Source organism: Microcaecilia unicolor, chromosome 2 (assembly GCF_901765095.1).
Source record: "Microcaecilia unicolor chromosome 2, aMicUni1.1, whole genome shotgun sequence".
Classification (NCBI taxonomy): Eukaryota; Metazoa; Chordata; class Amphibia; order Gymnophiona; family Siphonopidae; genus Microcaecilia; species Microcaecilia unicolor.
This window is the reverse complement of record NC_044032.1, coordinates 225,574,709-226,581,338: the sequence shown is the minus strand read 5'-3', so window position 1 is coordinate 226,581,338 and position 1,006,630 is coordinate 225,574,709. Positions and strand designations below refer to the sequence as shown.

At 44.7% G+C, this 1,006,630-nt stretch overlaps 3 protein-coding genes and 1 long non-coding RNA gene across 6 annotated transcripts; 3 read left to right on the top strand and 1 right to left on the bottom strand.

Moving 5' to 3' along the window:
* The first annotated feature begins 165,836 nt into the window (after window positions 1-165,836).
* Window positions 165,837-704,067, top strand: SVEP1 (sushi, von Willebrand factor type A, EGF and pentraxin domain containing 1). 3 transcript variants are annotated; one of them, XM_030193744.1, is made up of 50 exons: window positions 165,837-167,326; window positions 226,669-226,924; window positions 240,041-240,217; window positions 282,363-282,521; window positions 284,561-284,740; window positions 291,594-291,773; window positions 295,670-295,867; window positions 302,004-302,122; window positions 310,565-310,694; window positions 313,437-313,544; window positions 314,957-315,088; window positions 336,498-336,692; window positions 344,845-344,966; window positions 353,999-354,107; window positions 354,962-355,153; window positions 361,159-361,392; window positions 367,888-368,049; window positions 369,579-369,740; window positions 370,920-371,081; window positions 399,460-399,551; window positions 411,641-411,737; window positions 418,430-418,543; window positions 424,510-424,623; window positions 432,610-432,811; window positions 443,196-443,353; window positions 460,810-461,011; window positions 462,127-462,302; window positions 465,409-465,533; window positions 467,845-467,968; window positions 484,918-485,088; window positions 494,982-495,155; window positions 496,348-496,467; window positions 509,028-509,204; window positions 535,452-535,536; window positions 547,163-547,354; window positions 557,510-557,677; window positions 572,666-573,338; window positions 575,388-578,182; window positions 591,424-591,649; window positions 604,916-605,071; window positions 621,466-621,529; window positions 622,998-623,171; window positions 631,594-631,767; window positions 636,347-636,520; window positions 641,734-641,910; window positions 657,830-658,000; window positions 683,466-683,561; window positions 684,743-684,838; window positions 691,246-691,339; window positions 703,657-704,066. In XM_030193744.1, exons 1-50 carry the CDS (start codon window positions 166,784-166,786, stop codon window positions 703,685-703,687), a joined length of 11,112 nt encoding a protein of 3,703 aa, XP_030049604.1. In that variant the 5' UTR covers window positions 165,837-166,783; the 3' UTR covers window positions 703,688-704,066. The 3 variants fall into 3 exon arrangements, with proteins under 3 accessions (XP_030049604.1, XP_030049605.1, XP_030049606.1); XM_030193745.1 differs by lacking the exon at window positions 631,594-631,767 and having other exon boundaries at window positions 703,657-704,067; XM_030193746.1 differs by lacking the exon at window positions 509,028-509,204.
* LOC115463338 lies at window positions 657,910-676,954 on the bottom strand. Its single transcript, XR_003941026.1, has 3 exons — window positions 676,901-676,954; window positions 676,600-676,781; window positions 657,910-657,992 (listed from the first exon to the last, which is right to left on the bottom strand). It is a non-coding gene; the product is annotated as an uncharacterized LOC115463338 (long non-coding RNA).
* Window positions 704,068-776,735: 72,668 nt separating the features above from the next.
* On the top strand, window positions 776,736-824,462 carry LOC115463335 (thioredoxin-like). The gene is made up of 5 exons (XM_030193743.1): window positions 776,736-776,904; window positions 787,025-787,129; window positions 797,044-797,103; window positions 821,103-821,168; window positions 824,260-824,462. Exons 1-5 carry the CDS (start codon window positions 776,884-776,886, stop codon window positions 824,323-824,325), a joined length of 318 nt encoding a protein of 105 aa, XP_030049603.1. The 5' UTR covers window positions 776,736-776,883; the 3' UTR covers window positions 824,326-824,462.
* A 69,237-nt stretch (window positions 824,463-893,699) lies between these two features.
* LOC115462357 (leucine-rich repeat extensin-like protein 5) lies at window positions 893,700-1,006,049 on the top strand. The gene is made up of 8 exons (XM_030192366.1): window positions 893,700-893,728; window positions 894,214-894,531; window positions 919,234-919,551; window positions 938,584-938,907; window positions 961,836-961,940; window positions 984,617-984,679; window positions 993,393-993,458; window positions 1,005,907-1,006,049. Exons 2-8 carry the CDS (start codon window positions 894,229-894,231, stop codon window positions 1,005,967-1,005,969), a joined length of 1,242 nt encoding a protein of 413 aa, XP_030048226.1. The 5' UTR covers window positions 893,700-893,728; window positions 894,214-894,228; the 3' UTR covers window positions 1,005,970-1,006,049.
* The last annotated feature ends 581 nt before the right edge of the window (window positions 1,006,050-1,006,630 follow it).

Here is a 1,006,630-nt window from a genome sequence, read left to right as displayed (position 1 = left end):
TGACTGAGCATTAATTCTATAAGGGTGCATGTAAGTGGCATAGGACTCAATTCTATACATGGTGCCCAAATCTGGATGTCAAAAAGAAATGCATACTAAGCGCTAGTCTATAAACAGCACTCGAAGTTGGGTACTGTTTATCAAATGGCTCTTAGCGCCAGGATCCATACCCAATTGTGGATATGAGGAGTTATACCAACTGAACCCTGGTGTAAATCCCTGCGTCTAAGTTAGGCACGGATCCCCTGAATTCTGTAACACTGCACGTAAATCCTAGAAATGCTCCTGACTCGTCCATGCCCCTCCCAAGGCCATGCCCACTTTTCAGATCCACATGGAAAAATGTATAGGCACATCTTTATAGAATAGCAACTGTAAAGATGTGCATGCAAATTCCAACCATTGACAATTAGCACCAATATTGCTAGTGCCCAATTAGCGCTAATTGGCTCGTTAAACAATTAAATTGCATGCACAATTTGGGTATGTGTCCACATTGGAGCATACAATTTTGAGCACTATATATGAAATTAGGGGGGTAGATCATAACTGCAAGGGGAAATTCACATGGGTACAGCATGGAAGGGGCATGGGCGGGCTGCCACTTACACACGCAATTTACAGACTACAGTATGTGTAGTTAACACATTTTGGTGACTGCAGTTGTGCTAGGTCTATGGCTGGTGTAACTGCAAGTGTCTAAATGTTGAGCATGCCAATACCAGGGTCATAGGGGTCATTTCTATAATATGGCACCAATAGACAGTTGGCACAATGGGATGTGCTTAGCACCAGTTCTAAAATGGCACTTAGATACGCTTAAGCTATTATAAAATACTAGCAGAAAATCATGTTGATGTGCCAAAAGGTAGGCATGCCCACTTGTTGAGGCTCAAGACGTACGAGGAAAGACTTACTGACCTGATCATGTATACCCGGGAGGAAAGGAGAAACGGCTGATACGATACAGACATTCAAATATTTGAAAGGTATTAATCCGCAAACAAACCTTTTCCAGAGACGGGAAGGCACTAGAACTAGAGGAGATGAATTGAGGTTGAAAGGGGACTGGCTCAGGAATAATGTCAGGAAGTATTTTTTCTCTGAGAGGGTGGTAGATACCTGGAATGCCCTCCTGCGGAAGGTGGTGATAACAGAATTCAAAAATGCATGGGATAAACACAAAGAATCCTGTTTAGAAAGAATAGATCCAAAGAAGCTTAGCAGAGATTAGGAAGCAACATTGATAACTGGGAAGCAAAGTCTGTGCTCTGAACTTGGCTGGACAGCTTCAGCATCAGAAGTGGGAGAACAAGGACAGTGCTGGACAGACTTCTATGGTCTATGTCCTGGAAATGGCAAGCACAAATGAAGCTCTCAATGAAAATATACTGCTACTAAACTGAATCAAAAAGTCATTCACATAAGAAGGTATCTTCAGACCATCAGAGGCGGTACTTTGCTACCATACAATGGTGCAGTAGTAATTTCCACCTTATTTCATCATTGGTCCATTTTTTAAAGAAACATATTTTACAGCACTTCAGAAACTCTTGAAATTGCAAGATATATGTACTTATCTTAAACAATGGTTTCAGGGGACTTGAAATCCACATACATTTCTCATGGGGCAATACACCAACACATGTTTCACTTCTGCTTTTTCAAGGCAAGCCCCTTTCAGTCTTTGGTGTAAGGGGTGAAGAACTAAGTACTCAGTTTCTGATGGTCCGAACATGATACCTTCTTATGTGAATGACTTTTTGATTCAGTTTAGCAGCAGTATATTTCTATTTTGAGATTTAAGTATTGTATTACTAATTGCTGTTTAACAAATATATACTAAATTGTGGGTGTTTTTGACTACTTATTTAAGCACAAATGAAGACCAGGTATACATATGAATTATCACATACCGTATGTAATGAGTTTATACTTTTGGGCAGCCAGGATGGACCATGCAGGTTTTTATGTGTCATCATCTACTATATCAATGGTTGGAGCAAGCTGGATTCATGCAATATGTGCAACCGGTAGTGTTCTAAAAGTTGCACGCATTCCGTGGTGACACACCTATGGCCTGCCCATGCTACACCAAAGTGAAGGCCCTTATGTGCCTTTGTAAAAGGGCTCTGCGTTGCTTAGCAATCACTCCTTTGTTTTTTTTCGCTATTTATTTTCTAATCAGCCATGATATGTTGAGCTTATGCACAAAGCTTACATACAGAGCTCATGTTTTTGTTTTGGGAAGCTGTCCAAAACTTTTTAAAGACATCTTTAATTGCCATTTATGTGTTTTTGGTTTGCTTAGAACCTTTTAAAGAAAATATAAGCAGGTATGGTAATGTGATGATTTTCTCCACACAGCAATATCATTAGTTTTTATACTGCTCAGGCCCCAGGTTAAAAAAACAATAATAACAACAAAAAAAAACCTGTCTTATAGATCTAAATTTAAAACAACATGCTGTACAAAGTTGTGATCCAACAAAACTAAAATGGAACCTTTTGCCCTAAATCAGGAGTAGTATTTGTTTAATACACCTGATTCAGGCCAAAACATTCTATTTTAGTTCTGTGGACCACATCATTTTACTTCATGGACCCCCAAAACCTGTTTTATAAATTTTATATATATACTAGTAAAAAAGGCCCGTTTCTGTAGGCAAGGAAACAGGCCTTAGGCAGGCAATTCCCCCCCCCCCCCCCCCGTACTACGGCCCCCTCGAACCCCCCTTCCGCAAACCTTTCGTTCCCCCCCCCCACGTGCGAGCGAAAACTGCCGCCACCACCGCCGTGTTGTTCTTCCCTTCCCATAGGTTCTTCAATCATCTTGTCTGGAAGTTCCTCTGCGTGCGTCTGACGTCAGACGCACGCATGTGTCTGACATCAGATGCACGCATGCGTCTGAAGTCAGACGCACGGAGTTAAACTTTCTGAGAAGATGATTGAGGAACCCACCCGAAGGTAGTGCACAACAGCGGCGGGAGGGGGGTGCGGTTTTCGGCGTTCCGGGGGGGGAGGATCGACAGGTTCGCGGAAGGGGGTGGGTTTCGAGGGGGCCGTAGCGCGGAGGGGTGACTGCTGATTCCGAGGCAGTAGGAGGAGTAGGGAAACACGCTGCGCCTTGCCTTGGAATCAGCTGTGTTGATGTCAGTGACGTCCGTGCGTGTCTGCCTCGCAGACCACTTGCAGCCAGGGAGCCACGGTCCCAAGCATAGAACGTTGGAGGTGAGAATTATTATATAGGATACTGTAAGCCCACAGGTCTTACCCCAGGATTTTCAGCCTGCTTCTCAGTACTTGGGACACACAGTCCTGGGACACACAATCCACCCTCCTCAGTACTTGGGACACACAGTCCAGGCTTCAGGTCTCCAGGTCTTCTCCTTCGGGCAAAACTCCCTCCTCTACTGAGAGGAAGCTATTTATGAGGTGTCCCATAAACCTCCCCACCTCTTGAGACCTCGCCCCTCTGGTTCCAGAAAGATCTGGGTCTAGAAGTCTCTTCTCACTCCCCCAGCTATCTCCCTGGAGCTCCCTCTACTGGCCCATGCAAGTCAACACTCAGCTAGATCCCTGGAGCTCCCCCTAGGGACCAGAATGGGCATTTTCCCAGTTTTCAGTGGGAGAGCGCCCTCTGGCGGCCTCCTCAAGTAAGGGCCGACACTGTGTTTATCACAATACACATTAAAAACAACATTGCTTGGTAGTACCAAGTTTATTTATTTATTTATTACATTTGTACCCCGCGCTTTCCCACTCAAAGCAGGTTCATTGCGGCTTACATAGTAATTGGGATTACAAAGTATTGGTGGAGAGAAATAAGTTGAGTATTATCGGAGTAATAAAAGAAATAGGAATGTAGAAATGCAGGGATGAGGGGAGTAGGAGAAGTATGAGCAAGTGTAAGTGAGCAATTGGAGGGTAGATGAGGCGGAGGGGAATGGGCAAGAGTGAAGGGAGTAGAAGAGGTGTGAGTAAGGGTAGGTGAGCATGTTGGAATTTATTGTATTTTTACATGCATTGCCTGTCACCTATTATTTCTCTGTGATTACTCTGTGACCTCTGATGTGAATTACTTAGAGAGGTCACACAGCTATGCAACTTCCTGTGGGGGTTCAGACACAGTAGATGCAGAACATGCAGCACATGGAGCACATGGAGCTCATGATCTCTCCTAACCTGAGAGGATCTATGGTGGTGTGAGCATCCATTACCATCTAAGCACATGGAAGGAGCTGATAATACAAATGTATAGTAATATGTATATATAAGCCTGTCTGATTATAATCAAACTACAAACTGTGAGTAAACAGATGTTTTGTTACTTCAACTTTAAAGTGACTCAGCAGTGAATTATTCAGGGGTGAATGAGAGAGAGATGAAGAAAGAAATTAACATTTCTAAAGCTGAAGCTGTGTGTACTAAAATCTGCTAATTATTTACTACAAATAATCCAACAAAAGGGTTATGGGCCCAGGGTCCAGGAATTGAAAAAGAAGAGAAATATTACCAGGCAGAAAAAAAGGCCACATTTTTCTCTTAAGTTTTAAAGGAAAGATTCAGTCTGTCCCTCTCTCCCCCCCACACAGCAGACAGAAGGCTAAGAAAATGGCTGAGGGAAGAAATTCACCATTGTTCTACTCTCTCAAGGTGCCTAGATTAACTGAGTTTAATTATCAGCAGTGGGAACTAAGATTCATATGTCTCCTTCGAGCAAAAAGATTAGATATATGCTTAGACCAAGACAGAACAGCTGAAAATATGGCTGAATGGGACAATGCAAACTATTATGTGAAGTGCATGCTTTTGGAAGCTCTCTCAGAGAAACAAGCCATATTAGTGGAGGGAAAAGATACACCAAAGGACATTTTATATAAACTGAGAACTATGTATGCAACTACATATGCAAAGCAGCAACCAATTTGGTTGGCAGAGTTGAATGAAACCAAATTAAGGGATAAAAGTAAATGTAATGATCACATTATGCATCTTATGTCTTCATTTCAAAAGCTGGAACTTTCTGGAATTCCCATGTGTGATGCATTGAAAAGAGCATTTCTTTTTACCTCACTATCAAAGAAGTTTGATGTTTTTAGGTCTGTAAATGAGGCCATTGAAGGGCAATCTTTTGAACAGACAACATCAAAACTAAGGCAGGAATGCATAATAAATGATTCTGAGGAGATGTGTTCTCAAAGCAAGTCAGAGAGAAATGAAACAAATTTCTTGGCAAAGAACAGAGGAAGGCGGAGCTATGGGAAAACTCCACCCAAGGGCAAGCTGATTTGCTACTCATGTGGAAAGGAGGGACATGTATCTAAATGGTGTAAGGAAACACAAAACACTCCCTCTAGCTCACCTAAGCCAATGGAACTAAAGAATTTTCAAACCAGGAAATGTATGAAGGACAAAGATAAACACAAGGGCTTTCTAATGGCAGAAAAATCTTTGACTATGGTAAATAATAATTCAAATGAAAGTACTTGGATTTTGGATTCGGGGAGCACATGCCATTTAACCAATTGTAAAGATTTCTTTCAGGAAATGTGTCCAGAGGAAGGTATTCTTAAAACTGCAAACGCAGGGACTGCTAAGATCCAAGCAAAAGGTATTGGATTCTTAAAATGCAAAGTGTCTAATGAAGTTAAAGAAATTCCTGTAAGTGATGTCTTGTATATTCCCCAAGCAGTTTGCAATATGCTTAGTGTATCTACATTAGATAAGAAGGGATTTGTGATTCATTTTGAAAACAGTAAGTGCACAATCTCTAAAAATGATGAAGTGTATGCTGAAGCTTTTATGCATAATGATGTTTATAAGCTGAACATTTCAGGTGAAGCCTCACATATGGCGCAAGTAAGGAAGAATGATGGTAAATGTAGTCTGGAAATCTGGCATCGCCGCCTGGGACATCGTGATTCTAAGGTGATCCAGGATCTTTACAGTAAGCAACTAGCCACCGGCATTCAGATAAGTGCAGATGCTGGTAAAATGGAGAAATGCATAGACTGTGTTACTCAAAAAGGTGTGAGACCCTCATTTCCTGCATACACAGGAAATAGGAGTAATAAAGTACTGGACTTAATACACAGTGACTTATGTGGACCGTTTAATATCCCATCATTGGGAAATAACAGATTTGTGCTAATATTCTTGGATGATTTCTCTAGATACTGTGTGGCCTATTTGCTGAAAGAAAAAAGTCAAGTCACAGACATGCTGAAGAAATACGTAGCCATGGTGAGCAATAAATTTAAAAGAAAACCAAAGGTTCTTCAGACCGACAATGGTGGTGAGTTCACTTCACAAAGCATGCGCACATTTCTAGAACAAGAAGGCATTCAGCATATCACAACAGTAGCTTATACACCAGAGCAAAATTCTGTTGCAGAGAGAAAATTTAGGTCACTTGTGGAAATGACCAGATGTATGCTGTCAGATAGCAATCTCCCTAAAAGACTATGGGGGGAAGCCATTCTCACAGCAGTGTACCTACAAAACAGAATGCCAACTAAAGGCGCTGAGCGCACACCACATGAGACATGGCATGGTAGGAAGCCAAACCTGTCACACATAAGAACATTTGGAAGTACAGCATATGCTCATATACCAAAGCAAAGAAGGCATAAGCTGGATTCCACAACAGAAAGGGGCATTTTAGTTGGCTATACTCCAGGACACAAAGGATATAGAATTTTGAATCTGAAAACTGGCATTGTTGGCATAAGACATGTTACATATTTTGATGAAAACAAAAGGGTTGATAAAGGCTGGATTATCCCAGATGAGCCTTATCATCCAGAATATGAAACTAGAACCATAATAGACATGCCAGTGTATATAAATGCCATACCAAGGCAGATGTCTGAAAGCAACTCACCTGTATCTAACGAGGAACAGGCAGAGGAAGCAGACACAGAAAGGATCATTGAAGAAGACAGTACAGTTGGAGAAGGGGAATCAATTGGAGAAGGACTCTCAGATTTAGAGGATGCGGAAAGGTCAGACCAACCTGTTGTCAGACGCTCATCCAGGGAAAACAAAGGTGTTCCACCCCCAAGACTGTCTTACCTAACAAAGTCAGCAGAAGCTCAAGAGCCCTTAACATGGGATGAGATTGAGAAAATGCCAGCAGAAGAAGCTGCTGAATGGCATAAAGCTGCACAAGAAGAAATTGATGCATTGGATAAAAATAATACTTGGATTCTTACAAAATTACCTCCTGGCAAGAAAGCTATAGGATGCAAATGGGTATTCAAGTTAAAAAGGAATGCACAAGGAAAAGTGGAAAGGTATAAAGCCAGATTAGTCGCAAAGGGATATCTTCAAAAATATGGAGAAGATTTTGATGAAGTGTTTGCACCTGTAGTGAAACACACGACAATAAGAACACTTCTGAGCATTGCAGTCTCAAAAGGCATGCAAGTCAACCACGTTGATGTGAAAACAGCGTTTCTTCATGGAGATATAACTGAAGACTTGTACATGGAACAGCCAACAGGTTTCATAAATACAAAACAAAGACAGCTAGTGTGTAAATTAAACAAAGGTCTTTATGGATTAAAGCAAAGTGCAAAATGTTGGAATGAAAAATTGCATGAAATATTGACAAATTTAGGATTTAAGCAAGGTGAAGCAGATAAATGTTTGTACACTAGGTGCACAAATGGACAATATGCATACATTTTAGCTTTTGTTGATGATCTGCTCATTGCAAGCAAAAGTGAGCAAGAGTACAAGGACATTGTAAAGTGTTTAAACCTGAATGTTGAGATAAAAGAACTTGGTAATGTGTCATACTATCTTGGTATAGAAATTGAGAAACAAAATGATGGTTCTTATCTTCTAAGCCAGAAGCAGAAAATAAATGAGCTTATTGAAAGTTTAGGTATGCAAGATGCCCAAGTTGTAAGCACTCCCATGATCACTGATTTTCTGAAGGATGAAACAGTAAGAGAACCTTTACCAGATAACATCCAATATAGATCAGCCATAGGTAAGCTTTTATATCTAGCTACCACATACAGGGCTGATATAGCAAATGCAGTAGGAATTTTGAGCAGAAGGGTCAGCTCACCTACCAAATCAGATTGGACTGCAGTTAAAAGGATGGTAAGGTATTTAAAGGGTACCATTGATTGTAAATTAAAGATTTCAGCCAATAGTAATCCAAAACTAATATGTTACTGTGATTCAGATTGGGCAGGGGATCATTCTGATTATAAATCCACAAGTGGATATGTGTTTATGTATGGAAATGTACAAATTTCATGGGCCAGTCATAAACAAAGTATTGTGAGTTTGTCTTCTACAGAAGCTGAATATGTGGCAGCATCGGAAGCGTGCAGAGAACTGATGTGGATTGAAAAACTTTTGCTGGATTTTGGTATAGCTGAACAGAGACCAATCCAGATAATGGAAGATAATCAGAGCTGCATCCGACTGTCACAGAATGACAAGGTTCAGTCACGTACCAAGCACATCGCAACGAAATACCACAACGTGCGAGAGTTGGCGAAAGAAGGGGTCATCAGTCTACACTATTGTCACACCAGTGAGATGACAGCTGACATCATGACCAAACCGTTACCCAGAGAACATTTTGTGAATCTGCGTATAAAGCTTGGACTTTGTATGAATAAATAATTGCATGACAGTTATGCATGAGAAGGGGTTTGTTGGAATTTATTGTATTTTTACATGCATTGCCTGTCACCTATTATTTCTCTGTGATTACTCTGTGACCTCTGATGTGAATTACTTAGAGAGGTCACACAGCTATGCAACTTCCTGTGGGGGTTCAGACACAGTAGATGCAGAACATGCAGCACATGGAGCACATGGAGCTCATGATCTCTCCTAACCTGAGAGGATCTATGGTGGTGTGAGCATCCATTACCATCTAAGCACATGGAAGGAGCTGATAATACAAATGTATAGTAATATGTATATATAAGCCTGTCTGATTATAATCAAACTACAAACTGTGAGTAAACAGATGTTTTGTTACTTCAACTTTAAAGTGACTCAGCAGTGAATTATTCAGGGGTGAATGAGAGAGAGATGAAGAAAGACATTTCTAAAGCTGAAGCTGTGTGTACTAAAATCTGCTAATTATTTACTACAAATAATCCAACAGAGCATTGGGGTACAATGGTGTGGGAGAGGGTAAATATTCTACTGTTAACCAGAAATTTGCCCTGTTACTCCATATTGAGGGGCATAATCGAACGAAAACGTCTATCTCCATGGGCGTTTATCTCCGAGAACAGGTCCGTGAAGGGGCGGACCGAACCGTATTTTCGCAAAAAATAGACGTCCATGTTTTATTCGACAATTTGTGAGCTGGGCGTTTTTGTTTTTCAGCGATAATGGAAAATGAAAGCACCCAGCTCAAAAACGAATAAATCCAAGGCATTTGTTCGTGGGAGGGGCCAGGATTCATACTGCACTGGTCCCCCTCACATGCCAGGACACCAACCGGGCACCCTAGGGGGCACTTTTACAAAAACAAAAAAAAAGGTAAAAGAGCTCCCAGGTGCATAGCACCCTTCCCTTGTGTGTTGAGCCCCCCAAAATCCCCCTCAAAACCCACTGCCCACAAGTCTACACCATTATTATAGCCCTAAGGGGTGAAGGGGGGCACCTACATGTGGGTACAGTGGGTTTGGGGGGGTTGGACGACTAATAAGCATTAAGCAGCACAATTGTAACAGGTAGGGGGGGATGGGCCTGGGTCCACCTGCCTGAAGTCCACTGCACCCCCTAACAACTGCTCCAGGGACCTGCATACTGCTGCCAGGGAGGTGGGTATGACATTTGATGGTGAAAATAAAAAGCTGTGAAACATCATTTTTTTTGTGGTGGGAGGGGGTTAGTGACCACTGGGGGAGTCAGGGGAGGTCATCCCCGATTCCCTCCGATGGTCATCTGGTCATTTAGAGCACTTTTTTGGGACCTGTTCATGTGAAAAAAGGGTCCAACAAAAGTGTCCTAAATGTTCGCTAAAAACGCCTTTATTTTCTCGATTATCGCCCTAACGCGTACATCTCTCCTCGGCCGATAACCACGCCCCAGTTCCACCATTGCCACACCTCTGACACGCCCCCATCAACTTTGTCCGCATCCGCGACGGAGTGCAGTTGAAAACGTCCAAAATCGGCTTTCGATTATACCGATTTATTCGTTTTTGTGAGATAAACGTCTATCTCCCGATTTGGGTCGAAATCTAGGCGTTTTTCTCTTTCGCTTATAAGGTGGATTGTGTGTTCCACAGATCAATTTTCAAATTTGTTTAGCCACTTACGTATGGGACTTAGGGCTGCTCTAGTGTAGGCGCGTGTTTTGGGCACGTGTAGATCCATTTTTCAGCGCACCTGTAAAAAAGGCCTTTTTAAAATTTTTGCCGAAAATGGATGTACAGCAAAATAAAAATTGGCGCGTGTTTTTTTGGGGTCTGAGACCGTACCGCCAGCCATTGACTTAGCGGTAAGGTTTCTTGTGTTAACCATGCAGTTATCGTCTACATGTGTAGAATGACAATTACCACACTGGTTTCTGCTTGTCAAAAATGAAATTACCGCAAGGGCCATGTGGTAGCGGGTGGTAACTCCAATTTGACACACATTGGGCAAGCGTGGAGGGGCATTTTCGAATGGGGATGCCCATCTCTAAGGGCGCCCATCTCTGAGGACGTCCCCGTGAAGGGGGCGGGGCATCCCGTATTATCGAAACAAGATGGGCGTCCATCTTTCGTTTCGATACTACGGTCGGGGACGCCCAAATCTCGACATCTAGGACGACCTAAGAGATGGTCGACCTAAATGTTGAGATGGTTGACCTTAGAGATGGACGACCTCGGTTTTCGCTGATAATGGAAACCATGGACGCCCATCTCAAAAATGACCAAATGCAAGCCCTTTGGTCATGGGAGGAGCCAGCATTCGTAGTGCACTGGTCCCCCTTACATGCCAGGACACCAACCGGGCACCCTAGGGGGCACTGCAGTGGACTTCAGAAATTGCTCCCAGGTGCATAACTCCCTTACGTTTGGTCCTGAGCCCCCCAACCCCCCCCCCAAAAGAAAATCCACTCCCCACAACTGTACACCACTACCATAGCCCTAAGGAGTGAAGGGGGGCACCTACATGTGGGTACAGTGGGTTTCAGGTGGGTTTTGGAGGGCTCACATTTACCACCACAAGTGTAACAGGTGGGGGGGATGGGTCTGGGTCCACCTGCCTGAAGTGCACTGCACCCACTAAAAACCGCTCTAGAGACCTGCATACTGCTGTGATGGAGCTGGGTATGCCATTTGAGGCTGGCATAGAGGCTGGAAAAAATGTTTTTAATTTTTTTTTTAAGGGTGGGAGGGGGTTCGTGACCTCTGGGGGAGTAAGGGGAGGTCACTTGCTGCACAGCCATTTCCTGAAAAAAAGAAAGACCTACCATTTACCCGCTGCAGTAAAAGGGGGCCTCAGTGAGCGTCAAAAACATACACCAACACCAGCGCAGGCCACAATTTGCTGCAGTTTGGTAAAAGGGGGCCTAAGCTTGGACCTGTGTATGCAGGCGGTGTGACAAGCTGCTAATGTGGGCTACTCTTTTCTACTTTGTTTATTGAATTTTTTTGTGCCTCATGTCTCCAAAGACGAAGAAGAAGGGCAAGGTGGTAACTCCAAGTTCTTCCCAAACTGGTGTTTCTGTGGCAGAGTAAAATCACCACATATGCAGCATGGCTAAGTGAGGATAGAGGGGGTAAATCTCCTGCTGTTAACTTATCTGAGGGAATTTTATACCTGTATCAGGAACGTTGCAAATTGTTTCTTGCTATCAGGGAAGAGATGCGCAATTTGGAAGCCACTTTTCTTCACTACCCCTGAAAGTGTCTAGTAAAGTACTTGGGGAGTCGCTATCCCCTGGATTCTGTATAGCGTGCCTAGAAATCCGTGCCGCAATCCAAGCTGATTCTATAATACCGTGCTTAACTTAATTGGCTTAACAAGCTAATTAGCATTGATAGCAGCACTAAACAAGCAATAATGAGCTCTAATCGTCAATAATTAGAATTTATGCGTACATCTCGCTAAGCATATTCTGTAACGCAGAGCGCCTAACTTCTAACGTGCTGAGACAAAAAGGGGCATGGTTATGGGCAAGGAAATGGGCTTTTCATGGGCATTCAAAAAATTACATGCATAGTTATAGAATATGGCCCAGTGCGTGTAAATCTACTTGCAGAGATTTATGCCACATTTTCATTGGTGTAAATAGAGGCACATAGTTTTAGGCATTGATTTCTACACCGATTGTTTAGACGCCATACATAGAATCGCCCCCTATATTTTTTATGCTCCAGAGCAATTGAGATTTTTTTCTGGATTCTGAGAAATTCATTAATCTGGTAGTTTCAACTCCAAATCGAAGTGAGGAGGATGGATAAATTGTATAAAAGGACTCAGCTGCAGTCACACCTGCTACTTTTGATTAATTTTTTTTTCTTCTTTATTCCATCTTTTCTTTCCTCTCTCTCCCCCCCACCCCCCTTTTATTTAATTTTATAGTCTAATGGAGCATTGCAATCTTTTCTTCTTTGTTTAAGATTAGTTTTTCTTTTAATATATTATCTAAGCAAGTGTAAACTACTTGTGAATTTATTTGAAATATCAATAAAAATAAAATGAAATAATATGCATGCATGCCTTTAAAATAAATTGGCAAATTTGTGTGTACTAAATAAGAGGTGTAAACAGATGCATGCTCTTTCAATGAGTTAACTTTGTAAGGCAGAGGGTTCTCAACCCAGTCCGGTTTTCAGGATGCCCACAATCAATATGAATGAAATAGACTTACATAGTGCAATTTTTCTAGCAGAAAAGGTGCCGGTACTCAAATGTCAGGCCACCCTTCAGGGGTGGGGTGATCACTGAGGGACTCACCCCACAATAACCAGGCTCCCTGCAACCAGTCACAGAATTGGCAGAATTGGTGTGTTGAGCTTGAGCTCTTTCATTAAAACTTGGGGGACCATGGATTAATTTTAGCAGACAATGGAAAAGGTGCCGGTACTCAGTACCCCCAAGTACCCCCTCAAAAAAAGCCCTGGATTTACATACAATGGAGGCAGTGCGCTCATTATGGATATCAGGAAAACTAGGCTGGCTTGTTGTGTGTCCCGAGGACTGGATTGAGAACCCCTAATGATGCACATTTTCACTTAGAAAACCAATGTATCTTATACTGCCACACCAGTTAGGTGACCTATTGTAAAATGACCTTCCCTGTGATTATAAGATGTCACTTAAAGGAATCTATCTTCTGAAGACATTGACTTTGATGGATTGTCTCTAAAACTACTACTACTACTAGTCATTTCTATAGTGCTACTGCTACTAGACATATACAGCACTTTACACATTATATGCAGGTACTATCTCCGTCCCTAGTAGGCTCACAATCTAAGGTGTTTTTTGTACCTGAGGATTAAGTGACTTGCCAAGGTCACAAGGAGCTGCAGTGGGAATTGAACCCAGAGAGCCAGGATCAGAGGCTGCTGCACTAACCATTAGGCCTCTTCTAAAAAGTGCTCCTTTTAAACTTTTGGCTTTGTCTAAAGGGATATATAGCTTTAAAGAGAGGTGCCATTTTTAATTAGTGATCTATTTAAAAATGCCTTGCTTTTAATTGAGGGACTCTCCCAACAAGCAAGCAAAGAACTTTTTAATTTTTAGCCTGCCAATCCCTTCTTATTTGGTCCAAAACCTTAGGAGTTACAATTAAACCCTTAAACCACATCAAATCATGTTAAGCTTGTCTTCTCCAGAGAAATGCTAAGACCAAAGCAAAACTTGTGTTAAATCGGAGTAATACTTGCTGGAGAGGCTGAAGGGACTCATCCTGTGGGCTTGATTTGCCTACGCTCATGATTGATGCTCTTAATGAATATCATAAGGGTTGGAGAAGAGGTTCACACACTCCTTCATTCAAATCCCACATACAAGTTATAACGCCAGAAAACACACCAGAAAAGTACAACTTTTCCCACAGGCCAAAAATAGAAGAAACCCCATCACTACACTTTCATCTGTGAAACAGGGAGCTGCCCCAGAAAGAAGGGAGCGAAGATCATACGTAAGTATTGCCATACTGGGAAAGACCAAAGATCCATCAAGCCCAGCATCCTGTTTCCAACAGTGGCCAATTCAGGTCACAAATACCTGGCAAGATCCCAAAAAAGTACAAAACATTTTATACTGCTTATCCCAGAAACAGTGTTTTTTCCCCCAAGTCCATTTAATAATGGTCTATGGACTTTTCCTTTAGGAAGCTGTCCAAAACTTTTTAAAACTCCGCTAAACTAACTGCCTTTACCACATTCTCTGGCAATGAATTCCAGAGTTTAATTACACGTTGAGTGAAGAAACATTTTCTCTGATTCGTTTTAAATTTACTACATTGTAGCTTCATCGCATACCTACTAGTCCTAGTATTTTTGGAAAGCGTAAACAGACACTTCACATCTACCTGTTCAACTCCACTCATTATTTTATAGACCTCTATCATATCTCCCCTCAGCTGCCTTTTCTCCAAGCTGAAGAGCCCTAGCCACTTTAGCCTTTCCTCATAGGGAAGTCGTCCCATCCCCTTTATCATTTTTGTCGCTCTTCTCTGCACCTTTTCTAATTCCACTATATCTTTTTTGAGATGTGGCGACCAGAATTGAACACAATATTCGAGATGCGGTCGCACCATGGAGCGATACAAAGGCATTATAACATCCTCATTTTTGTTTTCCATTCCTTTCCTAATAATACCTAACATTCTATTTGCTTTCTTAGCCGCAGCAGCACACTGAGCACAAGGTTTCAACGTATCATCAACGATGACACCTAGATCCCTTTCTTGGTCCGTGACTCCTAACGTGGAACCTTGCATGACATAGCTATAATTCGGGTTCCTCTTTCCCACATGCATCACTTTGCACTTGCTCACATTAAACGTCATCTGCCATTTAGACGCCCAGTCTCCCAGTCTCGTAAGGTCCTCTTGTAATTTTTCACAATCCTCCCGCGATTTAACAACTTTGAATAACTTTGTGTCATCAGCAAATTTAATTACCTCACTAGTTACTCCCATCTCTAGGTCATTTATAAATATGTTAAAAAGCAGCGGTCCCAGCACAGACCCCTGGAGAACCAAACTAACTACCCTTCTCCATTGAGAACACTGACCATTTAACCCTACTCTCTGTTTTCTATCTTTGAACCAGTTTTTAATCCACAGTAGAACACTACCTCCTATCCCAATACTCTCCAATTTCCTCTGGAGTCTTTCATGAGGTACTTTGTCAAACACCTTCTGAAAATCCAGATACACAATATCAACCGGCTCACCTTTATCCACATGTATGTTCACCCCTTCAAAGAAATGTAGTAGATTGGTGAGGCAAGATTTCCCTTCACTAAATCCATGTTGACTTTGTCTCATTAATCCATGCTTTTGAATATGCTCTGTAATTTTGTTCTTAATAATAGTTTCTACCATTTTGCCCGGCACCAACATCAGACTCACCGGTCTATAATTTCCCGGATCTCCTCTGGAACCTTTTTAAAAAATCGGCGTTACATTGGCCACCCTCCAATCTTCTGGTACCACACTTGATTTTAAGGATAAATTACATATTACTAACAATAGCTCCGCAAGCTCATTTTTCAGTTCTATCAGTACTCTGGGATGAATACCATCCGGTCCAGGAGATTTGCTACTCTTCAGTTTGTAGAACTGCCACATTACATCCTCGAGGTTTACAGAGAATTCATTAAATTTCTCCGACTCGTCAGCTTTGAATACCATTTCTGGCACCGGTATCTCTCCCAAATCTTCCTCGGTGAAGACGGAAGCTAAGAATTCATTTAATCTCTCCACTATGGCTTTGTCTTCCCTGATCACCTCTTTTACTCCTCAGTCATCTAGCGGTCCAACCGATTCTTTTGCCGGCTTCCTGCTTTTAATATACCTAAAAAAAAAAATTACTATGTGTTTTTGCCTCCGACGCAATCTTTTTTTCAAAGTCCCTCTTAGCCTTCCTTATCAGCGCTTTGCATTTGACTTGACATTCTTTATGCTGTTACTTATTATTTTCAGTCGGTTCCTTCTTCCATTTTCTGAAAGATTTTCTTTTAGCTCTAATAGCTTCTTTCGCCTCACTTTTTAACCACGCCGGCTGTCATTTGGTCTTCCGTCCTCCTTTTTTAATACGCGGAATATATTTGGCCTGGGCTTCCAGGATGGTATCAAAGTTTTGTTCCAGTGCAAACTCCAGTGGAAAAGTGAAGACAATTGTGCTCAGATCAAACTTTTTTTTTTAAACTGACCCTCTTCCCACACATCCATCTTTCTGATAGTCACCAAGAATCCAATTCTAAATTACAGAAATATCACAGAAGCCCATCTCAAAACAAAGATGACAGTTTTCAAAGCAGTTTGCTATATTAATTGGAAGTGTACAAATTGCAAGCCCTTAATGTGGCTAAAAGTCTGTGGATTAGGGGTGTGCTCATAAAAAATGTTTGGTCTATTTTCTTTGCAAACTTTCAGACATTATTCAGTTTGCTTGGTACATTTATACACATAAAATTTGGTTAATGCATTTAAAACAATTTTAACACATGTAAATAAATCATTATACATGCATAATGGGCAAGGTCACGTGATGGTTTGAGGGAGGAAGTCGTGTCTTCTTTCTCTCCGGGGCTCCCACCTCACCTTTTGCGGCAAACCGAGCGATAAAACGCATGAACTGTGTCCTTACCGGCGCCTCCTGACGGGGACAGTATATGGAGCCTTTTGTGACCCGCGAGATGCACCCAACACCCGGCAGGGCGGGGAAAAAAAGCGCGGAGAAGCAGCATGGCTCGGAGGAGTCCAAGATGGTGCCCGCTCGGATGTCGGACCCTCCTCCACAGTTCCACCCGACCCAACTGCAGCAGATAGTTGAAGCGGCAAAGACAGTGATCGACCCCCAGTTTGCCAAACTATCCAAACAGCTAGCAGGGGTCGAGACCCGGTTGGGAGAGACAACGCGTTGGACGGGGGAGCTGGAGATCCGGATGTCTGCACTGGAGGACTCCACGACCGAAAAGGACAAAGTAATAGAAAGCTTGCAACAAGCCTTGAAAGCACAGGCGAAAAACTTGGATGATATGGAGAATAGATCTCGAAAATCTAATTTGAGACTGATCGGCATACCAGAAACGATCCCCGATCGCTCACTTTCCACAAAGTTGGAGCGCTGGTTAAAAACTGAACTTGCACTATCGGATAGCATAGGCCCGCTATGCTTGGAAAGGGCTCATCTGCTGGGCAGGAAGGCCAACGCAGGGAACAGGCCCAGAGCAGTGATAGTAAAAGTCCACAACTTCCTTCACAAGGAGGAAATCCTGCGAGGTGCAAGAGCTAAATGGGACACTCTGACCTATAATGGCGCACATTTAAAGATATTCCAGGATTACTTGGCGACTTTGCAAGAGTGTCGGAAGGCCTTTGACCACTGTGCAGACATTTAGCCAGGAAAAACCAACGGTTTATGCTTTTGTATCCTGCACAGCTGAAAGTCCTAACATCAGAAGGTTGGAAAACCTTTATGTCCCCCGGGGAGGCTCAAGAACTGTTGCGGACAGAGCCCCCTGCGAGCACGGGACAGAATGGATGAGAGGAACCCCGATCATGAGAAAGAGACTGGAAGGTCTTAGAGAAGGTGGCCGATAGGACCCTTGGAGGTGAATTACGTGGCATTGGGTTCTGGAGTGCATGGTATGAACGTTGAAAGTTATGAATGTTTATAGGTGTTGAAGTTAAGTGCCATGGTCTCCAGCAATCACTTTACCTCCCTCCCCCAGAGCAGTAATACTCCAACCAGCACAACACCAAAAGCATCAAGGCCAGCAGGCTTGGAATCTTGAGCATCTGTACATGCTTAAGGCCTGCTTTCTCTCTCCTCCGACGAAACAAGAAACTCAGAGGGGGAGGCAGTTGGCAGGCCTTGAGCATGAGCAGAAGCTCAAGACCCATGCCCATCAGCCTCAATGTATGTGGTGTTATGCCCTTTACAGGAGGAGTTAGGGAAGAAGAAGAGTACTGGAGACCATGGGGGGGGGGGGGGGAGGAAATGTGGCTAAGGAAGAAGAGAAGTGCTGGACAGTGGCATACCAAGGTGGGGGCGGTCTGCCCCGGGTGCATGCCGCTGGGGGGTGCCGCGGCACGCGCCTGTCGGCTGCGACTTCGAATCGCTACGCTAAATTCTCTCGTTCGCTGCAGCTCCCTCCCTCTGCCCCGGAACAGGTTACTTCCTGTTCTGGGGCAGAGGGAGGGAGCTGCAGCGAACGAGAGAATTTAGCGTAGCGATTCGAAGTTGCAGCCGACAGGCGCGCGCGCGGCACCCCCCCCCCCTAGCGGCGTGCACCCGGGGGGTGTCATTTCGCCGGGGGGGGGTGCATCGGCGATCCGCTCCGGGTGTTGTCGACGCTAGGAACGCCACTGGTACTGGAGAAAAACATTTTTATTACAATATGCCCATCATGGCCCAAAACATAACCAAGCAGAGCAGAGTGTTTGGATCCACACACACACACACACACACACAACAGGTCAGTGTAAATAATGCAATTTCTAAGAGTTTGTCCTTTTCTGAAAATGTGCTGGATTTGTAGTGGCACATGCAGAGTAATGAACATGGGACATTTTTATAGGATGAACATATAATCTGAGCAGCTGCTATCTGTTAAATCCAGTTGTAATAAATCTCTGTATGCCTTGATGGGTTCGCTTACATACAGCAAGATTTATGGTGAAATGCCAGCAATGGAAATATCACCACCAACTTGGCAGTGAGCACAGAGAAGAATATAGTGCTCCCTAGGGAGCTAACTACAGCGCTGGGCATAGCAGCAAACTACCTGCACCCTTTCAGTTCTGTGGCATTTTGAGTGACGGCTCTTTGCAGTAGGTCAGAAACATAAACAGAGAAACAAAAAAATGACAGAAGATAAAGACCACATGGTCTATCCAGTCTGCCCATTCATACCAAGTACTGAGCTCAAAAATTCTTTCCTTTCCCTCAAGATCCTCTGTGCTTATCCCATGCCTTTTCTGATTATTAATAAATATTATTAAAATGGACTTGGGGAAAATCCACTGCTTATTTCTAGGATATTATCATCTATACCCTGTCCCAAACATCAAATTGTCTCATATGTATATTGTTCATTATTTCTCATTCGCTTCAATCGCATAACTCTCTGTAGTAAACAATTCTCTGTCAATGTAACAACCACTTTAAACAGAGTTTTTGCTTCGGGGATCATCAGATAGTCCTGCTGCTCTCACCATATGAACGCAGTGTTCAATTTTTAGTATCCACGAAGGGAAATGGTTGAGGTGCAAATCGTCATAGATCAACCCACATCTCTTTTTTTATATATTTGTACTATTTTTTTAAAAAAATCTTTAACAGTTTGCTGAATTAAGTTGAAACAATCATAGCAGCACTTATCTTTTACACCGGCAGTATTTTAAACAACAGGAGAACCTCCGCCAACATGGCAAAGTTTCTATGTCTTCCTCAGGGAAGAGGTCCTCTAAGAGACAGAAATCAGTTAAACAATTCATAGAATCCAACTTGCCGCTCTTATAAATATAATAGAAATTGCCCATTGTATATACTTCATTACTTACAGCTACAGAGTAGTCACGGTCCTGCAACAGTTTGAAAAAAATGGCCGCGGTTTACCGGCACAAGCGTCTGATTTAAATAGTACACAGCTGATCACAAACCCAATGTTCTGATTGGATTAGGAAAAATATCTCCTATCCAATCAAACCAAAGACCACCAGTCAAGTTCAGAGTTTAGCCCTGCGGGATATAAAGTTTGTAATTGAAAAATCCAACGTTGTTCTTTAAAATTTAAAAATTGACTCATATCACCACCCTCCCATCCCAACTGTCGCTGTCTGTCTGAGAACTTCTACTTGAGAGGACATGGGACCAGAGTATACCTTTTTACACACAAGATGAGTTACATGGATTTTTCACTTCTGCTGGGCTGCAGAAGGTGCAGAACATAGTTGATCGCCGTCTACAAGTGAACCGTGGAAAACAGCTCACCATGTACCGTGTATGGATCCAGTGCAAATATCGCAAACCTTGCCTGTTGGACAAGAACTGAACTAGGCCACCTCCATAATGTGGGGTACAAATGTAACAAATAAATAAATAAATAAATATTTGGGTACAGTGGGTTTCTGGTGAGGTTTGGAGGGCTCACAGTTTCCTCCACAAGTGTAACAGGTAGGGGGAGGTAGAAGCCTGGGTCCACCTGTCTGCAGTGCACTGCACCACTACTAGACTACTCCAGGGACCTGAATGCTGTTCTAATGGACCTGAATATAACATCTAAGGCTGGCATAGAGGTTGTAAGTAATGTTTTTCATCACATTTTTGGGGAGTGGGAGGGGGTTAGTGACCACTGGGGGAATAAGGAGAGGTCATTCCTGATTTCCTTCAGTGGTCATCTGGTTATTTAAGGCACCTTTTGTGTCTTATTCGTTATAAAAGCATATCTAGCTCAAAATGTCTAAGTTTTAGTCCCGGATGGTTTGATTTTGTTCCATTATGGCTGAAAAACGTATAAATCTTAGGAACGCCCGTCCTGCCTTGAACACATACCCCTGGCACACCTCCTTGAGATTTAGATGCACTTCTGACGGACTTCAGAGAAAAACGTCTAAAAAGAGGTTTTGAAAATACTGATTTGGACGTTTATGTGAGAAAAACGTCCAAATGCAGACGTGTCATTTTTTGGACATTTTTCTCTTTTGAAAATGAGCCTGATAATAGATTAACACCTGAATACAAAGTACTATAATCCAGCAAATCACAATAAAATATAATAAAAATATTTTTAAAAAATATAAAAACATAATAGAAGCAAGTTAAAAACATAGAGGCCCTTTTACTAAACTGCAGTAAAACTAATGTGTGCTTACTGCAGGTTAAAATCCACTACTGTGGGGTGCGCTCAGGAGTCCCGCGGTAGTTTTTGTATCGGTGCACACTTCCCGTACACTAAAAAATACTTTTTATTTTTTAGCACTGGGGCGTGTTTGGGGGCAGAGAGTAGGGGTGTTCTGCTCTACTCAGCACAGCTGCATCAACGCGCACTAACCAAGTAGCACAAGATTAGCACGTGAGCCCTTACTACCTAGAAAATAGATGTCAGTAAATGTTCACGCGCTAATGGGGGAAATTAGCGCATTGCCATTAATAGAGGAAATGGAAAATGCGGCCATTTTACAGCTGCGCTAAAAGTGGCCTCAGTGCGTAGGAAAGCCTTGCACTAGTAATAGTGCAAGTCACTTTTTAACGAAGCTTAGTAAAAGGGCTCCAGAATAACACAAAATTATGCATACATACATACATATTGAGACTGCACAAAGAGCAGGTTTTTCTACCATCTAAATAGAAACTGTGGGAAAATTTTACAGAAAGAAAAACGAAAATCAATCTGCTGGTTTAAATCGAAGGTTAGCACAGTACCCATTGTAAAAATGTATCTAAGGTCTGGACAAACAAATTAATACCATCAAAGTTTAAATCAAATGTTTCAAATATGTAATACTTGGTAGCAATAATGAAACAATGATGGAATATTCACATAGCAGGCAGCCAACAGATTTATTTTCCAATGGCAATAATTAAGGGGTCCTTTTACAAAGGCGAACTAGCATTTTTAGTGCGTGCTAATGATTAGCACGCACTAAACGCTAGAGTCACCCATAGAAATATAAGGGTTCGCTAACATTTAGCGCGTGCTTATTTTTAATGCACACTAAAAACACTAGCAAGCCTTTGTTAAAAAAAAAACCCAACTTTTTATGAACTTGGAAGCTAATAGTGTGCTGCTTGCATTTACATCCAAACTGACTTTAAGAAGAAATAAATATATACAACAGAACTAACACTGGCACATTTAGGCTGACTCTAGACTTCTGCATGAAGGTAGTTCTTCCCTCATTATTCAATACCTGTCTTTTAAATAGTAGTAACAAAAAATATCAAGTGCATTTTTATAATATACCACTGCATTCCACAAAACAGAAAGAACAAGTTCCCACATACTATCTTTCTCTTTTGATCTATGCACAGGAAAAAAAAAGATTTTAAATGCTCCCAGGTTTCAGCCTAATTAACCCCCTATTTACAAAGCCATGCTAGCGGCTTCCAGTGTAGTAATATTGACGCAGCCCATTCACTTTGAATGGGCTGTGTCAACATTGCCACTCGGCTTTGTAAACAGGGAGGTAAGGTAAGGTTTAAAAAAAACCTTTGTAGTTAAAAGTATATCAATAGAAATCAAACAAAATAAAACATGGAAAAAAAAATAAGATAATACCTTTTTTATTGGACATAACTTAATACATTTCTTGATTAGCTTTCGAAGGTTGCCCTTCTTCGTGACGAAGAAGGGCAACCTTCGAAAGCTAATCAAGAAATTTATTAAGTTATGTCCAATAAAAAAGGTATCATCTTATTTTCTTTTCCATGTTTTATTTTGTTTGATTTCTATTGATAACCTTAAGAGTGGACTAACACGGCTACCACACTCCTCTAGTTAAAAATAAAAACTCTGAATGTTGAGCACCTGATTCTCATAACATGATGTCTGTTTTGGGCCCTTTCCTAGGTGAAAAAATATCAGCAGCAAATGCAACGCGTACTAGGGTGTCCCTATAACTAGCTCCTCGAAATGACATACTAATTACGATTTAGAATGAATTACTACTCTAACCGATGAAAGGTTATTCTGTTCTGTCGGTTCCTCTGTGAACATCCATATGCTGCACAAGCCGGCATGTTTCTATAACTGAGATTAAATGAAAATGTTACCAACAAGGATGCAGCAGCTGATAGTTTGTTTTGGGTACACCAGTATTGCGGTTGCTCTGGGGATGGCTTCACCCTTGTGATGTCAGGCCATCTCATGTCTTATTAAACCTCCTTGGAGACACTGACCTTTCTCCTGCTTTCCCCTGCAGCCCATTGGTCACATATTTCTTAACCAGCCAATAGGCTGCAGTGGGAGGCAGGAGCCAGTAGCTGAGGAGACGCAGCATTCCTTCTGGACTTTCCTGCAGCTTTATATCTTCAAGATCTCAGCTCTAATATCTGGGCAGTGCTGGAAAGAATATTGGGAGTGCCCTAGCACCCAAAGAGCTGGCACCTATGAGCACAGGACCCCCCTACAAATGTGGACACAAAGTATGAGCAAAGTTTGTCACTGGCTTTATCTGGCCCTGCCCACAGCATGTAGGGGTAGTTTCAGGGGACTAGTTTTGGTGGGGCAATTTGTGGGGTGGTTAGGCAGTTCCAGGGGGGGGGGGGGGGGGTTAAGAACAGTTTGTTGGTTGTCATATAAGTTCCAGGTAGGGTAATGTTTGGGCGTGGGAAAGTTTGTGGGATGATGAGGCAGTTGCAAAGGGATAGCTTTTGAGGGCTTGGGCAGAATGGGGTGGTGGGTATCTGTGGGGATAGATTTTGGGGGTAGGGCAGCTGGGGCAATAGTTTTGAACTGGGGCAGTTTGCAGGGGCTAGTTGCAGGGAGTAGGGGCAGTTTGGTGGGGATATGGCAGTTTCAGGGAATATATTTTTTGGTATGGGGCAGTATGTCCAGTGATGTGGCAGTTGCAGGGGATAGTATTTGGTTGGAGGAGTTGCAAGGGGTAATTTTGGGAACAAAAGAGTTTGTGGGGTGGTAGAGCATTTGCAGGGGGTAGTTTTTATGGATGGAGAAGTTTGCAGGCTGGTGTGGCAGTTGTGGAGAGGAAGTTTTGGGGCTGTGATTACAGTTTGGGAAGGTAGGGCAGTTGTGAGGGGGTATTTTCCAGTTAGAGCAGTTTGTGAAGTAATGTTGCAATTGATGGTGTAGATATTTTGGATGGAGCAGTTACAAGGGGCAGTTTTTAGGGATGAATGAAAATTATGTTTATGGTTCTATATTAACTAGGAATATGGCATTTCCTATATTGTTTCATGTACTTTTTAACTTGAAACAGGGGAGAAAACCCTGAGATTTCATGGGGGGGGGGGGGGGGGGGTTCTGTCATCAGTATTGCACACTAATGCACAATATTGCTCAAATAATGCCCACAATTGTGCCCACAATTGCTTAGCAGTGGACCCTATTGCTCAATTGTATGTGTGTTATTTGAGGAATAAGTTGCACTATTTGAACAATGTTGTGCCCGAGAAAAAAACAATTCAAAAGCCCTGAAAAAAATGAAGACCCCCCCCCCCCCCACACACACACACACACAAACATGGGAAACTAAACAAAATGAAAATGTGTGCCCTGCATGCCCTTTTGTTACCATGAGCACTGTTCGCTTATGGCCACAGCTCTCTGTGCTGCTGAGACTCTCACTGGGTGCACTGCAGTGCGTTCATTATGGTCAGATAAAACTATCCGAATTCACTACTTGTCCACTGGAAAACCAGCATTTCATGTCTTACTCCTGAAAGAATGCGCAGCAGTAGTATAGAAATCACATCTGAGAAATTAGTGGAAAGTTTGTGCTGTTAACGAATTTATGAACATTCAGAATGGTGACATCATATGAGATACGTAGGGAGCGCTAGCGTCTTGTAGTTACATGGCCACTTTTTGTTCCAGGGCTTTTCATTTTTATGCTATGGCTAAGTAGGTCTATACTGTATATAAATAACAGATGCTGCTTCTGAGTAGTGTTGATTATTGCACCACTTGTGAGCTTGTGACGGGTCATGAAAAAGTCATGCTATAAGGACTCTACCACAGTATGTCAGTTCAAGGACAGTCAGCTCTTTGCCTGCTTCCATTTTTCCTGCATGTTTTTAACCAAAATTAATTTGATCTTGGTATTTCTGCATGTTGAATAATTCTTTCTTAGCTCAATGTGAGTCATCAAAAGGTTCTGTAGAATTTCAGCTTCCAGTGACATGAAAACATTTGTATTCATAAAGCCATAAACACGTCTCTTTATATTTATACTAGAAAAACATACATTATGACAGGCAACATTTTTCCTCACACTGTTATAGTTTTCAGTGCCTGGCATTATATTATACATCATTAAAATACTTCCTAATGAAATGAAAGGGTTTTTTTTTTCATTTTTAATTTTTAGCCCTGCAGTTTTCTCCTGCTTTTTGAGCTGCTTTGGATATTTCCCCTGGTTTGTACATATAGCACATGCCGCTTGGTATATGCCCAGACAGTAATGGGAAGCTCTTCATAAACAATATTTATTTGGTTGGGATCAGGGCCGGGAACAGAATTCATCAGGAGGCCATAAACAACTTTCCACACTGTCTCTCCTCTATTCCTCTCTACTACTACTCTCAATAAATCAGGCAATGCCAAGGCTGTTATTCTGAGCCAACTGTTTAATGAAATCAGTTCCATTGGAGAGCAAAAAAAAAAAACCCAAATAAACTGTGGCCGAAGCAAGCACAAGGCAAGGCCAATGAGTAGCCACTGAATAATTTTCAATGTGTCTGGTACAGTAGTACACTCCTTACTCCAAATCCCAGAGAAAATCCAACTCCCCCCCTCCCCCCACTTAAGCCTACAGCTGGTTGTAGCAGCAGATCAGTGCAAGTTAACAGAAGTTCCACTGACACTTTTGGTTGCTGCTGTGATGACACTCAGGGACTCTGAGGCTCTAATACAGCCTCTTTCAAATCAGGTTCAGCTGAGATGTTGTTGGTTCCTCAGGAGCAAACCAGAGGGTAAAAGAGCAGGCACTTCCAAAAACCACAGGGAAGACAAAAAGGTTCTTGTATGTGTAGCAAATTCAAAATACACCAAAAAGACGGGTGCATTAGCACCTGTTTCTGGAGTCTACGAAATACATATGGATAAAGAGTAGGAGAAAACTGCTGGGCTAAAATTTAAAAATAATTTTAAAAAATCTTTCATTGCATTAGGAAGTATTTTAATGATCTATAATGTCATAATGCCAGGCACTGGTAAATATAACAGGGTGAGGAAAGATGTTGCCTGTCATACTGTATGTTTTTCTAGTATAAATATAAAGAGACATGTTTATGGCTTCGTGAATACAAATGTTGTCATGTCACTGGAAGCTGAAATTCTACAGAAGCTCTTGATGACTCACATTGAACTAAGAAAGAATTACTCAACATGAAGAAATATCAAGATCAAGCTTATTTTGGTTAAAAACATGCAGGAAAAATGGAAGCAGGCAAAGAGCTGACTGTCCTTGAACTGACATACTGTGGTAGAGTCCTTATGGTATGACTTTTTCAGGACCCTTCACAAGCTCACAAGTGGTGCAATAATCAACACTATTCCAGAAGCAGCATCTGGTATTTATTTATAGACTTAGCCATAGCATAAAAACTAAGGGGGTCTTTTACTAAAGGTTAGCTCAAGTTATCTGCAGCAGGTCCCATTTTATTCCTATGGGCCCTGCTGCAGATAACTCAAGCTAATCTTTAGTAAAAGACCCCCAAAAGCCCTGAAACCAAAAGTAACTATGTAACTACAGGACGCTAGCGCCCCCTACGTATCTCATATGATGTCACCATTCTGGATGTTCATACATTTGTTAACAACATAAATACTTCCCACTGATTTCTCAGAAGTGATTTCAATACTACTGCTGCGCATTCTTTCAGGAATAAGACATGAAATGCTGGTTTTCCAGTGGACAAGCGGTGAATTTGGAGAGCTTTATCTGACCATAATAAAAGCACTGCAGTGCACCCAGTGAGAGTCTCGGCAGCACAGAGTGCTGTGGTCACAAGAGAACAGTGCTCGTGGTAACATGCTATGCTCCAGTCACTTTAATCACCCGCACCACGAGTTTGACTTGTTTACCGTCAACAGATAAGTCCTCACTGTACTGTGCCACACATATTTTCCACACCATGTTACTTTTATAACATCATTGCATGTTGTACATTTAGAAATCGGGTTTACATTTAGACACTTTCAGCTAGTTCTTTTGTTTGCCTTTTTCTCTTTTATATTCTTTCACAGTACTCATGGCTGTTTGTCTTATCTTTCTCTGTCACTCAGCATTTTTTTATGTTACCTCGCCTTGAATTCTGCAATTGAAGATTTGGCGGGTTATAAATCTCGTATAACATAACATTTAAACTGCGAATCTGAAACACTGTCAGTCCACTTGTATCTGACTTCCGCTGTGCAGAACTTCTGCATATCAAACCACACTGCATCTTAAGGTTAGTTTTATATTACCCTGGTACTCTTGATTTAAAGGTGTATTTAAGAGACTTTTGTATGCATTTATATCACAGGATTTAGTATATAGGACACTGTGTCGCCCCCTTTTTTTCAGAACAAAATTAAAATATGATGTTTTGCAAAAGTGTTTTGATCATCTATATATACTTGTAATTTTTGTTTATACTGTGAACTTTATGTACAGCTAGTCCAAATTTGGAAACCCCTTTGATCCTATGTTAATACATTGTAGAGCTTTCACAATCTATACCATTCTTCCAACATTAATCGATATCTCTTTTCTGTATATCTTTCTCCATTTTTTATATGCTGTTTTCATATGCATTTGTAATTTCTGCTTACATTTTCTGCACAACTGGTCCTCTATTGAATGATTTTATGTCCCTATGCTAATACACTGTAAATTTATATTAGTTTATTTACATTGATTTGTGCTTAATTATTCATTTTTAAATATGTTTTTTAGATACGCTCCTCAAATGAGCATTTGACTATTAATAGGTCCTTAATGTTTTTAACATTGTTATGGTTTTGTTATATTTTTTAACAAATTATTATTTGATCCTTTGATATAATATGTATGTTTTGATAATTATATATTCATATTGTTCTTATATGTTTTGATAATTATTTATTCATATTGTTCTTATATTAATTTATCCATATGTATTTCGTAGACTCCTGAAGCAGGCGCTGATGCACCAAAACACAGCCACTGTGTTGAGTCTTTTTGGTGTATTTTGAATAAACTATATATACATGAGTCTTTTCGTCTTCCCTGTGGTTTTTGTAAGTGCCTACTCCTTCACCCTACGTTTGTGGCTTGCTTACAATGGAGGAGTGGCCTAGTGGTTAGGGTGGTGGACTTTGGTCCTGAGGAACTGAGTTCAATTCTCACTTCAGGCACAGGCAGCTCCTTGTGACTCTGGGCAAGTCACTTAACCCTCCATTGCCCCTTGTAAGCCGCATTGAGCCTGCCATGAGTGGGAAAGTGCGGGGTACAAATGTAAGAAAAATAAAATGTTCTTCCACTTTCTGTGGCTCTTTCTTTCACTGTTGGCTCCTCAGGAATGGTAATGTTTCCTTCAGCCCAGTAGATGTTCCTGGACCACCAGTAGATGGAAAAAGCCCAAGTCACCCTGCTGGAAAATGCACACATAGCCCAGTGTCTCCATTCTCCTTAGTCTTTCAGAAAGGATGTAGAAGGTTTCCCATTCCCTCAGACACTAGGGAAGAAGCTTTAGTGGCTTCTAGAACCTGTTTACTCCTGGATTACTTCTTTTGTTTGACATCACTAGTTGCTAGACAAAGAACACAACACTTGTGCAAGGATAGCACAGTATAAAGTCTGTAGAACTTCTGGGCTAGGCTTTAGGCTAGAAGGGCTCTTCCCTCATACAAAAAGTCAGAGGCAGAAGAGCCAGAAAAGTTGTGCAAATGTAGAACAGGATTTTATTTTCCCTTTATTTGTAATATTGAAATATTAGATTCTCTCTTCTATGTAGTGCTCTGCCTAGATAATATCAGACACAAGGTAAAAGTACACTGCTTATAGTAGAGACTCTGGAAATCTCTGCAGGAAACCATATTGCCAAATTCCAGCAACCCTACATATACCTTTCCTAGCCCAACCATTTTAATAACAGTCTGCAATTCACTCTGGGTTCCAGCATATGCTCACCCTAGTTCCAACCTGTAGATGCTACCATTGCACAATGGCTGGGACTCCCTGTCCAAGGAAGACTTTAAAACACGTTCTTAACAGCATTCCTAGCCCTAGCTGACTGAGGAAGTGAAAGTCAGGCCTGAAAATTGAACCATGGCTTTCTACACAGCAGCTGTCCTAAATTGAATCCAGCTAGCAATCTGATGTAATGGTAGCTGCACTTACAAGTACCCTCTCCAAATTTGAGGGAACTATAAAAGGGCCTTGCATGCAAGAGCCTGTGACTAGAGGTTTTAGACATATTGATCAAGAAACTTTGTTAGTAGATCCGCCACAGTTGCCTCAGATGTTTTAGCCAGTGGAGATATGTTAGCAGTTGATCTAAAACTGGATGGTTGAGTCAAATCTAGAGTTGCTTGTTTAGGAATAGGAGTTAACACTATTCCACCCAAATGATTTTGGGTAGCAGCCAATTTTCAATAAGCAATTTTTAAAAATGGCGAGCCAATTTAAAATTTGTTGCAGAAGATCTGACATTAGGAAATAAAGGTAACTGTCTAAAAGACAAGAGGAAAGAGATATCCTATTGATTAATGATTTAATCTTACCTGAATCAATCAAGGGAAAAGAATCCCAAGATCTAACAGCTGGTATCGGTTTACTTTACTTTACTTTATTTCTTATTAGTCGCCAATATTCCCATATAGACTTCAATGCAACTTACATCAAGAAAACAAGTACATTCTTTAGAGTTACATTGTGAAATTTACAACAGGGGGAGAGGGGGCTCTAATATCATATAAAAAAACTAAGTACAGATAATCATTGATTATTGTACATTTTGTAAAACGTCTTTTGAATAGGTAGGCTTTCAGCTGTTTGCAGAAAAATCCAAAATGAGTTATGGTTCTTATTTGAATTGGTAACTCGTTTACAATATTTTGCGGATAGGTAAGGCAAAATCAGTACATGTAATGATATGAATCTGATGCCTTTTGTGGAAGGGAGCGACAGATTCAAGAAATTGCTAGCCAGAACGTGTAGCACTTTGCAATAGTCAATCTGTGCTAGGATGAGGGATTGTACCATCAGCCTGAAATTATCCACACTAAAGCAATGACGTACTCATCTGAGCTTTCTAATGACATTAAATGCTTTTTTGATTACCGTTTGACAGTAATTTTCTAGGTTCGGATGTCTGTCTACTAGGATCCCTAATACTCTTAGTTCTGGTTCGGTTTTCAGGGAGGTGCCATTGAGACTCAGCTGTATATCTGACAAATCAGTGTTGGGTGCTGAGACAATTAAGCACTTGGTTTTCTCACTGTTTAATTTGAAGCACAAACTCGTCACCCATTTCTCCACTAAGGTGAGACCACGACATATCAGATTGTTAACATCATCCTTATCCTTAAAAAAAGGAAAGTATAATGTAATGTCATCTGCATAGGAGAAACAGTTTATTCCCTCTCTTTCCATTAAAAAAAAAATCTAATGGGGCCATCAGAGCATTAAATAATATCGGGGGGGGGGGGGGATCCCTGTGGCACTCCAGCGTGAGTCAACCATTCATCTGACAAAATCCCATTCATCTTCACATTGTAAGATAAAACTTAGGAATCATCTTATCCAATCTAGAACATGGCTCCCTATTCCAAAGGAGTCCAAGATGTCCAGTAGCGCTTGATGATTAACAACATCAAACACGCTGGAAAGGTCAAATTGCATAATCACAACTTGTTAACCAGAGCTCGTGAACTTTCTAAGATCACTAAACAATGTACCTAACAATGTCTCAGTGCTGTAGCTTTTCCTAAACCCTGATTGATTTTGGTATAAAAAGTTAAACTTCTCTAAATATTTGGTGAGTTGCGAAGCTACTACACTTTCTAGGACCTTGTCATGCAGAGGTATAGAGGCCACTGGCCTGTATTTGGTAACATTTCCCAAGTCTCCCATCAGGTTTAGTAGAACAGCAGGCAGGAATGAAATCAGTTAATACATCTAAATTAAGAACAATAATTTATAGTTATATGATGCAAGGTTCCACAATTGGACTCACTGCCCAGAAAAAGGATCTAGGTGTCTGGTTGATGACAAGTTGAAACCCTCTGCTTAGTGTGTAGCGATGACTAAGAAAGTAAATAGAATGGTGGGAATTATTATGAAAGGAATGGAGAATAAAACAGAGAACATTATAATGCTCTATGGAGTGACTGCACCTCAAATATTCTGTGCAATTCTGGTCACCACATTTCAAAAAAGATATAGTGGAATTAGAAAAGGTACAGAAAAGGGTAATGAAAATGTTAAAGGGCATGGGATGACTTCCCTATAAGGAGAGGCTAAAGAGTCTAGGGCTCTTCAGTTTGGAGAAGATACGACTGAGGGGAGATATGAGGTCTATAAAATACTGATTGGAGTAGAATGGGTAGATGTGAATCGCTTGTTTACTCTTTGCAAAAATACAGGGACTCAGGGGCATGCAATGAAGCTACTAAGTAGTAAATTTAAAACAAATCATAGAAAATATTTCTTCATGCAATGTGTAGTTAAACTCTAGAATTCGTTGCCAGAGAATGTGATAAAAGCAGTTAGCTAAGCAGGGTTTAAAAAAGGTTAGGACATGTTCCTACAAGAAAAGTCCATAAGCCATTATTAAGATGGACTTGGGGAAATACACTGCTTATCCCTGGGATAAGAAGCATAAAATCTGTTTTTATTCTTTTGGGATCTTGCCAGGTACTTGTGAAATGGATTGGCCACTGTTGGAAACACATCTTTTTGATAAAATTTACGGAAAGAACCAAAACACATGAAGTCCACACTCACTGTTCAGTAATACATCAATACATCCACTTATGAATTCTCAACCCCCTAATCTCACCACACTCATACCTCTACTCACAGAAAAATGTATAACATATGTCTTTTTTGTTATCATATAGTGCCCTTTAATTTCCCGTTGTTTCCTTCCAATGTTTCAATGTCCTTTTCCATTGATATATTCCTTAACGATACTTTGATTTTGTCTCGTTTAACTTTTCACAAAGGAGGAGGAGGGCAGTGTCCAGGAGGAGGATACTGATCTGGGAGGATCAGAAGGGAGATGTGCGGGAGTATCAAAAGAGGGGAAAAGTTAGGAGGGATCAAAAGGGTGTTGCAGTGGGAGCCATGTTCCATGCCTAGGTAGGTGGTACAGGTGCACCCATGCTATCTGCTGAGAGATAGAACACAGGTCTGTGCTATAGGTGTCTGCCCTGTGGTTTAAATGCAGGGCAGATGCTGAGCACACTTCCTGCATTTACACACAGGTTTTACACTTACCGCATGTTGAGTTTTGCACTTAAGGTGTGATGACATCCACTTCTGGGTCCTTATAAGGCAGCTGTGCTCATCTATCACTGCCTTCAGAACAGGCCGCCTAGAGTGAGAGTTGCAGCCTGCCTTGACTCTTGCCCTGACTTCTACCTTGCCTCCAGTTCCTGCCTTGCCTGACCTCCTGCCTGTCTGGCTTCCGGTTCCTACCTTGTCTGACTCCCTGCCAGCCTCACTTTGTCTTTAGTTCCAGCCTTGCCTCGCCTTCAGTTCCAGTCAAGCCTTGCCTCCAGTTCCAACCTTGCCTAACCTCCAGTTCCAACCTTGCCTAACCTCCAGTTCCAGCCAAGCCTCACCTCCGGTTCCAGCCTTGCCTTGCATTCAGTTCAAGTCTAGCTTCGCCCTCTGTTCCAGCAACCCTTGCCCTCAGTCGCTGCCAAGCCTTACCTTCTTCTTCAGCCGGACCTATTCCTAAGTTACTGCACTTCCTAGCTCCATCTAGCTACAGGGGCCTTGTATGGGTGGTTCACCTGCCACCATTCGGGGCCTATTTAGCCTTCGGGTTGACGTTAATCTTGCTGCGGCCCAAGGGCTTATCCTCCTGAGCATGATAAAAATGTAGGTAAAAACTAGGTAAAGTACCTAGTAAAAACTAGGTAAAACAGTTTAATTAGGTGCAAGAATGCAGTAAATTGGGATTAACATAATATTGGTTATATTGGAAACTCTTAGGTTGTTTTGTTGACAGTTCAATAATATTTTGTTTTTTGATTCAGTTGGCTAGTGAATTGTTTGCTCTGCTCTGATCTATAGCTCTAGGCCTATGTGGAAGTTGATTTTGGGAGGGCCCAGGGATGGACTGGGGGCAAGCATTTCCTCTGAGTTCCTCCTTCCTGCCGCCGCTGCTGTTGCCCCCACGGACCATGGGAACTGAATGGACATCCTCTCATTTGCCACACCGGGAATCAGTAGCACGTCTTTGTAAAAGAGGCCCTAAAAGAGTTCAAGTGGAATTTGAACCTGGGGCCCTTGGTTTAAGGTTCACTGCTCTAACCGCTAGGCTTCTCCTTTGCTCTGCAGGGATGTCTGTGTGGCCATTCTTCCATTCATCCTTGTCCCTGCTATTTTGATGTTCATATTTTGAATGTTCCAGTTTGTAAAATGGCTGTTCATGCTGGAGATCCTCAGCACAAGCATGTCCATCTCACATATTTTCGAACAGGAAAACCTGACATATTTCCTGTTCGAAAATACATGTGAGATGGATGTCTATTTTGGACATTATGAGCTGGATGTCTCTATTCTGACTTGGACATCCTTTTGAAAATGCTCCTCCACAATATTACAAATGATAAATGCTCCATGATTCTCCTTTTCTCGAATTGTGGTAGGTTTCTTTTCTTATGAGTTTTGAGTGCGCATGCAATCTTCTTGGAGATTAATTTTCTGCAGGGGAACAAGTTAAGGATTCAGTTAGAAGAGTAACAATATTTCTAATCTTTCATAGAACCAGCATAAATGTTCATGTTCTTGTGATCTATACAGTATTTATGGGAAAGTTGCTCATGTGGACTTCTTTTCTATATACAATTACATTGGCTTAATTGCAGGAATGTTATCAATCTGATCTTATACCCAAATGGCTGGTCCCACTGTAGGCCCGGAGACTGTATGGGGGGGATTGCTCATATATACTGAAACGCTGTAGGCAATGACCACACACGCTGCACTCCTCACTCAGCCAATGAGCCAGTCTACTCCAGTATTTGTGTTGTGAATCAATTTTACTTGCAGTTTTATTTAGTACATGAACGCGACTAACTATTGCAAAGGCAGTCACTGTTCCACAGGCAATAAGCAGAGGCTCACTTGACAAAAAGAGACACCTGTGAATTGAATTTGGTGACACATATTTCAGTAGTAATTATTTCTGACTGCATCAGGAAAAATTTTATAGATGTTGCAATTAAATTTGCTTTTTAAAAAAAAAAAAGAAAAACCAGCAACGCTGCTATAGAGTAAGAACTTAAAGTTATCTATCACAAAAAGAAAGCCTGCTCATTGAAGCACAGCAGCTGTCAGTGACAGTCAGTACTTACAAACTTAAGGAAAATCTCCTGTCAAACTTAAGGGACTGCAACGCTGTGGCTGTGAGAGTTGCTCTCACTGAAAGAAGATTGCTTTCCCAAGTCTGAAAAGTGACAGGGAAAAAAAAAAAAAGAAGAAGCTGCAATAGTTAAAAACAAACAAACAATACAGGACCTGGGATAAGAATTAAAGGTTACAGGTCTGGGGAGGAATAGATCCTCCAGGTTATAGAATTAAGATAATTATGTTAAAGAAATTCTCCTGTCATAATTTAAAAGAGGGAGAAAATGTATTTTCTAAGGGCTCCTTTTACCAAGTGGAGGTAAAAAGGGCCCTGCAGTGGCATCAGAATGTGGGTTTGTAGTGCGGCGAGACCCCCTTTTATTACTGCCGACAAAAAGGCTTTTTTTTAAACAAAGGAAATGGCCATGTGGTAAGTTAAACACTTGCTGTGTGGCCATTTCCTGGGGGGGGGGAATCCCTTACCACCTCCTATTTAGGAGGCGATAAGGGCTCCTGCTGCAGTAACCGGGCATCATGTGACATTGCCCAATTACCACTGGGCACGCCCCCAGCTCTAGAAAATACAAAAATATGGTGGGGGTCAAAACTATCACTTGGCTCCCCTGGGTGTCATGTTCAGCGAGTCCTTGTGCCATTCCTTAGGCAGTGATGCCCAGGACAGAAGATGGGGTTCTATTCCAGGAACAGCAGTTGGCAAGCCTGGTGCTTCACCTGTGATGGTCGCCGTTGCCAAGGGGTTGAGCCCCTAGGTGCAGGTGGCCAACAGGACTTGGATGGTTGCGGTTGCCAGAATGAAGAACGGGTACTGGAAAAGGAGCGGACAGGGAGACCCAAGGGGTCACAAGCAGAAGAGGCTAAGGAGGATCTAGGTTCCAGTAGGCGGCAGGCAGAGGACAGTGTCAAGGTCCAGCCAGAGGGTTCAGGCAGAAGACAGCATCAGCGAAGGAAGACCGAGGAGCCAAGAGAGCAACCCAAGTAGTAGCTGAGGCACTGAGAGAAGAACTGAGTTGGTTTAAATGCCAACGGCGTCTGACGTCAGAGAAGGCAGGACAGAAAATATTCACTCAGGATGGGAGAAAGAGTTCTGGCGGCTAGCCACATGTGCCATGCCCGCTGTGGCGGCACCCACCCCGGCACGAAGAGATGCTTGCCCTGCCCCCAAGTTGATCCTTCAAAGTTCTGCTGGCCCGGTGCACTGCACCCGACACTCCCAATCCGGACCCAGTCCCAGGTAAGGATTGTCACACCAGGAGTCCAGCCGTAGAGCCAAATTGCCACACAGCAAGCCTATAGTAGGCTTGCCGTGCTTTTGTAAATGGGTCCCTAAGTGAGGAAGCACCTTGCTACTGCTCAGAAAAATTTATTTTATTGCTCGACTGTCACTGTGCCTAAAACAAAGTGACCAAAGTGTGAATGTCTTAATGTTGAGGGGAACAGTTTTTGTGTAAGGGCTCCAAAAAGGACTCCAATTATCTTTTATTTTCTTAAAACAGTGAAAGGGTCCAAAATGAGGGCTATTTACTTGAAGCAAGCTCTGAGGTTAGTTCTAGGATTTTGCCTACATTGAGTTGTTTAAAACTAGGGAGTAGGTATTTGTAAAGGAGAGAAGAACACAGAAGAAGAGTGCTCCAATGCCAAGAAAGGAGAAGGCAGAAGCAATAAAGAAAGACTAATGAGACCCAACTGACTCAGAGACAGTGACTATGACAGACAAAACACATAAAAGGAAAGAGAGAGAGAGAAAGAAACATAAAAGGGAAAATTATACTTACCAGTTGTTCTGTCTTCTTTGGGGGCTTTTTTCTGCAGAAAAAGAATAACAAAGAATCAGTCCTCGTAGAGAAGGTTGACTACAATTTTTAAGGTATAGTAATAAGAGAAATAAACTTGTATAATATTTCTCTGTAAATTTAGTTTGTAAGCTGGATCCAGTTAGGGTGTTCTATGACAGAAACAAAATATTAAAAGTTTATATTTAAAGTTTAGTTGTTCATTCTTTAATAATGTAACTGTTTAATGATAAGTTAATATTATTCCCTTGTTTATTTTGCCAGACCTAGTTCCTCTAAAGATTACCCTTTTCCCCATTATTTTATGTGCTCTGGCTTTTTGAGAATGAAACTCACCTGAGAGGTATTGGCCAGTTAGACTATGGGTAAGGTAGGGTGTGGTTAGCTCTTGAAGGGTGGAGTTACACTATACATAGGGGATGCTTCTCCTGAAAGTATTTTATTTTTCTTTGTTACATTTGTAACCCACGCTTTCCCACTCATGGCAGGCTCAATGTGGCAGGCGATGGAGGGTTAAGTGACTTACCCAGAGTCACAAGGAGCTGCCTGTGCCAGGAATCGAACTCAGTTCCCCAAGACCAAAGTCCACCACCCTAACCACTAGTGTATCAGTTAAGTCCTTCCAGCAACCAATGATATCACAATCATACAGCTTTTAGTAGAGCCTCTGGAAGTCTTTGCAGGCACCCATACTTCAAAGTTCCAGGGTGTCTACACCTACAATATATAAATTAAGATATTGAATAGACAAGTATCCTCAATGTCCAAGGAGAAAAAAGAAGTCCAAAACAACATGTAAACCATGTAAGTACCTTCATAATTTGCCAAAGTGCTGCTCATAGCACAAGCACAGAAAGAGAGATAGCAGCAAGAACTGTTGTAACTTTAATAGCCAATGTTCCAGCACGTGGATGGAGAACACCTTCACTCCTTCCTACTAAACCAGCATCCAGCTGAAGAATTTCAGTAGGGCCAGAAGGATTATCAATAGGAGAAGCAGGATTTGAACTGGCTTCTTAGTCTGCTGCTCTAATCACTAGGCTATACCTCCAATAGGATCATGCAGCATCCAAGGACTGTATTTGGACTAGTCATATAAAATAATACGTCTAGTGCCACACAGGATAGTTCTAAAGTATGCATCTGGTAGGGTATTTTGAGGCAGGAGAGCAGCCTGAAGAGAGAAGGATATTAGAATCAAGAGTTTTTCACACCTACTTGCTGAATGACTTGTTAGCTATTAAAAATGGAAGGGTCAATACTCAGCTGACGGCAGTATTCCCAGATGTTCAATGTTAGACCATGTCTGGGCTTCGGCATTGAATATCTGGTTTATGTGATGCCGGTTAACACATGGCCAGTTAAGTTAATATTCAGAACTTAACCGGCCATGGGTTGCCACATAAAGATAGGACTGTGTTTTATGCGGTCCCATTTATGCAGTTACCCTGGCAGGTTAAATGCCGAATATCAGTATTGAACTGGCCAGGTGCCGATCCCTACCCCAGAACGCCCCGCAAATATCCGACTTTCATTTAGACTCTAACCTCTAATTTTCAATGGCGATAACTGGATAGCCCTGAACAAACAATTTAACAAGTCAGCGGCTGTTTCTGGCCAGTTACATCATTTTGGTTATCGACCATGGAATCTTTACCATGACAAGAGATAGAGTAGCACATCCTGACTCAGGAATCATATGCTGATATAGAAGAAGTACACTTTGAGAATGGTCTCATATCAACCTATCCTGAAAGAAGCAGTTGATCAACTTGACAGTAAACTTTAAGACAGTGAGTTTCCATAATATTTATCTCTTTCACTACTAGTTTTGCAAAAGCCTATTTCCAGAACAAACACAGACTAAACTTTAATATGTAACAGCTGCTTTTGCTGGTGGTGATTCATGTGTGTGTGTGTGTGTCTATCCTCTAGGAACTTCTTAGTAGCATGTGTTAACTCATTTCTCTGTGTGGCACAGGCCAGTTCTGTCAAAATCAGAGCCCAAATGTTTCTCACTGAGTGGCATCTTCTGCTTTTAAATCAGATGGGCTAGACTGCAAAAAGAAGGAGCTTCACAGTTTGTGGGTTCATACATTGCTGAGGGCATGGAAACCATGACAACTAAGATCACTGTATTCACTGTGCAAAAAGGAATTCCATTTTTGATCAATATGAATCAATGACATCAGTGCCCATTGGACTTAGAGGCATGAATTCTTTACAGCACGCATTAAAATCAAGCAAGATGAAATAGCAAGAAAATGCTTATAAGGGAGCTCTAAAAGTGTCCTTCTCCAGTAATGTGCATTTCACTAACATACAGTACTGATACCAGAGAGGAGGCATGTTAATTGTCTGACACTCCTAGGTGGGAGGTATCTGCAGCGAAGGAACCCAGAATGATTTTTGTTCTTTCCTCCTGGTTCTCTCCTAGGAAGGAGCCCAGGACTCAACGTGTAATTAAACTCTGGAATTCGTTGCCAGAGAATGTGGTAAAGATGGTTAGCTTAGCTGGGTTTAAAAAAGGTTTGGACAGCTTCCTAAAGGAAAAGTCCATAGACAATTATTAAAATGGACTTGGGGAAAATCCACTGCTTACTTCTGGGATAAGCAGTATAAAATGTTTTGTACTTTTTGGGGATCTTGCCAGGTATTTGTGACCTGGATTGGCCATTGTTGGAAACAGGATGGTGGGCTTGATGGACCCTTGGTTTGTCCCAGTGTGGCAATACTTATGTACTTACAGTGGGGGAAATAAGTATTTGATCCCTTGCTGATTTTGTAAGTTTGCCCACTGACAAAGACATGAGCAGCCCATAATTGAAGGGTAGGTTATTGGTAACAGTGAGAGATAGCACATCACAAATTAAATCCGGAAAATCACATTGTGGAAAGTATATGAATTTATTTGCATTCTGCAGAGGGAAATAAGTATTTGATCCCCCACCAACCAGTAAGAGATCTGGCCCCTACAGACCAGGTAGATGCTCCAAATCAACTCGTTACCTGCATGACAGACAGCTGTCGGCAATGGTCACCTGTATGAAAGACACCTGTCCACAGACTCAGTGAATCAGTCAGACTCTAACCTCTACAAAATGGCCAAGAGCAAGGAGCTGTCTAAGGATGTCAGGGACAAGATCATACACCTGCACAAGGCTGGAATGGGCTACAAAACCATCAGTAAGACGCTGGGCGAGAAGGAGACAACTGTTGGTGCCATAGTAAGAAAATGGAAGAAGTACAAAATGACTGTCAATCGACAAAGATCTGGGGCTCCACGCAAAATCTCACCTCGTGGGTATCCTTGATCATGAGGAAGGTTAGAAATCAGCCTACAACTACAAGGGGGGAACTTGTCAATGATCTCAAGGCAGCTGGGACCACTGTCACCACGAAAACCATTGGTAACACATTACGACATAACGGATTGCAATCCTGCAGTGCCCGCAAGGTCCCCCTGCTCCGGAAGGCACATGTGACGGCCCGTCTGAAGTTTGCCAGTGAACACCTGGATGATGCCGAGAGTGATTGGGAGAAGGTGCTGTGGTCAGATGAGACAAAAATTGAGCTCTTTGGCATGAACTCAACTCGCCGTGTTTGGAGGAAGAGAAATGCTGCCTATGACCCAAAGAACACCGTCCCCACTGTCAAGCATGGAGGTGGAAATGTTATGTTTTGGGGGGTGTTTCTCTGCTAAGGGCACAGGACTACTTCACCGCATCAATGGGAGAATGGATGGGGCCATGTACCGTACAATTCTGAGTGACAACCTCCTTCCCTCCGCCAGGGCCTTAAAAATGGGTCGTGGCTGGGTCTTCCAGCACGACAATGACCCAAAACATACAGCCAAGGCAACAAAGGAGTGGCTCAGGAAGAAGCACATTAGGGTCATGGAGTGGCCTAGCCAGTCACCAGACCTTAATCCCATTGAAAACTTATGGAGGGAGCTGAAGCTGCGAGTTGCCAAGCGACAGCCCAGAACTCTTAATGATTTAGAGATGATCTGCAAAGAGGAGTGGACCAAAATTCCTCCTGACATGTGTGCAAACCTCATCATCAACTACAGAAGACGTCTGACCGCTGTGCTTGCCAACAAGGGTTTTGCCACCAAGTATTAGGTCTTGTTTGCCAGAGGGATTAAATACTTATTTCCCTCTGCAGAATGCAAATAAATTCATATACTTTCCACAATGTGATTTTCCGGATTTAATTTGTGATGTGCTATCTCTCACTGTTACCAATAACCTACCCTTCAATTATGGGCTGCTCATGTCTTTGTCAGTGGGCAAACTTACAAAATCAGCAAGGGATCAAATACTTATTTCCCCCACTGTATGTAGGACTCAAGATCAGAATGTCAGACTCTGAGGAGACAGAGGATTTGGAGCAGCTGTGGGAAACTATGAGCTGGAATCTGGTACAGACTGTTAGTGATAGGGAATATTTCTCATACTCTGTTTCAGTGAAGATCACAAAATGTTTGTTGAAGAGAAGTGGGAGTTCAATCAGGAGTAGTCCAAGGACCAGGGAGAGTGTATGCTATTTTGGGGAAAGGTCCTATATTCATGTTACACCCCCTTAGCAGAGTATGCACTAATCGTCTGATGCTCAGAACTCCGGCACTATAGAGAACGGCGCCAGAAAATACCACAGAACCAATGCACAAAAATAACTTTCTAATGCTCAACATTAACAGCATGCAAATTAGATGTGCGCTGTGCAAGGGGGAGGAACATGCTAGGCGCATGCACGTAAGAGTTTTGTGACAAGCGTATCTCTTTTGCACATGCCCATTCAAACCCAGAAGTGCAGACACACATCAACGCCATTCTTCTGCTGCTTAAATATAAGCTTTTAACATTCTTTTTTTTTTCACTTAAAAAGCTTATATGTAAGTCCTGAAAACAGGTGCCAATGTGTGCTTCCACTTTTGGTTTTGCTCGGACTCACACATATCTGTTTCTCACCACTGGCACTCAGAAACTTGCATGGGCTTCCTTTCTCTTTCAAATAAAATCATAACCATTATATTTTAAAAGGAAAATCTTGAGAAATCCTCTCTTCTAACGCCTCAATGCGACCTCAGAGATGGCGGCAGGTTTCCAGCATTTGGGCAGGGTTTTTTGTGTGCTATTTCTCTGAGCATTTACATCTAGTTGCCTACATTTAAATGCAATTTGCGCTAATCTTTGGAATGCACATTGTTTCCTGCGCTAGAGCCTTCTGTGCATTCTGCGCACATTAACACCGCTGCTAGGTTTTAAGCATCAGCCAATAAGAAAAGGTTGCAGATAGAGGCCAGCCAAATTTCAGTTTCGGTTTCAGTGATGAAATCCATTTTCAGCCTCTCTTCAGTTTCGTCTACAAAGTCCCTTGTATATTTGGCAGAAACCAAAATTTTGTGCTTCGCCCCTTATCTTCCTCAACCTCCCCCCCCCCCCCCCCCCCCCCCCCAGATAGAAGCTTCCCTCCACTCGACCTACCTGAAAAGGAATAGCCTCCCCAAGTGCATCCTCCCACCCACAGATCCTCCTCTGATCCTACCTTACAAGCTATGGTAGTCTAGTGGTGTAGTCGCCACAGAAGCAATCCCCAGTAGCTCTTGCCCCTGCTGTCTCCAGTCATTTTGAGAACAGAGTTGTGTAGTCGGCTCCTGCCCCAACTACACCACTAGACCACCATGGCTTGTAAACTAGGTTTGTTGGGTGGTAGGGGACAGAGCCTCGATTAGGGACAGTCACACCCATTTTCAGATTTGGTTTCAGTTTCAACTAAAACCAGGCAACAAGTTTCAGTCGCAGATTCAGTTTCAGCTGAAACTGAAAAAAGTAATTTCAGTCTGCCTCTACTTGCAGACTGTAAATACCCAATGAAGTCTCTGAAACGTAGATTTTGGGATAGCTTTGCTGTAAGATCCAATGCGATCTTTTACTCTGGTTCTGAAAGAAAACTGCAAGCACTGAATGTTGCTCCAAACCAGAGAGGCAGGGCCTGATATTCAAAAAAGGTTTAACCAGGCAAAAGGTTCCTGGCAGTTAACCGGAAAGTACGGCTGAATATCTTCTCCGACCACTTCAGGACTGTCCGGGCAGTGCCAGGGCAGTTTGATGACAGAGTTAGGATGGGCCCAAAAAGTTAAGCAGGCATCAGCAATATTCAGTACTGGTGCCCACATAGTTAATTTGGCAAGTAGAACCACTTAAATTGCAGTCTAACTTTGCCCAGTTTAGCTATGTGTGTGGCACAGAATATCAGCCGCACATGCATAACTATCAGGCACTGCCACCGGCCCAAATATTCTATTCTAGTGCCCAAACATGACCCAGCATTGAATATGAGGGTCTAATTTAGCCAATGGCAGAGTTTTAAAAAGTGAAGATGACTTAATATTGACCCAGAAAACTTTACTGTGCAATAATAATACAAAACTTTACCAGCACAGATGAAACAGTCTGCTTCTTTACACAGTCCAATATTCACAAAAATATAATGTTCAAGCATAGAGAAAATGAGAATTCAACTTAATATCCCCATTCAAATCTCTTTGAGTACACTATAGGCATGCTAGGACACCACAGGTCTTCCTTTGGGCTCCATCTCTTGACCCCTATATGGAAACTTCTGAGTCATCTTCTCCCACAGAGAAAATCAGACTCTACTTGGCCCCTCATCTCCAGACAGACTAATGACCCTGAGTCTTGGGATGTTTGAGTTCATACTGGAACTCAAGTATTTCCCTTCTTCAGACTCATAACCTGGTACCCCAGCCAGTCAGGTTTTCAGGATATCCACAATGAATATTCATGAATCAATTGCATACCAAGGAGGCATTCAATCCAACAAATCTCCAACAATGGGAACTCATAGCTTGAGAAAATTCTACCTAGTGGGGTTTGGGAGTCAAAGGAGCTCCTGCTGCTGTCTGTTTAGCTGGTGAACTGTATTACTGTGATTGTATTTTGTGTTTCTACTATGGATACTGCAAGACCAGAGTAAATGTGTTGCCAGAATTTGGCAGTGAAGACTCCAGCACTGTATTCCTCCTCTCTCTATCTCTTCCATATGGTCAGCAGCATACTTTCCACCTCCCCCTCCCATCCATCCCAGCATCTCAGTTTTTCATGTTAGGGATGGGCTGACATAGGGAATGTCAACAACATATCCCATGTCGTTGCATGTCATTAACAAAAGAAATTGAGCAGAAAAAAAGCACATTTTGTGTATATCTTTCACCGAAAATAGTGTGAATGATTTGCAAAGAGCATGCACTCTTAATGACTGCTACTGAAATAAAATGAAGTCTAATCAAAACAAAGCACAATGAACAACGCCACACACAACATGGGAAATAAAACAAAAATTTTGGGCTCTCATCCATAATGCATGTAGCTTTTCCAAATGAGTAGAAAAAGATGTCCCTCCTAGCCTCCTTTTTTATTCTTAGCCCTTACCACCTCTCCATTTCTCCCTTCTCCAGTATCTGCCCTCCTGTGTCCTTTTTCTCCTTCCTCAGCATCCATTCCTCTTGCCTCTTCCTTCCTTTCCATCATCTACCCCCAAGCATCTACTCAACTTCTTCCCTTCTCCGTCTCCACTTAGGATCTGCCCTTGCCTCCCCCAGATCCTTAACTTCTTTGTCTGGTGGGGCCAAGTAGAGCAGGGTGGCTGGTAGAAATCCCTAAGCTGTATCAAACAGGATAGAGAGATGCAATGCTGTGCAGCAAAATGGTTGGCAGAGATCCCCTAGTCCCACCAGCCAAAGAAGTGAAGGAACTCTGTGGAATGGAGGGACCCTGTTCCATGGGTTCCTAATCTTCTACTTTATTCTCAATGCTGGCACCACACGCATATTGAAACTCCTAGGCCAGCACTTCCTGATGCTGATACATATTTTAATTATAAGAGGATGGCATTTCCAGTACACTATGCTAATGGTGCTAAGCTTCCTCTGGGAGTCAGTCTTAAGAATGTTTTATCATAGAAAGGATCTTCAGAACAGTCTTTGTAAACATAAACCTGACATTTCCCTTTCCTGAAGTTTTCAGCTGCTGGGGAGGTCAAACAGGGTCTCTCAAAATGTGCACTTTATTTTGTACTTTTTATTGAGGAATCCCAGTGCTCCTGGAGAGCAAAACCATGTATAGGAGGGACCTATCTGCAATTGAGCTGATAAATAAACTGAGCCAAATCCAAATAACCAGACTACAGTGTCTCCTTAAGAAAAGATAGTGGTGGTCACCACGGCTTCTCAAACCTGCTCTGGTGGACCCTATAGCTAGTCAGGTTTTCAGGACATCTGCAATGAATATGCATATGATAAATTTGCATATGTTAGAAACCTAGTATATTAAGGTACTAATTTTCGAAACAGAAAAACATCTAAAAAGCGGCACAAAGCGGCAGATGGAAGTTTGTCCAAATCGCTATTTTCGAAACATTTTTAAGATGTTTTTCTATGCAGTTCATCTGCAGTGCAACCAAATCACAAGGAGGCATGTTGAGAGTGGGACTTGGGTGTTCCCAAAATTTGGACGTTTTTCTGCCATAATGGAACAAAGCAAAAACGTCCAGAGCTAAAAGTTAGTCATTTTGGTGTAGACCTGTTTCAATCATGACTCAGTCACAAAAAGGTGTTCTAAATGATCACATGACCACTGAAGGGATTAAAGCATGATCTCCCCTTACTTCCCCAGTGGTCTGTGACCCTCCATCACCCCCACCCACCAACCAAAGATGGGAATAAAACAGTACATACCAGCCTCTAGGACAGCGTCAGATGTTATAGCCCGTCCTGTTAGAGTAGCAAGCAGGTCCCTGGAGTAGCCTAGTGGCCAGTGCAGTGCACTCTACAGAAGCAAACCCAGGCCCATATCTCACCCTAACTGTTACATTTGTGGTGAAAAGTGTGAGTTCTCCAAAACCCACCAAAAACCTACTGTACCCACATATAGATGACACCAGCCGACATAAGAGCTACATAAGAACTGTAGTGGTGTACAGTTGAGTACAGTATGTTTTATTAGGTTTTGGAGGGCTCCCCATACAATATAAGGGGGTAACAGTGAGATGTGTACCTGGGACCTTTTATGTGAAGTCCACTGCACTGCCCCCTAAGGTGCCCCACTACTCTGCTGGGATGTCTGTGTGGTCAGACTACTAAGAATGCTGGCCCCCCCATACGTGAGAACATATGTCCCAATGACTTGTTTTTGTGCGTTTTTCCCTTGGACTTTTTTTTTTTTGAAAATGGTCACAAAACAAAAATGCACTGAGCACAAAACATCTAGGAAATGGCCATTTTCGAAACAAAAAGGCATTTTTCAGGTTCGAAAATAGCTATGTTCACCCACGAGGGAAGGAGCGACGCTGGATCTGGTGCTCACAAATGGAGATAGTGTGTCAAATGTCCGAGTGGGTGCACACCTGGGAAGCAGTGACCATCAAACGGTTTGGTTTGATATGACAGCTGAAGTGGAGGGCGGTCACTCTAAACTCAAAGTCCTGGATTTCAAGCGTGCTGACTTTAGTAAAATGGGGGAATACCTGAGGAAGGAGCTGATGGGCTGGGAGGACGTACAAGAAGTGGAAGGACAGTGGTCCAGGCTGAAGGAAGTAATAAATAGGGCCACAGACCTTTATGTAAGGAGAGTAAATAAAAGCAAGAAAAAATGGAAACCGATATGGTTTTCAAAGCAAGTGGCTGAGAAAATAAAGGCTAAAGAGTTAGCGTTCCAGAAATATAGAAAATCTCAAGAAGAGGAACACGGGGAGGAATACCGGGTGAAACTGAAAGAAGCCAAGAGAGAGATACGTCTGGCGAAGGCGCAAGCGGAAGAACAAATGGCTACAAATGTAAGGAGAGGAGACAAAAATTTCTTCAGGTATATTAGTGAAAGGAGAATGACTAAAAAGGGAATTGTGAGACTAAAAGATACAGCGAGACGCTATGTAGATAATGATGAAGAAAAAGCCAATTTGCTAAATAGATACTTTTGTTCTGTTTTCACTGAAGAAAATCCTGGAGAAGGACCAAGAGGGACTGGCAAAAGTACACCTGAGAATGGAGTGGATAGAGCACCGTTCACGGAAGAGAGTGTGTATCAACAACTTGGAAAGCTAAAGGTGGACAAAGCCATGGGACCGGACGGGATCCACCCCAGAATATTGAGGGAGCTCAGAGAGGTTCTGGCGGGTCCTCTTAAAGATTTGTTTAATAAATCCTTGGAGACGGGAGAGGTTCCGAGGGATTGAAGAACGGTGGATGTGGTCCCTCTTCACAAAAGTGGTGATAGGGAAGAAGCTGGAAACTACAGGCCGGTAAGCCTCACTTCGGTTATTGGAAAAGTAATGGAAGCCATGCTGAAGGAAAGGATAGTGAATTTCCTGGAAGCCAATAAGTTGCAAGATCCGAGACAGCATGGTTTTACCAGAGGGAAATCGTGCCAAACGAATCTCATTGAATTCTTTGATTGGGTAACTGGAGAATTAAATCATCAATGTGCTATAGACGTAATCTACTTAAATTTTAGCAAAGCTTTTGACACGGTTCCCCAAAGGAGGCTCTTAAATAAACTCGATGGGCTGAATATAGGTCCCAAAGTGGTGAACTGGATTAGGAACTGGTTGACGGACAGACGACAGAGGGTGGTGGTGAATGGAGTTCGCTCGGAGGAGGGAAAGGTGAGTAGTGGAGTGCCTCAGGGATCGGTGCTGGGGCCGATTCTGTTCAATATATTTGTGAGTGACATTGCCGTAGGGTTAGAAGGTAAAGTTTGCCTATTTGCGGATGATACTAAGATTTGTAACAGAGTGGACACCCGGGAGGGAGTGGAAAGCATGAAAAAGGATCTGAGGAAGCTAGAAGAATGATCTAAGGTTTGGCAATTAAAATTCAATGTGAAGAAATGCAAAGTGATGCACTTAGGGAGTAGAAACCCAAGAGAGACTTATGTGTTAGGTGGTGAGAGTCTGATAGGTACTGAGGGGGAGAGGGATCTTGGGGTGATAGTATCCGAGGATCTGAAGGCGACGAAACAGTGTGACAAGGCGGTGGCTGTAGCGAGAAGGTTGCTAGGCTGTATAGAGAGAGATGTGATCAGCAGAAGAAAGGAAGTGTTGATGCCCCTGTACAAGTCGTTGGTCAGGCCCCACCTGGAGTATTGTGTTCAGTTTTGGAGGCCGTACCTTGCAAAGGATGTTAAAAAAATGGAAGTGGTGCAAAGAAAAGCTATGAGAATGGTACGGGATTTGCGTACCAAGACGTATGAGGAGAGACTTGCTGACCTGAACATGTATACTCTGGAGGAAAGGAGGAACAGGGGTGATATGATACAGACGTTCAAATATTTGAACGGTATTAATCCGCAAACGAATCTTTTCCGGAGATGGGAAGGCAGTAGAACGAGAGGACATGAAATGAGGTTGAAGGGGGACAGCCTCAGAAAAGATGTCAGGAAGTATTTTTTCACGGAGAGGGTGGTGGATGCTTGGAATGCCCTCCCGCAGGAGGTGGTGGAGATGAAAACGGTAACGGAATTCAAACATGCGTGGGATATGCATAAAGGAATCCTGTGCAGAAGGAATGGATCCTCAGAAGCTTAGCCGAATTGGGTGGCGGAGCAGGTGGGGGGAAGAGGGGTTGGTGGTTGGGAGGCGAGGATAGTGGAGAGCAGACTTATACGGTCTGTGCCAAAGCCGGTGATGGGAGGTGGGACTGGTGGTTGGGAGGCGGGAAGTACTGCTGCGCAGACTTGTACGGTCTGTGCCCTGAATAAGGCAGGTACAAATCAAGGTAAGGTTTACACATATGTTGTCTTGTTGGGCAGACTGGATGGACCGTGCAGGTCTTTTCTGCCGTCATCTACTATGTAATATACTATGTAATTGATTTTTGTACATTTTCAGCAAATTCAGATCCTGAGACCCTTGCCAGGAATGGTGTCAGGCACAAGGGCTTGGAAGTAATTTGTGAAACATTTGTAGGATAAAAATCCAGATATAACAAAGATTTTTTTTTAAACTTCACTAACACAGTTTCTGTTAAATGCTGTAGAAAAGTAGTGATTCACACTGCCGTCAGAGGGCTCGCTGAGAATAAAGTCTGCCACTGCCACGTCTAGCTTCTAGTCAAGGTTTGCAGAATATGGACTAGGGAGAATGCTGGAACCAGGCAGTAACTGAACAGGAGGAATCCCATGGAAAAGCCAACGGGAAATGCAAAGTGGGGAAAAGAAGGACAGCTAGGCAAACCTCTGGTTCAACCAATCCACTTTATTATTCAAACATATATAAAGATTCTATATGGACTCGACACGGCAACCGTGTTTCGGTACACAAGATGCCTACTTCACGAGTCTGTTGTTGTAGCATTTAGACAATTGAGTGTTGATGTTAGTAAAATGCTGAAAGCTCTATAGGGGTCTTTAAAAAGACCATGCGCATACAAGTAATACTCTATCAAGAGAGTAGACTGATTTTGAAAGAAACGGTGAAATCTTTATATATGTTTGAAAAATAAAGTGGATTGGCTGAACCAGGGCCGCTGAGAGACTGAGCCGGGCCCGGAGCAAAGCCGCCCCCGCCCCCCCCCCCCCCCCAGGCCGCTGCTGCCGCCACCCCCTCAATTGCTACTCAGACCGCTGCCGCAGTCCCCAGTCTCCACCCGCCCACCCCCAGCCCTGTCAACAGCCCCCCTCCATTCGCCACCGGGCCCCCTGCATTCAAATCGATTCGGCAATGCCTCACCTCCGTATGAAAGCGCAGCGGCAGATCGCCTCCCTTCGGGCCTTCCCTCTCTGTGTCCCGTCCTTGCGGAAACAGGAAGTTACAGCAGATGAGGGCGGGACACAGGGAGAGAAGGCCCGAAGGGAGGTGATCTGCCGCTGCGCTTTCACACGGAGGTGAGGCACTGCCGAATCGATTTGAATGCAGGGGGCCCTGGGTTGAACCAGAGGTTTGCCTAGCTGTCCTAGGGAGAATGCTGTTCATGAAAAATCTACAATGATCTGGAACACTGAGCCTCATTAAACAAGCTGTTTCCCCATGATGAACGTATGTACAAAGTACTTAATAATACCCACAGAATTTCAGCACAGACAGAACCAGGTCAGCGGTTCTAATATCTAATATCCATTATTACTATTGAACTTATGTAAGCACATAATAAATAAGTTGTTAATTTAGCAGACCTTTTACTAAGCTGCATAAGCGCTAACGCATGCTTACCGCAGGATAAAAAGCATTACTGTGAGATGTGCTCACATGTCCCGCAGTTGTTATGGGATCAGCGTGCGTCACCCACGCATTTCTGGGGGCAGAGTGTAGGCGTCTTCTGAGCTAATCGGTTAGCGCAGCTACATCGCCCTGCGCTAACCGATTATCACAAGATTAGTGCATGAGCCCTTACTGCCTAGTAAGTAGGTGTTGGTAAGTGCTCATACGCTAATGGCCACATGCTAATGGGGAAATTAGCATGTGGCTATTAATGAGAATAATAAAAAATGGGTTTGTTTTACCACTGTGCTAAAAGTGGTCTCAGCGTGCCAGAAAGACTTGTGCTGGAGATAGCACAGGTCACTTTTTAACATAGCTTAGTTAAAAGGGCCCCCTAATTATTTTTTTATTTATTTGAATATATTTATTACCTGCTAATCCACAGGACTGCTCACAGAATTGTATATTATAAAAACACAGCACAGTCAACACGTAACAAAACATAAACGACACAGGACAGAATATAGATAAAATCCTGACCAAACAATCAGACCTAGCAGGCATAGAAACTAAAATTAATATAGCACAGCATAATTCAAAAGCCTGATTGAAATATAGTGCTTTTACCTCCTTTCAGAAAAATAAAATAGGTTTCCACTGGAAGCTCCAGTGGAAGAGCATTCCACAACAGAGACTCAAATATGAAAAGAATCTGCAATACATCTGATCCAGATGCAACTTTTCAGAGATGGAAAGAGAAGTCTCACACAAAAAAAGGGGTAGGAATTGGGCGAAGCCAGACCTCGAGGTGGGAGGGGGCCAGAGCCGAAGGTGGGGGGATACATTTTGGTCTGACACCCCGCCACCACCCCCCTCCGCGAACCTGCCACTCCCCACCCACTGCCACCACTTTAAATCTTGGCTGGCAGGGGTCCACAATCCCTGCCAGCTAAAGCACTGCCACCGCAAATATCTTGGCTGGCGGAGGTCCCCAAACCCCGCCAGCTGTAGCCTTTGTCCAGCATCTCTGGTGCTGCTGCATTGCCAGCCCTGCTCTCTCTTCCCCTCATGTCCGACGTGTTCCTTTTAGTGAACCTGAGCATGCTCAATTTCACTAAAAGGAGCATGCCAGACGTGAGGGGACGAGAGAGCAGGGCAAGCAATGTGGCGGTGCCAGAAACTAGAGCTGGATGAAGACTTCAGTTGGTGGGGGGTGGGGACCCCCGCCAGCCAAACCAGGGGCGCAGAGCAAATTTGGGGGGCCCAGGCCCCGTGGCCCCATGTAGCTACGCCACTGGTAGGAATGGCCACAAAAACCCCCCCACAAATGCTGCAGATAGAAACCAGAGCCTTTATGCCAAATGCGCATAAATTGATGGAAAAAGCAATGCTGGAACCAATACAGGCCATGTTTCAACAATTGAGCCTTCCTCAGGGATCTTTTAGCAATATCACAAACAGCACTAAGGCTGTCCAGTACCACAAGCAACAGCTCTGGAGAAAACCACAAGCAAGAGCATTAGACAAAAATGAAGCTCAGCAGTGAGTACAATGATGTGTCATCAGCAAGTCTCACCTCATCGGAAAACCTGAGTACACAAAGAGGCTCATATGTTGAAAGAATAGATTTCAAATAGCCAGCTCTGCACCCTCCATCCCAAATGGCCTTGTAAACCAGGCACATTCAGTTCAATATTCAGCCGGTGACACTCAGTATTTCTTTAAATGTTGACTGCTACCAGCTAATTTAGACGGGCCCTGTTTCGGCGCAGAACTTTTCTCGGGGGTCACCTGGGCTAAAATAAGCTTCACGACTTCTGGAGTGGGTAAATAAGAGTATCTGAAAACAGTTTCTCTGGTGTCACAGAAAAGTCATATTTATTCTGCAGATGATATATCAAAGATCCTCTCCTCAGTACCACCAGTGCTTTCAGGAAAAAAGCAGCATGGGGCTTGGTGGGATTGGAGAGGGTAGGCGGCTACATGGCGATGGAAGCTGAAAGGGTGTCCAAACTTTTGCATCTCTTTTTATGCAGGTTTCCTACCGATTTCTCTCTTTGAAGGTCGGGAAACTGAAGAAAGCAACCAAACAGGTAAGAAACAGGAGAAAGTCTCCTGGCTTGTAATCCGTGGTCGCAAAACACTATACCAACATCAAAGCACCTTAAAAACATACATAGGGGCCCTTTTACTAAAACTTAGCACATGCTAACAGACATTAATGTATACTAAATACTGCACATCCCATTTTATACTTACAGGCCATGTGGCACTTAGCATGTACTAATATCCGTTAGAATGTGCTAAACTTTAGTAAAACGGCCCCATAGCCACTTATGTTGCTGATATGAAAGAAGCTTAAAATAGACACCCTTGTTGGACTACTCACATAGGTGCCTTGCTATAAATTTATCCCCATAATAAGTGTGAAAGGCAAGATGGGCAGTCTGAGCAGGTTTTGACTTTTGTACAGGTCAGATCATCAATGGCGATGCAGGGCTTGGAGCAGAAGATCAAGTAGCAGTATGGCACTTGTTCATACACCATTATTCCCAGATCCTTCACTACATGCACTGGGGGTTATTCAATATAGGGAGCCCTAAGTTATGTACCAATTAGGCACCCAACTGTGGGTATGCAAATGAGAGATAATCTTAGTTGAGCGCCAAAATGGGGGTAAAACAGCAGGAACCAGAGTAGAGGAGGGCCAAAGAACCTCCTGCAGTCAGATCTAGAAAACACTCTTTTATTGACAAAGCACCAACAGTTAAAAGGTCCCGACACGGGGCCATATTTCAGCAGAGAGCTGTCTGCTTCAGGGGTCACAAATGCTCTGTCAGATGTTTGACTGGGGAAGAAAATGTTATTGAATAAAATCCAAATCCAGCATCGACAGTAAGCCACAACTGGGAAGGGAAAAGCGACTGCTAATGTCAGGATGCTGGAGGTTCTTTGGCCCACCCCTACTCCGGTTCCTGATATTCTCAACACAGGGGGTGTCTTCTTTCCTTATTGGTTGGTATTTGATAAAACGGCAGGTATACACATAAGTGCACTTAGGCAATATTCTATAACTAGACACTTAAGTGTTCTTATGTGCAACTGCAAAGGAGGTGTCCCATGGGAGTTGCATGGGTGGGTCGTGGATGTTCCCACTATTTTAGCACATGCTTTATAGAATATTCCCATCTGCGCTCTCAACTGCAGCATTTAGGCACATCCATTTATACCAGCCATAGACATTACATATGTGGTTGCGCATAAAGATGGGCACCTATATGTTGACTTATACAAGTATTGTATTTATTTAGATTTGCTCACACCTTTTTCAATAGTAGCTCAAGGTGAGTTACATTCAGGTACTCTGGATATTGCTCTGTCCCAGGAGGGCTCACAATCTAAGTTTGTACCCTAGGCAATAGAGGGTTAAGTCACTTGCCCAAGATCACAGGGAGCAGCATTGGGATTTGAACTGGCCACCTCTGGATTGCAAGACTGGTGCTCTAACCACTAGGCCACTCTTCCACTCCACGAGGCAACTCCTCCACTCCACTGTATTAGATTAGGCATTCAAATGTGCCATTATAGAATACTAGCTGGGCACTAATTTTAGACGCCTCAGTTTGAGCGCCCTTTACTGAACTGACCCCATTGTTTTTATAAGTCCCAAAACAGATACCAACAACAACACACCATTTGCATTGATCCTTCCATTCTTGTACTAGTTTCCTTATCACTTTGCTGACTATAGGATGTCTTCAATGATGTTGTTCCCCTTTAGGTAGTATATTAACCTCTTCCTCTGTGTAAAACTTATGGTGGTCATTTTAGAAACCCTATTTGTGCTTTAGATGTGCAGACACTTGCATGTAGAAATACATGCTGCATACATGACTACATCCCAATTTTAAAAAGCCGAGATATGTATGTCCAAAATGAGAATATGTGCATACAGCAAGGGGGCATGGTCTGCGTGTTTTTGGCTGTTTCAGAAGGGGAATGCACATCTATGGTTACTGACATGAACATCAGGAATTACACTTGCTCCCGGGAATGTGTAGGTCACAGTAAATTGCTCACTTTGTACAGCGCTCCACTGGAGTTGTAGCCCCTTAATCCCCCCAGGGTTTTTGGTTCCTCTGGAAAGTGATACTGGCAAAAGATAGTGAGTGCTTTGACAGCTTCACAAAACATTGACATGTCTTCAACATGTCTGTTACTAAAATGGCTGATATGTACACATATATGCTCCAGCACATGTACATGAATGTTCTGAAATACATATATAGAAGTGTATGTGCCAGACCACACATGTCTATGTTGTTGTATTGATCCCATTGATAGTTTAAATGTTCTTGCTTGTAAAACAGATGTTCCTATCACACATAACTGGTGCATACATATCCATTCCTGTTTGTATTTTACAACAAGCCCTAAAATACTAATAAAACTTGACATGTTCCAATCTGGACGTCTCAGTTCCAATATGGACATTCTATCTAAAATGGGGCTCTAGATGTGATTGGAGTAAAATAGCTATCGGTTATTCCAAGGGTGTCCAACTTCGTCCCTCACCAGGTCGGATTTTCAGAATTTCCACAATGAATATGTATGAGATTTATTTGCATACAATGGAAGCTGTGAATGCAATGAATAGATCTCATGCATATTCATTGGGGAAATCCTAAAAACCTGACTGGATTGTGGCCCTTGAGGACTGAGGTTGGACACCTTGAGTTATTCCATCTTTTTTTCCACCCTGCATATAAGTAATTCTTCAGTACTGCAGCTTTCACGGACCCGACTGCTTTGCTTGCTTGCCATCTTTGCAAATCAATCAGGGCATTCACTTTTCCAATGTTACACTTATCCTCGGTTTATGATTCTCTCCACATGTTGCACATTGCTATGTGCTCTCATTTTCATCTGATTTTTCTGTTTTCATTTCTCTTGGGATTTTGTTTTCTTTTGAAATGCAATCTGGAGTCCTGATCTTTCATCCTTCTGCTTGGCCTTTTCCTGTGCCTGCAATACTTCAACTGCCCAACAAATCTCCAACATGTTTTTAAGTTCTGTTTTTCTTAACAGTTGTTTTCTCATTTGCAACTCACTGGGGTTTGTTTGTTTTTTAACTTCTGATTCCAACATTTATTCCATCTTTGATCAGAAACTCAACTAATACTTCAAAAGTTTTTTAATTTTGAGGTTTTTATAAAGTCTTCCATTCACTTCCTCTCAGATTGTACTGAAGACTGGATCAAATACAGAGGATTCATTTTTTTTCTAGCTATAAAATAGCCTTCCCGTTTCTGAAGCATATCCTTATAACTATTTTCTTTTCTTCAGTTAATTAGAAGGTATTATCAACATTCACACCTACAATTGTAAAAAATAATGTTGCTGCACATTCACCACTTTTTGTCTCGCACCTCATCTGTTCTCTGTGGTCCCCAGCAGCATTTCGTGCCAAGAAGGATCTATTTACTTCCTGGAAACCAAGCACTTCCTTTATAGCTCTGCAAGAGGGTGCTAGCTGATGCCATCACTTCCTGTTTGGTAGTATTTAAGGAAGTTCCTGTCTCCCAGCCAGTGCCTTTGCACCAGGTCTTCTAGAGTTGTTTAGTGTGTATTACAGCCTTGTTCCAGTTTGTCTCCTGTTCCTTTCTGTGTCTTTTTGTAGCCCTGCTCCTGCCCTGTGTTCCAGCCTTGCTCCTGCCCTGCTTCCTGCCTTGCTCAAGCCCTGTCTTCCAGTTCCAGCCCTGACTCTAAGCTCCAGCCCTGTCTTCCAGTCCATTCCTGTCTTTAAACTCCAATCTTGTCTTCAGATCAGCCTTTCTCAGGTGTCTCGCCCACCGCCTGTCAGGGCCTAGTCAGCCCTCAGGTTGGCTAAGTAGCGTCAACTCGGCTGTGGTCCAAGGGCTCACCCCGTGTCATGACATATTGCAAAAGCCATGAGCTTGGATGAGTTACTCATCTTGCAGCTGCTCCAGCAGCTGGCCCTCCAGTTCCAGCAACTTTCTGATTCTGTTCAGGACCTGACCAGTCACATGGACCAGCTCCAACGTCTCCAGGACCTCAGCAGCAACAGATTCAACTTCGGAAGATTGTGGAAACTGTTCAGGGGGTCTGTGCTCAGCTCTGTGCTCAAACTGCAAGCCTGCCGGGTCCAAATCCACCTCCAGATCAGGAGTGGTGGTCTGGAAGCACCAGTACTGGATCCAAGAAGTCTGTTAGCAGGCAGTAACAAAAGATGGCTGAGATACAAGACCTGGGGGCAGGGCCGCCGAGAGGGGGGGCCCGGTGCTGCAGTCCCCTCTACCCGCTACCCTCCGTCTACCACCAGGCCGGGCCCCCCTGAATTCAAATCATAGCGTCTCACCTCGACCTCACTCTGTGTGAAAGAAGCGCAGCAGTGGCAGTCATGCTGATCGCCTCCCTTTGGGCCTTCCCTCCCTGTGTCCCGCCCTCGTCTGACGTAACTTGCATGAGGGCAGGCCACAGGGAGGGAAGGCCCAAAGGGAGGCGATCTGCAGACTGCCGCTGCTGCACTTCTTTCACATGGAGCGAGGTCGAGGTGAGGCGCTATGATTTGAATTCAGGGAGGCCCGGTGGTGGACGGAGGGGGGTGGCGAGGACGACAACCTCGGGGGGGGGGGGGGGAGTGGCAGCGGGGCCCCGGGGGCGGCCTCACCCCGGGCCCGGCCCAGTCTCTCGGCAGCCCTGCCTAGGAGTTATCAAAGAATCCACCAATAACTGGTTGTCACCCATTGTGCTGGTGCCTAAACCAGACAGCAGTCTCTAGGTCTGTATCAACTTCCAAAAACTGAATGCCATCTCCAAACTGGAGGCCTAGCTAATGCCAAAGGTTGAAAAACTGATTGAAAAGCTGGGAGGAGCCCGGTACATCTTGACACTAGACCTGACCAAGGGATACTGTCAGATGCTCCTCACTCCAGCTGCAAAAGAAAAAACAGCCTTTGTGACTCCTCAAGATAGTCACCAGACTCTTCAGTTCTGCATCAAGAAACAATGCTTAAACAGAGAGGAGATTACAAACAGGTTATTGCAAGCCAAATTCTTTATTAAAATCAATCAAACACATGACCTGGTCCACATTTCGCCCAATAGGGGCTGCTTCAGGGATATTGCTAAAAATCAAATATAAAAACCCATTACATAAAAATAATAATAACAATAGTAATATTGAAGAACATATGCAGACATTTAAAATGTGTGGGAGTTCAGGAATAGATATGTACACATTACATTTACATCAAAATAGAAGATGCATTTTTACAACATGCAAAGATAATATTGAAGGACTCTACAATGCCAAGTGTCGTTAAGCAAGTCATTGCATAATGTGTAGATGTGTATACCAGGTGTACAGTTAGTGTCTCAAAATGAATCGAAGTGTAGCATGCATACAATCTATTAAAGAAGTTTGGGTGCCAATCAATCACCTTACTTTCTAACTCTTCCTACTTTCTTACCTTCTATGTTACATCTTTGCTTCACTATCACCTATAATGTTCTATTACGTATTGTGTTGACATCATAAATAGTATACCATGCCATACTTTGTATTGTTTTTGAATATTTTTACTGCTGTAATTGTCTATTGCTTATGTTTGATCTATTCTTACTGTACACCGCCTTGAGTGAATTCCTTCAAAAAGGCAGTAAATGAATCCTAATTTAAAAAAATACAGGAAGCAGCAAATATAACAACCATATCAGTACTGATTTAAAAATTAAAACGCCAAAAAGGATAACATCATTGGTTAAAAATATTTATAAAAATGAACTCACCATAACAATGGGAAATTCTAACACACACATGATATGCTTCCAGTGATGCAAGCAAAATGCAGCTAAGCATTATGGGATATATTTATACTGCTTCCTGAGCAGTAAGCTAACAATCGAGCAAATCTTTCAACTAGCGCTCAAATCCTGGGTTGTTAGAAACGCAAGTAAGCAAAGTCTGACGGTTGAGCCAGTATTGCTGTGTAAAGCAGAACTATTTTTTTCCTAATTGTTTTCTGTTTTTTATTCTGTTTTTAATCTTTTATCCAGCACTGATGTGTACACAAGGTGGGAATATATGTTTTTTGTGATTTTTTTGAGCTTGGTATGTAAAAAAAATTTTTAAGATACTTTTCTGCTTCCAGTCTGCTTGGTACACTGCAATCCATTTTGAGACACTAACTGTACAGCTGGTGCAAAATATCTACACATTGTGCAATGACTTGCTGAAAGACACTTGGGACTGTAGAGTCCTTCAATATTATCTTTGAATTTTGTAAATTTGCATCTTCTATTTTAATGTAAATGTAATGTGCACATATTTGTTCCTGGACTCAGTGGCGTACCTAGGGTAGTTGACACCCAGGGCCGGTCATTTTTTAACACCCCCCTCCCCCCCAAATCCAGTACTAGGCATGCCGAGAATACAAAACACTCAGGACCTATAGAGCAATTCTACCATACCATAAGCAGTCATTTCTACGAGTCACACAAGGAAAAGGAAAGCATCTTAAACACTACAGTGAGCACTAGAACATCAATTCACCTATTGTAAAACGAAACCAGACAGAATAGTACAGATCGTAGATCCTGCACAGTCAATGCCAACTGAAAGCCATGTCTTTTTCACAAACACAGATACACCCTAATCCACTATAGAATAAGTAATCATAAACTTTCTATTTAGACAAAAATTAAACTGAACCCCCAATGCCAGACTCTGCATACAATGCAACACCACAGAAACAGAAACTGTCCCCTAGTACTGAGCAAAATATAAAGACAGCAGATGTAAATTTGAAAAAAAAAAACTAACAAGTACCAATCACCACTTTACAAATTATCAAATAGAAATAAAACAAATATAGAAAGTAAAATAATACCATTTTATTGGACTAATACATTTAGCTTTCAGAGGCCAAAACCTCCGTCCTCGGGTCAGTACAGTATAGTGCTGTTACAGTATCCTATCCTGACCTGAGGAAGGGGGTTTTGTTCTCCGAAAGTTAGTCAAAATGTATTAAAATTAGTCCAATAAAAAGATTACCTTATTTACATGTTCTATTATAAACATTTAACACATCTACAATACTTTATCCTAAAGCAAAAAAAATAAAAATATATATTTTATTTACAGTTTGTTGTCTCTGGTTTCTGCTTTCCTCATCTTCTTTTCACCGTCTTCCTTCCATCCAGCATCTGTCTTCACTCTCTCTCTCTCTCTCTGCCATCCAGTGTCTGCCCTCTCTGCCATCCCTTCCATCCACTGCCTGCCCTTTCTCTCTGCCCCTTCAATCCACCATTTGCCCTCCCTCTCCCATCCATCCAGGGTCTGCCCTCCCTCTCGCTCCCCCTTCCATCTAGGATCTGTCCCCTCTCTCTCTCTGCCCCTTTTTTCAGCCCCCAGTTCCAGCCCCCTTCTCCCCTCTGAACACCCCCACCCCAGTCCCCTTCTCCCCTCCCCTTCTCCTGTCTGAGACCCCCACCACAGTCCCCTTCTCCCTCCCCTGTCTGAGACCCCCACCCCAGTCCCCTTCTCTCCTCTGAACACCCCACCCCAGTCCCCTTCTCCCCTCCCCTTCTCCCCTCTGAGATCCCCACCCCAGTCCCCTTCTCCCCTCCCCTTTTCCCTCTGAACACCCCCACCCCAGTCCCCTTCTCCCCTCTGAGATCCCCACCCCAGTCCCCTTCTCCCCTCCCCTGTCTGAGACCCCCATCCCAGTCCCCTTCTCCCCTCCCCTTCTCCCCTCTGAGATCCCACCCCAGTCCCCTTCTCCCCTCCCCTGTCTGAGACCCCCACCCCAGTCCCCTTCTCCCCTCTGAACACCCCCCCCCCCAGTCCCCTTCTCCCCTCCCCTTCCCTTCTCCCCTCTGAGATCCCCACCCCAGTCCCTTTCTCCCCCTCCCCTTTTCCCCTCTGAACACCCCCACCCCAGTCCCCTTCTCCCCTCTGAGATCCCCACCCCAGTCCCCCTCCCCTCCCCCTCCCCTCCCCCTCCCCTGTCTGAGATCCCCACCCCAGTCCCCTTCTCCCCTCTGAACACCCCCACCCCAGTCCCCTTCTCCCCTCCCCTGTCTGAGACCCCCCACCCCAGTCCCCTTCTCCCCTCTGAACACCCCCACCCCAGTCCCCTTCTCCCCTCCCCTTCCCTTCTCCCCTCTGAGATCCCCACCCCAGTCCCCTTCTCCCCTCCCCTTTTCCCCTCTGAACACCCCCACCCCAGTCCCCTTCTCCCCTCTGAGATCCCCACCCCAGTCCCCTTCTCCCCTCCCCCTCCCCTGTCTGAGATCCCCACCCCAGTCCCCTTCTCCCCTCTGAACACCCCCACCCCAGTCCCCTTCTCCCCTCTGAGATCCCCACCCCAGTCCCCTTCTCCCCTCCCTTTTTCCCCTCTGAACACCCCCACCCCAGTCCCCTTCTCTCCTCCCCTGAGACCCCCACCCCAGTCCCCTTCTCCCCTCTGAACACCCCCACCCCAGTCCCCTTCTCCCCTCCCCTTCTCCCCTCTGAGATCCCCACCCCAGTCCCCTTCTCCCCTCTGAACACCCCCACCCGAGTCCCTTTCGCCCCTCTCCTTCCCCAACTCAGTCCCGTTAAAACCGGCGAAGCAGCGTCGCAGGCAGTGCCTCGTGCCCTGCTTGTAAAAAAAAAATCAAATCTCCTTCCTTCTTCTCGTCTTGACGTCTTGACGTCGACTCGGGCCTTCCAATCAAATTGATTGGAAGGCCCGAGTCGACGTCAAGACGTCAAGACGAGGAGGAGAAGGAAGGAGATTTGATTTTTTTTTTCAAGCAGGGCACGAGGCGCTGCCTGCGACCTGCTTCACCGGTTTTTTTAATGTGCGGCGCCGCGGGAACGGCCACAGGAGGCGGCGGAAGCGGAGCACCCCCCACCCACTGGCACCCGGGGCGTACCGCCCCCACCGCCCCCCCCCCCCCTTGGTACGCCACTGCCTGGACTCCCACACATTTTAAATGTCTGTATATGTTGTTCAATATTAATATTGTTATTATTTTTTTTATGTTAACCACAAAAATACCTAAATAGGGACCAGTGGTGAACTATTCTAATTCTAATGTTGTATTACCACGTGGTGCTCAAAAAATTCTGCTTCAAACAACTGCAGCTGGTTATAAATCACACTTATTTATTCTTACTTTTATTAAGAGGACCTCAAATCTTCTCAGCTTGGCTGTTCTATTCAGAACTCATTTGCATGATATTTTCTTACATGCGCTCAAGCTGTTTTCTGAAAGTATTTATTATCACTGGTCCTGTATTTACTATCAAAATCTTTCAGAGGTCAGGTTTCTTAAGTCACTGAAAAAAACTCCCAATGGGAGAAAAACCAGTGACTCCTGGCAGTGGCGTAGCCAAGGGTGGGCCCGGGTGGGCCCAGGCCCACCCACTTTGGGCTCAGGCCCACCCAGTAGCAGCACACCTATGAAGTGTCTGGCAGGGATCCCCAAGCCCCAAGAGCCGAAAATACCCAACAACTGGCCTTCCTGCATACCAACCTTCCCTCTGCTGTATTCCCGCCTATGCAGAAACAGGAAGTTGCATCAGAGGGAAGGCTGTGGGGCCAACATGAGCACTGTGTATTAGTCACTGCTCGCTGCCAGTGAAAATCTGCTATTTAAAAGGTATGGGGGGAGGGGGATGTTTGAGAGACCATATGGCATGCAGGCGAGAGAGGGAGAGACCACATCACTTGTGGGACACGACGGAGGTCTTCTACCCACCCATCTTGGGCCCACGCCCACCCAAAATTTGGTGTCTGGCTACGCCCCTGACTCCTAGCCTCTGAAAAACAGCTTCCCCTTGTACCAAGCAGAATATTTTCTGCAACTGATTCTGTCATTCATTTACATTTGAATAGGGTTAAATGCAGTGCTCAATCTTCACATTATCCAACCCAGCTTTCTCTATCCACCCCAAACAAAAACAGTCTGTACTTAGCTTCAGGGTTGTCCATGAGCTGCAAGCTACAAGCTGCACTATCACTGCTTATTTCCTCTTTCCCATTGTGATGTTCTCTAATTCCTTCTTTATATTTGATCTTAGCAATACCCCTGAAGCAGCCCCTGTTGAATGAAACGTGGACCACATCAGGTGTTTCATTGTAATAAAGAATTTGGTTTGGAATGACCTGTTTGCAATCTGATCTCTGTTTTAGCATTCCTTAACATCTGTTCCACTTTACTGTACTGCCTTTTGGCCTTCATGGGGCTCCTGCAGCATTTTAATACCTGTTGAAGCCACATGATGCTTACACAGCAACCTACTTAGACGACATTTTCATTTACAGCAAACCTGGAGGATCCACCTGGATAGGTTAAGGATTGTTTGATTGATAGAGAATCTGAAGAAGTGCTTCCTGGGAGGACAGGAGGTCCAGTGCCTAGAATACTTTGTCGGTAAAGGACAGTGAAACCCCAGGTCCAGAAGGTGGAAACGATCACATAAGTGCCGATATCCCAGACCAAGAAGCAGATGCAAGCCTTCCTGGGGCTCATTGGGTACTACCAATGATTCATTCCAGGGTCTGCTGAGATGGCAGATCTGCTGACCCACCTCCTGCAGAAGAAAGCCCCTGAGAAGGTGCATTGGATATCGTGACTGGACACTGCTTTCCAGGCCCCATAAGGACCATCTCCTGGGAGCCAGTGCTGGTCAGCCCAGACTTCAGCTGACCCTTTGTGGTACAGATGGATGCATCAGGTGTCAGGCTTGGGGCAGTCTTGGCCCAAGAAATGGAAGGCAAAAAACACCCTGTAGCCTGCATCAGCTATAAACTGTTTCCTAGGGAGCAAAATTATGCAATGCTAGGTCGACACTTCTTGCTCATCATGGACCACGAACCCCTCAAGTGGATGGCTTGCCACAAGCAATCGAATGTGCACTTCATGCAGTAGTTCCTTAGCCTCCAGCCCTTCAGCTTTAAGATGTGACATTGGGCAGGCTGAGAACATGCAAATGCTATTCGTTCTATGCAAATGCTATTGGTTCTATCCAGAGAGGTGGACCCTGACATAGCAAGTGTTCAACCAGACATGGTTGAGCTGAGAAGGGTACATGAGAGAGTGTATAGGATGCTTCCACTTCCCCTTAAGGATACTCCTTCACAGTGTCAAAACCACATTAAAACCCATAGTCCCACCCAAGGGGGAAGTGACATGGGAGAGGTGGGAGGGTTGAAGCCAGGAGGAAATGGTCCAGGAAGTAATAAAGCCTGGTGTAAAGTTAGGTTGAGAAGGCCCAGAGGGAAGCAGCAACGGCCCACAGCATATGCCTCCACCATCTACATATGAACTGCAACCACTACAGTCAGGTAGGCCAAGTTCAACTTGGAGCTCTTGCTTATGCCAGAGCCAATTTCAATATGGCTGCAAGGACCTCCTGCGGCAGTCTCGGCAGTAATTTTAAAGCAATGGTGGCAGCAATGGACAGAGCAGTGGGCAGGAAAGAGTGGGGGTCTTTCCTGTCCCCAAAGAGGCCACTAGAGCATGAGGGCTTATTAAGGTAGACCTTGGGAGGGCCTACTGATGATTGGGGGGGGGAGCAGGGGTGGCAGTGGAAGCCCACAGGGATCCATTCTCCATTGGAAAGTGCAGGGGGCTGCATCTTCTGCCAGGCGGTGCGAAGGAAGGCAGGCATGACTTTTCAGTTTTGGCTTCAGTTTGTCCAAAACCGAGCCACGGATTTGGTTTCAGTCAGAACCAAAACCACTGGTTTCGGTCAGCCTCTACAAGAGAGATAAAAGAAGGCAGAAGAAAGCAAAAACCAGATTAGATTAGAGAAATAAAATGACCAGACAACAAAGATAGAAAAAGTAATTTTATTTTCTATTTAGTGATTAGAATATCAGACCTGCCAAGTCTTCCACATTCAGCGGGAGACTCCCACTTTGGCGGGCCATCTCCCGCCCTCCCAAACAAAGCAGAAAAGTCTCCCATTGAGATGGAATCGATTTTCCTTACCACCGCCACTGCTGCTGCTGTTCCATTTCCCAATGCAGCAGCAGCAGAAAGACAACAACAAAAAAAGCAAGCACGGAGCCGCAGCACTGCCCTCAAGCATGCGCTGTCAATTCTGCCAGTCCTCGGCCCACACTGGAATTCGAAGTTGACGTCAGCAGGGGGCCGAGGACCAGCAGAGCCGACAGCGCATGCCTGAAGGTTGCTGCAGCCCCGCGTTTGCTTTTTTTTTTTTTGTCGCAGTTGCTGCAGAAGCCGCATCATGGAGGGAGACGGGATTAAAAGTTGAAGCCAATGGTTAGTCTCTGTTTCTCCTTCAACACAAAGTAAGCAAACGGTAACCTCTGAGCTTCTGCATCCACGTTGTCATTCTTATATTGTTGGTATTATATTTTTTTTATTTATTTCACTTATATTTTCAAACATTGCTGGCTTGTGCAGTATGCAGATGTATACAGAGGAAGTATAATAAGGGAATAACTTTTCATAGGTAGAGTAGTCATTTGTTAGAAAGTGTAACCAGTGTATGATTTGGAGGGACTGGTTATAGGGACACCCTAGCACTGTTATATTTGTGCAGAGATGTTTTTTTCTCAAGGTAGCCTCTAAAACAGACATCATGTTATGAGAATCAGGTGCTCAACATTCAAAGTTTCTATTTATTTATTTATTTATATAATTTATATGCCACATTAAACATGAATTGGGTTGAAAACTGGGATAAAACATCAGAAAGGGGGTGTGAGCTGAATTTTAAACAGGGGATAAAATGAAGGGCCAACCTAAGCAATGTGGAAACTTTTACTTCCTAAAAGAGAAAATAAAATTGTCTCTATATATGTGAAATGAAATATAAACTCACAACTGTAGACAATTCAATGATATGCCTATAATGCCAGACGACTCACATAATGTGCTTTTAGATGAGGTTTATATTTATTCAACATTCTGCTAGGAAAGCTGTGGAAATCCTTTTCTTGTGAGGGCACTGCCACCTACTGGCAGATCTCTGAACTTCATAATACTTAAATCTCAAAATAAATTAAGGAGCCAAGAAAGGCAGAGCCAGAGCAATGGTAGAGCCCTAGACGGACCTTCAGCCTTACATCCCCTCCCCCTTCAATTAACTCTTAGGCCCCTAGCTCCCACCTGAGAATTTTCAAAAGCTGAACATTAATGATCATTTCGATACCACCACTCCCATAACAATCCTTTAAAAATGCATAATTGGACATAAACTGCCGAATTCTATATCACGTTGAGTGTTCCGTGCTAAAATCTAAGCATATTCCATAACAATGCACGTAATGTGATTGGCTTAACAAGACAATCAGAGTTTTTAACAGACTTAACAAGCAATAATGAGCAGCAATTGGCAATAATTAGAATATACAGGTATAACATGCTAAGCGTATTCACTAACGAACTGCGCCTAAATTCTAAAGTGTGCAGTTCAAAAGGGGCATGACTATGGGCGGGGAAATGGGCATTTCATGTGCGTTCCCAAATTTACGTGCATTGTTATAGCATATGGCCCAGTCCATGTAAATCTATGCGCAGGGATTTACACCACGTTTTCATTGGTGTAAATGGAAGCACATAGTTTTAGGCACTGGGACATCAACTAAGCATATTCTATATACCATTCCTAAATCTTATGGAATACGCTTAGGCGAAAATGATTTCTCTGATTTTCTAGGCGCCATATATAGAATCTGGCCCAAAGGGGGCAAAATTCCATCCAAGCGCTATTCTGTAAATGCATGCCTATCTTTCATAGTGTGTTCCATGGGTGTGGTGGAACTTTGGCAGAGTATTGGTGGGGCACGTACTTAAAACGAAGCAGGACTTTTGACTGTTGCCATTTTGCTACTAGCATCTCAGCACCGCTGTCAGGGCATAGATCTTTTGGCTGCAATAATTTTGGCCATGCTGGAATCTTGGAAGCCTGGATCAAAAAGTCCTCACCCACCCCGCCCCCAACACACTGGCCTCGGTACTCGAGAATATGCTTAGTCAGCACTGATTTCAATGCCGATTTTTTTTAAGGCACCATATATAGAATCTCCTCCATAGTGGCTAACTCTGCTAGCATGTAACTCTAAAGGGGGCGTGGCCATGGACATGCAAGGGGCATTCTGAAAAATTGCACACAGAATTATAGAATACTGCCTTAGCACACCTAGCTTTGGTGCAAGCATTTACACCAGGTTTCAGCAGGCGTAAGTCTGATGCTTAATGTTAACTGTGGGAATCAGGGCTAAACTTGATTCTATAAAAGGTGTGCGCCCTTTATAGAATCGCAGTTAGTGTCAATTTTTTCTGGTGACGGCTTTTGAGTGTCATTTACTGAATTCAGCCCATAATTCCATACTCTCATATTGGTAAGCAGACGTACAGCTGCATTTTGGGCTAACTGTGAGGCCTTTATCAAGGTGGATGGAAGCCTGAGGTCTGTCAGCACAATAATTTCAGCAGCATAAGCACAAGCAATGGCAGAACATTAGCAATACACTAGGATCAATAAGGCCGTTCAGGGCTCCCTTGAGCAGGAATTATAAACATCAGTAGGGAAAGGGCATCTGCAGAGGTGGCCTTGGAAGGAGCCAAAAGTAAAGCTTCCTTCCTGAAAATATGTATAAGACAGAAATCCCAGCACACTTCACCTTGTTGGCAGAACATACCCTGAGGTTCTATGAGGTCATTTAGACTTAGGTTCCAAGTACCTTTTTCTGATCATAAATGAAAAGGCTACTCTGTTGGGTAAAGGACATTCTGGACAGTATCGTTTAGGAGGGAAGTTAGCAACATGGGCTACCATTAAGACATGTAAATGTATGTTAACCCCAGTTATTAGTATAAAATAGGACCTGTGCTAAAATGGCATGAGTCAGTGGTAATATAATGGAAAGGGGACTTGATATATTGCCTTTATGTGGTATTTTGCAACTACACTCAAAGCGGTTTACATATATACAGGTACTTATTTTGTAACTGGGGCAATAGAGGGTTGAATGACTTGCCCACAGTCACAAGGAGCTACAAAGGGAATTGAACTCAGTTCCCCAGGATCAAAGTCTGCTGCACTAACCACTAGGCTACTCCTCCACTCTAACATGGCTTAACGGTAGCCCACGTTGATAACTACACCTCTTAATGTTGATACCTTTTTAATAAATTCTGCACACAAGGACCTTCTCGTCTTGTGGCCACCCTATACCCCGCTCTTTGGTTCTGCCTTACACATGAATATAGTGTCAGATTCTGCATAGCATGCTTTCTACATGTACAAGCATATTATCTTCTCACTCAGGCAAATTAACATGTTAGAGTGACTAAAAGAATGTTAAGTGTACCTGACCTGTGCCTTGGATCTTCTATAAAATCCCCAAATCTCATATCCCCAAATTAGGTACATTTGTAAAAAAAACATTTAGGGAAAAACATCACATCCCCAAATTAAAAAAGAAAAAAACAGCAGAAAATTTTCTGTTCTCCTTTTTTAGGTGCTGAGGATGCACTAGACTTTAACCCCCCACGAAACAGTCTGGACTTCTCTAGACACCACCAGCTTTCAAGGCATATTAAACCTCTACCTCTGCAGTCTGAAATGCTTCTGCTGCTTTCAATAGGAGACTCAGAATTGGATCATTACAGTGTCAGACCCTCTCTGGCCTGAATATCTGTCACAACTGTCAGGAATAGTGAGCCCTTGGACCAAAGCCGGAGCTTTGGCAGACAAATCACCGGGGCTGGCACAGGCAGGAATCAGAACCGACTGGACTAGGATAAACTAACAAACTCAACAAGGCAGGACAGAGGTAACTAAACACAATAGAGAACACAAGAACCGGATCCAGACAAGGCAAGGAAAAGAAGGCAAGGGCCAGAACAAGGCAAGACTCGGAACTGGATTAAAACTGGGTCCAGAAAAGGGCAAGACAAGGACAAGGCAAGGACTGGATCTGGACAGGGCTAGACTGAAAAAGACAAGACAAAGCACAACTAGAAAGGCAAGACAGGATAGGAGCTAGGCAACAAGAATAACAGAAGCAAGACAATAAACAAGGCAGGGACAGGATTCAGGATTCTCGAACAGGCTTGGCTGGAACAAGATTGAGGATTCTCAAGCAGGCTTAGATGGAACAGGATTCTGGAACAGACTCGGCTGGAACCGGATTCTGGAATGGGCTTGGCTTGACTGGAACAGGATACTGAAAGGGACTTGGCTTAGCAAGGAACTGGGACAGAACTAGCTCAAACATAGAGCAGGAGCAGAACCTGGCTCAAACACACAACAGGAACAGAACTTAGCAGAAACAGAGCTCAAGAGCCAGGAAGCAAACATAGCAGGCAAAGGATTAAGCAGACTAAGGGAGGACAAACAAACAAAGAAGCAATGTGCTTACCAGCATCCACAGCTGGAAGGGAAAGGCCAGGCAGATTGAGAGACAGCAGACACACCTGCATAGCAGTGAGATAATTAGGGAAAATGCTGGCTTCTACAGACTCTCAGAATTAACAGACAAGAACTACACACACAGGAAACAGAACAGGGAAACAGAAAGCAGGAACAGAGCTTGGCTAAACACAGAGATTGGCTTAAACACGGAGCTTAACTATAGCAAGAGTCAAAAGCAGGACTAGACTAAAAACAGAAGCCAAGGGAAGTCAAACAGATACAGACACCAAGGGCAGGGTGTGGCTCTAGAGCCAGGCCTTCAGGATCAAGGTTCAAAAGCAAACTCACAGAAACAAAACAAAGCATTAAAATACAAGACTCAGGGAAACACAGAACAGACCTTCAGGAGTAAAACACTCAAGAACAAAGCCAAGCATGGATATGATCTAAACAGGTAACACAAGATTAAGAGACCTCTTGCAAAGGCAATGTTGGAAAGCTCCCTGGGTCCTATAAAGGAGTAGACTGATGATGTCACAAGTAGGAAATCAGAGGCAGGGAAACCAAAGCGAGGCTTGGCTTCAGGGACACCAAAGCTAACAGGAAGAACAACAACAGGAAATGAAGCAGAAGCAGGGAGACCAAAGTGAGGCTTGACTTACAGGAAGAACAACAGGGAAAAAGGCAGACTGGAGAGATCACAGAGCTAGATACAGAGAAACAGTAGGTTTGAACATAAGGGCACGGCCACAACCGTGACAATATTCAAACTCCCTATCCTCTTTTCCCTGGTTAAAGCCAACCTGGCCTAGGAGACTCCCATTTCAGGGCCTAGTTAACTATGCAGTAAGTCATCTCCCATTTTGGCTGAGGGGGCTTGGACTCCCTATCAGTTGTTCTGGACTCCCTTGTTCTGACATACCATTGTACTCTTCCTCTGGCACATGGCCACTTTTGTTTTTCTTGTAGCCCCCTTATTTCAGGTTACACTGTCTCATATGTGCTTTCCAGTTTAACACTCCAGTATACAGACAGACAGACTGAAAGACCCTCGCCAAAGGCCCTCTTGTTGGAGCAAAATGGTCCTAAAGAATGCCTGTTTGGAAAACCCACCCTTCCCCCTTCTGTCCAAAAAGAATAAAATGCCATTTGGGGTTCCCTCCTTCTTCCATGCTTTGCAAGAATGGATAAAGTGCAGACTCAGGAACCTGCCTCTGTCTATCCCTCCCCTTCTGGACAAGACAAAGGAGTTGGTTCCCCATCTGTAAAGATCATTATCCTCCCATTTGCAGTTTGACCACGATATTACTCAAAAGTATTTGTAAGCTGGCAGTACTCTACTCCTCATTTACCTTGCCTTTCTAGACAAAGGTTTTCCGTCTGCAAGCCCTCATGTCCCCTTGCACTAATCACCACTGGAGAGCAGCAGAGTCACTCTTTTCACCAAGAACAAGTATTTTTTTCAGTTGTCCACTGATGGGACTGCTCAGATTGAAATAGCAGGTTTTCTGGCAGTTTTGCCATCTAATATAATAAAACGCACCGTGAACGTTCTAATGAGGACAACGTTCTGAAGCCATCTGACGTCACTCCCTGGCTCTGGCTGTAGGGTTCGTGGCGTTCGTGGTGTGAAGCCACCCAGCCGTCTCTGCCCCGCCCTCGCGTCAAACGTCATGACGTCGAGGGCGGAAACAAAAACAAACAAATCCGGCAGCGCAGCGTCAGGGAAGGAGGCGGCGCTCCCGACGTCTCCAGCCTTCCCTTCGCTGTGTTCCGCCTTCTTCTGACGTCACCTTGATGTCAGAAGAAGGCGGAACACAGCGAAGGAAAGGCTGGAGACGTCGGGAGCGCCGCCTCCTTCCCTGACGCTGCGCTGCCGGAACCGCCACGGAGGTAAATTTAAAAAGAAGAAGAAAAAAAAATAGAAATAGGGGAGAGAGAAGAGAATGGGCAATAAAGTTGAACAATGGGAGCGGGAGGGCAGGGGAGAAACGACAGCATGTATGCGAAGGGGGGAGCATGGATGCGAAGGGGGGGGCATGGATGCGAAGGGGGGGGAGAAGAGGGCGGGCCAGGCTGGGATATGGGAGAGAGAGGAGCATGGATGCGAGGGGGGGTCATGGAAGGGAGAGAGGGGACTTGCTGGAAAAGGATGAATGGAGGCGGCAGGGGACAGAGGAGAATGGATGGGCATGGATTGGGAGGGCAGGGCTCAGGGAGAGAGGGGAATTGCTGGAAAGGGATGAATGGAGGGGGCAGGGGACAGAGGAGCATGGATGGCCATGGATTGGGAGGGCAGGGCTCAGGGAGAGAGGGGAATTGCTGGATAGGGATGAATGGAGGGGATGGATGGATATGGATTGCAGGGCAGGGCTCAGGGAGAGAGGGGAATTGCTGGATAGGGATGAATGGAGGGGCCAGGTGACAGATGGACATGGATTGGGAGGGCAGGGCTCACACTCTCTCATATACAATGTCTTTCTGACTCTCACTCTCACACACTCTGTCTCACACTGTATCACATTCACACTGTATGTGCCACACAGTCACTCACACACTCGCTTGGTCTCATACACTCACTCTCACAGAGAATCTGTGTCTCACACACACTCTCTCTCTCGCCCACACACACACACTCTCTCTCACACTGTGTCTAACATACACACTTGCACACACTCACATTATCACCATGTGATATTATGGCCATGTGTACAGTGGTGATCTGCAGAACTGTAACAGAAATCCTGTGGTTACTGGCAACAAGGGAAGCCAAGATTCAAATCCCACTGCCGTTCCTTGAGATCTTGGACAAGACCGAGGCTGCCATGCGCTATTGCCGACACAGCCCATTTACTTTGAATGGGCTGTGTTGGTACTGCCATGAGGCAGCCGCTAATGTGACTTAGTAAACAGGGGGGGGGTGTGGTTACAGGGACAGGAAAATACCTACTGTACTTGAATATAACATGCTTTGAGCTACCACTCAGAAAGGTGTGACATAAATCCAAATTCAAAATCCAGTACCAAGCATATTATAGTTTATTAGAACTTGCTAGACTGCTCTAGCTGCCAAGGCAGAGTAGAGCAGTGTACAATAAATGAAGTAATACAAAATGCTACAAATGTCACTCGGGGCTTATATAGCAATTCTACCATACCATAATAATGGTAACTTCTACAACTCACAGAAGGCTATACCTTGGAAAGCAGAACTATAAACACTACAGTGGGTACTAAAATATCAGTACACCAACTGGAAAACTGAACAAACCTGATTACTACAGTTTAAGCTTACATAAGCATTCAGTGCTAATAGACTACCTGATCTCTTTCACACACATAGAACACAGAACAGAACCGCGCCAAATCTAAGTAATCACAACTAAAATAGAAATATGTAGATAGAAACTGAAATGAACTCCCAAAAAGCCAAACACTGTGTACAATGCAACAGCCAAATGAAGAGAAGCAGTGATGAATGTCCCCCTGTACTGTACAAAATATGAAGATAGCAGGTGTAAATTTCAAAAACTGACATATATAATCACTACATTACAAAATAAGAAACAGAAATAAAGGAAAATAAGGTATTACCTTTTTATTGGACTAATTTAATAGTATAGCTTAGTATACTGTCCTTTCTTGAGGAAAGAGTTTTTTTGACTTCTGAACGTTAGTCAAAACTTAGTTCAATAAAAAGATATTGCTTTATTTTCCATTTTTAAATTTTATTTGTATTTATTATCCTATAGAATAGATTAACAAAGCTACCATATACTACTTTATCCTAACTTAAAAATACAATTTTTTTTCTACCTTTGCTGTCTGGCCATTTAATTTTTCTAATTGTGTTGGTCCCAGTCCTTGATTTCTGCTTTCCTGTCTTCTCTTAATTCTCTTGACAGGGATTCCTATCCTTTTGTCATTTTTCAGTTTCTTCCTGTCTTCTTCACCTTCTTCACTATATCTATCTCCATTGATCTTTTACTTTCAGCTTTCTTCCATTTATTGTTCTGCCTCTCTGTCCAGATTTCATTTATTTTTACTATCCAGTCTTCAATTTCCCTCTTTTTACTATGTTTATCTACAGCTTTCCAACTCTTTCCCTTACACCAGCTTTCTCATTCCCTTTTCTCTTATTCCCCAATCTTTCACTACCCTCTCGCCCTTCCATTCAACATCTCTTCTCCTCCCTCCCCATCCACCCTTGGCATCTTCTGTCCCCTTTCCATCTAGCATTTCTCCTCTCTCTCTTCCCTCTGCCATCCAGCATCCATCTCCACCTTCCACCAGCATCAACGCTCCCCCTTCCAATTCAGACTGCCTCTTTCCCTTTCATCCAGCATATCTCCTCTCTATCTTCCCTCTTCCATCCAGCATCTGCCTTCTCTTTCTCCCCCTTCAATCCAGCATTTCTCCTCTCATCCCTCTTCCATCCAGCATCTACCTTCTCTCTCCCTTTTCCATGTAGTATTCCCCCTCTCTACTACTATCCTTTCAATCTAGTATCTCTCTCCTCTCTCTCTCTCTCTACCCTTTCCAGCTAGTGTCTCCCCATTCTCTCTCCCCCTTCCAGCCAACATTTATACTTTCTTCCCTCCTACATGCATTTCCCCTCCCTCCCCCTTTCCTTACAGGATCTCCCCCTCTCCAGCCAGTGTCTCCCTCCTATTCTCCCCCTTCCAGCCAGTGTTTTTTTCTCTCTTCCCTCTTCCATCCTCCATCCAACATCTCCTGCACCTCCCTCCTTCCCTCCTTCATTTTCATACAGTATCTCCATCTTTCCAGGCACTGATATCCTCTGTTTTTCCTCTCCTTCCAGCCAGCATACCTCTCTCATCTCTCTTGCTCTCTTTCCTTTCTCTTCTCTCTCCAACCCCCCCCCCCCCCCCTCCCCACCACCACCACCACCACCACACACCCTGACCGGACCAGCAGAGGCAATTTAAAAGCAGAAAAACCCTCTCAAGCATGACTACATGGAAACCTCTCTGCCAGCTCTGACCCCCTTGGCACAGGAAGTATACAGAGGGGGCGGGACCAGAAGATCCGGCAAACATAGAGATTGTGGTCCCACACCTGTTTTTTGTTCTTGTGCTTTAACGCTACTGCCGCTGATTTTGAAAAGCAGCAGCAGCAGTGGTGGAGAAGCAGTGGGAGGGAGGTGGGGAAACATGACCTTTAGGGCACCTTCATGGAAGTGCCCAGATGTAGAATTGCCTCCATAGTGGCTAGTTTTATCAGAGGGAGCTTATGTAAAATTTGGGAAAAGGCATCTTTTTTAAACCTACTGTATAAGGTGCCCACGTGTCTTTATAAAATAGGACCCCAGAACCAGCCCCAGTCACACGCAAATGCTGATGGAAAAATTATGTCTTACCTGATAATTTTGTTTCCTTTAGTCACAGCAGATGAATCCAGAGACTTGTGGGTTATGACTATCTACTAGCAAGTGAAGATAGAGAGTACCAAACTAAACTCTGCCACTTAGGACAGTATGCTCCTTGGTCAGTCAGTATTTCTCCTAACAAAGCAGAAGAAATAATAAGGCAAACATTTCTCCCTCCTCACAGAAATGAGGCATAAACCTGTCAACTAGCAGAACTATGCACAGACAACTACAGCAAGCAGAGAAACAGACTGAACTGATCAGGGCCGCAAAGAGATTGAGCCAGGCCTGGGGCAAGGCCGCTGTCGCCCCCACCCCCCACCCCACTTGTGATACCACCACCCCCTGCCCATTTACCTTCCTGCGTCTGCTCCTCCCTCAGTCTGTCACTCTCCTGCTCCTGTGCACCGGGACCTGGGTTATCGCATTAACACAATCCACCAGGTTCCGACGCCCAGGAGCAGAAGAGAGAAAGACTGAAGGAGCAGAACTTTCTGCCTGCCTTGAGAATCCTTGCCAGCACCGGCACCCCTTGGAAACCAGGCCCGGAGAATTTTGCCCTCCCCCACCCCCACCCTCCCTCTTGGCTGCCCTAGAACTGATAGTGTCAACTTCATGAAAAGGTGGGATTCTAGATTCATCTGCTGTGACTAAAGAAAAGAAAATTATCAGGGAAAAAATCGTTTTTTCTTGCTTTTCATTGGCAGCAAATGAATCCAAAGACTTGTGGGATGTAACAAATCAGTCTATAAGTAGGGTGGAAATCAGACTCAGCCACAGAAAGAACTGATGCCCCAAAGGATGCCTTAGACCTACCCGAAATCATCAACCAGACAAGGTCTGGAAAATATGTGTCACAAGGACCACGTAGGAGAACTTCATAGAACAGAATGAAGAGGATATGCACTCAGAGGGCATACACCCAAGCAATAGGTACCTGACTCCAGTGAGCTATGGCTGCATATATAGCTGCATTGCCCTGACTGAGGCCCACCAGTAGCATGAAGAGAGATCACACCCAGACATCCATTGGCAGCCTGAAGGTACCAGAAAGGCCCACAGCAGCCGTGATATAAAGCAGCAGATGGAAACTCCCAAGATGATTTTCCTCCCGAAGAATTGAGGAAACAGCTGCTGATTAATGGAAATGTGGATACCACTACAGACAACAATGTTGGGACTGTGCTAAGATATGAATAAGGGGTCTGCACAGAACACTGTCAGGATTTCAAATTAGAGATGGAACCAAGCAAAAACTTCTGAGATGGAGTCATGCTGTTCATGCAGAAATGGAGTCAGTTCAAGCATGAAGGCACACAGGAGAACTCTGACATAACATGGGGAAGATCCTGTCACACGATAGGACTGAGGCCTAGGACAGGGTGAGACTGCACCTCAGGCTTGGAGCTAAGCAGAATCCTATAAACATAGTAAGAGCTGAAATATGACGCCAGCTAGCAACATTCTGCAAAGAAAGGGCTGAGCTGTGCACTACAGGTGCACTGCCCAGCTAGAACAGATTCCCCAACAGTCACAGATGACAAGGATGAGACCAGTCCAAGAGTCAGATATGGAACAACATCAAAACTGTTGTGCATGTTCAGAGATGGGTGCATTTCCACCTCCATGAATGGCGTAGCACTCCTCATCCAGAGATGCAGCTGCTCCCAGATCCAGAGCTGCAGCCCAAAGCCAGACAAAGAGCAGTGCTCCATAATCAGAGATGGAACTGAACTACACCCTGGTGGTTTAATGGCCTCTTTGGGAAGGAGGAATCTCTACTCACTTCTTCCCTGCCAGCTTCTTAATTAAACTGGCTGCCACAACTTCCTGTGGCAGCTCGCAGCAGCCATCTTGAGACGGGAACTGGCATAGGCAGCAGCGATCCCCAATGGCTCCTGCCTATGTTGGTTCCAATCTCAAATTGACTGTTGCAACCTCCTATGGCAGACATATATATATATATATATATATATATATATATATATATATATATATATATAATATATATATTTTTTTTTAAATACTTTTCTTTATCCTGCATCATTGTCATATGCATTTTGAAAGAGATATGTCTTTAACCTTTTGCGAAAACTGGTATATGTATCCTCTAATCTTAATAATTTCGGGAGACCGTTCCAAAGTGATGGCCCTAAAAAAAAGAAAGCCGACTTTCGTGTAGATTCCCATCGAGCCCTTATTAATGATGGAATTACTAATGCAAACTCTACAAGAGCTTCGATTAGTGAAAGACTTGATTTCTGAAAATGTAGAATATCTGATTTAAAAGAAGATACTTTAAATATTAGACAACTAAATACTCTGACTACAATAAAGGATATCGTGGAAAATAGAATTTCAGCTCACGATCAGCTTCTACAATCATTGCCACATCATAAGAAATTGACTCAACTGTTAATAATCACACTAGGAGATGTAACTTGAAAATATTAGGACTGCCTGAAAAAACAGAAGGATCCGATATAATTCAGTTCTGAGAAAAATGGATCCCAAGCTTCCTAGATCTGAAAATGGCTCACCTGCTCAAACTCGAGAGGGCCCATCGGGCTCCCTCTTTCATTCCACAGAATTCTAACCCTTCCCCCCCCCCCCCCCCCCCCCCTCCTTTTACAAAGCTGTGTTAGCAGCTGCCGGTGGGGATATGCCGACACAGCCCATTCAAAGTGAATGGGCTGTGTCGGCATTACCACATGGCAGCTGCTATCACAGCTTTGTAAATGGGGGATAAATTTTCTTGAGCCGTAGTAATGAAACCATTCACTTTTCAACATACTCTACAAATATGGACTCTTTTTTCCTCATCACCATGAAGATCACCATCAATAATTCAACAAAATCTTTTGAGGATCCAAATGATTTCCAGCAACATCTAGAACAATTGGGATTTTTCGACCTGGGTATTTCTTCACAGTCACCTACTTGACTTTTAACTTGGCATTGTTTTTGGGATCTCAGTCTCTCTGGTTTTTGACTGTTAGCTGCGATTCCTACATCTGACCTGTTTGTTTGTTACTCTGGATTTATAGAAGTTCTGCAATCTAATTCCCTAACCATAGTCGTAGTCTTCCTAGGTTTGGTTTAGACTGAGTGTTTCATGATTTAATAATCCATTCATTTAACCTATTCTTTTTAACAAGAATTTGCTTACTCGCTGTTTATTCATATTGTTCTTTTACTGTTAATTTCATGTTATCCTTATATTTGACTTTATGATAACTGTTGATCTAAAGCTAATTATACTTTACTTTATTTTATTCTTATTCTATTTTCTTTTTCATATGTGTTCCTCCATACGCCACCTCTTAAATTATTCCTATTTTGTTTTTTTAGGGTATCCCATATCTCCTTTCCTTTACTCCTGCCCTCCCTTTATCCTTAGCAAACATTCCTCCTGATTTCATTACTAATACTTTATTCCTGGTCTATTTCTCTCTATATATTACTACTTATTCTTCAAATCTTTCTTTCTATCTGGGCTCGGTTCTCCTCCTCATTTTATTTATTTATTTAGATTTTGCTCACACCTTTTTCAGTAGGAGCTCAAGGTGAGTTACATTCAGGTACACTGGATATTTCTCTGTCCAAGGAGGGCTCACAATCTAAGTTTGTACCTGAGGCAATGGAGGGTTAAGTGATTTGCCCAAGATCACAAGGAGCACAATCTACTGCTATGTATATTATGTCTAAATTTCTTTATTAAATAAGCAACAAAACACTAAACAGAAAATTGATCCCTTTGTAAATCCTGCTACTGTAACAATCATACTCAGCTGTGTTTATTTATCCCCTTTACCCTTCCTCTGTTATTTAAATGACTTTGAGTATTTTTCTGTCATCCGTAGATTTGATCACTTAATTCTTTAATCCCTTTTCCAGCTCATTTATAAAAAACCACAGGTTGCAGTACAGATCCTTGAGGCTTTCCACTATAAACTTTTTCCAATTAAAAAAATTGACCATTCAGTCATATTCTGTTTTACTTTAGCCAGTTATCAATCCATGATAAGACCTGCCTCCTATGCTATAACTCTTTAATCTCTTGAGGAGTCTCTCATGAAGGATTTTGCCAAAAACCTTCTGAAAATTTATTTATTTATTTGTTACATTTGTACCCTGCATTTTCCCACCTATTTGCAGGCTCAATGTGGCTTACATGATACCGGAAAGGTGTTAATAGACTCCGGAGTAAAGCAAATACAGATAATGGTTAAGTTGGGGTAGGAAGGGTAGGGACCACATGAAGTGGTGGGGCCGTATAGAGGACAGCAAGAACAGATGAGATTGTTTGGCGATCAATACGAACTGTGGTGGTGTAGTGTCGCTGATTTCAGGCATTTAGTACCAAATGGCTCACCTTTACCCACATTATAGCTTTAAAAAAATCTAATAAACTATTTAATTGATATTTCCCTTTGCCAAACCCATGCTGACTCATTCCCATTAAACCACGTCTATCTATATTGCCAGTAATTTTGTTTTAATTCTTTCCAACTCAACAGATGCTGGAAAGAATTATACATAAGGGATTGAGAATGTCTGTCTGCCTGCCTAGGGGCAAAATAACTCTCTGAAAATAGAACTGGGCCAAATTTGACATGGAGAAAAAAAAATTAATGAAAAGATACAAGTTTTAAAATGGGCTAGATTAGATGATGGGCTGCAGAGAAATAACTCCCCCACACACACACACAAAATGGCATTTCTATGGGAGAAGCAGCAGAAAACTGTGATCCATTGAAACATAGCAGTCAGCGAATTTCTCCTTTCAGACTGCGTCCTCCTTCTTCTCTACTCTTCCAATCACAGACAGATACCAAGTCAACGCATATAGATGCACACAATACACATATAGTACACATCATATACATGGCAGATATACACATAGATACATACACATACAAAGCACATATACACATACAAGCACAGATACACATACAACATGCAACACACATAAAATACAACACATACAAAACATATTGATACATACATACATGCTCCGCCTGCTTTCCCCAATTTGCATCCTATCAGTGCTGCCACACCCCTTTCCCTAATATACACAGTCATACACACATATACACGCACAGCTCCTACATGCACATAGATACACAGACACAGGTAGATATATGCAAACATACATAAAAACACACAGATAAATGGATATAAACTAAATACCCATAATATACACACATACAGACACACATATAGAGATACATATACATATAACAGACGTGCACAGATATATAGATATAGATATATAGAGAAAGAGATATACACACACACCATCACACATTCACAGAAGAATTTTAAATAATTCCATGAGGCATGTTCTGCATGTTTTGTCACCATCAGGCTTATTTTCAAAAGAGAAGGGTGCCCATCTTTCGACACAAAAGCCGATTTTGAGCGTCTTCAACTGCTTTCTGTCGCGGGGACGACCAAAGTTCACGGGGGCGTGTCAGAAGTGTAGCAAAGGTGGGACTGGGGCATGCCTAACACATGGGCGTCCTCTACCGATAATGGAAAAAAGAAGAGCATCCCTGATGAACACTTTGGTAACTTTACTTGGTCCATTTTTTCTTACGACCAAGCCTCAAAAAGGTGCCCGAACTGACCAGATGACCACCGGAGGGAATCGGGGATGACCTCCCCTTACTCCCCCAGTGGTCACCAACCCCCCTCCCACCCTAAAAAAAACCTTTTTAAATATTTTTTGCCAGCCTCTATGCTAGCCTCAAATGTCATACCCAGCTCCATGACAGCAGTATGCAGGTCCCTGGAGCAGTTGTTAGTGGGTGCAGTGCACTTCAGGCAGGCGGGCCCAGGCCCCCCCCCCCCCCCCCACCTGTTACACTTGTGGTGGTAAATGTGAGCCCTCCAAAACCCACCCGAAACCCACTGTACCCACATGTAGGTGCCCCCCTTCACCCCTTAGGGCTATGGTAGTGGTGTACAGTTGTGGGGCGTCTCCCTGATGCAGCTGGAGCAAAACATGGTTCATGTCAGGGACCAGGGATTGATGTTTAAGTATAGTCCTATATGGTGGTCATATTGCAAATTTTTATGCAGACTGAGAATTGAAGATACACCATAGCCTGGAGCTACTCCGAAACACTTTCCAGATAAGTCTTGTTCCTTGAAAAGAACTTCAGGTCGCTAATTTATTGTAATGTTTATAATGTTACACATACTTACAAAAAAAACGTTTTTGAACAATATTAGAAAATGTATGCATCCAATGATTGAATTATGAGAGATGGTTGTTTGGGACACTATTGGGCTCATTTTCAAAACAGAAAAACGTCTAAAAAGTGGCAAAAAAAAGCAGCATTTGGACGTTTTTCTCACAAAAACATCCAAATCAGAATTTTCAAAAACTATTTTTAGACATTTTTCTTTAAAGTCTGTCAGAAGTGCATCCAAATCTCAAGGGGTTGTATCAGGGCCATTCCGGAGACTTAGTTTTTCAGACATAATGGAAGAAAACAATACCATCCAAGACTAAAACTAAGACGTTTTGAGCTAGACCTGTTTTTATAACAAATAAGGCACAAAAAGGTGTCCTAAATAACCAGATGACCACTGGAGTGAATCAGGGATGACCTCCCCTTACTCCCCCAGTGGTCACTATCCTCCTCTCACCCCCCCCCCCCCAAAAAAAAATTTGATGAAAAACATTACAAGTCAGCCTCAGATGTTATACTCAGGTCCATTAGAACAGCATGCAGGTCCCTGGTGTAGTCTAGTGGAGGGTGCAGTGCACTGCAAACATGTGGAACCAGGCTTCTACCTCCCCCTGTTACACTTGTGGAGGAAACTGTGAGCCCTCAAAAATCACCAGAAACCCACTGTACCCACATATAGGTGCCCCCAACTGGTGTACAGTTGGGGGTAGTGGATTTGGGGTGGGTTTTGGGGGGCTCAGCAGACAAGGTAAGGGAGCAATGGTCAGATGTGTACCTGGGAGCATTTTATGAAGTTCACTGCAGTGCCCCCTAGGGTGCCCTATTGTTTTCTTGGAACGTCAAGGGGACCAGTGTACTAAAAATACTGGCTCCTCCTATATCCCAATGGCTTGATTTTGTGCGTTTTGGACTTGGGACATTTTTTATTCGAAAATGGACCAAAAAATAAAATGGCCAAATCACAAAACCTTCTATTTCCGAAAACAAAAAATAAACGTTTTTCTTTTTTGAAAATGACCTTCTTTGCTATTCAGATTTTTGATGTTTTTTGCAAAACGTCCAAAGTTGGACTTAGACATCATATCGAAAATGCCCCTCCACATAGTGCTAATTTCATATCCTATTTCTGAACACAAAAATATACTCTTAGAGTTTTTGGGAGAAATTTACTCTTACATATATTTTCTTGGTGAATTAACTCTTTTGTATGGTGCTTTTTATTTTCTTCCTGATTTGAAAGTATCTGTCCCTTTTATATTGTAGTTTTGCTGATAAAAGAGCGACACCGCTATCTATAAAAAAAAAAAAGCAGCAACACTGCTGATAGAAGAGCGGTACTATGGCTGAGTGGCACCACTGCTGAGAAAAAAAGAGTGGTACTGCTGTTGATAAAAGAGTTAAAGCTTCCAATTGTCTCTGATCAACAGAGGGAGAGAACCAGAACTCACCCTGACTCACTCCCTTGGGGGGGGGGGGGGGGAGTCATGGGGCTACATTAAAAGGAGAAAACAGATAGTGACGTCCAACTTTCCACGTTTCCTTTTCTTGCCTTTTGCCCCCTTTTTTCTTAATTAATGAGGTTAGTTTATAATGCATTCTGTCATATGTAAATTTTCTATTTGCATTTGAATATGTGATATGTTTTTTTCATATATTTAAATATTTCTACTGATGAAATGTATTTTCTGTTTTCAAGTTTTATACTTGTGGTAACATTGTGAATTCAAAAAAAATGTTTATTTTATCTCCCACCTCCCTCCCTGTTTTGAATGCATGCCATTAAAGTTTTACTTCACTGTGCTCAAATAATGGAAAAATGAGCTAAACAGGTTTCTTTTGGCCCTGAGGGGAAAAAGCCACTGCCCATGATTTAAAGTAATAACCTTCATCCATCTCTATGTTTCAAGAGTATTTTTCATGTAAGCAATTTGGACATTGCTTTGCTTTTATATTCTTTTAATTAATAGATCTTTGGAATTACTCAGGAAGTTGAAAAAGGTCAAAGCTTTTAAAAAAAAGTGATATAACTTCAAACTCCATTTAAATGTCCAGTGCAATAATTGTACTGATTAAAATTAATGTTGCAAAAAGCACACTTACTCAAAGAACTTGAGTTACCTAAGAGGCCCTTTTACTAAACTGCATTAGGAGCTAACAAGCATCTTACACATCTTAAAATGGGGTACTGGAGAATGCACTCAGGCGTCCTGCGGTAAGTGCCAAATGTGGATGTTCTTGGGAGACAAGCAGACTAATCCCATGTGTCGATGCTCTCCCTTAGCTAGAGTAAGCTTTTGACTTACTGGGCATGTGCAGTGGTTCCCGCATCTGGAGTGTTCCTCCTCCCCTTATGTTCAGTTTTTTTCTTCAGCTGCTCCTATACAGTCGCAGCTCTCCCACTCTCTCCATACACTCATAGGAACCAAAAATCAACAAAATAAAACCCAGCAGAACTCTACCTGAAAAAAAGAAACAGAGATACAACTAAACAAGGGAACAACAGCGACTCACTACCTCCGCTCTACTGGGGAACTCCCTCTGGCTGCTTTACTGGCCTTATGATCTCTCCATTGTCAGCCACTGCTGTCTTTCCCCAGGGCCCTGTTTCGGCACCTCTAGGGGAGGTGACGTGAGGACTGCCGTAATTGCCACTCTCTGGACCAGCGGCTCAAGACAAATCATCAGAGGCGCCAGTCAGCCATTAAGGATCACTGCTCCACCTCCACTCCTTCAGCATCCACCATGGAGACACACAAGGACATCTCATGCCAGGAGAAAACTCTGGTGTCTTCTTCCCGCCGTGCTGCAGACCCTTGCATGTCTCCTGCGGGCCCTGTCTCTGCCTCGCAGCCATCTTCTAAGACCACACCAGCTAAACCAGCAGAGTAAGGTAAGGGCACCAGGCCATCAAAGGATGCTGCCCTGCCCCCTGCATCCCATGAGTCTCCTTCAGCCCACTCAAAATGTAAACGGGCCGCTCCCGCTGATAATACCGCAGGGGCTGCCCCTCTCCCACCAAAGTAGCAGCTTCATTGCCCATGCCAGTACTATTGATAGCGTCCCAAACACACACTCAGGCTGCCCTGCTACTTCCAACCACAGCTTTTCTGCAGCTGCTCCAATGCATCATGCAAGCCAGTGGATCCCTCTTCAGGCGGTGCCTACACAGACCCCACCACCACTTTCTGCACCACCAGCCCCAGCCTGGCCTACCGAACCCTCTCTGCCTTCCACTTCAGGGGCTCTGTATGTTCCACCATCAGATCATCTCTCTGACGCAGACTGGGAGCCCTGTCCCTCCATCTGTTCCTCACTGCAGCATCCAGCTGCCTCTCTAGAGGTCTGCTGTGATGAGGGCGCTGACCTCCCATCCAGACCAGATCCACTGCCTCCTCCTCCTATGCAGCCTCAGATCACTACAGAGCTCACAGAGTATTCCCCAAATTTCTTTAGAAAGTCTCTACCTTCCTTAGTCTCAACCAGGCTAATCTACTGAAAGACATGAAGGACTTCCATGCTATCCTGCAATCCTGTCAGGCACCTCCCAGGGAGATCGTCGCGCTCCTGGTCCATCAAGTTCATCAGGACCTTCAGCTCTTCAATTGGCAGAAGCCTCACTCCTTCTCCACTGCCTCAAAGTGACTTGAACTCAAATGTAAGGTCCAGAAGTATCCTGGTCATGATCTCCGGCAATTGCCTCATCATTCTATGGTCTCTGAATTTGCTATCATCAGGCCAAGTCCACTCAAACAGAAATCAATGTTCCTCCAGGGAAAGAACCCCATCTTTTGGATTCTTTTCTTACTGAACGTTCATTTAAAGTAGTTCAGCAGCAATCGTCCTCTACAGTATACAATCTACCATGTGGGGTTCCACAGGGATCGGTCCTGTCCCCATTACTGTTTAATCTATATGTCAGTCCCTTGGCACTTCTCATTCAAACAATGGGTATTAGTTTTTATTCTTATGCGGACGATTTTCTTCTTATTCATTATGTTAAACCATCTAATATGGATCTTACACCACTACAAATTTGTCTGGATAAAGTGGCAGATTGGCTCACAACATATCAATTAGTATTAAATCCAGATAAGACTATAACATCTTGGATAGTAGGACAGGGCACATGTCCAGCAGTGGTACCTATGCTATTTGGCAAGAACATCCCTACAGTTAAATATTTTAGATACCTTGAGGTTATAATCGATTCTGCTCTGACTTTCGAGGAACAAATATCTGACGTAGTGAAAAAATCTTTTTTCCATCTTAGGAGACTTCGGTCAGTTAGGAATTCAATTAGTAAGGATTCCCTTAAAACGTTGACATCTACTTATATTACCTCTCGCTTAGACTATTGTAATATCATATATTCAGGGATCACTCAAGCTAGCTTGAAGCGACTACAAAGAATACAGAATACTGCAGCACATATGATTTGTAGGGCCCGGAAGGATGACAGAGTAGCACCTTTACTGCATCAACTGCATTGGCTTCCGGTTGAAGCAAGAGTTAAGTTTAAAGCCTTAGTTTTGACCCATAAGGCATTTTATACACTAAATCCTGACTATCTGTCAAATCTAACTATTCCTTACACTGCCACACGAACCCTTAGATCCCTGACAGACAACAGGTTAGTGATTCCTCCTCTCGCTAGGGCTAGATGGGAATCTACACGGAATTCGGCTTTTTTCTATTTGTCTCCCTCTCTTTGGAATGGCCTTCCAAAAGAGATCAGACTTGAGAAATCTTACTTTCATTTTCGGAAACTTTTGAAAACCTTCTACTTTATCGAGTATGTAGAACAGAATTTAGAATAATGGAAGAAAGGTTATAAATGGGCATCTGTAATATATATTAAATCAAAACTGTATTATTTGTCTGTGTAGATTATATTATGTATTTAATTTTGTATTTGCGGTGTTCTCCTGTATACTAATCATGAGTTATACTGTTTTCATCTTATGTAGCTAGTTTGTGGGTTTGCTGTGCTTTCCTGTAATGATTGGAGTTCTAATGTTTGTCCAATTTGTACTTATTGTATTGCTTCTTTTTATAAATTGTAAACCGTTCTGTCTTGCAGTAGCAATAAGATACGGTATATAAATTGACGTAAATAAATAAAATAAAAAATAAATAATCAGGGTGCCATGTTGGCCTCTAAGATCATTGCTCACCAGCTCCAGCTCCTTCACTTCCAGCACTCCATCCTCTAACAACTAGAGGGTGCTTCCCCAGGTACCTTTGCCCAGCTTCAAGTTGCTCTTCAAGAATCGACTTACCATCTTATCAAGACCAATTATGATGCTTATGACATTGTTTCTAGGACAGTGGCCAGCGGTATTGCCACCTGTCACATGGCCTGGCTAAAACTTTTGATCTCCAAGACAATCTTCATGACTGTCTTGCTGATGCCCCTTGCCTCATTGACAGCCTGTTTGGTGAAAAGGTGAAAGACATGGTCAACCAGCTCAAGGAAGATTCCACCACCATCCGTGAGCTGTCTGACAACATCAGTACCAAGCACAACAATATAGGAAGCCTTCGACCACTAACTATCGCAGATCTTATCACCAACAATATTTCCAACAGTACTACCTGTGACAACGCTACAGTAGGAACAAGCTGCATCTCAAACCCATCTTGTATGCTCCTAAGCAACGACCAAAGGACCGCAAGCAATCCTCTGCTGCGCAGGTGCCCTCTCTCAAACTCACCCCTAGTTTATGACATGCTGCCAGTGGGTGGGTGGCTCAGCTATTTCCTTACTATTACTTCCTTCCCACTTGGCAGGCCATCACTTCGGAGGCATGGGTCCTGGATATTGTCTTGACAAGCTCAACATTAGCCCCAGACCACTGGTCTTCAATCCCCCACAACCTTCCCTAACTCCTCACCATCACATCCCAGTCCTAGCTACAGAGCTGTCCCTCCTCCTCAAGAATAATGCGGTGGAGGGAGTTCTGGCCGCACAATGCAGAACAGGATTTTACTCCTGTTTATTCCTTATTCCCAAGAAGACCGGGGCCTTCGGCCTATCCTGGAACTCCACCTCCTCAACATACACCTCAAGCAAGAGAAGTACCGGATGCTTTTCCTTCCATCCATCGTGCTGCTTTTCAACCATGGCGATGCCTACACCCACATCCCTATTCACTCCAACCACTGGCAGTTCCTCCGCTTCCAGTTTCTTGACCACCACTACCAGTACAAGGTGCTACTCTTTGGCCTCTCATCCCCCTGAAGGTCTTCACCAAGTGCCTTACAATGGTGGCAGTCTACCTACACCAGCAGGGCTACTTCATCTTTCCATATCTCAACGATTGGCTCCTGTCTGCCCACTCCAGAGAGCATTTGCTTCTCACCATTCAGGACATGGTCAGCACCCTTCAGTCCCTGGGTTTCATCATCAACTACAACAAGTCATCTCTTCTTCCAGCTCAATCCTTCACCTTCATCAGAGCTCTTCTAGACACCTCCTCTGCACAGGCTGTTCTTCTACTCAAGAGGCAGCAGGCTATCATGATCCTATGTGACCACTTCATCTCATCCACTCGCTTACCCGCATGCCACTCTGCGGCTCCTGGTTCACGTGGAGGGGCATAATCGAATGGGATGCCCAAGTTTTCCTGAGGGCGTCCTCGTAGGACGTCCCCGCAAAGGGGCGGGGAAACCCGTATTATCAAAACAAGATGGGTGTCCATCTTTCGTTTCGATAATACGGTCGGGGACATCCAAATCTCAACATTTAGGTCAACCTTAGAGATGGTGGTCCCTAGAGATGGTCGTCCCCGATTTTCGCTGATAATGGAAACCACGGAAGCCCATCTCAGAAACGACCAAATCCAATCCGTTTGGTCGTGGGAGGATCCAGCATCGTAGTGCACTGGTCCCCCTGACATGCCAGGACACCAACCGGGCACCCTAGGGGGCACTGCAGTGGATTAACTGATGCACTAACTGAACGAAAAAAGGTATGCAGTGGTCACTAATCACCTCCCACCCCGAAAAAAAACAACTTTAAAAACTTTTGTCTTTTTTTTTAGAGTATGAGTGAAGGACGTCCTTTGCTATGCCTCCGTCCGTGCGATGGCAGTTGAGGACGTCCAAAATGTGGATGTTTGTGAGAAGGACATCCATGCCTGGATGTTTCTGTGAGAAGGATATCCATGCCTGCTATGCTTCTGATATACCTTTTATTTATTTGGATTACAAGTAACAGCAGCAGGATTTGAATTGGCCACCTCTGTATTACAAGACTAGTGCTCTAACCACTAGGTCACTCCTCCACTCCATTCCATTCCATTCCCTTGAAATGTGGCCATCCCTGTGGGGGGGGGGGGGGCAGTTGAGGATGTCCAAAATCTTTGAAAGAAGGACATCCAAAATCTTTGAAAAAAGGACGTCCACGCCTTCGTTATGCCTCCGCTGACACACACTTACCTCCCCCCCCCCCAGGGACTTGCACACTGCCCCCCCCCCCCCCACAGGGATGGCCAAATTTCAAGGGCACAGCATGGGCTGCAGGAGTGGCCTAGTGGTTAGAGCAGTGGTCTTGCAATCCAGAGGTGGCCAGTTCAAACCCCACTGCTGCTACTTGTGATCCAAAATCCAAATAAATAAAGGGGGTGTCAAAGGCATGAATGTCCTTCTCACAGGGACATCCTCAACTGCCACAAGGACAGAGGCATAGCAAAGGACATCCTTCACCCATACTCTAAAAAAAAGACAAAAAATTTTAAAGTTGTTTTTTGGGGGGTGGAAGGTGGTTAGTGACCACTGGGGGAGTCAGGGGAGATCATCCCTGATTCCCTCCGGTGGTCATCTGATCATTTAGGGCACATTTTTGTGGCTTGGTCGTAAAAAAAAAAAAAGGACCAAGTAAAGTCGGCCAAGTGTTCATCAGGGACACCCTTCTTTTTTCTATTATCGCTTGAGGACGCCCATCTGTTAGGCACGCCCCAGTCCACCTTCGCTACGCCTACGCCCCCAGGAACTTTGGTCATCCCTGCGATGGTAAGCAGTTGGGGACGCCCAAAATAGGCTTTCGATTATGCCGATTTGGGCGACCCTGAGAGAAGGACGCCCATCTCCCAATTTGTGCCGAAAGATGGGCGCCCTTCTCTTTCAAAAATAAGCCTGATAGAGGCCACTGTCTCCCTAGTTCTTCATAACCACCTCCACATGCAACTGCAGTGGCACCTCAAACTCCATTGGAATCAGCACACTCAACCGCTGTCCTGCCTCATTCCCCTTTCACCACAAATCAAGCACTATGGTGGCACCATTCTTCTGCTCTTCAGGCAAGCTATCCATTCAAAACTCCACCGCCTCACCTCACTCTCACTACTGACACCATGAAGGACTGGGGAGCCCACCTTGGCCACCTGCAGATTCAGGGCCATTGATCCTTCAGTGGGACTCAGATACACATCAATCATCTTGAACTCTGGACAGTATTTTATGCCTTATGAACCTTCTGACCCTGGCTTTGTGGTAAACGTCTCTTTATCCAGATCGACAACCAGGTGATCATGTTCTACATAAACAAGCAAGGTGGATCCAGATCCCTCCATCTCTGCTGGGATGCGTCTTGGTTGTGGCAGTTCATCCTCACTGTTCAGGCCGACCTCCAAGCTGTCTACATCCAAGGTCACTCCAATCTGATCACTCCAATCTTCTGGCGGGCTCCCTCAGTCGCAAGTTGAACCACATGATAGTCAACCAGCTGTTTTGTATGTGGGACACTCCTGAAGTCAACCTCCTTGCCTCACCTTACCAGGAAATATAGATGGAAAGTGATGGCCACAAATGCTCGTAGTCTAAGCAATAAAGTTCATGACCTTCAAGCCCTGATGTTGGAGGCAGACTTAGATGTTGTTGCAATCACGGAGAAGTGGCTCAATGGTTCCCATGAATTGGATGCAAACATACCAGGCTATAATCTATTTAGGAAGGATAGAGAGAGTCGAAAAGGTGGAGGAGTAGCTCTGTATGTAAAGAATGATATCATGGCGACTGAAATGGCAGGGACCTGGGGAAAGGAAGAAGCGATATGGATCACCTTAAAAAGAGATAATAGAACCTCTGTCCACTTGGGTGTTGTCTACAGACCCCCAACACAATTAGAGGAACTAGATAAAGATCTGATTGCAGATATTCAAAAATAAGGAAAGAAAAAAGAGGTTCTGTTGATGGGAGATTTCAATCTGCCGGATGTAGATTGGAAGGTTCCGTCTGCGAAATCGGAAAGAAGTAGAGAGATCGTGGATGCTTTCCAAAGTGCTCTGCTCAGACAAATTGTGACGGAACCCACGAGGGAGGGAGCAATGCTGGATCTGGTGCTCACAAATGGGGATAGTGTGTCAAATGTCCGAGTGGGTGCACACCTGGGAAGCAGCGACCATCAAACGGTTTGGTTTGATATGACGGCTGAAGTGGAGGGCGGCCACTCTAAACTCAAAGTCCTGGATTTCAAGTGTGATGACTTTAGTAAAATGGGGGAATACCTGAGGAAGGAGCTGATGGGCTGGGAGGATGTACAAGAAGTGGAACGACAGTGGTCCAGGCTGAAAGAAGTAATAAATAGGGCCACAAACCTTTATGTAAGGAGAGTAAATAAAAGCAAGAGAAAAGGGAAACTGATATGGTTCTCCAAGCAAGTGGCTGAGAAAATAAAGGCTAAAGAGTTAGCGTTCCAGAAATATAGAAAATCTCAAGAAGAGGAACACGGGGAGGAATACCGGATGAAACTGAAAGAAGCCAAGAGAGAGGTACGTCTGGCGAAGGCACAAGCAGAAGAACAAATGGCTAGAAATGTAAGGAGGGGAGACAAAAATTTCTTCAGGTATATTAGTGAAAGGAGAATGACTAAAAAGGGAATTGTGAGACTAAAAGATACAGCAAAACGCTATGTAGATAATGATGAAGAAAAAGCCAATTGCTAAATAGATACTTTTGTTCTGTTTTCACTGAAGAAAATCCTGGAGAAGGACCACGAGGGACTGGCAAAAGTACACCTGAAAATGGAGTGGATAGAGCACCGTTCACGGAAGAGAGTGTGTATCAACAACTTGGAAAGCTAAAGGTGGACAAAGCAATGGGACTGGACAGGATCCACCCCAGGATATTGAGGGAGCTCAGAGAGGTTCTGGTGGGTCCTCTTAAAGATTTGTTTAATAAATCCTTGGAGATGGGAGAGGTTCCGAGGGATTGGAGAACAGTGGATGTGGTCCCTCTTCACAAAAATGGTGATAGGGAAGAAGCTGGAAACTACAGGCCAGTAAGCCTCACTTCGGTTATTGGAAAAGTAATGGAAGCGATGCTGAAGGAAAGGATAGTGAATTTCCTGGAAGCCGCATAGCCGAGAGCAGATGGTTCCAAGATGGCGCTTTGACCGGACGCACCTGAGTTAGCTGCTGAGGTGACTCCGTTGTTTTTTTGCTGGTTTCGCTGCCTCTGTAACCTCCTCGATGGGGAAACGGAGGGGGAAAGTTAAGGAGCATTCCTCGGCTCCTGAGGCGTCCTCGGCGTTACGGCAGACGACTCTGCAGTTTCCAAAGCAGCAGCCGGGACCTCGGGGAACTTCGACCCCCTCTGCCGCTCTCGACGCATCGGCGTCGATTGAGAGCACCAACGGGGCTTCCTTGAGCCCTGTAGAGCGCATTGCTCCGCCTCAACCCGGAAGGGAATTGCCGGCAGCCCAGGCAAGGAAAGAGAATGAAGGTGTTCAATCAAACCTGCCCGAGGGAAGGTCTGCGGCGATAGAATATGAACTCCAACCGAAAGAAGCACTTTTTCAATCAGCTTTACAGGTTCTTCCCTTAGAAATTGTTTCTAAACTATCTCAGGTTGGTGCTCAAGTTCAGTCCCTTCCTGGAATTTCTGGCGTGGTTAAACCAGCAATTGTGACATTAGAGTCACTATGGGACATGGTACACAATATTCAAATCTCTATGCAACCTACATTAAAAGAGAACACTGAGAATATAAGAACTATTTCAGAAGCTGCGCTACTCCAAGCACAGGTATCTGCGCAGCAGGCCTCGAAACTGGAAAATTTAAATACGAAATTGCAAGAGATGGGAAATCTAGAGACTGCTTTGGTTAAGGACAATATTTTTCTTCATAAACGAACAGAATACCTGGAGAACCAGATTCGGAGACTTAATCTTAGGTTTCTAAATTTCCCTAAGTCACCTTTAATTTCACCTGTTGAAATGGTCAAGAAATATATGGTGGACATTCTTGGAATGGACAAGGATTCACTGCCCCCCATAACAAGGGCCTATTACATCTGGAACCCACAGGGGGGTGATGGAAACCTCCCAGCGGTGGGGGATGGAATGAATTTAACTTCATTCCTTGAGAGCTCACTGGAGATTATTACCCAGAGGTCTACTATGCTTGTTACTTTTGTATTGGAGCCTGACCGCAATGCAATATTAAGACTTTCTTTAAGACACTTAGAAAACTTGTTTATGGGTTCAAAGGTCCGTGTTTTTCCTGACCTCTCAAGGCCTACCCAAGCTAGACGCAGGGCCTTTTTGGAACTGCGTCCTAGAGTGTTGGCATTGGGAATAAATTTTGTACTACGATTTCCTTGTATATGCAATTTAATGCTTGAGGGTAAACAGTTTCAATTTGTTGACCCTAAACAGTTAAAAGAATTTCTCGACGCTAGAGTAGATATGAATGTTGTGTGCCCTCCATAAAATAGCAGGCTGGGATCAGTAACCCCGAGGTAGCAACTGGTGTTTTTTGTTTGTTTGTTTGTTTTGTTTTTTTCTCTTTTATTGCCTTTTGTTATTTATATTTCTTGATTCTTGGAACCAATTTCTTAATTTGTGGACGAATAGGCCTTAAATGTTATTCCTTTTATATTTCCTTGTTAATGCCTATTACATATTCATAATTTGTTGTGAAATAATGATATATATTAATAAATTTCCTGGAAGCCAATAAGTTGCAAGATCCGAGACAATATGGTTTTACCAGAGGGAAATCATGCCAAATGAATCTCATTGAATTCTTTGATTGGGTAACTGGAGAATTGAATCATCAACGTGCTATATACGTAATCTACTTAGATTTTAGCAAAGCTTTTGACACGGTTCCCCACAGGAGGCTCTTAAATAAACTCGATGGGCTGATGATAGGTCCCGAAGTGGTGAACTAGATTAGGAACTGGTTGACGGACAGACGACAGAGGGTGGTGGTAAATGGAGTTTGCTCGGAGGAGGGAAAGGTGAGTAGTGGAGTGCCTCAGGGATCGGTGCTGGGGCCGATTCTGTTCAATATATTTGTGTGTGACATTGCCGAAGGGTTAGAAGGTAAAGTTTGCCTATTTGCGGATGATACTAAGATTTGCAACAGAGTGGACACCAGGGAGGAAGTGGAAAGCATGAAAAAGGATCTGAGGAAGCTAGAAGAATGGTCTAAGGTTTGGCAATTAAAATTCAATGTGAAGAAATGCAAAGTGATGCACTTAGGGAGTAGAAACCCACGAGAGATGTATGTGTTAGGCGGTGAGAGTCTGATAGGTACTGAGGGGGAGAGGGATCTTGGGGTGATAGTATCCGAGGATCTGAAGGCGACGAAACAGTGTGACAAGGCGGTGGCCATAGCCAGAAGGTTGCTAGGCTGTATAGAGAGAGGTGTGATCAGCAGAAGAAAGGAAGTGTTGATGCCCCTGTACAACTTGTTGGTGAGGCCCCACCTGGAGTATTGTGTTCAGTTTTGGAGGCCGTACCTTGCGAAGGATGTTAAAAAAAATGGAAGCGGTGCAAAGAAAAGCTACGAGAATGGTACGGGATTTGCATTCCAAGACGTATGAAGAGATACTTGCTGACCTGAACATGTATACCCTGGAGGAAAGGAGGAACGGGGTGATATGATACAGACGTTCAAATATTTGAAAGGAAAAGGGATAATCCCGTAAAAATATAGTAGAGCTGGCGCTGAAAGAGACTATAGGTAAGAAAAATATTAAATTGATGTATTTATAAATTGCCCTAGTTTGAGAACCTATGAGGGAAGGTTTTTATAACTGCTGGGAAAGTCAAATTAATATATTGGGTTTTCTATTTTTAGGGGAGGGTCCTTGACACAGCTCATGGCAGAGCGAAACATGCATGTCGGGCAGCTGAATCCCCTAGTCTGAAAAAGAAAAGATAAGTGATTTAATTGATAAGAGAATAAATAGAAAGAGTAGAAAATTATAGAAATCGGGTGGACCGATGAAGAAGTGGGTGCTGGTTACATTGCCATGTTTTCAATTCTGGCAATGAGTACCGCTGAGGTCACCTTATAAAATAATTGTATGTAATTGAACAACTGCTAAGTGTGATTTGAGTGTTGAAAACCTAATAATAGTTTTTTTTGTGAAGAATTGGAGTTGCAAGGATTGTTGCCAGATCCGATGTGATTGAAAAGTCTATGTGTGGAGAGTGGGCATGGAGATGCTAACCAGCTAACATGTTCACATTGCTACATGCTAACTGATTAACATAGGGTTAAGGGAGAAACATGAGAAGAGCCTCTGCAGAAACACACAAACAGCAAAGGTGATGCAGGGAATGAAGAACAGAGGACAGCTCACCAAGACAGATTTTATTGAGGAGGGACTTGGCCAAGGTGACGCCAAGACACTCTGCTGAAGATGTATTTTTTACTGAATCTTTCAGCATTTGTTTTGAAGGAATCTGGAGACCCCCCCCAAGTTGGGTCCTCCTCAATAAAATTGTTTTGGTGAACTCTGGTCTGTTCTTCATTCCCTGGATCACGTTTGCTGTGCTGCCTAACATGGGGTTAACACAGGAGTACTTACTACTACTACTATTTAGCATTTCTATAGCGCTACAAGGCGTACGCACACCTATATAGAAGGCAGTAAATGCTCCTGAGTTAATTTTTTTGCAAGTCCTGGCTCTAATGGAGAAAGCAGGACTTGCAAAAATAAAAAAAAATAAAAGGTGCTAAACCCATTTTACTGCAGCTTAGTAAAAGGACCACTACATTTCTACCTAAAGCAATGCAGATTTAAGTGACTTGCCCAAGGTCACAAGGAACTGCAGTGGGATCTGAACCAGGCTTCCCTGGTTTTCAGCCTGCTGCTTTAACCATTAGGCTACATATAACACTTAGGGCCCTGTTTACTAAGGTGCGCTAGCATTTTTAGCACGTGCTAAACATGAGCTTGTGCTAACCGTGCACAAACCCATATTATTGGCGTCTCTACGGTTAGCACGCGATAATGCTTAGTGCATGCAAAAAATGCTGACGTGCCTCTAGCGCGGCTTAGTAAACAGGGCCCTTATTTTTTATTTTCATGTCTACTGTATTACGTCATTTATTCTAACTGGTGATTTGCTTTGGATCTGTGAAATTATGTTTTGAGATTTTGAGTACTGAAATAATATACTAGCATGTTTTGGACATATGGTAGCTGGGGGAGGGGGGGAGTTAGGGCAAGTTTGAAACGTGTGAGTTGAAGTGCCAATATGGGGCTGCCAGTTACTGATATACCATTTACCTCCTGTATAAGATGTAAAACACCCACCCCCAAAATAATCTACATATTTGATGTTAAACATCAAACTGATCTTTATTTAAATATACCATTAAATGTTGCTTGCATCTTCGCTTTCACTTACTATAAGGAGAACAACGACTATACATTAGAGGCATGTTACCTTCAGATTTATTGTTCCTTTATGATCATACATTGATTGCACTACACTCTCAATTACTATAGCCATAAAGTTCCCAGGCCCATTTCTAATAGTACTTCAACTCTAGCATCACTGGACAGTTCATTTCTAATGTCTGTTTTTTTAGCAGGTTAACAGCCAAAAACAATACACTGGACATCTGCAGCTGCATGTGAGGCTGCTAAAAAGGATTGTGCAGACTGCAGAATGTGTACGCCTCATCCTCTCCAGATATCTTTCCAGTTGGATGCCGGGAGTAGTGAGAGGGTCCTGTAACTACAGCAATGCTTAAATCTGCAACTTGATCCTCCATGAACGGTCTGCAAATTCTCGAAATCTTCTGCAGATGCAATCTATGGAAAATGCCCAGCTAATTCCAGAGTATCAAATGCTTCCGCTGTGGTTCTGTTGGCCTGCTTTGAAATCTCTGTAAGCTTCGGAACTCTGTTACTGACATTCTTGTTTTTGTTTTCACTTAGTGCAGTTGTATAACATTTCTTTGTATCATCCGTGTGTGAAAAATAGGTAGACAAGCCAAACAATATCAAAAGTAATAACTTTGTATTAGATTAAGTCAGTGCTTCTTAACTCAGTCCTTGAGGCACACCCAGCCAGTCAGGTTTTCAGGATATCTACAATGCATGAAATAGATATGTAAGAGTCCAAGAAAACAAAGGGGCAGACGATCTGCAAACTCCAAAGTGGAAACTGTACAAAGCAGATCGTTGATAAACCAAGATATGTTTTATTAATATAGCAAAATTAAAATATGCATACAGAAACTCATATGCATATACATATAATAGCCCAATATGCATATGAGTTTCTGTATGCATATTTTAATTTTGCTATATTAATAAAACATATCTTGGTTCATCAACGATCTGAAATAGATATGTATGCATGCCTCCTTGGTATGCAAATTTATTTCATGCATATTCATTGTGGATGTCCTGAAAACTCAACTTGCTGAGTGTGCCCTGAGGACTGGGTTGATAAGTACTAGACTAAATGCATCTCTTCACTAGCTTAATTAGGTCTAAACAAAATGAACTTTATACTGCACTGAGTAGAGGTGTAGCCTAATGGTTAGTGCAGCCTGAGTACCAGGGGAATCAGGTTTGATTCCCACTGCAACTCCTTGTGAGTCTGGGCCAATCACTTAACCTTCTATTGACCCAGGTACAAAATAAGTACCTGTATATAATAAGTAAACCACTTTGACTGTATCTACAGAAAGGCAGTATATAAAAATCCCATCCCTATTACATAGGCAGGAGAAAAAAGGAGGAACAGTGATGTGCATGTTATGTAGGGTGTGGAATTGGGTGGGTTCATTTACTCACTTGTGAACATTTTTCTTCAGTTGCAGGTTGTGACTTTTCCGGCGGGCTTTTGTTTTATGGGAGGCTCACACCCTATGGTCAAATTTGGAGCTGGAATGAGGCTTGGTTCATCTCAAGTCTCATTCTGGCTCCAAATTTGACCAATAGGAGGGCAAGGTGGGTGAAGAGGGTGGGTGATGATGACTCATCAAGCTGTGGAGGAGGAGCCAGGCAGTATCAGCAGCACATTGCATCATGAGGAGGAGAGTGCAGCAGCACATGGAAAGAGGAGAGGAGGCAGAGCAAGCGCACTTGTAGGGGTGGGATACCCCACCCCCGCTCCTCAGCCCATTGGGCAGCTTGGACTGCTTTTGGGTGCAGGTTGGGAGATTTTCTTTCCCCATCTGGCAACCCTGATGTTATGTCCTGACAGCTAAAGAGGTGTTCTGGCGGCCAGAACGGGTCACTCCCCTATTCACTGCAGTAGTGACCTGTTCTGGTTGCCAAAGACCTCTTTAGCTGGTGGCAGGGCCGGTCAAACCCAGTACGCACCGCAGGGGGGCGCCTGCCTTCAAGGGCACCACTGCGGCGCTGCGCCACCATACCGCGCCGCCCTTGATGCTTTAAATCTTTAATTTACCACAGTTCCAGCAGCTGCATCATTTGAAAGCCCTGCCCCGTCTCTAGCCTTCCCTCCGTGAGTTCGTTCCGTAGTCCCGCCTTCTGATGTCATTTCCTCAAGGGCGGGACTGCAGAATGAACTAACAAAGGGAGGGAAGGCTAGAGATGGGGCAAGGCTTTCAAATGATGCAGCTGTTGGAATGGAGGTAAATTAAAGATTTAAAGCACCAAGGGCGGCGGGGGATGGGGGCGAAGGAGAATCGCTGGACAGGGGCAGGGTGGGAGAAGAGAGAAAGGAGATGCTGGGGGGGGGGGCGTGCGGATGCCGTGGGTGGCGCGCAGGTGCCAACTCATAGTCTGCAGGGGGCGCCAGAGACCCTAGGACCGGCCCTGGCTGGCGGTGCTTGGGGATCCCTGCTAGCTTGGGCATTTATTATTTGTTGGGGGTCTCTGGTGCAAGGGCAGGGGTGGAGGGCAGAAGATGGGAAGGGGGGGAATTGTGTGCCCACCCAATTTGGACTCCAGCCCACCCAAAATAGCATGTGTGGCCATGCCACGGTTGCATAATGATAAGAAGGTGACAGAAAGGCCTTAGTATAAAAGTTAAAAATCTAGGTAGACAAAGAAGCCATACTGAGTTGCAGGCTTTGTTTAAAACACAAGACAAAATAGCACAATTCAGATCTTTTTCATCATACTAAAAGCAAGCAATATCTTGAAAAATAATGGTGAAGCACCAAACAACTCATGATTATCAAAAATATGGAGGAAAAGACCTCATCATATCTGGTACAGTTAATGCTACAATGAAGTAGATCTCAAGTGCAACCACTTTTAACTGTAACCAGTGAAAAAAATAATCATGGGTCTGAAAAACCTCCAAAAAACAGGTTCTCTCTTTAATTGCATCAAAAAACCTCTATGTGTGAATACATCAAATAAATCAAAAGCACACTTAGCTTTGCTGCTTTGTAGTAATTCTTTCATGGCATTAGAATTTCACAGCATTAAAGCAATGCTGCTCCTCACTCTGCATCACAGTAGATCCAATCTTCAAGCGTTGAAGCAACACCGAAGCTCACAACATGGTGTGTTGGATCCAATAAAGTCAGCTTAGGTCCCGACAGGGATCCGTTTTGTAATGGCTTCTTCTGGAGACCTGGCCATGATAACGCTGTTGCAATGTAATCACTTGGTTAGTTGGTCTTGAAAAAGGCCTTGGTAGGGAAGCTATTGCTTTGAGACGCATGAACTTCGTTCTTTTGGAGCTTCCCCACCCGGGTCTTTTTCAAGACCAACTAACTGCACTATTATTCATGGTGCATTTTACTATTGGATATTTTCACATGTCAAATTGCTTGTGAAACAGGCTTGTGGCCGAAACACAGTACTGTGTCAAGTCTCCTATCAATAAACTTTTTTTGAGATTTCAAGATTGTCTCATTTGTACCTGGAGTGCGTAGTCTATTTCCCACTGTTTGTTTGTTCTTACAGAACCAGCTCTACCATTGAGTGATTGTACTTTTTGCACATGGCCTTGATTTTTGAGCCAGCATTACAGCCCCTACATTATATATGCAAATGAGGCCCCCTAATGAGTCTCTACACATGCTCCCACATCCCTCCACATCTCCCACAGGCCATCTCTGATCTAGGATGAATCTCAATGGATCCTACATTGACTAGATGTTTGACAAAAAGCTTGACTGCTATCAGCAAGGCCAGTGGCTTACCAAGGGGGGGCGGTGGGGGCGGTCTGCCCCGGGTGCACGCTGCTGGGGGGGGTGCCGCGCGCTGGTCAGCATCGTTCGTTTCCATGCTCCCTTTGCCCCGGAAAAGGTTACTTCCTGTTCCGGGGCAGAGGGAGCATGGAAACGAACGACGCTGACCGGCGCGGCACCCCCCCAGCAGCGTGCACCCGGAGGGGGTTCTTTCGCCAGGGTGGGGGGGTGTCCTTTCACTGGGGGGGTCACGCTGCACAGGGGGGGTGGGGCGCATCGGCGATCCACCCCGGGTGTCAGCGCCCCTAGGAACGCCACTGAGCAAGGCTAAAAGAATGATGAGAAAGCATGTAAACACAGTGTGGATATAAGATATGCTTATGTTCCCACATGGTTAATGTAAACCGTGGAGAAGAACCACAATGACTGGGTAAGAGACAAAGGAATAATAATTTGCACAGGAATCTCAGGTTTTAACATGTAGCTACCACTTGATTACAATTTCAAGGATGCAACTATTGGCAGGAATGTCAGAATGTGTTTTGTTGACTGCCAGCATCTTCAGAAGGAAAAATCATTCAATAACAAACCTACTTAACAATGGAAAATTTTTGCAAAAGCCAGATCCATAAACAACGTATGAACATATTCCAGAATAACTTTTTCACTAGTTAACTCTGTTATTTATGGTAACAGAATATCCAACTGGCAGAAAAATTTACCTAAGAACAAAAGAATATAAGAACCACCATACCAAGTCAGACCAAAGTTCCATCTAGCCCAGTATCCTGATTCCAACAGAGGCCAAGCCAAGTCACAAGTACCTGGCTGAATCCCAAAAAGTAGCAAGATTCCATGCCACGAACCCCCAGGGATAAGTAGTAGCTTTCCCAGACTTATCTTAATAACAGTTTGTGAACTTTAACTCCAGGAAGTTATCCAAACCTTTTTAAACCCAGCTATGCTAACTGCTTTTACCACATTCTCTGGTAATGAGTTCCAGAGCTTAATTATACATTGATTGAAAACATATTTTCTCCCATTTGTTTTAAATGTGCTGCTGTGTAGCTTCATTGTGTATTCTCTAGTTTTTGAAATTTAAAGTATTTATTAAATGAGAAGAGAGAGAATCAAAACAGAAATACAAAGAAATACAACTTCATATACAAATAATACAAAACATCCCCAAAAAGAAAGTAAACATCAGAAACCAGTGTTACAGAACATCTGTTAGAAAGTGAACAAAACGAAAATCTCTCATAAGTTTTCAAGTACACCGAAAAAAATCACTTCTTTATTTCATTTTAGTTTTCAGTTCACTGCGCAAGACTTGACTCCACTCAGCTTAGTGTATACTGTACCACACCTTCTCTCTGGAATGCTCTGTGACTGGAATCTTGTTTTCAAAAATGTTAGATCACGTTGAATACCATACCTATTTCTTGAGGCCTTTGCAGATTGGGGCCAGCATATTTTCCTAGAGCACAATGATCCATGCTGTTCTTCTTCGAATGACTGACTGTCCATAGATGAATGATAGTTCTGTTTGTGTGGTATTGCTAGTTTCTGGGCTCAGGACTGGCACAACTCGGTAAATGCAGTAAGTGTGTCAGGGGGTGCTGACCTTTGGAGGGCACCAGAGCCAAGCAGCATCTTACCTGTTACACAAGTTATGTCATATCAGGACCTAGGCTGATCTCCCTTCCTGCTTTGTAGGGGTATTTACCTGAGATCTCACCTTTGCTGGTCTTGGCCTATACAAGCCTGAACCATTCTTGTAACAATATGGATTCTACAGACTGTGACCTGAATACATCTGTAACCATCAGAATCCAGCTTTCTTGCAAAGGAAAATTACTGCTGAGCCTTGCAAGATTACTTCATCCAAGGACATATTCTTTGTTTCAAACTAGCCCAGTTATCTCCTGGGAAGAATGGAGGAGAGAGAGACACGGCTCCAGGAGTATGGCCTCAGACAGGGAGTTTGCATGCCATCTATAACAAAGGCTCTCTTCATGACCATGAAACTGGCTGGACATTAAGTCACCGTCTGTGATTGGTCCACAGGTATCATCTGACCCTTGGATATCAAAAGTTTGGACTGAAGAAAGAGTCGGGGAGAACACCAGAGGAGAAAAAACCACCAAAAGGACTTGCAAGTGGACAGAAGGCTCTGAATGAGCTAGAGACTGTTTTTCCTAAACACCAGTGAACTGCATACCTTGTAACAAACTCACAGGGTTTGCTCAGCTACAACAAGGCCTTATCTACTGACTGTGCCATCTACATTCAGAATACAGACCTTGGACATATTTCTGGACTGAGAGACTCGCTGAGGCTTCAGCTTGAGTCAGAGGAGAAATCCGCTTCTTTACCATTGGAAGCCTGCTACAGACAGGCAAGGTGAGATAACAGGATATACTTCCTAGGTCACGGGGATAATTAGTCCTTGGCTTTTTGTCTGAGGCAGATAGGCTATGTCAGGACTTCTGGTCTGGGTATTCAGCTGCTAACTGTATTTTGCATAAGACGTGTGGTGTAACCTCTAATGCTAATCATTAGGATATCAGTTGTGATTGGTTGTATAATCATTCACTTAGTTAGTCCATTAGGATAATCATATTGTATTATCTATATTTGGTGAGAATCTATTTTTATAGCAAGTTATTTTTTACTTTGCTTGGCATTTTGCTTCACTACTATTTATATATATATTTTTTCTTTACCTAATAAATATAATATATTCCATCTGTGGTTTTGGTCCTTTCTCCAACAGCTAGCTTGTCACTGGGATAAAGAGGTATGCCACTAGACACGAGTCCAGAATGATTGCTATTTTGTAATGTTCTGTTAGCTAAGTACCTCTTGTAAATAAGCTACCCTACAGCTTGCAGTTGCTGCCGCTGCTGCCCGTATCTCTATTCAGCCTCCAGATCCACCAGCCGCGGCAACAATCAAAACATTATTACAAGCAGAGGAACCATAGCATCCATAAGCTTTCAGTTCCTGAAAGCTTCATGGTCCTGCCCCTCTGACGCTTACTTCCCATCATGAGGCAGAACCAAGAGGCCTTTGCGAGCTGAGAGCACAATGGATGCAATGGTTTCTCTGCTCAGAATAGTTTTGATTATTGCTGTGGCTGGCAAGTGGCAACCAGAAGCAGGAAGGGAGATCAGCTGAGTCCTGGCTACTGCAGAGGTAGAGCAGTGGGAGGAAGATAAGGAGATATGAGGGAAATGATGGGCTAGGAGGGACCAAGAAAGAGAGAGATTCCAGACCACAAGGGGGAGAGGAGAGAGAGAGATTGATGCTGGCCCCAGGCTGGAGGATGCAGGAGGAAGGGAAAAGGGACAAGATGGACAGGGAGAAGATCAGAAACACAGCAAAGAGATTCTAGACAAGGAGAGAACATAGGGACAGGGACACAGAGGGGCAATGCAGGATGGAAGGAAAGAAAGAGAGAGAAATGCTGCACATGAATGGAAGGAAAGGAAAGAGAGAAGGGGAATATGCAGTACATAGATTGAGGGGAGGGGGAGAGGGAGAAGATGCTGCATATGAAAGAAAGGGAAGGGAAGAGAGATGGAGGAGTTGTGCCTGGATGAAGGGAAGGGACGATATGGAAAACCAAACAGATCTGAAAAAAAAATGGAAGAAAACTGAACATGAAAGATCAGTGCCAAAGTTGGATGTGGGGCAGGGACTGAAGAAGAAAGGTAGAGAGGAAAGAAAAAGGAAATGGACGAGGCCCTGGAAACAAAGCTAAAAGCACATAGTCAGATACAGAACCAGGGACTGTGAACAAAATGATTAGAAAAAAAATAAAATCATCAGACAATAAAGATAGGGAAATGATTTTATTTTCTGTTTATTGATTGTAATATGTCAGTTTTGAGAATTTTCATCTGCTGGCATTATATTTTGTACTGTACAAGGGAAATGCATTTCTTTCTATTTCTCTGGTGTTGCACTAGGGATTCAGTTTAATTTTTGACTACATTAGTACTTTCAGTTTGTGGTCACTTTTTATGTATTTGAAGGTGGTTATCTATGTTCTGTACGCGTGACCAAGGCCAAGTGACCTAGTGGAGATGGTTGTTGGTACACATTGGCCAGTGCCTTAGCCCCATGTAAGAAGATATTTACTCTCCTTCAGCCTTTTTGGACCCAAAACAGCCCTGACTTGAAAATTATCAAAGACCACTGGTATTAGTGGATGTAGAGTTAGCCAGTGTGTGTTTCAGGGGTGTGTGAGAGATGTGGGTGTATAAAAAAGTTTAAAAAGTTCCAGACAGTCCAGAACACTGCTGCGTGACTGATCTTGGGAAAGCAACGATTTGCACATGCTGAGCCTCTATGTTACAACCTATATTGGCTGCCTGTAAAGGAACGTCTTCTTTTTAAAATCTGCTCCTTAACCCACAAAATCATCTATGGTCTGGCCCTGGACTATATGCTCAACCTGATTGATCTTCTGCCACGGACTGCCACGCCTGCAGCACGGTCATATCTCCAACTACACTTCCCGAACTGCAAGGGCGTCAAATATAAGTTGATTTTCACCTCTTCTTTCCGCTACTGGAGTCCTAAATACTGTAATGCTCTTCCGCAGCACCTCAAAATGCAAATGGACCACATCCTCTTCAAGAAATTGCTAAAAACCTACTTCTTTGCTAAAACATACTCCCCTAATTACTCAGCTGATTGATATTCCCAACGCATCCCCCAACCTGCTTAGTTTCTACTGTTAGCAACTGCTCCCCTTGTTTATTCTTTGTCAACTTTACACTGCTTTCTATATTGTAAATTTTCCTAATTTTTCTGTAAGCCACATTGTGCCAAGATTGCCAAGACCTGTCGTTTCTTTCTTTACAACATCCATAAAATCCGCCCCTTTCTTTCCGAGCACTCTACCAAAACCCTCATCCACACCCTTGTCACCTCTCGTTTAGACTACTGCAATCTGCTTCTTGCTGGCCTCCCACTTAGTCACCTCTCCCCTCTCCAGTCGGTTCAAAACTCTGCTGCCCGTCTCATCTTCCGCCAGGGTCGCTTTACTCATACTACCCCTCTCCTCAAGACCCTTCACTGGCTCCCTATCCGTTTTCGCATCCTGTTCAAACTTCTTCTACTAACCTATAAATGTATTCACTCTGCTGCTCCCCAGTATCTCTCCACACTCGTCCTTCCCTACACCCCTTCCCGTGCACTCCGCTTCATGGATAAATCCTTCTTATCTGTTCCCTTCTCCACTACTGCCAACTCCAGACTTCGTGCCTTCTGTCTCGCTGCACCCTACGCCTGGAATAAACTTCCTGAGCCCCTACGTCTTGCCCCATCCTTGGCCACCTTTAAATCTAGACTGAAAGCCCACCTCTTTAACATTGCTTTTGACTCGTAACCACTTGTAACCACTCTCCTCCACCTACCCTCCTCTCTTCCTTCCCGTTCACATTAATTGATTTGATTTGCTTACTTTATTTATTTTTTGTCTATTAGATTGTAAGCTCTTTGAGCAGGGACTGTCTTTCTTCTATGTTTGTGCAGCGCTGCGTATGCCTTGTAGCGCTATAGAAATGCTAAATAGTAGTAGTAGTGCCTGCATGTGTGGGAAAATGTGGGATACAAATGAACCACAAATAAATAAATAAATAAAAATCAGGATGTATGGAACTAGGAACGGTATTAGTGGGGATGTGGTATGCGTGCATCTGGTTTTGGTAAATGTGTTAGAGAGGTGCGTAAGGTTTGTGGGTGTTTATGTAGATGTGTGGGGAGGGAGTATGTCTGTGGGACAAAGTGTGTACAATGTGAGTGAAGGAAGCATGTAGATGGAGAAGCTTTTGTGTGAGGTGCATGAAATGATGCATCATTCTAAGACTATTGCTGACAATTGAGAACAGTATGTGCCCAGTTAGACATCAATGAATTCATCGCTAACTTGAAAGTGCAAAAAGTTAAATGGCTGTAACCTTTTGTAAAAACCTCTTTTTTAATTAAATAGTAGCATCATGTGAACAAACAGAGTTGATAAAGGAGTTTTGGGGAAAGAGATGTGTGTGACCTACCATTAAAATGAGAGAACAGGTGCTCATATATAGGTTGCAGGGGGGTACCTGAAGCCCTTGCACCAGACCTGTGTGACTGGTTGGTCTCTGCTGTTGTTTTGATCCTCTCTCTTTCCTATCTAATCCTAGGTGTTTCTATTTATCATAATTTAGTCTGTACCCCACTTTGCTAAGCCGTTAGGAAAGACAGTATATTAGGCCTTTGCCATCATTTACTATGTTACCACAGATCATGCCCACTACCACATCATAGCCCCTCCTCCACCTTTAAATTAGCTGTAAAAGACAGTACAAGAAAAAGTACCATGTGCTTAAAGAAACCCCTCAGCCAGTGTCGGCCATCCAGTAGAACTACCATTATAATTGACAACATCATTCAACTAATTCTTCTCTAAGGGAGTGAAGTCTGGATTCTATACAAGAATCTCAAAGTAAAACTTGCACTTCAAGTTCTGTAACACAGACTGCAACAGTGGAACATGGATGTTTCTCCTAACAAATACAAAATATATCCAAAGTGTGGTATCATCTCAAGAACTATAATACTCTTCTCCACTGCCAAGTAGGGCTGTACTGAACATTCGTATTTGATTTGATTCAGCCCCAAATAGTGCTCTGAATACATCACGATCATACCTAAACTTACATTACCCAAATTGCAAAGGTCTTAAATACAAAACAACTTATGCATCCAGCTTCTCCTACGTAAGCACACAACTATGGAATGGATTCCCAAAAGCTGTAAAAACAATCCATGACCATCTAAACTTCAGAAAATCACTAAAAACCAACCTCTTCAAAAAGGCTTACCCCACCGATCCAACGTAAATCCCCACACCCAGCAACACAGCACAACCAATGATCGTACTGGGCAATATACAATCTTCATTCCCTTCGATTTTCATGGTTCCTGACACACACCTACCTCATTCGAGCACAATACAACCTTGTATTTGTTATCAACCGACTGGCGAATGCCTTTACGGTACTATGTAAGCCACATTGAGCCTGCAAATAGGTGGGAAAATGTGGGGTACAAATGTAACAAATAAATAAATAAATAAAATTAATTCATATTTGGCTGAATATTGATTTAAATTCAAATATGAATAATCTGGGGATCTACTGTGCTATCCTACTGAAATAAACACTTGATCTCTGATTTCACGTTGCTTCTTTTATTATTTGTTATGTTAAAGCTCAATGGCCATTATTTGTATTCAGCCAAATAATATTTTCCATTATTTGTATTTGGCCAACTAGTAAAATATGCTATTTGGTATAGGTCTATTGCCAAGACACTATGCAAGATAACACAAAATCCCATAAAAAGACACTTAGAATCTATATCGCAAACTTACTATAACAGCCCTAACGCCAAGGATTCAAAGTGCATCAACCCTACTTATTAAAGACTACATCTCTTTACACAGTATATACCATACATTCATCCCTTTTGTCCTTTTTTCCTCATCACAGACAGCATGTGTTTCAAAACCTATAAGCCCTTATACATTGACATATAATATTAAGGTATGTTTCTTTTTTAACATACATTTTATTTAACATATATGATTATTTGATCTGTGAATTTTAATTCTATTGTTTTCTTGTTTGTGCTTTTTCCTCTTTTAGTTGTATACTCACATTTTATATTTTATATATATGTATACGTATATGTTTTACATTAGCATAATATAGAAATCATTTTCTGTTATATGTTGTTATTTTTGCACGTATACATATATGTGCTTTATATTTACATGCTTGCATTATTTATTGTAGACCCCTGAGGCAGGCATAAAACAGTTTTATTTGAATTTCTGTCTTTCTGTTGCTTTTGGAAGAGCCCTGCTGGTCTCACTACTCTTTTGGCGATGACTTTTACATGTAGTGGACCATAGTCGTCCGCTTTTGCGCCGTTTGTCTTTGGTTCTTTTGACTGTAAATATTACACCAGGTCTTGAAGCACCAATACACCTATTCCTGAGGAAACAGAACACGCAGGACTGCTGCAGATCCCTACACAGATACTACACACTAGCAGAATCCTTCATCTCTGTCACATACAGAACACTGACAGACTCTCAGCTAATACCAGAAATGGGTTTGTTACATTTTAAAAGTACTTAAGTACAAGTATTGGCTTCAAAAGTAGTGAAGTAAAAGTAGAAAGTCTTACCCCCCAAAAAAATTCTTAAGTAAAAGTAATAAAGTACTGCACTTAAAAGTACTTTTTTACTACAAAGTAAGTATTCTTAAAATCAAACAATTTACGCCTTCGTTACAATATCAATTTGCTACATGTTGGAACAGCTTATCTTTATTTCTAAGGTCATGTCAGCATTATGTAAAATTCAGGAAACTCTTGAAATCTTTTCTATTTCAAAAGTCTGGTTTCACATCTAATTAGTTACTGTAATGTTAAGTTTCTCTTTTTCATTTAGTAGTATTATAACTCCCAGATTGTCTGATCTGGTTTTCTTTAATTGTAATCTGCCCTGAACTGTCCAGGTAGTGGCAGAATAGAAGACCCGAAATAACATAATGTAGCATAGCATAATATAACAAGTCGGACCACAGAATCTAGTATGTATACAAGCAGTGGTACTATATTGTGAATATGTACATATCAAGTTGTGATCTGTCTAGATCTCTGAGGGTACAATGGAACAGAAACATAATAAGTGAAATTACAAGTTTAATAGCTTTTTAACAAGCTGGCCAAAAATCTGTCATTCCTCCCCTCCCCTGCTCCCACAAAGTATGATATCTGTTGAGGTTATTAAACAAGTCGGACACATCATTATTTTAATTTGATTTTTTTTTTATCAAATGCTGAGTTAAGGCCCAGTAGAAGCTGGTCACTGAGACACTCCATCAGCTTTTAAAAAACCAGATAAGAATCAAACTGAGAAAAAGCAGATGATTGCATCAACATAGACATCAACACAGAGAAAAAAAAAAGAAGCGAAAAGAGAGGGTTAAAAGAGGGGCAAAAGGGGGAGAAAAAAGGTGGAAAACCAGAAAAGGAGAAGTGGAAGGGGGAAAAAAGGAAAAGGGGGAGAGAGAAGGAAAAGAGAGAGAGAAGGGATGGGGTTAAACAGAAGGGAAAAAAGGAAAAACAAGCTAAAGAAAAAAGTATAAACAAATCATGTACTACAGCAGTATCCTATATAATAAAAAGCACCCTCAATGTTCTGAAGCTGACTCCGTGGCTTCAGTGAAGGGTTTGAAGCTTACGAAGCTCAGGCTCCATCTCTGTCTGATCCGCCCTCGCGTCAAAACGTCATGACGTCGAGGGCGGGTAACAAAAACACACCAAGCCACTCCCGTGCCCACAACAAATGACCATCTGTCTGCTCCGCCTTCACATCAAAACGTCACAACGTCGAGGGCAGGTATTGAGTTATACCGGCATTAAAGAATCGCGCTCCCTAACTCGCATGAACACAGGCGCGCGCCTTTAACTCCACTCGCATAACAACACAAAGCGCGCCTGTGTCTCGCTACAAAAAAAACCCACCAATCGAATCCCGAGCCCACAACAAGCGCGCCTGTGCACCAGCTATGATCACTAGCGCCCGTTTCATTTGTTTCAGAAATGGTCCTTTTGTACTAGTATATTCATAAATGCAAATCCAGAGTGGTGAAAAAGGTGAAAAGCTTCACATACATAACCCCCTGTTTACAAAGCCATGCTAGTGGCTGTCATGCGACAATGCCGACACAGCCCATTCAAAGCCACCGGCAGCCGCTAGCATGGCTTTATAAAGAGGATAATGAGTAATTATGCATAGCAGAAAATCATTAAAGCGCCACTACGATATGTATTGGACTCAGCTTATAGGAAAACATATTGAATGACAATATTGTGCTTTACAAAGAAATAGAAAAGTGTGTGTGGCATGTGTTGCGCTTAAACAATTGTGTGACATTTCGCATTTCAAATTGCTCTGCCAAAAGGCTGCAGGCATTAAAGCATTCCAATTAAGAATGGATACTCACAATGCCAGTGGCACCAAAATGGAGAACAGTCTCTGAACTGCCCAGCATTTAAAAGAGAAAAAGGCATGTAGATGAATGATAGCACACGTTAGCATGAATAGCATATGAGAACTGTACTTGCTCATAAAATGGACCATCAAAAAAAATAAAGCGAATGTCATATTAAACAGAATTTCAGCTTCAGCTTCAGAAACTAAGTTGTTGCTCCCCACAGGCCTAAAGGTATGATGATCGTCACCATGCTGCCTGTCCTGCTTCCCTCCACTCCCCACACACTAAAATCGAGCATGAGAGGGGGAAGCAGGGCAGGCAGTATGGCGGCAAACATCGCTGGAGGAAGGCCCCTGCCCCATCACACATCAGACCTTAAAATTAGCAACCCCAACCATGCCTACCTGCTGCACTGAATCACCTACTGCGGTGTCAAGGCTCTGCAGCACCTACGTGGCTGGTTCCTCTACCTTGGTAGGATGACTTGCATCAGCCACATGCAGCAGCAGCTCCTGGCGAGGTGATGTCAGACACTGGCTTGCCTCTGATTGGACCCAAACTTCCGGTCCAAGCTCAGCTGTTTGGGGACTGGAAGTTTGGGCCCAACCAGCTGCAAGGCACATCTGAGGGGGAGAAGCAGAGGTAAGGAAAAATACTTTAAAAAAGAAGTACTTTCTTAACTTGTACTTCTTTAATAAGTACAAAAGTACAGCTATTGGAAAAAAATGTAACTCGTTACAAGTAAAAGTACTACCAAGTGTACTTAAATACTGCAGTGAAGTACGAGTACTTCGTTGCTACCCGTCTCTGGCTAATACACAATAAGGAACCCCAAACTAGCAACAGAAACATACAGACAAAAACTGAATGTGAGTTCCTGAAAAAAACAAGACTTTATGAATAGGGCAGTATTAGGAAAAATAGAAACAAGTATGCATTTCCTCCTGTGCTTTGTGGAAATAAGGGTCAACAACCAAGTTGTAGGTGATGCTTTTTATTGGACTTAATGAATGTTTGACATGCTTTTAAAAGTTATTCTCTCTTCATCAGCACAGCTTCACTGGGTTTAAATAGTATGACTTCATTTATTTATTTATTACACACTTTCTATATTGCGCTATCAAATTTTCTAGGTGGTTTACAATCTCCACATACAATAAAAACAGATCAATAACAACACTAGCTCTTCCAGCAAAACAAACAGAAATCACAGATAGCAAACATCCCTCAGCTTCCAAAACAATATCAAAGGTCTCCCAAAAATGGAATACCATCACACATTTCTAAATTAACCATAGTTTTCAATAGGTGAATTTGGGTTTTAGGTTGTCTGCATGTTAGTGTTAGCACAGTGAAAGGGGGTAGAGGGATGAGACAGTAACACTTTACAGTTCAAAGGTCCTAAATCTGACAATGGGTGAGAAAGCCAATGCCGCCACTTAGTCTATTTTTGTCAGCCTCACAGTGTTTGATCATTCTAATTTCCAGCATTTTCCAGTCCTGTATGCTTTGAAGTTTCTTTTGAGCACCTTTACTGCAAAGTCTTTAAGGGAGTGATCTTCCTTTGAGAAATGTTCACCTACTGAGTTGTCATGCTGTTTTTTCTATAATAGCTTAAGCAATGTCTATGAAGATTGTTGGCTTCTCTCTCCGATGTAGCATCCCTTTCCACATTTTTTTGCATTGGATTGCATACTCACTACATTCATAGAGAAGCATTAATATGAGCCTTTTGTTTTGAATGTTGGCTCCTGTGTGGTAGCTAAGGAGGGGCATTTTTGATATAACGTCTAAGTCAGACTTTGGACAATTTACATTAAACGTCCAAAATCCGAATAGGAAATATGACCATTTTTGAAAATGCAAAACTTCTTTTTTTTTTTTTACTACCATTTGTAGCAAGGTTTTGTGCTCTGTGCATTTATTTTTACAGACCATTAAAAAAAAATGTACAAGTGAAAAACATAGAAAATCAAGTCATTGGGATATAGGAGGGGCCAGCATTTTTAGCAGACTGGTCCCCCAGACATACTACTACTACTACTTAACATTTCTAGACATCCCAGGAGAGCAATGGGGCACCCTAATGGGCACTGCTGGGGAATTCATATAAATGCTCCCAGGTACAGTGGGGGAAATAAGTATTTGATCCCTTGCTGATTTTGTAAGTTTGCCCACTGACAAAGACATGAGCAGCCCATAATTGAAGGGTAGGTTATTGGTAACAGTGAGAGATAGCACATCACAAATTAAATCCGGAAAATCACATTGTGGAAAGTATATGAATTTATTTGCATTCTGCAGAGGGAAATAAGTATTTAATCCCTCTGGCAAACAAGACCTAATACTTGGTGGCAAAACCCTTGTTGGCAAGCACAGCGGTCAGACGTCTTCTGTAGTTGATGATGAGGTTTGCACACATGTCAGGAGGAATTTTGGTCCACTCCTCTTTGCAGATCATCTCTAAATCATTAAGAGTTCTGGGCTGTCGCTTGGCAACTCGCAGCTTCAGCTCCCTCCATAAGTTTTCAATGGGATTAAGGTCTGGTGACTGGCTAGGCCACTCCATGACCCTAATGTGCTTCTTCCTGAGCCACTCCTTTGTTGCCTTGGCTGTATGTTTTGGGTCATTGTCGTGCTGGAAGACCCAGCCACGACCCATTTTTAAGGCCCTGGCGGAGGGAAGGAGGTTGTCACTCAGAATTGTACGGTACATGGCCCCATCCATTCTCCCATTGATGCGGTGAAGTAGTCCTGTGCCCTTAGCAGAGAAACACCCCCAAAACATAACATTTCCACCTCCATGCTTGACAGTGGGGACGGTGTTCTTTGGGTCATAGGCAGCATTTCTCTTCCTCCAAACACGGCGAGTTGAGTTCATGCCAAAGAGCTCAATTTTTGTCTCATCTGACCACAGCACCTTCTCCCAATCACTCTCGGCATCATCCAGGTGTTCACTGGCAAACTTCAGACGGGCCGTCACATGTGCCTTCCGGAGCAGGGGGACCTTGCGGGCACTGCAGGATTGCAATCCGTTATGTCGTAATGTGTTACCAATGGTTTTCGTGGTGACAGTGGTCCCAGCTGCCTTGAGATCATTGACAAGTTCCCCCCTTGTAGTTGTAGGCTGATTTCTAACCTTCCTCATGATCAAGGATACCCCACGAGGTGAGATTTTGCTTGGAGCCCCAGATCTTTGTCGATTGACAGTCATTTTGTACTTCTTCCATTTTCTTACTATGGCACCAACAGTTGTCTCCTTCTCGCCCAGCGTCTTACTGATGGTTTTGTAGCCCATTCCAGCCTTGTGCAGGTGTATGATCTTGTCCCTGACATCCTTAGACAGCTCCTTGCTCTTGGCCATTTTGTAGAGGTTAGAGTCTGACTGATTCACTGAGTCTGTGGACAGGTGTCTTTCATACAGGTGACCATTGCCGACAGCTGTCTGTCATGCAGGTAACGAGTTGATTTGGAGCATCTACCTGGTCTGTAGGGGCCAGATCTCTTACTGGTTGGTGGGGGATCAAATACTTATTTCCCTCTGCAGAATGCAAATAAATTCATATACTTTCCACAATGTGATTTTCCGGATTTAATTTGTGATGTGCTATCTCTCACTGTTACCAATAACCTACCCTTCAATTATGGGCTGCTCATGTCTTTGTCAGTGGGCAAACTTACAAAATCAGCAAGGGATCAAATACTTATTTCCCCCACTGTATATATCTCACCATTGCTCCCTTATCTTGTCTGCTGAGCCCTCCAAAACCCGCCCAAAACCCACTACCCCCAACTGTACACCACTACAATAGCCCTTATAGGTGAAGGGGGCACATGTCTTAGGAAACCTGCTCCATGGTATAATAATGATTTATTAGTTCTGAATAGAGAATGTAGACATTTGGAGCAGGCTTGGCTTAAATCTAGCGATCCAGAATTAAAGTGCTCTTGGAATTTATTCATTTCTAAACTATAAGACTGAAATTGTTCATGCATAGAGAGCATATTATGCTGCTCATATTTTGAATTCACCGCTGTTTTCTCTTTTTCAATTGGTATGCAAATTGTCGACTCCCCTATCTAATGGAAAAGAGATGTTATCCAAACAACCTACTACTTAGGAATTGGCTGATTTCTTTTATTCTAAAATTGTGACAATTAGATCTGATCTCATATTGAATAATGTGAATATGTATGTTACCAATATGAGGCAGATTGTTCCTCATAACCATATTCCTGTAGATAAGTTATTACTTAAGGCTGATGGTGATATCTCTTTCCAACAGGTTCAATCTCAGCTGTTTAAGTTAACAAAATCTTCATCTCTACTCGATAGTTGTCCTGCTGCTTTTTAAAAGATGCCCCTTTTTTTGATTGTTTACTGAATTACTCGCTTAATTAATTTCATTCTTGGCTCAGGTTGTTATCTAGAAAGTATGGGCCATATTCTATTGACTCCTATTCCTAAAATGGATTAGATCTTGCACTACCTTCAAACCTTAGACGTATAGCTACTATCCCTTTGCTGTCTAAGCTAATGGAATCTCTGGTAGGGTTGCAACTTTCTCAGTATATTGAACGATATCAGTGTTTGTAGAACATTTAATTTGGCTTTAGGAGTCAGCACACCACTGAATCTCTTATTCTGGTTTTGTTAACTAAAATTCAAAGAGCCTTGAGTCTTGGAAAACAGCTAGTGCTTCTACAATTTGACACATCTGGGGCATTTGAGTCTGTGGATCATTTTAAATTTCTTGAGAAGCTCAGTGAGATTGGTTTGAGTGGTTCAGTGTTTAGTTGGTTTCAGGGGTTCCTGGAGAGCCGTATCTATTGTGTGTTGAAAACTGGTGAGCATTCTAAGAATTGCAAACCTTTATACGGCGTTCCTCAGGGCTCCCAACTTTTGCCCAAGGATGCCTTTTTATTTTCATATAAGAATGATATTTTTGATTTGGCACCAGTATTTTCAGATTTACAGTTGAGTTTTTAAATTTTTGAACAATGTATTTCAATGATAAGTTCGTGGGCTTATGAATATCTGTTAAAACTGAATGCGGAAAAGACTAATATCTTTGGTTCAGCAATTCTTTATCTAGTATTCCTGTTTCAGTTCCCTTATGAAATGAAAAATCTCTACCAGTAACACATCAAACTCAGGTATTGGGTGTTACCTTAGACTCAACTTTGTCTTTTGAGGTTCATGTTAAAAATACGATTAAGAAGGTGTTCTTTACACTTAAACAACTAAGGTTTATACACCCATATTTTCATCAGGAACATTTTGCTTTAGTAGTCCAGCTTAGACTATTGCAATGTTGTATATTTTGCTTTTCTGCAAAAATTAGTCTCTAGATTACAATTGCTTCAAAACACAGCTGCTAATTTGATTTATCATTGTTCTAAATATGATAGGGCCACTCCATTATTGCGGATTTTACATTGGCTTCAAATATCAGCCAAATTACGCTTTAAGATTTGGGGTCCTTTTACCAAATGGTTGGAAAAGGTGACCCACGGTGGCGTCAGCATGTGTAATTGCCATGCACCAAGGCCACCTTTTACTTTTTCCACAAGAGGCAGTAAATGGTTGAGCAGTAATTCAAAGATTGCCGTGCAGCCGTTTAATGCTGGTGAGGGCTCTGGCGGCTGCCCAATGATAATTGGGCAGCATGGAGCACTGCCCAATTACCGGTGAGCATAACCCCTGGTGCTAGAAAATGAAAGTGTATTTTCTAGTGCTGGAAATGGCACATGGAAAAGCCAGAACTACTACTGGGCTCCTGGGCGAGCCCAGCGGTAGGACTTAGTCACCACGTGTCAAGCCAGCACAACCCCTACTGCCCTTTGATAAAAGGGCCCCGTTAAGTTTTATTCACAAGGCAATCTATGGTTTTGTTCCTGGTTCTCTGATCAATTAAATTTTACTGTCTTTTCTAAGACTAACCAATGTTGTTCTAGGAATCAATGTGATTAGGTTAGAATCTTATCTTGCTTTAAGGAAAAGTATGAAGACCTACCTATTTGATAAATTTCTTTTATAATTTAACTTTGTTTAGATTATTGTTATATGTTAACTATGGTATATATTGTTTTTTTTTAACATTGCTTTTTTAATTTTGTAAACCACTTAGAATCTGTCCAGATTCTGTGGTACATAAATACCCTGGATTAGATTTGATCTAATCCAGGGTATTTATGTACCACAGAATCTGGACAGATCCTACGTGGTTTACAAAATTAAAAAAGCAATGTTTAAAAAAACAATATATACCACAATTAACATATAACTATAATCCTAGATTAGGAGTAATACAATGACTAACTCAGGTTGAAAGAATGTCCCAAACACTGAAAAAACTAGTATTACATCTTTACAATGACTTATAAGTATGTTTTGATGTTTAAAATGCAGTGCATTCTACCTATGTGTTCCAATGACGTCATGGGGGTCAGCATGGCTGCTGTTTTTTAAAAAAGTGGATAAATTCTGTAAAAACTTTATTTTGGCAAAATAAATATATGAACATGAAGGGCATGAGTTCCTTGATCAATCTCCATCGAGATGTTGGGCCCTTTTCTTCTATGTGGGATTCTGTTTGGAGTTTAATTCTTATAAGAAGTAAACTCCAAACAGAATCTCAAATAGAAGATACCTTTTATTGGACTAATTTAATGTATCACCTACAACTTGGTTGTTGAGTCTTCTTTCCACATACCTGGACAGACTAACACAGCATTCACAAGTCTCTGTACCTGTATTTTCATTTATTTAAGATTTGCTTACTGCCTTTTTGAAGAAATCCACCCAAGGCGGTGTACAACAAATATAATCCAGACATAGGAAACAAACAATAAAATGTCTGAGTAAATGTTTCTCCTGCTGCTGACTCATAGAGGAGGGTGGAGGAGTGATCGGATCAAGCACTGTTCTGTGAAGCCAAGTAGACTTATGTCCCTTTCTGTTTGATGCTCACTTTGTCCCCCTTAGTCCCTAAAATCCAGATTACTTTTTTTTAAGTCCTGTGGTAAACTCTTTTTTCATACATAGGTATCCGAAGTTTTACAAATTCCAATCTATTAATAGATCATCCAGTGGAATATTTTTAATCACAGGAAAATTAAACGTGCACTGGTTCTTAGAGTTAATGGAATTCTCCGTATTTTCCAACCCATATTGATTTTCCTTAATTAGGGAGATATCCATTGCCTGCAATGCCACTGTTTCATTTTCTAGTGTGTACTCTCACTGAATAGAGGAAACTTTTATAGTTTGTGGAAAAGTTAATATTACTATCCAAAAATAGGCCAGCAGAAATGATATTATTAACTTTAGTAACAACCCTCTCAAAGTAACGTGTAACATAGTAAATGACAGCAGATAAAGATCTGAACGATCCATCCAGTCTGCCAACAGTCACACTCATTATCAAGTCGTGATTAAACCAGCAATGAATGTGATATAAAGTACTTGTTCACATTTCTGTTTGGCATTTCTGGGACATAGACTGTAGAAGTCTGCCCGGCCCTGTCCTCAGGTTTCAACTACTAAAGTTGCCATCGAAGCCCTCTACAGCCTATTCAAATCTGTCTTGTCATTTGCGGGACACATACTGTAAAAGTCTTCCCAGCACTGTCCTCATGTTCCAAATTACTGGAGTTTCAGTCGAAGCTCTCTCCAGTCCATCCTAAATCAGATTCTCATATACGGGACCCAGACCATACAAGCCTGCCCAACACCAGCCTTAGTTCTTCATAGCCAGAGTCGACACTTAAGCGCCACTCGACATGTAAACACACATGCAGCCATTTAAGTTTTGTTTCTTTACCATTCATTTTCTAATTAGAGATCCACTGTGTTCATCCCATGCCTTTTTGAATAACATCACCATAATTTTCTCCACCATCTCCCTCGGGAGGAAAAGTATTTCCTGACATTACTCCTAAGTCTAGCACCCTGCAACCTCAATTCATCTCCTCTAGTTTTACCATTTTCTCTTCTCTGGAAAAAAAAGTGTTTCTATATTGATACCTTTCAAGTATTTAAACATCTGTACCATATCTCCCCTGTCCTTCCTGAACCCTCTTCTGTTTGTAGGAACAGGAGAAGAGGGTTCAGCCACATAAAAATGGTGTGAGTGGCAGAGGATGGAGGCTGTGGTTCAGTGCAAGAGAAAGTGAGAGGATTTGTATTTATGTATAAGAAAGAGAAGGGTTGTGTATGTGTGTGTTTGCAAGAGTGAGAGGAGAGAGATAGTAAAAAATGGGAGTCTATCAGGGCAATTCTGTAAATCGGCACCTCAGTTTAGGCACAGGAAAAAGGCAATTTTTTGTATTGGAGTTGTTAATGGCCGTGTGCTAATATCAAAATCAATGTGTGGCCATTTACTGCCTGAACCCTTACCACCACCTATTTAGCAGGCGGTAAGGGTTCACGCTAACCCGGCAGTAATTGGGCAGCAGTGGCGTAGCCACAGGTGGGCCTGGGTGGGCCAGGGCCCACCCACTTAGGGCTCAGGCCCACCCAACAGTAGCACACATTTAGTGGTAGTTATGGGATCCCAAGCTCGGCCAGCTGAAGACTTCCTCCAGAAGGTAACGAAAATGCTACTCTCTATGATACCAGCACCTGCGTATGATCAGTTTTCAGCGCATGCCTGCTGCAGACTGCCAAGGTGGAAAGAAGCGTTTTCCCACCAGCTGAGATATTTTTTGGATGGTGGTTGGGGGGGGGGGGAAGAGAACAATTGGTGCCCACCCACTTCTTCCCTAGGCCCACCCAAAATCTGTTGTCTGGCTACGCCCCTGTTGGGCAGCACGCGGCAATGTGCCCATGCTGCCCAATTACTGCTGTTAACAACTACTACCCATATCCCATGCTAGAAAATACAAATTATTTTCTAGTGCAGGAAACACCCCTAAGATTCCAACAAATATAGTACTTCCACAATAAAAAAAAAAAAAGAAGCCTAGAAAAGGAGAGCGTCACTTAATCCCATAACAAAACTGTTCACTTAAAAGAAACAGAATAACTGACCTCATGTACCCATAGGTTAACCTTTTCCCAATTCAATTTTTATGGTATATTCCCATTTTTGCACTTTAATACATGTTAAAAAAGAAATTGGACCAGACTGGTGATTAAAGTTAGAAAAAAGTTCATTCTTTGGGTGTATGAGGCCCTGATACTGTCGTGAGCTGCAATTTTAACATTAAGAATGTTAATGTCAATTTTAACATTAAGGATGTGGAGGGCAGCACTGCAGGTAGTGTCAGGAAACAGGAAGAAACTGAAAGGGGATGTTAGCTCTACAGTTGCATTGTGGTAGACTGGACATGTGTATTTTCCTGAAGATAGCTATCATTTTTTTAATGAGTTATCTTTAGGCCGGAGGTTGGGGGGGGGGGGGGGGTGACACTAGCATGATATCAGGCCATCAAGCCAGCTGGGATGGCTACCCTATCTTATTTTTTTTCTCTGTACAAAGGTATGTCTGTGACCCAATCATTTTTTAAAATTGGTGATGAGAACCCCTTAGAGTTTATGATGAATGGCATTTTTTATGCACAGAACCCACAATGCAATGGGGATTTCATAATGAGCTAAGTGGTGAGTTAAATAAAGTTTTAATCTGACAAACATTACAGAACTTTCCAAACATTTGGTTGTAATTCGAAAAGACAATTTATAATGTCCCAGAGGAATTTTACAAGCTTCCTCTAGCTTGACCCGCAATCTAGAGAGGAAAGATCCATCTTAGAAACATTTTCCCCCAAGAACTGTGTTGACATGTGGTATTCTTTATGTCAGATATATGCCCCTTCCTCTGTTTTTGATAGCTTCAGCTTCTTCAAAACCCCACGTCCTTGACACTCTGATGGAGCCTGCTATCACACAGAGAAGCAGATATGCGTAAACCATGTTTACATTTTCAGTTTGGAAGAGAGCAAAGACCAAACTTCAGACTAACCTTTGACCCAGGTTTGCAAACAATAAGCAGCTGACTCCCATCCACAGATCTACTCGGAAATCAAATCAAAGAAAGCATTCCACTTAAGCTGTAAATGTTTACTTGTTCAGATGATACTACTCAAAGTCGGTTCCTATCATTTAATTATGTTTTATGCAATATAAACTATAGAATTATGAAATCTTGGAAGAACAATCAGGGAATTCCAGGACCAAGACATTTATTACAGCATACTTCTGCATGCATTCCATATTTGTAATTCTTTCCAGGTCTTTGGTTCACTGGAATTATTTTGATAAAAGCTTGACTATTATGATTAACTGAGGGGAAAACAAAAGGGGATAAATGATCAAAGTGGTTTCTGCCCAGGAGGGAAGGGTTAGGATGGCTGTTGTAGTTGGAGATTCAATCATTAGGCATGTAGATAGCTGGGTGGCTAGTGGACATGAGGATTGCTTGGTCACTTGCCTGCCTGGTTCGAAGGTGGCAGATCTCATGTGGCACCTAGATATGATTTTAGACATTGCTGGGAAGGAGCCTACTGTCTTGGTATATGCGAGTACCAATGATATAGGAAAATGTGGGAGGGAGATTGTGGAAGCCTAATTTAGGCTTTTAGATAAAAAGCTCAAACCCAGAACCTTCAGGGTAGCATTTTCAGAAGTGCTCTCCATTCCACACGCAGGACCCAAGAGACGGGCAGAGCTCCAGAGTCTCAATGCGTGAATGAGGCGATGATGCAGGGAGAAGGGTTTTAGATTTGTTAGGAACTGGGCAACATTCTGGGAAAGGGGGAGCCTTAACCAGGGTGGACCCAGGCTGCTAGCATCAACATATAAAAAGGAAATAGAGCAGTTTTTAAACTAGGAACTGGGGAAGGCTGACAGTTACTCAAAAGTGTATGGTTTGGAACAAGGTATCTTTAAATATCTTTAAAAGATATCACCAAAACAGGGAAAATAGGTCATCCTGATAGCAAGGTTGCAATAGAGAGCATTGTAGATCAGGTGTCTTCAAATAAAGAGCAGATAGATTTTCAAGATTACAGATTATCACTGTCAATTGCTGAGCAAGTTGTAAATAGGAAATGTCTGTATGCAAATGCCAGAAGCCTAAGAAAGAAGATGGGAGAGTTAGATATAATAGGCATCTCTGAGACCTAGAGGAAGGAAGATAACTGATGGGACACAGTCATACCAGGGTACAAATTATATCACAGTGATAGGGTGAATTGAATTGGTGGAGGGGTAGCATTATATGTTAAGGAGGGCCATGAATTGAATAGACTAAAAATTCTGCAGGACACAATACACATCTTGGAATTCCTATAGATAGAAATTCCATATGTAAAGGGGTAAAGGATAGTGATAGGAGTGTACTACCGTCCACCTGGCCAGGATGAACAGACAGATACAGAAACGTTATGAGAAATTATGGAGGCTAACATACTGGGGAACACAATAAAAATGGGTGATTTCTGGAACCAACAAGAGGAGAACAATTCTGGATCTAGTCCTTAGTGGAAAACATGATCTGATGCAGGTGGTAATGGTGCTGAGGCCACTTGATAATAGTAATCATAACATTATCAGATTTGATATAATCTTTGGAGTAAGTACACACAGGAAATCCAATACATTAGCATTTCAGTTTCAAAAAGGAGACTATGATAAAATGAGGTGAATGGTAAGCAAAAAAACTTAGAGGGGCAGCTGCAAATGTAATGCCACTTTTTAAAAAGGGTTCCAGAAGTGACCTGGGAAATTATAGACCAGTGAGCCTGACACTGGTGCTGGGCAAAATGGTAGAGACTATTATAAAGACCAAAGTTACAGATGATATAGATAAGCATGGGCTAATGACACAAAGCCAACATGGATTTAGTCAAGGGATCTTGTCTCAGCAATCCACTACATTGCTTTGAAGGGGTGAATAAACATGTGGATAACGGTGAGCCATTCGGTATTGTGTATCTTATTAGCTGGATCCTCAATGATTTGGCATTAAGTTAAGTAACTGACGTTGTTAAGTGCCTGAAGTTAAGTGCCTTATGAGCGTTTGGATATTTTAATTGCAAAATTGAAAATTATATATAAAAAATGCAAGCATGAAAAGTGGAGTGGAGTGGAGGAGTGGCCTAGTGGTTAGAGTGCTGGACTTTGGTCCTGGGGAACTGAGCTCAATTCCCACTGCAGGCACAGGCAGCTCCTTGTGACTCTGGGCAAGTCACTTAACCCTCCATTGCCCCTGGTACAAAATAAGTACCTGAATATATGTAAACCGCTTTGAATGTAGTTGCAAAAACCTCAGAAAGGCAGTATATCAAGTCCCATTTCCCTTTCCCTATTTGAGATTCTAAATGGAATGTTAGGATTCTGTTGCTACTATTGGAGATTCTATCTACATGGAATGTTGCTACTATTTGAGATTCTACATGGAATGTTGCTATTCCACTAGCAACATTCCATGTAGAAGCCTGCCCTTGCAGATCAGCAACGCGGCTGCGCAGGCTTCTGTTTCTGTGAGTCTGACGTCCTGCACGTCAGACTAACAGAAACAGAAGCCTGCGTGGCCACATTGCTGATCTGCAAGGGCAGGTTTCTACATGGAATGTTGCTAGTGGAGGAGTAGCCTAGTGGTTAGTGCAGTGGACTTTGATCCTGGTGAACTGAGTTCAATTCCCACTGCAGCTCCTTGTGACTCTGGGCAAGTCAGTTAACCCTCCATTGCCCCAGGTACAAATAAGTACCTGTATATAATATGTAAGCCGCATTGAGCCTGCCATGAGTGGGAAAGCGCAGGGTACAAATGCAATAAAAAATATATAAGGAATAAGGAGGTTTTTCTGACCTATGATTAAGCAGCTGCCCAGATTAGCACAGGCTTTTGTTAGAAGTATTCATCTAATAAGGATTGGGTCATTTCAGTACAACAGCTAAAACTGGAAACCAACATAGGTGCAGCTTTGCCAAATTACAAGTAAACTAGATGATTTCACTGAACTGTAATACCTCATCTCCCATATGTTTCCAATTTCAAACACATACTTCAGGTATTTCTTCTGGTAAACTCTCTAATGGAAAAAAAATGTTGTTTTTAATTAAACATTTTTTGAGGGAGGGGGTTTAACAGTTCAACTTTTTTTTTCTGTAGTTGGCTTATGTGACTTCAGTGTTTTCTATAAAAGTTCCACTTAAGTAGGAGGAAATGAAAACAGATTAGTGAGGAGCCATGTAGGGCCCTGAAGTATGTTTTAGATGTTCTCATATCTCTAAATATAGAAGAAAATGAATCAGATTATATATATTGACACCAATATCTACCTTGCTCTGTACAGAAAAGCAGAAAAAGATAGATATGCACTAGATTTATAAATAGATAAATGGATTCACAGTTTTGCATCACAGTGACAAACTATTAGCAATCCACTTCGAAGAATGATTGGATTGATATTATTATTATCTACCTATATTACTCTCTCTGTGTTGTTTCTTCTCTGTATATGATACTTTCAATAAACGATTTTTAAAAAACTTTGGAGAACAATTTAGCCATAATCTCCGTGGAATCTTAGCGGAGATTAGGTGGTCACGCCGGTAATTGGGAAACAAAATCGGTGCTAGGCAGACTTCTACGGTCTACGCCCTGATTGTGACTGAATAGATAGGGATGGGCTGGTGTGTAAATTTTAAGGGACTTCAACGTTAGCTTCAGAACTTAGTACAAGAAGAATGCTGGGCACACTTCTACAGTCTGTGCCCTGAGAATGGCAAGGACAAATGAAACTCGGGTATACATAAAAAGTATCACATACTATGTAAAATGAGTTTATCTTGTTGGGCAGACTGGATGGACCGTAAAGGTCTTTATCTACCATCTTTTACTATGTTACTATCCTGCTTATTTTCGAAGGAGATGGCCAGCCATCTTCCGACACAAATCGGGAGATGGCCAGCCATCTCCTAAACCCGGCCAAATCGGTATAATCAAAAGTCGATTTTGGCCGGCTCCAACTGCTTTCCGTCGCAGGGCCAGCCAAAGTTAATGGGGGCGTTTCAGCAGGGTACGGAAGGCGGGACAGGGGCGTGGTTACGAGATGGCCGGCTTCGGCCGATAATGGAAAAAAGAAGGCCGGCTCTGACGAGCACTTGGCCGGCTTCACTTTGTCCATTTATTTTTAGGACCAAGCCTCCAAAAAGTGCCCCAACTCACCAGATGACCACCAGAGGGAATCGGGGATCACCTCCCCTTAGTCCCCCAGTGGTCACCAACCCCCTCCCACCCAAAAAAATAAATTAAAAATCATTTTTTGCCAGCCTCTATGCCAGCCTCAAATGTCATACCCAACTCCATGACAGCAGTATGAAGGTCCCTGGAGCAGTTTTTAGTGGGTGCAGTGCACTTCAGGCAGATGGACCCACGCCCATCCCCCTATCTGTTACACTTGTGATGGTAAATGGGAGCCCTCCAAACCCCCCCACAAAACCCACTGTACCCACATGTAGGTGCCCCCCTTCATCCCTAAGGGCTATGGTAGTGGTGTACAGTTGTGGGGAGTGGGTTTTGGGGGGGATTTGGGGGGCTCAGCACACAAGGTAAGGGAGGAATGCACCTGGGAGCAATTTTGAAGTCCAATGTAGTGCCCCCTAGGGTGCCCGGTTGGTGTCCTGGCACGTGAGGGGGACCAGTGCACTACAAATGCTGGCTCCTCCCACGACCAAATGCCTTGGATTTGGCCAGGTTTGAGATCGCCGCCATTAGTTTCCATTATCGCCGAAAACCAATGCCGGCCATCTCTAAAGCCGGCCCAAATGTTGAGATTTGGCCGGCTCCGACCGTATTATCGAAACGAAAGATGGCCGGCCATCTTGCTTCGATAATATGGTCGGGTCACCGCTTTCCAGGGCCGGCCATATAGATGGCCAGCCATATAGATGGCTGGCCCCGTTTGATTATGCCCTTCCATGTTATTTATCTTCATGATATATATGTGATATACTGCAAGAAAGATTTACTATTGATTGCTACTGAATACCATCCTAAAATATTTTCTCTATTATTTGTTGTCCTATTTTATTACTTCATTTTCCATAAGGCTTACTATGCTGAGTCAGACCAACGTTCCATCAGGTCCAACAGCTTATTTATGACAGTGGCCAGTCTAGGTCAGTTGGAAATACCTGGAAGATCTTTACGGGCCCTTTTACTAAGCTGTGGTAAAAAGTGACTCACTCTAGTTTTGATGCGTGAAATTGGCGTACGCTGGGCCACTTTGTACAACACACAGCTATTTACTGCCTGAGCACTTACTGACGCTTATTTAGAAAGCGGTAAGGGCTCATGCGCTAACCCTACGGTAATCGGGCAGTGTGTGGCAATGTGGCCGCACTGCCGATTACTGCTGGGAACCCCCCCTCCCCCATAGTAGAAAACAGAAAATTATTTTCTACCGCGGGAAACTGCGTGTGCCAACTTTGGAACTACGGCTGGGATCCCGCACTGCCCGGTGGTAGGCCAAATTGGCGTATGCTACCTGCATGGTAGCCCTACCGTGCCTTTGTAAAAGGGCCCCTAAATGTGGAGATCCATTCCCTATTGCTTTATTCTAGAAGAATGAGGTGGTAGTTGCAGTCTACTTGACTAGTAATTGTTAACAGGTTTGTCCTCCAGAAACTTGCTCAAACTTTGTTTTTAATCCAGTTATACTGGTAGCCTTAACCATATCTTCCAGCAAATTTATACCTTGAATGGAAAAAAATTCTTTCTTAAATTTATTTTAAATCTGGTACCTGTTATTGCTTTGAAAATATCTATAGAAGCTTCTAGGTAGTCCAAATTCTGATAATTTTCCATTGTTAAATTTATATTACATTTCTGGTTGAAAGTATTAGCTGAATGGTCAGAAGAGGGAAGGGCTTAATCAAATGATTTCTTCTATTATTGATCTTACCTGGTTTACTACTACTACTACTACTACTACTATTTAACATTTCTAAAGCGCTACTAGGGTTACGCAGCGTTGTACAGTTTAACAGAGAAGGACAGTCCCTGCTCAAAGAGCTTACAATCTGAAGGACAAGTGTACAGTCAATCAAGAAGGGGCAGTCAAATTGGGGCAGTCAAGATTTCCTGAAAGGTATAAAGGTTAGGTGCCGAAGGCAACACTGAAGAGGTGGGCTTTGAGCAAGGTTTTGAAGATGGGTAGGGAGGGGGCTTGGCGTAAGGGCTCAGGAAGTTTATTCCAGGCATAGGGTGAGGCGCGGCAGAATGGGCAGAGCCTGGAGTTGGCGGTGGTGGAGAAGGGTACTGAGAGGAGGGATTTGGCCTGTGAGCGGAGGTTTTGGGCGGGAATGTAAGGGGAGATGAGGGTAGAGAGGTAGTGAGGGGCTGCAGACTGAGTGCATTTGTAGGTGAGAAGGAGAAGCTTGAACTGTATGCGGTATCTGATCAGAAGCCAGTGAAGTGACCTGAGGAGAGGGGTGATATGAGTATATCGGTTCAGGCAGAATATAAGATGTGCAGCAGAGTTCTGAACTGATTGAAGGGGGGATAAATGGTTAAGTGGGAGGCCAGTGAGGAGTAGGTTGCAGTAGTCAAGGCGAGAGGTAATGAGAGCATGGATGAGAGTACGGGTGGTGTGCTCAGAGAGGAAAGGGCGAATTTTGCTGATGTTAAAGAGGAAGAAGCGACAGGTCTTAGCTGTCTGTTGGATGTGCGCAGAGAAGGAGAGGGAGGAGTTGAAGATGACTCCGAGGTTGCGGGCGGATGAGACGGGGAGGATGAGGGTGTTATCAACTGAAATCGAGAGCGGTGGAAGAGGAGAAGTGGGTTTTGTTGGAAAGACAATAAGCTCGGTCTTGGCCATGTTCAGTTTCAGGTGGCGGTTGGACATCCATACAGCAATGTCAGATAAACAGGCCGATACTTTGGCCTGGGTCTCCGCGGTGATGTCTGGTGTGGAGAGATACAGCTGGGTGTCATCAGCATAAAGATGATACTGGAGACCATGAGATGAGATCAGAGAGATCTGGAGGATTCCCAAGGTAATATTTTTAGTAGACCCCAGGACTCTTCCACAAAATACTAGGGGGATGAGAGATGTAATAAGCAAAATCTTTATTCTTCAAAATCTGACACAGTACTGTGTTTCGGCGTAAAGCCTACTTCAGGGGTCTATACATAGAATCACTAATGAGAATTGAGTATCAGGATAACTGTCTTTTTCAAACTTTTTCAAACCATTTATAAATTCAGCTATGCTCTTAGTACAGTGTTTGGCAAACATTGCTATTTTTTTCATAATTAGTAGTATTCATATATCAAAATCTTTTCATATTAAATGCTCAACTAACAAATATGACTGTTTTACTTTGTTGGTTTGTAGAAAAAGGCGTTTCCTGCCTCTTTTCCAATAGACCACCCATCCCTCTCTCATGAATTATATTATTGCTAGCAAAGCATCATAGACCATACTGAGCTTTTTCTAGGATATGTGGGTAGTTTGCTTATGGAGTCTCAGTGACTACAGACAAAAAATGTCTGCAAGAGATGGAAGATACTGCTGGAGTCATCTAAGACATGCAGACATAATCCATATTAAATAACCAAACCAAACCAAACACACTGCAGATTTGTCACCTATTACAGGCTTGTCCACAAACCACCAAGCTTACATAATGACTGAGAAAATGAAAGGATGGTTTAGTACACTCACACAATCCACACTACTGTCCCTGTCTTTAAATAACATAAGTGTTTGAATATAATAGAATTTACTAGAATTCAATATAGCACAGTTTTCATTTGTCAGAAGTGTATGACATGCTGGTTTTATAAAATTAAATAAACCCACTTAAAAATTAGCCTTCCAAGAAGCATGGGAAAAAAAAAGAATTCAGTGGGAAATTATCAGACATTATTTTCCAGCAGCTAGAACATGCTTTTTACTCTTGTGTATCTAGGCAAACCAATTCTTTTCAGAATAGGGGCTTTACATTACTGAAGACTTATATAGTATCTGGTCACCTTTAACACAAAACCCTCTGCAACTGTAGCAAATGATGGGAATTACTAAGCGGTCCTTTTACTAAGCTGAGGGAAAAAGGGCCCTGCGGTAGCAGCAGGCTCTGTTTTCCCCGCACACCAGGGCCCTTTTTACGCAGTGGGTAAAATGCCCCCCCAAAAATGGCCATACGGTAAGATAGCCCTTACTGTGTAGCCACTCCTCCACTCCACTGCATTGCCTGCTGCAGGGGCAGGGCAGGCAATGCAGCGGAGTGAAGAACAGCACTGGAGAAAGGCTTCTGCTGGCAGGGCCTGGGGATCCCTGCCAGCCAAGGTATGTGGAATTGTGGCAGGGGGCAGCTCGGCACCAGCATGCTATTCACAGTGCCCCCCCCCCCCCCCCCCGCCACTCACACACCACTTCCGCACCTTTTTGTCTTTGCCTCCAAGGGGGACCCCGCACCGGCAAGCTACTTCCTGCATGCCTGTTCCCACAGTCTGTTCCTGTCTGTGCTGGGAATCAGGACCCAGATGATTGCATTAACGTGATATCGAGCTAATGCAATCATCCGGGTCCTTTGCGGCATGCAGGAACAGGGGAGGACAGACCTGGAAGCAGGTACAAGAAGGTTGCCGGCACCAGGTCTGGGTCACCCTTGGAGGCCGGGCATGGGGAATTTCCCCCACCCTCCCCGCTTCCCTCTCGGCTGCCCTGGGTGGTGGCAGTGGCAGCCCTGCCCCAGGCCTGGCTCAGTGTCTCTGCGGCCCTGCACCAGTCTATAATTTCCTGGATCATCCTCCAATCTTCCGGTACCATGCTTGATGAATTTCTAAGATAAGTGCACGCTTGATTATTTAAAACATAGATTGTGGTTAAATGAAAATAATAAGAAAATTAATAAAATTTTGTAAGGGTTTTTGGACCAATGAATGAAATTGAACCACGTTATCGCTAAGTAGACAAATACATGTGAAAGTCATTAGCAGTGGTTTCTAAGGTCCTTTCCCTAAATTAAAGAAAAAATGGAAAAAGAATAAATAAGGAAACTGTCATATATATTTTTGTCTATTGTTTTTTTGGATAGACCTTCTTGCATTTTGTCCAGAAGGGACCCCTCATTCTGCATGATAAGGGTCATAAAACACTCCAATCTCCATGGTTCTTCTGAGAACGACTCCAGAAGAAGGGGGAACTAGATTTGTCTCAGCCAGAATGGTACAATTAGGATCATTGTTCCCCAACCTTGCTTGAGTTTCAGCAAAGTCGGTTTGAATGAGAACAGTTTGGTTCAGCAGCCAATCTCTAAAAGCCTTTAGAGCATTCCAAATAGCCTATAGCTCCAGGGGGTTGAATGTGAAGAGCTGTCTCCTCTACAGTCCCAGTCTTTGCTCAGATGTCACTTGGCTTGGCTTTTAGGCTCTCATGTAACTTTTCTTTTGTCTTCCCCAGTGGCGTACCAAGGGGGGGGGGGGGGGGGGCGGTCCGCCCCGGGTGCACACCACTGGGGGATGCCGTGGCGCGCACCTGCTGTGAGAGTTCGCTAACTTCTCTCGTTTGCTGCAGCTCCCTCTGCCCCGGAACAATTAATTCTTTGCTTCGGTCTTCACCAAGGAAGATTTGGGTGGGATACTGGTGCCGGAAATGGTATTCGAAGCTGACGAGTCGGAGAAACTTAATGAATTCTCTGTAAACCTGGAGGATATAATGGGGCAATTCTACAAACTGAAGAGTAGCAAATCTCCTGGACCGGATGGTATTCATCCCAGAATACTGATAGAACTGAAAAATGAGCTTGCAGAGCTATTGTTAGAAATATGTAATTTATCCTTAAAATCAAGCGTGGTACTGGAAGATTGGAGGGTGGCCAATGTAACGCCGATTTTTTAAAAACGTTCCAGAGGAGATCTGGGAAATTATAGAATGGTGAGTCTGACGTCGGTGCCGGGCAAAATGGTAGAGAATATTATTAAGAACAAAATTACAGAGCATATTCAAAAGTATGGATTAATGAGACAAAGTCAACATGGATTTAGTGAAGGGAAATCTTGCCTCACCAATCTACTACATTTCTTTGAAGGGGTGAACAAACATGTGGATAAAGGGGAGCCGGTTTATATTGTGTATCTGGATTTTCAGAAGGCGTTTGACAAAGTACCTCATGAAAGACTCCAGAGGAAATTGGAGAGTCATGGGATAGGAGGTAGTGTTCTATTGTGGATTAAAAACTGGTTCAAAGATAAAAAACAGAGAATAGGGTTAAATGGTCAGTATTCTCAATGGAAAAGGGTAGTTAGTGGGGCTCTGCAGGGCTCTGTGCTGGGACCGCTGCTTTTTAACATATTTATAAATGACCTAGAGATGGGAGTAACTAGTGAGGTAATTAAATTTGCTGATGACACAAAGTTATTCAAAGTCGTTAAATCGCGGGAGGATTGTGAAAAATTACAAGCGGACCTTACAAGACTGGGAGACTGGGCATCTAAATGGCAGATGACGTTTAATGTGAGCAAGTGCAAAGTGATGCATGTGGGAAAGAGGAACCCGAATTTTAGCTACGTCATGCAAGGTTCCACGTTAGGAGTCACGGAGCAAGAAAGGGATCTAGGTGTCGTCGTTGATGATACGTTGAAACCTTCTGCTCAGTGTGCTGCTGCAGCTAAGAAAGCAAATAGAATGTTAGGTTTTATTAGGAAAGGAATGGAAAACAAAAATGAGGATGTTATAATGCCTTTGTATTGCTCCATGGTGCGACCGCACCTCGAATATTGTGTTCAATTCTGGTCACCGCATCTCAAAAAAGATATAGCGGAATTAGAAAAGGTGCAGAGAAGGGCGATGAAAATGATAAAGGGGATGGGACGACTTCCGTATGAGGAAAGGCTAAAGCGGCTAGGGCTCTTCAGCTTGGAGAAAAGGCGGATGAGGGGAGATATGATAGAGGTCTATAAAATAATGAGTGGAGTTGAACGGGTAGGTGTGAAGCGTCTGTTCACGCTTTCCAAAAATACTAGGGCTAGGGGGCATGCGATGAAGCTACAATGTAGTAAATTTAAAACGAATCGGAGAAATTTTTTCTTCACTCAACGTGTAACTAAACTCTGGAATTCGTTGCCAGAGAATGTGGTAAAGGCGGTTAGCTTAGCGGAGTTTAAAAAAGGTTTGGACGGCTTCCTAAAGGAAAAGTTCATAGACCGTTATTAAATGGACTTGGGGAAAATCCACTATTTCTGGGATAAGCAGTATGGAATGTTTTGTACATTTTTGGGATCTTGCCAGGTATTTGTGAACTGGATTGGCCACTGTTGGAAACAGGATGCTGGGCTCGATGGACCTTTGGTCTTTCCCAGTATGGCAATACTTATGTACTTATGTACTATACCTACTGACCTACCTTTACATAAGTTAACAAAATAAATTAGGGAAGGGAAATAGGACTTGATATACTGCCTTTCTGAGGTTTTTGCAACTACATTCAAAGCGGTTTACATATATTCAGGTACTTATTTTGTACCAGGGGCAATGGAGGATTAAGTGACTTGCCCAGAGTCACAAGGAGCTGCAGTGGGAATCGAACTCAGTTCCCCAGCATCAAGGTCCACTGCACTAAACACTAGGCTACTCAAGTGGAGGAGTGGCCTAATGGTTAGTGCAGCAGGCTTTGATCCTGGCTACCCGGTTCGATTCCCACTGCAGCTCCTTGTGATCTTGGGCAAGTCACTTAACCCTCCCCAGGTACAAAAAGTTAGATTGTGAGCCCTTTAGGGACAGAGAAAGTACCTACATGTAATGTGTACAGCACTGTATTCATCTAGTAGCGCTATAGAAATGATTAGGAGTAGCAAGTTATAGGGAAATTAACTTTAAATTATTTTTACTCCCTGACTAGCTACCACATAATAAAAGTTCATTTGACTCTCTAAACTAGCCTTCTCACAAAGAGCTTTTCTCATTCAGTGCACTCACACACTTTCAACTATTAAGCTCTTCACCTAACTGTTCTGGTGACAGCCAGACATTAAAACATTTTTTTCTCCTTAGACTGGGACTGACCAAGGTATAAGTTTCTGAGCTATGTTATCTTGTACTCTGCTCCAAACAGATGATGCCCTCCTTTATTAAGTCTGACAGAATGGTTTCCTCAAACACTTGTAAATACAACTCCGTTACATTTAAAGGAACTGTTTCTTCAAACCTGGATTATCAGTTTTAACAATTAAACTTTAGCCAAGGTCCTTCACTGTCTACAACCCACTGTAGTTTTTTTTATGTTATTCTCAGCAGTTCTTCCTTTTATGAGATAGTCCTCCTAATATTCAAAACTATTTAACCAGCCAGGAACACCGGATATTCAGCTGGAAAGAACTGGTTATCTCTCTCTGAATATTCCGGTTCGTGGCTAGCTGCTAACTGGTTATATTGTGCAACATAGCCGGTTGGGCATGGATATTCAGCGCCTAACTGGCTATGTTGAGCGATCAAAATAGGTCACTTAAATTACAAGTCTATCTTTGACCGCTAAAAAGTTAACTAGTTAGCACAGTATATCGGCATAGCCAGTTAACTTTTTAGCAGCCAAAATAAACCCAGATATTCAATGCCGGTTTCTGGATATGGCCTGGCACTGAATATCTGGGTTTAACGCTGGTGACAGACAGCAAATGTGCTGCCCACCACCAGCTAAATATCAGGCCCAGTGACTTTTATTAAATTTTCTCTTAGCCAGAGGATTACTGTCAATGATAACAATTTATGTACCACAAATACTAGCTTCTCAGCACTGCCAAAACCAATTACTTCCAGACAGGTTTTAGTGCTGAACACTGTAAATTCACTATTTCAACCCTCTCTTGGTTCCTAAATATGTTTTTCTTATTAAATAAATGTTTCTCAGTTTAAGTAAAATAATTTTCAATGCCTTTCTTCACTACAATGCTACATGGAACAATCTCACAGCTCCCTGAAGCCAAAAATACCCATGGGCTTCAAAAATTAACTAACTCAGTCAGACTTCAATCACCAGGGTCACAACTTCTTCAAAATTAGCTTAAAATCTGCCTCAAGCACACAGCACACAGTCTTGCACCCTTCTCATACAGTGTTACCTGCCCAACTCCCAGAATTGGCAGTTGAGAACCCAAATGTTTTCATACAGCTGTTGGCTCATGCTGCAGATGACAGTCTCGTGGGGCTCACAAGCCAGCAGCCGCCTCTGCCAAACTGCATTTTAAACCCTCCAAATAAAAACATCTTTAGAATTTTTTTAAATTTCCTGCTCCCATATACCTTCAAAATCTTCAGTTCATTTCCCCTCCTTCTCTTCCTTTCACAAGCTCCTACATGCAACCACTGCATGGCTCTGCTCAAGAGTCAGCATTCACACTTGTCTCACATTCTCAGTGCATGCACCTCTCTTGTGCACGCACCCGTGCCCAAAACCTTGGGTCCATGAAGCTCCTTTACTTTCCTCGGGGGAGGGCTCACTGGACCTCTGCTGACTAGCAACACCTTTGCACCCCTCCTCCTGGTTTCCTCTCTCTTTCTCCCAGCCCCTCTCATCCCCGGCCTGGCACCATGGAGTCACGCAGTCTGCAGCTCACCCAAACACTACATCATGCGTGCCTGGGCTTTCACGCATGCACAGGAACTCCAGGAAGGTCCAAAACAGCTGCATACTTTCCTGAAGGCTACTGGTGCTCCCACAACGCACACACATGCAGGCCCTGCTTTCTGACACCCAGATGCACTCTGTACTGGGAACCGCCGCACCACTCTCACCAACACCACTTGCAGGATCCGGGACCTGCCATAAGACTACTCCCCTCCTGGGCCCAGGTATTACTTTTTTTTAAAGCTTTATTTATGCAAACAGCAAACTGGCCAACGGCCACGACAGAAGCACTGCACAAAACACAATAAAGTACACAAATACAGTACAATACATAAGCAGTAATTGACTAATAGAAGTCCCACGCTCTCTGGTTGTGTCTGATCCACAGGAGTGCATAACTGTTAGCCAGTCACTATGAGATTTTTAAGTAAAATACCAGAGACTCCCAACCATACAACCATTCAAACCCCAGACATACAACATGCATACCTATCCACCCCCACACAAAAAAATTGCACTTCCCACAACATATACAGTCTAACACAATAAGAGGCCAGACGGTCCAGAAGTAGTAGACAGAACCGGATCATCCTTGGACAAAAAGGTTCAGCAAGTAAGTCCAAAGTCTTTTTTGGGACAGGGCGTCACATCCTCCATGTCAGGTCAAATGTCAAAGTTCAAACTGAGCCACCTGACACATTTGACGGAGCTAGCTGAGGAAAGGTGATGGTGGTTATTCTTTGATTCAATATTGTAAAAGAAGCTTGTGGACAGTAAAGACCTCCACATAATTATCACTTTTTTCTTTGTGGCTACCCATTCCAGCTCCTCCCAACTGCCCAATAACAATAAATTATATGTCCACTCAATTCCCCCTCCCACCACCTGGCCCAAGAGAACCATAACCCACCACCATAACTCATGCAGACAGGGACAATCCAAAAAAGTATGCACTGAGGTACCCATATTTAACTTGCATCACAAACAGGAGTCATCAGTCCAAAGCCCTGCTTGGCGGCCACATTCCCTAGTAAAATATACCCTATGTAAAATCTTAAATAAGGTTTCTTGCAGTATTGTACCAGCCAGCAGTTTATACACAGTGACCCACAATTCAGACAGTTCTAGCCCATTAAGGGAGATTGTCAGTTCAGATGACCAAACCTTAGCCAGCGAGTCCATCCTGCCCATCCCTATACCAAATGGTTAATTTATTGAAATGGCAAGGCAGTGATTCAAAATTCTCATCCACTTCCTCCATCCGTAAGGCCTCAACACCCCCCTGCTTAAGCGCTAAAGTCTGATAATAATGACGAATTTGTAGATTTTTAAAAAATGCTGCTTAGGGGCATCCTATTTCCGCCGCACCTGCCAAAAAGAAGGGAAAGCTACAGACGGTGACAAACTCCCCTAGAAAGTCCAGGTTAAAAATCTGGGCTCCCAATCAAGGCCAAAAATGGAGAGATTGTGGATGATCGTTTCCAAAACTTCCACCACCAAGACCATGCTTTCCTCAGAGGCACAACAAAAGAAGCAAGGCCCTTGCTCCAGCCTTTGCTCCGGCCACTGTGAAGCAAGGACATAGGATCCAGATCCCCAGCCAAAACCACCAGCATATTATCTGGGAAAAACTTAGATGCCCAGTTATAAAGCTCATGAACCCAACGAATTAGCACAGCCACATTGTAATGACGGGGATCTGGGACCCCCAAACTGCCCTGCTCCTGGGTTAGAGAAAGCTTACTAATATGGGCTGAACAACTCCTCCAGAGAAACTGCCAGAGAATACCCCAGAACTAGCACTCATCTTTAGATGTAATCCAAAAGGGAATCATCTACAGAGGGTACAAAAGCTTGGGCAAAGCCACCGTTTTAAAGAGCGCAGTCCTACTCAATAGATAAAGGGGCAAAACTTTCCACTTTTCACATAGCTTCCTAATAAGATCAATTTTATCCCATACATTAAGCTTGTAGAGGCACTGAAAATCTGCACTAACATAAATCCCCAAATATTTGATAACCCCCTGGCTTGCTTAAGAAGAGGAGAGCAACAGACAGAGAAAATAGTAAAACAGTTGACAGGATGAGAGCCCCAGCCACAGCCCATACCTCATACCCCCCCTCCCCCCAGACCTGCAAGACCAAACAAACATTCACTGCCTCAACACACTTCCTCCAGACCCCAAGGGACCACAAAAACCCATCAAGGAGAATTGCACACCCAAAAAGAACCCCAAAAAGAACCCCCTAAAAAAACAACCAAGAAGCACGCATGCCCACATGCAAACGCCACCCATACAATCTCACCACACACACACACCCTCCCCTCCCCAACTCCTGTCCACACACCATCCTCAACATTATTCCCAATCCAAAACCCCACATCACCTCCAACCAAGATAGCCAGAGCCCTATCCTCCACCCCAAACTAATACAGTGGCAGTAAAGAAAACAAAGTGCAGAAGAACCTAAAAGTCTTATTTTTTTTAACTAGGCAACATATGGGCCACCTATAACACACAACATGAGTCATATAAACATCACCCAGCCCATGGCAGTTGAAAAGCCAAAATGAGAGCGACCAGAGAGGCCAAGTGGACCACTGAAACTAGGAACACAAAAAGACACGGACTTTTACCAGATCCAGCTGCCACCGAGGAATAGCAGAGAGAGACAGCTGCATATCCAAAAGTGGCAGCACTACAACCATGGCTGAAGTAAAACTCACCACAGAGTCTTACAGTCTTGAACTCCTCCAGAGTATTACAGAGCGTGACAAAGTTGCCACGGGGATCCGCACTTTGGCAGGAAATTGCACTACAAAGTGTACTCCCTGATTCCTGAGATCAGTATAATATGGCGCCAAAGCTTGTTGGTTGGCTGCCACTTGACTCGAGTAATCATTGAAAAGCAGCAACTTAATACCTTCATATTCCAGAGACATGGTCTTACCAGCCTGTAGTTTCCCACTTCTTCCCTGTCTCCGCTTTTGTGAAGAGCGACCACATCAGCTCATCTCCAATCCCTCAGAACCCCTCTCATCTCTAAAGAACTACTAAATAAATCCTTAGGTCCCGCCAGGACTTCTCTGAGCTCCCTCAGTATCCTCGGATGTATCCCATGCGGTCCATAGTTTTGTCTAAGTTCAGATTTTCAAGTTGTTTATAAACACTTTATTCCTTGAATGGCACAATATCCACTCCATTCCGAGATATTCCCTCAGCAACCAACTGCGGTCCTTCTCCAGGATATTCTGTGAACACCGAAAAGTATTAGTTTAGTGCGTTCACTTTATCCTCATCACTCTCCACAAGCTATTCTCAGTATCTTTCAGTCTTGCAATTCCATTCCTATTTTTTTCCTTTCTCCAATATATCTAAAAAAGTCTTATCACCTCTCTTTATATCTTTAGTCATTTTTTTCTTCTGCTCATTCTTTTTCTAGTCGTAATTCCCTCTTTGCTTCTTTGAGCTTAATCTTTTCCATAATCCTCTCATTGCATTATTCTATATTTCTTGAACGAAGCCTATTTTGCCCTTATCTTTTCAGCCACTTGTTTGGAGAACCATATAGGCTTCCTGTTTCTCTTGTTTTTGTTTACTTTTCTTGTTTAAAGATCGGTTGCCATATTTATAGCAGTCTTCAGCTTGGACCACTGCACTTCCATGTCTCCAATTCTGACCCCTGCCATCAGCTCCTTCTTCAAGTATTCCCCCATTTTACCAAAATCAATACATTTGAAATCCAGTACTTTGAGTTTTGTGCATCCACACTCTGCTTTTGCTCTCATATTAAATCATATCGTGTGATGATCACTATTACCTAAGTGGGCACCCACACAGACATCGGAAACACTTCCTCTATTTGTTAGCACTAGATCCAACATCGACCCTTCCTTCATGGGTTCCATCACCAGTTGTCTGAGCAAGGCACTTTGATAGGCATCCATGATCTCTGTACTTCTTTCCGATTCTGCCGATGGAACGTTGCAATCCACATCAGGCAAATTGAAATCTCCTAACAATGGCATCTCCCCTTTCATACCAAACTTATGAATATCTTCTATCAGGTCCTTGTCCAACTTCTCCATTTGTGCCGAAGGTCTGTAGAAAACACCTGTGTGGATACAGGTTCCATCTTCTCTTTCTAGGATAATCCATATAGCCCATATAGCTTCTTCCTTTCCCTAGGTACCCGCATTTCATCCACTCTGATATTCTCCCTATCTTTTCTAAAAAGATTATAGCCCGGTATGGTTGTGAATGGGAATCATTGAACCATGTCTCTGTAATAGCAACACTATCCAACATAGGCGGTCGGTAGCTCAACTGTTTGGGGAGGCTAAAGGGGCGGGGTTAGGGGTGGAGCCAGGGGTGGAGCTTAAATCCATAATTGTCTGATAACACACAGAAAAAATAAATAAATAAAAATAAGTCACAATTAATACCTTTTATTAAATATAGATATTAGATATGTGTCATATGTCAAAGAATAAAGTGGTTGCTCAAAACATATACTAACCACAATCGCTCAACTGCAAAACACTATGCACAACTTTGTGTAAAAACACACTCAGAACCTTACTGTACCATAAATATTACACTGGGCAGAACCTAATACACCAATATGCCACCTATACGGAAAATGCAGACCGTCAACAATATGAAACAAGGGATCATAATATCACAATTCTAATGTAGAGCCACAAAACACCCTAATTCATGTTTAATGTGGGATAAAATGCCGTAAATAAGTAAATAAATATAAACTTTTAATGTTGAGCACCTGATTCTCAAAGTGGACATATTCCAAACACTATAATGAAAATAAAATGATTTTTTCTACCTTTGTTGTCTGGTGACTGTTTTTCTGATCATGCTGGCCCAGTATCCGATTCTGCTGCTATATGTTCTCTTAACTCCGTTTGCAGGGCTTCCTTTCCATTTCTTTCTTTCCTTTCCTCCTTTCTTCTTCATTTCTGGTCCTCAGCTTCTGCCTATTTTCTTCATCCATGTGCAGTTTTTCTCCTCTCATCTCCTTCCTCACTCTTCCCTCCCCTCTATCCATGTCCAGCATTTCTTCTCTCTCCCCTCCTCTCCCCTGCCCTTCATCCACCCATGTCCAGTGACCCTTCTCTCCCCCTGCAAGCACCCATACACAGCAACCCTCCTCTCCCCTGCCCTCCATGCACCCATGTCCAGTAGTGATCCTCCTCTCCCCTGCCCTGCACGCACCCATACCCGGTGACCCTCCTTCCCCTGCCCTGCATCCACCCATGTCCAGCAGTGACCCTCCTCTCCCCTGCCCTGCATGAACTCATTATACCCAGCGACCCTTCTCTCCCCTCCATCCACAAATGCCCTGCGACTCCCTTCTCTCCCCTGCCACCCCCTCCCAAGTTCTACGGTGAATTCTCCCTCCCTCTGGATCTGGTCCCTCACACCGACCTGACTCTTCGGAGCTCAGCTGTCAGCACTAACTCTCCCCCGCTGGCGCTGCCGGCGTTCGCACTTCAAAATGGCCGCCGAGACTTACAGGGCAGCTTCCAAGACTTCAGCAGAAGTCTCGCGAGGCCGCCTCTGGAAGTCTCGGCTGCCATTTTTAAAGTGCGAACGCCGGCAGCACCAGCGGGGGAGAGTTAGCGCTGACAGCTGAGCTCCGAAGAGTCAGCTCGGTAACGTGAGGGATGGGACCAGATCCAGAGGGAGGGGGAGGAGCCGGCTCGCTGCGGCTAAGCCTCCCCAAGCCTTCGATATCGGGCGCCTATGCTATCCAAGTTTTCCTCAAACATCAGGGCTTGCAGATCTTGAACTTTGCTACTTAGATAAGAGCATTTGAACTCATTGCTTTCTATGTGCTAATTGAGTTAGGATGGTTATCTTTATTTACACGACCTTTCTCTCTGCCATCACGTTTTTTCTGGGGGTGACTTTCTGAATTCCCTTGTTTCCTTTTGTCACCCCCACTCTCTAGTTTAAATGTCTAGAAACATACTGTCTGGACATTTAAACAAGAGGTTTGGGGTGAAGATGACTAAGGAGAGGGGGACAGATCAGAAGATGGATATGACTAAGGAGTAAGGTGGAAGAAAAGGGGAACAGAGCAGAAGATGACAGGGACTTAGTGATTGAATGGGTGTTGGGGAGCAGAGCAGGGAGTTGTGGATAGGAGAAATAGAGTGAGCATTTTGAAAGATAGTGAATACTTGACAGTTTTAGGTATGAGTGGGGTTATTGTGATGGGTTGGAAGAATGAGTGAGGGTGTAAAATGAGGAATAAAAGAAGAGAGGCAAGTAAAGGGGATGATGTAGGGATAGACTGAGACAATGTAAATGACCTGGAAAATTGGAGAGAGGATGAGAGACATTGAAAAGGGATGGGGTACAGGAGAGGGGTATGGGAAGAAAGGGATGAGTCTCTGAAGGGGTTGAGTGAGGGTGGAAATGGTATCAAAAAGATGGTGAAATAGACAATAGGATATGGGTTATAGGGTAAGAGATAAGAATGGCCTTGGAGGCAAAGTAAGGAAGGAGAGACAGGGATGGAGCTGGGACTGATAGGGTGATGAGATTCTGTGGAGAGTAGATGAGGGCTAAAAGGGAGAGTACAGAGGATGGGAATGGAGGACTAAGGAAGTGGGTGAAAGATGGCAGGAGGGGTTTAGGAGACCGGGAAGGAGAGAGACAGAGGTGGCAATGGGAGATCTGGAGAGGAAATGAGAGGGAAATAGTAAAAGCCAGTAGGTAGATGAGAGATGAAATGGAGACTAAGGACTAGAGGGTGAGAGAAAGGGAGATAAATGCAGAGAAGAGAAAGGGAGATAAATGCAGAGAAGAGAAACGTGGTGGGAGTGGGGGGGGGGGGGGGGGGGGGGACATAAAATGAAAGATCAGTGCCAGACAGATGAAGAGAAAGAAAGGAAGAAGATGAGGCAAGAGATGAAATGGAAAAGCCAACCTACAAAAGAATTTAGGAGAAGCTTGAAAAGTGGAAGAGATTGGGACCAGCCCAATACAAAATTCTCAAAGGTAGAAAAGAAAATGTATTTTTATTTAATACTTTAAGAACTGAGATGTGCCTGCTTTGTGAAATGTACATTTTTTGTCTGTTTTTTGTATTTTGCAGAGTACAGGAGAAAATTCATGTTTGTTTCTCTTTTACCAATACTTGCATTGCTTATAATGTCAGTTTTTATCTGCATGTTTGTTTGTTTTTTATTCCCTATTTTGTATCACATGAGGGTCTGCCCATCTTCTGCATGTGTGACTGAGGTGAAAGACTGCTACCATGTACTCTTTGTGTAGGAATGTGTTCCCACCCACCAATTCCTCCCCAGAACAATTCCCACCTAGGACTATTCCCTCCCAGCTGTTTCCCACCCTGCAAAGTTTGTTCTTACCAGGATGTAGTGTTTGGTCTTCTTTTTCCTGCGTCTATTGAGTTTTCTTTCTATACATCAGAATTTGCATAAACAGCACTGTTGCGTGGAGGGGTGGGAGTGAAGTTGTGTGTCACTGACAGTCATCCAGGATTGTGGAAAAAAAACAGATTTTTCATAGTGGAATCGGGTGGGAGTGGGTGGGAATTGTCCTTTTTATGCATTGGAATTCGTATAAACAGTGCTGTTGCATGGAAGTGAAGCTGTGTGTTGCTGATAGTCATCCAGGTTTGGGGGAAAATGGATTTTTCATAGGGGAATTGGGTAGGAGTGGGTGGGAATTGTCATGTTTTCAGCCTCTGAAGGTTTGTAGGAAAGGTAATTTTCTGGGTTTGAGAAAATTAGTGAATCTTTTTGGAATTGGGTTGTAATGATTTTTTTAGTTGTGTGTGTGTGTATGTGTGTGTGTCGAGTTATTGAGGGTTATAGTTTATGTTATTCATTTATTTGGATTTTTTTTGTGCTGTGGTGTGGTGTTCAGAAGGTTATATCTGGGAGGGGAAGTGGCATGGGTGTAGTTTGGGAGGGGTGAGGGGGACATCTCCCCCTCCAAATAAGCTGTATGTCTAGAAGGGGAAGGTGAAGGAGATAGATGCCAGACCTTGTTCCATTATGCTTGTAAAGGGTGGGAATTGGTTGGGTGGGAATTGACCTAGGTGATAATTTTCCAGATGGGAATTGTTGGGTGGGAACTGTCTGGTGTGACCAGGCCTAGAACTGACTGGGTATCCAGCGAGTTCCCACTGGGAAATAGCCAGGAGGGAATAGTCCTAGGAGGGAATTGTCCTCCTTGAGTGGGAATTGGTCAGAGGGGAATAGTCCTAAGTGGGAATTGTCCCGGGGAGAATTGGTGGTGGGAACTGGCCCACTGGGAACCCACCAGATACCCTGTCCAGCTTGCTCCAGTTTTCCAGTAGCAGGTTATATTGGTGCTCTAGTGCCCAGTATAATATTTATAGCACTGTCTTTCATAGGTTTTAGGGCTGTTATGGTGTGTTAATTTTTTTTGTAAAGTTTTGTTATTTTATAAAGTGTCTGGCCCTATTTGAAAGCAGGCTTTGGGGCAAGGTGGCCCTAATTATCACCCAAAATAAAGATGTTCAACACCAGTGGTCTTCACATCTTGTATGTAGAGTCATGATACAAACAAAAACCTGTCTGCTTTAAACAAGTGTCTGGCAATGGAAGGAATGTATGCTGTTCCTGAGGTTATGATCACAGTTTGAATATTTTTGTGTGGTAAATTGTAAAGGGGATAAAACATTTAACCGGCTAGGATAACTGCATAAATAGGACTGAATAAAGCATAGTACTATTTTAATGCGGTTCATCCTAGCCACTTAAGCGCTGAATATCACACAAGCTATGCTTTATCCAGGTGTGTATGCCTGAATATTCAATGAGCATGGCTTGGTATGGAATATCCAGGAATAAAGCTGGCAGAGGTCAACAAAACACTGACTGCTGCCAGCTGAATATCGGGTCCAATATGTCTGCTATTGGAGAGGGGTTATGTTGCTGGTATTGAGATGAAACCAGTATCAGATTTATTTTGTATGGTAAATTCTGTGAGGAAATGCTCTAGTTCAGCTCTGCACTCGTTGTTGCATGAAAAAGGCTCCTGTGGATTCAGAACATATGCTCATTTAACACTGTGACAATGCAGAGTCAGAGGTCAGCATTTTTTTTTATAATAGAGTTCCAGGAAACATAATTTAACTCAAATAATTCTGTTGAGTATAACCAGTGTTGGCAGCTTTTTGTTTTGTTTTATATAGCTTGGGAATATAAATTGCATTCTTTTTTTCTTGGGCAACTGACTAGTGTTTAGAACAAGGGGACCTCCTCACCCTCCTTCCTGATCAGAATTTTCAGGGGCCCCTCTCTTTTGGGTACCAGGGGAGTTGCCACCTCATCCCCCTCCTCAGGCAGAAAATTGCTGTGAGCTACCCCTTAGGGTAAATGCTGTCTGTGGAGGAAGCCAATAGGAAAAAAGTTATACCTGAAGGGTAAGTCTTGCCCCTAAGGGAGGAGAGTAGAAAAATAGTGCTGCCTGTAAGGTGGGGGGGGGGGGGGGAGGTAGGAAATGCTGCCTGTAGATGGCCCCAGGAAAAAAGTGCTGCCTGCCGGGGGTGGGGGGGGATAGAGGGGGGGATATTTTTTCTATCTATGTGGCATGGTATGGTAATAGCTGGTGAGGAGGAGAGAGGGAAGGAGTGAGCTGGGATTTGGAGAAGGAGAAAAAGGGAGGGTGCTGGTATCGGACCGAGGGAGAGGAAAAGTGCACTCTCCCCTTACTAATTTGTGTGAATGTGAGAGGGGGCATAATGAGAGAAATTTCCCATGGTGCTGACTCATTTCAGTTAAAAAGATATATCTTCACTGTTTTGGTATGCTGGCTTCATATTCAGTGTTTTTTTCTGGTGTGTGTGTATGTGTGTGTGTTTTGAATAACCATAATGAATATGTATATGTATTATGTGAATTAATATACTAAATGTGCCAAGCCCCGCCTTTTGCCTCCCTCCCCCAAATGAATCAAACTACACCCATGCTCTTCACCCTGATATTGCGGTCTAGTATAAAAATGAACTGATCAGCCCCTTCCAGCATGACCCTGTAAAAATGTGTAACTGGACATTATTGAGTCAATTTTGAAAAGGATTTATGCAGTTAATCTTCAACAGGGTACCACCCTAGCGAACTAAATGGTTAAGTTGGCCTTGTCAGTTTTGAAGCCTTACTGTAAAATTTTTTAAAAAGGAGTGTCCAGATTTTAATGAATTAGTCCAATGAAGCAGATCTGTTAGCAGAGTTGCGGTTTCCAGCTGCCTGTTTCAGGACCAGATTTGAAGCCTGTTGTTCAATATCCAGCTACAATAATATAGGAAACAGGCAAGAAAACAAAAAACGAAAATTCTCACCCTGCCACTTAGAATTTTTGAGCTTAGAGAAGCGTCACCTGAGAGGGGATATGATTACAAAGGGTCCTTTTACCAAGCACTAACGCATGCTTACCGCAGCTTAAAAGGGCTTACCGTAGGGTGTACTGAGGCCTCCCACAGTAAGTTTCAAATGTGCACACGCTACCCACGGGTTAAAACAATATATTTTAGATTTTGGCTGAGGAGGCGTATCTGGATGCAGAGAGTGAGCTTTTCTGCGCTAATCAATGCATCAGCATTGCTTTGCACTGATTAGCACAGGATTAGCGCATGAGCCCTAATCACCCCATCCTTGGCCACCTTTAAATCTAGACTGAAAGCCCACCTCTTTAATATTGCTTTTGACTCGTAACCACTTGTAACCACTCGCCTCCACCTACCCTCCTCTCTTCCTTCCCGTTCACATTAATTGATTTGATTTGCTTACTTTATTTATTTTTTGTCTATTAGATTGTATGCTCTTTGAGCAGGGACTGTCTTTCTTCTATGTTTGTGCAGCGCTGCGTATGCCTTGTAGTGCTATAGAAATGCTAAATAGTAGTAGTAGTAGTAGTCATATGCTAATTTTTGTTAATAGCAACAGTGCATGGCCTTTAATTCAGAAAATCAGCTATTTTCCAGCTGTGGTAGAAATTGCCTTAGAACGCAGGAAAGACCCATGTAAGGGTGCATTATGGCCACTTTCTACTGCAGCTTTGTAAAAGGACCTCAAAGCTATGAATGGGTTGGAACAGATAAACAGAGATAGTTATCAGGCTTATTTTCAAAAGAGAAGGGCATCCATCTTTCAACAGAAATCGGGAGATGGGCGTCCTTCTCCCAGGGTCGCCCAAATCGGCATAATCGAAAGCCAATTTTGGGCGTCCTCAACTGCTTTCCATCGTGGGGATGACCAAAGTTCACTGGGGCGTGTCGGAAGCGTAGCGAAGGCGGGACTGGGGCATGCCTAACACATGGGCGTCCTCAACCGATAATGGAAAAAAGAAGGGCGTCCCTGACAAGCACTTGGGCGACTTTACTTGGTCCATTTTTGTTATGACCAAGCCTCAAAAAGGTGCCAAAACTGACCAGATGATCACCGGAGGGAATCGGGCATGACCTCCCCTTACTCCCCCAGTGGTCACCAACCCCCCCCACCCTAAAAAAAACTTTTTTAAAATATTTTTTGCCAGCCTCAAATGTCATACCCAGCTCCATGACACCAGTATGCAGGACCCTGGAGCAGTTTTTGTGGGTGCAGTGCACTTCAGGCAGGTGGACCCAGGCCCATCCCCCCCTGTCTGTCACAATTGTGGTGGTAAATGTGAGCCCTTCAAAACCCACCAGAAGCCCACTGTACCCACATGTAGGTGCCCCCCCTTCACCCCTTAGAGCTATGGTAGTGGTGTACAGTTGTGGGGAGTGGGTTTTGGGGGGGGTTGTGGGGCTCAGCACACAAGGTAAGGGAGCTATGCACTTGGGAGCAATTTATGAAGTCCACTGCAGTGCCCCCTAGGGTGCCTGGTTGGTGTCCTGGCATATGAGGGGGACCAGTGCACTACAAATGCTGGCTCCTCCCATGACCAAATGGCTTGCATTTGGTTGTTTCTGAGATGGGCGTCCTCGGTTTCCATTATTGCTGAACATCAGGGATGTCTATCTCTAAGGTTGACCTAAATTTCGCGATTTGAGCGTCCCCGACCGTATTATCGAAACGAAAGATGGACGCCCATCTTGTTTTGATAATACGGGTTTCCCCGCCCCTTCACCGGGACGCTCAGGAAAACTTGGGCGCCCCTTTCGATTATGCCTCTCCATATCATCCTTCAAATAATAGTAGAGTTAGGGGAAACGAACAAGTAGCAAATTGGAGAAAATATGATTTCACTCTCCTGTCAATCTAGGGAATTTGTTGCCAGATGATGTAGTCTGCACCTCAGAAGAGAAACAGGAGAAAATATGCTTCTGCTAGAAGGTGCACCTATCATAACTGGGTTTAAAAAGGGAGTTGGCCGACTTCCTAAAGGAAAAGTCCACAGACAATTGTTAAATTTGAGAAATCCATTTCTTTTACATGGGGATGAGAAGCAAAGAATGTAATCACTGGATCTACTAAGTACTTCCTAGAGACTCAGACTGGCTGCTGTCAACAGACAGGATGTTGAGCTTGAAGGACTTTTGGTCTGACCCAGCACAGCAAATTTTATGTTTTTTTAAATCTCATCCAGGGGCGTAGCTATGGGTGGGCCTGGATGGGCCCAGGCCCACCCAATCTCGGCTCAGGCCCACCCAAACGACTGGAATGGCGACTTTTACCCGAAGTCGCAGTGACGAACGGGCGGGCAGCACTGTGGTAGTAAAAGCAACAAGGAGGCAGGTTCGACTTTGTCCTTCGCTTCCCTGCCCTCTGCGTCCTGCCTTCCTCTAACGTCATTTCCTTTCAGGCAGGTGGGACGCAGGGAAGTGAAGGACGGAGTCGAACCTGCCTCCTTGTTGCTTTTACTACCGCAGCACTGCCTGCCCGTTCATCGCTGCAACTTCGGGAGTGGAATGGAAGTGAGCCAGCCTATCTCGTCCACTGTAAGTAAGAAAGACATTTGAAATCACTGTTTCCACTCCCCTGCACAGCCGTTGCCGTTCACTTAAAACACAGCAAGCAAACCTGTGAGCTGCTGCATCCACGTTGTCGTTCTTTACAGATGGCTGGGAGATGCTGTGAAGGGGGAGGGGGGGGAGACGCTGGATAGAAGGGGGAAGGATGGGCAGGGGAGAGAGGAGAATTGCTGGACAACAGGGATGGATGGAGGGGAAAGGGGAGAGAGGAAATTTGCTGGAGATGGATGGAGGAGAGGGCAGGGGAGAATGGAGAGTTGCTGGATGGAGCGGAGGGCAGGGGAAGGAGGAGAATTGCTGGACATGGATGGATGGAGGGGAAAGGGGAGAGAGGAAATTTTCTGGAGATGGATGGATGGAAGAGAGGGCAGGGGAGAATGGAGAGTTGCTGGACATGGAGCGGAGGGCAGGGGAAGGAGGAGAATTGCTGGACATGGATGGATGGAGCGGAAAGGGGAGAGAGGAAATTTGCTGGAGATGGATGGATGGAGGAGAGGGCAGGGGAGAATGGAGAGTTGCTGGACATGGATGGATGGAGGTCAGGGGAGAGAGGAGAATTGCTGAACATGGATGGATGAATGGAGGGGGCAGGGGACAGAGGACATTTGCTGGATATGGGTGGATGGAGGAGAGGGCAGGGGAGAATGGAGAGTTGCTGGACGAATGGATGGAGGGAGGGGAGAGAAGTCAGGAAGGAAGTGCACCTGGATGGAGGGGAGGGAAGAGAGGAGAAATGCTGGACATGGACGGAGTGGAGGGCAGGGAAGAGAGGAGAAACGTTGTACAAGAATGGAGGGAAGGAAAGACAAAGGAAGGAGATGCACATGGATGGAGGGGAAGGGAGAGAGGAGAAATGCTGGACATGGATGGAGGGGAGGGAAGACAGAGTGTTATGGTTTAGTAAGGATATGAGTGTGTTTTTGCACAAGTTTGGGTATAGCATTTTGCAGTGGAGAGATTGTGGGATAATGTCATTATATTTAAAAATATCAATTTTTCCATTAGGTATGTACAGTGGGGGAAATAAGTATTTGATCCCTTGCTGATTTTGTAAGTTTGCCCACTGACAAAGACATGAGCAGCCCATAATTGAAGGGTAGGTTATTGGTAACAGTGAGAGATAGCACATCACAAATTAAATCCGGAAAATCACATTGTGGAAAGTATATGAATTTATTTGCATTCTGCAGAGGGAAATAAGTATTTAATCCCTCTGGCAAACAAGACCTAATACTTGGTGGCAAAACCCTTGTTGGCAAGCACAGCGGTCAGACGTCTTCTGTAGTTGATGATGAGGTTTGCACACATGTCAGGAGGAATTTTGGTCCACTCCTCTTTGCAGATCATCTCTAAATCATTAAGAGTTCTGGGCTGTCGCTTGGCAACTCGCATCTTCAGCTCCCTCCATAAGTTTTCAATGGGATTAAGGTCTGGTGACTGGCTAGGCCACTCCATGACCCTAATGTGCTTCTTCCTGAGCCACTCCTTTGTTGCCTTGGCTGTATGTTTTGGGTCATTGTCGTGCTGGAAGACCCAGCCACGACCCATTTTTAAGGCCCTGGCGGAGGGAAGGAGGTTGTCACTCAGAATTGTACGGTACATGGCCCCATCCATTCTCCCATTGATGCGGTGAAGTAGTCCTGTGCCCTTAGCAGAGAAACACCCCCAAAACATAACATTTCCACCTCCATGCTTGACAGTGGGGACGGTGTTCTTTGGGTCATAGGCAGCATTTCTCTTCCTCCAAACACGGCGAGTTGAGTTCATGCCAAAGAGCTCAATTTTTGTCTCATCTGACCACAGCACCTTCTCCCAATCACTCTCGGCATCATCCAGGTGTTCACTGGCAAACTTCAGACGGGCCGTCACATGTGCCTTCCGGAGCAGGGGGACCTTGCGGGCACTGCAGGATTGCAATCCGTTATGTCGTAATGTGTTACCAATGGTTTTCGTGGTGACAGTGGTCCCAGCTGCCTTGAGATCATTGACAAGTTCCCCCCTTGTAGTTGTAGGCTGATTTCTAACCTTCCTCATGATCAAGGATACCCCACGAGGTGAGATTTTGCGTGGAGCCCCAGATCTTTGTCGATTGACAGTCATTTTGTACTTCTTCCATTTTCTTACTATGGCACCAACAGTTGTCTCCTTCTCGCCCAGCGTCTTACTGATGGTTTTGTAGCCCATTCCAGCCTTGTGCAGGTGTATGATCTTGTCCCTGACATCCTTAGACAGCTCCTTGCTCTTGGCCATTTTGTAGAGGTTAGAGTCTGACTGATTCACTGAGTCTGTGGACAGGTGTCTTTCATACAGGTGACCATTGCCGACAGCTGTCTGTCATGCAGGTAACGAGTTGATTTGGAGCATCTACCTGGTCTGTAGGGGCCAGATCTCTTACTGGTTGGTGGGGGATCAAATACTTATTTCCCTCTGCAGAATGCAAATAAATTCATATACTTTCCACAATGTGATTTTCCGGATTTAATTTGTGATGTGCTATCTCTCACTGTTACCAATAACCTACCCTTCAATTATGGGCTGCTCATGTCTTTGTCAGTGGGCAAACTTACAAAATCAGCAAGGGATCAAATACTTATTTCCCCCACTGTATGTGGTTATACTGATGCAGGGCAGCTGTTGGGCAGACTACTTAGAAATCCATCATCAAGTGAATTCTAAGGCATTATTTTGTAGGATCCCAAGAGACACTACTCATACTTATATAGACAGTGCGTGCCCACCCATATTAGCTCTGGGCCCACCCAAAATCTCAGGTCTGGCTACGCCACTGAATTCAGCAAACAAGTATTTCTTTGGACCACTCTTTGCTCAGAAATATATTTTAGGTGCTATTATGAAAGGATAATTACCGGATACCCAAGTCATAAGCAACTTCACTAGCAGTTAAAGATTGAATATTTGTAAGAAAACGAGCTGGAGATGGAACAAGAACTATTTGTTTTTACACACCTCTTCCTTAATTCTGACACTGTCTCTTTTAAAGGTCTCAGTTTCTTCTAAACTTCAACAGAACTGGAAATAAAACAGTACATTGTTTTGCAAATTTTTCATGGCTACAGATATAAACTTAAGGGTAATGAACATATGTTCAATGTTGAGAATATCTATGACAGTTCCATCTATTTCTTCACTATTTTGTTCATAAACTGCCATCAGATTAAGCCAATTCTTGACACAACAGTGGAAACATTGAATTTATAAATTCCATTTGATGTCTTGTGATCTAATGCATTCCTCTTGCTTCTGAGAAGCTGTTGCAAAATGGTTATTGCGGAACTGGAAGTCTTTTGCAAATTACATTAGTCTTCATATCTGAGGTTTTATGCTAAGAGATGTATCAAAATAGCATGGCAATCATATTATTTTGATGCTTTTCATCTTCTTTCTTCTAATTTTCAACAAACTGCTGTGTTATCTGTAACAAATTTGTGTACTATACATGGGATTTAACAGACATAAAGAAAAGACAATTCCTGCTCAGTGGACCTTACAGTCTAATCAAAGATAGATACTGAAGAGAGATGGACAGTAAGAAAGAAATTTTGATTCCAAAGTATCACATAAGTACATAAGTACATAAGTACATAAGTAGTGCCATACTGGGAAAGACCAAAGGTCCATCTAGCCCAGCATCCTGTCACCGACAGTGGCCAATCCAGGTCAAGGGCACCTGGCACGCTCCCCAAACGTAAAAACATTCCAGACAAGTTATACCTAAAAATGAGGAATTTTTCTAGTCCATTTAATAGCGGTCTATGGACTTGTCCTTTAGGAATCTATCTAACCCCTTTTTAAACTCCGTCAAGCTAACCGCCCGTACCACCAATCACCTTGAGTGAATTCCTTCAAAAAGGTGATACACAAATCCTAATAAATAAATAAATAAATAAAATATTAGGCTAGCATTTCTTCTATCCATTCTTATTTCCCTAATACAGATGGTTAGGTCACTGTGGAACATAATCTGTTTAGAAGTAACAGTAAAAATTATAACAAACAGTGAAAAGAATTTCAAATGCAAAGGTCAGACTACAGATATTTAGATGTTAGATTGGGGTTCTTTGTGACCTTGTGGATAATTTTCTAGTTTGCTCTTGCACTGATTTTGGCAGGGCAACGGCTTCTGAATGAGTCACTATAGTAGTCTACAAATGGTAAAAGCTGAATATCTGTCTGCCAATGGATAGAGCCCCAATATTAAGAAATGGTCTTGTAATAACCCTCTCCAGACAGATACCCATCAACTACTCTTTTACATAGGTCATCTGAAATTTCTTTCGATTATGGCATTGGTTTCCATTAACTTTATGAAGACCAAATTCAAACCCTTTTGGACCTTTATATAGGATAGGATGCCCATAACTTAGTCATGCAGATTTACCCAATATTTAAGCACTTGATTCTAATTAACCAATTTATATGCCAAGAAAGCTAGGGTGTAACTATCTCACACACTGATTCACACTTAGTCTTATTATTCCTACTTTGTCAATTAAGAGGCATATTTTCAAAGCACTTAGCCTTCCAAAGTTCGTATGTTTCTACAACAAGATGAAGAGTGTGTTGCATGAAAAAAGCTAATTCTTATTTATCCGTTATTCTTTGCAGTAATCTGTGGGTTTTGATTTTGACCTAATTGACGCCTATTTCTGGATGATTTTGTTGCTACTGGTAAAATAGTAAGTCTTTGACATACACGATCTAGCTGGAATACTACTATCAGATAGCTCTGCAATAGCAAACTGCAATAGTGACATTGAAGTGGTGTAGATGGACAGCCATCAGAATGATGTATTTTAAGGATGGATCTGTCGTGGCTGTGGCTGTGGCCGTGGCCATGCCCCTGCATCCAGATTCAACTTCCCTTCCAGTGGTCAGGCTCCGCAGCTTCTCTGGGCTGCCTTCTTCCTGTACAGTTGCCTCTGCTATCACTTCCTCTGTGTTCGAAGCCTCATTCTGGTATTCCGTGTGTTCCAAGCCGCACTCTAGTATTCAGTGTGTTTCAATCCTCTTCCCTAAAGCTATGACATCATCAGTTAGGGCTCTCATAAGGAATGTTGGGACGTTCAAACTTTACCTTTGTAACAAAAGGTCTCCTTGTGATTTCTTGCTGGTGTAGGCTGTTCTTACTTTGTTTCCTGCCGTGTATCTAGCCTTGCTTCCAGTCTGTTCTTGCTTTGTCTCTTGCCTTGTTTCTAGTTGTGTTTTCAGTTTGTTCCTGTTTTGCCTTCAGCCTTGCCTCAGTTTGTTCCTGCTGTGCCTCTAACCTTGCATTAGTTTGTTCCTGCCTTGCATTTAGCTCCAGTTCCGCCAGTGGTGTTCTTTGGTCGGCTGCATTGTCCCCCCCCCCACCCCATGTGCAGTATCCACCCCCCCCCCCGTGTGCAGCATCGTGCCCCCTGGTGCATCACTTCCAACCCCCCCCCCCCCCAAGTGCATTGCTCTTAACTTCTGGGGTGCTGGGAGCAGCCGCTCAGCTGTCGGCTCCGCCAGTTCCCTGCTCCCTCTGCCCCAGAACAGGAAATAAAATCAGAGGGAGCAGGGAACCGGCGGAGCCGACAGCCATGCGGCTGCTCCCTGCACCCCTCCTGCAGCAGGCACCTAGGGCGGACCGCCCCCACTCCACCCTCTGTACGCCACTGAGGTCTGCTTTCTAGTTCCTTCCTTGCTTTTGGCTCTAGTTCTGCTTTCTAGTTCCTGCCTTGCTTTCAAGCGCCAGTTCTGCTTTCCACTCCCTGCCTTACTTTTAGCTCCATTTCTGCTTTCTAGTTCCTGCTTTGCTTTCAAGCTCCAGTTATGCTTTCCAGTTCCTGCCTTGCTTTCAAGCTCCAGTTCTGCTATCTGGTTCCTGCCTTGCTTTCAAGCTCCAGTCCAATTTTCCAGCCAAGCCTTCTCCATTCTTGGTTCCTGCTCAAGCCAAGCTTGCTCTGTTCCTGGTTCCTGCTACAGCCAAACTCTGTTCCTGTTCCAGCCAAGCCAGCTCTGCTCCTGGTTCCTGTTCCAGCAAACCAGCTCTGCTCCTGTTCCAGCCAAGCCAACTTTGTTTCTGGTTCTTGTTCCAGCCATGTCCTGCCTTCAAGTTCCAGAATTCCAGCCTTGCTTCCCAGCTCCAGTCCGGCTTCCCAGCTTCAGTACAGTTTTCAAGCTCCAGTCTTGTCTATCTCCAGTCTAAGCCTGTATTGTCTAGTATCAGTCCTAGCCTGGGTGATTCATCTGCTGCTAGCTGTGCTCCTGCAGCAGTCCAAGGGCTAACTTTCTCCTTGAATTCGTGACAGGATCCTAAACAAATATGTCAATGCAGTTTGTAACATACTGCTTATATAATATATATATTGTGTGCACTCATAAAAATGAAACAGTATTAATAATATTTTCCAGTTGTATTTATGCTACATTAAAAAGGAACTATGGGGTAGATATTCAACCAGCGGCAGTCAGTATTTTAACCACTGCCGCTATCCCTGGATATTCAATGTCAGGCCATGTCTAGATACCAGCATTGTATATCCGGGTCTGCAAAATACAAGGAGCTTCTATTCTGCAACTTGCCTGAAGGCTTAGTGTGAATTACAAAAATCAAAAGAGACTGATAATCTCTGTTGAATACATTATATAAGACCAGTTAACAAAAAATACATAATCAGACCTTCAAAAAATTCATAATAATTTACGAAATTTTAAGTAAGATGGTTCACGTCTAATCTCTGCAGTAAGAGAATTCCAGTGTTTGACTGCTTGATAATGGAAAGATGTATCAAAAAATCATCTATAATGGATCCGTTTTACAGAAGGAAAGAGCAGAGAAAGATTATTCCTAATCTGTGAACATTTAAGTAAAAGCAACTCTGGGAGGTAACTAGGAGCATTACTATGGTCAGTTCTAAAAACAATAGTGAGAAGTTTGAACTTGCAACGTGCATGGTTAAGAAGCCAATGATGTCTTAACAAATAGGGAATAATGCGATCGTAACATTGCATACCAAAAATTAGGCTGACAGCAGCATTCTGCAATATTTGAAGCCGACTAAATGTAGCCTCAGTACAACCAATATATAAGAGGTTGCAAAAATCGAACAAAGAGATGATAGACTTTAGTTAACAAAATAAATGTCCCTGGAAGAAACAGTGTTTATTGTGATTCAATATTTTCAGTTTATAGAAAACCGAGCAAGTTAATTTGTTTAACTGGCTCCTCAAACAAGATTCTAGTATCATACACAGGATTCTCACGGATGGCTCTAGCTAACAAACTTTGTCATTCAATACAGGCAATTTTAAAGGAGAAGGAATGCATGGAGGACCAAAGCAAATGAAATTAGGTGTTTTTCAGTATTCAGTTTCAAACAAACTAAAGTTGCCCCATTCTTCTACCTGAGAAAGACAAGTTTGCATTTGGGAACTAACAGTCTGGAGGGAGGAGTCAAAAGGAAGTAATAAAGTGATGTTTTCAGCATAGGTGTAATAAAAGACCCCTGCCTTATCCCTCCACAAGTTCCTGAAGGTAGCCATAACTAGGTTAAACAAGATAGAAGAAAGGGGAAACCCTGAAGGATCCCATATGACACCGTCCAATTCTTAGGTCCAACACCATCCTGCTTAACTGAGTATGATCTGTCACAGAGAAAACCACAAAACCAGGTAAGAACTCTTCCAGAAATACAAATAGAATCTAATAAATATAACATTAAGTCATGGTCTATCAAGTTAAAAGCAGCCGGCTATTTCTTATGTGGTTAATTGCAATATTCAGCACTTAACTGCCTAAGCAACACTGCATAAAATAGGACTGACTTTTTATGCGGGGTCTGGTTTGGCATCTTAATGGCAGTTAAGTGCTGGATACCAGCACTTAACCACATAAGTGCCAACTCTGCTCCTGGACCGCTCACAAAATAGCCAGCTTTCAGTTTAGTGGTCTGTGGTGATATTAAGTACTGCTGAATATCAGCAGATTACCTCACACAGAGTTACATGGCTATGAACCTTTCCTTCCCACTTAAATCGCTTTGACTATCAGCCCCTACATTTTTGTTTAAACATAAAAATGCAAGTAGTAACTTCAGAAGCCTGTCCAAAAGCTAAGACCAGGGAAATGTTGCTTTTATTTTGCTTTCTATTCCCCTCTCATTTATACTGCATTTATATCCAGTCTTCTCCTCCTTCCTTGATCTATTCCAACCCCCCCCCCAAAAAAAAATTCTCTATTTGTTGATGTTCTTTGTCTTTACACTTTTTTTTTAAAATCTTTATTTATCATTTTAATATGAAATACACAAAGAATAACTCTTTGATAAGATAAACCAATCTAGGAAAAAATATTCTAACTTAATAGATAAATTTTTACAAACAGAAATATATATTCAGTTGGTTATTATAGTCCACAAATTGAGGGATTCAAGATATAATAATACCAAAGGAAGTTGGTGCTAAAAGACTATCAAATTAAAAGAAAACAAGCAGTGGTTATCCATAATTATATAGGACACATTTATCTGGATTTAGACCTAGTCTCGCTTCATATCAAGGAATGACCTCAATTGGTCTGGTTCGAAAAACACATATTTCTTCTCTTTAAGTATCAATACACATTTACATGGAAAACGTAATTGGAAGACTGCTCCAATATTTAATGATTCTTGTTTCATAAGCAGGAATTTTTTCCGTCTTTGTTGGGTCCATTGAGCAATGTCTGGGAATACAGAAACCTTGCTTCCTTTAAATTCAGGACACAAGTTTTTAAAATAAAGTCTCAATAAAGATTCTTTATCTTGTAGAAAAACAAAAGATACTATCAGGGTTGCTCTAGTCTCTGTATTATCCTTCGACTGTTCTAGAAAGTTTGTCAAGTCTAGCGTTTCAGATGGTATATCCTGTGCAGAATTTTCCTGTAATGGAGGAGTCTTCACATCCAAGTAGTAGATTTTTTGAATTGGGGGAATTGTTTGTTCAGAATATTTATATATTTCCTTCAAGAATTTAGCAAACATGTCTTTAGGAGACACAAATTGAGATCTTGGAAAGTTTAATATTCGCAAGTTCAGATTTCTTGAGTAATTTTCCATATTTTCAATTTTTCTATAGATTAATAGACGATCCCCGGAGATCTGAGCTTGTTGCCGATTCAATTTTTCAACTTGTGTTTCTAGACTAGTCTGCTTTAGTGATATTCCCTCCATTTGAACTTTTAAAGAGTTTATCTGAGAGGAATTATTCAGTGACAACGTAATAAATGAGGTACAGACCTTGTGAAGCGATTCCAGGGCTGCCCAGATAGAATCCAGCGACACCACTTGAGGCTTAATCAGCGGTTCAATCGCTAAGGCGCAAGCCGTAGCCTGCGCAGTTGTTTCAGGCGAGTTCCCACCGATTGCCCCAACTAGATCTTCTGGTGTTCGTTGGTCTCCCTGCGCCATCCCAAACGTCTCCACGGACAGCACAGGCGTCTCCGGAGAGCGCCACTCCTTTGAGCTCTCGTTTCCTTTAGAGCTCGGCACAACACCTCCGGGCGTCCGCGGCGGCGTAGGGGTCAAAGGTCCCAGCGGACTGAGCGATACGTCGCTCTCCTGAGCGGGGCTCTTCCCTGCCCCGCTATCGGATACGTCCGCTATAGGAGTTGAAACCAGATATGCAGACATGGACTGCTGCCCAGGTAGGGAAGGAATTTGCTTCGGGAGAGGTGGTCCCCTCGGCTTTCCTTTCCTTTTCGGCATAATTGTTATAAGAAATAGCACTTTTAGAAAGTTTTTCTAGGAGCGTCCTCATCGCACATCCTGCTTGGTCGCCATCTTGAATGCTGGTGTCTGTCTTTACACTTTTAAGGGTCCTTTTACAAAAGCGCACTAGCGTTTTTAGCATGCGTAAATGCTAGAGATGCCCATAGGAATATATGGGCATTTCTAGCGTTTAGCGCATGCATATTTAATGCACTCGCTAAAAACACTTTGCAAAAGAACCCCTTAGAGAGGGGTATAAAAATTTGACTCTGTGTGTGCATGTATACCACCGATCAGCTCTGGTACTTCTTCTCTCCACACACTGCAGTTAACAAACAGTTCTGATTACTATGTCTGAGCTACATTCAATTTGTTTTGTTTTTTTTTTAACCAAGGATTACATTAAGAGCCAAAGACAAAATCTCAGCAGTAACAATTGGGGTTCCCAGCATTTTAGGGAAGGCAGTCATGCTGCTTAATGCCCAGCAATGTTCATTACTGTGCACTAGGAATGGGCAGTCATTAACAATGAGAAAGGAAATGTCAACAACTTTTCCTCTGTCATTTCCTGTCGTTGGCAAATGAAAAACGGGAAGGGTTTGGCAAATGACAGCCCCCTCACCCTTTCTGATCCCCACCTGCAGGGCCTCTGGGTATGCCTAGATTTCTGGTGGTCCAGCGGAGGTCTGTCAGGGCAGGAGTGATGCTTGTTCGCTCCTGACCTGGCTGTGGCCACTAAAAAACCTCCACTGCTTACCATTTTAAAATTCACAGCAAGTTTGACTTTTCATCCAGGCCATTGTTTTAGCATTAGAACATATCACAGACAAGAAAAAAGTAAGCAACCTCACAGTTCTGTTCCTGCAACAATAGCTGCTTTTCCCACAGACTTTGAGGTTATCACCATAATAGCATGACCAAGTGTCTGAATGTTCAAATTTATCTTAACCTGCATGCATTTCTAAACATCCTTCCGTGAAAGTACATTATTATCACATTGGAAACACTTCTTTGATTTAGGAGCAGAGAAGCTGAATTCCCAACATGTACCTCTGAAATTTACATTATTGATGGTGAGGCCAACTTTGGGGTGGAGATGGAGTGAACTGGAGTGAACTTTGAAGTGAAATCAATGCCTGAGTGTTTAGAAAAAGATTAAGATTGGCATCTTGAGCAGACTAAGGATACCAATACAGCTCATTAACTGATTAGCTTGTGCAGCCTTGAGAAATCTGGTAGGCAAAACACTTTGGCCATATTTCTCCCTTGCCATTTGGAATTTGAAATAAGATAGGTTAAACTTTCCTTTTAAAGTTAAAACTAAAAGCAATAAAATATGTGTAATTTGCACCAACATCAGACCGATTAAGGAGAAGGGATGTAAATCTTAGGGCTATGAGACGTTTGGGCCTTGAATGGTACTGCTAAGGTCTGTAAAAGAGGTGTTAAGTTGGTATAAAATACCATATAATGAAGTTTGATTGAGTCTCAAGGCGATGAGAGATGTGGTGAATTGGACATCTTGAAAGTGAGATTATTGCCATATTAGAAGAACTTTCAGAGTTGTCGCACAACGAGCAAATATATGGAATTGATAAGCCGGTGTGCAAGAGGTTTTTATGACTAATGAGGATTCTTGCCAGCGTGAACTGATTATCAGACACGCAGAGCCGAGCGGTCAGCTATTTTAGTTTTAAGTGCTAACAGCTGTGACCGAGAGTCTGAAGTCTTTTCCTCTATAACATTGCAGTTATCAAAATAGTAGAGTAACAACTTGCTCCTACTAGCGTTTATGTGGTAGTATATTGTAAGAGCAAGTACCAAAGAGATTGTCCATATTAGAAGAATGAATAATTGATTAATAGCTCATTAAATAGTTTGTGCAGTCAAATGTGGGTGACCTTTATAGAACCCAGGGGATAGGTGGTAGTTCTCCACAGGTCACCTGAAGTTAGGTGACCTGTTAGGATGATGCGTGCTAAGTACAAATTCTATTTAAGCAACCATGCACATAATTGCCGTTGTAGAATACTACGATAAGTCTGCAGTTACATGCCTAACTTTAGGCATGAGCACTTATGCTAGCTCAATGGCTGATGTAAATGCTTAGGCCTAACTGCTATCAGTTAGAGGCATAATGATAGCATTCTATAATCTGCGTGCTTACGTGCTGGGCATGTCCCTGATCTGCCCATGCCCCTCCTAGGTCCATGCCTCCCTTGCAGCTGCACACTGTTGATTTTGTGCGCTCAATTTGTAGAATACCAAGGGCTATTGTGTGTGTAAATGCAAATTAGTGCCAATTAACACCAATTTTAGCCAATTATTGGTTGTTAGCATCAGTTAGCAGCTAATCTAGCAATTACGTTTCATGAGGCCTTGGCAACAAAACAGCTGACGCTTCACTTGGATAAGTTTAATTTATTACACACATCACAATCAGGTTTTCGTGCTGATTACAGACCTGAGACCCTCACATTATTAGATCACATGAGGAAATAACTATGAAAGGGTCACGATGTCCTTATTATGCAACTGGATCTATCCAGTGCTTTTGTTCTGGTGGATCACAAGATATTATTGGAAATTCTTGACACATATGAAGGGGCATAATCGAAGGGACGCCCAAGTTTTTCTGAGGATGTCCTCGCAGGACGTCCCTGTGAAGGGGCGGGGAAACACGTATTATCGAAACAAGATGGACGTCCATCTTTCGTTTCAATAATACGGTCGGGGACGCACAAATCGCGAAATTTAGGTCGACCTTAGAGATGGTCGCCCTTAGATTTGGTCGTTTCTGGTTTTCGGTGATAATGGAAACTAAGGACGCCCATCCAAGCCCTTTGGTCATGGGAGGAGCCAGCATTCCTACTGCACTGGTCCCCCTCACATGCCAGGACACCAACCGGGCACCCTAGGGGGCACTGTAGTGGACTTCAGAAATTGCTCCCAGGTGCATAGCTCCCTTACCATGTGTGCTGAGCCCCCCCCCCCAAACCCACTACCCACAACTGTACACCACTACCATAGCCCTTATGGGTGAAGGGGCACCTACATGTGGGTACAGTGGGTTTCTGGTGGGTTTTGGAGGGCTCACATTTACTACCACAAGTGTAACAGGTAGGGGGGATGGGCCTGGGTCCGCCTGTCTGAAGTGCACTGCACCCACTAAAACTGCTCCAGGGACCTGCATACTGCTGCGATGGACCTGAGTATGACATTTGAGGCTGGCATAGAGGCTGTCAAAAAATATTTTTAAATAATTTTTTTGAGAGTGGGAGTGAGTTAGTGACCACTGGGGGAGTAAGGGGAGGTCATCCCCGATTCCCTCCGGTGGCCATCTGGTCAGTTCAGGCACCTTTTCGTGGCTTGGTCGCAACAAAAAAAGGGCCAGGTAAAGTCGTCCAAGTGCACGCCAGGGATGCCCTTCTTTTTTCAATTATGGGTCGAGGACGCCCATGTGTTAGGCACACCCAAGTCCCGCCTTCGCTACGCCTCCAATATGCCCCCGGGAATTTTGGTCGTCCCCACGACAGAAAGCAGTTGGGGATGCCCAAAATCGGCTTTTGATTATGCCGATTTGGGTGACCCTGGGAGAAGAACGCCCATCTTCCGATTTGTGTCAAAAGATGGGCATCCTTCTCTTTCAAAAATAAGCCTGATGGTGTATCATGTAGTGTCTTATCTTGGTTTAAGGGATTTCTAACCCATCGGTCTTATTGTGTACGATTTCAGGGAGAAAGCTGGTCTCTGCCCTTGGGAGTGCCCCAGGGTTCACCACTGTCACCAATCTTGCTCAATGTTCTCATGTCCTCTTTAGGCCATACTCTGGAGAAAAAGGGTTATAAAACTTAATTTACACAGATGATATTACTTTAATCTTCCCTGTTACCACCACGTTTCAGACCCCAACTGATACTGTCTCTCATTGCTTTTTTACTATTATGATTTGGATGCTATCTCGCCATTTGCAAATGAATGAGGAAAGAACTAAATTTGTATTATTAGGGGCACAACAGAACAAAGAACTAAGATCAAATCTATTGATTGATTGATGAGAATCATTTCATGCTTGATAAACCCATAACAATTTTGGGTGTTATACTGGATAACAACGCAACAATGATTTTGCTACTGGGAGAAAAACATGTGATTTATACTAAATTGAACCCGCCGATTCCAAATATGAAATCCAAATTTGCCTGACACATCTAGATTTTAAGTTATACGTGCAAAGCCTATTCACTTATAATATTAATGCATTATATATTGGAAACATGGAGAGAGGTTCCATAAAGACATTTCTACAATGGAGAACAGATATCAAGGCTGCTGGAATCCCAACATGATGGGGGACTACTGTTGGTTTTTGCAACGGGAAAATATGACCAGTCACAAACACAAAAGCAGATGCCTGAAGAACTTTTAACAGTACTGGGCCTTGCTGAAGTAAGACTTGTAAACTGTAATATGAGACTTTTTTGAAATTTTGTTATTCCATTACATTTTCATATACTGTTTACTACAAAAACTTTGATGTAGATCAGGTAATTGTTGGAGTAAAACTCGTTCTGTAAAAAATTATTCAGTGCTTTCCAAGGGCTTAATTCATTTGAAAAAACTTATGCATAACAAAATTTCCTGATGTGTTACAACAATTCTGACTTCGGATTTGGAATACGCACACTGAATTTAGTATAGGACAAATGTTTTTTGCCCAGTAGCACACGAAAACATTTTTTTGTTGTGCTGTGCCCATGGGATACAAAATAAATTCCATAGTAAGGAGTGTGTTCTATACAATGTGAAAATTAAGAGCAATTCGTAAATACCTAACAGTAGGTTTGTTTCAATTAGTGGTGCAGGCCTTGATTTTTAGTAAACTCAATTATTGTAATATTATCTACTTGGGTTTACCAAAACATCTAATAAGAAAAATTCAAACAGTTCAAAATGTTGCTTTATGCCTAATATTCTCTGTTCATAAAACAGATAAAATTACTCCCTTACTTTTACTAAGGTGCACTGAAAAATGGCTTCGCTAGTGTAAGCGCGTGTTTTGGACGCGCGCAGAACCATTTTTCAAATTTTGGCCAAAAATGGACATGTGGCAAAATGAAAATTGGTGCGCGTCCATTTTGGGTCTGAGACCTTACCACCACATGTTAACCGGGCGGTAATGGTCTATGCATGTAGAATGCCTTTTACCACCTAGTTAACGCTGCAAGCCAGAAAATAAAAATTATTTTCTGGCGTGTGTAGTGGGTGCACAGGGCCGTGCCAAGGGTCTCTGGTGCCCCCCTGCAGACTATCAGTTGGTGCCCCCGCCCCCCCCCCTCCCGTCTCGCTTCTTCATTAGATGTTTCTCCATTGCTACCTGTCTTTCCTTTAGACTGAAAACTACAGGCCCAGCCAGACCTGACAAAAGGGTCTACCACACCCTTCAATGTCAAGCATATACTAGAAAACTGTAAATTAGCTTACACAGGAAAGCAGTTTAAAAAAATAAACACAATTCCTGCTGTTTCTTAACACTGCTCTCCAGAGAAAGCACTGCCTTTATAAAGAGGCTTTTCAGTGGGACTTAGCCTATTAAAAACTATTAGCATAATTAGGAATGGCCAGCCCTTGTAACTGCAGAGACCTAAGCTTTGATTATGCATGTTCCTGTCTTTGTTACAGTGGGGGGGGGGGGGGGGGGGGGGTCTCTTCATCTCATTTACACAGTCTGACCTCCCTGGCTTACTGGGAGCCCAGTCTCTTGGAGACTGCTATACATTGCAAAATAAGATAGCAGATGTAAATTCTCAAAGTGGACATATTCCAAACACTAAAATGAAAATAAAACGATTTTTTTCTACCTTTGTTGGCTGGTGACTTTCTTTTTCTGATCATGCTGGCCCAGTATCTGATTCTGTTGCTGGTATCTGTCCTCTTAACTCTGTTTCCAGGGCTTCCTTTCCACTGTATGTATCCCTCATGTCATTGATAAGTCTCTGACTCTAAAGTTTAGCAATTTTATTAAAGCAAAATGTATTTTCAAATATCACAAAGAGGCATATTTTCAAAGCACTTTGGGAGGCTAAGTTCCATAGGTTTCTATGGAACTTTGGGAGGCTAAGTGCTTTGAAAATGAGCTTGAAACTCTCCCTATCCAAGCAGAATGTTTTATATAAAAACAAACACACAAAAAAGCAATCAGATTTTTACTTACCAGCTATTCTACACTATACGTCAGCTAAACTTCCTCTTTGAACCTCAGCCAATTAATTGGATTTTAGCTGTAGATATAATAATTATGTACACATCATTGCAGTCATGCCCTCCTCTCAGTGTGAATGCTCAAAAAAACAAAAACTTTGAACCACTTACAGATAACAATTACACTATTTATTTTTTATTTCTCCCCAGTCTCACTTGCACACCTGCCTCCAAACCTGTTCTCTTTAATTTGAATGTTGTTCCAGCTCACCCTGAATGAAAGTTGTTCACACACCAAAGCCATAAATAGCTGCTGGTTGTACTCTTTGAAGCAGCTTTAGCAGAGCAGCCTGTCTGTATCAGCACTGCTGGGCTACCTTCACTTCCTGATGTGGGGAGAGAGGAGAATCATAACTTCAGGTAAAGAGTTTTGCAAGTGAGTGGCGCCCGCTAGAGGGCTGCCCTGTGGACGCACATAAAAAATGAAATTACCGCTCAGGCCACACGGTAGCTGGGCAGTAATTCCAAATTGACGCAGTAATTCCAAATTGACGCACGTGGGCATGCGTAGGCGCCTACGCAGCTTAGTAAAAGGGCCCCTTTATTAGGATTCATTGGTTGACTGTTGCGGCGAGGATATTTTTTTAAACTGGGCTGTTTGTTATGGAAAATTAAATTTGGACAAGTTCCACTATACATGATCAATCTTATATATTATACATTAATGAATTATCTATATAATTTCCAGAAATTGTCATTATTTGATCTCCTGAGTCCTAAAGGAATTACCTCAAAGAAGCTTTTTGTTTGTTTGTTTTTCAAGCTGCAAAATTCTGGAACTTTTTACCAGATAATCTTAGAAATATTACCAACTATACCATATTTCAGAAAGGTCTAAGACACTATTGTTTCAGATCTATGTGATAAAGAAATAATTTGAATCATGGTTGCTTTCTGTTTTTCTTCATTATTATTGTTATACTGTTTCAAGGTTTAAGTATTATTTTGCACAATTGTGCTCTACAACTTTGCTGTAATCCGCTGTAAACTATATTTGTGGGGAAATGGCGGGCTATAAGTGAATTAACTGTAACTGTGTAACTGTCACTAGTTTACTTGCTAAGGCCCCGATACTGAAAACTCTAGCTCTGTACTAAATAGCGCAGGAATAGCACTTCAGAACATCTCCCTAATGCTCAACGCTAATGAGATGCAAATATAGGCACGTTCTTAGCAGTGAGCATCAGTGCCGTAGCGAGGGCAGCTGACACCCGGGGCGGGTCGCCGCTGTGCACCCCCCCGGAGCACGTACTTACATCAGAAACTGGCGAGCGGGAGGGCCGATCCGCCCCGACTGCACGTTGCCGGGAGCTGCGTCGGTTCCGCTGGTTCCCTGCTCTCTCTGCCCCGGAACAGGAAGTAACCTGTTCCGGGGCAGAGAGAGCAGGGAACCAGCAGAGCCAACACCCCCCCTGCGGCGTGCACCCGGGGCAGACCGCCCCACCTTCCTACGCCACTGGTGAGCATTAAGAAGTTGTTTGGAAGTTAGGAGGAGGATGGTGCCTGGGGCATGTGCTCAAGAGTTGTGTTTTAAACACAGCTATTGAGCGCATGTCCAGAACGTCAGAGGGGGAGGAGGGAAGAAGGAGGAAGAAATGTTGGTTGCTCAGCTCCAGACTTGTAAGGCAGCGCTGAGGTGAGGAGACGAAATGAACGGGAGCAAACTCTGAAGTGAAATCAACGCTGGAGTGTTTAAAAAGAAATTAAGATTGACATCTTTTAAGGATGCCAATGCTGACAATCGGAACAAACAATTGCACTGGATCAAAGGTGAGGCCCTGATGGATCTCTTCACAATTATCAGATTTTCACTTGGGTTATGACATTGATACCTGATTTATCTATTTGATTTTATCGATCCCTGATTTATCTATTTGTTTTTATGTCTATCTGAAACAATGTTGGCAATGTATACTGTCAACCAACGCCAGCTCTGAGATGGAGTAAGGTTTCGAGCAGTAAGGGCGCCCTTGTTTCCCGCGCTGTTCTCTGAGCATTGTGGGGAATAGGAAATTACCTCATTTTGACATTTGCATGCTCATTGCGCTTTCCTTTGGCGTGCTCGTTGTTCCCCGCACTAGAGCCCTCTGAGCTAGCAAAATTATGTGCTAGTCCAGCACTAATGGCCTCTAGCATCCACATTTGCTTCTGAGCATCAGGGCCTAAGTGTCAAATTGGGTACACAAGTGTATAGAATTAAGGGGATATTAATGTTTATTAAAGTGTGATGGGCAGTCAGTGCACGAATTAACACACTGTAACATAGTGCATGAGCGCGGTAATTGTTACTGCACTGCCCTGACTGTATGCATTAATTCATATGCTAACTGCAAAATGTGTTAAATTTGTTGTGAAGCAGAACTGGGTTGGTTATGGGTGGAAAATAAGCATGGATAGCACAATGAGTAAGTGCACAGTACTTTAGCACACAGACTGTCGTCTGTATAGTTACTGCAGCTGTTGTCATCTGCTGTAGTTAGTACTAGTGTTCATGATTGTAGCCCTGTTTCTTTCTTTCTCTGAAACAGGGTTTTTAAAAAGCTTGCTAGCTTTCATTGACTTTTGGGTTTTTTTCCACAAGATCGAATTGTTATTGAGGTACATATAAATATGCACATATGTTTGTGTTATGTTTATTTTGGAATGTTATTCTAACCCTTTTTCTTTGTTTTTATCTTTAGTAGGCATGGAGGGGAGCTGCCAGCAGGAATCCATGTTAAAAAAACGTGGTCTGCACACTTCACAGACACAGAAAACAAACTGCTCCTAAAGCGTGGCACAAACACACCCCACCCATCTTTCAATGACATCTTTGAAAGGCAGGTGGAATGGAACACTGGAACTCATGAATTGCTCAAAAAGATATGCCAGGAGATACGCCTTGCCTGCCATTCTTCGGACAAGCTAGGGGCAGATGTCATAGAAATGCACAAGGGCCTGTACGATGGGATGAAGGACATATACATTGAGAATGAGAGGATGGTGGACATCCTGTGGGAAACTTCCCACTGAACAGTTCACACTTTCACACGCCACTGAGGAAGCAGTGAAAAGGGATCTCGAGATGTCAACGAGTGTTATATTTCTGGCTAGAATACAAGGGCCACTTTTCATTGGCGGACAACCTTTGCATCATCCATGTGCTGCAAGCCTGCCACTGTAAACACACTTCCCTTTTTTCAGAACCATCATCACCAGAGGGTGAGGGACCAGCTTCACCCCCCCCCCAAAAAAAAAAAAAACTACCTCCAGGACCAGCAGCAACCCCTGAACCTCAGGAAGCCACTACACCCCCAAACTCTGATGAAGGATGAGCTCCAGTAGCAGACCAGCATCCTGCGTGGCCCCCCTTTCCCCCCTCTCCCTTTCATATGTCCCAGAGTTGTTGTCTGCACCCCACCCACCCCAAGCTGTTCCTTCCCCCACGCCCCCTTTTCCACCTGAACCAGAGAGACAGGCAGACAAAGATTGTGAGGCAGACATCACAGAAGAGGAGGAGGAGAAAGAGAACGAGATGGTCTTTAACTCTGAAACTGTTCCACAGGATGCCAGCGAATGTATCTCTGAGGTGCACCCTGTTGCTGCAGTTCCAGCCAGAACTGCACCTGGGGGGGGGAGGGGGGGGAGAACAGCAACATTTTAGCTGACATCCTGAGGTAGATAACGGAGATTAGGGGGTTGGTGGGCAATATGTTCACCCACATTTATGACACTCTGGAGCGCCTCACAGGGGTGGTAGAGCGTATTGCCTAGTACAGCTCTGCAGTCATGCCAGCTCCCTAATGTTTAGGACCAACAACTTCTTCCTCCCCTTCTTCTCCTGCCCCAAACCACCCCATCCCACCTCATGGCAATGTTCATAAATTTTCCTTTATTCTTTGGACTTGTTGGGATGCTTTAAGACTAAAAGGTGGGACAGGGTGGAGGGATGGTAGGGGATCAAGGCAGGGAAGGCTTAGAGGGGTTTGCTATGCAATTTTTTTGTGTGTGTGCATTTGTTTTTTACATAGTTGATATAGCATTAAAAAAAAAAAAGGAAACTACTTTTTTGGGGCCCCCAGGCTAAAATCCATAAAATAGGTTTCCATAAAAAGAAATATTTTATTCCAATTGTTACTTGAAAACAGGGACAATGATGAGTGTCAAAACTGCAACTGAACATAACAACACAATATACTATAAATCATATATATGATGCTAATATCAGTGAGAAAACCTGTTTGCAGACATACTACTTATTTCTACAGCACTACTAGACTACTTGAACATGAAGAGACAGTACCTGCTTGATAGAGCTTACAATCTAATCAGGACAAGGGATAAGGGAATTACTGAGGTGGGAATGATAAAATAGACATTGGTACTGAACAAGTGAATAGGGGTTAGGAGTTAAAAACAGCATCAAAAAGGTCGGCTTTTAGCCTAGATTTGAAGACGGCCAGCTATGGAGCTTGACGTATTGGCTCAGCAAGTCTATTCTAGTCATAAAATGCGCTCAACAAATTTTTGAAAACACGCTGAGAAGACGCGATCAATATAAAAAGAGGCACTTCTCTTCCAGGAGTTTTCTTTCTAGTATGGTAGATAATATGCGCATGACTATTGAGCATGGAGGGTGGGGTAACTTATATGTCCACATGCCCTTTTCACAGTAAGATGTTTTATCCTGCATTTTAAAAAATTATTATTATTTAAAGCAATACAAGCAGCACTCATGACGTGCCTTTCAAATTGTATGCTGACATGAATTGTGGCAAGGACAATATAAGCTGAGCAAAAGGATCAAATACGCTTCTACTTTTGGTTTCGCTCTGGAACATATACCTTATTTTCTTTATTTGTAAAAGAAGACAAATTTGCATTTTTAATTGGTAAAAGTTTAGCAACAGTCTTCTCCTGAACCCTAACTGCGGCCCAGACCTGGTGTAAATTTTAGGCATCAGAAGCCATGAAATCCCTCCGTGCATTGCAGCACTGTTTTCTGAGCACTGGGAAGGAATACCAAAACACTACTACTACTTATCAATTCTATAGCGCTACTAGCCGTATGCAGCGCTGTACACTTGAACATGAAGAGACAGTCCCTGTTCGACAGAGCTTACAATCTAATTAGGACAAACAGGACAAACAAGAGAAAAGGGAATATTAAAGTGAGGATGATAAAATAAGGGTTCTGAACAAGTGAATATAGGTTAGGAGTTAAAAGCAGCATCAAAAAGGTGGGCTTTTAGCTTAGATTTGAAGACGGCCACAGATGGAGCTTGACCTAGCAGCTCAGGACGTCTATTCCAGGCATATGGTGCAGCAAGATAAAAGGTACAGAGTCTGGAGTTAGCAATGGAGGAGAAGGATGCAGATAAGACAGATTTACCCAAAGGAAGGAATGTAGGGAGAGAGGAGAACTTCATTAACATCCGTTTGACTACGTTTAAATACAATTTGCACTGTTCTTTGGTGTGCACATTGTTTCCTGCCCTACAGCCTTTGAACGTTCTGTGCACATTAACGCCCTGTATCTGTTAGCACAATCGCCTCTAGCGCCGGCATTAGGTTTTCAGCATTGGCACACATGTCTTTTAGTTTGAGATACCCAATTGCAAACACAATATCCTCAGTTAAAGATTAGTTCATTCTTTGTGCATCTGCCATTGGAATGAAAACAGACACACACATCTTTCTCGTGATACTCTATGGAAAAGTTATACAAAACTTCTGAAATCAAAAGGTGACTGTGTTAAAGGTTGAATGGAACGTCCTCTTACCACCCCCGGTGTATGTTATTCTAATACAAAGTGTTTCCAATTACAATGGCACTCCTGGTATCTGGCTTCATCTCCCAAGAAAGCCTCTGCAGCTCCTGCCAGACATATGGGATCAATCAGAGCTTTTGGTGCTGATGGATTTTTTTTTAGGCGGGGGGGAGGGGGATTGTTGACAGTTTGACAGACACGGAGCTCTGGTGACATGGAATCTCAGCAACTCAGCCAGATTGAAGAAAAGGAGAAGGAGGAGGGATACGAGAGAGCAAGGAAGGAGAAACTCACCGTGACTGTTCCCTTCCCCTCAGAGTTTTTACGGTTTAAAAGAGGGCAGAAGAGAGGGGAAAGTATCGTTTAATTTGCAGCCCGGCTGGAAGGAGTCTCCCACTAAGGCGTGCAGCTGTCTTGCCTGAAAGGATCACAAAAAAAGGAAAAAGGGGGGACAAACTGCAGGTTGGACACAAGACCGTTCCAACAAACTTAACTCACTGATCAGACTTCGTTAAAGATCAAAAAGAGAGAGATTCCCCCCAAACCCTGCAAAATCACCGCATTCCCTTCACGGCAGCACTGCAGGTGAGACGATAGTGGGGGGCAATGTGGCTCCCACTGTGCCTGTGCTGCGCCGCCTGCGTCTCCCTGGTTTCTTGCTGGAGCTCTGCAGCAGGCTTCCAGCAGATCCCTCTGTCCAGCAGGAAGGGGAGTCCGAGCTCCTCCTCGCAGTCGCACGCTCTCCGGTCCGCGGAGCCCAGGAGGCAGCAGCAGCCGCTCGACAGCACCGACAGCAAAGTGGAGAAGCTGGGCCAGTACTTCAAGCGCAACGTGCGCAAGCTGCGCGAGAGGAGCGCCAGCCTGGACCTGGTCTTCCTGGTGGACGAGTCGTCGAGCGTGGGGCCCGCCAATTTCCTCAGCGAGCTCCGCTTCGTCAAGAAGCTGCTCTCCGACTTCCCCGTCGTGCCCTCGGCCACGCGCGTCGCCATCGTCACCTTCTCCTCCAAGAGCCACGTGCTGGCCCGCGTGGACTACATCTCGAGCAGCAAGCCCCAGCAGCACAAGTGCTCGCTGCTTAACCGCGAGATCCCCGCCATCACCTACAAGGGGGGCGGAACCTACACCAAGGGCGCTTTCCAGCAGGCGGCGGTAAGTCTCACCCCCCCCCTTTTTTTTTTGTGCTCAGGTGGTGCATTCCATTCTTTCAGGGCTCCTTAGACAGGAGGACGTTGGGGATGAAATTAAGATGAAAAAGAAGAGGGGTGGTGTAGTATAGTATCTGTCGTTATTATCTTATCTTATCCCTCCCCTTGCCCCTTCCTTCCTTCCTTCTCATCTCACCCATTACTTCCCTCACCCGTAACTGTCTTGTCTGTCTGTATTATTTTTAGATTGTAAGCTCTTTTGAGCAGGGACTGTCTCTTTGTATCAGGGCTGGGTGCGTCTGGTAGCGCTATACAAATGCTAATAATAATAATAATCTACTATGATCTTTTTGAGGGGTACCGTATGTCTGTTTAGTTTGGTTCAAAAGTTTTAGCATTGGGAGGTGTTTTGGTTTCAAGGTGGGATTTTTGGAATACTTTGTGAGATCCAGCTGTTTAAAGTGTGATTATGAGACTTATTTGTGGGATTGTCATGGTGGCATATTCCTTTTTTTTAAACATTTTATTTGAATTTAAGCAACAGATAACAGAAATCACAAACTTAACATTACATGAGGTGCAATCTGATAGGATTGAATGTGGTTGAGAGGCTCGCTTCAGCAGCTACAGCTTCACATTTAGTAGTATGACAAAACTGTATTCCACCATACATTATGATCAATAGCTAAAATGTCTTCTATATTGAGCAAAATAAAGTTGAAGAGCTAAGGTGATGTAGCAAAAATCAAAAGGTCTTCGATAAGGTTTTACAAAACTCTGTGACAAGCCAGCAGATTTTCCAAATGAAATGTTTAAAAATATATTGGTTCGGTAAGTTGAAAAATAGCACTTGGTGACATATTCTAATGTGGGGGGTTTTTTTTTCTATGATTAGGATGCTTATTCATGCTTTTGTACACTGCCTTGGACAGTGAAAGTAAAATGTTTTAGATTTTGAAATTAAATTTAATTCAGTTCATTCCCTTGAAGATGTATCAGAATTGGGAACCTTTCTGGAGAGAGAAGTAGGGAAAATAGTCTTATATTAGAATAAATTACAAATTTCCCTCCTAAAGAGGAGAACAGAGGAACTTTGAAAGATTAAAAAAGATAACGGACAGGGAGAAGCACTTCTTATTTACCTTGAGAACTGATGAGGAAAATGGGTGGTTCTAGTATGGTCAGCATTTAACATGGCCTTGTTTGTACCTTTGATTCTTACTCTCCCTGCCCACATTACAAAATCCATCCAGAACAAACACAGCCTGCTCTCTTATTACATGGTCGTTTGTGGTAGAAACTGGAGTTCAATGGAACACTACAGCCAACACTCCTATTTTGATTTTAGTTTTGCTCAGTTTTAAGATACCAGACATAGGGGCTCTTTTACTAAAGCTTAGCATGCTAAATGTTGTGCCTCCTAGTTTATATTTATGGACCATGTACACCTAGGGCTAGATTCTATATATGGCATCTGAAAAATCCATATGGAAAAAAATACACCTAGGCATATTCTGTAAAATATGCCAAAATTTAATAGGCTTACATTTCTGCGTGGTATATAGAATATGCCGAGCACCTCTCTGTGTGACCAAATTTGGTCGTGTCCATTTAGGCCATGTTTTACTTGGCGTAAATCCCGACGCCTGTATTAGGCGCAGAGTGGGTATATTCTTAAATAACGTGCATAGATTTTAGAAACGCCCATTCCACGCCCATAATCATGTCACCTTTTCAGCTATGCAACTTGGAATTTACGTGCATCATCATATTACAGAATACGCTTAGCGAGTTGTGCACGTAAATCGTAATTAATGCCAATTAGTGCTGATACTTGTTAACATCCAATTGACAGCGCTGATTAACTAGTTAACCAATTATGTTACGCGCATTGTTATAGAATACACTTCAATTTCCACGCGGAAATTAAGGCACAATATATAGAATTTGGGGGTTAGTGTATGCCAATATCTATTAGCGTGTGCTAAACTTTAGTAAAAAGATCCCTTAATGAGGTGTTAACTACATTTTAACCAATTGACTGATTATACTTTTTAAAAAATGGTATATATTTCCATCATTTAAATTGCTAGCAGATTGAGGGACGTGATTAAAAAACAAACAAGGTAAAGGAAAGGAGAGAGAGTAGTGACAACATTAAAAAATGGTGAAGGGTAAGCAGACATTTTCAGTTTACCTATACCACTCTACTCATGATTTTATAACAGCTTATCATAACTTCTTTCATCTGTCTTCTCTGTGCTAAAGAGCCCTAACCTGGTTATCCTTCATAGGGAAGCTGTTCCATCCCCTTTAGCATTTTGGTTGCCCTTTTCTGTATCTTTTGTAGTTCCGTAGGTTTTTCTGTAATAGAGGACCCAGAACTTCACACTGAATGTGCTCAAACTGTGATTGCACTAGGGGAAAGGTGGGCAGGGAGTACATCTTGTTAGGAAGGCTGTTTCAGAAAGCCATATTTTCAGTAGTTCTTTGAAAAATGATAGGCTTGCTTCTGATCTTCTGTTAAGTAGTAATGAGCTCCACAAAGATGGTACTAAACCAACCCACAAATCACCAGTGAAAAATTATACTTATCCTCACCTGTTTATGTAAGGAAATCTCACCACATCACACAAACTGTTCCAAGTGTACCTGTCATATTGTATGTACAAGCAGTGGCATAGCCACAGGGGGTCCCCAGAGAATTGAGGCAATGTCTTCTGCTTTGGCTGGCGGGGGTCCCCCAGGTCCACCTGTGGAAGCAGGCCTCCAGCTGAAGCCTGCCACATTTCCTGGGCTACTTCTGCAGTGTTGCTTCCAGCACATTCTTGTTTTTTGTGACACAGCATGCGCGAGGGAGGCCCCCCCCCCCCCCCCCGAGCTTGTGCAGAAAGCAAGCCTGTCTCATGTATGCTCAGTTTTGTGAAAAGCGAGCACATGCAGGGGTGGGGACCTTGCATGGTAGTGGCCCAAGAAAAGCACCAGGCTTCGGCTGAAGAAGGGCTTCCGCTGGCAGGGTTTGGGATTGCTGCCAGCTCAGGTTTGTGGGGTTGTTTGGGGGTGAGGGGAGGCATAATTTTGTGCCTTCACCCCCCAAACCTGAGGTTTGGATATACTTCTGTGTACAAGTATGTTCGTGTGAAGGGTATTTTATAAGGGGGCAGCTAGTCTGAGGGCAAGTAAGTACCTACGTAGGCGCTATTTTGTAAAGACTCCTAGATGCTTATTTGTCTTAAATATTAATGTAAGTGGTAGAAATCACACCTACACTGCAGGCACAGACAATTCTTATGCCTAGATTAAATTTGTGTAAGCTATCATATTCTAAAAACATGTACTTATGAACTTTGCACATGCTGCACCCAAACTCTGCTTCTGTACGCACCTACTGGCAAAGTACATACCATCACATCAAAGTGATGGTTGAAATTTTATAACAGGCCGTTTATTTGCTATTCTGGCTGCATATGCATGAAAATGGCTTAGTGTTGCTTCACCCTCAAAACATCCGTTTACTGCACACACTAGTTTGTTTAGCAAGGGAAAGCATGTGCATTATTTTGGCTGTCTGGTTATGAACCCTGGATCGCAGACAATTAGAAACACAAATTCAACCCCTCTCTCCCCCTGATATTTAAACACTGTGATCATCATTGAGTTCAAACACTGGCCATGGTGTTTAAATTTATTTCCAGATATTCAGTGCTGGATACCAGTGAGTATAAGGCAGCTGCTGGAAGTTATCCGGGTAGTGCTAATATTCAGCACTGGTACTTTTGTTGTCTTAACTTGCCTAGATAGTTATATGGGTACTGGCGCTGAATATTGATGGTACCTGGATAATTTCTGGCTCTGCCTTGGTTCCACCCCTGGACCACCCCAGCATTTCATGAATAGTCCTGAGGTGGTTAGACACGATTTCCAGCATCATTATCTGGATAAAGTCACTGAAAATCCCTGACTGAAGCCCAAGTGCTAGTTATCCAGGTAGCATATGGTGCTAACTGGATAACGAGCTTTGAATACCATGCCTTTTGTTTTAACATGCACTAAATCTGACTAAGGCCCTTTTAGTAACTCTAGTAGCGCTTTAGAAATGTTAAGTAGTAGTAGTAGTATTAAACTGAATGAAGTAGATATCACGGGAATTAGCACACAAGCATGGAAATTGTTAACACGGTGGCATGATACTGTGCTCTAATTTGCTCCTTAACTGTATGTGTTAGGTGACAGGTTATGGGCATGGATTGGACACTGTAGTTAGCACATGATACTTACCATGCACTGTCACTTTTGCAGATAGTGTGAGTGCACTTCCTGCTTCCTCAAGAGGAGACATTTAGTGCACCTGCAGTAATTGCAAACGGCCTGTCAGGTTTTCAAGGCAGAAACTAGGTTCGTGAGCCCTTGGGCCACTGCCGTGGAGCAGCAGTGGCAGGCAAAACCACCCCACACCAGAGACAAGGCAGAACTCTGACAGAAACAGCTAGACTTCACCTGCACTTGACCGCCGTTCCTCAGGAGTTGAGTCCCTTGGGTGCAGGCGGCCGGCAGGACTTACCAGACAGGGCAGGAACTGAACACCAACTAGGCTGAACAGAGACTGAGGGTCAGAGGGGAAAGGAATATACATGGGCAGCAAGGCAGGAAACTGGGCTAGGACTCACAGACAGACAATACTACACAAAGCAGGAAAATGGACAAGCTAAAGGACAGGAACTGAAAGCTGCCAAGCAGCCACTGAAACAGGGGGGTACAAATACTGACAGACAAGAGACAGGACTGAAAGCTGCAGAGCAGCCACTAAACAAGAGACACAGACAAACAGAAACTAGACCAGGAATACAAACCAGAGACAAGACTAAGAAATAAGCAATAAACCTAAGCTAAACTACACACAGACTAACTAGAACTGGACAAGAAACTCAAACAAAAAAAAAACAGACTAGGCAGAAGTGCAACAAAGCACCCACAAACCAGGGACTTTAGACAATGCAAAGGCAAACACAGAAGTTTCCAGGTGACTAATAAAGCCCATCAGCTGCTGAAGTTGAGCTGCAGGAATCACAAGGCAGCTACTGCTGCTGTTCAGGCACAAACGAGAAGCAAGTCTGGCAGCCCGGAAGATCCGGACCGGACTGGGCTGAAGTCTGGAACGGGTGACAGTCCATAGCAGCCACCGGTTCTGGCCACCAGAGAGCAAGGTGAGCACAGACAAGGAAACATTCACACACGTGACACAGCCCTAATGCATGGTAAAGCGTATTTTAGTATGGTAGCTGCAGAGGAACAAGCCCCCAACAATTACAGCACAGCCTTTGCAATTAAAACGCCCTTATTTTTGCTATTAAAGTGCAGTAAGTGCAAAAACGTACTGCACTTTAGTAAAAGGGCTCCTAAGCTTTGGATAGCTGCCCCCAAAATGACCAGACATAGTGCATCATGCAGTCTTTGAACTTGAAGCAAAATATTTTTAAAAATAATAGTAAGGACAGAACAAATTAGCCATGGCCAACCAGCAATGGTTTGCTGTCAGGGTTGTAAAAATGTAAACGGAGCCCCGGTGTGGATGTTGAATCGCTAGAACTGAAGAAAGTTCTACCAGTGTTCCACCACCCATGCGTTGGTGCCTTCCCGCCTGACACTTGAGCGTGGGTTCCTCAGTCTCTTTTTTTTTTTCCTGTGGAGTTGAGAGAGGATGCGTTTTGTAGTCTTCTCACGCTGCATTTCTTAAGAATTGTTTTGCTTTTGCGAGTGCCTTCCCTAGCAGGTAATTTTCTCCCTTTAATTAATTTCTCCTGTTTTTCCCCTTCCTCGTATTTTTCAACAGTTTTTTGGGCATTTTTTTTAGTTTCCTTTATTTCTCGTGAGTGGCTGCACAATTAGGCTGCAGCCCTGACCTCAATCTGAATGATCTCCTTTTTTACGTTCAAGATTGAGGAGTTTGGTGTCTAGGGCGCTTATGCTCTCAGCGGAGCAGCCCCAGCCCCTCAATGAGGCTCTACTGATGCTGGTGCTCAGATCATTAACATTGGTACCTTGCAGGGTGCCAGTGCTGAGGCCTGAGCAGGCAGTACCCCTTTTTCAAATGAAGGAAAACTCTGAGCATAGGATGAGGTTAAGACAGTATAGGCTCAGGAATAATCTAAGGAAATCCGCCCCTTTCTTTCTGAGCACTCCACCAATACCCTCATCCACACCCTTGTCACCTCTCGTTTGGACTACTGCAATCTGCTTCTTGCTGGCCTCCCACTTAGTCACCTCTCCCCTCTCCAGTCGGTTCAAAACTCTGCTGCCCATCTCGTCTTCCACCAGGGTCGCTTTACTCATACTGCCCCTCTCCTCAAGTCGCTTCACTGGCTCCCTATCCGTTTTCGCATCCTGTTCAAACTTCTTCTACTAAACTATAAATGTACTCACTCTGCTGCTCCCCAGTATCTCTCCACACTCGTCCTTCCCTACACCCCTTCCCGTGCACTCCGCTCCATGGATAAATCCTTCTTATCTGTTCCCTTCTCCACTACTGCCAACTCCAGACTTCACGCCTTCTGTCTTGCTGCGCCCTACGCCTGGAATAGACTTCCTGAGCCCCTACGTCTTGCCCCATCCTTGACCATCTTTAAATCTAGATTGAAAGCCCACCTCTTTAACATTGCTTTTGACTCGTAACCACTTGTATCCACTCGCCTCCACCTACCCTCCTCTCCTCTTTCCTCTACACATTAATTGATTTTTTTGCTTTATTTTTTGTCTACTAGATTGTAAGCTCTTTGAGCAGGGACTGTCTTCTATGTTTGTGCAGCGCTGCGTACGCTTTGTAGCGTTATAGAAATACTAAATAGTAGTAGTAGTTTAATTTGGCCAAAATTATTTTTTTGATGTCCCAGAAGACTCCCAGTGGCTTCAAATGGTGTGCTCAGTGCCACCACATTATTTCTCTCACAGACCTGCACAACTTGTGCATTGGGTGACTTGGGCCAAACCATGACCTCTCTGTTTGTGATCTTTGTCTTCAAAATGCAGGCAAGGACAAAGAGATTGCAGTTGGCTTAACAGGAGAAGCTTTTTGACTTTTCAAAGGCCGGACCATCGTCTTTGGCACCGGTAACATCAACCTCCATGGCTGCTCCGACACCGGTAACCACTAGGAGTGCACTGGCATCGAGTGGGTTTCCACCTGCCTCGACACTGGGCACTGTTAGCAGGCCCCCGGACTGGTCAGCATCGGACCTGATACTGGGAAGATGCTTGGATTCGGCGGCGTCCTCAACACTGGGGGATCAAAGCTTTATGCATTGGGGGGGAAGTCTAGGAAGCATAAGCATTGGTCCTCCTTGATGCACGGTGTTGGGAGCACCGGGGCATCGCACTTTCCGATACCTGAGAAGTGCCGGCATTGAGACGAGCGCTCCCCCTCTTTGGATGAGGTGCTGGTGTGCTAGTCATTGAGTGGCCAGGTCCATGTCACCGGTTCAGTACCAATGACTTTGCAGGCTGCCTCCACACTGGCTCCCACCCTTGATGAGCGATTCTGGTGCATGCTCCAAGAAGAACTGGTGCAGTTGCTGTGGGCACTCCTGCTTTGATGTCTAGGGCGCGTATGCCTTCAGCAGAGCAGCCCCAGCCCCTCAATGAGGCTCTACTGATGCTGGTGCTCAGATCATTAACATTGGTACCTTGCAGGGTGCCAGTGCTGAGGCCTGAGCAGGCAGTACCCCTTTTTCAAATGAAGGAAAACTCTGAGCATAGGATGACGTTAAGACAGTATAGGCTCAGGAGTAATCTAAGGAAATACTTTTATATGGAAAGGATGGATGGTGGACTCGTGGAATAGCCTTCTGGTGGAGGTGGTGGAGATAAGGGTGGTGTCTGAATTTAAGAAAGTGTGGGACAGGCATTTGGGATCTCTTAAGGAAAGAGAGAGATAGTGGTTAATGAGGATGGGCAGACTGGATGGGCCATTTGTTCCTTGTCTGCTGTCATGTTTCTATGTTTCTATTTAAAGGTCACTAATGATTTTAGGTGCTCAGTTCATCTTTTCATTCTTCTTTTGGGATCAAAAAAGGGTTTATGCGCTTCTAAAGCGACTATAACTCGTTGGTTAAAGCACACTATCTCTTCAGCCTGTTTGTTAGCAGGGAAAAGAACTCCCATCCATCTTAAGGCTCATTCTACAAGGGTGCTATGTGCTTCCCTTGCAGAAGCCTGTACTGTTTTTGTAGTTGAAATTTGTAGGGCTGCCACGTTGTTTGGTAAAAAGACTCCCAAGGAAGGAAAAATGAGTTCTTACCCGATAATTTTCTTTCCTCTAGTCTCGAACGATTAGTCCAGATCTCACCCTTCGCCTTCTGTTTTGTTGGGTTATTTGTTGATTTTCTTGTTTCTTTGGCACACGGTTAGTGTTTGTTTTTCAAAGTTTATAAAAATTTGTTAAAGAGGTAGGAGTTCTATTTCTTTCAATTAATGTCTTACTGCTTGGCTATCTGAATACTGAATGGAACCTAGTGTACAGCAGCCTTATGTGGCAAAGTTTTAATTTGCTATCTCCACCTGCTGGTAGATGGGCACAACCCACAAGTATGGATTAATCCTTTGGGACTAAAGGAAAGAAAATTATCAGGTAAGAACTAATTTTTTTTTGGACTCTCATTCCATCCAGTCCTAAGGTTGGAAGACCACTTTGTTGACTAATTTAAAGCTGCTTGTCAGTAGTGAAAGTTAGATTGCTTGCACGTACTGACAGGTCTCTGTAGACCAGTGTTTCCCGAATCTGGTCCTGGAGTACCCCTTGCCAGTCAGGTTTTCAGGATATCCACAATGAATATGCATGAAAGAGATTTGCATATAATGGAAGCAGTGTATACACATCAAGTTCAGAGCTGGCTCCTATGCTTCCATTAGTATCTCCCTTCTCTCTATGTCTCAAACTCCCCCCCACCCATCCACCACCGGACACCCCCATCACAGCTACTGCTTCTCCAGACCAGCAGCGGCAAAACAGCACAAGTTGACCACAGGGCCAACACATGATTGTTGGCTCTATCCTGGAACAGGAAGTAATGTCGGAGAGGGCAGGACTGGCAGCCGCCTGTACAGAGACTGCGGCCTTGCGACCAACTTGTGGTGTTTTGCCACTGCTGCTGCTGCTGGTTTGGAGAAGCAGCAGAAGCAGTGGAGAAGATCCAGGACTTGACTTGGGAAACACTGCTGTAGACAGTGGGATAAATCATCCATACATTCCCGCCTGTCTCCTATTTTCAAATTAGATTTCCAAGCGTTTCCACTATACTACTGAGACTTACCTGGAGGCAATAATGTGGGAATCCCAGTGCATGCTTGAAAAACCTGACCTCTGAGAGAACTTGACAGTCAGCCCATCGGATGAGCTCAGTTATTTGTGTCACTGATACCCGGCTCTCTACAGAGAGCTTCCATTATGAATAAACAACTTAGCTTTTCTGAATGAATTTTCATAAGTCAGAACATCAAAGTGAATGCTTTGGTTTGATTACATAGAGCAGACACAGAGAGCCACTGTTCGTCTCACCAAAATTTGGTCAATATTTTATCCTGTAGTTAACACCTCTAGCTGCCATCATTATAGCATTGTCCCAGCAGCGGTCTTTGCAGGAATACTATAAAAAGAAGCACTAGGACGAGGAGAGGGCAGCGGTAATTTTCTAAGAAACAGCACAAGGATCGGATAACTAGAAAGTTCCCCTTCCACTCCAGTTACAGGAGAGAAAACGAAGCAAGTTTTAGAAGATTATTGTGCAGGTCCTCACAGAAAAAACGTGTCTGGAAGATAGACATGACAACAATTACATTTTGAACTAACATTGGGTTGAACATTACTGTTTGCAGTTTGTATGGTTGAAATGCTGCACAGTATAAGGAGGATGTCATTTTCTTTCAGAATTTCTGTTTTTAAATTTCTCAGTGGCTGAGTATCATTATGATACATGTGTTTGAACTTATCATGTTTCCAGAGCAAAGGTCAGCAATTAAGCCAAGCTGCAATGTTTCCCTTTTATTTTCTTGTTTTAGCAAAACTTATCTATTCCAGTCGCCTTTTGTTCAATTCCACATAGCTCCAAGTTGCAAGTTCAAGTATTTGATTGCTTAAGTAAATCTGACAGCCTAGTGCTTGAGATGAACAGCTGTTTGTAGTGTATTGTTTTTTTATGGCCAACAAAAAAAGCCAAGAGACCCTTCAATTAATTTTATTTTTCTTGAAAGGAAAAATGTACCTGTTTACACTAGCATTGATTTGAAATCACAGTAAAAAAAAAAAAGTACTGTACATAGTACTGATAAATTCTCATCAATAAGAATACAAATGCTAAGCCACTTCAGCACCAATCTGCCATACTTTATGAAATATATATTAAGGTAGTCGATGGCATTAATGATTTTGAGTGGTATCTTAACTTGTTCAAGCAAAAATGTGTAGAAAAAAGCATGCTGTGATTTTTTTTTTTTGGGGGGGGGGGGGGGTGCTGAACGTGGTACATTTTAATGATTTGGTAATATCTGTAAGAGATGTAAGATGTCCCCCAGAGGCCAGATGTCAGCATGTGGCTTTGTCTGGTTCTGAGTTCCTTTCCTTGGTCTTGGATTCACTTCTTAGGGGCAGGAGGGTTTGTAGCACAATAATACAACACACGTGTGACTTGGCAAAAGGTATTTTGTCTAGAAGTCAGCTTGCAGCGAGCGCTTAGGGCAGAAAGATAATACAGCAGGTCTGCTTTAATGCTCGGAAGCACAGGTGTTTAGAGACATCCTGTCTTTCACTGACATTCTCAGGGGATCAGACTATGAGGGGATGAGGGAATGTCAGAACTGCTCTCCCAGAGGTCTTAGGCTAATGCCAAGTAGGCCCTGAAGCCTTAGTTAGACTTAGGGCCTTGTACAGCATGAGGTAATGCTGACAACATCCACAGTACTTGCTACCAATGTTCCTTCTAAGGACTGAGTTGATATGAGCAAAACTTTTTCTTCATGAGTAAAACATTTCCATCACAATTATCCTGTGAGCACTTCTTCCAGATACAAACACAAACATCCTCACATGTATCAGTGAGCACTAGAACATCAATATACCTATTGGAAAACTAAACAAGTCAGATTAGTACAGATCGATCCTGCACAGACAATCAGTGCTAACAGAAAACCATGTCTCTTTCAAACACGCAGAACACAGATAGACCCTCACCCAGTAAAGTGTAAATACCAACTAAAAATAGGAATATGTAGATGGAAATTAAACTGAACCCCTAAAAAGCCAGACTCTCATATAGTGCAACACCAGAGAAAGAGAAACAGCTATGCATGTCCTCCCTATATCATGGGAGGGCAACCTTGGTCCTCACGGGCCGCAACCCAGTCAGGTTTTCAAGATTTCCCCAATGAATATGCATGAAATCTATTTCCATACAATGGAAACAGTGCATGCTAGGGAAACCCTAAAATCCTGACTGGGTTGTAGCCTTGAAGACCAAAGTTGCTCACCCTCATCCTATACTGTGCAAAATATAAAAATAGCAGGTATAAATTTCAAAAACTGACACATTCCAAACACATTACAACTTACCAAATAACAAAACAAAAAAAAAATGGAAAATAAGATGATACTATTTTATTGGACTAACTTAATAGATTTTCAATTAGCTTTCAGAAGCCAGAACCTCCTTCCTTAGGTCAGGACAGTATACTGTTGTTATGGCTTCCCATCCTGATCCAAGGAAGGAGGTTTTGGTCTCCAAAGTTTAGTCAAAATGTAACCTTACTCCCATTTTCTATTTATGTCCTTTAGTAACACGGCTATCACACTACTTTATCCTAAACTTAAAAAAATATATTTTTCCTACCTTTCTTATCTAGCCATTTACATTTTCTAATTGTGTTAATCCCAGTCTCTGGTTTTTACCTTTCCTCTATCTTTTCTTAACTTTCTTGCCAAGATTTCCTGTCCATTTGTCATTTTTCTCTCTCCTTTTTCTTTTAGCTTTCTTCAACTTATTTTTCTTCCACTCTATCCAGATGCAATTCATTCTTACTAGCCAGTTTTAAATTTTCCTCTTTTACTGTATCTGCCTACAGTTTTCATATCTGTCCCTCACCCCAGCTGTTTTCCTCTTATTTCCCAGTATTTAACTCTGTCCTCTTCACCCTTCCATCCAGCATCTGCCCTCTTGCTGCTCCCCCCTTCTATTCACTGTCTGCCCTCTCGCTGGCTCTCCCCTTCCATTCACCATCTGCTCTCTCGCTGGACTCCCTCTTTTCATCCACCATCTGCCCTTTTGCTGGCTCCCCTTCTTCCAGCATCTCCCCTCTTTTTCTCTCTGCTTCCTTCCATTCATAGGAACAAACTTTTTAAAATTATTAGGGGGTGCCAAACCCAATAGAAATTACCTTTCCCTGGACACTGTCAATGAGCTTGTTCAATATTGGGAGTGCTCAGGTATCCACAGAGCTGGCTCCTATGCTTCCATTAGTATCTCCCTCCTCGCTCTGTCTCAAGCTCCCCCCCCCCCTGGACGCCCGCATCACAGCTACTGCTCCAGACCAGCAGCAGCGGTAAAACAGTACAAGTTGACCACAGGGCCAACACATGGTTGTTGGCCCTGTCCTGGAACAGGAAGTAATGTCGGAGGGGGCAGGACTGGCAGCCACCTGTACAGAGACTTCAGCCCTGCGACCAACTTGTGGTGTTTTGCCACTGCTTCTGCTGGTTTGGAGAAGCAGCAGAAGCAGTGGGGAAGATCCTGGTGACTGCTTTGTGGCATATTCGAAAAAGGTGCGCATGCAGCTTAGAGGGAACAATGCTTGCTCTACAAGTTTTTTGCCTCCATATTTTCTCCTGTAGATTTTTTTTTTTCTGTTCAAAAATTTCAGGACGTGAAATATTTGGTCAAAATAGTGCTATTTAAAAAAAGTGGGTAAAACATCTGCTTGTGCATTTGTGTGTGTGTGCGTCCGTGTGTATCCCTGCTGTCTCTGAGTGTTTCTGACCTAGGCTGGAGAGGGGTAAGGTGGTTTGGATGGAGTGGTTTTCAAATATTCTGGTCTTGGTGCAGTACACACAATTTCTGTTAGAACTCTGTGTGCCCTTAGCATACTTTTCTAATGCATGTTTTACTTTTCTTTCATGTTTATGTGATATTGGAAATCCTGGCATCTTTGCTCATGATTGCTAAACCGCTGGATGGAATACGATTGCCTTTTGGAAACTGAGAATGATGTAAATAAAACCCACTTTTGGGTTTCTGAGCATCCTTACAAGTTTTGAAACTTGGACATAGTTTGCTCATATGGGCACTCTCTCTCTAATAATATTTGAAAAATGTTGCTAACAAGTAAGACTGATGAAGAACAAGTGGTCATTTGTGCTCGTGGTATAGTGGCTTAGCTCTTCTTTCTGCCAGATTTATTGCTGTGTGAAAACTATGCACAGTGTGAAAAGGGTCCACTGCTTCCCAGCAAGGTGGAGCCGCCCACCAACCCAGTGGCGTTCCTGGGGGGGCTGGCACCTGGGGTGGATCGCCGATGCACCCCGCCCCACGGGTGCAGCACCCCCCCAATGCAGCACGGACCCCCCCCGGCGAAAGGACCCCCCCACGAAGGACCCCCCCCGCCGGGTGCACGCCGCTGGGGGGGTGCCGTGCCCGCCTGTCCTCCGTTGTTCCATGCTTCTTCTCTGCCCCGGAACTGGAAGTAACCTGTTCTGGGGCAGAGAAAAAGCATGGAACAATGGAGGACAGGCGCGCGCGGCACCCCCCCCAGCAGCGTGCACCCGGGGCGGACCGCACCCACCGCCCCCCCTAGGAACGCCACTGCACCAACCGAACTTCCAGAGCTCACCACAATTGCAGACAGTGGCTAGGTCAAAAGCTTTTATTATCAGGCCAATAACAGCTGTCTCCAACTTCAGTACATAGGTTATCTCCAAACAAACAAGTTCCAACAAAAACAGGTTTCCAACCAATCAGGGTTTTCAAAGTCAGGCTTTCTATAAATCAGGCTTCCAGTAAAGCAGGTAAATAAAGCAGGCTTCCAAATAAATCAGACTTCCAGTGCAGCAGGTTACTCTCACCTCTTAACACCACTTCCAAACCCTCAGGAGCTGGCCAACCCTGCCTTGGAACTCTCCCACTCCATAGAGGCTTCTCCCCCTCCCTGGGATTCCTCCCCCATCTGATCTACCCCCCCCCCCTTCCATATAATCCATCCAATCATCTTCTTCCCTCTCCACGGGCCCCTCTCTATTCCAGCTGGACCTCATGGTATATTGATTGCGTATCCAGGAGAACTGAGCTTCTTCCCTCCGCCTCCCCCTAGTGGGTGACGAAATTATAGGCTCAGCCTGGCTATCCATCTGGCTCCCTCTGCTGGAGCTGGGAGTCCATTTCCTTGTCTCCAGACTACTCTCTGCTTCCCTCCTTGCAGTGGCTTCTGGTACTTGTATTTCAGGGTCTAACTGCTTCATCCTAGCCGCCCTGTCGGTAGCCTTGTCACAACAGGGAAATTTGGAGGTGCAAATGAAGAAAAAAAAAAAGTATATTCTGAACTCAAAAATAAGTGTGAGGGAGGTTGTTGTTGATATCAGGAAAATCATGTAGCAAGGTCTGTTACTGTAAGGCTGGACTGTGCCCTTAGCCTGGGATTATATTGTGAACCAGAGTTTACTCTCAGTTCCCTTCATTATTCCTTTTTGGATACCCATTCACTGGATAAGATGAGGCACATCTGGAACGGTGTAGAGGAATGCTACTGATCATGCCTTAACTACTGATGTCAGTTTAGAAAGGCATTAAACCATCAATGGATCGGCATGCTGGATAGAAAGTCAGGTATTGTGGTCTGCCTTCCTGTCATGCAGACAAGTCACAGAAAAAGGGATAAATGCAAGATTTTTCAGCTTTTCGTACAGCTATGCATATATTATAGACTACTGTCATTTGCGTGCTAAAGTACTACATTTAGGTGCATGCATTTACACCTGCTATTGACATGGCATAAGTGGGGGTGCCTAAATGTAGGCACATAAATGTCAACACACTAGTATCCTATATCGGAACCTGGGTTCCCAGATGCCATTATAGAATTTGCACTCTGCGCACTGCATTTTGGCATCCTTTTTAGAATTGCTCCTCATATATTTACATATCTGTACTCCAAGGCCTTCTATGTGCAATCTAAAAAAATATGTGATTTTTTTTGTATTAAAATCTTATTAAGGGCTGGCCCTGTGATAGTGTTGTGCATTTTAATGCTGCAGGTGGTCCCAATTTGATTCCCAACCCACTTAGCAAGCACATATTTAGTACTCAAGAAACATCTTTAAAATTCATCAGAATTTCTTTGAGTGAGGAAAATATGGGATAGAGTGTTTGTGGCAACCATGCCTGTCATACTAAGTGCCTTGTGTGGTGCTTGCTGAATATATACTGTGTGTGTGTGTGTGTGTGTGTGTGTGTGTGCGTGCGTGCGTGCACACGCATATATATAAACTCAAAACCTCAAATATGTCCAACTACTTGTGTACTCATGGCTCTCAAATGGGCAGAATCAAACCCTTAAGTCTTGTTTTATCAAAGCAATTTCTTATAGGTGTAGGTTAGGGAGAAATAGCTTAGGGCAGTAGTTCCCAAACCTGTCCTGGGGGTTCCCCAGCCAGTCAGGTTTTTAGGATGTCCACAATGAAATTAATGAGAGAGATTTGGATGCAGTGGAAAGGAAGGGAGAGAAGAGAAATGCAGAGATATTGGATGGGGGGCAAAAGGGAGGGAGGGAAGAAAGAGAGAGATTTTGAACCAAAATGTGGAGGGAAGGGAGAGATGTTGGACATAGGGGTGAAGGGAAGGGGAGGGAGAAAGAGATTTTGAACATGGGGGGCAGAGTGGAGGTAAGGAGGAATGTTGGACTTAGGTTGAGGGGAAAGAGGGAGAAATGCTGGACAACAGGAGAAAGGGGAGAGGAAAGGAGAGATGCAGGACTACAGTGAGAGGGAGGGAAGAGAGAGGAAGATGGCAAGCAAGAATAATGAGAGAGAAATTCTGGAACTTGGGAAGGTGAAGAGAGATTCTGGACTACAGGTGATGGAAGGAGGGAAGAAAGATGGGCAAAGAGATGCTGGGGTTGTAGGGGGAAGGCTGCAATTGGGGGAGAGAAAGAGAGGGAGGAGATGCTGGACTATAAGGATGGAGAGAGAGGGAGGGGACATTCTAGAAATGGTGGAACCATGTGGGAGTGGCCATGGTAGTCCTGCAAGGCTGCCCCAAAAGGTTGTGGCAGCTATTTTGCTGCAGCATATGCTAGGGGCAGGAGCGAGTGGGGGGTTTTCCTGCCTTCGCCATCCCCAGTAGACCAGCAGGGATCCTAGGTAGGCCCAAGGGGGACTAACTATTAACTATTGGGGCCAGAGGTGGGAGGGGGGATCGGAAGGAGAGGGCTGTTTTGGGTGGGAGGATGTTCCTGGGGGGAGGAGTATTGGAAGGGATGAACAATATTGAGCTGGGACCTGCATAGCTAATTGGGTGAATGTAGGACAGCTGTCCTACATTCATCCGGTTAGCTGTGTGGATGCCAGCACTGAATACTGCTGGCACCTGCTGAACTGCCAGCTCCTTCCCAACTCCTCCTGTACCACCCCTGACCTGCCCACTGTAAATGTGAATGATCAGAGCCAATATTCAGTGACACTGCCCAGTTAAGTACCACTGAATGTCAGCGGCTCAGCATCCCCAAGCGATTTAGACAGGCAGAACAACTCCTGCCCACTTAAATCACGTTGAATATTGGCTCACTAATCTTTTCTTCTGTTTATGCTTTGTTTTGCACTTCTTTTGTAAATCCTTTTATATTTTCTCTGTGTGATCCTTGTGCCTTATCAGTGAATAATAAGAGGGATCTTGTTAATAGATGTGTTACCCCTAGATTTAGTGCCATTATTCACACATCTGTGTCGTACTCTGTACAGCTGTGGTCAGTGTCAACTGTTACCCTCACAATTGACTACTGTAATTATATGTATGTTGGACTTTCAGCTAAGGCCATTAGGAAACTCCAGTTCTCTGAGGACAAGCTGGCTTGCATACTCTGACATGTGGGTAGACGCCGATCCGCATCGCCCAGTCCGCATTTATGCTAAAGTAAAAAGAGCTTTGTGAAGCGTGAGCTGCGCTTCACTGCTCGTGCTCGAATGTCTTCCTGCCTGCTGCGAGAACTCGGTCATCTCAGTTTAGTTTTTTCTGTGTGAAGAGCAGCTGCGCTTTTCATTTTCTCTTCACACGCACGGTATTAGAGCTTTTTTGACTGCCTTTGGCCTCTCTTATTTGAGATTTCCCTGCGTTTAAGTTTCCTTCATTTTCGACATGGGCTGTTTTAGGCCCTGATTCTGGTCGGTTTTGTGCCTTCGCCCCTTTTTCAGGCACCATTGAGTCGTTTGATTTGGCTGGCGAGTTCTTCCCTTCCATGCCCACGAAGACTCCTAGTGGCTTCAAGCATTGTACCTGGTGCAATTGGACCATCTGGGAAAAGGACGCCCATTCTTGGTGTCTGCAGTGTCTTGGGCCCGACCATAGCCTTGCTAACTGTATTCTCTGTCTTCAAATGAAGAAGAGGACCCAGGTTTCCTGGGAGGTTCAACGTGAACAGATTTTTGGAGCCAGGCCCAATTCCTTGACATTGGTATCAGCATCGATGTTGGAGGCGTCAGCATCGACGTCGAGTGTCACATTGGCATTGGGAACATCGGTAAGCATGGCTGCTTCGAGACCTCTAGACACTGGGAGCAGAGAGGCATCAAGTGTGTCTCCACCTGTCTCGAGGTCTCTCTCCTGCTGTGCAGGTGAGGATTCAACGTCGTCCTCATCGGCACTGAGGAGCATGGGTGACATGCTTTGGCCAAAGGCCAAGAAGCACTGTCGTCGGTCACCCTCAATACATGGTGCCGGGAGTTCCGGAGCACCGAGGGATTCGGCACCCGAGAAGCATCGGCGTCAGGAGGACTGCTCTCCCTCCACACAGGAGGTGCCGATGCGCTTGTCTCCAAGCAGCCGAGATCCTGCTCCCGTATTGGCCCCAGCGGTTTTGCAACCTGTGCCTTAGCCAACGCCCCAGCTTTTGCCGATGTCAGCCCTCAATGAGTGCATCCGGCCTTGCTTCCTGAGCTGCTGGATGGCCTCATGTAGCACTGTGCTTGGTTATGGGGGGTGCTTGCACCTGCCATACCTCCCGCTGTGGCCCCACCTGGCCCTTAGCCTGCAGTTCAACCTCCGACACTGGTGCCTCTTGTGGCCCCGGTGTTGATTGCCACCCAGGCCAGTACCCCCTCAACATCGGTGGAGGAAGCTTCACTGAAGTCGAGACGGGAGCTGCTCTCGAAGGCATGGCTCCTTGGCACCGAGGCAAGCTCGGTCTCGGACATCCCATAGGGAGATCTTATATGACACCGAGGAGGTGCACTCATGGGAATCGGAGGAGGATCCCAGATACCTTTCCTCGGACGAGTCTTATGGGATTCCTTCTGAGCCCTTCCCACCATCTGAAAGGAGACAGTCTCTGCAGGAGAGCCTTTCTTTCCCATCTTTTGTAAAGGAAATGACTGATGTCATTCCATTTCATTTGGAAGATGAGCTCAGGGCCAAGATGCTCAAGGTCCGGGACTATACATCTCATCCTAAGGAGGCTGTGACGGCTCCTCTCCACGAGGTACTCAAGGCAGTCCTCGTTAGGAACTGGGCATCCCCTCTGTCGGTCCCTGTTGTCGCCGAGAAGATTGACACCCAGTATCCGATCCAAAGTGAGCCTGGGTTTGTAAGGCCTCAGTTGCCTTACAATTCCATGGTGGTGGAATCTGCTCTCAAAAGAGCCAGGAGTATAGGGGCCTCGGCTCCCCCAGGCAGAGAAGCTAGAACTCTGGATTCTTTTGGGAGGAAGATGTACAAGGCCTCAATGCTGATCTCCCGTATTCAGTCATACCAGCTTTTCATAAGTGTTTACTTTCGAAATTGGTGAGTCAGCTGTCAGACTTGGTTGATACTCTCTCAACAGAGCAGGTCGAGCCTTTTCCCCAGTTGGTCAAGCAGCAGAAGGCGTTTCGCAAGTTCTTGACCAGAGCACTTATGACACTTTTGATGTGGCATCCAGGATCTCTGATAAGAGTGTAGCAATATGAGACTCTCATGGCTACGTGTTTCTAACGTGGGACATTCTGTTCAGCAGAGGTTGGTAGATGCCCCTTACCGGGGTGATAATCTTTTCAGAGAGAAGGCTGAGGAGGTTGCAGACCAAATCAAGAAACACACTGATACTATCTCTTCTCTCTCCTGCTGGGTGCCTTCTGCATCCACCTCCTCATCTAGGAGGGTTTTTGGCAAGTCAAGGGGTGCTCCCTACTACTACTCTAGGTGTAGCCTGCTCATACCAGGACCCAGTATTCTCGTTCTCATCAATAGTGTGCACCTAAGGCCTTCTGCTCCCCAGTCAAAGTGAGGGACAAGTTTTTGACTGGTTCCAGTAGAGCATAGCAGCAGTAAAAGTGTCCGTTCTGGACATCTTGCCGGTCGGGGGAAGGTTAAAATGTTTCACTAAAAGTGGCCTCTCATAACCTCTGACCGGTGGGTTCTTCAAATATTCCATCTCGGATACACCCTCAATTGGCATTCCAAACTCCCAAATTGCCTACCGAGAGCTCATTCATTCAGGTCTCAGCACAGGCAGGTACTTGCAGAAGAACTCTCCACCCTTCTGAAGGCCCATGAGGTCGAACTCATTCCACCAGGGGAAGAAGGGCAGGGATTCTAGTCTAGGTGCTTCCTTGTGCAGAAAAAGCCAGGGGGGGGGGGGATGTGTCTCATCCTAGACCTACATGTCAGACCTGATTGACTTACTACCAAGGAATGCTAAAAAATCATCCCGCACATTCCTCAACCTTCATTTCCCCAACTGCAAAGGTCTAAAATACAGACTAACGCACGCATCAGCCTTTTCCTATATGAGCACACAATTTTGGAACGCGCTGCCGCGCAACCTGAGAACGATCTATGAACTAACCAACTTCCGCAGACTACTGAAGACCCATCTCTTTAACAAGACATACCACAAAGATCAACACATATGAACTCCCTCACATGTATCCAGAATTGTTTCATAATGCTTTCTTGTCCTATTACAATCGTGTTCTAACTTTACCATGTAATCCAAAATCCTTCTGTAATAGCAAATGTTTATTCTCTTCTTATTTCCATTACTCATGATGTATTGTAAGCCACATTGAGCCTGCAAAGAGGTGGGAAAATGTGGGATACAAATGCAACAAATAAATAAATAAATACATTTTGGAATCCCCTAAATTCTTAACTAGTTTCTCCAGATCCTCCCCAATCAGCACATCCTTAAGCGCTATCCCACTCTTAACAGGGAGGGTCGTCTTCTTAGTTATAGAAAAACCCTGACCAGGACAAACTTGAAAGTTACTGGCCAGTATCTAACATCCCATTTCTAGGGAAACTCGTAGAACAAACAGTCTGTGTTCAACTTAATGACTGGCTAGAAGAAACTGGCTAGATCCATGTCAATCTGGATTCAGACCAGGTTATGGAACAGAAACAGTCCTCGTATTCCTACTAGATGATCTTCACAGAAACCGAGACAAGGGATTTGCCTCAATGTTAGTACTGCTAGATTTCTCAACAGCTTTTGACACTGTGGATCATTATCCTGCTTATAATCAAACGAGAAAAACGCTCAAGTTCCGACCTAAATCGGGAGATGGACGTTTATCTCACAAAAACGAATAACGCGGTATAATCGAAAGCCGAACTTGGACGTTTTCAAAAGGACTCCATCGCAGAAGCGTACATAGTTGACGGGGGCGTGTTGGAGGCGTGGTGAAGGCGGGACTGGGGCATGGTTATCACCCGAACAGAGATGGGTGCCTTTCGCCGATAATGGAAAAAAAGTATGCGTTTGTAGCTAGAATTTAGGGCACTTTTCCTGGACCCTGTTTTTTCACGAATAAGGCCCCAAAAAGTGCCCTAAATGACCAGATTACCACCAGAGGGAATCGGGGATGACCTCCCCTGACTCCCCCAGTGGTCACTAACCCCCTCCCACACACAAAAAAATGATGTTTCACAACTTTTTATTTTCACCCTCAAATGTCATACCCACCTCCCTGGCAGCAGTATGCAGGTCCCTGGAGCAGTTGTTAGGGGGTGCAGTGGACTTCAGGCAGGTGGACCCAGGCCCATCCCCCCTACCTGTTACAATTGTGCTGCTTAATGCTTATTAGTCGTCCAACCCCCCAAACCCACTGTACCCACATGTAGGTGCCCCCCTTCACCCCTTAGGGATATAATAATGGTGTAGACTTGTGGGCAGTGGGTTTTGAGGGGGATTTGGGGGGCTCAACACACAAGGGAAGGGTGCTATGCACCTGGGAGCTCTTTTACCTTTTTTTTTGTTTTTGTAAAAGTGCCCCCTAGGGTGCCCGGTTGGTGTCCTGGCATGTGAGGGGGGACAGTGCACTACGAATCCTGGCCCCTCCCACGAACAAATGCCTTGAATTTATTCGTTTTTGAGCTGGGTGCTTTCATTTTCCATTATTGCTGAAAAACAAAAACGCCCAGCTCACAAATTGTCGAATAAAACATGGACGTCTATTTTTTTCGAAAATACAGTTTGGTCCGCCCCTTCACGGACCCGTTCTAGGAGATAAACGCCCATGGAGATAGACTTTTTCGTTCGATTATGCCCCTCTATATCATGCTAGCATGACTGACAGAAACAGGTATCAATGGAACAGTACTTGCCTGGTTCAGATCCTGGTTCAGACTCATAGAAGGTTGCTAGCAACGTGAGCACATCACACCATTTTTGCAAAAACTTCATTGGCTACCAGTACAATACAGGGCTAAATTTAAAACTCTATGTCTGATCTTCAAGGCCCTCAAAGGAAATGGCCCTGAGTATTTGAATAGTATGATCCTCTACACAATGCCAAGGACACTAAGGTCCTCTCAAGGACCATCACTAACCACACTGTCTCCAAGACATTACACAATGTAATACCCGCAAGCGAGTTTTCTCCAGAGTAGCCCCCACACTCTGGAATGCACTGCCTGAAAGACTCCGCTTAATACAAGACTATCTCTACTTGAGGAAGACTCACTCTGTTTCAGTTTCAGCCAAAAATGGACTTGCATTTTCCTTCAAAACCCGAACTCGAATTTCAGGCCAGTTTTGGTGCTGAAATCAAACCCGAACTTGAAATTCGGTCAGCCTCTACAGTCTACTTTGGAGCTCGCTTTCAAAGCACTTAGACTTATAAAGTTCCATAGGTTACTTTGGAAAGTCTAAATGCAGCATCTTCCAGAGGAGAAGTCTAAGGGCTCCTTTGTTCCTCTCAGTCTCGCCCCAGCCTCAAGGACCCTAGGAAATATAGGCCTAGGAGGGCCCTTTCTTTTCAGAAACCTAGATATCAACAAAAGCAGTCCTCTCATTTGGACAAGTGTTCTTCCTTCCAAACTTCTAGTGACTCACAATGATGGGGTACCAGTCCACTCTTCATGTCTGGTCATAGACATTGTCTCTCATGTGTTTATGAGGAATAGACCAAGATTATGTCAGACCAATGGGTCTTAGACGTTATTAGAGAAGGCTACAGATTAGAATTCTCCTTTCCCATTGCAGATTTTTTTTCTTGGAGTCCCCATGCAAAGCCTTGCAAAATCAGAGAGCAATGTTATGCACTCCGCAATCCTTGCAAAATTTAGGAGCGGTCATTCCAGTCCCTTTGCACGAACAACGACAGGAATCTTATTCCATTTATTTTGTTGTCCCACAAAAGGGAGGCTTCTTTCAGCCAGTCCTCATCCTCAAGGGCATGAACAAGTCTCTGTGGGTCAGGCATTTCTGCATAGAGACTTTGTGCTCTGTGATTGCAGCTGTCCGGGCAGGGGAGTTTCTCACATCACTAGATCTCAAAGAAGCTTACTTCTATATATTCATCTGGCTGCCGCCTCAGCTCTTTTTAAGGTTTTAAAGGTTTCCAGTACTTGGAAAGCATTTTCAGTATTGAGCAGTGCCATTCAGTCTTTCAGCAGCCTCCAGGATGTTTTCCAAAGTCATGGTGGTTGTACACCTTTCTCAAGAAGGAAGTTCATTCCTATCTGAACAACTTGCTAATCAGGGCCTCATCCATCCAAGACAGCCTACAGGTCATGTCTCCTCAGTCTTCTGGAGTCCCTGGGATGGGTAATTAACTTTTTCAAGAGCCAGGTGGAACCCTAGCACTGTCTGGAATACTTAGGGGTTCACTTCGACATGTGGCAGGGCAAAGTTTTTTTTTTTTTGCCAGATCACTAGAGAATCAGACTCTAGGACTAGATCCATCACTTGCTGCTGCTTCCTAATTCCCTCATGTGGGATTATGTTCAACTACTAGGGGGGGGGGGTGTATAGTGGCAGCGGTGGGGGCCAGGGTCTAGAGGACTCACTCTGTTTCAGTTTCAGCTAAAAATGGACTTGCATTTTCCTTCAAAACCCGAACTCGAATTTTGGGCCAGTTTTGGTGCTGAAACCAAGCCCGAACTTGAAATTCGGTCAGCCTCTAACTTCAGCTGTGGCCAGATATGGGTCTGTATTACACTTTTTATCTTTGGCTGATGATAGGGAGAGTACTCCACAAAATCCTTGTGCATCCGGTTAAAATCGTTCTTGTAGTTTCAGACTGGCCCAGTTGGCCTTGGTATGTGGATCTGCTGCAGCTCCTCATAGCCAAACTGTTTTGTCTCCCTTTTCGTCAGGATGTTTTCTCTCAGGGACCCAGTCAAATGGAGGATCCATTTCAGTTTGGTCTTACAGCTTGGCTCTTGACTGGTCAAAGTTGAGGAAGAAGGGTTATTCTGAAGACGTGATCACTACTCTTCTTCAGGCATGAAATCGCCTGAAGAAGGGTAGTGATCAACAGTGTACATGTGGATTTGACAGTTTTTTTGAAGCTTGGTGTACCAGAGGGCCATCTCTCCTCTACAGTCTACTTTGGAGCTCATTTTCAAAGCACTTAGACTTATAAAGTTCCATAGGTTACTTTGGAAAGTCTAAATGCTTTGAAAATAAGCCTCTTTGTTTCATATTTTGGCCTTTTTACAGGAGGGGTTCAAAAAAGGCCTTGCATATAACTCTCTTAGATTCAGGTGGCAGTGTTAGCATGTTTTTGGGGTGTTTTTTGAATTCCTCTTTAGCTGCTCATCCAGATAGTTTGATTTCTAAAAGGGGTCAACCGTGTTAAGCCTCTGCTTTGTTCTCCTTGTCTGGAATGGGATCTCAATCTTGTCCTTCAAAATCCCCCTTTGTACCTCTTAGGAAAGCTTCTTTAAAGGTTCTCATCTAGAAGTCCATTTTTCTTTTTGCCATTTCGTCTGCCAAGTACATTTCTGAACTTCAAATCTTATCCTGCAGGGATCCATTCCTCCACTTCTCCAAGACTATAGAGTCACTATTAGTACAGTTCCATCTTTCCTGCCTAAGATCATTTCTGCTTTTCATTTCAATCAGCTGAGCTATTCCTTCCCTCCTTCAGAATGGAAGAGTATGCAAAGGATTTTAATTTGCTACGTTTCCTTGATGTGCATAGGGTTTTCCTTCAGTATCTGGTGATTACTAATGAGTTTGAGAGGTTGGATCAACTTTTTGTCCTTTTCGTAGGCCCTCATAAAGGGCTTCCAGCATCCAAAGCAACGATCGCCTGCTGGATTAAGGAGTCCATTTCTTCTACATATATCCTGTCCAGTAAACAACCTCCCATTTTGTTAAGAGTTCACTCTACTAGATAGTTATCTACTTTGTGGGCGGAATCATTTTCTTTTTCCCTTGAGGAAATCTGTAGATAAGCTACGTGGTCATCTTTGCACACTTTTTCCAAGCATTATCGTTTGGACATCGCAGCCCAGTCAGAGACATCCTTTGAAGCATCGGTAATCTTCACAGGTGTGTCTTGCCATTTTTGATGACTGCTTTGGTGGATTCATCTGCTTCGATGCTAAGGAAGGAAAGATTATGTCTTACCTGATAATTTTCTTTCCTTTAGTCATAGCAGATAAATCCAGAACCTTTTTCTCAGTGAAAATCTCAGCCGTTTGTTTAATCGGTTGGTTTCTCTGTTTAGGACTGTTACTTCAAATTCCTCTTTAGATTGCTCAATGTTCAAGTTATCATTTGATATATTTAAGTTATTGCTTGTTGTGTCCTGTGGGGAAGGATACGTTTTTCTGCCTTATTATTCCTTCTGCTTTGTTACGAGAAATACTGAGTCACCAGGAGCATTACCATCCTATATGATCAAGTTCAGTTCTGTACTCTATCTCCACCTGCTGGTAGATGGTCATAACCCACTAGTTTCTGGATTCAACTGCTATAACTAAAGGAAAGAAAATTATCAGGTAACATATAATTTTTCCTTATTCCTCCTATAGTGGGTAGAATATTGACAGGCACTAGGCGGCAAGCTAGTGCCTGTCCTGCATTGAATAAGCATCATTGGTTACTTATTAAGAAACATGTCTTGTTTGAAATAAATTTGACAATCAAGGCTTTATGTAATGGCACTCCTAAGTATTTGGCAAATAAATTATGTTGGTACATACCAAGCAGGAAACTCTGTTCTGAGCCATTTGTTAGTGGTTCCTCCAGTGCTGGTAGTGCGACCCTTTTTTGTGGCATAATCTCTTTCTGGATTTGTGTACTGAATTGAATTGATTTTCTTTGATTGAACATTTCTCTTTTTCCTGTTTAACCTCATTTGCTATAGCTGCTTGAGGTGGATAAAGTACTGTATAATTAAGGAGAGTGTGAAGAAATCTTAACTATATTTGTATGTTTTATTATATTTTTTGTAATTTTATTGTAAAACGCTGTGAAAGACTTTGTGATACTAAGAGAGCATGTACATTTTATAAATAAATGGCTCCTAGAATTCCTATAATGCATTCCAAGGGTTTTACAGTGTGAATGAATGAGTCACAGCAAATAACAAGCCCATCAAAGATTTCATTCACTTAAGCTTTCTCTGCTTTTCTTAATCCCCCCCCCCCCCCCCCCCCCCCCCCGCCCGGTATCATATCATCCCTGTGGAGTATATCTAATGAATGCAGCAGCTTCCCATGACTTGTGAAGGGTTTGCACGAAAGGTGCTAGAGAAAGCCAAATTCTTTCTGATTATGTATGAAATAAAGACCATCTCTGTCTTCCAAAGCCCAAATTATGAGCAATAGCATTTCTATGCACTCTGAATGCATGTAATTAAATATTAATCTCTTTGCTGTCTTCTGAGTGTTTTGCTTCAGTTGTTTGGCATGCTCTGTTAGTACTTATCTCTGGGGTACTGTCATCAGATGGTTTAGTTTTTATGACATGAATGAATCTTATTCCTAAATCAGGATATATTTAGTATAATCTTAAACTCTCAAATTTACTGCTAGTGCTTCCCTTAATAATTATATTGTGGCTTAGCACTGGCTTAGCACTGGAAGCATCGACCTCGATGACTGCCCAGACATGAGCTACCACACGGAGTGCACCAGCATCGAGGAGGTCTGCACCTTCCTCGACATTGGGCGCTGATAGCTTCATTGGTGTCAGAAACAATCAAATTGCTCACCAAATGCATTGGACCCGACACCGAGGACACATGGGTTTGATGTCGTACTCATCGGCACAGAAGAACTGTAAAGCTCAGTATCAGGGAAAGCCCAAGAAGCACAAACATCAGTCTTCTTTAATGCACTGTGCCAGGAGCGCCGTGGCATCAGCATTGTCAGTATCCAAGAAGCACTGACACTGGGAGGAGTGCTCCCCCTCTTTGGGGGAGGTGGTGGTGCGCTAGTCTCCAGACAGCGAGGCTTCTGCTTTCAGTCCCTGTCCCAGCTCCCCAGCCTTTTCAGATGCCTACTTTCGTTGATCAGTACCGAGTCATGCTTAGGGAGTAGCTGGCACAGATGCTACAGATGCACACCGTTCAGGCATCGAGGATGTGTGTACCAACTGTGGCTCAGTCCCAGCTTTTTCATGAAGCTCTTGCTGTGCCTGTGGAGTGGTCTTCAATGCCGATGCCCCAGTGGGTGTTGACATCAACCCATGCAGTACCGCTCTCGAAATCGGGGGAAGGAGCTTCCCCGGAGTCCAAGGGTCGGGCAGTATCCCTCCTCACCTCAAGAGAGATATAAATCTCCATCTGAGGGTCTCTTTGTCACAGTTGGAGATGGAGGAAGAACCCATGGCAGATATGTCTGTCCTGGATTATGAGTCGTCTCCTAAGCAAGGGTTCACGGTTCTATTACATCTTATCTTTAAAGATGCACTAATGAAGAATTGGGAATCTCCCCTCTCCAATGCAAGTTGCACCTAAGAAAGTGGCTATGTAGTACCGTATCCAGAAGGCTTCCTGCTTCGAGAGGGCTCCACTCCCTCACCACTCTTTCATGGTTGAATGTGCCTTCAAACATGCTAGGAGTTCCAGGACTCGTGCCTCAGCTCCTCCAGGTAGAGAGGCTCAGACATTGGACTCATTTGAGAGGAAAGCTTTTTCAGGCCTTGATGTTTATTGCCCACATCCAGTCCTATCAGCTGTACATAAGCTTCTACTTGAAGTCTTCGCTATGCAGTACGCTTAGTCTCATGGACTCTTTCCCTCAGGAGCAGGCCACTGAGCTTTGTCAGTTGACCGGTAAGCAGCTGGAGTGCAGAAAGTGTCTGGCCAGTGGCACTTATTTCACTTTTGACATTGCGTCCAGACTTTCCGCTATGGCTGCATGTCTGTGATCTAGAACCAGCAGTTCAGGACAGATTTACAGACGTACCTTGCCGAGGATACAGTCTTTTTGGGGACAGGATGGAGGAGGTCACCGACCTCATAAAGAAGCACACTGACACCATCCAGTCTCTCTATCGGCAGCCTCCAGCTGCATCCTCCTCAACCAGTAGATTTTCAAGTGTGCCTAGGCAATGGACCTAATACTCTCAAAGGTGTAGGTTTCCGCTGCCTTCTCTCTGTACCTAGTAGCCCCAGTCCCTGCACTCTCACCCTCTTTATTCCCACCCTCAGAAGCCTCTGCCTGCTCCCCAGTTAAAGCAGAGGTTGGGCTTTTGATTGGCTCCAGGAGAGCATAGTCGCAGTCCAAGAAACTGTCCAGGATGGCTTTCTGGTAGGGGGGAGGCTCAATTTTTCCTATCAAAGTTGGCCCCTTGTAACCTCCGACCAAAATAGTCCATCTCGGTTACACACTTAATTGGCATCAGAAACAATCAAATTTCTCACCAAGTGCATCATTCTTCAGCTCTCAGCACAAGCAGGTACTTGTAGAGGAAATCTCTGCCCTTCTATAGACCAGTGTGGTCAAACCCATGCCACCAGTGGAAGAAGGGAAGGGATTCTATTCCGAGTACTTCCTTGTACCAAAGAAAACATGGGGATCCTGCCCATCCTAGACGTATGGGCCCTGAACAAACTTCTGGTCAAAAAAAGGTTCAGGATGCTTCCCATGCTTCCCATGATTCAGGAAAAGGATTGTCTATGTTCTCTGGCCTTGAAGGATGCCTATACCCACACATCTGTGTTTCCCAGTCACAGGAAGTCTCTCAGATTCCGAGTAGGGAAACACCACTACCAGTATTCACCAAATGTCTTGCAGTAGTTGCACTGTTCCTAGGCAGACTGGGAGTTTGTGTTTCCCTACCTGGATGATTGTCTGGTCAAGAGCACATCGCAGGATGGGGTGCAAGAGTCAGTGCAGAGAACTAATCAGGTTCTGGATCCACTAGGGTTCTCTATAATTGCTTGATTAGATCGACTTGTTATTCTTGCTATCCTTAATTTCTCTGTAACACCAATTGTATTTTTTGTATCCTGAAATGGTGATGCCATAACAGGTCTTTGTTAGCCACATTGAGCCTGCAAATAGGTGGGAAAATGTGGGATACAAGTGTAATAAATAAATTATAAAGTACCCCAAGTTCCACCTTCTTCCAGTGCAGCAATTAGGAACTCTGCTAAATACAGTGACAGCAGATGCCTTAGTAGCAGTTGCCTCGCAAGTCCGAAGCAGCAAGCAGAAGGTACTGACAATGGATGCATCCAACCTGGGATAGGGAACTCACGTCAATAGACTTCACATTCAAGGGACATGGTCTGCTTGGGAAACAGATCTCCATATCAACCTCCTTGAGCTGAGGGCCTTTTGGAATGCTCTAAAGGCTTTCAATGATCGGTTACAGAACCAAATTATCTTTATTCAAGGTTGCAGTGTACTATGTGAACAAGGCGAGGTGGTACCCTCCATAAGTATTCAACATTCCAGGTTAAAAAAAAAACCTTTTAGCAAAAGAAAACATACAAGTAAGCAGTTTGTGCTCATAATTAAACTGACCTCTGTGCAATTGCAGTAATCTAGTGATATTTCATTATGCTGTGTGTAATTTATTAAACTAAGTTGTCAGCAAGGCCAGACAAAATAAGAAATATAATCTTTTCCCTTGAAAAAAAATGAGTTAACTGTCCTCTAGCACTTTTCAATACGTGGTGAAAAAATGCCTATATGCCGATTACTCCATTCTTCTGTCCCCAAGAGCAGGTACTCTGATAATTTGTTGGTATCTCTGGCCAAAATATTAAAATCTCCTCCACCATTCTCCTCCCATGTACACAAAACAAAGATAAAGAGTTTCTGTTGGCTGGCTGTATATTTTCTAGGTAGACTCTGGACAGGCACACATAAAACACACTGGTAAAATAACTAAGCGAAGCAGGTAGGAAATTGTGTAAAAATACCAATTTATAGGGCCCTTCTCAAAGAAAACAATAAGGCATAAGTCCATAAAAATAAAGCAAAACATATCAAACATGCTCACAGTATTTACAGGCCTTGATCTCCTTTATGGTTCAGGTAAGGGGTCTGTTGACTCAAAATTTTAATTTAATTATTTTAAAATTGTGACAATGCGTTTTTAAATCAGGGATTTGTTTAATTTAAATTCTGTTTTCAGATTCGGGTTCGGGGAATTTTTGTTGATTTTTTGGTCGGGTTGATTTTTGAATTTTGATATTTTTAAGGGGTCTTTTGGAGAAGGTTTGGTTTAGGGTGGTTATGAAAGGGTTAAATTTTTAATTTCGACGGGGTAGGTTTGGAGGGAAGCGTGTAAATTTTCGGGATACTTTTTAAATAATTTTAGGATTTTTAAGGGGGTGTTTTGGGGGAAAAATGAGGGCGGACGTGGAAAAAATGTTAAATTTAAATGTTAAAAATAGAGTTCAATAGAGGAGGTAATGTTTAATATGTGAGTGTGATTTTGGTGAAATTTGGGTGGATTGGGATTTTTTAATTTGGATTAGAATATTTTTCCCATTATTTTCTATGGAAAAAAATAAAAATAAAATGGAGAATCAGTTGTGCTGCTCAGGGTTCCGTGGGTCAGCAGAGGGAAGCGGAACCTTGGGAAGCGCAACTGATTGGCTGAGGGGCTCCCGGAACTCTGGCCGCAGTTCCGTTGCTTAGGCAACGGAGCTGTGGGCAGTTGGTCAGAGGAGCTGAAGACACCGAAGTGAGTGGATGTGTCTGGCTGTGTGTCAGGGATTGAGAGAGGGAAAAAGGATTAAAGGTGACTGAAGGGTGTGATTGAGGAAGGAAATTAAAACTAATTGTATGCTAGTAGTGGAAGAGAGGGATTGTGTGGCGGATGAGTGAATTAAACATTAGAGTTAAATTTTAAAGGGGTTTGATTGGGGTTAATAGGGAACAAGGTGAATTGGCTGTAGTGGGTGAATTGGCTTTAGTGGGGAGACGGTGTATGAGTGGATGACGCGAGTGCTCCTCTAGTACAGGGGACAAATAAATAATAGAATAGGTCTAGTAGAATAGGGATATTTAATTTATTTTATTTTTTTGGAGATTAACCTGGCCAAAGTGTAACCCTTTTTAATCGACACTTAGAGATTCAATTTAAAAGTTTTATTAAGGAGAAAGGGTTTTCTTCCCCTTTAAGTTGATTAAAGTTAGGTTTAGGGTAAAGAGCCAAGTGTCTGGATGCTGAATGGAGTGAAAAGCTGGGCCCCAACGCAAGAAAGATCCTGCGCTTCAGAGAACAGCGGTGATAAAGAACAGATAAGTGACTTGGACATAAACCAAATAGAACATAAATACTTACCTGAGATCCTGAGTTCCATGGACGAAGGTGAATCCTAAAAAAACACAAAAGCAACGCAAAAAGAATCAAATTCTTGTGTAAAGAAATAACAGGAATAATAGATTGAATAGAATATATTAGTTAGAACAATAGGGTTAAGGAAGAAAGAAATATACTTATCTGATATTGTTGTTTTATAGTCGTTAATGTATTGATCTGCAAAAGGAAGAAAATAGAATTTGTAGTGTTAAAGGTTTTTGGGCAGTTTTCCAAGTAAATCTTTGTTTTAAATGCATTGATTAAATGTTTAGTCTATTTTAAAGTGATTGATTATAGAAAAATAAAATATCTGAGAATTATTTAATAAATAGTGTCCAGTGCCATTAAATTCTGGGAAGACCAACATCTATAATCCTAATTTAGTTTCATTTTCCTCTTCCGCCCTTTGAGGACGGAGGATGAGGATAGTGAATCTACGACATTTCCAGTGCTCACAGTGTGATTCAAGAGTCTGGCACGGCTACAACCAACGGGTTTTGGGAATTCACACAGTAACAGCTGGTGCACTAGAGGTGTTCGTTAGAATTTGGCGTAGTCGGCAGGATAACTTCCCTGAATTCGAGGGCCCCTAAAGGTAAATTCTGAGGAGAAGGGGGAATTTAGTTGAAGAAATTCCTTGAGAGAATTGGGTTGTAATAAAGTAAAAAAAAATTGTGGTGAATCATTTTTGGGATGATAAGGTATCCTGGGTTTTGGGTTTGCCTGAGATCTCTGCTTTGCAGCAACACTTGATTCCTGAAAGGTACGAGGATGGACGGAGGAGCATCTGGAAGTTCCATTGCCCCTGTGCCTCAAGTGATCGCGCACACGGTGTTCATTCCTCAGGGGCGTTCTATGCTGGAATTCAGCGGATTTCCCAAAGGTCCAGAAGATTTGAAAATAGGAGAATGGGTAGAGAAAATGAAATTAAGGATGAAGATCATGCGTATACCTAGCTGAAGACCAATGTGATGTAGTGAGGGATCATCTGAAAGGGATTGCTGCGGACACTGTGAAGTACACGCTTCCGAGGGATTGTACAGTAGAAGAAATTTTCGAGTTGTTGAAACAAGTTTATGGTGATCGAGTGGCTTTGGGACTTCGGTTTCAAGAATTTTACAATCTATGCCAAGGGGAGAAGGATTCCATCCGTGTGTATGCATATTGTCTACAGGAGAAGTTGGAAAGCATCATGGCTAGAGACCGAAGGAGAGTTGGGATCCCGACGAAACCCTGAAGGAGCAGTTCATCATTGGTCTTAGGGATGAGACATTAAAGAGAGAGGTGTTGAAAAGCAACGAAGACAACCCCAGACAGAGTTTTGCGGAACTGATGCAAGCAGCCATCAGGTGGGCCGGTGAGGAAAGAGGCTTGTCCACATGGGAGACAGCGCCAAAGAAAATTTTTCCGAGGCAGAGGGAAGACGCTGGTGATTATGGTCGTCCGGAGGAGACAGCGACAGTGGCTATGATGCGTCAGATGACCAATATGTTGGCCAAGATGTGCGAGAGGCAGGTGGAGGAATGGAGGCGACAACGAATAGAGAGAGACCAGTTAAGATACTCGGATGTCAAGAAGGAGTATCCTCGATATAATTGTAATGCAAGGCCTTCCAGGACAGTGACGGGTGAACCAATCTGTTACCGCTGTCAGGAGCCAGGACACATCGCCAGATACTGTCAGAGTGAGAGGGGTGGTTATCCAGGAAGTGATGGAAGAGGCCCTCAAGTTAGTAAGAGTCAAAACAGCAATGAAGAAAAACCCACTACCAGCGGTAATGCACGAGGAAGCGCCACAACCCCGGTGACGGGAAGAGAGGTAAAACCAGTGGTACAGATGCAGAAGTCAGTGATTGTGGATGAAGCATCAGAAACAAGTTACCTGGGAGAGAGGGCTGTGGGAACTAGTCCGGTATTGAAGGTTATGATAAATGGAGTTGAAACCCTGTGTACCATTGACACTGGCTCTAGTGTATCCACCATACTGGCAAGTTATTTCTATAAAAACTTCCCTAACACCGCTCATCTTAAGGACGCTAGTGAACTGGTGCTGGTGGCTGTAAATGGGACGGATCTACCTGTGCTAGGGTATATTGACGCAGATGTTCAGTGCCTGGGTCAAGTGATACCAAGAAGATGCATTTTTATTGTCAAAGACAATTTTTACAATGGACAGGTTGAGAGCCAGCCAGTACCAGGTATAGTGGGAATGAATGTGCTCAGGTATCTGGAAGGATTGTTCAAGGATCTGACTGTTTTGATGAGTGCTCCTGGGAAGATCGCGAAAGTGAGAGCCGAAATATTCCAGAACAAGAACAAGGCAGAAGGATATGTTAAAGTGTGCGGTAGTGTGAAGCAAATTTTGCCAGCTATGACGGAACGCGTGCTGATGGGAAAATGTCAGCAGGTGCGGAAAGTTTCTGGTGTTTTATTGGTGACTGCTTCACGGAAGGTTACACTACCTAGCAAGGTGAGAGTGGTAAACACCTTGGTTAAGCCGGAAAGAGGAAATATCTTGGTCCGGATGATCAATGCGGGGGTTCAAGATATTGCCATACCAGGAAGAGCACAGATAGCAGAGGTCCATACTTCAGCAAGTGAAATGTCGGAAGAGAGTTCTGTGAGATGTGAGCTAAAAATGAATGGTTGGGAAGAACAGCTTCCTAAAGTGAAGGTGGAGTGAGATAAATTGTCCGCGGAGCAGGCCCAACAATTAAGAGAATTATTATGGAAACATCGTTCAGTGTTCTCTACCAACGACGCGGACATAGGGTTTTCTGACCTGGTGTCTCATAGAATTGATACGGGTGAAGCAAAACCAGTGAAGCAACCGTTCAGAAGGGTCTCCCCTCACATTTTTGACCAATTTAAGGCACATGTTTACAAGCTAGTGAAACAAGGAGTGTTAAGAAAGAGTTACAGTCCTTGGGCATCTCCAGCTGTTGTGATAAAAAAGAAGGATGGCAGCTTAAGATTCTGCTGCGATTATAGAAAGTTGAACTCACTTACAATCAGAGATGCATATCCACTTCCGAGAATAGATGAGTCACTGGACGCCCTGGGATCTTCAAGGTGGTTCTCGTCTTTAGACATGACATCCGGGTACTTTCAGATGGGCATGGCCCCGCAGGATATCGAAAAAACAGCAGTAACAACACCTTTCGGGCTATTTGAGTGGACGCGCATGCCTTTTGGGTTGTGCAATGCTCCTGCTAGCTTTCAGAGGTTGATGGAATCTGTCATGGCTGAGTACGTCTTTGAAATCCTTCTCTTATACCTTGATGACATTCTGGTATATGCACGCACCTTTGAACAGCACCTGGAAAGACTCGATCTGGTCTATGAAAGGATGAAAACAAGTGGTCTGAAGCTCAAGCCGGCGAAATGCAAGATTCTGTGCTGTGAAGTAAGGTTCCTGGGCTACATGGAGGGGCATAATTGAACGAAAACGCCTATCTCCATGGGCGTTTATCTCCGAGAACGGGTCCGTGAAGGGGCGGACCGAACCGTATTTTGGGAAAAAATAGACGCCCATGTTTTATTCAACAATGTGTGAGGTGGGCGTTTTTGTTTTTCAGCGATAATGGAAAATGAAAGCGCCCAGCTCAAAAACGAATAAATCCAAGACATTTATTCGTGGGAGGGGCCAGGATTCGTAGTGCACTGGTCCCCCTCACATGCCAGGACATCAACCGGGCACCCTAGGGGGCACTTTTACAAAACCAAAAAAACAGGTAAAAGAGCTCCCAGGTGCATAGCACCCTTCCCTTGTGTGTTGAGCCCCCCAAATCCCCCTCAAAACCCACTGCCCACAAGTCTACACCATTATATAGCCCTAAGGGGTGAAGGGGGGCACCTACATGTGGGTACAGTGGGTTTGGGGGGGTTGGACGACTAATAAGCATTAAGCAGCACAATTGTAACAGGTAGGGGGGATGGGCCTGGGTCCACCTGCCTGAAGTCCACTGCACCCCCTAACAACTCGTCCAGTGACCTGCATACTGCTGCCAGGGAGCTGGGTATGACATTTGAGGGTGAAAATAAAAATTTGTGAAACATCATTTTTTTGTGGTGGGAGGGGGTTAGTGACCACTGGGGGAGTCAGGGGAGGTCATCCCCGATTCCCTCCAGTGGTCATCTGGTCATTTAGGGCACTTTTTGGGGCCTTATTCGTGAAAAAACAGGGTCCAGGAAAAGTGTCCTAAATTCTAGCTAAAAACGCATACTTTTTTCCCATTATCAGTGAAATGCGCCCATCTTTGTTCGGCAGATAACCACGCCCCAGTTCCGCCTTCGCCACACCTCTGACACGCTCCCATCAACTTTGTCCGCATCCGCGACGGAGTGCAGTTGAAAACGTCCAAAAATCGGCTTTCGATTATACCGCTTTATTCGTTTTTGTGAGATAAACGTCCATCTCCCGATTTAGGTCGGAACTTGGGCGTTTTTCTCGTTCGATTATAAGCAGGATAGTGTCCCAGAATGGTGTCTCAGCAGATTTGGAGAAAATCAAAACTGTGCAGGAGTGGAAGGTTCTGAAGACTAAAACGGAGATGAGAAGTTTCCTGGGACTGGCCAGTTTTTACAGGCGCTTCGTGAAGGATTTCGCCAAAATAGCGTCACCATTACATGCTCTGACGGGGAAGACTGTTCCTGAAAGTTCGACCATAACGTGGAATGAGGAGTGTCAGAGAGCTTTTGACACTCTAAAGGAGAGACTCATTTCTGCTCCTATCTTGGGATATCCTGTCTTCACAGAGTCATTTATTCTTACAACGGATGCAAGTTACCGAGGCCTCGGAGCCGTCTTGAGTCAAATACAAGATGGTGAGGAGAAAGTCATCGCTTTCGTGAGCCGAGGGCTGAGGAAGTCTGAGCGGAATGCTAACAACTACTTCGCCTTCAAATTAGAACTGCTGGCTCTGAAATGGGCAGCGACAGAGAAATTTATGGAATACTTGATATACCGGAAATTTATACTGAGGACAGATCACAATCCCCTCAAGTATCTTGACTCTGCACGAATCCAGGCAGTAGAGCAAAGGTGGCTGGCTCAACTTGCAGATCTTGACTTTGAGGTCGAATATAAGCCAGGCCGTAGCAATCAGGTGGCTGATGCATTGTCTAGATTACCCGAGGAAGAAGAGCCAGAGTTGGAGGAAGGTGATGTGGAAAAAGATTTCTTCGGTTTTGCCTGTAACATGATTTCGGTGAGAGAGAAAGGAAGGAAGTTTCATGCACCGAAGAACTGTCTGGGAATGTTATTGGAAGGCCCAAATGAGAGAATAAGGAAAGCTCAGAGAGAAGATGAAACAGTTAGTGTAGTAATGGGATGGAAAGAGCATCAATACTCTCCTTCTCAGGAAGACTTGACTTCGCCTGGGGTGAAGCAGCTTTGGAAACATCGAGATCGTCTGCTGATAAAAGATGGAAAGCTATTTAGAGGGTACGAAGACTGTAGATCAGGAGAGGATATTCTGCAGATCGTGGTACCAGACTTGTTGAAGAAGGAAATGTTGGAAAACTTCCATAACAATATGGGGCACTACGCATTGGAGACCACGTTTAAGAACTTAAGAAAGAGACACTTCTGGATGAACATGCGTGCAGACGTGGCTGTGTGGATTAAAGATTGCAGAAGATGTTGTTTAGCGAGAGAATTATTTCCCAAGGAGAGATGTGAAATGGGATGTTTCAATGTGATAAGACCCCAGGAGGTGCTAGCTGTAGACTATACCATGTTGGAAAGGGACAGACGAGGATTTGAAAGCGTAGTTGTCATGACAGATCTATTTTCCCGGTTTGCGGTAACAGTGGCCACGCACAATCAGACAGCCAGAACCACAGCGGAAGCGTTAATATCTAGATGGTTCGCTTTATATGGAGTACCCGAGAAGCTGCACTCGGATCAGGGGCCTGCATTTGAATCCGGAGTCATAAAGGAAATTTGCAAATAGTATGGGATCAAGAAGACGAGGACCACCCCATACCATCCCCAGGGCAAAGGACGGTGCAAGAGGTTTAACAGGACCCTGCATCAGATTTTGAGTACCTTCCCGGAAGATAAGAAGAAGAATTGGTCCAAGTTTTTGCCAGAAGTAGTCCAGATTTATAATAGTTCTTTGCATTGCTCCACTGGGTATACACCAGCTGAATTGTTTCTGGGAAGAGATTTGTTGCTTCCTCTTGAGCCTCTGGTACAGGAAGAGGAGGATCATGAAGATTGGGAAAATATTGAAAATCTGGAAGATTGGGTACAGCAACATAAAGAGAAGTTGAAGTTTGCACAGGAACAGGCTCGGAAGTATGCGGAGCATCAGAATTTGAGAATGAAGGAACAATATGATAAAAAGGCGGGAGCTGAGCTGTTGGAGGAGGGAAGTTGGGTCTTGCTGAAGAGGCAGAGATTTCCGGGCAGACACAAAATCCAGGATTTGTGGGAGGCCTACCCATATAAGGTGATAGGAGTTTTTGGGAAATATGGTAATGTAATTAAGATCCAAAATGAAACTTATGGAGAGAAAATAGTTCATAGAGATTCTCTTAAGAAATATATATTTGAGGTAAAAGGATCTGAGGTCGAACAAATCCAGGAGAAATTGGTTGTGACTAGAGAGAAGAGTAATGTTGAGAAAGATTCTAAGAAAGAAAAACAAAAAGGTTATGTAATAATTACAGAATTTGTGGTTAACCCAAGTACTAATCCCTCTGTACCAGAGAATGAGAGAGTGGAGAAATTAAGAAGTTCCACAGGAAATAATAAGGGTGTGTGTTCCCAATATCTGCAGGAAAATTTTATTCTGGGGTAACGTCACTAGGGTTAGATGTGTGTGTGTGCTTGAATGAAGTAATCGGGGAATGGTCCGTGGTGAAGGAAAAGTTTTTTTATGGAGTATGTTTGGGGTATAAGGTGGTATAAGGTTGAGAGTGAAGGGGAATGAGATTAATATTGGGGACAATATTTGGTTTTTGCCCGGATGAATGTAACCAAGGGGTTAAGGGTTAGAAAAAAAAACGAATAATAAAAAGGATTATACTTACCTGGTTGGGGCTCCTGGCTGGATCCTGGGGGCTGAAGAGAAGAGAGGTGCGGCAGGAGGCAGCAGCGATTTTTTTGGGGGGGCTCCAGGACCGTTTTGGGAGCGCTGGAGGAGGCCTGCGCTGCAAGAAGCAGCGTTAACAGGTTTTTTGTTGGCGCCGGTATTTTGGGCCGTTTCGGAAGGCCTGGGGGTGATTAGGTACATCCCCAGGCATGAGCAAGGTGTCCCGAGCTCTCCGGTGGTTCCGGGGCTTGGTGGTGACGCTGCCAGAGGCAGCTCTGCGATTTTTCTGGCTCCCGGGGACGATTGGTCCCCGGGAGTGAAGACGCATTCGGGGCTGGTGAGGGCGCTGAGGACGCTGCATAAAGCAGCGTTGAAGGTTTTTTTTTTTCACTCCCGGGGCAAAGGATCGCGTCCCCGGGAGTGAAGAGCTGCAGCGAGGCCCGGCGAGGGAGGGAAGGAGGAGAGGACGACGTGGGAGATGTTGCTGGAGACGGGTGAGCGTGCATGAGGCAGCGAGCCTCATGCACGAATCGGCGGCGCTCGTTTCCCGTTTAGGCCGAAGCCGGGGCCTAAATTTTGGGCCCGGCTTCGGAACGTTTTTATTTTTGTCTCCGTTTTCGCGTGAGGACGTCGGAGACCGGAACCGAAGGCAGGGATCGAGTGAGCAGAAAATCCCGGTTCAGGTAAGGGGTCTGTTGACTCAAAATTTTAATTTAATTATTTTAAAATTGTGAAAATGCATTTTTTTTTTTAAAATCAGGGATTTGTTTAATTTAAATTCTGTTTTCAGATTCGGGTTCGGGGAATTTTTGTTGATTTTTCGGTCGGGCTGATTTTTGAATTTTGATATTTTTAAGGGGTCTTTTGGAGAGGGTTTGGTTTAGGGTGGTTATGAAAGGGTTAAATTTTAATTTCGACGGGGTAGGTTTGGAGGGAAGCGTGTAAATTTTTGGGATACTTTTTAAATAATTTTAGGATTTTTAAGGGGGTGTTTTGGGGGAAAAATGAGGGCGGACGTGGAAAAAATGTTAAATTTAAATGTTAAAAATAGGGTTCAATAGAGGAGGTAATGTTTAATATGTGGGTGTGATTTTGGTGAAATTTGGGTGGATTGGGATTTTTTAATTTGGATTAGAATATTTTTCCCATTATTTTCTATGGAAAATAATAAAAATAAAATGGAGAATCAGTTGTGCTGCTCAGGGTTCCGTGGGTCAGCAGAGGGAAGCGGAACCTTGGGAAGCGCAACTGATTGGCTGAGGGGCTCCCGGAACTCTGGCCGCAGTTCCGTTGCTTAGGCAACGGAGCTGTGGGCAGTTGGTCAGAGGAGCTGAAGACACCGAAGTGAGTGGATGTGTCTGGCTGTGTGTCAGGGATTGAGAGAGGGAAAAAGGATTAAAGGTGACTGAAGGGTGTGATTGAGGAAGGAAATTAAAACTAATTGAATGCTAGTAGTGGAAGAGAGGGATTGTGTGGCGGATGAGTGAATTAAACATTAGAGTTAAATTTTAAAGGGGTTTGATTGGGGTTAATAGGGAACAAGGTGAATTGGCTGTAGTGGGTGAATTGGCTTTAGTGGGGAGACGGTGTATGAGTGGATGACGCGAGTGCTCCTCTAGTACAGGGGACAAATAAATAATAGAATAGGTCTAGTAGAATAGGGATATTTAATTTATTTTATTTTTTTGGAGATTAACCTGGCCAAAGTGTAACCCTTTTTAATCGACACTTAGAGATTCTATTTAAAAGTTTTATTAAGGAGAAAGGGTTTTCTTCCCCTTTAAGTTGATTAAGGTTAGGTTTAGGGTAAAGAGCCAAGTGTCTGGACGCCGAATGTAGTGAAAAGCTGGGCCCCAATGCAAGAAAGATCCTGCGCTTCAGAGAACAGCGGTGATAAAGAACAGATAAGTGACTTGGACATAAACCAAATAGAACATAAATACTTACCTGAGTTCCTGAGTTCCATGGACGAAGGTGAATCCTAAAAAAACACAAAAGCAACGCAGAAAGAATCAAATTCTTGTGTAAAGAAATAACAGATTTGAATAGAATATATTAGTTAGAACAATAGGGTTAAGGAAGAAAGAAATATACTTATCTGATATTGTTGTTTTATAGTCGTTAATGTATTGATCTGCAAAAGGAAGAAAATAGAATTTGTAGTGTTAAAGGTTTTTGGGCAGTTTTCCAAGTAAATCTTTGTTTTAAATGCATTGATTAAATGTTTAGTCTATTTTAAAGTGATTGATTATAGAAAAATAAAATATCTGAGAATTATTTAATAAATAGTGTCCAGTGCCATTAAATTCTGGGAAGACCAACATCTATAATCCTAATTTAGTTTCATTTTCCTCTTCCGCCTTTGAGGACGGAGGGCGAGGATAGTGAATCTACGACATTTCCAGTGCTCACAGTGTGAGTCAAGAGTCTGGCATGGCTACAACCAACGGGTTTTGGGAATTCACACAGAAACAGCTGGCGCACTGGAGGTATTCGTTAGACTAGTTCTTCTCCCCATGTTGGATGTGGAACTAGCAGCAGTTTTATTCTGCTTACTTGGAGATGGGATGATCTCCTGATGATATATACTTTCTCCTTCCTTAGGCACCCTGTGCCTCGGGATTTAGCTGTGGCTCAGACTTAAACCCCTTGTCGTCACCATTTCTCTCATGGGAAACAGGCCTCACACCAGGTCTTTCTTTTCTTCTTCTTCTCCGGGTACCCTGAGTGGGAAACTTACCACTTGGTTACTGGACTCCCTCTGTGGGGAGGAAGGAAAGCCCTGGGCACATCCCTAGACCTAGGTTTTATACTTCTCCATGACTTGCTCAACCCCTCATTAATTTGAGTGGCACTACTCTAGAGCAGGGGCCTGGAATGTCCCTTTTGTTACTGCAAGGGAGGCACTTAATGGCATCCTGCCACATTTACATGGTCACCTTCCCTGTCTCCTGCCAGGAGGAAGGCAGCAACCTGTTTTCCCTTTTATCTTCTTGCTAGTCTGTTGACTTCAGTCTGAAGCTTGAACATGTGGGGCCCTGTCATCTTGAAACACCCACTGATACTGCATGTTCTGACTTCTGAGTACAGGCAGTAAAGGAAGAAGTAGATACAGGTAAAAAAAACCACTATTCTATTTCTGATGGCAGGAGAGTATTGCAGCAGTGTGGAGGAATTAAAGGGGAGGGTTGTGTCCACGGAGAAAAGAGGATCATGCCTGAAAGAATCAAGAGTGCAGGGCCCCTAAAATTCGGCGCTTGAATCAGTTGTCCCAAGTAATGCTAATCTTTCCTTCAAACAGCCCTACTTCTGCATTGTATCTCCTCTCATTTCTGTATACTTTTCCCCATTTTTTTTCCTTTTTCCCCACCTCTGCAGTTTTCCTGTCGGCCATCTGTCAAGCCCGCCCATGCAGTTGCATTCTAACATCCACAGTGGCCCAACTTTCCCCAAGATTATGCTAACCTTGTTCTTTCCACTTGCTATAATTCTTAGGATTTGTACTCGCCAACTAGGCTAGTTTGCTGTTTCAGGTCTGTACCGGCCCTGTTCTTTTTGGGGCTTTACCGTTGTGCTGTTTTCTCTAGCCATCTTCTTTTTCTTTGGGGTCATATTGCCTTGCTGTTCTGGCCTGCTGCATTTTTCCCAAGACCTCACTTTTCCTGAACAAATCCCAGGTTCCAGAATGTGATTCCCTAGGTATTATGGCAATCTGAAAAGTAGGATATATCCAGCCTACATTGCCGTATTTGCCACTAATTGGTCTCTCAAAACCAGTATTTTGAAATTCTGAATTGTATTGCCACAACAACTTAACTTTTTAACCTTTCTGACCATAGACACATGAGAATACTGCTGTGAAACAGAGAAAGAAATGGTTATAGACTGGAAAATCTGTGTTTCTTGCAATTCCTCACATTCATGTTTGAAACTTGTCATGCAAAATGTGCCTGGAAGGTGGCCAGAGTGAATTCAGAGAAGGGTTTACTTTCAATGCCATTGTGAAGAAGAAGAAAAACGTGAAAGTTCTGCTATAGAAAGAAAAGTGACAAGACACAAATAATATTTTTAAATTTAAATTTCTTTAAACATTTTATTTATTTATTGGGATTTATTTACTACCTTTTTGAAAGAATTCACTCATTGTCTATGAGGACTGGACAAATGATAATATAAATCCAGAATGAATTATGGTATTGGCCAGCTAGAGTGGGTAGATTTGAATGCATCAAGAAGCATGTAGAAACGTAGAATGCTCCTGAGGAAAACACAGACACTAAAATAAGGGAGAATAAATTGGACTTTAAAATAGCATGTTGGTGACTCTTCACATGCTCCTTTTTTCTCTTTTCTTTTGCCTTTTACAGCTAGGAATCCACTTTGAACTGAGTGCAGCTGCAGGACTTGAAGGCCATGTGTAGAAATATATTTGTTAGCCAGCATCTGGGATGTCTGGCTGGATCTCTGTTGGTCTCCTGGGCTCTTCCCCTAGCAGTCTAAGAGGTCACTTCCACACCTGTTAGCTCTGGAACAGTTTAAAACTGTCATGGATTAAAGATGCTTACAGTTTGGCATATCCTTCTTTTCTACCTTCATGTCATTTTCCATTGGCTCAGCTAATTTGTTGTTCATTTACTTTGATGAGGAAATCAATTTTATTAAAAATTGACCCAGATGAAATACTTACAAAGCTTTTCTCTCATTTTGTGTCTTGGGGGGGGGGGGGGGGGGGGGAAGCTTAATGAATCAGGCCCTGGAACTGTTTATATAAAGAGAAAACCTGCTGCTTGCTGAAATGGCTTTGTTTTTTCTATAAATAACGTAGCTCCTTTAGATACATGTATTATAACAGCATGTGGTAGCTTGACTTAGCTTATGTCTTTCACCCTGTGCTTCTACATTAGGAATTATCTGTGAACTAGAGACTTCGGGCTCCTTTTACTAAGCCATGGTAGTGATTCCCAGCATTGCAAATGTAATGAAACCCATTCATTTCCTATGGGCTTCATTGCATTTACCACGCAGGAATCGTGGCTTAGTAAAAGGAGCACTTAATTTGATTAGGAACCAATACCAGATATGGTACTGGGACAAACTGATATGAGTTAGTATGGGTGGTACAGGAAGGAGAGCTTTGTTAAGATAATCAGTTTATGGGGAAGTTATGAACATGGGCTACCGTTAAGATGAGTTAGTTTACTCAGTTTACTGTTAACGCAGTTATTAGTAAAATGGCACAAGTTATTAGAAAAATAACACATCTTAGTGGTGGCCCATGTTGATAACTTCCCTCCTTAATCTGTTGCATATGAATGTTGAGGTATAAGTGATATTCTACTGATGCAACATTTTATTTTCATTCGGACTCTGGTCATTGAATAAAATCATGTAATTATAGTTACAGCCTAACTTCACTTGAGGTCTTCATTTCATCATACATTTTTGGAAACAACTTAAAATATAAAATGTGGTATTAAGTGATTCTCCGAGGACAAGCAGGCTGCTTGTTCTCACTGATGGGGTGACGTCCACGGCAGCCCCTCCAATCGGAATCTTCACTAGCAAAGTCCTTTGCTAGCCCTCGCGCGCCGATGCGCACCGCGCATGCGCAGCCGTCTTCCCGCCCGAAACCGGCTTGAGCCGGCCAGTCTTCTTTTCTCCGCGCTCGGGACGGTTGTGTTTCCGTTTCGTGCCCTGAAAAAGTCGACCTCGCGCGTCGTTTTCGACTCGTTTTGCTTCAAAAGTGTTGGAAAAAACCTCTTTTGGCTTTTTCCCTTCCTCTAGTTCGAGTTTTTCACCCCGGTAAGTTTTCTTTCATCGTCGGGGTAGGCCTTAGTTAGGCCCCGGTCGAAATTTCCTTCCCACTTTTTTCTGCTGGTGCCGAATTTCGCCATTTCGTCTTTTGATCTCGCCGGCGTGATTTTTCCGCCCATGACATCGAAGCCTTCCAGCAGCTTCAAGAAGTGCACCCAGTGCGCCCGGGTAATCTCGCTCACTGACAGGCACGCTTCGTGTCTTCGGTGTCTGGGGGCCGGGCACCGCCCTCAGGCCTGTAGTCTGTGTTCCCTTTTACAGAAGCGGACTCAGGTAGCGAGGTTGGCCCAGTGGAACTTTTTGTTCTCGGGCTCTTCGTCGGCATCGGCACCGGGGGTATCGAGTGCATCAACGTCTGCAGCGTCCAGACCTTCATCCTCGGCGGCCAGTGCATCGAGTGCATCGAGGCATCGACCCTCTGCATCGGCGCCGAGACATCGGGTGACTGCATCGACGTCGGTGGTACCGGGACCTCGTCTGCTGATGTCGTCGGACGGTGGTGCTTCGTCTGGAGTGCAGGTGAGGGCTGTCCACTCCCCTGCTGGTGGCGGTGAGCCTTCGGGTGGGTACAGCCCCCCCGAGATCGACCCTCTTCGGTCTCGGCCCCGAGGAAGAGACGGCTGGATTCTACGTCCTCCTCGTCGGTGCCGGGAAGCGCCGGTGACGTGCTTCGCAAAAAATCTAAGAAGCATCGACACCGGTCCCCTTCCCGTGTCGGCACCGAGAGCTCTGGGTCGCCGAGGGAGTCGGCACCCAGCAGGCATCGGCACCGAGAGGACCGCTCACCCTCTGTTCAAGAGGTGTCGATGCGCTCCACTCTGGACAGCCCGGAATAGCCTCCACGCCCGGAACAGGTTCTGACGTCGACGCCTGCATCGACTTCCATGCCTTTTTCTGCAGCCGCTCTGAACGAGAGCCTCCGGGCCGTTCTTCCAGAGATTCTGGGAGAGCTGTTGCGCCCTACCCCTCCGGTACCGGCGGTGCTTGCGCCTCCGGTACCATCGAGCGTGGCGCCGGCTGGTCCATCGCCCGAGGTGAGGTCACCGGCGTCGGTGCCGCGTGCGGTACCGACTGCCGTCGCCTCCCAGGAGGGCTCCCCGACTACGTCGGCGGAGGGAGTTTCGCCGATGCGGGCGAGGGAGTCTACCTCTCGACGCCCCCATCGTGGACGTGGCTCCACGGAGTCGAGTCGGGCGCGGTTGCAGACACAGGTTCGTGAACTTGTGTCTGACACCGAGGGTGAGGCCTCGTGGGAGGAAGAGGAAGACATCAGGTATTTCTCTGACGTGGAGTCTGAAGGTCTTCCCTCTGATCCCACTCCCTCTCCTGAAAGGCAGCTTTCTCCTCCTGAGAGTCTGTCTTTCGCTTCCTTTGTCCGGGAGATGTCTACGGCCATCCCCTTCCCGGTGGTTGTGGAGGACGAGCCCAGGGCTGAAATGTTTGAGCTCCTGGACTATCCTTCTCCACCTAAGGAAGCGTCCACAGTACCCATGCACCATGTCCTTAAGAAGACATTGCTGGCGAACTGGACAAAACCTCTAACTAATCCCCACATTCCCAAGAAGATCGAGTCCCAGTACCGGATCCATGGGGACCCAGAGCTGATGCGCACCCAGTTGCCTCATGACTCTGGAGTTGTGGATTTGGCCCTAAAGAAGGCTAAGAGTTCTAGGGAACATGCTTCGGCGCCCCCGGGCAAAGACTCTAGAACCTTAGACTCCTTTGGGAGGAAGGCCTACCATTCTTCTATGCTCGTGGCCAAGATTCAGTCCTACCAGCTCTACACGAGCATACATATGCGGAACAATGTGCGGCAGTTGGCGGGCTTGGTGGATGCGCTCCCCCCTGAGCAAGCCAAGCCTTTTCAGGAGGTGGTCAGGCAGCTGAAGGCGTGCAGAAAATTCCTGGCCAGAGGGGTGTATGACACCTTTGATGTTGCGTCCAGGGCCGCTGCTCAAGGTGTGGTGATGCGCAGGCTCTCATGGCTGCGTGCCTCCGACCTGGAGAACAGACTCCAGCAGCGGATTGCGGACTCGCCTTGCCGTGCGGACAATATTTTTGGAGAGAAGGTCGAACAGGTGGTAGAGCATCTCCACCAGCGGGATACCGCATTCGACAAGTTCTTCCGCCGGCAGCCTTCAGCATCTACCTCTACAGGTAGAAGATTTTTCGGGGGAAGGAAGACTGGTCCCTACTCTTCTGGCAAGCGTAGGTACAATCCTCCTTCTCGACAGCCTGTGGCCCAGGCTAAGCCCCAGCGCGCTCGCTCTCGTCAGCAGCGTGCGACTCAGCAAGGCCCCTTGGCTCCCCAGCAAAAGCAAGGGACGGGCTTTTGACTGGCTCCAGCAGAGCATAGCCGACATCCAAGTGTCAGTGCCGGGCGACCTGCCAGTCGGGGGGAGGTTGAAAGCTTTTCACCAAAGGTGGCCTCTCATAACCTCCGATCAGTGGGTTCTGCAAATAGTCCGGCAAGGATACACCCTCAATTTGGCCTCCAAACCTCCAAATTGTCCACCGGGAGCTCAGTCTTACAGCTTCCGGCACAAGCAGGTACTTGCAGAGGAACTCTCCGCCCTTCTCAGCGCCAATGCGGTCGAGCCCGTGCCATCCGGGCAGGAAGGGCTGGGATTCTATTCCAGGTACTTCCTTGTGGAAAAGAAAACAGGGGGGATGCGTCCCATCCTAGACCTAAGGGCCCTGAACAAATATCTCGTAAAAGAAAAGTTCAGGATGCTTTCCCTGGGCACCGTTCTTCCCATGATTCAGGAAAACGATTGGCTATGCTCTCTGGACTTGAAGGACGCCTATACGCACATCCCGATACTGCCAGCTCACAGACAGTATCTGCGATTTCAGCTGGGCACACGTCACTTCCAGTACTGTGTGCTACCCTTTGGGCTCGCCTCTGCGCCCAGGGTGTTCACAAAGTGCCTGGCTGTAGTAGCAGCGGCACTTCGCAGACTGGGGGTACACGTGTTCCCATATCTCGACGATTGGCTGGTGAAGAACACATCCGAGGCAGGAGCCCTGCAGTCCATGCAGATGACTATTCGCCTCCTGGAGCTACTGGGGTTTGTGATAAATTACCCAAAGTCCCATCTTCTCCCAGTGCAGAAACTCGAGTTCATAGGAGCTCTGCTGGATTCTCAGACAGCTCGCGCCTACCTCCCAGAGGCCAGGGCCAGCAACTTGTTGTCCCTCGTCTCGCGGGTACGAGCGTCACAGCAGATCACAGCTCGGCTGATGTTGAGATTGCTGGGCCACATGGCCTCCACAGTTCATGTGACTCCCATGGCCCTCCTTCACATGAGATCTGCTCAATGGACCCTAGCTTCCCAGTGGTTTCAGGCTGCTGGGGATCTAGAAGACGTGATCCACCTGTCCACGAGTTTTCTCAAATCCCTGTATTGGTGGACGATTTGGTCCAATTTGACTCTGGGACGTCCTTTCCAAATTCCTCAGCCACAAAAAGTGCTGACCACGGATGCGTCTCTCCTGGGCTGGGGAGCTCATGTCGATGGGCTTCACACCCAGGGAGGTTGGTCCCTCCAGGAACGCGATCTGCAGATCAATCTTCTGGAGCTGCGAGCGATCTGGAACGCTCTGAAGGCTTTCAGAGATCGGCTGTCCCACCAAATTATCCAAATTCAGACAGCCAACCAGGTTGCCATGTATTACATCAACAAGCAGGGGGGCACCGGATCTCGCCCCCTGTGTCAGGAAGCCGTCAGCATGTGGCTCTGGGCTCGCCGTCACGGCATGGTGCTCCAAGCCACATATCTGGCAGGCGTAAACAACAGTCTGGCCGACAGGTTGAGCAGGATTATGCAACCTCACGAGTGGTCGCTCAATTCCCGTGTAGTGCGAGAGATCTTCCAGGTGTGGGGCACCCCCTTGGTAGATCTCTTCGCATCTCGAGCCAACCACAAAGTCCCTCAGTTCTGTTTCAGGCTTCAGGCCCACGGCAGACTGGCATCGGATGCCTTCCTCCTGGACTGGGGGGAGGGCCTGCTGTATGCTTATCCTCCCATACCTCTGGTGGGGAAGACTTTGTTGAAACTCAAGCAAGACCGAGGCACCATGATTCTGATTGCTCCTTTTTGGCCGCGTCAGATCTGGTTCCCTCTTCTTCTGGAGTTGTCCTCCGAAGAACCATGGAAATTGGAGTGTTTTCCGACCCTCATCACACAGGACGAAGGGGCGCTTCTGCATCCCAGCCTCCGGTCCCTGGCTCTCACGGCCTGGATGTTGAGAGCGTAGATTTTGCCTCTTTGGGTCTGTCAGAGGGTGTCTCCCGCATCTTGTTTGCTTCCAGGAAAGATTCCACTAAGAGGAGTTACTTCTTTCTATGGAGGAGGTTTGCCGTCTGGTGTGACAGCAAGGCCCTAGATCCTCGCTCTTGTCCTACACAGACCCTGCTTGAATACCTTCTGCACTTGTCTGAGTCTGGTCTCAAGACCAACTCTGTAAGGGTTCACCTTAGCGCAATCAGTGCATACCATTACCGTGTGGAAGGTAAGCCGATCTCAGGACAGCCTTTAGTTGTTCGCTTCATGAGAGGTTTGCTTTTGTCAAAGCCCCCTGTCAAGCCTCCTACAGTGTCATGGGATCTCAATGTCGTTCTCACCCAGCTGATGAAACCTCCTTTTGAGCCACTGAACTCCTGCCATCTGAAGTACTTGACCCGGAAGGTCATTTTCTTGGTGGCAGTTACTTCAGCTCGTAGAGTCAGTGAGCTTCAGGCCCTGGTAGCCCAGGCCCCTTACACCAAATTTCATCATAACAGAGTAGTCCTCCGCATTCACCCTAAGTTTCTGCCAAAGGTCGTGTCGGAGTTCCATCTGAACCAGTCAATTGTCTTGCCAACATTCTTTCCCCGTCCTCATTCCTGCCCTGCTGAACGTCAGCTGCACACATTGGACTGCAAGAGAGCATTGGCCTTCTACTTGGAGCGGACACAGCCCAACAGACAGTCCGCCCAATTGTTTGTTTCTTTTGATCCCAATAGGAGGGGAGTGGCTGTAGGAAAACGCACCATATCCAATTGGCTAGCAGATTGCATTTCCTTCACTTACGCCCAGGCTGGGCTGGCTCTTGAGGGTCATGTCACGGCTCATAATGTTAGAGCCATGGCAGCGTCGGTAGCCCACTTGAAGTCAGCCACTATTGAGGAGATTTGCAAAGCTGCGACGTGGTCTTCTGTCCACACATTCACATCCCATTACTGCCTGCAGCAGGATACCCGACGCGACAGTCGGTTCGGGCAGTCAGTTTTTCAGAACCTGTTTGGGCTTTAGGATCCAACTCCACCCCCCGAGGGCCCTGTTTGTTCTGTTCCAGGCTGCACTCTCAGTTAGTTGGTAAATTTTTCAGGTCAATCTCAGTTATGTCCTCGCCGTTGCGAGGCCCAATTGACCATGTTTGTTGTTTTGAGTGAGCCTGGGGGCTAGGGATACCCCATCAGTGAGAACAAGCAGCCTGCTTGTCCTCGGAGAAAGCGAATGCTACATACCTGTAGAAGGTATTCTCCGAGGACAGCAGGCTGATTGTTCTCACAAACCCGCCCGCCTCCCCTTTGGAGTTGTGTCTTCCCTGGTCTTTGTCTTGCTACATATGAGACTGGCCGGCTCAAGCCGGTTTCGGGCGGGAAGACGGCCGCGCATGCGCGGTGCGCATCGGCGCGCGAGGGCTAGCAAAGGACTTTGCTAGTGAAGATTCCGATTGGAGGGGCTGCCGTGGACGTCACCCCATCAGTGAGAACAATCAGCCTGCTGTCCTCGGAGAATACCTTCTACAGGTATGTAGCATTCGCTTTATGAGATCCATTTACTAACCTATGCACTGTTTTACTGCAGGAAAATTGCCACAGGATTCAGTAGTCCACCTTACCTCAGTACCAAACATTCCCCACTGCCCCCATCCCAGTCAATGAAAGCCCTGGTGGTCTAGTGATGAGGGGAGTGCCTCTTCTGCACTCTGACCCATTTTCTAAATGTGTAAAGTAAAACGGGAGGCCCCGTTTTACTTTTTTCTGGAGATGGTTTTTATTGAATAACAAAGCCTGCAAAGTTTAATGCACGCCGTCATAGGCATCAACATTTCAAAATGATTAGGGGTGCCAAACAGGGTTTATGTCTTTTAGGCGCCTCTATACGGACCCCACCATTTGGGCACCTGTGACTTTTGGGCACTGCTGTATGGGCGCCTTAAAACATGAGGCCATCTGGGCTGGCAGAGGCAAGTGCTGCGATTGTTGGTCCTCAGAACAGAAGTGCTTGGTCCTTGAAGCAGAAGGGAAATCAGCACTACCCCGAGGACACAGGACCCCTCTTCGCTGGGGTCTTTTTGGGGGGGAGGGGGGAGAGGAGCCCTATGTCCTTGGCTGCACTGCCTATTCTATCCTCCCTCTCAGACACAGCCTGGGGAATTGCAGATCTCTCTTCTGCTCCGAAGTCCCAACTCTTTAGCAAAGAAATTGCTTCGCCTTAGCACTGGAGAAATTGCTTTGCCTGAGCACCAAAGGTCAGAGAGAAAAAGTAAAGAGACGACCTTTAGATGCCACAGTTTGGGCAGTCAAATGTCCAGTGCCAGTGTATATAGGTGCCCAAATGCCAGTGCCCTAAAGTTCTGCTTTGTACCAAACACAATTTAAATTACCCTTCCCTAGTTATAAATGAAGGAGTTTGCTTAGCACCCATAGTGCTGGCTTCTACGCAAGCTGCATTATTTCATTTGAATAACAATTAACTGCTTTGCATGTGGTTCTATATTTTACAGTTCATTATTTCTTAACATATGTTGGCCCTGATTATTTTGGTGCTGAGTTGCATTATTGTTAAATAATGCATGCCATCATAAATTAACGTGTAATTGCTGTAATACAGCTTAGTAAATAAACCCTTATACTTTGAAATTGTGCTACTCTAGTCCCTCTTTATAGCAAAAGAGGATCAATTGCATTTGGCTTTGCGTAATTGGACTCCTGTGAAAAAAAAAGTACCAAAAATGCCACATTTTTGGGGACAAGACTTCTGTCTCTTACAAAAGGGTTTTTTATAAAGAGGGGGCAACCTTCGAAGTCCTAATGAGTGTAAGTGAAAAAACTCCAAATTATGGTAAACTGAAGCCTAGCCTACAGCACTAAAAATCTTTCTCATGTCAGCAGTGTGTAGTGTCTTCTGGTAACTCCCAGTTTCATTTGTATCTGCTGGACATATCACCTTTTCAGACCTGTAGGTACACAATTAAGTATCTTCAGATTTTACAGTAGCATAAAAATTTGGGCTTTTTGTATGGGCTTATGGGGGGGAAGGGGGTGATCCTACATATAGGGATTCACCTAGTTTAAGTGGCAAGAAGGTGTATAAATGCTGCTATTGTATTTATTTATGTGCGTAAGTGGCCACTTACACACTTAAATGACCTCTTATAGAATATCAACTAATGGAAAATTATGTGCCATGTTTGGTGGTGAGTACTTTGTCAATGGGCATTCACATAAATGGAGTTTGAGCAGATCATGGGTGTAACATGCAAATGTAAATTATTGAATACTATAATTAGGAGTTCTGATTTTTGGCTGTAAGCCCTGATAAAGCAGTGTTGAAGGGGAATTTAGGTTTTTATAAATAACCTCAAAAATTGCCAGTTCCTTGGCTCCAATGACATCACCCAACAGCTACCATTACAGCTGGGTAATATCATCAGAGCCACCACTATTGCTGATGCAGGGGGTTTAGAGAAAGGGGGGCATTGCTGATGCGAGGGGATTTAAAGGGGAGAGGGATTAGGCTGTTGTTGCAGGGAGGTTGGGGAGAGGAGGCAATGGCTGATGCAGAGGGGCAGGGAGGGATGTTACTGATAAAGGGGAGTGGGAGGCTGTTGCTGATGTAGGGTGTTTGGGATTGAGCCGTTAGTGATGCAAGGGCTGAGAGGGGGATGTTGCTGATGCTGAAGGCTGGGAAAAGGGGGGAGGGGCTGATGCTGTTGATGGGTCTAGGAGAAGGGGGACTAGAAATGGAAAATTGTGTTTTGGGTCATTGAATGGAAACCACCTAAATTCTACTAAAAACTTTTTTTTTTTGCTGATAAACCCCTATTTTTTTGACCTTGGCAAACAGGGCTGTGGAGTGGGTATACCAAACCTTCAACTCTGACTCCTCTGTTTTTCTACTGTCCGACTTCGACTCCTACTATGTATAGTAAATCTGAGAGAAATTTGATTAATTACAGAAACATAGGATTTTTTTTTTTTAGTGTACAAAATTAAGACAAATAGACCGCAAAGTGTATTTGAATTTTACACAAAGAAAACCTCAGTACAATTAGTTCTTATCACCGTGTAGAGGGTAAGCCCATCTCTGGACAGCCTCTAGTTGTTCGCTTCAAGAGTGGTTTGCTTTTGTCAAAACCTCCTCCGCCTATGTTATGGGACCTCAACGTCATTCTCACCCAGCTGATGAAAGTTCCTTTTGAGCCACTGAATTCCTGCCATCTGAAGTACTTGACCTGGAAGGTAATTTTCTTAATGGCTATTACTTCAGCTCATAGAGTCATTGAGCTTCAGGCCTTAGTAGTATACTAAGTTTCACCACAATAGAGTAGTCCTCCGCACTCACCCTAAGTTCCTACCGGTGGTGTTGGAGTTCCATCTGAACCAGTCAATTGTCTTACCAACATTCTTTCCTCAACCTTATGCCCATCCCAGCGAGGACACCTTGCACACCTTGGACTGCAAGTGAGCATTGGCCTATTACATGGAATGGACAAGGCCCCACAGATAGATAGTCCGCCCAGCTTTTTGTTTCTTTTGATCCCAACAGGATGAGGGGTTACCATCAGCAAACACACAATTTCTAATTGGCTGCCAGATTGCATTTCTTTCACTTATGCCCAGGCTGGGCTGACCCTAGAGGGTTATGTCACGGCTCATAATGTCAGAGCCATGGTTGTGTCAGTAGCCCACTTTCGGTCAGCCTTCATTGAAGAAATATGCCAGGCTGCGATGTAGTCTTCAGTCCACTTTCATATCTCATTACTGCCTTGAGCAGGATACCTGACGTGATAGTCGGTTCGGGCAGACAGTGTTGCAGAATCTGTTTGGAGTCTAGAATCCAACTCCTCCCCTTAGGCCCATTTTATTCTCTTCTAGGCAGGAAGGCAGTCACGCATGCATGGTGGAGCATGTCTCACACTCCACAAAGCTCTGTTTTGAGCTTGTTAAAAGCTCCAGACCAGGTACCACTTTACCCACCTGTGAGAATATAAGGTGTCCTCAGAGGACACCAGCTACAGGTAAGTACCTTCTGTAGCCATTCCTGCTTAATTTTATTCCTTAAGTATTTGCATTACTCTTTGCCATCCCTCTCCCCCACCCTTTCTCTACCTATAGCTGTCGGCAGGATTGTAGAATAGCAGAAGTTGAGGAGGTGTTGTATTAGAACATTGGAGATTGCTATCACAGTTAGAGCACTGTCCACAGCTCTATACGCCCTCTCACCCTGTCCCTCAGCCCTCCCAACCCTAGGTTGACACTTCCTATATAATAGCCTTCCAAATCCACTGTACCCTTTAAACAATTCTATCTCATTTACAGCCAGTTTTGAGACCATTTCTGATTGCATTTACTTTGAACTGCCCACTTCTATCAAGTGTAGTTACTGATTTGATATTAACAGAATTTTTCTTTCTTTTGTAGTACAAATTTACATACTATATACTATATATAAAACCAAGTTTACCGTTTCTTCCTCCAGGCTTCTATTTTACCCTCACTTTATTAAGGTGACAAGTAATATCCTAAATCACATTATATTCCATTAATAGGCAAAGAATACCATTGAACTACATCCACAGAGCAAATTTGAACAGGTTCTCAGATTTCATAATAAAACTACCAGCTTCCTGCAACTTACAGAACAGATGAATCAGAAAATAAGGTTGGGACTTTGGTAGGCCTTTCACTTCTTTTTATCCACAGGTATAATCAGGAGGCAGAAGAGCTGAAAACATCTCAAGAACAGGAGGAAACAACAATCAAAAATCCCAAAGCTGCTAGAGTAATGGCCATTAAGAAGTGAAAGGTGGTGGTGGTTGGTGATTCTCTTCTGCATGGTACTGAGGTACCCATCTGCTGACCAGATATGATGTCCAGGGGGGTGTTCTATCTGCCTGGTGCCAAGATTTGAGATGTAGCGGAAAGATTGCCTATGCTCATCAAGCCTACTGACCACTATCCTATCCTATGCTGCTCATCCATATTGGCACAAATGATACTGCTAGGTATCCTACTCAACATATCAAACGTAACGTCAGGGCTCTGGGCCAGAAGGTAAAGCACCTAGCTGCTGAGGTGGTGTTTTCATCGATCCTTCCTGTTGAAGGTAAAGGCCAAATGGTTTATGGTTTATTACAAATTTGCTATACCGCTATAGCTAACTACCAGGTCACAATGGCTTACAAAGTACATAAAAATATAGAAGATGAAAGATGGAAAAGAACTACATTTTGGTTAGGAAAGATCACATGTACTGGCAAAACCAACACAGTATTAAAGCTAAGATTAGAAAATAAAGTAGACAGAAAAAATAATAAGATAAATGGTATAACACAGTGGTTCTCAAACCTGGTCCTGGAGGCACCCCAGCCAGTCAGGTTTTCAGGATGACTGGGATATAGTTATACCTGGCTATAATCTATTCAGGAAGGACAGGGTAGGAAAAAAGGATGAAGGAGTGGCATTATATGAAAAGAATAATAAAGTGACAACTGCAGGACATATGGGGTAAGGTAGAAGTGCTTTGGGTTAAACTGATGAGAGGAAAAGGAAAATATATTTACATTTGTGCAATATACAGTTCACCTTCACAGTCAGAAGAATTGGATGGAGACTTAATTGAAAACATCCACAAGATAGCTAGGAAAGGGGAAGTACTACTGATGGGTGATTTTAATATGCCGGACGTTGATTGAAGCGTCCCTACTTGCAGGGTCATCTAGAAACAAAGGGATATTTGATTCTCTACAGGAAGAATTGTTTCAGCAGTGGGTATCAGAACTGACGCGGGATGGAACTATTCTAGACTGCTTACAGACAGGGACAATGTTTCTGATGTTACGGTGGGAGATCAATTGGCATTTAGTGATCACTGAATGGTGTGGTTAAAGTATTGAAACAAATGAGGAGAGGGCTTACTTGAGATTGAGGTCCTAGATTTCAAAAGAACCAACTTTGCCGAGATGGGGGAATTTCTTAAGAAAGAGTTAGTTGAATGGGAACAGCTGAAGGAAGTAGATCAGCAGTGGGCAAAACTGAAAGGAGCCATTTTAAAGGCAACAAACCTTTATGTTAGAAACTTACATAAAAGTAAGAGAAAAAGAAGACTGCTCTGGTTCTCAAATAAAGTTGCTGAAAAGATGAGGGAAAAAAAGGTTAGCCTTCGTACAAGACAACTCATAAAGAGGAAGACAGGCAAAAATACCCGATAAAGCTAAGAGAAGCTGGAAAAGCTGTCAAGGAAGCAAAGAGGCAAATGGAGGAAAAGATAGCCGATAACAGTAAAATTGGGGGACAAGATGTTTTTCAGATATGTAAGTGACAGAAGGAAGTGCTAAAATAGCATTGTGAGGCTTAAAGCCGAGGGAGCGGAATATGTAGAATCTGAAAAGGACAAAGCTGAACTGCTTATCAATTACTTTTGTGTTCACGGACGAAAGGCCGGGGGTAGGACCGCAGAAAACAAACGCTAATGGGGATGGATGTATGGTAGACCTCGACTGATTCTCAGAAGACTGTGTTCATGAGGAGCTAGCTAAACTAAAAATAGACAAAGCAATGGGGCCCCATGGAATACATCTGAGGGTACTCAAGGAACTAGGAGATGTTCTGGTGGCACCGCTGTCTGACCTCTTTAATGCTTCCTTAGAGTCTGGAGTGGTCCTGGAGGACTGGAGAAGGGCTGATGTGGTCCCTCTGCACAAGAGCGGAAGTAAAGGAGAAGGTTGGGAATTACAGACCTCTCAGTCTGACCTCAGTGGTGAGTAAACTAATGGAAATGTTTTTAAAGCAGAGGATTGTGAGGTTTCTCGAATCGAATGGCCTGCAGGACTCGAGGCAGCATGACTTCACTAGAGGTAGGTCGTGTCAGACAAACCTGATTGATTTCTTTGACTGAGTGACCAAAACAATTGGATGTGGGAGGGGCTTTTGGCATGGTTCTGGACAGGTGATTAATAATTTGAGTTCTCTCGATATGGGACCTAAAGTAACTGACTGGGTTAAAAGCTGTTTAAATGAGAGGAGACAGAGAGTAGTGGTAAATGGAGCTTGCTCTGAGGAAAGGGATGTTATAAGTGGTATAACGCAGGGGTTGGTCCTTGGGCCGTCTCTTTTTAACATCTTTTTGAGTGATAATTGTGGAAGGGCTGTCTGGTAAGGTTTGTCTCTTTGCGGGTGATACCAAACTCTGTAATAGAGTGGACATCCAGGAGGGTATGGATGACATGAGGAAGGATCTAGCGAAGCTTGAAGAATGGTCCGATAATTGGCAACTAAGATTTAATGCTAAGAAATGCAGGGCCATGCACCTGGGTCACAAGAATCCAAGGTCATGGTACAATATCGGGGGTGAAGTGCTTCTGGGTATGAAAGAAGAGCGGGATTTGGGGGTGATTGTGTCTGATGACCTTAAGGTGGTCAAACAGGTAGAAAAGACCATGGTCAAAGCCAGAAGGATGCTTCGGTGCATAAGGAGAGGGATGACCATAAGGAAAAAAAGAGGTGATAGTTAATGAGTCTCTGGTGAGGCCCCATTTAGCATACTGTGTACAATTCTGGAGACCGCATGTATGGAAAGATATAAACAGGATGGAGTCGGTCCAGAGTGTGGTTACTATCTTGGTAGGCAGTTTCAGTCATAAAACATATAGAGGCAGACTCATGAACCTCAACATGTATACGCTGGAAAAGAGGCAGAGAGAGGGAATATGATAGAGACATTTAAATACTTCAGTGGCATCAATGTACAGGAGGTTAGCCTTTTTCAAATGAAGGAAAACTCTGGAATGAGAGGGCATAGGAAGAAGTTAAGAGGAAATACTCTTAGGAGGAAACTTAAGAAAATACTCCTTCATGGAAAGGGTGGAAGATGCATGGAATAGCTTTCTGGTGGAGGTTGTAGAGATGAAGACTGTGTCAGAATTTAAGAAAGTGTGAGGCAGGCACGTGAGATCCCTTAGGAAAAGTAGGAGTTAGGGTTAATGAGGAAGGGCAAACTGGATGGGCCATTTTGCCCTTATCTGCTGTCATGTTTCTATGATACTAAATCTGATCCATTATTAACACCATTGGACTGCTGGCAATAAACTGCTGCTATTTCGTAGAAGACCATTTGGGAATGTTGGCTCCATGTAACATTTTTTTTCATTGAAAAGGCATGATATCAGTGTAGTGTACTTCACTTACTACAAACATACTGTGACTGATATTCAGCTGGCGGCAAAGAGCATTTTTTTTGTCTACTGCCAACACTAAAACCAGAAAATCAGTGCTGGGATTCAGCATTGAATTTCCATTTTTTTAAAAACTGGCTATTGCATGACTAGTTAATATTCAGACGTAACCAGCCATGGGTTAGCGCAGTGGTTCCCAAACCTGGTCCTAGATGCACCCTAGCCAGTCAGGTTTTCAGGAGATCCACAATGAATATTCATGAGCTGGATTTGCATGCAATGGATGCAGTGCATGCAAATATCTCTCATGAATATTCATTGTGGATATCCTGAAAATCTGACTGGCTGGGGTGCCTGTAGGACCAGGTTTGGGAATCACTGGGTTAGTGCATGAAAGATAGGACAGCTATTTATGTGGTCCTACTTATGCGCTAAACCTGATTAGTTAGGTCTGAATATCAGGACCCCCAGAATATTCCAGAACACCTCTGGCATAGCTGGTGTTAAATTCGGTGCTAACCAGTCACTTTCAGTGAGGATGACTGGTTAAGTGCCGCTGAAAATGACTGGATAGCCATGACCAAACAAGTTAACTGGTTGGCTGCCATTTCTGGCCAGTTAACTTGTTTTGAATATCAGCTGGATTATATTTATTAGAACTGTCAAACTTTTCTTTCTAGATTCCAGTTCTGTTTAGTAGATTTAGGAAATAGCCAGACTTCTGTTGAGGCTGGAGATATGTGGGTCTCCTGAACAATTGTTTGGTGTCTTATTGGTGCTATCATACTGGGTCTTCCACTAATCACCAGCATATAACAACTGATCCCATTGCAATCTGTCCAGAAGCACATAAACTAACATAACATAGTTGCCTAGCTTTAAATCTACAACTAGAAGTCAAATCCAGTGGTGTTTACTTTTCAAATAAAGACTTTGGTGCTTATTTTAGAAGCCTAGTGTGTGTTTTAGATGTGCATTAATTGGCAGACATGTATGTTCTATACATGTCTTAATCCTGATTTTACAAAGCTGGGATATGTATGTGTACAGTTCCAAAACATGCATATGGCAAGAGAGCATGGTCACTGTGTGTTTTTGGTGGGACTAGAATGGGCTCAAAACATAGATATGTATTCCCCATTTCAGAAGAGGAATGCATGTCTATGTCCAAAAACGTCGAGATTTACACCTGGATTTGTAGGTTTTAGCAAAGTGCTCCTTTAGTGCTTCACTGAAGGGGATTAGAGGAGGTCACCCCCTTACTCCCACAGTGTTTCTTGTCTGTCTTTCTTCCTCCCAGCCTTCCCAAAAGAATTGGCAAAATATATCAGGGTCTGTGACAGCTTCAGCAACATAGACATGTATGTTTGTAAAATGGCTAGCATATACGTGTATGTGCCAGCATATAAACATGTATGTTATGAAATACCATCACATACATGTTTGTTGCTGTGTTGTGTCTGTTGACATTTTAGATGTTGATGCTTGTGAAATGGATTCTCCTTTCACATGTTACCGGTGCATAAATGTCTATTCATGGATGTATCCTGTTCTAAAGTACTAGCGAAACATGAGACATCCTGACTTGGATGCCTCAGTTCCTCTTCTGCCTATCCTTTCTAAAATTCTGCTACACATTCAATCAAATCCCTGACCCATGGTCCATGGCCATTATAGTTCTTTTATACTTTTCTCGTCTTTGCCGCATCTTCTTACCCTGGAAATATAAAAAGTCTGACTCATTGAGATTTAAATTCTAATCATCCAGGTTTGCTTAATATTGTATTTATCTGAGACATACTATTTATTTTTCATTACAGCAAATATTGCAGCACTCTCGTGGGAACTCAACAAAGGTAATATTTCTCATTACGGATGGCTATTCTAATGGAGGTGATCCTAGACCCATTGCAACCAGCCTGCGTGATCTAGGAGTGGAGATCTTCACCTTTGGAATATGGCAGGGCAATATACGAGAACTGCATGATATGGCCTCTCATCCAAAGGAGGAACATTGTTACCTACTTCATAGCTTTACAGAATTTGAGGCTTTGGCACGGAGAGCTCTTCATGAAGGTATTGCACCCTGCACCTGACATGGCTTCTGGCTAGTTAATATCATTCTTAGGAATGCAGTACAAAATAATTTGATACATGTATCAACATCTTTTCAGTTCTGCATGTAAACCATTGCTGGACTTCTCTGAAATTGACAAATGTTAAGGTGCATTTCACACAGAATGTTGAGATTAGAATTCAGAAGTTGAGGTCTAGACATGCTCAGTTCCAGCGGCATTTTACAAAAGGCTCTGTTGAAGGCAGAACCTTTTATAAAATACGTGAAAGGGCATGTACTCACTCTGCTGCTCCCCAGTATCTCTCCACACTTGTCCTTCCCTACACCCTTTCCCGTGCACTCCGCTCCATGGATAAATCCTTCTTATCTGTTCCCGTCTCCACTACTGCCAACTCCAGACTTCGCGCCTTCTGTTTTGTTGCACCCTACGCCTGGAATAAACTTCTTGAGCCCCTACGTCTTGCCCCATCCTTGGCCACTTTTAAATCTAGACTGAAAGCCCACCTCTTTAACATTGCTTTTGACTCGTAACCACTTGTAACCACCCACCTCCATCTACCCTCCTCTCCTCCTTCCTGTACACATTAATTGATTTGATTTGCTTACTTTATTTTTTGTCTATTAGATTGTAAGCTCTTTGAGCAGGGACTGTCTTTCTTCTATGTTTGTGCAGCGCTGCGTACGCCTTGTAGGGTTATAGAAATGCTAAATAGTAGTAGTAGTAGTAAAGGGCATGCAGGAGTACATGTGGATTTTCTAGCACACGCAGTGGGAGCAGCCATTTCTTGTCACTTGCAGCAGATGAATCCAGGAACTAGTAGGTTAAGTCCGCCTACCAGCAGGTGGAGATAGAGATAAACAAACTAAAGGCAGTGATGTCAGATGGCCAGCTGCTTCCTTAGTTAGTATGTCTCTATCTCAGCAGATGGTGGACAGCTTTTTCTCCAGCTCCTGGGCACAAGGCCTCCGAGGGTGCTCCTGGGCCGGTGGCCAGTTTGAGCCAGGGGTGGTGGACTGGTGGTGTCCCCTTTGGCAGCATACGCAGTTGCTGGGTCCCTGCTGCACCTCAAATTCCCTCTGAACAGGCCTTTGCTGTTCCTTTCCTTCCCTGTTTGTTTATGCCTCCTCACTAAAAAAAAAAAAAAAGAGAGAACCATAGAATTTATTTAAAAGAGAAACACAGAAGCACAGGGAAGTGAGTGGAGGAGTGGCCTAGTGGTTAGTGTGGTGGACTTTGGTCCTGGGGAACTGGGTTCGATTCCCACTACAGGCACAGGCAGCTCCTTGTGACTCTGGGCAAGTCACTTAACCATCCATTGCCCCAGGTACAAATAAGTACCTGTATATAATATGTAAGCTGCATTGAACCTGCTAAGAGTGGGAAAGCGCGGGGTACAAATGTAACAAAAAAAAAGTGTGTTTTTGCTGAGAGCAGGTTTGTGTTACTGCTGTCCGAGTCCTGTTTTCTGTTGCCTGCTTGTCTGAGCCTGCCTCGAAGTGGAGTCGGAGAGTTTTTTTCTTCGGCTCAGCTGTCAGTTCCCGTGCTTTCCTGGTCCGGGGTAAGTCCTTCTGGGTTCCTGTACGGGGGCGGGCGATGGCAGCAGAGGCGGTGAAACGCTGTTCCTGATGTGGGAAATGGCGTTTGGCGGCAGGCCTTTGCAGCATGGGGTGCACTGATTTGGCAGGACTCGACGGAGCGGTGCCCCCCCCCGAGAGCGTGCTTTCCTGCCTGGAGCCTGGTGATTCTCGCGCCATTTTGCAATCGGTCGTGGAGCCGGCTCCGATAGCGGTTTTGGGCAAAGCTTTTCTCCGCTGGTAGGGGAGTCGGGGGGGGGGGCTTCTTGCCTAATCCTTCTATTGGTTAATAACTCCCCCAACTTCTTACCCCTGCTGTAAGCAAATCTAGGTGGTTCCCGTAATGGAGCATGCACCCTCAGAATATGCCAATATTTATAAATAAGGGTGCGTATATTGCTCGCCGTAGATGAAAAAGGTAACACACATACTAACGGTGTGGTTACTTCTCTAGATTTGGGTAGTAATAACCATTGTCTGTCCGCATTTGCAGCTCTTTTATACGTTTTTTTTAACCACAGTCTGTGGATATCCTCATTGCAGAAATCGGGAGGCAATCCTCATTCTTGATCTTTAAACTGATTCCTCGTGGAACACAGCTGCTTCAACTGCAAAAACTGGGTAGTGGGTATATTGTCCCGCAGATGTTTGGGATGAAAGCTCGAATAATGCAGTACCATACTGCGATCAGTTTCTTTCCTATAAATAGTTGTATTTATATGTCCCTGGGTTAATGTAATGATAACATCCAAAAAGCTAATCTGGTCCTTATTCCATTGTGCTGTGAATTTGAGGTGTCTATCCACCTGATTAATATAGTCCACAAATGCCACAAATTCACTAGTTGACCTCTGCCAAATTACCAATATGTCGTCTATGAACTGTTTCCACAATAATAGTCTCTTCCTATATTGACTAGTATAAACATGTTTGTCCTCAAAGTCTGTCATGTAGAGGCAAGCCACAGAGGGGGGCCACTGTAGCCCCCATGGCTACCCCTTGTATCTGCAAGTAATACTGCCCCTCACATACAAAATAATTATTTTTGATAACCAATGTGCTCAAATCATTCAATAACTTCAACTTTTCCCTTGAAATACATGTCTGAGATAAAAAAATAATCAATAGTATCCAAGGCCCCTTCTTTGGTGTTGGTGTATAAAGCAGTAATATCCAGAGTGACCAGAATTACCGGTTTTGATTCTGGGATTGCACTGTTAGACAATAATTGAATTAAATGCATTGAATCCCTAACAAACAATACGGCTGTTTCAACCATAGGTTTCAAATAATGATCCACATACTGCGACAGGGGTTCCAAAAGAGACTTGCGTCCTGCACGGAGTGCCCTGGAGGTTTTTGAATCGACTTATGTATTTTGGGAACAAAGTAAATATGTGGCGTAATCGGATGAGATCTATATAAATATTTGTATTCTTTATAGGTGAGAATGCCATCCGATTAGCCTCCACTAAAAGGACAGCAACTCTGTCCTGAATCTTGGGAGTTGGATCACAAGAGAGATGTTCATAATAAGCTCCATTTGTGAATTGAGCATAAGCTTCGTCTAAATATTGTTTTTTATCTTGAACTACTATTGCCCCTTCCATTGTCGACTCTTTTAATGCCAAGAAGTAGAGTGATGCATTTGGGGTGCAAAAATACAAAAGAGACGTACCGGATAGGAGGGGAGAGATTGGTAAGCTCGGCTCAGGAGAGGGACCTAGGGGTGATGGTGTCTGAAGATCTCAAGGTGACAAAACAGTGTGAGAAGGCAGTGGCCACGGCCAGAAGGATGGTAGGCTGCATATAGAGGGGTATAACCAGCAGAAGAAAAGAGGTGTTGATGCCCCTGTACAAGTCATTGGTGAGGCCCTACTTGGAGTATTGTGTTCAGTTTTGGACGCCTTACTAAGGATGTTAAAAGACTTGAAGTGGTTCAGAGAAAAGCAACAAAAATGGTAGGGGGTTTACGTAGCAAGACGTACATAGAGAGACACTGCTGACGTAAACATGTATACCCTGGCAGAAAGGAGAAACGGGTGATATACGTAAGTACATAAGTAATGCTATACTGGGAAAATACCAAAGGTCCATCGAGCCCAGCATCCTGTCCCCGACAGCGGCCAATCCAGGTCAGGGGCACCTGGCAAGCTACCCAAACGTACAAACATTTTATACAAGTTATTCCCGAAATTGTGGATTTTTCCCAAGTCCATTTAGTAGCGGTCCATGGACTTTTCCTTTAGGAAACCGTCCAACCCCTTTTTAAACTCTGCCAAGCTAACCGCCTTCACTACGTTCTCCGGCAATGAATTCCAGAGTTTAATTATGCGTTGGGTGAAGAAAGATTTTCTCTTATTTGTTTTAAATTTACTACACTGTAGTTTCATCGCATGCCTCCTAGTCCTAGTATTTTTGGAAGGCGTGAACAGATGCTTCACATCCACCTGTTCCACTCCACTCATTATTTTATATACCTCTATCATGTCTCCCCTCAGCCGTCTCTTCTCCAAGCTGAAAAGCCCTAGCCTTCTTAGTCTTTCTTCATAGGGGAAGTCGTCCCATCCCCGCTATCATTTTAGTCGCCCTTCGTTGCACCTTTTCCAATTCTACTAAATCTTTCTTGAGATGCGGCGACTAGAATTGAATACAATACTCAAGGTGCGGTTGCACCATGGAGCGATATAACAGCATTATAACATCCTCACACCTGTTTTACATACCTTTCCTAATAATACCCAACATTCTATTTGCTTTCCTAGCCACAGCAGCACACTGAGCAGAAGGTTTCAGTGTATTATCGACGACAACACCCAGATCCCTTTCTTGGTCCGTAACTCCTAACGTGGAACCTTGCATGACATAGCTATAATTCGGGTTCTTTTTTCCCACATGCATCACCTTGCACTTGCTCACATTAAACGTCATCTGCCATCTAGCCGCCCAGTCTCCCAGTCTCGTAAGGTCCTTCTTTATGTGCAGGTTGCAGCTCTCGCCTGTTATCGGGGGATCGAGTTGGGTGCCTCTCTGGTGGTGCATCCGGATGTGGTGCGCTTTTTGCGAGGAGTTAATCACCTCCGGCCACCATTGGCTATTTCCGGATTGGAACCTTAGTTTGATCCCCAAGGCTATGCAGCGGGCGCTATTCGAGCCCTGGTGAGGGGCCTTGGAGAAAGACCTCACGTTTAAGTCTGTTGTTCTTGGTGGTGATGGCATCGGCGAGGTGGGTATTGGAGATTCAAGCCTTGTCGTAGAGAGATCCATTTCTTCGGTTCTCCGAGTCAGGTGTAACGATCCGTACAGTCCCTTCATTTTTGCCTAACGTCATCTTGGCTTTTCATCTCAACCAGCCACTCTTCCTTCTTTTCAATGGGAGGATTATCCGGCGGATTTTGTGGGGCTGCAGTCCTTGGATGTGTGGAGGGTGCTGCTCTGATATCTGTAAATGTCTAATGGTGTTCGTCTTGTGTACCCACAATCTTCAACCTAATGATGATACCACTAGCCAAACTCTTGGCCAATCAAAACCCCTACATATATGCCGATGACGTCACAATCTACATCCCGTTTAAGAGTGACTTAAACGAAATAACCAACGAGATCAACCAGAGCTTCCAGATCATGCACTCATGGGCGGACTCATTCCGGTTAAAGCTCAACACAGAAAAAGCCCAATGCCTAGTTCTCACCTCCCAATACAACACAAACAGTTACTCCACTATAACCACACCTCACTGCACACTTCCTATCTCAGAAAACCTGAAAATTCTTGGAGTCACCATTGATCGAAACCTCACACTCGATACCCACGTGAAGAACACAACGAAAAAAATGTTCCAATCGATGTGGAAACTCAAAAGAATTAAACCTTTTTTCCCAAGAAACGTCTTTCGCACCCTGGTACAGTCACTAGTAATAAGCCACTTGGACTACTGCAACGCTCTGTACGCAGGCTATAAGGAACAGACCATTAAAAAACTCCAAACAACCCAAAACATGGCAGCCAGACTCATCTTTGGAAAACCTAAATATGAAAGTGCGAAGCCCCTAAGAGAGAAACTACATTGGCTACCGCTCAAGGAACGTATTGAGTTCAAGATATGCACAACCGTGCACAAAATCATTCACGCAGACGCCCCACTCTATATGCTAAACCTAGTGGACCTACCGCCCAGAAACGCCAAAAGATCGGCCCGCAAATTCCTCAATCTGAATTTCCCCAGCTGCAAAGGAGTGAAATACAAACAGGCTTATGCTACGACCTTTGCATACAAAAGCATACAATTTTGGAATGCGTTACCCAAGGCCCTGAAAACCATGAACAATCTAACCAGCTTCCGCAAAGTTCTGAAAACACACCTCTTTAACAAAACTTACAAAAGTCACCCTCAATGACACAAATCATCCCCAAACCACCTAAGCACACCTAAAACACTTCTCACACAATCCACCCAACATCTGCCCATCTAAATCCTCTTTTACCTCAACTTATGATCTACTGAATTTAAATCATGTACTGACTTTATCATAACCTTACTCTGTAAGCCACATTGAGCCTGCAAAAAGGTGGGATAATGTGGGGTACAAATGTAATGTAATAATAATAATAATAATATCATCTTTTTGTGCTCCTTTTGGTTCCACATGGGAGCAATGTGGCGTCAAAGGTGACCATAGCTTGTTGGCTTAAAGAGGGGTTTCTTTGGCCTGTCTGTTGGCTGCTCGATCTCTGCCGGCGGCTCAGGCAACCTCTTGGGCAGAAATGAGTGTGTTTTCTCTGGAGGAGATCTCTAGAGCAGCTACTTGGGCCTTACTGTATACTTGTTTGAAGCATTACAGATGGGATGTGGCCTTGTGTGCAGATGCAGCATTTGGCGCTGCAGTGTTGTCTAGGGGTGTGGTGACTTCCCACTGTACTTAGGGATTGCTTTTTTACATCCCACCAGTTAATGGTTTTATCTGCTGCAGAGGATAATGAAGAAAAAATTATGTCTTACCTGATAGTTTTCTTTCCTTTAGTCGCAGCAGACGAATCCAGAACCCCACCCTTGCACCGCACTTTCTGGTGTGGTTGTGGAAAGGTGTCTCTGTTGTAGGTAGTCAGGACTGTTTTGTTTCTTTAAAAAAAAAAAAGAAAGGGAAAATGGAGTCCACGAAGAAGACTCTCGTCAGATTAAGACACTGTCCTTGACTTGATTCGGAGGATCACTATTGTCTGCTTTGATTCTGCATTTGTGAGGAAGGCTCTCAGAGGGTTTCCTTTCCTTTTCTTCTGCTTTGTAATGAGATATATATACTGCCTAATTAGGGTGCTGGCCTTCCTATGTCACCACTCTATCTCTGCTTGCTGGTAGATGGACACAACCCACCAGTTTCTGGATCCATCTGTTTCGACTCAAGGAAAGAAAATTATCAAGTAAGACATAATTTTTCCATTCACTCTGCCACTGTTTAGCTCAAATGACCTTGTCATTTGTACATTTGTTTTGGTCCCAGTTTCTCTTTTCTGCTTTTCTCTTGTCAGGGTCAACTGTCCATTTCAAATTTTATCTCCATGTCCACCATCCATATTCTGTTTCCCTTATCTGTCCTATCCAGCATTTCCCCCCATGTCCCTGTCTCTTTCCTCCCCCATTGTTAACTGTCTGCCCTCTGTATCCCTATTCCTCCCAATATGTTCAGCATTGTCCCTCTGTATTCCTGTCCCTATGCTCTTTTCATGCCTAGCATTTTTTTCTCTGTCTCTGTCCTATCTCTTGTCCAGTTTATCCCCCCTCTTTTCCCCTTCTCCTGTAGTCCCCAACCAGGGGTTAGTGTCTCTCCCTCTCTCTTCTTGCCTCCCCCCCTCCAGTGTGGCATTTTTCCTTTATTCCCTGGCCCCAGTCTCTCTTTCTTTTTCCTCTGCTCCCCTTCTCCCACTCTGTGGGACCAGCATTCCTCTCCTCTCCCCAGTCCTGTCTATCTCTCTCTCTCTTCCCTCCACTTCCCACCCCGGTCCGGTATCTCTCCCCCCTTTGCTCTCCCCCCCCCCCCATTAGTATGGCATCTTTTCTTTTCCCCCTCCCCTTCCGCATATCTGGAATTTTTCCCTCTGCCCTCCCCATGAGTCTTGACTCTTATTCCTCCCACATGTCTGGCATCTTCCTCTTTCTCCCCCACCACGTGTGTCTTATCTATCTCTCCCTGCTGCCCCCACATCTGTCTTCTCCCTCTCTCTCTGTCTCCTTTCTTTTCATGTCTGGCATATCCCCCTCTTCCCCCATATGTCTGGCACGTTCTCTCTCCTGCTGCTGCCCACAGTCCTTCAAATGTGTAAGCTGCTGAAAGTGAGGAAGACACACTGCTTCTCCTGGCTTCAGAGCCATCTCTCTGCAGCTGCCCCATTCAAAGGAAGTTGCTTCAGAGCAGATGGGACAACAGCAGAGGAAAGTCGGGACAGTTGGAAGAAGCGTGCTTTCCTTGCTGCCAGCGACCTATTGTGTTTGAAGGATCAAGGGGAAGAAGAGAGGAGGGAGAAATGCTGCTGAACCCGCAGGAGTCTGGGAATGAGGGGAGAGGTACATGGAGAACTGCTGACCTGAGTGCGGGGTGGAGAGGGGGAGGGAGAGATAACTGCCAGACCACAGGGAAAGGGAGACTGAAGGCATCCAAAAAACAGCGTTTCTGTTGCCGGTTTTAATGCTCTGCTGGCAGCTAGCCTGACCATTTGAAAACCGGTCAGGCCAGCTGAAAACAGGCCAGTTGGCAAGCCTGTTGGCAGCACAGTGTGTTACTCCTGCCGGACCATCATGCTGATCTCAGTCTTGCTTGTTAGCTCCCTTTATAAAGTGAATTGTTCTTTATAATGCCATGCTTCTTTTTGAAATACTTTTAATAAATCCAGATTCCTTAGCATCTGGGCTCTACTATCCTTGACAGTGAGTATTATCCCTTCCTGCCAACAGAGAAACTTAGTGACAACATCAGTACAAAGAGGCTATGCGTAGTAGAAAGCTGCAATTTTTCTCTGTCTCCAGCAGATGATAGGTTGTTCAGGCTGTCGCCCCTGGACTCTGGCCTTTGCTTCTAACCATGCAGGACTTTATTTCACAGCTTGCTTGAGCCTAATGGCCAGCTTCCACGTTCCTGGATCCATGTACTGAACCTGATTGAGCGATTAGTGCAGAGCACTGCTTCGCTGCCCCCAGTCATTGTTTGATGGTGACCACTGAGCCCCGCAGGGCCCTGCCATAGCGGGTGCAGGTCCCCATCCCTCCTCATAAGAACAGCCATACTGGGTCAGACCAATAGTCCATCTAGCCCAGTATCCTGCTTCTAGCAGGGGCCAATCCAGCTCGTAAGTACTTGGCAGAAACCCAATTAGTAGCACCATTCCATGCTACCAATCCCTGGGCAAGCAGTGGCATCCCCCATGGCCTTTTCCTCCAGGAACTTGTCTAAATCTTTTTTAAACCTAGATACGCTAACTGCTGTTATCACATCCTCCGCCAGTGAGTTCCAGAGCTTAACTATTCTTTGAGTGAAAAAATATTTCCTCCTATTTGTTTTAAAAGTATTTCCATGCAATTTCGTTGAGTGTCCCCTGGCCTTTGTACTTTTGAAAGAGTGAAAAATCGATTCACTTCTACTCATTCTACACCACTCAGGATTTTATAGACCTAAACCATATCGTCCCTCAGCTGTCTCTTTTTCCAAGCTGAAGAGTTCTAACCACGTTAGCCTTTCCTCATATGGGAGGCGTTCCATCCCCTTTATCATTTTGTTGCGCTTCTTTGAATCTTTTCTAATTCCGCTATATCTTTTTTGAGATACGATGACCAGAATTGAACATAATATTCAAGATGAGGTCGCACTATGGAGCGATACAGAGGCATTGTAATATTCTTGGTCTTATTTTGCATCCCTTTCCTAATAATTCCTAGCATCCCGTTTGCTTTTTTGGCCGCTGCCGCATACTGGGCAGAAGATTTCAGCGCATTGTCTACAATGACACCTAGACCTTTTTCTTGAGTGCTGACTCCTAAGGTGGACCCTAGCATCAAGTAACTATGATTCAGATTATTCTTCCCAATGTGCATCAATTTGCATTTGTCCACATTAAATTTCATCTGCCATTTGGATACCCAGTCTTCCATTTTCCTAAGGTCTTCCTGCAATTTTTCACAATCCGCATGTTTTTCACAACTTTGAATAGTTTTGCGCCATCTGCAAATTTAATCACCTCACTCATTGTTCTGATTTCCAGATCATTTATAAATATATTAAATAGCATTGGTCCCAGTACAGATCCCTGAGGCACTCCACTATTCACCCGCCTCCATTGAGAAAAATGGCCATTTAACCTAACCCTCTGTTTTCTGTCCAATAACTAATTCCTCATACACAAAAGGACATTGCAATCTATCCCATGACTTTAAAATTTCTTCAGGAGTCTTTCATGAGGAACTTTATCAAAAACATTCTGAAAATCCAGATACACTACATCAACCGGCTCATCTTTATCCACATGTTTATTTATACCTTCAAAGAAATGAAGCAAATTGGTGAGGCAAGACTTCCCTTGGCTGAACTCATGCAGACTCTGTCCCATTAAACCATGTTTGTCTACGTGTTCCGTAATTTTATTTTTTTATAATAGTTTCTACTATTTTGCCCATCACTGAAGTCAGGCTTACTGGTCTGTAATTTCCTGGAACAACCCAGGAACTCTATTTAAACATTGGCGTGATATTACATAGTTACATAGTAGGTGACGGCAGAAAAAGACCTGTATGGCCCATCCAGTCTGCCCACCAAGATAAACTCATACGCGCTACTTTATATGTATGTCTGACCTTGATTTGTATCTACCATTTTCAGGGCACAGACCATAGAAGTCTGCCCAGAACTAGCCCCGCCTCCCACCACTGGCTCTGCCACCAATCTCGGCTAAGCTTCTGAGGATCCGTTCCTTCTGAACAGGATTCCTTTATGTTTATCCCACGCATTTTTGAATTCCGTTACCGTTTTCATCTCCACCACCTCCCGCGGGAGGGCATTCCAAGTATCCATCACTCTGTCTGTGAAAAAATATTTCCTGACATTTTTCTTGGGTCTGCCCCCCTTCAATCTCATTTCATGTCCTCTAGTTCTGCCGCCTTCCTGTCTCCGGAACAGGTTCGTTTGCGGATTAATACCTTTCAAATATTTGAACGTCTGTATCATATCACCTCTGTTTCTCCTTTCCTCCAGGGTATACATGTTCACGTCAGCAAGTCTCTCTTCATATGTTTTGTAACGCAAATCCCACATCATTTTTGTAGATTTTCTTTGCACCGCTTCAATGTTTTTTACATCCTTAGCAAGATATGGCCTCCAAAACTGAACACAATACTCCAGGTGGGGCCTCACCAACGACTTGTACAGGGGCATCAACACCTCCTGCTGGTCACACCTTTGTCTATACAGCCTAGCAAACTTCTGGCTACGGCCACAACCTTGTCACACATTATCTGAGGACCTGAAGGCGACGAAACAATCACCCCATAGCAAACTTCTGGCTACGGCCACCGCCTTGCCACACTGTTTCGTCGCCTTCAGATCCTCAGATACTATCACCCCCAAGATCCCTCTCCCCATCTGTATATATCAGACTCTCACCGCCTAACACATACGTCTCCCGTGGATTTCTACTCCCTAAGTGCATCACTTTGCATTTCTTTGCATTGAGATTTAATTGCCAAACATTAGACCATTCTTCTAGCTTCTGCAGATCTTTTTTCATGTTTTCCATTCCCTCCGGGGTGTCCACTCTGTTACAAATCTTGGTGTCATCCGCAAAAAGGCAAGCTTTACCTTCTAACCCTTCAGCAATGTCACTCACAAATATATTGAACAGAATTGGCCCCAGCACCGATCCCTGAGGCACTCCACTACTCCATTCTCCAATCTTCAGTTACTACAGATTATGTTAACAACAGGTTACAAATCATTAAGAACAAGATCAGCAATTTCGTGTTTGAGTTCTTTCAGTACCCTGGGGTGTATGCCATCTGGTCCAGGTGAGATATCACTCTTTAACTTGTCAATTTGGCTCAGTACGTCTTCCAGGTTCACCGAGATTTCTTTCAGTTCCTCCGTATTGCCGGTCTTAAAAACCATTTCCGGTACAGGTAGATCTCTTCCATTTTCTTCCATAAAGACCACAGCAAAGAATTCATTCAATCTTTCCGCTATGGCCTTGTCCTCCCTGAGTGCCCCTTTTGCTCCTTTATGATCTAACGGTCCCACAGATTTCCTCACAGGTTTTCTGCTTCTAATGTATGTGAAAAAGGTGTTACTATGAAGTTTTTCTTCATATTTTCATTTATCCTTCTTTATCATTGCTTTACATCTAGGGATCAGGCGGCATCCAAGGCCTCCATTGCATGTTGGATTGAGGCAGCCAGGGCATCCTCGACTTGAGTGCAAATGACCTGGACAGAGGCCTGAGCGGTCTCCCCAGGGTACATCTCTTGGGCAGCAATGTGGTCGATACTCCACTCCGTTGTAAGCATTACAGACTGGATGTGTTAGCTAGAGCCCGTTTGGACTATAGCAGAGCTGTCAATCAAGCAGCCTTGTCTTTCCCCACCCTGTGAGTTCTGCTTGTGTACCTCCCACTTGTTAAGGATAGTACAACCCAGATGCTAAGGAAGATGAAATTTAATCATACTTATTAATTTCCTTTCCTTTAGTCTGATTGTACTATCCTGAGACCCACACTCAAAAGATTGTGGCTGTGGGACTCTTGTAGTTCTCTTTCTCGCCAGTGTTATTCCAAACAAACAAAAAAACAACCCAAGGTAATTTGATTCTTTATAGCTGTAGTAGTTCATGGGGCATGGGTGTGCTTTCTGGGATGTTCCACTACTTTGATAGAGGCATACTGGAGCTTTCTACTATGCACAGCTCCTTTGTACCAATGATGTCATTGGGAAAGATCAGTTTATCTATCTCCTTCTGCTGGCATGAAGGGATAACACCCAGCTGTTAAGGATAGTACAGCCAAACTAAAGGGAATTAACAGGTATGATTAATTTTCACCTTAATGCTTTGTGAGTATTGGAAAATTTGAATCATGTGTTTGTTTTTTGTGATCTTCATCTCAAAATCTTCTTCTTACTTGACTTTTTCTGTGGTTATCACCTATTGAGCTAGCATGGAGTGGGAATATAACCTTGTGCAAAATAAAGGGTTGAATTTCATTTTCTATTTATACTAGGAGAGAATGCAAAAGAATGTACCTGATATTTAAATTTCTTTTTTTTTTAAGTAATTTGTAGTTTTAAAAATTCTGTTGTGTTCATGACAAATCTACAGAAACTACATTTAACATTTGTATAAGCTTTCATGGTCCTAATTTTACTAGAGGCAACATATAGGAAGATACCTTTTCTTCATATTTTTCTAAGAGCAAAAACAGATGTATAACGTGCAGCACATGTGCTGATGATTCCAGCCTTTCTCTAACTTCTTACGGGTGTGTTTCTTTTTCTTTGTGGTGATTACGTTGCTAGATTTACCCTCTGGTGGTTATATCCAAGAAGACATTTCACACTGTTCCTATCTGTGTGAGGCAGGGGAAGACTGCTGTGATGTGATGGCCAGCTGTAAATGTGGTACTCATACTGGCCAATTTGAATGCATCTGTGAGAAGGGATACTATGGAAAGGGACTGCAGCATGAATGCACAGGTCAGTATCTACATCAATGATTTCAAATATATTGAATGCATGAGCTCAAATCTGAAGGTCCTATGTACAGAACACTTTTGTCATAGATTGAAAATGGTAAGACCCCCCCCCCCCCCACCCTTGGCAAAGCAGCACCTATATGTATCTCCATATTATGTACACAACATAATTGAGAAGGTAGAAAACATGTGCAAACCAGTGTATTTAAAGCCACATGTTAATGCTGTGTTGCTGTTTGCATGCATGGAAACCTGGAGGCATGTGACTTTAAAACTGAATAAGATGGTCCCACTTTAATTTAATTAATTAAATTAAAATATCTGTTACCTGCAGCTACCCACAGTTTTAGGTGATGTACAATAATACATATATAAAGTAAAAATTAGAACAGGCAAACAATAAAAAACAGATGAACCAGCTATTCCAACTTGAATTATTTCAAGATAGAATATTAACAGTGCTTCCAAATGAGCAAATGTTGACAAATATCAGAATGTATAAGTGAAACACAAAAGCATTCCAGTGATAGTCTCACAGGAAGAAGCTGGAGTAGGGCGGTATAGCAGGAAGTAATTCTTTAGTTGGAATCTGCTATCTAGGTGATGCAGTATCCCTTTGCTTCAAAGGATGTAGTTCTTGGGAGAGAAGGGTTAATGTTTTAGTGAGTCTGATGGTATGGATAACAAGGTATTAGAGGGTATTACAATGGCTTACTAGCTTTGCATGGTGTAAAAGTAGGTGGACATATAAAGATTTGAATGCAAAGAAGGAGCTGGGTTGGGTACCAACAAAGACACATTTGGAGGTCAAACCTAATACACTAGAGGCAGGTAGGGAATCTGGATGAGACAATGGTGCAAGGGCAGGGCTTTAGATCTGGTATGAAACTAGGCAGTATTTGGGGAAGAGCTTGGTCCAAAAAGATGGGCTATGTGTTAAGATGGAATGTGGCTGCTGGTGTTGGGAGGAGCTTTTAAACTGCCTCTTGGGGGGGGGGGGGGGGGTGAAAGCTCACATTATTTTGACCATTCACTCTTGAGAATCTTAAAACTACATCCCTTCCTTTTACTAAAGGGGTAAACTGTTCTGACAGGCAGAGCTAGTGTAGTCACAGAAGATCACAGAATATTCACTGTCTGTGATCAATCTACTTGCTGCCTTTCAGACTCCACATTCATTCATTGGTCTGAAAAACCTCCTGTTTACTATCATTTTATACTGTAACAACACCCTTGTGCGTTAAGAAAATCAGTGTCAAAAATCAACTTTACTTAAATGTTTACTTCTAAAAATGAGCATTCTTGCACTTACCTTAACCTGAGCCTTCCCTTCTCAATGGAGGCCACCCGTTTCACCCTCCAGCTGCTTCAGGTGATGAAATAACTTTGCAAATAAATAGCTGTGCTTTACATTTTACATTTCAAAAACTGCTCTTCCTGGCTGCCCCCCACTTCTAACATGACAAAAAGAAAAATACCACATCAATTAGCATACAATCTGTAGTCTACCTCAAGTTCCTTGAGTAACTTACAAATTGGCAGCATATATATGTTAAACAATATAGCTGATAGGCTGGATTCCTGACGTGTCTTAGTATTAATGGGAAGAAAATCTATAGAGTCATTACGAATCACATTTGGTCTAGCGGTTAGGATTCCTGGTTTTATTTAGAATATTGTGTACTAAAATGGTCAGTGGTCTTCTCATAAAACATATGAGGTCAGACTTAAAGATCTCAATGTGTCCTTTGGAAGAAAGGCGAGAGAGAGGGGAGGTATGATAGATCTATTTAAATACCTATGCTGTATAAATGCACAGGAGGCGAGTCTCTTTCAGTTGAAAGGAAGCTCTGGAATGAGGGAGCATAAGATGAAGGTTGAAAGGGGGTAGACTTGGAAGTAATTGAGGAAATATTTCTTCACAGAAATGGTGGTGAATTCGTAGAATGGTCTCCTGGTGGAAGTGGTGGAGATGAAAGCAGTATCTGAATCTGAGAGACCTTGGGACAAGTACATAGCATCTATAAAGGAGTAATAGGGAGAGTAGATGGCATGGATGGGCAGACTGGATAGGCCATATGGTCTTTATCTGCCTACATGTTTCTATGTTTCTTTGTAATCTTAGTCAAATATGTATATGTCACAGGGGCATAGCCAGACACCCAATTTTGGGTGGGCCTGAGCCCAAGATGGGTGGGCAGAAGAACTCCGTTTTCTATTTCTGTTGATGGCTCTCTCATTCTCCCTGTCTCCTCAGCTCGAAACCTTGGGGTCATCTTTGACTCTTCTCTCTCCTTCTCTGCTCATATCCAGCAGACCGCCAAGACCTGTCGTTTCTTTCTTTACAACATCCGTAAAATCCGCCCCTTTCTTTCCGAGCACTCTACCAAAACCCTCATCCACACCCTTGTCACCTCTCGTTTAGACTACTGCAATCTGCTTCTTGCTGGCCTCCCACTTAGTCACCTCTCCCCTCTCCAGTCGGTTCAAAACTCTGCTGCCCGTCTCATCTTCTGCCAGGGTCGCTTTACTCATACTACCCCTCTCCTCAAGACCCTTCACTGGCTCCCTATCCGTTTTCGCATCCTGTTCAAACTTCTTCTACTAACCTATAAATGTATTCACTCTGCTGCTCCCCAGTATCTCTCCACACTCGTCCTTCCCTACACCCCTTCCCGTGCACTCCGCTCCATGGATAAATCCTTCTTATCTGTTCCCTTCTCCACTACTGCCAACTCCAGACTTCGCGCCTTCTTTCTCGCTGCACCCTACGCCTGGAATAAACTTCCTGAGCCCCTACGTCTTGCCCCATCCTTGGCCACCTTTAAATCTAGAGTGAAAGCCCACCTCTTTAACATTGCTTTTGACTCGTAACCACTTGTAACCACTCGCCTCCACCTACCCTCCTCTCTTCCTTCCCGTTCACATTAATTGATTTGATTTGCCTAATTTATTTATTTTTTGTCTATTAGATTGTAAGCTCTTTGAGCAGGGACTGTCTCTCTTCTATGTTTGTGCAGCGCTGCGTATGCCTTGTAGCGCTATAGAAATGCTAAATAATAGTAGTAGTAGTAGTAGTAGTAGTCCCACAAGTGATTTGGTCTCTCCCTCACTTGCCTGCATGCCATATGGTCTCTCAAACATCCCCTCATCCCCTGCATACCTTTTAAATAGCAGCTTTTCACCAGCAGCAACTAATACACACTGCTCACGTTGACCCCACAGCCTTCTCTCTGATGCAACTTCCTGTTTCCGCATAGGTGGAAGTATATCAGAGGGAAGGCTGTGGGGCTGGTTTGAGAAGTATGTATCAGTCGCTGCTCACTACAGGCGAAGATCTGCTATTTACAAGGTATGCAGGAGGAACAGTTGTTGAAAGTTTTCAGCTGCTGGGACTTGGGGATCCTTGCCATCATAGGTGTGCTGCTACTAGGTGGGCCTGAGCCCAAAATGAATGGGCCTGGGCCCACCCTGGCCCACCCTTGGCTACGCCACTGATATGTCACAAAGAAGGATTAATGGAGAGTGTAAATACTATATGAACTCAAAAATATCTCTCACATGCTGGCACAGAGTATTTTTATGTAGATGACTATCATTCTGTGAAGAGCATTTAAATAATTTGTTAAGGTACATACTTTCTTTTAAGAAAAGGGGAAAAAAGCCTCAGCAATAAGCCCAACCATCCACCCCAGAAAATGTTAGGAGTAATGTGGGAGAAGGAAAATCCACGGGCTGTTGTGTCTTCACGGGCTCCAAAAAACCCCCTTATATTTCAAATTGTATAATACAAAAATGCTGACTTCACAGAACTGACTTAAAGTGGATCCCTACAATAAGTGAAGAAAAAAATGTTTTTGTAACTTAGCTCATTTTACAAATCAAGCAGACAATGTGTTAGTAGAGAAACAAAAATTATAGTAAGAGAGCTGCACATAAAGGGTTAACCCATAAACAAGTATGAACATCTGTTCACTGTACATGCCAGTTTTTAGTTATACGGTGTCCTGGTTGGGGTAGAGGGTTTTTATGTTAGAAGAGATACCATCTCTGGTTCCCTGGCAGTTGATGTATTAACACAGTTTTTCCTCTCTAAAATTCAGTTATTTCAGATACAATTACAACCCCCTTCTCTCTCCTCTCATCTGACTAATGATCACATTACAGTGTCCAACTGTTCTCCCACTCATGGTTGTTCTACCTCTAACTGACCTCTTTCCATTTATTTATTTTTATGTATTTATTGAGACTTACTATACCCCTGTAAACTAACTGGCAGATCACAGCAGTTCACAGAGCTAAAATTGACACAAACTGAGAATAAAGAAAGGAACTACAATTCTGGATAGGAAAGTAACCATTAAGACTGAAGAATAAACAAAGGTTTCAAGATACAAGGGGGGAGGGGGATGAAAAATGGACAAGGTGATAGGAACTAGAGGAAAGTCCAAAATCTAGGTGAAGTCAAATGCTTGATGGAAAAGTGAGGTCTTCAGGGCAAATTTAAATTTCTTAAAAGAGAGTTCAGCCCGGATTTAAAGGGGCAGTGAAGAAAAAAAGCACGATGCCTAGGGAATTTCAACTGGGTGCATCTAAGACTGGGGAGACAGAGATGGTTAACATTTAAAGAGCGAAGGAGCTGTGTCGGGGTGTACTGGATGATGAGTCTAGAAAAATAGGAGAGAAGGCCAATTCCAAGAGCTTTAAAAGTAAGGGTAAGAATTTTAAAGATTTTCCGTTTAATGACAGGGAGCCAATGGTGTTTAAGAAATGAAGGGGGAGACATGGTCAAATTTGCAGGCATGGCAGAGTAATCTGATTGCTGTATTCTGAAGGGACTATAGTTTCTTAAGCTGAAATTGAGGGCAACCCAGATATATTATATTACAATAGCCCAATCTAGTAACAAGCAACAAAAAGAGTAGCACGTGGAAGGAGTTACGATCAAAATGTCTTTTGACTGAACGAAGTTGACATAGGATGTAAAAGCCAGTTTAGCATAGATGGGAAATCTGTGGGACAAAGGAAAGTTGGGAGTTGAGAATGACCCTCAAATAGCAAAAGGAATCCACAGGTTGAATAGTACTGCCAAAGAGGATGAGAGGGATATTGGGGGTGGGAAGAACACCGGTAAACCAGCATGCTGCGATTTTATCTTTACTAAGAACTAAACTTTGATCAAGCAGCCACTGTCAGACAATCCTGAAGAGGGGTAAAAGATGGTAAATAAGGATTTGTGGGATAGATTAAAAGAATATCATGAGCATAAAAATGGAAAGAGATACCAGTGGATTGAATGACAGTGGCTAAAGGATTAAGAAAGAGATTGAAAAGGAGAGGGGATAAAATGGAGCCCTGGGGGACCCCACAGTCTAAAGGGCGAGAGAGCGATGTTGAGGAGAGAGTAGTAATCTTATGTGAATGATTTGTTAGGAAAGAGGAAAACCAGGAGAGGACAGAACCAGTGAGTCCCAAAGAGACGAGGTGAGCTAAAAGTAGGGAGTGGTTGATAAGGTCAAACGCTGCAGAAGGGTCGAGCGAGATAGTGAGCACAGCATTATGTTTCATGAGAGAGAGAGAATTTTAGGTAATAAATTAAGCTTGGTGGTTTTCAGCCACGAGGATGGAAAAGGGTATGTGTTCTTCATACCTTCATACCTGAAAGGGTTTTAGAAAGAGAGAACAAGGACTGAGGTTCAAATGAAGACCAGGAGGGTGAACTGGCAGGCAAAGATGAGTTTTTGTTGTGGACAAGAGATGACGGTGAGTCATGGAACCTGCTGCCTAAAGAAAAAGGAGGGCCACTTGGAGTGGGGGATGGCAAAGAATTACGAAGATCTGAAATTTTTGATGCAAAAAAATTGGGATAGCATCTCTGCAGGAAGGATTAAATTGTTTCTGGAGTTGGGATTGGGTGATGTTAAGGAGTGTTAAGCTTTTTAGATATATTGGGGGCTGTTTTAAGGAAGGAGGAAAAGTATTGGGATTATAAAAATCTACTATATCTATGTGAAGCTAGAAAACTGAATCCCCGACAGGCGAGATGGTCCTTATTCTTTACTCGCTTTGATTTTCATTTATTTATTTATTTTATAGCATTTATACCCCGCTTTTTCCCGCTCAATAGCAAGTTCAATGCGGCTTACAAGTTGTGTTACAAAGTATCACAGAGGTTACACAAGTATGGTACAAAGATTCACATAGATGACACAAAGTATGGTACAAAGTATAAAGAGATGTTCAAGTTATAAAGAGTAGAAAAATATGAAGAGATGTGAGGGAGAGGATTGGCGTGTAGGTAGTGCTGATGGTGAGGAATTAAGTTCAAGGATAAAGTTGGGTTGTTTGGGTAAGCTTGTTTGAAGAGGTAAGTTTTCAGCCGCTCTACATCTCACCTTTCGTCCTGCAGAGAAAAATGTCCATGCTGATGCCTTGTCTAGATCCTTTGACCAGACTAAAGACCTGGAAGAGCCTCAATTCATCCTAGATCCCACCAAGATTGTAGCTATCGCAACCTCAACCAGGATTTAAGAGGGTACTGCTCCTTTGAGCTCATTTCTCACAATTGGCAGGATACCCTGGAATCCGAAGACCTTAGACTTTCTGTCACGCACATACTGGTGGCCACGTATGGCACAAGGTGTTCACCACTTTGCACTCACTTGTCCTAGATGTGTACATAAGTACATAAGTACATAAGTAGTGCCATACTGGGAAAGACCAAAGGTCCATCTAGCCCAGCATCCTGTCACCGACAGTGGCCAATCCAGGTCAAGGGCACCTGGCACGCTCCCCAAACGTAAAAACATTCCAGACAAGTTATACCTAAAAATGCGGAATTTTTCCAAGTCCATTTAATAGCGGTCTATGGACTTGTCCTTTAGGAATCTATCTAACCCCTTTTTAAACTCCGTCAAGCTAACCGCCCGTACCACGTTCTCCGGCAACGAATTCCAGAGTCTAATTACACGTTGGGTGAAGAAAAATTTTCTCCGATTCGTTTTAAATTTACCACACTGTAGCTTCAACTCATGCCCTCTAGTCCTAGTATTTTTGGATAGCGTGAACAGTCGCTTCACATCCACCCGATCCATTCCACTCATTATTTTATACACTTCTATCATATCTCCCCTCAGCCGTCTCTTCTCCAAGCTGAAAAGCCCTAGCTCAAAACAAGACTCCCCGCACGCAACCCTCCTCCAACCGCTACCTCCACCCACAGAACCCTGGCAAGAAATAGCCAAGGATTTCATCACCGATCTGCCACCCTTGGAGGGGCATATTGTCATCTGGGTGGTAACTGACCATTTTTCCACAATGGCCCGCTTTATTCCTATGACCAAACTTCCATCTGCAGCAACCTTAGCACAAGCTTTCATTCAACGTATTTTCTGTTTACATGGCTTACCATCTCAAATACAAAGCGACTGGGGGCACATAATTCACCTCCCAGTTCTGCGACGTCTGTGTTCCTTGCTAGGAGTCAAGCTTCACTTCTCCCAATCACCCTCACACTAATGGGCAAACTGAGCGCATTAATCAGGCTCTTAATACCTTCCTTCAAATATATGTCAATGCATAGCAGGACAACTGGTCTGCACTACTACCTTGGGCAGCGTTTGCCTACAGCAACAATACACATGACTGCTCCCTATGGTCTCCTTTTTACATCCTGTATGGACGTCATCCTTATCAACACCTGCCTATTCCCAACTACTGGTTGCACACCAGGTCATTTGTGACAACCAAGAACTCTGGAGAGAGGTACATCTACAGCTTCAACGTGCATCTAATATATTTAAACAGGCATACCGGAAAAGAAGAAAGGCACCCCTCCTTTATCCTGGGCAGAAAGTATGGCTTAGTACCAAGTTCTTACTCCTTCGACTACTGTCTACAAGTTCATCCCTCGCTTCATTGGGCCATTTACGGTAAAAGACCAAATTGTCATTTATAGTCTCATCTATCCCCTACCATGAAAATCTACAATGCCTTTCACATCTCACTCTTGAAGCCCTTCCTTTCTTCCAAGTGGCATTCTGAACCATCTGACACTCCGACTCCTGTCTCTACCCTGGATCTATCTAAGGGCTCAGGAAGTTTATGCTTGGAATAAACTTCCTGAGCCCTTACGCCAAGCCCCCTCCCTACCCATCTTCAAATCCTTGCTCAAAGCCCACCCTTCAATGTCGCCTTTGAGCAGGGACTGTCCTTCTATGTTAAATTGTACAGTGCTGCGTAACCCTAGTAGCGCTTTAGAAATGTTAAGTAGTAGTAGTAGATCCAGAGTTTGAAGTTCAAGAGATTTTGGATGTTAAGAGAGGTTTCGGACATCTCTACTATTTGCTTTCTTGGAAAGGCTTTGGCCCGGAGGATAGCACTTTGGAGCCTGCTGAAAATGTCCATGCTCTCGTCTTAACCCAGTCTTTTCATGCCTGCCACCCTTATAAGCCTGGACTGGGGAGGAGGAGGAGCGGCTTTTTGGTTGGGGGGGGGGGGATACTTTCACGGAGATGCCTTACTGCTCTTGTGTGATGCTCTGGGCCTGTCTTCTGCCAGGCTGGGGCTCTGACATCCGTCTGCCAGTGCCGCTTCCGCTGCCTTTTGTGCTCTGTGCGCCTCCCCTGCTGGCTCGCTCGTCCCGTGCGGTCCGGGCCACCCAATGCAAATCGGCATTGTGGCTGCCCTTCTGGATCCTCTGCTTTTTCTTCTGGGAGCGGGTGACGTCATGCCTGACCATCAGACACCGGCTTCTAGTTCTGGGCTGAGTTCCCTTCTGTCTGATGCCTCAGCTACTGCTTGGTGGTTCCTGGTGCTGCGCTTGTTCTTTCACCTTGCCTGAACCTCGGACACCTCTGTTTTCTGCCTGCCTAGACCTCTGTGGAGACCGGACCTTCCTTCTCCTGTTGTGGTCAGCTCTACTTGGAGTTCCTGCTGCTTCCTCCTCACCCACTCTTATCTCCTTTGGAAGTCCTGGGCTGGATGCAGAGTTGTGCGTCGTCCTGGAGGCATTCATTTGGGCCTGATGCATCGGGGGATTCGCAACTCATGGTTGGGGGAGCTCGGAATGTGATGGTGTCAACTCCTGCCTCTTCTGTATCAAGTGCGCGGCAAGCCTCGGCATCCATATGTATTAATCATTCATTTAGGTGGAAATGAGATGAACAGCTGGATGGGCAAAAGGCTGATCAACACCATCAAGGATGATTTGTGCTTTGTGCTCTTCTGGTTTCCTACTACCAAGATTGGCTTTGTTGGATCTTATTCCCAGGCCTGCTTGCTTACAATCACACAAGTGGAGATGGGGCTTGCACAAAATTAACCACCAGATTGGGGTCTGGTTGATGGTGAGAAGGGGCTATCAGATTAGGCATGAATGGGTTGACACACAGTGTGCCAGCATTTTTGCTTGGAACAGGGTTCGCCTGTGGACATTGGCCTGGATCTTTTCCTAAATGATATTCAGGAGTTGCTTGAGTGGTTTAGTTTGGAGGGGGGGGGGGCTTTGATAGGCTGCAGCTTTCCTTTTGATGTGTGGTCTTTGAGGGGTGTCAAAGGCCTCTGTGGTGGAAAACTCGAGCTATAAGAACGATGGCTCATGGGGGATGAGCCAGGTATTCAAAAGGCAGGTCGGGAGACCCTGATTAAAGGTGTGGAGGTTCACACCAGCTGGGGCTTTTGTTGACGTGGCGGAGCCAAAAGCAGAAGATTGGTGGTGGAACACTGGAAGCGGATGTGCTGCTTTGCTGACAAGGCGAGAAGCGGCAGGGGGTTTTGAATGTTATTTTGTACTTTAGTAGCTGTAGCTCAGGGGTGATGTTGTTTAAAGATGTTGCTATGTTTTTAAAGATGTTAATAAATTAAGCTGTGGTCTACTGTTATCCAAGTTATTTTCTGTGAGAGTGTTTTTGGCATAGGTGGGTTATATTAATAGGGAAATTATGGGCAGAGGATAAAGAGCCTAAGATGGTTATAATGTTAATGAGAAAAGGAGGGGGGAATAAAAATAGTGAGGGGTTCGGCAGTTAGTGTTTGAGCTGCCCTAGCGAACAGGTCCCATATCCAAGAGTTAAAACACTGATTTCTTTTGAACGTTTACATTTACTGGAAATTGCAAAAGTGTGCAAAGGCCAAACATTTACGGAAACCAAATGGAAGAATGTAATGTGTTTTGTCTATGGAGGTCAATTGCAGTTTAAGAAAGCAAAACTCTTAATAGTAGATGTTATCGTCAACTCCCCTTAAACTGTCAGCTTCTCATCCTTGATTGGCAGTGTGCCATTGGAGAGGAAGCACGCCTGGATTATTCCCATGAGGGTGCTGACAAAAAGTCTGTTCCACACTGTGAACTTATCTTTTTGTCTAGGCACCTATTTTTTTAAGACTAGGAGCAGATGCAGATGTTAATACAACTTTTCTTGTTATGTAGATGAATACTTTTCTGTATTCTTTAGTCTGTAGTGATTCTCTGATCAGCTGTGATTTAGGCAAATTTGTGCTTCTGATAGAGTGCACAGGAACAGGAAACAATAATGAACAGTCTAAGAAGTAACATAGCAAACAGGTGTCAGAGTAACAATCACTTTGTAGTTGTGGTTTTGTTTACATATTTTGAACTATGTATCTTTCTGTGCATTTAAGCATGTATGGTATGGGTGCATTGATGAGCTGGAAAAAATCTAGTGAGCCATTTCTGCATGATTTAATATTCACACTGTCCAAATTCCTATTTTTTTTTAACCATATATGTAGAATGGAACACCATATCTGAATATTGCTGTTTTGAGATATGTTAAAAGCAGTGTTATTCAAAATAGTAGGTCAAAGTACCTAAGTAAAAATCAATGTGTATTTTAATAGTTAAATAAAAGTACAATGAAGAACACATTAAAAATGTACTTAAGTGAAAGTAAAAAAGTTACTGCCTAATACAATACTTTTTGAGTAAAAAGTAAAAGTACCATAACTACAGCCTTCCGATGCTAAAAAAGAAGGTTGCTGATTCAAAATATCAGTACTATAGCAGCCAAATAGGTGAAGATGATCTTGACAACAACAAACTTTTCTCCTTAGTTAAAATACTAGCTTCCAGTAATGATGATGAATATTCATAGAAAGCATGCCCCTCCACCCAAGACCTAGCTAATCATTTCGCCAATTTTTATTCTCCAAATTAGGACTGAACTATCTAAAGCTACTCCAACAGAGGAAAATAGTCCAACCCGTAGTTCAGCCTCAATTGCCAAAGTTCCTACAATCCAAGGACTAAAAACTGACCAAAACTGGGAATCTTTTCAACCATTAACAGTTGAGGATGTAAGATCATTGCTGTTGAAATACTCTCGAGCCAACTGATCCCTGGATCAATGTCCAAAATATCTACTCAAATCCCTCCCTATGGAAGCAATAAACTGGTTACTTGATGGTCTCAATGAGCTGTTAAAAAACTGGCTTTCTTCCTCCTGCTATTAGCAAAATTGTTCTCACGCTGCTGTTAAATGAATTCTTTGCTTTGGTCTTCACTGAGGAAGATTTGGGTGGGATACCGGTGCCGGAAATGGTATTCGAAGCTGACAAGTCAGAGAAACTTAATGAATTCTCTGTAAACCTGGAGGATTTAATGGGGCAGTTTTACAAACTGAAGAGTAGCAAATATCCTGGACCGGATGGTATTCATCGCAGAGTACTGATATAACTGAAAAATGAGCTTGCGGAGCTATTGTTAGAAATATGTAATTTATCCTTAAAATCGAGCATGGTACCGGAAGATTGGAGGGTGGCCAATGTAACGTTGATTTTTAAAAAAGGTTCCAGAGGAGATCCGGGAAATTATAGACTGGTGAGTCTGACGTTGGTGCCGGGCAAAATGGTAGAGACTATTATTAAGAACAAAATTACAGAGCATATTCAAAAGCATGGATTAATGAGACAAAGTCAACATGGATTTAGTGAAGGGAAGTCTTGCCTCACCAATCTACTACATTTCTTTGAAGGGGTGAACAAACGTGGATAAAGGTAAGCTGGTTGATATTGTGTATCTGGATTTTCAGAAGGCGTTTGACAAAGTACCTCATGAAGGACTCCAGAGGAAATTGGAGAGTCATGGGATAGGAGGTAGTGTTCTACTGTGGATTAAAAACTGGTTAAAAGATAGAAAACAGAGAGTAGGGTTAAATGGTCAGTATTCTCAATGGAGAAGGGTAGTTAGTGGGGTTCCCCAGGGCTCTTTGCTGGAACTGCTGCTTTTTAACATATTTATAAATGACCTAGAGATGGGAGTAACTAGTGAGGTAATTAAATTTGCTGATGACACAAAGTTATTCAAAGTTGTTAAATTGCGGGAGGATTGTGAAAAATTACAAACGGACCTTACGAGACTGGGAGTCTAAATGGCAGATGATGTTTAATGTGAGCAAGTGCAAAGTGATGCATGTGGGAAAGAGGAACCTGAATTATAGCCATGTCATACAAGGTTCCACATTAGGAGTCACGGACCAAGAAAGGGATCTAGGTGTCGTCGTTGATGATACGTTGAAACCTTCTGCTCAGTGTGCTGCTGCGGCTAAGAAAGCAAATAGAATGTTAGGTATTATTAGGAAAGGAATGGAAAACAAAAATGAGGATGTTATAATGCCTTTGTATCGCGCCATGGTGCAACCGCACCTCAAATATTGTGTTCAATTCTGGTCGCCGCATCTCAAAAAAGATATAGTGGAATTAGAAAAGGTGCAGAGAAGGGCGACAAAAATGATAAAGGGGATGGGACGACTTCCCTATGAGGAAAGGCTAAAGCGACTAGGGCTCTTCAGCTTGGAGAAAAGGCGGCTGAGGGGCGATATGATAGAGGTCTATAAAATAATGAGTGGAGTTGAATGGGTAGATGTGAAGCGTCTGTTCACGCTTTCCAAAAATACTAGGACAAGGGGGCATGCAATGAAGCTATAAAGTAGTAAATTTAAAATGAATCAGAGAAAAGGTTTCTTCACTCAACGTGTAATTAAACTCTGGAATTCGTTGCCAGAGAATGTGGTAAAGGCGGTTAGCTTAGTGGAGTTTAAAAAAGGTTTGGACGCTTCCTAAAGGAAAAGTCCATAGACCGTTATTAAATGGACTTGGGGAAAATCCACTATTTCTGGGATAAGCAGTATAAAATGTTTTGTACATTTTTGGGATCTTGTCGGGTATTTGTGACCTGGATTGGCCACTGTTGGAAACAGGATGCTGGGTTTGATGGACCTTTGGTCTTTCCTAGTATGGCAATACTTATGTACTTATGGCTAGATGTAACATCGCCTGCAAACTTCCATCCAGTTGCAAGCATACCTGTTTTTACTAAAGTATTAGAAACCTATATCAGTAAACAACTCTATTTATATGTGGAAACATTTTCTGTATTATACTGGTCACAATTTGGCTTCAGATCGCCACATAGTATGGAATCATTGCTGCTATTGCTAACTACATCTGTCAAACAACACCAATGCGAAGGTGACCAAGTAATTCTTCTCCAACTTGATATATTGGTGGCGTTCAATGTGGTTGACCACACATTGCTACTCGAACTCCTGGAGCAGATAGGAATAACAGGGACTATGATCAATTGGTTCAGTGAATTCCTTTCAAATCGAAGCTATTCTGTCAAGCAGAACAACCAACTTTTCAACTACTGGTCTCCTAACTTCAGGGTCCCCCAGGGATCTCCACTCTCCTGTTCAATCTCTTTATGTCATCCCTTGCCTCAATACACCTGGGTCTTAATGAACTACTGTTATCCTACTACTACTACTACTACTATAAATCACTTCTATAGTGCTACCAGTCGTACGCAGCGCTTTACAATTGAACATGAAGAAGACAGTCCCTGCTCAAAAGAGCTTACAATCTAAATCAGGACAAACAGACAGGACCAAAAAGGATAAGGGAAGGACAGACAGAAGGACACATAAGGTTAAGATAAAAGTTACAAGTCAGGAGTCGAAAGCAGCATCAAACAGGTAGGCCTTTAGCCCGGATTTGAAGGCAGCCAGGGATGGAGCTAGACGTAATGGCTCAGGAAGCCTATTCCAGGCATAAGGTGCAGCGAGATAGAAGGAGCGGAGTCTGGAGTTAGCGATGGAGGAGAAGGGTGCAATTAGGAGAGATTTGCCTAGTGAACGGAGTTCTAGGGAAGGAGTGTAGGGAGAGATGAGGGTGGAGAGGTAGTGAGGGGCTGCAGAGTGAATGCACTTATAGGTCAACACGCAGATGACATCCTGCTTCTTTAACCAGTGACAGGATAAAAAAAAGATACAACTCAGTCTGTAGCGAATGGCATGACTGCTGCTAGCACCTGGGCTCTAACCAATAAACTGAAATTGAATGCACAAAAAACCAAGGTGCTGTGGTTCCTAATCAGGGAGTTGAGGTCCCATCATCAATATCTTTGTCCAGTGGTCAAAGCTTTACAGTTGAGTCTGAAACCAGATTACTAGGGGTCTTGCTTGATTCTTCACACACCTTCTCTTCCCATATTAACCAGCTATGGAAGAAAACAGTATTCAAAATGAAACAGCTACGTCTAGTCAGATCATTCTTCTACCAAAAAGTCTTTGCACTACTAGTTCAAATGTTAGTCCTACCTCACTTGGATTATTGTAATGTTCTATTTCTTGCTATTAAATGTCAATATCAGAAAAACTGCAAATCATACAGAATACAGCTGCAAGACTAATATACAGATTGAATAGATATACTAGTGTTTCAGCTCATCTTAACAAACTGCACTGGCTTCCCATAGCAGAAAGACTTAGGTTCAAAGCTGCTTGTTTAGTTTTTCAAATCTTACAGGGTTCCATCTCTGAACTGCTAAGACCGCTTCGCTATGTTTGTCCAGTCTACATAGTAACATAGTAAATGACAGCAGATAAAGACCTGTACGCTCCATCCAGTCTGCCCAACAAGATAAACTCATTTAAAGACAATTCGAAATCAGAAGCTTTTCAGCTCTCTGTTCCCTGTACTTGGAGTTAAAATATGGAACTCTCTACCTATTGCCATCAGAACAGAAAACAGCTACCTTAGCTTCAGGAAGAGGCCTAAAGTTCTTTCTCTTCCCAAAGACTGCTTCATAACAATCCATTGACTTCTACCTCCTAGTATCATCCATTATCCCTTCCTATAATGTTTTTGGTCTCATGCATTACACCAATGGTCTCTAATTGTTCTCATACCAACATTATCGGCTTTTGTCTTACCTAGCATGTAAACCGCATTGAACCTCGGAAAGGGGATATTAGCGGTATACAAGAATTGATTTGATTTGAATGCAGCTATTGTTAACATTTTTATCCCAACAATTTATTGCTCTATAAATCAATCTACTTCGCATTTAGTAAAACTAATTTTTGAAAATGACTGTCACTCAAGTGAGTGTGCTTGTGAGTCATTAATCCATCACATCTAAAAAGGTGTTCAACAACTGCACTATCAGGAAGTGGATTGTTCAGTCTGATAAAAAGTTCCTTCAAATCGGGCCAGGCTGCAATATTACTGATTCCTTTTAACTGGGTCTGCAGGTATTGATCAAAGGAATCTGTCTGAAGCATTTGACTTCCTTATAGCAAAAAATGCTTTATCATCATCGTTGTCATTATCACCTGCATTAGTAGTAGTGTTAATTCTTCACTTGCATCTTCATCTTTGTTATCATTGTCATACTGTCCAATTACAGAGAAGATTTTAACAAAGTTGAAATCATTGTCTATTGTTGTCCTATTTTTCAACTGGTGGCAAGCTCTGAATATCTTCAAGAACTGATGCAAGAATGTCAAATGTATGGAAACTCTTCAGTCTTAAGGCCAGACAAGCAGACTATCAATCCAGTGGACTGTCACACCAATATAAAAATTTCCATGGGATGTCCAGTAGTCTGTTGTGATAGAGACATGTATGTATGTTCACCAAGAATTGTAACTAGCTTCAGCTTCATCTCCGCTTCAAAGTGACCAAATGCATCACTGTTCTATTTGGCTGGAGACTAGTAACCAGTTCAACAAAACAGGCAACTCTACTGTTCTCATAGGCTGTACTCTCTGAACACCAAAAATTTAAGATGAGATGATCCACTGTTTGTGTGACGAGGTTTGCAATAGCAAAATCCTGTTCCAGGTTTTGCTGTTTCATTTGGTCTACTGAGGAATTATCATTTAGGTGTCTCTGCCAGTTTTACTTTTTACTTTTAACTGCAAGCATCAGAAGTAACTAGGTAAAAGTAATAAAAATTGGTAAAATTTTATTATTCTCTGAGGACAAACAGGCTGCTTGTTCTCACATGTGGGTCGGTGTCCACGGCTGCCCAGGAAATGGCAAATTTTTCTACAGCAAAATTTAAAAAGTTTTGTCAGAGCCTTTTAGCGCACGCCCCCGCACATGCATGGACAACTTCCCACCCGTCACGTGAATGTTCCCACTCAGTTTTTTTTCTTGTCCGCGGTGAGGTGAAGAGGTTTTTCCCTGTTCGTTTCGCTGGCGCAGGAAAGAGAGTCTTGACGATTCTTTTAATATTTTTTTTCTTATATCGTTATTTGTTCTTTTAAAAAAACAACAATAAACTGTATTTTTTTTCTTAGTTTTTTGGCACTTTTTAAGTTTTCTTTCTTTTCGACGCGGCCTTAGGCTGCGCAGTTGGGATTTTCCCCTTTTGTGCCTTTTACTTTTTTGGCACGATTGCGTTGTTAATTTCGCCGAAGCCGTTTTTCCTTCCATGTCATTGAACACACCCAGCGGCTTCAAACGTTGTACTCGGTGCAACTGGACCATCTCGGGTACCGATACCCACGCTTGGTGTATCCAGTACCTTGGGCCCGACTATAGCCCAGCCGCTTGCAGTCTGTGTTTTCGCATGAAGAAATGGACCCAAGCATCTCGAGAAGCCCAACGAGAGCTTTTTGGGGCTCGGTCTGGTTCTTTGACGTCGACATCGGTACCGAGGTCGGCAGCATCGATATCGAGGGACTCATCAACGTCGGGAGCGAAGGTAATGGCTGCGGAACGACCAACTCGTGCTGTGAGCAGTGAGGCATCGAGTTGGTCTCCACCTGTCTCGAGGCCTCCTGTTATGCAGGCCGCCCGGGACCGACCTTCGTTGGACCCAACCCCGAGGAGACGGGAAGATTCCACATCTTTCTCAACGGTACTGAGGAGTCTCGATGACTGGCGTCAAGCGAAGGCGAAGAAGCACCGTCATCGTTCTCCTTCGACACACGGTGCCAGGAGCTCTGGGGCATCGAGGGATTTGGCACCCGAGAAGCGTTGGCACCGAGAGGATCGCTCTCCCTCTCTTCAGGAGGTGCCGATGCGTCGGTCTAACAGCCCGGTACCTGCTCCCAAGCCTCGACAGATTCTGCCACCGGCTCCTTTACCGACCCCGCAGCTTGTCCGACAGCGGCTCTCAACAAGCGCATCAGGGCCTTGCTTCCAGAGCATCTGGAAGGGTTACTGCGCCAGTCTGCTTCGGTGTCAGGGGTGCTTGCGCCTTCCGTACCATCTGCTGCAGCGGCATCTGGCCCTTTGCCTGTGGTGAGGACCCCGACCTCGGTGCCGACTGCGGCATCGGTGTCGGCTGCCACTCAGGTCGACACCCCTTCGACGTCGGTGGAGGAAGCTTCACCAGAGTCCAGACAGGCGTTGACTTCTTGGTACTGCCATTGAGGACGTCGTTCCTTGGCATCGAGGCAGGCTCAGTTTCAGACTGCTCTGAGGGATGTCTTGTCCGAAACTGAAGATGAGCATTCGTGGCAGGAAGAGGAGAATCCCAGGTACTTTTCTTCTGACGAGTCCTATGGGATTCCTTCTGAACCTTCCCCTCCACTAGAAGGGAGACTTTCTCCACCAGAGAGTCTATCCTTCACCTCCTTTGTCCGGGAAATGGCTGTGGCTATTCCCTTCCCTATGGAAGTTGAGGATGAGCCCAGGGCTGAGATGCTCAAGGTCCTGGGTTATCCTTCTCCGCCTAGAGAGGCTGCAATGGCTCCTTTGCATAATGTACTGAAGGAAGTCCTTATGCGAAACTCGTTGTTCCCTCTGTCTTATCCCGTGATCCTGAAAAAGACTGAATCCCAATATCGGATTCATGGGGAGCCTGGATTGATGAGGTCTCAGCTACCTCACAATTCCATGGTGGTGGACTCCACTCTCAAAAGAGCCAAGAGTACTAGGGGCTATGCCTCGGCGCCCCCAGGCAGAGAATCTAGGACTCTTTTGGGAGGAAGGCGTATCAGGCCGCTATGCTCACTGCCAAAATCCAAACATACCAGCTCTTCATGAGCATCCACTTGTGGAACTCGGTGAGGCAGCTGTCTAGCTTGGTTGATGCACTCCCTCCAAGCTTGGTTGATGCACTCCCTCCAAGCTTGGTTGATGCACTCCCTCCAGAGCAGGCCGAACCTTTTCGCCAGGTGGTCAGGCAGCAGAAGGCGTGTCGAAAATTCCTGGCCAAGGGTACGTTCTACACTTTTGATGTAGCATCCAGGATCACTGCCCAAGGTATAGTGATGCGCAGACTCTCATGGCTGCGTGTCTCTGACTTGGATCATTCGGTCCAGCAGCGGATGGCGGATGTTCCTTACCGGGGGTGGGGGGTAACCTTTTTGGTGAGCAAGTAGAGGATTTTGTTAATCAGATTAAAAAGCATTATGATGCTATGGATTCTTTCTCCCACCGGGCCCCTTCTGCTTCAGCCTCCTCATCTAGGAGGTTTTTTGGAGGGAACAGAAGTGCTCCCGATTCCTACTCTAGGCGTAGGTACACTCCTGCTTCTCGGCGGCCTGCCCAGGCTCAGCCCCAGTGAGCTCGTTCTCGTCAACAGCGTGCATATAAGGCCCATTCTGCTCCCCAGCAAAAGCAAGGGACCGGCTTTTGGCTCCAGTTCAGCATAGCCTCTGTCAAAGTGTCCGTGCCGGACAACTTGCCGGTAGGAGGGAGGTTGATGTTTTTTCACCAAAGGTGGCCTCTCGTAACCTCCGACCGGTGGGTTCTTCAATAGTCCGGTTAGGATACACCCTCAATCTGATATCCAAACCTCCAAATTGCCCACCGGGAGCTCATTCTTATAGCTCCCAGCACAGGCAGGTACTTGCAGAGGAACTCTCCGCCCTTCTAAAGGCCAATGCAGTCAAACCCATTCCACCAGGGGAAGAAGGGCTGGGATTCTATTCCAGGTACTTCCTTGTGCAAAAGAAAACAGGGGGGATGCGTCCCATCCTAGACCTAAGGGGCCTGAACAATTATCTAGTCCGAGAAAAGTTCAGGATGGTTTCCCTGGGCACCCTTCTTTCCATGATTCAGGAAAATGATTGGCTATGCTTTCTGGACTTAAAGGATGCTTATACCCATATCTCAATACTTCCAGCTCACAGGAAGTATCTTCGGTTTTGGCTAGGAACGCAGCACTTTCAGTACTGTGTACTGCCCTTTGGTCTAGTGTCTGCGCCCAGAGTGTTTACCAAGTGCCTGGCTGTAGTTGCAGCATCGCTACGCAGACTGGGAGTGCATGTCTTTCCTTATCTCGACGATTGGCTGTTGAAGTGCACATCGGAGGTGGGCGCTCTGCAGTCCATGCGAATGACTATTCAGGTGCTAGAGCTACTGGGGTTCGTGATCAATTATACCAAGTCCTATCTCACCCCAGTTCAAAAATTGGAGTTCATTGGAGCACTGTTGAAAATGAAGACAGTTTGAGCTTTTGTCCACGAGGCGAGGGCAGACAATCTCCTGATCCTAGTGTCTATGGTTCGAGCATCTCAACAGATCACGGCTTGGCAGATGTTGAGACTTCTGGGGCATATGGCCTCCTCAGTTCACGTAACTCCCATGGCGCGTTTACACATGAGATCAGCTCAGTGGACCCTAGCTTCCCAGTGGTATCAAGCTGTGGGCAGTCTAGAGGATGTGATCCAACTGTCCACCGACTTTCGGAATTCGTTGCAGTGGTGGATGATTCGGCCCAATTTGACCTTGGGACGTCCATTCCAAATTCCTCAGCCTCAAAAAGTGCTGACGATGGATGCATCCCTCCTGGGGTGGGGAGCTCATGTAGATGGAAAAGCGCGGGGTACAAATGTAATAAATAAATAGATGGGCTTCACACTCAAGGAGCTTAGTCCTTTCAGGAAAAAGGTCTGCACATCAACCTTCTGGAATGAAGAGCGATCTGGAATGGTCTAAAGGCTTTCAGAGATTGGCTGTCCAACCAAGTAATCTTAATTCAGACAGAGAACCAGGTTGCCGTGTACTACACCAACAAGCAGGGGGGCACCGGTTCTCACTTTCTGTGTCAGGAAGCTGTCCAGATGTGGCTTTGGGCACGCCATCACGGCATGTTTCTCCAAGCCACTTATCTGGCAGGCGTAAACAACAGTCTGACCGACAGGCTGAGCAGGATAATGCAACTGCATGAGTGGTCACTGAACATGGGTGTAGTCCGCAAGATCTTCTGAGCATGGGGCACCCCCTCGGTGGATCTTTTTGCCACTCAGATCAATCATAAAGTCCCCCAGTTCTGTTTCAGGCTCCAGGCCCATGACAGACTAGCGTCAGATACCTTTCTCCTACATTGGGGAACAGGCCTTCTGTATGCGTATCCTCCCATACCTCTAGTAGGGAAGACTTTGCTGAAACTCAAGCAAGACTGCGGAACCATGATTCTGATAGCTCCTTTCTGGCTGCGCCAGATTTGGTTCCCTCTTGTTCTGGAGTTGTCCTCCGAGGAACCGTGGAGATTGGAATGTTTTCCAACTCTCACCACCCACAACGAGGGGTTGCTTCTACATCCCAACCTCCAGTCTCTTTCTCTTATGGCCTGGATGTTGAGAGCTTATAATTCACCTCGTTGGGTCTTTCAGAGGGTGTCTCTCGAGTCTTGCTTGCTTCCAGGAAAGATTTCACCAAGAGGTGTTACTTTTTCAAACGGAGGAGGTTTGCCATCTGGTGTGACAGCAAGGCCCTAGATCCTCTTTCTTGTCCTACACAGACCCTGCTTGAATACCTTCTACACTTGTCAGAGTCTGGTCTCAAGACTCCACCTTAGTGCGATTAATGCTTATCATCGGCGTGTAGAAGGTAAGCCGATCTCTGGACAGCCTTTAGTTGTTCGCTTCATGAGAGGTTTGCTTTTGTCAAAGCCCCCTGTCAGACCTCCACCGGTGTTAAGGGATCTCAACGTCGTTCTCACCAAGCTGATGAAAGCTCCTTTTGAGCCATTGAATTCCTGCCATCTGAAGTACTTGACCTGGAAGGTCATTTTCTTGGTGGCTGTTACTTCAGCTCATAGAGTCAGTGAGCTTCAGGCCTTGGTAGTTCATGTACCTTAAATCAAATTTCATCACAACAGAGTAGTCCTCCGCTCGCAACCTAAGTTCCTGCCAAAGGTGGTGTCGGAGTTCCATCTGAACCAGTCAATTGTTTTGCCAACATTTTATCCCGTCCTTATACCCACCCTGGCAAAAGCAGCTTACATACCTTAGACTGCAAGAGAGCATTGGCCTTTTACGTGGAGCGGATGAAGCCCTTCAGACAGTCTGCCCAGTTGTTTGTTTCTTTCAATCCCAACAGGAGGGGAGTTGCCATCGGAAAACGCACAATCTCCAATTGGGTAGCAGATTGCATTTCTTTCACTTATGCCCAAGTTGGGCTGACTTTACAGGGTCACTTCACGGCTCATAATGTTAGAGCCATGGCTGCGTCAGTGGCCTACTTAAAGTTGGCCTCCATTGAAGAGATTTGCAAAGCTGCGACATGGTCATCAGTCCACACATTTACATCTCACTACTGCCTTCAGCAAGATACCTTACGCGATAGTCAGTTTGGGCAGGCAGTGCTGCAGAATCTGTTTGGGGTTTAGAATCCAACTCCACCCCCCTAGGCCCATTTTGATTCTGTTCCAAGCTGCACTCTGTTAGTTGATTTTGGTTTCAGGTCAATTTTTGTTATGTCCTCTCAGTTGCGAGGCCTAATTGACCAATATTAATTGTTTTTGGTGAGCCTGGATGCTATGGATACCCGAATTGTGAGAACAAGCAGCCTGCTTGTCCTCGGAGAAAGTGAAGATACTTACCTGTAGCAGGTATTCTCCGAAGACAGCAGGCTGATTGTTCTCATAAACCCACCCTCCTCCCCTTTGAAGTTGTTGTTGTTCTTGTGTTTATGCTTTTTGATTAAACTAGAGAGGCATGTTCGCACATGCGCAAATCGCGTTGCTCGCACAACGAAATGTTCCACAAAGTTTTCTTTATTTTGCTTGCAAAATGTTTACCAGTTCCTGGGCCGCCGTGGACGTTGACCAAATTGTGAGAACAATCAGCCTGCTGTCCTCGGAGAATACCTGCTACAGGTAAGTACCTTCGCTATATTGTGAGCCTGGCAGCTAGTGAGTCCCACACGTGAGAATATGATGCCTCCGTGTCCTCGGAGAAAGCCAAGTTGCTTACCTATAGCAGGTGTTCTCCGAGGACAGCAGGCATATATTCTCACTTCCCTCCTGTCTCCTTTTGGAGTTGTCTTCTTAACTTTAGTACTGTACTGCTGGTCCTGTGCATGAGCGCTGGGCAGGAAGGAACCTGTGCAGGTACGGTGGGTGCACTGCTTCAAAGTTTTAAAGTGACAGTGCACTATGGCAGTGTCCACAATGGGCTTCTTGGATGATGTCTCCCACATGTGAGACTACATGCTTATTGTCCTTAGAGAACACCTGCTACAGGTAAGTAACTTAGCTTTCCTGCCTCTGTGCAGTCCTAGGCCTTACACAGGGATTCTAGTCTCATCTAAGCTTAACTCCGGATTGAGTTTTCTCAACTCCTGTTTAACCTTCTGCTAAGGCTGAATTTGCAATCAGTGTAATAGAAGCCTATGTACTGTGGACCCAGCTCTGCTGCTGCTGCTCATTCTAGGTCAGCTTTTTAGCACTTCTGTCCTAACACTGTTGCAGGAATGGATGCATGAATTACCCCTATTGTTAGCAGAATCTGTGGTACTTCAGGAGTCAAGCAGCACACACCAGAATGAGGGAGAAATCTTCTTTATTTGCCAGCAAACAGAGTAGGACATCAGTTCTAGCTCTCTTCTCTCTCTCTCAGCTCTCTGGATGTTATGGCTTCTGTCTCAGCTGCTTCTCTTCTGCTGCTGTCTGTCTTCCTTCAGCTCTCCTTCTTCTGTCTGTTCCTTCTGACGTAAGCTGCTTCTGCTCCCTCTTATATACAGTTCTAACCTCTAGCCCCCCTTACTTTCCAGATGGTAAAGAATAGATTGGTTACCTTGCCTCAGCCAATCATTACTTTAAAAATATCAGTTACATAGGTTTGATATTTCTCAAACTGACCTATGACCTGGGGCCCCTCAAACCAGACAATATGGCACCAGTCTCTTACATTTTCATTATGATTAATTTCTCATATTCCTAGTCAACTTCATACTAACTACTAACTGAACTCTGGCATTCATTAAGGGGTCAAGGGCCAGTCTTACTTAATGGCATACAGCTATAGTTTGTTATTACTTTCAGGACCATCCCTACATTTACCTATAATTAATCAAGACTTTTTCTTGACCCTTTTCACCTATCAGCTCCATACATTAAACCAGCCAGGACTGCAGAAAACTCAAACCATATGCTGACCTTTTCACTGCAGCCCTACTCAGAACGTAAGGCAAAGAGTTGAACAAACATTAGATTAAAAAAGGTATTCTACATATTAACTACACAGAATAAACATATTCTAAAATAAGACATATTCTAAAATACACAGAATCAGTATTCCTTATAACAAAATCTACATATCAAGAACTTCTAAAATTATTTAACCAACTTTAAACTACAGTATGTCTGGCTCATGCTTTGTTCATTCATAATAGTATACAGATGTGCTAGCTAGCATTAGCAATCCATCACTCACAAGGGGTCAAAGAAAGTTTCTGTCTCTGACCTTTCTAAGTAATTAAATCCAGCTGGCATTCCTTCACTTGCAGGATGAAAAAGTTGAATTCAACCACCAAGCTTTTAACCCCAGATTTTTAAACAGAATTAACACTTAATATAATTTCTTATATATGTATAATTATGCCCATGCTGTCTCATTCCCCCCTTTGAGACTAAAATCAGCTTATGCAGAGATAAGTCTCACAACTCAAACTCTGGAGATTATAGTGATCCTAACTAGGAATAGGCTTGTGAATCACCATTACCCTACTTGTTAAGGTCCGACGGCATACTGCCGAAGCACATGAGGCCAGGAAACAAAACAACAACCCTGCTAAAACTAAGACTATTAGGGAAATGAACAAGGGACGTATCCATGAGGTCAATGACCACCACCAGGAGGTAAGGTCTAATCCTCCTCGGTAATCCTCCACATTAAGGCTGGCCAACTGTAGGACTTTATCCATAGCATGCCTAACTACATGCGTCCTATTTATGACAATGGTACAGCACTCTGAAGAATTTAGCACTGTGCAGAGGCCACCCTGGGATGCAAAGAGATAGTCAAGACCCATACGGTTATACCGAGAAACTATACTTAATTCATTAATTTGATCCTGCAATGCATTGACTACCACGTTCAGCTCATGAACTAAAACATGGAGTAGAGACTGAAGTCTCCGGGTAGCCATGCCCAGTTCAGTAATACCCGCTACCGGACCCCCAATTGGAATCCAGGCCGTAGCAGAAAGGGCTACAAGTCTCTTTTTAGTCAGAGGATAAGTAGAGTTAATATACTGGAGGGCTAATTCAATCGCCTCATCCTCTGTGGCAACGGAGGAAGGTAAGGACAAGGCCTCTCGCTTAGAGCGGTGCGGGGATGGTGGCCTGAGGAGAGGAATAACTTTAGGAAAATAATTCAAGGTTACCAATACACAAAAATCATATGTGGAGGGAAGAATCATGTGGAGGACATTATCACAAAGCCAGTAATGACCAAGGAGAGGGCGAGGAAAGTTCCCAATAAATGTTGGCACAGGATGGACATTAGGATGCCCATAATGCGAGCCCCTATCCCAGGGGGAACTAAGAAGAAATGGAGACTTTGTACACCATAGGTGCCAATCCCCAATTGTGACAGACTGCTCATATGTTGCAACCCTTTCATACCCCGGGGACTTATGAAAGTAGAAAATAGGCCGGGACACTATAGTCTTCTCAGTAGTAAGGTTAGGAGCCAGATAATCACCTTGGTCATAATCTGCAGGTATGGTAGTAGGGCACATAGGAGTACCTGGAGAGACTACCCACACAGATTCCCCTTTTTCTGGGAGAACATTAGTATAGTTACAGGGAATGGGAAGAACAGTTGAGATGCTTCTTGTTAAACAAAACACTCCAGAAGCTGGATAGGGAGACGTAAAGACTGGCCTTAGAGAAGATTCAGAGGGGGAGGTAGCATTATAAAAGGACCACCAAGTATAATCCTGGCTCCAAGGGCCTGAACTCGAAAAGTAGGGAGGTATAAGAGCTGGGAGCTGCACAGGGACAGGTACAGCTGGGACATCTGTAGTATAAGGAGAAAATCGGGAACACACAATACAAGGGGAAGTAATCTTTGCCTGGCTAATTAGTTCCTGGACAGAGTGTAACCAAAGGTTGGAGCGAGTTGGGGTATTAGGAAAAAGGAGGCAAGGAGTAGAAAACAACAAAAGCATCCAAACTACTAACATTTTCTTTCTTCCTAATCTAAAACAAATACAGCAAACTAATTAAGCAATAATATTTCAACAGTCTGTGCGAATCACAGATTATTCTAATATAAAGTTCTCAGTCTTTGAGTTCTTATACCAGTTGGGATAGACCCTCAACTGACAAGGATCAAGCTCTCAAATTCCAAGAAAGCCAGAATCAGGGCAAGAAAGAGTCTCAGTGTGAAGCCGAAGTTCAGCAGCTCCTGCAGTATGCAGTTGACCCTTCTTTTCAGCTAGTAGATTCTTTGGTTCAGGTCAAGCGCAACTTCAATGGCTCCGCTGGATCACTTTCTGTTCTCCACTCTTTAGGCTCCGTCTGATCCGTGCAGGGCTCAGTCTGGTCAGCAGACTTAATTCGAGACCAATGGACCCATGGAGTTATCCCTGCGACCTTCACAGCTGTAGGGGTAGAAAGCAAAACAGTAAAAGGTCCTTTCCATCGGGGCCCCAAAGGCTGGAGCCTCCAGTCTTTCACCCAAACTCTATCCCCTGGCAGGAAGGAATGTACCTGAGCCTGGAAGGGGACAGGGTTTATTTCTCTCACATAAGACTGAAGCTCAGAAATTATCTTGCCCAAGAGGGCTACCTGCTCCTGTACCTGGGCAGACCCTAAAATCCCTATGTCTCCCTTAATTCCCTGCAAAATGGCTGGGGGCTTCCCATACACAATTTCAAAGGGAGAGAGGGCTGTTCCTTTAGTTGGGGTGCATCGGAGGCGGAAGAGGGCTAGTGGCAGTGCCTGTGGCCATTTCAGTTGGGTTTCCTGACAAATCTTTGCTAGACTATTTTTCAAGGTTCTGTTTGCCCGCTCAACCTGCCCTGAACTCTGGGGACGGTAGGCACAATGCAATTTCCAAGTAATGTGCAATGCGCGGGACAGGGCCTGAAGTGTAGCTTCAACAAAAGCGGGACCATTATCTGAACCTATGGCAAGGGGCAGTCCGTACCTGGGGATGACATCCCTAAGGAGGGCTCGAGCTACTTCTGTGGCTTTCTCAGTGACTGTAGGATATGCTTCCACCCACCCAGAAAAGGTACAGAGCATGATCAAGAGGTATCGGAGCCTACCGCTCCTGGGCATTTCTGTGAAATCTATAACTAGGGACTCAAAGGGTGTTAGTCCCCTGGACTGAACTCCTGGTGGAATACGGGGTCCCTGACGAGCATTATTCTGGGCACAGAGAGTACATCGGGCAGAGGCAGTGGCAACCAGACTATCCAATCCTTCCAGCACCACTACTCGACTGAGTAGGCGGGCTAGTGCTGTTTTCCCTAAGTGTGACAGATCATGAGCTTGAGACACTACAGGCCAAGCTAGGTGGCGTGGCACCAGAACTCTGGTATCAGGGAGATGTAACCAGCCATCAGGTCTCCTTACTGCACCTTCCTCTTGAGCCCATTTCTCTTCCATTTGGGTGTACATAGGCGTCCATTCTTGCAGTCGAATTTGGAACAGGGGAGTCACAGTACTTGCTGGGGGTCCTCGAGCAGCTTCCTTGGCCACCCGATCAGCATGGCGATTCCCTCGGGCCACTGGAGTATCTATCCTTTGGTGTCCCCTGCAGTGAATGACAGCTACCTTCTTAGGGGCCCAAACAGCCTCTAGCAGCTGAAGTATTTCAGGTCCATACTTAACAGGTTGGCCTGCGGCATTTATGAGTCCCTTTTCCTTATACAAAGCTCCATGAGCATGTAGAGTTGTGAAGGCATACTTGGAATCAGTATAAATATTGGTCACCAGTCCTGCTGCTAGCTCCAGAGCTCGTATGAGGGCCACAAGTTCTGCTTTCTGGGCTGAAGTTCCTTGGGGCAGGGCCCTTGCTTCTATCACCTTGTCCTCTGTCACCACAGCATAGCCTGCCAATCGCTTGGAGTTCTCCACATAACTGCTTCCATCTGTGAAATAAATTACATCTGGGTCCCTCCAAGGAACATCTTTAAGATCTGGTCGACTGGAGTACACTTCATCCATGGTTTGGATACAGTCATGATCCGGTGGTCCCTCAGATGCTGGCAAAAGAGTGGCAGGATTGAATGTAGCCACTGTTTCCAGGTGTATCCGTGGATTCTCACACAAGCTAGCTTGGTACTTAACCATGCGGTTATTTGTAAACCAATGATTGCCCTTATACTCCATAAGGGTGAGAACTGCGTGGGGGACTTTAACAACCAGTTCTTGCCCCAAGGTCAACTTATCAGCTTCCTGGACCAGTAAGGCTGTTGCTGCAATAGCCCTCATGCAGGCTGGCCATCCTTTAGCCACTCCATCCAGCTGTTTAGACAGGTATGCAACAGGCCTCTGCCAGGATCCCATCATCTGGGTCAGCACACCCAGAGCAACCCCCTGTCGCTCGTGGACATACAGTGAGAAAGGTTTCTCCACATCAGGAAGGCCTAACGCAGGGGCTTGGAGTAAGGCTTTCTTTATAGCAATGAAGGATTGTTGAGCAGTAGGTCCCCATTCAAATGGTTCCTTTTCACCCCCCTTTGTGGCCTGGTAAAGGGGTTTCGCCATCAGTGCAAAATTTGGAATCCAAATTCTGCAGAATCCGGCTGCTCCCAGAAATTCCCTAACTTCCCTTCTGGACTTGGGTTGGGGAATTGCAGCAACTGCTTGCTTCCTACTGACATCCAGTCTCCGACTTCCCTGGGAAATGCAAAAGCCCAGATACTTCACTTCTGACTGACAAAGTTGGGCCTTTGAGCGTGAGACCTTATAGCCTGCATCCAAGAGTAGCTCCAGCAATTCTCTGGTAGCCTCAAAACACTCTTCCTGAGTCACTGCTGCAATCAGGAGGTCATCTACATACTGGAGTAAAACTCGCCTGGAAGGCTCAGATTTAAAAGTCTTAAGGTCTTGCCCTAGGGCTGTCCCAAAAATGGTGGGGGAATTCTTGAACCCCTGTGGCAGGCGGGTCCATGTATACTGAAGCTTCCTTCCTGTTACTGGGTTTTCCCATTGAAAGGCGAAAAGCAGCTGACTGGCGGGGGCCACCCGATTACAAAAGAAGGCATCTTTTAGATCTAGTGTCGTGAAATGGGTAGCTCCAGAAGGTATCAATCCCAGCAAGACATATGGATTAGGCACTACAGGGTGTAATGAAATAGTGGATTTGTTGACCACTCGTAAGTCTTGGACTGGCCGGTAGTCCTCAGTCCCTGGCTTCTGAACTGGCAACAGTGGCGTATTCCATGGAGACTGACAAGGTCGAATAATTCCATGGGATAACAAACGATTCAGATGTGCTTGAATCCCTTCCAGAGCCTTTCGGGGAATTGGGTATTGGCGAAGATGGATTGGCCGGGCACTTGGAAGTAAATCTACATGGACAGGAGGAATATTTCGGGCCAACCCTGGGGGATTATCTTCTGCCCATACCCCACTGACCTGAAAGCTGTCTACCAGGGGTAGGTCAACTTGGCCATGCGACTGATGCAGCCGCCATTCTTCTTCAAGAGGGCAGCAGAAACTCAATATACCCTTAGGGCTGGATGTCGGGGGCCGAAAGGAGACTGAAGTCTGGCCATCAGAGTCAAAGGAAATTTGGGCCCTAAGCTTGGACAGCAGGTCTCGACCTAACAAAGGGATTGGACAGTCTGGCATATAGAGGAATTCATGAGTGACTGTGTGTGAGCCTAATTGGCATCTACGGGTCGTCAGAAAGGGCCTCCGGTTCTGCACCCCCGTGGCTCCCACCACTCGGACAGTTTTTCCAGACACAGGCGCTAATCGCTCCATCACAACAGAATGTTCAGCTCCTGTATCAATCATGAATGGAATTGAGCGGCTCCCTATAGTTAACTTGACCATAGGTTCCTGGGAGCCCAGTTTGTAGGAACCCGGTCTGTCCTATTCGTCCCATTCTGCCATCTCGGCTATCCCAATGATGTCAGATTCAGGAGGCTCATACCTTCCCTCTCGAACTTGGCCTCGGCTTCCTCGATCTCCTGGTCCCCTTCTCAGTCCCTGGCGCCTCTGAGGGCATTCATCTTTCCAGTGCCCTCTTTCCTTACAATAGGCACACTGGTCCCTCTCCAATCTTGGTCTGGGATTCTCCCCCCTTGGCCGGGATTGATTGAAGGAATCTCGGGGCCTGACTGGTGGTCCGGGGTCCCACTTGGGCTTCCCATTAGCTAGAGGTCGACCTCGGTTAAGGGTGGAGTTAGTAATGGCTGCCGCTAAAAGGTCGGCCTTCTTCTGCATCTTCCGGTCTGCCTCTCGGCGCACCTCCTGATCCCTATTAATGAAAACCTTGGTTGCGATCTCAATTAGCTGGGTGGTATTCATCCCTGCGAATCCCTCCTGACGCTGCAACTTCTTCCGGATATCTGGCATACTCTGGGCCACCAATGCACTATTCACCATTCTCTGGTTTTCTAGTGCCTCAGGGTCAAATGGGGTGTATGTTCTGTAGGCTTCAATTAGTCGCTCTAAAAAGGCCCCAGGGGATTCAGTTGCCCCTTGGAGAATTTCAGAGACCTTTTCCAGATTAATGGGCCTCTTTATGACTTTCCTCATACCTTCCAGCAAGTCCCGGCAATAGCCAGACAACAGTTCATAGTGCTGCTCATTATTTGGATCCCAAGCTGGAGCTGCACGAGGGAACCGAGTTCTAACCCATTCCTCTAGGTCCGGTGTCCTCTCGGGGGCACGCGCTCGCGTGATGGCCTCAGCATTTTGCAAAATCTTCCGCCTCTCCTCAGTTGTGAAGAGGGTCAGGAGAAGTTGTTGACAATCAGTCCAGGTTGGGTTATGGATGGCCATAATGCTAGCCACTAGGTCCACCACTGCCTGAGGCTTTTCAGTATAAGAGGGGTAATGCGTCTTCCAATTCAGGAGATCGGTGGTTGTGAAGGGTACATACTGGTAGGCCTGTGCCTGTATAACCTGACCCTCATTATTAGGATCCGGTCGAGTGGTGGTTACCTGGCGGAGGGGCAGAACTCTCGAGGAGGTGGGAATGGAACCTGAGGTAGAGCTAGGAGCTACCCTCCTATCATGCTCAAAGGTGATTGCAATAGGTCTAACCCATTCAGTGGAGGTGTGTTGAAACCCTGAGGGATGGGAAGGGGTACTCATAGACTGAGAGGTGGTCACAGGTGATTCAGTCCATTGAAAGGGATGCCGGGCCCCTGATGAGTGGATAGGGGTACTAGAAGGAGAGGCTGGGCTGTCGGGAGTTGAGGAGTCAGGGAGTGGAGCCCAAAGCGGGTCTTCGGAGGTTAACAGGGGAGAATGTGGCACAGAAGGGTAGAGGCCGGATGAAAAGTCCAACCTAGGATGTGGCGGGTTTTGCACAGAGGGGGAGGAACTATCCGGAGAAGCCTGTGCTGGAGAAGCTTGGGCTGGGCGGCGTGGATCTCTGGGGGCAGCACGGAACCCCAACAATGGGCCATAAGGTGGTGGCTCAAGATCTGAGGGGTCATCAGAGAGTATGGGTTTCTCGGGCAGGGTAGGGGCGGAAGCCACCGATTGGGTGGTAGGCTTCCTAGGGCTCTTTCCCTCTTCCAATTTAGATTTTCTAATCTTTCTTTGAACGCGGCCCAACATGAACTTTACTGGGGATCCCATATAAGTTTTCAACCAAGAGGGAGGGTCAGTCACAAGGCTGTCCCAGGAATCTATATAGGGGAGTTGTTCAGAATATTCTGGTTCTCCTACAATTATGCTGTAGACCTTCCGGATTACTTCAATATCTAAGCTGCCACTAGAGGGCCACCCCACTCCCATAGATGGCCACTCAACTTCACACAAGGTTCTTAGAGTACTTGAGCTTAAAGTCTGTCCATAATCATTAATTAAAAATCCTTTCTTGAAATTCTTAAGCATACAATCTAGGGGAGTATCAATTTGTCTAGACGATTTCCCTCCCATAATGCTTACAGTTACAACACACAGAAGGGAGGGAGTTTTTGAGAGTGCAGTAAGGGGTCCACACTCTCGAGACACTAGGTAGACAGACAACAATCGCTTCCTTCTGTCACTGGCCAATTGAACTCGCGTTAATTGGAAACGCAGCTATAAGAAGTCCGCACTCATTTAACATTCAAGCATCACACATTCCATACAGAAAATCCCACCCAACAATTTCAAATTTCTCAGATACAGATAAGCTCAAGCGGTTTCGCTTCTAATCTCCACTAGACTAAAAGCTACTAAGGCCTTCGCTGAGAGTTGATCAGACTCCCCTTCCCTCAATTTGTGAGGGGCTGGTTTACAGTTTCCTAGCTAGGATTACAATACAGAATACAGAATACATACCCGGCGAATGTTCCTCAGTCAGTTGGGTGCCGGTTCAGCATCCCACTTCTGACACCAAGAATTGTTGCAGGAATGGATGCATGAATTACCCCTATTGTTAGCAGAATCTGTGGTACTTCAGGAGTCAAGCAGCACACACCAGAATGAGGGAGAAATCTTCTTTATTTGCCAGCAAACAGAGTAGGACATCAGTTCTAGCTCTCTTCTCTCTCTCTCAGCTCTCTGGATGTTATGGCTTCTGTCTCAGCTGCTTCTCTTCTGCTGCTGTCTGTCTTCCTTCAGCTCTCCTTCTTCTGTCTGTTCCTTCTGACGTAAGCTGCTTCTGCTCCCTCTTATATACAGTTCTAACCTCTAGCCCCCCTTACTTTCCAGATGGTAAAGAATAGATTGGTTACCTTGCCTCAGCCAATCATTACTTTAAAAATATCAGTTACATAGGTTTGATATTTCTCAAACTGACCTATGACCTGGGGCCCCTCAAACCAGACAATATGGCACCAGTCTCTTACATTTTCATTATGATTAATTTCTCATATTCCTAGTCAACTTCATACTAACTACTAACTGAACTCTGGCATTCATTAAGGGGTCAAGGGCCAGTCTTACTTAATGGCATACAGCTATAGTTTGTTATTACTTTCAGGACCATCCCTACATTTACCTATAATTAATCAAGACTTTTTCTTGACCCTTTTCACCTATCAGCTCCATACATTAAACCAGCCAGGACTGCAGAAAACTCAAACCATATGCTGACCTTTTCACTGCAGCCCTACTCAGAACGTAAGGCAAAGAGTTGAACAAACATTAGATTAAAAAAGGTATTCTACATATTAACTACACAGAATAAACATATTCTAAAATAAGACATATTCTAAAATACACAGAATCAGTATTCCTTATAACAAAATCTACATATCAAGAACTTCTAAAATTATTTAACCAACTTTAAACTACAGTATGTCTGGCTCATGCTTTGTTCATTCATAATAGTATACAGATGTGCTAGCTAGCATTAGCAATCCATCACTCACAAGGGGTCAAAGAAAGTTTCTGTCTCTGACCTTTCTAAGTAATTAAATCCAGCTGGCATTCCTTCACTTGCAGGATGAAAAAGTTGAATTCAACCACCAAGCTTTTAACCCCAGATTTTTAAACAGAATTAACACTTAATATAATTTCTTATATATGTATAATTATGCCCATGCTGTCTCAACACAATGCAGTCTTCTTCCCTGCCCCCCCCCCAAAAGAACAACCCCCCCCCCCCCCCCCCCTTTCTGTTGCACTTTGTCCTGTTTAGAATGCTGGCAGGTTTTTCCACTGAGCAATGCTCAGCTTAAATTTAAACTACCCTTAACACAGATCTCCACCTGTTAGGAGTAATGACACTCCACAGTGATTACTTCTCTTACACACTTAACATATCAGAGTGATTCATATTACTCACCCTATGGGCATACCATTTTTTCTGCAGGGTAGAGGGTGTTTGACTCTTTGAATTTCCTCCCACCCTGTAGTAGCCTGCTTTAGAGATGGATTCTTTTTCCTTCCTGGCTAACTGGACTGCCTGCCATGAAGCATGGGAAGGGAACTATATTTCCAACCCTCCTTCTAGGAAAAACGTCCCATTCAGGACTTTTGGCTTTCAGTTGCTCTTCTCTCTTTTCCCCTCTGAGATGGTCTTCCCTCATGAGTTCCATTTATCTTAAAAAAAAAACCCCCCAAAAAGGCTTCTTTTAAAGTTTCTCTCTGGCAGTCAGCATCATATTTGATAATTGGTGCAGGTATGAGGAGTGCTAACAGCAAACAGCAGCCCCCTTAATTAGTGCAAGTGCTGCTGTTGGATTAGCATGTTTTACTAGGTTTCCTCCCAGACTGTCTCTGCTACTGACCTCACAGCTCCACTGCCTCCTTGGACTTACCGGTATAGTTCTCCCTCTTTGTAAAGAAGTATTTGCATTTTCTGATTTCCACTGGTTTAAAATGAGAAGTAATGTGGTTAGGCGTACTGTTTCTTCTTTTTCCTGATAAGACACTTCAGTGTTTTATCACATCTTAAATCAGGAGAAAGCTGGAGCAGGGAATCAGATGTCCACCACTATCCTACAGAGAGAAAGAGTAATAAGATCAAGCCTTAAAGAACAGCAGGATACTAGAGGATAGTCCCAGGAAACTACAACAAAGAAATCCAGCACCACAAGTCCCACCTGGTGAAATACCTCAGAGATAAGAACATTGTGGCCAAAGTGTCAGGGAGCCCATCAGCCAAACTGACAGGGGGATGATCAAAAGTCAACGCGAGCGCGCAAGCCCATTAGCGCTGTTTTTGCGCACGCTTTTAACAACGTGGGATGATCAACATGGTTACCGCCATAAACTGCAAGCGCGCCAGGCACTTGCGCACATGACATTTAAATGTAGTCAATCTCATGTAAATAAGGTAATTTCGCGTTCCTCCTTGATGATCGAAAGCTAGCGCTTCATGAACAGAGGTGTTGAACGCCACTATGCCGAAAAACAGCACCACAGAATAACGCCAGGTCCTAGCTGGCATTCTTGTGGTGCAGGTCCCACCCCCCCAAAAAAAACTTCAAAAACTTTTGTCTTTTTTTAGAGTATACTCTTCACTATGCTTCCGTCCCTGCGATGGCAGTTGAGGACGTCCAAAATGTGGATGTTCCTGTGAGAAGGACATCCATGCCTTTGCTATGCTTCCGACAACCTTTTTATTTATTTATTTGGATTTTGGATCACAAGCAGCAGCAGTGGGATTTGAACCGCCACCTCTGGATTGCAAGACCAGTGCTCTAACCACTAGGTAACTCTGCCACTCCTCCACTCCCTTGAAATTTGGCCATCCCTGTGTGTGTGTGGGGGGGGGGGCAGTATGCAGGCCCCTGGGGGGGGGAAGTATGTGTGTGTCAGTGGAGGCATAACGAAGGCATGGACGTCCTTCTTTCAAACATTTTGGACGTCCTCAACTGCCCCCCACAGGGATGGCCACATTTCAAGGGAGTGGAATACAGTGGAGGAGGGCAGAGTGGCCTAGTGGTTAGAGCACTGGTCTTGCAATCCAGAGGTGGTCAGTTCAAATCCCACTGCTGCTACTTGTGATCCAAAATCCAAATAAATAAAGCAGGTGCTGGAGGCATAGCAAGCATGGATGTCCTTCTCACAAACATCCACATTTTGGACATCCTCAACTGCTGTCACAGCGAAGGACGTCCTCAACTGCCATTGCAGATGGCTGGCACTGTTCGATTATTCCCCGCTTTATGACAGGACGCAGCGACAAAACGACAAGCAGCCCTACGCACATGCGTGCTGTTCGTAGCCTAGCGCGTCTGATTAGTGTGCATGTGTCCCAGCTACTTAGCTTCATTTAACTACGCTGAAGTGCCGCTACACCGCTGCATATATCTGTATACATTAACTTCTGATCATGCCATAGCGCAACACCGTGCTATTACGGCATTGGAAGAGCAGTATTTCCAGAGCGCTATCTAAAATAGCGTCAGGGTTTGATCATCTGCCTGCAGTGGCGTACCAAGGGGGGGGGGCGGTGGGGGCGGTCTGCCCTGGGTGTATGCCGCTGGGGGGTGCCGCGGCACGCGCCTGCTCCTCCGAGTTCGCTAAACTTCGCTCTTCGCTGCAGCTCCCTCTGCCCCGGAACAGCTCAGGGGTGATACAGCCTTTGACACAGTCCCTCATAGAAGTCTCTTGAATAAACTTGAAAGGCTGGAGTTAGGACCAAAAGTGGTGAATTGGATTAGAAACTGGTTGACAGTTGGAGGCCGTATCTTGCTAAGGATGTAAAAAGACTAGAAGCGGTCCAGAGGAAGGCGACAAAAATGATATGGGGCTTGCGCCATAAGACATATGAGAAGAGACCGGAAGACCTAAATATGTATAGCCTAGAGGAAATAAGGGACATGGGAAATATGATGCAGATGTTTAAATACTTGAAAGGTATTAATATAGAAACAAATCTCTTCCAGAGAAGGGGAAATGATGCATCTAGAGGACATGAGCATAGAGACGGAATTCAAAAAGGCATGGGATGAACACAGAGGAACTCTATTTAGAAAACAGATGGTAGAAAACAAAAAACAAAAAAACCTAAATGGTTGCAGGGGGTGGATGTGTGAGTGACAATTGGATGGCTACTTTGGCTGTAAAGAACTAAGACTTGTGCCAGGCAGACTTTTTAGGTCTGTGTCTATATATGGCAGTCTGGTTTAGGATAAGCTGGAAAGGGCTTCAATGACAACTTCAGTAGCTGGAACCGAGGACAGTACTGGGCAGACTTTTATGGTCTGGGTCCCGCAAATGACAAGATGGATTTGGATAGGCTGGAGTGGGCTTTGATGGCAACTCCAGTAGGTGGAACATAAGGACCTCTACGGTCTATGTCCCAGAAATGCCAAAGAAAGACTTGTGATAAAAGATAAAGAGGGGCATAATCGAACACGAATGCCCATCTCCATGGGCGCCTATATCCGTGGGTGCCTAATTCCATGAACGGGACAAACCGCCCATCTTTTTTCCGATAATACAGGTTGTGCGGGGCAAATGCCAAGGAGTTGGCTGTTTTTCAGCTGGGCGCTATTGGTTTTCAGTGATAATGGAAACTGAAGGCGCCCATCTCAAAAACGAACAAATCATTGGGTCGTGGGAGGGGCCAGGATTCATAGTGCACTGGTCCCCCTCACATGCCAGGACACCAACTGGGCACCCTAGGGGGCACTTTTACAAATAAAAAAAAATAGTAAAAGAGCTCCCAGGTGCATAGCACCCTTCCCTTGTGTGCTGAGCCCCCCCAAATCCCCCCAAACCCACTGCCCACAAGTCTGCACCATTACCATAACCCTATGTGTTGAAGGGGGGCACCTACATGTGGATACAGTGGATTTTGGGGTTTTTTGGAGGGCTCAGCATTAACCAGCACAAGTGTAACAGGTAGTGGGGGGGATGGGCCTGGGTCTGCCTGCCTGAAGTCCACTGCACCCACTAACAACTGCTCCAGGGACCTGCATACTGCTGTCAGGGAACTGGGTATGACATTTGAGGCTGGCATACAGGCTGGAAATAAAAAGTTTTAAAAGTTGTTTTGTTTGGTGGGAGGGGGTTAGTAACCACTGGGGGAGCCAGGGGAGGTCATCCCCGATTCCCTCCGGTGGTCATCTGGTCATTTGGGGCACTTTTTTGTGACTTGTTCGTGAAAAAAAAAGGGTCCAAAAAAGTGCCCTAAATTCTCGCTAAAAATGGCTATTTTTTTTCCATTATCGGTGAAAGCCGCCCATTTCTGTTTGGCCGATAACCATGCCCCAGTCCCGCCTTCACCAAGCCTCCGACACGCCCCCGTCAACTTTGGCTGTTCCCGCGACGGAGTGCAGTTGAAGACGCTCAAAATCGGCTTTTGATTATACTGATTTGGCCGCCCACGGGAGAAAGACGCCCATCTCCCAATTTGGGACGAAATATGGGCGTCTTTCTCATTCGAAAATAAGGCGGATAATATCACATTCATTGTTGATTTAATCATAGTTGATAATGAGTGTGACTGTTGGGCAGACTGGATGGACCGCTGTCACTTACTATATTACAGCCGGGCGTTATGTGGATGCTAGCAATATTCAGTGACAGGACCCTCATAACTAAGCGGGTGAATTTAGAACTGCTGAAAATGTTTCAGCTCTCCTCCAGGCATTCTTTGCTTGTGGTTATGACATGATTTTGAAGATGTTTCTATTGAAGTGACATATCCTTATGTGAAGATTTTGAATAAATATATATAAATCACATAATTTTAAAAAGTTGGAAGGTTTTTGCCGATGATGAATGAGTGTATGAGATCGTTTTGATCTTTACAGCTCTGTGAAGCAGTTTTGATCTTGAGCTCGTTGAGGCTTTTTCCTTCCTTTTTTCTTACATGTTTGTTATTTTTCAGTAGTGGATTTTTTTTGAGTGATTTGAGACTTTTAGACATAGATACTCTACTTTTCTTTCTTTTAATGTGACAGTCTTCAGGGATGTAGCAAAATCTGCTCAAAATAGGCGTAAGCAATTTCTTGTAATGCGGCCAAGCATAGGCGCCCCGTATAAGAGGCTTGGGGAGGCTAAGCCTTCCCAGCCCATCTTGACCTTCCCCTGGCTGCTGCCCTCACAAACGCAGGGCTTGCGCAGCAGCCAGGGAGCTCTCCCACCGTCCCTCCTTCCTTCCTGCTTTCCCCGACTGGCAGCCTTCCTTGCCCCCCCCCCCCCCCCGCACGTAACCCCCCCCCCCCCCCCGGGTATAACCGTTTTACTCTCCCTGGCAGCGTCTGTGAAGAAAAAGGCACTGCAGGCTCGCCTCCGGCTTCAGCTCTTCCCTTTGCTCTTCACACAGTGTCCCGCCTTCGCGATGATGCATTTCCTGTTTCCGCGAAGGCGGGACACTGTGTGAAGAGCGAAGGGAAAAGCTGAAGCTGGAGGCGAGCCTGCAGTGCCTTTTTCTTCACAGACGCTGCCAGGGAGAGTAAAACGGTTAAGGTGAGGGCAGGGAGAATCGCTGGACATGGAGGGGAGGAGAACAGATCGCTGGACAAGACATGGAGAGAAGGGGAGGGCAGGGGGAGAGAACAGATCGCTGGAGGGGAGGGCAGGGGAGAGGCAAATTTCTGGCCATGGGTGGATGGATGGAGGGGAGGGGAGAGATCGCTGGAGAGAAGGGAAGGCAGGGGGAGAGAACAGATTGCTGGAGGGGAGGGCAGGGGAGAAGAGAATTGCTGCACACAACAGAAGAAGCTGGGACCAAAGCTAACAGAAAAACTAAATACTCAGACAGCAAAGGTAGAAAACATTTTTTATTCAGAATTTATTAATTGGAATATGTCAGCTTTTGGAAATGTGCATCTGTGTTATTTTGCATGCAAGTTTAAATTTTTCTAGTATTGCTGCATGCTGAGTCTGACTTCTTGAGGTAACTTTCCAGTTCAGTATTTTGCCTTCATATCTGTTGTGTCATGTGTTTTTCATGTGTGATCAAGGTGCAGTATTCAGCTAGCATGTAGTATTTGTAGTAGTTCCAGCCCTTTTTATTTTTTTCACTAGCTTGTGTACTGGTGTTTTAGAGCCCAGTGTAATTACAGTGCTGCCTTTCCACGCATTCGTCCTGTCCTTGTAATTAGTGCTGTTATGGTTTGGTAAGGTTGTGAGTGTGTTTTTGTACAAGTTTGTGTATAGTGTTTTGCAGTGGAGAGATTGTGTGTTGGCCTTACTGAGGTGGCACCAAAACATCAGAAAGGGTGTAGAGCCTAAATCATGACACACTACCTCTTGAAGGATCTACATATGGTTTTTAATAAAAGGAGCTCATTGTGAACACTATCCACCCTAAAAGGGTGTTTTGTGGCTCTACATGAGAATTGTGATATTATGATCCTTTGTTTCATACTGTTAACGGTCTGCATTTTCCGTACGGGTGGTATATTGGTGTATTAGGTTCTGTCCAGTGTAATATTTATGATACAGTAAGGTTCTGAGTGTGTTTTTGCACAAAGCTGTGCATAGTGTTTTGCAGTTGAGCGATTGTGGTTAGCTTATGCTTTGAGCAACCACTTTATTCTTTGACATATGATACATATCTAATATTATTATTATTAACATTTGTATAGCGCTACCAGACGCACGCAGCGCTGAACACCTGACACAAAGAGACAGTCCCTGCTCAATACAGCTTACAATCTAATATCTAAATTTAATAAAAGGTATTAATTGTGACTATTTTATTTTTACTTATTTTTTTTTCTGTGTTGTCAGACAATTATGGAGGTAAGCACCGCCCCTGGCCCCGCCGCCAACCCGCCCCTCACCCCACCCCCTTTAGCCTCCTCAAACAGTTGGGCCACCGACCGCCTATGCGGCCAAGATTATTGGCTTTGGGAGCTTTATTCTTGCTTGAATTACCTTGCATATGCATTATTAAATATCAGAATCTTACTTACGTCTTTTTTGAACCTTCCCATTTAGTATTGTTTCTTAGTAATAAAGTAGAAGCTGAGGACCAAGTCAATCAAGTCGGAGCAGCTGAGGGTCCTTCAGTCTAACCTGACTTGTTTAATAAACCCGTAATATATTGTAATTGTTGTGTCCTCATTTTGGTATTTTCCTTAATGTAGAAACTTATGCTGGGGTTTACTAAGCCAGTAGCGCAGGTGGCTGTGCGCTAGTGTTGACACAGCCCTTCTCTTTGAATGGGCTGTGTCGGCAATGCCGCTTGGAAGCTGCTAGCACGGCTTAGTAAACAGACCACTAAAATTGTTTCCCTTATTCAGTGGTGTGCTGGAGCAGGCTCTCGAGAGCCGTTTGTTAAGTTTTTAAGAATTTTGGGAGCCAGTTCTCCATGGCTACTTTAACAAATGGATCCCAAAATGTGGGCTTGGGCCCCTCCTGAATTCTCTTTTACTTTGCTGGTGAGAGAGAGCCCCCTGTTAACAATTTACCAGCACACCCCTGCGCCTTATTACTATATGGTTTGTTCTCTTGACTTCCCCTCTTACTGAGGACTTGGATTAGTTGTCTTTGAATAATTTTCTCCTTTTTTTCTTTTTGTACTTGTATTTAATTTCTTTCATTGACAAATTGATTTATGTTTCAAGTGTTTATCTTGAATTATATATATTAAAATGTTTGATAGAGACATTGTAAAAAATGTATTTATCATTTCTCCTCTCTCCCACCTTTCTACCCAGAAATACATATTGAGATCTTAAGTCTGTTCCCATATGCTTTATCATGAAGACCACTAAGCATTTTAGTAGCCACCCTCTGGAACTGTACACAGTACTTAAATAGGAACTCACCAGAGATTTTACAGAGACACTGTGACCTCCTTTTTCTTGTAGGCCATTCCTCTCCCTTTGCATTCAAGCATCCTTCTGGCTTTTGCTATTGGCTTTTTTTTTACCTGTTTGGCCAACTTAAGATCATCAGATACAATCACTCCTATGTCCTGCTTTTCTTTAATGCACAGAAGTACTTCACCCTCTATACTGTACCGCTCACTTGGGTTTTTACAGCCCAAATGCTGGATCCTGTATTTTTAGCATTAAATTTTAGCTGCCAAATTCTAGATCATTCTTCAAGCTTTGCTATATCCGTCCTCATGTTATCCACACCATTAGGCTTGTCTACCCTATTGCAGATTTTGGTATCATCCTCACATGTCCTACCAAAATAGGCATCTTCCTGCCCAATGAACCTAGGAACACTGTTATAAAGTTACCTCCTTAGGGCCAGATTCTATATATGGGGCCTGAAAAATCCGCATGGAAAACATTTCCATCTAACGTATTCTATAAGCTGTGCCTTAGTTGATGTCCTGGTGCCTAAAAGTATGTCTCCATTTACAGCAACAAAAACGTGGCATAAATCCCAGCGCAGAGGGCCATATTCTATAACAGTGTGTGTAAGTTTTGGAACGCCCATGAAATGCTCATTTCCCTGCCCATAACCATGCCCCTTTTTATCTGTGCGCATTAAAATTTAGGCGCAGTGGGTTACAGAATACATTTAAGGGGATGTGCGTGTGAATTCTAATTATTGCCAATTAGTGCTCATTATTATTTTTTTTAGTTACATTTGTACCCCGTGCTTTTCCACTCATGGCAGGCTCAATGCGGCTTACATATATAGGTACTTATTTGTATTGCTTGATAAGTGCTGTTAACAGCACTAGCTTGTTAAACCAATTAATTTACGCACGCTGTTATAGAATACGCCTGGATTTCGATTTGAAACGCTAGATGTGCTATACAGAATCCGAGGGTTAATGTGCTTTACTAGCTTTTAATTAGATTCAGTTAAACACCGGTCACGTTTTCCTACCTCACAATTTGGATCACAATGTGATAAAAAGAAAAAAAACACTGAGAGGTGTTTGCTGTGGAATGCTGTTATTAGTGGGGAAAAATGAAATTAAAAGTGTTTTCACTATTTTGCAATTGTGCATTTATTTGCATTATTTGTTCTCAATAAAGTCAAATAACAGTTATTGAATCTCCTGTTCTTTACTTAAAACTATATTTTTAAAAGTTGCATAAAAGGTGAGTGAGGATGACCATTAGCAAAAATAATTTACTATATTTTGATTATTGTGGTTTATTTATTTATTTATTTTTTTTATTTGGGTATTCCACAGCTTGCCCTTCAGGCACATACAAACCTGAAGGCTCCCCTGGTGGCATCAGCACCTGCATCCCTTGCCCTAATGAAAATCACTCCTCTCCCCCGGGGAGTGACTCCATAGAAGACTGTGTCTGCAAGGAGGGCTATCGAGCTATGGGTTCAGTCTGTCAAGGTGAGCTCAAAGAAATTAAATGATAGCTTACTTTAGCAAATAAGAAGGGATTATAAACAGTATGTATAGCTGATTAAGCTTTTATGGTTAAATATTTTTATTCAATCGTCAACAACCAATTCAATATACAAAGTAGCGAATACTCATTTAGTACAATAGAACAAATTCAGACAAATGATGACCAAAAGATCAGTTTTCTGTTTCATACCCCCCCACCCACACACACACACACACCACACATTGGGAGCACATGGGTTTGCTAGTTCTGTTTTTAAAGTGCAGCAAGAAAAGGTCATTTTTACCGCTGGAGTAAATGGCCAATTTTTCTGTTTTCCATTTTAATGGCCATGTGCTAATTTTTCCATTAGCACCTGGCCATTAGCATATCAGCCCCTACCACCACCTGTTTTATCAGGCAGTAGGGACTCACGTGCTAGACCTGCACTAATCAGTTAGTGCACGGGAGTGTCCATGCTATATCCTATTAGTGCAGAACACACCCACTCTCTGCCCCCAGAGCTAAAAGCTGTTAAAAACGTTTTAGCACATGGGTAGTGCACACATCCAAAAACTGCCATGGGATGCCTTAGTGCGCCCCACGGTAAGCCATTTTTTGCTGTGGCAAGCACACATTAGTGCTTACCTCAGCTGGGCCCTAAGTGCACTGAGGGGCTGCAGTATCTGCTATTCATTCAGTAGTCTTGAGTCCTGGATGAAAAGCAACACAGAACTCAGTACGATGTTACCATCAAATTATTTCACTTTCAGACTGGTCTTTGTGTTTTACTTTTTACTTCCATTCCTTAAGGTTATATTGAAATTATTCATGATACATAGACTTCAGCTTAATTCTAAGATTGATTTATTTACTTTGGAAGTGATTTTAAGAGAGTTTTCTATGATTTATATATGTTAATAACAAATTTACATGGGCAAATCAGCATATACTTATAAACAGAGGTATAGATATTTTTGATTTACGAAAAAAAATAATTAATAAAATTAAATAAATAAATAAATAAATAAAATATTTAAAGTGACTAGATCCCCCTAGTGGAACAATTAGTTTGATTACATACATTAATAATTCCAAACATCAAGAGGTTTAAGAAACTTGAATCTGTTTTGAATTTCAGCTAAATTTTGGCTTCTGTTGTGGGAAAGTAACTTGAGGACTTAACTTTGCAAGCAGCCCATCCTGTGGCACTGCACTATCTAAAGTGAATAGAATACACGGAAGTGAATAGAATACACGGAACCCTAAAACATTCTTGTTTAAAACATTTGGCCGGTACTGCTTGGCTCCACCTTTAATCTGGCAGGAATAAAATCTAGTGTACCGAATATGAGCTAGTGCACTGAGGGACCTCATCATTTTTCATGCATTTCAGTTGCCACAGAAACAGTGGACCAGGAACCTGCCTTTTCACCATTTTTTGTTCTAAAGACAAAATAGAATCCCCGGTCTCTATTTTTGTTACCTTGTCCAACTTTTAATATAGTCTTGTGCCATAGAATTTGCAGGTTCCAATTAAACTGTGTCTACAGAGTCTGATTTTAAAAGAACGCGGAAGGGGAATTCAGATGTCTAGGTTGGGATGTGGAGAATTCTCACATTATTTTACAAGAGGATTAATCAAACACAGAGCCTCTTGTAAAACAGGTGCAGGTCTGCAGGTGCATATCCTTCGGTATCGAGCAAGAGCAGTAATTTGAAAAAGGTGCACATGGGGAGAGTACCCATGCAGTACCCCTCTCCTCCCCCACACACATATTCACATGTGCATGGGTGCAGCCTTTTGACATCACTGCTTCCAGGCTCAACATTGTTCCAGTCCTCCACCCAGGCATAGTTACCCTGGATCACAGCTGCTGGCCAACAGTATCCCCTCCATCCCCCACCTATGATCACATCCGATCCCTCTCAACCAGCATTTATTCAGTTGCTCTAGTTTTGCATTATTTTTCTTCTTCATAAGTGAAAAAACAAATTCATTCAGCATATAATAACTATTTTTCTTTGTGTTTATATCTGCTAGTTGTGCACTGTCCAGAACTGAAGGCCCCTGAAGATGGTTACTTCATCCAGAACATCTGCAACAACCACTTTGATGCAGCTTGCGGAATCCGATGCAAACCGGGATTTGATCTAGTTGGAAGCAGTATCCGACTCTGTCAGCCAAATGGCCTGTGGTCAGGTTCCGAGGCTATATGCAAAGGTCTGATGGATGCAACACAGGCATACCGGGCCCAATATTCAGTGCTAATTAACTGGCCAAGAATGGCTCCTGGCCAGTTAAATAGTGCTTAGTCGGCTAAGCACTAATATTCAGCATGAGATAGCCCACTATTCACGAATATTTAAGTGCTGGCCAGCTAAGTTTAGCGGGCAGATCGGCCTGCATAAATAACAGTTGTATCTTTGTCTCTTTGTCCGCTTTTAACTAAACCAGGTAGCGGTGACTATTCACATAGCCGGTTAAGTTAGAGCCAGCCCAAAAAAACCCAGATATTCAATGCCGGTCACAGGAAACGGCCTGGCATTGAATATCCGGAATCAGCACCAGTGGTGGCAGCTAACCATGGTGTCCACCACCGGCTGAATTTTGGGGGGACAGTGTCTTGTTGGCTAGGAAGAAAAATATTTTCAATTTACTACTGTAAAAAAAAAAAAAAAGCATCCCTTATCTGATCTCTGAGGACAAGCAGGACATTGTTTCTCACATATGGGTGATGTCATCTGACAGAGCCCAGTGCAGATGCTGCCCAGTATAATATCTCTTAAGAGGCCTTTGGCAGCATCCCACCGTGCATGCGTGGGTGCCTTCCTGCCCAATGGGCGAACGCGGGACAAGCTGTCTTTTGTTTTCCGTGGAGCAGAGAGTTCGCGTCTGTGATCTCTCCTCATTACGTCAGACGTTTTCTTTTTGTGGTCCCTCGCAGGTTTTTGTGCTTCTTCACATCTTTTTTTTTTTTTGGCCCTAAGGCCTTCTAAGGCCCAGGTTGAGCCAGTTTACATCTACATTTTTCGGGTGTAGTTTAACTTTTCTCCCCTCACCCCTCACATGCCATCAATTCAACTCTATCCAACATATGAAGTCACGGTAACATATTTTAACTTTTTCCCCTTCCCCTCCTTCCCCCCCCTTTCCTAGATTAGAGGCAAAAAGGGGGAAAGGCATGACACATTTCAACAAGATTGTCTAGAGGCATTTAACTATTGAGGAGACTGCTCCTAGCTGCTGGCTGTAACGTGTTCCAAAAGTGACTTCACACCGCTTGCAAATGTCTGCCTGCTGTTGTTTGAAGATCCTTGACCCCCCGTCTCTCCAATTTTAATCTCTCAATCATTTGTATCCTCCATTGCGCCAGAGTTGGGCCAGTTGACTCTCTCCAATTCAGGAGCAGCACTCTCTTTCCCTGTAGCATAGATCTCCGCAGGAAGTCCTTCAGGCCCGGTACTCGAAGATCTCCTTGTTTAAACTCCTCAAATAAGAGTAGAGGCTGCAAGGGCACTGTGCTGTTCCAATATTTCCGAACAGCAGCTAGAATCTCTGTCCAGAAGTTTGTCACTAGTGGGCAAGTCCAAAATATATGGCCCAAAGTAGATGCCCCTGAAGCTCCAAAACGCGCCTTAAATGCTCTATTAGGCGCAACATACAGTCTTAGTGCAAACTTGTATTGCAATTCCCAGTCACGCGAGAAAGTGGCTCTCTTCAGTATGCTTCTGAGGAAGTCTGTGAACAAACTCTCTGAGACTTCCACTGCTAAGTCCGCCGCCTACTTCCTCGCATAGCTTGCATAGTCCAAGTCTTCTGTCGTGTCCAACAGATTGCGATGAAAAAATCTCAACGGCACTGTATTTTGAGATCCCAAAGTAAGGGCCGAGTTCAATGTGTCTTGAACATCCTCGCACAGGTTCTCCCAGTCAAGTGAGGCAGCATAATGCCGCACTTGGTAGTATGCAAAAGAGTCAATAGCTGGCAATTTAAACTCCTGTTGCAGTTCTGTAAACTCCTTTATTTTCCCTTCCTCATCCAACAGCTAATACATGTAGTGGATCCCACATGCCTGTCAGGCAAGAAGGGTCTTTGAAAATGTGCCCGCTGGAAAGTCTGGATTATTTTTCAATGGCCGCTGGGGAGAAGTTATGACGCTTGCACAGCCACCTCCAGGCAGCTCTTGCTGAGCTAATGAACGGGTTTTTCCGACTCTCCAGTTGTGCCTTTCTGCTCGTTGTGTGCACCAGCCATCCCAGATGCTCCTTGGGGGCTAGCAAAGTTTCTATCACAGTTGGTGTGAAGTCTTGGGTACCTGCCAACCAGTCTCGAATATGCCTCAGTACACATGATACTACCAAGTACCTGATGTTCAATAATCCCATTCCCCCATGAGCCTTGGGTTTTTGTAACACTGTCATTGGAAGTCTAGGGCGCCGGTCCCTCCACAGAAAGCCTTGCACCATACGATGCAACAGCCGCTCCTCCCTATGCCGCAGGTATTGCGGCAGCATTTGGAATAAATAGAACCACTTTGGAGCTATCATCATGTTAAAGAGTGCTATACGGCCGGCAAGTGAGATGGGATGGGCGCCCCAGAGTTGTAGCAATCGATGAGTCTCCGCCAGCAGCGGAAACACATTCAATTTATATAACATAGACAAGTCTGTCGAGACCATGACCCCCAGGTACTTAATCTTGTCTGTTGCCCAGTCTAGTGGGAACTGGTCTCCCCAGCTACTCCGCACCTCCCCTCCTAGAGGCAATCCTTGTGACGTTGTAAGATTTAGCTTCAATCCTGACATCATCCCATAGCCCCTCAACACTTCCAACAGGCACTGCAGTGTCGAATGAGCCGGGTCTAACAGCAGTAAAAGATCATCTGCATAAGCAAGTATTTTGGTAACTACCCCCTGGATTCCGAGGCCCCGTATCCTCTCCGCCGCCCGTATCTCACACAAAAGAGGCTCCAAAGAGAGCATGAACAGCAGAGGGGACAGGGGACATCCTTGCCAGGTCCCACATCTTATCGCCATCTCCACCGTCCGGATCCCATTGACCACCAGCATAGCTGTCGGTGATGAGTAAAGTGCCCAAATAGCCTGCAGGTGCCAACCCGTGATCCCTACCCACTGTAGCACATAAAGGGCCAAAATACCCTGTCGAAGGCGCGTTCTGCGTCTAGGCTGACTATTAACCCAGATTTGCCTTCTACCGCACTATGTATTACTGCTGCTAGTAGCTTGCGTACATTTAGTACTGACTGGCGGCCTCTCACAAAGCCTACCTGACTCTCCTGGATTATCTGGTGGCATTGCAAAACAAAAACATATCAGTGTTGTAGAGCACAGTTTTCTCTTTCAGATGATACTGTTCACAAGCTGATTCAGGCAGACTCTTTTTTTAAATAATTGGCTTTGAACTTTGGTATATTTTACCATTTGCGCTGACAGTGCCAACTTTGAAGAGATCCTGCAGGGCGGTTATAGATTCTGGTTAGTTGCAAATCTGGCAGTATTATGTCCAGCACAAGCATAATGCTTGTTCAAAATTTCAAGTCCGTATCTTTGTTTACATGGAAGTTGTTGCGGTCTGAATATTGGTCCAAATATGTTCTGATGAGTCGCGACCAATTTTGATGCACACTTTGAGTCAACTTGTTTGACTGGATTTTGCATCCATAATGTTAAAATGTATTTCATCGGAATTAGCATCAAAAACTGTACAGGATTTGAATTTTTTAGCCATTCTTATAAATGTGTTTGGATTTTATTAGACCCCCAAAATAGCATTTTGGTAAACGTCATGCGCTCATGGACTGACAACCTTTCAGAAAATGGGGTCTAGATCTGCAACTATTGCAGTTAGAGACCTCAAATTTTGGGAAACTTTGTTTAACACCTGACTCGTGCAACAGATAAAACTTGAACAAAATTGGGGAACATGATGGTGGGAACTTTTTTAAATTTTAGACCACTTGGCATGGAATGACCCAATAGTATGAGTGTCCTGAAATTACAGAAAGTAAATCATGAAGTACATAAGTACATAAGTAATGCCACACTGAGAAAAGACCAAGGGTCCAACTAGCCCAGCATCCTGTCCACAACAGCGGCCAATTCAGGCCAAGGGCACCTGGCGAGCTTCACAAACGTACAAACATTCTATACATGTTATTCCTGGAATTGTGGATTTTTCCCAAGTCCATTTAGTGGTGGTTTATGGACTTGTCCTTTAGGAAACCGTCTAGCCCCGTTTTAAACTCTGCTAAGCTAACCGCCTTCACCACGTTCTCCGGCAACGAATTCCAGAGTTTAATTACGTGTTGGGTGAAGAAACATTTTCTCCGATTTGTTTTAAATTTACTACACTGTAGTTTCATCGCATGCCCCCTAGTCCTAGTATTTTTGGAAAGCGTGAACAGATGTTTAACATCCACCTGTTCCACTCCACTCAATATTTTATATACCTCTATCATGTCTGCCCTCAACCGTCTCTTCTCCAAGCTGAAAAGCCCTAGCCTCCTTAGTCTTTCTTCATAGGGAAGTCGTCCCATCCCCGCTATCATTTTAGTCGCCCTTCGTTGCACCTTTTCCAATTCTACTAAATCTTTCTTGAGATGTGGCGACCAGAATTGAACACAATACTCAAGGTGCGGTCGCACCATGGAGCGATACAACGGCATTATAACATCCTCACACCTGTTTTCCATACCTTTCCTAATGATACCCAACATTCTATTCGCTTTCCTAACCGCAGCAGCACACTGAGCAGAAGGTTTCAGTGTATTATCGACGACGACACCCAGATCCCTTTCTTGGTCCGTAACTCCTAACATTGAACCTTGCATGGCGTAGCTATAATTCGAGTTCTTTTTTCCCACATGCATCACCTTGCACTTGCTCACATTAAACGTCATCTGCCATTTAGCCGCCCAGTCTCCCAGTCTTGTAAGGTCCTTCTGTAATTTTTCACAATCCTGTCGCGAGTTAACGACTTTGAATAACTTTGTGTCATCAGCAAATTTAATTACCTCGCTAGTTACTCCCATCTCTAAATCATTTATAAATATGTTAAAAAGCAGCGGTCCTAGCACAGACCCCTGAGGAACCCCACTAACTACCCTTCTCCATTGTGAATACTGCACATTTAACCCCACTCTCTGTTTCCTATCCTTCAACCAGTTTTTAATCCACAGTAGGACATTTCCTCCTATCCCATGACCCTCCAATTTCCTCTGTAGCCTTTCATGAAGTACCTTGTCAAACGCCTTTTGAAAATCCAGATACACAATATCAACTGGCTCCCCTTTGTCCACATATTTGTTTACTCCTTCAAAGAATTGAAGTAAATTGGTCAGGCAAGATTTCCCCACACAAAAGCCGTGCTGACTTGGTCTCAGTAATCCATGTCCTTGGATGTGCTCTGTAATTTTGTTTTTGATAATAGTCTCTACCATTTCCCCCGGCACCGACGTCAGACTCACCGGTCTATAATTTCCCAGATCTTTGATAACTTTCAATTTATAGAAGAACTGGATTATGCTGCATAAACGGGCCACAGTGGCAAAGAGGAATCTAAAAGGACTCCTAAGTAGCATATTTCCTTAAAGATAGGGATCTTCACATCATCAATACTAACTTTAGATGGAAATGAATTAGAATCCAAACCTGAGAAAAACATATTTAATTTAAATCTGTTGGCTGCCACCCAGGTTTTTATGCAGTGCAGACGAAGAATCACTCAAGGGCTTCTGATGGAGTCCCAGAAATTGGGACGAAAAGGTTTAGGGTATCTGCATAGAGTCTATACTGTACACCCAAACATGATAAGAGTTTGCAAAGAGGAGACATGTAAATATTAAATAAAACAGGGGAAAGTTGAAACCTTGTGGCACTCCTGAGCAAAGTTCTTTCCAGGTAGATCTATGAATACCTTGTTGTACTCATAAAAACTAATGGGACAGAAGCGAGGAAAACCAGTCTAGAACTTTGCCTGTGATTTTCATTGATTTCATCCAGCCACGTAGTAAAATGTGAAGGATCATGTAAAGATACTGTACTGTCCAAAATCAAAAACAGGATATCACGGACAAATCCTATTTGAATTGTATCACACACTGAAATCAAGTTTCAATTGAGTATTTGGGATGAAAATCAAACTGATGATCATCTAGAATGCTATTCTTATCAAGAAGATATTGCAATCATTGCAGCACCAGTTTCTAAAATACCTACTGTTCCCATGGGTAGTTTGACTGTTTCATTTGGGGGGGGGGGGGGGGGGCAAATGATGGGGCGGGGCATATTAGCATATTCATTTGCGCATATATATATATATATATATGAATGAATATGCTAATATGGAAGAAGGAACTCCCTCTTCCTCTCCAGTAGTATTTCCCCACCCCCTTTCACATACCATGCCAGTGTAGACCTTAGAAATGCATAAGCTCTATATGTATATCCTTCAAGAGGTAGTGTGTCATGATTTAGGCTCTACACCCTTTCTTATGTTTTGGTGCCACTGAGAGCTGCCCGCTGCTTTGCGCCGCGCTGGCCCTGCATTTGGGGGGGGGGGCAATGCCCCCCCCAAACTATGCCCATGACTGTTCCTGAATGTAATTCACCTTGAGCTACTACTGAAAAGGTGTGAGATACATTCAAATAAATAAATTCAATGAGAAGGTACTGTTCAGCCTGCACAAGATTTTTAGGAATTTCAATGAGCAAGAGGATGAAGTTTACATCCCAGAATCATCATAATAGCTTGTGAACCCCATTGTATTCTAATCTTTATCAGGTTGAGTGGATATCCTGTATTCCTCCTTGGACATTATTAACAAAACCTATTTGCTGGGCAAGTCACTAAACCCTCCATTGTTCCAGGTACAAAATGAGTACCTGTATATAATATGTAAACCACTTTGATTGTAACCACAGAAAGGCGGTATATCAAATCACATCCCCCTAATGAAAAAAATATTCTTATGTACTGGGTGTATGTTTTAACAATAAGCTGAAAGCAAACATTTAATACAGAATAATATTTCTCTGTTTTCAATACACTTTAGCAAGAACATGTCCAAGGCTTCACTCACCAAAACATGGATATATTAACTGCTCTGCAAGCAATACTTCCTATAAAACAGAGTGTTATGTGACGTGTGATAAAGGATATCAGCTAGAAGGAAATGCCAAACTCACCTGTCAAGGAAACTCCCAGTGGGATGGGAAGGAGCCACACTGTGAAGGTAGGCTTTTTGTTGTCTGTTGCATTATACTGGAGGTAGGAGTGTTCTCTCTGTGTACCATTTTATTAAATGGTTTTTGGTGTGTTTATACTACTTTTGTAGCCTCTTTGAGATGGGCAATATATAAAATGGAAAACAAAATAAAATAAAAGGAGAGGTTTTAGAAGCGTTACAATTCACAGGTGCTTTTTGTCAACAAGCAGGATTGAGACAGGCACACAAGTGGAAGATGTCATCCAGTGGTTCCTGGACAGAAGAGCTCCATCAGAACTTAGAACAGCCCTTCCCATGTGCAGCAGTCTCCTTGGCGCCCCAGTTTTGTTTTTCCTACTTTGCTGAACAAACATGAAAACAAAGCTCTGCTGAATTGAAGAAATTTTTTTCACCTTCATCTGTGTTTGACATTGATTTTACTTTGCGATTGTTGAGCTGCACTTTTAAGGAACTATTGTTTTTTTAAAATCTGATACAGCTCTTTAGTTTCTTATAAGATTTGAGCATTGCATTGCGCTCTGTTGACTCCCGAGGAAGGCATTTGTGCCAAAACATGGCCCGTGTCGAGTCCTATGTGTGAACTTTTTTAATAAAGAGCTGCTTTGTTTGGATTATTTGCTCGTCTGCATTGTGGTTCCCACTGTATTTTGTTGCTTCTTCAGTTTGTGGGTATGACGAAATGCTAGTCACCTGCCTGGGGCTAACCCTGAGTCCACCAGGAGGATCTGTTCCCAGCACAGCTCTGGTCCATTTGCACCTGCCACTCGTGCTCTACTCTAGCACCCTCCTCCCACCGACTGGGTCCCACTCCCAACCGCCTCTGGGCGAGTTTCCCGCTCTCAAATTATTCCCCAATGATTTCTAGTACACTGGGGCCACACTCTCAGGGGTCCCAGAGTTCTTAGACAGCACTCACAGACCCAACACACAAAACACCAGGATTCTTAGTCAGTCCAGACAAGCAGAGGTAGTAAACTAAAGAAGTTTTATTGTCATGAAAAATACTGAACAGTGAACCATAAAACAAATGGAACAAAAACAGCACATAATAACAGGTAACTGAATATGGATCAATTATAAAACTAAACATTTTATCACTACTTGAATAGTGCCTGGGAAATACAGGAAATATAGTTGCTCACAAGTTACAGAATATAACTGATCACAGGTAATAGAGAGGTCTTTCTTCTTGTACTAACAGAATGAGACTAACAAATTACCTCACAGGTGGGAAAAAAAACCCTGTCACTTCCGGTATAGATTTTTAAAAAAGGACAATCACCATCTGCTGGCCAACCAGGAGAAACACATACCATCAGCAAAACAATACAGTTCATAGGCTCAGAAAACCCACTGTTTCGTCACAGTGGGATATTTTTTGTTTTTCTCTCTTCTGTGCTGTGACATTATTTTCCATCATATTTCATTTTTCTTAAAACAAAAAGTTATTTTATTTCTTTTATCTTGTTAGCTGCCAGTTTTTCTGAAGATATCTCAGATGATTTTGGTGTTCCAGTCCTGCTCACAGTATGGGAGAAGAATCCAGAATTTTGACATACATTTCAGATATCTGGATATTGATCATAGTCAAGCAGACTTCAAGGATTGTGGCAGAATAGGGAACCCAAAAAGACTACCTGAAACATCTTCAAAATCATTGTTTTCACTATGAGGCAAACAGGAGGCTGCTGCTTGCCAAGGACAGAAGACTGTCATTTACACCGAGATTGGTTGACTCTGTGCATTCCAGTTGATTCTGCGTCCCTGTGCAATCACATGGAGGGGCATTTTCGAAAGAATGTCAAAATCAGAATTCAGATAGCCTGCTCATAATGTCCAAAAAATCCGTCCATATTAAAAACATGATACATTAAAAGCACAAAACTGGATACATGTTCATATGTATAAGAATAAGATAGTAGACTCAATAAACAAATATAGGACATAGTAGATGTCAAGAATAACACATTTAAAAGGGATAATGTGACAGAATAGTGTGTTTTAAGATTTTAAATCTGCCTAAATTAATTCTGAAGTGTATTTCCCTAGTTTGGCCAGCAGGTGGTGCATGCTTATGCTTAAAGCTGTTACAGATAAGTGAATGATTCCTTCTTTAGTTAACACTGATAATAGGAAGTGGTTGCGGGGATGTAACCAGCTTTTTTCAAATGCTGTTGTTCTGGGTTCTGATTTATTACTATAATCAAATAATACTGCACATGATACCCAATTACACTAATCAAACATATAAACGGCAAGTGACCGTACTCACTCGCAAATGCGCAGTAGAGACTTCCCTCTCTGCCCCGCCCCCGCGTCAATACGTGATGACGGGGGCGGGACAGAGAGGGAAGTCTCTACTGGCATGCTGCAGATGTCGGAACCACTCCCCCTCCCCCCACTCCCCCGGAGTCGCTGCCGCCCCTCCATCTGGCCCGAGCACTGTGAACTTACATCAGCACGCAGCAGCAGGCACATCAGCAAAGCTGCCGTCGGGCTTCCTTCTCTGCCTTTGTCCCGCCCTTGCCGACGTTACGTCACACGAGGGCGGGACACAGGCAGAGAAGGAAGCCCGCCCTGACGGCAGCTTTGCTGATGTGCCTGCTGCTGCTGCGTGCTGATGTAAGTTTACAGTGCTGCTCGGGCCGGGTGGAGGGGCGGCGGCGGCGACAACTCCGGGGGAGGCGGGGCGGGGCCGACCTCAGGGGGGGGACTCGGAAACCCCCCCATTCCAAAAGTAGCCCGTTTTCATGGGCTCAATGGCTAGTATTCTATAAAGGAAAGTAGGCACCTACTTTCTTTATGGAATGTGTACCTATGTATTGGCGTTCTGTTGTAGAATTACCACTATAGGTTGGACAGTTTTGAAAAGCCTATTCTGCATGTAATACGCTGTTTTATCAGTGGAAGTGTCTATGAAAATTGTTCTCAGCTCCATGATTCTGACAGTCCTACTAAACTGTATTCTCCTGCTCCAAGGCATGATGCTGGCATTTCACAGAGAGAAAGTGTAGCTACTCCTTTGGCAATATCTATTTCTTACACTGCACAATTTGACTAACCTGAATGATTGTGTGCCTCTTCAGATGCAAATGTTATTTCCATAATAATATGACAGGATAGTTATACAGCAATACTTGTTTGTGGCATAGTGGAGGAAAAGACTTGGATTTAGCTTACACCCTTTCGGTAGTAGTTCAAGACAAGTTATGTTCAGATATATTCCTGTCCTTGATGGCCTTACAATCTAAAGGGCCCTTTTACTAACCGGCAGTAAGCCCAGCACGGGCTTACTGCATGCCACTCTGGAGCTACCACCGGCCCAACGTGGGTGCAGGTGGTAGTTCCACCCCATTGCATGGCATTTCCAGCACTAGCAGAAATATTTTAAAAGTTTTCTGCAGGAGGTTACCTGGTGGTAATGTGGCAGCACTGCGTGCTACCCAGTTACTACCGGGTTAGTGTGCGAGCCCTTACCGCCACCACAATGAGTGGTAGTAAGTGCTCCTGTCCGCATGGCCACGCAGTAAGAGCAATCTTGCCGCATGGCCATGTCTTTTTTTTTGTTTAGCCTTTTTACCTGCTGCTGTAAAAAGGGCCTTAGTGTGCAGCAAAAACGGCCACTGCCGCTAACGCAGGGCCCTTTTTACTGCAGAATAGTAAAAGGACTTCTAAGTTTGAATCTGAGGCAATGGAGGACTGAATGATTTGTTCAAGATCACAAGGAGCAGCAGTAGGGTTTGAATCGGGCTTCTCTGATTTTTAGCTCACTGTTCTAACCTTTGGGCCACTATTGGTTTATATCATCAAGGTGTTCTGTCTTGTGTATATGAGTATAAACATTTCATGTAAACCAGGTCCGTTTTAGTTTGTGTTCATTGATGTTCTTCTGACTGCCCTAGAAATCCACTGTCCTGTCATTCAGAAACCGAAGAACTTGCTGATATCCCCATCAGGCTGTGGACAGGAACCAACCAAATCAGGAACATTGTGCCAGCTGAGCTGTGATCCTGGCTTCATCTTGTCTGGAACTGCAAATGAACTTAGGTGCCTCATTTCTGGAAAATGGAGTGAAAATGTCCAAATAGCAGTTTGTGAAGGTATAGAAATAATGTATATTTTCTAGAAAGGAGAAAAAAGAATGACATGAAAAATTGCTCCAGAGAGGGTTGTTTTTGTGCCGCATAACTCCTGGAACATGTAGAGAGGGAGCAAGAGAGGAAAACCAAAACCACAGTAGCCAGCCAAAAATAAATGCATTCCTGTGCTCTGCTATTCTGTATTCTGAAATAGAAAAGAAATTCAGATTTTTCTTTTTGAGCAGTGGTTCCAAGCAGGGGCGTAGCCAGCCTTCCGTGGGGGAGGGGTCCAGAGCCCGGGGGAGGGGGCACATTTTAGCCCTCCCCCCGGCGCCGCCCCCCCACCACCGACATTGCCGCCCCCCCTCCCGCCGCGAACCTGCCGCCGCTGCAGCCTACCTTTACTTTTGCTGGCGGGGGATCCCACTCCCCGCCAACCGACGTCTTCTTCTCAGTCGCTTCCTGCTCTTCAATTACTTTGCTGACGTCCTGCACGTTGTACGTGCAGGACGTCAGACTCAGAGAACAGAACTGTTCTCTGAGTCTGACGTCCTGCACGTACAATTACGTGCAGGACGTCAGCAAACAAATTGAAGAGCAGGAAGGACTGAGAAGACGTCGGCTGGCGGGGAGTGGGATCCCCCGCCAGCAAAAGTAAAGGTAGGCGGCGGCGGGGGCGGGTTCGCCGGGAGGGGGTCCTGGGTGAATCTGCGGGGGCCCCGGCCCCCTCAGGCCCCACGTAGCTACGCCACTGGTTCCAAGATGACAACAACTCATTTGGATACCTAGAGACATTAGTGTGAGAGCATTTCTAACTGTTGCTAATTCAGTTTCTTTTATACATGTCTCCATGGTCCCTATTGAGGGAATATTTATTGCCTGACATTCTATAGCTATAAAAACCTTCTTCTTCACTTAATTGAGATTTCCAGTCTCAGTAAGAGCACCAAGAGGAGACCATCCTTAGCTTATGGCTACTTGGATCATAGCTAAAAAAAAGACTGAGAAGTGTTTTGGGAAGCTAAATGCACTGACTGGATTGTCACTGCATTAGTATGACTTCAAGGATTAGCAAAACAAAACAATGGTAGCAACATCAGAGTGCTGGAAGAACGCATTTTACAGTTATAGAGGAAGTACTTCTACACCACCCACATTACAGGATAATTTTATAAAGGAGTTTTCACACATATATGCCAGTATACACACATAAAAGGCTTTTCATAAAATTACCTCACAAGTTTAAGTATGCACAGTGCAATTAGGTGCACACTTGTACAAGACTTTAGAGTAGACGTATTCAGGGGAGCAGGTTGGTTGGAGCATGGGTGGAGTTGCGATTTACACACATTTTATAGCAGATATATGTAGCTTATGCATTGACATTTATGACTGCTCTTGGGTGCAGCTTTAGTCTATCTAATCACTATTTCTGCAGGATCTGTACTAGTATTTTACAAAGACACACAAGTGAGTGAGTAGGTGGCCTTCTCAAAGTTAACCCCGTTGTAAACTCCAGGATGTCTAATTGCTAAGACAACAAGACTAACTGCTATCACAAGGACATGCTCAGAATCTGGCAATACAAGTGAATTAGTAATCTAAGGACTTAGCCTTCAGAGTTTCAACATTTGCATATTTTTTTATCATATGCTTTAATTATCAAATATTCACAATACTGTCTCAAAAAATTTGTATCTGCAAGAATTCATGGATCCTTATCAGTACACTAAGATGTCCATTCTCAAAACAATGATCTATTTGCCTGTCTTTATGCCTGATATTCAGCAGCTCTGTTTGTTAAGTACGGCTTCTGAATATGCAGTCCAAAGCTTAAACAAATGACTTATCTGTTTAAAGTTAGGATTGCTATCTGCATAAATTTGGACTCCAACCCTGGAACATCCCTACCTCCTATTTTTACTAAACAAATAACACTTTGGATAGGCATCGACTTGTCTGTTCAAAATTTATGTGGCGTGGTTATCTTCAGGTGCCAACCTTTAACTATAGGAAGATAAGAATAGCAAATTGCATAAATATTTATTTATTTATTTGTTGCATTTGTATCCCACATTTTCCCACCTCTTTGCAGGTTCAATGTGGCTTACATTATTCCGCATTGCAATACCAGCGTTTAATGTGTGAAAGTACTATTTATTGCACAGCATGAAGTTAAAACAACCAAAAGCCTAACTTGGCCACGTTTCGCCCTGTTATTAGGCTGCATCAGGGGCATGAACTGTAAATAAATAATGATTCTTCAAAGACAATGTAATACAAAATAAAAACAGAATTCATAAATAGCTTCACAAAACATATACAATTAAATGATATAAAACCTGGAACTCATGGTGGGTAATGCATAACGTTTTTGGAGGTTTTTAGCTCCATTACATGTTTAAAAATTGCAATTTCTTACCGTAGGTCAGCAGATGATAGCACACTATACTGAAATTTCAAATGATTTTGACAAACAAATTGTTTTTGCCAAAACGGAGTCAGTTGCCAATATGGATATATCTGATTACAGAGATGGCATTTAACCCCTGAGAGGGGCATAATTATCTTTTACAACAGATGTTGATTATGCATTGCTGTGTTTGAAGACACCTGCTCAGTTTGTTTGTAAGTACGGTGAATATACCACTATTACTCTAATACTTTTAAATATTATGTGGAATTTTTATGTTAGTAACACAAACTGAAACATATCCTCTGACAATTTCTTTAGACGTGTGAGGACTGAGTTTCTACTAGAAGGAACATGCTGCTTATTTAGCTCCTTCTAGGTAGGTGTGAATGAGCTCCTTTTTATTCTTCTATTTCTATGTTCTTATATTTTAATCTCATGTTATAGGATATTATTTCATTCTATTTAATTTATAATTTTGCTTGTTGTGAATTTTGGGTAAAAAGAGGCACACCCTTTTGTGGGTCTTTCCCGCACACTAAGGCCATTTTTACCCCCTGGATAAGATGGGCAGGTTTTCTATTTTTTTTTTTTAATTAATGGCCATGCGCTAATTTGGCCATTAACTCATGAACCCCTACTGCCACCCATTATGTAGGCTATAAGCGCTCATGCTCTATGCACACACTAATCTGTTAGCGGCAATATAGCTAAGCTAACGATTAGCACAGAATATGCCCACTGTTCACCCCCAGACACATCCTTGCACCAAAATGTAAATTTTATTTTTATAGCATGTGGGTAATGTGCACACATCCCAAAAGTACTGCCGTTCTCTGTGGTAAGCCATTTTTTGCTGTGATAAGCCCACATTACAGCTTACCGCAACTTTGTGAAAGGGACCCTTAATTATATATGTTTTGTGAAGCAATTTATGAATTCTGTTTTTTTTTTTGTATTACACTGTCTTTGAAGAATTATTTCATTTACAGTTCAAGCTCCTGATGCAGCCCAATGCTAGGGCAAAACGTGGCCATGTTGGGCTTTTGGTTGTTTTAAGTCCACGCTGTGCAACAATAAATAGTACTTTCACATATTAACCCTGGAACTCTATATATCGCGCCGAGATTTCCATGTGAAAATTGACGTGTATTCCATAACAACACGCACAACTTATACCCCTGTTTACAAAGCCATGCTAGCGGCTGCCATGCGCTATTGCAGTACAGTAGCCACTAGCTCAGCTTAGTAAACAGGGGGGTTAATTAATTAACAGGCTAATCAGCGCAGATAATTGGATGTTAACAAGCAATTATTACTAGATGGCATTAATTAGAATTTACTCGCACTACTTGCTAAGCGTATTCTATAATGTGGTGCGCATAAATTCTTAGTCGCATAGTTGAAAAGTGGGTGTAGTTATGGGCGTGGAATTGGTGGATCGTGGGTGTTTCTAAAATCTATGTGCATTGTTATAGAATATACCCACTCCACGCCTAATTTAGGCGTCGGGATTTACACCAGGTTTTAGTTGACGTAATTGACCGTAACTAAATTTAGTCATGTGGACCCTCGCTCAGCATATTCTATAAAGTACCCCTAAATTAAAATGTACTTTATAGAATGTGCTTCGATTTCCACGTGGAAATCTTGGCGCAATATGTAGAATCTAGCCCTAGACACTGAGGTTTGTGTGATCTTATCTTCCTAAGGAATACTGCAGATCATTGCCTCTTTATTGCTGAACCTATAACTGTATATGCTATTTTAATGCAACACTGCAAATCTTCTGACAATTGTATTAACCATTATCTCTGTTATAGATATTTCAAGTATTGACTATAGGTGCTTACAGATGATATGAAAATTTGCAAATGTGTAGACATTTCCCAGGAGCACAGCTAAAATAAAAGAGTTAGCAAAATAGACAAATGGTCAAACGTTGGGAAATGGTGCTTTAATTTAAAATAAAATGCTAAATGAAGCACTTGGGGTATAGAAACAAAAGAACGAAATACCACTTTGGAGGGAGAAAACTTCTAGTTTGCTAGTTGCCAAACGGGAAAAAGGTCTGATGACTTTAAAGTGCCACTCAGTAGAACAAAGCTAGTACAATATTTGCTTACATGGAGAGAAGTATCAGTAGTGGAAACAGGGAAGTAATATTATCTTACTGCTGCTCCACACTAGACTCAAGGGAAAACTGGTGCCAAAGAGGGAAAACTGGTGCCAAAGAGGGAGTACAAGTGACACCAATATCTTTCTAAAAGGGGTCAGAGGCAAAGGAGGATGTTACTTATTACAAGCACGTTTCTAAAAGGGATTGACAAGTAAGATGAGAGTGGAGGGATGCAGCTGCTATCAACTTGTTTCTAAAAGGGATGTGGGTGGGGAATGCAAGTGTTTTAAAAAGGTATTAGGGAGTGGTGGGGGGGGGGGGGGACATAATGACATCACACTCTGGTCCTTAAAAATATTAGACCAGACTTGGGACTCTCACAACATTTCCCCCCTTGTTTACAAAGCCACACGGCATTTCTGACATTCCATTCAAAGTGAATGGGCTGTGTTGGCAGTACCGCACAACCAGCCGCTAGTTCGGCTTTGTAAACAGGGGCGTTTTTTTCATGCTTCAACACAAGTATTCAGACAGCTGTAGACATATTCCACTTTTTTCCAAGGTGACTGCTCTTGTGGCATAATGTTTTGTGTACCCCAGAATTTTGCAGAATAGAGGCCGCTGTAATTTAGTGCTTTAACAGAAAAAAATTGTTAAGCAGCTACATTTCAATATGATTTTTAGATAGCAGAGCTGTTTGAAGCCTTGCTAAAATGACCATGTTATGGTGTGCAGCCTAAAAATGTAAGCTTTACCGGGAGCATCTTTGTATGAAACCGTTTATTGAGTCCTCCCATATGTTTTGGAATTGAAAAAGATACAGTAAAAAAAAAAAGTGCCCTGAAGTGTACGAAAGCATATTTATTAACATTTTTATACGTCAGATCTGATTCGCTTCCTGTGGTTCACAATATAATAAAAAAATTTCCAAAACAAAATTAACATCACAGACTAGCCCAATACACCCACATTTAACCATAAACATGTTCAAGCAAAAATGTTTTCAATTATCTCTTAAACCTAGCTAAATTAGTTTCATAACAAAGATCCTTAGGGAGGGCATTCCAGCACTGAGGCGCCCTTACTGAGAAAGCCCTATCCCATTATCTCATCTACTTCTTTTATAGTAGGAACATATAAAAGGTGTACCCTTGAGAATGTAAACTGTGGCCCACTGTGGAGTGAAGGAGTAGCCTAGTGGTTAGGGTGGTGGACTTTGGTCCTGGGGAACTGAGAAACTGAGTTCGATTCCCACTGCAGGCACAGGCAGCTCCTTGTGACTCTGGGCAAGTCACTTAACCCTCCATTGCCCCATGTAAGCCACATTGAGCCTGCCATGAGTGGGAAAGCACGGGGTACAAATGTAACAAAGAAAATATTTATAGTCCAGGACTTTTGCCTGTAAATAGGCTGGAGCCTCCTGAACCTAGCCTTAAACATCAGCATCATACTATAAACTGAATACGGTTTTGCACTTGATAGCTGTCATGTATCTAAAAGTTTCTCTGGCTGCTAGCAACTTAGGGTGACAGACACTACAATGAGGACTTTTGTTCTAAGAAATGACTAACTTTATACCAATGGAACTGTAGTGATGTTGCTGACTGATATCTTTTGTGATTCAGACATTGAGCCTCCTGTTATCAGCTGTCCAGATGATATTCGAGTATGGACTTTGGAGCATCAAAACTCTGCAAACATTTATTGGGACTTGCCAGTACCAAAGGATAACTCTGGTGATGAGGTAACTTTAAAAAAATCAAATATGGTCATAACAGAAACCATGCAAAAATGCTTTTACAGAAAAGTAACATGGCTCATACATATACAATTACAGGTACTAATCTCAATGAAAAAAGAAAATCGGGGGGGGGGGGGGGTTATAATCCACAGAGGCATAGTTAAGTGGGGTGCCAGAGGAGTGACTGCTCCCTCAAACGGACTTCTGACAATGCTGGTGCCTATTTTTCAGGCAGCCTGGTACACCTATGTAGTGCGTGCGTACGCCTACATAGTAAACAGTCTACTACGTGCTCTATGAGGAAATGCTTCCCAAATCAGAAACCATCTAATTTCTCTATTTTTAATAAGTAATACATTTCATTTTTCATTGAGTTAAGTTGGGAGGGTTAGGTGATCTCCAGTTTCTCAAAATAGTATTTAAGCATGCTTTCACTATCAATCTGTGAGTTACCTTTTTTTAAAAAGGCTGCTCAACCACATTGACAAATAACAATAATTCTGTTTTAGGTATGAGGCATCAACCTGTGATCTGTACTAAATAGTGAACGATTGTATCCCAGGAATCACATCTTCTCCGAGGACAAGCAAGCATAATATTCTCACATGTGGGTTTCATCCACGGAGCCCGGTGCAGACACCGCCATAGTGCACTGTCAGTTTAAAATTTTGAGGCAGTACCCCCAGAGCATAAGCTCGGGTGCCTTCCTGCCAGACGCTCAAGCATGGGACCAGCAGTCTAACATGGGACCATAAAAGCATTCTAATGACAGTCTCATGGGGAAGGTAGGGGTGGGTGAGAAACAAGGAGAGATGGATAGGTGATCAGAGGTTGACAAAGCAGTATAATTTTATGTTTTATAATGTGATAGAAAACCCAGATCTTTGTTAGGTCCTGTCTGGTAGGTGCCAAAATATTTTATCATTTTAACTTCAAAGATTTTACATTCCTGGACGTTTTTTGAAATTTCCTTTAGTTTTCTCATCATAAAGTCATTAGTGCAGTGCTCTGACTGGCAAAATACTGTCCTACAGAGGTGTAACCCTTGTTAGCACTACAGTTTCTGATGTGGTGTCTGTGTAGACTCAGTCTCGTCTTAATCATTTGGCCTGTCTCTCCAACTTAGCACCCTTTCTTACGTTTTTTACATTCAATAATATACATTACATTTGAAGATGAGCATGTGTAAGATCCCTGTATCTTGAATGTTTTTCCCATATGAGTGACTGTGGGGTCCTGTGATATGTGTTGGCACAGTTTGCAGCTTTATATTTTTCAGGGATCTGTACCATTCTCCATTTTAATCCAATTGGAATCAAAGCGGGTTACCAATAATAGACCCACATGTTCAGAAATATTTTTCAAACAGTAATGTTTTCAAAAACTGTCTAAATTTATAATACAAATTAATGCTCTGAATTTGTACAGGAATACTGTTCCATAATTTAACTGCAAAGTAACTAAAAGAGCTATCATGGAAATGTTCCGATTAACAGGTGGAAAGCCCAAATTTAATGTTTAAATTATCTTTATTAATGCACTCAAAGGTAAACAATGCTTATAAGCCATAAACAAGTGGCAGTAGTACATAGATAGAATGTTAACAACCCTACCCTCCACCCACCTTCCCTTAACCTTCCTCCCTCTTAGCCCCCCCCTTTGTATTACAAATTCTAAGCACAAAATGAATCATCACGAGGAGTAGTTGAACCATAACAAAAAAAATCTTGTACATTTTAAGGCTGATTAAGAATTCTGCTACATGCCATTGGTTGTATTGTGGCCCCAAAACACTCCCATGTCTGTTGAAATCGTATACCCCCCTTTGAAGAGTTGTCTTTGACCTTGCAGTGCTCCAATTTTTACAGTGGGGGAAATAAGTATTTGATCCCTTGCTGATTTTGTAAGTGTGCCCACTGACAAAGACATGAGCAGCCCATAATTGAAGGGTAGGTTATTGGTAACAGTGAGAGATAGCACATCACAAATTAAATCCGGAAAATCACATTGTGGAAAGTATATGAATTTATTTGCATTCTGCAGAGGGAAATAAGTATTTGATCCCTCTGGCAAACAAGACCTAATACTTGGTGGCAAAACCCTTGTTGGCAAGCACAGCGGTCAGACGTCTTCTGTAGTTGATGATGAGGTTTGCACACATGTCAGGAGGAATTTTGGTCCACTCCTCTTTGCAGATCATCTCTAGATCATTAAGAGTTCTGGGCTGTCGCTTGGCAACTCGCAGCTTCAGCTCCCTCCATAAGTTTTCAATGGGATTAAGGTCTGGTGACTGGCTAGGCCACTCCATGACCCTAATGTGCTTCTTCCTGAGCCACTCCTTTGTTGCCTTGGCTGTATGTTTTGGGTCATTGTCGTGCTGGAAGACCCAGCCACGACCCATTTTTAAGGCCCTGGCGGAGGGAAGGAGGTTGTCACTCAGAATTGTACGGTACATGGCCCCATCCATTCTCCCATTGATGCGGTGAAGTAGTCCTGTGCCCTTAGCAGAGAAACACCCCCAAAACATAACATTTCCACCTCCATGCTTGACAGTGGGGACGGTGTTCTTTGGGTCATAGGCAGCATTTCTCTTCCTCCAAACACGGCGAGTTGAGTTCATGCCAAAGAGCTCAATTTTTGTCTCATCTGACCACAGCACCTTCTCCCAATCACTCTCGGCATCATCCAGGTGTTCACTGGCAAACTTCAGACGGGCCGTCACATGTGCCTTCCGGAGCAGGGGGACCTTGCGGGCACTGCAGGATTGCAATCCGTTATGTCGTAATGTGTTACCAATGGTTTTCGTGGTGACAGTGGTCCCAGCTGCCTTGAGATCATTGACAAGTTCCCCCCTTGTAGTTGTAGGCTGATTTCTAACCTTCCTCATGATCAAGGATACCCCACGAGGTGAGATTTTGCGTGGAGCCCCAGATCTTTGTCGATTGACAGTCATTTTGTACTTCTTCCATTTTCTTACTATGGCACCAACAGTTGTCTCCTTCTCGCCCAGCGTCTTACTGATGGTTTTGTAGCCCATTCCAGCCTTGTGCAGGTGTATGATCTTGTCCCTGACATCCTTAGACAGCTCCTTGCTCTTGGCCATTTTGTAGAGGTTAGAGTCTGACTGATTCACTGAGTCTGTGGACAGGTGTCTTTCATACAGGTGACCATTGCCGACAGCTGTCTGTCATGCAGGTAACGAGTTGATTTGGAGCATCTACCTGGTCTGTAGGGGCCAGATCTCTTACTGGTTGGTGGGGGATCAAATACTTATTTCCCTCTGCAGAATGCAAATAAATTCATATACTTTCCACAATGTGATTTTCCGGATTTAATTTGTGATGTGCTATCTCTCACTGTTACCAATAACCTACCCTTCAATTATGGGCTGCTCATGTCTTTGTCAGTGGGCACACTTACAAAATCAGCAAGGGATCAAATACTTATTTCCCCCACTGTAAGTAAGTCTATCATATGGGTGCACCACATTCCAACAGAAGGCACAAGGGACTCTCGCCAGCACAACTAAATAACTTTTTTCCCCAATTAAGATGGCTCGCTGAAGGAAATGTCTAAATTCTGGGTTTTGAATATTGATATACATCAAACAGTATCAAAGGGTGCAACGCTACCTGACGTCCCCAATATGCATATATCATAGTTAATATCTGTGACCAGAATTTGGTAATCTGGAGGCAAGTCCAAAACATATGACTTAAAATAGCAGAGTCCTGATTACATTTTGGGCACACCCTGTGAGACCAAATGCAGCTCGATATGCTCAGATAGGCAATACATACAGTCTTAGAGCAAACCTGTATTGCAGTTCCCAGAAGCACACAAAAGGAAAACAATGTTGAATGCCCAGGACATAAGCCTTAAACTGCTCTTTAGTCAACTCCACAGCTAACTCTGTAGTCCAAGTTTTTGCGATCCTCTTGTATTCAAGATCCTCTATAGAGTCTAACAAATATCTTTGGTGATATCGCAAAGGTACCACATTATGTGATCCCAATGAATATAATACTCACATTAGAGTGTTCTGTATGTCTTCACAAAGATTAGTCCATCCTAGTGCGGTGACATAATGATACAGTTGCATGTATGCAAAAAATTCCGAGGATATCAGTTTATACTCAAGCTGCAGTTCTGTAAACGATTTTAGCTTACCTTCCTCGTTCAAAAGTTGAAACAAATAATGTATTCCCAATCTTCTCCAGTGGGCAAAGACAGGAAAGGTCATGCCCACCAGGAAGTCAGGATTACGAAAAATATAGCCAAATATAGTGTAGCTGCAGCCGAAAAGTAGTGATGCTTGCACAACCACCTCCAGGCTGCTCTCGCTGAAAGAAAAAGTGGGTTATGATGCAACACAGGATAGTGTGCAAAAATGAACTGATATGTGTTATGGGAAAGAGTGAAGATTCTAGGGGAATAGCTGAAAATGTGCATCTCTGTAAGCCAGTCACGTTACATGTCTCGTGGAACAGGATATAGTTAAGGAGTCCCAAACCCCCATGGGCCTTAGGTTTCTCCCCTCCAGAGAAAGCTTTGAAGTGCACTATTCAACAGACATTCCTCCCGCTTTTTCAGAGATAAAGGTAACATCTGAAACACATGAAGCCAGTGGGAAGCTAACATCATGTTGAACATTGAAATACGTCCCATCAAGGAAAGAGGATAAGTACCTCAGAGTTGCAGTAATCGCTTGGTGTCAGCCAATAAGGGGAGTACATTACTGTCATAAAGCCTCGACAAGTCAGCTGGAATGTAAACTCCCAAATATTAATCTATTGAGAAGCTCACTGCAAGGGGAAGTGTCCTTCCCATTAATTTTGAATAGATAGGGATAGTGGAAGTTCCAAAGATTTGGTTAAGTTCAGCTGCAATCCGGAAAGTGCCCCATAACATGCAATCACCTGAAGTAGATGTGAAAGGGAGTGTTGTGGATCATCTAAAATGCAAAGTAGATCGTCATCGTAAGATAACACCTTAAAGGAATGGCACTGGAATTGCACACCACATATTTCGTTATTTGCTCTTACCATACACAAAAGGGCTCTAACGATAGAAGGAATAACAACGGGCACCCTTGCCGGGTTTCCTAACCAATTGTGAAATTGTCCGTTTTGATGCCATTTACTAGCAATGCTGCTCGGGAAGAAGAATATAATATTAAGATCACCTGTAGATACAATCCTGGAGGCCAACCCAGCACAGGGTAGCAAACAAAAAGAGCCATAGGTCGAAGGCCCGCTCCACATCAAGGCTCACCACCATATAGGAGGCCCCTGTCACACGACTCTGCAGCATTGCCAGTATTAACTTGCAGACATTAATCACCGATTGGCGTCCCTGCACGAAACCAACCTGATCCTCTGCTATCAATTGGGGTAGTAGGGTTGCCAAATGGTCTGCCAGAATCCGCGATAGCATTTTCACGTCAACATTTATTAGGAAGATTCGTCGCTAAGACCCTGGCTGGGTGAGCTCTCGTCCAGATTTGGGTATGAGACTAATGAGGGTGCTGTTAGCATAAAGAGGAAATCTGCCATCTTCAACCACCATGCCATAAAAATCTAATAGTGGGCCCAGAAACTGATGCTGCAAAATTTTGTATATCTCACCTGTAAACCCATCTGAGCCAGGTGCAGAGAAAAGTTTTAAATCACGAATAACCCGCTATAATTCTTTCACCGACAGTGTTTGATTAAGGGATTCCACCACCTTTGGGGAGAGACCAGGCATACCAGAGGTCTGCAAGTAGTTCTGTATATCTGTTTCATCATTTAGGTCTACTGCTTCTGAGGTATATAGAGTAGCAAAATGTTGATGAAAAAGCTCTGCTATTTCCTCCATCTTAGTTGAAATGAACCCCTTCTGATTACGCAGTGCCAGTACAAAACGGAACTTTCAACTCCGTTTCATGATATGCCCCAGTAACCCCCCCACTCTTTCCCCATATTTGTAAAATTTATACTTGCGATATAGGAGTGTTCTCACTGTCTGCTCATGCAACAGTCTATTAAGGGCCACCCTAGTAGCTGTAAGAGTCTTATACAAGGAAGGGGTTGGGCATCAGGCATAACGTCATTTAATTGCCCGCAATTTGTGTTCCAGATCTACAATCCCTTGAGCAATATGTCGGTTTCGCACACTAACATACGCAATTATGTCTTATTGAAGCACTGCCTTGGCAGTGGACCAAAAGAGCACTGGGTTATTTAAATGCTGTTGATTCGAGGTGACGTGGAGGTGCATTTTCGAAAGGGACTTCCAAGTTGCGATTTGGACGTCCTTGCAAAACGGCGAAATCCAGGGGTGGGGAAACCCGTATTTTTGAAACAAGATGGACGTCCATCTTTTGTTTTGAAAATACCATCAGGGACGTCCAAATCCTTACGTGTATCAACCAAACGACAAGAGGAGACACACAGTTGCTTAGCAGATTTTGATCGTAATGCTTGCGGTGATTGGTATACAGATACAGCATTCAGAAAATATTTTGGAACTATAGAATAAACCGGTTGATGAATCAGAATCAAGACTTTGAACAACACTCGAAATTTAATAGGTAATCAATGATGCATCTTTAAAATAGGTGTCATATGATCTGATCTTTGTGTACCAGTAATTAAATGGGCTGCTGCGTTTTGCATAACCTACAGTGCCTGGACTCTGGCAGCTGACATCCCCAAATATAGAGAGTTACAATAATTTAACCTTGTTATAACTAAGCTCTACACAATTCTTCACAAATCATAATTAGATATCACCCCCTTTAACTTACTGAGAACACATAACTGAAAAAAAGGAATCAAGATCGTATGATCAACTTGATTCTGTATAGATAAGCTTGCATCTAACAGTACTAAATTATGAAGAAAAGGTTTTTCACCTTGAAATCCACTCCTTGATACTTCAAAGCAGAAGGCAAACAAGGATTCAATTGCCTGCCAACATACATATTTCAGTCTTTGAGAGATTTAATGACAATTTATACTGATGCATCCAAATATTTCGTCAATGATCCAACCAGATCTTGTACATTCTCCGTAATAGGGAAGAAAAACTGAATATCTATCGGCGTAAAATTCTAAAAGATACCCCTAAATTATGAAACTCTACACTGAAAGAGGACATATATAGCTTAAACAGCAAAGCTGATAATGCTGACCCCTGATGAACACCACGATTTATGGGATGTTTGTGAGAGATAGAGTCGCAAATTTTAACTGCAAAAGATCTTTCCTGTAGATAAGACTCAAACCATTGCCAAACCTTTCCTTGAATAGTACAGTTCTTTTAACAGAGTGGCATAGTTAACCATGATTCTGTCTGAAATCATATTGGAAATTATTCAACAAATGATTTCTTTCAACAAAATCTTTCAATTGTTTCAACACTTCTTTCTCCGGGTACTTGGGTTACTGCTCATACCTTCACCAAGCATTACTGTTTAGACCAGTCTTCTGCTCAGAATGCAGCGTTTGGTCAAGCAGTTCACCGCAATCTTTTCGCTTAATAGCTATTTGGCATTCTGTTCATCCTCTATCTTTTCTGGGCCACCTGGGTATGAAACTGATTGTGGTCCTTAGCTAAGGACTCACTTGTAGTGTGCTTGTAATACCCTGTGCTGTCTGTGGAGAAAGCAAAGTTGCTTACCTGTAGCAGGGGTTCTCCGTAGACAGCATGGGAATGCAGCAACACTCACCCTCCCACCATCCTCTCCAAAAAAAAAAAATCACTCAAGCACATTTTTCTTAGCGCAGATATGGACCAAGTGTGTCTGTCACAGTGATATGGTGCAAGAACTCCTTCACATGCTCAGAGAGGTAGTTTAAAACTTCTCTGAGCTAAAAGAGGAATCCGGAATGCTGGCGCTGTCAGATGATGTTCTCTGGAGTGTGACTGCATTCTCCTGCTGACTACGGAGAACCCCTGTTATAGGTAAGTAACTTTGTATTCAGTTCATTTTTATTTTGGGGGTTAGGAGGAAGTCTTTCTTTAAGTATAAACTAGTAAAAAAAGGCCCGTTTCTGGAGCCAATGAAACGGGCGCTAGCAAGGATTTCCTGTGGCTCCCCCCCCCACCCCACCCGTCGTCGATGTTGGTGAATTGCTCCGCCTCCGCCCTCAACGTCATAACATTTGACGCGAGGGCGGGGCCCAGAGACTGTGATTTTCGAGGCTTCAGAGCTTCGAACATACAAACCTTGGCTTCAGTGACGTCAGCAGCATATATATAGATATGATGACATCTCTTGTGCAATTAAGCAAGTTTATTACAGGGCTGTAATGAAGGTAGAACCACTAAAGCTCTTTCATTTTAGGAATAGCTATAATGAATCACACAAACTGGATAAAGGAGACTTGCAGCATAATAAGCAGTTGGAATGTTCATAAGAATATATTGTATTAACCTTAATTTATCTCCCTCCCCCAGGTGTCACTTCAGGTCTCTCCAGCTTTCATACCTCCTCATCTTTTCCCAATTGGAGAAGTTGCTATCAAATACACAGCGATGGACAAATCAGGGAACCAAGCCAGCTGCAATTTCAATATCAAGGTCATCGGTAGGCCCCCATTCAGACAAGGTCATAGGAAAGCATTTGAAAGTCATAAAATTAACCCAGAATGAGGTTGCAGTGATATTCTTCCTTCCCATTTAACTTTGTATTTAATATCAGGTAGGCACTGAGGGGTCCTTGTACAGAGGTGCGCTAGCATTTTTAGTGTGCATTAAAAATAAGCACGTGCTAAATGGGCGTCTATAGAGTTTAGCATGCGCTAATCATTAGCATGCACTAAAACCACTAGTTTGCCTTTGTAAATGACCCCCTGAATATTTGAATAGGTCCTTTTCTTAAAACTTAAGCCTGCTATTTATATAGTGTGATTTCACATTTCATCTTCATTTTATATACTCTAATCATAGCAGATATAAGTGGTTTATAATAAAAAGATAAATTTTGGGACGAAGGAATAAACAAAGGAGAGCCGCATAACAAGGCCTAGGTTACAAGCAGCAAACAAATTAATGACAAGGGTAAAGCATTATTCAGTAAGGAGGAGAGATGATAGTAGAAGCATGAAACAGGACATGTCGCTGGGTGCCACAGTCAGAGCCAAGGTATTAGAGCCTATAATATGGACGAGCAGATTTTAATCAGGAAAGGCCCGATCAAAATAATAGGTTTTCAATGCCAACTTAGATTTGAGTTAACAGGATGTCTTTAACTGGATAGTGCTGAATGACACTATCTTTTTAATGGTTTAAGGGCTCATTTTCTAAACAAAAAAACATCCAGAAAACATCATAATATGACAGTTGCGATTTTCGAAACCCTGTTTTTCGCTTTTTTGCTCCACAGTTTGTCCAGATTTCAAGGGGGTGTGATGAGGGTGTGTTTTGGGCAGGACCTTGGTGGAACATGGGCAGCCCCAAAAGATAGACGTCTTTTTGGCTAGACCTGTTTCAGTCACGATTAAGTGACCAAAAGGTGCCCTAAATGACCACTGGAGGGATTAAGGCATAACCTCCCCTTACTCTCCCAGTGGTCACTGACCCCCTCCCAGCCTCCTAAGATGTGACAGTACATAGCAGACTATCACAGCTTCAGATATGATGGTCATTCCTATTAGATCAGCTAGCAGGTCCCAGGAGTAGCCTAGTGTTCAGTGCACTGGACTGTAGGGAAGGGGACCCACTCTGACTGGTACACTTGTAGTGGAACATGTGAGCCCTTCAAAAATAACTAAATACCTACTGTACCTACATATAGGTGACACCTGCAAGCCTGAGAGCTATTGTAGTGGCGTACAGTAGGTATTTTTCTGCTCCTGGAGGATTCACCATACAATATAAGGGGGTTATGGTGAGATGCGTACCTGGACCCTTTTATGTGAAGTCCACTGCTGTGCTCCCTAGGCGGCCCCACTATTCTGCTATATATCTCTGTGGCCAGACTACTAAGAATGATGGCCCCCCCAGGCATCCCAATGGCTATTTTTTGAGTGTTTTTCTCTTGGATATTTTATTTTCCAAAATGGTCCCCAAAAGAAAAATGCACTGAGCACAAAACTTCTAGGAAAAAAGGTTATTTTCGAACCAAAAAGATAGAAGTTTTTCAGGTTCCAAAATTGCTATGTTCACCACTTGATTTTTGGACATGCTAGCAAATGTCCAAAATCTGACTTAGATATTTTGTCAAAAATGCTTCTCTTCGTCTAGCCTGAACACATTCAATTCCTTCTTTGCAGTAGATGTTAGTATTTTCAAGTTTGTCTTTAGCATAATAGGCTAACTTAAGAGGAGCTTTTTCTAATGGGATCTGAATACAAGTTTAAAAAATGGCTAAATTAAAGATATTAAAATCATTATCCTTTCTTTTTGGTGAAAAAGCATATATAGAGAGTGAAAACATTATTGTTTTCTTTATGGAGCTGTTATATTGTACCATCTTTTCAAAACTGCAAAATCAAATAAGGTCCACGTTTTCCCTGTAGTTCACCTCAAGCTTAAAACTCTCTTATATTTTCTGTCAACAAAACTGAGCAATTCTTTTCAAATTAAATTTATATGCCACTGAAGATAGATTCTCCTTAAACATGAAATGCAAAAAATAATGTAAATATGCAGCAAGTTGACAATTTTATCTGATATGCAATATGAGACTTCTGCCCTTGAGCTTTTATATTGCTATTTATTTTAAACATTAAAATATCATGAAAGTAGGGTACAGTGATGTATTATCTTCATTTTCCCCAAAGATGAGTGTTCACTCAGTTTTCCTAGCACATCTTACTACTTTTACTTTATGTGAGATCTCACCAATGAAACTAAAGTGCTTCAGCTTTCTCGTAGAACATAGATGCCTTATGGTTAGGTAAAATTAACATTTGTGGGGAAGGAGCAAAAGGAAGAGATAGTGGGGGGCTAAATGCATACAAACAGTATAATCATAAAGGAATGTGTGAGAACAGGTGGTATGAAGAAGTACAATAACTGAAAAAGACCATCAGGCCAATCTAATCTACTCATTCTCTTAGCTAATTGCGGAGGACTTTTACAAAGGCGCACCAGTGTTTTTAACATGCACTAAACGCTAGAGATGCCCATGGGAATATATGGGCATCTCTACTGTTTAGCGCATGCTTATTTTTAGTGTGCGCTAAAAACGCTAGCATGCCTTTGTAAAGAGCCCGCTACTTGATTTCTGGCTTTACCTTTGCTTTCTATATAGTAAAAATCCACTTTGTTTTGTGCTCATTTCAGCTAATATTAATCAAATATTCTTTTTTGCTTATTTCTTCAGATGTGGAGCCTCCAGTAATTGACAGGTGCCGATCACCCCCTCCAATCCAGACCACAGAGAATGAATACAATGTAACATGGGAGGAACCTCAGTTCTCAGACAACTCAGGTGAGATGTACCTTAAACTATATACACAGAACCAGTAAACGGTGGATAGAACCAAAAAGGAATTTTATCAAATATAGTATCACTGGGATGGAAGGGCTCTCATAAGAGAAAAGGCTAAAGAGGTTAGAGCTGTTCAGCTTGGAGAAGTGGGGGGATATGACCAAAGTCTACAAAATCTTGAGTGAAGTGGAATAAACATGAATCGTTTTTTACTCTTTCAAAAAGTACAAAGACTAGGAGATATGCCATGAAGTTACATAATAATAATTTTTAAACAAATAAGAGAATATATTTTTTCACTCAACAAATAGTTATAAACTCTGGAACTCATTGCCAACTTTAAAAAAAAGGTTGGACAAGTTCCTGGAGGAAATGTTTATAAACTCCTATTAAGGTAGACCAGGGGAAAACCACTGCTTACCCCTGGGGGTAGGTAACATGGAATCTTGCAAATTTTTGGAATACTGCCAGATACTTAGAAGCAAGTTACTGGGCTAGATGGACCTAGCATGCTAGTTTTTTATGTCTTACGCCCTACAAGGTAATTGTTTCATAGTGGTATTCTTATAACATTATCAGCCATAAGGTTGAGGAATGTTTGGTTTTCCAATCCCATCCATGCAGAACCCCAAGAGGATATTGTAGCTTTGTATATTCTTTCAGTTTTCTACAATGGCATGCATCTTTACTGTCCTCCTGTGATCTATAACTCTGTGTCCTCATCAAATACTGAGTATTCCCTACAGGGATCAATATGGCTTTATGACTATAGGCAAGCAATATAAATAAATAGCACTGTACAGCGGTTCCCAAATTGTGTGCTGCAGTGCCCCAAGGTGCCGCAGCAAACTTGTAGGGGTTAGCCGTGCATATTTTAAGACCCGCTTCAAAATTGTGGCACTCCTGGAATGGCTCACGGGGATGCCAAATCCCTAACCAGCTGAAGCGGACCTCAGCCCAAGCCCTAAACTTCATGCTACTTGAGGAAATCTGTGGCATGCTTCAGATGCTGATACCAGCACTCCTGTGTATGTTCAGTTCATGTTGATCTGAACATGTGTAGGAGTACTAGCATTTAATTGAGGTGGTGGTAAGGGCTCCTGCGCTAACCGGGTAGTGGGCGGTGCTGCCTGATTACCGCCTGGTAACCCCGTGCAGAAATTATTTTTTAATATTTTTGCTAGTGGTGGAAATGCCGTGTGCTGGAGGTGGAACTACTGCTGGTGCCCACGTTGGACCGGTGGTAGTTCTGGAATGGCAAGCGGTAAGCCTGCATTGGGCTTACCGCCGCTTAGTAAAAGGTCCCCTTAGGATGTAAAGTGCTCTCCTGCACAGCATTTTAGGTTTTTTCTGGTATAGTTCACTAGACTCAGTGCAGATAAAGAAGATAAAATTTGTTTTACTATTTCCAGGAGACTCGATGATCATAAGGAAGACTCATTCACCTGGAGATTTCTTTCCTCAAGGAGAGACAAGAGTTCAGTATACTGCCACTGACCCATCAGGCAACAACAGGACCTGCGAACTCCACATCATCATTAAAGGTGCCACTTCTCTTCATGATCCTTTCCTTTACAAATTATGTATGTTTTTATGTGCTCTGCTTAGATATAGGTGGATTATAAGTAAATAAAGTAAACTATACTTTCCTTCCAATGAGAAAAGTGAGTTTATTTGGGTGTTTATTTTTTATGGATAGCTTTAATTTCAGAAGGGCTTCTGTTATTCTGGTGTTTGCAGTACAATTATTTTGAAAATAGAACTTGACACGTGTGACTTCTCTTGTAAATTTTACAAAAGAACTGAGGACAATTTTATGTTGACAAGTAGGAGAGAGTCAAACACACAAGTGAGGTGACATCATCCAATGGCACCAGGACAAACCGGCTCTCCAACAGCTCGGAATAAAGGGTAAATTTCATGTGTGGTCCTTTCTGCACAATGTGGTGTGCTCAGCTCCTCAGTTTTATTTTTTCTGCTCTGTTGAATGCATGTGTCTCCCAACAAATGTAATTCTTTTTATTTTTTTAAATTATTTTTCTAGCACATACCATAAAAGTTCTTTGGTGCTTGTTTATCCCCTTTCGATACATAGTAACATAGTAGATTACGGCAGAAAAAGACCTGCACGGTTCATCCAGTCTGCCCAACAAGACAACTCATGTATGCTACTTTTTGTGTATACCCTACTTTGATTTGTACCTATGCTCTTCAGGGCACAGACCGTATAAGTCTGCCCAGCACTGTCCCCGCCTCCCAACCACTGGCTCTGGCACAGACCGTATAAGTCTGCCCAGCACTAACCCTGCCTCCCAACCTCCAGTCCCACCTCCCACCACTGGCTCTGGCACAGACCGTATAAGTCTGCCCCGCACTATCCCCGCCTCCCAACCTCCAGCCCCGCCTCCCACTACCGGCTCTGCTATCCAATCTCGGTTAAGCTCCTGAGGATCCATTCCTTCTGAACAGGATTCCTTTATGTTTATCCCACGCATGTTTGAATTCCGTTACCGTTTTCATCACCACCTCCTGCGGGAGGGCATTCCAAGCATCCACCACTCTCTCCATGAAGAAATACTTCCTGACTTTTTTCTTGAGTCTGCCCCCTTCAATCTCATTTCATGTCCTCTCGTTCTACCGCCTTCGTATCTCCGGAAAAGGTTCGTTTGCGGATTAATACCTTTCAAATATTTGAACGTCTGTATCATATCACCCCTGTTTCTCCTTTCCTCCAGGGTATACATGTTCAGGTCAGCAAGTCTCTCCTCATACGTCTTGTTACGCAAATCCCATACCATTCTCGTAGCTTTTCTTTGCACCGCTTCGATTCTTTTTACATCCTTAGCAAGATACAGCCTCCAAAACTGAACACAATACTCCAGATGGGGCCTCACCAACGACTTATACAGGGGCATCAACATTCCCTTTCTTCTGCTGGTCACACCTCTCTCTATACAGCCCAACAACCTTCTAGATACAGCCACCGCCTTGTCACACTGTTTCGTCGCCTTCAAATCCTCAGATACTATCACCCCTAGATCCCTCTCCCCGTCCGTACTTATCAGACTCTCGCCACATACTACAAACTTTTAAAACATGATTCTTCACTTGTGCCCTTTCTGTGTTGGAAACTTCCACATAGAAGACTTTCATCTGTTCTGCCTCTGCTGTGGGAGCCGAGTCTTAATGCATTATTTTACATGTTCTGTATGATCAGGTTTATAGCCTATTGAAATAACAGAATTTCAGAGCTTTGCCATTATTGTGACCAAATTCAGGGGCTTCTTTCTGCAGTGGTGGTTCACTAGTAGATCACCCAAGCTGTGTGAGGATCATCTCAATCTACCCATGGCTGGATAAGCAGCTAGAGATGAATACCTTCTACCTGCACGATGGCCCAAGAGGTCCAGACACAGAGGAGCAACTGATGGCATTTTCTACTTCTTGTTCTTCTCTAACAGTTCCCAAACCATACATGCTTCCATAACTCAGGGTCACTCTGGACCTGTGGGTATGGTTTGTTCTGCGCTATCAGCTCTGTCAGGCTCTGCACAGTCTCTGTGCAGTGGCATTGTACAGAGGCAATAGGTTCAAGCATCTCTTCAACATGACAGCACTGACAGACCAAGGGCTTTCTCTCGCCAGAACTGTTATTTCATCTGTCCCTTGTACTCATATACAGCACTGTGCTGTGTTAGAAGTCTTTGCTTCTCCCTCTGTGCTACACTGGGGCTTAAGATGTTACTATTATGCGGAGTTATACCAGCATATATATTTTTACAAGACAAGTTTGAATGTTACTGGAAAATGCTTTTAGATGAAGAACTCTCCTGTTGTGAGCTTTATGGGTACTGGAACAGCTGCAAGGCCTATTGTTTCACTTTGAAGTCCTCTCTTTATTTCCTAAGAATACTTGATTAATAATTTCTATAGTACACCTGTTTTTCTCCGAGGACAAACAGGTGTGCTTATACTCACAAGTGGGTAGACGCCATCCCGTATCGCCTGGCTTGACAAATATGCCAGAGAAAAATCCAGAGCTTTTTGGAGCGTGAGCCAAGCACTAACGCGCATGCGCTAGTGCCTTCCCGCCTGCTGCGCCGACTTAGTTTGTTTTTTCCGCGTGAGAAGTAGCTGTGTTTCTGTTTGGTCCTCACACACCCGGTTAGAGCGAATTTTGAGTACCTTTCGGCGGTTTTCCTACCCGCTCAAAAAAGCCTTTATTTTCTTAGTTTTGCCCCACGTCTAAATTTCCTTTTTTCGACGCGGGTCGTTTTCAGGTCTTCCCTGTCAGGTCTCTTCTTTTGTGCTGTTCTCTTTTTTTCAGGCACCATCGCGTTTAATTTGGCCAAAGCGATTTTTCCTTCTATGTCCACGAAGACTCCCAGTGACTTCAAGCATTGTACCCGGTGCAACTGGACCATCTCGGGAAAGGACACCCATTCTTGGTGTCTTCAGTGTCTTGGTCCTGACCATAGCCCTGCCAATTGTGTCCTTTGTTTTCGTATGAAGAAAAGGAACCAGGTTTCCCGGGAGGCTCAACGCGAGAAACTTTTTGGAGCCCAGTCCGGTTCTTCGATGTTGGCATCGGCATCAACTTCGACTGTTGCACCGGTATCGGGAGTCACGGTAGGACTGGCTGCTTCAAGCCCCCAAGACAGGAGCAGTGAGGCATCAAGTGGGTCTTCACCTGTCTCGAGGCCTCCTGGGACCGTCCATTGTCAGTTCTGACCCCGAGGCGACAAGAGGATTCGACGTCACCTTCATCGGCACCGGAGCATGGGGTGACGTACATCGGGCGAAGGCCAAGAAGCACCATCACTGATCTCCATCGACACTTGGTGCTGGGAGCTCCGGGGCGCCAAGGGACTCGGCACCCAGGAAGCATCGATGGCAGGAGGACCGCTTCCCCTCCATTCAGGAAGTGCTGATGCATGTGTCTCCAAGCCACCGAGATCTTGCTCCCGCACTGGCCGTAGAAGTGGAGGATGAGCCAAGGGCTAAGATGCTCGAGGTCCTGTACTATACCTCCCCTCCTAAGGAGGAAGTGACGGCTCCTCTCCACGAGGAACTTAAGGCAGTCCTCGTATGGACCTGAGCATCCCCTCTTTCTGTCCCTGTGGTCCCCAAGAAAATTGACACCCAGTATCGGATCCACAGGGAACCTGAATTTGTGAGGTCTCAGTTACCTCATGTCTCCATGGTGGTGGACTCCACTCTCAAGACAGCCAAGAGTACTAGGGACTATGCCTCGGCTCCCCCAGGCATAGAAGCTAGAATCCTGGACTCTTTTGGGAGAAAAATATATCAGGCCTCTATGCTCATCACCCGTATCCAGTCATACCAGCTCTTCATGAGCGTGTACTTGTGGAAGTCGGTGCAGCAGCTGTCAGACTTGGTCGATGCACTCGCTCCAGAGCAGACCAAGCCGTTTCGCCAGTTGCAGCTGAAGGTGTGTCGCAAGTTCTTGGCCAGGGGCACTTACGACACTTTTGACGTGCCATCCAGGATCTCTGCCCAAGGTATAGCAATGCGCAGACTCTCATGGCTGCGTGTTTCTGATCTGGAACATTCTGTTCAGCAGAGGTGGGCGGATGCCCCTTGCTTGGAGGGGGGGGGGGGAATAACATTTTTGGAGAGAAGGTTGAGGAGGTCGCTGACAAAGAAGCATACCGATACTATATCTTCTCTCTTCCACCGGGCGTCTTCTGCAACTGGCTCCTTATCCAGTAGGTATTTTGGCAAGCCGCGGAGTTCCCTTTATTACTACTCTAGATGTAGGTACACTCCTGCAGCCCACCAGCCTGCTCATGCTCAGCCCCAGTGCGATCGTTCTTGTCAACAGCGTGCGCCCAAGGCCCCTGCCGCTCCCCAGCAAAAGCAAGGGACAAGCTTTTGACTCACTCCAGCAGAGCATAGCCACACTCAAAGTGTCTGTCCTGGACAACTTGCCGGTTGGCAAGAGGTTAAAGATTTTTCACCAAAGGTGGCCTCTCATAACTTCAGACCAGTGGGTTCTTCAAATAGTCCGACTCGGATACACCCTCAATTTGCTTTCCAAACCTGCAAATTGTCCACCGAGAGCCCATTCTTTCAGCTCTCAGCACAAGCGGGTACTTGCAGAGGAACTCTCTGCCCTTCTCAAGGCCCATGTGTTCAAACCCATTCCACCAGGGGAAGAAGGGCAGGGATTCTATTCCAGGTACTTTCTTGTGAAGAAAAAGACAGGGGGGATGTGTCCCATCCTACACTGAAGGGCCCTGAACAAATTCCTAGTCTCCAAAAAGTTCAAGATGGTTTCCCTAGGCACCCTTCTTCTCATGATTCAGAAAATGATTGGCTATGATCTCTGGACTTGAAGGATGCGTGGAAACACATCCCGATACTTCCAGCCCACCGGAAGTATCTTTGGTTTCGGCTAGTAACACATCACTTTCAGTACTGCATATTGCCTTTTGGCCTCACGTCAGCTCCCAGTGTCTTTACCAAGTATCTACTGGTAGTTGCAGCGTCGCTATGTAGATTAGGAGTTCATGTGTTCCCTTATCTCGGCGATTGGCTGGTGAGCACCTTGGAGGACGGTACTCGGGAGTCCATGCGGATGATTATTCGGGTGCTAGAACTACTAGGGTTCATTATAAACTACCCCAAGTCACACCTCCAACCTGTTCAACAATTGGAGTTCATAGGAGCCCTGCTCAACACGAGGGCTGTTTGAATCTACCTACTGGAGGTGTGTGTGGACAATAATCTTTCCCTAGTGTCCAAGATTCGGACATCGCAGCAGATCACATGACTTTCACAGTGTTCGTTACACCCATGGCACACCAGCACATGAGATCTGCTCAATGGACCCTGGCTTCTCAGTGGTACCAAGCCATGGGGAATGCAGAGGATGTCATCCATGTATTCCCGGAGCTTGTACGCTCTCTTCAATGGTGGACAATTCGGACCAGTTTGACCTTGGGACTTCCATTCCAAATTCCTTGGCCGCAAAAAGTCCTGATGACGGATGTATCTCTCCTGGGATTGTGAACTCATGTAGATGGGTTTCACACTCAAGGAGCTTGGTCCCTCCAGGAAATGAATCTTCAGATCAATTTCCTGGAGCTTCGAGCGATATGGAACACTCTAAAGGCTTTCAGAGATCGGCTGCCCCATCAAATTATTCTAATTAAAACAGACAATCACGTTGCAATGTATTACACCAACAAGCAGGGGGGCACAGGATCTCGCCCTCTATGTCAGGAAGCTGTCCATATGTGCCACTGGGCTCACCAACACAACATGTGTCTCCATGCCACTTATCTAGCGGGCATAAACAATGACCTGGCAAACAGTATGAGCAGAATAATGCAACCACACAAGTGGTCTCTAAATATGGGCTTAGTCCGTAAGATCTTCCGAGCATGGGGCACCCCCTTGATGGATCTTTTTGCCACTCACATCAAACACAAGGTCCCTCAATTCTATTCCAGGCTTCAGGCCCACCACAGACTAGTGTCAGATGCCTTCAGTGGCGTTCCGAGGGGCACTGACACCCGTGGCGGATCGCCGATGCGCCCCGCCCCCCCGGGTGCAGCGCCCTCCCCCCCATGCAGTGCGAACCCCCCGGGTGCACGCCACTGGGGGGGTGCCGCGCGCCGGTCAGCGTCGTTGGTTTCCATGCTCCCTCTGCCCCAGAACAGGAAGTAACCTGTTCCAGGGCAGAGGGAGCATGGAAACCAACGACGCTGACCGGCGCGCGGCACCCCCCCCCAGCGGCGTGCACTCGGGGCGGACCGCCCCCACCGCCTCCCCCTTGGTACGCCACTGGATGCCTTCCTTCTACATTGGGGGACAGGCCTTCTGTATGCGTATCCTCCGATACCTCTAGTGGGAAAGACTTTGTTGAAACCCGAGGAAGACCACGAACCATGATTCTGATCGCACTGTACTGGCCACGACAGATATGGTTCCCTCTTCTTCTGGAATTGTCCTCCAAAGAACTGTGGAGATTGGAGTGTTTTCCGACCCTAATCACACAGAACGAGGGGTCGCTTCTACATTCCAACCTCCAGTCTCTGGCTCTCATGGCCTGGATGTTGAGAGCCTAGAATTTGCTTCCTTGGGTCTTTCGGAGGGTGTCTCCCGCGTCTTGCTGACTTCCTCTGCTTTTCCTGGGATTGGTAGCATGGAATGTTGCTACTATTTGGGTTTCTGGGCTAGATGGACCATTGGTCTGACCCAGTTTGGCTATTCTTATGTTCTTACTTGGTATCAACCTGAGTTATGTCTCATTTATATCATATGTTATGAGTGTAAAATATGCATAGTTCTTCTTGACCTATCCTTGCCATTTTCGTTACACAGACTGTAGAAGTTTGCCACTCATTGGCCTTACTTCCCAATTGCTGGTGTTGCTGATGAAGCCCTCTCCAGGATATCCAGATCTGTCTTTGCCATACTTGGGATATAATAGGGCAGGTTTTTACAGTCTGTTCCCAATTATGTTTGGGCTAGAGTGGGCTTTGTTGGCAACTCCAGCAGTTGGGAAGTAAGGCCAGGGCATAGCAGACTTTCATAAGTAGAAGAAGATTTTATTACAAGAACAACCATAATAAAATCGGTGACCTGTACCCTAAAGCCAACAGGAGGAAAAAGTGTTCCACCTAGCAAATGCTTCTGCTTAGTCTAACAAACAACTTTCTTTTTCACTATATTCTAATCCTGTGGTCCCTCTCTCTGGGAGGTCAGGTTCAATTTTTCTTCTGGCCTGGAAGGGGGATTGTGACATACACATGGGTCCTCTCCATAATCTTGAATGCCTACTGTCTTATTTTCTCCAGATTGACCTTTACCATAGTCCTGACCTCCTTCTAACATCTCAGCTTCTCGTCCAGGCCAAGAACCTGTTCTTCTACAGAACAGAAACTGAGGTTTCTATTCCTGTTACTTTCTTGTTCAGAAAAAGACAGGTGGTATATTCCTACACTAAATCTCAGAGATCTCAATCATTTCCTTATTAAGGAAAAGTTTAGAATGATCACTATCCCTCCCATTCTTCCTATGTTCAGTGAAGGAGATTGGATATGTACTCTGGATCTCAAGGAGATAAGTAGAAATATTCCATTATACCCTTATTAAAAAAAGAGTACCAAAGTCCAATCATTTCTGCAAGGACAAGCAGGCATAATATTCTCACATGTGAGTGACGTCATCCATGGAGCCCTGTGCAGACACTGCCATAGTGCACTGTCACTTTAAAACTTTAAGGCAGTGCCCCCACCGCACGTGTGCGGGTACCTTGCCGCCCAACGCTCAAGCACGGGACCAGCAGTCTATCATTTTCCACAGAGCAGAGAGCTTGGTTTTCTAATCTCTCCTCAACATGTCAAACTTTGCCTTTTTGGTCCCTTTCCTTTTTTGGGATATTTTTCTCAGTTCTTTTCTTTATCAATTTTGTTCAATTTATCGATAATTCAAAATTTTTCATTGTTCTTTTTTCGGCATTTGGAGCTTCTGAGCCCTTTTTTTGGCTGAGAAGCATCGACCATGTTTGGATACAAAACCACTCGATCTTCCTGGTCCATTGATTTTGTGTCAGCCATTTTTCCCTCCATGTCATCGAGGGTGCCAAGTGGCTTCAAGAAGTGTACTCAGTGCAATAGGACCATTTCAGGCACAGACCCCCATAAGTGCTGTATCCAGCGCTTAGGTCCAGAGCACCATGACATACAGTGTGGCCTCTGTTTTGTGCATGCAAGCAAGGACACTTAAAGCCCACAGAGTCCAGCGTGAAAAACATTTTGGTTTGGCATTGGCGTCAAACTTGGCAGGTGATTGGGCACTTGATGCAGAACCTGCATCAGCGTCTTCATCGACATCAGATGCAGCGAGACAACATCAAGAGGGTCTGGCATTGTACTCGGTACTGCAACCACTTAAGGAATCTACATCCTCTTTGTCGCTGCTATGTGCACCGAGGGACCTGCAGTGTAAAAAGTGTAAGAATCATTGCCATTGTTCTCCCTTCAGGCACTCTGCTAACACCTCCCCTGCATTGACATCCTCGATGCATGGGAAGCGTCCATGCCGCAGTGACTACTCTCCTCTTCAACCAATTTCTCGAGAGCCTTTGAGATGTTCTATGTCTCCTATGCCTGCACAGGCTATAACTCAGGCTGTGTCCACAGCACTTTCTGATGCCTACTCTACGGGAGGAAATTCAGACTATGCTCAAAAAGGAGCTCTCAGGCCCACTGCGTGCACAGTTTATTTAGGTTTACAGGGTGCGTTCATCAGCCTCAGCCCGACTTGTAGATACATCAGGGAGAGAGAGCCACTAGAGAGATCCTGCACTCAGGCACAGCGTTGAATGTCGGGGGCACCACAAACTTCTGAAAAAGCTTATAAGTTCCTCAATCTTCACAGAAAACTTCTGGATTGTTGTAAATATCTGACAAGGCAAGCCTTTGATGCCTTTGATATTTCTTCTTGCATTTCTGCCTTAGGAGTAGCAATGTGATGCCTTTTCTGACTCAGGGTTTCCAACCTCAAATCTGCAGTCCAAGAGCGTCTAGCAGATGTCCCTTTTCATGGAAATGGCTTGTTTGGTGACATAGAGGGGCATAATCGAAAGGGGCGCCCAAGTTTTCCTGACATCCCGGCGAAGGGGCGAGGAAACCCGTATTATCGAAACAAGATGGGCGTCCATCTTTTGTTTCGATAATACGGTCGGGGATGCCCAAATCTTGACATTTAGGTTATCCCTAGAGATGGTCGTCCTTAGACTTGGTCGTTTCTGATTTTCGGCGATAATGGAAACTAAGGACGCTCATCTCAGAAACGACCAAATGCAAGCCCTTTGGTCGTGGGAGGAGCCAGCATTCGTAGTGCACTGGTCCCCCTGACATGCCAGGACACCAACCAGGCACCCTAGGGGGCACTACAGTGGACTTTAGAAAAAGCTTCCAGGTACATAGCTCCCTTACCTTGTGTGCTGAGCCCCCCAAATCCCCACAAAACCCACTACCCACAACTGTACACCACTACCATAGCCCTTACGGGTGAAGGGGGCACCTACATGTGGGTACAGTGGGTTTCGGGTGGGTTTTGCAGAGCTCACACCACCACAAGTGTAACAGGTAGGGAGGGATGGGCCTGGGTCCGCCTGCCTGAAGTGCACTGCACCCACTAAAACTGCTCCAGGGACCTGCATACTGCTGCCATGTACCTGAGTATGACATTTGAGGCTGGCATAGAGGCTGGCACAAAATATTTTTAAAGTTCTTTTTTGATGGTGAGAGAGGGGGTTAGTGACCACTGGGGGAGTAAGGGGAGGTGATCCCCAAATCCCTCCGGTGGTCATCTGGTCAGTTCGGGCACCTTTTTGAGCCTTGGTCGTAAGAAAAACTGGACCAGGTAAAGTCGTCCAAGTGCTCATCAGGGACGCCCTTTTTTCCCATTATGGGTCATGGATGCACATGTGTTAGGCATGCCCAAGTCCTGCCTTCGCTACGCCTCTGACACGCCCCTGGGAACTTTGGTCGTCCCCGCAATGGAAAGCAGTTGGGGACGCCCAAAATCGGCTTTCGATTATGCCGATTTGGGTGACCCTGTGAGAAGGACGCCCATCTTCCGATGTGTGTCAGAAAGATGGGCGTCCTTTTCTTTCGAAAATAAGCCTGATAGTCAAGGAAGTGGCCAACCTAATTAAAACTCAACAATATTCAACGAGGTGCTTATGCAATACCACTTTTTATTTTTTCGAAGACCACAGTCAGAGTAGTGGAGCTGTGTAATTTTTTGGCTACCACTTCCCTATTGTCACTGGTCTTCAGTTTTTTAATTTTTACTTTAGCTTTTCTGTTGTGTCAAAACTACTCTAAATTTCTTCTGTGCTCATAAATCAGATATGCCATTTAGCTTATTGAAAGCAGTTTTCAAAAAGGAAGTTTTACACAGTTATATCTCAAATATTGTCACTTACCTTATTGAAGAATATTTTCAAAGGGGATTTTTATTCGACATGGCATCATGTTTCGCCCAACGGCTTTATCAACCATCGTCCCCAAAGAGCATTTCTGCCATCCGTGCCGGCAATATTTTCTCTCGTCTGGCCAAGATCCTAGTTAAAAAGCATACAGATACTATTAAAACTCTATCCAGGCTACAGACGTCTGCCACCTCTTCTTCTTCTAGAAGATTTGCAGGAGCATTTTGATGCTCCAGTTACTATACATCTAAGCGTTGTTACATTCTCACTCCTCCACCTCAAACTATGCCCCAAAGCTCATGTCTGTGGCAGCATCAGGGACAGAAATCACAAATTCTTCCTCAGTCTTAACAACAACTCAGTTTTTGATTCCTTCCTAGAGAGCATTTTAAGAGTTTAGTTGTCCATACCAAGTGACCTACCGGTGGGAGACAGGCTTATCATCTTTCAGCAGAAGTGGATGCTCATAACCTCCGACTGTTGGGTGCTATGTACCATACAGCATGGTTACGCTCTACATTGGGAAAAATACCTCCTGACCACCCACCAAGAGAATCTCATTCCATATCATCAAGCTGATCAATCCATAGACTGGTGGGTTGTGTCCATCTACCAGCAGGTGGAGATAGAGAGCAAACTTTTGCCTCCCTATATGTGGTCATGTGCTGCCGGAAACTCCTCAGTATGTTCTCTATCTCAGCAGGTGGTGGTCACACACAGCAGCAGCAGCTCTGGCTAGGCCTCCAAGCCTAATTTTTAGGTTTTGTTGAGTGCCTGGGGTTGAGGGCTCTTTTGAGCAAGTGCAAACCTGGTGGTGCCAGGTCCCTCCTTTTCTCCCCCCTCCCGCTGGCTCCGTTAAAAAAAAAAAAAAAAAATTTTGAACGTCCTTAAAGGCGTTTATTTCGACGTTTATTTAAGCGTCTATTGCAGCTACTCACTGAGACACCAGGTCGTTACAACTCGGAGCGGACAGCAGGTAATTTTACCTTTTTATAGTGGGCGGGGATTCCCCGATTCTTCTCCTCGTGGCACATGGCGTCGGAGGGCGAGGGCGCAAAGGGTCGCTCCCCGGGTCGCTTGAGCGCTTCTAGAGGGGATGCGGGGGTCTTAAAGCCTGATTCGCCCTTGTTGGGTGACAGTTTCGTGACCGATGAATGTCCCGGTCCTTCCTCCGGCGTGGCGGTTTTTCCCGCCATAAACGCCCATCCCCCGCTCCTCGCCTCCGCCATCTTGGCCGGCCACGCGGCTCGGCCGGCTTCTTCTTGGGCCGCCCTTGAGGTTGGAGACATTAATGCCATGAACGCCCTTAATTTGGGCGACGGCACAGAAGCGGCTAAAATTAAGAGCCGTTCTTCCCGCGCGGCTCCCTCGCGGACTTTCGCGCCGGACGCCATTTTGGATGCGCAGCATGTCTCTCCCCCGCTGTTGCGAGCGCCGGTTGAGAGCGCGCCTAGGGCTGTTGCCCAGGCTGCGGAAGTGCACAGTCTGGGGGGTTTCTCCCCCGAGTTCGTTTTGCTGTTGCATCAGGCCTTCCTCATGCACAACGCTGCCCCCGCTCCCTCGTCTGGTAAAGAGGTTGAGGTTCCCAGAGGTAAACGCCCTCGGGTTGATTCTCAGGCCTTGGAGGAATTTGTCTCCTCCGATGTAGATGAGGGCAGCGTGTCTGAGGTCTCCCAACGGTCCTTTGCGGATTCCTTGGAGGAGACGGATCCCTGCTCGGATGGAGCGGATGACCCCTCTGCAGCGCGGCTTTTTCGCCCAGAGGATTTGCCCAACCTGTTGTTACAGGCCATGGACACTTTGAAGATATCCTCTCCGGAGGACGTCTCTCCCTCAGCCCCTGTTGGCTCTGCCATTATGCTGGGGACGAAGCGCCCGCCTAGAACCTTCCACGTGCATGATGCCATGCACACCTTAATTTCGGCTCAATGGGATGTCCCAGAAGCGAGCCTTAAAGTGGCTAGGGCTATGTCCCGCCTCTATCCTTTGGCTGTGAGTGAACGTGAGGCCTATCTGTGGCCTACCGTGGATTCTTTAATCACTGCGGTGACTAAGAAAACGGCTTTGCCGGTGGAAGGTGGCACGGCCTTGAAGGACGCCCAAGACAGGAGATTGGAGGCGGCCTTAAGGTCGTCCTTTGAGGCGGCTGCTTTAAGTTTGCAGGCCTCAGTTTGCGGCTCCTACGTGGCCAGGGCGTGCCTGACTATGGTGCAGCGGGCTTCCCCCTCGGACCATTCCTTGAGGGCTGATTGGCCAGCCCTGGAATCGGGCTTAGCCTATTTGGCAGACTTGCTGTATGATGTCTTGAGAGCCTCAGCTAAAGGCATGGCTCAGACAGTCTCTGCGCGGCGGTGGCTTTGGCTGAAACATTGGTCTGCTGACCACGCCTCTAAATCCCGCCTGGCTAAATTGCCTTTTAAAGGCAAGCTGCTCTTTGGGGTCGAGCTGGACAAAATCGTGACCGATCTCGGCACGTCTAAGGGCAAGAAGTTACCGGAGGTCAGGGCTCGGGCTAGTGCTCGTCCCGGTACCTCCAGAGGACGGTTTCAGGAAGCCCGTCGGTACCGCCCGGGCAGGTCGGGTTCTTCTGCCCCCTCTTCCTTTAAGAAGAATTTCTCCCCCAAGCAGCATTCCTTTCGCAGAGACCGCCGTCCCGGAGGTGCTCCCTCCGGTCCTCCCTCAGGGTCTCGTACCCAATGACGGGGTATTGGTCCACGCCCCAGTGCAGATTGGAGGACGGCTGTCCTCGTTTCTGGGCGAGTGGACCACAATAACTTCAGACGCTTGGGTGCTGGAAGTCATCAGAGACGGCTACAAGCTAGAGTTCTGCCGACCATTAAGAGACGGGTTTGTACTCTCTCCCTGCAAGTCTCCGGTCAAAGCTGTGGCAGTGCAACAGACTTTGGACAATCTGATCCGCCTGGGTGCGGTCGTTCCGGTGCCAGAAAGTCAGCTTGGCATGGGGCGTTACTCCATTTACTTTGTGGTACCAAAGAAAGGAGGTTCTGTCCGGCCTATCCTCGACCTCAAAGGGGTCAATCGGGCCTTGAAAGTGCGGCACTTTCGCATGGAGACTCTCCGCTCTGTTATAGCGGCAGTGAAGGCAGGGGAGTACCTGGCATTCTTGGACATCAAGGAAGCGTACCTGCATATTCCCATCTGGCCTCCTCATCAACGCTTTCTGCGTTTTGCAGTCCTGGGACGACACTTCCAGTTCAGAGCCCTCCCGTTCGGGTTGGCTACTGCTCCGCGGACCTTTTCCAAAGTAATGGTGGTCATAGCGGCCTTCCTGCGAAAGGAAGGAGTACAAGTCCATCCTTATCTGGACGACTGGTTGATCCGAGCCCCCTCTTATGCAGAGTGCGGCAAAGCTGTGGACCGGGTAGTTGCTCTTTTGAGCTCCCTGGGATGGATCATCAACTGGGAGAAGAGCCAGCTGCGCCCGACTCAGTCCCTGGAGTATCTGGGAGTTCGATTCGACACCCAAGTGGGCAGAGTGTTCCTGCCAGACAATCGGATTGTCAAGCTTCAGGCTCAGGTGGACCAGTTCCTGGTAGCCTCTCCTCTTCGGGCTTGGGACTATGTGCAGCTGTTGGGCTCTATGACGGCCACGATGGAAGTAGTGCCCTGGGCCAGGGCTCATATGAGACCACTACAACACTCTCTGCTGCAGCGCTGGACTCCGATGTCGGAGGATTATGCGGTGCGTCTTCCCTTGGATCCAGCAGTGCGCAAGGCGCTGAGCTGGTGGATGCAGACAGTCAAGTTGTCTGCGGGAATGCCTCTGGTGACCCCAGAGTGGATTGTCGTCACGACGGACGCCTCATTGTCGGGCTGGGGAGCCCACTGCTTGGGAAGGACAGCGCAGGGGCTCTGGTCTCCTGCAGAGGCGAAGTGGTCTATCAACCTCCTGGAACTCAGAGCCATTCGGTTGGCGCTTTTGGAGTTCATCCCGTTACTGGTGCTGAAGCCTGTACGGGTCCTGTCGGACAATGCCACGGCTGTGGCCTATGTCAACCGCCAGGGAGGTACCAAGAGCGCCCCTCTAGCCAAGGAGGCTATGAGTCTATGCCAGTGGGCGGAAGCGAACCTGGAACAGCTGTCAGCGGCCCACATTGCCGGAGTCATGAATGTCAAGGCGGACTTTCTCAGTCGCCATACCTTGGAGCCCGGAGAGTGGCAGCTATCTGCTCAGGCGTTCTTGGACATCACGAAGCGCTGGGGCCAGCCGAGCCTGGATCTGATGGCGTCATCGGCCAATTGCCAAGTGCCGCGCTTCTTCAGCAGAGGACGGGACCCTCGATCCCTGGGAGTAGATGCTCTTCTCCAACAATGGCCGACACAAGAGCTTCTCTATGTGTTCCCACCCTGGCCTATGGTGGGCAGGGTTCTAGACCGGGTGGCAAGACACCCCGGCAGGATAATCCTGGTGGGTCCGGATTGGCCCAGACGTCCCTGGTATGCGGACTTGATCAGGCTCTCAGTCGACGATCCTCTGCGGCTGCCAGTGGAGCAGGGCCTGTTACATCAGGGTCCCGTGGTGATGGAGGATCCCTCCCCCTTTGGTCTTACGGCCTGGCTATTGAGCGGCAGCGTCTGAGGAAGAAGGGCTTCTCAGACAAGGTCATCGCCACTATGCTGAGAGCGAGGAAACGCTCTACTTCTACTGCTTACGCCAGGGTTTGGCGTATCTTTGCAGCGTGGTGTGAAGCAGGCTCACTTTCTCCCTTCACTGCTCCAATTTCTTCAGTGTTGGCGTTCCTGCAAGAAGGTCTGGACAAAGGCCTGTCGCTCAGTTCCCTTAAGGTCCAGGTAGCGGCTCTGGCTTGCTTCAGGGGCCGCCTGAAGGGTGCTTCCCTGGCTTCCCAGCCAGATGTGGTGCGCTTTCTCAAGGGAGTTAATCACCTGCGCCCTCCTCTGCACTCAGTGGTGCCTGCGTGGAATCTCAACCTGGTGCTAAGAGCATTGCAGAAGCCGCCGTTTGAACCCTTGTCGAGGGCATCTCTGAAAGACCTGACGTTGAAAGCAGTCTTTTTGGTGGCTATCACTTCAGCCAGAAGAGTTTCCGAGCTCCAGGCGCTCTCTTGTCGAGAGCCTTTTCTGCAGTTCACTGAGGCAGGAGTGACTATTCGCACAGTGCCTTCCTTCCTGCCCAAGATTGTTTCTCGCTTCCATGTGAATCAGCAGCTCTGTCTCCCTTCCTTTCGTAGGGAAGACTACCCAGAGGAGTACTCTGCTCTTAAATATCTGGATGTGAGACGAGTCATCATCAGATACTTGGAAGTGACCAATGATTTCCGGAAATCGGATCATCTGTTTGTCCTGTTTGCAGGTCCTCGTAGGGGTCTGCAGGCTGCTAAGCCTACAGTGGCAAGATGGGTCAAGGAAGCCATTGCAGCGGCTTATGTGGCCGCAGGGAAGGGGCCGCCTATCCAGCTGAAGGCTCACTCCACAAGAGCTCAAGCGGCCTCGATGGCAGAGGCCGGTTCCGTCTCCTTGGAAGAGATATGCAAGGCGGCAACTTGGGCTTCGGCCCATACATTCTCCAAGCATTACCGCTTGACTGTGGCTGCTCGGGCGGAGGCCCGGTTTGGAGCTTCAGTGTTGCGGTCAGGGATTTCTATGTCCCGCCCTGGGTGAGTACTGCTTCGGTACATCCCACCAGTCTATGGATTGATCAGCTTGATGATATGGAAGGTAAAATTATGTATAATCATACCTGATAATTTTCTTTCCATTAATCATAGCTGATCAATCCATAGCCCCTCCCAGATATCTGTACTGTTTTTATTCTGGTTGCATTTCAGGTTCAAGTTTAGTCTTCAGTTCCTTCAGAAAGACTTCGTGTTCAAGTTTTTTCACTTGGATTCTTCAAGAGTTAAGACGAGTTTGTGTTACAGTGAGCTGCTGCATTCCTCTCCCCTCCGTTTTACGGGGCTGGATTGAGACTTAAAATTCTGCCGGCACTCCCTCCCGCTTCGTGCGGCTGTAGGGCAGTTTTGTACCCCTCCCGCTTCGGCGGTGTTCGGGTCAGTCAGCTCCTCCCGCGGTTGCGGTTGCAGGATAAGCCAGATCCCCCCGCATCGGCGGGTGTGGTGTCCCTCCCCCGCTCCGCGGGGATGAGCTGGACGGATTCCCCTCCCCCACTTGTGTGGGGATGAGCTGGGTTAATTCCCCTCCCCCGTTTCGGCGGTGGTGAGCTGGGCAGAGTGTCCCTTCGTGGGTGTAATTCTCTAAGTGCTGAGTCCTGCGGATGGAGCTTTGATATCGACATACTGAGGAGTTTCCGGCAGCACATGACCACATATAGGGAGGCAAAAGTTTGCTCTCTATCTCCACCTGCTGGTAGATGGACACAACCCACCAGTCTATGGATTGATCAGCTATGATTAATGGAAAGAAAATTATCAGGTATGATTATACATAATTTTACCTTTTAACTCTTTCCAAATGATAGTACTTCAGGAGGAGCTCTCTGCTGTCCTCCAGCAGAATGCAATAGTTCCTCCACTGGAGAGGGGTCGAGGGTTTTTACTCTAGGTACTTTCTCATACCAAAACAGATGGGGGGGAGTACAACCAATTCTTGTCCTGTGAAATCTAATCAAATTCCTACTCGCAAGTGGGGCATACATATCTTCCCCTACCACAACTACTGGTTAGGCAAGGCAGCCTCCCGAGAGGTGGCACAGACTTTAATTCTGTCCACCATAAGGCTCCTAGAACTGGTTAGGCAAAGCAGCCTCCTGAGAGGCAGCACAGACTTCAATTCTGTCCACCATAAGGCTCCTAGAACTCCTCGGTTTTGTGATAAATTACCCTAAATCACATCTTCCACCTGTTCAGACTACAGTTCATTGGGGCTCTCCTAGACACTTCTTAGGGTCGAGCTTTCCTCCCTCAACCAAGAGCAAACAGCATAATGCATCTCTCCACCCAGGTTAATAAATCCACCAAGGTTTCTGCTCATCAGATGCTCTGCCTACTCAGTCACATGGCTGTAATGGTGTTACAGTCCATGTGTAACACCATTAGCTCGATTCCACTTCCCTATTCCTCAGTGGACACTCTCCTCTCAGTAGTCCCAAGCCAAGGGTTTGCTCTTGACCTATATTTGAGTTACTCCACAGCTATGTCACTCTCCACAGTGATGGATGGTGTCCCAAAATCTCTTCAGCCCGTCACATCAAAATGCCCTCACCATGGATGCCTCCATGGTAGGTTGGGGTGCTCATCTCGATGGTCTCCACACATATGGTTCTTGGCTCCCATGGGAGAAACAACATCATATCAATCTCCTGGAATTGCAAGCAGTCTGGAATGCCTTCAGAACTTTCCAGGACCACATACTCAATTAGATAACACTCGTTCGCATAGACAACCAGGTTGTGATGTATTACCTGAACAAACAGGGAGGAACAGGTTCTTAACATCTTTGTCGACAAGCAATCCAGATATGGACTTGGTCAGCTTCTTGAAACATCTGTATAATAACTTTACCTAGTGGACAAACAGAATGTTGTGACATACAAATTGCATAGAGTCCTTCAGCCACATGAATGGCTTCTCAGCATGCCTGTTGCGCTTTGAATATTCCAGCAGTAGGGAACCCCAGCGATAGGGCTTCTCCTTAGAACAACAAGCTTTCCCGCTTTTCTTCCAGAGTCTATGCTCCCAACCATGTAGCCTCAGATGCCTTCTTGCTCCATTGGGGATTGGATCTTTTATATGCCTTTCCCCCACTGCCTCTCTTAGGGAAACTCTTCTCAAAGTGCGTCAAGACCAAGGGACCATGATCCTAATTGCTCCCTACTGGCCACGTCAAATTTTGTTCCCTCTTTCGTAGAGATATCGTCCAAGGTACCATTAAGATTAGATCCTTTTCCAACCTTAATAACACAGAATGAGGGGTTCCTCCTTCATCTAGACTACCGCTCTCTAGCCCTGATGGCTTGGTTTTTTATGACATGGACTTACATTCCTTAAACCTATCAGAAGGAGTCTCCAGAATACTTTTAACCGCTAGGAAACCTTCTACACAGATGTGTGACCTTTTCAAGTAGAAAAGAGTTTCCCTCTGTTGTACAGCCTGAGCATTTGACCCTCCTAGATGCTGTTTTCTTACCCTTATGGAGTATCTCCTCCATCTTTCTGATACTGGACTTATCACTAACTCAGAGTACACATGAGTGCCATTAGCGCTTTTCACTCAAGAGTGCATAACAAGCCAATTTCCATTTATCACTCAATAGTTAGATTTCATGCCAAACCTCCCATCAAACCACCTCTGGTAGCGTGGGATCTCAATGTCATCCTCACAACTGTCATGAAACCTCCATTTGAACCACTAAATTTCTGTTCCCTAACGTTCTTCATGTATAAAGTAGTATTCTTTGTAGCACTTACTTCTCCCAGAAGAGTGAGTGAACTTTAACCCTTGTGGCAGACCCATCTTATATCAGGTTCTACCACGACAGGGTTGTTCTTCACACCCATGCAAGTTTCTTCCCTAAAGTGGTATCAGAATTCCATCTCAGTCAGTCCTTTGCACTACCTATCTTCTTCCCTAAGCCACACTCTCATTCTGGAGAAGCAGCACTGCATACCTTAGACTGTAAACATGCTCTAGCTTATTATCTGGAGCATACAAAGTCTCATAGGAAGTCTTCCCAGCTTTTTATATTCTTTGACCCTAGCAGATTAGGTATTCCCATCACCAAACATACTATCTCTACTTGGATGGCTGACTGTATCTCCTACATGTATGCTCAGGTGGGGCTGACCCTTCATGGCTGTGTCACTGCTCACAATCTAAGAGCCAAGATGGCTTCAGTATCCTGTTTCCACTCTGCCTCCATTGAGGAAATTTGCAAGGCAGCAATGTGGTCTTCTATCCTCACCTTCACCTCTAACTACTGTCTGGAGCAGCATTCTGGGCGGGATAGTCAGTTTGGACAAGCAGTGCTGCAGAATTTTTTTACTACTTAAAATTCTTGCCAGGTACTTGTGACCTGGATTGGCCACTGTTGGAAACAGGATACTGGGTTTGATGGACCTTCGGTCTGTCCCAGCATGGCAACGCTTATGTTCTTATGTTTGATAAGGAATGTTTCTCTAGACCTCCAATCCAGGAAGAATTTTCATTCGGACTTGAGCATATGAATATGCTTGCCATCAAATACTGTGTACTGTTGAATAAAGATTATAATTTCCTTCAAAAAGATCTTTATAACCGCTATCCAAAGATCAAGTTAAGGAAAAATTAGAAACTGGAACTGTAAAGACATTTAATGTGTGCTGCTGAAAAGGGGGCATGGTTACAGGTGGGTCATGGGTGTTCCAGAAAACCACATGCAGGGTTATAGACTACACCTGCTGTTCGCCTAACCTAGGCGCCAGTATTTACACCAAGTTTTATTTGGCGAAAATGACTGCACCTAGAGTTAGGTGCTCTCATGGCCGCTCACCGTATTCTGTATACCATGTTGAAATTTAGACTTATTCTATAAAGTAAGCCTAGGTTAAAGTGCACTTTATAGAATACACTTAGGCGAATTTCATTTTGGCACTGAAGTTTTAGGCATGATATGTAGAATCTAGTCCTTTATGGCTAAAATTATCCACCTGAAAAAGGGGACATGATTTGGGACATTCCGGAGGGCAGGTGCACACAGATGTCTAACTTACAGGTCTAAATGTTGATATTTGGCCACTGAACATAAAATAAATGGCCATGCTTGAAAGCTCTTGGAAGGTGGGAAAAGTTGTGGGGCCCCCTTGCGTCCTTGGGCACTTGATATGTTTGTATTGTTCATAGTCTACTGTTTGTATCCTTCCATTTTGTGTTCATTTTGTGTGCTATTTGGGAAAGGGAAGGGGAAAGTTGAGGGGGCGGGAAGGGGGTTTATGTTACCTGTTTGAAAATTGTGAAAAGTGAAGTTGTGTTTTGTTCTGTAATGAATTGGCAGAGTGTATTATTTGACTTCGTCACTTGGGCATTATTCCTGTAGTTGTGATTGTTGATTTATAATTTATTATTTTGTAGAATTTTGTATATTTTTGTATTGCTCTGATTTTTAACAATAAAAGACCTTATTAATCAAGACCTTGTTGAATTAAAAAAAAACCAAAACCAAAATAAATGGCTAAATGGGCTGCACAAATAGTTATAACTTTAAACCTCTAATTTGAACAGAACTGCTGAATATAGGTATAATTTGAAAATGTCTAGGTTAGACTTTTCGAATTATACATTTACCACATTGCTGAATAGTAACTTGAATGTGTTATTCTGTTACAGCTGAACACTTTAATTCTCTTACGGGGTCTTTTACTAAAGTTTAGCTCGAGTTATCTGCAGCAAGGCCCATAGGAATAAAATGGGCCCTGCTGCAGAGAACTCGAGCTAAATTTTAGTAAAAGACCCCCTTAGTGCATGTAGTGAAGCATCAGGCATTGCTAAAGCTGCAAATAGGCTTGTTGTCATCAAATACAGTAAAACCACAATTGGATTTACCTATGATTTATGACATGGAGACACAAGGGCTACTGCAAGGATATTGGGTGTCCTGGGCAAACCTTCAGCCTTACACCACTCTCTCACACTCAAATAAGAAGGGCGTTTTCCAAAAATTATTTACCCAGGTAAATGTGCTATTTAAGAATTTCCCACCCTTCATGCAGGTTAATGGTATGCATTAATGGTTCTTTGAGCTTGTGTGGCTGTCAGGATCTATTATTTTGCTGACACTGCAGCAGTTTTTTACTACTCCTGCTTCCCAGAAGCTATTGCCCTAGTTGACCACCTAGTCTTGCCTAATATTTGAGCTAGACCTGGTAAAGCCTTAGCTGCTTGTCTGGATAATGTAGTCTGTTTATGAAAGAACTGTAATGCCTGGCAACATAGAGTTATCTGACCACTACCAGTGGTTTATTATTCATAGCCATTTGCTAATTTAAGTTCTTCTTTTTTTTTAGGTTCTCCATGTGAGATTCCCTTCAAGCCAGTGAATGGGGATTTTTTATGCTCAAAAGATAAAGTGGCTATTAACTGCACACTGCAGTGTAAGGAAGGCTATTCATATCCAGAAGGATCTACTGAAAGTTACTATTGTGTTTATGAGGAAGGTGTCTGGAAACCACCCCACTCCACCGACTGGCCAGACTGCTCCTGTGAGTTTTAGTTTTAATCCTGGTGTGTGAGACCTCTCCTTATATCTCTGTTTGTATGGGGGTCCTGAGGGACATGGAGAAGTTTGCTCTTCAAGGCATTAATTTGCTGGATTCGCATGTCACTCTCCTAAGTTAATCAGCCACTTCTGAAAAGGTTCAAAGAAGAGTGACCAAAATGATAAAGGGGATGGAACTCATCTTATATGAGGAAAAGTTAAAGAGGTTAGGGCTCTTCAGCTTGGAAAAGAGACGAATGAGGGGAGATATGATTGAGGTCTATAAAATCCTGAGTGGTGTAGAACGAGTTGAAGTAAATCGATTTTTTACTCATTCTAAAAGTACAAAGACTAGGGGACACTCGAGGAAGTTACATGGAAATACTTTTAAAACAAATAGGAGGACATAATTTTTCACTCCATGAATAGTTAAGCTCTGGAACTCTTTGCCAGAGGATGTAGTAATGGCAGTTAGTGTATCTGGGTTTAAAAAAGGTTTAGACAAGTTTCTGGAGGAAAAGTCCATAGTCTGCTATTGAGACAGACATGGGGAAGCAACTGCTTGCCCTGGGATTGGTGGCATGGAATGTTGCCACGATTTGGGTTTCTGCCAGGTACTTGTGACCTGACTTGACCACTGTTGGAAACAGGATACTGGGCTAGATGGACCATTGGTTGGTCTGACCCAGCATGGCTACTCTTATATTCTTATGTTATGTTGCCTTGTGTGCAGGCTTCATTTCTTATATATATATATACACACACACACACACAAACCTTAGTGTGAACAGTGCACCTGGGTCCCAGCATTTACACCAGCTGTAGGGCTGGAGTAATTGATTGAACCTTACATTTAAAAGTGTTTTTGTCCACTTATACTAGTATTCTACTTTCTATTTTAAGGGGCTAGTGACCTATAAGAGCTAGCCCCAGTAACAGGGTCATGTAATTCTCCGAGGACAAGCAGGCTGCTTGTTCTCAAATGTGGGTTGACGTCCACGTCGGCCCAGAAACTGGCATTTTGCAAGCAAAATATAAGCAAAGTTTTGCCAGAGTCTTCTGGCATGCGTGCAGCACGCACAGTGAATGCGCGGATTGACTTCCCGCCCGCCACACGAGCGTGCCACCTCAGTTTTCTTTTCTCCGCATTGAGGTGTGGTAGTTTTTTTCTGTGCTCTTCTCAGGCCTAGGAAACAGTCTTTGAGTTTTCGATTTTCTTTCTTCTAATTTTTTTCTTGATTTTATTATTATTGTCAATTAAAAAAAAAGTTTCCTTAGTGTACTTTTAGTTTTGTCCCCTTTCAAGTTTCCGTTGTTTTTCGTCGCTCCTGGGTTATTCCCTTATTTTTGTGCCCTTTTTCTTTTATCAGGCACAATCGCGTCTTTTGATTTCGCCAAAGCCGTTTTTCATTCCATGTCATCGAAGACACCCAGTGGCTTCAAACGTTGTACTCGGTGCAACTGGACCATCTCAGGTACCGATACCCACGCCTGGTGTATCCGGTGCCTTGGGCCTGACCATAGCCCAGCCGCTTGCGTCTGTGTCTTCGTATGAAGAAACCGACCCAAGCGTCTTGAGAAGCCCAACGGGAAAAGCTTTTTGGGGCTTGGTCTGGTCCTTCAACATCTACATCGGTACCGAGGTTGGCGTCGTCGATATCAACATCGAGGGAAGCATTGACGTCAGGAACGGAGGTAATGGCTTCTGAAAGACCAATTCGCGCTGGGATCAGTGAGGCATCGAGTGGGTCTCCACCTGCCTCGAGGCCTCCTGTTATGCAGGCCCCCCGGGACCCACCTTCGTCGGACCCGGCCCCGAGGAGGCGTGAGAATTCCATGTCCTTATCGGTACCAAGGAGTCTCGATGACGGGCGTTAAGCGAAGGCAAAGAAGCACCGTCATCGTTCTCCTTCGACACACAGTGCCAGGAGCTCTGGGGCGTTGAGGGAATCGGCACCCGAGAAGCATCCGCGCAGAGAGAATCGCTCCCCCTCTATTCAGGAGGTGCCAATGCGTCTGTCTTCCGGCAGCCCGGTACCTGCTCCCGAACCTTGACAGATTCTACCACCGGCTCCTTTACTGACCCCGCAGCCTTATCTGACGGCGGCTCTCGACGAGCACATCAGGGCCCTGCTTCCAGAGCTTCTGGAAGGATTGCTGCGCCAGTCTGCTTCAGTGTCAGGGGTGTTTGCGCCTTCCATACCGTCTGCTGCAGCGGCATCTGGCCCTTCGCCTGTGGTGAGGTCCCTGATCTCGGTGCCACCTGCGGCATCGGTGTCGGCTGCCACCCAGGTGGACTCCCCTTTGACATCGGTGGAGGAAGCTTTACTGCAGTCCAGGTGGGCGTCGACTTCTCGGAATCTGCCATTGAGGACGTCGCTCCTCGGTGTCGAGGCAGGCTCAGTTTTGGACTTCTCTGAGGGATGTCTTGTCCGATACTGATGATGAGTGTTCGTGGGAGGAAGAGGAAGATGGGATTCCCTCTGGGCCTTCCACTCCACCAGAAAGGAGACTTTCTCCACCGGAGAGTCTATCCTTTACCTCCTTTGTCTGGGAAATGGCTGCGGCTATTCCCTTCCCTATGGAGGTTGAGGGCAAGCCCTGAGCTGAGATGCTCGAGGTCCTGGATTATTCTTCTCTGCCTAGAGATGCTGCCACGGCTCCTTTGCATTATGTACTGAAGGAAGTCCTTATGCGAAACTGGTCATTCTCTCTGTCTAATCCTGTGATCCCTAAAAAAGCTGAATCCCAATATCGGATTCACGGTGAACCTGGTTTGATGAGGTCTCAGCTGCCTCACAATTCCATGGTGGTGGACTGCGCTCTCAAAAGAGCCAAGAGCACTAGGGACTATGCCTTTTGCGCCCCCAGGCAGAGAATCTAGAACCTTGGACTCTTTTGGGAGGAAGACATATCAGGCCGCTATGCTCGCTGCCAAGATCCAGACTTACCAGCTCTTCACGAGTGTCCACTTGCAGAACTTGGTGAGACAACTGTCCAGCTTGGTTGATGCACTCCCTCCGGAGCAGGCCGAGCCTTTTCGCCAGGTGGCCAGACAGCAGAAGGCGTGTTGAAAATTCCTGGCCAGGGGTACATTCGACACTTTTGATGTAGCATCCAGGATTGCTGCCCAAAGTATAGTGATGCCAGACTCTCATGGCTGCGTGTCTCTGACCTGAATCATTCAGTCTAGCAGCGGATGGTGGATGTTCCTTGCCAGGGGGATAACCTTTTTGGTGAGAAAGTAGAGGATCTAGTTGACCAGATCAAGAAGCATAATGATGCTATGGTTTCTCTCTCCTGCCAGGCATCTTCTGCTACTACCTCCTCATCCAGGAGGTTTTTTGGAGAGAAGAGGAGTGCTCCCTATTCCTATGCTAGGCGTAGGTACACTCCTGCTTCTCGGCAACCTGTACAGGCTCAGTCCCTGCGCGCTCGTTCTCATCAACAGCGTACGCCTAAGACCACTGTGGCTCCCCAGCAAAAGCAAGGGATGGGCTTTTGACTGGTTCCAGTTCAGCATAGCCTCAGTAAACATGTCCATACCGGACGACTTGCCGGTTGGGGGGAGGTTAATGTTTTTTCACCACAGGTGGCCTCTTATTACCTCCGACCGATGAGTTCTTCAAATTGTCCGGTTAGGATACACCCTCAATCTGGAATCCAAGCCTCCAAATTGCCTACTGGGAGCTCAGTCCTACAGCTTCCAGCACAAGCAGGTACTTGCAGAGGAACTCTCCGCCCTTCTACAGGCCCAAGCAGTCGAACCCGTTCCACCAGGGGAAGAAGGGCTGGGATTCTATTCCAGGCACTTCCTTGTGCAAAAGAAAACAGGGTCCCATTCTATACCTAAGGGCCCTGAACAAATTTCTTATCCAAGAAAAGTTCAGGAAGATTTCCCTAGGCACCCTTCTTCCCATGAGTCAGGAAAACGTTTGGCTATGCTCTCTGGACTTAAAGGATGCTTACACACTCATCTCGATACTTCCAGCTCACAGGAAATATCTTTGATTTCAGCTGGGAAAACAACACTTTCAGTACCGTGTACTGCATTTTGGCCTGGCATCTGTGCCCAGAGTGTTTACAAAATGCCTAGCTGTAGTCGCAGCGTCTCTACTCAGACTAGGAATGCATGTGTTTCCTTATCGCGACGATTGGCTGGTGAAGAGCACCTCGAAGGAAGGTGCTCTGGAGTCCATGAGAATGACTATTCAGGTACTGGAGCTACTGAGGTTCCTTATAAATTATGCCAAGTCCCATCTCACCCCAGTCCAAAAATTGGAATTCATTGGAACTCTGCTGAACACTCAGACAGCTCGAGCTTATCTCCCCGAGGCAAGGGCGGACAACCTTCTGTCCCTGGTGTCCATGGTTTGAGCGTCTCAGCAGGTCACGGCTCGGCAGATGTTGAGACTTCTGGGGCACATGGCCTCCACAGTTCATGTAACACCCATGGCACGTCTACATATGAGATCAGCTCAATGGATCCTTGCTTCCCAGTGGTTTTAAGCTGCGGGGGATCTAGAGGATGTAATCCAACTGTCCACCGACTTTCGGAATTCTCTTCAGTGGTGGACGATTCGATCCAATTTGACTTTGGGGCGACCATTCCAAGTTCCTCAGCCACAAAAAAGTGCTGACGACGGATGCATCTCTCCTGGGGTGGGGAGCTCATGTAGATGGGCTCCTGTCGCGCCTTTCTCTCAAACTTTGCTTTGTCTTCTACTTTTGTAGACCTGCCTGTTCAACTTATCTGTTTCTACTTGCTGCTTGACCTAATCTGACCTTTGCCTGGACCTGACTATTGCTTTGCTTGCCGCCTGCCTAGAGACTTTGCCCGGACCTGACTACTGCTTTGATTGCCGCCTGCCTAGAGACTTTGCCTGGACCTGACTACTGCTTTGCTTGCCGCTTGCCTAGAGACTTTGCCCGGACCTGACTACTGCTTTGATTGCCGCCTGCATAGAGACTTTGCCTGGACCTGACTACTGCTTTGCTTGCTTCCTGCCTAGAGTCTTTGCCTGGACCTGACTATTGCTTTGCTTGCCGCCTGCCTAGAGAATTTGCCTGGACCTGACTATTGCTTTGCTTGCTGCCTGCCTAGATACTTTGCCTGGACCTGACTTCTGCTTTGCTGGCCGCCGGCCTAGAGACCTTGCCTGGATCTGACTACTGCTTGGCTTCCTTTTGCTCGGTGGTGGTTCCAGTGTCCTGCTCAACATCTCCCATTGCAGGTAAGGCCAGGGTTGTCCGGCCGCCAAACATTGTTTGGCACAGGGACTCACTATTCTACAGCACGCCTGACAGCTCCACTCTCAGGGAGCCTGATCCTTTTCAGGAAAAAGGCCTGCAGATCAACCTCCTAGAATTAAGAGCAATCTGGAACGCTCTAAAGGCTTTCAGAGATCGACTGTCCAACCAATTCATTTTGATTCAGACAGACAATCAGCTTGCCATGTATTACACCAACAAGCAGGGTGGCACCGGATCTCGCCTTCTGTGTCAGGAAGCCATCCAAAACTGGCTTTGAGCACGCTGTCACGGTATGTTTCTCCAAGCCACAGCCGACAGGTTGATCAGGATTATGCAACCTCACGAGTGGTCACTGAACATGGGCATAATCCGCAAGATCTTCTGAGCATGGGGCACCCCCTTGGTGGATCTTTTTGCCACTCAGATCAATCACAAGGTCCCTCAGTTCTGTTCCAGGCTTCAGGTCCATGACAGACTAGCGTCAGGTGCCTTTCTCCTACATTGGGGGACAGGCCTTCTGTATGCATATCCTCCCATACCTCTAGTGGGGAAGACTTTGTTGAAACTCAAGCAAGACTGCGGAACCATGATCCTGATTGCACTCTTCTGGCCGCATCAGATTTGGTTCCCTCTTCTTCTGGAGTTGTCCTCCGAGGAACTGTGGAGATTGGAATGTTTTCCAACCCTCATCACCCAGAACGAGGGGTCGCTTCTACATCCAAACATCCAGCCTGGATGTTGAGAGCTTAGAATTCACCTCCTTGGGTCTTTTAGAGGGTGTCTCCCGAGTCTTGCTTGCTTCCAGAAAAGGTTCCACAAAGAGGTGTTACTCTTTCAAATGGAGGAGGTTTGCCGTCTGGTGTGACAGCAAGGCCATAGATCCTCTTTCTTGTCCTACACGGACCCTGCTTCAATACCTTCTACACTTGTCAGAGTCTGTTCTCAAGACCAACTCTGTAAGAGTTCACCTTAGTGCTATTAGTGCTTTTCATCGTCGTGTAGAGGGTAAGCCTATCTCTGGACAGCCTTTAGTTGTTCGCTTTATGAGAGGTTTGCTTTTGTCAAAGCCCCCTTTCAAACCTCCACCAGTGTCATGGGATCTCAATGTCATTTTTACTCGGCTGATGAAAGCTCCTTTTGAGCCACTGAATACCTGCCATCTGAAGTACTTGACCTGGAAGGTCATTTTCTTGGTGGCTGTTACTTCAGCTTGTAGGGTCAGTGAGCTTCAGGCCTTAGTAGTACATGCACCTTATATCACATTTCATCACAACAGAGTAGTAGTAGTCCCCTAAGTTCCTGCCAAAGGTGGTGTCAGAGTTCCATCTGAACCAGTCAGTTGTCTTGCCAACATTCTTTCCCTGACCTCATACCCGCCCTGGCGAAAGCAGTTTGCATACCTTGGACTGCAAGAGAGCATTGGCCTTTTACGTGGAGCGGACAAAGTCCTTTAGACAGTCCGCCTAGTTGTTTGTTTCTTTCGATCCCAACAGGAGGGGAGTCGCCATCGGAAAACGCACGATCTCAAATTGGCTAGCAGGTTGCATTTCCTTCACTTACGCCCAAGCTGGGCTGACTCTAAAGGGCCATGTCACGGCTCATAATGTTAGAGCCATGGCTGTGTCAGTGGCCCACTTAAAGTCAGCCTCTATTGATGAGATTTGCAAGACTGCAACGTGGTCTTCAGTCCACACATTCACATCTCACTACTGCCTTCAGCAGGATACCCAACACGACAGTCGGTTTTGGCAGTCAGTGCTGCAGAATCTGTTCGGGGTTTAGAATCCAACTCTACCCCCCTAGACCCATTTTTGTTCTGTTCCAGGCTGCACTCTCAGTTAGTTGTTTATGGTTTCCAGGTCAATCTATGTTATGCCCTTGCCGTTGCGAGGCCCAATTGACCAATGTTCATTGTTTTGAGTGAGCCTGGTTGCTAGGGATACCCCACATGTGAGAACAAGCAGCCTGCTTGTCCTCGAAGAAAGTGAAGTTACTTACCTATAGCAGTTATTCTCCGAGGACAGCAGGCTGATTGTTCTCACAAACCCGCCCACCTCCCATTTGGAGTTGTTATTTATTTCTTTATTTGCTTTTTGATTAAACTGAGGATGCACGCTCTCTATTGACTGGCGGGAAGTGAGTCCGTGAATGCGCGGTTCGCGCTGCACGTGCTCCAGAAGAATCTGGCAAAACTTTGTTTATATTTTGCTTGCAAAATGCCGGTTCCTGGGCTGACGCGGACGTCGACCCACATGCGACCCACATGTGAGAACAATCAGCCTGCTGTCCTCGGAGAATACCTTCTACAGGTAAGTATCTTCGCTTTATCACATTTCTACTTAGCTCAGCTTTTATAGAAAGGAACAGCATCTGCTTGTCTCCAGACCTTTTACCCAAGTGGGATTGTAGAAAACTAGAGCAAAGCGTTTTTCTCTTTAGGTTTTTGAGCCATTCTTATATTTTGTTTTTTCAATATTTTACCACATCGTATTCTATAAGAAAGAAATTTAGGTTCGCTGTAGCAATGTAAAGCTCAGTATAGTTTTATGCAGACCTTCAGATTGTGATAGTGTGATGTGATTTATTAAAGTTCATATTAAATTAGATAGCTGAATATGCCACTATTTGGCCACCTTTGCAACCTCTGCTCTAGCTTTGAACATTATTTTGTTTGATTATTTGCCTTCCAAATAACTGTTCACCATGACTTTCTTCCAGTCCTCAAATTGGGAATTTGAGCCCTTTATTGTTTAAATGATGATGGTTACTTACTTCCATTAGATGGTTTGAAAGTCCAATATTAACAGATTAAAAGTGCCCAGACTGAAAGTAATTATTTTAGAAGTAGAAGGATTTGCACTGATATCACTCAGAAAAGCTATTTTTGTTTTCATGGTTTTCAGTAAATCGTTTTGCAAATCACGGATACAAGTCCTTTGAAATGCTTTATAAGGCAACTCGCTGTGATGACACCAACCTTCTAAAAACCTTTGCTGATTCTTTCCAGAGTACTCTTGGTAAAATGGTAGGTTAGTAGTATTAATTTATACTCTAGATGCTGTTTTAATTTTTACATAGATTTCATTGAAAGGATAGTGACTGCACATCAAGGATTACTTTATGACTTGTAGTGCTATTTGAGCATGTTTTTATTTTTTGTTATTATAAAAAATAATGTATTTAGTGATATTGGATGTTATGATTAGCACAAGTCTCCATCCTCTTTTTTATAGATTGAGGAAGTAGCTACAAGTAATGCATAGTTGCAGGGGCGTAGCCACAGGTGGGCCTGGATGGGCCAAGGCCCAGCCATTTTCCCTCCAGGCCCGCCCACCCACCCAACATCCCCTCGGGGTTTAAATCTTTTTTACCTGTGTCGAAGCGGCAGCGTCATTGAAAGCCCTGCCCATCAAGCCTTCCCTTTGTGAGTTCATTCCCTCAGAGTCCCGCCTTCTGACATCATTTGCTCTTTCCGCAAGGGCGAGACTCTGAGGGAATGAACTCATGAAGGGAAGGTTTGATGGGCAGGGCTTTCAATGACGTTGCCGCTTCAATGGAGGTAAAAAAAGATTTAAACCAAGCAGGGTGGAACTGTGGCAGAAAGAGAAAGGGGGATGTTGGGGGGAGAAGAGGGCGGGCAGGTGGATATGAGTGGGGAGGGGAGGATGGGGGCAAAGCAGAATTGCTGGACGTGGATGGGAGCAGGAGGGGAGGGCAGGGGAGAGAGGAGAATCGCTGGGTATGGAGTGATGGAGGGGGGCAGGGGAGAGAAGAGAATTGCTGGGTGTAGATGGATGGAGGAGGGCAGGGGAGAGAAGAGAATTGCTTGGTATGGATGGATAGAGGGGAGCAAGGGAGAGAAGAGAATTGCTGGATATGGATGGATGGAGAGGGGCAGGGGAGAGAAGAGAATTGCTGGATATGGATGGATGGAGGGCAGGGGAGAGGAGAGGAGAGTTGCTGAACATGGGTGGATGGAGGGCAGGGGAGTGGAGAGTTGCTGGACATAGGTTGATGGAGGGGAGAGGAGAGTTGCTGGACATGGGTGGATGGAGGGGAGGGCAGGGAGAGAGGAGAATTGTTGGACATGGATGGAGGGGAGGGAAGGTTATGACAGGAAGGAGATGCATATGGATGGAGGGGAGAGAGAAGAAATTCTGGACATTTCATGGATGGAGGGGATGGAAGAGAAGAGGAAGTGAGATGAACATGAATGGAGGGAAGAGAGGAAAAATGCTGGACATGGATGGAGGGAGAGAGAGGAAAAATGCTGGACATGGATAGAGGAGCGGGAAGAGAGAGAAGAAATGCTGGACATGGATGGAGGGGGAGGGAAGAGAGAGGAAGGAGATGAGATGAGGGAAAAGGAAGAGAGGAGAAAAACTGCTCATGGATGGAGAAAATAGGCAGAAGCTGGATCCACTGGACAGTCAAGTCTGTGGAGGACCCAGCTTTTACTTATAGATGTAGGGCAAGAAATGAAGAAGAAAGGAGGAAAGTAAAGAAGTAAATGGAAAGGAAGCCCTGGTAATGGAATTAAGAGGACAGATAACAGCAGAATCAGATACTGGGCCAGCATGATCAGAAAAACAAAGTCACCAGACAACAAAGGTAGAAAAAAATCATTTTATTTTCATTATAGTGTTTGGAATATGTCCACTTTGAGAATCAGGTGCTCAACATTAAAAGTTTATATTTATTTACTTATTTATGGCATTTTATTCCACATTAAACATGAATTAGATTGGAACCTGGGATCATTTAATTTTTTTTCCTGGAGAGAGTAAAGCATTGCCCCCCCCCAGGCTCTCTCCCAGGCTATAGCCAGCTCTGCAATTTTGAAGGGATGCGCAAAGGTGGACAAGGGTCACAGAGGTGGACAGGGGAGGGGGGCGCAGAGGTGGACCGGGGAGAGAGCCTGCTGTTAAACATTTACCAGCACACCACTGTCTAGTGCCCACCCATCCAACCTGTTGGCCCACCCAAAAATTGCCTTCTGGCTATGCCACTGCATAGTTGCCTTACATTAACTTGGAATTTTAATATAATACAAGGTATTTGGTTTGAATTAACAAAAAATTCTCCATGTTAGCATAATTAGCTGACTGATTTGCTAATATGTTATCAGGATCGGATGCCCTGTTGGCGAGTTACATGAGAAAGTGATCCCGTCTTCAGAGCTAGTTGAGAGTAATTACATGGAACTGTATGAGTACCTCCTAAGAGCAGTATGTGCGCACATTTGAGATGAATATGTGCAAATTTGTTAAGTAGCAATGAGGTCAAACAGAGAAAATCTGGGGAAGGCTCTGTGAGCAGTGTGACTGACAGGGTTTATAGAATACTGCCCCTCACCCTTAAGAAAAGTCCCTCTAACTAGCCTGGGCCACCTTAAGGGCACTGATCCTGCCCTTAGAAGTTTAAAAGACAGGGCCAGGCTGAGGGTAAGGAGGCCCAGGGAAGGAAGAACTGAAGCCCAAGCCTAAGACTTTATAGAATATGTTTAGCTGCTATGATCTGGATGAGGTAACTCAGCTTTGCTTCTTGTTAAGGCTTACAAGCCATGCTGAGGTCTGGCTGGAGCTAGACCCGAGTTCTCAGAAGACCTGAGAAATAGCTATACGTCCCCCAGCTCTTGTTAGGGGGGGATGTATAGCTACTGCCAGACAGGTAGGCTTTTATTTTGTTGCTGTACTGCTTTGGGCTGGGTCCTAACTGCAAAAATATGAAGGAGCTGTTCTAGGCCTTGGTGGAGGGCCAGCAACGACAGCAGGAGATCCTGCAGCAGCAACAATAGTAGTTTATGCCGGCGCATCTTCAGCAGTGGCAGCAGCAAAAACAGCAACAACAGATAACAGCAACAAGTGTTGCAGAAGCTCTTAGAGCTACAAAAGAGTCTACAAGCCCAAGCCTGTACAGCTTTCCAGGCACCTAGCCTGTCAGTGACTCTATTGGTTTCTGTATTAAAGAAAATGGCGCCAGAAGATGACCTGGACTATTTCTTGACCAGTTTCGAGAGGACTGCCCAGTTTACTGTTGGCCAGAGGTGTCATGGACATCATATCTGACCAGTAGCAACCAGACGGCATTCCAAGATGTTTATTCCGCTGGGATGGCCACTTATGCTGAGGTAAAAGCAGCCATCCCGGAGAGGGCGGGCTGCACCCCAGAGATTTATTAGCAGTAGTTCCAGAAGGGTTCCTAGCAAGCTAAAGAAAATCCCTGGAGTTTCTTCTACTGACTCAAGGAGGTTGCCTGCAGATGGCTACAACTGGAAGGAAAGACAAGTCCAGAGATCGCAAGAATCATCCTCCTGGAGCAGTTCATGGAAGGATTACATAAGAACATAAGAATAGCCATACTAGGTCAGACCAGTGGTCCATCTAGCCCAGTATCCTGTTTTCCAAACAGTTGCCAAGCCAGGTCACAAGTACCTTTCAGAAACCCAAATTCTGGCAACACTGCATACTACAAATCCCAGGGCAGGCAGTTGCTTCCCATATCTGCCTCAAAAGCAGACTATGGACTTTTCCTCCAGGAGTTTGTCCAAACCTTTTTTAAACCCAGATACGCTAACCGCCGTTACCACATCCTCCTGCAAAGAGTTCCAGAGCTTATTTGTTGAGTGAAAAAATATTTCCTCCTATTTGTTTTCAAATTATTTCCATGTAACTTCCTTGAGTGTCCCCTAGTCTTTGTACTTTTGGAACAAGTAAATAATCAATTTACGTCTACTTGTTGTACACTACTCAGGATTTTGTAGACCTCAATCATATCTCCCCTCATTCGTCTCTTTTCCAAGCTGAAGAGCCCTAACCTCTTTAGACTTTCCTCATACGAGAGGAGTTCCATCCCCTTTATCATGTTGGTTGCTCTTCTTTGAACCTTTTCTAATTCCGCTATATCTTTTTTGAGATATGGTGACCAGAACTGAATGCAATACTCAAGGTGCGGATGCACAATGGAGCAATACAAAGGCATTAATAGTTTTTTCAGTCTTATTCACCATCCCTTTCCTAATAATTCCTAGCATCCTATTTGCTTTTCTGGCCGCCGCGCTCACTGAGCAGAAGATTTCAGTGTATTATCTACAGCGACACCCCCAAGGTGGACCCTAGCATCAGGTAACTATGATTCGGATTTTTTTTTTATTTGTTACATTTGCAGGCTCAATGTGACATTTAAGTTGGATCTGCGGGGTATGCCTTTTTAAACAGGTTGGTCTTATGTTGTATGTTGTTTTTAAGGCTGTTGGTAGTGCGTTCCACAGTTGTGTGCTTATATACGAAAAACTGGATGCGTAAGTTGATTTGTATTTGAGTCCTTTACAGCTTGGGTAGTGCAGATTTAGATATGTGCGTGCTGATTTGGATGTGTTTCTGGTTGGTATGTCGAAATGGGGCTTACATAGTACTGGGGGGGTGTTCGCAGACTCCAGTGTGAACAAATACAGAGTGATGGTGTGGTAAGATAAAGTTCGTGTGGAACAGTCAGCGGAAGAGTTGTGTTATGTCCATTATGTACTTTATTATTTTTGTGTAGCAGAGGTCAGGCATTTATGTCGATAAGATCTGTCATGTATCCCGGGGCTTCACCGTAAATGATTTTGTGAACCAAGGTACAGACTTTGAAGGCAATGCGTTCCTTTATTGGGAGCCAGTGTAGTTTTTCTCGAAGGGGTTTGTGTAGGATCATTGTGTAGCCCCTGAAGCAACCCTGCTGGGCGAAAAACGGCCTGTGTCGGGCTGTACTGTATATAATTTTTAATATCTATTAATAAATTACATTTTTTCATCATGATCTGCTTTGTTGATTTTCCGTCTTGGAGTTTGCAGACCGTCTGCCCCTTTGCTTTCTTGGACCCAGTCTACTATGAATACTGGCCCCCCATATATCCCAATTGCTTATTTTTGTGCATTATCCCATTGAGCTTTTTTTTTTTAACTTGTCCCAAAAGATAGATGCACTGAGCACAATAACATCTAGCAAATGGCCATTTTCGAAACAAATAGATAAGACATTTTTCGGGCTTGAAAATCCCTATGTTCATCCCTTGATTTTTGGACATTTTTAGCAAAATGTGCAAAATCAGATTTAGACTTCATATTGAAAATGCCCCTCATAGTGTATCAAGATTTTCAGAAAACGTTTGACAAAATCCTCTCATGAGATACTCCTGAGCAAATTAAAAAGCCATGGGGTAGAAAGCAATATCTTCTTGTGGTTTGGGAATATTTTAAAAGATAGAAATATACAGTATTCTCTTATTGGAGGAAGGTGAATAATGGAGTATCACAAGGATTTCCACTGGGGTTAATGCTTTTTAACATATTCATAAATGATCTGAAAATAGGAAAGATGAATGAGATGATCGAATTTGCAAATGACAAAAGTATTCAAAGTTGTTATATTGTATACTGATTATGAGAAATCGCAGAAGAACCTTTGGAGACCAGAAGATTGGATATCCGCAGACAAAATTTAATGTGTGTGCATACAATGTGATGCACATAGGAAAGATTAACTCAAATTATAGCTAAACAATGCTAAGTTCAACATTAGAAGTCACCAACCAGGAAAAGGATTTAGGTGTTATTGTGGTCAACACATTGAAAATGTCTGTTTAGCATGTGATGGCAGCAAAAAACAAAACAAAACAAATAGAATGTTAGAAATTATTAGGAGAGTAACAAAGAATAAAACAAAAAAATAGTATAATGCCTCTGTATCACTCCATGATACATCTGCACCTTGAGTATTCTATGCAGTTCTAGTCATCACATTTCAAAAATGATATAGCAGAATTAGAAAAAGTATAGAAATGGGGACTGAAATGATAAAGGGGTGGAACTTCACTCTTATGAGGAGAGGCTAAAGAAGTTAATACTCTCCAGCTTGGAGAAGAGACTGCTGAAGGGAAGTATGATAGAGATCTGTAGAATCCTGAGTGGAGTGTAACGGGTAAATGTAAATTGATTGTTTACTTTTTCAGAAAGTACAAAGACTAGGGGAAACTCCATGAAGTTACTAAGTAGTAGATATAAAACAAATAAAGAGACAATGGCCCCTGTTTACTAAGCCGTGCTGTAGGTGCGCAAACTTTTTAGCACATGCTAACGATAGAGACACCCATTATATGTCTGTAGTGTTAACGTACGCTAAAAAGTTTGTGCACCTACAGCACGGCTTAGTAAACAGGGCCCAATATGTTTTTCACTCAATGCATGGTTAAGTTCTGGAACTGATTGCCAGATGATATGGTGAAAGCTATTAGTATAGTTGGGTTTAGAAAAGGTTTGGGCACATTCCTAGAAGGAAAGTCCCATGTGACCTGTATTGGTTACTTTTAGAAACAGCATGTTGGGCTAGATGGACCTTTGGCCTGACCCAGTATGGCAGTTCTTATGTGGGTGAACGCCTATCATGGGGGCCCTTTTACAAAGGAGTGGAAGGGCTACCACATGGGTAGCACGTTTGCCCAGTGGTAATTCCGATTTTGGCGCACACTGAATCCCGCGGTAGAAAATATTTTCTACCGCAGGGGGCGTTCCTGGCGGTAACCGGCCACGCACCCATGTTGACGCACGCTGTATGGCTACCATGTGGGTAGCACTAGAGCCCTTAGCACTAGGTCAATGGGTGGCAGCAAGGGCTAGTTTTAATATTAGCATAGGCTTATTTCCTGGCCCATTAAAAAATAGCCCTTTTCCCAGCCACGGTAAAAAATGGCCCACTGCGAGTCTCAAAGACACACACACACTACCGCAGGCCACTTTTTACCGCGGCTTTGTAAAAGGACCTCTTGGTTAGCTGTGGATACTGTTCCAAACTTCTCCCTGTGCCAGTTGTAGGTGTTTCTTAATAAATTAGGTTTGGGGGTTTTTTTACTATTAGAAAGCACTTTGGGGTAAATCCTCTTTGCACCAACAATAGAAAAGGCTAGTTTCCATTCCACTGTGTGTCCTTTAATCAGTCATTGTGACTAGGAAGGGTAATTGCTAATTTGCATTACGGGAATAATGTACAATATTTGCTTCTTAATGTGCATTATTGTGTGTTATATTACCATAATGCATGCTAGTGTAAATTGCTGCGGGATACATAATAATGAGATACGATGCATTCATGCAGAGCACATCTTTATTATGTTAATCAAATAGCACAGCATTAGTGAACTCCTAGTGCTCCGGAGAACAGTCTTAAAGGGGCTGGTGTTAAGTTCTTGTGTATGCATCCCCCTTTCCTCTACCTGAAAGCATATGCAACTGTCCCTCTTGTCAAACCACCACCCACTCAAGCTGAAGTCATTTGCAACTGCAAATCAAATCAAGCCCCCCCACTTCCAGACTCTCATAGGCATTACTGGTGATCACTCCTGCCCTATTACCCTAGATACTAGGGAACCCTCTGGGACCTTTATGGGGTAAGCATTATCTTTATGTGGAAGGGTTGGGAGACTTGACTGGAGGGAGAGCTACATATGATGTCAGGTGGGAGGGAGGTGCTGGCGTTCATACACACATACAAGAACTGAACACCAGCCCCTTTAAGACTGTTCTCCGCATCAGGCCATGTTTGCCCCAGGAATTAAAAATAATATCAGCTTTGAGGGGTCAGCTAGCCCATTTTAAGCCCTGCACTATTAGGAGCAGGAGAACCCTTGCCCCATTTTACTCTAGAGCTCACCAGGGGTCTTGAGAGGATATGTCATGCCTTTGAAGTGTGGGTGTGTGTGTGTGTGTGTGTGTGTGTGTGTGTGGGGGGGGGGGGGGGGGGGGGGTTGACTGGAGGGTGTTACATATGCCTCCAGGTATGTTTGTGTGTGAGTGGAGGAGTGGCCTAGTGGTTAGAGTGGTGGACTTTGGTCCTGGGGAACTGGGTTCAATTCCCACTGCAGGCACAGGCAGCTCCTTGTGACTCTAGGCAAGTCACTTAACCCTTCATTGCCCCAGGTACAAATAAGTACCTGTATATAATATGTAAGCCGCATTCAGCCTGCTATGAGTGGGAAAGCACGGGGTACAAATGTAATTAAATAAACATGAACTCTTTTAAAAATGCTCCAGAAGAATAATGCTGCTTTTGAAGTTGATTGCAAGTTATGTTATTCAGGTTAATGGGGAGTCATTAACCGGTATTGAGTTACCTCAGATTAGTGACTCCTGAGGTAAACTATGGTGCAGTAAAATGGCCACTTTTACCACAGCTTAGTAACTTCCCCCTTTATTGCCTTTCCCCCCTTCTCTCAGTATTTTATCATTGGCCTGAATGTTTAAGAATCAAGAATTTTGGGAAAAAAAACTATATGCTGTGATTGGACTAAGGGCTAGGCTTACAAAAAGGCACTACCATGTTAGCACACACTAACATTGAATTAACATAGGTTTGCTGCTGGTATCATGCAAATATATTTAGGGGGGTGGTTATTAAAATGTGTTATAGCCCTAATGCTCCCAGCTACTTCCTAAAGGCTGCTTTCCCCCAATTCCCCCCCCCCCCCCATTCACAACCTCCCCAACCCTGAAGTCCACCCAAATTAAATTCCTCTTCAGCCCAAAGACTCCCTTCCCCAAAAGCTCCCACCCCTCACCCTCCCATAGGCTTCCCCCTGAGCCTACTTGCAAAATCCATGGGGTCTAGTGGAGTTGGGGCAGGAGCAATCCCTAGTCCATTTTGCACCTTGCCACCATTAAGTATTACCATTAGCAGTCAAAGTGCCATATAAGGGCCTTTTGGGGAAAGGGGTGTATGCTATTCATAGTGCCCAGGATATTGGGAGCATCGGTCTGTGGCTTAGCAGCCCAATATCCTGGGCACTATGAATAGCATGGATTGGAAGGTTGATTGCAAGCTTTGTTATTCATGTACCATGGGAAGAACTAACCTGCAGTAATGAGCTACCACAGGTTAGTCACTCCTGTAGGAAATTAAGATGCAGTAAAAGTCCAAATTTTACCACACCTTAATAAATTACCGCCACCCCCATAATGTGCATTAATGGGGTTAGTAAATCTAACCTTAGATGATTCAAAAGAGTCTTTTATTTCCTCTTTACAGGTGCCATCATTTTGCAGTGATGTTGATGATATTGACTGTCGACTAGAGGATCTACCTCAAAAACAATGCCTGGAATATAATTATGATTATGAGAATGGCTTTGCAATTGGTAATGTTAATAGTTTAAAACAACACAATGGATAAACATAATAAGACTATATATTGTTTGTGCATTTATTTCTAGTTGTGGAACCATCAGTAAAATATAATCAAGACAGAATGAGGATAAAATTGAAGTTTACCTCAACAACCGTAGGATTGTAAATGTGATATAAATTGTATTAAAAAAAACAAACAAAAGCTTTTAATAAATGTAAATTATTTTACTGTTTTATTTTTCTTTCAATGAGGTTATTTCATGTATAGCTCAACTTCCTCAAAGATTTGCCAGTTTTATCTCCTATAACACTTATCCCTGTTATTCTAGTCCCAGGTCTGAGGATTAGAGATAGCCTAATCATGCCGATAGTAATTGGTACATAATGAGGACAAATGCTCATTAGGGAAAAGAGCAAGAGGCTTCTAACTTATCTCACATGGGTATGGTTAAACACGGTTGTTTCGATCTGCAGAGAGTAGGTTCAACATTAATGTGTGCTTCCTTTTGGAAATACCTACTGCAGGTATTTTTTATGTGATTTATTAAGATTTATTTACCACCATTTTAAATGAGATTACTCAAGATGGTTACAGTTGGTGTTCAATTTAAATATATTACTATATAAATCAAAAAGAGTAGCATTCTATGCCACTAATGTTTACGTGATGTAACAAAAGGATATATTTGTTTTTGATTTACTCCCCAAAACAAGCAAAGCTATTATAAATCTATGCATATGTTTGCATGTTTGGCCAAAAATTAATATTAACAAAACTGCTTTCATATGAAAATATAACATAAATTCAGTTTTTTCAGTCATATTTTTCATTTCTCTCTGCTTTCTTGTGTTTAATGATTTCTAGGCCCTGGTGGTTGGGGTGTGGCAAACAGGTTGGATTATTCATACGATGATTTCCTAGATGTAATACAGGAAGAGCAAAGACAGAAACGCCTCTCTGGCCGTCCTAAATCTGCACCTCTGCGAGTGAAGAGGCACAAAAGGTTTAACATGCCAATGACAGACCAGAAAATAAAATTAATTTTTAATATCACTGGTAAGGAGAGACTTGTTTCTCATTCATCTTTAGGCCAGAATCAAGCAAAATAAGGGGCTCCTTTACTGAGCTACATTAGGCAGCTAGTGTGGATTTTACTGTATGGTAGATGTTAGTAGAGACCCACACTGACATCTACTGTGATTTAAAACTAGCAGCATGCTATAAAAAAAAATGTGCTAGCTGCTTAGTGCTGGTAGGGGGCAGGATCCGGTCTTGACATGGGCAGGTTGGAGGTGTGGCTGGCTGTGAAGGAAAGAATAGAACAAGTGATCCATAAAATCCAAAACGGCGATGCAAAGGAGCAGATCACAAAAGGAGAATTTGTTTCAAAAGCACTTTATTCATGTGAGGTCTAGAACTAAAATGAGTCTAACACTGGCAATGTTTTGCCCACACAAGGGCTGCATCAGGGGCTGAGAATAACCAAGCAGTGTGCAACAGCCATTTCACCACCTTGGTAAAAAAACAGTTCTTTCCAAGAGATGGCAGCATCACATAGCAATTTTGGTGATCTGCTCCTTTGCATCGCCAGTGTGGTTGTCTGTGACAGCTAGAGTGTTGGTCTCTACTGTGCATTAGCTGTCATGACTGCTGATTGTATGGCTGCATTTACTGCCTTCTGAAGAGGAGGCGCTAAGGGCAACCACACTACTGGCACTCAAGTAGTGCACTGCTATCACAAGTTTGTGGCTACGCTGTCACCACCCCCCCCCCCACCCCCCGTTGTCCCACTCCCTGACACCCCCTGCATGTTTGGTCCCCTGAAACCCCCCGATCTGATTCCCCCCAAGTTATAACTTCATCCCACCCCACTCCCTGAATGCATAACCCCCCACCCCCTCTCCTCCCTGATACATTTATTTATTTATTACATTTAGCAGTAGGCTCAATGTGGTTTACAGGTTCCGGAGAGGAGAGTACCAACTCCGGGAATATATACAGAGTGGAAAATAGAGTAACAGTAGGTGCAATGAAGCTGATAAGGTTTCGGAAAAGAGAATACAACTCTGGGACAAATATATAGTAGCATATAGAGAGAAGTAATCCCAACGAGGCTGATAAATCTCCGGGGATGGGACTACAGCTTCTAGTGAGCAATACAGAGTAGGATAAGGGTAGAAGTACACTTAATTATAACTGGAGTGGTAAAATTTGTACAGTTTGAAGTAATAGGATTATGTGAAAGGGGTATTGTTCATTTCTTAGATCGAAAGATATGATGCATTTTTCATGAATTAGTTCGGATCTGCTGAGTAGGCTTTCCGGAAGAGGTGAATCTTGAGGTCTTTTCGAAATTTTAGATGGGTGTTCACAGTTCTAATGTTTCTAGGTAAAGCATTCCAGAGCTGGGTGCAAATGTAGGAAAAGCTGGATGCATATGTTGATTTGTATTTTAGTCCTTTACAGTTTGGGTAATGCAGGTTTAGAAATGTTCTTGATGATTCGATGATGTTTCTAGTTGGTAAGTCGATAAGTTCGGTCATGTAGGTTGGGGCCAGACCATGGATTATTTTGTGGATCAGAGTACAAATTTTGAAGGCTATTCATTCTTTGATTGGTAGCCAGTGCAGCATTTCGTGTAGGGGTTTAGCACTTTTGAATCTTGTCTTTTCCGAAAATGAGTCTAGCTGCTGTGTTCTGCACGGTCTGGAGTTTTCTTAAGATTTGTTCTTTCCATCTTGCATATATGGCGTTACAGTAGTCAACATGTGATAGTGCCATTGTTTGAATTATGTTACGGAAAGTTTCCCTTGGGAAGAATTGTTTGATCCATTTGAGTTTCCACATTGCATGGAACATTTTCTTTATGGTGGCAGAGGCTTGACTCTCCAGGGTTAGGCTAGTGTCAATAGTAATTCCAAGTATCTTCAGTTTGTCCAATATTGGGAGAGTATGTTCCAGGGTTTTTATGGATGAAGGGAGGTTTGTTTTGTGTTGAGAAGAGAGAATAAGGCAGTGATTTTTTTCCTTGTTGAGTTTGAGTTTGAATGCCGATGCCCAGGCATCCATTAAGCTTAAACTAGTCTTTATTGTAACAGTGATTTCTGTTGGATTAGAGTTGAACGGTATGTAAATGGTGACATCATCAGCATACAGAAAAGGATTAAGATTATGCTTGTATAGGGCATGAGCAAGGGGGATCATCATCAGATTAAATAATATGAGTGACAGAGGTGAACCCTGGGGTACTCCGCAATCGGTACTCCATGATGGTGATATGTTTGAGTTTGCTTTTACTTGATAAGATCTCTTGGTTAGGAAACCCTTGATCCATTTGATTATATTCCCTCCTATGCCTATCTTGTCGAGTATTCTTAATAGTATATAGTGGTCAACCGATATATCGAATGCACTTGACAAGTCGAATTGCAAGAGAAGTATGTTTTTACCTAGTGCGATTTCCTTTTTGAACTTGGCTAGGAGAGCTACCAGGACAGTTTCTGTACTGTGGAGAGATCTGAAGCCCGACTGTGATTCTTGAAAGATTGAGAAATTGTCAATGTATTCAGTAAGTTGTTTAGCTACAATGCTTTCCATCAGTTTGGTTGTAAGTGGGATGGATGCGACAGGTCGGTAGTTGGTGATATTGTTAGTTTTCTTTTTGGTGTCTTTTGTTAATGGTGTGAGTAATATATTACCTTTGTCTTTGGGGAATATGCCATGCTGGAACAAGAAGTTGAAGTGGGAGGTAAGTTCAGTGATGAATCGAGCGGGGGGGGGGGGGGGGGGGTTCATTAGATAATTGGGGCAGGTGTCCAGTTGACAGTAGGCTGTAGAGATCTTATTGGTTGCTAGTGCTATTGTTTCTTGTTTGATCTGGGCGAAATTTGTCCAAGTTTGGTCGGTTGGGTATTCTTCTGAGCATGGGTCTAGCTCATTAAGGAAGGTTTCAAGGTTGGTATAGTCCTGTGACATATTTTTGCGTAGATCGACAATTTTGCCTTTGAAGTAATTAGCAAGATTGTCTGCTGTTGGGATTCCCGATTTTGTTGAGGACACTGGTTTTGTGTCTAGTAATTTACCCAGTAGCTTGTATAACTCTTTCATGTCTTTGTAATCAGAACCTAGTTGTTCATTATAGTAGTTCCGTTTGGATTTTTTTATTTCATATTTGTATTTTCTATGTGATTCTTTCCAAGCGTTTAGATTTTGATCATTTTTATTTTTTCTCCAGGCTCGTTCGAGTTGTCTGGTTCTAGATTTTAATTGTTTCACATTTTCGTTGAACCATGGGGTCCTGTTTGGTTTGTGAATGTTTTTTGTTTGTAAAGGAGCTAATTCATTTAGAATGGTGATACATCTCAATTCCCAATCTGCAAGATAGTTGATGGTATCAGATGGAATAGACCAATTGTTGTCGTAAATTGATTGCCAAAATGCAGTTGTGTCCACTTTACCTCGGGTTTGGTAAGATTTTTTTTCATCAGCTTTGAGATGCCCATTCTTCAGCCAATGTAGGGTCAGATTTAATTTTCAACAATTTTTATTGAGGATTTAACAAAACAAGCAGTCATCACATTTAACATATCAAAACATAGTTATCATCCATCTGAGTACGAATGAGATATTGAGTGCATCAACCATTATTTTTGATCTTTTCCGTCCAACCCTCCCTCTCATTACTTTAATGTTTTTGTTGAGATCCCCCATTGATTACACAATCTCATTCATTCCAGTGCTAACAACTATTATGATCCCAACAGTATAAGGTGATTAAACAACCTTTCTCCAACTTTACTATTTTAACCTTCAGTGTCGTAGGGTCAGATTTAATTTGAAGTGATCTGACCATGGAATTTCCATCCATTTGTGGCCAATGACTTTAATGATTTGGTCTGATGTGAATTTATGGGTTAGCAGGTCAAGTGTGTGGCCTTTTCTGTGGATGGCATTCGGCTGTGGCCATTCGAAATCCCATAGTTGGAAGAATTCCTTACAATCTTGGACACCAGTTGAGTTTTGCTCTTCTAAAAGAAGGTTTATGTCCCCAATGACTAGTATGTTTGAGTTAGATGTACAAGTGGCCGATATGAAATCCATTAGGGTTATATATGCTTTGCTCTAAATGCCTGGCGGTCTGTAGAATAGGAACGCAATTTAGATTGCCGGCTACACTTTTATGTTGCAATCTGATTGAGGCAATTTCTAGTTGAGGTGTGATTGATTCAGCAGTGGTTTCTAAAGTGAGATGGGATCTGTAGATTATGGCAATGCCTCCACCTCTTTTACCTATTCTGGTCCAGTGTGTAATGTATTCCGGAGTGCAAAGGTCCAGTACTATGGGATCTTTTTGGTCATGGATCCAGGTTTCGCTGATGAAAAGTAAATCTAAGGTTTCCGATGTGATCCAATCTTTTATCATTTCTGTTTTGTTTACTGTTGATCTGGCATTGATGTAACCTATTTGAATTGTAAGGAATGGATCTTCCGTAATGGTGAAAATGGGAACCTTTATTAGTTGTTGTTTGTATGTCGATTTGGATATATTAGAGCTTTTTTTTGTGTTGGTTGTGCAGTTTGTTTGTGGGATAATGTTTTGTTATTGTAAGTTCTGTTGCTGGTTTGGTTGAGGTTGGTGTGTCTGGTAATCCTGAATGGGCTGTGTAGTATTGGTGTGGTGTTATAATCATCGAGAGGTGTGGCTAACAGTATTTGGACCAATGTTAAGGAGTAGATTCCTAGGAGTAAGTTCATTACATTCATTCTGGCTCCTTTGTGTAATAGGGAGTGCTTTTGGTTTTGCACTTTCTCAGGGGATCCTATATGATCTGTTGCGTGTTAATAACTTCTAAGAATGAACTGGTGGGGGAGAGTGGAATGTTGTTAGGGGGTAATGTTTTTTATGAAGTGAGGTTTATCTGGACTAAGTTTGTGAAGTAAAGAAGGATTGTGCGTGTAAAAGTATGAGAATGATGAAGGACGAGGGTATATGAATTCGTGGGTGTTTATGATATGGTACCCAGTTATGCTCTGCTTCTTTTTCTCAAGGGTGTATCCAGTCGACTGGTAATTGTGCCGTTTAGTGTGTGAATGTATGAAGGGGATATGTTGGAGTGTTGATGTGGTTCGAGGACAGTCAGTCGTGGACTTTGCTCGTGGGTCCAAGGTCGTAGGCTCCAATTGCAACTTGGACAATCCTGAAAGTGTCAGACCTTCTATTTTCAGGTCTTTGCTTTCATTTCCTCTATGACCTTGGTAGAGACCTGTCCCGTAAGGAGTAAGGATCCTATCCTCTATTTGGCACTTTTTCCAAAATATAGTGGTTTCTTTGTCTGGCCTGCTTTCCGATTTGGTTGGGGAGATGTGCTACATTTGATTAGCGGCTAGGATTCTTGTATCTTTTTCTGCACCACTTCTGAGGCCTGTCCCACTATGATTTCACTTTCCTACCTTCGTTAGTATGATGGGGGCTCCTCTCCTCTTTCTATATGAAATGCAGACTCAACTTTACTGGAACATTGAAACCTAAGTAAATAAATGTATAATAAATACAATGCTACAACACTTAAACAGTAAGACCCAGAATAATCAACATTATACAGAGATCAAGCCTAATAGCAGTTACTTTCTACCTCACAAGCACAAGAAGCCATGAATGTATCTTCAAAAAAAAAAACTTAGATGGTTCTTTAGAGACCTTTTCACTGCTTCAGCCCAGAGAGTAAATGGGTAAGTGTTCACAAGTACCTAAGCAAAGTGATATCCAGTAAGGGTATCTTTAACCTGTGTGTTCAAAATCACATGCAAGGCTTGTAAATTTATATGCACAATAGTAGAATGAGAGGCAAAATGTCTAGTATCGTCCATGACTCAAAGTTTAATGCAGTGGAGTTTGCAGGGCTATTAGAATCTATTCAACTATTTGAGTTGGCTGGGTTAAAAGGTTTCATTTGATAAGTGAATTTCTCAATTATTTAGGGACAGAAACAAGTTTGTGGATCTCCATTTGTAACTTTATGGGATTTCTTTGCTGATTTTGTTTTTCTTTTGTTTTCCCTCAGCAAGTGTGCCATTACCAGATGAAAGGAATGACACACTGGAAATGGAAAATCAGCGCCGGCTTATTAAAACATTAGAGACAATTACGAACAGACTCAAAAGGACCCTTAACAAGGAGCCCATGTATTCCTTCCAGTTCGCATCTGAGCTGGTTGTCGCTGACAGTAACTCACTGGAAACTGAAAAGGCCTTCCTCTTCTGCAGACCGGGTTCAGTGCTGAAAGGTCGTATGTGTGGTAAGAGAAATATCTTGCAGCTACATTCTGCTGTTAGTACTTATTATTTATATATTGCTGTGCACCATGCTGTACAGATTCAGTAGAGCTTACAGTGTACTCAAGGCACACATACAGAAAAAATAGACTGGGAATTTTACTTCATAAGAAAATGATTAAAACTATCAAGGCTGTGATCAGGAGTGATGAAGGTTAAGATTTAAAATCAGGAACTGGATATGAATAATCCAGAGTGACAGCATGAAATCCTTCCCAACTGTATGGCACAGCAAGATGGAAAGCATGGAGTTGAGAATTAATGATAGAACAGGAGGTTACAAGTAAAACCAGCTTGTCCAGTGAATGGAGATCATGGGTTGGTGTGTAGGTGAAGATAAGAGAGAGTAAGTAATGAGCTGAAGAGTGAATATATGGTATATGTGAGTAAGAGAAGCTTGAACTTATGTGGAAGGAAACCAGTGTTGACTTTAGAAAAGGAGTTATGGGGATATGCATTTGATTCGTTAACATGCCTTAAATATTTTAGGTCATGTAAAATCAATTTAATGCATATTAACCTACAAATTAATGTGCATTCAATTGACTTTTATTAAAATGTTCTAATGTGTTAACAGTGTTTAACAATTCGTTAAATAAATGTGTGAAATAAATATATGAATATTGGCAAAAAAGTTAAATAAACCAAATATTTTTGGCCTTTTATATGGGTGTGGAAACATTGTTGAAGCCACAGATCTGAATTTTAATTAGGTTATAGTAGAGAGAGCTAGTGCACTGGACACCTTTGAGGATCAAGTTTTTAAGTGGAAGTTGAGAGTGTAGGAAAGAGTTTTGGCAGGGCTGCCAAGAGGTGGGGACAGGGGGGACAAAATTCCCGGGGCCTGGGCCTCCAGGGGGGCCCGGCGCCGCAGTCCCACCCGCCACCGGGCCCCTTCCACCCGAACCCCCGCCAGCAGAAGTGCTGTCTTCTGTTCTGACTCTGGCGTGCGCGGCGCACACAGACACTCCTCTCAGCTGATCTTCACTGTACTCTGCAGGGCTTCTGTGCGCCTGACATGCAGGATGTCAGACGCACAGAAGCCCTGCAGAGTACAGCGAAGATCAGCTGAGAGGAGCGTCTGTGTGGGCCGCGCATGCCAGAGTCAGGTCAGAAGACTGCACTTCTGCTGGCGGGGGTTCGGGTGGAAGGGGCCCGGCCCGGTGGCGGAGGCGGGTGGGACTATGGCGCCGGGCCCCCCTCGGGGGGGGGGGGGGGCGACGTCAATGACAACCTGGGGGGGGTTGGTGGCAGTGGGGGCGGCCTTGTCCCTGGCCTGGCCCAGTCTCTCAGCGGTCCTGAGTTTTGGTAATGTGTTCAGAAAGAAATAGATTTTAGTGATGCTATTAAGAATAATAATGGAGAATTCACAGTTTTTCTCATTTATTATCAGCATTAGAGTGCATTAATAATCAGTGCAATGATTCTGTGGTATGCAACAACACATAAAACTCTGCCAAAAAATTGTAAAGTGTAATACATGCACATTGAATGAAATTAAAACACAACCAATGCTTACATTTATTTCTACATAGGGTTACCATATGTCCGGATTTACCTGGACATATCCTCTTTTTGAGGACATGTCCGGGCAACCGGGCGGGTTTTGCCAATCTACCCGTTTGTCCGGATTTCTGGACAAATGGGCAAGCTGGCAGCCTGCCAGCCTGCCCATTTGTCCAGAAATCCGGACAAACAGGCAGATTGCTAGGCTCCCCTCCCCTCCCCTTACTTACTACTGCCCTGGTAGTCTAGTGACCTCTTCCGCCTTCGGGGCAGGAAAGAGCCCCCTCTTTCCTGCTCGGAGCGCTGCCCTGCATGCATCCTTCCTGTTCGTGATCTCAGCGCCAATTCAAAATGGCTGCCGAGAGTTGACGTGACCTCGCGAGACTTTAACTCTTGGTGGCCATTTTGAATCAACGCCGAGATCATGAACAGGAAGGATGCATGCAGGGCAGCGCTCCGGGCAGGAAAGAGGGGCCTCTTTCCTGCCCCGAAGAGGTCACTAGACCACCAGGGCAGTAGTAAGGTAAGGGGAGGGGGAGTGACGGGGTGTGTGACAGGGGGGAGGGGAAAATGTGACGGGGCGGAGCCAGAGTGTCAAAGGGGGTGGGACGTGAAAGGGGCGGGGCATGTGTCTTTATTTTGGGGGGACAAAATATGGTAACCCTATTTCTACATATCAGAGGAGCCCTCAGAGTTATGATTACTCTTATCTCAACCGTGGCCCTTAGATGCTCAAACATAAACAGTACTGCTTAAAGGCAGTCATTTTCTGCTTCACATAGCCATCTTCAGGTCCCCTAGTAATGACAGTGATCTGGTGCTTAACCAAAACTTTCATATGGTAAATATCTCTTAAATATTAAATTTAGTATTACACTGGATTTAGCATGCACTGAAGTGCACTGGTTGCACATAGTCAACTGTTTATTGTTGCCTGTGGAATTATGATTTAGTCAAATACAGTCATGTATTTCATGCAGCAGCGTGATAGGGGTGTGAAAGCGGCAAAAGCTCTGATGCCTCTGGTTCAACAAAGACCCTGTGTCATTTTCTTCTTTAGGAACCAGCATCTGTTTGCTTTTTTCCTTCACAGCATGTGCTGATTCAAACTACTGGTAGCGCACCCCTCTCTACCACAGTGTATTGCTAGAAATAAAAACAGCTCAAAAAGTAGGGTATAACAAATCACTCCCACAGTATCCAAAATTCCGAAATAAAGAAGTGAGCAGTGCTATACCACACTGGCCAAAAACAACTCCTAAAAATTACATGGGAAACAACCCCACAGATGAACACAAGAGAAGTATCAGAACATTGTCAGTGGAGACTCACAAACAGGTTATGGGGCCTCTTATGGGACATCCCATTGCAAGCCCAAACCTTAACTCTAATGTTCCTCAGGGGTCCTTTTACTAAGGTGCGCTGAAAAGTGGGTTTTGGGCGCGTGCCGGTCCATTTTTCAGCGCGCTTGTAAAAAAGGCTTTTTTAAAAAAAATTTCCGAAAATGGACGTGCGGCAAAATAAAAATTGGCGCACGTCCATTTTGGGTCTAAGACCTTACCGCCAGGCATTGACCTACACATCTCAAATGCCACTTGGTGTGCGTCCGATACACGCATCCGAAAATAAAAATGATTTTTTGGACGCACGAATCGGATATTCACCAAAAATGAAACTGCCACAAGAGCCATGTGGTAGCCGAGTGGTAACTCCATTTTGGTGCACGTTGGGCGCGCATAGACGCTTACGCGGCTTAGTAAAAGGGCCCCTTAATCTTTTACTCCTCAAGGTGTTCCGACACTTTCTTGCAATACTTAAAAATCTCAATGAACTGAATCTTTCTTTATTCTGCAAATAAATATTGCTCATATTAAAGCGATCTTTAAAAACAGGGAGCACTTAGCTTCAGACGAGTCTTGAAAAAAATATTCACTCCATATGCCACATTCAAATTGAAGATACACGGCTTCCCTTGGCATTTTGGTACCCTTCTGTGCTGGCTTCTGGAGTCTTCAAGCCATTATAAACATGATCACATATGTACAGTATTAGCAAAAAACGCTAAACTAATTCCAGCACAAGCCAACAAACGGTGTCTCCTGGTTCTCTCCTTTATATGGAAGGCTGCCCCTGCAATAGTACTGCAAGATTACAGCTAGGCGGTCAGAGCCACCATTTTGAGACCCAGCACCATCAGGGCAGGAGAAGAAAGGGGACCACTCCTGCCCCATCCCACTGGATACCATGGTCTGGGGAGGGAGGTGCGGAGAGAGGTGGTTTTTTTAAAACATTGTAGGCAGGGCTTCCATTTGGGGAATGGATTGAGGGGTTTTGGCCCCAGGGGGGATCTGGGATTGAGGGAAGGCATGTTACTGGTATCAGGGGGAATTGGGCAGAGGGGCTTGCTATAAAGGAAGGATGGGTGAATGTGAGGGGGAAATTGGGGAAATCAGAAAGGGGGACAGATCAGAAGTCGGGAGGGGGGGTATTCTCTGAGGATCAGAGGGGGCTGATCAGGAGGTTGACAGATTAGGCACATCAGACTGACACTTACTGCGGGTCCCTGGCTGAATATCAGTTGGGACCCACACAAGTAACAATGGCCAGCACATATCTTGTCAGACCTGGATACTCAGTATTGGTTCCTGGTTATGGCCTGGTATTGAATATCTGGGTCTAATTTAGCCAGCGACGGTTAGCATTTTAAAAAACACTGACAGCCACCAGCTGAAGATTGACCAGTATATGTTTACTTCTAGAGATCCTTTTACAATGGAGCGCTGAAAAATGGCTTGCGGTAGTGTAGATGTGGGTTTTGGGGGCGTGCTGATCCATTTTTCAGTGTGCCTGTAAAAAAGGGATTTTAAAATATTTTTGCCAAAAATGGACATGCGGCAAAATCAAAATTTACATAGCAGTAAAGACTCGCGTGGTAACCGGGCGGTAATGACCTGCGTGCGCCAAATGCCACTTGGCGCACGTCTGATATGCGTGTCCAAAAATAAAAATTATTTTTCGGCCGCACGTAACAGACGCACGCCAAAAATGAAATTACAGCAAGAGCCACACAGTAGCCGGGCGGTAACTCCAATTTGGCAAGCATTGGGTGCGCGTAGACACTTATGTGGCTTAGTAAAAGGACCCCTTAATAACTCTAGTGACTCAGGCTTGACTTTGATTCAGATATTTTTATGGCAGCTAGGCCAGTGAGGAAATATAATTTACTGATCTGTAGAAGAAAGTGATAAACCTATACAAAATTCACGTGAAACTTAGCATTTTGTTTGAGAAAGAGTGTCTTGCTAGTTACCATGTTCTTTGATGGCCAGTGAAACTTGCTTTATTCCCTTGTGATTTCATCCTTCAGGATCCTTTGTCTCCATTCAGCCTTTCCTTATAATTGTCAGTTGTGGCCTGTTCAGCAGAGCATTTTACCATGGTACCGGCCCATTGATCCTTTCCCCACCACACATGATTCAAATGATGCAGTTGTTGCCTGAACCCCCATGGTGTGTGTTTAGACCCACCCACTTATGCTATGTAAAATGCAGGTCTATAAATGTCAGTGCATAAATGTTACACTTCAGTGTGTAACTTATAGTATTCCATAAATTACGTACCTAAGTGTGGGACCCATGTATACTCTTTCCTTGCAGTTGCATGCTAAGCTTGTAGAATACCACTTAGTGCCCCAGCTGGCACTTATACGCATGAATGTTACATTCACACACACAAGTGCCAGTATTCTATAATCTTTACTTGTAAATAACACATTCAGGGACTAAGGGGCCCTTTACTAAGCCACGGCAAAACGTGGCCTGCGGCAGTGCGAGTGCATCTTTTGGGCGTGCGCTGGGCCATTTTTTGCCGCATCCTGGAAAAGGGCCTTTTTTTTAAGGGGCTGGAAAATGGACATGCGACAAAATAAAAACCAGTGTGTGTCCATTTTCAGCCTGAGACCTTACTGCCACCCATTGACTTAGCAGTAAGGTCTCACGCGCTACCCGGATGGTAGGCATGTAGCACGCACACACTGCCATTTACTTCCGGGTAAGCACCACACAGTAGAAAATAGAAAATATGTTCTACTTCGTGTTTTTGGCGTTAACAAAATTCAGAATCACTGCCCGGGACACACGGTAACTGGGCAGTAATTCCAATTTGGTGCGCGCTGGATGCGTTTTGGCTCTTAACACACCTTTGTAAAAGGGCCCCTGAGATTATAGAATTATGGGGTATGTGCATATACCTGGTCTAAGAATCTGGTACATATTCATGAATTTGGATACCCTGAAACCACATTAATTTGTGCCTTTTGCAGGCCAGATTTGCAGACCCCTAGTCCTAGTCTTAGCCTTTCTTAATTCAATGACCTAACCACTAGCAGTCCATAGCCTGTTTTCCCCTTGAAGGAAGTGATATAGGAACCTACAGGGGGCTACCACTTCATGGTAGATGAACTGTAATACTGAAAAGGAGATTAAGTCACAACACACAGATCTTTTTCAAAATCAGACCATCATAAGAAAACTGTGACAGACCTGGAAATGATATAGCCACATGCAATGTATTTTTACCTTTATAATCTTAAAAAAAAAGCCAACGTGTTCTTTATTCCTGTTTTATCTCTCTATATATTATTGTGTCCATTTTAATAATACTAACATAGTAACATAGTAAATGACAGCAGATAAAGACTAGTATGGCCCATCCAATCTGTCCAGAAAGGTGGCCAGGGTTGAACTTGCTGCACTCTATACTTTTAGTCGATCCTCTTCCCATATAGGGATCCTCTGTGCATAACCCTTTTGATTTCTGTCACAGTTTTCATTTGCCTTGAACTCATCTTGTTTGGGATGTGAACTATAAATTCCTTTTCATGTTAAAATAAAATTATTTTATAGTTATCTTCATGTTTTTCTTTTGTTTGTTTTGTTTTTGTGCTATTGCAGTGAACTGTCCCCTGGGTACCTATTATTCCTTGGAACATTTCACCTGTGAGAGCTGCTGGATTGGATCTTATCAGGATAAGGAAGGGCAGGTGGAGTGCAAGAGCTGCCCTGTGGGTGCCTACACTGAGTACCTGCATTCGAGAAGTATCTCTGAATGTAAAGGTGAGAGAGAGAGAGCTCCAGCAGAATACAGTCTCTATGCCTCAGAAAGACTAAGTTTAATTTGCAGTATTGTTTACAATATAGGTTAAGAAATTAAAAAGCATTGTGCATATTACTCTTTGGTGCCCTTTTACCAAGCTGCAGCAAACACTAAAGCATGCTTACTGTAGCAAATAAATGCCTTATTGTTGGGCATACTCTGGTATTTCATGGCAATTTTGGGATCGGCGCATGCTACCCACGTTCTAAAAAATGAAATGTATTTTTCAATGCTGGGGGGCAGAGAGTGTACGTGTTATGAGATAATCAGCGCAGCTACGTTGGCATGCACTAACCGATTGGTGTGTGCTTAGCGTGTGAGCCCTTACTGTCTACATAATGGGTGGCGGTAGGGGCTCATACGCTAATGGGAAAAGTAGCGCATGGCCATTAATAGAGAAAATAGAATAATCTGCCATTTTACCCCAGTGGTAAAAATGACCTTAGTGCGTGGGAATGACCCACGTAAGGCCACGCTAAGGCCTTTTTTTACCGCTATTTGGTAAAAGGGCCCTTTTATGAGTTAAACAACATATGATAGTGTTTTCCACAGTGAAAATGGTTATATACATTAATGTTTGCATAAATAACACCCTTGTACCCAATTACTTTATGGCAGCATTCCTGGAGCAGACTCTGTTAGACCTTGTATACTTGGGGGTGGGGGGAGGGAGTCAGTTCTATACAGGATGCCAAAAGTTATCTGCAAGTTGTTTTTTTAGACATTTTACTTACTGATTTTGATTCTGAGTGTTCCTTCTACTTTATTGTATTCTATTTGAGTTTTGTATACCAACCTTTGTTTCACAAAGGATTCACAGCGGTTAACAGACAAAGAGGCTATCAAACACTAGAGCAGTGGTTTCCAAACCTGGTCCTGGAGGCACCCAAACCAGTCAGGCTTCCAGGATATCCACAATGAATATTTATGAGATAGATTTGCATGCAGTGAAGACAGTGCATGCAAATCTCTCACATTAAATTTATTGTGGATATCCTGAAACCCTGACTGGCTGGGGTGCCTCCAGGACAAGTTTGTGAACCACTTCACTAGAGGAATTACAATGTAAATAATACATAATCCATTAAAAAAAAATAACCAAATAAGTTTTAAACCCTTCCCTTCCTAAAAGATAAGTAAGATGGGAGACCTTTCAACGACATAAATCCACACTCCTTGTATGGAGATCCTTCATTGAACAATAGTTCTAATTCAAGAACTACATACATTATTATTCTCATTCTGCTTGAATGTTATTTAATCCCTTCCTTCTGAAAGCTGTATAAAGTCTTTCATTCCTTTTTATTTTTCTGGCATACATCCCTGTGAAGTAAGGACTAAAGTGGAAAAAGCTCCCATTGACCGGTGTTTTAACCTTTCCTCATTCCCACACCAGTGCATCTTTGTTACGCTGTCTGCTAACCAGTGTTCTTGTGGATAAGTTATTCAATAAAGCTGGCTATATTGCTTCATTCTATTTGCCTTTTAGCCCAGTGTAAGCCGGGAACTTACTCCTCTAATGGCCTGGAAACCTGTGAGTCATGTGCATTTGCTAAATATCAGCCCGCCTTTGGTGCCAAGAGCTGTGTTGCCTGCCCGAAAAGCATGACAACTGTGAGAAGAGGAGCTGTGAACATAACCGATTGTGGAGGTTTGTTGAGAATAAATAGAGTGAATCTCTTCACAGAGGAAACTATTGAAATTATATGACATCCAGGGCCGTGCCGACACGGTAAGCGAGGTAAGCATGGCAGGAGGGCGCCATCCTCTGGGGGGGCGCCCCGCCGCACCATGCTTACCTCGCCCTCTTCTCCCCAGATCCTTGTCCTTTTTTTTTTTGTTTAAATTTACCTCTCCGGCGCGTGGCAGCGTAGCGTTAGTGAGGAGGTGGCGTTCCCCCGCCCCGACGTGTCAGTCTCTTCCCTTCGCTCGGTTCCGCCTTCTTCTGACGTCAGAAATGACGTCAGAAGAAGGCGGGACACTGAGCGAAGGGAAGAAGACACGTCGGGGCGGGGGAGCACCGCCTCCTTCTCACTAACGCTACGCTGCTGCGCGCCGGAGAGGTAAATTTAAACAAAAAGGAAAAGGATCTGGGGAGAAGAGGGCGGGTAGTGTAGCGATCATTTTCGGGGGGGGGGGGGTGGCGCGCCGGCGGGGCCAACTGCAGGGGGGCGCCGGCGGGGCCAACTGCAGGGGGGCGCCGGAGACCCTAGGCACGGCCCTGATGACATCACCTGTAAATCAGCATAAAGCTCAATGCTCAGCCAAGCACTGAAAACATAAAGTTATAGTAATACATATTTTCAGCATCCTATCCATTTAATTTGAAATGCATCAAAGTTTATACAGATAAATAACTTATTCATGTATTTTTGCAGTCAGACTTAAAACAGCTATCCATAGAGAAACACATTTTTGGCACAGCCCCTGGAATACACTGGCTTCTCCAACTAAACAGATAACTTTTGGCTGTATGGTGACTTATATGGTCAAAACTTATCTGCCTAGAGGGATGGAATTTCATATGGTTGGCAACCCTTTACGGACTGCAAGGCTGCTTTGAATATTGCCCTGACAGTTTTTGTTTTTTTTTTTGCTTTTTTATGACTCCAGTATTTTACTCCTATTTCTTTAAACTTCCACCCAGTCAGACCAGGGTCTGGGATCCAGCACTTTGAGCCTTCATTAACAATCATCCATATTATTTTAACCCTATTTATATGTTGTCTGTTGCCTTTAGGACAGCCACTGCAACCAGAGACAATGCTTATGACTTGATTATCTTCAGGTTCTTGCTGTTTTAAGAGTTTTTTTTTTTTTTCAATTTCAGTGCCTTGCCCAAATGGTGAATTCTCCCGCTCAGGTTTAATGCCTTGTTACCCATGTCCCAGAGACTACTACCAGCCAGACCGTGGGAAATCCTATTGCTTGTCTTGTCCATTTTATGGGACAACTACCATCGTTGGTGCCAGGTCTATTGCAGACTGTTCAAGTAAGATTGCCCATTTTTATTGCCCTTATGAAGAACTTCTTGTTTTAGTTGGGTCAGTATTCAGCCAGTGGTGGTGAGTGTTTTTTTTTCTTCTTTTTTTAAAGCTGACTGCTGCCAGCTAATTTAGACCTGGGTTTTCAGTACTAGGCCATATCTGGGCACAGGCATTGAATATCCAGGTCGGCAGTGGTATGTAGAAGTTATACGGGTATGACTGATATTCAGTGCCGTTCACGCATAGCTAACTGATTAAAGATAGGAGTGCTATTTTACTCCCTGTTTTACCCTGCCCCCCCTTCCAGATTGCCCTGGCACTGCCTAGACAGTGCTTTGCCAATCAAAGGGGTTATTCAATAGTATTGCCCAGTTAAGTGCCATTGAGTATTCCCTCCTAAGCCGTTCAGTGCAATTTAATCGGGTAGGAGCCTTTTCTGCCCAGTTTTTGGGCCCAGTGTTTTTATCCCTGCAGTATTCTACAGTACAAAGAGAAAGGAAAACAACATTCCTTCGAAAACCTAGAAAAATAGCATGACTTCATGATTGAGATTAGTAGATGCAGATATCTTTTGATAGTCTTTAGTGTAATGGTTACAGAAAAAATGCATATATGCGTACATTGGGCACATGCTAACAGACACAAAAAGGTTCTGAATTAGCACCAATTACCAAGGCTTCAACTTTGGCTGTAATGGTTGTTGCGACCTGGCCAATAATTTATTCTGATAGTACAGTACTGTAATCTTGGCACAGGAAAGCGCAAACTTTAATGGCATAATCTTGATGAGCATTCTGTATACTGATGACACAGTACTACTATAATTTAATAAAAAGGCTTAGAAGAAGTGATAGATTAAGCTTAATTAGAAATGTCTATAAAATGGGCTTTGAAACCAAGATAATGAAAAGTATGGTAACCAGCAAAATAAATACTCATGTTATAGAAATATTTGAAAGAATGAAACTAAAATAAATTTAAGAATATAAATTTCTAGGTAGTTGAATCACAAAAGCTCAAAAATGTATAGCAGTTGGGGATGCCCAAAAATCAGCTTTCGATTATGCCGATTTGGGCGACCCTGAGAAAAGGACGCCCATCTCCCAATTTGTTTCGAAAGATGGGCGCCCTTCTCTTTCGATAATAAGCTTGATAGTGGAATTAGAAAAGGTGCAGACAAAGGCGACGAAAATGAGAAAGGGGATGGGACGACTTCCCTATGAGGAAAGGCTAAAGCGGCTAGGGCTCTTCAACTTGGAGAAAAGGCGGCTGAGGGGAGATATGATAGAGGTCTATAAAATAATGAGTGGAGTGGAATGGGTAGATGTGAAGCGTCTGTTTACGCTTTCCAAAAATACTAGGACTAGGGGGCATGCGATGAAGCTACAATGTGGTAAATTTAAAACGAATCGGAGAAAATGTTTCTTCACTCAACGTGTAATTAAACTCTGGAATTCGTTGCCAGAGAATGTGGTAAAGGCGGTTAGCTTAGCGAAGTTTTAAAAAAGTTTGGACGGCTTCCTAAAGGAAAAGTCCATAGACCATTATTAAATGGACTTGGGAAAAATCCACTATTTCTGGGATAAGCAGTATAAAATGTTTTGTACTTTTTTTGGATCTTGCCAGGTATTTGTGACCTGGATTGGCTACTGTTGGAAACAGGATGCTGGGCTTGATGGACCTTTGGGCTTTCCCAGTATGACAATACTTATGTACTTATGTAGATGAATTCCAAAGACCAACTGACTTGGCAAATAGCGACCTAGTGCAGATTTTTCCAAATTTCTCCTGTCAACCCTCCCCCCCCCCCCCCCCCCCCCCCCCCCCCCGAAAAAACCCAAGACATATTTGGCTACTAGTTGGTACATTTTGAAAAATCTAAAGTTATGGCTCATACAGGAGTAGAGCCAGTCTCTGCTCTCCATTTTAAGGCCCTAAGAGGCTTTTTTACTAAAGTGCATTAGGCAGTTAAAGCATAAATTAGCACGCACTGTGACAGCATGAGCTGGTAGCATTGCCTACATGCTATTTATGGGGCTGGAACTGGGTAGGTTATTGATGGAGAATGGATGTGGTTAGCTCATAGTACTTATCACATGCTGTCACTTGTGCAGTTACTGTGGATGCATTTAATGTCCTGTGGAGGAGAAGTGTTCAGTGCATCCACATTGCAAATAATCACAATACTTGGAAAAGAACATTTTAGTGCAGTCACTGCAGAGACCATGCTGGATATGGCCCCTAAACTTTCCACACAGCCTTTGCACTTACCATGCATTATGCAGCCCTTTTACAAAGCTGTGGTAAAAAGTGGCCTGCAGTAGTGTGGGCGCATTGTTTTGGCGCACAATGGGCTACTTTTTGCTGCAGCTTGGGAAAAAGGCCATTATTAATGGGCCGGGAAACGGGCATGCACAAAAATTAAAACTAGCGCGTGCTATATTTACAGCCTGAGCCCTTACTGCCAGCTATTGTCCTAGCGGTAAGGGCTCACTTGCTGGTAACCATGCAGTACGTGCCAATGTATCTGTGCTGCTGATTACTGCCAGGAATGCCCCCTGTGGTAGAAAATAGAAAAAATATTTTCTACCATGGAATTCGGCAAGCGCCAAACTTGGAATTACCGCCGGGCACACGTGCTACCCTGGTAGTAGTGCCGATTTGGCACATGCTACCTCATGGCTTTGTAAATGGGCCCCTAAGTTTTGCTGTTAAAGAGCTGTGAGTGCAAAAACTTACCACACTTTAGTTTTTCCTGTTGACACCCATAAATGGTCAGTCACTCCTTTTCCCCATACACACACATTGAGGGGCATAATCGAACGGAAACGCCTATCTCCATGGGCGTTTATCTCCGAGAACGTGTCCATGAAGGGGCGGGCCAAACCGAATTTTTGAAAAAATGGACATTTTTGAGCTGGGCATTTGTTTTTTTTAGCGATAATGGAAACTAAAAACGCCCAGCTCAAAAACGTCCTAATCTGAGCCATTTGGTCGTGGGAGAGGCCAGGATTGGTAGTACACTGGCCCCCCTGATATGCCAGGACACCAACTGGGCACCCTAGAGGTCAGTGCGGTGGACTTCAGATAACGCTCCCACATGCATAGCTCCCTTACCACGGGTGCTGAGCACCTAACCCCCTCCCCCAAAACCCACTACCCACAAATGTACAACACTACCATAGCTCTTAGGGGTGAAGGGGGCACCTACATGTGGCTACAGTGGGTTTTGGAGGCCTCCCATTTACCAGCACAAGTGTTACAGGTGGGGGGGGGATGGGCCTGGGTCCACCTGGCTGAAGTGCACTGCGGTACCCACTAAAAGTGCTCCAGGGACCTGCATACACGCAGGCCTCTAGGACTGGTTGCTGCTATATAACATTGGCACACCAGTTGACACCTGAAGACTAATCTCTCCGAAAACGTCCTTTATTGGAATAATCGCCTTTACTCACAGTTAACTGCAGATCAGAGGTTGTGCCCCACTGGCAACGAGTCTCCCTGGTACTGAGATGAGCAGTAGGTCAGAGCTGGCAGAATGCTGTACAATGCCCTCTTTCAGCCACATTCAAGGGAAGAACTAAGTTGTCTAACGTGGCTAACACAAGAAAGAGAACTAAAACTGGCTTACAAAAATGGCCACTACCGCATGGACTACAACAGGAAACACAACAGGGCACACTCTGACCCAGTAGGCAGGGGGAAAAGCACCATGGGAGAAGAGCCTACCAACTACCAACATCGTGAGACTGTAGCACAAGCTAACACAATACCCTACACCCACCACAATGCAATGTTGATGTGACCCTGTACTGCACCCGAGAGCCACATCTGACCCAGGGAAAGGCTGTGACAGGATTGAACACATTCTGCTGTCATGGAGGTGGGTACGGCATTTGAGTCTGGCATACAGGCTGGAAAAAAGTTTTTAAAGTGGGGTTTTTTTTGGTGGGAGGGGGTTAGTGACCACTGGGGGAGTCTGGGGAGGTCATCCCCGATTCCCTCCAGTGGTCATCTGCGCAGTTGGAGCACTTTTTTGGGACTTGTTTGTGAAAAAAAAGGGTCCAAAAAAAGTGACCCAAAATCGCGGTCAAAACGCCTTTTTTTTTCGATTATCAGCTAAAGACGCCCATCTCTCCTCGGCTGATAACCATGCCCCAGTTCCGCCTTCACCACGCCTCCAACACGCCCCTGCCAACTTTATTCATTTCCGCGACGGAGTGCAGTTGGAAACGCCCAAAATCGGTTTTCGATTATACCGATTTGGGCGCCTTTGCGAGACAAACGTCTATCTCCCGATTTAGGTCGCACTATAGGCGTTTTTCTCTTTCGAAAATAAGCTGGATACCTTTCATTCACTTCCTCAAGCCCTCAATAGCATATGGCCTCCCTTATCACTGAATAGCTGCTATTCTGTTGGAGCAGAAACTATTTTTTTTTCCTCCCATGGTACACCCTTTGATATGTTATATGTGTACTTGCTTATAGCTTTTTTTTTTTTTAAATCTGTCTATGATGCCAGTATGAAAGTTAAAGAGCAGCTACTGAAAAATTGATTAAAAATCTTGGAAATAACTTGATAATTCTTTACGTACTGTGGAAAAGAAACAGCAGAAAAAACAGAAATGTATCTCGTAAGGCTTGCATACTCAAAATCTTATGTAATAAACAAGTTATTATAAATATTCTGCCTCGAGGCCATCTTTCACTGTTTTAACAGTGAGCATCATGATTACCATAGCACATTACTGCAGTTGTCTCTTTCAGTGTGACTCCTCAATAAATTAGCCTCACATCTGCCTCCTGCTTCATCTTATTCCCCCCCCCCCCCCCCCCCCCCCCCATTCATAGATGTGGCTTAGTAGTAGCACTAGGTTCAGTCCTGGAAACTAGTGCTGTCCGATTCATGATTCAAATTGATTCACCGATTTATTTTGGGCAAATCAATTTGAATCGATTTGTAAAGAGAAAAATCTGGACTTTCCCCACCTCCCTTCCGCTGACACCCAAGCCACCACTGCTGCTTCTCTAGAGCAGCAGCAGCGGTAAAAGAAGCTGCTCACTGCGGGGCTGAACTTGGCATTTGTGCAGGCTGCCAGCTCTGCCCCAGAACAGGAAGTGGTGTCCAAGGAGGCAGGACCGGCAGCCACACCAGTGGAGAGTCTGGCCCTGTAGTCATTAGCTTTGTTTGCCATCGCTGCTGCTGAAAAAGCAGCAGCAAGGATATAAAGTGGAAGGGGGAACAGAGGAGGCAGACTCCGGATTAGGGTGGAACAGAGAAGGGACAGAGGCTAGATGGAAGCGGTGGGAACTGGAGAGAAAGAGGGCAGAGGTTAGATGGAAAGGGGGCAGAGAATGAGACAGATGCTGGATTGAATGGGAGAGAAGGGGAATGCATGCTGGATGGAAGGGTGAGAGAAAGAAGGCAGACACTGGATGGAAGAGATGGAGACTGGAGAGGGCAGAGGTTGGATGGAAAGGGGGCAGAGAAGGAGAGCAGATGCTGGATGGGAGAGAAGGAGAGCAGACCCTGGATGGAAGGGGAGAGAAAGAGGGTAGACGCTGAATGGAAGGGGGAAAACACTGGATGGAAGGGGGAGGGGAGGACAAGAGAGTAGGAAGGGAGATGCTGGTCCTGGGGGATGGGGGGCAGGAGAGAAGGAGGAATAAGGGAAGAAACAACATTAGGAGGGATAGGGATGGAAAAATTAGTTAATTACCTGATAATTTTCTTTTCTTTAGTTCCAAAGGATCAGTCCAGACAAATGGGTTAGGACCACCCACCAGCAACTGGAGATAGAGAACTCTAATGAGTTGTGCCTCATAAGCTCCTGTGCTTAGCAACCAAGCCAGTATTCGATAACAAAGCAATGAAAGAGAGTGACTTCCAGAGAAAAAACTTCAGCCTCTAAATTGAAAAAGAACTTGTGCCTTAGAAATAACAGAACCAGAATAATACAAACACCCAAAATTACATAGAACCTGGCAAAAACGAAACCATCACAGAAGGGTGGGCTCTGGACTGATCCTTTGGACTGAAGGAAAGAAAATTATCAGGTAATAAACTAATTTTTCCTTCCATTACATCACAAGGATCAGTCCAGACAAATGGGATGTACAAAAGCAATCCTTAAGAGGGGAGGAACTGTGATATCCCTGCAGCAAAAACCATTGCCCTAAAGGAAACATCTGCTCGAGCAGACATATCCAAATGGTAATGCTTAACGAAGGAATGAAAAAGATGACCATATCGCTGACCAACAGATCTCTGCCAACGAAATTACCCTAGATTCTGCCAAAGAAGTTGCCAAAGACCTTGTAGAGTGAGTGTTTACGTGCATGGGAACAGATCTACCCCTCAGAATTTAAGCTGAATAAATAACATCCTTAAGCCATTGAGCCACTGTCACTTTAGAGGCCGGCAAACCCTTCTGGGATCCCGCAAATAGGACAAAAAGATGATCCAACCGCCTGATATAGTTGCAGGGAAGTGTATTCTGCAGAATAGACCTCCCTGAAAAAAGAAGGAGGAAGCACAGTCTGACTGACATGAAAAGGAGATACAGTCTTCGGCAAAAAGGACAGAACTGTCCGTATAGAAACTCCTGAGTCAGAAAAGCGGAGAAATGGATCCCTGAAAGAGAGAGCTTGAAGCTCTGAAACTTTCCTTGCCAACAAAATGGCAACTAAAAATACTGCCTTTAAAGTAAAATCTTTGATAGTTGCTGAACGAAGGGGCTCAAAGGAGGCCGACTGAAGAGCCTTAAGAACCACTTCAAGAATCCACTGCGGATAAATATTGTGCATGGGGAACGCAGATGAGTGACTCCCTTGAGGAATCGCACTATAAGAGGGTGAGCAGCCAATGAGGCATTCTGTATCTTGCATCTATGACATGCCAACGCTGCCACCTGAACCTTGAGCAAATTGAGAGCCAAGCCTTTCTCCGAGGACAAGCAGGCTGCTTGTTCTCACGATTGGGTCGTCGTCTGCGACGGCCCAGGAGACTGGCAAAATTTTGTACAGCAAAAACAAAGAACTCTCCGCCGCGCGAGCCGAACATACCACGCAGGCACGAATGGCTTGGTGGCTGTTACTTCAGTTCGTAGACTCAGTGAGCTCCAAGCCCTGGTAGTGCATGCACCTTATATCAAGTTTCATCATAACAAGAGTAGTCCTCCGCACTCACCCTAGGTTCTTGCCGAAGGTGGTGTCGGAGTTCCATCTGAACCAGTCAATTGTCTTGCTAACATTCTTTCTCCATCCTCATACCCGCCCTGCTGAAGACAAGTTGCACACCTTGGACTGTGAGAGAGCATTGGCCTTTTATGTGGAGCGGACAAAGCCCTACAGACAGTCCGCCCAGTTGTTTATTTCTTTTGATCCCAACAGGAGGGGAGTCACCATCAGAAAACGCACAATCTCTAATTGGCTAGCGGATTGCATATCCTTTACTTATGCCCAAGCTGGGTTGACTCTAGAGGGCCATGTCATGGCTCATAATGTCAGAGCCATGGCTGCGTCAGTGGCTCACTTGATGTCCGCTTCTATTGAAGAGATTTGCAAGGCTGCAATGTGATCATCAGTCCACACATTCACATCTCACTACTGCCTTCAGCAGGATACCCGACGCGACAGTCAGTTTGGGCAGTCGGTGCTGCAGAATCTGTTCAGGGTTTAGAATCCAACTCCACCCTCCTAGGCCCTTTTCTGTTCTGTTCCAGGTTGCACTCTCATTTAGTTGTGTTTCTTTTCAGGTCAATCTCTGCTATGTCCTCGCTGTTGCGAGGCCCAATTGACCAATGTTCTTTGTTTTGAGTGAGCCTGGGGGCTAGGGATACCCCAATTGTGAGAACAAGCAGCCTGCTTGTCCTCGGAGAAAGTGAAGATACATACCTGTAGCAGGTATTCTCCGAGGACAGCAGGCTGATTGTTCTCACAAACCCACCCTCCTCCCCTATGGAGTTGTTCCAGTTCTCTATTTTGCTTTTTATTAAACTGAGTAGGGCACGCTTGTGTCACGGGCGGGAAGCCGTTCGCGCATGCACGGTGTGTGTAAGGCCCGCGCGGCGGAGCGTTCTGGAGAGTGCTTTGTTTTTGCTGTACAAAATTTTGCTGGTCTCCTGGGCCATCACGGACGACGACCCAATCATGAGAACAATCAGCCTGCTGTCCTCTGAGAATACCTGCTACAGGTATGTATCTTCAGTTTTTTGAATGCCTCCGGGCAAAAGGATAAAACTTGAGATAAGGAAGCACAAACTGGAGAAACACCATTCTGTGCAGACGAGCTCTCAAACGTTCTCCACACTCTTGCATAAGAAAAAGAAGAAGTGGATCACTTTTGGGTTTGCAGCAAGATATTAATAACATAATCTGTATAACCCTTCTTCCTCAATTGCACCATTTCAAGAGCCAGGCTGTAAGACCAAAGTGGGAGAGATCCTTCATAAATACTGGACATTGGTGCAATAAGTCCTTCTGTGAAGAAGAGTCAGCCAAGGAGCGATTTGAAGACAGATGAGGTCCGCATATCAAGGACATCTGGACCAGTCTGGAGCTACAAGAACGATCTTCCCGGGATGATGCGCAATCCTGCGAAACATCCTTCCCATTAGAGGCCATGAAGGAAACATTAAAGGAGTCGTCCAACGGCCAAGGCTGTACCAGTTCATCCATTCCTATTCAGTCTTTTTCCCAGAAGCGGCTGTAGAATCTGGATGCCATGAGGTCCAGAACCGGAAGACTCCAGGAAAGAGTAGCTATCTGAGTTGAGAAACAACTAGAAAAATATGTTGAACATGCACATACCTTTCTGCGCATTGTTCTCCTTAAGAGGTACCTCACTTAGGGCCCCTTTTACAAAGCGGCGGTAAGCCCAGTGCGGGCTTACCGCTCACTGAAAGGGAAGTACCGTTGGGCTACCGTAAGGCCATTTCCTGAAAAAAAAGAAAGACCTGCCTTTTACCCGCTGCAGTAAAAGAGGGCTTTAGCATGCGTCAAAAATACGCACCAATGCCAGCGCATGCCCCCTTTTACCGCAGCTTGGTACGAGGGGCCCCGAGGACCCTATTTGCTAAGGTGTGTTAGCATTTGTATCGCACGCTAATAGGAATATTATGGACATTTACGCAGTTACCGTGCGTTAAAAATGCTAATACGCCTCTAGCACAGCTTAGTAAACAGGGAGGTATATTTTCAAAGCACTTAGCCTTCCAAAGTTCCATAGAAACCTATGGAACTTTGGAAGGCTAAGTGCTTTGAAAATGAGCCCGAGGGTCTTTATCTTTTTTCTATTCTGCCAAACAGATGTGTTCAGTAGCGCTTTCAATCCTGTGATTTAATGGCAAAAAACATTTTTTCTTGATCTTTCTTTTTTCCTTTTCCTCTTCTTACCTTAAAAGTGAAAAAAAATGGCTTTAAAAAAACAAAACAAAAAAAGTCCCTTTGCTTCTCACCCCCCCCCCTTTTTTTTGTCTCTGAGAGAGCCATTGAATTTAACATGGTTAACCTTTTCTTTTATATGCCCAGTGGCAACTGGGATTTAAGATATGTTCTTCCTGTAAGAGGATACTGGGCATAAAGAACTGCAATCATCAAGCATATCTGCCTGCTCTGCCTATGGCCCACACATAATGAGAAAAACTGTTATAGTTGCAGCAGGATATCACTGCTGTCGGTCTCCAGGAGATCTGAGGTTTAGCTGAGACTCAAGAAAATTCTTTTCTGCAGAGCCAAAAGACTGATGCTACACATTGGTGCTTAAAATCAGAAGAAAAGGAGTCAAACTATGGGAAACCATTTATAATTGAACTAGTACAACACAGGCACCAAGTCTTTGATGCAGGTCAAACATTTTGGCGCAGACCCTTCATACTGATCTCTAGACACAAAATCCTCCCACTGATACCTCAGTGCCAAAATTTTGATGCAAGGTTCAGCGCTGAACTCTTAATAGAGAACAGTTACACTAAAGAACTGAGAATGTAGATGGTGGTAGCTTCTGGTTTTATTACCCAGATAGGAGCCGGCTCTGTGGGTGCTGTGGGTGCTTGAGCACCCCCAATATTGAGAAAATTCCTTGCATGTGTTCAGGGAGGAGTTATTTCCATCGGGCTTAGCACCCTCAATAATTTTGAAAAGTTGGCTCCTATGCCCAGATCATTATTTCAAGGAATTTTTGTCTTTCTCAAAACAAAAAATAATTTAATGATGCTTCATAGAAACCTCTTCTTACTTTACCTCAGGTCACTTGAGCTCAAAATGTTCTATCTCTTAGTCACTCAGACTGAGAAGATGAGTCTTCAGAGTGCTTTTCTAGGTAACCTTCAGAGGCATTTTACTGATCAGAGGATTTAGCAGATTCTCCTTATTTTTGGGGAATTGTCAATCGGACTACCATCTGATCCTTCTTCACCCTTAAGAAATCCATCTTTGTATGCAGATAATGTATATCTTAAATTTGTTTTGAAATTAGCTGAAAAAAACAGAACTGAACCTCCTTACCCTGCTTCAGGAAACAGATTAAGGCTTATTTATTTTATCAAGCCTTTCATCAACAAGAGCAGCATGGCAGGGTGAAAAGAGAGAATTTTGTGATTAGCACAGAGATGAGATTAATAAGTAGGCTTGCTTTTCTGAAGTAGGCTATGAAAACTTTAAGGCTGTTTATAGCTATTCTGCATGCTGTTTTATATTCTTGAATTTGTAATTTTTCAATTTGTATTTTTTATCTTTTTATATTTCATTTTTTACGGCAGCGTTTTGATTAAAATGTGTAATTGTGATTAATTGCACGATTAAAGGTATGTTATTTTTTTTTCCCTCTGCAGCTACTTGTGACTCTGGGCAGTGGAGGGTTAAGTGACTTGCCCAGAATCACAAGGAGCTGCAGTGTGGAAAAGAAAAATAAATAACATTCATGCAATTAATCACGATTAAAAATTTAATGTGAAATTATCTTTATTTTCATTCAAGTATCGTTTAAGTATCAGTCTGCGATACTGTGAGCAAGGGCAGGGTCAGGGCCTGGATAAAGTGACACCATGCATCAGGTTAGGATGGTCAAAATTAATAGAAACAGAGAAACATGATGGCAGATAAAGGCCATATGACCCATCCAGTCTGCCCATCCTCTGTAACCCCTAATTCTTCCTGTTCCTAAGCAATCCCACATGCTTATCCCATGCCTTTTTAAATTCTGGAACAGTCCTCGACCCCACCACCTCCACCGGGAGGCCATTCCATGCCTCTACCACCCTTTCTGTGAAATAATACTTCCTTAGGTTACTCCTAAGCCTATTCCCTCTTATCTTTGTCATATGCCCCCTCATTCCAGAGCTCTCCTTCATTTGAAAAAGGCTCTCTTCCTGTACATAAATGCCCTTGAGATATTTAAATGTCTCTATCATGTCTCTCTCTCCATCTTCTCTTCCAGCGTATACATGTTGAGGTTCATAAGCCTGTCCTTATAATTTTTGCATTCAAGACTGCTTACTAATTTCGTAGCCACCCTCTGGACCGACTCCATCCTGTTTATATCTTTCCGTAGGTGCGGTCTCCAGAACTGCACGCAGTACTCCAAATGAGGCCTCACCAGAGACTTATACAACAGCACTATCACCCCCTTTTTCCTGCTGGTCATGCCTCTCTTTATGCACCCAAGCATCCTTCTGGCTTTGGCCGTCACTTTTTCTACCTGTTTGAAAGCTTTAAGGTTGTCAGACACAATCACCTCTAAGTCCCGCTCTTCCTTCACACATTGAAGCACTACACCCCCTATACTGTACCGTTCCCTCGGATTCTTGTGACCCAAGTGCATGACCCTGCATTATTTGGGATTAAACCTTAGTTGCCAGTTATCGGTCCATTCCTCCAGCTTCGCTAGGTCCTTCCTCATGACATTCACACCATCCAGGGTGTCCACCCTGTTGCAGAGTTTAGTATCATCTGCAGAGACCAGCCTTACCAGACAACCCTTCCACAATATCACTCACAAAGACGTTAAAAAGAGCCGGCCCCAGGACCGATCCCTGCGGTACTCCACTGACGACATCCTTTTCTTCAGTGCAAGCTCCATTTACCACCACCCTCTGTCTCCTACCATCCAACCAATTTTTTATCCAATCAGTTACTCTAGGTCCCACACCGAGGGCACTCAATTTATTTATCAGTCGCCTGTGCGGAACCGTGTCAAAGGCTTTGCTGAAATCCAAGTATACCACATCAAGCGCCCCTCCCACATCCAACTGTTTGGTCACCCAGTCGAAGAAGACAGTCAGATTCATCTGACACGACCTGCCACTAGTGAAGCCATGCTGCCTCGGGTCCCGCATTCCATGTAGTTCAAGAAATGTCACAATCCTCTTTTTTAGAAGTGTTTCCATTAGCTTACTCACCACCGAGGTCAGACTGACAGCTCTGTAATTCCCTACTTCCTCCTTACTTCCACTCTTGTGCAAAGGAACCACATCCGCCCTTCTCCAGTCCACCGGGACCACTCCAGTTTCTAAGGAAGCATTGAAGAGGTCTGTCAGCGGAGCTGACAGAACGTCTCTGAGTTCCTTAAGCACCCTCGGGTGTATCCCATCAGGCCCCATTGCTCCGTCTACTTTTAGTTTGACAAGCCCCTCATGAACACAGTCCTCCGTAAACGGGTCTTGGTCTACCATACATCCATCCCCTTTAGCCTTTGCTTTCTGCAGCCCTACCCCCGGTTTTTCATTCGTGAACACAGAGCTAAAATACTCGTTAAGCAGTTCAGCTTTATCCTTATCATCTCCCACATATTTCTCTCCCTCAGCTTTGAGCCTCACAATGCTAGTATGGCACTTCCTCTTGCCACTTACATATCTGAAAAAGGTCTTGTCCCCCAATTTTACCGTATTAGCTAACTTTTCCTCCATTTGCCGCTTCACTTTCCTGATAGTTTTTCCAGCTTCTCTTCGCTTATTTAGGTATTCTCTCCTGTCTTCATCTTTCTGAGTCTTCTTATAACGAGCAAAGGCTAGCCTCCTTTCCCTTATCTTTTCAGCTACTACATTCGAGTACCAGAGAGGCCTTCTTTTCCTCTTACTTTTATGTACTTTTCTAACATAAAGGTTAGTCACCTTTAATATAGCTCCCTTCAGTCTCGTCCATTGCTGTTCTACATCCTTCAGCTGTTCCCATCCCGCTAACTGTTCCTTGAGAAATTCCCCCATCTCGGCAAAGTTAGTTCCTTTGAAATCCAGGACCTTCAATCTCGAGTGAGCCCTTTCTTCTGTTTTAGTATTGAACCATACCATACGATGATCACTAGATGCCAAATGGTCCACCACCTTGACGTCAGAAACGTACTCTCTGTTCGTAAGCATCAGGTCCAGAACAGCTCCATCCTGCATCGGTTCCGTCACCCACTGCGGGAACAATTCTTCCTGTAGGGAATCTAAGATCTCTTTGCTTCTAGATGACCCCGCAGCCGGGACGCCCCAATCAACATCCAGCATATTGAAGTCACTTATCAGTAGTACTTCCCCTTTCCTAGCTATCTTTCAGATATCTTCAATTAAGTCGCTGTCCAGTTCCTCCGACTGTGAGGAAGGTCTGTATATCACTCCTTTCCCTCTTTCCAGTTTAGCCCACAGCGCTTCTTCCCTACCCCACATGTCCTGCAGTTCTGTCACCTGGATATCATTCTTAGCATTTAATGCCACACCTCCACCCTTTTTCCTACTCTGTCCTTTCTGAATAGATTATAGCCAGGTATATCAACATCCCAGTCATGGTTCTCCGTGAACCACGTCTCCGTGACCGCCACTAAATCCAAGTCCGCTTCCATCATTGTAGCCTCAAGTTCTAGACGTTTGTTTCCCATACTACGGGCATTGGTATACAAGGCTCTCCAGATTTTACTCTTTTTATTCCCTTCTATAGAGGCATTAGATGTCCTACCTTCCTTGGGGTTAATTATGGCTTCACGGCCTTTTATACCCATCCCCATCAATTTTAGTTTAAAGCCCTCTTTAGTACTTTAGCCAGCCTGTTGCTGAAGAAACTCCTTCCCTTCCTTGACAGATGGACACCATCACCGCTCAGTGCCTCTTGGAAAATCATCCCATGGTCTATGAAACCAAAGCACTCTCGTTGGCACCAACCACGAAGCCACGCATTTATCTCCAAGATGCGAGCTTCTCTCATTCGACCTTTACCTTCGATAGGGAGGATCAATGAGAACACCGCCTGCACACCTAGATGCTTCACCATCTGACCCAAAGCCACGAAGTCTCATACGATACGTTCAGTAGGATACTTTAATGTATATTAAAGGTGTTGGGAAAGGGGGGTGTCCTGTTCAGTTCACAGGGGAAGGAGAAATCAAATGCAAAACCAGTCTTTGAACAGAAGAATGTCCTTCATGGCCTTAGTACTTCACCATCGTTGGCCTGCCTGACTGTTGCGGTTCCTTTCTACAGGTACCTGATGGGGTGTATGCAGCAGGTCTTCACTCCATCCCTCTGAGCCCTCTTAACCCCACTTTGGCCCTGCCTTTTACAGTTCCTGGTTTCGGCTCCAACCTTCACGTCTCACTTTCTCCCTGGGCGAAGCTAAGGGTTTTAAATTGGCTCGCAGTACCTGAGGGATCCTTCTTAAAGGTGAGGGGCAGTGTTCTGTATACTCCCTCACATACCCTCCTACTCAGCTCAGCCATGCCCAGTTGAGCACCTTCCATATCGGGGTCCACCTCACAAGACAAAAAATCAGCATTAACATGTTCTTGGCCTGCCCAGTTTCTCACCCGAAAGCTAAAGGGCTGGAGACTGAGGAACCACTGCATAATGCATGTGTTTGAGTCTCAATGGCGAGCCATCCACTGAAGGGGTTGATGTTTGGTTGCCCCAATAAATAATATTAGAACTTCTCCAGGGCCCATTTAACAGCCAGGACTTCCATTTCAATTACTGCATAATTCTTCTCTCTTGGGAATAGCTTCTGGTTAATATAGGCCAGTGGGTGGTCTTCCCCATCTACTTTCTAGGACAGAATGGCCTCGAGTCCAACGTCTGATGCATCGGTCGGTATGATAAAGGGCTCGTTGAATTCCAAGCTGACTAGCACTGGCTCTGAGCAAATGTCCCCCTCAGGGTCTGGAAGGCAGCATCCAGCTCTTCAATCCAGTATATCTTTTCCTGAGCCGCCTTCTGCAGGAGGCAGGTTAATGGTTCTGCTTTTTTTAGCAAACCCCAAAATAAACCAATGGAAATAACCAGCGAGCCCAAGGAAGGCTTGCATCTGTTTCTTCATCCGGAGTACCGGTATATGGGTGATTGACTCTACCTTCTAGATCTGGGGTCTCACTTTTCCTTTCCTGACCGAGTACATCAGGTATTTGACTTCTTGTCCTCCCAAGAAGCACTTTTTAGGATTCATGGTTAGCCCAGAGGTCCATAGACTATCCAGTACTGCTTCTACCTGGATAAGATGGGTCCTCCAAGCCTTGCTGTAGATGACAATGTTGTCTAAGTAAGCAGCCACAAAGTCACCATGCAGTTTAAGAAGGCAGTCCATGAGACATTGAAAGGTAGCTGGAGCTCCATGAAGGTCAAACAGCAACACTGTGAACTGGAACAAACCCTTAGCAGCCAAAGTGAGGGGTACCTACCAATATTCCTTGGTCAGGTCCAGGGTTGATATGAATTGGGCTCCTCCCAGTTGCTCGATAAGTTCATCTATTATTGGCATTGTATAGGCCTCTAGTTTAGAGGCAACATTCACCTTCTGAAAATCAACACAAAACTGGATGCTCCCACCTTTTTTGGTATCAGCACAATGGGAGATGAACAATTACTGGTTGACTTCTCGATGGCACCCAGTTCCAACATCTCAACAACCTCTTTTGCCACGGCTTACTGCCGGGCCTCAGGGATCTGATAGGGTTGTTGCTGGACTACCACTTCCGGCTTGGTGATAATATCATGAGTTGCAAGGTGGGTTCGGCCTGGCACACTGCTCTAGGTTGGCCTTCTGTGAGACTGAAAGCTGGTTGCTAAGCAGAACTTGCAGGGGCCCAGATTGTATTGGAACCTCTGCTCCAAAGTCATCTTTTTGGACCAGTGCTGCAGTCATTTTTGGAAAGAGTAAACAAGTGATTCATGTCTACCCGTTCCACTCCACGCTTTATTTTATATATGTCTATCATATCTCCTCTAAGCCATCTTTTCTCCAAGCTGAAGAGGCCTAGCCGCTTCAGCCTTTCCTCATAGGGAAGTCATCCCATTCCGTTTACATTTTCGTAGCCCTTCCCTGTACCTTTTCCAATTCCACTATATTTTTTTTGAGATGCGGTGACCAGAATCGCACACAGTATTCAAGGTGCGGTTGCACCATGGAGTGATACAAAGGCATTATAACATCCTGATTATTGTTGTCCATTCCTTTCCTAATAATACCTAACATTCTATTTGCTTTCTTCGCCACCGCTGCACACTGCTCAGACGGTTTTAACGTATCGTCAACAATGACACCTAGATCCTTTTCCTGGTCGGTGACTCCTAATGTGGAACCTTGCATCACATAGCTATATTTCGGGTTCCTCTTTCCCACATGCATCACTTTGCACTTGCTCACATTAAACATCTTCTGCCATTTGGATGCCCAGTCTCCCAGTCTCTTGAGGTTTGCAATTTTTCACAATCCTCTTGTGATTTAACAACTTTGAATAACTTTGTGTCGTCATCAAATTTAATTACCTCACTAGTTATTCCCATATCTAGATCATTTATAAATATGTTAAAAAGCATCGGTCCTCAGCACAGACCCCTGCAGAATCCCACTATGTACCCTTCTCCATTGAGAATACTGACCATTTAACCCTACTCTCTGTTCTTTATCCTTTAACCAGTTTTAATCCACAATAGAACACTACCTCCTATCCCATGACTCTCCAGTTTCCTCTGGAGTCTTTCATGAGGTACTTTGTCAAATGCCTTTTGAAAATCCAGATACACAATATCGACCGGCTCACCTTTATCCACATGTTTGTTCACCCCTTCAAAGAAAGGTAGTAGATTGGTGAGGCAAAATTTCTCTTCACTAAACCCATGTTGGCTTTGTCTCATTAATCCATGCTTATGTATATGCTCTGAAATTTTGTTCTTTATAACAGTCTCTACTATTTTGCCCGGCACCAACGTCAGGCTCACCGGTCTGTAATTTCCCGGATCACCTCTGGAACCCTTAAAAAAAAAATTGGTGTTACGTTAGCCACCCTCCATTCTTACTTTACCATGCTTGATTTTAATGAGAAATTACATATTACTAACAATAGCTCTACAAGTTCATTTTTCAGTTCTATGAATACTCTGGGATGTATACCATCTGGTCCAGGCAATTTGCTACTCTTCAATTTGTCAAATTGCCCCGTTTCATCTTCCGGGTTTACAGAGATTTGATTCAGTTTCTCTGACTTGTCAGCATTGAATACTATTTCTGGCATTGGTATCTCTCCTATATCTTCCTCATTGAAGACTGAAGCAAAGAATTAATTTAATCTCTCTGCTATGGCCTTGTCTTCCCTGAGGGCACCTTTTACCACCCCCCCCCCCCCCCCCCCCCCCCCCCCCAGTCATCTAGCGGCCCAACTGTTTCTTTCGCCAGCTTATTGCTTTTAATATACCAAAAAAAGTTTTTGTAATTGGGCTCATTTTCGAAAGAGAAGGACGCCCATCTTTTGACATAGATCAGAAGATGGACACCCTTCTCACAGGGTCATCCAAATCGGCATAATCGAAAGCTGATTTTGGACGTCCCCAACTGCTGTCCGTCACAGGGACGGCCAAAGTTCAAGGGGGCTTATCGGAGGCGTAGCGAAGGCGGGACATGGGCGTGCCTAACACTAGGACGTCCTTGACCCATAATCGAAAGAATCAAGGATGTCCCTGACGAACACTTGGATGACTACCTGGTCATGTTTTTCTTATGACCAAAGCACAAAAAGGTGCCTGAAATGACCAGATGACCACCGGAGAGAATCGGGGATGGCCTCCCCTTACTTCCCAAGTGGTCACTACCCCTCCCACCCTCAAAAAAACATCTTTAAAAATATTGATTGCCAGCCTCAGATGTCATACTCAGGTCCATTACAGCAGTATGCAGGTCCCTGGAGCAATTTTAGTGGGTACTGCAGTGCACTTCAGGCAGGCAGACCCAGGCCCATCCCCCCTACCTGTTATGTTTGTGGAGGAAACAGCGAGCCCTCCAAAACCCACCACAAACCCACTGTACCCACATCTAGGTGCCCCCTTCACCCAAAAGCGCTAAGGTAATGGTGTACAGTTATGGGTAGTGGGTTTTGGGGGGCTCAGCACACAAGGTAAGGGAGCTATGTACCTGGGAGCAATTTATGAAGTCCACTGTAGTGCCCCCTGGCATGTGAGGGGAACCAGTGCACTACAAATGCTGGCTCCTCCCACGACCAAATGGCTTGCATTTGGTCGTTTCTGAAATGGACGTCCTTGGTTTCCATTATCGCCGAAAATCAGAAACAACCAAGTCTAGGGACGACCATCTCTAAGGACGACCAAGTTTCAGGATTTGGGCGTCCCTGACCATATTATCGAAATGAAAGATGGTCGTCCATCTTGTTTCGAAAATACGGGTTTCCCTGTCCCTGGATGGGGGACGTTTTGCAAGGACGTCCTCATCAAAACTTGGATGTCCCTTTTGATTATGCCCATCCACATGTTTTACCTCCAACGCAATCTTCTTTTCAAAGTCTCTCTTTGCCTTCCTTATCAGTGCTTTGCATTTGACTTGCCATTCCTTATGCTGTTTCCTATTATTTTTAGTCAGATCCTTTTTCCGTATTTTAAAGGATTTTCTTTTAGCTCAAATAGCGTCCTTTACCTCACTTTTTAACTATACTACCTGTCGTTTGGTGTTCCTTTCTCCTTTTTTCATAAATGGAATATATTTGGCATGGGCTTCCAGGATGTTATTTTTGAACAGCATCCACACCTGATGTAAATTAGCTTTGCAGCTGCTCCTCTGAGTTTTGTTTTCACCGTTCTTCTCATTTTATCATATTCTTCTTTTTTAAAGTTAAATTCTAACGTATTGGATTTCCTGTGTGTAGTTACTCCAGAGCTTATATCAAATCTGATCATGTTATGATCACTGTTATGAAAAGGCCCCAGCATCTTTACCTCCTGTACCAGATCATGCGCTCCATTATGGACTAGGTCTGGAATTGTTCCTCCTCTTGTGGGCTCCTGAACCAGCTGCTCCATAAAGCAGTCCTTGATTTCAAAGTAGTAAATTTAAAACGAATAGGAGAAAAGTTTTCTTCACTCAATGTGTAATTAAACTCTGGAATTCGTTGCAAGAGCATGTGGTAAAGGCGGTTAGCTTAGCGGAGTTTAAAAAAGGTTTGGACGGCTTCCTAAAGGACAAGTCCATAGACCATTATTAAAATGGACTAGGGAAAAATCCTCTTCTTATGTCTGGGATAAGCAGCATAAAATGTTTTGTACTTTTTTGGGATCTTTGCAGGTATTTGTAACCTGGATTTGCCACTGATGGAAACAGGATGCTGGGCTTGGTGGACCTTTGGTCTGTCCCAGTATGGCAATACTTACGTACTTAAGAGAAGAATTATTGGGCTTCAAGGACTTATGTGACACCCACCTTACATGCAGTTCTTCTTCAACATGCTTACACTAAAAACCTATCTTAAATTTCTTCCAAAGGTAGTATTGCCCTTTCATCTCAATCAATCAGTAAATTTTCTGTCTTCTAGCCTATACCCCATTCTTATCAAGGAGAGAAAGTCCTTGTATTTTATCTAAAATGTCAAAAACTTATAGAAAATCTATACAATGTATTATATTGCATGATCCAAAGTGGCTGAGACTGTTTGCCTCCTGAATATAATTGGGTCTGTCAGAACGGTTTGGGCAGTGGAAGCAATGGGATTTCTACTACCCTGAAAAGGATTGGATATTCCCTTAAAATACTTAATTACTCTGTCCTTGTATTTGCTCATGACTGCTTTACACAATCTGAGAACTAACAAGCTACATGATCAGTAAGACACCCAGGATTTAGTGGATATAATAATGTAGTCTTTATTCTCCGAGGACAAGCAGGCTGCTTGTTCTCACTGATGGGTGACGTCCACGGCAGCCCCTCCAATCGGAAACTTCACTAGCAAAGTCCTTTGCTAGCCCTCGCGCGCCCGCGCGCACCGCGCATGCGCGGCCGTCTTCCCGCCCGAAACCGGCTCGAGCCGGCCAGTCTTCTTTTGTCCGCACTCGGTACGGTCGTGTTTTCGCCGTGTCGAGCCCCGGAAAGTCGACCTCGCGCGTCCAATTTGTTTGAACGTGTTTTTTTCCTTCGGGAAAGCTTTGTCCTAGTCGGGAAGTGCTCCGGAAACCCCCCGCCGGGTTTCGTGTAAATCCTCCCCGTACTTCCAGCTTTTTCGCCCCGGTAAGTTTTCTTTCGTCGTCGGGGTAGGCCTCTTTTCGGCCTCGGTCGAGATTTTTCTCCCTCTAAATTTGGTGCTTCAAATTTCGCCATTTCGGCTTTTGATTTCGCCGGCGTGATTTTTCCGCCCATGACATCGAAGCCTTCCAGCGGCTTCAAGAAGTGCACCCAGTGCGCCCGGGTTATCTCGCTCACTGATCGACACTCGTCGTGTCTTCAGTGTCTGGGGGCCGAGCACCGCCCTCAGAACTGCAGTCTGTGTTCCCTGCTTCAAAGGCGGACTCAGGTAGCGAGACTAGCCCAGTGGAACGTGTTGTTCTCGGGCTCTTCGTCGGCATCGGCACCGGGATCTTCGAGTGCATCGACGTCGTCAGCGTCCAGACCATCTTCCTCGGCCGCCCCTGCATCGAGTGCATCGAGGCATCGGGCCTCTGCATCGGCGCCGAGACATCGGATAGCTGCATCGACGTCGGTGGTACCAGGACCTCGTCTGCTGATGTCGTCGGACGGTGGTGCATCGGGTGGAGTGCAGGTGAGGGCTGTCCATTCCCCTGCTGGTGGCGGTGAGCCCTCGGGTGGGTCTCCGCCTACCCTGAGGGCTCCTGCGGTACAGCCCCCCCGAGATCGACCTTCTTCAGTCTCGGCCCCGAGGAAGCGACGGGTGGATTCGACGTCCTCCTCGTCGGTGCCGGGGAGCTCCGGTGACATGCTTCGGAAGAAATCGAAGAAGCATCGACACCGGTCTCCTCCCCGTGTCGGCACCGAGAGCTCTGGGTCGCCGAGGGATTCGGCACCCAGCAGGCATCGGCACCGAGAGGACCGCTCACCCTCTGTGCAGGAGGTGTCGATGCGCTCCGCTCTGGACAGCCCGGAACAGCCTCCACGCCCGGAACAGGTACTGACGTCGACGCCTGCATCGACCTCTCAGCCTTTCTCTGCAGCCGCTCTAAACGAGAGCCTCCGGGCCGTTCTCCCAGAGATTCTGGGAGAGCTGTTGCGCCCTACCCCTCCGGTACCGGCGGTGCTTGCGCCACCGGTACCGTCGAGCGTGGCGCCGGCTGGCCCATCGCCCAGGTTGAGGTCCCCGACGTCGGTACCGCGTGCGGTACCGACCGCGGCCACCTCCCAGGAAGGCTCCCCGACTACGTCGGCGGAGGGAGCTTCGCCGATGCGGGCGAGGGAGTCTACCTCTCGACGCCCCCATCGTGGACGGGGTTCCACGGAGTCGAGCAGGGCGAGGTTGCAGACACAGGTCCGTGAACTTGTGTCTGACACCGAGGGTGAGGCCTCGTGGGAGGAAGAGGAAGATCCCAGATATTTCTCTGACGAGGAGTCTGGGGGTCTTCCGTCTGATCCCACTCCCTCTCCTGAGAGACAGCTTTCTCCTCCCGAGAGTCTGTCTTTTGCCTCCTTTGTCCGGGAGATGTCTACGGCCATCCCCTTCCCGGTGGTTGTGGAGGACGAGCCCAGGGCTGAAATGTTTGAGCTCCTGGACTATCCTTCTCCACCTAAGGAAGCGTCCACTGTTCCCTTGCACCATGTCCTGAAGAAGACATTGCTTGCGAACTGGACCAAACCATTAACTAATCCCCACATTCCCAAGAAGATCGAGTCCCAGTACCGGATCCATGGGGACCCAGAGCTGATGCGCACTCAGTTGCCTCATGACTCTGGAGTTGTGGATTTGGCCCTAAAGAAGGCTAAGAGTTCTAGGGAACATGCTTCGGCGCCCCCGGGCAAGGACGCTAGAACCTTAGACTCCTTTGGGAGGAAGGCCTACCATTCCTCTATGCTCGTGTCCAAGATCCAGTCTTACCAGCTCTACACGAGCATACACATGCGGAATAATGTGCGGCAGTTGGCGGGCTTGGTTGATGCTCTTCCCCCTGAGCAAGCCAAGCCTTTTCAGGAGGTGGTCAGGCAGCTGAAGGCGTGCAGAAAATTCCTGGCCAGAGGAGTTTATGACACTTTTGATGTTGCGTCCAGGGCCGCTGCTCAAGGTGTGGTGATGCGCAGGCTCTCATGGCTGCGTGCCGCCGACCTGGAGAATAGAATCCAGCAGCGGATTACGGACTTGCCTTGCCGTGCGGATAACATTTTTGGCGAAAAAGTCGAGCAGGTGGTAGAGTCTCTCCACCAGCGGGACACCGCATTCGACAAGTTCGCCCGCCGGCAGCCTTCAGCTTCTACCTCTACAGGTAGACGATTTTTCGGGGGAAGGAAGACTGTTCCCTATACTTCTGGCAAGCGTAGGTACAATCCTCCTTCCCGACAGCCTGCGGCCCAGGCTAAGCCCCAGCGCGCTCGCTCTCGTCAGCAGCGTGCGAATCAGCAAGGCCCCGCGGCTCCCCAGCAAAAGCAAGGGGCGAGCTTTTGACTGGCTCCAGCAGAGCATAGCCGACATCCAAGTGTCAGTGCCGGGCGACCTGCCTGTCGGAGGGAGGTTGAAAGCTTTTCACCAAAGGTGGCCTCTTATAACCTCCGATCAGTGGGTTCTCCAAATAGTCCGGCAAGGATACACCCTCAATTTGGCCTCTCAACCTCCAAATTGTCCACCGGGAGCTCAGTCCTACAGCTTCCAGCACAAGCAGGTACTTGCAGAGGAACTCTCCGCCCTTCTCAGCGCCAATGCGGTCGAGCCCGTGCCATCCGGGCAAGAAGGGCTGGGGTTCTATTCCAGGTACTTCCTTGTGGAAAAGAAAACAGGGGGGATGCGTCCCATCCTAGACCTAAGGGCCCTGAACAAATATCTCGTAAAAGAAAAGTTCAGGATGCTTTCCCTGGGCACCCTTCTCCCCATGATTCAGCAAAACGATTGGCTATGCTCTCTGGACTTGAAGGAGGCCTACACACACATCCCGATACTGCCAGCTCACAGACAGTATCTGCGATTTCAGCTGGGCGCACGCCACTTCCAGTACTGTGTGCTACCCTTTGGGCTCGCCTCTGCGCCCAGGGTGTTCACAAAGTGCCTAGCTGTGGTAGCAGCGGCGCTTCGCAGGCTGGGGGTGCACGTGTTCCCATATCTCGACGATTGGCTGGTGAAGAACACATCCGAGGCAGGAGCCCTGCAGTCCATGCAGATGACTATTCGCCTCCTGGAGCTACTGGGGTTTGTGATAAATTACCCAAAGTCCCATCTTCTCCCAGTGCAGAAACTCGAATTCATCGGAGCCCTGCTGGATTCTCGGACGGCTCGCGCCTATCTCCCAGAGGCGAGGGCCAACAACTTGTTGTCCCTCGTCTCGCGGGTGCGAGCGTCCCAGCAGATCACAGCTCGGCAGATGTTGAGATTGCTGGGCCACATGGCTTCCACAGTTCATGTGACTCCCATGGCCCGCCTTCACATGAGATCTGCTCAATGGACCCTAGCCTCCCAGTGGTATCAGGCCGCCGGGGGTCTAGAGGACGTGATCCACCTGTCCACGAGTTTTCTCGAATCCCTGTATTGGTGGACGATTTGCTCCAATTTGACTCTGGGACGCCCCTTCCAAATTCCTCAGCCTCAAAAAGTGCTGACCACGGATGCGTCTCTCCTGGGATGGGGAGCCCATGTCGATGGGCTTCACACCCAAGGAAGGTGGTCCCTCCAAGAAAGCGATCTACAGATCAATCTTCTGGAGTTGCGAGCGATCTGGAACGCTCTGAAGGCTTTCAGAGATCGGCTGTCCCACCAAATTATCCAAATTCAGACAGACAATCAGGTTGCCATGTACTATGTCAACAAGCAGGGGGGCACCGGATCTCGCCCCCTGTGTCAGGAAGCCGTCAGCATGTGGCTCTGGGCTCGCCGTCAAGGCATGGTGCTCCAAGCCACATACCTGGCAGGCGTAAACAACAGTCTGGCCGACAGGTTGAGCAGGATTATGCAACCTCACGAGTGGTCGCTCAATTCCCGTGTGGTGCGACAGATCTTCCAGGCGTGGGGCACCCCCCTGGTGGATCTCTTCGCATCTCAAGTGAACCACAAGGTCCCTCAGTTCTGTTCCAGGCTTCAGGCCCACGGCAGACTGGCGTCGGATGCCTTCCTCCTGGATTGGGGGGAAGGTCTGCTGTATGCTTATCCTCCCATTCCTCTGGTGGGGAAGACTTTGTTGAAACTCAAGCAAGACCGAGGCACCATGATTCTGATTGCTCCCTTTTGGCCGCGTCAGATCTGGTTCCCTCTTCTTCTGGAGTTATCCTCCGAAGAACCGTGGAGATTGGAGTGTTTTCCGACCCTCATCACGCAGGACGAAGGGGCTCTTCTGCATCCCAACCTCCAGTCCCTGGCTCTCACGGCCTGGATGTTGAGGGCGTAGACTTTGCCTCTTTGGGTCTGCCAGAGGGTGTCTCCCGCATCTTGCTTGCTTCCAGGAAAGACTCCACTAAGAGAAGTTACTTCTTTCATTGGAGGAGGTTTGCCGTCTGGTGTGACAGCAAGGCCCTAGATCCTCGCTCTTGTCCTACACAGACCCTGCTTGAATACCTTCTCCACTTGTCTGAGTCTGGTCTGAAGACCAACTCCGTAAGGGTTCACCTTAGTGCAATCAGTGCATACCATTACCAAGTGGAAGGTAAGCCGATCTCAGGACAGCCTTTAGTTGTTCGCTTCATGAGAGGTTTGCTTTTGTCAAAGCCCCCTGTCAAGCCTCCTACAGTGTCATGGGATCTCAATGTCGTTCTCACCCAGCTGATGAAACCTCCTTTCGAGCCACTGAATTCCTGCCATCCGAAGTACTTGACCTGGAAGGTCATTTTCTTGGTGGCAGTTACCTCGGCTCGTAGAGTCAGTGAGCTTCAGGCCCTGGTAGCCCAGGCCCCTTACACCAAATTTCATCACAACAGAGTAGTCCTCCGCACTCACCCTAAGTTTCTGCCAAAGGTTGTGTCGGAGTTCCATCTGAACCAGTCAATTGTCTTGCCAACATTCTTTCCCCGTCCTCATTCCTGCCCTGCTGAACGTCAGCTGCACACATTGGACTGCAAGAGAGCATTGGCCTTCTATCTGGAGCGGACACAGCCCCACAGACAGTCCGCCCAATTGTTTGTTTCTTTTGATCCCAACAAGAGGGGAGTGGCTGTAGGGAAACGCACCATATCCAATTGGCTAGCAGATTGCATTTCCTTCACTTACGCCCAGGCTGGGCTGGCTCTTGAGGGTCATGTCACGGCTCATAATGTTAGAGCCATGGCAGCGTCGGTAGCCCACTTGAAGTCAGCCACCATGGAGGAAATTTGCAAAGCTGCGACGTGGTCATCTGTCCACACATTCACATCTCATTACTGCCTGCAGCAGGATACCCGACGTGACAGTCGGTTCGGGCAGTCAGTTCTTCAGAACCTGTTTGGGCTTTAGGATCCAACTCCACCCCCCGAGGGCCCTGTTTGTTCTGTTCCAGGCTACACTCTCAGTTAGTTGGTAAATTTTTTAGGTCAATCTCAGTTATGTCCTCGCCGTTGCGAGGCCCAATTGACCAATGTTGTTGTTTTGAGTGAGCCTGGGGGCTAGGGATACCCCATCAGTGAGAACAAGCAGCCTGCTTGTCCTCGGAGAAAGCGAATGCTACATACCTGTAGAAGGTATTCTCCGAGGACAGCAGGCTGATTGTTCTCACAAACCCGCCCGCCTCCCCTTTGGAGTTGTGTCTTCCCTTGAAGTGTATTGTCTTGCTACATACTGGACTGGCCGGCTCGAGCCGGTTTCGGGCGGGAAGACGGCCGCGCATGCGCGGTGCGCGCGGGCGCGCGAGGGCTAGCAAAGGACTTTGCTAGTGAAGTTTCCGATTGGAGGGGCTGCCGTGGACGTCACCCATCAGTGAGAACAATCAGCCTGCTGTCCTCGGAGAATACCTTCTACAGGTATGTAGCATTCGCTTTAAACCATCTCACCCAAAGTAGTACAGGCAATTAGGCGTTCATCTCTGGAACATGATGGGACAACACTTCACACAGCAGGTGCAGTCTGTCCTTTCTCTTCAGCCTTCTGCCCTGATACCCTTCAGACTGCCCTTTTTATACCCTTCTGGCTCTATTCATTCCAATGGACCCTAGCTTTCTCACCAGAACTCTTTGGCCCTTATCAGTTGATAAGAATGACTTCACATGTTCCCAAGCCTTCCTCTAGCCCCCCTTTTGGATTTTCTCATCCTACTTGCACCTGACCTATTGCTATCTTCCATTAGCCAAAACATCTTCGCTCATGACTTCTTGCAGGTGCCGGTCCCCTTATTGTTTACAGAGCAGATTCCCTCCTCCCTCTATCTGCTCCCAATTACCTCATTTTAGCATTTGCTGCAGTGAAATGTATCTGCATCAGAGATGATCTTTGATTTTTACAGGCCTAGTTCTTAGCCTGAGCCCATTGGCCTATATTTCACTGAGAGCAAGGGACAGCATATTTCTACACTCCCAAAGAACTATATCCAATTGTTAAGTGGATTGTATATCATTTTGTTACCAGAAAGCTGGACTTTCCAAATAAGACAAGAGAAAAGTGCATCAGCTCAGACCTATGTCTGTATCTGTAGTCCATTTAAGTCTATAAAAGACATTTGTAGAGTCCCCATGTGGTCCTTCACACCTTTACATTACATTATTGCATGGATCATATTTCAAGATCAGTGTTTCAGGACAAGTAGTATTAAAAGGTCTTTTTGCTTAGATAGCGTCAGCTCTCTCAGATGAGCTGAGATTTCAGGTTGCTTCTAATCTACCTAATCTGCCTCCATTAGCCTCTTTTTCAAAAGTTTGTTTTTGTTCTTCATGGATGAACAATACTAAGGCATGCCTAAGCTAGAGAGAAATTACTTGTGTATCTTATTCATCCTGCTTTATCTGTAACAGGCATTATCTGTAAAGAGTAAGTTTATCAGACAAACAGTCCCTTGCACTTCCCAGGCAGTTGATGTTAAGCTATGGACAAATTGAGGTATCTCAGCAAAGACATGATGCATTGGAAGGTACATGCATGCTCAAAACGTTTTTCTAGTTCTCTCAGAGTTCTGAGAGAATTTTTTCATCCTGGTACCAGTGAGATGTCACCTCACCTGCATGTCTGATTTATCCTTCTATCTACACAGAATCCAGTTACGATAAATAACTTTGCTAATTTGTGATATTTTATGCAAGCTTGTGTGTTACTGGAAAGTACATTTAAAAAAAATTGCTAGGGCAATTTGAAAAAAGCCCATATACTTGAAATGTCTGTAGTTACTTTTACTTATGGACTTTGCACCAGTTCTTAAAGGGAAAATACAATAAGCATAGTTATCCTTTGAAAATTGCCTAGCAAAAATGTACCTGAGCAAATTTGCACATTCTTTTTGGGCAGGTACTTTTTCAATGGAAAACAACAAATGTTCTAAAAATGCAAAATTGCATACGTTGTTGCCTCCCCTGACCTAACTTTGAAAATTAAATGGGCATGTATAGATCAACTATTCGCATACTTTTTCTGAAGCGGTCAGCCAGTTTACCCAAGTTAAATGGCTTGTGAAGATTGCTCCATTCAGGTTTCTAGGATAGGCTGATCCAGTCCTGGTTTTAACCTCCTGCATTCTGCGTCTTTCAGTCTTGCTTTTATTAGGGAGTGCAATAAGGAAATTAGAACAATAAGCCCTGCATGCAGTGGAGGTAAAAGTGGATCCACTTGCCCTGAAAAAAATGAAACCAGTTGGAAATCCTAAATAGTACCAAAAGTGCAAGTTTCCTTTTTTTTTTTTTCTTGGCAAGTGGTTGTTTTTCTCTCACACTTGAGTGCTGGATAATGAGCACAGGCACATAGGAACTGTTTGCTCCAGCTGAATGGCATATCCTAGTTTTCTCTCACACTGTACAGAACACTTCCCTCCATGATACCATCTTGTTTCCTGAATGGATATATCAGTTGTTATCAGAACATAATGATTTAACCTAATTTTTTTTCCTCTTAATTGTTTCAAGGTTTTGGCTCTAGTTTTTCAGCAGCAGAGGAAGGTGTAAGGATTCCTGTTGCCCCTGAAAATATCAGACAGCAGTACGAAGTCAGCAGCCAGGCAAGAGCAAAATGTCTTTTTATTAATGTTGTCTTTAATGGTCTAGAAGTGAATTCAGATGTGATGACGATACATTATGTCAATATTAAGTGCCCAGCAAATTACCTTAATCTGATCGCAGTAATTTGGCCTTTCCTGAAGCCAGAGCAAGTAAGACCTGCCAGTTCTTATTCGTTTGATTAAAGTTATGTCTGCAGATCCAATAAAATGGGAATTTGTATCACTATATTGGGAACAGAAGCAGCTAGTAAATCAAGGCCTTCTTTCATAATGAAATAAAATTCTGAAATGTATGGCCTACATGATGCTGTAGCATCTTAAGTGATGCAGAATTTGAATGGACGGTTGAAAGCACTAAGGGAATAATTCTATAACAGGATAGCTACTGTAGGTAAGCCTATTCTATAAAGAAAAGTTGACACTAGAGGCAGAGAACATGCATATATCTATGAGTGACCACTTACACCAGTATGTAGATGTATGCATGAATGCACATAAATTTTACATACTATTCTATAATGTATGCACATACATGTATGCTCTGCTCCAAAGTTCACCCATGCACAAGCCCACTGGTAAAGTATGTGCCATCAAAGCATGGCATGTACTTTTCCACTAGTCACTATTCTATAAGAGGTCATTTACATGTGCAAATGACCAGAATACTGTCATTTACATACCTTCCTGCCACCTAAAGCTAGGCTGCTCCCTATAGCATTATTTATTTTTTTCAAATTATCTTTATTATACATTTTCATTTGCATATTTACAGTAACCAAGTACAACCAAAAATTCAGACTGTATGAAACAAATTACAGTGATGGACTGTTAATAAACGGAGTCATTGGTGTCCGTTTCTTTCTGTTGGGAAGAGATGATTAACATGTTGGACATCAATCCTGTTATGCTGATGTTAGGTTCCACCTACAATTAAAAATTAACACAAAGTTATCTTTTATAAAGATCTCTTTAATAGCTAGTATAAGGAGGAAAGTCAAAGTATAAGCTTAGTCCTTAGCTAGTTTAGTTTGAATTCCAATAGATTTCCAGATAAGCATTTTATAAGATTTTGAATGTTAGCATTGTTTACAGATACATATCCAAACTTCTTTCCAATATGGAGTTATATTAGAATAATAAAACAACATATGTGGTAACATACCTGTCTCAGATTTACACAACCAACAGAGTATAGTAGCCTCAGTAGACAATTTAGCCATTTTAACCAGATTCCAAGTCGCTTTATGTGTCATAAAAACATGGATTGAGAAATAGAAACTGAAAGATAAATACTTGTTATGTAGGTTCAAGAAAGAAACCACTTTGTAATATCCAGGGCTGTCACCTAAATTTGTTTCCCGTACTTTCACTACCCCTCTGAGTATCTAGTTTGTAAGGACGATATTACCCATTAAAACGAAGAAGCTTGCTTGCTAGAAGCCACCATTTTTCTTGGAAAAATCTTCAATGTTTTATTGAAAATTTCATCCGTTAATTGAAAGAGATCAATTTTGCTTGTCTTCAATATGGAGCCCTTTTACTAATCTGCTGTAGTAAATTGGCTTAGCACACCTTGCGTGGGTCTTTCCCATATGCTAATTCTATTTCCAGTGTGACTGTAAATGTGTGGTCATTAAAAAAAAATTGATGCATGAGATCTTACTGCCTCCTGTTGAGGAGGCATTAAGGGCTCCTGCGTGAAGTCAGCATTATTCAGTTAGCACGCTCGGCCAGCATGCTAGCTGAATAGCGCTTTCACACTCATTCTCCACCCTTGACAATGCCCCCTCTCCCAAAACGTTTTAAAAATAAATACCACTCACTTAGTGCACCCAGATGGTAAAACTAATGCGGATCACTTTAGCGTGTCCCACATTAGGCCATTTTTCTGAATTAAACATATGTAAGCACCTAACGCAGCTTATTAAAAAGGGCCCCTGTGCACCTTAATTGTACCCATTCGATATAACTGGAAGAAAGTACATAAGTAATGCCACACTGGGAAAAGACCAAGGGTCCATCGATCCCAGCATCCTGTCCACGACAACGGCCAATCCAGGCCAAGGGCACCTGGCAGCTTCCCAAATGTACAAACATTCTATACATGTTATTCCTGGAATTGTGGATTTTTCCCAAGTCCATTTAGTAGTGGTTTATGGACTTGTCCTTTAGGAAACCGTCTAACCCCTTTTTAAATTCTGCCAAGCTAACCGCCTTCACCACGTTCTCTGGCAGCAAATTCCAGAGTTTAATTATGCGTTGGGTGAAGAACATTTTTCTCCGATTTGTTTTAAATTTACTACACTGTAGTTTCATCGCATGCTTCCTAGTCCTAGTATTTTGGAAAGCGTGAACAGACACTTCACATCCACCTGTTCCACTCCACTCATTATTTTATATACTTCTATCATGTCTCCCCTCAACCATCTCTTCTCTAAGCTGAAAAGCCCTAGCCTCCTTAGTCTTTCTTCATAGGGAAGTCGTCCCATCCCCACTATCATTTTAGTCGCCCTTCGCTGCAACTTTTCCAACTCTGCTATATCTTTCTTGAGATGCAGCGACCAGAATTGAACACAATACTCAAGGTGCGGTCGCACCATGGAGCGATATAACAGAATTATAACATCCTCACACCTGTTTTCCATACCTTTCCTAATAATACCCAACATTCTATTCGCTTTCCTAGCCGCAGCAGCACACTGAGCAGAAGGTTTCAGTGTACTATCGACGACAACATCCAGATTCCTTTCTTGGTCCGTAACTCCTAACGTGGAACCTTGCATGACGTAGCTATAATTCGGGTTCTTTTTTCCCACATGCATCACCTTGCACTTGCTCACATTAAACATCATCTGCCATTTAGCCGCCCAGTCTCCCAGTCTCGTAAGGTCCTTCTGTAATTTTTCACAATCGTGTCGCGAGTTAACGACTTTGAATAACTGTGTCATCAGCAAATTTAATTACCTCACTATACTCCCATCTCTAAATCATTTATAAATATATTGAAAAGCGGCGGTCCTAGCACAGACCCCTGAGGAACCCCACTAACTACCCTTCTCCATTATGAATACTGCCCATTTAACCCCACTCTCTGTTTCCTATCCTTCAACCAGTTTTTAATCCACAATAGGACATTTCCTCCTATCCCATGACCCTCCAATTTCCTCTGTAGCCTTTCATGAGGTACCTTGTCAAACGCCTTTTGAAAATCCAGATACACAATATCAACTGGCTCCCCTTTGTCTACATGTTTGTTTACTCCTTCAAAGAATTGAAGTAAATTGGTCAGGCAAGATTTCCCCACACAAAAGCCGGCTAAACTCCTGCTGAAGTTGTTGACAAGATTGAAATTGAGTACCATTTATAATATTTTGGAGAGTTCATACCAGTGCAATACCTTATTTTGAATTTTAAAAATACCTTTATACCAAATAGAAATTTTTAGGGAATAATAATACTTTTTAGGGAATAATAATAATATTTAGGGAATAATAAAATAGTATTCGGAGCTGATTCAAAGAGGGGGATGAAACAACTGTTCTCCATTGTCAACTCACTTACTACACCTTCAAAATATGAAGACTTTGCGAAAGAGGAACTTCCCTTAGAATTGGTCTGTCATCTACCACTGACAAAGATTTTGATTCTCTAGCGACCCTGTCTCCTAAAGAAGGCATCCCTACAAACAAAACCTAGAAGAAATTTGATAACACACAATAGTTTGCCTTTACCAAACTATTCTCAAAATGTGCTCCCTCCTGGTGTATACTAGATATCTGCCCTCCCCACTTAATGAATACAGCCCCATCAACATTCCGTGCTAATGTTCTCCCATGGATTGAACAGCAACTGTCACAATCTTTCCTCAAAGCTTGGCTGAAATCATCATTACACCAATACCAAAAGACCCCAACCAACCCAGACAAATGGTTTCTAACTATAGACCAATGGCCTCCATTCCATTGTTTACTAAATTAATGGAGGGAATGGTGACTCTACAGCTCACTCACTACTTGGATTTGCATGACACTCTTCTACCATCTTGATCTGGATTCCGTGTGTTTTTAGCACAGAAACAGTTTTGTGCTCCATGTTAGACTATGTCCAACTACTGTTAAGTGACGGTAAAAGCGCATTGCTACTTCAATTTGATCTGTCCTCAGTGTTTGACCTAGTGGACCATACTCTCCTACTATGGAACCTTGAGGAAATGGGAATCACAGGAAAAGTTTTAAAGTGGTTCAGAGGCTTCTTGTAAAGTAGATCATACAAGGTCAAAGTGAACACAGTCTTATCCCTAAACTGGAGTAACAGATGCGGGGTCCCACAAGGCTCCCCTCTTTCTCTGGTACTGTTCAATGTTTTTCTCCAATCCTTAAGTTCACTGCAAGACAGAAATCGCTTTCTCCACTACATCTACGCTGATGACATCTCAGCATTAATCCCCATCAAATCATTTTTCAGAATAGATATGTCTAGGGTCCAACAATGTATCAACCTATTAGAAAAATGGATGTACGCTCATAAGTTAAAACTCAGTACTGAAAAAAGCAAATATTTATGTTTTAACTCAAAACCAGAACAAATCCCTAAGATGATTACCATCAATCAAGTAGACTTTACTCTTTCTCCTACCATTAAACTCCTAGGCATTCAAATCGAATGCGCTCTTTGAAAAACATTCTCACCTCAATGCGCAACCAATGTAGTTTGATGTAAAAAGGGGAGAAACTGTCGAATTTTGATAGCCTGAAGATTAGTTTGATTGCTGTATTTTAAGTGGTTTGAAGTTTCTTAAGTAAGGTCTTTGTGCAGCCCAGGTATATTAAGTTACAGTAATCAAGAGATGAAACTAGCAGCGCATATACCAACTGTTCATATTCACTGATTTCAAAGTACTTTCGAATGGTATGGAGCTTTCTCATTAGGAAGAAAGTTTTTGGCCAAGACGTTCACTTGTACCTCAAGGGAAAGAGCGCAGGCCTGCTTCAGGAGACTAAACGTATATACAATGACATATGAGACAATGTGTATAATAAATTAATAAGACATAAATAATACACAATAAATTTTAATAAATTTCAACATTCATAGAAATGTGACGTTAGTTTTTACATCATTTCATTAATATTCCAGTGAGCTTACTTCCATTCCTTTTTTGGTGCCCTTTTCTCTCTTAAATATCAGCGTTTTCCCCCCAGTTCCTTCTTTATATTTTGGCTCAGTTGGCTATGCGTTGTTGAGATTTCAAGCCCCCAGGTCTTTTTCAAGGTAAGACCCTTTTCTGCACTAGTGTTCTCCCGCATTTTTTCTGCTGTGATTTTATTAGTTGGTTCGTTTAAATGGTTTCTATTCCTTATTTTGTACCAGCGCTCCTTACCATTTTCCCTACTTCTTTTCGCATTAGCGCTCTTGACTATTTTCTCTGCACTAGCGCTCTTTGACATTTTTTCTGTCACGATCTTATCCAATGGATTCCCTTTCTTTCTGCACCAGCGGTCTTCACCTTTTCTTTCTGCACCAGCGTTTGACACATTCTTTCTGGTATGATTCCATTAGTTGGTTCACATAAATGTTTGCCCACACTTCCCCTTTCTTTTAAATGTCAACCACTGTTTGACACCATTATTTACTTCATTTTCTTTCCTTTCAGACCTTTTTATTTCTCAGCAGCATTTCGTTTGACCACACATTACAGAGGTTAGTTATCCTTCCGTTTGTCTTTCACATACACTGTTGACCAAGTTAGGTCCAATGTGTCCACGCATTTCTCATACACACTGTAGATGTAGTCAGGTCCGATATACTATTCAGAATGCAGGTTTATATCTATTCATACATCACTTCTTTTTTGCAATTAATTGTTTTTTTTCCTTATGGGCACGCACCGCCTGTTAGATGTTACTGTGCACACACAGTATATTTTGCCGTTCCAGATATATACCCTCTTGTTACCTTATCCATGTGTTATTTAGATTTATTTTCATCAATAACTGAGTATATCATTTTTCATCATGTTTCCTAATGTTTACACTTATCTCTGAACGCGAGATGTTATGATGTTTTCTACAGTCTGATATATTATCCCAGTTAAAAAAAAAAACACCATTGTATGTCATTTTTACTGAGTCATTATTGAATAGTATATTCGAATATAGGTATTGTTTACTTTGACCAAACTATAGCACGGTCTCATGTCATATTTTAGATAAAGTTTTATTTATATTTGATTACATTCTTTTGTCTGAATTGTTGCTGTTTCTTTTATGTGATATATTACTTTTGTTTTGCATTTTTATTATTTATATTTAAAATTTATTATGTGCATTTATGTCTTATTAATTTATTATGCACATTGTCTCATATGTCATTTTATGTACTTTTAGACTCCTGAAGCAGGCCTGTGGCCGAAACACAGATCTGTGTTGAGTCTGTAATAAAGTTTCTTTGTTTGACCCTTCTGTCCCATTCTCTGGAGTCATTGGTCCACTTCCCACTCCTTTTTCTCGTCTTCTGGCTTCGCGGGATTTTGTTGTTCATCCAGCCAGGTGGATTACCTGTCTCTGTTCTACAATAAAAGGGGTAGCATACTTAGAAAATAATCTTAGAAGTGAGAACCATTTTATAGTGCAGAGGCGTCCACTGATTTTTATGTTTTTTTTCCCTATACAATTCTCCCATACCAAACTCTTAGGTATTTTATTGATGAATCTGACCACTTTATTGAATACTTTGCAACATCCTCTCAGGGGGAGTAATATAGAGTTAGACTGGTTTATTTTATAACGTGATATGTTGGAATATTGCTCAATTAAATCATAGAGTGGGAATGAACATTGGAGTAAGAAAAATAAAAGCATCGTCCATATGCATAGATAATTTGCTTTCTGTTCCTCAAAAATGGAGACCCCCACTATTTTTGTCTCCTGTCTAATGTCCATTCTCTGAGGACAAGCAGGCTTCTATATTCTCACAAGTGGATGGCGCCGATCTGCGTCATCCGGTCCAGCATTCGTCAAAGCTAAAAAAGATAGCTTTGTGGAGCGCAAGCCGTGCTCTACCGCACATGCACGAGTGCTTTCCCACCTGTCGCATGAATACGTTCTCCTCAGTTCTTTTCTGCGTGAGGAAAAGGTGTTTTTCTTGCTCTCTCCTCATTCGCTTGGTCTTAGAGAGTTATTTTTTCGTGACTTCCAACTATTTTTTTGTTTTTATAATTGAGCTTCTCTTGAAGGAACCTTTTTTCCTTTCCTTTATTTTATTTAGAGTTGTTTTGCCCGGTTTTAAGTTGTCTTGTTTTTCTGTCGTCATCAGGCCGCTTTTAGGCCCTGACTTTGGCCGGGACTTTCCCTTTTTACCGTGCCTTGCCCCTTTTTCAGGCACCATTGCGTCGTTTAATTTAGCCAACGAATATTTTCCGTCCATGACCACGAAAATTCCCAGTGGCCTCAAGCGCTGTACTCGGTGCAATCGGACAATCTCGGGGAAGGCCACCCATTCTTGGTGTCTGCAGTGTCTTGGGCCCAACCATAGCCCTGCTAACTGTGTTCTCTGTCTTCGCATGAAGAAGAGGACCCAGCTTTCCTGAGAGGCTCAATGAGAGAGGATTTTTGGAGCCAAGTCCATTTCCTTGATGTCTGCATCAGCATCGAGGTTGGAGCGTCGGCATTGACGTCGAGCATTGCACCGGCATTCGGAGCATCAGTAAACATGGCTGCTACTAAGCCTTTAGACACTGGGAGCAATGAAGCATCGAGTGGGTCTCCACCTGCCTTGAGGCCTCCTGCTGTGCAGGGCCCCGGGACTGTCCATCATTGGACCTGACCCCGAGGCGATGTGAGGATTTGACGTCGTCCTCATCGGCACTGAGGAGCCTTGGTGACATGCTTTGGGCAAAGACCAAGAAGCATCGTCATTGGTCACCCTCGAAACATGGTTCCGGGAGCTCAGGGGCGATGAAAGATTTGGCACCTGAGAAACGTCGGCGCCGGGAGGACTGCTCCCCTACATACAAGAGGTACTGACGCGCCTATCTCCTAGCAGCTGAGAACCAGCTCCTACATCGACCCCAGTGATTCTGCAACCTGCACCTCAGCTGGCACTGAAGCTTTTCCTGGTGTCAGCCCTCGATGAGCCCATCCGGGCCTTGCTCCCTGAGCTGCTGGATGTCCTTATGCAATAGTGTGCTTGGCATTGGGGTGCTTGCGCCTACCCTGCCTCCCGTTGTGGCCCCGCCTGGTCTTCAGCCTGCGGTGCGGCCGCTGGCACCGCTTGCAGCTCTGGTGTCAACTACCACCCAAGCCATCACTCCCTCAAAGTTGGTGGAAGAAGCTTCACTGGAGTCAAGACGAGAGTCAACTTCTCGACACCACTCTTGAGGACATGGGTCCTCAGCACCGAGGCAGGTTTGGTCTCGATATTCCCATTGGGAGATATTGTCTGACAATGAAGAGGAGCGCTCATGGGAGTCAGAGGAGGATCAAAAGTAATTTTCTATGTACGAGTTCTGTGGGATTCCATCTGGACCCTCCCCTCCACCTGAAAGGAAAAATTCTCAACCCAACCTCCAGTCTGGCTCTCACAGATTTGATGTTGAGAAACTAGAATTTGCTTCCTTGGGTCTTTCAGAGTGTGTCTCCCGAGTCTTGCTGGCTTCCAGGAAAGATTCCACTAAGAGGTGTTACTCTTTTAAAGGGAAGAGGTTTTCTGTCTGGTGTGAGAGCAAGGCCATAGATCTCCTTACTTGCCCTACACAGACCCTGTTGAATATCTTCTACACTTGTCAGAGTCTGGTCTCAAGACCAACTCAGTAAGGGTTCACCTTAGTGCAATTAGTGTTTGTCATCAACGTGTAGAATGTAAGCCCATCTCTGGACAGCCTCTAGTTCGCTTCATGAGAGGTTTGCTTTTATCAAAACCTCCTGTCAGACCTCCACCAGTGTCATGGGATCTCAACATCATTCTCATCCAGCTGATGAAAGCTCCTTTTAAGCCACCGAATTCCTGCCATCTGAAGTACTTGACCTGGAAGGTCATTTTCATGGTAGCTGTTACTTCAGCTCATAGAGTCAGTAAGCTTCAGGCCTTAGTTTTCTATGCGCCTTATACTAAATTTCATCACAATAGAGTAGTCCTCCGCATGCATCCTGCTGAAGATGGTGTCGGAGTTCCATCTGAACCAGTCGATTGTCTTGCCAACATTCTTTCCTCAACTTCATGCCCATCCTGGAGAAAGCAGCTTGCACACCTTGGATTGCGAGAGAGCATTGGCCTACTACATGGAGCGAACAAGGCCCCACCAACAGTCCTCCCAGTTTTTTTTTTCTTTTGATCCCAACAAGATGAGGTTCGCCATCAGGAAACGCGCTATTTCAATTTGGCTGGCAGATTGCATTTCCTTCACTTATGCCACTCCCTGGTCAAGTGCCGCTGAATATTGGCTTATATCACACTGAATATTGATCCCTTCATTTTATTTATTTGGATTTAGCTCACACTATTTTTTCAGTAGTAGCTCAAGGGATTACAGTGTAAGTTTGTTGCCATTGGGGTGCACTTAGGCTAAGCGGTACAGGACTTCTCATTGCAGCTTGGTTTAACTTCAGGTGTTGAAGTCATTCCTTCATCATTCTCCTTGCTGTGACTCAATACCCAACGCGATAGTCAGTTCAGGCAGACATTGCAGAATCTGTTTGGGGTCTAGAATCCAACGCCACCCTCTTAGGCCCGTTTTATTGTGTTCCAGGCTCCACTCTCATTCAAATTGTATATAGTTTCAGATTAATCTCTGTTATGTCCTCGCTGTTGCGAGGCCCAATTGACCAATGTTTGTTGTTTTTGGTGAGCCTGGATGCTAGGGATTTCCCACTTGTGAGAATCTATAAGCCTGCTTGTCCTCGGAGAAAGCAAAGTTACTTACCTGTAACAGGTATTCTCCGAGGACAGCAGGCTTTATATTCTCACAGTCCCTCCCACCTCCTCTTGGAGTTGTCTTCTTTGTGATTTTTACTTTATTTTTTGATATATTATTAAACTGAGGAGATCGTGTTTGTGCAACAGGCGGGAAGGCACTTGCGCATGTGTGGTGGAGCATGGCTCGCACTCCTCAAAGCTCTCTTTTTTTATCTTTGACAAATGCCAGACTGGGATACGTGGATCGGCGTCACCCACTTGTGAGAATATAAAGCTTCTGTCCTGGGAGAATACCTGCTACAGGTAAGTATCTTCGCTTAGCCAAAAGTTATAAACACCCTGTTAAATAATAAACAGAATAAGGGACAACTCTACCTAGTACTTCTATATAAATTGAATTTCTCAGAATTATTACCTCTAACAAAGATTATCAAAGTAGATGTAGACCCAAAGCCAAACCATTTCCTTAATGGAATAGGATCTAGTTATGCATGGTCTTATGTTTAAATGGATGCAGTGTTATAGAATGATCCCTTTACTTTTTAATAGTGATTTCTGACTCTTGTATTAGAGTCAAAACAGTTCATCAATCCTTATACTACCCACTGCATGGGAGTGAGATGTGCTACAGGGGATGCACTGGTGTAATGAGAGCCAGTTATTTCTTTCCCAGTCAATATTATACTGGCGATGGTCATCATTTCTTAAAACACTGACTGCCATCGGCTAAATTAGACTCGAATATTCAGTGCCGGGTCATATCTCTGGGCACCTGCATTGAATATTCGGGCATGACCAGGCATCTGCTTGCCACCAGTACTTATGCAGATCCTGGCCAATATTCAGCCAGGACCCTCATAAGACACTTATGCGGATCCCATCTGAATATCGTCTGCACTTTAGGAGGTTCTGTCAGACCTCCTCCCCACCCCCCATATTGTATTTTCTCATCTCTCTGATCCTCCTTTTCCAATTCCCCTTGATTCCTTTTCTGATGTCCCCATTCCATATCCCCTCTCCCCCAGTTCTGATCCCTGCTAGGGATCAGTACCACATTTTGAAACCTAGAGTCACAGGGAAGGAGCAAAAGGGAACACTCCAGCCCCATCCCACTAGCCACCGGGGAATCACCTCTGGGTAAGGGCCTTGAGAAAGGATTGGGGTATTGAGGAACAGAGTAGAGCGATAGGGGGATCAGGAAGTGGGGATTGGAACACAAGGGAGAGTTTGGTAATAAGAGGGGGGGGATTAGAAAGGGGGGGGTCAGATTGGGGAGCCGAGAGTTCAAAACTGGAGAGGGAGTTAGGAAACAGAATTGGGAGATAGTAAAAGGAATCATGGGGAAGGGGTCAGATTGGCAATCCAGATGTTATGCTGGTGCCAGCCGATATTCAGTACAGGGACCCACATAACTAAATGGTGAAAGATAAATTTGTACAAAAAGCTGTCCTATCTAACCATTTAGCTATGCAGATTACCTGCACTGAATATGGCTCATGCCTGCATAAATTCCAGCTGCGCCCCAACTCTGCCCCCTGATCACCCTGGTTCGAGCTGGATTTTGATTGTGCTGTCTGAGCTGATGTTCAGTGCCACTCCCTGGTTAAGTGCTGCTGAATTTTGGCTTATACCAAACTGAATATTGATCCCTTCATTTTATTTATTTGGATCTAGCTCACACTATTTTTTCAGTAGTAGCTCAAGGGATTATAGTGTGTTTGTTGCCCATTGGGGTGCACTTTGGCTAAGCGGTGCAGGACTTCCCATTGCAGCTTGGTTTAACTTCAGGTGTTGAAGTCATTCCTTCATCATTCTCCTTGCTGTGACTCAATTCTGGAGTTTTTAGTTTCATACCATCTGGGTATAAGGTGTTGATATGTTGGTCACACGATGTGCACTTGATCGTTATTTTATAGTCTTTAGCAAGGTGGTTAGATGAAGTACAACAGCATTTGTTGCAGATTTAGAACTTTTTGAGCAATTATTAGCATTCTGTCAAGGATTTCTCTCTAAATCCATTCCATTTTCTCAAAGGATGAAGTTTCTTGTGCAATGGGCATGGCAGTTTGGATCCTCTGCTTTGTAACGGGAAAAATGTCCCTTCTGCTGGGGTGTATACAATTTGTTTTTAGTGATATATAAATGCCACTAAGTGTAGCTTTCCCCTTTTCTGGCAGGTTTTCCATGAATGTTTTCTAAATCCATGTCATAATAGCGGGACTTGCAAACAAATTGGAAGTGGATACATATGCATCTGCACCCCAGGCTATAAAGGTACATATATTATTATGTTCTCAGAACAAACAAATAACATAATATGTGTGCTGCATGTCATATAGGCAGGAAAAACCACTCATATTCCTGGGTATACTTACTAATGAAAGTATTTCAGGACAATGTGATTGTTTAAGCACTGTTTTGATGGGATTTCTGGTGTACTGGTATGTGATTTAAGTAGTAATAAGGAAAGTGAAAGGGAAAAATAAGAAGGTAAAATCTGTTTTAACCAAGAGGCTGTTATTATTTTTCTCCAAGGACAAGCAGGCTTATAGAGTCTCACAAGTGGGTGACACCGACCTGTGTCATCCGGTCCAGGGTTTATGAAAATCATAAGTAGAGCTTTGTGGAGTGCGAGACACGCTCCACCACGCATGTGCAAGTGACTTCCTGCCACCTTGAGAATGCAGTCTTCTTGGTTCTTTTTCTACTGTGGTGAGGAGAGAGTATGTTTTTTTTTACCATCTCCTCAGTTTCGCTTGGTCTAAAGAGCTTTTTTTGAGCCTTTCGGCGATTGTTTATTTTGTTCGTTTAAAAAATAAAAAAATATATATTTTCCTTTAGTTGCTGCTGTGTTTTGCCCGGTTTTAAATTTCCTTTCTTTTTCGTCGTCATTCGGATGCTTTTAGGCCTTGACTTCGGCCAAGATCTTTCCCTTCATTTTTGCCGAGCCTTTTTCAGGCACCATCGCTTTGTTTAATTTAGCCAAAGAAGTTTTTCCTTCCATGTCCACGAAGGTTCCCAGTGACTTTAAGTGCTGTACCTGGTGCAATCTTACGATCTCTGGGAAAGACACCCACTCTTTGTGTCTTCAGTGCCTCGGACCTGACCATAGCCCTACTAACTGTGTTCTCTGCCTTCGTATAAAGAAGAGGACCCAGGTTTCCAGAAAGGCTCAACAAGAGAGGATTTTTGGAGCCAAGTCCAGTTCCTCAACGTCGGCATCATCAATGTCGAGCTTCACACCAGCATCGGGAGTGTCTGTAAGCATGGCTGCTGCTAGACCCTTAGACAATGGGAGCAGTGAAGCATTGAGTGGGTATCCACCTGCCTTGAGGCCTCCTGCTGTGCAGGGCCCCAGGGACCATCCATTGTCGGACCTGACTCCCAAGGCAACGTGCCGACTGCCACCCAAGCCGGCACTCCCACGATGTCGGTGGAGGAAGCTATGCTGGAGACGAGGCAGGAACTGACTTCTCAACGCCATTCTCAAGGACATGGCTTCTCCATGTTGAGGCAGGTTCGGTCTGGACACTCTCACCAGGAGGTATTGTCTGACACTGAAGAGGAGTGCTCATGGGATTCAGAGGAGGATCCAGGATACTTTTCCTCAGATGAGTCCTATGGAATTCCCTCTCAACCTTCCCCCCTCCACCTGAAAGGTCTCCTCCGGGGAGCCTTTTATTCCCTTCTTTTGTCAAGGAAATGGCTGATGCCATTCCATTTCCTTTGGAAGTGGAGGATGAGCCCAGGGCCAAGATACTCAAGGTCCTGGACTACATGTCTCTTAAGGAAGCTGTTACTGTCCCTCTCCACGAGGTACTCCATGAAGTCCTCGTTAGGAATTGGAAGTCCCCTCTGTCAGACCTGGTCATGCCCAAGAAGATAGATACCATATACCAGATCCACAGCACACCCGGTTTTGATAGGCCTCAGTTGCCTCCCAATTCCATGGTGGTGGAATCTGCTCTCAAAAGAGCCACAAGTTCAGGGACTATGCCTCGGCGCCTCCAGCAGGCTTCTTTGCTGCCTTCAAAAGCCAGAGTTGGCCACCTATGATATTGGGCTTTCCTTTCTGCTAGTTCAGTTCCCCTCAGTGCCATTTCTTAACACTGGATTCTTTTGGGAGAAAGATGTTCCAGGCTTCAACGGTCATTTCCTAAATACAATCCTACCAGCTCTTTACCAGCATGTACTTGCGAAACTTGGCTGAGACGCTCCGTCAGGAGCAGGCTGAGTCATTTCGCTAGTTGGTCAAGCAGCAGAAGGTGTGTCGAAAGTTTTTGACCAGGGACACTTACGACACTTTTAATGTGTCATCCAGGATCTCTACCTAGAGTATAGCAATTTGTAGACTCTCATTGCTGCATTCTGTTCAGCAGAGGTTGACAGATGCCATGTGTCAGGGGGATAAACCTTTTGGAGAGAAGAATGAGGAGGTCGTAGACCAAATCAAAGACATACTGATACCATCTCTTCTCTTTCCCGCCGAGCGTTTTCTGCATCTACCTCCTCTGCTAGGAGGACTGTTGATAAACCAAGGAGGAATACCTATTACTATCAGAGGCGTAGGTGCAACCCCTCAGCTTGCCAGCCTGCTCAGGCTCAACCCCAGCACACTCGTTCATGTCAACAGCGTATGCCAAAGTCCCCTGCTGCTCCCCAGGCAATGCAAGGGACGAGCTTTTGACTGGCTCCAGCAGAGTGTAGCTGCAGTAAAAGTGTCCATCTCGGACGACTTGCCGGTTGGGGGGCGGCTGAAGTTTTTCAATGAAAGGTGGCCCCCTATAACCTCTAACCGGTGGGTTCTTCAAATAGTCCGTCTCAGATGTGAACTCAATTGGTATCTAAAACCTCCAGATTGCCCACCAAGAGCTCATTCGTTCAGCTCTCAGCACAGGCAGATATGTGCAGAGGAACTCTCAGCCCTTCTGAAGGCCCATGTAGTTGAGCCTGTTCCACCAGGGGAAGAAGGGCAGGGATTCTATTCCAGGTACCCCCTAGTGCAAAAGAAAATGGGAGGATGCATCCCATCCTAGACCTAAGGGCCCTGAACAAATTCCTAGTCTAAGAAAAGTTCAGATGATTTTCCAGGGCATCCTTCTCCCACTGATTTGGAAAATGATTGGCTATGCTCTCTGGACTTAAAGGATACATATATTCATATCTTGATACTACAAACCCACCAGAAGTATCTTCGATTTCAGCTGGGAACACATCACTTTCAGTACTGTGTGTTGTATTTGACCTCGTGTCAGCTCCCAGGGTCTTCACCAAATGTCTAGCGTAGTTGCGGCATCACTACGCAGACTGGGAGTCCATGTGTTCCCGTATCTCGATGATTGGCTGGTGCTGAAGAGTCCATGCGGATGACTATTCGGGTGATCAAACTACTAGGGTTCATTTTAAACTACTCCAAGTCTCATCTTCACTCTGTCCACCAAGTGGAGTTCATAGGACTCCTGCTTGATACTCAGCAGGTTTGTGCCTTCCTTCCAGAGACGAGAGCAGACACTCTTGTCACACTCACTTTCACGGTTTAAGCCTCTCAGCAGTTTTAGCTTGGCAGATGTTGAGATTGTTGGGCCATATGGCTTCCACAGTGTATGTTACACCCATGACACGTGCTCACATGAGATCAGCTCAGTGGACCCTAGCTTCTCAGTGATATCCAAACCATGGGGAGCCTGGAAGATGTCATCCAAGTGTTCCCAGAGCTTGTACAATCTCTTCAGTGGTGGACCATTTGATCCAACTTGAATCTGGGACTTCCATTCCAAATTCCTCAGCCACAAAAGGTGCGGATGATGGATGCATCTCTCCTGGGATGGGGAGCTCATATATATGGGCTTCACACCCAAGGTGTTAGGTCCACCCAGGAAACAAATCTTCAGATCAATCTCCTGGAGCTCCAGTTGATCTGGAATGCTCTTAACGCTTTCAAAGATCAGTTATGTCTTCAAATTTTGCTTATCCAAACAGACAATCAGATTGCAATGTATTACACCAATAAGCAGGGGGGCACAGGATCACACCCTCTGTGTCAGGAGGCCATCCTAATGTGGCATTGGGCTCACCACCATGGCATGTTCCTTTGAGCCACTTATCTGGTGGGCAGAAACAATACTCTGGCTGACAGACTGAGTAGGATAATGCAACTGCACGAGTGGTCTCTCAATATGGGCATATCCCGCAATATCTTCTGAGCGTGGAATACCCCCTCAGTAGATCTTTTTTCCACTTACATCAGGCTTCAGGCCCATGACAGATTAGCATCAGATGCCTTCAACTGGGGGACAGGTTTTCTGTATGCGTATACTCACATACCTCTAGTGAGGAAGACTTTGTTTAAACTCAAGCAAGAATGCAGAACCATAATTCTGATCGTGCCGTACTGGCGGCAACATATATGGTTCCCTCTGCTTTGGGAATTATCATCCGAAGAACCTTGGAAATTGGAGTGTTTTCCAATCCTCTTCACGCAAAACAAGGGGTCTCTTCTACATCCCAACCTCCAATCCCTGACTCTCACAGCTTCCTGGGGTCTTTTGAAGTGTGACTCCCAAGTCTTGCTGGCTTCCAGGAAAGATTCCACTAAGAGGTGCTATTTTTTCAAATAGGTTTGAAAGTCTGGTGTGAGAGCAAGGCCCTAGATCCCCTTGCTTGCCCTACACATACCCTGCTTGATTGCCTACTACACTTATCTGAATCTGGTCTCAAGATCAACTCTGTAAGGGTTCACCTTAGTGCATATAGCCCTTATCATCAACATGTAGAGGGTAAGCTCATCTCTGGACAGCCTCTAGTTGTTTGCTTCATGAGAGGTTTGCTTTTGTCAAAGCCCTATGTCAAACCTCCTGCTGTGTCATGGGATCTCAATGTTGTTCCCACCCAGCTGATGAAAGCTCCTTTTGAGCTACTGAATTCCTGCCATCTGAAGTACTTGATCTGGAAGGTAATTTTCTTGGTGGCTGTTACTTCAGTTTGTAGAGTCAGTGAGCTTCAGGCCTTAGTAGTGGATTCACTTTATACTAAGTTTCATCACAATAGAGTAGTCCTCCACACACACCCTAACTTCCTGCCGAAGGTGGTGTTGGAGTTCCATCTGAACCAGTCGATTGTCTTGCCAACATTCTTTCCTTGACCTCATGCCCATCCTGGAGAAAGCAGATTGCACACCTTGGATTGCAAGAAAGCATTGGCCTATTACATGGAGCGTACAAGGCCTGACAGACAGTCCACTCAGCTTTTTGTTTCTTTTGGTCCCTAAAGGATGGAGGTCGCCTTCAGGAAACGCACTATTTCAATTTGGTGTATCTGACATTGAGAGCCATGGCCATGTCGGTAGCCCGTTTGAGGTCAGCCTCCATTGATGAAAATTGCAAGGCTGCCACATGGTCTTTAGTCCACACATTCACATCTCATTACTGCCTTAAGCAGTATACCCAATGCAATAGTTGGTTCGGGCAAACAGTGTTGCAGAATCTGTTTGGGGTCTAGAATCCAACTCCATCCTCATAGGCTCATTTTAGTCTGTTGCAGTCTGCACTCTCATTCAGATTGTATATAGTTTCAAGTTAATCTATGTTATGTCCTCGCCGTTGCGAGGCCCAATTGACCAATGTTTGTTGTTTTTGGTGAGCCTGGATGCTAGGGATTCCTCACTTGTGAGAATCTATAAGCCTGCTTGTCTTCAGAGAAAGCGAAGATTCTTACGTATAGCAGGTGTTCTCTGAGGACAGCAGGCTTTATATTCTTATCCCTCCTACCTCCCCTTGGAGTAGTCTCCTTTTTTATTTTTACTTTTTTTGCTGTAGTATAAAACTGAGGAGACCGTGTTCTCGCAGTGAGCGGGAAGGCACTTGCGCATGTACACTGGAGCGTGTCTCAAGCTCCACAAAGCTCTACTTAAGCTTTTAATAAGTCCCGGACTGGGCTATTCGGGTCAGCGTCACCCACTTCTGAGATTATAAAGCCTGCTATCGTCAGAGAGTACCTGATACAGATAAGTATCTTTGTTTTATCCCCTGCTATCATTTGTCATCTCAGTAATTTTTTTAAAGGAGTATATGATGATAAAATCAACTAATGGGCTAATACTAGCACAACTCCTTTTCACTGCCTGTTCTTTATGCTTTGTGACTTCTACAAAGAAGAGGACACCCAGCCCAGTCCACTCATCTTAAAACTGTAAAATTGTCTGCTCCTTTATTCCTATTCAGCTCCAGTGCAGCACATTATAGACATGGTCAAGTTTTATCAACATGTATTGCTTTGGAGCTGAAGCTAATTTGGTTTCACTGTTTAGTGTAGACTCGCACAGATGATTTGAAGAATAAGAAATGGACACCTCTTCATGGATTCTGTTCCACAGTCTCACTGCTCTATCTCTCTCTGACCTTGATTCTTTTTCAGAAGGTTAGAAACATTATTCATTATTGACTAATGGGAAAATGAGTTTAAAATGGCAGCCCTCCAGTTGTATGTCTATGTCAAGGTCTTCTGAATTTCAGAATTAGGATGTTTCAGAATCCTTTAAGAAAAATATTCATTTAAGAATAAAGAAAAAAAAATCTATAGAGACTTGTGTTTTGTATAGTCTACATGTTGTGAAGTTATTCTATGGCTAGAATATCTGCTCTAGTTTTAAGCAGGTGTGATTTTCAAACTGCATAAATTTACATTAAGACCATCCACGCATGTAATTACATATTCCAAATATTTACTGTGAATCTCTTGAAAAGCAGGCTTCTTTGCTGCCTTCAAAAGCCAGAGTTGACCATCTATGATATTGGGCTTTTGTTTCTGCCAGTTCAGTTCCCCTCAGTGCCATTTCTTCATTCACAACCTTTACCATTCATTTCTATGACCTGATTTGAACAGGCAGGTGTATTTTATTTCATTAGAGCAGACACCATCAATTTACTTAACATTCATCAAGAGTGATAATCCTCTGTAATGTATTTCAGGTTCAAAATGTGAAGTTGACATTAATGAATGTAAATCAATCATTTGTCAGAACAATGGAGTCTGTAAAGATGGAATTGGGAAGTTCTCATGCCAATGCCAACCAGGCTACACAGGTAAAAGACTATGGCCCTTATTTTAGAAACTCTGTTCGTGTTTTAGACATCTGAAAACCAGCATTTAGACATCTATATTGCATAGACTTCAAAATCTCAGTTTTATAAAACCAGGGTACAGACATCTGAAACTGCAGTATGTCTTTATGGCAAGGGAAATTGTCTGGATGTGTTTTGGATGGGACTAGGGAGGGGCCAAAATATGCCAACTCCAATTTTAGAAGGGAAACGGACATCTGTGTCCAAAAAGAGGGACATGGATATTTAGAGCTGGTACTTGGCACATCCAGGTTTCAGAAAGGTGCTCTGAGCAGCTGTCCATTGGCGTGATTAAGGCAAGCCACCTCTTTAATTCTCCAGTGGTTGCTGTACAGCTCCCATCCCTAAATAAGAAACTAGCAAGGGATAAGGGAATCTATGACAGCTTCAGGAACTATAGATGTTCATGATACTAAAATGTTTTTAAAATTAACTTCTTAATAGAGCTCCATGCAGAGTTGAGGAGTAGCCTAATCGTTCGTGCAGTGGGCTGAGAACCAAGGCACCCCGGTTCAAATCCTACTTCAGCATTTTGTGATTTAAAAACAAATTGTGAGTCTAGTCAAGTACCTAGTGTACTTTAATATATAAGAAATCTGTAAACCTGAAGACTATTGAAGGGATGTAATTCAGGTACAGTAGGTATTTTTCTGTCCTTTGAGGGCTCACAGTTTAAAAGAAAAAAAATCACAACCTGCTGAAGTAGTATTTGAACCTGGGACCGCTGGTTCTCAACCCACTGCAGTTACCATTAGGCTACCCCTCTGCTCTACATGAATGTCTCTGTGGCCATTTTATAACGTAGGCATTCCTATGCTGCCACAAAGACGGCCATGTTCCTTGTTTCGTCTCATTCAAAATTGGAACTTTTCAGTTTGTAAAATGGATGTTCTTACTGGACGTTACCAGCACATGGGCATCCATTTCTCATGTGTTTTAGAACAGGATGTATGCTGGCACATGCTGTTCAAAAATGCATGAGAAATGGATGTCCATTTTCACGTACAGACTTGGCTATCCGTTCTGAGTTGGAAATCCTTTCTAAAATGCCGCTTCAGACCATTGTGCACCCTATCACATTTGTCAAGTCAAGTTGAAGTCTATTTATGAAGGCTTGCTAATGATAATGAAGATGTTCCCTTAAATATAATGTTCCTTTCATTCAGACTGAATTTGCTTTCACTGCATTCATTTGGCAGAGTAAATTTTCTCCCCCAGACATTGTCTCTAATTCCTAGTGTGTCTGTCTTATTCACACCCATTTGGTGGTTTGAACTCTGCTTCGAATAGTTGAGGTTGGTATAGCTCACTTTTTTGTCATTTGTGATATAAATAAATATCCAAAGTTTTAACAAGTTTTATTTTCCAACAGTTCTGTGGTCAGAATTTTCTGAGACAGTCTCCCCAATACAAAGAAAACCACAAGAGACATCTGTTTAACATGAAGCTGCACCCCAGAGAATTAATATGTATGACTAAGGATCTGGTGCCCTGAATTTCCTTTCACTGCATCGTTTGTCTGGTCTTAATCATGTTGCTCTCATGTGAATGAGAGCTTTTTATAGCACAAATGCTGTAAATTCAGATATTTTCATTTTCCAAATTCATGTAAGCTAAATATGCTGCCTGTGTCTTAGAAAGTTTATTTAACCATTGCCTTCAGTTGTTACTTTATCATGACTGATACCCATATTATACTCAAAAAGGTGATGGATCAAGCAGGATCTCATGAGCCGATGATCAGAAGCAAATATGGGCGCTAGAGGCCAATAGCGCCATATTAGCGCCTGTGTTTGCTCCAACCCGATGGTCAGAACCGGTGAGCATGTGTAATAATGCGTTTGCCGGGTCTGAACGCTAATTTCATGCAAATGCATGCAACTAAGGGTTTAATGCATTCACCCCTCATGATCAGCGGGCAGCGTGCCAAACAAGGGTGCTGCTACCGCTGCAAACCTTACGCCATATATGGAAGTTAAGCCCCACCCAGCGCATCCCAGGATGCAACAGGCAGGGCGGGACACCACCATTTTGGGAAGGCACCCGAAGAGGAGGGAGGGAATGCTAGTCCCTCCTTCCTCCCACTACTACGACTACGGAGAGGTAGGCTGCCGGGGGGGAGGGGCAGATAGTGTTTCCACTGGACCACCAGGGCGTTTTTGTTTAATGTGGGGGGTGAGAGTGCAGGAACTAGTTGTTCCACTGGATCACCAGAGGTTTTGTGCTTTGGGGGTGGGGGGAGGGGGGAAGCTATTAGTCCTGCTGGACCACCAGGGTTTTTTTGCTTTGGGGGTGGGGGGAGGGGAGAACCTATTAGTCCTGCTGGACCACCAGGGTTTTTTTGCTTTGGGGGTGGGAGATCTGGAGGTCCACCAGGCCTCCAGATCTTGTGGGGTTTTTTTTTTTTTTTGGGGGGGGGGGGGGGGGGCGGGACCTCTTCTGCTGTTTAACAGATCCCGGCTTTTGACAGCCAGGACCTATCAAACAACTTCTGTGGGAGGATTGTGCCTTGGGCGCATGCCCAAGCAAAGTCCTCCCGCAGAAGTCCCCCTATGATCAGAGAACCCCTATGATCAGAGCTAATAGTGCACATAAATTTGCATGCCATTAGCTTTGATCATAGGGGCGTTATAGCCCTGCACTGTTCTGTAAAAATAGCGCCAGAACAATGTGGGGCTATAACGCCCCTATGATCTAAAAATAGAGCTCTGTTTAGAACAGCGCGGGGCTTCTAATCATCAGCCCATCAGAGAGCAATTTCTAACTTCATGGTCAGGAAAGTAACCATGCTACTAGTAGTAAATAACCAGATTACCAATAAATAAATAGATTTAAAAAATACATTTTGTTACAAATCCATACACAATGCACACAAACACTTAAAATCCTGATAATGACCATGTTTTGGTATCTAGCACTTCTACAGCACAGACACCTCCTCCCTCTCTATGACTTGAGCTGCCTTGCAGTCCTCTGCTCTCAGGGCTTTCCCACGGACTGGATCAGTGTTGCCAGGTAGTCTTGGAAAAACAAGCGCATTTTGCTTAAAAAACAAGCCCAAAACAAGCGATGTCAGTTCAAAACCAAGCACAAAAATAAGCTCAATTTTTTTTACATGCTGTGAAGATTAATCAAACACTAAAACACTCTTTTCAACTTATGTAGGAACATAAAATAACTCCAGTACATCAACTGCATGTTCTCAGCCGAGCCTATGACAGTCAGTAAACACATCCAAGACACTGTTATCAGTATTGTCTGCATTGTTGCAATACTACTACTACTACTACTAATAGCATTTATATAGTGCTACCAGACGCACGCAGTGCTGTACATTTGACATAGAGAGACAGTCCCTGCTCAAAGAGCTTACAATCTAGGTAACACAAACAGACCAGACATTACGGGTAAGGAAATTACAGGGGAGGAGGGCAAATGAGTGGCGGTTAGGAGCCAAAGGCAGTAGTGAAAAGGTGAGCTTTCAGCATAAATTTGAAGACAGGTAGAGATGGAGCTTGACATATGGGTTTGGGAAGACGGTTCCAGGCATAAGGTGCCGCAAGATAAAAGGAATGAAGTCTGGAGTTAGCGGTGGAGGAGAAAGGGCAATACATGTTTTCATTAAAATGCATTGAGCCTATTCTAGAAGAACACTTACAATAAATAAATAAACTTACAATATTCTGTAAGCTCCTCACATAAATGTTGGCCATGCCCATGCTCTTCTTCTGTGAACACCCTCTTGCAATTACGCACTAAGCCGTTTTAGCTTGTAATTATAGAATAGTGGTTAAGTGTGCTGCTGCCATTTACTGTGTGAATGGCAGTATTCTATAACTTAAATTATGCGAATGATACTTAAGTTTTGGTAAACTATTATAGAATGAGGGAGATAGCGTTCAGAGCCAAAGTTAGACATACTGGGGCCCAGAGCATAAATTTGGGAGGGGACTCCAAAGCCTACTAGTAATCTATGCGTTTTTAAGCTTCAAGAGGGCTTCGGTATGCTTTAGCATAAGAGCCCTGTGCAGTTTCCCTGATTGGATCACCTAATGCTAGCCCTGACAGTGCTCAGCCTAATAGTAAGCATGCCTACTGTGCCTCCATGCAAGCAGATTTTCACATCTCCAAATGCTCTGCTGACAGAATCTCTACTCCTTCAACCAGTGGCTTACCAAAGGTGGGGTGGTGGGGGTGGACTGCCCTGGATGCAGATCAAAGGGGGGTGTTCCGCTCCTGCTGCTCCGTTGGTCCATGCCTTCCCCAAGTTGAGTTCCCTTTAAAACAACTTTAAACGTGTTCCGTGGTCTTCGTGCACCTTCCTGCAACCTCCACCCCCACCGGGTCGCTGCGTCTCCTCTCTCTCCGTCCCTTGACTTCCTGAAGTCTGCGCCTTCCTGACAAGAAGAAGCAAGGAGGAAGAAATTAGGGGCAAAGTGAAAAAACAGGGGAAAAGAGTAATAATAAGTAGTAGAAGTAGTACATGGGCTGAGGGACGAGAGGGACTGTTTGGAGAAAGGTGCTGTAGATGGCCTGGAGAGAGAGAGAGAGAATGATGCTGACAAACTGTGAGGGAGAGGAGAGAATGGCAGGACCCTAGCTTTTGATTTGGCCTCATGAATCTTTCCCATGTCCACATTACCTGCTCTTGACATTTAGATATAGGCTGGGTCATTCATTACTAGATGTATATTGGTTTTCCTTTTTTTTTTCTTTGCTGAGTGAGGGGAAATTTGTAGTGCGTTATGAGTTCAGCACCCCCAATCATTTTCAAAAGTTAGCTCCTGTGTCCTGCATTAATTTTTTGCAGGTCTCACACACTAATTGGGCCATTAACACAGAACCTACAAATTTTTTAAAAAAGCCTTATTAAGTACCATATTAAATCTGTGCTTAGCATGCTGGAAAATTCTGTTTTAAACTGTACTAAATCAAAATTTCAGTGCACTCTAGTAAAAGAGCTCCAAAAAGTCTTAAGAACAATTAAAAACAAAACAAAATCCAGGTCTCATTGACCTTGCTAAATAATTCCTAAGGGAATAACATAAAAAGGCCCTCCCTAAAGTCTCCACATACATTAAGACTGAATGGGAGGAAGCTGTCAATACAGGCTAATGTGGGTTATTTTAGCACAAAGTCTCATTGCACAAAATGGGACCCTATGGTAAAATAACCCATCAGTAGCCCACATTGATAATTCCCCCCCTTTAAGAACAGGACATATCCATCCATTTTTTCTTGTAATGAATATAATCATTCACCTGTAATATACCGTAACAATTTTTCCAATAGATAAGGAGAAGAAGCCAACAGGATCTTGAAAAATAATGTACCTATCTTAAAATTGGTCTGAGTATGCTTTCAGGAGAAGTTGGTGTTTTCTGGCTGTGTTAGTGCTTAGTAGAGCTATAGAAATGATTAATAGTAGTAAATTTCCTTACTTAACAGCAAATCATATTTGCCGAAGGTATAGTAAGTTTAACAAAACTTGGCTGGTGCTCTTATCATTCCTTGTTAGTTGAAGGAAATTTATTACAAAATCATTGGTATTTCTGAGAAATCCATATGGTGTTTAATTGTTATAAACTGTATGCAGTGAGCCCTTCTTTTCCAAAATGAGCAGATCAAATGCTTTTAATATTTCTAACTGCATAGTTTTTGACTAGTGCAGTTGCCTGTCTGCATTGAAAATATGTATCAAAATTAATTATTCAAGTGCCTGAGAGAGAAATTCACATCAGCACTGCCTTTCTTGCAAATATTTGGTTAAATAATATTGACTTTCATGCTTTAGTGCACAGATATTTCTACTACATCAGCTAAGTTTGAATTGATTGTGGCAGAAGTTGTATTCATGAATAACTTTGGTGATTAAGAAAAAATTAATCGGGATATATGAATCATATTTCACTAATTGCATTTTCTAGGCCAGCTGTGTGAAGAAGATTTAAATGAATGTAGTTCCAACCCATGCCTGAATAAGGGGACTTGTGTTGATGGTGTCAATGCTTATAACTGTATCTGTTCAAATGGATTCATAGGTGAGAAGGTTTTATAATGTAGTATTTTTAAAAAATGTATTATGAAAGGTGCCAGATTTATAACACTGGAAACTAGGGATGTGCATGGAGGGGAAAATCTTTGGTTTGTTTTAGAGTTTTGGCCTTTTCTGTTTTTGGATGTTTATTTTTTTTTTTTTTTTGTACACATTTTTTAATTTGTTTTACGCATTCATGTTAGTAAAAATGTTTTAACATATGTAGAACTTTATACATGCAAATCTTTCCATGTTAATTTGTAGATTGACACATGCTAAATTGGATTTTGTGCACACTAAGGGGGTCTTTTATTAAGTGCGGTAGTGTTAGCGCGTGCTAATCCTTTGCTTTTGCTACAAACGCTACCACAGCTTATTAAAAGACCCCCTCAATTTTTTAAGGCATGCTAATGGACACAGAGAATTTCAAAGGGTAGGCCTGGGAGTGGGGGCTAAAGACTTGGGGGGGTGCTTCAGGTAGGGGAAGGTAGAGGTTCAGTTCTTGCAGGGCCCTTCAAGTTGGGGTTCTGGTTAGGGGTATACTATTGGGGTCTTGATTTGGGGGGGCACAAGAGGCAGCTAGAACTTGGGGACACCCTGGCCACATCTGTTTAGCACAGTTGCCAGCCCCTTTAAGATGCAGCCTGAGAGCATCGGGCTGCAGTTTGGTAGCTTAGTGTTCCCAGGTGGTAAAATAACTCCAACATTTTGTTGTGTTATTTTACAGGCTACAATGCAGCTTGCATTGTGCACCCGGTGTCCACCACAATCTGTGTTATAGTATTTCTCTGACGGCAAGCATGCTGTAGTATTCTCACAAGTGGGTCAACGATCCGCGTTGGTCCAGGAACTGGCATATTGAATAGCAAAATGAAAAAAAGTTTACTAGAGCCTTGCATGCATGCAGCGCTGCACCGCGCATGTGCGGAGTGCCTTCCCGCCTGTCACGCAACCGCATTCCCCTTTTTTATTTGTTTTCCCTTTCAGTTTGTTTAAAAAAAAAAAGAATTTCCCCTTATTTTTCTTAGATTTTTTACCGGCGTCTAAGTTTCCTTTCTTTTAGCCGCGGCCATCCTTAGGCTTGTTCGGTCAGGTCTCCCTTCTTTTTGTGCTCTTTTTTTCAAGCTCAGCTCGTTATGCTCTTTGTATGAAGAAGAGGACTCAACTTGCCTGAGAAGCCCAACGTGAGAAACTTTTTGGGGCTCAGTCCGGTCCTTCGACATCGGCATCAACATCGAGGGAAGCATCGACGGGAGTGTAGGTAGGGATGGTTGCTGAGAGACTGAGACACACTGGGAGCAGTGAGGCATCGAGTGGGTGTCCACCTGCCTTGAGGCCTCCTGCTGTACAGGCCCCCCCGGAACTGTCCATCGTCAGACCCGACCTCGAGGCGATGTGGGGATTCGATGTCGTCCTCGTTGGCATCGAGGAGTCTCAGTGAGGTGCATCGAGCGAAGGCTAAGAAGCACAGACACCGTTCTCCTTCAGTTCATGGTGCCAGGAGCTCTGGGTCGCCGAGGGATTCAGCACCTAAGAAGCGTGGACGCCAAAAGGACCGCTCCCCCTCCGTTCAGGAGGTGCTAACGCATTTGTCTCCCAGCAGTCAAGTTCCTGCTCCTGAGCCCCTGTCGATTCTGCAACCTGCTGTCCCAACAGCCCTGCAGCCTTTACCGATGGCGGCTCTTGATGAGCGGATCCGGGCCTTGCTTTCATAGCTGCTGGAAGGACTGCTGCTTAGCACTGTATCAGAGTTGGAGGTGCTTGCACCTACCATGCCATCTGCTGCAGCTACATCTGGCCCTCCACCCACGGTGAGGTCTCTGACTTCGGCACTGCTTGCAGTTCCGGTGTCGGCTCCCACCCAGGCCAGTTCCCCATCGACGTAGATGGAGGAAGCTTCGCCGCAGTCCATGCAGGAGTCGGCCCCTCAACATCTCCATCGAGACCATGGGTCTTCAACATTGAGGTGGGTTCAGTCTCGGAAGTCACTGAGGGAAGTGCTCTCCAATACCGAGGAGGAGCGCTCGTGGGAGTCAGAGGAGGATCCCAGGTACTTCTCCTCAGATGAGTCCTTTGGGATTCCCTCGGAACCTTTCCCTCCACCTGAAAGGAGACTGTCCCCACCTGAGAGCCTCTCCTTTTCATCTTTTGTACGGAAAATTGCTCAGGCCATTCCATTCCCCGTAGAAGCGGAGGATGAGCCCAGGGCTGAGATACTCGAGGTCCTGGACTACACCTCTCCACCTAGAGAGGCAGTGACAGCTCCTTTGCATAAGCTACTGAAGAAAGTCCTTATGCAAAACTGGGTGTCCCCTTTGTCTGTCCCCATAATCCCCCAAAAGACAGATTCTCAATATTAAATCCACGGAGAGCCTGGGTTGATGAGGTCTCAGTTACCCCACAGCTTCATGGTGGTGACTTCCGCCCTCAAGAGAGCCAAGAGTTCTAGGGTCTATGCTTTGGCACCCCCAAGCAGGGAAGCTATAACCTTGGATTCTTTTGGGAGGAAAATATATCAGACTGCCATGCTCATTTACCGTATGCAGTCATACCAGCTCTTCACAAGCATCCAGTTTCGGAACTCTGTACGACAGCTGTCTACGTAGTTTGGTCGATGCCCTCCCTCTGCAGCAAGCTGAACCTTTTTGCCAGCTGGACAAGCAGCAGAAGGCATGTTGTAAATTCTTGGCCAGGGGCACATACGACACTTTTGATGTAGCATCCAGGATCTCTGCTCAAGGTATATCAATGTGCAGACTCTCATGGCTGTGTGCTTCTGACATGCCTTCTGCTTCCACCTCCTCAACTAGGAGGTATTTTGGTGGGTCACAGAGTGCTCCCTATTTCTATTCTAGGCATAGGTACACTGCAGCGTCTCGCCAACCTACTCAGGCCCAGACCCAGCATGCTCGTTCCTGTCAACAGCATGCGCCCAAGGCCCCTGCTGCTTCCCAGCAAAAGCAAGGGATGAGCTTTTGACTGGCTCCTGCAGAGCATAGCCACAGTAAAAGTGTCTGTGCCGGACGACTTGCTGGTTGGGGGGAGGTTAATGTTTTTTCACCAAAGGTGGCCTCTCATAACCTCCGACCTGTGGGTTCTTCAAATAGTCCGGTTGGGATACACCTTCAATATGGTCTCCAAACCTCCAATTTGCCCACAGAGAGCTCACTCATTCAGCTTTCAGCACAAGCAGGTACTTGCAGAGGAAATCTCCGTCCTTCTGTAGACCCATGCGGTTGAACCCGCTCCACCAGAGGAAGAAGGGCTGGGATTCTAGGTACTTTCTTGTGCAGAAGAAAACAGGGGGGATGTGTCCCATCCTAGACCTAAGGGCTCTGAACAAATTCCTGGTCCGAGAAAAGTTCAGGATGATTTCCCTATGCACCCTTCTCCCCATGATTCAGGAAAACGATTGGCTATGCCCTCTGGATTTGAAGGACGCATATACTCATATCCCGATACTTCCAGCACACAGGAAGTATGTTCAATTTCGGCTGGGAACGCTTCACTTTCAGTACCACGTACTATCCTTTGGCCTAGCGTCAGCTCCCACAGTTTTTACAAAATGCCTAGCGGTAGTTGCAGCGTCGCTACATAGGCTGGGAGTACACAAAAATTGTGAACTCCTCTCTTTCTAATGGGCAGCTACCAACAGCATTAAATAGGGCAGTGGTCCACTCTCTACTGAAGAAAAACAACCTTGATCAGGACAAACTTGAAAATTACAGGCCAGTATCCAACATCCCGTTTCTAGGGAAACTCATAGAACAAACAGTCTGTGTTCAACTTAATGACTGGCTAGAAGAGAGAAACTGGCTAGAACCATGTCAATCTGGATTCAGACCTGGTTATAGTACAGAAACAGTCCTTGTGTCCCTACTAGATGATCTTCACAGAAACCGAGACAAGGGATTCGCCTCGATGTTAGTATTGCTTGATTTCTCTGCAGCTTTTGACACCGTGGATCATGATATCATGCTAGCACAACTGACAGAAACAGGTATCAATGGAATAGTACTGTCACGGTCGTGCCCTGGTTTCAGGCTTTCAGTCATCTCGCCCCCTGGTGGCCCGGCCTGGTGGCTGCATTGGATTGTCTGTGTGCTGTTTCCTGTTCCAGACTTCAGCCCAGTCCAGTCCGGATCTTCTGGCCTGCCAGACTTGCTTGTCTTGATTGAGCCTGCACAGCACCCTTAGGTGCCTGGTGATTGCTGCAGCTGAATCTCAGCTGCTGCTGGGCTTATTAGCCATTTGGAAACTCTCTGCTTTGCCTTTGCATCGCCTAAGGCCCTGGTATGTGGGTGTACGCTGTGCACTTCTGCCTAGTCCAATTCTAGTCTGAGTTCCTTGTCTGTTTCTAGTTTGTTTGTGTGTTGTTAGCTTTGATTTTATTGCTTAGGTCCTAGTCTTGTTTCTGGTCTGCCTTTCCTTGTCTTGTGTTTGTGTTTCTTGCTTAGTGGCTGCTTGCAGCTTTCAGTCCTGACTCTCTCCTGTCTGTGGTTCCCTTAGTGGTTGCCTGGCAGCTTTTAGTCCCTTCTCTGTTGTGTATTGCCTGTTAGGATCCAGCTCCTGCCCTGTCTTGAAAGTCCTGCCAGCCACCTGCACCCAGGGGCTCAACTCCTGGGGAAGGGCGGCTAAGTGCAGGTGAAGTCTAGCCGTCCCTGTCAGAGTTCTGTCTTAGTCCTGTGTGGGGTAGTTTTGCCTGCCGCTGCCGCTCCTCAGCAGTGGTCCAAGGGCTCACAAACCTAGTTCCAGCTTTGAAAACGTGACAAGTACTTGCTTGGTTCAGATCTTACCTATCAGACAGGCAACAATCCATAATGTTTGGCAGCAACTCATCACCACCATGGACACTGACCTGCGGGGTACCACAAGGATCGATACTGTCACTTATTCTGTTCATTATCTACCTCAAACCACAAGCTGAGCTGATTCGGTCAATGGACACTCAGTTCTACATCTATGCGGATGATGTGCAGCTACTCATACCCATTGAACCTGACTTACCTACAGCCTTGAATAAACTGATTACCTGTCTAACCTCAATTCATGAATGGGCTAAACACAACAAACTTTGCCTGAACCTAAGTAAAACCGAGCTTCTCTGGGTCCCTAACACAAGTGGATACGTACCTGACATCAAAATCCCTTTTGGGAAGTATGAACTCCCCCTCAAATCAAAAGTCAGAAACCTTGGAATACAGTTAGATTCAACACTTACTCTGATTCCCCAAATCCAAGCAACCTTCAAGAGCTGCTTCTACTATTTGCGACAGCTACGCTGCCTCTCTCCTTACATCGAGAAGATAAATCTTATCCCAGTTGTACATGCCATGATAAAATCAAGACTGGATTATTGCAATGCACTATACAATGGTCTGACTACAAAGGGCCGCACCAGCTTCAGTTGATTCAGAATGCAGCAGCAAGACTCATAGAAGGTTGCAAGCGACGTGACCATATCACACCATTTTTGCAAAAACTTCATTGGCTACCAGTACAATAGAGGGCTAAATTTAAAACTCTATGACTGATCTTCAACGATCTGAAAGGAAATGGCCCTGAGTACCTGAAAAATAGGATGATCCTCCACAGATCATCAAGGACACTAAGGTCCTCCCAAGGACTTTCACTAACCACACCCTCTCCAAAAGACATTACACAATGTGATACCCGCAAGCGAGCCTTCTCCGGAGTAGCCCCCACACTCTGGAATGCACTGCCTGAAAGGCTGCGCTTAACACAAGACTATCTCTACTTCAGGAAGCAGGTGAAAGCTTGGCTCTTCAACCAGGCCTTTACTGGAAGAAGTAACTAACTCGTTAGTCTCACTCACACACACAAGGAGTACTCAGGCTGCATATACTGCAGCAGGACATGTTTATCCACTCCTACTCTAGCTGAGATAACATTTAAACATTTCTCTGACCTCATATGCAACTTTCTTTAAATCAATCACCTTACTTTCTAACTCTTCCTACTTTCTTACCCTTCTATATGTTACATCTTTGCTTTACCCTTCGCTATCACCTATAATGTTCTATTACGTATTGTGTTGACATGTATACCAAGTGAGAGAAGGTAAAAGATACTGCTATTTGCAGGCATTGAGTTCAGATCTTTGGTTTTTGTAGTTCATTTGGTTGTTTTTACCAAAGAGCATTTTTTTTAGGAGATTTTGTTTTGTTTCAGACATGTATACCATGCCATACTTTGTATTGTTTTTGAATATTTTTACTGCTGAAAATGTCTATTGCTCATGCTTGATCTATTCCTATTGTACACCGCCTTGAGTGAATTCCTTCAAAAAGGCGGTAAATAAATCTTAATTAATAATTAATAATAATATGTTCCCTTATCTCGACGACTGGCTGGTGAAGAGCACCTCAGAAGATGGTGCTCAGGAGTGCATGCGGAGGACTATTCAGGTGCTAGAACTGCTAGGGTTCGTAAAATATTACCCCAAGTCCCATCTCACTCCTGTACAAAAATTGGAGTTCATTGGAGCATTGCTCAACACAAGAACAGTTCGAGCCTATCTTCCTGGTGCATGGGCAGACAACCTTCTGTCCCTGGTGTCCACTGTTCGTGCATCTCAGCAAGTCACAGCTTGGCAGATGTTGAGACTCTTGGAGCATATGCCTCCATAGTTCATGTTACACCCATGGTATATCTGCATATGAGATCTGCTCAATGGACCCTGGCTTCTCAGTGATGTCAAGCCACGGGGAATCTAGAAGATGTCTTCCATGTGTCCACCGACCTTGTACATTCTCTTTAGTGGTGGACAATTCGATCCAATCTGACCTTGGGACGTCCATTCCAAATTCCTCAGCCGCGAAAAGTGCTGACGACGGATGCATCTCTCCTGGGGTGGGGGAGCTCATGTAAATGGGCTTCACACTCAGGGAGCCTGGTTCCCCCAGGAAACATCTTCAGATCAACCTCCTGGAGCTCCAAGCGATCTGGAATGCTCTAAAGGCTTTCAGAGATAGGCTGTCCATCCAAATTATCTGAATTGAAACAGAAAATCAGGTTGCAATGTACTACACCAACAAGCAGGGGGGCACCGCATCTCGCTCTCTGTGTCAGCAAGCCCTCCAGATGTGGTTCTGGGCACACTGTCATGGCATGTTTCTACAAGCCACTTATCTGGCAAGCGTAAACAACAGTCTGGCCGACAGGCTGAGCTCGACAGTACAACCTCACGAGTGGTCTCTGAATATGGGCGTAGCCCGCAAGATCTTCTGAGCGTGGGGCACCCCCTCGGTGGATCTTTTTGCTACTCAACTCAATCACAAAGTCCCTCAGTTCTGTTCCAGACTTCAGGCCCATGGCAGGCTAGCATTGGATGTCTTTCTCCTTCATTGGAAGACAGGCCTCTTTTATGCATATCCCCCAATACCTCTAGTGCATCTCCAAAACCAGGAAAATCAATGAGTTAGGAAAAAAGCATTAGATAACTTGTCTGCCTAACACACCATCTTGGACATGCCCCATGAAAGCTCTTTTCTATTTGACCAATATACAATACACATGGCATGGACCACTGTGTTCAGACTTCTGTTTGCAAATGTAGAGAGATTTCATAGTTGTTGCAGGTGATAGAAACAGTTTTTAAAGGTTGTCTGAATTTTTAGGATCCAAGTAAGTGATGAGTCCAGCAGAATTGGTAGTGATGTGTCAGTGTCACTCTATAGTGTCTGGAGGCAGAGAGGAAGAGGATGGGGTCTCAGTACAAAGATGAGAGATGCTTGAGGTAACAGTTAAGTGGTGGTCCTCCAATTTCAGGTTTTGTTCGTTTGTTGTTTTTTTTTTTAACTGAGTCAAGAAAGTGATTTGGATAAAAAGAAATAAGCAGAGTGCTTTTTCCTTGAACATGTTCCATTGTCTCCTAGATGTTTAATCAAAAAGATCTTGAATGTTTACAGATTAAATTTTATGGCCTCCATTTTCACAGGATTTTTCTTTTCACTTTCCCTATTCTTAGGCACCCACTGTGAAACAGAAGCCAATGAGTGCTTGTCAAACCCCTGTTTAAACCATGGCATTTGTGAGGATCAGAAAGGTGGTTTCCAGTGCTTGTGTCCAGCTGGTTTTACTGGTTCCTTTTGTGACAAGAACATTGATGAGTGTGATAGTACACCCTGCAAAAATGGAGCCAAATGCATCGATGGTGTTGATAGCTACAGGTGAACTATACTGCTATGACTCGAGACAGTGAATTTAGGATGTGTGCACTGAAATAGAAATGACAGATTCTGGGGAAGACTTCAACCAATCATATGCCTTCAGTATCTTGCACATGAAATCTTTGAATTTCTTCTCATGATTTTCTGTGCAGACTGGCAGGAGAAAATAAAATGGCCTTAAGCTAACCACACTTAAGTATCTGCAAACCATTCAAAATACAGTGGTTAAACGTATACTTTTTCCCATAAGTTTGATCATATCATTCATTTATTAAAAGAAAACTTACAGAATTTAAACTTAGGACTCCTTTTACAAAGCAACGCTACTGATTTACGGCATGCTGAATGCAAAGAAGCCCATTCAGTTCCCATGGGCATTGCATTCAGCGCACTCTGATCAGTATGACAGCTTTGTAAAAGGAGTCCTAAGTTTAAAATTGTAATAATTACATAGAGAACAGTTTACTCCAGGCAAGCTGCTTACTTATCAAATGTTCTTATTCCCTACATTCCTGTCCTCAAAACAAAAATCTGGAAAATTCCAGTCGATATTCAAAATTATTTAACCAGTTAGAAATGGCCTTTGGCCGGTTAAATCGCTTGTTCACAGTTATCCGGTCATTTTCAGTGAAGATAACTGTCATGAAATGCCTAGCCACCCACCTTGGGTTAACCCTGGAGCCACCTGGAGGGTCTGTGCCCAGCACTGCTCAGGCCCGCCTGCGCCTGGTCATGTGCTCTGTGCTAGCACTCTCTTCTCATCTTGCCTCTGGGTGAGTCTCCCACTCTCAAGTTATTCCCTAGTGATTTCTAAGGACACTGAGGTCCCACAGTTCCTAGATAGCACCCAAAGACCCAAAACACAAACCACCAGGATTCGTGGAGGGGCATAATTGAACGAAAACGTCTATCTCCATGGGCGTTTATCTCCGAGAACGGGTCCGTGAAGGGGCGGACCGAACCGTATTTTTGAAAAAAATAGACGTCCATGTTTTATTCGACAATTTGTGAGCTGGGCGTTTTTGTTTTTCGGTGATAATGGAAAATGAAAGCGCCCAGCTCAAAAACGAATAAATCCAAGGCATTTGTTTGTGGGCGGGGCCAGGATTCGTAGTGCACTGCTCCCCCTCACATGCCAGGACACCAACCGGGCACCCTAGGGGGCACTTTTACAAAAACAAAAAAAAAGGTAAAAGAGCTCCCAGGTGCATAGCACCCTTCCCTTGTGTGTTGAGCCCCCCAAATCCCCCTCAAAACCCACTGCCCACAAGTCTACACCATTACTATAGCCCTAAGGGGTGAAGGTGGGCACCTACATGTGGGTACAGTGGGTTTGGGGGGGGTTGGACGACTAAGCATTAAGCAGCACAATTGTAACAGGTAGGGGGGGATGGGCCTGGGTCCACCTGCCTGAAGTCCACTGCACCCCCTAACAACTGCTCCAGGGACCTGCATACTGCTGCCAGGGAGGTGGGTATGACATTTGAGGGTGAAAATAAAAAGTAGTGAAACATCATGTTTTGTGGTGGGAGGGGGTTAGTGACCACTGGGGGAGTCAGGGGAGGTCATCCCCGATTCCCTCTGGTGGTAATCTGGTCATTTAGGGCACTTTTGGGGGCCTTATTTGTGAAAAAACAGGGTCCAGGAAAAGTGCCCTAAATTCTAGCTACAAACGCATACTTTTTTTCCATTATCGGCGAAAGGCGTCCATCTCTCCTCGGCCGATAACCACACCCCAGTTCCACCTTCGCCACGCCTCCGACATGCCCCCGTCAACTTTGTCCGCTTCCGCGATGGAGTGCAGTTGAAAACGTCCAAAATCGGCTTTCCATTATACCGATTTATTCGTTTTTGTGAGATAAACGTCTATCTCCCGATTTGGGTCGAAATCTAGGCGTTTTTCTCTTTCAATTATAAGGTGGTTAGTCAGTCCAGACACAACAGCACTAAAAAACTAATGGGTTTGTTATCAGAAAAAGTAGAACAATGAACAATACAAAACAGGTGGAAAAACAACAAGCATTAACAGGTAACTGAATAAAGATCAATAATAAAGCAATCTAAACACTTTGTTACTACCTGGGTAGCACCTGGGAAGTTTCAGGAAAATAACTTCTCACAGGTCTTGAACAGGGTCTCAGGGCAGGGATGTTTACCATCTGCACTCCCTTTCTGAGACTTTTGAACTCCAGGGCCAATCAGAGCCCAGAGCAGCAACTTTGAAACAGGGCATAGCTATGGGGAGGGCCACGCAAATTGGTTGTGGGGCCCCTGATTTGGCTGGCTGGGGGTCCCTGACCCCAACCCCCGCCAGCTAAAGCGTTTATCTGTGTTGCGCTGGTCTCGCACTTGTCTCCTCTCTCCTGTTTCCAGTCGTGCCGTGCATGCTCTTGTTTTAATGAAACTGAGCATGCTCGCGTATACTTGGTTTCATTAAAACGAGCATACAGTGCACGGCGTGTTGAAAACAGGAGAGTAAGCAAGTGCAAGACCAGCGCGGCACAGATAAACGCTTCAGCTGGCGGGGGTTGGGGACCCCCACCAGCAAAGGTACCTTGTGGTGGCGGGGGCGGGCTAAGTTTTCCCCCACCCCCACTTTGGGCTCTGGCCCCCCCCCTCCCGCCAAGATCTGGCTATGCCCCTGCTTTGAAAGTGTCTGGCCAATGGCACTGCAGGTTACCTTCCCATAGGGCTAAAACTGAAAAAGAAACAGTCTTTCTCTGCAACAACTTTAAAACAGAAAACAAACACCACCTGCTGGCCAGAAATACACAACATGAAAACATTTATACAATTCACAGGCTTGAAAACCCCCTGTTTTGCCACAATACATAGTAACATAGTAGATGACGGCAGAAAAAGACCTGTACGGTCCATCCAGTCTGCCCAACAAGATAAACTCATATGTGCTACTTTTTGTGTATACCTGACCTTGATTTGTTTCTGCCATTTTCAGGGCACAGACCGTAGAAGTCTGCCCAGCACTAGCCCCGCCTCCCAACCACCAGCTCCGCCTCCCACCACCGGTTCTGCCACCCATTCTCGGCTAAGCTTCTGAGGATCCATTCCTCTGAACAGGATTCCTTTATGTTTATCCCACGCATTTTTTAATTCCGCTACCGATTTCATCTCCACCACCTCCCGCGGGAGGGCATTCCAAGTATCCACCACTCTTTCTGTGAAAAAATACTTCCTGACATTTTTCTTGAGTCTGCCTCCCTTCAATCTCATTTCATGTCCTCTAGTTCTACCACCTTCCCATCTATGGAAAAGGTTCATTTGCGGATTAATACAATAACGTGGTAAATGCTGTTGGAAATGACCGTTTAGCACCGAATTCAAAAGCTGCTTATGTGTGGGCATTCCAGAGGCAGAGTCAGGTTAAGTGCCTATCTTCAGCCCCTCACGGCATAAGTAAACTGCTTGAACCAGACCACATAAATAGCAGTCCAGTCTGTAAGCATTTTGTATTATGCGGTCAAGGGCTGAATATTGACTTAACCAGTTATGTGTTAGCTAGCTCAAAAAAAAAAAAGGATATTCAATGCTAAGGCCCAGACAGGGCCCGGCATTGAATATCCAGGAATGATGCTGGCAGCAAAACAAAACGTTCACCATCGCTGGTTGAATATTGGTGGAATTTATTTTAGTCAGCCTTTTTATTTTCAGTTCTATCATTGTGCAGTTCTGTTTCTCAGGATTGATACTTAATTTGCTAAATATAAATCTGGGTTAAAAACTTGTTTCTTCTTTTTGGCTTTTCCGTACTGATAAGCTGTGGTTGGTCAGCGTGTGGATCCTAGGGAGCAGTACTGTGTTTTCCTAGCTGCGTTTTCTGTACTCCTTTTTCCTGATTATATTCCTGTTACTGTTTTCTCTCTTTCCATTTGTCTTTATTGCTTTTGCTTACTTTTGAGAAAAGTGGTATTGAAATATTAAATAGATATAAACATAAGAGCATGAATATATTGATTCTCATTTCTGTATTCTTTGTCAAGAAAAAATTTCAGATCAAGTTCAAATTCTATCATTTGTACAGCAGTGATGCCCTCTTGTGTTTGCTTTGTATATTCCAGGGCTATTTTTCTAAAGGATTTCATTCAGTTTTACAAATATATCTGTATTATTAAGTGTTCATATGGTGCATATCAGATAAATGCAGTACTGCAGACATATGGAGGTCATATTATAAAGCTTTTGATTCACGTAAAACTTGTTTTACATGCAGAAAAGAGTTTTTATAAAAATGCATAAAAGTATATGATCATAAATGGATTTTCTGAAAATTGTCCATAAAATCACCTCCACTCTGCTCAAACTTTATCTGCGTGTAGGTGTTCCCAAGATATAGTTTGAGCAGAGTAGAGGTTTGTAGGAATGCTTGTGAAGCCATATGCACTAAGGAAGGGGTACAATAGTCAGAAAATCCCTTTATGATCACTAATGATTTTCAAAATAAAAGTAAGCACCTAATTCTGCTTTAAATATTACCCCAGGGAGTTTACTGTGCCTGGTTACAGAGCTTAGAGGGGACATCCTGGTTGGCATTGTGATATTTAATATTGTCACGCCCCTCACCTTGCTGATAATGGCACTCCCTCTGTCAGTGTAGGGCTGGGGTTCCCTTCACAGCATCTCTGCCCTGCATCCTTGCTCCACGGGGATTGGATCCCCGTGACTGGTGTCCTGGTTGTCCATCTCTCAGCCCTTAACCTATGGGCTTTCTGCCCCACCTCCGTGCTCCATGGGGATTGGATCCCCGTGACTGGTGTCCTGGCTATCTATCTCTCAGCCCTTAACCTATGGGCTCTCCCTTGCCTCATCTGCTCTTTCCCTATTGGATGCCTGGCTGCTTCCTTTACTCTTCTTCTCAGCTGTTTCCAGTGAATGCATGATACCAGCACTATTTCTGTGGAACCCTTCCCTGCCTCAATGCTTTGGCTTCTACTTTGGTAGGTGTTACTTGCTCTACAGTTTGCTTCTTCTCTACTTTGTCCCTCGTTGCTGACTTTGCCTGTACCTGGTTTACTCTCTTCCCTGCTGCCTGTCTATTGATATTGCCTGCACTTGGATTACTCTCTTGCCTGCTGCCTGTCTATTGACTTTACCTGTGCCTGGATTATTCTGTTGCCTGCCGCCTGCCTACTGACTTTGCTTGTACCTGGATTACTCTCTTGACCTGCTGCCTGCCTATTGAGTTTACTTGTGCCTGGATTACTCTCTTGCCTGTTGTTTGCCTATTGACATTGCTTGTACCTGGATTACTCCCCTGCCTGCTGCCTGCCTATTGACATTGCCTGTTCCTAGTACATAAATACATAAGTATTGCCAAACTGGGAAAGACCAAAGGTCCATCTAGCCCAGCATCCTGTTTCCAACAGTGGCCAATCCAGGTCACAAATACCCGGTAGGATCCCAAAAATGTACAAAACATTTTATACTGCTTATCCCAGAAATTGTGGATTTTCCCCAAGTCCATTTAATAACGGTCTATGGACTTTTCCTTTAGGAAGCCGTCCAAACCTTTTTTTAAACTCCACTAAGCTAACCGCCTTTACCACATTCTCTGGCAATGAATTCCAGAGTTTAATTACACGTTGAGTGAAGAAACATTTTCTCCGATTCGTTTTAAATTTACTACATTGTAGCTTCATCGCATGCCCCCTAGTCCTAGTATTTTTGGAAAGCGTGAACAGACGCTTCACATTTACCCGTTCAACTCCACTCATTATTTTATAGACCTCTATCATATCTCCCCTCAGCCGCCTTTTCTCCAAACTGAAGAGCCCTAGCCGCTTTAGCCTTTCCTCATAGGGAATCCGTCCCATCCCCTTTATCATTTTCGTCGCCCTTCTCTGCACCTTTTCTAAAATACAAGCTGATGCATGCAACTACCTTCTCTTACATGAGCACGCAGTTGTGGAATGCATTACCTACTATCTTGAAAACTATTGACGAAATAACCAACTTTCGTAAATCTCTGAAGACTCATCTCTTCAACAAGGCCTACAAAGAGAACCCCTAACCTTACTAAATCACCTCGCCAACCCACCCAGTTAGGAAAGTCTACTTTCTATACCTATCCGCCTAAATCTTTTCTTCTTTCCCTTATTTAATGTTTTTACATCACTAATTGTATTTGACGTCCTGGAATGACAATAACAGGACTCTGTAAGCCACATTGAGCCTGCAAATAGGTGGGGAAAATGTGGGATAGAAATGCAATAAATAAATAAATAAATTCCACTATATCTTTTTTGAGATGTGGCGACCAGAATTGAACACAATATTCAAGGTGCGGTCGCACCATGGAGTGATACAAAGGCATTATAACATCCTCATTTTTGTTTTCCATTCCTTTCCTAATAATACCTAGCATTCTATTTGCTTTCTTAACCGCAGCAGCACACTGAGCAGAAGGTTTCAACGTATCATCAACAGATTACTCCCCTGCTTGCTGTCTGCCTATTGACTTTGCCTGTACCTGGATTACTGTCTTGCCTGCTGCCTGCCTGGCCGATACGTTCACCACCCTGCTTCCAGCTCCGTCTCGTAAGTCCTGCAGGCCGCCCGCACCTAGGGGCTCAACCTCTGGGGAACGGCGGTCAGCACAGGTGAAACCCGGGGTTGTCCAGTCGCCAATCAGAACCTGGTCCAAGTACCAGACTCAGCAGTGCTCTACTTGGTAGAAGAACTCACAAGTCTGACAAATATTATGTCTATTGTAACCAGGTAGCTCTAGGTGCAGCCAAGGATAGAACAATCTCCTCCAGCCACAGGCTCCTGGTACAGTCAAGAAATAAATGTCCACCCTCAACTTCAATCTTAAAGACTTTATTCCATGCAGGGTTCTAGTAGACCTGATACACAGTTCCAACAGCAGCATTCACCTTCAATCTTAAGCACATGTAAGCCACCTGAAAGTGTGTGGCAAATAGTCCCCTTTAAGCAGTAGGCTATCAGCACATATCAGGATTCAATACAGGCTCACAGTCAGCTCCAGTCTGGGCTCTTTATCTAGTGCACACAACCCCCCCCCCCCCCCCCAATTCACCCCAACATCAAACAGCAAGACTCCTACACCTCCCCAAATCCAGCTCTTTTATTTTATTTATTTTGTTGCATTTGTATCCCACATTTTCCCACCTTTTTGCAGGCTCAATGTGGCTTACATAGTGTCGTAAATGGTGTTAGCCGATTCCGATATGAACAGATACAAGGTATGAACAGTTACAATATATTATGGTAGAATGAATTACATGTATGGTAAATACAACTGGGGCTTAATGAGGGAGAGAGAGAGTTAGGATATGTCCATTACGGTCTTTGGTTACGTTGTATCGCTGGTGCCAGGTTTTTTATGTTGGGTCGGTGGGGTATGCCCCTTTGAACAGATATGTTTTTAGTGCTTTCCGAAAATTCAGGTAGTCGAGCGTAGTTTTTACTACTTTAGGTAGTGAGTTCCACAGTTGTGTGCTCAAGTAGGAGAAGCTGGATGCATATGTGGATATGTGGATTTGTATTTGAGTCCCCTGTTGTTTGGGTAGTGGAGGTTTAGGTATGATCGTACTGAATTTATAGTATTTCTGATTGGCAGGTCGATGAGGTCTGTCATATATCCCGGTGCCTCGCCATAAATAATTTTGTGAACTGTCGTGCAGATTTTGAAAGTGATACGTTCTTTAATTGGAAGCCAGTGCAGTTTTTCTCGGAGTGGTTTGGGGCTGTCAAAGCATGTTTTGTCTGCCCCCTTCCTTCCTTGTGGCCTATCAGGGTTCCCCTGGTGTTTATTTATTTGTTACATTTGTATCCCACATTTTCCCACCTATTTGCAGGGTTAATGTGGCTTATATAGTACCGTAGCGGCATTCGCCGGTTACGGTCTGAACAAATACATAGTGTGCACAAGTACAAGGTACGATTCTGGTAGAGTATGCTTCATATATGGTGGATACATTGGGAAACATTAGGTAGGAAGATAGAGGTGAGTCCATTACGTTCTTGGTGTTGTTGTGTAGCAGGCTCTCTTATGTTGGGTTGGTGGGGTATGCCTTTTGGAACAGGTTCGTTTTTTAGTTTTTTCCGGAACTTTAGGTAGTCATATGTTGTTTTTACTGTTTTTGGTAGTGTGTTCCATAGTTGTGCACTTAAATAGGAGAAGCTGGATGCATATGTTGTTTTGTATTTGAGTCCTTTGTTGTTTGGGTAGTGTAGATTAAGATATGTTCGAGCTGATCTTGTTATGTTTCTGGTTGGGAGGTCTATGAGGTCTTTCATGTATTCTGTGGCTTTGCTGTAGATGATTTTATGGACCATGGAGCAGATTTTGAAAGCAATATGTTTTTTGATTGGGAGCCAGTAGAGTTTTTCGCGGAGGGGTTTGGCACTTTCAAAGCGCGATTTTCCAAATACAAGCCTGGCTGCTGTGTTTTGAGCGGTCTGGAGTTTCTTTATAATTTGTTCTTTACAGCCCGCGTAGATTCCGTTGCAGTAGTCTGCATGGCTCAGTACCATTGATTGTATCAAGTTGCAAAATATTTCCCTCGGGAAGAATGGTTTCACACACTTGAGTTTCCACATTGAGTGGAACATTTTCTTTATGGTGGATTTTGCTTGATTCTCTAGTGAGAGATTCCAGTCGATTGTTACTCCGAGGATTTTCAGACTGTCTACAATAGGAAGGGTGTGGCCTGGGATGTTGATATTTGTGGGTTTGTATGTGTTATATTGTGATGAGATTGTGAGACAATGTGTTTTTTCTGTGTTGAGTTTTAGTTGGAATGCGTTTGCCCATGAGTCCATGATGTTCAAACTGAGCTTGATTTCATTGGAGATTTCTGCCAGGTCGTGTTTGTAGGGGATATATATTGTGACGTCATCTGCATATGTAAATGGGTTGAGGCCTTGGTTGGCTAAGGACTTGGCTAGTGGGGTCATCATGAAGTTGAAAAGGATCAGTGATAGTGGTGATCCTTGTGGTACTCTGCAGTCTGGTTGCCAGGGTGATGATATGTTTGTACTATCTTTCACTTGATAGGTTCTAGTGGTTAGGAAGCCCTTGATCCATTTGAGTATGTTTCCTCTGAATCTGAAGTAGTCAAGGAGTCTTAGTAGTATGTTATGATTGACCATGTCGAATGCACTGGACATGTCAAATTGTAGTAGAAGTATGCTATTACCTATTGCTATTTCCTGTTTGAATTTAGTTAAGAGGGTAAGTAGTACTGTTTTGGTGCTGTGTAAGGGATGGAATCCTGATTGTGATTCGTGTAGTATAGTGAATTTGTCTAAGTAGTCATTAATTTGTTTGGTTACCAAGCCTTCCATTAGTTTGACTACCAATGGGATGGATGCTACTGGACGATAGTTGGTGATGTCATTTGATTTTTTTCTTGGTGTCTTTTGGTATTGGTGTGAGTAGGATATTGCCATTTTCTTTAGGGAAGGTTCCTTGTTGAAGCATGAAGTTAAATGGGATGTGAGGTCTGTTATGAAATGATGGGAGATTTTAGTAGGTAGCTGGGACAGGTATCCAGTTGACAATGGCTGTTGGAGTATCTCTTGATCGCCTGGGTAACCATGTTGGTGGTGAGGAGAGTGAATTTTGTCCAAATACAGTCCGCTGGGTATTCACCGGGGGGTGGGTCCAGTTCATTGATGAAGGTTTCAATGTTTTAGTAGGGAGGGAGTAAATAATTCCCAGTCATTCCTGCCCTATTGGGCACCTAGGTTCAAAATAGCACTTGTTGACCCCTAGCAGTAATCTTGCGATACCTCACTAGAATTCAAGCTGTCAAATAAGAGGAGTGAGCCATGAGACTGCAGCTAGGGGTTGACCAGCACTATTTTAAGCTCTGACACCCAATGGAGAGTGAATGGAGATCAGTCCTGTCCATACTCTAATCACCATGGAAACCCTCCAGTAATAGAGGTATGTATTGTGGGGTTGAAGATTGGTCTTTAGTGTTTGGGGAGGGAATAGGGGGGTGAAAGGTTGATACCTGCCCTGGCTCCAGCAACACAAACTGAAAGTGTATTGTTGGAGCAGGTTAATGACTCTAGTGATACAGTTTCTGACAACAGGAAAACATTTCATACTAGAACATAGCTGCTGCTTGCATGATTGCAATTAACATAAGAGTAGCCATACTGGGTCAGACCATGGTCCATCTAGCCCAGTATCCTGTTTTCCAAACAGTGACCAAGCCAGGTCACAAGTACCTGGCAGAAACCCAAATCATGGCAAAACTTCATACTACATTTAAGCAAAATGGTAATGTTTACTTTTTGTTTTCCCATAGTTTCATTATTCATATATTGGATCAATGATGGTCTTCCTTTATTAGTAAGCATGACAATGATCATCTTATGTGCTTTTCCTTAGGTGTCACTGCACAACAGGATACACTGGGGTGAACTGTGAAATAAACATTAATGAATGTGAGTCCAATCCATGCATAAATCAAGCAACCTGTGTGGATGCCTTGGATTCCTACATCTGCAAGTGTACACCTGGCTTTACAGGCAGAAGGTGTGAAACAGGTATACATAGTATTAACGTGTCAGAGAAAGGTGACATAAGATGCATATTTTACCTTGATTAAGAAGACAGTAAGATACAGTGTGGAGGTAATTTTCAAAAAGATTCTGCAGAGAAACCCCCTTTGAAAATTGCCTTCCTTCCAGGGTTGGGAGGAGGTGGGATCCTGGGGGCAAGGCCAGGGCTGCACTGAGGTAACACTGGTAAAGTGTATTCATGGAGAGTGTATCTTAAACTCCCTATACATAATTTCTAGTGGGAAGATTGCACCTGCAAAATTGCGGATACCTTCATATTCTGAACTCCCACTGGGCCACAGATTTTCATAGGGAAACTCCATAAGGAGTTTACTTTTGAAAATAAGCTTGTAGGCCTACAAGTGCAAAGCACCTTCTTCATGGAGAATCTGAAAATTGGCTTCTTTGTGCTCAAATTATTTAAATCTTTTTCACATACATGAAAATTTACTGGCCCCATATCTTTCTTTATTTCCCATAAACTAAGCATGGGTCTACTTTGATGCTTCCTATTTGTGTTTCATAAAAGTAAGATGAGCCCCCAAATTTAGCAGGATGAGCATGGTATAATGTACATGTCTCGTACATATGTTTTAAATTTTCCATATAGTCAGTGACACTTTACATTTAGGCAATTATACTGAATATATGGGTATAAGTGGAGCAACAAAGTAGATATTCCAGTTGTTCCTGAAATATTTACTCTGTTCTTCATTAAAAGCTCATGGGTTTCTTTTGACTTTATTGGAGCCTCTCTGTTGGGATGCCCTAATGTCCCTGTTTCTTCAAAGATGCCTCACTCCGATCCATATGCTCCTGAGCAACTGTCTGCTTCCCCTATTCTAGTTTAAGAGCTGCTCTAAATGTTAGTTCCAGCAACCTGGTTCCATCCTGGTTAAGGTGGAGCCTATGTTTTTGGAATAGGCTCCACTTTTCCTCAGAATGTTGTCTAGTTCCTAACTGGAGGAGTGGCCTAGTGGTTAGGGTGGTGGACTTTGGTCCTGGGGAACTGAGGAACTGAGTTTGATTCCCGGCACAGGCAGCTCCTTGTGACTCTGGGCAAGTCACTTAACCCTCAATTGCCTGCGCATTGAGCCTGCTATGAGTGGGAAAGCGCAGGGTACAAATGTAACAAAAATAAATAAAAAATACAAATCTGAATCCTTCATCCCTGCACCATTGTCTCAACCTCATATTGAGGCTCTGGAGCTCTGCCTGCATCTTGGTTCCAATGTTTGATACGGGTTGCATTTTTAAAACTGCTACCCTGCAGGATCTAGATTTCAATGTTCTACCTAAAAGCTTAAATTTAGCTTCCAGAACCCCTGTCCCACATTTTCTTATGTTGTTGGTACCCAAATGTACCAAGGCAGCCAACTTCTCCCCAGCACTGTCTAAAATCATATCTAGGTGATGCTTGAGGTCTACCGCCTTGGTACCAGGCAGACAGTAACCATGTGATCCTCACATCCACCAGCCACACAGCTTATCTACATGCCAACATCACTAACTAAAACAGCCATCCTAACCCTTTCCTCCTGGGCTGAAGCCCTTGGAGACACATCCTTGCTGCAAGAGGATTTAGCATTCCCCTGAGGGGAGCAGATCCTGGCTACAGGATTGGTTCCTTCTTCACCAGAATAATGCTCTCCTTTTAGGCAATACAGGGGTTGCTAGGCTGGCGTAGGGACTTTTCTACTATATCTCTATGGGTCCCTTCTATATATCTCTTTTTTTCTGCCTCTGCTTCCTCAAGTCTGCTACTCAAGAGATCGGACTCATTCTAGGAGCTCCTTGCACTGAGCATACACATATAACCTCTTATAAACTGGAAGATAATCATATATGAGAACTCAGTGCAAAAGAATATGTAACACTCAGTGCAAAAGACCAGATAGCACATCTCTCACTGCTGGACTGCTGTCTACTTCTTAGTATTGGTGAGTGGTTTATTTAAAACTTGGGGACCAGTCTGCTAAAAACGCTGGACCCTCCTACATCCCAGTGGCTTGATTTTCTCTGTTTTTCACTTTTTGTTTCCCGAAAATGGCTTGAAAAGATAAATGCACAGAGCACAAAACCTTGTTACAAACAGTATTTTTGAAAAAAAAAAGACAATTTGCTTTTTTGAAAATGGTTACATTTGCTATTTGGATTGGGGACCTTTAGTGCAAAACGTCCAGAGTCCGACTTAGATGTCATATCAAAAATACCCCTTCATATCTCTTTATAAAATAACCTCATAAAAACTTACAAAAGTTGTGGGAGTTGGTGCAAATGTACATGAGATTTTGTGACCCCTGCCCATGTTCCACACTAGCTTTTCCTCATATCACACTTACCCTCGAGTCATATAAGTAGGAGCATTCTTCGTGCCTGCTTTATACAAGTTGCCTTGCAGTTATTTTAAGCACATGCCCTTATTTGACAGGCTGACCCCTAGCCATAGTTCCGCAAAGCTATCATTAGGGGTCAACTGGTGTCATTTTGAGCTCAGTATCCACCAAGGCAGACCAGCTGGGAATTGTTCTTCATCCAGTAGACATCAGAGAAATCCCAAGTAGGTCCTGAGGGATAGCTGGAGGGGGGAGGTCTTCAGATGAGGTGTCTTTTTGCTAGAGGGGAGTCAACATGCCATTTGTTATCTCGCGTATCTTTTAAAATGCTCCCAGAGAAGAGAATGACTCAACTTGTGAGGTTGATTGCAAGTTGTGTTGTTCGTTTACCATGCTGTACCTAGTTAACTGCAGGTTAGTGAGTCCTGTAGCTAAATTAAACTTAATAATCACCCCTTATTTTCTATTGTTAATTAAATTATATATATATCTCAGTATATATTTATATGGAACACACATAAAACCCAGTGGCTGAGAAAGCAACTCAACAAATGTAGCTTCCTTAGATTGACTGCATACCTGTAACAAAAGACATACTTATTAAATTTTATTTGCTTTATATCATAGATTAAATATCAAAGTTGAGAAATATCTTCAAAAGAGGATGACATCATATTTCAAAAAAATTTTCCCAAACCCTAATTGAGAGAATAAAATATATATACTGTAATCAATTTGATGTCAAATGCCGGCTTTAATTAGAGAGCCTTAAGATACAAGTGAGAATGTGTCTATGTCAGAAACATTATTCTCCAGACAGTTCATGTATTAGAAAAATAATTTTTACATAGAAAATTTATATTGTAAAAGCCATTCTAACTAATCAGAAAATACCACAGAAGTAGCACACAGCAAAAAGAAATATGGGTGACATGAGGAAGATTGTATGCCTATTACCAAAATATTTAGGGCTTTTATATTAAAGTGCAGTTAATTTTTTATAGCTACCATGTGTTACTTGCAAAAATTAACACAAGTAAACTGCAAAGCCTGTGTGGTTGGTATTTTCTGTTTATGCTATGCAGATATAATTTGGATGTGGTCCTCTTGAAAATCTTCTCAACTTTGATCCCAGGCTAATTACAAGACACCTCCAGTAATCACCCCTGCCCCACCACTGATCCATCAGAGACACCCCTAGAAAGTGGGAGTGGTAATGGGGGGATGAGAGAGATTTAGGGTGTATGGTGTACAGATTAGGTGGAGATGCTGATTTGGGGTTGAGAAGGTCTGGATGTTGATGAGATTAATAGGATGTTGGCAATGCTGATCAAGGTTTTTCTTTGTTTTGTTTTAAATTGTATTTTATATTAATTTATTTCACAATTACTAATGCAGAAATCATGGTATATCTGTAACTATACTGAGACCCGGGTTTTTTTTTTTTAAGTAGTGGGCCGTAGTAAAATACATACTGAAAATGCATTACATTATAGTCTTATATCCAGCAATAACCAACAAGTTCAAATCAGGTAACAGCAAAGAGTCTGAAGAACCGTCCAGAGATTTACAGTTCAACAAGTAACCTGAAACCACATCCACCCAAAAAAATCAATAACAAACAGAGAGTCTTCAGCACACTCCAGGGCCTTTTTTACTGCAGTGAGTAAAAAGACCCCAGGCACACATAACCATGCAGTAAGAGAACACTTACCGTATGGCCATGCGACAGGGAGCCTTTACCACCACCCATTGAGGTGATAAGGGCTCCTGAGCTAACCCGGTGGTAACCGGGCAGCACGAGGCGATGCCCGATTACCACTGGGTTACCACCCCGCAAGCCATTTCTTGGGGTTTCCTTTTTCCTCTGGAAATGGTGCGCGCTTGGGGCGGGACTGTTGCCAGCGGCTGCTTCGGGCCCACGGTAGTCCCAGAAAAGCGAGTGGTAAGCCCGCGTTGGGCTTACTGCCACTCTGTAAAGGCCTCTCAGTGTCATAGTCATGTGGTAACTGTTACTGTACACTAATTTATACAATAAGAGCTAGATTCTATATATGATGCCTTAAAAAAATTGGCGCCAAAGCAAAATATGCCTAGGCGTTTACTAGGGGCACATTAGCGTTTTTAGCATGCTCTCAGCATTAGTGCGCACTAACTGTGTAGACACCCATAATATTCCTATGGGCGTCTACAGGGTTAGCGTGTGCTAATTTTTAGCATACGCTAAAAACGCTAGCGCACCTTAGTAAGCAGGGTCTCTATTTTGTATTGTGAGCCCTCCAGGAACACCTAAAACTTACTGTACCTAACTGTACACCACTACAGAAGCCCTCAGGTCTGCAGGTATCTCCTTATCTGTAGGTACAGTTGGTATTTTGTGGTTATGGAAGCTCACAATTTCTACCACAAGTGTACTAGTTAGAGTGGGATATGGACCTGGGTCCCTTTCTCTGCAGTACGCTGTACTGACCACTAGTCTAATCCTGCTGTAATAGGAATTTCCATAATATCTGAAACTGCCACATAGCCTTATGTACTGTCAGTGTCCATAGGTGCCGAATCTGTGGGTGCTCGAGTACCCTAAATATTTTGAGGCCTGACATAGGTGGCAAGTGCAACGCCCCTCCAGAGGACTCTCGATAAGTCAGTTCATGCACTGTCCCACTGCTGGCAGCTGTCCCGCTCCCCACGGCCCACTAGTGCTCCTAACTACCTTGATCGCTGCCAGTAGAGGCACCTCAGCGACTAAAAGGAGCTGCCTTGGGATCCTGGTCTGCCCTATGACACGTTCTGCCTCCTCTGATGCAACTTCCTGTTTTGCATTAGCAGGATGTGTCACAGGGAAGATTGAGGCCCTGAGGCAGCACCTTTCAATCACTGTGGTACCTCTGCAGGCAGCAGCGATCAAGGTAGTTAGCAGCACCAGTGAGCCGGTGGGGGGGGGGGGGGGGAGACAACAAAGAGGAGAAATGATGGATCTGTGGGTGCCAGAGGAAGGGAGAGAGAGAGGTGCTTCTCTGCTGGATCAGGAAAGGGGAGAGGGGAAAGAGGGATGGACAGACAGGAAGAGGTGCTGGACGGAAGAGGGAGAGGGATCGATGCTGGACCAACTTGGGGGGAGGAAGAGAGAAACAGACTGAGGAGAGAAGAATGGGGAAAGAAGATGCTGGATGGAAAAGAGGGAGAGAGACACTGGAGACCCAGGAGGGAGCAATACTGAACTGTGAGGGGGGTGTGGTTGGAAAGAGACAGGGAGAAATACTGGACCCAGGGTGAAGAGTATGGGTGGGAAGCTATAGGGCGAGATTCTGGTCCCAGGGGAAAGAAGGGAAGAGAGAGAAGAGGAACAGAAAGACAGAAGAGATGCTGGGTATGGAGGGAGAAAGGATAATAACACAGGGGTAGTGCTGGATGGGGGGGGGGGGGGTGCAGGGACACAGAGGAGTAATGCTGATCACAGGGGGAGGGGAGGGATAGGGACAAGGATAGGGCAAGACACACACAAAGGGGAAATTTTGAATATAAGGGCTGGATTGGGACTCTGCGACGGCATATGCTGAAAATGGAGGAAGGTAAAGGACAGGGACACAGAGAGAAGACGTTAGACAGGATGGATAGGGATGCAGGAGGAGGATGGTAGACATGGAATGAGAAGAAATGTCAAATGGACTGACCACAGCAAAGACAAGAAAACAAACATGCACAAAAAGGGACACTAGTCTGGGACCAAAGGGAACAGAAAAATAAAATGCTCAGACAACAAAGGCAGAACAAAGTATTTTATTCTGAATTTGTTAATCGGAATATATAAGCTTTTAGAAATGCAAATTTCTGAAATTTTGCATTTTAGTTTCAATTTTGCTAGTATTGTTGTATGCCAAGTCTGACGACTTGAGGTTTTCAGTTAAATTTGTTTGCCTTTATATTGATCTCTGGTCCCTTGTGATATATTTGTTGTGTTGTGTTTTTCATGTGTGACCACGGTGCGGTATTCTGCTAGCATGTGTTATCTTCGTAGAGATCTTGGGGTTTTTTTTCACTAGGTACTGTATTGGTGTTTTAAGGCCCAGTGTAGTATCTACAGTGCTGCTTTTTCACACATGAGGTTGTAGCTCTTCATTTCCTATTATGATATGGTAAGGTTCTGAGTGTCTTTGTGTTCAAGTTTGTGTTTAGTGTAAAGATGTCTTTAAAAGGTGTGGTTTGGATTTTAAAATATGCAGGAAGTGCTTTGGTGGTATGGTAATACCTTGAGAATGGTATGCAAGCTAAAGTTCGGGAAATGGAGCCTCATGCTATCTCTGAATGCAATCTAAGAATTCCTTTTTTGTGGTGCAGGCTGAGGGAGAATATTGGGTTGTGTTCAGCACCCCCAATCATTTTGAAATGTTGGCAGCTATGTCACTGTCACATCTTTGGGGGTTGGGAAGGGGTGAGTGACCACCAGAGGATTAAGAGGGGAGTCATGCCTTAGGGCACCTTTTTGTGACTTAGTTGTGATTGAAACAGGTGCAGATAAAAAGTCCCAATTTTTGCTCTAGACATTTTTATCTTGTTCCATTATCCCTGAAAAAATCTAAATGCTGGGCCAGCCCAAAACATGTCCCCTTACAATTTAGACAAATTGCAGAGAAAACCATCTCAAATCTGAGTTTTGAAAATCACAACTTTAATATCGTTTTTCCATGAAAAATGTCCATCTGCCACTTTGTGCTGCTTTTGAGACGTTTTTCTCTTTTGAAAATGACTGCCATTGTCAATGATTTACAAATCTTTTTGCCCAGTTGTCCCTAAATTGATGAAAGGAATTTTACATATAGAATTTGCCATTTAAAAATGCTGGTATCATCTTTACTATAGGACTTAGAGGGTTTATTATTGAAGCATCTCTGCATGAGAACAGTGGCATTTACACATGCATATTAAGGCTGTAAACTGTTTAGATATATTTACATCTGTTTGCAGTATATCAATTAAAATTGAAACATGAATGTGAAAAACTAAATAGCAATTTTAGAAAGCCACTGTTCACACATGGAGATCTATACTACATATAGATTTCAAAGGGAAAGAGTTTGAGCATGGATGGGGTGTGGCTTGTGTGGGCCAACAATAAATACTTTTATTCCCCTTTTTACAAGGGGAATACACATGAGTTCGGGTTGAAGCACGGAGACATCGGGCGGCTCCCTGGCCCGGCCGTCCTTGCAGCATCCCCGAGTTGATCGCGGTCACCTACAGGCCACATCCCCGACCGGGCTGAGACGACCCGAGCCAGGATCGACTGACCTCGTCGACCGCCAGCCTCGTGGCGCCCTAGGGGCGAGTGGCGCTGCACGGCTCAACAGAGCAAAGACCGATGCGGGTCGGGCAGCATCCCCCTCCAGATCCAGATTGGACTCGAGTCGGACCCACCGATTGGGCCTGCCACCAGTGTCCTCCGGCGACGGAGGGATCGGCATCGCATGGTCAATTGCCGATCAGTAAACCAGGAGGCCCATCGACTTCGGAAGTCCTACCTGACAGAACCGAGCCCCGACTAACAACACCAACAGGCATCACAGAGAGGAACAAGCTCTGTTCCGTGAGGAGCCGGCCTATGCTCCAGCTCTCTGGTCTCAACCTGGTCCACCCCAGCCATCTGAGACCAGCCCAGCAGCTCCAGCACTGTTGCTCCGAAAGCAGCCCACCCGCTCCAGCTCTCCCTGGTCCACCTGAGCCATCTTCTCTTCTCTCTGCTTGCTTACTCCAGTCCAGCAGTTCCAGCCTGTTCCAGTCCGCCGATCCTTGCTTGTTCCAGCCCAGCTTGTGCCATTCCGCCGATCCAGCTTCCCCCTGCCTATTCCAGTTCATCTGCTGCGGCCCGCTTGTTCCAGCCCTGCTTATTCAGTATGGCAGTTCCAGCTTGTCCCAGTCCGCCGATCCAGCTTTCCCTGCCTGCTCTGATCCATCGGCCTGTTCCAGCCTGCTTGCTACCTGCTCCAGCAGTCCGTCGGAGCCAGCTTCTCCCTCCTTGTCCCAATCCGCCGATCCAGCTCTCCCTGCCTGCTCTGATCCATCGGCCTGTTCCAGCCCGCCTGCTACCTGCTCCAGCTTGCCGCAGTCCGTCGGATCCAGCTTCTCCCTGCTTGTTCCAGCCGCAGTCCGTCGGATCCAGCTGCTCCCTGTTTGTTACAGCTACCAGCTCTTGCCTCTCCCTGCTTGTTCTAGCTACCTGCTCCAGCTTGTCGCTGTCCGTCGGATCCAGCTTCTCCCTGCTTGTTCCAGCCGCAGTCCGTCAGATCCAGCTTCCCCTGCTTGTTCTAGCTGCAGTCCGTCGGATCCAGCTTCTGTTTGCTTCTGTTTGCTCCAGCGTTCCAGTCCGACTGTTCCAGCTTATCCCTGCTTGTTCCAGCCCATCTGCTTCAGCCTACTTGCTCCGGTACACCTGCTCCAGCCTACCTACTCCAATACATCTACTCCAGCGTGTTCCAGTCCGCCTGAACCAGCTTCTCCCTGCTCGTTCCAACCCATCTGCTCCAGCCTACTTGCCCAGAGACACCTGCTCCAGCCTACCTGCTCCAGTTCATCTGCTCCAGCGTATTCCAATCCGCCTGATCCAGCTTCTCCCTGATTATTCCAGTACACCTGCTCCAGTCTGCCTGAACCTGCTTCTCCCTGCTTATTCCAGTACCTGCTCCAGCCTGCCTACTCCAACTCATCTGCTCCAGCGTGTTCCAGCGTGAACCAGCTTCTCCCTGCCTATCTCAGTCCATCTGCTCCAGACTGCCTGCTCCAGCTTCTCCCTGCTCGTTCCTATTCATCGGCACCAGCTTGTTCCAGCCCACCTGCTGGCTTGTCAGCCAGTACCTGCTCCAGCCTGCCTGCTCCAGCTTACTTGCCTGCTAGCCTACTAGCCCGCTAACTCACCAGCCATTGACAGTTTCTCCCTGCTCGCTCCTGTCCCCCTGCATCAGTATGCTCCAGCCCACCTGCTAAATTGTCAGCCCTTGACTTACCTGCTCTCCAGCGTCTCCCTGCTCATTCCTGTCCATCGGCTCCAGCATGCCCCAACCCGCCTGCTAGCTGACTTACCCACTCTCCAGTCCATCAATCCCTCCGATTCCAAGCCTCCGGCTCCTCGCTCTGTCACTACACTTACACTTGTCACACTGCAATCACTACTTATGGCCCCTGTCCACATCCTCTTCCTGGCCCTGTCCCTTCCTAATCTTTTTCCCCTCCCCTTACCGCTGTCTACCGCTGGAATCCATTGCCCACCTGTGTTCCCTCCCATCCTGCCCGCTACGGCAATACCCTATTCACCCTCATCCCTCTCCACCTCACCATCTCTCTTGTCCCCCTCCTCCTTCCTAACCCTTAATCTCCAACACCTCCTTCCTACCATTAACCCTTCACCATTCCTCCTAAGTGCACCCCGTCTTCGTCGCCTTCGTCGCCCGACCTCCCCCACCCTCCTCCGCACTATCTTGCTCCTCCTCCTGCTATCCGCGGGAGACATTAATCCTAATCCAGGCCCCCCCCCCCACCTGTCCTCCTCCTTCCCATGCAAACGATTCCGTGATGTCTCCAACCTCGTCTCTATTCCCCTCCTCCCCCCCTCTTCCCTCCCCTTCTCATGTGCCTTGTGGAATGCCCACTCGATCTGCAACAAACTGCCCTTCACCCACGATCTCTTCATCTCTCGTTCCCTCCCACTGCTCGCCCTAACTGAAACCTGGCTCTCCCCTGACGACTCTGCCTCCGTCGCGGCCCTCTGTCATGGAGGCTATCTCTTCTCCCACACTCCCCGCCCAGAGGGCCGCGGTAGAGGCGTCGGGCTACTTCTCTCACCCTTCTGTAGTTTCCAAGCCCTACTCCTACCGCAGTCTCACGGCTTCTCGTCCTTCGAAGCTCACTCCATCCGGCTATTCTACCCATTACCACTCAGAGTTGCAGTCATCTACCGCCCCCCTGACAAGCCCCTCTCTTCATTCCTTACTGACTTCGACGCTTGGCTCACCGTCTTTCTTGATCCCGCATCTCCATCCCTCATTCTTGGCGATTTTAACATTCACGTTGACAACCCATCCAATTCCTACGCTTCTAAATTCCTCACTCTGATATCCTCCTTTAACCTCCGACTATGCTCTACCACCCCTACCCACCGTGATGGCCATTGTCTCGACCTCGTTCTCTTCTCTTCCTGCTCACCTTCCAATTTCTGCACCTCAGTCCTTCCTATCTCAGATCATCACCTAATCACCCTCACACTTCATCACCCTCCCCCTCAACCTCGCCCAAACTATAACCACGGCCTTCAGGAATCTCCAAGCTGTCGACCCCCCTACCCTATCCTCCCACATCTCCAATCTCTTCCCTTCCATCTCGTCTTCTGAATCTGTCGACACGGCTGTCTCTACCTACAATGAAACTCTCTCCACTGCTCTGGATACCCTAGCACCATCTGTCTCTCGCCCCACTAAGCGCACTAATCCTCAGCCCTGGTTAACCCCTTGCATCCGTTACCTTCGCTCCTGCACCCGATCTGCTGAACGACTCTGGAGGAAATCTCGCACCCTATCAGACTTCACCCATTACAAATTCATGCTATCCTCCTTCCAGTCCTCCCTATTCCTTGCCAAACAGGAATATTACTCTCAATTAACCAATTCTCTTGGCTCCAACCCTCATCGCCTCTTCGCCACCCTCAACTCCCTACTTAAAGTACCCTCCGCTCCCACCCCCCCCTCACTCTCTCCTCAAACACTAGCTGACCACTTCCGCGATAAAGTGCAGAAGATTAACCTTGAATTCACTTCCAAGCCTTCTCCTCCCTGTGACTTCTTAACCCACTCCCTCTACCAACCTAACCCTGCTTCCTTTTCCTCCTTCCCTGAGATCACCGAAGAGGAAACTGCTCGCCTTCTTTCTTCCTCTAAGTGCACCACCTGTTCCTCGGATCCCATTCCCACCAATCTGCTTACCAACATCTCTCCTACAGTTAACCCCTCAATCTGTCACATCCTCAACCTCTCTCTCTCCACCGCTACTGTCCCTGACTCCTTCAAGCACGCAGTAGTCACACTACTTCTCAAAAAACCATCACTTGACCCCACCTGTCCCTCCAACTACTGCCCCATCTCTCTTCTACCCTTCCTCTCCAAATTACTTGAACGTGCTGTCCACAGCCGTTGCCTCGACTTCCTCTCCTCTCAGGCTGTCCTCGACCCGCTTCAATCTGGCTTTCGCCCACTACACTCGACAGAAACAGCACTCTCTAAAGTCTGCAATGACCTGTTCCTCGCCAAATCCAAAGGCCATTATTCCATCCTCATCCTCCTCGACTTATCCGCCGCCTTTGATACCGTCAATCATAATTTACTTCTTGACACACTGTCTTCATTTGGGTTCCAGGGCTCCGTCCTCTCCTGGTTCTCATCGTATGTTTCCCAACGCACCTTCAGAGTATCTTCTAATGGCTCCTCTTCCACCCCCGTCCCGCTCTCTGTTGGGGTTCCTCAAGGATCTGTCCTTGGACCACTTCTCTTCTCGATATACACCTCTTCCCTAGGCTCGTTGATCTCATCACATGGTTTCCAGTACCATCTCTATGCCGATGACACACAGCTTTACCTCTCCACTCCCGACATCACAGTCGAAACCCAGGCCAAAGTTTCAGCCTGCCTTTCCGACATCGCTGCCTGGATGTCCAGCCGGCATCTGAAATTGAACATGGCAAAGACTGAGCTCCTTATCTTTCCACCCAAACCCTCTTCTCCTCTTCCCCCACTTTCCGTCTCTGTTGACAACACCCTCATCCTCCCCGTCTCTTCAGCACGCAATCTCGGAGTCATCTTCGATTCCTCCCTCTCCTTCTCTGCCCATATCCAGCAGACAGCTAAGACCTGTCGCTTCTTCCTCTATAATATTAGCAAAATTCGCCCATTCCTCTCTGAACAGACCACCCGAACCCTCGTCCACTCGCTCGTTACCTCTCGTCTTGACTATTGCAACCTTCTCCTCGCTGGCCTCCCGCTTAGCCACCTATCCCCCCTCCAATCTGTCCAAAATTCCGCCGCACGTCTTATCTACCGCGTGAACCGATACTCTCATATCACCCCTCTCCTCAAGTCGCTTCACTGGCTCCCAATCCACTACCGTATACAGTTCAAGCTTCTCCTATTGACCTTCAAGTGCACTCAATCTGCTGCCCCCCATTACCTCTACCCTCCTCTCCCCGTATGTTCCGACCCGTAACCTCCGCTCTCAGGACAAATCACTCCTATCTGTACCCTTCTCCACCACCGCTAACTCCAGACTCCACCCCTTCTGCCTCGCAGCACCTTATGCCTGGAACAGACTTCCTGAGCCCATACGCCATGCGCCCTCCCTGCCCATCTTCAAGTCCTTACTCAAGACCCATCTCTTCTCCCTTGCTTTTGGCGCCTAACCACCTTCCCCATTCCTGTTACCTACACTGACTACGTAGTATGTTACCGTTAGATTGTAAGCTCTCTTGAGCAGGGACTGTCCCTCCCCGTGTTTAAACTTGTACAGCGCTGCGTAACCCTGGCAGCGCTATAGAAATGCTAAGTAGTAGTAGTAGTGCATGGACATTTCTGACTTTCGGCGATTTTCAAAACCAAAAACGTCCAAATGCAAGCCATTTGGGTGTGGGAGGAGCCAGCATTTGTAGAGAACTTGTCCCACTGACATGCCAAGACACCAACCGGGCACCCTAGGGGAAACTGCAGTGGAGTTCATAAAATGCTTCCAGGAACATAACTCCCTTACCTTGTGTGCTGAGCCCCCCAAAGCCCCCCAAAACCTACTACCCCCAACTGTACACCACTACCATAGCCCTTACTGGTGAAGGGGAGCACCTGTATATGGGAACAGTGGGTTTATGGTGGGTTTTGGAGAGCTCGCTGTTTCCTCCACAAATGTAACAGGTGGGGGGGGGGGGGGGTATGGGCCTGGGTCCACCTGTCTGAAGTGCACTGCAGTACCCACTAAAACTGCTCCAGGTACCTGCATGCGCTGTCATGGACCTGAGTATGACATCTGAGGCTAGCATAGAGGCTGGCACGACATATTTTTAAAGATGTTTTTGAGGGTGGGAGGGGGTTAGTGACCACTGGGGGAGTAACAGGAGGTCATCCCCGATTCTCTCCGGTGGTCATCTGGTCATTTCCGGCACCTTTTTGTGCCTTTTTCGTTAAAAAAACACGCCCGGGTGAAAATGTCTAAGTGTTCGTCAGGGACATCCTTGTTTTTTTCGATTATGGGTCAAAGACACCCATGTCCCACCTTTGCTATGCCTCCAACATGCCCCCTTGAATGTTGGACGTCCTTGCGACGGACTGCAGTTGGAGACGTCCAAAATCGGGTTTCGATTATACCGATTTTGACGTCTCTGGGAGAAGGACATCCATCTTGCGATTTATGTCGAAAGATGGGCATCCTCTTTTGAAATTGAGCCCAATAGCCACTCCCAGGTCCCAAATCCAGCTGTCAGGAGATCAAAGTCTGCAAAATCCAATTTCTTTCTTCCTCCTGGAAAGGAGCAACGATTTCCCAACTCCATAGGCAGGAGATCTTACCAAAGTTCCATACCTCACCAATTTTAGAGGATCTTCAGGAGTCAGTTTACCATCTCATTCATTCTACTTATGATGTATATGATACTTTCATCAGATCAGCTGTGGCAGCTATCTCTTCAAGACAGATGGCCTGACCTGAGGCATCTGGACTTCCGGAGGAGCTCTATGTGGATAAGGTCAAAGATACTGTCTCTCAGCTCAAAGACAATTCTTTCACAGTCCGTGAACTCTCTGCCCCATTGGAGCAGTCCTCCCAATATTGGTTAAAGTCTGGACAGTCTACTTAAAGATAGCTTTACCCACAGCAATTTTTTCAGCAATGTTATCCCAGACAAAGGTACCAAAAACTATACCAGACCAAACCAAACCTTCTGTTCCAGAATACACAACAGTATGTGCAGAAACAAAGACCATGAGAATACAAGGAGCCTGTATAATCAGTTGTAGCTCTTGTCAAGGCTAATTCATTGTTCTGATGACCAACCTGTGGAGGCAGGCTCCTTTTTTTGAGGAGGCTTAGAGACAGATAACGTCAGATCAGTAGGTTCTCAGTATCGATACCACACTGAGAACCCCACTGAGAACCCACACTTCCTCACACTGCCATCCTCTTGAGGTCCACCACCTTCAAAGAAATTTCCAATAAAAAATATTCCTATCCTTTCCTCAGAACTTGATTTCCTCATTCAAAACAGAGCATTTGAAGAAGTTCCTCTTTTCCAAATGAGGAGTGCCCATGTCTGTTTTATAATTCCCACCTTAAGAAATTCTCTTATCCCTTATTTGTCCTGTTTGTCTGTCTTGATTAGTTTGTAAGCTCTATCAAGCAGGGACCATCTCTTACATGTTCAGTGTACAGTGCTGCATACATCTAGTAGCGCTATAGAAATGATAAGTAGTAGTAGTTTTACTCAAATTTTTTCTCATCCCCAAGGGGTTTGAGGGTCCACAACCCATCCTAGACCTTAAATCTTCACATCAAAAGTGAACTCCCTAGCCATGATACTGACCCTGCTAGAAAAAAGACAGTTGGCCACCGTGGATTTAAACAGTGCCTATACCCACATTCCCATTCACCCTCAACATTGGCAGTTGTTGCACTTTGTTTCTCCATCATCCTTATCAGAATAAAATCCTTCCCTTTGGCTTTTATTCCGTGCGCAGGGTATTTACCTGCAGAGGAATTCTATAAATGTTACTCGAGCTGGTTAGCAGCAATAATTGAGTGCTAACAGTTATTGGCGTTAATTGGCAGTAATTTGGATTTATGCACACCTCTGGCTAAGGGCTATTTTATAAAGATGCGTGCACAGATTATTTAGCTCATATCTGAAAAGGGGCATGGCCATGGGAGGAGCATGGGTTGGTCATGGGTGTTCATTAAAAATGCACATAATATTATAGAATTCTGGGGATCTGTGCCTAATTTAGGAACAGGGATTTACATCAGGGTTCAGTTGCTGTAAATCCTTGCACCTAAAAGTTGAACCTGGATCCTGCAATGCACTATTCTATAAATGGCGCTCAACTTGGGGGGGGGGGGGGACTTCATGTTCCCATATCTCAATGATTGGCTACTCGCCGCACCTTTGAAAGAGCAAGTTCAAATCACAATAAAAAAAACCCTACAATTTCTTTTCTTAAATACTGGGTCTCTTCATAAACAGAGAGAAGTCCAGATGGCAAACAACACAATTGGTAGTCTTTATAGGAGCATTTTTAGACCCTGAAAGAGCCAAGTCTTACTTACCAAACAACAGAATTCAGGTTATAGTTCAACTTGTGCAGCAGTTTCAGCTTATTCAAATCACGTCATCCAGAAACATTCTCAAGCTCTTGGGCCATTCCATTTGCCATACTCCACATGTGTGCACTCTAGTGACACCTGAAACTCTATTGGGATCAGAAGTCACTATCTCTTTCTACATGAATCCTATTGTCAATGACACATGAAATCGACTCTTCTGTAATGGTCTCATCAGAACAATCTATCCAGCAGTTATCCATTTTACCCTCCACATCCAAATATTATCTTAATGATTGACGCTTCTCCAGTTGAATAGGGAGCTCACATTATAGCTCACATTACACAGTTTAGAACTCAGGGCTTCTGATTCCAAATGGAGAGATCTCTTCACATCAAGCAGCCAGAAATTTGAGCAATTTTTATGCAGCTTTTTAAAATTGTTGCTCCCATAAGTTGTGTTGACAGCTACACACGGGCTCTTGCACATCATTATAGTATTTCACAATAGGCTTCACATTTGGCAGAACCTTTAGTATAATACTGGGAACTGTGAGCATCCAGACCAAGACATCTCATTTCCCATCTCAACATTTTATGTAAAATGAGCTTTTACATGTGGTTCTGGCAGGACTAAGTCATTAAATCACCTCTTCTGGAACACTGCATTTTTTATAGCCATCACTTCAGCAAGAAGAGTCAGTGAATTGCAGGCACCGGTATCATATACAGCATATACACAATTTTTCCCAAACAAAGTAAGATCCATCCCAAGTTTCTTCTCCATGTAGTGTCTGTTTCATATCAACAAGTCTATAGTTCTGTCCAAAGCCACAAGCTCATCCAGTATATCATGAGGCACTGATCAGTGACAAAACGGTCTTAATTACACTTATAATCACAGTATGCTGTTTATCTGTTCAGATTTCAGCTGTGATGATTATTTAAAAAGATGAAATTTGGATAGTCACAAGAAAATTCTCACTGCATATTTTGTAACTGCAACAAGAGGCTAGTTACTGTCCATTGCACAATTTCAATGCTGAATAACATGGGCATGTTGGCAGATGGTACACACTGATGACTGTTAGCGTGTGCTAACATTTAGTAAACAGACTCGTTAATCTTTGTACTTTGGCTCAAATACATGTTTCAGCTGTACTACAACAACCCAGGAGTTCACACTCTGCCACTGACTTTGCAACAGTAAAAAAAAAATCTCTTTTATCATGATAACATTATAATCGACCTTTCTGAAAGATCAATGAAACTGGGTAGAATAAAGGCACTGATTTACGTGGATCTCATATGAATGCAACAGAGAAAGTTTTTTGTTCCTCACAAATCAGATTTCCATATTTTCCCCACATACTGAGTTTCTCTTTGTGAAAGGAATCCTGCCCTGTATCTTAACTCACATGCTGGTTTTCCTATTTTAAATCTCTGTGCCTCTTGTGTAATAATGAAGCTATTTGTCTGATTAGAACCTGCTAGGAGCATTAAAAATTCCAGTTTGGTAATCAAGATATTATGTAATAAACTTGACTGAAATGAAGGCATTTACATGGTGTTATTTAGTGTACGTGTGATGATATACATATGAACAGCTGAGCAATGCTTGATACTAAGAATGAGTTGCAATTCCTAACCAGATTCTAGTTCACAAACAGATGTACTTTATGGCTTTGATGTTGGATTCTAGCTATTTTTGTTTAACAAAATAATTTGAATGAATGAAAGACTGTAAAGCTGAAAATTCTTCCCTTGTGGTTGCAGAACAGTCCTCTGGTTTTAACCTGGATTTTGAAGTCTCAGGGATCTATGGCTATGTCTTGCTTGAAAATGTTCTCCCATCACTGAGTGCCATCTCCTGTACATTCTGGATGAGGTCCTCTGACACCACCAACTATGGAACGCCAGTTTCTTATGCGGTAGAGAATGGAAATGACAATGCATTTCTCCTTACAGACTACAATGGGTAAGCCAGACAGCAGTATTAGCCTCTCACAGACTACTGATGAGTTTGGTTATTGGTGATTATTTGAGACCCAGTTTGAAATATTTTGCTAGTGGATGAAAGGGTCCTGTAGTTATCTATGTAGTACAGAGATTAGGGATTAAAATTGTAAAAATGAATGATCACATTTGAGCTATGGCATGCATTTATTTAGAATATAATATATGATGAGCCAGAACGTGATTAGCACATGGTGAAAAAAATTAGTACCTGCAGGTAACTCCAGTTTTTGCTACTGTACCACTATTGTACCATGATATGTTCTTAAAATGTTTATCTACCTTTTTGCCAGCATAAAGTGCACTTCCTCCCAGAGGCTAGTGCACTGCTACATAAAAGCAACTCTTTCAGCCTGGGCTTCAAACAGCTTTCATTTCAAAATATCTCTTTCCCAAAAATATGCAGGAAAGAACCACCAAAAATAAAGTGTAGACGTACTAACTTAGAATAATTTATTTTCTTTTAATGTTTGTGGACTTAGGTTTTTCATTTTTTCTCTTTGAAAAATCCATGAATATTTCCTTGTTCAGATGCATGGGAAATTCCGCAGATGGGCACCTCCATTTAGGCGCCCCAAGGACTCATGGTGGACGCCAATTCTATTACAGAATACCAGCATAACCCGGTACCAACATGCCTAACATTTACGCCCCTGCAGTTACACCAGTCAAAGACTTGGCACAACTGCAAGCATGTATATGTGCCAGGAATACATGTAACTTACAGTAAGTTGTGTGTAAGTGGGAGCCCTGCCCATACTGTACCCATGCTATGCCACTTAAACTGTATTCTGTAACTGTACAGGTGCCTTGCTGTCATTTTTGTGCATAAGTGCTAGTCTCCCAATCATTTACACATGCAAGAGATATGTAAATGCAGACGTTTAGAATTGCCCTTTTGGAGACTTTTTTTTTTAATTTAAAGAAGTATGGCATGCAACTGAAGTCTAGTCAGGAGTGGACCTTTGGCTCTTCAGTCTTTCTATGTTCAAAAAAAAAGATTTTGAAAAAAGCCATGTTTTTATAAAGGATAAGGTTAATGTGATTGCCTTCTTGCGCTGCTGTCTCCTTGTGCAGCTGGGTCCTTTATGTGAATGGGAAGGAGAGGATAACGGATTGTCCCTCTGTGAATGACGGAAAGTGGCATCACATTGCAGTCACGTGGACAAGCGCTGATGGTGCTTGGAGAGTGTACATTGATGGGAAACTATCTGATGGTGGCACAGGCCTCTCTGTAGGATCAAGTATTCCTGGTAATGTAGAGCTGTTTTCCAATTATACATTTTACTTTTTTTGCCATTCCTCTTATCCACTTCAAAGCGGTTTACAATAAAAATAACAGCAGTACTAAAATAGATGTGGCACAACAGAGAGAGAGATTATAACACACACAAAAGGTAGTAAGCGTTAAAATTGTTTGTGAAGATGTAATAGAAAGAAATAGAAACAGATAGGAGAAAGATATAACGTGTAGCTCATTTATCAAAGAGAGACTTGGGTGTACCATGGCTAAATTACAGATGGTTCAATTCAGGCTGAAATGTCTGCGCAAACAGCCATGATTTCAGACCAAATTTAAATTTGCCCAGATTGACCTTGGACCTTGCAAGCCAAAAGAATGGGATGCATTTACCAGGAGAGAGATCTCAGGGTGATTGTGTCTGATGATCTCAACAGATTGGACCCATGTACTAAAGTGTGTTAGATTTTTGCAGCTACTGTGACTTAACACAGAAAATTGATGCACGGTAACTGCAGATCTAACAGAACAGTTATTGGAGGTGTGCCTATCATTTTCCATTGCAGGTCATGCGTTAACATTTGCATTAGCGTTCGGTACTCAGGTTACAGTTATTACAGAAGCAATTAGCATCTGTAGAAGTAACAGTATGCAATATGCGCCATGTATTAACTGTAAATTGCCTTCTATGCCCATGCCCAATCCTTGCCTTGCCTAGTTACTGCCCCCAACACCATATACCCTTAATGCATGGTTTAGAGTGCGGTAACTATCAAAATACCACAAAACCTGTTACTGTGCTTGTGAGGTAGTGGTTACTAAGTGGTGTAGCTACGGGGGCCTGCCCCCCCCCCCCAAAATAGATCAAGTGCCCCTGGTTTGACTGGCGGGGGTCCCCAACTCCTGCCAGCTGAAGTGTTTCTCCAGCGCTGCTCTCCTTACATTGCCTGCTTCTTCCTTCTTCTCATGTGCATGTTCGGTTTTAGTGAAACAGAAAGGGTGATGGATGCCTGAAAGTTTGGTGCCATCAGATTCAATTTAAACATTCTCCCCAACACTTCTCACCACTCTTAAATAAGCAGTACATATGCACAGGTTAGGCCAATTTTAAAATGGAAAGTATGCATCTTGTTCCCATCATATATCTGCTCTTCGTCCCTCAGCTACATAGTAAGCCGTATTCTAGAAAATCTTTAGCATCATATCTATGTTAGTTGAATGTTCTAATGCATGATTATTAGGTGTATCATTAGTATTATGCTAACATTGTATTATATCTCTGGAATTTCAACTCCAGTGCTGTTGTGTATATTTTTGGTATTGTTTCACGGTAGTTCTATTATTAGGTTTCAATTTACTGTTTTCTTTTATTGTATTTATATTTATTCTTGGTTATTTTACTATTGTTATGCTGTTAACAAAATTGTAAATTTTATGTTAAACTGTACCTGCCGCACACTGCCTTGGATGAATCTCTTCATAAAGGTGGTTAATAAATACCACTAAATAAATAAATAATTAAAATATGCTTTCCCTATTAAAATTACTCTATGGGAAGTAGATGCACGCAAATTTGTGGTTCTATTTTAAATGCTGTGGGAGTAATTTTTCAAGGGACTTGTGCATGTAGAACAGAGTTTTACACACTCAAATGGCATCTTAGAAAATTTCCCCAGTTTCCCATCGTATATAACAAAATAGGTGTAGAGAAGTTATAGCACCTACTTTTACTTACTTATATTGCATGCGTTCCTTAGGGGACAGAATAGATGGCGCAAAGATAGGATTGACACTTGTGAATATTACACCTGTCGCATACTTTAGCCTGTGCTAATTTTAAAAGCACATAAGTGTATTTTATTTTTATGTAATAGGTGCAATATATGCTCCTATGTGCTTTTCCTGCCTAGGTGACAGGTTATAAAATAATCCTCCATGTGTATAATTTACAAAATAAGTGCATAATTCTAAACCTTGTCCCTGGCAGTGCCTCCAGTCAGATCAGATACACTAATGTGCATACAGGGTTTTTGCTCATAATTTAAAGAATTTATACCCTAGCTTTAAAAGAAACCATTTATTTGCATAAACACTTTTACTTGCAGAGATGCCTTGTAAAATTACTCCATTAGTAAACATTTTATTATTATTAACATTTGTATAGCACTACCAGACGCAAGCAGCGCTGAACACCTGACACACAGAGAGACAGTCCCTGCTCAATAGAGCTTACAATCTAAAAGTAATACAGACAGACAAGACAATTAGGGGTGAGAGAAGTACTGGGTGAGAAGGAACAAGGAGGAGGGCAATTGAGTAGTGGCTAGGAGAATATTTACTAAGGGGTCCTTTTACTGAGGCGCAGGTTTTGGGCGTGCGCCGATCCATTTTTCAACACGCCTGTAAAAAAGGCCTTTTTGGGTTTTTTGCTGAAAATGGACGTGTGGCAAAATCAAAATTGCCGAGCTTCCATTTTGGGTCTGAGACCTTACCGCCAGCCATTGCCCTAGTGGTAAAGAATCTGGGCGGTAATGACCTACGTGTGTGAAATGCCACTTGGTGTGCGTCCGTTACATGCGCCCGAAAATAAAAAATATTTTTCATACGCACGTATTGAATGCGCGCCAAAAATGAAATTACCGCAAGAGCCATGCGGTAACTCCATTTTGGTGCACGTTGGGCGCATGTTGATGCTTACGCAGCTTAGTGAAAGGGCCCCTAAAAGTTCTATTATAATTGATGAGAGGCCACCTAAACATGGGTTTGATGAAGCTCAGCTGTTATGACTTCCATGTGGTGAACTTCTTTTGTAGTCATGCAAATTATTAAGAGGAAATATAAAATAAAGCCTCATTATACTGTAATTATCTATCAAAGAGACTTGCACTCTCAACTTCATAAAGACTTCATTAAGGGGGTCTTTTACTAAGCCACGGTAGCATTTTAGCTCATGATACAAATCAGCTGGTGGTAAAAGCCGAGACACCTATTAACTCCCAAGGGCGTTTACCGCCAGCTGATTTCTTTCGTGAGCTAAAAACGCTACTGCTGCTTAGTAAAAGACCTCCTAAGCTACAGAAGGTATATTATAGTATACTGCTTCTTTCTTTTGTGTGCAGGTGGTGGTGTATTAGTACTTGCACAGGACCAAGACCAAAGGGGAGAAGGATTTAACCCAGCCGAATCTTTTGTGGGCTCAATTAGCCAGCTCAACATTTGGAATCATACCCTTTCTGATTTAGAGGTAAATATTTTGTTAAAGGTTCAAAGAAGAGCAACCAAAACGATAAAGGGGATGGAACTCCTTTTGTATGACGAAAGGCTAAAGACGTTAGGGCTCTTCAGCTTGGAAACAAGATGGATGAGGGGAGATATGATTGAGGTCTACAAAATCCTGAGTGGTGTAGAACTAGTAGACATAAATCGATTTTTTACTCGTTCCAAAAGTACAAAAACTAGGGGACACTCAATGAAGTTACATAGAAATACTTTTAAAACAAGTAAGAGGAAATATTTTTTTCACTCAATCAACTCTTTTCCAGAGGATGTGGGTTTGAAAAAGGTTTGAACAAGTTCCTGGAGGAAAAGTCCATAGTCTGCTTTGAGACAAACATGGGGAAGCTACTGCTTGCCCGGGGATTATTGCCTTGATTTGGGTTTCTGTTGTGACCTGGCTTGGCCACTGTTGGAAACAGGATACTGGGCTAAGTGGACCATTGGTCTAACCCAGTATGACTACTCTTATTCTTATGTAAGTGCAGTAGAACACACTGCAGATGCTTAAGAAGGTGGCAAAAACACTATTGGAGTGGCCTAGTGGTTAGGGTGGTGGACTTTGGTCCTGAGGAGCTGAGTTCCATTCCCACTTCAGGCACAGGCAGCTCCTTGTGACTCTGGGCAAGTGACGTAACCCTCCATTGCCCCATGTAAGCCGCATTGAGCCTGCCATGAGTGGGAAAGCGCGGGGTACAAATGTAACAAAAAATAAAAAAATTGCAGTGCCTTTAACAGGCCCTATCATATCGCTACATATTTTCCTATTTCCTTAATTTTCTTTCCTGTCTTTCAGAAAAATGAACATAAAATACTCCAATAGAGGTAAATGCATAAGAGGGTATTGATGGTAAAAGAACAAAAAGGCGCCTCTTTTATAAAAGTAACATAGACACCTATGTGCCTTTACAAATATAGGCTCCAAGAACCAGACCCAATAGTATGCCAATTTTCACACAACAGTACTGTAGCTAAAAAGGAATTGTTTTGAGGGAGCAATGGGTAACATGGATGGGCATGCGTTTTCTCTTACCTCCCTCCCTGTCTCGCTCCCCTATCAAACATAACAAAATAACTTAGTTGACAAGGAACCCCCAAGCCTCACCAGCTTGAAGACACCCATGCTTGAAGATATACAAGTATTACTAAAGGAATTTTGTATGTGAGAACTATATTCTGGGATCTGCTCTTTTTTACTCCATCTGTACTACCTGTTGATCTACAGAACCTCTGTTATTTTTTTTTTGTTACATTTGTACCCCGTACTTTCCCACTCATGGCAGGCTCAATGCGGCTTACATGGGGCAATGGAGGGTTAATGGAGACTTGCTCAGAGTCACAAGGAGCTGCCTGAAGTAGGAATCAAACTCAGTTCCTGAGTTCCCCAGGACCAAAGTCCACCACCCTAACTGTCTGATATTTTATATGTGCGTGCGTTTAGCATGGACATATATTTCACCTGCCCCAGAACAGGTGTAGATTTGTATGTGATTGGAGTGTAGCCACACGTGGGCCTGGGCCAACCCCTCTACTTGCCTGAGGTCCCCCTAGAGCTAGCACACCATTTATGTTGATGGCAGGGATCCCTAAACCCCACCAGTTGAAGACATCTGATGTCCACCACCTCCAGTAAGCAAAGCATGGCAGTCAGCAGCAGCATTTTGAGCTGCCAAAAGTGGGATAGCGTGCATGCTCAGTTCTTGCATGATAATGCAGCATGCTTGCAGTGCCAGTTTCGTGACGGAAAGTACTGCTGCACTTTTATGAGTGGGAGATTCTGGGTTTCTTCAAGCTGGCGAGGCTTGAGGGTCCCAGCCAACTAAGGTTTTTTAATTGTTATGTTTGGTTGGGGGCAAGGCATGGAGGGAGGTAAGAGGAAATGCATGCCCACCCAAGTAACAATAAAGGAATTTTGTATGTGAGAACTTTGCTCTGGGATCTGCTCTTTTTTACTCCATTTTTATAAAATATCTACATATCCCATGCCTGTTCCGCCCGCATAGCATCCTTAGGATTTAGCAGGCCTAAACTAAATGGATAATGGTTGCAGCAGTTAGCATCCAATACATATATCCAATGCCACTGACTACACATATGGCAGTGCTGAATATAAGCATTAATTTTAAATGCTATAACCTGTGTTTTGATTAACATTCCTCATATTTTTATATTTGTTTTTATATTTTTTTCTGAATATTTGCTCTTGTTTAAATTTTTGTGTATTTGTGTGTGTGCGCTGTGTCTATATCTTAATTAAACCAGTATCTGTTTTTAATTTTCAGGTGAAATCTCTTGCTACCTCATGCCCAGAAGAACTCAAGAAAGGAAATGTTTTGGCCTGGCCAGATTTCCTGGCTGGGGTTGTTGGAAGAGTGAAGATAGATTCCAAGAGCATATTCTGTTCTGGTTAGACCTTACATTTTTTGCTCTTTATCTCCTTTATTCCTTAAGTACAGAAGTATCGTAAACATGTCCTGTGTTAACCCTCCCTTTTCAAAGCCTTCACCCCCTGCATCACCACTCAGCCCTTCCCTACACATGCAGGTTTACCACCATCACATTCATTTTAAATGTATTTTTGTACAACTTCAGAGCTGGAACTCCGAGTCTCCATTCCTGAAATTCCAGTGTTTTGTAGTAAGAGTTCATCACAACCTCACACTGATTGATGATTTCCTGTTCTGTCATGACAGATGGATGATGAATTCTTATTTTGTTTACTTGTCCTTTGTGATAGCTAGAATTTCTTTTTCCTTATTTTTTTAACCTTCATTTTGGAGGCTCATTTTGCAGCTCTGACTACTGTGATCCACAGAAGCAGTGCTGTTTAAATGTAAAGGTGACACCAACCCCCCCCCCCCCCCCAAACATATGACCCTTTGGCTACATTCTGTAGTAGATGTTTGGAGTTTGTGCTGTGCCTGCTGTAAGATCATAATCGGCTGCAGTGAGTCTGTAGAATAAGAGAACATGTTGGGCATGCTGGAAATCAAAAAAGCTTTCAGATTTGTACAAGAAATTGTACAAGAACGTAACAGCCAAAGAGTCATTGTAGAAGGAAGGTCAGTAAGCTGAGAATAAGACCATTTGCACTGCACAATGTATTTACAATTTGGTTTAGTCAGTCAACAATGTCAAATAATATAGACCCAATTTTCTTGATAAGAGGTAGGAAAGAGGTCTCAAATGTGTTTAACTGGTTCTAAGCATCTCTGCAGCCTCAGATGATGATTCTACTATTATTTTGGTCTTTATCTCTGAGTACCTTACATACATATAGTAACATAGTAGATGGCGGCAGATAAAGACCTGTAGGGTCCATCCAGTCTGTCCAACAAGATAAACTCATTATATGTGATACTTTATATGTATACCTGACCTTGAATTGTTCTTGCCATTTTCAGGGCACAGACCGTAGAAGTCTGCCCAGCACTGGCTTTGCTTCCCAATTCCTGGTATTGCCACCCAATCTCAGCTAAGCTTCTGTGGATCCATTCCTTCTAAATAGGATTCCTTTGTGTTTATCCCAAGCATTTTAAAATTCCTTTAACGTTTTCATCTCCACCACCTCCCGCTGAAGGCTTACCAATCTCTCCCCTCCTATTTTATATCTCTATTTTGGGTTTCTGCACCCTAAGTGCATCACTCTGCACTTCTTGGCATTACATTTTAATTTAGGAACTGTGCACAGCACATTTGAAGAAATGCCATTATGAACCTTTTGCCATAGATTTGTGGTGTCTTTTGAGCCATGGTGGATCTTTTGAGGAAATGCGTACAACATACTTGAGGACAAGTTACATGAACTTTGTGTTACAGCTATTTGGTAGCGTACTTTAGGACGTTTTGGATTTTCACACAGAACTACCTTTGGATTAACGTTTTTATGATCTTCTGAGTTCATTCATGCCCCGGATTTATGGTGTGGTACACAGTGATGTTTGCCTGAATACAGGGACATTTATACAATATTACTAGTGATTGAACTTTGAAAAGGGACATGAAAGGGCTTTTTGTAGTAAAGAAAAATCCGGCTACAGGTAAGTATTATAGGGGTATTTTTGGAATATGATATTCAGTAAAGGTAGTTGCATGAACATGCTTGTTCTGGTGTGGGGGCACCTACTTTGATTTTTACTTTGATTTTGAAAAAATATTTTATGTTTTTGTAAAGATATTTTTATTTTATCATAATTTTTGAAGAACACGTGGAGGGGCATAATTGAACGGGGCGCCCAAGTTTTCATGAGGGCGTCTTCGCAGGACGGCCCCGCAAAGGGGCGTGGAAACCCGTATTATCGAAACAAGATGGGCGTCCATCTTTCATTTCGATAATTCAGTTAGGGACGCCCGAATCTCAACATTAGGTCGACCTTATTGATGGTCGACCTAAATATTGAGATGGTCAACCTTAGAAATGGTCGTCCTTGGTTTTCGGCCATAATGGAAACCAAGGACGCCAATCTCAAAAACGACCAAATCCAAGCCCTTTGGTCGTGGGAGGAGCCAGCATTCGTAGTGCACTGGTCCCCTGACATGCCAGGACACCAACTGGGCACCCTAGGGGGCACTGCAGTGGACTTCAGAAATTGCTCCCAGGTGCATAGCTCCCTTACCTTGGGTGCTGAGCCCTCCAGACTCCCCCCCAAAACCCACTCCCCAGAACTGTACACCACTACCATAGCCCTAAGGGTTGAAGGAGGGCACCTACATGTGGGTACAGTAGGTTTCGGGTGGGTTTTGGAGTGCTCACATTTACCACCACAAGTGTAACAGGTAGGGGGGCATGGACCTGGGTCTGCCTGCCTGAAGTGCACTGCACCCACTAAAACTGCTCCAGGGACCTGCATACTGCTGTCATGGAGCTGGGTATGACATTTGAGACTGGCAAAGAGGCTGGCAAAAAGATTTTTTTTTAGGGTGGGAGGGGGTTGGTGACCACTGGGGGAGTAAGGGGAGGTGATCCCCGATTCCCTTCGGTGGTCATCTGGTCAGTTTGGGCATCTTTTTGAAGCTTGGTCACAAGAAAAAAATGGACCAAGTAAAGTCGGCCAAGTGCTCGTCAGGGACGCCCTTCTTTTTTCCATTATCGGCTGAGGACACCCATCTCTTAATCACGCCCCAGTCCCGCCTTCGCTATGGTGCCGACATGCCCCCGTGAATTTTGGTCGTCCCTGCGACAGAAAGCAGTTGAGGACGGCCAAAATTGGCTTTCGATTATGCCGATTTGGACGACCTTGAGAGAAGGACGCCCATCTCCCAATTTGTGTCAGAAGATGGGCGCCCTTCTCTTTTGAAAATAAGCCTGATGGTGATGTGCTCATCTAAGCTGGTGGATAGTTCCCGTCCTGCCAATTCGTCCTTTATCTTCCAGCTAGACCTTGCCAAAAAACCGTGACTAAGGCCTCCTGGTTCTATCTCAACTCTGCAGCCAGAGTGCGAAAATGGATCGCATAATGGCCCACAGAGAGAGAACCTTGTTGAAGATGCAAAATATCAGTAGCAGCAGAGAACGGACATCCAGGTTCATCAAAGACCAGCCTGAACCTTTGCAGAAGGGCAGGTAAATCCGAAAGAATAGGGTCTTGTTGTTCCCAAAGGGGGGAAACCCACGCCAAAGCTCTTCCAGAAAAAAGGGAAACTATATAGGTGATCTTAATATGACCTGAAGAAACACTCCCAAGCTGCAGTTCAAAGTGCATCTGACATTGATCTTCTACAGGCTTAAGGATTCCCATCAAAGTGTGGGCGATCTGGGATACTGTGAACTGGTCACCCTTCCAGGACCTGGCCAGGGCTGACCTTGCTTTGCTTCCTTCACAAGTGTTCACCAATATCAGGCTTCTTATAAGCAAAGGTTTTATTAGTTGCTATTTAACATCATCTTCATGGCTTATTTCTGCTTTCACTCAAACATTTCTTCTTCAACTTAAACATAGCAAAAAGGCAGTTACTCAGGGTCTTCTAATTAAACCCTTTCCATACTTAAAGCAGTGCCTCAAGCTTTCACAGTTCAAACAGCCAAACCAAAAGCATTTTACTTTTCATTTAAAGACTTTCTCAGCTGGTAGTGCAGCTGTCACCTTTTCAGTAGATAGTTTCAAAAATCCACAGAGTTCAGCCAGCACCTTCAAGGGGATCTTCTTCCTCAAGCTGCCAGGTCCCAACTTCTCCCTTCTCTTTCACTACCCAGGCAGGTATAAGGTGGTTAATTAGCCTCTCCACCCAATCAGACTCTTCCCCCTAATTCCAGACAGGCTCCAGCCCATAACTACCTACACGTGTTTCTAGCTCAGGACTCTCCTTGGTCCTAGCAACCTCCACCTGGACATTCCCCTACTGGCTCACTCTAGTGACTCATCCTGGGCATTTTTCCCATTTCTATGGGAACAGCGCCATCTAGTGGCCTACCCAGGACAGGACAGCCCCTTATTCTTCACAATACGCATCAGTGTGGCAGTCGCTGAGGCAGGAGGTAGAGCTCTAGGTGGTGATGTGCATAAAGCAGATAGCTGAGCACAAACGTCTTGTAAAACACTTGAAAAATGTTGTAACTGAGTTTGTTGGTGCTGTAAGACCTAGACAAGATCTGGAAGTGTGTGTTTGTCAGCAGAACTCATGGCTTTGGCAATCTGTTGCGGTCCAACCAAGTGACAGAGGGGTACAATTTACATCTCAGTTCTGGTGCCAGTTATGTTTGCAAATGGGGGTGACCTTGGACTTCAGCTTATCATTTGCAAGCCAATGGTCAAACTGAAAGAGTTAAATGTTAAAAACCTTCCTTCACTTATTTGTTAACAAGAAACAGAAGGACTGGTCCACCTTGCTGCCTTGGGCAGAGTTTGCGTATATCAACCATATTCACAAATCCTCAGGGACCTCTCCATTCTTTGCCATGTATGGACGTCACCCTCGTATTCCTCTACCACTTCCTGAAAACAAAAAGACTGAGGTACCAGCCTTGTCTCACTCTGTCACCCAGATTCAATCACTATGGAAACAGTTACACCAGCAGCTGCTATCTGCCTCCTTTGCTTACAAGAGAAGGGCAGATTGCATTCAGAGACCAGTTCTGCTATTCCTTCCCAGGCAAGAGGTCTTACTGAGCACCAAGAATCTCCATCTTCGACTCCCTTCACAACGTTTCACTCCTAAATTTATAGGAGCATTCACTATTCAAGAACGCCACGGGCTAGTCACCTATCGCCTTCATCTGTCCTCACTATGAAAATTCCTAATGCATTCCACGTTTCACTGTTGATACCTTTTCTCACTTCTACGTGGCATCCTGCTCAGTCTGTACCTTCTAATCCAGATCTAGAACTGGATCCTGAATATGAAGTTGAAGAAATTCTAGATTCCAAATAGAAGGGGGACCGTCTCTATTACCTGATTGTTTGGAAAGACTATGGGCCTGAAGATAATTCCTGGGTACCCACTAATCAGGTTCATACACCAATGTTACTTAGTGAATTTCTCCAGAGAAGAGGCATTAGGAGGGGGTTACTGTCACACTCCTCACCTGGCAGTGCTTCATGGGGCGCATTGGCAGGTGGATCGGCTAAGGCTGGGTCTTGTTGTCTTCATGGTGGGCCGGGTGGCTTGGAAGGGTTGGTGGCTCAGTGTCCCCACACCCAGTGGGGCGACATTGTGCGGCGCGTGCTGGCGTGTCTTCGGGTTGGGTGAGCACTCTTCTGGGTGTCCTAGAATGGCGGCGTTCCGCTCAGCGTGTTTTGGCTGCAGCTGTACGTCTATCACTCCGCCCCCGATGTCCTTCTTAGCACTTTAAATCTTGGGGTCTCCGGGCTCTCAACGTTTCGGCAACACTTCTCTTGGGAGTGGCATTTCCCAGAGTCTGCTGTGTGTCCTGCCCAAGACCTGAGCCAATGTGTGATCAGTATCTTCTGCTATGTGTCCTGCCTGAGACCCGAGCCAGTGTGTGCCCAAAATCTTCTACTGTGTGCCCTGCCTGAGATCTGAGCCAGTGTGTGACCAGTATCTTCTACTGTGAGTCCTGCCTGAGTCCTGAGCCAGTGTGTGACCAGTATCTTCTACTGTGCTAAGTGTGGGCACATGATTTCTGCAGTGGACCCACACAATTGGTGTATCATGTGCCTTGGGTCAGATCATGACTCATGGACCTGTACAATTGATGTATCATGTGCCTTGGACCAGATCATGACTCCTCTGTTTGTGATCTATTGTTTACAAATGCAGGTGTGACTGGCTCAAATGTAGCATCTTTATGGCTCTTCGAAGGCCGGACCATTGACTTCGGCACTGGTGGCATCGACCTCCATGGCTACTCCACTGGGAGTGCAACGACATCGAGTTAGTCTCCACCTGCCTCAACACCGAGCATTGCTAGCAGGCCCCAGGACTGGTCAGCTTTGGACCCAGCACTGACGAGAACCCATACAGGTTCAGCAGCTTCATCAGCATCAGGGGATTGAGGCTGTACGCTTCAGGGTATGTCCAAGAAGCATAAGCATCGATCTTCCTCGACTTGCAATGCCAGGAGCACTGGGACATTGGTACCTCCATTACCTGAGAAGCGCAGGTGCCAGGAGGAGCGCTGCCTTTCCTTAGAAGAAGTTCCAGTGTGCAAGTTACCAGTTTGGCACCAATTGCTTCTGCCCTGGCTCCCATGCCTTTGCTGATGCCCATTTTCGATGAGCAGTTCTGCAGCATGCTCTTGGAAGAGCTTGTTCAATTGCTGCAGGGGTCTTTCGCTTTGGCATTGAGGGTGTTTGTGCCACTGTCATAACAGCCCCAGACCCTCTCCGAGGCTCCATGGATGCTGATGCCCAAATCTTCAACGCCAGTACCCTGCAGGGCGTCGATGTCCAGGCAGGTAGTACCGCATTTGATATCAAGGGAGGAAGCTTCCATGGATTTTGAGAGTAAGGCTGCCCCTCAAAGCTCCTCATGGTGTGGACATCACTACACCAGAGCAAGGTCAGGACAGACTCATTCACCTGCTCCTGAGTATAGTTAAAAGTCTGATTCGGACCACTCATGTGAGTCAGATAAGGATCCACATTACTTCCCAGAGGAGGAGTCATATGGAATTCTACAGTGGTGGAAATAAGTATTTGATCCCTTGCTGATTTTGTAAGTTTGCCCACTGACAAAGACATGAGCAGCCCATAATTGAAGGGTAGGTTATTGGTAACAGTGAGAGATAGCACATCACAAATTAAATCCGGAAAATCACATTGTGGAAAGTATATGAATTTATTTGCATTCTGCAGAGGGAAATAAGTATTTAATCCCTCTGGCAAACAAGACCTAATACTTGGTGGCAAAACCCTTGTTGGCAAGCACAGCGGTCAGACGTCTTCTGTAGTTGATGATGAGGTTTGCACACATGTCAGGAGGAATTTTGGTCCACTCCTCTTTGCAGATCATCTCTAAATCATTAAGAGTTCTGGGCTGTCGCTTGGCAACTCGCAGCTTCAGCTCCCTCCATAAGTTTTCAATGGGATTAAGGTCTGGTGACTGGCTAGGCCACTCCATGACCCTAATGTGCTTCTTCCTGAGCCACTCCTTTGTTGCCTTGGCTGTATGTTTTGGGTCATTGTCGTGCTGGAAGACCCAGCCACGACCCATTTTTAAGGCCCTGGCGGAGGGAAGGAGGTTGTCACTCAGAATTGTACGGTACATGGCCCCATCCATTCTCCCATTGATGCGGTGAAGTAGTCCTGTGCCCTTAGCAGAGAAACACCCCCAAAACATAACATTTCCACCTCCATGCTTGACAGTGGGGACGGTGTTCTTTGGGTCATAGGCAGCATTTCTCTTCCTCCAAACACGGCGAGTTGAGTTCATGCCAAAGAGCTCAATTTTTGTCTCATCTGACCACAGCACCTTCTCCCAATCACTCTCGGCATCATCCAGGTGTTCACTGGCAAACTTCAGACGGGCCGTCACATGTGCCTTCCGGAGCAGGGGGACCTTGCGGGCACTGCAGGATTGCAATCCGTTATGTCGTAATGTGTTACCAATGGTTTTCGTGGTGACAGTGGTCCCAGCTGCCTTGAGATCATTGACAAGTTCCCCCCTTGTAGTTGTAGGCTGATTTCTAACCTTCCTCATGATCAAGGATACCCCACGAGGTGAGATTTTGCGTGGAGCCCCAGATCTTTGTCGATTGACAGTCATTTTGTACTTCTTCCATTTTCTTACTATGGCACCAACAGTTGTCTCCTTCTCGCCCAGCGTCTTACTGATGGTTTTGTAGCCCATTCCAGCCTTGTGCAGGTGTATGATCTTGTCCCTGACATCCTTAGACAGCTCCTTGCTCTTGGCCATTTTGTAGAGGTTAGAGTCTGACTGATTCACTGAGTCTGTGGACAGGTGTCTTTCATACAGGTGACCATTGCCGACAGCTGTCTGTCATGCAGGTAACGAGTTGATTTGGAGCATCTACCTGGTCTGTAGGGGCCAGATCTCTTACTGGTTGGTGGGGGATCAAATACTTATTTCCCTCTGCAGAATGCAAATAAATTCATATACTTTCCACAATGTGATTTTCCGGATTTAATTTGTGATGTGCTATCTCTCACTGTTACCAATAACCTACCCTTCAATTATGGGCTGCTCATGTCTTTGTCAGTGGGCAAACTTACAAAATCAGCAAGGGATCAAATACTTATTTCCACCACTGTATCTGGTCCCTCTCCTCAAAAGAGACGGAAATCTCCACTAGAGGTGATTTCTTTCACTAGTTTTGTTAGGGAGTTTGTCGGATGTTCCGTGCAAAGAGGACAACTTGTTTGGAGAGAAAGTGGAAGAGGTTGCTGACCTCATTAGAAAGCATACAGATTCTATCCACACTCCCTCTCAGCGTACTCCATCTGCATCTTCTTCAGCAAGATGATTTTCGATCTAGGCAGCGTACCTACTACTCTCAAAGTAGGTCCCCATGTTCCACTCAGGCTCAGTGTCCCAGACCTCGTCAGCCCTGTCCTCAGAAGTCCTAGCTGGCTCCCCAGTCAAAGCAGGGCATGGGTTTTTGATTGGCTCCAGCAGAGCATAGCCATTCGAAAAGTATCTTTTCTGAGTAACTTTCTGGTCGGAGAGAGGCTCATTTTTTGCCAACACAAGTGGCCCTTTGTAACCTCTGACCGATACCGTCTCAGGTAAGCACTAAATTGACTTTGGAGACCTCCAAATTGCCCACAGGCTCAGCACAAGCAGGTACTTACAGAGGAAATCTCCCTTCTACAGGACTGAGCGGTCGAATCTGTACCACCAGGAGAAGAAGGGAAGGGATTTTATTCCAGGTACTTCCTTGTGACTAAAAAATACAGGGGGATATCGGCCCATCCTAGACATAAGGAACCTGAACAAATTCCTAGTCAAAAGTTCAGGATGCTTTCCCTGGGCAGCCTTTTTTCCTCTAATTCAGGAAAATGACTGGCTATGCTGTCTGGACTGATGCCTGTAACCACATTTCGATACTTTCAAGTCACAGGAAGTATCTCAGATTTCGAGTGGAGAAATGTTACTACCAGAATCGCATTCTGCCTTTTGGCCAGCATTTTCACCAAGTATCCGGCAGTAGTCGCATCATATCTTCACAGACCAGGAGTGTTTGTATTTCCCTATCTAGACGACTGGTTGAGCACATTTCAGGAAGGAGCCAAGGAATCAATGAGGATGACTATTCAGGTATTGGAGCTACTGGGATTTGTCATCAATTACCCCAAGCTCCAGCTACAACCAGTTTGTCATTTGGAGTACATAGGTACCCTGCTAGTTACAGCATGGGCTCAGGCCTTTCCTCAAGCGACAGCAGATACCTTAGTAACGCTTGCCTCACAGGTAGTCAAAAGCCAGCAGGTTTCAGCTCGGCAAATGTTGAGACTGATGGGCCACCTGGCCTGCACCGTTCATCTCACTCTCATGGCATGGAGTGTGGCCCAGTGGGCCTTAGCTTCCTAGTGATCTCAGGTGACAGGGAACCTAGCGGAGGTCATCTGCATACCACCAGAACTGGCATATGACCTTCTCTGGTGGACAATTCGGTCCAATTTAACTCTGGGACTTCCATTCCAAATTCCACCACCTCGGAAGGTATTAACAACAGATGCATCCAACCTGGATTGGGGAGCTCATGTAGAAGGGCTTCACACATCAATCTCCTCGAGCTCAGAGCTATTTGGAACACTCTAAAGGCTTTCAGAGATCGACTGCAGAACCACATTGTTCTTATTCAAACATACAACCAGGTTGCGATGTTCTATGTCAACAAGCAGGGGAGTACGGGATCTTACCTCTTGGGTCAGGAAGTGGTGGGCGTGTGTCATTGGGCCTTACTTCACAGGGTGGACCTCCATGCCAATTATTTATCTGGCAAGAACAACTGCCTTGCAGACAGTTTGAGCACGATACTGCAACTGCACGAGTGGTCTCTAAATATGGGTATTTCCCAGAAGATCTTCCGAGAGTGGGGCACCCCCTCAGTGGATCTTTTAACCATTCATCTCAACAACAAAGTCCCTCAGCTGTGCTCCAGGCTTGGATTATGCAGCAGACTAGCATCAGATGCCTTTCTCCTACATTAGGAGAGAAGCTTCTGTATACATATCCTCCCATACCTCTCATAGAGAAGACTTTGCTGAAATTCGGACATTGGGGCATTGTGATTGGGAGTTGTCCTCTGAAGATTCATGACGATTGGACTGTTTTGTGACCCTTATCACGCAGAATGAGGGTTCCCTTCTGCAACCCACCCTCCAACCCCTGGCCCTCATGGCTTGGATGTTGAGAATGTAGAACTAGATCCTCTGGGATTGCCTGAGGGTGTCTCCCATATCTTGCTGACTTTCAGGAAAGATTCCACTATCTTGCTGACTTTCAGGAAAGATTCCACTAAGAGGTATTGCTCTTTTAAGTAGTAAATGTTTGCCGTCTGGTGTGAGGGCAAAAACTTAGATCCCTTCTTTTGCCCTACACAAAAACTGCTTGAGTACCTCCTGCACCTCTTTGAGTCTGGTTTGAAAACCAACTCTGTAAGGGTTCATCTCTTTGCATTTGTTGCTTATCATCACTGTGTAGGAAGCGAGTCCATCTGAGTACAGCCTTTAGTTGTTGCTTCATGAGTGGTTTGATGCTGATAACCCTCCCCCCCCCCCCCCCCCCCCGTCAAACTTCCCACTGTGTCATGGGCTCTCAACATAGTCCTCACCCAGCTGATGAAGACTCCTTTTGAGTCTCTGAATTACTGTCATCTGAAGGTTTTGACCTGGAAAGTTGTGTTACTAAATTTTATCACAACAGAGTAGTTCTCTGCATGCACCCTAAGTTCCTTCCAAAGGTAGTGTCAGAGTTCCATCTTAACCAGTCAATTGTTCTGCCAACATTTTTCCCAAAACCTCATGCTCATCCTTGTGAAAGTGCACTGCATACTTTAGACTGCAAGTGAACCTTATCTTTGTATCTGGAGCAGACTACAGCGCATAGACAGTCAACCCAGCTTTTTGTTTCTTTTGATCCCAACAGATTGGGGATGGCCATCGGCAAATGCACACTTTAAAATTGGATAGCAGATTGCATCTCCTTATGCCCAAGCTGAACTGATTCTTGAGGGACATGTCACAGCTCACAATGTCAGAGCCATGGCTGCGTTTAGCCCACTTGAAATCAGCCTCCATAGAGCATATTTATTTATTTAATAAATTTATAACCCGCCTATCCAACCATTTAGGCGAGGTACAATAAAAAACACATAAGAAATACGGAAACAGCACAAAATCATACAAACAATAACCCCCCCCTCAAAAAAAAATCTTAAGATCCAACCATTAACCAAATTCTCTGGAAAATAACCAGGTTTTAACTGCTTCTTAAACTGAGCGAGAGATGCAAATTGGTGTGTGGACAAGGGCAAAGAATTCCACAAACAAGTGCCTGCAACCGCAAAAATCCGGCAACGAATTTCTTCTAAACGTACCTGATGAAAACACGGATCAACCACAAATTCTGGTCCCGAGATTGTAACACCCGTGAAGGACAGTAAGACTTCAAACAACACACCAAAGTCAGAGGAACAACACCTTGGCACGCCTGAAACACCAGCAACAAGTGTTTAAATTGAATACGCTGCTCCATAGGCAACCAATGTAAAATCTTCAGCTGAGGCGTAATATGCTCTTCCCGACTCAGACCTAAAAGAACCCGTGCTGCAGAGTTCTACACAATCTGCAATGCCTGCAGTGTTGTACGCGGAAGTCTGCACAACAGAACGCTACAATAATCAAAAGAAGGCAGTACATAACTCTGCAGGACAGTACGAAAATTCTCCATAGAAAGAAACCTCTGAAGCCAAGATACCATCCGCAATTTGAAAAATACAACCTTGAACATAGCAGCCACCTGCTGTTTAAAAGACAACCTCATGTCTAAAATCACATCCAAACTACGATTTGCAAGGCTGCAACATGGTCTTCAGTCCACACATTCACTTCTCACTATGTTTTAGATTAGGATACCTGATGCGACAGTCGGTTCGGTCAGGTAGTTCTGCAGAATTTATTCTGTATCTAGAATTCAACTCCACCCTCTAGGCCCTGTTTTGTTCTGTTCCAGGCTGCACCTACACAGCTAGTAAGTATATAGTTTAAGGTTGATTGAACTTTTAGTCTCAACATTTTGAGACTCAATTATTTTAGCTTTCTTGTTTTCGGTGAGCCTGGTAGTTAGGGATTCCTAAACTTTAGAATATGATGGCCTACTTGTACTCGGAGAAAGCAATGATACTTAACTGAAGACAGCAGGCCGATTATTCTCACATGCCTTCCCACCTCCCCTAGGAGTTGTCTTTAATTATAGGCTTTTTGCTTTTTCACCTGACTGGGGGACCTGCGCTCGCGCTTCAGGTTAGAAGGCACCAACATATGTGCAGTGGGACGCTGCTAGAACTTTCTACCTTACTAGCTAGTAAGCTTCTGCAATGGGCTCCATCAGATAAAGTCACCCAGATGTGAGAATAATCGGCTTGCTGTCCTCGGAGAACATCAGTTACAGGTAAGTATCTTTGCATTATATGTTTTCCACCAGTATGGCTTTTATTTCAAACCTTTTTTTTTCTTTGTAATCCATTGGTATTATAAGTCTAATTTATTTATTTTTAAGAAATATACCCCTGCTGTAGGCATCTACTGAAACATGGCCATGTTGGGTTTCTGTTCCTTAGTAAACTTTTATATACCATACTGGTGTCTCATTGTCATCGCTTATCCACTGCCTTGTTGACCATTAAGAAAACTCTGCAACAGATAACAAAAGTGCAGCTATAAACAATTTGCTCTAGATGTACAATTAAAGCAGAATACGTACTCTGTCCCCAAAATATACACCCCACTGCCAAAAGTAAAAATAACCTGCAATTCAGCAGAGAAGGGTGGGTTCTGGTCTGGTTTGGTGAGACTCAACAAAAGAAAATTTATCCTTCCTTATTGTTCCCCTAGACCAGTCCAGACTCTTGAGACATGCCAAAACAGTGAAAAAACTAAAAACACAATCCAGGATACTCGAATGAGCATGGAAAAAACTAAAAGACGCACAAACACTCAACGCATGGAAACAAACTCAAAGAAGCTACAAATACATTACAAGACAAGACAAGCCAAAAGGCTATACTACAAAACCAAAATAGGGCCAGACTACAAAGGCACGAAGAAATTATACTACCTCGTGAACAAACTACTAGACACCTCCTTGGTCACCACAGCCAATACAGACATCCCATCTGCAGACAAACTTGCCAAATACTTCAACAAAAAAATTGTAAACTTACGCAATACGTTACCTCAGAACATCACTGACATCGAAAACTTCATTGAGTGTATGGATCCAGTCTACGGCGAATACCCAGCGGACAGAATCTGGACAAGCTTTGCCCCCCTCACTGTTGAAACTGTCACCCAAGCAATTAAAAGGTTCTCCAAGACTCACTGCAAATTGGATACCTGCCCCAGTTACCTACTAAAATCCGCTCCCCACCGCTTCATAGCAGACCTCATATCCCACTTAAACTACATGCTCCAACATGGGCTCTTCCCTAAGGATAACGGCAACATCCTACTCACCCCAATACCAAAAGATACCAAGAAAAAAACAACTGATATCACCAACTACCGCCCAGTAGCATCTATCCCACTGGCAGTCAAACTGATGGAAAGCTTGGTAACCAAGCAAATTACCGACTACATAAAATTCTCAATATTACACGAATCACAATCAGGATTTCATTAGCACTGAAACAGTACTAATCACTCTATTAGCCAAATTCAAACATGAAATTGCAACAGGCAAAAACGTACTTCTCCTACAATTCGACATGTCTAGTGCGTTCAACATGATAAATCACAAAATACTACTAAATATCCTAGAATACTTCGGGATAGGTGGTAGTGTACTTAACTGGATCAAGGGCTTCCTAACTACTAGAACATATCAAGTGAAGTGAAATTCGAACATATCTTCACCATTGAAAGCAGCCTGCGGAGTACCTCAAGGATCACCACTATCCTTTTCAATCTAATGATGACCCCACTAGCCAAGGCCCTATCCAACCAAGGCATTAACCCATTCATTTACGCAGATGATGTCACATTATACATCCCTTACAAACCTGATCTAACGGAAATCACCAATGAAATCAAACTCAGCTTGAACATCATGAACTCATGGGTGAATGCATTTCAACTCAAACTTAACACAGAAAAAACACACTGTCTCATCCTCTCATCCCAATACAACACGAACAAACCCACCAATATAAACACCCCATACTACACCCTACCTATCTCAGACAATCTGAAAATTCTCGGAGTTACAATCGACTGAAACCTCACGCTAGAGAGTCAAGTGAAATCAACAACTAAGAAAATGTTCCACTCAATGTGGAAACTCAAACGAGTGAAACCTTTTTTCCCGAGGGAAATATTTCGCAAATTGGTACAATCTATGGTACTAAGCCATCTAGACTATTGCAACGGAATCTATGCGGGATGCAAAGAACAAATCATAAAGAAACTCCAAACTGCTCAAAACACAGCAGCCAGGCTTATATTCGGAAAAATGAGATTTGAAAGTGCCAAACTCCTACGGGAAAATCTGCATTGGCTTACAATCAAAGAATGTATTGCATTCAACATCTGCACCCTGGTTCATAAAATTATATACGGCGAAGCTCCGAGTTACATGACAGACCTTATAGACCTACCAGTCAGAAACTCAACAAGATCAACACGAACATACCTAAATCTCCACCACCCAAGCTGCAAAAGCCTCAAATACAAATCAACCTATGCACCCAGCTTCTCTTATATAAGCACACATAGGCACCCGGTATAAGAGGCTTGGGGAGGCTAAGCCTCCCCAGCCGAAGCAGGAAAGGATTAGGCATCTGGGGGGGTTTTGGGCGAGCGGCGCCATGAGTCTCCCCTTCCCTCCCCTTCCTTACTATCTGCCCCACGCCGCCCTTAATCTTTAATGTACCTCCGTCCCAGCACTGGCCGGGCCGCATCATTTCGAAGCCCGCCCTGCCCATCTCTATTCTTCTCTCCCTTCGTTCCGCAGAGTCCCGCCTTCTGACATCATTTCCTCCAGGGCGGGACTCTGAGGGAACGAACTAAAGTGGAAAAAAGTTCTAATACTTGCTAGCAGTTTTGAAATCTGAAATCTCCTTTTCAGATTTACAGATATCAATAAAACAGTTAGAAACAATCAAATCACAACAGTCAGAGCACACTATATGCAGAGCAGATTAAACAGAGCACACTATTTACAGAGCCAAGAGGGTTGTTTTTTTTTTTTTTTTTAGGAAAGATATAGATGCAGTGCCAATGATAGATTAGGGTGTTTTGTGGCTCTACATGAGAATTGTGATATTATGATCCCTTGTTTCATATTGTTGATGGTCTGCATTTTCCGTATGGGTGGTATATCGGTGTATTAGGTTCTGCCCAGTGTAATATTTATGGTACAGTAAGGTTCTGAGTGTGTTTTTGCACAAAGTTGTGCATAGTGTTTTGTAGTTGAGTGATTGTGGTTAGTATATGCTTTGAGCAACCACTTTATTCTTTGACATATGATACATATCTAATATCTAAATTTAATAAAAGGTATTAATTGTGACTTTTATTTTTATTTTATTTTCTGTGTGTTATCAGACAATTATGGATTTAAGCTCCACCCCTGGCCCCACCCCTAACCCCGCCCCCTTTAGCCTCCCCAAACAGTTGGGCCACCGACCGCCTATGTAAGCACACAACTATGGAATGCATTACCGACTGCCGTGAAAACAATGTATGACCACCTAAACTTCCGGAAATTACTAAAAACTAACCTGTTCAAAAAGGCATACCCTAAAGATCCAATTTAAACACTTGAACCCTGCAACATAACGAAACCAAAGCTCATACTGGACATAACTTAAGCTCCTCCCTATGATTCCCCAATGTGTCTGTCACACATGAACTTTTACTCTACTACTAGAAACTCCATTCACGTTGTTATTTTCAGTGAGCCTGGTAGCTAGGGATTCCCAGTTGTGAGATGATATGGCCTACTTGTCCTCAGTGAAAGCAAAGTTACCTGTAGTAGGTGTTCTCTGAGGACTGCAGCCAGGCATTTTCACAAAACCTCCATCATCCCCTTGGAGTTGTCTTTTTCAGCTATGTCATTAGACTGCTGGTCCTGCACTCGTACTTCGGGTGGGAAGTCACTCGTTCATGCACAGTCGGGTGCTGCCAAAGTCCTCTTAAAGAGAGAGAACATTGGGCAGCATTCGCATTGGGCTTCATCAGATGACATCACCCAGTTGTGAGAATGATTGGCTTACTGTCCTCGGAGAACACCTGCTACAAGTAAGTTACTTCGCTTTCCCTATGGATATAGTGCAAAATTATATGGTGAGTGTTATGAATAGTTCAGAACTGACCCACAGTGTAAAGTGGTGCTTAAGATTTAGTATAAGCCAATTAGAACAGAAAAGTTTTTTTGTTTAGATCTTAGACAGAGAGAAAGGTATTTTTTGTAATATGTCTGCAGGAAACTTATTCCACAGGGTGGGATCAAAGGGAACGTAAAACTAGAAAAGACAAGTAGCTTGCTCGGAAGAGGAGGCATAGAGGAGGTTGTACAATTGGAGACAAAAAGAATTAAAGCAGACATTAGCAGAGAAGAGGATGGGTGGTTATGAACACATTTGTTGGTGGAAGTTACCTGTCCTTTTTAAGAGGTCAGCTTAACAACTAAGTATCACGGTTTTTCTGGATTAAAACACGTTGTAAAGTGAAACCTTTTACATTTGGATGTATTTGCATGTTATTTGTACACAGATTGCCCTAATTTGGAAGATTCTATACCTCATCTGCACGCTTCCGCTACAGATCTAAAATCAGGTTCAAAGATCAGTCTTTTCTGTGACCCAGGCTTCCAGATTGTAGGGAGTTCCATTCAGCAGTGTCTCAACCTCGGACAATGGAGTCAGCCTCTTCCACGCTGTGAAAGTAAGTGAATGCTCATCAAGTGCTGCACCATGTAGGAAAGGGTCTTGTACAAATCAGCACATCCGTGTGTGACAAAACATTATCAGGATTTTGCCATTCCTATTGCCCATCTTTTTTACAAATCAGACAACTTCATTCAACATCATTAGTATGATTTTTACGTTTTTTGTTTTATTTTTCTAGAGTATTGTCAGTATACAAAGTATTGCACAAAATAAAAACAGGCTAGACCTCTATGCAAACCAATACATTGCCTGTATTGTTAAAAATTAATAGAATTATGTGTACAGGGTAGGTACATTGCAGAACCAACTGTGTATCTACCATGCATTTATTTGATCTTGTATTTGTTTGAACTTTAATAAAGGTTAGTTTAAAAATAATATAATTAAAAATATTAGCTGATAGAAACTTCATTGAACAATTTTTCTTATTGTAAATATTTAGATATGTAAAGACATAGATATATAAATAATTTGTGACTGGGCAGGTTCCTTCTGTTTCATTATACCTTACAGCTGAGTCAGAACTTGGATTACTGTACTGTGAGCTTTGGTGTGAATTGACCTGAGATTTTTGTCACTACTTTTTCCTTAGTGTCCTTATACCAGTTCAATCTAGAACCTATGGGTTGTGTCTGTCAGCTAGCAGATTTAGAGACAGAGGTTGTAAAATTCTGAGCTGTACCCTATAAGGGCCTCAGTTTTTCAGTACTTCTCTGTGTTCAGCAGATTTTGGTGACAGGCTGACCCTGTCAATGTCAGTGTCAAACAAAATTTGTATTCCGGATCCCCTTTTGGGTTTGTCATGGATCACAAAAGAAAAAACGATTTAAAAAAACAAAACAAAACAGAATAACAATAAATCTAATGTGTAACAATCTAAACTTCAAATAAAAATGCCCCAAAAGTAAAAAAAAACAAAAAAACTGAAGTAAATCAAAAACCTAACAAATGATCATTTATCAAATAAAAATGTTTGCAGCTTCTTTCGAAACATTAAATAAGTAGTTTGTAATCAAATTTGTGATAGCAGAATATTCCATAATGCTATTACCGAAGAGGAAAACAAAGTATTAAAAATCTGCAGATATCAAATACCTCTAGCAGAAGAAGGTTTGAAAACCAAAATGGTGGGAGGAAAAGCCACAAAAAACTCCAGGCAAAAGCACCCTCTAAGTTAATAAACTCTTCATCATCAGCAGAAAAACCTCTCCACCTCTTAAGAATCGGTGGAAAGCTGACTCTTTGCTACTAGGCTATATTCAGCACTGTCAGTGGAACACCCTGACCTTGAAACAGCGCATGCGAAACGCTGACCGTCATCAGTGTGGGGATGATCCTGATGGCAAGAGAGGCTAGATAATTGCACTGTAATTCATTTATAGATCTGTTGCACATTAATTGCTTTATAAAATTGATCAAGAAGTGAGAGGTTTTTCTGCCGATGATGAAGAGTTTGTTAGCTCCAAGGGTGTTTTTGCCTGGAGCTCTTTGAGGCTTTTCTTCCCACCATTTATTGTGTATTGAAGAGTGCCTACTATTAAGATTTTTCTATCAGAGTCATAAATAATATTGTTTGAAGATAGTAGTTTGTACATATTTAGAAATTTGGAACCCCAGGTATAAAACAATGCAATAATCATGAAACTTCTGACGTGATTTATTATGGATTCTCCTGGGTTAGATGAAGAGCTTTATCCCAATTGAGCAGGGGGTGACTCTAATTAGTCTTTAACTCTGGAAAAATAATATTATTGGCAGTTGACAATTTCAAAGTAGAGCTGAGGGGTTAACTCAGAGGAGTCTGAATTCCCTTCCCCGCTTTCTTCCCGCACCCCTCATAGTTCTCTTAGAGATAAATTTGAAATGCCAGTGCTCTAAGTAAGATTTTATTTCCACTTTGTTGGAAGGAAAATCTTTTGGATGGCTACTTCTGAGGGAGCTTGTATTCTGAGCCTCCAAGCTTGGTAGAGAGACTAAAATCCTAAGAGGCATTTAAGCTTCACCTCAGAGCTGCATAGGACTATTCCTGAGGGGGTGTCTCCCATTCAGCCACTTAAACACTGGGAATTGTTGGTCTAGCCCTGGTGCATCAGACAATAGAGCCACACTATTTTCCAAATGGCAGTGGGCTCATGATGCCTACTTCCCAGGAGTCTCCAGATGCCTAGTTCCCAGAAGCTGCTCAGGCCACAGCAGTGGGCTCAATTTCTGATACAGCCCATTTGTGTAAGGTGAACTCCGGATAAATATCAGTGTCCCTGGTATGAGAACGTGGGCATGAGTGATATCCTGTAACTCTGGTTGCCCCTCTATATGTGTCTATCATGAGAGAAGCCTAGATCTGGTCAGACCTTTAACGTCAAATGATAAGAGGGTTTTCAGTAATCCACCTATATCCACTTGCGATTCTTGAGTTGGAGTACAGGAAGGACCACTGCCATAATTGAGATGGAAGAATATCTTAACAGTTGTTAGCTAGAGGGGGAACATCTAGGAAAACTAGACAAATAGTGGGCAAAGCTGAAAGGAGCTATTTTAAGGGCAAAAAAAACTTTTTGTGAGGGAAGTAAATAAAAGTAAGAGAAAGAGAAGGCTGATATTTACTTATTTATTTATTTATTTATTTATTTAGGACATTTATATCCCACAGATTCCCACCATGGCAGGCTCTATGTGGCTAACAACATTTATGAAAAGAACATCATACAAATTCAGGGTCGGAATAGAGAATAAGGAACATCTTGGGAGGGGAGCAAACAACAGGAGGTATAAACAAGGGCCGGTAGGAAGTTAAATAACAGAAGAGTATGATTTATCACATAGATAAGTCTTAAGGGACTTCTTGAACAGATGGTAGTCGGTAGTCTTCTTTAATGTGGTTCTCAAAAGTAGTATCTGAAAAGTTAAGGAAAAAGAGGTTATTATTTATAAACTACAAGAGATCGCAGAAAGAGGAAGGCAGGCAACAGTATCTGAAAAAGCTAAGAAAAGCTGGTAAAGCAGTCAGGAAAGCAAAGATGCAAATGGAATTAACAATAACCAACATGGTAAAATGGGGGTGGGAGGGGAAGACATTTTTTAGATATGTTTGTGATAGGAGGAACCTCAAAAGTGGCGAGGTCAGCGGCGTCGATATCGGCACTGAAGATGGCATCGACTTCAGGAGCGCAGGTAATGGCTGTCCGGAGACCACCACACGCTGGGAGCAGTGAGCCGTCGAGTGGGTCTCCACCTGCCTCGAAGTCTCCACCTGCCTCGAAGTCTCCTGCTTTGCAGGCCCCCCCGGGACCGACCTCTTTCGGACCCGACCCCGAGGAGGCATGTGGATTCCACGTGCTCCTCCTCGGTACCGAGGAGTATCGATGACCTCCATCGAGCGAAGGCGAAGAAGCATCGTCATCGGTCTCCCGTGAAGAGCCGACGCTGGGAGGACCGCTCACCATTCAAGAGGTGTCGGTCTTCGGGCAGCCCGGTACCGCCTCCTCGACCTCCACAGATTCTGACGCCGATTCTTGCACCGACAACGCGGCCTTGCTCGACAGCGACTCTAGATGAGCGCATCCAAGCCATTCTTCCAGGTCATCTGGAGGGGTTGCTGGAGTGCAGGATATATCTGGCTTGGGAGCTTACAGTTCTTTTAATATTACATCCAGACTCTGCCATGGGTGTAGGGATGTGTGCAGACTCTCATGGCTACATGTCTCTGACATAGAACCAGTGGTTCAGGAGAGATTGGCGGATGTACCTTGCCAAGGAGACAGTCTTTTGGGGGACAAGGTGGAGGAGGTCACTGACCTAATCAAGAAACATACTGATATTATGCAGTCCCTGTTTTGGCAGCCTCCAGATGCAGCCTCTTCTTCTATGAGGTTTCTGCCACTTTCCTACTTGGCCCAGAACCCCCAGGCCAAGCATTCTCAGCCTCGTCAGTTCCAACCACTGAAGCCCCAGCAGGATCTCCGGTCAAAGCAGGGGACGAGCTTTTGACTGGCTCCAGGAGAGCATAGTTGCAGTACAAGTAACCATCCTGAACAGCCTACTGGTAAGGAAGAGGCTAAGTTTTTTTCCATCAAAGTCAGTCCTTATAACTTCCTGCAAGTGGGTTCTTCAAATAATCTATCTCTATTACTCACTACATGGCATCAGAGACCACCAAATTGTCCACCGAGAGAATCTTACAGTTCTGTGCATAAGTATGGATTTGTAGAGTAAATCTCCTCTCTTCTACAGTCCAATGCAGTTGTCCCATCCTAGACGTAATGGCCCTGAACAAATCCTGGTCAAAGAACAGTTTAGGATGATTTCCCTGGGCACCCTTCTCCTCATGATTCAGGAACAAGATTGGCTATTCTCTCTGAACTTAAAAGATGCCTGTGCCCATATTTTGATACTTCCTAGACACAGGAAGTACAGTATCAGATTTTGAATAGGGAAACACCACTACCAGTACTGTGTTCTGCCATTTGGCCTTGTGTCAGCTCCCAGGGTGTTTATCATGTGTCTAGTGGTGGTAGCAGCACTTGGAATGTATGTGTTTCCTTATCTGGAAATTTGGCTGGTCAAAAGCACATCGCAGGAGGGAGCAATGGAGTCAATGCACCTAACTATTCAGGTGTTAGAGCTGCTAGGGTGCCTGTTAAACTACCCCAAGTCTCACCTATTCCTGGTTCAGTGATCGGAGTACATAGGAGCCCTGCTAGATACTTTGCAGGCTTGGGCTTTTCTTCCTCAACAGAAGGCATAGACCTTCATATCTCTCGCCTCGCAGTGTTCTATGTGAATAAGCAGGGGGTTACGGGATCCTACCCCTTGTGTCAAGAGGCAGTGGGTATGTGGCAGTGGACCCTCCTTCACAGAATGGTCCTTTCAGCCACGTACCTAGCATGCAAGGAGAACAGCGTGGCGGACAGACTAAGCAGAGTTATGCAAACACACGAGTGGTCTCTCAACATGAGCATAGCCCACAAGATCTTCCAAGAGTGGGGAACTCCTGTGGATCTTTTTGCCACTTATCTCAACAACAAAGTCTCTCAGTTCTATTGCAGTCATAGATCACATGGCAGACTAGTGTCAGATGCTTTTCTCCTACATTGGGGGAAGAGTCTTCTGTATGTGTATCCTCTGATATCTCTCAGAGAAGACTTTGCTGAAATTCAGATAAGACCAAGGAACTATGAACCTAATTGCCCTGTATTGGCCAAGACAGATCTGGTTCCCTCTTCTTCGGAGTTATCCTCCGAAGATCCGTGGAGATTGGACTTTGTTCAATCCCTTCTGCATCCCAGCCTCCAATCCCTAGCCCTTACAGCTTGGCTGTTGAGAGAATAGAATTCTGGTCCTTAGGTTTATCTGAGGATGTCTCTTGCATCTTACTGGCTTCCAGCAAAAACTCCACTAAGAGGTGTTACTCTTTTAAGTGGAGAAGTTTTGCCATCTGGTTTGAGGGAAAGACCTTAGATCTCCTCACTTGTCCTACACAAAACTGCTTGAATACCTCTGGTACCTCTTTGAGTCTGGTTTAAAAACCAACTCAGTAAGGGTTCATCTCAGTGCAATCAGTGCTTATCATCAACATGCAGGAGATAAGCCCATCTCTGTACAGCCTCTAGTTCATTTCATGAGAGGTTTGCTGTTGACAAAGCCCCCTGTTAAACCTCCCACCATGTCATTGAATCTCAATGTTGTCCACAGCTGATGAAAGCTCCTTTTGAGCTACTTCATTCCTGTCATCTGAAGTATTTGACCTGGAAAGTTATATTTTTGTGGCAGGCCCTGCAGCTCGCAGAGTCAGTGAGCTTCAGACACTAGTATCGGATCCACCTTACACTAAGTCATCACAATAGAGTAGTTCTCCACAAGCACCCTAAGTTCCTTCTTTAGGTAGTGTTGGAGTTTCATCTTAATCAGTCAGTCGTTCTACCAACATTTTTTCTGTAACAACATACCCATCCTGGTGAAAGTGTACTGCATACCTTAGATTGCAAGCAAGCCTTAGCCTTCTATCTAGAGCAGGCTAAAGCCCATAGACAGTCCACCCAGCTGTTTGGGTTTTTTTTTAATCCAAACCAGATGGGGGTACCCATCAGCAAATGCACAGTTTCTAATTGGCTAACAGATTGCATCTCCTTTACTTATGCCCAGTCTATGTCATGGTTCATAATGTCAGAGCCATGATCCGCATAGCTGCAACATGGTCTTCTGTCCACACAGTCACATCTCATTACTACTTGAGCAGGATACCTGACATGACAGCCAGTTCAGTCAGACAGTTCTGCAAAATTTGTTTGGTGTCTAGAATCCAACTCCACCCACCTAGGCCCAGTTTTGTTCTGTTCCAGGCCGCACCTCCAGAACTAGAATGTGTATAGTTTACAGGTTGATTGACTTCAAGGCCTTGACGTTTCAAGGCCCTATTGTCCTAGTGTTGTTGTTTTTTGTGAGCCTGGTAGCTAGGGATTCCCAAAAGTGAGAATACACCTGGCCTGCTTGTCCGAAAGCGAAGTTACTCACCTGTAGCAGGTGTTCTCCAAGGACAGCAGGCCAAGTATTCTCAAACTCTCCCACCTCAACTTGGAGTTTAATTCTTTAGCTATATTACCTGACTGAGAGACAGGTGGGATGGCACCATCGCAAGCGTGGTGGTTCAGTGCTAGAAACTTCTGCAATCTTCTCGCTGGTCAGCGTCTGCACCAGGCTCCATGCGATGACGTCACCTAACTGTGAGAATACTTGGCCTTCAGTCCTCGGAGAAAATCTACTACAGGTGAGGAACTGCTAAATTCGCTGTTTGCTAATATATTAAAGGACATGTCCACTCTAATTACTGTGCCCAGTTCGAAGAGCGAAGGACATTCCACTTCCTGTTGTAATTATCATCTCCTCCTATTTTTCCCATTTGAGTGCTTAAAGAAATATAAAAACGTGAAGCCTCATTTTACATGGGGCATCTGGGTCAGAATGGAATATCTAAGTTGGGACATTTATAATTTCCAGTCTATTTCACAAAAGGCTCCACTGAATGAGGAGCCATTTGTAAAATATTTATAAGTGCTTGCAGGAGTGTAAGTGTTATTTGCTGGTTTGTACAGTGGGAACAGCCATTTTTCAATAAAACATGTTCTTAAAAAATGGCATCACTTGATGGATGTACGCACAAGTAATTTTTGCAACTTACACATATTTCGCAAAACTGTATTCTGGTAATTTTGAAAACCAGAGGATTAAGTACAGTTGTCTTCTCAGGCACTCCTATAAAGCCCTAGCCAGCAGGAGCAGTTTGCTGACACTTGTGTGTGTCTTGGAAGAAGGTGCAAAATCAGATGGGGAAATTAAAAAAAAAATATATGTAATCCCATGGAATACAAGTATATTTTTTGGACCACCCAAGTCACACCCAGAACACATTCTCTTTGAATCTGTGTCCCATGGCATTTGCACATCCAAATAGTAGCATTGTAAAAATCAACATTTACATGTTGTTGGGGGTAGGCTGGCTTCGGTGCTTATGATCTCTCTGCGCTCCCAATACAAATTTGCAGAAATCACTCTTTAGCAGTGAGTAATACAAGTTTTATTATAAGATCTCATATCAGAACACAGTTGTTTCACAGTCAGTCAGTTCAGCCCTGCTTCATCAGGGTCAATGCTCCCATGACTTTGCCCAAGTAATCCCCCTCCTTTTCCCAGCTGTACATCCACCAACACAGTCTCGGAGAATTAGTTGCTTTTTTCCCCAACCCCAACATTTCATTAAGATATTTTTCACAAAACATAATCTTAGCTTCTGGAGAAGATTCTCCCTGCAGCATTCTAGTCTCCCATCTCCATATAAATGGCCTTGTCTGGGAATTCCCCTCTCTCAGTGCCTTCTAGGACATAGAGCAGATATCCCTATGAGGTTTGGGGATCCCCCCTCCTTTTGTAGCTGAACCAGGGCCAGCTGAAGAGGTTGTGGTGCCCTGAACCAACTTTTGTTTTTGTGCCCCCTCCTTCCCCCCCACAACAGCTTCCACAATTCCCACCCTCCCTTCCTCACTCTAACAGCAACTTCTACAATTCCGCCCTCTCTTCCCTCCACCAACAGCAACTTCCACAATTCTGTCCTTTCCCCACCAAGAGCAACTTCCAGAATTCTGCCCTCCCTCCTCCCAACACCAACTTCCTCAATTCCGCCCTTTCTGTCCACCCAACAGCAACCTCCACAGTTTTGCCTCCCTTCCCCCCCCCCCCAACAGCAGTTTCCACCATTTGACAATTTCACCCCCCCCCCCCCCCCCCCAGTACTCAGAACAAGACTGGGCCTTTACCTGCTTAAGTTCTAGTGGAAAAGCTGTTCTTTTCAGGTCTTTAGAGCAGCAGGCAGCGGTAGAGCAGAGGTAGCAAGTGGTAGCAGAGGAAGATGCTGGCAGCAACCCCCAAAAAAAGAACGCAGTAGACGCTGAAGCAGATCAGTGTCCCACTCTTTTGTGTAAGACACGCTGGAATTGGATGTTGGGCATCCAATCTGAGCATCCCCTGCAGCCAGTGTGTCTTCCGGTGGGGGGGGGAGAGGGAGGCAGAGGATGGTTCCATGGTGCTCTCTATGTACCTATGAAGAAGCCAGCTCCAACTAGGGGGCGGAGCTAAATGGTCTCACAGGCCAGCTGCTGCAAGGGGGGAAGGCCTGGAAGGAGTATCCAGGTCAGCATAGTGTCAGCATTGAGCGGAAGAAGGAAAGAGAAGAGGAAAGCGCCATTGAAGCTGCCGGGGGCCTGCACTCATGCCTGCTCCATGCTGGGAGTTGGGACCGATTGTAAGAGAAGCTTTTTTTTTATCTAGGGGTTGGTGATGTAATGGGCCTCCGTGTGCTTGGTGCCCTTTAGCACTGGTCCACAGGCTGAGCCAGCCCTGAGGTGAACAGTTCTTCAGCTCCATATGAAGTCCCAAACTAGTTTCCCCCAAGATTAATAGTTATTCAGCAGTGTAGTCCCAAAATTGTCTTCCCCAGCTTTTACAGCAAAAATCCCCCCCCCCCCCCCTCCAAAACAAAATCCAGCTCTGGGGCTTTTGTATATCCCCGCACCCAGAGCTGGGGGCACCCATCTCCCTTGCAATATCTGTGCACAGTGGCTCACCCATGCTGCCACTGAAACCAAAATGATAAACAGCACAGAGCTCTGCAAATCAAGGGCAATCCAATAATGTTTAGGGACTTAGCTTCCTTAAGTGGTTAGCATCAAAAGGGGTTTCCTCTCCACTCCAGCTCCCCGGCCTCTTATATCCATGTGGCTCAGCTCTTACTTTGGGGTCCTTCTTGCCCCAGGTTGGATAGCCCATTTACTCCTGTAGGCCATCTCTCTCTCTCTGTGAGGGGGCTTCTCTCTCCCCCCTCTCCTCTCTCTGGGACCTTTGTCCTTGGGCTGGGGCTCCTTCCTTTTCCCTGCTTGTCCCCACCCTTCCTCTTCTTTCTCCATGGCTGCTGGAGTCTTCCAACCCCTTCCCCTGGCCACACCTTTCTTTGATGGGCAGTTAGAGGCTTAGGGAGCCTGGAAACCCCTTCCTGCTCCACCTCGGTAGATACCCTCTCAGCAAACTCTGGAACTCCTAGGTACTGCTGCAGGATAAGGAAATTCCTTCTAACTGAGGGGATTCCATTCCGAGATTTCCTTCCCTCCCGGAGCTCTAAACCCCTCCTAAAGCTCCTTATATTAATCCAAATGGAAAGAGAGCCATGCATACGTCTGGACTGTCACTTAAGCACCACGATACACCTGGGCTGTTCTTTCTTGTGCTATGAGGAACAACTGCTACATCAGGCTTTCTCATCAGTTCTGTTTTAGCTATTCTAGTATTAAGCAATGGTCACAGTGTCCCATTTCATAAACTGATTTTGATGCTTCTTTGCTTCAGGGATAAGCTGCGGAGTTCCTCCACCTTTGGATAATGGATTTTATTCTGCTGAAGACTTCTATGCTGGCAGCACAATCACCTACCAGTGTAACAATGGTTATTATTTACTGGGAAATTCGAGAATGTTCTGCATAGACTCTGGAAGCTGGAGTGAGACAGCACCCTCATGCCTTGGTGAGAAATAGTATCTAAAGCAGAACTGCTTTCAGCTCAGATTATAATTATGTGGGTTATGAAAGTGCTTAGCTTTCTTGTTTGGTTTGTTTCTGACCCAGCAGTTTTCTCCTGTTCCTTTGGGCTTCCATTCCAATTGGAACTAGAGCCTGGATGTGGCACCATGTGCCTTCAGTTACCTCTACCCAGGAATTTCTCCCCTTTTTAAAGTCCCTTCACAACTTCTTTTGCCTAGTCTAGAGCTTTCCAGACTCTGGGTCCCTGGGTGGGTGCTGTATAGGATATCATTGTCCTGCGCCATCTGGGAGTCACACGCATTCTGCAGAAATGTGAATTGGGATCATGGCCACAGAGCGCTGGCATAGTCAATGCAGTGATTAGTTCTTGTGCAGGAGGCACACAATAGGGCTGTTTTTAGAACCCTGCAATTATGAATCCTAAATACAATCTGTAAAGTGAGCAACTAGTGATTACTGGGCTTAAGTAAGTAGTGGTGTAGCCATGGGTGGGCCCAGATGGGCAGGGTCCACCCATGGCTACACCAAACCTTAGGCCCACCCAGCAGCAGCCCACTCTTGTGGTAGTGTCAGGGATCCCCATGCCCTGCCAGCTGAATACCTCACTTGACGATGCTCATAACTCTGCAACCCAGCTTGGCAGTCGACAGCATCTCAGTGAACTGCTGATGCTGGTACTTGTGCATGCTCAGTTTTCATGGATGCACTGGAAACTATGCATGCCTAAAAACTGAAGCATGTGCGAGTACCGGCGTCAGTGGGTCATGGAGCTCCTGCTTACTGCCAAGCTGAATTGTAGAGTTTTGAGCATTGTCATGGGGAGGTCTTCATCTGGTGGTATGTGTGTGGGGGGGGGAGGTTAGAGATTTTCGCCAACTCAGGTAATTATATTTTTTTAAATTGAGTGGTGGGGAAGGCCTGGGAGGGGCGGGGAAGGGTTGGAGAACAAGGGGTGGGGGGGAGGTAACAGAGAGAACATTCTGTACCCACTTTGTTTTCAGAAGGCCCACCCAGAATCTGCCATCTTCTGCGCTGTTGGAAGTAAGTCAGCTGAAATCTTCTTTTAAGACCTTTATTTGTTTTGTTGACATTCATCACTACTCTTGTCTTAGATTAAATCTTTGTGATTAGCATGATTCATCCATCCTGTTCTCTAATAGTTGCATTCCTTTCAGATGTGGATGAATGCGCCGTTGGATCAGACTGTGGTGAGCATGCTTCTTGCCTTAATACCAATGGATCCTACGTTTGTACCTGCATCCCTCCTTATACAGGGGATGGGAAATCCTGTGCAGGTAATTCCTTCAGTCCAGGTCTGACGAGATATTAGGAGAGTAATTTAATAAACCATTTTTGTTAATAAATGGCCTCTTATGAAGTTAGGCATGACTACATGTGCATGCAGGATAAGCTGGTGCATACTTGTACAGCAAACATAATATCTGTGCCTTCAGTCTAGGTGCTAATCTGTAGAATTTTTGCTGATATTTTATAAAGATATATGGTCATCTATGGCACTTATTTTAGAAGCATCTCTATGTGTAAATAGCAGCATTTGCACTTGTAGATCACGCACACATGTGTAAATGATGACTTCCTTAGCATCCTCACCAGACCAGTCCAGACTGGTCTGGTGGGACAGGGAGAAGCTCTGTTTTGCAAGCAGCAAAAGTAGCGCTGGGACCAAGTCACGAGTTCCCTGTGGAAATGGTGAATATTTTATCTGCATGCAGTTCCTCCACTGCTACAGAGAAAAGATCTACTCCGGCTTACTGGCTTCCAAAGGATGGCAATTTGGGCATGCATGAAGGACATGACCCTCCTTGAACTCAAGGGGGAGATGTCAGCATTGATTGCCCATGTGACCCTGACTTTGTGCTGCTTATCAACTGAGGAAGTGAAGGAGCCCCTTTGCTTCAAGAGAGTTACAAGAGAGCAGTGCTCTTAAGAGTAACAGGTTAAAGTGTAGAGAATTGGGAGGAGGGTCACCGGTGTCAGATCTTCCATCTCTCCATGCAAATTCTTTAGGTTCCAAAGCTTCTGGTATCAGGGAACCCTTAAAAAAAGATAAAGTTCCAGTAGATGAAGGAGATGATCTTTCTGTGGTGAGACTCTGAACTCTATGTTCTGATTTCTAGGTCGCTGGGATATTTTCCTGGAACCAGTATCAGATTCTGCTAGAAAGGGTGATCATATGTTAGTAGAAACAAGAAAGCCAGCTTAGGTTTTCCCTCTGCATGAGGAGCTCCAGACCTTGCTTCCATGGAGTACAGCTGTATCTTGTGCCACAGGAGAAGAAGAGGTTTTCTCAGCCAAAATGGAAGTTTTATTGACAGCAGTGACTAAAAAGACTACAGTTCCTGTAGGAACTGCTCTGAAGGATCTCCAGGATCACAAGGTAGAAACTTACGTGAAGCTCTCTTTGATTTTGCTGCCTTGAGTTTTTTTTTTTTTTTTTTAATTTAAATTTTTTTACAATTATTACAAGCATTAAACTTGATGAGAAACCTGGCTAAATCAGAATTTACATCAATTCAAAGAAAATATCACAACACAAAATTTAAATTATTTGCCAGTTAATAGTCCACAATTGGAGTTCAAAATATCAGATGTTGAAAACTTAACAATCCTTTAGGAAGAGTTTAACATATCGTGCGTTTGATCCTATTACAATAATAAATCAAGAGCTAATTACTGCCGAAACTTCAACTTCGACAGCCTTTCTCGATGTAATAAATGTCTCAAGCTAGGAGGGATCAAAAAAAACAAATTTCTCTGACTGATAGGTAACTAAACACTTACATGGGAATTTAAGGAAGAAAGTTGCTCCCATGTTAATCGTTTCTTGTTTTTTCTGAAGGAATCTTTTACGTCGAACCTGTGTCTCCCTCGAGACGTCAGGGTAAATTGAAATCTTTAATCCTTTAAATGGTTTATCACGATTTTTGTAAAACATTTTCAGTATCCAGCTGCCTTGAGTTTTCAGTCATCAGTGTGCAGTTCTTATATGGCCAGAGCTTGTCTTTGCATGTACAGCAGATTTCTCTTCCAAATCTGGAGGCAGATGCACAGGCTACAGAAACTCTGACCAAGATTGAGTTAGGTCTGTCCTATATAGCTGGTGTCTTCTATAACTTGGTTAGAGCCTCAGTGAGTAGTATGGTATCTGTAGTTATAGACAGACAGCTGCTGTGTCTGCAGAATTGGGCTACTGATGCAGCATCTAAAGCTCAGGATAGAAGCCTTCAATTCAGGGCAAGCGATTGCTCAATGAAGATCTTGAGAAGCTAGCCAAGGACCTGGGGGAAGCTTGGCTGGAAAAGCACAGGCTCAAGTAGTCCACCACCAGGAGTCACTTGTGGGATGCAAGGAAGTATAGGCCAGGATGGTCAGGGTCCTTTCAATGTTCCCGTTTCCAGCCCAAGCAGTCCTACTTTTGTAGGAACTGGAAGGGAGGATACCAAGGAGGAAGATCCTCAAATGTCCCTCAAACTTCACAGTGATGAGGTTCAGGTTCAATCTTCGGAGCTGCAGATAGGAAGCCAGTTGTCCAAGGAGTAGACCAGAATCACAGATCACTGAGTGGTAGAAGATCAGAGAAGGTTACAAATTGGGTTTTTCCTAACCTCTTGCAGATTTTTTCATGCAAAAATCTGGCCAAGCAGCAGATGGTAAGTTCCATCTTGCAAGGCCTTCTAAGCCTGGTAACTGTGGTCCTAGCTCCAAGCTGCAAGAGAAGGACTGGGGAGCTATTCCGTTTATTTTGTGGTTCCCAAGAAAGAGGGGTCATTTTGTTCTGTTCTGGATCTCAAAAAAGTAAACCGTACTCTGCTCATTTTATTCGGTCATTGTGTTAATGAGTCCAGGAGAGTATCTTATAGCTCTTGACCTCAAGGAGGCCTATCTACATATCTGCATTTAGCCTTTTGATGAAAAGCTTCTTCAGTTTTGTAGTCCTTGGGCATCATTTTTAGTTCCAGACAAAGCCACAGCTCCTCAAACCTTTTCCAAAGTAATAGTAGTGATGACTGTTTTTCTGGAAAGAGTGCATCAAAGTACATCTATACCTGGACAATTGGTTGATTAGAGCATCCTCAGAGCACAAAAATCTGCAGGCTGTGAACAGAGTGGTTCATCTTTTACAGAACTTAGGTTGGGTGATCAACTTTGACAAGAACAAGTTAGTTCCATCTCAGATGTTGGAGTCCTGTTCAACACATGTCAGGGGAAGGTTTTCCTGCCAGAACCCAGGAAGAGAAAGTTAGTCTTAACTCAGGCTACTGTTGCCGCAGAGGAGTCCTCGGACCTACAGGTTCTAGGGGTCAATGGCAGCAACCTTGGAAGTGGTTCTCTGGCAAGGGCTTGCATGAGGCATCTGTAGGATTCTTCTTTCAGTCATTGGTCTCTACTGTTCTAAAGATGCCAGTCTTTTCAGCTGGGGGGCTAATTTTAAAAACCAGATGGTACAAGGCAGTTGGTAGACCTCAGAAGCATCATGGTCAATGAACCGGCTAGAGCTGAGGGGTATCCATAATGCATTGCAGGTATTTTGTGGCAGCTCAGTCCAGGCATTTTCTGACAGTTTGGCAGTGGTAGCCTATATCAACAAACAAGGGGGAATGCAGAGAGTATCCTTAGTCCTGGAAGTTCATTCTCTCTTCTTTTGGGCAGAGAAGCACCATCTTGGTGGCTCACAAAATCTGGCAGTCAGAACTTCCAATCAGATTTCCTCTGCAGGCACTCCCTAGATCCCGGAGAATGAGAATTATCAAAAGAAGTCTTATATCTCATTACACGGTACTGGGGACTCCCAGTAATGGGCCTGATGGCCTCGAGAGCAAATGCCAAGGTGCCCAGCCAACAGAAGGAGTTCAGGTCCGAGGAAATCGATGCTCTGTTTCAGTAATGGCCCTGAGGCGGACTTCATTATATCTTTCCTACAGTGAGATGAAAGATTGCTTCTCATCAGGGCAGGTGGTCCTAGTTAATTCAGATTGGTATGTGGACATGGCTTATCTCTGAATGAAACAGCCATCGTGTCTACCTCAATCCCAGGGTCTGTTGTTGCAGGGGCTAATAGACATGGAAGATCCAGCTCCCTTTGGACATATAGCCTGGCTCTTGAGAGGTTCCAACTGAGGAAGAGAAGCTATCAGGCTTATTTTCGAAAAAGAAGGTCGCCCATCTTTCGACACAAATTGGGAGATAGGCGTCCTTCTGTCAGGGTCGCCCAAATCGGCATAATCGAAAGCCGATTTTGGGCGTCCCCGACTGCTTCCTGTCGCAGGGATGACCAAAGTTCCCGGGGTGTGTCGGAGGTGTAGTGAAGGCGGGACTGGGGCGTGCCTAACAGATGGGTGTCCTTGAGCGATAATGGAAAAAAGAAGGGCGTCCCAGACGAGTACTTGGGCGACTTTACTTGGTCCATTTTTTCTTACGACCAAGCCTCAAAAAGGTGCGCGAACTGACCAGATGACCACCGGAGGGAATCGTGGATGACCTCCCCTTACCCCCCCAGTGGTGACTAATCCCCTTCCACCCTGAAAAAAACAACTTTAAAAACTTTTTTTGCCAGCCTGAAATGTCATACTCGGGTTCATCGCAGCAGTATGCAGGTCCTTGGGAGGGGAGGTATGTGTGTGTCAGCAGAGGCATAGCAAAGGAGTGGACATCCTTCTTTCAAACATTTTAGACATTCCGAACTACACCCTCCCTCCCCACAGGGATGGCCAACTTTCAAGGGAGTGGAGTGGAGGAGTAGCCTAGTGGTTAGAGCACTTGCAGTCCAGAGGTGGACAGTTCAAATCCCACTGCTGCTACTTGTGATTCAAAATCCAAATAAATAAATGGGGTGTCAGAGGCGTAGCAGGCATGGACGTCCTTCTCACAGAAACATCCAGGCATAGACGTCCTTCTCACAGAAACATCCACATTTTGGACGTCCTCAACTGCCATCGAAGGGACGGAGGCATAGCGAAGGATGTCCTCAACTGCCGTTGCAGGGACGTTGGCATAGCGAAAAACGTCTTCAACTGCCGTTGCAGGGACAGAGGCATACCCTAAAAAAAAGAAAAGACGTCCCTGATGAGCACATGGACGTTTTCACCTGGACTTGTATTTTTCTAAGGTTGTAGATGGCAATTTATTTAAGGTTGTAGATGGTTATTATACACACAGCTTGTTTGCATATATGAAGCCATCTTTGGCATGCGCAGAGCAGCCACGTATAATGCTTGGCTGCTCTGCACCGGCTTCCCCTCCTTAGGAAGGAAATCGTGTGCAAATGAGCTAGCAGTGAGCAGCTCATTTGCATGCAATTTCCTTCATGCATGCCCGTTCCTTTCCAAATCGCTAAGGGATCGGTAAGGGAAGGGCTTTTTCCGTTCAGTTAGTGTATCAGTTAGTCCACTGCAGTGCCCCCTAGGGTGCCCGGTTGGTGTCGTGGCATGTCAGGGGGACCAGTGCACTACGAATGCTGGCTCCTGGTCGTTTTTGAGATGGGCGTCCTCGGTTTCCATTATCGCCGAAAACTGGGGACTACCATCTCTAAGGTCGACCATCTCAACATTTATGTCGACCATCTCTAAGGTCGACCTAAATGTTGAAAGTTGGGCGTCCTTGACTGTATTATTGAAACGAAAGATGGACACCCATCTTGTTTCGATAATACGGGTTTCCCCGCCCCTTCTCGGGGGGGGGGTGTCCGAGGACGCCCTCATGAAAACTTGGGCGCCCCGTTCGATTATGCCCCTCCACATGGAACAAATGATCTCTGTGCTTCTAAGGACCAGGAAATGATCGACCTGGAGAGTATTTGAAGGCTGGTGTGCACAGAGGGGGTTTTCTCCATTTCAAGCTTCAGTGCCTCATATCATTTCATTTCTGCAGGAGCAGATTGATAAAGGTTTAACTCTGACCTCTGTCAAGGTCCAGGTGGCAGCCCTTGCCTGTTTTTGGGGAGGGGGGTCATTTACGGAACTCGTCTTTGGCAGCTCATCCATATGTGGATTGATTTTTGAAAGGGGTAACTCGTCTTTGTCTGCTTCTCCTCACGATTTGTCTGGAATGAAATTTCAATTTGGTTCTTGAGGCCTTGCAAAAAGCACCCTTTGAACTGTTATGCAGAGCTTCTCTTAAGGATCTCACTTTGAAGATAGTGTTCTTGTTGGCTATGGCATCAGTCAGGAGAGTGTCAGAGTTGCAGGTACTACCATGCTGCGATCCCTTCTTGCATTTTACAGAAGCAGGAGTTTCCATCCACGCTATCCCTTCATTCCTGCCAAAGGTGTTTTCTAAATTTTATGTCATTCTGGAACTGATCCATCCATCGTTTTGATAGGAACTTGGCTGTGCTGAGTTTAGTCCTTAAGGTTTTTGGATATCAAAAGGGTCTTGATAAGATATTTGGAGGTCAATATCAAATGTCATAGATCAAACAGGGAGACTGTTCATTTTTTTGGCAATCCTAAGAAAGGAGAATTGGTCTCTTAAGGCTTTGATTGTGTTCTGGTTGAAGGAGATAATTTTGTCAGCATATCTGCTCTTGTTTAAACAGGTCATAAGTATATAAGTATTGCCATACTGGGAAAGACCAAAGGTCCATCAAGCCCAGCATCCCATTTCCAACAGTGGCCAATCCAGGTCACAAATAGCTGACAAGATCCCAAAAAAGTACAAACATTTTATACTGCTTATCCCAGAAATAGTGGATTTTCCCCAAGTCCATTTAATAATGGTCTATGGACTTTTCCTTTAGGAATCCGTCCAAACCGTTTTAAAACTCTGCTAAGCTAACCAACGAATTCCAGAGTTTAATTACATGTTCAGTAAAGAAACATTTTCTCCAATTCGTTTAAAATTTACTACATTGTAGCTTCATCGCATGCCCCCTAGTCCTAGTATTTTTGGAAAGCGTAAACAGACGCTTCACATCTACCCGTTCAACTCCACTCGTTATTTTCTAGACCTCTATCATATCTCCCCTCAGCCGCCTTTTCTCCAAGCTGAAGAGCCCTAGCCGCTTTAGCCTTTTCTCATAGGGAAATCGTCCCATCCCCTTTACCATTTTCGTCACCCTTCTCTGCACTTTTCTAATTCCACTATATCTTTTTTGAGATGCGTCATCCAGAATTGAACACAATATTCGAGGTGCGGTTGCACCATGGAGTGATACAAAGGCATTATAACATCCTCATTTTTGTTTTCCATTCCTTTCCTAAGAATACCTAACAATCTATTTGCTTTCTTAGCCGCAGCAGCACACTGAGTTGAAGGTTTCAACGTATCATCAACGACGACACCTAGATCCCTTTCTTGGTTCGTGACTCCTAATGTGGAACCTTGCATGACGTAGCTATAATTCGGGTTCCTCTTTCCCACATGCATCACTTTGCCCTTGCTCACATTAAACGTCATCTGCCATTTAGACGCCCAGTCTCCCAGTCTCGTAAGGTCCTCTTGTATCCCTCCACTTCTGAAGACTACACAGGATAGTGGCTACACATTCTGATTCATACATTTTGAAGAATTATAGACTCAGTGTTGCAGTGAGAGGCTTCCTTCAGATTAGCAATGATTTTGGCAGGGGCCTCAAATTCCCACCCATCCTAAGACTGCATTGGTACATCCTGTACTTCCTGGACTGGTCTAATGAGGACACTAAGGAAGGTGAAATTAGTTCTTACCTGCTAATTTTCTTTCTAGTCCCACCAGACCAGTCCAGGTTCCCACCCATTCAAAAAACGATGTGAGGAGTAAGACAGAGTGGGTTTGAGATGAAGGAGTTACAGTTTCAGTTTTGCATAGTTGACTTTCTCATATGAATTCCCAGTTCTCCTTTCAGTGTTCAGTCAATATTTTTATGTATATAAGGGGTGTTTTGTGAAGAAAGGCATATTCTTCGATTCTCCATGAAGTACTGCTTTGATAATGAAATATAACAGGTAAGAACTAATTTCTCTTTCAGAAAGCTGCTATTTATACATGGAAATCCACACCACACAGAGGATTCAAGGGGGTATGACAGGGATGTCTTAGGTGGGACAAAAATGTATGTGCGTATTCCAAATTTTATGAAGGGAATACAAATTTTTTGGGGGCGGGATTTATGGGGGGAGGGAGAATCCCCGTTGGGTTTTAAACCAGCTGAATCACATGCACACATTTTTAAAAAGTGCTCATTTCCAGCTAGGGCTTTGCATAAGTGATAAGGGAGTAATCCTCTTTAATCCCCCATTGTTTATTTCTGCTTCCAAAATGAAGAATAAAAACTGCACCTTCAGTTTTTAACTGGCGGTACATTTATGCCTAGATATGTAAAGTGGGACAGCTACGAGTGGAAGTGGTGCCACTTATACATGAAAGTTGTGACATTTTGTCACTTCCATGTGGAAGCTGCTGAGTTTGTGCCACTTAATTTTTGCATTTATATATTTGCAAAACGGCTGCTCCCACACTACATGCTACATGTTCTTATAGGTGTCTACAAAAGACATTTGGTAGAGCCTTTTGTAAATACTGTTAGAATTGAGCATGTCCTGGCCAAGATGTCTGAATTCCAATCTCAGCATTCTATGTGAAATGGGCCTTTATGTGTCATTATAAAATTGGGCCAAAATAGGCATCTTCCTGCCCTCTAAACCAAGGGTCCCTGTTATAAAATTACCCCCTAGGAACTCTGTTTCCAAAAGTTGGCTACTGTGTGATTAGTGTTAGCTAATTTCCCTTAAAATTCCAGCTTGTTTGGTCATTTGTTCTGTTATTTATTTGTTCTTACCACTAGGCTTCCTTCCATTATTTTCTCCTTATTTGTATTATTTATTTTCCAAGGACAAATAGGCCTATTTATTCTCACAAGTGGGTAACGAGGCGCCGCGTTGCCTTGTCTGGAGCTTCTAACAAGCTCAAAACAGAGCTTTGTGGAGCACTTGAGATGCTGCACCTCGCATGCACGGGTGCCTTCCTGCCTGCTGCGAGGGCATGGTTCCCGCAGTTCTTTTTATACTGCGGTGAAGAGAGGCTGTGGGCTTTTTTGGTGTCTCTTCACAAACCTTTCTTTTTCGCTTGCGGCCGTCCTTAGGCCGTTTCCTTTTCCCTTTTTGTGCCTTTTTTCAGTAGGCACCATCGAGTCCTTTGATTTCGCGGACGCTATTTTTCCGTCCATGTCCTCGAGGCCTCCCAGCGGCTTCAAGTGCTGTTCTCGCTGTAACCGGGCCATCTCGTGTCCTGACCTTCACGCATGGTATATCCAGTGCCTTGGGCCCGATCACCTTCCAACTGCTTGCAAGTTGTGTATGTTGATGAAGAAAAGGACCCAGGTGGCTCGAGAGGCTCCGCACGAGAAGCTTTTCTCAGATCGGCCTGGTCCATCGGCATCAGTACCGAGGGTGTCGACGTCGAGGGAAACAGCATCGAGAGATAAGGTAATGGCTGCCGAAAGACCTTTTACAGCTGGGAGCAGTGAGGCATCGAGCGAGTCTCCACCCGTCTCGAGACCTCCTGCTATTCAGGCCCCCCCGGGACCACCCTTCGTCGGACCCGGCCCCGAGGAGGCGTGAGGATTCCACGTCCTCCTCATCGGTACTGAGAAGTGTCGATGATGGGCGTCGAGCAAAGGCGAAGAAGCATCACCATCGATCTCCTTCAAGACACGGTACTGAGAGCTCCGGGGAAAAGCGTCGGCGCTGGGAGGACTGCTCACCCTCCATTCAGGAGGTGCCGATGTGTAGGTCGTCAGGCAGCCCAGTACCGGCTCTCGAGCCCCAACGGATTTTGGCACCGACTCCTGTACCGGCTCCACAGCCTTTCCTGATGGAAGCTATCGATGAACGTCTCCGGGCCCTTCTTCCAAATCCGTCGTTCTGCTGAGGTGCCTGAGGTGCTTGTGCCTACTGCTATGATGTTGCCTGGCCCATCCCCTGTGAGGAGGTCCCCGCCCTCGGTACCGCTTGCGGCACCAGAGCAGGCTACCACCAGGGTTGACTCCCCCTTGACGTCAGTGGAGGAAGCTTCGCCGGAGTCCAGGCAGGGGTCGACTCCTTGACACCCTCCATGAGAATGTCGATCCTCCAAGTCGAGACAGGATCGGGTTCGGGCTGCTCTTCATGAGCTTCTGTCCAACACCGAGGAGGAACGTTCATGGGAAGAGGAGGAAGACCCCAGGTATTTTTCAGAGGAAGATTCCCAGGGGCTTCCTTCTGATCCTACTCCGCCTATTGAAGTCAATCTCCACCTGAGAGTCTTACTTTTTCATCTTTTGAGCGGGAAATGTCTAAGGACATTCCATTTCCCATGGAGGCTGTGGATGAGCCCAGGGCTGAGATGTTCGAGGTCCTGGACTATCCTTCTCCACCTACAGAGGTTACAACGGCCCCTCTGCACAATACGCTCAGGGAAGCATTGTGGCGGAATTGGTCTCATCCTCTCTCTAATTCAGTTGTGAACAAGAAGTTCGAGTCCCAGTACAGAGTCCATGGTGAGCCTGTGATGGTGAAGGCCCAGCTTCCTCACGATTCTATGGTGGTGGACTCTGCTCTCAGAAGATCCAAGAGTACTAGGGACTATGCTTTGGCGCCCCCTGGCAGAGAGTCTAGGACCTTGGATTCTTTTGGGAGGCGTACGTATCAGGGTGCAATGCTCGCCGCCAAAATTCAGACATACCAGCTCTACATGAGCATTCACTTACGGAACTCGGTGAAGCAACTGTCCAGTTTAGTTGACGCTCTTCCTCCTGAGCTTGCTGAACCTTTTCACCAGGTGGTCAGGCAGCAGAAGGCGTGTCACAAATTCCTAGCCAGGGGAGCTTACGACACTTTTTATGCCGCATCCCGAGTAGCTGCTCAGGGTATCGTGATGTGCAGGCTGTCATGGCTGCGTGTCTCAGACCTGGTCAGAAGACCCAGCAGCGAATGGCAGATGTTCTGTGCCGGGGGGATAACCTTTTTGGAGAAAAGGTTGAGGATATGGTTGATACCCTCAAGAAGCATCACGATGCTATGTATTCTCTCTCCCGCTGGACTCCTTCTGCTACTACCGCCTCCTCTAGGAGGTATTTTGGAGGGAGGAGGAGTGCTCGCTATTCCTATAACAGGCGTAGGTACACTTGTGCCTCTTGACAGCCTGTTCAAGCTCGTTCCCAGCAGGTCCGCTCCCGTCAGCGGCATGCACCGAAGGCCCCTCCGGCTCCCCAGCAAAAATCAGGGATGAGTTTTTGACTGGCTCCAGATCAGCATAGCCGAGGTAGTACCCGTGCCAGACGATCTACCTGTTGGGGGGAGGTTAACATTTTTTTCACCAAAGTTGGCCTCTCATAACCTCCGACAGGTGGGTTCTTCAAATAGTCCGGTTCGGGTACGCTCTCAATCTGGAATCAAAACCTCCAAATTGCCCACCGGGAGCTCAGTCCTACAGCTTCAAGCACAGGCAGGTACTTGCAGAGGAACTCTCCGTCCTTCTCAGCGCCAATGCGGTCAAGCCCGTAGCACCCGGGCAAGAAGGGCTGGGATTCTATTCCAGGTACTTCCTTGTGGAAAAGAAAACAGGGGGGATGCGACCCATCCTAGACCACAGGGCCCTGAACAAATATCTGGTTCGAGAAAAGTTCAGGATGCTTTCCCTAGGCACCCTTCTTCCAATGATTCAGGAAAACGATTGGCTATGCTCTCTGGACTTAAAGGACGCCTATACTCACATCTTGGTGCTTCCAGCTCACAGGAAGTACCTTCGATTCCGTCTGGGGACCCAGCACTTTCAGTACTGCGTACTGCCCTTTGGTCTAGCATCTGCGCCCAGGGTTTTTACAAAGTTCTTGGCAGTTGTCGCAGCATCAATACGCAGACTGGGAGTGCATGTGTTTCCTTATCTCAACGATTGGCTGGTGAAGAACACCTCAGAGGCAAGTGCTCTATGGTCCTTGTGCATGACTATTCACCTGCTCGAGCTACCGGGGTTTGTAATAAATTATCCCAAGTCCCATCTTGTCCCAATGCAGAAACTAGAATTCATAGGAGCTCTGTTGGACACACGGATGGCTCGAGCTTATCTTCCCCAGGCAAGGGCAGACAATCTTCTGTCACTAGTCTCCTCAGCTCAAACATCTCAACAGATCATAGCTCGGCAGATGTTGAGACTTCTCGGTCACATGGCCTCCACAGTTCATGTGATTCCCATGGCACGCCTACACATGAGATCAGGTCAATGGATCCTAGCTTCCCAGTGGTGTCAGGCTACAGGGGATCTAGAGGATGTCATTCATCTTTCCACCGATTTTTGCAATTCCCTACAATGGTGGACCATTCGCACCAATCTGATCTTGGGATGGCCATTCCAAATTCCTCAGCCACAAAAAGTGCTGACGACAGATGCATCCCTCCTGGGGTGGGGAGCTCATGTAGATGGGCTGCACACAAGATGTGTGGTCTGTCCAGGAATCAGGTCTTCAGATCAACTTTCTGGAGTTACGAGTGATCTGGAATGCTCTAAAGACTTTCAGAGACCGGCTGTCCAATCAGATTACACCAACAAGCAGGGGGGCACAGGATCTCGCCCTCTCGCCGTCCATGCTCAGAGTACACATACACATTTGGAGCAGGTGACTATTTGTGCATGTGAATTTGCACTATTGGGGCTGATTCAGGGTGCTTATATTATAAAGGCACACAGGTACTAATGTTGATTTTGTAAAGTAAGCGTAAAATATGCACCTTTACAGTTTTTGTAGGCAACCTGTTATAAATTTACCCCCATACCTGCTTAATGTAGGTGGCTAGATTATTTGAAAATGCACCCCATACTATATACGGATACTGTATATTACATCATGGAGTATTTTATGTTTATTCCTTTTCTTTTACTTTAGAACCCATAAAATGCAAGAGGCCGGGAGAGCTAGAATATGGCCATGTCTCTGGAGATATTTATATGGTTGGTAGTGAAGTTACCTTTTCCTGTGAAGAAGGATACCAGCTAATGGGGGATGCTAAAATCATATGTTTAGAGTCTGGGGAGTGGAGCCACATAAGACCATATTGTCAAGGTACAGTATTCTTTAAGGTAATACAAGTATGTAGCATCCTAACATATTATTCGAGGAATAGGTTATAATTATGTACATCTAAGCAGATATGAGGGAAGAATGTATTAAAACAGGCTTGTTAGTCTAATTTCTATTAATAAGATCATTAATAAGACTGTCCTTCCCCATGTTTAAACTTGTACAGCGCTGTGTAACCCTGGCAGCGCTATAGAAATGCTAAGTAGTAGTAGCATAGGCGTAGACTGGGAGGGGCGAGGGGGGGCAATGCCCCCCCAAACGACGACGAGGCGCCGCCGCGCCATTAGTTTAAAAAAAAAAAACACATGCACGCACGCACTCCTCTCCATCTGCTTGGCTTCCCTGCTCTCTCTGTCTGTGTCCCGCCTTCCTCTGACGTCAGAGGAAGGCGGAACGCAGACAGAGAGGGCAGGGAAGCCAAGCGGAGTAGCGGATGGAGAGGAGCGTGTCCGTCTACCCCTCTCTCTTCCTCCCTCCCTCCCTCCGCCGCAGGCAGCAGTCTTTTCCAGCGTTCCTGGCAGCGGTAGCATTGTACACGCTGCCTTCGGCTCTGCCCTGAAGCCTTCTCTTCAAGTTCCTGTTCCCGCATAGGTGGGAACAGGAACTTGAAGAGAAGGCTTCTGGGGCAGACCGAAGGCAGAGTGTACATCGCTACCGCTGCCAGGAACGCTGAAAAAGCTGAAGACTGTTGCCTGCGCCGGAGGGAGGGAGGAAGAGAGGGGGTAAACGGAGTCACCATCTTGGACCTCGCGGGGGGGGGGGGGGGAGCAGAGGGAAGATGGATGGTACTGGGAGGGGTGGGGAGCAGAGGGAAGGAGCAAGAGATGGATGGGACTGGGAGGGGTGGGGAGCAGAGGGATGGACCAGGAGATGGATGGGATTGGGAGAGGTCAGGCACAGCAGAGGGAAGGAGCAGAAGATGGATGGGACGGAGGGATGGTGAGCAGAGGGAAGGAACAGAAGATGGATGGGACTGGGAGGGGTGGGGAGCAGAAGGAAGGAGCAAGAGATGGATGGGACTGTGAGGGGTGGGGAGCAGAGGGAAGGAGCAAGAGATGGATGGGACTGCGAGGGGTGGGGAGCAGAGGGATGGACCAGGAAATGGATGGGATTGGGAGAGGTCAGGCACAGCAGAGGGAAGGAGCAAGAGATGGATGGGACTGGGAGGGTGGGGAGCAGAGGGAAGCCTACTGGAAAGAAGACACTGCATAAAACAGAAGACACTGGGACCAAAGCGAATAGAAAAACTAAATGATCAGACAACAAAGGTAGATAAAAGTATTTTATTCATAATTTATTAATTGAAATGTCTCAGCTTTTTGAAATGTGCATCTGTGATATTTTGCCTGTAAATTTCAATTCCTTCCACCACATTAGCATGTTCATTTGCATATGTATATATGCTAATGATATGCTAATATGCTCCGCCCATTCTTTGCCCCCCCCAAATGAAACAGTCAAACTACGCCTATGAGTAGTAGTAATAAATATGTTAAAATACTGGTATTAATGCAGATCCTTGGTGCATGCCTCAATCTACCGCTTTCCATTAGGAAGAGTGACCATTTAGTCCCCTTTTTTATTTCCTTTCCTTTAAGTTGTCACCAAATAAGACATTATCTCCTATCCCAGTGATTCCCGGTTCATTGTGCCCTTAGTGTTTAAATAATTATTTTCACGGCACCCCTAGGCCAATCATTTCCTCTGAGGTCTTTGTCGCCCTCCCTCCCCTCCCCACGGCAGCAGCAATGACAACAACAATGATAGCAGCATGGAGTCCTACCTTTGCTGGCAGGGATGCCCAAGCCCCTCCAGCTGAAATGGTCCACTGCCCGAGCCCCACACTTCATGCTGCCTGGCACTCTTGCACATGCTCTGTTCAACATGTTTATATGTGTATTCCATATTTTAGAGTAGCAATATATATATATGATGATGTGACCTCCTCCCCCCCCCCCCCCCCCCCCCCCCCCCCCCCCGGATTTTCCCTATTATTGCACATGTCACTCTGAATGGTTTCTGATCTTTAAACAAAATGTAATATATATATATTTTTTTTTTATTTGTACCCTGCGCTTTCCCACTCAGGGCAGGCTCAATGTGGCTTAGGTACTTATTGGGGCAATGGAGGGTTAAGTGACTTGCCCAGAGTCACAAGGAGCTGCCTGTGCCTGCAGTGGAATTGAACCGAGTTCCCCAGGACCAAAGTCAACCACTCTAACCACTAGGCCACTCCTCCACTCCAATATTAGTCAGATGTACCTGAGTAAACACATATATCACGGTCTTTAATTATTATTATTTCATTTATTTAGGAAACAGAGGGGTCCTTTTACAAAGGCGCGCTGAAAAATGGCTTGCGGTAGTGTAAGTGTGGGTTTTGGGTGTGCGCCGATCCATTTTTCAGTGCACCTGTTAAAAAGGCCTTTTTAAAACTTTTGACAAAAATAGATGTGCAGCAAAATCAATATTGGCGCATGTCCATTTTGGGTCTGAGACCTTACCGCCAACCATTGACCTAACGGTAAAGTCTCATGCGGTAACCGGGTGATAATGACCTACATGCGCCAAATGCCACTTGGCGAGCGGCCAAAATTAAAAATTATTTCTCGGACGCATGTATTGGACGCTCACCAAAAATGAAATTTCCGCAAGAGTCATGCAGTAGCCGTGTGGTAACTCCATTTTGGCGCGTGTTGGGCGCACGTACACGCTTACGTGGCTTAGTAAAAGTGCTCCCTAGTTCTCTAAAATCCATATCACCCATATGTAAAATTAACTGCCCCCTTAGTCAATCAACCAACTGAATAAATATAATTGATTCTTAGATTCAACTAATTGAACACAGACAGGTTTGATTGAGACCATCTCTGTTGAATCTAAACCTCACTATATGTTGAACTTTACCTTGAGAGTGAAGTAGTCACCACAAAGTTTTTACAGGAATGCAATGCTACAATCAAGGAAATTCCAGAAGAGATTATAAAAAAAAGTTTGTTGAAATACATTAGTCTGGAAATGGCTATAAAGTTATATTTAAAGTTCTGGGACTCTACTGAACCACAGTGAGAGCCATTATCTCCAAATGGAGAAGACTTGGGTCAATGGTGAATCTTCCCAGGAGTGGCCAGCCTGCCAAAATTACACCAAGGGTACAGCAATTCATCGGAAAGTCAGAAAACATCCCAAAAGAATATCCAAAGAACTGCAGACTTCTCTAGCCTCAGTGAAGATCAGTGCTCATGGCTGTACAATAAGACTGGGCAAAAACAGGATTGATACAAGAGTTGCAAAGTGCAAATCGCTGCTAACATCAATGTTCATCTCACATTTGCAAAAGCATACCTGGTTAATCCTTCTCAAGCCTTTTGGGATAATGTTCTATGGACAGATGAGTCAAAAGTGGAACTGTTTGGAAAATACAGGTCCCATGTTCTTATGTTCATTTATGTGCGGTATGTAGTAGGACTGTACTGAACATTCGTATTTGATTCAATTTAGCCTTGAATAGGGCCCAAATACATTATTCATATTCCGCCAAATAGTGATTTAAATTTGAATATGAATAATCCGGGGCTGTACTTTGCTAAATCCTATTGAAATAAACACTTGATCTCTGACTTCACATTGCTTCTTTTACTATTTGTTATATTACAGCTCAATGCCCATTATTCATATTCAGTATTCATATTCGGTCAAATAATATTTTTCATTATTCGTATTCAGCCGAATAGTAAAATATGCTATTCGGTACAGCCAGTATGAACCAAATACAGCATTCCACAGTATGAACTTCATACTAACAGTCAAACAGGGTGGTGGTAGTGTCATGGTATGGGGATGCTTTTTTTCTGCCTCAGGACTGGAAAACTTGCCATTATTGAAGGAACCATGAATTCTGCACTGTCCCAGAAAACTCCTAAGAAGAATGTGGTGGTTGGGAGGCGGGGATGGTGCTGGGCAGACTTATACGGTCTGTGCCAGAGCTGGTGGTAGGAGGCGGGGCTGGTGGTTTTGTTCTTTAGATTGTAAGCTCATTTGAGCAGGGACCGTCCTTCTTTGTTTATTTTGTACAGCGCTGCGTAACCCTAGTAGCGCTCTAGAAATGTTAAGTATTAGTAGTAGTGGTTGGGAGGCGGGGATAGTGCTGGGCAGACTTATACGGTCTGTGCCCTGAAGAGGACAGGTACAAATAAAAAGTAGCACATATGAATTTATCTTGTTGGGCAGACTGGATGGACCGTGCAGGTCTTTTTCTGCCGTCATCTACTATGTTATGACTATGTAATGTCCAGACATCTGTCCATGAGCTGAAGCTGAAGCATAATTGGGTTATGGAGGAAGACAATGATTTAAAATACAAAAGCAAGTCTACATCTGAATGGCTGAGAAGAAACAAAATTAAAGTTTTCTAGTAGCCTAGTCAAAGTCCTGACTGGAACCCAATAGAGATAGCCTAGTCAAAGTCCTGACTGGAACCCAATAGAGATGCTTTGGCAGGATCTGAATCAAGTCATTCTTGCAGGATGTGTCTGAATTAAAGCGGTTCTGCAAATATGAGTGGGCTAAGATTTCTCAACAGTGATATGAAAAACTGATGCCAAATTATAAGAAATGTTTGGTTCTAATTATTGGTGCTAAAGATGGCATAACCAGGTATTAAGTTGAGAGAGCAGTTACTTTTCCATATAGATGATATAGGTGTTGGATAACTTTGTTCCTTACATAAATTAAATAGTAATTTAAAAACTGTGGTATGTGTTTACTCATGTTCCCTTTGTCTAATAAAATAGTACATTTGGTTTAAAGAGTAGAAACTATTCATTGTCACTTGTATGCAATAATAGGGGAAATAATGAGGGCAAAAACCTTTTTCACATAATTGTACTTCCAGGAAAATGCTGCCATCAGCATTACACCTTTTTCAAGTCAATATGTATACAAGTCATGTATACTTTTAACTAACTTCTTGTTTGGACATGAGCTTTTGAGGAGAGCTAGAGGGGGAATTGTTCTTGTCTCTGGGGTTCAAACCTGCCTCAAAGTGCAAGATTTTGAGTTTTTGAGGACAGCTCCTTATCAGCTTTCCTTTACATCCAACTTTCTAAAATTTGCCACTTATAAAGCCCCATTCTACAGCAGTCACCTAACCTAGGTAGGAACTGGGATGCCGAAGTTCATAATTCATAATCATAATTACCTCAGTATTCTCCAAAATGTTTTGCTAAATGTGAAGTCTTTTGTAAAAAAAAAAAAGGTATAAAAACGCTGGGAAATATGTGCAACATACAGATATATTTGCTGCCACTTGCCCGTGTAAGTGCTTGATTGTAGAAAAATATACATACAGTAGGGGTCAATTAAGGAGCCAAGTGAAATTAAATCTTTTAAATTTTTTTTAGATAGTGCTAGACCCTACAGAGTTAAACAGAATTGCCACATCAGATTCTGTGCATCCCTCAGTAATTCTTCATTTAAATAGCCACATTCAAAAATCTGCATTTACATGTATGTAATCTATACATGTAAATGCTGTAAAATTGCTACACAAGGCTTCTAGAATGAACTCCATATGTAGGGGTGATTCTATATCATAGTGCTTAAAATTCGACACCCAAAATGTAGGTGGTAAGAGCTTATTCTATAATGGAATGTAGGCCCCCTACTTTGTAGAACACTGGCATAACCAGATATACATGCACCTAGAAAATAGGCATGAGCACTTATGCCAACCATAGAACTGGTGTAACTGCAGGTGCCTAAATGCTGAAGATACATGCATACATTATAGTATTCTATAAGGTAAATATATAAGTGTGCATCCAGTCTATGCTCTGTCCATGTGTATACCCACCTTACAAAAATTTGCTGTGATAGACTTTTTGCACATCCTTGGGCGATTTAAATCCTTTTTGTGTGGGTTCTGCATGAAAAGGAACAAATTGTTTCTTGCCCTTGATCAGAGGTTTAAATTCTTTTTGAGAACACCAAGGAATTACTTGCTTCCCCTGGAGCAGCCTATGGGCAAAATGTGGCTTTGTTACAACTCGGTAAAGTTTATGACCAATTGATACATCTCACTTTTCTGACTTTTTTACATAAGTGTGTATAGGCTGGTATTTGAAACATTTACATGTGTAATGTAATGTGTAATGTGTAATTTACATGTGTAATGTAAAATGTTAGCACTGATTTTATAGAATTCCCTCCATAGGAGATAATTTTATAAAGGATTTTTCATGCATATATGTGCATAGAAGCCTCTCTTTAAATTACCTTAGGCTTAAAAGTATGCACACTGCATACTTGTATGTTTTAGAGTAGGTGTGTTCAAGGGAGCAGTTTGGTTTACATATATATATATTTTATAAAATACACACATGAAGGTGTACTTTACACACTAACATAACGTCTGTGGCTTCAATCTAGCCACTGTTTCAATACTAGTATTTTATAAAGATACATAGGTGTCTATCCAGCTTATAATCGAAAAAGAAAAACTCCTATATTTCGACCCAAATCGGAAGATGGGCGTTTTTCTCGCAAAGGCGCCCAAATCGGTATAATCGAAAGCCGATTTTGGGTGTTTCCAACTGCACTCCGTCGCGTAAACGAATAAAGTTGATGGGGGCGTGTCGGAGGTGTGGTGGAGGCGGGACTGGGGCGTGGTTATCAGCTGAGGAGAGATGGGCGTCTTTAGCTGATAATCGAAAAAAAGGCGTTTTGACCGCAATTTTGGGTCACTTTTTTTGGACCCTTTTTTCTCATGAACAAGTCCCAAAAAAGTGCCCCAACTGCCCAGATGACCACTGGAGGGAATCGGGGATGACCTCCCCGGACACCCCCAGTGGTCACTAACCCCCTCCCACCAAAAAAACCCCCACTTTAAAAACTTTTTTTCCAGCCTGTATGCCAGCCTCAAATGCCGTACCCACCTCCATAACAGCAGAATGTGTTTGATCCTGTCACAGCCTTTCCCTGGGTCAGATGTGGCTCTCGGGTGCAGTACAGGGTCACATCAGCATTGCATTGTGGTGGGTGTAGGGTATTGTGTTAGCTTGTGCTACAGTCTCACGATGTTGGTAGTTGGTAGGCTCTTCTCCCATGGTGCTTTTCCCCCTGCCTACTGGGTCAGAGTGTGCCCTGTTGTGTTTCCTGTTGTAGTCCATGCGGTAGTGGCCATTTTTGTAAGCCAGTTTTAGTTCCCTTTCCTGTGTTAGCCACGTTAGAGAACTTAGTTCTTACCTTGAATGTGGCCGAAAGAGGGCATTGTACAGCATTCTGCCAGCTCTGACCTACTGCTAATCTCAGTACCAGGGAGACTCGTTGCCAGTGGGGCACAACCTCTGATCTGCAGTTAACTGTGAGTAAATGCGGTTATTCCAATAAAGGACGTTTTCGGAGAGATTAGTCTTCAGGTGTCAACTGGTGTGCCAATGTTATACAGCAGCAACAAGTCCTAGAGGCCTGCGTGTATGCAGGTCCCTGGAGCACTTTTAGTGGGTACCGCAGTGCACTTCAGCCAGGTGGCCCCAGGCCCATCCCCCCCCCCCCACCTGTAACACTTGTGCTGGTAAATGGGAGGCCTCCAAAACCCACTGTACCCACATGTAGGTGCCCCCTTCACCCCTAAGAGCTATGGTAGTGTTGTACATTTGTGGGTAGTGGGTTTTGGGGGAGGGGGGTTGGGAGCTCAGCACCCGTGGTAAGGGAGCTATGCATGTGGGAGCTTTTTCTGAAGTCCACCGCACTGACCTAGGGTGCCCAGTTGGTGTCCTGGCATATCAGGGGGGCCAGGGTACTACGAATCCTGGCCCCTCCCACGACCAAATGGCTCGGATTAGGACATTTTTGAGCTGGGCGTTTTTAGTTTTCATTATCGCTAAAAAAAACAAACGCCCTGCTCAAAAACATCCATTTTTTCGAAAATACTGTTCGGCCCACCCCTTCAAGGACCCGTTCTTGGAGATAAACGCCCATGGACATAGGCGTTTGCGTTCGATTATGCCCCTCCACGGCGTTTATTTTTGACATCCCAAAATGCCTAAATGGATGTCCATGTGCTTGAAATGTCCAAATCCTGATTTTGCAAAGGTAGGATTTGGACGTCCAACACTGCCATGTGCACACATAGCAAGGGGACATATTGTGGGTGTGTTTTGGGCAGGACTAGGAAGGGCCTAAAATCAGGATTCCAACACCGATTACCAAACGGGGAAAAAACTTCCAAGCCGAAAAAGGACTGTCACGAAACACCTAGCCACCCATCTGGGGTACCCTGCAGCCACTTAGAGGGTCAATTCCCAGCACAACTCAGATCTGCCTGCGCACCTGCTGCTTGTGCTCTACACTAGCACTCTCCTTCCACTGACTGGGTCACAACCACCTCTGGGCGAGTCTCCCGCTCTCAAATTATCCCTAGTGATTTCTAGGTTACTGGAGCCACACAGTTGTGCCACAGTTCCCAGAAAGCACTCACAGACCCAACTCACAAGTGACCAAGATTCTTTATCAGTCCAGACAAACAAGGTGAACAAGCAATTATGTTTATTCTCTTAAAAATAGTGTACAGATGAACAAAATAGTGCAACTGTCAAACGATAACAGGTAACTGAAATATGGATCAGTTATAATACTAACTAAACACTTGCATACTTTCTAGAAAGTATCTGGGGAGATCAGAACATATATCTGTTCACAGAGCTTCACAAAGAGATTGCTCTGTCCTTCTCCCGGGCTGAAACTGAAACAACAGCCAGCATCTGCTGAGTAATTTCAGACTGTAGGCCAATCAGAGCCCAGAACAGTCAAGTTTCAAATAAAAACTGGCTACATCACTACAGGAACTTCTTATTATCTATTACCTTTTACTAAGGTGTGCTGAAAAATGGCGTGCGCTGTTGTAAGCGCATGTATTGGACGCACACAGATCCATTTTTCAGTGCACCTGCAAAAAAGGCCTTTCTTTTGGGCCAAAAATTGACGCGAGGCAAAATAAAAATTGGCACGCGTCCATTTTGGGCCTGAGACCTTACCTCCACCCATTGACTTAGCAGTAAGGTCTCACTCGTTAACGGAGCGGTAATCATCTGCACGCATACAATTCTGATTACCGTCCAGTTAATGCCACATACTGGAAAATGAAATATATTTTCCCGCCGGTGTAATGGATGCGCATAAAAAATGAAATTACCTCCCAGGCCATGCGGTAGTCGGGCGGTTGTTCCAAATTGGCGCACGTTGGGCGCGTATGGGTACCTACGCAGCTTAGTAAAAGGGCTCCTAAAAAAAAGAGAAGTCAGTCCTCTGTAACAGCTTTAAGCATAAACATTCACCATCTGCTGGCCAAACAGAAGAAGTACACTTCAGACATATTTAAGACAGGAAAATATCCAATACATTTTTCAGGCTTAAAACACACTGTTTCTTCACAAGGACGTCCTAAGTTAGACCTGTTTCAGTCACATCCAGGATACAAAAAGTTGCTCTGATTAAGCAACTGACCACTGGAGGGATTACGCCTTAAGGTATGACCCCTCAAAACTCCCCCAGAGGTTGCTCTCCCTCTCCCTGAAGTGAAACTAGAAAGGAAAACCAGGCTGTATGTTAGCTGCAGGAATTATAGTCATTCTGAACAAAGCAGCAAACAGATTAGAGGAGTAGTTTAGTGCTTAATGCAGTGAGCTGGAAACTAAAGAACACTGGTTCAAATCTCACTTTAACTATTTTTAATGTAATTCTGAGTGTACAGGAACAGAAAAATGTCTGCTGTACCTAACTATATAAACCACCTGCAAGCCTGAAGGCTATTGAAGTGGTGTACATTCAGGTGTAGTAGGTATTTTTCTGTTCCTTGAGGGCTCATAATTGCAAAAAAAAAAAAAAAAGAGTTAAAGTGGGATTTAAACCTGGGTCCCTTAGTTTATAGTCCACTGCACTAACCAGTGGACCATGTTTGTATGGCCATTTTCTAAGAATGCTTCCATACAGCCATCTATGTCCCATGTTTTCCTCCATCATAACCTGGACGTTCAAGTTTGTAAAATGGCTGTTCAAACTGGAGTCTCTAGCATGCGGATATCCATCTCACTTATTTTCAAACAGGAAATCTTGATGTATTTCCTGTTCAGAAATACATGTAAGATGGATGTCCATTTGGGATATTCTGACATGGATGTCTCTATTCTGATTTGGATGACCTTTCAAAAATGCCCCTCCAAGTGTCTTTATAAAATTGGCTAAAAATAGACACCTACATGTCTTTAACACATAAATGACCTGTAATAAAATACATTCAACATTCTCCAGCCTTTTCTGACACATATAAGGGATTTGAATTTATGGACCTAAATTTCTATTTTCAGACATTGGCACCCAATAAAAAATTATCCTCCACTTCTACTGACTAGCTGTTATCCACGTGCTTATTGACACCTTAATGAATTCTAGTGAATTGGTAAGGCATGACTTCCTTTTGTTAGATCTATGCACATTCTTCTCTGTTTTCTCTAGGAGAAGCAGGATATTATATTCTTAAATCTGGGTGATGTCATCTGGTAGCTATGCAGGACCAGCTTATATACTACAACTTGTTAGAGCACTGCACCACATATGTGCTTTCATTCTTTCCAGAGCAAATTGGACATGCTTTTTTCAGGTCTCCTTAGCTTGTGTCTTGGGATTTTTCTTCCTGATTATGTGGGGTATGAATTTGCCTCTCATTTTTAAGTCCTGTTACTACCTTGTAGGGCCATGGTTCCTGGTAGAATATCTTAGTTGGGTTTTTTTGGCACTTTTCACATTTTTAAAAATGTTCTACGGCCCACCAGGCCCTCTTAGACCTCAAGCATCCGACTGCATATTGTTCCACAATCAAGTTATTTGATTTTGCTGCGGCTATTTTTCTGGACATGTCCCAGAAAAAAAGCTCCTAGTGGCTTTAAGAAGTGTACCAGGTGTAACAGGACCATATCCATCATGGATACTCATAATTGGTGCCTAGGGACCCAATCATGATTCCTCTACTTGTAAACTTTGTTCATAAATGTCAAGGAGAGGCATCAGAGGTCATGAGAAGCAGCGCAAAAGGAGTTTTGGTGCAGATACGTCCAGTTCATAGATTTTGCCATTGGCAGCATCAGTCTCCAGGATCTGCATTAGACACTGGGGACTTATCAGCATTGAGAGTGTCTTGACCTCCCTCAACATCGAGCGTCAATAGAAGCCATAGGGTTTAAACATCCTCTGATCCCCTCACGAGGAAGAGAAAGGATTCATCCTCATCTTTGTCAGTACCAAGAGATACAGATGTGGGATGTTGGGTGGAGGCCAGAGGGCACCAACACTGATCCCCTTTAAGGCACGGTGCCAAGACCATTGAGGCACCACAGTCACTAATGCCCTTGAAATGCCCCTGATTTGAGGACAGCTCACGCTTGTTGATGTCAGAAGGGGTGTGCCAGCCTACAAGGAGCCAAGATGATACATCTAATACACCCCAAGTATCTCAGAAGGACATGAATACATGACTGAACCCCAGTCATTGTTGATGGCAACCCTTGAGGAGTGTCTCATGGGTAGATTCAAGGAACACATGGAACATCTTTTGCACAGCATGAGGCAATAGCTTTGAAGGCATCAATGTTGAGGCTTCAAGCAATGCAGCTCATCCTGAAGACCCATGTGCTGCCTGCAGATATACATCAACATCAAGGCCTCGAAGGGCATCAGATTCATGCACACTACTACACCAGTGATGATCTCCAGACCTTCAGGGGAGGAGGTTTCTTTTGCACACTGGAAGTCCCTGGTGCCTTAACACCCCAGGCCCAGACCTAACCAAGCTGTCAGTTGTTTGAAGCAGGCAGAGACTCAATTGTCTCCTACTGAGTACTTTTATGAGTCAGATTCTGAGTACTCCTGGTTAGAGGATCCAGAGGTCTTCAGATCCCTTCCTTCCACATGAGAGATAAAAATCTCCCCCAGATAAGCTCTCTTTCATTGATTTTGTATGAGAGATGGCCAAATCCATCCCATTTCAGTTGAAAACTGAGGGTGAGCCCAGGGCAGAAATGTTGGACATTTTTCAATTCAGTGACCCCCAATGGAAGATGTGACAGTGCCCATGCACAGAATCCTTAAGCAGGTACAGATGAAGATATGGGAGAATCCCCCACCACCACTCATACAACAGGTCAACAAGAAGGTTGACTGTATGTATAGACTCCACAAGGCCCCAAGATTCGAGAAGCTGCAGCTACTTCACTATTCTATGGTGGTTGAATCAGTTCTCAAAAGAGCCAAGAGTACTCACTCTTCGGTACCCCCAGGGAGAAAAACGAGGATCTTGGAGTCTTTTGGAAATACATTTTTTCAGAATGCTATGCTTGCATTCTGCATAGTATTTACATGAGCAATGTTGTGTGAAGTGTGGCAGAATTCACTGACACTCTTCCCCAGAATAAAGCCAATAAGCTCCATCAACTAGTAGCCAAAGAACAGGAGTGTGGAAAATACATGGTCAGCATGACTTATGATATTTTTGATATGGCATCGAGAGCCTTTGCATTGGGGACTGGTGTCTGTAGATTCACTTGGCTGTGGGCCTCAGACTTCAAGCCTGAAGTGCCAGAAAAGCTGTCGGACATACCATGCTGTGGACATAACATTTTTGGTGAAAAGGTGTAAGAGGCTGCCAGCTTCATCAAGCAGCACTCTGAGAAACCTAAGTCATTCTCCAGGCCCATTCTGAGCGCAGTCTCTTCCAGAAGGTACTTTAGTGGAGAGCAGTGGAGGTCCTACCACTCTCAAAACAGAATAGGTATCATCCATCATCTCGCTCCTCCCAAGTGAACCAGGGTTCTCACTGTTGCTAGAGACAGCCAAGGGCCCAAAAGTCCCAACCTGCTCACCAGACAAAATAAGAGCATACGAACAGCCATACTGGGTCAGGCCAGTGGTCCATCTAGCCCAGTATCCTGCTTCCAACAGTGGCCAATCCAGGTCACGAGTGCTTGGCAGAAACCCAAATAGTAGCAGCATTCCATGCTACCGATCTCAGGGCAAGCAGTGGCTTCACCATGTGTATCTGAATAGCAGACTATGAACTTCCTCCAGATACGCTAACCACTGACATCCTCTGGCAACGAGTTTCAGAGCTTAACTATTCGTTGAGTGAAAAAAAATATTTCCTCCTATTTGTTTTAAAAGTATTTCCATTAAACTTCATTGAGTGTCCCCTAGTCTTTTTGAAAGAGTAAAAAATCAATTTACTGTTATCCATTCTACACCTCTCAGCATTTTGTAGACCATCATATCCCCCCTCAGCAGACTCTATTTTCCTAGCTGAAGAACCCTAACATCTTTAGCCTTTCTTCATATGAGAAGAGTTCCATCCCCTTTATCTTTTTGGTTGATCTTCTTTGAACCTTTTCTAATTCTGCTATATCTTTTTTGAAATACGTCGACCAGAATTGAATGCAGTACCCAAGGTGGAAGTCTCACCATGGAGCAATACAGAGGCATTATAATATTCTTGGTCTTATTTTCCATCCTTTTCCTAATAATTCCTAGCTTCCTGTTTGCTTTTTTGGCTGCTGCCGCTGCTGCACACTGGACAGAAGATTTCAGTATATTGTCTACAATGACACCTAGATCTTCCTCTTGGATGCTGACTTCTAATGTGGACCCTAGCATCAGGTAACTATGATTTTGATTATTCTTCCTAATGTGCATCACTTTGCATTTGTCCACATTAAATTTTGTCTGCCATTTGGATGCCGAGTCTTCCAGTTTCCAAAGAGGTCCTTTTACTAAGGTGTGCCAAAAAATGGCCTGCGCTGGTGTAGATGCGTGTATTGGACGCGTACAGGTCCATTTTTCAGTTCACCTGCAAAAAAGGCCTTTTTTTGGTGGTCTATGCACATACCGTGCTGATTACCATCCGGTTAGCACTGAGCACTTAGTGGACACATGTAAAAAATGAAATTACCGCCCAGGCCATGCAGTAGCCGGGCAGTAGTTCAAAACTGATGCATGTAGGACGCACGTACGCACCTACGCAGCTTAGTAAAAGAGCCCCTAAGGTCTTCTTGCAGTTTTTCACAGTCTGCATGTGTTGAATAGTTTTGTATCATCTAATCACCTTACTTGTCATTCTGAATTCCAGATCATTTATAAATATATTAAATAAGGCACCAGAGGGTCATTTATGCCGCAGTACAGACTTATAGGGGTCTGTGCCTGTGATTTTAATATTAGCACAAAATGAAAGTAAAAATAGCCTGACTAAAAATGCTAAAAATAGCCAGCAAAGGTTAAAAATATAATATGAAATTATTCAAGAGGTGCCCTGAGGGTGTTTAACATAATTAAAGTGGTTTTGAATGAAAAAACAAAAAACCCAAATTAAAACAACCAGATTAAAATTGATAAAAAATAAAAGCAGACAGACAGTACAAAATTGGATTCTCACCTTAAAAGATTTCCCCAGAGAGTAAACAAATGATATTTAGGGCCCTGTTTACTAAGCCGCGCTAGCATTTTTAGCGTGCACTAATGCTAGAGACACCCATAGGAATATATGAGTGTCTCTAGCATTAGTGCACACTTAAAACACTAGTGTTCCTTAGTAAACAAGGCAGGGACTGTCTTTTTGTATCAGGTGTTCTGCGCTGCGTGCGTCTGGTAGAGCTATACAAATGCTAATAATAATAATAATTCTGGCCTTCCTCTATTTGGGTTATTTAAATTGTTATTTTGGCACCAAGAACACCATGATGACATCACATGAGGTAAAAAAAAATTAAAATTGTTTAAAACGCTTTCTTTTTAAAAAAAACGGGAGTATTGAAAAACATTATTAAAAATTATATTTATTAAAGAATCATATTAATTAAAAAAAAAAAAAAGTATATAAACAGGCTCATTTTCAAAAGAGAAGGACACCCATCTTTCGACACAAAAGGGAAGATGGGTGTCCTTCTCACGGGGTCGCCCAAATCGGTATAATCGAAAGCTGATTTGGGGAGTCCCGAACTGCTTTCCATTGCACAGATGACCAAAGTTCACGGGGGCGTGTCGGAGGTGTAGCGAAGGCGGGATTTGGGCGTGCCTCACACATAGACGTCCTCCACCCATAATGGAAAGAAAAAGGGCGTCCCTGATGAGTATTTAGACGACTTTACCTGGTCCTGTTTTTCTTATGACCAAACCACAAAAAGGTGCCCAAACTGACCAGATGACCACCGGAGAGAATCGGGGATGACCTCCCCTTACTCCCCCAGTGGTCACTAACCCCCTCCCTCCCTAAAAAAACATCTTTAAAAATATTTTTTGCCAGCCTCAAATGTCATACTCAGGTCCATCACAGCAGTATGCAGGTCCCTGGAGCAGTTTTAGTAGGTGCAGTGCACTTCAGGCAGGTGGACCCAGGCCCATCCCCCCCAACACACACCTGTTACACTTGTGGTGGTAAATGTGAACCCTCCAAAACCCAACACAAACCCATTGTACCCACATCTAGGTGCCCCCCTTCACCCGTAAGGGCTATGGTAGTGGTGTACATAGTAACATATAGTAACATAGTAGATGAAGGCAGAGAAAGAACTGTACGGTCGGTCCATTCAGTCTGCCCAACAAGATAAACTTGTATGTGCTACTTTGTGTATACCTGACTTTGATTTGTATCTGCCATTTTCAGGGCACAGACCATAGAAGTCTGCCCAGCACTAGCCCTGCCTTCCAACCACTAGCCCCGCCTCCCACCACCGGCTCTGTCACCCAATCTCCGCTAAGCTTCTGAGGATCTATTCCTTCTGAACAGGATTCCTTTATGTTTATCCCAAACATGTTTGAAGTCTGTTACCGTTGTCATCTCCACCACCTCCCGCAGGAGGGCATTCCAGGCATCCACCACTCTCTCCATGAAAAACTTCTTCCTGACATTTTTCTTGAGTCTACCCCCCCCTTAAATCTCATTTCATGTCCTCTAGTTCTACCGCCTTCCCATCCCTGGAAAAGGTTTGTTTGCGGATTAATACCTTTCAAATATTTGAACGTCTGTATCATATCACTCCTGTTTCTCCTTTCCTCCAGAGTATACATGTTCAGGTCAGCAAGTCTCTCCTCATACGTCTTGTAACGCAAATCCTATACCTTTTTTGTAGCTTTTCTTTGTACCGCTTCAATTCTTTTTACATCCTTAGCAAGATATGGCCTCCAAAACTGAACACAATACTCCAGGTGGGGCCTCACCAACGACTTATACAGGGGCATCAACACCTCCTTTCTTCTGCTGGTCACACCTCTCTCTATACAGCCAAGCAACCTTCTAGCTGTGGCCACCGCCTTGTCACACTGTTTTGTCGCCTTCAGATCCTTAGATACTATCACCCCAAGATCCCTCTCCCCATCTGTACATATCAGACTCTCACCACCTAACACATACTTCTCCCGTGGATTTCTACTCCCTAAGTGCATCACTTTGCATTTCTTCGCATTGAATTTTAATTGCCAAACCTTAGACCATTCTTCTAGCTTCCGCAGATCCTTTTTCAGGTGTGGGTAGTGGGTTTTGGGGGGATTTGGGGGGGCTCAGCACACAAGGTAAGGAAGCTATGTACCTGGGAGCAATTTGTGAAGTCCACTGCAGTGCCCGCTAGGGTGCCGGTTGGTGTCCTGGCATGTCAGGGGGACCACTGCACTACGAATGCTGGCTCCTCCCATGACCAAAGGGCTTGCATTTGGTCATTTCTGAGATGGGCGTCCTTGCTTTCCAATATCGCCGAAAATCAGAAACGACCAAGTCTAGGGACGACCATCTCTAAGGACGACCTAAATTTCAGGATTTGGGCATCCCCGACCGTATTATCGAAACAAAAGATGGACATCCATCTTGTTTCGATAATACGGGTTTCCCCGCCCCTCCACCGGGACATTTTGCGAGGACATTCTCAGGAAAACTTGCGCATCCCTTTCGATTATGCACCTCTAAGTCTAAAAGCCTAGATGGACACTTGCTCTGACTCAGTAGGATAAATCTTATGATTTATAAGCACAGGCATTAGAGACCCAGAGAGGTAGTTGCACAGGTTTAGCAATAGCAAAGTACGAATACAAGCCTTGGTAGTTTCAACAAGCTGGAGAACAGGCCTTCAGTGAGGAAACACTAGTATCAGCAGCTACAGAAAGCAGGAACACGGGTTTTCACAGCTTTCGAAGTTGGGAGCACAGGCACTGTCAACAGTCGCCTTGGTTGTCTTTGGGTTGGAGTGCAGTGTACATATTTTAATCTTCTCATAGAATCTTTTGGAAGAATAAAGAAAACCCACAAATAATTTACATTTTCAGGATATAAAAAAGGAGTGAACTCTACTTTCATCTTCTACTGCCTTCGTCTGAGATCAGAAGGCCTATAAGCAAAGAATTTTTAAAACATTATAAAAACTCCTGCTTTTCTTCTTTTTTTTTCACAAAGAGATCTATTTTAAAATGCGTTCATCTTATGGGTATAAATTAAGCTGGGCATTACTTTGAGTTATCAGAAACCAGCTGACACCTGCAATTTGGAAGAACGGAAAAAATTGTACTGCAAGGCAGTTTTCACCAGTTGTAAATATATTTACGTCATGAGAGGTAAAAGTTGTGGGTTGAATATTAGCAGATAACTAATTATTTATACAACTCAGGACATCTGTAGAACAAAAGTAACCCGTAGTTATTTTAAATTGAATGTTACAGTTTTTACATTTTTGTTTAAACATAGCCACAGTCCTGCAGAATGATGAGTCTAACACAAGTAGGATAAAATCAATTAAACATTTCTCTTCTCTATAATATCAGATGGTCACACAGTGGTATTCCTTACAGTTATCTTTGAGAACCTGTTGGCATTAACAATCAGGAAAAACTTGAAGGGAATGAAAATCTACTGATCAAGCTACTCTGTTTCTTAGAAAATTGTACTGGTTTCCATTAAAACCCAGGATTCATTTTAAGCTTTTGTGAAGAAACAGTGGGTTCCTTTTACTAAGGTGCTCTGAAAAATGTTTTGGGCGCGCGCAGATCCGTTTTCCAGCATGCCTGTAAAAAAGACCTTTTTTAAATTTTTGACGAAAATTGACGTGGCAAAATCAAAATTGGCACGTGTCTATTTTGGGTCTGAGACCTTACCACCACCCATTGTCTTAGTGGTAAGGTCTCATGTGTTAACCGGGCGGTAATCATCTATGCACGTATAATAACAATTACTGTCTGGTTTCCGCCACGCACCGGAAAATAAAAATTATTTTCTGGCGAACGTAGCAGGCACGTGTATAAAACAAAATTACTGCCTGGGCTACCTGGTAGCCGGGTGGCAACTCCGAATTGGCACGTGTTGGGCTTACATAGGCGCCTACACAGCTTAGTAAAAGGGCTCCAGTGTGTTTTAAGCCTGTAAAATGTGTTGGATATTTCCCTGCATTAATTATGTCTTGAAGTGTATTTCTCCTATTTGGCCAGAGAAAAAAAATGTTCTCTCTTTAGTTTAACACAACAGGAAGCAAGAAACAGTATATGTTTGAAATGTTCTTGGTCTGGGCTCTGATTGGCCTAGGAGCTCATTTTCATTTGAAGAGCACTGGCTTTTCCTTCAGTCTTAGCCAGGGAGAAAAGAAAAACAGATCTCTTTGCTGAGGCTTGGTGAATTGTATGTCCTGAGCTTCCCATATATTTTTTTAGAAAGTAAACAAATGTTTAGTTAGTGTTATAATTGATCCATATTTCAGTTACCTGTTATTGTTTGCTGATTGCACATTTTTTGTTCATTGTTGAATATACTTTTTAAGTAGTAGAATTTTTACCACTCAACTACGAACATTAATCCTAATCTGGTTTTGCTTAATAATGCTATGTAACTCCACTTATGAAATACTTTGTAGATAATATTCTGAATTAATTATTATTGTCTTGCAAAACTTAATTCTTATGCAAGTTATCTAGAGATGGGATTTTAAAGAGATGAGATTTTTTTTTAAGCGGGAGAATGCCTCTGATCGTCAGCGGTCTGAATGTTTTTGTCTTGACAGATTCGTTGAACCACCACTCTTCAATGGCAAAAAAACCCAGTTTTCTTATATCTCGTTCTCTTTAGAATGTTTTTTAATATATGTTATTAGAAGCAAGTATAGCTGAATATGAATATTTTAACCTAAATCTTCCACTTATCTTTAGGTCTTTGCCCGTTTGTAGTGTAAACCAGCCAACCACTCGACTCCCAATTCAAATCCCACGTCCTCAAAAGGTGTTGACAACAAATGCATCCAACCTTGGATGGGGAGCTTGTGTAGATGGGCTTCACATCCAAGGGGCATGGTGTGCTCAGGAGACAGATCTTGACATCATCCTTCTAAGGGCTAAGAGCCCTTTGAACACTCTAAAGACTTTCAGAGATCAGCTGCTGAACCAAGTTGTTCTCATTCAAACCAACAACCAAGTTGCAATGTACCTATATGAACAAGCAGGGAGGTATGGGATCCTACCCCTAGTGTCAGGAAGTGGTAGGGATTTGGCAGTGGGCCATCCTTCATGGGATGGTTCTGTAGGCCATGTACTTAGCCTGGTGGACAGACTGAGCAGGGTAATGCAACCACATGAGTGGTCTCTCCTCATGGGCGTAGTCTGCAAGATCTTCTGAGGTTGGAGCACCCCCTCAATGAATCTTTTTATCACTCATCACAACAACAAAGTCCCTCAGTTTTGTTCCAAGCTCAGATCACATGCAAGACTACAGTCAGATGCTTTCTCCTCCACTGGGGTAAGGATCTTCTGTATGCGTATCCTCCCATACCTCAAGTAGAGAAAACCTTACTGAAGCTCAAGCAAGATCATGGAATGAAGATCCTAATCACTCTATTCTGGCTGAGGCAGATCTAGTTCCCTCTTCTGGAGTTGTCCTCCAAAGAACCGACCCTCATCTAGGAGATGTTATTTTAAATAGAGGAAGTTTGCCATCTGGTATGAGGGCAAAGCCTCAGATCCTCTTACTTGCCCTACACGAGAACTGCTTGAATACCTCCTGCACCTAGTTTGAAAACTAACTCTGTATGGGCACACCTCAGTGCAGTCAGTGCTTACCATCTACATGTGAAGGGTAAGCCCATCTCTTTACAGCCTGTAGTTGTTCAATTCATGAGAGTTTTGCTATTGACAAAGCCCCCAGTCAAACCGCCTACCATGTCATAGGATCTCAATTTCATTCTCACCCAGCTGATGAAAGCTCTGTTTAAGCCACTAGATTCCTGTCATCTGAAGTAACTGACCTGGAACTCTCCTAAAGCTATGCATGCTAGGCAGCATCCACAACAGGTTCCATCGCTATACATTCCCCTCCCCCCCCCCCCCCCCCGCCCCTTGTTCTTTTAATTGAACTTGTAAACAACTTAGGTTTGTTTTTGTTTTTTTTGCAGTATATCAAATAAATTGCAATTGAACTTCAATTTGTACCTGCACTATAGAATAGTGGGAACATCCCCAACAGTTGCTACATTAAAATTTGCAGCTATTGCAAGCTAAAGTCATGTTTTAAGCTGTGGTAACTGCAAATTTTACAATAGTATAATGAAAGGAATGCTAAGTGTCTGTATATAAAAGGCTGCAAATAGGTGGGGGGGGGGGGGGGGTTACCCATTAGACATAGAGGAGCATTTTCAATATTGTGTTTAAGTCCAATTTTGTGAAAAATGTCCAAAAATCAAGTGACAAATATAGCGATTTTCATACCAGAAAAACATCTATTTTTTGTTTCAAAAATTAACATTTTCTAGAAGTTTTTGTGCTCAGTGCGTCTTTCTTTAGGTACCATTTGCGGAAAAAAATATGTTCTAGGGAAAAATATACAAAAACAAGTATTTTGGATTTCTGGGGACCAGCATTTTTAGTAGACTGGCCAAACAGACATCCCAACAGAGCAGTAGGGAAGCCTAGGGGGGCACTGTAGTGCACACACACATAAAAGGTCCGAGGTACAACTTTCACCATATCCCCCTTGTATGGTATTGTGAGCCCTCCAAGAACAGAAAAAAATCAACTGTACCACTACCTTCTACACAGATATGGAATGCTCTACCTACAGACCTGAAATCAACTGTCGAAACAAATAACTTTCGCAAATCTCTGAAGACATACTTCTTCAACAAGGCCTACAACGAGAACCAACAGCTTCACTAATTCACTTTCCCAGCCCAACCAGTTATGAAAATCTACTTCTACTATCACCCGCCTAATCACTTCCTCTTTCTTCCCTACTTAATCTCTACACACTACTAACTGTATCTGATATTCTAGAATGACAATGGCATAACAAAACTATGTAAGCCACATTGAGCCTGCAAATAGGTGGGATAATGTGGGATACAAATGCAATAAATAATAATAATAATACCTCAGTGTGCACCACTACAATAGCCCTCAAGCCTGCATGTATCACCTATATGTAAGTATATAGCAGGTATATAGTGGTTTTTGGAGGGCTCACACTTTACACCACAAGTGTACCAGTTAGAGTGGGATATGGCCCTGGATTCCCTTCTCTACAGTCCACTACACTGATCAGTAGCCTACTCCTGGGACCAGCTTGCTGCTGTAATAGGAATGGCCATCATATCTGAAGCTGTCATAGAGTCTGGTATGTACTGTTATGTCACATCTTTAGAGGGTGGGAGGGAGTCAGTGACTAATGGAGGATAAGAGGAGTCATGCCCTAATCTCTTCATGGTCATCTGGTCATTTAGGGCACCTTTTGGTAACTTAGTCATGTTTGAAACTGGTCTAGACAAAACCATCTCAATTTTTGCCCTAAACATTTTGATTTTGTTCCCAGAAAAACATCTAACTTTTAAGAACGCCCAAGTCCTGCTCAAAACACACCGCCACACATTCTCTTGAAATTTGGATGAACTGTGGAGAAAAGAAGTCTCATATCAGAGTTTTGAAAATCACAACTTAGATGTTTTTGTGAGGAAAAATGGTCTTCTGACACTTTATGATGTTTTTCAGTCTTTTTTCTCTTTGAAAATGAGCAACATAGACACCTTTTTTTTTAATTACCCTTTCATAACAGGGCACCTATTCAGAAGACTATTTTATAATGGCAAAAATCCAAACTGAGTTTTGGAATTCAGGAAAAGTACATATAAACCATCAAAAAACCTGAATATTAAACAATAAGGAGGGAAGTTATTCATGAAAGCTACTGATAAATTGAGTTATTTTAGCACAGGGATCCCATTTTATGCAATGAACCTCTGTCTCAAAATATCCCAACTTGTGGTAAAATAATATTACTTTAACAGTAGCTTACGTTGATAATTTCCCCCCCTAAACGTCATAAAGATATTTTTGGACCATCATAACCAACACCTCTCAAAATGTATAGTAGTAAGAGGTGTTTTAAAGTATAATCATCAGTCCATACAAGTTTAGTGAAAGTTATTCTTAAAGTGCTCCAAAGATCCACCAAAAGAAAATTTTTAACTTTCTTCTGAAAAATCAAAAATCACTTATATTATAATCCATTGTCATAATCCAGTTTTTTGAGAGTTTTGAGAGGTGTTGATTTTGATGGTCCAAAAAAATCTTTATGAAGTGTGGAGGCAAATTGTAGAAAGGACGTTCAACTCAGAATAAGGACCATAGTAAGCCTCGTTATGGTGCATTAAGCGTGTTCTAGTGCTTACCGAAGCTTAGAAAAAGGAGCTCTTGGAGAGGTGTTAGTTATGATGGTCCAAAATACCTTTATGAAATTTAGCTTCTGATATTTGGATTATTTCATAATGGCAACGTACTGTGTAGGTACCTATATCCCTTCATAAAGGAGCCATCCAAAGCTATATGCCCAAAGCACAAATGTTTAAAATGTAGACTGACATTTACATCTTTCACATATATTCACTGGTGCTGAATATACGTATGACCACTGAGCTCTACATTATAGTGGCGATATTCAGCCACTATCCATATTTTTATCTAAATGGATTAATTTAGGACAGCCTGTTTAGCTTTATGGATATTTTTGGCTATTGGTATAGTTTGGTCAAAACACTCATGCTCAATATCGGCACCATCCAGATAGTGCCATGATAGTCTGTAAGAATTTTCAGCACCACTATAGGCACAGTGCAACTGAAAATTTATGATTGGGCATTTATATGTTAAGCAGTGATCACCAAACCAATAAGTGCTTTTGAATATTGACTCATATGTTGCTTTTATGAAATAGGCATGTTTTGGACCTTTCACGTATGCAAAATTACCCTTTTACTATATAACTTATCCATAAGTTAACTTCAAAAATAGCAGATCTAACTTTGTACAGGTGCTATCTTTATAAAGTTTGTCCAGCATGTTTAGCAGTCTAATTTATATGGATGTCCACTAAATATTTACATAAAAACTCAGTCACCCCCCAGATTTCCTTCCTACAGCCGATTCGCTAGGTTAGTATTTTATCAACAAAATATCATCACTGCACCAAGAGATGAACATGCTCTCTTCACCTAACAACCCCTACCCTACCTCCAGTCCTACCTTTGCCCAGTGCTTATCCCATTGATCCCTGGCCCCAGCAGTGATTCTGATTCCTCACCGTCCTTAACAGTGTCTTCCTTTCCCTTACTAACATTTGCTACACTCAGTTCCACTCTTTCACCCATGCATTGGACAACTTGTCCCTTAGACCCTTTACCCTCATTTTGGTTGGACGTGACTTCACAGGAGTCTCCTTCATTTATTTTCCTTATCATAAACCACAGCCTTTCTGTTGACTTTATGCCACCCACCTGGAAACACCCAACTATTCTGAAAAAACCCTCTCTAGACTCAACCCAACCAGCTAATTATCACCATGTCTCCAACCTTTGCTTTCTGTTCACAATTACTAAAAAGGTTGATTTTCAATAACTACTCTCTCATACAGAACAGTCACTCACACTTCACCCCTGCCAGTCAGGTTTTAGGCAATACTGCAGCACTGAGACTGTTCTAATCTCCTTTGTTAGTGAATTCCATGTGACACTTGACAAAGGCAGCATTGTTCTTACTGTTTCCCTAGATCTATAAGCCACATTTGACCTTACTGATCACTCTCTTCTGAAACACCTATCCAGCATTGTTCTCATGGGTGTGGTTTATAAATAGTTTGTCTCTTTCTCCAGGATCAAACTTTCTCAGTAAAATTTTCTGGCTCACGTTCTATCAAGCAGTCTCTTTCTTTAGGTGTTCCCCAAGGCACTCTCTTATCACCTCTACTTTTTAACATTTTTCAGAGTCCACTCACCACTTTTATGCAATCTTACAACATCAATTTTTATTTCTATGCTGATGATATCCTTATTATCTACCCCACATCCCTGTTGAAAATGGATCTATATCCCCTCATTGTTTATCTGCCCTGGCTGAATGGCTCTCTCTCCACAAATTTGTACTTAACCCACAGAAAACAATAGCCTGCTGGGTTACAGGTTCCTTGCCCCAGCCCTCATTACCACCAATTCTGTTTGACATATCTGTTTCTCCAGTCACCTCATTACGTTACTTGGGTTTTTGATTCACAGCTGTGCTTTCAACAACAGGTTTCTTCTGTGGTCAAGACAAGCTTTTTGCTGTCCTCTCCTCTCTTCGTTTGTTACGCACTTTACTCAATAAATCTAAGCTACAAACCCTATCCTCGCACTTTCAGCATCCCATCTAGACTACTGTAATGCTGTCTGAGGTAGTATTGTTGTCTTCCTTCTTAGACATCTCCAAACATGGCATAACACTGCAGTTAAAAAATATAATTTATTAATAGATATTAAAAATTATATACAGTACACTCAGAATCAAGAGAGTGTCCGACATATCTTATGTCAGTACATTTTTGTGGTTTATTCGGTTGAACTGTTTTTTTCAATATATATACTAGAAGATTTACGTCTGCGGTCTTCAGTACATTTGGTTGCATCAAATCTACCATATTTTGACAGTAGAGGATCATTGTGTAGCCCCTGAAGCAGCCCTGCTGGGCGAAACACGGCCTGTGTCGGGCTGTACTGTATATAATTTTTAATATCTATTAATAAATTACATTGTTTCATAACGATCTGCTTTGTTGATTTTCCATCTTGGAGTTTGCAGACCGACTGCCCTTTTGCTTTCTTGGACCATAACACTACAGTTAGACTGCTTTGTGGCTCTAAAAAGTATGATCGTATCACTCCCCTGTTCATTCGATTACATTGGCTTCCTGTTCCGTTTTGGATTCTCTTTAATATACTTTGCCTGACACATAAAGCCTACCACCTAAGTGCCTCATCCTTTCTTGCATCTCTCACAATTCCATAACCACCCGCAAGGCATCTGAGGTCTATCGATTCCCACCGCTAGTTCTTCTGGGCCCTAAGCTGGCTCATTTAGAATCTACAAGGCATTCTGCATTCTATTTTTTTGGCCCCAAAACTCTAGAACGAATTGCCACTGTCCTTGTAATTAGAACAATCTTTTCTCAAATTCAAGAGCTACTTAAAACCAACTTCTTTCAACAGGCCTTTGGGATGTAGCCATTGAGTAAATGACTGAACCACATCTGAAGTCAGTATCCAGGAAGCTTGCTTGTTCATGGATGTTTGTGATCTTTCCTTTTAACTATGGAGTTCTTTTCCCATTATTTTATGTTGTTTTATTGTTAACCACTTAGTCCTGCTTGTCAGTATAAGTGGTATATAAACCATATAGATAACTTATCAATATGTCTTTATATAATAGTCTTACTACTGGGTATTGAGTAATTGTAGGGAAAAGTACACATACGTTATTATGCAATATGCACATAGGCATCCCTGAAACATAGTTTGGGTGAAAATGAAGCACAGGTGCCTATTTTATGAAAAGTATGTGTACATGCAGAGTACATACACAAATTTACATCTGTTTCAAAGTAGGTGTAAATTTGGATTAGAGCATTTGTGCACTGCTGGGGCTGGTTCTGGATTCCTATTTTATGAATTCAGCTAGGCTCCTATGTTGCCTTTATAAATAGATTTAAAATAGATGCCTTTTCCCAACTCTGACTTAAGAACCCTGTTATAAGATCATCCCTGACATTTATATGTCTATGTTGCATAAAACCCCTTGTAAGTCATACTTTGTCAGATTGAAGTTCCATTCTGTCCATGAAATATGCACTCTTAACTATTTATTCTTTTTATTTTGAAGCTGTATCTTGTCACAGTGTATCTCCTCCAGATAATGGAGCTATCGAGGGCTCAAATTTTACTTTTGGAAAAAAGGTGACATACAGGTAAGATAACTGACTTATTGACTCACTGTCCAATAATACTCTTGTGTAAATTTTGGATTTTTACTGTAGAATATTTGTATGGTAATATTCTGGTCATTTACACATGTTCTGGTTGCTAAATTTTGGAACCCTCTTCATAGAATTATCCCCAGAATGTCTTCCACATAATATCTGCTTCCAAGAGAGCTGTTATTCAATGAGATTTCCTATGTATATATTTTTTCCCTAAAATTACAGATTCTGATATTCAGCCAGCATAGTAAATGGCAATGCCAGTGTTTAACTAATCTGTATATTCAGCACTGTTTCTTCTGATATTTGGCTCTGTTTTGTTCCATCTGTGGCCTCCTTCACTGTCATTGCTCTTCTCCTACTATTTGTAGGCCTAAACTTAAACATATAACACAAGGAACAGCATTTTAGATACACCAGCTCGGAATAAGGACATTCAGTTTGGTACATTGCTGGTGGTGCTAGTATTAATATACATGAGAAATTAACATCCATGTGCTGGTTATGTCCAGCAAGAACATCCATTTTGCAAACAAAATACCCAAACTATGGATAACGCAAAACAAGAGACAATGACATCATTGTGGCAGCATAGGAACATCCACATTGTAAAATGGCCAAATATTTGTCCAGCTGGAGGAATAACTTAATGGTTAGAGCAGCAGGCTGAGAACCAGGAGACTCTGGTTCAAATCCCACTGCAACTCTTTAACCCTCTATTGCCTCGTGTACAAACTTAGATTCTGAGCCTCCAGGGACAGAAAAATATCTATGGTACCTGAACATACACCGGTTTGTCAATATATAACAAATTTAATTAAAATAAAAAGTTTTAGTACCATTAACTTCCTTTATATCAGCAGCAGATAAATCCAGGAACTAGTGGGTTGTGTCCATCTACCAACAGGTGGAGCTAGAGATCACTGACTTCAATCCATTGATATAGGACGGGTAGCTCCACAGACATTCGGTATCTCTTTATCTCCAGCAGACGGATGAACGGACTTCTTCTAGCTCGCATATTCCTTTGTTTGGGGATGCTCCGATTGTAGGCTGACTAGTCAATTGAGCTTAAGGAGGTGCTCTGGCTATGCAGTGCCAGCTTTAGGGGGAATACCTGGTCGCCCCAAGTCCCTTCCCCACCCCACGTTCCCTCTGCCAGTAGCCTTTGTGTTCTGCCTGGGTTCCACACTTCAAGAAAAAAAACACAAATCTGTTGGCTAGTGCTGTGTTTTTATTTGAGCACTGCTTTTATAGAACAAGAAAAAACATGTCCAGGCAGAGCCCTGTGTTCAGAGGCTGTGTGGCAGTGAGCTGTTATTTTTTATGAACAGGAGCAATTTTAGGCAGCTGCAGAGCACAGTGTGATAGACAAGTGAGTTCTCTTACTATTTATTCTGCCTTCTTGGTACTTTGTCTCCCGGAATCCTGGCCACAGAGACAGTGAAACACTGCTCCCACTGTGGGAAGTGGCAAGTGGTGTCCAGTATCTGTGTGTGGGTGTGCGCAGATTTGACCATGGCTGAATCAGCGGTGCACTTGGAAGGCCTGACAATTTCCCATGTGGGAGATTCCCATACGTGCTCTCCTCCACGTCAGGCTGATGTGACCTCTCCAGCAGCCATGTTGCCTTCAGCTCTGCAAGGGCCAATTTCGCAGCAGGTTGGGGAATTGTCCAGTCTTGCTGAGCCTGGACCCTCGTTCTTGATGGATATCGGGGCAGGTTTCTCAGGGGCTTCGGAGTGGGAGCCCTTCTCCCACATCTTTTTACTACTGCTTCATCAGGCTTATTTGATAAAGAGGGCCCAGCAGCAGGGGGGTTCTTCCCTTCAGAGCCCTTTTGGGGTGGACTCAGTGCCATCTTGGGGCCTCGAGCACCTGAAGAAGTGGAGGCACATGGGCTCAGCGTGTGAGGTGGTGTCATTGCCTTCCCCCCTCCCCCATCTCTTCCTCTGTCAGAGCTGGCTTAGACCGACGTGTCTGGTCAGTCTCAGCTGGAGCAGGATCTAGAGAAGCTGCTGGCTATGGAGCCAGATGACCCCATGACCATGCACATTTTCCATAGGGAAGAGTTGCCCTCCTTGATTGTTAATGTATAGGGAAGAGTTGCCCTCCTTGATTGTTAATGTACTTAAAGCGCTTAACATTGGGATGGATGAGTCCCTGGCTCCTGCTGCAGCTAACTTGAAAATGACTAGCACGAGTAAATCCTCCCAGTCTTTCCCAGTCCATGCTGCAACTGAGAAACTGATTTCGGCCGTGTGGGTCACTTCATTTGGCAAATGCCATGTCATGCCTGTGCCCGGTGCCACAGGATTATTTGGATAAGTTTAAGCTTCCTAAGATAAAGGCGGTGGTCACCAAGAAGACTACACTGCCGGTGGAGGGGGGTATATCTTTGAAGGACATCCAGAACAGGAAGCTGGTAGCTACTTTGAAACAGATTTTCAAGGTTTCAGCTCTTTCCCTCCAGGCTTCTATTTGCAGTTCTTATGCAGCATGAGCATGGTTTTCCTGGGTGCTACAGGTGGCGGAGGGGTCGTTGGGGGGGGATGAGTGCCCTCCGACGGATTTTCCCTCGATGAGTCCGGTTTGGCTTATTTGGCAGACTATCTCTATGACCTGGTGATGAGGATCTCAAGAAATTGGTTAAAGACCTGGGGGACTCCAAGACACAGTGCTTGACTGAGGACAGGCAGAAACCATTGTTTAAACTGGCATCAGTGCGGTCTCACTTTCAGGAGTCCCGGAAATATTGCCCCAGTTCAAGCCACGGTCATCCTTTCAAGGAGACGAGCTCTCCTCAGGACCTGTGGCCTGGGCCGCGCCTGCTGCATGACCTGTCCAGTGATGGGGCAATGGTCCGTTGCTCGGCTCTGCACATGAGCTAAAGGTGACCAAACAGGTAGAAAAGGCAACACTCAAAGCCATAAGAATGCTCAAGTGCATAAGGAGAGGAATAACCAGCAGGACAAAAGAGGTGATAGTGCTCTTCTACAAGTCTCTGGTGAGGCCCCATTTAGAATACTGTGTGCAATTCTGCAGACTGAACCTACAGAGAGATATAAAAAGAATGGAGTCAGTTCAGAGGGTAGCTACAAAATTGATCAGCAGTCTCTGTCATAAAACATATAGGGACAGCTCATGAACCTCAACATGTATATGCTGGAAGAGAGACGTGAGAGAGGGGATATGATAGAGATGTTTAAATACCTCAGTGGTGTTAATGTACAAGAGGTGAGCCTTTTTCAAATGGAAAAAACCTCTGGAATGAGAGGGCATAGGACAGTGATGGGCAACCTTTTGAGCTTGGTGTGTCAAAATTCGCGAAAAAACCGAGCATAACTCGGGTGGTGTGTCACTTCGAGAAAAATCTACTAGGACCGCCCCCGGGCCCCCCCTACCCGAGATCGCTGCCCACCCGAGGTCGCTGGGCCCCCTCCTCCACCTGCTACCGGGCCCAGAACTAACCTTAAAGCCTCCTTTCACGTCGCAGCAAGCAGCAGCAGGGCAGACCTCTCCTCCTTCCTTCTGTGCTCTGCCCTCGCGGACGTTACGTCAGGCGAGGGCGGGACACGGAAGGAAGGAGTGGCCTGCCCTGCTGCTGCTTGCTGCGACGTGAAAGGAGGCTTTAAGGTTAGTTTCCGGGAGCGAGGAGGGAGGGCGGACCACACTGCGGCGGCGCCGCGTGTCATCAAAAATGGCTACGCGTGTCATAGGTTCGCCATCAGGGGCATAGGATGAAGTTAAGAGGAAATAGGCTTAGGAGGAATCTGAGAAAATACTCTTTCACGGAAAGGGTGGTCGATGTGTGGACTGGCCTCCCGGTGGAGGTCATAGAAATGAGGACTGTGTCAGAATTTAAGAAAGCATGGGACAGATGTGGGATCTCTTAGGAAAAGGAGGTGTTAGTGGTTACTGAGGATGGGCAAACTGGATGGACAATTCAACTCTTATCTGCTGTCATGTTTCTATGTTTCTATAGGGTTCGTCTCACTATTCTTTGAGCAGTGGGCCAAAGTTACATCGGATCAGTAGGTTCTTGATATTAGAGAAGGTTTCAAATTAGAATTCTCCTCTTCTGTAGGCAATTTTTACTTGTAGTCCCCCTGCAAGTTCGTGGCCAGACAGATCTGTCTCCATCTGGGGGCAGTGATTCTGGTGGCTCCGGATTGGCCCAGGTGGCCATGTCATGCAGATGTGATTTGACTGTTGGTGACAGAACTGTTTCCACTGCCAATAGTCCCAGATTTCCTCCATCAGAGTTCTGTACCCATGGAGGATCTCTCCCGCTTTGTTCTTACAGCTTGGTTCTTGTCACGTCTGTGGCCGTGACCCCTCTCAGGCTTACCTTATTTCTGGCGGTCGGCTTCTAAGCTGGCCTCCGTCTGTTCTTTCTAAGTTTGCTCTGTCTCTGTCTCTGTGTGCTGGCTGCTTCCAGCATGGCTCTGATTGTTCCTCTGTGCTGCACCTGTGTATGTTGAGCCTCTCTATGCTTCAGTATGCTTTCTGCCAGCTTCTTGGTTTGTGCTCCCCTTGCCCTCTGGTGGCCAGAACCGGTGTCTGCCATAGACTGTCTTGCTGGCCCTACCCGTTCCAGGCTTCAGCCCAGTCCGGTCCGGATCTTCCAGGCTGCCAGACTTGTCTTTCTTGTTTGTGCCTGAACAGCACCCGTAGTTGCCTTGAGATTGCTGCAGCTTGAGCCTCAGGTGCTGAAGGGCTTTACTAATCACCTAGAAACTTCTGTGTTTGCCTTTGCATCGTCTAAGGTCCCTGGTATGTGGGTGTGCTCTGTGCACTTCTGCCTAGTCCAGTTCTAGTCTGAGTTTCTTGCTTGTATTCTAGTTAGCTTGTGTGTAGCTTTATTCTAGTTAGCTTGTGTGTAGCTTAATTCTAGTTAGTCTGTGTGTTGCTAGTTTTGGTTTTATTGCTTATTTCCTAGTCTTGCCTCTGGTCTGTATTCCTGGCTTGGGTTTCTTTCTTAGTGGCTGCTTGGCAGCTTTAAGTATTGCTCTGCTCCCTGCCTGTATTTCTAGCTACTGGAGCTTCAGCCATAGTCCTGTCCTCTGCCTGTATTTCTCAGCTACTGGAGCTCCAGCCATATCCCTGCTCCCTGCCTGTATTTCTAGCTACTGGAGCTTCAGCCATAGTCCTGTCCTCTGCCTGTATTTCTCAGCTACTGGAGCTCCAACCATAGCCATGCACCCCTGTCTGCCTTGCTTTTGTCTAGGTGCCTGTGGCACTTCTGAATCCTGATTCCTGGTGTTCCTGCCTGCTAGTTCCAGTACCAGTTTTCCTCCAAGTCCTGCCGGCTGCCTGCACCCGGGAGCTCAACCCCTGGGGAACGGCGGCTATGTGTAGGTGAAGCCTAGGTCCAGTCCCGTGTGTTCCTGTCCAGTGTGTTCCAGTTCAGTGCGTACCAGTCCGGTGCGTTCCAGTTGAGTACTCCAGTCCGGGGTTCCAGTCCTGTTTTGCCTTGTCTTCATACTTTTTCTAATCATTATAAACTGGACATGGCAAGGCATTGGGATTCCCAGTTTGGTGCTGCTGTTCTGTCCGCAGGGGTGACGTGTTCCCCCACTAGTTAGGGACTGCTTTGCTACATCCCACTGATTCCTGGATGTATCTGCTGCTGATGTGAAGGAAGGAAAAATTATGTCTTATCTGATAATTTTCTTTTCTTTAATCGCAGCAGATGAATCCAGCATCCCACCCTATCTGCAGTGTTGTTTCTTTTCTCTATACTAGGTAATAGAAGGATTGATTGTTGTACATTGTTTTCTTTTTCTTGTTCTGCCTATGTTCACATTTTAAAAAAAAATTTAAAAAGAGGCAACGGCGTTAGCTGTTGTGCCAAGCTTTCCATGGTGTATGGTCAATTGCTTGGCTGATACAGAGGACTGCCTTCCAGTTGATGAGCACTGAATAGTCTTTGCCCTGTGTGTTGAGTTGTGACCTGGGTTCTGGCTTGGGGTGGTGGTTTAGTAGATGACATATTGACTGTGTGCGGAGCTATCCGTCCCATATCACTGGATTCAAGTCAGTGATCTCTTATCTCCACCTGCTGGTAGATAGGCACAACTTACTAGTTCCTGGATTCATCTGCTGCAATTAAAGGAAAGAAAATTATCAGGTAAGACATCATTTTTCCATCCATAGTTCCCAAAGTTGTCACAGAGCCCAGTATCCCTTGCCATCCATAGTTCCCAAAGTTGTCAGAGCCCAGTATCCCTTGCCAGTTTCACAACCACTGAGGGATTAAGGAACCGACTTCCCTTAATCCCTCCGGTGGAGAATTGCTCAATTAGAGCACTTTTCTGTAACATGGAAGTGCTGGGTACCAGATCTAAATACCAATGTCCATATTTTTGGACATAAGCATCCCTTCCTCTTTCTGAAATCAGTTCGATGTCCATATTTTAGCCCGTCCCTAGTTCTACCCAGACATGCCCATACCATGCCCCTTTTCCATAAAGATGTACTGCTGTTTTAGGCATTTGTACCCTGGCTTTATAACATTGGGATTTGAACATCCATGCAATTTGGATATCTAAATTCCATTTTTCAGATGTTTAAAACACAAATAGAGGTTCTACGAGAAAATAAGGGCATTGGTTGCTATTAGCTAACTATTGCTTCTATTTGAATAATTTCTCAGCCTGCCCATAGTCCGCCATCCACACTTTTGTTATATCATGCTGTTCAGATGGATTTTCATCCTGATACTATCCATATAATTTTTAAGAATACGCAGATAGTGAAGTTATATGTTCATCAGCCAAGTGAACATAGAACTTTGTTTCAACATTGGTACAACAATGTATAGACAAAACATTTTTAAGGCAGGGAGGAATGACAACAGATTTTAAAAGATCTACTGAAAGTCAAGCAGCACTATAGAGGGGATAATTTTATAAAGCATTTTTCCACATGTAAAGCACATTTTATATATAGAAAAAGCAATGTTGCTTACCTGTAATGTTTTCTGTCAACATCAGAATCAATCAGATGCACAAGTGGGTGATGTTATCTGATGGCATAAGGACAAAGGTCCATTTCTGCACCAATCTGCCATTTCAGCACCTTGGATCCATTAGATTGCATTTCCACACCAAAAGTTGGGCATGGAATTAGAACTTAACTTTAGGTGCTATTTATAGAATTCCCTAGTGAAAGTGCAGAGTGTGAAAGGCCTTCTCACATGGATTTTTATATAGTTCTGGGAAAAAAAGCTAAGAAGAAGAATGATTGAAAGGCAACACTACTTTCAGCAAACATTTAGGATGGGATCAGAGAATAATTTTGTTATGATGAAACTGAGTTTAGGGTTCATAAGTTACCAGTGCTTGAAGCTCACTCACCTTTCTGTCCAAGGTCACTGCAATGAGGAAAAGCACATTCCAAGTGATGTTCTTCAGAGAAAAACTTTCTAATAGCCCTAACGGTAGTTTTATTAATGAAACTCACACAAGGTTAAGGTCAGTGTTCCCTCTAAGCTCTGCGCTAGGGGCGTAGCCAGACCTCGGCGGAGGGGGGTCCAGAGCCCAAAGTAGGAGTGCACATTTTAGGCCACCTCCCCCACCGCTTCCGACCCGCCGCTGCTGCTTCCAACCCCCCCCCCCCTCCGCTGTCGCTTCCTCCCCCTCCCCCCCCCCTCGCCACCGCAAGGTACCTTTGCTGGTGGGGGTCCCCAACCCCTGCCAGCTGAAGCATTTATCTGTCCCACGCTGGTCTCGCACTTGCTTCCTCTCCTGTTTTCAGCACGCCTTGCATTGCATGCTTGTTTTAATGATCAGTTTCATTAAAACAAGAGCATGCACGGTGTGACTGGAAACAGGAGAGGCGGCAAGTGCGAGGCCAGTGCGGGACAGATAAAATACTTCAGCTGGCGGGGGTTGGGGTCGGGGACCCCCGCCAGCCAAACTGGGGGCCCCAGAGCCAATTTGGGGTGGCTAGGCCCCCGTGGCCTCCCATAGCTACCCCACTGCTCTGCGCGAGTGCACATGTACATGGGTCAGAAAGGAAGCGCACACACCTAGCAAGTGCATGCCCAAACTTTTTGCTGGCTTTCTTTATTGTGAACATAGGTAATACTGCACACATCAAGTTGAGGCTGTAAACTTGCACACAATGTTTTACATGTGCACATTGCCAGCAGAAATAAGAGAGAATTCTTTAAGGTCCCAAGGAATAGGGGGCTTCTGCAGTGGAGGCTTATGGAGAAGCCCCTTCATGAAATGTGAGATCACAGTATAGTAGAGGCTGACCAAATTTAGGCACTTTTAGCTGAAATTGAAACTCTCTCCGCCACTCATGGTCACTCTCAGCTCCCTGCCCAGCAGCAGTGACTTCTCCTGAGCCACCCCCCCCCCCATATATATTTCTGTTTTTACAAACAGTTGCTTACACTGTCAAACAAGTATTGTCCCATTCCACTGACATCAAAACTCTGGTTAATGACAATTGTGCGGGCCGTTTTCTGTGTATACTTCCCATGGTCTCACAAGCTACATTAAATTCAGCGGTTGTCTACAGGTTGCCCACAACTGGGCTAGAAGATCAAAATGGTAGGATGAAAGAGCACCAAGATGTACTCTTATGGAGGATGTATGAAGGCCTTACATAAGTACATAAGTATTGCCATACTGGGAAAGACCAAAGGTCCATCAAGCCCAACATCCTATTTCCAGCAGTGGCTAATCCAGGTCACAATATACCTGGCAAGATCCCAAAAATGTAGAAAACATTTTATACTGCTTAACCCAGAAATAGTGGTTTTCCCCCATTCAGTAACGGTCTATGTACTTTTCCTTTAGGAAGCCGTCCAAACCTTTTTAAAACTCCGCTAAGCTAACCGCCTTTACCACATGCTCTGACAACGAATTCCAGAGTTTAATTACACATTGAGTGAAGAAAGATTTTCTATGATTCGTTTTAAATTTACTACATTGTAGCTTCATCGTATGCCCCCTAGTCCTAGTATTTTTGGAAAGCGTAAACAGACACTTCACATCTACCCGTTCAACTCCACTCATTATTTTATAGACCTGTATCATATCTCCCCTCAGCCACCTTTTCTCAAAGCTGAATAGCCCTAGCCACTTTAGCATTTCCTCATAGGGAAGTCGTCCCATCCCCTTTATCATTTTCGTCGCCCTTCTCTGCACCTTTTCTAATTCCACTATATCTTTTTTGAGATGTGGCGACCACAATTGAACACAATATTCGAGGTGCGGCCCCCACCATGGAGCGATACAAAGGCATTATAACATCCTCATTTTTGTTTTCCATTCCTTTCCTAATAATACCTAATATTCTATTTGCTTTCTTAGCCGTAGCAGCACACTGAGCAGAAGGTATGAACGTATCATCAACAACGGCACCTAGATCCTTTTCCTGGTCCGTGACTCCTAAAGTGGAACCTTGCATGACGTAGCTATAATTTGGGTTCTTCTTTCCCACATGCATCACTTTGCACTTGCTCACATTAAACATCATCTGCCATTTAGACGCCCAGTCTCCCAGTCTCGTAAGGTCCTCTTGTAATTTTTCACAATCCTCCCGCGATTTAACGACTTTGAATAACTTTGTGTCATCAGCAAATTTAATTACCTCACTAGTTACTCCCATCTCTAGGTCATTTATAAATATGTTAAAAAGCAGCAGTCCAAGCACAGACCCCTGGGGAACCCCGCTAACTACCCTTCTCCATTGAGAATACTGACCATTTAACCCTACTCTCTGTGTTTCTATCTTTTAACCAGTTTTTAATACACAATAGAACACTACCTCCTATCCCATGACTCTCCAATTTCCTCTGGAGTCTTTCTTGAGGTACTTTATCAAACGCCTTCTGAAAATCCAGATACCACAATATCAACCGGCTCACCTTTATCCACATCTTTGTTCACCCCTTCAAAGAAATGTAGTAGATTGGTGAGGCAAGATTTCCCTTCACTAAATCCATGTTGACTTTGTCTCATTAATCCATGCTTTTGAATATGCTCTCTAATTTTGTTCTTAATAATAGTCTAATTTACCATTACAACACAATAGAACCATATGGTTTAAATAAAAATGTAGAATGGAAAGCGTTTTTCTAGAAAGTTGTTTTTCAAGTACTAGAAGTGAAAGCAATAGCCCTTTAAATATAATGGAATAGCTGATTGGATAAGAACAAGCTTGAGCGTTTGTTACAAAAACCGCGGCCATTTTGAAAAATGCAAGGAGGATGTCAGAGATAGTGTTTCCTTCCTGACGCAGCAGTGAGAGCAGCGAAACGAGACGTTCTTGTTGAAGGGACAGAAGGAATCAGAATACATCACAATGGGAAAGAGGAAAGAAGCAGTGACATGCAGCTTGTAGCTGGTGGTTCACGGAACAGCTTGTAGCTGGCGGTTGGCGGTTGACGGAAAACCCTGAAGCTAAGTACAGCTGTGAGATTGAGCACTGCATTTAACCCTATTTAAATGTAAATGTAGGACAGAATCAGTTGCAGAAAATATTCTGCTTGACACAAGGGGAAGCTGTGTTTCAGAGGGCAGGAATCACTGGTTTTTCTCTGAGTGGGAGTTTTTTTCAGTGATTTAGAATCCTGACCTCTGAAAGAATTTGAAAGCAAATATAGGACCGGTGATAATAAATACTTCCAGAAAACAGCTTGAGCGCATGTAAGAAAATATCATGCAAAAGAGTTCTGAATAGAACAGCCAAGCCGGGAAGATCTGAGGTCCTCTTAATAAAAGTAAGAATAAACAAGTATGATTTACAGCAGCAGTTGTTGGAAGCAAAATATTTTGAATACCACGTGGTAATACAACATTAGAATCAGAATATTTCACCAGTGGTCCCTATCTAGGCATTATAATAGTATACTATGCCATACTTTGTATTGTTATTTGAATATTTTTACTGCTGTAATTGCCTGCTGCTCATGTTTGATTTATTCTTACTGTACATCGCATTGAGTGAATTCCTTCAATAAAAAAACCATTATTAAATCCTAATAAATAAATAAATAAATATCAGTGGTATTCACTCAGGTTTTGAAGATATCCCTAATGCATGAGATTGACTTTCATATGATGGAGATAGTTTGTATGTAAACTTCTATCTCATGTATGTTCATTAGGGATTTCCAGAAAACCCAACCCATTTATGGCTCTTGAGCACTATAAGTGAAAGCCACTGCTTTATTTAGTGGAAGTTCTACTTGGCAGGCTGCAGCAATATCAAGACTGGCTCAAGAAGACTCTCCAATCTCATGTCCCCCACAGAACTCCTCCAAAAAGTACCTGGTTTAATATCAACCTGGATTCTACTAACTGCACTAGCTAGAAGGATGCACTGGAAAGATTCTAGCACACTAGGAGAAAGTTTTAGCTTGAATTCCTTTTTCACAGAAAGGGTGGTGAATTCATGGAACAGCTTCCCGGTGGAAGTGGTGGAGGTGAAAACAGTATCTGAATTCAAGAGAGCTTGGGACAAGTACATAGGATCTCTAAGGGAGTGATAGGAAGAGTAGATGGCATGGATAGGAAGAGTAGATGGCAGACTGGAAAGGCTTGTATGGTCTATCTACCTACAATTTTTTCTGTGTTTCTGTTTCCTCTAGATGCAATGCAGGATTCCAGCTGATTGGTGACACAGAAACATCGTGTCTTGCTAGTGGCATTTGGAGTCATGCTCCTCCTTCCTGTGAATTAGTAGTGTGTCCTGCTCCTGAGGACATATCTAATGGAAATTACACAATGACTGGGACAACATACCTGTCTACAATATCATATATGTGTAATGAGGGATACAGGTAATATGAAATTTCTATAAAATGTGTTAAAAAGAGCAGAGGAGCCATCTCTTTGTGTCAGTACAGAGAATGTTGATCACACAGGCCACAGCTTCTGAAATCTGTTCTAGGGACCTCACAGGTAGTCTTATCCACAATAAATAGGCATAGTCTAAATCTGCCTACATTGGTAAGCCAGTATATGCTAATTTATCTAATGTCTGTTCATTGTGGCTGTCCTGAAAACCCAATACACATACACACACACAGCACAATTTAAACCTTGATGTAGGTGACATCTGATAATGACATCACTAATTTTTCTGAATTTCCTTTACTGCATTCAGATGATGGCATCACACATATTAACAGTTTGTTATATTTGTGGACCATGATTTTGTGAAAATATATTTTCCATAGCGTCCTTCTACATCAGCACAGATTGGTTATGCACTCCTACCAGCAGATGGAGACTGAGAGCACACTGAATTTCAAGTAATCCTATAAGGGGGTTGTGCAGTCCCCTGAAAGTTAGTCTGTTCTCAGTCTCAGCAGATGGTAGCAGTGGTAAGCCTGTGCAGTCCCAGTTTCTAAGCCAGGGGTCTTAACATTTAAAAAAAAAACATGGGGAAAAGTAATCCTATGGTGCACTTCCTGCATGCTGGACTGAGTTTATTTGTGACATTTATATCCAGTGGTGTGCTGGAGCTGGCTCGGTCCGGCTCGCAAGAGCCGCTTGTTAAATTTTGACAGCTCTTGCGAGCCGGTTGTTCTTGGGGGCGAGCCGGCTCCATTACAGGAGGTAAGCATGGCAGGAGGGCGCCATCACAGGCCATGCTTACCTCCCCTCCTGCTCCCAAACATGTCCAGTGATTGTCCTTCGCCCCCACCGTCCCCGCCCGCTCCCATCCATCTTTTTTATTACCTCTCCATTGAAGCGCGCGTTATTTAAAACCCTGCTGCGCGTCTCCAGCCTTCCCTGTTTGCTTCGATGAGTTCGTTCGTGCCCTTAGTCCCGCCTTCTGATCAGAACGGGGGGGGGGGGGGGCGCCGAGGTGGACCGGGGAGAGAGCCTGTTGTTAAAAATTTACCAGCACACCACTGTTTATATCCTACATTATCCCAAACAAGTTTGAGTTCAGAGTGGCTTACAATAAACAGTTTAGGATACATAACAAAAAATAATGCATAAGAAAGTAATTTGTTGTAAGAATCCAATTTTACAGTACAGTATCATAAACATACTGGGATAGCTATGGATGTTTTACATATAGAAAATCTATTATGAATGAGAAATTGTACAAAGAGAAAGTTAATGGTAAAAGTAATAACCAATTCAAGTAATAATTAATTGTTTGAAATATGGTTGTTCTTTGTAAGGGTTTGTTTGAATAGGAACGATTTGAGGATTTTGCGGAATCTAGTATATTCCTGTATATTTCTTATTTTGGGTGGTAAGGAGTTCCACCATTTGGTTCCCAGGTATGTGAAGTCTGCAGAGTGGACGGTTTTTGTAGATCACTTTTTTGCAATTTGGGAGGTGTAGTCTGGATAGTTTCTTGCCTCATATTTAGTGTTTCTTTGAGGTAAGTTTATTAATGGTACTGCTGAAGTCTTGTGAGGCTGCCGTTGGAAGTCTCGGCAGCCATTTTAAAGAAGATGCGACAGTAAGAAGGTCAGTTCCAGCAACAGGCAGGACTGTGGATATTTCCTGCCCCGAAGACTACACCAGACCACCAGGTTGGCTTCAGGTATGTGCTGGGAGGGCACCCTGCAGCTCGGGGAACCGGGGGAGCGGGCAGGAGTTCTAGAATAGGTAGATGGAAGGAGGGGAGGATACTGTAAAAAAAAAAAATCGAGGTAATATCTGTTTCCCCTTCTCGCGCAGCCGGATCCCTGTGCACTCAAGCTGCTGCATCCACGTTGTCTTTATTGTTGGAGGAATTTTTATTTAATCTCACTTTGATTTTCAAACATGCCGGCTTGTGCATACGGATTGTACACACAAGGAGTATAATAAGTAGAATAGTAATTTGTTATAAATCGTAATCAGTGTATCATTTGGAGGGGCTGGTTAAAGGGACACCCTAGTACTATTATATTCGTGCAGAGATTTTTCTTTCTCCTTATAAAGGGCCACTAAACAGACATCATGTTATGAGAATCAGGTGCTCAACATTCAGAGTTTCTATCTATCTATGTATTTACATATTTATGGCATTTTATCCCGCATTAAACATGAATTAAATTGAAACCTGTGAGCATTTAAAATCTTTAAGATGGCATGTGGGAACTTGATCCTTTTGCTTTGTGGAATGCAGTGGTATATTATAAAAATGCACTTGCCTTTTTTTTTTATTACTACTATTTCACAGAAAAGGTATTGAGTAATGAGGGAAGGGTTTCTTTCGTGCAGAACTGTCCAGAGTCAGTCTGAATGTGCCAACACTGTCCAGTTCCCTGTGAACTGCACATTGAGTGTAGGGGGAAAAGTCTCATAATGTCACTTAGGCTGCTTATTTCCTAATTAACGCTCACCATCTGGACATGCCTTGGCTTTTGTGACTCGTGTAATCACAGGCAACCACCCCCCCACCAACCTCCTATATTTTAAATGTAAATGTGCAGTGATTCAACTAATGTGTATGACACGTTGAAAGTGGTTTTGCTTTGTTTTTTTAACTTTTTTTACTTTTTTCGCTATTGTTCACAATATTTTATCAGCATCAGAAATTATACTGTTTATGGCGTTCACAGAAGGACAATCACTTATCTGCATAGTATGAACATTCTCCAGACCCCGAAAGGTTCCTGTTTCGCCTGAGCTTTGTCAAGGGATCTGGGTTGTTGCAGATCTGGTAAGATGAAAAACCGGTCAGCCATAATCGAAAAGCGAAAAAACACACAAACAAAACATTACAAAATATCCCATGCAACCACTGCGTATTCTCCTGGCGCTTACTTGTGTCCTTCTCCCTCATAGTTCGGTTCGCCACTACTAGCAATGACGGCCAGGTCTTTTAACGGCTCTTCTGCCAGATATTGATGATCATCCACACCAGAAATGGGTACATCTCATATGTAGCATCCCCAATGTAGGTAGGTATTGAGATCCATCGGTTCCAATGATTTAAGGTGATATGTCCAAAATACTTCCCTCTGCAATAACTTCTTATTAAGATCTCCGCCGCGGTTTCCTAACTGGATTTGTTCCAGGGCCAAGCATCTCAAATCATTAAAATCATGAGAATTCACTATGCAGTACTGTACCAAAGGTGCCCCGGGTGAGTATGTAATGTTCTACTTGTTCTGCCCACATACACTTTGTTGCACGGGCATTTGACCATGTAGATCACATTCATCGACTGGCAGGTGGTGTGATATCTCATCTTGTATGTTTCGTTGTCATGATGATTGATAAAACTGTCAGTCTGCACACGTTGTGCAGTTAGATCTGTTGCATTTAAAATGACCCAGGGGTTGTGCTGCACTCGGCTGGGTTGTCTGTTTCTGTGGCATATGTGCCGGACTGAGTACCTCTTTCAAAATCCTAGAGCGGGAATACGCCATTCTCAAATGTGTGTTTGTGAAAACAGAATGTGTTTTCATAATATCCCAATGCTGACGGATAATCCTGGCTGTTGCTTCCCCTCCAGGTGCAAACCGCATTACAAAAACCATGTTCATGTCATCTGGTCTGGTCAATTGCTTGTTCTGTAGCAGAAGATCTCTGTTATTATATTTAGCTCTGAGATATGCCCGCTTAAGTACTTTATGTGGATAATTATGTCGCTGTAGATTCTGATGGAATTCTTTGGCTTGTGTTTTAAAATCGTCATCCAGAGTGCAAATCCATCTGAAACGTAGAAATTGTGAAAAAGGTACACTTTCACGTAGTGATCTGGGGTGACAACTGTTGCACTCTAAAATGGTGTTCCGATCTGTCGGTTTGACAAACACTTTGCTGTTAAAGCTGCAGTCAATCAGCTGTATATCAACGTCTAGAAAATATATCTGTGTGCTGGAGAATGACACAGTAAATTGTATGTTACGGTGGCAGGTATTCAGCCACTCCAGGAAAGTGCATAGCTTATTTATTTATTTATTTAACACATTTATACCCCACATTTCCCCACTAGTAGTAGGCTCAATGTGGCTTACACAAGATCAAAGGGAAAACTACAGTTCATTATAATACAATTAAATATAAAATAGTAAACGATTACATATCGTAAAGAACAACACAGATAATAAGAGTGAATAAAAAATGATAAGGTCTATGAGTTTTGCTGTTTAGCTCATTTTCTGTGCCCCACCACAATACAAAGACATCATCTATGAATCTCCTCCAAAGGAGAATATTTGATTGAAATTGAAACCTAAAGTTATCCATTTGCCTTCAAACATGTTCATAAATAGATTTGCCAATGTAGGGGCAAAAGTAGCTCCCATCGCTACACCAGAAAGCTGCACATAAAGATCATTCCGGAAAAGAAAACAATTCTAACATAAAGCCATTTCAGTCGGAGCACATAAAAATGTGGCAGGGACTTCATGAGGTCTTGGTCTCGACTCTAATATGGTTGCGACAATTGTTAGTAACTCATTCTGCGGGATTATAGTGTACAAAGATTTAATGTCAAATGTTGTCATTAACACCGGGTCTTCAGGTAATACTGTCTTGGCCAAGATCTGTAAAAAGTGCGTGGTGTCCTTAATGTAGGTAGGACTTTCAGATACATAGAGGGGCATAATCGAACGGGGACGACCATCTCTAAGGGCACCCATCTCTATGGACGTCCCAGCGAAGGGGCGGGGAAACCTGTATTATCGAAACAAGATGGGCGTCTATCTTTCGTTTAGATAATATGGTCGGGGACGCCCAAATCTCAACATTTAGGTCGACCTTAGAGATGTTCGACCTAAATGTTGAGATGGTCGACCTTAGAGATGGTCGTCCCCGGTTTTCGGCCATAGTGGAATCCGAGGACGCCCATCTCAAAAACGACCAAATCCAAGCTCTTTGGTCGTGGGAGGAGCCAGAATTCGTAGTGCACTGGTCCCCCTGACATGCCAGGACACCAACCGGGCACCCTAGGGGGCACTGCAGTGGACTTCACAAATTGCTCCCAGGTGCATAGCTCCCTTACCTTTGGTGCTGAGCCCCCAAAACCCACTCCCCACAACTTTACACCACTACCATAGCCCTAAGGGATGAAGGGGGGCATCTACATGTGGGTACAGTGGGTTTGTGGTGGGTTTTTGAAGGGCTCACATTTACCACCACAAGTGTAACAGGTGGGGGGGGGGGGGATGAGCCTGGGTCCGCCTGCCTGAAGTGCACTGCACCCACTAAAACTGCTCCAGGGACCTGCATACTGCTGTCATGGAGCTGAGTATGACATTTGAGGCTGGCAAAAAAAAAAATTTAAGGTTTTTTTGAGGGTGGGAGGGAGTTGGTGACCACTGGGGGAGTAAGGGTAGGTCATCTGATCAGTTCGGGCACCTTTTCATGGCTTGGTCGCAAGAAAAAATGGACCAAGTAAAGTCGGCCAAGTGCTCGTCAGGGACGCCCTTCTTTTATCCATTATCGGCCGAGGATGCCCATCTCTTAATCACGCCCCAGTCCCGCCTTCGCTACAGTGCCGACACGCCCCCAGGAACTTTGGTTGTCCCCGCGACGGGAAGCAGTTGAGGACGCCCAAAATCAGCTTTCGATTATGCCGATTTGGGCGACCCTGATAGGGTCTCAAAAAGGTATTAACATACATTGAAAGGGGCTCTAGCAAAGAATCCCTAGAGGACATTATTGGTCTACCCAGAGGTCTGTTCAAATCCTTTTGCATTTTCAGTAGGATATACAATACTGGAATCAACGGTCCCGGATACTTCAGTAACCGATATTCTTTATTAGACAAAAAGCCTTGATTGAAGCCTGTTAACGTCAATTCTTTAATCTGTTGTTGCAGATGATTAGTTGGATCTTGCTCAAGCTTACAATAAGCATTGATACCTGTGGGTCTCAATACCTACCTACATTGGGGATGTTACATATGAGATGCACCCATTTCCGGTGTGGACAATCATCAATATCTAGCAGAAGAGCCGTTAAAAGACCTGGCCGCCATTGCTAGTAGTGGCGACCCGAACTGGCAGGGAGAAGGACACTAGTAAGCGCCAGGAGAATATGCAGTGGTTGCATGGGATATTTTGCAATGTTTTGTTTTTGTGGGTTTTTTTGCTTTTCGATTATGGCTGACCAGTTTTTCATCTTACCAGATCTGCAACAACCCAGATCCCTTGACAAAGCTCAGGTGAAACAGGAACCTTTCGGGGTCCGGAGAATGTTCATACCATGCAGATAAGTGATTGTCCTTCTGTGAACGCCATAAACAGTATAATTTTTGATGTTGATAAAACATGGCGAACAATAGCGAAAAAAGTAAAAAAAAAAACCACTTTCAACGTGTTATACACATTAGTTGAATCACTGCACATTTACATTTAAAATATAGGAGGTGAGGGGATTTTGTCTGTGATTACACAAGTCACGAAAGCCAAGGCATGTCCAGATAGTGAACGTTAATTAGGACATAAGCAGCCTGAGTGACATTATGAGACTTTTCCCCCTACACTCAATGTGCAGTTCATAGTGAACCACGCAACTGCTTATCTACTTTCTTGGTGAAGTTTATAACTTATTGGGAGTTTCAAGCAATTTTTTTCTTCGAAGTAATAACATTGTCCAATTCAGCACACCATTAGCAGCCATGTTCATACAAAGTTAATTAAGTTCAGTGGAAAATAAATCTGTTAGCTCAGGCTGCTTCCTATATAGATATTGAATCACTGTTTCATTATTGCTGCCAAGTATTACATATTAAGGGGATTTGTTTTAATTCATTTATCCAGTCCTTACTTTCACATGGTTTTGCTTTTTAAACCCAAAGGTTTCTTATGATAGCATTGTGCATATTTGGATTAGTTTTTCTGTACAAGTTTTGTTTGATTTGTCTTTATTTGAAATAAAAAAATGCTTAAAACACGTCAACATGGGGCAGGGCTAGGTGGGACAGGGGGCCCCACCGAACTGGTCTGCACAGGGCTCTGAAATTGCTAAGACCGGCCCTGGGCCTTTGGGGCTCATGTTTTGGAATCTGGTCTTCAGGGGTCCCTCGCTTGAGGTCACTCCTTTGGTACTTCCCATCTGTGCTGGTCTAGAGGGATGCTGTGAAAGGGGAAATTAGGTCTTAACCTGCTAATTTGCTTTCCTTTAGTCCCTCTAGGCCAGCACAGAGTTCACCCAGTCTTTTTTGTTTTCATGCTATCTTCGGTCTGTGGGTCATCTTGCTGTTTCAGCTGTGCCTTCAGGACTGCAAGAGGTTTTTTTTTAGAGTGGACGATCAGTCTTGTATGTCATTGACGAATTCAGTGTGTAATAATTTCAAATTTAACCACAAAGCGAGAAACTACAAATCAACACTTTCAGTGTAAGAACATACAAAAAAAAAAGAAAACTAGGACAATATCAATTTACAAAAATGAATCTACAGCGGGGGTCCCTGTCTCTCTCGGCTCAGGTTTGTTTTCAGGATGCGCTGACAATTGAATCAGCCTTTGGCAGCAGAAGGCAGGAGGTTGGGGTTTTTGCCCTAAGCACATTCCTTTTGAGTGGAGTTTCACTCAGAGGTTTTCATTTCTCTAGCTCGTCTCCTCTTTGTGTTTGGTCTTTTTCATTGGTGTTCTGCTTTGCTGTTCATAGACTGACTTTCAGGAGACTGCACAGTAGAGACCTGCACGGGAATCCCGCGATACCCATGGGATTTCCGCGGACAGAAGCAGTTCTGCGGGGATCTCATGGGGACGTAAGCAGTTTCTACGGGGTTCCCATGGGGGCAGAAGCAGTTTCTGCAGGGTTCCGTGGGGACGGGTGCAGTTCCCACAGGATTCCTGTGGAAGTGTGTGCTGCTCTTGCGCCAGCCTCTCACCTACCGACTACCAAGTTCTTTGAGTGCTGTCTCCTCCTCCTCCTCCTTCCTTTAACAGCACAGATACAGAAAGTCTCCATTAAGGATGTGGTAGAGACACAAATGGTGACAAAATTCAAAAATGCGTGGGATGAACACAGAGGATCTCTAATTAGAAAATGGAAGTTATAAAAAACCTAAACTTAAATGGCTGCCTGTGTGTAGATGTTGTAACCAGGCGCCTCTCTTGTGCAGCCAGGGATAGAACAATCTCCTCTAACCACAGGCTCCCGGTACAATGAAGAAACAGATATCCACCAGTAACTTCAAACTCAAGGACTTTATTCCATGCAGGTTTCTAGTACACAGTCCCAACAGCAGCATTCACCTTCAATCCTAAGTACCTATAAGCCACCGGAAAGTGTGTGGCCAGTAGTCCCCTTTAAGCAGAAGGCTCTTAGCACATGTCAGGATTCAATATAGGCTACAGTCGGCTTCAGTCTAGGCTCTTTATCCAGTGCACCATAAACATTAGTTCAGTTCCAAACAGCAGCAGTCCATTCAATTCATCATCATAGTTAAATCACAAAGCAGCAGTTATACTTCTATTCTCTTCACCCTCATAATGAGCTCCATATTTTAGGGACTTCTCACATCCAAGGGATTCCCCCTGCAACAGCTTCACTAGTAAGGTCAGTACTTTAGGGACTTCTTCTTACCCCAAGAATTTTCAGCCTGCCAATACTTCCAAGACTTCAGTACTTTAGGGACCTCCCTGCCCAAGGGTTTTCAGCCTGCAACTGCCTCTCAGACTTCAGTACTTTAGGGACCTCTCCGCCCAAGGGTTTTCAGCCTGCAAACACTTCTCAGACTCCAGTACTTTAGGGACCTCCCTGCCCAAGGGTTTTCAGCCTGCAACTGCTTCTCGCCTTCCTTGCTGCTCTCCCTGAACTGCTGCTGAGACTCCTTCCCACCTGCCTAATCAATCCCTGGCTTCTGCCTTCACAACCAATCATTCTCCACTCATTAGCTTCTCAACACACCCATACCAGCTGAGTTGAGCATGAGCCTAATGAGGAGCTCCTGCACACAGGGTTTCCTATCTCTTTCCCCCTAGTGGCAGCCAATCTACACCTCCTGTTAGCTTACCCCCATGTCCTCCCTTATTGCAGCTAGGAGTCCAGTCCGGGTTTTCCATCTCACCTCCTGGCTCCTTGCCTGCAATGCCTTCTGGGACTTGTAGTTCAGACTGATGCTGCCTTAACCCAACTATCCTGGAGGTGACTTTATCACAATGTGTCAAGTGACGCCTAGATGGTGACTCTGGCTGTGATGAACTAGAGCTGATACCAGGTGCCTACTTTTCTTTATAGAATAGGCTCCTATCAGGTGCACCGTATGTGCATACTGCCAAATTTCTGCATAAGCGCTATTCTGTAAATACATGCATATCTTGCATAGTATGTGCGGTGGGGGGTGGGGGCTTACACATGAGCAGAGCCTGGGTGAGACTCACACCTCTGCATGCACCTTAAAGTATGTGCATGTCTTTTGATGTTTAGGCACATGCAATCACACCTAAATACCTCACACATAAATAGCAAGAATAGCAGCATATAAATGCATATAAATGCATATGTGTACACATACGTACATTCCAGAAATGCAAACATTCCAGCTATACACTGTTCTATAAAATGAGTGGAGTCTGGGCAGAGAATAGATGGAATTCAGTTATGTACATAAATTATAGAATACTATTATTATTGAAGCACATATTTTACCAATTTAGGCACAAGCATTTACACCAGCTGTATGGCTTGTATAAGTGGTTGTGCCTATATTACACACAAGTATTTGTGCTGCTACACTAGGATTCTGTAAAGAAAAGTTGGTGCCTACTTTCCTATGTAGAATAGGTTCCAAATAGGCACCACTTTAAAGAATTGTCCTTTTAAGTCCCCAGTGTGATTTAAAATCAGGAAAATTCACATCTTTATCTTTCTGTATGACTCAGTTCAACTGTACCTCTATTACTGGGCTGAAATGATAGTCATTAAAACAAGATTGAAATCTTCATTACTTGTAACCAGGCCTGAGAACTGTAGAGTGAAAATAATGGAAATGTTTTAATGAACAGGTTATATCAGTAAGCACCTCCTGGTTTTCCACTGAAAATATAGTTTACTAATTCGTCTGTTCCTCTTAGCTTACAGGGTCCCTCTACACTGACTTGTGAAGCTTCAGCCAGATGGAGTAATGTGGCCCCAGTGTGTGAACTTATATTTTGTGGATCTCCTCCAGAAATAAAAGATGCTCTTATCACTGGGAATAACTTTACTTTTGGAAAGAGAGTAACCTACATGTGTAAGGAAGGGTAGGTACATTTAAGATACTTCAATCTATTCATTGTTCAAAGATCCTCCTCTGCAAGGTTCTGTGTTACAGGACTTACCTATATTCACTATCATCTTCCCACAACTAGATCAGGTTTAAGAGAGCAAGTGGGTGGTTACTTAGGCACTATTTTAATAGAGATACCTCACATGTCTTAATAAAATATTAGCATAAGTGGTAGAAATCTTGCCTATCTTGTAAGTGTAGAATTTATATCTGCTCTTGAGCAGGTGTAAAGGTTCTTACCTAGACTATTAGAGTATATATGTAAATTAGTGCAGAGTTTCCCGAACTATGGTCATGACTACAAACCTGTGTTTGGAATCGCAACCTTGGCAGGCCATCCATAGCACATCGTTGGCCTGTGCCACCAGGGGGTCATGTGCTCTCTGTGACCACATGCATCAGGTTGTAGCAAAAGAAAGATTGATACGCACTGAATTGGTGTATTTTGTAATCTATGTGTTTACCAGAAAACTCTGCCTATGCTTGACCCAAATTCCTGCCCAGTTAAATCACACTGACTGTCTCTAGAATAGATAGTTAATAAGATAGTGCTGCTGAATATCTGCTCTGACCACCACAGCACTCTGCGTTTAGCACATGGGATTCTAGGGGCAGACCCAGAAGTTATCCAGGTATAGGAGTACGACAATAATTCACCACCTAGTGGTAGGTAGAGACATACAAAGAATATTTATGTAAGGCATTCTGGAATGATCTTAGTCTCACATCCCCCTAACGGGGAAAATCTGAGTTCTCACTCCTCCCAGATATACTGACAGGCAACGTAACACAAGTACTAAATACATTAACAATGAAAGCTTTATTATTTACAAGAAAATAATATAACCAAGGATGAAAAATGGAAATTAATCAAGTTATATACATGTGTTGGCTAAGCTTAGAATGAAGTGAAAATACACGTTTTTTTAAATGCTTTAGAATGAACACTGATTGGAGTATACAAACTCCCTACGGTACAATCAGGCCACTTGATTTAATACCTGATAGCAAATACAGAGCTTGTGTTATGCAACCTGATGGTGGTCTTGAGCTGACCAGACATTCTCTAAAGTGTTCCAGTAGATGTACTAATGGGATGAGTAGAGATAAGTTCAGAGGAGTTCACGAGATAACTCTTGACACAGTCGATGCCCTTTTTATAGCATTTTAATAAAGGCATTATCACTCAAGATTAAATAGATGATTGGTTGTGCCCTGCGTCTTATGGCTTGAGAAACCATGAGAATGTCTTTTGATGACATTTTGGAGCTTTTCTCCAAATTCTGGCACCAGGAAGGCTGGGTTCACCCTGATCGAGAGCTCTTGCCGTGGTTGCCCTTTTCTTGCATCAGCCAAAGTGGGTCACAGGTATTTTCCTTCTGAAGTGCAGGCCTTGGCAAAAATCGAAACAAAATCCATACTGTGTTGAAGCATCAGCAATGCTAATTTGTATTCTAGAGCACAGGCTGTAGACCAAGCTCTGTATTGCACTAGTATAGTGGCAGGGGTCATATCCCTACGTAGGCACCGCCGATATTCAATACTGATGCCTGAATGGCTGACTGGGTATGCTGGACTACACAACAGACAACTGTAATTATGCCGCATTAGCTATCTGAGTATCAACTGTACCTTCATAATGTTCCGGCATCAGATATTCAGTGCTGATGCCTGAAGTGCCAGCACTGAATATCCGGGCCTAGTTCTGCCCATGGCAGTCAGCACTGTCAAAAATACTGACCAGCACAGGCTGAATATCGGCCGCATAGCTGTCAGTTTATCATCCAGTGGAACCACTTTGTATTCATACCCTGAGGGATTAAATGTTACTTATTTATGTATGAGAGAGCATAATGGTTAATGTTCCATCAATGTTTTCTCTAACCCAATGGAACGTTGGGAAGAAATTAGACTTAAGAGTTGAAGACTGTCTATATGAGGGTTAACAGAGGACCAGATTTGTTGTGAAGGAGAAAGACACAAGTTTTAAAAATCTGCCAGGTTAGAAGGGGGCTTTCAGAAAACTAGAGTCCCAAAAACATGACCCAAAACAATTCTGTGGGAAAAGCAGTTCCACCTTCTGCATTATAAAAACACAGATATGCTACATAGCAGTTGGGGAACTGCCCCTTTCATTTTTCCCCTCTCCCTTCTTCTCTGTTCTCCAGGCCACATGTACAGCCAATATTACATTATATTAAACTCATTGCTGTCAGGTTCTCAGGTTCAGAGCCCGCAGGGCTGGGCTCTGGAGCAAACGTGAGCCCTTGGGCTGCTGACAAGGAGTGACAGCAGCAGGCAAAACCCACCAACCAACACTGGGTAAGCACACCGGCAGGGACTGCAGGCACTGCCCAGCGAACCGGAACACATGGACTGGAATCCCCCGGACTGGAGGACACAGGACTGGAACACACACCGGACCGGAACACACTGGACTGGAGCACACCCGACTGGAACACACACCGGACTGGAACACACTGGACTGGTCCCCCGGACTGGAGGACACAGGACTGGAACACGGGACTGGCGCACACTGGACTGGTCCACACAGCTTCACCTGCACTTAGCTACTAAGCCCCCCAAGAGTTGAGCTCATGGGTTCGAGTAGCCGGCAGGACTTACTGGATGACACAGGGACCAGGGCTAGAACAAGCTGTAACTGAAGTGCACCTAACTCCTAAAGTGACCAAAAGTGTTCCTAAGCCCAGCACCAACAGAAAAGCTCCTAAGCCCTCCACTAACAGCAGTGCTCCCAACAGAAACTAACAGGGGTGCCCCTACGCCCTACACTAACAGAAGTGCAGGGAAACCACAAGGGAAAAGGAAGGGAAGACAAATGCCAGACCTTAACACTGGTACTTCCTAAGCACCAAGCTGCAGCAGCTAAACATGGGTTCTCACCCTGGTGCTTCCTAAGCACCCAGCTACAGCAGCTAAACACAGGTCACAAGGAAAAGCGGGGAAAGCACAAGGAAACAAGCAGGAAAGCCAAATACCCAAACAACAAAAGGTGCTTCCTAAACACTTACTAACAAGGGTGCTCCCAGCACCAAACTCCAGCACTGCACTAACAGCAGTGCTACACTCCGTAACAAAAGGGAAAAACAGGGAAGTCAAACACACAAGTCACAAGTGCACACTGCACTAAACTAACCTGGACCTAAAGCAATTAGCCAGAAGCAAACGCCACTGTTGCAAAAGGCCCTGAAGGAAACAACACCACTTCCTTATCAAGGCCCTCCCTGATGATGTCACACTCCCTAGACCTAGGCAAAAGCACACTGACCCAGAGAGGCCCAACCCACACCAATGCAAAACCGTGAAACACTTGAAGCCAGTACACCCAAAGAGAGTTAGAGCAACTCAGGCAACACACACACAGGTGCAGTATAGTGAAACAATTAGAGCCATGCTGCTGGAAGCTGCCAGCACAGAGAGACAGAGCCAGCTCAGAAAGGACAGAGAAAAGAAACAGAAGCCAGCTAAGAAGCTGACCCCCAGGAAAGAGGTAAGTTTGAGAGGGGTTCAGACCCCAATCATAACAATTGCTTTTATACTGCAGGTAACCACAAATGGATCTATGCGGTTCACATTACAAGAGATAGGGCAAGGCTCCTAGATTTACAATTAAAATTTAAAACAAAAAAAATCCAGTTATATTACTAAAATAAAGCTGGGAAACTATTTATCCTAATCATTAACTTTATAAAACATTTACATACCCACACATGAAATACACATAGGGGCTCATTTTCAAAAGAGAAATATGCCTTAAAAATGGTATACATTAACACTTGGACGTTTTTCTTACAAAAACATCCAAATCGGCATTTTCGAAACCTATTTTTCAGATGTTTTTCTATGCTGTTCTTCTGCAGTGTGTCCAAATCTCAAGGGACGTGTTTAGGGCGGGATTTGGGCATTTCTAAGTCTTGGACATTTTTCAGTCATAATGGAACAGAACAAAATTGTCCAGGACTAAAACTGAAACGTTTTGGTCTAGATCTGTTTTCAGAATGAATAAGGACCAAAAGTTGCCCTGAATGACCAGATGACCACAGGAGGGAATCAGGGTTGTCCTTCCAATACCCTCCCTATGGTCACTGACCCCCCTCCCACCCACCAAAAATGCAGTGCGTTTTTTCTAGCAAAAAAGTTGCCGGTATTCAAATGCTAGGACACCCTTCAAGGGTATGTTGATCACTGAGGGACCCACCCCACAATAGCCAGGCCCCCCCGCAACCAGTCACAGAACCTATGACAAGGCAGAATTGGTGTTTGGATCCTGAGCTCTTTCATTAAAACTTGGGGACATTGGGTAAATTCTAGCAGACAATGGAAAAGGTGCTCAGTACCCCCAAGTACCCCCTCAAAAAAGCAGTGCAAAAATGTGAATAAAAATATGACTTACCAGCCTCTTTGACAGCCTCAGATGTTAAAGTCAGGTCTGTTAGAGTAGCATCCTCAGAAGCTTAGCTGAAATTGGGTGGCGGAGCAGTTGGGGGGAAGAGGGGGTGGTGGTTGGGAGGCGAGGATAGGGGAGGGCAGACTTATACGGTCTGTAACAGAGCCGGTGATGGGAGGCAGGACTGGTGGTTGGGAGGCGGGAAATACTGCTGGGCAGACTTATATGGTCTGTGCCCTGAAAAGGACAGGTACAAATTCAAGGTAAGGTATACACATATGAGTTTGTCATGGGCAGATTGGATGGACCATGCAGGTCTTTTTCTGCCGTCATCTACTATGTTACATACAGGTCCCTGGAGTAGTATAGTGCTCGGTGCAGTGCACTATGGAGTGGTGGACTCAGGTCCCTATCTCCCTCTGTCACACTTGTAGTGGAAACTGTGACCAATTAGCGTACGCTGAATTCAAAGTAGCCCATGGTAATTGAATGGGCTTCTTTGCATTCAGCACATGCTGATGTGTAGTGCTGCTTTGTAAAAAGAGCCCTATATTAGGCAATAACTCTTTTATTTTCACTTAAGTAATTTTTTTGTGCATTCTTCACTGTACTTTTATTTTTACTGAAGTATTAATATATACATTTATATATACAGTGGTGGAAATAAGTATTTGATCCCTTGCTGATTTTGTAAGTTTGCCCACTGACAAAGACATGAGCAGCCCATAATTGAAGGGTAGGTTATTGGTAACAGTGAGAGATAGCACATCACAAATTAAATCCGGAAAATCACATTGTGGAAAGTATATGAATTTATTTGCATTCTGCAGAGGGAAATAAGTATTTGATCCCCCACCAACCAGTAAGAGATCTGGCCCCTACAGACCAGGTAGATGCTCCAAATCAACTCGTTACCTGCATGACAGACAGCTGTCGGCAATGGTCACCTGTATGAAAGACACCTGTCCACAGACTCAGTGAATCAGTCAGACTCTAACCTCTACAAAATGGCCAAGAGCAAGGAGCTGTCTAAGGATGTCAGGGACAAGATCATACACCTGCACAAGGCTGGAATGGGCTACAAAACCATCAGTAAGACGCTGGGCGAGAAGGAGACAACTGTTGGTGCCATAGTAAGAAAATGGAAGAAGTACAAAATGACTGTCAATCGACAAAGATCTGGGGCTCCACGCAAAATCTCACCTCGTGGGGTATCCTTGATCATGAGGAAGGTTAGAAATCAGCCTACAACTACAAGGGGGGAACTTGTCAATGATCTCAAGGCAGCTGGGACCACTGTCACCACGAAAACCATTGGTAACACATTACGACATAACGGATTGCAATCCTGCAGTGCCCGCAAGGTCCCCCTGCTCCGGAAGGCACATGTGACGGCCCGTCTGAAGTTTGCCAGTGAACACCTGGATGATGCCGAGAGTGATTGGGAGAAGGTGCTGTGGTCAGATGAGACAAAAATTGAGCTCTTTGGCATGAACTCAACTCGCCGTGTTTGGAGGAAGAGAAATGCTGCCTATGACCCAAAGAACACCGTCCCCACTGTCAAGCATGGAGGTGGAAATGTTATGTTTTGGGGGTGTTTCTCTGCTAAGGGCACAGGACTACTTCACCGCATCAATGGGAGAATGGATGGGGCCATGTACCGTACAATTCTGAGTGACAACCTCCTTCCCTCCGCCAGGGCCTTAAAAATGGGTCGTGGCTGGGTCTTCCAGCACGACAATGACCCAAAACATACAGCCAAGGCAACAAAGGGGTGGCTCAGGAAGAAGCACATTAGGGTCATGGAGTGGCCTAGCCAGTCACCAGACCTTAATCCCATTGAAAACTTATGGAGGGAGCTGAAGCTGCGAGTTGCCAAGCGACAGCCCAGAACTCTTAATGATTTAGAGATGATCTGCAAAGAGGAGTGGACCAAAATTCCTCCTGACATGTTTGCATACCTCATCATTGTTGGAATGTAATTGTATTTTACATGCATTGCCTGTCACCTATTATTTCTCTGTGATTACTCTGTGACCTCTGATGTGAATTACTTAGAGAGGTCACACAGCTATGCAACTTCCTGTGGGGGTTAGATGCAGCACATGGAGCACATGGAGCTCATGATCTCTCCTAACCTGAGAGGATCTATGGTGGTGTGAGCATCCATTACCATCTAAGCACATGGAAGGAGCTGATAATACAAATGTATAGTAATATGTATATATAAGCCTGTCTGATTATAATCTAACTACAAACTGTGAGTAAACAGATGTTTTGTTACTTCAACTTTAAAGTGACTCAGCAGTGAATTATTCTGGGGTGAATGAGAGAGAGATGAAGAAAGAAATTAACATTTCTAAAGCTGAAGCTGTGTGTACTAAAATCTGCTAATTATTTACTACAAATAATCCAACAAAAGGGTTATGGGCCCAGGGCCAGGAATTGAAAAAGAAGAGAAATATTACCAGGCAGAAAAAAAGGCCACATTTTTTCTCTTAAGTTTTAAAGGAAAGATTCAGTCTGTCTCTCTCTCCCCCCACACAGCAGACAGAAGGCTAAGAAAATGGCTGAGGGAAGAAATTCACCATTGTTCTATTCTCTCAAGGTGCCTAAATTAACTGAGTTTAATTATCAGCAGTGGGAACTAAGATTCATATGTCTCCTTCGAGCAAAAAGATTAGATATATGCTTAGACCAAGACAGAACAGCTGAAAATATGGCTGAATGGGACAATGCAAACTATTATGTGAAGTGCATGCTTTTGGAAGCTCTCTCAGAGAAACAAGCCATATTAGTGGAGGGAAAAGATACACCAAAGGACATTTTATATAAACTGAGAACTATGTATGCAACTACATATGCAAAGCAGCAACCAATTTGGTTGGCAGAGTTGAATGAAACCAAATTAAGGGATAAAAGTAAATGTAATGATCACATTATGCATCTTATGTCTTCATTTCAAAAGCTAGAACTTTCTGGAATTCCCATGTGTGATGCATTGAAAAGAGCATTTCTTTTTACCTCACTATCAAAGAAGTTTGATGTTTTTAGGTCTGTAAATGAGGCCATTGAAGGGCAATCTTTTGAACAGGCAACATCAAAACTAAGGCAGGAATGCATAATAAATGATTCTGAGGAGATGTGTTCTCAAAGCAAGTCAGAGAGAAATGAAACAAATTTCTTGGCAAAGAACAGAGGAAGGCGGAGCTATGGGAAAACTCCACCCAAGGGCAAGCTGATTTGCTACTCATGTGGAAAGGAGGGACATGTATCTAAATGGTGTAAGGAAACACAAAACACTCCCTCTAGCTCACCTAAGCCAATGGAACTAAAGAATTTTCAAACCAGGAAATGTATGAAGGACAAAGATAAACACAAGGGCTTTCTAATGGCAGAAAAATCTTTGACTATGGAAATGTGTCCAGAAGAAGGAATTCTTAAAACTGCAAACGCAGGGACTGCTAAGATCCAAGCAAAAGGTGAAGCCTCACATATGGCGCAAGTAAGGAAGAATGATGGTAAATGTAGTCTGGAAATCTGGCACCGCCGCCTGGGACATCGTGATTCTAAGGTGATCCAGGATCTTTACAGTAAGCAACTGGCCACCGGCATTCAGATAAGTGCAGATGCTGGTAATATGGAGAAATGCATAGACTGTGTTACTCAAAAAGGTGTGAGACCCTCATTTCCTGCATACACAGGAAATAGGAGTAATAAAGTGCTGGACTTAATACACAGTGACTTATGTGGACCGTTTAATATCCCATCATTGGGAAATAACAGATTTGTGCTAATATTCTTGGATGATTTCTCTAGATATTGTGTGGCCTATTTGCTGAAAGAGAAAAGTCAAGTCACAGACATGCTGAAGAAATACGTAGCCATGGTGAGCAATAAATTTGAAAGAAAACCAAAGGTTCTTCAGACCGACAATGGTGGTGAGTTCACTTCACAAAGCATGCGCACATTTCTAGAACAAGAAGGCATTCAGCATATCACAACAGTAGCTTATACACCAGAGCAAAATTCTGTTGCAGAGAGAAAATTTAGGTCACTTGTGGAAATGACCAGATGTATGCTGTCAGATAGCAATCTCCCTAAAAGACTATGGGGGGGAAGCCATTCTCACAGCAGTGTACCTACAAAACAGAATGCCAACTAAAGGCGCTGAGCGCACACCACATGAGACATGGCATGGTAGGAAGCCAAACCTGTCACACATAAGAACATTTGGAAGTACAGCATATGCTCATATACCAAAGCAAAGAAGGCATAAGCTGGATTCCACAACAGAAAGGGGCATTTTAGTTGGCTATGCTCCAGGACACAAAGGATATAGAATTTTGAATCTGAAAACTGGCATTGTTGGCATAAGACATGTTACATATTTTGATGAAAACAAAAGGGTTGATAAAGGCTGGATTATCCCAGATGAGCCTTATCATCCAGAATATGAAACTAGAACCATAATAGACATGCCAGTGTATATAAATGCCATACCAAGGCAGATGTCTGAAAGCAACTCATCTGTATCTAACGAGGAACAGGCAGAGGAAGCAGACACAGAAAGGATCATTGAAGAAGACAGTACAGTTGGAGAAGGGGAATCAATTGGAGAAGAACTCTCAGATTTAGAGGATGCGGAAAGGTCAGACCAACCTGTTGTCAGACGCTCATCCAGGGAAAACAAAGGTGTTCCACCCCCAAGACTGTCTTACCTAACAAAGTCAGCAGAAGCTCAAGAGCCCTTAACATGGGATGAGATTGAGAAAATGCCAGCAGAAGAAGCTGCTGAATGGCATAAAGCTGCACAAGAAGAAATTGATGCATTGGATAAAAATAATACTTGGATTCTTACAAAATTACCTCCTGGCAAGAAAGCTATAGGATGCAAATGGGTATTCAAGTTAAAAAGGAATGCACAAGGAAAAGTGGAAAGGTATAAAGCAAGATTAGTCGCAAAGGGATATCTTCAAAAATATGGAGAAGATTTTGATGAAGTGTTTGCACCTGTAGTGAAACACACGACAATCAGAACACTTCTGAGCATTGCAGTCTCAAAAGGCATGCAAGTCAAACACATTGATGTGAAAACAGCATTTCTTCACGGAGATATAACTGAAGACTTGTACATGGAACAACCAACAGGTTTCATAAATACAAAACAAAGACAGCTAGTGTGTAAATTAAACAAAGGTCTTTATGGATTAAAGCAAAGTGCAAAATGTTGGAATGATAGATTGCATGAAATATTGACAAATTTAGGATTTGAGCAAGGTGAAGCAGATAAATGCTTGTACACTAGGTGCACAAATGGACAATATGCATACATTTTAGCTTTTGTTGATGATCTGCTCATTGCAAGCAAAAGTGAGCAAGAGTACAAGGACATTGTAAAGTGTTTAAACCACAATGTTGAGATAAAAGAACTGGGTAATGTGTCATACTATCTTGGTATAGAAATTGAGAAACAAAATGATGGTTCTTATCTTCTAAGCCAGAAGCAGAAAATAAACGAGCTTATTGAAAGTTTAGGTATGCAAGATGCCCAAGTTGTAAGCACTCCCATGATCACTGATTTTCTGAAGGATGAAACAGTAAGAGAACCTTTACCAGATAACATCCAATATAGATCAGCCATAGGTAAGCTTTTATATCTAGCTACCACATACAGGGCTGATATAGCAAATGCAGTAGGAATTTTGAGCAGAAGGGTCAGCTCACCTACCAAATCAGATTGGACTGCAGTTAAAAGGATGGTAAGGTATTTAAAGGGTACCATTGATTGTAAATTAAAGATTTCAGCCAATAGTAATCCAAAACTAATATGTTACTGTGATTCAGATTGGGCAGGGGATCATTCTGATTATAAATCCACAAGTGGATATGTGTTTATGTATGGAAATGTACAAATTTCATGGGCCAGTCATAAACAAAGTATTGTGAGTTTGTCTTCTACAGAAGCTGAATATGTGGCCGTATCGGAAGCGTGCAGAGAACTGATGTGGATTGAAAAACTTTTGCTGGATTTTGGAATAGCTGAACAGAGACCAATCCAGATAATGGAAGATAATCAGAGCTGCATCCGACTGTCACAGAATGACAAGGTTCAGTCACGCACCAAGCACATCGCAACGAAATACCACAACGTGCGAGAGTTGGCGAAAGAAGGGGTCATCAGTCTACACTATTGTCACACCAGTGAGATGACAGCTGACATCATGACCAAACCGTTACCCAGAGAACATTTTGTGAATCTGCGTATAAAGCTTGGACTTTGTATGAATAAATAATTGCATGACAGTTATGCATGAGAAGGGGTTTGTTGGAATGTAATTGTATTTTACATGCATTGCCTGTCACCTATTATTTCTCTGTGATTACTCTGTGACCTCTGATGTGAATTACTTAGAGAGGTCACACAGCTATGCAACTTCCTGTGGGGGTTAGATGCAGCACATGGAGCACATGGAGCTCATGATCTCTCCTAACCTGAGAGGATCTATGGTGGTGTGAGCATCCATTACCATCTAAGCACATGGAAGGAGCTGATAATACAAATGTATAGTAATATGTATATATAAGCCTGTCTGATTATAATCTAACTACAAACTGTGAGTAAACAGATGTTTTGTTACTTCAACTTTAAAGTGACTCAGCAGTGAATTATTCTGGGGTGAATGAGAGAGAGATGAAGAAAGAAATTAACATTTCTAAAGCTGAAGCTGTGTGTACTAAAATCTGCTAATTATTTACTACAAATAATCCAACAATCATCAACTACAGAAGACGTCTGACCGCTGTGCTTGCCAACAAGGGTTTTGCCACCAAGTATTAGGTCTTGTTTGCCAGAGGGATTAAATACTTATTTCCCTCTGCAGAATGCAAATAAATTCATATACTTTCCACAATGTGATTTTCCGGATTTAATTTGTGATGTGCTATCTCTCACTGTTACCAATAACCTACCCTTCAATTATGGGCTGCTCATGTCTTTGTCAGTGGGCAAACTTACAAAATCAGCAAGGGATCAAATACTTATTTCCACCACTGTACTTTTACTTACATACTTTGACCCACTCTGCTAATAGCTGACTACCATAAGAAATTACATCTGGTTTATCAGCCATAGTACAAACTGAAAGATTAAGAGCTTGAATAGCATGATAATTTGAACAACTGGATGTCAGGCAATCCAAATCTTCCCTGCACTTCTGCAAAAGTTAAAAACCAGTCCACCACAGCAGGGCCTTTTCTATAATAAAATGGGGTTATTCCAAAGTGAATATTTAAGAATTCTATTCTAGGGAATTGTGGGTCAGGTCGGGGGCAGAGAGTAAACGTGTTCTTTTTAGTAATCAGTTAGCACAGGTACATTGCCACATGCTAACGGATTAGTGCATGAGACCTTACTACCTACAAAATAGGTGGCAATAGGGGCTCACACGCTAATGGCCAAGCGCTAGTGGGAAAATAGAAAACGAGGCCATTTTACCTATGTAGAAAAATGACCTTAGCGTGCAAGAATGACCCGCGTAAACAGTTTGGTAAAAAGGCCCCATGTGTGTTTTGGAGAATAGAATTCTTCCGTAATGAATTTGGTAATAACGTTCCAGGGAGTCTAAATAATGGAATAGGGATAGCAAGAGCTAATTCAAGTTGTAGCCATCTGGGAGAGGGGAGATGGTCTCCAGTACAGAGAACCACTCCACCCTGTCATAATATAAAAGCATGGTGATAGAAATATAAATCGGGGATGTTTACCCCTCCAGCAGACTTAAGACTTTCAACTTAGGTAATGATACTCTCCGAGGACAAGCAGGTCAGTTGTATTCTCACATCTGGGTGATGTCATCTGATGGAGCCCAGTGTGGACGCTGACTAGCGAGGTAATTGTAGAAATTTGTAGCAGGGTCTTACCGTTCATGTACTGATGCCTTCCCACCTGACACGCGAGCATGAGTCCCTCAGTCTTCGTTTTTCCATAAAGCAAGAAGAATTTGTCTTTGTGTTCTCCTCACAGTGTGTTTTTTTTTTCTGCTATTGCAATTCCTTCCCATGCAGGTATTTTTGTCCCTTTTGCAATTCTTTTATCCTTAAACTTTTTAAAATTTTGTTTCCTTTTAGTTTTTTGTAGTATCTTCAGCTCTTCAAGTTTCCTTTCATTTTCTGAGTTGCTAGGCTCACTTAGGCCAAAACAACAACCTCAATATGAACGCTGTCTCTTTTTACAGTTCACAATTGAAAAGTTTAATTTGGCCATGATTCTTTCTTCAATGTCTAAGACAACCCCCAGTGGCTTTAAGAGGTGTGCCAAACATAGTCAGGTGAGTTCTGTGATGGACCTGCACTCACGGTGCATTGGGTGCCTTGGGCCTAACCATGAGCCTAACTATTGTTCTCTCTGTTTGAAAATGCAGTTGAGGACACAGAGAGCACAGCAGGACCAGGCTGCTCATTCGCATCATATGGCTTTTATATTTACTGCTGTATTATGGGGCTTACCTCCACCGGAGACAGATTATCCCTTGTATTCTGCTTGTTAAACTCTCCTTGTGACTCTGGGCAAGTCACCTAACCCTCCATTGCCCCTGGTACAAAATAAGTACTTGAATATATGTAAACCGCTTTGAATGTAGTTGCAAAAACCTCCGAAAGGCGGTATATCAAGTCCCATTTCCCTTTCTCTTCTCTGGTTCAGAGGGAGAGGGAGTAGAATCCCAAACATCTCCATTCCACATTTCTGGGTCCCAGTAAACCCCAGCTTTTGCTATCTCTGCATACACCTTTATTCACCTTTCCTTGCATTTTGCTTTATTTATACTGTGTAGTTTTGGTAGGGCTGAAGAGAAAAGTAGATATTAGTGCTGTCTGATTATTCTTCATTTGAATTGAATCGCCGTTTCATTTGGGGAAAAATTGGGACTTCCCCACCTCCCTCCCACTGTCACCCAAGCTATTGCTGCTGCTTCTCTAGAGCAGCAGGAGTGGTACTAAAAGAAGCTACTCACTGTGTGACCAGATTTGGCATTTGCTGAGGCAGCTGGCTCTGCCCCGGAACAGGAAGTATCGTCCAAGGGGGCAGGACCAGCTGCCATGCCAATGGAGAGTCTGGCCCTTGGACCAGTAGTTTCTTTTGCTACCGCTTCTGCTGAAGCAACATCAGGGATGGCAGGGCGGGAGGTGGGGGATAGAGAGAAGGCAGACGCTGGATTGGGAGGGAACAGAGGCTGGATGGAAGATGTGGGGACTGGAGAGAGAGAAAGCAGAGGCTGGATGGAAAGGAGGCAGAGAAGAAAGGCAGATGCTGAATTGAAGGGGAGAGGAGAGTAGACACGGGATGGAAGGAAGAGAGAAGGAGAGCAGACCATGGATGGAAGGAGGAAAGAGAAGGAGGTCAGATCATGAATGGAAGGAGGGCAGATGCTGGATGGAAGGGGGAGAGAAGGAGAGCAGGATGGAAGGGGAGAGAAAGAGGGTTGATTCTTGATGGAAGGGGAGGAGAGGACAAGAGAGAAGAAAGGGTGGTGCTGGTCCTAGGGGAGGGGAGACATGAGGAATAAAGGGAGTAGCTGAACATGAGGAGGGATAGGGACATATGTGGTGCTGGACATCGGGAGGGGCATAGGGTCACAGAGGATTGCTGCTGGACAGGGTAAGAATAAAGACACAAAGAGAGGAGATGCTCAACATGGCAGGAAAATAGGGGCAGGGACACAAAGGTTTGTTGAATGATGGACAAAGGAGAAATGCCAAATGGAGCAGGAGACCCTGGTGAAAGAGTTAAGAGACGACAGAAGAAAGTGGAAACTAGAGACTGGAACCAACACGAGTACAAAAATTAAAAGACCAGACAAGAAAGCTAGAAAAATGAATTTTATTTTGTATTTGTTGATAGTAGCCTTAAAGAATTGAATTGAATTTAAAAATCGATTCATATGAGTGAACCGAATCAAAACCTTTTTGCTGAATTGGGCAGCACTAGTAGATATGTAGCTTTGTAAGTCTATGTGCTTTGAAAATGAGCCTCATAATCTCCTTTCTGTGTTATTATTGTACTCTGTTAGTGGCATTCCCTACTCCTAAAAGTCAGAAGTACTGATTCAGCAAAGTTTTCTGCAAGTCTTTTTAAATTTGGAAAGTTTTACCTCATAAAAATTTCATTCTCAGAGCCACCATTAAACATACTGATGGTCCAGGGCAGAAACTAAGGAGTGAAATGAGCTAGTGTTTCACCATGGGGACCCCAAGAAATTTCCCTACTTGTCCTCCCGAATGAAGTTGGCTCTGCTCATTTTTTGTGATAATATCATTGCTGTGTAAAACAAATTTTCTATTACAATTGTGCAATTCTGATAAAAACTCTGATATCAGTTAAGAATCTGTAGATTTTAGTTGTACAGCATATTAAGGGTGGTCAAACACCTTAAAACATTAGTTTTCTCAAAAATAATAAAGTCGTTATTCCAGTAATAGCACAAGAACATTTAGAAACACTGGATTGCTTGGATTCTAAACAACACTGCAATGTTTTTTCTTTCTGGTCTCTAGATATACCTTAATTGGCCCTGAAACACTGGACTGTTTGGCTTCTGGTAAATGGAGTGGGAGCACACCACAGTGCCTGGCTGTTTCTTGTGATGAACCTCCAAGTGTAGAGCATTCTTCACCAGAAAGTGGCCATCGGCTGTTTGGAGATATAGCAATCTATTACTGCTCTGATGGTTACAGTTTGGCTGACAATCCCCAGATGCTTTGCAATGCTCAGGGAAAGTGGGTGCCCCCTGAAGGCCATGAAATGCCCTTATGCATTGCTGACTTCTGTGCAAAGCCAAAAGCAGTTTCTTACAGTATCTTGGAGTCACTTGACAAAGGAAAGTTTGCAGTGGGTACAGTCGTCACCTTCAAGTGCACGGAAGGCTTTGTTTTAAATACTTCTGCTAAAATTGAATGCACCCGAGGGGGTCAATGGAACCCTTCTCCACTAACTATCCAGTGCATCCCAGTTCGCTGTGGAGAACCACCAGTCATTAGAAATGGCTATGTGAGTGGCACCAATTACAGCTTTGATGCAGTGGTGGCTTACAGCTGTAATAAAGGGTTTTATATTAAAGGAGAGAAGAAAAGGACATGTGAAGCTACTGGAGAATGGAGTGGTCACATGCCTACGTGCCACCCAGTGTCTTGTGGAGACCCACTCCAAATAGAAAATGGATTTTTTGAGGTAAGTGCTCATCTGATGATCCTGAAATTATTTATAACATCTTATAAACTGTGTTAACATATTTTAATAGTATCAGTGAATAGTGGCGCACTTTATTAAATCTAGTCTTAAATGCAGTTTATAATATTCTGTAATATAGCTGCTGTCTAGGCCTCCAGGGTAGCATCAGAATCTAAAATGAAACCTAAATTGTAACTATAGTGGCTAAAAGAATCAGCTCATAAATCATAGGCCTAACTTGAATCAACTGTCCTAAGACCAGTGGCGTAGCCACAGGTGGGCCAGGGCCCACCCACTTAGGGCTCAGGCCCGCCCAAAAGTAACACAAATTTAGCGGTAGCTGGTGGAGATCCCAAGCTCTGCCAGCTGAAGACTTCCCTCTGATGGTAAAGAAAATGCTACTCTCCACGATACTGGTACCTGCGCATGCTCAGTCTTCAGTGCATACCTGCTGCAGACTGCCAAGGTGGAAAGAAGCATTTTCCCGCCAGCTGAGATATTTTTTGGTGGTGGTGGGATGGGGGGAAGAACACTTGGTGCCCACCCACTTCTTACCTAGGCCCACCCAAAATGTGTTGTCTGGCTACGCCCCTGGCTAAGACATTGGCTTAGCATGTCCTTATATAGGACTTTTCCATGCTAAGCCTATTTTTAGTGTGGCCGTCAAAAAGAGCTTTTTCATTTCTTGAATATATGACCATATGACCGTGTACTAATGTTAGCATTAGTGTGCAGCCATTGAAAAAATGTATTGCACCACTAAGGGCTCCCGTGTTATGGCTGCATAAACTATTTAGTGTTATAGTTATACTAAGGGCCCCGTTTACTAAGCCACGCTAGATGCGCATTAGTGCTTTTAGCGTGTGCTAACTGTGTAGGCGCCCAAAATATTCCTATGGGCGCCTACACAGCGCATGCTAATTTTGTGTGCGCGCAAAAAATGCTAGCGCACCTTAGTAAACAGGGCCCTAAATCAGCTAGATGTCAGCACAAGAGCTGATTAGAGTTTCCACACCCTTTCTCCTCCCCTGACACTCCCCCTCTCCCCAAAATTTAAAAAATAACCACACGCTTATCACTGGCAGATGGCAAAACTAAAATGGTACGCTTTAGTGCGTCCCACATTAGGCCATTTTTGCTGCATTAGGCGCACATTAGCACCTAACACAGCTTAGTAAAAGGGCCCCTAAGTTATTAAATAATAGATAATCATATGCCATCATAAAACCCAGATTTAAAAAATAGAAATATAGTACCAACTAGTTTATTAACACATGTGAACCCTCTCGACCAGTCCTAGGATTGGTAACTAATTTTTTTTTCTTCTTTTTTCTTTTCATTCCTGTTTGTAGAACCCAAGTGTTTCCTCTACTTGCACATTTTCTAGGTGTTTTCACATTTATGGGTTAGCTGGCACTCATTTTTAATTGGGACTCACTTGGGTTGCAACATTTTAATTTCTTTTTAACTTTTCTTTTGTGGTTTTGTTTTGGTTTTTTTGTTATCCTTTAGCTATTTTCTTATCCACTGTCTGTAACACAAGTATGTATTCTACCTTAATACCACTTTGTATTTGTTCCTTACCGGTTTGGCGCATGCCTACGGTATTATGTAAGCCACATTGAGCCTGCAAATAGGTGGGAAAATGTGGGATACAAACGTAATAAATAAATTAAATAAATAAACATTAATTATTTTAAATTTTTGAATACTTACTTGGTCGATATTCAAAATTATTTAACCAGCCACTGACCAGTTAAATCACTTTCTCAGGTCTATCTGCTAGTTTTCAGCAGAAATTAACTGATTAGCGCCACTGAAAATTAGAAGTTGGCACCTAAGTGAAAACTAGTTATTTGGAGAGTGTTCTGGGGGCAGAGCCAGCTATTGGCTGCTTAAGGGCCAATATTCAGTACTTAATCAGCCAGGGTTTATACAGAGACTGCCCTGCTGAATATTGATCTTTTAATTTGTAAATATCTTTATTGGTTACTTATTTTATTTCTTTATGATGTATTTCTATTTACATTTTTTTTTTTTATTTTACAGCTCAAAACTGGGACAGTGTTTGAGAATGAAGTAACTTATCACTGCAAGCCTGGTTATAAACTAATTGGAAGTTCTGTTCGTGTCTGCCAAGCAAATCGCCAGTGGTACAGTGAATCTCCTCCTTCATGTGTTCTCCTTAGCTGTGGGAAGCCTCCATCCATCCAGCATGGATACAGCAAAGGAAAAAGCTTTGAAGTAGGCTCTGAGGTTGAATTTTTCTGTGATGAGGGTTATGAACTCATAGGAGATACCTCATGGACGTGCCAGAAAACTGGGATATGGAGCAAAAAACAAACTCCTGTGTGTATGCCTGCAAAATGCCCAGAACCACCATTGTTAGAAAATCACTTGGTCCTCCGAGAGACAACTCACATAGGCATTGTATACTTTTCTTGTAGAGAAGGATATGTCTTGCATGGTTCCTTTGTGCTGAAATGTTTGCCATCCCAGCAATGGAATGGTTCATTCCCAATTTGCCGACTTGTGGTGTGTCAGAGTCCTCCATACATTCCATTTGGGGATTCTTCATTTTCATCTCTTCAGTTTGGTAGCATTGTAAAGTACTCTTGCATGGATGGGTTTTTACTAAGGGGAAATTCTGAAGTAATGTGCCTTGCTGGTGGTTCATGGTCTTCTCCTTTACCAGAATGTATTCCTGTTGAATGCCCTCAACCCGAAGAAATCCAGAATGGCATTGTAGATGTTCAGGGCCTTACATATCTCAGTACAGCACTGTATACATGTAAGCCTGGTTTTGAATTAATAGGAAATTCAACTATATTCTGTGAAGAAGATGGCCGCTGGCTGGGAGGAACACCAGTCTGTAAGCCAATTGAATGTCCTAAGTCTACAGAAATTTCTAATGGCAAATTTTCTTACCTAAATCTTCATTATGGGCAAACTATAACATACATATGTAACAGGGGGTTCAGACTTAAAGGGAGGCATATACTGACTTGTTTAGAAACAGGAGAATGGGATGCAGATGTTCCGTTCTGTGAGACAATAACTTGTGATCCCCCTCATCCCATAGAAAATGGTTTTGTAGAAGGTGCAGATTATAGCTACGGTGCAATGATTATCTATAGCTGCATGCCAGGATTTCAGTTGTCTGGTCTTGCCATGCAGACTTGTGAGGACTTGGGCTGGTCTGGCTCTTCTCCAGTGTGCCTATCAATAGACTGTGGCCTGCCGCCCCATATTGACTTTGGACAATATGTGAAAATCAGAAATGATAAAAGTGACATTGGACAAATAGGTACAAGGGAAGAAAGCTATCATGCACCAAGCTCCCATCTTTCATCCTCCCTGGTATCAAGTAGTAGAAAGGATACAGAGATACCTCCCTTGAAGGATCTATATGTTGAACTATCAGATTTTGTATTTGGAACTCTAGTATTATACAGTTGCTACACAGGATATGAAAAGATTGGCAATTCTGTATTAGTGTGTCAGGAGGATGGAAGCTGGAATGGAAGTGCACCAGTCTGTGAATCCATAGAGTGTGAAATTCCTACAACTCCAAAAAATGGGTTTGTAAATTTTACTGACAATGTTCTTGGCAGCAGAGTGCAATATGGATGTAATCCAGGTTATGAACTAATTGGCTCAGATTTCAGCCTTTGTTTGTCTAACAGACAGTGGACTAATAAAGTTCCATATTGTGAGATTAAATCATGTGATATCCCTCAGCCACTTGTAAATGGATTGGTAAAGGCCACAAATTACACATACATGAGTGTGGTGCACTATGAGTGCAACTCTGGTTATCAGCTAAATGGTCCTAGTAAGAGAACATGCCAAGATGATAATAAATGGGATGGAAATGAACCTATCTGTGTTCCAATTTCATGTGGTCAGCCAACAGCTCCAGAAAATGGTCAAGTGAGTGGAGATGGATATACATTTCAAAAGCATGTTAATTACAGCTGTAATAAAGGGTTCCTTCTGGCTGGGGACAGGACTGTAATCTGCCTAGCAAGTGGAAGGTGGAGTGGAGCCACCCCAGTTTGTGCACCTATCAAGTGTGTATTACCAATCAATATCACTAATGGGGAAGTAACTGCATCAGGGTATGATTTTGGAAAACAAGTAGAGTATCACTGTAATGAAGGCTATTTATTACGTGGATTGCCTAAACTTACATGCCAAGCTGATGGCACCTGGGATGCAGAGGTTCCTTCCTGTGAACCAATCAACTGTGGACCTCCAGAAGACATCTCTCATGCCTTTTTGAATGGTTCCAACTTTAGCTATGGTGAATACATACAATACGTGTGCTTTCCTGGTTATCAGCTACATGGAACCCCATTACACCAATGTCTATCTAGTGGTTTGTGGAGTGGAATTCCCCCTTTGTGTCTACCGTGTATGTGCCCCACTCCAATAATTCAAAATGGAATGATTATTGGTGAGGACCTCAGCTGTGGGGAAGTTATAAAGTTTCAGTGTGATGAAGGCTTTAAGCTGCTTGGACCTCCTGAAATAAAGTGTGAGGCTGCTGGCAAGTGGAACTCAGGTTTTCCTCACTGTGGGAGGATATCATGTGGATCTCCACCATCAATCCCAAATGCTTTTATCAATGGAAGCAGCTCTTTGGATGAGAATGCCATAGTATATAACTGTGTAACTGGTTATGCTATACGAGGAAGTTCAGAGCTGGTTTGTACCAAGAATGGTACATGGAGTGAACCCTATCCAGACTGTGAACTGGTTTCCTGTGGACCACCACCTTCTGTCCTTAATGCAGTAGCATTTGGAGATTCACACACATATGGAAGCAAAGTTCAGTTCAGGTAAGACAACAATTATATATATGTAATTCAGCTAACAAGTCAGAAAGAAATTTAAAATCAGTAGACCTTCATAGAAACTGTTGATGATATAACTTTAAATCTCCCAAATAATGGATAAAGCCTGGTTTTAAAAAAATGTGTTTGGCATCTTGACCTTCATAAGCTACTCAGTGCCTGAAAAGGACAAAATTTGCAACAATGTCTTTCTCTCCCTCTCCATTTCTCTTTTAACCAAAAAAATGAAGCTACTGACTTTTTTTACCTTGAGCATCTTTAAATGAAAGGATGACTCAGTGTTAACAATATTCCTGGCATCCTTTAGTGATCTGTTAAAGCTGTGAGTACAGCTTTATACAGTGATCTTAGCCGCAGCAGAAACCAGCATTAAAGCAAAGTGTAAGAATGGGGCTTATAGCTAAGTCAGAATCAGAGACCAATTGAAAACGTTTGGGGTTTTGTCAGGTAGTCTTGGCAGTGTAAATGTGCTCAGGAATGCTAAGAATTAAAAATAGCATGTTGCTAACACTTTGGTAGAGAGGAGAAATGGGTCAGAGTTAGTGCATAAAGGGCTAGATTTGGTAAACTGTGCTAACACCTTTAACGTGGTTTTAGTAAACAGGTTTCACTGTATAAAAGGGGACCTGGTAAGTATCAGTGCTAAAGAGTGTGTTTTGTAAACTACAAGCATAAGTGCTGATCCCATTCCTGCTCTGCAATTATAAAATATGTGGGGAAATCATAAATCTGCCCAAACTTCTTCCCTGAATACAGCTTAAAGTATACTTTTTTTACATGAGGCAAGTATATAAGATAAAAATGCTGTCCTAGACATTCAGTTTAGTTAAAAAATTATTTCCCAAGTTGAGAAAATGCCAAATAAGTTCTTGCTAGAGGCCTAAGAGTATAGTGGGCAATTCTGTAAAGTGGCATCTAAATGTAGGTGCATCAAGGGCACCCTCAATTGACCAGTAGGCACCTATCCGCCTTATTTTCGAAAGTGATGGGCGCCCAGATTTCGACCCAAATCGGGAGATGGGCGCCTTTCTCCCGTGGGCGCCCCAAATCGGTATAATCGAAAGCCAATTTTGGGCGTCTTCAACTGCAATCTGTCACGGAAACGGGCAAAGTTGACGGGGGCGTGTCAGAGACGTGGTGAAGGTGGGACTGGGGCGTGGTTATCAGCCGAGGAGAGATGGGCGCCCTCGGCCGATAATCGAAAAAAGAAAGGCGTTTTTACCGTGAATTTGGGTCATTTTTTGGACCCTTTTTTTCCACAAACAAGTACCCTAAATGACCACATGACCACCGGAGGGAATCGGGGATGATCACCCCTGACTCCCCCAGTGGTCACTAACCCCCCTCCCACCATAAAATAACAAACTTTAAAAACTTTTTTTTCCAGCCTGTATGCCACCCTCAAATGCCATACCCAGCTCCATCACAGCAGTATGGAGGTCCCTGGAGCAGTTCTTAGTGGGTGCAGTGCACTTCAGGCAGGTGGACCCAGGCCCATCCCCCCCTACCTGTTACACTTGTGCTGGTAAATGGGAGGCCTCCAAACCGCCCCCAAAACCCACTGTACCCACGTGTAGGTGCCCCTCTTCAGCCATAAGGGCTATGGTAATGGTGTAGAGTTGTGGGCAGTGGGTTTTGGGGGGGGATTTGAGGGGTTCAGCACCCAAAGGAAGGGAGCTATGGACCTGGGAGGTATTTAATTTTTGTTTTTACTTTTTACAAGTGCCCCATAGGGTGCCCGGCTGGTGTCCTGGCATGTGAGGGGGACCAGTGCACTACGAATCCTGGCCCCTCCCACGACCCAATGCCTTGGATTTGTTCATTTTTTGAGCTGGGCGCCTTCAGTTTCCATTATCACTGGAAAACGAAACCGCCCAGCTGAAATCCGATGCATTTGCCCGGCACAAACTGTATTATCGAAAAAAAAGATGGACGCCCATTTTTTCCGAAAATACGGTCTGTCCCGCCCCTTCACGTACCTGTTCTCGGACATAGACGCCCATGAAGATGGGCGTTCACGTTCGATTATGCCCCTCCACGTGTACTAAGTGCTGTACTGTCTAACTGCAAGGGGAGACACATACATGGGCAGGCCAGGGGCATGTCTCCCAGGTACACACATAATTTATAGCAAACTATATACCACGCATGTCACGTTTTGCATCTAGGTGCACCAGCTTATGCCTGCCGTTGATATGGCATAAGAGGGTGCACCTCCACGTAGGTGCGCCAGTGCCAACCTTAGGCTAGTATTCTATAACAGAATCTTGGTGCCAAAATGCCATTATAAAATTGGCACTTAAGCATATGGCATTGGAATACCTGCAAATTATAGAATTACCTCCTTAGATTGTCACTATTACAATTTGCAGTTTGAACTTCCTGTAAACAGAAATTTTTTAATGTACTGGAGAAAGTTTACTGAGGAAACAACGAGGCAGACGATCTGCAAGCTCCAAGATGGAAAATATACAAAGCAGATCGTTGATGGATAAAAATGATTTTGGTTGATGGATAAAAATGATTTATTTGGGCTATTGTATGCATATTCTAATTTATTATTAAAATCATTTTTATCCATCAACGATCTGCTTTGTATATTTTCCAAGAAAGTTTACTGAGGACAACTTTACCATTCATTTGCTGAGCTGTTTTGGATCCCAATTCTAGCTTTTAAACCCAGTCATGATCTCAGACCTAGATGTCTCTATGTTCCTCCCTATTGGTTTGGGTCAGAGGACAGAACCTTTTTTCTGATTCCATCTTTTAAGGAAATTCCTGTAATCAGAATAAGTGAAAAGGCTTTTTTCACTATTGTTGTGTTTGGTAGCCCAGATTAGCGGCTGGCTACAGGACCTCACACAGTGTGGTAACAGGTTGCAGAGAACATTCAAAGCTTGTTATTTATTTATGCAAATGGAACTTGCCGGCCTTGTTGCCTCACAGGCTTGGTGCTTCTATTACAGTCTTTCGAGCACAATCACAGTTTTCAGTAGACTGTCGCTGACACAGCTCCAAGCTTTATTTATTTATTTATTTATTTATTGCATTTGTATCCCACATTTTCCCACCTATTTGCAGGCTCAATGTGGCTTACAGAGTTTGGTTATGACATAATCATTCCATGTTATCAGATACAATTAGTATTGTACAAAGATTAGGTAAGGGAAGAGAGAAGGGAGGTGTTAGGTAGGATAGAAGGTGGACTTTAATAACTGGGTGGATTAGTGAGGTAGTTTTGTAAGGCTATGGGTTCTCTTTGTAGGCCTTGTTGACGAGATGTGTCTCAAGCATAATCACAGTTCCCATAACCTGTCCCTGATATGGCTCCACACTTGAATATGCAATAAGCTTTCTCAAGCATAATCACATTTCCAGTAGCCTGTCCCAGACATGACTTCAGAGTTCCAACAGCCAAGGGATAATTAGCCTACCTTGGCAGTCTTCAGTTACCTCTCACACAATATCATAATCCCTGGAGGCATAGACTTGAAGCTTCTTACAACACAGGAAGTGTCTGAACTAGGGTCACTCCTCTTCCCTGGAACTTGCCTCAAGAATTACAACCAAGCCAGAACATGCTGGAAGCAGGGGCATATCTGCGTGGGGCCACAGGGGCCTGGGCCCCTGCAGATTTCACCCTGGCCCCCGCTCCCGCTGTCAACCCTCCCCCACTGCTTACCTTTGCTGGCGGGGGACCCAACCCCCACCAGCCGAGGTCCGCTTCCTCCTGCCTTTAAAAATATTTCTTCCGCTGGTGGGGGACCCCAACCCCCGCCAGCCGACCCGAAGTCTTCATATTTCTTCTTCGTCCGACTCCTCCGTGGCCATGCTGTAAGTAACACTGTTGATTGAATCCAGTTCGGAGTCTGACGTCGCAGCACGTTGTACTGCAAAGGGAAGCGGTACAGGCCCAACGTGAAGTGGTACAGCAGCTCCAATGGCTGGAGCACAGTAATGAGGTACTACGCCATGACCTGAAAGCACCTAGTACAGCCCTGATGCAGCAACAAATGGAGTCTACTTCCACCACTGCACAGCAACCTCCCGCAAAGAAGAGGAGCTTGAGATCCTCAGCCCCCCCAGCCATTGGTCCAGCAGCCACCACACCAGCTCCCCTTCTGGGTCCTGTGCCCAGGTTGCAGGGTAAGCCACAGACCACAAGGTGGCTGGACTGCCTTGTGGACACAGAGGAGGAGAGTGGGAGCTCATCAGAGGAGGACTCTCAGAGCAGCACCAGCTGCAAAGGAACATGGTGGGAGGGGTAGTAGGGGACAGGGCCAGGGTAGGGAGTGGGGAAAGTGATGAGACATGCTGGGGGGGTGCTGGGAGGTGGGAAGGAGTTTGAGGGTTGGAGGGAGGGGAATATGCACAGAGCGGGTGATGGTTGTGAGAGAGGTGGTGGTGTGTATGTACTATGTGATAGCAGTAAATGTCAACTTACTCTCACACAAAACTTGTCTTGATGAGTCTTTGCCTGGCTCTGACCCCCAGCTGGTGTGCACTCTGCTCTGCTCCTCATCCTCTTCATCTGGGGCCTGCTGCTGTGGTTGCTGTGGCTCTTCTGGGAGGGCCCGTCCTCTGCACATTGCCAAATTATGTAGCATGCAGCAGGCCAGGAATATCTTTGCCACCTTTTGGGGGCTGTACAGGAGATCCCCACCAGAATGGTCCAGACATCGGAACCTGTTCTTAAATTGTCCAAAGGTGCGCTCGATAATGCCACGTGTGGTCCGATGTCTACTGTTGTAGTTCTCCTCTGACCCTGTTTGTGGGTGCACTATGGGGGTCATGAGCCAACTCCACTGTGGGTAGCCTCTGCCACCTTTGGGGAGAAGCAGGATGAGAAAGATGAGTGTGTATTTTTTGAAGTGGGTACCTTGAGGAGGTGGTGGGGGAGGGAATAGTGGGTTGTGGAGTGAGCTGAAGGGAGACAGTGCTGAGGGTTGCCCGGTGGTGGAGGTATAGTTTGGGCAGATCCATGCTGCACTTACCTAGGAGCCATCCGCCAGTGATCTCCTCTTGGTCAAACCTGCGGAAGATTCCTGAGTGCTGCAATATATAGGCGTCATGGGTGGAACCTGGGTATCGGGCACACACGTCTAGAATCTCCCCCGGGTGTCACACACAACTTGCATATTGAGTGAGTGGAATGCTTTCCTGTTCCTGTAAGTAGCCTCTCGTGCCCGGGGGGGGGGGGGGGGGGGGGGCTGAGTGTGACATGTGTGCAGTCAATGGCGCCTATGACCGAGGGGAAGCGAGCTATGGTGTAGAAGTCAGCCATGTTGTTCTGCAGGGCCTGAGGGGTGGTGGGGAAGGTGATGTACTCAGAGGTGTGGGTAAAGAAGGCATCAAGGAACTGGGTGAGGCAGTTAGAAATGGAAGCCTGGGTGAGACCCGTGTTCACAGATAGGACAGACTGGAATCTCCCAGTGGCCAGAAAAGATAGAGAAGCAGTGATCTTTAGGTGCACAGGGATGGGGTTGTTCCTACAGGTCCTGGGCTACAGGAGGGGTTGGAGCTGGTCACAAAGGTACTGAATGGCAGCCCTATCAAACCGGTACCTAGTGAGACACTGCAGGTCAGTGAGGTCTAGGAAACTGCTACAGGGCCTGAAAACTCTGGGGCGTCAGTACCTCCTGCGGTGCCTCCCCTCTTCCTCCAACATGTAAGCCATTTCCCCACACTACAGGTGCAATGCAGTGACACCAGTGCTCACCTCTCCCTACCAACTTGGTGAAACACAGCAGCAACAAACAGAAGCTGACTCTGTCCCACAACCGAAGACAATGCGGTCACACACAGCAGCCACACTCCAAGTGCTCTCTGACCCACTTCAAACTCTCCTGCCACACCCTCTAGCATGGGTGTAGTTTGACTGTTTCATTTGGGGGGGCAAAGGATGGGGCGGAGCATATTAGCATATTCATTTGCATATATATATATATATTATATATATGCAAATGAATATGCTAATGTGGAGGAAGGAAGGAAGGGAAAAAGAACTGGCTTTTTTTGGGAATAACCATAATGAATATGTATGAGATATGCGTGAAAAGGCAGAACTGTAATTACACCAGACTCTAAAACACCAATACACTACCTCATGAAAAAAAAGCAAAACAAAAAGGGCTGCAAATTCTACACGCTAGCAGAATACTGCACCGTGATCACACATGAAAAACACATGACATAACAGACATGACACAAGGAACTAGAAATCAAAAAATATGAATGCAAAAATACTGAACTGGAAAGTTAACTCAAGACGTCAAACTCAGCATGCAGCAATACCAAAAAATTTGAAACTTACATGCAAAATATCACAGATGCACATTTCAAAAAGCTGACATATTCCAAATAATTCTGAATAAAATACTTTTTTCTACCTTTGTTTTCTGATCATTTAGTTTTTCTATTCGCTTTGGTTCCAGTGTCTTCTGTTTTATGCAGTGTCTTCTTTCCATTTGATATTTTTTCTCTCACCATGTCCACCATCCTCCTGTGTCCTTATGCGTCCTGTCTACCATCTGTAGCCCTGTCCCTATCCTTCCTCGAGTTTCAGTATCTGCGATATCTTTTTTAATATAGGTGACCAGAACTGAATGCAGTACTCTAGGTCAGGGGTAGGCAACTCTGGTCCTCGAGAGCCGCAGGCAGGTCAGGTTTTCAGGATACCCACAATGAATATGCAGGAGATAGATTTGCATACCATGGAAGCAGTGCTTGCAAATCTATCTCCTGCATATTCATTGTGGATATCCTGAAAACCTGACCTGCCTGCAGCTCTCGAGGACCGGAGTTGCCTACCCCTGCTCTAGGTGAGGTCGCACCCAAGAGTATTCTCAGTCTCATGTACCATTCCTTTCCTAAGTATTATCTACAACAACACCTAGATCTTTTTCTTGGGTGCTGCCCCCTAAGATGGACCCTAGCATCAGATAACTGTGTTCTTCCCAATGTGCATCACTTCATTTGTCCACATTAAATTTCATGTGCCATTTGGATGTCTAGTTCTTCCAATTTTCTATGGTCTTCTTGCAGTTTTTCACAGTCTGCATGTGTTTTAACAGCATTGCATAGTTTTGTGTCATCATCACCTCACTTGTTGTTGCAATTTTCAGATCATTTATAAATACATCAAATAGCATTGTTCCCTGCGTCACTCCACTATTCACGTTTCTCCATTGAGAGTGTTAATCAGATCATGAGCCTTTGTACCCAGGCCGAGGCTTAGGAAGGACCTTGGCCAAGGCCTAGGGTAGACCAAACAGGCGCTATGCAATACCATGGGCCACAAAGCCCCGCACACTCAGGAAAATCAACAAGCACCACCAGAAAAGGGAAATAGACTACTCAGGTGGGCTGCAAGGCCGATTGGGAACCCACTCATACAGAGTCCAAGCTTATGGGCCACAAGGCTGAACTGGAACTGAATCATACACTAGAGAAGGGAAAAGAACAACAAGGGGTCCCAGAAGGGACTGGAGCTCAAGCAGCGCACAGAGCGCCAGGCAGTGACACAAAGGGAAGGGCGACAGACAGAACTGGTGGATACAGACTACAACCAGAGGGAGAGAATACAAACAAAGGCTACACAGTAACCCAGGTAGCAGAGGGCAGAATTCACAGGGAAAAAGGGAAAGCCAGGGTCAGAGCAGGACACTCAGAACCTAAAAGAGTGAAGCTCCGCAGAAATGGCTGAGTAGGAAAAACAGACTGACGGAAAAGGCTGCTAGAATTCCAAAGGTGGAGGAGGGCCAGGACCCACCAGGGCCAAATCAAACAGAGTACGCAAAGGGCAGAAGCGGACAGAAAGAAAAGGCAGGCATTCATCCTAGAGTACTGATAGAACTGAAAAACGAGCTTGCGGAGCTACTGCTAGTGATATGCAACTTATCCTTAAAATCGAGCGTGGTACTGGAAGATTGGAGGGTGGCCAATGTAACGCCCATTTTTAAAAAAGGCTCCAGGGGAGATCCGGGAAATTATAGACCGGTGAGTCTGACGTCGGTGCCTGGGAAAATGGTAGAGGCTATTATTAAAAACAAAATTACAGAGCACATCCAAGGACATGGATTACTGAGACCAAGTCAGCATGGCTTTTGTGTGGGGAAATCTTGCCTGACCAATTTACTTCAATTCTTTGAAGGAGTGAACAAACATGTGGACAAAGGGGAGTCGGTTGATATTGTGTATCTGGATTTTCAAAAGGCGTTTGACAAGGTACCTCATGAAAGGCTACAGAGGAAATTGGAGGGTCATGGGATAGGAGGAAATGTCCTATTGTGGATTAAAAACTGGTTGAAGGATAGGAAACAGAGAGTGGGGTTAAATGGGCAGTATTCACAATGGAGAAGTGTAGTTAGTGGGGTTCCTCAGGGGTCCGTGCTAGGACCGCTGCTTTTTAATATATTTATAAATGATTTAGAGATGGGAGTAACTAGCGAGGTAATTAAATTTGCTGATGACACAAAGTTATTCAAAGTCGTTAAATCACGACAGGATTGTGAAAAATTACAAGAGGACCTTACGAGACTGGGAGACTGGGCGGCTAAATGGCAGATGATGTTTAATGTGAGCAAGTGCAAGGTGATGCATGTGGGAAAAAAGAACCCGAATTATAGCTACGTCATGCAAGGTTCCACGTTAGGAGTTACGGACCAAGAAAGGGATCTGGGTGTCGTCGTCGATAACACACTGAAACCTTCTGCTCAGTGTGCTGCTGCGGCTAAGAAAGCGAATAGAATGTTGGGTATTATTAGGAAAGGTATGGAAAACAGGTGTGAGGATGTTATAATGCCGTTGTATCGCTCCATGGTGCGACCGCACCTTGAGTATTGTGTTCAATTCTGGTCGCCGCATCTCAAGAAAGATATAGTAGAATTGGAAAAGGTGCAGCGAAGGGCGACTAAAATGATAGCGGGGATGGGACGACTTCCCTATGAAGAAAGACTAAGGAGGCTAGGGCTATACAGCTTGGAGAAGAGACGGCTGAGGGGAGACATGATAGAGGTATATAAAATAATGAGTGGAGTGGAACAGGTGGATGTGAAGCTTCTGTTCACGCTTTCCAAAAATACTAGGACTAGGGGGCATGCGATGAAACTACAGTGTAGTAAATTTGAAACAAATCGGAGAAATTTTTCTTCACCCAACGTGTAATTAAACTCTGGAATTCGTTGCCGGAGAAAGTGGTGAAGGCGGTTAGCTTAGCAGAGTTTAAAAAGGGGTTGGACGGTTTCCTAAAGGACAAGTCCATAAACCGCTACTAAACGGACTTGGAAAGATCCAAGATTCCAGGAATAACATGTGTGGAATGTTTGTACGTTTGGGAAGCTTGCCAGGTGCCCTTGGCCTGGATTGGCCACTGTCGTGGACAGGATGCTGGGCTCGATGGACCCTTGGTCTTTTCCCAGTGTGGCATTACTTATGTACTTATGTACTTATGCAGCTTCTAACTAACTACAGCAGAAAAGGAGGACAGAGCTCCCCAAAGTCAAATAACAAACACAGGGCACCCAGAGTAAAAGCAGAACAGAGGGAAAGACTGCCTTCAAATACACACAAGAAAAGGGCCACAGCCCACAGCAAAATAACAAACAAAAGCAGACTACAGAGAAAGGGTGCTTTCAAATATAAAGACAGTAAAGAAGCAGGGCACACAAGAGAACAGAAAGGGTTAAAGCAAATACCAGAGGAAGGCTGCCTAAAAGAGGCAGGGCTCACAAAAGACAAATACCAAGCACTGCACATAAAGGGTTAAAGCAGAGAAGAGGGAAACTAAACAAACAAAGCAGGAACGAGCTTACCACGGACAAATCAACACCAAAGCCAGGCAGGGAGAAACCAGGCAGAGGAGAGACAACAGACCCATCTGCACTACAGTGAAACAATCAAGGAAATGCTGGTTACAACCAGCATACACAGAGACCTCAAACAAACAGAAGAGGAAGCAAACTCCAAAGAATACACACTGTGCCACGAGCACAGACTAAACAAGAGAACCAGAGTTCAGCTGAGAGGAAATAACGCTAGAGCGTCCACTGTAGGGAGAGGTGTTTAAATAAGGTCTGACTTCTGACATCTGCTGCTTCAGACATCAGCTCAATTCTTGACAGGACAATCAGAAGCGAGTCCCAGTCATTCCCCTGCCGCCTGTCTCAGTAGAATCATAACATCACCCCCCTTCAAGGGCCCCCTCTACCTCGGGACCGGGGTTTAGGCTTATGAGGAAAGAGGCGATGGAAATGTCTGACCAATACTGGATCATGCACATGAGTAGCGTCTTCCCAGGAATTTTCCGCTGGTCCGTACCCTTTCCAGGAAATGAGATACTGAAGTTGTCCCCGGAGGCACCGAGCATCAAGGATGTCACGGACTTCATATTCCCCTTGAGAGGTTGATATAGCAGGACTAAAAGGCAAAGTGAGCAAAGAACCTTTTCTTAGAACCACAGGTTTGAGCAAGCACACATGAAATGTGTACCTGCAGAGTGGGCGGCAGTTTAAGCTGATAGCAGACTGGATTAACTTGTCTCAGGATAGGGTAAGGGCCCACAAATCATGGCGCAAATCGAGAGGAAGGAGTCTTCAGTCGAAGATTACGAGTAGACAACCAAACCAAGTCGCCAAGCTGGAATTGGGGCTCCAATCTCCAATGCTTATCCGCTTGACGCTTCATGCGAGCAGAGGTTAATTGAAGTGTCTTCTGGACGGAAGACCAAATGGACTGGAGGGAGGTTACCGCTTTGGCAGCCACTGGGACATCTGAGTTAGTTTTCAATGGAAACGGTCTGCAAGGATGTCATCCATACACAATGTAGAATGGGGAAGCTCCTGTAGCCAAGCTCACTCTATATTTATGGGCAAACTCTGCCCAAGGAAGCAACTGACTCCAGTTGTCATGGTGATCAGTAATATACATTCTCTGAAATTATTTCAAGCATTGATTGATGCGTTCCGTTTGACCTTTAGATTGTGGGTGATATCCTGAGGAGAAATTTAGCTTCACACCAAGGGCCTGATTCAAGGCTCGCCAAAACTTAGACACAAATTGAACTCTATGGCCAGACGTGATCGATTCTGGTAGCCTGTAGAGATGAAAAATAGCCATGATGAAGTGCTGAACCAGTTTCAAAGCCGAAGGGAGGCTAAACATGGATACAAAGTGTGTCATTTTAGAAAACCGGTCTACCATAACCCAAATGGCTGTGTGTCCTTCAGATGTAGGAAGATCAGTAATGAAGTCCATGGCTATATGGGTCCATGGTTTCTCAGGCACTGGTAGAGGCACAAGGAGACCCTGGGGTCTTTGACGATTGGCCTTATGCTGGGCACACTCCGGGCAAGCGGCAACATCATGGTCGAGTGTAGGCCACCAATACTTCTGTGAAATGAATCACTTAGTCCCCAGGACAGACGAGCAGTAATCAAAGAATGAGACCAACATAGTTAGAAAAATTAAATGGCCAGACAGCAAAGGGACCCATTTATTAAAGTGCAGTAATAACTGGGCTTAGCACATTCTAGTGCTAGACTTTTCCGCATGCTAAGAATGCATTTAATGCTGTATTTTTGTAGGGCTTTTTCTTTTTTGTTTAATGTTTCCCATTAGCGTGAGGTACCTGCAAAAAATTATCATGGGAGCACATACTGACTCCAATATAGAAGGCTCTAAGCGTTTTCGCATTAACCCTACATTAACCAGTTAGTGTGCACCAATATTGATATGCTAGCTGAATAATATGGGAATGCTGCTCTCTGCCCATGACATGCCCCTCCTAAAAATATTTTTTAAAAATAGGTAACATATGGGTTACCACGACAAACAGGCAAAATACCTCAAAACACTTCAACACGTTCTGTGGTACCCTGTTAGCATGCACTAACTGCAATTTTAAGGGGGGAATTCCATAAATGGTGCTGAAAAAAAGCGCATAGCGGTATTCTATAAACTGCTTCAAAAGTTAGGCGTGGTTTATAGAATAGCACTTAAGCCCAGAGATCATGCCTACATTTGCCCACCAAAATCTTCAGGAGTGGCACACAATCTAGGATTTGAACCCTGGCTTCCCTGGTTCTCAGAATGCTGTTCTAAACATTAGGTACTGCTAATACAGATAAAATACATTCCAAACATGTTTGGCAACTCAACAATAAACTAAAGGCCAGTAGATCTGAAATCTAGTAGCCATTTGGTAACCTACCTAAAAAAGAACTGATAGACTTATCATTTTATAGTTGCCATTAACCACAAGAATTATGTTACACTGTTGCTGGACACTACTGTTCACATGGTCAACAGGAAGATGCTGGAATGGAATGGTAGGGTTGACTTGGAGCCAAGAGTTAAAATACAGAATACTGCAAATATTGTTCTATTTAATATGCTGTGTTATTTTGGAGCATTATTTTAATTTTTGGCACCTAATTTCTGGAGTGTATTCACTGTGCATATTACCATCAGTAACCAAGGTAGTGGGGGAAAGAGGGGGGGAGACAGTTGGTGCTACTGCACAAGAGCCACTCAGTGAAAGTTCTCCTTCCTTGTTGTGTACAAAAGGCCTCACTGTTTCCTTTGCTGCTGGCATAGGTGTTGCCCCCTACCCCAAGGATTTTAACTTGCTCTTCTGCCCTGCTCCATACCATACCCTAGCCTCGCCCCATAACCTCACTCAAGCTCTGCCCCACTTTAGTCTCACCAAACAGCCAAGTCACTGACTGCCTGTGGTTGTGATTGTAGTATCAAATGTATAAATGTGGAGAAAAACACTGATTAGTTCAGGATTTTGTTCACAATGTTGCACATTTGTACTACCATTGGTGATATTCTTTAACATTTTTCAATTAAATACACGAATTTTTCAAATATATGTACATACCAGCTTATTTTTTATCCACAAATGAAATAAAGTATGTGTAGGAATAAGTTCACTTCCAGCCCTGGCCCCGCCCCCAGGTCTACTTCCATTTTGTCTGCAAATTAAGCCCTGAAACAATGGATGGCTATCATTCATATTACCTATGTGTAAGAAAAATAAATTGCTTTAGAAAATAGAGCATGTCATTATAGCATTTTTGCAATTTGATGAGACCTGTGTCAAGTACAATGTTTGGCTGTCCTCTTCTTCTCAAGACCTCTTTGCCCCCTGTTTCACATCTGATGGTGCACATGTGGCCAGAGATAACTGTGATTAAATATACTCAAGTATTCTTCTTTTTCAGATGCCTAGAAGGGTATGTGATGAATTCAGAACAAAATATGCACACTTGTCTGGAAGATGGATATTGGTCATCTGAGAGTATTTCATGTGTTCCTAGAAAATGCTCACGTCCAACAAACACAGTCAACATACTTTTCTCTGACACTGAATTTACCATCAACAAAACAATCACAATATCATGCACTGAAGGATATGTTATTTCTGGAACAAGTACCTCAACATGCCAGGTACAGAGCGTGTTCTTCAGATGATAATGGATGTATATGCATGTACAACAAGGATGTACACAATTAGTCTTCAAGTGCCTCAAGTTAGTTGGGATTTCAGGTAATCCACAGTGAATACACATGGATGCAATGCATTTCAGATTTATCTCATGCAGATTCTGTATGCATATCCTGACAATCTAAAGCTTAACCATTTAGGGAGCAAAAATCAAACTAGGAAGTATGTTTTACACTTGGGGTATGTACCAGTAATCATAACAAACATGCATATTTTTGCTCTGGTGAAGATCTGCAACTGTTTTTTTTTTTTCTCCCCTGTGGCTACATTTTCTATGTAAAACATGTAGAGTATTGTAAATGCAAAACTATGCACATTGTTGCCTCCCCCAACCAAACCTCACCCCAAAAAATACCCCTGCATTATGGAGAGGAATTTTCTAAAGCTTTCAATCAGGCTTTCACGATATCCACAATGAATATTCATAAGAGAGATTTGCATCCAGTGGCGGCAGTGAATGCAAATCTCTCTCTCATAAATATTCATGGTGGATATTCTGAAAACCTGACTGGCTGGGGTGCTTCCAGGACCATGTTTGGGAACCACTGGATTAGGAGAAGAAAATACACTCATAGCTGTAATTTTCAGTTTTACATACATATTTTCAAGTGCCCAACCAAGCCACAAAAGTAGCAAATAAAGGGTCCCTGGACAGAATTATACCCTTAAACAATAATAATAATACATGCATTCCTGTAGTGCTACTGAACATATGCAGTGCTGTATAGTGGTGATAAATATTCAGTTAGAAAGAGTATAATTCTATAATGGGGTGTCTATATATAGGAGCCTATTCTATAAAAGAAAATAGGTGCACTTATGTTCCAGAGATAAACATGTAACTTAGAGTATTCTATAAGTTATGTGCATAACTTTGCATCCTGCCCAGACTCACCTATGCACAAGCTTACCCTCATATGCAAGATCTAAATTGTGTATATGTAGCATATGTATAGAATAACATGTGTGCGCATATTTGGCATACCCATACATATGTACACACATATATGTGTATATGCTAGTATTCTAAATGTTTAAATGCATGTTTGATGCCTAAATGTAGGCAACTTCTTAAATGCAGGCACCTTCTTAATAGAATTACCTCCAATATGTCCCTTTCCCAAAGAGATTATAATCTAAGTGAGTACCTGAGGCAATGGGAGATATTTACAACGTTCACAATTATAAAAGTACTCCACAGACTTTGCACCTGTGCAGGTTACTCAAAATTGCCCCCGTAAAACTGTAGTTATTTTTGGCATGGGGGCATGTTGTGGGCGTGTTTTGGGCAGGACTAGGGAGAGCCCAAAAGTAAGACGGCCAACAGCGATTTTGAACAGGAAGAAACATCTGTGTGTAAAAAGAAGGACATTTTTATCTAGACCTGTTTCAATCACGTCCAAGTTACAAAAAGGTGCTGTGATTGAGCAGCTGACCATTGGAGGGATTAAGTCATGAAACCTCCTTAATCCCTCTATGGTTGCTGTCCCCTCCCTCTCCCCTGGAAGTGAAAAGAGAAAGGAATACTATGCTGTATGTCAGCTGCAGCTATTATGGCTATTCTCAACAAAGCAGCAAGCAGCTCAGAAGAGTAGTTTAGCACTAAATGCAGTGGCCTGTATACCAAAGGACACAGGTTCAAATCCCATTAATTCTATTAATTTATTTTCCAGGGTATCCCTTCAGGAACAGAAAACTACTTACTGTACCTAAAGATATAAGACACCTGCAAGTCTGAAGGCTGTTGAAGTGGTGCACTTTCAGAACAGTAGGCATTTTTCTGCTCCCGGAGGGATCACATTTTCAAAAAAAAAAAAATAAAGTTACAGTGGAATTTTAATCTGTGTCCATTGGTTTACAGTCTATTGCACTAACCACTAGGCTACCCTTGTGCTCTCCAAGGACATCTATATGGCTATTTTCATAATAATGCTGCCAGACAGACAACCCGACAGATGTTGTGGTTGTTGGGCCACATGGACTCTACTGTTCATGTGACACCCATGGCATATCTTCACATGAGAACTGCCCAGTGGACCCTAGCTTCCCAGTGGTGTCAGATCATGGGGAACCTAGAGGATGTCATCTGAGTTTTGCCAGAGCTGATTCAGTCCCTACTGTGGTGGATAATTCAATCCAATTTGACTCTGAGACTCCCGTTCCAAATTCCACAGCCCATGAAGGTGCTGATGATCCATCCAGCCTAGGGTGGGGAGTACATTTAGACAGGCTTCACACAAGGTCTGCTCATGAAACTTATCTCCAAATCAACTTTCTGGATCTGCGGGCGATCTGGTATGCTCTAAAGGCTTTCAGGGATAGGCTGAACAACCAAATTCTACTCATTCAAACAGACAATCAGGTTGCCATGTACTATGTGAACAAGCAGGGGGGCACAGGATCACATCTTCTGGGGCACAGGCTCACCCCTGTCTCAGGAGGCCATCTGGATGTGGCATTGGGCGCACCAGCATTGAATGCTCCTCATGGCCACTTACCTGGCAGGCAAATTCAACAGCCTGGCCGACAGATCTAGCAGAGTCATGTAACCGCATGAGTGGTCCCTCAGCAAAGGCGTTGCCCATGAGATCTTCCAAGCGTGGGGCACCCCCTTGGTGGATCTCTTTGCCACTCAGTCCAATCACAAAGTCCCTCAGTTCTGTTTCAGGCTCCATACCCACGACAGACTAGTGTTGTATGCCTTCCTCCTTCATTGGAGGACGGGACTTCTGTATGCATATTTTTCCATTCCTCTTGTGGTGAAGACTTTGCTGAAACTCCTTCAAGACCGCAGGACCATGATCTTCGTCTCTCCCTACTGGCCCCAGCAGATCTGGTTCCCTCTCTTCTGCATCCCAACCTCCGGTCTCTGGCCCTCAAAGCCTGGTGTCACGATCGTGCCCATGTTTCAGGCTCTCAGTCATCTCGCCACCTGGTGGCTGCATTGGATTGTCTGTTTGCTGTTTCCCGTTCCAGACTTCAGCCCAGTCCAGTCCGGATCTTCCGGCCTGCCAGACTTGCTTGTCTTGTTTGAGCCTGCACAGCACCCGTAGCTGCCTTGTGATTGCTGCATCTGAATCTCAGCTGCTGCTGGGCTTATTAGCCATTTGGAAACTCTCTGCTTTGCCTTTGCATCGCCTATGGCCCTGGTTTGTTGGGGTGCTTGTGCACTTCTGCCTAGTCTAGTTTGTAGTGTGTAAGTCTTGCCTGATTCTAGTTTAGTCTTTGTGTAGCTCCTTGTTCTGTATTGCTTGTTTCCCAGTCTTGTTTCTTGTTTGTATGTCTTTGTCTAGTTCTTAGTTGCCTGTGTTTCTTGTTCAGTGGCTGCCTGGCAGCTTTCAGTTCTGTCTCCTGTCTATCAGTGTTTGTTCCCTGTTTCAGTGGCTGCTTGCAGCTTTCAGTTCTGTCTCCTGTCTATCTGTGGTTGTTCCCTGTTTCAGTGGCTGCTTGCAGCTTTCAGTTCTGTCTCTTGTCTGTCTGAGAGTCCTAGTCTAGTATTCTGCCTAGCCTCCCTGTGTATTCTAGTCCCTGTGTGTATCCTGCTGGTATCCAGTTCCGGCCTTGTCCAGCAAGTCCTGCCGGCCACCTGCACCTAGGGGCTCAACTCCTGGGGAAGGGTGGCCAGGTGCAGGTGAAGTCTAGCCGTCCCTGTCAGAGTTCTGTCTTATCCCTGTGTGGGGTGGTTTTGCCTGCCACTGCTGCTCCTTGGCAGTGGCCCAAGGGCTCACGATCTAAGTTCCTGCTTTGGAAACCGTGACAGAATGCAAAGGCCATGAGCTCGGCACGATCACCCTACCTGCTGGGTCTCCGGCCAATGACTTTTTCCTTTGTTGGCAGCCCCTAGTTCCAGTTCGGATTCCGGTCTCGACTCAGTTTCTGACCTTTATTGTGGGATAACGCTCCAGGATTACCGTGATAGACTTTGCTCTGATCCGGCCTTGAAAAATACTCCTGAAGCTGCTGCTGAGAGGGAACGCCTCAGGGGGCTTGGTTTCCATATAAACCCAGTTTCCGCCATTGATCCTAAGACCTCGCTCTTCAAGTACCGCCACCTACTTATCTCTGATCCAGAATTCTGGAAAACCACTTTGATTGTAACCACAGAAAGGTGGTATATGAATTCCCATCCACTTTCCCTTTCCCTTATCTGGATGATTGGTTTCTCAGAGCATCTTCCTATTTGGACAGCAAGCATTCAACTGCCCAAGTGGTACAGCTGCTTCAGTCTCAGAGATGAGGGATAAACTTTACCAAGGGCAAGTTTATAAACTCTGGAATATTTAGAAATCCTCTTCGACATGTGTCAAGGAAAGATCTTTCTCCTAGATCACAGGATTCTAAAGGCCAGGCGCAAATAAGGCTACTCTTGCAACAGCAAAGTCCCTGAGCCTGGGATCTTGATCAAAGGCAGCAACCTTAGAGGTAGTTCCATGGGTGAGGGCTTATGTTTGGCTTCTGCAGGAATCACTTATGAGTCACTGGTTTCCTTTTTCTCAAGATTATGATTATAACCTCAGTTGGACATTTCCAGCCAGACACAGCATAGCTGGTAATTGAGATCCTCAAACCTCATAAAAGGGATCTGCTTACTGATATCAAACTAGGAGGTAGTCACCATGGATGCTAGCCTCTTCGCGTGGGGGTGGATTTTTGGATGTGATCAGAGGCAGCCTGATCAATCAATCAGCTGGAACTTAGAGTGATTCAGAAGGCCCTCTATCCACCTTTCTCAAATGGCGGTCATAAGAACATAAGAGTAGCCATTCTGGAACAGACCAATGATCCATCTGGCCTAGTATCCTGTCAGAACGCAAATCGTGGTAACACTCTATACTACATATCCCCAGGGCAAGCAGTTTCTTCCCATGTCTGTCTCAATAGCAGGCTATGGATTTTCCTCCAGGAATTTGTCCAAACCTTTTTTAAACCCAGATACACTAACCACTGTTACCACATCCTCTGGCAAAGAGTTCCAGAGCTTAACTATTCGTTGAGTGAAAAAATATTTCCTCCTATTTGTTTTAAAAGTATTTCCAAGCAACTTTCTTGAGTGTCCCCTAGTCTTTGTACTTTTGGAACAAGTAAAATACTTCTACTCATTCTACACCACTCAGGATTTTAGACCTCTTCCGTCTTTTTTCCAGGCTGAAGAGCCCTAACCTCTTTAGCCTTTCCTCCTATGAGAGGAGTTCCATCCCCTTTATCATTTTGGTTGCTCTTCTTTGAACCTTTTCTAATTCTGCTATATCTTTTTTGAGATATGACGACCAGAACTAAATGCAATACTCAAGGTGTGGATGCACCATGGAGCGATACAAAGGCATTATAGTATTTTCGGTCTTATTCACCATCCCTTTCCTAATAATTCCTAATTGTCAGAGTATTCTCTGACAATGCTATGGCAGTAGCATATATCTACAAACAAGGGGGAACTCACAGCCACCAGTAGACCCTGGAGTCACATCTCCAGTTGGCAGAGAAACACCTCCTTGCTCTATCAGTAGCACACATTATGGGAAAACAAAATCATCAGATAGATTTTCTCAACAGACACTCCCTAGGTCCAGGAGAGTGGAAATTAGTAGACTACTGTGTTTCAGACCATTGTGGGTGTTTGGGGGCATCCAATCATGGACAACAGAAATCAAAAAGAACACCAAGGTACCACGATTCTTCTGTCATCAAATGGAGCAAGGGATGGAGGACCTGGATGCCCTTGTACAGCAGTGTCCAAAGGAAGGCCTTCTTTATGTTTTTCCTCAGCCAATATGGAGTCATCTTATGTGCCACCCATTCAAGTCTGGTAGCATTGGTGGTGTCAGATTGACCAAGGAGGCCATGGTATGCAGATACCACGTGGCTCCAGACAGATCAACATGTCAAACTCTGTCAACACAGGGACCTATTATTTCAAGGTCCAATTCTGATGGAAGACCTGTCTCTCTTTGGTTATAAGGCTTGGCTCTTGAAGATTGAGGGAAAAGGGTATTTCTGAAGACATGATCACTCTCTAGACTAGAAAACGCGCCATTTCTACAGCATATGCAACAGTTTGCAGCACATTTGAAAGTTGGTGTTCAGACATATCTCTTTTCCCTTTCACGCTTCAGTCAACCTCCTATGTGGGCACTTTGTCCAGAATGGAATCTTAATATGGTTCTCAAAGCCTTACAGCATCCTCCATTTGAACCACTGAAGAAAGCAACTTTTAGAAATCTTACTTGAAAGGTAGTGTTTTTAGTTGCTATTTCCTCAGTCAGATGGGTGTCCAAACTTCAAGCTCTCTCATTCGGAGATCCCTTTCTTCATTTCACAAAAGCCAGAGTTTCAATTCAGATAATTTCATCATTTCTTTCCAAAAGTAATTTCCGCATTCTACCCAAATTAGTCAGTGGGCCTTCATTCCAGAAAGAAGACTGCGGGAACCAGTTCTCCACTGTTGCTGGATTTTAAACATAGTAACATAGTAGATGACGGCAGAAAAAGACCTGCACGGTCCATCCAGTCTGCCCAACAAGATAACTCATATTTGCTGCTTTTTGTGTATACCCTACTTTGATTTGTACCTGTGCTCTTCAGGGCACAGACCGTATAAGTCTGCCCAGCACTATCCCCGCCTCCCAACCACCAGCCCCGCCTCCCAACCACCGGCTCTGGCACAGACTGTACAAGTCTGTCCAGCACTATCCCCACCTCCCAACCACCAGTCCCGCTTCCCACCACCGGCTCTGGCACAGACCGTATAAGTCTGCCCAGCACTATCCCCGTCTCCCAACCAACAGTCCCGCCTCCCGATACTTAGAGGTCACTAATGAGTTTCATAGGTCCAGTAGGATTTTCATCTTATTCAGTCTGTCTAAGAATGGAGAAGCAGCATCTAAGGCTACAATTGCTCGCTAGTTGAACGAGACTATACCTTATGCTTCTCTCTTAGGGGAAAAACAACTATTTCTTTAGAGCACTCAAGGAGTAGCTGCTTCTTGGGTGGAATTACATACGGTTTTGCCCAGTGATATTTGTAAAGTGGTAACGTGGTCTTGCTCTATACCTTCTCTAAGCATTACAGATTGGATGTAGCAGCAAGACAGGACACTATCTTTGATAAGTTGGCCATTGGAGCAATAGCTGCTTTTTATCACACTTTGTGAGGAACATAAGAATAGCCATACTGGGTCAGACCAATGGTCCATCTAGCCCAGTATCCTTTTTCTAACAGTGGCCAATCCAGGTCACAAGTACCTGGCAGAAACCCAAATAGTAGCAACATCCATGCTACCAATCCCAGGGCAAGCACTGGCTTCCACATGTCTGTCTCAAAAGCAGACTATAGACTGTGCCTCCAGGAACTTGTCCAAACCTACCGTATTTTTCGGACTATAAGACGCACTTTTTTCCCCCAAAATTTGGGAGAAAAATGGGGGGTGCGTCTTATAGTCCGAAGGTAGCGTTTTTGGACCTCCGTTGTGTACTTACAGGATTCCATGTTCCCTGGTGGTCTAGTGACGTCGGGGCAGGAAAGAGCCCCCTCTTTCCTGCCCATTGCGCTGCTCTCCGTGCTTCTCAATGCTTTCTGACGGTCTCGGCGAGATTCAAAATGGCCGCCGAGATTCTCGGCGGCCATTTTGAATATCGTCGAGACCATCAGAAAGCATTGAGAAGCACGGAGAGCAGCGCGATGGGCAGGAAAGAGGGGGCTCTTTCCTGCCCCGACGTCACTAGACCACCAGGGAACATGGAATCCTGTAAGTACACAACGGAGGTCCAAAACCCGGACAAGACGCACCGGAGCACCTAGGTTTTAGAGGAGGGAAAGAGGAAAATTTTTTTTTTCCTATTTCCCTCCTCTAAAACCTAGGTGCGTCTTATGGTCCGGTGCGTCTTATAGTCCGAAAAATACGGTATTTTAAACCCAGCTTCTTGACTAGTCTGGAGAATGCTACAGAAGGAGAAATTAGGTCTTACCTGCTAATTTTATTTCCTTTGCTCCCACCAGCCTAGTCCAGAAATCTGCCCTATCTGATTTTCAAAGCATTTTAACCAGCCAAAAATGGCTCCTGGTCATTTTCAGCACATAACTGATTAGTCTGCCTGAAAATGTCCAGTTAATGCCTATCTCAAAACCAGCTATTTTGGGGACATTCCAGGGATGGAATCAGCACATGGCTAATTAAGTGCCAGTATTCAGCACTTAACCAGCCAAGGTAACTGCATAAAAGTTAGTCCTATGTTTATATAGTGCCCCATAGCCAGTTAAGTGTTGATTGTTGCACTTCACCGGTTTTGCTTTAGCCAGCTCTGCAAACCCAGAAATTCAGTGTTAAATCCCAGATATGGCCTGGCATTGAATTTCAGAGCATATCGCCAGTGGCAGTAAATAAAATGCTGTGCACCACCAGCTGAATATCAACCTCATTGTTTTTTGTCATTTCTCAGTCAATTGTTCTCTCTGTTCAGAGATTGAGTTCTTGTTTGCAGATGTTGTTTCTAGTCATAGTGCTCTTATATGAAGATATGAGAAAAAAATTATTTCTACATATCTCAAGGGGTTCCACTACTTTGTTACCTATATACCAAATTGTTGGAGTTACACATGGTTCTAGCAGAGCACAGCACAATTCTGTATTCTCTATCTCTACCTTCTGGACTTCTCAGGCTACCCAAGTGGTGTGATCAACATCTTTGTCCCTCATTGCACTTCTGCCTCAGGCGAACACCTCCCGCCTGAGCCTGAGAGATTCAGAGCCTGAGAGATCCAGAGGAGCATTATACTGAAGGTGCTTCTTCTTGCTCTACTTATTTAGAAGCCACAGGTTTATTTGGAGCTTCCCTTGCGCAGAGCAGAAGAGGACTTCAAAAAAAGGCCCACCCTGCATCAGCTAACATAATTTCATGTATATAACTAGTTTTAAGCTTTCTTAAATCCAAAACCTTTCTTCCACACAACTCAGTCTTTCATGCTGCACATTTCTGCTATTCACTGAGAGCTCATGTTCCCATCCTCAGTGTCTTTGCAGATGCTAGACCATAGTATAAGCTGCTGTTAACAGGACAGTCAAGGGGCAGAGTCTGGAATTTACCTGGTTAATGGCAGTTTTCAGCAAAATGTTGTTCTAATTTTATACAGCCACTTATCCAGGTACTGGTTTGAATATCAGCCAGCCCTCAGATAACTTCTGGTGGTCAGCCAGACCTGGATATTTGATGTCGGTACACAAATTGGGCCTAGCATGTGATATGTGGGTCACATTCTGCCTACAGTGCGTAGTGCCTTTAAAATCACCAACTACCAAGTGGTGAATAACAGACCCTAAAACAATATGAAACCGAGTAGCCCCTAAGCTTGGGAGTTAACTGTGTGTGCCTGACTCCGTACTGCTTGACAACAGAAAAAGCAATGTTACTTAGCTGTAATATGTTTTCCTTACAGCAAGATTGATAAGGCACACAGTCACACCCATGCCCCTCAGAGTTGTTTTTGTTTTTATTGTCTTTTTACAGCATTAGAACTAATTGAATTGCTGAGAAGACTGCTATGTTTGGGAAGGTTTGTGCATGCTCTGAGCATTTCACTATGTTCTGAGATGTCAAAGATTGTTCTGTCCCGACATCATTGGATGACGTCACCCACTTGTGTGCCTGACTCAGTCCTGCTGACTATGAAAACATCTGTTACAAGCTTTCCAAAATCCAGCCCCAATAATGCACAAATACCAACACACAAATTTATACCTGGTCCAAAAAAAGATGTAAATATATGCATGTACTCTATATATGTACATGTGCATTTTTATAAAATACACATGTACTTTGCAACTTTGCCCCCACTTTACCAAAACTACACCTTCAGGAATGCCTATGCACTGGTCTCATAAAAATAGGTGCATACTTTCCTTGCACATAGTTTTTATGCATGTATGTGATTGTGCTATTTTATGAAAGCCCTTTAATGTGTGTAACATAGGCTTATAAAATTATCCCCTACGTGTATGGGTCTCATATTTTTCTCCTTCACATATATTTGCCTAAATCTCAGTTTTACAAAGCTGGAGTGCACACATCTAAAACTAAAAAGTGTGCATCTGGCAAGGGAGTATAGTCTGGGCATGTTTTGCTTGGGCTTAAAAAAATAAATGTGTGTTCCCCATTCAGAAGGGGGATATACATCCTTGTCTTTAAAACTCAATGTTGGGATTTACGCATGCTTCCTGGGGCATCTGTGTTTCAGAAAAGTGCTTCTTTTAAGCAGCGCTGTACTGGAGGGATTGGAGAGGTAACTCCATTAATCCCCAGTGGTTGATGTCCTTCCCGAAAGCAAAACTGGCAAGGGATATCAGGCTCTGTAACAGCTTCAGGGAAAAATAAACATTTTGTTCTAAAATGATTGACTTAAACATTTATGTTCTGGCACAAAAACTTGTAAAGGGCAATCATAACTGTGCACCTTGCACACATAAATGTAGCAGAAAGCACTACTTAACACACACAAGCATCCTAAGTACTATTCACTATTCTGCAAGGGCGCATGTAAGTGGCATAGTGGGTATGTAAGGGGAGGCCTACACGTGGGTGGAGCATGCGCCAGACATGGATGTGTCTCCCATTTACGTCCACAGCTTATAGAATACTGCAAGTGACATGCTGTTTGCCACACTTAGGCATGTCCACTTATCATGTGTGGGCAAACCTATATTTAGGCACACTGCTGCGGGCTTACGCTAGTATTCTATAACAAAATGTGGGCGCCCAGATGCCATTATAGAATAGGTGTTCCTCGTGCTGCTTTGAGGCATCTACATCTAAGTGCCCATTTATGGAATTGCCCCTGTATGTCATCTCTCTATATAAAACGCACCTCCAACGTTCTAATGAAGCCTGAAGCCAAGCCGGAAGCTGTAGTTGTGTAGATCGCTGTTTGCCCATGAGTGTCTGCCCTGTCCTCGTGTCACAATGTGATGATGTCGAGGGCGGAGCACTGACACTCGGCGAATCGCATTGCTCACCCGTTGCTACGTGACGAAACGTTACGTCAGACGCATCACGGACCTTTCACAATGACGAGGAACAGATCGCACAGCTTAGCCCTGCACAGCTTCGGCAGCTCCCAGCACCAGAGTAGCAAGTGCGCTCCGAACTGGTGGGTGTCTGGGGGAGGGTAAAAAGTCCCATCTCTCCTCTTTGGGGCAATGTGATCCACTCGGGCAGGTGCTCAACCCCTCCCCCCACCCCCAACCTGTGTTGTGGTAGCTTGGGATGTTCCTATACAAACGGCTGATGAAGTTACTATGCTCTCACGGACCTTTCACAACGACGAGGGAGAGATCGCACAGCTTAGCCCTGCACAGCTTCGGCAGCTCCCAGCACCAGAGTAGCAAGTGCGCTCCGAACTGGTGGGTGTCTGGGGGAGGGTAAAAAGTATGTTCAACCCACAATTCAGGAAGTGTAGAATTAACTCAATACAGCAACATGTACTTTTCTACACTACTATAAAGTATTAAGAGGAAGGCATGGATGCATTACATGAAACCTTTACATGCAAGTAAATGGAGAAAAAAGACCTCAATAATACTGGCACCGCCTCCCTCCAAAGGAAACACCTTATATTAAGAAAGTGTGCCTCTTTAATCATGGGTCAAGTAACATTTAGTTACAATATTTGATTTTCGTGGCTCCATTTATGAAGTATTTTAGAGGATGGATGGACAATATTTATGAAAACATTTATATGGAGTTTTTTTGACCCATGATTAAAGAGGCACGCTTTCTTAATATAAGGTGTTTCCTTTGGAGGGAGGCGGTGCCAGTATTACTGAGGTCTTTTTTCTCCATTTACTTACATGTAAAGGTTTCATGTAATGCATTTATTTATTTATTTATTTGCATTTGTATCCCACATTTTTCCCACCTATGTGCGGGCTCAGTGTGGCTTCCATGCCTTCCTCTTAATACTTTATCGTAGTGTAGAAAAGTACATGTTGCTGTATGGAGCGTAAAAGTCCCATCTCTCCTCTTTGGGGCAATGTGATCCGCTCGGGCAGGTGCTCAACCCCTCCCCCCATCCCCCACCCCCAACCTGTGTTGTGGTAGCTCGGGATGTTCCTATACAAACGGCTGATGAAGTTACTGTGCTCTCAGTTACCACAGTCTCTGCACTCACTCGCTTTCTGCTCTCTGCTTCTCCGCCCTCTAAAGCCCATTAGCAGCCTAGACTCTCCCGCAGCAACTGGTGATCAGTAACGGAAATGCTGCCTATCCTTACACCCCCCAAAAAAGGAGGGCACATGGAGTATTATTTTTCCAAATAGTACCTGCCCACCCTCAACCCTCCCTCATGCTATCACAGTAGGCGTATCAGGAGCTGCTGGAACTCGGAGGGAGGGGGGACCCTCGAACTGGGAGGAGGGACCCTGGAACTGGGAGGGAGGGAGGGGGACCCTGGAACTTGCAGGGGGGAGGGGGAACCAAGAACTTGGAGGGAAGGGGGACCCTGGAACTTGGAGGGAGGGGAGACCCTGGAACTGGGAGGGAGGGGACCACCCTCGAACTCGGACGGAGGGAGGGGGGACACGGCCCTGCAACTCAGAGGGACGGATCGAGGGAATGGCCCTGCAACTCGGAGGGAGAGTGAGAACACGTTTAGCCTTACAATCCCTTTCACAACATTAATTGCAGAAAGGCAATACCTTGCTAGCGCCCGTTTCATTGGTTTCAGAAACGGGCCTTTTATCCTAGTGATTTAATAACATAAACATTTATGTGCCTGTTTTTAACTGTTGATATTTTATGTTTCTAAGATGGATGCTGCTACCAATGTAGCTGGCACATAACTGTCCGTTTATCCATATATTTGAAAACATGTTCTATGTTGGCAGATCCTGTTTTAAATAAATACTAGCAGAACTTTAGACATCCCAACCTGGATGTCTTAATTCTGATTTATAAGTTCTTTCTAAAATGAGACTATCTTGACCAAGTCCAGAGCTTAACCTACTTCTGCAGCAGTGAACAGACAATGCTTCACCTGCTGACTGTCTAAACTTTGTCACAGATAGTGCAAGAGCCCCACCCTCAATTGATCATTGTTGATCTAAGCTAGTATGATGAACATGACATGAGGATGATGTTCAATGATAATTATTCTGCTGTGTTTTCTTATTTTACATTACTAACAAACTCTAAAGTGAAGATGATGTTTTTATCCTTTTGTTCAGCCTGATGGAAGCTGGGCACCACCATTTTCTGATGATTTCTGTTCTCCTGTCTCCTGTGGGATACCAGAAGCTCTACAGCATGGAATCCTTCTTGGAACAAGATATCTCTACAAAGATACCATTCTTTATCAGTGCAATGCTGGCTATGAGCTGCAAGTGAGTAATCTCCATAAACTGCTTGTATATTACGTACATCACACAGATGGGCATTTTTGAAAGGAATGTCCAAGTTGCGATTTGGACGTCCTTGCAAATTGGTGAAATCTAGGGGTGGGGAAATACCAGAATATTATTATACAATAAGGGTATAGATAGTAGCCCTGTGGCAAAAGGATACAATCCACAAGGAGTAACAGTATAACAAGTATTAGGACTGCTTTTACATAGGAAAAGGAAATTAAAGGTGAATCATAACTATAAGAAGAACCTCCATTAATCCCAAATCAAATTCAGTACTCTCTTACATGTACATTATATGACAAAAAACTCTTTAATTGTAATGTAACGGGACTAAGAGGCTCTAGACAGTGGAGGTTGTGAGGCATAGGGCTGAAACATAGGAAGCACAAGAATGCAGGGAAGAATCAAGAGATAGAGGCACCACATCAGATAAAAGGTAAGACCTGAAAGGTTCCTCCGAGGCCTGAAAGCCAAGACACAACAGCATTCAGAGATAGGGAGACCACTGGCAGGGTGAAGAACTGTGAGGCACAGAAAAGGAAGTTGACAAGGTTTAGGAATACATGGACACAGGGCAAAATGACAAGAAGAAGAGCATGACAAAAAGGAAGCAAAAGGTAAAGGGTCGTGCATTGTCTAGGGGTGGAAGGCAGAACACTGGAAAGAATCATTGCTTGATGTCAATGAGATGGGCAAGGGTCACATCCTTATCTTCTGCAATCTTGCCCCACATAGCAGGGTCCATCAGAAGCTTGTAGCAGTACTACTGGAGGTTTGGGGCCTTTTGGAGCACTTCATCACTTTTCTTATTCATTTTGATTCACTTACACTACTGGAGTAGGGAGGGTCTTAAGAATATGGGATGCCTTTATGGGCATATGAGGTGTATCTTGGGAGGAACAGGACTGTGTAAAGGGTTGGATGTATACTGACTCAATGGTCTTTGCTAATCTGGAGAAAAGTGAGTACACATAGAAAGGAGGGAAGGAAAAATGCAGGGAAATTGCAGGAAATTGAATGGCAAAGTTACATACACCAGATCAATAAGGTGACAAGGACCTGTAAACAGCGTGACAACAAACAAAAAATAGTTACCCTCTAGGACCACAAAGCCTGTAGGTTTATAGAGGTAACTGAAATGAGTATTATGCACAAAGTTGGAAATTTGGATAAGCACATTGCCCACAAACATATTAACAGATTAAGCTCAGGAAAAGGGGTATCAGAAAGGAGGAAACACTAAAAACTCTGCTGGTAGCCATAAAAGTAAGTTGTGGGGAGTATGCTTTAATTTGGAGAGCTAGAGAACAAAACCTTGAATAATAATACCATTGATATGCAACCAACCTTGTAGGGACTGAACCCATTCACAATCTAAAGAAGTTACCCAGATAGGGACCTACACCATTATAGGAAAAAACAAAGAGGGGCCAAAGGAGTGTCTTTACTGCGTGTGCTTACAAGGAGGAAGAGAAGAAGAAAAAGAAAGTTAACAAAGAAGAATAAAATAAGAGAAACACCAATGTTCCAAATTCACAAAGACAAGCGTAAATGTCCATAAAATCAGTTCATGCACGTAGGACATCCATGGGCAAAACAGCAGACACGTTGTAAGGTTGTAGCGAGGAACCAGGTAAAAGGGTTAACAAGTGATGTCGAACAGGAACGTTGTCCATCTTTTACTGTGAAAGGGTTCAGAGGCTGGTGATGAATGCAAGAAGGTGAGCAGGAGACTTATCGGGGCTGAGGGCTCTGAGTTGAGACAGCACACAAAAGGGCAGCAATAGGGAAACTGCATACATCCTGTAATGCAGAAAATACTGAGAGAGGTAATTAAAACTAGACAGTATGTTTGGCTACATTATGAAACTAGAATCTTCTTAGAGGAGATGTGTCTGTTATATATCAGACACAAAGGTTAGAGACTTTGCCTGTAAAATAAAAACAAGTAGTACTGACAGAGAAAAAAAAACATCTTGATAAACAAAGAAATCCAAGAAATTCACCTATTTACAAAATGAGGCACATTTACTTGGATAATAGTTCCCACTTTGCAATTGTACTAAGAGAAAATCCTTGCCCTTTCAAAGAGAAGTACGGGTGACAAAACACAAGGCAAAGAAGGAGACTATAAAACCACCTCAAACTAGAGAGAGGGCTAGTCAGAAAGTTTTATGATAGCATACCAGATGCATCTAAACAAGCAGAAGAAGATAAACAAGGGCCTTTTGCCTGCTATTTACAGAAATCTACAGAATTTAATTTATTTTTGGAAAATGCTTAGTACCTGTTAATTCTTTTATCTACTTAGTCTAATCATAAAACTAATGTTCCATGTAAAAGGGATGGTAGGAAACTACATGTGTTGCTATCATTCTTGTAAAAGCAAGTGTAATCATATTGGAATGTCTACCAATTAGTTTCCTGATAGTTTAAACACCAGGCAAATGCAAGGTCACTGGATGAAAATGAAACTTAAGATTCTTACAATCATGATAGATTCTTAGCAAGCTTATCATGAAAACTAAACTTTTATCTAGAAACCACATACACAAAGGACACAGTGAAAGGGAATTGTATCAAATAAACAGTATTTTTGATAACTAGATTATAACTGGAAATACTAGGGCAAACTGTTGAACTTTTCAGGGGGGCAGAGCAAACCCTGTCGCTAATGATACCAATACAAAAGTTTCATTCTTTTATGAGGCAAAAACAACTGTCCGTTCAGCCCATTTGCATTCAGTAAATTGCTTCGGTGTTGCAGGTACTTGCAAAGGAACTCTCTGCCCTTCTGAAGGCCCATGCGGTTGAACCTGTTCCACCAGGGGAAGAAGGGCAGGGATTCTATTCCAGGTACTTCCTTGTGCAGAAAAAGACAAGGGGGATGAGCCCCATTCTAGACCTAAGGGCCCTGGACAAATTTCTAGTCTGAGAAAAGTTCAGAATGGTTTCCCTGGGCACCGTTTGGCTTGGCTTCTGCTTCTCGAGGCATCACAAAATGCCTCATAGTGGTAGCTGCAACACTTCACAAGTGGGGAATACACGTCTTCCTCTACCTAGACGATTGGTTAATCAAGGCAGTCTTCCAGGATTCGGCACACACCTTTATTCAGTCTGCCATCAGGCTCCTAGAACTCCTCATGTTTGTGATCAATTATCCAAAATCACATCTTCAACCAGTTCAAACCTTAGAATTCATAGGGGCCCTCCTCAATACTACTCAGGGCCGAACCTTCCTTCCTCAACCGAGAGCAAACATCCTTCCACTTAGGTGTTCAAATCCAACAGAGTATCTGCTCATCAGATGCTCCACCTACTTTTTCACATTGCTTCAACAGTCCATGTAACATCTTTGGCTTGACTCCACTTCCTAATTCCTCAGTGGATGCTCTCCTCTCAGTGGTCTCAGGTCATGGGATTACTCTTGGCCCATATTTGAGTCACTCCAAAGCTGCTCAACTCTCTATAGTGGTGGCTGTGTCCCAGAACTTAACCCAAGGTTTTCCATTTTAGCCCCTCAACATCACAAGGTCCTCACCACGGATGTCTCCATGGTAGGTTGGGGAGCTCAAAATAAACAACAGTGGGAAAGTGGAGATGGTTTGAGAAGAACCAGGTATGCAGATTGATCATAAACTACTAAAACACTTTATTTCTTATATTCGCAATAACATGCAACACCTGACACGGCACCGTGTTTCAGCACAGAGTGCCTGCCTCAGGGGTCAAGCAATGTTAATGAGTCCGGAACAGTGTTTGAGTATAGCAATAGAAAATCACTTCAATAACTCGTCACTTTAATGGAAGTGTAATTAGTCTTTAAAAAGACCTTTGTGATAGCGATGCGCCTGTGGCAAACTGTATGTATATTATCATCATAGCTAAGAGCTTTGATTCAAGGCCTGAGACTTTGGTTCACGATCTAAAATGAGATAAAACCTTACAGGTCCATGACTTTAACCTGAACTTCAGTGTGACTGATCTGTTGTGACATTCTGATGCAGCAGAATAAGGAATGGGCGTAAGTGGAAAAACAGAGTAACATCATTTAGAAACATGGTGGTCACAGATGTTTTAGTGAAAAACAGAACAAGATAACTCCTCAGGAAGATGACATTGAGGCATATTTTCAAAGCACTTTGGGAGGCTAAGTTCCATAGGTTTCTATGGAACTTTGGGAGGCTAAGTGCTTTGAAAATGAGCCTCTTAGTCTTCCAGGAACAGCTAGTTTATTGTTAGCTTTTCCAGTAAATGCTAATCAACTCATTACCATAGCCAATCAGTGTTAACTATGACATTAACATAGATCCAATAAGGTGTGCTTACTGTCATATTATCTGTATCCTGAATGGACATATAAAATGAGTGTACTTCCTATTTGTAAAAAACAAGTTGTTTTTATTAAAGACAAGGCTACTACAGGAGCTTAATTCCAACATCATGGCTGTCTTTTTTGAGAGAAACGCTTGATTTTGAAGATTTTCTTCATTTCTTGAGGCATTGGATCTATACATCTTGCACACTTCACAACTAAACCCTGACCCCTGAGGCAGGCGTTGTTTAACGCCGAAACACGGCCCATGTTGGGTCACTTGTTAATAAAAGACTCCTGTTGTCTCAGTCTTGAAGGCCCAGTGTTGCTTTTTTTATTTTTATACTTTCTATGTATACTGTATACCCTCTCTGTTTGTTCTCTTCCCAACCATATAGCTCCAGATGCATTCTTGCTCCACTGGGGGATGGATCTTCTATACGCCTTTCGATGGATCTTCTATACGCCTTTCCCCCACCCTCTCATAGGGAAAACTCTTCTCAAACTGTACCGAGACCAAAGGACCATGATTCTGTTTGCTCCATACTAGCCTCTTGAAATCTGGTTCCCTCTTCTCCTAGAGTTATTGTCCAAAGAACCATTGAGATTACATCCTTTTCTAACCCTAATAGCACAGAAGGAAGGGTCTCTCCTCCATCCATACCCTTGCTCCGTAGCCCTGACCGCTTGGTTCCTGACAACATAGATTTACATTCCTTAAAGCTTCCTGAAGGCGTCTCTAGAATACTCCTAGCCTCTAGAAAGCGTTCTACACAGAAATGTTACCGTTTCAAATGGAAGAGATATTCCCTCTGGTGTGCAGCCAAAGTACTTGACCCTGCTAGGTGCTCTCTTCCTACTCTTATGGAGTATCTCCTCCATATTTCAAATTCAGGCCTCAAAACAAACTCAAGAGTACACTTGAGTGCCATTACTGCATTTCACTTCAAGGTTGATAATAAACCAGTTTTTGTTCATCCCTTGATAGTAAGATTTATGAAGGGTTTATTTCATACCAAACCTCCTATCAAGCTACCTCTGGTGGTTTGGAATCTCAATGTCATCCTGAAACCTCCCTTTGAACCACTTCATTCTTGTTGCTTAAAATTCCTCACATATAAGGTAGTGTTCTTAATAGCTCTTAACTTTCTGCCAGAAGAGTAAGCGAACTTCAAGCCCTAGTAGCAGACCCACCTTACACCAGGTTGTACCATGACAGGGTTGTCCGAACCCACCCCAAATTCCTCCCTAAAGTGATATTGGAGTTCCACCTCAATCAGTCCATTGTACTTCCTGTCTTCTTCCCTAAGCCACACTTTAATCCTGGAGAAGCGGCACTTCATACATTAGAATGCAAGCGTGCTCTAGCATATTATTTGGAGAATACCACGCCTCATAGGAAGTTCTCCCCACTGTTTATATCCTTCAACCCTGCATAATCTTTTTACTACTTAAGAGTCAACTCTGCCCTCTGACCCTTTTTTTACCACCAGGCTCATAACTACTTAGGTGCTAAAATTCATTCATGTTGTGAGCCTGGTAGCTAGTGAGTCCTGCATGTAAGAACATTATGCCTGCTTGTCCTCAGAGAAAACTAAGTTACTTACCTGTAGCAGGTGTCCTCCAAGGACATCAGACATATATTCTCACATCCCTCCCTCCTCCCTTTGGAGTTGTCTTCTTATCTATAGTACTGTACTGCTGGTCCTGCACTCAAGTGTCGGGCAGGAAGGCACCCGTGCATGCACGGTTGGGGCACTGCCTCAAAGATTTAAAGTGACAGTGCATTGTGGCAGTGTTTGCACTGGGCTCCATGGATGATGATATCCACATGTGAGAATATATGCTTGCTGTCCTTTGAGAACATCTGCTACAGGTAAGTAACCTAGCTATGCTGTCAGATTAGTAACATACTTCAACAGTATCCCCTGCTAATGTGATTAATGTGTGTTATTTTACCACAGGTCCTGTTTTATGCAGTTTGACCTAATTACTAATAGCATGTGATAGTGCACAATAGCAACTCTAGCAGTATTTCTCATCAACCTGTTTGGAGACTTCAGGGTCAGAATTCTTACCACTTCTGAATATCTGCTTTATTGATAGTTGCTATAAGACTCTCTTCCACTGTTCATTCTCCAGAATCCAATTTTATTGTGAGAGAATTAGGCCTATTGCTTTCAAGTAGAAAATGTAATAAATATTGCAGGTTATTAACAATGTATGCTAATGCCATTAACTCACACTGTCTGCCCCAAGACCCATTTTATTCATGTTTAGTTTATTGGCTTGATATATCCCCCCTTAATCATATCTTCAAAATCTTCCTATACAGACCAATTATCACACTTGAATTTGATAGAAGTATTTACTATTGGTTGGAATCAGGACTACATACAGTGAATCAGAACAGGCAGATCTTATATAAAAGAGGCTAGCAGCTTCTATTGATTAACAGAACAGCTGAGAATTAGGTAGGGATCTCTACATTTTGTTGCGTCCCTTGGAGGGGTTATTCATGTGTGAAAAATGTTAGATTTTTTACACATTTTACAAATCTACTAAATGTAAACCGCTTTGATTGTACCATAGAAAGGCGGTATATCAGATCACTTTACCCATTACTATGCAGCATGGTGATTTACAATTCAAAAACATAGATAAAAGCAAACAGAACATGTAGGAAAAAAAGTGAGATAGCAAACATGCAGCCCCTACCACCTCACGTGCACCATTTAGTCCTCGATGGTTTGGGTGAATGAGTGAGTATTCAGGATATCTATGAAAGAGTGATTTCACTGTAACTGCCATTGTGAAGCAATTTCTGTTTCAATGAAATTTAGACTTTATATTTGGGTCCGATATTGAAAACCATTTAGGTGGGCAGGAGAGTCTTTTGTCCCCTTAAATCATGTTGGGCATATCAGTAGGGGACATTCAGCAGTACTTACCCAGTCAGTGCTGCTAAATATCCCTGCTGACTTCAAGTTCTAAATCCAGAAAGTTATTTATTTATTTATTTATGAAGGTATTTATACCCCACATTATCCCCACAGACATGCAGGCTTAATGTGGCTTACATAAACCGGAGAGAGAGAGAGAACTCCGGGTGATATCAGATACAAATGAAAATAGTAGAGTAGAAGGGCAAGAAAGAAAGGATACTTTACATATAACAGTACAAAAGAATAGGACTAAACAGGGTCCACGTATGGCGATAGTCCTATATCATTCCCGGAGATAAGGCTTTGGTAAATAGATGCGTTTTTAGTGCCTTGCGAAATGTAAGGTAGTCTCTCAGATTGGTGATGTCTCTAGGAAGTGCATTCCATAGTTGCACACTGATGAAGGGAAAGCTTGACGCCTGACTAGATCCGTGCTTACAGCCTTTCCAGCTGGGATAGTGCAAGGTGAGATATAATCTTGAGGACGGGTCAGCATTTCTGGCTGGCAAGTCAATCATATTCAGCATGTAACTTGGAACATCCCCGTTGATGATTTTGTGAACCATGGTGCAAACCTTTGTAGAAAAATGCTGTCACTTGCACTCAGTGAAATACAGGCCAAGGGCTCAGGCTTAGAGCTAAGAGCTAGGCCTCTAAAAATCATAAGACATTTCACTGTAATGAAAGCTGAATGAGGTAATTGAGAACAAACAGAAGGAGGGGGAATCTGCTCAATAAACAACAGCTGGACTGACAAGAAAGTCACAGGCAAGGATGTTTTGGCTAGTGGAAGATAGCAATGAGCCAGATGCAAGTAGGGCAAGAACATCCAGGGGGGCTGAAGGGAACGTAATGACATGTGAAGTCATTAATTCACAGTTGTTGATATCTAGAAGGTACTTGGAAGCATGTCACATCATTTGTATCAAAGATGTTGATACTTAGAGCTTGGGAACATGTGGAGTCATTGTTATCAACCAATAATAGGCAAAGACTGCTGGTAAGAAAGTGAGGGTCCATAGGAATGAATGGTACAAGAAATGTATAAAAAGGCAGTCTGCTAGGGTATGGGGCAGAAGACAGAAGGAAGAAGACAGACTGCACCTGCTATGTGTCGCGGAGCGCTGCTCCATCATTTTACAGATATGAATGCCTAATACCTGTATTGCCTTTGGTAAGTTGCTAATAAACTATTTCCTTATATCCACTGAATCCCGGGTGTCCTTTTGATTATGGAGCTTGTTAGTACTCAGACTGTGTAAAGCAGTCCGGGAAGATACGAGGTCAGAGTAATTAATCATGTAGTGGGAACACGCAGTTCTATTCATTTTAGTAGAAACCCTATTGCCTCACCTGCCCTAACTATTAATATTATGGCCTTATAGCCTTCTTATAGACTGTACAATATTCACCTTGAATTCAATGCGTTCCTTGATTGGAAGCCAGTGAAGTTTAGCAAGAAAAGGCGTCACGCTATCGAACCGGGCTTTATAGAAGACAGGTTTCGCTGCCGTATTTTGGACAGTCTGTAGTTTACTCAAGACAAAGCCCTTACAACCTGCTAATGTACCATTGCAGTAGTCCATGTGACAAAGCACCAATGATTTACCATATTTCTAAAGAGTGGTCTCGGGAAGAGGTGGCGTACTCGCTTGAGCTTCCACAACATGATGAACATCTTCTTGGCTTGCACCTTTGCTTGACTTTCAAATGTTAAAAAACGGTCAAATATTACTCCCAAAATTTTCAAACTTTCAGAGATAGGAAGGGTTAGACTATTGGCCACAATAGAAGTGGGAGGGATGAACTTGCGCTGGGAAGTCAAAACAAGGCAGTGTGTTTTGTCTGCATTAAGTTTTAGCTTGAAAGCGTTTGCCCAAGAGTCCATGACTTGCAGGACGTTTTCGATAGACTTAATAATCTCTGATACTGTAGAATAGAATGGAATATATACCACAACATCGTCGGCATAGATAAACGGATTTAGTCCCAAATATAGTAACATAGTAGATGAGGGCAGAAAAAGACCTGCACGGTCCATCCAGTCTGCCCAACAAGATAAACTCATATGTGCTACTTTTTGTGCATACCCTACTTTGATTTGTACCTGTCCTCTTCAGGGCACAGACCGTATAAGTTTGCTCAGCACTATCCCCGCCTCCCAACCACCAGCCCTGCCTCCCACCACCGGCTCTGGCAGAGACTGTATAAGTCTGCCCAGCACTATCCCCAATGAGCTAATGTGTTGGCCAATGGGGTCATCATAAGGTTGAAAATGATTGGCGACAGGGGAAAACCTTGAGGCACGCCACAGTCTGCACTCCATGCCGTTGATAAGTGCGAATTCACTTTGACCTGGTTATCTGGGAGAAGGAAATAAAGTGTGTGTGGGGGGGGGGGGGTGTAGTTGGATCAGATTTATAAAACTGGTGAGAATGTTACGGAGATGGAAGAGAGACCCGACTATCGATAATCGGAAGAGAGGAAAATGACAATGAAACTGAGAGCAGAAAATGGTCTGTTCAGGGGAGGGGCAGAGACTAAAGATTAGAAATAATGAGTGAGGTAACATGTTGTAAAAGAAACAAATCCAACGTATGACCAGTGGTGTGAGTTGGAAAGTGAATACATTGTGTTAAATTGGTACCATCTAAGAAAGAAAGAAAAGCAGCAGTACAAGGGTGTGATGGGGTGTCAATGTGAATATTAAAATCTCCCATCACTAATAGATTCATATAGCAAATAGAAGCATCAGCCAGAAATTGCAATAGAGTTTCCCAGGCAGATTGTGAGTGAGCTGGAGGAAGATAGCACAAAATTGTAAAAGAAAAAGGAACAGTAGCACGCAAGGCTAAAAGCTCAGAATATGAAATGTCAATGAATGGAATTTCAGAAACAACAAAGTGATCAGGCAGACAGATTGCCAAACCACCACCCCTTTTGGAGCAGCGGACTGAATGAAAAGTAACAGAATTGGGAGGCAGAGTCTGGTAAAGTTAGGCATGATCATGCCAGGTCAATAGGTTGGTGCAAATGGGTGTGCCTATGTGCGCCCTGCAACACATGGAATTGATAGTAATCTATAAATTGCATGCGTTGCTTGGTGCCATGCCTATGGCCCACCCATATGTAAACCTACCAGGTAGTTATGCGCCATACTTCTGTTGCTGATTTGTACTACCTGCTATATCTTTCAGGCTCTGGGTGCTATCTCCCAGCAGTGAGCTGCAGCAGTTTGGGCCCCACCCACTCCCAGAACACAAGAGATGACATCACAAGCTTTTGCTATTAATAGTTTACTGCCTCTGCGGCGTGCACTGAAGGAGTGCACATAAGGAGCAGGTAGTGCTCCTTATTGCTCTCCTTTGTGTGAACTCTTGAGTGTGCACCTATTTGTTTGGATTATCATGCTGGCATTTCAGTATTCAAATATCAAAAAGTTGCTAACCAAGTCTTGAACAAGTTAGCTCTATAAATCAACTAAACGGGGTAGTGTCTCATATAATTGGCACGACTGTTCTCAGTTCACCCTAAGGTGAATCACTCACTTGTGCTCATAAATTAATCATAGACTCATCCCCCGCCTCCAAATAATGCATTTGTTATTGCATTATAACCTAATTCATGCGTTTACTTATGGTTCCTTACATGTTTTCTTATCTATGCACACAACATTTATCTTAGGCAGGTTGGTGAGCTCTTATACCCCGACAGGTCCCCGTTTCGTTTCACTTTATCAAGGGGGAGTGTCACCAAATCTGTCAGGAAAGGAAAAACAAAAATAAACTATAAAAATTAAACCAACCGTTCTGTTGAGGCCTCAGGTGTTTGACAGTTGTTTGGCATTTCTGTATTGGCATGGTCTTGGTCTGGTTTCCTTCTGGTTAGTGTCCCAGTTATTGGAGCCAATAGCTTCTATAAGTTATATATCTGGTTCTCTAGAGTCACCTAGTTTGCATTTTCCTTCCTGCCCTCAGGTAAGAACCTTAGGGCTTCTTTTACAAAGCCACACTACCGATTCTCAGTGCGACAAATGAGAGAAAGCCTATTCAGTTTCTATGGGCTTCCACTCATTTGCCGCATGGAAATCGCTAGTTTGGCTTTGTAAAAGAAGCCCTTAGTTTCTGCTTCTGCTACTACAATATGTGTGCCTCAGTGTAGGACCTTGGAATTTTTGGACCTTCAAATAGGTTTACTGAATGTTCGTTCCCTTCGCAAGAAACATCACTTTATTAAAGACTTACTATTTACCTATAAGCTGGATGTTCTTTATGTAGTAGAGACATGGCAAGACAACTCTGATCTAGCATATCTGAACCAGGCCATCTCATTAGGTTATTCTGCTCATTATAAGAACAGATAGGGAAAAAGAGGAGGAGGTTTGGCAGTCATCTGCTCCTCCTCTGATAACATATACTGTCAAGAACATGCAGTCATGGGCTATTTGGAATTCCAGTCAGTACACCTCAGCAGTTTAGCCCATTTAGATCTGCTTCTGTTGTACCAACCTCCTCCGATTACTACAAGTTCCATAGAAGATCTTAAAGCTATTATTACTTCTCATGCCCTTAATACTCCCAACCTTATTGTAGTAGGAGATTTTAACCTTCACCCTGGATACTTATCAGCACCACTTGTACTTTATTTCCTTTTTTTTCTGGATGATATTGGTTTATCTTCACATATTCAGACACCCACCCATACTGCTGGACATACATTAGATGTGGTGGTCTCCTCTATCACTGAGTCCCTGATGCTCTCTGTTCCTACACTTCACTCATTACCTTAGTCTGACCATTGACTTATAATTTTTAACTCTACTTGTAGGAAAACTATTGATTTAGATTTATCGAAAAACACCAGGTGCTTAAATATGGATACACCAGATTCAGTTGCCAGTGCCTGGACTATTGACCATGATTTATTTAGTGCCTCTACTCTGCAAAATCAGTCCATTCATTGGAACTCTAGATCACTTAGCTCCACTTGTTCCATCTATCTCAACATTTAGGACAACCATCTCTAAGGTCGACCTAAATGTTGAGATTTGGGCGTCCCCGACCGTATTATCGAAACGAAAGATGGACGCCCATCTTGTTTTGATAATGCGGGTTTCCCCGCCCCTTCGCGGGGTCGTCCTGCGAGGACGCCTTCATGAAGACTTGGGCGCCCCATTCGATTATGCCCCTCCATGTCTGTTCCAACATTACGTATACTTCTGTCCTCTGCATTTCGGAAGGTAATGTTTAACACAGTGGGACCCACACTCTGGAATAATTTACCAGTCTCTACATACAGAATCCTCTCTTTCCTCATTTAAAATTATACTTAAAACACATTTGTTTCAGTCTGCTTTTGATAGATAACTAATATTTTTTCTATTTAATCTGATTGCTCTGCTGGACCGCTTTAGCCTAAGATCCTGAGAGATGCAGTGGGTATGCTAACCTTCTAATACCTACTGTTGTCTTTGTTGTTAATTTTATTGTATTTCTGTTTTGTTGTATACTTAATTTGTAATCTATTTGTACTATGTATTGAATACTTAGTATGTAAATTGCTTTGATGGCACTGCCCTAAGTGTTTCATCAACTAAAGACTACCTTGAACCTTGATAGCACTTATCCACTACTTTATAGAATAGCATGTAGTACATTTTGGTGCATATCTGCCAATTAGGATGGCACTAATGTGCACAAGATTCACATAACTGTACACACCTATTGCCTCAATAAATTCCAGGTGCCTCCAAAGACCCATATAGAGACACCCATTATATTCCTATGGCTGTCTCTAGCATTACTTTACAAAGAGGACTTAAAATTAATGCATATTTTAATAGCAATAGCGTTAAAATCAGTTATACTTAATTGGAAAGACAATTCAACTCTCAATGTCCATTTCTGGTGGCAGTCAGTGTTGCATATCCATAAGTTTGAACTGTTATTAACTGATAAACTTGGAACTATCCAACATACTCTAAAATGTGGTCAGGTTTGGATAAGTATATGACTTCTATCAATCAATAAGCAGTTATATTATGATGAGATATATTTTATTTGATATTATGCCTGTTACACTTTTTACTTAACTTTGTTTATGTAAGTACTAGTAAAACGGCCCGTTTCTGACACAAATGAAACGGGCGCTAGCAAGGTTTTCCTCGGAGTGTGTATGTTTTGGAGAGTGTATGTGAGAGTGACTGTGTGAGAGACAGAGTGAAAGTGTGAGTGTGTGTGTGTGAGTGAGAGAGTGAGTCTGAGTGTGAGTGTGTTTGTGAGAGAGTGTGTGTGTGAGAATGAGAGTGTGTGCAAGTGTGTATGTGAGACACAGTGTGAGAAAGAGTGTGTGTGTGTGTGTGAGAGAGAGAGTGTGTGTGAGACACAGATTCTGTGTGAGAGTGAGTGTATGAGACCAAGCGAGTGTGTGAGTGACTGTGTGGCACATAGAGAGTGAATGTGATACAGTGTGAGACAGAGTGTGTGAGAGTGTGAGTCAGAAAGACATTGTATATGAGAGAGAGAGTGTGAGCCCTGCCCTCCCAATCCATGCCCATCTGTCCCCTGCCCCCTCCATTCATCCTTTTCCAGCAATTCCCCTCTCTCCCTGAGTCCTGCCCTCCCAATCCATGCCCATCCATGCTTCTCTGTCATCTGCCCCCTCCATTCATCCCTATCCAGCAATTCCCCTCTCTCCCTGAGCCCTGCCCTGCAATCCATATCCATCCATGCCCATCTGTCCCCTCCATTCATCCCTATCCAGCAATTCCCCTCTCTCCCTGAGCCCTGCCCTCCCAATCCATGCCCATCCATGCTCCTCTGTCACCTGCCCCCTCCATTCATCCCTATCCAGCAATTCCCCTCTCTCCCTGAGCCCTGGCCTGCAATCCATATCCATCCATGCCCATCTGTCCCCTCCATTCATCCCTATCCAGCAATTCCCCTCTTCCCTGAGCCCTGCCCTCCCAATCCATGCCCATCCATGCTCCTCTGTCCCCTGCCCCCTCCATTCATCCCTTTCCAGCAATTCCCCTCTCTCCCTGAGCCCTGCCCTCCAAATCCATGCCCATCCATGCTCCTCTGTCCCCTGCCTCCTCCATTCATCCCTATCCAGCAATTCCCCTCTCTCCCTGAGCCCTGCCCTCCCAATCCATGCCCATCCATGCTCCTCTGTCCCCTGCCCCCTCCATTCATCCCTTTCCAGTAATTCCCCTCTCTCCCTGAGCCCTGCCCTCCCAATCCATGCCCATCCATGCTCCTCTGTCCCCTGCCCCCTCCATTCTTTTTTTTTACAGCAATTCCCCTCTCTCCCTTCCATGACCCCCCCCTCGCATCCATGCTCCTCTCTCTCCCATGTCCCAGCCTGGCCCGCCCTCTTCTCCCCCCCCCCCCCTCGCATCCATGCCCCCCTTCGCATCCATGCTGTCGTTTTTCCCTTGCCCTCCCGCTCCCATTGTTCAACTTTACTGCCCACCCTATTGTCTCCCCCCAACATCCCTTTTTTTTTTTTTCTTTTTAAATTTACCTCCGTGGCAGTTCCGGCAGCATAGCGTCAGGGAAGGAGGCGGCGCTCCCGACGTCTAGCCTTGCCTTCGCTGTGTTCCGCCTTCTTCTGATGTCAGAAGAAGGCGGAACACAGCGAAGGGAAGGCTAGAGACGTCGGGAGCGCCGCCTCCTTCCCTGACGCTGTGTTGCCGTAACCGCCACCACGGAGGTAAATCTAATCTTCTAATATATTAAAACGCACCGTGAACGTTCTGAAGACAACGTTCTGAAGTCACTCAAACACTCCCTGGCTGTAGGGTTCGTGGATTCATGGTGTGAAGCCAGCCAGCCATTTCTGCCTCGCCCTCGCGTCAAACGTCATTGGATTCATGGTGTGAAGCCAGCCAGCCGTCTCTGCCCCGCCCTCGCGTCAAACGTCATGACGTTTGACGCGAGGGCGGGGCAGAGACGGCTGGCTGGCTTCACACCATGAATCCACGAACCCTACAGCCAGGGAGTGTTTGAGTGACTTCAGAACGTTGTCTTCAGAACGTTCACGATGCGTTTTATTATATTAGATCATTCTATTATCTTGTAAGCAAATATCAATAAAAATTCTTGGAATTAAAAATAATTAAAAGGCCTCAATTATGCAATGAAATTGTAACTAAAGATATTTATGCTAGTTATAAAGAGGCAAAATTACTAGTAACAAATGTCTTTTGCTAAATAGCCCTTGATAAATAGCAAAAATCATGTGTTTGCCTTAACGCACAATTTTTTTTCACTGCAAGACACGTTAAGTAATAATGAACTAGAAACATTTACCTCCCCTCTTTATTAAGCTACGCTAGCACCAACACAGCCCATTCACTTTGAATGAGCTGTGTCGGCATTGCCATGCGGCAGCTGCTAATACAGCTTAGTAAACGGGGGGTTAGAGGTATGCAAAGCAGCTTATTATTAAGTAAAATGAATAATGGAGCCTATGTTTGACCTCACAAACTTTGTTATTCCTGCCTGGGCAGACTAGAATAGGCTATACGGGTTTATCACGTTATTTTCCATGAAACTCTTAGGATGCCCTACTGCAAAATTCAAAAATGTGCAAAAAATATATATTTCTTTTTTTGCACATTTTTGAATTTTGCAGCCATACAGCCTATTCTAGTTTACCCAGGCAGGAATAACACAGTTTATGAGGTTAAACATAAGCTGCATATACACACATAAAGCTCCATAGAACAGAGTCAAATATATACCAAATTAGTCCACAGATCTTTCTTGCAGCATGATAAAATATACCACATACCAGCTATTAACCAGATATTCAGCTATTTGGTTGGATCGGAGATACTACAGAATTACAAACATGTCCTGGTTTAACAATCCTTACTCGTTCCTGACAATCCCAGGCTCCTAGACAGGTTTTTGTTCTGAATTTGCTTTTAACCTTGATCAGATTCTTCTTCATTAATGTAATGCAGGCAGGAAAAACCTTTCTGTGGTTGATGAGATTGCAGTCCTGATAGTTTCTGATAAATGATGAGGTCTAATCGACGGCATGCTCTCAAGATTTGACTTGTGCTAAATATATGCTATGACATTTCCTTTATCATTTGGTAGGGTGAGGCTGAACAGACATGCCAGCATAACAAACTGTGGAGCGGGAAAAAACCAGCGTGTAGAAGTAAGTTCTAAAAACCTAAAACTTGATTGCATATTTCAGAAATGTGCAGGATATTTATGAATACTTAAAACACGATTGGGTCAATATTCAGCCAGCATGGTCACTGCCTAGTATGTCTCCTACATTATTATTATTTTTTTATTGAAGTATATCAGTTGGACTACCACACTATAAAGAGTTCAGGAAGAATAATATTTTAAATATGAAAAAATGCAGCAAAGCAACGAGAAGTCATAAGAGTCTACACCTCTGGCTGTTTCATTAGTTGTTTGAGATGGGATGTTTGAGGAACAGAAGGGGGAAAGAGGGAGTTTGAGGGAAGGGATACAAAAGTATGATGACTGTTATTGAAATTTTACCTTGCCTATGTTCATCTTTTACATTGATATCATTGGACTGGTTTTTCTGGTTGTTGGCTTGAAGGCATCAACAAAAAAGTTTCATGATAAAAATAAGAAAATGCCTATAAATGTAAAATTTGTGGGTTCTTTTAATAAATTCAGACTTAAGGTGAGATGGATAATCAGGACTAATCAATGTATGTAGAAACAATTCCCATGTTACAGAAGTTCCCTTGCACGCAGGTGAGGAGTCAGTTCTGTTATTTCTGATCGGATCAACAAGGACATTGCTGTCCATACTAAAATCTGGGACTCTCACAGTGGAAAGAACATAGGGAGAAATTTTCAAAAGATTCTCCACAGATGTTTACCCCTGGAAAGGGTCATCTAGAAACTGCCCTACAGTGGCGTAGCCACAGGTGGGCCTGGGTGGGCCAGGGCCCACCCACTTAGGGCTCAGGCCCATCCAACAGTAGCACATGGTAATGAAAATGCTGCTCTCCACAATACTGGCACCTTCGCATGCTCAGTTTCAGCGCATGCCTGCTGCAGACTACCAAGATGGAGACTGGAGAGAAGCATTTTCCCACCAGCTGAGATATATTTTTGATGTGGGGGTAGGGGAGAGAACATTTGGTGCCCACCCACTTCTTGCCTAGGCCCACCCAAAATCTGCTGTCTGGCTACGCCCCTGCTGCCCTATCCTCTCAGTGCGGAAATGAGATGGCACTGGGTATGGGGATGATACTGGGACCAGTTCTGCAAACTACACATGTGCAGTTTGTTTTGAACTCCTTTTGTGTGTTTGCACTTGCAGACTCTGGAGTTTCTTTTGCTCCCCATCATCAAATGATTTTTAGAGGAAAGCACTGGCTTACAAGCTCATGCAAGCTGTGCAGAAAAGCTGAAAATTCATCTCACAACTTTAAGAGAAACCCCATTGTAATGATTGGGAACCTGGGAAGTTTACCACATATATCCTGTGGTTTCCAAACTTCTGAATGAACAGCACTCTTCAATTGATGATATGTATTTCCATGTTTACATCTAATGCCATGCATCAGATGTTTTTAGAGATGTTCTTAATTGAGTAGATCTGACTGTAATTATATCTTCTCCTGTGCCAGGGATATCCTGTGGGGCTCCAGAATCACTAGAACATGGTATAATTCAAGGCAGCCAGTATCTGTTTGGAGATGAGGTTTTCTACAGCTGCAATCAGGGTTTTGAACTTCGAGGACCAAGTGGAAGAATCTGCCATGTCAATAAACAGTGGCGTCCAGCAGCACCAGTGTGTGTGAGTAAGTACAAGTGATCTGGATTTTAGATTACTCATCTTTACCAAATCTGAACTCATGATGAGTTACCCACAAGCACACAAGTTAAATCCCTGTCCAAACAGGCTTTCAGTCTAAGTTGTAACTGAGGCAGTGGAGGGGGAAGTGGCTTGCCCAGAATTAAAAGGAACATTAGAGGGAGAAGCAGGATTTGAATCTTGACTTCCCTAGTTCTCAGCCTGCTGCTTTAACTACTAGGTTATTGCCTATTGCACTGCTGTTTAGATCTGTACATTTCCTAAATGAAGGCATACTGAGTTCTACACATGTACTACTTCAGAATTGAGCAAGCATGCAGACTTTGTTGTGTTCAATAGCATTTTCACACCTTTTTTGACAATTTGGAGGGTAGTTCTAAAAGGTGGCACCAAGATTTAGACACTAAGGATGTATATAAATGTCAGTATTTTAGTCATTTACACACATAAGTAGCCACTTATAAAATACTAACCAGCTTAAAAGTGCACATATTGTTCTCATGAAGGTGGGCAATGCACATTGGTGGCGTTTGGGTGGCTCGTAGGCAGAGTGTAGAAGTATGCACAAACATTTTAAAATACAATAATGTATGCATACATTATTCCTAGCATCTAGGCACAGGCATTGACACTAGTAAATGACCCCTAGGGCTGATGTGAGTGATCATACCTTAAATCAAGACACGTTTTTAGCCAGTTGCCCTAGTTAGTGATAAAGAAAATCAGGCACCTTAAATAGTGCTTTTAATAGGTACCCTGTTATAAAATGACCCTCTTAGAGGGGTAATTCTTATATGCTGCTGCCTAGGTTTAGGTGGCAAGAATGAGGTACATGCTGGTATTCGAGTCATGCAAGCGCATATGTTAACACATACACACATAAATGGCCATATTCAAGCTACGCGTTATTCTATAAGTACATACCAGTCTTCAATGGCACATACTTTGCAGGTGGGCGTTCACATGGGCAGAGTTTGGATAGCATGTACAATTACGCACATAAATTATGTCCTAATTTAGCACCTTGACTGCTAGTGGTAGTACTGTGAGATTACCGCAAGGAGATCAATAAAACCAGAAAATCAGAAAAGAACACCATAATGTAATAGGAAAGAAAGAAAGAACAAGTAAACATCACCACAAACATTCATATCAAATATATACATATTGTCAAGCCTCTTAATACTTGTTATCTGTAAAGATAACCTTGGCACACCAGCACACACCTGGAGTCTCTTTATTTTCTGTAGTTTCCTTTATTGAATAAATATAGATAATTTACTCACAGTCAGTTATTCAGAAGTGTTGCCCCCAGGCACAGAGACTCCATAATTCTGAGAGCTGTATCAGTGGTTGGAAGTTGAAATCTGAAGAAAGGCAGCTTTATTGCAGAGGTGGGAAAATAGTTAAACATGTAGAAGTAGCTCAGAGCAGGGTGACTGGAAAGTGCAATATCTCATTAGGGAGATATGTACAAGGTAAAAACCGAGTTCATTCCAGGTAGCTTGCAGGACAAGTGTTGTCTGAAGCAAGATGGAGAATGCCTCATGGCGAAAGAGAGGCCAAGAAGGGGCTCACATAGGCCGAGGGAGGAGGAGGTAAAGGGACCAGTAGGGACAGAGCCTGCCATCAAGTAGCAGGGGTGGTCTAAGAGGGCAGCCCTCGATTGGAGGGAAAGGTCATAATTGGCTGACCTCTCAGGACAGAGGTTGTAAGAATGACCAGGAAATGATAGCAGGTAGACAAAGGAGCCAAGCTTGGCTGAGAAACAGAAGAGGTCTTTGCAGCAGGATAGACCAATAGTAAAAGTCCTTATACAGACAGGCAGGTGTGGCTGCGTTACATGTGAGACTACATTACACACAATGCATTGCTCATATATCTTTGCAATGAGGACTGTAGCAGTAAAAATCCTTAGAAGAGAGAATAACAGTAAAAGCATTAAACACATTTTAGGGTCACACTATAAACTAGTGCAAGGCTGTTGGTGGGGTAGATTGGATACTATTAAAATGACTTTGGCTCCTAGAATTAACTATGTTTTAAGTATGCTTCCACTCACATTTCCTTTGAGCTTTTTCCTAAAAGTTGATAGGATTCTTTCACAATTTTTATGGAAATCCAAACCTCCCCGAATTTCAATTCACACACTAAAATTACCCAAGCAAAAGGGTGGAGTCAACTTTCCCAAATTTACTGCTTATCACAATTCTTTCATTTTGTCTAAAGGGTATTATTGGTTTTTAAAAGAGTACACTTTTTGTACTCCTTCCTTCATGGTTATTAGTGGAACGGTCCCTGTCTCATCCTTATCCTTTGAAGGTATTGGCGGAAATGGGCCCTAAAAGCTGTAGGATTGTATTCCCAAGTAATAAATCAGTTATAATTACAACACTTACAGCTTTTTCAGCTTTGGTAAAGTCTCTTCCTAAATTTGTCGATTTCCCCTGTAATTTGGTCCTGTGGAGTAATAAACATTTAATGATTGATAGGAAAACCATAAATTGGCCTATTTGGCGAAACTGTAACATCTGGTACTTGAATCAATTGATATCCGAAGGTATTCTTAAAGCATTTGCTCAGTTACAAGCTGAGTTTCAAATTCCCAACTCTCAATTGCTTCAATGGTACCAGTTGCGTAGTGTCAGATGTTCAATGGTCCCATATGTAATGTATTTCCAAGGAGAGGTGAGCCCTTGTACTCGATGAAGGAAATCCCTCACCGGGCTGTTGGCCAAAACCCTGAGTCCTCTCTGTGCCTCCCACCGTTCCCCAGGAGTTGAGCTCCTGAGTGCGAGTAGCCAGCTACAGAGAGAACAAAGTCCAGCACAAAGTCCACAGGGTTAGACCCGGCAGCAGATAACAGCACAAACCAGGGCTAGGCAAAGGTAGTACTAGGCAGCGGTCAAGAGCAGGTCCAGGAACAGGCAGCAGTCAGTACCAGGCAGCGGTCAAGAGCAGGTCCAGGAACAGGCAGAGATCAGAACCAGGCATCAGTCAGAAGTAGATCCAGAAGCACTGCAACTATCCAGCGAACTGAGTAGAAGCCGAAGCACAGATGGACTAGGGCAGAGCCTCAAATAGAGAAGGAATTAGGCTCAACCAAGCACAGCTGAAAACAAGATAGCAGCCTCCATTGGATACACCCTACGACCAAATAAGGGCTTCCTTCCTGAAGCTGCCACACTCCAAGATGGCTGTCCTGGCTTAATAGACCCTCTTCTAGACCCATACTTGCAAAGACAGGGAACATGACACCGTATATGGTCAATTGGCCCAAGGGCATCTTTGTTGGCTGCAATAAAACAATCTCTCTACTTCATGTATCATAGGGCCCTTTGGACGCCAAGAAAGTGTAAATTGTCTGGGTCTTCTAATTGTGATTTGTGTTGGTCTTGCAAAAAAACTACAGGAACTCTAATACATCTTTTGCTATAATGTCCTAACCTAGTCTTACTTTCGTCAGATATCTGGAATAAACTACAAAAGATTTTTGGGTTTCAAGAATCTTTTTTACCTAATTTGGAAGTCCCCTTGCATTCCATTTTTATTTTCAGAAAATGATAAACTACTGTTTGATTTCTTAGTTTCTGTGGCATTGAAATTAATAATCTCGCATTGGAAAGATAGCTCTCAAGTCAATGTTATCCTTTGGTGGAACTGGATTTTATTATACAAAAACTATGAGCAGTCTGCAATAAACTCTATTCCTGGACATAAAATTAGTCATCAGAAATGGAAAACTCTAGACCTTTTTCTCTCATCTGCAGCTTAAACTTATAGAACTTATTTGCTTGAACTCAGCTTTGTATACCTTATCATATTGTGCATTAGCACATGTTTTTGTTGTTTTTTTCTCTTGTGTTAGATGTATCTTTCAAAAATCTAACAAAGATATTTTAAAAAAAAGTATATATACAGCAGATCCTGAGCAGACAATTCCCGAGAAGGCAACACAGGGTAGTAATACCAAAATAAGGGTTTTGGTAGCATGGTCAGAAAGGAAGGAAGGAATTTTGGTGATGTTGTAAAAGAGAAAGAAATGATGGGTTTTATCGGACATGTGCAGAAAAAGAAAGGGAGGAATTAAAGATAACCCTAAGGTTATGAGCTAGGGAGACAGGGAGGATGACAGTGTTATCCACAGAAACAGAGAATGGGGAAAGAAGAGAGGTGGGTTTAGGGGGAAAGATAAGAAGCTCAGTCTTGGCCTTCTTCAGTTTCAGGTGGCAGTTGGACATCCGGGCAGCAATGTCAAACAAGCTGGCTGAGATTTGGGCTTGGATTCCTGGTAGAATTTCTGGTGTGAAGAGATAAATGGAGGAGTCATCAGTGTAAAGATGGTACTGAAAACCATGGGAAGAAATCAGAACACCAAGGGAATAAGTATAGAGAAAGAACAGAACTCCCAAGATAGAGCAGTGAGATACACAGACTGATAGTTGAAGAGTTAAGGAGAAGGATCCACCAATATTTAGTGCCTGCCAGTGCCTAGATAACTACCTGGGCAGTTGTGACCACATAAATAGGAGTCCTAACCTTCCCAGATTGCTATCCGTACACAAGCACCAAATATCGGTGGTACTCAGATAACTTTTGGTGGCTGCCGATAGCCTGAATATTTAGCATCTGTAGCCAGATATGACCCAGTGTTGAATATCCAGATCTGAATCAACCCACAGTGACCAACATTTCAAAAAACATTGACCACCACTGGCTGAATATTGACCTGATAACTTTCTTTTTAGAAATAATAATAATACTTTTAGTAATTTTGTAAGGTTAACCTATGCACAGTCATGTTGGATAGTTTTCTAAGAGTTTTGTTGGTAATGTTATTTTGCTCTTACTTTACATTCATGGTACAGTGCTATGTAATAATTTTAATGAAAATGACAATATATTTATAGTGCTTTGCAAAGACTTCACACTCTTGTACATTCACATTCTGCTGTCTAAAAATTACTGTTCAAAATTCATTAAAAATAGGAGATTGTTTCATTGATCTATATAACATACTCTACATTTTCAGCATGAAATAATTGTGGAAATATTCAAAAGGTAATTAAGAATAGGAATTCAAAAAGTCTTGATTACATAAATTTTCACACCATTTGACTCAATAGTTGGAAGCCCCATTTGGAGCAGCAGACACCATAAATCATTTAGGATAAGTGTCTACTAGCTTTGCACCATTGGATTGTGCAGTTTTTGCCCATTCTTTTTGGCAAAATAGCTCAAGCTCTTTCAGGTTCACTGGGGATCTGTGGACTGCAGCCTTCCAGTCTTACCACGAATTTTCTATTCAAGTCCGGTCTGGGCTTTGAATGGGCCAAAAGGACATTCACTTTCTTATTAATTTATTTATAATTTTTATATGCCATTTTATTTATTTATATCATTGAAATGGATTATGGTATATGAAAACAACAACAGGTTGAAAAAAATAATAAACAGAATGATTTGTCAGATCCATCAGTCTGCAGACCCAACCATCCTAACTTCTGCCAAAAATACAAAGGTCTTCAAACCCCTTCTGAAACTATTAAATTTAATCAGAGTCTGAATCCTGAAGACAACTTATTCCAATATTCATCAGCAATCATTCTAAATGCATTAGATCTCCAGGTCACTTTTCATAGAAACATCCCAATCTAGGAGTACTAAAACATTACCTTGTGCCGATCTCAGGTGTCTTCTTGCTGAGCCACTCCATTGTTGCTTTTGCCTTGAGCCTTTGAATATTGTCCTGCTGAAAGGTAAATACTCCCAATCCCATGTCTATAGCACACTAGAACAGGTTTCCTGTAGGATCTCTCTATACTTTGCATCACCCTTCTGATTCTCAGTCTTCACATGTTTTCCTGATCCTGCTGCTGTCTTTCATAACATAATTCTACCAGTACCACCATCATGCTTTACTTTAGGGGTGATGTGCATCACACATATCACTTAGCCCAGAGACCATACAGTTTCTCTTTGGTTTGGTTTTATCAGTGTCCCTTAAGTGTTTCCATGCTGAAGGAAAGGATAGTGAATTTCCTGGAAGCCAATAAGTTGCAAGATCCGAGACAACATGGTTTCACCAAAGGGAAATCGTGCCAAACGAATCTCATTGAATTCTTTGACTGGGTGACAGGAGAATTAAATCAAGGACGTGCTATGGACGTCATCTACTTAGATTTCAGCAAGGCTTTTGACACGGTTCCCCACAGGAGGCTCTTGAATAAACTAGAAGGGCTGAAGATAGGACCCGAAGTGGTGAACTGGATTAGGAACTGGTTGACGGGCAGACGCCAGAGGGTGGTAGTGAATGGAGTTCGCTCGGAGGAGGGAAAGGTGAGTAGTGGAGTGCCTCAGGGATCGGTGCTGGGGCCCATTCTGTTCAATATATTTGTGAGTGACATTGCCGAAGGGTTACAAGGTAAAGTTTGCCTTTTTGCGGATGACACCAAGATTTGCAACAGAGTGGACACCCCGGAGGGAGTAGAAAACATGAAAAAAGATCTGAAGAAGCTGGAAAAATGGTCTAACGTTTGGCAATTAAAATTCAATGCGAAGAAATGCAAAGTGATGCACTTAGGGAGTAGAAATCCAAGGGAGGCGTATGTGTTAGGTGGGGAGAGCCTGATAGACACGGACGGGGAGAGGGATCTTGGGGTGATAGTATCTGAGGACCTGAAGGCGATGAAACAGTGCGACAAGGCGGTGGCCGTAGCGAGAAGGTTGCTAGGCTGTATAGAGAGAGGTGTGACCAGCAGAAGAAAGGAGGTTTTAATGCCCCTGTATAAGAAGTTGGTGAGGCCCTACCTGGAGTATTGTGTTCAGTTTTGGAGGCCGTACCTTGCGAAGGATGTTAAAAAAATGGAAGTGGTGCAAAGAAAAGCTACGAGGATGGTATGGGAGTTGCGTTCCAAGACGTATGAAGAGAGACTTGCTGACCTGAACATGTATACTCTGGAGGAAAGGAGGAACAGGGGTGATATGATACAGACGTTCAAATATTTGAAAGGTATTAATCCGCAAACGAATCTTTTCCGGAGATGGGAAGGCGGTAGAATGAGAGGACATGAAATGAGATTGAAGGGGGGCAGACTCAGGAAAGATGTCAGGAAGTATTTCTTCACAGAGAGGGTGGTGAACGCTTGGAATGCCCTCCCACGGGAGGTGGTGGAGATGAAAACAGTAACGGAATTCAAACATGCGTGGGACAGGCATAAAGGAATCCTGTGCAGAAGGAATGGATCCACAGAAGCTTAGCTGAAATTGGGTGGCGGGGGGAAGAGGGGTTGGTGGTTGAGAGGCTAGGATGGGGGAGGGCAGACTTATACGGGGTCTGTGCCGGAGCCAGTGATGGGAGGCGGGACTGGTGGTTGGGAGGCGGGAAATTCTTCTGGACAGACTTATACGGTCTGTGCCCTGAAAAAGACAGGTACAAATCAAGGTAAGGTATACACATATGAGTTTATCGTGGGCAGACTAGATGGACCGTGCAGGTCTTTTTCTGCTGTCATCTACAATGTTACTATGTTACTATGGGGCTCATTTTCAAAGCACTTAGCCTCCCAAAGTTCCATAGAAACCTATGGAACTTAGCCTCCCAAAGTGCTTTGAAAATATGCCTCTAAGTGTTACTTTGCAATTGCTATGTGGCATAATCATATGGCTTTTCTTCAGCAGTGGCTCCCTTCTTTCCATCCTCCTGTACTGGCCATATTTCTGAAGTAACAAAATTATTGAACAGTCAACATTTTTCCACAGTTTAAGCCACATATCTCTGTAGTTCTTCTAAAGTAATCTTAGGCTTCACCATGACCTTCCTCAGCAGTTTCCTTAACTCATGGCTACTCACTTTGAAGGGATGACCTGTTGAGACTATGTCTTGGCGGTGTCTTACTGTTTCCTCTTTAAAATGATGAACAAGACAGTATCCCAAATGATGCTCAAACACATCAAATTCTTCTTAGCCTTCCCTCAATCTGTACCTTTGAATATCATTATCCTGGAATTTCTTTTAGCGGTTCTTTGTTTGGCATATTTAGACCTTCGCTTCAGTTTCATTGCTTGCAAAAGGAACAGTTGATTCTTCATCTAGGTGTACCCTCCAATCAGCTCAGCTACTGAGGTTGAACTCAGATGGGTTTTATTGGACTTATTATGGCCCTTGTTAAGGCAATTTCAGTTTGCTATGACAAAAGATGTGAAGGCTTATGTCTTTCAGAATGTGTGAAGGTGTGGAGACGTTTGCGACACTATATATCATCATCCTGTATGTGCAACTCGTACATTTTGTTAACCAAGATAAATTAAAATGTATTATAAAAGCTTAAATGTTCCAAACAGTATATAATGTTTTTATTGTAATTCAAAAATCATTGTTTCCCCCCTCCCCCCTCCATCTGTTCTAGGTGTATCCTGTGAACCACACTCTTCTGTAGAGAATGCGCTATCCATTGCAACAGGAAGTGTTTATCGTAGTAATGTAACTTTTGTGTGTAATTTTGGATATCACCTTGTTGGGCCTCAAAACATCACATGTCTTGCTAATGGAACATGGAGTAAACCCTTCCCATATTGTGAAGGTAAATAATACTGGCTTTGTAGATTCAGCTTGGAATCTACCAAAATACTTCAAATTTTACAAAAGACTAAAAAACAAACGTGTAGCAGAGGGAAGTTCAGTATGCATCTAAAAAGACCTGCCCTCAGACTAAAAAGCCTGAACTGTCTATGGGTGTATCTTGAGAATTTAATTTAATTTCAGCACTTAAATCTCATGTAACCTTCAGGTTCAAAGCCTGTCGCAACAATAAAATAGACAGTAAAATATATAGCAATTTCATACAGCTAATAAACAAGCCCCCCATAAAGCACGAGTAGATCATTCAAAGAATCAGATCAATAGATATTTTTGGGATAACCAACCCACCCTTTTACAAACCCGTGCTAGCAGCTGCCGGTGTGGTAATGCTTACACAGCCCATTGAATGGGCTGTGTCAGCATTGTCACGCAGCAGCCGCTAGCGCGGCTTTGTAAAAGAGGGGATAAGTCTTTAAAGTTCACCTCTTCGTGTGGGGATAAGACTTTAAAGTGACTTCTTCGTGTGGTTTCATAATATTACCTATGCATTGCCGTAACTGGCTTTAGGTATAGGACAGCTGTAGCAGTCACCTCTATACCACAGTTGTACCAGCTACCTGTATGACACAGCTGCAGTGACTGGCTTGGTGACATATCTCAACGATCATGTGTAGCACAGCTGCAAAAGTCCACCATTTTGCACGTCTGTGATAGCTAGCTATGTGGACACGGTTGTGGTACCTAGCTCTATGATACAGCTGCAGCCTACAGCTTAACGGCACAACTACATCAGCCGCATGTAGGATTTATCTGTTTCAGTCACCTTAATGAACCCGCCAGCTGCATAGCACAGTTTTTCAATCGCTATAGTACACACTTGTACCAGCAGGTTATACTCTACTACTTCCACAGAAGAATGGATGACTCAATCCAGTCACCTGTTTTTACCCAGCTACAACAGTTACCTGTCTTACACAAGTTGTACACACCAGCTGTTATATTCAACTCCGTAGCTTACCTGTTTAGTAAACCTATCTTTGTTGCTTACTTACATTTGGTGTTTCCAGTGTATTAGTACCTAGGGGCTCTTATGAACTTTATAACTTATCTGATAATTTTCTTTCCTTTAGTCCCACCAGACCAGTTCAGAAACCCACCCTGATTCAGGGCCGGCGCAACCCGGTAAGCATGGTAGGGGGGCACCAACCTTTGGAAGGCGCCACAGGCCATGCTTACTGCCACCAGTGGCTCACAGTTCCAGCCCCGGTCACTGCCCCCCATTCCCCACCTGCCCTTCCCTCTGGTCCCCACCTGCCCGCCCTTTTAAATCTTTAATTCAAAGTCAAAGTGACAGCAGCAGTGGCAGCAGTGAAAGAAGCAGGCTCGCCTCAAGCCTTCCCTTCCCTCACAGTGTCCCACCCTCACGGAAACAGGAAATTACATCAGAGGAAGGTGGGACACTGAGAGGGAAGGGAAGGCTTGAGACGAGCCTGCATCTTTCACTACTGCTGCTGCCGCCACTTTCAAATAAAAGATTTAAATGTAGGTAGGCAGGAACAAAAAGGGGGCTGCTGCGGGAGAAGAGGGTGGCAGGTGGGGCGCTGGGTTGGAACTGAAACTAGCAGCAGCTGAGAAGGGGACTAAGGCTAGAACTCAGGGGCTGAAAAGGGGGGCAGATGGGGGCTGGGGCGAATCGCTGGATATGGATGGGAGGGGAGGATAGGGGGCAAAGAAGAATTACTGAACATGGATGGGAAGGCAGGGCAGGGGAGAGAAGAGAATCGCTGGACATGAATGGGAGGGGAGGCAGGGGAGAGAGGAGAATTGCTGGACATGGATGGATGGAGAGGAGGGCAGAGGAGAGGAGAATCGGATATGGATGTGCAGGGGAGAGAGGAGAATCACTGACATGGATGAATGGAGAGGAGGGCAGGAGAGAGGAGAATTGCTGGACATGGATACAGGGGAGAGAGGAAAAGTGCTGGACATGGATGAATAGAGGATAGGGCAGGAGAGAGGAGAGGAGAATCGCTGGACATGGATGGATGGAGGGGAGGGCAGGGGAGAGAGAATTTCTGGATGAATCGAGAGGAGGACAGGGGAGAGAGGAGAGTTGCTGGACATGGATGGATGAAGGGTAGGGCAGGGAAAGGAGAAAGGAGACTCGCTGGACATGGATGGAGGGGAGGGCAAGGGAGAGAAGAGAATTGCTGGACATGGATGGAGGAGACGGAAGACAGAGAAAAGAGATACAAATGAAGGGAGGGGAGAGAGGAGAAATGCTGGACATGGAGGGGAGGGAAGAGAGAGGAAGGAGATGCACATGGATGGAGGGAAAGGGAGAATGGTGAAATGCTGCAAATGGATTGAGGGGAGGGATGTAATTCTTCATATGGATGCAAGGGGTGGGAGAGAGGAGAAATGCTGGACATGGATGGAGGTGAGGGAAAGGGAAGAGAGGAGAAAAACTGCATATGGATGGAGAAAATAGGCAAAACTGGATCCACTCTATACCTCCCCCAGTCAAGTCTGCAGAAGGACCCATCTTTTACTTATGGATGTAGGGCAAGGAGTGTAGGGCAGTGTAGTGGAAGAGTGGCCTAGTGGTTAGGGTGGTGGACTTTGGTACTGAGGAATTGAGTTTGATTCCCACTTCAGGCACAGGCAGCTCCTTATGACTCTGGGCAAGTTACTTAACCCTCCATTGCCCCATGTAAGCCGTATTGAGCCTGCCATGAGTGTGAAAGTGTGGGGTACAAATAAAACAAAAATAAAATAAGAAGAAAGGAGGAAAGTAAAGAAATAAATGAACAGGAAGCCCTAAAATGGAGTTAAGAGAGAGAACAGGTAGCAGCAGAATCAGAGACTGGGACCAGCATGATCAGAAAAACAAAGTCACCAGACAAAAAAGGTAGAAAAAAATCATTTTATTTTCATTTTAATGTTTGGAATATGTCCAATTTGAGAATTTACATCTGTCTTATTTTGCACTGCATAAAAGGAAATGTTTTTCTGGCATTGTGCTACATGCAGAGTCTAGCTTCTTAGGATTTCAGGATAATTTTTGAAGAGGGGTTAGCTCTGTTCTACATGTGTAACTGCAAGGCCAAGTGTCTGAATAGGGATCTGTTTGTTTGGTTCTGAGATTTTGATAATATATTGTGTTTCAGATTTGGCAAGACTGTTCTAATTCCTGATCTGTGTGCTAATTTAGTTTGTGTCATTTTTGGTATACTGAAGCTGTAACAGCTTGTAAAAATTATTTACAATGAAAAAAATCACATTATTTTTCTTCTGCACTGGTGTAATATTTTCCTTGATACTTGTTTATATGCGCTGTGGCTTGTAAAAGGGGTGTGACTACTGTAGGGACAGAGCCACCCCTAAGGGTACCCATAATGAGTACAGACAGGTACCTTTTTTTCCTACAAAAATGCACTGGGGCAGGTGTATGGTAGTGGAGGAGTTTGTGTTGCTCTCACTGAGGGGAGGGGAGAAAGAAGGTGCCAGATGGGAGGGGGAGGGGAGGGGTTGAGAGGAGAAAGGAGAGATTGAAGATGCTGGATAGGTAGGGGTGCCAAATAATAGGCTGCAGGAGGGCGCCAGAAACCCTAGCACCGGCCCTGCCCTGATTGGTTTTATTTCCCCATGGGGTGCATTTTCCTATTCCTCTTTTTTTCTTGCAGATTTCATTCTTCAACGTGCACAGTTTTCCACATTTCCTGGCTTAGTAAAATATCTGTATGTCAGTGGAGTATATGCCTCCATTGTTTTCTTTATGTATTACATGATGTGACATTTATTCTATATTGACCAACAATTTGTTTATAAGCAGCATTGCTTGGCTATTCAAAATACCAAACATTCTGTGGCTGTACGATACCCTTAAGGAGTGAGTCACAAAAAACTACTTTTTTTCTCTGTCTCCATCCACTGGTCGATGGACACAACTCACTGGTTCTGGTCTGATGGGACTAAAGGAAAGAAAATGATCAAGTAAGGCATACTTTTACCATACTAGCCTCTAGACTAGGCTCTTCCTATTTTTTAGTGAACAGCTAGAATATAGACCAGTGTTGAATCCAGACATTATCATATAGAGCACACTGAGTCATTCTTAGCTGTACCCCACTGCACCTGTTGCATATATGGATGTGTATTCTTGTTTTTTGTCAAGGAAATCAGAACCACATTTTCATGAATGCCATAAAGAAGAACCAGAACTGGCTTAGCCAATGATTTTTGGCACTGAGTTACATGATGAGCTAGAAAGGAAATGCACAGATAAGTTGGTGACATATGTTCTCAATTTTAATCTGTAAAAATTTCATACTAGTTAGTCTAGTAGGACCACACACTCTGGTCCTCTTTAATCAACTAAAGTTTTGCAGGTAATGTTTGTTAATAGCAATAGTTAACCTACAGGTGGCATTCCATCATTTGGGGGTAGGCAGCAATGCTGCTAACAAGAGGCAATTGTTGCTACTATGCATTAATAATGTAGCTGTAAAGAAGGAGAGCAGTTAACTAGACCTTGGAGGTGATGATTGGATGGTGTTAGTGACTGTGCTTTCTTGCAGAGACTACTTGTGAGGCACCAGTTCTGCAGGAACATGGCAAGGCGATATATGAGAACCTGACTGTTGGTAGCAAAGTGGAGTATTCTTGCAGTGAAGGATTCAGCTTGGAAGGGGAACCTCTCACAGAATGTACAGAAAATGGAAGTTGGAACCATCCAATTCCCCTGTGCAAACGTATGTAATTGCTTCAAGCAGCAAATTGGCTTAGTTTTGCTCAGTATAGTCATTTATGTCTGATACTTTTGTTATATATTTCACCATGCAAAGGAGCAAGAAAGCTCCTTATCACTTTCAACTTAGAAAGTGCTAACTTCTTTCATATAGTAAATATAAAATATTTTGAGTAATTTAGATAAAATCGGCATGCCTATTGAGAACGGTATTTCTCTTTTGCGTTTGTCAAGAAATTCGATAATCATTTGATTGGGCTGTTAAGAAATACCATCTCAGCCCAACACTGGATATCCAAACCTCAGTTTAACTGTTGAGAGAGCCATAAATTGCAGCCTTGAAAAAGGCTTTTAACTACATCTAGGTATGGAATCTTTATTAGAATCAGCAGAATATCTAAGGTGCAACTTCATTTTTCCATGGGCATTGTCTCTAAGTAGGTTAGTGCTAGATAAACCATGGGAGTTATGAACTCTGTCTCTCAGATTTACTGCTGATGGTCTACTGTAGCTGGAAGTTGTGCATTGGCTTATTGCTGAGGCATGAGTCATGCTTGTATATTTTGTCTATAGAGTCATATTTTGGCATTCTTTAAGTAATTAGTTAAATTAAAATTACAGATGGATTAGTCAGTAATATCTATTCTGGGAATTTATATTCAAAGGCCTCCAGCTGCCCAAAATTTCTGACACAGATCTGCAGAAAAGAATAATTGCTGATATCATAGGTACAATTCCCATCTCAATCTCATTGCAAGAGAATTTAAACTTATAGAACTTTCAATTGCAACCCTCTTCTAAGTATTGTATGTTCTATAAGTGTTAATCTTCAGAATAAGATTACTTATACTATAAGGCTCTTCAGAGCCAGAAAAGGGGACCACAATCAGGACAGAAAGGAATCCTGAGTAGAGTGCAAGAGAATAAGCAAATCATCCAAAGTGAAGAAACTATCAGTCTTACTGACAGTGGAGACCTTAGAGCTGAGAAAAAAAACAAACAAACAAACAAACAAACAGATGACTAGTGCAACATCTTCACAGAGGCAACCAGAGTAAAAGAATCATAGCCAAGGATGTTGCAGCAGTATGCCTTATGGGCCTGAGATGCAGCTGTCACGGTCCCAGGCTTTAAACAAACAGTCACGAACTCTGGAACAACGTGAGCCCTTGGCCTACTGTCGAGCGGCAGCAGGAGGCAACCCCCCCCCCCCCCCCCCCAAGCAGGACTGGACTAACAAGCTTGGCTTGGCTGGAACCAGATGCTGGGACGGACTTGGCTTGACAGGAACCTGATGCAGCACCAGACTTGGCTTGACTGGAACAGGATTCAGGATACTGGAACAAGCTTGGCAGAAACAGGATTCAGGATACTAGAACAAGCTGGGCAGGAACAGGATTCAGGATACTGGAATAGGATTCAGGATACTCAAACAAACTTGGCAGAACAGGATTCAGGATACTGTATAATTCACAACAATACTCAAGCAGGATTCAGGATTTTCAAACAAGCTTGGCTGGAACAGGATACAGGATACTGGAACAGGATTCAGGATACTCAAGCAGGATTCAGGATACTCAAACAAGCTTGGCTGGAACAGAAGCTGAAAGCAAAAAGGGCAGACACAAGCAGAAAGGGAACTGGAGCTGAAGACAAACAGGGCAGACACCAGCAGGAAACAAAGCTGACCCACACAGACAAACAACAGAACTAAGGCTGAAGCTAAGGTAGAGGGGACTAGAACAAGCAAGGCAGACTAGGCAGGACACAAAGCAGACCCACACAGACAAACAGAGAAGAACAGAAGCAGAAGTGCTCATGGGCACACAGACTATGAACAAGGCAACAAGAAATCAAGACAGAAGTGCCCACAGGCACACAGACTATGAACAAGGCAGAAGTGCTTCACTGCACACGGACTAACCTGGAGACCTTTGGCATTGCAAAGGCCCTGAATGAAAGTGCACCACTTCCTTATAAACAGGACAGAGACAGGAAATACACTGAACCCAAAGTGAGGCTTGAAACACACAGGAAAGAAACAATGCAGACAGTAGCCAGCTCAGCAGCTGACCATCAGGACATAAGGTGAGTCAGCGAGGGATCACGACCACACTCGTGACACATGGGATGATTTTCCAAGAGCTATTGAGCAGTGATGGTGTCCATCTTTTATGGAAGGGGCAAAGTGTCTTCCGTAACAGACTGCCTAAAGTACTAAAGAGGGCTTTAAACTAAATTTGCTGCGAATGGGTGAGAAAAGCCTCAAAGTCATTAATAACCTTCAGAAAGGCAAGACATCAAATACCTTTATAGAAAAGGGGAAAAGAGTAACATCTGGAAAGCCTTGTATACAAATGCCCGTAGTATGGGAAACAAATTTCTAGATCTAGAGGCTACAATGATAGAAGCCGGCTTGGATTTAGTGGCAGTCACAGAAACATGGTTCTTGGAGAACTATGACTGGGATATAGTTGTACCTGGCTACAATCTGTTCAGGAAGGACAGGGTAGGAAAAAAGGTGGAGGAGTGGCATTATATGTTAAGAATAATATTAACATGACAGAATTGCAGGACATATGGGTAAGGAAGAAGCACTGTGGGTTAAACTGGTAAGAGGGAAAGGAAAACTTATTTACATTGGTGTAATGTACAGGTCACTTTCACAGTCAGAAGAAATGGACAGAGATTAATTGAAGACATTGAGAAGATAGCTAAGAAAGAGAAGTACTACTGATAGGTGATTTAATATGCCATTCGTCGATTGGAACATTCCAGCTGTGGGGTCGTCTAGAAGCAAATGGATATTGGATTCTCTATAGGAAAAATTGTTCCAGCAGTGGGTAACAGAACCAACATGAGATGGAGCTATTCTAGACCTGGTGCTTACCACCCAGAAAAAGGATCCTTTCTTAATAATTCCTAACATTATATTTGCTTTCTTGGCCACTGCTGCACATTGAGCAGAGGGTTTCAATGTATCATCATTATGTTATGTTATTTATAGTGTCTTCATTGGGTATCTGTAATGCAGTGACATTGACTTCTTTGCATTCCTTCGCTAAACACTATAGGATTGATATGACATATGTCTCTTGCAGTTACACAGGCATCATTTGGCACTTTGGTTCTTTCTGCAGACGTTTCCGTTCTTGCTGTAGAAGAAAACTGTTTAGTACTTCCCACATGTTTTGGACTGATCTGGTTATAATTCTAAGGAAGGAGAAATTAGGTCTTACCTGCTAATTTTTTGTTCATTAGTACCACAAGAGTAGTCTAACTTCCACCCCTATTATGTTTCTTGTGTTCAGCAGTGTTTCCAACCTTTACCCAATGGTCAAGACTTTCTAGTTGGTGGTGTTCTTGTTGCTCTCAATTCTTTTATATAGATTCTTGGTCAGTAGTGTATGAAAGGAAATCTTTTAATCAAAAAAAGAAATATAGAGTCCTGTCAAAAAACGCCTAGCCAACCACCTGGGGCTACCCCACAGCCACATAGATGGTCTATCCCCAACACAGCTCAGGTCCGCCTGCACCTGCCACTTGTGCTCTACACTAGCACCCTCCTCCCACCGACTGGGTCCCAACCGCTTCTGGGTGAGTCTCTCACCCTCAAATTATCCCTATTGATTTCTAGGTTACTGGGGGCTACACTCCCTGTGGTCCCACAGTTCCAAGAAAGCACTCACAGTCCCAACACACAAACCACTAGGATTCTTAGTCAATCCAGACAAGCAGAAGTAGTAAACTAAAATTGGTTATTGTCATGAAAAGATATTGAACAGTGAACCATAAAAACAGATGGAACAAAAACAGCACATAATAACCGTTAACTGAATATGGATCAATTATAACACTATCTAAACATTTGTTTACTATCTAAATAGTACCTGGGGAGATCAGGACATATAGCTGCTCAAAAGTTATCAAATATAACTGTTCATAGGGCCTCAGCAAAGAGATCCTTCTCTCTTTTCTCCCTGGGTAAGACTGGAGAAAAAGCCAGTACATCCAAGCTAAACTTTGAACTCTTGGGCCAATCAGAGCCCAGAACAACAAGTTTTAAAAAATAGCTGGTCACATCACTGCAAGTTACCTCTTATCTGTGTTAACTAGAAGGAACAGTCAGTTCTCTGTAACAGCTTTAAATATGTACCACCTGCTGGCCATACTAGAGAAATAATACAGTTTTATAGGCTTAAAACCCACTGTTTTGTCACAAGTCCCCACTGCTTTGTTATAAAATACTGAATTGTGAGAGTTGCACAGGTTCCTTATGAGTTCAGCACAATTCTGTACTCTCTATCGCCACCTGCTGGTCAATGGACATAACTCACACATTTTGGACTGATCTGGTGGTGGTGGTAAAGGAAAGAAAATAAGCAGGTAAGATTTCATTTCTCCTAATTACATGAAGCCATGGTAGGACTTAACATTCATATATGCATACAGCAGAAAATGATTTACCTTTGTGGTGAATACAGTTATTGTCATTTGAAACAATATAAGAAATGATATTTCCTGTCATTTCATGTCACTTTTAAAATGAAATTCTGCTGCAGTCCCTCCTCCAGCCATCATTAAAAAAAAGAATTGTGTCCTACCTGATTCAAATTTCCCCTCTCTCCCCCTCATCCACAAACATTTTCTCCCTCTTTCTGGAGTCCTTTCTGGATCTCCTCTGCTCAGAGCCAGCCCAACCATAAGACAAGAATAGGCAGTCTCCTAGGGTGGCAGCTTCTTAAGGGCAACAAAGAGCAGCTGCAGTCCAAGCAAAACAGTAGGTCCTGACAGCCACTCAAACTCAAAGAGCTGTCAGCACATACTTTAGCATCTGCCTTAAGTCTGTTGATGCCATTTTTAAAATTGAACGCAATAGGGCAGGAGCAACTGGGGATTTCTTCTGCCCCTCTCTGTACTCCTGTTGTTATTGGTAAGCTAGATAGGTCAGGAGAGGCTTACGGGGGGGGGGGGGGTGAAAGAAAGCCATGAAAATATTGAATTGAATAGTGCACCTTGTAAATTCACATATATTAAAACATAAAGAAAACAAACAAATAGCAAAACAAAACAGTTCCCTTACTGATGACACATCACAAAATGAAAAATAATGCACATTCCTAACAGAGAGAACACAGACAAAAAAAAACAACTATTTTGTTTTCCAAGAAATATATTTTTAATAATGCTTTAAAAAACATCTATTTTCATTCACAGCAAATCCATGTCCAGTCCCTTTGATAATACCAGAGAATGCTGTTTTGTCTGAAACTGAGTTTTACGTTGGCCAGAATGTGTCTGTCAAGTGCCAGAAGGGCTTTCGACTACAAGGCCTAGCTGTGATGATCTGTAATCCGGATCAAACATGGACTCCAACCAGTGCAAAATGTGAAAGTACGTAATTGTGTAATGCTAGATAATTAGAACGACTCCTTTTTTGGATACTTTGGGGTAATTCTACAACAAAACTGCATAGTTTTGGGTGGAAGAAAGGTGTTTAAATGGCAGTATTTTGTTATTTAACTGTGTCAGTGGTCTCATATAGAATTCCAACAAGAGGCAAAATACATACCATGATTTCATAATGCATACTTTTCAAGTGGATATGCACAAAAGTGGAGTTTGGGTGAAGTGTATAGGTATGTGCTGTACACCTCTGGGGCCACAATGACCCAGACAGAGTTCACAGGTCTTTGCATGACTCTTGCAAGGATCAAACAAACCCACACCAGTCACCCAGGATAGATATTTACCGTATATACTAACTCTTTATTTGCAGAAGGTAATAAATTAGGAGTCACAGGATTCAGGCAGACATAGCTGCAGTGCATCAGATGTCAATCAACACAATTAGAATAATCACATCAAGCAAATAAGCACTGAAACAGGGAGGACCTTTTCCTCCCCTTTGACCAATTTCCGGGGAATTTCAGAGAAAACAAATCATAAACGCCAGCTTGTACAGACCTTGGAACTAGTTTCTGCACAAAAGATGTTTCAGAAAAGTTCCAATTAAAAGTTCTAAAAGAATCCGTAGAGATGTTGCTACAGGCATAGGCGTCAGAACGGGGGGAGCCATGGGTGCAGTGACACCCCCAGAAATCGGGAGGGAGCAGGATGCACACCAGGCGCTCCCCATTCCTTCCTGACCACTACTCAGCAGTCATGGCAAAAACAGAGAAAAAGATCATAGGGCCATGCTGTTCCTGCTCTCGGCTGCCGGTCCCACCTTTCTGTGACATCATTTCCTGTTTCTGAGCAGAGCCAGCAGCTGCAAGCAGGAACAGTGCAACTCCGCCCCGCAATCTTTTTCTTTGTTTTTGCTGCCACTGCTGAAACAGCAGTAGCAGAAGTGGTGGCCATGGCAGTTGGGTGGGAGTGGGGCAAGCCTGGAGTGCCAGTGGTGGTGGGGGTGCCTGGTGGGAGGGGGAGAGAGGGGGTAGATGCTGGATGTTGGGGGGGGGGGACTGATAAAGGGGAAAGTCATTGGCTGTGCGGGTGGGGGGACAGATACCGGATGGAAGGGAGGAGAAAGGTGGCAGATGCTGGATGTAGGGAGTAGAGAAGGGCCAGACACTGGAATGAGTGGGATAGAGGGGACAGATGATGAATGGAAAGGAGGAGAGAGGTTGCAGATGCTGGCTGTAGGGGGAGGGGAGAAAGATCCTGGATGAGGGGGAGAGGGATGACAGATGCCAGTTGGAAGGAAGGAGAGATATGGCAGATGCTGGATGTAGGGAGAAGCGGAGGGCCAGATGCTGGATGAGGGGAAGAGACGGGACAGATCTGGATGTAGGGGGGGAAAGGGACAGATACCAGATGGAAGGGGGGAGAGAGATGGCAGACACTGGATGTAGGGGGACAGGGGACACATGCCAGATGGAAGGGGAAAGAGAGGTGGCAGACGCTGGATGTAAGGAGGACAGAGGAAACAGATGCCGGATGGAAGGGGGGAGAGAGGTAGCAGACACTGGATGTAAGGAGGAGAGGAGGGACAGATGCTGGGTTAGGGGGAGAGAGTTGACAGACGCTGGATATAGGGAGAGAGGAGGGATAGACTCTGGATGAGGAGGTAGAGGGGACAAATGCCGGATAAAAAAAGAGGAGAAACTTGATGTGGGGGACAGGAGGGGAAGATGCGGGACAGATGCTGGATGAGAGGGAGAGAGATGACAGATGCCAGATGGAAGGTAGGAGAGAAGTGGCAGACATTGGATGTAAGGGAGAGAGAGGGGACAGATGCCGGATGGAAAGAGGGAGAGAGATGGCAGACACTGGATGTAGGGAGGAAAAGGAGGAATAGACACTGGATGGGGGAAGAGGAGGGCGAGACACTGGATAAGGGGGAGAGAGAGGAGACAGATGACGGATGGGAGAAAGGTGGCAGATGCTGGATGATGAGGAGAGAAAGGACAGATGCCAGATGGAAAGGGGGAGAGAGGTGGCAGACGCTGGATGTAGGGGACAGGGGAGGGATGAAGGGGTGACGGGACAGAAGCTAGATGGAAGGGGGGAGAGAAGTGGCAACCACTGGATATAGGGGGGAGAGAGGAGACAGATGCCAGATGGAAGGGAGGAGAGGTGGTAGATACTGGATGGAAAGGGGAGATAGACGGGGCAGATGCTGGATGGAAAAGGGGAGAGATAGGGCAGATGCTGGATGGAAAGGGGGAGAGAGAGGGGGCAGGCACTGGATGGAAAAGGGAGATGGGGTTCCGGTGACGTCATGCTGAGCAATGGTGGTGTGAGAGAACAGCTCCACACACCAGCAAAGAAGATCGATCTCATATAACCACCCTGGGCAACATTGAAAAGTGCAGACCCGACGAGCGAGTATAGGAGATTTGCGGGACGCAAGGATGGCTGGAAAAGAGGCAGCGGGTTCCCGTAAATCCCTCAAAGAATTTTAGTATCGGCCACAGCAGATGGCAGACAAGATGGCGCCTGTGGAGGAGCGAGGCAAAAATATCACGGAGGGCCAAAGTGCACCACCCGACGAGAGTGCAACGGAGAGCGAACTCACAGCGAAGGATTTCTGGGCCATGCTCGATGTGATCCGAACGGATATCAGGGGGTCCGTGATGATTTCGCTACCCTTGCAGCTGAATTGCGTGGTGAAATAACAGAAATAGGCCGCCGGGTGGACGAGTTCGATGACCACGTGGAGATGCAGCAGGAAGCTTTGAGCAATGTGGAAGCAGCATTGAAGGAGCAACAGGCGCAATACAGATCGCTCAGTGATAAAATCGAAGACCTGGAAAACAGGGGAAGGAGATCCAAAATTCGCATTAGGGGCATACCGGAGCAGGCGGAATACCTGAACTGTGAGCGGATTACACAGCAAATAGCGAGTATGCTGTTATCGGTGGAAGGCCTTGAAGTGGCTCCCGAAACGATTAAAGTGGACAGAGCGCATAGAACACTGGCGCGTATGAAAAATAATATGCCTCGAGACATCATTGCTTGCTTTTCAGACTATAAAGTAAAAGAACCAATTCTCCGTGAGGCAAGGAAAATAGACGCGCTGCAGTGGGACTCCCTACCTATTGAACTGTATCAGGATCTCGCCCCAGTCACCTTAAAGAGACGAGCGGAGATGAAGAATTTTACCAGATATTTGCGTGATAAAGGGATTACTTATAGATGGCAGCATCCATTTGCTCTTGCTTACAACCAAGATGGAAAATGGAGCCGGGTATCAAATGTTGAGGAAGCACGTGCAACGTGGCCTGAGGTAGAGGTGCCCGCGGAGGATACGGCGGAGCAAGGTAGACCGGAGGCGACCTCACGACCGGCGAGACAGCGGTGGACAAGAGTGGCGAGAGGCAAGGGACGCCTCACCAGACAGCATTCCGAAAAGAAACTACCATCATCACAAAATAATGTTACTTGACGTTGGTAGCTTGATCTATGATATTACATAAGCTATTGCTGTGGTCTGTATGAATAGAGGTTCTCAAGTTGGGGGAAGTTATAGGCGATAAGAAGGTGGTTGTATATGAATGTATGGGGAAGTATGGAACATACCCTGGGTGTGGTTGGTCACCGTTCTCACAATTTGGTGGTGGGATCAAGTTGACCCATCGTTTAGATAAGGGTGGGGGGTGGGAGGATGGGTGGAGGGTGGGGTATGGGGTATCTCATGACACTGCTAGTATTATACATAGGCACTGTAGGCAGGGGGTGTCCCCTGAGCTGGATTTTTGGGTGAGATATGCTAAGCCACCATGACAGAGCTTACCTGCCTATCATTTAATGCTCGTGGCCTAAATTCCCCTATAAAGCGTAAAAGGCTGTTTCGGGAGGCACTGAGAGTGGATGCGGATGTACTGTTTGTTCAGGAGACGCATCTGCTGCTTCGACATGAACACTTAGTACAACATGCTAAGTACCCACACCAGTATTTGGCCTCTAATAGGCAACCTGTAAAAACAGCGGGAGTAGGAATATTCTTGAAGCAAGGACGTAACTGGGAGATACAGGCTGTGAAGAAGGATCCAGGGGGGAAGTTTGTGTTGGTGGTATTGACTCTGGGGCAGCACACATATACTTTATTAAATATCTATGCACCTAATCAGTCACAGGGTGAATTTTATGAATCCCTCAGTACTCAGCTTTCACGAAACGTGCAAGGGGAAATCTTGATTGGAGGGGACTTTAATTTGACGATGGACCCGGAGTTAGACAACTCAAAAGGGATAGCTAACTATGCTCAACCAGATCGAGACAGGCTGATCCAATTCTTGAATCAGTGGGGCGTGGTAGATATATGGAGACTATTACATGGTAGGGAAAGGGATTATACCTGTTATTCTGCCCCACATGATACCTACTCGAGAATAGATATGTGGATGGGAAGCGCAGGAGTAGCCCTACAGGCAGAATCTGTAGAGATCCACACAAGGACCTGGTCAGATCATGCTCCCCTCTCTCTAACACTCCGGGGCTTCCCAGTGAATGACAGGCATAAGAGATGGCAGTTCCCTGATGGTGTGCTGGACGATCCTAAAAATGTTCAGCGCATTACAGGAGAACTTAGGGAATTCTTGCAGTTTAATGATATCCCGGGAACATCATCAGAAATTCTATGGGAAAGCCTGAAGGTAGTGATTATGTTGGAATGTATTGTATTTTTACATGCATTGCCTGTCACCTATTATTTCTCTGTGATTACTCTGTGACCTCTGATGTGAATTACTTAGAGAGGTCACACAGCTATGCAACTTCCTGTGGGGGTTTAGATGCAGCAGACACAGCACATGGAGCACATGGAGCTCATGATCTCTCCTAACCTGAGAGGATCTATGGTGGTGTGAGCATCCATTACCATCTAAGCACATGGAAGGAGCTGATAAGACAAATGTATAGTAATATGTAAATATAAGCCTGTCTGATTATAATCTAACTACAAACTGTGAGTAAACAGATGTTTTGTTACTTCAACTTTAAAGTGACTCAGCAGTGAATTATTCTGGGGTGAATGAGAGAGAGATGAAGAAAGAAATTAACATTTCTAAAGCTGAAGCTGTGTGTACTAAAATCTGCTAATTATTTACTACAAATAATCCAACAAAAGGGTTATGGGCCCAGGGCCAGGAATTGAAAAAGAAGAGAAATATTACCAGGCAGAAAAAAAAGGCCACATTTTTTTCTCTTAAGTTTTAAAGGAAAGATTCAGTCTGTCTCTCTCTCCCCCCACACAGCAGACAGAAGGCTAAGAAAATGGCTGAGGGAAGAAATTCACCATTTTTCTATTCTCTCAAGGTGCCTAAATTAACTGAGTTTAATTATCGGCAGTGGGAACTAAGATTCATATGTCTCCTTCGAGCAAAAGGATTACATATATGCTTAGACCAAGACAGAACAGCTGAAAATATGGCTGAATGGGACAATGCAAACTATTATGTGAAGTGCATGCTTTTGGAAGCTCTCTCAGAGAAACAAGCCATATTAGTGGAGGGAAAAGATACACCAAAGGACATTTTATATAAACTGAGAACTATGTATGCAACTACATATGCAAAGCAGCAACCAATTTGGCTGGCAGAGTTGAATGAAACCAAATTAAGGGATAAAAGTAAATGTAATGATCACATTATGCATCTTATGTCTTCATTTCAAAAGCTAGAACTTTCTGGAATTCCCATGTGTGATGCATTGAAAAGAGCATTTCTTTTTACCTCACTATCAAAGAAGTTTGATGTTTTTAGGTCTGTAAATGAGGCCATTGAAGGGCAATCTTTTGAACAGACAACATCAAAACTAAGGCAGGAATGCATAATAAATGATTCTGAGGAGATGTGTTCTCAAAGCAAGTCAGAGAGAAATGAAACAAATTTCTTGGCAAAGAACAGAGGAAGGCGGAGCTATGGGAAAACTCCACCCAAGGGCAAGCTGATTTGCTACTCATGTGGAAAGGAGGGACATGTATCTAAATGGTGTAAGGAAACACAAAACACTCCCTCTAGCTCACCTAAGCCAATGGAACAAAAGAATTTTCAAACCAGGAAATGTATGAAGGACAAAGATAAACACAAGGGCTTTCTAATGGCAGAAAAATCTTTGACTATGGTAAATAATAAATTCAAATGAAAGTACTTGGATTTTGGATTCGGGGAGCACATGCCATTTAACCAATTGTAAGGATTTCTTTCAGGAAATGTGTCCAGAGGAAGGTATTCTTAAAACTGCAAACGCAGGGACTGCTAAGATCCAAGCAAAAGGTATTGGATTCTTAAAATGCAAAGTGTCTAATGAAGTTAAAGAAATTCCTGTAAGTGATGTCTTGTATATTCCCCAAGCAGTTTGCAATATGCTTAGTGTATCTACATTAGATAAGAAGGGATTTGTGATTCATTTTGAAAACAGTAAGTGCACAATCTCTAAAAATGATGAAGTGTATGCTGAAGCTTTTATGCATAATGATGTTTATAAGCTGAACATTTCAGGTGAAGCCTCACATCTGGCGCAAGTAAGGAAGAATGATGGAAAATGTAGTCTGGAAATCTGGCACCGCCGCCTGGGACATCGTGATTCTAAGGTGATCCAGGATCTTTACAGTAAGCAACTGGCCACTGGCATTCAGATAAGTGCAGATGCTGGTAAAATGGAGAAATGCATAGACTGTGTTACTCAAAAAGGTGTGAGACCCTCATTTCCTGCATACACAGGAAATAGGAGTAATAAAGTGCTGGACTTAATACACAGTGACTTATGTGGACCGTTTAATATCCCATCATTGGGAAATAACAGATTTGTGCTAATATTCTTGGATGATTTCTCTAGATATTGTGTGGCCTATTTGCTGAAAGAGAAAAGTCAAGTCACAGACATGCTGAAGAAATACGTAGCCATGGTGAGCAATAAATTTGAAAGAAAACCAAAGGTTCTTCAGACCGACAATGGTGGTGAGTTCACTTCACAAAGCATGCGCACATTTCTAGAACAAGAAGGCATTCAGCATATCACAACAGTAGCTTATACACCAGAGCAAAATTCTGTTGCAGAGAGAAAATTTAGGTCACTTGTGGAAATGACCAGATGTATGCTGTCAGATAGCAATCTCCCTAAAAGACTATGGGGGGAAGCCATTCTCACAGCAGTGTACCTACAAAACAGAATGCCAACTAAAGGCGCTGAGCGCACACCACATGAGACATGGCATGGTAGGAAGCCAAACCTGTCACACATAAGAACATTTGGAAGTACAGCATATGCTCATGTACCAAAGCAAAGAAGGCATAAGCTGGATTCCACAACACAAAGGGGCATTTTAGTTGGCTATGCTCCAGGACACAAAGGATATAGAATTTTGAATCTGAAAACTGGCATTGTTGGCATAAGACATGTTACATATTTTGATGAAAACAAAAGGGTTGATAAAGGCTGGATTATCCCAGATGAGCCTTATCATCCAGAATATGAAACTAGAACCATAATAGACATGCCAGTGTATATAAATGCCATACCAAGGCAGATGTCTGAAAGCAACTCACCTGTATCTAACGAGGAACAGGCAGAGGAAACAGACACAGAAAGGATCATTGAAGAAGACAGTACAGTTGGAGAAGGGGAATCAATTGGAGAAGAACTCTCAGATTTAGAGGATGCGGAAAGGTCAGACCAACCTGTTGTCAGACGCTCATCCAGGGAAAACAAAGGTGTTCCACCCCCAAGACTGTCTTACCTAACAAAGTCAGCAGAAGCTCAAGAGCCCTTAACATGGGATGAGATTGAGAAAATGCCAGCAGAAGAAGCTGCTGAATGGCATAAAGCTGCACAAGAAGAAATTGATGCATTGGATAAAAATAATACTTGGATTCTTACAAAATTACCTCCTGGCAAGAAAGCTATAGGATGCAAATGGGTATTCAAGTTAAAAAGGAATGCACAAGGAAAAGTGGAAAGGTATAAAGCCAGATTAGTGGCAAAGGGATATCTTCAAAAATATGGAGAAGATTTTGATGAAGTGTTTGCACCTGTAGTGAAACACACGACAATTAGAACACTTCTGAGCATTGCAGTCTCAAAAGGCATGCAAGTCAACCACATTGATGTGAAAACAGCATTTCTTCACGGAGATATAACTGAAGACTTGTACATGGAACAGCCAACAGGTTTCATAAATACAAAACAAAGACAGCTAGTGTGTAAATTAAACAAAGGTCTTTATGGATTAAAGCAAAGTGCAGAATGTTGGAATGATAAATTGCATGAAATATTGACAAATTTGGGATTTAAGCAAGGTGAAGCAGATAAATGCTTGTACACTAGGTGCACAAATGGACAATATGCATACATTTTAGCTTTTGTTGATGATCTGCTCATTGCAAGCAAAAGTGAGCAAGAGTACAAGGACATTGTAAAGTGTTTAAACCAGAATGTTGAGATAAAAGAACTTGGTAATGTGTCATACTATCTTGGTATAGAAATTGAGAAACAAAATGATGGTTCTTATCTTCTAAGCCAGAAGCAGAAAATAAATGAGCTTATTGAAAGTTTAGGTATGCAAGATGCCCAAATTGTAAGCACTCCCATGATCACTGATTTTCTGAAGGATGAAACAGTAAGAGAACCTTTACCAGATAACATCCAATATAGATCAGCCATAGGTAAGCTTTTATATCTAGCTACCACATACAGGGCTGATATAGCAAATGCAGTAGGAATTTTGAGCAGAAGGGTCAGCTCACCTACCAAATCAGATTGGACTGCAGTTAAAAGGATGGTAAGGTATTTAAAGGGTACCATTGATTGTAAATTAAAGATTTCAGCCAATAGTAATCCAAAACTAATATGTTACTGTGATTCAGATTGGGCAGGGGATCATTCTGATTATAAATCCACAAGTGGATATGTGTTTATGTATGGAAATGTACAAATTTCATGGGCCAGTCATAAACAAAGTATTGTGAGTTTGTCTTCTACAGAAGCTGAATATGTGGCAGTATCGGAAGCGTGCAGAGAACTGATGTGGATTGAAAAACTTTTGCTGGATTTCGGAATAGCTGAAAAGAGACCAATCCAGTTAATGGAAGATAATCAGAGCTGCATCCGACTGTCACAGAATGACAAGGTTCAGTCACGCACCAAGCACATCGCAACGAAATACCACAACGTGCGAGAGTTGGTGAAAGAAGGGGTCATCAGTCTACACTATTGTCACACCAGTGAGATGACAGCTGACATCATGACCAAACCGTTACCCAGAGAACATTTTGTGAATCTGCGTATAAAGCTTGGACTTTGTATGAATAAATAATTGCATGACAGTTATGCATGAGAAGGGGTTTGTTGGAATGTATTGTATTTTTACATGCATTGCCTGTCACCTATTATTTCTCTGTGATTACTCTGTGACCTCTGATGTGAATTACTTAGAGAGGTCACACAGCTATGCAACTTCCTGTGGGGGTTTAGATGCAGCAGACACAGCACATGGAGCACATGGAGCTCATGATCTCTCCTAACCTGAGAGGATCTATGGTGGTGTGAGCATCCATTACCATCTAAGCACATGGAAGGAGCTGATAAGACAAATGTATAGTAATATGTAAATATAAGCCTGTCTGATTATAATCTAACTACAAACTGTGAGTAAACAGATGTTTTGTTACTTCAACTTTAAAGTGACTCAGCAGTGAATTATTCTGGGGTGAATGAGAGAGAGATGAAGAAAGAAATTAACATTTCTAAAGCTGAAGCTGTGTGTACTAAAATCTGCTAATTATTTACTACAAATAATCCAACAGATTAGGGGGTCTATGATCTCATTGCAATCTCATTTACAGAAGGATCACTGGGAAAAAGAAAGAATTTTGAGACACACTTTACAACACTTAGAGCCGCTGGCTAAACAAAATCTGGCTACGTCCAGTCAGCATGAGGAAATACATAAAGCTAGAGTACAGCTTTTAGATCTGGAACTTCAGATTATTAAGGAACAGATGCAGCGGACACAACAGGAATATTATGAGTTCAGTAATAAGGCAGGTAAAATACTAGCTTATAAATTGCAGCAGTTTAAGAATCGAAATATGATTAATAGGGTGAGATCAGATGATGGGCAGGTCTGGGATCAAATAGCAGACATTAGGAGAATCTTTGCCGCATACTACCAGAAAATCTATCAGCCAGAGGAAAGGGTGGATGAGGACGCTACCCAGACTTATTTGAATAACGTAGAAATACCCTGTCTGAGGGGGACGGAACAAGAGATGCTATCGGCACCGATAGATCTGGAGGAAGTGACTGCGGCAATTAGGGGCTTGCCTACTGGAAAGGCCCCGGGCGCAGACGGATACAGCAATAGGTTCTATAAATGTTTTAATTCCATTTTGGCCCCTATTTTGGTCCGGGTGTTTAATGACATTCGGTCCGTCTCGGGGATTCCAAGTTCCTGGCGACTAGCAGAGGTAGTCTTAATACTCAAACCACATAAGGACCCGCAAAGCTGTGGCTCATACCGGCCCATATCCCTGCTAGGGACTGATTATAAGATCTTAACCACAATACTGGCTACCCGATTGCAAAAAGTGTTACCACGTCTGATCCATGAGGACCAGTCCGGATTTATTGCAATGAGGCAGACATTTGATAACACCAGAAGGGCACAGTATATCTTAGATAGAATCAAACAGATAGGCTGTCCGGCAGTCTTTGTGTCACTGGATGCTGAGAAGGCATTTGATAGAGTGCTGTGGCCCTTTCTGTTTGCACTGCTGCGGAGAGTAGGAATTAGTGGGCAGTATTTCTGCTGGGTCACGGCGCTCTATCAACAACCGCTATGTCAGCTGCGGCTCAATGGCACGGTCACTGACCCCTTTGCATTACTTAGGGGAACTAGGCAGGGGTGTGCCTTGTCTCCTCTCTTGTTCGCACTGGCTATGGAACCGTTGGCAATTCTGATTCGGACAGACCCCGCGATACAGGGTATCTGCATAGGGACACATGAAACTAAACTTATGCTGTATGCAGATGACGTCTTACTCACGTTGTCGCATCCTGAGAGCTCATTGCAGGCGGTGATGCAGGTAGTGCAGAACTATGGACAGGTAGCAGGCCTAAAGATTAACATTCAAAAATCTGTGATCATGCCCATACAATGCTCTGTTGAGATGCAAGAATCACTACAATCGTCTTTTCCTTTTCAGTGGTCCGCTAAATCTATTCGATACCTAGGGGTTAATTTGACACCAGACACAGGGGATCTGTTTCAGGAAAACTATCTGCCAAAGATGAGAGAGCTTTTTCAGGAATTGGAAAGATGGAGAGGGTTACATATGTCATGGATGCGCCGAATTGCTGCGGTAAAGATGACACTGCTGCCTAAATTACTATACCTATTCATGGCAGTGCCAGTCCCCATACCGCAAACATTCTTTCGTACACTTAATAAGAAAATGTTCGCCTTCATCTGGCATAAACGACCTCCACGAGTGGCTCGCTCTATTTTGTTTCAACTTAGGAGGGATGGGGGTATGGGAGTACCCAACTTTGGCTTATATTACAAGGCAGCCTTATTTCAAATGCTCTCTAATGTTCAGAAGGGCCTGACTAAACTATGGACCTACGCAGCACAGTGGGATTTGAAGGGAGTACCAATTTGGGCGGTGGGATGGCTACCTTTACCGCTACTGAGAAGCCTGGTATCGGATTTGAAAGGTCAGATGAGGGTAGTATTGGGGGAGTGGATAAAGTGTAGAGCAACCTGGTTTCCAGGACGTAACTATCATTTGACCACCCCCATCATCTATGCAACTGATTTCCCACCTGGCCGTGCAGAAAGAATTTATGGGCAGTGGTCGGCGTCCTCCCTGCGACTTCTTGGGCAAATCTGGGAGGATGGGAAGTGCCACTCCTTTGACACCCTAAAAGAAGAATTTGGCCTGGGAGATAGGGACAGGTTTTTTTATTTGCAAATTGGAGATTTTATTCAGAAAAAGCGAGGGAGGACCTGTCCCTAGAGCCCACGGAGCTTGAACTAGCTATCAGATCAGGAGAAGGACGTGGGGGGATATCACGTATTTATAGAGCCCTGCTACATAAGACCCAACCCTTGTCCAAATGTATTAAAAAATGGGAGGCTTTGCTGGGTAGATCATATGAGGAGGGGGATTGGAAAAGAATATTCAAACGCTTATTGACATTTTCTGTGGCTACTCCCTTGCTGGAAAACGGCCATAAAATGCTGTATCAGTGGTACCTGACCCCAAGCCGGCTGGCCCGTATATTTAAAAATGGGTCGGCAGCCTGTTGGCGAAACTGTGGGGCAACAGGCACCTTCTGGCATGTGTGGTGGGACTGCCCACTGGTTCAGCAGTTCTGGACGGATCTACAGCATAGACTGCACAGTGGTCTGGGGATAGAGGTGGGGTTTGACCCTGGCCTATGTCTGCTGAATACTCCACTGGGAGTGAGCAGAGCTCCTTGCTCGGGACTGTTAGCCTACATTGTTACTGCAGCCAGGACTTTAATTGCAAAACATTGGAAACAGCAGACGATACCCACGGTGGATCAAGTGCTAGCTAAAGTGGACTACTGTTGCATAATGGACAAACTTACTGCTTTGAGGCGGGGGGGTATGGTAAGATATTATAAAACATGGTCCGCCTATGCAGAGTGGCGGGGACTGTCAAGATGATGTTGATATATTAATGACTTACAGTGCTGATACTACAAATGGGGAGATTTTCATATAAGAGATACCCTGAGGGGGGAAGGGGGGAGGGGGGCGGGGTTCAAGTTGTTGTCTATTTGCAATAATTTGATTGAAATGTTAGTAAGCATGATTGATGTATATGGTAAAGCTTTACAAAATAAACAGATGTTTAAAAAAAAAGGGAGATGGAGCAGACAATAGATGGAAGGGGGAGAGGGGACATATGCTGGATAAAAGGGGGAGAGAGGGGGCAGACTGGATGGAAAGGAGAGAGAGGGGGCAGACGCTGGATGGAAAGGGGAGAGAGAGAGGGGGCAGACACTGGATAGAAAGGGGAAAGAGAGGTGGCAGATGCTGGATGGAAAGGGGAGAGAGAGAGGGGGCAGACACTGGATAGAAAGGGGAAAGAGAGGTGGCAGATGCTGGATGGAAAGGGGAGAGAGAGAGGGCAGATGCTGGATGGAAAGTGAAGAGAGAGGGGCAGACTGGATGGAAATGGGAGCGAGAGGGGCAGATGCTGGATGGAAATGGGGGAGAGAGAGAGAAATTGAGTAGACTGTGGATGCAAAGGGGAGAGAGAGGGGGCAGACACTGAATAGAAAGAGGAAAGAGAGGGGGCAGACGGATAGAAAGGGGAGAGAGAAAGGGAGCAGACGCTGGATAGAAAGGGGAGAGAAGTGCCTACTTTTCTTTATAGAATAGTCTCCAAATAGGTACATTTTTGGCACCTAAACATAGACTATAAGATAACAAAAAAAACTCACATCATAAACATGGGAAGTACAATATATTATTTGGTACTAAGAGGAAAATGCCTCAGCTGACCCAGACCAGCTTCATGAGCAACGGTCTATATAGGTACTGTGTCTCATTCATCGGCATAAAAAGCCGTCTGTGTCTTTATTAACGAAGTTTAAAGAAGCTCCTTAAAAAAATCTTAATCAAAAAAGTACTTAGCTTCAAATCTTCCACCACCATTGCTTGTCCGACGGTGGCTAGCGTTTCGATATCTGTGTCCAGGACTAGCGGTGCCCAATATGTAGGAGCTAAGGATTTCAACATATAGAAGAGCTCAGCATATGCTGGTTCTTTCGCTTCTCAGGTTACAGTCTAAGCAGGGGCGTATCTGAACTGCGGCGGTAGGGGGGGCCAGGGCCAGAGTGAGGGGGCACATTATAGCCCCCCCCCCCCGCCGCCGCCGCCGCCATTGCCGATCCCCCTCCCCCCAGCCGCTACCATTGCCAACCCTCCCCCTCCGTTGCTCGCTTACCTTCGCTGGCGGGGGACCCCAACCCCCGCCAGCCGAGGTCCGCGTCCTCCTGCCGCTGCCGCTGCCGGCTGCCTTTGGTGCTTTCATTTGTCCATTGAAGCTGGCGCCAACTAAAGTTTCTTTTGACTCTGACGTCGCTGCACGTTGTACGTGCAGGACGTCAGACTCAGAAAATGTTTCTGAGTCTGACGTCCTGCACGTACAACGTGCAGCGACGTCAGACTCAAAAGAAACTTTCATCGGCGCCAGCTTCAATGGACAAATGAAAGCACCAGAGGCAGCCGGCAGCGGCAGGAGGACGTGGACCTCGGCTGGCGGGGGTTGGGGTCCCCCGCCAGCGAAGGTAGGCAAGCAACGGAGGGGGAGGGTTGGCAGCGGTAGGGGGGTCCAGGGCGAAATCTGCGGGGGCCCAGGCCCCTGAGGCCCCACGCAGATACGCCCCTGAGTCTAAGGGCTAGATTTACTATACTGTGTTAATGCACTGATGCACACTATTTTTACTTAACACAGTGGAGCCTATCCTATATAATAAAACGCACCTCCAACATTCTGAAGCTGACTGCATAGATGAGGCATTCCTGCTCTCTGTATCCACCTCCTGAATTGACATCACGTACTTCCGGGTTCGTCACAAGCAGAAGTGACCAACCACACGAGGTTTCTCGGCTTCAGAATGTTGGAGGTGCATTCTATTAAATAGGATTGATCAGTTCCTTGAAGCACAGCCAGAGCTCAGCGTCCTACACAATAACGCTCAGACACCAGAGAGAGGGAGGGAGGGGGGGCCTGACACCAGAGAGAGGAAGGGAGGGGGAGCCTGACACCAGAGGGGGGGGAGGTATCTCTGTCACACACACACTCTCTCTCTCTCTCTCACAGTCAATGTCTTTCTCTCTCTCACTCTCATACACTGTCTCTCACACACTCTATGTCTCACACTGTATCAAATTCACTCTCTATGTGTCACACAGTCACTCACACACTCTCTTGGTCTCATACACTCAGTCTCACAGAGAGTCTGTGTCTCACACACACACTCTCTCTCTCTCGCACACACTGTATATGTGTGAAACACACTCTCTCTCTCTCTCTCTCTCTCTCTCTCTCTCTCTCACTGTGTCTCACATTGTACACACTCTCATTCTCACACACACACTCTCTCTCTCACAGACACACTCACAACCAGACTCTCTCTCTCTCTCACAGACACACTCGCAACCAGACTCACTCTCTCTCTCTCTCACACACACACACACACTCGCACATTCACTCTCTCACACACAGTCACTCTCACATACACTCTCTCAAACATACACACTCCGAGGAAAACCTTGCTAGCGCCCGTTTCATTTGTGTCAGAAACTGGCCTTTTTTACTAGTTTACTAATAATGTGTGTTAAGTAACAACAAGGAGCACCAATGCAAGTTAGCAAATCTATCCCTAAGTTTGTACCTACTGCAATAGAGGGTGAAGTGACTTGCCTAAAATCACAGAGTATGTCAGTGAAATTTGACATGCTTAGATTTCCTAGTCTTCCTGGTTCTTAGCCTGTTGTTCTAACCACTAGGCTATATATCCAGCCCACAAAATAGATTCTAGGCAAGTGGACATTCACAGATATGCACTCTCTCCAAAAATAAGGATTGTGATACCTTTTATTAGGCCAAAATAAGAATTATCAACAAATGATATTGCATCACACAGGTCCCTTCTTCAGGTGTGATTTAGTTGAAGAAGAACCTGTGTGACTTCAAAAGTTTATGTCCAACACTACTTCTGGATAATTTGCATAATGATCCTATATAAGGTATTGGAACCTGCAAAGAATCCAGTTTTCTCCTGGACTAACAAGACTACTGAGATTTTTTAATTCTAATTGCAGAAGTCTCTTGTGGGCCTCCTCGTCATATAGAGAATGGAATCATTCGTGGTATATTCCATCAGTATGGAGACATGGTGACATATTCTTGCTTCAGTGGATACATGCTAGAAGGTTCCATCAGAAGTGTCTGCTTAGACAATCAAACTTGGTCTCAACCACCAGTCTGCAGAGGTAAAATGACAATTATAAAAATAATTTAAAATATATTATGGGATTCATATTCAAAGCAATTTTATCAGACAGGCCTCTTGCACATTTAAATCACTTTTGCCTATCTGCTTGCTGATATTTAGTGGCACTTAACCGAACAGTGACACTGAGTATCAGGATTAACCATCCCTGGACTGCCTGGTTAGTGTACAGGTAGTCTGTGGGCGGAGTCAGTACTTAACTAGTTAGCGACAGTATTCAGTCTGCTAACTGACTAAGTAAGCAGACTGGTAGGCTTCTGGGTGGAGGGTGAACTTTTCATTGCCTAGGGCAAAGAATGGTATATTTAATCATTAAATATACTTTTATCCTAGGCAGTGAAGAGCCCACCCCCACCTAGAAACCCACCAACAATAAATTTTAATAGTGTTCAGGTTAAATTTTAAACAGATGGTGGTTTTTTTGGGTGGGGATGGTCTGCAGTGCCCAGGTTAAAATTTTATGTAGGTGGGTTTCTGGGTGCAGGTGGGCTCTGCAGTACAGCTGTTGGGTACACTACTTAGAAATCCATCATCAAGTGCATTCTAAAGCATAATTTTGTAGTATCCCAAGAAACACTACTCATACCTATATACACAGTGCCCACCCATATTAACTCTGGGCCCACCCAAAATGTCAGGTCTGGCTACGCCACTGCAACAGCGTAAAGATGATACTGAAAACCATGGGATGAGATCAGAGTACCAAGGGAAGAAGTATAGATGGAGAAAAGAAGAGGTCCCAGGACGGATCCCTGAGGTACACCAACTGACAGTGGGATAGAAGTAGAGGAGGATCCACTAGAGTATACACTAAACGTACGCTGGGAGAGATAAGAAGAAAACCAGGAAAGAACAGAGCCCTGAAATCCAAGTGAGGACAGCGTATCAAGGAGTAGGCTGTGATCAACAGTGTCAAAAGCAGCAGATAGATCGAGAAGGATGAGGATAGAATAGAGACCTTTGGATCTGGCCAGGAACAGATCATTGGAGACTTTAGCAAGCGCTGTTTCAGTTGAATGAAGGGGGCGAAAGCCAGATTGAAGTGGATCAAGAATAGCTTGAGATGAAAGAAAGTCAAGGCAACGGCGGTGAGCAGCACATTCAAGTATCTTGGATAGGAAAGGGAGGAGGGAGATGGGGCGATAGTTGGAAGGACAGGTAGGGTCTAATGAAGGTTTTTTAAGGAGTGGTGTGACTACGGCATGTTTGAAGGCATCAGGAACAGTCGCAGTGGACAGTGAAAGATTGAGGATATGACAGATAAAAGGGATGACAGTAGGAGAGATAGTGTTAAGTAGATGGGTGGGAATAGGATCAGAGGAACAGGTAGTTAGTTTTGAGGAGGAAAGAAGATGTGTAGTTTCAGAAAAGGAAGAAAAGGAGGCAAAGGTTGGAGGGTTGAGAGAATGGACTAAGGGAAGGAGAGGTGGAGCTGATCTGGTTGAGAATTCAAGTTTAATCTTGTGAACCTTATCATGAAAGAACTCAGCCAGAATCTGGGGAGAAAGTGAAGGGGGAGTTGGAGGTGAAGGCACTTTGAGGAGAGAGTTCAGTGTGGCAAAGAGACGTTGAGGGTTTGAGCCAAGAGAATTTGTCAACTGGATGTAATAGTCCTGTTTGGCAAGTAAAAGAGCAGACTGGAAGGACGTCAGCAAGAATTTGAAATGTATGAAGTCAGCATGGGCACAGGATTTCAGCCAAAGGCGTTCTGCAGACCAGGCACAGGAATGTAGGTAGCGGATTCTAGAGGTCAGTCAAGGCTGGGGTTTGGTACATTTTACAGAACAGGGCATGGGAGGAGCGAAAGTATCCAGAGCAGAGGACAGAATAGTATTATAGGAAGAGACAGCCTCATTGACAGACTTGGATAACGTGGAGGGGCATAATCGAACGTTGCCGGCCAAATAGATCGCCGTGATCTATGTTGGCGGTGGCGCTACAGCTGGCCGGAACCGTATTATCGAAAAGATGGCCGGCCATCTTTTTTTTCGATAATACGGTTTAGCCCGGCCAAATGCCTTGGAGTTCGCCAAGTTTGAGATGGCCGGGTTTGTTTTTCAGTGATAATGGAAACAAATGCCGGCCATCTCCAACCCAGCGAAATCCAAGGTATTTGGTCATGGGAGGAGCCAGCATTTGTAGCGCACTGGTCCCCCTGACATGCCAGGACACCAGCTGGGCACCCTAGGGGTCAGTGCGGTGGACTTCAGAAAAACCTCCCACATGCATAGCTCCCTTACTTTGGGTGCTGAGCCCCCCAACCCCCCCCCCTAAAACCCACTACCCACAAATGTACAACACTACCAAAGCTCTTAGGGGTGAGGGGGGCAACTACATGTGGGTACAGTAGGTTTTGGAGGGCTTCCATTACCAGCACAAGTCTTACAGGTGGGGGGGGGGGGGGGAGGATGGGCCTAGGTCCGCCTGCCTTAAGTGCACTGCGGTACCCACTGAAAGTGCTCCAGGGACCTGCATACACGCAGGCCTCTAGGACTTGTTGCTGCTGTATAACCTTGGCACACCAGTTGACACCTGAAGACTAATCTCTTTGAAAAAGTCCTTTATTTGAATAAGCACATTTACTCACAGTTAACTGCAGATCAGAGGTTGTGCCCCACTTTCAAAGAGTCTCCCTGGTACTGAGATTAGCAGTAGCTCAGAGCTGGCAGAATGGTGTACAATGCCCTCTTTCAGCAACATTCAAGGTAATAGCTAAGTTCTCTAACATGGGTGACACATGAAAGGAATCTAAAACTGGCTTACAAAAATGGCCACTACCTCATGAACTACCGGAAACAAAACAGGGCACACTCTGACCCAGTTAGCAGGGGGGAAAAGCACCATGGGAGTAGAGCCCAGTACCCTACACCCACCACAATGCATTGCTGATGTGACTCTGCAGGGCACCTAACACAAAAGGTGTCACACTCACCCAAGAGCCACATCGCAACCAGGGAAAGGCTGTCGGAGGATACAACACATTCTACTGTCATGGAGGGGGGTACGGCATTTGAGGCTGGCATACAGGCTGGCAAAAAAGGTTTTTAGTTTTATTGTTTTAGTATGGGAGGGGGTTGGTGACCACTGGGGGAGTATGGGGAGGTCATCCCCCATTCCCTCCAGTGGTTATCTGGTCAGTTGGGGCACCTTTTTGAGGCTTGGTCGTGAAAATAAAAGGACCAAGTAAACCCGGCGATATACTGCTTATCGCCGCTTTTTTTTCCATTATTGCCGAAAGCCGGCCATCCGGTAGCCACGCCCATGCCCGCCCATGTCCCGCCTTTGCTTCTCCGCCGACACGCCCCTTTGAACTTTGGCCGGTGACAGGAAAGCGGCAATGTTGCCAAAAAAGCGGCTTTCAATTATACCGATTTGGCCGCTTTTCCGAGATCGCTAGCCATCTCCCGATTTATGTCGGAAAATGGCCGGCGATCACTTTCGAAAATGAGCTGGATAGTGGTAGAGAGGAGATTTGAAGCATTGGAGGACAGAGTAGAAGGGTCAATAGCCTGAAGATTCCTAAATGTATTGGTTAAGATTGGACGGGACTGGGGAGGAGGGTGTTTAAGTGTGAAAGTTATCAAATGATGGTCAGAGAGAGACTAAAGCCTATAGACAGTCCACCCAGCTTTTTATTTCTTTTGATCTAGATAGGATGGGGGCAGCCGTTGGTAAATACACCTTATTCAATTGGCTAGCAGACTTTATCTCCCTCACTTAATGACCAGGCTGGACTGATTCTATAGGGTCATGTCATAGCTCACAATGTCAGAACCATGACTGAGTCAGTAGCCCACTTGAAATTGGCCTCTATTGAGGGGATTTGTAGAGCTGCAACATGGTCTTCAGTCCACACATTCACTTCTCATTACTGTCTTGATCGGAATACCTAAAACAGTAGCCGGTTTGGTTAGACAGTCATGTAGAATTTGTTTGGAGTCTAGAATCCAACTCCACCATCCTAGGCCCATTCTTTTTTGTTCTAGGCTGCCCCTTCACAACAGATCTGTTTTGGCTATTAGTGTTATTGGTTCTTATTGTCCTTACTGTTACAAGTCCCTATGAATAAGTAGTCAAAGCCAACTAGATGGCAATGAGTCAAGCGCACAGGTAGTGAGTCTCATTGAATTAAGATTATAAGTAAATGAGTCAGAGAGGGCAAAGAAAAGAAGCTCCAGGTAGAGGAAGGAGCAATTAAGCAGTCATCTAGCTTGGGAAATTAATCACAAATTGTGGACAACCCAGTTGAAGCAGAAGTTGATGAGTTTCAAAGTGATTCAACTTAGAAGAAAAGTACAGCACTATTGAATCCGCTGGAGGGAAAGAGGCCTGAATATTTGAGTCCTGCTGGGTAACATATGAGACAATATTATATAACTGTCCGGTTAACTTAAGTCAGAAAAAAGGCGGTTCCAAGTTAATTAGGTAGCTATCCAGGTACTGCCTTTGAATATCAGCAGTATCCGGGTAACTTCTGGTGGCTGCCCTAGCCTTCAGTGTTCAGTGCTGATACCCAGATTGGGTCTGCACTGAATATCCAGGTCTAATTTAGCTGCTGCCAGCCAGTGCTTAAAGAAACACTGACCACCATGGCTAATAAATACTATCACACTATTTTTCAACTTTGTTAGCAGTAAACTTCCTTTCAAATAAATAGAATATCCTCCAAAATCTACTCAGGATTTGCCATATGTAACAAGACCTAAAGTAACTCAATGGATATATAGTAGGAGTAAAGTATTTCCACAGTTACAAGTTCAGAGAGTGGATGTAGTCCAACCTAGAGTTTGTATCACCTATGTTAGTCAGCAGAGATGGTTTGAAGGACACAGCCAGCCACTATTTTAAAACAGGCCAGGTGTGGCCAAGTGCTGCCAAAGATGGCCATTTGACCACAAGAACAAAAAAAAACTTTTGAAGGATAATACCATACCAAAAAAGTATCTATCTCAAAATATTTTAAAGTATGGTAGATGCGACAGCCTCTTAACACACACAAGCACACAAAAATTTAAGGACCCGATATTCAGCCAGCAGCTATCAGCATTTGTTGACTGCCGCCGGCACTAAACCTGGAAATTTAATGCTGGGCCATGTCCAGGCACCGGCATTGAATTTCCCGGTTTGCGGAGACAGCTAACATATAGCTGGTTAGATGCAATGTACAGCACTTAACTGGCTATGGGTTACTAAAATAGGACTGACTTTTATGCGGTCCTATTTATGTGGTTAACCTGGCCAGTTAAGTGATGAATATCAGCATGTAACCAGCTCCACCCCCAGAATACCTCCAAAATAGCCAGTTTTGAGTCACTTACCAGTTATTTTCAGTGGCACTAACAGGTTAAGTGCTGCTGAAAATGACCAGTTAGCCCCGAATAAGCAATTTAACCGGCCAGGAGCCATTACTGGCTGGTTAAATTGCTTTGATACCGACTTTAAAAAAATACTGTGGTCTTGCATCACACAAAGGGATCATGCCAAAAACTAAGTAGGAGTTGAGTGATTACTTATCCATCCCAAAACAAGTCTGCAATCAGTTTCTAGGAGGAACAAACACATCACTGTAGGAACCAGTAAGTGATACTTATATTGTACTTTTTGTGCAGGAAGCTGTGATGTGTTCAGGATTTTTCTGTTTGCCAAGTCGCACTTCAGGCCTTTGGTATTGTGGAGGGTTGGGGTAGGAGGGAAGATGGAGATGTATATCCCTGAAGAATTACAATTGTAGGCTTATGGCACCGGATCTCAGTCCTGGTTCCAGCTAAGTTATAATTAGAAAGGAGCAGTTAGAAATTTTTTGTCAAAAATTTAAAAATAAATATCTTGCTTGAAATGAGCCGACGGCCTCACCTACTCCTGGCTTAGTTGAAATGTCCCCTAGCTGTATTTGAACAATTGTATTATGTGAAGGACACAGTGACTGGTGGTGCTTCAAAGGACATCTGAAGGATCAAAGAAGGGGAGGGGAGCAGCGAAAAATAAGAAACAGACTTTTTAAATTATAGAAATGTATGACATAAGAAACCTTTAGCAACTAGTTACATCATTCCAGTTATTCCTTTCATTTTATAGGTTATAACATCTAATAAAAGACTACTCTGTGACCAAGCTCTCTAAGGAGGTAAATGTATAAGCCATTTCTGCAAGTAAACCAGTGTTTTACATACAGAAATTGGAATTTATAAAATTGTTTGGGCTATAGGTGTGTGTGGAGGAGTGGCCTAGTGGTTAGGGTGGTGGACTTTGGTTCTGGGGAACTGAAGAACTGAGTTCAATTCCCACTTCAGGCACAGGCAGCTCCTTGTGACTCTGGGCAAGTCACTTAACCCTCCATTGCCCCATGTAAGCCACATTGAGCCTGCCATTAGTGGGAAAGTGCAGGGTACAAATGTAACAAAAATAAAAGTATGCACCCAGCAGCCTCTTAAAGGGCAATTCTGTAACATGTTACTTATATTACCTGCCAATTGTGCACCTGATGTTTTCACACCTAAGTGTGAAAATGCCAGTAGAGTGCCTAATTGGTATTCTACAAATACATGCTCCAGTGCTTAGCACATGTTTGTAAGGGGGAGTTTTCTTATGAGAAAGCCTAAGCAGAGCTTATATAATACTATAAGTTGCCCATGTCCCAGCTACACTTAGGCACTCCCAAATATGCCAGCTCTTTGGCAGCTGTGAGTGCCTAATTGTAGACGCACGAATACCAGGTTTACATTAGTATTCTGTAAGGACACTTGGACGCCCAAATGTCCCTACAGAATAAGCTTTCACCCCATGTTACCAGGGTGCCTACATGGAGATACCCTGTTATAGAACTGCCTCTATGTGCATACTTTTACCTAGAATGAATCTTGGAGTTCCCAGGAGTTTGAATTTCAACATGTATGTTATAAAATACATGAGAACTGCATAAACTTTGCTGAAACATTTGTGCCTTAGAGTAGATATAATAGAGTATTGGCACGTCTTGAAAAAAGGGGGGGGGGGATTATACCACCTTTCTGTGGTTTTTGCAACTACATTCAAAGTGGTTTACTTATTATATACAGGAATTTATTTTGTACCTGAGGCAATGGAGAGTTAAGTGGCAGAGCCGGTGGCGGGAGGCGGGGATGGTGCTGGGCAGACTTATACGGTCTGTGCCAGAGCCGCTGGTGGGAGGCGGGGCTGGTGGTTGGGAGGCGGGGATAATGCTGGGCAGACTTATGCGGTCTGTGCCCTGAAAAGGACAGGTACAAATCAAGGTATACACAAAAAGTAGCACATATGAGTTTGTCTTATTGGGCAGACTGGATGGACCATGCAGGTCTTTTTCTGCCGTCATCTACTATGTTACTATGTAAGTGACTTGCCCAGGGTCACAAGGAGCTGCAGTGGGAATTGAACACAGTTTGCCAGGATCCAATCTGCTGCACTAACACTAGGCTACTCCTCCACTCCACTAAAAGCAGATAAGCACATAAATTCCCTTTATGAAATGGGCATAACATATGCATATTTCTGCCACAACAAAATAGGCATCCTGTTACAAAATTACCCTCCTAACCTTTCAGCATTTGCCAGTTTCATTCTTTTTTTTTTTTTTATGAAGGGTAGTAGCCAATGCTTTGCCCTTCATTTGTCCCCCTCTCCACAAAAGTGGAAGTAAGGAGGAGGTTGGGAACTACAGGCCGGTTAATCTGACCTCTGTAGTAAATAAATTAATAGAAACACTTCTGAAACATAGAATAGTTTCTGGAATGCAATGGATTGCAGAACCGGAGGCAGAATGTTTTACCAGAGACAGGTCTTGTCAAACAAATCTGATTAATTTCTTTGACTGGATGACCAGAGAGTTGGATCAAGGGAGAGTGCTGGATGTGGTGTACTTAGATTTTAGCAAAGCCTTTGATACAGTTCCATATAGACAACTTTTAAAAATAAACTGAATGCCCTTGGTATGGGCCCTAAAGTGATTGACTGGGTTAGAACTGGTTGAGTGGAAGGTGACAAAGGGTAATGGTAAATGGAGGGATGTTGCAAGTGGTATGCTTCAAGGATCGGTTCTTGGACTGGTTCTTTTTAACCTTTTTGTAAGCGATATTGCAGAGGCGCTATCTGGTTACTGGTAAGGTTTGACTGTTCGAGGATAATGCCAAAGTTTGCAATAGAGTAGACACCCCTGATGGTGTGGATAGCATATGGAGTGAAACTTGAAGAATGGTCCAGAATTTGGCAGCTAAGATTTAATTCTAAAAAATTCAAGGTCATGCATTTGGCCTGCAAAAACCCAAGGGAGTGATACAGTTTAGGGGGTGAAGTACTTCTGTTGCCCAAAAGAGGAACGAGACTTGGGTGTGATCATATATGATGATCTTAAGGAGGTTAATATTCAAAGTGTTTTAAGCTCCTGGCCATTTAAATGACCTGTCCAGGGCTGACCAGGGATATTCAGTGGCACTTAACTGGACAGTACCGCTAAATATCCCCTCTAACCACCCTTGCCAAAACCAGCTAGTTTGGTGCAGATATGGAGTTAAGGAGGAGACAGGACAGTACGGAAAGCTAGCAGTTAGCAGAGATTTTCAATTTTCTAACTGGCTGAGCAACTGCATAAAGTTAGGATAGAAAAAAGACTGTCATAACTTTATGCGGTGAAAGCATCTGGGCACCAGTCTGAATATCAGCCAGTACCCGGTTACCTTTGCAGGGCCATTAGCAGTCTTCCAAGCCCCCCCCAAAACAGCTCCCATAAGAACATAAGCATTGCCATACTGGGACAAACCAAAGGTCCATCAAGCCCAGTACCTGTTTCCAATAGTGGCCACTCTAGGTCACAAGTACCTGGATTTATGCTGCTTATCCTAAAAATAAGTCCATCTTAATAATGGCTTGTGGACTTTTTTTCTTTTAGGAAATTATCCAAACCTTTTTAAAAGCCTGCTAAGCTAACTGCTTGTACCTGACAACAAATTCCAGAGTTTAATTACATGTTGAGTGAATAAATATTTTCTCTGGTTTGTTTTAAATTTACTACTTAGTAGCTTCATTTCAAGCCCCCTAGTCCTAGAATTTTTGGAAAGAGTAAACAAGCAATTCGCATCTACCTGTTCCACTCCACTCAATATTTTATATCCCCCTGGGATGCACTGGACAGGGCTAAGTATAGCACGTAGCCCCACTCAGTGCATCCCAGGATGCACCGGGCTTGGCTGAGCGCTGCCATTTTGGAAGTGGTAGGGCCCAAAGCAGAAGAGAGGAGATGTTGCTCCTGCCCCCTGCCTCCAACCTTTTAAGAAGGTATGAGACAGGGGGGGGATCACTAAGCCACTAGGGCCATTCTTGATTGGTGCAGGGAGATGCCAGGAGGGTGCGAGGGGGAGCCACAAGGCCACCTGGGCCATTCTTGATTGGTGCGGGGGGGTCAGGAAGGTATGGTGGGGGTTACTAAGCTGCTAGGACCATTCTTGCTTGGGGGGAGTCAGGAGGGGAGAGGTAGAGAACATAAGCAGGCATCCTTTGCATCTGCCTCTTTGTGTTTCCTTCCTCTTCTGACAACTCCAGAGCATCTGTAAAATTAGCTCCTTAGAACTAGGAGCTCTGGAGGTGTGCATCCAGAATGCTCATTAGAATACAAATGAGCTCATTGTAATACATTTGTATGGGGTTCTCAGTGGCTGCAAATGGCACTGGTTAGAGCCATGGAAAACCCCTTTGTGCATTACTCACTCAATAATGTTTCTAAAGCAAATGTTCCCAGCATGGTAAGCTTTGTGGATCGGGGCCAGTATTTGAATTCAAGAAAACTTTGAACAAGTACATAGGACCCCTAAGGGAGAGAATGGATATTAGATGGTATGGAGACTAGATATGGTCTTTATCTGCCTTCGTTTTTTATGTTTCTATGTTTCTGCATTACTATGGCTTAGCATCCAAACTGTAGTAGCACAAGATTTCTGTGTAGGATTCCATCTTTTGTAGTATAGCACTCAGCATGCAATGAGTTTGAACAATAACAAAGTACTGACAAGCTGAATCGCTATAGCTATAAAACTGGCACATCACTGGATGAAAACAAGCAGTCTACTCTCCCAGAGCTCAGAAACCTCCAAAACGTTTTCTGAATCTGTTCAGGTGTTCCCACCCTCCCCTTGAGCAAAATCCCCTTCAGGTTTTGTTTTACCACATTCACAGTTGGACAGATCTTACTTTCCTTCAATTTTGTGTGAGAATAAATGCAAAGAGAAACCAAGTGAAAATTGATTTAGCTCATCAGTGTTCAATACACCTAATAAACCAGGATTTAAAGGTGACTGAAGTGTGCTCAAAGATGTCTGTTACAATTAATTGGAGCAATTCAATATATAAAATGGGCTTTACCCACAGAACATCCTCTATCCAGGTACAAATAAGTACCTGTGTATACTAATGTAAACCACTTTGAATGTAGTTGAAAAAAACACAGAAAGGTGGTTTATCAAGTCCCATTCCCTTTCTACAAAAGTACCCCCAGAATGTCAGAGGGTAATTCTATAAAGAGGTGCTTACTTTCCTTCATGGAATACTAGCACAGCAGTGCAAATGCACACACAATTTAGATGTGACCACCTATAGATCTGATATAAATTCACACACCTAGATTATTTACACATGTAACTCTGCCCCACCCACCTCTTCCCAGACTTCCCCCATGTGTAAAACCCCTTCATACTACACATTACATTACATCATGTAGACATCATCTTATAGAGCAGCATGTAGCTGTAATATTGGCACTTACACACATATGTGCAGGTAATTTTTTCATTTGAATGCGTCCTTGTTGCCTAAATGTTGGTGCCCTCTATAGAATTACTGCCTCTTATTTGCATACCACTTTAGATGAATCTCTTAAGAAAGGCAATTAATAAATTCCAATCATTATATAAATAGAGACTTTAGATATATATACATTCTTCTTCCTCCCTTTATATATATTGATACACACACACACTCACAAACAAACTAATTTTCATGAATGCAGCGACATTATACTGGAAATTGTAGAAGCCAAAGTATATCTTTGCTGCAGACTCTAAACCATTAGCAGATTGCAGTTAATCTATTGTGGTATGCACTTCACTGTCCCTGATCACTTAAAAGGTTTTAATAATTTGGAATAATGCATTTTTGAAACACCAAGCCAAAAAAAAATCACTGGAGTAAGCTATCATTGATTTTTGTTGTCTTTAAATATAAAGTAGTAGATGATTGTCATGTTTACTGTGTGCAGTCCTGGACTTTTCTTCTCTTTAATCTAAAAAAAACAATTATATAAATAAACCATATTAATGTAGCAGCCTTTCATGGGGAGATGAGAGTAGTCTTGGAGACCATACATAAAACAAAAGAAAAGGCACTGGTGCTCAAAATAAGGGGGAATATAGCAAGATTATAAGCTCCTCTGAGATCCAGCTTAGTAAAGATTTGGGCTCCTTGAAGCCGTTCAAAAAACTCTGAGATGAGAGAGAGAGGATAGTGATTTTTAATAGTGATAACGTTCAGCCCTCGATAATCAATAAAGGGCCGAAGGCCTCCATCTTTCTTCTCCACAAAAAAGAAGCTGGCTCCCGCCACAGACGTAGAAGGACAAATAAACCCTTTTTGTAGATTTTCATGAATGTACTCTGTTAAGGCTTGCGTCTCCGGTCTGGACAGGGTGTAGACTCGCCCCTGTGGGGGCATCTTTCCGGGAAGGAGGCAGAAAGCACAATCGAAACTTCAATGCGGAAGTAGTTTATCAGCTCGCTTCTTGCAAAACACATCTTTGAAATCCTGATAGATAATAGGGAGACCGGGCAGAGGGGGCTGGATTTCAGGAAGAGAGGTATTAACAGGTAGCACTGGCTTGAGAGAAGAGTGGAAACAGTTGGGTCCCCAAGCAGTGATCTCATGATGTGTCCAGTCAAACTGAGGAGAGTGCTGGCGGAGCCACGGAAGACCCAATACCACAGGATGAATGGATCTAGGTAATATATAAAATTGAAGAGTTTCATGATGCAGGGCACCGACCTGAAGCAACAGGGGCACAGTGGATCTGGTGACATGACCTGGTAAGTGTTCACCTTGTATGGACAATATTTTAAGGGCTGAGGCCAATGGTGTCGTGGAGCTCTTGTACTTTCGGACCAGATCAGCATCCAGAAAATTCCCCGCCGCTTTGGAGTCAATAAGAGTGGAAACATGGATACTTGTGGGTCCAGATAGCAATTGCACAGGTATACAGCAGAGAGAAGTTGGAGATGGCGCAAGTTGGCCTAACGTCATCTCCCCAAAAGACTTTAGGCCTTCCGGTTTCCTGGCTTCAGTGGACACTTAATAACAAAGTGACCGTCGTCACCACAATACATACACATCTTATCGTTCCTTCTGTTGCATCTTTCCTCATCTGAGAGTCTAGAGTGTCCAACCATCATAGTTTCTTCAGAAGACTCCGACTTAGTCATATGTCTTTCATTGGAAGGAGACAGTGATTGTCCTTGCAAAGTGAAACCTGATGAATTGCCTCTCTCTCTTGAAAGCGGACATCGATCCGAATCCACAGGGTGATAAGTTCGTCAAGGCTAGGGGGTAAATCTCAACCCTCTAATTCATCTTTTATTCTTCCATCCAGGCCTTGCCAAAAGACTGCTACCATGGCATCTTGATACCCGTTTAATTCTGCGGCTAGTGTGCGGAATCGGATAGCATAATCACCCACTCTGAGAGACAGCCTTTCTGGAGATGCAGAATATCTGTAGCAGCGGATGAGGGTCATCCACGTTCATCAAATACCAGGCGAAATTGTCATAGGAAGGCAGTCAAATCTGAAAAAATGGGATCCCGTTGCTCCCAAAGAGGAGATGCTCAGGCCAGGGCTCATCCAGAGAGAAGAGAAACAGTGTAGGTGTCTTTGATATGATCTATGGAAAATTCCCAAGCTCTAATTCAAAGTGCACTTGGCATTGGTTTAGAAAGCCTCTACAGGCTTGAGGGTTCCCATCAAAACGTGGAGGATTGGGAATTCACATTGGGGCAGATTGTGCCAGAGCAGGAGAGGAAGGTCTAGGAGGCGAAGCTCAGAGAGCTGACGACAGAGTGCATACATCTTGGAGGACTCCTGAAAAATGTTGCAACTGGTTTTGCTGCTGTTGCAATGCCTGAGCTAGATCTGGGTTTTTTGGAGGAACTCGTGGCTTTAGCAATCTGTTGCAGTGCTGGTCAACAGGCAGGCAAGAATTGCATGCCAGTGCGGGAAAAGTGAGTTCAGGTCCTAGCCCAGACGGACTATGGACTACTGACAAACCCCAGACAGCTTCACACAACCAATTGCCGTTCCTTAGGAGTTGAGCCCCCAGGTGCGGGCGGCCGAGAAGACTTACTCCACACAAGCACCAATGCTGATGGGAAGTTCTAGGCAAGGCACTCAGGCAGGCACCGCAGCTGGAAGCTCAAAAAAAGTAGCCAGGTGAACAAGGCAGATTTACAGCAAGGGCAGTTCTCTAACCCCAGGAAGGCACTAGCTGCAAGGAGGTTCTGAAGTCAGTCATGTTCTCACAGCAGTAAAGTTCTGAGATTTCTGGCAGGAGATCACCGATGGGAGACTGCATTAACAAACAGGCACTCTCAAGGAAGAGGGTCATTAACCTTAGGCAGTCTCAGCAAGAAGGTTCTGTGGCTTTAAGCAGGAGCCACAGCAAGCAAATACTGAGACTCCAGTCAAGTACTCACTGCAAAGCAGTTCTGTAACTTGAGACAAAAACTTACTGGAGGTAATCTATAACGCCACATAAGCAGTCTCAGCATGGAAGTTCTGTAGCTTTAAGGATGACGATGAGACGCATATAGGGTGTTTACAGCTGGGCATCTCTGCATCTTCACTGTTACAGTTGGAGGAGATGGTCATCTTTTTCTTTCTCCCCCCCCCCCCCCCCCCCTTTTTCTCTTCCCCCACCCCTATTCCCCATTTACTTTAGTATTTTCATTACCCATCATTGCTTTCTGGACAAGCAGGACTGGGAGTGCTTTTTACTTTCTGTTGCAACAATGACTGCTCCTGAATGTGCTCATTTAACATTTGGGATGAAACGGAGCACTGTTGTTTAAGCTGTCTACCCCTTTTTTTCATGGTTTGCCATTATCTGTCAGCCTTCTGGACAATTGTAGTTGGGCAGTACCCTGTACTTTATGATGATATGGTGATTGCTGCTACATGAGTTCTTTTAACATGGGGGACTGACCAGTATATTTCTGTTTAGGATTTTTTTTTTTCTTCTTCCTCTGTATCTCTCTTGTTTCTCTGTATTCTTCAATTTTTCATCCTTGATGGAGGAGGGGGCAAAGCATCCTAGTGACTTGGCCCTCTTGGAAGGCAATTGGTTGGTGGGGAGAGTTGCGAGGGGAAGGGGTAGTTGGGGAGTTTGGTTAGAGGGAGGTTGTTTGGTGGAGGAAGGGTGGGGGAATAGTGGGATTTTTAATGGTTATAATGTTGTTTTGTATGGCAGCACTTCTATGCTAGCGCTCTAATCTTCTGAAATCGTTATTTTTGGATTTAGAGCTGTTCCTTCTGGTACATGATGGTTTACCTAGTATCACTCGCATAATCTGCGGTGGTTGGGATGTTGGAGGCTGGAGCGACATCTCCCTGTTTTGACTACTATCATCCCTATGATACTGTTTTACTCTAGGGGAATTACTTAGTGGTATTTAAAATCTTTTCTTGGAATGTAGGGGGAATTTCTTCCCCCATTAAAAGGAAGAAAATTCTAAACAGTCTTCATAGAAAACAAGCTACAATAGATGCCATTAGATTGATTAGTGGGGTTGGATGCTTTGATAGTATGTCTGCTATTTTTTTAAGATTTTCATTGGCTAATGATAAGCAAACATATTGTCATGTTTACTGTGTGCAGTACTGGACTTTTCTTCTCTTTAATCTAAAAAAAATTATATAAATGAACCATATTAATGTAGCCAAAAAAGCAAACAGGATGGTAGGAATTATAATGAAAGGGATGGTAAATAAGACCAAGAATACTATAATGCCTCTGTATCATTCTATGGTGCAACCTCATCTAGAATATTGTGTTCAGTTCTGGTCGCCATATTTAGAAAAAGATATAGCAGAATTAGAAAAGGTTCACAGAAGAGCGATCAAAATGATAAAGGGGATAGAACTTCTCTCATATGAAGAAAGGCTAAAGAAGTTAGGGCTCTTCAGCTTGGAAAAGAGACAGCTGAGGGAAGATATGACTGAGGTCTACAAAATGGTGTAGAATGAGTAGAAGTGGATCGATTTTTTACTCTTTCAAACAGTACAAAGACTAGGGAACACTCAATGAAGTTTCATGGAAATACTTTTATAATAAATAGGAGGAAATATTTTTTCACTCAAAGAATACCTAAGCACTAGAACTCATTGCCGGAGGATGTGGTGACATCGGTTAGCATATCTGAGTTTAAAAAAAGGTCTGGCTGGTTAAAACGCTTTGAATATCAGATAGGGCAGATTTCTGGACTAGGCTGATGGGAGCAAAGGAAATAAAATTAGCAGGTAAGACCTAATTTCTCCTTCTGTAGCATTCCTCAACCCTAGACTAGTCAAGAACCTGGGGTTAAAATAGGTTTGGACAAGTTCCTTGAGGCAAAGTCCATAGTCTGCTATTGATACAGACATGGGGAAGCTACTGCTTGCCCTGGGATTGGTAGCATGGAATGTTGCTACTGTTTGGGTTTCTGCTAGGTACTTGTGACCTGGATTGGCCACTGTTGGAAACAGAATACTGGGCTAGATGGACGGACCATTGGTCTGTCCCACTATGGTTATTTTTATGTTCTTTCAATTGAAGAGGTGGGAAGAGGAAGGAGATTATGAGCACTGCATTCATTCTTACTCTAAATATACTGAAGGAGTAAAAGGCCTTTTTGTTGTGGTAGGTCCACTGTCTCCCTTGTGAGGGCCTTATTGGCATATTTTGCAATCTGTGACCCTTGAGACAGATGTGAACTGAGCCAGTTTATATAATTGGATCATAGTTTGCAGCCCTTGCTGCACACACTGAGAAAAGGATATGTAGCCAAAGGTGGGATTAGAAAGGTCCTCAGAATCTGGGAGGCATTGTAAGATGGCAAACTGGCTAAGGCATATGGTGGCAGCCAACTCATACTGGAAACTGCCAGGGATGAAAAAGGCAAGGGCTGTGGTGGACCAGTATGAGATGACCACTCTGTGTGGTAGAGCAGAGGAGAGGCTGTAGCTCCTGGCAGAGATGCTGGATGGAAACCTTATCAAAATGAACCTGGTGAGGCATAGGTCATCTTTGAAATTTAAGAATTAGGTCCTATAAATCTCTAATATGGATGCCTTCTCATTGCCCTCCTCTGAGCCTGGTGTGCTGTAGGCGGATTTCCCAGATAATAAATTACCTGAAACAAGGTTTCCCAACAGAACTATCCACAAGCAAAATATTCTGTTCTCTGTCTAGGGGAAGGGGAAAACCTTGGCTATGGCCCTACATGCCACTATTTCAGTCAGAGAGAGAGCTGAGAAATCAGGCTGATATATATATTAGCTTTATTATGGATAATATAAAAAAAGATATACAAAATAGAAATTTGGCAAAGCTTTGGCTGAACAAAAATACTGGCAGTAATTCTTACAACTATATTCTCACACTACACACATTTCTTACTGGTTGCTAGATAAACTTGCACAACTGATTAGAATGCAATAACTATGTTACGAGGTAGTATGGTAATTAGCAGCTGCTCAGGTAATCACCACTCGCTAACCCAGACTAATAGGAGATAGATCACTGTGTCTCTCACCAGGCAACCTCCGGGGACGCCTCTCAGGAGTAGCACAGGTTACTTCCCAGACTCAAGCTGAGAGATCAGCGAGTCTTCGTCAGAGCCACGACAGGCACTCTGCAGCAGTCAGCAAAGGCACAGGTCACACCTTGTAGGTAGCTGAACCACACGGTACTCTTCCAGATACACAGTTCATCAGTTAGTGGACCTTCTTAGGTCACTGGTCTTCTTTCCACCTCCACCTTCTTCCAAGGATTCCGACTAACTAACTCCCCAACTCTTCCCGCTCTTCCAGCGCCTCTCAGTCAGGTGATACCAATTATCCTCTTGTACCGTCCTGTGCATGGGCAAAAAGAGTTCTTGTTTTTTTTCTTTGTGACCTTGGAAGTGGTAACTTCTGGTGCCAGGCATGCCTCCCTTCTCATCATCTCCGAGATAGAAGGGGAATAATTGGAGCACAGAGTGTCCTTGGCTTCAGCAAGCCTGTCAGTGATTTTCCACAAACTGAAGCTGACTCTGACACAGAGAAGTGCAGGTCAGAGGTTTGCAGCAGCCATCTTCTAGTAACAAGATGTCATAGGCTTGTATAGGCCAAGACCAGCAAGGGAGACACAGGGACCTACCCCTACAGTGCCTCATACAGTATAGCCTGCACAAACCATTTGTTCAGCTCGCTTCTGCCTCCTGGCTTTCTCCACCTTGAGAAAGCCCTCTGGCTGCATTATAGGAGCAACCAAACACATAATGAGTCACAATCTCACACACACACATACACATCTATAAATAACCAAGCAGCAGAGGTGCAACCAACCAGACACACATCCTAGGGCAAGGATAGCAGACACAGGACGTTTAAGAGGGGCACAGCTGGGGTGGGAGGAGAAGGGTTGGGTATTGAAAAAAGTGTATTTGAAGGAGGAGTCCACAAGGGAAATAAGGGCAGGACACCAAGCAGGGGAATAATAAGTAGCCAAGAACAGACCACTGTCCACACAGATGACAATCAGGCAAAGACAATCAGATCACTTCCAGTCAGCAACATCACAATCAGTTCCACAAGACAAGTGGTATGTTTATGCACATATGCATGAAAATATCCATATTCTGACCGCATGATATTCTATGAAATTGCACCTAAATGTGATGGCAGATAGTTTGAAAGTGGGCATACACATGGGCAGAGCATGTTCAGCGCACACAGGTATGTGCAAAAATTTTAGAATACCATAATTTACACATGCTTTTTAGCAATCTAGATGTGAGCATTTATACCAGCTCTATGGCTGGTGTAAGTTGTTGCACCTAAAATATGCATGTGTATTTCACTACTACACTAGTATTCTGTAAAGGAAATTAGGTGCCTACTTTCCTTTATAGAATAGGCTTCACATAAGTGTCCCTTTATTTAATTACCTTCTATGTGGCTACAGTGGCTGCCTACAAGAAGATTTACAACTATTTCCATTTAGGCTATTTACTGAAATTGTTGAAAGACTAAACTGAGTTGGGGGGGGGGGGGGGGGAGAAAACCAAGAAACACATTCTTTTTTGTTATCCCCTAACATCTCAGTTTATGTTAGATTGACAGGTTGTGTGAAGTGTACACTAAAAAGAGGTCTTCAGTGATCAGCAGCCTTATAGAGGGGGTGCATGTTGTACAGAAATGACATAATGTTATGTTGTATGGTTAACTTTTGCAAATGATTCAAAACAAAATAAAAAGTTTGAAAGAAATAGACTCTTGAGAGATTTATTACTTACACTTACTGCTGGAAACGTCCTTTGTGAAACGATGGGAAAAGGTAGACAGCAGGTCCCAAATCATTCCAGATAGCAGGAGACTCAGGTCTTGTAAAATCAGTTTTGTGTGGGCAGGTAGAACCCGGGCTCCCTGCTTCATGGGTTTCCATCCTATTCTTGTCATTTCTCCATGTCACTATCTGTTGAACCTGCGTGTAGAACAAACCACCCCAAAACAAACAAAAAAAACATTTATTATAATGAGAATGACACAATTCTATTCAATTTTAAAATAAAACAAGTTATTTTAAAAATGTATTGTGATTACATTCCTGAGAGTAGCCAGCTTTCACATACAATGCAGTCTCATGCTTTGATGTGGTTCTCTAAAGGCATTATAATAAATACCTAATAAACCATAAACCAACATGCATGATGTATTAATGATTTACTTTCTAATGAACTTGTTCTCAGTGGTGCAGGAAACTTGTGAGGGGACAGTTTAAAGCAATGCTTTTATGATACCAAATATTACTTCCTAGGAAACATAGAAGTACAGTTTTGCTTTCTGTGCCTCTTGTTAAGCCTTGAAATCTTTCTACCTCCCTCATATCTCATTCTTTTTCTTTTTCTTTTCCTTCTCCTTCTCCTCATCCTCAATGCAACTGACTTGCCAACTGCTTTTACAATACAAATGAAAAGTTGTTCCTTGCAACACTCAGTGAAGGTGACATTACTCATATGGGCTGCCCAGTTTTATTGTTTTACTGATAAGCATGAGTTAATTCAGGTCATGTGATGCTATAGTCACCAAATTCATGCTGTTTATATTATTTATCAGCTTCTGACTACTCACCTTTCACTTGAAACTTCAAAGTAGGGTGAAGTTGTATTCAAATTTATATAAATTATAACACATCATACAAACACAATAGGGTATAAACATATTTTTCGTAGACTAATGTTTTACCTGACCAGAAGCATGAATGTGCTGTACCAGGTTACTTTCTGTTTCGTCACAGGAGTGAACCTATGAAAGCGAAATTCTCTTTATGAATTCTGGAAAACTGATCTTACTGAGTTTCATACAGATTTTGTCCTGTAACTTAATTTCTCAGTTTCACACAGCTTATTTACGAATTACCCTTTGCATACATCTTCAATGTGGTTTTGAATAGTAGCTACCAGTGGCATAGCCATGGGTGGGCCTGGGTGGGCCAGGGCCCACCCTATTTGGACTGTGGCCCACCCAAAATTGTGCACTCTTGCTATGGCTTGCAGAGGTCCTCAAACCCCGTCAGCTGAAGATTTCCTCCTTCTCAGGCAGCCAGTGCTCTTTCAAACGGCAGCTGGCAGCACTTGCCTCGAGCTGAAACCAACACCAGCCCCTCTTCACATGCTTAGTTTTCATGCATGCACAGCGTGCTGGCCGTGGCATCAGCTCAAGGAAAGTGCTGCTGGCTTGTTTAGAAGAGGGCTGACTGTCTGAACAGGAGGAAATCTTCAGCTGGCGGGGCTTGTAGATCCCCTCCTGCTCAGGTATTTAATATTGTGGGCTTGCAGATGGAGGGAGGGATGGAGCAGAGGGGGGCTAGGGACGGGGGGAGGGCATGAATTCCATGCCCACCCACCTTGGACTCACGCCCACCCAAAATTGGCTGTCTGGCTACGCCCCTGGTAGCTACATCCATCCCTAGGTGTCACTTTTCCCATAAATCAGTTAAAACGTTTGTTTTCAGCCCAGTGGTTAACCTCATATTCAGGATGCATGAGCTTAAGGGCTCAAAAGCCTGCCTCGTTGGCTCCATCCTTTACTGTAGTGGGAGCTTGCACTTCCACTCCTACCATTCTGCACATCTTTATCCAATTCTACCAATTTACAACCCTGAGAGATAAGAATAGGCACTTACTGAAACAAAATGACAAATAGCTATGGAGAGTTTGCGAGACAAAGAGGGGCATTTTCGAAAGAAACGTCCAAGTTGCAATTTGGATGTCTTTGCAAAACGTCGAAATCCAGGGGCGGGGAAAACTGTATTTTTGAGAAAAGATGGACGTCCATCTTTCATTTCGAAAATACCATCAGAGACGTCCAAATCCTTAAATTTGGACGTCCCTAGATTTAGACGTCCTTGACTTATGGCGATTTTCGAAACCAAAAATGTCCAAATGCAAGCCATTTGAATGTGGGAGGAGCCAACATTTGTAGTGCACTGGTCCCCCTGACACGCCAGGACACCAACCGGGCACCCTAGGGGGCACTGCAGTGGACTTCATAAAATGCTCCCAGGAACATAACTCCCTTAGCTTGTGTGCTGAACCCCCCAAAGCCCACTACCCACAACTGTACACCACTACCATAGCCCTTACGGGTGAAGGGGGCACCTAGATGTGGGTTTGTGGTGGGTTTTGGAGGGCTCGCTGTTTCCTCCACAAACGTAACAGGTGGGGGTGGTGGTGCTGGGTCCGCCTGTCTGAAGTGCACTCACCCACTAAAACTGCTCCCTGGACCTGCATGTGCTGTCATGGACCTGAGTATGACATCTGAGGCTAGCATAGAGGCTGGCATGACATATTTTTAAAGATGTTTTTTGAGGGTGGGAGGGGGTTAGTGACCACTGGGGGAGTAATGGGAGGTCATCTGGTCATTTTGGGCACCTTTTTGTGTATTATTCGTAAAAAAAACACATCCGGGTGAAAACGTCCAAGTGTTCATCAGGGACGTCCTTACTTTTGCGATTATGGGTCAAGAAAGTCCAAGTGTTAGGCAAGCCCAAGTCCCGCCTTTGCTACGCCTCCGACATGCCCCCTTGAAATTTGGACGTCTTGCGATGGACTGCAGTTGGAGACGTCCAAAATCAGGTTTCGATTATACCGATTTGGACGTCAGACGGGGGCGGGCCCAGGAGGAAAGGAAGTCCCTCCTTTCCTCCTGGGCCCGCCCTTGTCTGACGTAAGTAACCTACGTAGGTTACTTATGTCAGACGGGGAAGGGCCCAGAAGGAAAGGAGGGACGTCCGAAGACTCCGCAAAGAGGCATCAGCTGTTCTTCTTGCCCGTGCAGCGCCTTCACACAGAGGTGAGAGGCGCTGCACGGGCCCGGTAAGATGGAGGGGGCCCGGTGGAGGGGGAAACGGCGGCGACAACCTCTGGGGGGGTGGCGGGGCACGGGACGGAGGATGGCGGGAGCTGTTTTTTTCTAATACAGCAGAAAGAGAGGAAGGGAGGGAGAGAGGGGGGCCGGGGCTGCCTATAAAAGTCACAATTTTATGCAGGGGGGAGCGAGGAGCAGCGGCGACCTTGGGCGGGGCGGGGGGGGGCAAGACCGTCCATAAAGGACGTGTTTGTTTTGCTTTTGTTTTGTTTTGACGTTTTTGCAATGCGTGCAGTGCGCATGTGTTTCCTCTACCGCTTGCGGGGATTACACCACTTTAACGATTCTTTGATGCATCCTACTTTAGAATACCGCACCAAATATGTGCGACTTGTTTTTTTAGTGCAGCCATCGTTTTTTCTAAAACGTTAATGACTTTTACGTTTTCGGTTGTTTTACATTTCATTGATGCATCTGGGCCTCAATTTCCAGTGGGTGGCATGTGCAGAGGAAAGGCTGCCAGCAAGAGAGCGGTAGCTTTCAACACTGCCTCTGCCGATGACACACTGCAGTGTTTGGAAGACTGATGGGGGTGTGGGGGCTAGACCCGGAAGCAGGAGGGATGGAGAGGGAGAATGCAATAGCAGGCGGCCCCTACCATTGAGCAGCCCTGAGTATTTTGCTGGGCTCGCTCAATGGTAGCTATGCCCCTGATGGTATGATAAGCTTCCGAACATTTGCTTGCAAGGTTTTTGTTGGTTCACACAGAGGGACATAATCGAATGTGAACGCCTATCTCCATGGGCGTCTATGTCCGAAAACGGGTACGTGAAGAGGCGGGACAGACCGTATTTTCGAAAAAATGGACGTTTTTGAGCTGGGCGTTTGTTTTTTTTAGTGATAATGGAAACTAAAAACGCCCAGCTCAAAAACGTCCTAATCTGAGCCATTTGGTCATTGGAGGGGCCAGGATTCATAGTACACTGGCCCCCCTGATATGCCAGGACACCAACTGGGCACCCTAGAGGTCAGTGCGGTGGACTTCAGAAACAGCTCCCACATGCATAGCTCCCTTACCATGGGTGCTGAGCACCCAACCCCCCTCCCCCAAAACCCACTACCCACAAATGTACAACACTACCATAGCTCTTAGGGGTGAAGGGGACACCTACATGTGGGTACAGTGGGTTTTGGAGACCTCCCATTTACCAGCACAAGTGTTACAGGTAGGGGGGGATGGGCCTGGGTCCACCTGGCTGACGTGCACTGCGGTACCCACTAAAAGTGCTCCAGGGACCTGCATACATGCAGGCCTCTAGGACTTGTTGCTGCTATATAACATTGGCACACCAGTTGACACCTGAAGACTAATCTCTCCGAAAACGTCCTTTATTGGAATAAGCACGCTTACTCACAGTTAACTGCAGATCAGAGGTTGTGCCCCACTGGCAACGAGTCTCGCTGGTACTGAGATGAGCAGTAGGTCCGAGCTGGCAGAACGCTGTACAATGCCCTCTTTCAACCACATTCAAGGGAAGAACTAAGTTCTGTAACGTGGCTAACACGTGAAAGTAATCTAAAACTGGCTTACAAAAATGGCCACTACCTCATGGACTACCAGAAACAAGACAGGGCACACTCTGACCCAGTAAGCAGGGGGAAAAGCACCATGGGACTAGAGCCTACCAACTACCAACATCGTGAGCATTTGCCACAAGCTAGTGGAATCATGGCGCCATCAGCATTGCTGATGTGACTCTGCAGTGCGCATAACAGAAAAGGTGTCACACTCACCCGAGAGCCACATCAGAACCAGGGAAAGGCTGTCACAGGATAGAACACATTCTGCTGTCATAGAGGTGGGTACGGCATTTGAGGCTGGCATAGAGGCTGGAAAAAAGTTTTTAAAGTGGGTTTTTTTTTGGTGGGATGGGGTTAGTGACCACTGGGGGAGTCCGGGGAGGTCATCCCTGATTCCCTCCAGTGGTCATCTGGGCAGTTGGGGCACTTTTTTGGGACTTGTTCGTGAAAAAAAAGGGTCCAAAAAAAGTGACCCAAAATCGCGGTAAAAACGCCTTTTTTTTCTATTAAGACGCCCATCTCTCCTCGGCCGATAACCACGCCCCAGTTCTGCCTTCACCACGCCTCTGACCTCCCCCCCCCCCCCCCCCCGTCAACTTTACCCATTTCCGTGACGGATTGCAGTTGGAAACGCCCAAAATCGGCTTTTCGATTATACCGATTTGGGCGCCCATGGAAGAAAGATGCCCATCTCCCGATTTGGGTCGCAATATAGGCGTTTTTCTCTTTCGATTATAAGCAGGACATTGTCTGGCAGTAGGTGGAGTTTATTACTGTCAGAGATGAGACAACAGAATCAGAATCTTTTTTTGTACGTTGAGTTGTAAAGTTGTAAATTCTACTCTGCACCTTGTATAAGAAGAATTTTATTGGCTGGTCAGAGAAAGCCCTATCTCAATGAATAATTATACTCTACTGTTTGTGATCAAAATTCAAAGGCCAATGTCAGTCTATTCTTATATTTTCAAAAATATATGGATAATATCTGGCCATTTCAATTGCTAAACAGCCAGATATTATGCATGTATTTGCGGGCTGAGTTAAGGGAGGTGCGTCTTAATTCAAGCTTGTGACTGTTGTGGCTGAAATTTTACCCCATCCGCATGGCTCCTAGCACAATTGGCCCAAAGATGGGGCTTAAAAAAAAACAAACATTGGCACATGATTGCACAACTCCTTAAGCCAGCCCTGGGTGTATTGTATAGGCATGTGGCAAAATGGAGCTTGCTACTCTTTCTGAGAGAGAAGCATTAATTAAACTTTTTAGTTTTCTTTTTGGTGGCCCTTCTGATAAGATTTTGCTGTCTTTGACAATCTCCAGACTCTGTGGTTTTGGAAGACTAATAGTTCCTCAATGCTTGTTCATTTGTACACTGTTGGTGGTAGATGTGATGTACTATTCAGTTTAGACTGTGTGTGTGCACAGTGTGTTGGAAGTTTTATGCATTAGCATAAACTGTAAATATTTAATATTTTCACAGTCTTCCCTTTTCTTTTGTTCTCACTATACCTACACTAAAAAATATACAGAAAATCAGTCACATGTGTCAGTATATGACCCTTCAATGTCTACCACGGGTTTCCCCATTTTTATACTTTACAGCCAACACAGTGAGTATCCTTAGCTGGAACCATAGACCGAGGCTCTTTCCAAAACCCAGGATGTGTGAACCCTAAGTCTGCTCAACAGATTTTATTTATTTAGATTTGCTCACACCTTTTTCAGATGTCATTATTGTGGGAGGAGAGAGACTGTCTTTCCACTGGGACAGTGAATGCTGCTTCGGAAGAATCCTAACACAAATAGCCTAAGGAAGAGAAGCCAGATTTTGGGTCTATACATGGGTCGCCTGCATGGTAGTATGCAGCACTGCTGCTGAACTATTGGGCCAAGCTTGAAGATAACAATCCTTACCAGACTTGCAAAAATTATTTTACTTTTAAACAGAGTACCCTAGTACTTTGACTTCCAGAAGAATTAAAATACATCCAAATGTAATTAACTGCACTCATCAGTTTCAGAACTTTAAAGTTGCATTAAATACGCTGATCATAGAGAAGTTTAATTACTTCTGTCGTCAGTAGGGTTATTGGGAATTTAAAACAGTAAGGTTTGTGGCTTTAAATGTATATTTTAGATTCCTTTCATTCTCTGGGGTCTCATTATTCCTCCCATCCAGATGATAATCCATTTATTGCTGGTTTTGTTATGTTGCAGCTGTTTGCAGATTTCCTTGTCAGAATGGTGGCGTCTGTCAGAGGCCCAATGCATGTTCCTGTGTAGAGGGATGGATGGGACGTCTCTGTGAAGAACGTATGTAGCTATCTGTCTGAACTATCAGGCTGAAAAACTTGTACATGTACGGCCTGGTTTTAAAACAGGACATCTACATCTATCTGAGAAATCCAAAGAGGTGTCCATATTGGGGGCAATTCAATAACTTAGGCATTAACATTTATCCATCTACTACATGCGTAAATGTTTAACATAATGGCATTTACATGCACATCTGTGCATATACATGCATAAATGCCAAAATTTTGCCTAAGTGCTTTTCTGCAAATACCCATTTAACTTACATAGTGCATATTTGCAATGGACAGGGCTCAAACTTACACGTGTAACTTACAGAATATCAATGACATTTACATTAGCTGTATGACTGGCATAAGCACTTGTGCCTGAATGTTAAGTGCATATTTTAGTTAAGCTAGTATTCTATAAAGGAAATAAGCATCTATGTTCCTTTATAGAATAGGCACCTACCTGGCACCCTGTTATACAATTGTCCTCTTTAAGTCTATTTTTTAAAGGAAACATAGTCATCTATGTGCCTGATAAAGTAAACTCCCAGATCCAGTTCTAGTAGTGTGCAAATACAAAAGCACACATTTACACCTGCTCTGAGGTTGGTGTAAGTGTGTGCATGTACTCCCATATTTTATGCAATACTGATATGCATTGCAACTTTGACCTTCTGCACCCCCAGGAACACCTACACCTACATAGGCCATCTTGCTTACCACACAGTTTCATAAAAGGCCTTTTTCTGCAAGGAAAGCAAGCTTTTCATTTAAAAAAAACAAACTTTCTAAAATGACCCCACATGTTATATACAAAGGGGGCAGTGGTGTTCCAAGTGCATACATGCATTTAGTAATAAAATGTTCTACCACTGGTATATTGTGTTTCATACAGTACGTTGTGGCCACTTCTTATTAATTATAGCATAATTATAGTATTCATAGAATATTAAGGAGCGTAATTGTCAACATAGGTTGCCATTAAGATATGTTAATTTAATACTAACTCGTTCTATTTTAGCACATGTTCCATTTAATGCAGTAATACCTAGTTACTAATAACGCAGGTTAACTGTAAAACAAGAAATCTTAATGATAACTCCATCTAATAAGTTCTAAGTCATAAAAACTATGAGAAATTATAAAATACTATTTAAGTTAAATGCTTTTATTTGTCCTTCCTTTTTTTAGCTATTTGTATCCTACCTTGTTTGAATGGGGGTCGTTGCATAGGGCCTTATGAATGTTCATGCCCAGCAGGTTGGACTGGTTCACGCTGCCATACTGGTAAAGCTGTTTCTATTTTATCTTACATGAGCAGAAGTTATAAATTGTACATCAGTCCTAATGGCAATAGTTGTTCTATATAGCAACAGTTGTTCTATATAGCCACAAAATTGGAGAAAACTTTATCATTTCTAACTTTAAATTACATGGGAGATCTATGAAGCACGTGTGTTTATTATAGATTATCAAAGGATTATAACAAACAATTCTGTCAATGTAGGCCTTCTCACAGTACATGGAAGACCAACCATTTACCCGTGTAAATATGTACCCATCTTTGTGGGTAAGTATTGCGTTATTCCACAACATATGCAGTTGTTTGCCCACATTCATTGTAAGTATGGCCTGTGGAGTTAGGGCAGCGATTGCTACAACATGCATATATATTAGGAATGTGCACCTCACAAAATTTTAAGAGTGTGGAGTATCCTTGAAGGATCCTATTGAAACAGGACTTTTAGGGAGTCCCAGTAGAGAGGTTTCAACAATGCTTAAAGTAAGCCAGGTGTGCTTAATGAGAGATCAGGGTAAAGAATGCACATTATACCCTTCAACTTCTAAGCAGCTTGTAGATCAAAGGAAAAAACAATTTGAAGTGCCTGTATACAAATGCTAGAAACCTAAAAAATAAGATGGGAGAGTTAGAATATAAAGCACTAAATGATGAGGTAGATATAATAGGCGTCTCAGAGACTTGGTGGAAAGAGGACGCTGTGTTAACAGGGTACAAACTGTATTGCAGTGATCGAAAGGATCAAATTGGAGGTGGATGCGCTATATGTTAAAGAGGGAAGTGAGTCAAATAAAATAAACATTCCACATGACACAGATAGCAGCGTGGAATCATTATGGAGAGAAATTCCATATTTGAAGGGAAGGAGTATTCTTGTAGGGCTGTACTACTGTCCACCGGGACAGAACGAACAGACGAATGAAGAAATGTTTACAGAGATTAGAAAAGCTGACAAATTGGGCAATGCTATAATAATGAGTGATTTCAATTACCCCAATATTGACTGGATATATGTTACATCAGGGAGTGCCAGAGAGTTAAAATTTCTAGATGTAATAAACAACTGCTTCTTGGAGCAGCTGGTCCAGGAACCGATGAGAGGGGGATCCATTTTGGATCTGGTCCTTGGTGGCATGCAGGGCATAGTACAAGAGGTAGCGTTGGGTCTCCTGGGAAACAGTGATCATAACATGATCAAGTTTGAGCTACTATCTGGGATGAACCTGCAAAAGAAATCTACTATAGCTGCATTTAATTTTCTAAAGGGCGACTATAATAAAATGAGGAAAATGATTAAAAGAAACAAACAAATTGGCTGCAAAGGTTAGGACACTAAATCAGGCATGGACGTTATTCAAAAATACCATCTTGGACGCCCAGTCCAGATGCATTCCTCGTATTTGCAAAGGTGGAAAGAAGTGAAAACGTCAGCCAGCATGCTTAAAAGGCAAAGTAAAAGAGGCCATTACAGTCAAAAGATTATCCTTCAAAGAATGAAAAAAGGATCCAAATGAAGAAAATAAGAAGCAACATAAGCACTGGCAAGTCAGATGCAAAGCATTAATAAAAAAGGCTAAAAGAGAATATAAAGAGAAACTTGCCACAGAGGCTAAAACTCACAGTAATAACTTTTTCAGGTACATCAGAAACAGAAAGCATGTGAGGCAATCCGTGGGACCGTTAGATCACAAAGGAGCAAAGGGGATGCTCAGGGAGGACAAGGCCATAGCAGAGGAACTGAATGAAATCTTTGCTTCGGTCTTTACAGAAGAAAATGTAAGAGATCTGCCTGGAATTGAAAGAAATCTCGGTGAACCTGGATGATGTACTGAGCCAAATTGACAAAGAGTAGTAAATCACCTGGACCAGATGGCATACATCTTAGGGTACTCAACTCAAGCAGGAAATTGCTGATCTGCTGTTAGTAATATGTAACCTGTCGTTAAAATCGTCTGTAGTACCTGAAAATTGGAGGGTGGCCAATGTGATACCGATTTTCTAAAATGGTTCTAGTGGTGATCTGGGAAATTATAGAACGGTAAGCCTAACGTCAGTGCCAGGCAAAATAGTGGAAAATATTATAAACAATAAAATTATAGAACACGTAGACAAACATGGTTTAATGGGACAGAATCGGCATGGGTTCAGCTGAGGAAAGTCTTGCCGCACCAATTTGCTTCATTTCTTTAAAGGTGTGAATAAACATGTGGATAAAGGTGAGCCGGTTGATGTAGTGTATCTAGATTTTCATAAAGTTTCTCATGAGAGACTCTTGAGAAAAATAAAGAGTTATGGGATAGGAGGCAAGGTTGTAGTGTGGATTAGGAATTGGCTATTCGACAGAAAACAGAGGGTAGGGTTAAACGGTCATTTCTCTCAATGGGGGAGAGTGAACAGTGGCATGTGGCAGGGATCAGTACTGGGACCGGTACTATTTAACATATTTATAAATGATATAGAAATCGGAACAACGAGTGAGGTGATCAAATTTGCAGATGATACAAAACTATTCAAGGTTGTTAAAACATGTGGGGACTGTGAAATATTGCAGGAAGACCTTAGGAAACTGGAAGATTGGGCGACCAAATGGCAGATAAAATTTAATGTGGACAAATGCAAGATGACGCACATTGGAAAGAATAGTCCGAATCACAGTTACCTGATGCTAGGGTCCACCTTGGGGATCAGCGCTCAAGAAAAAGATCTGGGTGTCATTGTAGAAATACGTTGAAATCTTCTGCTCAGTGTGTGGAGGCGGCCAAAAAAGCAAACAGGATTCTAAGAATTATTAGGAAAGGGCTAGTGAATAAGACTGAAAATACTATAATGCCTTTGTATCGCTCCATGGTGCGTCTGCACCTTGAGTATTGCATTCAGTTTTGGTCGCTGTATCTCAAAAAAGATATAGCGGAATTAGAAAAGGTTGAAAGAAGAACAACCAAAATGATAAAGGGGATGGAACTCCTCTCATATGAGGAAAGGTTAGAGGTTAGGACTCTTCAGCTTGGAAAAGAAATGGATGAGGTGAGATTGAGGTCTACAAAATCCTGAGTCATGTAGAATGAGTAGAAGTAAATCGATTTTTTACTTGTTCCAAAAGTACAAAGATGGGTGTACACTCGAGGAAGTTACATGGAAATATATTAAAACAAATAGGAGGAAATATTTTTCACTCAACGAATAGTTAAGCTCTGGAACTCTTTGCTGGAGGAGGTGGTAACAGCGGTTAGTGTATCTGGGTTTAAAAAAAGGTTTGGACAAATTCCTGGAGAAAAAGTCCATAGTCTGCTATTGAGACAGACATGGGAAGCAACTGCTTTCCCTGAGATTTGTAGTATGGAATGTTGCCACGATTTGGGTTTCTGCCAGGTACTTGTGACCTGGCTTGGCCACTGTTTGGAAAACAGGATACTAGGCTGGATGGACCATTGGTCTGACCCAGTATGGCTACTCTTATGTTCTTATGTTCAGTTTTTCGTTTGTTGGCTCTTTTCCAGATTTTCATTAAGTAGAGAGGTGTGGTAGCCGTGTTAGTCCACTCTTAAAGGTTATCAATAGAAATCAAACAAAATAAAACATGGAAAAGAAAATAAGATGATACCTTTTTTATTGGACATAACTTAATACATTTCTTGATTAGCTTTCGAAGGTTGCCCTTCTTCGTCAGAATTTTATTAAACTTTAACACACATTATAACTTTATAACATCTGCAGATTGATAATTTGCAGGTTTACTTGCATTACATTTTCTAATGTGCACTAAATATTTTAAGACAAGTTGATGAATTGAACACACATTAATAAATGTACATGCTGATGAACCAAATGCACACTAATGAACGTATATCACTATTAGCTATGTATTTTCAAAACTATGTATGTAATACCACGACACTAGGGGTCATAGCCACCATTTGGACCCCCAGCCTTAGGGCAGGACTGGAGGGAGACCGCTCCCTACTCTGACCCACTAGACTACCAGCTCCCCCCCCCCCCCCCCCCCAGTAAGGCCCAGATGGGTCAAAGGAAGTTTTAGATATGCTGGATAGGGGGTATTAGGGTAGGTTTGCTGAGAGGGATCTGATCTTCAGAGAGATCTCATTGTGGGGAGGGATCCTGTAGGGGGGAGGGAATGTAGATTGAGGAAATAGGTACTGTTCAGGGTAGTGGGAAGGTCTATATCAACAAAGTTGCCTGAGGTAAGGATTGGATTAAGGAAGTGGGATTGGATGGGGGACTGATCAAGTTTCTTCTACTGGCTTTTCTGATAGGGGAGCACCTGAAGGGGGGGGGGGGATATTGCTAGGTGTGTAGTAATTTTCTGTGACCGTGGCCACACTATCAAACTGTCATCACCTTGGTAAACATCCTTATTAACATCTATTCACAGCATTCTGGACTAAAAGCTATGCTTGGAAGCATTTACTTGACAATATTATAGAGTTTTTATCTTCAAATGATAGAATACTAATTTATTGTTTTCTAACACTAAGAGTTGTAACACAGTCACAAAAGAACAAAAGCATTTTCCCAACCATGAGAATAAATATTATACAGTAAAAATGGCCTACCAGAGACTTCCTGTGGTAGAGAAGCAGTACACAAAAGAGGTATATACAAATGGCCTTCCCAGTAAAACTCAGAATCAACTCCAGATGTGAAACCAGAGATGAAAAGTTTATTGAAGCACCAAACTCTAAAATGACTCAACGCGGAGCTGTGTCTTGGCATGGAACACCTGCTTCAGGAGTCACAAAATCTTCAGGATAACTTCTCTATCTGTTGTATTATTAATTCAAAAAAGGAAACCAAAGGTGCTTCTACCATGAAGTGTTGTGCTGCAGAAACGTTTGAGTGTATCGCACAGAGGTAAAGAAGGGATCCCGGAACAGAGGGCCAGTAGTATAATTGGTGAAATAGGAATAAGAAAAGGAAACTGAGGGCTGAAAGAGGAGAGATCAGGAGACAAGTTAGGAAGTAAAAAAAAGCAGCGAGAGATTAAGGGGAGCAAATGGGGTAATTGCCCAGTGCCGTAGCATAGAAGAGGCCTATACAGGGTCAGATTAAGGATTAGGCTCTCTTACTATACTATATGAAGGAAGAGCCATGACCAGGGCACCACCTGGAGTCAAGGACATCATTCATTCATCCCTAGGAGGAAAAATGTTTTATTTGTGTAGATTTTAGGTATAGATACATGCATACAGATGGATATAGACATCTCATTGTCTGAAAGCAAAAGTGACTTATGTGCAATTTTTGCATGAAATGAGATAATATATTTCAGTGCACTGCTCTAAGATTTTCTTGAATGCTAAACTTGTTTTGATACTTGACTACATTACTATTTAAAAAAGTAAAATTTGATATTATTGGTGATTTATAATAAGCACATTAAATCTCATTGTCTCTGTTTTCTATCAAGTGCACATATACAATACTTTTGCTTTCAGGCAACAAAATATGTATAGAGAGAGAGAGAGAAAGAGACAGATTTTATTATTATTAGTTACATATGTTGCACACATAATTTTTCTGTTTATACACTGTACCAAGAAAAATGGATTTAAATGCCAAACTCTCAGAATGAAAGGGTTTTTCCAAAGATTACAAAAGTAACTGCCATGCCTTTGTTTCACAATATATTTTAAACAGGGCTGCATTTCGTTTAAAATTTTTAAATCGCAATTAATTACACGATTAAAGGCCCCAGCGATTTTTAACGGTATGAATAGGGAGAGGCTTCAGATGGGTGGGGGGACCTTGGGGGGGTATTCCTTATTTGGGAGGTTAACATTTCCACATGGAGGGCCTTTGGGTGCCTGCTCAGAGGGCACTATTGGGGGGGAGCTTGATTGGAGGGGGGCCCACACAGGGGCTTTGTGTTGGAGGGGGCACACTGGAGCAAGTTCTGTTAGTTATCAGGGTCTTATAACCAGCCAAATCTTCTGAACGGAAGTCAAGGCGCAGTAACATTTACCCCAGGAATCAACAACCTGTGTTACTGTGATACTGCAGATTGGTGATTACTGGGGTAAATCAAGGTGAGGTAAAAGCCCGCCTTTTACTGCACCTTGATAACTTCACCCCTAAACATGCATGCAGTGTTCCACTACATGTGTACTGCCAGCTATATCAGGAGCACATATTGCATGTGGGGAGTGAAAGATAGTTTACAAGGGTTGCATTTTCAAACCTATAAGCATTATTATCATTCCAAAAGTGGACACAGAAAAGGCAAATGTATGTGATACTTTGTCCCTGCAACAGTTTCTAAACTGAAAGTTTGTGTGTATGTATACTTTCACTTTGAAAATTAGTGCAAAGAATGTAGGTAAAACATGCCTGCATCCTTTGAAAACTGGCTCCTCAGTGATCTGTGTTTTTTATGCAGCGGTTTGCCAGTCTCCCTGCTTAAATGGAGGAAAATGCATAAGACCAAATCGATGTCATTGTCCCTCAACTTGGACGGGACCAGACTGTTCTAGGTAAGCAAAATTAATTATTTATTTTGCATTACAATATCTATCTAGCTATATATATACACATATACAGTGTACTCCATTTAAGTGCATGTTGGGTAAGCGCATGCTCTGTTTAACTGCATGCCGTACTTCGGTCCCATTTTTGGCACCATCAATTTCTATGGGGACAAACTTCGGTTTAGCGCACCACTGATAAGTGCAAAATTCGCTTATCTGCATGGTTCAAGACCACTCCTCTGCAGGAAAGACTCCGCATAAGCGCGCACATGGAATATGGAAGCCGATTGACGCTTGACAACCAACGAGATTTCAAATTTACTGCCTCTTTAACTGCCACAGACAGAATAAGCGAAAGAATGTTGTTAGGACGTACACCGGGGTCGTCGTTGCGGCGGAACTGTAAGACTTTAACACTGCCTAAATGAATAGAAGTTCTTAAAAAATTAGAAAACAAAGTCAAGCATCTATTGCTAAAGAATGTGGTGTCAATCCCAGTCAAATTTCACGTATCTTGAAGCAGAAAGACCAGATTCTGGAAGACTGGCAAAACAATACAAATCCACAACGGAAATGAAAACGGCCGGGAAAAGCTGAGGAGGTAGAAGATGCTCTTCTTCGGTGGTTTTCTCGAGTCAGGAGCAGACAGTTTCCTGTCAGTGGTCCACTGCTTATGAAGAAAGCTAACCAGCTAGCTGAAAGTCTTGGACTAACTGAATTCAAAGCCACTATTGGATGGTTGGAAAGATGGAAGGAGAGGAACAGCATAAAATTCAAGAAACAGCATGGTGAGAAACAAGACGCTGATGACTTTGGTGCTGAAAATTGGGTTGTTTCAGTTCTTCCTACCATCTTGAACGAGTTTGCCCCTCGTGACATTTTCAATGCTGACGAAAATGGTCTCTACTGGCGAGCGATTCCTGATGGAATACTTGCATTCAAACATGCCGAAACTACTGGAGGTAAAACATCGAAGGACCGACTGACAATCCTCCTTTGCTGCAATATGGATTGGAGTGAGAAGTTGGAACCCCTCGTCATTGGAAAGAGCAAACAGCCCCATTGCTCCAAGAAAGTTAAGCGACTTCCAGTGTCATATGAGGCTAACGCAAATTTATGGATGACTGGGGAAATTTGGAAGCAGTGGCTAAAGAAGTTAGACACTAGATTGTGGGCACAAAAGCGTCAGATTTTGCTGCTTTGTGATAATTGTGCTGCACACAGGGATGATGTCAGGCTGTCTGACGTCAAGGTGGTCTTCCTGCCACCAAACACTACCTCTCTGATCCAACCTATGGATCAGATCATAATAGCCAATTTCAAACAACATTATCGGGCTCTTGTGCTACGTCGTCTGATGAGCGTTATGGATGACCAGACTAGCGCAAGTATTTAGCAGAGTATGGAAGAAAATGTATTTCTGTTACTTTACCAGTATTTTTACTGCTTATAAAATCTGGTTTTCTTGGGGGGGGGGGGTCAAGGTGACTGTGCGAGGCGGCGGGGGCAAGGCTGCATTTTATTTTGTGTCCTCTTTTTTTTGTTGCGGCAAATATGGTAACCCTAGTTGCAGCCAAGCATGGGCCTCCCTCCCACCCATGGCTGCTGGACTATTTGAACTGCAGGGCTCTAATCTAGCAGGGCCCTTTTGTTAAAACAGATGTTTTAACTGCCCAGTGCTCTGTAGATACAGAGCCCCATGGTTCAAACAGTGCAATGTTTCTCAACCTTTTTTTAGGTAGTAAGTACCACCAAATTCAGAAAATTTTCATATTCACCCCCAGTATGAAGGATGAACCTAGTGCCACACAAAGTATGTTGCACCACATTTGTTTTCATATTTTAAGAGGGAAAGAGTTAAATTGGGCAAGAGAGACACAGACACAGGAAAGAGGGTGAGCAAAAGAAAGGAAAGGCAGACAAGAAAGAGGACAGGTGCCACCCCTCCCCACAACAACAGCAGGGGATTGGTGGCCTCAGCATAACATCTTCCACTCAGAAGCTTAGTCAGGTTGAGGGAGTGGGGGGAGCGGAAAGCAGACTGCCAATGACACTGGCGTGTATTTTAAACGCAACAGATCGCGTGAAAAATAGGCATCGGAGCAAGTCCATTTGAGGGAGCGGCCGCTCCTCTGGTGACCCATCTAGCCACGCCTCTGCTTCCACCACCACATCATCTCCTATCCTTGACACACAGTCACCCTCTGGGAGCAGCTGACACCCTTTACCTCAGTAATTCACATATACACACATTCCTTCCCACCTCCAGTGCAACTGCCCCAACTCTACTTCTCTTATACCCTCCTGCCTTTCCTCTTATCTTTTTTCTCCTGCCCCTCCTCCTTCTGCTCCCAGCTGTTTTGTCTCTGACACTCATCTTTCCCTTCAGCTCTCCTCCCTCAACTCCCTCTTCCCTTCTCTCCTTCTTTTCCTCTACCCTGTCCCTCCTGCCTTCTCTCTCCTCCCTGCTGTAGCAACCCTGCCTCCCTACCCCTCTCATCATACCCCTCCCTTACCTCTCTTCTCTTTCCTAACCTCTTGTTCATTTATCTTTTCCCTACACAAGTCTCTAATTACCTCCTTGGCTGAGTTCAGCTATTTAAAATTTTATACAATAAAAATACAGTTTGGACTTTGTGCTCTCTGCAGCCCAGCACTGTTGTAAGACAACAGGACTAGCGTGGTTGTCATCCTGATAACCTTTTCATGTGACAACAGGCATTGGTGCACTGCTGCTAACTTTTTCCTGCTGGATAGAAAGAGCTGTTATTGCTGCTGCTCCTGGGTTTCTTGAACCGGTGATCAGAGGCAAATCCTGAGGCAGTGAACAGCAGCTCAAACCACCCCACAGCAGGCTGCTCATGGGGCAGACTCTCTGTCCATCTGCATCACATTTCAGGCCAGTGGAGCCTCAGATTACAGCTCCTGACTACTGCAGCCTCAAAAAATGAATAAATAAGTAAAAAAGTATCATGCCAATTTCACTTTTTTAAAAAGTAAGTAAAAGACTTTTTTTTTCTTAAACCAACATAAGCAATCCTGCAGGTTTGTTTTCCAGTTTCCTGCACTCAGTTCAGGTCAGCCCTCAGACCTACTCCTGCCTCACCATCTTTCTTTCCACATGTAGGCAATTAAAAACTGGCTGGCTGCCAGCATTTCCTGCTCCTTATTGCATGCCTTACCTGGTACTGCAGTAACTAGTGTTACAAGAGGCTAGGCAAATCTTTACCCAGGTCATTAAAAAACAGCAGGCCTAATAATCAGCCAACAGTGATCAGCGTTTTGCTGACCACCACCACCATTATCTCTGGAAATTTAATGGCAGGTCATGTCTGGCTCCGGCATTGAATTTCTGGGGGTGTACAGGGTCGACGAAAACATAGCCAGCATTCAAGCATCTTTGACGTTGTAGACCATGAGTTATTAATAACAATTCTGAGTAACATCGCAATAACTGGCCATGTTTTGAATTGGTTCAGGGGTTTTCTTGTGGAGAGATCTTATTTGGTGAAAATTGGATCTTATTCAGAAAGGTGGACTGCGGATTGTGGGTTCCACAGGTTTCACCATTTTCCCTGTTTTATTTAATGTCCTCACGGCTTTGTTGGGTTATGTCTTGGGGGCTGCGAGTTTCCGTGTTTTTATGTATGCTGTGTAAATAATTGTCACAAATTGAATGCAGTGAAAAACAGGTTCAGGCTTTCTAAAGTAAACTAGGCCTCTAAAATCATAGCATCTCTCAGTCCTGATACTTCACTGAAGAAATGTGACAGCCTGCTTAACCTTGGCAGAGTTACAAAGTTGGCAAAGGTTGTGTATAGCTGGACATAGGCATACTGAGAAACTATAAAAATAATTGGGCCAGGTGAAGAAAAGTTCAATTTAGGGATGAGCGAAGTTTGGAGATAGGAGAGTTGAAACTTGGTCATAATTGGATAAGAGATAAGAAAACTGAGACTTGGTCATGATTGGATAAGAGATAAGCAAACTTGCTAAGGTTGAAACTCGGTCCTAATTGGATGAAAGATAAGAAAGAACTTGGGCATCATCTATATATATAAAAGGCAACCCCAACGTTCTGAAGCCTCCACGGAAGTTGAGGCGCCTGAGATATCCGGTGTGCCCTGGAGTGTCTGCACCGCCCTCGCGTCAAAACGTCATGACGTCGAGGGCGGAGCTATTGACACTCCAGGGCCGAAACGGCCCACAGCGAACAAGGCAAGTAGTTTCGAAGGACGGAGGGAGGGGGCCCCTTGCTAGCGCCCGTTTCATTCCGCTCAGAAACGGGCATTTTTTCCTAGTTGTATATATGTGCCAATTATGACAAAAGTACAGGTGGGAAAGTGAAATGCTCATAGGGATCTATAGGACCAAAAATGTATAAAAGGTCTGCTACCAAAGCAGTGTTTTCGGAGAAGAGTGAAGCCAGCAACCTTTGAGGGCACATGTCATCAGTCGTGAAGTGTTGTTCTACCATGTGAATGTCTGAACTGCTTGTACTATCTTTGGGTAAGATGCTTTTGCTAATAAACTCTCTTATATCTTTTGAATACTGGGTTTCCTTCTAATTACTGAATTTGCTACTGCCTAGACTGTAAATCTGACAGAGCAGATACAAGGTTAGAGTAATTAAGTATTTAGAGGGGATATGCAGTTCTTTCCAGGTTAGTAGAAAGCCCATGCCGCTGCTGCCCAAACAGAAGAGGCAGACCTAATAATAAATAAACAGCTGACAACATCACAGTTTTAATTCCAACCTTGAACGATATTCATGTAATGAAACCTCACATAGGGGCCGATGATCAAAGGTAAATGCGGGCGCTAGAGGCCACTAGAGACCACATTTACCAGCATGGAATGAAAAGTGGGCCCTGGCGCAACAAACAACAAGCACACCAGGGAATACTGCAGAGTTCATTTAAATTATATTTAAACGAGCTCTTCGGTATTCCGCTCACATGATGACAGCACTGCACTCTTAACCCTAGATCAGCTCGGAGCCAAAGTTAGGGTTAAAGCTCCTCCCCCCCCCCCCCCCCCCCACGCCAGGCAGCCTGGGCTTCCACCTTCAGTCCTAGGCTCCAGTGGACCCCCGGACCTTCCCCCAATGGCTAAGGCCCTAGCAGCCTAGTGCACCCCAACCAAATGCAAGCCCCCACCACCCTGAACATGACACTGGGGGCTGGAGGTCCGGTGGACCTCCCAGCCCCCACCCCGATGCCAAAAAAACCTCCCCCTAGTGACCCAGTGGGCAACCCTACCTCCACCCGTCCTGCTGGTCTAGCATCCCCTGAACCCCCCCGTACCTTGTAATGATGGAGGAGAGAATAGCACTGGGCCAGGCTTCCCTACCATATAAGGGAGAAACTCCTTATATGGCAGGGAAATTCTGCCCAGTGCATCCCAGGATGTACTGGGCAGGGCACTGCCATTTTTGAGGTGGCACTAGGAGGAGGAAGTGCTACTCCCTCCTCCATCATTACAAGGTATGGGGGGGATGCTAGACCACCAGGGTGGGGGGTGGTTGGGGGTAGGGTTGCCCACTGGGCCACCAGGGAGTTTATTTTTTGGTGTCGAGGTGGGGGTTAAAGGGCTAGAGATCCGCTGGACCTCCAGCCCCCCTGTGCCCCTTTTTCTGTGGGCGGAGAAGCTCACTGGGCTACCAAGGAAACTTGTTTGGGGGGGTTGGGGGCTGGAGGTCCACCGGACCTCCAGTCCTTTGTTTGTGGGGTGGGGGGAAACCTCCTGTTTGACAGCCTGGACCTGTCAAACAACTTCTGCAGGAGGATTGTGCTTTGGGCGCAAGCCCAGGCACAGTCCTCCCTCAGAAGTCCCCGATCAAAACATAAATTTGCATGCTATTAGTTTTGATCATGAGAACTTTATTCCCCTGCACTGTTCCAGAGCTAATTTTCCAGCGCTGTTTAGAACAGCGTGGGGGATTTGATTGTTGGGGCCATAGAGAGCTGTATTTCTAAAATTACCACCTGGATGGCTGTTAATCATTTAAATCTAAACAGTGATAAAACGAAGTTTCTTTTGAACAAAAGGTGACAGTCAGTCAAAATTGTTCTTTTGTAGTAAAATGTAGTTATTTATTAGGATTTATTTACCGCTTTTTGAAAGAATTCACTCAAGATGGTGTACAGTAAGAATAAATCAAACATAAACAATAGACAATTACAGCAGTAAAAATATTCAAATAACAATACAAAGTATGGCATAGTATGCTACTTACAATGTCAACACAATATGTAATAGAACATTTTAATAGACAGCGTAGGGTATAAGCAAAGATGAAACGTATAGTATTACGTTAGATTGTAAGCTCAGCAGGGCAGGGACTCATTGTACTTTTGTTTAATTTGTGTTAAATCTCACTGTTGATCTGTCATAAATACTGAAAGAATGTCAGTAGGAATATTAAAGATAAAGCTATTTTCCATTTGGCTTTCCTTATATTACTCCTGAGTCTGTTCCATTTCATCATAAGTACATAAGTAATGCCATACTGGGAAAAGACCAAAGGCCCATCGAGCCCAGCATCCTGTCCACGACAGCGGCCAATCCAGGTCAAGGGCACCTGGCAAGCTTCCCAAATGTACAAACATTCTATACATGTTATTCCCGAAATTGTGGATTTTTCCCAGGTCCATTTAGTAGCGGTCTATGGACTTGTCCTGTAGGAAACCGTCCAAACCCTTTTTAAACTCTGCCAAGCTAACCGCCTTCACCACGTTCTCTGGCAACGAATTCCAGAGTTTAGTTACGCGTTGGGTGAAGAAAAATTTTCTCCTATTTGTTTTAAATGTACTACACTGTAGTTTCATTGCATGCCCCCTAGTCCTACTATTTTTGGAACGCGTGAACAGACGCTTCACATCCACCTGTTCCACTCCACTCATTATTTTATATACCTCTATCATGTCTCCCCTCAGCCGTCTCTTCTCCAAGCTGAAAAGCCCTAGCCTCCTTAGTCTTTCTTCATAGGGAAGTCGTCCCATCCCCGCTATCATTTTTGTCGCCCTTCACTGCACCTTTTCCAATTCCACTATATCTTTCTTGAGATGCGGTGACCAGAATTGGACACAATACTCAAGGTGCGGTCGCACCACGGAGCGATACAATGGCATTATAACATCCTCACACCTGTTTTCTATACCTTTCCTAATAATACCCAACATTCTATTCGCTTTCCTAGCCACAGCAGCACACTGAGCAGAAGGTTTCAGTGTATTATCGACGACGACACCCAGATCCCTTTCTTGGTCCGTAACTCCTAACGCGGAACCTTGCGTGACGTAGCTATAATTCGGGTTCTTTTTTCCCAAATGCATCACCTTGCACTTGCTCACATTAAACATCATCTGCCATTTAGCCGCCCAGTCTCCTAGTCTCGTAAGGTCCTTCTGTAATTTTTCACAATCCTGTCATGAATTAACGACTTTGAATAACTTTGTGTCATCAGCAAATTTAATTACCTTGCTAGTTACTCCCATCTCTAAATCATTTATAAATATATTAAAGAGCAGCGGTCCTAGCACTGACCCCTGAGGAACCCCACTAACTACCCTTCTCCATTGTGAATACTGCCCATTTAACCCCACTCTCTGTTTCCTATCCTTCAACCAGTTTTTAATCCACAATAGGACATTTCCTCCTATCCCATGGCCCTCCAATTTCCTCTGTAGCCTTTCATGAGGCACCTTGTCAAACGCCTTTTGAAAATCCAGATATACAATATCAACCGGCTCCCCTTTGTCCACGTTTGTTTACTCCTTCAAAGAATTGAAGTAAATTGGTCAGGCAAGATTTCCCCACACTAAAGCCGTGCTGACTTGGTCTTAGTAATCCATGTCCTCGGATGTGCTCTGTAATTTTGTTTTTAATAATAGCCTCTACCATTTTCCCCGGCACCGACGTCAGACTCACCGGTCTATAATTTCCTGGATCTCCCCTGGAACCTTCTTCACCTTATGCATCTTCATTTCAGAGCTTCTTTTCAATTAAAAGGGATTCACCTCCTGTGCATTGATACTGTATAGGTATTTAGACATCTCTATCATATCTCCCCTCACCTGCCTTTCTTCCTAAGTATACATATTGGGATTTTTAAGTCTGTCCCCATACAGACCACTGACCATTTTAGTAGCTGCTCTCTGAACCGACTCCATCCTTTTTCTATCTTTTTGAAGATGGGGTCTCCAGAATGGTACACACCAGAGACTTATACAGAAGCACTAACACATTTTTCCTGCAGCCTATTCCTCGCTCTATGCACCCAAGCATCCTTCTGACTTTTGTCATCACCTTTTCTACTTGTTTGGACACCTTAAGCTCATCTGATCACCCCCCCCCCCCCCCCCCCAGTTCTATATTTTTTGCACTGAAGTACTTCATCCCCTGGCCTATACTGTACCACTCCCTTGGGTTTTTGCAGCCCAAACACATCACCCTGCAGCTTTTAGCATTAAGTCTTAGCTGCCAAATTCTAAACAATTCATCAAGCTGATTTGATTTATTTACTTGATATACCACATTAGGCCAAGGCACCAAAGCAGTTTACAATCAACAGTTACTTTATAATACTAAAGCAAATTACAAGCAACAATTAATATAATTCAAAAAAACATAAAATAACCTAAATACTAACAGAAAATTGATAATACAAAGCTATCTAGCTCAACCATATAATTGTTCAAAACTAGAAGTAAAACACAGAGCAGACCAGGAGTCCAAGAAGGCCTTTATTTCAGAAAAGACCTGTCGTGGCCATGCTTTGCCAAAAATAGCTGCATCTGGAGTAAAATACTCTCAATGATGTTAAATGGCTTACCTTCTAAGTTAGAACCCTCTTTGAACATTTTGGCTATCACAACAGATCAGATTTTGACTTGGTAACAACAGGTGAATGGGATTGTAAAGAGATGTTTTTTTCTTAATGCATAATCTCAGGTGGGTTAGGAAATATTTTATACAGGAGCATTGTAGACTGATAGTTCAGGCTTTGATTTTAACCCAACTGGACTATTGTAATATAATCTATCTGGGCTTATTCTCTTACCCAGCAGTCAAGGCCTGGAATATTCTGCCAATATCTGAGACAAGTACATAGGATCTCTAAAAGAGTGATAGGAAAAGTAGATGGCATGGATGGGCAGACCTAAATTTCTGAAACACGTGGGTAAATTATAGTATTCTATCATTTACATACATATTCCATGCCTGGCCATATCCAACCATTATGTATACCCATCTTCAATTTTCCTTTTTATTGAATAGTGCAAGCGTGGGTAACTGTGAGCACATACAGTTATTGGGGTACCTGACACTTAGCATAAATTGTAAAAGTGTTATAAAAATAGAGTGTGCATTTATTTACAATAGTACAAAGATAATTTGCAAAGAAGGCAAGAATAAAGATACAGGCAGTCTTATCATAAAACCACTCAGGGTAAATGCACATAAATCCCTAACTAGACTCCTAAGTAAAAGAGTGACACTGACTCCACTGCACTTATACAAAAGTAAATGGCACACATACAACCCGATGCAGACTTCTAGCCAGTGGCAGCATGTTCCTCAGATGTTCAATCAGCTTCAGCACAGATCTGATCCTTGGATAGAATGTCAACACAGCAGCCCTTTTTTTATCAGAAATTACAGGCTGCAGCTGTGCTAATGACATACATTCTGGCCTTGGTGTGATACACACATAACACTGTTATCCCCATTATTATGGCTTCAGGTGTCGCGTGCTCGAGGACCTTGGCATACTGTCAGGCTTCTTCCCCGGGAGCACTGGGTTTGTGAGTCCGTGGGCCACTACCGTGGAGTGGCAGTGGCAGGCAAGATCACCTCCAAGGTAGAGATGAGACAAAACTGGATCGGAACCCCGGACTGGAGTTCTACACAGGAATACTCGGAACTGGAACACACCGGACGGGTGCGCACTGGAGTGGGGCCCGCTGGACTGGAACACACTGAAGTGGCCCCACTGGACTGGAACATACAGGAGTGAAACCCGCTGGACTGGAACACACTGGAGCGGAACCCACGGGACCGGAACACACTGGACCTAGGCTTCACCTACGCTTAACCACCTTTCCCCGAGGGTTGAGCCCTCAGATTCGGGCGGCCGGCAGGACTTACAGGAAAACCCGGAACTGGAACTTGCAAGCAGGAACAGCAGGAATGAGGATCCAGGAGTGCCCCCTGGCACCTAGGCGAAGGCAAGGCAGATAGGCAGGGAATGTCCGGGTTCCGGCAGTAGGCAGGTTTAAACACAATGACTAGTAAACTGTACCCAAGCTAATAGGAAAGCTGTGCCCAGGCAAACCAGTCATACACAAGAAACATACACTAAGCAAACTCCGGAGACTTAGTAAAGCTATACACCAGCTAACCACCAAAGCTGTGCCCAAGCTAACAAGTCATACACTGGAAACATACACAGAGAACTAGCAAAGCTATACACAGGCTAACAAGCCAAGCGGTGCCTAAGCTGGCTAGTCAAACACTAGGAACAAACACAGAGAACTAGCAAAGCTATACACAGGCTAACAAGCCAAGCGGTGCCTAAGCTGGCTAGTCTAACACTAGGAACAAACACAGAGAACTAGCAAAGCTATACACAGGCTAACAAGCCACACGGTGCCTAAGCTGGCTAGTCAAACATAGAAACTCACACAGAGCAAACACTGAAACAGTGTACAGAGCACTCTATACACCAGGGCCCTTAGATGAAATGCAAAGGGCTGTTGTCTCTAAGTGATTAATAAAGCCCTTCCACACCAGAGGCACAGCTGCAGCAATCACCTTGCATCCAAACAAAGGCTTGACACACAGAGAAGTCAGCCCAGCGGGAGCCATCTTGGATACTGGCATAGAGGAGTCGGCAGCAGCCATCTTGGAAGAGGCATAGCCCACACAGGTGAGGTTCAGTAGGGCAATCAGCACACAGAGCCAGAGAGAAACTAAGGCAGAGACAGACACAGAGACAAGCAGAAGCCAGCACAGACACTGACTCCCAGAAACAGGGTAAATCTGAGGGTGGTCACGGCCACAGACGTGACATCAGGAGCCCCAACATAGTCTCACTGACTCTACACTGAAGGGGTCACCCTGAGAAGAAGCTGTGGTTTTATAAACAATGTGCAGTTTGACAACCACAGCATCTCTCCAGTTGTAAGGGTAATTCCAAGAGTCCTTGGCTGTTCTGGCCATGACGTCGATACTGATAACAACCTGGTTATTCTAGTACATTGCGACTCTTGTCAGCAGTCTTCGTCTATATGCAAGGTCGCAGTTTCGGCAAATAACAGACTTTGCATTGAAAGATAGAATAAGCTGGAGTTTGCATTTTTAAAGTCAGGTTATTAATTCTGGATGTGCCATGTATTATAATCTCATATATCTTTCTAATATAGAACACATATAGTGCTTGTTTTGCTCCTACACAATCATGGTCCTCAAAGACTATAACCCAGTCGGGTTTTCAAGATTTCCACAATGAATATGCATGAGATTGATTTGCATGTACTGTTTCCATTGTGTGCAAAAAGATTTCATACATGGTTGCCCACCTCTGGAATAGTGCATAGCCGGAATATTGGTATTTATTCCAGTATGTGCTCACGTGCACATTTATGCCAGTATTCTGGTGATTTATGCACATATTTGGTGCCTCAATGTTGACGTCCACTTTATAGAGTTTAAGGGAATGTTAGCCCCTTATTTATAGAATTACCCAGTTAAGGGATAATTCTATAAATAAGGGTCTAACATTCATGCACTGATCACATGTGTAAATAATTAGAATACTGGTTCATAAATTCCAAAAATCCCATTAAGCACTATTCTGTAAATACATCATATATTACATATGCACTCCCATTGTCAAATATGTTTTAGGGGTGGGCAAAGCATAGGTGGGACTCATGCATACCTTATAAAATGCTATAAGTTTGTACAGGTATCTCTGGCATTTAGGTGCAAGCACTTACATCAGCTCTGTGGCTGGCATAAGCACAAATGCCTAATTACAGACATATAGTTTTCATGTTACACTAGTATTCTATAGAAAAAGTAGGTTCTTCTTTCTTTTATATAGCATAGTCACCTGGTGCCTGAATGTAGGTGCACTATTGTAGAACTGCCCTCCACATCAGTCCTTTGCTAGTAACTTGGAGCAGTGCTTTAAGCTATTCTGTTCATGCACAGTTCTGTGTCTATTCCTGCCATTCCATCCTTTTGATGTATTTCAAACAGCTGAGGTCTTTTTATATTGTGCCCTAATTCTAATGTTCCTTTTGTTCTTGCAGGAGGAGGAGGCCTGGATTCTATCCCTTTTAACCACCACCAAATAATTTCCACAAAGAAAATGTAAAATTTCTTCTGAACATCATCTGAAGCTCTTAATTAATGTATTGTAATTCAAAACGGCTATTTTTGAAGAGTTGTTTTTTTAATTTTGTGATATTTTTCTTATGCTTTCCTTTTTTTTAAATAAATCATCTGTATTTTCAGATATTAATGTATATTATTAATTATATTCTGCTACTGAAAATGTGCAGATTTGAAGAGATTCTTGAATACTTAGTGACCATTTTAATTAGGGAATATAGACCATACACAGCACCACCAAGTGATAGGATTAGCGTGTGCTAGTTCCACTTATTATTGCAGTAGTTGCACATACAGCATTTCAAGTCCAGAATACTTTCTATTAAAACCATTTTTTTTAAATACTGCACTGTGAAACAATCACCATACATACTGGTGTTGGATGTTGTAAGGATAATTTTATAACAGGATGACTAGGATAACAGCTCTGAATATGGCAATGTTTAATTGTGTCTCTATTTTTCCTTTATTTGGGTTCCTTGGTCTACTATATTCTATAAAATCTTACTTCCAAGGATTATCGTATGTGTTAACCAGGACCCCAAATGCTATCTTTAGTTTATCAAACTGACCTCAACACCTCCACCCCTGGTCTATCACCGATTGGTGAAACAGAACCTTAATATAAAGGATACCAGGGATTCTGTGGGGTTATTTCTTATCATAGGTCTTGATGCCCAATTGTAATAATTTATACCATGCCAAAAAAACTACTTGGCTTGCATTTGCTGCGACGTCAGACTCCGAACTGGATTCAGCGAATTAGCACTGCAGCGTTACTTCCTTGCAGCATGGCCATGGAGGAAGACGAAATATGAAGACTGCGGGTCGGACCTCGGCTGGCGGGGGTTGGGGCCCCCCGCCAGCAAAAGTAAGCAGCGGGGGAGGGTTGACGGCGGGGAGGGGGGCCAGGGTAAAATCTGCGGGGGCCCAGGCCCCTGTGGCCCCACGCAGATACGCCCCTGCAATAGGGAACGCCCACAATACACAGGGGGAAGGGACAAGTAATCAGAAGAAGTCAATCACAGGAAACTGCAAACTATAGGGACAGTAGCCCTAGTACACAGTGCTATCTATTACACAGACAAAGCAATTGAATACAAATAACACTCATACTAAATATATATAACAATGTACCCTGCTTCTGTGAATATGGGGGCAGAACAAGGGGGGCTGTTCCACAGATGACGCTTTCTGGGAATGTGGATTGTGGAGGATCCTAAGTTGATTATGTTGATGAACTCGAGACTTCCCATTTCAATCTGGTTTTGGTACAGACAGTCGTCTCAAAGATTTGGTTGCCTGTGTTTATACATCATCGGTGAACATAATTGGATTGTCTTTCAGACATGAGTGTAGAAAAAGGATCAACACTGCGTAGTGGATGAACAGGAAACTAAGTGTCAATTAAGCGTTGGAAATGCTTCTTGATGCCAACAACAATGGATGAATCTGTTGCAGTAACAGTACAATGCAGTTTGGGGTCAGGCCCACTCAGCAGCGGTGTCCCTAAAATAGCGTCGACTGATCACAGGCTCACTGATTCCCACAATTGTCTGGTGCTCTACAAACTCCTTATTTTTCCTATCCCACCCACAACTCTCCTCATGCTTCTATGGGTTGCCGGCAGTGGCAGCAATTTCTACATGCTGCCTGCTGCTCAATAACCTCCTTGCAGTCGCCAAGCGCAAACCCAGAAGCCTCTCCTCTGCCGCAACTTCCAGTTTCTGCCCAATCAAGATGTAGCAGAGGAGAGGCTTCCGAGTTAGCGCTTAGCGGCAGGCAACCAATAGAAGCATGAGAAGGAGAGTTGTGGGTGAGATAGGAAAAAGAAGGGAAGGGGTCGAAAGATGCTACATAGGGGGAAGAAAGATTAGGGAAAGATGCTGCTCTGGGAGGGAGGGAAGATGGGGAAAATGCTGCACGGGGAGGGAAGATGGGGAACATGCACGGAGGAGGGAGCATGGGAGAAAGATGCATGGGGAGAGAAGACGGGCAAAGATGCATGGGGGAGGGAAGACGAGGAAAGTTGCTGCATGGGGGCAGAGAAGATGAGGGACATGCTACATAGGGGAGGGAAGATGGGGGACAGATGCTGTATGGGGGGAGGGAAGATGGGGAAAGATGCTGCATGGGGAGGGAAGGAGGGGGAAAGATGCACAGGGGGAGGGAACATGGGGAAAAGATGCTGCACAGGGGAGGGAAACTAGGGAAGATGCTGCATGGGGGAGGGAAGAAGGGAATGGTGGAACCCTGTGGGAGAGACCAGGAGGGGGTGGCAAGAAAATGAATAAGAGGATAGTGATTACAGAGGGTAGAAATATGGTAATGAGGTGTAGATTAAAGATGAAAGAGAATGTAGGACTGGGGAAGGAGTGAGATGGGAATTGGGAGAGCTAGTGGGTGAAAGAAGAAGATGGAAATTTGATAGGAAGTTGAAAAGTAAAAAGGAGAAAAAGGGTGAAAGAGAGGCAGAAAAGAGCTAAAAAGGGAACGATCAATATGTCAACAGGCAGGAGTAGTGAGGGAACAGACAGGAGAGAGGAGAAAAGACAAATGGACTGTAGCCGCTTGAAGAAGAATTAGCAGATAAGAGACAGGAAAGCAGAAAAGAGAATTTGGAACCAGCAAGATGGAAAAATAAAATGTCCAGACATCAAAGGTAGAAACAAAGCATTTATTTTGAATGTTTTAAATGGAATATGTTAGCTTTTGGAAATGTGCATAGCAAATGTCTTTGTATTGTGTTCAGTAGAAAAGAGAATACATTTCTGTTTTATGTCTCCAGTATTGCAGTAATACTAAGTTTAACTTTTTGGGGCTCCCATTCAATTTTTGCCTAAATATTTTTATTTCTAACTAGTAAAAGAGGCCCGTTTCCAACAGAAAGGAAACGGGCGCTAGCAAGGTTCCAGGGCCCCCTCCTCCTCCCCCCTCCTTCTCCCCCTCCTCCCCCCTTATCACTCCCCCCTCCTCACCCCTCCCCCCTCCTCCAACCCCCTCCCAACACCCCTCCTCCAACCCCTCCCCCTCTACCCCCTCCCCCTCTCTCGTCTCAGGACCCCCCCTAAGATGTGTTGGGCCAGCAGTAGTTCTGGGTTGCCACGAAGCAACCCTTTAGTAAAAGGACCCCTCAGTTAGAAACCAAGTATTTTAAATCCCATCCCCTCATGGTCTCATTTTACCATATAATAGTTATTAAAGGCCTTAAACGAGCCATTAAGATTGAAGCGTGCCATTCAATATACTCAATAGTGTGAAGGTTTCTTATAACCTGGCACTGTGTAGTTAGCTACTGCATAATAAACTATTTCAAACAAAGTGCTGGCACATGAAAAAGAATGACACAGTAAATTGGGTGCAGCGACTGTTTTAAACCTCATTTTCTGCTGATATTTTAAGCTATTTTTGTGCAGGACCAGACTGCACAGTAAGAACATACATGAAACTTTCAGACTGGTGAATTTCTTGGATACGGCCCAATTTTTTCTTAAACCACAGTGGCAACTAAGCAGCACCATTTACCTCTTGGTATGGTTGCATCATTACAACTGTGTTTTCAAAGTTTTGGCTCAAACTCAGTTATCTCTATCTTCCAGTTTTTGAACTGGCCCTAGCCATAAAGTTTAATTCTGCTTTATGGCCCTTTTTTTTAATATGCAGTTGTCGAGCAGTAACTGACAAAGCAAGTCTTCTTCATTCCTCTTTGAATTGCCTTAATAATACGAGTTTAGGCCAAGCGGGGCTACAATGGGAAGTAGGGGAGGTGCAAGCACCCCCGATACCAATGCACACCATTACAAAAGGCCATCCAGCAGCTCAGGGAGCAAGGCTCGGATACTCTCATCAAGGGCCGACACTAGGAAAGACTGGGGTACCAGCTCCAAGACAGGCTGCAGAACTGATGGGGCCAAGACAGGAATCGGGTCCTGGCTGCCTGGAGATAGACGCATTGGCACATCCTGGTTAGAGGGGGAGCAATCCTCCCAGTGACGACACTTCTCGGGTACCAAATCCATCGACACCCCAGAGCTCCCAGCACCATGTGTCGAGGATGACCGATGCCGATGCTTCTTGGCCTCTGTCCGAAGCTCAGTGTGAAGACCACTTGATGCTGATGAGGACAACGTCGAGTCCTCACATCGCCTCGGGGTCGGGTCTGACACTGGCCGGTCCTGGGGACCCTGTCCAGCAGCCAGTGTCAAGACAGGTGGAGACCCACCCATCGCACTACTACTCCCAGTGTCTATGGGTCTCGAAGCACCCATATGGACCGATGCTCCTGATACCGATGCTGACATCGAGGACTTGGACCTGGCGTTAAGCCTCTCTAGCAACCTGAGTCCTCTTCTTCATCCAAAGACAAAGGACACAGTTGGCAGGGCTATGGTCAGGCCCTAAACACTGACGACACCAAGAATGGGTGCCTTTGCTAGAGATTGTTCGATTGCACCGGGAACAGCAATTAAAGTACTGGGAAATTTAGTGGACATGGAAGGAAAAACTTCTAAAACCAAATTAAAGAACGCAATGGTGCCTGAAAAAAAGGGGCAAGGCACCACGAAAAAATCATGGGAAAGACCCAGCCAGAGACTAGGCCTAAAAGCGGCATAAGTCGCGGAAAAAGAAAAACAAAAATTGGGACAAAAGAAAATATGGGAACAGAAGGGACAAAATCCTGACAAGGCACAATGAAAACTCGCTTTAAAAAAGACCTGAAAAGGCACAAAAAGAAGCTCCTCCAAACCGGGCATGAGGAGAAACTACAGATGCAGTCCTCTCCTCACCATGGCAGAAAAATAACTGCGGTAACCTCGCCCTCACTGTGGGCGGGAAGGCACTCGTTCGTGCGCGGTGGAGCATGTTTCATGCCCCTCAAAGCTCTCTAAAGCTTGTTATAAGCTCTGGGCCGGGCAGCACAGTGCTGCGTTACCCACTTGTGAGAATAAATAGGCCTGCTTGTCCTCGGAGAACCAGTGTAACTCGTTCAGCAATGTAACTTTATCATATTTATGATGTCCAAAGATTATCTTAGCAGTGGTGCTCTGCCCCCCTGCTGAATCATCTCTCCCCTTGTCTATGGCCTGCCTTTTAATGTGGCCAGGGGCGGACTGACCATTTTGGCAGCTGGGCAGTGCCCGAGGGCCCAGAGGCTCTGCCCGGATGCCCGGCGCACCGTTGGTGATCTAGTGGCCTCTGTGTGGGGGGGGGGCATGTTCTTTCCTTCCCTGCCTGCTGGGCTGCCGCTATTCCCCCTCACCCGGCACCACCGTATTTTAAAAATGGTGGCCGAGACTCCCTGCAGAAGTTTCACGAGACTGTCGAGACCTATGAGACTACCGTGGGAAGTTTCAGCCACCATTTTGAAAACACGGCACCGGTAGGAGGAGGAATAGCGGCAGCGCAGAGAGCAGGAAAGAACATGCTCCCCCTGCACAGGCCACCAGACCACCAGGATCCCTCAGGTAGGACCAGGGCAGCAGGGGTGTCAATTGCGGTGGCAAGGGGGGGTGTCGGACAGCGGCCGGGCAGGGGGCCCAGACCACTCTCAGTCCGCCCCTGAATGTGGCTTTGTAACTGTGAGGGAGTGCTGTTAAAGGGGAGCAGTAATTTCCTATAGACTCCTTAACATAGTGCTGGGCAGACTTGTACGGTCTGTGCCCTGAAAAAGACAGGTACAAATCAAGGTAAGGTATACACAAAAACGTGGCACATTTCTTGGGCAGACTGGATGGACCGTGCAGGTCTTTTTCTGCCGTCATCTACTATGTACTATGTTAAAGGGGAGCAGTAATTTCCTATAGACTCCCTAACACGGGTAAACTGACCTATTGGACATTTGGGCATGCCTTGGGGGTCAGTCAGGTAAGTCGTGGCGGAGGCTGTTGTGTCACTGCAAAAGAACTCTGGAGTTTTGTGCCGTGTGCCTTTTAATAGAGCAGTGAAAATGGCATTGTGCAATCATTGCCTTCCAGCAGTAACAACACACAGCCCCACATTTGTTGCTGCCTTTAGCTTTGCTAACGGACCACACCGAACTCAAGTCATTGAAGTCAAACTCCGGACAGGGTCAGTAATGGTGAGACAGATGGTCCCACACTTTTTCCTGCCTCTAGCTTTGCCATCGGGCCACACAGGACTCAGAAGTCATTGGAGTCGGATTCAGGACAGGATCAATAGTGAGACAAACAGCACCATCTATTCAGTCACGTCCTGATTTGGTATGACCTGCATATTGAAAAAGCATTCAAGGCTGGGAGGGTTCTGTGATCATAATGCTTTATTTATTTATCTCTCTAAAATTCCCTAGACCAGTGTTTCCCAAGTCAATCCTGGAATACCCTCATGCCAGTCAGAGTTTCAAGTTATCTACAATGAATATGCATAAAAGAGATTTGCATACAATGGAGGCATATTCATTGTGGATATCCTGAAAGCCTGACTGGCAAGGGGGTATTCCAGGACCGACTTGGGAAACACTGCCCTAGACCCATGAAGTGTATGGACCCAGCCAGGACCAGTCTTTTGTGGGGGGAGGAGGAGAGGGAGGACGAGGAAGGAAATGTGCTCCCAGGCTGCTCCCCAATGGGATGGATCTATACTCCTGCCTCCATCTATTGTCTCCCTTCCTGATTTCTCTCCTGAGCCTGGACCCTGTTGCATAAAACTGAAAGCACTCAGGGATAGATGCTGGATGTGGGGAAAGGGGGAAGAAGGAGAAGGGAAATCGAATGAACAGAGATCAGCAGCAGCACCAGCCATCATGTCTTTGGATCACAGAATCTGCTTTTACAAGTCACAGCAGCGGGTATAATTTACTAGAGTCCAGACACCTCATTAGCTGGGATGAATTTCATTTTTAAACAAAAGTGTTCTGTTGGGCAGGCCTTGTATTTAATGCTTGGGCACTGCAGCAGATCTCCATCAAATCTAATGATGGATGGCTTGTGTTCAGTGATCTGCAGGTCTTGTATAGTAACTCCTGGCTTTGATACAGAAATGCATTAGGAAATTAGGCTGGTCATTTCCTTCTACAGTGTGTTCTTCTATGAGCATGTTTAGTACCTTTTAGTTGCAGGGGTTTTTTTTGCTGTCGTCAATGAATGCTATCTGTGACATATTTTAGTATTTTATTTTCTCCTGTGCTGTATTCTCCTCCTTTTTTCTTATATTCACATTTACAAACTTTGCACTTGAGACCACAGGTCCTGTTTATTCAATATTTTTCTATAGTGCCCAAATGAGGGTGCAGAATTCTCTTTCCGGGGACAGTTTGCAGGATGGGCTAGTAGCAACAGGGGGTAGTTGGGTTTTTTTTTTGGGGGGGGGCAGTTTGTGGAGTTGGGAGAGTAGGGAATTCTACCTTTTAAACTGCCTTGCCCTGTTCTCTAATACATTTCACTCTATCTAAGCTTCTATGATACAGAAGCTGGAACGCCTTTTCCCGAGGAAATGCATTGGGCCATATTTAGGGGGTTAATTTCTCCGGAAGTCCTGGTCCGATTTGGCCCATTTTCAGATTCAATGTGTCTTGTTACTGGTTCCCCAAATGCCAAGTTTCATCCCATTCTTTTACATTTTTGGAGAGTTATCTTGCCCCAAGCCAGACAGACATTCATATGAACCCTTGTAGAATTCCATTGGCTTGGAAAGAATAAAAAAGATTTGGGCAAATTTCTTTGTAAAATGGCTGCACTTGGACATGTGCAGGTAAATACATGTGCACTCCTACATGTATTTTACACTACATGTATTTTACAAAAGGCTCTATCTACATAGGTAGGGTTACCATATGGCTCCAGAAAAAGGAGGACAGATTGAGCCAGTCTGGGTTTTACTTCCATTGCTTTCAATGGAAGCAAAACCTGGACTGGATCAATATGTCCTTTTTCTGGAGCCGTATGATAACCCTATACATAGGCAAATCCTCTTCCAAAATAAAACTGGAATTGAAAACATCCAATTCTGTATCAATTCTGATTTCTATGTTCTATCTAAAATGGGGCTTCACCTCTGAAAAAATATGCCTTTTTAATCTCCATTCTTTTGGGTTGGAATCAAAAAGCTAATGAATGATTTATTCAAGAATATCTGTTTTAAGCAAACTCTCCTGAACAATCCAAGTGAATGAATACATAAATTGTTGTTTTTATCTCTTTTATTGTTAGAGTATGATAGATGGTATGTACACATTACATGCACGCCCTTTCTTTTCTTTATGAGAACTGCTGACTCACTTGCACAAATACCTGTTTTCAGAATAAGCTGACAGGTGCAATGAATTGCTTTGTGCTAGCATGAGACTGTTAAAAGGAAGGACAGTGCAACACAAATACACAGGAGGTCATTTCAGAAACATCTACATGTGTAGAGTGGATATGTGTGCAAATGTGATTTCAGAAAGCCACTAATTACACATGAAAGGCAGATTTTGAGGGGACGTATTTTGGGCATGGCCAGGGTGGCCCCAACATTTATACCTGTAATTTTACCACGGTAATAGTTCCAAGGCACATATAAGTGTTATAAAAAATGCACGTTAGGGCTAGGGCTTTATGGGTATCTTTTACTAAGGCGCGCTCACGTTTTTAGCATGCGCTAAATCATAGGAATGCATTGGCGTCTTTAACGTTTAGCATGCCTACAATTTTAGTGTGCAACAAAAACGTGAGCACACCTTAGTAAAAGACCCCCTTAATAAGGGATAAAGGTTATAAATTTCCTAAATCCTCCATGTCCTATTTTTGCTTCAAAAGTTTAAAAAAAGAACTTTTACAGCTTTGCTTGTTTATTGGTGCCACTTATGTGTATTAGGAATGTGCCTTCATTTGAAATGACAGGGAAAAAAAGAGATCTAAAATTTTGTTTCTTTTCCTGTGTTGCTGTTGCTGGATAATACACACTGTTTTTCAATAGGCGTCCTATTTATTTATATTTAGCTCACACCTTTTCCGTCTGCTTAAGGTGAGTTACAGGCTTATTTTCAAAAGAGAAGGGTGCCCATCTTTCAACACAAATCGGGAGATGGGCGTCCTTCTCCCAGGGTCGCCCAAATCGGCATAATCGAAAGCCGATTTTGGGCGCCCTCGAACTGCTTTCCATTGCGGGAACGACCAAAGTTCCCGGGGGCGTGTTGGAAGCATAGCGAAGGCGGGACTGGGGCGTGCTTAACACATGGGTGTCCTCGGCCAATAATGGAAAAAAGAAGGGCGTCCCTGACGAACACTTGGCCGACTTTACTAGGTCCTTTGTTTTTTACGACCAAGCCCTAAATGACCAGATGACCACCGGAGGGAATCGGGGATGACCTCCCCCTACTCCCCCAGTGGTCAGTAACCCCCTCCCACCCTAAAAAAAAATTAATATTTTTTGCCAGCCTCTGTGCCAGCCTCAATTATCATACCTAGCTGCATGACAGCAGTATGCAGGTCCCTGGAGCAGTTTTAGTGGGTGCAGTGCACTTCAGGCAGGCGGACCCAGGCCCATCCCCCCTACCTGTTACACTTGTGGTGGTAAATGTGAGCCCTCCAAAACCCACCACAAACCCCTGTACCCACATCTAGGTGCCCCCCTTCACCTGTAAGGGCTATGGTAGTGGTGTACAGTGGTGGGTAGTGGGTTTTGGGGGGCTCAGCACACAAAGTAAGGGAGCTATGTACCTGGGAGCAATTTATGAAGTCCACTGCAGTGCCCCCTAGGGTGCCCGCTTGATGTCCTGGCATGTCAGGGGGACCAGTGCACTATGAATGCTGGCTCCTGCCACGACCAGAGGGCTTGGATTTGGTCATTTCTGAGATGGGGGTCTTTGGTTTCCATTATCGCTGAAAATCTGAAATGACCAAGTCTAAGGACGACCATCTCTAGGGATGACCTAAATGTCAAGATTTGGGCGTCCCCAACCGTATTATCGAAATGAAAGATGGACGCCCATCTTGTGTCGATAATACAGGTTTCCCCGCCCCTTTGCCAGGACGTCCTGCGAGGACGTCCTCAGGAAAACTTGGGCGCCTCTTTCGATTATGCCCCTCTAGGTATTTCCCTGTCCTGGAAGGGCTCACAGTCTATGTTTGTATCTGAGGCAATGAGGAGTTAAGTTGTCAGCCCAGTGCTCTAACCACTCCATTATGAGAAATAAGGTAACTTTGTAAGTCTAAGTACTTTGAAAATACGCCTTCACGTGCACTAGTCAGCAATGATTGCAAAAGACTAAGCACAGATTATAAAATTTTATAATCAGATGGCAAGTGATGCATTGAGCGGGTGAAGACATGTTTAAGACCTGCTCCTAGGGCCTTCAGCTTTCCAGTCTCCATCCTTTCTTGGCTTTCTGTTTTTGATTTCGCTACTACCTTTGGCTACTTTTTTACAGCACATGGACAGATATTTAAATAGAACAGTGGAGCTCATGTCAGGAAAACTGTAGTGCAAAGGGGCTGACATATCTAAGAATGCAGAGTAGAAAATTGCGGGTGGCCCGGGAACCACGGTGGCGTAATTTACCACCGCAAACCTAGCAGAGTTTACATTGGCTGTTACTGCTGTCCTGGAGCCTAGATTCACCCAGTTTTCTTTGTAGCTTTCATCTCAATTAATTCATTTGGAGACATTATGTACTGATAACAACCAGGACCACGGAGTTGGAAACGCATGTGTCCACCCTTGAAGATGAGCACCATGATCAACTAACAACGTTGCATCAGCAGTCCCAGTGGCACACCGATAAGCTTGAAGAGCTTGAAAACAGATCACGGAGCGGCAATATTCACTTAGTCGGCTTTTCGGAGTCCATCTCTGATGTGCAGATCCTGCCTTAGAGTGTTGGCTACAGCAAGAGTTCCTGTTGGAGGGGCAGGGTCCTGTGCATCTAGAATGAGCACATTGTCTAGGGAGATGTCAGCCAAGTGATCACAGACCCCGGGTCATTATTTAAAAAATATCACCATTTTCAACACCAAGCAGAGGTGTTGCAGCTATACCAGAAAAAGAGAGACTATGTCTTATGAAGACGAGCCCATATGCATCTTCCAAGACTTTTCTGCTGCCTTAATGGAGAGGCAACTGCTCTTCTTTTTTGTCTGTTCAATCTTAGCAGAGAGGAACATGCAATTTATGCTGGTTTATCCTGCTGTTTTAAAAATGTATCACCAAGGGAAATGATCTACTTTTGATACTCTGGAGCAAGCACAACAATTTGTGGACCATTTGAATGTGTCAAGATCGCAAGCTAACTCCGCACGCTAGGCTGGTAGGCAGCATGCATTTGCGGCATGCTTTCCTTTTATCAATCCTGTGTTTTTGTTGACTGATTTGGACGTCCTCAATTTGCTTTAGTGGGGGTTCTATCTTTCTAGGCAGGGCACTAAGTGCTGTCTGTAAATGAACATAAGAACATAAGAGTAGCCATACTGGGTCAGACCAATGGTCCATCTTGTCCAGTATTCTGTTTCCAACAGTGGCCAAGCGAGGTCACAAGTACTTGACAGGAACCCAAATCATGGCAACACTCCATGCTATCTATCCCAGGGCAAGCAGTTGCTTCCCCATGTCTGTCTCGATAGCAGACTATGGACTTTTTCTCCAAGAACTTGTACAAACCTTTTTTTAAACCCAGATAGGCTAACTGTTACTACATCCATTGGCAAAGAGTTCCAGAGATTAACCATTCATTAAGTGAAAAAATATTTCCTCCTATTTCTTTTTAAAAGTATTTGCGTTAAACATCCTTGAGTGTCCCCTAGTCTCTGTACATTTGGAACAAGTAAAAAATTGATTTACTTCTATTCATTCTACACCACTCAGGATTTTGTAGACCTCAATCATATGTCCCCTTATCCGTCTGTTTTTCAAGCTGAAGAGCCCTAACCTCTTTAGCCTTTCCCCATATGAGAGGAGTTCCATATCTTTTAACATCTTGGTCACTCTTCTTTGAACGCTATTGGGCTCATTTTCGAAAGAGAAGGATGTCCATCTTTTGACATAAATCGGAAGATGGACGTCCTTCTCCCAGGGTAGGGAAAGCTGTGGGTGGTGGCTGAGTTCTGGTAAGAACATTGTTTGTTTTTCCCTTAGTTTGCTTTAAACCTTTGACTGCAGTGTAAGCCCTGCTTCCTTCTGACTTGTGTATTAGAAGCAGCCCTTCCCTTTAGCCTGCTTTAACTCTTTGTCTGCTGTGTTTGTCTCCTGATTCTTGTGAGCATTGCTCCTTATCTGATTTGTGTATGTAAAGGCAGCTTTCCCTGTTTGCTTGCTTTCCCCTTTGTCTCTAGTGTCTGTTATTTGACTCTGTGGCACAGCCTTGTGTATTCCTATAAGTGGCTTCCCTTTATCCTTGAGTGCTGTGTGGCACAGCCTTGTGTATTCTTATGAGTGGCTTCCCTTTACCCTTGAGTGCTGTGTGGCCAGCCTTGTGTATTTTTATGAGTGGCTTCCCTTTACCCTTGAGTGCTCTGTGGCCAGCCTTGTGTATTCTTATGAGTGGATTCCCTTTACCCTTGAGTGCCATGTGGCCAGCCTTGTGTATTCCTATGAGTGGCTTCCCTTTACCCGTGAGTGCCTGGTGGCACACCCTTGAGTATTCCTTTGAGTGGCTTCCCTTTGTCCTTGAGTGCCTGGTGGCACACTCTTGAGTATTCCTTTGAGTGGCTTCCCTTTTCCCTTAGTGCTGTATGGTACAGTTTAGAGTGTTCCTTTGAATGGCTTCCTTTTTTCCTTAAGTGCAGTGTGGCACAGCCATGAGGGCCGTGTGGACTTGTCTTGAGTTTTCCCTGTGTGATTTCTGTTTGAGTCCTCTCTGTGAGGTTTCTGATAGGAGTTTGAGTGGGTTGCTCTTCCATTTAGCTGTGACTACTAGTGCAGCCCTGAGGGATCTCTCTGTGTGGCATGAGTGGGCTGTTTTTCCATTTAGCTGTGTCTACTAGCACAGCCCTCAGTGTCCTCTCTGTTTGTTTTTTGTTTGTGTTTGAGTGGGTTGTTCTCCTGTTTAGCTGTGACTACTAGTGCCGCCCTGAGCAGCCTCTCTGTGTGGCACGACTGGGCTGTTCTTCCGTTTAGCTGTGTCTACTAGCACAGCCCTGAGCATCCTCTCTGTTTGGTTCTGTTTAAGTGGATGGTTCTTCTGTTAGCTGTGACTACTAGCTCAGCCTTGAGCTGCTTCTCTGCGTGGCTTGAGTGGACAGCTCTTCCATTTAGCTAGTATTACTAGCTCAGCCCTGAGCTACCTCCGTGTGATTTCTGTTTCATTTGTTTAGGACTATTCGTCTATAGCTGTGGTTCTAGCACAGCCCTGAGTGTCCTCTCTGTTTGATTCTGTTTGTGTTTGAGTGGGTGGTTCTTGTGTTAGCTGTGACTACTAGCTCAGCCTTGAGCTACCTCTCTGTGTGGCACGAGTGTACAGCTCTTTCGTTTAGCTGGGACTACTAGCTCAGCCCTGAGCTACTTCTCTGTGTGATTTTTGTTTGACTTGGTTAGGACTATTCATTTATAGCTATGGTGCTGCCTCCCTGTGTGGTTTTCTTATCTTTTACTTGTGGTTTCTACCATTTGAGTCTAAGTGGGGTTGTCCTTTCCCATTCAGTTACTTTCTGCCTGTGTGTAGGGTCTTTTGACCCCTTGTTTGTGGCTCTGTTTAGTGCAGTGTGTGTGCACTGCTTGAGTAGTACTTGCTCAAGAGATTCCGTTCTGTTTCTTTTCTCTTCCCTCTGGTATGAGTGGGTTCCAGTTCGGCCTTGCGGCCCCTATGCTTGAACTCTGTTACGGGTGGGTTCCAGTTCGGCCTTGCAGCCCGTTTGAGTGTCCTTCCTTTGTTCCTGGTTGTCATGTCCCCTACCTCAACGCAAGCGGCATCCTCGGGCTGCGCAGGGTCCCGTCGACATGCACACTTGTCTGGCATAGCCCTGAGCCATGTGTGTGTAGTTCTTCTCTGGCTACAGGCTCCTTGATTGCTTTGCTTCCATGCACCTGGCTCTGCTCTCTCTCTCTGCCTGGCTTCCAGGCTCCTTGATTGCTTTGCTTCCACTCACCTGGATCTGCTCTTCCTCTGCCTGGCTTCCCTTGCTTCTCTCCTATGGGTCTTCCAGTTCCTCCTTCCCCTGCTCTTGTCCTATAGCTGTGCCCCTTCGCCCTGCTGATGTCAGACGCCAGCACTTTATCAGCTGAGCTATCCCTAGACTCCTTGCTTCGGCTTCTACTTTGGTAGGTGTTACTTGCTCAGTAGTGTGCTTCTCCTCTACTTTGTTCTTCGTTGCTGACTCTGCCTGTACCTGGATTACTCTTGTGTCTGCTGCCTGCCTATTGACTCTGCCTGTACCTGGAGTACTCTTGTGTCTGCTGCCTGCCTACTGACTCTGCCTGTACCTGGATTACTCTCGTTTCTGCTGCCTGCCTACTGACCTTGCCTGTACCTGGATTACTCTCGTGTCTGCTGCCTGCCTATTGACTCTGCCTGTACCTGGAGTACTCTTGTGTCTGCTGCCTGCCTACTGACTCTGCCTGTACCTGGATTACTCTCGTAACTACTGCTGCCTGCCTACTGACTCTGCCTGTACCTGCATCACTCTGTTGCCTGCTGCCTATCTGGCCGTCACGTTTAACACCCCGCTTCCTGCTCCATCTCGTAAGCCCTGCAGGCTGCCTGCACCTAGGGGCTCAACCTCTGGGGAACGGCGGTCAGTGCAGGTGAAACCCAGGGTTGTCCAGCTGCCAAGAAGAACCTGGTCCGAGTACCGGGCTCGGCAGCACTCTACTTGGTATAAGAACTCACAGGTCTGACACTGGTTCCTGCTTTTGTTAAGTTCCGTTCCTGGTTTTTGCTTTAGCCAGGCTCTGGTTTCACCGTGTCTTGAGTGTGTTTTGTCTATTTGTCATGTCTGGTATCTTGTTTGTATTCAACGCCTGCTTCGCCTCTGCTCTGCACCTCCCCAGAGATCTGCTGCATCCTGGCTGCAGCCCAAGGGCTGACCATCCCAGGTTCCGTGACACCCTAGCTACCATTCTCACCAAAAACAACCACCATTGGTCAATTGGGCCTCATAACGGCAAGAGCGAAACAGTAATTGATCTGAACTACATACAACTGAGTGAGAGTGCATCCTTGAACAGAACAAAATGGGCCTAGGAGGTTGAAGTTGGGTTGTAGACCCCAAACAAATTCTGAAGAACTATCTGTTCAAACTGATTGCATTGGGTATCCTGCTCAAGGCAGTAGTAAGATGTGAATTTACAGACTGAAGACCATGTTGCAGCCTTGAAATTTCTTCAATGGAGGCTGACCTCAAGTGGGCTATCAATGCAGCCATGGCTATAACATTATGAGCCTTGATATGACCCTCAAGAGTCAGCCCAGCCTGGGCATAATTGAATGAAATGCAATCTGCCAGATAATTGAAGATTGTGTGTTCCCCAATGGCAACACCCATTCAGTTAGGATCAGAAGAAACAAAATGCTGGGTGGACTTTCTGTGGGGCTGAGTCTTCTCCAAGTAAAAGGCCAATGCTTGCTTGCAGTCCAAGGTGTGCAGTGCATTTTTGTCAAGATGGGCATGATGTCTGTTAAAAAAAAAGTTGGAAGAATGATCGACTGGTTCAGATGGAACTCTGGCACAACCTTAGCTAGGCATTTAGGGTGTGTGCGGAGAACTACTCTGTTGTGATGAAACTTAGTGTAAGGTGGATGCGTCACTAGGGCCTGAAGTTCACTGACCCTGTGAGCTGAAGTAACAGCCACCAAAAACAGGACCTTTCATGTCAAGTACTTCAGATGACAGGTATCCAGCTGCTCAAAAGGAGCTCTCATCAGCTGAGTGAGGATGACATTGAGGTCCCATGACACATGTGGTGGTTTGATAAGAGGCTTTGTCAAAAGCAAACCTCTCATAAAGCAGACAACTAGAGCCTGTCCAGAGATAGGCTTACACTTTACATGGCGATGGTAAGCACTAATCACACTAAGGTGAACCCTTACTGAGCTGGTCTTGAGACCAGACTTGGAGATAAGTAGAAGGTATTCAAGCAGGATCTGTGCAGGGCAAGAAATGGGATCTAGGGCCTTCCCTTACCTCAGATAGGAAACTTCCTCCATTTGAAAGAGTAATACCTCTTAGTGGAATCTTTCCTGGAAGCCAACAAGACCCTGGAGACACCCTTAGAAAGATGCAAGGAAGCAAATTCTAAGCTCTCTCCACATCCAAGCTGTGAGGACCAGAGACCGGAGGTTGGGATGCAGAAGAGATCCCTCATTCTGCATGATGTTGATGGTCAAAACACTCCAATCTCCAAGGTTCTTCAGAGGACAACTCCAGAAGTGGAGAGAAACAAATCTGCCTGGGCCAGTATGGAGCAAACAGGATTATGGTTCCTCGGTCTCCCCCAATGGAGGAAGGCATCCAAAGCTAGTCTGTTGTGGGCATGGATTCTAGAATAGGACAGAGGGACATTGTGATTGTACTGAGTGGCAAAGAGATTCACCGAGGGGGTGTCTCAAGTTCAAAATATCTCATGGGCAACGCCCAAATTGGAGTGACCACTTGTGTGGTTGCATGATCCTGCTCAGTCTGTCGGCCAGGCTGTTGGATTTTCCCACCAGTAAGTGGCCCTAAGAAGCTGCTGGAGTGCCCAGAGCAACATCCTAATGGCCTCCTGACACAGAAGGTATGATCTGGTGCCTTCCTGCTTTTTGGTGTAATACATTTTAACCTGGGTGTCTATTTGAATGAGCACAATTTGGTTGGACAGCTGATCTCTGAAAGCCTTTAGAGCGTAACAGATCACCCAGAGCTTCAGAAGATTGATCTTAAGACCTGTTTCCTGAAGAGACCAGGCTCCTTGAGTGTGAAGCCCATCTACATAAGCTCCCCACCCTAGGAGAGATGCATACGTCATCAGAACCTTTTGAGGCTGAGGAATATGGAATGGTAGTCCTAGAGTCAAATTGTACCAATCTGTCCATCAAAGGCGGGACTGAACCAACTCTGGTGTCACATGTTCCCTGAGGCTTGGCACCACTGGGAATCTAGGGTCCACTGGGCAGCTCTCATGTGAAGATGTGCCATGGGTGCAACATGGACAGTGGAGGCCATGTAGCCTAGTAACCTCAACTCTGCCAAGCTGTGACCTGCTGACAGTCTTAAACTTAAGTGGAAAGAGTGACAAGCGTGTCCTCCCTCGGCACAGGGATAAAAGCCCTCGCCCCTTATGTTTCTAGCAGGGCTCCTATGAACTCCAATTGTTGAGCAGATTGTAGATGGGATTTGGGGTAATTTTAAATGAACCCTTGTAACTCCAGCACCCGAATAGTTCTCTGCATTAAATCCTGAGCACCGTCCTTCAACGTGTTTTTCACCAGCCAATTATCCAGATATATTAGGGGAATATATGAATTCCCAGTATGCATAGTGACACTGTGACTGTAAGACAGGAGCTGACATGAGGCCAAATGGCAACATGCGGTACTGAAGTGACGTGTCCCCCCCCCCCCCCCCCTGAAATCTGAGATACTTCTTGTGGCCTGGAAGTATCATGATGTGAGAGTAGGCCAGAGAGCATAGCCAGTCTTTTTCCTGAACCATTGGGAGAAGGATGCCCAGAGAAACTATCCTGAACTTTTCTTTGATCAGGATTTTGTTCAGGGCCCTTAGGTCTAGGATGGGATGCATCCCCTCCATTTTCTTTGGCACAAGAACTGCCAATAGAAATAATACCTGAAATAGAATCCTTTCCCTTCTTCCCCTGGTGGAATGGGCTCCACTGCGTGGAACTTTAGAAGGGTGGAGAATTCCTCTGTAAGTACCTCCTCGTGACAAGAGCTGAGACGATCTCAGTGGGCATTTATTGGTCAGTGCCACCAATGCAGGACATAACTGAGACAGACTATTTGAAGAACCCAACAGTCTGAGGTTAGAAGAGACCACCTTTCTTGGGAAAAACTCATTGTCCCTCCTACTGGTAGGTCATCCAGGAAAGTTACTTATACTGCAGCTATGCTCTGTTGGAGTCAGTCAAAAACTCGTCCTCTGTTTTGACTGGGGAGCCAACTGGACCTTGGGCACCCTGTTGACAAGAACGAGCCTGCTGATGCTAGTGAGAAGAAGGAGCATACCCAAGCCTCTGTGAATAGTAGGGAACTCTCTTTGACTTGTCCAAAAGCCTCCTGGATGAAGAGGAGAGTGAAGGAGATACACATTGGGAGAGAGTATCAATGGAGTCAGTGTGTTTCTTTATGAGGTCAGTGACCTCCTCCATCTTCGCACATATACTTTGGGCAGAGATGCGGGATGCCATGTCAAAGGTATCGTAAATGCCCCAGCCAAGAACTTACAACACGCCTTCTGCTTCTCGACCAGCTTGCAAAGAAACTTAGATGCTCCAATGGGAGAGAGTCTGCCAAATCAGACTTACTGTGCACCAGTTTCCGCAAGTAAAGGCTTATGTAGAGTTGATAAGATTGTATGTGAGGGAGGAGCATAGAGGCCTGATACAACTGCCCAAAAGAATCCAGGGTTTAAGCTTCTCTGCCTGTGGGCACCGAAGCATAGTGCCTGGAACTCCTGGCTCTTTTGAGCATGGATTCCATCACCAGGGAATGAAGGGGCAACTGAGGCCTGTCAAACTCTGAGGAACTTTGGATCCCATACATGGTGTCAATCTTTTTGGGCAGGAAAGGGACCAACAGAGGGAACTCCCAGTTCTTCACCTCAACATCTTTCAGGATCCAGTGAAGAGGGGCCATCACATCCTCTCTAGGAGGAGAGTCGTAATCTAGAACCTCAAACATCTGAGCCTTAGGATTGTCCTCTGTCTCCAAATGAATTGGAATGGCAGCTGCCACTTCCCTTACAAAACTTGGGCAGGAAAGGCACTCAGATGGAGACTTCTTCCTTTCCTCAGGAAGAGAGGTGACATATGGGATCCTCCTCCAAGAAGTACCTAGGGTCCTCATCAGATGTCCATAAGCAATCCTCATTGGCGTCAGCAAAATACTCCTCATGGGAGGGGTGAAACTGAGCCTGCCTCGAGATAGAGGAACCACATCCTTGTCTGGAGGGGCTGCGTAATCCTAGTAGCGCTCTAGAAATGTTAAGTAGTAGTAGTAGCATCAAGGCACAGGCTTCACTCTTGTCTCCAGTGAACCTTCCTCCACAGATGTTGAGGCAGTACCAGTATGGGTGGCGGTCAACGCAGATACTACACGCAGCACTGGGGTCAGAGGCACCACCACAGGCTGAAGACCTTGTGGGAGAGCAGGAAGAGGCATGGTTGGCGCAAGCACCCCAGACGCCGATGCACTCAATGCACTCTGCTGAAGGATGCCCGCCAAATGCCGATGTTGAGGTTTTGGACCAGGCTCCAAAACATTTCTCTCTTTGAGCCTCTCTGGCCAGCGGAGTCCTTTTCTTCATATGAAGGCAAAGAGCACATCTGTAAGGGTTATATTCAGGCCCAAACACTGGAGACATCAAGAATGAGTGTCCTTACCAAAGATGATCCTATTGGATCAGGCACAGTGCTTAAAGCCACTGGGAACCTTCAATAAAATGGAAGGGAAAACAGCTGTGGCCAAATCAAATGACTCAATGGTGATCCTAAAAAGGGGCAAATCATCAAGAAAAAAAGCAAGGACAAGAGCCCGACCAAAGCTCTGGCCTAAGAGGGCCTAATGAGCATGGAAAAAATAAAGAAAACTTAAAAGTGGGGAAAAATAAACTAAATCTATAAGGGGAAAATGAAAAAAGCCCTAAAAGGGAAAAATGAGGAACATAGGTAAATATCCCACTAGAAAGGCATGAAAATAAAGAACCACACCAGACACATTGAGGGAGCCATGAAACAGTATGTCTTCTCCTTACAGCAGATGAGAGAAGACTGCTGGTCCCATGCTCTTGTGGCAGGCCGGAAGGCACGTGCACGGTGGGGACTCTGACATATGTGTTAAAGTTATATTATGCTTTTTAAGCGTTCCACACTAGGAGACATGGATGACATCACCTACATGTGAAAATATGGCCTGCTTGTCCTAGGATGAAACCTATATTGTCACACTTCTCACCTCGGTGAGGTGCCAGCCTTCTGGGCAGGTCCGGCGCCCCGGGGACTCCCCTGCCGGCTACGACACTCCGGGGCCTGCCTACTGCCTACTCTCGACACTCCGGGAGGGTGCCTGCTGCTTGCTCACGGCGCTCCATGTACTGCTCTCCTGCGATACAGTGCTGACCATCTCGGCCATCCGGCGCTCAGGGGAGTTCTCTGCTGGTCCTCCACATGGGACGCCGAGTCCGCCCCGCCTCCGGCTCTTCAGGATGTCCCGCCTCCTGCTCTTCGGGATTGGTCCCGGATCACCTTTCCCCTTCAGCTGGCAGTCAATGGAAGGCTCGTTCTGCCAACTGATTCTATTTTCCCTGAAGGTGGGGGTTCTGGACTCTCTGTGCCAGCTGATTCGATTTTCACTAATGGTGGGGGCTACTTAAGGAGCGACTTCACTCCACTTCTGCGCTTCAGCTTCTACTTTGGTAGGTGATTGTTTTGTGCTGTGTTTACTCTCTAGTTATCTCTTGCTCGGACCTGACCACTGCCTGGATCTTGACTACTCTCTGCTTGCCACCTGACCTGACCACTGCCTGAGTCCTGATAACTCTCTGCTTGCTGCCTGACCTGACTCCTGCCTGAATCCTCACACTCACTGCTTGCTGCCTGACCTGACTCCTGTCCAAATCCTGTCACTCACTGCTTGCAGCCTGACCGGATCACTGCCTGATCCTAGAACCTGCTGTCTGCCTCTGACCCCTGCTAGTATCCAGTTTTCTCTCTACCTGCTACCTGCTGCCGTCTGACCCCCACCTGCATCCGGAAGTCCTGTCGGCTGCCTGCACCTGGGGGCTCAACCCTCAGGGAACTGCGGTCATCACAGGTGAAGTCTTGGGGTTGCTCAGCAGCCCAGCAGAGCGCAGGTTCGAATCGTTGCCTCTGTGTATCCACCTGGGTACAAGGACTCACGAACATGACATATATTGACACTTGTGGAAATCCACATTGTGGGCCACCTGATGCATCTCAACCATTTTTAAAAAATCAAGAGTCCTATTCCTTTCTTCTTATTCCTCAGTCTCCCCCATCCATCATTACTCTATCTTTCTCTCTCTTGTCCCCTATCCAGCATTACCCATCTCTCTCTCCTCCCCCATCCAGCATTACCTCTCACTCTCTCATCTAGTAAGATGTGTTTTTTAAAATAGTTTTGTTAAAGAACTGAATCATTTAAAAAAAAACCAAAAAACTATGTTTTATGCAGCAGACATATTCCTCCTTTTTTTGTGCGTTTTGAAGTTCAATATGGGAAGGGTTAAGACTTCATTTGGGGGGAAGTTATCAAGGTGCAGTAAAAGGCATGCTTTTACGGCACTTTGATTTACCATGGGAATCAGCAACCTGTGGTATCTCCCATGATAAATGAATCTCTGCTTGCAAGCCATCTCACAAGCAGCATTATTCCAGAGGCCTGTAAGCAATGGGCCTCAAAGCCACAGCCCAATGCTCCCAGGCCGGAGCTTTAAGGGGCCATGGTGCATATCTGAGTAAGGAAACATGACCACCTAGCAGTAGTTCAAAAACCCAGTGCTTGAGATACTTAATGACAGAATGCTACTTTGCTTAGAAGACCTCAGTGGTGACTCGTTTCACATGGCCACTATATTTAGAGCCATGGCTCACCTGCCTCCTTATAGGTCATCTTTATCATGTTATCTTCTTATTAATTAAAATATAATTTAAAGTTAAAGTTAATAACTTAGCTTTGGTGTGAAGGACCAGACACCAACAAATGCCATGTTTCACATTCTGCTGTTTCAGGGTGTGGTCCTCTGCCTGAGACAATCACTCATGCCTCCTAGATTATTGGCACCTAAGGAACTTTTTCAGATGTTTTTGACAACTGCTTTGAAATTTCCTGAATCCAATATCCCATGTATTCATAAGATATAATATCTATCTACAACTAAAATAGAGACACAACCTGCTGATGGTGGATTGGACATATCTGGGTTTTTTTTCTAAACTTCTCAGATGGAGATATCCAGCAGAGCTACTCCACTGGTTCAATTGGTGTTTGATCAAGACAAAGATGCGATACTGAGACTTTATTATCAAGTTAAAGATGCTACATTTATTGGATGATATGGTTTATGTTTTTCGTGATGTTTCCAGATGGACTCAACTTAGGCAGAAGAAGTTTCTTTAGTTTCGCTCAGCTGTTCTGTCATTGGGTGCATCGTTTCAGTGCACTTTCAGTGTAAATGTTTAGTTTCCCTTCAAGGGAATAGATATATATTTTATGGACCTGTGCAAATTCATTTCTTTCTGGAAGGCAAAGATGTCTCTGTAGCCTCTCCTACAAGCTTCTAGATTCTAGGTCTGTAAGGTAATGTTAATAGTGCAAGATTCTGTATTTCCTTTTCCTTTAAGATTTTCCTGATATTTCTAGCTTTCTATGGATTGTGTCCTTGGTTCCTCCTCATATAAATGGACTGCTATAATTGTACTGTTTCCTTAATTATTGTGCTAACAAGTCAGTTGGCTTCTTGAACATTTCTGATTTTCTTTTCAAAGATTATATTTTGTTCTAAAACTTTTGACATGCAAATAAAAAAAAACCTCATAAAGCTACACTGCTCTGTTGTCTTTTGATTACCCATTCATCTCTCCCTGTTTCTTTTAACTCCTCTCCCCCTCCACCTTTCAATCAAGACAGTCATTAGAATGCTCCCATGTTTTACTTTTATATTTTGATGTTATCATCTTTTTGCATTCCTGATCTGAGGAAGAAGGTTCTGCCTTCGAAAGCTTGTAGAAAAATTTAGTCCAATAGAAGGGGTATCATCTCCCTTTTTTTTAAATTTCTGTTTTGTGTTTTTTTTTATCCTTTATAGTGGACTAACATAGCAAACATACTACTTTATCCAAGTCTTCTAACTGATTTGGACAGTTTCCAAATTTTCAACATAGGATAATGTGATGGTTTATGACTTACTAAGGGGCCTTTTTACAAAGGCGCGCTGAAAAATGGTCTGTGGTAGTGTAGACGCATGATTTAGGCGTGTGCAGAATCATTTTCAGCGCACCTATAAAAAATGCCTTTTTAAAATTTTTGCCGAAAATGGACGTGCAGCAAAATGAAAATTGTCGCGCATCCATTTTGGGTCTGAGACCTTACCGCCAGCCATTGACCTAGCGGTAAGGTCTCATGCGCTAACCGGGCAGTAATGGTCTACGTGTGTAGAATGACGATTACTGCCCAATGACTGCTCGCCTGCCAGAAAATACAAATATTTTCCGGCATGCCTAGCGGACGTGCATCAAAAATGAAACTACTGCAAGGGCCACGTGGTAGCCGGGTAGTAACTCAAAACTGATGTACGTTGGATGCGTGTAGGCGCCTACACAGCTTAGTATAAGGGTCCCTAAGCTTGCTATACTGCTTTTCCTGAGAGCATAACAAAGTGGTGAACAGACTAAGGTCTAGGTAGAAAGGAATGTCAATCATAACAGCAAAGAGGAAAGAAAAGCTGCACACAACCACTGCGATATCAAACATGGGTTTAGCCAGAGGTGGCTACCAAGCAACCAGTCAGGCTGGAGTTCAGTCGGCTCCCAGCGACCACATCCCAGTCTACTTCCCTGCCAAAGGCCAATTTAAAAAAATGTGTTTTCAGTGCCATTTTAAATTTAGAGAAGAATTGCGCCAACCAATGATCAGCTGGTAGTGCATTCCAGAGAGATGTCACCATGCTGTAAAAGGCACAATGTCTTGTGGAATCCAGCCTAGCAGCTTAGACTGATAGGATGCACAAACTGTGGTCCGTTTGTGAGTGAAGAAGTCCGGGAGGGGCAAAAGGAGCCACAACAGATGATAAGTAAGAAGCAATGCTCATGTGAAGAACCTTATATATGTGCATGAGAATCTTGTATTGAATGCAGTAGAGAATTGGGAGCCAATGGTGTTGAATGAAAAGAGGAGTGACATGATTGTATTTCCAGGCATGGGAGTAGACTCTAATAGCTGTATTTTGCACCAATTGTAAACTGAAGGAGCAACTGAGGAAGACCAGAATAAGCAATATGATAGTAGTCCAAACGAGAGATAAGTAGTGCATACAGGGCAGTCATTTGGGATAATTTATAAAGGAAGGGGCACATAGCACAAAAGTGTCTTAATAAAAAACAATGAAAACAACCCCCCCCCCCTCCAAAAAAAACTTGATGTTACCAATGCCATAACTTGTGGTTCAAAAGACAGGTCTTGGTCTGGAATAATCTTAAAATATCTGAATTGTCTGACCAGTGCCAGAGATGGAGAGTGTTTACCCCTGGTAATCCAACAGGCAACAGTTTTGGATGGATTGAGAACCAAACTGTTTTAAGCCAAACATAAATCTTTTCAAAGCTAGATAAGATCTGGAGAGACAGAATTTGTATAATAGATCAGAAGTATGTAATTCACATAGTAGTAGACATGGATACTCATGTCCTGAATCAGAGTTGTTAGAGGACTCATAAACATTAAGAACAGACCCAGGATCAGACCTGGGGTAGATTCCAAATCTTAGCCAAGTTGAACTTTTTAAGAATAATGTTGTGTGGATGTTTTGATTTTCAGTGATCCATCTTTGTTAGAATAAAAGTTTATTTTTTAAGACAGTCTGCTACATTAGCTTTCATCTTGTACAGAAAATCTTTTACCTGAACTGAATTCAGAATAGCTCCTATGAATGAATAGCTCCTATGCTTTCCTCCTTGGAAAGCAGACTGTAGAGTACTTCAAGGATCACCACTTTCACCTACACTCTTCAACATAATGATGATCCCACTGGCCAAGGCCTTATCAAAGCAAGGCCTCAACCCGTTTATCTATGCAGATGATGTCACAACATACATTCCCTTCAGACATGATCTAACAGAAATCACCAATGAAATCAAACTTGGTTTAAACATCATGGACTCCTGGGCAAATTCTTTTCAACTCAAACTGAACACTGAAAAAACACAGTGTCTCATCCTCTCATCTCAACACAATACTTACAAACCCACTACCTTAATCACCCCAGAACGCACTCTCCCTATATCAGACAGTCTGAAAATACTCGGCGTTACTATCGACTGCAACCTCACATTCGAGAGCCAAGTGAACCTTACAACTAAGAAAATGTTCCACTCAATGTGAAAACTCAAATGCATAAAACCTTTCTTCCTGTGATAGAGTCACATCCAGGATAGTTGTGTTAAGGCAGTTTCAGCCTGAAATACAAGTCCCAGAAGGCATTGCATGCAAGGAGCCAGGGGGTGAGATGAAGAACCCGGGCTGGACTCCTAGCTGCAATAGAGGAAGACATGGGTGTAAGCTGGCAGGACGTGTAGATTGGTTGCTACTAGGGGGAAAGAGAGATAGGAAACCCTGTGTGCAGGAGCTCATCATTAGTCTAATGCTTAACTCAGCTGGTATGGGTGTGGGGGAAGATAATGGAAGGAGAATGATTGGTTGTGGTAGCAGAAGCCAGGGATTGATTAGGCAGGTGGGAAGGAGTCCCAGGGGAGAGAGATGCAGAAGGAGAGAAGAGGGTAGAGTGAAGCAGATGCAGGGTGAAATCCCTTGGGTGTGAGAAAGTTCCAAAAGTATTTGCAGGCTGAAAACCCTTGGGTAACAGAGGTCCCTAAAGTATTGAACCTACCAGTGAAGCCGATGTAAAGGGGAATCCCTTGGGGTATGAGAAATCCCTAAAGTATGGAATCCCTCCTGAAGGTAAAGAGAGTAGAAGGTAGAAACTGCTGCTTTGTGATTTAACTGTGCTGATGAACTGAATGAACTGCTTCTATTTGGAATTGAACTACTGTTTATTGTGCACTGGATAAAGAGCCCAGACTGGAGCTGTCTGTGAGCCTGTATTGAATCCTGGTATGTGCTGATAGCCTACTGCTTAAAGGGGACTATTTGCCACACACTTTCAGGTGGCTTACATGTGCTTAAGATTGAAGGTGAATGCTGCTGTTGGAACTGGGTATCAGGTCTACTAGAAACCTGCATGGAATAAAGTCCTTAAGATTGAAGTTGCTGGTGGACATTTATTTCTTGACTGTACCGGGAGCCCGTGGCTGGAGGAGATTGTTCTATCCTTGGCTGCACTTAGAGGTACCTGGTTACATTCCCGAGGGAAATATTTTGCAACCTTGTACAATCAATGGTACTAAGCCATGCAGACTACTGCAACGGAATCTATGCGGGATGCAAAGAACAACTTACAAAGACACTCCAGACCGCTCAGAACACAGCAGCTAGGCTGATATTTGGTAAACCGCGATTCAAAAGTGTCAAACCCCTTTGAGAAAAAATGCACTGGCTTCCAATCAAAGAACGTATCCCCTTCAAAAACTGCCCCTGGCCCACAAAATTATCTACGGCCAAGTCCCAGGATGCATGACAAACCTCATCGACCTACCAATCAGAAACATAACCAATACATCTCGAAAATACATAAACCTCCACTACCCAAGCTGCAAAGGACTCAAATACAAAGCAACCTACGCATCCAGCTTCTCCTATATAAGCACACAACTATGGAACGCATTGCCAAAAGCGCTGAAAACAACCTATGACCACCTAAACTTCAGGAAATCACTAAAACCCTACCTATTCAAACAGGCATACCCCACCGACCCAACATAGATACCTACACTTGGCAACACAGCAAAACCAAAGATCGAAATGGACACTATATAACCTTTCTTCCCTTCAACCCCCATTGTACCTGACACACATATACCTTATTCGACCACAATATCACCTTGTATTGGTTTCTCTTCCGGACTTGGCGAATGCCTTATTCGACCACAATATCACCTTGTATTTGTTTATCTACCGGACTTGGCAAATGCCTTTACGGTACTATGTAAGCCACATTGAGCCTGCAAATAGGTGGGAAAATGTGGGATACAAATGCAACAAATAAATGAAATTTTGTTTGTTGGTTGAAGTGTTGACATTTCAAAGCTAATGATAACTCTTAGGCTCTGGAGGAGGCATATTGTTTTGTTTCTGAAGATCAGGGCCAGGTATTCTGGGGAAGCTGCCAGAAACCAGTTTTTAAGATCTGGAAAGCATGGCTAATTTTGCCTGTGGAGGTGAGTGGCCACCACTACAAGGCATTCATTGAAAACTCTGGGGACCAATGAATGAAAGGTCAAAGGAAGGATTTTATATTGATAATGGCCAATATCCAGAAGGAATGGAGGTATTTCCTGAGATTTGGATGGATGTGCATGTGTGTATAAGCATTTTTGTGTTATGGATTCCCTCACTTGGTCATTGGTAGTCTTTAACATAGGGTATCCCAAGGCTTCAATACAATCATAGATTAAACTTGAAACAGGAATTGACTAAAGCAAATTTATTATTATTTTACCTTCAAAAGTGAGTCCAAAGCAAATAGGCAAACAGGAATTCCAAAAACCAAGGAAGTCAACAAGATCCAGAATCCTGAAGCATCAGGAAGCAAAACAAGACATAGTAACATAGTAGCATAGTAGATGACGGCAGAAAAAGACCTGCACGGTCCATCCAGTCTGCCCAAGAAGATAAATTCATATGTGCTACTTTTTTTATTTGTACTGTCCTCTTCAGTGCACAGACCGTATAAGTCTGGCCAGCCCTATCCCCGCCTCCCAACCACCAACCCCGCCTCCCAATCACCAGCTCTGGCACAGACCGTATAAGTCTGCCCAGCACTATCCCTGCCACCCACCACCGGCTCTGGCACAGACCGTATAAGTCTGCCCAGCACTATCCCCGCCACCCAACCACCAGCCCCGGCACATACCATATAAGTCTACCCAGCACTAGTCCCGCCTCCCAACCACCAGCCCCAGCACAGACCATATATGTCTGCCCACACTAGCCCTGCCTCTCAACCACCAGCTCTGCCACCCATTCTAGGCTAAGCTCCTGGTTGCACATGAACCAATGCAAGACCTCAGCAACAAGATGGCTGGATAACATAAGAACAGACCAGAACTCAAGATAAGATACACCAGACAGGAACAATGAAACAGGAAACAAGCCCAGAAATAGGGCAGAAATATCTAAGCCAAATTAGGCAGGTCACCACTGGGCCATCAGAATACAGGACTTAGATATACATGAAACAGTGAGCTGGCTTTAATCACATCTCCAGGAGGCTCTTGGGAGACCAGTGCATTCAACTGTTTGGTGTACCAGTTCAAGACCATCTCATGCTTGGCACAAGTTATCTGTAATGAAATTAATACTTGTTAAATGTATGTGTTCTGCATTACCTGCACGAGCAGATGCTGGGAACACTCCCCATAGTTAAAGAGAGGCTTTGCAGTTACCTCACAGTAGTTTGAGCAATTACCAGAAATTAAACACAAAACCTTACCACACTGTAGTAAAATACCTCATATATGTGTATGTGTATGCTAAAAAAAAAAGTTTCCATCTTTTCATTCCTTCCCATTTCCTTGCTGTGAATAGAGCTGTTTATCCAAACATATAAGGAAGCCTGGAATATGTTTTATTCATAATTAATATGAATTACATGGCAAATAAAACATTTTTTCTTTAAAGAGAACTGTTTGCAAATTGAGAAATAAACAGATCCTGAAATACATGGAAAAACTGAATCAAATTTAAATTTTTTTCGTCACTATAAAAGTATAAAGAGCAATAATTCTCTCTACGAAACTGGGATGTATATTGATGTGTGTACTTTAGAGGAGGCGAACAAATAAACTCACCATGACCTTGAACATCAAATAGGTGAGTATGGCCATAAGACATAAAGGTTGCTAACAGCAACCCTATCTAAAAAGGCTGTGAAGATGGAGTCTATTGTGTGGAATGAACAACAAACAGAATAGATTAATGAATTGCCTTTTTCCATCATAACTTTTCATGTTTCTAGAAAATTGCCAGTCAAATGGTTCTGCACTCTTTCCGAAGTGCTGAGGAATAGATTTATGAATAGACAAGTATGATCGCCCTATGGTAAAACACAATGGGCAAAAGTTCCCTTCTAACACAAGATACGTAATCTGCATAGATAATAAAACTCCTGGTATAATTCCCATATCACACCAGAAGGAACATATATAATCCAGATCTCACTTCCTGCAGCTCTGCTTGTTTGATTGATGTTGAGATTCAATCTGAGTTATTAGAAAGACCAGGGTGGTTGACTCAGCTGGAAGGAAGCTGGGAAATGATGGGCTGCTATATCCCCCTATCACTGGAACAATTTCATATTTCAACTTTATTTGATATACCGCAAATAAACACAATCTAAGCAATTTATAATTACTTTACAGGTGTAAAAAAGGAGAAGTGACTAATTTGGAGGCCTAGGTTAAAAAAAAGTGATAAAGGTGCAAATCTACCAAAATACACTGAAGAGGGGAGGGAATGCATTAACATGACAAGAGACAGTGACAAATAAGAGAAAGCTGCTACTCAAGAGGGTCATTTACCCTGTGCCAAGGGTGAATAAGTAGTAAGTCAGCTAGTAGGAAAGGCCTGTCTAAAATAAGTTATAAGAGCTGTCTTAAGTCTTAGAATGTTCAGAACAAATGTCTTGAGGAAGAGAATTCCAAAGGATTGGTGCTATATCCTGAAAGAATGCCTCACAAAATCTATGAAAGGATAACTAACAGGCTCATTTTCGAAAGAGAAGGGCGTCCAAAAAGTGACACAAAAGACACATGGACATCCCTGTGAAAGAAGGTCATCCAAATCCAATAATCGAAGCAGGGCCGTAAGGATGTCCTCAGCACGAGGACGCCCATCTATGGTCATCCCCACAGGGGGCGTGATATGGGCGGTGTTATGAGATGGGCGCCTCCAACATATAACGGTTAGTGAAATGGTTTCGCATGGGCGAGAACATGGGCGTCCTTAGTTAGACCTGAAATAAAAGCGACCAGGGTAAGGGGGAAGTCGTCTTTAGACCCATTAGCGATTTTGTGGAGTTGGAGAGTGGCGAGATCGTTGTTGGGAGAGAAAGCTGAATTGTTGTTTGCAGAGAAAGCTGAGAGTTTGTTCAGTATCTGTTACCTTTGTCTGTGTGCCGTAGTCAGAACATTTTCACCCTCACCTGCCTCATTTGTGTTTTACCTTTTCAGCTTTCCCTACCCCTTCTAGCCCCCAAACCCAGACACCACTACTCCTTCCTCTATCTCCCCCATCTCCCCCCACATCCCTCTCCATTCACTGTCCCCAAGTTCATATTTCATTCCCTTACCTGTTTGTAGTCTCTGTTTGTCTCTTTGTCCTGTGTACTGCTGCAGCGTGTTTGTGAAGACTGTCATTTGCTGCTTGGAGAGTGAGTGGCTAGAGGGTGTGGCAGCAGAGTTTGTAGTGGGTCAGAGAGTGCTTGCAGTGTGGCTGTGCTGTGTGTGACCGCATTGTTTGTCGGTGGTGGGAGAGTGAGTGTCAGCTTCTGTTTGTTGCTGCTGTGTTTCACCAAGTTGGTAGGAAGAGGTGAGCACTGGTGTCACTGCATTGCACCTGTAGTGTGAGGAAATGGAGGCACTAAATGTACAGGTGGCTCACATGTTGGAGGAAGAGGGGAGGCACCGCAGGAGGTACTCACACCCCAGAGTTTTCAGGCCCCGTAGCAGTTTCCTAGACCTCACTGACCTGCAGTGTCTCACTAGGTACCGGTTTGATAGGGCTGCCATTTGAGCACCTTTGTGACCAGCTCCAACCCCTCCTGCAGCCCAGGACCCGTAGGAACAACCCCATCCCTGTGCACCTAAAGATCACTGCTTCTCTATCTTTTCTGGCCACTGGGAGTTTCCAGTCTGTCCTATCTGTGAACACAGGTCTTACCAAGGCTTCCATTTCTAACTGCCTCACCCAGTTCCTTGATGCCTTCCTTACCCACACCTCTGAGTACATCACCTTCCCCACCACCCCCTAGGCCCCGCAGAACAACATGGCTGACTTCTATGCCATAGCTCGCTTCCCCTCGGTCATAGGCGCCATTGACTGCAAACATGTCGCACTCAGACCCCCCCCCCCCCTCAGGCACGAGAGGCCACTTATAGGAAGAGGAAAGCATTCCACTCACTCAATATGCAAGTTGTGTGTGACGCCTGGGGGAGATTCTAGACGTGTGTGCCCGATACCCAGGTTCCACCCATGACACCTATATATTGCAGCACTCAAGAATCTTAGGCAGGTTTGACCAAGGGGAGATCACCGGCGGATGGCTCCTAGTTAAGTGCAGCATGAATCTGCCCAAACTATACCTCCTCCACCGGGCAACCCTCAGCACTGTCTCCCTGCAGCTCATTCCACTACCCACTATTCCCCCCCTCCTCGCCTCCACAAGGTACCCACTCCAAACAATACACACTCATCTTTCTTATCCTGCTTCTCCCCAAAGGTGACAGAGACTACCCACAGCGGAGTTGGCTCATGACCCCCATAGTGCACCCACAAACAGGGTCAGAGGAGAACTACAACAGTAGACATCGGACCACACTTGGCATCATCACGCGCATCTTTGAACAACTTAACAACAGGTTCTAATGTCTTCTAATGTCTGGACCGTTCTGGAGGGGAGCTCCTGTACCGCCCCCAAAAGGTGGCAAAGATATTCCTGGCCTGCTGCATGCTACATAATTTGGCAATGCGCAGAGGACAGGCCCTCCCAGAAGAGCCACAGCAGCAGGCTGTGAACAGGATGAGGAGCCCCCTCCACCTCCCGCCCACAGAGCAGAGCAGAGTGCACACCAGCTGGGGGTCAGAGCCAAAGACTCATCAAGACAAGTTTTGTGTGACAGTAAGTTGACATTTGTTGCTATCACATAGTACTTACATACCACCACCACCCCTCCCACTACATTACCCGCTCTGTGCATATTCCCCTCCCTCCAACCCTCACCCCCCACCCCCCCAGCATGTCCCATCACTTTCCCCATCCCCTCCTACCCCTCCAACCGTGTTCCTTTGCAGCTGGTGCTGCAGGGGAACTCTGTTGAGAGTCGTCGTCTGATGAGCTCCCACTCTCCTCCTCTGTGTCCAAAAGGCAGCCTGTTGCCTGGGCTGCCCTGTGGAAGTCCGGCCACTTTGCGCTCTGTGGCTTGCCCTGCAACCTGGGAACAGGACCCAGAAGGGGAGCTGGTGTGGTGGCTGCTGGACCAGTGGCTGGGGAGGCTGAGGATCTCAAGTTCTTCTTTTTTGCAGGTGGTTGCTATACAGTGGTGGAAGTAGACGCCACTTGTTGCTGCATCAGGGCTGTACTAGGTGCTTTCAGGTCACGGCATAGGCCCTCGATGCTGTGCTCCAGCCGTTGGAGCTGCTGTACCACTTCATGTTGGGCTTGTACCGCTTCCCGTTGCACCTGTACCGCTTCCCGTTGCAACTGCAATTTCTGGCGCCAGTAATCTACCGGGTGCACATTGTGGCCCAGCAATTGTGTGGCAAGGCGCAGTAGCTGCCTCCTCTGGCTGGATGGCCTCTGCTGAGGATGTGCCCCCCCCCCCCTTCTGCATCTTCTTCTTCTGTGCCACCATCGACAAAGGCTGCGGGTGGTGGAGGGGAGAGCCTCTGCTGCGGGTGGTTGAAGGAGAGCCTCTGCTATGGGTGATGGAGGGAGAGCCAGTGCTGCTGCTGCTGGGTCCTGTGGTTCCACCCCATGATCCTGTGTGCTTTCTTCTGCAAGCACACCTCTAGGCCCACTGGTTTGCTGCTCTGTGTGCTGGGGCTGGTGGCCACTAGGGCCAGCTTCTTCCTCTGACTGGCTGTCATCACCTGCATAGCAAAAGGGGAGGAAGCATGTTGGCCAAAATAACCCACTTTTGTTTTTCAGCATTCATATACATAGCCCCACACGCAAAGACCCAGCAAAGAGATGGTGAGGAATGGGATTGGCAGGCAAGCACAGATGTCATTGTACATAGTACAGAGCTGGAGACGAGGAGTGCAGTTACTACAGAGACTGATGTGGAAGAGAACCACACAGACAGGGTGGTAGACATAGAACCGTGAAAGGAGTGCAGAGGACACAGTGGCTACAGCAGAGAGGCTATAACACAGAGGTGTGGGAAGGAGATAAGCACAGTTTGGTGATGGGAAAAGAGGAGGGAGTGGGGAAGGCCCCCAAAGCTGTGAAACAGTGGTAACCTACACACACATTGCTGGAAACCCTCCCCCTCCCCCTCCCCCTTCCACCTGGCTACTCCCTGTGTCATGGTATGTAATGAATAGTGATTTGAATTGCATGTGGTGTTCTCACCCCTTCCCCTACTTAGGAGCACCACACTGTCCCCCACTTGTGTAAAACAGAGTATAGTGCAGCACAACAGATACCCCAGCTTCCTAATGGTCAACCTACCTAAGCCCTCAGGCTGTGCTGATGTGTCAAGGGACCCAATGCCGTGGATCCCCTCCTGGGGCAAGAGCCCATGAATGATGCGCTCGAGGGAGGTCAAGTTAGCGGTGTCATCTGCTGGGGGGTTGCCACCAGCCTTCTTCCTCACATCACGCCTCAGTCGGTGCCACTTGTTTGCAGTCGTCCACATCCCTGCCACAGTAGAAGACCGCGTTGACCCGGTCCCTTACTGCCTCCCATTCTGTTTGCTTTGTTGTAGCAGCCAGCCTCTGGCCCGTGGGAGCAAAGAGATGTGAGTGCCTTCTTTGTATTTCCTGAACCAGCAGTTCAATTTCATGGTCGCTGAAATTACCCTTGCGGATGGGTGCTTGCTTTGGTGCCATTGTACCAATGCGATGCAAAGAATCAAAAATACTGAGGGCACTTAAATACTATCCCAGGGATGCCCATGTAAGAACGCGATGGGCGTCCCCATTTTGATTATTGACAAAATCCCTAAACGTCCCCATCTATTCTGGTGATTTGGGCATCCTCATTTCGATTGTGGGTGGGGAACTATGGACGTCCCCAGCTGCCCTGTGTTTTGGGTGTCCTCATTTCGATTATGGGTGGGGAACTATGGACGTCTCCAGCTGCTCTGTGTTTTGGGCGTCCTCATTTCGATAATGGGTGAAAATGATAAACGTCCCCAGCTGCTCTTCCGATTTGGAAGTTTGCATTCCCTTTATTGGCGCCTCTTTAAAACGGCTTTCTCTATGCTTGCACTTTATATGTTTTTCTTTAGATTATGGGGTGGTAATTCAAAGCGTTTCAGCTTCAGTTATAGTAAACCTTGTTTTTGCCACTGTATGCTTTAGTACACCTGTTTGTTTTGGGGGTTTTTGGGGGGGAGGGGCAACTTTTTTTGCCAATTCTTGAAAGATAACTGGTGTGTGGGCTTTGTACCTTTCCTTTCCAAAAGTTTCAGACTGGGTGTTAGCTGGTAGCTTAGCATATACTCTGCATTTTCTACATGTGACCAACTCTCCATTCTCTACCCTCCAGGAGCTCCTTGCTGTGTGTGATGTGCTCCCTCACTGCCCCCCATTCTCTCTCTCCTTTGTTGAAGCAGGTAGACTCTGGTCCCTTGGAGCCAACAGATTCTTGCACCACAAGTTCAAGGTAAGCTCATACCTCTCAGCCACCTCTTCCCTTTCTGATATGTAGGTGCTAAACAAACACTTCTTGCATCTTGCAGGACAGCTGGTCAAGAGGATTGCAAGAGACAGCAGTGGACTGTAATACACTGGACTCTGAGAGCCATGATTGTTTCTACCCATTTCATTGTGCAGATGTCTTGTTCTCTATTGGACACACTCAGTTGTGGCTGCCTGTGTGGTGGGGGAGGGGAAGAGGCCTGAGAATGGATGTGTGTATCCCTCATGGTCAAGGGCTCCCCATTCTCTGTATGTTCTCTGCAGTCAAATCTTATCTCTATTTTCACCAGGTTCATGGGTATCCACAGCTGGTAGTTTTTCTCCCGCTTTGCACCTCATGTGTCTCCCCGGTAGGTTCCATCCTAGGAGTGGCCTAGTGGTTAGGGTGGTAGACTTTGGGCCTGAGGAACTGCGTTCAATTCCCACTTCAGGCACAGGCAGCTCCTTGTGACTCTGGGCAAGTCACTTAACCCTCCATTGCCCCAGGTACAAATAAGTACCAGTAAGCTGCATTGAGCCTGCCATGAGTGGGAAAGTGCGGGGTACAAATGTAACAAAAAAAACCCCAGTCCCCTTTTATGAAGTGCCCACTGTAAAGGGGGTGTCCGCTTCCTCCTCTTGGGTGGAGCCTGCGGGGCTCCCAGGGTTCCAGGACAGAATGCTGCTGATACTGGGACTCAGGGCCAAAGTATTTTATTATCAAGGCAATTTCATACCAAAAATCATAATATATTCTTCAAAACAAAAGGTACAGCCCTCTTAATATAGTCTTCAAAAGAAAAAGGTACAGTACTCATAAAATAATCTTCAAAAGAAAAAAAGGTACAGTCCAAGTCCCAAAATCTCTCAGCAAACGCTCAGGTCTTCTATTAGGGCATTAGCTTTCCATTCCCCCTCCTTCAGAAGGGTTTAGTAAGAGTTCAGCACACTTCCAATATAGCACAACAGTTCAGAACAAATCTTCATGGACAGTCTTTGCACATCAAACCAATACCACAAATCACCTGCCTTTTCACAGCACAGAGGGAACCCTGTAAGGAGCAGGGTTGGCAGTTTCTCCTACCTCTCAGTACCACGCCCAGTGTGGCCTCCTCCACTGCCTTCAAGTGCTGGGCAGGGCAACCTTTGAATTCTCCCACTCTATGGTAGCTGGCTCCTCTCCCTCTGGTGACTGAGAGCCTCCAGGAAATCTGCTCTCCCCTTCTCACAGCTGGGGGAAATTATATACTGATGGTGAAGCCAGGGAAACTGAGCATCCTTCCCTCGCCCTCACCCTGCCTCGAGCCATTGCTCCCCCTGCTGGGACTAGGAATCCATTCTATCTTTTTAGGACTACTCTCCTCACTCATTCTTGCAAGGACTTCTGGGACCCGTAGTTCTGGGCTCAACTGCTTCACTGGGGAGTCTCTGGGGCTTGCCTTGTCATGTTGCAGGAATTACCACTATTGTTAGCAGAATCTGTGGTACTTCAGGAGTCAAACACCACACACCAGAATGAGAGAAAAGTCTTCTTTATTTGCCAGCAAACAAAGTAGGACATCAGCTCTAGCTCTCTCTGTGTCTTGTCCTTCTGTGTCTCTTCTTCTGAGCTCTCTCTGTGTCTCCTGTCTTCTCCTGTCTGTTGTCTCTCTCGTCTCAGCTCCTTCTCTTCTAACGTAAACTGCTTCTGTTCCCATTTATATAGGGTCCTACACCCTTCTAGCCCCCCTTTCTCACCAGATGGTAAAGAATAGATTGATTACCCTGTCTTGAACTAATTATTACTTACACATTACTTAAAAATATCAGTTACATAGGTTTGAGATATTTCCTAAACTGACCTATGACCTGGGGCCTCTCAAACTAGACAATGTGGCACCTATCTCCTGCATTTTATTATTATTCACATAATCAGATTCCCGGTTAATTCATAACTTGAGCTGGGTTCATTGAGGGGCTAAGGGGCCAGTCTTGCTTAATGGCACACAGACATGGTTTGTAATTACTTTCAGAAGACCAGTCCTACACTTAGCTATAATTCATCAAGGAGAAGAGAGTTGACTTTTCCTGACCTCTTTCACCTAGCTAGGACTGTGGATAATTCAAACCAGATGATGACCTCTTAAACTGCAGACAAATCTCACTTGAAAGTCAGACAAAGATGTAACACTGAATTGAAAAGATATTTTACAGGGAGAAATAAACTTATTAATTAAACAGAATAAAACATATTTTAAAATAAGCAGAAATCAGAATTCCTTATAAGACAAAATCTAAATTATCAAGAATATCTCTATCTAAACTATCTTCTTCTAAACAGCGTTCAGTCTAATCTTTTAAAACAGCTTGCTTGCTGATCCCCTCGAGATTGTCCACTATGCCTTACTCAGAATGGCATCCAGATGTGGTAAATAATACCTCATATCAGAGGAGTTCCATCCCCTTTATCATTTTGGTCGCTCTTCTTTTAACCTTTTCTAATTCCGCTATTGGGCTGATTTTCAAAACAGAAAAACGTCTAAAAAGTGGCATAAAGCAGCATTTGGACGTTTTTCTCACAAAAATGTCCAAATTAGTATTTTCAAAACCTATTTTTAGATATTTTTCTTTGAAGTCCGTCAGAAGTGCGTCCAAATCTCAAGGGGGTGTATCAGGAGTGTGTTCAGGGCAGGGCTTGGGTGTTCCTGAGACTTAAGACGTTTTTCAGCCGTAATGGAAAAAAACAAAATGGTCCAGAACTAAAACTAAGATGTTTTGCGCTAGACCTGTTTTTATAATGAATAAGGCACAAAAAGGTGCCCTAAATAAACAGATGACCACTAGAAGGAATCAGGGATGACCTCCCCTTATTCCTCCAGTGGTCACTAACCTCCTCCCACCTCTCAAAAATGTGAAGAAAAACATTACTTGCCAGCCAGCCTCAGATGTTATACTCAGGTCCATTAGAACAGCATGCAGGTCCCTGGAGTAGTCTAGTGGAGGGTGCAGTGCACTGCAGACATGTGGAACCAGGCTGTTACACTTGTGGAGGAAACTGTGAGCCCTCAAAAATCACCAGAAACCCACTGTACCCACATATAGGTGCCCCCTTCACCCATAAGGGCTATGGTAGTGGTGTACAGTTGGAGGTAGTGGATTTTGGGTGGGTTTTGGGGGGCTCAGCAGACAAGGTAAGGGAGCAATGGTCAGATGTGTACCTGGGAACATTTTATGAAGTCCACTGTAGTGCCCCCTAGGGTGCCCTATTGCTTTCCTGGGATGTCAGGGGGACCAGTGTACTAAAAATGCTGACTCCTCCTACATCCCAATGACTTGATTTCGTGCGTTTTGCACTTGGACGTTTTTTTTTTTTTTTTTTTTTCGAAAATGAACCAAAAAATAAAACGTCCAAATCACAAAACCTTCTATTTTTGAAAACAAAAGATAGGCATTTTTCTTTTTTGAAAATGACCTTTGCTATTCAGATTTTGGACGTTTTTTGCAAAACCTTCAAAGTCGGACTTAGATGTCATATCGAAAATGCCCCTCCACATCTTTTTTGAGATATAGCAACCAGAACTGAACGCAATACTCAAGGTGCGGACGCACCATAGAGCGATACAAAGGCATTATGGTATGTTTGGTCTTATTCACTATCCCTTTCCTAATAATTCCTAGCATCCTGTTTGCTTTTTTGGCCACCGCTGCACACTGAGCAGAAGATTTCAGCCTATTATCTACAACGACACCCAGATCTTTTTCTTGAGCGCTGACCCCCAAGGTGTGGACCCTATCATCAGGTAACTATGATTTGGATTATTCTTTCCAATGTGCATCACCTTGCTTTTGCCCACATTAAATTTCATCTGCCATTTGGACGCCCAGTCTCCCAATTTCCTAAGGTCTTCCTATATAATAATTCTCACCTCCAACATTCTGAGGCTGCCTGGAACCGTGGATTCCACCGGATGTGGTCTGCTTCATGGAGTAGATCAAACTGACGTCAGCAGCAAACAGCGACACAGCCTAGGAATCGCTCCACACTGGCTGCCAACCTCCGAGTTCCAAACCACCCGCGCACCCTAACCGCCCTGGAAAACCCGCCGCCACCCTCTCTGCCCTCTCCAAGTACGGCTGAGGCGTAGCCAGGTTTTGATCTCAGGGGCAGCAGACTTTTATAAAATAGGCGCCGGTTGGTGTCAGCTAGACAGCAGTGTCTGTGTTGTTGCTCAGGGGCTGTGGCGGGCAATGATTAATACAGGCTGTCTCTGTTGCGTCCTGCCTACAAGGAAACAGTAAGTTATATCAGTAGGCAGGACGCAGAAGAGATCCCTGGACTGGCCAGAGCAGGCAACCTTAACTTCAAATAAAAATATTCAAATCGTGACCATCACCTCAGGAATAGCACACCCAGTCCTTCCACTGCTAGACACCTTGTTTAAATCAGATGGGCTTTTGTTTGTGTGGCGACTCTACAGGATGTGAAGAACACTAGTCTTGAGCATTTTTATTTTGGGTGACTTTTGGTGGCCCTTGCCCCAGAGCCTACTTTCAAACAGGGCTAGACACTTTGTGAAATAACACAAACCCCTGCAAAAAGACACCCACAACCTATACTGAAAACGTACCACACCAAAACAGCCCTAACCCACCTATGAAAAGACAATGCTATAAATATTACTGTGGGACCTACAGAAGTGTTTCCCTAGGTGGTACTGGAGTACCCCCTTGCCATTCAGGTTTTCAGGTTGTCCACAATGAATCTGCACATAGGCACCCCGTATAGGAGGCTTGGGGAGGCTTAATCGTGGACTGCTTTTTAAAAGAGATGGTGCCTAAGCGACAAAATGCTGCAGTGACCGGCGGTCTCTGCCTCCTCCCTCCCCCCTCCCGCACGAGTCTTGCACCCCCCACCCCACTCTCACCCATCCATCCGCGTGATCACTTTGTCTCGGCCTGAGGCATTCTCCCTCCGACGCCGGCGAATCAGCGATGAACATAGCCAGCCTTAATCTGCCTGCGTCGGAGCGTCTCCCTCAGACGCGTCCCGCCTCCTCCATTGAGAGAAATTACCATTTAACCCTACCCTCTGTTTTCTGTCCAATAACCAATTCCTAATCCACACCAGAATCTTGCCTCCTAACTCATGACTCTAATTTTCTCAGGAGTCTGTCATGAGGAAGTTTATCAAAAGCTTTCTGAAAATCTAGATACACTACATCAACCAGCTCACCTTTATCCACATGTTTATTCACGCCTTCAAAGAAATGAAGCAAATTGGTGAGGCAAAACTTCCCTCGGCTGAACCCATGCAGACTCTATCCCATTAAACCATGTTTGTCTATGTGTTCTGTAATTTTATTCTTTATAATAATTTCCACTACTTTGCCCGGCACCGATGTCAGGTTTACTGGTCTATAATTTCCTTGACCACCCCTAGAACCCTTTTTAAAAATCGGTGTCACATTGGCCAGCCTCTAATCTTCAGGTACTACAGATGATTTTAATGACAGGTTACATATTACTTACATTAAATCAACAATTTCATGCTTGAGTTCTTTGAGCACCCTTGGATGTATGCCATCTGGGCCAGGTGGTTTACTACTCTAATTTGTCAATTTGGGTCAGTACATCTTCCAGGTTCACTGAGATTTCTTTCAGTTCTTCCACATCATCACCCTTGAAAACCATTTCCGGTACAGGCAGATCTCTTACATCTTCTTCCATAAAGACAGAAGTAAATAATTCATTCAATTGCTCCACTATGGCCTTGTCCTCCCTGAGCGCCCTTTTACTCTTTCGTGATCTAATGGTCCCATGGGTTCCCTTGCAGGCTTTCTATTTCTGATGTACCTGAAAAAGTTGTTACTTTGATTTTTAGCCTCTGCAGCAAATTTCTCTTTTAGCCTTCTTTATTAATGCTTTCCATCTGACTTCCCAGTGCTTATGTTGCTTCTTATTTTCTTCATTTGTGTCCTTTTTCCATTCTTTGAAGGACAATCTTTTGGCTGTAATGGCCTCTTTTACTTCATCTTTTAACCATACTGGCTGACATTTTCTATTCTTTCCACCTTTGCAAATACATTGAATGCATCTGGACTGGGCTTCCAAGATGGTATTTATTAATACTGGTTTAGTGTCCTAACCTTTGCAGCTGATCCTTGTAGTTTCTTTTTAAACATTTTCCTCATTTTATTATAGTTGCCCTTTCAAAAATTAAATGCAGCTACAGTACATTTCCTTTGCAGGTTCATCCCAGATAATACCTTAAACTTGATCATGTTGTGATCACTGTTTCCCAGGGGATCCAACACTGCCACCTCTCGCACTATGCCCTGCACACCACCAAGGACTAGATCCAAAATGGCTCCCCCTCTTATCAGTTCCTGGACCAGCTGTTTCAAGAAGCAGTGGTTTAGTACATCTGGAAATTTTATCTCCCTGGCATTCCCTGATGTAACATTTATCCAGTCAGTGTTGGAGTAATTGAAATCACCCATTATTATAGCATTGCCCAATTTGCCAGTCTTCCTAATCTCTGTAAACATTTCTTCATCCGTCTGTCCCAGCGGACGGTAGTACAGCCCTACAAGAATACACCTTCCCTTCACACATGGAATTTCTGTCCATAATGATTCCACACTGCTATCTGTTTCATATGGAATGTTTATTTTATTTGACTCAATTACCTCTTTAACATATAATGCAACCCCCCCCCCCCTGCATTGCCTGGAATTAACCCCTTTCAAACTTTAAATTTTAGATTGTACACTGTCTAGATAATACTTCCTATAGGTGGTATAGAAACTTTTTAATAAACTTGATGGACCAAATTGTACTGGGGGTTCCAGAGAAATAAGCACTACCCCCACAAAAAAATGTTCCAATGCATTTTGATGGAAGGAGTTCCAGCTTTTGTAATGTAGAAACAGAGTGGAACTGAGCAGTTAGAGGGCAAGCCAGCTTAAAAGGTAGAATTCCTGACTCATTCAACCCCCAAATTTCTCCTACCCACCCAAAACTACCCTCCACCCACACACAACTATTCCACCTCCCCATGATGCCCCCAAAACTATCCACTTGCAACTGCCCCATTCCCCAAACCTACCCCTTCACAATTGCCATATCATCCCAAAAGCTACCCTGTTCCCAAAAACTACCTCCTGCAACTTCCATCCCATAGTAACATAGTAACATAGTAGATGACGGCAGATAAAGACCTGCATGGTCCATCCAGTCTGCCCATGACAAACTCATATGTGTATACCTTACCTTGAATTTGTACCTGTCCTTTTCAGGGCACAGACCATATAAGTCTGTCCAGCAGTATTTCTCGCCTCCCAGCCACCAGTCCCGCCTCCCATCACCGGCTCTGGTACAGACTGTATAAGTCTGCCCTCCCCTATCCTCGCCTCCCAACCACCACCCCCTCTTCCCCCCAACTGCTCCGCCACCCAATTTCAGCTAAGCTTCTGAGGATGCATTCCTTCTGCACAGGATTCCTCTATGCATATCCCACGCATGTTTGAACTCCGTTACCGTTTTCATCTCAACCACCTCCCGCGGGAGGGCATTCCAAGCGTCCACCACCCTCTCCGTGAAAAAATACTTCCTGACATCTTTCCTGAGTCTGCCCCCCTTCAATCTCATTTCATGTCCTCTCGTTCTACCGCCTTCCCATCTCCGGAAAAGTTCGTTTGCGGATTAATACCTTTCAAATATTTGAACGTCTGTATCATATCACCCCTGTTCCTCCTTTCCTCCAGGGTGTACATGTTCAGGTCAGCAAGCCTCTCTTTATACGTCTTGGAACGTAAATCCCATACCATCCTCGTAGCTTTTCTTTGCACCGCTTCCATTTTTTTAACATCCTTCGCAAGATAAGGCCTCCAAAACTGAACACAATACTCCAGGTGGGGCCTCACCAACGTCTTATACAGGGGCATTAAAACCTCCTTTCTTCTGCTGGTCACTCCTCTCTCTATACAGCCTAGCAATCTTCTAGCTACTGCCACCGCCTTGTCGCACTGTTTCGTCGCCTTCAGGTCCTCAGATACTATCACCAAACTCAAAAAATATCCTATCTGAAACTAACACAACACCCCACAAACTGCCCTTGTTCTGCCCCCACTTGCATGGAGGCAGGTAATAGGATTGAATAATAGGACTACAAGTTCCTGTAGTCTTGTAGTTCCTACTACTTCTACTATTATTTTCCATAGCGCTGTACACATTATACGCAGGTACTTTGTCCCTAGGGGGCTCACAATCTGTACCTGGGGCAATGGAGGGTTATGTGACTTGCCCAAGGTCATAAAGAGCTAAGCCTGAAATAGGCTCTTTCAAAGCATGTGTCCAGTTTCCTATGTCTTATGGGGCTCTTTCCATTGATTTGCTTTGTTCTCTAAGCATGCTGGGCAAGTAGCCCCCTTTCTCTCTTGGTAGGGTCTGCAAAAACTAGTCTGCAGCATGTTTCCTGTGAACAGAAACTGCCTATGCTGTATTCTTGCTACATGATCTCTTAAAGTCATTGTTATTCCATCAAGATTTCACCAGTATAGATGTATAAAGTATAGAAGTGTTGCTGAAATCTCCCAGCCTCTCCTACACAGAGGGAGCTGGTTGAGAACAAGACTTCTAATTTGCAAGGCACAACCTCTTGCTCAGCAAATCTGAACTGAAAGTTATTTTTCCCTTGTTTAATTACTGCATTAAAGAAGATTTTGGTTCAAGAGTTCTGAGTCTCCTCTCAGTAATGTTCTATACTCGGGTTTAAACTGACTTGTCAAGCAGACTTGTGAAGACATTACAGCCCTCAACCGCTGAAACTACCCTATCTACAACTGACACAACTCCCTACAAACTGCCCACACCCTAAAACTACCTCCCTGTAATCTGGGAAGGGCCAGATTAAGTCATTGATAAAACGATAAGGATGGATGCACTGATCATCAACATTTAAGCAAAGCGGCACTACTGTGCATTACTGATAGCTTGAGGGAAATAACAAGATTATACCTATAACTAATAAATCAAAGCCTATTTTCTTGTCCTTTTAGGTCTCTATCCACCTTATAATCGAAAGAGAAAAACGCCTAGATTTCGACCCAAACCGGGAGATAGACGTTTATCTCACAAAAACGAATAAATAAAGCCGATTTTGGACGTTTTCAACTGCACTCCGTCGCGGATGCGGACAAAGTTGATGGGGGCGTGTCAGAGGTGTGGCGAAGGTGGAACTGGGGCATGGCTATCAGCCGAGGAGAGATGTACGTGTTAGGGCGATAATCGAAAAAATAAAGGCGTTTTTAGCGGAAATTTAGGACACTTTTGTTGGACCCTTTTTTCACACGAACAGGTCCCAAAAAAGTGCTCTAAATGACCAGATGACCATCGGAGGGAATCGGAGATGACCTCCCCTGACTCCCCCAGTGGTCACTAACCCCCTCCCACCACAAAAAAAATGATGTTTCACAACTTTTTATTTTCACCATCAAATGTCATACCCACCTCCCTGGCAGCAGTATGCAGGTCCCTGGAGCAGTTGTTAGGGGGTGCAGTGGACTCCAGGCAGGTGGACCCAGGCCCATCCCCCCCTACCTGTTACAATTGTGCTGCTTAATGCTTATTAGTCGTCCAACCACCCCCAAACCCACTGTACCCACATGTAGGTGCCCCCCTTCACCCCTTAGGGCTATAGTAATGGTGTAGACTTGTGGGCAGTGGGTTTTGAGGGGGATTTAGGGGGCTCAACACACAAGGGAAGGGTGCTATGCACCTGGGAGCTCTTTTACCTTTTTCTTTTTTGTAAAAGTGCCCCCTAGGGTGCCCGGTTGGTGTCCTGGCATGAGGGGGACCAGTGCACTACGAATCCTGGCCCCTCCCACGAACAAATGCCTTAGATTTATTCGTTTTTGAGCTGGGCGCTTTCATTTTCCATTATCGCTGAAAGACAAAAACACCCAGCTCACAAATTGTTGAATAAAACATGGATGTCGATTTTTTGCGAAAATACGGTTCGGTCCGCCCCTTCACGGACCCGTTCTCGGAGATAAACGCCCATGGAGATAGACGTTTTCGTTTGATTATGCCCCTCCACGTGAGACTCACCCATAGAAACTATGCTTTCAAATCATGATACAAACTGTAATATCTTTTTGCCCTCCCCAAGTAATAAACCACAAATTACCCATCACCACTCCAGGCAATAATGTACTTATCATCCACTAAGTGAGGAGACAAAAAGATTCAGAAGGCTACAGATATATGAGAATAATTATTTATTTAAGGATACAGGATATAATCAGATAGGCTGAGTAAGCTAAAAGCCCACCTTTTTGATGCTGCTTTTAACTCCTAACCCTTATTCACTTGTTCAGAACCCTTATTTTATCATTCTCACAACGCAGAAAAAACACAATGTCTTAAACTCACACAATAAAAAATAAATTCACCACCATAACCACCCCAAACTTTTCCCTCCCCATCTCAAACAATCTGAAAATTCTTGGAGTTACCATTGATCGAAATCTCACACTTGAAAATCATGTGAGGAATACAACCAAGAAAATGTTTCACTCCATGTGGAAACTCAAAAGAGTAAAACCTTTCTTCCCAAGAACTATCTTTCGGAACCTGGTTCAGTCAATGGTACTAAGTCACCTGGACTATTGCAATGCACTTTACGCTGGCTGTAAAGAACAGACCATCAAGAAACTTCAAACAGCCCAGAATACAGCAGCCAGACTCATATTTGGAAAAACAAAATATGAAAGTGCAAAACCCCTAAGAAAGAAACTACACTGGCTCCCTCTTAAAGAACGTGTCGCGTTCAAGATCTGCACGATTGTTCACAGAATCATTTATGGAGATGCCCCGAGCTACATGCTAGACCTCGTTGACCTACCACCCAGAAATGCTAAAAAATCTTACCGCACCTTTCTCAACCTACACTTCCCCAGTTGTAAAGGTCTAAAATACAAACTAATACACGCGACCAGCTTTTCTTATATGAGTACACAGCTGTGGAATGCACTTCCATCTCACTTGAAATCGATCAACAAATTGAGTAACTTCCGCAAAACTCTGAAAACCTTTCACTTCAACAAAGCCTACCACGAAAACCCATAACCAACTATAATACAGTACCTATACACCTTTATTCAGAATATATCCTTCTATAACTGCTTGACCAAATCCTCCCATTTTCCTTGACCCTTTGTAACACCAATTATATTCTTTATCCTGGTATGGCGATACCATAACAGGTCTTTGTAAGCCACATTGAGCCTGCAAATAGGTGGGAAAATGTGGGATACAAGTGCAATAAATAAATAAATAAATAAATAAATAAATAAATAAATATTCCCTTATCTCTTGTTTGTCCTAATTACATTGTAAGCTCTGTCAACCAGGGACTGTCTCTTCATGTTCAAGTGTACAGCGCTGCGTACATCTAGTAGCGCTTTAGAAATGATAAGTAGTAGTAGTAGTAATACAATCAATTCTCATATGAGAGACTAACAGGGACACAAACATGACCACTGACATTAGTTCTCTGGCTACTTTGGTTCATGACTCTAACTTTTATAACTTCATGTCCCATATACTTACCATTGGAAATGCAAAATCATCATGTCATAGCATATTTCACTGGGGTTACAAGCTCATCAATTTATAATTGCACATTCATCATATTATAACATTTTTACAACATCAGCAAAGTCTTCCTTGTTTGCGAAATCATCTTCCCAGTAACCATATTTCTGTTTCTCCACCCACCTGCTTCCGTGGTTAACAGAGGTTAACAGAAAATTTCCCTTACATAAGCAAAGTTATAAACCGGTGTGGGGCTCTTCTTTAAGTCCCCATCTCTTGCCTTTATCTATTCCAAAACGATTGAAAAATAATAATATAATTCTTTCCTCTTTCTCTTGCTTACATGAACTTGATAATTATATGGAATTTTCAAGCTCTTGTTCCCTTCATTCCACCTTATGGGGCAATCCTTTAATCAAAATTAATAAGCATCCTATATTTTGGGAAATTTGGGCAAAAAAGGGGATAAGGACAATTGCTCATGTGTATTCTGGTAGTTCAGTGGTTCCCTTTGAGGATCTCTGTTCTGTCTTTTCTTTACTAGTCAGCCAATACTTTTAAGTGGCTCCAGATTAAACATTGCTTAACCCAGAACAGAGATCTCTCTCACCTAAATGTAAAGTCCCCTCCTATACATGATTTCCTCTCTAAAATTTGTTACAAAAGCCATGTTGTATCACAATTTTACAAATTTTATATACAAAATTGTTTAAGCAGCAAACCAAGCCTATGTTCAGTTTGGGAAAACGATCTTCAAATTCAGATATCACCCAATCAGTGGTCTTATCTCTGGTCTAAAGTGAGCAGGCCTATAGCTTTGGCCAGCTACATACAGTCATGATATTTCTTTTGTCATAGGGCGATTTGGACGCCTCATAAATTGGCGGTAGCTGGTCTCTCGAATAACAACAAATGTTGGTCCTGTGGCTCGCACACTGGTACTTTGCTTCATATGATTTTTGATTGTAGAATAACTTATGAATTTTGGTGTCAGGTGTGGTCTTATATTTCAAACATTCTTCCTGTACAGGGTCCAATTATGTTAGGTTCTGTGCTATTCCAGGATCAATTGGATGTTTCCCAACAAAAACTACTGAACATTTTAGTGGTTGCTGCTCTAAAACTGGTTCCTATGCATTGGAAAGATAATTCTAATCTCAATCCTACTTTTTGGTGGCATTAAATTTTACAGATTCATAAATTTGAAACCTCTGTTGCAGACAAAACGGGTGAGATGTTTTACTGCTAAAACTTGGTCTCATGTGGATAATTATCTGAAATCTTATAATTTTAGGTAACGTTTACATTTTTTTTTCTCTTTCTCTCTCTGTTGTTTGAATTCTGTGTTACAGTTGATGTTATTACTTGATGATATTGATTGATAAATTGTTTGTCTTTTTCTAAAACCAATGCAATTCTTGGACTTTGCAAAGTTATAAACCATATTCTTCTACAAAGCATATTTCTATTATTTCTCCATGTCTGCTTATTTTGCTCTTTCATAAGCAGAAAAGGACATGAGATTCTGTGTCACCCTTGACAAATGATAAGGATGGATGCACTCTTATCATCAACATTTAACCAAAGTGGCACTACTGTGCATTACTGGTAGCTTGAGGGAAATAACGAGATACCTATAACTAATAAATCAAAGCCTATTCTCTTGTCCCTTTAGGTCTCTATCCAGCTTATTTTCGAAAGTGATCGCCGGCCATTTCCCGACATAAATCGGGAGATGGCCGGCAATCTCAGAAAAGCGGCGAAATCGGTATAATCGAAAGCCGCTTTAATGACAGCATCGCCGCTTTCCCGTCGCCTCGCCGGCAAAAGTTCAAAGGGGCGTGTCGGCGGTGAAGCGAAGGCGGGACATGGGCGGATATGGGCGTGGCTACCAGATAGCCGGTTTTCGCCGATAATGGAAAAAAAACTGCGTTAAGCAGTATTTCGCTGGGTTTACTTGGCCCTTTTATTTTCACGACCAAGCCTCAAAAAGGTGCCCCAACTAACCAGATGACCACTGGAGGGAATGGGGGATGACCTCCCCATACTCCCTCAGTGGTCACCAACTCCCTCCCACACTAAAAAAATAAAATTAAAAACCTTTTTTGCCAGCCTGTATGCCAGCCTCAAATGCTGTACCCACCTCCATGACAGCAGAATGTGTTCTATCCTCCGACAGCCTTTCCCTGGTTGTGAGTGTGACACCTTTTCTGTTAGGTGCACTGCAGAGTCACATCAGCAATACACTGTGGTGGGTGTAGGGTACTGGGCTGTACTCCCATGCTGCTTTTCCCCCTGCTAACTGGGTCAGAGTGTGCCCTGTTTTACTTCCGTTAGGCCATGAGGTAGTGGCCATTTTTGTAAGCCAGTTTTAGATCCCTTTCATGTGTTAGCCACGTTAGAGAACATTACTTCTTACCTTGAATGTGGCTGAAAGAGGGCATTGTACAGCATTCTGCCAGCTCTGACCTACTGCTAATCTCAGTACCAGGGAGACTCTTTGCCAGTGGGGCACAACCTCTGATCTGCAGTTAACTGTGAGTAAACATGCTTATTCAAATAAAGGACTTTTTCAAAAGAGAATAGTCTTCAGGTGTCAACTAGTGTGCCAAGCTTATACAGCAGCAACAAGTTCTGTCCCTGGAGCACCTTTTTGGATACTGCAGTGCACTTAAGGCAGGCGGACCCAGACCCATCCCCCCCCCCCTACCTGTAACACTTGTGCTGGTAATGGGAGCACTCCAAAACCCACTGTACCCACATGTCTAGGGTGCCCAGTTGGTGTCCTGGCATGTCAGGGGGACCAGTGCACTACAAATGCTGGCTCCTCCCACGACCAAATGGCTTGGATTTCGCCGGGTTGGAGATGGCCGGCATTTTTTCCCATTATCGCTAAAAAACAAAACCGGCCATCTCAAACCCGGCGAAATCAAAGCAATTTGGCCGGGCTAAACCGTATTATAAAAAAAAAAATGGCCTGCCACCTTTTTTGATAATATGATTCCGACCAGCTGTAGCGCCGCGGCCACAATAGATCGCCAGCAAACTATTTGGCCGGCGATGTTCGATTATGCCCCTCCACGTGAGACTCACCCGTAGAAACTATGCTTTCAAATCATGCTACAAACCCACTTAAAGTTCATCCTTTAGATCTAATTTATTTTATTTCCTCTAACAAAAATGGAATTAAACTATGTACACTAGAACTAAAGCATGTTTCCGTTATAAATATATAGAGAGCAGAAACCATTTTTCCCAGACCTTTTCATGAAAATCTTAGTTTCTTACCTGTAATGGTAGTTTTCCGTGGACAAAGGATCTTCTAGCCACACCTCTGAATATACGCCATGGTGACGTGCGTGACCTGGCCATCCAATAGGAATGCTTAAAAAGTAAATATATTTAAATTAGCTTATTCCCGCTCACATATACAGTATAAATACCGATGACAGGTCAGACAAGTCAGTTTAATAATATAGCTACGACAACTATGGAGGGAGGGAGGGATTGTGTGGCTAGAAGATCCTTTGTCCACGGAAAACTACCGTTACAGGTAAGAAACTAAGGTTTTTCCATGGACAGGATCTTCTAGCCACACCTCTGAAGACTCCCAAGCATACACAGGTAACAACATCCCGCGGGAGGTGGTGGAGAGGAAAACGGTAACAGAATTCAAACATGCGTGGGATAATCATAAAGGAATCCTGTTCAGAAGGAAAGGATCCTCAGGAGCTTAACCGAGATTGGATAGCAGAGCCGGTAGTGGGAGGCGGAGCTGGAGGTTGGGAGGCGGGGATAGTGCGGGGCAGACTTATACGGTCTGTGCCAGAGCCAGTGGTGGGAGGCGGGGCTGGAGGTTGGGAGGCGGGGATAGCGCTGGGCAGACTTATACGGTCTGTGCCAGAGCAGGTAGTGGGAGGCGGGGATAGTGCTGGGCAGACTTATACGGTCTGTGCCCTGAAGAGCACAGGTACAAATCAAAGTAGGGTATACACAAAAGTAGCACACATGAGTTGTCTTGTTGGGTAGACTGGATGGACCGTGCAGGTCTTTTTCTGCCGTCATCTACTATGTTACTATGTAACATGTGATATATTAACACATGAATACACCAATAAAGATGATGAAAATAAATTACCTGTGATAGGAGGAGGAGGACAGTTGTCGTTTACATTACCTCCCTAAGGATCGACAGTCCAAACAATGAATCTGCACATGATTCTGCATCGAGACAATAATGCCTTGAAAAAGTATGGAGAGATGACCATGTAGCTGCTCTACAAATATCCAGGAGAGGTGCCTTATGTAAAAACGCAGTTGAAGCCGCCATAGCTGGCAACTTATGAGCTGTAACATGAGAATATGAAGCATGCTGATGATAACAAAAATTTATATAGTGAGTAAAATATGAAGAAAGAGTACGATTAGATATTGGTTGTTGATTTTTTTTTTTTTTTTACTGTAAGAAAGAAACAACTGCTAAGGTCTGTGAAAATCTGACGTATGCTGTAAAGATATTGATAATGGTCTCGTACAGTCCAAAGTATGCAACCTACTGTGCTGAGGAGATTGATGCGGAGGTGGGAAAACACTGGTAAAATTAAAGATTGATACATATGAAAAGAAGATACTACCCTAGATATAAACTTTGGGTGAGGCCGTAGTATCACTTTATCATGTGAAATTTGAGCATATGGAGGGTAATATACAAGTGCATGTAATCAATTCTTCGCGCTGAAGTAATAGAGATAAGAAACAATGTTTTCCAAGTAAAAAATTGGAGTGGAGCCGATTGAAGTGGTTCAAATGGAGGTTCCATGAACTTTTCCAAAATCAAATTTAAATCCCATAAACTAGAGGTAACTGAACTGGAGGTTTAAGATTGAGTAACCCTTTCAAAAATCTCTTTGAAATAGGATGCGCCCAGTGGTGTGCTGGTAAATTTTTAACAACAGGGTCTCTCCCTGCCCTGCAATTTAGGGGAGGGGCCTGCGGGGGAGGGCACAGAGGTGGACCGGGGGGGGGGGGGGGGTAATGCATTACTCTCTCTCTCTCTCCTTCCCCCCTCATCTCAGAGCTCCCATTGAACAACAAATCTTTATAGCCCAAATCAAATGCCATGTTCATAATTAACTTTGTATGAACCTGTCCCAAGCATATTGAATTACCTATAATACAAAACCTACAAAAATCACTCAGGACCTATAGAGCTAATCTAGTTCACCATAACACCACTAGCTCACAGAAGTAACACATGCACCTCCAGCCACTAGCGCAGCTTTGTAAACAGGGTAAATCCTAAATTAAAAATAAAGTTATGTTTCTACCTTTGTTGTCTGGTTTCTGCCTTCTTCTATCTTTTCGTAACTCTTTCAAAGGATCTCCTGTCCATCTGCCATTATCACTCTCCTCCTGTCTTCTTTACCTTCTGCACTACGTCCAGCTTCAATTTTGGTTTGTTCCTTTCAGCTTCCTTCCATTTTTTGCTGCTGCTCTATCCATTCAGATTTCATTAATTTTTATTATCCAGTCTTCACTCTCCCTCTTTTTACTGTGTCCACCTACAGTTTTCCATCTTTTCCCTTCATCCCAGCCCCCCATTCCCATTCCTTATTCCCCAGTTTTTTTTTTTACTAAAGCTTTCCGCTCTCCTCCCTGCCAGCTAATCTCTCCTTACCTTCTAACCCCTGATATCCAGGCTCTTTGTACCTCCATGCCCCCAACATCCATCATTTTCTCTCTCTCTACCCCCACCATCCACCATTGCCCCTGTCTGTCTCTGCTTCTGGCATGTAGCAATGCCACTGTCTCTCTCTCCACACCGGCATCTCTCTCTCCTTCCTATGCATGATTGCTCTCCTTTCTCTCTCTATCCCACCCAGCATTGCCTTTCTCTCTCCTCCCATCTCTTTTTCTCTCTCCCACCATCTAGCATTGTTCCATCTCTCCCTTCTCTCTTATGCAGTATGCACCTATCTCTCTCTCCCCCCAATCCAGCATTTATTGTCTCTCTCCCATCCCTCATTCAGTATTGCTTCTATCTCTCTCTCTTCCATCCCATCTCTTGCACAAGTCCACCTCTTTCTCGCTCTTACCCCAATCAAGTATTGCCATTATCTTGAGTCTCTCCAGTCCAACATTCCTTCCCTCATTTATATCCCTTTTACCTCTCTCACCCCTCTGTCTCTCCCCTTCCCACCCACCATCATGCAGTATCTTTCCTTTCACTTGGTGCCTTCTCCATTCGGCGGGACCCTGACTCTACATACTGCTACTTTCTCTAGCAGTTCCAGCCCCTCAAATAAAAACCTCCTCGGTCCTCTCTCTCTCTCTCTCTCTCTCTGGGGTGCAGGGCTGCAGCTTCCTGAGGAAGTAGCGCATGCGGTGCTGCGGCGCCACCGCGCGTCTTTAACTTTCCTGTCAAGATTGAAAGCAAACAAAAGTTTTCCTCAGTAGAGCCCTACCTCAGGAACAGGAAGTCAAGTTACGCAGAGGGAAAGCTTCTAGGGCTTGTAGGATGGATGGGAGGCTGCTTTGATCTCCATTGCTGCTAGGTCAGAAGATTGCAGTGCTGGGGCGGGCACAGGAAGGTTTCAGAGACCAGATCGCGAGAGGGAAGGGAGAGAAATACCAGAATGCATGTGGAGGGAGGGGGCAGGACAGGCTGAACAAAAGTCCCCAGGATTGGCTGAAGCAACCTGCTTTTTCTGACTGTGCCTGCAGTGCCGGCCGGCACCACTTAAAAATAATCGCTGCAAGAAGAGGAGCAGGAACTGCGTCGGGTAGTGGGGAGGTGGAGAGACATGCTGAGCGAGCCACAGGGAAGGAGGACATCAAGAAGAGGCACGACAAGCCTAAATTTTGGGAGCCGGTTGTTAAAGTAGGTACTTTAACAACCGGCTCCCAAAATTCTTAAAAAACTAACAACCGGCTCTTGCGAGCCGGTGCGAGCAGGCTCCAGCACACCACTGGATGCGCCATTACTGTGGAATCATCAATAAATGGAGGAAATATTCCAATAATGTAGAAATTGGGCAAGAAATTGGATCAATCCAATGTGCTTTACACCGAAATCGGAATCTTGTCCATTTAGACGCATAAAGTAGTCTAGTTGATTGCTTCCTGGAAGCTAACAATACATTAAGTGGCTTAGAAAAAATGGATGAATCTAGTGATTTGCTTGAAGATACCAAGCAGTCAGGCGAAGTTTGCTGAGATTTGGATGTAGAAGTTGACCGTTGTTCTGCGATATGAGGTCTGGAACTGACGGAAGAATTTGTGGCTGGAGGACAGCTAACTACGTTAGTATAGGAAACCAATTTTGCCTCGACCAGTATGGTGTTATTAGAATCATAAATGATCTGTCCCAGATGATGTTCTGTAACAGTCTTGGAGAGGGCCGGTCTTAGGCCGAGGCGGCCGCATAGGGCCTCGCGCTTAAGAGGGCCCCGCGCGACGCGCCTCGAGTCTGCCTCAATGCCTGCAACACTTTTCTCTGCCTGCCTCCTTCCCTCCCGCACGAGTTTTCCACCTTTCCCCGCTCGCGCCCATCCGCATGGTCACTAGTTTTAAAAGCCCTGAGGGCGGCGGCGTTCTCCCTCTGAGTCCGACACCAGCGATTCACATAGCCCGCCTTCTGCCAGCGTCGGGGCCTCTCCCTCAGACGCGTCCCACCTCTGCGCAAAATGAGAAGTTGCATTAGAGGAGGCGGGACGCGTCTGAGCGAGAGGCCCCGACGCTGGCAGAAGGCAGACTATGTGAATCGGTGTCGGACTCGGAGGGACAGGACAGGGTAAGTCAGAAAATGATTGAGTTGATGAAGCTCAGACAGTAGTCAAAAAACCCTTCCTAATTTTTCAACCACTTCATATTCTGCCTCTTGCTTCCTGACAACTTTAAAAATGTTCTGTAGGAATTTCAGATTGAGTTTCATTGTTTACACAGAAGGGTCTGATGGTAGATCAGGGGAGCAATTTGCTAATAGAAAGACTGACGTTTACTGTAACTAGCAGCAGCACAGAACACCTGCGCAGGCTCACAAAGCTCTTTGGAGTTCTCTAAGTGTCACGTCTGTGGCCGTGCCCACCCTCATACTTACCCTGTTTCTGAGAGTCAGTGGCTGTGCTGGCTTCTGCTTGTCTCTGTGTCTGTCTCTGTCTTAGTTTCTCTCTGGCTCTGTGTGCTGATTGCCCTACTGAACCTCACCTGTGTGGGCTATGCCTCTTCCAAGATGGCTGCCGACTCCTCTATGCCAGTATCCAAGATGGCTCCCGCTTGTTCTTCCTGTGGGCTGACTTCTCTGAGTGTCAAGCCTCTGTTTGGATGCAAGGTGATTGCCGCAGTGTGCCTCTGGTGTTGAAGGGCTTTATTAATCACTTAGAGACTGCAACCCTTGCCTTTGCATTTCATCTAAGAGCCCTGGTATGTAGAGTGCTCTGTGCACTGCCACATTGTCCAGCTCAGTGTGAGTTCCTAGTGTTTGACTAGTTAGCTTGGGCACAGCTTTGCTTGTTAGCCTGTGTACAGCTTTACTAGTTCTCCTGTGCTTGCTCTGTGTGAGTTCCTAGTGTTTGACCTGTTAGCTTGGGCACAGCTTTGCTTGTTAGCCTGTGTACAGCTTTACTAGTTCTCATGTGCTTGCTCTTTGTGAGTTCCTAGTGTATGACTTGTTAGCTTGGGCACAGCTTTGCTTGATTAGCCTGTGTACAGCTTTACTAGTCCTCCTGTGTTTGCTTAGTGTTTGTTTCTAGTGTTTGACCTGTTAGCTTGGGCACAGCTTTGCTTGTTAGCCTGTGTACAGCTTTATCAGCTCTCCTGTGTTTGCTTAGTGTTTGTTTCTAGTGTTTGACTTGTTAACTTGGGCACAGCTTTGCTTGTTAGCCTGTGTACAGCTTTACCAGATCTCCTGTGTTTGCTTAGTGTATGTTTCTAGTGTTTGACTTGTTAGCTTGGGCACAGCTTTGCTTGTTAGCCTGTGTACAGCTTTACCAGTTCTCCTGTGTTTGCTTAGTGTACTGCTTTGAACCTGCCTACTGCCGGAACCCGGACATTCCCTGCCTGTCTGCCTTGCTTTTGCCCGGGCACTTCTGTATCCTGATTCCTGCTGTTCCTGCTTGCAAGTTCCGGTTTTTCCTGTAAGCCCTGCCGGCTGCCCGAACCTGAGGGCTCAACCCTCGGGGAAAGGTGGCTAAGCGTAGGTGAAGCCTAGGTCCAGTGTGTTCCTGTCCAGCGGGTTCTGGTCCCGTGGGTTCCAGTCCAGTGGGTTCCGCTCTAGTGGGTTCCAGTCCAGCGGGCTTCACTCCTGTATGTTCCAGTCCAGTGGGTCCACTCCAGTGTGTTCCAGTCCAGCAGGCTCCACTCCAGTGTGCACCCGTCCGGTGCGTTCCAGTCCCGTGTATTCCTGTGTAGAACTCCAGTCCGGGGTTCCGGTCCAGTCTTGTTTCATCTTTACCTTGAAGGTGATCTTGCCTGCCGCTGCTGCTCCACGGTAGTGGCCCAAGGACTCACGAACCCAGTGCTTCCGGGGAAGAAGCCTGACAGTATGCCAAGGTCCTCGGGAACACGACAGGATGCAAAGGCCATGAGTCCGGCAAGATCATCGGTCCAGGTGGGCTGCCTGCCCATGACTTCGTGCCCTATGGACAATCCGGGTTCCGACCACGGTGTAGCTCCTGATTCCAGTTCTGAACCCAGTTCCGACCTGATTTTTTCTTTGGATTCGTTAATGACCCTCCAGGATTACCGGGTACAACTTTTGTCTGATCCGGCCCTGAAAGATACTCCTGAGGCAGCAGTGGAGAGAGAGCGCGTTTCTGGGTGAAGATTTTTTGAAGATCCAGTTTCTGCGATGGATCCCTCTACGAAGCTCTTCCTTTACCGTTTCCGACTTCTCTCGGATCCAGCTCTGCGGAATACTCCTGAGGCCCATGCGGCAAGGAGGTGGATGAGGGGTTCCAGTCCAGCTCCGGGTCAGAGTTCCAGTTCCAGTCCAGCTCTTGAGGCTAAGGCCGAAAGAAGGCGCTGTGGGATTTCTCCGCTCAGGGCTCCTCTGCAGTCTCGGAGGTCAGGCCGAGTGAGATGTCGGACCAAGCCTCTGATTCCTGTCCAGATAGTGCCACCACCAAGGCGCCCGAGTCCAGTTCAGGGGGTGCTTCATACCGAGTCCCCACCTCCAGTTCAAGTAACGATTCCACTTAAGTCTCCGAGTCCAGTCCGAGGGAAGCTTTCGATTGAGCCTCTGATTCCTGCTCATGGCGCTTTGGGCCGAGCCTCCAGTCCTCGTTCAAATGGCATGCCCTTTGAAACCTCTGAGTCCAGTCCGAGGGGTGCTTCTGACAGAGTCTCCAAGGCCTATGCGAGTGGCACTCCGGGTCAAGTCTCCAGTTCTTGTTCAAGTGATCCGTCCAGTCAAGCCACTGGGTCCAGTTCGAGGGGGGCTTCTAACCAAGCCTCCGGTGCCAGTCCACAGGGTGGTTCAGGTGGAGCCTCCGCTTCCAGTCCAGACGGCACCTCCAATCAAGCTCCGAAGGCCAGTTCGAGTGGTCCTTCAGATCGAGCCTCCGATCCCTGTCCAAAGGGTGTTTTCTGCCAAGCCTCAGTTAAAGTTCCGTCCCTGCCAGGAGGCAGAGGGCGCCTCGAGTTCCTGTTCCAGCCAAGATCCTGATACCAGTCCGGGTCCCAGTCCCGGTTTGACTCCTGTCCAGAGTTCCTGCTCCAGTCCAGACTCTGATTCCAGTCCGGGTCCCAGTCCCGGTTCAGCTCCTGTTCAGAGTTCCTGCTCCAGTCCAGACTCTGATTCCAGTCCGGGTCCCAGTCCCGGTCCAGCTCCTGTCCAGAGTTCCAGTTCCACTTCAGACTTGGATGCCAGCCCGGGTCCTAGTCCCGGTTCCGTTCCTGATTCCAGAGTGGGCGTCCAGCCCATAAGTTTTGCTTCTAGTACTGCTCTTGAGGATGAGATGACGTTCCAAGAGGACTGTGATAGACTTTGTTCTGCTTCAGCCTTGGAGAATATCCCTGAAGCTAACGCTAGAGAGACATCCCAGTCCGGCCAGAGGGGTGCGTCCAGCCCTGCAGCTGAATCTCTTCCAAGTTCCAGTTCCAGCCAAGATGCTGAGCCTGCTCCGAGTTCCAGTTCCAGCCAAGATGCTGAGTCCGTTCCAAGTTCCAGTTCCAGCCAAGATGCTCAGCCTGCTCCGAGTTCCAGTTCCAGCCAAGATGCTGAGTCCATTCCAAGATCCAGTGCCAGCCAAGATGCTGGGTTCATTCCAAGTTCCAGTCAAGCTCCTGACGTCAGCCCGGGTCCCAGTCCCGGTCTGCTTCTTGACTCTAGTCCGGGTCCCAGACCCGGTTTGCTTCCTGACTTCCGTCTGGGTTCCCTCAGAGAAGGGTCCCTCTTGAACTTTGTTCCTCTTGCTGTATCCATGTTCCTGAGTGGGTCCAGCAGTGAGTCGAAGGAGCCTCCTGTTTACAAGCACCGTTCCTGCCTGCCAGTGCTGGACTTCTTTGTTGCTTCCAGTCCAGTGATCCATGTTTGGGTTTTGAGACCCATCAGGAGGTTTCATCACAGTTACCCCTGGACACCTGAACTCCTCGGGGAGACCGAGAGGGGGGTCTTGAGGAGGGGGTACTGTCAAGTCTGTGGCCGTGCCCACCCTCATACTTACCCTGTTTCTGAGAGTCAGTGGCTGTGCTGGCTTCTGCTTGTCTCTGTGTCTGTCTCTGTCTTAGTTTCTCTCTGGCTCTGTGTGCTGATTGCCCTACTGAACCTCACCTGTGTGGGCTATGCCTCTTCCAAGATGGCTGCCGACTCCTCTATGCCAGTATCCAAGATGGCTCCCGCTTGTTCTTCCTGTGGGCTGACTTCTCTGAGTGTCAAGCCTCTGTTTGGATGCAAGGTGATTGCTTCAGCTGTGCCTCTGGTGTTGAAGGGCTTTATTAATCACTTAGAGACTGCAGCCCTTGCCTTTGCATTTCGTCTAAGGGCTCTGGTATGTAGAGTGCTCTGTACACTGCCACATTGTCCATCTCAGTGTGAGTTCCTAGTGTTTGACTAGTTAGCTTGGGCACAGCTTTGCTTGCTACCCTGTGTACAGCTTTACTAGTTCTCCTGTGCTTGCTCTGTGTGAGTTCCTAGTGTATGACTTGTTAGCTTGGGCACAGCTTTGCTTGATTAGCCTGTGTACAGCTTTACTAGATCTCCTGTGTTTCTAGGGTATGACTTGTTAGCTTGGGCACAGCTTTGCTTGTTAGCCTTTGTACAGCTTTACTAGTCCTCCTGTGTTTGCTTAGTGTTTGTTTCTAGTGTTTGACCTGTTAGCTTGGGCACAGCTTTGCTTGTTAGCCTGTGTACAGCTTTATCAGATCTCCTGTGTTTGCTTAGTGTTTGTTTCTAGTGTTTGACTTGTTAACTTGGGCACAGCTTTGCTTGTGAGCCTGTGTACAGCTTTACCAGTTCTCCTGTGTTTGCTTAGTGTACTGCTTTGAACCTGCCTACTGCCGGAACCCGGACATTCCCTGCCTGTCTGCCTTGCTTTTGCCCGGGCACTTCTGTATCCTGATTCCTGCTGTTCCTGCTTGCAAGTTCCAGTTCCGGTTTTTCCTGTAAGCCCTGCCGGCTGCCCGAACCTGAGGGCTCAACCCTCGGGGAAAGGTGGCTAAGCGTAGGTGAAGCCTAGGTCCAGTGTGTTCCTGTCCAGCGGGTTCTGGTCCCGTGGGTTCCAATCCAGTGGGTTCCGCTCTAGTGGGTTCCAGTCTAGCGGGCTTCACTCCTGTATGTTCCAGTCCAGTGGGTCCACTCCAGTGTGTTCCAGTCCAGCGGGCTCCACTCCAGTGCGCACCCGTCCGGTGCGTTCCAGTCCCGTGTATTCCTGTGTAGAACTCCAGTCCGGGGTTCCGGTCCAGTCTTGTTTCGTCTTTACCTTGAAGGTGATCTTGCCTGCCGCTGCCACTCCACGGTAGTGGCCCAAGGACTCACAAACCCAGTGCTTCCGGGGAAGAAGCCTGACAGTATGCCAAGGTCCTCGGGAACGTGACACTAAGCATTGGAAGATATATTGACATGATGCTGTCATGCAATAGCATCACCATCTGGGTGGCTGTAGAAGTCCTCACTGTCCATGGAGAAAAAAATATATCTAATGGCTGAACTGGACCCCACATCCCCCCTCCCCATCTGTTCCTTCATTAATTCCCCAGCAGCCCAAATGGGGTCTGGACAACCGTTTCCCATCTTGGTAGGTAGGAAGTAGCAATGCCCTCTCACTTCTGTCACTGGGGTTACCATCTTTTTGTAGGTATATTTGCACTAAGCATGGTGATTAACTGGTGTTTCTGTATAAACGTTTGGGTCTGTTAATTTAAAACCAGGAGTTAGTTGCCTTTCCACGCATAAGGTTGTAGCTCGTCCTGTCCTTGGAATTAGTGCTGTTATGGTTTGGTAAGGTTATGAGTGGGTTTTTGCACAAGTTTGTGTATAGTGTTTTGCAGTGGAGAGATTGTGTGTTGGCCTTACTGAGGTGGCACCAAACCATCAGAAAGGGTGTAGAGCCTAAATCATGACACACTACCTCTTGAAGGATCTACATATGGTCATTAATAAAAGGAACTCATTGTGAACACTATCCACCCTAAAAGGGTGTTTTGTGGCTCTACATGAGAATTGTGATATTATGATCCCTTGCTTCATATAGTTGACGGTTTGCATTTTCCGTATGGGTGGTATATTGATGTATTAGGGTCTTCCCAGTGTAATATTTATGATATAGTAAGGTTCTGAGTGTGTTTTTGCACAAATTTGTGCATAGTGTTTTGCAGTTGAGCGATTGTGGTTAGTATATGCTTTGAGCAACCACTTTATTCTTTGTCATATGATACATATCTAATATCTAAATTTAATTAAAAGTCTATCTCTAATATAGCTGATTTATGGAAACATTTGGTACTGTAAATGTGTTGTGGTTTTGTCTTTAATGGGAACCTATGCACTTACATCTTTTTTGGCTACTTGGGGTTGGGGATCTCTGTGTTGCCTCTCTGGTTTGATGGGTTACAGAGTAATAGGGGAATTTGAAAGTACTGGATCTTTTCTTAATATTTTTCCTTTATTCTCCTTTGTTATGAGAATTGGAACTACTAATTGTAGTGGACTTGAACTGAATAATTTCTGGGGATGGGGGGTTTCATGATAGCATTGTGCTCATTATTTCAATCTGTTTTTCTGTACAAGTTTAGCTTCATTTGTCTTTATTTGAAATTTCATAAATAAAATATTTTCTAAAAATTGAATAATCGTATCAATGGGGTGGAGGTAGGGTGGGGGCGGGGCTAGGATGGGGCCCAACCAACTTGGTCTGCACAGGGCCCCGCACTTGCTAAGACCGGCCCTGGTCTTGGAATGAGAGGAATTGGAGAGAAAACGTAAAACAGACTTTGTCCAAAGGAGAACAAATGCGTCTGCTGCTATTCTGTTCCTTGAAGGCCACCTTGAGTAATATTTGCGACACTTGTTGTTCTGTGGGGACGCAAATAGATCTACCTGAGGCCAACCCCAAAGCTGAAAACAGATCGTGAATAACTGTAATCTTCAGAGACCACTTGTGTGGTTGAAGTTTTCTGCCTAAGACATCTGCGATGTGATTTTTCCTTCCTGGTAGATAAATCGCTTGGATCACAGAATGGAGTGATAGCACTAGAGTCCAGAGTCTGACAGCTTCTTGACAAAGACGATGAGAACCCATATCTCCTTGCATGTTTATGTAAAACATAGCTACCTGGTTATACGAACTTGTATCACTTGGAATTGAAGGAGATGTTGAAAATTTTTAACAGCCAATCTTACTGCTCTCAATTCTAGGAGATTTATGGAGTGGAAGCTCTCTTGAAGCATCCAGTGACCTTGTGTTGACAAGTGTCCGATATGTGCCCCCCATCCCATCTTGGATGTATCAGTGGTAAGAATCTTGGTTGGTAGAGGTGACTGGAAGGGAGCTCCTACCAAGAGATTTTGTTGATGTGTCCACCAGAAAATCTGTAGTTTGACACGGTTGGATAGAAAAATCTTTGAAGAGGGTGTAGATACTGAATCCACCTTTTCTTTAAGTACCATTGCAGAGGACGCATGTGTAGTGTGCTAGTAGAAGAACAGTAACTGTCGAAGTTATATGTCCCAATGGCACCAGAATAGTGCGAGCAGTAGTGGTCCTGACTGATTGGAGATGTTGAACTAATTGTATCAGGAAATGAGCTCAAGCGAGTGGTAACTTCGCTAAAGACTCCCAAGAAATCAGATCTGCTCCTATGAACGTCAATCTTTGTGTTGGGATCAAATGTGATTACTTGTAATTGATTATTAAACCTAACCTTTCGAGAAGTAGAATGGAAGTCTGTAAGTCTTGAAGATTCTTTTGTGGAGTCTGAGCTACAATCAACCAATCGTCGAGATATGGAAAAAGGACGAACCTTCGTCGATGTAAATAAGCAACATGAGCTATGACACACTTTGAGAACACTCCGGGAGCTGATGTTAATACAAATGGTAGAACCTTGTACTGGTAATGGTGACTTTGACACACAAATTGAAGAAATCGTCGTGAAGATGGATGAAAAGGAATATGAAGGTAAGCATCTTGAAGATCTAGGGCTGAAAACCATGTCCCTTGTCTTAAGAGAGGAAGTATTGTCGGCAAAGATGGCATTCGAAATCTTTGTTTCGGGAGAAATTTGCTGAGTTGTCTGAGATCCAAGATTGCTCTTAAACCCCCATCCTTCTTGGGGATAAGAAAAAATTGGGAATAAAACCCTTTAACTATGTTGTGAGCAGGAACATTCTCTATAGCATTGAGATGAAGGAGCCTGCACACTTCCTGTTGGAACTGTGAAATTTGAAAACTTGGAACATGGAGATGTGTATGTGATCGAAGTGATGGGGGTTGTAAAAATACCAGGGAATAACCGTTTTGAACGATATCCAAAATCCACCGGTCCATTGTTATTGATTTCCACGCACTGAAAAAGTGTTGAATTCTGCCCCCCACCTGAGAGTGACACCGGGAGAGATCAAAAAGAAGGAGTGAGTTTTTGTTGCTGTGGTATCCGACAGGGTTCTGAGAACACCGCTCTCTACCTTGTCTCGAGTGAAAATTGTAACATTAAGACTGAGATTTAAATTGATAAGCAGGACGCTGATGAGCAAAAGACTTCCTTTGCTGAAATCTAGTTCTAGAATTGAAATAAGGTAATTCATTTTTTAAGTCAGTTTAGAAGGTTGGTGCTTATCCTGCTCCAAAGTATCAAGGGTTGTACAATCTTCTTTGAGATGCTCAATCAATTGTTTAACTCTATCTCCAAATAAGAATCACCCAAAGAAGGAGCATCAGCTACCTTGTCATGAACGTCTTCACTTAATGTGGAAGCTCGAAACCAAGTTAAGCATCTTGACGCAATAGAAGAAGCTGAATTTCTGAGTGAAGTGTCAGATTGATCATGTGTGGTACGGATCATTTGCTTAGAACTCTCCTCCAAGCTGGACATAATTTGCTGAAACATCGGAACGTTTTGTTGAGGAAGCAATGACTGTAATCTAGACGAATCCTCCATTATAGTATATAAGTATTCTGTTTGGAGAAACATATGAATTGCAATATGAGCTGAAAGTATGAAAGATTGAAAATTCTTTCTTGCCATAATGTCCATAAATTTTAGATTTTTAGGAGGTGGATGATTAGTTATATCTTTCTGCAACTTATTTCTGCGCATCGCAGATTTCACCACCAATGATGCATGGGGAAGTTCGGTCTTACCATGACCTAAGAGATCTTGAACTTTATAATTATTCTCTAACGACCGTTGAGTAGGTCTAATCGAATAATGCGTGTCCATATCAATTTTTGGTGATCTTGAGGCACTTGAGGTATAGGTAAGGCTATAGATTGCTTAACTAAATTTAATTAAGTAGTGACTGATCTTTTATCCTCAGAAATATCACCCTGAGGAATCAAAGAAATATTTAATGCAGTAACCAATTTTTGTAAAAATGTAGCATAAGACTCATCCTGACTGGCAAACAGTCATCCTGATGAGTAGAAAGTTAGAAGTGGAAGGCATTTCCTGCTCTGTCTGAATCAGCTGAGTATTATGAAGCGAAGAAACCACCAAATATGTTGGTGAATTGAATTGTGATTTCAATGATAAATTATCATGTACAGAATTTGAAGGAGATACAGCCCTGAGCTGGTACCTTTGAGGTGTGTGAAGAAGAGAAGTTGTTTTAGATGACAACAATTGTTGTAACTTAAAAGCTCTGATATCTAGCGATTTTTGAGACATGTTCTGACAAGTGAAACAATGTTTTTTTTTTGTTTTTTTTTTTAATCATCATGATATTTTCCCAAACAGTGGAGACAACAAATATGGGTATCTGTATGAATTAATTTGATTAAATTGAGAGATAGAAGCTATATGTTCTTTAACACTCTGTTGATTTTAAATAAGTTTTATCAGTAACTTCATCAACTTCAATTGTGTAAGAGAGAAAGTAAATGAATGAGCCATAGGAGAGGCACGAGAAACAGAATACCTGGAATTTGTATGCTCTGGAGATGCATGAACTCAATGAGACTTTACTTTCCTGCGCTTCCTTGGTGGCGTAACTAAGAACGACGTCGATGATAACATCGATACTTTGCAGTGGATAGACTGACGGCTATTCTTAGAAGAACAGCTGTGCTGAGAACAGCGATGCCGATAAGGACGGCTATGTTTAGATAGACTGCGATGTCGAGATGAAGTACCATACCTGACATCGATGTCGAGTTCACTTCCTGAATTCAATCATGACGTCACTGTTCGAGATCGCCGATCCTGTGATGAACTTCGACGTCAACCCACAGACCTGCCCTCAAAGTCAGGCAAACCGTCTCGAAGCGTTTGCTGTCCGATGGGCGAGGAATTGACCTGATCCCCGGGCACAGAGGCAAGGGGGAGAGCAGGATTTAAAGTCACCTAATCCCCGGGCACTAAGGCAAGGGGGAGAGCAGGGATAACATTCTCCAAAGGTCTGAACCAGCCGATGCTGGTAAAGACATCACTGCTGAAGGTTTATTTCACTGATGAATTCTCCGCTGCGAAGAGGGACAATTTGTGCAGGTAGCACAATCCTTAATCTTTTTCTGTGACATAACAATAATTATTTAGATAAATCAAATTGGTGAATGACTGACTAGAATATACCGGGTCGCTGTGTCAATGTGGAAAAAATAAAACTGACTTGTCTGACCTGTCATCGGTATTTATACTGTATATGTGAGCGAGAATATGCTAATTTGAATATATTTACTTTTTAAGCATTCCTATTGGATGGCGGGGTCACGCACGTCACCGTGGCGTATATTCAGAGGTGTGGCTAGAAGATCCTGTCCATGGAAAACATGTTCCTCTGAAATTTCTGTTCCCCCCTTAATCCCTCCCTTCTAAACCAACAGGGCCGATGGAACGTGGTAAGCAGGGTATGCATGGCAGGGGGGCTCCAATACTCGAGGGGCACCAGAAACTGCCATGCTTACCCATGCACTACGCTCCACTGGCCACTGCTGCCGCATACTACAGCCCTCCCAAGACCTACCTTGATCTTTGAAGGCTGCCCTGGTAGTGTGGTGGCCTCTGCCGCTACTCCGTCTCCGCTTTGCTCTTTTGTGCTGCAGACGGCCCCACCGTATTTTAAAAATCAAACTCTTGGCAGCCATTATGGGAAAACATGGCAGCGCCGCCCGCAGCACAGAAGAGCAAAGTGTGGAAAGCGCCAGAAACAGAGTAGCGGCAGCAGGCAGAAAAAAGTGGGATTCTTTCCTGCCCCCCCAGCCACAGAGGCCAAGCTTCCCAAGGCAGATTACAACAGTTAAGATGAACCCATCAGTAAACAAGACATCCTTACTGAAATTTGGCCATGTCTTATTGTATTGTAGAAAAAGGAGCACAAAATATAACCTTTATTAGTGCTATTTATTTATGTTATTTATTTATTGCATTTGTATCCCACATTTTCCCACCTCTTTGCAGGCTCAATGTGGCTTACCAGCAACAATAATTTTTTAAGCAGTCTTTGTGATATTCAATTTTATTTTATGATATTTCTATAATAAAAAAGTGATGCACTTAGGGAGTAGAAATCCAAGAGAGGCGTATGTGTTAGGCGGTGAGAGTCTGCTAGGTACGGATGGGGAGAGGGATCTTGGGGTGATAGTATCTGAGGATCTGAAGGCGATGAAACAGTGTGACAAGGCGGTGGCCGTAGCTAGAAGGTTACTATGCTGTATAGAGAGAGGTGTGACCAGCAGAAGAAAAGAGGTGTTGATGCCCCTGTACAAGTCGTTGGTGAGGCCCCACCTGGAGTATTGTGTTCAGTTTTGGAGGCCGTATCTTGCTAAGGATGTAAAAAGAATTGAAGCGGTGCAAAGAAAAGCTACGAGGATGGTATGGGATTTGCGTTACAAGACGTATGAGGAGAGACTTGCGGACCTGAACATGTATACCCTGGAGGAAAGGAGGAACAGGGGTGATATGATACAGACGTTCAAATATTTGAAAGGTATTAATCCGCAAACAAACCTTTTCCGGAGATGGGAAGGCGGTAGAACGAGAGGGCATGAAATGAGATTGAAGGGGGGCAGACTCAAGAAGAATGTCAGGAAGTATTTTTTCACGGAGAGGGTGGTGGATGCTTGGAATGCCCTCCCGCGGGAGGTGGTGGAGATGAAAACGGTAATGGAATTCAAACATGCGTGGGATAAACATAAAGGAATCCTGTGCAGAAGGAAGGGATCCTCAGGAGCTTAGCCTAGAATGGGTGGCAGAGCTGGTGGTTGGGAGGCGGGGCTAGTGCTGGGCAGACATATACGGCCTGTGCTGGGGCTGGTGGTTGGGAGGTGGGACTAGTGCTGGGCAGACTTATACGGTCTGTGCCGGGGCTAGTGGTTGGGCGGCGGGGATAGTGCTGGGCAGACATATACGGTCTGTGCCAGAGCCGGTGGTGGGAGGCAGGGATAGTGCTGGGCAGACTTATACGGTCTGTGTCAGAGCTGGTGGTTAGGAGGCGGGGTCGGTGGTTGGGAGGCGGGGATAGGGCTGGCCAGACTTATACGGTCTGTGCACTGAAGAGGACAGTACAAATAAAAAAGTAGCACATATGAATTTGTCTTCTTGGGCAGACTGGATGGACCGTGCAGGTCTTTTTCTGCCGTCATCTACTATGTTACTGTGAGGCTTATTTTCAAAGCACTTAGCCTCCCAAAGTTCCATAGAAACCTATGGAACTTAGCCTCCCAAAGTGCTTTGAAAATATGCCTCTATGTATCATCTTATTTTCTTTTCCATGTTTTATTTTGTTTGATTTCTATTGATATCTACATATGGGAAGCTTTCAAATAAATAAAAATGATGTCGAGTAAAAAACAAATAAGGTAAAATTATGTATCATACCTGATAATTTTCTTTCCATTAATCATAGCTGATCAATCCATAGACTGGTGGGTTGTGTCCATCTACCAGCAGGTGGAGATAGAGAGCAAACTTTTGCCTCCCTATATGTGGTCATGTGCTGCCGGAAACTCCTCAGTATGTCGATATCAAAGCTCCATCCGCAGGACTCAGCACTTAGAGAATTACACCCACGAAGGGACACTCTGCCCAGCTCACCACCGCCGAAACGGGGGAGGGGAATTAACCCAGCTCATCCCCACACAAGTGGGGGAGGGGAATCCGTCCAGCTCATCCCCGCGGAGCGGGGGAGGGACACCACACCCGCCGATGCGGGGGGATCTGGCTTATCCTGCAACCGCAACCGCGGGAGGAGCTGACTGACCCTAACACCGCCGAAGCGGGAGGGGTACAAAGCTGCCCTACAGCCGCACGAAGCGGGAGGGAGTGCCGGCAGAATTTAAATCTCAATCCAGCCCCGTAAAACGGAGGAGAGAGGAATGCAGCAGCTCACTGTAACACAAACTCGTCTCAACTCTTGAAGAATCCAAGTGAAAAAACTTGAACACGAAGTCTTTCTGAAGTAACTGAAGACTAAACTTGAACCTGAAATGCAACCAGAATAAAAACAGTACAGATATCTGGGAGGGGCTATGGATTGATCAGCTATGATTAATGGAAAGAAAATTATCAGGTATGATACATAATTTTACCTTCCATATCATCAAGCTGATCAATCCATAGACTGGTGGGATGTACCGAAGCAGTACTCACCCAGGGCGGGACATTGAAATCCCTGACCTCAACACTGAAGCTCCAAACCGGGCCTCCGCCCGTGCAGCCACAGTCAAGCGGTAATGCTTGGAGAATGTATGAGCCGAAGCCCAAGTTGCCGCCTTGCATATCTCTTCCAAGGAGACGGACCCGGCCTCTGCCATCGAGGCCGCCTGAGCTCTAGTGGAGTGAGCCTTCAGCTGGATAGGCGGCACCTTCCCCGCGGCCACATAAGCCGCTGCAATGGCTTCCTTGACCCATCTTGCCACTGTAGGCTTAGCAGCCTGCAGACCCTTACGAGGACCTGCAAACAGGACAAACAGATGATCCGATTTCCGGAACTCATTGGTCACTTCCAAGTATCTGATGATGACTCGTCTCACATCCAGATATTTGAGAGCAGAGTACTCCTCTGGGTAGTCCTCCCTACGAAAGGATGGGAGAAAGAGCTGCTGATTCACATGGAAGCGAGAAACAATCTTGGGCAGGAAGGAAGGCACTGTGCGAATAGTCACTCCTGCCTCAGTGAACTGCAGAAAAGGCTCTCGACATGAGAGCGCCTGGAGCTCGGAAACTCTTCTGGCTGAAGTGATAGCCACCAAAAAGACTGCTTTCAACGTCAGGTCTTTCAGAGATGCCCTCGACAAGGGTTCAAAAGGCGGCTTCTGCAATGCTCTTAGCACCAGGTTGAGATTCCACGCAGGCACCACTGAGTGCAGAGGAGGGTGCAGGTGATTAACTCCCTTGAGAAAGCGCACCACATCTGGCTGCGAAGCCAGGGAAGCACCCTTCAGGCAGCCCCTGAAGCAAGCCAGAGCCGCTACCTGGACTTTAAGGGAACTGAGCGACAGGCCTTTCTCCAGACCTTCTTGCAGGAACGCCAGCACTGAATAAATTGGAGCAGTGAAGGGAGAAAGTGAGCCTGCTTCACACCACGCTGCAAATATACGCCAAACCCTGGCGTAAGCAGTAGAAGTAGAGCGCTTCCTCGCTCTCAGCATAGTGGCGATGACCTTGTCTGAGAAGCCCTTCTTTCTCAGACGCTGCCGCTCAATAGCCAGGCCGTAAGACCAAAGGGGGAGGGATCCTCCATCACCACGGGACCCTGATGTAACAGGCCCTGCTCCACTGGCAGCCGCAGAGGATCGTCGACTGAGAGCCTGATCAAGGCCGCATACCAGGGACGTCTGGGCCAATCCGGACCCACCAGGATTACCCTGCCGGGATGCTTTGCCACCCGGTCTAGCACCCTGCCCAACATGGGCCAAGGCGGGAACACATAGAGAAGCTCTTGAGTCGGCCACTGTTGGAGAAGAGCATCTACTCCCAGGGATCGAGGGTCCCGTCCTCTGCTGAAAAAGCGCGGCACTTGGCAATCGGCCGATGACGCCATCAGATCTAGGCTCGGCTGGCCCCAGCGCTTCGTGATGTCCAAGAACGCCTGAGCAGATAGCTGCCACTCTCCGGGCTCCAAGGTATGGCGACTGAGAAAGTCCGCCTTGACATTCATGACTCCGGCAATGTGGGCCGCTGACAGCTGCTCCAGGTTCGCTTCTGCCAACTGGCATAGATTCATAGCCTCCTTGGCTAGAGGGGCGCTCTTGGTACCTCCCTGGCGGTTGACATAGGCCACAGCCGTGGCATTGTCCGACAGGACCCGTACCGGCTTCAACACCAGTACCGAGATGAACTCCAAAAGCGCCAACCGAATGGCTCTGAGTTCCAGGAGGTTGATAGACCACTTTGCCTCTGCAGGAGACCAGAGCCCCTGCGCTGTCCTTCCCAAGCAGTGGGCTCCCCAGCCCGACAAAGAGGCGTCCGTCGTGACGACAATCCACTCCGGGGTCACCAGAGGCATTCCCGCAGACAACTTGTCTGTCTGCATCCACCAGCTCAGCGCCTTGCGCACTGCTGGGTCCAAGGGAAGGCGCACAGCATAATCCTCCGACATCGGAGTCCAGCGCTGCAGCAGAGATTGTTGTAGTGGTCTCATATGAGCCCTGGCCCAGGGCACTACTTCCATCGTGGCCGTCATAGAGCCCAACAGCTGCACATAGTCTCAAGCCCGAAGAGGAGAGGCTACTAGGAACTGGTCCACCTGAGCCTGAAGCTTGACAATCCGATTGTCTGGCAGGAACACTCTGCCCACTTGGGTGTCGAATCGAACTCCCAGATACTCCAGGGACTGAGTCGGGCGCAGCTGGCTTTTCTCCCAGTTGATGATCCATCCCAGGGAGCTCAAAAGAGCAACTACCCGGTCCACAGCTTTGCCGCACTCTGCATAAGAGGGGGCTCGGATCAACCAGTCGTCCAGATAAGGATGGACTTGTACTCCTTCCTTTCGCAGGAAGGCCGCGATGACCACCATTACTTTGGAAAAGGTCCGCGGAGCAGTAGCCAACCCGAACGGGAGGGCTCTGAACTGGAAGTGTCGGCCCAGGACTGCAAAACGCAGAAAGCGTTGATGAGGAGGCCAGATGGGAATATGCAAGTACGCTTCCTTGATGTCCAAGGATGCCAGGTACTCCCCTGCCTTCACTGCCGCTATAACAGAGCGGAGAGTCTCCATGCGAAAGTGCCGCACTTTCAAGGCCCGATTGACCCCTTTGAGGTCGAGGATAGGCCGGACAGAACCTCCTTTCTTTGGTACCACAAAGTAAATGGAGTAACGTCCCTTGCCAAGCTGACTTTCTGGCACCGGAACGACCGCACCCAGGCGGATCAGATTGTCCAAAGTCTGCTGCACTGCCACAGCTTTGACCGGAGACTTGCAGGGAGAGAGTACAAACCCGTCTCTTAAGGGTCGGCAGAACTCTAGCTTGTAGCCGTCTCTGATGACTTCCAGCACCCAAGCGTCTGAAGTTATTGTGGTCCACTCGCCCAGAAACGAGGACAGCCGTCCTCCAATCTGCACTGGGGCGTGGACCAAGGCCCCGTCATTGGGTACGAGACCCTGGGGGAGGACCGGAGGGAGCACCTCCGGGACGGCGGTCTCTGCGAAAGGAATGCTGCTTGGGGGAGAAATTCCTCTTAAAGGAAGAGGGGGCAGAGGAACCCGACCTGCCCGGGCGGTACCGACGGGCTTCCTGAAACCGTCCTCTGGAGGTACCGGGACGAGTACTAGCCCGAGCCCTGACCTCTGGTAACTTCTTGCCCTTAGACGTGCCGAGATCGGTCACGATTTTGTCCAGCTCGACCCCAAAGAGCAGCTTGCCTTTAAAAGGCAATCTAGCCAGGCAGGATTTAGAGGCGTGGTCAGCAGACCAATGTTTCAGCCAAAGCCACCGCCGCGCAGAGATTGTCTGAGCCATGCCTTTAGCTGAGGCCCTCAAGACATCATACAGCAAGTCTGCCAAATAGGCTAAGCCCGATTCCAGGGCTGGCCAATCAGCCCTCAAGGAATGATCCGAGGGGGAAGCCCGCTGCACCATAGTCAGGCACGCCCTGGCCACATAGGAGCCGCAAACTGAGGCCTGCAAACTTAAAGCAGCCGCCTCAAAGGACGACCTTAAGGCCGCCTCCAATCTTCTGTCTTGGGCGTCCTTTAGGGCCGTGCCACCTTCCACCGGCAACGCCGTTTTCTTAGTCACCGCAGTGATTAAAGAATCCACGGTAGGCCACAGATAGGCCTCACGTTCACTTTCAGTCAAAGGATAGGCGGGACATAGCCCTAGCCACTTTAAGGCTCGCTTCAGGGACATCCCATTGAGCCGAAATTAAGGTGCGCATGGCATCATGCACGTGGAAGGTTCTAGGCGGGCGCTTCGTCCCCAGCATAATGGCAGAGCCAACAGGGGCTGAGGGAGAGACGTCCTCCGGAGAGGAAATCTTCAAAGTGTCCATGGCCTGTATCAACAGGTTGGGCAAATCCTCTGAGCTAAAAAGCCGCGCTGCAGAGGGGTCATCTGCTCCATCCGAGCGGGGATCCGTCTCCTCCAAGGAATCCGCAAAGGACCGTTGGGAGAACTCAGATACGCTGCCCTCATCTACATCGGAGGAGACAAAGTCCTCCAAGGCCTGGGAATCAACCCGAGGGCGTTTACCTCTGGGAACCTCAACCTCTTTACCAGACGAGGGAGCAGGGGCAGCGTTTTGCATAAGGAAGGCCTGATGCAGCAGCAAAACAAACTCGGGGGAGAAACCCCCCAGACTGTGCACTTCCGCAGCCTGGGCTACAGCCCTAGACGCACCCTCAACCGGCGCTCGCAAGAGCGGGGGAGAGACATGCTGCGCATCCAAAATGGCGTCCGGCGCGACACTCTGCGAAGGAGCCGCGCGGGAAGAACGGCGCTTAACTTTAGCCGCTTTTGTGCCATCGCCCAAATTAAGGGCGTTCATGGCATTAATGTCTCCAACCTCAAGGGCGGCCCAAGAAGAAGCCGTCCGAGCCGCGTGGCCGGCCAAGATGGCGGAGGCGAGGAGCGGGGGATGGGCGTTTATGGCGGGGAAAACCGCCACACCGGAGGAAGGACCGGGACATTCATCGGTCACGAAACTGTCACCCAACAAGGGCGAATCAGGCTTTAAGACCCCCGCATCCCCTCTAGAAGCGCTCAAGCGATCCGGGGAGCGACTCTTTGCGCCCTCGCCCTCCGACGCCATATGCCACGAGGAGAAGAATCGGGGAACCCCCTGCCCACTATAAAAAGGTAAAAATTACCTGCTTGCCGCTCCGAGCTGTAACGACCTGGTGTCCCAGTGAGTAGCTGCAATAAACGTTTAAATAAACGTCGAAATAAACGCCTTTAAGGACGTTCAAAATTTTTTTTTTTTTTTTTTTAACGGAGCCAGCGGGAGGGGGGGAGAAAAGGAGGGACCTGGCACCACCAGGTTTGCACTTGCTCAAAAGAGCCCTCAACCCCAGGCACTCAACAAAACCTAAGGATTAGGCTTGGAGGCCTAGCCAGAGCTGCTGCTGTGTGTGACCACCACCTGCTGAGATAGAGAACATACTGAGGAGTTTCCGGCAGCACATGACCACATATAGGGAGGCAAAAGTTTGCTCTCTATCTCCACCTGCTGGTAGATGGACACAACCCACCAGTCTATGGATTGATCAGCTTGATGATATGGAAACGCCTTTTATTCTTCACCTTTTAAAGCTCTGGGTTGAAAAAGGATGCGGGGAGGGAGAAGAGAGAAGGAAGATGCTGGGCGGAGGGGGAGGGGGAGGGGGAGTGCCAGAGACCGGCCCTATAAACCAATTTCCAAATTCTAAAGAAACTGTCGCAGCAGGTTGCACCAGTTTCCCGGCAGCGGTGACTCGGCAGTTCTGACGAACAGCTGGGCGGGGCCACGATAATAACGGTCAACCCAGACTTCCGTGTATCTGTCAATTGCAAAATGTCCGTTCCGAGTTCCGACTCAGCCCGTTTTTTACGCACAAGCCCAAAAAGAACCCCGTGATCTTACAACGGCCCACAAGATAAGATTTCCTACACCAATCACAAACAGATGCACAAGTTTACGTCCCCTCCCTAGTAAGCGTTTTTCCACAGAACACCAACGTCCTCCTCGCGCCGCGAACACACACCTCTCCAGTTTCGGGCACTGGTGGACTTTGCACGTGACGGCCGCTTCACCGCGCCCCCTCCCCTTGCACTATAAATACCTCTTTAGCGCAAGCGCGTGCCGCTCTGTTCTATATGCTCCTCCTGGATTCCTATTAGGGGTAGTGGGGGAGGACAAGGTTCGGCGCGAGGATAGCAGTGCCGGCAGAGCTCATCCACGTTGTACTAGCCACGCTTAGTCTATCCAAGTAACTGTCAACATGAAGCATATCGAGACCCTGGTAAGCGAAAGGTGCACGGTCTGCTTCTCTTTCCCGCTAGCAGTGGGATAAATAGCTCTTTGAGGCTGAAGTTAACGACCTGAGGGCGCGGAGTGGTTGGAGGCGTGAGGGGGAAATGCGGTTCAAGAAACTGCCTTTATCTTGAAAGGGATTACTAATGTATGGAAGGTATTGGGGAGTGTGTGTAGTTTAGGGGGGATTGGTGCTTTGGTTATTTTCGTGGGTGGGAGGGGCTGTAGGCCAAGACTCGAAACGAGATTGTTGTAGTAGTACTATAAAACGTTGCGGTTTTTGTTTTTCTCGCATGAGTTTAAAACGAAAGTCCTCTCTCGTCTAGATTTTTTTTTTGTTTATCTTTTAACTTTTATGAGATCTTTAACACGGAAACTTCTGCCCGGGTTGCCATTTTTTTAAACCTCCGTAGCCTTCTGATGACAATACAGGGCTGGTGTAGTTTATATGGCATTAAGTATTCAGTTTAATTGCCGCTTGGTTAAAATTTAGGCGAGCCTAACAATTGTTACCGTTGAGTAGATAGTTTGCTGCCCTAGGGAGCTTATTTTTTAACCACTGGCGTTACATGACTTGCCAGAGCCCGCAGGGCGTGTCCTACAAAAAGTATAATTTGCCTACTGCTGGTCTGTAGCTTTAACCTACACAGCGTTTGGATGCCGGCCGTGTAGCTGGAAGAGACCAACTACTCCGAAGTACGAAGTCTTCAAAGATGCTTTTCCCTGTTTAGCTCTTTATGGGGTGAACTAAATGGGCTCGAATAGCCATGGTTCCCTGGCGTATATAGCAAGCGCCTTCACACAGTATGAAAACCAGGGTACTGTGCGGTTTTTAGGCTGAGGACTTTTGAAAACTAGAGAAACTTTGCATAGGCCCGTTGTATCGTAAGGCCTGTCAGATGCATGTGTAATTAAAGAAGGCTTTTGGTGTACTACCTGAAGTAAGTTTTGTTCAACGCTATCACTGTGGCGGGAACATAGATAAACGTTTATATATATTTAGTGTGACTATCCTGAAAATGCATAGCTTTCAGAATTTGATGTCTTAACTATGTTCAGAGATGACCACGAAGTCCTGATCCTAGTGTCTGACATGAATTTTGCACCTGCTAATTGCTGTATGTACTAGGGTTGCCCAGTCTCCTGTACTCTCCATACTGTTCCTTCTTGATTCTTTTTTAAGGCAATGTGCTCCTGTATACGAAGGGTATGCTGGGAGAAAACACTGTAGTAACCAGTAGTGTACCCCTTGTACTGCACCATTAATGTGACCTGGTGCTGCATGGGCTGTAATAGAAGTCTAGTTTCAGCTGCCCTATCTGTGCTAAACTTCAGATGCCACAGCAATGGTCACAGTTGGCTGTGGGGAGACAGTTGCTTCCTATCGCGTCTCGTATGAAATACAAAATCCTTTTCTTGGTATACAAGAACATGAGTATCCATACAGGGTCAGACCAATGGTCTGTCTAGCCCTGTATCCTGTTTTCCAAACTGGTCAAGATAGGTCACAAGTACCTGGCAGAAACCCAAAGTGTGGCAACACACCATACTGCAGATCCTAGGGCAAGCAGCTGCTTCCCATGACTGTCTCACTAGCAGACTATGGACTCTTCATCCAGGAATTTGTCCAAACCTTTTTAAACCCAGATACGCTAACCAGTGTTACCACATCCTCCAGTAAAGAGTTCCAGAGCTTAACTATTTGAGTTTTCCATGTAACACTTCTCGAGTGTCCCCTAGTCTTTGTATTTTTGGAATGAGTAAAAAAATCTATTTACTTGTACTCGGTCTACACAGGATTTTGTAGACCTCAATTATATCTGCCCTCATCCATTTCTTTTCTAAGCTGAAGAGCCCTAACTTATTTAGCTTTCCCTCAAATGAGTTTATCCCCTGTTATCATTTTGGCTGTTCTTCTTTGAACCTTTTCTAATTCTGCTATATCTCTTTTGAGATACAGTGAGCAGAACTAAACACAATACTTGAGGTGTGGAGGCACCATGGAGCAATACAAAGGCATTATAGTATTTTTGATTTTATTCACCATCCCTTTCCTAATGATTCCTAGTAACCTGTTGGCTTTTTTGCCCGCCACCACACACTGAGCAGAAGATTTCGGTGTGTTTTCTGCAGTGACACACAGATCTTTCTTTAGCGCTGACCCCCCCCCCCCCCCCCCCAAGTCAAGACTCCCATCTGCTCCTGCCTACCTCAACAACCTCCGCATTCCCTACACTCCCCTCCATTGCCTTTGCTTAGGGGACAATCTGCTCTCTGCCACCTCCTCCATAGTGCTTCTGTCCTTTACGCGTGAATCTACTGCTACTACTACTTATTTCTATAGCGCTATAAGGCATACGCAGCGCTGTACACCATACACAGAAAGACAGTCCCTGCTCAAAGAGCTTACAATCTAGGTAAGACAGGTAAACAGAACAATAAGTAAGGGAATAAAGAGGTGAGGATAAAAGGACAGGGCAAGTGAATAGTGGTTAGACTCTGCCTTTTATTCAGTGTGCAGCAGTGTTAAAGCAAATAAATTCCTAGTATTCTAATAGGAATGGAAAGCAAAAATGAGAGTGCCTTTGTAGCATGCCAGAGTGCAACCGCCCCTCAAATAGTGTGTAACTTTGGTCACCACATCTGATATAGCAGAACTAGACAAGGTACAGGGAAGGGTCACAAAGGGGCTGGGATTTTCCTGTGAAGAAACACAAAGGAGGCTAGTGCTCTCTTCTTTGGAAAAGAAGCTGAGCGGAGATACTTGTTTACTCATAAGTGAATTCATACAATGAAGCCACCAAGTTAAATTTAAATAAATTTAAAACAAATCAGATATCTTCACTCAAGTATAATTGGTCTGTTATTTGCCAGATAATGTAGTAAAAGCAGTTGGCTTAAAGCTTAAAGGTTTGGATACTTTCCTAAAATGTTCATAGGCCATTAAGATGGACTTGAAGGGGAAATCTACGTCAGTCCTGGGATAAGCAGCATAAAATGTTTTCCGATCTTTTGTGAGCATCATTGAGGGAAGGAGGATAATGGGTTTGAAGGACCTTTGGTTTGTCCTAGTATGGTGATGCTTATGATGATATTCCCTTGGTGGGTGGGGGGGGGGGGGGGGGGGGGGGAGTACTGTGGCTGCCAGGGCCATAAGTCCTCCAAGGTGGAAGTGCTGCTGTTTCAGGATGAGTGGGTTAAGAAGCCTTACAAGGGAAAGGCAAAAAGACACAGTATTCTGGGGCACTTATATGATGGCTTACACGAAGTGCTTATTAGCTTTGTGTGCTGAACTTCCAGTTGTAAGGTTTTTTTTTCTGTCAAACATAGGTCAGTCTTTCACAAGGTGTCGATTGGAATTTCTTACTGTCTGTTCTTGATAGTTGTGAGCTGAGCAGCACCAGCATGGTAAATGCTTTGGTAAACAATGATTAAGTGAAATGCAAGTGCAAGTAAATACTGCAGATATGATGCAATACCTGGCAGAGAAGTGCTGTGCATGATGAATCATGCAAAGTGATTACTGCAGTAATAGAATCACCTGTCTGGAGGAGGTTGAAATTGTCGTCATCTAAGGTTGGCAGGTGCAGCTCAGAGATGCTGCCTGCAGTAGAATAAACAGAATATATTCATATTCATATTCAAATTTGCTTAACTGAATGTATCTATTGCAATTCAAGAAAATGTACAACCGTTAGTGAAGGGAATTTTTTGCTAGCACTTCTGAACAGGCACAAATAAATGGAGGCTCTGGCATTAATATTTAAAAAATGCATGTACTCATTTATTTTACGTATTTGAGTCAGTTTGTGGCCAAACTTGGAGAGGACTGATCTGGCTTTGTGTTGCCATGGGAAAGGCTTGGGAACTGATAGTCTGACTGGGGTTAGAGAAGTCTTTACTGTTGAACAAATGACAGCTAATGTCCAGTCTTCATACTGTGATTCAGAGTTTGTGGCTCCATGACAAGGACTGCTGCTGTAGTGTCTACATAGTCTTCCTTTAATTCAAAGTTCATCTAAAGCAATGTAGAGTAATCTGTTTTAAGCAGCATGTAAACCAAAGGCCTGCAACCCTTTTCTGAAAGGGGAACTTAAAAGATTTTTTTAATCAGATGGCTAGCCACTGCCACAATGCTGATGTGAAGATTAAATGGCATTTGAAAGTCCACTAGATCAGCAAGGTTATATAACTGGAAATATGAAGTAGCGGTAGAAAACAAGAGAAAAGCAGATACACTTGTTTTTATAATAGCTTAGTGTAAGTTGCTTTTGACCTATTCTGGTCATAAGCTTGTGCTAGTCACGAGATGAATCAACTTCAATAAACCCACAAGGAAAGCCTTAAGTGTATATAACAGGATCTTCAATAATGTGGACTTTGTTTTTTTATTTTTGTGGATATTTTTGCTTATGGTATCGTTTATTCAAAAATCTTTTTATAGCTAGTATAAAATTCCTTTAAACTGTTGTGGTCGCAAATTATGAGCACACAGGTCAATTGATCTGAAATGTTACTCAACTTTTAATCACAGCACATTTAGAGGCATATTTTCAAAGCATTTAGACATCACATAGTAGTAACCTATGGAACTTGAGAGCCTAAGGTGCTTTGAAAATGAGCCCCTTAGTGTCCCATAGCAAGTGAAAAATGTTTCATAAGTCAGTTCTCATCTGACATACATTAGAATCCAATCCACAACTCTTCAATATCTCATTCCTTGTTATTCCACAAGTTCTCGTGACTAAATGTAGTTTTTATATTGTTGAGGGATTGATTCCCTTCTGTTTGGAGAGCTCTTCCTGTTTTGCCTGTGGAACAACGGTTCATTCTTTGTCCACGTGCTTCTGTATTTCAATTGCTGGATTATCCAGTATCTTGACTGCCAACTGCTCCTGTCTCTCAACAGGACACACTGGCTCTCGTGAAGCTTTTCTTGCTGCTCCTTCCCAGATGGTAGGTCCTTTCATTTAAGTTCTGGGAACTTTGGATTTTGCTGGGCACAATGAACTCTCTCTTGATCAATCTCGTGGTCAACCTCCTATACCTTCTGATTTGACGGTCATAGCAATAGGGCTAATACTAGGCTATCTAGTACATCTGGACCTTGTCTGGAGGATGGCAGTTCTTCTGAGTTTTGTTTCTCTGCTCAAGTGGAAGGTCAGCTGTAGAAGTGCTGTTCTTGGCCTGTTAGGGTTGTACGCCTTTCTCCATTTTCAGATATTAGGTTGATACACCTGTGACGTTGGTGTATTTGTCATGCTTCCTCAAGTTGATAGTCCACTGGTATTCTTGGCCCTCAGCCTTTACTCCTTCTTTTTCTGGCTGGATGATGTAAGGTGATTTGCATCCTTTTTACCTCTAATTCTAGTTGCTGGCCATGCTCAGTCCTTGGGATCAGACTAATGGGAGAGACTAGTTCTACCTGGCATCATCTATTCTTGGTCCTGCACTGTTGTGGTGGGCTCATGTTTGGGGACAGTCTTCACCATCTGAGGTTAGTTATGGGCCTAGTCTGGTACTCTTCAATTTGATTATATTGGGCATTGAGGCCCTTCATTTATTTGTCTCATTATTGTGTCATAGACTAGGGCTATGGGTGCCCTCTTCTCCCTTGGTATCTGAAGTTGATGGCTTCTCTGTGGTCCTAACCTGTATGGTTGCTACATCCTGGTGGTCTGTGGAGAGACCACCCGTAAGATATGCTAATAACATGTAAATATAGGTGCATTATTAGTGTTGATCATAAGGGACTTCTGCAGTAGGATTGTGCCTAGGCATGTAGCGTAGTCCTCCTGCAGAAGAGGTTTGACTTGAATTTTCTCCCAGACCTGTCAAACCTAAAGCCTTGGTGGACCTCCAGACCCCCCCCCCACCAAACCCCAAGGACAGAGGTCCAGTGGACACCCAGGCCACTCACCCCATGACCTCTGCCAAAATCAAGGCCTGGAGGTCCTATGGACCCCAAACAACCCCCACCTTAAAAAAAAAACCCTAATGGTCTAGCAGGACCCTTGACATGACCCCCCCCCCATCAACCCCCTCCCTTCATACCTTTAAAGTATGAGGGACTAGCACATCTCTCTGGGTGCCACCTCAAAATAGCATCCTGGGATGCACTAAGTGGGGCTTAAACCGAATAAGGGAGGTGCTTTTTATATGGAAGCTAAGACCTGCCCAGCATATCCTAGGATGCACCAGCAGGGTGGTGCCTGGAGAGGAGGGAAGGAGTTCTAGTTCCTCCTCATACTTTAAGGTATGAGGGAAAGGGGGTCATGTTGAGGGTCCCAGTGGACCACTAGGATATCGTGGGTGGTAGGCATAATGTGCTTTGGGGGAGGGGGTCTGGGGTCTACTGGACCTCCAGGCCTTCACCTGTGGGAGGCCCTGGGGTGGTGTCGGGTCTGGGGGTCCACTGGACGTCTAGGCCCTTACATCTGGAAGGGCCTCGATGTATATAAATTCACCCTGAAGGGTCTACCTATAAAACTAAAGCCATAGGGTTTGCAGTGGGAGCAACACCCTTGTTTGGCATGCTGCCCACTGAGCATTGGGGAGGAATAGTGATGGCCCTGTTTAGCATTCATTTGCATGCAATTAGTATTCAGAGCTGCTGAGCTAATTTTGCACGCTGGCTGGCTCTGAACATCTCATGAGAGCAAATGCAGGTGCTAGTCTGGCCATAACTAATGGTTTCCAGTGCCAGCATTTGCTTTTGAGCATCTGCTGGTCAGTGATCACTTTCACACACTTGCTGCATCGATGAATTAGTGGATGCCAGTGGACTTTACATATTTTTCTACATAACATTTTTGGCCAACTTCAGTATTCTCTCATGCCAATAGACTGGCAGTGTAGTCTAGCTAGAGCACCACTGCTTGGCTAATCGAAATGGTGGAAATTGGATCAGACACTTCAAACACAGACCCAGGAACACTCAGTATGAAATTGAAGCTTTTATTGATGACTCAACATGGTACCATGTTTGGCACAAATATGCCTGCCTCAGGATTCTTAGATTTAATGTAATTGACATTTGCAATCAAATTTGTCTTCAATAGTAACAAGCTCATAAAGGCTTATTTTCAAAGGCTAGTGAACTAAAATGGTTTTTAAAAAAAATAAAAGTTGGCAGATCAAAAAAAATGTAGCTCAGGGGTACTGTCTACGATTGCCAGTAGGCAGTTGCAAAATTGAAATACTGAACATTCCAGGCTGTACAGTACCCTTTTAAGGGCAAATCAGGAACTATTTTTCTTTATCCTTTTGCTGGTAAATAGAAAATAACCCATTGGTCTGGACTGATCTGGCACAACTAAAGGAAAAATTGAGCAGCTAATTGTTTTCTTTGAAGACCCCTTCTGTAAGGGTCTTGACAGTGGACCCTGTTGTGCCAGTTGATGCCTCATGGAACACCAGTGAACAAAACTCTCCACTTTATGCTTACTTCTGTGGCAGTCAATCCAGTTAGTGTAACCCGAGGGGTTAATAAAAAAAATTTACCCAAGTTGTTCCAGAGTTCCATTGTGGCTAGCAGTATAGGGCCTTGGAATTGGCTGAGACCTGAGCTTCTGTTGGCTTAGTAACAGCAGCTGGCAGTTTGCTGAGTGGAGAGGCAGAGGTGAATTTGAGGAAAATAAGTTATTGGAGTGAGTTTGGGTGACAGTAAAGGTATTAAGGGAAGAGTGGGAGAGTGAAAATGTGACTGGGGAGAGGTTTAAATTGATTTCTGCTAACTTTGGGAATTTTGGGTAACTGCTGAATGAATTGCAGGGGGAAATAAGTTGAAGTGTTTAAATGAAAGCCAGATGAGAACAGGGTGATTGTGGTAAGGGAATATTTAAAGGAATTAAATAGGAAATGGGGAAGAATTTTGGTAAACTAGGTAAATGTAAGGGAAGTAAAGTGGAGAAAGGTGATGGAATGTTAACAGTGAGCTGATGATGGCATGTTGAGTGGTGCATATGAGTAAAGGCTGTCAGTCACTCTTTCACAGCTTAGGGAAATAAAAAAAAAATAGCAAGAACCTACAGAGAGGGAATTTTGGTTAATTTTATTTTTAGATTACATTGGCCACAGTATTTGGTAATACCTCCCAATAGTTTTAAAATTGGCAATTCAAAATACAGGATTGGCAGGGTTTTGCCTTCATCTTAGTTATTTAAGCGAAAGGTTTAGGAAGAAGCTTTATACTGGACCAGACTGTCGGATTTCCGGAAAACACTGCCCCCCATGCAAGAAAGTCTACAGTACACCCCAACGAGAGAGAACCTGCATCAGCTAAGTGACTTTGGGAAAGCAGGGAAAATCTAAAAGGGGACAAGACATGAAGAGAAAAAGGGAAAGTTGAAAGAAAATACCTTGTTCAGTGAAAGTGGATGAGTTGTTGGCGATTATTGTGACTAAAAGAAATAATACCCAAAGAATCAATTCTTAAAGGTTATAGCAAAAGAAAATATATTTCATCTTAAGTTTGAGAAATTTATGAATGAACTGTTTAGAGGATACTTATCTAATAAGTGTTCTTTAAGGATAAAGGAGGCTCCTGCGGTGAGAAAATAAGTAAATTAAAGTTGTGAATGGAGTACATGTTTGTAAGGATACAAAGTTATTTGGGGGTTCTGATGTAAAGAGGAATACAGTTGTTGCTTACTCTACAAGACATAATGTGTTAAATTTGTTACATTGTTTCAAAAAATCTTAAGTTGCCTTATTGTCTCAAAGTACTAGGGGGAAATCCTGAATTTAGTTATTTTTCTTCTTTGGTTCTTAGAGAACTAAAGACAAGGTTAGTTTTTGTCCTCATTTCTGGGTACTGTGTTCTGGAAAAGCCGCCACGACTACTAATATCAGGCTAACCGGAACCCAGTTTTTATCATGCATCGCACCCAGGCGTGAGGGGCGGAGCTACAATTTGGTGTAGTCGGCAGGATTTTCCCTGGTTGCTCAGGTCTCAGCCAATTCCAAGGACCTATGCTGCTGGCCACAATGGAACTCTGGAACAACTTGGGTAATTTTATTTATTTTATTAACCCCTCGAGTTACATTAGCAAATGTCTGAAACTGATAATATACACTGGTTTATCAAAAATATAAACTAGTAAAACTTGAGCTTGCAAGTTAAGTGGGATGACTGCAATAACCTCACAACTTTGAGTATCTCGGAGAGATGTTGACCAAACCTTTAAAAGCAGGACTGGCTCATGTCAAGTTGGGGAATTCTTTTCAAATTTCGACTAGCAAATCTTAACCCCGTTTCCTTCTTTTTCTTTTTGAGCTTAGTCCCGAGATAAAGCAGGTACTTTGTCCATATTTATCACCATGGCCACCATTTTATGTTAAAACATCTTTTTAGTGGCAGTAAGTGAAATCAGGAGGGGAACTTCATATTGCAAAATGTAATGGTGTAAACAACTAAATTACTTCATTTAAGCACAATTATCAAATGCCCATATTGCAAAATGTAATGGTGTAAACAACTAAATTACTTCATTTAAGCACAATTATCAAATGCCCATATTGCCTATATAAAGAACTACCCCTAAACTTGACTGGTAGCAGCAATAATTGCAATCATGTTCCATAATTTGATGTCACTCATATCCACTGAGGAATCTTAGCCCACTTTCCTTTGTTAAACTGCTTAGACTTAGTAGGTTTTTGTGTGTGAACCATTTGTTCCAAGTCGTGCCACATCTGAGTTCAAGTGAGGTCTTGAACTAGGCCAACCAAACACTTAAAACACATTTACAGACTGATACTAATATCTTCTCTCCTGGAATTTCCTTTGATTGTAGCAGTGCTGTTTTAGAAACTGTAAACTCATGGTTAAGCTCAATATATAGTGAGGTTAGATTGAACAAGTCTGGTTGCAGTCAAGCCTAGCTGTTAGTGGAATCTCATTAAATTAAGGGGGCAATTTTCACTTGTGATTTTTGTCTAAGGGAACCTGAATAAATTACTTTTGTTTGAAGATTAGAAACCATTCAATGTGATGTGCAATAGGGCCAATTGGGGGTGGGGGGAGGAGGAGCTTTTCACACTGATGTACCATACTAAAATACCTTTGTTTTCTAACTGAAACGCTTTTCTTTTTCTACCCATCACAGGATGAGTTCAACCAGATTCTAAAAGATGCTGGTGATAAACTTGTAGTGATAGACTTCACTGCCACATGGTGTGGACCATGCAGGAATATTGCTCCCTTTTTTGAAGTAAGTTGTAAGGAAGATAATTTTGCTTGTGGCCGATGATGGCTCCAGAGTTTAGCCACTTGGAACATGGGTTCTCTCCATATCAAAATCACTGTCCTGTGGTTCCATTTTGATTTGACATTTGCTATGTCCTGTCTAGCTGAAATTCAGTAGATAAAATGTGTTTACTGCTCTTTACCTGACCACCTAAATTCTTTCCCATCACTTTTAAGAATGTCCAAAATTTTTAAGTGACCTCACTTCTGCTAGAAGTGCATTTCAAGCAGACCACCTCTTGCCAAAATTTACAACCACCATCACAGCTACCAAAGTTAGTGGTGCTGTAGTAAAAATTCCATTACGTAGCTTCCCACTATTCCAGAACCTAGTTTCTCCATCAGCCAGCAGGTGGAGATAGAAAATATAGAGGAGTGGACTGGATGCCAAGGTACGTCTCAGCTCATTTTTCAGTTCTTTAGTGCAAGTGGATGGACGGACACTTCAGCCTCTTCTGCGTGCTCTGCTACTGGTCTCTAGTTGAGCTTTTGTGGGTGGCTTGAGTCAGCAGGAGGTCTTCGGATCCCTGTCTCTGGTGCCTTGCGAATTTTCTTCCCTCCTTGAGCTCTCCTTTTCCAGCACAACCTTTTAATTAAAAAAAAAAAAAAAAAATTTGGGACAGAGTACAAGTCCCGATTCTTATCTGGTAAGTCTTGTGGAGGCTTGAGCTTGGGGGGGGGGGGGGGGGGAGCAGCTGTCGATGGTAAGTCAGACTAATGTTTGACTCAGAACTGTTTGGGGGGGGGGGGGGGGGGCTGCAAGCTCTGCTTGGTTGAGGGGAGGGATCCTGAATTGCCACTTGGGACTGTTTGCAGTGCTTCTGACGGGGTGAATGGCAACTCCCAGCGGCAGTTAAGCAGTGTTCCTGCAACCCAGGCATTGGGTGTGTCTTTGATTTGGTGCAGCATCTGAATATGCCTGACTTCAGGTGCTCTAGTACAGTCAGTGTGCACTTTGATGCAGGAGAGCACAGGAGCAGGCACCATTTCCTCAGGACCAACTGGCAGTGAGAAGCAGCCTGTCTGATATGTGCAGGGCTCAGCCATTTTTATAGCTTCAGGGCTTGACAGAACATGCAGCTATACTGGATCTTTTTCTCCTGAGTTAATATTGCCCTTATACCAAGCCTTTTTGCAGGGTCAGTCGGTTGCTGCAAGGTGGTTCAGTTCCTTACACCACTGTTTCAGCTCCTTGTTCAGACCTCAAGGAGTGGGGAGATGGGGCTTTCCATGTCTCCCTTGTTCTGATGTGGCCTCTATTCAGAGCCATCACTGAAACCTTTAGAGGGAGCTCCCTCCCGAGAGCGATCCAAAAGTACAGATGCATTCATAGAGGAGCTCAGTACTCGTTTTTTTTTTTTTTTTTTCTCTCCAGAGGTACTGGAGGTGCTTTCTGTTGAACTCCTGATGCCAAAGCAAAAGGTTCCATCTTTGTTGATCATGAGGTAATTTAGAGGTCTGGATGCATCAGGAATTCTTTCCTGGTGTGTCCAGACATTCAGGACTTGTAGCAGAATGTCACTGGACCATGGGGCTGAGTTGACTCCCCTCCCTTCATTGTTTCCGGAGGGGAAAGATAAATGCAGCTTCCCAGGGTGGACTTTTAACAGCAGTGACTAAAGACCACATTGCTGGTGGAAGGGGGCATTGCCCTAAAATACCCATAGCAGTTTTTCCCAAACCTGGTCCTGGAGGCACCCCAGTCAGGTTTCCAAGATGCCCACAATGAATATCTGAGGTGTGGAGGCAGTGAATGCAAATCTCATGAATATTCATTGTGGATATCCTGAAAACCTGACGGGTGCTTCCAGGACCAGGTTTGGAAACCACTGATCAGGATAGAAGTATCACTGAAACAAGCCTTTGACGTGGCCTGACAGTGTGCAGCTTGTTCATGGCAAAAACATGCTTGAAGTTATTGGCAATCTACAGTACAAGATCGGTACTATAACACCCAGCTGGAAGCAGCATCCCCCTGCTTGGCAGATGCTGAGATGTTACAGCCCACAGTATGTCTTTGACTGTTACAGCACATCAGCAACTTTGGTTATGGCATTAGGCAGCAGATGCAGTATCGATCATGTAGCTTAAACTGCCCTTTTAGGGCAAGTGGCTATTTGGCGAAATCAGATTTGGGTGAAATTAAGCTAGTGACTACCAGAGGATAAGCCAAAAGCCTCTGATCTGTCTTCAGGGGCTTTCAAAATGTTGACAGTACTAACCTGATTGTCACAATATGGTTAGGAGTTCACTTTCAGGCATGCCAGCCTTCCTTTCATGCAGAAATTCAGCTAGAGCACCCAATGCCTCCTGAGCTTCACAGTGATGTAAGGCTAGTTCACTTTTCCTCCATTTGGGAGACAGCTAGTTTCAGGATGAACTTGCTCTATCAATATGGAGTTGAGGTAACTCCATAAACTTGTCTTCAGGGATTTTGAGAAACCAAGCATATTGTATTAAAATGAATCGGGTTTATTCTATTTCATGGGTTCCAGATGTGTAGTCCCTTGGTTCATCATTTCACCCATACTTTTTAATATTGTAATAGCGTCACTGCTTAAGACTGGGATTGTTCCTACTTGCTATGTGTGTGTATAACACCTTTTTGCTGGGGATTTTGCTGAAGCTCTAATAGACATATAAGAGGTCTAGCTTGATTAGAATGATAGGCTTCCGTTTAAACAAAAGTGTAAGGAAAAGAGAAAAATGGGGCAGAGTAGTTAATTATTTGAAAGAAACAATTTTGGGAATACTATTTGATTTCATGCTTGTCGTAAGTGAAAGCAGTAGCTACTAAATGTTTAAAGAAATTGCAGATGTTGAAAAATGCGTCCACCAGACTGATATACCAGGTGCCAGAATTTAATAGGATATTGCCCTTTTTAGTAAAACTACATTCTCTCCCTAGAATGTCCAGGGTGGTGGTTAAAAGTTTTGTGTATTAGTATTTTTGATATTACATGACAAGGCCCTGGCTTGTTTGTCTGGTAACGATTCCAGTAATAGCTCTTTCAATCACTTTATTTGGATTTCCTCAACACCTTTTTCAATAGTAGCTCATTATCCAGGTACATCAAACTTTCTATTTTCACTTTTCAAGTTACAAAAAACTGGAATCTTACTACCATGTTCCTTAAACTGTAGGTTTAGTTATAACAAGTTAATTTTGATATCTGAATTTCTTAGAAATATCTTTTGAGTAGATTCAGTATGGGTATTTGGACTTTTTGCAATTTATTCTTAGAATTCCTTAATTTGGTGAGCCACCTAGAACTGCTTTGTTAATGGTGGGTTATAAATGCAATCTGTAATGTAATGTGGGCCAAAATCACATCAGATCAGTGAGTTCTGGATATTCTTATAGAAGGTTACTACTACTAATCACTTCTATAGTGCTACAAGGCATACGCAGCGCTGTACACCATACACAGACAGTCCCTGCTCAGAGCTCACAATCTAAGACAGGTAAACAGAACAATTAAGAGGTAAGGGAATTACCCCCAGTGATAAAAGTAAAATGGACTACTTATATCAGATGTCAAAAATGACAGCGATTCGAAATGGACAAAACACACTTCAAAATATGGGACAAATATAAAGAGTGGAGGGTCCAGGCGGGGGTGGAACTTGATGCCCCCCCCCCCCCCAAACTGGTGATACCACCTATATGAATAAGGACATTAAGACTTTGTTTCCGTTTTCTCATGTTGGGGGAAGCGCTATAATTGGGATAACCATACTGCAGGGGAGGGGGGATGCTGAGTAGAGGAAGCAATTGTTATGGGGAGTAATACAAACTATGTTAAAGGAAAAGAGAATGAAAATTATGAATCTCTGACTTTGTAAATAGAAATTAAAAAAAAAAAAAAAGAGGTACGGTAATTAAGGTGGGGTACAGGGCAAGTGAGTAGTTGTTAGGAGTTAAAAGCAGTGTGAAAGAGGTGGGCTTTTAGCCTGGACTTGAAAATGACCAAAGACGGGGCTAGACGCACAGGCTCGAAGTCTATTCCAGGCGTGAGGTACAGCGAGATAAAAGGAACAGAGAATTGCTCCTCTTGCGGTCTCCTGTCGAAAGGGGAACCCAAGGCAGTTGAGGTTCAGGCCACTGTATATACCTTGCTGGCAGTTCCCCAGGCTTAATAGGGACAAGGCAGATAGTCTATCACAAAGGAAGGAGGTACCTGATCTCGAAGGTCTAAATTCTGCCTTGGAGGCCCACTTTCACATGGAACACTAAGAGCTTTGGAAGTTTCTACATTTTGCAGTGCTGGGCAATCACCAGTTCAGGGCTTTGCCTGTCAGTCTTATAGCACCTAGAACATTTTCCAAGATTGTGGTGGCAGTGTTCAATGCTAGGGAATCGGTTCCACCTATATCTCAACTGGCTCATTCATGCATTGTCCTGTTTGGACATTGTGGCAACATGGTTGTTGGTCTTCTGTAGTTATTGGACGATCAATTTCAAGAAGAGCAGACTTAACTCCATTGCTGACACGAGTATCTGCATTTTATTCAACACAAGGAAGGATCTTAGAACATGGAAATTTGAAGCTGGTTCAATATTCATATCAGGCAAAGCAGGCCCAGGGCCTGAGACTACATTCAGGTTTTGGGGCCAGTGCAAGCAATGGAAGTGGTTCATTACTCAGCCATTGATCTCCAGTGTCACAGGTACAACCATCTTCCTTGGACACTGGTTGCCAGAGTATGATGTGGTTGTCACCCAGGAATTGACTCGGAACTTTCTGATAACACAATGGGAGGTGGTAACAGTTGCCAGCAAGTCAGGTTCGAGAACTCAAGTTCATCTAGCACAGGGCATGTGGATAAAACAGGGGTCTTGGTGGTTGATCACTTGACGCTGAGGGAAGCGCACAATGCCTTAACATGACTTCCCCTCCCCCTCTCCTGACAGTGACAGCAGTGGCTTATATCAACAAGCAAGGCAGGACCCACCACCCACATTTGATGGTGGTGCAGGCAGACTCCCTCATGAGTTGGGCAAAGAATCTTCTCTATCAGCAGCTCTCATCGCTGGGTCCTTGAATGTGGAGTCTCAGCAGGCACTTCTTGGACCCAGGAGAATGGGAACGATCCAGCCAAAGTTTTCAGTTGATGGGGTTCTCCAATTTTGAACTTGATGGCTATGAAAACAATGCCAAAGAACCAGGCTTGATGGGATTGATGTCTCTGGTTGGGGTGTATTAGGGCATCTACTGTATGTCTTCCCTCATTAGCCCATGGTAGCCTGTATGTTAAAGGATCACACTGCACTGGGGTAGAATAAATCTTGTAGCCCCAGATGGCTGCAGAGGCTGTGGTACACAGACCTGATTCGACTGCTGGACAGGGGTTCTGTCTTCCACAGTGTTATGGTCTTCTGAAGCAAGTGCTAGTTCAGAGGCTTTGTGCCCCTTTGGTCTTGTGGATTGGCAATTGAAACGGCTTGCATAAGATGAGTTATTCTGATTGTCATTACTACTTGCTTTAGGCTCAAATGCTCTACATCAGTTGTTTGTGAGGGTATGGAGGACATTTTTGAGAGCTGGTGTTCCGAGTGCAGACATCCTCTGCTCAGATCGCACAAACCTAGTGTCTCCAGGCAGGCCTTCAGAAAGGATTGATGTTCTTTTTAAAAGTTCAGGTTGCAGCTTTGGCCCGTTTCAGGGGCTGATGATCTATTGCAGCTCACCCAGATATCACTCGGTGCTTGCAGCCTCCCTTTTCATATGCCTTATCCAGAGTGGAACCTTTAATTTTGCAGTGGAAGAAATAAGGGGAACCTTAATTTTCTTTCCACTAGTCCTTCCCCCATTATTCAGAGGCCCACCTGATGTTTCTGAGATAATGGGTCAACTTGTCACTTTGCATATCTCTTCTCAACAAGTGGTCCAGGGATGAATTCTACACATGGTTTGTGGAATGCCACATGTTCCACTACACATGCCTACCCACCTGCCATGCAAACACAGGGCCAACAGTTCCTCCCTCTGCAGCATTCGGTCCTTGAAGATCAATGCCAGGAGGCAGTCAAACTACTACTGCTGCATGTCTCTAGACCTTTGGAGAGCATTGGCATCAAGGCTGCTTGCACCAGCCAATCTTCTCCATTATGCCCTGTATGGTCCTCAGCCTGTGGTGAGACTGCTGGTTCAGCATCTCTACACTGCAATTCCAGCTGTTCTGATGTTGCTATAAGCTGGTCTTCATAGAGCATTGGCATTGAAGGTGCTTGTGCCTGCCATGCTTTTGGACATCTGAGCCTTGATCCCTGGATTCTTTCACATCAGCGTTGGAGGTGCTTGTGCCTGCTATGCCTCTTGACTTCGCATTGGAGGTGCTTGCACCTGTCGCTCCCTTGACATGTTGCATGTGACACTGGGGTTGGCTGCCATTCGCGTCAATCTGTCTGTCAGCAGTTGTATGCAGCTTGAGCCTGGAGCCCAATACTGTATGCCCCTATCAGGATCCTTCTAGGGCGCAAAGTAGACTCTGCCTCAGCCTACCTGAGAGGGGTTACTGGCTGATGCCAGTGAAGGACATATGGAGGTCAGCGGCACATTCCTGACACTTGGGTACCCTTTGGAAAGCCATCTATGCCCACCCTCCCTCCACAGGCACAGACATCTCCATTGGCAAGCCTGTCCTTCAAGGGGGCAGTCTTTTTCACTGCCTTTGGAGATGCAAGATTGCTTTTTCTTTTTTGATATCTGCTCTTCCTGAAGTTCTTTTGTGGGGGGGGGGGGGGGGGGGGAAGACATCCTACTGTGGTCTTTCTCTCCCTACCATACCCTCCATGCAGTAGAGAAGTAGCCTAGTGACTGGTGCAGTGGTCTGACACCCAGCGAGACAGAGTTCAATTCCTGCTGTGCCTATTTGTGACTCTGGAGTCACTTAACCAGTTTCACAACTCCTGATTTTCATGGTTTCTACTTCCTGTGTGGTCAGACATGCAAGAGCACAGGAGTTCTTCGTGCTATGCATGGGCACCTCCAAGTGGGGTCGCTAGCCCTATGCATTCTCTTGGAAGTTCAAGTACAGGGTTTTCATTGTCCTTACGCCTGCTTTGGCAGCTTCTGACTCATGGGAACTAGTCTAGCCACCTTGTCAGTTGGGTGAGCAATAGATGGTGGTGTCAGTTCTGGTCAGGTGCCTTTCTTGCTGCAGTGTCCAGCATTTATACTTCCTGGTATGGCCACTGGGTCCTTTTTTTTTTTTTTTTTTTTTTTTGTTTAGGTGCTGGTCGCCAAGTGCCTGGCAGATAACCATTTTCAAAGCACAGTTGCAGGGGGTTGCTGACCACATGAACTGCACAGCTGCCACCATATTCTTCCCTCTCGGGTGCCTTCTCTGTCTTCCTCGTCTAGAAGGCTTTTCTCTCAGACTTGAGTTCCTTTAATTTTCCATACCTTGTCACTAGTATTAATGGGCTTCACCCAGCATATTACTACTTCGGCATACACTCCAGCTTGGACAGCTCTCCAGGCAGCAGTGCACACCTTTGGATGGCTCCAGAGGAAAATTGCTATAGTGCCATTTAGTGACTGCCCTACAGGCTGGACAGACGGTTCTTCAAGCCTCAGGCAGATGCTTGGTCTGTTGAATGGCCATGAAGTTCCTTGTATAATGTCTTCACCCTTCTGAAAGCAGTCTTATCACCAGGGGACGATGGCTATATCAGCTCTCTGAAGTTCATTCTGTAATGTCTCCACTCTTCTGAAAGCCATTGAGCTTGAGTCTATCACGAGGGAATGATGGCTACAATTCTACTTGTCCTCCCTTGGGTCTTCTATCCTGCCTCATCTCTTTTGCTACTTTCTCAAAGGACAGTTTGGGTTGGCTTCTGGCCCCGGGCTTCCTACTCCCCATGGGGTTAGGCCAGCATTGCTCTGTATTTAAGGTTTATTTTTTTCTCCTCTGGGAACATTCTACTTCCTACTTTAACACATGCTACCTTATGGCTTTGTTTTTCATCGGGATATTCACCATGTCTCGTGACCTTCACAGCTCTCTGCTACCTGTGAGTCCTTACTTCCCTTTGGGATGTGTACAGCACATCTGACTGGGGCTTAGGAGTTCATATGATACTTTCAGGTGATAGCTTTAGTTGGATTTGTATTCCACCCTTCTCCCATTTTGGAGTTTTTGGGTTCCTGCTGGATACTAGCCTAGCCAGGGCTTCTCTTATAGGTGACAGATACTCTGGTCGCTCTTTTTCCTCGGGCACTGGAGCCATTGACAAATCCCACCTTAGCAACTGTTCAGCCTCCTTCGTCCATAACAATCCATTGCGCGCACACTCTCCTAGTACTCTTGTTTCTTGGTGGTGTCAAAATACAGAGGTCATTGGGGGGGGGGGGGGGGTGGAGAGTAATCCACTTCCTATTTTGGAACATTCGTTATCTCTCATGGTTGCTGAAGTCCAATTTTTTTTTATTCATCTCTCGTATTGTGTTGGGGCAGGCTCTGCCAAGCGAGTAGGACCAAGGGGCCAACACTGCTGCTGATAGAAAAGTTCTCAAAGTTTCTCTTGCCGATGGCATAGGTTTGCCATCTAGTATGCATACCTTCTACATCTCTTGGGTTTGCACTATTGGCTGAGATTCGTCTGTTCATTGCTCTCACCTTTACACCTTAGTCTGTGTTCTCAGCTTCAGTATTCCCATACAGAATCATTGCTTTTGTCTTCCTGTCAGTGGGAATTCTCAACCTAAACTTGTTTTCTGGCTGTCCCTTAGACTTGCTGGGGACTATGACCTTCAGCCCTAAAAAGTTTCCAATCACCACAACGGAGTAGTTCTTTTCATGCACCCTGGCTTGTCAGGGTTTGATATTTTTTCCTCTTGAATGCCATTCTTCCTGCAGTCTCACGCTATGGCAAGCACATATTTCACTCTATGAACTGCAAGTGAGCATTGGCCTATCTTTGAAGTGGCCTCAGCCCCATAGGCTTCTACTCAGCTTTGTTTTCTTTCCTCTGACAGGATGTAGGTCACCATCGGGGGAAGCTAAATGTCGGACAGGATGCTGTTCATAAAGTGGTATGCCTGTGGCAGCATTCCTGACAACTATAGATTTCAATGAATAGTAACGCTTTTATTTGGAGTTCTAGAATTCAGCTCATCTCACCTAGGCCTGTTTTTATTGTCGCAGGCTTCACTTCTGACTATTTGCATATGGTTACCGTTTTCTCTATGTTCTGACCTCACTGTTGAGCTGCAACTCGTTATTGGTGGTTTTACTGAGCCTGGTAGCTAGGAATTCCCCAAGTGTGGAAATGTTAGCCTGCTAGTTCTCTGAGAATGCGAAGATACTTACCTGTAGTATGTAATTCTCCAAGGACATTAGGCTATATGTTCTCACATACCCTCCCACCTCCCCTTGGAGATGTCTATGCTTTAGTATTGTACTGTTGGTCTTGCATTTACGTGGCAGGCAGAAAGGCACTCGTGCAGTGGAGCATCTCTCACTCAAAGCTCTGCTAATGCTTGTAAGCTCAAGACCAGGCAATGTGGTGCCATGTTACCCAATTGTGAGTATATATAGCCTGCTATCCTCAAGAGAATGCCTGATACAGTTGTCTTCACTTTTTGTTTGCATCCAGGAGGGGCTATGATGGGGGTATGTTTGAGGTGGGAATGGTTGACTGCTTATTTATATAAAGGCTCTTAAGCCACAAGAATTTTGTGGCTCAAATTGAGGACCTTCTATATCATATTAGATACTGTTTTGAGAACACTTTAAATATTTGGGAATACTGATTCCATTTATTACGTTACATTAATCCATGTATAGTCCAAACTTGTATACCAGGTAACATTTTTCATATAATCATGGCATAAGTTTAAATGTTTACTTTTCTCATTTTCTTTTGTCTAGGACCTGGCTAAACAGAATCCAGATGTGTTATTCTTTAAAGTTGATGTGGATGATGCTCAGGTAAGCTTCACTTCTTCCAACCCAATTGAAGTTGAAAATCTGAGGTTGAATAGGAGCAAAATAAAATTAACCAAATGGGATAGAATGTGGCATCTAGGAATAAGCTGCTTACCAGTTTATCTAGATGGAATGGACATTATGAGACATAAGCTCCCTCAAAATAGCTTGGTGCATATCTGTGGGAGAAATTTGTTTCATAGAAACATACATGTAGTGAAACAACAAGCACAGATGGGTATGCATGTTTGTATTCAGGCAAAGGGGTTGGAAAGAATTCATGAGCCATGCTCTGCATGCTCTTGTTCTTTGGGTTTAGCTGGCACTAACTCTGCAAAAATTTATACCAGCAGCTGCTATACACTTCATAACTTTCAAGCAAAAACTTTGATAGGTTTTAAAGCAAGGTCTAGTTACCTACTAGACCTTGCTAGTAGGTAGGGAGGTGGGGATAGTGCTGGGCAGACTTATACAGTCTGTGCCCTGAAGAGCACAGGTACAAAGCAAAGTAGGGTATACACAAAAAGTAGCACATGAGTTATCTTGTTGGGCAGACTGGATGGATCGTGCAGGGCTTTTTCTGCCGTCGTCTATCTACTATGTATGTTAGCTGATTAAAAAGTTTTTTGCTGCATTCAATAAGGTGAAAGGCCCTCAAACTGACTTTCCATATCATCATGCTGATCAATCCATAGACTGGTGGGTTGTGTCCATCTACCAGCAGGTGGAGATAGAGAGCAATCCTTTTGCCTCCCTATGTGGTCATGTGCTGCCGGAAACTCCTCAGTATGTTCTCTATCTCAGCAGGTGGTGGTCACACACAGCAGCAGCTCTGGCTAGGCCTCCAAGCCTAATTTTTAGGTTTTGTTGAGTGCCTGGGGTTGAGGGCTCTTCTTGAGCAAGTGCAAACCTGGTGGCGCCAGGTCCCTCCTTTTCTCCCCCCTCCCGCTGGCTCCGTTAAAAAAAAAAAAAAAAAATTTTGGACGTCCTTAAGGGCGTTTATTTCGACGTTTATTTAAATGTTTATTGCAGCTACTCACTGGGACACCAGGTCGTTACAGCTCGGAGCGAGAAGCAGGTAATTTTTACCTTTTTATAGCGGGCAGGGGGTTCCCCGATTGATCTCCACGTGACCTATGGTGTCGGAGGGTGAGGGCGCGAAGAATCGCTCCCCGGACCGCGTGTGCGCTTCTAGCGGGGATGCGGGGGTTTTAAAGTCTGATTCGCCCTTGTTGGGTGTCAGTTTGGAGGCCGGTCAGTGTCCCGGGTCTTGCTCCGGCGCGGCGGTTTTTCCCGCCATAAACGCCCATCCCCCGCTGCTCGCCTTAGCCATCTTGGCCGGCCACTCTGCTTGGACGGCTTCTTGGGCCGCCCTTGAGCTGGGAGACGTTCATGCCATGGCCGCCCTTGATTTGGGCGAAGGCAAAAAAGCGGCTAAAGTTAAGCGCCGTTCTTCCCGTGCGGCTCCTTCGCGGAGTGTCGCGCCGGACGCCATCTTGGATGCGCAGCATGTTGCTCCCCCGCTCTTGCGAGCGCCGGTTGAGGGTGCGTCTAGGGCTGTGGCCCAGGCTGCTGAAATACACAGTCTGGGGGGTTTCGAGTTTATTTTGCTGCTGCATCAGGCTTTCCTTATGCAAAACGCTGCCCCTTGTCCGATAACGGGATTGAGGCCCCTGGAAGTAAACGCCCTCGGGTGGATTCCCAGGCCTTAGAGGACGCTGTTTCCTCTGATGTAGATGAGGGCAGCGTATCTGAGTTCTCCCAACGGTCCTTTGGGGATTCCTTGGAGGAGACGGATTCCCGCTCGGATGGAGCGGATGACCTCTCTGCAGCGCGGATCTTTCGCTCAGAGGATTTGCCCAACCTGTTACTGCAGGCCATGAGCATTTTGAAGATTTCCTCGCCAGAGGACGTTTCTCCCTCAGCCCCTGTTGGCTCTGCCATTATGCTGGGGACGAAGCGCCCGCCTAGAACCTTCCACGTGCATGATGCCATGCACACCTTAATTTCGGCTCAATGGGATGTCCCGGAAGCGAGCCTCAAAGTGGCTAGGGCTATGTCCCGCCTCTATCCTTTGCCTGAAAGTGAACGTGAGGCCTTTCTTTGGCCTACCGTGGATTCTTTAATCACTGCGGTGACTAAGACGGCTTTGCCGGTGGAAGGTGGCACGGCCCTAAAGGACGCCCAAGACAGTAGATTGGAAGCGGCTTTAAGGTCGTCCTTCGAGGCGGCTGCCTTAAGTTTGCAGGCCTCAGTTTGCGGCTCCTATGTGGCCAGGGCGTGCCTGACGATGGTGCAGCGGGCTTCCCCCTCGGATCCTTCCTTGAGGGCTGACTGGCCGGCCCTGGAATCGGGCTTGGCTTATTTGGCAGACTTACTGTACGATGTCTTGAGAGCCTCGGCTAAAGGCATGGCTCAGACAGTCTCTGCGCGGCGCTGGCTTTGGCTGAAACATTGGTCTGCGGACCACGCCTCTAAGTCCCGCCTGGCTAAGTTGCCTTTTAAAGGCAAGCTGCTCTTTGGGGTCGAGCTGGATAAAATCGTGACTGATCTCGGCACGTCTAAGGGCAAGAGGTTACCAGAGGTCAGGGCTTGGGCCAGTGCTCGCCCCGGTATCTCCAGAGGACGGTTTCAAGAAGCCAGTCTGTACCGCCCGGGCAAGTCGGGCTCCTCTGCCCCTCTTCCTTCAAAAGGAACTTCTCCCCCAAGCAGCATTCCTTTCGCAGAGACTGCCGTCCCGGAGGTACGCCCTCCAGTCCTCCCCCAGGGTCTCGTACGCAATGACGGGGTCCTGGTCCATGGCCCAGTGCAGATTGGAGGACGCCTGTCCTCGTTTCTGGGCGAGTGGACCAAAGTAACTTCAGACGCTTGGGTGCTGGAAGTCATCAGAGACGGCTACAAGTAGAGTTCTGCCGACCCTTAAGAGACGGGTTTGTACTCTCTCCCTGCAAGTCTCCGGTCAAAGCTGTGACAGTGCAGCAGACCTTGGACAACCTGATCCGCCTGGGTGCGATCGTTCCGGTGCCAGAAAATCAGACTGGCAAGGGACGTTACTCCATTTACTTTGTGGTACCAAAGAAAGGAGGTTCTGTCCGGCCTATCCTCTACCTCAAAGGGGTCAATCGGGCCTTGAAAGTGCGGCACTTTCGCATGGAGACTCTCCGCTCTGTTATAGCGGCAGTGAAGGCAGGAGAGTTCTTGGCTTCCTTGGACATCAAGGAAGCATACCTGCATATTCCCATCTGGCCTCCTCATCAACGCTTTCTGCGTTTTGCAGTCCTGGGCCGACACTTCCAGTTCAGAGCCCTCCCTTTCGGGTTGGCTACTGCTCCGCGGACCTTCTCCAAAGTAATGGTGGTCATCGCGGCCTTCCTGCGAAAGGAAGGAGTACAAGTCCATCCTTATCTGGACGACTGGTTGATCCGAGCCCCCTCTTATGCAGAGTGCGGCAAAGCTGTGGACCAGGTGGTTGCTCTTTTGAGCTCCCTGGGGTGGATCATCAACTGGGAGAAGAGCCAGCTGCGCCCGACTCAGTCCCTGGAGTATCTGGGAGTTTGATTCGACACCCAAGTGGGCAGAGTGTTCCTGCCAGACAATCGGATTGTCAAGCTTCAGGCTCAGGTGGACCAGTTCCTAGTAGCCTCTCCTCTTCGGGCTTGGGACTATGTGCAGCTGTTGGGCTCTATGACGGCCACGATGGAAGTAGTGCCCTGGGCCAGGGCTCATATGAGACCACTACAACACTCTCTGCTGCAGCGCTGGACTCCGATGTCAGAGGATTATGCTGTGCGCCTTCCCTTGGACCCAGCAGTGCGCAAGGCACTGAGCTGGTGGACGCAGACAGACAAGTTGTCTGCAGGAATGCCTCTGGTGACCCCGGAGTGGATTGTCGTCACGACGGACGCCTCTTTGTCGGGCTGGGGAGCCCACTGCTTGGGAAGGACAGCGCAGGGGCTCTGGTCTCCTGCAGAGGCAAAGTGGTCTATCAACCGCCTGGAACTCAGAGCCATTCGGTTGGCGCTTTTGGAGTTCATCCCGGTACTGGCGTTGAAGCCAGTACGGGTCCTGTCGGACAATGCCACGGCTGTGGCCTATGTCAACCGCCAGGGAGGTACCAAGAGCGCCCCTCTAGCCAAGGAGGCCATGAATCTATGCCAGTGGGCGGAAGCGAACCTGGAACAGCTGTCAGCAGCCCACATTGCCGGAGTCATGAATGTCAAGGCGGACTTTCTCAGTCGTCATACCTTGGAGCCCGGAGAGTGGCAGCTATCTGCTCAGGCGTTCTTGGACATCACGAAGCGCTGGGGCCAGCCGAGCCTAGATCTGATGGCGTCATCGGCCAATTGCCAAGTGCCGCGCTTTTTCAGCAGAGGACGGGACCCTCGATCCCTGGGAGTAGATGCTCTTCTCCAACAGTGGCCGACACGAGCTTCTCTATGTGTTCCCGCCCTGGCCCATGTTGGGCAGGGTGCTAGACCGGGTGGCAAAGCATCCGGGCCGGATAATCCTGGTGGGTCCGGACTGGCCCAGACGTCCCTGGTATGCGGACTTGATCAGGCTCTCATTCGACGATCCTCTGCGGCTGCCAGTGGAGCAGGGCCTGTTACATCAGGGTCCCGTGGTGATGGAGGATCCCTCCCCCTTTGGTCTTACGGCCTGGCTATTGAGCGGCAGCGTCTGAGAAAGAAGGGCTTCTCAGACAAGGTCATCACCACTATGCTGAGAGCGAGGAAGCGCTCTACTTCTACTGCTTACGCCAGGGTTTGGCGTATCTTTGCAGCGTGGTGTGAAGCAGGCTCACTTTCTCCCTTCACTGCTCCAATTTCTTCAGTGTTGGCGTTCCTGCAAGAAGGTCTGGAGAAAGGCCTGTCGCTCAGTTCCCTTAAAGTCCAGGTAGCGGCTCTGACTTGCTTCAGGGGCCGCCTGAAGGGTGTTTCCCTGGCTTCGCAGCCAGATGTGGTGCGCTTTCTCAAGGGAGTTAATCACCTGCGCCCTCCTCTGCACTCAGTGGTACCTGCGTGGAATCTCAACCTGGTGCTAAGAGCATTGCAGAAGCCGCCTTTTGAACCCTTGTCGAGGGCATCTCTGAAAGACCTGACGTTGAAAGCAGTCTTTTTGGTGGCTATCACTTCAGCCAGAAGTTTCCGAGCTCCAGGCGCTCTCATGTAGAGAGCCTTTTCTGCAGTTCACTGAGGCAGGAGTGACTATTCGCACAGTGCCTTCCTTCATGCCCAAGATTGTTTCTCGCTTCCATGTGAATCAGCAGCTCTGTCTCCCTTCCTTTCGTAGGGAGGACTACCCAGAGGAATACTCTGCTCTCAAATATCTGGATGTGAGACGTGTCATCATCAGACACTTGGAAGTGACCAATGATTTCCGGAAATCGGATCATCTGTTTGTCCTGTTTGCAGGTCCTCGTAAGGGTCTGCAGGCTGTTAAGCCTACAGTGGCAAGATGGGTCAAGGAAGCCATTGCAGCGGCTTATGTGGCCGCGGGGAAGGTGCCGCCTATCCAGCGGAAGGCTCACTCCACTAGAGCTCAGGCGGCCTCAATGGCAGAGGCCGGGTCCGTCTCCTTGGAAGAGATTTGCAAGGCGGCAACTTGGGCTTCGGCCCATACCTTCTCTAGGCATTACCGCTTGACTGTGGCTGCTTGGGCGGAGGCCCGGTTTGGAGCTTCAGTGTTGTGGTCAGGGATTTCTATGTCCCGCCCTGGGTGAGTACTGCTTCGGTACATCCCACCAGTCTATGGATTGATCAGCATGATGATATGGAAGGTAAAATTATTTCTCCGAGGACAAGCAGGCTGCTTGTTCTCACGACTGGGTGACGTCCGCGGCAGCCCCCACCAACCGGAAATAAGCTTCGCGGGACGGTCGACACGCAGGGCACGCCCACCGCGCATGCGCGGCCGTCTTCCCGCCCGTGCGCGACCGCTCCCGCCAGTTACTTTTTTTCCGCGACTGAGAGAGTTGTGTTTTCCCCTCTCTCTCGTTTCAGCCGCCGGATTTTTTCGACCGCGTTTACGCGGATCGTCGCTTTTGGCCTGTTCGGCCTCTTCTTCTTCTTCTTTCTCTTTTATTAAAAAAAAAAAAAAAAAGAATTTTGCGCGTGTGGAGCACGCGCTCCTTCTTTTCCCTCGCTTTCTAGCGGGGACGCCTCGTTGCGGCCTAGTGGCCGCTCGGTCGGTTTCAGTTTTCGTGGTGTGATTTTAGCCACCATTGCCGACTTTGACTTCGTCGACGCGATTTTTCCGTCGATGTCCTCGAAGGTCCCGAGTGGATTTAAAAAGTGTGGTCGCTGCGGCCGGCCGATCTCGCAGACCGACACCCACGCTTGGTGCCTCCAGTGCCTCGGGCCGGAGCACAATCTCAAGTCGTGCGTTTTGTGTCTCGGTCTCCGGAAACGGACTCAGGTTGCGAGGCAAGTTCTGCGGGACCGTCTTTTTGGAACTTGCGCCGGCCCCTCGACGTCGACCTCGACGGCATCGGTATCGAAGACCGGTTCTTCGGTACCGGTATCGATGCCCGAGACATCGGCACCGATGGCAGCGACCCCAGGAGAACAGGTCCCGTCGGCCCGCCGGTCCGCCGGCGAGAGTGGGGTAGAGAGACCGCGTGGGCAGTCGGCCCCGGTCACTCCCTCAACTCGTGAGCCACGGGACCGAACCCTGTCGGACCCGGTACCCCGAGACCGAGGGGGATCGACCTCCTCCTCCTCCATGCCCTCCGGCACCGGTGACGTGCACCGGAAAAAAGACAAGAAGCGCCGTCACCGGGAGCCCTCGGTGCACCCTGAAGAGGAGTCGACGCCGAAGCGTCATCGCAGAGAGGAGAGATCTCCGTCGGTGGTGGAGGTACCGACGCGTCGGGGTTCCGGCACCTCGGTGCCGTCTCCTGGCCCCCAGCAGCTTCCGGCACCGACACCCTTACCGGCCCCACCGCCTTTCCCGGCAGCGGGCCTGGACGAGTGCCTCAGAGCCATCCTTCCGGGGATCCTGGAAGGGCTGATGCGCCAGGCTGTGCCGGCGCCGGGGGTGCTTGCGCCCTCGGCGCCGATGACTGTGGCGCCGGCGAGCTCTAGCCCGGCGCCGGGGCAGTCGACACCGCCGCCGCTTGCGGTGCCGGTCTCGACAGCCACGCAGGTGGAGTCCCCGTCGACGTCGATGGAGGGAGCTCCGTCCCCGCCGGCGCGGGAGTCCACCGCTCGACGACACCGAGACCTCGGTGCCTCGACGTCGAGCCGGGCCCGGTACCGGACGCAGCTACATGAGCTAATGTCCGATACCGAGGATGAGGACTCGTGGGGGGAAGAGGAGGACCCGAGATATTTCTCCTCAGAGGAGTCTACGGGCCTTCCCTCGGACCCCACGCCGTCACCGGAGAGGAAGCTCTCACCTCCTGAGAGTCTCTCCTTTGCCTCCTTTGTGCGGGATATGTCTATAAGCATTCCCTTTCCCGTGGTCTCTGTGGAAGAGCCGAGGGCCGAGATGCTCGAGGTCCTCGACTATCCATCACCACCTAGAGAGTCCTCCACGGTACCGCTGCACAATGTCCTGAAGGAGACGCTGCTCCGGAACTGGGTGCGACCACTAACTAATCCCACCATTCCCAAGAAAGCAGAGTCCCAGTACAGGATCCACTCTGACCCAGAGCTCATGCGGCCCCAGTTGCCCCATGACTCAGCGGTCGTGGATTCTGCTCTCAAGAGGGCACGGAGTTCGAGGGATACCGCCTCGGCGCCCCCGGGGCGGGAGTCTCGCACTCTGGACTCATTTGGGAGGAAGGCCTACCAATCCTCCATGCTCGTGACCCGCATCCAATCTTACCTGCTCTATATGAGCATCCACATGCGGACCAATGTGCAACAGCTGGCGGACCTGGTCGATAAGCTCCCGCCGGAGCAGTCCAGGCCTTATCAGGAGGTGGTCAGGCAGCTGAAGGCGTGCAGAAAGTTCCTGTCCAGGGGGATTTTTGACACCTGTGACGTGGCATCTCGTGCTGCGGCCCAAGGTATAGTGATGCGCAGGCTCTCATGGCTGCGTGCCTCTGACCTGGACAACCGCACCCAGCAGAGACTGGCTGACGTCCCTTGCCGGGGGGATAACATTTTCGGTGAGAAGGTCGAGCAGATGGTGGACCAACTGCATCAGCGGGAAACCGCTCTCGACAAGCTCTCCCACCGGGCGCCTTCAGCACCCGCCCCCACGGGTGGGCGTTTTTCCCGGGCACGGCAGGCTGCACCCTATTCTTTTGCAAAGCGTAGGTACAACCAGCCGGCCCGAAGGCCTCGCCAGGCACAGGGACAGCCCCAGCGCGCTCGTTCTCGTCAACAGCGTGCGCCTAAGCAGCCCCCTGCGCCTCCACAGCAAAAGCCGGGGACGGGCTTTTGACTGGATCCACGGGAACATAGCCGCCCTACAAGTGTCCGTACCGGACGATCTGCCGGTCGGAGGGAGGTTAAAATTTTTTCACCAAAGGTGGCCTCTCATAACCGCCGATCAGTGGGTTCTCCAAATAGTGCGGTGCGGATACGCCCTGAATTTGGCCTCCCTGCCTCCAAATTGTCCTTCGGGAGCTCAGTCTTTCAGCTCCCTTCACAAGCAGGTACTTGCAGAGGAACTCTCCGCCCTTCTCAGCGCCAATGCGGTCGAGCCCGTACCACCCGGGCAGGAAGGGCAGGGATTCTATTCCAGGTACTTCCTTGTGGAAAAGAAAACAGGGGGGATGCGTCCCATCCTAGACCTGAGAGGCCTGAACAAATTCCTGGTCAAAGAAAAGTTCAGGATGCTTTCCTTGGGCACCCTTCTGCCAATGATTCAGAAAAACGATTGGCTATGTTCCCTGGATTTAAAGGACGCATACACTCACATCCCGATACTGCCAGCTCACAGACAGTATCTCAGATTCCGCCTGGGCGCACGGCACTTTCAGTATTGTGTGCTGCCCTTTGGGCTCGCCTCTGCCCCACGAGTGTTTACAAAGTGCCTCGTGGTGGTGGCGGCGTATCTACGCAAGCTGGGAGTGCACGTGTTCCCATATCTCGACGATTGGCTGGTCAAGAGCACCTCGGAGGCGGGAGCCCTCCGGTCCATGCAGTGCACTATTCAACTTCTGGAGCTGCTGGGGTTTGTGATCAATTACCCAAAGTCCCATCTCCAGCCTACTCAGTCTCTGGAATTCATAGGAGCGCTGCTGAATACCCAGACGGCTCAGGCCTACCTTCCCGAAGCGAGGGCTACCAATCTCTTGGCCCTGGCTTCGCAGACCAGAGCGTCTCAGCAGATCACAGCTCGGCAGATGTTGAGACTTCTGGGTCATATGGCCTCCACAGTTCATGTGACTCCCATGGCTCGTCTTCACATGAGATCTGCTCAATGGACCCTAGCTTCCCAGTGGTTTCAAGCCACCGGGAATCTAGAAGATGTCATCCGCCTCTCCACCAGTTGCCGCACTTCACTGCTCTGGTGGACCATCCGGACCAATTTGACCCTGGGACGTCCATTCCAAATTCCGCAGCCCACGAAAGTGCTGACGACGGATGCATCTCGCCTGGGGTGGGGAGCCCATGTCGATGGGCTCCACACTCAGGGTCTGTGGTCCCTCCAGGAAAAGGATCTGCAGATCAACCTCCTGGAGCTCCGAGCGATCTGGAACGCACTGAAGGCTTTCAGAGATCGGCTGTCCTGTCAAATTATCCAAATTCGGACAGACAATCAGGTTGCAATGTATTACGTCAACAAGCAGGGGGGCACCGGATCTCGCCCCCTGTGCCAGGAGGCCGTCGGGATGTGGCGTTGGGCGTGTCGGTTCGGCATGCTCCTCCAAGCCACGTACCTGGCAGGCGTAAACAACAGTCTGGCCGACAGACTGAGCAGAGTCATGCAACCGCACGAGTGGTCGCTCCATGCCAGAGTGGTACGCAAGATCTTCCGAGCGTGGGGCACCCCCTCGGTGGACCTTTTCGCCTCTCAGACCAACCACAAGCTGCCTCTGTTCTGTTCCAGACTTCAGGCACACGGCAGGCTAGCGTCGGATGCCTTTCTCCTCCATTGGGGGACCGGCCTCTTGTATGCTTATCCTCCCATACCTTTGGTGGGGAAGACCTTACTGAAGCTCAAGCAAGACCGCGGCACCATGATTCTGATCGCGCCCTTTTGGCCCCGCCAGATCTGGTTCCCTCTTCTTCTGGAGTTGTCCTCCGAAGAACCGTGGAGATTGGAGTGTTTTCCGACTCTCATTTCGCAGAACGACGGAGCGTTGCTGCACCCCAACCTCCAGTCTCTGGCTCTCACGGCCTGGATGTTGAGGGCGTAGACTTCACTGCGTTGGGTCTGTCTGAGGGTGTCTCCCGGGTCTTGCTTGCCTCTAGGAAGGATTCCACTAAAAAGAGTTACTTTTTCAAGTGGAGGAGGTTTGTCGTGTGGTGTGAGAGCATGGCCCTAGAACCTCGTTCTTGCCCTGCACAGAACCTGCTTGAATACCTTCTGCACTTATCAGAGTCTGGCCTCAAGACCAACTCAGTAAGGAATCACCTTAGTGCGATTAGTGCTTACCATTATCGTGTGGAAGGAAAAGCCATCTCTGGAGAGCCTTTAGTCGTTCGATTCATGAGAGGCTTGCTTTTGTCAAAGCCCCCTATCAAGCCTCCTGTTGTGTCATGGGATCTCAACGTCGTCCTCACCCAGCTGATGAAACCTCCTTTTGAGCCACTGAATACCTGCCATCTGAAGTACTTGACCTGGAAGGTCATTTTCTTGGTGGCAGTTACTTCAGCTCGTAGGGTCAGTGAGCTTCAAGCCCTAGTAGCTCATGCTCCATATACCAAATTTCATCACAACAGAGTAGTGCTCCGCACCCACCCAAAGTTCCTGCCGAAGGTGGTGTCGGAGTTCCATCTTAACCAGTCAATTGTCTTGCCAACATTCTTCCCCAGGCCGCATACCCGCCCTGCTGAACGTCAGTTGCACACATTGGACTGCAAGAGAGCATTGGCCTTCTACTTGGAGCGGACACAGCCCCACAGACAGTCCGCCCAATTGTTTGTTTCTTTCGACCCTAACAGGCTAGGGGTCGCTGTCGGGAAACGCACCATCTCCAATTGGCTAGCAGATTGCATTTCCTTCACTTACGCCCAGGCTGGGCTGGCTCTTGAGGGTCATGTCACGGCTCATAGTGTTAGAGCCATGGCAGCGTCAGTGGCCCACTTGAAGTCAGCCACTATTGAAGAGATCTGCAAGGCTGCGACGTGGTCATCTGTCCACACATTCACATCTCATTACTGCCTCCAGCAGGATACCCGACGCGACAGTCGGTTCGGGCAGTCGGTGCTGCAGAATCTGTTTGGGGTGTAAATCCAACTCCACCCTCCAGGACCCGAATTTATTCTGGTCAGGCTGCACTCTCAGTTAGTTGTTCTTCGTAGGTCAATTTCTGTTGTTTCCTCGCCGTTGCGAGGTTCAATTGACCTGGGTTCTTGTTTTGAGTGAGCCTGAGAGCTAGGGATACCCCAGTCGTGAGAACAAGCAGCCTGCTTGTCCTCGGAGAAAGGGTATGATACATACCTGTAGCAGTTGTTCTCCGAGGACAGCAGGCTGATTGTTCTCACCTTCCCTCCCTCCTCCCCTTTGGAGTTGTGTATTTCATATTTTTTGCTAGTCATTCAACTGGCGGGAGCGGTCGCGCACGGGCGGGAAGACGGCCGCGCATGCGCGGTGGGCGTGCCCTGCGTGTCGACCGTCCCGCGAAGCTTATTTCCGGTTGGTGGGGGCTGCCGCGGACGTCACCCAGTCGTGAGAACAATCAGCCTGCTGTCCTCGGAGAACAACTGCTACAGGTATGTATCATACCCTGTATCATAGCTGATCAATCCATAGCCCCTCCCAGATATCTGTACTGTTTATATTCTGGTTGCATTTCAGGTTCAAGTTTAGTCTTCAGTTCCTGTTCAGGTGCACTTCGTGTTCAAGTTTTTCAATGAATTCTTCAAGAGTTGAGACGAATTTGTGTTACAGTGAGCTGCTGCATTCCTCTTCCCTCCGTTTTACGGGGCTGGATTGAGACTTAAATTCTGCCGGCGCTCCCTCCCGCTTCGTGCGGCAGTAGGGCAGTTTTGTACCCCTCCCGCTTCGGCGGTGTTAGGGTCAGTCAGCTCCTCCCGCGGTTGCAGGATAAGCCAGATCCCCCCGCATCGGCGGGTGTGGTGTCCCTCCCCCGCTCCGCGGGGATGAGCTGGACGGATTCCCCTCCCCCACTTGTGTGGGGATGAGCTGGGTTAATTCCCCTCCCCCGTTTTGGCGGTGGTGAGCTGGGCAGAGTGTCCCTTCGTGGGTGTAATTCTATGTGCTGAGTCCTGCGGATGGAGCTTGGATATCGACATACTGAGGAGTTTCCGGCAGCACATGACCACATATAGGGAGGCAAAAGGATTGCTCTCTATCTCCACCTGCTGGTAGATGGACACAACCCACCAGTCTATGGATTGATCAGCTATGATTAATGGAAAGAAAATTATCAGGTATGATACATAATTTTACCTTCTATTACATCCCAAGGATCAGTACAGACAAATGGGTTGTGACCATCTGCCTGCAGGTGGAGATTTTCCAAGTTGTGCCTCATAAGCTCCTGTGCTTAGCAACCAAGCCAGTATACAGGTGGGATAGCAGCTTCTGTGTGCTGTGGTGAACTGTGTGGCCTCTTCTGCTTGCAGGTTCAGTTGTTTGTGGGTTGAGAATATCCTGTGCCTCAGGTATAAATTGTCTTCCCATCTTCCTCCCTACTGCAGTTCTTTTTGAGAGCACTTTTGCTGTGGGAAGATTGTGGAACTTCAATGCCTTGGAGGTCATGACTGTTTTCTGTGAGAGCCTCTGTCAAGTTTTTTTTGGGCGCACTGCATGGGTAAGATCTTGACTACAGGGTCTTGCACACTTTGCTTTACTTCTGTGGACATGCAGCTTTTGCCTACTTAGGCTGTCAGTACTGAGTTCAATCTGGTCCCACTCCATTGTCAGTTTTGACGGGCTCAGTGCCAACAGCTCCTACAGTCTGAGGCTTTGGCAGCCATTTCGTCAGTGGGTTTCTCACCTGCTACAGTGTCCCGGGATGTTGATTTCATGGGGGTAGTCTCTGCCCTGCCATTTTCGCCTGAATTTGTTTTTATTACATCAGGCCTTTAAAGTCAGCTCAAGCTGCCTTTTCCTTCCCCTTATGTTGCTTTTGAGGAGCAGTTTCCTAAGAAACTAAATGTTCCTTCTTGGGACTCAGGTTTTTCTGTGTGTTCTGACCTAGTTCTGCTGATGGGGGTTATCCTACCATCTTACTCTAGGCTGTTTGGAATCGGAGGAGGCAACTCTGTTCTCAAATCTATGGAGGATTAAACATTTCTTCCCCTGGTCCTGCTCAGTGTATATTATAGTATGTACTAAGATGGGATATATTAATGAGTCTATGCAAGAGCTTATTGCAGCTCAGTGGGGAGACCCCTGATTAAACATCTAGGTGGCTCGAGCAATGTTTGTTTATATCCCCTTTTGCCGTCTGATTTAGAGCAGTTTGCTCTGCCTAAGGTGGATGCCCTTATGGTGCTTACTAAATGTACTACTATGCCTGTTGAAGGCAGCCCTGCATTAAAGGATATGCATGATGGCAAGCTTGAGGCTTCCTTGAAGCTTGCCTTTCAACTGTTAAATTCTCAGGCAGCAATTTCTTCTTTTGTAGCCATGGCTACTTTATCATGGATTCAGCAGTTGTCCACTTCGTACACTCCTCCACACTTTCTCCCTACCCTTGACGCAGGGTTGTCCTATTTATTCTTCAAGCAATTTCAGCGTGACGCTGGCTATGGTTGAGGCATTGGGTTGCTGATGCAGCATCCAAATCTCATCTGAAGTTGCCCTTTTGAGCAAAACTAGTCTTTGGTGCAGATTTGGAGAAGATTGCTAAAGACCTGGAAGATTTCTGCATCCAGCAGCTGCCAAGCCTAATCTCCAGGCAGTCTCATTTTCAAGCATGGCGTTGTAGACCAGTGAAAGCTAGTGCCTTATCAAGAGAGCCTTTGCAGTACACAGTTCTTTCTGCACTGGGTTGGGTGGTGAATTCTCACCCCCAGACCCTAAAGTTTCTGGGACTGTGCTTCAGTATGCAGGTAGGTTTTCTTGCCTCAGCATTGCCAGCTCAAACAGAAAATCCTCGGGCTTCCCTTTTGCCTGTGGGTGTGGGATTATGCTCAGTTACTATAGTGGCAATTTTGGATATTCTGCCTTGGGCAAAGCTTTCACAGGCAGCCCCTACAGTCTCGGACTTATGACCAGCTGGTGCTGTGGGTACCTCAAGTCAGTCTGACTTGGTGGCTTCTCTGCACACTTTCATGTGGGGTTGCCCTCACTCTGTGTGTGCGGACCTCCAATGCCAGCCTCTTTGGGGAGCACACTATCTTCCACTACTCTGCACAGGGTTACTGGTTAAGAGTGGAGGCTTCCCGGTTGAGCAGATGCATCTTTCAGTGGGTGGAATTGAACATTCTGAATTCAACTTCTCATGTAGCAGTCACTGGATTCTCACAATCTGATTTCCTCAGCAGAGTGTCTGGATCTGGTGGAATGGCAGCTGACTGTATTTTGCCTCATTTCCACACAGTGTGGCCTTTGGTTCTGGATATCATGGCAACCATACTCAGTGTGCAAGTACACACATTCTTCAACCATTTCAGGGAGAGACTCCCTAGAAATCAATGCACTGGTACAGCCTTGGCCATCAGACTGCCTCTGTTTACATGTTTCTCTGACTTCTTATAGGAAGGACCTTGCACAGATTGTGCATCATCCTGGGAAGGTCATTCTTGTAGCACTGGACTGGCCCAGACTTCCTTGGTATGCGGGCCTCAGACTTCAGGTTGCTCCTCTGACTCTTCCTCCACAAATGGGCTTATTGCACCAAGGTCCAGTACTTGTGGATCCCTCCTGCTTTGGTCATATGACCTGGCTCTTGAGGGCGCAATTTGAGGAAGAAGGGTTACATGGATTACCTTTCTGCAAAAGCCTGAAAGCGGTCCACTTATGCAAAAGTGTGGAGAACTTTTGAGAGCTAATCTTCAGAAAATGGTGTTTCTCCATTTTGTACTTCCTTGTCTCAACTTACTCTTCAGGAGGGATTAAAAGGCTTGGCGCTCAATTCATTCAAAGATCAGGTGGTAGTGTTGGTGTTGCAAAGACAAAAGATACAGAATACTTCATTGGCTGCTTACCCTGATATAGTGCGCTTCCTCAAGGGAGTCCATCTGCGTCCCCCTCTCCACTATTTGTTCTGTCTTCAAGTGGTTCTTAAGGCTCTTCAGCCCCATTGAGCCCCTTTGTTTTAAAAAGGATTTTCTGTAGGAAAAATAAGGTATTTCACTTTCTTTTGGTTAGGAGTAATCTATTCCACAGTCTCGGGACTGGTTTTAGACTGGGGCCCATGACAGAAATTGAGGGGGGCCCCAATACCCACCCATCATTACTACACATAAGTGACTTCACACACACTTTCACCAAATACAGCACAAGGGATCACAAATTAGAAATATGAACACCAAAACAGAACTATGAATCCCAAGGAATTAAAGTACTGCAACACTGGAGAAATAAAAATAGAAATGCATTTCATCTTGCACTGAACACAGTGGTATAACCACAAAGGGGGGGAGGGGACTTAGACCCCCCTCAAAAAAATAAAAAACTTAACATCTTTCTTGTTGTGGCTGGTGGGGTTCCCCAAGCCTCACCAGCTGATGACATCTTCCCCTCCTTAGATCCAGCAACCAAATCTCCAAGCTCTGTAGCTAGCAGCAGTATTTCAGAGCTACTGCTGCCCCCACCCCCTCAACACCTACTAGTCTTTCATACGTTCATGAAATCCGAACATGTGTGGTGGTGGGGCAGTGGCTTATGAAGTCAACAAGGCCCTAAGAGTGCGACACTTCGCATGGAAACCCTGCGCTCCGTCATTGCGGCGGTACAGCCAGAAGAGTTTCTCACGTCTCTGGACATAAAGGAAGCGTATCTGCACATTTCTATTTGGCTTCTGCATCAGCGGTTTCTCCGGTGCGGTTTTGGGCCAACATTTTCAGTTTCAGGCCTTGCCTTTTGGCCTGGCCACAGCTCCCCATACCTTTTTGAATGTGATGGTGGTTGTAGCTGCCTTTCTCAGGTGAGAGGGCAGGGCTTTTTTTGAGGGGGTACTGAGTACCGGCACCTTTTCCATTGGCTGCTAAAATTGACCCATGGTCCCCCAAGTTTTAATGAGAGCTCAGGCTCTACACACCAATTCTGCCTTGTCATAGCTTCTGTGACTGGTTGCAGGGGGCCTGGCTATTGTGGGGAGGGTCGCTCAGTGATTACCCCCACCCCTGAAGGGTGGCCTAGCATTTGAGTACCGGCACCTTTTCACTAGAAAAAGGGCACTGCGAGAGGCTATCAAGAGTTCACCCGTATTTAGACTGGCTCATCAGGGTGGATTCGGCAGATGAGCCGACTCGCCACAACCAGAGTTATAACTGTTCTTCAGACTCTGGGCGGGCTGGGTGATCAATTTGCCCAAAAGTCACCTGACCCCCTCTCTCTCGAGTACTTGGGGGGTCCGGTTCGACATGGCTTCGGGGTTCGTCTTTCTCTCCGACCAGAGGCGGTGCAAGCTTCAGAATCTGGTCTGTCTGCTCCTGTGGATGCCTCACCCTCGAGCTTGGGGACTTGTTCAGCTCCTGGGGTCAATGACAGCCACCATGGAGGTGGTTCCCTGGGCAAGAGCTTGCATGAGGCCGCTGCAGATTGCTCTGCTTCAGCAATGGTCTCCGATCTCCCAGGAATACCCACGCTCTCTGCAGCCCAGCACAGTATGGATTGGTGGCTGTCCAACAGGATGCTGAGACAGGGAATGCCGCTCGCGCTTCCTTCTTGGTGCCTGGTGATAAGATGCCAGCCTTTTGGGCTGGGGAGCTCATTGCCAGGGAAGCTATGCTCAGGGTCAGTGGACACCCGTGGAAGCAGGATGGTCCATGAATCGCTTGGAATTGAGCGATATTTCAGGCTCTTGCTGGCCTTCCACAAGACTCTGAAGGGGCTTCCTGTCCGGGTGCTGTCAGACAGCAGTGGCATACATCAATTGTCAGGGCAGCACTCAGTGCAGGGTCCTGGCCGCAGAGGCTGCTCATTTTCCACTGGGCCGAGCTCCACTTGTATCTGTTGTCCGCAGCTTACATAGCAGGTCAGAGCAACGTGCAAGCCGATTTCCTCAGCAGACATCAAATCAACTCGGCAGAATGGGAACTGGCAGAAGAAGGGGGTGTTTGAGCGGTGTACTTACAGCTGATTCTCAGGGAGAGGAGTAGGGAAAAACGCGGAGCAAGTTGGGACTCGGCTGTGAGTGACGTCAGCCTTTCTACGGAGCCTAGCTCAGCAACTCCAGGAGCTGTGGACACAGGCAGCTACTTTAGAATGTTGGCGGTGAGAATTATATAGGACTTATTTATTACATTTGTACCCCACACTGTCCCACACAGAGCAGGCTCAATGCGGCTTACGTGTATGTGTTCCCTCCTTGGCCCTTGATAGGGCGAGTCCTTCTGAGGATTCGACTGCATAGAGGATTGGTGATCCCCGTCGCTCCGGATTGGCCAAGGCATCCGTGGTATGCGGACCTTCGTTGCCTCTAGTGCCGAACTTGTTGGTTCAGGGGCCAGTGACTATGCAGGATCCCTGCCGCTTGGTCTTACGGCCTGGCTCTTGAGAGGGCGCAATTGAGAGAAGGGCTACTCTAACAAGGTCATCTCCACTCTCTTGCGGGCCCGCAAGCGGTCTACTTCCGCAGCTTATGCTCAGATCTGGCGCAAATTTGAGGCGTGGTGGTTCAAAAGCGGTCACACCCGCGCAGGCTACAGTCTTGTCGGTCCTGGATTTTTTGCAGGACTGTCTACAAAAAGGCCTGGCTTACAATTCTCTTTGGGTTCAAGTGGCAGCATTGGCATGCTTCTGAGGGAAAGTCTCTGGCTTGTCCCTTGCTGCTCATCCGGACATTGTCCGATTTTCTCAGAGGAGCGCTTCGGCTCCGTCCTGTGCGGTCACCGTGTCTGGCCTGGAACCTGGGGCTGGTGTTGAAGGCTCTTCAGCGTTCCCCTTTCGAGCCGCTTTGGCATCCTGAGAAGGATGTGACAACAGTCTTTTTGTTGGCCATGACGTCGCCTAGACGATTATCTGAGCTCCAGGCACTTTCGCGTCGGGATCCTTTTCTGTAGTTCTCGGAGTCCGGGGTAGCGGTATGTACAGTGCCTTCCTTCCTGCCTAAGGTGGTTTCAGTGTTTCACTTGAACCAGCCCATTTTTCTACCTTCCTTTTCTAGGGAGGACTTTCTGGATTTCTTTGGGCAATTGCATCTTTTGGATGTTCGCAGGGCTCTGTTGCAGTATCTACAGATGTCAATCAAGACTACTGATCAGTTTGTATTTTTGACAGGTCCTTGACACGGGTGTACGGCGTCAAAGGCCACTATAGCCCGTTGGCTCAGGGAAGTCATTTTTTTCTGCATATGTGCTTTCAGGACATTCTCCGCCTGAAGCGTTTAAAGCGCATTCCACGAGAGCAATTTCCTCCTTGTGGGCTGAAACGGGTGTCCTTTCTCTTCAAGAGATCTGTCATGCAGCTACTTGGGCTTCTCAGCTCTAGTTTGTACGACATTACAGGCTGGATGTGGCAGCGAAGCAGGACACGCATTTTGGGGCGCAGGTGCTTGCTTGCGGAGTTGCCTGTTCCCACCCTATGCAGGGAGTGCTTTTGTAGATCCCATCAGTTAATGGGATGAGGAAGGGAAAATTAGGTTCTTACCTTGGTAATTTTCTTTCCTTTATTCACAGCAGATGAACCCATGATCCCTCCCTGTCTGACTGTTTTTGTTCAGATCCTTCATGCAGATTATCATATCGCATCAGGAGGAGTTGATCAGTTCTCAGTTTCTACATGCTATTCTATTGCAGGAGGTTGAGAATGTCCCTCCTTTGTTGGTTATTGCTCCGGTTCTGGGGCGTTTGTTCACTTTGAGGAAAGTTCACGTTATTTTACCTTTCTCACTCTGCTTTGGAAGTTTCATATACTGAAGGCAGAAGGGGCTAGCCATCCAAGGTCACTGTGGTTTTTCAGTGCTATCTCCACCTGCTAATAGGCGGATACAACCCATCAGTTAATGGATTCATCTGCTGTGACTAAAAAGAAAATTACCAAGGTAAGGACCTAATTTTCCCTTCTGCTGAATGGTATTCTGATGCTGGGCTCAAGGTAGGCAACTATGGCTAAACTTCATCCAATACTTCCTGAATAAAGTTCTAACAAACCAAAGCAGATGTTGTAGTGACTGCAGTTGGCCTACTATTCTGTGGAGTTATTGCCCTAAAAGATCTGCAGGATTGTAAGGTGGAAGCAGGCAACTTTGTTCTCATGGCCTTTATTGCCAGAACCTGTTAAGTGGCTTCAGCAGGGCATTTGCTCTGCTCTGGATTTAGAGCATGTAGACAAAGGCAAGGTGGCTTATGTAGAAGTAGGTTTGGTTTCAAACAGGTGCTCTGTACAACTAGTTTTGGCACAATCCTTTTTCAGTGATGAAGCTAGGCATCTCTCGTGTCAAATCAGGCAGATGTGGCTTCCAGGCCTTGTCTTGGCAAACTTTTCTTTTAGGGGCAGGTTGTTTGGAGAAGACCTGTAAAAGTTAGTTGAGCCTTGGACTTCTGAGGATAAGCACAAGACACTCGTGAAACTTAACAGGAAGGAGCAAGATGTGAAGAACTGTAGGCCTGGAAGCTTTGAGATTTCAGCCCAAATAATCCTCCAGTTTTTACAATCAACATGGCTCACATGCCAGCTGGGGTCTGGGTCCAGTCCTCTGATCAATATCTGCTTTCTTCCTTCCTCAGTGGACCAGGATCATGTCTGATAGTGGGTATGAGAAATTAGGAAAGGATAACTTTTATTTTGCCCATCCCATCAGATATATCAGGAGACCCCACTTCAAAGATAAGGCAGTATTTACCACTACTTGCTTGGCTTGATCTGCCCTATTAGAGCTAGGAGCTCTAATCCCTTTGCCTGAATTGGAGCAAGGTCTAGGAAGATCCACAACTTATAGTTCTATTCTTGATATCAAAGGTAAATCACTTTTCAGTTTCATTTCAGAATGGAAACTCAGTTTCCATTTGGAAAAGTTTTACTTATCCTTCCTTTAGATACTATTTCCACATTCTATTTTCAGTTGCAACACTGTACCCTACAGAATTGTCGGAACAGCCAAATGTAGTAGAGATGACAAAAAAAAAACTTGAGATGAATATCCTTTGTGTGTAGTACAAGAAGTTCAAAGGCTCAACATGGGGCTATGTGTTGGCAATGTCACCAAGTCAGAATTCCAGCCTGACTGGTTCATTTGCTTGTTCCCTGTTGTCCCAGCTTCAACTTCAGGTCAAAATTGTCTAATTATCCAAGGCATATAAAGGTAATTAAGAATTCTCATTCTGTCTGAAACAAAATTGTGCTGGGAATAGCTGAAGCAAAGGAACCAGTCTTGTGGGTTGAACCAGCTCAAAATGAGACTGCTGATGCAGGTAAAATGGCCAAAATGCCCATAGCCCTTGGAAATTTTTATGTACTTAAATATTTGACACACCACAACTCCCAGGACTTTTCCAGTCATGGGTGTAATAGCAGCATTTCTTTTGTTAATATGAAATGTTTATCCTTTTAGCTAATCAGAGCCTCAGTTCAAGAACCTGCAAAGAATTTGCAATACCTTTGTTTAAGCACTGAGCTGGGTGATCAGCTTTTCAGTACAAGCAAATTAGATCCTGCTCAGACCCCAGAATGTGAATTTTTTTTTTTTCCTCCCAGAGCTCAGTATGAACAAATTAGCAGTCAGTGCCTCTCCTACAGCTGAGCTGTTCTAGATTCAGTAGCTGCAACTTTCCAAGTCCTATGGATGGAAACTCAAATGAAACCCCTTCCAAGATTCTCTTCAGTCACTGAATTGGATGACAAGCATCCAGTTGGAGCACATGTTCAATCAAGCTGCTCAAAGCAAGTGGACGATCACTTTAGTGATTCACAAAGCTCTTTGCCTTTACCCAAATAAATGAGGTAAACCCATACTATGTCTTCTGACATGTCACAGTAGCATGCATAAGCAAGGGAGAACTTGGAGGCACATCTACTCTTCAGTTGGCCAGAAAAGCACCTGTATAGTATTCTTACAATATGCACTGCCAACAATCAAGCAGACTTCTCAGCATACACTCTGGATCCAGAAGTGGCATCTTTGACGGGCTTTAACATCAACTTATTGTAGCGTGGTGGGATTGTCCAGTCTTTGACTTCATGGTGACCAAGGGAAGTTTTCTGTTGCTAGACTACAAATCAAAAGTTTATTATTTCTTGATGTCACCTTCTGGCAAGCAGGTCAGGGTGGCTTAGGAAAGAAATGCCAGTAAACTTGGTACAGGAGACTACCATGAAGACCAGAAAAGGTAAAACCTCAATAGGATCAACCAGGAACACAGTTTAGATGTATTGATCCAGCTAGGGCCACAGTTTTCGCCTAAGTAGTTTCTCCATGGTCAATGCCCAACTGAGAATTGCATGCCATTGAGGTCTTGTTGCTCTGATAGCATCAGATTGCATACCAAGGCTGTCTTGGCTAGATCTGATTGGCCTCTAAGTAGACCAACCACTTCTATTCTCACAAAGCAGAGGTGTAGTATTTCAGGGTCCAATCCTCATAGAGGATCTGTCACCTCTTGGTCTTAACCTTGACCTTAGAGCCAAGCCCATAAGGTTTGACTTAATCAGAAGTCATTGGTGTCCTACAGGCTAGATCTACTTCTTTTAAGACTGGTGGTAAAATCATGTAATGGCTGCATTTATGCTATTCACTTTGTACCAAAATAAAGAAAAATATCATAGAATAAGTTTAAAGGAATCAGAAGTGGTTTTTATTCTTACCAGCACAGCTTCAGATATCAGTTTGAAAGTCTTGGGAAAATATCACATGTACAGAATCTGTTAGAAAAATATTACATGTACAGAATCTAATATCAATAGCTTAGGTAATAAAAGCAATCAGACTAATTTGATAAGGAACAGTTGTAAGGAGAAAAAGAGAGATCAGCACATGTTATCTGGAAGAATGGAGAGAGAGAAAGATCACAGGTGTTTCCTGAGAGGCTTTCTTAGAGAGAGAGAGAGATCAGCACATGCTTTCTGAAAGCATGGAGAGATCACTAGCAGGAAATATCAGGGGTCCTAAAGTGAAATAAAATGTAAAGAGAGGAGAGAATAGTCTGTTATAAAGAAATAGTTCTTACCAGAAGCAATGCAGAAAAAAAGGGAAAATATATTTCCTGGAGAATAGCCAATTTGCAAGGATGCCCTGAATCAGGACAGAGAAGTCTCCATATGGCTAATTCTGAAGATTTTTGTGTGCAGGTATTCTTATAGAAAGTGGTGATGTCACCTCTCCCCCCTCCTACACCAATCAAAGGTAGCATAGGTGTCCTGCTAACACCCTATTAGTACATTCATCCTTGCCATCTTGTAACTGAAGAAAAGATGTGTTCCAGATACTGGGCTGCCATAGTAAGGAAAGCCAGGGATGTCTGCATTCCTGTCTATGGCTACCAGCAGTGACTAGCAGCCAGGTACAGAAAAGACAGAGGGGGGGATGGGAGGTAGTACAGCACAGGTGAGGTAGAACTTCTTTTTACAATCAGTTTTTACTTTTACCAGTATTCTGGCTTTTCTTCAGGAAGGTCTTCAGACAGCTTATATTTGGGGTCTTTGAAAGTCCAAGCCTTGGCCTGTGTTGGGTGGAAAAATCTTTAGCCACCCATAAAGATGTCACAATCTTGAATGGTGCTTACACCCTGTGCCCAGTTTGTCAAGAGTAGAATCTTAATCTAGCTCTTCAGTGCGAGCCATATGAATACTTCAAGGGAATTCTTAAGATCTTACCTTTAAGCAGTTTTCCTCATGGCTGTCTTTAGCCAGGAGAGTTTCTGAACTCCAAACTCTCCTGCAGAAATCCCTTTCAATCTGCATGGCTCCATAGGTCTCCATCTGAATGTAATCTGCCCTTTTGCAGAGGATTTTGGAGCCTTAAGACTTGATATTTTGAAGCTTTGTGGGACTTGGAAGTTGCCAACAAGTTTCAGATAACTTGTCCTTCGGCTGCTTCAAAAAAGGGGAAGCAGCTTCTAAAGCTATTTCTCATCAGCTGATTGGACTTCAGCTTTATTGGCAGGTGTAAATCCTTCAATACTGATCTTGCCAATAGAGGTGTTGTGATCTCTTGGGTGAAGCTTAGTGGTAATGCCATTAATACATTAGTAAAGCAGAAACTGTCCTCTTCACATGTTTTACAGATCTTCATGATTAGGGAAGAAGCATCATTTAGATCTTCAGGGATTTATGCAAGGGTTTTCCTGCCTATATAGGACTGACCTGTAACATCCCACAAGTCCTGATCACTAATTGTGTGGAGACTAAGGAAGGAGAAGTTAAATCTTAACCTGCTAATTTTCTTTCCTTTAGTCTACCAGATTTGCCCTGTTAACTATAACTGTTTGGTTTTACTCAAAAGTTTAGTTGGTGGTTTGGTAATGTTCATATTCTAGGTTTAGTGTTGACACGTATCAGGGATTCCTCTGCTTTGTAAATACTTAATTGCTGGAGCTGCACATGTTTGATATACATAGCACAATTCTGTACTTCATCTTCACCTGCTGGCTGTCATCAACAATACTCAAGTCCTGGACTTATCTGGGAGTATCGAGTAAGATCTAATTTCTCCTGAGACATCACTGGTTATTTGACTTGGATTGACCACTGTCAGACTGCTGGGCTTGCTGGACCCTAGTTTGCCTAGTGTAGTACATCTTGTCACCTTAAGCATTTAGGTTGACTTATACACTAGCATCTAGCTTGACTTTTTTTTTTTCTTCCAGGACATTGCAGCATTCTGTGCAATAAAATGCATGCCAACATTCCTGTTCTATAAGAACAATACAAAGGTAAGTATACTATTTGGCAGGGCAGACTTACTGCATGATTTTTTTTCTCCCAAGTTTCTTTTCAAATCTAGGGATGAACCAGATTTAAGTGCCAAGCATATTGCGGAGATAATAGATTATCCTGCTTTAATTGCATGTGTTGGGGATTGGAGGAATGGGATCCAACATTTTAACCCAAAAAGTCCTACGGCAGCAGAAACTTCTGCCTGAAATTAGACCTTTCTGAGTACTATAGTTTAACAGGCTGGAGCTCCAGCATGTTGAGGTAGCAAAACAATTGAGCTCTTAACAAAACCCCAGAATTAATGGAACTAACAGATTGGTGGTGTCCAGCATCATGAATGTGTCGGTTGAAGGAGGACATTTGAACACATGAATTTAAATTAAAAAAAAAAAAAAAAAATCTGTTTACATAGAAACATAATGGCAGATAAGGGCCCATCTAGTCTTCCCTTCCTCAGTAATCACTTACTCCTCCTTTTTCCTAAGGGATCCCTCATGCTTGTCCGATGCATCTTTAAATTCTGACAGTCTAGTCCCACTACCTCCACCGGGAGGCCGTGCCAAGCATCACCTTTCCGTGGAAAGAGTGTTTTCTTAGATTCCTCCTAAAGCGTATGTCCGTCCTCTTCAGCTTCTTCCTATGTCCCCTCATTCCCAAGTTTTCCTTCATTTGAAAAAGGCTCACTTGTACATTTGTGCTGCTGAGGTATTTAAACATCTTTCATATCCCCTCTCCCTCCTCTCTTCCAGCATATACATGTTAAGGTTCATAAGCCTATCCTCATATGTTATAAGACAATTTTGTAGCTGCCCTCTGGACCAACTCGTCCTATTTCTTTCTGCAGAATTGCACAGTACTCAAGGCCTCACCAGAGACTTATACAGGGGCAGTATCTTTCTCCCCCCCCCACTGGTGGTGATCCCTCTCCTTATGCACCCAAGCACCCTTCTGGCTTTGACGTCACTTTTTCTACCTGTTCGGCCACTTTAAGGTCATCGGACAAAAATCACTCCAAGTTCTGCTCTTTAATACACAGAAGCACTTCTCTCCTGATATTGTACCATGCCCTTGGATTCTTGTAACCCAAGTGCGTGACCTTGCATTTCTTAACATTAAATTTGTTACCAATTGGACCATTAAGTTGGGTATCTGCGAAGAGACAAATCTTACCAGACAGCCCTACCGCAACATCGCTCACAAAGACGTTAAAAGAGCCGGCAGTACACAACTGATATCCCTTATCCTCAGAGCAAGCTCCATTTACCACTACTGTCTTCTCCCATTTAACCAGTTTCAAACCCATCACTTTAATAAACTGAGTGCCCTCTGTATGGGACCTAATCAGTCGCCTGTACGGAACCATGTCAAAGGCTTTGCTAAAATCCAAGTAAACCATATCTAGCGCCCTTCCCCCCCCCCCCCCCCCCCCCCCCCCCACATCTTTCAAAGAAACCGATCGGATTCGTCTGACACGACCTGCCTCTAGTGAAGCCATTCTGCCTTGGATCCTGCAGGCCGTTCAATTTGAGAAACCTCATGCTCCTCCGCTTTAGAAGTGTTAACCTCTGTGTTGCATAAACTAATGGAAATGCCCAACCTCATAAGGGACCACACCAGACTAGGGTATTGAGGAGGTCCCATCTCCTAGTTCCTTGAGTACCCTTGGATATATCCCATCAGGCTCCATCGCTTTGCCTTTTTTTTTTTTTTTTTCTAGCTGAAGAACAGTGTTCTGAGAATTGGTCCAGGTCTACCATATCGACCCCATTAGCATTTGTTTTCTGCGGTCCTACCCCAGCCTTTTATCCATGAACACAGAACAGAAGTAATTGTTACAGTTCCAGTTTTATACTTATATTCCTTTCCCTCAGCTTTGAGCCACACAATGCTATTATGACAGTTCCTCCTGTCACATATCTGAAAGTCTTTCTCCCCCCCCCCCCCCCCCCCCCCCCCCCCGCCTTTCAGCAACTACACTTGAGAACCAGAGTGGACTTTTTTCTCTTCTATGTAACTTTCTAACAAAGTTTTGTCACCTTTAAAATGGCTCCTTTGAGTTTTGCCTGTTCTACTTCAGCTGTTCCCATTCAACTAACTCTTCCTGAGAAATGCCCCATCTCTGCAAAGTTAGCTCTTAAGAAATTCAATCTTGAAAAAGCCCTCTCTTCCTTTGTCTTAATATTGAACCACGCCACTTGATCACTAGGTGCCAAATGATCTCCCACCTTAACATCAGAAGCATTGTCCCTGTTTTGTAAGCACCAGGTCTAGAATAACTCCATCCTGTCTGTTCCATCACCCATTGCTGAAACAATTCTTCCTGTAGAGAATGATTCCTTTGCTTCTAGACTACCTCGCAGCAGGGATGCGCCAATTGATGCCCAGCATATTAAATTTACCTATCAGTAGTACTTCCCCTTTCCTAGCTATCTTGTGGATGTCTTCATTTAAGTCTACTACTACTACTATTTAGCATTTCTGTGCAATTCTTCTGACTGTGAAGGGGACCTGGTACTCATGAGCACTAGAGGAAGACTGTTGGAACCTGTCCCCAGATATCTTTCAACTTCTGTAGAAACTAGCTATTCTATTAGGCTGCCTTAGAGCTTTCATAAGACTTTGATAAGGGAGCTCTGTTTAGTTACATAAGTATCTTAAAACAGCAATCCATTTTTTAAAATGCAGCAAACAATGGTAAGTGTTGCCTCTTGCAGGAGAATAGGGAAATGAGTTCTAAATCTTAAAACAGTCTTATACTGACTACTGCATAACTGGCTTTTTTTTTTTTTAGTAAGACTAAACAAAAGCTAGTATTTTGGACTAATATCTAAGCTAGTTTTCCAGAGCTGACCATATTCAGCCTGGAATTGCTCAGTAAGGTGGGATTACAAAGTAGTAAACCTTTTGGGATGCTGTTTTCAACCACATCAGTTTACCTAAGCTATACAATGCAGCAGTGACAGTTGCTCACATTGGTACCTAATGGACTTTGTAGATATGATGTAGGCCATCTTGGCCATCTTTTGTAGCTTAGCTTGAGTTAACTGTTTAACCTCCAGTAATGGTTTCAATATTTCTGTTTTATAGATTCATGAATTTTCTGGAGCCAACAAGGACACCTTGGCAGCTAAAGTTAGTGAACTGAAGGCTTGAATGACTAGTCATTTGTATATTGTATAGCTTATAACTTTATCCTGTTATGGCTGATCATGTAATATCAACTATAGGCATCCAAAGGATTTTAATTTTGCATTTTATTAATTAATAAAACATGTCAAATATATAATCACTACTGTAGCCATTCTGCTGTTTTTGCATTTGAAAATTACACAGTATTCATTGACCTTTCACTTTCCTTCTCCAACTGAGGTGTTGGATTCCAAATGATTAGGGGGAAACTTCTGGAGGCAAGAATACTATCTGGGTTTAATTACAAATGGGACTTGGTTACACATTCTCTACAAGCAAGCTTCCATGTTATGTTAAAGGATGTTTGGTAGACTGAACAGTGAATCTTAATTTTCACCACTTCCATAGTCAAAAGCCTTCATTTCTATAATGGTGCCCTATGGGGGGGTTAGACTAATGTTGCATGGAGAACTGCCCAAAGATTTTTCACTATTCCTACAATAGCGCAGCTTCCTTCTGGAAGACTCTTGCCTACACTAGTTTAGGGTCACTGTTGGTAATTACCATTCCATTGGCTTTCTATGGCAGTACTAGCCTCAAATGTATTTGGATTTTGCTCATACCCATTAGTATCAATACACTTGCCAACATTACCCAGGGTTGGATAACCAGTATCCTTGATGGCCATAAATATCCATGATCTGTCTACATATAACAGCAGTATATATTCGTTATGGGAATCTTAAACATGACTAGTTTGTGGCCCTCAAGGATAACTGTTGCCCACTCCCCTCAACTCTGCTGCGGAAGTTAATTTGATAGCCTTTTACTGAACTGATCCAGTGTCCGTTTAAGATTGATAAGCCAATGTCTTCACTTAACCCACTGCAAAACCTAATACACGACACCAGAGGCAGGTAGGGAATCTGGATGAGACAATGGTGCAAGGGCAGGGCTTTAGATCTGGTATAAAACTAGGCAGTATTTGGGAAAGAGCTTGACCCAAAAAGATGGGCTATGTTAATGCAGTTACTGGTGTTGGGAGTAGCTTTTAAACTACTTCATGGGGGGAGGTGGGAGCTCACATTATCTTGACCATTCACTCCTGAGAATCTTAAAACTACATCCATTCCTTTAGTAAAAGGGGTAAACTTCTGACAGGCAAGGCTAGTGTAGCCTTTGTATAGTGTTATCCTGATGGTTGTATGTGGAAAATATAACTTGGAAAAGCCTTAAAGTTTTCCGCATATGTGAGCAGTCCTGTGGTGCTGCCAGTTAATCCATTTAGCCTGTCCTGGCATAAGTGGATGTTCAACTCCAACACTAACAAAGGAGTTTTTTGCTTTGTCACTGTCTAAGCCTCTCCAGTTGCTGCTAGCCTTTAAGCACAGGGAGCTAGTTCTAGCAGAGTGCTACCATACATTCTCATAAGTTGTGAAGACTTGGACCATATGGCCTGCCTGCTCCTTTTCACATGGAGACCGTACTTCCATTGAGTTCAGATCAATCCAGAGACTTATGGGTTATGTCCCTCAACCAGCAAATGGAGAGAGAGAACTCTGAGATTGTATATGTGGACCTGTGCAGCCAGATTAATCTCAGTATTCTCTCTAGCAGGTGGAGGTCATACCTGTTCAGTGACTGTCGAGTCTTTTTCTGGGGTTGAGGTACTGTGTGGTGGTACTGGGCATACCTGGAGCGTCCAGGTCCCTCCCAGCCTCAGTAGCTAGTCTGCCGGGACACATTGGCACTTGCCTGCTTCTCTCTCCTGCCTCTCTGAAAAAAGAGCATTTGCAGTGCTTCAGGCTTTCTCTTAGAGACTGATTAGAGCGCTGGGCCAGGACCGAATCTCCTTCACAGGGGGAAGGCAGCATGTGGTTGTAACATGAGTTTAATTGTAATTAAATGTGTAGCATAATATTGATTATGCTGATCAGATATAAAAATGCAGCATTTAAAAGACATATTGAAACTGGCTTTCATTTCAAGCCCCTATTCCCCCTACCTTTTCCTTGGGGAAACCTTTTGATAAGCAAAAGCTTGGCTAGGCATTCACCTAAAGCCATTAACACCTCTACTAAACAAAAGGACAAACAAGAGGCTGCTTCAAAGGTTTAACTTTCTTCCTCTGATCAAAAGCCTGACCAACAGATCAAAGGTAACCAGTAGACACAAGGAGACAGAAAACCTGTGAAGGTGGGAATCCACACACCTATTGACAAAAGGAAAGTATAATGTGTATCTGCTACAGAGATTGACAGGAAGCCTTGTGCTTCAAAAGACCATTTGTCAGCAAAATCCAGACAGGAAGTCTTGTGATGTCATGAGACCAAGATACCAAAATGCTGTGCAAACCAGGAAGCAAATGCCCAGATTCATGTGGCATGTCTTCCTGCAGCTTGCAAGATATAAAAGACAGAAGCTGGGCCAGACACACACAGATTTCTCCCCTTCATCTGCAGCCCAGATCCATCTTTGTCGCTTCTCGCTCGCTCTCTCTCCCTCCCAGATTTCTCTGCTCTCCTGCTGTGCTTCTGTCCATCACTGACTGCAGAAATTCCTGCGCTCCTGTAAACATGCGTACCTCTTGCTGCAATTGTATAGATAACCTCCTTTTGAAGCTAAATATATGGTCTGTTCTTTCTTAAACCTGGTAATGCAGGTTAATGTAATCCAATAACTAAATTCCTTTCATTCAGTGTAATTGTGAATCTTGTTGCCTAAAAGGGCAACTGGTGGAGAATTATTCAATATATCTTACAGCTTATAAAGATTAGCTAGTGCTCAAGCAATTGCCCCAAGTATAAATCATTTCTTGTAACATTTTAAATAGTGGAAGATGCGGGCAGAGGTACTGTGCGAGTAAGGTAACTGTTCTTAAATTATATTGTATTTTGCTGTTTTATAATAGAGAACGGAGTATCAGGTTTCATTAAATTTCCAGTTTTTTATTTGCATTTGTATCCCACATTTTCCCACCTCTTTGCGGGCTCAGTGTGGCTTAAATTGTGATAAATTGATAAGGTTTTCAGGGTATTCAGGATGTTAGGCTGGATGGACGTTTGGTCGTCCCTGCCAATGTGGCAATATCTAGGTACTTATGCACTTATTACATTTATGTACTTTATAACAAAACTTTTAGCCATACTCTGGCATAAAATAAAAACTAATTTTGATACACACACTATTCTAGGGGTACATAACCCCACTTTGCTTAAGCGATGCAGAGAATCCTCAGGCCCCAATCCATGGACTCCCAGCTTAGTGGAGGACATTAGCAGCATCTCTGATATGGAGAGTAAATTTAAAAAATATTGTGGTTTATATTCAATTGTCAGGGAGCAAAAATTTCTGCGTGCACTTAGTTAATGTGACCATGTGTAAGAGCCTTAAAAACATGCAGAATTGAATGAGATTAGTTGCAAAAAGAATGCATGCAGATAGGCACAGAAAAGGATTTCTTGATCACAATGACTAGGTGCTTAAATTATCAATTAGATTATTCGAAGCAGCAGATAGAGCACCAGACAGCCCAGGAAAATAAAATGAGGACCCAAATTTCAGCTTTAGAAGTGCAGGCAAATCAGGTCCCAGGCCTAAAACTAATCATAGCTAACACTGCAGACACCCCCTATAGGTGAGAATAACACTGACCATGTACACTGTCACAAGGAGAGAAACTTTAAGAAAAAAAACTACAGGATTCTCACATGCAGGTATCAGCTGTCTTAGGTGTTCCATTTGCCCCCCCCCCCCCCCCCCCCCCCCCAAATAGAGCTACAGCCATGCCTGTTTCAGCTGTGGTAAAAGTATCAGTCTAGATCGCTAGTGGGAGGACTCACCCAAAGGATCAGTTCCTAGCCCCTCTCAGACAGACATGGAAGCGATAGCCAGACAGGCAAGATTGACCCTGATAAGTTTCCCCATGCTTGTGTGGTGCTATGGAAATTAGAACAGGAAGGGGGGATTGATACAGATGAATTAAAGTGATCGTCTCTGTATTAAACCTGAATTTGCAGAACAAATGGAGGGAGCTATTGAATTGGCAAGACAGGGGTTTCTCTTTGCTAAATTTGGCAATGGCTGCGAGTGTATCCTTTGGCATGAGAATGTTCAAGACCCTAAGTGCATAAGTCCAGCAGGACAAAAATGAGAGTATTGGAGATTATGTAAGGAGAGCAATCATATTGCTAGTTATGACAGGGCAAGTGGAAGGAAGAGATTCCAGAAGACCTTCTAGATGTGCATGTAGATGATGAGAATCTAAGAGAAATTTGTCAGGGCATGCATCCCACTATTGCTAGAGTATTGTGCTCGTGGGGTGCAGGTGAGCCAGCCTCTGCTAGAATTTTGTGCATGAAGGCCAGAAACGTACAAAGGTATCAACCCTATGCCTCACACCCAGTGGCAGGAATTGGACCAGCTATGTATCCTGATTTAGCTCCATACCAAGAGCAGGCCCCCTCACAGCATCCAAAACCAGCTCTATACCCTGATTTAGCTCCATACCAAGAGCAGGCCCCCTCACAGCATCCAAAACCAGCTCCATACCAAGAGCAGGCCCCCTCACAGCATCCAAAACCCCAGTGCATAGGAACAGAGCCTGTTCTATATTCTGATTTAGGCACTCATAAAGGTGAGCCTTCAATTAAGTATTCAGCTCCTCAGCACATATATGCACAACCTGTTCTGCAGTCTAATTTAAATGCTCATGAAAGTAAGCTACCAGTTAGATATTCAGCTCCTCAACACACAGATGCACCACCTAGGCTGCATTCTGATCTAAGCTCCCATAGAAGGGAACCTCTAACAAGAAAATCAGCTCCTCAGTATGTAGCTACTGAAAACCGCAAGCATGTGACATTTTAAAATCTCATGGTGAGAATCTTTCATATTGGGAGAACAAACCCACTAGTGTCCTCACAGCAAGGGCCTTGCAGATAGCTAACAATAACAAGAGAAATCTGCCCCAGATAAGCAGGAACCTATAACTGCAGGTCCTACTGTGCCAGACACTTACATATTCTCAGGCCTCCCTGAAATGTATTTCAAGGAAACATGAGATGCGTCCAGCCTGGACTGGACTTCTCCACAGCATAACCCACTTTGCAGATGGCAGTGGGATCCAGGTGGCTGATTTTTAGTATAGGTTGGACAGGAATATAGGAAAAGTTTTTGCTATGAACCTTTTGTAAATAGTTTCTAAGGATTTAAAATGTAGCTTCTGTTCTTTTGTGTAAGATTTAATTATGTCTCTCTGCAATAAGTAAGATTTAGAAATGTCTCTCTGTAAAACGTCTCTCCCACTTGAGCTAAAGATTTAAAATGTGTATGTTTTAAAAATGTATCAAATAAGTAACTCCCACTGGAGCTGAAACCTAATATTGTGCTTTAATGTGAATTAACAAGATATGCTTATTTTTGTAGAGTGAAACTAAAGCTATATGCAGCTCGCGTGCTGTGATCTAAAATCCTGGGAAGGAACTGTGAAGCAAGAGAGGGAATCCCCCACCAGAACCAGCCATGTGACCTGCTAAATTAATGTATTTTTCTTTCTTTTTCAGAGTTCGAGTTTCTACTTATGAGAGAGTAATATTTTTATGGTGCTAGGAATTGATATATACATGGCTATCTCAGATACCTTTCTAAATAGATGTGCCTCTCCTCCTGGATCTGGAATGGACGATTGGAGACCTAAAAGACTAATAGAGCTCTTTGTTTGTTTGTCATTTGGCCTCCATGTTTATATGTCTGTTTTATGTTATGGGGTACCCAAGAAACTATAAATAGACCCTCCATACTAACAGCCTTCCATTAGTTCACATTGTGCCATGTCCCTTTACAAAACATTCTCACTGGCAGGCAAGCTATAGAAAAGAAAAACATGTTCATTATTATTCAAGCTATGGCTCACATATAATTTCGACTAATTGTTATCTAAGGTTATATATTCACATGTGTATATTTGAAATTATGAGCAAAGGTTTCTCTTTATATGATCTACCAGATTCAGTCAGTATAGTGAATGTTTCTGACCTTTTTAGTTTATTCTATATCACAGCCAGTACATACACAATATATAGTCTCTCTGGAATGAAATATTGGCTGTGTGTAAAGCACAATTAACATATCTTTTCTAAATTCTTTACAACATTAAACACATGAGTATTGTCTATTAAATTACTGCATTGAACACTGCTAAAGCAGATAAATATTGTAACCTTTTACCACACTCATTACCCATAAAAAGTTTCTCTCTGAAAAGTATTTCATGGTACTATACCATGACTCTGTGCTTATTTGGTCAATGTGATTAAGTAGATATTGTGGTATAGGATTGATAGGAATAATTTTGTGTGTAATAGTAACCTAGAAAATTATTATAATTACATAACTGTGCCTTTCATATTTCTCATAACAATAGTAGAGTAGTTCCATATTACCATTCTTGTTGTGTATTAGAACTTTCTGTCCTTTTATTATTGCTATGAATACATCAGTAGCTTCTGAAATAGAGAATATAGGGAAACATTCACAGTGTCAGGAAACACTCATGGGAATATTTTCCTTGGACTGTCAATTGCTGAGTGACTGAATAGATTAGTCCATCCCATTGCTGTGGTAAATTGATCAATTGCGCACTCTAATGCTATTGATTTGGCTAGCATACTGGGTAAGATATCCTGTGGCATAAACTTGGGAGCAGCCTATGCCCCTGAGCAGGTGACACAAAAAGAGATGGTCTCTGGGAATAGAGCGAGATGACACTTGTGTGGCTGAAGTCAAATAAAGTGCACTTGCAAGCCTATTGTAAACCAGAGTAAAAGCCAGACTCTGCCACCTGTCTGAATAGAAGCCTAATGGGACAGACGCCAGATGGCCACAGAAAGCTTAACCTAGCTACCTAAACGTAAGGCATGAGTAAGAGCAAACAAAGGTAATAATGAGTCTTTTGCTTATCATAAGTCATAATTCCCACTAGTGACATTCCAAGATTCATAGTGATGTTGAAACAGGTGGGAAATCAGGAGACGAAAGGCAAACTTTGGTTCCAAACAAGGCAACTTTATTGCTAGCAAGTGAACAGCACCGAGTAGTCTCGGGACACTGTGTGTCATAAATCATCTGACACTTACATTTATACTTCCCTACTGGGCCTGCGCATTTGGCCCCTTACACATCACACTGGCATGCGCAGTGAACATTTGTAGTTCTTACAGTACAAAATTGTAGTCCCAGTACATACTCACGTCATAACACTGAAATGATACTGGCAAGAAAAACGAAACTTAGCAGCTTATTCTTCACACATACACACACAATGCTCCTTTCTAGCACAGGAGATAAGGTTCGGCTCAGGAATGCAGGGGGTGTCAGCACCCTCCAAGGTCGCGTTGCTACATGCAAGCTGGTCTTGTATAGGCCTTGCAAACTACTGTTACAAGCTATATGTCTAATAGTCCTGCATTCTGTCCTTACATTAGTAAACAGCAACCTTCTTTCGTTAGTAAACAGTAAAACTGGATAAGGCACAAATGTCCAGTGCAGTAATAAGGTGTGGCTAACCAGCCAAAAGCAGAGGTAGAGTGCATAAGTATACGTCCATCAGTAGGCACAAAAACATGAGGTTGTCCTGTTGTTCAGCAGTATTCGGGTAGCATTAGGCGTTCCACTCCTTCAATGTCACATAGTAGATGACGGTAGGAAAAGACCTGCACGGTCCTTCCAATCTGTTCCATATCCACTATTAAAGATTCACTTCTCCCAATATACACACCACTGTAAATAGTCCAATATCTTTGCTACTGTTCTTTTTGGAATTATGCTTCTGTATTAGGTTAGTTTTAGCTTTTATAGTTTATTTTATGGTTCTTCACTTCAATATCTCTATATATAAAAGGCACCACCAACGTTCTATGCAGCCTCCAGCCAGACGTGTGAAGGGGGAGAGATATCCAGTTTCCCCATGAGTGTCTGCCCCGCCCTCGCTCTCTCTGTAACACAAACAGTGAAGGAAAAAAACACAGCAAAGCACGAAATCAAATTGCTCTCTGTAACAGTGAAGGACTCCAGAGGGGGAGGGGAGAGAGGGCAGGGACACACACACTCCCACATGCACACAGAAGAAAACCTTGCTAGCCCCCGTTTCATTTGCATCAGAAACGGGGCTTTTTTTTTACTAGTTGTTTAATATTGTCGCTTGGAACCAAGAGAGGGAAATATGTAACATGATATGAGTTTAATTGTAATTAAATGTGTAGCATAATATTGATTATGCTGAATCAGATATAAAAATGCAGCTTTTAAAAGATGTATTGAAACTGCAACAGAGAAACTGGCTTTCATTTCAAGTCCCTATTCCCCCTCCCTTTTCCTTGGGAAACTTTTGATACGCAAAAGCTTGGCTAGGCGTTCACCTACAGCCATTAACACCTCTACTACTTAAAAGGACAAACAAGTAAGAGGCTGCTTCAAAGGTTTAACTTTTTTCTTCTGATCAAAAGCCTGGCTGGTCAACAGAACAAAGGATCAAAGGTAACCAGTAGACACAAGGAGACAGAAAACCTGTGAAGGTGGGAATCCACACACCTATTGACAAAAGGAAAGTATAATGTGTATCTGCTACAGCGATTGAGACAGGAAGCCTTGTGCTTCCAAATACCATTTGTCAGCAAAATCCAGACAGGAAGTCTTGTGATGTCATGAGACCAAGATACCACAATGCTTTGCAAATGCCCAGGGTCAAGTGCAAACCAGGAAGCAAATGCCCAGATTCATGTGGCATGTCTTCCTGCAGCTTGCAAGATATAAAAGACAGAAGCTGGTCCAGACACACACAGATTTCTCCCCTTCCACTGCAGCCCAGATCCATCTTTGTCAGAAGCCCTGCTACAGACTCTCTCTCTCTCTCTCCTCTGCAACCAAGGAATTCTCTGCAAGATTTCTCTGCTCTCCTGCTGTGCTTCTGTCCATCACTGACTGCAGAAATTCCTGGGCTCCTGTAACCATGCGGTTCATCACTCAGCTTCTATGACAGACTTTTCTGTAAGTTATAACTTATGATTTAAAAACCTGCTACCTTACTTAAGCACAGATTCTCTGTAAGACTTGTACCTCTCGTTGCAATTGTATAGATAACCTCCTTTTGAAGCTAAATATATGGTCTGTTCTTTCTTAAACCTGGTAATGCAGGTTAATGTAAGCCAATAAATCTACTTAATTCCTTTCATTCAGTGTAATCGTGAATCTTGTTGCCTAAAAGGGCAACTGGTGGAGAATTATTCAATATATATCTTACAACTTATAAAGATTAGCTAGTACTCAAGCAATTCCCCCAAGTTTAAATCATTTCTTGTTACATGGTGAGTTGGGACCACTGTGGGGGGCTGTTATGTCAGTGCTGTTTGCATTGCGGGGGCAGACTGGTGGCATCGGGAGCCTGCGAGGAGTGTGCGAAGGTTGGGGCCACTGGAAGGAAGCAGAGCGTGGAGCCTCCGGGGCATTTGCCGGTTGGGGAAGGCTTGGATTACGCTCGGGCGGCATAGGTGGGAACGCCGCTGTTGGGCCCGATGTGCGCCATTTTTACTGCTCGTGCGGTCAGTTGCTAGTGGAAGGGACAACCCTTCGAGATCCCCAGGACCGAAAGCTGGAATCAGCTTTGAAGGCTGCCTTTGAAGTGGCATCCTTGTGTCTGCAGGCATCTGTCTGTGGTTCTTATGCAGCGTGTGCATATCCTGGGTTCAGAAAGCTTCCTCTATGGAGGAGCTTATTGATTGCCTGTCAGCCTTGGAGTCCGGGCTAGCGTACCTAGCGAATTTGCTGTACGATATTCTGAGGGCTTCGGCTAAAGACTGCCCTGGCAGTGACAGACTGTCATTGGGTTTGGCTGAGGCATTGGGTGGCGGATGTCGCCTCCAAGTCTTCGCTTGGCACGTTTACCATTCAGGGGTAAGCTTCTTTTTGGCAATGCCGCACAAATTGTGAAGGAGCTAGGGGACTCTAAGGGTTAGCGGCTTCCGGAGTAGGACATCGTCTAGGTCAGTCTGCCCCCGTTTTAGGGAGGCTAAGCGTTAAAGCCTGGTAGGTCTAGCATTTTCCAGAGGCCTCACTTTCAGCAGAAACAGCAGTCCTTTCAGGGTGACCGCCGGGTGGCCCCATCAGTTCCCAGAGGACAACAAAGAAATAGAGGGGCCCAATGATGGAACCCTGGCCCATCGCCTTCCTGTGATTGGGGGACGGCTGTCTTTTTTTTTGGGAGGAGTGGGCCGGGGTCACTTCAGACGACTGGGTCTTGGAAGTTATTCGGGACGGCTACAAACTCGAGTTTGCACAACCTTTGACAGTTTTTTTCCTCGAGTCTCCCTTCAAGGCTGCTGCCAAACAAGTGGCGGTTCAGGACACCCATCCGAGCTGATTCGTCTAGGAGCAATTATTCCAGTTCCGCCCGCAGAGTACGGGCAGGGTCACTACTCTATTTACTTCATGGGTCCCAAAAAAGGGGGGGACCTTCCGCCCTGTTCTCGATCTAAAATCGGTCAACGGGTGTCTGAAGGTGTAGCATTTCTTTATGGAAACTCTATGGCTGTCTTAGTGGCAGTACAGCCGTAGAGTTTTTGACCACTCTCAACCTCAAGGAGGCATATCTTCACATTCCCATTTGGCTGCCCCATCAGCGTTTCCTGCGCTTTGCGGTGTTGGGGCAACATTATCAGTTCCAAGCCATGCCTTTCGGGCTCGCAACGGCACCCTGCACGTTTTCAAAAGGTTATGGTGGTAGTCGCAGCCTTCTTGAGGGCTCGGGGCATTCAGGTGCACCCGTATTTAGGCGACTGGTTGATTCGCGCACAGTCTCGTGGCGAGTGTCCAGGCAACAGAAGTGTTGCGGCTGCTGTGCTCTCTGGGCTGGATAGTTAAACCTGCAGAATTGCCAGCTCAGTCTGTCTCAGTCACTGGAATATTTAGGAGTACTCTTGTACACTCGGCAGGGCAGAGTGTTTCTAGAGCTTGATTATATGCAGGTCCTGGGTTCCATGGTGGCGACATTGGATGTGATTCCTTGGGCCAGGAGCCACATACATCCCCTGCAGTGGTCTCTGCTCAGCCATTGGTCACCTTTTTCCGAGGATTATGCAGTTCAGATACCGTGGTCTTCGCGGGCGTGCTTTGCTATGCGCTGGTGGATAGTGCCGCAGAATCTTCTGAAAGGAATGCCCCTGGCGACTCCGAGTGGATTGAGGTGAGCAGATACCAGTTTATTGGGGTGGGGTGCCCACTGGGCCCTGGTCCTCGGTGGAAGCGACGTTCTCCCGCGGACACAGTGCTTCCTTTGAGCCCCTGGGTCATGTGTCATTGAAGGTGGTGTTTTTGGTAGCTATGGCCTCAGCTCAACGAGTGTCGGAGCTCCAGGAGTTGTCGTGCAGGGATCCGTTCCTCCGTTTCTGAGGCGGGAGCATGCATCCGGGACAGTTCCTTCCTTCTTGCTGAAAGTGATGACCTGCTTTTATCTGGGTCAAGCCTTGATGCTGCCAGCGTTTCAACGAGAGGAGTACCCTAGTGAGTTCCGGGCCTTGCGTTGTTTGTATGTGAGGCGCATTCTTCTACAGTATTTAGGTCACAAATTCCCTCCATTGCTCGAATCATTTGTACTGTTTGCGGGGTGCAATAAAGGGGCTATGGGTTCTAAGGCCACAGTGGATTGATCTGGGGACGCCAATGGAAGGTAAAATCAGTTCTTACCTGATTTTTCTTTCCACTAGTCCCTACAGATCAATCCAGAGACTTGTGGGTTATGTTCCTCAACCAGCAGATGGAGATAGAGAACTCAAATTGTATATGTGGACCTGTGCAGCCAGCTCAATCTCAGAGTTCTCTCTATCTCCATCTGCTGGTTGAGGAACATAACCCATAAGTCTCTGGATTGATCTGTAGGGACTAATGGAAAGAAAATTATCAGGTAAGAACTAATTTTACCTTCTTCCTTCTTCCCCCCCCCCCCCCCCCCGAGAAATTCTGAGAGAAGAGGACATTCCTCTGGTAAGTGAACACTATATTTTGCTTTGTGCTTTGGGAACTTAGATTGGGGTTTAAAGGAGGACTTCTGGGTTAGTGATAGCAGAATAGTTAGTTTTTAAAAAATATTTTTTAATCGCCATATTCTCTTCCCCCTAGTTTTAAAACTTGAACTTTGTACCTCAGCATTAACAGTCTCTAGCAGTCACTGCAAGACCTAGTTTAGTATTGTGGGGGGTGGGGGGGGGGGGGGGGGGGGGGGGGGGAGAGAAGAGCAAGCATTATTAACTAGTTTCCATAGTGCACAGTCTTTTTCCTGGCCAAAAACCTTTAAAAGATTGAGGGAAGGCTCAAATCTTGTTCTAAAAGTTATTTTCTGTTCTTTAGTTGCTGGAGGTAGCACTACCACTGACCCCAATTAGGTATTACGGTGTAAGGAAGCAGAATATTTGCATAGGTTACTGATTGAGTTATCTTGAAAGTGCCTACTTTGAAAAAGTCCCCTTGGTTTCAAAACTATATAAAGAAGGAAGGTCCTACTGAAGTTCTGAGAAGAGGACATTTCTCTGGTAAGTGAACACTATTTTGCTTTGTGCTTTGGGAACTTAAGATTGGGGTTTAAAGGAGGAATTATAGGTTAGTGATAGGCAGAATGATAGTTTGCTTTTTATATTTTTAATCTCCATACTCTTCTCCCTAGTTTTAAAACTTTAACTTTGTACCACATCATTAACAGCCTCTAGCAGGCACTGCAGGACCTAATTTAGTCTTCATCCCTCCCACCCCTTGCAGAACTCCATTTGTAGTCAGTTATTGTAATTAGGATAACAAGCAAGGAGTCCGCTTATAGTTTTTTAAATACATTTCATTACCATCTAAGAAGGAAACACTAAATCACACAATATAAACCAAGACATTTTTATATTAGGCTAATAGCCTTAATCCATTAGCAGGTTTTAAATGATTGAAAAACTCAAATATTGAGATGGAGTCAGCAGTCCAGCAGCGAGAGGGGTGCTATCTAGTCTTTTGCATTGTCTTATGTATGATTCTCCCAGTTGGTGGGTGGTTGTCTCAAAATCAATAGGAAATTAAACAAAAACTTACATTTCCCAATCCAAATTGCATATATTTGGTAGAGTGCTTTCCGAGCACTCTACCAAAACCCTCATCCACACCCTTGTCACCTCTCGTTTAGATTACTGCAATCTGCTTCTTGCTGGCCTCCCACTTAGTCACCTCTCCCCTCGGTTCAAAACTCTGCTGCCCGTCTCATCTTCCGCCAGGGTCGCTTTACTCATACTACCCCTCTCCTCAAGACCCTCCACTGGCTCCCTATCCGTTTTCGCATCCTGTTCAAACTTCTTCTACTAACCTATAAATATACTCGCTCTGCTGCTCCCCAGTATCTCTCCACACTCGTCCTTCCCTACACCCCTTCCCGTGCACTCCGCTTCATGGATAAATCCTTCTTATCTGTTCCCTTCTCCACTACTGCCAACTCCAGACTTCGCACCTTCTATCTCGCTGCACCCTACGCTTGGAATAAACTTCCTGAGCCCCTACGTCTTGCCCCATCCTTGGCCACCTTTAAATCTAGACTGAAAGCCCACCTCTTTAACATTGCTTTTGACTCGTAACCACTCACCTCCACCTACTCTCCTTCCTGTACACATTAATTGATTTGATTTGCTTACTTTATTTTTTGTCTATTAGATTGTAAGCTCTTTGAGCAGGGACTGTCTTCTATATTTGTGCAGCTATGTGTACGCCTTGTAGCGCTAAAGAAATGCTAAATAGTAGTAGTAGTAGTAGTTTCCAAAACTAATATAAACCAAATATATCTAATACATTTAAATCACAAATACGCACACGTCAGTCATAATGAATTGTGACTGGCTGAGTAGAGAACCATCATTGCACCCTTGGCATTCTCAATTGTAACAGGGCAAACATGCTGTCTCAGGCCTCTAGTAGCGAAAAACCTTAGTTAATGCTAAATCAAGCTATGTGTATTAATTGTTGCATCAATTGTTATTGAAGCTAAGAGTACCTATGCTGAATATATTTAAATCTCTCATACTATACATATTAGAATTAGATACTAAACAGATGTTACAATGTCATAATGACATAAATTGGATGATTAAGTCACTGGTTTAGTACTCTTCATTTCTAATGGTTGACATATCCTCATGGGCAAACCGCTATGTATGAGTACTTATCTGAAAACATTTCCAGTGTGAAAAAGGGGGGGGGGGGGTGCCAATTACCTGGAGATGGATCCACACCCAGTTTAGAACGTGTTTCCCTCATCAAAATTAATGTCCATGAAGCATGAAAAACAGAAATAAAACAAAAAAAATAAAGATAGTGTTGTGTCAAAAAGAAAGCAAATCTAAACATCCCATCTTGTTAGTCCTTGACTCTAGCTGATTCGCAGATCTTTCACTAATAGTTCCAGCTGAGTTTCAACGGTTGTGTGCCTGATTCAAAGAGCTCCTAGCTGTCACAACAGGTCTGTTCTCTTGAGTCTAGAGTAGCAGACTTGGTGGATCAAAGGGAGACAGAGGTACATAAGAGGAGACCTATAGGGATGTTGTAGACAAGTCCCACCTCCAGTCTGGTAGCCCCTGTGCTACCTTGTTTCCTAGAAGGAGAGCATCACGCTGTTGAAGTAGGAAGTACTCCTGTAGCCAGGACCTGCTTACCAGGGGATGTACGATCTTCTTGCACTGAGGATATGTCACCAATTTGTGCCCAGGAGGGAAGGGTTAGGACAGCTGTTGTAGTTGGTGATTCGATCATTAGGCATATAGATAGCGGGGTGGCTGGTGGACATGAGGATCGCCTGGTGACTTGCCTGGTCTGAAGGTGGCGGACCTCATGAGTCTCCTAGATAGGATTTTAGATAGTGCTGGGGAGGAGCCAGCTGTCTTAGTACATGTGAATACTAATGACATAGGAAAATGTGGGAGAGAGGTTCTAGAAGCCAAATTTAGGCTTAGGTAGAAAGCTCAAATCCAGAACCTCTAGGGTAGCATTTTCTGAAGTACTACCCATTCCATGTGCAGGGCCCAAGAGACAGGCAGAGCTCCGGAGTCTCAATGCGTGGATGAGACAATGGTGCAGGGAGGAGGGTTTTAGATTTGTTAGGAACTGAGCAACATTCTGGGGAAGGGGGAGCCTATTCTGAAACATGCTAAGAAAAAAACACAAGTGTATATAGCATTAAATGAAGAGGTAGATATAACTGTCGTCCTACTAGATCTCTAAGATGTCTATCAATGAGACACTTATCAGGCTTCACATTATATTGTAGTGATAGTTGATCAAATGGGAGGGAGGGTTGAGGGCATTGAGTCAAACAAAATAAATGTTCTACAAGAAAACTGTGGAATGCTTAGAGACTGGGACTAGAACTAGGGGCTAAAAAAGGGACTGGGAGCTAAAGGGAGGGGGCAAGTTGGAGAAGGGGACTGACTAGAAAGGCTGTAGGAGCACTATTCATGTGGCACTACATGGCACTTTCCAGCTTAACCTATTAAAATATAGCCTGGCTAATTTCATCTTTCACTGCTGAGGGCTGTTGCTTGTTAGGCCTCAGCCATGCATGCAGTCTACAAGGACACTGCAAAACATCACTAAAGCTGCTGGTGGACAAGGAGAATAACAACCATATTACATCACAACGGGCAATTCACAAACATGCTTTTGCAGACAGGATGCATCTTTCACTGTGGGATGGAACTAGGGCTGCTGAGGGGGAGGGACTGGGGCTGGAACTAGGAGCTGAAAAGAGGGTAGGTGGGAGAAGGAGGTTGGGGCTTGGTAATGGCCCTGATCTGAGTGGTTGGGGATAGCAAAAGGAGGTTGATATTAGTAAGTGGTAGGGGTGATACAAGTGGTCTAATGCTCAGGGCAGATGGAAAAAGGGGCTGATGATAGGGCTGGGGCAGAGATAAGAGGGGCTTTGAGCTATCACATGGGGTTGGAGAAGGAATGTAATGCTAGGCATAAGAAGGGCTGGAGTCCAACAAGGGTTGGGGGGCTGTTAGAAGGAAGGACAGCTACTGTGTGGGAGAGGAGAAATAAGTTCATATGCAGGGGAAGGTAAAGATGAAGGGGCAGAGGGATGGGTATTGGGGTTAAGGCGGAGGAAAGAGTAAATATTGGAGAAGGAGGTAGGTGGATGCTAGAGAAGGAAATATGGGAGGTGAGGCAGGGCAAATGATAGGGAGAGGGGGAAAAGAGGGTGAGGGACAAAGGAAAGGGACAGATCTTTGAAGGAGGTGAGAGGGTGGAAATAAGGAAGATATATAAGGAGAAATGGGAACCTGAATAAAGGAAAAGACAAAGGCAGGTGAAGCCTGGATGTTCTGGAAGATGTTTGCTTAGGAGTAGAGCTCCCTCAATCTGCTTAGTGAAATGCCATAACTATTCTGTTTCTGGCACAAAAAAATAACTGTATAAGCTTACCTGTTGACTAATTGGAACTGTAAAAAAGCTACTGTACTTTGGGTTCCAGCTATAAATGACTAAAATAAGACTGCCAGTCAAAATAGTGAAGATTTGAAAACTGTGACCTGCTGGAACCACTCATGTTGGAGTTCAGTGTGATTTTAAAATTCAATGATACAGGACAATGCATCTAGTCCTGCTGCAATTAAATTAGAGATAAATTGTCAGCTCAAATCCTGCACTGACAGAGTGACTGACGTGGAAGAGAGGATTTTGTGTGGGGAGGGTGATATGCAATGTTAGAGCACGACATGCTTGAAAATATCAAAATGGCCCTGGAAGACTCTAAAAACCATTCTTCTCTGAGGACATGCAGGCTGCTTGTTTTCATAATTGGGTCGTCGTCGACCACGGCGCCCAGGAACCGGAAAGAAATTTTGCCAGCAGAAATAGACTCTTGGGAAAGTTCTGTCGCACAAGCAGGACGAACCGCGCATGCGTGAAAACTTCCCACCTGCCACATGAGTGTCTCTTTAGTCTTTTCTCCGTGGTTAGGTGCGGCAGTGTTTTTTTGCTCCGCTCAGTCAGGCCCAGGACGAAGACTTCTTTTGCTTTTTTTGCTTTTATATATTTCTCTCTCTCTCTCTCTATTATATATATATATATATATATATATATATATATATATATATAATCATACAAGCGGCTGGGCTATGTATATATTAAAACAACTAGTTTCCCGTACTTTTCTTATTCTTTTAAGATTCTGTTCGTTTTTTTGACGTGGCTGGCCTTTAGGCTGTGCAGTTGGGTTTTCCCCTTTGTGCCCTTTTTGGCACAATCTCGTTGTTTGATTTAGGTGAGGCTGTGTTTTCTTCCATGTCATCGAAGACACCCAGCGGCTTCAAACGTTGTACTCAGTGCAACCGACCATCTCAGGTACCGATACCCACTCTTGGTGTATCCAGTTTCTTGGGCCCAACCATAGCCTAGCCGCTTGTATGTCTTCATATGAAGAAATGAACCCAAGCGTCTCGAAGCCCAACGGGAAAAGCTTTTTGGGGCTCAGTCCGTACCTTCGACATCAACATCAGTACTGAGGGCGTCGACATCGACAGGAGCATTGATGTCGGGGAGCAAGGTTATGGCTGCTGTGACCAACTCGCGCTGGGAGCAGTGAGGCGTTGAGTGGCTCTCCACCTGTCTTGAGGCCTCCTGTTACGCAGGCCCCCCTGGGACTGACCTTCGTCGGACCTGGCCTCAAAGATACGTGAGGATTCCACGTCTTCCTCATCGGTACCTAGGAGTCTCGATGATGGGCATCAAGCGAAGGTTAAGAAGTATAGTCATCGATCTCCTTCGCACGGTACCAGGAGCTCCGGGGCATCGAGTCGGCGCCGAGAGGACTGCTCCCCTTTTGGTACAGGAGGTGTCGATGCATCAGTTTCTCGGCAGCCTGGTACCTACTCCTGAGCCTCCACGGGTTTTGACACCGCCTGCTCCTCCGGCCCCGCAGCCTTCTCCGGTGGCGGCTCTTGATAAGTGTATCAGGACCTTACTTCCAGAACTTCTGGAAGGCTTACTGCGACAATCAGCTTCAGTGTCAGGGGTGCTTGCGCCCTCTGTGCCTCCTGCTGTAGCAGTGCCTGGCCCCTCTCCTATGGTGAGGTCTCCGACTGCAGTGCCGCTTGCGGCATCTGCGTCGGCTGCCACCCAGGTCAACTCCCCTTAGAGGTCGGCGGAGGAAGCTTCACTGCAGTCTGATCGGGCGTCAACTTCTCGACATCGCCACAGAGGACATCGTTCCTCGACGTCAAGACGGGTCCAGTGTCAGAGTACCTCTGACACTGAGCAGGAGCGCCCATGGGAATCAGAGGAAGATCCCAGGTGCTTCTCTTCCGATGAGTCTTTTGGGATTCCCTCTGACCCTTCTCTGCTGGAAAGACTATCCCCACCGGAGAGTCTGTTTTTTTTCCTCTTTTGTCCGGTAAGTGACTACGGCTATTCACTTCCCTGTGGAGGTAGAGGATGAGCCCAGGTCTGACATGCTGGAGGTCCTGGATTATTCTTCTCCACCGAAAGAGGCTGTGACAGTCCCTCTCCATAAGGTACTGAAAGAAGTCATGAGAAATTGGTCCGCCCCTGAGTCCCAAAACCTGGATTGATGAGGTCCCAATTGCCCCACAATTCTATGGTAGTGGATTCCACTCAAGAGAGCTAGGAAGTACTAGAGGCTATGCTTCGGCACCCCTAGGCAGAGAAGCTAGGACTCTGACTCTTTTGGGAGAAAGACGTATCAGGCCACTATGCTCGCTGCCAAGATTGTCATACCAGCTCTTCTCGAGCATACACTTGTGGGACTCGATAAGTCAACTGTCCAGCTTGGTTTATGCACTCCCTGCGGAGTTGGCCGAGCCTTTTCGCCAGGTGGTCAGGCAGCAGAAGGTGTGTCGCAAGTTCCTGGCCAGGGGTACTTTTGACACTTTTGACGTGACATCCAGGATTGCTGCTCAAGGTATAGTGATGCGCAGACTCTCATGGCTGCGTGTCTCTGACCTGGATCATTCGGTCCCGCAGTGGATGGCGGATGTTCCTTGCCGTGAGGACAATCTTTGGTGAAAAAGTAGAGGATCTTGTTAATCAGATTAAAAAGCATAATGATGCTATGGATTCTCCCGCTGGGCGCCTTCTGCTACTACCTCCTCATCTAGGAGGTTTTTAGGAGGGAAGAGAAGTGCTCCCTATTCCTACTCTAGGCTTAGGTACACTCATGCTTCTTGGCAGCCTGCCCAGGCTCAGCCCCAGCGTGCTCGTTCTTGTCAACGGCGTGCGTCAAAGCCCCATTCTGCTCCCCAGCAAAAGCAAGGGATGGGCTTTTGACAGGCTCCAGTTCAACATAGCCTCTGTAAAAGTATCTGTACTGGACGACTTGCTGGTAGGAGGGAGGTTGATTATTTTTTCACCAAAGGTGGCCTCTCATAACCTCCGACCGGTGGGTTCTTCAAATAGTTCAGTTGGGATATACCCTCAATCTGGAATCCAAACCTCCAAATTGCCCACCAGGAGCTCATTCTTACTGCTCCCAGCACAGGCAGGTACTTGCAGAGGAACTCTCCGCCATTCTAAAGGCCAATGCGGTCGAACCCGTTCCACCAGGGCAAGAAGGGCAGGTACTTGTGCAAAAGAAAATGGGGGGGGGGGGGGGGGGGGGATGCGTCCCATCCTAGACCTTAGGGCCCTAAACAAATTTCTAGTCCAAGAAAAGTTCAGGATGGTTTCCCTGGGCACCCTTCTTCCCATGATTCAGGAAAACGATTGGCTATGCTCTCTGAACTTAAAGGATGCTTACATCCATCTCTCGATACTCCCAGCTCACAGGAAGTATCTTTGGTTTCGGCTAGGAACACAGCACTTTCAGTACTGTGTACTGCCCTTTGGTCTGGCGTGTGCGCCCAGGGTATTCACAAAATGCCTAGCTGTGGTTGCAGCGTCGCTACGCAGACTGGGAGTGCATGTCTTCCCTTTATCTTGATTGGCTGGTGAAGAGCATATCAGAGGCGGGCGCTCTTCAGTCCATGCGAATGACTATTCAGGTGCTAGAACTACTGGGGTTCGTGATCAATTATACGAAGTCTCATCTCACCCTGGTTCAAAAATTGGAGTTCATTGGAGCACTGTTCAACACAAAGACAGCTCGAGCTTTTCTCCCTGAGGCGAGGGCAGACAATTTCCTGTCCCTAGTGTCTATGGTTCGAGCATATCAACAGATCACTGCTCGGCAGATGTTGAGGCTTCTGGGGCATATGGCCTCCATGGTTCACGTGACTCCCATGGCACGTCTACACATGAGATCAGCTCAATGGACCCTAGCTTCCCAGTGGTATCAAGCTGCAGGCAGTCTAGAGGATGTGATCCAACTGTCCACCGACTTTTGGAATTCCTTGCAGTTGTGGGCGATTTGTCCCAATTTGACCTTGGGACGTCCATTCCAAATTCCTTGGCCGCAAAATGTGCTGATGGATGCATCCCTCCTGGGGTGGAGGGCTCATGTAGATGGGCTTCACACTCAAGGAGTTTGGTCCTTTCAGGAAAAAAGTCTGCAGATCAACCTCCTGGAATTGCAAGTGATCTGGAACGCTCTAAAGGCTTTCAGACTGGCTGTCCAACCAAGTAATCTAAATCCAGACACAATCAGGTTGCCATGTACTACACCAACAAGTAGGGGGGCACCGTATCTCGCCCTCTGTGTCAGGAAGCCGTCCAGATGTGGCTTTGGGCACGCCGTCACGGCATGTTTCTCCAAGCCACTTATCTGGCAGGCGTAAACAAGTCTGGCCGACAGGCTGAGCAGGATAATGCAACCTCTTGAGTGGTCATTGAACATGGCTGTAGTCTGCAAGATCTTCCGAGCGTAGGGCACCCCCTCGGTGGTTCTTTTTGCCACTCAGATCAATCAGAAAGTCCCTCAGTTCTGTTCCAGGCTCCAGGCCCACGACAGACTTGCGTCAGATGCCTTTCTTCTTCATTGGGGAACAGGCCTTCTGTATGCGTATCCTCCCATACCTCTAATTGGGAAGACTTTGCTGAAACTCAAGCAAGACTGTAGAACCATGATTCTGATAGCTCCCTACTGGCCGCGTCAGATTTGGTTCCCTCTTCTGGAGTTGTCCTCTGAGGAACCATGGAGATCGGAATGTTTTCCAACCAGTAGGTGTTACTGTTTCAAATGGAGGAGGTTTGCCATCTGGTGTGACAGCAAGGCCCTAGATCCTTTTTCTTGTCCTACACAGACTCTGCTTGAATACTATCTCAAGACCAACTCCGTAAGAGTTCACCTTAGTGCGATTTAGTGCTTATTGCAGTATAGATGGTAAGCCTATCTCTGGACAACCTTTAGTTGTTTGCTTCATGAGAGGTTTGCTTTTGTCAAAGCCCCCGGTCAAACCTCCACCAGTGTCATGGAATCTCAACGTCATTCTCACCCAGCTGATGAAAGCTCCTTTTGAGCCACTGAATTCCTGCCATCTGAAGTACTTGACCTGGAAGGTCATTTTCTTGGTGGTTGTTCAGCTCGTAGGGTGAGTGAGCTTCAGGCCTTGGTAGTACATGCAACTTATATCAGGTTTCATCACAACAGAGTAGTCCTCTTCACACACCCTAAGTTCCTACCGAAGGTGGTGTCGGAGTTCCATCTGAACCAGTCAATTGTCTTGCCAACATTTTTTTCCCTGTCTTCATACCCGCCCTGGCGAAAGCAGTTTCTCCGAGGACAAGCAGGCTGCTTGTTCTCACTGATGGGTGACGTCCACGGCAGCCCCTCCAATCGGAATCTTCACTAGCAAAGTCCTTTGCTAGCCCGCGCGCACCGCGCATGCGCGGCCGTCTTCCCGCCCGAAACCGGCTCGAGCCGGCCAGTCTTCTTTTGTCCGCACTCGGTACGGTCGTGTTTTCGCCGTGTCGAGCCCCGGAAAGTCGACCTCGCGCGTCCAAATTCTGTTTGAGCGTGTTTTTTTCCTTCGGGAAAGCTTTGTTAGTCGGAAAGTGCTCCGGAAACCCTTCGACCGGGTTTCGTGTCAATCCTCCCCGTACTTCCAGCTTTTTGCCCCGGTAAGTTTTCTTTCGTCGTCGGGGTAGGCCTCTTTTCGGCCTCGGTCGAGATTTTTTCTCCCTCTAAATTTTTGGTGCTTCAATTTTCGCCATTTCGGCTTTTGATTTCGCCGGCGTGATTTTTCCGCCCATGACATCGAAGCCTTCCAGCGGCTTCAAGAAGTGCACCCAGTGCGCCCGGGTTATCTCGCTCACTGATCGACACTCGTCGTGTCTTCAGTGTCTGGGGGCCGAGCACCGCCCTCAGAACTGTAGTCTGTGTTCCCTTCTTCAAAGGCGGACTCAGGTAGCGAGACTAGCCCAGTGGAACGTGTTGTTCTCGGGCTCTTCGTCGGCATCGGCACCGGGATCTTCGAGTGCATCGACGTCGTCAGCGTCCAGACCATCTTCCTCGGCCGCCCCTGCATCGAGTGCATCGAGGCATCGGGCCTCTGCATCGGCGCCGAGACATCGGATAGCTGCATCGACGTCCGTGGTACCAGGACCTCGTCTGCTGATGTCGTTGGACGGTGGTGCATCGGGTGGAGTGCAGGTGAGGGCTGTCCATTCCCCTGCTGGTGGCGGTGAGCCCTCGGGTGGGTCTCCTCCTACCCTGAGGGCTCCTGCGGTACAGCCCCCCCGAGATCGACCTTCTTCAGTCTCGGCCCCGAGGAAGCGACGGATGGATTCGACGTCCTCCTCGTCGGTGCCGGGGAGCTCCGGTGACATGCTTCGGAAGAAATCGAAGAAGCATCGACACCGGTCTCCTCCCCATGTCGGCACCGAGAGCTCTGGGTCGCCGAGGGATTCGGCACCCAGCAGGCATCGGCACCGAGAGGACCGCTCACCCTCTGTTCAGGAGGTGTCGATGCGCTCCGCTCTGGACAGCCCGGTACAGCCTCCACGCCCGGAACAGGTACTGACGTCGACGCCTGCATCGACCTCACAGCCTTTCTCTACAGCCGCTCTAAACGAGAGCCTCCGGGCCGTTCTCCCAGAGATTCTGGGAGAGCTGTTGCGCCCTACCCCTCCGGTACCGGCGGTGCTTGCGCCTCCGGTACCGTCGAGCGTGGCGCCGGCTGGCCCATCGCCCAGGTTGAGGTCCCCGACGTCGGTACCGCGTGCGGTACCGACCGCGGCCACCTCCCAGGAAGGCTCCCCGACTACGTCGGCGGAGGGAGCTTCGCCGATGCGGGCGAGGGAGTCTACCTCTCGACGCCCCCATCGTGGACGTGGCTCCACTGAGTCGAGCAGGGCGAGGTTGCAGACACAGGTTCGTGAACTTGTGTCTGACACCGAGGGTGAGGCCTCGTGGGAGGAAGAGGAAGATCCTCGATATTTCTCTGACGAGGAGTCTGAGGGTCTTCCTTCTGATCCCACTCCCTCTCCTGAAAGACAGCTTTCTCCTCCCGAGAGTCTGTCTTTTGCTTCCTTTGTCCGGGAGATGTCTACGGCCATCCCCTTCCCGGTGGTTGTGGAGGACGAGCCCAGGGCTGAAATGTTTGAGCTCCTGGACTATCCTTCTCCACCTAAGGAAGCGTCCACTGTTCCCTTGCACCATGTCCTGAAAAAGACATTGCTTGCGAACTGGACCAAGCCATTAAGTAATCCCCACATTCCCAAGAAGATCGAGTCCCAGTACCGGATCCATGGGGACCCAGAGCTGATGCGCACTCAGTTGCCTCACGACTCTGGAGTTGTGGATTTGGCCCTAAAGAAGGCTAAGAGTTCTAGGGAACATGCTTCGGCGCCCCCGGGCAAGGACGCTAGAACCTTAGACTCCTTTGGGAGGAAGGCCTACCATTCCTCTATGCTCGTGTCCAAGATCCAGTCTTACCAGCTCTACACGAGCATGCACATGCGGAACAATGTGCGGCAGTTGGCAGGCTTGGTTGATGCTCTTCCCCCTGAGCAAGCCAAGCCTTTTCAGGAGGTGGTCAGGCAGCTGAAGGCGTGCAGAAAATTCCTGGCCAGAGGAGTTTATGACACTTTTGATGTTGCGTCCAGGGCCGCTGCTCAAGGTGTGGTGATGCGCAGGCTCTCATGGCTGCGCGCCGCCGACCTGGAGAATAGAATCCAGCAGCGGATTGCGGACTCGCCTTGCCGTGCGGACAACATTTTTGGCGAAAAAGTCGAACAGGTGGTAGAGTCTCTCCACCAGCGGGACACCGCATTCGACAAATTCGCCCGCCGGCAGCCTTCAGCTTCTACCTCTACAGGTAGACGATTTTTCGGGGGAAGGAAGACTGTTCCCTACTCTTCTGGCAGGCGTAGGTACAATCCTCCTTCCCGACAGCCTGCGGCCCAGGCTAAGCCCCAGCGCGCTCGCTCTCGTCAGCAGCGTGCGACTCAGCAAGGCCCCGCGGCTCCCCAGCAAAAGCAAGGGGCGAGCTTTTGACTGGCTCCAGCAGAGCATAGCCGACATCCAAGTGTCCGTGCCGGGCGACCTGCCAGTCGGAGGGAGGTTGAAAGCTTTTCACCAAAGGTGGCCTCTCATAACCTCCGATCAGTGGGTTCTGCAAATAGTCCGGCAAGGATACACCCTCAATTTGGCATCAAACCCTCCAAATTGTCCACCGGGAGCTCAGTCTTACAGCTTCCAGCACAAGAGGGTACTTGCAGAGGAACTCTCCGCCCTTCTCAGCGCCAATGCGGTCGAGCCCGTGCCATCCGGGCAAGAAGGGCTGGGATTCTATTCCAGGTACTTCCTTGTGGAAAAGAAAACAGGGGGGATGCGTCCCATCCTAGACCTAAGGGCCCTGAACAACTATCTCGTAAAAGAAAAGTTCAGGATGCTTTCCCTGGGCACCCTTCTCCCCATGATTCAGCAAAACGATTGGCTATGCTCTCTGGACTTGAAGGATGCCTATACACACATCCCGATACTGCCAGCTCACAGACAGTATCTGCGATTTCAGTTGGGCACCCGCCACTTCCAGTACTGTGTGCTACCCTTTGGGCTCGCCTCTGCGCCCAGGGTGTTCACAAAGTGCCTAGCTGTGGTAGCAGCGGCACTTCGCAGGCTGGGAGTGCACGTGTTCCCATATCTCGACGATTGGCTGGTGAAGAACACATCCGAGGCAGGAGCCCTGCAGTCCATGCAGATGACTATTCGCCTTCTGGAGCTACTGGGGTTTGTGATAAATTACCCAAAGTCCCATCTTCTTCCAGTGCAGAACCTCGAATTCATAGGAGCCCTGCTGGATTCTCGGACGGCTCGCGCCTATCTCCCAGAGACGAGAGCCAACAACTTGTTGTCCCTCGTCTCCCGGGTGCGGGCGTCCCAGCAGATCACAGCTCGGCAGATGTTGAGATTGCTGGGCCACATGGCCTCCACAGTTCATGTGACTCCCATGGCCCGCCTTCACATGAGATCTGCTCAATGGACCCTAGCCTCCCAGTGGTATCAGGCCGCTGGGGGACTAGAGGACGTGATCCACCTGTCCACGAGTTTTCTCGAATCCCTGTATTGGTGGACGATTTGGACCAATTTGACTCTGGGACGTCCCTTCCAAATTCCTCAGCCACAAAAAGTGCTGACCACGGATGCGTCTCTCCTGGGATGGGGAGCTCATGTCGATGGGCTTCACACCCAAGGAAGCTGGTCCCTCCAAGAACGCGATCTACAGATCAATCTTCTGGAGTTACGAGCGATCTGGAACGCTCTGAAGGCTTTCAGAGATCGGCTGTCCCACCAAATTATCCAAATTCAGACAGACAACCAGGTTGCCATGTATTATGTAAACAAGCAGGGGGGCACCGGATCTCGCCCCCTGTGTCAGGAAGCCGTCAGCATGTGGACCTGGGCTCGCCGGAACGGCATGGTGCTCCAGGCCACATATCTGGCAGGCGTAAACAACAGTCTGGCCGACAGACTGAGCAGGATTATGCAACCTCACGAGTGGTCGCTCAATTCCAAAGTGGTGCGCCAGATCTTCCAAGCGTGGGGCACCCCCTTGGTGGATCTCTTCGCATCTCGAGTGAACCACAAAGTCCCTCAGTTCTGTTCCAGGCTTCAGGCCCACGGCAGACTGGCATCGGATGCCTTCCTCCTGGACTGGGGGGAGGGTCTGCTGTATGCTTATCCTCCCATTCCTCTGGTGGGGAAGACTTTGTTGAAACTCAAGCAAGACCGAGGCACCATGATCCTGATTGCTCCTTTTTGGCCGCGTCAGATCTGGTTCCCTCTTCTTCTGGAGTTATCCTCCGAAGAACCGTGGAGATTGGAGTGTTTTCCGACCCTCATCACGCAGGACGAAGGGGCTCTTCTGCATCCCAACCTCCAGTCTCTGGCTCTCACGGCCTGGATGTTGAGGGCGTAGATTTTGCCTCTTTGGGTCTGCCAGAGGGTGTCTCCCGCATCTTGCTTGCTTCCAGGAAAGACTCCACTAAGAGAAGTTACTTCTTTCATTGGCGGAGGTTTGCCGTCTGGTGTGACAGCAAGGCCCTAGATCCTCGCTCTTGTCCTACACAGACCCTGCTTGAATACCTTCTGCACTTGTCTGAGTCTGGTCTCAAGACCAACTCTGTAAGAGTTCATCTTAGTGCAATCAGTGCATACCATTACCATGTGGAAGGTAAGCCGATCTCAGGACAGCCTTTAGTTGTTCGCTTCATGAGAGGTTTGCTTTTGTCAAAGCCCCCTGTCAAGCCTCCTACAGTGTCATGGGATCTCAATGTCGTTCTCACCCAGCTGATGAAACCTCCGTTTGAGCCACTGAATTCCTGCCATCCGAAGTACTTGACCTGGAAGGTCATTTTCTTGGTGGCAGTTACTTCAGCTCGTAGAGTCAGTGAGCTTCAGGCCCTGGTAGCCCAGGCCCCTTACACCAAATTTCATCATAACAGAGTAGTCCTCCGCACTCACCCTAAGTTCTTGCCAAAGGTCGTGTCGGAGTTCCATCTGAACCAGTCAATTGTCTTGCCAACATTCTTTCCCCGTCCTCATTCCTGCCCTGCTGAACGTCAGCTGCACACATTGGACTGCAAGAGAGCATTGGCCTTCTACTTGGAGCGGACACAGCCCCACAGACAGTCCGCCCAATTGTTTGTTTCTTTTGATCCCAATAGGAGGGGAGTGGCTGTAGGGAAACGCACCATATCCAATTGGCTAGCAGATTGCATTTCCTTCACTTACGCCCAGGCGGGGCTGGCTCTTGAGGGTCATGTCACGGCTCATAATGTTAGAGCCATGGCTGCGTCGGTAGCCCACTTGAAGTCAGCCTCCATTGAAGAAATTTGCAAAGCTGCGACGTGGGCTTCTGTCCACACATTCACATCCCATTACTGCCTGCAGCAGGATACCCGACGCGACAGTCGGTTCGGGCAGTCAGTTCTTCAGAACCTGTTTGGGCTTTAGGATCCAACTCCACCCCCCGAGGGCCCTGTTTGTTCTGTTCCAGGCTACACTCTCAGTTAGTTGGTAAAATTTTTTAGGTCAATCTCTGTTATGTCCTCGCCGTTGCGAGGCCCAATTGACCATGGTTGTTGTTTTGAGTGAGCCTGGGGGCTAGGGATACCCCATCAGTGAGAACAAGCAGCCTGCTTGTCCTCGGAGAAAGCGAATGCTACATACCTGTAGAAGGTATTCTCCGAGGACAGCAGGCTGATTGTTCTCACAAACCCGCCCGCCTCCCCTTTGGAGTTGTGTCTTCCCTTAAGAGTATTGTCTTGCTACATACTGGACTGGCCGGCTCGAGCCGGTTTCGGGCGGGAAGACGGCCGCGCATGCGCGGTGCGCGCGGGCGCGCGAGGGCTAGCAAAGGACTTTGCTAGTGAAGATTCCGATTGGAGGGGCTGCCATGGACGTCACCCATCAGTGAGAACAATCAGCCTGCTGTCCTCGGAGAATACCTTCTACAGGTATGTAGCATTCGCTTTACATACCTTGGACTGCAAGAGAGCACTGGCCTTTTACGTGGAGCAGACAAAGCCATTCAGACAGTCCACCCAGTTTTTCTTTCGATCCCAACAGGAGGGGAGTCGCCATCAGAAAACGCACAATCTCCAATTGGATAGCAGATTGCATTTCCTTCACTTATGCCCAAGCTGGGCTGACTACAGGGTCATGTCATGGCTCATAATGTTAAGAGACATGGCTGCGTCAGTGGCTCACTTAGTCGGCCTCCATTCAAGAGATTTGCAAAGCTGCAACGTGGTCATCGGTCCACACATTCACATCTCACTACTGCCTTCAGCAGGATACCCGACGCGACAGTCTGTGCAGGCAGTGCTGCAGAATCTGTTCGGGGTTTAGAATCCAACTAGGCCCATTTTGATTCTGTTCCAGGCTGCACTGTTAGTTTACTTTTGGTTTCAGGTCAACCTGTTAATGTCCTCGCCGTTGCGAGGCCCAATTGACCAATGTTCACTTTTTTGGGGGGTGAGCCTGGATGCTAGGGATACCCCAATTGTGAGAACAAGCAGCCTGCTTGTCTGAGAAAGCGAAGATACTTACCTGTAGCAGGTATTCTCAGAGGACAGCAGGCTGATTGTTCTCACAAACCCGCCCTCCTCCCCTTTGGAGTTATTGTTTTTGTTTATATGCTTTTTGATTAAACTAAGGAGACACGCTTGTGCGGTGGGCAGGACGTTCATGCATGCACAGTTTGTCCTGCTTGCGTGACGGAGCATTCCCAAAAGTCTTTATTTTTGCTGGCAAAACTTCTTTCTGGTTCCTGGGCCGCCGTGGATGACGACCCAGTTGTGAGAACAATCAGCCTGCTGGCCTCGGCGAATACCTGCTACAGGTAACTATTTTTACTTTGTGTAATATCCGAATACTTGGTATCTCTGGGCGACTAGAAGGTAATCAGCCCATTCCTTTTATGGAATACTTTATACCAAAGATATTAAATATATCATTCAAGATGGCATTTGAGCTGGAGAGAGCATATAGAGTTCACGCACAGAGGCTTGCAATTTTAAAAGGCCCTAGACCCTTGGTGATTAAAATACTGCGCCATCAACAAGTTGTGCAAATTCTTACCAAGGTAAAACTCTCCTCGGAAATAACATGAAATGGATCAAATCCTCCCTGATTTTTGGTAAGGAAACTGCTTTGAAGAGTAAAAAACTGTTTGCTACGAGGTTGCAACAGAGACAAATGGGGGCTCAGTACAGCCTATTTTATTCCACCATGTTAAAGATCACCTATAATAACCACATTTATAGATCATAACAAAGTGCTACAGTTCATAAGAGAATCAACTGCTTCACATAGATGACACTGTGATTGGGTGCATTTATTTATTTATTTATTACATTTGTACCCCGCGCCTTCCCACACATAGCAGGCTCGATGCGGCTTACATTCTAAAAGGTAAATAGAATTACAAAGTCTAGAGGAGATTACTGGCTAATCCTTTCATTCATATGAATTCTTAAGTGTATATATGAACTGTACATTGTGTGCTGAATGACATGTTTGTTCCAACTTTGAATTTGACTACCATGTGTCAGAAATCAGTCTAACTGTAAGAAGTTTGGCATTTCTGAATATGCTTCAATCACTATGGGCTGCTTTTTACTAAATCACATGGCAAATGAGAGGAAGCCCGTTGGAACTGAATAGGCTTCATTTGCCATGCTAGGAATCGCTAGTGCAGCTTAGTAAGAGGCCCTATGTTAATATGCAGATGAAGTTTATCCTAATCTTTCGCAGTATCAACCTTCCCCTTTGTCCTGCCATGGTGTGCAATATGTTTGGTATGTTATTACTAAAATGTGGATGGTGGTACCTTTTATTGTATTTGTTTATTCTTGGTTATTTTACTATTGCTATGCTAACAAAATTGTAAGTTTTATGTTAAACTGTACCTGCTGTACTCTGCCTTGTGTGAATCTCTTCTTAAAGTTGGTTAAATCTCAAATTTAAATTAATTTTACTATTTTTTTTCTTACACTAGTTCAGTCCACCTGCAATTCATGTGAGATGATTACATGAGAATTATTCAAGTATTAACATTCATGATAAGTACATAAGTATTGCCAAGACCAAAGGTCCATCGAGCCCAGCATCCTGTTTCCAACAGTGGCCAATCCAGGTCACAAATACCTGGCAAGATCCCAAAAATGTACAAAACATTTTATACTGCTTATCCCAGGTTCCTTACTAATTAAATACTAATGGTTTAAATCCAGTTAACAGGAAATATTTCAGGCTCTTAAATCTGGGGCAAATATTATATTTTTACAAAACACAATACAATGGGTTTTACGCATGCATTCATATCACCTGCTAAAAAAAAAAAAGGTGTAGCTATCCTAATTAAAATTACTTTACATGTGGGAATACGTTCACACAAATCAGATTGTGGCAAATGGCTTAAAGTAGATCTTTAAACTAGATAACAAGACTTTATCCTTGAAATGCGGATGCCCAGTTATGATTAAAACTGCCCGCTAATATATCAACTCTGTTTATAAGCAACCCTGCCCTAGAAATATAAGTGCTAAGTCACTTTATGATCTACGTAAAGAAGGTGGACTTGTACACATAAGGAGACTTCAACATCCTAATGATAAAGATTTTACATTTTGTTCTCAGTACATCCTTCTCAAGAATTGACTATTTTTAAAATTTCTAAGTCATTGTGTATAAAACACACTACTATCTCCAACCATGCTTGTGTAACATAAATGAACACTGACATAAATACTGCCAATAGTTTGCTGCTTAATAGAGGATTTCCAATAGCTAGTTAGTTACTAAAACTATCCATGAATACTTAAACCAATTTAACAACTCTCCCCTTCTGTGTTGGAGCACTAAATGGGATGTGTTTAAGGGGTTACTGGCTATACAATTAAATGTCATAAGATACAATATGCAGAGATTCAGAAATGTGAGCTACAGATTTAAAAAACTATAATCAGATCTGATCCAGAATTTAATGATACTACATATAATTTGTTACAAGTAAAATATAAAGTCTTCTTGGTATTAAAGCTCATCAGGAAATCTTTGTTCAACAAGCTCAATATTAATAAAGCTGGAAAGGTTCTTGCTGTATATTTAAAAGGCAGACATAATAGGATAAAATCACATTAAAGATGAATTGTAATTTACTACATACAGATAAAGATATCAGTTTCATTCTACAGCAAATTATATTCCTTAAACTAAAACACACTTCAGTAATTAAAAACTTCTTAATGACTCTTAAAAGCCCTAAAGTTTCTGAAACAAATTAGAAAAATTTTACTATTTCAGAAACTAACCAGGCAATTTGATCATTAAATAATGGCAAAGCACCTGGAGAAGATTTACTGTAGAATTCTACAAATCTTTTAAAACTTTATTAATACCTAATTTATTTGAGACTAGTAAAAAAGGCCCGTTTCCAAAACCAATGAAACGGGCGCTAGCATGTGGTTTTTTTGTGTGTGTGTTTCACAGAGTTATTTTGTGTGTATGTGTGTGTGTGTGAGTGTGTGGTGTGTGTGCAGATTGTTGATGTGTTTCTTTTTTTTTGTTTTGTTTTTTTGCTTGGGGGATGTGCTGTGCTGGCAAAGTGGGTTGGATTGGTGTGTGGCTTTGAGGGTGTGTTTCTGTTGTATTGTGTGTGTGTGGTTTTGTCTGTCAAGGAGGTTTGTGGAGGGGGGTCTTTCTGTTGGTGAAATGTAAATGTAAATTTTTGCACATACCCACAGCAGGAATATTCTTCTCTCGTTCCAGCGGTGGTTCTGTGCTCTCCGTGCTGCACAGATAATGAGCCATTCTGCTGGGGAATGCTCCTCCCTTATTGTCACATAGTTTCCTCTGATTGGTCCATCTTACGTTGCCTAGTGTTGCCTGGGAACGGTGTTGTGATGGTCCTTTGTGTTTCAGAATGTTGAGGGTGTTTTTTCTGATTGGTCTGTCATGTGAGGGTGGGGCAGTGAGACATGGTCAGTGTTGAGGCTTCACTACCATGAATCCATGAACGCTTCAGTGACTGACTGAGTGACTTCAGAATGTTGTCTTCAGAACGTTGAGGGTGAGTTTTATTATAGTAGATGTATAACTTCACCAGAGAGGAAAAAAGAAACAGTTAAGGGAACCCTAGCTGAAGCTATGTTAATTGGAAGATTGTTCTTCCAAATCCTGGATGAGATCCTGCTGAGTCTCCAATTATAGACTTCAATCACTGATTAATGTTGAACAAATATCATGCCCCAGATTATACAAATGTATCAAACTGGATTTATAAGTGTGAGACACTTATCCCTTAACATAAACCTGTATGCAACTAATCCATCTTGCAAAATCCTTTGACCACCCTGCCTTTGCTGTATCACTTGATGCAGAAAAAGCATTTGACAGTTGAATGGACTTGTATGATTGAAATCCTTCAGTGGTTTGGTTTTGCTGCTAATTCTATTAACATGATTAAAACTATGTATGTTGCTCTTAAAGCTAGACTTTTACATTAATAGTCTGTTGACCTTTTTCCAATAGGCAGAGGTACCAGACAAGGTTGTCCTCTCTCCCTTGATCTTTGATATTGCATTGGAAGTTCTATTATTTGCAATTAGATCTAACACATCTATAGAGGGTATATCCTTAAATGGAAAAGATTTTAAATTATCAGCCTATGCTGATATATTATGTATGTATCCAATCCTGTGTCATCTCTGCCATCGTTGTTATCCCTCATTGAAGCTTTTAGTTCCTTTTCTGATTATAAGATCAAATGGTCAAAATCTGAAATTATGCCACTGAACATGCATAGCCAAAAAGGGTGGTGGTTTAATTTTTCCTTTAAATGGGTTGATAATGGCTTATAATATGTTGGAATATACCTTGTACAATGCTATATCAGAACTGACAGCTAGTAATGAATGTAGACTATTCCAAACTTACTGATTTGTGTACTAGCTTCTTAAATATTTATCCTGGTGGGGAAGAATCTCAACTGTTAAATGTTTGGCAGCTGATTCAGTCAATGGACATTGTTTTACATCTGCACGGATGATGTGTAGCTACTCATACCTATCAAACCTGACTTACCTCGAGCCCTGAATAAACTGATTACCTGTCTAGTCTATTCTTGAATTGATGTTGAACACAACAACCTTTGCCTAAACCCAAGTAAAACTAAGCTTCTCTGGGTCCCTAGCCCAAGTGGATATATACTAACATCAAAGTCTCTTTTTGGAAGTACGAACTCTCCCTCAACTGACAAGTCAAGGAACCTTGGAATACAGTTAGATTCAACACTTACTCTGGTTCCTCAGATCCAAGCAACCTTCAAGACCTGCTTCTATTATTTGTGACAGCTACACTGCCTCCTTACATGGAGAAGGTAAATTTTATCCCAGTTGTGCATGCCATGATAACAAAGACTGGATTACTGTAATGTACTCTACAATGGTCTGACAATAAAGGGCCTGCACCAGAATGCTGTTGCAAGTGACGTGACCTCATCGCACCATTTTTGCAAAAACCTCATTGGCTACCAGTACAATACAGGGCTAAATTTAAAACTCTGATCTTCAAGGCCTTTAAAGAAAATAGCCCCAAGTACCTGAAGAATAGGATGATCCTCTACAGACCTCCAAGGAGATTAAAGGTCTTCTCACTAACCACCCTATCTCCAAAAGACATTACATGATGTGATACCAGCAAGTGAGCCTTCTCTGGAGTAGCCTTCACACTCTGGAATGCACTCCCTGAAAGGCTCCACTTAACATAACTCACTACTTCAGGAAATCGGTGAAAGCTTGGCTTTTCAACCAGGCCTTTAATGAAAGAAGTAACAACTTGTTAGTCTCACTCACACACAAGGTGTGACATGGGCTGCATATATTACAGCAGGACATGTTTAACCATCTATATGACTTCATGTGCACCTTTCTTTAAACTAGTCACCTTATTTTCTAACTGCTCTTACCTATCTATATTTTAATCATCTCTCTGACCTTATGTGCAATTTTCTTTAAATTAGTCGCCTTACTAAGTCTCAGTTACCTATCTCTGTGTTCCATCTTTGCTGATACCCTACACTGTCAATGGAAATGTTCTATTATATATTGTGTTGACATTGTAAGTAGTATACTATGCCATACTTTGTATTTGAATATTTTTACTGCAGTAATTGATTGCTCATGTTTGTTTTATTCTTACTGTACATAGCCTTGAGTGAATTTCTTCAAAAAGGTGGTAAATAAATCCTAATAAGTAGTCAATTGTGCCAATTGTATTTTATAACGAGTATGATTCCCATATTATTCTCTAAAAACTTTTACAAGAAACTGGATATATATCTAAATTTGACACAACACAACTCCTAGAATTGCAATGCATAAACTACAGCAAACTGAAGATTAAGGTGAAGTTAGTCTACCTGGATTCTGTAACTACCACAGAGCCTTCATCCTTCACCAAGGCATGCAGTGGTGCCTCTGACACAAGCCAACCAGAACTATCATGGCTTATACTGGAGCATGACATTGTTCCACCATTACATCTGTATAGCTTTGTAGGTCTGAGACCAGTAAAACATTTACAAACCAACCCCATTTTCAAATCAACATTAGGTGTCCTCTCCCAGATCGACCTGTCTAGCACAGTTCTTATTAAAAATTCAATGGCCTATATCGAAATAAGAATCAATAACTCTATTGGCCTGAATGGATACATCTTAAAGGGCCTCATGTCTGAAGTCCACATTTGCTGAACTATGCAAAATATATAGATTGTCTTTCAGCTTGTTACAAATGGATACAATTGGCATGTTCTTAAGCGTGTTTATAAAATTGACAAATTGGATCCTGCTGACCCTTCTCGCTTCACATGCTGTTCTCAAAACTCCATTCCTCTGCACATGAAGTATATAAGATATCTCTGAATCTCAACCAAAAGCTTAATACTGGACAAAGTGTATTGATGTGGATTGTTGAGAATTTAGGGGTCCCGAGCCCCCCCAAGAAGGCTGGAGTGACCTTAAATCTGACTCCATCTCTAAATAGCACTAGTACTGGGGTACTCAAGGAGTTATTGCCTCTAAGGGAGACGTTAGGTCTAAGGAAAAGATACCAGCCTTATGACAAACTGGATTTAGACTACAGGTTATACAATGCAGCGAATGATAGCCTGATGTAGCAAAAGCATTTATACTTACAGCCTTTCATCATTAAGTGAAGCCCACAAATCATCATTTGGAATGAAGAGTTTATTTGCAAATCAGACTTTGATCAGATACATTCATCAGACAAATTCTGGATTCAGCTGACTGGAGCTCTGCGTCCTAGATACGCTGGGGAGAACCTCCGAAATATGCTTGGGTGACCAGTCCTTATATACCATCTGGTCCCCATACAAGTCTATTGAGAGGGACTTTTTTCTAATCTTGCTCAATCTATGAGTCATACCCTCCGGCCAGGTGCCCCTCTTTCCGTTTTTGTAAACACTTCCCTAGATACGGACATCCAAACATCCAAACATGGCTATTGTGTAATTTCCTTTTTTGTAAACACTTTGTTCTTATGAAGATATCTAAATATAGATATATCAATTTCATAACATCTTGTGATCTGGGTGCCAACTTATTAAAGACAGACTCCGTGTTATGAACCAAACTTCTTATCATTTCTGTCTTTAATTTCTACATCATGTGTGTTACACTCAATTTGGAAGTTGCACCAGGTTTCATTAGAACTCACCAAGCAGTCCTTGCTCCTGCAGGCTCTCTGCTATAAGGCCATCATCTTGTTATCAGGCCTACTCAGTGCTTTTCAGCTGTTTAAAGCTATGTAGCTTGGCCCACCACTATTCCAGTGGATAGGTCTTTAGCTAGAACACATATTAACTTGCAGGAAAAGCAAGTCCTTGCTCAGCCAGTCATTGATTCTTAAACCTAGCTGGTATTTTTACAGCCTGAGTCCTAAAATCTGGCCTTCCACCCTTCCGGTGGGCATCCAGTGAGGGCCTCTTGCTGTAGTATAATTATACAGGATACAAATTTATACATTTCTGATTCTGTGGACAGACTGGTGTCCCAAAAGAATAAGGTGCACTCAGTCCGCTTCCATCATCCACACAATCTGTGTTCTTTATTGGACATAGGTGCATCTGGACTCTCATCAAACTTGGTAGAATGAACACTGAACTCGCAAACAAATGTTGATCTTTCCAGGCTGATGTTGGCATCCTGAAACATATTCTTTTTTTTTACTATTCTATGGTTGTCATTTTGGATGCATATATATGGTGTGGTGCTATAAACAAAACATTCTACATGTATCCCTTATCTTATGAGGGCATTATTTTCAACTTTGACACTATCTGTTACAATAAAGGAAAACAACAAACACCTACTATACATTCTGATGGCACTTGCATTATAATATATGTCAAATATTAAATCTTTGGATAAGCTAAATGTGCATTTTTGGTGGAACGCTGTTCTACTTATATACGGATTTGAAACAAATATTCTGATGTCCAATCATACAGTAAAAATATAGGTACTTGGTCATGAATTAAGGAATATCTAAATAAGGATAACACTGGATGAACAATAAATATATTTTACACTGGGCTATGTCCATGTTTCCTCTCATACAACTCAATCTTATATGTTATAGTAAGACTGGTCTGCATAGATATGTTCCTATTCACATCATCTGTTGATGTAATCTGCAGTACCACTTTTTTCTTTTGCTTTAATTTTCCTTTTGATTTCTTTACCTCCTGTACATGTAGTCTGTCTAGAACGATTACTAAAAATGTATTGAACTTAAGAAAACAAAGATATAAAGAGACTGGAGCAAGAAGAATAAGTGACAGGAAAGGAGCTGGGGTTGATAAGGGGTGAGAGGCAAAGATAAGCTGGGGAGCAATGACTGCAAAAGGGGGACATGGGAAACTAGAAAGTGGATGAAATACAGGAAAGAGAAAAAGGGGAAGAATAAGATATGTGTATGAATGGGAGACCTAGAGAGATGAGCACAAGAAGTAAAAAGCTGGTAAGTAGGTGAACGATGGAGATTGAGGATTAGGGGAGGGGGGATAAAGAGGATTAAAATCTAGCTACATGTAGGTTATTAAAAAAAAGCAGGGAAGAGAAAAGGAAAGAGACAAAAGGATCAGATATGAAAAGAAGGGAAGAAGATTGACAGTGAAAAGTCGAAAATGGAAATTAGATCTTGAAAGAGGACTTCCAACAAGAGGACATAGCAAAGAGGGCCCAGTACCAACACAAGTTGGAAAATAACATGGTCAGACAACAGTACAAAAATTTTAATTTGTAATATTTGTAATGAAATGGCAGCTTTGAAAATGTGGATTTTGTACACTTTGTCCTTTCGGAAGGAAATACCTTTTTTTTTCTTTTTACAGTGTTCCACTGCGCACAGTGTTTTTTTTGAGGGGGAGGGAGGGGTTAATTTTATTTTATGTCTAGGTATTTCTAATCTATAGTCTCTTACTAGTTAATAGTCTGTTTTCCTTTTGTAACCAAAGAGAGATTCTTTTAACATGTAGATTGTGTACAGTTGTGTTTTTTCCAACTGGAGGTGTACTGCTGTTCTAGAAAATTTGCAGTTTGCTTATTTGCAAGGCTTTTTTATTAGTTTTGTGTCTGATAATGGAGGGAGTTTCTGTTGTTTTCACTGATGTGCTACCAGAGTGTAAACAGAATGTTTTTGTAATTCTTCTTCTGCTCTGTAGCTGTTACTGAGAGTTTTATTAGTTGATCTGGGAATGATCTATATGAATGAATAGCTATACACTATGGGGAAAATTCTATAGCTGGATGCCACAATTTAGGCATGCTGAGCACCATTTCTAAAACAGAATCTGTGTGCCAAGATGTCATTAAATAATATTAGCCTAAGTTGGTATTGATGCACCTAAATGTAGGCATGAACAATCACACCTGATAAAAACCTGGCATAACAATTTACATGAATGTGGCACTTAGCATGTAACTTAGTTAAATATACGCCCTCTGATCTTGTGTGCTACGCAACTCGTGCATGTAGATAATAGAATAGTGCTTTAGCGCTTACACATGTAAGTGTGCATTATATGCATGTAAGTGCTAGTATTCTATAACTTGAGTGCACAAATGGTGCCTAACTTTAGGCACCCTGTTATAGAGTTAGGGGGTATATAATGTACATAAAATTGGCTAAATGTAAAATTGGTTTGGGAAATGAAAGTGAAACTGGGGGTGGAGCTTGGGCCTCCCCAAAACAAACAAACAAAAAAATTCTGCTGGCCCTAGGAGCGGAAGAAAGAGAGAAGATGCTAGATGGGGGGGGGGGGGGGGGGGGGGGGGGGTAATAGCGGAGTGAAAGAGACAGGAGATGCTGGATGTGTATGAGGCACTGATTAGTAGGGACACAGAAAGTACCTGCATATAATAAAAATGTAAGCTGCTCTGGTTGTGCAACTACTATTTACCATTTCTATAGTGCTACTAGACGTGCGCAACACTGTACACTTGAACATGAAGAGATAGTCCTTGCTCGACACAGCTTACAATCTAATCAGCACAGACAAACAGGACAAATAAGCGATAAGGGAAATACTTAAGGTGGGAATGATAAAACAGACATGGGTACTGCACAAGTGAATAGAGGTTAGGAGTTAAAAGCAGCATCAAAAAGGTGAGCTTTTAGCCTAGATTTGAAGAAAGCCAGAGATGGAGCTTGACATATGGGCTCAGGAAGTCTATTCCAGGCATATGGTGCAGCAAGATAAAAGGAACGGAGTCTGGCATTAGCAGTGGAGAAGAAGGGTGCAGATTAGAAAGATTTACCCAGTGAACAGAGTTCCCAGGAAGGAGTCTAGGGAGAGAGAAGAGTGGAGAGGTACTGAGGAGCAGCAGAGTAAATGCATTTGTAAGTCAGTAAGAGGAGTATGAACTGTATGCGGAAACGGATAGGGAACCAATGAAGTTACTTGAGGAGAGGGCTAATACGAACATAGCAACAATGACAGAATAAAAGTCGTTCAGCAGCATTTTGAACAGATTGAAGGAGAGAGATGGCTTAGTGGGAGACTTGTGAGAAGCAAGTTGCAGTAGTGTGGATAAGGGTTTTGGTAGTGTGCTCGGAAAGGAAGGGATGAATTTTGTTGGTATTATAGAAAAAGAAATTACAGGTTTTAGCAGTCTGTTGGATATGTGCAGAGAAAGAGAGAGAGGAGTCAAAGATAACTCCACTGTTACGAGCTGATGAGATAGGGAGGATGAGAGTATTATCCACAGAGATAGAGAATGGGGGAAGAGGAGAGGTGGGTTTAGGGAAAAATATAAGAAGTCCAGCCTTGGTCATATTTAGTTTCAGATGGTGGTGAGACATCCAGGCAGCAATGTCAGACAGGCAGATTGATACTTGGGCCTGGTTTCCTGCTGGAATTTCTGGTGGGGAGAGGTAGATCTGGGAGCCATCAGCATAAAGGTGACAACTGAAAACCATGGGATGAGATCAGAGCACGAAGTGAAGAAGTATAGACAGAGAAAAGAAGAGGTCCCAAGACAGAGGCCTGAGGTACACCAACTAGTATTGGGATCCTCCTCTAGTGTATGCACTAAAAGTGCAATGGGAGAGAGAAAACCAGGAAAGAACAGAGCCTTGAAATCCAAGAGGACAGCGTACAAGGAGTAGGCGGTGATCAACAGTGTCAAAAGCAGCAGATAGATCAAGAAGGATGAGGATAGAATAGAGACCTTTGGCTTTGGCCAGAAATAGGTCATTGGAAACTTTATCAATGGCTCTTTCAGTTGAGTCAAGAGGGTGAAAGCCAGACTGAAGTGGCTCAAGAATAGCTTGAGATGAAAAAGTCAGGACAATGGTGGTGAACAGCATGTTCAAGTAGCTTGGATAGGAAAGGGAGGAGGGAGATGTGGCGATAGTTGGAAGGACAGGTATTGTCCTGTGGTGGTTGTTGGTGAGCCCTTGGGTTCCCGGAGGCCTGGGAAGACCTCCGAGGACCGCCGCGCACCCCGAATCTTCACCCGCGGCGACCGCCGTTCACCGAGGGTTGAGCCCTCAGCTGCAGGCGGTCAGCAGGACTGCTGGAACCGCGGGGGTGACGGTCGGCCTGGCTGGGAGTCAGCAACTCAGTCTCTAGAGGGCGGCTAGCAAGGCCGGCTAGCTGAAGAAGACACAGTTTCTGAAGGGGGCTAGCAAGGACGGCTAGCTGAAGAGGACACAGTCGTTGAAGGTGGCTAGCAAGGATGGCTAGCTGAAGAGGACAGTCTCTGGAGATGGCTAGCAAGGACGGCTAGCTGAAGAGGACACAGTCTCTGAAGGTGGCTAGCAAGGACGGCTAGCTGAAGAGGACAGCCTCTGGAGATGGCTAGCAAGGACGGCTAGCTGAAGGGAACACAGTCTCTGGAGTTGGCTAGCAAGGACGGCTAGCTGACGAGGATACAGTCTCTGGCGTGGGCTAGCAGGGATGGCTAGCTGAAGAGGAGACAGTCTCTGGGGTTGGCTAGCAAGGACGGCTAGCTGAAGAGGATGCAGTCTCTGGCGTGGGCTAGCAAGCACGTCTACACATTAGATCGGCTAAATGGACCCTAGCTTCCCAGTGGTATCAAGCTGCGGGGAGTCTAATGGATGTAATCCAACTGTCCACTGACTTCCGGAATTCTCTGCAGTGGTGGGTGGTTTGATCCAATCTGACCTTGGGGCGTCCATTCCAAATTCCTCAGCCACAAAAAGTGCTGACGACGGATGCATCCCTCCTGGGGTGGGGAGCTCATGTAGATGGGCTTCACACTGAAGGAGCCTGGTCCTTTCAGGAAACAGGTCTTCAGATCAATCTCCTGGAATTGCGAGCAATCTGGAATGCTCTAAAGGCTTTCAGAGACCGGCTGTCCAACCAAATCATATTGATTCAGACAGACAATCAGGTTGCCATGTATTACACCAACAAGCAGGGGGGCACCAGATCTCGCCCTCTGTGTCAGGAGGCTGTCCAGATGTGGTATTGGGCGCGCCGTCACAGCGTGTTTCTGCAAGCCACTTACCTGGCAGGCGTAAACAACAGTCTGGTCGAAAGGCTGAGCAGGAAAATGCAACCTCACGAGTGGTCACTGAACATGGGAGTAATCCGCAAGATCGTCCGAGCGTGGGGCACCCCCTCGGTGGATCTTTTTGCCACTCAGATCAATCACAAGGTCCCTCAGTTCTGTTCCAGGCTTCAGGCCCACGACAGACTAGTGCCAGATGCCTTTCTCCTACATTGGAGGACAGGCCTTCTGAATGCGTATCTTCCCATCCCTCTAGTAGGGAAGACTTTGCTGAAACTCAAGCAAGATTGTGGAACCATGATTCCGATTGCGCCCTTCAGGCCGTGTCAGATTTGGTTCCCTCTTCTTCTGGAGTTGTCCTCCAAGAAACCGTGGAGATTGGAGTGTTTTCCAACCCTCATCACCCAGAACGAGGGGTCGCTTCTGTTTCACAACTTCTAGTCTCTGGCTCTCACGGCCTGGATGTTGAGAGCTTAGAATTCGACTCCTTGGGTCTTTCAGAGGGTGTATCCCATGTCTTGCTTGCTTCCAGGAAAGATTCCACGAAGAGGTGTTACTCTTTCAAATGGAGGAGGTTTGCCATCTGGTGTGACAGCAAGGCCCTAGATCCTCTTTCTTGTCCTACACAGACCCTGCTTGAATATCTTCTACACTTGTCAGAGTCTGGTCTCAAGACCAACTCCGTACGAGTTCACCTTAGTGCGATTAGTGCTTATCATCGTCATGTAGAGGGTAAGCCTATCTCTGGACAGCCCTTAGTTCGCTTTATGAGAGGTTTACTTTTGTCAAAGCCCCCGGTCAAACCTTCACCAGTGTCATGGGATCTCAATGTCGTTCTCACCCAGCTGATGAAAGCTCCTTTTGAGCCACTGAATTCCTGCCATCTGAAGTACTTGACCTGGAAGGTCGTTTTCTTGGTGGTTGTTCAGCTTGTAGGGTCAGTGAGCTTCAGGCCTTGGTCGTACATGCACCTTATATCAGGTTTCATCACAACAGAGTAGTCCTCTTCACACACCCTAAGTTCCTGCCGAAGATGGTGTCGGAGTTCCATCTGAAACCGCACGTACTTGGCACTACTAACTCTCTCTTTAAGAGCCCTTCAACTGTAACTACTCCCCTAACAAGGCTCATATATGATTTTAACCTCCACCTTAACCATATATCATATAGAGATCATTCATATGTTTTTTTATGTTTTTTATCGCCAGCAGTGCACATGACCAACTTCACTCTTTTATTGGACATTCAACAGCACCCAAATCCTCACTGGCGATAATATTTTATTAAACTGTTTCTTCATTTACTTATTTAACTGTTCATTTTACTTTTTAATTTTAATCTCTAAGTTACTTATAAGCAATACTTAACTTGCACTGAACGGTCAGACCAGGGGTTCAACAATGCCAGTCAATTGTCTTGCCAACATTTTTTTCCCGTCCTCATACCCGCCCTGGCGAAAGCAGATTGCATACCTTGGACTGCAAGAGAGCATTGGCCTTTTACGTGGAGCGGACAAAGCCCTTCAGACAGTCCGCCCAGTTGTTTGTTTCTTTCGGTCCCAACAGGAGGGGAGTCGCCATCGGAAAACGCACAATCTCCAAGGCTAGCAGATTGCATTTCCTTCACATGCCCAAGCTGGGCTGTCTTTAGAGGGCCATGTCACGGCTCATAATGTTAGAGCCATGGCTGCATCAGTGGCTCACTTAAAGTCAGCCTCCATTGAGGAGATTGGCAATGCTACAACGTGGTCATCAGTCCACACATTCACATCTCACTACTGCCTTCAGCAGGATACCCGACGCGACAGTCAGTTTGGGCAGTCAGTTGCTGCAGAATCTGTTCGGGGTTTAGAATCCAACTCCACCCCCCCTAGACCATTTTTGTCCTGTTCCGGTTGCACTCTGTTAGTTATTTATGATTTCAGGCCCAGTTGACCAATGTTCATTGTTTGAGTGAACCTGGGTGCTAGGCATACCCCACATGTGAGAACAAGCAGCCTGCTTGTCCTCGGAGAGAAAGCAAAGATACTTACCTGTAGCAGGTATTCTCCGAACACAGCAGGCTGATTGTTCTCACAAACCCGCCCCCTCCCCTTGGAGTTGTTCTTGTTGTTTGATGCTTCTATGCTTTTTAATTAAACTGAGGAAGTAAGCTCATGCGACAGGCAGGAAGTCGTCCGCACATGAGCGGTGCATGTGATTCATGCACTAGAAGACTCTAGCAAAACTTTGTTTTATTTTGCTGGCAAAATGCCGATTCCTGGGCCGACGTGGATGTCGACTCCACATGTGCTAACAATCAGCCTGCTGTCCTCGGAGAATAACTGCTACAGGTAAGTATCTTCACTTTTCCCAGGCATGTCTGGGTTTTCTTAACTTTTGTAAACTGCATTGAACTACTGCTGGGATAGAAGTATGGAATTAGTGTAAGTACTGATCTTTATGGTAGACAGACCTCAGAGCTTCTGTGAAGTATATGAGTTGGAAAGAAGCATCATGTAACTGCTCTTCACAGTCTCTTCTTGCTTCATCAGTCATTGTTGCTGAATGGAACTACCAACATCTCGGACCTTTGATTATTAGTAGGTATCCATAAATATGAAAGGCCTTACTATCTTAATCTGTCTAAAATAATATAAAAATAAAACCAACAATGTTTGAGCAGAGAAGAGCTCAACTATTAAGCTAAAATATGATTCTGCCAGGGGAGGACAGCTTACCTCTTAAAATATTTGTTAAGGAAATAAGAAGTGCAAGGCCATGCTAGGACTGGATCAGCCTGTCTTAACTGATCTGACTGAAGTGGCAATCTACTTAGAAAGGTGTCATCTCTGTCTAGATATTGTATTGGCGCACACACAAAGAAATGAAATGAAGCTAGACCACAGTAACAAAGCTTGTACAGGGTCACATATTATAGACAGAAAGATTGAATTCTTTCCTTGCCATCACAAGCCCCACCTGCTTTTGCATCAGCTAGTAGTGCTCTTGCCGCAGGCTTGTTACTCTGACTAGAAGTATAGAACAATTTACTTTTATTTAGAAAATGACTCCATCGTACCTTGGGAGCTTAAGTGTTTTTGGGGGACATTGCCTAAGGTTTTGCCACAACTGCTCTTTGTTACCTTCTCGTTTCAGTATTGATTTTTTTCTTCTCTCCCCATCCACCTGCTTCCCAATCAATGCAGTAGTTCTGCATTGCACAACAAACTAAGGTGAACTATATCACTTTCTGCTTTGATAAATTCAATACTACATTTTTTATGGACTTCAGTTTTCCTTAATGTCCAAAGGAAACATTTCTGCCTCCCTAAATTATCAGTTTGCCTGTTTAATTTCTGCTGGTTATGTTTTAATCTTAGATGGTTCCTTTCTTTCATTTCATCCTAATGTAGTTTGTTATATTTTTATACATCTTTGTAATACAATACTTTGAGTCTGGGACCAGTAAACTGGGGAGCCATCAAAGCCAGCTTAATCTGATAAACACAATATACAAGGCAGAGGAAGGCATAATGTTTGGGGGCATAAAAAGCACCATGACTGTTTTACCTGTTGAACTAACCCTGCGGAAGCACTAGGAATGCATCAGATCACAGGGCTCTCCTTGTTTCGGTTTCCATTTTTGGTGCTATGCCTCCAGGCCCTTGGCAGCAATATATGAAACATCAGCATTAAGTAGCGGGGAGCCTTTGAGTCAAAGTGCTCATAAAGGCTCTCCTTATGACATGTTCTTGCAGCAAAAGGAATGCACCAAAGTGGGCGGGCCCAGCAGGGTCTTTGTAAGAACATGGACTCAGAGGCTTCTTGGTGCTTTTATCTCTGGTGCTTTGTTCCTTTTGCTGTGGACCCAGAGGTATGGCTGTGACAGTGTTAGCAGAAGGGAGAGCAATAGGTTTGAAGGGAAATGCTGGATGAAGGAGGGAGCAGGAGATGGGGATGATAGTGAAATTGGGTGGTGGTGGTGGGTAGGAGGAGAGGGAAGGGAGAGAGATTGGGTGGTGGTGGTGGTGGGTAGGAGGAGAAGGAAGGGATAGAGAAGGAACAATGTTGAACATGGAGGGGAGGGAAGAGAAAAGGGCTATGCTGGACCTAGGGTGAGAGCAGAGAAACGGGAGATGCTGGACTTGGGGGGAAGGAGAAAAACTAAGGAGGATGGCACCAGAAACCTTAGCACCAATCCTTAGGGCCAACAGCAAATTAATCCACATTCTCCACTAGCACCCAGGATAGAACTAGAGTTCTGAACCAAAAGGTTTACATAAAAATAATCTTTAAGTAAAGAGGGACAGACTTCACAGCAATAGCAAGAAGAGCAGCAGACACATAAAGGGCAATTCTGGAAGTGGATGCCCACACTTACACACCCCTGTGCATGTAAATTTTCAGGAGCACTTTCATGGGTAAATGTACACTTGTGCATAAAGTGCTAGCAGGGCCCCTAAATGCTATTCTGTAAGGGTGCACATAAGTGGCATAGCATGTAAATGCAAGGGAGGTGTAGTATACTTACACATCTATATGCACCCATAGCTACACCAGGTCTATGGTTGGTGTAACTTGCAGACCTATAAATGTAAGGTCCACTGATACCAGGTTACACTAGTTCTGTATAACGGAATCTGGGTGCCAAAGTGCTGTTATAGAATAGGATTCATCATGCATCCTAAACAGAGGTGCCCAGTTATGGAATTACCCCAAGTCACTTAATTGGGCCAGAACTTTTCAGATCCCTTGCGACTTCTCTTTTACTCCCTCTTTCTCTTAATCACCTTCAAAACTGGTTGTACTCGGACTTGGTCACAATCTGGATCCCTTGGCTGCCTGGCCCTCCTTGCTCATATCCAAGAGATGACTAATATTCTACTTCTTCAGTTCCAGAACCAGTGGCTCCCTAATCCTATAATAAAAAGCACCTCCAACATTCTGAAGCTGACTCTGTGGCACTGTGGCAGTGTAGGGTTCGTAAGTCTGTAGTTCAGCGTTTCATTGGCTCTCACTGTCCACGCCCTCACGTCGAGGAAACGGAACGCTGCATAGTTGCCAAGCAAACAAACGCGACATCACAGGAACGAAGAACCAATCAGACAGAACGGAACTTGGAGGAGGGAAGTGGCGTGGATTGAATCTCTAACAAACAATCATATACAGGGAGGTACGAACATCAGTGGAGGCAAGTGCACAGAACGGAAGGAAGACAAACATTAATCACTTGTCACTCACACATACACACACACACACACACACTCAATCACTCTGTGTATCTCTCTCTTACACTGTTTGTAAAACACACTGCCACTCTCAGTCTCTCACATGGGCAACTGTATGTTGCATTCTCACGAGTAAGGAACTCTTCTAATGTGATTGAAGGGCTGAACAAGGAAAACTTTTACCACATTGTAACACAGTTTACACAAACATATTGTATATAAAGAAATCTTACACATGGTAAACAACAAATTATATTCAGAATACAACCGTGGAAACACTAATGGCAGGAACTCATTACATTGCTAGCACCCGTTTCATTGTGTAAGAAACGGGTCTGATCACACACAGAAAAAAAAAAAAAATAAATAAATGTCACAATACCTTTATTAAATTTAGATATTAGTTATATATCATATGTCAAAGAATAAGTGGTTGCTCAAGCATATACTAACCACAATCACTCAACTGCAAAACACTATGCACAACTTGTGCAAAAACACACTCTGAACCTACTGTACCATAAATATACACTGGGCAGAACCTAATACACCAATATACCACCCATACGGAAAAATGCAGACCCTCACAATATGAAACAAGGGATCATAATATCACATTCTCATGTAGAGCCACAAAACACCCTAATCATGTTTAATGTGGGATAAAATGTCATAATAAGTAAATAAACTTTTAATGTTGAACACCCTAATTCTCAAAGTGGACATATCCAAACACTATAATGAAAATAAAATGATCTTTTCTACCTTTGTTGTCTGGTGACTTTGTTTTTTCTGATTGTGCTGGCCCAGTATCCGATTCTGCTGCTATCTGTCCTCTTAACTCCGTTTCCAGGGCTTCCTTTCCATTTATTTGTTTACTTTTCGCCTTTCTTCTTCATTCTTGTCCTACATCCGTAAGTAAAAGCTGGGTCCTCCGTAAACTTGACTGTCCAGTGGATCCAGCTTTTGCCTATTTTCTTCATCCATGTGCAGTTTTTCTACTCTCTTCCTTTTCCGTCATCTCATCTCCTTCCTCACTCCTCCCCTCCCCCTCCATGTCCAGCAACCCTCCTATCTCCTCTACCCTCCCTCCATCTACCCATGTCCAGCAACGCTCCTCTCCCCTTCTTCCACCATATCCAGCAACCCTCCTCTCCCCTTCCCTTCATCCATCCACCCATGTCCAGAAACCCTCCTCTCCCCCTGCCCTATCCTCTACCCTTCAAGCCACCATGTGCAGCAAACCTTCCTCCTCCCCTTCCCTCACATCCACCCATGTCCAGCAACCCTCCTCTCCCCTTCCTCCATCCACCCATGTCCAGCAACCCTCCTCTCCCCTGCCCTCTCCTCTCCTCTTCTTCCACCATGTTCAGCAACCTCCTCTCCCCTCCCCCTCCATCCAACCCATGTCCAGCAAAACTCCTCTCCCCTTCCTCCATCCACCCATGTCCGCAACCCTCCTCCTCCACCTGCCCTCTCCTCTCCCTTCTTCCACCATGTGCAGCAACCCTCCTCTCCCATCTGCCCTCGTTTCCTTCCTCCCCCCCCCCCGCCATACCTTTAAATTTATATTTTTGCTGGAGTCGCGGGCAGTGCCGGCATTAAAGGCATCAGCAGGCTCATCGCAGTTCCAGCAGCCTTCCCTCGCAAGTCGGATGATGGCTCCGCCCTCTTCTGACATATTTCCTGTTTCTACGAGGGCGGAGCCATCATGCGACTTGCAAGGGAAGGCTGCTGGAACCGCGATGAGCCTGCTGATGCCTTTAATGCCGGCGCTGCCTGCGACTCCAGCAAAAATATAATATTTAAAGGTACGGGTGGTGGCGGCGGTGGGCGGGCGGGGGGGCAGTCCTCCCCAACCCTCTTATATGGGGCGCCTATGACCACGACTCCAACACGCCCCGTCAACTTTGTTCATTCCCACGACAGACTGCAGTTGGAGGCACCCAAAATCGGCTTTCGATTATACCAATTTGGGTGCCCAGGGAGAAAGGCGCCCATCTCCCGATTTGGGTCGAAATATGGGCGTTCTTTCTCTTTCGAAAATAAGCTGGCAGGTGTCTTTAAATAAAAAGCAGATAGATTTTAAAGATTGCTAATATCACGTAAAGTGCTGGAGAAATTGGAAACAGGAACAACAAACATGTTTGACAAGTCGTATGCAAATGCAAGAAGCCTAAGAAATAAGATGAGAGACCTGTGGATGGAAAATATCCAGTGGGACACTGATACCAGGGTACAAATTATATTGCAGTGATTGGGTGGATCGAATTGGTGTAAGGGTCAGCATTATTATTAAAGAAGGCCTTGAACTGAATAGACTAAAAATTCTGGAGAACATAAAACATACCTTGGGGCCCCATTTACTAAGGTGCGCTAGCATTTTTAGAGTACACTAACTGCTAGAGACCCCTCATACTATTCTATGGGTGTCTTAGTGCGGCTTAGTAAACAGGGCCCTTGGAATCTCTATGGATAGAAATTCCATGTGTAAGGAGAAAGGATAGTGATAGGAGTGTACTACGTCTACCTGGCCAGGATGAACAGAGAGATGCCGAAGTGTTAGCAGAAATAGGATGGCTTACAAACTGGGAACAATAATAATGGTTGGATTGTTCAATTACCCCAACATTGACGGATAATATAACATCAGGGCATGCTACAGAGATAAAGTTCTTAGATGAAATCAAGGATTGCTTTATGAAGTAGTTGCTTGAGAAACCAACAAGAAGGGGGAACAATTCTAGACCTAATCTGGATCACCTGATTGGTGCAGGATGGTAATGGTGCTGGGGCCCCTGTGTAACAGTGATAACAACATGACCAGGTTTGATATAATATCTGGACGTAAGCATAAACAGGAAATCCAAATGTTAGCATTTAACTTTCAAAAAGGAGATTCTCATAACATGAGGAGAATAGTAAAAACAAACAAACACACACACACAAAAACTTAAGAGGAGCAGGCTGCAAAATTCAAAATTTACATCAGGCATGAATGATATTTTCAAAAATACCATCCTGGAAGCTCAGACCAGATCTATTTCACATATTAAAATTAAAATGCTTGAGGAAAGGCCAAATGACAGTTGGCATGGTTAAAAAGTTAGGTGAAGGACGCTATTAGATCTTAAAAGAACATCCTTCAGAAAATGGAAGAAGGCATCTGACTGAAAATAATAGAAAACAGCATAAGCGCTGATAAGGAAGTCAAAGAGAGACTTCAAAAGAAGATTGTGTTGGAGGCAAAAGCACATAATAAAACTTTTTTTTTTTAGTATATTAATAGCAAGAAGCCAGTAAAAGAATTGGTAGACTGCTTGATGACCAAGGGCTAAAGGGGGCACTCAGGGAAAGACAAGACTATATTAAAATTCTGTGCTTCAGTCTTCACCAAGGAAGATGTTGGGGAGATACCAATGGTATTCAATGTTGAGGAGCCAGACCAAACTGAAACAAATATCTGTAAACCTGAAAGATGTAATGGGGCCAATTTAAAGAGTATCAACTCACCTGGCACCCGAGTTTTCATAGAACTAAAAAATGAACTTGCAGAAGCTTTTTAATTGATTGTAATATGTACTTTATTTTTTCACACTCAAGCATTGCTATGATCAAAGAGTTACAGAATGTAATATTCATATGCCACTGGTGGTTTTTGAGAATTTTTCCTCCTTATTAATTAAAAAAACATCATTGAAGTTCTGTGTAAGGCTATATTCAACTTCACTCCTCCTTCTGTTAGTATTACTACTACGTTCTTACATATGTAGCGCTGTATAAACTAAACACATATGAGACGGTCCCTGCTCAACAGATCTTACAATCTATATGAAACGATAAACAGGACAAATAAGCGATATTAGAGAAATACTTATTGTGGGTAATGATTAAAACAGGACTGGGTAATAACAGATGAATAGGAGTTGGAGTTAAAGCAACCTTAAAAAGGTGGGCTTTTAGCCTAGATTTGAATACACCCAGAGACGGAGCTTGACATACTGACTCAGGAAGTCTAATCCAGGCATACAGTGCAGCAAGATAAGTGCAGTGGAGGAGATGGAAACAGATAAGAGAGACTTACCTGACAATGGAGTTCCTGGGGAGGGGTGTAGGGAAAGAGAAATAAAGTCCAACAGGGAGCATATAGGAGAGCAGTAGATGGGGAACCCTATCCAGCGGCCCATCAAACCTTAGTTCCCTGCTCTAGGCATTAAGGAAAGGAAGGGCAGGAATTAAGCCCAGTGGCTTGCCAGTTTTACTCTCAGCTGTCCCCTGGGGCAACCAAGGAGATTACTGTTCTCATATTAAGGGTGTCTTTTACTAATCTACCATAGCATTTTTAGCTTGCTGTAGAAATCAGGTGGCGGTAAACGCCAGGATGCCCATTATATTCCTATGGGAGTCTCGGCATTTACCGCCAGCTGATTTCTACCGTTTGCTAAAAACGCTACTGTGGCTTAGTAAAGACCCCCCAAGTGAACTGATCAGAAGAGGTCAGCCTGACTCACAGCTGACCTTCTGAGACACAGTAGGGGCTGATTTTCAAAGCACTTAGACTTATAAAGTTCCATAGGTTACTATGGAACTTTGTAAGTCCAAGTGCTTTGCAAATATGCCTCCATGTGTCCTAATGAAGAAAGTCTGGTCACAGGGAGACTGAATCGTGAACCTCAGTTAGAGAGAGCATGCACAGTGAAGTTGTTTGACTTTTGAGAGTCCCAAATGGGGAATGGAAGCTGGAGACAGTAGAGCTGGTGAGTGCCTATCACCTTTAATAGCAGGGGATAATATACTCACCCAGCAATTCACCTTTAATCTTAACCCTTAATCCACTAGGGTAAAATCTTACAGTATTCAGGGAACATACAGAAATACCAAAGAGAGTTATTTATCACCTGGGGAGGGGTTCTTCAGGTGTGGGAGGGAAGCAGAGGGTGTCCTATTGCTGCCACAGGGTAGAGCTGCAATTTTTGTGGCAGTCGCAGCCAGGGTAGCCAGACTTGACATTTTTTGGGGGGGGCCCAGACAACATGAGGGGGCACTAGGCATGTAACTGTGAGCAGTGCTTGGTATATTCCTAAATAATACCTTAGCGTGCACTTGATGACCAATGCCTACATAAATGGTATATGCTGCATCAATCATAAATCCCATACATAACTTATGGAAACTTTGGGCTCGTTTTACAAAGCCACAGTAGTATTCTCATTACAGCAAATGTGATGAAGCCCATTCAGTTCCTATGAGCTTCATCGCATTTGCTGGATGGGAATCACTACCGTCACTTTGTAAAAGGAGCCTTTTGGAAACAATGACATTTTAAAGTAAAATTTGCATTATCCCATAACTTAAACTTTTCCATTAAAGTAGATTTCAGTCTTGTCAACATCTGAACACACATCGCAGTATCCTGCAAAATAATTACCACAATGGTATATCTTCAACTTTGCTTTATAATAACACCTTAATAAGCTGTGTTAATAAAACAAGTGACTACTTTTGAAGTAGTTTAAATATGTAGCCTTAGAAATCTAATATAAAAATAACAACGCATAACACTGCACACTGGACTATCAAGTTGTTAAACATATATTTTGTATCCACAGAAAAGGCAAGTACTATAAATATTACACCAGGCACTAAAACACCATGCACTACCTACCTGAAAAAAACAAAACAGGACTGCAACAAGATATCTACACAGACCCTACATGATAGCAGAATAACACACCTTGGTCACACAAATAAAACACAGACTCTCAACAAATAAGAACAAGGGACCACAAATCAGTAATAAGATATGAGGCTACAATATGAACTAGAAACCTCAAGGTCAGATTCTGCACACATCACTAAACAGAGAAATAGAAAGTTAAATGCAAAATATCAGATGCATATTTCCAAAAGCTACATGTTCCAAGAATAAATTAAAAATAAAATACTTCTTTTTTACTTATGTTGTCTGAACCATTTTATTTTTCTATTGGCTTTTGTACCCAGTATCTCGTCTGCTTTTCTCTATTTTTTCTTGTCTTTTGCATGATCTCCTGTCCATTTGAAATTTTCCTCTCTATTCTCTATCCTATCCATCTTGTTTGCATCTCCCCTTTGTGTCGCTGTCCGTGTCCTTTCTCCATATTCAACATCTCCCTTCTGCATTCTTACCTTGACCCTCCCCCCCATGGTCCTAATCCTCCCCTGTGATCAGCATTATTCTGTACACTATCCTTCACTCTCCCCAATCAGCATTGCACTGTATGTTTCCTATTCCCCTCTCTCCCAGCGTTATCCCTTTGTGTCCCTATGGTCCCTCAGTACCCAGCATCTCTTTTCTATCTCCCAGTGTCCACATCCTCCCCACCATCTCTCTATGTGCCCCTATCTCTTTTCCCTATTGCTCAACATGTCCATATGCTCCCATCATGTCTAGCATCTCCCCCTCCATCTTCATATATCCTCCACCGTGTCCATTATCTTCCTTATATCCCCTTTGTTCAGAATCTTCTTGCTATCTCTCACTTCCATGTGTCCACCTCTCCCCCTATCCAGCATCTGAACTCTCTTCCCATATCCCTCTACAGGTGTCCCATGCAACAGCAGGTCTACTAGTGTCCAACATATTCCATCCGTATCCCTATGCCCTCATCATGCCAACCATCTCCCCCTTGATCAGCATCTGCCCCTCCGATACCTTTTGACTGCCCTCCCTACCTCAAGCCCAACAATTCCTTGGTCTCCTTTATATTCCCCATGTCTTCCAGGCTGAGCATTTCTCCTCTCTTTTCTCTTCTTCCATTCCCATCCAACATGTGGACCCCAGGGAGGGAAGGGGTCAAGTCTTCATCTCTCCTTTCCTCCTGTTCCAGCATCTTCCCATTTCTCAACCCCCTTCCTTATGCAGTATGGTTCTCTCCCTTCCCTCCAGCCCTAGGTCGAGTATCTTCCTCTCTCTCACCCCCCCCCCCCCCCGTGGTCTGGCAGCTAATTCTCATCATGTCTTCCTGCAAACATGTCTCTCCTCAAGCAGTAACATTCCATGTAACGCTACCGGCACCGGTCCCGAAGCTTTCCTTCTGCACCTGCAGCAGCAGGAAGGTTCGACAGCAAGAGGGAGGGGAGCTGAACTCGGCAGAGAGAAGGCTTCGGGACTGGAAGCGCTGTACGAAACACTACCGAGGACAGGTTTGCAGGAAGGTGAGGGAGGGGGTGTTGAGAGTTGAGGGGGATGTCGGTGATGTGAAAGATGCTTACCAGCAGGGTTGCCAGGTGGAAAATTTTTTTCCCACCCAAACGAGCCCAAATCAGCCCAAAACCCGCCCAAACCCAAACCCCGCCCCTGACACCCCCACCCCCGCGCCATCACCCCGCCCCCGCCGTTATCAACCCCGCCCCCCCCGTCATCGACCCCGCCTCCCCATCATCGGCCCCGCCTCTCCTGTCATCGGCCCCGCCAGAACATCACTAACCCCGCCCCCGCGGCAAAAAAAAAACGCTTAAAAAAACGCCCAAAAGACACAAAACAAGCCCAAAAAAACCGCAACCCGCCGCGGGCAAAAATTTCCCACGGCAGGTCATGGAAAACCGCCCAATTGGGCGGTTAAAACCGCCCACCTAGCAACACTGCTTACCAGAGGCTTTTGTTTGGCGCGCTGAGCTCTCTGTACCTCTTGGCCTTCCCGCTATACGTCCTGCCTCCACTGATGCAACTTCCATCCTCTTCCACACAGGCGGGACATTAGAAGGCCGAGGCTGTGAGACTGTTTTATTCGCTGCAGTGGCAGTGCCGCTACCGACAGCGATCAATGGAATAGGAGAGTCGATGCCAGAATTGCCGAGGGGGAGGGGGGAACCGCGGTGTTATCTTCGCGCTGTGTTTGCGGCTGGGAGGCCTCCCTAAGCCTCTTGTACTAGGCTGCAGGGGGCCTGAGCCAAGATGGGGGAGCTGGGCCTCCGAGGCCCCCAGTAGCTATGCCCCTGCTTCGCAGCAGGGGTTAATTTTTATGGTGCAGGCAGTTGGGGAAAGTGGCAGAGAGGCCCTGGCCCTGCCTGAGCCTCGAGCCAGTTGAGGGTCGCTGTGCCTCGGGCCGAGCTGAGGAGCCTTCACTACATCTGGTGGTCCCAATAAAATATCAGTTGAAACAGTATCTGACAATTGCAAGCTCAGACAGCCATGTGATCAACATCCTTTAAAAAATATTCTTGCAGATCACTCAGGATCATTCTTTACAGTTAGAGATGCACTTAGAAACAATACTGCTGAATCCAGGCTGAAGGGCTGTTTAGACCTGATGACAGTCAAAGGGGTGGATCAGTGCCATAACACCAACGGCAAGTCAAACTGTAGTTGAGATGCAACCAGTTGCTGAACCACCAACAAAACACCCACATTGAGAAGAATCAGAGGCAGATTTTCGTTTTTTGGGGGGTGGGGATGGGGAGACTGTCAAGAACTATGAGACAGCTTCAGTCATTTCACAAATTGGATACGTACAAATCGAGCTCAGACAAGGAATTCTGCTCATCTCTTGTTAACTTCTGACCACTTGTTGCCTGCTCCCTGCTTGGAACTCTTTCCACCAGCACATCATCAGAATGTTATTTTTCAGGTTGCAGGATGAACAACGGTGGAACGTTAAAACGAACTGAGCTCTGTCCTCTGTGCATGGTTATTATTTTTAAATAGTTTGAAATGACTATTTTCATGCAATCCATGTTAATAAATATGTTTTTCTTTCATATTTACAAGTTATGCTTATATTGGTGGTTAAATTTTAACAAGTTATAGGTCCCTTTTGTTTGGATTTACATGTTCTTTGAAATGTAGATTGGTACAAGGGATGGGAAAGAAAATGGTGGGGACAGAATAGAATTGGACTGGTGGGAAAGGGGACAGATTATGTCCCTGTGCACACCTGGACACTGAAGTCTGTCAGTATACTCTGCACTAGGAAGTGCATTTGTTTCATGTCGGTTTTAACCCAAATAATAGGAAAAAACCTGGAATTTTGTTTTGTCGTGTGTTATGAATAGTGCACACTATGCTAACTAGGGCACACCATTGACAGCATCACCCCTAAAACAAAAAATAAGAAGGAACAAATTAATAAAATGAAAAATTCCATTGAGAAACTAAACGAAAATGTTTCGCCTCACATTCTTCTTTGTACCCACAAGATGGAGCCACAAGCACTGTGGATAGGAAAGAGCATCAGAAAGCTGATATGTTAAAAAACATATTCAGTTCTTAGAAAATGACATTTTGTTTGTCTATACCTTTAGTTTTAGCGTCTTAGCCCTGTTCTTATGGGCTGAACGCAGAAATGACAGAAACCAAACACCACAGACCTACTATTTGATTCCTTCAGCATCGTCAACAAGCCAATGTCATAGTAACAGTATTCTTCTCAACTATTGGCTCAAGTAGATAAAGTGCGTATTAAGGTACCTACTGTGTCAGATCATGCACCAGTCAATAGCCATTCTAAATTTTTTTGAATCAGGATGTTGACTGTTTGGATCTCTTCCCCACATATTTCATGCTTAGTGGCTGGAGAATGAATCTACTAACTCACTTAAACCCCTTGGGGAGGTTGGTTCTGTGGTATACCTGGGAGGCCTCTAAAGCATTGAGCTGAGGGGCTATATTGTGGTTTATCAGGCCGTCTCAAGAGACTTCGAGAAGGGACGTTGCTCATGCTTACTGGGGACCTGCAGGAGCTGAAGAGAACTCATGTGGCCAATATGGATCTTGATACCAATCAAAAATTGGCAGTGGTTCATAAAGATATAGACAATCTGTTGACCCAAAGGGTGGAAAGACCGCTTTGCTTCCAGTGTTATAAGCTGTATAATGGTGGGGGGGGGGGGGGGGGGGGGGGGGGGGGGAACGGGGACTGGGAAATTATTAGCCAATTTAGTCATCCTCTAGGAAAAAGCAAATGATTACTAGCATGAAAGGATGGGCATGGTCATCACCACTGTTGATTTTACCCTTATTTCTCAACAGTTTGTAGGTTTATGAACAATGGTACAGTCAGGGGACCGTGGATGAGGCCATTTGAGATTCCTTTTTCTCAGGATTGCAACTTCCTCAGTTTAGTGATGATCAGGTCCAGGTTTAGTAGGCCTATCACTTCAGAGAAACTTCAGGTGATCATTAAATTGCTTAAATAAACCAAGGCACCAGGGCACCATGGAATGGGCCCAGAATATTATAAAATGTTGAATGATTTGATGGTTTCCTCTTTGAGGGATATGTGTAATGGCCTTTTGGAGGCTCAGAGTCAGGCTAGGCCAAATTTAGTGCATGTGATTCGGCTTCCAAATCCTGAAAAGGACCCGGAACAACCAGGCTCTTATTATCCCATATCTTTGCTAAATTAGGATGTTAAGATATTGGCCGCAGTGTTGGCGGGCAGATTAAACTCCTACTTGCCGCTGGTTATCCACGAGGATCATGTGGGTTTTGTCCCAGGCTGCTACTCATCCATGAATTTGTGTAAAGTTATGATGGCACTGGCACGCCCATATGGGCAAGTCTATCCAGGCGATTACTGCCAGCCTTGATATCGAAAAAGGCCTTTGATAGTGCACTCTGTGCCCCACCTGTTCTGGGTTTTGTACATTTGGCCTTTGAGGAATTTTGTTACTTGGATCCAGGCTTTGTACACTAATCTGCAAGCACGGTTAATTATTAATGGAAAGTTGTCTTCTCCTTTAAATCGTGTTTGGGGAATACAGCAGAGCTGCCCTTTGTCCCCCTGCTATTCCTACTGGCTTTGGAGCCTCTGGCTAGTGAAATTAATCAGGACCTGGACATACAGGGCATTGGATTTGGGGTTCAGAAATTCGATTAAGTGTGTTTGCGGATGATAGCTCTTGTATGTGAACTGGGGCACTTGTGAATCTAGCCAAATTTTTGGATCTGATGTATCACTTTGGAACTTTTCTGTCTTCAAGTGAACTGTGACAAGTCAGAGTGATGCCATTACAGGGCACAGGGGGAGGAGTTGGCATTCAGGAGCTCCTAATTCAATCTAGTATCCATAACATGAAATATTTGAGCATCTACCTAAACCCATCCTTGCCAGTGATGTACCAACACAATATAGTAGCAAGCATGATAAGATTAATTCTCTCTGCCAAAATGGATCACACTCCCTTGTCCTTCATGGGGAGGGTGGCTCTTATAAAAGTGGTCATGATCCCAAAGTTGCTCTACCCTTTACAAGTATTCCCCATCTGGGTACAAAGAAAGAGGAGTTGGCAGTAAAAACTATTTTCATAATTCATTTGGAGAGGTAGGGTGGCATGTATGGCTACTCTAAATTGATTTTGGAAAGTGCAGGGTGAAATTAACTTCCCAGATATTTGCAGTTACAATGTAGCAGCACTATTGCGTTGAGTACATGAGATGATCACTGAAGTCCAGAATTTTTTTCCGTTGGCCATATTACAAGCCTGGTGTCAGCCTTATTCTATGATTAATCTTATAAATGGGGACCTTCACTTGGGGAACTTTCAAGGAAGTCTCCGGTTTTTTGAGACCATTTTGGCTGGCTTGAACTTGGCGGAGGGAACGGCAAAGGAGGCGCACCTAGGGCCTCGTGTTTCTTGAGTTTGGTGGGGAATTCAAAGTTCCCTTCAGGTTTAGGAGTTTCCATTTTTTCATATTAGGAGCAGCGGTATTGCTCTGCATTCTTCCCAGTTCCTGAGGGAGGGGGATGGAGGCATACCGTCCTTTGACCAACTTCAGCAGTGGTGGGACCTTCCCCATACACACCAATGGGCCTTATTTTCAGGCTTGTCATATTATGATAACCTCATTTGGTGATATGGTAATACTTGGAGGTCACTAAAATGAACATTACTTTTGCTACCACTCGTTATTCATAGTCTTTCGACCTGGAATTGGGTGGTGAGAGATACTTTGGATAAACAAGGCATTCTTAGGCTCCAGAGCAATGGCAACGGGATCTGGGGTAGGATTTGACTGACCATTTTTTTTCCTGACCTTTTTGCTTCTACCTTCTCTTTGAAAAAGTAGGTTTTACCCTATGGCTCCAGAAAAAGGGAGGCAGTTATTGTGATAGCAAGAAATGGAATGATTTTAATGAAGCACAAGCACGAGCACAATACACCCCAAAGGGAAGTGAAATAATACTGGTGTGGAAAATATAAGTGTATATTGTATGTTGGTTTATGCAAGATATGGTGGGGGAACTGTAGATCAGGGTGTCATGAATTAGCATATACCTCCTTTAGGTTTAAATAAATACTGTACTGTATGTTCTATTATTAATATACTAGTAAAAAAGGCCCGTTTTCTGACACAAATGAAACGGGCGCTAGCAAGGTTTTCCTCGGAGTGTGTATGTTTTGGGAGAGTGTATGTGAGAGTGAGTGTTTGAGAGTCAGAGTGAAAGTGTGAGTCTAATCCATGCTCCTCTGTCACCTGGGCCCCTCCATTCATCCCTATGCCAGCAATTTCCGCTGTCTCCTGAGGCTTGGGCCTTTGCAATACCTATGCATCCATGGCCATCTGTTCCCCTCCATTCACTCCCTATCCAGCAATTCCCCTCTCACCTTGATGTCCTGCCCTTTCCAATCCCATGCCCCATCCATGCTTCCTTTGTCACCATGGCCCCTCACATTTCTTCCCTTTCCCAGCCAATTTCCCTCTCTGCCTGAGGCCTGGCCGGCAATCCATATCCATTCCATGGCCATCTTCCCCTCCATTCTCCCTATCCAGAATTCCCCCTCTCCCTGAGTCCTGCCCTTCCAACCATGCACCTCTGTCACCTGGCTCCTCCATTCATCCCTATCCACAATTCCCCTGTCTGCCTGAGGCCTGCCCTGCATCCATATGCATCCATGCCCATCTGTGCCCTCCATTCATCCTATCCAGCAATTCCCCTCTCCCTGAGTCCTGCCCTTGCCAATCCATGCCATCCATGCTCATCTGTCACCTGGCCCCTCCATTTTTCCTATCCAGCATTTTCCCTCTCTGCCTGAGGCCTGTCCTGCAATCCATATCCATCCATGCCCATCTGTCCCCTCCATTCATCCCTATCCAGCAATTCCCCTCTCCCTGAGTCCTGCCCTTCCAATCCATGCCCATCCATGCTCATCTGTCACCTGCCCCTCCATTCTTCCCTATCCAGCATTCCCCCTCTCTGCCTGAGGCCTGGCCTGCAATCCATATCCATCCATGGCAATCTGTCCCCTCCATTCATCCCTATCCAGCAATTACCCTCTCCCTGAGTCCTGCCCTTCCAATCCATGCACTTCTGTCACCTGGCTCCCTCCATTCATCCCTATCCACAATTCCCCTGTCTGCTGAGGCCTGCCCTGCAATCCATATGCATCCATGCCCATCTGTGCCCTCCATTCATCCCTATCCAGCAATTCCCTCTCCCTGAGTTCTGCCCTTCCAATCCATGCCCATCCATGCTCATCTGTCACCTGGCCCCTCCATTTTTTCCTATCCAGCATTTTCCCTCTCTGCCTGAGGCCTGTCCTGCAATCCATATCCATCCATGCCCATCTGTCCCCTCCATTCATCCCTATCCAGCAATTCCCCTGTCCATGAGTCCTGCCCTTCCAATCCATGCCCATTCCATGCTCATCTGTCACCTGGCCCCTCCATTTTTTCCCTATCCAGCAATTGCCCTCTCTTCCCTGAGGGCCTGCCCTGCAAGTCCATATCCATCCATGGCCATCTGTCCCCTCTATTCATCCCTATCCAGCAAGTTCCCTCTCTCTCTGAGTCCTGCCCTCCCAATCCATGCCCATCCATGCTCCTCTGTCCCCTGCCCCTCCATTTTTCCCTTTCCCAGCAATTGCCCTCTGTCCCTGAGCCCTGCCCTCCCAATCCATGCCCATCCATGCTCCTCTGTCCCCTGCCGCCTCCATTCATCCTTTTCAGCAAGTTCCCTGTCTCCCTTCCATGACCCACCCCTCGCATCCATGCTCCTCTCTCTCCCATGTCCCAGCCTGGGCCGCCCTCTTCTTCCCCCCACCCCCCTTCGCATCCATGCTGTCGTTCCTCCCTTGGCCACCTCTCTTTCTCTTCCCCCCAACATGGGTTTTTTTTTGTTTTTTTCTTGTTTTTAAATTTACCTCCGTGGCGGTTCCGGCAGCGAAGCGTCGGGAAGGAGGTGGTGCTCCCGACGTCTAGGTTTCCCTTCGCTGTGTTCCGCCTTCTTTTGACGTCATCCTGACGTCAGAAGAAGGCGGAACACAGCGAAGGGAAGGCTAGACTTCGAGAGCGCCGCCTCCTTCCCTGACGCTTCAGTGCCGAGCGTTGCGATTGGTTGAGTGTCATTTGCTCCGCCCCGACGTCATCACGTTTGACGCGTGGGCGGGGCAGACACAATGCAAATCTCACCCCCTTCATTTAGAATGTTGGCTAACAGAGGCTTCAGAACGTTGGAGGTGCGTTTTATATAGAGAGATTGGATGGTAATAGAAAATGCACCATATTATATGGGTAGAGGCTTGAGCTTAATAATATCTAAGTTGAATAGTTTATGATTTATATAATCATGTTATAGATACATGTATATTACTGGTGGTAAAGATCCATTTAGGCTCGCTGTATGTACATACCAACTAGGAGACGGAACATCGTATGTGCAATGATGTTCCATTGTGACACCGCCACTATTCCTCTTGGGGATATAATGGTGTAAACGATATGGTCTGAGCACATTTACAAACACTTTAAAATTATTTTACAACACTTTAAAGTGCATAAACAGAAAGATGAAAATTATTTTGAATCCAAGTTTGTTATAGTGATCCAGAAAAGAGGAAGACAGATTGAGCCAGTCTGGGTTTTACTTCCATTGCTTTCAATGGAAGCGAAAACCCGGACTGGATCAATGTGTCCTACCTTTTTCTGGAGCCATATGGTAACCCTAATGCTAAGGTGGTAGATCTCCAGGATACTCATTTAAAATTTACATAGAGTTATAATTACTAGAGTGCAGGCGTGTCAGTTAAAATGGTGGGTTGATGCTCATTGTGTTAAATGTAAGATATCCCAGGTACCTTGATAGATCCTTTTTGGAGTGCCCAAAACTTACTTGTGGACCCCAGTTTGCAATCTGTAGAAGCCACGGTTCAGCAGGAAAGATCTTGTTACTGGGATCCCACCCATCTGCCCTTGTGGGACCAGGGCTTGTCTGTGATTACTGTAGATTTTTATGCATTGCTTTGATGCTAATCAAAAGATTATTTTGCAGTTCTTGATCTCGGAGGACAGTCCTCCTATTAACCCCTGGCACCAGCGAATGCAAAGGGGTGGCCACCATGAATTCCAGAGAGAAATGGAAAAACAGAAACACCTGAATGGAGCCATCATATGTATCTCTGGTCTCAATATGTTGATCAGCCTCTTGTGTAAGTTTGGCCACTTGCCCTGGCTGAGGGATTTCACTGCTGCTTGTTTTGTGGGATCTCATATAGGGGAATCAATGTAGGATGTGAATGGTGTGTATGGTAGCTGCTTGTTGAGACTGTGGATGAGTGTGGGGATGATAGGTTAGGAGAGTTTTTGAGTTCTCTTTGGCTGTGTGTTTTATATATTCAAAATGAAGTATTACTGCATTGTATAGCGCTTGCTATTCTTTGAGTTACAAGGGAAGCTGTAAATGTTATTATTACCGTCTGGGTCTCTGTTCATTTTTTGCCTGTTATGCTTGCTGTATACTGTTCTAGTGCTGTATAATGTTGCTCACATAAGCACTAAAAAATATGTAACAACAGTTCCTAGAACCCAGGGTCATCCTATTGCTCTAAAGGTTATCGTTCTCAAACAGAAGTTTCTTTCAATTATGTTTAGACTGGCAGTAAAAAAAAACAAGAACAGCAGTTTACAACAGAGTGTTTCTCAGCTGCATTCGCATTCCTGCAGCACATCTTATTTGACTTCATATTTAGAGGTGAAGGGGAATGAAAAACATGCTCCCTCACCGAATCAACCTCCTCCAGGTTACTGTCTCTGGGTTTTTCCTAGTGGCAGGACTTACCAGAGACAATGCAGGTTCTTGGAGATAGACTATAAAAAGAAATACTCTGACCTCTGTAGCCAGTGTGACAGAGAAGCTTGGCTGTTTTTCTTTTCCTGTGGGATTCCACTCACAGCTGTGTGTCGGAATTCCCTTTCAGCCTGTGGCTCCAGTGGTCTTCCTAAAAAAAACAACCAAACATCAACATTTCAAAGCCAAGTTTAGAACTTACACACATTCTACTGTCAGTTGGCCTTTGCTACAGACAAAAATGGGTTATAATTTAAACTACTGTATGTCTTTCTGACGCAGTGGCAGTGTATGGTAATAACCTTGTCTGATATCTCGATGATCTTAATGGCACATTCCTTTTAAAGTTCACCTTACTAACTATCTGCAAAACATCACAAGCTCCATTCATTGGTCCTAACCGCATTCTTTTTGGAAAGGCAACAAAGGCAGAGATAACTTTTCTCTTGCTCCATGTTCACACAAATCCTGCTATATAAGCGTGCAAGTAACTGCTGCAGAGATTGTCCGGGAATTCCTTTGATATTCAAGACACTGGTTCTACTAGTAGAATCTAACATTAAAAAACGGTGTCAATCTTTTTTTTTTTAAGTTTTTTTTTAATTAGTCTGTCCCCAGGCTATAAAATTTAGAAAAGTTGCCAAGCAACATAATCAATGTAGTATTCCCAATTACTTAATTAGGACACTCAGACAAAAAGGAGAATGGCTCGTCCCTCCCCAGATTATCTAATTATTGTACATAGAAAGTTCAGTGTCAAAAATAAACTTTTAGTGCACAAAAGCTTTTCTCTTGGGCTCTCTGGCAATAAACTGTACTTAGGTTCTTTAACAAACACACATTTTGCATATAATGCATTTAGTATTATAATTCCTTTCCTCTATTATTAATAGCTATTTAATGAGAGGTCTTTTACCAAATTGTGCTCATTCATCAATCTCAATATTAACACACATGCTAATTTTCTAACCACATTAACACAAACATAAAAAGCTTCCTGCATTTACTACTACTTAACACTTATATAGTGCTACCAGGCATACGCAGCGCTGTACACCATACACATAAAGACATAGCCACAGATATAATATGGTCCCTTTAATATATTATTACAATGAATTTTTAGTAAAGAAATACCACCTTGCCAAAGATTTAAAAGCATAATTTCCATGAATCTTGTGCAACCCCCTTTTTGTTTTTTCCTAAAGCCTGCATTTACAAAGGCACGCTATAGGCGCGTTAGCGTTTTTAATGCACATCAAACACTAACACGCCTATAGGAATGTTAGCGTTTTAATGCACCTTAACTTTAAAGGCGCATTAAAATGCTAACGTGCCTTAGTAAACATACCCCTAAAACTGCTCTTGAATGCACGTGTTTCAATTCTAAAGGATCCTTCATATAGAAAATACAAGTGAAGATTATTTCTAGTGAAACCATTCCACTTATCCAATATTTACATGATTCAACAACATGATTAGAACTCATGTAGGCTTCTGACCTGAAAATGAGGGTCCTGGACTTACTTTTTCTGATTTCCCCATTATTAATATGCTGAGCAGAGCCTCAAAAAAGCCTAGGCACTTGTTTCCCTCCCCAGGGGAAATATTTCCCAATTCTCCCTTCTTATCAGTCAAACCAAGCCTCTCTACTCAATTTGTCAGATCCAGACCCACAGGACCTGTAATCTGGCTCCCAACCAGATTAGCCTAGACATCCACACTGGAACATCCCATGCCCTAAGCAATCTTGATTAGCCACTCTACATATAAATATTTCCAATCAATAAACAATTAAAAATGTTTTAATATTCCTCATATAATATCTGCTTCCCACAAAAATCCCTTATACCAGAAAGCAAATTAGCCCTATATGTCATATATGTAATGCTTATTTCACCCACAAGATGGCAATGCTGATCAATAAGACAAATATTAATAGCAGAAAATTGCTCACAAAAAGCAGAGAATTATTTTAGTTCATTTCTAGCAACAGTTTTAAAACAAGTGAATATTACAATACCATAGACATTTACCAATTTCATTACTATACATTTTATTATTTATTTATTAGACATTATTTATTTGACATTTTACAAATTTCATTACTTTCATTACTTACTGCAATATATCCAGCTGCAAACTATGCCAAAACATTTCACAGGACTCCATGGTCATTCACAAAGGAAAAATATTCAACATTAAGGAATATTTCAGTTGCTCACCTTCCAATGTGGTATATATCATTCAGTGTAAAAAATGCAACGAAGGCTGCTACATTGGAGAAACAAGTCAGATGCTAAAGAAGAGATTTAATTTACATAGACACCATATAAAATGCCAGTACTAACAAAGATGTCACGCCTGTGGGGCAGCACTTTACAAAACCAGAACACTGTACCAGTGATTTCATGGTAAGAATCCTAAAGGGAACTTTAAAACAATACAGGAATGTAAGACCTTTGAAGTCAGAATGATTAAATATTTTGACACCCACCAGACAGGACTTAACAAAGATCTGGGTTTTCTAGCCCATTATAAACCATAAATTGTACTGCTTTGTCACCCCTCCTGTCTCCATGCATATCTCACCTGTCCCTCTTCCTGTCTCTCACCTATCCACCCCCATCCTGTTAGACTGTCACTGAAATGCTTTGATGTTTCACTTATATATACTGTCATCTACCAACATTGCTTATTTCCGATCTGACGAAGAAGGGCAACCTTAGAAAGCTAATCAAGAAATGTATTAAGTTATGTCCAATAAAAAAGGTATCATCTTATTTTCTTTTCCATGTTTTATTTCTATTGATTACCTTTAAAAGTGGACTAAATGGCTACCACACCTCTCTACTCATTACTTTCCCCAAAAGTGCTAGAGTGAAACCCTAAAAAACACTAACAAAAAGTATGGCATAGTACACTATGAGGCATATTTCAAAGCACTTTGGGAGGCTAAGTTCCATAGGTTTCTATGGAACTTTGGGAGGCTAAGTGCTTTGAAAATGAGCCTCTATGTACACAAACTGCCAAACAGTAACATTATGCAAATCTAAAAAGCAATTCACTGACCATGTCCTGTGGTCAGTCCAGTACGTCTGCAGCCACAGTTCCAGTTCATCTCCAGTTCCTGTTCCAGTATGTCTTCAGTCAGTTTGAGTTCACCCCCAGTTCCAATTCCAGTATGTCTTTAGCCTCAGTTCCAGTATGGTTTACCTAGGCTAGTCTCCTCACTTCCCTGACTACCGCCTGCCCCAACTCCTGGATTGCTTGGATTCTCTCAAACCTTGCTTACGTTCCATGTGTATCTGAACCTGCTTGCCTGCAGAGACCTGAATCACTTCCATCCTTTGTTCTGTGGTTTCTATTGGCTTGCCTGCTTTAGAGTTCACCTGAGTGGACTCACTTGGAGCCAGCCAGGGCCAATCTAACCTTCAGGTTAGTAGGCAGCATCTTCTTGGCTGCGGCCCAAGGGCTCACTCTCCTTGGCCCATGACAGATACCTTACGCAATTCTAAAATAAATGACCAGTTTCACTGACCACTTGTAGACTGGATTTAATTTCCAGGATTTATATTTGACAGTTTGGTGCTCCTGAGTGTGAGGAAGGCTCTCTCTACTGTGTGAAAGACCAGCTGCACTGATGGTGAGAATGTATTTTATCTTGATTCTGTTACATAAATAAAGGGCTATCTCTCAGTGCTGTTGCTTTCTGACTTGTAGACATGCTTCTGAAGAACTACATTAATTACCAGAGAAAATGGTCAGTTGAATTGCTTTTTTAGAATTGCATAATGTTAAAGAATTCCAAAGTGTCTGTTTGTCTTGCTAATTTCTGTTTTTCCTGTCTTTTGTGTTTCTGACGGCATTCAGCTATATGTCCCTGAAATCATAGCTATAACAAAAGAGAGGGAACGAAGTACAAACTAAAGTCCAAACAAAAAAAAAAAAAAAATAGCACCACGGGCCTTTAAAAATGGAACACAGTTCTTTAATGAATGAGCCTTGACAAAAAGACCCGACACGGGCCGTGTTTCGGTGACTAGCACCTGCGTCAGGGGTCTACATAGAATACAAAACATAGAAATAATATATTTTTAAAATTTTTTTTAACATATAATGAATAAAACCAAAGATTAATATTTAGACTCATCAAGCATACATATATAAGCCTATATAAACACCTAAGCATTTAATATTTTAACATTGCATTTAATATTTTAACACTCATATATTATTATATAGTAATTTGAAAATAAATGGATAATTAATCAAAACAAAAATGGTAACTCACCACAGTGATGACGTCCATTTGTCAAGGCTCATTCATTAAAGAACTGTGTTCCATTTTTAAAGGCCCGTGGTGCTGTTTTTTTTGTTTGTCCTGAAATCATAGCATCATCTTTAAGGATGAACTGCTAGATATTAACATACTGTTAAATTTTTTTTTACAGTGGTTTTGTTATGCCCCATATTCATGAAGGCAGAGTATATTGTGATGTATATTTAGTATGAGTATTATTTGTATTCAATTGTATTGTCTGTGCAACAGATAGCACTTTGTATTAGGGCTGCTATCCCTATAGTTTGCAGTATCCTATGATTGACTCCTTGTGAGCTTTCCCTATTGGTTCTTAGTTCTGATCTAGGGCCAGCCCTCCCTCTCTGCCCCTGGGGGCTGTGTGAGAGAGTTCCAGTCTTGCTAGCATGCCTTGTGATCAGCAGCTATTCTAGGGGGCTGATCCCTCTTGAACCTACTGTGATTCCATCAAAATTCTTCACCATTTGCCGGAGTCCAGGGCATTTTCCCAAGGCACTTCCCATGTTTATTTATTTATTGTTTATTTTGAATATTTATATCCCACATAATCCCACCAAGGCAGGCTCTATGTGGCACACAATATTAAGAGAAAAGTGCAACAAACAGCACTAGTGCAAAGCAGAGTAAAAGAGAGATAAGGGGAAGGGAGGGAAAACTGCAAGGGAATGGAGGTGGAGATGCAAAAGATCAAGCAGCTGAGGAGAATGAACGATCACATAGGTAGGTCTTCAGGGATTTCTTGAATAGGCCGTGATCAGATGTCTCTTTTTAACGCTGATGGCAGAGCATTCCAATAATGGGGACACAGGAAGCAAAAGGAAGAGGCAAAGAGCAGCTTGTATCTTAAGTTCCTGTAGTTGGGGAAGTGGAGATTAAGATAGGTGCGGGATGACTGCACAGCATTTCTGGGTGGGAGGTTGACCAGATTATACATGAGAGAGAGCCACTAGGCCCCCTATAGCTCCTGAGCCCTCGGGCACTGCCCAATTGCCCATATGGTCAGACCACCCCTGCCAGAAACAAAGACATAGTCACGGTTGGGCCATGACCCTTCCAATCTGAAGTCAGGCCCACCCATGCTAATAACAGGAGAACTAGGAGAGGTGTCAAACAGCCAATCATTTCTGGTTACACTATTTTTCAGAAGGGAGAAAACTCAGTGCTGGGAGGAGAAGAGAATACTACAGGGAATACCTGGGAGGAGAGGGAGAAGGAGAAGTGGGTGCCTGAAGGTGGGAAAGGAGACTGGAGATGAGTTAAGAGTGCCTCGACAGTAGAAAGGGGGAGAGAGAGAGAGAAGGAAGGAGAAGGAGTGTCTGAAGGAAGGGAAAAAGGGGACACAGTGCCTAAGGGGGGGGGGGGACAACACAAAAAGAGCTTGGAATACGTGGAGAGATAATGCTTGAAGGGGGCCTGGAGAGAGGGGGCTTGGAGAAAAGGTAAGAGAATACCCAGTACAAAAGATGTAAAGGAGAGTACCTGGAGGGAGAAAGTGGAAAATAGGAGAGACTGTGCCCTGAGAAAGGAGGGAGAATGCTGGGAGGAGGAAGAAGGTGCCTGGAGGAAGATGGAGAGAATTACAGATGGCAAAGAGGGGGGAAGAGACAGATGCATAGCCAGGCTTTAATGTCAGAGGGAGCTACCTTTTGTAAAATAGTTGTCAGTGTGAAGCTGAAGGAATGATCTGCATAGATGCCATTTTATTCAAAATCTGTTTGGGGGAGCAGCTGCTTCCCTTGGACCTCACCTAGCTATGCCTCTGGTAAGAGAGTGGCTGGAGGGTAGGAGGAAAGGGAGCAAGAGTATTAGGACAGAGTGCAAGAAGCAAGGAGACATTGTGAAAGCCCAGAGGAAAGAGCATAGAAAAGGACAAATAAGGAGGGGAAAAAAGAAAACATAGATATAAATAAAAACCAACATTAGAAAAATAAGGAAAACAGTACAAGTGAAATGACAACAAAAAAGGGACAAAATTCTCTGGGTTGTTAAAATTTAGGTTGATGAATCAGTTTTCTACATATTTTTTTTACCCTGTTTTGTGGTCCATGGGAACAGCTGTAGCCGAGTTGAAGTCTTCAGCAATGAGATTTCAGCAGCAGAGGGGCCCTGCTAACAGCTAAAGCCTGAGTGTGCCCCTGTTGGGTGTGGAAATATGGCTAGTTTTTAAGAGACTTGAGCTATACATTTAGGTAATACCTGGCAACTTTGCCCTCAGGGGAAGAGGAACACACACACCGCTGTGCAAATAAAAGCTGTTTTTTTTGGTCTCTACTACTACTACTTAACACAAGGTTGGCAACACTATTTTTAATTAGTCTAGGCCACAGGCTTATTGAAAGGGGTGGGAAAGAAGGGCAAATGTCCTAGGTGCCAAGCCAGTAGTGGGGGCAAGATGGGGTACACCACCCTTATAAGCCAGTCTAAAACTCTTGAGGGCACACATCCGAAAGGAAAGGGGGGGGGGGCACCAAAGGGACCCAGTGTGTTGCTTTTGTCCAGTGACAGGGCTGCTAGGAGGGATGGCAGCACAAGCTGAAAACCTAGTTTTCAGCTGCTCCTCTCGCCCTTACAAAGCACCACAACCTGGCAGGCAGCAAACTGTAGCAAATTGTATTATAGCTGGATGCAAGGCCTGTGCCAATCCTGCAGCCTCCCATGCTCATCCCTGCCAGATGATCTAGTGTGCTGAGGCTCCCACCCTGTGTTGCTATAGGGACAGGAAGGGGCGTGGCTACAGACAGGGAGGCCCTCAGAGGGAGTGAGAGTAGCACAGCACCAGGCAAGTGGTGGGGGTGAATACTGGGGAGTGGGTGACAAGAAAGGCGTAAGTAATGGGAAGGTGATGACTTCTGGGGTGTTGGACTGAGAAGGAAGTGAGAATGTTTGGGTAACTCAAGAAGGAGGTAGTGAGGAGTAGGAGGAATGAATGTTGGCCGTTGGGGGGAATCCATAGTGCGGTGAATGTTTGGGCTCAGGAAGTAGCAAGGTTTAATGCAATGCTAGAGATGGAGGGAGGTGTTGACAAGGAAGGGTGCATTCTAGGGGAGTAGGGAAGAAAGGATGAATATCGTAGGCCAAGGCAAGGAGGATAAGGGTGAGGACAGGGAAACATGAGTGTAGCAAGAGTAATCCCTCTTCCCCTACGTCGTTCCCTGCAGTTCGTAGTGAACCACATTCAAGATGTTGTTTTTTTACACATATTTAAGGACCAGCACTCAGCATTGAAAAGATTCAATAAACTTTATTGACAGATTGTTCTCCGCCATGATTTCTGTCATTGATTTTTCTTTCCCCTTTTTGTTTTTGCAGTTCAACCACCACCACATGTCTGACGACAACGAGGACGGTGGGATCCCACCCATGCTTGACGTGGAGGAGGCGTGTCCAGCAGAGGCATCCCCAGGTCCCTCTCGCCCTGCCACCCCCACTCTCCCGTTCCTTGACTGCACGCCCTCCCCGAGCCTGCAGGCGTTACTAACAAACTCGACGATCCCCCCGCCGCCCCCTCCTTCTGTTTCTGCCTCGATAGACACCTTCCCAGAGACGGCCCCTTTCCATGAGGACACGCTCCCGGCGGCTGTTCTACCACCAGTACCCACCTCTGCGGTGCAGATGATCGAGTCCAAGGTGAGAGCGCAGCGGGGGATGTGGGGTAGCCGGGGCTTGCCCTTCTCATTTGCAACGCGAAGGGAAGGGGGTGTGTAGTAGGAGTGTCTCTCTCGAGTCTTCACACGTATTTCGTCTCCTCACCTACCTTCCTTGTGTGGGAATGGGCTTCTTGAGCCTTTATAGGGAGGACGGTCTGTGGGGAGAAGCCAAGCAGAAACTAAGTTAAAACGTGTTTGAGAATTTAGAGAGATTCTAAACTTCTCTCACATTCTTAGATTATCTGATTAGTTGGTTTTATTGCAGTTGATATACCACTTTTATATAGACTAAGTGGTTCAGAATAAAATATATCAATTAAAAAATAATGTAAAAACGAGTACAGATGGGTCATCAATAGCTTCGGTTTTTTTTTTGCCAAGCAAAAATAGCTAACCGCAGCAGGTGCCATGCTTAAAGACTTATTGTCTGCTTCCCTTGCTTCCACCCTCCATTTCTTGCACACCATGTTTGCAGGCTGAAGTCAAGCTAAGCCTGATGTTCCTTCATGTGATGAGAAGCAGCAGAACATGGTGCCTGCTTCAGAACATAGGTGCTGGTGCAGCTTCATCTCCTGTGTGGACCACCGTCTGCTGCTACCACCAAAATAGGAGGAGGACTAGTCTATGTTGTGCTAGAGCTGTTGCGAAGACAGAAGACTCTGGAATGTAATGCCGAGCTGCCATTAGGAAGAAGTGGGAGACCTTTTTGTCTGTGATGATGAAGGATCAGACTGTTGGGAGGAGGAGGAGGCAGGAACGCCAAATGGGGCAATGCAATTGGGCACAAAGGGAGGGGAAAAAGACCAGGATGACTCCCCTGGGCAGCAAGGGAAGAGTGGTCAGGAGATATATTCTGGTGCTGGGATTGGGAAGAGGGGTATGGAGAGAGAGAGGTGAGATGCTGGACACTGAGCAGGATGGTAGAGAGAAGGGAGCCCTGTTTGCTAAGGTGCGCTGGCGTTTAACACGCTCTAAAAACGCAACTGCCCTTAGTGCTGCTTAGTAAATAAGGCCCAAGGTGTTGTAAAGGTGATGGTGCCGGGCAGACCGTTGGGAAAAATAAGTGACTGCTAGAGGGATGGGAAGATGGGTAGCACAGTGGCTCCAGCATTGTTCACCAAAGGAGGGAGCATTGTACAAGAGCTGTTCTGGAATAGCTTACTGACTGACCTGAGCTGACATATCGGGTTTAAATCTGCCCTCAAAACATGGCAATTTTGCCAAACTTTCCCAAATCTAGCCTCTAGCCAATTGATTTTGCCTGGTTGCTTCACCCCCTGATTTCCAAGCTTGGTAATCTGCTTGTCAGAATAGTCTTCCTGCTAACACTAGCTACCCTTGGGTCAGTATTAGATGTATCCATATCTCTTCCTCATCCTCCACTAGTTTGTCCCTTTTCAGAGAGGAATTATTTGTTGTAATTTATATTTGTATTTGTTCCCTACTCCTAGATGTTAGCTTATATCAGCTTTAGGTTTTTGTTGTGGTTGTATTATTACTGCTTTGCACAGTGTCTAAGTAAAGAACCCTTTTCTGCATACCTTTCAGAAATCTAAGAATTCTATGTGCCCTGCCAATGTTGGGTGCATGAGAAGCAAATACAACCCTAAACATTTTGTGGGCAGTTAGATGGGTTTGTCTTGATCTATCTGCTATGCATTTACTGTGTTACTATATTACAATGAATGAGTAAAGTTGAGAAACATGGAAACAAAGAATACGACAGAAGATAAGCACTCAAAGTCCATCTTGTGTGCTGAAATGCTGTAGAATCTAATTGATGTTTAGCTCTTCCCTTTTTGATAACCAGGAATGCTCTGCTTCTCCTATGCTTTCTTGAACACTGTCACTCTTGATATCACCACCATCTGCACATCATAGGTGGTGCAGCCATATGGTGAAACAGAGAATAGAACAGTCTGAAGCCTGAAATATATGGGCTTCTTCACTCCTCCGGGATCTAAAACAGTGCTTCTCAGACTTCTTTGGTTATTCTGATTTTGAAGATATGAGCAGTAACTATGCATGTTGTCTCTTGCACCATTATTAAGGGTGTCTTGAAACACAGACTGGCCAGGTGGTTAATGAGGACAGGGTTGAGAATAGCTGATTTGCAGTCAGATGCTGTATTGTTAACAATTATCAGCTTGGAGTGGAGGAGTAGCCTAGTGGTTAGTGCAGTGGACTTTGATCCTGGTGAACTGAGTTCTATTCCCACTGCAGCTCCTTGTGACTCTGGGCAAGACACTTAACCCTCCATTGCCCCTGGTACAAAATAAGTACCTGAATATATGTAAACCGCTTTGAATGTAGTTGCAAAAAAAAACCTCAGAAAGGTGGTATATCAAGTCCCTTTTACCTTTCCCTTATATGTTGGCTCTGATGCTACAATTTACATTGTAACATAGTAGATGACGGCCGAAAAAGACCTGCACCGTCCATCCAGTCTGCCCAACAAAATAAACTCATATGTGCTACTTTTTGTGTATACCTTACCTTGATTTGTATCAGCCATTTTCAGGGCACAGACTGTAGAAGTCTTGCCCAGCACTAGCCCTGCCTCCCCCCACCGGCTCTGCCACCCAATCTCGGCTAAGCTTCTGAGGATCCATTCCTTCTGAACAGGATTCCTTTATGTTTATTTATTTGTAGCATTTGTATCCCACATTTTCCCAACTATCTGCAGGCTCAGTGTGGCTCACATTGTTCCATAATGGTGATCATTAATTCCGGAAAAGAGAAATACATAGTTAAAAGGAGGTTAATGGGTCCCTTTACTAAGGTGTGCTAAATGATAAGAAGGCCATAGGAATATAATGGGTGTCTTATCATTTAGTGCATGCTAATCAGCATGCACCTTAGTGAAAGGACCCCTTAGTCTTAACACTGTGTATCTTTTTGTTTAATCCTAATTTATGTTCATTCTTAGCTAGTTTGGGTGCTTTGAGCGATTCTTAATTTTGAAAAAACCTCATTTGAGTTCCCTGCATTCCGGTTGTTGATTCTCCTTAGAATCAAAAGAAAATCTGAATGATTTTGTTTTAGCTGTTTATTTATTATTTTAATTTCTGTACTGCTGCCCATCCAAGAAAACAAAAAATTATTTATTATTAACTAGTATTTTAACTCATCTGTGCTGAATTTCTTCTTCATGGCTTTATTCACATTAAGATGGTAGATTAATACATTGTTTCAGATGGAAAGACAGATGTTTTCAGATGGTCCTTTTCCTATTATCAAGTGTTTGATGCCAAATCACTGTGCCTTTATTAGGATTTTGTACAGGGCTAGTGTGACCTTTTTTCATTGCACTGACCATTTTCATACCCTTTTTGCCTCCTCAGCTGTCATGACTTTGTTATTCATTTTTTGTTTTGTATTTTATTTTTGATTGACGTGAATTACTGCGGTATACCAAACATAACAAAATAAAGCGCAGTGCACCATCAGGCGGTGTGCAATAAAAACAAATTAGAGAAAGGAAGAATTAGAAATTACAACAGGAAGGAGCATTTTGGCGCACGTGCAATACGCGCGGCTGAAAAATAATTTTTATTTTTGAACATGCGTATCAGATGCACACAGTTGATTACCACCCGGTTACCATGTGAGACTTTACCGCTAGGTCAATGGCTGCTGGTAAGGTCACAGACCCAAAATGGACGTGCGGCAATTTTGATTTTGCTACACATCCATTTTCGGCAAACATTTTAAAAAGGTCTTTGTTACAGACGCACTGAAAAATGGATCAGTGCGCACCAAAAACCCGCACCTATACTATCGCAAGCCATTTTTTAGCGCACCTTAGTAAAAGGACCCCTAAGGAAGCATACCTATGAGCTGCTCTATCCACGTGGTCGTTCTTTGTTGTTGGTAGCATTTTTATTTGCTTTCACTTATATTTTCAAACATATTGGCTTGTGCAACATATGTTCGGTCTAAATTGTAAATCTTTCTGTCATTTGGAGGAGCTTGTTATAGGGACTCATTATATTTGTGCAGAGATAGTTTCACGTAGTAGAGGGCCACCAAAACAGACATGAGAATCAGGTGCTTCACCATAACTTATAAGTCCTATTTGAAAAAAAAACATTAATAAGATTGAAGACTGGGAGCATTTAACATGTTTTTTTTTCCCTGTGCCTACATCAAAAGGAAAAGATGGCATGTGGGAACTTGCTCCTTTTGCTTTGTGGAATACAGTGGTGTTCTTATAAAAATGTACTTGCCTTTTTGTATTACTACTATTTCACAGGGGAGTATTGAATAATGAGGGAAGGGCTTCCTTCATGCAGACGTTCTGTCCAGAATCAGTCTAAATGTGCCAACATTGTCCAGTTCAGCACACTATTAGGTGGGGGCAGGAAAGCTTCCCTAGGAGAGGGAAACAGTTTCCTTAGGAGAGGGAAACAGTGATATAAGTTTTTTTGAGATTCCACTCAGCATATTAATTATGGGCAATCGGAAAAGTAAGTCTGGGACCCCACTTTCAGGGCTAGCGGTTTACATGAGTACTAATTATGTTGTTGGATCATGTAAATATTTGGGCAAGTGGAATTATTTTCGCTAGAAATAATCCTACTTTGTGTTTCCCATAAGAAGGATCCTTTAGGCTTGAAATATGTATTCATTTAAAATAAGGTTTACATGAGTACTAATTATGTTGTTGGATCATGTAGATATTTGGGCAAGTGGAATTATTTTCGCTAGAAATAATCCTACTTTGTGCTTCCCATAAGAAGGATCCTTTAGGCTTGAAATATGTATTCATTTAAATAAGGTTTAGGGAAAAAAAAGGCTGCACAAGATTAATGGAGAATATACCCACTGGAGAATATGTAGGGGATCGGGTCACTGACAGGTACTGCTCCGGTTTGCTGTAGGGGGTCCAGTGCCTCTCTCCCATATGATCGGTTCGGAGGCGATCACATGAGAGAGAGGCACTAGGCCTCCTATAGCTCCTCAGCCCTCGGGCACTGCCCAGTTGACCATATGGTCAGACCACCCCTGCCAGAAACAAAGACATAGTCACGGATGGGCCATGACCCTTCCAGTCTGGTCAGGCCCACCCATGCTAATAACAGGAGAACTAAGAGAGGTGTCAAACAGCCAATCATTTCTGGTTACACTATTGTTCAAAAGGGAGAAAACTCAGTGCTGGGGAAGAGAAGAGAATACTACAGGGAAGACCTAGGAGGAGAGGGAGATGGAGAAGTGGGTGCCTGAAGGTGGGAAAGGAGACTGGAGATAAGAGTGCCTCGACAGTAGAAAGGGAGAGAAGAGAGAGAGGAAGGAGAGGGAGTGTCTGAAGGGAGAGGAAAGGGGGGACGCAGTGCCTGGGAGGGTGGGGGAGACAACAGGAAAAGAGTGTATCGTAAGTGGATAGATAGATGCTTGGAGGGGCTTGGAGAAAAGGGTAAGAGGAATACCCAGTAGCAAAGAGGTAAAGGAGAGTACCTGGAGGAGAAAGGGAAATAGGAGAGACTGTGCCCTGAGAAAGGAGGGAGAATGCTGGGAGTAGGAAGAAGGTGCCTGGAGGAAGATGGAGATAATTACAGGTGTCAAAGAGGGAAGGGGAAGAGAACATATACATAGCCAGGTTTTAATGTCAGAGGGAGCTACCTTTTGTAAAATAGGTGTCAGTGTGAAACTGAAGGAATGATCTGCATAGACGCCATTTTATTCAAAATCTGTTTTGGGGGAGCAGCAGCTTCCCTTGGACCTCACCTAGCTATGCCTCTGGGAAGAGAGTGCCTGGAGGGTAGGAAGAAAGGGGGCAAGAGTATAGGACAGAGTGCAAGAAGCAGGGAGACGTGAAAGCCCAGAGAAAAAAGCAAAGCAAAGGACAAATAAGGAGGGGAAAAAAGAAAATATAGATATAAATAAAAATCAACATTAGAAAAATAAGGAAAACAGTATGAGTGAAATGACAACAAAAATAAGGACAAATTTCTCCGGCTTGTTAAAATTTTGGTGGTTGAATCAGTTTTCTGCATATTTTTTTTTTTACCCTGTTTTGTGGTCCATGGGAACAGCTGTAGCTGAGTTGAAGTCTTCAGCAATGAGATTTGAGCAGCAGAGGGGCCCTGCTAACAGCTAAAGCCAGAGTGTGCTCCTGTTGGGTGTGGAAATATGGCTAGTTTTTAAGAGACTTGAGCTATACAATTAGCTGATACCTGGCAACTTTGCCCTCAGGAGAAGGGGAACACACATGCCGCTGTTTTTGGTCTCTACAGGGTTGTCAACACTATTTTTAATTAGTCTAGGCCACAGGCTTATTGAAATGGGTGGGAAAGAAGGGCAAGTGTCCTAGGTGCCAAGCCAGTAGTGGGGGTAAGGATGGGGTACACCACCCTTATAAGCCAATCTAAAACTCTTGAGGGCACACGTCCGAAAGGAAAGGGGGGGCACCAAAGGGAACCCAGTGTGTTGCTTTGTCCAATGACAGGGCTGCTAGGAGGGATGCCAGCACAAGCTGAAAACCTAGTTTTCATCTGCTCCTCTCGCCCTTAAAAAGCATCACAACCTGGCAGGCAGCAAACTGTAGCAAATTGTATTGTAGCTGGAGGCATGCCCAGCCCTGCCAGGTCTAGTGTGCTGAGGCTCCCACCCTGTGTTGCTGTAGGGACAGGAAGGGGCGTGGCTACACATAGGGAGGCCCTCAGAGTCAGAGGGAATGAGAGTAGCGCACTAGGCAAGTGGTGAAGGTGAATACTGGGGAGTGGGCGATAAGAAAGGAGTAAGTAATGGGGAGGTGATGACTTCTGGGGTGTTGGACTGACAAGGAAGTGAGAATGTTTGGGTAATTCAAGAAGGAGGTAGTGAGGTGTAGGAGGAATGAATGTTGGTAGTCGGGGGGGGGGGGGGGGGGGGGGGGGGGGGGGGGGTGGAAGCCATAGTGGGGTGAATGTTTGGGCTCAGTAAGTAGCAGGGTTGAATGCAATGTTAGAGATGGAGGGAGGTGTTGACAAGTAAGGGTGCATTCTATGGGAGTAGGGAATAGAGGATGAATGTCGTAGGCCAAGGCAAGGAGGATAGGGGTGAGGACAGGGAAACATGAGTGTAGTACGAGTAATCCCTTTTCCTTGTCATCAGCAGCAGATGAATCCATTAACTGCTGGGTTGTATCCGCCTACCAGCAGGTGGAGATAGAGAACACTGAAAAACCACAGTGACCCTTTGAGGGCTAGCCCCTTCTGCCTTCAGTATTTCTCTATCTCCCAGCAGGTGTGGATGTAGCTTGATGAGCTCCTGGAAAAAATTTCTGCCTGGGGTGGCTCCTGTTCTTTGCCAGTAGAGCAGGGGTGTTGTGGCTGGTGGTGCCCACTTTAAAGGCATATAGGTTCGCCCTTTCCCTGCCTTACCCATTCCCCCTCCTCCCGGAGTCCCTCTGTTGCTGCCTGCCTCCAACTTTCCTCACAGTGTGAAAAAAAAAAAAAAAAAGGAGGGCGCGCTTTTACTGCGCAGCTATTTCTGAGGCTTTATCCAGTGATTCTGGTTTAGTGCAGCTTGACCGGAGCTCGTTGACTCGGTCTTCTGAGGTGAGAGTGATGCCCAGCTCCTCCGGGGAGGTTCCCATGGACAGCGTTCAGAGTGGGGTAAGTTTTGGCTCGAAGCCGCTATTTTTCTGCTATATTCCATATCATCATGCTGATCAATCCATAGACTGGTGGGTTGTGTCCATCTACCAGCAGGTGGAGATAGAGAGCAATCCTTTTGCCTCCCTATATGTGGTCATATGCTGCCGGAAACTCCTCAGTATGTTCTCTATCTCAGCAGGTGGTGGTCACACACAGCAGCAGCTCTGGCTAGGCCTCCAAGCCTAATTTTTAGGTTTTGTTGAGTGCCTGAGGTTGAGGGCTCTTCTTGAGCAAGTGCAAACCTGGTGGCGCCAGGTCCCTCCTTTTCTCCCCCCTCCCGCTGGCTCCGTTAAAAGAAAAAAAAAAAATTTTGGACTTCCTTAAGGGCGTTTATTTCGACGTTTATTTAAATGTTTATTGCAGCTACTCACTGGGACACCAGGTCGTTACAGCTCGGAGCGAGAAGCAGGTAATTTTTACCTTTTTATAGCGGGCAGGGGGTTCCCCGATTGATCTCCACGTGGCCTATGGCGTCGGAGGGCGAGGGCGCGAAGAATTGCTCCCCGGACCGCGTGTGCGCTTCTAGCGGGGATGCGGGGGTTTTAAAGTCTGATTCGCCCTTGTTGGGTGTCAGTTTGGAGGCCGGTCAGTGTCCCGGGTCTTCCTCCGGCGCGGCGGTTTTTCCCCGCCATAAACGCCCATCCCCCGCTGCTTGCCTCCGCCATCTTGGCTGGCCACTCTGCTCGGACGGCTTCTTCTTGGGCCGCCCTTGAGCTGGGAGACGTTCATGCCATGGCCGCCCTTGATTTGGGCGACGGCAAAAAAGCGGCTAAAGTTAAGCGCCGTTCTTCCCGCGCGGCTCCTTCGCGGAGTGTTGCGCCGGACGCCATCTTGGATGCGCAGCATGTTGCTCCCCCGCTCTTGCGAGCGCCGGTTGAGGGTGCGTCTAGGGCTGTGGCCCAGGCTGCTGAAATACACAGTCTAGGGGGTTTCTCCCCCGAGTTTATTTTGCTGCTGCATCAGGCCTTCCTTATGCAAAACGCTGCCCCTTCTCCCTTGTCCGATAACGGGGTTGAGGCCCCCGGAAGTAAACGCCCTCGGGTGGATTCCCAGGCCTTAGAGGACGCTGTTTCCTCTGATGTAGATGAGGGCAGCGTATCTGAGTTCTCCCAACGGTCCTTTGGGGATTCCTTGGAGGAGACGGATTCCCGCTCGGATGGAGCGGATGACCCCTCTGCAGCGCGGATCTTTCGCTCAGAGGATTTGCCCAACCTGTTACTGCAGGCCATGAGCATTTTGAAGATTTCCTCGCCAGAGGACGTCTCTCCCTCAGCCCCTGTTGGCTCTGCCATTATGCTGGGGACGAAGCGCCCGCCTAGAACCTTCCACGTGCATGATGCCATGCACACCTTAATTTCGGCTCAATGGGATGTCCCGGAAGCGAGCCTCAAAGTGGCTAGGGCTATGTCCCGCCTCTATCCTTTGCCTGAAAGTGAACGTGAGGCCTTTATTTGGCCTACCGTGGATTCTTTAATCACTGTGGTGACTAAGAAAACGGCGTTGCCGGTGGAAGGTGGCATGGCCCTAAAGGACGCCCAAGACAGAAGATTGGAAGCGGCTTTAAGGTCGTCCTTCGAGGCGGCTGCCTTAAGTTTGCAGGCCTCAGTTTGCGGCTCCTATGTGGCCAGGGCGTGCCTGACGATTGTGCAGCGGGCTTCCCCCTCTGATCCTTCCTTGAGGGCTGACTGGCCGGCCCTGGAATCGGGCTTGGCTTATTTGGCAGACTTACTGTATGATGTCTTGAGAGCCTCGGCTAAAGGTATGGCTCAGACAGTCTCTGCGCGGCGCTGGCTTTGGCTGAAACATTGGTCTGCGGACCACGCCTCTAAGTCCCGCCTGGCTAAGTTGCCTTTTAAAGGCAAGCTGCTCTTTGGGGTCGACCTGGACAAAATCGTGACCGATCTCGGCATGTCTAAGGGCAAGAGGTTACCAGAGGTCAGGGCTCGGGCCAGTGCTCGCCCCGGTATCTCCAGAGGACGGTTTCAAGTCGGGCTCCTCTGCCCCCTCTTCCTTCAAAAGGAACTTCTCCCCCAAGCAGCATTCCTTTCGCAGAGACCGCCGTCCCGGAGGTACGCCCTCCGGTCCTCCCCCAGGGTCTCGTACCCAATGACGGGGTCCTGGTCCATGGCCCAGTGCAGATTGGAGGACGCCTGTCCTCGTTTCTGGGCGAGTGGACCAAAGTAACTTCAGACGCTTGGGTGCTGGAAGTCATCAGAGACGGCTACAAGTTAGAGTTCTGCCGACCCTTAAGAGACGGGTTTGTACTCTCTCCCTGCAAGTCTCCGGTCAAAGCTGTGGCAGTGCAGCAGACCTTGGACAACCTGATCCGCCTGGGTGCGGTCGTTCCGGTGCCAGAAAATCAGATTGGCAAGGGACGTTACTCCATTTACTTTGTGGTACCAAAGAAAGGAGGTTCTGTCCGGCCTATCCTCGACCTCAAAGGGGTCAATCGGGCCTTGAAAGTGCGGCACTTTCGCATGGAGACGCTCTGTTATAGCGGCAGTGAAGGCAGGAGAGTTCTTGGCTTCCTTGGACATCAAGGAAGCGTACCTGCATATTCCCATCTGGCCTCCTCATCAACGCTTTCTGCGTTTTGCAATCCTGGGCCGACACTTCCAGTTCAGAGCCCTCCCTTTCGGGTTGGCTACTGCTCCGCGGACCTTCTCCAAAGTAATGGTGGTCATCGCGGCCTTCCTGCGAAAGGAAGGAGTACAAGTCCATCCTTATCTAGACGACTGGTTGATCCGAGCCCCCTCTTATGCAGAGTGCGGCAAAGCTGTGGACTGGGTGGTTGCTCTTTTGAGCTCCCTGGGGTGGATCATCAACTGGGAGAAGAGCCAGCTGCGCCCGACTCAGTCCCTGGAGTATCTGGGAGTTCGATTCGACACCCAGGTGGGCAGAGTGTTCCTGCCAGACAATCGGATTGTCAAGCTTCAGGCTCAGGTGGACCAGTTCCTAGTAGCCTCTCCTCTTCGGGCTTGGGGACTATGTGCAGCTGTTGGGCTCTATGACGGCCACGATGGAAGTAGTGCCCTGGGCCAGGGCTCATATGATACCACTACAACACTCTCTGCTGCAGCGCTGGACTCCGATGTCGGAGGATTATGCTGTGCGCCTTCCCTTGGACCCAGCAGTGCGCAAGGCGCTGAGCTGGTGGATGCAGACAGACAAGTTGTCTGCAGGAATGCCTCTGGTGACCCCGGAGTGGATTGTCGTCACGACAGACGCCTCTTTGTCGGGCTGGGGAGCCCACTGCTTGGGAAGGACAGCGCAGGGGCTCTGGTCTCCTGCAGAGTCAAATTGGTCTATCAACCTCCTGGAACTCAGAGCCATTCGGTTGGCGCTTTTGGAGTTCATCCCGGTACTAGCGTTGAAGCCAGTACGGGTCCTGTCGGACAATGCCACGGCTGTGGCCTATGTCAACCGCCAGGGAGGTACCAAGAGCGCCCCTCTAGCCAAGGAGGCCATGAATCTATGCCAGTGGGCGGAAGCGAACCTGGAACAGCTGTCAGCAGCCCACATTGCCGGAGTCATGAATGTCAAGGCGGACTTTCTCAGTCGTCATACCTTGGAGCCCGGAGAGTGGCAGCTATCTGCTCAGGCGTTCTTGGACATCACGAAGCGCTGGGGCCAGCCGAGCCTAGATCTGATGGCGTCATCGGCCAATTGCCAAGTGCCGCGCTTTTTCAGCAGAGGACGGGACCCTCGATCCCTGGGAGTAGATGCTCTTCTCCAACAGTGGCCGACACAAGAGCTTCTCTATGTGTTCCCGCCCTGGCCCATGTTGGGCAGGGTGCTAGACCGGGTGGCAAAGCATCCGGGCCGGATAATCCTGGTGGGTCCGGACTGGCCCAGACGTCCCTGGTATGCGGACTTGATCAGGCTCTCAGTCGACGATCCTCTGCGGCTGCCAGTGGAGCAGGGCCTGTCACATCAGGGTCCCGTGGTGATGGAGGATCCCTCCCCCTTTGGTCTTATGGCCTGGCTATTGAGCGGCAGTGTCTGAGAAAGAAGGGCTTCTCAGACAAGGTCATCGCCACTATGCTGAGAGCGAGGAAGCGCTCTACTTCTACTGCTTACGCCAGGGTTTGGCGTATCTTTGCAGCGTGGTGTGAAGCAGGCTCACTTTCTCCCTTCACTGCTCCAATTTCTTCAGTGTTGGCGTTCCTGCAAGAAGGTCTGGAGAAAGGCCTGTCGCTCAGTTCCCTTAAAGTCCAGGTAGCGGCTCTGGCTTGCTTCAGGGGCCGCCTGAAGGGTGCTTCCCTGGCTTCGCAGCCAGATGTGGTGCGCTTTCTCAAGGGAGTTAATCACCTGCGCCCTCCTCTGCACTCAGTGGTGCCTGCGTGGAATCTCAACCTGGTGCTAAGAGCCTTGCAGAAGCCGCCTTTTGAACCCTTGTCGAGGGCATCTCTGAAAGACCTGACGCTGAAAGCAGTCTTTTTGGTGGCTATCACTTCAGCCAGAAGAGTTTCCGAGCTCCAGGCGCTCTCATGTAGAGAGCCTTTTCTGCAGTTCACTGAGGCAGGAGTGACTATTCGCACAGTGCCTTCCTTCCTGCCCAAGATTGTTTCTCACTTCCATGTGAATCAGCAGCTCTGTCTCCCTTCCTTTCGTAGGGAGGACTACCCAGAGGAATACTCTGCTCTCAAATATCTGGATGTGAGACGGGTCATCATCAGATACTTGGAAGTGACCAATGATTTCCGGAAATCGGATCATCTGTTTGTCCTGTTTGCAGGTCCTCATAAGGGTCTGCAGGCTGCTAAGCCTACAGTGGCAAGATGGGTCAAGGAAGCCATTGCAGCGGCTTATGTGGCCGCGGGGAAGGTGCCGCCTATCCAGCTGAAGGCTCACTCCACTAGAGCTCAGGCGGCCTCGATGGCAGAGGCCGGGTCCGTCTCCTTGGAAGAGATTTGGAAGGCGGCAACTTGGGCTTCGGCCCATACCTTCTCCAGGCATTACCGCTTGACTGTGGCTGCTCGGGCGGAGGCCCGGTTTGGAGCTTCAGTGTTGCGGTCAGGGATTTCAATGTCCCTCCCTGGGTGAGTACTGCTTCGGTACATCCCACCAGTCTATGGATTGATCAGCATGATGATATGGAAGGTAAAATTATGTATCATACCTGATAATTTTCTTTCCATTAATCATAGCTGATCAATCCATAGCCCCCCCCCCCCCCAGATATCTGTACTGTTTATATTCTGGTTGCATTTCAGATTCAAGTTTAGTCTTCAGTTCCTGTTCAGGAGGACTTCGTGTTCAAGTTTTTTCAATTGGATTCTTCAAGAGTTGAGACGAGTTTGTGTTACAGTGAGCTGCTGCATTCCTCTCCCCTCCGTTTTACGGGGCTGGATTGAGACATAAATTCTGCCGGCGCTCCCTCCCGCTTCGTGCGGCAGTAGGGCAGCTTTGTACCCCTCCCGCTTCGGCGGTGTTAGGGTCAGTCAGCTCCTCCCGCGGTTGCGGTTGTAGGATGAGCCAGATCCCCCCGCATCGGCGGGTGTGGTGTCCCTCCCCCGCTCCGCGGGGATGAGCTGGACGGATTCCCCTCCCCCACGTGTGGGGATGAGCTGGGTTAATTCCCCTCCCCCGTTTTGGCGGTGGTGAGCTGGGCAGAGTGTCCCTTTGTGGGTGTAATTCTCTAAGTGCTGAGTCCTGCGGATGGAGCTTGGATATCGACATACTGAGGAGTTTCCGGCAGCACATGACCACATATAGGGAGGCAAAAGGATTGCTCTCTATCTCCACCTGCTGGTAGATGGACACAACCCATCAGTCTATGGATTGATCAGCTATGATTAATGGAAAGAAAATTATCAGGTATGATACATAATTTTACCTTTCTGTCCAGTCGGACAATGGCTGCTGGAGCGGTTAAGCGCTGTTCCCGCTGTGGTAAACGCAGATCAGCGGCGGGGTGCTCCTTAGACGCTCGCGCTAGTACGAGCATGGCGAGGGTGATTCTTCCCGCTCGATGAAGCTGGCAGCAAGCGCCATTTTGGAAGCGCTGCATGACTCGACCCTCGCGGTTGCGTAGGAGTCTGAGTGCAGGGGGACACCTTGTTCGAGGCTGCTAGAGGAGCTCCAACCTCTGTTTCTCCTAATTCGGGGGCGGATGGTCAGTGTAAATTTTTCTCCCCTGAGTTTGTGCTACTGATGCATAAGGTCTTCATGCTGAAAAGAGCTCTGCCACAGGTGTCTGACACTGTGTTGCATTCTGGATTCCCTCCAGGTTTGGATGGCCCAGGGATGGCTACAGATATTATTTCTTCCCCCGAACGTTGGAAGGACGCTAAACATAGACAGGTAAATTCCCCGTCTGAGAGAGGCGCATCTCCCTTCCCCCCCCCCCCCCCCGTTGTCAGGCTGTGGGGAGTCTGAGGGATTGGACAGGCCCTCCTGGACGGATGATATGGATGAGGGTGCCTGTTTGCCACTGGATTTGGATGATCCCAATGTGGTTCGGATTTTCCACCGCGATGAGCTGCCAGCTGTCATTGCTGACGCCTTGCAGGCCCTCTCGATTGATGATCCTGCCGAGGGCGATGCCTCCTCTGTTACTTAGGATGGTGAGCACCAAGAAGCTTACTCGGGCCTTTCCTGTGCATGACTCCATCCAAGAGCTTATTTCAGCTCAATGGTCTGACCTTGATGGGCCCTTGAAAGTGGCCAGGGCTATGGGTCAGCTTTACCCTCTGAGTGAGGATCACTTGTCCCTTTTTGGGATGCCTAAAGTGGATGTGTTGGTCACGGCTGTGACTAAAAAGACCACCCTCCCGGTAGAGGGAGGGGTCGCTTTGAAAGACATGCAGGACCGGCGGCCAGAATCCGCGCTGAAGAGGGTCCTTTGAGATATTGGGCTTTGCCTTAAGGGCATCTATTTGCAGCTCCTATGCAGCCCGGGCCTGCCTTTCCTGGTTACAACAGGCGGTAGATCAGCCCGCGGAGGGTGCGGGGTCCTTCTCTGAGGTTGCCCCGCGGATGGAGTCGGCCCTGTCATTTCTGACTGACACCCTTTATGATCTGGTCAGAGCTAAGGCTAAGCAGATGTCTGTGGCGGTTGCTGCCCGCTGCCTTCTTTGGCTGCGTCATTGGGCAGCTGACATGGCGTCTAAGCAAAGGCTGGTGAGGTTACCCTTTCGGGGCCTCCTGTTATTTGGAGAGGAATTGGAGAAGATTGTTAATTGTTAAAGACCTGGGGGATTCTAAGCCCCAGCGGTTACCTGGGGCTAGGTTGAAGCCTTCTTCCAAGGGTCCTGTGATTTCCTCTTCCTCCAGACCTCGCTTCCTTGAAGCTCGCAGGTATCGCCCGTGGCACTCTGCTGGGTTTTCTCAAAGTGCCCGTTTTCAGCAGAGGAACTCCTTTCGCTTGGACAGCCGCTCCGCAGCGGCCGGCTCAAGGCCTGGAGTTCAGGGGCATCCTCCACAATGATGGGACGCCGGTCCACTCCTCGATTCTAGCAGTAGGAGGACGTCTTTCCCTCTTTCTCGAGGAGTGGACCAAGATTACCTCGGATCAGTGGGTCCTGGACCTGATCAGAGAAGGTTACCGATTGGAATTTGGTGCCCCGGTGAGACATGTTTTTGGAGTCCCGATGTGGCACTGCTGTCAAACGGGCGGCGGTAGAGGAGACCTTACAAGTTTTGCTGTACCTTGGAGCAGTGATCCCGGTGCTTCCCGCTGAACGCGGCTGCGGTCGCTACTCCATTTATTTTGTGGTGCCTCGAAAAGTCGGGTCTTTCAGACCAATCCTCGACTTACGGAGAGTCAATGAGGCCCTAAGAGTGCGTCATTTTTGCATGGAAACCCTGCGCTCCGTCATTGCAGCGGTACAGCCAGGAGAGTTTCTCACGTCTCTGGACCTAAAAGAAGCGTATTTGCACATTCCTATTTGGCCCCCGTATCAGCAGTTTCTCCGGTTTGCAGTGTTGGGCCAACATTTCCAGTTTTGGCCTAGCTACAGCTCCCCGTACCTTTTTCCAAGGTAATGGTGGTGGTAACTGCCTTTCTCAGGTGAGAGGGCGTCAGAGTACACCCTTATCTCGACGACTGGCTCATCAGAGCAGATTCAGCAGAGGAAAGTCGTCTTGTAACAGCCAGAGTGGTGACAGTCTTGCAGACTTTAGGCTGGGTGGTCAATATACCCAAAAGTCACCTGACCCTCTCTGTCTCTCGAGTATTTGGGGGTCCAGTTCGACACGGCCTCGGGGTTTGTCTTTCTCCCCGACCACAGGCGGTGCAAGCTTCAGAATCAGGCCCATCTGCTCCTGTGCATGCCTCGCCCTTGAGCTTGGGACTTTGTCCAGCTACTGGGGTCGATGATGGCCACCTTGGAGGTGGTTCCATGGGTGAGAGCGCATATGAGGCCACTGCAGATTGCTCTGCTCCAACAATGGTCTCCGATTTCCCAGGAATATCAACGCAGACTAACGTGGCTCCCTGAGGCTCGGCACAGTATGGATTGGTGGCTTTCTGACAGGATGCTGCGACAGGGAATGCCGCTAGTGCTTCCTTCTTGGTGCCTGGTGATAACAGATGCCAGCCTGTTGGGCTGGGGAGCACGTTGCCAGGGAAGCTATGCTCAGGGTCAGTGGAGCCCGTGAAAGCGGGTTGGTCCATCAATCGCTTGGAACTGAGAGCGATATTCCAGGCTCTTACGGCCTTCCACAAGACTCTGAAGGGGCTTGCTGTCCGGGTTCTATCAGACAACACGACAGCAGTGGCCTACATAAATTGTCAGGGCGGCACTCAGTGCAGGGCCCTGGCTGCGGGGGCCGCTCAGGTTTGTCACTGGGCTGAGCTCCACTTGCAGCTTCTGTCAGCAGCTCACATAGCAGGTCAGAGCAACGTGCAAGCCGATTTTCTCAGCAGGCATCAAATCGACCCGGCGGAATGGGAACTGGCAGAAGTAGTTTTCCTTCAGATTTGTGCGAAATGGGAGACTCCCGGAATGGATCTAATGGCGTCAAGTGCAAACGCCAAAGTCCCTCGCTTTTTCAGCAGAAGGAGAGATCCTCGCTCGGCGGGGTTGGATGTGCTGGCTCAGCCCTGGCCCTCGGGCCTCCTGTATGTGTTCCCTCCTTGGCCCTTGATAGGGCGAGTCTTCCTGCGGATTCGACTGCACCCGGGGATTGGTGATTCTCATTGTGGTATGCAGATCTCCGGCGGATGATGGTGGAAGCCCCATTTCCTTTGCCTCTGGTGCCGAACCTGTTGGTTCATGGTCCGGTGACCATGGAGGATCCCTGCCGATTTGGTCTTACGGTCTGGCTCTTGAGAGGGCGCAATTGAGAGATAAGGGCTACTCTAACAAGGCCATCTCCACTCTCTCTTGCAGGCCCGCAAGTGGTCTACCTCCGCAGCTTATGCTCAGATCTGGCACAAGTTTGAGGCATGGTGTGTTTCAAAGATGATCACACCCACGTGGGCTACAGTCTCGCCGGTGCTGGACTTTTTGCAGGATGGCTTACAAAAAGGCCTTGCTTACAATTCCCTGCGGGTTCAAGTGGCAGCTTTGGCATGCTTTCAAGGGAAAGTCTCTGGCTTATCCCTTGCTGCCCATCTGGACATTTCTCAGAGGGGCGCTTTGGCTCCGTCCTCCCGTGCGGTTGCCTTGTCCGGCCTGGAACCCAGGGCTGGTGTTGAAGGCTCTCCAGCATTCGCCTTTCGAGCCGCTTAAGCGAGCTTCCGAGAAGGATGTGACTCTCAAGACTGTCTTTTTGGTGGCCATGACATCGGCTAGACGCGTGTCTGAGCTGCAGGTGCTGTCCTGTCGGGACCCTTTTCTACAATTCTCAGAGTCTGGAGTAACGGTACGTACAGTGCCTTCCTTCCTGCCTAAAGTGGTTTCAGCGTTTCACCTGAACCAGCCCATTTTTCTTCCTTCCTTTTCTAGGGAAGATTTTCTGGGCTCCTTTGGGCAATTACATCTTTTAGATGTTCGCAGGGCTCTGTTGCAGTATCTACAGATGTCAAATGACTTCAGGACTTCTGATCACCTTTTTGTATTGTTGATAGGTTCGCGCCGTGGGTTTCTCCGAGGACAAGCAGGCTGATATACTCACATGTGGGTGACGTCACTTCGGCCCGGAGGATTTTTTAGTAAAATCTAAAAAGTCTCTTCAAACTGCGTTCCGTGGTGCGAGCGATCGCAACGCGCATGCGCGCGCACATCTTCCCACTCGCCGCGTGGACACGCTCCTCAGTCCTTCTTTTTCCGCGTCTGAGGAGACATAGAGTTCGGTAGCGCTTCGCGTTTTCTTCAGGCCTTCGGAGTAAAGCTCTCTTCCAGTTCGTTTTACCCTTTCGGGTATTGTTTAAAAACAGAAAAAAAAAAACCTTTACTTTTCTAGTATTTCTTTTCTAAGTTTCCTTTCTTTTTTCGTGCGATCGTTCTTAGGTCGCTCTGTCGGGTATTGTTTTTCCCATTTTTTGTGTCTCTCTCTTTTTTCTGATACAATCACGTCCTTTGATTGTGCGGAGGCGATTTTTCCCGCGATGTCATTGAAGACGCCCAGCGGCTTCAAGCCTTGCGCCCGCTGCAACCGGACCATCTCTGGCACTGATCTGCACTCCTGGTGCCTTCAGTACCTTGGGCCCGACCATCGTCCAGAAAGTTGTAAGTTGTGCCTGAAAATGAGAGCGCACTCAACTTTCTCGAGAGGCCCAAAGAGAAAAGCTTTTCGGATCCGGTACCTCGGCGTCGACATCGGTACCGTCGACGTCGAGGGCAGCGTTGGCATTGGGAGACCGGGTACCGGCTGCCAAGAGACAGATGCACGCTGGGAGCAGTGATGCATCGAGCGGGTCTCCACCTTCCTCAGCGCCTCCTGCTTTGCAGGCCCTACGGGACCGACCTTTATCAGACCCGGCCCCGAGGAAGCGTGTGGATTCCACGTCTTCCTCACCGGTACCGAGGAGTCTCGATGCCGGGTGAAGGCCAAGAAGCACCGTCATCATTCTCCTTCTTGACACGGTACCGTGAGCTCCGGGTCATCGAGGCATTCGGTACCCGAGAAGCGTCGGTGCTGAGAGGATCACTCTCCCTCTGTTTTGGAGGTATCGACGCGCAGGTCGTCTGGCAGCCCGGTACTGGCTCCCCAGCCTCTGTAGATTCTGCCTCCGATGACCACACCGGCACCGCAGCCTTCCCCGACAGCTTCTGTAGATGAGCGTATCAAGGCTATTTTTCCAGATTTCATGGAAGCGGTGCTGCAACATTTGCGTCCGGCACCGGAGGCTCCTGCGGCACCGTGCCTTTTGCCGGTAGTGATGTCTCCTTCTCCGGTACCGCTTCCGGTATCGGGGTCGGTTGCCTCCTGGGTCGACTCTCCATTGCCTTCGGTGGAGAAAGCTTCACCGGAGTCTCCTGGGGAGTCGACTTCTCGACACCGTCATCGAGGTCACCGCACCTCTATGTCGAGACGGGCTTGGATCCGGGCTGCTCTTTCTGAGTTGTTAGCCCCATGCGATGATGGCTCATCTGATGAAGATGGGGGTCATGGAGTTTTCTCTGCCGAGGATTCTCTAGGTCTTCCATCTGATTCAACCCCCTCACCTCAGAGACAGCTCTCCCCTCCAGAGAGTTTGTCTTTTTCATCTTTTGTGCGGGAAATGTCTGAGGCCATTCCCTTCCCTGTGGAGACAGTGGATGAGCCCAGGGCCAAGATGCTCGATGTCCTGGATTATCCATCTCCACCTAAGTCTTCTACCACAGCTCCTTGCCATGATACACTCAGGGAAGTGCTGATGAGGAACTGGGAGAAGCCTCTTTCTTGTCCAACTATTCCCAAAAAGGCTGAATCCCAGTATCAGATCCGCGAGGAGCCCATTTTCGTCCGGCCTCAGTTGCCTCATGATTCTGCGGTGGTGGATTCCGCTCTCAGAAGAGCTAAGAGTTCTAGGAACTTTGCCTCAGCGCCCCCGGGGCGAGAACATAGAACCTTGGATTCTTTTGGGAGAAAGGCGTATCAGGCTGGCATGCTCGCTTCCAAAATCCAGTCCTACCAGTTCTTTACGAGCCTTCATTTGCGGAACTCAGTACGGCAGCTTGAGAGTTTGGTTGATGCACTTCCACCGGAGCAGGCCGATCCTTTTCGCCAAGTGGTCAGGCAGCAGAAGGTGTGTCGCAAGTTCCTGTCCAGAGGCATTTACGACACTTGCGAGGTGACATCTAGATTTTCTGCTATGGATATAGTGAATCGCAGACTCTCATGGCTGTGTGCCTCTAACCTGGAGGAGAGAACTCAGCAGAAAACTGCAGATATCCCTTGCCGGGGGGGGATCATCTTTTTGGTGAGAAAGTCGAAGAGTTGATTGATCACCTGTATCAGCGTGATAACGCTATGGACTTGCTCTCCCGCCGGGCGCCTTCTGCATCCGCTTCCTCTTCTAGGAAGTTTTTTAAAGGGAAGAGAAGTGCGCCTTATGCCTCTAGGGGCCGTAACTACACTCCTACTTCTCGACAGCCGGTTCAGGCTTTGCCACAGCACGCTCGTTCTCGTCAACAGCGTGTGCCCAAGCAGGCCCCTGCAGCTCCCCAGCAAAAACTAGGGATGGGTTTTTGACTGGCTCCAGTTGAGCATAGCCACCATAAATGTGTCCGTGCCGGACGCCTTGCCTGTCGGGGGGGGGGGGGGGGGGGTTGAAATTTTTTCACCAAAGGTGGCCTCTGATAACCTCCGACCGGTGGGTTCTTCAAATAGTCCGGTTAGGATACACCCTCAATCTGTAAACCAAGCCTCCAAATTGCCCACCGGGAGCTCAGTCCTTCAGCTCCCAACACAAGCAGGTACTTGCAGAGGAACCCTCCGCCCTTCTCAGCGCCAATGCGGTCCAGCCCATTCCACCAAGGCAAGAAGGGATGGGATTCTATTCCAGGTACTTCCTTGTGGAAAAGAAAACGGGGGATGCGTCCCATCCTAGACCTAAGGGGCCTGAACAAATATCTGGTTCTAGAAAAGTTCAGGATGCTTTCCCTGGGCACCCTTTCTTCCCATGATTCAGGAAAACGATTGGCTATGCTCTCTGGACTTAAAGGATGCTTATACCCACATTTCGATACTTCCAGCTCACAGAAAGTATCTATGGTTTCGGTTGGGAACGCAGCACTTTCAGTACTGTGTGCTGCCCTTTGGCTTGGCGTCTGCGCCCAGAGTATTTACCAAGTGCCTGGCGGTCATTGCAGCGTCGCTACGCAGACTGGGAGTGCATGTGTTCCCTTATCTCGACGATTGGCTGGTGAAGTGCACCTCCCAGGCAGGAGCTTTACAGTCCATGCGGATGACTATTCAACTGCTGGAGCTTCTAGGGTTTGTCATCAATTACCCAAAGTCCCATCTCAACCCAGTTCAAAAATTGGAATTCATTGGGGCTCTGTTGTGTTCGAAGACAGCTTGTGCCTACCTTCCCGAGCCAAGAGCGGACAATCTTCTGTCTCTAGCCTCCAGGGTTCAAGCGTCTCAGCAGATCATGGCTCGGCAGATGTTGAGACTTCTGGGGCACATGGCTTCCACAGTTCATGAGATCGGCTCAGTGGACCCTAGCTTCCCAGTGGTTTCAAGCTGCAGGGAATCTAGAAGATGTGATCCAGCTGTCCATCGACTTTCGTAATTCACTTCAGTGGTGGACAATTCGATCCAATCTGGTTTTGGGACACCCATTCCAAATTCCTCAGCCACAAAAAGTGCTTACGATGGATGCATCCCTTCTTGGGTGGGGAGCGCATGTAGATGGGCTTCACACTCAAGGAGCTTGGTCCCTTCAGGAAAAGCGTCTTCCGATCAACCACCTGGAGTTGCGAGTGATCTGGAACGCTCTAAAGGCTTTCAGAGATCGGTTATCCAACCAAATTATTCTGATTCAAACGGACAATCAGGTTGCAATGTACTACACAAACAAGCAAGGGGGCACCGGATCTCGCCCTTTGCGTCAGGAGGCCGTGCAGATGTGGCTTTGGGCTCATCAACACGGCATGTGTCTTCAAGCCGTATATCTGGCCGGCGTAAACAACAGTCTGGCCGACAGATTGAGCAGGATAATGCAACCTTACGAGTGGTCACTCAACATGGCTGTCGCCAGGAAGATCTTCCGATCGTGGGGCACCCCCTTGGTGGATCTTTTTGCCACTCAATTCAATCACAAGGTCCCTCAGTTCTGTTCCAGATGACAGGCCCACGGCAGGCTAGCGTCGGAATCCTTTCTCATTCATTGGGGGACAGCCCTTCTGTACGCATATCCTCCCATACCTTTGGTGGGGAAGACTTTGCTGAAACTCGGGCAAGACCGCGGAACCATGATTCTGATTGCGCCTTTTTGGCCCTGTCCGATCTGGTTCCCTCTTCTTCTGGAGTTGTCCTCCGAAGAACCATGGAGTGTTTTCCAACCCGCATCACTCAGAACGAGGGGGCGCTTCTGCATCCCAACCTCCAGTCTCTGGCTCTCACGGCCTGGATGTTGAGGGCGTAGAGTTCGCCTCCTTGGGTCTTTCTGAGTGTGTCTCCCGAGTCTTGCTTCCAGGAAAGATTCCACTAAAAGATGTTACTCTTTTAAATGGAAGAGGTTTGCTGTCTGGTGTGACAGCAGGGCCCTAGATCCCTTTTCATGTCCTACACAGACCTTGCTTGAATACCTTCTACATTTATCAGAGTCTGGTCTCAAGACCAACTCCGTAAGAGTTCACCTTAGTGCGATTAGTGCTTACCATCAACGTGTAGAAGGTCAGCCTATCTCTGGACAGCCTTTAGTTGTTCGCTTCATGAGAGGTTTGCTTTTGTCAAAGCCCCCTGTCAGACCTCCTCCGGTGTCATGGGATCTCAGTGTCGTTCTCACCCAGCTGATGAAACCCCCTTTCGAGACACTGAATTCCTGCCATCTGAAGTACTTGACCTGGAAGGTCATTTTCTTGGTGGCGATTACTTCAACTCGTAGGGTCAGTGAGCTTCAGGCCCTAGTGGTTCATGCTCCTTGCCTTAAATTTCATCAAAACAGAGTAGTCCTCCGCACGCACCCTAAGTTCCTGCCAAAGGTGGTGTTGGAGTTCCATCTGAACCAGTCAATTGTCTTGCGAACAGTTTTTCCTCGCCCTCATACAAGTCCTGGTGAAAGCAAGCTGCACACTTTGGACTTAAAAGAGCATTGGCCTTTTATGTGAAGTGGACAAGCCCCCCACAGACAGTCCGCCCAGTTGTTTATTTCTTTTAATCCCAACAAGAGGGGAGTTGCTGTCGGGAAACACACTATATCTAATTGGCTAGCAGATTGCATTTCCTTCACTTATGCCCAAGTTGGGCTGACTTAAAGGGCCATGTCACGGCTCATAATGTTAGAGCTATGGCTGCGTCATTGGCTCATCTCAGGTCAGCCACTATTGAAGAGATTTGCAAGGCTGCAACGTGGTCATCAGTCCACACATTCACATCTCACTACTGCCTTCAGCAGGATAGCCGACGCGACAGTCGGTTTGGGCAGTCGGTGCTGCAGAATCTGTTTGGGGTTTAGAATCCAACTCCAACCCTCCTAGGCCCATTTTTATTCTGTTCCAGGCTGCACTCTCAGAAATTTCTTGTTTCAGGTCAATCCTTGTTATGCCCTCACTGTTGCGAGGTCCAATTGACCATTCTTTGTTGTGTTGAGTGAGCCTGGGGGCTAGGGATACCCCACATGTGAGTATATCAGCCTGCTTGTCCTCGGAGAAAGTGATGTTTCTTACGTGAAGCAGGTGTTCTCCGAGGACAGCAGGCTGTATATTCTCACAAACCCTCCCACCTCCCCTTTGGAGTTGTATTTCTTTCATCTTTTGGATTCAACTGAGGAGCGTGTCCGCGCGGCGAGCGGGAAGACGTGTGCATGCATGCGCGGTGCAATCACTCGCGCCACGGAATGCGGTTTGAAGAGACTTTATAGATTTTACTAGAAAATCCTCCGGGCCGACGTGACGTCACCCACATGTGAGAATATACAGCCTGCTGTCCTCGGACAACACCTGCTTCAGGTAAGAAACTTCGCTGTCCGGCGTCTAAGACCACTATAGCCCGTTGGATCAAGGAAGTCATTTTTTCTGCATATCTGCTTCCAGGGCGGTCTCCGCCTGAAGCGTTTAAGGCGCATTCCACGAGAGTGATTTCCTCCTTGTGGGCTGAAACAGGTGCACTCTCTCTTCAGGAGATCTGTAGTGCGGTTAATTGGGCTTCTCAGCTCTCATTTGTCCGGCATTACAGGCTGGATGTTACAGCGAAGCAGGATGCGCATTTTGGAGCGCAAGTGCTTGCTCGCGGAGTGGCCTATTCTCACCCTAAGTAGGCTTTTGTACATCCCATCAGTTAATGGATTCATCTGCTGCTGATGACAAGGAAGGGAAAATTAAGTTCTTACCTTGGTAATTTTCTTTCCTTTAGTCACAGCAGATGAATCCATGATCCCTCCCTGTCTGACTTTGTTTTTTGTTCAGATCTTTCATGCAGATATGTATCTCATCGGGAGAAGTTGAAAACCAGTTTTCAGAATGTCTACATGCTGCTCTATTACAGGAGGTTGAGATCGTCCCACCTTTGTGTGGTTATTGCTCCTGCTCTGGGGCGTTTGTTCACTGTGAGGAAAGTTCATGTTATTCTACCTTTATGATTCACTCTGCTTTGGAAATTTCAAATACTGAAGGCAGAAGGGGCTAGCCGTCCAAGGGTCACTGTGCTTTTTCAGTGTTCTCTATCTCCACCTGCTGGCAGGCGGATACAACCCATCAGTTAATGGATTCATCTGCTGTGACTAAAGGAAAGAAAATTACCAAGATAAGAACCTAATTTTCCCTTTTCTTACACCCTTCCCTCCAGTTCGTAATAGTGAACCACATTCAAGGTGGTGTTTTTTACACATATTTAAGGACCAGGACTCGGCATTGAAAAGATTCAATAAACTTTATTGACACAGATTGTTTTTGTGTGGGGGGGGGGGGGGGGGGGGGGAGGGAGTACTCCATGGTGCAGCATGCTCTCTCTGTTGCGATTTCTGTCATTGATTTTTCTTTCCCTTTTTTTTCTTTTTGCAGTTCAACTACCACGTGTCTGATGACAACGAGGAGGATGGTGGGATCCCGCCCATGCTTGACGTGGAGGAGGCATGTCCAGCAGAGGCCTCCTCAGGTCCCTCTTGCCCTGCCACCCCCACTCCCCCATCCCTTGACTGCACGCCCTCCCCGAACCTGCAGGCGTTACTAACACACTCGACGATCTCCCCGCCGCCCCCTCCTATTTTTGCCTCGCTAGACACCTTCCCAGACCCAGAGATGGTCCCTTTCCATGAGTGCACTCTCCCGGCAGCCGTTCTACCAGTGCCCACCACTGCGGTGCAGGTGATCGAGTCCAAGGTGAGAGCGCAGCGGGGGATGTGGGGTAGCTGGGGCTTGCCCTTCTCATTTGCAATGCGAAGGGAAGGGGGTGTAGTAGGAGTGTCTCTCTCGAGTCTTCACACGTATTTCGTCTCCTCAGCTCCTTCCTTTTCTGGGAATCAGCTTCTTGACCCTTTATAGGGGAGGACGGTCTGTGGGGAGAAGCCAAGCAGAAGCTGTCAAAACGTGTTTGAGAATTTAGAGAGATTCTAAACTTCTCTCATCTCAGATTATCTGATGTTAGTTTGTTTTATTGCATTTGATATACCACTTTTATATAGACTAAGTGGTTCACAATAAAATATATCAATTAAAAAATAATGTAAAAACGAGTACAGATGGGTCATCGATAGCTTCTTTTTTTTTTTGCCAAGCAAAAATACCTAACTGCGGCAGGTGCCATGCTTAAAGACTTACTGCTTCCCTTTCTCCCACCCTCCATTTCTTGCACACCATGTTTGCAGGCTGAAGTCAGGCCAAGCCTGATGTTCCTTCATGTGATGAGAAGCAGCAGAACATGGTGCCTGCTTCAGAACATAGGTGCTGGTGCAGCTTCATCTCCTGCGTGGACCACCATCTGCTGCTACAGAAATAGGAGGAGGACTAGTCTATGTTGTGCTAGAGCTGTTGCAAAGACAGAAGACTCTGGAAGGTTATTCTGAGCTGCCATTAGGAAGAAATGGAAGACTTTTTTTGTCTGTGATGATGGAGGAGGCACAAAGGGAGGGGAGAAAGACGAGGATGACTCCCCTGGGCATCAAGGGAAGGTGGTCAGGAGATATATTCTGGTGCTGGGATTGGGAAGAGGGGTATGGAGAGAGAGAGGTGAGATGCTGGACACTGAGCAGGATGGTAGAGAGAAGGGAGCCCTGTTTGCTAAAGTGCGCTGGCGTTTAACACGCTCTAAAAACGCAACTGCCCTTAGTGCTGCTTAGTAAATAAGGCCCAAGGTGTTGTAAAGGTGATGGTGCCGGGCAGACCGTTGGGAAAAATAAGTGACTGCTAGAGGGATGGGAAGATGGGTAGCACAGTGGCTACAGCATTGTTCAGCAAAGGAGGGAGCATTGTACTAGAGCTGTTCTGGAATAGCTTACTGACTGATCTGAGCTGACATATCAGGTTTAAATCTGCCCTCAAAACATGGCAAATTTTGCCAAACTTTCCCTAATCTAGCCTGTAGCAAATTGATTTTACCTGGTTGCTTCTCCCCCTGATTTCCAAGCTTGGTAATCTGCTTGTGAGAATAGTCCTGCTAACACTAGCTACCCTTGGGTCAGTATTAGATGTATCCATATCTCCTCCTCATCCTCCACTAGTTTGTCCCTTTTCAAAGAGGAATTATTTGTTGTAATTTATATTTGTATTTGTTCCCTACTCCGAGATGTTAGCTTAATATCAGCTTTTAGGTTTTTGTTGTGGTTGTATTATTACTGCTTTGCACAGTGTCTAAGTAATGAACCCTTTTCTGCATTCCTTTCAGAAATCTAAGAATTCTATGTGCCCTGCCAATGTTGGGTGCATGAGAAGCAAATACAACCCTAAACATTTTGTGGGCATGTTAGATGGGTTGTCTTGATCTATCTGCTATGCATTTACTGTGTTACTATATTACAATGAATGAGTAAATGTGAGAAACATGGAAACAAAGAATACGACAGAAGATAAGCAACTCAAAGTCCATCTTGTGTGCTGAAATGCTGTAGAATCTAATTGATGTTTAGCTCTTCCCTTTTTGATAACCAGGAATGCTCTGCTTCTCCTATGCTTTCTTGAACACTGTCACTCTTGATATCACCACCATCTGCACATCATAGGTGGTGCAGCCATTTGTGAAACAGAGAATAGAACAGTCTGAAGCCTGAAATATATGGACTTCTTCACTCCTCCGGGATCTAAAACAGTGCTTCTCAGACTTCTTTGGTTATTCTGATTTTGAAGATATGAGAAGTAACTATGCATGTGTTGTCTCTTGCACCATTATTAAGGGTGTCTTGAAACACAGACTGGCCAGGTGTTTAGTTAGGACAGGGTTGAGAATAGTTGATTTGCAGTCAGATGCTGTATTGTTAACAATTATCAGCTTGGAGTGGAGGAGTAGCCTAGTGGTTAGTGCAGTGGACTTTGATCCTGGGGAAATAGCAGTTGCTTACCTGTAACGGTAGTTCTCCTTGGACAGATGATCTTGCAGCCACACAATTGAAGTAACGCTCCCGTGACGTCACTGACCCGGACTTGCGCTAAAGCATTTTAAATATAAACCAAAACGTATGCACTCGTGCTGTCACCCGCTTCCCTCTATGGTATAAATACCGGGTGACACCAGCCCCTAATAGTTAAATGTAATAGCTAGCGTCAACGCCAGGGAGGGAAGGGAGGGTTTGTGTGGCTGCAAGATCATCTGTCCAAGGAGAACTACCGTTACAGGTAAGCAACTTCTATTTCTCCCTGGACAGATTAGATCTTGCAGCCCCACAATTGAAGACTCCCTAGCTACACAGGTAACAGGTTATGCATAAGAGAACATTAGTTGTAAAAGTTAAAACTGGTACCTGTGAGAGGAGGAGGTGGATGAAGTTGACGCCTCATAGAGTTGAAGATAATACTGCCTGCCCAAAACCCGATTCTGCAGATGAGGCAGTATCAATGCAGTAATGCTTGGTGAGCATATGCATTGTCGACCATGTGGCTGCTCTGCAGATGTCCTGCAAAGGTGTCCTCTGTAAACTAGCCATTGTGGCTGCCACGGCCCTGAGGTGATGAGCAGTAATATGAGGGATGTCTGAAGAAGGAGATTGTGCCAACTGGTAGCACAAAGCAATACATCTTGCAATCCATTGTGACAAAGTCCCTTTTGTCACTGGTTTTGGATGTAAAGTAGACCTTAGGGAAAGAAACAACTGAGAAGGTCTATTTAAACTTTTGGTTCGTTGAAGATAGATGGACAGAGGGTCAGGTGAGAGATGAGTGACTGGATGTGCAGAGCCCGTTTGAGAGGCAAGTATGCTAGCATCCGGTGCGTATTCAGCACCGCCCCTATGAACTGAAGGTTTTGAACCGGCTGAATGTGAGATTTTTTGAAATTGATGAGAAAACCCAATAGGCACAGCAGAGAAACGGTTTTCTGGAGGGCCTGAAGAGTCTCCTAAACTGTGGGGGAGGATATCAGCCAGTCGTCCAAATAAGGATAAATCGCTACCCTCTGCTGACGTAGGTAAGCTATGACTGCGATTACACATTTTAAGAAGACCCTCGGTGATGACGAGAGGCCAAAGGGTAGAACTCGATACTGGTAATGTCTTGACTGTACCTGGAACCGCAGATACTTTTTGAAGGTAGCGTGAATTGGAATGTGCAGGTAAGCGTCTTGGAGATCTAATGACACCATCCAGGCATGTTGTTCAAGCAACGGGAGTATCGTCGCTAGAGTTGTCATTCGAAATTCCATATCATCATGCAGATCAATCCATAGACTGGTGGGTTGTGTCCATCTACCAGCAGGTGGAGATAGAGAGCAATCCTTTTGCCTCCCTATATGTGGTCATGTGCTGCCGGAAACTCCCCAGTATGTTCTCTATCTCAGCAGGTGGTGGTCACACACAGCAGCAGCTCTGGCTAGGTCTCCAAGCCTAATTCTTAGGTTTTGTTGAGTACCTGGGGTTGAGGGCTCTTCTTGAGCAAGTGCAAACCTGGTGGCGCCAGGTCCCTCCTTTTCTCCCCCCTCCCGCTGGCTCCGTTAAAAAAAAAAAAAAAATTTGGACGTCCTTTAAGGGCGTTTATTTCAGCGTTTATATCAGCGTTTATTGCAGCTGCTCACTGGGACACCAGTTCGTTACAACTCAGAGCGAGAAGCAGGTAATTTTTACCTTTTGTAGCGGACAGGGGGTTCCCCGATCAGTCTCCACGTGGCTTATGGCGTCGGAGGGCGAGGGCGCGAAGAATCGCACCCCGGACCGCATGTGCGCGTCTAGCGGGGATTTCAAAGCCTGAATCGCCTTTTTTGGGCGTCAGTTTGGAGTCAGGTCAGTGTCCCGGTTCTTCCTCCGGTGCGGCGGTTTTTCCCGCCATAAGCGCCCATCCCCCGCTGCTTGCCCCCCCCCCCCATTTTGGCCGGCCACTCTGCTCGGACGGCTTCTTCTTGGGCCGCCCTCGAGGTGGGAGACGTTAATGCTATGGTCGCCCTTGATTCGGGCGACGGCAAGAAAGCGGCAAAAGTTAAGCGCCATTCTTCCCGCGCGGCTCCTTCCCGGAGTTTCACGCCGGACGCCATTTTGGATGCACAGCATGTTTCTCCCCCCGCTCTTGCGAGCGCCGGTTGAGGGTGCGTCTAGGACCGTGGCCCAGGCTGCAGAAGTGCACAGTCTGGGGGGTTTCTCCCCTGAGTTCATTTTGCTGCTGCATCAGGCTTTTCTTATGCAAAACGCTGCACCTGCTCCCCTGTCTGATAAAGGGGTTGAGGCCTCCGGAAGCAAACGCCCTCGGGTGGATTTCCAGGCCCTAGAGGACTCTGTCTCCTCTGATGTAGATGAGGGCAGCGTATCTGAGTTCTCCCAACGGTCCTTTGGGGATTCCTTGGAGGAGATGGATTCCCGCTCGGATGGAGCGGATGACCCCTCTGCAGTGCGGATCTTTCGCTCAGAGGATTTGCCCAACCTGTTAGTGCAGGCCATGAGCATTTTGAAGATTTCCTCTCCGGAGGACGTCTCTCCTTCAGCCTCTGCTGGCTCTGCCATTATGCTGGGGACGAAGCGCCCGCCTAGAACCTTCCACGTGCATGAAGCCATGCACACCTTGATTTCGGCTCAATGGGATTTCCCAGAAGCGAGCCTTAAAGTGGCTAGGGCTATGTCCCGCCTCTATCCTCTGCCTGAAGGCGAACGGGAGGCCTTTCTTTGGCTTACCGTGGATTCCTTAATCACTGCGGTGACTAAGAAAACGGCGTTGCCGGTGGAAGGTGGCACGGCCCTAAAGGATGCCCAAGACAGAAGATTGGAGGCGGCTGCTTTAAGTTTGCAGGCCTCAGTTTGCGGCTCCTATGTGGCCAGGGCGTGCCTGACGATTGTGCAGCGGGCTTCCCCCTCGGATCCTTCCTTGAGGGCTGATTGGCCGGCCCTGGAATCGGGCTTGGCCTACTTGGCAGACTTGCTGTATGATGTCTTGAGAGCCTCGGCTAAAGGTATGGCTCAGACAGTCTCTGCTCGGCGCTGGCTTTGGCTGAAGCATTGGTCTGCTGACCACGCCTCTAAGTCTCGCCTGGCTAAGTTGCCTTTTAAAGGCAAGCTGCTCTTTGGGGTCGAGCTGGACAAGATTGTGACCGATCTCGGCACGTCCAAGGGCCAGAGGTTACCGGAGGTCAGGGCTCGGGCCAGTGGTGCCCGCCCGGTTCCTCCAAAGGACGGTTTCAGGAAGCCCGTCGGTATCGCCCAGGCAAGTCGGGCTCCTCTGCCCCCTCTTCCTTCAAGAGGAACTTCTCCCCCAAGCAGCATTCCTTTCGCAGAGACCGCCGTCCCGGAGGTGCTTCCTCCGGTCCTCCCCCAGGATCTCGTACCCAATGACGAGGCCCTGGTCCATGGCCCAGAGCAGATTGGAGGACGCCTATCCTCGTTTCTTGGCGAGTGGACCAGGGTAACTTCAGACGCTTGGGTGCTGGAAGTCATCAGAGACGGCTACAAGCTAGAGTTCTGCCGACCCTTAAGAGACGGGTTTGTGCACTCTCCCTGCAAGTCTCCGGTCAAAGCTGTGGCAGTGCAGCAGACTTTGGACAATCTGATCCGCCTGGGTGCGGTCATTCCGGTGCCAGAAGATCAGCTTGGCATGGGACGTTACTCCATTTACTTTGTGGTACCAAAGAAAGGAGGTTCTGTAAGGCCTATCCTCGACCTCAAAGGGGTCAATCGGGCCTTGAAAGTTCGACACTTCCGAATGGAGACTCTCCGCTCTGTTATAGCGGCAGTGAAGGCAGGGGAGTTCCTAGCATCCTTGGACATCAAGGAAGCTTACTTGCATATTCCCATCTGGCCTCCTCATCAACGCTTTCTGCGTTTTGCGGTCCTGGGCCGACACTTCCAGTTCAGAGCCCTCCCGTTCGGGTTGGCTACTGCTCCGCGGACCTTCTCCAAAGTAATGGTGGTCATCGCGGCCTTCCTACGCAAGGAAGGAGTACAAGTCCATCCTTATCTGGACGACTGGTTGATCCGAGCCCCCTCTTATGCAGAGTGCGGCAGAGCTTCAGACCGGGTGATTGCTCTTTTGAGCTCCCTGGGGTGGATCATCAACTGGGAGAAAAGCCAGCTGCGCCCGACTCAGTCCCTGGAGTATCTGGGAGTTCGATTCGACACCCGAGTGGGCAGAGTGTTCCTGCCAGACAATCGGATTGTCAAGCTTCAGGCTCAGGTGGACCAGTTCCTAGTAGCCTCTCCTCTTCGGGCTTGGGACTATGTGCAGCTGTTGGGCTCTATGACGGCCACGATGGAAGTAATGCCCTGGGCCAGGGCCCATATGAGACCTCTACAGCACTCTCTGCTGCAGCGATGGACTCCAGTCTCTGAGGATTACGTTGTGCGCCTTCCCTTGGATCCAGCGGTGCGCAAGGCGCTGAGCTGGTGGCTGAGGCCGGACAAGCTGTGCGCAGAAATGCCTCTTTTGACCCCGGAGTGGGTTGTCGTCACGACGGACGCCTCTTTGACGGGCTGGGGAGCCCACTGCTTGGGAAGGACAGCGCAGGGGCTCTGGTCTCCTGCAGAGGCAAAGTGGTCTATCAACCTCCTGGAACTCAGAGCCATTCGGTTGGCGCTTTTGGAGTTTCTCCTGGTACTGGCGGTGAAGCCAGTACGGGTCCTGTCGGACAATGCCACAGCTGTGGCCTATGTCAATCACCAGGGAAGGTACCAAGAGCGCCCCTCTAGCCAAGGAGGCCATGAATTTATGCCAGTGGGCGGAAGCGAAACTGGAACAGCTGTTGGCAGCCCACATTGCCGGAATCATGAATGTCAAGGCGGACTTTCTCAGTCGCCATACCTTGGATCCTGGAGAGTGGCAGCTATCGGCTCAGGCGTTCTTGGACATCACGAAGCGCTGGGGCCAGCCGAGCCTAGATCTGATGGCGTCATCGGCCAATTGCCAAATGCCGCGCTTTTTCAGCAGAGGACGGAACCCTCGATCTCTGGGAGTAGATGCTCTTCTCCAACGGTGGCCGACACAGGAGCTTCTCTATGTGTTCCCGCCCTGCCCCATGTTGGGCAGGGTGCTAGACCGGGTGGCAAAGCATCCAGGTCGGATAATCCTGGTGGGTCCGAACTGGCCCAGACGTCCCTGGTATGCGGACTTGATCAGGCTCTCAGTGGATGGCCCTCTGCAGCTGCCAGCGGTGCGGGGCCTGTTGCATCAGGGTCCCGTGGTGATGGAGGATCCCTCCCCCTTTGGTCTTATGGCCTGGCTATTGAGCAGCAGCGTCTGAGGAAGAAGGGCTTCTTAGACAAGGTCATCGCCACTATGCTGAGAGCGAGGAAGCGCTCTACTTCTACTGCTTACGCCAGGGTTTGGTGTACCTTTGCATCATGGTGTGAGGCAGGCTCTCTTTCTCCCTTCACTGCTCCAATTTCTTCAGTGTTGGCGTTCCTGCAAGAAGGTCTGGAGAAAAGCCTGTCGCTCAGTTCCCTTAAAGTCCAGGTAGCGGCTCTGGCTTGCTTCAGGGGTCTCCTGAAGGGTGCTTCCCTGGCCTCGCAGCCAGATGTGGTGTGCTTTCTCAAGGGAGTTAATCACCTACGCCCTCCTCTGCACTCGGTGGTGCCTGCGTGGAATCTCAATCTAGTGCTAAGAGCCTTGCAGAAGCCGCCTTTTGAACCCTTGTCGAGGGCATCTCTGAAAGACCTGACGTTGAAAGCAGTCTTTTTGGTGGCTATCACTTCAGCCAGATGAGTTTCCAAGCTCCAGGCGCTATCATGTCGGGAACCCTTCCTGCAGTTCACTGAGGCAGGAGTGTCTATTCGCACGGTGCCTTCCTTCCTGCCCAAGATTATTTCTCATTTCCATGTGAATCAGCAGCTCTGCCTACCCTCCTTTCGTAGGGAGGACTACCCAGAGGAGTACTCTGCTCTCAAATATCTAGATGTGAGACGAGTCATCATCAGATACTTGGAAGTGACCAATGATTTCTGGAAGTCGGATCATCTGTTTGTGCTGTTCGCAGGTCCTTGTAAGGGTCTGCAGGCATCCAAGCCTACAGTGGCACGATGGGTCAAGGAAACCATTGCAGCGGCTTATGTGGCCGCGGGGAAGATGCCGCCTATCCAGCTGAAGGCTCACTCCACTAGAGCACAGGCGGCCTCGATGGCAGAGGCCGGGTCCGTCTCCTTGGAAGAGATTTGTAAGGCGGCAACTTGGGCATCGGCTCATACCTTCTCCAGTCATTACCGCTTGACTGTGGTTGCTCGGGCGGAGGCCCGGTTTGGAGCTTCAGTGTTGCGGTCAGGGATTTCTATGTCCCGCCCTGGGTGAGTACTGCTTCGGTATATCCCACCAGTCTATGGATTGATCAGCATGATGATATGGAAGGTAAAATTATGTATCATACCTGATAATTTTCTTTCCATTAATCATAGCTGATCAATCCATAGCCCCTCCCAGATATCTGTACTGTTTATATTCTGGTTGTATTTCAGGTTCAAGTTTAGTCTTCAGTTCCTGTTCAGGAGGATCTTCGTGTTCAAGTTTTTTCAATTCAATTCTTCTGGAGTTGAGACGATTTTGTGTTACAGTGAGCTGCTGCATTCCTCTCCCCTCCGTTTTACGGGGCTGGATTGAGACCTAAATTCTGCCGGCGCTCCCTCCCGCTTCGTGCGGCAGTAGGGCAGCCTTATATCCCTCCCGCTTCGGCGGTGTTAGGGTCAGCCAGCTCCTCCCGCGGTTGCGGTCGCAGGATTAGCCACATCTCCCCGCATCGGCGGGTGTGGTGTCCCTCCCCCGCTCCGCGGGGATGAGCTGGACGGATTCCCCTCCCCCACTTGTGTGGGGATGAGCTGGGTTGATTCCCCTCCCCCGTTTTGGCGGTGGTGAGCTGGGCAGAGTGTCCCTTTGTGGGTGTAATTCTCTAAGTGCTGAGTCCTGCCTGAACCCAAGCACTGTGGGAGTGTGGAATGGTTGATATAACAGCATGCGTGGGAGGTGGTGAAATGAGAAATTGAAGACGATAACCCTGCTGAACAATGGAGAGCACCCACTTGTCGGTTGTGACAAGGGACCAGTGTGGGGCAAAATACTGGAGCCGGCCCCCCACCTGTAAACTCTGTTGCACTTGGTCAAAAAGACGGAAGAGGTTTCTGTGTCAACGGGTTCGCTGGCTTAGGAATTCTCCAATCCCTCACAGGTTTTTTATATTGCTGGGATCTATTCACTTTGTTATTACTCTTGTAATTAGATCCGTATTTATTCGAAGGGTATGATCTTCGATAATTATATCGTTTCCTGGACGAACTGAATGAAGAATTAAATGACGAACGCTGGAATGAGAACCTGGAGTGATTGATATTGTCATTTTCCAGAGTATCCAAAGTCGTGAAGTCCTGTTTGATATTGTCAATAATGTCTTTAACCTTCTCACCAAAGAGTTTATCTCCTATACACGGTGCATCCGCTACTCTGCTGTGGACGTCTTCACAGAGACCAGACGCCTTCAGCCATGCCAGACGCCTAGTCGAAATTCCCACAGCTGCCCCACGCACGGAAGTGTCGTAGGCATCATGAGCTGCCCGGATGAGATGAGTGGCACACTCGTCTAGATTTTGCAGGGATGAGTGCAGCTCCGCCTGTGAGGACGCGGGCAAGGAATCCACTATCTTGGACAATGTCTCTAGAATAGTGAACTGATATTCAAAGTAGTGGAACATATGGAGTCCTATACGAGCATTAAGCATTGAATTTTGGAACATTCTCTTCCCGAGGAGGTCCATTAGTTTCATGTCTTTAGTGGGCGGGAAGTTGGAGTGGTCCCTGGAACTCCGATGTTTACGCATGGCTGAGCATACCACGATGGACTGATGGGACAACTGTGGCTTTCCAAAACCGAAAGTATCCTGGACCCTGTACTTAGTGTCCAGACTCTTTTTGGTCGGTGTGGAAGTAAAGGGCGTAGCCCAGATAGCCTTGTGCTGTTCTGCCAGGACGTCATGCAGCGGGAGGGCAGTGATCTCTCTCGGTGCCTCCTTGTAACGTAGCGTCTGTAACTTCCTTGACCGTGGATCCGGCTGAGAAGTGGACTGAATGTCCAAAGCTGCTGCCAGTTATGCAGAAATTTTGGATAGGAATCATCTTCAGGAGGCGAGGACTTGTATTGTTGGGAAGGAGAGGGATCAGATATCCCGGAGTATCTGCACCCTGGTCAGCATGGTAATCCGAAGTGGAAGGTCTGGTTTGCAGGGGGGAGGATTGTCCAGAGTGAGAGGATTCATAGATCGAGAACATTTCTGCTGCCATGGACGCTGTCATGGAGATTGACGAGGGACGCTGTCGGGAACAAGTAGCTACCTCATCCAAAGGCAGTGGAGGTTGCGGCGGCTGCTGACCCTGACGCTGTGACAAAAGGTCCTTGAGTAATTTAACAATATTCTGACTTGTGCAAGCAACGTGCAAAGGGTCATCTGTGGACACTGGAGATTTGTTGAAAAAGCTAGTGTGATGCCCTAACTCTTACCTCTGCTGAGGAGAGAGACCGGGAATGGCTTGTGAAGTGGAGTTAAACTGCTGAGGCAAAGGTGAGCTAGACAATTGACAATCAGCTGGAAGCTGGTGAGAGGAGGAGGAGCTGGATCGATGCCGATGAGAGTGGATGGAGCCATGGCGATGACGATGATGAGAGTGGGTGGAGCCTTTCCCATGACAAAAATGGGAGGAGCTTCGGTGCAGAGAGGAAGTAGATGAACTCCTTTGGTGTCGAGACGTGGGGGAAGAGTTCCTTCGGTGCCGGGATTGCTGGTGGCGATGAAGATGAGGCAGAGAGAGGTCAGTGCTCAGGCTGGGGTCCACGTGCAACTTAGCCTTCTTAGGAACCGATTGAATCTGGCTAGGCTGTTCAGGGGACGCGGGGGGGGGGGGGGGCTGGCTGGCTCTCGGCACCGACAACTGCTCCAACTTGTTGTGGTGGCAGAGACTGCAGTTGCAGAAGCAGCTGTGAAGCTGGCTGACTTGCGTGCAGGGGGGAGGACACTCTCTGTGGTGTTTTCTAAGCCAAGGTGTTTCCGCTTGTTATTCATCAGCTGACTGGCAGTCGAGGGTTGGGGAGAGTTGGGATCTGCTCGCAGTTTGAACTCCCGTACTTTTCTAGTGCGGGGCAGCATACTTGCACAGCTCACACAAGTGCTATTTAAATGGGCTTTACCCAAGCACAGGAGACACTGGTCGTGCGGATCCATGATAGACATTTTCCCATGACAGGTGCCGCAGCGCTTAAAACCCTGTTTTTTAGGAGGCATGACAGGGAAGATGAGTGCCGAGAAATCAAATTTTGAATAAATGGTGAAAAGAAACGTGGGAAACAACACTTATAAAAATAATATAATAACATGCACGAGTTGGGAACGAGTCTGCGGGTCGTAACCGTCTGCGGAAAGCAAAAAACTATTTGGGGCTGGTGTCACCCGGTATTTATACCATATAGAGGGGAGCGGGTGACAGCACGAGCACATACGTTTTGGTTTATATTTAAAATGCTTTAGCGCGAGTCCAGGTCAGTGACGTCACGGGAGCGTCACTTCAATTGTGGGGCTGCAAGATCTAATCTGTCCAGGGAGAACTGAGTTCAATTCCCACTGCAGCTCCTTGTGACTCTGGGCAAGTCACTTAACCCCTCCATTGCCCCTGGTACAAAATAAGTACCTGAATATATGTAAACCGCTTTGAATGTAGCTGCAAAAAAACCTCACAAATGCAGTATATCGAGTCCCATTTCCCTTTCCCTTATATGTTAGCTCTGATGCTGCAATTTAAGGGGTCCCTTTACTAAGGTGTGCTAAATGATAAGAAGTCCATAGGAATATAGTCTTATCATTTAGTGCATGCTAATCAGCATGCACCTTAGTGAAAGGACCCCTTAGTCTTAACACTGGGTATCTTTTTTTTTTTTAATCCTAATTTATGTTTATCCTTAGCTAGTTGGGTGCTTTGAGCGATTCTTAATTTTGAAAAAACCTCATTTGAGTTCCCTGCATTCAGGTTGTTGATTCTCCTTAGAATCAAAAGAAAATCTGAATTATTTTGTTTTAGCTGTTTGTTTATTCTTTTAATTTCTGTACTGCTGCCCATCCAAGAAAACAAAAAATTATTAATTATTAACTAGTATTTTAACTCATCTGTGCTGAATTTCTTCTTCATGGCTTTATTCACATTAAGATGGTAGATTAATACATTGTTTTCAGATGGAAAGTCAGATGTTTTTCCTATTATCCTTTTCCTATTATCAAGTGTTTGATACACAGTGCCTTTATTAGGATTTTGTACAGGGCTAGTGTGACCTTTTTTCATAGCACTGACCATTTTCATACCCTTTTTGCCTCATCAGCTGTCATGACTTTGTTATTCATTTTTTTTTGTATTTTATTTTGATTGACGTGAATTACTGCTTTTTGAAAGGTGGTATACCATACATAACAAAATAAAGCGCAGTGCACCATCAGGTGGTCTGCAATAAAAACAAATTAGAGAAAGGAAGAATTAGAAATTACTACAGGAAGGAGCATTTTTGGCGCACGTCCAATACATGCGGCTGAAAAATAATTTTTATTTTCGAAAATGCGTATCAGATGCACGCAGGTCATTATTGCCCGGTTACCATGTGAGACTGTACCGCTAGGTCAAGGGCTGGCGGTAAGGTCGCAGACCCAAAATGGACGTGTGGGAATTTTGATTTTGCTACCAATCCATTTACGTCAAAAATTTTAAAAACGCCTTTATTACAGACGCACTGAAAAATGGATCAGTGCGCACCAAAAACCCACACATATACTACCGCAAGCCATTTTCAGCGCACCTTAGTAAAAGGACCCCTAAGGAAGCAAATCTACAGTGGTGGAAATAAGTATTTGATCCCTTGCTGATTTTGTAAGTTTGCCCACTGACAAAGACATGAGCAGCCCATAATTGAAGGGTAGGTTATTAGTAACAGTGAGAGATAGCACATCACAAATTAAATCCGGAAAATCACATTGTGGAAAGTATATGAATTTATTTGCATTCTGCAGAGGGAAATAAGTATTTAATCCCTCTGGCAAACAAGACCTAATACTTGGTGGCAAAACTCTTGTTGGCAAGCACAGCGGTCAGACGTCTTCTGTAGTTGATGATGAGGTTTGCACACATGTCAGGAGGAATTTTGGTCCACTCCTCTTTGCAGATCATCTCTAAATCATTAAGAGTTCTGGGCTGTCGCTTGGCAACTCGCAGCTTCAGCTCCCTCCATAAGTTTTCAATGGGATTAAGGTCTGGTGACTGGCTAGGCCACTCCATGACCCTAATGTGCTTCTTCCTGAGCCACTCCTTTGTTGCCTTGGCTGTATGTTTTGGGTCATTGTCATGCTGGAAGACCCAGCCACGACCCATTTTTAAGGCCCTGGCGGAGGGAAGGAGGTTGTCACTCAGAATTGTACAGTACATGGCCCCATCCATTCTCCCATTGATGCGGTGAAGTAGTCCTGTGCCCTTAGCAGAGAAACACCCCCAAAACATAACATTTCCACCTCCATGCTTGACAGTGGGGACGGTGTTCTTTGGGTCATAGGCAGCATTTCTCTTCCTCCAAACACGGCGAGTTGAGTTCATGCCAAAGAGCTCAATTTTTGTCTCATCTGACCACAGCACCTTCTCCCAATCACTCTCGGCATCATCCAGGTGTTCACTGGCAAACTTCAGACGGGCCGTCACATGTGCCTTCCGGAGCAGGGGGACCTTGCGGGCACTGCAGGATTGCAATCCGTTATGTCGTAATGTGTTACCAATGGTTTTCGTGGTGACAGTGGTCCCAGCTGCCTTGAGATCATTGACAAGTTCCCCCCTTGTAGTTGTAGGCTGATTTCTAACCTTCCTCATGATCAAGGATACCCCACGAGGTGAGATTTTGCGTGGAGCCCCAGATCTTTGTCGATTGACAGTCATTTTGTACTTCTTCCATTTTCTTACTATGGCACCAACAGTTGTCTCCTTCTCGCCCAGCGTCTTACTGATGGTTTTGTAGCCCATTCCAGCCTTGTGCAGGTGTATGATCTTGTCCCTGACATCCTTAGACAGCTCCTTGCTCTTGGCCATTTTGTAGAGGTTAGAGTCTGACTGATTCACTGAGTCTGTGGACAGGTGTCTTTCATACAGGTGACCATTGCCGACAGCTGTCTGTCATGCAGGTAACGAGTTGATTTGGAGCATCTACCTGGTCTGTAGGGGCCAGATCTCTTACTGGTTGGTGGGGGATCAAATACTTATTTCCCTCTGCAGAATGCAAATAAATTCATATACTTTCCACAATGTGATTTTCCGGATTTAATTTGTGATGTGCTATCTCTCACTGTTACCAATAACCTACCCTTCAATTATGGGCTGCTCATGTCTTTGTCAGTGGGCAAACTTACAAAATCAGCAAGGGATCAAATACTTATTTCCACCACTGTATGAGCTGCTCTATCCACGTCGTTCTTTGTTGTTGGTAGCATTTTTATTTGATTTCACTTATATTTTTAAACATACTGGCTTGTGCAACATATGTTCTAAATTGTAAATATTTCTGTCATTTGGAGGAGCTTGTTATAGGGACTCACTGTATTCGTGCAGAGATAGTTTCACGTAGTAGAGGGCCACCAAAACAGACATGAGAATCAGGTGCCTAACCATAACTTATTTATAAGTACAATTAAAAAAAATCATTAATAAGGTTGAAGACTGGGAGCATTTAACATCTGTTTTTTTTTCCCCTGTGCCTACATCAACTGGAAAAGATGGTGTGAGAACTTGCTCCTTTTCTTTTGTGGAATATAGTGGTGATCTTATGAAAATGCACTTGCCTTTTTTTATCACTACTATTTCACAGGGGAGTATTGAATAATGAGGGAGGGGCTTCCTTCATGCAGACGTTCTGTCCAGAATCAGTCTAAATGTGCCAACATTGTCCAGTTCAGCACACTATTAGGTGGGGGCAGGAAAGCTTCCCTAGGAGAGGGAAACAGTTTCCTTAGGAGAGGGAAACAGTGGCATAAGTTTTTTTGAGATTCCACTAAGCATATTAATTATGGGCAATCGGAAAAGTAAGTCTGGGACCCCACTTTCAGGGCCAGCGGTTTACATGAGTACTAATTATGTTGTTGGATCATGTAAATATTTGGGCAAGTGGAATTATTTTCGCAAGAAATAATCCTACTTTGTGTTTCCCATAAGAAGGATCCTTTAGGCTTGAAATATGTATGCATTTAAAATAAGGTTTATGGAAAAAAAGGCTGCAGAAAGTTAATGGAGAATATACCCACTGGAGAATATGTAGGGGATCGGGTCACTGACAGGTACTGCTCCGGTTTGCTGTAGGGAGTCCAGTGCCTCTCTCCCATATGATGGGCTCGGAGGCGATCACATGAGAGAGAGGCACTAGGCCCCCTATAGCTCCTGAGCCCTCGGGCACTGCCCAGTTGCCCATATGGTCAGACCACCCCTGCCAGAAACAAAGACATTGTCATTGATGGGCCATGACCCTTCCAATCTGAAGTCAGGCCCACCCATGCTAATAACAGGAGAACTAGGAGAGGTGTCAAACAGCCAATCATTTCTGGTTACACTATTGTTCAAAAGGGAGAAAACTCAGTGCTGAGAAGAGAATACTACAGGGAATACCTAGGAGGAGAGGGAGATGGAGAAGTGGGTGCCTGAAGGTGGGAAAGGAGACTGGCGATAAGAGTGCCTCGACAGTAGAAAGGGAGAGAGAGAAGGAAGGAGAGGGAGTGTCTGAAGGGAGGGAAAAGGGGGACACAGTGCCTGGGGGAGGGGGGGGAGACAACACGAAAAGAGCTTCAAGTATGTGGAGAGATAATGCTTGGAGGGGGCTTGGAGAAAAGGTAAGAGAATACCCAGTAGGAAAGAGGTAAAGGAGAGTACCTGGAGGGAGAAAGTGGAAAATAGGAGAGACTGTGCCCTGAGAAAGGAGGGAGAATGCTGGGAGGAGGAAGAAGGTGCCTGGAGGAAGATGGAGAGAATTACAGATGGCAAAGAGGGGGGAAGAGACAGATGCATAGCCAGGCTTTAATGTCAGAGGGAGCTACCTTTTGTAAAATAGGTGTCAGTGTGAAACTGAAGGAATGATCTGCATAGATGCCATTTTATTCAAAATCTGTTTGGGGGAGCAGCTGCTTCCCTTGGACCTCACCTAGCTATGCCTCTGGGAAGAGAGTGCCTGGAGGGTGGGAGGAAAGGGGGCAAGAGTACTAGGACAGAGTGCAAGAAGCAAGGAGACATTGTGAAAGCCCAGAGGAAAGAGCAAAGAAAAGGACAAATAAGGAGGGGGGGAAAAAAAAAGAAAATACAGATATAAATAAAAACCAACATTAGAAAAATAAGGGAAACAGTACAAGTGAAATGACAACAAAAAAGGGATAAATTCTCTGGGTTGTTAAAATTTAGGTTGATGAATCAGTTTTCTACATGTTTTTTTTACCCTGTTTTGTGGTCCATGGGAACAGCTGTAGCCGAGTTGAAGTCTTAAGCAATGAGATTTCAGCAGCAGAGGGGCCCTGCTAACAGCTAAAGCTAGAGTGTGTTCCTGTTGGGTGTGGAAATATAGCTAGTTTTGAAGAGACTTGAGCTATACATTTAGCTGATACCTGGCAACCTTGCCCTCAGGGGAAGAGGAACACACACACTGTGTGCAAATGAAAGCTGATTTGTGGTCTCTACACGGTTGTCAACACTATTTTTAATTAGTCTAGGCCACAGGCTTATTGAAAAGGGTGGGAAAGAAGGGCAAATGCCCTAGGTGCCAAGCCAGTAGTGAGGGCAAGATGGGGTACACTACAAGAGTCTAAAACTCTTGAGGGCACACGTCTGAAAGGAAAGGGGGGGCACCAAAGGGACCCAGTGTGTTGCTTTGTCCAGTGACAGGGCTGCTAGAAGGGATGCCAGCACAAGCTGAAAACCTAGGCCCAGATGCATCAACCAAATGTTAAAAAATAAGAATCGTAAAAGTGCTTAACGATTTTTAAAAAACGAGGCATGCACTACAAACACACTCCAGAAATGTTCGGATCGGTATTGCAAAGTAGGATGTATCACAGAATCGTTAAACCTGTCGTTAATCAGCGCCTAAAGTATGCGCAGAGCAGCCCAAGCGTTATGCTGGCTGCTCTTCGCATGCCACAAAGGCCCAGCTGTCAAAACAAAAAAAAAAACCCACAAACACGTGTGTTTCGGGAGGGGGCAAAGGCACTAATCATGAGCGTCTCGTATGGACGCCTTGCCCCCCCCCCCCCCCCCGCACGAAAAATCTCCAATTTTAGCAGCCCCGGGCCGGCCCTCCTCCCTTCCTGTATTCTCCCACACTAGCTCCGCCTCCTGTCATGCTCCGGTCCCGTGCCCCCCCTTTGGTCGTGGCTGCCGCTCCCCCCGTCCAACGACCCCCCCCCCTTTGCCTTACCGGTCCGTGCAGCGCTTCACCTCTGCTGCACGGGCAAGAACAGCTGATCGTAGGTAAACGTCAGAGGAGGGCGGGCCGAGGAAGAAAGAAGGGACGTCTGAGGAGGCCTTCTGACTCGCCAATCAGCTGTTCTTGCCCGTGCAGCAGCTAAAATTGGAGATTTTTCGTACGGGGGGGGGGGGGGCAAGGCGTCCATACGGGACGCTCATGATTAGTGCCTTTGCCCCCTCCCGATCCTTTCTTTTTTTGGTGCTGAGGGAGAGGGGAGCAGCGTCGACCTGGGGCGTCAATAAAGGACGCCCCTGACGCGTTTTTGCCCCCCCCCCACTTATTTTTTTTATTGGATTTTGTTAACTTCTAGCAGACAGACAGCCCTAACGAGAGGTACAGACTCTTGTTATATTTCACGGTATTCTCCTGCGTTAAACGAATCGGAAAAGGTTTGTGCATGTCATTTCAATGGGATTTGTAGAAGAATTGCTCATCTGCATTCAGTTTTCGTTAGCTGCTACTGTGGTCGGAAAATAGGCTTTAGTGCATGGAAAGGATAGGAAATTCTTCCTTGAGGGCTCATTTAACGATGAAAAACGTTTAGTGCATCTGGGCCTTAGTTTTCAGCTGCTCCTTTTGCCCTTAAAAAGCACCACAACCTGGCAGGCAGCAAACTGTAGCAAATCAGATTACAGCTGGAGGCCCTTCCTGCAGCCTCCCATACCCAGCCCTGCCGGCTTTTGTGGGCTGAGGCTCCCCACCCTGTGTTGCTATAGGGACAGGAAGGGGCGTGGCTACACACTGGGAGGCCCTCAGAGAGGGAGTGAGAGTAGCATAGCACCAGGCAAGTGGTGGGGGTGACAAGAAAGGAGTAAGTAATGGGAAGGGGATGAATTCTGGGGTGTTGGACTGACAAGGAAGTGAGAATGTTTGGGTAATTGAAGAAGGAGGTAGTGAGGAGTAGGAGGAATGAATGTTGGTCGGGGTGGGGGGGAGCCATGTGGGTTGAATGCAATGCTAGAGATGGAGGGAGATGTTGACAAGGAAGGGTGCATTCTATGGGAATAGGGAAGAGAGGATGAATGTCGCAGGCCAACCCAAGGCAAGGTGGATAGGGGTGAGGACAGGGAAACGTGTAGTACGAGTAATCCCTCTTCCCCTACGCCCTTCTCTCCAGTTCGTTATAGTGAACCACATGTTTTGTACACATATTTAAGGACCAGCGCTCAGCATTGAAAAGATTCAATAAACTTTATTGACACATTGTTTTTGTGGGGGGGGGGGGGGGGGGAGGAGGGAATACTCCATGGTGCAGCACGCTCACTCTCCGCCGAGATTTCTGTCATTGATTTTTCTTTCCCCTTCTCTTGTTTTTGCAGTTCAACCACCACATGTCTGACGACAACGAGGAGGACGGTGGGACCCCGCCCATGCTTGACGTGGAGGAGGCGTGTCCAGCAGAGGCATCCCCAGGTCCCTCTCGCCCTGCCACTCCCACTCCCCCGTCCCTTGAGTGTACGCCCACCCCGAGCCTGCAGGCGTTACTAACAGACGCGACTATCCCCCCGCCGCCTCCGCCTTCCATTTCTGCCTCGATAGACACCTTCCCTGACTCAGAGACGGTCTCTTTCTACGAGGTCACGCTCCCGGCGGCTGTTCTACCACCAGTACCCACCTCTGCGGTGCAGATGATCGAGTCCAAGGTGAGAGCGCAGCGGGGGATGTGGGGTAGCCGGGGCTTGCCCTTCTCATTTGCAACGCGAAGGGAAGGGGGTGTGTAGTAGGAGTGTCTCTCTCGAGTCTTCACACGTATTTCGTCTCCTCACCTACCTTCCTTGTGTGGGAATGGGCTTCTTGAGCCTTTATAGGGAGGACGGTCTGTGGGGAGAAGCCAAGCAGAAACTAAGTCAAAACGTGTTTAAGAATTTAGAGAGAGTCTAAACTTATCACACATTCTTAGATTATCTGATTAGTTTGTTTTATTGCAGTTGATATACCACTTTTATATAGACTAAGCGGTTCAGAATAAAATATATCAAAAAATAATGTAAAAACGAGTACAGATGGGTCATCAATAGCTTCTTTTTTTTTTTTTACCAAGCAAAAATACCTAACCGCAGCAGGTGCCATGCTTAAAGACTTATTGTCTGCTTCCCTTGCTTCCATCCTCCATTTCTTGCACACCATGTTTGCAGGCTGAAGTCAGGCCAAGCCTGATGTTCCTTCATGTGATGAGAAGCAGCAGAACATGGTGCCTGCTTCAGAACATAGGTGCTGGTGCAGCTTCATCTCCTGTGTGGACCACCGTCTGTGGCTACCAAAATAGGAGGAGGACTAGTCTATGTTGTGCTAGAGCTCTTGCAAAGACAGAAGACTCTGGAATGTTATGCTGAGCTGCCATTAGGAAGAAGTGGGAGACCTTTTTGTCTGTGATGATGAAGGATCAGACTGTTGGGAGGAGGAGGAGGCAGGAACGCCAAATGGGGCAATGCAATTGGGCACAAAGGGAGGAGAGAAAGACCAGGATGACTCTCCTGGGCAGCAATGGAAGGGTGGTCAGGAGATGTATTCTGGTGCTGGGATTGGGAAGAGGGGTATGGAGAGAGAGAGGTGAGGGGTATGGAGAGAGAGAGGTGAGATGCTGGACACTGAGCAGGACGGTAGAGAGAAGGGAGCCCTGTTTGCTAAGGTGCACGGGCGTGGTACTGGAAGATTGGAGGGTGGCCAATGTAACGCCGATTTTTAAAAAAGGTTCCAGGGGAGATCCGGGAAATTATAGACCGGTGAGACTGACGTCAGTGCCGGGGAAAATAGTAGAGGCTATTATTAAAATCAAAATTACAGAGCACATCCAAGAACATGGATTACTGAGACCAAGTCAGCACAGGTTTAGTGTGGGGAAATCTTGCCTGACCAATTTACTTCAATTCTTTAAAGGAGTAAACAAATATGGACAAAGGGGAGCCAGTTGATATTGTGTGTCTGGATTTTCAAAAGGCGTTTGACAAGGTATCTCATGAAAGGCTACAGAGGAAATTGGAGTGTCATGGGTTAGGAGGAAATGTCCTATTGTGGATTAAAAACTGGTTGAAGGATAGGAAACAGAGAGTGGGGTTAAATGGGCAGTATTCACAATGGAGAAGGGTAGCTAGTGGGGTTCCTCAGGGGTCTGTGCTTGGATCGCTGCTTTTTAATATATTTATAAATGATTTAGAGATGGGAGTAATTAGCGAGGTAATTAAATTTGCTGATGACACCAAGTTATTCAAAGTCGTTAACTCGCGACAGGATTGTGAACAATTACAGAAGGACGTTACGAGACTAGGTGGCTAAATGGCAGATGATATTTAATGTGTGCAAGTGCAAGGTGATGCATGTGGGAAAAAAGAACCCGAATTATAGCTACGTCATGCAAGGTTCCACGTTAGGAGTTACGGACCAAGAAAGGGATCTGGGTGTCATCGTCGTCGATAATACACTGAAACCTTCTGCTCAGTTTGCTGCGGCGGCTAGGAAAGCGAATAGAATGTTGCGTATTATTAGGAAAGGTATGGAAAACAGGTGTGAGGATGTTATAATGCCTTTGTATCGCTCCATGGTGTGACCGCACCTTGAGTATTATGTTCAATTCTGGTCGCCGCATCTCAAGAAAGATATAGTAGAAATGGAAAAGGTGCGGGGATGGGACGACTTCCCTATGAAGAAAGACTAAGGAGGCTAGGGTTTTTCAATTTGGAGAAGAGACATGATAGAGGCATATACAATAATGAGTGGAGTGGAACAGGTGGATGTGAAGCGTTCACGCTTTTCAAAAATATTAGGACTAGGGGGCATGCGATGAAACTACAGTGTAGTAAATTTAAAACAAATTAGAGAAAAGTTTTCTTCACCCAACGCATAATTACACTCTGGAATTCTTTGCTGGAGAATGTGGTGAAGGCGGTTAGCTTGGTAGAGTTTAAAAAGGGGTTAGACTGTTTCCTAAAGGACAATTCCATAAACCACTACTAAATGGACTTGGGAAAAATCCACAATTCCAGGAATAACATTTATAGAATGTTTATACGTTTGGGAAGCTTGCCAGGTGCCCTTGGCCTGGATTGGCCGCTGTCGTGGACAGGATGCTGGGCTTGATGGACCCTTGGTCTTTTCCCAGTGTGGCATTACTTACAGTGGTGGAAATAAGTATTTGATCCCTTGCTGATTTTGTAAGTTTGCCCACTGACAAAGACATGAGCAGCCCATAATTGAAGGGTAGGTTATTAGTAACAGTGAGAGATAGCACATCACAAATTAAATCCGGAAAATCACATTGTGGAAAGTATATGAATTTATTTGCATTCTGCAGAGGGAAATAAGTATTTAATCCCTCTGGCAAACAAGACCTAATACTTGGTGGCAAAACCCTTGTTGGCAAGCACAGCGGTCAGACGTCTTCTGTAGTTGATGATGAGGTTTGCACACATGTCAGGAGGAATTTTGGTCCACTCCTCTTTGCAGATCATCTCTAAATCATTAAGAGTTCTGGGCTGTCGCTTGGCAACTCGCAGCTTCAGCTCCCTCCATAAGTTTTCAATGGGATTAAGGTCTGGTGACTGGCTAGGCCACTCCATGACCCTAATGTGCTTCTTCCTGAGCCACTCCTTTGTTGCCTTGGCTGTATGTTTTGGGTCATTGTCGTGCTGGAAGACCCAGCCACGACCCATTTTTAAGGCCCTGGCGGAGGGAAGGAGGTTGTCACTCAGAATTGTACGGTACATGGCCCCATCCATTCTCCCATTGATGCGGTGAAGTAGTCCTGTGCCCTTAGCAGAGAAACACCCCCAAAACATAACATTTCCACCTCCATGCTTGACAGTGGGGACGGTGTTCTTTGGGTCATAGGCAGCATTTCTCTTCCTCCAAACACGGCGAGTTGAGTTCATGCCAAAGAGCTCAATTTTTGTCTCATCTGACCACAGCACCTTCTCCCAATCACTCTCGGCATCATCCAGGTGTTCACTGGCAAACTTCAGATGGGCCGTCACATGTGCCTTCCGGAGCAGGGGGACCTTGCGGGCACTGCAGGATTGCAATCCGTTATGTCGTAATGTGTTACCAATGGTTTTCGTGGTGACAGTGGTCCCAGCTGCCTTGAGATCATTGACAAGTTCCCCCCTTGTAGTTGTAGGCTGATTTCTAACCTTCCTCATGATCAAGGATACCCCACGAGGTGAGATTTTGTGTGGAGCCCCAGATCTTTGTCGATTGACAGTCATTTTGTACTTCTTCCATTTTCTTACTATGGCACCAACAGTTGTCTCCTTCTCGCCCAGCGTCTTACTGATGGTTTTGTAGCCCATTCCAGCCTTGTGCAGGTGTATGATCTTGTCCCTGACATCCTTAGACAGCTCCTTGCTCTTGGCCATTTTGTAGAGGTTAGAGTCTGACTGATTCACTGAGTCTGTGGACAGGTGTCTTTCATACAGGTGACCATTGCCGACAGCTGTCTGTCATGCAGGTAACGAGTTGATTTGGAGCATCTACCTGGTCTGTAGGGGCCAGATCTCTTACTGGTTGGTGGGGGATCAAATACTTATTTCCCTCTGCAGAATGCAAATAAATTCATATACTTTCCACAATGTGATTTTCCGGATTTAATTTGTGATGTGCTATCTCTCACTGTTACCAATAACCTACCCTTCAGTTATGGGCTGCTCATGTCTTTGTCAGTGGGCAAACTTACAAAATCAGCAAGGGATCAAATACTTATTTCCACCACTGTATGCACTTATATTTAAAAACCCAACTGCCCTTAGTGCTGCTTAGTAAACAAGGCCCAAGGTGTTGTAAAGGTGATGGTGCTGGGCAGACCGTTGGGAAAAATAAGTGACTGCTAAAGGGATGGGAAGATGGGTAGCACAGTGGCTCCAGCATTGTTCACCTAAGGAGGGAACATTGTACTAGAGCTGTTCTGGAATAGCTTACTGACTGATCTGAGCTGAGATATCGGGTTTAAATCTGCCCTCAAACATGGCAGTTTTGCCAAACTCCCTAATCTAGCCTCTAACCAATTGATTTTGCCTGGTTGCTTCTCCCCCCGATTTCCAAGCTTGGTAATCTGCTTGTGAGAATAGTCTTCCTGCTAACACTAGCTACCCTTGGGTCAGTATTAGATGTATCCATATCTCCTCCTCATCCTCCACTAGTTTGTCCCTTTTCAGAGAGGAATTATTTGTTGTAATTTATATTTGTTCCCTACTCCTAGATGTTAGGTTAATATTAGCTTTTAGGTTTTTGTTGTGGTTGTATTATTACTGCTTTGCACAGTGTCTAAGTAAAGAACCATTTTCTGCATCCCTTTCAGAAATCTAAGAATTCTATGTGCCCTGCCAATATTGGGCAATCTGCAAGAGAAGCAAATACAACCCTAAACATTTTGTGGGCATGTTAGATGGGTTGTCTTGATCTATCTGCTATGCATTTACTGTATTACTATATTACAATAAATGAGTAAGCGTGAGGAACATGGAAACAAAGAATACGACAGAAGATAAGCAACTCAAAGTCCATCTTGTGTGCTGAAATGCTGTAGAATCTAATTGATGTTTAGCTCTTCCCTTTTTGATAACCTATGGTTTCTTGAACGCTGTCACTCTTTATATCGCCACCATCTGCACATCATAGGTGGTGCAGCCATTAGTGAAACAGAGAATAGAACAGTCTGAAGCCTGAAATATATGGGCTTCCTTGTCATCAACAGCAGATGAATCCATTAACTGATGGGTTGTATCCACCTACCAGCAGGTGGAGATAGAGAACAGTGAAAACCATAGTGTCCCTTGGACGGCTAGTTCCAACTGTCTTCAGTATTTGAAACTTCCAAAGCAGAGTGAATCCTCCAAGTAGAATAACATGAACTCTCTTCACAGCGAACAACCGCCCCATAACAGGAGCATCCAAGGAGGGACGAACACATCCTCCTGTAATAGAACAGTCTGTAGAAATTCTGAAGACTGTTGTCCAACTTCTCCCGATGAGCTATATATCTGCATGAAAAATATGAACAAAAACCAACTCAACCAGGGAGGGATCATGGATTCATGTGCTGTGACTAAAGGAAAGAAAATTACCAAGGTAAGAACCTAATTTTCCCTTCCTTGTCATCAGCAGCAGATGAATCCATTAACTGATGGGATGTACAAAAGCACTCCCTATTTAGGGCGGGAATAGGCCACTCCTCGAGCAAGCACTTGTGCTCCAAACTGTGCGTCCTGCTTCGCTGCAACATCCAGCCTGTAATGCCGGACAACGGAGAGCTGAGATGCCCAAGTAGCCGCACTACAGATCTCTTGAAGAGAGAGTGCTCCTGTTTCAGCCCACGAGGAGGAAATCGCTCTTGTGGAATGTGCTTTAAATGCTTCAGGCAGAGACCGCTCTGACAGCAGATACGAAGAAAAAATGATTTCCTTGAGCCAATGGGCTATGGAGACCTCATACACCTGAGACCCTCTTCGAGGACCTGACAATACAAAAAGGTGATCAGAAGCCCTGAAGTCATTTGACATCTGCAGTCACAGTGAGTCAGCTAAGTGCTGTATCAAAGAAAGTTCTGTAGGTATGACCACAATGGTAGTGTCTGATCAAGGAATTTTCAGTTGATTTAACTTCCAAATTCCCCTAGAATATAACTTTCCTTTTGTAAATAAATTGAAATATTCCCAATAAATTATAGCAGTTTCAGCAATGTAAAATGCAACTTTATAACCACAATGCAGTTTGAAAAGTCTCTCCTCTACCAGAGCTAGGCATGAAAGGAAAGAGGGTTCACAGGACAATTTAATTAAGCAATAAGCATTAAATTAAAGAGAATATCAGGTATCTAAAACTTTAGCCAAAAAGTTGAGAAGTTAGAATAAAATAATCAGAATTTACTTAGCAGTAACTTGGTTCAGGTCCAGCACATGGAATGCTACAAACAAGTGGTCTCTCTATCTCTATACAGAGCCCAACCCACCTCCTGCTGTGCAGTGATTTCCTCACAGTGAGTCAACTAAGTGCTGTATCAGAGAAAGTTCTGTAGGTATGAACAGAATGGTAGTGTCTGATCAAGGAATTTTCAGTTGATTTACCTTCCAAATTACCCTAGAATATAGCTTTCCTTTTGTAAATAAATTGAAATATTCCCAATAAATTATAGCAGTTTCAGCAATGGAAAATCCAACCTTATAACCACAATGCAGTTTGAAAAGTCTCTCCTCTACCAGAGCTAGGCAGGAAAAGAAAGAGGGTTCACAGGACAATTTAATTACCTGAATAAGTACCTGACTATATGTAAACTGCTTTGAATATAGTTGCAAAAAAACCTCAGAAAGGTGGTACATCAAGTCCCTTTTCCCTTTCCCTTATGTGTTGACTCTGATGCTACAATTTAAGGGGTCCCTTTACTAAGGTGTGCTAAATGATAAGAAGTCCATAGCAATACAATGGGTGTCTTATCGTTTAGTGCATGCTAATCAGCATGCACCTTAATGAAAGGACCCCTTAGTCTTAACACTGGGTATCTTTTTTTTTTTTAATCCTAATTTATGTTTATCCTTAGCTAGTTGGGTGCTTTGAGCGAGTCTTAATTTTGAAAAAAACTCATTTGAGTTCCCTGCATGCTGGTTGTTGATTCTCCTTAGAATCAAAAGAAAATCTGAATGATTTTGTTTTAGCTGTTTATTATTTTAATTTCTGTACTGCTGCCCATCCAAGAAAACAAAAAATTATTTATTATTAACTAGTATTTTGTCTCATCTGTGCTGAATTTCTTCTTCATGGCTTTATTCACATTAAGATGGTAAATTAATACATTGTTTTCAGATGGAAAGTCAGATGTTTTCAGATGGTCCTTTTCCTATTATCAAGTGTTTGATGCCAAATCACAGTGCCTTTATTAGGATTTTGTACAGGGCTAGTGTGACATTTTTTTCATTGTACTGACCATTTTCATACCCTTTTTGCCTCATCAGCTGTTATGACTTTTATTCATTTTTTTTTTTATTTTTTTTTTGATTGACGTGATTTACTGCTTTTGAAAGGTGGTATACCAAACATAACAAAATAAAGCGCAGTGCACCCTCAGGCGGTCTGCAATAAAAACAAATTAGAGAAAGGAAGAATTAGAAATTACAACAGGAAGGAGCATTTTTGGCGCACGTCCAATACGCGCGGCTGAAAAATAATTTTTCGAACATGCATATCAGACGCCCGCAGGTCATTACTGCCCGGTTACCATGTGAGACTTTACCGCTAGGTCAATGGCTGGCGGTAAGGTCACACCCAAAGTGGACGTGTGGGAATTTTGATTTTGCCACACATCCATTTTCGTCAAAAATTTTAAAAAGGCCTTTGTTACAGATGCACTGAAAAATGGATCAGTGTGCGCCAAAAACCCGCACCTATACTACCGCAAGCTATTTTTCAGCGCACCTTAGTAAAAGGACCCCTAAGGAAGCAAACCTATGAGCTGCTCTATCCACGTTGTCGTTCTTTGTTGTTGGTAGCATTTTTATTTGATTTCACTTATATTTTCAAATGTACTGGCTTGTGCAACATATGTTAGTTCTAAATTGTAAATCTTTCTGTCATTTGGAGGAGCTTGTTATAGGGACTCACTGTATTCGTGCAGAGATAGTTTCACGTAGTAGAGGGCCACCAAAACAGACATGAGAATCAGGTGCCTAACCATAACTTATTTATAAGTACAATTAAAAAAAATCATTAATAAGGTTGAAGACTGGGAGTATTTAACATCTGTTTTTTTCCCTGTGCCTACATCAAAAGGAAAAGATGGCGTGGGAACTTGCTCCTTTTGTTTTGTGGAATGTAGTGGTGTTCTTATAAAAATGCAGTTTGCCTTTTTGTATTACTACTATTTCACAGGGGAGTATTGAATAATGAGGGAAGGGCTTCCTTCATGCAGACGTGCTTTAGGTCCTATTGATCTGTAAATCTGCTGTCTAAAATTTTGGAAGATGGAAATGATAAAATAGTTTTGTATGTACTCTACAGAAGTTGTTTTCTTTTGCAATGTGTGTATGGATGTCTGTTCTAGTGTGTGCATGTGGTAATGTTTTAAATAACTGTCTATACTTATGGCTATGATTGCTGAGCATTCCATGTCATTAAAGGACAGACTTTTAAATACCCAGTTGGGTATATATGCTAATCTCAATTCCGTTAAATGTTTCAGAAATATCCATCTACTTGCTCCCATGATTTAACCGAATTCTATTATTCTGTCTCACTGTATTGTCAAATGTAAACCACATTAAAGAAGGCAAAGAGGGATTACGAAAAAAAGATAGCATTAGAGGCAAAAAAACATAATAAAATTTTTTTTTCGGTATATTAAAAGCAGGAAGCCGGCAAAAGAATCGGTTGGGCCGTTGGATGACCGAGGGGTAAAAGGGGCGATCAACGAGGACAAAGACGTAGCGGAGAGATTGAATGAATTCTTTGCTTCGGTCTTCACCGAGGAAGATTTGGGTGGGATACCAGTGTCGAAAATGATATTTCAAGTGGACGAGTCGGAGAAACTTACTGACTTCACGGTAAACCTGGAGGACGTAATGGGGCAGTTCAGCAAACTGAAGAGTAGCAAATCTCCTGGACCGGGTGGTATTCATCCTAGAGTACTGATAGAACTGAAAAATGAGCTTGCGGAGCTACTGCTACTGATATGCAATTTATCCTTAAAATCGAGCATGGTACTGGAAGATTGGAGGGTGGCCAATGTAACACCCATTTTAAAAAAAGGTTCCAGAGGAGATACGTGAAATTATAGACCAGTGAGTCTGACGTCGGTGCCGGGGAAAATGGTAGAGGCTATTATTAAAAATAAAATTACAGGGCACATCCAAGGACATGGATTACTGAGACCGAGTCAGCACGGCTTTTGTGTGGGGAAATCTTGCCTGACCAATTTACTTCAATTCTTTTAAGGAGTAAACAAACATGGACAAAGGGGAGCCGGTTGATATTGTGTGTCTGGATTTTCAAAAGGCGTTTGACAAGGTACCTCATGAAAGGCTACAGAGGAAATTGGAGTGTCATGGGATAGGAGGAAAAGTCCTACTGTGGACTAAAAACTGGTTGAAGGATAGGAAACAGAGAGTGGGGTTAAATGGGCAGTATTCACAATGGAGAAGGGTAGCTAGTGGGGTTCCTCAGGGGTCTGTGCTTGGACCGCTGCTTTTTAATATATTTATAAATGATTTAGAGATGGGAGTAACTAGCGAGGTAATTAAATTTGCTGATGACACAAAGTTATTCAAAGTCGTTAACTCGCAACAGGATTGTGAAAAATTACAAGCGGACCTTACGAGACTGGGAGACTGGGCGGCTAAATGGCAGATGACGTTTAATGTGAGCAAGTGCAAGGTGATGCATGTGGGAAAAAAGAACCCGAATTATAGCTACGTCATGCAAGGTTCCACTTTAGGAGTTACGGACCAAGAAAGGGATCTGGGTGTCATCGTCGTCGATAATACACTGAAACCTTCTGCTCAGTGTGCTGCTGCGGCTCGGAAAGCGAATAGAATGTTGGGTATTAGGGAAGGTATGGAAAACAGGTGTGAGGATATTATAATGCCGTTATATCGCTCCATGGTGCGACCGCACCTTGAGTATTACGTTCAATTCTGGTTGCCGCATCTCAAGAAAGATATAGTGGAACTGAAAAAGGTGCAGCGAAGGGCGACTAAAATGATAGTGGGGATGGGACGACTCCCCTTTGAAGAAAGACTAAGGAGGCTAGGACTTTTCAGCTTGGAGAAGAGACGGCTGAGGGGAGACATGATAGATGAGTGGAGTGGAGTGGAACAGGTGGATGTGAGGAGTCTGTTCACGCTTTCCAAAAATACTAGGACTAGGGGGCATGCGATGAAACTACAATGTAGTAAATTTAAAACAAATCGGAGAAAATGTTTCTTCACCCAACGTGTAATTAAACTCTGGAATTCGTTGCCAGATAAGGAGGTTAGCTTGGCAGAGTTTAAAAAGGGGTTAGACGGTTTCCTAAAGGACAAGTCCATAAACCAGTACTAAATGGACTTGGGAAAAATCCACAATTCCAGGAATAACATGTATAGAATGTTTGTACGTTTGGGAAGCTTGCCAGGTGCCCTTGGCCTGGATTGGCCGCTGTCGTGGACAGGATGCTGGGCTCGATGGACCCTTGGTCTTTTCCCAGTGTTGCATTACTTATGTACTTATGAACCTGAGGTTGCTTGGGATAATGTGGGATATAAATGTAAAAAAAAAAAAAAAATCTTTATCCGCCACCTTTTAAGACACTGCCTATCCAGTTGGATGGTGATGGCACAGGGAAAGCAAGTTTGGTCCAGTGAAGACTAACTCAAAATAACTTGTTCCTTAGCTGGGCTCTAGTATTACCATATTGAAAATGCAATCATAAAAAACAAAACAAAAAAGCAAAACAGCGAAGATGACTACAAAACAAAAGGACGACACTTGTTCATAAAAAATTAAAACACTTTATTAGCCAAAGGATAGTAGGGAGAAAGGGACTTGACACAGCTGTGTTTCGGCCAGTCAGGCCTGCATCAGGAGTCTATTCAAATCAAAACATACAAATAACATCAAATAAATAAAAACATATGAATATAAAGAGACATTCCAAATATATAAAAACATACAGTTATTACAAGACAAGTTGTCAGATGAGCATAAAACCAAATATAATGGATGAAAATTGACTGAACTGTTCTATTATATATCAGAAATAGTCATACTTCTGGGAAAATACATAATATAGAAGTAAGTAGGAATAATATATGGATGATATACGGATGACTAAAAACAAAACCTTTAAATAATATTCTGTTAGCCATGCGCAAGATTATGTACAATCAATAATTTAAGCACTGATAAAAATCGAATCGATATTCAATAACTAAACTTGATAAATTAATATTCTAAAAATATTCATAAATTAATTTTTATATGAGCAGTATAAAATATTACATATTGAAAACAGAAATATGTAAAACTGAAAAGCTAACAACTTATGTAATGTTGGCAATAAATGAAAACTGTAAGTAATATATAAAAAAAATAATAGATATATATATAGCAAATATTTACCTTCTCACCGTGTGTTGATTTTTAACTCTATCCAATTGTAAAGGGATATATGTGTCTAAAAAAGATTCTCCGAGGACAAGCAGGCTGCTTGTTCTCACTGATGGGTGACGTCCTCGGCAGCCCCTCCAATCGGAAAACTTCACTAGCAAAGGCCTTTGCTAGTTCTCGCACGCCCATGCGCACTGCGCATGCGCGGCCGTCTTCCCGCCCGAACCGGCTCGTGTTCATCAGTCTTCTTTTGTCCGCGCCCGGGACGGTCGTGTTTTGCCGCCGTTTCGTGCCCCTCAAGTTGACCCTCGCGCGTCTTCGCAATTTTTGCTAAAAAAAAAAAAGACCTTTCGGTATTTGTCCCTTCCCGTGTGTCCAGTTTTTCCCCCAGCGTAAGTTTCCTTTCGCTTTCGGGATCGGCCTTTTTGGCCTCGGTACGGGTTTTCTCTCCCTTATTTTTGGTGCCTTTCGTCATCATCGTGAATTTTGATTTCGCCGGCGTGATTTTTCCGCCCATGTCATCGAAGTCTCCCAGCGGCTTCAAAAAGTGCACCCAGTGCGCCCGGGTAATCTCGCTCACTGATAGGCACGCTTTGTGTCTTCAGTGTCTGGGGGCTGGGCACCGCCCGCAGGCCTGCAGTTTTTGCACTCCTTTACAAAACAGGACTCAGCGAGATTGGCCCAGTGGAACGTGTTGTTCTCGGGCTCTTCGACGACAACAGCACAGGATGCATCGAGTGCATCGACGTCGACAGCATCGAAGTCTTTGACCTCGGCATCGATGGCATCGAGGCTTCGACCCTCTGCATCGTCGGTACCGAGACATCGGAAGTCTGCGTCGACGTCGGTGGTACCGGGACCTCCGCTGTTGCTGATGTCGTCGGACGGTGGTTCTTCGACTGGAGTGCAGGTGAGGGCTGTCCATTCCCCTGCTGGTGGCGGTGAGCCTTCGAGTGGGTCTCCTGCCCTGAGGGCTCCTGCGGTACAGCCCCCCCCCCCCCCCCCGAGACCGACCTTCTTCGGCCTCGGCCCCGAGGAAGAGACGGTTGGATTCTACGTCCTTTTCGTCGGTACCGGGAAGCTCCGGTGACATGCTTCGCTTGAAGAAATCAAAGAAGCATCGACACCGGTCTCCTTCCCGCCTCGGTACCGAGAGCTCTGGGTCACCGAGGGAGTCGGCACCCAGCAGGCATCGGCACCGGGAGGACCGCTCACCCTCTGTTCAGGAGGTGTCGATGCGCTCCACGACTTGGACAGCCCGGAACCGCCTCCATGCCCAGAACAGACTCTGACCTCGACGCCTGCATCGGCTTCCCAGTCTTTCTCCACAGCCACTCTGCACGAGAGTCTCCGGGCCGTTCTTCCAGAGATTCTGGGAGAGCTGTTGCGCCCTTCTCCTCCGGTACTGGGGGTGCTTGCGCCACCGGTACCATCGAGCGAGGCGATGGCTGGCCCTTTCCCCGGGGTGAGGTCTCCGGCATCGGTACCGCTTGGGGTACCGGCTGCGGCCGCCTCCCAGGAAGACTCCCCGACAACGTCGGTGGAGGGAGCTTCGCCGGTGCTGGCGAGGGAGTCTACCTCTCGGCGCTCCCACCGTGGCCATGTTTCCACGGAGTCGAGTCGGCCTTTGTCCGGGAGATGTCTACGGCCACCCCCTTCCCGGTGGTCGTAGAGGATGAGCCCAGGGCTGAGATGTTTGAGCTCTTGGACTATCCTTCTCCACCTAAGGAAGCGTCCACAGTACCCATGCATCATGTCCTAAAAAAGACATTGCTGGCGAACTGGACCAAGCCTCTAACTAATCCGCACATTCCCAAGAAGATCGAATCCCAGTACCAGATTCATGGGGACCCAGAGCTGATGCGCACTCAGTTGCCTCACGACTCTGGTGTGGTGGATCTGGCCCTAAAGAAGGCTAAGAGTTCTAGGGAGCATGCTTCGACGCCCCCGGGCAAGAACTCTAGAACCTTAGACTCCTTTGGGAGGAAGGCCTACCATTCTTCTATGCTCGTGGCCAAGATTCAGTCCTACCAGCTCTACACGAGCATCCACATGCGGAACAATGTGCGGCAGTTGGCGGGCTTGGTGGACAAGCTCCCTTCTGAGCAAGCCAAGCCGTTTCAGGAGGTGGTCAGGCAGCTGAAGGCGTGCAGAAAATTCCTGGCCAAAGGGGTATATGATACCTTTGATGTTGCGTCCAGGGCCACTGCTCAAGGTGTGGTGATGTGCAGACTCTCATGGCTGCGTGCCTCTGACCTGGAGAATAGAATCCAGCAGCGGATTGCGGACTCCCCTTGCCGAGCGGACAACATTTTTGGAGAAAAAGTCGAACAGGTGGTAGAACAGCTCCACCAGCGGGATAACGCTTTCGACAAGTTCTCCCGCCGGCAGCCTTCAGCATCTATTTATTTATTGCATTTGTATCCCACATTTTCCCACCTTTTTGCGGGTTCAGTGTGGCTTACAATATGTTGTGAAAAATGGAAATACAGTTTTTTATGGGGGAAGGAGGGCTGTTCCCTACTCTTCTGGTAAGCGTAGGTACAATCCTCCCTCTCGACAGCCTGCGGCCCAGGCTAAGCCCCAGCGCGCTCGCTCTCGTCAGCAGCGTGCGCCTCAGCAAGGCCCCACAGCTCCCCAGCAAAAGCAGGGGGCGAGCTTTTGACTGGCTCCAGCAGAGCATAGCCGATGTCAAAGTGTCCGTGCCGGATGATCTGCCGGTCGGGGGGAGGTTGAAAGTTTTTCACCAAAGGTGGCCTCTCATAACCTCCGACCAGTGGGTTCTCCAAATAGTCCGGCAAGGATACACCCTCAATTTGGCCTCAAAACCTCCAAATTGTCCACCGGGAGCTCAGTCTTACAGCTTCCAGCACAAGCAGGTACTTGCAGAGGAACTCTCCGCCCTTCTCAGCGCCAATGCGGTCGAGCCCGTGCCATCCGGGCAAGAAGGGCTGGGATTCTATTCCAGGTACTTCCTTGTGGAAAAGAAAACAGGGGGGATGCGTCCCATCCTAGACCTAAGGGCCCTGAACAAATATCTGGTCAAGGAAAAGTTCAGGATGCTTTCCCTGGGCACCCTTCTTCCCATGATTCAGCAAAACGATTGGCTATGCTCTCTGGACTTAAAGGATGCTTATACACACATCCCGATACTGCCAGCTCACAGACAGTATCTTCGATTTCGTCTGGGATCACGTCACTTCCAGTACTGTGTGCTACCCTTTGGACTCGCCTCTGCGCCCAGAGTGTTCACGAAGTGCCTAGCTGTGGTAGCAGCAGCGCTTCGCAGGCTCGGAGTGCACGTGTTCCCTTATCTTGACAATTGGCTGGTGAAGAACACTTCTGAGGCAGGAGCTCTACAGTCCATGCAGATGACTATTCGACTCCTGGAGCTACTGGGGTTTGTGATAAATTACCCAAAGTCCCACCTTCTCCCAGTACAGAGACTCGAATTCATAGGAGCTCTGCTGGATTCTCGGATGGCTCGTGCCTATCTCCCGGAGACGAGGGCCAACAATCTGCTGTCCCTCGTCTCCCGGGTACGAGCGTCCCAGCAGATCACAGCTCGGCAGATGTTGAGATTGCTTGGCCACATGGCCTCCACAGTCCATGTGACTCCCATGGCTCGTCTTCACATGCGATCTGCTCAATGGACCCTAGCTTCCCAGTGGTTTCAGGCTGCTGGGGATCTAGAGGACGTGATCCACCTGTCCACGAGTTTTCTCAAATCCCTTTGCTGGTGGACGATTTGGGCCAATTTGACTCTGGGACGCCCCTTCCAAATTCCTCAGCCACAAAAGGTGCTGACTACGGATGCGTCTCTCCTGGGGTGGGGAGCTCATGTCGATGGACTTCACACCCAAGGAAGCTGGTCCCTCCAGGAACGCGATCTGCAGATCAATCTCCTGGAGTTACGAGCAGTCTGGAACGCTCTGAAGGCTTTCAGAGATCGGCTGTCCCATCAAATTATTCAAATTCAGACAGACAACCAGGTTGCCATGTATTACATCAACAAGCAGGGGGGCACCGGATCTCGCTCCCTGTGTCAGGAAGCCGTCAGCATGTGGCTCTGGGCTCGCCGTTACGGCATGTGGCTCCAAGCCACATATCTGGCAGGCATAAACAACAGTCTGGCCGACAGGTTGAGCAGGATTATGCAACCTCACGAGTGGTCGCTCAAGTCCCGAGTAGTGCGCCAGATCTTCCAATTGTGGGGCACCCCCTTGGTGGATCTCTTCGCATCTCGAGCCAGCCACAAGGTCCCTCAGTTCTGTTCCAGACTTCAGGCCCACGGTCGACTGGCATCGGATGCCTTCCTCCTGGATTGGGGGGAAGGTCTGCTGTATGCTTATCCTCCCATACCTCTGGTGGGGAAGACTTTGTTGAAACTCAAGCAAGACCGGGGCACCATGATTCTGATTGCTCCTTTTTGGCCGCGTCAGATCTGGTTCCCTCTTCTTCTGGAGTTGTCCTCCAAAGAACCGTGGAGATTGGAGTATTTTCCGACCCTCATCATACAGGATGAAGGGGCGCTTCTACATCCCAAACTCACGGCCTGGATGTTGAGAGCGTAGACTTTGCCTTTTTGGGTCTGTCGGAGGGTGTCTCCCGTGTCTTGCTTGCCTCCAGGAAAGATTCCACTAAGAGGAGTTACTTCTTTTTATGGAGGAGGTTTGCCGTCTGGTGTGACAGCAAGGCCTTAGATCCTCGCTCTTGTCCTACACAGACCCTGCTTGACTACCTTCTGCACTTGTCTGAGTCTGGTCTCAAGACCAACTCTGTAAGGGTTCACCTTAGCGCAATCAGTGCATACCATTACCGTGTGGAAGGTAAGCTGATCTCAGGACAACCTTTAGTTGTTCGCTTCATGAGAGGTTTGCTTTTGTCAAAGCCCCCCGTCAAACCTCCTACAGTGTCATGGGATCTCAATGTCGTTCTCACCCAGCTGATGAAACCTCCTTTTGAGCCACTGAACTCCTGCCATCTGAAGTACTTGACCTGGAAGGTCATTTTTTTGGTGGCAGTTACTTCAGCTCGTAGAGTCAGTGAGCTTCAGGCCCTGGTAGCCCAGGCCCCTTACACCAGATTTCATCATAATAGAGTAGTCCTCCGCACTCACCCTAAATTCTTGCCGAAGTTAGTGTCGGAGTTCCATCTGAACCAGTCAATTGTCTTGCCAACATTTTTTCCCCGTCCTCATTCCTGCCCTGCTGAACGTCAGCTGCACACATTGGACTGCAAAAGAGCATTGGCCTTCTATCTGGAGCGGACACAGCCCAACAGACAGTCCGCCCAATTGTTTGTTTCTTTTGATCCCAACAGGAGGGGAGTGGCTGTGGGGAAACGCACCATTTCAAATTGACTAGCAGATTGCATTTCCTTCACTTATGCCCAGGCTGGGCTGGCTCTTGAGGGTCATGTCACGGCTCACAATGTTAGAGCCATGGCATCGTCAGTGGCCCACTTGAAGTCAGCCACTATTGAGGAGATCTGCAAAGCTGCGACGTGGTCATCTGTCCACACATTCACATCTCATTACTGCCTGCAGCAGGATACCCGACGCGACAGTCGGTTCGGGCAGTCAGTGCTTCAGAATCTGTTCGGGGTTTAGAATCCAACTCCACCCCTCTAGGCCCATGTTTTATTCTGTTCCAGGCTACACTCTCTGTTGGATAAGATGTTAGGTAAATCTCATTTATGTCCTCGCCGTTGTGAGGCCCAATTGACCATGTTTGTTGTTTTGAGTGAGCCTGGGGGCTAGGGATACCCCATCAGTGAGAACAAGCAGCCTGCTTGTCCTCGGAGAAAGCGAATGCTACATACCTGTAGATGGTATTCTCCGAGGATAGCAGGCTGATTGTTCTCACAAACCCGCCTGCCTCCCCTTTGGAGTTGTGTCTTCCCTTGTCTTTGTCTTGCTACATACGGGACTGACGAACACGAGCCGGTTCGGGTGGGAAGACGGCCGCGCATGCGCGGTGCGCGAGAGCTAGCAAAGGCCTTTGGTAGTGAAGTTTTCCGATTGGAGGGGCTGCCGAGGACGTCACCCATCAGTGAGAACAATCAGCCTGTTGTCCTCGGAGAATACCTTCTACAGGTATGTAGCATTCGCTTTATACCATAATTAAAAATGTAAAAACCTGATGAGTTAATATGGGAATACAAATATCTCATTGAGATGAAATATCAAAAAGTAAGTCTTATAGTAATTTATAAGGACTTCCATTCTAAGATTAAAATAATAAAAACGTGTTGTCGAGTGTGTATAAAAGATTTCTCAGTCTGGTAGTAAGAAGCATTATAGCCAACCTAGCTAACTTCCTTTGAGGATTATATTGAATACATTATATCTAAGATGGGCATGTCACTCTGGAAATAAATAAGGAATTATTGAAAATTAAAATTTGCCTACTATAGATAGCAAGCTGCATCTGTCTTGTTTTAACGAAACTTAATCAAAGAATTTGCATTTGTGAACCGGTTGTCTTCCCTTCTCACTGATGTGTAAGCGCTGGATAATGCTCAGTGCACTGTCACGCAAAACAAGCTCGAGACTGCAAAACGTAGCTATAACACATAGCAGGGCTAGTGTCTAAAGATATCTTTAGAGAAATATTGTTACGTGCAGCTGCATATCCCTATATACCAAAAAGTATCAATGATATTTTTATATATGAAGGAGAAGTGTCGTTTAAAAAAAGGCAATAATGAAGAATGAATTTTAAAAATGTGAATTATCCACCCCAGTAATATAGAGCTATGCTGACTCCTGATGAAAAATAAAACAGCCGAAAGTTGCCATAAGTATATACACTATCCTTATCTCTTTTTGAACTATAGCCTTAAATAATCCTTGAAAATAAAGTAAAGCATAAACCATCAGAGCAGCTTCTTGTCTCTATAAAGTCAAACAGAGCTAGTATTTCCAGTGGGTTTTAAAGTCTCCCGCCAAAAGACAACGGACATCCATGACGTCATTTCCGAATGTTAATTGATTGTAAAGGATGGAATCAATAATTTAATTATACATCATTGTCATAACGGTCATTTATCTAAAAATAAGCCCCTAAGAACTAATGGATTGAGAGCATTAAGCAGACAGAAAAATGTCAGACGCTGATTGCAGATCATAAAATGCTTAGGAAGAGGCAAACTGTTTGTCTAAAGCTAAGAAGTGCAGGCAGATAAAACAAAACAGCATGAGCTCTGAACTCTTGACAGAAAAATAAAGTGCTAGAGAGAAGGTAAATATACAAACACACTGGACATTCAAAACAGGAGTTAGTAGGGAAAAAAGTATATATAAAAATAAATGTTAAGTGCAGACAACACAGTTATAGGAGCTTAATATTTGTGATCATGTTTCCCATGAATTCTGAAATTAAGTAACCAAGAAAAGTAAATTAGAGAATTTGTGTTGCAAAGCTAACCAAACAATAATCAATGAGATTTTTGTAGCCAGAATCTTCATAAAATCTAATCTAAGCAAACAGGAAAAAATATTTGATTGTACATAATCTTGCGCATGGCTAATAGAATATTATTTAAAGGTTTTGTTTTTAGTCATCCGTATATCATCCATATATTATTCCTACTTTACTTCTATATTATGTATTTTCCCAGAAGTATGACTATTTCTGATATATAATAGAACAGTTCAGTCAATTTTCATCCATTATATTTGGTTTTATGCTCATCTGACAACTTGTCTTGTAATAACTGTATGTTTTTATATATTTGGAATGTCTCTTTATATTCATATGTTTTTATTTATTTGATGTTGTTTGTATGTTTTGATTTGAATAGACTTCTGATGCAGGCCTGTCTGGCCGAAACACAGCTGTGTCGAGTCCCTTTCTCCCTGCTATCCTTTGGCTAATAAAGTGTTTTAATTTTTTATGAACAAGTGTCGTCCTTTTCATTTTTTTACTTTATGTATTTGTATTTTTAAATACAAATTTGATATTTTCTTGTTTTTAATTTTTTGATTATTTTTGTTTTGTTAGTCATCTTCGCTGTTTTGCTTTTTTGTTGCTTTTTTTTTTGCGAAGACTGGTTTCTTCTGTTTTTTGTACTACGAAAATGCAATCATACCATGCCTCTGTGGTTATGTTCCACTAATAAGTTAAACAATTAACTGGCTTTCTTGAAAGGATTATATAACCTTTGGATGCATGACTAGGAACATAAACATATACTTATTTATTCAATATCAGAATTCCTAATGTACAGCCACAAAACAACCTTTTAGGGTGGATAGTGTTCACAATGAGCTCATAAGCACATAAGCACTGCCACGCTGGGAAAAGACCAAAGGTCCATCAAGCCCAGCACTCTGTCTCTGACAGTGGCCAATCCAGGCCCCAAGAACCTGGCAAAAAAACCAAAATTTAATAACGATCAATGGACTTTTTCTTCAGAAATCTGTCCAGACCCCCTTTAAACTCAGCTAGGCCAGCTGCCACCTCTCCGGCAATGAGTTCGAGTCTAACTACGCGCTGAGTAAAGAAAAACTTTCTCCAATTTGTTTTAAATGTACCACATTCTATTTTCATCTTGGTTCTATTATTGTTAGAAAGCGTAAACAAACGCTTCATATCTGTCCGCTCTATCTCGCTCATTATTTTGTAAACCCCTATCATATCACCTCTCAGCCGCCTTCTCTCCAGGCTAAAGAGTCCTAGCCGTCTTAACCTCTCCTCATAGGATAGTCATCCCATCCCTTTTATCATTTTTGTCGCCCTTCTCTGCACCTTCTCCAATTCCTTTATATCTTTTTTGAGATGAGGCAACCAGAACTGAACACAATACTCCAGGTGCGGTCGCACCATGGAGCGATATAACGGCATTATAACATCCTCATGCTTGGTTTCCATCCCTTTTCTAATAATACTCAACATTCTGTTCGCCTTCTTAGCCGCCGCAGCACATTGAGCTGAAGATTTCAACGTCCTATCCACGATGACTCTCAGATCCCTTTCTCGGTCCATAACTCCTAAAGTGGAACCTTGCATAACATAGCTGTAATTCGGGTTCCTCCTTCCCACATGCATCACTTTGCACTTGTCAACGTTGAACTTCATCTGCCATTTGGACGGCGAATCCCCCAGTCTCACGAGGTCTTCTTGTAAATTTTCACACTCCTCCCGTGACGAGACGACCCTGGATAACTTTGTGTCATCTGCTCCTTTTATAATTGACCAGATAGAAAAGATAAGAATTTTCAGTTTTGGCACTGTATAAGTCATCACAAGAAGAAAACATAAGAAAACCAATGGAATGCTTTAGGGGCTTATAGCCCGTTTAGTTATCTTTAAACAAAAGAGATCTGCATGAAACAAAATATTTAAAACCACTTGTCCCTGAAACACGCTCAAAACAGAATAATCCATTTGTGTATCTGAAATGTAAACTTCTACAAAACAGATGACGAGAAGATGTGATTTCCATGTGCCTCAATGAAAGGAGAGTTTTTAATGTTACTTCAATTTTGATTTCAGTATATACTATCTTTATAACACCAGGCTTCCGAAGGCAGATTACAGCAACAGTTAAGATTAACCCATCAGTAAATGGGATGTCCTCACTGAAATCTGTCCATCTGTATAGTTTAGAACAGTGTAGAAAATTGAGCACAAAATAGAGTTTATAATTGCTGTTTTTACCAGCTGCAATAATTTTTTAAGCTATTTTAGTGATATTCAATTTTTATTTCATGATATTTATATTTACATGTGGAAAGCTTTCAAATTAAATTAAAAAGCTGTCAAGTTAAAAAAAAAATCTTTTGTCCTCCATCCTTTAATATACTGCCTATCCAACTGGAGCAGCTTTTGAATTTTTACAGATGGATCACGCATTTGCAGTCCGTTATTTCTAATAATCTTTAGCTACTGTTTTCAATAGTATTTGCTATTGTTTTGGGTGAACCTGTGTGGCGGCAATCTCCGCCTACTGGCTTCAGCCCATATAATGGGCTAGATTGGCTCATACCATCTCCTGTTCTCAGTCTAACCTCCTTGGTCTCTGCAGTGGTCCCATCTCTGATGGGGAAGTCTGAGGAGGTGGAAGCGGGACCGCCATGAATACTGAGCAAGGAAGGGACTGATGTTATCTCTGCATGTGTACATAATGTCAGGAATCAGGATTGTTATGTTACCATGGAAAAGGAAGGAGGTATGGGTGAGATGGTGGTGGGTGCTTAAAAGGAGTAAAGTGGAACAGTGTCATGGCAATGGAAGCCTTAGGTGGTGGGTTGAGAATGGAGAGAGCTTAGTGTGAACTTGGTTGGTAAATAATTTTTGCACCGTTCCTGACTTCACAACAGTAGGTGGAATGGATAGAAGGGAAAGTAGAAGAATATAAACTATGAACGATCCATGGAATGAGTGAAATAGTAAGCTGTAGAAGCAAGGCCTTTATTGCTATACTTTTAAATATATTCTTTGTAAATGTATCTTTTTTTTTTTTTTAAACCACATTGTCTTTGTATATTTCTTTATTCTGGACCAATGAAAGTTTCTCTACCTCCAGAGAATCAAGTTTTGTCCCATAGTTTCAATGTAATTTTTCCCCTTTTTTTTTTGTAGACATGACCTATGCACAAATAAATTGGCTATCTGAGCACTCTTTTTTTTATGTCCTTCACCTGGGCATGTGAACAAATGGGTTCATTGAGTTGGTCAAATATCACATGGTGTACTTGTTGAAATTCTGACTTTATGAAACCTGGGCAGAATTGTGAGCCGCATGTTCAGAAGTTTCTTCTATAAAGGGCAATTCTATAACTGGGCATATGTAATTAAGTGCACTATGCTCTACTCTATAAAGCAGGGTTCTCAACCCAGTCCTCAGGACACCCACAATGAATATGCATGAGATAGATTTGGTCAAATATCACATGGTGTACTTGTTGAAATTCTGACTTTATGAAACCTGGGCAGAATTGTGAGCACATTTTCAGAAGTTTCTTCTATAAAGGGCAATTCTATAACTGGGCATATGTAATTAAGTGCACTATGCTCTACTCTATAAAGCAGGGTTCTCAACCCAGTCCTCAGGACACCCACAATGAATATGCATGAGATAGATTTGCATGCAGATTTATCTCATGTCTGCACTGCCTGAAAACCTGACTGGCTTGATGTGGCCCGAAGCCTGGGTTGAGAACCACTGCTATAAAGTAGCATATAAGTGCTTTAGCATGTAATTGCAAAGTGATGTGGGAGGGGCATGGGCGTGTCTCCAGTTTAGCATATGACTTTTAGAATATTGTCGGTTATGTGCATAGCATGTAACACTTGTGTACCCATTTATGCCATCTGTTGACCTAGTGTAAATGATTACACCTAACTTTAGGTGTGCTATAATGGCATTTTGGTGCACAGATGATGTTACAGAATTGGCACTTTACACGATTCATCGGCATGCCTAACTGGAGTTATAGAATTGCCCCCATAGTGCTGAGAGTATCCTGTATTCTGTCTGCAGCTTGTGTGTTTTTTTCTTACAGGAACATTTTGACGAAGCTCTGATAGAGGCAGGTGACAAGCTTATAGTTATAGACTTCACTGCCTCGTGGTGTGGACCATGTCAAATGATCGCGCCTTTTTTTGAGGTAAGCGATTAAAGAAGCATTCCTTAGTGACCTTACGAAACCAGTCCAGGACCTTTGGGTTGTGTCTGTCAATGAGCAGATGGAGATGGGAGACTAAAGACACATAGGCACTACCTTATAAAAGCAGTATGCAGCCTTCAGTATTTTTTTGTCTCCAGCAGATGACGGGCGGACCGTGCATCTCCAGAACTGGTTGGTGGTAAAAGTTCCTGGGCCAGTTGAACTGGTACCCAGCTGAGCCTGTGGGGGAGGGGGGTGTGGAGGCTTTAGCTGCTATTTTAAAAAATGATGCAGGAAGAAGTACTTTTCACCATATATTAGGAGATACAGTAGCTCAAAGGTCTAAGCTCCCTACCCATACTTCCCGCCATCAAAAAAAATAAATAAAAGCTTTTACTATTTTTGTGGAGAAGTTCTTGTTAATCTGCAGCAAGCTGTTCGTTGATGCTCACATTTTCGGAAGTTTGAGGATGAGTCAATTTGCCTTTGGTTAGCTCGAGGGAGCTTGAGGATCCAGACAAATTTGGTTTTGGGGAGGTCTCTTTAATCCCCACTTCCATCTGCGCTTGGCTACAGCATTAGCCTCAATTCCTAGTGCATCTGGCATGCCTGGAGAGATTTGCAGCTGTAGTGATTTGGAGACCTGGGTGGAGCACGCTGAACACTTCAGAAAACTATGCCTCTAACTACAGAGAGACCCCTTTGACTGCTGACGAGGGGGGAGCCCTGATGCAAGCAAAACGGGTTTTTAATACAGAATGAGGAGATTGTTCTGTTGACAGGCCCAGGCTTCCCTGTCAAATCCTACAGAGGGAACAGCCATTTCAGTGAACACCCTCCTGAAGTACTATTCAGGCCCTATGTCAGAGGAATCTGACCGGTGGGCTGTTGGCAGAAACACTAGAGATGCAATTTGTATGCTTTAAATCTGTTAATTCCTTGTGGTTCGACTTGGGGGAATCTTTGGGAGCAGAAGTTTTATTTGATAGTGCTCACAAAAGTGTTAAAAAAAAAGAATTTTCTTCTTTTGTAGCTGAAAGTATTTTAGCAACCAAGTGGGGAAGTTTGGAAGTAATAAATGCCTAGGATTCACATTTGGTGGTTTTCCATTGCTGTTCTGAATGCGAGACATCTCTTCTTCCTAAATCACCTTCCCTAAAGAGACTGGTAGAGAGACCACTGCCTGTGGCTGTGGGATTTCTCACTTTATTTGGTTTCCTTTCTAGATGAGAACTTTCTACTCCATTGCTAACTCCTATAGACTTCAGCATTTATTTTATTTATTTATTTGTTACATTTGTGTCCCACATTTTCCCACCTATTTGCAGGAGACGTGACTGGAGACGTGGTCCAAGAACATATCACAATATAAGATCCCATCTTGGAAGCTATTGGATGATTTGACTGTGTGACTGTTTTGTATTGAAAGCTTTTCAGCTTGTCCTAATTTTTGCCATCTATTTATTTTGTGGAGTTGTTCTGCTATACCCAATCTTAGCGAGAGCATAGCCATATGTCAGTTATACCCATTGTTTCCTGAGGAACAAAGTTGTTAATCTTAAGTGGAGCTCTTTGTAATGGCTATTGCAAGAAGGCTGCTACCATTGAATGGAGACTTAGTGGGAGGTTCTATATATGACACCTGGAAAATCTACGCAGAAATCATTTAGGTGCCATATATAGAATACGCTTAGTTGATATCTCAGCGCCTAAAACTACACCAATGAAAACATGGCATAAATCCCTGCACATAGATTTATGTGGACTGGGCCACATTCTGTAACAAAGTGCCTACATTTGGGAACACCCATGAAATGCCCATTTCTCCACCCATTGCCACACCTCTTTTGAACTGCATGCTTTAGAATTTAGGCGCTATTCATTACATCATATGTTTAGCAAGTAATGCTCGTAAATTCTAAAGTATGCAGTTTAAAAGGGGCATGGCTATGGTTGGGGAAATGAGTGTTTCATGGGCATTCCCAAATGTAGGTGCGTTGTTATAGAATTCTAATTCTAACCACACCACAGCATACAGACTATGGACCACGTTCAAACCACCCCAGCCAGACACAGTAAAGATACTTGACAAAATACGCATTTGCATACTGCCTACTTGACAATTGTCCCAACTACACGATGAAAAACCCACCAGACTGGTTCGTCGAGTACCTCACAAAATGCATCACATATTTGAAAGTGATCAATTTCCAACAGACAAAGGCAACATAGTACTCTCACCAATCCCCAAAAACACTACCAGCAAGATCAGTAATATAAATTGTAGACCAGTAGCCTCAATAACACTACTGACCAAAACGATGTAAGGTCTAGTAACTTAACAGCTAACGGAATACTTGACAAAATTCTCAATTCTTCACAAATCCCAATCAGGTTTCAGACCACAGCATAGCACTGAGACGGTCATAACCACCCTGATAACAAAATTCAGAAGCATAATATGTCAAGGACAAAACGTATTACTACTACAATTCAACATGTCAAGTGCGTTTGACCTAGTAGAGCACACCACACTTATGACACTGCTCGACAACATAGGAATCAGAGGTGCAGTGGCAACATGGTTCAGGGGCTTCGTAAAGACCAGATCCTACATTGTAAAGATATTCAACCAGACTCATGAATATCTGAGTGTGGGGTACCACAGGGATCACCGGTATCACCAATACTGTTTAATGTAATGATGGTGCCACTCGGAAATAAAATTGAATTAATGGGTTTAAACCCATTTATATATGCAGGCGACGTCAGCATCTTCATACCTTTCCAAAACAATATCACAAACACAGGACGAAATAAAAAAAAGGATTGGACCTCATGGAAGAATGGGCAACAACGTTCAAACTCAAACTGAAGAGACAAAGCCAAATTTCTAGTTCTATCCACCCCACACAACCCCACTTCCTACTAAAAAGTCACAATCAACTAACAAACATACCACATCAAAACACAACTTAAAATACTAGGAATCATTCTCAACAGACATCTAACACTGGATAATCAAATATCAGCAGTAACATCAAAATACTTCAGAACACTAAGGAAACTGAGAAGAATAAGAGACTTGTTTTCCTAGACAATCTTTCTGGATATTGGTCCAGTCAACGATACTATAGCAACTAGACTACTGCAATGCATCATATGTAGGGTGCAAGGAAAACACACTAAAATCGTTGCAAACAGTCCAAAACACGGCAGCAAGACTGATTTTCAAGAAATCGAAACACGAAAGAGCACCCCCACTGCTTGAAACACTATATTGGCTACCAGTCAATGGAATAATTTTTTTCAAAGCGAGCTCCCTGTTTGGAATGGCACCCGAATATATGCCTAACATGATTGAACTATCCTCAAGAAATGCCAGCCCAGTAAACAGAAACTACCTATTCCTACATCTACCCAACTGCAAAATCACAATCTACAAAACTATATCTACACAGAAGGATTTAACTACCAGGGTTCCAAATGGTGGAACTCAACACCAAAAAAATCATAAGAAGCATCACAAATTTCCTCCAATTCAGAAAAGAAATGAAAACCTACCTCTTAAAAAAAAAAATTCTTTAGCTAATCACGAAGATAATGGTGCCTTCCTTTCAAATCTACCTCTTCAAAAGCTATATGAATAAACATCACCAAAACTCTCCAACTGAACACAAAAGCTACCACTACCTTTTCCTCTTCAAATCTGTCTCTTCAAAAACTCTATAAATAACTACACGAACTATAGATACCCTCTCCACATTGCACAACACTATTGTAACTCCACCAAAATGTAAATTGCAAGCCACTTTGAACCAAAATTTGTTTTTGGATAATAGTGGGATACAGGAATGCATAAATAAATAAAATTAATTATTACCAATTAGTACTCATCATTGCTTAAGTGCTGTTATCAGTGCTGATTTGCTTGTTAAGCCAGTTAAGTTATGTTCATTCTTATGGAATATGCTTAGATTTAGGTGCAGAATGGTAGGGGGGATATATAGAATCCGAAAGTTAGTGCTTAAATTTATGTAGGACTGCGGTGTGGAATCCTGTTTAAACAAATGTAAGTCACTGCATTTGATTTCTAGCAAGTGCCTATAAAAACGTAAGAATAGCCATACTGGCTCAGACCAGTGGTCTATCTGCCCAGTATCTTGCTTCCAACAGTGGCCAATCCAGGTCACGAGTACCTGACAGAGACCCAAATAGTAACAACATTCCAAGCTACCAATCTAGGAAAAGCAGCATAAAATTTGTTTTACTGTTCTGGGATCTTGCCAGGTACTTCTTACTTGGATTGGTCTCTGTTCGAAACAAGATACTGGGCTTGATGGACCTTTGGTCTGTCCTAGTATTGCAATGCGTATGTCTTTGTTCTTATAGCTAGAGCATGGTATACTCAGATTTTGTCAACTATCTCAGTCCAGGAGAGTGGGACTTGCTTCCCACAGCCTTTGCTCTCATAACAAGTAGATGGAGAATTCCGCCTACAGAATTTCATTGCATTAAATAGCACTATCTAGCTTTTATGTTCTTCAGTTGGAGGAAAGAGAATGATTTCTGAGAGCCAGGATGCATTTTTACAATTCTCAAGTGGAACTCTTATGAGTTCTCTGCCTCCAATGTTAGACTGGGTGATTTAAGAATCTGATTGCATCCCGGACGTAGGAGACCTTGTTTCAGGCTTAGTACAGTGCAATCCGCTTAAGTCAGGGATCTGGGACCAAAGAAATACATGCAGTTAACCGGAGCATGCTCTTAACCGTTGTGACACAAAGAAGCTTGACATCTGATAAACATATTTCAAACAACATTATCGGGCTCTTGTGTTGAACTGGCTCATAATCTATCACTGTTGGATTCCCTACATATGCAGAAAGAAGCCTGGAATCATGTTACACAGGCAACCATTGTGAACTGCTACAAGCGGGCAAGCTTTATTAGGGATGTGGAGGGGGATGAAACAGATGCAACAGATGAACAGGCTCTTGACATCCCAGCCTGTGTTACTGAAGAGGCTGGGATGTCAACAGCCTGTTCATCTGATGCGTTTGCATCTGTTTCGTCCCTCTCCACATCCCTAACAAAGCTTGCCCGCTTCTAACGGCATATGTAAGGAATCCAACAGTGATAGATTACGAGCCAGTTCAACAGCACGTTTATCCTTGCCAGTCTGGTCATCCATAATGCTCATCAGACGACGTAGCACAAGAGCCCGATAATGTTATTTGAAATTGGCTATTATACCCTGATCCATAGGTTGGATCAGAGTGGTAGTGTTTGGTGGCAGGAAGACCACCTTGATGTAGACAGCCTGACATCATCACTGTGTGCAGCACAATTATCACAAAGCAACAAAATCTGACGCTTTTGTGCCCGCATTCTAGTGTCTAACTTCTTTAGCCACTGCTTCCAAATTTCCCCAGTCATCCATGAATTTGTGTTAGCCTCATATGACACAGGAAGTCGCTTAACATTCTTGAAGCAACGGGGCTGTTTGCTCTTTCCAGTGACGAGTGGTTCCATCTTCTCACTCCTATCCATATTGCAGCAAAGGAGTATCGTCAGTCGGTCCTTCAATGTTTTACCGCCTGTAGTTTCGGCTTCTTTGAATGCAAGTGTTCCATCAGGAATCGCTCGCCAGTAGAGACCATTTTCGTCAGCATTGAAAATGTCACGAGGTGCAAACTCAGTCAAGATGGTAGGAAGAACTGAAACAACCCAATTTTCAGCACCAAAGTCATCAGCGTCTTGTTTTTCCACCATTCTGTTTCTTGAATTTAATGTTCCTCTCCTTCCATCTTTCCAACCATCCAACAGTGGCTTTGAATTCAGTTAGTCCAAGACTTTCAGCTAGCTGATTAGCTTTCTCCATAAGCAGTGGACCACTGACAGGAAATTGCTCCTGACTTGAGAAAACCACCGAAGAAAAGCATCTTCTACCTTCTCAGCTTTTCCCGCCCGTTTTCGTTTCCTTTGTGGATTTGTATTGTTTTGCCAGTCACAGAAGCTGGTCTTTCTGTGTCAAGATACATGAAATTTGACTGGGATTGACACCATATTCTTTAGCAATAGATACTTGACTTTGTTTGTTTTCTAATTTTTTAAGAACTTCTATTCATTCAGCCAGTGCTAGTCTTACAGTTGTGCGACAACCCCAGTGTACAATCTTAGAACATTCTGCCTGTGGCAATTAAAGGAGTGGTAAATTTGAAATCTCATTGGTTGTCATGCGCAAATCGGCTTCCATATTACATGCTGAGGAGCAGTCTTAAACCATTCATATAAGCGAATCTTGCACTTATCAGTGGTGCGCTAAACCGAAGTTTGTCCCCATAGAAATTGATGGTGCCAAACACGGGACCGAAGTACGGCATGCAGTTAAACAGAGCATGCGCTTATCCAGCGTGCACTGTATATATGATAATTCAGCTGTTGGGCCTTCTCCCAGACCAGAGACCACCTCCTTCAGGGGCCATTCTTCATGGAAGATCTGGATCTTTCTATCATACAACTTACCTCTTATTTAAGGTTCAGAGAATATTTGGAACAAACGTGTGTCTCCTTCCTTCAGGTCTGGAAACTTTGCACCCCTAGTATGTGGTAAGGTTTTGGATCTTGATCTGCTGTCAAAACAATTCTCCCTTTGTGTCCTCGAGTGCTCTCATTTTGGATTTCTTCAGGAAAGACCTCACTGAGTTTTTCTTCTTGGAATGTTCAGGTAGCAGCCTTATCATGCTTTCCAGTATGTGTTCTGCCCCCAGCAGCCTTATACTAGTCTTTATAGTGTAGCTCTACAATGTGTTTAATGTTATTCTCACTTCTTAGGATTTTTAGTGCCACAGGCATTTCCTGCCATGGTATGTGAGTAATGCATTGAGTGTAATGTAGTCTCTCATGTACTGCAGCCATCCCTGCTTGTTTGTATAAGTTTACTAAATAGTGTTCTTTCTTTTCCTGCAAAGGCCGCCTCCTTTCTCTCAGCTGAGCTCGAGTTCTGCTGTTATTTCCTGATGATCTCTACTGTCTTTACTCAGAGTCAGCAAGGGTATGATCTCTCTTTCCAATCAAAGACTGCCCTCTATGATCACCTCTGTAGTCTGGTCTCGGGCTCTGTCCCTGTTGGTCTCTCTATCTCGCCCTCAGGCCTTGTGGGTGGTGTTCTTGGTCTCTCTGTCCCTGTGAGCCAAATCGATTATACCGATTTGGCTGGGTTTAGGAGAAGGCCGGCCATCTCCCGATTTGTGTCGGAAGATGGCCGCCCTTCTCTTTCGAAAATAAGCAGGAAAGTCAACGGATTTAGTGAAGGGAAATCTTGCCTCATCAATCTACTACATTTCTTTGAAGGGGTGAACAAACGTGTGTATAAAGGTGAGCCGGTTGATATTGTGTATCTGGATTTCCAGAAGGCATTTGACAAAGTACCTCATGAAAGACTTCAGAGGAAATTGGAGAGTCATAGGATAGGAGGTAGGGTTCTATTGTGGATTAAAAATTGGTTAACAGATAGAAAACAGAGAGTAGGGTTAAATGGTCAGTATTCTGAATGGAGAAGGGTAGTTAGTGGGGTTCCCCAGGGGTCTGTGCTGGGTCCGCTGCTTTTTAACATATTTATAAATGACCTAGAGATGGGAGTAACTAGCGAGGTAATTAAATTTGCTGATGACACAAAGTTATTCAAGGTCATTAAATCGCGGGAGGATTGTGAAAAATTACCTGAGTACCTTACGAGACTGGAAGACTGGGCGTCTAAATGGCAGATGACGATTAATGTGAGCAAGTGCAAAGTGATGCATGTGGGAAAGAGGAACCCAAATTATAGCTACGTCATGCAAGGTTCCACATTAGGAGTCACAGACCAAGAAAGGGATCTAGGTGTCATCGTTAATGATACGTTGAAACCTTCTGCTCAGTGTGCTGCTGCGGCTAAGAAAGCAAATAGAATGTGAGGTATTATTAGGAAAGGAAAACAAAAATGAGGATGTTATAATGCCTTTGTATCGCTCCATGGTGCGACCGCACCTCTAATATTGTGTTCAGTTCTGGTCGCCACATCTCTAAACAGTTATTTTGGAATTAGAAAAGGTGCAGAGAAGGGCGATGAAAATGATAAAGGGGATGGGATGATTTCCTTATGAGGAAAGGTTAAAGCGGCTAGGGCTCTTCAACTTGGAGCAAAGGCGGCTGAGGGGAGGTATGATAGAGGTCTATAAAATAATGAGTGGAGTTGAACGGGTAGATGTGAAGGTTCTGTTTACGCTTTACAAAATTACTAGGACTAGGGGGCATGCGCTGAAGCTACAATGTAGTAAATTTAAAATGAATCAGACAAAATGTTTCTTCACTCAATGTGTAATTAAACTCTGGAATTCGTTGCCGGAGAATGTGGTAAAGGCGGTTAACTTAGCGGAGTTTAAGAAAGGTTTGGACTGCTTCCTAAAGGAAAAGTCCATAGACCATTATTAATGAACTTGGGGAAAATCCACTATTTCTGGGATAAGCAGTATAAATGTTTTGTACTTTTTTGGGATATTACCACTGTTGAAAACAGGATGCTGGGCTTGATGGACCTTTGGTCTTCCCCAGTATGGCAATACTTATGTACTTAGGTCTGACTCAATAGTAGCTCGAGGTGAGTTTAGGTACACTAAGTGCTGCCAAGGCTCTAGTGTAATGATTCTCAAACTTTTTTTCAGTTGGGACACACCAAGCAAACGACGCTCACATATGTGACACTCTGCATACATGCCCTCACAGACCTTTGGTCCGACACAGTATATAGCAGTTCTTATGGGTTAAATGTAAACATAATTGCATCCACAAAAATCTGTCCCCCCCTCTCCCCCAACAACAGGCACCAATCATATGTAAAGCATTTCTCCATGGAAGGTGCCATGCAAAAAAATATTCTAATTCTCATGTCGTCTGAGTAATAGCAAAAATAAATCCCTCCACCACCAAGCACATTGTGAAATAATATAAAACCTGAAAAAAGCCTAACATACGTGTACAAACATGTCATACAACAGTAGCACTAATCCTATCATTCAACCAGCCTGATATTTGCATGTTTCTTCCCTCTACCCCCATCATCTCCCTAAACCATTTCTCTCCCTCTCGTCCTACCTCTGTGGTCCAACCTCTCTTCCCTCCCTCACGGCCTGCCTCTGTGGTCCAACATATTTTCCTACCGCCTCTCCATCCTTGGGTCCATCATGTTTCTGTCCCTCTACACCTCCCCCCCCCCCCCCCCCCAAATTGCCTTAAACGGTGTCTTCCATGAGGTGCCGACAGCAGTTCAGAGTTGCTGCCAGTGGCCCGCTTGGAGCCTTTCTTTTGATGCGAACTGCCCATCTGATGCCAGCTTCCTGCTTATGTGCGGACGGTTTATGTAAGGCTCTAAGAAGGCCACTGGCAGCATTTCTGAATTGCTGCCACTGCTGGGGACCTCGTGGATGTCACCATTTAGCAGGATATGCTGGATCGTGGAATGAGGGGAAGTGAGTGGAAGACAGGGAAACTTGCTGAGTGGAGAGGAGGCAGACATGGATGTGAATCCTTTAGGGGGAGACACTGGGCCCTCTGCTGCTCTGGGACTCGGGCACTGCCCGGTTGCTCAAGCAGTCAGTCTGTCCCACCCTCCGTTCTGCGAGCTCAGACACTTCCATCTTGCTTTAGAACCATGTGCTTCTCTGCTCCCCAATATTGCACAACTCAGTTTCTCACCCCGAAACTACCTTCATCTACCTGCCAATTTTCCCACTTCTGCCATAAAGCCTTTTCTCTTCAAAACTCCACTTCCACCCACTATTGCGGTATTGAGAACTATGAAGTCTCTTGCCTTAGGCAACGAGCTTCAAGAATCTACAAACTGTGAGTAAATTAGATACATTTATTCAATAAAGTAAATTTCAGGAAAGAACAGAGACTTCTTGTGTGTGCTGAGGTGACAAAGTTATACTCCTTGGATATTATAGCATGTGTCCACTTTGAGAATATTACGCTTTAAGAAGCCAAGAAAGTATGAATACAGTCGTAGGCGCCGACTCCGTGGCTGCTCGAGCACCCCCAATATTTTAACCCGCTGTCGGAAGTTCCGATTCTGGTTCCAACCCCAGCCAACCCGACCTGCCCGCCCTCTACTCTCTCCACAGTCCTCCGTCCTCGCCTTCCTGCTGCCCAGAATTTAAAACTCATCTTACCTCACTTGGTCCCGGAAGCAGTGAAAGGCAAACAGGCTCGGCTGAAGCCTTCCCTTCTCTCTCAGCTCTGGTCCTGCTCTCATTTCCTGTTTCCGCGAGGGCGGGACTAGAGCTGAGAGAGAAGGGAAGGCTGAAGCTGAGCCTGCTCGCCTTTCACTGCTGCCGGGACCGACCGAAGTAAGGGAGTTTTAAATTCTGGGCGGCAGGAGGGCGAGGACAGAGGACTGTTTTGGGAGAAGAGGTCGGGCTGGGGTTGGGACTAGAACTTGGAGGAGGGGGGGCTGAAAAAGGGGCAGGTGGTGTTTGGAGCGAGTTACTGGACATGGAGGGGAAAGAGGAGAAATCGTTGGACATGGAAGAGAGGGCAGGGGAGAGATGAGACTCGTTGGACATGGATAGAGGGAGGGGAGGGCAGGGGAGAGAGGAGAATTTGCTGGACATGGATGAGAGGGGAGGTCTATAAAAGTTGGTATGAGCAGGGGTAAAATAAAGAGAGGTGGCAGAGTGATCTGAAATGACTGAGCCATGTATCTTAGTATTAATAAATAATAATTTTGGGAAATAAAGGAAGAGGAGATTTTTAATCAATTTTAGAAAAACTTGCATGAGCTGAGGAATAAAAAGTATGTTCTGTAAGAGAGGGATTCCTTATTCTCCATGGGTCGCAAAGGCCAAATACTTTTTTAAGGTTATCAATAGCTATTTGAGACTTTGACTTTCTCAAGGGGCAATTTGATTGGCTATCCAGCACTAAATCTTGTACTTGATTAGTCACCTCCCAAAATAATATTTGTAGCTTGAAATTGTAAGAGGGTCTCAGATATATTCTGAAAAAATTCACAAGAGTCGGAACTTGGGCCATAAATATTAAATTTATAGGAGATATTACAAATTTACAATTCCAAAATTACCCACCTTGCAATAACATCAGCAGCTTGTTTTATGATAGTGGCTGAAAGAGATTTCCTAAGCAAAATTGCAACACCATTACGTTTATTTAATGCTGGGGAATATGCTGCCAATGTATACTGATCTTTGACTATTATTATGTTTAGCTAGCAAATGGGTTTCCTGAATCAAAGCAATATCGGGGTTAACAGATGTAAGATACAAAAACAGCTTTTATTCTTTTAAGTGGGTTATTCAACCCATTAACATTCAATGACAAAATGTGCATGAATGTATATGAGAAAGCGACTAACAGTACTCATAAGAAAGGTCATAAAAATGCACAGGGCTACAGAAGAACAGCGTTGAAAATGCATATATAAAAACAGCATCATAAATACCTTAATAGAAAACTGAAAAATATGGCAATACATTTGGTAAATAAAGAAAAACATATATCTACCTGGAAAAACAATCCAAGAGTGTGGGTAGTAGAGGTCTAGGGAGAAGGACACCTGAAATTTGCCGTTAGAATATGAAACGAAAAAAAAAGAATTGTAATAATGTGAAAATAGGCATAAGATGACTAAACAACAAAATGATCTGAATAACAATACAAGATACTAATGAAGAGTAAATATCCATAATTATAGAAAAGTAGTGTAATATAGTATATAATATATCAGAAATAGCTAACAATTAACAGACTGTGCTGTAAGAAATGCCACTTTTAAAATGAAACAGTAAAAGATAACTGCCTTCATCCATTCCGACCCTCCACTTGTACCTGATACGATCACTATACAACTTTGTATTTGTTATTCACCGACTGGGCAAACGCCACATTGAGCCTGTAAATAGGTGGGAAAATGTGGGGTACAAATGCAACAAATAAATAATGCAACTATAATACCAGATCGATGATAGATACATGAACAAGAAAAGCCATTGGATCAGTGAAGGATCTGGTAGAATTATGGACAGTGACTCTAAACCTTGCAGGATAAAAGAGCCCATATTGAGCACCAATCTTCTTAAGCTGATCTCTGTATGACAGAAACTTCTTCCTTTTTTGAACTGTCATTTTATTTAAATCAGGGAAAAACATGAGTTTCTTATCTTCATACCTTACAGGTGATTTTAATTTAGCAGACTGCAAAATATCAAGAGCATGCTGATACCGAAGGAGACTGAGGACTATCGGCCGCGGGTACTTTTGATCAGCTGATTTTACCGATGGAACACGATGAGCACGTTCAATTTCTAAGGGAGTCTCAAGTCTCAGATCAAGTAGTGAAGGTAATAGTTTTACCAGAAAGGCAATAATATTGATGCCTTCAGCCCCTTCACGAATACCCAGAATGCGAACATTATTGCTTCGAGATTTGTTGTTAAGATCTTCAAGGTCTTGTCTAAGTAAATCAGTTTCTCTGATTCTTCGCTGAAAAGCCGTTATGGCTGTTGAGTTAGAACTGCATTTGATGTCGATAGTCTCCACACATCTTTTTGTCTCTGAGAAGTTAGTCTTAAGCTCTGTAAATTCCTCTCATAGCTCATTAGTTGAAGTTATCCTGTAACAGACCCTTAATTGAGAGTATTTCACACATAATAGACTGTAAAGAAATGTCAGTCAACTGATTGTACCGGTGAATGTGGCATTTGTTTATGTTAGAGGCTGGTTGGGAGAGCGAGTTTGAATCAGGTTTAGCATTCCGTGCAGCCAGCCATATTTATTTATTACATTTATACCCTGCACTTTCCCACAAAAGCAGGTACAATGCGGCTTACATAATAAACAGAATTACAATTGTTAGAGTCAGGAGAATATTACAACTGTAATGTAACATAGTAATAGAAGACTTTGAGAATGTGTGAGTTAACATGGGAAGGAGTAATGAAGATAAGATAAAGAGATAGGGATGAGTAAGGCATAGGAAGGATGGGGAAGGGAAGACTAGGAGAGTATGGAGTAGTTAGGGTGACATGGTTAAGATATAGACATCGTCAGAACAAGAGTAATGTGTATGGCTTAGGTCGGGTAGTTTGGGTAAGCTTGCTTGAAGAGATGGGTTTTCAACATTTTCCTAAAAGGTAAATTAGTCATTAATTGCTCTGATGGATCTTGGTAATGCGTTCCAAAGCTGGCTGCCCAGAAAGGAAAAGCTGGATGCATAGATGGTTCTGTATTTGATTCCTTTGCAATTGGGAAGGTGTAAGTTAAGGTAAGTACGTGAAGATACTGATAGGGAGGTCAATAAGGTTATTCATGTAACTAGGGGATTCTCCATGTATGATCCTATGAATCAGAGTATCTACTTTGAAGGTTATTCTTTCCCTGATGGGAAGCCAGTGAAGCTTCTCTCGAAGAGGTGTTGCGCTATCAAATTTGGATTTGCCAAAGATAAGTCTGGCCGCAGTGTTCTGAGAAGTCTGAAGTTTCTTCAGGATTTGGGCCTTACATCCAGTGAAGACACTGTTGCAATAGTCCACGTGGGTCAGTACCGTGGACTGTACAAGGTTCCGGAAGGTATCCAGGGGAAGATATGATTTCACTCGTTTTAGCATCCACATCATGTTAAACATTTTCTTCGTGATGGATTTGCCATGATTTTCGAATGATAAATGGTTGTCAATCGTTACTCCAAGGATTTTTAGGTTGTCAGATATGGAGAGTTTGACGTCCAGGATGCTAAGAGTAGTCGGGAGGGGTGGAGAGTATTGAGATGAGAGAATTAGGCACTGAGTTTTCTCTTCGTTTAATTTCATCTTGAAGGCATTGGCCCAAGAGGTTAGGGTAGCCATACCAGTAATAATTTTGTCGGAGATTTCAGTTAAGCTGGATTTGAAGGGGATAAATATGGTGATGTCATCCGCGTAGATGAAGGGGATAAGGCCATGTTTGGTCAGTGATCTGGCCAGTGGAATCATCATGAGGTTAAAAAGAATCTGGGAGAGGGGCGATCCCTGAGGTACCCCGCAATCAGATGACCATGAGGATATGATATATTTGTAATCCCTTTAACTTGATAGGATCTAGTAGTGATAAAGCTTTTTATCCATTTGATAATATTGCCGCCTATCCCAAGCTTGTCCAAAAGTTTAGTTAGGATAGTATGGTCTACCATGTCAAATGCACTTGATAAGTCAAATTGTAGAAGGAGGATGTTATTTCCTAATGCTATTTCTTGTTTAAATTTGGATATTAAGGTGAGAAGAACCGTTTCTGTGCTATGGGCAGAACGAAAGCCCGACTGCAACTCATGTAGTATGAAGAATTTCTGAATATATTCATTAAGTTGTGAGGTCACTCTGTTTTCCATTAATTTCGATATGCCCCATACAAAACGCAAGGGGATTGTTAGAGTGGCTTCCTCGGCTGCCAACATGTCTTCCCCGCAGCAACAAACTATCGAGCGCTACACTACGAGACCACCGGTCTTACATTCCGAGAGGGGCCCTGCTATCGCTTTGGGGGAAGACACCCTTACCAATTTGGGGCGTGAAGTATCACTCTCCCCTCCGGATCATCCTCCTCCGCTGCTCCCTGATGAACGTCCTTCCAGGCGAGACCTGCCCAACCCGGAAGTGGAATCGGGTATGGTCGTCGATCGAGGAACAGGAGAGACGAGCCTTACAGGAGGCCTGGGTGGAAAAACCCAGGCAGAGCATGGCGCTTTGAAAAACATATCAGCAGCGGTGACTCTGGAGAGCATTTGGGAAGCTCTCCAGAGAGTGGAATTGAGTTGACGACTACCAAAGCTGCTAATGACATTACTGCTTTATTAAGTACTGTTGAAAACTTAAAACTCTCTTTTACTACATATAAACAAGAAACCACAGAGCAGTTAACTGTTGTTAAACAAGAAATCTCCCAGCTACAAGGGATATCAGTCTCGGTTGTTAAAGATAATTCTACAATTCATCGTAGACTTGAACAGATAGAAAATTACAACAGGAGGCTAAATTTACGATTTTTGAATTTTCCTATGGAATTGGGGATTAACCCACAAGATGCCTTTAAGACATATCTTTTAGAGGTACTAAACTTTACCCCAGAGACTATTCCTCCGCTGGATAAAATATTCTACATACAAACAAGAAAAAAATCAGAGGGAGATTCCTTTCAAGCATTACCATCAGTAAATAGAGATGAAGGACTGAACATATCAGAGATATTAGAAACTACTTTAAATGCAGAATCAGAAAGAACGACTTTAATAGTGACCTTTATATTTCAACAAGATTTGGAAGCGGTAAAACGTATGTATTTTAAGAAGATGCAAGTGCCGTTTCGAGGGGAAAAGGTCTGGATGTACCCGGATATAACCAAACATACACAAGAAAGGAGAACACTTTTTCTCTCTATGAGAACAGAAGTGGTTAAGCTGGGAGCTTCTTTTTATTTGAACTACCCAAGCAAATATGTTATTAAATATACGGGGCTAAAATATATTTTTTATCATCCGGAACAACTTAAAGCGTTCATAGATATGAAAACAATTGGATAATCGTCAACCCCCATTTTTGATGATATAATTTGAATATAAAGATCGGATAGTTGTGTTAAGCTTATTTCTTTGCGTCTTAATAATGCTATATAATGTCTTCTATTTCCTCACATGCTCCTGCCATTATTTTTGGGGTCTAAAGAAGAAAAATTCTTTTCTACTTATTGTTTTCTTAATATAACATTTTTCGATCTGTATTTCCTTTCAATTGTAAAAGCTTGTTAATTAGTAAAATGAATAAATAAAAATTAAAAAAAAAGGATGGAGGCAACTGGACGATAGTTGGTGACATGGTTTGCAGGTTTCTTTGAATTTTTTGGTATAGGTGCAAGTAATATGTTTCCATGTTTGGTGGGGAAGGAACCTCATTGAAGAAGGAAGTTTATGTGGGTGGTAAGGTCTGAGATAAAACAAGTTAGGGTGCTTGTCCATAGGTAATTGGGACAGGGGTCAAGATGGCAATGAGATCTGAAGATTTTAGATATAGTTTTGGTGACTTCTTCAATGGTAAGGAGGGTAAAATTAGTCCATGATCGGTCTACTGGGATTTCATCTAATCCGGGATCCAGTTCGTCAAGGAAAGAGTCAGTAGTACAATTGTCCTGGGGAATTGATTTGTGAAGATTAATGATTTTATCATTGAAGAATTTGGCAAGCTGGTCAGCAGAAGGACAGTTAGAAGGTGATGTAGTCACTAGATCTGTGTTTAGCAAATTTTTTATAAGTTGAAATTGTTTTTTTTATATTGGAACCATTCGCTGTGATATATTTTTTTTCTTTGTTTTGTTCTCAATACAAAATTGTTGTACATAACAGAGAAAGATATGTAATACAACAGCTCATTCATCAAACAAGTATACACAGCTGCAAGAACTAAGTAAACCCGTACATAAACTTGTACAATATGTTGTCTGTTGTAATAAGGAGCCCCTAATCCTTCTGTACTGAGTTTTCATTTTACCCCTATCATCCAATCACACATAGTTTTGCGCATAATAGTCTCTTTTGGCACTTTTAGTAGTATATTTGTAGTTCCTTTGTGATAGTTTCCAAGCATTAAAGGTAAGACTTTTTTTATTTTCTCCAAGTTTTTTCTAGTTTCCTGGTTTGTGATTTTGGGTTTTTCAAGAAGTCATTAAACCACGGTGAAGGGTTACGTTTATGCAGAGTCTTGGCGTGTAGAGGTGCAATTTCATCCAGGATCATAGTACATCTATTATTCCTATTTGTAAGGAAGTGATCTGAGTTCAGTTGTGTAGACCAGTTATTGGCGTATATATGTTTCCAGAAATTGTCGATATCAGTCCGTCCTCTGGTGAGGGTCGTTATGGGGTCGTGTGATATGATCGTGCCTTTTTTGCGCCATTGTAAGGTTAAGGATGCTTTATGCAGGTCTTTATCTGCCGTCATTTACTATGTTACTATGTAATGATCAGACCATGGTGTAGGAGACCAGTTGATAGCAGATATAAGGAAGTTTTTGTCAGTGGAGAATTTATAAGAAATGACATCAAGTGAGTGACCCTTAATGTGAGTGGGTTGCAAAGGAGGTAGGGTGAAGTCACATAGGTGGAGAAGATCCATGCATTCTTGGGTGTGGGTGGACTTGTGGTTTTCTAGATGAATGTTTAGGTCACCAAGTAGAATTACATTAGAGTCATTAACGCACGAGTTAGATAAGAAGTCCATGAAGATAGATTGGTTATTGGTCCAGTTACAGGGGGGTCAGTAAAATAGGATGCAAATAAGATGGGCACAAAGTGTGGGGCCGTAGAGTTTTATAGAGGCAATTTCAAGTTGTGGTGCAATGATCTCTGAGATGGGTTCGGTTGAGAAGTTGGATCTGTAGATTAATGCTATTCCTCCCCCAGTTTTCTCTTTTCTAGGCCAATGTAAAGTTTTGTAGCCAGGGGGGCAAAGGTCAATTATGATGGGGTCCTTAAAGTCATGGATCCAAGTTTCTGTGATAAATAGTAGGTCAAGATTATCTGACTCAATCCAGTCTGTAATAATTTCAGTTTTGTTAACTGCTGATCTGGCATTGATATATCCCATACGGACAGGTAAGTAAGGTTCAGTGGCATGAGATGACGGGTAAATATTTATAATTTGTCTTGAAGTAGTGGATTTGGTTAAAGTTGTTTGTCATTTTTGGTGTTACAATGTTCGTTGAATTGTCTTCTGCTTTGGATGAGACTGCTACTGTTTTTAGAGATGATTGGTTGGTTGATGATGGATTTCTGTGAACCTATAAATGTACTCACTCTGCTGCTCCCCAGTATCTCTCCACACTCGTCCTTCCCTACACCCCTTCCCGTGCACTCCGCTCCATGGATAAATCCTTCTTATCTGTTCCCTTCTCCACTACTGCCAACTCCAGACTTCGCGCCTTCTGTCTCGCTGCACCCTAAGCTTGGAATAAACTTCCTGAGCCCATACGTCTTGCCCCATCCTTGGCCACCTTTAAATCTAGACTGAAAGCCCACCTCTTTAACATTGCTTTTGACTCGTAACCACTTACCTCCACCTACCCTCCTCTCCTTCCTGTACACATTAATTGATTTGATCTGCTTACTTTATTTTTTGTCTATTAGATTGTAAGCTCTTTGAGCAGGGACTGTCTTTCTTCTATGTTTGTGCAGCACTGCGTATGCCTTGTAGCGCTATAGAAATGCTAAATAGTAGTAGTAGTAATATGGACAGATCGTGAGGATGTTATTTGCTTAGTTGGTCTTTTGTGATACTGAAGAACTGGTATAAAATTAATTTCTGATGGGAGGGCTTTGAAGATTGCATGGATGAGAGCAAGTGAGTGGATTATGATAAGTATTTTTAGAATAATCATTTTGGTGAATAGATGTTGGTTGTATTAGGAAGATTAGATAGGAATGTAAGGATTATAAGGATTAGTAGTTGGCCTGAGAAAAGGGCATAGGAGAGTCAAGGATCAATGAAAAGGAACTACAGTTTGCTGTGGAAGTGAGCAGTAAACTAGAGAGATAAAATTGCAATGAGTAGTAACAGTAGCTACATGTGGGCATAGGAGAGCATTTGTAATAAGACTTCTAAGCATTAGCGATAGAAATATTCACAATCAGTGGTGATAATTTACAACAGTTTTAGGAAAACGCAGTAGATTGCTTAATAGTACTGTCTATAAATAGTGTCAAGCAGACACATTTGTCTGAATTAGAGTAATAACAATTTTAAATATGTTCAATCATCAGCATTTAAATTTAGACTCTAGAAATATGAGACATAGATCTTAAGGTATATTAACACTTCTAACAAGTCAGTGCTAGTGGCAGATCTAATGGGCAATCAATATGTCTTATTCTCAGCAAAATTTTCCCTATAACTGAGGGACCAATAACAAAAAATTGTAAAATAACATTTATGACAGTAATTCCTAAATTTGGACTCTAGACACATTAATTCCGTCTGGCTAGTGAGTAACGGCTAATGATGGTGGAAACATTGCTCGGATAACGAGTCTGCTGTCCCATGTGGTTAATGGCGACGGTTGGCTTCACCACAATTCACCGCCGGCAGTTGTCAAGCCCTGATGGGCTTCGACGTTTAAAAGGCAATTAGGACGGAAGGTCCTTGAGGTTATTCAATGGATGGAGCGAACTCAGTCCAAGCAGGCTCTGCACGGCTTGTGTGAGAAAGAGGTGCTCCTTTCGGAGATAGGACCATTCTTGACGGCGGCCCGACCTTCAAGCGATGCTAAGGCTCTGGCTTTGGAGGGAGCAGTGTCAGCAGTTGTCATCTGCGGCAGTAGCCTGTTTAGCAATTAGATGGTGTAAGGATCAGGGCTCGAGTGGTTGTCGGTTGGACAGCAGCTAACTGATATCCCGTTATCCACCGTACCCTTGTGAGGTCGGAGACCAATTCTTGGCTGACCAAGTCAGGGAGCACAGGCAGCAGGGGCTTCTCCGCAGGCGAGCAGGGTCGACAGACAATCGCACCGACCAAGGGCAGTCCCACCCCGATCGTGAGCAGCTGGAACCGAGTCAGGGAGCGCAGGCAAGCAGGGTCTTCTCTGCTAGCAACCAGGGTCGCCTTCGGCTACATCCGAATTCACTCAGGTCCGTCGTCAAAACAGATAGAACAGCTCCACTACGAAGGCACGAACCCTGTTGTAGGTAGGTATGGGTGCTATGATAGCTCGATCGGCTGGACGATCCCAATGGTAGGTCAATTATGGTGCTACCTGATTTCTTTTCTTCTCTCTCCTAATTTGGTTGTAGGTATCAAGATTTAGATCTTAGATTAGATTAGAGGTTTTAAAACCTTGATTTCAGGTCACAGGATCGGAGCACTCAGTGTCACGACCTTTCTAGTCAGACGCCATGATGAAGAAGTTAAGCTCTCGGCATTGGGAATTGCTTACTCAAGAAAGAGCTGATATTTAAACTTGAAAAGTAATCTCAGAATCCCGTTAACACAGGAATCTTACATTAAAGGCAGGCACTGACGGTTCAGGCGTCCCATTTTCCACAGAGCTCACGCACGTGCCCCTCTCTCTGTACTTTCTAATTGGTTAGCAGACTGCAGTGCCTTATGCCCAGGCTGGGCTGTCTGTGGAGGTCATGTCACATCTCATGATGTAAGAGCTATAGCTGCATCAATAGCCCACTTGAGATCAGCCTCCATAGAGGAAATTTGCAGAGCTGTGATATGGTCTAAAGTCCACAGATTCACATCTCACTACTTTTTTTGAACAGGACTCCCAACGTAAGTCAGTTTGGTCACAGTCCTTCTGAATCTCTTTGGTGTCTAGAATCAAACTCACTCCCATCCCCCCCCCCCCCCCCCCCCCCAGCACCACCACATTTCTTTCAGTTCCAGGCTAAGACAAGTAAGAGCTTAATTGAGTTCTAGAATTGTTGGCCTGCCCATTGCAGGCCATGCTATTGTACCTTATTTGTTGTTAAAGGAAGCCTGGTGGCATTGGAGCCGACTCTGTGGGTGCTGTGGGTGCTTGAGCACCCCCAATATTAAGAAAATTCCTTGGATGTGTCCAGGGAAGGGTTATTTCCATTGGACCTAGCACCCCCAATAATTTTGAAAAGTTGGCTCCTATGCCTGGTGGTTAGGGATTTCCAAGTGGAAGACTATCTTATCCTGCTTGTCCTCAAGGAAAGCAACGTGTACTCTGAGGACAGCAGGAAGAATATGCTAACATACCTGCCCTCCTCCCCTTGGAGTTGAATTCTGTACAGATGTGAGCCGCCAGGCAGCCTCCTACACTGTGAGCTCTGCGCACAACTAACTCACAGCCCATGTGGTCGGCCAAGTTACTAAACAGCCTTTACTACAAGCTGTTTGCCACTAGCCCACAGCATATCCTGCCTGCCTGTCTGAGTCATTAGGCAACCTGCTGTAAGCTTTCACTGTTTGCTTGCAGTCTGTACTACTAGTCACAGCTATTTTATAGTTCTGTTGGTTTCCAAAAGATGTGTGCAGACAACACTCATACGTAGCATAGGTAAATAATACCACCTAGCTTTTTTAGCATGCTGGAGATTATGTATCTCGGCATACAGGTTAAATACAAGCTCAGTTGCCAGGAATCGGGGGTACAGCATACATGATCAGGAAACTCCAAAATCCTTCCTGACTGTCCTCAGAGCTTTGCTTAGCTGCAGAGCACTATAAAGGGCAATAAAGCAGAAAGCCATGGGAAAAGATTATATTTATCAATATATTTAGCAATAATGTAGAAAGGCAGAAATCCAGAAAAAAGAGCAGAGATCCAAAAATGACAAAAGCACTGAAGGATATACCTTCCGTTCTGTCAGCCAATAGGGAAATCCGTTCCTATATAGGGAAAGGAGAGAAAACACTGCTTTCAGGCTGGTATCATCTTAGGCATAGGGAAAACCATTCCCCTGGAGGGGAAGGGTGAAAACCTACTTTCAAGCACCATTGCACTTCAGGCAAGGGTATATCTCCCTCCTTATCAGAAGGAAAGGAGTGTGAGGGCTAGAGAAAAGAGTGAAAACCAGCTTTTTGGCGCGTAGCACTTTAGGCACTGGGGCTTCTCCTTCCTTTATTAGTTGGAAAGGAATGAGAGAAATTTGGGTTTTACTCTGATCTGACTCAGAATGCTGTTCAGGTTTTAACAAAAGTTATGCAATTTAAAAAGGAAATTAACTTCATACTATTACACTAATGTTATCTAAAAATAATACACAGGAATATATGCCTGGGCAACTACTTAACTAGACTATTGCACTAGTAACATGGTACTACAATACCAGTGCACATGTGTATATATACAAGTGAAAAACAGGTAACTTGGTATTAGGCGATTACCTAACTTCCACATAGCTTTTTTTTTTTTTTTTTTACTGCATTTCCCATCATATATGCTGGAGACTAGACTGCCTAGGATCTGTGTGACAGCAGCAGTCAAGGAGATGCACACATACACAGTGCTATGATCTAAAAAAAACTGTAGTATACAAGCTAGTGAGCGTTCCTACATTGGCTTCATTGGATGATGCCACTCAAGTGTAAGAATATTTATCCTGATATCCTCAAAGAACACCTGCTACAGCTAAGTAAGTTTGTTTTGCCGCTCACTCAGATATTCAGTGCTGGTGCCTGGACGTGACTCAACATTGAATATCTGGGTCTAATTTGGCTGGCAGAATATTGAGCACCACTGCTGGAAGAATATTGACTGGTAAGATACTGAGGTGCTTCTTCCCAGATAATCTTATGTATTGTCACAAGAAGCTTAAACCTACTGGTAACCAGTGTAACTTGTATAGTATTGGAGTTGCCTGATCCCATTTACTAGCTGTTTTAATGTACTCTTGCTGCAGTGTTCTGCACTTATTTAGCCTTGTGCTTAACGTTTTATCTAACACCAAGTAAACTAAATTGTAATCCAATTGTGATATAACTAGCAGCGACATATATTGTTTTCAGTATTGTATTCCTTCCTAAAGCAAAGGCATTTGAGAAGTTTTAGATCTGCTAATGTTGAGTTTTCATAAGCTTCAGAACAAATCTATTTTTCTGTTAAATATCTTGTTTATTTTTGTTTTTATAGGCGCTGTCTCAAAGGCACAACGCAAGAGTAGCATTCTTGAAAGTCGATGTGGATGATGTATCGGTAGGTCACTAAAATGTAAAAGAACAATGACATCTATGTATTGGAATGTGTCTTCCTCTGCGCCCCAACTCTTGATGAGAATTGTGGAGGGAGGGGAACAGAGTAAAGTTAAGTACCAAATTCCTTGTTTCAAAAATGTGGGTAGGACAAAATAGAACAGATCTTCACTCTGTTACAAAGTAGAACAGGCCTTAAAGAACACATGTGCTATTCATCATGTATGTTTGTGCTTTTGTACCCTAGTGATCCACTATACTTTCTTTTAGATAGCATAAGTCATATTGTGGGGTGTTGCTAGAAGCCACCTCAGTGGCCACCACAGTGGCTTCTACCAACTAATTTGGATGAAACTAATTAGTTCTCCGAGGACAAGCAGGCTGCTTGTTCTCACGACTGGGTGACGTCCGCGGCAGCCCCCACCAACCGGAAAAAAGCTTCGCGGGACGGTCGGCACGCAGGGCACGCCCACCGCGCATGCGCGGCCGTCTTCCCGCCCGTGCGCGACCGCTCCCGCCAGTTCCTTTTTTTCCGCGCCTGGAGAGAGTTGTGCCTGTGCCGCTCTCTCTTTTTCAGCCCCGGAAAACCGTCGCGTTTACGCGAACTTCTTCTTTATTTCTTTTCTTCTTTTATTTAGTTGCCGCGCGCTCCACTTTTCTTTTCAAAAAAAAAAAAAAAAAGGAGCACGCGCTCCCATTTTCCCTCGCTTCCAGCGGGGACGTTGCATTGCGGCCTAGTGGCCGCACGGTCGTTTTCTTTTTCGAGGTGTGATTTCCGCCACCATCGACGACTTTAATTTCGCCGACGCGATTTTTCCGTCGATGTCCTCGAAGGTCCTGAGTGGATTTAAGAAGTGTGGTCGGTGCGGCCGGCCCATCTCGCAGACCGACACCCACGCTTGGTGCCTCCAGTGCCTCGGGCCGGAGCACAATTTCAAGTCATGTCCCCTGTGTCTTGGTCTCCGGAAACGGACTCAGGTTGCGAGGCAAGTTCAACGGGACCGTATTTTTGGAACTTGCGCCGGCCCCTCGACGTCGACCTCGACGGCATCGGTATCGACGCCCGGCCCTTCGGTACCGGTATCGATGCCCGAGACATCGGCACCGATGGCATCGACCCCAGGAGAACAGGTCCCGTCGGCCCGCCGGTCCGCCGGTGAGGGTAGAGGTGAGAGACCGCGTGGGCAGTCGGCCCCGGTCACTCCCTCAGCCCATGGCCCACGGGACCGAACCCTGTCTGACCCGGCCCCTCGAGACCGAGGGGGATCGTCATCCTCCTCCTCCATGCCTCCCGGCACCGGTGACGGGCATCGGAAGAAGGATAAGAAGCGCCGTCACCGGTCGCCCTCGATGCATATCGGAGAGGAGTCGACGCCGAAGCGTCTCCATCGAGAGGAGAGATCCCCGTCGGTGATAGAGGTGCCGACGCAACAGGGTCCCGGCACCTCGGTGTCGTCTCCTGGCTCCCATCAGATTCTGGCACCGACACCCCTACCGGCCCCACCGCCTTTCCCGGCAGCGGGCCTGGACGAGTGCCTCAGAGCCATCCTTCCGGGGATCCTGGAAGGGCTGATGCGCCAGGCTGTGCCGGCGCCGGGGGTGCTTGCGCCCTCGGCGCCGATGACTGTGGCGCCGGCGAGCTCTAGCCCGGCGCCGGGGCAGTCGACACCGCCGCCGCTTGCGGTGCCGGTCTCGACCGCCATGCAGGTGGAGTCCCCGTCGACGTCGATGGAGGGAGCTCCGTCCCCGCCGACGCGGGAGCCCACCGCTCGACGACACCGAGACCTTGGTGCCTCGACGTCGAGCCGGGCCCGGTTCAGGACTCAGCTACATGAGCTTATGTCCGATACCGAGGATGAGGACTCGTGGGGGGAAGAGGAGGACCCTAGATATTTCTCCTCAGAGGAGTCTACGGGCCTTCCCTCGGACCCCACGCCTTCACCAGAGAGGAAGCTCTCGCCTCCTGAGAGTCTCTCCTTTGCCTCCTTTGTGCGGGATATGTCTATCAGCATTCCCTTTCCCGTGGTCTCTGGAAGAGCCGAGGGCCGAGATGCTCGAGGTCCTCGACTATCCATCACCACCTAGAGAGTCCTCCACGGTACCGCTGCACAATGTCCTCAAGGAGACACTGCTTCGGAACTGGGTGCGACCATTAACTAACCCCACCATTCCCAAGAAAGCAGAGTCCCAGTACAGGATCCACTCTGACCCAGAGCTAATGCGGCCACAATTGCCCCATGACTCGGCGGTCGTGGATTCTGCTCTCAAGAGGGCACGGAGTTCGAGGGATACCGCCTCGGCGCCCCCGGGGCGGGAGTCTCGCACTCTGGACTCGTTTGGGAGGAAGGCCTACCAATCCTCCATGCTCGTGACCCGAATCCAATCATACCTGCTCTATATGAGCATCCACATGCGGACCTATGTGCAACAACTGGCGGACCTGGTCGAGAAGCTCCCGCCGGAGCAGTCCAGGCCTTATCAGGAGGTGGTCAGGCAGCTGAAGGCGTGCAGAAAGTTCCTGTCCAGGGGTATCTATGACACCTGTGACGTGGCATCTCGTGCTGCGGCCCAAGGTATAGTGATGCGCAGGCTCTCATGGCTGCATGCCTCTGACCTGGACAACCGCACCCAGCAGAGACTGGCCGACGTCCCTTGCCGGGGGGATAACATTTTTGGTGAGAAGGTCGAGCAGATGGTGGACCAACTGCATCAACGGGAAACCGCTCTCGACAAGCTCTCCCACCGGGCGCCTTCAGCATCCACCTCCACAGGTGGACGTTTTTCCCGGGCCCGGCAGGCTGCACCTTACTCTTTTGCGAAGCGTAGGTACAACCAGCCGGCCCGAAGGCCTCGCCAGGCACAAGGACAGCCCCAGCGCGCTCGTTCTCGTCAACAGCGTGCGCCTAAGCAGCCCCCTGCGCCTCCACAGCAAAAGCCGGGGACGGGCTTTTGACTGGATCCACGGGAACATAGCCGCCCTACAAGTGTCCGTACCGGACGATCTGCCGGTCGGAGGGAGGTTAAAATTTTTTCACCAAAGGTGGCCTCTCATAACCTCCGACCAGTGGGTTCTCCAAATAGTGCGGTGCGGATACGCCCTGAATTTGGCCTCCCTGCCTCCAAATTGTCCTCTGGGAGCTCAGTCTTTCAGCTCCCATCACAAGCAGGTACTTGCAGAGGAACTCTCCGCCCTTCTCAGCGCCAATGCGGTCGAGCCCGTACCACCCGGGCAGGAAGGGCAGGGATTCTATTCCAGGTACTTCCTTGTGGAAAAGAAAACAGGGGGGATGCGTCCCATCCTAGACCTGAGAGGCCTGAACAAATTCCTGGTCAAAGAAAAGTTCAGGATGCTTTCCTTGGGCACCCTTCTGCCAATGATTCAGAAAAACGATTGGCTATGTTCCCTGGATTTAAAGGACGCATATACTCACATACCGATACTGCCAGCTCACAGACAGTATCTCAGATTCCGCCTGGGCGCACGGCACTTTCAGTATTGTGTGCTGCCCTTTGGGCTCGCCTCTGCCCCACGAGTGTTTACCAAGTGCCTCGTGGTGGTAGCGGCCTACCTACGCAAGCTGGGAGTGCACGTGTTCCCATATCTCGACGATTGGCTGGTCAAGAACACCTCGGAGGCAGGAGCCCTCCGGTCCATGCAGTGCACTATTCAACTTCTGGAGTTGCTGGGGTTTGTGATAAATTACCCAAAGTCCCATCTCCAGCCATCCCAGTCTCTGGAATTCATAGGAGCGCTGCTGAATACCCAGACGGCTCAGGCCTACCTTCCCGAAGCGAGGGCCACCAATCTCCTGGCCCTGGCTTCACAGACCAGAGCGTCTCAGCAGGTCACAGCTCGGCAGATGTTGAGACTTCTGGGTCATATGGCCTCCACAGTTCATGTGACTCCCATGGCTCGTCTTCACATGAGATCTGCTCAATGGACCCTAGCTTCCCAGTGGTTTCAAGCCACCGGGAATCTAGAAGATGTCATCCGCCTCTCCACCAGTTGCCGCACTTCACTGCTCTGGTGGACCATCCGGACCAATTTGACCCTGGGACGTCCATTCCAAATTCCGCAGCCCACGAAAGTGCTGACGACGGATGCATCTCGCCTGGGGTGGGGAGCTCATGTCGATGGGCTTCACACCCAGGGTCTGTGGTCCCTCCAGGAAAAGGATCTGCAGATCAACCTCCTGGAGCTCCGAGCGATCTGGAACGCACTGAAGGCTTTCAGGGATCGGCTGTCCTACCAAATTATCCAAATTCGGACAGACAATCAGGTTGCGATGTATTACGTCAACAAGCAGGGGGGCACCGGATCTCGCCCCCTGTGTCAGGAAGCCGTCGGGATGTGGCGTTGGGCGTGCCGGTTCGGCATGCTTCTCCAAGCCACGTACCTGGCAGGCGTAAACAACAGTCTGGCCGACAGACTGAGCAGAGTCATGCAACCGCACGAGTGGTCGCTCCATTCCAGAGTGGTACGCACGATCTTCCGAGAGTGGGGCACCCCCTCGGTGGATCTTTTCGCCTCTCAGACCAACCACAAGCTGCCTCTGTTCTGTTCCAGACTTCAGACACACGGCAGGCTAGCGTCAGATGCCTTTCTCCTTCATTGGGGGACCGGCCTCCTGTATGCTTATCCTCCCATACCTTTGGTGGGGAAGACCTTACTGAAGCTCAAGCAAGACCGCGGCACCATGATTCTGATAGCGCCCTTTTGGCCCCGTCAGATCTGGTTCCCTCTTCTTCTGGAGTTGTCCTCAGAAGAACCGTGGAGATTGGAGTGTTTTCCGACTCTCATTTCGCAGAACGACGGAGCGTTGCTGCACCCCAACCTTCAATCCCTGGCTCTCACGGCCTGGATGTTGAGGGCGTAGACTTCGCTGCGTTGGGTCTGTCTGAGGGTGTCTCCCGGGTTTTGCTTGCCTCTAGGAAGGATTCCACTAAAAAGAGTTACTTTTTCAAGTGGAGGTTTGTCGTTTGGTGTGAGAGCAAGGCCCTAGAACCTCGTTCTTGCCCTGCACAGAACCTGCTTGAATACCTTCTGCACTTATCAGAGTCTGGCCTCAAGACCAACTCAGTAAGGAATCACCTTAGTGCGATTAGTGCTTACCATTATCGTGTGGAAGGTAAAGCCATCTCTGGAGAGCCTTTAGTCGTTCGATTCATGAGAGGTTTGCTTTTGTCAAAGCCCCCTATCAAACCTCCTACTGTGTCATGGGATCTCAACGTCGTCCTCACCCAGCTGATGAAACCTCCTTTTGAGCCACTGAATACCTGCCATCTGAAGTACTTGACCTGGAAGGTCATTTTCTTGGTGGCAGTTACTTCCGCTCGTAGGGTCAGTGAGCTTCAAGCCCTAGTAGCTCATGCTCCATATACCAAATTTCATCACAACAGAGTAGTGCTCCGCACCCACCCAAAGTTCCTGCCGAAGGTGGTGTCGGAGTTCCATCTTAACCAGTCAATTGTCTTGCCAACATTCTTCCCCAGGCCGCATACCCGCCCTGCTGAACGTCAGTTGCACACATTGGACTGCAAGAGAGCATTGGCCTTCTACTTGGAGCGGACACAGCCCAACAGACAGTCCGCCCAATTGTTTATTTCTTTCGACCCTAACAGGCTAGGGGTCGCTGTCGGGAAACGCACCATCTCCAATTGGCTAGCAGATTGCATTTCCTTCACTTACGCCCAGGCTGGGCTGACTCTTGAGGGTCATGTCACGGCTCATAGTGTTAGAGCCATGGCAGCGTCGGTGGCCCACTTGAAGTCAGCCACTATTGAAGAGATCTGCAAGGCTGCGACGTGGTCATCCGTCCACACATTCACATCTCATTACTGCCTCCAGCAGGATACCCGACGCGACAGTCGGTTCGGGCAGTCGGTGCTGCAGAATCTGTTTGGGGTGTAAATCCAACTCCACCCTCCAGGACCCGAATTTATTCTGGTCAGGCTGCACTCTCAGTTAGTTGTTCTTCGTAGGTCAATTTCTGTTGTACCCTCGCCGTTGCGAGGTTCAATTGACCTGGGTTCTTGTTTTGAGTGAGCCTGAGAGCTAGGGATACCCCAGTCGTGAGAACAAGCAGCCTGCTTGTCCTCGGAGAAAGTGAATGATACATACCTGTAGCAGGTGTTCTCCGAGGACAGCAGGCTGATTGTTCTCACCTACCCTCCCTCCTCCCCTTTGGAGTTGTGTGTTTCATCTTTTGCTAGTCATTCAACTGGCGGGAGCGGTCGCGCACGGGCGGGAAGACGGCCGCGCATGCGCGGTGGGCGTGCCCTGCGTGCCGACCGTCCCGCGAAGCTTTTTTCCGGTTGGTGGGGGCTGCCGCGGACATCACCCAGTCGTGAGAACAATCAGCCTGCTGTCCTCGGAGAACACCTGCTACAGGTATGTATCATTCACTTTTCATCCAGATTGTTAGGAATTACCAGCCCTCCCCTGGATACTAGAAGAGAGCTTGAATTTCTCATGCCTTGTAGCTTGTGGGGATTGGGAGGGGAGAGGGTCTGTGTTTCAAATGTAGGATTTCTATTAAAGGGACGTGTCTATGGTTGGTAAAATAAGACTATGAAAATACTTAACATCTATATCGTTTCCATATTGTTTGTTGCCCCCTTTTTTGTTATTTCTCACATTTCTTAAAAAAGAAAAGTGAGGACAGTAAAGTGATTGTGGAGGAAAACATCTTTTATTAGATACTAGTAAAAAAGGCCCGTTTCAGAAAGCAATGAAACGGGCGCTAGCAAGCGATCGCCGGTATCCGAGCCCTGCTCCCTGCCCCCACGTACTGCAGCACGCGTGCCTACCTGCACCATGATGTCCAGTCGCAGCGAGTCGTTCGCGATGCTGTGCCCGCATTTCTCGTAGGAACCTCGGCCGCTTGGCGTACTGGCCCCAGTAGACCTTCTCGCCTGCCTCCTGGCGCTCCTTTCGGATTCCTGGGCAGGGGGAGGAGTAGGGAAACACGCACCGCACATTGGACAATCGCAGCTCCTCCCCTCTCCCTGACGTTTCCCTACTCCACCTCCACATTGGGCACTCGTGGCTCCTCCCCTCTCACTGACGTCACGATTATCTACATGATTGACACCACCACCGGATATCTACTCCATGAGGGACACCACCACCGGAAGCCATCAGGCAGCCTCAGAACGTTGGAGGTGAGCTTTATTATATAGGATGGGAGTCCAACATGTATAAAATGGCCAAGGTACACACCCACCCATATAGCAAGAAATTGATCCAGCATATATATGTCAGCAGAAAATAATTGCTCGACCTACTTGTACCTGCTGATTCTGCTTTCCTAGCGCTTACTTAATATCTGGTCTTCCCTCTGTTACTGTGGTCTTGGTGGAATCAATATTGAAAACATTTGTCCAGCCAACTTTTGATATTAATTGGACAAAGCCTAAGACTTGAATATTTTCCCTTCCTCCCTATCTAAATGTAACTGGTAAAGAGGCAGTGCTTGGGGGCATTCCTAAGAGCAGTTTTACCTCGTCAGGGCAATAATCTCCAAACAAAGTTATTTTGCTAAGTTGGATCACACAAATAGCAGGTGTAAAGGTATCCAGATAAATTGTTGAATATAGCTGGCTAAAGTTATTTAGAGAAATTCTGCTGGTTAACTGTCACTCGCCAGCTTGCTGAATATAGACCACTTTGAGAGCAGTTCTATAAAAGGGTGCCTAATTGCAGCCTATTCTATAAAGGAAAGTAGGCACCTACTTTCTGTTACAGAATAGTAGTGTAACCTGATATACATGCTTGTATGCATTTGAGGTCATTGCTTACACCAGTCATAGAGCTGGTGTAAATGCTTGCTTTAGATTCCGGAGATACGCACATAACTTACGGTATTCTATAAGTTACCTGTGTAATTGTGCATCCTGCTCAGACCTTGCCCATGTTTATACACACCTTCAAATTGTGCCATTGCATTTAGGTACCTTTTTATAGATTGAAATAATAGTTTCTTGGATTCCATTGTAGTGTCCATACTTCCAGTTTCATAAAATGAAAGCTTGTCTTTTTGAGCTTTTCATTCTTTGGAAAATGGTACCTCCTACTACTTTTATTGAAACCTGTTTGTATACACACAAATTAGATATGTAATTGTTTCTAAAGCTGGCATATACTATCTAAAGATGAGGGCTAAGCTCAAACTTCCCAGTCATGGCAAGGTACTCAGGCAGCATGCTGCTTCCTTTTTGTATCCCCTGCACTGCAGAAAGACAGCAAACCAGAGGAGATAGTCAATGATGGCAGATAAAGACCATTTGTCATAGTTTTTGCAGTTGAGATTGTTCTTCTGGTTTTCTGCCATCCTGAGTAGAGAAGCACACAAATTTCTATATACAAACCAACAGCAAATCCCTGCTACCACATTTGGTCTAAGCGTGTCCAAAATTTACCATGGTGCTTACCAGCACACTCACTTGCAAACCACATCAGATTTTGTTATATTCCGCTACTCTTAATAGCAGTACTTAAGTCAGTACTCTAGTCCTTTCTCATGCCATCCTACCAAGCTCAGCCCACCAGAATTACAGAAACTATTGCCCAAAACATCCAGCTTCATGTTCTTTTATGTTTGGGTTCTAACCTTGATCACTCCATGCAAGTTAACCCAGCCACCTTGGAAGCTCCATGCAGCCAACCGTGGGAAGCACTATGCTCAGAATGTTTAATTTATTTTTTATTTTTGTAGGATGTCGCTGATGATTTTGGCATTGTTGCCATGCCAACGTTCGTGTTCCTTAAGAATGGTGAAAAGGTGCGTGCTCCTAGCTCTTGGATGCTGGATCAGACATTTTATGTTGTAACACAGAATAATTTTTGGTCCTTCTGTAATTCTATATGTATATGGTAGAGAAACTGTGAAAGCAGAACAAAAAGCACAAATAGTGGGACAATGGGAAATTCTTTATTGAAAAAACCCAACACGGTCCATGTTTTGGCGTCTATGCATCTTCATCATGGGTCTATCAGAATACAAAAGTCATAATAAGTGACAACATATACATAATATAGAATAAATAATAATTAATCCAAAGAAACATGAATAATACATATTAAAACATTCCTAATATATATAATGTTACCATAACATACCTATGGGTATATTTACTAAGGCATGTTAGCGTTTTTAACGATCCTTTAAAGTTAAGGCGTGTTAAATGCTAACGCGCCAATACATTCCTATAGGCTCATTAGTGTATGACGCACGTTAAAAACACAGGAACTAGTGATTCCCATTGTATATCCTATATAATAAAAAGGACCTCCAACATTCTGAAGCTGACTCCGTGGCACTGTGGCAATGTAGGATTCGTAAGTCTGTAGTTCAGCGTTTCATTGGCTCTCACTGTCCCCGCCCTCACCAATCAGACAGAACGGAACTTGGAGGAGGGAAGTGGAGTGGATTGAATCTCTAACAAACAATCATATATAGGGAGGTACGAATATCAGTGGAGCCAAGTGCACAGAACGGAAGGGAAGACAAACATTTAATCACTTTGTCACTCACACGCATCACACACACACACACACACACACACACACACACACACACACACTCAATCACTCAGTGTATCTCTCTCTTACACTGTCTGTGAAACACACTGTCACTCTCAGTCTCTCACATGGGCAACTATATGTTGCATTCTCACCAGTAAGGAGCTCTTCTGATGTGATTGTTAAACTGATTGAAGGGCCTGAACAAGGAAAACTTTTACCACATTGTAACACAGTTTACAAAAAAAATATTGTATATAAAGAAATCTTACACATGTAAACAACAATTATATTCATAATACAATCGTGGAAACATTAATGGCAGGAACTCATTACATTACTACTACTACTACTATTTAGCATTTCTATAGCGCTACAAGGCGTGCGCAGCGCTGCACAAACATAGAAGAAAGACAGTCCCTGCTCAAAGAGCTTACAATCTAATAGACAAAAAAATAAAGTAATCAAATCAATTAATGTGTACAGGAAGGAGAAGAGGAGGGTAGGTGGAGGCGAGTGGTTACAAGTGGTTACGAGTCAAAAGCAAGGTTAAAGAGGTGGGCTTTCAGTCTAGATTTAAAGGTGGGCAAAACGTAGGGGCTCAGGAAGTTTATTCCAGGCGTAGGGTGCAGCGAGACAGAAGGCGTGAAGTCTGGAGTTGGCAGTAGTGGAGAAGGGAACAGATAAGGATTTATCCATGGAGCGGAGTGCACGGGAAGGGGTGTAGGGAAGGACGAGTGTGGAGAGATACTGGGGAGCAGCAGAGTGAGTACATTTATAGGTTAGTAGAAGAAGTTTGAACAGGATGCGAAAACGAATAGGGAGCCAGTGAAGCGACTTGAGGAGAGGGGTAGTATGAGTAAAGCGACCATGGCGGAAGACGAGATGGGCAGCAGAGTTTTGAACCGATTGGAGGGGGGAGAGGTGACTAAGTGGGAGGCCAGCAAGAAGCAGATTGCAGTAGTCTAAACGAGAGGTGACAAGGGTGTGGATGAGGGTTTTGGTAGAGTGCTCGGAAAGAAAGGGGCGTTGAGAAACAGGCCTTTTTTTACTAGTCAAACAATAAAATTCAATTGTAAATAATACTAAACATGATAAATAATAAACAGATTGGAAATAAACCAGAACTTCATAAAAGCTCTAATCTACAAAGGCAATTAGAAGACATAATAAATAAATATAGGATATTGCTGCCTGGTCCATCCCAAAAATATCCTAATTTCTATGCAAAACCACACTAATAATAGGGATGTGAATGGATAATGAAAATCAATCAAAAGTTAATACTGCCTAGCTTACCACAATAATTTTCAGAATTCTCTGTAAAGAAATTTGCAAAACCGCCACTAACAGGGCTAAATAAAAAACAAAAACACTTGAAATAAATGGTATCAATCAACAGAACATATAAAAAGAACACTTTTTGTTGTAAGTAGAAAATATAAATATGCCATAGATACTATAAAAACTGTGTCTTTTATAAAAGTTGCCCATTCAATTTTAAATAATTAACCAAAAGTGCTTAAAGTGCATAAGTGAACATGGCATAAAAATGAAAACTAAAAGTGCACAGATATCAATCCACATTCTAAAAGTGCTAAAGTCTGCCATGAAACCACCCACATAATGTAGTGTGTGTGCTAAGTGAACAAAAAGACATATCCTGTGAATAAAGTACTTATTCCAAAAAAGAATGTGAATCTATACAACAGTGTCTCACAAGGGCATCCATATAGCGCTCCATGTCATCTTACCGCAACAATGCAATCCTGCGACAAATTGGTATGTGTGCTGCTTTATTTTAAGTTAGATAAGGTGGATCATTAGAGTTATTTATATGAGGTTTTTATTTTAGCTTTTAGAGTGTAAACTACGCAATTTGAGATGTTTAGTTGGGCGAAGTAATGGGTCAGATAACAACTGTCACCTTGCACGGTGCTTTGTGCAGATCTCTTGTTCTCTACAAGTTGTCCAGAGATGAGAGGTCCACATCCGGTTAGTGTTAGGTTAGCAAGAGATGAAAACGGTAACGGAATTCAAACATGCGTGGGATATGCATAAAGGGATCCTGTGCAGAAGGAATGGATCCTCAGAAGCTTAGCTGAAATTGGATGGCGGAGCAGGTGGAGGGAAGAGGGGTTGGTGGTTGGGAGGCTAGGATAGGGGAGGGCAGACTTATATGGTCTGTACCAGAGCCGGTGATGGGAGGCGGGACTGGTGGTTGGGAGGCGGGAAATACTGCTGGGCAGACTTATACGGTCTGTGCCCTGAAAAAGACAGGTACAAATTCAAGGTAAGGTATACACATATGAGTTTATCTTGGGCAGACTAGATGGACCATGCAGGTCTTTTTCTGCCGTCATCTACTATGTTACTATGTTTAAGGTGGTTGTGTTTATTCAGGGGTTCTCCTTCCTGCTTGTCTACATAAATTATAGTAAGGAACTGGACTGGATGCCAAGAGAGATATATCTCAGTTGAGTTTTCAGTTCTCTGTCTCTCCTGCTGGTTGATGGACACAACTATCCCCACAGGTTCTGGAATGGAAAGAAAATTATTAGATAAGACCTAATTTCTCCTTTTCCCATACAGCCTGTTTTTGCCCAAGCTGTTATGCAGAGCAGTGCTACCTTGAAAGGACCACAAAACAAAGTTACTGTTGTGCATTTTCTTAGCTATTGGCTAAGAGATGAAGGTTGCTTCCATTATATAAAATAAACCAAATGTTACAAAAGCTTAGCTCAAGTGCCAGTGCTGGCCCAAAGACCCCCCACTCAAGACACATACAGGACTGTTCTCTGTCCCATGCTGCAGATATTGGAGTCAGGAGAAAAAAATGTTTATAGAATTTTGTGATTAAAATAGACAAAAACTGTATAGACTCTACTGATATTTAAACACTGGTTAGCAGTAGATTCAGATTCTGGTGTGGTGTTTAAATGTACACCTGGATATTCATCATTGGCTAATAATCAGATGTTGGCATTGAATATCTGGGTGTAGAGCAGCTACTGAAAGTTCCGAGTACTACGATATTCAATGCCAAGTTAAGACAGCTATTGGCAGTACTTGGATATGTGCTGGCTCTGGCTCCAGACAGCCTTGGTACTACCTGGATAGTACTGAAGTAGTCGGTGATGATTTTCAGTGGCATTATTCAGATAATACTGCTGAAAATCCAGGTGTGGTTCCAGTGAGTGGCACTTATCTGGGTAGGAGCCATTTTTACCTGGATAAGTGCCATTGAATATTGCAAATTTTAGCTCTGTTCTTTAGCGTTTCATGGTACTGTGCTACAAGGTTCGAAATGTGACAGGTAGGCCTTACAGGGTTGCATTTGCTGGTTGGCCAAAGGAGAAATTTTGACAGGAGCTCTAGCATGAAGAGATCATCATTACAGTGATATATACTGGAAGAAACTTGATTCTGTTAGAAAACACATTTTTAAAAAGTAGAGGAGGTTGTCCACAAGGGCGAAAGGAGCTAGGAAGAAGGGTGATCCAGTTTGTCAGATGTCATCACATACCCAAGTTTGAACAACTTTGATTCTCTGGAGCAATAAATCAGTTTGGTTTTCAAGGCAGCCGTGATATCTATATAATCTATATAATAACTAGTAAAAAAGGCCCATTTCTCAAAGAAATGAAACGGGCGCTAGCAAGGTTTTCCTCGGAGTGTGTATATTTGAGAGAGTATGTGCGAGAGTGACTGTGTGGGAGAGAGAGAGTGAATGTGCAAGTGTGTGACAGAGAGAGAGTGAGACTGGGTGCGAGTGTGTGTGTGAGATTGAGAGTGTGTGCCAGGGAGCCCCCCCCTCCCTCCCTCCGAGTTCCAGAGTTGTCGTCCCCCCCTCCCTCCCTCCCTCCCTCCCTCCAAGTTTCAGGGTCCCCCCTCCCTCCGTCCAAGTTTCAGGCTCCCTCTTTCCCATTTCCAGGGTCCCCCCTCCCTCCCTCAAAGTTCCAGGCCCCCTCCCTACGAATTCAGAGTCTGAGTCATAGGCTGTCTCCCTCCCCCTGTGTGGGAGGGGGAGGGAGAGAGCAGTGGGTCCAGCGGCAACTCGGGAGCGAGAGGGGGGAGAGGGTGGGGTCCTCCAGATCCAGCGGCGAGGTGAGTCGGGACAGGAGGTGGGAGAGGATGGGGGGGTCCAACGGCGACTCGGGAGGGAGTCGGTCGAGGAAGGAGATGGCGGGTGTCCGAACTGGGAGAGGAGAGGGAGGTTGGCGGGACGGCTTGCGTGTGGCTGCTGGGAGTGTCCATCAGGGAGGAGGGTGAGTGAGTGCGTCTCTGGGAGGGGGACGGGTTCCAGCGGCGACTCAGGATGGGCGAGGGAGAGAGCAGCGGGTCCATCGGCGACTCGGGAGTGAAAGGGGAGACTGTGGGGTCCAGGTCCACAGTCATGGGCCGTGTCAGCCGAGTCGCGCGCTTACGATTTTGCTTCGTATTGCAATTTTTTTTTGATTGTGGATCTTCCTCGCTTCTGCTGCAGCTTCTGTGATGTGAAGATGTTTGTGGGATTGTGGGTCCGGGCACGCGACTTGCTTGATAGTTTGAGGCAGTTGGTTTGTGCCTCGTACTGCTGGCATTCGGTTCTTCTGTCTGTGATAGGTCCCTCATGTTTGTGACGTTGCTTTGCTTTGCCTCGCAACTATGCTGCTTCCCCTTCCCTCTGTGTTCAGCCCTCGACATCATAACATTATGACGCAAGGGTGGGACAGTGAGACAGATGGTTACAGGCAGCACGGACCCTACAAACCCTTCAGTGCCACGGGGAGTCAGCTTCAGAACGTTGGAGTTGGAAATTATTATATAGGATTTTGCACCTCAGCGTTCTATGGCTGGTTGGCTGTCTGGGTTCGTAACATCCTGACGTCAGAAAGCCTCTAGCGTTCCCTTCCCTCTCACTGTCCCGCCCTCGCATAAAGACAAAATGCCGTCAGAGGAGGGCGGAATAGTGAGAGGGAAGGGAACGCTGGAAGCGAGTTGACGTTAGGATGTTACGAACAGATGGGAGGGCAGGGCATAGGACAATCGCTGGACATGGAGGGGAGGACAGAATCACGGGACATTGAGGGGAGGGCAGGGAAAAAGAGAATCGGACATGGATGGGAGGGGAGGGAAGAATCACGGGACATGGAGGGGAGGGGAGAGAGGAGAAATCGCTTAGACAAGAGCCTTCCTAGGGCCCGTTTCATTTTTGACGAAATGGGCTTGGTTGCACTCATTGAAAATAATCTGTTAGGCCAGCTATAGGCAAATATATATATATTCATTCTGGGTATCTTGAAAACCAGACCTATTTTAGTTGTTGAACTGGAGTTGCATGCTCTTGCAGTAAGGATGTAGGCCCTGCAAGGGTGCAGAGATAGGAAACACGCAAAGTGTGTATTTCTTTATCATTCATGCCAAGATCAGTCTAGGCAAGTGAGTTATGTTCCCCTGCCCACAGAGAGACAGAGAAAAAACTCAAGAGCTGACCACTCACTTTATAGGGGGCTGGTACTACCTTCAGCTCCTCAGTATGTCTCTGTCTCCAGCAGATAGTGTAGACATATGGCCTGATGCAGCATCTGTGAGTAGGTCATACCTGGGCAGGCTGTAGGCCTAAGTTCCTGGTAGAGCATAGACCAGTTCTAGGAGATACTCTGGGAAATAGTCCTTTGAGGTTGATTTCCCTTCTACCTTGGAGTCTGACTCGGTTTGGGGCTAAATTCCTATGGTTGGAGGAGTGGCCTAGTGGTTAGGGTGGTGGACTTTGGTCCGGAGGAACTGAGTTCAATTCCCACTTCAGGCACAGGCAGCTCCTTGTGACTCTGGGCAAGTCACTTAACCCTCCATTGCCCCATGTAAGCCGCATTGAGCCTGCCATGAGTTGGAAAGCGCGGGGTACAAATGTAACAAAAATTTAAAAAAAATATCAGTTGGTCTAGCATTGGGTAGTGCCCAGTGACTTTTCATCCTTGGCAAATCTAACAGCAAGAGCAACTGATAGCACACTCTCCCTCTGTTTTTGGAAAGTAAACAGGAAGACAGTATTTACCCCCCAAAATAGCTTTCAGCGCACACTGGCTCCCAGTATCCTATGGTGCTGTCAGGTTTGGGTTTAGTCAGAGTAGCTGAAGTGATTGCATCCCACCCTCTACCTTCTTCATTTGCTTCCAGGTATGTCTGGGGAAAGAAAGGAGGTAAATCATGGCAATTGTTCCTCCCCCCCCCCCCCCCCCCCTCCACCTCAGCTCAGTGAATAATGGCAGAATCAGTCTTCTGCCCCTCTATACAGGTAAAGCCATCCAGAGTTCCTTTAAATCTAGATTAAGCTTGTGATGCCTGGAGAATGCTACACCCTGAGAATTTTAAAAACAAATTCCAGGGTTGGTCTTGCTTGAGTATTGTCTTCAGCACTTTCTAGTCCTAATCAATATCCCTGCATGGAAGGAAACACAGATTGACCCTTGGCAATGTTTGGGGTGCTAGAGCACTCCATTGGATGGGATTATACAGGAAGTCATCTGGGAAAGAGGAGGAAGATATCCATTTTGACAAACAGAGGGAGATTGCCCCTTCAGAAGAGCATAATACCTCATGAGAGGAGACTGTACTGAAAGAGGAGCCAGTGACCCTTATTTTCTAGCGCATGGTCTCATGGTAGCTCTCAGATGAGCTATGAGAGATGGTAATCTTTAGGTGGATCCCATATTCTTGAGTGCTAGTAGCTCCCTCCTCCTCCCACAAGTGCTGCTAGCTAAACGTGATAGCTGAGGGTGGGATCTTCTCAGGGTGAGACATCTGATTCCAGCCTTACATAAGAACGTACATAAGAGTAGCCATGCTGGATCAGAGCAATGGTCCATCTAGTCCAGTATCCTGTTTTCCAAACAGTGGCCAAGCCATGTCACAAGTACCTGGCAGAAACCCAAATCATGGCAACACTCCATACTACATGCTTCCCATGTCTGTCTTAATAGCAGACTATGGACTTTTCCTCCAAGAATTTGTCCAAACCTTTTTTAAACCCAAATACTCTAACTACTGTTACCACCTCCTCTGGCAAAGAGTTCCAGAGCTTAACTATTCGTTGAGTGAAAAAATATTTCCTCCTATTTGTTATAAAAGTATTTCCATGTAGTTTCCTCAAGTGACCCCTAGGGAACGAGTAAAAAATCGATTTACTTATACTCATTCTACACCACTTATGATTTTGTAGACCTCAATCTTATCTCCCTTCATCCATCTCTTTTCCAAGCTGACCTCTTTAGCCTTTCTTCATACGAGAGAAGTTCCATCCCCTGTATCATTTTGGTTGCTCTTCTTTGAACCTTTTCTAATTCCACTATATCTTTTTTGAGATACAGCAATCAGAACTGAATGCAATACTCAAGGTGCGGATGCACCATGGAGCGATACAAAGGCATTATAGTATTTTTGGCCTTCTCCTAATAATTCCTAGCATCCTGTTTGCTTTTTTGGCCGCCGCCTCACTCTGAGTAGAAGATATTTTCTTGAGCGCTAACCCCCCCCCCCCCCCCCCCCCCCCCCACCCCCAAAGGTGGACCCTAGCATCAGGTAATTGTGATTCGGATTATTCATTCCAATGTGCATCACCTTGCATTTGTCCACATTAAATTTCATCTGCCATTGGACACCGTGGCCAAGGCCATGAGGAAGATATGATGTGGGGTTACCTATGGGGTTGTGCTTGTCTTATAAAACCATAGTTGGTTGGAGGGAATCACAGCATTCATAGACTCCAGTGCTAGAAAGATTGTCTGTTTAAACAATATTTTGTATAGCCTCTCTAGGCAGCTATGTGTAATGACTCTGGTTCAAGTACTTTTGTGTTGGGTCCATCGTCCCTTGAATGGGGCCATGCTGAGTGGCTCTCTCAAACATCCCTATGTGGAAACTGATAGTTCTTGGACAGATTCTTGGCTGGTAGATCTGGTATAGTTGTTCAGTTCTGTCACAGATGAGGCCTAGTTGGTGCTGGTTGAAGATAGGATTCACTGTGTTTACAGCTATCCTTCTGTGGACACACTACACTACACTCAAACTTGTTCAGTTTTACCCTCTCTAAGAGATCTATTTTTTGGAGAAGTCCTGAGACTTCAGGGACCAAAATTTGGAGGCCAGCTGTGAGTATGTATCAGAAGCTCTTTTTCACTTGGTTCCCCCTTCGCCCTCCAGTACTATTCAAGCAGCTCTTTCCATTTCTTGGCAAAATAGTTTAGGACAGTTGGTTTGGCTTGGGCGAACCTTTCCTTATTGTGATCAACAGGGTTTTTTTTTATTTGCTATGTTCCTTCATGGAAACGCTTGCTGTAAATATTCAGCCAGTAGTGGTCAGCATTTTTTTTTAAACATTGATGGCCACGGGCAGAATTAGTCCCCGATATTCAATATTAGGCCATGTCTGGGCACTGAATATCAGCATCTGATTGGAAGTCACGTATGCTGAATATTGGCTAGGATATGTGGAGTGTGCATGTCCTCCTCCCTCCCTTCCAGTCCCCCTCAATACAAGCTGCTATCCCCCTCCCCCAATTAGAGGAGGCCTCCCTGGGTCTTTCTTACTCCTTGATGCTCTAGTAGAGTGATGGGGACAGGAATGAACCCCACTCACTTCTGCCCATAGCAACGCCATAGTAAAAATGACTACCGCAACCTCTAGCAGGAGTCTTGTGGTACTGCTTCTGGATTTTTGGTAGGTCTTTGGTCTATTGATGTGTTCAAGTAAGGCATAGTGTTCTCTAAGGCATCAATTTCAGAAGGAGTCGAGGAAATGATCACTTCAAAGTGAGTCAGCAAGCCCTTGGGCTGATGAGCCCACAGGATTAGAGCACAGGAGTCCTTGTAGGCAGAGTTTGTTGCAGGAATTACCACTATTAGCAGAATCTGTGGTACTTCAGAAGTCAAACAGCACACACCAGAATGAGGGAGAAATCTTCTTTATTTGCCAGCAAACAAAGTAGGACATCAGCACTAAGTCTCTTCTTCTCTTTCTCAGCTCTCTGTGTCTTGCGGCTTCTGTCTGTCCTCTTCAGCTCTCTTCTCTCCTTCTTCTGACGTAAGCTGCTTCTGCTCCCAGTTATATACAGTTTTAAACCCCTCTAGCCCCCCTTACTTTCCAGATGGTAAAGAATAGATTGATTACCCTGTCTGAACCAATCATCTCTACACATATATTCAAAAATATCAGTTACATAGGTTTTAGATATTTCCCAAACTAACCTATGACCTGGGGCCTCTCACACTAGACAATGGGGCACCTATCTCTTGGCATTTTATTATTATTCACATAATCCCAGTCATAGCTTAAACTGGGTTCATTTAGGGGCTAAGGGGCCAGTCTTGCTTAATGGCATACAGTCCTACATTTTGCTATAATCCATCAAGGAAGTAAGTTGACTTTTTCTGACCTCTTTCACCTATTAGCTTCCTTCACAGAACTCGCTAGGACTGTGGATAATTCAAACCAGATAATGACCTTTTCAACTGCAGTCTTACTTGAAAGTCAGACACTGATGTAACACTGAATTGAAAAGATATTCTACATAGAAATAGAACTTATTAATTACACAGAATAAAACATATTCTAAAATAAACAGAAATCAGAATTCCTTATAAGACAAAATCTACATATCAAGAACTTCTAAAATCTAACTATTTTCTTCTAAGCACTTTAAACTAATCCTTTAATCTGCCTACAATATGCCTGGCTCATAATGGTATCCATATGTGGTAGCATTAGCAATCCATCACTCAAAAAAAGGGACAAAGAGAGTTTAATTTCTCTCTGACCTTTCTAACCTTTAGCCCAGCAAAAGCTAGACTTCTAAATAATCTAAACCAGATGGCATTCCTCCATCACTTTACAGGACTGAAAAGTTAGAATTAACAAATATGATTTTTCTGCCCATGCTGCCTCAAGTTTAATTGTTTTTTCCAGAGTATAAAGGCAGGGCAGTGCCTTTGACTCAATTGTACCCCTGCTTTGTGCACCTCATTGTGAGTATGCAGTTCTGGAGGGAATACATCTTGGATGTAGGAGTCCTGAAAGTTCTCAGGGCTTCTTTCCACTTAGGTTTTGAAGAATTTGGGTAACATAGTCAGTGATGGCAGATAAAGACCTGAATGGTCCATCCAGTCTGCCTAACAGTCACACTCATTATCAATTCATGATTAAACCAACATTGAATGTGATGATATATACTTTATCATGAGTCTTTTTTTGGCGTTTCTGGGACATAGACCGTAGAAGTCCGCTTGGCTCTATCCTTATGTGCCACCTACTGGAGTTGCCATTAAAGTCCACTCCAGCCTATCCAAATCCATCATTTGCGGGACCCAGACCATAAAAGTCTGCCCAGCTCTGTCCTCTGTTCCAGCTACTGAAGTTGCCATTGAAGCCCTTTCCAGCTTATCCTAAACCAGATTGCCATATACAGAGACAGACCTACAAAGTCTGCCTGGCACCAGCCTTAGTTCTTTACAGCTGGAGTAGCCATCCAAGCATCACTCACACATCCATCCCCTGCAGCCATTTAAGGTTTTTTTTTTTTTTGTTTGTTTTTTTAATTTATTTTTGTTTTCTACCATCTATTTTCTAAATAGATTTCCTCTGTGTTCATCCCAAACCTTTTTGAATTCTGTCAGTATTTTGTCTCTGCCACCTCCCTCAGGAGGGCATTCCAGGCATTGACCACCCTCTCCATGAAAAAGAATTTCTTGACATTACTCCTAAGTCTACCACCCTACAACCTCAGCTCATGTCCTCCAGTTCTATCATTTGTCTGGACTAGTCCAGCAGGGATGATGAGGAAGGTAAAATTTAACCTGTTGGTTTCCTTTTCTTTAGTCCTGTCAGACCAGTCCAGAGCCCATCCTGGGAAGCCACAGTGATCACAGCCTCTCAATCTGACAGCTGGCCTAGTTCATACCCTTGGTATGTTCTCTCGTTACTGAGCTACTGACCATCAGCTGAAATTTTTGACTGCATCAGGATTGACTTTGGTGGTGCATTGGAAACCCAAAATATAAAAATTACCTTCAGCACTTGTAATTTTGACATAAATTGCTGATTAGATGAAGACAGCCCCAGCCCCCTATAAGGGGAGTAAAATCAGCTCTGAGCTTTTTTTCTCTGTCACCATCTGCTAGCAGGGAGACATACCCACTTGTCTGTACTGTCTACCAGGACTTAAAAGAGAGGAAATTAGCAAGTAAGTCCAAGTTTCAAGTTTTCTTTCTTACAGCTTTTGTTTTATAGTGTAATGTAGTTAAATACTATACATAAAAAATAAACATTGGCTCTAAAATAAATTCTGGAATATTATTTGAAACAGGAGATTTAATTTTTCTGGTTTGGGCATGGTTTAAAGCAGAGGATTTTCAACCCAGTCCTCGGGGCACACCCAGCCAGTCAGGGTTTCCAGGATAATGGGATTGGGTTGAAACCTGCCCCAAATAAGATCAGGTGACAGGTTGTTAACCTCTCTATTCCCCTTCCCATATTCTATTAGTTGTCCGTTTCAGCCTAAAGATCAAGAAGGGACTGACCTCAGTTTGTGGCACAAACCCTGAACCTCAGTTCTAGAAAAAGAGGCCAAGAAACATGCTGAAACCAGAAATGATTCAAACATTTTGACTTCAAATACAGAGTGACCGACAGACTAGAAAAAAGTACATAACAAAATCTATTGAATTTTCTCTAGATTGATGAATTTTGTGGAGATTGTCCTGACACACTGGCAGCAAAGATTATTCTGCTGAAGTGATGCAATTTTACGTTGCCCTGCATCAAGAGGAGAAATCATTTTCTGTTTACATAAGCTACTTTTAGTGGATTATGCCTCTGAAGAGCATTTTAAGAATGTGATCTTTTGTATGTATTAATATAATAAAATACATTTTATTTTTGTTGGTTTACTTTTTCTCCTGCAGCCTTTTTCCCTTCTGTAGTTAAATGATTGGCTTTGTACTCTCCTTCAGGAATTGCTATATAAGCTGGAAAGTACCACTGGCTACGAAATTGTGGGAGAGGATAGCTAGAGGTATTGTGTAAAAGGGTCATGGTTCAATAGAGGTATTGTGTAAAAGGGCCATGGTTCATTTCCCATAAGTATTGGCCCCAGAAACACTCTCCATCTCTCTTCCACAGACCTGCCCTACTTAAGTGACAGCACTCACCGAGTTAAAACTGGGCCTTTATGGATTATGTTTAGTCTCTGCAAATTAAAGGGGTCTTTTACTAAACCACTGTAGCGTTTTAGCTCGTGGTACAAATCAGCTGGTGGTAAATGCTGAGATGCCATGGTCTTGACATTTACCACCAGCTGATTTCTACCGTGAGCTAAAAACGCTACTGTGTCTTAGTAAAAGACCTCACTGCTAAAACTATTTTTTTCCATTAAAATGTGCATTTTAAAATAGTATTAG

Bases quoted from the DNA above. Each gene is read 5' to 3' on its own strand.
- SVEP1 (XM_030193744.1), top strand. From the start codon at position 166,784: ATGTGGCTCCCACTGTGCCTGTGCTGCGCCGCCTGCGTCTCCCTGGTT. The intron at 605,072-621,465 runs GTGAGTAATCTC...ATCATTTGGTAG, and splicing joins ATGCTGGCTATGAGCTGCAA to GGTGAGGCTGAACAGACATG. The intron at 636,521-641,733 runs GTATGTAATTGC...TTTCATTCACAG, and splicing joins TCCAATTCCCCTGTGCAAAC to CAAATCCATGTCCAGTCCCT.
- LOC115463335 (XM_030193743.1), top strand. From the start codon at position 776,884: ATGAAGCATATCGAGACCCTG. The intron at 787,130-797,043 runs GTAAGTTGTAAG...TCTTTTGTCTAG, and splicing joins ATATTGCTCCCTTTTTTGAA to GACCTGGCTAAACAGAATCC. The intron at 821,169-824,259 runs GTAAGTATACTA...TCTGTTTTATAG, and splicing joins TCTATAAGAACAATACAAAG to ATTCATGAATTTTCTGGAGC.
- LOC115462357 (XM_030192366.1), top strand. From the start codon at position 894,229: ATGTCTGACGACAACGAGGACGGTGGGATCCCACCCATGCTTGACGTG. The intron at 894,532-919,233 runs GTGAGAGCGCAG...TTCTTTTTGCAG, and splicing joins TGCAGATGATCGAGTCCAAG to TTCAACTACCACGTGTCTGA. The intron at 938,908-961,835 runs GTGAGAGCGCAG...TTTTTCTTACAG, and splicing joins TGCAGATGATCGAGTCCAAG to GAACATTTTGACGAAGCTCT.